This window comes from Triturus cristatus, chromosome 7, assembly GCF_964204655.1.
Source record: "Triturus cristatus chromosome 7, aTriCri1.1, whole genome shotgun sequence".
NCBI classification, from domain to species: Eukaryota; Metazoa; Chordata; class Amphibia; order Caudata; family Salamandridae; genus Triturus; species Triturus cristatus.
Genome location: NC_140590.1, coordinates 1,149,634,275 through 1,150,787,707, shown reverse-complemented (window position 1 = coordinate 1,150,787,707; position 1,153,433 = coordinate 1,149,634,275). Strand labels below are relative to the sequence as shown.

Below are 1,153,433 nucleotides of genomic sequence, written 5' to 3'. Positions count from 1 at the left end.
TCGGTTAGCATCTCCTTCTATTCATGTCGAAGATTCTATCAGGATCGCTCACAAGACTCTGCACTCTGCCTCGCTAAAAGCTCAGCATTTTAAAACTATGTTCAATTTATACCGCACTCTTGCGGTCATCATGAAATGGGGCAACTCTTCTCAATTCCCTAAATCTGGGGAATGTTTTCGCTGCCAAGCGGGCAATGCCGATATTGTACATGTTTTTTATTCCTGCCCTTCTCTACGTCTTTTTTTTAATCAAATTGAAAGCTTTTTGTCGCATATCTTAGGCAAACCGGTCTCTGTTTTTTCAAGTTGGATCTTATTAGGGATTGGAGGAGATTTATCGGAGGGACAATCTTTATGTAATTATCGTTATTTTTTGTTTATTATCGCTGCTGTAACACGACTTACTATTGCAACTGCTTGGTTACAACCTGAGGCTCCGAGCTTTGATCTATGGCGGGCCAAACTATTTAATTGGTATAATTTGGAAATTAGCATGTATAGGTTGAAAAAACCACGTAAGAGGAAATTTGGTATTGCTATTTGGCAACCGTTAATTGATCATCTCACTGATTAACTTTTTCTTGTGTTTTTTTTTCTCTTTTTTTTTTTCTCTTCTTTGTTTTTTCTCTTCTCATTTTTTTAATGTGTTATTGTAAACTTTAATTGTATTACTACCTCTTTGTGGATGTCTGTGGAACATTAATAAAAATAAATAAAAAAAAAAAAAAACTACTGAAAGGATTTACACTAAATAAAAAAAGCACACTTTCTGACTTACGTTCTACTTTCATGGCAAGTTTGGTGTAAATCTGTTCAGCAGCTTTTGCTCTATCTTTCGGCAACATTTCCTATGGGTGCTAAAATGGGAAGTAATGAACTATTTCACCGCCCTTAACTTTGTTTCCCGTACGTGTATTTCCCAAAAATGTGGCACACGTTAATTTAGCTGACTGAGTTAGTGGACTCAGTGGTGTAACGAAACTTGAGGCCCCCCTGCAAAGTACATGGGGGGGCCACGCTCTGGACCCAGTCAGGAGCTCTCAAGCCAGGGGTCTGCCACCCATGTACAGTTTTGGTGGGGGTCAACCCACGGGGGTTAAGGTTATGCCATTGCACAAAGACAGAGGCACGCATATCAGATCCACCTTTAATATCATTCATTTTCACAAATGCTTTAGATCGAGAGTCCTTGTAATGTGGTATTTTTGCAACATATGTTTTCTCAAAATCCCTTGGGGCATACCATAAATCTACCTTGACTTTGTCCTTCAGTCTGATCTAGATTTTACCAATGTTTCTGGTGCAAAGTGCTTCAAAACGCAGTGTTTGATTCTACTTTGCCTCTAAAGTTCTTGGTAGAACCCCAAGACTTACTTTGAAACATTGATTAAATCATATTTCTTTTCACAAATGTTCCCAGTTTAATTGTGCACCTAAAAAAGTATTTGTGATTGCCACAGATGTTCCTAGAATGCCACGAGGGACAGCAAGACATAAAATCTTCTGTAACGTTGTTTAAGCTCCATCCAGTTTTGACCAAACACACTGGGCAATTGTGCTTACAAATGCACCATTTCCACAAAATAAGTAAAATAATAACATGACACTATCAAAAAGAACAATAAAATGCTTTACACATGTATTATCTTTCTACGTTGTTAACTGTTTTCAAAAATCCAGGCTGAGAATCACCCTTCCATCTCCTCCTGACCCCACTCTTATTTAGGTGTTGCTGGTGGCTGTGCTCACCAAAACCTACACTCCTGGCTAAGGGCTTGTACGGAAGCTTGAGGCCTCGGTATCTTATGCGTCCTAACTTGGCTTCCTGAACCCTCTGCTATTGCCGTGCTAAAATTCACACTGAGCTCTGTCAATGCACTTCTGTCTAAAGCTTGAAGCCCCCGCTGCACTTCTCCTAGCCAGAACCCTCCCGCGTGCAATCCAGAGGGCCTCGCATACCCCATGCCTAACTCCAGGCTTGTCCTTGACTCTGTTCTGCAAGTCGCTAGATGTGCTTCCCAAAGCCATGCACGTCCCATTGTTACACTGCATAACTTTCTTAAAACAGAGAACATCTGCCTTATTTATACACACCTAATGCAAAACGGGCTCATAATTATTGGGGCTGGGGTTTACATTTGCATTTCTTGTCCGAAATAAAACCATCTGCTATGGTGCGATAGAAGATACTGGACGCTCCGGCTATGCTGTAATAGGCGTCATGCATTGCAAGTGACTGCAAAGCAAATGGAGAGGCGGCGGGGCGCTTGCGGAGCACACTACATGCACGTGCATAGTCAGATGCACAAAATGTATACACAATAACTGACTATTCATTTCCTCAAAACAGAAATTGCCCACCTCCAATGATTGACACCCGCGCCTCATGCAAAATTAACCACTACGTCTCATGCAGATTTAACCACCCGTTTAACATCAGACTGCTTACTAAGTTGTATGTATGTACATAATTCTGAATGCTTCTCTATTTACCTTTCAGAGGGGCTGGAGAAGGATTTCAAACTCTTCTCATAATATTATAAATCCAACACCAAAAACAATTTTACGCAAACAGACATAGTGGCCTCTAAAGCTGCCAACCTACATGCCCCACGACATGGGGTTGGAAGAAGGGCTGCACAGACCAGCATATATGATGCTTGATATTTAGTTTTACAAATGGGGATCACTCATGCATTGTTGCTCTTTGGGTGGACGGGTTTTAACACCTCCTTTGTCAGTAAAACACCCAAAGTTCCACCGAGTAGTTGGTGTGAAACCCGAGCAGTGGTTAATGCAGTGATGCCGCTAATATGGTGTTCTATTACTGGGCTCCAAATCTCAGCAGTGGCCGAGATTTTCAAGTGTATGCCAGGAAACGGAAAGCCTGCTGGGAGCGATCCATACCGACGAGCGCGGGCATTAACAATAAGGCAATCGTGAGTCTCCGACTCACAGTACCACTATCACAATGGCTCGAGTCTTGCAACCCCGGGGTCCCTGAATAAAGCAGCCCCCACCGCAAGACATGTGATTATGATATCCTGACAACTAGTTGATTTTACTTTTCTCACCTGTGACCTGAAGGTTCGGTAGCAGGAGCAGACTGCTGCCAAATTATGGTCCCACCGGCCACCGTACATGTGCAGTTTACATTGAGCATAACACAATATAGTCACACCCTGCGTGCCGCCCTGAAGACCACGCAGCGGCGCGCACTGCGCAGCATGCTGTGCCTCATGTGTAATGACTCATGTGAATGTCATGGTGCACATCGCCGGTTCGTGTGTGCAGGAGCCTAACTGTAAAGCTAACTAGTCCCAAATATAGTCATTGGGAGTGTGGTGCTGAGGGGGACCCCTGGAGTTTGGCCCCCCCACCCGCACTGCAGGGGTTACGGCCGTGAGTGGATTGCCAAGTTTGGTGCAAATTCATGTGCAGGGTCAAAAGATATAATCAAATCAATTGGCTTTTCAATGTATATGTACATACATATATATACACACACACACACACATATATATATATATATATATATATATATATATATATATATATATATATATATATATATATATATATATATATATAGTATACAGGACTCCTTACTGGGAAGTAATTGTAGCATTAATACACTGTATGGAGGAGCTAAAAGCTCATCTCTTCAAAGAAGACCTAATTTGCCGGTGATAATGATTCCATGGCAACAGGAAACAGAATTATACTCACTTCCATGCCCCCTCAGCTAGTGAGTAAAGAGCTCCCTTAGCTACAAGCGCCCTTCAAAATTCTCAGCGCATGCACATCGATGCATACATTGAGCACAAATCTATGGATCAGTGCCAGTGCTGTAAATTTTGAAGGACAAACTACTAATATAATTGTTCCGCTCCGGCCCTCGCTCCTGGAGGACAAGGAGAGGCGCACAATTTCTCTTGGCCTTGGAATCTGCTGTCCCGAATAACCTTCGAGTGCAACTCCGTCTCTTTGGAAAACTCCCAAGTTTCCACAGAGGTGGCAGCCGCTGCAAGCTTGAGCCTGAAGCCTGGCTCTGGTTTAGCTCGAGGTCCTGTTGGAAGCTCGAGCTCATAAAACTCGAGGTTTCATGTGGCTCCTGCTTGTCTCCCTCCCCGCACCCTGGATGTGGCGTTATGGTTGGACTAGCTGACTATGGAAACATGATCGAGTCTCAATGTTGCCTCAACATCCTGTCAACATCCTGTGACATCCTGTGATTCTGGGCAAGTAATTTAATCTCCCTATGCATACAAACAATGCACGTGCCCTTGTGTAATGTACCTGCCACTCATAACAAGCATTTGCAATGCAATAGGTCTCGCATTTATAAGAGTTTAAGCTATTGGCATTGTAAATAACAATACCTTTTATTTATGCTTAAAAAACTAAAAAAAGGCATTGTTATTTGCAATGTCAATAGCACAAACTCACGTAAATGCGAGACCTATTGCATTGCAAATGCTTGTTAAAAGCAGCTCCCTCACTGGCATAAAGAAGGGCTGCTTACGAAGGAAGAACTACAATTTTTGAATAAGGAGTATCCGATTCTTCCGAGTATATATTTCATCCCCAAGGTGCATAAGGGAGTCAAACCGATTCCAGGACGCCCTATAGTATCGGCAATCAATGGTACATTTGAGAATACCTCGAAATACATAGACTTTTTCCTCCAGGAACTAGTGATCAACTTGCCTAGCTATATAAGAGATACCATGGACTTTTTACATAAATTGAATAATCTAAACTTGCCTTCTGATGCTGTTCTTATGACTATGGACATCACAGCACTATACACCAGTATAGCTCACGAAGATGGGTTGAAGGCTGTGGCTAATTTTTTGGGTGAAAGAGACATTGAGTTTTACAACCACAACAACATGTTATTGAAAATGATTCGTATTTGTCTTAATAATAATATGTTTCAGTTTAATGGTGAGTTGTTTCAACAATTGAGAGGCGTGGCGATGGGGGCATGCTTCTCTCCCAGCTATGCATGTTTACATGTAGGCTGGTGGGAGAAGCATGTCCTCAGGACCCGCTTTGTGAAACAGTGGTCGAACAACATTCTGGCATGGTGGCGTTACATAGATGACGTGTTTGTCATTTGGAAGGGCACGGAAAATGAAGCATTTGAATTTGCCAAAAACATCAATGATAACGACCTGAATCTGGAATTCACAGTAGATGTGAGCACCAGCGTGGTCAACTTTCTTGATTGTAACGGTACATGTTCATGACGGGGTATTAGAGACTAGTTTGTTTCGTAAAAAGACATCAGGAAATACGGTACTGCACGCAGAGAGTTTCCACCCACAACACACTATAAAAAGTATTCCATATGGGGAATTCCTGCGTATCCACAGAGCGTGTAGCACTATTGCAGCGCGCGACCAACATCAGTTGGATGCTAAGAATAGGCTGTTAGCGCGTGGATATGAGGAACTTAGTCTAAATAAAGCTATGACTAAAGCAAATCTCAGAAATAGGGATGATCTTTTGGTAGTCAAAAATACCGCGAATCAGGAAACTCCAGCAGTCACCAGTACTGCTCCTGATAACGATTCGAGCAAAAGTGAAATGAGATTGATCACAACCTACAGCAGACAGGCCAGGAAAATTAAAAAAATAATCTGTAAAGAGTGGCCCATTGTGTTGACTGACCCCACTCTAAAGACAGTACTTCCCAATACTCCTACCGTCACATATAGACGTGCGTTCTCTATGAGGGACGAACTGGTCTCCAGTAGTCCGGAAGTATCAGTAGGAGGCACCTGGCTTACTCCCACAAAAAGATTTTTTAAATGCTCCTCGTGCAGAGCTTGTAAGTTTGGAACCAACACCTACCACTATATGACACCTTTCAGCGACAAGCCCAAATATTTGAAGGGTCATTATACCTGTCGCACTGATCATGTGGTTTATATATTGCAATGTACATGCAAACTTCAATATGTCGGCAGTACAAAGCTACAAGCTTACAATAGAATTCTGCAGCACTTACGTGCTATAGTCAACTCCGATCCTGCGTACCCAGTAGCCAGACATTTTAAAGCTTGCCATAACAACAATCTGAGCTGTCTGAGCTACTTCATTATAGATTCGGTACCTAAGCAAAAGAGAGGGGGCAATCGTGAAAAAACCCTTAGGCAATTGGAGTGTAAATATATACTGGAGCTAGACACCCGTATACCAGGAGGTTTGAACAATGGGGAAGATTTGCACCATTTTTATGAGATTTTAAGATCAGTATTGAGTATTGCAAATTTGTGGGTTCATCAGCATAATGTGCACATATGGGTCCTCTCTCTGATTCCCTTTGTTCTACCAATATTTGTATGTACAGTTACATCACTATGAGTTTTCTATAGTCATGAAGATGTGAGAGGAGTAACTTTGACATCTCATATCTTTCCTGTGCACCGGAGTTTAGTTTTATGAGTAGATATTACGGGTATTTTAATCTATAAGCTTCCTCGCGGCCTACACATATTCACACATTATGTGTTTTTAGTTGTGCTTTTACAGTATTGTCTGTGTGCCATCTTTTTGTGACTCTACTAGACATTAAGTATAAGAGTATAGGGTTTTTTTCCTATTTTTCCAGACTTATTTTAGAATTGTTCCATGTATAATGCATTTAGGATATAATGTTGGTTTATAATATATGCTTTGCATATTCTGCACATCATATGGAGGTTATGTATATTGAGCCGTATTTGCACATTCAAATATATAGATTGCCAGATTTGCACATTTTCTTTAGCAGATTTGCACATCTTGCTGTATTTGCACATATACTTCCATCTAGCGTATTTTTGCACATATATTGCGTATTTTGCACATCATTGGAAATTGAAGTTTTTCCTATGTCCATCTCCCCATTCAGCTTAGTATACCAACTAGTATTGCGCATTTGAGCAAACTACCTTGTTTTTACCTTTTTTCATTGTATATGGATACATTCATTGTAATAGTACATTTCTGGAAATTGTCATTTATAATAGCGTACAGGATTTATCCTGGTATATTCCTATGAGAGAGAATCTCAACAAAGCGATAGTATTTTTTCTATGCCTATACGTAAAGTATTTTTTTCATGTCTATACGTAAGGTGTCACACATTTGATTTAAAAGCACCACGTTCTGTTCGTGTAAACCATGTGATCAAGACCGCTGTGTCGGTCGAAACGCGTCAGAACCGGATTGAAGTTTGAGTGGAAATAAACTGAGCAAAATACTTGTACCAGCATACCTGTGTCCGTGTCTTGCAGCAACACCGGCTGGTGTTGCGAAAGGAGGAATTGATATATTCGAGGAATCGACGTCTTCTCGACAACACGGACCCCTCACGACTAAGCAGGTCGACGGACTTGGAGTCGGATTGGAGAAGCGCTCATCTATGAGCAATGTGGAAGTCGGCCCCCTGCATCCGGCATTGAGAGTCTGACAGCGAGGCGAGAAGGCGAGGAAATACGAGTCGGAGGACCTGGTTTGCTTGCCGACTAGCACGCAGTAAGTTCAGATACGTGCCAAACTGCAGGAGTGAGGTGCTGGGTGACTGTCGATATCAAATATTCGGCAGTGCTTGTAATATTGACTCTGATAGCATACAAACTTCACGGTAACATGTCGAGTGATATCATCAGAGAACGTGAGATGGCAGCAGAGGAGCTGTTTTTAAATTTACCCGCTATGAAACAGAGTGGCAAAACCAATGCCAATGAAAGTTCGGAAAACGGAGATGTAAAAAGCTTGTTGAAGTCTCTGGAGAAACACAGCCGTAGCGAAATGACTAAATGGTGGGAAATTACCTCGCTGGAAAAATATCATGAGGTGGGCCGTATACCGAGGGGCTTAAGGATAATGTTGGCGCCAAGTTTTGACAGCCCCAATCCTATGCTTCTCAAAGAGTGGGCTGAGAGCAACCTGGAAGCCTCAATGCGATTAGTATGCCTGCTAATCAAATATGCTAAAGTGGACAGAGCAGCCAATATGGAGGAAATCGACCGGATTCAAAAAGAACTCAATAAACCAGAATTCCAAGCGAATAAGGACCTCATTGAAAAAAGCATTAATGAAATGAAGGATCGCATAAAAAAACAAGAATTGGTCATCAAAACGAGGAAGGCTTATAAATTTGCCAGAGACAAAGGCGATTATGAACAAGGACAGGTGTTTACGTTTGCCCGCAAGTTCGATAAATTACGCAAAAATCAAAGTGGACAACGCAAAACTACAACAGCACCTATGTCTTCTCCGGGTAATCAACCTGAGGCTGACGATGACGCGAACTCTAATCTATAAGCTTCCTCGCGGCCTACACATATTCACACATTATGTGTTTTTAGTTGTGCTTTTACAGTATTGTCTGTGTGCCATCTTTTTGTGACTCTACTAGACATTAAGTATAAGAGTATAGGGTTTTTTTCCTATTTTTCCAGACTTATTTTAGAATTGTTCCATGTATAATGCATTTAGGATATAATGTTGGTTTATAATATATGCTTTGCATATTCTGCACATCATATGGAGGTTATGTATATTGAGCCGTATTTGCACATTCAAATATATAGATTGCCAGATTTGCACATTTTCTTTAGCAGATTTGCACATCTTGCTGTATTTGCACATATACTTCCATCTAGCGTATTTTTGCACATATATTGCGTATTTTGCACATCATTGGAAATTGAAGTTTTTCCTATGTCCATCTCCCCATTCAGCTTAGTATACCAACTAGTATTGCGCATTTGAGCAAACTACCTTGTTTTTACCTTTTTTCATTGTATATGGATACATTCATTGTAATAGTACATTTCTGGAAATTGTCATTTATAATAGCGTACAGGATTTATCCTGGTATATTCCTATGAGAGAGAATCTCAACAAAGCGATAGTATTTTTTCTATGCCTATACGTAAAGTATTTTTTTCATGTCTATACGTAAGGTGTCACACATTTGATTTAAAAGCACCACGTTCTGTTCGTGTAAACCATGTGATCAAGACCGCTGTGTCGGTCGAAACGCGTCAGAACCGGATTGAAGTTTGAGTGGAAATAAACTGAGCAAAATACTTGTACCAGCATACCTGTGTCCGTGTCTTGCAGCAACACCGGCTGGTGTTGCGAAAGGAGGAATTGATATATATATATATAGTATACAGGACTCCTTACTGGGAAGTAATTGTAGCATTAATACACTGTATGGAGGAGCTAAAAGCTCATCTCTTCAAAGAAGACCTAATTTGCCGGTGATAATGATTCCATGGCAACAGGAAACAGAATTATACTCACTTCCATGCCCCCTCAGCTAGTGAGTAAAGAGCTCCCTTAGCTACAAGCGCCCTTCAAAATTCTCAGCGCATGCACATCGATGCATACATTGAGCACAAATCTATGGATCAGTGCCGGTGCTGTAAATTTTGAAGGACAAACTACCAATATAATTGTTCCGCTCCGGCCCTCACTCCTGGAGGACAAGGAGAGGCGCACAATTTCTCTTGGCCTTGGAATCTGCTGTCCCGAATAACCTTCGAGTGCAACTCCGTCTCTTTGGAAAACTCCCAAGTTTCCACAGAGGTGGCAGCCGCTGCAAGCTTGAGCCTGAAGCCTGGCTCTGGTTTAGCTCGAGGTCCTGTTGGAAGCTCGAGCTCATACAACTCGAGGTTTCATGTGGCTCCTGCTTGTCTCCCTCCCCGCACCCTGGATGTGGCGTTATGGTTGGACTAGCTGACTATGGAAACATGATCGAGTCTCAATGTTGCCTCAACATCCTGTGATTCTGGGCAAGTAATTTAATCTCCCTATGCATACAAACAATGCACGTGCCCTTGTGTAATGTACCTGCCACTCATAACAAGCATTTGCAATGCATTAGGTCTCGCATTTATAAGAGTTTAAGCTATTGGCATTGTAAATAACAATACCTTTTATTTATGCTTAAAAAACTAAAAAAAAGGCATTGTTATTTGCAATGTCAATAGCACAAACTCACGTAAATGCGAGACCTATTGCATTGCAAATGCTTGTTAAAAGCAGCTCCCTTCACTTATCTGCTCCGCTGACGCCCGCTGTTATCATTCACAATGTGACAGCTGTCTCAAGGCGGGGGGGGGGGTTAGGGGGAGCAGCTTTCATTTTACAATTGGATAACTCCTGATTTCAAAGGTTGGTGTTGCATCAATGGTTTGCAGTCACAAACCACTTATGAATCCCATACTTATTACTCAATTCAGTATGACACACAAAGTGCATACTGCGAGTCGGAAACACTTCCCAACTCGCAGCGTCACCTTTCTGCAGTGCAACACGCTGTTTTGTGGTCACAAAGTCTTTGATTTTGCTGAAAGGTTTTGGAACCACATATCATTTCAAACATTGGGCCCGTAGATTGTCAACTAAATCTTTTAGTATTCATGTTCAAATTAAAATGTGTGTACCCCAAACATCCCTTGATTTCTCCAAATACCTTTTTAAGAGATTATTGGCACGTTTTGACTTGGCTACATTTCTAACAACTGCATCTTATCGACAAGAAATGTACGAAGGGTGATGTGATCGGGAGAGGTGCCGGGCACATACACACACATACATACATACAATTTTTAGGAGTACCCTTAATAGGTGGCCCCACTAGTTTTATCTGTGGCCCAATTTATACCTCCCTAAAAACCACTTCTAGAGACGCCACTGAAGGGTCCTGATAAAACCCAGCAACCCCACTTCACCTCTACAACATCTGCCCTAATAATCCAGCTCACTCTGCGCAGAGCTGCTCTAATTGTATGTGGGCTTTGTAGTAAAGAGGTTGAAGGTGCGTGCATTGGAGAGCATCTATCTCGCCCATTCCAGGTGATTGTTTACAACTGTCTTTACCACCCCTTGGATCCTCAAACGCAGATTATGGCTGATCCGTGAATGCAGCGGCACGGTCATTTGCAATGAGGTTTTAATTTGAAATAGCGGCAGCATAATGCCATAATTAACAGGTGAAGCCGGAAACAAAACAAAGAGCAGCCGAGCTGCGAATTACAGCCCCAGCGCTGCAGTGATTACCAGCCGCGTCTCATCTCAGCACAGAAGCTCTCGCATCCGCTTTCACAATGTCCATTCGAGTGACAGAAGCAGTCTGCGCCATTATGCTGTTGGTTCAACACTGGCGCTTCCTGACAACAACCCCGGCCTTTCTGCTCTGCAGACGGGCCACTCTGAGAACAATGCTTGGCAGGCTGCCTTCCCACAAGTCTCGTCCTCCACATCACTGCTTCAGAAGGGCTTCCTTTGGCTGTCCTCGCCCTCGGGTCTGAGCTGGTAATGTTTTGAATCTCAAAGCCTGTGTAATGCCTTTTTGTAGAGATGACATTTAGTACAACGCACCAATCATCAGAGAGAACTGAAAAGACGTGAGCAAGCATAACAAACAAACACTAGGAGAAGCACTTTAGTGCAAGCCTAAACAATCATTTAAAATCTGTAGTGCACCCACATGGCGATCCTCCAGCTGCTGCGGGGGGTAGTGAACGTGGATCAAGCAGTGCTCATGTCTGGCCTGCCTGTGGCAGTACCTGCGCATTGAGATGGCACCGACAGCGGGAGTGAAGGGGAGAGCTGGGCGAGACAGCACGGGCAGCGGGAGGGGGAAAGCATTGCAAGCGGTGCACGAGACTAAAAAAACAACGAAGTAGTGCTTACATTGAAAGATACCGCCCTGCAGTGTAAGTTTACTGTAGTTGGTCGATGCTGCTTCTGGACTACACGGAGGTTAGTATCAGATCAACAGCCAACTGAAAGCAAGATAAGAAAAGCAATGCCACAGTTAAACAAATCGCAAGCGGTATGACAAATTGCACGGAGTTTCACCCAACATACAGATTACTTTATGTCTCGCTGAGACAGCGCATGCGCTGCCAAGGCGAGACCTAAAAAACAGCCAATACCTTCAGGTCAAGTTGACGCTATATTTTAAGAACTGCAGAAAAATGTACTGAAAGGTAAAAACAAAGCCTTAACATAAGAAAAGACAAATAGATACTTTGTACAAAGTGAAACCGGAAAACCTGGATAAATCTCAGCTTCCCTTCTTGAATTGTGTGATCTTAGGCAAATATTTCCTTTTACCAAAACTATTTTCTTCTTCATTGTTGAGTATGAAAGCACTTTCAAATACATAAGTTCAGACTACTAGTTGTACAAAACAATCACTTTAATAAGTATTTGTACGTGCAGTACAATAATGTGCCCCATTAATGTCAACACTTCTACATGTTAAAGGAACACACTTTAAAAAAAAATGTGAACAGACTTTATCATATTTTAAATCATGTTTGTTGTAAGATGTACATAGCAAATATTTTCCGCGCTCCACTCGTGCACGGGCTCAAAGATCTGAGCCAGACCCTTTTCTCCGCTCTAGCTCGCCTCTCCCTGTTCATTTGTTGGCTCGCGCACCTCTAAGATTCTGGAAACATCTAAAAACGTAGCTGTTCACTGCTTTCAAGGAGCTGTTACTGCCAACCGAGGTTTAATTGGGCAGGTAGTGCCCGGTACTGAGTAGCTGCACTTCTTGAATTTGGAAAAGGGAGAGTCCCTGCAGTTCTCATCATTACTGCAATACATTTAATGGGAGGGGGGGCTTGGGGTGGGCAGCCGACCGCAGGGAGGTCCCCCCCCCCGGGCGGTTTGGGAGGGGCTTGCGGGGGGAGGCTGGCCTCGCGCCGGCCATTTTGTATTTGGGCTTCTTTAGTTTATAGCCCAAAAGGAGCCCAAGTATTTATGCTTTGGGCTCCTGCTCCCAGCCACCATTTTAGGTTTGTTGGTGACCTGGTGACTGGGAGCGTAGCTGGTAATTTTTGTCTGGAAGAATTTGTTAGAGTTATAAGTCATTTTTGTGGTAAATCTGCAGGACGACTATGGCGGCGGAAGACTATCGTGTCTTAGAGGCCCTCCGGCTCCTGAGTGAGGCGGGCCGGATGGACCTTGTCATAGGGGAGGTCGCGGGGCCGTCGCGACCAACCCGGCAGGCTTCCGCGGGTGTGGCGGCGGCGGTGGCTGCTTGTACTTCCCCGAAGCATTCGCGACCGGTTCTGGTGAGTGAGTGGGGCCGCCCGCGCTTTAAAAAGGCGGCCCGGCTCGTTTATTACGGCCTTGTGCTTTGGGAGCGCCGGGGAGGCAGGTGTTGACGGCGGTGTTGAGGGTGATGTGTGGCGCGATGGGTCGGGAGCATTTTCGCCAGGATTTGGAGGGCGCTCTTATTCCTCCCCCGCTGCGAGAGTCAAGCACGCGGGAGGGCGAGCCGTTAAGAGGCGTGCTGCCTCGCTTCCCTCGGCGCTGGCGGGAGGGGAATGCGAAGCGGAGCAGGCGGGGAGCGGCAGGGGCAAGCGTTTAAGTCGTGTGGCTTCTGGGGGCATATCGAGCGCGTGTGGGGAGGTTTCATCACGCGCGGAGCTCGCTCTTCCTGCAACTAAGAGTGTGGGAAGCACAGGGGATGGGGGAGGTTCTCGTGTGGCAGGAAGTTTTGAATTGGGGAGGCTCCCCTTGGGGTTTGCGGGCTCGAAGCAGGACATGGGGGTTGAGCTAGTTGGGAAGGGGGTAGGGTGACATGAGGATGTGGGGCTGGATAGCCCATTATTGTTTTCTTCCCCCCCTTCGGGGGGAGTTGAGCCAGAGTCTGTGGGGGGAAGTTCGTTGGGAGAGGGCGAGTGGGCTCAGGTGGGGGGATGGAGTTCGCAGCAAAAGGGGGTTTATTATGGTGATTTTGAGACTTTTGGGACTCCAGTTTTGTCGCGTTCAAGGGGTTATGTTTCCCCTGTAAGGGGTAGGGAAGGTACTGTATTTGTAGCGGCTGGAGGGGCTGGTTTTGGAGAGGAAAGGGGGGATGATAAGTGTTTTAGAGCCTGCTGGTGGGGGCCAGGACTGGGAGGGTTTGGATATTTTTCCTTCATGGGCGGAGGGGGTTCGGGGTCTCGGGGAAGGGGATGCATGGGAGGCTTTTCAGGTCCGGAAGCGTGAGGAGGGTTTGGGTCAGAGGTTATTTGCAGAAGTTGGGTCTGGAGGATGCGAGAGTGTGGTTTTTGAAGGACAATTGGTCCATGGGGGGGGCAGACTTCGGGTTCTGCATCGGCGGTGGTTCAGGCAATGTTGGATTGGAGTGAGGATGAGGAAGGGGTGGTTTCTACGCCTCGAGTCGGTATGGTTCAGCGGGCAGCGGCCGGTTTGCAGGGACCCAGCACACCAGTCCAAAATTTTTCTTCACAGGTTAGGAAAAGCTCCAGCGCAGCAGACTCGGTAGGGCGTGGTGCGGCCTGGTGGCGCCGAGGAGAAGGGAGGGTGAGGCATTGCGCGGCACATCCCGTACCGGCGGGGGATCCCGTCGCGGCCAACGCACGAAGGTCCGGCGCGACTTCGTTGGCCCCAACATCAGGCAGGTCACGTTGGTCAGCTTCTACGCATGGAGATCTCGTCGCGGCCAACACACGAAGGTCCGGCGCGACTTTGTTGGCCCCAACGTCAGGCAGGTCACGGTGGTCAGCTTTCACACAAGAAATGGATTTTCAGGAGAGTCAACGGAGGGGGGAGCACCGGCGTGTACAGTCGGCCCCCCCGATAGGTAGTCCATCAGGGGCCAGTTGGGGTCATGCAGGGTCCGGTAAGGCCTGTACTGTGGAATTTGATAAAGATGTTTTGCAAGTGGAGGAGCCACTTCTGCTGAATTACGAGGACAGCCCCGAGGAAGGGGAATTGCGGGATGGTGAGGGGGGGCCCTCTCATGTGTCTCATAGTTTTTTGCAGGTTGCAGGAGCAGTACCCTGGAAACAGCCAGTGGTGGTCAGACCCAAACGAGAGCGCGGCCCATCGGTGAGGGCGCATGGGACGGGTGATTTATATGAGAGGTCGGCGCGGCGGTCCGAGTCCGCCCGAGCATCCTCTTTAGAGCCAGGTGAGTCCACTGCAACACAGGCCAAACCTAAAATGGTGTCTGTGGGGACGGGGGGGGAGTGGGGAGGTGACGGAAGAGAGGTTGTACAAAGGAAAATATGTTACAGATACAGGGGTAGGCACGGAGGATGGGGGATTAGTGCTGGGCGCCAAGGTGGAGAGTGGGACTAACACGGACACGGCAGATGGGAAAGAGCCTTTGTTAAGTAACATATTGAAAATTAAAAAACTCCCTTACATGGGTGTGACAAAGCCTGTGGGTGCGCATCTAATGCTGGCCACGAAGGAGCGCATATGGAAAGGGGAATACGTGGAGATTTTGAAGCTCCTTCATAGGGAGGTGCGGTCTAAGGAGTGCTCTAAAGAGGAAGAGTATGTATTAGCAAAACGTCCTAAGGTGCCGTTGACAATTGAGAATTGGACGGCGGCATTTTTGATTTACGCCAGCGTTTATTGCGAGAAATACCCTGAGCACTGCGTGGCTATATTTAAGTATATGGACGTCATACGGAAAGCCCAAATTACAGGTAGTGGTTATGCGTGGGCACAGTATGACGAAGAGTTTCGAGCGCTAATGGCATGGGATTCTGAAGCAAAATGGGGGGATTTAGACAATGATTTGTGGCAGCATACAATGGGGGCTGCTCCTGGGGGCAAGACCATTTTCACAGCCAGCGGCTTGCCTTTAGTCTACCGGCCTTTTCAGGGGAAGCCCACCCGTGGTGGGGTGGGAAGCGCGGCTGCGACACAAACTGGTATCGGAGCATGTTGGGACTTCAATAAAGGCTTATGCACACGGGAATATTGCAAGTACCGCCATGAGTGCTCTAAGTGCGGAAAGAAACATCCCCTTGTTAACTGTTGGGGCATTAGGCCGCCAGGCGGGCAGCAAGGGCAGCAGTCAGCCGCAGGTACATCGGGCACACTGCAGCAACACCAGGGGGGAAGGGGGGGCAGGGGTGCACAAGGTACTGGGCCAAAGGGCTCCTACGCCAATTAAGTTGGCTCAGCTAGCGGAGGCTTTGTGGGGGTACGAGGATGTGGGGGCAAAACAGACACTGTTGGAAGGGTTTCAGTGGGGATTCCATTTGGGTTACCAGGGGCTGCGGCTCAGAAGATGGGCAGATAATTTGAAATCAGCGGCAGAACATAGCACAGTGGTGCAGGAGAAACTGATTAAAGAAGTGCGTGAAGGGAGGATGGCAGGCGCTTTTGATGATTGGCCGGTCCAGAATTTGATCATATCCCCTATTGGGGTGGTGCCTAAAAAGGAAGAGGGGCAGTTCAGGCTGATTCAGCATTTGTCATGGCCAGAGGGGTCGTCGGTAAATGATTTTATTGACGAAGATACAGCTTCAGTGTCCTATTCCTCAGTTGACGTGGATATGTCCCTAGTGGTGACCGCGGGCGCAACTGCAGAAATGGCAAAGTGTGACATCAAGTCGGCCTTTCGGTTGCTTCCAGTCCATCCTGACGATTGGCCTCTTTTGGGGATCCAGTTTGAGGGCAAGTGGTGCGTGGATAAGGCATTACCGATGGGTTGCTCTGTGTCATGTGCTCTATTTGAATGTTTCAGCACCTTCCTTCAATGGTATTTTATGCAGCGCACCGGGCATGTTTTGGTCACGCATTATTTGGATGATTTCTTTTTTGTTGGTTCCCCGGGCTCCGCGGAGTGCCAGATTGCTCTGGACACTTTCCATGAGCTCATGGAGGAACTGGGGGTGCCGTTGGCACCTGAAAAGACAGTGGGGCCTGCTACAGCCTTATCCTTTTTGGGTATTGAAATTGATTCTATTGCAATGCAAGCTCGCTTGCCTGATGACAAAAAACTTAAAATGCTGGAATTGTTGGACAGAATGTTGTCTAAAACAAAGGTGAAGGTGAGGGAGATTCAAGTGTTACTGGGGCACCTCAATTTTGCTTGCAGAGTGGTCAGGGCGGGTAGGACGTTTTGTATACGGCTAGGCCGCGCATTGGCAGGTCAGCATTTACCGCACCATCATGTGCGCTTGTCAGCAGGGGTGAAGGAGGACTTGCGCATGTGGTCGGTTTTCTTGCACTCCTTTAACGGTGTGCCACTGGCTAGAGGGTAGGATGTACAGTGGGATGTTCAAATGTTTTCGGATGCGGCAGGCAGTGATGGTTTTGGCATTTACTGGCAGGGTAAGTGGTGCGCAGAGAAGTGGCCGCAGGACTGCAGGAATGGAGGGAGGAGCATTACTTTCTTGGAACTTTTCCCGTTACTCGTGGCTTTGACCATTTGGGGGAAGGACTTGGAGCATAAAAAGGTGCTCTTCCGGGTGGATAACATGGCAGTGGTGGAAATTGTCAACAGGCAGTCAGCAGGGAGGAACAGATCTTGAAGTTGTTGAGGGTGTTTGTGCTGGGCTGTCTGCGTTATGATATTTCATTCAGGGTCTTGCATGTTCCGGGTGTGGACAATGACATAGCGGATGCTTTGTCTCGTTCGCAGTGGGGGAGATTCCATGGGCTGGCCAAGGAGGCGGACAGGACACCGACCCCGATGCCGGAGCACCTCTGGTATGTAGGCAACGTAGGGTATTTCAATTGGTGGTAGGTTCCTTGTCTGTGTCCACGCGGGCGGCATATGCACTGGCCTGGAAGGAATTTTTGGCATCTGGAGCTTTCAGGAGGAAGTAGTCTTAGCGCCGATCTGAAGATGTTATTCAGTTTATATTGGACCTCATTGAGAGAGGCTTGTCCAAGGTCACGATTGCCGGGAAATTGGCAGGAATTTCTTTCATGGGGAAACTCCTTTGGGGTTATTCCCCTTCTGCTGGTGAAGTGGGTAGGAGGATGCTTGAGGGTTGGGCGAGGGAGCGGGGAGGGGTTACATTGGCTCGCTCACCTCTTTCTTGGCTGACGTTGGCTCGTTTGTTGGATGTTTTACCTGTGGTTTGCAGGGATGATTTTGAGTCTTCTTTGTTTGCCATCCTTATGGCATTCATGTTTTTTGGGGCTTTTCGAGTTTCGGAGCTCTTAGGGACCAAGTGTAGGCGGGCATTTGCTGGCAAGATGTGTTTTTTGCGGACAAGGGTCTGAACATCTGGCTGGCCAACTCGAAAACCGATCAGAGGGGCATAGGTAAAGGGGTGTGGTTGGAGGCAGAATCTCCCAGTGTTACGTATCCGTTGCGGTTGGCAAGGCAATGGAAGGCGTTGTCAGGAGGGTCTGGGAGCGACTTGTTTTTTAAACATATCAATGGCTCTCGGGTAACTGATTACCAGCTGCGTATGGTTTTGCGTAAGGGGTTGCAGAGGATTGGGTTGGACGGGGCTCAGTTTGGGACTCATTCTTTTAGGATAGGGGCAGCGACTGAGGCGCATAATAGGGGTTGGTCTCAAGGGGACATTATGCGACTGGGGCGCTGGTCGTCAGACTGTTTTCAAAAATATGTGAGAGTTAATGCGGGGGAGGCGCACGCGTCAACCCCCCTTTTATGAGTCTCATTCTGTTTTTCTCTTTTCAGGTTCTGTGGCTGGGCCCCATTCGAAGGAGTTGACGGTGTGGATTGTAGGGCATTCGTTCATCAAATGGGCCCAGGTTCAGGCGTCCCAAAGTTATTTCGGGAAAATGCTGGGGTTTAATGAGCATTTTTTCAAAATTTTGTGGAAGGGGAAAGGGGGTATGTTGTGGAAGGACCTTATTCCGTGTTTGAATAATGCCATGGTGAGGGGACAGTGCCCGGATATTTTGTTGATACATTTGGGGGAAAATGATCTTTGTGGAGTTAAAGGTGTGGTCTTACTACGGGCAATGAAGAGGGATTTAGCCTTATTAAAGGAGCGCTGGTCGGGATGCCATGTTTTGTGGACTGAGTTGGTCCCGCGGAGAGTCTGGAGAGGGGCTGTGAATCCCAGAGCTATTGATAGGGCACGGAGGAAGGTGAATACGGAGATTTCAAGGTTCTGCCGAGGTTTGGGAGAGTGACGCACAAAGACATCTGTTTTGAGGCAGTGGAATTTTTTCGAGGAGATGGAGTGCATTTATCTAAGCTGGGGATGGATTTATATCTGCTTGAAATGAGGGAAGTTTTGTCCAGATGCGTGAACGTTCAAGAGCATGGTCAGGGAGTTTAATGTTTCTGAGGGGGGCAGAAAGGGGGGTGGGTAGTTCTCACCACCCCCCCTCCTTTCTGGGTGGCGGGGGTTATTTGTATTTGGACAGTTTTTGGCTGAGGTTGGTTGATTAATTGTGAACTTGGGTTATCGACAGGGAAAGGATAGGTTGGTTATTTTAGTTTGGTTACACAGGTTGGGGGAGTGATAGCTGTAAAGGGGCAAACAGGGGAGTTTGTTTAACGGAAGGTTTGTATTTATAGGTTTTATGGGGTATATGGTAATGTAATGTTTGGTATTGTTTTAAATGCTGAAATGTACGGGCGGGGCGGGTTCGAAGAAATTTAGGGGAGGGGGCGGGGTGGCGGGGTTACGTGTACTATTTATTTAGTGAGGTTTAGTTTTGGAAGGCTTTTGCCAAGGTTGTTAATTTGTAATGTGCACCTGTTCCATTAAAAGCGGCCTTTTTCACACAATCCTGGGTCCGTGGTCTGCTTCCCCCCCCCTCTCCTCCCTCCCAAGGGGGGCTTGGGGGGGGCAGCCGACCGCAGGGAGGTCCCCCCCCCCCGGGCGGTTTGGGAGGGGCTTGCGGGGGGGAGGCTGGCCTCGCGCCGGCCATTTTGTATTTGGGCTTCTTTAGTTTATAGCCCAAAAGGAGCCCATGTATTTATGCTTTGGGCTCCTGCTCCCAGCCACCATTTTAGGTTTTTTGGTGACCTGGTGGCTGGGAGCTTAGCTGGTAATTTTTGTTCCCCCCCCCCCCTCCCTCCCCCAAATTTTTGAAATTTTTGTAATTTTTCAAGTTAATATTCTATTTTATCTTTTGTTTGGTCTTTTCCTTTTCTTTAGCGTTTTTTGTGGGACAGGTGCTCAGGGGTTTTTGGCTGTATTTGTCGCTTGGAGCAGGTGCAGTGCGGGGGTTATTTGTATTTGGACAGTTTTTGGCTGAGGTTGGTTGATTAATTGTGAAGTTGGGTTATCGACAGGGAAAGGATAGGTTGGTTATTTTAATTCGGTTACACAGGTTGGGGGAGTGATAGCTGTAAAGGGGCAGGCAGGGGAGTTTTTTTAACGGAAGGTTTGTATTTATAGGTTTTATGGGGTATATGGTAATGTAATGTTTGGTATTGTTTTAAATGCTGTAATGTACGGGCGGGTTCGAAGAAATTTAGGGGAGAGGGCGGTGTGGCGGGGTTAGGTGTACTGTTTATTTAGTGAGGTTTAGTTTTGGAAGGCTTTTGCCAAGGTTGTTAATTTGTAATGTGCACCTGTTCCATTAAAAGCGGCCTTTTTCACACAATCCTGGGTCCGTGGTCTGCTTCCCCCTCCCCCCTCCCTCCCAAAGTACCGGTTCTTCTCAGGAGCGAACAGGTACTCGAAATAGTGAGTACCTGTTCTTCTATATTTCCATTTGAAGCACAGACTACCAGCATCGTGCTCTTTCAGCGCCAAGAAACCACGCTCCGTGTGGATGTGCGCTGAGTGCTTAAGTAGTGGCCCACATACATGTATACTTTGATTGGGTTTCCGGTCCATATTCCTTTCTGGTGCATTTGGAAGGATAACGGGAGCCGTCCACCCGAAGGAAGGAGCGGTGATCGGACAAGCAAAGAAAGACAGGGAGGGGCTGGAAGGGGTTGGAAAGTGCCACGCTGGGGCCCTGAAGCGAATCTGTCGTCTATCCATCCCTCGCGACACAACAGGGCTCTGTGACCTTTGACATCTTGCAGCAAATGTACAGCACCGCAGGCCCTACTAGGCAAACTAATTTCAAGGGCTTCTGAGTCTTTTATCGAGAGGGTGGCCAGAGAGCCCGCAGCCCATGATGGAATATGAGATTAACTCCCTGCTGAGTGAGGTGGACTCCGCCCATGCCTTGGGTGAACTCGCCACCGAGTGAAGTATGCTCCCTTCTGTGTGTGAGTGTGTGTTGACCCCACTGCTGAGCGATGTAAAGTGAGCTCAGTCCAACAGATGAACTGACACCGATGTGAGGGAAACCAGTCAGAGGGGAACTTACTCCCGTGGGATGTGAGCTCACTACGTACTTGGAACTCACACTCACTCATTCACTAGGTGACTTTGCATGATGTGTTTTCACCGATTTGTAAATCCTCTCCTTTAGATAAAGTCGCTGTTCCCTGATGTACATTCACTCTAGCGCCAAGTGAGTGGACGCCAGTTTTACATAAACTCGTTCCTACGGGTTTTTAGCACGTGCGATCTGGGCTGGGCCCAGTCCCATCATGGCGCCAACCTCCAGAGGAGCGCTGGAGATCCCTGCAGCAGTCTCCCTGCGACTTGTGTCCAATGAAAGAGTGTGGGCACCAAATTTGGTTTCACCAAGGGAGCTCTGGTGACCCCCCTCTTTTTGATCCAATGGTTTGCTCGCCCCATGTCTGAGGCTGATCTAACCCCAGAGGCCTCATCTGCTCACAGATATTTCATGTGTCTTGGGGACTACTGTCAGCGACCTCAACCCACCTCACAATAAAACAATTCAAGCCGCTTCTCTGTCCCCAGAGACCTCACGTTGCTGTCAAAGGCTTCATGTGCCCTCAGGCAGGGCTTTAAGTGGGCCGGGTCTCACCGGGTCTGAGCACCGGCAGTTTTTTTAAGGGGGCCTCGAAACGGGTCTCCATCGGGCTCTGTTTTGTGTCCTGGCCCAGGCGGTCCGTGTTTTCTCCGGACTGCAGTGACAGCAGGCACATCGATGTGCGGTGCTCACACTGCTCACTTCTCACTAGTGGAGAAGTTATGGCATGACGTCATACTAGGTGAGCGTTGTAGGGGAAGGGAAATCCTTTAAAGAGTCATTTTCTCTCTGGATTTCCCTTCTCTTTTTGAAACTCAGGAGCAGCAACATTCTCGTGGTGTCACCAGGGCTTTAAGTGGAAGCTTTTTCAATATTATCTACAAGCCATAGTTGCTTCTTATTTATCTAATGCAACTAACAACCATTGACAAAGCCATTAGTTCTGACTTGTTGTAGGTATGATGTTACTTGTTGTATCATATATCTGGACGCAATTACAGGAACAGCAAAATACAAGTCGGACGGCACACTGTGCTAAACACAGATTTTTAGCTTATGTGTTTTTAAGCCACGCCCTTAATTACATTGACCACGCCCCTTTGAGAGACCCCCCAGTTTTTTCATCCCACTTAAAGCCCTGCCCTCAGGTAGGGATCTCATCTGCTCTCAGAAACGCCATTTACCCCTCTGGGCCTCATCTGCATCCAGAAACCCCAAGCCCCCATCCAGGGCCGGCCATTAGCATGGGCCCGGGCCCATGGCGCATATATTCTGAGGGGCGCACGGCGGTGTGTGCATTAAGGTACAGCAGCACCCCGTCATCCTGCTCCAGCTGTGTCCCTGCGTGCTCGTTTCTGTTTGATGTTCCAGTTCAAAGTGGTTTTAATCCCCCACTCACTGCTCAGCGAGGGACGGACCATACCAGTCAACACAAAAGGGACCCCCTTCTACCTCATTTAATTCGCTAACGTCTGCAAGGACGCCACATTTCTCTCCGTCCAGGGCGCTATCTCAACAAAGGCCGGCTCTGCTCCTATCCGAGTTTACACCTGCGCTCAAAGACTCATCGGCCGCAGGTGCAGTCCCAACTAGCTCTGACGTAAGAGCCGAGCTGATGTCAAACTCAATCTGCGTCTCGAGGAGTGACAGAGTGACTTACATCTTATTATCGGCCCCTGCCCGGTAATTGAATTACAGCACTCAAAATTCAGCGCAAGCAACGCGCGGTGCCTCGGGACTGCACAGACAGGGAAGCAGCGCCACCCGCCGGCCACAAACGGAATGGCATGTACTACAGGAAAAACACTTGGCCTTCCAGTAACAACACATCCCATTATCATTACCATGCACGCACAGCTCAGCTGCCGCGGCTCTTGTGACCTTGGAGCGCTGTTACTGTGTCCTTAAAAGCATGCTGGTGTATGCCTCGGTGGTCGAAGTGCATTAAAAAAAAGTATTCGAGCTGTGATGCTGCGCGCAAGGGGGCGAGGTGAGTGCGCGTGGCCAAAAAAGCGAAATATTCTGTAACTTTTTTCTCTTTCACATTTCGGTAACTACATATGAAATATCGCAAAGCTTAAATTAAAATTAAATACAAGTTATGTGAATCAGTGGGAAAGGCGCTATCGTACATTATGGAACCTCCATTAGTTAATACACTGCACCAGCGAGCCACCTAATTGAATGCTGGTTGGTGCCCTGGAGAACAGTGACTTGTGTGTGTTTAGTGCCACAAGGGTTCAGTCTGTGACAGGAAGCACTGTGAACATTAAGTCATTATTTTAAACTTGGCTTACACATAGAATAAGATAGGCTGCTACAGAATGCACAAAAAGGTTTAAGATAAAAAGTGTTTCCAAAATATAGGTTTTTTTTGCAGACTATACAACGGTGGCCGGCACAGGTAAAAGCAGTTGGGCGGTGCGGTGAGTCAGGGCGGAGTGGGAAGGGGAAAGTCGACAGATGACGTAATAGGTATAATTAAATAAATAAGTGATACCTATTCCGTCGTCCGCCGACTTCTCCCCCTGCCCCGCCGCGGTTACCTGTGCTGGCCGCTGCTGAGACTATATGGAGTGCAGTTTTTTTTATGTGTCTTTTAAAAGCACACACTTCACAGCTTAGCTGGTAACTCCCTTTCAATACCCCTCAAAAAGAATAAAGGTCTGTCATCAGGAAGCACTTTTTTGCGGTAACTGTCTTTTAAAACCACACACTTCACATCTTAGCTGGTAGCTACCTCCCTTGCAATACCTCTCGAGGACAATAAATCTATGTCATCATCATCAAAATATCTTTATTCGGATATAAAAAAATCCAAGAAAAGAACAAAAATGGATACACATAGTTCAACATAATATTACATACAATATCACATGTTAACAATCATCAAGATTTTGTAAAAAAAAAAATGCAGAACTAAGGCGGATCTAAATGTCTTATTCATAATCTTACAGACTAGTTTTTTGCAAAGCGACTTGTTAGCTCTACAGTCATCAAATATTCGTTAATAAAGTGCAGGGTGCAAGAGCTATATAGTACAATAAAGAAAACATAACCATGTTAAAATGTGCGATCATAGAGGTTTAAAACACATATATAAAAATGCTAGCATTAAAATACCCTATAACTTCCCTTTAACGATAAATCATCCAACACGTCATTTACATACTTTTATGGCATTATTACTGTTTTCTACGTGGTGCGGACCTAATAACATGAGGCGATACGCCATCTCCTTTATACTGACCACGAGGTAACTTATATCTCACATCTCGATTTCCTCGATTTTACAGCAAGTCTTAAAAAATTCACAGTACAAAACAGTGTAAGAGGTTCCGCAGCGAGTTTTAAATATAACAGAGCAACCCTGACGTGGGTGAATTTATTCGCTTTTAGGAGGCGGTTTAAAAAGATGTTCCGCGGGAAATCATATAGGGGACAAAAGAATACAAAGTGAAGAGTGTCCTGTGGAGATACCAGATCGCAGCCACAGGGACCCTTTGAGCCGATATCTTTTGTGAATCCCGCGGGGACAGCTAAAATGTGGTGTAAAAGGTCCAGTCTAAATCTGGTCATTAAAAATCTGTCATTTTTGTTATAGATTTGCGCCAAATAAGGTTCTATACCAGCAACGGATTTCGTAAGTATATGTGCGCGCACTGAACCTTTCATTAATTCACTATCTTCTCTATGGCAAGCTACCCGCCTCAAGTATTCTGCTTTTATGAGTGTTTTTAATTGGGGCGTCATAGAGGAGGGGTCATCAAAACATCTTGCATAGCCCAGCCACTTCAGTTTATCCTTCACGAATTTTAGCCATGGGATCTTGTGGCTTTTTTCCCTTCTAATACAGTCTGTAATTATATCTCTGCTGAAGCTAGCGTCAGGATTGGTCCAAATTTTAATCCAACACATTACTGGTTTTAGGCTTATTCTATCAGAGATATAAGGGAGCCCTAACTCTTCATGTATGATATATGCCGGGATACTTTGTGGTACTTGCAAAATCCTTCTCAGAAACTTATTTTCCTCCAGTTGAATCGTGGAGGTGTTTCTAGTACCCCAGACCTCGCTCCCATACATAATCTTAGAACAACAGATTGAATTATATAAATTCAATAATTCGTTCGGTGACCAGTGGCCTAGCCTCGTGACGCGTGACATGATGGAACCCATTATGCTTGTGTGCTGTTTGCATTTTTCTGTGACTAGTGGCGCGAATTTTAGGTGTTTGTCAAAAATGATTCCCAGATAGTTAAAAAACTCTACCTTCTCAAGCTTATGGCCCCCGATTTTGAAACTAAAGTTCCTCTTTGGTCTTTTACCAGCTTCCATGATATAGGATTTTGTTAGGTTGGCAGATAAGTCTAGTTGTGCCATAAACCGGCAGAAGCCGTCAATGAGGGCCTGCAGACCCCTCCCTGTTCGTGCGAGGAGTACTGCGTCGTCCGCGTATAGCAGAACGGGTATACTTCTGTTGGCTACTCTCGGGCAGTCCACCCCCAGTTCTACTAGGGCTTTATCCAGGCCATTTATGTATAACGTGAATAAAAAGGGCGCTAGGATACAGCCCTGTCTTACCCCTCCAGTGCAAGCAAAATGATCAGTTAAATTCCCTTCATTGCTGTATCTGATCCGGGCAGTTGTATCCCTATGTAAGGTTTTTAAAATAAAAATCAGACTAGGGTCCACCCCAAGCAACTTTAAAATCTCCCATAATTTTTCCCGGTTAACCCGGTCAAAAGCTGCCGTTAAGTCCATGAAAGCAAGATAAACTGTCCCATCATCTGCAAGAGTATACTTAGCCACCAGGTTGTAAAGATTGAGACATTGGTCAGAAGTAGAGCGACCCGTTCTAAAACCGTACTGGGTATCTGTGATAATATTGTTTTCCTCAGCCCAGTCCATCAAACGGTTTAGAATTACCTTCCCTAAAACTTTTGCTGAAACATCGATTAATGAAATTGGGCGGTAACATTGAGGATCACTTTTATTGCCCTTTTTAAAAAGGGGAACAATTGTGGCAGTCGACCAAGACCTGGGCATACCCCTTTCCACTGCTGTGTTAAAAACTCTAGTGAGTATAGGGGCCCAAAGGTCAACCTGGGATAAGAATAAGTCGGGAGGGATCCCGTCTGGGCCCGGGGCCTTGTTCTTTGTCAGGGCTTGGATTCCAATTTTAATTTCGTCCACTGAGAACTGAACCCATGAACTTGGCAACGCGCCTGCATCAGAGATGTAGTGAGTCAGGGTACTGCCCTGATTATACAATTTTTTGAAGTGGGAAACCCACGCTTCAGGCAAGATATTGCAGGAGACCTTCGCACTGTTTGGGGGCTGAAAACTAGGATCGTTAATCACCCTCCAAAACCGTGACATATCTCTCATTTCGGCTGCCTCCCTTAAATTCGCCCAGGCTTCATAGTGGATGGATTTTTTCCTATTTTTTACGGCCATTTTATAGTTGGTCCTACATACCACTATCATACTCCTGTCCTTCGGGACCTTTTTAAGTGCCCGTTTAAGTTCTTTTTGGGCTCTGGAGCATGCTTTGTCAAACCATTTCGGCGTAAGATTGGGCGATGCATGTGATTTAATCCTCAATAGTCTGTCAATATCCCTTGCCATGCTTTCAAATGCGTTTATCAAATCTTGGCCTCTAATATCTTGGTTTAGGCACAGCCATATCCCACTTTCTGGATTTGCGAGAAGTTTTTTATAGAATGTTTCCCCATCAGTATTAGACCAACGCAATCGCCTACCCTGATCAGTTGCTTCCAAATTTCCCCTTATCATCCGAGGCATTAACTGCCCGGGGTCATCAGCATCCCTCAATGATAACACCAGTGGGTTATGGTCGCTGAAGATACTGATTTCTATATTAAAATCTATGATCCTACTTTTAAACTCATAAGAAATAAAGATAAAATCTATAATAGTTTCTTTGCCCCTGCCTTTAAACGTGGGATTTATGATATTTGGGAGCCTGGGCTTAATCAAGTCCATTGTAGGGACGAGATTATATATCCCCAAAATCATACTTAATTCACTGCCTTCCTGCGTATGTTCAAGGTGCCAGTCATCAGTGGAAGGACAAGAATTCCAAGATCCCTCGAGCCATTTCAGATATGGGCATGGGTGACAATTAAAATCTCCCACCAAGATTACGTTTGGGGGATAATTTCCCCTAGAATGCAAATCAGCCAGTCTATTCTTCAGGTCTGCCAGCCTCTGCATTGATTGGCCCGCATTGTAAAAATTTATCAAGACAAACTTAGTCCCCTTGTTACTGTAACTAAGGCCCTGAGTATATTCCGAGTTCCAGCCCAAATCATCCCATGTCCCCTGTAGCGTCAAGGATACATAAGTTATTAGTCCTCCTTTCGCTCTTCCCATCACGGATTTTTGAGCGGGCACAAAAAACATTTTGTACCCATCTAGATGGGGGACATTGCTGTCCATTTCCCATGATTCTTGTAAACAGATAATGTGGAACTTTTTGCTGTACTCCAACCATTCCTTGGATCTTAGTTTGGGAGAGATTCCGGCAATGTTCCACGATACTACCCTAAGTACCCCGTTCCCCGGGTTAGTCCCGTTCCATACATGGGAATATTGAGTTTGGGAACCCCCTTCTCCTGAGCCGATCTGGTCTGCTTCGGGACTAATCGCAGATTGAGTAGTTACCCCCTCCTTTTGGGGGGTTTCGGGATGATGACTGTTTCCTATGGACCCAACAATTTCCACAAGCTTAATGGTGTCTGAAGGTGGTAAATTTACCGGTATTTCTACTTGAGTCTGTCAATCTAGTTCATCCATCACTGCCGCATCAGACAATGGATTGAACCTATTGGAGCCTAACCCCAGTCTAAATGGTCTAGACAGCGGGACTACCACTCTATTACGTGGCTCCTGACGCGGTACTTTAGCCTGATCCCTATAGAAAAAACTTAGAGGGAGCATTTTAATAGACGACCCACTGTCAAACGCCACATAACTATAAGCCAACAGTTCTTTTACCAGCTCTCGGTGTCTGAAATTGACAATGACGCAATCTCCGGCAAACTTCTTTTTTGAGGTACCAAGCCAAGCTACCCTCCTTGCCATGAGAATATGCGATCTCCACTGCATCGAATCCTTCGCATTATTATCCAACCAGTGGCTGACCTTGTTTATCAAGGAAACTGTAGATTCTTCTCTTTCCCCGTTTTGGGCCGGTACCCCTGCTAAAACTATTGTATAGGGGCAACATGCCGGAGGCAAATCTAGCGTCTGGAGGCCCAGCGAGCTCAGTACCTGGGCATTATGGGAACCGGTGGCTGCTGACTGAGCTTTTATACTAAACTCTTGTTGCGTGCTTACAGGGGCCTGGACCGGGTGTATAACTCTATCATTGCTCCCAATACGATCTACCCTCTGCTTTGACCCTGCTCGTTCCGGGTTGGCTACAGGCTCTTGCCCGTCCGGTAATGAAATTGACTGGGGGACTGGGAAAACACATTTATCCATCTCCAACAACCTATTGACCTTTTCCTCGATTTTCTTTATGTCTGCTACCAGGGGGGCCAAGTGTTTAAGAAAAAGGGCTTCCAACTTGGAATCGAGTGTTTTCATTATCTCCTGTTCCCAGTCCATTCTGTTTGCAGGGGGGCTGATATGATCTTGTGAGCAAGCTAACCTATTGCTTTCATCCTCAACTATTATAGGGACAATTTTGGAACCACCTTTTTTTGTATTTGGGTCATTTTTATTTTTACTTGTCCCCTTGTTCTGTGGCCTGATTGAGGGCTTCAAACTCACGATAGTGGCACTTGCTGGTGCGGGGTCTGGCGTTCTTAAGGCTTTTTTTGAACGGGTAACTACTACCCTTTCTTTCTCCGCTAGGGCGTTAAGCTCCCTCTCGCCCCCGGGAATAATCACATTTTGTTCTTGGACATCCGCCTGTGCCCCCCCGGGTCCGCTAACCTCCAGTTCTACCGCGGGACCTCCCACTGACGATAGCTCGTCACCACCGTCACTTTGACTATTTCTATGAACTTGTGCTGATGTGACACTCTGGGTTTTACTAGACAGAGAGTGACCCTGACCTGCCGCTGTGCTCGTCCCCGGTGTGACACATTCCGCTATTGTCCCCAGTGAGGAGCGTTTCTGTGTCAGTAAGGAATCAAGGGACAATCTACGCTCCGTCAGTAGTATCTCATGTGTCAGCAGTGATTCCGCCCGTGTGATAAATGCATCTAGTGTACCCCTAACTCCTGTCCCAGGTTTGATTGGTGTTTTTTTAGTTTTCCCCATGATCTCAACTGAAAATTAGAGGCTGAGCCGGGAGCGAAAGACCACCAAATGCTAACTTGCCCACTGCAGTGAGAGATTGACCTACGCTATGACTCACAAGCGGTGGCTGCAGCAATACGTTACAAAGCAGGACAGAATGTTATGCCCCCAGCTGTGATGCCTCATGCAACTAACAGTGTGGAATCTACGGACCACTCACAGACTTAACTTAATGTTCGTAGAAGTCTATCAGAAGAGGTGGAACAATGCCCGGCTTGAACAGACGGACCAAAAGGGATGGCCCAGCCCGGCCTCCTCTGGCCTCGGACGGCCGCAGACGGCCCCGCCCTTGTCCCGGGTTTCTCCCGGCGCCGCCCGCGCGCGTCCCGCGAGGCGGGAGACCAGGTGTGAATTTAAGCTCCACTGAGCGCGAGCTGGCGGTGTACGGCATCCGGCCGCAAAGGCTCCTGGGTAGTGTAGTCTCCCCACACAGCGGCCGCGCCCTCAGGTGTCACGGGGCTGCAGGCGGCGGGGGAGACCGGCGATGAGCCCAGGGATTCAAAGGCGCCTCGGCCAGGGGCCACAGGAACAACAAAATCAGGTACTTTCCCCGTGCTCCTCACAGGGTTGATTCAAGACTCCCACTCGGTCGAAGACCAGGTGTGAATTTAAGCTACACTGACCGCGAGCTGGCGGTGTACGGCGTCCGGCCGCAAAGGCTCCTGGGTAGTGTAGTCTCCCCACACAGCGGCCGCGCCCTCAGGTGTCACGGGGCTGCAGGCGGCGGGGGAGACCGGCGATGAGCCCAGGGATTCAAAGGCGCCTCGGCCAGGGGCCACAGGAACAACAAAATCAGGTACTTTCCCCGTGCTCCTCACAGGGTTGATTCAAGACTCCCTATCTATGTCATCAGGGAGCTTCAAGTGATTCCATTAATTAAAGCCAATACTGGCTTCCAGACACCCTTTACATTTGAAGATTGACCAGTTGTGCACATTTACATTTCTTTCAGGCAAGGAGGCATCCTGGCAAGAAGGCTTGCTTAGGTGTCTGCACCTCCCCCGGTTTCACAGCACAGGAGACTCTCGCTTCAGCTGAAGCATTTCCGCTGTCTCCTGGGATGGGTGTCTTTTGACAAAAAGTAGAGGAACTGTTTTTCTAAAATTAAAAAAGTATGGGCACATCGTGCCCCTCAGATCCTACCCCCCCCACTTCGACCACTGGTATGCATGTGTGGATGAGAAGGTGTTAGTTTTTGTTGGCGTGACGAGGGTAGAGCGGAAGGCGCTGTTTGAGTGATTTGTGAAGAGGTGGCCAGATCTTATCGCAGATAGTGTCTAGCAGCATATTGAGGAAGGTCCACGTAAAGGAAATGATACAGTAAGTTGTAGTCTTAGCACAGCTGACGGTAGAGCAGAGAGGGGGCGTTATGGAAGTTGGTCGCATTTGTGTACAGGATTGCAGAGGTGGGCTAGGTCAGCTGTAATGTAATCTACCACACAGAAACTGAAGTAAAGACATGGCATGGTTACTGTAGAGCATACAACTAGTCCCACTAAGCAAAAATACCAACAAAAACTTTATTCTTGAGACCCGGAGCAGTATGCTGCCCAGCGTAAAAGCACAACTATGCATCATCAGGAGTAGGAAGGGCTCTATAATGCAATTACCATAAAATCTTTAACTCACACTAAAAGCAATACCATATGGCTTAGCAGACATAGAGTCTACCGTACTTCATACAGGCTGCCTAATAACTCCCTTTTACTGCTTGACACTTACCTGAGACAAAACTGCTGAATGTCCATCACCCAGTACTATACCTGTCCGCAGCAATATATCACCAATCACAAACTGAACATGCACAGAGTAGCTTAAGAGATGTTAAATATTGATACGGAAGCACAAGTCAAGAAACTGTAAGATTAAATCCATGAATCAGTCATTTTCAGTAAGTTTCCAAAGTGTGAGGGTTTTAATTGGAAACAAAATAAATAATGTCCAGACAATCTGAAGATGACAGTTCACTGGCTACACTTTGACAATTCCACACATCTTGACTGTACAATTCTTTTGATGCTTTGGCAGCCGAAACGTGTTTCATCTTTATGCAACTTTTTGAAGGCTTGAACATATATTCATTATACAACAAGCAGATGAGAAAAATGTCTGAAAAAGTTCTCTCCATTTGCGCCGATGGGCAATGTTTCTCAATTGTACACGATGAAACAGCAGGAAAAGACCTTTGCCCAATAGTATAGGTTGTGGGCACCTAGAGTAAACACTGAAGCTTCGATAGATATTCAATGGATGTGTTCCACACACACCAAAGAAAACCGAAGCACATGTACAGATCCAAACAAGGAGTGGGTGAGAATGCTAATCATCATCTGGTGCAAAACATCCACATTCAGGTTAACAGTCCCTTAGAAATCCAGAGATCAACCTACACACTACAGAGGCCATGTTAAAATGTACCTACATTTGACTAGTTTAAGGAGCTCCCATTGAAGCAGCATTCACGTCTGTGACCATCAAAGTTGTAGCACCTAAGACAGACCATCTGCTTGTAAGTCAAGAATGAAAAGCCCGGGAGGTAGGAGAAGCTTCAAAGAAATAGGTTAGAAGGATTCCTTGCCAAAGAAAAGTGATTCTGTGATCCTCTAATTGTGACAATCACTTTGCCAGAGTATGCCATTGGAGGGAATGCAAGGACTACCCAGGACCCGATAAGAAGGAGGCAACTCTCCACACGGTAGAGCTACTCCAGAGGCGATGACAGAGCTACTCCAGAGGCGATGACAGAGCTACTCAAGAGGCGATGACAGAGCTACTCAAGAGGCGATGACAGCTATTAGAGGATGGTGAGACCAGTATGGTCTCACCATCATCTGATCATCTTCGCCATATGCAAAGGCAGTGCGGCCTGCAATGGTCACATGAAGTGTGCTATCATGATCCTGGTTCAAAAGATAACTGCCCTTTTGAATTACAATGTTTGGGAGTAACAAAAACTACAATACCCTTTGATTGGAAATGATAGGACACCCACCCAGTCACACAATGGCACCATAGCATTCGGCAGATCCTAGCAATGAAGTGTCTCCAGAGTAATATAGATGGAACTTACGTACTTTAAAGAAGTATGAAAACCACTCTTGGGCGTTCATTTATGTGTCGGTTTCACATGGTGTGTCCTCCAGGATGATAACAATGGATCTTTTTGATTGGCTATTACAATAGGTCAAAACCTTTTTAGCACGATCACTCCCATTTTTTAAGGACTGATACATATTTAGGATAAGTAATTTTTAAGAAAGTTACAGTTTCCCTACCTAAAGCTACTGGAGGCTAATTTGCATTAGTCTGACGGCAGCTGCTCTGTTAGTGCTTGACCTTAATGTTGTGTGAAAACTGCTCCCAGAGTGGAGGCAATGGCGTTGGCCTGGTGACTGTATGGACTCAACGCAGGAACAGTGATGCACATCAGCCAAGGAAGAGCGGCTGGCAAAGTTCCAGGAACTTTATTAACTTGAAAAGAACAGAGTTGAAGCCTGCCCATTCACAGTTTAGTGAAAACCTTTATTCTTTAGGCCCAGGATAGCCAACTGGGCACCAGCCCTGTGGGAAGGAGAGCTCGTCCCAGAACCAGTTTGGGATAGCTGAGGGTAGGGCGACTGCTCAGTACCCTAAACACTCCCGTGTCTGGTACACAAGCTCCCTCCAAGGGCAGAAGCCATATACTATCTTGACTTCTCCCTTGCAGCATGCATTCTGGGCCAGTTTAGAGTGTTTGTTTATTACATTCTTCTCTAGTTTAACCTTGAGAAGGTACTCGCGCTTTGCATCGCGCCATGCGCCTCAATACCGCACTATCATTTTTAAAGCTACCCTTATAACTATTTGTGTTCTTCTTAGTTGTATTCTGCCCTGATTTTAATAGGATTTATTGTAACCCCCTCACCTGCACTCTAATCGGTTCCTTCACCGCTGTTTTGGCGGGTCCGGTCTCTGGGGTGGGATTGGCTTTGGGCGCCATCTTGGAGTGGTGGTCACTCTGGGTGGGTGTTGCTGACGAGCGGTCTAGCGCTCCGGCTGAGTGGAGGGACGCCTATTTAAGGCAACCTGCCCTGTGGACTGCCTTGAGAAGGTACTCGCGCTTTGCATCGCGCCATGCGCCTCAATACCGCGCTATCATTTTTAAAGCTACCCTTATAACTATTTGTGTTCTTCTTAGTTGTATTTTGCCCTGATTTTAATAGGATTTATTGTAACCCCCTCACCTGCACTCTAATCGGTTCCTTCACCGCTGTTTTGGCGGGTCCGGTCTCTGGGGTGGGATTGGCTTTGGGCGCCATCTTGGAGTGGTGGTCACTCTGGGTGGGTGTTGCTGACGAGCGGTCTAGCGCTCCGGCTGAGTGGAGGGACGCCTATTTAAGGCGACCTGCCCTGTGGACTGCCTTGAGAAGGTACTCGCGCTTTGCATCGCGCCATGCGCCTCAATACCGCACTATCATTTTTAAAGCTACCCTTATAACTATTTGTGTTCTTCTAAGTTGTATTTTGCCCTGATTTTAATAGGATTTATTGTAACCCCCTCACCTGCACTCTAATCGGTTCCTTCACCGCTGTTTTGGCGGGTCCGGTCTCTGGGGTGGGATTGGCTTTGGGCGCCATCTTGGAGTGGTGGTCACTCTGGGTGGGTGTTGCTGACGAGCGGTCTAGCGCTCCGGCTGGAGCAGCAGGTACGTGCAGCGGGCGTGCCTTCGCTGTGCCTGAGTCATGCCAGAGTCCTGCCCGTCTGCGCCCGTCTGCGCCCGTCCGCGCTAAGGAAGCGCGGCTCACGGCAGAACTCTGGACCTGGCCATCATGACTCTACCTTTGAGAACTTATAGTAGGGCCGATCTACTGGCCCTTCGGGACCGATGTACACCCTGCGAGTTTTCGCCTGTAGTCCCGCTGTGTGGCCCATATCATTGTAGGTTAGGTGCTTGGTCATTGGAATCCCCCTCTCTTATACGCCCCTTGGGGCCTGTTATAAAGATAATTAACCTAGCCTTTCCCCCAGAGTATGCTATTTTCACTTTAAATCGGACGACTAGAGGTGGAGGTATTGCGATGGCCACCAAACGGTGTTATCCCTGCGAGTGGAAAGCCGCTGAACTTTTGGGGTGTGAGGGTGCCCTATTTAAAATAGCGTTTAGTCACCAGTTTACCTTCTCTGGGCTATTAATTTACCGGCCTCCGGGCTGTGACTCTGTTTTTAGGGCTGCTCTTCCTGAGTATATTAGCATAGAGGCACTAGGATGTGCACATTTTAATGTTGTGGGAGATCTTAATCTCCATTTGGACTGCCCTTCTTTACCCTCTATTAGGAGCTTTCTGGCGGATCTTGAGGCTCTACAGCTCTCGCAGATGATTACTTTCCCCACACATAAAGGTGGTCATATTCTTGACCCGTTCTTCACTAATCTAGAAGGATTCAGAGTTCTTGGTTCCTCCCAGTTGGTTTGGACAGACCACATGCTGGTGAAAACGGCATGCTCTTTGTCTGACTCTCCTTTTCTATCTCAGGATAGACTAGCTCGAGAAGGTTCCTTTAGGTCCGCTCACCGAGGTTGATTGTGGATACGACTCCTTTTGTGAGTGGATATCTGGTGCCCTCGACACTCTGATTCCTATGTGTTGGTCCAAGTGTCACCGGAAGGAGCCGAGCCCTTGGTATGACACTTCTTTGGCATCTCTTAAGAGGGTCTGTAGACAGGCCGAAAGATTATGGAGGAAGTTGTACGACCCAGATCTGAAAATATGTTATCTGGCCAAGGTCAAGATTTATCACAGGGCAGTGTGTCAAACTCGCGCTTCCTTTTATGCTCAACAGTTTCAGAACTCTGCCAATCCATCGAAACTTATTTTTAAAGTATTAAAGGACTTGATGGCGAAGAGAGCAACTGCAGTGGAAATATGCTCGGACTCACATTGTGAGGGTTTGGCCTCTTTCTTCCATGAAAAAGTGCAAGCCATCTATCGCACTTTCCCAACGGGTTCCCTGATGCTAGAGCAGGTTGGTCGCACCTTAGGTGAGGGGGAATGTCTTTCCATCTTACCCCCCTTATCTCTGGAGGTGTTTGACTTTCTCAGCGCCAAAATCAAGTCTGGCTCTCCGGCAGACCCGCTGAAACCGGCCCAACTCAAGACCCTGGCACCGGTTTGCCGTACCCCGGTGCTGTCCTTGATCAACCTGTCTCTCTCTTCTGGAGTGGTTCCTGTTAGATGGAAGCAGGCAGTAGTCACGCCATTTCTGAAGAAGGCGACCCTTAACCCCCTTAAACCTGAAAGCTACCGCCCTATCTCCCTTCTCCCTTGGGCCACGAAAATAGCGGAGGCCCATGTGAATGCCACTGTTACAGACCATCTTGGTAGGTTTAACATTCTCGACCCTACCCAGAACGGGTTCCGTGCGAGTCACAGCACGGAGACGGCCCTTCTCTCGATGGTCGAGCATCTGCGTTCCGTGCTGGATTCCGGTCGGACGGCAGCACTACTGTTATTAGATCTTAGTGCCGCCTTCGACACGGTCTCGCACGGGATTCTGATTCGGCGTCTTGAGGAGGTGGGCGTTTTTGGCTCCGCCTTGCACTGGTTTTGTTCCTTCCTTACGGATAGGTCATTCCAGGTGGCGATCCCGCCCGGTAAGTCGTCATCCTACCCGCTAGACCAGGGAGTCCCACAGGGGTCTTCACTGAGTCCCACCCTTTTCAATCTGTATGTGAGACCGTTGGCTGCGGTCGTCAAGCGGTGGGGCCTGACCATGGTCTCTTACGCAGATGACACGCAGCTGGCGGTCACACTGAAATGGGACCCAGACCTGGAGGCTCCCAGGTTCTGTGATGGTCTGCGGGAAGTGGCTAACTGGATGAATTCCAACTGTCTCCAGTTAAACACCAAGAAGACGGAGATTATGGTGGTTGGTAAACAGGTGGCTTTGTGGGATGACAAATGGTGGCCTTCGGAGTTGGGTGTGACTCCCCTCCCAGCGGCAGAGATAAAAAACTTGGGGGTCTGGCTTGATCCTTCTCTGAGTTTCATCTGTCATACCAAGAAGGTGGCGGCTTCTTGTTATGGCATCATTAGAGGACTTCGACCCATCCTCAAGTTCTTTGATGCACCCACAAGACAGCTGGTGGTCCAAGCATCAGTGCTGTCCAGGCTGGACTATGCCAGCTCCCTACTGGCGGGGATAAACCAGTCAGAGTCTCTGCGGCTCCAGCGGGTTCAAAACGCTGCGGCACGATTGGTGACAGGTCTGCCTAGGCGATGCTCGGTGTCCAATACTCTGCGCTCTCTCCACTGGCTCCCTGTGCAGCAGAGGATTAGATTTAAGGTTCTCTGCTTTGCATTTAAAATCCTAAAGGGTACTCCCCCACAAATCTTGGAGAAATTGCTGATCCCCTATGTCCCCTCTCGCACTCTTAGATCGCTAGGCCAGAACTTAGCAGTGGTCACGCGTTTTAAGTTGAGCAGAATTGGTGGCCGCTCCTTTTGAGTCCTGGCAGCGAGTTGGTGGAATTCTCTTCCTCCACAAATTCGGGCCATCGATGACCTCCTTCAGTTTAGACGGGCTATCAAGACCTTTTTATTTGCTTAGCTCATCTGTTGTGTCTCGTCTCCTTTTGTCCGCTTTTAGTGCTGTGTTGTGTTCACCTTCTCAAAGCGCCAGGACGCCCCTTTGCTGGGGCAGCTGTGCGCGGTATAAATAAAAATAACATAACATAACATAACACATAAATGAGAGAGGGAATTTTATTGTGTTTTGACTTTTTAACTTTTTTGATACTTCTAAATGCTTTCCAAATCTTCACTAGAATTAAGCATGTGTGCTCTATCCCATAGCTACTTGGGTTTGAGCTCATGTTTAAATTATTGAAACCCTTGCCAAGACCCAAAAGGTTAGTGACTTTATCTTTTGTGGGGGACTACCATCCACCCCAACTAATAACTCTCTTTCGTACAGCAGCCAAGATCCACTCTCACCGTATAGATGCTTCATCTGGTCCTTTGAGATCAGAAAATGCCTGCGATGGGCAAGTTATTCATCACTGAAGAGGGGCTCTGATCAACTGTAGCATGGCCAGACATCTGCGCCTCATATAATGTGCAACGAGTGTGAGTCCCTGATAGGTGGCGGACACATAATATGAGTTTGAGCATCTTTTACACAGCTTGGGCGAACTCAAAGGCAAACAAATGCACAATCAACAGCCTGGAGATAGTAGTAATGCAAAGAGAAGGTCCACAGGTCCACTCTTTGTGTGTGCCCAATAATGGTCACATGCAATACGAAGCAACCTGGGCAGCTAGGACTATGCATTGACAGAGAAACTGCTAAACAGGACTATCGGCAGGCATTCTGTTCACACAAACACACTCTATAGATAACATCCTCACGGATATCAATGACAAACTGAAGTTCTCAAACTTAGACTTGTATGCTGGCTTTCATCAATAGGATCATCCGCCCTTTACATGCAACATAACAAAATTCTCTACTCACTTGTGCCTTGGCTGCTACACAAAACAGGACTTTGGCATTACCCCAGCCTCTGAAGTGTTTCAGAACAATGTCAGAGTGGTGCCAGCTGCACTTTTGTGTGTACTGAAACGATGACATACTCATTTGTGAGTAGGAAAGAAGCCAGTAGGAGCACCACAACTGGCTAACGACTACCCCGTAGAGGCTACCATATAGAGGCTGAAATCTTACTCTGCACAGAAACATATGCAAGTCACTTACTACATCTTCTCAGACACGGGAATAAGAGCAGATGTGAAAGAAGCTGGACTCCTTCTCACTGAAACTACCACTATCTCAGGTACTCAGTTTTACTAACTTAACACTACTTAAGTGTGCCGAATGAAGCCATACCCAGTGAAAAAACTCAAAGCCGATCAGAAGCATTAAATCTGTCTGAGTTTAAAAACTTCTAACCTGATAGAAACAAGCTTGACAAAAGGCTCTATGAAAGACAGCACGCTTGGACATATTAAAGAAGTTGACTCTACCAAAATGAAAGATTTTAAAGATTGTGACCAAACTAAAACTAAACAAAAACTCAAAGACCTTAGATTTAGATAAAGGACATTGGATTTATAACTTGGAAATTAGGGGCCAGATGAACTAAAGTTTTTTGCGGGCGCAAATGGGTTTTAGACCCGTTTGCAACCGCAAAAACCGTGTGGCCCATGTACTAATCCTATTTTGCAAGTCGCAAATCACTTTGCGACTCACAAAATAGGATTAGCGACTTGCTATTAGGAAGGAGCGTTTCAAGGGCGTCCCTTCCTTATAACAACTCCTGAAGCTATGTATGACTGTTTTGCGACAGCAATTGCGGTCGCAAAACAGTCGCAGTTTACTACCCTTCACAGAAGTGTGGTAAATCACCCACAAACGGGAATGGGTCACCAGGGAACCCCTTCCAAGTTGCGAGTGGCTCTAAAAATATTTTTTAAGGGCAGGCAGTGGTGCATGGGACCACTGCCTGCCCTTAAAAAATGAAACTGAAAAGTTTAATTTTTATTTTTTAAATGCATCCCGTTTTCCTTTAAGGAAATGGGGTCACTAATTGCGACAGCCTCATTAATATGCACGAGGCAAACAGTTTGTGACCCCATTGGGAATAGCAAACAGTGTCTCAGACACTGTTGTGCATCCCAATTTACGAGTCGCAAATTCAACGCAATTTGCGAGTCGCAAATTGGTGGGGCGTACATCTGGCCCGTAGTCATTGCTAGTATACATAGTCTGACAAAAAACATATCTGATTTAAATAAGACTTATTCAGCCTGCACCATAGAAATAGAGGCAACCTCTGGGAAACTGCTGAATAAAATTCAGATGACCTCTAGCTTCAGCTATGCGAATGAGACTAATATGAAATACAGTAGAAGGGTGATCCACCCCTTCCACCCTATGTGGAAGAGAGTAATGGAACCAAATTGAACATTCGCAAAACAGAACTATAGAGCTCAAAGTTTACCCACTTTAATCACTGTTTAGAAAACTAAAATTCCTGATTATCCAATTCTCAATATTCTATCTTCAGATCTAGAAGTAATAAAAATGTTTGCCTTTGTATAACAAGTCGATTCTCAACCGCTAGCAGGTCATGTGAAACTGCACCTTATCTTTTTCTAAGCAGGTGCAACATCCTTCAAGGAGTGAGATCAGTGGTGTATCACTTTTAGAAGCGGTTATTGAAGCTTGGAGACATCCTAGACCAGTTAGACACTCAGGGAAGTAATGGGAGATGTTCTCTAGATAACGCAGGACCTTCCTTGATCTCAGTTTATTCTCTACTGCAGACATTAGCCACAATATTAGAGAGATAAAGACCGCCCAGTCAGAAATTGCAGAGTAGATAGAGTCTAAGTAAGACCAAATTGATATAAAGCTCTAACATTTAAGTGATTGATGTGAGGAACTAGAATAGAGTATGCACTCTGGAAGAAGCTCAGATAGGATATCAAAATACATCACACTTGCTGTGATAGGAGATAGACACCGCCAGAACCAAATTAGAAGATTTAGATAACTAATCATGCAGGTCAAACTTAAGATTGGTGGGAGTTCCAGCGAAGTTTAAGAATAATTGTGATACGATTAAGGCTGTTATAAGACTAATATCAAACATGTGCTTAACAGAATTCATAATGATCTTTCACTTGCCGGAACTGACAAATTTGAAATGTATTTGAGAAAAAAAACACACTGGAGGCTCAGACACAAATCATACAACCAGTCAGTCTTAGGATCCCCAGGCTATGTGGTGTCCTTGTCTTATTATAGATAGCACAAGCGCAGACATTTTTGGTGTCTATGCAGAGTACGGCTATAAAATTGCACTAATGTTTGCATAAGGATATGGTCATGGCCGTGTTTTATGATAATTTAAAATGGAAACAATTTGATTATCAATGAATTATTTATCTTCTACTTACTCTTTTTATTTTCTCCCTTCAGTTTAGGGAAACTAATGGTGTTAAGCCAACACACCGCCTAGCTAGATCTCGCACACTGGTGTGTCTAGGTAGTATAGACTAGGCACTTGAAAAGCAGAAAAAAGGGATCAAAGGGAGATTTGGGGTGCCACAGAAGAAAGGAGTTGATTACACACTGGGTAAAGACAAGGGAGAGGAATAGCAGAGGAAAAAAAGAGAGCAAAACCTCAAAATGACAGAAGAAGGAAGCATACAGTGGCAATTCAAATACTGACTCATTCTATAATGAATACATCAGAAGAGTGATTATTTTGTTTTCTCACATTAAGTGCATAAACTTGCCATAATTAGGTATACGATCAATGGTTTGAATGATAAGCACAAAAGAGAAGCTTTTACTGCTTGGCTTAAACAGTTAACCAAAGCATCATTTTTCTACAAAAGACAGGTTTTATTAGAGGAAAGGAAAATATAAACTTGAGTATTCATGGGTTGAAAATTGCTAATTGGTACATTGAGCGATGGTGTTGATAGTTTACAAAAAAACACAAATTCTGTGCAAAACACCAATTTATAACAAAGAAGACCTTTGGGTAATTCTCTAAATTGTTATTGTATTACGAAGATTAAATTTAGTTTCTTAATGTGGTCCAATAGTAGATAACATAAAACCATTACAAAATTGGGAATGATAGCTGAGTTAGATACCAGGTATGACAGTGATAGCCAGTGATTTCATGCCTGCAGAATGTTAGCCTTAACTCCTCTAACCCAAAACAATGCCAACACAAAAGAAACACTGAAAAATGTCTTAATGACCTGTGTAACAGTTGAAGCAAAGGCAAAGAAGTTCAAATACTAAATCTTACACTTATTTATTAAACAATGTAGATGAGCATTAAGAATTTATTTATTATAATACATCTTACACTTTCTGGCATACTGACTAACCACTATTCAGTAGGTGTTGCCTACCGTGCTGCAGTAGTTCTATAGTTTTCAGTAAAAATTCCCCGTAGATCATATAGATGGCTCAGGGACAAAACCCTGCTTTTGTTAGTGGTTAATATGAAAATATTAAACCAAGAAATTAAATATCATATTTTACGTAACAACACCACTGCTGATAGTTCAACATTCTGGGTGGCTTTCAAGGTCACAATAAGAGGCGCATTCATACCATTAAGAGTGCACTATATAAAAAAAATAGAGAGGCAATAAATTCGATTCAACTAGAATTAGATAGGACCTAAAAGACAGTCCTTTCAGATAACTCTGAGTTTACAATTAAAAATTCGAATAATAAGAAATCTAAAATAAGAGGTTTTTATTTTAAGCAAGAGATTGAAAATAATCAAACATTTGAGCACCAAGTCTATGAAGAAGGAGAAATAGTCAGACATTTTTTTTGGCTTGGACATCGAAGGAAATAATTGGAACTTGATTAAGTGCATCAAATACCGATATCGGATCAGTACACTTCAGATAATAGTTAGTTTAAGAAAATATTTATAAATCACTATAATAGTTACATTAAGAAAATATTTATAAATTACTATTCAACATTATATTAGGAACCACAGTCAATTCAGCAACTTCGGGAATTAGAGACAGATGAGTTTCTTCAAGAGGTCAACTTACCGACTCTGACTTCATTAGCAGCTGACTTACTAATAAATCCTATATCAGAAACTTAAATTAGAGAAACTATAAAACAAGTAACAAACATGAAAGCCTTTGGTGCCAACTTGGTTAAAACTCGAGCAGTTCGATTTAATTCAGTATTAGATGAAGGACCTAACCCCCTCTCTTTTGGGAAAGGGGATATGATAAATGTTATATAACTAGGAAAACAAACCACTGATCCATCCTATAGATCTAAAACACTGCCCAATACAGATAGTAAAATGTTTACTAAGATTATAGCCAATTGTATAAATTCTGTCCCCTCACCTTATACATTTCGATCAAAACAAATTTATACCTGGCCAAAACCTATGTGCCAATACAAAAGTCAGAATTCCTTCATTTCATGATCCCAGATAAAATACCAGCAGCTATCATTTTATGAGCCACAGAGAAAGCATTTGATCTTGTAACCGGGATGTTCCAATTTAAGATTTTGGAAAATCTTTTTAATTCCCTTCCCAGTTTTCAAGGGCAATCCTTGCACTATATCAAGGCATGTCCGCCCAGGTAATAATAAATTGGGCTCTCGGTTTTATAGAGTTCCTTTTTTTAACATTTCCGTCTGTATTTATCCATCTTATTGGTATTTATTCAAATGTATTTTGTGTTTTGATAATAAATGGAGTCGTAAAATGGTACATTTCCACATTTATTTCACTGATGAACATGCATTTCATACTTTAATAACTGTCCTGTTTTAGCAAATTAAACAGCCAAATATAACAAAACATTACACCCACAGGTAAATATTATCATTATACTTCATATATACATTAACATATGGTTGTATTTAAGCAAATCTCATTCTGTTTTTTAACTGCTCATGCTGTATGCCTGCTCACCAGGAATTCACAAAAGACAGCATGGCGAGTCAATCACAAGAAGCACAATTTTCAGTATTTTTCCGTTTTTAAGAATAAATAGAGATAGGAAACAGATTGTTTTCTGTCTGTAAAAACTGAAAACTGGGAGCCTTAATAATAAGCAATCAGGCCGCTGGCCATATTTTTCCTAACCGAGGTACCCATCAGGGTTGTCCTCTTTCTCCAACTCTTTTTGCTCTATTTATTGAACCTTTGGCACAATATACTCACTCTAATAGCTCAACCTCTGCACCGTTTTCTTAAGCCTCCAAACTCAAATTATATTCAGACAATTTTGCTTTATTTTTTGGCACCTGATTGCACCAAGATCCAATTGGCTTTGCAAGCTGTTAAAAAGATACTATTTGGTAGGGGGTGAGGGGTTACAAGATTAACAAATGCAAAACAGAATCTTTATTATTTAACACAGATCCTGATATCCTTCCAAAAAGTTTAAAAGGCAATTACAATAATATCCCAGAGAGGTATCTAGGGTTGTTTTTATGCAACAATCCGATGACCTGTTCATCCACTGTGCAACTCTGGGCAATAGCTTGCTTAATCTCCACAACGGCCCCCACAGCGCTAGGATGCCTGGCTTCAGGAAGGGTTCCACAGCGGTATGAATACAGCGCTACGAGACCCCTGGGTAGAAGTGCGCTATATAAGTACAAATACATTTACATTTACATAAACAATTATGTACCATTAATGAAGAAAGTCAATACACTTTCAATAAGGAAATCTCTTTCACTTCCGGTGGTTGGGAGAGTAGCTTTAATTAAAATGTTGATCCTTCCTTATTTTTGTTTTATTTTTTAACTATTCCTAGTAAATGAAATACTAGTTTCTTTGCTAAATTAGAAAGTGTAATTTCCACTTTCAAATGGAATCAGAAGCGCCTCAGAACCAAAATAACTATTCTGCTTTTAGTGAAAAAGAGGGGGGACTTAATTTCCCAGATTTCTGCTTATACTTTACAGCTGCTACAAGTTAGTTGTTTTTCTATGAAATACTTTTCCTTTGATACTTTGATGCTTTTGTTAATGCTAAGAAATATGGACATATCACATTTACCTTCCTGCATAAAAGACCCCCGAAGTGTCAAAAAAGTAGCACCATCAGGGGCCTGCGATGCGGCAGCGTGTGCAAGATAGCGGCCGCTGCTTGCAACCTGCTGGTCTGAATTTCGACCCACGTGGCTGAGTGACACCACTCAAGGCCCAACACAGTGCTGGCACTCTTGAGGCACTGAGAGACGGTGTGGTCCCCTCCCGGCAACCAGCTCTGGCGGAGCACCTGACATGCCATTGGGAGCTTGCCCATGCCTCACAGCCCAAGTGCACTGGCAGAGTGGAGAAGGGCGCTTGATTGTGTAGCACCTGCAGGTGTGAGGACGCCTCACTGCCCATATTAGCAGAGACCTACGACCTTTTGGGACCTCCATGTGAGGCTGGATGCATTCTTGTGCTAGCCTGATGTTCAAGGACTGGTCCGAATCACAGAATACCTCCCGAGAACTCTCTCTGACCATAACCCCTTGCTGCTTGGACTGGGATGGGAGGTGGTGCAGACCTGTATTCCGTCGTGGAGGCTGAAGCTGGAGGCATTAGAGGGCCCAGTTTTTCGCGACACAAACGGGACGGCCATTAGACAATATTTTGCCGGGACGCGTTAAGACAGTGATCATTGGCAGGTGCATTTCAGAATCAGTGGGTGACCGGAAGACCTTGCTGAAAAAAGTGGTGGTGCTTGAGGAAGCGCTGAGACAAATAGAGCTGCGCAGAACCGGGTACCCTGTGGTGCAGACAGAACTCTTGGAGACTAAAAAGAGAGTTGTGGTGCATGTAGAATGGCTGCGGTGTTTCAACTACAAGAACTCTATAATACAGACACATGCTGCGATCGCTCAGTCACTGACATCGAGGCCTTTCTGGCACCGGTGGAGCTCCCGACGATAACGCCGGCAGAGGTGGATGAGTCAAAGGGAGACATTTCACTTCCGTAGATTCAAGCAGACATAAAATCCATGGCCTGGAATAAAACTCCTGGCATGGATGGACTGCCGGTCGAGTTCTACTCTGCCTACACAGAGGAGTTAGGTCCCAGATTGGTAGACTTATATAAAGCAGCTGGATATATGGGGCTGCTCCCCACATCTACACGAAAGGCCGTGATTGTGACGCTACGGAAACCTGAAAAACCAGCTCATGACAAGAGGGCCTATGGACTGTTGTTGATGCTAATTACCAATTATAAAATGTTGAGTAGGATCTTAGCCACCACCTCTTGCACCGCATGCCTCACACTTATAAACCCTGGATCAGGTGGGGTTTATCCCAGGCCGCAATACAACCCTCAAAATTCTGAGACTTCCTAGGCTGTTTGAGGTAGATACATATGACAAAGAGGCGGCGGTGATTTTTGTGGTAGACATCACAAAGGCCTTTGATAGCCCGGAATGGGCCTTCCTCTATAGTGTAATGATGTGCTTTGGCCTTGATCAGAAGTTCGTGGCTTGGCACCAGCTTCTGTACGAGTGCCAATCCGCCAGGGTTCGGACGGGCCATATCATCTCGGAGAGCTACAGAGTGGAGCGTGGCACTCCAACAGGGCTGACCTTTGTCGCCCTTATTTTTTTTGCCCTGACCATAGGGCCACTGGCTTGCTATGCCAGGACTGGGATTGCATATCAGGGTAGAACAGTGGGAAAGCACACCCACCATATTGCGCTCTATGCAGATAACCTCCTGCTGTTTCTGCACGACACTGGGAAGGCCTTGGCAGGCGCTCACAAGCTCCTGGGGTGGTTCAGCACGATCTCTGGCTTGTGGGTCGATTGGAAAAGATCTTGTCTGTTCTCCACGCTGACATCCAGGGTCTTGTCAGAGGAACAGGGGGAGGTGCATTGGGAGCCTAGATGTCTACCTTACCTGGGAGTGCGGATTTATCATGATATGACAGACCTTTTGAGGGCAATGTTGGTAAAGCTGTTTGAGCTCTCGGATCCAGCACTGACTTTTGGACCATGCACCCTTTCTCCGCAGCAGGGAGGGTTGCATTACTAAAAACAAGCATTGGCATAGCCAATAGGTCTTGCTTTTGGGACCTTATAAGTGTTTAGCCATGCAACAGTTGCATAACTAAATACTTATAAGGTCCCAAAAGCGAGACCTATTGGCTATGCCAATGCTTGTTTCTGTTTATTACTGCTCTGTAGTAATGGCGGCGCATGGGTGCCACCATTACTACATAGAAGTAATAAACAGGAGGAAAAAAAACGGGCTCACGGAGAACATCAAGGCAGCCATGCGGCAGCAAAAGTGAAAGTGATCGCAATCGCGATCAAACATAAAAGCGGCCGCGAAAGTGAGGCGAGCGCGCCCGCGCACATGCACTGTAGCTATAGGCTACAGTGGTAGCACTTTTTTGAGCCCTCACAAAAAGTCTCGCCAGACCAGCGCATGCGCTGGGTCAGGCGAGACCTAATGGTAGCTCTGCCTCAGCTGCTGTACTACTTTGTGTATTGCCTGTTTGGATTCCCCTGGGATTCTTTCGTGACCTAACCACGATTATTACTATGGGGTTTGGATCGCCGAAGAGTGGCATTGACCACATTTCAGAGTTTTTGAGGGGGGATTAGCTCTTCCCGACTTTCAGACCTACTAGTTAGCAGTGCAGCTTCAATAACTGACACAGTGGATGGGGGGGCAGACTCACCCCAGGGAGGGAGCTGGGCCCTAATGTCCCTGATCTTCGACAGCTATCCCGGCATCCTCCTGAAGTTCCTCGTGGAACTTCCACATGGGAGTTATTGGCGGTAACTGGCAGACTCGGTGACGGCAGACACGACGACAATCTGGATCCTTTTCGAGGCTGAACTGCTTCCATTGGAAGAATTTAGCGAGAAATATGATCTCCCTCGGGGTCACTTCCTCCTGCATGGTGCAGTCATGACAGCTATTCGCAGACACTGGAAGACGGACCTGTCTGAGCCACCTCATCCTCGTGGATGCCAGTATGTGGTCACCTCATCGGGAACCGATAAGGCTGTCACCTGTCTCTAAAGATGGGTACCAGGAGATATGCTGTTACCCCTAACCCATCTTCGAGCCCGCTGAGAGGAGGACCTGGGGATTCTCATCACAGAGGAGGACGGGGAGACAATTGTAGCCCGCATGCCTGAAGTGTCTAGACATGCACGTTTTAAGCTTATCAATTTTTATGTGTTACACAGAGCATACCTCACGCCAGGGAGGGTTAATAGACACTTTGCTGTGGTCAATGCAAAATGTCCTCCGTGTGGCGAACATGCAGCTGAGTTCCTCCACATGTTTTGGGGATGTACAGGGTTGGTGGCTTATTGGGAGGCCATTACAGGAACGCTGGCTGGGGTTACTGAGCGGGAGGTTCAATGCACTCCTGGTTACTGTCTTTTACATTGGTCCCCGCACACTGCCAAGACTAAGACCACAAGCAGGTTTCAGGATCTGGCACGCATCCTAGTGAAGAGGGAAATAACTAGGACCTGGAAGACTCTGGGGGGGCCAAGTGTGGATGTTAAGAACTGATAAGATGGGCGGGCTACGAGGGCACCATGAGGCTCCGAGAGGCCCGGAGGGACATGGCTCACTTGATGCAGCTAGGGCTTGGGAGACATTGGTGAACGCATTACAGCACCCTGATCCCTCATCACCAGAAAAGAGGCCGAGCACCCCCTGACCACTATCCCAGATGCACTGGGGACTATGCTCCTACATCCAGATGATGCACACATGGGAGGGGTTGGAAAAGAGACCTCTCAAAGGTCTGAGATGGCACAGGGACTAATGTAGTGCTATTTGCACAGATATATTGTGGCACATATCACATCTGGTAACTAGACTAGGTTGAGGCATGACAGAGGGAGGCGGGAGGGCTGTTGAGGGGGAAGGGAATATTTGTGTTAGGATGTTGTCTGCAGCTGACAGCTTGGAAGATTGCAGAACCCCTATCGTCAGCTATGAGAAAGTCCCAGATCCACATGATTTGCCATGCAGTATATATGTATCGTTAATATGCTGATAACACATATGTATAGTAATTGTGGAAATGTTTATGGGAGATCTGGGATGGCACACAACGGTGCTCTCTATAAGGCTGTATGACCTGTTATGAAACCGCAATAAAGTTTGTTTATAAAAAAAACATTAAAAACCAGGACACTTCTACTCCCAGAACCAGCTAGCTCTCCTTATCACTCGTTGGCTATATGCTAACCTTTGACCCCGTCAAGCTCTCCGCTGCTTGTTGGTTAGGTTCACATTATATAAATACCACAAACATAAAAGCAAACCAAGAAAACAACACCCAGAATGCATTAGTTTGTCACATGACAGCACACAACTGCAAATCCGGAAATATATTATCTATGATCATATGGATGAAGTGTAGAAATAAGCAGTGGGACCCCACACTGACACCAGACATAGACTGGACAACACTCGAGGTGGCACCATGTGCGTAGGGTCACCGTGTGAGGAGGAACCCCTGCGCAGAGGGGATTTCCAGCAGTTATTTGGAAGAGGTGCACACCTGATGTCCATTACAGGCGTTTAAATCTCCCCAAATATCGACGGCAGACTGAGAAGTGTGTTTTTCACCTTTTCTGTAGAAGAGAATGTAGGAGGGGGATGTAGGAACAGTCTCGCAAGCAGTGCTCTGCCCAAAGTCCAGCCCCTCCTAGTGCGGTGAAAATAATCTAGAAATTAGCAGGTCATTAAACAGTGCGCCCTGAGTGCGAAAAGAAAACCATGGTGCACTTTCAAACACACGAGTACCTGAACTCAGAAACTGGGTGAAAAGGTATTCGAACGGTTGCTTAACAAAAAGTAAATAAAACAAGTAGACGACAAAGCCTTATCAGGGGGCAGTAAGCGCTATATAAATGCAATTTAGTTCCTGCCTAATTTGTCCGCTAACATTTCAACTCCCCGGCGGATGCTTGATTACTGCGCCCCCTGGTGGCAGGCTCCCGTTACATTCCAGACGCCTAGCCGTTTATGACTCGAGATGGAAATACACTTTTTCTCGCTCAGCGCCTCCCGGAAGGAGCGTGGCGGCGAGGCGAGGCCCAGCAAATTGCCTTTCCCGGAGGACTGGAGCCGACGTTTTCTCCATTATTGTAATTATGGAGAAGAAAGAACACTCTGATCAATTATCCCTCAATCCTTCGTCTTCGTGGCAGTGACCTATGACCCGGCTGCGCGCATACACCATTGCTGCCTCCTTTAATGGGGAATATGTGGGCTGCGCGCACAAGTACTGAGATGGAGCCCTCATTACAGCGCCGGGCTTCCATCCCCAGGGGGCTAAATTAATATTTCCTGACAGGCCAGTGCTTCTGAAGAGCCATGAGGGTTGGCAAAGAGTCAGTGGTAAGGGAGGCACTTCTACCCAAACCAGGGCTTCAAGTGGAATGAAAAAGGCGAGGGTCTCTAAAAGGGGCGTGGCCAAAGAAGCATAACTAGGAATCCTTTCCAAGAGGCGTAGGAGCGTCGCCCCAGAAGCAGGAACATAAAATGATAACTTTGTGTTATCATTTTAGGCTGCTTCCTGCTGCTTTGCGGGTGAGTGGGCGGGGCTGCTTTGCTCTTGGAGTAGGGCAGGGGAGGAGTGGTTTGCCCACTCCTGAGTGCGCAATGACTGTTTGGTCGGCCCTCTCGGGCCGCCCAAACCAGTCATGCGCACTTTCTCCTTCTCCATGCAGGCTGCATTACAGCCTGCATGGAGAGCAGCCTGCATGGAGAACATGTCCACCCCTACAGCCCCTGGCTGAGCCCTGTGTCACGGGGCTCAGAACAAACACAACGCTGCATTGCTCCGTTGTGATTGGCTTAGGTGAGGAAGCCTGGCTGCCTGTTCCCGTTAGAGGCAGGGGCAGGAGCAGAGAAGGCGCGGGACTCCAGCGTCAAGGTAAGTTTAAAAAGAAAATCTAATTCTGATCCCTAAACCTCCCGACCTCCCGTGCGACACCCCCACCCCTTACCAACGCGCCCACCCCGCCACCCGCGAGCCAAGCTGGCCCCCACTGAAGCAGCGTCCTATGTAATTAAGTGTAGCTTAAAACACAAATTAAAATCCTATGCATCACATTGTGTGCAGCCTGACAAGTATTTCTGTGCATCTCAATGAGTGTTCTGTTGTTGAATCCAGACATGTTGGTCAAGAACCTACACAGACACCTTAAACAAGCCAGACCTATTGGCTTGGACAGTGCTTGTTAGCTGTATCAGATAAATGAACATCAATTATTTTGTTGTGAATAACTAGAAATGAAAATGTTTAAATTCTTGACATATGAGACTGAATAATAAAATCACTTGGCTCCGAAAGCATCTCGATGCAGGCAGAAAATACACTGAGGAGGAAGTGGTACAAACATCTAGACAAAAATTACTCAATGGATTGGCTGGAGAGCAGACACTTTTTCAGCAGATTTCTGAATTTAAGGTGATTTGAAAAATGACATAACTACAAGTACCAGAATGCAATCAAAGCAATGGCCTACACGAATTACGCATTGACCTGGAAAAATTGAGAGCTCGCCATGCCATGCTTCCATTCTTTAGAATTTCCTTCTACCATCGCTCCCAGGATACACCAATTTTGTAAATGCAAGCCCAGGAATGGTTACACTGTAGCCTTAGAAATTAACTGATGATCAACCATAGCCCAGGCCTTGCGGCTCAACACTAGCCTTACATGGGATTGACATTATTGGCCCTCTAGAGGCACCACCCTCATGCGTATGACTCTCAACTCCATTCTGTCTAGACACCAGCTTCATATGCAGTTTGCCTTGCCAGACCACTATTTGTTCAGAGGCACCAACACGCAAAACTAGAATGTGAATGAGTCTGCCCCACACCTACTAGCAGTTGATAGACACAAGTAAGACATGATTGGTTCTGCCCCAGCCCGTCAACCTTGCAGAGGCACTAGTTTGTCCTAAAAGCTCCCAGTTTATCTGTGGGCCTTCATGAAAAGTATGTTGAGTCCTCAGTAATACCATGGTTCTGGAATTTACACTCGTTTATTATGAAAAAGAGGAGTGGACCTGCACACCTGTGTTTAAAATCGAGAAAAACTTGTTTAAAAAGATAAAGTGATGTTAATCTTTTTATAGCGTGCTATAAAAAGATTAACATCACTTTATCTTTTTACACAAGTTTTTCTCGATTTTAAACACAGGTGTGCAGGTCCACTCCTCTTTTTCATAATATTCGTACTCAGTGCCCAACCTTGTGGACCAGCACCCATAGAATAACGATGTCTTTCAAAGACATAGCAGACATCACTACCAATCAAGCAGATACCAAAGCATATTCCATTGATGAAGCGGAATCCATTTACTCTTTGATACAAGAAGCACGAACCTTCAGTTCAACTACTAGTACTACAACCCAACTACTGAGACAATTAGAATACACTCTGAAGAAAGAAATCAACCAACGCCTCCATGCCACCACTTTAATTGAGTACCACAAAGTCAAAAGAATCCCCAGAGGCTTACGTATAGCTCTGAAACCAATGCTCTTTAAATTTAATAAAACTTTCATGTCCAGATGGTATGCCATACTAAATAAGTGTTCATTGGATCTCATTCTACTAATAATCGAAGACATTTCAACTATTCTAACAGAACTCACACAAGATATCAATAAACTCAAAGACGAGATTCAAGCACAGATAGAACAAGAGGACTGGATCAAGGTGTTAGAAGATATAAATGTTCGCCTGGACACTTATGCTAGAGAGGTTCATGAACGAAAAATCCGCAAATTTAGAAGGGACACCATTGACTACAAATTAGATGAAGGCTATACGTGGGCGGAAACCTATGCACAGAGACGTTTCTTCCGCAAACCTGAAAACACCTCTTCGAAGGAGAGTGTAGTAGATGATCAAGAACTATCTACACGAAGACCACCAGCCAAACGACAAGCGGAACATAAAGCAGTACCCAGCGAGGCCACGGCCTCTACTTCTGGGGAAAAAACGTCTTTTTTAGCAGAGGGTCAATCTTCCAACTTACCTCCAGACAAAAACACTCAACCAGCAGACACCACACTCGCAGGGGACAAAACAACAAAAAGAACAACCGAAACCGGGAGACCCCAAAGAAATTTGAAAAAACAGACTCCCTTGTCGTAAACATCTCCAAAAAAACATTGAGCCTTGATCAACTTAGAGTACTTAGTAAAGGTACGTCGTTTGTTCCCACGTACACATCTAACACACTAGAGACTGAGATCGCCTTTTTAAAATTCATGCGAAAACTCAGATTGATGTTTTTTTGCGCAAAACATCTCAGAATCACAAGACAAACCATCTGAACGTTTTCGACCAAAGAGTACATTTCTGGCACCAGTTTCTCATAAAACTCTCGATAATTTTGAATTACTAGTCAAAAAAGATCTGGCTCAACTCTAATATGTAAAACCTCAACACGCGAACCTTTCCAAGAAAGAACTGAGAGTACTCAATGCTATTCAACAAGATTCGGAAATCATTTGTCAGCCAGCTGACAAAGGTGGAGCTCTGGTCGTTTTGGACTCATCATTCTATACACACAGTGTTGATTCACACGTCAAGGATGAGGATACTTACATCCTCTTGAATGAAGATCCCATTAGAGTCTTTAAAGAAACCTTAAGCTCCTTACTCCAAAATGCCACAGACAACGGCTTGATTTCGGAAAATACCAAGAAATTTCTATCTGTCACCACACCACAAACACCAAAGATATACATGCTTCCAAAGATACACAAGAGCGTGATTAACCCACCTTTTCGTCCAATTGTTGCAGGATGTGGATCCATACACGAACCGATCGGACGATTCTTGGATTTTTATTTACAACCTTTGGTACAATCGTGGGTGACCTATGTTAAAGACACCACTGACTGTCTCTTAAAATTAAGAGAAATACAGCATCTCATCAAGGAGGATGTTTTATTGTGCACCATAGATGTGGTGGCTCTTTACACTTCGATAGCCCATAATGAGGGATTAGAACCTGTAGAATGGCGACTTCTTGACTCTCCCATAGAACAAGACATGAGCGTTTTTCTATTAGAGCTCCTACATTTTTCCCTCTATCACAGTTATTTTCAATGGCAAAATGATTTTTTTCTCCAAAAAACGGGTACGTCCATGGGTTTTCCCGGGGCACCGACGTACGCGAATACCTTCATGGCATATTTCGAAGATCAGCATATCCTTCAAAACCCGATATGGCAAAATCATGCAATCCTTTTCTTGCGATACATTGATGACACTTAGTCTTTTGGAAAGGCTCTCAAGAAACTCTGGAACACTGTATTCAAGCTCTTAACCAATGCAACGCAAGGATTCAGTTCACCTACAACATACAACATCACTCAATACACTTTTTGGATATTGAAATCCGTAAAACACCCGAAGGGCTACAGACCTCTGTTTATCATAAACCAACTGATGTAAATAACTCATTACATTTCCTGAGTGGACATCCTTTTTCTCTAAAAAAACACCTACCAGTGTCTCAATTCATAAGAATCAAGAGGATCACTTCAGATGACAACGAATGCAAGAAACTAATCGAAGCACAGAAATTGAAATACATTGAAAGAGGATATCCAGAGGCAATTCTTATAGAGGCCGAAAAATTTTGGCCTCTAAAAAACGAGAAGATCTGTTACTTCCAACACGCAAACAATCAGCTCAACGAGAAGTATGTGTACTAAAGTATTCCAAGCAAGCCTCACACATCAAGAAAATCATCAATAAACGATGGGAGATTATAACTCATGAGACAGATTTCAAGGACCTATACCAAGGTCCTCCTATGTTTGCACACACTAGATCGAAAAACATTAAAGAACTTTTGAAACCCAAACATTTACAGATCAAACAAAATTTCAGAGGAATGCAAAAATGCCATAACTATGGTCAATGCGGGAATGTGATCTTGGGAAACACTTTCCCACACCCTCACTCAGGAGAGAAGATCAACCTCAGACACTCTTCAGATTGCAACACTGAACGAGTAATATATGCGATACGCTGCCCATGTGGGCTGGTTTATGTAGATAGGACTTCAAGAAAGATCAAAACCAGAATAATAGAGCACAAAAGCACAATACGCAATAGGAATCTCAAATCCAGTTTAGCAGCACACTGGATTAACTCTGCACACACAATACCACAATTACGCTTTACTATTCTGGAAAGCATCCTCACCACCTCAGGGGTGGACTTACACAACACCTTAGCTCGAAAAGAAACCTTTTGTATAAAAAAACTCTGTACCCTGAACCCGAATGGGTTAAATGATCATTTAGAACTACTTTGTTTTCTGTAAACCTGTTATTACATAATACTCTGCAAAGTAAACCTCTCCTTGGACTCTAATAAGAAGTTACGCTCTTGTCTTAAATAACATCTGAAATTGTAAAGGATTTGCACTCATCGACACATGTTTTAATTTTTTTATCCCGTACACTGCTCAGGGGTTTTAGCTACGCGTCATTTCTTTGTTTTATTCTTCACGCACAGCGTCGTGTCCACAGATCGAGTAAAGTTTTCTTGATATTTTTTTGGCACAGTCCCTTTAAAACTCACAAGGCGTAGACGCTTGCTTTCACGCACGCTTCCTGACGCTTCACGCAGTAGGCGGCGCACACCTCCAGTTTCCGGTAAGCCCGCGAAAGAGATCAGATCTTGACCGCTTTCTTAAGCATGAACTTTGGACTTTAAGTAAGACTCTTCTTTTCTTTTTTTCGTTTTAGGTCTTTTGGAACCCGTTTGGGTAAGACTTATTTTCTAAGTACGCGCCCTTTTCTAGTCCGTACTGCAACTGAGTAGGATATTCCCTTTGAACTTAATCGTCTTTTTCATTCTGTTTACTTCAGACACTCTCTGGAAACTTGTTTCAAAAACTACCGCAAATTCTTTTAAGACCGAGTGAGTCTCACATGAGTTTGTCACTCCCCTTCACATTAATTCTGCACAAAGTGTTTTTACCGGCACGTTCACAGACCTTTATTTAGCCCCTCTCACTCTTACAAGATTTAATCGATTCTCACTCACAGTGCCCCGCACGGGTGTCCACGATTGGAATAATTTTCCTTTTCTTGTTTTGTTTTTCACACACGTTCACGGCTGACATCTTTTGTAAGAGCTTCATAAGGGATAACAGGTTTTACGCTCATCCAATATGGCAAAGAGCATCTTTTGATGTCTACACACAGCACTTACGATACTAACTTTTCTCAGAGTGCAAATCCTAGATTAAACAAATGTTAACATATAGTGTATGTTTTCTTGCTTTTTTGTAGTGACTAGAATGCTGGACTGTTTGAAAATATCTTGAATTCAGATCCCCTGAAGAAGGGTTATGAAAACCCAAAATGCATTGGGATTGCGTTTCCTAAATGAACTCTAATTGTTTTCATTTTGATTTCTCATCAATTGTGCATACTATTGTGAACAACATGAAATTACTTTATGCATGAACGCTTTGGGATCTATCGTGACAGATATGAGTGTTAGATAGACACTGTCTTATATTACAGGAAAGAGAACCTGGAACTTATTGTTTTTTGAATATTGATTAAACTAAAACTGTTATTTGCAAACTCTTTGAGTTGATTCAGCTGTGCATTATGTAGGTCTGGATCACTCCATTCCTTTCCGAGAACTTACACTCGTTTAACCAGAATTTGTCATATTACAGCAGACTTTGAATTAAATGGTAAATAGTATGCAGAAACGTTTTCTACGTGTTATTCTGTATTTAAAGACATAAAATACACAATGGTGTAATGCTGGATTTCCCATTGCAAGAAATGGTATTACCACATTATAAAGCCACTGTTCTTATCATACAAAAATCTAATAAAGTACACAGAAAATGACTGGCTTCTTATTTAGCACGACTGACTGATCTCTGCCTCAGGCCGCGTTATTCAGCCTAGTGTGAGACCAAGTTCAGCCTTCTAAAAGCAGGAGGGGAATTTAAATGCCTGATTTAGAGTTTGGTGGACAGGTACTTCATCACAAACGTGATGGATATCCCAACCACCTTATTGCAAGTGCATAATGATATAATGCCCTGTAATAAGACAAATTGAATTAAAACACAAGAATCAAAGCAGGTTGCTCTAAAAAGCAAGTATTGACAATGCCAATAGGTCTCACTGTTGAACCTATTGGCTTTGACAACGCTGTACAGGATGGGTGAAAGTGAAAGTGAAAAAAAATTACAAAAAAAGGAATGAGGGCGCAGCAGCTGTGCCATTTTGTAGTTGCACATGTGCTGCTTGGTCCCACTCCCCCCGCAAAAAAAAATCTAATTTTGTTTTTTAAATGACAGTGGGCGCGGCAGGATAACAGAGGGTGTGGGGGAGGCACCATGGATTGGGGGAGGGACAGAAAAGCAGCATACCAAGGAGAGCAACATGAGGGCCTTGGAGAGAAAAATATGAGTGAGAAAGCAACACAGAGTGCGGAGTAGCAGGGAGTTTGGGGGACGGAGAAGTACACAAGGGAGAGCTTGCAACATGCGAAAATGCAATGGACAGGGATTTGGTGGGGGGAAAGGCATATGAGTGAGAGAGCCGAAAAACACCTGGCAAAAAGTTCCCTAAAAATGAGCAGTGGAAGGCTACAAGTCAACCAACCAATGCTGTGCTCCAGGTGATGGACAAAAAGAGGAAAACAAGCCCTCATGTAAGTTGCAGGCAAACAAGAATGATAAGTAATGTGCCAGCTCTAAGAAAACAGTACATTCACTTTTTCCAGCTCTCTCATTTTTATGTTTCCCCACCCCCGCACTCTATGTTGCTCTCTCTCTCTTATTCTTACCCCAAACTACACCCCTTGGTGATGTCCCCCTCTTAGCATTCTCTCCTAGCCCCCTGTGTTGTCTTCTCTTGTGTGCTTGTCCCCAGTCTCCATTTTGCTCCCTTCCTCATGAGCTGCTATTCCCCCTGGCCTTATTTTTGTTTTACCCCGCCCCCACCTGCTCTTCCATTGCCCCAAGCCCTGTGGTCCTTTTTTTTATATTTTATTTTTTGGGAGGGCCAGGCAGCATTTAAAAAGCACTTTTGATCTACTTCAATTCATTTTTCTTTTATTGACCAGATTATTACATTTAAAACAAGCATTGGCATAGCCAATAGGTCTCGCCTTTGGGACCTTATAAGTGTTTAGCCATGCAACAGTTGATGTTGTTGCACCAAAGATATTGTACTGGATAACTAAACACTTAAGGTCCCAAAGGCGAGACCTATTGACTATGCCTAAACCCTCTACTATAGCAGCTAGAGGTGTGGTGGGTGTTGACATGAGCCACTTGGCTGATAAGGCAAGGTGAAATAGTGGATAAATGGGTCGTGGATTGATGAAAAGGTATTGGCTTTGTCATTGTCTTTTACCCATGTTGTACAGCAGCACGGCTGCCGTGTAGCATGACTGAAAGAAAAACACAAAAGTGGTATAATGCAGGCAGTGCTGGCTGTGTAATAACTTTTGTCAAAGCACTACAAAGCAGCACTGAGCTATTTTTTAAATAATTTTCAGCCATGCAACATGGCTAATAGTTATGGGAAAAGTGCTAGGATGGCGGGCACGGTTTATTATGTTATTAGAGCAAAGGTTTGAAACACGTGTACATGTATATTGGTTTTCCACATCGTGACAGTGAAATGTGCCTGCCTTGCTTTGCCTGCTGGTGCGCACGATCTCTACACATGCACTTAATGGATCTTCAAGAAAAGGGGAGAAAGGCCCCTATCCCTTACTCGCCAGGTATTAAGCGTTTGTCAAAAGGTGCTGGTTCTTGCCCGATGACAGGGGGAGACCCCTATCCCCTTAATTTTAGCAAAAGTTCTGAGGGTTTGTCTGGGCAAGATTGATATATTTTGATTCTTGGAGGAACAAATTCCAATTCAAAACAAGTTGATCCAGAGGTGAAAAAGTCCTTTATTTACACTCTCAACTTAGGAGTGGGTAGGAAGGATAAAGAGAGAGGTGGCACAGCCAACACGTGTTTCGCCCCCTACATGGCCTATAGGCCTGGGGCTTCTTCAGGGCGGGTGTTTCTGTAATAAGAGATTTCAACGAAGTACTAGGTAAAATACCGTAGGATTCTCAAGTCGTGGCTAATGCCTAATGTGAGTGTTCTGTTCGGTTCGGTTCACTGAACTTCGTTGAAATCTCTTATTACGTTGGGGGGCTGTCTGGGCTCATGCAGGGGTGCAGGGAGGGGGGAGTTTTGTTGGGGTGGGTGGGCAGGGATGGGGCGTTGTTCGTTATTACCACAAGGCAACCCTTTTTTTGTGTAGGCTCTACTGTGCTCTCGGGGGGACGAATGATGGTTTTTGTGTATGATGGGGGGTAGGGAATTAACTTTGTTGTCTTGGAACGTCAATGGACTGGGGGACAGGATCAAACGAGGTGTGGTCCTACAGTATCTGAAGCGACTCTCGCCTGATGTGGTCTTCCTGCAGGAGACACACCTTATTGGCAATTCCTTCTGCGCCATGAATCGGCGTGGCTACCGCCTCGTGGCCCATTCGGGCTTCACGTCAGGCTCGAGGGGTGTGGGTATCATGGTAAAGAACTCGCTCCCGTTAGAAATTGATGAGGTGCTCCACGACGACAGGGGACGTTACACTGTCTTGGTGGGGAGAATGGAGGGCAAAGTGGTTGTCTTTGTGTCAGTGTACGTCCCACCGGGGCTGCAGTCGACCACCTTTGCAGATCTGGGGCGCCTCCTCCTTGGCCTTCCGGGGGGGCTTCTGGTGGTGGGGGGGGATTTCAACGCGGTGGTTTCTGGGACTGTGGATCGTCACCCCCCTAGGGACCTCCCCCGGGCACAGGCGTGGCTATCCGGCCTCTTGGATACACTGGGATTGGTGGACTGCTGGCGCTTAAGACATCCCACGCAGCTGCAATACACTTTCCACTCGGGGGCCCATGGTAGTCTCTCACGGCTGGATTATGTCCTTGTCCCGGCGGCCCATGTCGGGAGGGTGGGGGAGGTGCGCCATTTGGCACGGGGTATCTCGGACCACTCCCCGCTATTGTTGCATTTTGATGTCTTTCCGAGGGCTGAGAGCAGGGTGGTCCCAATCAATTCCTGGTACCTGCGCGACCCCACCATTCGCGCTGACTTGATTAAATCCCTCCAGCGCTATTTTGAGGAGAATGTGGGGTCGGAGCCTTCAGCTATCTCCCTGTGGGAGGCCTTCAAAACAGTACTTAGAGGGGAGGCCCTATCCCTTATTTCCCACGCCCGGAGGCGCGAGCGGGAGGAGGTGACCCGGGTGGAGGCTGAAATAGCTGAGCTGGAGGGTAATCTAGATGATGGGGTGACGGATGCTGCATTACATGTCCTCCAGCTCAAACAGGCGGCTTATAGGGCCCTCGTTACGGAGGCGGCCAGGGGCCTCAGTAGAGAGCAACAGGGGCGACTGTATGATGTGGGTGACAAGGCTGGTAAACTGATAGCGTGGTTGGATAAAAAGGAGAGAGCGAATCGTGTGGTCCCGCTGATTGAGAAAACGAATGGTGTGTGTGTAACTGAGCCAGAAGAAATTGTCTCCTGTTTCGCGGAGTATTTCCGCGAGGTGTATTCCCCGGTCTCTTCTTGCTCGGAAGAGGATTCCCGTGCTCTGCTCCGGGATATCGCGCTGCCTTCCCTGTCTGGGGAGGACAGGGTGTCGCTGGACGCCGCTCCCACCTCCGACGAAATCGCCCTCGCAATACGCTCGGTCGCTTCTGGCAAGGCCATGGGCCCGAATGGTATCCCTATCGAGCTGTATAAGCTGCGACCGGATACATTGGCGCCTCACCTCCGCGCAATGTTCCTCGCGGCCCACTCGCTGGGCTCCCTCCCGCTTGACCAGCGTCTGGCTACAATCGTGGTGATCCACAAGGAAGGGAGACCTCGGGATCGGGTTACTTCTTATCGGCCTATCTCACTACTGAATGTGGAGCCCAAAATTCTCGCTAAGGTACTCGCCAATCGGCTGGTCGGTGTGGTGGGAGATCTGGTTCATCAGGACCAGTCTGGCTTCATTCCCCATCGCAATACAGCCCTTAATCTGCGGCGTTTGCATGGGGTGCTTGCGCGCGTCCCATTCATACGGGAACCGGCCATTTTGGCGTCCTTAGACGCCACCATGGCGTTTGACACGCTTGAGTGGCCATACATCTGGGCGATGCTTGCTAAGTTCGGGTTTGGCCCAGGATTCATCAGTTGGGTCAAATTGTTGTATGCGGGCCCATTGGCACAGGTGGTCGTGAACGGAAGAGTATCGGCCCCGTTTGAGCTGGGCCGGGGCACGCGGCAGGGCTGTCCCCTGTCGCCGCTTCTTTTTGCGCTTGCCTTGGAGCCCCTGGCGGAGTGGCTGCGGTGGGAGCCTTCCATCCGTGGTCTCCGTTGGACCCCCGAGTATGAGGACCGCGTATCCCTATACGCTGATGACATCCTTCTGTACCTAGCCTCCCCACGCAAATCACTTATAGTCCTAGTTGATGTTTTACACTTGTTTGGTCGTAACTCCGGTCTCGTTATCAATTGGGCTAAATCGTGTGTGTATGTTCTCTCTGGGGAGGCTCCTATTCTCCCGCGGGGCTGTCCGATCCAGATCGCCCCGCAGGGATTTCGGTACCTGGGTGTCTTCATTACTCTGGACCCGGAGGCCCGGTATGAACGGAATCTGCTTCCCCCCTCCAGCGTTTGCGGGTAGATGTCGCACGCTGGCGGCGCCTGCCGCTTTCGCCGCTCGGCCGGGCGGCACTGTTCAAGATGATGTCTCTGCCGCGTTTTCTGTACGCTCTGCAGAACACTATGGACTTGGTCCCGGCGCGCTACTTCCGTGAGGTGGAGAGTCTGCAACGCCGCCTGTTCTGGGACGGGAGGCCGCGTATTGCTCTGGCTAAGCTGACGCTCCCATGGTTTGACGGGGGGATTGCCCTCCCGGATATTAAACGGTACTATTGGGCCTCCCAGCTCGCTGCCATTAACCATGGCCTCTACGGGCCCGCCTTAAACCCGGCATTCGAAATGGACAAGATGCTCCTGCCAGGTGGCGATTACAATCGAGCGCTCTACTCTAGCGCGCCCGACGCTCGTCTGACGGGCCCCACGCGTGTCATGGTGCAAGTCTAGCACGCGGCCAATGCAGCTATGGGGTGGAAAGACCGTTTGACCCGGGCCTCACCACTATACGCGTCTGAGCGGTTGGGTTCCCTGTGGACCTCTAAGGGCTTCGAGAAGTGGGACATAATAGGTATCAGTAAAGTGGGGGATCTTTGGACGAGGGGAGGATTTAAAACGTTCGATATGCTGCAGACGGAATTCCAGTTGCAGGGCAGTGAATACTTCAGGTATTTGCAGGTCCGTCATGCGCTGTGCTCCGTTTTCTCGGACATTGCCTCCATCCCGGAATATTCCCCCCTGGAAGATAGAGTGCTGGATGGGCACGTCCCGGACAGCACGATCTCACTTATATACAAAAAGCTGATAAACGACCGCTCGGGCCTGTTGACTGCCCTTCGTGCGGCTTGGGTTGCCGACGGGCTGGAGTTGGACGACGAGGACTGGACCTCCGCGGTGGCCTCCCCGAAGGAGGTGGCCATACCGGCTCGCCTTCGCTTCGTCCAGCTCAAGATACTCCACCGGGTCTACATGACGGGGCCAAAGCTTCTGCGTATGGGCTATGCCGGAGATGGGTTATGTAAGCGTGGGTGTGGTGCTTTGGGGACCTTTATGCATATTTTGTGGGAGTGCCCGGAGGTAGAGGGGTTCTGGCGTGGTGTACATGAGGTGCTGCGTCTGGTTACGCATGTGGCGCTGTTGCCTGAAGCGAGGAGATGCCTGTTGAATGTGTGGGAACCGACTGATTACTCAGCGCCGCAGACGTGGTGGGTGACTCTGGGATATATGGTAGCCAAGCGTGATATTGCTCAACTGTGGGGATCCCAGAGGCCCCCGACGGTCTCGGCCTGGAAAGAACACATGGACTGGTGCATGTTTCGCGAAAAAGTGGTGTATGTGGCGAGGGGTAAGCCTGGGACATGGGTGAAAGTATGGGGTCCCTGGAACGCCTACCGAGGGGGTATCTGCGCGCCACCGCTGCTGCCTGATCCCTCGCCAGCCCCATCCCCTTAGCCGACTCATTCCCCCGCTGCCGGGCATTGGGTTCCCCCAGTCCTCGCTTTGCTCTCTTCCCCCTCTTCACACTTCTGTGTATAGTTGGGATCCCCCCTCTCGGGGAGCACGTGCTGCTATTTTTGATTGTGGGTTGCCTTGTGGGTGTGGTTTTAATTTTTGTTGTTCTTAATTTAAAATGAAACCGCATAATGGGGCCTGGATGATGTGGTTTTTGACATTGTTATTTACTGAGAAATGCTCCTCCTGTACTACCACGTGTTCCATAAATGTATGTCGTATGTTCCTACCCTTGCTAGCGGCCGGCCGGAAGGTTGTGGGCCCATACTTGTATACTTTTAAGACCTGTAATAAACGGTTTCAAAAAAAAAACAAAAAAAAAAAAAAGAGTGGGACAGTCTCGCTGACCCTGGCACAGCTCTTCCCTAGAGGGTCCCCCTGGGCCCAAGAGTTCAACCTGGTAAGGGTCAAGCTCCATGGACTCAGTTCCCTCAGGGGTATCTACATCCTCTCCAGGGGGAGAGGGGTTCTGAGTGTTTGGCTGTACAGAAGCTGGTCCCCCAGTCTTCTTGCCCTTCCTCTTGGTTGGTTGGGCCATTATTCCAGGCTCCAAACCTACTTTTTCACCCTTCCTCTTGCTCTGTGCTCTGGTTTGCACACACACCAATTCAGGGATGCCCAGCATGGCTGCATGGGCCTTTAACTCAACCTCAGCCCAGGCTGAGATTTCCAGATCATTTCCAAGCAGACATGCAGCTGGCAACTTTGGAGAGACCACTACCTGTTTCAGGCCAGTAACCCCCCCCCAGCCTAATGTTACCATGGCCATGGGATGACTAGTGGTGACACTGTCAGCGTTGGTGACTGGGTAAGACTTCCCAATCAAGTATTGCTCAGGGGAAACCAGTGTGTCTTTCACCATAGTGACACTGGCACCTGTATCCCTCAGAGCTTCTACCCTAGTTCCATTCACCCAGGGGTACTGTAAGTATTTCTTTAAGTTAGGGGGCCACACAGCCACAGTGGCAAACTCCACTTCTCCCAGGGAGACTAAACTTGCTTCAGTGTGTTCCCAGATTTGCTCAGGGTACACCTCTGATCCCATTTGTATACTTGCTGCCCCAGGAGTAGCTGTACTGGGTGCCTTAGGGGCTTTGTTTTGAGGGCAAGTTACAGTTAGGTGTCCCTGCTTTTTACAGGCATTACACCAGGCCTTTAATGGATCAAAGTTCTTCCCCCTATATGGTTGGGGCACATAGGGAGTAGTTTGGGTCCCACCCACCTGAATAGGTTTTTGGGGCTCTTTGGAAGACTCAGACTTTTTATCTTGGGGATTCTCACCACCTTTCCCCTGGGGAGGTTTTGTGACCACTTTCTTTTGGTCACCCCCAGTGGTTGTCTTGGTCACCCTAGTCTTGACCCAGTGGTCTGCCTTCTTTCCCAATTCTTGGGGAGAAATTAGACCTAGGTCTACCAAATGCTGATGCAACTTTTCATTTGTGCAGTTACTCAAAATATGTTCCTTCATGAATAAATTGTACAATCCAGTAAAATCCTGCACACCATGTCCAGCTAACCAACCATCCAATGTCTTCACTGAGAAATCTACAAAATCAATCCAGGACTGGGTCTGGGTTTTGTGAGCCCCCCTGAATCTAATTCTATACTCCTCAGTGGTGAATCCAAATCCCTCAATCAGAGCTTTCTTCATGAGGTCATAGGATCCAGCTTCTGGCCCAGAGAGAGTCAGAAGCCTGTCCCTGCAGTTACCAGAGAACAGTTCCCACAGGAGTGCCCCCCAGAGAGGTTTCTTTACTTTCCTGATATCACAAGCCCTCTCAAAGGCTGTGAACCATTTGGTGATATCATCACCTTCCTCAAATTTAGGGACAATCCCTTTGGGGATTTTAGGGTCAGAAGTTTCCTCCCTATCCTTGTTTTTGTTATTGCTGCCACCATTGATGGGTGCTAAACCCATCTCTCTCCTTTCCTTTTCTAGGGCCAGGAGTCTGGACTCTAGATCTATTCTTCTGGCCAGCCTCACAAGGCTGTCCTCTTCACTGGGGGGTCCCTCAGTGTTGTCTCTGGGACCAGAGCCACCTGTGTGGTCTCTAGGTGCCCAGATGCTCTGTCTTGAGTTGGAGGGTATGGGTGCCATCTCCTCCCTAGGGAATAGTATGGGGAGGTTGTTGTCCACCTCCCCTGTTTCCCTTTCCTCATCTGACTGGCCATCACCATGTTCAGATGGGTGGTCTTTAGCATACTCAGCCAGGAGCTCCTGGAGCCCTTGTTTGGATGGATGCAGACCCATTTGTAAATTTGTGAGTTTACATAAGGACCTCAATTCCTTGAAAGACAAGTGTAAGTAAGGTGTGAGGTCGAGCTCCTCCACCAGGTCCAGGTCATTATTATCACTAATAGCTGGGTTTGTTTGAGACATTCTAACCTGACAGTTCTAACCCTCTACCCTGACTATAGTGACTTTTATGTTTCTAAAATTCTAATGGGACTTAAGCAAGGCCCTAGCAAGACTTTTAGTAATTTTGGAAAGACCAATCAGAATTCTAAAGGCAATTTTTAAGAGTTCTGTCGTGTGATCAGATGGTAACCAAGTAGTCCAACAAATGCAAGTTTGTATCCCACCGCTGATCCACCAATGTGAGAAAGTGGCTCTGTATATACTGTTCCCTAATAGGTACAGGGTGTACAGAGTCCACAGTCCCCCAGAGGCTGATAGAGGTCAAAGTTAGGTATGACCTTACTCTCAAAAGTGGTAGCTTGGTCGAGCAGTAAGGCAGTACCAGAGGACAGTGTAAAGCATTTATTGTACACACTCAGTCAGCAAATGGTTTCACACACTCAATAACTGAACTCTAGGCCAATGGTTTATATATATAAAATATAGGCTTGTTTTATTTTTAGAACCACAAAGGGGGTAAAAATATACTATCTCAGAATGAGAGGTTGAATATAAATACTTTCGTCTTAAGCAATAAATTTGTGTAAATAGTCACAGTTGGTTGCAATAAACAATCCTATTTCCTAAACATAACAATGCATTGAGCTCAATGGTAAATTCAGGTTATTTGTAATAAATTACTTTTCAGATTACTTTTGGAATTCTAGGTCTGGCTCCTAGATCCAGCCTTGGGTCAGTATTCAGAATCAAGTGATGAAAGTCGACTTAATAACTGTAATGATTTTTAAATAATATTTAGCTATTTCAAAAGTTAGCACTTAGAAAATATTTCAAAGAAAACATTCAATGGATCTCTATGGCAAGAAATTCAAATTGCAGGTAGAGTACTTTATCGTTACTTTAGTAATCCAGGACTGGGTACCTAGACCCAGGACTGGGGTCCTTATCAAAAACAGGTAAGTAATTTCGTTTGCAGAAATGGTACGATTTTAAAAGAATATTTCAAATTTGCAAAAATAGACACTTAGAAGAAATTTCACAGAAAAGCAGACAATGGTTTCCTGTGGGAGAAAAATGAGTTAGAGGTAAGTATAGTTGTGAGTACTTTTCAGGGTCAGGGCTGGGCACCAAGATCCAGCACTGGGTGCTCACCCAGGAACAGGTGAGTAAATTCGTTTTTGTCACTTGGCTGATTTTTGGTGAATTTTTACAGTTTTGAAAAGTTCACACTTAGAAGATTTTTGAAGAAAAAGCCAGTCAATGTTACCCTATGAGGAAAATGAAGTTAGCAGTTTAAGGGTAAGTACTCGACTGGCAGAGTTGAAATTCCGGGCATAGACTCAGGGGTCCCCCAGTGTCAGGTAGGTACAGTTGGTTCACCCTCAGCGGTTTCAGGACGGCCGGGTGCAGAGTGAGTTAGGCCCAATGTTATCCTATGAGGGATAGGGGGGCCTTGGTTGGTGGCTGCTGTCTGGCAAGCCACGCGGCTGTGGGAGCTGGGCTCCTGGTCACTTACTCAGGGCAAGTGGGGAAGTAAGTTAGTGTAGAGAGTGCACTGCCAGGGCCACTCGGGCGGCTGGGTGCAGGGTGCTTTTGAGCCTTCGGGCGCTCAATGGAAATCAATGGGAATGTTCCGGTTTGGAAAAAGGCTGCAGGCTCGGGGACGAGGATGTTTCCGGTGCCACCACCACTTCGAGGGGTAAGTTGGGTAGTTGTAGGTTAGGTGGGTACCCCGGGATTGGGCACAGGGGGCCGCAGGGCGCCGGGTGCAGGGGTGCCTTTTGACGTCGGGAATCTTACCCTCTGGTTGATCGCGGTTGGGGTGGCACTCGGTTCTGAGGCTGCAGGCTTCGTCCGGGATGTCGAGGGGGGTCCTTGGGTGCCGGACTCGGGGTCACAGTCGCCGTGGGGTCGTCCTCAGGGTCTTTGTCCACTCCGGCACTGGCCAGGCTTGGCTGGTGCAGAGTGTGTTGGGTCCGCGGTTCCGGGCTGCTGCCAGGAGTTAGGAATAGGTTTCTCGAGTAGAGCCTCTACTCATGGGAGTCCCAGGGGCTTAGAGCCAAAAGGTAGCCAGGTCCTCCGGGGTTGGTGAGGTTGCTGGCCACGGGAGATGCCGCGCTGGTGCAGGTTCGAGAGTCGACAGGCCGGTAGGGCTGGGGCCAAAGCAGTTGGTGTCTTCTTCTCTTTTTAGCAGCTGCAGGGCAGGTCCTTGGTCTTCTTGCTCTTCTTGTAGTTTTCTATCTGGAATCTGCGGAAGGAAGGTTCAGGGTGCCCCTAAATACTAGATTTAGGGGCGTTACAGGTAGGTGAAGGCCAGGGACCAATGGGTCCTTGTCCTGGGGTGGGTACACCCCCTATCCTGCCTCTCTCCTGTGGGAGGGGGGCAGTAGCCTAATCCTGATAGGGTAGGGCCTCCCATCTTTAAGATGGCGAGAGCCCGGAGATGTGCTTCACCTCGCCTCCCCCACCTGAGGGGTGGGGTGGGCAGGCTGGCACATCCCCTGTCCTTGTATGGGGTTTCCGGCCAAGCTTCCCGCCAGAGTGGGGGGTTGCAGTGGCCTGGGGAAACTCCAAATGGCGGCCTGCCTTTGAAGCTTCCCTTTGCTCATCCTGGGGGAGGAGATTTCTCACCTCACCCAGGATTTAAGGAAGGAACATAGGCCCTGGGCACCTGATTGGCAGGAACCCAGGGTACACTCAATCGAAGTACATTCAGCAATTTAGCAAAAAGTGGGGGCATACCATGCAAGAAAGATGGCACTTTCTCACATTGAGGAGAAGGAATTTTAGGTCCCTTTTGAAGCCGGAGAAGGAGGGATTGCACAGTAGATCTCTAGGGAGTGGGTTCCATATGCTGGGTGCATTTCCAGAAAAATAGCAAGTCTGGGTTGATTTCCTTTTAAATTTGGGAGGTATGAGAAGTGAGTTGGAGCTTCTCAGAGTTCTGGTTCTTCCTGCTTCCATAAGTTTGTTGTCATGATAGTTGGGGAGTATGTGTGAAGGGCTTTGTGGGTGATGCATGCAGTGTTGTAAATACATCTTCCTTCGATGGAAAGCCTGTTGAGGGACTTGAGGGCTGGTGTGTTGTGTTCAAACCATTTAACACCTGTTATGAGCCGGGCGGCCATGTTTAGAACTGATCTAAGGGGGGACGAGGTGAGTTTTCGGCTGGGAAAGAATTTAGACAAAGCATCAGTGGGAACCTAATCTGCATCAATTCTGACATTATCGTTACTAATTACAATCCTGTTTCGTGGGCTTGTGTCAATGCTACAGAAATCAACAGTGAGTTGGTGCATCGGGAGCATGGAAGCACACAGTGCTAGAGAGCAACACAGAGCCCAGTAGCAAGGAGGTGGGAGACGTATACAGGGTACACATTTGAAAAACACATGCTCTCTTATGGAGTGTTTCACGAAAAAGAAAACAAGTGTTCCTGAAAAGCAGACACCGGTGGAAGCATAAAAGGAGTCAATCAGAGAGGTGCTAAAGAGGCTGTGCCCCATGGGATGGACAAAGACATGCTGAACGGGCTAAAACAAATTAAGCCAGCAAATAGACAGCAAGCAAATATGAGTGACAAAACACAAAGCCAATGGTAAGTAGAGGTGGGCGAGCCAACAAATTAACATGGAGAGCCGATTCAGAGCAGAGGAAAGGGTCTGGGTAGGATCTTCGAGCCAATTCAGGAACCGGGCCCAGAAATTATTTGTGATGTACATCCTACAACAAACATCATGTAAAATAAGGAAAAGTCTCTTCAAAATTCCAAAAAGTGTATTTCTTTAGCACGTAGCAGCTTTGATATTAATACATCCCATTATAATGCTGCACTTAGAAGTATATATTTAAGTGATAGTTTTTAAACATTATCCATTATTGAACTAAGAGGCAAGACATCTGTCATATAAACCCTGAACGTGGCCCAGTTTATTACAAAGCAACATTATAGCGTATTAAATCAAACACAATAGGTTTTTGTACAAATAACATTCTGAACACACATATTTGAAAGTGCTTTCATATGTGATAATGAAGGAAAAAGAGTTTGGTTCAAATAAAATATTTGTCTGATATCACACAATTAAAGAGAGGAGACCGCGATATATCCACGTTTTCTGGTTTTAATTTGTACCAGACAGCCAGTAAATGGTTATTTGTCTTCCCTTGTGCTAAGGATTTTTTTTTTTTACATCTGTACGGTTTTCTGCTGTCTCTATTTAGCTAGAACTCGACCCACAGGTATTGGATCCTATCCATTTACACCAGGGATGAGGAGGTTAAGTGATTTTCCTAGAATCACAGGATGTTGAACCAAAGCCAAGACTCGAACCTGGTTCCCCAGTTCCGAAGTCGGCAGCGCTAGTCATAACACAATACCTAGGTACAGGGAGGGAGGTAGCCACAATGAGTTGAGCCAGAGACAGGCTTCAGGATCGAGCTTTCAGTGGCTTGCCCACTTCTAATAGTAAGCAATGGGTGCCATGTACTCCTAAGTAAGCTTTCATCATGCCCCAAATATGTCTGCTAGGGTTCGACCTAAAAAAAAGGGCTACTGAACTCAGCCATGACACGAGTTATAAACTCCCGCCAAAGGATGAAAGATGCTAATCATAGAGACCCAAAGGTTGTAAGGGTCAGATTCAAAATCCACTCGATTTATACTGTAAGAAATAGATTTGTTTGAATGTAGTACGACGTATCGGAAATAATAAACGATTTTCAGACCACTTCGTCTTGGTTTGGGTAGAAGGGTTTATTCTTCAAGTTACAAGGTAGGGAGCCCACGGCAGAGGTCCTGACAGATGTAAGGTCAAACCGCAACTGTCGTGGGGAACAGAACTTGGAATAAAAGGAAGTTAAGATTCCAATGATGGAATAAGGATAATTAAAGGAACAGGCGATGGATAAATAACGTGACACACTACAATGAATGAATAGCATATGACATACTACATACCCCCTCCCATCAAAAAATAAATAAATAATAATTATACAGATAAATATTAATACAAAACATAATCTCTGAGCTTGATGGGTAACTAGCAGATGCGATGATTGCGTACATTAGCGTCACTAACAGAAGAATGAGTAGGTAAAACATCTTGTGAAGAACATAAAGGAGGATTATGAGTAGATAGAGTAGGGTTACTAGTTTGAGTAGAAGTAATGTCAAAGCCAGGACCAAAAGTAAAATCAGAATCATTTTCAACATCCCTGTTAGCATAGACTTTGTTGAAGATATGAACTTGAGATTTAGTAATTTTAACAACACTGTTCTTACTCCACCATCCTCTGTTTTCTAAAAGAACAGAAGGTTTTGTAACTTTAATTACACGAACAGGTAAGGTAAATCTAGACTGACCTTTACATACTTTAAATGGTTTTTTGATGAGAACCCAATCATTAGTTTTAAGGTCAGTATGTTGAAATTTAGAGTGTCCATCATAATATTTCTTTTGTGTTAGCTGTTTATCAGCAACAGTTTTCTTTGTCATTTGAGCATCTGTCAACATGTTTCTTTTCTTTTCTAAGGCAGAACCTGCTGCCAAATTGTTGAACTATCTCCGCATAAGTTTGGAGTTACCTTCTCTGCCTCTAAGAGCTTTAAATGGTGTAACGTTAGTAGTGGAATGTGGTGTATTAAGATATGCCCATATTTTATTTTGTAGAAAATCACCCACATCGACATAGGAAGCTAGGGCAGATTGGACCCCTTCTTTTATGAACCGGTTCGATCTCTCAACCAGTCCATTTGAAGAAGGACAATATAAGGCAACTTTGAGATGTTGTACATCATGGCTTTGAAAGAAATCAGTAACTTGATTAGACAGAAAATGTTGGCCATTGTCAGTGACAACATTATTTGGAGTGCCTTCAATTTTGAAAATATTTTGTAGAAAAGATATAACTGTGGAGGAATTCGCTGCCTGTACAAATGAATAGTAAATCCATTTTGAGTGGCTATCAATTGCAACAATGCAATATCTTTTCTCTGATGGAAGTAAGGAGAATGGTCCTGAAAAATCTACAGCTATTTTGTCCCAAGGGAGATCAGGAAATGGCACAGGAAATAAAGTTTTTTTGTTAGTCTTCCAGTGTTGTCTGAAACAACGCAGGTAGAACAATTCTCTATAAAAAGACTTACTTGTTTGTCTAAGGTTGGCCACCAATAAATGCTCTTAAGATTTTTGCAAGTAGCAGAGGTACCTAAATGGCCCTCATGAGCAATATTTATGATTTTGTCTCTCAGTGAAGCTGGAGGAATAAAAAGTCCATTTCTGACACAAACTCCATTTTCAAATGAGAGTTCTTCACTGATTTATGCAAAGGATTTTAGTTTGTTGCAAAGACTTTGAAAATTAGGCCATTTAGTTTTAATGTAGATTTCGACTTTTTGGAGTGTTTCGTCTAGTGCCATAGCGGATGCCCATTCATCCTGAGAAATATTGTTAGAACTCATGGCAACAGCATCAATTAAACCAACAACACAATCTTTACTAAAATTATTTTCACCTTCACTACAATCGGGAAGGGGAATGCACGTACATTTTTCCCACCTTGGATGTATTTTATCGTGAGATTGTACTCCTGTAATTTAGAGAGTAATCTTACCAGTCTTGCAGATGATTTTCCTAACCCATTACCAGAAAGTAGGGAGACTAAAGGTTTGTGATCGGTAAATATTTCACAAGGAATACCCCAAATGTAGGTTTTGAATTTTTGGACAGCCCAAACAATGGCAAGTGCTTCACGTTCAATGGTACTATAGTTGCATTCGGTGGATGTTAAAGCACGAGATGCAAAGGCAATAGTACTCTCTTTACCATCTACCCACTGGCCAAATACTGCACCGAGGCCTTTTTGGCTAGCATCCACTGACATAAAAGTACTAGCTTTTGGAACAAAAAGGTGTAGTGCAGGCGCATTTATGACTAATAGTTTCACTTTACTAAAACTTTCTTGAACTCTGTCATTCCATATATATTTGCAACCTTTTTTGAGTAGACACCTCAATGGTTGTATTATCTGTGCGTATCCAGGCACAAATCTGGCATAATACTCACAAAGACCAAAGAAAGAACGCAAAGCGTCTTTATCGGTAGGGGGAGGAGCATTACGTATGGCTTCAGTATTGCAAAATTTTGGTTTGATGCCTTCGTTAGAAATCAGATGCCCCAAGTATTCAACTTCACGAACCAGTAATTTGCATTTGTTGGCTTTTATGGTCATGCCTTTATCTTGTAGGATTGAAAATACTTTGTTGGGGATGAGTAAGTGCTCTTCTTTGGTTTCCGTGTGGACTAAAATGTCATCTTGAAATGCCTGCACTTGAGTAAATTCACCAAAGAGATTGTCCATAAGTTTTTGGAAAACACTCGCAGCTGATGTGAGACCAAAAGGTAACCTCAAGTATTTGAAGGCACCAAAAGGCGTCACAAAAGCAGTGAGTCGTTGGGAATTAGATGAAAGTTGGATTTGATGGTATGCTGAATGCAAATCGATAGTTGAGAAGAATTTGGATTTTCTGATATTGACTAGCATTTCGTGGATATGTGGTAAGGGATGACAATCTACGAGGATGTTTTGGTTGAGAGATCTAAGGGCAACACATAGCCTGACTCGCAGGTCTTTTTTTTCCGCAAAACTACCGGAGAAATCCATTCAGAGGCATCTAGTGGGGCAATGATGCCTTCGGATTGAAGGTTGGTTAAGAGGGCTGTAAAGTAATCTCTTACACTGAGAAGGATAGGCCTTACTTTGTGTACTATGGGAATGGCATTTTCTTTTGAAAGAATAGTGTGTTCAAAACCTTTGACAGTGCCCACTGAATTTTTGAATACGTTGGGAAAGGATTGTGCAAACTTATTGATGACAGAATCTTGATCACTGATGGATAGTATGTTGGAAGGCAAATCACCCAGTACAATGGGATGATCTTGTCCAGGACGCAGAATGATGCCTAATAGAGCAAGATCCTTCCATCCGATGATATCTCTGCCTTTAACTGCTACATACATTTTAGTTTTGATTGATCTACCTAAACACATGAGTGTGTCCCAAAAATATCCAAATGCTTTTGGGTTGATGTCGGGAGCAATTAGTGGTAGGCTGTCAGGCATAATTTGTAGAATGTAGTGTCTGCAAGAATAGTGACTGGGGCACCGGAGTCCGCCATGTCTAAAATAACTTTGTTATCAATGGAAATATCAAAAAACGGCCCTTTGATGGGCTTGTCAAAGCACTCAGGGACATCAATCGTGACTACAATATTAGTAAATTGAGAAGTGCTATCTTGAACCTCAGAGGAATCAACAGTAACATTAGCAATTCTGATTTTGCTAGAATTGCTGTTAGGGTTATTGAAAGCAGTGTTTGATCTTTTGTTACATACATTTTGGAAATGTCCAAATTTCTGGCATTTAACACATTTCTTTCCTAAGGCGGGAAAAGTCGGATTGTTTCCAATGTGATTTCTTGAACCACACCGGAAGCAAATTAATTGTGGCCTCGTAGGTTGATTTTTTATATATCTTCTCTCAGAATTTTGTTTAGGATTTATAGCACAAACTGTATTTTCTTCAGAAACAAAATTCATAGTTTGAGGATTGACAGGTTGTGTATTATTTTGTGTAGAAAATTGTAGGGGTTGGACACTGGACAAAACTTTGGCTGTAACGATCGACCTCTCAATACTTTTAGCGATATCGATCGTTTCAGCCAAAGTAGGATTACAAGAGGTGAGTAGACGTTCTTGTATTTTCTTTGAGTAACAATAAAACACAAATTGATCTCTTATATAGGTATCAACATTATCACCAAAATCACATTTCTCAGCTAGAACTCTTAAACTTGCAATATAATCCTCCACCGATTCCTCTGAGGATTGTTTGCACATTGCAAAATTAAATCTCTCTAAGAGAACACTTGTTGAGTCTGAATATTGCTTCCCCATGCGTAATTTTGCCTCAATGAAAACGTTCCAAGTAGCATCTTTGGACACAGGTGCAGGGAAATGTGGAAGGTTTTCAAATACTCTGCGTCTAGCAGCACCCAAATGGTTAAGTAATAGTGCTAATTTCCTTGTAGGTGTGTAACTATCAGCATCAATTGCAGTCAAATAATTTTCGAAATCTTTTAGCCATTCTGCCCATTTTAGTTCTGGTTTCCCTGGTTTCTGTAGAAAAGGTGCAGGTTGGATGACACCTTTAGCAGTTGCCATAATGATACTTGTTGTAAAAAAAAAATAGTTTATGATGCTACAAAATTAAATGAAATGAGATGCGCCAAACTGTGAAATAACTGGAAAATAGATTAGCTAGCCACTCACAAATAGTTGAAGGAGTTCTGTGTTGTCTTGAAGTAGGAAGAAATTGATTGCAGTACAAAATTCCAGAAGTCATATAGGCGTGTGAATCACCGAACGAGGCGTCACACGATTGTTTCAAAATTGACGAAATTGAGGAGACAAAGTCGGAAGTTACAGGAAATAACTTCCCGACTTAACCAAAATGGCCGCTGAACGTACAGCGTAGCACGTTCCCATAATCCTCTGTGTTCCGTGTTGGTGCGCTAGCTCAAACCCTTTCGTTCTGCATGGTGACGTCGGCACAAATCCCACAATCCTCTGCCAGCTTCGCTCTCAACTTCCGAAGGAAGGGAAGAAGAGACTGGATCTTATGAGCGTGAGGGATCCAGGATGACGGCACAAAGGTGATATGAAGAGTTGACGTTTGAAGGTTGAGTGCGCGCATGAATATCAATGAGGATGAGATCTTGGCAATATCGTTGCAAAATATATAAATATGTCCTTTATTTTAAGAAAGCGCCTGATCCACCTTAAGGAACAGCAGTTCTGATGGGCCGAGACCAAAAGGTAGAAACTGGTGGGCTCCAGGAAATCCGATCCAGTTTGATTTTTCGAAACGGCAACCCCACTCCTGGTACCAAATTGTAGTACAACGTATCGGAAATAATAAACGATTTTCAGACCACTTCGTCTTGGTTTGGGTAGAAGGATTTATTCTTCAAGTTACAAGGTAGGGAGCCCACGGCAGAGGTCCTGACAGATGTAAGGTCAAACCGCAACTGTCGTGGGGAACAGAACTTGGAATAAAAAGGAAGTTAGGATTCCAATGATGGAATAAGGATAATTAAAGGAACAGGCGATGGATAAATAACATGTGACACACTACAATGAATGAATAGCATATGACATACTACATTGAAGGTGACGTTGTCAAAACCCAGTTCTAAAAACAAAATAATAAAACAACTAAGAGTTGGCAATATGCTAAATAAGTATTATTTTATGCTACTGCTTTATTTATTTGATGAGTTTTATATAGCGCTGGCTAGACCCGAAGGTATCGCTTTGGTAGTACACTGGACAAACCTAGTTTAGTTTTTGATCCGCAAGTAACTCGTCTGGTGCTGACATACATCTCTGAACAGACTTCTTTCTCTGACGATAATTGCTCAGGACTAAACTTTCTCTGACAGATCGTATAGTCCACACATTTCCTCCCTCTCAAGTATTATAGGCTATTCGAATTTCCCGCCTCCCTTTCATTCTTGGCCAATCAGAGTCACGGCATTTGTGGTCTTGTCTAAAGCACCTGAACTCTGATTGGCGAATACTCCTTGTCCAAGGTTTCTGTCCAATCAGGGAGCGCGAGGTTGGATAGTGGGCGCTGTGAGCATCGGAAATGCTGATTTGCTGAGCCGGTATTCTACAATCATGGCGGTCGCGGGTGGGTTGTTCAGTGATCTACGGGCGATCAAGAGAGAGCTGCTAACCGCTAGCGCCGCCTGCCGGGAACGGGGGCTGCTGCACGGGGGCAAGTGGTGAGCAGAGTGCACCGGAGGGGCACCAGGGATTGCAGGGAGCAAGGGATGCAAAAGAAAGGCACATTTGGGTGGGGACAGTTGCGGACAGGAGAAGCACTGCATAGTGTGAATGGCGGAGTTTATTCCCGCCTGTTGATCGGAGACCAGCACTTCCAAATGTTTAGTTTGTTACCATTTGGAGTGTGTTTGCGTGTGGTATTTTAATGTCTGAACAAACAGCTTTTAAGACCGTAAAATGTCATTACATAAATCCCTTTTTGAATTCCGAAAGACTTCAAGTCTCACTCGTTGAGAGTGAGAGTCACTTGTTTGAGGGTCTGATTGGCTCACCTCATAGCAGCCTTAATGTAACCTCTGGTATGATGCTCTGGATCCTGCCCTCTACCCCCCCCCCATTTTACAGAGCTGTCAACAGAGGTGAGGGGGGGGGGGGGGGGGAGTGCACCTCTGTTGACAGGTCTGCTTTCTGCAGAGAGGGTCCTGGGAGATGCAGGAGCCCCTGTAAGCAATAACAACTTCTGGAGAGCTCCCCTACAGATTCCTTTATTTGATGAGAAGACATTTCTTCTTTTGGCACATTAGAGTGCTGCTTCAAAATGTTTGTCAACCATTAGTGTTATTATTTTAATTTTACTATCATTCTGATTATTTTGCTATTTAAACGATTTCAGTTCCTGTGTTGTCATTTATGTCAGTGTCTCTGACACCTCGTCTGGTGAGGTTGTCAAGTATGCTAATAAAATGTTGCACCTGTCAGTTTTTTTAAAATTTGAGAGTGCTGCAGGCTACTGCCCTGATTATGAGTTGGTAAGAATTTTCAGACCCCTGTGCAAACCATTTGTGCAGTGACTGGAATTCCGAGTTGGGTGGTATTTGCAGCACGCTGTAATTACCAGGTGCGTTAAATATCTCACCCTTTGTTACATTTCAGCAGGTCAAAGCTGCCAGGAAAAGTACAGTATTTACTCAACCATGTAGAGTATGGTGCATTAAACTCCAAAAGCTGCATGCTATTCCCCAGAATCTCATAATGGGTACTATTTATTGCACTTGATATATAACGTGGCCCATGGTAGCATAATTTATATGGTGCGATACTCAAGCTTGAGAAAACCTTCGACTTCCTGGAGTGGGACTTTCTTTTTGCTGCCCTGACCGGATACGGCATCGGAGGCAGATTCCTCCGCTTGTTATAGACATTGCCGACGGCTGGGGTGAAAACTGGCCCCTACATCTCCGCCCCCATATCGGTTTGTTGCAGAAACTGTCAGGGATGCCCGCTGTCCCTGCTGCTTTTCTCTTTGGCTGTTGAGCCACGTCTGTCTGCGGTACAGGAGCAGGGTGTGGATTGGGGTATCCCACTGGAAAACGTCACACACATTGTCTTGCTATAAGCAGACAATTTCTTGGTATATCTTAGAGATGTGTAATCGATCCCAGCTACTGTGGCCCAAATACTCCGCGACTTCACAGACCTTTCTGGATTGCGGGTTAATTGGAGCAAATCGTGTCTTTATCCTTTCGTGCTCTGGTCCTGCTCCCGCTCTCAACGGTAGTCTCATCAAGTGGCATCCTGACTCCTTCTGTTATCTAGGAATCAGAATGTATCATCATCAAGGAGACCCACTGGACGGCAACCTGGGGAAGGCGATCACTTCTCTCCGGTCCCAGATGTCTTTCTTGCGCACGCTTCCATTATCTGCCTCTTTACATCTCGCCCTCCCTTTTTCGCACGTTTGAACAGGCAGTCAGAGAATTCATATGTAATAATCCCCAATGACGCATAGCCCTTACTAAACTTTACCTACCAACTGATGGGGGCTGATTGATTGATGCCTAATATGGAGCAATACTATCTTGCCTCACAGTTGCAATGGGCAGCGAAGTGGTTGGCGGGACTCCAGCTACATGAAACTACCGCTCTCTCCCCATCCTGGTCGACTGCATTAGTACTCCGGCTATTACACCCTTGTCCCAAATGCAGACTACGTGAGCCTCTACTTGTTGGAGTAGCATTCCAATGTTACAGCAGAAGTATATATATTACGCGTTCGACGCTGCCATATGCACCAGCACTGCCCCAGTGGGGCACGCGATGGGTGACTCTGTAACCTCATCTGCTGACCTGACGGGCTGGCTAGAGGCGGGAATTCACACACTGGGTGATTTATACCAAGATGGTACCCTACTGCCTTATGACACACTGACAGAAACTAGTGGTCTGCCCTGGTCAATTTCTACTGTACAACTCCCTGTTTGACGCCCTGAGTAGCACATGAAGGGACATGGCTGCGGAACACACAACACATTTAACCATAGAGTATTTACGGCTCATGGGGAGGGGAAGACATCTCACTAAATGGTTCGCTGCTTCACTATGCCAGCACACAGAGGTGACACTAACACCCTTGAGGCAAAACTGGGAGGCAGACGGACATCGCCCCTTCACCGATAAGGAATGGGCTGAGGTACTGGGTAGTACCACATACATTCCCCGTAATGGCCGATTCCGCCTCATCCAGCATTACATAATACAAAGAGCATACTTCACTCCTTTCGAAATAAAAAGATTCTTTCACCGCATTAACACTATCTTCCCCAGGTGTAGTGCCACTGATGCCGACCTCCTTCACATGCTGTGGGCCTGCCCAACCCCACATGCCTACTGGCGCTTGGTTAGCACCGCCATAACTGCCTGGACTGGCCCCAGCCTAACGCACACCTGGGAGGAGTTTCTATTCCACCTCTACCCCAGACCTAGGCCTACCCCAGACCTAGGCTTCTAAGTGGCCAAATGCCTGATCACGAAAAAATGGAAGTCGTCCAACACCCCCCCAACCCCCCCCCTCAACCTCAAAGGCCTGGTAGAGTAGCTACTAGTGTGGGCAAGGCCTCCGCAAAATCCCCATATCTGTGAATTGGTATGCTATCCTGCATGGCTTTCAGGGCGAACTGCCACAAGATGCGCTTGCTCCCACCACTCCCTACCTGGTGGAACTGTGTGCGGCAAGACCCTGACCCACGCTTGCGCACTTGAAGTAGACATGCAGTGGATGGACAAAGTGCTCGCCCCAACTCACTGCATCCTCTTCCTGAAGCTTGGGGCTGCAAATGTGCGCATTGTGTTTGCGATTAACACGGGCGTTGGCCAGTCAACACCTCAGCTGTGCAAAGTTTCTCCTAGTTATTTTTGTTTGTCCAACCACCTCCACCCCATTACTTGCAGGTAAGTGATGGAACGGGTATCTCACACTTGAAACGTAAGGAAGCCATCTGCTCTACTAGTGACATCTACGGATGCACACCCCCAATCAAGGCAAACTTAATATAAATGTGATTACGCACCATCCCTTGTATGGATAAGATCGGCCTTGGAATGTTCGCTACATTGTAATGGAAACACTGTACATTATATGACGATTGTATATGTGGCAACTGTGTTTTGCAGTGAAATGCCCATTACCTGTGATTTTATCTGTTTTTTTCAAGCATTTGCCTGTAAAAGAATAACAGATTTAAACAAAACCAAAGCAACTGTATTCCATCAAGGCCTTAGAGTTCGAAAATTGCCATAGATAATGTGTAAGTGCAGCAACCCGGAGTGCAGCTGTCTCATGCTTGAGAAAGTTGCACATATTTTGTCTGGGAGTCAAGTTATCCCTAGTGTCTGGTAGCCCTGCAGTATTAATTGGTAGTGAGTGTAACTATCTCTAGTGCCTCTGAGGCCTTCTAATACACTAGATTTAGAAAAGCAAAAAAAACACGGATAGACCAAAGGTAAACAAGCATTATAGTTTAGCACAAACATTTAGCATAGGATTACAATTGCAACCAGTTTCATATCACTGTTGTATTATAGTAGCATTTAAATTGTGGGTCAAACGCCTGATGAGGTGCCAAAGTGCATCAGTGGACAGGAGCTTGTTACATCATATATGGATGCTTGGCTGGAAGGATATTGGTTGTGGGATGTATGTGAAGTGTTTTATGTGTGTGATGAACAGTGGTGCTCTTATCTTTGAATTAGTTGCAGTGCTTCAACATGTTGGGGGAGAGAAGAGAAATATGGGTTATAATGCTTGAGCATTAGGTCACTGTCTTGTTGGAAGGCATGTTGTGTAAGTGTGGCCTAAGGAGAAGTGTTAAGATGTCATGCATGATGAGTAGTGGATAGTGCTTATCATGTCCTGCGATCATGTAGCTGCACTTAAGCCTGTAGTAGAGTGAGATATAGTTTCACATGATTCTGCCTACCTTCATTTTTGGGAGATAGGTTCTAGCTTTAGGATGTGGTGTCATCTGATGTCCTTATTCTCCTTGTGTGAGAATTTGCTTCTGGTTATTAGTCCATTTGATACTGCATTATCTGTTCGAAAAGAACCAAAACTTTTCCTCCTTCCTGAATTCCAAAAGGTCTGCTGTCTGTACATGGACAAATGTGCCACCTCTGCATTTCTTTAGGAACGGATGAGCGGGTGATCAGCACTGGCGCCAGACTAGGGTGGCTGTTTATGTTCTGTGGGCATCTTTGCATCATTACGCCGTTGAAAGGAGAGCTCTTGCGCCCTTTATGTCTGTGGACAATGAGAGGGCATTGATGGCGGAATTTTTGACCATAGTCAAGCATTAAAAGGCTTGGAGCCCTTTCCTGACATGTTTGGGATCCTTTGCATTCTTCGAAGTAGAGCATTCCACTTTTGTGTCTGACAGTGTTGTTTCCATCTCTTTTGTGTGTCGGGATTCGAGCTCTTTACTGTTTTTTTTATCAAGTTTAAGCAGTTTGTTCTTAAGTGCCTGCACGACCTCAAATGTTCTACCTTCCCCTGCACTTGAAAAGATTCATATGCCACCAGTGTCAATAGTTTTTACTTTAAAATAATAAGTTTTATAGTTTATTACTGTGCCCTTAGAGATGTAAAAGTCTTGCAGTATCACGTTGGCATCCTGACAATCTGTCCACATCATCTAGATATTCCTAGTGCAGGCACGTAGGCCGATGTGGTCATCCCCAAATACTACTCCTCCATTGTAATGTGAACTTCAGTTTTCTCAAGGCTTGCCTCAATTCTGATATGTGAATGGTGTACAGAGGAGGGCAATGTGTACTCCCTAAACGCAAGATTCAGTTGTTGCCATCAGCAATTATTCTCGGTAGGGAGTTTGAAGTTAACAATCTCGTTCCCAGTTCTTGATCTAGACCTGTCACCTTTCGGTTCTATCACGTTTCATGTCACCCCACACCAATTCAAGTCACCATGAATGACATTGTTTCATGATCTCAAGAAAAGAATATTGTTTTTATGTTGGGGGCTAACAGATTGCCTATGCAGGTATGTCTGCCATTAAGGTTTGGCTGTGTGTCTGAAATCCATTTGGATGCTTTAAATAGCATTTTCTGTCTCCATTCTGATCCATATTGTCACACCTCCCATAGTTAAAGAAAAGTGAGAGATTTGTCTGACTTGTTTCTTTAACAAGATGGTATTTTCCTCTGCACCAAGGTGGTGTTTGGTGCCTGCTGAGATATTACAAAGCCCTGTGACTCATTGTTACTGTGATGATCTTCCCATTTCATTAAAATGTTCCTAACCTTCAGCCGTTCGATACAGTTTATTAAGAATTCATGTACAAGTGTGCCTGATCCAAAGCAATCAAAAGCATGTTGTCTCCTTCATGAAAGCGAGGGACAACCCACATGGGTGTGTCCACCAACCAAACCCCCAACAAATCATGAAATATCATAAACCTTAATTGAAATTATGAAATTATAAGACATGTTATGAAAAGTTGTTTCAACTGTAAAAATACCCTCCATCCTCATAGTCAGTGCAACACCTCTGCCCCCCAAAAAAATTACCCCCTTATGTGCTTCATATACTCGAAAACAGTTGTCACCACATTGTATGTTAAGATGTTGTAGTGGTTACCATTTGCTGAGGGCTGAATCAACAAGCTAGTCCTTAAGAGTTTATTTGCATTAGGAATCTCCCATCAGTCTGGTAAATTAGTTCACCAGAGCTCTGTGAAATGTACATGTGTTGTGACTCGAACCCAGGCCTCATCAATTGAAAGCCCTTTGGTGTCTATTCTCTGATGGCAACTTGGATGCTTCATCACAGATGCCATAGTGGGGTTTCCTTAGCTTGCCTTCAAGCAGCGTGATAGCTTATCTCCGCAAGTAATGATTTGCTGTTTTCCTTATTACAGGGTGCGGGACTGAAAAGTAGATGTGTTGCTGCCTTCTAAACCTGCATGCCTATTGGCTTTGTTTCTTTCCTTCTAGCATAATTGATACTATCTGTTTATTTTGCATTTAAATGCAAATTGGTAAAGGTTAACCCCACCCCAGCCTCCTCCACTCAATAAAAAGGGCAAATTCCAGTTCATTTTGTTCCAGTCCAAAATGAACCACAATTTGTTGTGGTCTTGTTGGGTACGCAAACGCATATTTCATATTTTGTTATTACTGCTTAACTTTACCAAAAGATTTACTTTGTCTTTGCACAATTGGTGTGTAATTGAGGGAACGTTAACAATTTGGACCCACAGAAGATAACATTTGTGCATCTGATTGTATTCTGTACTCGCTCTGTTCGAAAAATTCTGGTTTGTTGTCCAGTATGTGCTCTCTCTGCCAGTAGTAGATGAATCTTTGACAACCACTGTTGCGTATTGTCACAAAGTTTTATGAGCGGGCATCCCTTTAAACGTTATGCTTCTACGGGTGAACCCTTCTGCATCCTTTCCTCTTTTACATGTTAATTTAAAATGTCATTTGGGCTTGCTGGTGATGCCATCTTCTCCAGTCTACCTACCTACTTTTTCCATCTATTAGTTTTTTTTCTGTGTCGCCTGATGTTTAAAGTCCAGGCAAACCATGTCTTTTACCCTCCAAAAAGCCTGCTCTTGCCCATCTTGTGCATGTAAGATCCATGCATTCCACCTCCTTCTTAAGACAGTCTTCCTTCAGCTTCCATACCCCCAGCCCCCTCCTTCCTAGTGTGGGGTCCTGTTCTGTTGCTGGAGATCACCCCTTTTCTGTATCTATTTGAAATCTCTTCATAGCTCTTTTTAATTTTTTTAACTTGTTTTTATTTCGGGGTATATACAGCCAGCAGTAAACATTTTGATCACATGCAAGATACGCATTGTGCAGAACGGATGACAAATGAAGTTGTAGTTCGTGGGGTTAAGCACCAACCCTGAATTTACAATGTCCCAGGAACTATCTGGAGTGCGGACCCCAAATAACATTATAGAATGCATCTGAAGATCCTGGAAGTGCTACAGATCCCCATTAAGATGAACAAGGAACAATAGTACATAAATCAAGTAAACCATAACTGTTAAAACCTTGGCAGCAATTGACAGTTGTGCAGTGTCAGAGATCGCAAAAGATGAAGGTAGCTGGTGAAGCGATCTGGAGGTTTGCTAAAGAAGTTGGGCAAAAAGCGATCAGAGAGATGATCCAGCTGTATAAAAGCAAGTGTTTATCTCTTGGCTCCTATGGGGCAGGAGTTAAGTTCTTTTGTTGCAAGAAAGTTACAGATAGTAGAAAAAAGTTTTTATATAGACTTTTAGCATTACCTAAAACGACCCAAAGTGTTATAATTTTTGCAGAATTAGGGATAGAATTTTTAGAAGATTTTATTGGCATAGTCCCTTTATTATTATGGGTTAAATTATGGGAAGTTTTGAGGAACTGTCTGAACCTTGACAACATGAATGCCATTCCATGGTTGGCCTATGTAATGAAGGGTTTTCACAATCTAGGTCCGAGTGTACTCTTTAACACCCCGGAAGGCATAGGCCCTCAGACTAACGGAAGGATCAAAGGGATTTTTGCTTCCTATAGAGAAGAAAACAGAATTGTAAAATCTTACTTCCAGTGCTATCATTAATTATATGCAAATTATTACTGTTCCTGGAACTAATTCCTACTTATCTTGGATAAGCAACCAGCAGCATAGATTTTATTTGACACAGCTAAGACTAAGTCTAATCCTTGGCCACCCCAGAAATCTGCCACGCAACACTTAGTTATATTGTAGCTGCTATAAAAATGAGGAAATCTTATGCAATGTAAGCATCTATTGTGTTTTTTTTGTTTTTAGAGCAAATTGTTTTGCAAATGACTGTGCCTGATGCTTTCTTTTATAACTGATTATGAATTTGGAAATTTTTTCTTATGTGCTTTTATGATCAGTACATGGTTGGCTAAAGATTTTCTTGAACTTGACAGAGCAGTGCATCATTTATATCCCTAAGTAACATAGCCTGACTCAATCACACATCTGTGTTCATCCCGCCCCAGCCTCTGGATGGATCCATAGTACACTTGGTACAGGTTAACGAGGCCACGCCATGAGGCGCTGTGAGAAAGTGCCATCTTTCTTGCATGGTATGCCCCTACTTTTTGCTGAATTGCCGACTGTACTTTGACTGAGTGTGCCCTGGGCTCCTACCAATCTGGTGCCCAGGGCCTATGTTCCTTCCCTAAAAACCCCAAATCGGCAAGCCCTGGCCACATGTCAGCGCCTGGTAAATGGTACCCTAGGTACCCAGGGCCTTGTGACCAGGGAAGGCCTCTAAGGGCTGCAGCACTTATTGTGCCACCCTTAGAGGCCCTGTACCCTAACACAAACACACTGCCCTTGCAAGCTGAGTGTCTGGGTACAAGACAAAACACAGAGTCGACATGGCACACATCCCTGTGTGCCATGCCCACAACCTACACTGCCCTGACATACATCAGCCACCCCTCTAGCTGGGTGCCCTATGCCAGTGGTGTGGGTACAGGAGCATGAGCCCTGTGCCCCATACAGTACCCAGGTCCATTCCTGGGCACTGTAAGTGCAGTGCTGCCATTTAAAAGTATAGGGTGCTGGGAGCTCGTCAAACACGAACTCTACAGCACCATAATGGCAACACTGAAGACTGAGAAGTTTGGTATCAAACGTCTCAGCACATTAAACCTGCTTGGATGCCAGTGTGGGATTTAATGTACAAAGCACTGCAGAGGACATCTTAGAGATGCCCCCTGAAACCTAACCTACAATCCACGTCTTGTCTGAGAGGCTGCCACACAGCAGACATGTTGCTAGACCCCTGGGTGGAGAGCCCCCGCTCTCCTGGGCCTGCAACAATGCACATCCTGTGCGAGGTGCTAGGTCTTCTCCCCCAGGATGGGCAGGGGGAAGCTTCAAAGGCATGCCGCCTTTGTGAGCTTCTCCAGGCCATTTGCTGTACCCAGCAACTGGCCCCCACCGGTTCTGACCCCCACTCTGGTGGGAAAACTGGACGGAAACCCCAAGTAAGGACAGGGGATGTGCCAGCCTCTGTCAACCCCACCCCTCAGGTGAGGGAGGCGAGGTGAAGCACATCTCCGGGCTCTCGCCATCTTGAAGATGGAAAGCCCTGCCCAATCAGGACTAGGCTACTGCCCCCCTCACACAGGAGAGTGGCAGGATAGGGGGTGTATCCACCCTGCCCTTTACCTACCTGTAACACCCCTAAATCTAGTATTTAGGGGCACCCTGAACCTTCCCTTCTCAGATTCCAGATTCCGAAAAAGCAAAGAAGAACAAGAAGAAAGAAGACCTGCCGTGCAGCTGCTAAGAAGAGTAAGACACCAACTGCTTTGGCCCCAGCCCTACCGGCCTGTCGACCCTCGAACCTGCTCTTGCTAAATCCCGGCACCTCCTGTGGCCAGCAACCTCACAAACCCCGGAAGACCTGGCTACCTTGTGACTCTGAGCATCTGGGAATCCCATGAGCAGTGGCTCTTCTAAAAGCAAGTTTCTAACCCCTGGCATCAGCCCGGAACCACGAACCCTGCACCCTCTGCACCCGCCAAGCCTGGCCTGTGCCGGAGTGGACAAAGACCTCGAACGTTCCCCCGGCGACTGTGACCCCACCTCGACGCTCCTGACGATGCCTGCACCCTCAGAACCAGGGACCCCCCCAACCGCGATCAACCGAGGGTAAGATTTCCCGACATCAAAAGGCACCCCGGTGCCCTAAAGCCCCCTGTGCCAGACTCCTGTGTACCTACCTATCCTCCAACTACCCAACTTACCTCTCGAAGTGATGGTGGCACCTGAAAAATCTTCGTCCCCGAGCTTGCAGCCTTTGTTCGTCCTTGAGCTTTCCCATTGAAATCCATTGAGCGCCCGAAGGCTCAAAAGCACCCTGCACCCAGCCGCCCGAGTGGCCCTGGCAGTGCAACTTCTACTCCTACCTACTTCCCCATTTGCCCTGAGCAAGTGACCAGAAGCCCAGCTCCCACAGCCGCGTGGCCTGCTAGTCAGCAGCCACCAACCAAGGCCCCCCTGCCTCCCATAGGATAACATTGGGCCTAACTCACTCTGCACCCGGCTGCCCCAGTCCCGCTGAGGGTGTAACATCTGTACTTACCTGACCCTGGGAGACCCCTGAGTCTATGCCCAGAACCTTAACTCTGCCAGTCGAGTACTTACCCATAAGCCGATAACTCACTTTTCTTCCATAGGGTAACGTTGACTGGTTTCTTCTGAAATTTCTTCTAAGTGTGGAGTTTCTAAACTTTAAAATATTCACCTAAAATCAACCGAGTAACGAAAATGAAAATACTCGCCTGCTATTAGGAGAGATCCCAGTGCTGGATCTTGGTGCCCAGCACTGACCCTGAAAAGTACTTACAACCGTACTTACCACTAACTCAATTTTCTCCCATAGGAAACCATTGACGGTTTTCTGTGAAATTTCTTCTAAGTTTCGATTCTTGCAAACTACAAATATTCTTTAAAAATCGTACCAACTGTGAAAACGTAATTACTTACCTGTTTTAGATAGATGCCCCAGTGCTGAGCCTAGGAGCCCAGAAAAGTAACGAGAACATACTTTACCCGTAACTTGAATTTTCTCCCATAGGAAACCAATGACTGTTTTTCTATAAAATTTCTTCTAAGTGTCGATTTTGCAAACTTATAAATATTCTTTAAAAAGCGCCTGTATAACTTAAACGCAGTTTCTCAACTGCTTACAGGTGGTACACTAGTGCTGGATCCAGGATCCAACACTGACCTAGAAAAAGTACTCCTAACCCCTCTTACCTGCTAAGTGAATTTCCTTCCATAGGATAACATTGGTAATTTGATCAGAAAAAGTTTCTAAGTGTTAACTTTTAAAATAGCAAAATAATGTTTAAAAATCACAACAGTAACTTAACTGAATTTACTCACTTGTTTCCAAGAACTGTCCCACGTCTGAATCTAGGATCCAGTCCTGGAGTTAGAAAAGTAATCCTGAAAGTAATCAAGTGCACATAACTTAAAATTCCCATTGAGCTCAATGTATTATTGTGTTTGAAATTGTGTTGCCTATTGCAGCAACCTGTAACTATTACCTACAAAAGTCAATTGCACATTGCAAAAGTATTTAACTAAAGCATCTCATTCTGAGAAAGCGTATTTTGATACCTATTGTTGGTTTTAAAATAAAACAACCATATATTAAACCATTGGCCTAGAGTTCAGTTCTTAAGTGTGTGAGACCATTTGCTGACTGGGTGTGTACAACAAATGCTGTACACTGTCCTCTGATACTGCCTTACTGCTCGACCAAGCTACCACTTTAGAGAGTAAGGTTATATCTAACTTTAACCTCTGCCAAACCTCTCGGGACTGTGAACTCTGTACACACTGTACCTATTTGGGAACAGTATATACAGAGCCACTTTCTCACAGGCGCCTCTCCCTATGTGTGGTTATCCTAGATTTATAGAGGTTATCACCACTGCCAACATGTTTCAATGATGATCATTGCATTGCCACTGAGGTCAATCGGGCGACCTCACATCCTATACCTATCCGTTCACCCTAGCTGGTAGCAACTGATTAGACAGGGTGTGCGGTATAGTTTACGGCTTGTACCTCGGAAATTCCCTGTCTGAGACAGTGCATCCGTGTCCCCACCTAACTGCCTGGCTGTCTGCAGTTTCTCCAGCAGTATCCCCCATGTCTCCAGATCTCGGTCAGCATTCTCATCCGTGCAGACCAAGCGTAAACGTCGCTTCTCAGCTACTCCCCATTCGCCCATGTCCGCTCTTCATTTCTTCATAGCTCTTAAGGTTCTGGCGAAATTGAAGTATTTGGACTTAGCCCTAGGACACCAGATCCTGATTAGAATGTTTATCTGTGTGGCTGTCTTCTTTACGCAAACTACAACTCATTCAAAATAGAGCAGCGAGGATAATATGTAAACTACATAGACCTACATGTCTCCTGCCTTCATGAAGCTTCACTAGCTCCTCCCTCATCAAACATAGAGCTCTTTTTAAAACTGCTTGTATTATTTACAAATCCATTCATAACTAGGCTCCAGCCTTTGTAGCAAGCAGAATTAAGAGACATGTTCCCCCAGATCCTCTCTTGCCAACTAGTTGAGGAACCCTCAGTTCAACTGACCGAGAACAAGGGCAGGAGCTTTTCTTTCCTGGACCCATCTTATGGAACTCTATCCCTTCCTCATTCCGGCTGGACCTCACTTCCTGAGGTTCAGGAAGCTTTTGAAGACCGGACTGTTTAAGCTAACTTTTGATTAGCCTCGACTCTCTCTCTCCCCTTTACCTTCTTTTTTGTCACACTGCCAAGAAACCCTGCGGTGTACGTGCACTCTACAAGTTTTTCTAACAAAATATAGAAGACCTAACCATTATATTTTGAGATTTAGACCACTTCAAAACAAGAATTGGCATAGCCAATAGATCTCGCCTTTGGGACCTTATAAGTGTTTAGTTATCCAGCACAATATCCTTGGTGCAACAACATCGTGTTGCATGGCTAAACACTTAAAGTGCCCAAAGGCCAGACCTATTGGTTATGCCAATGCTTGTTTTGAGTGAGTGGCTCATGCAGGTATGCGACTGTGAGGTAGAGATGCGGTGAGTGCTTTTACAGGAGCCCCTGTGACATTGCGCCTTTTCAAAATGTATCTTTGGTCTGGTGTAATACTTCTAGCCCCTATTCCTGTCTTCTCGCAACCAATGCATCCTTAAATGTCCCATGTACAGACGGGGTTGACACTCCTATTACCCCAGCCCTCCAGTGACACTTTACCTGTCACGGGTGGCGGTGGTGGACGTGGTGGTGGTGGTGGTGGACGTGGTGGTGGTGGACGTGGTGTGGTGGTGGACGTGGTGTGGTGGTGGACGTGGTGTGGTGGTGGTGGACGTGGTGTGGTGGTGGTGGACGTGGTGTGGTGGTGGTGGACGTGGTGTGGTGGTGGTGGACGTGGTGTGGTGGTGGTGGACGTGGTGTGGTGGACGTGGTGTGGTGGTGGTGGACGTGGTGGACGAAGTGGCGTGGTGGACAAAGTGGTGGACATGGTGGTGGACGTAGTGGACGAAGTGGTGGTGGACGACGTGGTGGAGGATGTGGTGGTGGTGGACGTGGTGGATGTGGTGGTGCTGATGGATGTGGTGGTGCTGATGGATGTGGTGGTGCTGGTGGACTTGGTGGTGCTGGTGGATGTGGTGGCGCTGGTGGACGTGGTGGTGGACGTGGTGGTGGACGTGGTGGTGGTGCTGGTGGACGTGGTGATGGTGGTGGTGCTGGTGGACGTGGTGTTGCTGGAGGACGTGGTGGTGGTGGATGTGGTGGTGGTGGTGGTGGATGTGTTGGTGGACGTGGTGGTGATGGACGTGGTGGTGGACGTGGTGGTGGGGGTGGTGGACGTGGTGGGGGTGGTGGACGTGGGGGTGGACATGGTGGTGGACATGGTGCTGGACGTGGTGGTGGTGTTGGACGTGGTGGTGGTGGACGTGGTGGTGGTGTTGGACGTGGTGGTGTTGGACGTGGTGGTGTTGGACGTGGTGGTGTTGGACGTGGTGGTGTTGGACGTGGTGGTGGACGTGTTGGACGTGGTGGTGATGGTGGTGGTGGACGAAGTGGTGGTGGTGGACGAAGTGGTGGTGGTGGTGGTGTTGGACGTGGTGGTGGACGCGGTGGTGGACGTGTTGGACGTGGTGGTGGACGTGTTGGACGTGGTGGTGGACGTGTTGGACGTGGTGGTGGACGTGTTGGACGTGGTGGTGGACGTGTTGGACGTGGTGGTGATGGTGGTGGTGGACGAAGTGGTGGTGGTGGTGGACGAAGTGGTGGTGGTGGTGGACGAAGTGGTGGTGGTGGTGCACGAAGTGGTGGTGGTGGTGGTGGTGGACGACGTGGCGGTAGACGTGGTGGCCGACGTGGCGGTAGACGTGGTGGTGGTAATTTCTCTGTGGTTGGCTCTATGGTATCCTTCCTCCATAAATGGAAGCAATTGTTGATTGTCATTTTGAAATCAAAGCAGATAAAGTACTGCCACTACTTGAGTTGCCGGTAGTAGGAAAGTGACATGCAAACCTTATGCAATGTAGTAAAATGGAATGTGATGGGACACTTCGGAGAGAGAGAGCCGTGCACGAGGGAAAACTTATAATGTGATATTTTATGTCTCAGTAGTGTCTGCCTTGTATTGAGGCTATTGTTAATTGTCGTTACAAAAAACATTGTAAGATTAATTGCTGTCTCTGTGCGACATGCGACCTGCGACAATAAAGAGAGAGCGAAAGAAAGAGAGCGCTGTGTTTAATCACTGTGAATGACTAATGCTGGAACGCAAACAAGCAGCAGCTGTTTTTTTTTTTTTTTGTTTTTTTTGAAAACCTTTATTGACAGTTAAATAAGAACAAGTATGGGCCTACAACCCCCCAGGGCCGGCCGCTAAGCAATCAGAGCCAAAACAACAAGTATAAACACAGGCAGCACTTCGGGGAGCAAAATCGTACTGCTAATACTGTGAACAGCGTAAGTAGGGCACCAGGAGAAAGAGGTTTTCATTTTATGATGAAACAAGGCAGAAGGATCAGGTGACAAGCAATTTTAAAACAACGATCACGGATATGCGGAGTGATGAACGTTAGCGATTTACAGCAATCTATTAGGTCAGTGGCGCAAACACAAGAACATCAGGATGGGGAAGAACATAATATACAGTTGCGCCCGCAGTCCCCCGCCAGAACTCCCCAAGAACACCCCGGAAGTTGTGAACACATGGAACGGCAACGAGGCATAGCAAAAGGAGGTGTATCACGCTGATCCCAGAAAAAGAAAAACAAAAAGAATCAGAGAAGAAAAAGGAGGCCATGGAAAAAGAGATGAAAGAATACAGAATCCCCTCCCCCAACCCCCCACCCTGCACCTCTGCAGATGAGTACGGCCCCCCCCCCAGCAGTGTGCCTGTCGCCCTGGAACCAGACCCGAAATATAGGAGAATAGGGAAAAAGAAGTAGGAAAGGACCCCCACCAGACGGGGGGGGTAGAGAAAGTATTTATAAACTGGAGGAGGGCCTTCATAACAGACCCCCGGCTTCTCCCTCCCGCACGGTAAGGTTCCCCTAAAGTGAACAAGGAACAGCACAAAAAACAATCTTCTCAAACCACGATGGGGAGCATTATGCACCTATTGTGCCAGTAGCCATGTAAGGAGAGCACGCCACCCCTAAGCCCGCCCGTCCACTAGGCGACCACCCCCGAGGGGCCAGCCTTATCCCTGACCACTCTTTGGAATTCTGCCCATGCCGACCCCTCGACCCAGCACCATACCCAATGTTCCTAGGCAGAGGCATGTCCAACAACGACCGAGAAGCGACGCACACAGGTGGGGTGGAAGTCTCTGAGCATTAACACAGTCCGCCGCGTGAAGAAACAGGCTTCCCAGTGCTGCCTAGGATCTGCACTGCACGCAAGGTTCAGGAAGGCAGGAGCAGCCAAAGCAGACATTAGGTGCTGGAGTTGTCCCTGGGTCGCAGGAGGGCAGGTACGGGATGAGGCCACCACATCCCACTCAGGTCCAACGCCTCCGGGACAGATCAGGCCCTCAGAAGGCCGAACACACTGTAGCATACTGGCCGGAGCGTGCAGTTGTGTACTAACCTCGAGGGTGGCCGCCACAGCGTCCTCCTGCGCGCAGTGTGGGTAGTCTCTGTGTTCGTGCGGACAGGCGGGCCGCCACTGCCCCAACTCCGACGCCACACCATCGAGCTTACTCCCCAAGACCACGAAACCATGAACCAAGGAGGAGTGAAGAGTACCAAGAGCCTCGAGGAGGTCGCCGTACCCCAGCGCAGCTCTCTGTGATCTCGCCGCCACACTCCCAAAAGTCGTACGCTCACAGGCCCGCTGCGGCCCAGCGGACAGGATGGTAGGCTTCATCGCCCCAAGATGGCCGCCAAGTATGCCCGACCCTCACCGGGGCCGGGACCCCGGGACAAGCGTCGCGATGTCCATGTCGCGGGTGACCGGGTTCTGGGGGCAGGCAAAAAAACTATCCGTGGTCACGGGCAACAGTCGTCCCTACCACGGACCAGCTCCCGTAGAAATCCGGGGGCGGCCCGCAATGATCGGGGCAGGATACGGACGGCGGCCGGGCAGCTCACCAGCAAGGCAGGGGCAGTCACCGGAGGATCTAAGGTTTGCACCCTCGGTCATGCACTCGGTCCGCTACGCTGGGCAGTAGAAGTGGCCACGCCGAAATGTAGGCCGAGTTCGGCACCGCTCCGGTGGGCCGACTCCACCCAGTCACCACCGGCCGCTGTTGTCGCACTGCCACCCGGCCACGGCGTCCACTCGATGTCCCGGCTCCAGGGCCGCACGGGCCGCAAAGTTCAGATGCAGTTTTCTCCGGCGATACCGCAGCTAGAAACCTCGGAGTCACACAGTCGGGAGCCCCTCTCCCTCAGAAACACGACCACGTAGCACAGGTTGAGGATCTCAGGCAGGATATCCGTGCGGGATGCGGAGGTTCACGGAGCCGGGAGTCTACGCTGCCGTCCCGGTCGCCATCTTGGCTCCTCCCCAGCAGCAGCTGTTTTAAAGCACACTCGTGCTTGTGCTGGCCTCTGCCTGCGGTAGCGAGCAGCGGCGGCGCCAAAGCCATATGTTTTCAATTAGAATGCGCGCCGGTGCTCGCTCCTGCAAGGTGGATGCCAGCACAAGCACGAGGGTGCTTGAAAAGGAGCTGACAGATTGCTAAAGGTCCTCCTAGAGCAGCGTATGCGTGCTGCCTAGGCGAGACCTAAAAAGCACCCTAATTCCATGGATCACTAGTCCTTGCAACACCAGGCCTCAAACTAGTAGGTGGACTTGGGTTTTTGTGAGAGGTGCTCCTAACTGAAGAAGGGTGATTGGATACCAAAGCAAAAAAAAAAAAAACTGAAATCTCCTAGGACTTTCTGGGTGAGAGGGTACAATTTTTCTAGTTTGGGAAGTGTGGGTTTTTGGGAGTAATATGTTTCATTCTTACCTTGGTACCAGTGTGGTACTCAGTAATGTCTAGGATCAGTTCGGTGCAAAGTTTCTGTATCTGTTGATTTCCTTGCAAATAATATTTTGAAGATTTGAACTACTGCCAAGACCCCAGGACCCAAGCGCTTCCTATGATCCCCCAGTTGAGCCTCGCCAAGCAGAAGAGGGAAACAATGACAATTGTTTCAGGAAGCCTAGCGCCAAAGATCCCAAAATTGACACACAAAGCAGCATAGGATAGCAGTGGCAATTGTTTTAAGAAACGTAGCACCAAAACGTAACATTTATGGAAATATCCCATGCCCCAGGTGGTGCCAGCTCCTCCTCTTTTCATGCATATCTTATCTTTAACTCAACAGTTCAGTTACCCGTTTATAAAACCCTTTCGTAAAACACTGGCTGGCCATGATGAGATGTAGTTTTTATTAACTATGCCTTACTAAGACTGAGTTTCTAACTTTCTACACTTCTTGGAGAAAGGCTTAACTGCTCGTCTTCTCTATCCTGAGAGTAAGTTTCAAATGGAATGCACCAGTATTCTGACTCGAGAATGCATGTAGTAAACAATAGTATCCACGCAGAATACTTAGCTATGACTGTGCCAGGAAAAGGCCTCACAAATTATTTATTTCATACCGTTTTTGCTGCACTATACATTTCTTTAGGCGTCCACTTTTTCAAAGGCTTGCATATACTTTGACCCTGCGACCATGAAGGTGAGCGTTTTGAAGTGTTTTTGTAATGATAATTTCTTTCAAAGCTAGTGTGATTTATCTTTCAGGTATCCACATTTAGTTTCACACTTGAAGTTGTGCCCTGTTGTATTTACTGTTATGGTCACGCGCCAGACCCTGGCGCATGACAACATGTGCACCATTGTCTTCTGCGCGAGAGCACCCACTCATTGTCCCTGCCTCCCTATTGGTCCCCAACGTTCCACATCCCAACTTCCCCTGACACTGTCACCCTTAACGGTTCCAACGTTCTCATACCGCCTGTTTCCTGAACGATACCTTCATGTAGGGGGCTATTATGGAATAAAGCTTCCTGAACCCTCACCTTCGCCTCCGCTTCGTTATTACAAGGGGCGACGAGCAGACTCCACCAACAGCCCCCCATGCGGTATCCTGATGCTTTTGCAGGACCGGTCATATTCATGACTGTCTTCACTAAGAATTCCTGAACTTCTGACCTGCGTAAAGACTGACTGTGACTTCGGCGTGTTCCTCACAGCGATCCTGTACTGCCTCTGCTGCAACGTCGGAACACCGCGCTTCAACATTGAATCTCCACACAGATCTTTCACAGCGAGATCGGCGCAACTTGTGAGCACGTTGCCATCAGCGTATATCATTCACACCGCCAATGCCTGCGCAGCTCGCCTCAAACTCCCTTAATAGAAGTTCCCGCCTCCCCTCACAGAACACGTCATTGGGCACCAGTGTTTATTCACCACCGCTTCAATCCTCCTCAGCGGATTCCTGCTCATGCGCATAACGAACTCCTTCAGCTGAACTTTGTCAGCTGTGTTAATCGTCGTAACTGGGCAGCATTTTCTTCGCCACCGCTTCATTCCTCCTCAGAGGATTCTCGCTCATGCGCATGTTGAACTCTCTAATCAGCTGTGTCAATTGTTGGAACTCTTGTCATGCGCACAACTGAGGGTATTCCAATCATTTTTTTTTTTAAATTATTTTTATTGCAGGAATCAGTAAATCGTTACATAATCGGTCAGCATTATATGTCAAGCCAGATCAATGAGACATACCCCTCCGTCCCCCCACCATGAGTCGCTTACACAGCCATTTAGCCCACAACCCTGGGGTCGGGCGGCGGAATTCAATGGGGGCTCAGAAGGATGTCGAAGCTGGCCTGGATGACCCACTGTCCGTCATCTGCTTTTCCAAACAAGCCTATAAACCCAAAAAGAACACCCCACCCTGAACACCCTACAAACCCAGGAAAACCCACCCACCCCCGCCATCAGCGCACGGCAACAACCGCAACAGGATCTACTAAAGGACCCATGGGGAGAGCCACAAAGCTGAAAAGTGCAATTGTCTATCGGGACTCGGGGCGAGCCGCTTCCTCACGTGAGGGTATTCCAATCATATAAGACTTAAAGTGCCTCCGCCCCACTTTGATCAGCTCTTCACACCCTTTGTGGTAAACACGCAGTGCGTTTATGTCCTGCTAGAAGTTTTCACACATACCACAGCAATCATCCCTGCAAAGTGCGTTTCCTTCGCTGATCGGCACAGCCTCAACATTTCTTCGTGCCTTCTCAGCATTGCCTTATTGCATGGTGTAACATCAAATAAACGCCAGCCCTAGCTATCTTCAAGTGTGTTCCAATTTCAAGTGATAAACACACTTATGCTGTTTCCACTTCATCCTTTATGTTTTTTCAGCACATCTCACGGTGATGTGCACACCCTTCTACTTTGTTTACATAAATTTACACCTGATGGCAATTTCACAGTGATGTGCACACTGCAAGCGCATTCAGCATAATTTTAGCACCGGTCACCCACATTTCTGTGGTATTCACATCTACTCCACACAATATGTGTGCTCCGAGTTCATTGAATCTCTCCCAAACCCAACCTTTTCTTCCACTCAAAGGTGAACCATGCATGCCATGGAAGGAGTGGAAGGAATATTTCTGCAATTATATAGAAACATGTGACGATGAGGATTTCACTCCTATAAAGAAAAAGAAAGTTTTATTGTATTGCCTTGGCCCAGGTGGGTTAAAAACTTACAACCAGATTGAGAAGAAAGTAAGGGTGGGTGACTGTTTTTCAACATGCCTTGGATGATTTAGATGCTAATTTTTTACAGATTGTATGTGTTGCGGTAGACCGCTACAAATTTTCACGGAGAAAACAGGGAAAAAATGTGAGCATCGATTAATATGTTTCTGCCATTGAAAGAAGTGGTAGCATTAGTTAAAAAAGCAGACCTTACAGGCAGGTGTGCCAAAGCTGTTCTTGATGAGCCTAACGTTGTGAAAGCTGTTAACACTTCCAATGCAAGCAAAATCAGATCCAAGGAAGGCCAGAATTCAAGCGAGAGGGACAAGAAAGATGATTACAAGAAAAAACACAGCTATGAGAACGCACACCAAGAATACGTTGAAGACACGGAACGTAAATGTTATCGCTGTGGATCCTCGCTTCACCTTGCTGATTTCAAAAAATGCCCGGACAGATTTCAGAAGTGCACGACATGTGGCCTGATGGGGCATTTTGCTAAAGTATGCCAAAGGAAATCCTCCAGACACAGTAAGCCTGTCAAATACATCCAGGGTGAATACGACTCAAAGTCGGAGGAGTCTGATGATTCAGAGTCCGACAACATTAACTACGTGTACTCAATTTAGTATGATGTTCTGGAGCTTGCCCCCATGAGGATCAAGAAACCTATATGTGAAATCAAAATGGGGGGGTGCCTATGAACATAGTTTCCGATTCTGGATCCCCATTCACTATTGTTAATGAAAATGTCTGGAAACAACATTTTGTTAGTAAAATTGGTGCCACCCTGGAAAAGTTCAATGTAATTGTAAAAGCTACACTGGTGATAACATTGAATTCATAGAAACTCGTGATCTGGAGTTCGAATTCAAAAGCAAGAAGACGTTCTGCAAACTCTTTGTGGCTAAAAAAGGACCTTCCGTCTTGGGAAAGTATTTTCAGGAAAAGTGGGCCTACTCAACAGCTTCCAGCACAAAATTGAGTTAAGACAATGCCTCCCCGTGCGTACATAAGGTCAGACATCTTCCTGTTTCCATCAGAGATGATGTCCAAATGGAACTGAACAGACTGGTCACCAATGGTGTAATAGAAAGGGTCGAATCCGCAGAGTGGGTTTCACCTTTGATAGTTGTTAAACGGCCCAATGGAAAAATTAGACTCTGCATTGATCTTAGAGACTTAAATAAGAACATAATTGTTGATCAGTACCCCTTGCCGCGCATAAGTGAAATGTTCAATGCCACAAAAGATATGAATGTTTTTTCTATCATAGACTTAAAGTCTGCGTACCATCAGGTACCATTGCATGTAGAAAGTAGAAAGTACACTACTTTCATTACACCTTTTGGCTGTTATCGTTTCACCAGGGAACTGTTTGGACTGGCCTCGGCCGCTGCGCTTTACCAAAGAATCATGGCTTCCATCTTTGAGGGAGTTACCGGTGTGAGGTTCTTCCAGGACGATGTCCTGGTCATGGGCTGCAGTCAAATGGAACATGATGCACGCTTAATGCAGGTACTTGAAAATCATAAAAGGAATGGGTTGACAGTTGATTTGGACAAATGCAATTTTTCTCAATGTAAAGTTAATTACCTAAGTCACACCATCAGTCATGAACGCATAAAACCCAAGCAGGGATTAGTCGATGCCATCCTTAAAGCTCCTTGTCCCGCCAACAAAGATGATGTAAGAGCTTTTTTCCGTCTTACCGAATATTACTCGAAATTCATTCGCAACTTCTCTGAAAAAACGTGCAACATGAGACAATTACTAAAAAGTAAGATCACATTCTTGGGATCCCAGGATTGTCAGAATGCCTTTGATGTCCTCAAAAAAGAAATAGGCAATGCACCTTTTCTTAAAGGTTTTGACCCCAGAGCCCAGACCTATATCACCACCGATGCCAGCAACAAAGGGCTCGGTGCTGTGCTTTCACAGGTAGACTCTGACAACGAGTGGGTGGTAGCTTTCGCATCAAGATCCCTGACTTCTGCCGAGGAAAGGTACTCGGTGATCGAACGTGAGATGCTTGATTGTTCGTGGGCTCTAAACTACTTCAGTGTGTGTCTGGGGTTACAACATACATCTACGCACTGACCACAAACCGCTCATCAAAATCCTCTCGCCATCGGGCCTGCAGAATGCTTACCCTAGGCTCAGCAAGATGTCAGTCAAATTACTGGACTACAATTATACGGTCGAGTACTGGCCTGGAGTCAAGAATAAAGTGCCCGATTCCTTAAGCAGATTACCCCTACCCCATGAGGAAGTCTTGAATGATCAGGAAGAAGCCGAGAAAGTAGCATTACTGTTCAATGCAGACCTGGACGGGATCACAGCTACTGAGTGGACAGAGCACATGCTGAAAGATTCCACCCTACAAAAGGTATGCAAATACACCAACAGCTCCTGGCCTGAGAAAAAACGCCTGGATGATGACGTCAAAACTTTTTGGGAAATAAGGAACGAACTGAGTCTGGAAAGTGGAGTACTATACAGAATAGGTAAAGCAGTTCCACCCAACACACTCAGAAGCAAGATCCTCAGTGTATGCCACATTGGTCATCTAGGTGTTTCTAAAACGAAGCAAAGAGTCACAAACAGCTATTGGTGGCCAGGAATCGACAAGCAAGTTGAAGTTATGATTAGAGACTGCATGAATTGCAGTGACTCAGACAAAAGCCTTAGAACCTCCAGAGTTCCTCTTACTCCCCTGAACCCTCCAGAAATGCCGTGGGAAATGTTAGGTTTAGATATAACTGGACCCATTGAAGGCCATGATGGCGTGATCAAGTACATTCTAGTGGTTGTGGACCATTTCTCCAAATGGCCTGTGATAAAGATTGTTCACAGTGCAGACAGTTCTTCGGTCATTTCATTTTTAGACACACTATTCTTGTGTTAAGGATTACCCAAATACTTACTGACTGATAATGGCCCCCAATTCCTGTCAGATGCATTCAAATCATTCTTGGAGAGAAACTGTATCACTCGCCTCACCACCTCTCTTTACTATCCTCAAGGTAATGGCCTCGTTGAACGTTTCAATTGAGTCATTAAAGGATACAATTGTCCAGGAATGCCAACCTCCACTGGGAAGAGGAAATATTCAAACTCATTTGGGCTTATAGAATCTCGCCATGTGCCAGTACCAACGAATCACCTTTTGTCCTCATGAGAAGCAGACAACCCCTGAGCAGAGACTTAGGTTGGATGTCCTCATCCAAACAGATTGAGTGGTCACCAGAAACCATCAGAGAAAACATTGAGAAAGCACAAAAGTGCTATAAAGACTGGTACGACACCAGACATAGTGTCAAAGAACATTCCTTCAGAATTGGTGATTTGGTCAAAGTTAGTCTTGAAAGGAAAGTCAAGAAGGGAGATAGTAGATTCACCGCCCCCCTTTGCATCAGCAAACTGTACAACCCAGTAGTGCCAATAAGGATTTGTGGGTTGATTACGATGACCCTGAAAGTGGTCACAGTTCTATGCCTTTTAATAACAGAATGTATTCAAGAAATGTAGATGTCCAAGGTAGTCCTCCACCCACCGCTGAATCCACTGATTGTCACACACCGGACCAGAATGATGAAGTTAGTCTTCACGCTCCCATGCCCTATTAGAGCGATGAAGGAGATGCACATTCTGATACCGAAGCCATGTCCGACAATCGTGATCTCAGGGAAAGGTTTGGTCGAACCATTAGCGATCCACACTCTGATTCTGAGGTTGTGTCCGACAATCTTGGTCTCAGGGGAAGGTGTGGTAGAACCATTAACAACCCAGACGATTTCATTTTGTTTGTGAGTAACTATATCGTTGTCCAACACTCAAGAGAAGACGACCCTGGTGCGTGACAACATGTGCACCATTGTCTCCTGCGCGAGAGAACCCACTTGTTGTCCCTGCCTCCCTATTGGTCACCAACGTTCCACCTCCCAACTTCCCCTGACACTGTCACCCTTAACGGTTCCAACATTCTCATGCCGCCTGTTTCCTGAACGATACCTTCATGTAGGGGGCTGTAATGGAATAAAGCTTCCTAAACCCTCACCTTCACCTCCGCTTCGTTATTACATGCCCGAGCTGTGTTGTGAGTAAAATTAACTTGACTGTTGGAAACCAAGAAGGCTGAGTATGTGCAGAGTTCAGTGTACTGGGCCTGAGTGGGATGTTCGATGTATACAGTCTGGTACTAAAACCCAAAGTTGCTACGCAAGAACGAGGTGATGGCTGTAATGCTGGATCAAACGAGGACTGGGCAGGATTAGCTACGATTTTATGATATTACTTTTAGTTCGTGTGTGTCTTGTACAGCATGAATGAGACCTGGCTTCACTTCATGAAGTCTTTGGACTTAATGAATTTTCCTCCTGTTATGTTTTTTAGGGCAGCTGAATTGGCATTTGCTCTGGAACCGCTTCCTGAAGCTGAGTTACCCCCTACTCCTGAGTTCACAGAGGTAAAGAAGAAATGAAATGGGTCCAAGTTTGTGGAATATCAGAAACCAGTAAGAATTTTAGAGGTTGAGGAAAGAGGACATGTACTGTGGAGCAAAAGTGAATGAATACTTGAGGGATCTTTCAATTACTTTTGTTTTTCAGATGTGTGAAACCTTACTTTCATCTATTCTCACACCTTCATTTCCTGTTGCCTTCTAAACCTATTTCATTTCGCTTCCTTCTCATTTGGCAGCTGGCCAAGTCCCTTAAAAAGCACAGTCAATCAGTCCTTTGTTGTTTTTTCTGATTGCAGCAGTTTTCCTTTGTGGATTGGGATTTCACTTTCTCCCATTCCAAGTATTGGGCTACGGGTCTCGCCTTTCTCAGTGCAATTGTCCACTGGTGAAAGTGCTCCTGATGACACAGGCCCTTTTCCCAACTCTGACTTTTTTTGTGCCTTTTTGGCCTTCTTGAGAGGATGTTAAAAGTGGTATCAACCTTGTCCCCTGTAAAGTTATTTTATTTTGTAAAGGATTTAAAAAATATTTTAGTTTTGATGTAAACAACTAACATTAATAGCAGTGAAACAAACAATGAGGACACGGGTATTTGATGTAGAGTGTACATTGTAGAATGAGAAAATTACAGTGGGCCTACCAGTGGTTCTCAAGGAGCTATGTGGCCCTCCACATCCATCCGTCCCTCTGCCCCTGCCCCCTCAACCACCACCTATGTCTGTTACTTTGTTGGTGACTGTGCCTCTGTATGTCCATATTCCAAAGCTCCAAATGGCATTTCTTTCTTCACCTCCCATTACCTGTCTCTGTGTAAAGACTTTTGGCTCTTACTAGAGCTCTTATTGGAGCCTACTGCGTCCAGGATTTACATTCTGGATATCATCCTTGTACCAGTCTCTCTACACCTTTTTACACATTTCATAACAGTGAAAATTATCTTGTGTTAAATCTTCTACACACTTACACTTAAGCAGGTTTCCTGGTATGGTGCTGAGAAGGGTAGAACACACTTCTACAAGCTAAAGAGTTAAGTCAAGGACTGAGAGTAAAGTCATGTTTTCAGAGCTTTGAGAAGTAGAAGGTCCTGTACAGATATCCAACAACAGGGCAGTAAGTCCTATTAGGTAGGAGCCAGGATCGAAAAATAGTGCTTTCCTAGTCTCTGACGCTGGTAGCAAGTAAAATAAAGAGATCCGAATTTCCCTAGAATAACGCTCAAGCTGTGCAATAAGTGTAGGAAGCGGGCGGGGTTCATGCATCTTGCCTGGACATGCCCAGACAGTGCAAGCTTCTGGAGGTTAATATTTTTAAAACTTAGCAGCATTATAGGATTCCCTCTGACCCTGGACCCGCTGCTCGCTCTCCTGGGGTATTCTAGGCAACTGCGGAATAATGTGCGGCACATGGTGGACATGGGCCTAATGGTAGCGAAGTGCAGAACAGCAATGAGATGTGCCAGGGGCCTGGCGTCCACTACAGCAGAATGGTCTAAAGACATGATCTTTTGCAACACGCGATCTGAACTATACAGCGAGCTACTTCCCCCTCAGAGCCGCCCCAAAAGTTTCTGGAGTTTATATCCGAGTTATCTAGCTGGTAGCAAGTCAGAAACGCCAGGGTGAAGAGATCCAGTTCAACACTACATATTTAGTTAGGAATATATGCTTTGGCACTTCCTTGAGAATGCTCGCACGTTTTAACCCTGTACATACCCATTGCTTGTTAGCCTTGTGAAGCCTGCTGAGGACGAGATATGTATAGAGGCCGGTGATCGTATTTGTAATGTCTGTGTTGTATTATAGGATATGTTTGCAATATGCACCATCTTTAGATTGACGGCTTGGAATGTATAACATGATCTGATTGTCACTACTGTACACTGTGGATGTAATCATTATGATTCTGTTTTGGGGTGTTGACTTTTTTTTTATTTTTTTTTTATTAGTCTTTTTGCTTCCAACAAAATGTAATAAATACAATAATAAACAAGCATTGGCATAGCCAATAGATCTCGCCTTTGGGACCTTATAAGTGTGTAGCCATGCAACAGTTGATGTTGTTGCACCAAGGATATTGTGCTGCATAACTAAATACTTATAATGTCCCAAAAGCGAGACCTATTGGCTATGCCAATGCTTGTTGCTTACAGTTAACGATTTAACTGTTGGTCTTTTTTTATACAAATATACCTTCACTCTAACTCATTAAAAACAATTGTAATATAGTTACTTTAGTTCTTAGGTGTGGCCTATTTTGTGAACTGCCTTTAAACCCTGAAACTGTGACATTGAAGGGGGAAGGAAGTGCAGTTTGTAAATCCGTTTCATCACGAACGTTTGCACAGTTGTATTTGCATGTGCTTGTCTAGCAAAGTAAAGAGAATTCGGCTTTTTACTTTGAGCCTCCATTGCTTTAATCAATTTCATCTGGGTTTTTTTTCTGTTCCTAATAGAAGGAAGTTTACGTATCTCAATTTAGTTGGTTTGACATCCAGTTGTCATACAAATTTTGACCGCAAACTGATAGGCCAAGTACAACAATTCTTGCCAAGAAATTACAAAATAGATGAATGGAAAATAATTTGAGAGGTAAATCTGGCATAAATTCTGTATTTCCGTAAGGAACAGTATATCATCCTTTATTTTTTTTGTAGCAAGTAGGCCTCTTTTAAAAAAAAAAAAAAAAAACATTAAGTACAGACAACTCAGTACAATAATTTTTTTGATTTCAGATTTAATTCGGAAACCAGAATAAGAGGGTTAGACTGGCTGGGCAAAGTAGTGTAGTTGGGTGCAGTGAATTGGAATCGGTTTTATTATGCCAACCTTTATCTTTGAACTATGAAATCCCATTATCATCCCCTGCAACACAGTTACAGACACTTATACCCAGCCAGGTACCTTAAATACCGCACAACAAGGGACACATATACTGTCAAACACTGCACAGTTGTGTATGCATCTATACAGCCATGTACTCATTAACAGCCATGTGGGCAACAGCCTTACAAAATACACACTAAGACAATAGTGTGCATGTAAACACAACTGTTTGTTCAAAAGTAAGTGTGTGTACAGAAACATGTCTGGACGTAGTAAGTTTGTGTACAGAAACATGTCTGGATGTAGTATTACACAGTATCAACAGAAGCACAGGTGTCTACACAACGCTATCAAATATGTATTTCAAAACTTTACAAACAGTACAGCCAAATATACTTTAACATCTGTGTACACAGCAACATAATTCTGTCCACTACAACGTGTGTATTGAGTGCGGGGTGTTTGTACAGTAACATTTAAGGAAGCAGCACTAATATGTACACTGCACCACAAGGTACTGCATGGTTAAAAGTGTGGACAGCAAAAGTAGCCTATATGGTAATTCTACTTTTCCTCCAGTAATGTATGTTCAGTAGCAGCCTATATACAGTAGTACAAGTCAGTAAAGTGTGGTGAAGGGATACAAAATATAAGCACTGTAATGAGAAACAAGCAGGACATAAGGATTTGGACAGCTCGGACAGTGTCATCAAATGGGCTGAGCATGGAATGCTAGATCTAACCCCCTCATCCCCCCCCCCCCCTCCCTTTAAACCCATAACCTGTAAATGTATAGCGAAAAAGCACAAAATGTTACAGGATGCACCCAGTTACAAACGCACCAAAGGCCCCAAGGATTTTTAGCATTGAACATAGATACGTGTTTTGAGGGTAAGACAACAACGTGTAACGTCTTGATGCAAATGTATGGAATACAAGAATAGCATCTAAAGCTGCTCTTGTCCAAACAGTGTGGTAGTGTGTGACACAGTAATTTCTATATTCTGCCACTCACTAGTCTGGTAGCAAGAAGATGACAAGTTGTTTCTTATTACCCTCCTCAGTTCCTGTCATTTCTCCGAACACGACTTGCAAGTGAGTCTCTTGTGTGCAGATTGAAGGGCGGTTTCTGCAAGGAGAGACATGCGTAAACGTGCTGGGACGCTTTGAAGTTCAAACCGATACCACAATGCAGTCCATTTATGTAACTAGGCTGTCAATGGACGCCCGTGACATGCAAAGGAAGTTGTGACTGTGGCATTCCTCAATAGAACGCAGCAGGGACATCGAACAATCTGCTGTTATTATAACTGTTAGAAATGTTAGCCTGCGGACATGACATGCCGATTTTTTTCTGTTCCTTTATTGGGAACTGCACTGGACCTTTTCAAGCACTGATTATGAGTGTAGTGGAGTAATGGGTATTTACCACGCACAATAAATGCCGACATTGTGAGATTTGATGTTTACCAAGTGATCACGACCGGGAGTTGTGTGCGCGCGCGCTCGCGCAAGAAGGAAATAAAAACAAGCATGCGAAAAGAAGAAAAAAAAGTGCTCGCGAGCAAAAAGTTCAACCGCGACCGGGAGTTGTGTGTGCCTGCATGCGCAAAAAGTAAATACAAGCACGAAAGTGAAAGCTCATTGAGGCACGCAAGGCTTAATGAGCCTTGACAGAAACCGACATGGCTGTTGCGCGCGTGCACGCTCGCGTGAACGCAAGCACTAGGCCACCAAAAGCCTGTGGCAGCACTTTGAAAACCCACACACTAAATTTCTCACAGAGCAGCGCATGCGCTGGCTCGGCGAGACCTAAAAAAAGAGTAGGAAGCAGCCTCTTTAAATAGTGGATCAAAAGAGGTGCACTGTGTAAAGAGTCCAGGCAAACATCAAAGGAATTGCAGATGCACAAATGACACTCCAAATGCTCTTTTTTGTGGAAGTGTGGGCGAGCATTTGGGCATATCAGGGGGTAGTGCTAAGCATCTATTGCACACACAAAGGCAGTAAGTGAGAGACACACTCCAAGAAATACGACACCAATTCCTAAAAAGAACACATACTTTTATATGAATTTAGATACCAATATCATTGGAATCAAGTAAGTACTTTTCAAATGATGAATTTTTACAATTTTCCAAAGTTGACACAGTGCAATTTTTGGGGTACGGGAATTTTATCCTGTGGTAGGAAACATGTCCTGCATTCGGGCCCCTAACATCAACTTATGGGACTGTCCTTCCTCGACTTAAGGTTCGTATGAGGCAAGGTCCAAGGCTACACCAACAGGTCACCTCGAGAGGCTCTGGGGAGTCTGGGTGCAGGTGTGTTAAGTCATCAGGTGTCCAATTCACTTCAATAGGAGAACGGTCCGATCGGATAGAGGCTGCAAACTGGGACTTGGGGGAGGGGGCCAGTGCGGGGGAACCCACAGAGATGCTTGGGCATGGAGGGACCCTGTTGGTCCACTTCTCCTTGGGCTGTGGGGCTCTGGTGCAGTGGTGTCTATTGGCGTCTGATTCCATACTGGAGTCACTCGCAATTGGAGAGGACTGCAGACAGTGACTGAAAGTCCAGTTTGTCCAGACCTAAGGATGGGCTCAGCTCTTGTGGGTCTCAGGACCCTGTGGACACCGTCACCTTCCTTTGACTTAGGCTCTGGAGCGCGTGTGCAGGGGTGCTTTGAGGTGTCGGCTGTCCTGGACTCGCTCTTTCTTTGATTTCTGCAGAAGTGGGCAAACAGGACAGCTGGGCCACTCTCGTTGTGAGTCTCATTGTCCCTGAAGTCCCCCCGCCGTGAAGGTCGGTTTTCCTCGGCGTTTGTGTCCAGTCTGGTCAAAACAAGCCTTGGCTTCTGCAAGGGGTCTAGTACCCCAGGTATTAGCATTGTGCGGCTCCGGTCGGATCTGACCTGTGGGAGCATGGCTACCTCTTCCGGGGCGACTGCTGCATCTGTAGTCCCAGTGAGCGGCAGATCGGTGTACTGGACATTGCTTCTTTGTTGGCTGCGGCTGCAAGGGAGTAGCTCCTCTACTCCAAGGGCGTTTCTTTAGCAATTGGCGAAGCACTGGCAGCCCTCCAGGTTTCTTGGAGTCTGCACATCTGCAGGACAAGTCGGTTGCTCCACTTGGGTTGGGTGCAGCAGGTTGGCAGGGTTGGCACCAAGCTAGTCTTGCTCCTCGGTTCTTGGGTCAGCAGTCTTCCTAATCCACTCCTTCTTTTGTGTCCATCGAAATCTGAAGTCTTGGTATCAGGGGGTCCCCTAAATACTCAATTTAGGGGCATGAGGGTTAGTAGCCAATGGGCTGCTTAACCCCTAGGGTCACTACGCCTTCTATATGACCACTTCCTGGGGGTAAGTGGGTTTAACCCTGTCCTAGAGTTGCTAATTCTGCCATCGCCAAGATGGCAGACGTCTAATTTTCATGTCCACATCAGGCAGCCCACCTTAGGGGTTGAACTAGCCTGTGGAAAAACACACCTCTCTGACTACTAATTGTCCTGCCTGTCTAGGTGCTAAATGGGCCCTGGTCAGGGGAGTTGGAATCCCCTCCCCTCTGAGGGAAGCCAGATTTGCATACCAAAGACGGTGGGCTCTTTGAAGCTCCCTGCCTTGGAATGCTAATTTATGGGTCATCCTGATGGAGGGGATGTAATACACCTACTGCCGGAGAAGGCTTTGTTCCTGACCTCCTGAGAGCATGGGCGCTCACCCCTGTGGATCAAACACCCGTCTGTGGTGGCAGGCTGGTCCAAACAAGTTGGTAGGTTTTCAGGGGGCACCTCTAAGGTGCCCTCTGGGTGCTTGTATTAATAAATCCATCACTGAGGGTGGTACGATGGAGGAATTGCCCTCCTGGATATCAAGAATTATTATTGGGCGACACAACTCACGCGATAAACCAGTGTACATATATATCACAGGAAGATCCTGGATTTTTCATGGATAGATGGCTCCTCCCGGGGGGGAGGTTTTTTAGGGGCACTATACACTAACCCAGCCAAGCTGAAACTGCCGGGACCCACGGGACACGCGGTCCAAGTGTGGCGGGCAGCCACGAGGAGCTTGGGTCAGGAGGATAAGATCACACTGGCCACCCCACTTTGGGACACCGACCTACTTGGCAATCTAAGACACACCTGTGGATTTGACTGTTGGAACTTGATAGGTATCTCTAAGGTGGGAGATCTATGGAAAGGGGGTGGGGTGATTCCCTTCGTCCAACTGCAACTGGAGTATGATTTGGCTCATACCAAGTATTTCGGGTACCTGCAGATCCGGCACGCTTTACTAGCGGTGCTAAAAAGGGAGAGACATCACCAGAATCCTCCCCGCTAGAAGATAGGGTCTTAGAGGGGAATCTCCCAGAAAAAACTATATCGCTCATATATACAAAATTAATTAATAATATGGCTGACCCCCTACTTCGAACAAAATGGGAATACATCGTTGCTGGGTTGGAGGATGAGGAGTGCCATCTCAGCTAGGCTCAGACTCGTACAATTGAAGATGCTCCACAGAATATACCTAGCGGGACCGACGATGGTAAGGATGGGGTATGGCACTGAGGAAGAATGCCTTGGGAGATGTGGACAAGAGGGCACTTTTATACATGCGCTCTGGGAATGTGCGGTCATCCAGAGATACTGGTCTGCGGTAACGAAATGTATGGAACGAATAATGGGCTATAAAACTGACTGTACCATCAAATTAAGTCTCCTGAATATCTGGGGCCTAACATATCTGAGTACTAAAGAGAGAATAGGGGTGACACACAATGATGATTGCTAAAAGAAACATAGCAAGAAAATGGAGGGCGCAGGAGCCACCTACATTGGATGAGTGGGGGTAAGACATGGACTGGTGCATGGTGTCAGAAAGGACTATATATGAATCCAGGGGGTGTCCCACTAAATGGACGTATATCTTGGGAAAATGGAATGATTATAGGGGAGGACATTGAGCCAGATAACCTGCCTTAAGAGTTTAATGCAAATGTGTATGAACATGCATGTGATCTCAGATTTGTCGTTCGCCTTTTGCCAGTATACAGCTCTGTATGTACATGATTGTATGATGTCTACTCTTGTCCTCAATAAAAAAAGTTATGTTTAAAAAAAAAAAAAATCCATCACTGGAATCAGTCTGGGTTTGTTAATAAGAGTTGTTTGATACTAAATACCATAGGTTTTTAGTGAAGCCGTTATGTAGCAGGGAAACCCATTTTGACCAGTGCCCAGTACATACCTTAAGATGGCTCCCCTGTTCACTTGTACTATCAGTAATTGAACTGTCCAGCACAGGGGCATATCTGCTCATGCAGATACGTCTCCACATGTAATATAATGCACCCTGCCTTAGGGCTGTAAGGCCTGCTGTTGGGGTGACTTACAAATATTACTTCCAGTGTTAGGGGACATGGCACCCAAGCGTGTGCTATGTTGTGTTTTCACGTTTTTAGAGCACTCAGTGCACCTTGTCACGCAGCCTGAATTTGGCGGTCTGTATGTGTTTGGTTCTGGGTCCCTTAGAGTGGCACACGAAAGCTGAAGCTCTTAGGGACCCTCTTCAGTACCTATGCCCTCTGTACCAGAGGTACCACTTACTAGGGACTTACAGGGGTGCTAGAGTCCTGGTCACTTGGGGATCAAGTGACCAGTTGTCTTGCTTTGAAGAAAGAACACTGGCACTAGGGATCAGATTAGCAGGAACCCCCTACAACTCAGTCAAAGTTGCATCAATAACCAGACAACAAGTTAGGGGATTACTGTAACAAAAACCCAGTATCCTACAATAAGGAATAACGTGTTTTTTTAAAAACAATTATCCTTAAAAATAATTACTACTTGTTTTTAGCACTCGTACCTTAACAAGAAGTTTAGAATTTGGTGATCTGACTGTCCTTTCGAGTCTGCCATGAGTGATCCTCCCCATACTCTACTGTTGATGACGTGGATTCTTGCCCGTTCTCCCCCACCCACCCCAAAATCATCTATTTAGGTTAGTTTGCTACACATTCAAAATGTCGGTACATTCCTGTCATATTTAAAGCGTCTGTAGACTTCAACTGCACTTCCTCACACTTTTCCCCGTGCTGGCAGCCACTTGATTCTGCAGGGCTCCTCTTGGAGATCTTTTATTTATTTATTGTTTAGGTGTTTATTTTGCATTTTAAATTTGAATTGATGAAGGCTGACTTTTGTCCCCCCTACAACATCCATAAAATGGGCAAAGGTTGTGGGCAAAATGCATGAATACAATTTTTATATACTCTCTTGGGACTGGAGGAAGTGCAAATGTCCAGTTGTGTGTTAATAATTTGTTAATAGGCCGATCTTTTAAAATTCAATTATGACATTAATTTGTTTGTTGAAAGCTTGCAGAAGCTGAAAGTGTCTGATACTGTTGTCTCATGCATGGCATTTCTTTTCTCCCAGGACGACGCTTTTGATCTTGATGCCTACACATTAGCAAAGTCTTACTTTGACCTGAAAGAATATGACCGGGCTGCATATTTCTTGTACAACTGCCACAGCCAGAAAGCATACTTCCTGTATATGTACTCTAGATACTTGGTAAGTTTATTCTTGTTATTGTTAGTGAATAATACATGCTTTGTGGGGTCACTTCCTCTTATTAAAGTTGCCTGTTGGTGTCCTTTCTTGGGCAATAATAGATGCTTAGTAAAGATGATGTTGTATGATAGATGCTTAGGAAGCCCTTTGTCTAGCGCTTCTGTGAGGTCTCATTCTATGAGGTTAGCGTAGTAACTCCAGTTCGTTTGGTATTGTAGCCTTTCTTCTAACCAACCATCTAATTATACTCAAGGTCCTCTTTTCCTTTTAAAGACAAAGGACAGATGGCTATGGCCCTTACCGCTGCCCACCGGATCCTCCTGGTACACTAGGTATCAAATAAAATCCCAGACCACTGGCAATGGCTCCACCACTTATGGACACTGTTGGAATGATTGTCTTTGCCGGCCAGCGTTGACCCCTCAACCTACGTGAAAATATGGACCCCTTTCATTACTATCCTGTCTAAGGAATTCAGAGAACTGTCCTGCCTGGCATACTTGCGTATCCTCAAACTAGTGAGAACACAGTGAGACAGGGATTTGGAAATATGTGGTAGTGAATGGCGCCTGCAACAAGTGTACATGAGTTTGGTTCTCGTTGTTGTGAGGCGGTGCTGACAGGAGGGGGTTAACCCTGAACCCCCTACGTTAAAGACCAAAGGTCCTAAGAATTGCTACAGGCCTGTGCACACGTCTAAGTTGTCTGGTATACTTTGTATTATTCGTTCAACCACAAGAAAATACAATTTCATTAACATATATTGAACATCACAATAAACAGGGATACGTTTTGTGCGTTTCTTCTTTACGGCAACCTTTCAGGAATAAAGAAGAAACACACAACTTCTCCCCTGTTTATTGTGATGTTGAATATATGTTATGTAAATTGTATTTTCTTGTGGTTGAACGTATGATACAAAGTATCCTCAAACTAGTGCCATCGGTTTAGGGTCTAACCAGGTCACAATGGGGTGGTTCCCTGTAATATTATGGTTTCCCTAGCTTCCGCTCACTTCTACATGGGCATCCTTGGAAGGAGGGTGGGGGTGGATCCAAGTTAACACTCCAAAGTCTATTTGTTACTATGCTTCTGAATTCGCAATTGGCCCGGATGAGGTTGTAAGCAAATTGCTGTTTGAAATGCTTGCTCCAATTTTGATAATAAAAAGATTTAATCCATAAAGACAAAGCAACTTGAGAAAGCTGAAATACAGGAGCATGAACACTTGTGAGGCCTCACTACCTTTGCTTCACTACCTCTGCTTCACTACCTCTGCTCTAGATTTCTGAATACAAACATTGTTATCCTTCATGGACCCGGAAAAGGGGCATTGTGCACGACCGCTGTGTGTGGAAGCTGTGACTTCGAACTAGTCAAGTAAAATGTTTTGTCCAAACTAGGCATAACTCTTTGAAAATGATTGGCAACATATAATGTTTGCAGCATTAGTGAATCTTTGCCCAAGTTTTTAGCCTGGCAGGTAACCTAAAAAAAATGTGCTGTGCAGTTGTACCAACATAAGTTCATGAAGCAGGTTGAATACCTTAAATGAAGTGATTTTCTCTGATTTTATCTTAATTAGCAAGCATCTCCATCACAAATACTGTACAGATCCGGGTGACACTAAGTTGCACAACCACGTGTAATGTTTGTTTCTTGTACTCCCTTCAGTCAGGAGAGAAGAAGAAAGACGATGAAACAGTGGACAGTCTTGGTAGGTGCTTGTTCTTTGTCACCTTTTCACCTGCTTACTTTTTATTCATGCTTATCTGACTTCTCACTTTCCTATGGGGGTGTACATAAATAGCTGTGTGTAGGACCTTTTGCTGGAGTAGGCAGGGGGTACCCAGTCAGGATGAGGGCACTTGCAGTGATGCATGAATCACACTAAAAGAATTGAAGAGATTGCTGTATGTCACGATTAAGGCGCATTAGATGAGCGATGTGTGGCCCCTTGTGCTGTGTTAAAAGTGGAGATTGCTTCAGGTAACATTAGCGTTACCATGGCAGAGCTGTGTGGAATTTTATATATGGCATATTGGATGTTGCTTGTTTTTGTGGAGGTGCACAGGCAGAACCAAGTTTAGTCACACTACCACAATGGTGGAAAAGAGCTGTTTTTTCCTGATAATATATGAGACTTGTGTTTGGTTTGTTGTTGGCAGAGCAACAGAGAGTAGGGATTGATCTAATGCTTGGACTAAACCCATGCAGGCAGCATATACTGGTCTGATGCTATGGACATCTTTCATGTTTACGTGTATTTCAGGTCCTCTGGAGAAAGGACAGGTGAAAAACGAGGCCCTGCGAGAGCTGCGCGTGGAGCTGAGCAAGAAGCACAAGGAACTGGAGCTTGATGGATTCGGACTTTATCTGTACGGTTTGTGGAGTCCTTGGTGGAAACAATGTAGCAATTGAATCTTATGTAGCTTTTCACCTTAGTGTACCATGGCAACAGGCTCTGTCTGTATATGTAACTATTAGTGAGTACCTGCAGCACCAGAGCCCTGAATGTACTCTGCTGTGTGTCTAATGGAAGGTTAATGAGTCACTGCAGCTCCAGGGTACTTCCATAGCATAAGCAGGACCTCTGCCAGAGGCAGCACACTGACATATTCACTTCTCTCACTGCAGGTACGGGGTGGTGTTGCGCAAGTTGGACTTGGTGAAGGAGGCCATTGAAGTTTTTGTGGAAGCTACACATGCACTGCCCTTACACTGGGGGGCATGGTTAGAGCTATGCAACCTCATCACTGACAAAGAGATGGTAAGTGTGTGTGTGTGTGTGTGGGCGCATATGTGTGATAGATCACTGGCACTTTTCACTGGTGTGCATGTGCTTGTAGTGTGATTGCATGACAGAAGAACAATAAGAGTGAGCTGAGTGGGGACGTCACCAAAGCTGTACACCAACCTTTGACATTGATAGTAACTTGCCCATCTCAGTGTGGACATTGTATGTGTGTGAGAGTGAGGAGTGCATCTTTTAGGTGACAATTTGTTCCCGCGGATATGGGACATTCTTTCAGCAGGTAGGGAAGCGATGTGTGTTTGTGTGTTTATACACAGAGCGGGGGCATGTCCCTTCCTCACTTGTGCTTTTGTCTCAGCTCAAGCAGCTTTCTTTGCCAGAGTCCTGGGTGAAGGAGTTCTTCCTGGCTCACATTTACACTGAGCTGCAGCTGATCGAGGAGGCGTTGCAGAAGTACCAGAGCCTCATTGATGTAGGCTTCTCCCAGAGCAGTTACATCATCTCCCAGATTGCAGTGGCATACCATAACATTCGAGGTAAGAATGCACTGCATCATTTACCGGTCATTACAGTCCTACTCCTCCTGGCTTTCACTAACTGCAGCTCCTCTCTGCAGATATCGACAAAGCGCTCTCAATTTTCAATAAGTTACGGAAGCAAGATCCCTATAGAATTGAGAACATGGACACTTTCTCAAACCTGCTGTATGTTCGGGTGAGTGGGTATGTCCATCGTCCACCCCTTGTGGGTGATACATTTTCTTTCACTTAAGCAGAGTTTTATGTAGTGTGAACTTGACCCGAATCCAATCAGGTATCAGAGCGCTTTACATAGCACCAGTTACGTTACATGAGGAGACACATTCATTTTTTTTTTTGTTGGGCATGGGGAGATGAAGTGATTTGCCCAGAATCACAGGAGGTTTAGCGTCGTTACCGAGACTCGAACCCAGTTCCCCAGGTCCGAGGTCGAGCGCCTTAACCGTTAGGCCAACTCCTCTCCCCAACTTAACTGATGATTCTCCAGTTGTGCTGGCATAGGTGACCAGAGGAGCTCCCCGCTGAGTGCAATGCACCAGATCTACTGGCTGAAGGGTTAAAGGGAGCTTCCTGCAACTCTGCAGTCCTACAAACTCCAAGGTTAATAGGGGATCTCCTTGCAGAACTGGCAAGAGAGCCACATTCGTCAGGCAAAGGGGCTGAGAGTGGTAAACAAAGTTCCCTTAAGAGGAAATAGTATCATAAAGCATATAAGCAAGTGGCGAATTGATGCTGCTCCTCCTTCCCCCGTTTCCTCTCTGCCCCCCTCACACCCTGCCCCAAGCACATTCAGATGAAAGATGCGAGGAGGAACCCCCGACAGAGATGCAGGAACAGAGATAATAGGGAGCTCCTTTTAGAATGAAAAATAATGTTTGACACAGGACCAGAGCGAGAGGACTTCCTAGAAGGCATATATTAATACTAGTTATCCTGGCACTGTAGTATTTGCAAAAACCAGAAGTCTTATTTAGTGCATTTTCTTTCCAGGTTTTATCTATTGATGGTCTTGTCTTGTTTTTTTCCCCCTAGAGTATGAAGCCAGAGCTCAGTTATCTGGCTCACGATTTGTGCGAGATCGACAAGTATCGTGTGGAGACATGCTGTGTTATTGGTGAGAGCAGTTGTCGTCTTATGTTCCAAAAGGGTAGCCTCCTGTGATTCCTCTTAATGTCCCTCTCTCTCTCTCACGTACACCCCCAAGCATCTTTTAGTGGTGACGCTCTGGTAATCTCCCTTGGCCTGTCCTAACCCTTCCTCATTTTGTAGGTAATTACTACAGTTTGCGTTCTCAACACGAGAAGGCAGCCCTGTACTTCCAGCGAGCTTTGAAGCTAAATCCACGCTACCTTGGAGCTTGGACCCTTATGGGCCATGAGTACATGGAAATGAAGAACACGTCGGCAGCAATCCAAGCATACAGGTAATGAGGGAAAATGAGCCTTCTACACAATGGTAATGGATGGCGAGGTATGTACATACCATTATTGGACTTTTGGCGGGGCTTTTTCATACAGTTGGGTAGAAAGCAGGGTGTCTGAGCATAAGCATTATGAGGGAAGTCTTCTGTGCATACTATTGTTCATAAAACAAGTATCTGATGCGTAGATGATGGGTATGAGGAGGTGGGGTGTTTTAAGTAGTAATGTAGAAGTAACTAGGCCGCAGTGAAGGGACTACTCTTGATATTCCCCAAAAACATATTTGTGGCTACACCTTCTTCATCATAGCCAAATTGTCTCTCACTGATATTTGCACAGCACTAATCACTTTTCTGTGGTGCCTAAAATTATTGTAATTCCATAGTAGGCTCAGGCACGCTTGGTTGCCAAATACGATTGTAAAGTCTCACCAGTATACCATTGCAGTAGCTAATCAATTAAAATTAAGATGCTGTAATTGCTGCCCACTTTTGTTTCCAAGAACAAAATGACAGAACCATGCCTGACTATTCACTCTGTTATGGACTTCCACTGTAATTAGCCCAGAGTGATAACTGCCTGTGATAAAAACGGTCACCCAACAGGTTTCAAATAAATATTCATTTGAAGTTTACAAATATCTGACTAGCGCTGTATGTGATTTTATTTTTGTTATTGTAATTTTTGTCTATTCTATTTCTGCATGCCTTCATTGTTCCATTTTTAGGGATATGCGTAAAGTATAAAATGTTACATTTCTGAAGTGTCTTGGGACACAGTGGTTGCCTAGTTCTGAACGCAACAGAGCATGTAGTAAGACCACTCGGGAGTATTGCCTTAATACCATCCAGCAAATGATGTTTAGTTGTCCTAATCCTTCAGTTTTAGCTTTCGAGCTTATATGTTCATACTTTTTACAGACACGCGATTGAGGTGAACAAGAGAGATTACAGAGCTTGGTATGGGTTGGGGCAAACCTATGAGATCCTCAAAATGCCTTTTTACTGCCTATATTACTACAGACGCGCTCATCAGCTCAGGTAACCACCAATTTGCAGCAGAGTGCAAATTTGCATGACATATGTATGCTTGTATGACAAAGGGGAAAGGCTTGCCTGAGTTGCATGTACTGTGTTTGGGATTGCTGAGCGATGGAAAGGAGCACGTTTGCTATAGGCCATGATTGGCTATTTTCTGCCACTCTTTCTCTTTGGTTCATGCAGTAGACTTCAACTATTAATGCATCTTCTTTTCTAACAGGCCCAATGACTCTCGAATGCTGGTTGCTCTAGGAGAATGCTATGAGAAACTCAACCAGCTAGTGGAAGCAAAAAAGGTAACTAATGCTTGGGCATTGAAAGGCAATGAGGGCAATAGTATCTCGGAAATGGGTCTCTAGCATTACGGTAACTCTAAAGTGAATCGGCAGCATGATTGGGGAGCACGGAAAAGGAATTTGGCGCATGGCTTTGAAAGCCAAGAGCACATGGTCCTAAGGTATTGGCACAGGGGTGCATCAAGCATCTAGGACTTATTTGAGCCTCTTGTATGGGACTGCCACATGTCTGTAGGGAGTGCCTTTGGGGCATTGCTCTGTGAAAGGGTCCTGGGGCATAGCTCTGGTATAGGGTAAGTGCTTTGGTGCAGGGCTTTGGGCACAGTGAACGGTCTCTAGGCTTTGGCTGAGGCACAAGGAGAGGGCTCTGGGGCATGGTCTGATATAGCGAATGGAGCTATTCCCAATTTAGAGAGAACATCCAAAAGGAAGGGTTACATCCCTTCAAGTCAAGTGCGAGCCTAAGTTCCATTTTGCAGCCTTTAGTTCTGTGTATAGCCTTATTGATAAAGGCTTTTAAGGTGACTCTGGATCATTCCACAGCAAGCTCAATGCCTTCATAGGTCAGATGTACAAATGATTGAGACAGTAGACGCAGTGTTGGAAGCTGGACTACTTTGCAGATGTTCCCCCCCCCCCCCCCCCCCCCACTTATTGCCCTCATTGAACTACTAGATGCTAGTTTTGTTTACACTGACAGTGCACTGAATCTTGCTAGCCAGGCTCCAGCGCAAGTGTTCTTTTCCCTAAAACTAACATATTCAATTGTAACCCAATTGGAAAGGCCTTTAGCACCCTTGTAAGTCCATAGTAAATAGTACCCCTAATACCTAGGACATGGGTACTAAAGAGGGTCCCTAAGTGCTGCAGCATGTCTTATGCCACCCTAAGGGACCAATGCAAACATTGCATGAAGATTGTCACTGCAGGCTGCATGAAATGGCGCAAGCCCCTTCTGAAAGCACAACATTGCACACTCCCTGTGTGCAATTCCCATACACTGCATGTACTATATGTAAGTCACCCCTACAGCAGGCCTTAAGAGCCCTAAAGCAGGATGCATTCTATTACATGTGAGGACGTATCTGCATGAGCAGATAAATCCCGTGATGTCTATTAGTTATTGCAAGTGAACAAGGAACCCATCTTAAATGTATGTACTGGGCACTGGTCATTACGAGTTACCAAGCAACATAATGGCTTCACTTAAAATAATGGTGTTTGGTATCAAACACCGCATCTGGACAAATCCATACTGATGCCGGTATCGGATTTGTCCAGACATGCGTCTAAGAGGGCACCTCTAAGGTGCCCTCTGAAAACCTACTAGTCCTCTAGTGTGCTGGCTGACTGGTATCGTTCAGCCTCCCATCACAGATGACTTTCTGACCCCCTGGAGATGAGAGCCTGTGCTTTCTGAGGTCAGAAACAATGTCTGGGGAAAGTGTTCACACCACCTCCAGTAGGATTGCTAGTAACTCTGCATACCAAGGCCAGAGGCTTCAAAGCCTCTGCTGCCTTTGATCTGTGCCCCTGGCTTCCCCCCCCAGATCTGGGAGGTGCCACCCCCTGCTCTGAGGCCCATTTGGCACCAGGACAGATGGGAAATTAGCTATGCAGGATGGTGTGTTGCACCCCCAGGCTAGTCACACCCCCAGGCTAGTCACACCCCCAGGCTAGTCACACCCCCAGGCTAGTCACACCCCCAGGCTAGTCACACCCCCAGGCTAGTCACACCCCCAGGCTAGTCACACCCCCAGGCTAGTCACACCCTCAGGCTAGTCACACCCTCAGAGTGGACTGTCTGTTGTTTTCCACAAAAGAAGGGTTCCACCATTTTGATTTTGCTGGAACTAGGAACTCTGGGACAGGGTTATGCCCGCTCTGCACAGGAAGTGTTCATATAAGTGTGTAGTGACCCAAAGGGTAAGTAGCCCATTGGCTAGTACACTTCCCCTCCACACTCCTAAATTGAGTATTTAGGGGGCCCCCTTACATCAGGAAAGCAAGTCAAGACTTCTACTGGAAACCGTGGAGGATGAAGAAGGACCGACAGTGAGAACTGAGTACCTGCACTAAAGATTCGCGCCAACTCCACAAAGAGCTGGACACCCTCCCCAAACCCTTTGAGGACCGTCCAGCACCTCAACACTTCCCTGCACTAGCAGGCACCGAATGCAGCTACCCGGTCCATCGTTCTGTCGACCCCCCTGGGCCCACCAAGGGAGCAGCACCCCAGCTTTGTGTTCCAGGAGGTCAATCCATCTCTCCAAGTTTGGAGGTGCTAAGACCCCCAGGAGCCGCCCTGCACCAATACCCTTGGTACCATAGCAGTTGCTGCAAGGAAGGCTTGTTGCATGTCCAGTCCAGACACCACCGACCTACAGTGGAGGGGCATCAGGCTCCATGAGGCCAGCACAGATTGTGGCCCTGCTGCCCTGTTTGCCCCCCCTTCACCAGGTCTCCGATTCAGGATGTGAGCCTTTGAAAGCGCGACCCTGCCGGACAAAACTCCTATGCACCCAAACCCACGGAAATCAATGATGTCCCTGTGCCCTAGAGACCCTCAAGAACTGAGCTGGGTTGTGCTTGGCTGGTCCCCCAGTCCCCGCTTGCAGTCTTTTTACAGATAACGTTTCCCATTGACTTTAACGGATGGCGTTTGAGGCTACCATCGTAACCAGCACCTCTGCGTCCGGATACACCTGGGCAGACCGGATTGAACTGCTGGTGTTTTTTTTTTACCTTGGCCCCTACTCGCCTTAAATCCAGAAGAAACGTCCTATAAGTCGTTAGCAAGTTACCCTATGCAGTGAATGTTTCTCCCATAAGATACCATTACCGCATTCGAGACTCATGCCTCAAATCTGACAGCTGTAGTTTTCTACTGTGGGATTTGATAGCGTCTAAAGTAATTATCCGATAAAAAAGTTTTAGTGCCTAGAATTAGTTAATTTTATTTTTCTAAATTGGTCCCGGGTTTCTTCTCGCATGTGTCTCATTTACTGACTATGTGTGCTCAACAAATGCCTAACACTGCCCTTTGATGAGCCTAAACTGCTCGCCCATTCTACCGCACGAGCGCATTTGGGATTATTAATTTAAGCCCTGTAAGCCAATAGGGGTCATCTGGACTTTTTACGTAGTGCACCTCATTTTGGTACAGTACATTAAAAGCCAGCTTCCTACACCTAGCATTATTAAAAATGCTGTATATATTACTGACCAAAACCCAGGACTGATTTTTGTGAAGTATATAAATACGGAATCTTGAAAGGTAGGATTGCCAGCCGCACATTTCTTTAATGTATTATGCCTCACAGTGACAGTCTGAGACCCACAGGGATTCAGCAGGTTAAAACTAGAGCCCAAACCCACTTCTACTATTCTCATCAGTGACTTGGGTTTTCTGAAATTCCGTAGTAACTGCAAAGCACTCTTAGCTGCCACTTCTCCTTTGGGGCCAAAGCAAGCGAGCCTGTCTCAAAGGCTCGTCAGTTGAAAGTAATTCTAGAGACGGACAAAGCTGTGCTTACAGTAAGTGTGTGGTCAGGTGGTAGATTGTCTTTCAGAGTAAATTCCTGGGACACATTGCGGGCGTAGGTTGGACTCTTGCAACATTGTCAGGTTGATCTACAGGTATGTATGTATTTCAGTTTTGGTAACCTGTTAGGGCACTATATTTTTCTATTTATTCATACTGCAAGTTTTATGGTTTAGTTCATTTCTTTTCTAATTCACAGGATACTTGCTTTTTATCCTGACCAGTAACAGCTTTTAATCCCTTGACTTTCTGATTTTCCCTTCCCTCGTTTACCCCTTGGTGTTTGTCATCAGAGGCGGCTCTGCTGCTGAAAACTGTTATAAATAGGTTAGTTGATGACTAGTCCATGTTTCTGATACTGCATTTCTTCTTTTGTAGTGTTACTGGAGAGCATATGCTGTGGGAGATGTGGAGAAGATGGCTCTGGTCAAACTAGCAAAGTAAGAGTTTGTTTTTACTCTGTTAATACTCGCCTGCCTGGTGCTTTCTGTAGTGCTTTCTTTCTCATTGAGCCAGCCTGTTTACTGCCTTCCTAGGCTCCACGAGCAACTGAACGAGTCCGAGCAGGCGGCTCAGTGCTACATCAAGTATGTCCAGGATATCTACTCATGTGGGGTAAGGAAGTTGCAAGGTTCTTGGGGTGCATTGCTCTACCTAATTGTATTGTGATTGTACTAACTCTGTGCGGTGCTTTGTTTTTATTTAAATAGGTTTTGCTTGGCGGGAAGAGGTGGTCTGTGTGTTTGGATTGTGGCATAATGAACACATTGTGTGTCTTCTCTTCCTCCTCAGGAGATTGTAGAGCACCAGGAGGTCAGCACAGCCTTCCGATACCTCGCTCAGTATTACTTCAAGTGCAAGCTGTGGGATGAGGCATCTGCCTGTGCTCAGAAATGCTTCAATTTCAATGATGTGAGTTCATGGACTTTTATTAATGAGCTGTTAATGGCCAACCACAATGTTGTCAGTTACGGTAGGAGTATGTCTCACAAACAATGGGTTGACATTTGCCAGAGTCTTGTAGCTGGTTTGCTGAGTTGGTGTAAGAAGACCTCAAAGCAGTGTGCACTCTTTAATGATTGCTGATAGTTTTCACATTGATGTGCAGTGCGAGCTGAATACAGGTTAATGTGTTCTTGCATGAGTGCAGTGCACAGGCTGAATAAAGAAGTGTTTGGGCAGCGAAGTTTGGTAGGGTCAATCCAGGGGATTGTACTGGATTGACACACAAGCATCTTAATTGGTGACTGAGGGCACCTTCGTCACCTTCAATTACTGATGTACAAGTTTTTTATTTTTCTATGCATGAATGTTTGCTGAGGAATCTTGGGGCTGTGAGTACCAGTTGTACTGTTTTAACAGTGGCGCCTGCATGTGAAAATGGATAGACAAAATCCCCCCACCCCCCAAAAACTTTGCAGGTTGTATATGTGGTTCTCTGCCCAGGCCAGGTATTGCTGGTCTATTGCATGGCAGGAGCAGATATACCATCCTGTAGCAGGCCCTTTTAAACTAGAAAACAACAAAGTACTATTTTTCCCTGACTACATTGTCGCAGCACATTATTTTGAGGGGTCCTTCTTACCAGCCAAAGGAAGTCATAGAGCTGTTCCCAGTGAAGTTAAAAATCACAATGGGCTATAAGTCAATGTGCTTCATGAACCCGGATGAAGTATGGCAATGAACGGACCAGTGTTTCCCCTGTTACCTGAATGATTTCTCAAAACACCGTAAGATGCCTCCAAGAGCAACCTATAAAGTACTTACCTGGCACATTTATGTTTTGGACTTGAAGCAATGTTAAATACAGTCCTACCCAAGGCACAGAGGTGGTAACATTGTAGTACTGCAGGAAACTCCTCTTACAAGCGAAGAAGTGCTTAAACTACAGTGTACATGGAGGGGGACAGATAATGGCGTATTTTTCATATGCTAGAAGGGCAGTAATATGGATCTGACTGGCACCCTGCTTAATGCACTCAACACATACATTGATACCAATGGCAGATATGTTCTGGCTCCTGGGAGGCTTGATGGCCAAGAAATTTACACACGTAATGTAGATCAACTCAAATTGTTTGAAGAACCACCATCCAAGATTGCAATATGGCTGCAATCAACTTTGCAGCAAACTTGGCAGGTCCCACCCACTATCAGGCGCTGAAATGTGGTTAGAGTATCTACAGTGTGCAACATCTGGAAACAACAATAGGATCTAACAGATGCATGGAAACACCTACACCCATCATTGAGAGAGTACCTTTTTTATTCTCCAGTGCATAAGCTTCACATTAGGTTATACAGTATACTGTGCTTAAAGCGCATACTATGATCAGCCACCCAAGCTGAATACAGGCCGATTAAAAATCCTACCTTGACCCGGAGAGAGGCTGCTGGGCTTCGTGGCGGGGCTCGGACGCTGCGAGGCTCCTGGAGGTCGTTGGAGCCCAGAACTACACTACCCAGAATCCCGAGCGGGCATTTCCGCCCGACATCGCGCCCGGAGGCGCAGAAATACCGCAAGGCTCCCTTGTGGAGCGGGGGCCGATTAAAAATCCTACCTTGACCCGGAGAGAGGCTGCTGGGCTTCGTGGCGGGGCTCGGACGCTGCGAGGCTCCTGGAGGTCGTTGGAGCCCAGAACTACACTACCCAGAATCCCGAGCGGGCATTTCCGCCCGACATCGCGCCCGGAGGCGCAGAAATACCGCAAGGCTCCCTTGTGGAGCGGGGGCCGATTAAAAATCCTACCTTGACCCGGAGAGAGGCTGCTGGGCTTCGTGGCGGGGCTCGGACGCTGCGAGGCTCCTGGAGGTCGTTGGAGCCCAGAACTACACTACCCAGAATCCCGAGCGGGCATTTCCGCCCGACATCGCGCCCGGAGGCGCAGAAATACCGCAAGGCTAACCCCGGGACGCGCGCGGGCGGCGCCGGGCTGAGCTCGGGCAGAGGGCGGGCCGTCTGTGGCCGTCCGAGGACGTTGGAGGTCGGGTTGGGCCACCCCCCCAAATCCGAGTGCACTGATGACATCGTATTGACTGAGACCTGAGGTACTGTGCTACGTTAAAAGGCTTTTTCACAGTTTTGGTGGGGGCTTGTGACATTTACGCTCCATTACTATTAAGACTTCCATAAACTAGTGTGTGTTTCCTCTGTGTTTGTGGTAACTCCTCCGGCCGTGGATCGTGTACCATGGGTAAAAGGAAAGCTGTAGAAGGAGGATCCATGGCCAGTAGTAAAAAGGGTAAAAAACCGAAGAAAAGTATTCACTCTGCCATGAATTGCGTCCTGACAAGAATTGAGGGGATAGTTAATGATTGTGAGGATTCGCTAGTTGATGGGCAGGTGGAGGATCAGTTAACTAAAACACCTTCTAACTCAACTCGCACGATCCCATCTATGTTCCATACTCAGTGCTCGATTAAACAGCAAAGTATTATCTCACCCCCCGATACAATCACCTCTGACCCTCAAATATCATCTAAACAGACCGTGGGCACTATGAATGGTACAGAAGGAGATTTAGACACTCCTCATTGTGCCCCCCAATCCATCTTATGCTCTAACAGGTTTGCCCCCCTTGATCCTGATTTATTCCAAGTAACTAGCTCTGTCACAATACTTGCTGACGATTCCGAGGCCCCAGTTACACCTGATGCTTACTCCTTAGCGACTCTTTTGGAGAGAATCAAGAAATTAGAGGAGTTAGTGGGGGCCCTTACCAAGAGGGTCGAGAGTCTTAGTTTAGGTCAAGCACCCCCCACGATTTCTCCTCTACCTCTACCATCTTCCGGGGCAGTTCCCTGCAGGATGAAGCCTGTTCCCCCAAAGCCAATTCCTGCCAAAACTAATGCCGGTCATGTACAGGAGGGGGCTCATAATGCGGATATTACATCTAGAATAAACGGCCGGATTAACTCATATGCGGACATGACAAGATGCCCTGACCCAGCAAGCACACCGAATGTTAAGACCTTTAACAGACGCCCCCCTCGTTTTTTTCCATCTCATAGACAGGGCAATAACAACCAATCACTCCACTCCCCAGCCAATTCGGCAAATTTCCAACCTGTGCATGCCAACTCCTCTGTCTTTATGACCCATGTTCCAAAATTGTCACCAAGGTCCACCTTTGAAAACAGTGTATCTCTTCATAACAAAGCCATACACTGGTTGAGACATGTTCGAGGGTGTAGATCAATCATTAGAGAGGACATCATAAGGGCAAAAAGGCTATCACGGGCGGATGCTTCTTCAGATTGTATCGAGATCGTGTTTGGGGACCCTGTCTTAGCAGAAAATTTATTACTCCTGGAGTTTAGGTCATCTCCTCCCGCTCTTTCTTCAATCCAGGTTCGTAGGTTCCCCGCATGGTCTGAACAGAGGGGGGGACAGGACTCCGGCTTAGGACAGGTGGATTGACTAACCAATCTCCACATGACTCCCCCTGCACATATTTCCACATCTCATTCCATTGGGGGGCTGGATTCGAACACTATCCCCATTTCCAACCAGTCCTCAAACGATTTGGGTGAAACAATTGATACTCTGGTAATCAATGAGGGATGCCAAGATAGTCAGGTGGTGGACTTGAGGACCCCCCTAACTCCTGCTCCCACGAGCGTTATCAATTTTTTATCATGGAACATTGCGGGGCTCGGGAAGAATCTCGCAGATCCTGTTTGGAGCGATTTCATCGACAAGTTTGATGTCATCCTCTTCCAGGAAACCTGGAGTTTGGTACCCCTGCATAGATCAGGGTTCATCACTCATTTTGTCCCCGCAATCAGATCCATAAGAGGACGTCCATCGGGGGGTCTCCTAATTTGGATTAACATCAACTTGAACTGGGCAATCAAGAGGCACGTAATTATATCTCACGACCTCCTCCATTTATCAATCAACGGGGTCGACGACCAACCCCCGCTTGAAATATTCAATATCTATGCTAGGGGGACCCCTGGAGCACGGGAAAGCCCTGCTGTATCGGCTCTTGAGGCCGAATTAACAGCATTCGCTTTCAAGGTGGATGTCGTCGTTGCCGGGGACTTTAATTGCACTTTTGAGCCCCTGAGCAGCGACGACATCCTGGGCATTGGAGATGCCGACTCTAAGCAGGGCATACCCCAACTTACTCTTCCGCCAATAAAGAAATGGTCTAAGAGGGCTCTGCAACTTAATGCGCTAACATTGGAGTTCAATCTGAGGGCCACAAATGGACGAACTTGCTCAGATGGCCAGGGAGCCCCTACTTTCACAAGGACTAGAGCTCCCTCGCGCATTGATTACATTCTGTTGGGCATCGAGCTTTGGCCAGATCTTATTGACATGGAAGTAATCAACAGGTGTGAGAGCGATCACAGCCCCCTGTTCATGAAGCTCAAGCGTGAGTCTGTTACTACTTCCATCGAGTATTCCAACAAACAGAGGCCTGGGGCAAGAGAGGTTGTCCCGACCAATTGTAATAGGCGTCTTAAGTGGCCAAGGGTGGTAAAACGCGAATTGGACCTGGGAAAAATAAAAAGGATAGTGGAAGAAGGTTCTATAGCCCTGGATATGCCCAGGGGCTGTCTTTCACAGGCCCCTTCTCCCCAACACTTCTTAGAGGTATATCATCAAACAGTGACAAGGGTGGGGAACTTTTTTGTGTTACAGGAAAAGGGGGACCATAAGTGCCCTCCCCCCAAATCAGAAAACCTTTGGTTCTCAAAGGCGTGCAGGGAAAAAAGACAGATTCTATCTGAAGCCATTAAACATAAGGTTCAACCGGCCATTGTTAAAGCCCGAAAAATTTATTACGAAACTATCAGGAAGGCAAAGAGACTGTGGGAGGAAAGCCATTGGCAGGATTTAAAGGCCGCAGCTTTACAAAAAGACAACTCCCTTCTGGAGTCTCATTAATGTCCGGTCCAAGGGAAGAGCTGACCCAATCCCCAATCATATAACGGGGAGTCAATGGCACCAGCACTTCTCTGATCTTTACTCTTTTGGGGAAAAAATGGCTCCAGAGAATCTGACCCCGGTAATTGAGAACTTGGTACCCCTGGAGATAGAGGCCGCGTTTGGCCTATCAGAGGTCCTCTCTGCAATTAATATGATTGCCCCAGGAAAAGCAGCAGGACCTGATGGCCTCCCTGGCGACCTCTTGCTACACGACAAAGACCTATGGGCAGAATTTATTCTACGCATTTTAAATAACTTAGCTTTGGGATGCCCGGTTCCGGATTCTTGGAAGGGGGCGGAGGTGGTGGCCATTTATAAGAAAGGGGACAGGGGGGACCCTGCCAACTACAGACCGATTAGTTTAATCGATGTCCTACAAAAAGTGGTTGGCAGAGTCCTCACTAGAATCAAGACCTGGATAGATGAGGAGGGTATCCTGAGCCATTTTCAAGCCGGTTTTAGGGAAGGGGTTGGCACCATTGACCAGGTCTTCAGATTCTGTACCATACATTGGAAATCTGTAATTATCGAAAAAGGCAGCCTGTATTTGGCTTTTATTGATTTAAAAACGGCCTTTGACCTGGTCCCACGATTACAGCTGTGGCAGGTCTTGTATGACTTGGGCATCCCCCCCCCTAATCTTGGACCTCCTCAAACGCCTTCACGAAGGGAATTTTGCTAAAGTCCGTTGGGGGCATCAGGGACAGCTCACAGAGAGGATCACCGTCGAGAAAGGAGTACGCCAGGGCTGTGTTTTAGCCCCGACCCTGTTCTCTCTCTTTATAAATGGGGTGGCAGACCACTTGAGAGAGGACACGGTCGATGCACCAACCCTGTGCGGGGAAAAAACACCCACCCTGCTCTTTGCTGACGACACTCTGTTGATATCTAAAAGCCCTATGGGCCTACAAAGATTGCTCTCCCGCTTCTCCCATTTTTGTGACACCAGGGGCTTGAAAATAAACACTTCTAAAACCAAGCTAATGGCACTATCACCCTCTAGAAATTTTAGGAATAACATTAAGCTTAACGACACTACTCTTGAGCTAGTTGAGGCTTTTGATTACCTTGGAGTCAGGGTAAACAATAAGCTAAAATGGGCTCCCCATCTATCGAAAATGCTTCTTGCCCATAAGAGAGCCTCAGGGGCAATAGCGAAACACCAGAGACTCTCCTACACCAGGCCCATTGCCGCGGCAGTTAAGGTCTATGAGGGGAAGGCAATGCCAGCGGCCCTATACGGGGCAGAACTGTGGGGGTTCGAAAACCTAACAGAGCTGCTTAGATCTGAGAATAAGTTCTTCAGAGACTTATTGTCGCTCCCTCTGTCTACCCCACTAGTTCCTCTCCGTTATGATCTTGGCAGACAAAACTTTAGCAATGTAGCCAGGCTGCGCCCATTACTATACTGGGCAAGGCTCCGGAGAACCCCTGAACTCCTCCACTATGCATCTGCCCTCGACGAGCTAATAAAACTCGGAGCTGAGCGTAAGATCCCCTGGGTATCAAATTTGAAAAAGGAGCTCCAGAAGATAGGTCTGGAAGAGGCCTGGGTAACCCAGCTCCCCCCACCCAAACCTGTGATAAAGAAGGCTTACTGGGAGCTAACTTTAAATTTCCTGGATGTGAAACCTGCACCTAGCATGGAACCCTTTCTGGACATTATTGAATCTCCTGAAGATAGGTCCCTTTATCTCAAGATGAGATATGGTACACTCCCACTCTTCGAGGTTCAATCTAGATGGAGCACGGCACCCGTAAGTTCGAAAGGCTGTCCCGGTTGTGCCTCGCCCTTGGAGTCTATTGGTCATTTTCTGTTTGCATGCAAAGCATACCGGCAACCAAGAGCGAGATGGTTGACACCGGTTTGTAAAAATATGGGGACCAGGTCTGCCAGGGTGGCATTGCGTATCTTGATCTATGACACATCAGTCCCTAGTGTCATCTGTGGGACTGCTAAATACCTGGGCTGGGCCTGGAGGATCAGACGCAAGCTCCTTAAGGTGCAATAAATTTAAGATATAAACTTATCCCTGTTGCCCATAAAGAATATCATTGCCAAAGGTACTGACAAATGGGGGTCTTTGTTTACACTCTACATGCATATTTATTGCTATCTTTTATTGCTTTTAATTGTATAAGGTTCAAAGCATATAGTTGTAGTGGGTTTTTAAAACTGTTTTTATATTTATTGTACCAAACTTTTATGATATGTTTTTAATATATCGAATAAAGTAACTACAACAACAACGAATACATAGGCAGAACTTTGTTCATCCATAAACTGTGAATGCTAAGCATCCCCCAAAGGGCGGCACACAACTCTTGTCATGGAGACTGCAGGGTAAAATATTGAGATCAAATTTATTGCGAATCACTCCGTCGCTAGAAACAATTACTTCAATAAAAATTATGGCACCGCCTCTAACAGACTAATACAATGGGAGGCATTTAAAATGGTCATCAGAGGCCACTGCATCAAGACGACAGTAGGGGTTAGGAAGGACCTAGTGACTGAAATTACAGAATTTAACATTACGCTTAAAGAAGGTTAGCGTAGACACAATCCCTGATGGACAGAAGCAGTTGCTGGAGCCCAAGTAAAAGTGTATCGAAACTTCTCTGCCTTACTGCAAAGAATACCTCGGGTGGGTGTTCACAGAATGTGATCGCACAGGCAGGTTACTCGCCTGGTTAACAATACCAGAGCTCCATGACCCACCGAGAACAGAGCACCACAGGAGACAGAATTTAAACAACTGAAGGTATCAACAGGGAGTTTGTACCATATGACTGAGCGCTATATAACAATACTGCAAGCAACAACTCTGTATCTATAATTGATTACCTACATTACAAATGACTCGGCTGTCCCATCAGCAGATGGAAGCACTAGACTTCCCCATAACTGAAAGTAAAATCAAAGATGGCGTACGTGTGCTGGCAAAGTACCAGGCTCAGATGGGTTGCCCATCGAATTCTGTCAGGCATATACAGACATCTTAGCGCCACGCCACAGGTTCACCTCCTCACTAGAATATGGTTCCCTTCCCACATCAACGAATGAAGCCCTAGTAGTCTCACTATCAAAAAACCCATAGGTAACCCCACTGACAGCCTCCTAGAGACCTCTCTCAGTTAAATACTGATTACAAAAATTATTAGTAAAGTACTGGCCAGTAGAATACAACCAACTGATACACCCGGATCAAAATGGATTTATAGCCAGGAGAAATACACCATTATATATAAGGGGACTGGTATGGGGAATGAATGAGACCCTGCCTCCCCTTACTTGGTCCTCATTAGATCACTAGATATCAAAAAATCTTTCTATATGTTTGAGTAACGGTTCTTGATTCAAGTGTTGCGACGCTTGAGATTAGCCCATTAAATCATTAACTGGATTAAACTCTTCTATTCGAATTCCATAGCCTGAATCAAACCTGGGAGACTGATCTCAGTCATTTGTGGTAAGCCGAGGGTCCCATCAGGATGCTCGCTATCGCTGATTCTGTTTGCATTGGCGGTGTAACCCCTGGCATTGGCGGCCAGACAGGTGTGATGCACTGAGGGTATTGGACTTTAGGATGGGACTCGCACAGTTTCACTATATGCGGATGACATAATATTGTTTCTAAGAGATTGAAACACTGTAAATACCCACAGCCACTGGTCTGTTGTCAACAGTTGGTGAACACTCTTACCAACTTGTCAACTGAACTAAGACTTGTACATTTCCCGTCATTGTACCTGCTCCAAGGGTATTGACAGAAGGGAGATAATGTAGGACATGCAATGCAGCGTTGTGATTTGTCTGAGCGACCTAGTTTGGCGCTCAGACCGGGACAGGGAGCCTTTGCATGTTCCTCACCAGGCTGTGTAATGCAAGACAGCCGGCCAAGCAGTCATGCCCACTTGGAGCACCATTTCTTTGTGGGATTGGTGCAAGCCACCCTGTGCCACCACCCCCGCCCTGCCCTAACCCAGCCCCATAGTGAAAAATAAAATTATAATAACGAGGCTATCATTTTATTTTTCCGTTCTCCTGCTCTGAAAGCAGTGGGGCAACACTCCTCCGCCTTAGCGGTGGCTCTGGCTAAGCTGAAATTGCACAAAGACAAAGTCGGACTGGTTCTGCCAGATATTTGATTGTAATACCTGGAAGGCACAGGTGCAGTGGATTTCCAGATGGGCAAAGAGAAAACTGGCAGAAATGGGTCTGACATAGTTCATTGCATATCAAGGACAACTAAACTTTGAACTACTGATTGCAAGCACTCCCTCCACGTATAAGTTGGGGCTGTTTGCAGCTGCAATGTACAACTGGAAATATGTGCTAACAAAAAAACAAAGGCGAGCCCAAGGTAGGCACCAGAAGGCCCCCTAGTTGGATTCCCAACTGCTAGAGGTTATTTCAGAGCAGTCCAGCTCCATCCCCAGACGAGACTAAGGTTGGACACAGTTGTGGATTACTTTGATTCCGATAGGAGGGCATTGCTTGAAACTGAAGGACTGCCAGGTGGGAAATTCTTACAATACACTATGCTGCAAAATGCATTAAAACAGTTTGAAAACCCCAAATATAGAGCCGCAACATGACGTCGTCCTGTTAATGTACACCTTGGGACTCGACCGGTGAGTGGTCATCTGGTTCTATCAAGCCTCTGTTAATATGACCAAAATGAATCTTAGGTTTTCATGCAACAACTGGGAAACAGACCTTAACCGTGTCCTAGTAGATGGAGATTGGGCTTGAATTTTGAAATGCACATGCAAAGATAATGATTCGCATAGATATTCTCTAAACCCCCAAAAAATGTAGTCAGATTTTAGGCAGGATCCCCTCGTCATGCCCTAGGCATACACAAGATGCAGCAGGGTTTTCTCATATGCCCTGGGATTGTCCAATTTTAACACCTAATTGGGCAGGAATTGCCTCACTTCTCAAACTGACCTTGCAGGGAGTTGGCTTGTGCACAGCAGAGGGCTGCCTGCTATAGCAATTTGCCCGCCCCACAACCCATAAGGCATGTAGCAGATTTATAGACCAAGTTATATAAATGGTTAAAGAGCAATGGTCATGAACTGGAAATCAACATTTGCCCCCACAATACCATTACAAAAAAGATGAGTTTCAAAGTGAGCAGAAACAGTTACAAAGAGGAGAACCCAGAGACTTATTTAAAGACTATTATGAGTCAGTGGGATGAAATACTGCAATCCTTAAATGCAAACATCATAGGCCATGTGCCTACATTTTAGCATCGCGAAATGGGTTAAGCTTCACATTGCAGTGATCCTCCTGCTGATCACAACAAATTAGGAAGACACGACATGGCTAGCCCTGCTCAAAACACAGCGTTTTCACACATCTCGCACTCAAGATATGTACCTTGCGCCTCGTCTATCATAATCAAGGCAACAAGCATACACTACAAACCACACTTAGCATTGTAGATTCATGCAAGATTTTGGGGGATGGAGCGTCTTTCTTATTTAGTACCTTGCCCGTTGGCTTTATTACTTCTTAAGGGAAACGTGTCCCAACCCTTAGTTTAGGAATATCTAGAACTGGACTATGAAACCGTTTTCAGCCATATCAGTAGATGTAAAAAGAAATTGCATTGATTCAGACTCTGCATTATGTGTAACACTCGACTTGCATAAAAACGAAATATACCAACAGTCATGATATTTAAGCTTAAATACCCCACTTGGGTTGCTCTACTGTGCGGGATTTGTGCAAGTCTGTCATTGCAGGTTTGCTGTTTTATTTTTTTATTTTTTTTTATTTTTATAAAGCTGGCAACTTGCTTTTATCTGTAGTGCTGTTGACAGGCTATCCATGGCGTGGTTTCTATCTGTGCTGTTAAACATATAACACATTAAAAAAAAAACCTTCTGGTTAAAACACTCTTGTGAAAGTCCTGAAAGTCCTCTATTTAACTGAATTCCCGCCGGTGGTCGAAATGGGCTTGCTACTATATTCCACGGTTTATGAACATACAAGAAAAGCTGATGATGGAGAAGGAAAAGATGCTTACTTGTAAAAGCATCATTCTCCATTTTAGACCTGTTCTTTGAATTCAAACACCTCTTTCTCTTTGCTGTAGCATTATAGAAGAGGGCCTTGACCACTCTGGCCTGTAAAAATAAAGTGGTTAACTGTTTATGCAAAGCAGCATATAGAATCCTTAAAAGAGCACAGCACAATTTCCTTCATCTAAAACAATGTCTATAGCACCATTTCTTTGTGGTATAGGTTCAGAGCCAAAAGTAAGTTGTAGCACTGTTTTACAAATTAAAATTGAACGAAAAAGAACATGTTAAGAATTATAGACAGGCGTTTTTTTGCAGATAGGTTTGCAAAAAGGTTACAAATGTAAAATTTGTTCTGGGATTCTGCACATGAACAAGAATATTCTACTGTTTATAAATATTAAAAGAAATACATATGCTAGAATACTCGCATTGCAAGTAACTTCCTTCTGGTTTTTCTCCCAGACACGAGAGGAGGGCAAAGCACTTCTTCGACAGATCCTTCAACTGCGGAACCAGGGAGACGGTGGTTCCACAGAGTCATCCAGCGCAGCACCCTTCTTCCTGCCGCAGCCCCTGTCTGCGAGCAACACCCCCACACGCCGGGTGTCTCCACTCAACTTGTCTTCTGTTACACCCTAACACCACCGTACATGGACACCTTCCAATACAGAGTTGGATAGAGGGGTGCTAGTGCTGTCCTTGGGTCAGGCTGGTCCTGCTCACTTCAGTTTCTGAACAGGTGCTGTGCAGCACACTCAGCAATGCAGAACATTGTGGAATGCTTTCACTGGGTATACTCCCTTTGTTCAGACAGGACAGCACACTGAAGTTTTGTGAACGTTTTTCGTCCATGTGATGGTGGTACTCACCCCTTTTGGGCACTGGAGCTTTTTTTATTATGACTTATTTGGATATGTAACCTTACCTGAGATCCCACCTGTGCAGTTCAAAACAAAAAGTAAAGAGGAGATTTCTGCGCAGGTTGAACGGAAATGCAATTGCTGTGAACAAAGCAAACTCTGTGGTATCTTGTAAGGATGATTTGCACATATGCAGGCGTGAGATCCTGTACTTGGAAATTGGCCTGGTGTGGACACCTGCACAACCACAATGAGAGGAAAGGAAACCCTGCTTGGCTATAGGGGGCACAAGGATTACCTACAAAGCTCCTTATGAAATGGTTATTTTGACTAAAAGACAGTCACACCATTTTTATATAGAAAATAAAGGCATGTCTGACTGAACCTTGTGACGAAGCAAGTAATACGCATTTTGGCTTGAAAATGCATCTGAGAAGTTCCTAGCCTTGGATTGGACTGGTGGATGTACATTGTTTTCCCACAACAGAGAGCTTATTAAATCTCGTTTCTTGGTCTTTGGTTTGTCTTGTCTCTCATAGGCGATAACCATTAATGTGCATTGTAGTTACAGCAGCCATCTTTGTTTTGGGGCAGGTTCTAAAAGTTGGTTCTGTCTTGGGCCTGCAGATCCATGGTTCTGGAAAAAAACTTCCCACTCGGTGCCCTCTCTCACACTTAAAGAAATAAGCAATTTTGTGTGTTTACACTGTAGGTTCTGTGGAGTTTAGATGGTCTTTCTCACCCTCTACATTCTTACTCTTTGTGCTGCATTCTTACCTTTTGTGCTTAGATCAAAAAAGTGAAAATGGAGCATACTCTGGGCGGAATCTCATCTGGTGTATATTCTTTTGTATAGCTGCATAGAAGAGAGAACCAGTGGACACTCACAACAGCAATTAAAGTACTTACACAAAACTATACTTATTCTAATTGCATACTACAGTGTGAAATAAATTACCACACTATTGTAGTTAAGGTTATGTTGCGCTTCATATACTTTTAATTCAAAATTCACATTTTGCTTCCAAGTCCTCCAATTTTCAGATGTGTCCAGAAAGTAAATGCTCATGCTGGGACAGCTTCTCCGGACCAAGAGTAACTCTGGAGTATTCTGATCTGAAACTGCAGTCTTTTGCATAGTTTGACATAGCTGTGCGATTCTTGGTTTTCTTCTGACCTGCGTTTTTCCATTCACTAGACTTAGCAAGGTACGAACCTGATTTAGGTGTTAATACTTTTAGCAGTTATCTTTAGCAAATCATAGCGTTGTTGAAAAGAGGTGTATTCAGAGTGTTTGCTAAACTGAGTGAGGGTAGCTAGAATCCCAAAACTGGGACTATAGAACGTAACTGGCAGGCCATGGAATAAAAACCAGAAGTACCGACTTGTTTCCCTATATCCCCATAGGGGAGACCGTCCACTGGGTCTCCGCTTTAATATTTTACTCTGTCCCATTTTGCATGGATCTTCTGCCCATCCTCCTATGAGGCACTTGTGCTTCACTATAAATCAAGTTGCGTGTAAGGTATCCATTAGGGATATACAAGATGGTGGATCTCCCTGCCGACTTGACTGTATGTCCTTGGTGAATGCAACTGTCTTCCAATTCCCTTCATTAGGGTTTGCCTCTGAGAAACTGGAATTGTTATAGGTCTGCTTTGGGAGTTTCACTTGGGATCAGAAGTCACCCAAACTCTTCAAAAAATGGAAACGTACAGTGAAAACTATATGAAAAATGGAAAAATTGTCAGACCGACCAGCTGTAGAGGCTAGTATTCACAAAACATTTCACATGTTACATTCATATGAACACATAGGTAAATATAAATTGCCACTTGTTAATTCCTGATTGCCAAAATTGGAACCTGCAGAACTGTAGGAAATGTTGGTCGCTTTGGGAAATTTCACCAGTTGCATTGACATCCCATAGCCATAAGCAACTTTTGTCTGCTTCCACACCCTCTGCAAGATCTTCCGATGGATCCCCATCTCAACCAGGAAGATAGTCGCCCAAGCCCTCATCTCCAGCCGAATCAACTACGGCAATGCACTCTATGCCGGAACCACCAAGCAGTTCCTAAATCAACTCCAAACCATCCAGACCTTGGCGGCAAGACGACGACTCGACCTTTCCAAAAGAGCCAACATCACCCCACACCTCTTGGCCCTCCTCTGGCTCCCAGTCCAGAAGAGATGCCGCTTCAAACTCCTCACACATGCCTACAAAGCCTTCCACATCAACAACTGCCTGTCCAGAAAGTGCTGATCCTCGCCTTGGCCTACATCCCCTTCTTCTGCTGCGGAGGTTGCTCGTCCTATCTCGCCGCAAAGTCCTGGAATGACCTTACCCCTCCATCTGTGCACCTCCCCATCTCTGAAGGACTTCAGGAAACTGCTCAAGACCTGGCTTTTCGACCACCACCTCTCCGACTTAGGCTCGCACAACCACCCAGTGCTAGGAGACCCCCCCCCCCCCCTCCCCCAACCTTCCCCCCGCGGTGACGAGCTGCGGTCTACAAGATCACTCATTGATTGATATTGTATAGGGCCATGCAAGTATAGTGAATACCCAAAGCCACAATGTTCTGTGTAGTCAAGCCATTTTAATATCTCCTACGCTGATCTTCGTTTCTAAACTTGCATATAAATTAGTCAGTAGTGGCTGACGTGGCAAGCATGGCGACATCACCAAACTTACTTGTAGTATCTTGTCCATGCTGTTGTTGGCGCGTGGAGACACTGTGATGTCATGGCTCGCACTGATGCCTCGTCTCGCGCTGTGACACGCATGGAGAGAACATAGTTTGGTTTGACTGTTGGGGATCTGTGGAGTTGTTCGACACCGCACTATTTGCCCGTCTGTGGGATCAGCTCTATGCTACATGAAATAAACTACTTCATTAACTCTTCACCCGGAGTCCTGTCGTCTCTACATACGATTGTGGCGACAATCTTGAACCTACACCGAATCTACGTGTGGAAGGAAAAAAAAGAACAACAACGTTTGTTTCTCAACTTTAACGGTGCAACAGCTGAAACTCCTTATGTCAGTGAGAGCTGAATGTCCTATTTACGATTGTCAGCGATGAAAGTACACATTGCTACGAACTACTTATTTTCGCAGATTTGAATGACAGTGTTCATCTTCTTCATCCGATCGTGAAGGAATGGAAGAGGAGGCGTTGGCGCCTTGCAACTGACGGAAGCAGCGTTCAAGCATCAGCGTGAGGATGAGCCACCAACATTACTTCCTTCCTCTTATCTAGAGAACGTACTGTGGAATACGCGTTATCAGCAGGAAACAACGATGTACAGGCAGTTGTGCTGTTTCTGTTTTATCGCGAATATAGCATACATGCCAGCATATGGATCTACATTTTCTCGAACAACTAGATGTTTGTGAAGCAACATATTTTCGAGGTGCCACAAGAAGGTATAACAGGTGACATTTAAGTCTTCTTGTCAACATTTACAGTAAGATTTTGAGCTGTAACTTGACCCTTCTTTGTGTTATACTGTCTCTCCCTGGGCAGTTGACGCCATATTACATTTAAGACTGTTTCGGTTACATCTGACAGCGCTGTAACGCGCACACCTTTTAAAGACTATATATATATATTTTTTTTTTTTTTCCTGTTTGTGAGGAATTGTACATTTTTCTATATTTTTTTTTTAAACGGTATTCTGTTCACTATTATTCAGTTAAAATTTACAGAGACTGCAGGCTGTGAATCCGCCACCACCCATTTTAGATTCACCTGGTTAACCACCAATTTCTTGCCGTCAATGGCTTGACTCATTTGAAACATATCTTGGGGCGATAGGTGCTCATAGATTTAGGCCTGAGAGGGAAAAGTTGCTTTTGTTGCACTTGGGGTTTGAAGGTAGAGCAACACTTAAACACCTTCCAGACCCAGTAGGTGGTGAGGGAGAAGACTTGGATGAATATCAAGAAACTTGCTAGTAGGTATGATGTTCAGCCTAGTCTAGTTGTTTTGTGTCACATATTTTTCAAACCTGTACAAAAAATTGAAGAGGATGTTGACACGACGTAAGTGCTTTGAGAAAGTTAAAGGCGGACTGAAAGTTTGAAAATCTTAGTGAACAACTGGTGAGAGATCAATTTATCAATCCCTGAACTGACAGAACCATTCGCCGAAAACTATTATCTTTGGGGAATCCTTCTTTGGACGAATCAATTGGGATTGCCAAAAGTATTGAAACAGCACAACAGTCCATAAAAGAGTTAGAAAACAAAGCAGTGGAGGTTGTGACACCTGTACGTCTCAGTAACTTTAAGGAAAGACATCTTTCAAAAGGGTGTTTTCAAACGTACTGATATTTGTTTAAGATGCGGTAACACTACTCAAGCAAAAATGGCAGACCACGTCCTGCAAAGAATATCGTATGTAGCTCTTGTGGTAAAGTGCGTCATTTTGCGAACGTCTGCCAAGGTCAGAAGAAAGACAACGTTAATGTTGGATATGTTTAAGACACTAGTGACAGTGAGGCTGAAGATATGTCCAAAATGAGACATGGTGTTGGTTGTCAGTGACCAGCAAGTTAGAACAGGTGATCCAGTGGATTGCGTGGATCCTTATGTTAATATACTTGTAGGAAAAAAAAGAATTACGACTTCTAGTAGATTCACTAGTGTACGTATCCCTATTACCCAAGCTCTTTTTGTGACCAACTGTAGAGAAAGACAGTTGATGCCTCCCGATTGTGCACCAGTATCTTATGAAGGCTGTCTAATTGATTTGCTTGGATATTTTGAAGATGTCATGGAGTTTAAGGGCAGACGTATTCAGAGAAAAATCTATGTAGCGATCAAAGGGGTGACCATACTAGGATGGTTTCACCAAGGTTTTTTTAATATGATATGTCCTGGAGCTAAAGTACAAGTCTTGCACATACGCAATTCTTCCCAGGTGGAAGATTTGTTGAACAATTACCCTAAAGTATTTTCGGGAGACTTGGGAAAAATTAAAGGTTTAAAGCATGAAATCAAAGTAAAAGAAGGAGCAGTTCCCATTAAACACAAATTAAGGAGTGTTCCTTTTAGTATTAGGGAAGATCTAGAAAAATAACTTGCAGTATTGTGCAATAGAGGGGTAAGTGAACACATCAAATCATCTGTTTGGCTTTCTCCATTAGTCGTAGCACGCAAGAAAAATAACGAGCTCAGAATACGCATCTTCTTAAAGCTTGTCGTCACGTCTGACTTTTTTAATTCGAAGTAGTTCTGCAGTGGCCCACTCCCGCATGTCCCTGGCCCACCTCTCAACTGTGCGGCGGGGGCGCGGGGGGGGGGGGGGCGGCGGCATCTGAACTCAACCATCTAATTGCTATTCTTCCTTTGTATGGGATGATGATTGTAAAATGCTTTTGAATGGTTAAAAAGACAACCCAGTGTGGTAAAAGCGTTAAAACCCTATGATCCGTCTGCACCCTGCAAGTTAACAGTTGATGCTAGTTGTTATGCTTAAGTACTGTATTAAAATGTGGAACACTATTGGATTTGCATCCAGAGTACTCAGGGAAGCTGAAACACATTATTCGTGATAGAAAAAGAACTGTTGGCGGGCCATTGAAAAGTTTAAATGTTACCTGCGGGGTAGGAGATTCACGTTACAAACCGATCCTAAACCTTTGGTTTCTATTCTGGGTAGCACATCCAACAGAAACAACACACCACACATAGCCAGATTATCCTCGAAACTACTAAAGTTTCAATTCAATGTTGAACACATTTCAGGTGGCAAAAATGTCTGTGCAGATGCTCTCTCACGTTTTCCTATGAAATGTACAGGAATTGAAGGAAGAGACAAACGTTATAGTGATGAAGATTTTGAATTTTGCATACTTGCCACTGTGGAATTACAGCATATTTGTACCATTGATGAATGTTAATGGAAAAAAGCCATGGAGAATGAAGAAACTTTGAAATGTGTTATCAAATATACTTTAGAGGGGTGGTCGAGAGAAAAGAATTTGGGTTTTGAAATCCAGCCTTTTGTAAAGGTGTGTGACGAATTGTCAGTTGAAAATTACCTTGTTCTCAGGCAAGAGAAAATTATCCCTCCCTGTGACCTCAAATATTTTTTTTGTCCACGGCACATGAAGTACATTTGAGAGCTACGCTCACTAAACGAAGAGTGCGCGAGTATTTTTGGTGGCCCCAAATGGACCGTGACATTGACGTCCTGGTACATGAGTGTGCCATTTGTTCCAGTAGTAACAAGGTGTTGCGGATTTCAGGTCCCCCTTTGAATCCCATTCCTTTGCCCAACAACCCATGGGAAAAACTGGGCGTTGATGTTATGGGACCTTTCAGCGTCTTAACTCATCGTCACGTTTTGCAGTAGTTTTAGTCGACTACTACTCAAGGTGGTCTGAGGTAAAATTTGTTGCCAAGGCTGACTCGAAGGAAATTGTGGAATTTTTTAAAAGAAACTTTAATGTGGGAGGGTGTTCCACAAACCATAATCTCTGACAATGGTGTACAATTTGTATCTTCTGAAGTTGAAGCATTTTTAAAGGATTGTTCCATAAATCACATCAAGAGCGCGCTCTACCAATGGTTTGGTTGAGCGCTTAAACAGTAATTTTTGATTGCATATGATGGGCTATTTCCCACAATAAGGTTATACCAGTAGCAGTCAGGACCATGCTGTGTTTCTACAGAACCACACCTCACTCCTCAACAGGTTTTTCACCATTTGAACTGTTGAAGGGCAGACAACCATGTTTCAGGATTCAGACCAGCATGGATGTCCAAATGGTTAAGCAGAGTGCATCTGCACAGGAATTAGATGTAGTAGTCAGAAGCAAGGTTGAATCTACACAAGCCAAACAAAAATCCTGTTTTGTCAAAAGAAAAAAATGTATCAACAAAGAGTTTTGCAGTGGGTGATATTGTAAAAATAAAAAAAATCTGTCTTTGTAAAGAAAGGTGAATCCAAGTTTTCAGAACCTGTGCGCACTGACAATCTGTGGCAGTGCTGTACGCAACGTGAAATATGAACAAAATTGTGAAGGTTGATCCTCGCATGCAGGACAAATATCCATGTTGTACCAGTACTGATATCAAGGTGGCTGTAAGCGGAAGTCAAAGCAACACAGGTCTTGACAACGTTCCTTTTGTTCCTCCTAGGAGAAGTGGAAGGGATGTTAGACTACCTGCAAGATTCAGGTAGCTCCATTGCTCATCCTTCTTCGAGCACCTTTTGAAATGTGCTTCTCCTGGCATCCGCTTGCCCATTGCCAAGTACGTTGTATTTCCCTGTTAATGTACATTTTTCCTATATGCACTTACCCTATTGTTATAATTCATTTTATTCTTTTCAGGTTTTTTTTTTTTATATAAGGAGAAGAGATATGCAGTATCTTGTCCATGCTGTTGTTGGGGCTTGGACACTCTGTGATGTCACGGCTTGCGCTGATGCCTCAGCTCGCTCTGTGACACGCATGGAGAGAATATCGTTGGGGATCTGTGGAGTTGTGCAACACTGCACTGTTTGCCTGTCTGTGGGATCAGTTCTATTCTACATGAAAGAAACCACTCCATAAGCTCTTCACCAGGAGTCCTGTCTTTACATTACTTTCTTCAGTGTGTGCAGGGGAAAGTACTTTATTTTGGTTATCATTTTAAAGGAATCCCCAGCAATCTCCCATTTTTCTTCCCACTTTCCCCACATACCAAACCTGAGATTCCAGCAGGAGGTGGAAACGTCCAACGTGCTCTCCCTGCCAGCACTGCTCTGCTCTCACTCAGAAGCCCTTGGTATCCTCCAGTGGTCTAGTGTCCTCTGTGTTCTGCAGTAACCAGGAACCTAAACTTGCTATCATGAAGTCTGGGAAGCTGAGTATGGAATTTCTCAACCTTGGTGGTTGTGGGGGGACTGGCTCTGATGGAATCAACTCGGTGTGGCTAGACACTAGCTTTTTAGGGGTGCAGTGCCACTCATCTGGAACACAGTAATACCTTTTAAAGCCCTTCCTTCTTTGCTGCCAAAGATTTCCTGTAGAGTGTTCAAGTATTGCTTTGAGGTCTGCTCTGGCCGGTGTTTGCGACACTGAAGTTCCCCGTTCCGGTATATAATCAAACCCATGGAACTGTACTAGATTTAAAAGGAATCTTTTCCCTCTATCTTTAATATATGGCATAAAACGAGCCTCCTGCACCGACCCTTTAGACAGTGACATTAAAAAACTGGCAGTTTCGTTGAAAAGGTTTCGAAATACATATATTTTATTTAAACCAGTTAAAACTATCTAAATTGTATCAAACTGCTTTAGGATGCCTTAATTTTTCAAAGTTAAAATAAGAGCTTCCTTTCAGTCATCTCATTACTTAGGATTTGGAAAATTGTGTGAAACAGCAGACCAAAAAGGGGGTTAACCTCCTTCTGGGGACAAGGGTCCACTTTGCCTTGGGGTCCCATTGGTTTGGGAACATATCAGGAAGGTCGGGACTCTGTCGCTCAGCAGACACTTGGGTGTCCAGCGATGTTCCTGGGCAGCTGGACCCTGGAGAAGTGCAGGGTTCCTTAGCTTTTGGTGATCCTGAAGCGTAACTGGAGGATAGCCATCTAGCCTTTGGAATCACTTTTTCTGTCCTGGCACAAGTGGAGATATTTAACATGAGTGGGCGCAGTCCTCTTTGTGGGTCCCTTCGGTGCAGGAGGCGCAGCCCGGTCTTTGGTGCAGCATCTATTTGCTGGGTCCTGGGAGAATCTGGGCAGTCCTCCTGTGTTATATAGTGATCTGAGGACTGTGTGCCAGGGGTGCCCCTTTTAATGCCAACTTCAGGTTTGGGGGGGCGGACCCACTAGCCAATGGGGCGACCCTTCTCCCTTTACATCACATTTGGGAAAGTCGCATCAAGATCTCCCAAAAAACACTATTCTGCCCACCCCAACATTGCCAGATTCTTACCTTTGTAGGTCTCCTTAACCTAGCCTATGGGTGTGGCTACCTGGGGGCTATGCTTCCCTTGAAAAACCAGTTTGGCAACTGGTTTTCCTTCTGCTTTCGAGATGCCAGATTGTCTGCGTGAACAAAAGAGAAGGCCCAGACTAGTGTGACTCGGGTATGTTCAACAGAGGAGGCTTTCCCTTTGAAGCGCACCATCTACAGCTCACACCCCTGTGGTGATCCTGCCAGGAGGGGGTCCCACCTCCTCCCTGAACAGGTCTTTTGTTTCCTTTTCCCTGGAGTCGTTCACCCATCTCTCCAGAAGGGCAGCACACTGTCTCTGGGACAGTAGCTGTGTATTTCAGAAATGACTTCTGGAAAACTTTGGCAAAGATGTGGCAACTTTCTAAAGTTGCCCTCTACTTAAGGGTTGTCTTTAATCTAACTCCAGTAGTGAGTTGTTTAATAATACAATGAGTCTTATACCTTGGAGTTTGGTAGTCCCAGATGGAAGACGGCACTTAGTGTGGTGGCTAGTGTAACTCAGTTAGCCAACGGGGATACCAGCTTTACTAGTGAAAACTCGCAAATTCTAGTTTTCACTGTCAGGCATGTTAAACACAGGCGGAACATGCCCTTCTTTTTAATGTTTAGCACTCTGTCTTGTCTACCAAGGCCTTCCCTAAGGCTAACTTTTTATTTTTTAAAAGGAAGATTTTGACTTGGCAAAAAACGGTTTAATTTGCCTTGTCGGCTTGGCCGTTTTAAAGCTGCCCGTCTAGGCTGTAGTTCAGGGCACCCTGTATTGCTAAGGAACTAGGGTAATGGAGGCCATAAGTGCAACAATGTTCCGAAGTAATTAACGCGCGAGTATTTAATACATTTCTAGGAGTTATCACATTCAATGACCCTGCTATAGCAATAAATGTTTTAAAGAATTCTTATATTTAAATTGCTCAGTATATTCATGAGTAAAAACACAATTCCAGTGTGTGGAAAGGTGCTACAGGTGACTGCTGTGAGAGCGAAAAATAAGTGAGCAATGTGCAAATAACGAAGAAACCGTGCACATAACCACAAAATATCTTGACTATCCAAACATCAATTACAAAGTAGAACCTCCAAAAAAAAATTGGTTTCTCAAAGTCGGGCAAACAATGCAAATGCGGTTAAGACCGAAAAGTCAATGTTTCAACCCCTTATCATTTAACGTCCTGAGGAAAAACTAGTAGCAACCGGCGGTGTCCAAAATCCAACCAGGTGATTTCCCACAGTGCATCAGAGACATTAGCTCAGCATGGCAACTCTGTGTTTCAGGCAGTGGCAGACCTAGAGTCATGTTTTCACTGTAGTTGTAGCACAATCAAGTGCTGAAGTCCACTAGTGACAATTTAGTAGCCCTGGATACCTCTTGTACCAACTACTAGTAACTTACAGGTAAGGTAACTATGCCAATCAGGTGCTGGCCAATTGTACACATACATTTAGGGTCAGAGCACATGCCCTGGGGCCTGAACAGAAGGGCCCTACAAAGGAGAACAAACAGCACCTAGGTCATCAAAAAGTGGGGGTGTGAACCTGGAAAAAGCCACTTCTCTCCACCGAAGTTAAATATCTAGGTGACATACCAGACAGGCCTTCATCCAAAGAGCAAGCCCCTTCTCCATTAGCGGGCTCTAATCATACATTTGTATTCAGTCGTTTTAAATGTTCCTTGCCCGATCTGGCAAATCCCCCTTCAGAACATCAAACTATCTTGCCTTTGCTATGGATTGAGATCGATCTCTGTCTTTTAAAATAAAATAAAAAAAATTAACCATGGGAAAGGGCTTGCACCTCACTTTCTCCCCGTTTTAGCAGCTTAATATATGGGGCTGATTCACAACTGCTTGAAGGCATGGCAAGGGCAGTGTCACAGGGTCACAGATTCCTAGCTCTCTACATCCATTCCTGTTTACAAGGTCTCCTCATCGGAAGTGATTCAAATTCTGTTACTGCAGAAAGTTTAATTACATTTCCACTCCTGCCTCATCAATGTTAGATATTCTATTGTTGCTGCAAGGAACCCTCCTAGGAATGATAGGCGCTGCGGTAAATAAAAAGCAGAATTGACGATTGGATTTATTGTAAGATAGTGCCTTTGAGCTATGTTTGGTTTACTCATGTATGCCATCGTTGACAAAACTAAGCCCAAACATGGCTGGTGAGAAGCATGCCCAGGGGATTGGTACAACCATCGCTGATGTCCTATCTCTCCATATACATATATCTATCATGGTAGTTAAGAGGGGCCAGGGTTTAGGTGATACTTTCTACTAATAGCTTGGTATTTTCTTAAAAAAAACATGTAAAACCTATAAATAGAAAAAAGGAATTGGAAGCGATGTAACAGTCATATGGATCTGGCAAATCTTTACTTGGACGTTTGTAGGAAACAAAATCAAATGTAAAGGACACAGTAAGGAAACAGAGGGTTATTAAAAGAAGTGTTTTTCATCATACAAAGGTACTTCAAATGTGGATATGGTGCCTAATCTGAACAATTGTGGAAGCAAAATCAAAAAGACTCTCTTCACCAGTCCCGGATTACGCCTTTGTAAAGATGAATGACGCACTGCATACATTCCTCTGGGACAGGAAACCCCCTAGAGTGGCCCAGGTCACTCTACAACGCAATCAGTGTAACGGCGGCATATCATTACAAGATATCAGAGCTTACTACTGGGCTACCCACTTAATAGTGGTCAACGACTGGGAACATATGCCTGGAGACCACCCTACATATGCATTGGAACGCATGCAATTTGAAACACACCCACACACATTATCTTTATGGACGGAAGGGAGTTGCAAAATTATTAGTAGCCACGCAGGTGGTGATGGCCACCTGGAAAAAAGCAGAGAGGCAAATAAAATGGAATGATTGAGTTGCAAGAGAAACCCCTCTCTGGGTGGGAGGAAGACTTAAAGAATTTACAAAATTAAGCGGGTTTAAGAAGTGGGATTTGTTGGGTATTTCCAAAATCAAAGATATACTAGACAGCAAGGGACTTGCTACATTCTCCCTTCTTCCAGAAGGAATATGATCTACACCAGAAGCAGTACTACAAATATCTACAATTAGCCCACACGTGGGAGGCACAGCGAATAGACACAGAGGACCTCCCAGAGTATGCCCCAATAGAGGTAAGACTTCACATGAGCGAAATTAATGAAAAAGCAGTCTCCTGGACATATCAGACCATAATAAACAATAAGCCAGACACCCGCCTGAAACTAAGGGTGAAATGTGAGTTGGTAGTCTTAGACGACTTCGATTGGGAAAATGCGTTGATGCACCCGCGGGAGGTAACCATTAAGTCACGGCTTTCATTCATTCAATTTAAGTACCTCCATAGGACCTACTATGATAGATCCTGTTTACATAAAATAGGGAGGGTAGAAACACCCAACTGCCTCAGATGCAACGAAGAATTTAGTACCTACTTTCACACGATATGGGAGTGCCAGAAAATACAGGAATATTGGGGAAACATACTGACTGACCTAGAGGCCCTTTTAAGGAATAAGATACCTATGGACCCCAAATTTGTGCTGTTAGGCATACATACAGAAGTAGACCTCCCCAAGCCAAAATTACTATTAATCAACCTAGGCATGGTGGTTGCCAAGAGGGATTTGGCACGTAAATGGGGGACGACACGGAGGCCCACTGTGGATGAGTGGAAGAAAGGGATGGATATGTATATGATAGGGGGAAAGACCACATATGTGGCTGCTCCAAAACGTTCCAGAAAATATGGAATCCTTGGATAAAGTACTATGGTCTCGAGATGGAAGATTCGCAGATGGTCACGTAGGGTGCATGACAGATTGGTGCCAGAGGGTGGGAGGGACGGGACTGAGACACTGGGAAGTAATGAAGTATATAATGCTGGTTTATGTATCAATGCTGTACTTGTCAATGCCTCTGAATGAAAATATTATAATGACTTTGCTTCAATTGCTTGAAATTATAAACTGTACCTGTGTTGAATTAAAGAAAAATGCCAATAAAGATATTCTTTAAAAAAACAGGACTCTCTTCAGCCTGCCAAAGTTCAGACGAGTCCTTCTATCAATAGAAGGAAGTCAGTTCCCTCTACGATAAACGGCACACCTTGAGATGAAGCTATCCAACCTCCACAGGAAGATATCCATAATATATTTTAATGGGAAGAGAAGTTGCGTCACCTTAACTGTTTTAAAATCCTGTTTTTGATAAAACAAAATATTGTCACTAAAGGAAATAACCTCTCACAGACCTACCTGGGAGGCTTTGTAAAATAACAAAAGGGCCAGAGAATTTACTAAAGCAGTGGTTCTTAACCATTTGCCTTCTGTGGACCCCCACTGACTAATTATTGGAATCTGGGGATGCCACTGATTCCTTACTGGAAGCCAGGGACACCAGCCTAAGCAATTTCGATGATTTGAACCACATAAAAATACATAAATGATTAAATATTTTATTTATTTCACTAACACATTTTTTAAAAACACAGTTTTAATGGGACTAGAAGAGTTTTTCTAAATTCAATTTGGTTAATCCAAACCACTTGCACTGTCCCGTGACTCAATCTGAGGATATCCAACTACATTTTTAGCCTCCAATTTCTAATTCCTTCTGTTAGAAAAACCCCACTCCCACACCGGAAGAGGTGGTGGTAACGGGGTCTTTCCGGACATACACAGTGGTAGCTTGGCTCGAGTGGTCAGGGGTCAGGCACCGTGTTAAGCATACGCAATACCCATACAAAAACCATGCGTGCATCCGTTCCAAAAACGACACTACACCTTAAAAATTATGAAAATATCTCTGTGTTTATCTTCTTTTCTCTTAGTTGCTGATTGAATAAATAATAATACAATCACAGTACACAAGCTTCTCCTTAAAAAGTGCAGGTCAAATCAATAATAACACTTTACAGGTGCAATAAATAGGATCAGGTCAAATAAATACTGTGAGGGAATAAATACTGTACAGGAATAAGTTAGCTCAGGACAATAAATACATTACAGGAATAATTTAGATAAATACAATAAATACAGTACCCTCAATAAATAATATCAGCCAACAATGACATTTGTAAAATCAGATCACATTTAAAATACTATGGGCTGATTTGGCCCAGTCACAGCTTGTGGTTAGGTGGATGGCCTGAGGGTGTCTCACCTAGCTTGGGTAAGGCTGAGGCTAAAACTGAGGTAGATCAAGGGTAATCTAGGAATCTGGCTCTCCCAAACTACACCACCCCTCACACAGGTCACTGTATCAGTCTCAGTCCACCCCTGGCACTTCCAGGCTGGTTCTAACACCTCTTTATCCCTTAGGATGGTCTCTTAGAGCTCCACAGGGCCTTAGGCGCCCTCTATTCCACTTACTGCCCTTTTTATGAAGCTCCGACGCCGCTGGAGTCGTGTCGACGCCGTGAGGCGGTTCCGGTTCGATGTCGGCGGCCTCGGCACAATGTCAGTTCTTGACGACGCCGGTAGGCGGTTCCGGTTCGATGTCGGCGGCCTCGGCTCGATGTCGATCTCCGATTCGATGACGTCGGGCTGTCTTGGCTCGATGTTGACTTCGGGCAGCTCCGGTTCGATGTCGGCGGCCTCGGCTCGATGTCGACCTCCGGTTCGATGACGTCGGGCTGTCTTGGCTCGATGTCGACTTCCGCCGGCTCCAGAGTGCGACCTCCACTCCCGACCTCCGGCACGATTCTCTTCAGGTTCCGGCGACTCCGGAGTGCGATCTCCACTCCCGACCTCCGGCACGCTTCACCTCGGTCTCCGGCGACTCCGGAGGGCGGACTTCACTCCCCCGTCGACGCCGCTCACTCGACCTCGGGTGACTTCCTCCTCGACCTCTGGTACTCCTCACGACCTCCGTCGGCGCCCTCTCTCGACCTCTGGCGGCTCCGGGTACGACGTCTGCTTTCCAGTCAGCGCCGCTTCTCCACCTCGGGCTCCAGGTCTCAGGCTTCTCGACGTCGGACTCCAGGGAAACCAATAAACAGGTCAGATTCTTGCTTTTCTTTACTTCTAAGGCCTGTTCCTGCTGTCCAGGTCCTTAAGATGATTTTTCTTGCTTTCTCCCACACAGGGCTCCAGGCTGGGCTCAGTCAGTAGGGACTAGTATCAAGGGTGGGTTTATGGACCCCACTCCAGGCACAAGTTTCCACCCCTGCTGCCTCACTCCTTCCTCCTTCAGGTTTCTGCTGCTCTCTCTTCACCAGTCAGGTGCCAACTGCCAGCTCCAACTGTCAACTCTGGCTTAGCTTCCCAACATTCCAAACCGCCTCCAACTGTCATAGGGTTCTGGAATGTTCTGGAAGGTGCTGGTAGGTTCCAGTGGGTTCTGATGATGTCACAGGTGGCCACCATTTTGTGCTCCAGGCCCTCAGACAGAAGTTCCAGGGTTAGATAAAATGGCTCCCTGAATCTGCATCAATACGAAAAAGTCTGGTGGTTCCCAAAAAGGAAAAAATACTAACAGGGTTTGAGGCAAAAGTGGGACAAAATAAATAATGATGAGGAGGGACTACCCAAAGGGCTGACAGGTCTAACACCTTCACATTTATAGAACATTTTAAAATGGTTAATTTTATGCTTTGCTTCTTGATTTACATACACTTTATTAATCTGTTCATTTTCTAAGCAGTTGTGCACCCCCAAATTTGATTCGCTGACTCCCAGATGTCCCTGGACCACAGGTTAAGAAGCACAAGTTACTTACCTTCGGTAACGATATATCTGTAAGAAACATCAGTAAGTTATTGATTCCTTACCTTAGAATTACCCCCAGGTGTCAGACTGGATCCGGAAAGTTTTTTCGTCAGCAGCACCTCTGCGCGTCGGAAGGTGGTGTCGGTAGGCTCCGAGTCCGTCGTCGTGGTTGCCGGGATGACGTTGCGGCAGCTACGTAGACGCCGCCCTCGCGCGTTGACGTCAGTTCTGTACACGACTTTCCACGCCAGAAACGCAGAGCCATGCAAGACACTGACCACTGGTGCACAAAACTAGGGCCCTGAAAGGATGCCCTTAACCCTAGAAATCCGTTCGCAAAGCGGGGAGGATGGGTGGGGCGGTAAGGAATCTAAAACTAACGAATGTTTCTTACAGATATATTGTAACCGAAGGTAAGTAACTTGTGCATCTGAAAGAAACACGTTAGTTATAGATTCCTTACCTTAAAATAGATACCCCAGCAATACCAACGCCGGTGGTGGGTCTGCGAACCAAGATCACACCAGAAAGTCCTGGAGATCAAAATAGCCAAAGAAGCCGTCTCTCCAGACGTGGCTGTCCAGACAGTAGTGTTTCATAAACGTGTGCAGTGATGCCCACGTGGCTGCCTGACAGATGTCATTTAGAGGCACTCCCCTTCCTAAGGCAGTAGTGGCTGCCGTCGCCCTGGTGGAATGGGCGCGTAGCCCAACTGGAGGCTCCTTTCTAGCCAGAGAGTAACATACCTTAATACACAACACAACCCATCGAGAATTGGTGCGTTTGTGTACGGCCTGACCCTTCTTTGCACCCACGTATCCAACAAAAAGTTGATCTTCCACCCGGAACTGCTTTGTGCGATCCAGATAGAAGGAGAGCGCACGTTTTGGGTCCAGACGGTGGAGCCTCTCTTCTTCCTTTGAAGGATGCAGAGGTGGAAAGAAGGTGGGCAAAGTAATGGTCTGCCCGATGTGGAAGGCAGTGACCACCTTAGAAAGAAAGGACGGACGGGTCTGGAGAACCACCTTGTCCGGATGAACAGACAAGAAAGTAGGTTTTGAGGAAAGAGCCTGGAGCTCACTCACCCTTCTAGCAGAAGTGATGGCTACCAGGAAAGCAGTCTTAAGGGTTAAGAGACGTAAAGGACAGTTATGAAGCGGCTCAAAGGGAGCGCACATTAAGTAAGTTAGCACAAGATTCAAGTCCCACTGAGGCATAACGAAAGGAATTGGGGGAAAGAGATGCGTTAAGCCTTTCAAGAAACGATTAACTACCGGGGACTTGAAAAGAGAAGGCTGATCTGGTAGCTGAAGGAAAGCAGAGATGGCTGAAAGGTAGCCCTTGATAGTGCCCAGAGCAGAGCCCTGCTGGGCTAAAGAGAAAAGGAACAAGAGTACTTCAGAGAGAGGGGCAGAAAGGGGATCCACAGCCTTTGCTGTGCGCCATGCCACAAATTTGTTCCACCTGCAGGCGTATACCATCTTTGGGGAGGGACGCCTGCCTGCCAAGATTACGTCACAGACTTCAGGAGGCAGGTCGAAAGACGTCAACTGCCGCCGCTCAATCTCCACGCAAGGAGGTGGAGACTGGACAGGTTCAGGTGGAGGACCGTCTTCTGCTCTGCTGCTGCGACAGAAGATCCTCCCGAAGAGGCTGTCTGATTGGAGGATCGATGGCCATGTTGAGCAACTCAGGATACCAGACTCTTCGTGCCCAATCCGGAGCCACAAGAATGACTTGGGCCCGGTCACGCCTGATCATCTTCAGAACTCTGGGCAGAAGTAGTATAGGCAGAAAGCCGTACAACAGACCGCAACTCCACTCGCGACGAAAAGCGTCACAGAGCGAGTGCCGCCTTAAAAATTACAACGCATAGAATTGCTGACATTGCGCGTTCTCTTTGGTGGCGAATAGATCTAACCAAGGCTCTCCCCACTGTTGAAAGCGACCTTGCACCACCTACAATTGAAGACGCCATTTGTGATCCCTCATGCACCGGCGGCTGAGTTCGTCCGCCCTGGCGTTCAGAAAACCTGCCAGGTGTTGAACCACCAAGGAAATGCCCTGATGTTTCAGCCATGTCTAGAGGCGGAGGGTACCCTGACATAGGGTCCATGACACCACCCGCCCTGTTTGTTGCAATAACACATGGTGGTGTTGTTGTCTGTGAACACCTGCTCTACTCTTCCCCAGACAGAGGGAAGGAATGCCTTCAGTACAAGACAAATCGCCCGGAGCTCCAGAAGGTTGATGTGAAGCCCAGACTCCGCTAGAGACCAGAGGCCTCTGATCTCCGCTTCTCCCATGTGGCCGCCCCATCCTAGAAGGGAGGCATCCGTCACCACAGTGTGGTCTGGTTGGGGAAGGGAGAGGGACCTGCCACTGACCCAATCCTGGTTCGTGAGCCACCACTGCAGTTGTTGAGCAGTGCCCTCCGAGATCTGGAGGTAATCGGACAGGTTCCCCTAATGCTGCGCCCACTGGAACTTCAGGTCCCACTGCAGAGCCTGACACCTGGCATGATTGATCAGCAGGATGCAGGAGGCCATGAGGCCCAGCAGCCTCAGGGTCATTCTGACCGAAACCGGGGACAAGGCTGAAAGATCAGAATCATAGCCCGAATGTCCAGGACTCACTGTTCGGGAGGATAGCCCCGAAACTGCGTTGTGTCCAGAACCGCTCCGATGAAGAGGAGCTTCTGAGAGGAGATCAGGTGCGACTTCGGCACTTTGATGGAGAACCCCAGCTGATGCAGGAGGTCGGCCGTAGTCTGGAAGTGGGAGACGACTGCTTGGGGAGACCCCGCCTTCAACAGCCAGTCGTCAAGATAGGGGAAGACTGAAACCCCTGATCTGCGTAGATGAGCTGCGAACACCGCAATCACTTTCGTGAACACCCAAGGGGCGCTGGTAAGGTCAAAGGGGAGCACGGTAAACTGAAAGTGCTCGTGGCCTACCGTGAACCGCAGGTAACACCGGTGAGCCGGCAGGACGGGGATGTGAAAATAAGCGTCCTGCACGGCAACGCTACCATTCAGTCTTGCGGGTCGAGGATACACAAGACCTGAGCAAGCATCAACATCTTGAACTTCTCCTTCCGGAGGAAGTGATTGACGTCCCTGAGGTCCAAGATAGGACATAGGCCCCTGTCCTTCTTTGGAACCAGAAAGTAGTGGGAGTAGCAACCAAGACCTACTTCTGGGACAGAAACGCGCTCAATGGTTCCCTTGGCCAAGAGAGCCGTAACTTCCTGCTGGAGAAGGGGCAGATGATCCTCCGACATGTGGTGGTAACGAGGTGGCATGGCTGGAGGGGTAGTCTCGAAAGGGAGGGAGTAGCCCCATTGGTCTATCTGAAAAACCCACCTGTCCGAAGTGATGGTGCGCCAGTGGGGGAGGTGATGGCGAATCCTGCCGCCACTGGCGTTTGATGGTCCTGAAAGGTCAGACTAGGAGGGTTTGGAGGCTGATTCCGAAGGGGGTTTGTGGACTGGCCTGCCCGCTGGCACCCTTAACCACGACGCTGGTTCCCAAGTCCCCGGCCGCGCGAAGGTTGGGTAATTTGCTGCGGCCTGTGGCCCTGGGTGGGACATAGTTGGCACCCCTTCCGTATCCACGAAAGGGGCGAAAGGCAGACTGTGCCGGACGGGAGGAGAGGCCCAAGGACTAGGCCGTAGCCCGTGAGTCCTTGAAGCACTCTAGGGCATTGTCCGCTTTGTCGCCAAAAAGGCAAAAAGGCAACAGCCATCAAAGGGCATGTCCATCAAGGTGTTTTGGACATACCCCGAAAAGCCAGTGGACCTCATCAAGGCGTAGCGACAGAGCGCTACCGACGTTGAAATGGTCCTGCCCAGAGAGCCAGCGGTGTTCAGCCCACAACGGATCGTAAACTTAGCTGCGCAGTTCAGACTAATATAGCTTATTATAGTACTGTACTGCTACAAAATCAAGGAAAGAGAGAACATTGTTCTTGTTTTATCTTTCTATTAATAGAGAAAGAGCAAGAATCCTTGTGAAAGTCATCTGCTCAGAGGTGTTGAAACAGCAGCATCCAGAGTAGCGGGTCAGCTCCACTTCATCTCTCTCATCTCTATCCCCTTGTGTCATCGAGGTGGATAAACACGGTCCCTGAAATGTTTGCAGGCCTCGCCCTAGCAAGGCTAGGGTGGAACACCAACATTTCTACAATGATGCTGGTCTCTTGGAACAGTCCTCTGAAAAACAGACAAGTCCGTGCACTCAACCCCTCCATGCACGGGTACTGAGGCACCCAACCGAAGAGGACTGACTTGAACATACGGTACAACTCAGCACACCCCAATGAGCTCTATTCAACATTGTAGTAGAGTCCACAGAGCGAGAGGTCCTATGGATTTGGGGTTGTTGTGTATTTCTCTGGATTGCTACAGGTAGATCTTGCTGAAGCAAATTGTCTGGTACTGAGGAAACAGTTGTTCAACCAGGTATTTTTTACTTTTCATGGGTTTACTTGTATATGGTGGGTAAGGTTACCTCCACAGGATCCATTGGTGTCTTGCTGCCACCTCATTACAAAGGGTACTTGATGTGGCAGCCAGTGACGGAGACCCTGTCCTCGCCTGCTGATCTTCCATAATGATGCATCCGAGCATTTCCTGCGGGACTGAGGCACCTTACTCCAATCATCAGCAGGCAATTAGAGGGACCTCATACTAATGGTAGTAGAAGTAGAAGTCATGGCAATCCAAAACTGGTTTCGCCCTCATTGGGGCTCATCTGTCGGGTGTAGGATATGGCTGGGTCCAAACTAAGGTGGCATGGTTAGCAAAGGAGCGATGGGTTGGAATACTACCCTGAGCTATTGCCAGTGGTTACACAAATCGCAAGCATTCCTCCGATCACTTTTTGTGCATCTGATTCCTCAAACATTCACATCTCCTGTGTGTGGCACATCATCATCATCATCATCATCATCATGATGGCCATCATCCTTATCCTAGCGGTCTCCCTCATAATCGAGGCTAGGGCCTACTACCTCGTGACCCTCATCCTATTGCCTACAAGAGACTGGCAGGAGAACTCTATGTTGAAAAAAACTTTGTATATGCTACATTTGTTATAAAGTTCAATATGTATGTCTACTTTCTAGTGCGAAATACAGCTTTGCGCTGGAAAGTGAATCCCAAATCAACAGTTTCAATCCGTTTGTGTCAATTTTGTGACGTAAACCCAGTGCAAATTGTTAGTAAACTGCTGCTAAGTTTATAAGTCTGGATCAATTACTGGAAAATCATAGATTGAAATACAGGGGAATCTTCTTATGATAGTCTGGCACTACTGAAAGAACTTTCAACCTGAGGTGTCCTTTTGCTCTCCGGAACTAGCTCATTGTATCCAGATGTAAACGTTTTGAATGCATTCTAAGCATTCCTGGAGGGTATTTCTGTAATGCTGGTGGACATGGAGGAAGGACTGAAGAAGGTTAAGTTATTCTGGTCCATGATGAGACTGAGCAGTGAGAGATGTCAGTCTATCAATCCAAAACGGACATTAATCATCTTTTGACTGGGGATGTGTGCTGGAAGATTAAGGACAGCATTTTGTACCTCAACCAGAAGTCAGCTTAACCTCCTGAAGGACTCCAATTGTTTCCAGAAGAAACATCAATTTTGGGTCTGTTCCGGAGCCTACCCTTTTTGAATGACTCTTGTGTTCATGTTTATGTTGTCTACTAAGATCACGAGAACTCACATGTGCTGAAATAATTGCATTAAGCAGTCATATTGCCACTTGCACACTTTTCTAGAACTTCATCATCAGTGGAGGGGAAGAAGTGTTTCTCAAAGGGGATGTCCAAACAGCTTACTCTGTATATCTTCATGAAGGAAGGAAGGATGTGCACACTGATCCCCGTTTAGGCACACAGCTCAATCCACTAATCGCTCTTGAAATTGTACCAATAAAATCTTTGTTAATCCATAGCTATCTTAAAGATAAATCTTGACCCTCAGGCAAGCACAAACTCTTCACTGGTATCCTGATGCAGAAACTCTGGAAAAATGTAAAACTTTTCGAGTTTTGCAGACCACCTTGACAGAGATGCCTAAGAGCAAAATATGAATAAATGTGAGCTTTCTTGCCCTCACTAAGCCTTGACTTTGACTTATTGTGGAAGGTAATGGAGAAGCCAGACTATTTATTTTCCCAAAAGCACCTATACTTTTCTCTGACTGGCCCAAAGATTACCGATTATATAGGGTGCTCTTTCATTTTTGACACTTAAATATTAGACGCTTGAGGCACAATGGGCGGAATAGGGCCTAGTTAACAAAAATGCTATTTTGAGACAGAAATATTCCCTGCGTGATATACAGATGTGTACCCTTGCCTTGAGATAAATGACTGCATGTGAAACTGGTACCTTTTTGTTATCCTTGCTACCACGCCCATCTACCATGTGTGCTAAGGCCTAGGTTTTTCCATTATAATTTACGGTCAAGGTCGATAACCAGTTCTATGACCTGGAGGGGCACACAAAGCATACCCTGTTTAATGAAATTGGACTACTATCCATGTCCTGGGTCGCTGTCATAAAGCGGTGATGGCAGAGTACCGATTTCTGTAGATAAAAGGTCTTAAAAGACCTATTGTTGGGCAGAGCTGTTTCTAGATAGGGTCTGCTATTATGTATTTCCCTGAATTCTGCTTCAGAAGACAGATGACAGCCAGGTTTAAAGACCTCACTGTGGCCATTTTATGCAGATTTCTGCTTGGATCCAGCATCACGACCAGTTGTTGCGATAGCCATCACCTCCTTTCAAAAAGCCTGTGCCTGCAGTAGCACCCAAAATGATATTTGAAAGGCAACCACCTCAAACGAGTTTCGGTACCTTGGGGAGTGGATCCACCTTTCTTGTCTGGGAAAGTAGTATAAAGTGGGGCCCAAACCATTCCACTCAGTTTCTTTTCTGAGCTGCATTACTTCCCAAGGAATGGACTGGGCAATAGAGAGCTGCTTTGAGAAGTGAAGGTTCACCCAGCCTTCTTCGCACTAACGAATCCAACAAAGAGTTGGCGGTCCTCCCAATTCTCCTTAGTCAGAACAGAGAAGCAAAGGGGTCTCTTGGGGGTCCGGTGAAGCCTCTCTTCCTCATTAGAGGGATGTAATGGAATAAAAGTGCAGAGTGTGACGGTCTGTGCCACATGGAAACACACCACTTTCAGAAGAAGGCCAGAGTACTGAGCATCACCTTGTCTGGAAAAAAGATGGCACACAGCAGATGGACTACCACATCTGCAGCTCGCTGACACACCATGCCAAAGTGATCGCTATAAAGAATACAGTCTTAAAGGTCAGCAGTCTCAAGTAATTGTGCATTAGCTCAAGACACATTCGGATCAAAAACTTAAGGACCAATTTAAGGTCGCACAACTTCATAATAAAGGGAGTAGAAGGGACAGTGTAGGAAAGCCCTCTCAAAAGAGCTAATCACAATCGGTAATTTGAACAAAAAGGTCTGACCAAGCAAACTCACGATGACCAAAAGGACCACAGAAAACAAAGTTGTCAGAGCAAGGACAGAACAGATAGAAGTACCTCCAAAATCTTAGTCTGAAGCAGATTGGCCCGACTGTCTTCACACCAGGCTAGAAACGCTTCCCACAGGAGAGAACAGTTTAACTATGTAAACTGATGCAAGCAGCCAAAATAATACAACGACTTCTGCAGGTAGGTCAAAGCCACTCAGCTGTTTCTTCTCATTCTCCTAGCAGGGGGGTGTGGGTTATGGAGGGTCAGGTGCAGAGTCAGGGCAGCAAGTTTGGCCAAAGAGGTAGGCAGAGCTCAGACTCAGCAGCTAAGAGCACCACACTTTCAGAGCCCAGTCTAGGCTGAACCTGGACTCTCTTGACCTCCTTCAGAACTTGACGAAGCAGTAGCAGAGGCAGAAATGCATGCAAGAGACCAGAGTCCCACGGAAGGTGTAATGTGTCTTCCAGGGGGCCCTGAGGAGGAAACTTCAGATTGCAAAAGGATCGACAATAAGTGTTTAACGTGGCAGTGAAAAGATCTATCCACGGCATGCCCCACTAAACAAAAATCCTTGAAATTCCTCCCGGTGAGTACATCATATGGGTTCAGCTAGATAACATCTACTGAGCTCATCCACCCTGACATTCACAGATCCTATCAGGTGTTTGACAGTCAGAAAAATCCCTTGAAGATCCAGCTGGTACCACAATTTTATTGCCTCCTGTTGCAACGAGACCTCACAATGCTCAGCCTGTTACAGTATCACATGTCGGTTGTGTTGTCCATCAGAACCCAAACAAGATGGTACGAAGGTAAGCCTTGAGGGCCAACAAGATGTCTCGCAGCTCCAGAAGATTTGTGGTGCCTCTGCTCCAGTGGTGATCTGAGGCCTCTGATCTCCAGAATGTCCATCTGTCCTCTCCAGCCCTGCGATGATGCATTCATCACCATCATGAGCTCTGGACGGTGCAGCAAATATGGCTTCTCGCTGTTCAGGTGGGCATCCTTCATCCACCCCTCAAGGCTCCAGGCTGCCTTGTCCAACGCATGAATATTATCCAAGAGGCATGCGCACATTGAAGGTAAAGGTTCTACTGCAGAGCCCACATGTGCTAATAGGCATGAGACCAGAAGGATACACTAGGCCAGGAGACCAAGAGGCCTCAGAACCATCTGGGCAAGAACTCAGGACTGAACCTGAAACATTGGCATAATATCTTGATGTCACAGACTCACTGCAGGGGCAGAAATATTTTGAAGGCCACTGAGACCAGAACAGCATCTATAAATGCAATACTCCGCATGGGTTGGAGGTGTGATTGCCACTCATTGATGGAGAGCCATAGGGAAGACAGTGTTCCACAACTGACTAAAGAGCCTACCTTCAACAGTCAGTCTTAAAGGTACAGGAACAGAAATATCACCAACGAGGCAGGACAGTGAAATTAAGTGTTCCAACCATAATACAAAGGGGAGGAAATGCATGCGGGACTGTAGGATGGGTACATGAAAGTAGATGTCTTGCAAGTCCAAGGACATCATACAATCCCCAGTATGGATCTAGGGTGCAAACAGTGGCAGTCAGTGACCCTCAACTCTGGAGAGGCGCAGAGCAGACAGCTAAACGCAGTGACAGCCATTGTAATAAATCTCAATGCCTTTAGGCTCAAAGGGCAAAGCTCTCATTAATGGCTCGTTAACATATTTAAAATGGGCCGTGACTGAACTCTGGAGTTGAGGCTCAATGCAATGTGTGTTTCTCACAGTGCCCGTCAGTGGTCCGAAAATAAAAAAAAATGCACTTACCCTTGATTCTTGCTACTCCTGTATTCTTCTTGAATGCAGTCAGCGCGACAGCACCACATGGAGCCTCAGCTAATCCCCTTCTGCAAATCCCGACACTGCTCTCAGGCTGCAGATGAGCAGCATGAGTGCAACACTAGGATTGGCTGGAGCAGGCTGCCTCTACGCCCCTGCAAGGCCTGTGGCTGCTCCCCACCCAGCTGTCGAAGACATCTAGATGGAGAGGTTCACAATGCACATGTCAGGTTGGCGGTCACAAGACAGCCGACCAAAGTGACTTGCCCCGTGTAAACTAGTGGAGTGAGCACCACTCCACTGCTGCCAGTCAGCAACAAAGGTCCTGGCCACAAACACTGCTCGGTAATTCATTTTATTAACATTTTATGTTTTTCCTTTGCTGCACTGGCAGCATGGGGGCGACGCTCCTCTGCCCTAATGGGGGGAGGTCGCAGAGTGCATAGGACCTTGGCCAGAATCAGCATCTTGAATTTGTCCTTCCAAAGGAACGTTTGCAAGAACTGAAGCTCCAAAACCAGTCTGAGCCTGCCATCTTTCTTGCATACAAAGAAGTAACTAGTCTAGCACTCTTTGAACCTCACCTTCTCGGGTACTCTATTGCCCCTTTGGCTAGCAATGAAAAGGATAGAGTAATGCTCTCCTCCGGTCTAAAGAAAGAGGAATTGGAAGAGGGTTTTACAAAAAAGAAGAGTATAATCACAAGGACTAACCTGTAGAACCCACTTGTCCAAGCACACCAGTCGGGAAGCCAAAACTGTATCCTGCCTCGATTGGCCTTCAGTGACCCCTGAAGTGGGAATTAGAGAAACTAGGACGCAGCGCGTGAAGAGGAGAACTGACCCTGCTGCTGACTCCATCCTCTGCCACCACCACATACCATGGAGCCAAGATAGGACTGAACGGACTACTGCACAGGCTGAGATGGCTGCCTCTAGGTGTAAGCCAGACCATGGGAGTCGCCTATAAACTTCCAATACTGTGGGTGGAACATCCAGGCCAAGAATAATAGGCCTAACGAACAGGCTGTGGCATTGCTATCCTTGAACAGCTCCAAAGCAGAGTCTGCCTGGTCTACAGACAGCCTGGAACCATCAAAGGGTATATCAAAAATGGATGCTGCACGTTCCTGGGAAAAATCTGTGGCTTGCATCCAAGCATGACAGTACATTTGTGCCAATAGCAAAGCCCACAGTCTGTGGTATCCAGGCCACACATTAAACAGTATCTGTCTGGGTGCTGGGCATTGTAAACTGTATGCACAAAGGTATTTTGCAGGGTGAGTAAGATCTCTCACACCATATGCTAGAGGGCATGAGTGTTCAATAGAGGGCCTCAATGTGGAATGCATTTGCGTCTCTGGTGAGGTGTCAAGGCTACCTGCATTCTGGAGTTCTAAACACAGAGCAAGGAATAGTATATGTCAATATAGTGAGTGGGTACCAAATTGTCATTCTCCTCCACATATTCCTTGTCAAGACATTCCGTAGCTCTTGTTTTGCTTTGGGATCTGAACTGAATGCGGCCTCAAGGCGCTGAAAATACTGGTGCAAAGGCCAAGTCACTGCTAGAGAATCCTCCATGTTCATTAGTGATCTCATGACGAGGCATTGGTCAAGATCTAGCCCAATTCTGCAACGGATTCAAGAACGGGATGAGATCTGGAACTGGCGCCTTGGAAGTCGCGGCGGGTGCAAAAGCAGGTACAACCAGCATGTCTTATGAAAGCAATTGCCAAAAAGATTCAGGTCCTTGTGTGCTGAGACTGCGGTTAGGAGTATCGATCAGAAATTGGAACCTTGCTCTCCAAACCACTCAGATCAAACACTCAGGGATCTGTCTGGAAATATTTTTGATTCAAAGCCTCTGTAAGCGAAAGTTACTTTTACCCGAGTTCATCGTCAATGGTTAATTTCTCTGAATTCAGAAAAGGTAAACCATTTCTGGTCGTGTGAGATTGCAAACACATTTAAAAAACTATGATTTCCAGAAAAACATGTCAAATTAGGCTCACTGTTTTCCTCATATCATGCTCAGCAGGGAGGTAGGTAGTTATTTTCTGAAGCTCAGAGAAGATTGTAACTATAAACCCACGTCCAAACTGTACCTCAAAAATGCAGGGTGAAGGATGGGGCATTTATGAATTTGGAGAAATTATTCATTGTGAATAACCAGGAATAAAAGTGAGTAATTTTTCCTTAATCACCATGAGGTAGTCTCAGATATTCCTAAAATGTAGAAAAGAGTAGCATGCTAACCCAACTCTAAGCACGACCAAGGACACAGATTAAGCACCAGGCAAAAAAGTGAAAAAGAGACGTCTGACCTACTTGAGTCCAAACAGTAATCCTTGGCAAAGGTAAGGACAGACCACCAACAATGCAGATCCACAAGTGCAGTAAATGGGGACATTTCTTATTACAGCAGTGACTGCCTTCCTCCTTGTACTGTGAGTCTTAGGTTTACCAGACAAAGTTGTATTAGCCTTCCCATAGCAAGTAGTCATACAAAAGACTTCATCTAATGATAGTCAGTTTAGAAAAAGTCAGACATATTTGAAAAGCATTATAGTTTACAAAATGCTGTTAAGGTTTACAAATATCCTTCATTTTGTCTACATAAACGAACAAAGCTCTCTGAATATCTAGAGCAGACAAAGACCACTCCGCTGGATTTGTGGGATTCGGGAAGAAGGTCAGTAATAAAATGGTTTGGTTGATATTGAAATCTGAAACTGCCATAGAATTATTAGGCCAATGCGTACTTAACAAAACCTTATTTCAAAGAAAAAAAACTAAGGTTCTACATTAAAAAAGCTTGAAGCTCGCTCACTCATCTAGCAGAAGTAATAGTCATTAAGAGAGCACATTTTAAGGAAAGTGCTATAACTTAGTCCTGTGCATTTACTCGACAGGTGGGTCCATTCATTTTGAAAAAGCAATATTTGAATCCCGAGGATGAGATGCCTTCATAACTGTGACAAAATACCTTCCTTTGACCATTTAAAAAAATTCTCTCTCATGCTAATGATGAATAAATATGTATGAGAAGGCTTAGGTAAGGAGTATTGGCAGCCAAATTCTCTCTGACCGAGGAAAACCTGTTTATCAGATTTAGCCAGATAAAGAAGGCAAGGTACTACCATTTCTTCCAGGAATGTCCTCCTGTTCACCTTATTGCTGATACACCATAAGCAGAATCTCTTCCATTTGAACATGTATGAAAGACATTTTGTCTCGGTCATGATAGCCATGCAGTACACAGGTAGTTTCAGGTGTCCACCCTGCAAGACATCAGGAAAAAAGCAGTAAAGTTCAAAGATTAAAGGCTGGGGTGGAGAATTCTGCCTGACATCCTTGCAAGTAGATCTGTTAGAAAGTCTATCTTATGGAAGCAGAGGCATTTGAAGGAGGTCTGGATACCACCACTGGAGCAAAAAATATAATATAGAGTTGCACAGCTGATCTAGACACTCACTTTGGGGAGGAGACGAATGGGGGGGGGGGGGGGGTGGAGAGCATAAAGAAATTCTTTCAACCAGCTCATTGTAAGGGAATTTCCGAGATAGCAGGGTGCTGGAAATCAGGAGACATCAGCAGGCCTTTTATTTATTTTGTTTCCTGATGTTGAGAGATTGACAAACAGCTAGCATCAACTGATTGTAGGGCTGGGTGGCCGAGAAAAACACCTGTTTCTCGAATGCCTCTATTCAGTTTGACTTTACCCTGGGGAGTCCCTAGGAAATTAGATGGCCTTCATCCAACTGGTGGAAGCCTGAACAACCAAACTTTCTGGGGTAGATTGCTGCCTCAAAACATCGTGCTCACCTGGTGCAACAAACAAGTTGTTTAACCTGGGTACGCCATTTCTGATAGAGACTCTATCAAACCACAGACCCCTTACCTTACAATACTTCCCAGGTGTCAAGCTGGATCCGGACAATCCTCAGCAGTGACTCTGTGCACCTGTAGGTGGTGCTGACAGCTTTGCGTCATCATCCACGTTGGATGTAGCATGTGCTGTGCCTATATAGGTGCCAACCCAGTGCACTAACAGTTTCTTTTGTGACATATTCCATGCCTAGATGCAGAGCCATGTCAGAATGGGTGCGGCCAGTGTGCAGAATCTAAGGACCTTTCAGAAGAAAGGAGAGTCAAGTTTGCGGAGAGGGGGTGAAGGAAGGGTAGGTAAGGAATCTACAGTTAGATATAGCCTCTACCAGAGAAAGCATTATCAAAGGTAAGTAACTTGTTTTTCTGGAAGAGACTTCTAACCACAGATTACTTAACTTAAAATAGATAAAGCAATAACCCGAGGGGAGCGACTGTAAACTGTCTAAAAACCAAAAGTCCTGCACAACGGAGCATGCACTCTGCCCATCTCAACGGACCTGACTGAACAGGCAATAGTGCTTCATGGATATATGAAGCAATGTCCACGTAGCTGCTTTTGCATATGTCCAGAACAGGCACCCTGCATGCTAATAGCAGCCTTGGCTCTGGTGGAGTGAGCCCTCAAGTCTTTTGGCTGCTGCTTTTTTTTGCGAATGCATACCTGATTTTAATGCAGACTGCCATCTATCAAGAGATGGTGATCTTCTGCAGTGGCTTGCCCTTCTTTTCTCCAGTGAATCCAATCAAAGACTGATTGTCCAGTCAGTGTTCTTTGGTACGATCAATATAAAAACTAAGAGCCCTATTTGGATCCTGGCAATGCAGTATTTCCTCTTTAGAGGGATGAAAACAGCAAAGAAAGTCAGGAGGGTGATGGTTTGACCAACAGGAATGGAGTCACTACCTTTGGAAGAAAGGAGTCTGAAGAACCAGCTTGTCCAGGTAGAAGGTGGTATATGGCGGGTGAACAGAAACAGCCTGAATCTCACTCAATCTCTGTGCCAACGTTAAGGAAACCAAGAAGGCCATCTCAAGGTTCAGAAGTCTAAGAGAACAGCTGTCCACGGGTTCAAAGGAGAATGCATAAGTTAGGTTAATATCAAATTCAAAGCCCACTCGGGTATAAGAACAAAAGGGAAAGCTGTAAAGAAACGTGCTGCAAATCTTTCAAGCAACGAGTCACAACAGGTGACTTAAACAGGCAGGGCTGATCCTGCAACTGCAGAAAGACCCGAGATAGCCGAAATATACCCCTTAACAGTGCCCAGAGAAAGGCCTTGCTGGACAAATGACAACACAAATGGTAAAACCTCAGACAGTTTGGCATGAAGTGGACCAACATGCTTGGCTGAACACCAGGCCACAAGCTTGTTCCAGCAGCCTGCGTATACAGATTTTGTCGAGGGATGCCTGATACCAGAAGGACATCAACAATCTCGGAAGGAAGACTGAAAAAACTCAGTTGTGGCCACTCAATTTCCAAGCATGAAAGTGAAGCGTAAGCAGGTTCGGGTGCAGGACCCTGCCCTGCTGCTGCAACAGGAGACCCCCTTCAAAGAGGCAGCCTGATCAAAGGACAGATACTCATACCCGGGAGTTCGGGATACCATACTCTCTGTGCTCAGTCTGGAGCCACTAGGATGACTTTGGCTCAGTCGGTCCTTATCTTTTTGAGTACTCAGGGAAGGAGTGGTATCATCAGAAAGGCGTACAGAAGTCCCGAGTTCTACTCCAAGCAGAACGAGTCTCTGAGCGAGAGCTGCTTTGAAAACTCCAAAGCACGGAAGCCCTGACACTGCATTCTTGGTGGTAGTGAACAGATCGAGCCAAGGTTCTCCCTATTCTTGGAAGAGACCTTGCACCATCCCTAGGTGTAAACACCATTCGTTGTCCACAAGCCATCAATGACCAAGTATGTCTGCCATGGCTTTCAGAGATCCTGCCAGGTGCTGTACAACCAGGAAGATGTCCTAATGTTCCAACCATGTGCAGAGGTGTAGAACCTCCTGACACAGGAACCACGACTCCACCCCGCCGTGCTTGTTACAGTACCACATGGCAGTGGTGTTGTCCGTGAACACCTGAACCGGCCTCCTTTTGATTGATGGCAGGAAGGCTTTCAATGCAAAGCAGATGGCCTTCAGGTCCAACAGGTTGATTTGGAGCCTGGTCTCCTCTGGAGAACAGAGGCTGTCACACAGTTCCTACAAATTTAGTAAGACCGTGGATTGCATCAACAAAATGTCATAATACGAGGACTGAATCTTCTTATATCATCAGTAAATGCTGGTCTGACTAGCTCACAGCCCCGCATCAAAACTTCTAAACCTCCAGAGTTATAGATGCTGTTGGCAACCTCTAACATGACCACCCTTATTCCCAAGAGATTCATGAAAACAGATCTAACCCTTTTGTATATCATTTTTGCATGCCCAGGGTTTCACGAAGAGAAGAGACAATAATACATTTTCAAATGTTTATTGAAAATATCAAATCCTTGTAATTAAAACATTAACTGTGATTAAGGAACAGATGAGACACATTGTGTAAGCATTATGAGAATGATGAAAAATATTAATAATTTGACCATGTTTATTATTCCTAATATTACTCTTATCACTAATATCCCTATACTAGCCAGAGCATGGTGGTAGTACCCTTGTGCCATACCCAGTTCGAATGATCTAACCCCCATACCATGATAATGTCTCAGCAAGCCGGACTCAGTACACAAACAAATACACTCCTTCTTAGTATGCTAGCCTACACACCTCTGCCAGCGCAGCTATCTTCCTTCTTAGAATATGTATAGGGGCCTGCAGAGCTGCATCTCATTCACAGCTCTAAGCAGCATCTATGATAATTCCGGTGTGAAGTGCCTTTCTCCTGATTTCACAATGGACAGCATTTAAATATTACAACACTGGTTTTTCCTCTTCTGCAAGAGACACAGAAAAACTGCTTTACTTACTCTGGGTAAGAGTTGTTTCCTACGAGCGCAAAGCAAGGACATTGCGTTCTAGTTTGTGTCCCTGAAACTAATGGTGCAGACTACTGAACAACAATGTCTAACCATAATAAATGCATGCCTGTCATTTTGTAGAGTTAGTGAACCCTATGTTCAAACCACAATCTTGGAAAGATGCCAAGTTAAAAAGGAAAACTAAAATAGAGACAAAATGTAATCACTATAACAAGACATCCAATTTCTGCCTCCTCCAGGTAGCCACCCCATCCCAGAAGCGATGAATTGGTCACTACTGTCAACTTTGGGTGGGGAAGGGAGAGGGGTCTGCTGCTGATTCAGCTACCACCACTGCAGATCTTTTGCAGTCTCCACAAAAATCTGGAGTCTATCAGAAAATTCCCAGATGCCACTGCAGAGGCTGCATTCGGCATCTGGCGTGCTTCACCAGCAGGATGTAGGAGGCCAGCAGATATTGCAGCCTCAGATTTAGTATCACCGAAGTCCAAGACTAAGGTTGAAACATCTGCATCATAGCCTGAATGTTCTGGACTCTCCTTGGAGGATAGGCACAAAACTACATTGTGCCCAGAATGGCTCAGATGAAAGGGAGTGTTGGATAAGAAGTCAGGTGTGACTTCAGCACATTGATGATGAACCCCAAAGAATTTAGACGGTTCAGCATAGTCGGGAGGTGGGCAACGACAGACTGTGGTTAGCCTGCCTTCAGCAGCCAGTCATTGAGGTAGGGGAAGACTGGGACACCGACCTCCGAAGATGAGATGCAACCACAGCCATCACTTTTTTAAAAACAACCAAGGTGCACAAGTGAGGCCAAAGGAAAGCACAGCGAACAGACAATGCTCCCAGCCCATCGTGTACTGCAGGTAACGTTTGTGGGCCTGCAAGACGGATATATGAAAGTGAGCGTCTTGTAGGTCCAACACTATCATCCAATCTCCAGACTATGGGGCAGACAGAACCTTGCCAAGGGTGAGCAACTTGAATCTTTCCTTCCTCAGGAAGGCGCTCGAATGGCAAAGGTATAGAACAGGATGGAAGTCTCTGCCGTTTTTCAACACTAGAAAGTAGAGGAAGTAGCACCCACAACCTACTTCTGGCGTCAGCACCCTCTCGATGGCTCCTTTGACCAAAAAAGCCTGCAGCTCTTGATGTAATAAGGAAAGGTGGTCCTCTGTCAGCCGTTGTATGGACGGTGGCATAGCTGGTCGGGTTTCTAGAATGGAATAGCATAACACCACAGAACAATCTGTAGCACCCACTCGACTGAGATGATAGCTTGCCATTACGGTAAAAAGTGCTGGGTCCTGCCCCCTACCGGATGGCGGTGTGTTGCTGAGGGCACACTAAAGAAGTTTGGGGGGTGCTGCAGCCAGTGGGGTAGAGGACTAGGCTGCACATAGTCCTTGGTATCCACAATATTTGTGGAAACCTCGATCATGGCTACAAAAAGGCTAGGAAGCCTGATGGGCTCCTTGCGTATGTCTTTAATTGTGGACGAGACTGAAACCCTCAACCGCAGCAATGGAAGGGCCGAAGAGTGCGGTTAGCGAGGGGCAACAGACAGGCCCAAAGATCGAGCAGTGATTCTGTCTTTACAGTGATCCAGTGCTGCATCCGCTTTGTCACCGAACATGAGGCTCACTTGGACATCCCCTGAAAAGCCTGCAGACTGCAACCAAACATGGTGCCGAAGAGTCACCATGGGGCCCATGGCACTGCCTAGCGAGTCAGTGGTGTCCAACCCACATTTGATGATAAACTTTGCTGCATCCGGGCCATCAAGCATAGCTTGTATAAGAATTGTTTGGGCTCCTGCGTGACCAAGGTCAGCACCTGCAACAACAATGCATGGGTGTATCGACCAAACAGACATGCTGTGTAGGAAAAATACTCTTCCCAAAAGTCTCAACCATCTTGGACTCTCTGTCCCGGTGGAGTGGTAGGAATGAACATGGATTAACCCTGGCCGCTGAAGGCTGCACTACCAGATTATTGGGGGTGCGGTGCTAGGTGAGGAAGGTCGGGTAACCCAGGAGCAAGGCAATGAGGCCAGCCAATCTGTTGGTTGACTGAGACCCCTGAACAAGGTTTGGATCAAGCCCTCCACTAGAACAACTGTGAGGGCTTTGGTAAATGGGAGCCGGGGTTCTGCACTAGAATGCCCGTCTGAAGCACTTCGGTTCCTCAACTGGCCTCATCACAAAGGATGCACTCTCCTCAGAGGCCCGGACAGGCCAAGTGGAGAGACTTGGAGGATTGCAGTTAAGTCAAACGATACTTTGACTACTTTTTCTTCAACTTTCCCCATGTCCCATGTAAGGAAATGGGGTGCATTATATGGTGTGGTTGTACAACCTCATTGTCTCATTGTGTAATACACTTACCAACCCCTTAAGGACCCTTAAGTTTTGTCTTTCAAACCCTCAACCCAATTCTGGGTAGCTGAGGCACTGAGCAGAAAGGCTTGCATAGAGGAACAAGTGTAAAGCATTTAAATAGCAGCAAAACAATTGAAGAAGAAATTGACATGACACTCAAAAAATTCGACACCAATTTATTAAAAAAGCCTGTAATTTTATAGGATTTTAGACACAAGAACAAAAAAGATCTACCGGAGGGTAAAAGGAGATATGGTTTTTACATTTAGTAATAAAGTAAAGCATTTTCATTCAACTCCGAAAAAGCCTTGTAAAATCCAACGAATTGGGCACCAACACTTTTTCAAGGAAACCTTAGGTAACGCGTCAATGCAGTCTGTTAGAAGTCATGTGGCAACCATCTCCTGCAGGGAGCTAGTCAAGGGGCCCATCAAGGTCCTCAGAAACAGTTACCTCCACAGAAGCAGCAGTCCTCCAGCTGTTCCAGGCACTTTATCTGCTTTGCAATGGATTCCTATTGAGTGGTCCTGATGCAAGGGATGCATGATGATGAAGATGCTCTTAAGGATGCTGTGGATGCAACAGTCTTCCTGTAGGGATTCCTCTGTCCCCGAAGATGATGAGGGGGTTCTGATTGCAGGGTCGACATCCCACAAAATCCTCTGCAGTCTGGCCAATGTTGCGGTCACAGGCCGATCCTTCCTGGGTAGATTACTCACCTTCTGAGGGTCTCAGTAACTCTCAAGACAGCACTCCAATGCTCAGCAAACTCAGTTGCAACTATGTGTCGGGTCTTGGTCCTAAATGCAGCGCAACGGCGATGGTAGCAGCTTGAAGACTTTGGCCTACCAACTTGCCCCAACAGTCTTCTTCAGCTGTTGCTTCCCTGTGCTGCAAACAGGAGGCCAGTCAACTGGCCCTTGGAGTTCCCTAGGCTTGACTGGGTTCTGGAGACAGCTGTCCTTGATCAGCACAAGGCAGGCACAGTCTCTCTATTCAACAATTCAGCCCCTCTTTGCTTGTCCTTCGGTGCAGCAGGACTGTTCTTTGATCTTTCTTCCACGTCGGTTGAGATCTGGGTGCTAGGGGTGCCCCTCTTATGCTCAGAAAATGCCCTTAGGGCAGGATGCAGTTGGTAGCCAATGTCCTGTGCCACTAGATTCAAGCTAGCCTGGCTGATATGGGGTGATACCCAGAAACCAGTCCCAGGATACTTGTTTCCAGAAAAGGGAGAACCCGACTTGGTAGTTCAGCAGGACTGTTCCCATGAGGAGCAGGGTCAAGACTGATTTGCATATGGCTGTGTCCAGACTGGAGTGGCGTACTAAGAATAAGAACGATGAATTTAACCCAGATCTCTCGACTGGGGGGTGAAGGTTTGATTTAGTCAGCATTCCGTCCATCAATTGTTACAGCAGTCACTTTTCACCCTAAGTGGGATGGGTATGCCCAGACGAGGGTCCCTTGCTTGCTGTGCCACTGGATTCAAGCTAGACTGGCTGATGAGGGGTGATACCCAGAACAGGATGCTTGTTTCCGGTCCAGAGAGGACCCGGCTTGGCAGTTCAGGCTGGACTGTTCCCATCCATGAGGAGCAGTGTGAAGACTGATTTGCATATGGCTGGGTCCACGGTGGGGGAGTGAGCAAAAGAACAATGGATTTAACCTATATCTCTTGACTGGGGGGTGAATGTTTGATTGATTCAGCATTCCATCCATCATTTGTTGCCGCAGAATTTTAAATCTCCAGGGTGGCAAAACCAGTGCTGCAATGCGTAGGGGCGCCCTCTAACTTAGATGCGCTGGATACCAGGGTACCATATACTTGTGACTTATAGGTTACAAGGTTACATTTGGGTACAGCCAATTCGACTTATATACTTTAGGGTCAGGGCACTGGCACAGATCTCTGATCAGCAGGCCTCAGTACACTGAGTAAAAAATAAAACAGCAGCATCAGTCGAAAAACTTGGGAGTGACCATACAAAAAGAGGCATTTCCTTACATGAGAGACATTCCCTTAAATTCCACAAGACCAGGAGTGACGTGGGGTCTTCTGATGCCTTGCTGTGAGCTTTGTCTCTCGTTCACCAATCGCCCTTGCATGCATCAACAAGCAGTCGGAGAAGGACTGAGTCGTTGCTCTGACCTCAAGCACCAAAGACACACTAAGTGGGGATCAGTTACAGACTGATGACTGTGACATTCCCCACAAGGTTTAAAACCTGTAGTTTTTGTTGGGGACATGTCCCTATCACACTGGAAACAATGTTGGAAAAATTGGTCAAAAAGGGACGAGGTTGCTCTCCCAATCCACGACTGTTGGCGCAGAAAGAAAAGAACTGATGCCAATGCGCAAGAGTGGTGCCTAAATAGGCACAGTGCAAATCACATCTGGTGCAGATGATGTTGATGCGGAGCTGTTGGTGCCACCTACCAGCGCACAGAGGTACAAGATTTTCCAGATCCAGTCTGACGCCTGGGAATTATTCTAAGGTAAAGAATCAGCAGTTAGAAGTCTCTTCCAGAATAACAGGACCGGTGTGCTGTCTAAAAATAAAGCAAAGGGGGTTCATTTAATAGGGTTCCTCGCTTGAGACTCTTGAGAAAACTTCCTTTTACTTTAACAGTGATGATAGCAAGGCTACTGCAGTAAAAACTAGCAATGCCTGTGCAGTATGTTGCATACTGCAGGCTAAGGTGAATTCTAGGAGTAGAATACGAGGAGCAACCAGGCCCCTTGCAAACATGGCTTTCAAAAAAGCACTTTTCTGAAAGAAAAACACAAACAAGTTCCACCAATGTCATTTTCGCAATATAAAAATCCAACAACAAGATGGGGAATTTATTTGGCTGTCTGAAAGAGATAGAAATGTCTTCCTGTGCCACTGAAAGAACTTCATTAACATTAATATGTTAAACTAGTCACTTCTCCTTTTTTAAGTTAAGTTATGGAAATATTCTTTTGAATATAAGCAATAAATTGGGGGATCATAAGTGTGAAATGTGATGATTGAAGCAGGGACGGCAGGACTAAAAACCTATACACAGACTATGAGATATGTGCCCAGACTATTGCTGGATTAAAAATAAAGAGGATTGTCTCCCTCATGTTATTTCTGTTAAGAAATGTTCATGTTGTGAGAAAGTGCCATCTTTCTTGCATGGTATTCCCCCACTTTTTGCTGAATTGCTGATGTACTTTGACTGAGTGTGCCCTGGGCTCCTGCCAATCAGGTGCCCAGGGCCTGTGACTTCCCTAAAACTATATTGAAACCTTAACCCAATTGGCATCTCTAGCCACATGTCAGCCCCTGGTAAATGGTGCATTAGGTACCCAGGGCACTGTGACCAGAGAAGGCCCCTAAGGTCTGCAGCACTTATTGTGCCACCCTTAGAAGCCCTGTACCCTGACACACACACACACACACACCCCCCCTTTTGCAGGCTGAGTGGCTTGGTACAGAACAAAACAAAGAGTCGACATGGCACACATCCCTGTGTGCCATGCCCACAACACACTGCCCTGGCACACCTCAGTCACCCCTCTAGCTGGGTGCCATGGGGTTTCCAAATCGGACGAAACCCAGCGCTGAGCAAGCATTCCTGGGAAACTTCAGTTCAATATCCATCTCATTTCCAGAAAACATTTTAGAAAATGTATGAATAAATACCTTTCTGGATTTTTGGAGCTTCTTCAATTCTTGCTGATCCAGCCCAGTCGAACCAAGTCTGGTAACCGTACTGGATTTTTTTTTTGTTTAAATTTGTTTATTGGTTTTTAACATCATACATAGTAGATTGGCAGAGTGCAGTCATAATAGAGCGATATAAGTGTTCGCAATAAGGACAATGGAAAAAATATCTGACAGTCTAGTTTGCATTAACTGTTCATACAGTGTACAAGTAACATTTCTCAGTGGTATATTCTGGGTGCTAACTGTTCATTAGGTCCGAGTACTTTAATAGGCATGCATAAGAGCCTGGTTGGGCACGTTTCCCGGAATTCCGGAGGTATGCCCATTCCCATACTGACGTATTGACCCGGGCAGGGCGTCTATTTTAGGTCCTTGGGCTCAGTCTATTGCGAGCTGCTGTCGGTTCAATCAGGGATAAGTGCGGTGTCTGGGGTGGTGAGGGCTCAGGTGCTTCCGCTGGTGCGGTCTCATATCTAAATTGGTGTAGTATGGTAACCGTACTGGATAACGTCAGAATGGCAGGAGACAACGACCAAGCTGTCCTCGAATTATCTGCCGCCTTTGACATTGTGAACCATAACATATTGGTTAAGAGATTATCTCAGTAAATCCTATTTAGCTGACAGAACAAGTAATCAATCTTCCACCTTTTTGCTCTATGTTTATTAGGGACATCGATCAGGGGGTACCACAAGGCTCCTCTTTAAGCCAGACATTGTTTGTCTACTTGAGACTACTGGGTCATCTGATCAGCTCCTATGGCACTGACATTATGAACTAATGGGGACATTTTAACATTCGATCACTGTGTCACCCTCACTCAAAAGCTTTCATAATTGCATGCAAGGCATTTCTACTTGGCTCATCACCAACTCGCTAAGATGTAACAGTGGTAAAACAGAAATAACTGAAGTATTGCGTTAGTCTATAGCAGACCCTACTTGGTGCTCCCAGCAAACTTCTGGCCTTTTAAGGGCAACGCAGATTCTTCCACAATACATTTGGTTCCCAATCTTGCCATCCAGGTGGACAGTGACCTCTGTTACTGCTTGCAGCAATAAGATGTCATCTTCTGGTTTGACTGTGATTCAGATTATCTGAAAAATGTTACCTGCTCTGCCTCTCCTATTCCACTACTTGGTTGTGCAGACTGCCAACCTCAGTAGACTCTACTACTTTAACTCATTATCTTTAGGAGCTCATAATTATGTATTAAAACGCCTGTCTTGCTTCCAAGTGGTCGCTGTTAAGTCAGCCCTTTCATTGCCTTGCTTCACACCTCTGCTTCATGCGCTTTGGATTCACTCCCAAAAAAGTGGTGTTTAAGTCTCTGCATTACCTACATAGCTTTTCATCAGACCGCTCCTCTGTTTTTGCAGGACAAACTGATATCCCTCAGAGAATTTTACATTCGGTGAACGCAACTTTACTAGTGGTACCAAAGTTCAAAAAGATCGGCACTGGAGAACAGTCCCTTTTCTGTTCAAGTGGCCTGACAGTGGAACAATCTTCCTCCTCTTCGCTCGATCAGTGAACTACTGGCATTTAGGAAAGCTCTGCAAATCGACACGCGTTAGTTCTACACTGACTACCGTTCTGGATAGCATCGCGCCAGGATAGCGTTTTAGGCTACAGTTGCGCTCTACAAGTAACTTATAATAATAACAGATGAAGACCACTACCAAATTGCTACTATGTATATAATTTTTTTTTTTTTTTTTAACCAAAAAACAGTAGCTTAGTTAGGAAATTTAACTGTCTCAAAGGCAGACCTATATAAATAGATTCAAATAAATAAGAAAGTATGCTGTTCCTAAAGAGAATTATTAGTGAAAAAAGAGATAGATGAGTCCCTGATGTCAGGAGGGAAATCCTCCTTTAGGAAAAAGACCCTCACACACCCGGCAGACTAGCTGTCATATGTCGTCAGCATGTGGCCCAGATGTAAAGTGTCATCATCGGGTCTGCTCCGAATCGGGGCGGCGCTGCAATCCCCGATCGGCGACCCCAAAGGCGCCTTTTAATGGAGATCTTCATTCCATAGTTGCCGGTGGGTGAATGCAAGTGAGGGCCTTAAAGTGAAAAGAGTGTGGTGAGTGGAGTGTATTTAAAAATAAGTAGTGGGGAGCCTGAATAGTGTTTATTAAATGACTGGGGTCCCACTCTTACAATAAAAGCAATACAGTGCGTAATATTACAGTTAGATTGACTGTATTACGCTGTGGTCATAGATGGTCAACATGTTTCTTGCTTAAGTATAGTAACCGCAATTCTTCAGGACCAAGTGATTCACACACTCATTGGTAGTGGTAGTGGCTAATATGGCACTTACCACACATACAGCACCCTAATAAGTGGTGACTAGTGCAGGTTTAGGAAAAATGCCTGAAAAAGAAAAACAGGGACACAAATATACATGTAAAAAACAATCACATCGCGACAAGCATGATAGGTCTCATCTCTTAACAACTACGATCATCAGTTGTCATGCAAATTCACTACTACCAAGTGTTCAACTATGAGGTGGAACTAGTTGTGAACACCCTATAGAAGTGGGCTAAAAAACGGGAGAAATCAAAATGATTATTTTTGACCATTTCCCACTGTGACTGGTGCTGGGGCAGAAAATTGAGAACGCCGGATGCGTGAGGTGTCTGGTGGCATCGGGGCAGAGACAACAGTTAATTGGGTTCAACCACTCACCCTTAACTGCAGGGCTGAAAAATCCAACGAGCTGGCGCTGGAGGCAGACACCGGATAGTACAGTGTCCTAATGATACACAGAGCGGCGCCCAGCGGGTAGAAGGTACATCCGCAAGAAAAAGAAATAGAGAGCTGATCATTTAGTAGCATGATCACATAAAAAGGAAATCCGCATAGTATGAAGACCCAGGTATCACGAGGGGATACTTACAGAAGTCCGTAGTACAGGACGCCTATCCACCTACCCTTGATCCACGCCGACTCGGGGGACGAATCTCAGAACTCCCGAAGGGATTATCTAGCGTAGATCAGCCAATCCGGGCCGTGCACTAATTGATACGTCAGAAAGGTACTGGCGGAGAGACTAGCGCGCGAGGTCTACTTCCGGTAAAGGAAAGGGGAGGGATATGTGCGTATGGCAGGACGCGCCGCGTAAACCACAGAATGTGATGACGCGGGGTCACGTGTGACAACAGTGTTACGTGATGAGCCCTTATTGGTTGCTCTTGCTAGGGTTGTTATGGTAACCAAGTGAACTCGTATCAGTCCGAAATGTTTGGATTGGACTTAATTCCACGAATCGAGCCGCGAAAGAATCTTTATATATATGACAAATGCGTGTTGTTTGCACATGGAGTAGTGTCATCGTTGTATTGCCAGTTCGCATATTTTAAGTAGCCAGTTCGAATGTTCAGGAAATTGGCAAGCATATATCATAGGATCTCAATGGGTATCTAATGCAAAGAGATCATATTGTTGACAACTTGCATGTTCGGGAAACTGACATAAGTGTATCAGAGGATGCCTAAAGGTACAAGTCTTAATATGCTCTGGTGTCTAAGAGTCATATGCTTGAACGAGGGTGGATCCACAAAGGTATAAGACGTCTATTGGAGACAGCTAGTTCTGTCACGTCACATATTTGTGAGGCTGTTCCACGGGATGTCCTCGTTCAATCCATCGGTATTAGAGGATAGTCTCATCACCCACCTCTGCTCCAGGGTGAATAGTTTAGTTTTGGTGACATTCTTAGGGGACTGGTTGATTCTAATAATTAATACGTCCAAGAGACTAGCTGATGCTCTTCTGATCAGAATTCAGAATGCGGAGGGGGCTGTTAAAGTCACCTTAACCACGGCAATTTTTAAAACTAAATTGTCTGAAATCAATAATGAAATAGCGGAGAACAAAGAGTTTTTAATGAAACAGAAGATTACCAAACTACAAAAAGACATAAAAAAGTTTGATAAGGAAAAGGTTTATCCCTACCTTAAGGCGGATTATACATCCACGCTTAACAGCTACTCTTCTGAAGAGGAGTCTAGTGGTTCCAGACGCAACTCCAATACGAGTAGCGATTCTAGTGGGGGCAGCTTTTCAAACAATCGGAATAGACAGAGACAACAGAACTACTCCCACTATCCTATGATCCCGTTCCAGGGACAATATCAGCCAACCCCACCCTTCTGGCACTTTCCCAACTTCCAACCGGGTCCCCCTCCGCCCCCACCCTTTTACCAACAAGGCCCCCCTTTTTTAGGCAGAGGCTGGGGCAGAGGAAGAGGGCGGAGAAGAGGAGACGACAAGAAAGTGCACTGGCAGGAACAACCCTCAACATCCATGGAGACCAGGAGTCAAGCCCAGAACAAGAGACGCTAGTTGTTAACCTCTCTTCCCGCACTCTTGATGACACAGAAAGACGGGTGCTTGAGAAGGGTCTGGGCTTCGTACCAACACCTAAGGTCGATCACTTTAAAGAAATGTGTGAAATTCAAGCCTTTTTTCGCAAAGTACGTCTTAGAGCTTACTTTCAGGATGGACCAGAGGGTCAATGTGAAGACTCTGGCCTCCATAAACCCTCTACCTTTACACCACACAGCGGGATGGTCCCTAACGAGGTGTTAACTTATGAACAGGCCGTTCTTAAAGATTGGAAGCAAGCTAAACCCACTGCGACCTTCCACAATATCACTAACGAGGAAGAAGCAGCACTACGCTCACTTAATGACGACCCCCTGATCACCATAAAACAAGCAGATAAGGGTGGCGCAACGGTTATCATGTCAACCTGTGATTACCGCACAGAGTGTGAACGCCAGTTACGGGACAGGAAATACTACACTCCTATCCAGGAGGATCCCACCAACAGGCTCAAGTCCCTGATCACGAGCATGGTCTTCCATGCCGAAACTCAGGGATGGATCACGAAAAAAGAGGCTAACTTCCTAGTCATTGGCGAACCAAGAACTCCTTACTTCTATTGTCTCCCCAAAATACATAAGGGCACAAATCCGACCCCAGGGAGACCTATTGTTTCTGGGATTGGTTCCCTTTTGGAACCCCTTTCCCAGTTTGCAGACTACTTTCTCAAACCTCTAGTCCAAAGCACCCCTTCATTCTTAAGAGACACCACCGATGTACTCAGGCTTCTAGAGGACACCCAACATCAGGGAGAGGTTGACTTCCTCATCACCCTTGATGTTGAGGCCCTCTATACAAATATCCCCCAGAGGGCTACCCTTGATGTAATAGAGGATGCTCTGAGTAATCTGGAATGGGTATCACCTACCCCCCGCCCTTTCATTATTGAATGTGCCACTCTAGCTCTTACAGAGAACTTCTTTGAATTTGAAGGCCAATTATTCCATCAGACACAGGGCACGTCGATGGGGAGTACCTTTGCCCCTAGTGTGGCCTGCCTCTACATGGCAGCATTTGAGGAACGAGCCATCCATAACGAATCGAACCCCTACAGAGCTAATATCCTGTTATGGAAGAGGTTCATTGATGATATTTTGATCCTTTGGAAGGGTGATCAAGCACACTGCATTGAGTTTTGCCAATGGATTAATACTTTAAATCCATATTTAAAATTCACGAGTACCATCTCTGACCACCAGCTTCCCTTTTTGGACCTCCTGATCATATTAGACGATCATCAAATGAGCACCACACTACATCGCAAACCGACTGATAGAAATAGTCTGCTACATTTTAACAGCTACCACCCTGGGGCGCTCAAACAAAATTTACCCTTTGGTCAATTCCTCCGTATTAGGAGGAATTGTAGCACTGTTACTGACTTCAAAAAGGAGTCTATAACCCTTATGACCAATCTCCTCCAGAGGGGGTACCAGAACCGGGACATTCAGAGATCCTACAAACGTGCCCGTAACAATAACAGGGAAGGGTTACTTGAACCAAGAGAGAAAAAAACTGACGACTGCCTTACCTGTGTGATCACCTACACCCCAAACTCTTCACAACTCAAGAAAATCATTAAGAAACATTGGGGTATCCTCCACACCGGGGAACTTACAATACCTAACCCCCGGTTTGCCTTCAAACGCACCACCAATTTGAAGGAGAGATTAATACATACCAGACCTAAACCCAAACCACCAGTGAATACCATTCAATCGACCTTATGGAACCTTCCTCCCGTTAGGGGTCATTACCCTTGTGGTAATTGTGTGGTATGTCCTCAAACTAAAATAACCAAAGACGTCGTCTTTCCTAACGGGACCACGTGGGAATGCAGAACGCACACCAACTGTAACACTGCTTACTGCGTCTATCTAATAACCTGCCCGTGTAATTTACCCTACATAGGGATGACGACCAGATCAGTGAAGACGAGAATCATTGAGCATCGGAGTAATTTCCGATGCAAAAAAATGAACACTAGGATGACCAAGCACTTCTGTGAAAATAACCACTCCCCTGACTCTTTCAAGTGGGTAGTTCTGCAGTCCCCTAAGAATGTCACCAAAACTAAACTATTCACCCTGGAGCAGAGGTGGGTGATGAGACTATCCTCTAATACCGATGGATTGAACGAGGACATCCCGTGGAACAGCCTCACAAATATGTGACGTGACAGAACTAGCTGTCTCCAATAGACGTCTTATACCTTTGTGGATCCACCCTCGTTCAAGCATATGACTCTTAGACACCAGAGCATATTAAGACTTGTACCTTTAGGCATCCTCTGATACACTTATGTCAGTTTCCCGAACATGCAAGTTGTCAACAATATGATCTCTTTGCATTAGATACCCATTGAGATCCTATGATATATGCTTGCCAATTTCCTGAACATTCGAACTGGCTACTTAAAATATGCGAACTGGCAATACAACGATGACACTACTCCATGTGCAAACAACACGCATTTGTCATATATATAAAGATTCTTTCGCGGCTCGATTCGTGGAATTAAGTCCAATCCAAACATTTCGGACTGATACGAGTTCACTTGGTTACCATAACAACCCTAGCAAGAGCAACCAATAAGGGCTCATCACGTAACACTGTTGTCACACGTGACCCCGCGTCATCACATTCTGTGGTTTACGCGGCGCGTCCTGCCATACGCACATATCCCTCCCCTTTCCTTTACCGGAAGTAGACCTCGCGCGCTAGTCTCTCCGCCAGTACCTTTCTGACGTATCAATTAGTGCACGGCCCGGATTGGCTGATCTACGCTAGATAATCCCTTCGGGAGTTCTGAGATTCGTCCCCCGAGTCGGCGTGGATCAAGGGTAGGTGGATAGGCGTCCTGTACTACGGACTTCTGTAAGTATCCCCTCGTGATACCTGGGTCTTCATACTATGCGGATTTCCTTTTTATGTGATCATGCTACTAAATGATCAGCTCTCTATTTCTTTTTCTTGCGGATGTACCTTCTACCCGCTGGGCGCCGCTCTGTGTATCATTAGGACACTGTACTATCCGGTGTCTGCCTCCAGCGCCAGCTCGTTGGATTTTTCAGCCCTGCAGTTAAGGGTGAGTGGTTGAACCCAATTAACTGTTGTCTCTGCCCCGATGCCACCAGACACCTCACGCATCCGGCGTTCTCAATTTTCTGCCCCAGCACCAGTCACAGTGGGAAATGGTCAAAAATAATCATTTTGATTTCTCCCGTTTTTTAGCCCACTTCTATAGGGTGTTCACAACTAGTTCCACCTCATAGTTGAACACTTGGTAGTAGTGAATTTGCATGACAACTGATGATCGTAGTTGTTAAGAGATGAGACCTATCATGCTTGTCGCGATGTGATTGTTTTTTACATGTATATTTGTGTCCCTGTTTTTCTTTTTCAGGCATTTTTCCTAAACCTGCACTAGTCACCACTTATTAGGGTGCTGTATGTGTGGTAAGTGCCATATTAGCCACTACCACTACCAATGAGTGTGTGAATCACTTGGTCCTGAAGAATTGCGGTTACTATACTTAAGCAAGAAACATGTTGACCATCTATGACCACAGCGTAATACAGTCAATCTAACTGTAATATTACGCACTGTATTGCTTTTATTGTAAGAGTGGGACCCCAGTCATTTAATAAACACTATTCAGGCTCCCCACTACTTATTTTTAAATACACTCCACTCACCACACTCTTTTCACTTTAAGGCCCTCACTTGCATTCACCCACCGGCAACTATGGAATGAAGATCTCCATTAAAAGGCGCCTTTGGGGTCGCCGATCGGGGATTGCAGCGCCGCCCCGATTCGGAGCAGACCCGATGATGACACTTTACATCTGGGCCACATGCTGACGACATATGACAGCTAGTCTGCCGGGTGTGTGAGGGTCTTTTTCCTAAAGGAGGATTTCCCTCCTGACATCAGGGACTCATCTATCTCTTTTTTCACTAATAATTCTCTTTAGGAACAGCATACTTTCTTATTTATTTGAGTACTTCTGGGCTATGTATGCTGGACCTGTCATAAACAGCCCCTGTTCCTCCTCTTTTTAAGTACTATATAAATAGATTGTCACTGAAATAAAGGTTAAAGGGATATTATAATTAGGGCTCCCGGTTTTAGGGTATTTATTTTTTTGCCATTTCCGTCTGTATTTATCCGTATTTATAATTTTTTGCTAATTTTATCTGTATTTATCCATATTGATTTTAGATTTTGTGGAAAAATTAGGCTGAAATTAGTATATTTCCACATTTATTTAACCGATAAATATGCACTCATGCTTGAATGTCTGCAAGGTTTCAATGCAGTGAACACCCGCAGAACATAAGGAGTAGTTTCTTACCTGTAACTCCAGTTCTGTAGTAGGGGTATCTCTGTTATAGTCATAATCTATGAATAGTCCCGCCCATGTGCGGGGACCCCGGAGCAATCAAAAATATCTCTTAAGCTGTCCTGCATTTGCAAACCTGCAAAGACACTTAAGAGACAGACAAAATAATACAGCCTAATTACCATATGGCTGCACTGGGCAGCACTTCCTCTGAAGTGAACACAAAAGCCAAAATAAAGTTTAAATGTCATTTTTATTCACATCTGACATGTTCCTTTATTATCTCACACTCCCTTCACCAAAATCCCTTTAAACAATAGAGAGGAAGGGGTGGACAGACAAGCCCTATAGGCTGTCATTATGTGTCTGCTAAAGGGATACCGTGCCTTTAAGAAACTCTCCAGAGACCCCCGGTATCCCAGGATGCACAGCCAAAGCAAGTTACTTTCAGTTCTTTTTGAAGGTGTATAACAACAGGCCTGGTACTGCCAGTTTACTCCACCGGGGAGGAGGGAGGGTCGCTTATGACTATAACAGAGATACCCCTACTACAGAACTGGAGTTACAGGTAAGAAACTACTCCTTCTGTAGTAGGGGATCTCTGTGTATAGTCATAATCTATGAATAGAATGGCAAGCCCATCCCAACCAACAAACAGCGGTGGAGTAAAAAACCAAACACCAACAAATTACTGTGCAAATAAATTCCTCAGCGAAGCCTGTCCAACCTGCGCATCTGCCCTAGCATCAGAATCCAGGCAGTAATGCTTTGAAAACGTATGGACCGACTTCCAGGTGGCAGCCTTACAAATGTCAGCAATTGGAACATTCCTAAGCAAAGCTGTAGTCGCTGCTTTGCCTCTAGTCGAATGTGCTGTAGGCTTACCCCCTAACGTCTTATTAGCTTTCTGATAACAAAGCTGAATACAGGACACAATCCATCCGGAGAGGGACCGTGTTGAGGTAGCTAGACCAGTTCTTACCGAACCATAATTCACAAACAGTGGATCCGACCTGCAGATGCCTTTTGTCTTATCGAGATAGAAGGTCAACACCCTACGCACAGCAAGTGAACGCAGAGACCTCTCCGCCGGAGAGAAGGGATGCTGAAAAAACGTAGGCAAAGTTATCATTTGATTCACATGGAAATCAGATATCACTTTAGGTAAAAACTTAGGATGAGTACGCATTACCACTTTAGAAGCATGGAATACAGTATACGGCTCTTGACAAGAATCTCACTTACTCTCCTGGCTGATGTAATCGCCACAAGGAAAAACAGCCTTCCAGTACAAATCCTGCAAGGAGGCCTTATGAAAAGGCTCAAAAGGCTCCCTCATTAATCTGGACAACACCACATTCAACTCCCATGGTGGAGAAGGTCGTCTAACAGGGGGGAACACCTTACGCAAACCTTCCAAAAAAACTGTAACCACAGGCATTTGGAAAAATGAGGTTTGGGAAGGGCCCTTTCTATACGCAGTCAAAGCTGCGAGACGAACCCTGATAGACTGAAAATTAAGCCCAGAGTGAGCCAACTGCAGCGGATAAGGCAGAATAACATCTTCTCTACAGGATGTAGGGTCAACGACCTTTGCCCTGCACCATAAGCAAAATCTCTTCCACTTATAGGCATAAGAATTTCTAGTAGATGGTCTCTTTGCCTCTTTCAGTATATCCATACAGTCCCGAGGCAGATTCAAGTGTCCATATTGCACTAACTCAGGAGCCAGGCTGCCAAACTCCAGGACGAGAGATTGGGGGAACCATCTGTCATCCGAACCTCGTGAGAAGGTCCGGCCGACATGGCAGGCGCCTGTGCGGAATAACAGACCAGTGAAGAAGGTCGGTGAACCACCAGTGCCTCGACCCCTCCAGAGCCAACAGGATCACCCTGGCTCTGGATCGCGACAGCTCGATCAGCACCGCCGATATCAGGGGAAAGGGTGGAAAGGCGTAGAGAAAGCCGTTAGACCAGCTGATCCAGAGAGCTTTCCCCAGCGTCCCTGGTCAGAAGTACCTGGACGCGAAGTCGCAGCCTCTGCTGTCTTCTGCCCGAGCGAACAGATCGACATCCGGAGCGCCCCACTCTGCGAAGACGTCTATCAGCACTTCGCCGTTTAGCACCCACTCGTGATTCTCCTGAACGAGCCTGCTGAGCGCAACGGCTTGGGCATTCTGCACTCCCAGCAAATGGGTAGCCGTGATCGGTAGGTTCCTGGTCACCAGCCAATACCAGATGGCCTGCGCCTCCCGAGACAGCATGCGTGAACGGGAGCCCCCCTGCTTGTAGATGCAATACATGGAAGTAGGATTGTCCGTCTGAACGAGCAGGGAGTCTGCCTTGAAGGAGGGATGGAACGCCTTCAGGGCCAAGGGTACTGCTCTGAGTTTCCCAAAAAATTGATGTGGTAAGTCATCTCCGTCTGCGACCATACCCCCTGTGAAGAGGGCCCGAGATTGTCCCCCGAACACCACCACTGCAGCGACTGAAGAGCAGGCAGAGACAGCCAAATCTCGTCGTCACAAGCCCCTCCGATGGAGCGGTCACAAGGGCCTGAGCCTACCGAAGGAGTGACCATCGTCTTTCCTCCGAAGGAGACACGCTTACTGACAGCGTAGAGATGGAGGCCGCCACGTACTATATGCACTGGAACGGCGCCGGGACCGACTTGGACATGGTGACGTGCCACCCCAGCTTGTTCAAGAGAACGCACGTCTGGAGGGAGTGCGCATGCGCTTCTGAGAAGGAGTGTGCCCTGACCAACCAATCGTCAGAGACGAGACCTGCCCCACCGTCGGGGGGGGGGGGGGGGGGAGGGTAATAATACAAGAACTCGAGCCCTACGAAGGATCGAAGAGCGTCTCCCCTCCGAAGGGCACACAGCCGTTGAGTCACGACAGACCTCGTGAGGTCGGTGCGGAGGCCCAAACGAAGTAAGAGAGAGAGAGAGAGCGAGAGAGAGAGAGAAAGAGAGAGCGAGAGTCCAAGTTAAATGCAGGCGCGCTACCTGAAAGTAGCTGCCTTGATCAACCAGCCGTTCAGAAACGGATAGACAAAGCCACTGTGACTCTCATATGCGCAGCCACCACGGCCTAGCGTATGGAACATTCCGAGGTGTCGGCTGCAGGCCGAAATGAAGCACAAAGCAATGATAATGGCCGTTGCTCACTGTGAAAAACAGGAACTCGCGATATTTTCCCCGCTGCATAGTCAGTCACCCTGAGGAGGTTGAGGGGAAACCTAATGCAGAGACCTCCACCGGAATGTACTACTCTTTGATCCCACGAGTCGGCTTGTCGCCCGCCGAACATGGGTCCAAACTCGGTCATGTCTCCCTTGCACGCTAGAAGGAACAGTGAGTACCATCCCTTTCCAGTCCGTCCCAGAGGAGCCGAGTCTATCTTCCTTTACTGGAAGATGGAGGTGGCCTCTTTCTACAACTCGCGCACAGAGCGCGATTGAGGTGGAGGGAGCGCTGGAGGGAACCCGGAAGAGTCGCACGGCAGTGAGCCCCAAAATGACTCAATGGCGGCCCGCGACCGCAGAAACAAAATCTGGGAGGCATAACGCCGCTGGAGAGGACGGACGGCCTTAAGCCGCTCTCCCTGCCCCTCCCAACCGTCAAAGCCTCAGCCTTGGCCTTCATGCGGGCCACCTCGCTATCCGCATGAGAGCACAAGAGTTGCGGCAGAGAAGGAGAGTAGAAACACACTGCTGCGCCGCAGGCTGCAGAGAGTCCGTCGAAGACAAGAATGTCGCCGTAGAACAAACCCACGGCAAACCCGGGATGCGCCTGAAGCGAAATATCTGCTGCAGAGCTAAGAATATATATATATATCCGCAACCATCAAGCCCTGTAGACTATCCCTGACTCTGGGCAGGAGATCCACACGTCGGTGAAGGAACGCACACAGGGATCACCACAACGGCCCAGCCAGAGGTTCGTAAGAACAGGAGAGCACCTCTCCCTATTCACGTAAGAGGCACCCCTGGCATGCCTGACCCGAGAACTTCCATAACGGTGACGACGGGACCTTATGGAAGACAGCGGATTCCATGAGACCGACGCCCCCACACGAGACCTCGTGCTAGGGACATCAAGATTCCACGGGGGGGGGGGGGGGGGATCTCCGGCCGAGGCGCCACAGGCCCCCCGGTGAGTGGGAGATGAGCCGGAGAGAATTCTGCGGCATCCCCGTGGTGGCGGAGCAGGAGGCGACCAAGATGGTGAGCCGGTACGCAGACACTGCTAAGCGAGGGGACCAAAGTCCCACACTTCCGAGCGGACCACGTGTAAGTAGCCCCAGACTCCGAAGGGTCCCTCGGCGCCAGCTCAGCGTCGAGAGTCGACGCTGACGGGAAAACGAAGTCCCCGCCTATGATGATAGGCCCACAACAGAGCGAGGTCCAGAACGGGACCTAGACCTCGAGCGCCAGTAATGACCCCTCGACGTCACCCATGACCTCACCATTACTGCGACGTCATCAGCACTGCGACGGCACCACCACAGCGGTGTCGAACCTCCTTCTGCACCTTGACGTCGAGCATCACCGCGCCTCGACGGCGATCGACGTCAAGCATCACTGCGCCGCGACGCCAAGCGTCTTGACGTCAAGCATCGTCTCGACGTCAAGCAATGCATCGACGTCCAGCCATGCATCGACGTCCAGCCATGCATCGACGTCCAGCCATGCATCGACGTCCAGCCATGCACTGACGTCAAGCCTCGGACCAACGTCAAGCATCGCACCGACGGAAGGCAGCGCACCGACAGCGACATCAAGCGTCGACATCCAGCGTCGACGTCAAGCATCAGCGTCGACGTCAAGCATCAGCGTCGACGTCAAGCACCAGCGTCGACGTCAAGCACCAGCGTCGACGTCAAGCACCAGCGTCGACGTCAAGCACCAGCGTCGACGTCAATCACCAGCGTCGACGTCAATCACCAGCGTCGACGTCAATCACCAGCGTCGACGTCAAGCATCAGCGTCGACGTCAAGCATCAGCGTCGACAGTGTCGACGTCAAGCATCAGCGTCGACGTCAAGCATCAGCGTCGACGCCAAGCATCAGCGTCGACGTCAAGCATCAGCGTCGACGTCAAGCATCAGCGTCGACAGCGTCGACGTCAAGCATCAGCGTCGACGCCAAGCATCAGCGTCGACGCCAAGCATCAGCGTCGACGTCAAGCATCAGCGTCGACGTCAAGCATCAGCGTCGACGTCAAGCATCAGCGTCGACGTCAAGCATCAGCGTCAAGCATCAGCGTCGACGTCAAGCATCAGCGTCAAGCATCGACGTCAAGCAGCGGCGTCAAGCCTCGACGTCGACATTGCAAGCATCGACGTCATGACTCTCGACGTCATGACTCTCGACGTCAATACTCTCGACGTCAATACTCTCGACGTCATGGCTCTCGGCGTCATGGCTCTCGGCGTCATGGCTCTCGGCGTCATGGCTCTCGGCGTCATGGCTCTCGGCGTCATGGCTCTCGGCGTCATGGCTCTCGACGTCATGGCTCTCGACGTCATGGCTCTCGACGTCATGGCTCTCGACGTCATGGCTCTCGACGTCATGGCTCTCGACGTCATGGCTCTCGACGTCATGGCTAAGCAGCCTCCTTGACGTGGGCCTTTCCTTGGGTCGACGGAGAGCATTGGTGTCATACCTGCTCTCGACGTCGCCGTCCTCGATGCTGACCGGAAAACGCGCCATACTGCAGGCGCGTTCCTACTCGGGAAAGCCCCCGAGGCCACAGCATGGGACGTGGTAGAAGACCTACCCTCTCCTTACCCAGGGGCTGAAGAAGAAGCCTAAACAGGTGTCAAAGACATAAGACACAGGCAAGCACAGAAGACAAATTCTGTGAGCTTCAGCTTTGGCCTTTATGTCCTACCGCAGTCCAAGCACTTGTCCGATGCTATAGAGGCAAGCAAACTGCAGAAATTCTGCCAAAAAACCACAGCAGAATGTAGAGAAAGGCCAAAGACGTCGAATGAAACTTCAAATCCAGAAAAACAATCACTCAAAATGAATAAAAGCTCAAAAAATGAAGAGCTAATGCTCCAGGGTCCTGCTAGCAGGAGCCGGAAAAAAGAACTGAAAGTAACTTGCTTTGGCTGTGCATCCTGGGATACCGGGGGTCTCTGGAGAGTTTCTTAAAGGCACGGTATCCCTTTAGCAGACACATAATGACAGCCTATAGGGCTTGTCTGTCTGTAGGAAGGTGGATATCTGACTATGGTTACCCCCAACTTTTTGCCTAGTGTCTAGCTGGTTTTTCGACTTAGTTGGCCTGAGATCCTGCCATTCAGGGTCTCAGGCTGTCTGCTCTCTCTTTAAAATGGACTCCATGTACCCTAGGTACATAACCAATTGGTAAGGATCACCTTATTGGACCCTGTACAGTGTACCCTAGGTACCCAGGGCATAGGTGTACCCTAGGCCTCCCAGGGGCTGCAGCATGTATTATGCCACCCCTGGTCTGGCCTTCCAATCAGACACAACTGGCTGATCACTCAGCTGGGGCAAGGTCGTGTAATCACCCCTTGCTTAGGTGTAGTATTCCTATACCTACCTTATATATAGACACATGTGTACCTATCAGTCACTCCTATGGCAGGCCTTAACAATCCTGGAGGCAGAGTGCTTGGTAACATGTGAGATGGTGCTCTAGCATGAGCTGAGCCTGTCTGCAGCTTTCGGAACCATGTCCTTATAGCTGTTCTATGATATAGCCTACCATATACTCTTAAAGTGCCTTATAATCTTAAACGGTTATGGTAACTATGGTTGGGCTGTATCAAAACATGTCGTGTAAGGTGTCTAACACTTTGGAATAATACCCCCATACCATTTCTGGTGATGAGGATATTATTCCCCCCTTCTAGAGGGAGAGACATGTTAAAATCCTACTTTGCTGTGTAACCTCTGACCAAAGCCTCAGCATCACAAAATGGATGCTGCTGCCACGACACAAGTCTGACCTCCTGCAGCTGGGAGTGATCCCAGCCAGGGAGGCCTGGACAATAGGTTTCCTGCTTGGGGAGGTGCTAGCACCTCCCCAGACAGCCTTTAGTGTATTGGGGCAGGGTGGGCTGAAAGGAATGAGACATGCCTGGGGCACACAAGGTGTTCCTTGCATAGTCCAGTTCAAACCGGCGCTGGGGCACTCCAGCCCCAGCTCTGGCGCGAAACTGGACAAAGGGAAGTGGGTGTAACCACCCCCTCCCAGGTCCCACCCATAAGGCGTGACCTAGCAGGTATCCCAGCCCCCCAGATTAGTATAAGAGTGGGAGTTGGGCCTCAAGACTTTAGATTATCCTGAACCTGCAAAACTGAACAGAAACTCTGGACCTTCGACATTCGACGAAAGAAGAAGACTGAAGAATCTCCCTTGTAGCCAAGGAGTGGCTACCCTGTGCAAACAGGCACCATCAAGAGACTACCCTTTGCTTTGCGACCGTTCTACGAGGAACCGACTGCAGAGCCCGACCAGAGCCTTGACTTCCAGACTTCTCCGACCCTCATCCACATCTGCAGCAGAGCTGAGATCCGTGGAGGCGACGAGCGACGTGGGACCGGCTACCTGGGAAAAGTGGCTAGTAACTTACAGCGCAGCTTCTGAGGTACCCTCGAAGTTGTGCACCGGGGATTGAGAAGCCCCAACCCCAAGCACCATCTGCACCGAAGATCAGCCCCCCACACTCCACGAGTCCTGCGTGGGGCCCTTCAGCATTTTCCTGCTTGCCGCGTCTGTCCGGTTGCTTGCCCGCTGGCTAGTGGCCTCTGTGACGACGCTCCCTGAAATCTTCTGCGCTGGTTTGGCTCCTCCAGACTGGCTCCCGCTTCCCTGCAAAGAAGAAGCGCCCCAAACCTTCCTGGTCTGCACCAGAAGCAAGTCCCTTGTTCTTCGTGGGTTCCGCTTGCCAAGGCTTGGTGAGTCCTAGTCCAACTTCGACGCCGCCGACAGCAAGAGCCTTCGTGGGACAGCTCGCCTCCTGGTCCTGGTCGTCCTCGACGCTTCCTGGTCCTCCTGGCTGCAGCGACAAGCTTCACCTTCACCTGCAACTCTCCACGACATCGCCTGGTTCCTTCCTGGTTCCACGTGGTCACTGGCTAGTGACCTTGACTCTGTCCCCTCTGCTTGCAGGTTTCTTCTCTTCTTGATCCCAGCCTTGGGATCCACCGGACACTCTCCCCTGACTGCCTGTCAGCATCTTTCTTCAGGCATCCATAGGAGTCGACGACGAAAACGACGCATCTTCACCCCTATGCACCCGCAGCCTGTGGGCTAGGTAACTTGGGTACTCCGGTGCTCAACAGGATAGGGACTATCCTAGTGTCTAGTTTTCAAGTCTCAACTTCCTAGCTACTCCGGAAGTGTCCTAAATCTATCTATTTCTAAACTGTAACATTGCTATTGACTTTTACGCATTACGCGTGAGTGTTTCCACTCTGCACACGAATCCCGTGGGCCTCCCACTTCCTAACTAACGCTAGTGTAGTGTAGCCCCAGCGATTCCCTAGGCCTAGGCCTATTCTATTTCCGTGACAGTGGTTCTTATACCACTTACTTAGTATATGGTTTGCGTGGCCCCTAGGGCCTAACTGTATTACTTACCTGTGTGACTTACTGTATGCATTAATAAGACTGTGTTGTACTTACCTCTAAACTCATAAAGAGTGCTGAGGGTTTGCTTAGAATAAATACACTTTATTTTATATATATATATCTGCTGTGGTGTCCTTTCATTTGGTATTCAAGGGATTATATATGGTATCACAGCTGGCTTCACATGCCATTCAGAGTTTAGCCTAAGACTGCTCTTGTCCATGCTACCACTAGGATAGCTGGTCTATAAGGTTGACTTTACAACCAATCACCATAAGGGTATTTGGACTGATATAAGGTGTACACTATAACTAGTGACATCATACATCAGGCCAACTTCTCACACTGTCCACCCCTTCCTCTCTATTGTTTAAAGGGATTTTGGTGAAGGGAGTGAGATACAATAAAGGAACATGTCAGATGTGAATAAAAATGACATTTAAACTTTATTTTGGCTTTTGTGTTCACTTCAGAGGAAGTGCTGGCCAGTGCAGCCATATGGTAATTAGGCTGTATTATTTTGTCTGTCTCTTAAGTGTCTTTGCAGGTTTGCAAATGCAGGACAGCTTAAGAGATATTTTTGATTGCTCCGGGGTCCCCGCACATGGGCGGGACTATTCATAGATTATGACTATACACAGAGATCCCCTACTACAGAAATCAGTGCACTCATATGACGATACGCAAATTTCAGTATCAACCTTGCGCATATCTACTGCTGTTAAAGCCTCTTTACTAAAAATCCTTTCTTTTCTAATTCCCTTATCTATCAATCCACACATCTATTGGCCTGGCAGTCATGGCAGACAGTATTTAGAATTACTCAAAAAGCAACCCAATGTCCGTTTTTATCCATATTTAAAAATAAATACAAAAAAGAAAATTATTTTTCTCTCTGTATTTATCTGTAAAAATGGAAAACAGAGAGCCTGAATTATAATTAGGTGCTGGAATGAGAACCTAATGTCAAAAACCCAAATACACTAGTTCTAGCTTAGTCAAAAAATAGAACTTCCGACCCCTTTATGCACTGGGCTTCAGTAGGGCCTTACAACCATCTCTGCGCAAACGCCCAACCCCTATTTACGCCCTCCACTTTGTTTAATTTTAACAGGTCATAAGTGATGTAGCATGTGAGGCCATATGTGCATTTACACCAAATAACAAAAAACACCCTTTCTGAGTAAAGTTCTACCGGCCCGTCTGCAATTTCCAGATATCCTGCGCCATAAGTCACCCTGTCCTGTAGTCAGCGACCTTCAGAACCCTGGGAGGACTTATTGCCTTCAACAAAAACCGGATCTTCTGCCAACAGCAGCTGTGTTCAAACGAAACAGCCAAGAAAGACTCTGAGCCTGCTGAGGACAAAGAAACCAGACGCCTGGAACCACCAATGCACCGAAGCCTACGGCCCGAGTTAGAGTGGCTCCCCGGTCCCAGCGAGGTTACCCAGGGCTGCAGAGTCTGAGTCCACCGTGGGTTGACCCCTTCACTCCCAGACATCGCCTGCAACCTCTGCACGGCGACCACCCCCCAACCGCGAATGGCCCGGTAAGGTAAAATCCGACCTCAAAAGAGACCCCTGCATCCAGCCGCCCTGTGCCCTGGAGAAAAGAACCCAAGGTGCACTTATGTCCCAAGCCCTCCAACTTACCTGCCCAGCTGTTGGATCCTCCCAGAAGTCTTCCTGGACCGAGCCTGCAGCTAAAAACCAAAAATCCCCATTGAAAATAACAGGGCACCTGATGTCAAAACACACCCTACCGCCCACTGTGCTGCTGCAGGTGGACTTTGTGTTCTAAAACGGATCCCCCTTTGCCCTGAGCCTAACACCAGGAACTTTGCTCCCACAACCTTGTGGCCCGCTCGTCAGCAGCCACCAACCAGAGGCCCCCATTGGATAACATTGGTACTCTGCACCAGGCCGCCCTAGTGCCGCTGAGGGTGTAACAAGAGTGCAACCTTGACCTGGGGGACACCCCCCCCCCCCCGGAGTCTACCCCAGAATACCAACTCCCACAACCGGATACTTATCTTTGAACTGATAACCCCATTCTCCTTCATAGGATAACATTGACTGTTTTTCTGTGAAAAGTTTCGAAGTGTGGAGTGCGAAAATCAAAGAAACCCTTTAAAACTAACTAAATAACAAAAACGCTTTTGCTTATGTTTACAGGAAATGTCCCAGTGCAGTATCTAGGTATACTTCACTGTGTAAGAAAAGTAATCTGTAATCTATTTGACATTCTACTAAAAAGCCAATACAAAGTATATGTACAGTATATCCAAAGCATTGCATTACTAGTAGCTCTACTGTAATCAAATCAAATTGCATATACAATTGCAATTAAAACTGTTTACAAACTGCATTATTACTGTAAAGTATTTATTGCTTACCTGTGCCAGGCTTGCTTGGTTCTAGAAAATAGAATAACTCAAAGAGTACTTTTATACAAAACCAATTGGTCTGAAGCTCAGTCTTTGAGAGGGTGATGTCATTTGCTGATTGAGTGTGTACAACAAATGTTTAACACTACCCTCTGATAAAGCCTTACTGCTCAACCACACTACCTTTGGGGTTCCACTGGACTTTGTGCACACTATACCTTACTTTGGTATAGTATATACAGAGCCAGCTTCTTACATCGGAGACCTCTGATCTCCACCTCTCCTGGGTGGCCTCCATAACCCAGAAATGATGCATCGGTTACAAAAGTTATCCGTGGGTGGGGCATAATGAGGGGTCTGCCACTGGTCCAAAGGAGGTTGAGTAGCCACCACTTCAGGGCTTTTGTAGTCTCTTCCAAAACCTGGATAACCTACAATATGTCCAGTTGGAGCTGAGCCCAATAACATTTCAGATTCCACAGTGCAGCCCGCCATGTCCTTGTGCCACCTATTGTGATCCACAAGCAGGATAAAACGGGCCAAGGAGCTTCAAAGCTGCTCTCACTGAGACCCAAATCAAGGGTTGAAACAAGAGCCCCAGGGAGGTGGTGGTCACCGAGGCATAAATGAGCCCTAGCAGGAAGAGGGGAGTTGGGGGGGCGACCCCTCTTTTTTGTTTGAAAAACAATTGGCCCCGTACCTGGCCCATCCGGGGGCAATATTAAAAACAAAAGCAGACCAGGCTTGTTATTTTTTTTTTTTATTTAAGTAACTGCAATATTCGCGAATACTCTGAAAATTGCAGAGAATTAAAAAAACAAAACATTTTTTTTCCCCCTGGCAGGGTCCCTCTGAGAGCCCAGCAGAGCTAGAGGGTCAGGGTACTCGTACCCTGCCACCTTCCTTTTTTCCTTGTTGAAGGGTCGACAGCCAATCCAAGCTCTGCAGATCTCTCCATACGCTTATTTACGAAGTAGTCGCAATCGTGGATATACAAATTTGGATTTCCTTTAATCTCACAAACTACTGAACAAATAGCACAATCTGCAGACCAAAGGCTAGCTTTCTGCCTAATTTGGTGCAATTCCGTCCAGCGGTTCGGGCTGCAGGCATGTCTAAAGACTCTATAGGAATTAACATGGGAAAGTGCACTTTTTTTTACCCTTCCTTTTTCTCGGCCTCCCCTTGAAGGATCGCCCCGAAACGTTCCTTGCACAAGACCTAACCTGACACTTTTTTGGGCAAAGATTGTGAGGATTCATCAAACGGCACAAAAGTTATAGGCAAGTCAAAAAATGCCTGTCCTATGGAAGCAAGTTCCCAACTAGAACTACCAGAGGAGGTAGGGGGAAGAGTGAGAGGAGGGGGGGAGGGAGAGAGAGAGGAGGGGGGGGGGAGAGAGAGAGGAGGGGGGGGAGAGAGAGAGGAGGGGGGGGAGAGAGAGAGGAGGGGGGGGAGAGAGAGAGGAGGGGGGAGAGAGAGGAGGGGGGAGAGAGAGAGGAGGGGGGAGAGAGAGAGAGAGGAGGGGGGAGAGAGAGAGGAGGGGAGGGGGGAGAGAGAGAGGGGGGGGAGAGAGAGGAGAGAGAGGAGGAGAGAAAGGAGGGTAGGGGAGAGAAAGGAGGGTAGGGGGAGAGAAAGGAGGGTGGGGGGAGAGAAAGGAGGGTGGGGGGAGAGAAAGGAGGGTGGGGGGAGAGAAAGGAGGGTGGGGGGGGAGAAAGGAGGGTAGGGGGGAGAAAGGAGGGTAGGGGGCGAGAGGGAGGGGTGAGAGAGAGAGGGGAGGGGGTGAGAGGATATACCTGGCTCTTTATAGAATATACCAAAACAAGGTATATTGTGTAGAGTCCAGGTATCCCTTACCAGTGGACAGGGTTTGATTCAACAATCACAAGGTGCTTTTTGTGGTAATGTGGTCGAGCAGCCTTAGGCTCAACAAGCAGGAGTGCTAGGCATTTGTTGCATACACACACTCCACCAGGAGATCCCCACCAATGTAGAAAAATAACACATTTTAATATAATTTTTGTTAAGAACTTTGTTATTGGGTAAGTACATTTTAAAATAGCAGTTTGGCAGAACACAGGTAAATATACCTGCATTGTCTTCAATGCAGTAATGTTATCCTATGGGGAAAACCGCATATACTGCCTACGTGTACTTAGCAGCGACTTACAAGACCAATCTTCTGGAGTTAAGGCAAGTACGGGACAAGGTCCAAGGGAGCAAAAACTGGTCACCTCGGGAGAGTCGGATACACCGTTGATTTCAACGGGAAATGGTCATGGTACACAAGCTACACGTAGGGACGGGGGGGGGGGGGGGGGGGGGGCGCAGTCTGGCGAACCAACAGGGGGCTCAGGTCTCATGATGTTCAGGCACGTAGGGACACCTTTGGTCCACTTCTCCTGCGTCTGTAGAGCTTAGGTGCAATGGTGTTTTGAGGCATTGGGTTTTCAGTGCAGGAGACACTCATGGTAGAGGGGGGCCTGCACAAAGAAGGTGCAGACAGCGGGAAAACCCAAGGTGGTAATCAGCTCTGGAGTTGAAGGGCAGTGGAGCTTTTTAGTGTTCCGCGGTCCTCACAGTTCTTCTTGGGTGCCTCCAGTGGAGAACTCTGCTACTCCACAGGAGATCCTGGATACTTCTTGAAGTGCTGGCAGTCCTCCCAGGCTTTTGGAGGCAGAGCAGCTGCAGAAAAAGTATGCTTTGGTGCAATTGTTTGGGACAGGAGGCAGGCTGTTAGGGTTGGTGGCAGGTCAGTTGCTGCTTCTCAGTTCTTGCTTTTCGCCACTCTTCGGTGTCCTCCTTAGATAGGTAGAATCTGCTTTCCTGGTGCCAGGGGCTCCCTAAATACTACATTTAAGGGTGTTACAGGGAGTGAAGGGTGGTAGATTGGGTTCACTACACCCTCTATAATCGCCACTTCCTGTGGGAAGTGGGCATATTCCCTGTTCCTGAGTTCCTAATTTTGCCATCATCAAGATGGCGGAATTTTCCTAAATTGGCTCACCTTAGGGGTGTGACGTACGAGTTACTTACCTTCGGTAACTATGTATCTGGTAGAGATGTTGTCTAGCCGCAGATTCCTTAACTTAGACTATCCCCAGACGTCGGGCTGTATCCGGAAAAAACTTTTCCACGACAACGCGGAGCCACCAATAAAAAAAACTGTGAAAGTATGGGAACAGTGAGCGATGGATTAAAATCGGTGGATAAATAAGGAGGATGGTGTAGAACACCATCGCAAAAGACAGAAGTAGATACTACCTACATATAGGTGAAAAGGCTGGGAGAAAGAACCTTGCAAGCCAAGCGAAGATCCTTACCTAGTGTAAGAAGGGAAAAAGATCTCAGACAGAAATAGACTAGATAGTACCATGTAGAACTGTGCCTTCCAGCAAGCACGAAGCACAGAGACAACAACAGTCCACCACAGGAATAAAAAGTCTGGCACTGCCCCTCTGAACAGAGGCGAACAAAGCCCCAAAGAAGACTAACGTAGGGGAGCCCAGAACCCAGAGAAGATGGAAAGACAGCAGGAGAAGAAGAAAATGAAGAGGAATCTCCTGGTGAAGGACAATCGAAAAGGCCCCATTTTACAGATAAACCCTAGAGCAGGAGCCAACTGTATTACAGTGACAGAAAACCCTGAGAGGGAGTCGGTGGTATTATGGCAAATCTCAAAGGGACACTACAACGTGAGCACCCATGAGAGAAAAAAACAATGCCAACTGTAACAGGGGGGGGCAGCGGAGAACCCCACTTGGCAAGGTCCTTGCAGAACGGGGAGGCTGGGTGGGCGTTAAGGAATCTGTAACTAGACAACGTCTCTACCAGATACATAGTTACCGAAGGCAAGTAACTCGTACATCTGATAGAGACATCTAGCCGCAGATTCCTTAACTTAGAATAGATACCACAGCCATACCCCAAAGGGGAGGTGGGTCTGAGACAGAACAGAAAGCGCCAAGCATCTGATCCGGCAATAGAGTGACGGATAAAGGGGTGAGGCTGTGGCGGAACAGCCAGACAGCAACCCAAGCAGCTCGGAAGAGCAGAATAACGAGATGGTGGATATCCTAAATATGCCAGAATGGCGCTACAACATACCCGTATAAAAAACGACAGGTAGAACAGCACGAGCCATATACCAGAGCGAGAGAAAGAGAGGGAGGGAAGGACCACACTCTGTGTAATGGCGCACGATGAGGACACAGATCCATGCTCGAAAAGAACCTGAAGAGATGCAACCAGAGCCAAACAGACCAGCCCATAGAAGGAAGGCTGAAGGAGCCAGTGCCAAAAGCCCAGAGGCAAGAGCTAGAACTCTAGCAATGCTTTTGGAATAGCCAGCGGGCCAAGAAACACGCCAAGTGCACACCCAATCCCAAAAAGGGAAAATAGGGGCAAATAGCATCAATTTGAAATCTGCTGAAGCAGGTAGAAACACGCTGCAGGTAAACGGCCACAGAGACCTTAAAGTGGCTTACACAAGAAGCTTAAGAGTGAGAAACAACCCATAATATAGACTTGCAGGCAGTAGTCAAGGACCACTGCCATCAGAAGAGCTGTCCCACAGGCGTAGCTTTAACAAACTTCAGAAAAGACACGTACAGTGTCGAACACCAAAAAGGGAGCATTTGTCAATTGGCAAATCACCCCAGTAAGCAGAAGCAAGGAGGAACCTATGGGCGACTTGCAACAACTCCGAAAAGCCCCCCCCCCCACACATCGCAGCCCCGAAAAGAGGTGGCGACGTAGGAAGAGGAATACCAAAGCAACCGGCACATATACATAAATGTATAAACATACAAATTCGTAGAGACAGGAAATGCCAAGAGCATGTCCATACCGGAGCATACCTAGTACAGTAAGAGCAGGTAGGAGCCGTTTTTGAAGAGGAGATCAAGACACCTCCCAAGGAGGTGGAACCGGCAGGATGACAATGGCGTAAGAAGATGGCACCAGGGAAAACATACAACGGACCACCAAGCGACGCATGGAGCCCACAGGATCTCCAGGCCGAGGAGAGAAACAAAGCTATATAATAGCATACAAGTACCCCACATGGAGTATGCATACCCCAAACAACGGGGGGGGAACACCTCTTAGGGCAATAAGCCAAGCTAAAAGAGCGCAGCAACAAACTGAATCATATGACATTACCGAGCTGAGCCACCGGCTCAATACCACAGTCAGAGGACTGGACACAGCAATCTGTGTAACACGGCCACAGCGGGCCAACAGGCAGCTCAAAGCAAAACGCATCCAAGGGATACCAATAAAAGGGTAATCACCCTTGACCACAGAAAAAGAAGACGTAAGGCTTACCGCCCATGTAAAACACAGAGCACAGCTAAAGGAGGCGAAATGAAAAAGTACCACCCCGGAAGATAGGCCTAAGAAGACCTAAGTGGGAGGACGAAAGCCCGCAAGGAGCGGGTGAACCGCCGACTTGGCGTAAGCATTAAACAGCAAAATCCCATCAAAGGGCAAGTCAACCAGCCGCTCCCAGGTATTTTCGGGGAAGACACTATCGCGCAACCAAGCGTGACGCCTTAAGTCAACATAGCACGCTATAGCACATCCCAAAGAATACGCAGTATCCAAGACTGAGCGGATTGTGAATTCGGCAAGGTCGCGGCCATCCCGGAGGAGATCAACGTGAACACCTTCAGAAGTGGCCGAAAGCAAAGACTCTGTAGAGTCCCACAGGGCAGAAGTAGCCCGCGCCAAAACGCACAAGTTACTACTTGTGTAACGGTATATCTGTAAGAGACATTAGTTATTGATCGATTCCTTACCTTAGAATATCCCCAGGCGCCAGACTGGATCCGGAAAGTTTGCTAGCAGTACCTCTGCGCGTCAGTAGGTGGCGTCGTGCGGCTCTGCTGGCATTGTATGCGCCGAGATGACATCACAGAGACTACTTAAGCGCCACCCATGCGCGCTGAGGTCAGTTCTGTACACAACTTTCCGCACCAGGAAACTGACCACTGGTGCCATGAAACTAGAGTCCTGAAAGGGATGACCTTAACCCTAGAAACAGTTCGCAGAACGGGGAGAATGGGTGGGGCGGTAAAGAATCTCTCTCTAACTTATGTCTCTTACAGATATATCAATACACAAGTAGTAACTTATGCATCTGAAAGAGACACGTTAGTGATAGATTCTTTACCTTAGAATAGATACCCCAGCAATACCAACCCCGGTGGTGGGTCTGCGAACAGATTACACCAGAAAGTCACGGAGAACAGAACGGCCAAAGAAGCCGTCTCTCCGGACTTGGTTGTCAAGGCAATAATGCTTGGTAAAGGTATGCAGCGAGGACCAGGTAGCTGCCTGACAGATATCCTGCAAAGACTCCCCGACCCAGAGCAGTAGTGGCTGCTGTCGCCCGAGTAGATTGGGCACGCAGCCCCACAGGAGACTCCTTTTTAGCCAAGGAGCAGCAGGCTTTAATGCACAGAACGACCCACCGAGAGCTGGTTCACTTGTGCACAGCCAGATCATTCTTGGCGCCCACGTAGCCAACAAAGAGTTGATCATCCACCATGAACTGTTGTGTGCGCTTCAGATAGAACGAGCGCGCACGTTTTGGGTCCAGACGGTGGAGCCTCTCTTCCTCTTTTGGAGGATGCGGAGGCGAAAAGAAGGTGGGAAAAGTGATGGTCTGAGCGATGTGGAAGGGCGTGACAACCTTCGGCAAAAAATGAGGACGGGTCCTTAGAACCACATTGTCCGGATGAACAGAAAGGAAAGGAGGTTTAGAAGAAAGAGCCTGAAGCTCACTCACTCTTCTGGCAGACGTGATCGCTACCAGGAAAGCCATCTTGAGAGTAAGAAGACGTAAAGGACAGGTATGAAGGGGCTCAAAAGGAGCGCACATCAGATAGGTCAAGACAAGATTTAAGTCCCATTGAGGCATTATGAAAGGCTCGGGAGGAAACGTGTGTAATGCCTTTCAAGAAACGGTTAACAACCGGGGACTTAAAGAGAGAAGGCTGATCTGGAAGCCTTAGAAAGGCGGAGATGGCCGAAAGATAACCGTTGATAGTGCCCAGAGCAGAGCCCTGCTGGGCCAAGGACAGTAGGAACAGAAGGACCTCAGAAAGAGGGGCAGAAAGGAGATCCACAGACTTTGCTGTGCACCATGCCACAAACTTGTTCCACCGGCAGGATTATACCGTCTTAGTGGAGGGACGCCTGGCTGCCAGAATGACATCACAGACTTCGGGAGGAAGATCGGTGGCGAATAGATCTAACCAAGGCTCTCCACACTGCAGAAAGAGACCATGTGCCACCTCCGAGTGAAGACGCCATTCGTGATCCATGATGCACAGACGGCTGAGTTTGTCTGACCTGGCGTTCAGAGAACCTGCCAGGTGTTGAACCACCAAGGTAATGTCTTGATGTTCCAGCCACGTCCAGAGGCGCAGAGCCTCCTGACATAGGGTCCACAACCCCACCCCGCCCTGTTTATTGCAATACCACATGGCGGTGGTGTTGTCCGTGAACACCTGCACCGCACTTCCCCGGACAAAGGGAAGGAATGCCTTCAGTGCAAGTCAGATCGCGCGAAGCTCCAAAAAGGTGGATATGGAGCCGGGACTCCGCCGGATAACAAAGTCCTCTGATCTCCGCCTCTCCCAAGTGGCCTCCCCATCCCAGGAGGGACGCATTTGTCACCACTGTGTGCTCCGGTTGGGGGAAGGGAGAGGGATCTGCCATTGACCCAATCTCGATTCGTGAGCCACCAATGCAATTGTCGTGCAGTGCCTTCCGAGATCTGGACATGATCGGACAGGTTGCCCTGATGCTGCACCCACTGGAACTTCAGGTCCGACTGCAGAGCCCGCATATGCCATCTGGCAAGTTGCACTAGCAGGATGCAGGAGGCCATCAGGCCCAGGAGCCGGAGGGTCATCCTGACTGAAACCTGGGATAGAGGCTGAAAGATCGGAATCATAGCCTGAATATCCCTGACCCGCTGCTCAGGAGGATAGACCCGAAACCGCATCGAATCCAGAACCGCTCCGATGAAGGGGGGCTTCTGCGAGGGGCTCAGGTGCGACTTTGGCACGTTGATGGAGAACCCCAGCAAATGCAGGTCGTCGGCCGCAGTCTGAAGGTGGGAGATGACTCCCTGGGGCAAGCCCGCCTTCAACAACCAGTCGTCGAGGTAGGGGAAGACTGACACCCCTGACCTGCAACCACCGCCATCACTTTCGTTAACACCCGAGGGGTGCTGGTAAGGCCGAAGGGGAGCACGGCAAACTGAAAATGCCCTGGGCCTACCGTGAACCTCAGGTAACGCCGGTGGGCCGCCAGGACGGGGATGTGAAAATATGCCTCCTGCAAGTCCAACGCTACCATCCAGGGTCGAAGGCTGCCAAGACCTGAGCCAGAGTAAGCATTTTGAACTTCTCCTTCCGGAGGAAGCGGTTGACGTTCCGGAGGTCCAACAAGGGACGCAGACCCCCTTTGTCCTTCTTGGGGACCAAAAAGTAGTGGGAACAACCACCACTCCCTACTTTTGCCCCAGGAACGCACTTGATGGCCCCCTTGGCCAAGAGGGTCTAAACTTCCAGCTGGAGAGTCGCCAAGTGTTCCCCCGACATGCGGTGGTACCGAGGTGGCATGGACTGACCCCCACGCTGATTCCCAGACCCGCCCCTGCGGAAGCAGCGCCCGCGCTGAGGCTGGTTCTGCACAGGCTTGGTGAAGGAACGTGCCTGGGCGCCCCTGCCGTGGCCACGAAAGGAACAAAAACCAGGAGTGGCTGGGCTTTTCGTGGAAAGACCCAAGGACTTGGCCGTAGCCCGCGAGTCCTTAAAACACTCCAGCGCACAGTCGGCCTTATCGCCAACAGGCAGGTGCCATCAAAGGACATGTCCATGAGTGAGCTTTGTACATCTGTGAGAACCCGGTAGATCTCAACCAGGCGTGGCGACGGAGCGCCAGTCGTAGAAATAGCTCTACCTAGTAAGTCTGCGGTGTCCAGACCTCACCGAATGGCGAACTTCGCTGCATCTTTACCCTTGGCAACAACTTGAGACAGCACGGCTTGGGCCTCCTCAGGACACTGGGGCAACACCTGCGCAACGGCATCCCACACTGCGTGGGAATAGCGGCCCAAGAGACATGCGGTGTTCACTGACCGCAGCCCTAAGCTGGCTGAAGAGAACAACCTCTTGCCGAACTGCTCCAGCTTCTCAGAGTCCTTATCCGGCAGAGCCGTGGGAAAAGCACTCTGGGATGTCGAAGCCTGGATGACCAAGCTCTCAGGCGTAGGATGAGTGGTCAGAAAGGCAGGGTCACCTGGCACCGGATGGTGACGCCTGGCGACATTCTTATCCACCGGGGCCCCCGTGGCTGGCCGCGACAAAGTGGCCAGTAAGACATCAGTGAGGGCGTTGTTAAATGGCAGCAAGGGCTCCGACGAAGTGGACGCAGTTTGAAGCACCTCAGTGAGGAGGTTAGTCTTAAGAGCCACCGTAAGGAAATCAAGGTGGAGGACCTCAGCGGCCCAACGTAGCACCATCGTGAACAAAGCGCCCTCCTCCATGGTAGGCGGAGGAGAGGCAAACCCTGGGTCAGAGGAGAGATCAAGGCCGCCCGCTTCCTCTAACTCGCCCAGTCCTGCTCGGAGTCACACTGACGAGCAAGAGGGTCCTCGGACCCCTCCCAGTCGTCCTCCACCTCATGTGGGACAGACTGCGGCGGCAGGGCAGGGACCGGGGAAGGAACAAACTGCGCTGGGAACGGCGCCGGACAGGACCGAAGCAGCGCTTTTTCCCAATGCAGATCCCAGGTAGGGACAAAAGTGTCCGAGAACCTGGACAGGGACGGAACAAAAGGTATCCACCGTGGCGCCGGAGGCGGAGCAGAGGGCAGCACTGGGGACGGAGCCGGCAGCACAGGACCTTGTGGCGCCGTGGTCAGAGCCAGTGGCGCAGGATCCTGTGGCGCCAGGGCCGGAGCTGCGGGCGGCACCGACAGGATCCGGACACGGGACCGCGGGGTCCAAAGGCGCGCCGGCGGGAGCCCAAGACCTAAACAGGCGGCCCATGGTAGCAAGAAATTCTTGCACCTGTGCGGGAGTCGCCGACGGACCCGGGTAAGGTGGGTAGGGCGCGGGACTCCCGGGTTCTGGAGGAGCTGCAGGGGCAGAACCCCTGTCCTCTTCATCCGCATCCGGAGATCGACGGGGGGACGTCGGAGAGCGACAACGCTTCTTCGACTTTTTTGTGTCGTCTCTTACCCGAATCCGAGGGCGAAGACTTGGAGCCCAAGGAGCGATGATGGTGGCCCCGCGAGCGTTCCCTGGACCGCAAACGGTGCGGGGACGAGTGCCGGACCTCAAACAGCTTCCGGCGCCACTTCCTCAAGGCCTTCGGGCCATGGCCAAACAGTCCATGCATGCCCGGGGGTCGTGGTCGAAATCCAGGCAGTAGAGACAGACGTCGTGGGGGTCCGTCACCGACATATTGCGACGGCAGGCCCCACAAGACTTAAAACCAGGCATCCCTACTACACCAAAGTAGACTCACATTTACAGGAAACAAAGTCTCAAAAAGATAGGTATGTGCTCTAACCGGATCTGCGCTTACTGGAGCGGAAAAAGAAAGAACTGACGTCAGTGCGCATGGGTGGCGCCTAAGTAATCTCCGTGAAGTCATCTCGGCGCATACGACGCCAGCGACGGATGCGGAGCCGCACAAAGCCACCTACTGACGCGCAGAGGTACTGCTAGCAAAAACTTTCCGGATCCAGTCTGACGCCTGGGGATATTCTAAGGTAAGGAATCTATCACTAACGTGTCTCTTTCAGATACACATTGTATTTAAGGATCGTAGGGCCACACTAGTGGAGGCAAAGACATTCCTGCCCCATGACTCGAGCCACCTGGACTCTCGAGAGGGAGGAAGCATTAGAGGAGGCAGGGAGGAGAAAGCAGTCTGCAACACAAACCCTTGCACATCAGGGTGTACAAAAAGACAAACAGGGTCATGCGGAGCTGAACGGTGGCGGTGCAAAACTGAACGAGCCACCGGGTCACCTGAAGCAGGCCGGACCCAGGTACCTAAGAGGGTATCATAAAGGGAAGCCTCAGAGGGTAAAAGCGGCTCCACATTCCCGGACCCCAAATGAAGGACATCAAGCAAGGGGTTGACAGACAAGGAGGCAGAAGGGGGTTGCATGCTTAAAATGTGGGTGGCCAATGTGACCACCCTCAAAAAAGCCACACTGGCCTCGGTAGCCCTCCGAGGAGACAACTCATCAGTGGGGAGGGTTGTAAACTGACCCTCCCCAGACAGTGAGGGTGCGATCAATGTTCCACAGAAGGGAGTCCCATTGAAGAATGAGGATCCTGACATTGCTCCTGGGGAGGCGAAGAGCCTGCCGGATCCGGGAGCTCCAGAGGAAGCTCAACAAATTCAAAGGGGGGCACAGGCAACAGTACGTCCGGTGATGGTGGGCGAGAAGACTGCGCCAAACTCCCTCCCGAGGCCTCTGGAGAAGAGTCCATAATTCTGTGCCGACACGGCGCCAATGCGACGCGCGTCAGTGCCAACCTCGCATCATCATACGCCGACTCTACTGTGTCCGGCATCGACTGGGCGCCTTCTGGCGCCGAGACTATGATAAGCTCCCCTTCCGAGAAAGGAGTAGACGCCAGAGCCGGCGAAGCAGGCTGTCGGCGCCGGCCCGGCACCAACTCCACCTTATCCATGCTAGGCTCCGACTCCGGGGAAAGGAGCGGGGGCAGAGCAGAGGAGGTGAGGCTCCGACTCTGGAGAAAGCAATGGAGGTGGAGCCGAGCCTAGGGCGCCGGGACAGCACAGACCCCAGCTCCGGACAGGCGACCGCCTAATCGGGAGACTGGGGTGAGCTCAGAGCAGGGCTATGAGCACCGGGAACCACCTGCGGCGCTGCAGGGAGCCCAGCGGGGCTATGCGGCGTGGCGGAGGCGCTGTGTGTCGTCGAGGGGGACCCCGGCAGGCCGCACCCTAACGACCCCACGTGGACCGCAGAGGGGGACCCAACTGGGCCACGCACTAACGGTACACCCCTGGAAGGTAGAGGCTCAATTGGTACCGGGGCGAACCCACTGGCGAGTCCGTCTGAGAGCCCACAAGAACTAAGGACCTGAGGACGCCCCAGGGACTGGAGAGGGCCCAAGGGTAGCCTGCAAAGCTGCAGCATATGCCTCCATTTGGGCCCAGAGTTGCCCCCACACCCGGAAAGGGCGGGTAGGGCGACTGCAGGGAGCGCACGTCCGGAATGTTCCGTTAACCAGAGCTCCTGACAACAGAAGAAGAAGGGGAGGTCGAAGACCTTGGCGACAAGTGCCTCGACTTACCAAGTGGCGAATGGCGGCCTCGGACCCCGGAGGACAGCGGGAGGGACCTGCCTTTGAAGAAGTCAGGGGGGCAAAACGACTCAGACCTGGACAACCACACCGAGAGAAGCTTCATACGGCACTCACGCCGAGACTTGGGCTTCAGGTGTTGGCATGCCTCGCAGTCCGTGGAGTCATGGTGCTCGCCCAGACACCACAAACAAATAAGATGCGGGTCTGTCGCGAACAGGAATTACAAGTTTTAAAGCCCGAAGGCATTGCACACTGTTCCCCGACGCGAAGCGTCGACAAGGCCTGAAAACAGGCCAGAGGAACCGCTCACTCTGGATCTGCGTTGCACGCCGAAAAGGAAAACTGACGTCAGCGCGCCAGGAGGGTCTTATATGACCTCGCTGACGTCATGTACGTGAGGGCGGAGCTGTGTGGCGCCGTCCCCCGGCATGCAGAGGTGCTGCTGCAAAGTTTTTTCCGGATCCAGCCTGATGCCTGGGGATATTCTAAGTTAAGGAATCTGCTGCTAGATATCTATCAGATTGGCCTGGCAGTGCACCACGCCTCTCTGCATATCTAATTTACCACCGGTCCTGGTTCCAAATGGGCCCAGGGTAGGGGGTTTTCATTTCCCCCTCTCTGGGATGCCGTATCACATACCAAAGGTGGCAGAGGACTTTGAAGGCGCCTGCCTTGATATGCACAATTACTGAGCCATCTATCTTGGAGGAGGTAATACCACTCCTGGCCAGAGCAGGAATTGTTTCTGCCTTCAGAGAGCGTAGGATCTCCCTTGCAGGAGATCAGAAACCGGTCTGTGGTGGCAGGCTGATCTACACCAGTCAGCCAACACACTAGAGGCTGGTAGGTTTTCAGGGGGCACCTCTAAGGTGCCCTCTGGGTGCTGGCATTTATACATCCAGCATTGGAATCAGTGTTGGTTTATTAATACAGTGTTTGATACCACACACCATATATTTCAGTAAAGCCATCATGAATCTGGGAAAGTTGTTTTTTGCAGTGGCCAGTACATATACTTAAAATGGCTTTCCTGTTCAATTGTGACATCTCAGAATGGACTTGGCCATCACTTGGGACTATCTGCTCATGCAGATATGTCTTCACATGTAGTATAGTCCACCCTGCTTTAGGGCGGTAAGGAGTGGCTTACCTACACTGCAGTATCTGCAGGCAAGGCACACAGGGATGTGTCTCATGTTGTGTTTAAACTGGTATGTGCACCAAGACATGCAGTCTGCAGTGGCATTTTGCATGAATTAGGTGAGGAGTCCTTTAGGGTGGCACAATATGTGCTGCAGCCCTTAGAGACCCTCTTTAGTACCCAAGCCTTAGGTATCTGGGGTACCATTTACTAGGGACTTACAGGGGAGCCCAAAGGTATTTCCAACTGGGGGGAAAATTGTACAGGTTTAGCGAAAGCAATCTGGCACTGGGGACCTGGATAGAAGGAACAATGCACTTTGTCAAAATTGTTTGTATACCAGGCAAAACCCACACACACACACACGAGAGTTATTACACAAGGAATTGTATAAAAACCCATATTTCACAATTCCCTGCGAAATACGTATTTTAGCGTAATGAGAATACCCAAATAAATCTGCAAGTGCTGCTAGGATTATGCAACATGGAGGCCCAATTATGTGGCATTATTTGCTAAATTATGCAACAAAAACATATTATGCAGAACACTTTTGAGCAGTTTTAGTGTATTTTTAAACATTTTAACTAGAAACCCGTTTGTAAAATCTGTAAATTATAAGTAGGGCTCCCAGTTTTCCGTTTTTACAGATAAATACAGACAGAAAACTATTTTTTTCCTTTTTTAACTAGAGAAAAATATGGAAAATATGTCTTCTTTGGATGTTTTTTCCTACTGTCAATCATGAGTGCCAGGTCAGTAAGTGTATGGATTAAGAGGTAGGGCAGATGAAAAAAAGCCAATACATTTCCTAATTAAGCTTAAGTGCAGATCTACAGTCATTTATGCTATTTTGCAATGCAAGTGTTTTCAGATAAAGCTATTGCACTGTATACTGCTGAAACCTTTTGGACGTTCAAATGCGAATGTACATTTATCAGTCAAATAAATGTGGAAAAATACCCATACCAGCTTCGTTTATACAGAAAACACAAAATAGAAATGGATAAAATACAGACAAAATTAGCAAAAAATAAATATGGATAAATACAGACGGAAATGTAGAAAAAATAAATACCATGAAACCGGGAGCCCTAATTATAAGGTAAATGCGCTAAATCCATAATTATGCACTGTAGTCACAGAAGAGCCTAAATCTGCATGCCCTTACCACTGTATGTTGTCTGTAAATAAAATCATAATCTAATTCAATTTGGAACACTAGCCATCATTAGCAGCACTTAACAGATACACATACAAAATACTAACAGGTAACGTGGGTCCAGTATTGCCACCGCTTTCTACAACATTAACAAATCGATGAAAACTCTAGACCGAAGGATTCTTGGCATTGATTTCAAAGTCTGTCCATTGGAAGTCCAGGCCATGGGAATCACATAATTAGATGCCTTTAAAGCCTCCCGTTTCAGAATGACACTGGAAAAAGGTATCTTACAATAGTTCAGGCTAACTGCATTATTTCGTTTGTGGGGCATTAACGCCATACAGAGGGTGGAACTGCGGGCACCAGTTTGTATAAACACAGTTTAGAATAACTCCAGTTTTAACTACTAAATGACACAGAATTTGAACACGTGAATTTCCTGTGAAACATAAGAATCTCCAATATAGTGTCTCAAGCATGGAGCACTAATTTTTAGAGAGTCTGGCGTAGCCAAATGCCAGAAAAGGTTTACTACTACTTTTCACCCATGAAATGCAAATACGTCATTTGCTGCCGGGATAGAATCAAACTCAAGCACCAGACACTCCATTAGGTGCATAAATTCTTTTATTCGATTACCCCAGACATGCTATGTATTGCACTTAATAAATACACACTCTAGTGGAGACGACACAACAGACTACTGGTGCACAGCTGGAAATGGAGACACACGTCCAGGAACAGTCGCAGCACTGCTTTTCCCTTTAAAAATTCCTTAATTGCACCCTTACAGAACACGTTTAGAGTCTGAAACAGCAGTGAGCAAAGTGTGCAATCAGAGCGGATGCATGAGATGCGTTGCTTTCTACATAGCGCCAAATCTGTCCAGCAGGGAGTGGTTCGACAGCCACAGCTTCAGACAAGTAGTGGATGGGAGCTGAGCAGATGGTCCAAGGTCACCTTAACATGCACTGCTAAAGCGTCCACATGTTCATTCCAGCTGAGACCGGTCAGTAAAAAAACCAGCAACAGTCTAACAAACAAAAGTACAAGTCAATATTCCTTAAAAGGGCCCATACATTGAGGAGAACTCAAGGCACTGGAGGACAGTATAAGGTTGAAGAGGATCGTACCTCTTTAAAATACAAATTGGTAAACAACATATATACAATTATACAGGCGGTAAATCAGGATTTTTTTTTACATATGTGATTAACACTGAAGGATGTCTCCTGGGGCTTTGAAACAGTCCCATGTGCTCAATATTTGGTGCCAAATGCTACAGTCTTGAGGCCTGGTGTCTGGCGTGAACGCAGGATCCGGCCATAGGGGCTTTCAGACACGCTTTGCCAGACTGGGGTCTTGGGGAGGAACTTGCCGAGAAGGAACTTTTTGGAAGAATTTTGGTTGGGAGTCATGTTCTCAGCACCATTGCATGGGCGCTTCTTGAAGGGCATTTCCTGCAGTTTGTGCACGGTGTTGTACTGCTCTGCGATGCAGGCGACCTTCCTCTTTAGATCCATCTTCACCAGCGTCATATTATTCTGCAGCTCTGCCAAGGACTGTGCCTGTTGAAAGAAACAAATCAAGTTGTGTATTCTCAGATGCTCATGAAGTCTTGTCCATGCTTTCCCCGGCCCCCAATCAAGTCATTATGAGGCAGAAGCAATGGGTCGGTCTTCATTCAGATAGTAGGAGAGAAGGAAACTAACCATCCCCTCTTACAGTTCTGCCTCATGAAACAATTTCCAGAGTCACAATTTGCACTAAATCAAGGCAAAATCTAGTGCTTAAAAAAACTGAGTTGGAGTGTATAATCAGACCATGTTTACTTTGACCAAAAGCCCCATATTTATTTTGCCTCAATGCCCTTTCTACCTAGTTACCTTTCACAAGTGCTCACGCATTGACAATTTCCGAAAAGTAGTTTATATTACAACTATATTGATTAAGACAGCCAACTACTGAACCAATATCACAGAAAGTTAACCCTGTTCTACAGTATGGATCTTTTGTGACTTCACAATCCCACACGTTAGTGTTGAAGAGGGAACAGATGCTCTTTTAAGAGACATCTCTGCATTTTTACAGGGTTTTAAAACTGCTTTTTGATGCCAATTCACAGCAAGGTAAAACGCTAGAAATGTATTTGCCAATTGGTATCATTATTCAATAACCCACCATGGAACTCTTAAGTGAAAAGTACATAAAGTTGGTCAAAACAAAAAAGAATCTTCATCAGAAGTGTTCTGTGTAGTTAAAATATTAAAATCATGGCCATCGCCAGATATTGCTGCTTGACAGGGCAGAGAAAATCGAGACCAGAAAAGGGAAATCAAAGACTACCAATCCTCCTTGTCGCCGGTGAGTCAGTACTTCTAACAGATTGAGCTAGCCAAGCATGCCTTTCCTAACCTACCGTTTAATTAAAAAGCTCTCAAAGGAAAACAGGGGTAAGTTCATTATTATGAACCAGAAAATCAAAATGAGGAGCACTTTTTACATAAATGGAATTGTTCTAGAGCAATTCACTGGCTTCGATGTTTTAGGCATACGGTTCAACTCCAAACTAACCCGGATCAAACAAAAGGAAAAGATAGTATCCGCTATGAACCAAGAAGGGCGGCAGGGCATCAATAAACCCATTCTAGATGTGTACAGGATGAAAGCTTTGGCGTCAGCTGTGTAAGGCACAGATTATAGAGGTTCAGGAAGGCTAAGGAAAGCCAAAAGGAATAAAAAAACTTCTTAAGAACCATACTGCACCCCAGCCAAGGCAACCCTGTGGAAATTCCTCAACTTTAACTTGGTTTAAATTAGCATAGTGGAAAAAATCTAGCTAAAACATGTCCTATTATGGATCAGACTAGCTGAATCCTGCTATAATTTATACCCAAAAAAGACTATGCTCAAGGTGCAGACACTAGATGGCTCTGCGAGAATCCAGTGGTTAAATCACATAACCCTAAAAGCAATAGGATGTGAAAACATCTGGGATAACCCAGCACAGTCCATGAAACCAACAAAGACAGTTAAATTAAGATACTGGAAACGGAAACACAGGTAAGCATGGAATCTGCAAAAGGTAGTATGCCATCTATCCAAAGGCAAAATAAACAGTTAAGATCTACAAAGTCTATTTGGCCATCATATAATCAGAGATACAAAGATGTTTGTATCTAAAATCCAGACTCCAAGTGCTACCAGGACTAGCTTTGCAAAGAAATGGGCCCTCAAGTATGGAAAAAACAGACTAATGAAATTGCGACTTTGGTGGTCTTGAAACATTGACTCCCTTCATGCTTCTGTGCACAAAACCCATGGCACTAAGGAACAAGATACTACATCCACAGTTTGTAAAGGGATATGAGACAATAGCATAATATAAAAAAAAATCGATTCTACAACGGTCCTAGTACACGTTTGATGGACTAGTTGACCTTGTTTTTATGTCATTGTTTTTAACCAGTATCATTGTGATTATTGTAAGACTTCGAGCTGTAACACGCATTGCTCTTGTTAATAAACTCATGAATATTCTGTACTGTATTCTGTGAGGCTGCATTAGTGATCTCTGACAGTGCTTGGAGCCTGAAAAGCTGAAAGGATACAGCATATAATGTGAATGTTTGCAGGCTTCCTCAGTCTGCTTCACCACTGAGAAAATAACTTTGAAAAGTACACCTGATTCAGGGCTAGACCACATGACCATCCACTTGTACTTTCAAATTTCAGTCAGACGAGAATTAGCATGGCATGGATCTCCAATGTACAAACCATGTAAGGAATGATGGGTGCGATGAATGCCGGAGTATCTATAGAGAAACGGTTCCTTAAGGGCAGAATCATACTTCAAATTTGTCAGTTTTCTCTTCATCGATTTTCAAACAGCCACTAAAGTCATTTCCTAACTGGACTGTCTGATGAGTACCAAGGTCAGCGGTCAGGATCTCTTTCAGTGACAAATGGTAGTATGGAAGGGGTTTTTAGCAAATACAATGACCATCTTCATGGCGGAGCTTGAGCAGTGAGGGGGAAGAGGACACGAAGACTACTGGATTGCTTTAGCTTATAGTAGAAAACATGGCCCCAAAATGGAAGATGCCACAAAAACAAAGAACTGAAACCTCAAGTCAAGATGTGAATGGAACAAGGTGGTCCCGCAAATATGAGCCTTAATAATGAGGAAATGAACTTCGGATTAGCTAATGGTGCAAGATAGAACCTTGAGTGAATCTCAAGGGAGCCTAAATATCAAGAGGGCATTTTGACCAGCCGTGCTCAATATTCTCTGTTTCCAGGCATAATGTCCATTGGCATGCAGGAGCCTAAACCATCAATCTCTCCCAGCACAAAATCCATATAGCAGACAAGAAAAGGACCTTCAATAGGACCCTAGTCAGTACAGGAAAAATTTGGATCAACAAATCTCACACAAGCCACACATTAGAAGCGTGCTCAGATTTTTCTACAGGGATCTTCCATGCCTATACACATACTGCTTCCCAATGACGGTATACAACAATTCTTAAGGGCTACACAAAAAAAGCTATAGTTTACAATAATACATAGTGGGTAAAAACGAGTTATTCTAGTTCATCTATGCAATGGCTCCATGACATTTTGTCTTATAAGTACATCTTTGAAAAAAAAAATTGCTGGCAATGTGATTTAGACCTTAATTGTTTTTCTCTCTTCTTATGGCTGAGACTGTGTAGTATGTTACTTACCTGTATTAACTGGTTTGCAAATTGTTCTGTTGTAGATGTACATGCTAAGCAGAATTCTACTATCTAATGTATGGCCAGAATAGCTCAATTTTTTTTCTTTTTCAAATCTTTGTTCAGATTAAGGAATGACTAACCATTCATTCAAAGCCCCCTCTCCCAGAATCCAGTCAGCAAGCACACCAGAGGCTGGTATGTATTCAGGGGGCACCTCTAAGGTGACCTCTGAGTGCATGTTTTGATAAATCCAACACTGGCTTCAATGTGGGTTTATCAAAAAAAAGATGTCTGGTACCAACAACCCTATTTTCAGTGAAGCCATCATGTATCTGGGGGGGGGGGGGGGGGGGGGGGGAACTCATTTCAACCAGAGTAAAGTACATGGTTTAAAATGGCTTTCCTGGCCACTTGCACTGGCAGCAATAGGACTAAGCAGCACGGGAGCATATCTGCTCATGCAGATATGTCCTCACACATAATATTAAGCATCCTGCCTTAGGGCTGTCAGGCCTGCTTGTAGGGGTGGCTTACAAATATCATGTGCAGTGGTAGGGGACATGGCACATAGAGATGTGTGACTCTTAGACCTGGCATCTTTTGGCGTGTTTCCCCTGTCTTTTTGCTTTCGGACCTCCTGGTTTTGACTCTTTGTGCTGGTTTAGTGTCTGCACACTTTCTCACTTCTGTTTAGTGTTAAAGTGCAAGTGCTCCTGTTGTTAATTATATTATTGAGGGGTGTTTCAATGTTTGGCATATTTGATTTACTGGTAAGCCTCTAGTAAAGTGCACTGAGTGCCAGGACCTGTAAATTAAATGCTGCTAGTGGGCCTGTAGCACTGAGGTGCGTCCTGCCTTTCCTGGATGAGTCATGGCTGGGCTGAATAGACCTGGGCTGCATTTAGAGTAGTGGGTGGAGATTTCCTTGCACCTGAATAGGCCTCGTCTGCCTTGGACAATGCGATCTCCACCTTCTGCCAGGAAGCTGGGCCAGAGAGGACCGAACTGGTTTGGGCTGGGCACAGACGCACTACTCAAGTGAACCAAGAAATGCAGTATAAAATATTGGGGCCCTGACCCCAAAACTTTAAAACTCGCTTGGATCAAGGAACCTGCCAAGTAGAAGAGCTGGCAGAACTGCCAGGAGTGCTGCCTCTTTGCTGTGTTGTCTTGTTTTGAATATATAAAGTATTGGATATCTTTTTTAACTGGTGTGGTGGCCTTTTGTAGTGTTTTCACTGTATTACTGTTATGTGCAAATGCTTTACACACTGCCTCTGAGATAAGTCTGACTGATCGTGCCAAGGTACCAAGGGGGTGAGCAGGGGTTATTTTAGAAGTGTATCCCCCTTATCCTGACTAGAAGGAAGAGCCCCTATTTGGACAAAGGTGCAAACCATTGCCAACTAGAGACCCCCATTTCTAACAGCGACCTGTCTTGTTTTCACTTTTGTCTGCACCAAGACAACCAGACTGCAATGGCAGTCATGCATGTTCTTGGTAAGGGGCCCCTTAGGGTGGCAGAATTTGTGCTGCAGCCCTTAGGGCCCCTGGTACCATTAGGGACTTTGAGGGTGCTAAAGGTTTTGCCAATTGGGGGAACATTTGTACAGTTTTGGGAAAGAGCTCTGGTACAGGGGACCTGATTATCAGGAACCCAGTGCACTTTCAGTAAAAATCACATCATGTACCTGGCAAAAGGTGTGGGCCACCATGTCAAAAGGGGCACTTTACTACAGTCGCACAATTCATGCTGCTGCCCTTGAGAACCCGCTTTAGTACCCCAGGCCCTAGGTACCAGGCAAAAAGTGTGGGTGACCATATCAAAAAGGGGCACTTTCCTACACACAATCAGTGCCATATCCTTGGCAGTGCATTAATGCTCTCCCGGGGCCTCATCTGTATCTTCTAAGAAGTCACAGTCCACCCACCCAAGATCTTTCAGGGACACTCTGTTTTGCCTGCAACATGGCATAGTGTGCCCTGCCTTATTTCTCCCCAACTTTATGTTCTTGGTAGGAGAGTCTGACATATCTAATAACCATATTTGAACTTAAGGTCCTTCAGTAAGCATAGATGACAACAAGCAATTGCAATACAATAGGTCTCGCATTTACGCGAGTTTAAACTATTGGCATTGTAAATTACAATGCCTTTTATTTAGGTTTTAAAAACCAAAACATAAAAGGAATTGTCATTTACCATGGCAATAGGTCCCGTAGTTATGCATTGCAAATGCTTGTTTCTGGTTCCCGGGCCTATTTTTTTTATCACAATCCAACCCTGGAAATAAGTATGTTTTAATATCATGTAAGAGTCTGACCCGCTATTTTCAAGGCCACACTGAGACCTATGCAGTTTCACTGCTGCAGAACAGTATTACCCCTCGGTACTTTGGAGGACCTTAAAGCAAACATTTACCGTATATCCATTTTTTTTCCCCAAAACGTTCTTACCGGATGTAATTCTGCTCCCATTCACTGAAACAACTCTGTGGATGGTCGGACATGCTAGTTGGGTGAAATATGGGGCTGGTATTTACCATTTTTTAAAGTAACGCTTTGGTTCCCAGTGTGACTGTGATTTTTATCCCCCTTTGCTCAAACAGGGAAAACGAGTCATGCCTCCCTGTGAACCTTCGTTCTAAAAATGGGCACCAGTGTTTGGCATTAACGCTGTGAGAAACAAACCTGGTGAATGAACGTCATCCAAGTGCGGGCCCTCCTTAATCCATACAGGGTTTCCACTGCAGGGCACATTCCTGCCATTGTCCTGGGCTGCACACTGAAGCCAGCTCTGTGGGAACCGAGTGCCCTTGAAGCAGCCATCGTGCCTTCTGTCAGGCCTTGTTAACACACTGTCCGGCATGATAAAACACGGTCATCAGCATAAACAAAGAGCCCTCTCTCCGCTGAACCCCACTGCAAACATCCTCCAAGTCCCATGTAGCTGTGCTCCCCAGCAGCTGGGTGACTCTACCTTTCGCATCAGCAAAGATCAAGCAACTTCGGTTCCCCATTTTTGTGCCACAAAAGCACCGTGCCAGGACTATTAAAGTAACTAATTATTGTGACTAGTTAGATGAGGTGACTGTGGTTAAGTTGCGGTACGTAACTGTTAAGTCTACGAAATCTCCCCACAAATTTCCTATTTAGTGCCACATCGCGAGGAGATAGGTGCTGTCGGGAACGTGAAATAATACGTGAAACAAGTTACAGTCTTACCGGCACAGTCTATGTTCCCGCTAGGCGTTGGTTGCAGTCTGCTCTGAATGGCTTTGTGCTGGGGTGTAGCGCGTTAAAGCATGCTTTGGCACCGAAGTCTGGCCGAAGCACGCAATGAAAGAAAACAACAAGCGAAAGCACTGCGCGTTGTGCGGAAATGGTAACCTGACCCACGAGGAATGCAGCTGCCACCCTGCGCACCGCTGCTCGCTCCAGAGAGCAAAACGCAGTGGGAGTGAACATTGGAAAGGAGGTGGGACATGCACCCGCCTTTGGCCATTTGTGTGCTTTCATTATTGAAAGACACACAAATGCCAGTCCAGTTTGTGGGAGGAGTCCGACCCACACAGAAAAGCCGGAGAAGTCACAAGAAGCCTAGCAGAGCAGCACGTGCACACTGGCTCAAGCTCGACCTAAAAACGAATAGTTTACCTGTCGGTGTAGTTTTGCAGCTTGAAGATCTTTCTGGATTGACTATGCTGTGCATTATTCCGCGATCTGGTGGTTGGGTCCGGATTCGTAGTCTTTGGGTTTTTTTTTGTTTGTTTTTTTGTAGCCCAGGTGGGTGTCGACGTCCCACCATTTGGTGCACCTCTCGTGACGTTGTCGTGCTTCCTGTGGAAGTCCCACCTTTGGGGCGCCATCTTCGGGTTCTTTTTTCCCCTTCTTTTCTTTTTAACCCTAGGCGTTCTCTTAATTTTCCTTTTCAAATTTCTTTTAGTATTCCAATTATTCTGTTCTTCCATGTTCGTCCACCTCTTCCTCCATCCTCATCTTCCTGGCGGAGGTGGGTGGGTTCGCTAGTGAATCCAGAAAGATCTTCAAGCTGCAAAATTACACCGACAGGTAAGAAACTATTCGTTTTACAGCGTGAATCTTTCTGGATTCACTATGCTGTGCATAGACTTTGTAGCGGTTTGTTATCTTTGTGGCGGCTGGGTGGTAGATGAGTGTTGGCCGTTGAATATGTGTTAAAGCACCTTCTGTCCTACTTGTGCTTCCTTGTTCATCTGAACGTCCACGCAATAGTGCTTAGTGAACATGTGCACTGAAGCCCATGTTGCCGCCAGGCATATGTCTTGAATGGGCGTATTTGCCAGAAAGGCAATAGTTGCTCTTTTCTTCCTTGTGGAGTGGGCTCGTGGCCCCTCCGATAGCTCCTGCCCTGCTTGTTTGTGGCAGATTTGTATTGTCAGTGCAATCCATCGTGCAATGGTGGCTTTTGTCACGGGTCTACCCAGGAAACTAGTTGCAAAGGAGACAAAGAGCTGCTTGGTCTTCCTGTGCTCTTTGGTCCTCTCAATGTAGTGCATCACTGTCCTTCTAGCGTCGAGAGTGTGCAGTGCCCTTTCTGCGATTGTCGTGGGGTTTTGAAAGAAACTCGGTATCTGAATTGTCTGGTTCATATGGAATGCCGACACCACCTTAGGCATGAAGTGTGGGTCCGTTCTTAGAACCACCCTATCCTTGTGTATCTGGATGTAGGGCTCTTGCAGTGTCAGTGCTTGCAGCTCGCTCACTCTGTGCAGCGAGGTTATCGCTACCAGGAAGGCTGTTTTCATTGTCAGCATTTGCAGCGTGGCCTTGTGGATGGGCTCAAAAGGCTCCTTCATAAGCTCGGTTAGGACCACGTTGAGGTTCCATGCCGGCGGCGGCATCCTCTTTGGAGGCGCAATTCTCTTCGCCCCCTCCAGGAATCTCTTTACTACTTGTGACGTAAAGAGACTTCCTCCTCTCTCCCCTCGTGTGTAAGCTACGATTGCCGCTAGGTGTACCCTTAGGGAGGATGAGCATAGATTACTTTTTAGTAGGTGTGTGAGATATCTAAGCACCGTTGACTCTGTTGTCATTTTATTCAGTAGTTTATTTCTGCTGCACCATATTGTGAACCTTTTCCATTTCTCCCCAAAGCATTTTCGTGTTGTAGGTCTCCTTGCCTCCCGCAGCACTTGCATAGTGCTTTGAGGTAGGTTCAGGTGCGCAAACTCTAAGTCTTCAGGAGCCATGCCGCCAGGCTGAGGCTCTCTGGTTCTGGGTGCAGGACCTCTCCGTTCTGCATGGAGAGCAGGTCCTTTCTTCTTGTGAATTTGTGAGGAGTGCCTTGTGCCATTTCCACTATTTGAGAGAACCAAGTTTGCCTTGCCCACTGTGGTGCCACTAGGATCAGTGCCATGTTGCTGGTCCTGCACTTGTCGAGCACCCTGTGTAACAGCGGTATCGGTGGAAAAGCGTAGGCAAATGTCTTTGACCAACTTATCCATAGGGCATTCCCTTGCGATTGCTGTTCTGGTTGTCTGGATGCGAAGTTTTGGCATTTTGCATTCAGGCGTGTTGCAAACAGGTCTATTGTCTGTGTTCCCCACCTTTGGAATAGCCTCTGTGTTTCCTGTCCATTGAGCTCCCACTCGTGGGATGCCGAGGTCTGTCTGCTGAGCCAGTCTGCCTCCACATTGTCCTTCCCTGGTAGGTGTATGGCCAGCAGGTCTATCTTGAGGGGGATGGCCCATCTCCAAATCTCCTGTGCCAGAGTGGAAAGGGGGAACGATTGTGTCCCTCCCTGCTTGTTGACATAGAACATGGTAGTGGTATTGTCCGTCTGTATCAACACTTTCTGGTTGTATAGCTGTTTCTGGAAGGCCTTCAGGGCTAGCAGGACAGTCTTCAATTCCAGGTAATTGATGTGTCTGACCGCATCTGCCGGAGTCCACAGACCCCTCACCCTGAGTTTGTTCATGTGTGCTCCCCATCCTATTTGTGATGCGTCCGTGGTAATGGTCACAGTTGGGTTTGGTGGTTTCAAGGTCTTTCCTGTAGTTAAGTTCTCCCTGTTCCACCATGTTATCTCCTCCTGCACTGCGTGCGTAACAACCACTAGATCCTCCCAACTCCCGCTTGCTTGTGACCACTGCTGTTGCAGCCATTCTTGGAATGGTCTCATGTGAAGCCGTACATTGGGGACTAGGTGGATGCAGGATACCATCATCCCCATGATCTTGCTCACTGTTCTCACTGTCAGAACTCGCCCCTTTTGGTAGAGACGCGTCTCGTTCAGCAGGGCTATTGTTCTTCTGTCGCTAGGCATCACCGTTCCGTCTATGGTGTTGATCTTCGCCCCCAGGAAGATCTTCACCTGCTCTGGTTCTATCGATGACTTCCCCCAGTGTATCGAGAACCCCAGGTTTGTTAGTGTTCTTGTCACCAGTTCTGCGTGCTCCTCGCACTTTTCGCGAGTGCTTGCTTTGACTAGCCAGTCGTCTAGGTAAGGGTACACATAAATCCCTTCCCTTCGTAGGTACGCTGCTACTGCTGCAAGGCATTTTGTGAAAACCCTTGGGGCTGACTTTAGGCCGAATGCTAGGGTTGTAAACTGGTAATGATCCTGGTTGATGTTGAACCTTAACAGGTTTTTGTGTCGCCTGTTCATTGGGATGTGCAGGTAGGCGTCCTTGAGATCCACGGTGGACATGAAGTCTCCGCCTCGCATTTGGGGTAGCACTTCTTGTAGTGAGGTCATCTTGAATTTTTCCGTCTTTATGAATTTGTTTAGGAACCTTAGGTCCAGGATGGGTCTTAGTGTTTCGTCCACCTTTGGTACAAGGAAGTAGTTTGAGTACACTCCCTTGTTCCTTTCTCTGCATGGCACTGGTTCTATGGCTCTCTTTTTTAGTAGTTGAAGTGTCTCCTCCCTGAGTTGAGCGAGCTCTTGGCCCGAGTGTTGTCTTCTCTTTGGTCTCTTGTTTGGAGGCCTTCTCTCTAACTCTATGCAGTATCCGTGCTGTACGACGTTGAGAACCTATTTGTCTGAGGTTATTTTTGCCATTGTTGTAGGTAGAGGCCCAGTCTTCCGCCCACCGGTGTTGCATGTTCGTAGGCGCTTGTTTTGTGTAACCCCCTTGGTGTTCTTACATTGCGCTTCACCCTTCGGGGTATGCTGTGGGTGAGCGTCCTCTTGCGTGTGTAGTCACTTAGATGAGGGTTGGTCTCCCCCCTCCTCCTTTGGCCACGTCCGTTTCCTCTCCCTCGAAAGGACTGGCCTCGAGTCTGGTACTGCCAGTTCTGCTTCTGCTGTCCCTGCTGGCTGTGACTGTCACCCTGCTGCCTGTGTTGGAATGTCTGGTGCGACGTACCCTGCTGGCTTCCTCCCCTTCCGTAGGGTCTCCGATTTGGGGTGCCCCTTCGCATCCCTCTGAATTGCAGGGCCCCCATGGATCTTGACGTCTCATTTTCCTTTTTCAGTTGGGTGAGCTTCTCGTCCACAGTTTCCCCGAACAGCGTTTCACCGTTGAAAGGGGTTTCAGTATGTTATTCTGGACTTCCTTTATTAAATCCAGAAATTCTGAGCCAAGCCTGTCTCCTTTCAGTGATCCCTATGGCCATCAGTCTGCTCGAAGTTTCCGCCCCGTCCAATGCAGTCTTGACGCATGAGTTGGCGATATTCTTCCCTTCCTCCACTAGATGGGAAGCCCTTTGACGGTACTCTTCTGGGAGATGCTTGACTAGTTCCCCCATCTCATCCCAGTGCTGGTACTGGTGTCTGTTCAGTAGCGCATTTGAGTTTGCCATGCGCCAGTGCATTGCGGCGTTTCTTTCTACCTTTCTTCCAGTGAGGTCCATCCTTCTGCTCTCCTTATCAGGAGGCGGCCCCGATGTCGCCGGCACATTGGCTCTTTTCCTGGCCGTGGAAGCAATGATGGAATCTGCAGTGACCGATCCCTTGATGTAAGGAGGATCCTGCGAGGAGTGCTTGTACTTCTTTTCCGTTCTGGGTGTGATGGACCGGCATGTTCCCGGGTCCTTAAACGCCTCCTTCACTTGGTTCATCACGCTTTGGAGCATGGGGAGGAACTGGCTCCTTGTCTGGATGGGAAGCAGAGTTTTGAGTAGAAAGTCTGCTTTCGGCTTCTCCTCGTCCAATTTCACGCCAAAGGCTGCTGCAGCACTCTTTACGACCAGGTTGTACGCCCCGATGTTGTCAGGCGGCGAAGGCCTCGAAGGATACGAGTCCACGGGCTCTTCGGGGTTTTCGGTGTCAATGTCCTGCCATTCCAGCTCCTGCTCGTCGACGGTGCCGAGCCGTAGAACGACTGCTGATCCTCTTCATCACCTTCTCCCTCATAGTAGGTGCCTTCTTACTCCTCTTCAAGACCCCCCGACTGCTCTTCGGCGTCGAAATCTCCTTCTTCCTCGATCTTAACGACATCCGTCGACGGGACCGTTGGGATTTTGAATTGTTTCATTCTTTCGTCGAACTCCTTCCTCTGAAGGATGCTCTCCATCTGCGCCTCGAGCCTTCTCCTTTTCCATGCTTGAGATGTGCTCGGCGTCGACCGCAGGTCTCTTCGACGGAGCTTGCGTCGACGCGGCCTTGTCTTTCGTCGCCGGTCATACCTCGTGGGTCTGTTTCGACGAACTCTGCCTCTCGGCGGTCTTAGGCCCCTGGGAGTCCTTGTCGAAGGATCCGCTCGGCCTTTTGTCCTTTGAACCACTGGCGGACGTCGAAATTTTCGGCGCCGGTGTTTCCTTCGAGTACTTTGACTCATTTTTTCGAGAGTCACCATCTGATTTTCGGGGTCCTTTCGGTGGTTTTGAACTCGATGTGTCTCTTACCTCGTCAGGCGTTTTCTTATCGGTCTCTGCGACCGTGAAGACATCAGGTTCCTCAGCGATGTGGTCTTCATCGTCGGTGGAGAGGCCCAAATCGTACAGCGACGGGGCCTTATCCTTGCCTTCCATGCTGAAGTTGGCTCACCTCTGACGTTCTCTCACCCGGAGAGTCTTCGGCGCGAAAGCGGAGCAGGCGTTGCAGTCCTTGCTCTCGTGGTCGAACGGCAGGCAAAGGTTGCAGACCGGATGTTGGTCCTTCTGTGCGTACTTGTGGTGGCAGTTAGGGCAGAACTTAAATGGTGTCTTGTCCATTGCGCTCAGAGCATCCGAGTGCGCATTTTCCTATGTGCGTCGAAGAATTTCGAGGATTCCCTCCTTCGTCGTCCCGGCTGTAATACCTTTCTCTCTGTAGTCTTCTAAAGGTTCTCCTTCAATGAAACTCGCGTATTTTCCTTCTTCCTTCGTCTAAAACTCTGGAGCTTCTCGATGACGATCCAGACCCCACGGCGGAAAAAAGAATCTGAAGATGGCGCCCCAAAGGTGGGACTTCCGCAGGAAGCACGACGACGTCACGAGAGGTGCACCAAATGGTGGGACGTCGACGCCCACCTGGGCTACAAAAAAAAAAAAAAAAAAAAAAAAGAAGACTACGAATCCGGACCCAACCACCAGATCGCGGAATAATGCACAGCATAGTGAATCCAGAAAGATTCACGCTGCAAAACTATAGGTGTCCATTTGTGTCAATTGATGTTGCCAATCTGGCCTGTAGGAGAGTAGGGTCTGCTTTCTATGTTCACCCCCACTTTTTGCTTTTGCTTTACTGGTTTTCGACTTAGATGTGGCTGTGGGCCTGCTAATCAGACCCACAGCCCTGCTGTTCTCTCTCTAAATTAATACTATGTACTTTAGGTGCATAACCCATTTGGATAGGATCACCTTATTGGCCCCTGTACAGTGTACCCTAGGTACCCAGGGCATAGGTGTACCCTAGGCCTACCAGGGGCTGCAGCATGTATTATGCCACCCCTGGCCTGGCCTTCCATTTTGACACAACTGGCTGATCACTCAGCTGGGGCAAGGTCGTGTAATCACCCCTTGCTTAGGTGTAGTATTCCTATACCTCACTTACATATAGACACATGTGTACCTATCAGTCACTCCTATGGCAGGCCTTGACAATCCTGGAGGCAGAGTGCTTGGTAACATGTGAGTTGGTGCTCTAGAATGAGCTGAGCCTGTCTGCAGCTTTCGGAACCATGTCCTTATAGCTGTTCTATGATATAGCCTACCATATACTCCTAAAGTGCCTTATAATCTTAAACGGTTATGGTAACTATGGTTGGGCTTTATCGAAACATGTCGTGTAAGGTGTCTAACACTGTGGAATAATACCCCCATACCATTTCTGGACATGAGGATATTATTCCCCCCTTCTAGAGGGAGAGACATGTTAAAATCATACTTCACTGTTAGCCTCTGACCAAAGCCTCAGCATCACAAAATGGATGCTGCTGCCACGACACAAGTCTGACCTCCTGCTGCTGGGAGTGATCCCAGCCAGGCCAGCCTGGACAATAGGTTTCCTGCTTGGGGAGGTGCTAGCACCTCCCCAGACAGCCTTTAGTGTATTGGGGCAGGGTGGGCTGAAAGGAATGAGACATGCCTGGGGCACACAAGGTGTTCCTTTCATAGTCCAGTTCAAACCGGCGCTGGGGCACTCCAGCCCCAGCTCTGGCGCGAAACTGGACAAAGGGAAGTGGGTGTGACCACCCCCTCCCAGGTCCCACCCATAAGGCGTGACCTAGCAGGTAACCCAGCCCCCCAGATTAGTATAAGAGTGGGAGTTGGGCCTCAAGACTTTAGATTATCCTGAACCTGCAAAACTGAACAGAAACTCTGGACCTTCGACATAAGAAGAAGACTGAAGAATCTCCCTTGTGGCCAAGGAGTGGCTACCCTGTGCAAACAGGCACCATCAAGAGACTACCCTTTGCTTTGCCCAAGTTCTACGAGGAACCAACTGCAGAGCCCGACCAGAGCCTTGACTTCCAGACTTCTCCGACCCTGATCCACATCCACAGCAGAGCTGAGATCCGTGGAGGCGACGAGCGACCGGCTACCTGGGAAAAGTGGCTAGTATCTTCAAGCGCAGCTTCTGAGGCACCCTCGAAGTTGTGCACCGGGGATTGAGAAGCCCCAACCCCAAGCACCATCTGCACCGAAGATCAGCCCCCCACACTCCACGAGTCCTGCGCGGGGCCCTTCAGCATTTTCCTGCTTGCCGCGTCTGTCCGGTTGCTTGCCCGCTGGCTAGTGGCCTTTGTGACGACGCATCCTGTAATCTTCACCGCTGGTTTGGCTCCTTCAGACTGGCTCCTGCTTCTTTGAAAAAGAGAAGCACCCCAGACCTTCCTGGTCTGCACCAGAAGCAAGTCCTTCATTCTGCGTGGGTTCCGCTTGCCAAGGCTTGGTGAGTCCTAGTCCAACTTCGACGCCGCCGACAGCAAGAGCCTTCGTGGGACAGCTCGCCTCCTGGTCCTGGTCGTCCTCGACGCTTCCTGGTCCTCGTGGCTGCAGCAACAAGCTTCACCTTCACCTGCAATCTTCACGACATCGCCTGGTTCCTTCCTGGTTCCACGTGGTCACTGGCTAGTGACCTTGACTCTGTCCCTTCTGCTTGCAGGTCTCCTCTCTTCTTGATCCCAGCCTTGGGATCCACCGGACACTCTTCACTGACTGCCTGTCAGCATCTTTCTTCAGGCATCCCTAGGAGTCGACGACGAAACCCGACGCGACTTCACCCCTATGCACCCGCAGCCCGTGGGCTAGGTAACTTGGGTACTCCGGTGCTCATCAGGATAGTGACTATCCTAGTGTCTAGTTTTCAAGTCTCGACTTCCTAGCTACTCCGGAAGTGTCCTAAATCTATCTATTTCTAAACTGTACTATTGCTAGTGACTTTTACGCATTACGCGTGAGTGTTTCCACTCTGCACCTGAATCCCGTGGGCCTCCCACTTCCTAACCTTTGGTAGTATAGTGTAGCCCCAGCGATTCCCTAGGCCTAGGCCTATCCTATTTCCGTGACAGTGGTCCTTATACCACTTACTTAGTATATGGTTTGCGTGGCCCCTAGGGCCTAACTGTATTACTTACCTGTGTGACTTAATGTATGCTTAAATAAGACTGTGTTGTACTTACCTCTAATCTCATAAAGAGTGCTGAGGGTTTGTCTAGAATAAATACACTTTATTTTATATATATATATATCTGTTGTGGTGTCCTTTCATTTGGTATTCAAGGGATTATATATGGTATCACAGCTGGCTTCACATGCCATTCAGAGTTTAGCCTAAGACTGCTCTTGTCCATGCTACCACTAGGATAGCTGGTCTATAAGGTTGACTTTACAACCAATCACCATAAGGGCATTTGGACTGATATAAGGTGTACACTAGAACTAGTGACATCATACATCAGGCCAACTTCTCACATTGGTGAGCAGCGGTTGGGATCGGAGCTTGCTGTTGTAATACCATTGTAATCTTAAGATACTAAATTGAAAGATCACACAGATATTGTCTAGGTACATATAACATAGATTATAATACTTAAGTCCTACTGGACTTAGTAGTTGTAGGTTGAAGGGAGTAACACACCCTGACTACAACTACCAGAGAGGTTTAGTAGAAACAACTAGTGTAGGTAGGTGCACACACCACACCCTCACTAGATCATGTCTCTGGGAGGAGATCGGTTAGATGCTCTCTCAGGAGGGTCAGGTCTGCAGAAGACCCCCTCTAGATAGGATACCCTAACATTCCAGGAGATGAGACAATTGTGTACCTCCAGAGGAATAAAACAGGGTGCAAACCCTACCCTCCTTCAGTTAAGACAACTCCTAGAGGAGTATGATGCTCTTAAAGCCTCACAGGCAGGTACCCTAGGTACCCAGGAGGGTCTACCCACCACAAAGGAGTCAGATGGGACTTCAGATGAAGAGGTAGACAGCCAGGGCCAAGTAGGAAGACTTAGCCAGGCTAACCTAAGCTTACATGGGAGTTTGCATGGGGTCCCCCCATACAGACCCCCAAGTAGGCTTACACAGAGAAGCAGGAGGGACAGATCCCCTTCAAGGGAATCCATCCACTCCCATGTCTCTCGCATCTCTAATGCTTCCTCTCACAGGGGAATGACTTCACCTGAGAGAAAGGAGCATGAAGCCAGAATGAGGGAAGCTAATCTGAGGATTCAGAGGGAAGAACTTGCCCTTGCCAAGGAGAAGCTTGCTCTGGCTAGAGAGCAAAAGTTAAGTGGGTCAGAACCCACTGGTGGCAGCAATATCCCTAAGGATAGAGACAGGCACTATGATAATAGAAACCTGAGCAAGATTGTCCCTCCCTACAAGTGTGGGGATGACATCCACAAATGGATAACTGCTTTGGAGAGAGCTTGCAAAGTACAGCAGGTACCCCAAAGTCAGTGGGCAGCTATCTTGTGGCTCTCCTTCTCTGAGAAAGGTAGAGACAAGCTCCTCACAGTTAGTGATGAGGATGCAGATAATTACACTGTCCTGAAGAGTGCTCTGATTGATGGGTTTGGCCTAACCACTGAATACAGGTTGTTGTTCAGGGATACCCAGAAGACACAGACTCAGGACTGGACTGACTTTGTAGATTGTGCCACTAAGGCTCTGGAAGGCTGTCTAATGGGAAGTAAGGTTAAGGACTATACAGGATTGTATAATTTGATCATGAGAGAACAAATACTTAACAACTGTCAAAACCAGCTATTGCATCAACACCTGATTGATTCTGATCTGACTTCTCCACAAGAATTGGGAAAGAAGGCAGATAGATGGGTCAGGACTAGAGTTAAGCAGAAAAACCAGAACCAGGGCGGTGATCAGAAAAAGGCAGACCAGAAGGGTAATGATCAGAAACAAAAATACCAGAAGTGTTCACCAGGCCCCCAAAAGGCTCAGGGGGAGGGTGGTCCCAAAAAGGATAAAAAGAAAGATGGCCAAAAGAAACCATGGTGCAACTATTGTAAGTCCAACTCACATTGGTTTAGTGAGTGCACCAAAAAGGATAAGCCCCCAGCCACCATTGCCCCTAAGGCAACTGTACCCCCTAGTTCAGCTGTAAGTGGTGGTTCCCAGCAAAAGGGTGTAGTAGGGTTAACCCTGGGAACGGAGGAGGATTCTGGCCTAGTCAGAATACCTACTCAGGCTGTTCTGATCTGTGATGGGGACTTAGCTTTGTCCTCTACTGTAGGCCCCAGTAACCTGGGCAAGTACAGACAGACTCCTTTTATCAACCAAAGAATGGCTCAGGCCTACAGGGACACTGGGGCTAGTGTCACAATGGTGACACCTGCTTTTGTGGACCCTGGACAGATCATGCTAGGTGAGAATTACCTAGTGACCAACGCTAGCAATGCCACTACCTCCCATAGTGTGGCTATTGTTAACTTCTCCTGGGGAGGGGTAACTGGCCTCAAGAAAGTTGTTGTTAGTTCAGACCTTCCTGTAGAGTGTTTACTGGGCAATGATCTTGAAACTTCAGTTTGGTCTGAAGTGGAGTATAGGACCCATGCAGAAATGCTGGGGATAGATGCACATGTCCTTGCTGTGACCAGGTCACAGGCCAAAAAGTGCACCACTGAACAAGTGCTGGATCCTGAAACTATGGACCAGTCACAACCCAAGAGAAAGAGCAGTAGGGTTAAGGCTGTGCCTTCCCCCCTGCCTCAGGTGGTGGATCAGCCCTCCCAGGAGGAGGATTCTGAGAGCCCTGAAGGAACTGTCCTATAAGAACTTGAACCTGATCAGGTTGAGTTTCTTGGGACAGGGGGACCTTCAAGGGCAGATCTGAGGCAGGCTCAATTAGACTGCCCCTCTCTTGAACCCCTCAGACAGCTGGCTGCTGCTGAGGCTGCAGGGAATGCTCAAGGTACCCATAGAGTGTATTGGGATGAAGGGCTACTGTACTCAGAGGCTAGAGACCCCAAGCCTGGTGCACCCAGGAGGTTGGTCATACCACTGAAGTTCAGAGGCTTCCTTCTTACCTTGGCCCATGATATTCCCCTTGCAGGACATTTAAGCCAGAACAAGACTTGGGACAGGCTTGTCCCTCACTTTCACTGGCCCCATATGTCAGAAGATACCAAGGAGTTTTGTCGCTCCTGTGTCACCTGCCAAGCCAGTGGCAAATCAGGTGGCACCACAAAGGCCCCCCTCATACCACTACCTGTGGTGAGGGTTCCCTTTGAGAGAGTGGGCATAGATATTGTAGGACCAATGGACCCACAAACAGCATCTGGGCACAGATTCATACTGGTGATAGTGGACCATGCCACCAGGTACCCAGAAGCAATTCCCCTGAGGACCACAACAGCGCCTGTTGTGGCAAGGGCCCTGCTTGGAGTATTCTCCAGAGTGGGCTTTCCAAAGGAGGTCATTTCTGACAGAGGTGCCAACTTCATGTCAGGATACTTGACTGCAATGTGGAAGGAGTGTGGTGTGAACTACAAGTTCACTACACCCTATCACCCACAGTGCAATGGGCTTGTTGAGAGATTCAACAAGACCCTAAAGGGAATGATAAAAGGGTTACCAGACAAGCTTAGGCGAAGATGGGACATCCTTTCACCCTGCCTTCTGTTTGCTTACAGAGAGGTCCCACAAAAGGGGGTTGGCTACAGCCCTTTTGAGCTTTTGTTTGGGCATCCTGTAAGAGGACCCCTATGTTTGGTGAAGGAAGGATGGGAGAGACCTCTCAGACAACCCAAACTTGACATAGTGGATTATGTACTTGGTCTCCGCTCCAGGATGGCAGAGTATATGAAGAAGGCTTCTAAAAACCTTGAGGCAAGCCAAGAACTCCAAAAAGCTTGGCATGACCAAAAGGCTGTACTGACTGTTTACCAGCCAGGACAGAAAGTGTGGGTGTTGGAGCCAGTGGCCCCAGCAGCACTCCAAGACAAATGGTCTGGACCCCACACTATTGTTGAGAAAAAGGGAGAAGTCACCTACTTGGTGGACCTTGGGACTCCCAGAAGCCCCCATAGGGTGCTTCATGTCAACAGATTGAAGGCATATGTTGACAGGGCAGACATGGGGCTACTCATGGCTACAGATGAGGGGCAGGAGGAAGAGAGTGACCCTCTCCCAGACCTGTTGACTCAGAACCCTGATGATGGCTCAGTTGATGGTGTGGTCTTTTCTGACAGCCTCACTGTCCATCAGCAACAGGACTGCAGGCAAGTTCTGCAGTCCTACAGACATATGTTCTCTCTGACCCCAAGTCAGACAAACTGGTGCACCCATGAGGTGGACACTGGTGACAGTCTGCCTGTGAAGAGTAAAATCTACAGGCAACCTGACCATGTCAGGCACTGCATAAAAGTTGAGGTACAAAAGATGTTGGAGCTGGGAGTCACTGAACCTTCAGAGAGCCCTTGGGCTAGTCCTGTAGTTCTTGTGCCAAAACCTCACACCCAAGATGGTAAGAGAGAGATGAGGTTTTGCGTAGACTACAGAGGTCTCAATGCTGTCACTAGGACAGATGCCCACCCAATACCTAGGGCAGATGAGCTCATTGACAGACTGGCAGCTGCTAAGTTTTTGAGCACATTTGACCTGACAGCAGGCTACTGGCAAATCAGACTAGCTGAGAGTGCAAAGGCCAAAACTGCTTTCTCGACCCCAGGAGGACATTATCAATTTGTGGTAATGCCCTTTGGTTTGAAGAATGCACCTGCCACTTTCCAAAGGTTGGTGAATCAAGTCCTTACTGGGTTGGATGATTATTGTGCAGCTTATCTTGATGATATTGCTGTCTTTAGCTCCACCTGGGAGGATCACCTGGTCCACCTGAGGAATGTTTTAGAGGCCCTGCAAAAGGCAGGCCTCACTATCAAGGCCACTAAGTGCCAGATAGGGCAGAGCAAGGTTGTATACCTGGGCCACCTAGTTGGTGGGGGTCAGGTTCAACCACTGGAGAGCAAGATCCAGACCATAAAGGACTGGGCTCCTCCAACTACCCAGACTCAGGTCAGAGCTTTCTTGGGCCTGACTGGGTACTACAGAAAGTTTGTTAAGAACTATGGGTCCATTGTGACACCACTTAATGACTTGACCTCCACGAAAATGCCAAAGAAAGTTCAGTGGACAGTAAGCTGTCAAAAAGCATTTGATGACCTGAAGCAGGCCATGTGCAGTGCACCTATTCTGAAAAGTCCAGACTACTCCAAAGAGTTCATTGTCCAGACAGATGCTTCTGAGTTAGGTGTGGGAGCTGTTCTTTCACAACTGAATGTAGATGGTCAAGACCAGCCCATTGCTTTTATAAGTAGAAGGCTGACCCCTAGAGAGAAACGTTGGTCAGCTATTGAGAGGGAGGCCTTTGCTGTGGTTTGGGCCCTGAAGAAGCTGAGGCCATACTTGTTTGGCACTCACTTCAAGATTCAGACAGACCATAAGCCCCTCTTGTGGCTAAATCAGATGAAGGATGAAAATCCCAAACTTCTTAGGTGGGCCATTTCCCTACAGGGGATGGACTTCACAGTGGAACATAGACCTGGGACTGACCATGCCAATGCAGATGGACTCTCCAGATATTTCCACTTAGAACATGAAGACTCAACTGGTCAAGGTTAGTTTAATGTCCCTAAGTTTGGGGGGGGGTTGTGTAGGAGAGTAGGGTCTGCTTTCTATGTTCACCCCCACTTTTTGCTTTTGCTTTACTGGTTTTCGACTTAGATGTGGCTGTGGGCCTGCTAATCAGACCCACAGCTCTGCTGTTCTCTCTCTAAATTAATACTATGTACTTTAGGTGCATAACCCATTTGGATAGGATCACCTTATTGGCCCCTGTACAGTGTACCCTAGGTACCCAGGGCATAGGTGTACCCTAGGCCTACCAGGGGCTGCAGCATGTATTATGCCACCCCTGGCCTGGCCTTCCATTTTGACACAACTGGCTGATCACTCAGCTGGGGCAAGGTCGTGTAATCACCCCTTGCTTAGGTGTAGTATTCCTATACCTCACTTACATATAGACACATGTGTACCTATCAGTCACTCCTATGGCAGGCCTTAACAATCCTGGAGGCAGAGTGCTTGGTAACATGTGAGATGGTGCTCTAGCATGAGCTGAGCCTGTCTGCAGCTTTCGGAACCATGTCCTTATAGCTGTTCTATGATATAGCCTACCATATACTCTTAAAGTGCCTTATAATCTTAAACGGTTATGGTAACTATGGTTTGGCTTTATCGAAACATGTCGTGTAAGGTGTCTAACACTCTGGAATAATACCCCCATACCATTTCTGGACATGAGGATATTATTCCCCCCTTCTAGAGGGAGAGACATGTTAAAATCATACTTTACTGTTAGCCTCTGACCAAAGCCTCAGCATCACAAAATGGATGCTGCTGCCACGACACAAGTCTGACCTCCTGCTGCTGGGAGTGATCCCAGCCAGGGAGGCCTGGACAATAGGTTTCCTGCTTGGGGAGGTGCTAGCACCTCCCCAGACAGCCTTTAGTGTATTGGGGCAGGGTGGGCTGAAAGGAATGAGACATGCCTGGGGCACACAAAGTGTTCCTTGCATAGTCCAGTTCAAACCAGCGCTGGGGCACTCCAGCCCCAGCTCTGGCACGAAACTGGACAAAGGGAAGTGGGTGTAACCACCCCTCTCCCAGGTCCCACCCATAAGGCGTGACCTAGCAGGTATCCCAGCCCCCCAGATTAGTATAAGAGTGGGAGTTGGGCCTCAAGACTTTAGATTATCCTGAACCTGCAACTTGAGCAGAAACTCTGGACCTTCGACATTCGACGAAAGAAGAAGACTGAAGAATCTCCCTTGTGGCCAAGGAGTGGCTACCCTGTGCAAACAGGCACCATCAAGAGACTACCCTTTGCTTTGCCCAAGTTCTACGAGGAACCAACTGCAGAGCCCGACCAAAGCCTTGACTTCCAGACTTCTCCGACCCTGATCCACATCCACAGCAGAGCTGAGATCCGTGGAGGCGACGAGCGACCGGCTACCTGGGAAAAGTGGCTAGTATCTTCAAGCGCAGCTTCTGAGGCACCCTCGAAGTTGAGCACCGGGGATTGAGAAGCCCCAACCCCAAGCACCATCTGCACCGAAGATCAGCCCCCCACACTCCACGAGTCCTGCGCGGGGCCCTTCAGCATTTTCCTGCTTGCCGCGTCTGTCCGGTTGCTTGCCCGCTGGCTAGTGGCCTTTGTGACGACGCATCCTGTAATCTTCACCGCTGGTTTGGCTCCTCCAGACTGGCTCCTGCTTCTTTGAAAAAGAGAAGCACCCCAGACCTTCCTGGTCTGCACCAGAAGCAAGTCCTTCATTCTGCGTGGGTTCCGCTTGCCAAGGCTTGGTGAGTCCTAGTTCAACTTCGACGCCGCCGACAGCAAGAGCCTTCGTGGGACAGCTCGCCTCCTGGTCCTGGTCGTCCGACGCTTCCTGGTCCTCGTGGCTGCAGCGACAAGCTTCACCTTCACCTGCAATCTTCACGACATCGCCTGGTTCCTTCCTGGTTCCACGTGGTCACTGGCTAGTGACCTTGACTCTGTCCCTTCTGCTTGCAGGTCTCCTCTCTTCTTGATCCCAGCCTTGGGATCCACCGGACACTCTTCACTGACTGCCTGTCAGCATCTTTCTTCAGGCATCCCTAGGAGTCGACGACGAAACCCGACGCGACTTCACCCCTATGCACCCGCAGCCCGTGGGCTAGGTAACTTGGGTACTCCGGTGCTCATCAGGATAGTGACTATCCTAGTGTCTAGTTTTCAAGTCTCGACTTCCTAGCTACTCCGGAAGTGTCCTAAATCGATCTATTTCTAAACTGTACTATTGCTAGTGACTTTTACGCATTACGCGTGAGTGTTTCCACTCTGCACCTGAATTCTGTGGGCCTCCCACTTCCTAACCTTTGGTAGTATAGTGTAGCCCCAGCGATTCCCTAGGCCTAGGCCTATCCTATTTCCGTGACAGTGGTCCTTATACCACTTACTTAGTATATGGTTTGCGTGGCCCCTAGGGCCTAACTGTATTACTTACCTGTGTGACTTAATGTATGCTTAAATAAGACTGTGTTGTACTTACCTCTAATCTCATAAAGAGTGCTGAGGGTTTGTCTAGAATAAATACACTTTATTTTATATATATATCTGTTGTGGTGTCCTTTCATTTGGTATTCAAGGGATTATATATGGTATCACAGCTGGCTTCACATGCCATTCAGAGTTTAGCCTAAGACTGCTCTTGTCCATGCTACCACTAGGATAGCTGGTCTATAAGGTTGACTTTACAACCAATCACCATAAGGGTATTTGGACTGATGAACAAGTTACTTACCTTCGGTAACGATGTATCTGTAAGAAACATTAGTTAGTTAGATTCCTCACCTTAGAATATCCCCAGGCGTCAGACTGGATCCGGAAGATTTTTCGTCAGCAATACCCCTTGCGCGTCGCTAGGCGTCGTCTGCGGCTCCGCGTCCGTCGTCGGTGTCGTGCGCCGGGATGACGTCGTCGGAGTACTTAGACGCCGCCCTCGCGCGCTGACGTCAGTTCTTGTACATAGCCTTCCGCGCCAGGAACGCAGAGCCATGCAAAGACCGACACTGGTGCCAAAAATAAAATCTAGGGGCCTGAAAAGGATAACCTTAACCCTAGATGTCAGTTCGCAGAACGGGGAGGATGGGAGGGTCGGTGAGGAATCTAACTAATGTTTCTTACAGATACATCGTTACCGAAGGTAAGTAACTTGTTCATCTGAAAGAAACACGTTAGTTAGATTCCTCACCTTAGAATAGATACCCAAGCAATACCATCCCCGGTGGTGGGTCTGCGAACCAAGATCACACCAGAAAGTCCTGGAGGACAGAACGGCCAAAGAAGCCATCCCTCCGGACTTGGCTGTCAAGGCAATAATGCCTGGCAAACGTGTGTAGCGAAGCCCACGTCGCCGCCTGACAGATGTCCTGCAAAGGGACTCCCCGTCCCAAGGCAGTAGTAGCCGCCGTGGCCCGAGTAGAATGGGCGCGCAGCCCAACAGGAGGGTCCTTTTTAGCCAAGGAATAGCAGATTTTTATACACAAAACGACCCACCGAGAGATGGTTCTTTTGTGCACAGCTTTCCCCTTCTTAGCGCCCACGTACCCAACAAAAAGCTGGTCGTCCACCCGGAACTGTTTTGTGCGGTCCAGATAAAAGGAGCGCGCACGTTTTGGGTCCAGACGGTGGAGCCTCTCTTCCTCTTTGGAAGGATGCGGAGGCGGAAAGAAGGTGGGCAAGGTGACAGACTGCCCAAGGTGAAATGGAGTCACCACTTTAGGAAGAAAGGAGGGACGAGGCCGAAGGACAACCTTGTCCGGATGAACAGACAGAAAAGGAGGCTTTGAAGATAAAGCCTGGAGCCGAGGTGATGGCTACCAGAAAAGCAGTCTTTAGAGTTAGAAGACGAAGAGGGCAATTGTGAAGAGGCTCGAAGGGAGCGCACATCAGGAATGTCAATACCAGGTTCAAGTCCCACTGAGGCATTACAAAGGGGACAGGAGGGAACGTGTGTGTAATGCCTTTGAAAAAACGTGTGACCACAGGGGACTTGAAAAGAGAAGGCTGATCAGGAAGCCGCAAGAAGGCGGAGATGGCAGCAAGATAACCTTTCAGAGTGCCCAGGGCAGAGCCCTGCCGGGCCAGAGAAAGAAGGAAGAGGAGAACCTCAGAAAGAGGGGCGGAAAGGGGATCCACAGCCTTTGCTGTGCACCATGCCACAAATTTGTTCCACCGGCAGGCGTATACCGACTTTGTGGAGGGACGCCTGGCTGCCAGAATGATATCACAGACTTCAGGAGGCAAGTCAAATGGCATCAACTGCCGCCGCTCAATCTCCACGCATGGAGGTGGAGGCTGGACAGGTTCGGGTGGAGGACCGTCCCCTGCTGCTGCGACAGAAGATCCTCCCGAAGGGGCAGACGTATCGGGGGATCGGTCAACAGACTGAGTAGCTCGGGATACCAGTATCTTCGTGCCCAATCCGGAGCCACCAAGATGACTTGGGCCCGGTCGCGCCTGATCTTCTTCAGCACTCTGGGCAGAAGTGGTATAGGCGGAAAGGCGTACAACAGACCGCAACTCCACTCGTGACGAAAAGCGTCGCCGAGCGAGTGCCGCCTTGGAAATTCCAACGCGCAGAACTGCTGACATTGCGCGTTCTCTTCGGTGGCGAATAGATCTAACCAAGGCTCTCCCCACTGCTGAAAGAGGCCTTGCGCCACTTCGGAGTTCAGACGCCATTCGTGATCCATCATGCACCGGCGGCTGAGTTCGTCTGCTCTGGCGTTCAGAGAGCCCGCCAGATGTTGAACCACCAGGGTGACGCCCTGGTGTTCCAGCCATGTCCAGAGGCGCAGAGCCTCCTGACAAAGGGTCCACGACCCCACCCCGCCCTGTTTGTTGCAGTACCACATGGCGGTGGTGTTGTCCGTGAACACCTGCACGACACTTCCCCTGACAGAGGGAAGGAAGGCTTTCAGTGCAAGCCGGATCGCTCTCAACTCCAACAGGTTGATGTGGAGACGAGACTCCGCCGGAGACCAGAGGCCTCTGATCTCCGCCTCTCCCATATGGCCACCCCATCCCAGGAGGGACGCATCCGTCACTACGACATGCTCCGGTTGGGGAAGGGAGAGGCTCTTGCCCTTGACCCACTCGCGGTCCGTGAGCCACCACTGCAACTGCTGTGCAGTACCCTCCGAGATCAAGACATGGTCGGACAGGTTGCCGTGATGCTGGGCCCACTGAAACTTCAGGTCCCACTGCAGAGCCCGCATGCGCCGCCTGGCGTGATGCACTAGTAGGATGCAGGAGGCCATCAGCCCCAGAAGCCGCAACACTAGCCTGACCGAAACCCGGGATAGAGGCCGAAAGATGGGAATCAGGGCCTGTATATCCCGGACCCGCTGTTCCGGTGGATGGACCCGGAACTGCGCCGAATCGAGAACCGCTCCGATGAAGAGGAGCTTCTGAGAGGGACTCAAGTGTGACTTCGGCACGTTGATGGAAAACCCCAGCAAATGCAGGAGATCCGCCGTAGTCTGGAGGTGGGAGACGACTGCCCGGGGCGAGCCCGCCTTCAACAACCAGTCGTCGAGATAGGGGAAGACTGGAACCCCTGATCTGCGCAGATGAGCTGCGACCACCGCCATCACTTTCGTGAACACCCGAGGGGCACTGGTGAGGCCGAAGGGGAGCACGGTAAACTGAAAGTGCTCGTGGCCCACCGTGAACCGCAGGTAACGCCGGTGGGCCGGCAGGACGGGGATATGGAAATATGCGTCCTGCAAGTCCAACGCTACCATCCAGTCTCCAGGGTCGAGGGCAGCTAGAACCTGAGCCAACGTCAACATTTTGAACCGTTCCTTCCGGAGTAAGGCATTGACGTTCCGGAGGTCCAAGATAGGGCGTAGGCCCCCCTTGCCCTTCTTGGGAACCAGAAAGTAGTGGGAATAACAACCACGACCTACTTCTGGACTCGGAACGCGCTCGACGGCCCCCTTGGCCAAGAGAGCCGAAACTTCCTCGCGGAGAAGATCCAAATGATCCCCCGAGATACGGTGGTGCTGCGGTGGCATGGCTGGAGGGGTCGTCTCGAAGGGGAGGGAGTAGCCCCTTCGGACGATCTGCAGCACCCACCTGTCCGATGTTATGGACCGCCAGTGGAGCAGGTGATGGCGAACTCTGCCGCCCACTGGCGTGGTATGGGCCTGAAAGCTCGGACTAGGAGGGCTTTGAGGCGGATGCTGCCGGGGTGGAAGTGGGCTGACCACGTCGGCCTCCATTTCCGCCACGGCGGAAGCCACGTCCGCGACCGCGCGCAGGTTGGTTCTGCGGCTGGTGGCTTTGCGGACGTGAGGAGGCGCCCCTTCCTTGGCCACGAAAGGGGCGAAAAGCGGAGGTGTGCGCCCGCGGAGCCGAGAGGCCCAAGGACTTGGCCGTAGCCCGGGAGTCCTTAAAGCGGTTCAGCGCACTGTCCGCCTTCTCACCAAACAGGCGAGTGCCATCAAAGGGCATGTCCATGAGGGTGTTCTGGACATCCCCGGAAAATGACGTGGACCGCATCCAGGCGTGGCGGCGGAGCGCCACCGTGGTGGAAATCGCCCGACCTAGCGAGTCCGTGGTGTCAAGCCCACATCTTATGGCGTGCCGTGCTGCATCCCTCCCATCGGCCAAAGCCTGGGTAAGACGCGTCCGGACCTCCTCCGGACACAGGGGCAGCACGTCCTCCACCGTATCCCACAGGGAATGGTAATAACGGTCCAAGAGACAGGCGGTATTTAAGGACCGCAGGCCCAAACTAAGGGACGAGAACAGTTTCTTGCCAAACTGCTCGAGTCTCTTGGAATCCCGGTCCGGCGGAGCGGTCGGGAAGGAGGATTGGGAAGTAGAGGCCTGGATAACCAGACTCTCGGGGGTGGGGTGTTGGGACAGGAAACTGGGGTCGCCCGGAGCAGGGCGGTGGCGCCTGGCAACGTTCCTATCCACAGGAGGAACTGTGGAGGGCTTGGACCAGGTGCCCTGCAGAACGTCAGTGAGGGCCTCGTTGAACGGCAGCAGAGGCTCAGTGGAGCTTGCTGAGGTTTGAAGCACCTCAGTGAGGATGTTGGTCCTCACAGCCACGGCAGGCAACTCGAGCCCAAGGGCCTCAGCCGCCTTGCGCAGCACCACAGAAAATGCTGCACCCTCCTCCGAAGCCACGGTCGGAGGAGAAGTGAATCCAGCGTCTGGCGAGGTGTCCAGCCCACTGGCCTCCCCCAGTTCATCTGCCCAGTCCTGAGAAAGCTGTGACTGAACAGCCAGAGGGTCCTCGAACCCCTCCCAGTCGCCCCCTTCTTCCGATTCCTGATAAACAGGAGGAATGATCGGAACCGGACTGTAGAGATGGTAGGACTCAAGCGGCGTCGGCGGACGCCGTGCCGGCGTCAGGTCCGGATGAGGGCTAAACTGGGGCGTCGGCGTCACAGGCGTCGGCGGCGCCGGCGTCGGTGGTTCAGGCGTCGGCGCCGGTGGAGGAGTGACTAGGTCAACCGGCGTCGACTGGGGCCCAGGCAAGGGCCCTGCGGGGACCTGCGGCGTCGAGACCGGAGTCGTCGACGGCGCCGGGGCCGGAGCCGCCGGCACGCGAGGTCGCCCAGTCGAGTCCGCGGGGCCCGAAGGCGCGCCAGCGGGCGTCGACGGCGGGGCCAGGCTCCTCATGGCCGAGAGGAAGGCACTGATCTCCGCCGGCGCCGCGTCAGCCCCAGGGACCGGAAGGTATGGGGGCGGACGCGGCACCTGCGGCACCGCCGGAGCCGCGGGGGTGGAACCACTTGGACCCTCGGCCGAGTCGCGCGACCGGCGAGGGGAGTCCGAAGAGCGATGTCGCCGCTTGGACTTCTTAGAGTGTTTGGACTTACCCGACGACTTGGAGCCCGACGATCGATGGTGGCGTCGGCTAGGGCTCCGCGAGCGATCCTTGGACCTCCTCCTGGACCGGGATCGCGCACGACGCGGAGCCGAGTGGCGAAGCTCGAGAAGCTTGCGGGACCGCTCCCGCCTAGCCTTCGAAGTCAGGGCCTGACAGTCGTTGCACGACTCCGCGTCGTGGTCGGGGCCTAAGCAGTAGAGGCACCGGCGGTGGTGATCGGTCACCGACATCAGTCGATGACAATCCTCGCAAGCCTTGAACCCAGGCATCCTACCGGCACCAGATGTCGACAGACAAGGATCAAAAATGATCAAAAAAGATTTAGTCAAAAAAGACTAAAAGGGGTAGCTCTCCCGGATCTGCGCTTACTGGCGCGGAAAAAAGAAGAACTGACGTCAGCGCGCGAGGGCGGCGTCTAAGTACTCCGACGACGTCATCCCGGCGCACGACGCCGACGGACGCGGAGCCGCAGACGACGCCTAGCGACGCGCAAGGGGTATTGCTGACGAAAAATCTTCCGGATCCAGTCTGACGCCTGGGGATATTCTAAGGTGAGGAATCTAACTAACGTGTTTCTTTCAGATATAAGGTGTACACTAGAACTAGTGACATCATACATCAGGCCAACTTCTCACATGGCCCAAAACGAAATTGAGTTTTTTGCCATAATTTCTCTTATAGGAGGCCTGGGAATAGCCAGCACTAGGCAATAGTCTTTGACCTCAGGTGGACGAATCTCACCGGGGTGGTTGTTGTGGGGGTAGCCGGGAAGGGGGGGGGGGGGAATGGATGTGGGGTTGGGATTGGTGGGGAGCATCCTCTTCTATTTTTCATCCCCTTTTCAATGTTGAGTTTCGTCATCAAGGTTTCATCTCGGTCGTGCAGTCAGCATCGCGTCTGTACTCAACAACAACTATCTGGAGCCCTCAACATTGCTTCTGAAGCTAATGGCGGAAACAGACTTCACTGCCAACACCACTTTTGAAAAAATAAACCTAAACATCACTTCAGCCCACAATACAGAAATTAGCTTTTTCAGCCTGAGAGCACCAGAGCTCCTGCCCGGCCTCCTGATTTACTCTCCAAGCAATTATTTACCATAAGTAAACATCACAAGCCATTCTCACTCCCGTACACTGATACAGAGGTTTGCCTTGTTAACCGGAGCTACCACCCAGCCTCTTGAGTAAATCCCTAGTTAGTATCTACCTATATACAGCATTCTTTGACCAGGGACCTGCTATAGGCCGGCTGCTCGCCCAAGTCTCTCGCAGACTACAGACTCTTGACTAAATATTAGGTGCTCACACATCTGTCCTGATCATCTCCATCACATGAGATCGAAACGCTGTCGACCATAGAACCCAAGTCCTTATTTTTATTCTATAGAAAATTGCCCAAAAGGAGTCTTTTTGTTGTTAATTCGATGCGTGTTTAATGTCTTCTCATCCACCACAGCACGCCTGTGAGCACTACATCTATAAACTTCTTAGCAAATTGAAATATTGTGCAATGAATAAATTAATTGCTTGACAATGTTTAAATGTGTCCTGCCCTGTACTTGCCTATGATACACTGTATAATGCCGAGTTATAAAAAATATATAGGACTTTTGTTTCTTGCATTCCTCGCAATCAAGATCCATTGTTTCCTGAAACGCAAACGGCTATTCGGCATATTAGCCTGTCCTTGCATTCTAGATCTAGGCAGCATATCTTTTTTTTAAACGTTCAAACCGTCCTTACCTGTTTGGCCAGGATATCTTCACAGGTGTTCAGGGTGTGGCGCAACTTCCTGGCGCTGGTGTTATGGCAGCACGATCGCTCTGCTGACTGCAGAGCATCTCCCAGTTTCTGCAGCTCAGCCCTTAGGAGTCTGACATTCTGTGAAAAGGGAAAGCATATTACATGAACATAAAGAGAACCGAATTACCAATCTTCAGCAAGTCTACAATTGGGTCCATGGCTTGATAAAAAACAGAAATTAAAAAAAAAAGGCTGTAAGCAGCATCTTTTTCCTCAACCTTATGTGACATTGTGCTGTTTTATCAATGTTAATGAATAATTGGTCAAAGAAAACCACAAATGAGAAATCTAACGGCAATCAAAGGACTGCTCGGAAGACCAAGCAAGAGAGATGGGTGTAGTCATCGTGGGACAGCTCTTTCTATTCATAGGAATGGCTTAGCTTCGCGAGGCTTCAAAATCTCCCCAACTTCAGCCTGACTACAAAAATAGTTTAGTATTTATGGCCAAGTGAATAAAGCACTAAGAACATATGTAAGTCTGGGTGTAGGGTTTGGAGGGAGTGAAGTGTGGGATAGGAGGAAGAGAGATGACAGGGTTTGGAAGTTTAAAATGAAGTGTCAGGAAATATCCTAAAGCCAACCTCATTGTAGACTGCTTAAAATCATCTGACGTGTCTATATAGTAACTAGGAACGTGCAGGTTCCAACACACCCACGCACTTGGGTTACAGGTTGACAAACAAGAACAAATTCTAACAGACTGGAGAGACTTATCATTGAAGGCAGAGCTGGACTGGGGGTAGGGACAGTGGGAGATTTCCCGGTAGGCTGCTACAAAATAGCCAAATATTTGCTGCTGCCATATAATAAAGCTTATGTGCCCTGTCCCCATTTATTATAATTTGCTTATGGGAGGGTCTGACAGTTGACCTACCAAATGCTGTGCAAAATATAGAAATTGTTCTGTAGGTTTGCCTGAAAATATCTGGCATTTGTTTCCAAGTCTGGCACATAAGGGTTAATAAATTCACCACAGAAGCACATATGCCGCACCCCGAGAGATCCCACACCGCACCAAGGGAAGGCTGCCCCCAAGCAGCAAAATTTGCAAAAACGTTTCATTGTAAATCTCTACACAGCCAGTGTGCATGCTGTATCAGAACTGATGGCAACACCCCAGAATTAAGGAAGAGGTGCAGAAAGATTACAATGTACGGAAGGTGTCCCAGAATCACAAGGGATAAAGCAAGAAATATGGGGAGTTTACCAAAACAAGAGGTCTTGTCTCCTGAAAGGCCAAGCCGCAGCGAAGAGAGCTGAGGCTCAGACTGAGATGCTGGAAAAATCAAACAAGTCAGTTACAGAATGTGGTCAACACTATCACTTACCACAATAGTGCATACATTCTAATCTCCACAAAGGCTACCCTGATTAGTTGTCTGAACCCATTACTGCCCCAGCAGCAACCCCAGCCAGCCACAGCACACTATCCACAGTGTTGCCTTGATCAATTCACTTGTGTACAAAGATAATTTCTTAGGAGGCTTTTTGTTCCCACACTAGGGAAGAAGAGAAGGGGTGAAGGGAATATGCATACACTCCGTGCTGCAGGCAGATCTCATTTACGAATATAGAGCACCCGAAATTCCCGCATCTCTATACACCATTACTTTGAGCCCATTCAACCTATTCAAAATAACTGTTTGCGAATGAGGTAACTCAAAAACACACAAACTAAATCACAAGAAAAAAAGGGATCTAACAGTGCTTCAGTAATGTAAAGTGCTGTGAAAATAGTGCTTTAAACAAGCGTTGCGATATTTATGCACCTATAAACAATAGACCGTGAAATAAGTGTTCACTAAGAGAAAACAGTAATGTTAAAGTTAGATACACAAAATAGTCAATGATGCTCCATCGTTTGTCAAATTTTCTTGTCCTTGTTCCATTAGGTTAGTACGGTCCACTAACTGAACTTCACCCATTTTATACATTATGAAATAAACCCAACACTTGATCAAAGTACGATTACATAAGAAACATAATATATAGCACTATTATTTTCTTCTTTCCCTGTAATTCCGTTTGTAAGTTTTGGAAACGCAGTTACTTAGTTTGCAAGTCACTAATTTGAAGTAAGTCTAATGAGTTTAAAATAATTGCATTTAGGGGTGGCCTTTGTGTTCTATGCAAGTGCTTCTCAGCCACTCTACACCAGGCTGGTGATGTCCACACAACTCCTTCAATCTACATCACAAATGTTGTGCACACCTATTGTTTCATCAACCCCTGGGAAAGGTGAGACAAGGAGGATATCAGAAACCAAAGCAAAAATGCCTCAAAAGTTGCCAACTGTTGGATTACTAAATGATCCCCATAATTCCATGAAGGAAGAGTTCACTAACTGAAACCTGGCATGTAAATTGGATAACAGAAGATTTTGCCTGTGAATAATGGATATATTTTCTATCAGAAAAACTATAAGCCTTTGGATGAATCAAAGGGATATTCACAAGAAAGCTGTGTAGGGCTGTATGATGGAGTTACTTGTTTGCGGACAAACAGGTAACATTAGGATGAGGTTTTACCTTCTGTCCTTCCTCAAGTTTCCTGTCCACGTCTACTGTGAAACAACGGGCGGTTGAAGGAGGAGGATCTCTGTGTCTCTCATTCCGCTCAACATCTGGAAGAGTTCACAAGACAAATGAGAAGAGCTAATAGATACAGCAGATAGGGGCAATAAAAAATAGGAAAGCGGAAAAAAAACAGGGATGCAGAAAACTGCATTAACTGTGGGGGGCGGGGGTCGACAAGGATGGGGACAGCAGCCGACAGGAGAAGAACAGCACATAAAATGAATGAGCCAAAGAAGGTAGGAAATAAGTTGCAGATAATTAGAAAGGGTAGACTAAAATATGGAAATGAAGGAATAGGGACGAAAGAGCTATCTAGGTATGCAACAAAGCAATCATGGGAAGAGAAAACTATAAGCAAAGCAACAAACAGCGAGGAGGCCAGTTAATAACTTACCTGTAACTTCACCCTGGCGATTGCAATCACAGCTGATTTCTAACCCTCATGCTGGTGGGACTGGAGACCGATTGTCAAGTTTAGGAACCCATAACTGTAGTATGAGCAGCAAATTACCCACCAGCCCAATAATCACCAATCTCAGCACCTCACCTGTCCCAGCTCATCAGTTCATTCTAGTTTCTGTGACTGTGAGAAAGTGGCTCTGTATATACTGTTCCCAAATAGGTACAGTGTGTACAGAGTCCACAGTCCCCAGAGGTTTGGCAGAGGCTAAAGTTAGATATAACCTTACTGTAGGACTTGGCCCTTTTTCCCTCATTTGTTTTCGTTTTTGTAGTATTGATGCAGATTCAGGGAGCCATTTTATCTACCCCTGAAACTTCTGTCTGAGGGCCTGGAGCACAAAATGGTGGCCACCTGTGACATCACCAGCATCCACTGGAACCTACTAGCACCTTCCAGAACATTCCAGAACCCTGTGACCGTTGGAGGCGGTTTAGAATGTTGGGAAGCTAAGACAGAGAGTTGGCAGTTGGAGCTGGCAGTTGGCACCTGACTGGTGAAGAGTGAGCAGCAGAAACCTGAAGGAGGAAGGAGTGAGGCAGCAGGGGTGGAAACTTGTGCCTGGAGTGGGGTCCATAAACCCACCCGTGATACTAGTCCCTACTGACTGAGCCCAGCCTGGAGCCCTGTGTGGGAAGAAGTAAGAAAAACCATCTTAAGGACCTGGACAGCAGGAACAGGCCTTAGAAGTCAAGAAAGCAAGTACCTGACCTGGATACTGGTTTCCCTGGAGCCGGACGTCGAGTAGCCTGGAGACCTGGAGCCTGAGGTGGAGAAGCGGCGCTGACTGGAAAAGCAGACGTCGTACCCAGAGCCGCCAGAGATCGTGAGAGGGCGCCGACGGAGGACGTGAGGTGTACCAGAGGTCGAGGAGGAAGTCAACCAAGGTCGAGTGAGCGGTGTCGACGGGGGAGTGAAGTCCGCCCTCCAGAGTCGCCGGAGACCGAGGTGAAGTGTGCCGGAGGTCGGGAGTGGAGATCGCACTCCGGAGTCGCCGGAACCTGAGAGAAGTGTACCGGAGGTCGGGAGTGGAGGTCGCACTCCGGAGTCGCCGGAAACCTAAGGAGAGGAGCACCGGAGGTCGGGAGTGAGGATCGCACTCCGGAGCCGCCGGAAGACGACATCGAGCCAAGGCCGGCCGACGTCATCGAAGCTGAGGTCGCCATCGGACCGGAGCCGCCCGAAGTCGACATCGAGTCAAGAGTGCCCGACGCCATCGAATCGGAGGTCGAGATCGAGCCGAGGCCGCCGACATCGAACCGGAGCCGCCTACCGGCGTCGTCAGGAACTGACATTGTGCCGAGGCCGCCGAACCGGATCCGCCTCACGGCGTCGACACGACTCCAGCGGCGTCGGAACATCAGAAAAAGGGCAGTAAGTGGAATAGAGGGCGCCAAAGGCCCTGTGGAATCCTAAGAGACTACTCTAGGGGTTAGAGAGGTGCTGGAACCAGCTGGACTGTGCCAGGGGTGAGCTGGGACTAATTTAGAGGGGTTGTGTAGAGTGAGAGAGCCAGGTCTCTGGTATTTCCCCCTTGATCTACCTCAGTTTAGGCCTCAGCCTTGTCCAAGCCAGGGAGTAGACACCCTCAAGCCTTCCACATCCCCACAAGCTGCGCCTGGGCCAAATTAGCCCATAGTAATCTCAAATGTGATCTGATTCTATGAGTGTCACTGTCAGCTTTTAATTATTTATTAGGGGCACTGTATTTATTGTATTTAACCTATTTATTGCTTCACTGTATTTATTGGTCCACAGTATTTATTGATGCACAATATTTATTGGTTTACAGTATTTATTGCCTCAGAATATTTAATTGCCTGTATGCATTGCACTTATATTTATGCCTTCATTATTTATGATCACCCCTATTTATTGAATCATTAAGCCAGTATTTATTTGACCTGCACTATTTAAAAAGTTTGTATATTGTGATTGTTATTTATTTATCTAATCAGCAACTAAGAGAAAAAGAAGATAAAGTAAGATATTTTCATAATTTTTACGGCGTAGAGTCGTTTTTGGAACGGATGCACGCATGGTTATTGTATGGGTATGTCGTATGCTTAGCACGGAGCCTGATTCCTGACCACTCGAGCCAAGCTACCACATTGTATGTCTGGGAGAACACCACCACCCTTCCAGTGTGGGAGTGTTTTTCTAACATAATTGGTGTTCAGTGGTGGGATAGAGCTGTGCCTACGTATACTCAACAATAACTGTGGGTAGTCCATAGGCCTACACCGGGAGTTTTCTCAAAGCGGCCTTCCTAATTGTGGGTTTTTGTTTTTTCCAAATTTACTCTGGTGGTGGGAGGAGGTATTATTAAAGGTACCCCCCTGCATTGTTACTGCAAATAACTGTCCTCTGACCTGAGTGGGCAAGATGGAGTTTGTACTGGAGAATTTAGAAACGTACACTGTGGCCCAACTCAGGGAGTTTTGCCAGCGGGAGGGGGTGTATTGTCCCCCAGGAGCAAAGAAGGGTGCACTCCAAACCAGCTTAAGGGCTTGGGGGGAGGCACGCCGAGAAAGCAAGGCTGAGGAGGAGGACAGGGATAGAGAGCCCGACAGTGAGGGAGCTGGTTTGTACCAACCGGAGGTGGGGAACCTGTCAGCGGGGCCCAGGACACTCTCCAGGAAGGGCAGCAGTGCCTCTAGCGGTGGCTTGTCTAAAGTGGAGTTAACAGACCGGAGGGAGAAAAGACAGCTCACATGGGACTTAGCAAGGCTGGAGAAAGAGATGGAGGAGAGAAGGATGGCGCACGAGCTTCGGATGAAGGAGTTGGAGCTGCGTGCCCTCCAGATGAGTGTGTCCAGCGAGGACACTGGTGGCAGCATACCGGAAGCTCCACAGGAGCTAGAAGTTTATTTACCCCAGGATGACATCACCAGGGTGTCTGAGGAGGCATTGGGGTGGGAACCTGAAGGGGGTAGTGCAGGGATCTCCCAACCCAGCGAGGTGAGAGAAGTGGCAGATAGCCCAGCTAGGTCCCAGGGAGAGAGGGTTGTAGGGCCTCACGACCTATCTGTAGGAAGGCGTGAGACGGGGAGGTGTCCCGAGGTGCCCCAACCGAAGTCTCAGGGCCTGGAGAGTTCCGCAAGGGAGCCCCAGGTTGGGAGCCTAGGCTGTCCCGATGTGCCCTCCAGTGCAGGGGAGCCCCTAGTGTCAGGAGGACCCAGGGCAACTGTAACCAGCGCGCCTGAGGTTCTGGGGTTGGTCCAGTTTCAGGGTTTAGGTCCTGGGCTGGGATGCCAGGCTCAGGGGTTGCCTGACCTGGCGGGTGGGGCCTCTGTTAACCGGGTCCCCCCGAAATGGACTTCCAGGGGTACTTTTCCCGTTAGGAGGGTGCTGAAATCTGGAAGGGGGTGCAGAGGGAGGAAGGTCTCGCCTCGGGCACCGACTCAGCCTAAGGGTTTAGACCCTAGGTTGAAGGATCAGTTGAGGGGTCAAGGCCCTAGACTGAGGAGGAAGTGTTGGTCTGAGGGTGCCTCGCAGGGTAGGGTGAGGAACCCCAGAAGGAGAGTTAGGGGGAGGAGAGCCTCGCCCCTGAAGGCTGGTCAGCCTAAGGGTGTGAACCCCAGGAGGAAGGACCAGAGGCAGTTTAGGACTGCAAGGAGGAGGACCGGAGTGGTCAACGGGCACTATAGGCCTGGGGCTACTGCCCCCCACTCCGCGAGATCACCCGGGCCAGAGACATCTGGACGGCCCAGGGGCCGGTCCTGGCCACAACTAGCTAGGGAGCCCCAGTGGGGTGGTTTTGTTGGTCCAGGGAGGCTTGTTAGGGAACCATTGGGTTCCAGAGCGGAGGAGAACTTGCGGGAGCTCCTGCCGTTGCGGGCCGGCGTCCACCTTTTCTCGCCCCAAGCAGGGAAGACCATCAAGGCATTGATCGGTCTACCCTGGCTTTTGGCTGGAAGGGGGTTATGTAGGACTTGGCCCTTTTTCCCTCATTTGTTTTCGTTTTCGTAGTATTGATGCAGATTCAGGGAGCCATTTTATCTACCCCTGAAACTTCTGTCTGAGGGCCTGGAGCACAAAATGGTGGCCACCTGTGACATCACCAGCATCCACTGGAACCTACTAGCACCTTCCAGAACATTCCAGAACCCTGTGACCGTTGGAGGCGGTTTAGAATGTTGGGAAGCTAAGACAGAGAGTTGGCAGTTGGAGCTGGCAGTTGGCACCTGACTGGTGAAGAGTGAGCAGCAGAAACCTGAAGGAGGAAGGAGTGAGGCAGCAGGGGTGGAAACTTGTGCCTGGAGTGGGGTCCATAAACCCACCCGTGATACTAGTCCCTACTGACTGAGCCCAGCCTGGAGCCCTGTGTGGGAAGAAGTAAGAAAAACCATCTTAAGGACCTGGACAGCAGGAACAGGCCTTAGAAGTCAAGAAAGCAAGTACCTGACCTGGATACTGGTTTCCCTGGAGCCGGACGTCGAGTAGCCTGGAGACCTGGAGCCTGAGGTGGAGAAGCGGCGCTGACTGGAAAAGCAGACGTCGTACCCAGAGCCGCCAGAGATCGTGAGAGGGCGCCGACGGAGGACGTGAGGTGTACCAGAGGTCGAGGAGGAAGTCAACCAAGGTCGAGTGAGCGGTGTCGACGGGGGAGTGAAGTCCGCCCTCCAGAGTCGCCGGAGACCGAGGTGAAGTGTGCCGGAGGTCGGGAGTGGAGATCGCACTCCGGAGTCGCCGGAACCTGAGAGAAGTGTACCGGAGGTCGGGAGTGGAGGTCGCACTCCGGAGTCGCCGGAAACCTAAGGAGAGGAGCACCGGAGGTCGGGAGTGAGGATCGCACTCCGGAGCCGCCGGAAGACGACATCGAGCCAAGGCCGGCCGACGTCATCGAAGCTGAGGTCGCCATCGGACCGGAGCCGCCCGAAGTCGACATCGAGTCAAGAGTGCCCGACGCCATCGAATCGGAGGTCGAGATCGAGCCGAGGCCGCCGACATCGAACCGGAGCCGCCTACCGGCGTCGTCAGGAACTGACATTGTGCCGAGGCCGCCGACGTCGAACCGGATCCGCCTCACGGCGTCGACACGACTCCAGCGGCGTCGGAACATCAGAAAAAGGGCAGTAAGTGGAATAGAGGGCGCCAAAGGCCCTGTGGAATCCTAAGAGACTACTCTAGGGGTTAGAGAGGTGCTGGAACCAGCTGGACTGTGCCAGGGGTGAGCTGGGACTAATTTAGAGGGGTTGTGTAGAGTGAGAGAGCCAGGTCTCTGGTATTTCCCCCTTGATCTACCTCAGTTTAGGCCTCAGCCTTGTCCAAGCCAGGGAGTAGACACCCTCAAGCCTTCCACATCCCCACAAGCTGGGCCTGGGCCAAATTAGCCCATAGTAATCTCAAATGTGATCTGATTCTATGAGTGTCACTGTCAGCTTTTAATTATTTATTAGGGGCACTGTATTTATTGTATTTAACCTATTTATTGCTTCACTGTATTTATTGGTCCACAGTATTTATTGATGCACAATATTTATTGGTTTACAGTATTTATTGCCTCAGAATATTTAATTGCCTGTATGCATTGCACTTATATTTATGCCTTCATTATTTATGATCACCCCTATTTATTGAATCATTAAGCCAGTATTTATTTGACCTGCACTATTTAAAAAGTTTGTATATTGTGATTGTTATTTATTTATCTAATCAGCAACTAAGAGAAAAAGAAGATAAAGAAAGATATTTTCATAATTTTTACGGTGTAGAGTCGTTTCTGGAACGGATGCACGCATGGTTATTGTATGGGTATGTCGTATGCTTAGCACGGAGCCTGATTCCTGACCACTCGAGCCAAGCTACCACATTGTATGTCTGGGAGAACACCACCACCCTTCCAGTGTGGGAGTGTTTTTCTAACACTTACTCTCTAAAGTGGTAGCTTGGTCGAGCAGTAAGGCAGTATCAGAGGACAGTGTAAAGCATTTGTTGTACACACTCAGTCAGCAAATGGTCTCACACACTCAAGAACTGAACTCTAGGCCAATGGTTTATATACAAAATATATGGTTGTTTTTATTTTAGAACCAACAATAGGTATCAAAATATACTTTCTCAGAATAAGATGCTTTAGGTAAATACTTTTGCAATATGCAATTGACTTTTGTAAATACTGGTTACAGGTTGTTGCAATAGGCAACACAATTTCAAACACAATAATGCATTGAGCTCAATGGAAATTTAAGTTATTTGCAATAGATTACATTCAGGATTACTTTTGTAACTCCAGGACTGGATCCTAGATTCAGTCCTGGGACAGTTCTTAGAAACAAGTGATAAAAGTCGACTTAGTTACTGTTGTGGTTTTTAGGAAATATTTAGCTATTTTAAAAAGTTGACTGTGAGAAGTTGGCCTGGCATATGCTGTCCACTAGTTATAGGGGACACCTTGCACCAGTCCAATTCGACTCTTAAGGTGATAGGTTAAAAGACAACCTTTAAAGAAAGCTATCCTAGTGGTAGCTGTGGAGAGCAGCCTTCAGGCTAAGTCTTGAAGGAGTGTTAAGCTTATTGTTTTATCATGGATAACCTCTTGAATGACCAAATGAAAGAGTAGCCCACACAGGTATATATTCAAAATATATGTATTTATTCTAAGAACAAATCCCACTAGTCTCTTGTGAGGCTGGAGGTAAAGATACAATTAAATAAAGCATTCAAACAACAATAAATAGCACTGGAATCACAGGGCCTCCGGGGGGGGGGGGGGGGGGACAAAACCATACATTAAAAAAGTGGTACAAGAACCACGACAGTTCTGCAGACAGTGCCTAGGGCACTTGGGGTCGCTGGCCCCTTACGAAACCACCCAAGGTAGTGAGGAAGGGGACCCACGGGAGACGGGTGCAGTCTTTAAACTACAGTCGGGATCTCTATTAAACCCTATGGGAAATGTCGCGGTTGGAAATTACAAGAATCTGAACACTTCTAGCAGGAGTTCAAGTTCAGGAGCTTAGAGTTAAGCTCTTGGAGGGCCCACATCCACAACAGTACCGAGGTACCACAGTTACCTGCCCCAGGGAAGTCTGGTGCATAGGTCATTTTCGATGTCGGGTCGCGATCTCGTTTTCAATGGAAAAAGGTGAAGAACTGCTGCTGGCGTGAAGTGTCGTCGATGTCGTGCAGAGTGAAGATGTAGATCTGGAAGGAAAGGACCTGAAAGCAGAGGGGACAGAGTCTGGGTCACTAGCCAGTGACCAGGGAGCTCAGGAGAAAGAGCCCTTCAATGTTGGGTGTTTTCAGGTTGAAGACTGGTAGCTTGGATCAGCAGCCACGGGGTCCAGGAGGCTTCAAGGAAGGCCAGCTTCTGGAGGGCGACTGTCCCACGAAGGATGAAGGCCGCTGCGGTGTTAGTGTCCGGATTGGATCAACTAAGCCTTGGCAACCGCAACCCATGCAAGGATCATGAAACAGCTACGGTGCAGACCCACGAGGTCTCAGCGAGGTCTACAGCGAGGAGACTGTAGAGCAGGCCTGGAGCAACCAGGGAAGCCCTTTAAAGTAAAGATTGACCTCCGCTAGGGCCCACCAGTCGAGAGACAAGGGACCGCGGGAGGAGGCAATTTGGAGTGCGTAAAGATGAGCCCACGGGTCGCCGGAGCGGGCTGGAGCGTCGTCCTTTGGCACAAGTAATGCTGAGAGGTTGGCTCAATGATGGGCCAAAGCACAACTTCCCCACTGGTCGGGGTCATGTGCTGTGCAAGAGGTGTCCGGTGTCCTGGGGTATTGGTGATCTCGGGGCCTATGTTCCTTCCCTAAAACACACAAAACCCAAATTGGCAAACCATGGCCACATGTCAGCCCCTGGTAAATGGTACCCAGGGCCTCGTGACCAGGGAAGGCCCCTAAGGGCTGCAGCACTCATTGTGCCACCCTTAGGGGCCCTGTACCCTCACACACACACACTGCCTTTGCAGGCTGGGTGTCTGGGTGCAAGACAAAAACAAAGTCGACATGGCACACATCCCTGTGTGCCATGCCCATCAACTACACTGCCATGGTATACATCAGCCACCCCTCTAGCTGGGTGCCTTATGCCAATGGTGTGGGCGCAGGAGCCCTGTGGCCCTACAGTAGCCAGGTCCATTCCTGACCACTGTAAGTGCTGTGCTGCCTTTTAAGAGTACATGGTGCTGAGAGCTCGTCAAACACGAACTCCACAGCACCATAATGGCAACACTGAAGACTGAGAAGTTTGGTAACAAACTTCTCAGCACATTAAACCCACACTGATGCCAATGTGGGATTTAATGTACCAAGCACCCCAGAGGGCATCTTAGAGATGCCCCCTTAAACCTAACCTACAATCCACATCTGCTCTGAGGCTGCCTAGGCTGCCACACAGCAGACATGTTGCTGGACCCCTGGGTGGGAGAGCCCCTGCTCTCCTGGGCCTGCAACAATGCACATCCTGGGCGAGGTGCTAAATCTCCTCCCCCAGGATGGGCAGGGGGAAGCTTCAAAGGCATGCCGCCTCTGAGTTTCCCCAGGTCCCTGCAACCCCCCACTCTGGCGGGAAGCTTGGCCGGAAACCCCAAATAAGGACAGGGGATGTGCCAGCCTGACAACCCCACTCCTCAAGTGGGAGAGGCGAGGTGAAGCACATCTCCGGGCTCTCGCCATCTTGAAGATGGGAAGCCCTACCCTATCAGGACAAGGCTACTGCCCCACTCCCACAGGAGAGAGGCAGGATAGGGGTGTACCCACCCCAGGACAGGGGCCCATTGGTCCCTGCCCTTCACCTACCTGTAACGCCCCTAAATCTAGTATTTAGGGGCACCCTGACCCTTCCTTCCCCAGATTCCAGAATACAAAGAAGAGCAAGAAGAAAGAAGACCTGCCGTGCAGCTGCTAAGAAGAGGAAGACACCAACTGCTTTGGCCCTAGCCCTACCGGCCTGTCGACCCTCGAACCTGCTCCTGCTCCTGCTCCAACCCAGCATCTCTTGTGGCCAGCAACCTCACAAACCCCGGAGGACCTGGCTACCTTTTGGCTCTAAGCCCCTGGGACTCCCATGAGTAGAGGCTCTACTCAAAACCTACCTCTAATCCCTGGCAGCAGTCCGGAACCGCGAACCCAGCACACACTGCACGAGCCAAGCCTGGCCAGTGCCGGAGTGAACAAAGACCACGAGGACGACCCCATGGAGACTGTGACCCCGAGTCCGGCACCCAAGGTCCTCCCTCGACACTCCTGAAGAAGCCTGCAGCCTCAGAACAAGGTGCCCCCCCCTATCGCGATCAACAGAGGGTAAGATTTCCCGACACCAAAAGGCACCCCTGCACGCGGCGCCCCGCGGCCCCTTGTGCCCATTCCCGGGGTACCTACTTATCCTCCAACTACCCAACTTACCTCTCGAAGTGGTGGTGGCACCTGAAGAATCCTCATCCCCGAGCTTGCAGTCTTTCTAAACCGGAGATTTCCCATTGAAATCAGTTGAGCGCCCGAAGGCTCAAAAGCACCCTGCACCCAGCCGCCCGAGTGGCCCTGGCAGTGCAACCTCTACACCTACCTACTTCCCCACTTGCCCTGAGTAAGTGACCAGGAGCCCAGCTCCACAGCCGCATGGCTTGCTAGTCAGCAGCCACCAACCAAGGCCCCCCTATCCCTCATAGGATAACATTGGGCCTAACTCTCTGCACCCGGCCGCCCTAGAGTCGCTGAGGTTGAACCAACTGTACCTACCTGACCCTGGGGGACCCCTGAGTCTATGCCCAGAACCTCAACTCTGCCAGTCGGGTACTTACCTTTAAACCGATAACTCTATTTTCTTCATAGGGTAACATTGACTGGCTTTTCCCTGAAATTTCTTCTAAGTGTGGACTTTTCAAATCTTAAAATATTCACCAAAAATCAGCCGAGTAACGAAAACGAAAATACTCACCTGCTCTTAGGGGCGCTCCCAGTGCTGGATCTTGGTGCCCAGCACTGACTCTGAAAAATACTTACAACTGTACTTACCAGTAACCCAATTTTCTCCCATAGGAAATCATTGACTGTTTTTCTGTGAAATTTCTTCTGTGTCAATTTCTGCAATCTTTAAATATTCTTTAAAAATCGTATACTATCTGAAAACGTAATTACTTACCTGTTTTGGATAAAGGTCCCAGTACTTAGTCTAGGCACCCAGTACTGGATTACAAAAGTAACGAGAACATACTGTACCTGCAACTTCAATTTTCTTCCATAGGGAATCATTGACTGTTTTCTTTGAAATATTTTCTAAGTGTCAACTTTTAAAATAGCTAAATATTGTTTAAAAATCATCACAGTAATTAAGTTGACTTTCATCACTTGATTCTGAGTACTGACCCAGGACTGAATCTGGGATCCAGTCCTGGAATTACAAAAGTAATCCTAAAAGTAATCTGTTGCAAATAACTTAAAATGTCCATTGAGCTCAATGCATTGTTGTGTTTAAAATAGAGTTGCCTATTGCAACCACTTGTAACTGTTTACAAAAGCCAATTGCATATTGCAAAAGTATTTATATAAAGCATCTCATTCTGAGAAAGTATATTTTAAATCCAATTGTTAGTTCTAAAATAAAACAAGCATATATTTTTTTTATATATAAACCATTGGCCTAGAGTTCAGTTCTTGAGTGTGTGAGACCATTTGCTGACTGAGTGTGTACAACAAATGCTTTACACTGTCCTCTGATACTGCCTTACTGCTCGACCAAGCTACCACTTTAGAGAGTAAGGTTATATCTAACTTTAACCTCTGTCAACCCTGGGGGGCTGTGGACTCTGTACACCCTGTACCTATTAAGGAACAGTATATACAGAGCCACTTTCTCACACTGGGGTCCTGGATAGCAGGGCCACAGCCTGGCTAGAGTCAGAAAACAGTCAAAACATCAGCAAAAAGTTGGGGGCAACTATGCAGTCGATGCCACTCTCCTATATTGACACTTCAGAAGAAATTTCATAGAAAAACAGTCAATGATTCCCTATGGAAGAAAATTCAAGTTGCAGGTAAGGAGTAGTTTCTTTTCTGTAACTCCAGTTCTGTAGTAGGGGTATCTCTGTTATAGTCATAATCTAGTGAATAGTCCCGCCCATGTGCGCGGACCCCGGAGCAATAAAAATAATCTCTTAAGTTGTCAAGCCATGCAGACCTGCATCTACACTTAAGAGAGAATTTCAAAGACAGATAATGCAGCCTATATCCACAGGCCACACTGTCCAGTACTTCAACTAGAAAGAATTCCACCAACAACCATCAACAGCACTGCCTGTCCAGCTTTTTCCACAGAGAAAAACCTGCCTGTTAGACCTGTCCGCCCTAGGGTGATCTTCCCTGTTTTTTTTCGCCCTTGCCTCATTTTTTTCCACCCTCTTTTTGGTTGGCCCTAGGTCTTCGGGCACCTTACCATTGCTGGTCAATGCTAAGGTGCAGGTGCTCTCTACCACTAAGATGGCTGCCACAGACCCCTGCTACTGCGGAGCGGTCTTTCAAGTAGCGCCCTAGTTGCCAGGAGCTGTCTAGAACCCTTAGGTATTGTGACATCACTAGCCTGGTTCCCCTGACCATCCCTAGAATGTAGAAGGCCCTGGAACCTTCCGGAATAGAGAGAGGTCACCTGACCTGGGAGTATAAATAGAAAGGGCGGGAAACTTTCTAGTCAGTTGTTGAGGTACCACTGACCTGGGGGGGACCCTGTGCTGGAGTTTAGGCGGAAGGGGGAGGGGGCACCTATACCACTAGGGGTGACTAGGTCTAGGCCTTGCCCGCTAAGCTGCGTGAGGATTCCTGACCAAACCCACTGACCTGGCCCAGTGTGAGGGAATCCCCTAGGGACCATCAGGAGAGGCCTAACTGGCAGCAGCCTCCAACTCAAACCCCCATCCCCCGAACGGTCTAACTAACCCCTTGTCAGGAGGAAGGGCCGCGTACCATCAGCGCCACAAGGGATCACCATCTGAGTGAAGAACTGCTAAAGACTCAGTCGAGTATCCTCCCCAGAGCCCCCACTGGTTCTGTCAGCACTAATCTGGTAGTGCGCTATCCTGGCCCTGAAGCGCTGTGGTGGCGAAGCGCTATCTAATCCCAAAATCATCGTCGCTATCCTGGCCCTAAAGCGCTGTGGTGGCGAAGCGCTATTTGACACCAAACTCACCGCCGCTGCCTGGCCCTGAAGCGCTGTGGTGGCGAAGCGCTATCTAATCCCAAAATCATCGTCGCTATCCTGGCCCTGAAGCGCTGTGGTGGCGAAGCGCTATTTGACACCAAACTCACCGCCGCTACCCGAGTCCTGAAGCGCTGTAGTGGCGAAGCGCTATTTGATCCTAAACTCACCGCCGCTGCCCGAGTCCTGGAGCGCTGTGGTAGGCGAAGCGCTAGATGACACCGAAATCACCGCCGCTGCCTGGGGTGGTTGCCGCTGCAAGCGTCGGGGCCCGGGCGACCCTTTCGTGACCCTGCGCAGCAGCTGAGGAGATCCAACGTTGCGGAGACACCGGCGGCTTCTGCCGATCCCAAGAGGCCCTCCCACATCACGTGACGAGGTGACGGCCGTGCTTTAGGCCTCGCCCCCGCCCTCGACCGGCCTCCAGGGAACTCCGTCATCGCCTCAAGCCAGCGACGCTGCTCCCAGCAGGAGTGGGCGCGTCTTTCCCGGAGTCGACGGCCTGGAGAGACCAGCGCAAGGGCCCCGTAGGGCTGAAGACTGCAGGTAACTTTCCCGGGGGAGGGGCGCGGAGACCCGAGGAAAGCAAGGGGGGCTGCCCAGTAGTATTCACCCTTCAGGAAGGCAGCCCCGCATCCGCTCCTCCCCGGGAGAGACTAGGACTGGGTCTTGTGAGCCTGGTGGGTCCTTGGGAGGCTCGGGACATTAAAGACGACATCGTAGCATGAGCGTGTGAGGCGGAAGAAAGCCACGTGGCCAGCGCCAAAGCCCCCATTAATGTACCCCTTTTTACGGTGATGACTGGAAGTCCTACTTAGAGCGGGTGGGACTACTGGTAGATTGAGGAGTACATGCTAATATAATGCTTATGTTATACAGTTCAAGGAGTACATGCTAATATACTGCTTATGTTATACAGTTCAAGGAGTACATGCTAATATAATGCTTATGTTATACAGTTCAAGGAGTACAGGCTAAAATACTGCTTATGTTATACAGTTTGAGGAGTACATGCTATGAAATTGCTCATGTCATACAGTCGTTGATGAATCCATGCTAAAACACTGCCTATGTTGTTCAGTTTATAATGACTACATTCTGATGCACTGCAAATGTTATTCCCAGGTATTAACGAATCCAGGCTTAACTATTGCATATGTTATTCACAGTCAGTAATGGATTTATGCTAATTTCCTCCTTACTACAAAACAGGACATAAAAAGTCTTGGTTTTAAACACAAGTGGTGTGGTGTCAGTTCATTGCGTGCGTTACTCTGCCTAGGTGAATGTGTGTGCTGCACAGCTACTTTACTCAGGATGCCTTTGGGAGCCTTCCTGCCACGAGCCAGGCTACCCTTGTGAATTGGCAACCCCAGTTCCAACATAATTTGGTGCTCAGCGGTGGGATGACAGACCTGTAGTTGTGCAGCACCCTTCAGTGAAGCAGAGTACGCCGCAATTGGACACCTATTGTTTAAGCAAGCATAGCCAGGTGGCCCCTGCTGTCTAACGGTGTGCCCAGAGGATTGCCCTAGTTGTTACCTACGTCCTGATATTCACTCATATTGTCTGGGTCCCCACCTGTCAGAATGGAGTTCCAGCTAGCCAACATAGAGGAATACTCGGTGGTTCAGCTGAGGAGTTTCTGTCAGGGGATGGGGGTGGCAGTTGGGAAGAGAGCCAAAGGAGAAGAGCTCCGTAAAGCCTTACAAGCATGGGTATTAGCCCACCCAGAGAGGAAAGGGGACGAGGAGCCAGAGGAGCAAGGGGCATTAGGGGAGGCGGGCACGTCAGGAGAACTAGACCTGCTGCACGTTGATGTCAGTGAAACCTTGTCGCCAGGGAGACGTTCTGGGGCAGGCAGTAGTGTGTCTAGAAGGAGTGCCTCGCCGGAGGAGTATGAGGACAGGAGGGAGGAGAGGTTACTGAGATGGGAGCTTGCAAAATTGGAAAAAGAAAAGGAAGATAAGAGGCTAGCAATGGAAGAAAGGAAGCTTGCGCATGAGATCCAGCTCAAAGAATTGGAGTTGAGAGCATTACAGATCAGTGCGCAAGGGAATATAAATGGTGGCAGCGTACCAGAGGTTCCACGGGAGCCTAAATTCTACCTCCCAAAAGATGTGATTGCTAGTTACGGGGTAGGGGAGGACATCAACCGGTGGTTGGAGGCGTACGAGGTATCCCTGAAGGTCCATGGGGTGCCCACAAGCTACTGGGGGGGTGGCCTGTACCGATATATACCTCCCGTAGTGAGGGACACCCTCTTGTATCTAGAGAAGGTAGACCAAACCAACTATCCGGTGATGAAGGAGGCCCTGCTTAAAAAGTTTGGCCTCACCCCTGAGAGATACCGTCAGAGATTCCGTAGCAGTCACAAGTTGACCACGCAGAACTGGGTGGATTTCTATGATTATGCCCGGAAGGCTTTAGATGGATGGGTGCGTGGCAGCGAGGTGCAGGATTTTGAGGGTCTGTACAACTTATTTCTGAGAGAGCACCTCTTGGATAAGTGTTTTCCGGAGCTGCGCCAACACTTGGTGGACCGCAAGTTGACCGACCCCCGGACACTTGCGGAAGAGGCGGACACTTGGGTTAGTACCCGAGTGACCTTTAAGGGTTCCGGGGCAGATGGCCCGAAGGGTGGACAGAGCACCCCCCAGAGGAAAGAGGGGGGAGATAAAAAGAAGGAGCTCTCCCGAGGCCCACCAAACAGGCAGTTTGGGAAAGGTGTAGGGACCCCCTCTCAGTCCAGTTTCCCAAAGTCCACTCACCCTGACAAGGGTCAACCACCCAGAATAGTCAAGTGCTATGAATGTGGGGAGGTGGGACACTATAAGGGGGATGTCCAGTGTCGCAAAAGAACTCCCGTCCCCACAGGAGGTAAGCCCCCTGGGGTGGCTAGTATAGCGCTTGGGGTGGAGTTGCCCCTAGATAGGGAGGGGGAGTGGACAGGCCTGACCCTTGTCTCACTGGGGGATAGGGAAGAGGTTCCAGTGATTTCCTTACCATCGAATACTGCCAAATACCGGCAGAGGGTGCAGGTGAAAGGACAGGAGGTAGAGGCTTTGAGGGACACAGGTGCTAGCATGACCACCGTAGTAAGGCGGCTGGTGTCCCCGGAGCAGTTGATCCCTGACATGTTCCATCCGGCCGTATTGGCCGATGGCAGCCTGAGTCATTACCCGGTGGCTCAGGTTTCATTTGAGTGGGAAGGAGTCAAAGGCCCCTTAAAAGTTGCCGTGAGCCCTGCCCTGCCAGTGGACTGTCTGCTCGGGAACGACTTGGAGACCAATATCTGGAAGGAAGTGGAGCTACGAGCCCACACAGAAATGCTGGGGTTACCAGGATGGGCCTGTGTGGTCACAAGGTCCATAGCTGCCCGGCAGAGAACTCACACCGAGTTGGAGCCGGAAAGAACAGCCCAACCCGAAGTTGGACCAGTAGAGGAGATGGCTACCCCCCGGTGGATGGAAGGGGAGCCGGTGGTTGTGGCTCCAGAGTCTGCGGAGGTGGATGTTATTCCTGTGGGGGACCTGCCTATCCCGGCCGGTTGGTGCGTGGAAGGAGGGCCTACCCGGGAGGAATTTCGCCGGGGCCAGAGAGAGTGCCCCACGCTTGAAGGCATGCGGCGACAGGCCACAGCCCAAGCGACCAATAAGGAATCTGGTAATTACCACGTTTACTGGGAGGATGGCCTCCTGTATAGCGAGCCGAAGGTTCCGGTGCATGGATCTTCAAGGGCCTTAGTCGTGCCCCAATGCTACCGGACCTTTTTGCTGGAGTTAGCCCATGAGATACCTCTAGCTGGACACCTGGGCCAGGACAAGACTTTCGCGCGGTTAGTTCCGCATTTTTATTGGCCCAGGATGAGAGTTGCCTCTGACACCTACTGCAAGACCTGCAAGACCTGCAAGACTTGCCAGGCAAGTGGCAAGACAGGAACCAAGGTGAAGGCCCCCTTGGAACCGCTTCCGGTGGTCGGGACCCCTTTTGAGCGGGTCGGGATCGACATTGTGGGACCATTGGACCCTCCGACCTCTTCGGGACACCGGTTCATCCTGGTGTTAGTGGACCACGCCACCCGGTACCCTGAGGCCATTCCTCTGAGGACCATCACTGCACCCGTGGTGGCGCGGGCCCTAATGGGGATTTTTACCCGAGTGGGATTCCCCAAGGTCGTGGTGTCGGATAGGGGCACAAATTTCATGTCAGCCTATATGAAGGCCATGTGGAAGGAGTGCGGGGTGACCTATCGGTTCTCCACTCCTTATCACCCCCAGACTAACGGACTCGTAGAGCGTTTTAACAAGACCTTAAAGGGGATGATCCGGAGCCTGCCAGAGGACTTGAGGCGGAAATGGGACATCCTCCTCCCTTGCTTGCTATTTTCGTACCGCGAAGTGCCGCAGAAGGGAGTCGGGTTCAGCCCCTTTGAGCTGCTCTACGGCCATCCCGTTAGGGGGCCCCTCAGCCTTGTCAAGGAGGGATGGGAGAAGACTTCGATGAAGCTTCCCCGGGATGTTGTCAGCTATATGCTGGCATTCCGCAGCCAGATGGCCAAGCTGTGGAAGGAGGCCTCAACCAATCTAGAGGCCAGTCAAGCCGTCATGAAGGAGTGGTATGACCGCAACGCTCGGACGGTGGAGTTGGATGCTGGACAGAAGGTGTGGGTCATGGAGCCTGGGGAGCTTAGTGCCCTCCAGGACCGATGGACTGGTCCGTTCGAGATTGTGGAGCGACGAGGCCAGACCACCTATGTAGTAGACTTGAAGACCCCCCGGCAACCCCATCGGGTGTTCCACGCCAACCGCCTGAAGCCGCACCATGAGAGATCGGAGATGACCCTCCTCATGGTGACGGATGGAAGCGAGGAGGAAGAGAGCGAACCTCTTCCTGACCTTCTGGCGGCCCACGAAAAGGATGGCGCGGTAGAGGGAGTGGTCCTCTCCCCATCCTTGACCCCGGAGCAACGGAGGGACTGCCGCCAGGTACTGGAGCAGTACGCCTCGTTGTTCTCCCTCACGCCTGGAATCACACATCTGTGTACCCATGACGTGGACACAGGGGACAGCCCACCGGTTAAAGCCAAGTCTTATCGGCTGTCCGACAAAGTGAAGAATAGTATCCAGGGTGAGGTGACCAAGATGCTGGAGCTAGGAGTTATTGAGCCCTCCAGCAGCCCTTGGGCAAGTCCGGTAGTGTTGGTGCCGAAAGCGGCCCCACCGGGCACCACACCAGAACTTCGGTTCTGTGTGGATTATCGGGGTTTGAATTCCGTCACCAAGACGGACGCTCATCCGATCCCTCGGGCGGATGAGCTGATTGACCGGCTGGGAGCAGCCCGGTATCTTAGTACCATTGACTTGACGTCAGGGTACTGGCAGATTGCCATGGCGGACGGAGCACGGGAGAAAACGGCGTTCTCCACCCCCGAGGGCCACTTTCAATTTAAAGTGATGCCCTTTGGGCTCAAGAATGCTCCGGCCACGTTCCAGCGGTTGGTGAACCAGGTGCTCTCTGGCATGGAGTCCTTCTCAGCGGCCTACCTGGATGACATAGCTGTCTTCAGTAGCGGCTGGGAGGACCATCTGCAGCATCTCCAGGAGGTGCTGCGGGCTCTGCAACGGGCTGGTCTAACCATCAAGGCCAGCAAGTGCCAGATTGGACAGGGATCTGTCGTTTACCTGGGACACCTGGTGGGCGGGGGTAAGGTGCAGCCCCTCCAGGCCAAGATTGAGGCCATATTGGCCTGGGAGCCCCCCAAGACCCAGACTGAGGTCCGAGCCTTTCTCGGACTCACTGGATATTACCGCCGGTTTGTCAGGGGGTATGGAACCATCGTTGCCCCCCTGACTGAATTGACATCTAAAAAGCAACCACGGAAAGTCAACTGGACAGCTGCTTGCCAGGAGGCATTTGACACCTTGAAGCAGGCGATGTGCACCGCTCCGGTGCTTAGGACTCCTGACTATACCAAGGAATTCATCGTGCAGACAGACGCCTCTGAGCATGGTATAGGCGCTGTGCTCTCGCAACTGAACCAGGATGGCCAAGACCAACCGGTGGCTTTTATATCCAGAAGGCTCCTTCCCAGGGAACAACGGTGGAGCACCATTGAACGTGAAGCCTTTGCGGTGGTCTGGGCGTTGAAGAAGTTGAGACCATACCTTTTTGGTTCTCACTTCCTCATACAGACCGACCACCGCCCCCTTCGCTGGCTCATGCAAATGAGAGGCGAGAACCCAAAGTTGCTAAGGTGGTCCATTTCCCTACAGGGGATGGACTTTCGGGTGGAACATCGGCCCGGAGTTGACCACGCCAATGCGGACGGTCTCTCCCGGTTTTTCCGCCTTAGCGAGGAGAGCTCCCTAGAGGTTGGGTAGGTCTCCCCACTTTCGGCTGGGGGGGACGCCTGTTAGACCTGTCCGCCCTAGGGTGATCTTCCCTGTTTTTTTTCGCCCTTGCCTCATTTTTTTCCACCCTCTTTTTGGTTGGCCCTAGGTCTTCGGGCACCTTACCATTGCTGGTCAATGCTAAGGTGCAGGTGCTCTCTACCACTAAGATGGCTGCCACAGACCCCTGCTACTGCGGAGCGGTCTTTCAAGTAGCGCCCTAGTTGCCAGGAGCTGTCTAGAACCCTTAGGTATTGTGACATCACTAGCCTGGTTCCCCTGACCATCCCTAGAATGTAGAAGGCCCTGGAACCTTCCGGAATAGAGAGAGGTCACCTGACCTGGGAGTATAAATAGAAAGGGCGGGAAACTTTCTAGTCAGTTGTTGAGGTACCACTGACCTGGGGGGGACCCTGTGCTGGAGTTTAGGCGGAAGGGGGAGGGGGCACCTATACCACTAGGGGTGACTAGGTCTAGGCCTTGCCCGCTAAGCTGCGTGAGGATTCCTGACCAAACCCACTGACCTGGCCCAGTGTGAGGGAATCCCCTAGGGACCATCAGGAGAGGCCTAACTGGCAGCAGCCTCCAACTCAAACCCCCATCCCCCGAACGGTCTAACTAACCCCTTGTCAGGAGGAAGGGCCGCGTACCATCAGCGCCACAAGGGATCACCATCTGAGTGAAGAACTGCTAAAGACTCAGTCGAGTATCCTCCCCAGAGCCCCCACTGGTTCTGTCAGCACTAATCTGGTAGTGCGCTATCCTGGCCCTGAAGCGCTGTGGTGGCGAAGCGCTATCTAATCCCAAAATCATCGTCGCTATCCTGGCCCTGAAGCGCTGTGGTGGCGAAGCGCTATTTGACACCAAACTCACCGCCGCTGCCTGGCCCTGAAGCGCTGTGGTGGCGAAGCGCTATCTAATCCCAAAATCATCGTCGCTATCCTGGCCCTGAAGCGCTGTGGTGGCGAAGCGCTATTTGACACCAAACTCACCGCCGCTACCCGAGTCCTGAAGCGCTGTAGTGGCGAAGCGCTATTTGATCCTAAACTCACCGCCGCTGCCCGAGTCCTGGAGCGCTGTGGTAGGCGAAGCGCTAGATGACACCGAAATCACCGCCGCTGCCTGGGGTGGTTGCCGCTGCAAGCGTCGGGGCCCGGGCGACCCTTTCGTGACCCTGCGCAGCAGCTGAGGAGATCCAACGTTGCGGAGACACCGGCGGCTTCTGCCGATCCCAAGAGGCCCTCCCACATCACGTGACGAGGTGACGGCCGTGCTTTAGGCCTCGCCCCCGCCCTCGACCGGCCTCCAGGGAACTCCGTCATCGCCTCAAGCCAGCGACGCTGCTCCCAGCAGGAGTGGGCGCGTCTTTCCCGGAGTCGACGGCCTGGAGAGACCAGCGCAAGGGCCCCGTAGGGCTGAAGACTGCAGGTAACTTTCCCGGGGGAGGGGCGCGGAGACCCGAGGAAAGCAAGGGGGGCTGCCCAGTAGTATTCACCCTTCAGGAAGGCAGCCCCGCATCCGCTCCTCCCCGGGAGAGACTAGGACTGGGTCTTGTGAGCCTGGTGGGTCCTTGGGAGGCTCGGGACATTAAAGACGACATCGTAGCATGAGCGTGTGAGGCGGAAGAAAGCCACGTGGCCAGCGCCAAAGCCCCCATTAATGTACCCCTTTTTACGGTGATGACTGGAAGTCCTACTTAGAGCGGGTGGGACTACTGGTAGATTGAGGAGTACATGCTAATATAATGCTTATGTTATACAGTTCAAGGAGTACATGCTAATATACTGCTTATGTTATACAGTTCAAGGAGTACATGCTAATATAATGCTTATGTTATACAGTTCAAGGAGTACAGGCTAAAATACTGCTTATGTTATACAGTTTGAGGAGTACATGCTATGAAATTGCTCATGTCATACAGTCGTTGATGAATCCATGCTAAAACACTGCCTATGTTGTTCAGTTTATAATGACTACATTCTGATGCACTGCAAATGTTATTCCCAGGTATTAACGAATCCAGGCTTAACTATTGCATATGTTATTCACAGTCAGTAATGGATTTATGCTAATTTCCTCCTTACTACAAAACAGGACATAAAAAGTCTTGGTTTTAAACACAAGTGGTGTGGTGTCAGTTCATTGCGTGCGTTACTCTGCCTAGGTGAATGTGTGTGCTGCACAGCTACTTTACTCAGGATGCCTTTGGGAGCCTTCCTGCCACGAGCCAGGCTACCCTTGTGAATTGGCAACCCCAGTTCCAACACTGCCTCTTCCAGCAAAAGCCGCTGGAATGATAGAGAGGAAGGAATGGATAGACAAGCCCCATAGGCTGCCATTATGTGGCTCAGAACAGGATACTGTGCCTTTAAGAAAACTTTCCAGGACTTTTCCAGTATCCCAGAATGCACAGCAGGTCCCTTTTACTTTCAGTTCTTTTTGAAGGCGTAGCACGCCAGACCTGTAGCATTCCTTATATTAACATTCATCTCTCCACCAGGGAGGAGGGCGGGCGCTTATGACTATAACAGAGATACCCCTACTACAGAACTGGAGTTACAGAAAAGAAACTACTCCTTCTGTAGTAGGGGATCTCTGTGTATAGTCATAATCTAGTGAATAGAATGGCAAGCCCATCCCCACACACAAAAACAGCGGTGGAGAAGATTACAAAATAATACCACTACTGTGCGAACAAATTTCGCAGCGAAGCCTGCCCAACCTGACCATCTGCCCTAGCATCCGCGTCCAGACAGTAATGCGCAGCAAAGGTATGGACCGACTTCCAAGTGGCCGCCTTGCAGATTTCTGCAATCGGAACATTACGCAGCAAAGCAGTCGTGGCAGCTTTGCCCCTGGTGGAATGAGCCTTAGGTTTACCCCCTAAGGTCTTATTAGCCCTTTTGGTAACAACTGTATACAGGACACAATCCACCGAGAGATGGACTGTTTGGAGGTAGCAAGACCGGTCCTGACTGATCCATAATTGATAAACAATTGGTCTGACCTACGAATATCTTTGGTCTTACCGAGATAAAACTTCAACACCCTCCTAACGTCCAGGGAATGTAGAGACCTTTCCGTTGGAGAAGAAGGATTCTGAAAAAACATAGGTAAAGTTATGGTCTGGTTGACATGAAAATCAGATATAACCTTAGGAAGAATTTTAGGGTGAGTACGCATAACAACCTTAGCAGCATGAAATACAGTACAAGGTTCTCTGCAACACAACGCCTGAAGTTCACTCACCCTGCGGGCCGATGTAATGGCCACTAGGAACGCCGCCTTCCAGGACAGGTGCTGCAACGAAGCCTTGTGAATAGGTTCAAAAGGCTCCTTCATCAATCTGGACAGCACCACATTCAATTCCCAGGAAGGCGAGGGAAGTCTGACAGGAGGGAACACCTTCTTCAAGGCTTCCAAAAAATCCTTGACCACAGGGATCTGAAAGAAGGAAGTCTGTGAAGGGCATTTCCTGTAAGCAGTCAAAGCAGCGAGATGAACTTAATGGAGTGGAAATGAAGGCCAGACTGCGCCAAATGTAAAAGATATGGAAGGATGACATCTTCCTTACAGGTCGTCGGGTCAAAGTTCTTGGATTTGCACCAGATGCAGAATCTCTTCCACTTTAAGCATAGAAGTCCTACTGGAAGGACGTTTAGCCTCCTTCAGTATGCCCATACAATCTTCTGGTAGATTCAAATGGCCATATTGCACTCTCTCAGGAGCCATGCCGCCAAACTCAAAGACGAGAGGTTGGGGTGCACCATCTGCCCCCCGAACTTCGTGAGAAGGTCCGGCCTGCACGGCAGCCGCATGTGAGGAAGGAGAGACCGGTGAAGCAGGTCCGTGAACCACCACTGCCTGGGCCATTCCGGGGCAATCAGGATCATCCGCGCCCGGACTTGGACAGTTTGATGAGCACTGTCGGAATCAGGGGAATGGGTGGAAAAGCGTACAGAAAGCTGTTCGACCAGTCGATCCATAGCGCATTCCCCAGCGTCCCCTTCTGGTAGTACCTGGATGCGAAGTCTCGGCATTTGCAGTTTTCGGCGGTGGCGAACAGATCTACGTCTGGAGTTCCCCACCTTGCGAAGACGACTCCTAGTACCTCGTCGTTTATGACCCATTCGTGGTTCTCCTGAAGCAGCCTGCTCAGCGCGTCCGCCTAAACATTCTGCACCCCCGGCAGATGCGTGGCGTGATCATCAGTCCCCGGGCCAGAAGCCAGCGCCAGATCGCCTGCGCCTCCTGCGACAGAGTGCGCGATCTCGACCCCCCTTGCTTGTTGAGATAATACATCGTGGTTGTATTGTCCATCTGTATCAGCAACAAGTTGGTCTGGAAGGACGGATGGAAGGCCTTCAATGCCAAGTACACGGCTCTTAGTTCCAGGAAATTGATGTAGTACGTCGACTCCACCGGGGACCACTTTCCTTGTATCTGTAAGTCTCCGGAGTGCGCTCCCCAACCCTGGAGAGATGCATCCGTCACGATACTCGTCTCGGGAATGTCCTTGTGGAAGGGAACCCCCCTGAGGAGATTCTCCGCCGAACACCACCATCTCAGAGACTGAAGAGCATGCAGAGACAGACGGATCTTGTCATCCCAAGAACCTGTAATCTGATCCCATTGATCCTCCAAGCACTCCTGCAGTGGTCTCATGTGCAGCCGTGCGTGCGGAGTGAGGAAGATACAGGAGGCCATCGACCCCAGCAGCGAAGACACCTTCCTCACTGTCGCCGATGGAGGGGCCCTGAGCCTTCCGAAGGAGCGATAACCGTCTCTCCTCCGAAGGAGACACGCTTGCCGACCGCGTATCGATGGAGGCCCCCCAAGTACTGTATGCACTGGACCGGAGTCGGGACAGATTTGGACATGTTGACGTGTAACCCCAGCTTGTTCAAGAGAACACACGTCCTCCGGAAGTGCGCCTGCGCTTCCGAAAAAGATGAGGCCTTGATCAACCTGTCGTCCCGGTACGGGTAGACAAACACCTTGTTCCTTCGCAGGTGCGCCGCCACCACTGCCATGCACTTCGAGAAGGTCCTGGGAGCAGACTTTAGCCCGAATGGCAGTACTGTGTATTGATAATGATTGGCGCCGACTTTGAATCGCAGGAACTTCCTGTGCTTCCGTGCAATGGGCACATGGAAGTACGCATCTTGTAGGTCTATGGCACATAGCCAGTCTCCCTGTTGCAGCTGAGGTTAAATCTGAGACAACGACAGCATGCAAAACTTCTCTCTGCGAATCCATTTGTTTGCTTGCCACAAATGCAGAATGTGCCTGAACTCGTTCTTGTCCTTCTTGCGAACCAGGAATAAACGAGAGTACAGACCTCTTCCCCTTTGAGACAGAGGTACGTCTTCTACCGCCTTTTTCCGTAACAGGACGTCTGCCTCCGCCTGGAGCTCTCGCAATTGATACCGCAAGCTTACCGGCGGAATCTCTGGAGGCGGCCTGATGAACCGAAGACTGTATCCATTGCAAACAATATTCAGCACCCACTTGTCCTGAGTAATTTTTCTCCACTCTGCCGGAAAAAATTGAACGCTTCCCCCCACTGGAGTGGGTAACGGTTGCAGGGGAAGTAGATGCTCAGGGCCGCGACTCGGCCGGGCCCTTGGTAGCAGTAGCGGACTGCTGGCCCCCTCTACCCTTCTGGCGTTTCTGGAAGGGTTTACGGAACTGCTGCTGCTGGTTTTGCTGCTGCCCCGAGGCCTGCCCACGCCCTCTGCCCGCAGAACCGAACCGCCTCTGGAACGGGCGTTTCTTCTTTTCTGGCTTTTCCAACCAGACAGCCGTCAGGGTCTCTGCCTCTGTCTTCATGCGGGCCATCTCGTCGTCCGCATGCTGGCCGAACCGGGTTTCCCCCGAGAAAGGCAGATTGGACACTCTATGCTGAGCCTCCGGCTTGAGCGAGGTAAGGCGAAGCCACGCGTGCCGTCGTTGGTGGACGCCATGACAGTACCCATGCGCCGCCAGCAGGGACACATCCGCTGCCGCACTGATCACTTGATTTGAGACCAGCATCCCCTTGCGCAAAGTCTCCAAGAAGTCTTCCCTCTTGTCGCGGGGCAGCAGCTCCGCGTACTGCTGGAGAGATTCCCACAGGGCACGGTCGTAATGCCCCAACAGAGCCCCGGCACTTGCCGCCTTCATGGTGGTAGCCGCCGTCCCACAGACCTTCCTGCCCGCCGAATCCAGCCATCGGCTCTCCTTGTCGGGCAGAAGTGTCGATTAAGGGGTGGTAGCATGCTGCTTCCTCGCCGCCATCACAATGACTGAATCCGGCTTAGGGTCCGTCCTCAAAAAGGTCGGGTCCGAGTCCGGGGCCCGATACTTCTTCATAAGCCGGGAAGGGGCGGATTTCGTCACTGCCGGAGTGAGGAACAACTCCATAGCGGGCTCCACCAGTCCCGGCACGAGAGGCAGGTGCTTCTTGTGCAGCGTCTCGAATATCACGGACGTCGTAGGTGTCGGTACCGTCACCGTGATTCCCAACTTGGCAGCACCTCTCAGTAGTACCTCCTGGAAGGAGACCAGATCGTCAACCGGCGACACCCTCGTCCCGGGCGAGTCCGACAGCGTCGGCGAGAAGTCCCTGGCAGATGATAGAGTGCGTGATCTGGATCTACGCCTCCTGTGGCGTCGCCTCGATGTTGACGACGAACGCCCACGGCTCCGCGATCTCCCTCTCCGTCCGGAGCGGGAGCGCGATCTCCTTGGCTTCGGTCTGTCCGCTGGCCTCGCCAGGCCCGGCGACGGTGGCTTACCCTGGCGACCCGGCCTAGGAGTTCCCTGCGGCGGCGTCGGATACCTGGGCAACGAGACCGATCGTGTCGGAACCAGTGGTGGGCCCGAAGGCCTGCGAGGCGGAATAGCAGGAGGAGGTGGAAGAGGAGGAGGTGGCGGCGGTGGTGGTGGTGGCGGCGGCGTTAGCGGAGGAGGAGGCGGCGTATATACCACTGAGTACCCCGAGCCCGGGAACTCCGTCGAGGGACTCCTGGCGCCCCCTGCGCCGCCTCGGCGTCCATCGCCTCCCTCCCTCCTCGGCGTCCGTCGCCTCCCTCCCTCCTCGGCGTCGGTCGCCTCCCTCCCTCCTCGGCGTCGGTCGCCTCCCTCCCTCCTCGGCGTCGGTCGCCTCCCTCCCTCCTCGGCGTCGGTCGCCTCCCTCCCTCCTCGGCGTCGGTCGCCTCCCTCCCTCCTCGGCGTCGGTCGCCTCCCTCCCTCCTCGGCGTCGGTCGCCTCCCTCCCTCCTCGGCGTCGGTCGCCACCCTCCCTCCTCGGCGTCGGTCGCCACCCTCCCTCCTCGGCGTCGGTCGCCTCCCTCCCTCCTCGGCGTCGGTCGCCTCCCTCCCTCCTCGGCGTCGGTCGCCTCCCTCCCTCCTCGGCGTCGGTCGCCTCCCTCCCTCCTCGGCGTCGGTCGCCTCCCTCCCTCCTCGGCGTCGGTCGCCTCCCTCCCTCCTCGGCGTCGGTCGCCTCCCTCCCTCCTCGGCGTCGGTCGCCTCCCTCCCTCCTCGGCGTCGGTCGCCTCCCTCCCTCCTCGGCGTCGGTCGCCTCCCTCCCTCCTCGGCGTCGGTCGCCTCCCTCCCTCCTCGGCGTCGGTCGCCTCCCTCCTCGACGGCGACCGTCTCCTCTTCGCCGACGGCGACCTCCCCTCGACGGAGAGCGCCGACGCCGGGCCTGATCTCGACGTCGATGCCTCGACGCAGACGTTGACGGCATCGACGCAGATGATGCCGAAGTAGTCGACGGCGGCCTGATCAGCTCCCTCGACGTTGAACGTCGACGTCGCTTCTCCCCAGAGCCCTGCGGAGACGGCGAACAGACCGTAGTCATCCCTCTCGACGCCTTAGTCGACGTCATCGACGCCGGTGGAGAATGGGGGCGTTTGCCGGTCTTCCTGCCCCTGGGGAGCCCCCCAGAGGCCTCAGCATGGGCAGAATCAGCCCCTCCTGACCAACCTTGTTGTAGGAGAGTAGGGTCTGCTTTCTATGTTCACCCCCACTTTTTGCTTTTGCTTTACTGGTTTTCGACTTAGATGTGGCTGTGGGCCTGCTAATCAGACCCACAGCCCTGCTGTTCTCTCTCTAAATTAATACTATGTACTTTAGGTGCATAACCCATTTGGATAGGATCACCTTATTGGCCCCTGTACAGTGTACCCTAGGTACCCAGGGCATAGGTGTACCCTAGGCCTACCAGGGGCTGCAGCATGTATTGTGCCACCCCTGGCCTGGCCTTCCATTTTGACACAACTGGCTGATCACTCAGCTGGGGCAAGGTCGTGTAATCACCCCTTGCTTAGGTGTAGTATTCCTATACCTAACTTACATATAGACACATGTGTACCTATCAGTCTCTCCTATGGCAGGCCTTGACAATCCTGGAGGCAGAGTGCTTGGTAACATGTGAGATGGTGCTCTAGCATGAGCTAAGCCTGTCTGCAGCTTTCGGAACCATGTCCTTATAGCTGTTCTATGATCTAGCCTACCATATACTCGTAAAGTGCCTTATAATCTTAGACGGTTATGGTAACTATGGTTTGGCTTTATCAAAACATGTCGTGTAAGGTGTCTAACACTGTGGAATAATACCCCCATGCCATTTCTGGACATGAGAATATTATCCCCCCCTTCTAGAGGGAAAGACATGTTAAAATCATACTTCAACTGTTAGCCTCTGACCAAAGCCTCAGCATCACAAAATGGATGCTGCTGCCACGACACAAGTCTGACCTCCTGCAGCTGGGAGTGATCCCAGCCAGGGAGGCCTGGACAATAGGTTTCCTGCTTGGGGAGGTGCTAGCACCTCCCCAGACAGCCTTTAGTGTATTGGGGCAGGGTGGGCTGAAAGGAATGAGACATGCCTGGGGCACACAAGGTGTTCCTTGCATAGTCCAGTTCAAACCGGCGCTGGGGCACTCCAGCCCCAGCTCTGGCGCGAAACTGGACAAAGGGAAGTGGGTGTAACCACCCCCTCCCAGGTCCCACCCATAAGGCGTGACCTATCAGGTATCCCAGCCCCCCAGATTAGTATAAGAGTGGGAGTTGGGCCTCAAGACTTTAGATTATCCTGAACCTGCAAAACTGAACAGAAACTCTGGACCTTCGACATTCGACGAAAGAAGAAGACTGAAGAATCTCCCTTGTAGCCAAGGAGTGGCTACCCTGTGCAAACAGGCACCATCAAGAGACTACCCTTTGCTTTGCGACCGTTCTACGAGGAACCGACTGCAGAGCCCGACCAGAGCCTTGACTTCCAGACTTCTCCGACCCTCATCCACATCTGCAGCAGAGCTGAGATCCGTGGAGGCGACGAGCGACGTGGGACCGGCTACCTGGGAAAAGTGGCTAGTAACTTACAGCGCAGCTTCTGAGGTACCCTCGAAGTTGTGCACCGGGGATTGAGAAGCCCCAACCCCAAGCACCATCTGCACCGAAGATCAGCCCCCCACACTCCACGAGTCCTGCGTGGGGCCCTTCAGCATTTTCCTGCTTGCCGCGTCTGTCCGGTTGCTTGCCCGCTGGCTAGTGGCCTCTGTGACGACGCACCCTGAAATCTTCTGCGCTGGTTTGGCTCCTCCAGACTGGCTCCCGCTTCTCTGCAAAGAAGAAGCACCCCAGACCTTCCTGGTCTGCACCAGAAGCAAGTCCTTTGTTCTTCGTGGGTTCCGCTTGCCAAGGCTTGGTGAGTCCTAGTCCAACTTCGACGCCGCCGACAGCAAGAGCCTTCGTGGGACAGCTCGCCTCCTGGTCCTGGTCGTCCTCGACGCTTCCTGGTCCTCCTGGCTGCAGCGACAAGCTTCACCTTCACCTGCAACTCTTCACGACATCGCCTGGTTCCTTCCTGGTTCCACGTGGTCACTGGCTAGTGACCTTGACTCTGTCCCTTCTGCTTGCAGGTTTCTTCTCTTCTTGATCCCAGCCTTGGGATCCACCGGACACTCTCCCCTGACTGCCTGTCAGCATCTTTCTTCAGGCATCCATAGGAGTCGACGACGAAAACGACGCATCTTCACCCCTATGCACCCGCAGCCTGTGGGCTAGGTAACTTGGGTACTCCGGTGCTCATCAGGATAGTGACTATCCTAGTGTCTAGTTTTCAAGTCTCAACTTCCTAGCTACTCCGGAAGTGTCCTAAATCTATCTATTTCTAAACTGTAACATTGCTATTGACTTTTACGCATTACGCGTGAGTGTTTCCACTCTGCACACGAATCCCGTGGGCCTCCCACTTCCTAACTAACGCTAGTGTAGTGTAGCCCCAGCGATTCCCTAGGCCTAGGCCTATTCTATTTCCGTGACAGTGGTTCTTATACCACTTACTTAGTATATGGTTTGCGTGGCCCCTAGGGCCTAACTGTATTACTTACCTGTGTGACTTACTGTATGCATTAATAAGACTGTGTTGTACTCACCTCTAATCTCATAAAGAGTGCTGAGGGTTTGCTTAGAATAAATACACTTTATTTTATATATATATCTGTTGTGGTGTCCTTTCATTTGGTATTCAAGGGATTATATATGGTATCACAGCTGGCTTCACATGCCATTCAGAGTTTAGCCTAAGACTGCTCTTGTCCATGCTACCACTAGGATAGCTGGTCTATAAGGTTGACTTTACAACCAATCACCATAAGGGTATTTGGACTGATATAAGGTGTACACTATAACTAGTGACATCATACATCAGGCCAACTTCTCACATTGGTGAGCAGCGGTTGGGATCTGAGCTTGCTGTTGTAATACCATTGTAATCTTGAGATACTAAATTGAAAGATCACACAGATATTGTCTAGGTACATATAACATAGATTATTATACTTAAGTCCTACTGGACTTTGTAGTTGTAGGTTGAAGGGAATAACACACCCTGACTACAACTACTAGAAAGGTTTAGTAGATACAACTAGTGTAGGTAGGTGCACACACCACACCCTCACTAGATCATGCCTCTGGGAGGAGATCAAGTAGATGCTCTCTCAGGAGGGGCAGGTCTGCAGAAGACCCCCTCTAGGTATGATACCTTAACATTCCAGGAGATGAGACAATTGTGTACCTCCAGAGGAACAAAACAGGGTGCAAACCCTACCCTCCTTCAGTTAAGACAACTCCTAGAGGAGTATGATGCTCAGAGGGCATCTCAGGAAGGTGCCCTAGGCACAGAGGAGGGTCTACCCACCACAGAGGAGTCAGATGGGGCTTCAGATGGGGAGGTAGACAGCCAGAGCCAAGTAAGGAGACTTGGCCAGGCTAACTTAAGTTTACATGGGAGTTTGCATGGGGTCCCCCCATACAGACCCACAAGTAGACATTCACAGAGAAACAGGAAGGACAGATCCCCTTCAGGGGAATCCATCCACTCCCATGTCTCTAACATCTCTAATGCTTCCTCTCACAGGGGAATGACTTCACCTGAGAGAAAGGAGCATGCAGCCAGAATGAGGGAGGCTAATCTGAGTATTCAGAGGGAAGAACTTGCCCTTGCCAAAGAGAAGCTTGCTCTGGCTAGAGAACAAAAGTTAAGTGGGTTAGAACCCACTGGTGGCAGCAACATTCCTAGAGATAGAGACAGGCACTATGATAATAGAAACCTGAGCAAGATTGTCCCTCCCTACAAGTGTGGGGATGACATCCACAAATGGATAACTGCTTTGGAGAGAGCTTGCAAAGTACAGCAGGTACCCCAAAGTCAGTGGGCAGCTATCTTGTGGCTCTCCTTCTCTGAGAAAGGAAGAGACAAGCTCCTCACAGTTAGTGATGAGGATGCAGATAATTACACTGTCCTGAAGAGTGCTCTGATTGATGGGTTTGGCCTAACCACTGAACAATACAGGTTGTTGTTCAGGGATACCCAGAAGACACAGACTCAGGACTGGACTGACTTTGTAGATTGTGCCACTAAGGCTCTGGAAGGCTGGCTATTGGGAAGTAAGGTTAAGGACTATACAGGATTGTATAATTTGATCATGAGAGAACAAATACTTAACAACTGTCAAAACCAGCTATTGCATCAACACCTGATTGATTCTGATCTGACTTCTCCCCAAGAATTGGGAAAGAAGGCAGATAGATGGGTCAGGACTAGAGTTAAGCAGAAAAACCAGAACCAGGGCGGTGATCAGAAAAAGGCAGACCAGAAGGGTAATGAGCAGAAACAAAAAGACCAGAAGTCTTCACCAGGCCCCCAAAAGGCTCAAGGGGAGGGTGGTTCCAAAAAGGATAAGAAGAAAGAAGGCTAAAAGAAACCATGGTGCAACTATTGTAAGTCTACCTCACATTGGTTTAGTGAGTGCACCAAAAAGGATAAGCCCCCAACCACCATTGCCCCTAAGGCAACTGTACCCCCTAGTTCAGCTGTAAGTGGTGGTTCCCAGCAAAAGGGTGTAGTAGGGTTAACCCTGGGAACTGAGGAGGATTCTGGCCTAGTCAGAGTACTGATGTAGCGTTTAAAAGTTTGAGAATTGTAGGGGTGCGTTATATTCACGGTTAGTCGGCACCCGCATATAACCAAATGTGTACTCAGGGATTTCGTGTGCAATGTATTACAACTGTATAACCTATATCGATTTTAGTAGAAGTGCTAGCTATGTACAAGCACATGGTAAACGTATTAGAGAAATGTATAGTGTTTAGCTACGGGAAATGCAATGTGGTGTTAGAAATGTGTACCCCAGACTTCGTGTCTGTAAGTTGTTTAGGTTGACCACACATGAAAGAAAGACGTAAATGTCAATACTGTGATTGAAACCTGCTTGTGTAACCGAAGTAGTGGCCAGAATTCGCATATATCGTTGAGGCGAAAGGCCTGGTATTTTCTTATGTTAGCCAAGGGCAATAGGCCAAAAGGGATTTATTCCAGTAGAGGTTTTAGGCTGTAGTAAATTGCAACTTAAAAGATGTGAAGAATGTCTGCTTTGCATGATCTCACCCCAGGTGCAAGGACAGTTGCTCGTTAGTAGAGAAGCTCTTTGTTCGTAATTTGAATTATGTAGAGAAAGCCAGACATGGGAGTGTATTGGAATGTGCCAATCGTAACTCCTAGTGCGGATGGCGTCTGGGACTCAAGGCCAAGCGATGGACGATGGAACTGGACAGCGCTCTGTGGAAAAGTACTGAAAGACGACCCCGGAAGGAGAGGAGGCGCAAAGGGCGTGTTCGGAGACTTGGGGTACTGTATTAGGGACAGCGCCCCGAGGGTGGAGGCAGAGCAGAGCGGGGCAGCCCAAAGCAGAGGACGGCTAGGCGAAGGGTAGAGGGGGCAACTTAGACCAAGCTCTCTAAGTGAGGACTTCTTAGGAAGTTTCGATCTGACACCTTTTATTCTGATGAGGGTCTCAAGGGATTGCTATGTAGGGATGTCACCTAGTACAGAGTAGGGACAGAGATGGTATGGTTCAGTGTCCCTAGTATCGACATTTGCTTGGTAGTGTTCTACCTCATGCTTTTAGAGATTGTACTGTTAGTTATTTTTAGCCGTATGCGGATTCTTCGTAGAGTAGCATTTGTTTTAGTGCCTATGTACTTGTTGTGCCTCGTGTTGAGGACTTTGTATCTCCAAATCTTTATGTTGATAATAAAAACCAGAGAGCCAAGAGATTAAGTTTCGAGTCCTTGATTATGGCAAATTGCAGACTGTAATTGTGATAACGGTAATTTTCCCTCCATGCTATCAGGCAAGTAAAAAGTTCCATCTGACCAGTGTGGGTTCCAGTAGATAATTGCGAGATACTAAAATAGGCCGGAGCAGTTGGTAGCAAACGAGGATGGTTTCTTACTGATAGCGAGGGAAGATTAGATAAGGATAAGTGACCCTTGAGGCCCAAGAGACGATAAGTGATGCTGAATCATCAGATGGCGAGCAGCAGACGGCGGCAGATGAGCATCGACGGCGAGTAGCAGCGCGGCAGAAAGCAGCAGTTCCAGGAGTGAGTATGAACATAATGAGTGGTTGTAGATTGCGGTGTTGATTTGTTGTGTGATGTCTTGCGGAGTTGTTGTGTATGTCGTGTGATTGTGAGATCAGGCTGTGAGCGCGCGCAGCCCGGGAATTGTGGTGTAGAAGACACCTGAGATAGATTTTGTTGACCACCCAAAGGAGATCGTGAGGTACCATCGATCACCTGGACCGAGATAGGGGGAGCGAATGCGTGTGTGTATGGCAACTTAACGCTGGTCGTGGGTTGTGGTGAGCAGATCGGAGTGTTAGTAACCTATCAGAGGCGTTTTGTCTGGCCGGACGGGGGCAGACGGGCGCCAATCGAGGTCAACAAGGTCGAGAGACTGTGGACGGACAGTCAGAGGCTGTGGACGGACAGCCAGAGAAATAACTTAATTGGTTATTTCAGTGTATGAATGGGACGTGAGTAAGCGTGAAACGAGTTTGGAGAAGGGAACTGCTGCGAACGAAGGAAGGTGACGTCAGAGGGTGTCGCGCTGTGATAGGCCGGTTGGTGTGAGTCGCGCTGTTATTGGAGGATTTGAGAACAAGAAGTAAATAGAGCGCGAGATCGAATTTGCTCATTATGAAGTGCCTTAGGGCTTTGCGAGAGTTGTGTAGAGGTGATAGGCATGTGGTTGTCCGCGGGGGAGAAGAAGCTCCTCCCGAGGATACACCGGCACATTACATGGCACAGAATGTGGGGTTACATACTATCGTTTGGATCGAGAATTGGCACAAGGTTACACAAGGTGAAGGGGAATTAGCTTTCCCGAGGTACGGCTCATTTAGATTAGCGGTGCTGTACCAACTGAAGACGGTGATGGGGTCCTTAAAACCCTTGCCAAGACCAGCACAGTTTGAAGCATTACATGCGTGGATCCGAGCAGCGCATGATAAGGAAAAGGGAAGAAGTCAGGAGAGGATGAGGAAGTCGATTAGGGCGTTTCAGGATGCCAAATGGGACGCAGCGGAGAAAAGATGGAGAGTGCAGACAATCGAGGAAGCGAAACTGTATCCCGCGATAATGGAGGAGACGGGGATAAGGAATGGGAAAGCACAGAAAGAGGATAGTGATTCTGATGATGATGTATTGCAAAGATTGTTAGACGCGAGACCACCTCCATATAACCCGGATGAGGCAGATGATAGGTGGAGCGAGAGAGAGGAAACTAGAAGGGTAACGATCCAGCCCGAGACCCGAGTGGAAGGGTTGGTCTCGTTTGAAACAGCGAGTTCACAGGGTCAGTCGGGGACCAGCCGAAGGATTGAAGGAGAGATGAGGTTACCGGATGCATTGAGGGTACCGGTCACCATTGGACCGATTGTGTCTATATACAGCCCGGAATCAGAGGCGAGAGAGAGGTCCGAACGAGAGGCAGAGAGAACTAGGCGAGAAAGTGGGGAAAGTGAGTTGGAAGGGGCAACGGCCCGACCTCCAAGCCCTGTACAATGGAGTACACCATTAGCAGCGGTGTCGGACACATCTAGGGGCGAAGAGGACGAGAGACCGGTGAGGTCGAGGACTCCGATGGAGTCGAGACCAGATTTAGGGTCATGGGTATCACCCAAGAAGCAAATGAGCTGGAATATGGGCCGAGCGGGGACAACCCCAGTTGCCTTTAAGAGCCATTCTGCTCCCATAGAACTACCAGAGGAAAGGAGAGAGCAGGAATCGGAATGCGAGTATGATGAGGGACGTGGAGCAAGTTGTCAGGTGTTGAAAGGAGCCTTGAAGGCAGGAATGATAGATGTAGTAAGACTTAAAGCAGAGGCGGATGAAATAATATATGGGAATCTACCTCTGGAGAGAGTATTGACCTATACTCCCGATGAATTGCTTTTTGTGGCAAAGGATGTGACTCGTAAAGCACGAGTGGCACATGAGAAACTGGCGGGTTTGGCTAGAGAATATGGGGTGGATCTATCCAAGACTAGAGCATTGCAAGGGAGCCATAGGATGCATTGTACCGAGCGGGAATTGGAAGAGAAAAGGGTTGTTGGTCTAAGGTCACATACCAAGGAATTGATTGTAGCTATGAGAATATGGCTGATGCTCGACAAATGGCAAGAGAAATGGGCTAGGAAAAGGAATTCTAGGGGAGCGAAAGGAGGGAGCTCTGAAGGAGATTTGCAGGAGGTAAAGATCCTTCCTTTGAGAGAGGTGGCGAATGGAGGATATGTGCATGTACCATGGAGCAGGGGGGATTTGGCATCATTTACGAATGATTTTCCCAGGCTCAGGGAGAAGCCTGCAGAGTGGTACAAGCAAGTTGAGCGTTTCGTTAAGATTTCGAAGGTGTTGTGGATAGATCTGAACACCTTATTCGATATCGTAGTTCCGGGAGATCTGTGGAACGCATGTAAAATTGCTGTTGATTGGCCGGACTATGAGCCTGATAGGAACATAGTTACAAATGGTCCGTCGCCCGTGGTAATGAGGCTGTACGATAAGGTAATTACGTGGTTGAAATCGAAGGTTTCACCCCAGGACATCGATTGGGTGAAGATAGACAGGACAGTGCAGGAGCCAAAGGAGACAGTACATGAATTTTATGAGAGACTTTTGAAGGCTTTTAAGCAGTACAGTGGTTTAGATGAGCTGGAAACGAAGGACATGGGACAGTTTGTGTCTAAGTTTGTGCTGGGTTTGAAACCCGAAGTCAGTCTCATGATACAGCAGCATTTGATCTGTTGGCAGAATAAGCCTGTAGATGAGATCTTGCGGTATGCTAGATACTGCACGGATGAGATTGAGTCCAAGCACAAGAAGATGAAGGATAACTTATTGCTCATTCAGATGCAAGCGGCTCAGGGACCGCCGAATGGGGGTCCAGTGGGGCGAAGACAGGGAAATTATCAGACAGGGAATCAGAATATGCAGGGTCAGGGAAGGCCGAGACCCGTAGACCCTAGGACAGGAATAGAGGTAGCGATCTTGAAGAAGACGACTGCTTGTCACCAGTGTCACCAGGTGGGACACTGGAGGCGCGAGTGTCCCTTGAACCCCTATAATCAGCCGCAGATGGAGGGAGGAATGGGTCAGGTCCCTGGGGCGGAACAGGTACAGACGGTGACTGTACCGAGAACGATGCAAGGGGGGACAGGCGTCTCGCAGGTGCAGGTTCCCCAGCCACCCAGGATGCAGAACATACAGCAGGGAGCTCGGACTTATTTGCAGATGCCCATGTTCGAAGTGGAAGAGGAGAGGGATGCGGATTTGCTGGCGCAGTTAAGTTTGGGTCAGGACGATGATTGCCTGCTCAGGGCCATACTAGAGGTAGATCAGAAGGGACCCTTTGTGGAAGCCGAACTCGATGGACGCCCTACTACCTTTTTGGTAGATACGGGGGCTACCAGGTCAACCATAAGATCAGCAGTAGTTCCGGGGGTAGCCCTCTCGGGAGAAAGTATACAAGTGGTTGGAGTGGCGAACAAGAGACTAGTTAGCCCCTTGACGGAACCGATTCCCGTCAGGATAGGAAACTTTAGGGATCGACATCAGTTCGTGGTGTGCGATTCTAGTCCTGTTTGTCTGTTGGGAAGAGATTTATTGTGTAAGCTCAATTGCACAATTTACTGTACCCCGAGGGGAGTAGAGGTACAGACCAGAGATGACGACGCGACCTTTAAGGTTGCAAATCAGCAGGGGTGCGTGGAAGTGTACCCGGCTCTGACAGTGGAGGAGCTTCCACAGGACTTGAGGGAGTCAGTTGCGACCGATGTGTGGGATCTAAGCGGAGAGGAGATCGGCTTAGTCAGGGGAGTGGAACCAGTGAAGATACAGGTTAAGCCAAACGCGGAATTCCCGAGAACCCCTCAGTATAAACTGTCGCCTGAGACGATTGCTGGGATCAAACCTGTGATTGAGTCTATGATTAGGCAGGGAATACTGGTGGAGATCATGGGTAGTCCATGTAATTCACCCATTATGGGACTGCAGAAACCGAGTGGGAAGTTCAGGATAGTGCAAGACCTGCGGAAAATAAACGACATAGTTGTTCCATGTTGTCCAGTGGTACCGAATCCATCTGTGATACTGTTCCAGATCCCATGCGAAGCTGGATGGTTCACAGTGATTGACTTGTGTCAGGCATTCTTTTCGATTCCCCTACATGAAGAGAGTAGATTTCTTTTTGCCTTTAGGCTAGAAAATCGTATATTAACGTGGTGCCGTATCCCACAGGGGTATACGGAGAGCCCATCGATTTTCAATCAGCTGTTAAAGAAGAATCTGGAAGGTCTTGTGTTGCCGAAAAACTCTGTTTTGGTGCAGTACATTGACGACCTGCTTGTCGCGTCAGAGACAAAAGACGCTTGCAGGATCGATACCATTGCGTTGTTGAATTTCCTGGGAGAGAACGGTCACAAGGTGTCTCCAAACAAGCTGCAATACTGTTTACCTGAGGTACAGTATTTGGGGCACAGAATTGAAAAGGGTAAAAGGAAGGTGTCTCCAGATCGCATTGATGCGATTTTGAGAATGCCAGTTCCCTCGACGCAGAGGGAAGTTAGAATGTTTTTGGGAATGGTGGGCTATTGCCGCCAGTGGATCCCAAACTTTTCCTTTGAAGCGAAGCCTTTGCAGCGGCTGACGCGAAAGGATGTAAGTGATCCGGTACCATGGGACGACGACTGTTTGAAATCATTTCTGAGGCTGAGAGAAGCCTTATGTAGCGCTCCTGCGTTGGGAATGCCGGATTATAACAAGGCATTTGCATTGTTCTGCTGCGAAAGAGAAGGTTGCGCATTAGCAGTGTTAACCCAGAATCATGGAGGTGTCCGTAGACCAGTTGCTTATTTCTCAGCTACTCTAGATCCAGTAGCTTCTGCGTTGCCCGGATGTCTCAGATCCGTTGCGGCAACAGGTGTCAGCATTGAGAGATGTGAGAGCATTGTGATGGGTCATCCACTTACTGTACATGTGCCACATTCTGTTGAATTGTTGATGACTAGGACTAAAACGCAGCACCTCACGAATAATAGGCTGACTCGTTATGAGCAAGTTATTCTTGCAGCCGATAATGTGACATTGAAGAGGTGTGCTGTTTTAAATCCTGCTACACTGTTACCTGTTCTAAAAATAGATGATAATGAAGATTGTGAGGACCATGATTGTCTCGATGTGACTGAACTATGCACCAAACCGAGACCCGACATTGTCGATGAACCGCTCCCGGTGTCAGATGAGATTTTCTTCGTGGACGGTTCATGTTTAAGAGACAGTGTCGGTCGATTGAGAGCAGCGTTTGCTGTATGCACCATTACGGGTGTGGTTGAAGCCGCTTGTTTAGAAGGAGTACACTCCGCGCAGGTGGCTGAGCTCATTGCCCTGACTCGTGCCTGTTTGGCAGCCGACAAGGTCCGTGTAACTATTTACACGGACAGCCAGTACGGGTTTGGTGTGGTTCATGACTTCGGACAGCTATGGTCCCAGAGAGGGTTTATGACTTCTTCAGGTTCTCCTATAAGAAATGGTGATTATGTGCGGAAATTGTTAAAAGCATTGCAAGGTCCTGATGAAATTGCTGTTGTTAAATGTGCAGCCCACACGAAGGGAAGCGACTTTGTCTCGTTGGGAAATAACTATGCAGACGAAGTAGCTCGATTTTGTGCAGAGCAGGGATGCAACTTTACTGAGATCCACATTGAGGAAACCGGGGAAGAGGTGGTGTATGGTCAGATGTTAGCAGTGGCTGACACATGGGAGGAACTGAAGCAGCTTCAGGAAGGGGTCTCAGATCAAGAACGGGACAGCTGGATACGAGCTGGATGTGAGAAGGGAGATGTGGATATATGGGTTTCGAATGATGGACGAGCAGTGTTGCCAGAAGGTTTGTTGAATCCCATGGCGAGGTTGATACATGGTGCTGTACATCTGGGTAGGGATGCCATGATGAGAGTGTTTCGTCAGACTTGGTACAATCCGAAGTTTCGTGCCGTGGCTGAAACTGTGTGCCAGAGATGTGTCACTTGCCAACAGATGAATGTAGGGAAAAGAACTGCTGTGACATTGAGCCACATAGGGAGGTCAGGGGGACCTTTCAATAGGATGCAGTTGGATTTTGTCGAAATGCCGAAGTGTAATGGGTTGAGGTACATATTAGTGATAGTATGTGTCTTTTCCAGGTGGGTGAAGGCATGGAAGTGGTATCAAGGAGGCAAGGTTGAAAGAGCTCTAAAAGCAAACGAGAGGAGGTTGGCAAAGCTCCAGGAGCAGCAATATGAGAGTCTTAAGAAACTGGAGGGAGTCCGACATGGAAATGTTATGACTAGCACGGTTTAAATCAGTTCTGAAGAAGGAAATGTAATAGTGTGATGACGGATGTCATCAAAGGGGGGAACTGATGTAGCGTTTAAAAGTTTGAGAATTGTAGGGGTGCGTTATATTCACTGTTAGTCGGCACCCGCATATAACCAAATGTGTACTCAGGGATTTCGTGTGCAATGTATTACAACTGTATAACCTATATCGATTTTAGTAGAAGTGCTAGCTATGTACAAGCACATGGTAAACGTATTAGAGAAATGTATAGTGTTTAGCTACGGGAAATGCAATGTGGTGTTAGAAATGTGTACCCCAGACTTCGTGTCTGTAAGTTGTTTAGGTTGACCACACATGAAAGAAAGACGTAAATGTCAATACTGTGATTGAAACCTGCTTGTGTAACCGAAGTAGTGGCCAGAATTCGCATATATCGTTGAGGCGAAAGGCCTGGTATTTTCTTATGTTAGCCAAGGGCAATAGGCCAAAAGGGATTTATTCCAGTAGAGGTTTTAGGCTGTAGTAAATTGCAACTTAAAAGATGTGAAGAATGTCTGCTTTGCATGATCTCACCCCAGGTGCAAGGACAGTTGCTCGTTAGTAGAGAAGCTCTTTGTTCGTAATTTGAATTATGTAGAGAAAGCCAGACATGGGAGTGTATTGGAATGTGCCAATCGTAACTCCTAGTGCGGATGGCGTCTGGGACTCAAGGCCAAGCGATGGACGATGGAACTGGACAGCGCTCTGTGGAAAAGTACTGAAAGACGACCCCGGAAGGAGAGGAGGCGCAAAGGGCGTGTTCGGAGACTTGGGGTACTGTATTAGGGACAGCGCCCCGAGGGTGGAGGCAGAGCAGAGCGGGGCAGCCCAAAGCAGAGGACGGCTAGGCGAAGGGTAGAGGGGGCAACTTAGACCAAGCTCTCTAAGTGAGGACTTCTTAGGAAGTTTCGATCTGACACCTTTTATTCTGATGAGGGTCTCAAGGGATTGCTATGTAGGGATGTCACCTAGTACAGAGTAGGGACAGAGATGGTATGGTTCAGTGTCCCTAGTATCGACATTTGCTTGGTAGTGTTCTACCTCATGCTTTTAGAGATTGTACTGTTAGTTATTTTTAGCCGTATGCGGATTCTTCGTAGAGTAGCATTTGTTTTAGTGCCTATGTACTTGTTGTGCCTCGTGTTGAGGACTTTGTATCTCCAAATCTTTATGTTGATAATAAAAACCAGAGAGCCAAGAGATTAAGTTTCGAGTCCTTGATTATGGCAAATTGCAGACTGTAATTGTGATAACGGTAATTTTCCCTCCATGCTATCAGGCAAGTAAAAAGTTCCATCTGACCAGTGTGGGTTCCAGTAGATAATTGCGAGATACTAAAATAGGCCGGAGCAGTACCTACTCAGGCTGTCCTGATCTGTGATGGGGACTTAGCTTTGTCCTCTACTGTAGGTCCCAGTAACCTGGGCAAGTACAGACAGACACCTTTTATCAACCAAAGAATGGCTCAGGCCTACAGGGACACTGGGGCTAGTGTCACAATGGTGACACCTGCTTTTGTGGACCCTGGACAGATCATACTAGGTGAGAATTACCTAGTGACCAACGCTAGCAATGCCACTACCTCCCATAGTGTGGCTATTGTTAACTTCTCCTGGGGAGGGGTAACTGGCCTCAAGAAAGTTGTTGTTAGTTCAGACCTTCCTGTAGAGTGTTTACTGGGCAATGATCTTGAAACTTCAGTTTGGTCTGAAGTGGAGTATAGGACCCATGCAGAAATGCTGGGGATAGATGCACATGTCCTTGCTGTGACCAGGTCACAGGCCAAAAAGTGCAACACTGAACAAGTGCTGGATCCTGAAACTATGGACCAGTCACAATCCAAGAGAAAGAGCAGTAGGGTTAAGGCTGTGCCTTCCCCCCTGCCTCAGGTGGTGGATCAGCCCTCCCAGGAGGATGATTCTGAGAGCCCTGAAGGAACTGTCCTAGAAGAACTTGAACCTGATCAGGTTGAGTTTCTTGGGACAGGGGGACCTTCCAGGGCAGATCTGAGGCAGGCTCAATTAGACTGCCCCTCTCTTGAACCCCTCAGACAGCTGGCTGCTGCTGAGGCTGCAGGGAATGCTCAAGGTACCCATAGAGTGTATTGGGATGAAGGGCTACTGTACTCAGAGGCTAGAGACCCCAAGCCTGGTGCATCCAGGAGGTTGGTCATACCACTGAAGTTCAGAGGCTTCCTTCTAACCTTGGCCCATGATATTTCCCTTGCAGGACATTTAGGCCAGAACAAGACTTGGGACAGGCTTGTCCCTCACTTTCACTGGCCCCATATGTCAGAAGATACTAAGGAGTTTTGTCGCTCCTGTGTCACCTGCCAAGCCAGTGGCAAATCAGGTGGCACCACAAAGGCCCCCCTCATACCACTACATGTGGTGGGGGTCCCCTTTGAAAGAGTGGGCATAGATATTGTAGGACCAATGGACCCACAAACAGCATCTGGGCACAGATTCATACTGGTGATAGTGGACCATGCCACCAGGTACCCAGAAGCAATTCCCCTGAGGACCACAACAGCTCCTGTTGTGGCAAGGGCCCTGCTTGGAGTATTCTCCAGAGTGGGCTTTCCAAAGGAGGTCATTTCTGACAGAGGTGCCAACTTTATGTCAGGATACTTGACTGCAATGTGGAAGGAGTGTGGTGTTAACTATAAGTTCACCACACCCTATCACCCACAGTGCAATGGGCTTGTTGAGAGATTCAACAAGACCCTAAAGGGAATGATAAAAGGATTACCAGACAAGCTTAGGCGAAGATGGGACATCCTTTTACCCTGCCTTCTGTTTGCTTACAGAGAGGTCCCACAAAAGGGGGTTGGCTACAGCCCTTTTGAGCTTTTGTTTGGGCATCCTGTAAGAGGACCCCTGTGTTTGGTGAAGGAAGGATGGGAGAGACCTCTCAGACAACCCAAACTAGACATAGTGGATTATGTACTTGGTCTCCGCTCCAGGATGGCAGAGTATATGAAGAAGGCTTCTAAAAACCTTGAGGCAAGCCAAGAACTCCAAAAAGCTTGGCATGACCAAAAGGCTGTACTGACTGTTTACCAGCCAGGACAGAAAGTGTGGGTGTTGGAGCCAGTGGCCCCAGCAGCACTCCAAGACAAATGGTCTGGACCCCACACTATTGTTGAGAAAAAGGGAGAAGCCACCTACTTGGTGGACCTTGGGACTCCCAGAAGCCCCCACAGGGTGCTTCATGTCAACAGATTGAAGGCATATGTTGACAGGGCAGACATGGGGCTACTCATGGCTACAGATGAGGGGCAGGAGGAAGAGAGTGACCCTCTCCCAGACCTGCTGACTCAGAACCCTGATGATGGCTCAGTTGAGGTTGTGGTCTTTTCTGACAGCCTCACTGTCCATCAGCAACAGGACTGCAGACAAGTTCTGCAGGCCTACAGACATATGTTCTCTCTGACCCCAAGTCAGACAAACTGGTGCACCCATGAGGTGGACACTGGTGACAGTCTGCCTGTGAAGAGTAAAATCTACAGGCAACCTGACCATGTCAGGGACTGCATGAAAATTGAGGTACAAAAGATGTTGGAGCTGGGAGTCATTGAACCTTCAGAGAGCCCTTGGGCTAGTCCTGTGGTCCTTGTGCCAAAACCTCACACCCAAGATGGTAAGAGAGAGATGAGGTTTTGCGTGGATTACAGAGGTCTCAATGCTGTCACTAGGACAGATGCCCACCCAATACCTAGGGCAGATGAGCTCATTGACAGACTGGCAGCTGCTAAGTTTTTGAGCACATTTGACCTAACAGCAGGCTACTGGCAAATCAGACTAGCTGAGAGTGCAAAGGCCAAAACTGCTTTCTCGACCCCAGGAGGACATTATCAATTTGTGGTAATGCCCTTTGGTTTGAAGAATGCACCTGCCACTTTCCAAAGGCTGGTGAATCAAGTCCTTACTGGGTTGGATGATTATTGTGCAGCTTATCTTGATGATATTGCTGTCTTTAGCTCCACCTGGGAGGATCACCTGGTCCACCTGAGGAATGTTTTAGAGGCCCTGCAAAAGGCAGGCCTCACTATCAAGGCCACTAAGTGCCAGATAGGGCAGAGCAAGGTTGTATACCTGGGCCACCTAGTTGGTGGGGGTCAGGTTCAACCACTGGAGAGCAAGATCCAGACCATAAAGGACTGGGCTCCTCCAACTACCCAGACTCAGGTCAGAGCTTTCTTGGGCCTGTCTGGGTACTACAGAAAGTTTGTTAAGAACTATGGGTCCATAGTGACACCACTTAATGACTTGACCTCCAAAAAGATGCCAAAGAAAGTTCAGTGGACAGTAAGCTGTCAAAAAGCATTTGATGACCTGAAGCAGGCCATGTGCAGTGCACCTATTCTGAAAAGTCCAGACTACTCCAAAGAGTTCATTGTCCAGACAGATGCTTCTGAGTTAGGTGTGGGAGCTGTTCTTTCACAACTGAATGTAGATGGTCAAGACCAGCCCATTGCTTTTATAAGTAGAAGGCTGACCCCTAGAGAGAAACGTTGGTCAGCTATTGAGAGGGAGGCCTTTGCTGTGGTTTGGGCCCTGAAGAAGCTGAGGCCATACTTGTTTGGCACTCACTTCAAGATTCAGACAGACCATAAGCCCCTCTTGTGGCTAAATCAGATGAAGGGTGAAAATCCCAAACTTCTTAGGTGGTCCATTTCCCTACAGGGGATGGACTTCACAGTGGAACATAGACCTGGGACTGACCATGCCAATGCAGATGGACTCTCCAGATATTTCCACTTAGAACATGAAGACTCAACTGGTCAAGGTTAGTTTAATGTCCCTAAGTTTGGGGGGGGGTTGTGTAGGCCAACTTCTCACACTTGTGTCTTCAGTCTTCTGTCCTCCAGGACTTGGAGCCTAATCTTCATTCTTTCTCTCAGGGTCCTCGCTGAGAACGAGTGGCAGATCTCACACTCTTCCGGCACATGGGACTGGGGAAGGCAGCCTATACACACCCTGTGTGGGTCTGATTTAGCCTTCTTCCTATCGCACTCTGGACACTTGTCAAACAAGCCAGGCATGTTGACAACACCAGAAGGAAGTCCCAACACTAAAAGACTTGAAAATTTGACAAAAATCACCAATAAACCCTTGAAAAGGGAGAGCTCAATGCTCCAGGGTCCTGCTAGCAGGAGCCGGAAAAAAGAACTGGAAGTAAAAGGGACCTGCTGTGCATTCTGGGATACTGGAAAAGTCCTGGAAAGTTTTCTTAAAGGCACAGTATCCTGTTCTGAGCCACATAATGGCAGCCTATTGGGCTTGTCTGTCCATTCCTTCCTCTCTATCATTCCAGAGGCTTTTGCTGGAAGAGGCAGGTTTTTCTCTGTGGAAAAAGCTGGACAGGCAGTGCTGTTGGTGGTTGTTGGTGGAATTCTTTCTAGTTGAAGTACTGGACAGTGTGGCCTGTGGATATAGGCTGCATTATCTGTCTTTGAAATTCTCTCTTAAGTGTAGATGCAGGTCTGCATGGCTTGACAATTTAAGAGATTATTTTTATTGCTCCGGGGTCCGCGCACATGGGCGGGACTATTCACTAGATTATGATTATACACATAGATCCCCTACTACAGAATCTGCAGTTAGAAGTATCCCTCAGAAAAAAGGTGTCTGACTGCAAGGAATACACAAAGGGGTTCACAGATCGAACGATTAGTGACGACCCCGATGTGAAGTCTAATTGCAACCTTTCATCATCACAAGATATGTAGCAAAACGTGGTGAAAACGAGGAGACAATTTTATTTAAAAAAGACTAAGCCAACATTGATGTGCACGGGTGAATAGGTTAAGGCTAACGAGCGAGCTGAAGAAATTCATGATGACACGTTCAAGAGGAAAAAAAGTATGAGCTCAGGAGTTTAACGGATTAGGATTAATCAATAATGCCAGTGATTTTTAATTGAGGCGCTTACAAGTGAACAGGAGTCCAGGCCTCCCACTACAAAGAAATAATGAGGAAGATTTAGACTATATACGGCTGAGAACCGGGAGGGTTTTAGTGACATTGCTGTGCAGATTTTTCTGAAACTCACTTAAAACGGGTGGCTTTATTTTTCAAATCAATTGTGTGTGCATGCTAAGGCACAGATAAAGAAGCATGGCAATTGTTACACATACTAAAAACCTGTCCCATGTCTTTACCATAACTTTTGATTGGCTGGCTTCTATACTTACACAGCTTGGTTTTAAAGCACAACTTGTTTTCTTTTGGTTAAGCACTCCATGAGACAGCATGTTTTTTTCTTGCGGTCTACCTCCTAAACTTCCCTTCCCCTGAACTCCTTGTTGATTTCTGTTGTATGTGTGCTACTCCCCCAATCTGCTGCACGTTTCTCTCTCCCATTGCCTCCATGCCAGTGTGCTTCTCCCCGGCCTGCTCCACGCTGCTCTCTCATCCATTACTTCTTGTAGCCCACCCGCTCCCTCTGTATTGCGTCCACCCCAAGTGCTGCTTCCAGCACAGCTTTGTTTTCTTCGTCCATAATGTTTTTGTAAAAGGAATACTTTTTAAAGACAATAACGTTTTTTTTTTTTTTTTTTTTTTAAATTCGCCTTCTTGCCTCTTTTCTCTTTAGTTAACGATCCAACTCGGATCTGTAACTAAACAGGGAAAAAAGCACCCATGTCATTTTGTGCGTGGCTACAAAATGATACAGGCAGCAAGTCAAAGCTCTTTTTATTCATTATCCATGCTGCACAGTTTCAAGGACGTTGTGCAGCATGCCAAAAAATGGATGCCAAAGTCAATAGGTCTCAAAGATGAGACCTATTGCTTTTGCCAATACTTGTCACCTTGTGTACTGGAAACGGCTGCTGTGGCATTAGCACACTGAATTGCTCCAAGGGGTATGAAAGCCTGGCCCTGGAGGAGAGTTAGGGCCCCCAAATCCAAACACCAGCATCTATTTGCTCATACATTGAGCACCCTTGCAGGAGAAAAGCTCTCAAGAGACTAAAGGACCAGAGTTCACCTGTTACTTGGTTACCCAATCTAATTGCATTAGTTTTGTGACCCACAAATTACCAGATGTAAACATTAGTACATAGGCAGGATACTGTCCGCTAACCACCAAATGCCCTAGGGCCTATAGAACACCATATTTGGAGACTAAACAAACAGTGGTCTTAAACTAATCAACTGAATTAGTCTAGAGAGCTCCAAGATCTTGAATTGGACTTTCCATATTTCTGGAGTTTCCTTCCTTTCCCTGGTTACGGTACTCCCAAATAAACAGCCAAGTAGCACACGCAACACGTACCCTTGCACTTAGCTCGCAGTTGCTCCTGACACGTCGCCAGCTCCACCTTGGTTTCCAGCAGCTCCTGCTTGGCCTGTACCAGCTCCTGCTGCAGGGTCTTGGAGGACGCAACCCGCTCAGACCTCCGGAGATGCTCCTCTTCACCGCCGAGATGGCCCATCACCTCCGGCTTCCTGCTGCTGGCTGGTGCGGCTTTCGTCTCAGACCTGGCTTGCAGAGCAGCCTCCAGCTCCTCGATCCTCTCCTCTCGCTCCTAGGGCAGAGAAGGAATGTAAGGGTCTCACTTAGAGTGCCATCCGCAAGCCACCTACAAATGTACCCCCATATGTACGTCTTAGCCAAGCAGGTCACCTGCAGTGTCCTATCTAGATGACCTTCAGTCTACCTCCTACAAGCAGTCACTGGCAGGTGGGGCCTAGCCCCACCACTGACCACAACAAAGGGTGGGAGGTTTCATTCCAGGCCAATAGCCTGCCAGGTACATTCCCACAGAAGCATGGCAACACGCGGAAGAGGTGGGCCAGGATCCCCATCACCATCCTTCGGTCCCTCACCTGAAGCTCTTGTTGGTAATACTTGGTGAAGGATTCTTTAAAGTTCTCCATACGACTCTCATACATTTCCTCCAGCAGCTCCTTCTCCCGCTCCACATATTCACTGCAGGGAGAAAGCACAAGTTACTCACACTTATAGTGCATGGTTCCATTATGTTTAACTCTGGACCATTAATTATTCAGAGTTTAATCCCAAAGTAATTATTTTTGGGTCCTCCCGTGTGCAACAGCTAAGCATTAACATTGCATGCAAAACAGTTTAAATCCATTGTCAATTTTGTTCGAGCTCTTTGAGGAAATCCAATGTACCTCTCAAACAGAGGCATTGCCTCGCGCTTTGCTTCTGTTGCATGAGGTATTGAGCTCTTACACCTTCGCGCACGCATGTGCTGGCATTTTCTCCCAGCCGGAGTAGTATTGCAAGGCTGCACTGGGAGAATGATTATGGGCATATTTAAGTAGTTTAAGTGATGCAGATTGATGCAGCCACTAAAACAAAATGAAGGAAGGGCTGGGCAAGTGCCATATGGCCAAATGAGTAAAAATAGTGGGACTATTTTATTTATTTATATTTTAGACATGCCCGGGCAGCCATTTTAATGAGTTAGAAAGAATCCAACGTACTGATATTAAACGGAGCGTGTTGAAACGGAACAATAGTTAGCATTGGGAGTTGTGGGGACATTAAGTAGGCTTGTACAAGACTAGTTTCTGGTACAGGTTTGGACTATTCTTACAGCGGCTGCTTTCCATTATATTACTGTGAATTAGAACAAAATGTTTTGGAGACGAGTGAGGCAAGAACACAGTTGGAGGAGGAGCATCAATCTCTGGTGAACACCTGTGTGGCCCATAATAGGACATTCTCATGAACAGCTAAGCTACCATCCTGGCCAGAGGATGTTGATATTTCTATTGCCCAATCTGCAATTATCCTCCCTTTGGCTGACCGAAAAAGCACCATACATTCAATTGTTAACTTTAACAGATGAGAAAATTAATGTCTTGGACATCCAAACAAGATTACAGCTATAGGTGCATAGAATGAACCCTCACTGCAACACAGGCTTAAAGACTATAGTTAATTATCATAAAGTTGCAGATCTTCGGCTATTGTGCCTTTCCGCCACCTCTACTACACTCCACCCAGCACTGTCCTTCACTTGGTTGCTTGCTTTCTGACCAATATATCTGTTATCCTATCTCTGCCTCCATTCTGCTTTGACCTTTTCCCTTGACTGCAAGAGATACTCAAGGATGGTCTGTCCATCCCTGCCCTCTTAACATACATCTTAAACCATTACTGGAACTCCTCCTTCCAGGCGCGCAACACCCATTGGGCTCACCGGGCTTCAGCCCCCCCCGTCGTGTGTGACAGCCCGGCTGAGAGAGCCTCGCGGGCTGGCGTCCGTCTAATTGCAGCCGCACCAGAGTACTTCACGGGTCTTTAAAAGACCATTTACTCGTTAATGAGGCTTTTGCTGTGTGTTCACCCCTTCTTACAGCCATTCTGCCTATGGCTGGAAGACTTAGCCCCCCCCCCGAAATCTTTTTCAGCCCCCCCCCCCCCCGAAATTTGGCTCTAGTTGCCTGCCTGCCTCCTTCAACCTTAACTGCTACAACTATCAGAGAGGACATACAAGTGTATGAAAACTACAAAGAACATTTTAGTCAGATTTCTGTGCAACAGCGAATGCCTGCTAGTTAAAGATCACTGGATGCAAAAAAACATAACATTACAAATCCAAATGCTACAAGCTCCCCATCCAGATGCCAACCACAGGCTGTTAGTGCAGCACATAATGCTTGCCCACTAGTTGGTAGTGAATGCTAATAACTTAATCACAATATCCGATCATTGCAGTAAATACCTGCTTGAAGCCTCCCTGGCCTGCATTTCCTCCACCATCTCTTCACAGATCTCCTTGCGAAGGCGCATCTCCAGCTCTAGCTTCTCCTGACGTTCCTTTAGGAGCAGCTCCTTCATTGCTTCCACAGCCTGCACGAGATCCTGGTGGGAGGAGTTACTCCAATAAATAAGAGACAGAGCCCATCACCCTCAGAGTACACCCAACCACTCATCTTACACTAAATGGCAGCACTCTCATACCTTCCAACTCTGACGAGTGCACTACCAGCTGCCCTAAGGACACACTGCACACCTTTAGTCCCTACTGGTGCATCACCACAGGAATGTCCCCCTTCCTCCAAAAAAAACATCTGCACTTCCACCCTTCACCACCTTCCAACAGCAAGCTCTTGAATGGTTAGCGCATCAGACCACCATATAATTTTGCTGCCACATTCATATTAGGACAGAACAAACCTCTCTGTTGAACATGGTGACATCACCCTCATTGCAGCTTTCATCAGAGTCCAACTCTTCCTCTTCCTCCTCCTCCTCCTCCATCACCTCTACATCCTCGCCCACTTCAAGGCTGCGGTTGGCTCTCGAGTGCTCCCTGATGAGCGACTTGATGGATGGGATCTTCAGCTTCGCAGTAGGAGCTTGGACCAGCTGATAGAAAATATTAAGTCAGTCAAGTTAGTAGCTTTCCGTAATCAGGTTGTATGGTAATTCCAAACATTGTAAATACATTATTTGCAATTTTTTATATTTACAAAGCACAACATTCGCCAGAAGAGACCCTATTGCTAAGAAGTTAAAGCTGTAAACACGAACGACCTATGAACCATTCAGATGTTGAAACACTAGAAAAAGGCAGGAGAAGTTTCTCGAGTGCAACTGAACTGGCTCAGCTAGTAATTTAATGGAGAGTCTGAAGCTTGTTATGTTAGGCTGTTAGGTTTGTAAAACAAACATTTAGGGGGAAAAGGATTTGCCAAAGGATCATAAAACCATTTGTGAACCAAGCAGAGAGACTTAAAATAATCATCTGCCTTACAGAAGCCAGGGGACTTTCGCAAGGGCTGACTATATCAAATCAAGTTTCATGAGGTGCAGTATCAATCAAGCTGCTTATTTGTTGCCTCAACAGGTAAATCCAGATAAAGGGCATTGTAGTAATCCAGCCTGGCAGAGATTAACCCATTTATGATTTGAACTATCTGGGGTACGGTCAATAGATGTATGGTCCCTTACAAGACCATAATTCTAAGTAAACAATCCTTCATTCCCGATTTCATAATTTCTTCAATTGAAGGATGCATATCAAATCTTACTCCCAATAATAATACATCGCTGAAGTTGTAAATGAAGCACCATATCAAGCAGCATGGTATCCTCATTTTAACAATATATCCACGTCTGCTTGTACAGCTTTATTTAAACAAGGTTTCAGGAGGGAACGGTCTGATCTGAATCTTGTGGAGCCAGCAGAGCCATGGAGATAGGCGTACAAACTAACTTCCTTCAGTACAGCTGAAACAACCTACCTGATCCAAAAATATTCACCCTCACGAGCCAGTGGAAGTGGCAAAGCTGGACAGCACTAAGATCTGCTTCAGAAATGTCTTACAGTGAACACATTTTAGGGGTGGAAGTGTTTTTTTTTCTTTTAATCCATCTGTGACTACCTCCCATGGCTATTCCTGAGAAAAGCAATTCACCACAGAGAAAGGGGGTGCCATGAAAGTTACAGAAATTCACATTCAACAATTCACGTCTTTAAAATGTACTGCTCAAATTTGGGTTTGAAAAGGAGGCCCCTGTCTCGCCATACAGCACTGGACTAGACTGGAGTATGTACCACGCGCGTGAGATGCAAGCTAAAACTTCAAGACCCAAATAGCTCAGGTCATGATTACAGTGCCAGTCAAGCCATGTGGCAAGTGTCATAAATCAATTGAAGGAGATGGGTGGAGGCGAATACCATCTCCATCAATGGATTTATTTCCTCTCATGTTAGTTTCCACTACTGAAGTGTGAGAAGAGGATTCAAACACTTTTAGCACTTCTTTCCCACATCCAATGCACAAGTACTCTTTTCCCAGTGAAGAGTCTCATATTAGGAGTCTCCCTGCACAATAGACTAGTCTTCATGCTTACAACCCCATCTTGCAAGAACCCCCTTCCATCAGTTTAGAATAATGCCCTTGCTGCTACACGCAGTAGAGGGCAGCTAGCTCACCCACCTGGTTGGCTATAGCAGAAAACTTCAAGGCGTGCAGTGTCTCATCATACGTAGAAGCACATTGGTTGATATTGACAATCATACAAGACTGACCACGACCTGTGAAGAAGCCCTGGAACACTCGTGTTAGTTTACTGTCACGGAACGGGACAATGTTCTGCTTCAACCTGTAAAGAGAATGGTAACAATCTATGATTGTGCAAACTACTGAAAGGGACTTTAATATCTTAAGGAAATGCTGAAGGGCAGTAATGAAGCAGGTACATGGGGGTACTGAGGCTGGTGCAGAGATGCTCATAACTGCTTTACATAAACCAGACCCTTTTCCTGAAGATTTATGGTGCACACAAGAAGCAAACACTTTAATTTCTATTGAGTTGAGATATATACGATAAATATCATTTACAGTTGCATTCATGAATACAATATTGCAGATATCCTTAATGAATAACATCTACAGGTTATTTAACCATACAGAAATTAATTATAACTTAAGCCATGGAACCACTTCAAATGCAACAGTTACTCGAGCAATCTAGCACGATTTGTAGAACACAGTATATAAAGAGTACATGGATTGGTAGAAGAATGTTTTATTGAAAAACACAATTACCAAGGTTCATACCATAGACAGGGGAACAGTGTAAAAAAAAAAGGACTATGTTTAAGGCAACTGGAAGTACTCCGATTCGGTGGATCAAATTATGCGATATGATCAGAGCAATGCAAAAGCACAGTTGACAAACACCATACCCTTTAATTTATGCAATATCTGTCTTACTCCAAGTTCATCTTGTGGAACCATTGTTAGGAGGAATGCGCCTCGGTCTTGGTGGCAGTAAGAAGAAAATCTTACTTGTAACTACAGCTCCTTGGTAGCATCTATGGCCCCTTTGGGCATGGGATTCTCCAGGGGAAGCGATGGTGGGCGATCCAACACCGCTACAGCTTTCAATGAAGAATCTGGCTTTACTTGGAGGCTGGTAAAATAGGGTTAGGTATAACCATGATGTAGGAAGCTGGCTCTGTATATACTATACCAAACTGAGGTATAGTGTGCCCAGAGTGCAGTGGAACCCCAAAGGTAGGCAGAGGTAAAGGTAGATAGCACCTAACTCTCTATTTGTGGTAGTGTGATTGAGCAGTAAGGCAGTATCAGAGGACGGTGTTAAGCATTTGTTGTACACACTTAGTAACTGAAACACACTCAAAGACTGAAGCTCAGACCAATTGTTTTTGTATAAAAATATTCTTTTAGTTATTTTATTTTATAGAACCAGTAGCAATAAATACTTTACAGTAGTAATGCAATAGAAATACAGTTTGAATGATAATTGGATAGGCACTTTGATTTGATTTACAGTATGGATGCAGACAAATGCAATACTTAGTAAATGCAGTATATAGACTTGAATAGGCTTTTTAGTAAAATAGCAGGTAAGTAACTTTTGAGATTACGAGGCTTACACAGAGTAGTAGAACTAGATACTACTCTGGGACATTTCCTGAAAACAGGCAAGTAAAATCGTTTATGTTATATTATGCAATTTAAAAGAATTTCTTTAGTTTCTCAAACTCCACACTTAAAACTTTTCACAGAAAACAGTCAATGTTATCCAATGAAGGAAAATAGTGCTATCGGTTTTGAGGTAAGTATTTGGTAGTGGGAGTTGAGGTTCGGGGGTAGAGTCGGGGTCCCCCAGGGTCAAGGATGCACTCTTGTTACACCCTCAGCGGCACTATGGCGGCCGGGTGCACAGTGCTGAGGCACAATTTTATTCAACGGGGGATAGGGGGCCTCCGGTTGGTGACTGCTGACCTGCAGGCCACTGGTCGTGGGAGCAAAGCTCCTGGACTTTAGCTCAGGGCAAATGGGGAAACTAATTAGCACTAAAGGTGACCCCTCAGCGGCACTAGAGCGGCCGGGTGCAGGGTGCTGTTTTGACGCCGGACGCCCTGTTGGTGTCAATAGAGAACCTCCAGTTTGCAAAAGCACTGCAGGTAGGGAGACAAAGGTCTTCTGGGTGCGACCACCACTTCGAGAGGTAAGTTAGGAAGTTATGGGTTGGTTAGGCACCGTCGGTTTGGGCACACAAGGCCATGGGAGAGTCGGGTGCAGGGGTGCCTTTTGGGGACGGATCTTCTTAGCAGCTCTTTGTCGCGGTTAGGGGGGCCTTGTGGATTTAGACTACAGGTATCGGCTAGAAGCTTGAGGCAGGTCAGGGGTTGCAGGATCTCTGGTCAGGATCGCCGGAGGGACCTCCTCGTGGTGTTTGCCCACTCTAGCTCAGGCCGTGGACGGCAGGTGCAGAATTGGGCGGATTCGCAGTGTCCGGCCGGAGCCAGAGGTTGCAGGTGAACAATTCCGGTGTTCACGGGAGACAAAGTCTTTGTGCTTGAAGGCAGGCAGGGCCACCGGGGTTTTTGAGGTTGCTGGCTGCAGGACACACCGGGATTTCACAGGAGCAGGTTCGAGGTGGAGACAGACTGGTAGGGCTGGGGCCAAGTCGGTGGGTGTCTTCTTTCTTCTTTTTCTTCTTTGCTTTTTCAGAATCTGGAATATGAAGAGGGAAGGTTCAGGGTGCCCCCTAAATACTAGATTTATGGGTGTTACAGGTAGGTAAAAGGCAGGGACCAATGGGTCCCTTCCCCGGGGTGGGTTTGCCACTATTATGCCACCCTTCAGAGGGAAGGGGGCATGAGCCTGTCCCTGGTTGGCTGAGTCCCCCCATCTTCAAGATGGCGTGGACTGAAAGTTGGGCTTCACCTCGCCTCCCCCACCTGAGGGGTGGAGTTGGCAGAGGTGGGCACACCTCTCTTCCTCACTTGTTTTTCCCGCCGGTTCTCTCGTCCAAAGTGGGGGTCAGAACCAGTGGGGACTAGTTGCTGAGAGCAGCTAGTGGCCTAGGGAAGCTCACAAAGGCAGCAAGCCTTTGAAGCTTCCCCTTCGTGAACCCTGCCCATCCTGGGGGACGAAGCTTGGCACCTCCTCCCAGAATGTGCATTGTTTCAGGCCCCAGAGAGCAGCAGGCTCTCGACCAAGTCCAGAAACATGCCTGGTGGTGGCAGCTGAAAGCAGCCACTCAGCCTGGACACAAGTGGTAGGTTAGTTTTCAGGGGGCATCTCTAAGATGCCCTCTGTGTGCATTTTTCATTAAATCCCACACTGGCATCAGTGTGGGTTTAATGTGCTGAGAAGTTTGATACCAAACTTCTCAGTTTAGCCATTATGGTGCTGTGGAGTTTGTAATGACAAACTCCCAGCACCATATACTCTTAATTGCAGCACTGCACTTACAGTGTCTAAGAATGGACTTAGACACTGTAGGGGCACAGGGTGTGAGAAAGCGGCTCTGTATATACTGTTCCCAAATAGGTACAGGGTGTACAGAGTCCACAGTCCCAAGAGGTTTAGCAGAGGCTAAAGTTAGATATAACCTTACTCTCTAAAGTGGTAGCTTGGCCGAGCAGTAAGGCAGTATCAGAGGACAGTGTAAAGCATTTGTTGCACACACTCAGCCAGCAAATGGTCTCACACAATCTGTAACTGAACTCTAGGCCAATGGTTTATATATAAAAAATATATGCTTGTTTTATTTTAGAACCAACAATAGGTATTAAAATATACTTTCTCAGAATGAGATGCTTTATATAAATACTTTTGCAATGTGCAATTGACTTTTGTAGAAAGTTACAAGTGGTTGCAATAGGCAACACAATTTTAAACACAATAATGCATTGAGTTCAATGGAGGTTTCAAGTTATGTGCAACAGATTACTTTTAGGATTACTTTTGGGATTCCAGGACTGGATCCTAGATTCAGTCCTGGGTCTGTACTTCGAATCAAGTGATAAAAGTCGACCTAGTTACTGTTATGATTTTTAGACAATATTTTGCTATTTTAAAAGTTGACACTTAAAAAATATTTCATAGAAAACAGTCAATGATTCTCTATAGAAGAAAATTCCAGTTGCAGGTATAGTATGTTCTCGGTTTTTTTGTAATCCAGTACTGGGTGCCAAGACTCAGTACTGGGACCTTTATCCAAAACAGGTAAGTAATTACGTTATCACAATGTATACGATTTTTAAAGAATATTTAAAGTTTGCAAAAATCGACACTTAGAAGAAATTTCACAGAAAAACAGTCAATGGTTTCCTATGGAAGAAAATTGGGTTACTGGCAAGTACGGTTGTGAATATTTTTCAGAGTCACTGCTGGGTACCAAGATCCAGCACTGGGAGCTCACCTAATAGCAGGCGAGTATTTTCGTTACTCGGCTGATTTTTGGTTAATATTTTAAGTTTTGAAATGTCCACACTTAAAAGAAATTCTCGGAAAAACAGTCAATGTTACCCTATGGAAAAAATTGAGTTATCAGCTTTAAGGTAAATACTCGACTGGCAGAGTTAAGGTCCTGGGCATAGACTCAGGGGTCTCCCAGGGTCAGGTAGGTACAGTTGTTACACCCTCAGAGGCACAGGGGCAGCCGGGTGCAGAGAGAGTTAGGCCCAATGTTATCCTATGGGAGGCAGGGGGGCCTTGGTTGGTGGCTGCTGACTAGCAGGCCACGCGGCTGTGGGAGCTGGGCTCCTGGTCACTTGCTCAGGGGGGCAAATGGGGAAGTAGGTAGGTGTAGAGGTTACACTGCCAGGGCCACTCGGGCGGCTGGGTGCAGGGTGCTTTTGAGCCTTCGGGCGCTCAATTGATTTCAATGGGAAAGCTCCGGTTTAGAAAAAGACTGCAAGCTCGGGGACAAAGATTCTTCAGGTGACACCACCACTTCGAGAGGTAAGTTTGGTAGTTGGAGGATAGGTAGGTACCCCGGAGTTGGGCACAGGCGGCCGCGTGGCGCCGGGTGCAGGGGTGCCTTTTGGTGTCGGGAAATCTTACCCTCTGTTGATCGCGGTTGGGGGGGGGGGGGGGGGGGGGGGGGGGGGGACCCGGTTCTGAGGCTGCAGGCGTTGTCAGGAGCATCGAGGGAAGTCCTTGGGTGCCGGAGGTCACAGTCGCTGTGGGGTCGTCCTTGTGGTCTTTGTTCACTCCGTCACAGGCCAGGCTTGGCGGGTGCAGAGTGTGAAGGGTTCGCAGTTCCGGGCTGATGCCAGGGATTAGAAGGAGATTTTGAGTAGAGCCTCTACTCATGGAAGTCCCAGGTGCTTAGAGCCAAAAGGTAGCCAGGTCCTCCGGGGTTTGTGAGGTTGCTGGCCACAAGAGGTGCCGGGTTGTAGCAGGTTCGAGGGTCGACAGGCCGGTAGGGCTGGGGCCAAAGCAGTTGGTGTCTTCCTCTTCTTAGCACAGGGCAGGTCTTTCTTCTTTGTATTTCGAAATCTGAGGAAGGAAGGTTCAGGGTGCCCCAAAATACTAGATTTAGAGTTGTTACAGGAAGGTAAAGGGAAGGGACCAATGAGTCCCTGTCCTGGGGTGGGTACATCTCCTATTCTGCCACTCTCCTGTGGGAGGGGGGCAGTAGCCTAGTCCTGATTGGGTAGGGCCTCCCATCTTCAAGATGGCGAGCGCCCGGAGATGTGCTTCACCTCGCCTCCCCCACTTGAGGGGTGGGGTTGGCACATCCCCTATCCTTATTTGAGGTTTCCGGCCAAGCTTCCCGCCAGAGTGGGGGGTTGCAGTGGCCTGGGTATGCTCACAGAGGCGGCATGCCTTTGAAGCTTCCCCCTGCCCATCCTGGGGGAGGAGATCTAGCACCTCGCCCAGGATGTGCAGTGTTGCAGGCCCAGGAGAGCAGGGGCTCTCCTACCCAGGGGTCCAGCAAGATGTCTGCTGTGTGGCAGCCTAGGCAGCCTCTCAGACCAGACGTGGATTGTAGGTTAGGTTTCAGGGGGCATCTCTAAGATGCCCTCTGGTGTGCTTGGTACATTAAATCCCACACTGGCATCAGTGCAGGTTTAATGTGCTGAGAAGTTTGATACCTAACTTCTCAGTCTTCAGTACTGCCATTATGGTGCTGTGGAGTTCGTGTTTGACAAGCTCTCAGCACCACGTAGTCTTAAATGGCAGCACTGCACTTACAGTACCCAGGAATGGACCTGGGTACTGTAGGGGCACATAGCTCATGCTCCTGTGCCCACACCACTGGCATAGGGCACCCAGCTAGAGGGGTGGCTGATGTATGCCAGGGCAGTGTAGGTGGTGGGCATGGCACAAAGGGATGTGTGCCATGTCGACTCGGTTTTGTCTTGTACCCAGACACTCAGCCTGCAAGGGCAGTGTGTGTGTGTTAGGGTACAGGGCCTCTAAGGGTGGCACAATGAGTGCTGCAGCCCCTAGAGGCCTTCCCTGGTCACAAGGCCCTGGGCACCTAGGGTACCATTTACCAGGGGCTGACATGTGGCCAGGGTTTGCCAATTTGGGTTTTAGGTTTTTAGGGAAGGAACATATGCCCTGGGCACCTGATTGGCAGGAGTCCAGGGCACACTCAGTCAAAGTACATTCAGCAATTCAGCAAAACTTGCGGGCATAACATGCAAGAAATATGGCACTTTCTCACACAGGGCTCCTGCACCTGTACCCTCACCACTGGTATAGTGCAACCAGCTAGAGGGGTGACTGATCTATGGGAGGGCAGTGGGTGGTAGGCATGTGCCCTGGGTACCTGTGGTACCATTTACCAGGGGCTGACCTGTGGCCAGAGATGCCAATTGTGTTTAGGCTTCAATGCAGTTGTAGGGAAGGAACATAGGCCCTGGGTACCCGATTAGCAGGAGCCCAGGGCACACTCAGTCAAAGTACATCAGCAATTCAGCAAAATGTGGGGGCATACCATACAGAAAGAGGGCACTTTCTCACAAATGAGGCTTAAAAAAGGCTGGGTACCAGTAATGACGAAAATAAGGTTTACTAAGTAGTCGCTAATTCTATTTAGCATTGAGCTTTACCTGGAATGTTAGCTTATGGTGGAATGCTGCGGTGTTTTTGAACACCTTTATAGGTTGTCGTGTTTTATTACAGTAAGTTTACTTCAGAATAATGAATGGAGAAGTGTACTTCAGTGACAGAGAATGGAATGCAATGTATTAACATCAAAATATTTGGCCATCCAATGTCTGTGTGGCTCCAGGTGCAAGGTAGTGGAGTATGGCAGAGTCTCTGTAGCTTAGCTCCCAGCATAACAGTCTTGAAGCACCTAGGGTAGGGGCCCCACCAAGATGAAAGAGGCCAGTTAAAGCGAAGTCTGTGTCCATTTTTTCCACCCTTTTGTAGCGTTCCCGTTTGTGCTATTGACATTATTCAGCATTCCGATTTTATCCTTGTGACCTTGTTCCGGTGTGAGATGCTGTATTGGGTATCGAGCTCCCAACAACTGGGGAGAGATCACTTGAAGGCTTGTCTGATGAAGACTCTGCAAGAGAACGGAGGGCAGGAATCCAGCATCTTAGAAAAGTCATATGAAGTCAACATCTAAGTGGGTGGTAGTGGGGTAGGGACCATCAACGAGCCCTCTGGCACCAACTGAACCCACAGGCTTGACCAGTCCCAACTGGGAACTGGCATGTACAGGCTGGGTTTAATAGCGATTTCAATCAGACATCTGGTAAGCTAATGTCTAGCAAGGTAGTCCCAACAGTTCCGGAAACGACCATCTGCATGCTAGGGAATTACGCTAAAGACTTAAGTTGATTACTGGAAACTGTACAGCTGCTCAATTTCTGGGGATGATGGGAATGCAACTAGAGGAAGAGATGGGTTCTAGTAAAAAGAACTGTGTTCCTGGACTACAGCTAGCTGCCACAACCACCAGTCACCCTATATCTTGGTATTAGGTGGCTTATAGACACCTTAAAATGGTGCTTAAGCCCGGTTGTCTAATGCATTTGTTGATATGTATAGCACCTCCAGTGGTCCTAGACTGTCAGATCCACAGGGGGAAAAAAACAAAACTGGAAAAAGCAGCAAAGATTTTTTTTTAAATTCATGATTAGGATTTCTGTTTCAGGAGCAAGTAACTTGGGTTTAACCACAGGTCTCCGGCATTGGCACATTCATAGACTGAAATGCGTTGAAGACTAATGAGCAGCATAACAGAAAAGAGGAAAGGTGACAGTGATGCTAGTCTTACTGAAACGGGTTCCTAAGCACAGCCTGGTGCGCGCCCAAACAGGATGCCCAAGCATTAGCGTTTCAGACAATATGGCGAGTCAGTATTGTTGCTGCTTTGTTCTTCTGGTGTAATGTGTATGCAATTTCAGAGTAGGGCCTTCTTATTTTAATATGGCAGAAAGCTTGGCTCTGTCGCAGAGGCACCTTTACTTCTGTCCCCCTCCCCTCACTCATCCACCATCTGCTGTCACCCCCAGAAAATCCCTCCCTAACATCTCACACACACTGTCCCATATCACTTCCCTGCCAACATATTCAATAGCACAGCTGCCAGTCTCTGTTGGCAAATTACATAGAGTTCTTGTTAATGGAGTAATGATCCACTAGACCCACCCTATCCCCTATTGGGGTAGCCATTCTTCTGTTCCCATTTGTAATATGCATTTTTGGTCTTCGCTAAAGTTATTTGTAAACTGCTCTAACAAATTGAGATTTTGTTTAGAGTTACCCTCTGCCTCTATGGACAACAGACTATCTTATGCCTCTGTTTCAAGGCGTAACATTTGGAAGTCACTTTGCTCGTCCAGATCCTACCATAAAAATGAAAAATTAAGAGGCAGAAACACTTTGAAGTTCCCTAACATTTATGTGTAGCGGATTTTATTTTCCACTGGCCATAAGCTGATAGAACCTGAACAGGAAGCAAGGACCCCAACTTTAGGCATGCCACCATCATCAGAATGAGTTATGGCTCTTGTTCCTAAAGGGAGAGGTTGAGAGAGTATTCTATCAGAGGGTGTAGGAAACCTTAATGAATCAGTCTTCCTGCCCAAAAATACCAGCATCCATCACCTTCTACAAATACCCGGTTATAGATGCTCATTTTATACTTTCTGCTGTTGGCTCTGCCAGGTGCAAATGCACTTACTTTAGTTGCTGGTTCTGGCGCAAGGCAGCAATGCACCGGCCCAATGTGTGCAGCGATGTGTTAATATTTGTAGCTTCCTTCATCCTGTCCCCAATCTTTTGATCTTTACAGCGCTCTGAGCCAGCCAAGTCACACAGAGAAAGCCTACAAAATAGGGAGAAGTGAGTGAAGAGGAGGCAGAAGGGATGGAACATTTCAAAAGGTGGCGAATAGGGAAGAAAGCCTCACCAAGAACAGTGGTGAGTGAAGCAAACTTGGGAAAGAAGTGAACATGCAGCTTATGCTATTCGATCTAAAACAAATTATTATTATTAGGTACTAAAACATTAATACACATTTAAAGGCTACTGAACTGCACAAAGTTCTCTGTTAACTCACTCGCTTATTTTGGGCACCAAGTCGGTCCCTCCTTGAAGATGTAGGATCCGGATGGAGAAAATACTGTGACTGTAAGGTAAAAATAATACTTCGAGTTACTTTGAAATATTAACACATGCACCTACTGATCAGTTTCCCACTGGAAAAGGAACCAATATGGACACAATCTTGCCACAACTGAACGTCAGCTGTGCTTCTTTACAAACCACAAGCCCCTCGTACACCACACCTCCCCTTTGTTAAGATCCATTCTAGCGACACCTTCTTGGATACGCTCCCACAACGTTTTTTTTGGTACAACTGAACCCTTCACCCATCCATGCTGCCTTACACATGTGGGAAAAACCTTTCTTTGATTCACCCCCTAGATAAAAACGCTAGCCACACCCCTGCCACACTGGCACCAAGCAGCTATTTTGATCATTGGCCCAGCCTGTTCACAGGAAACTCCCCTCAGTCATGCCCTCACCCAACAACACAATAGGACTATGCTACCCAAATACACATACTCATGCTACCATTTCCTTTCATCCGATTTGAACCTCTCATCCCAGATTTGATCCCCTTCACCACCTAACACATATAATTTTGCTTCAACTCAGCCAGTCCTCATATGGTTTTCAAAACCTCCATCTCTTGCCAGAACCATAGTTTTTGCCCTGGTTTAGATGAGCATTACAGTTTTCCCTTTTGGCTGAAACCCTACATCCCACATCAACCGTTATAAGAGCACTTGCTCCCTACTTCCTGCAGCTCTGATTAATAAGAGGACCTTCGCTGTCTTCCCTACCGCCTCACAAAACGTGGAGGCTCGTTTCAGCTGAAGAACATCCTGTTTCTCATTTCTCAATCACAGATTGCTTCACCTCTGACTGGAGCTCTACTTCATAGTACATTCGTTTGACAGGCCCCAAACTGCGGCACACCCCAAATGCCAATCAGTTCAGTCTCTAATGGAACACTCCTTTTTCTCACAGGCCACTAAATAAAATAATAGTTTCCACCACCTTCGCATCAACCACCAATTAACAACTAGATTATACTAATAGATGTGCCAATGGAGACAAAATCAGTCAAACTGCCATACTTTTCCCCTTCAAACAACCAATCACACCAGCAATTAACTCGCCACAGGCTGCTGGTGAAGCAGAGGGTCAAATTCAGCCACAGTCAATTCAATATTGCACAATCCCAAAAACAGTAATTCCCAGTCATCATTTGGATCCACTGTAATACACAAATTGTTTAAAGAACATCCTTCCATTCTCAAGGCACCACATCTTAAACTCCTATTTGGATAGCTAGCCACAAACCGCTTCCTCTGACATCAAGCATACAGCTACAATAACTGGCTTTGTCCCATTTGTTCTTCTCTCGTTTCATGGTGTGCTTCGATATCTTATCCCTTTGCCCCACAAAGCGCTCAGAACTTGCTACGAGCCAGTGAGAGCATTATACAACAACAATAAAAGGAATGAAAGGTCCTCCTCATTTCCAGCCCACCAGATTCAACAATCCCTTTCACCTGCGGCTGGAGCTCTGGTTCAGGTGGGTGCTAGCAAAACTCTGGTTCTTTCGACCGACCCTCAGGATCCTCCAGGCCTCATCCGCGTCACAGACATTAATCCAGTTCAGGTCTGGTGGAAGAGGCACGGTTACAGTATCTCTACATATCTATTATGTGATGGTTCAACTACTAAAGCTCTTCATAGTTTCACTGATAAGCCACCCATGTCAGAGCTGGATAGTGACGCCTCAACTACGTCTATGCTTGGCCCATACGACTTCACAATGTTGTGCCTGACCTGCACTTGAAGGTTAGCTATTAGTACATCACGTTTCCCACACTACCATTTCAGAGCTCCATCATATAGGACTTTGCCGTTAGAATTTCCTGAACAGGTGGCTCATCCTTGTGAAATGCTGGCCCACTATACACCAGTCTCCCTTAAGTCAGACATTTTTCCCCGCTCTCCAGGCAGCTCTTCTATAACAGAAACCCTAGAACCCCAACAAAGCAGTCCCAATTTACCCCCTCCAATACCCAAGTACTCACCTTTGACATATGGACTCCCATTCTTATCTTCACACAGACGTAGGCTCTGCCTCTTGCCATTATTTGGTCCAGAATCAAGCAGATCGTAGATGAACTCATTGTAGATCTCAAAGAAGGAAACCCATATGGAGAACTGGGATTCATCTGGCTCCTCGAGGGAGACCGCATCAGAGTACGCCCAGCGAGAACTCGTATCTGGGGATCAGAGACAATGGAACTGGGCACAGGCAGACTGGCAAGTAGGAACATTCCACAGTTCAGAGACAGGGGCCTGTACCATCTCTCCCAGGACCATACCAGTTTGAGCTGTATCCACTCTCATAAGGGTCTCAGTTACCACCCCCTCTCCACAATACATTTTCTATCATCCGCAAAAAAGAGAATTTCTCTGTGGATTCTACTAACACAGATGCAAGCTAGATCAAAGAAATTCCTTCTGCTGCTGCTCAGGCCCAGCCCAAGGCAGGTGTAGCCTTTTGTTACACTAGCCCGCAGTAACTCCTTTCTGCCAGGAGAAAAAACACCATACCAGATCTTAACTATATCCTGGATAAGTGTATGCTTCATAAGACAGTGCAATACGTAACCTTAGAATGAAACCAAACTCATGTACTTGCACATGCTTAAGATAATGTGAGGCAATTCCAGAGTTGAGGTTGCACTGCTGCCGTTAGCCCCAGCCCAAAAACTCCATCACAAAGTGGGTGCCATTTGCCTTGGCCTCTAAGGGCTGTCATAGATCACCCGGACAGCTGCACATTGCAAACAAATCCTCCATGACCAAACATGCCCCTACACTGGGACAGGAAATCAGAGACACCACCCCACTCATCCAACCACCTTTCAGGATAAAGTCACTCTCACTTTTTACACGCAGGGTAGTGTTCACCTCTAAGTCCCAAGTTGGCAGGGAGTGATGCCCTTTCTTGACAACATAGTAATGAATGCCTCAAACATACCTTCAAGCAGACTGTTGGTCTGAGTGTTGAATTGACTTGTAGAAGAAAGACCAGCCACCCCACTGTCAAAGCTTGTGCTGTTGGTCTGTGGATCCGTGCTAAGGCTCCTCTTCAGGGGTGTGAACAACTCCTCCTGCGAAAGTAAATCACTCAGCTGATCACATTCCACTTTTTTGCCTACTGAAGGGACCATTTAAACCTACAGGGTAACGAATACAGTTCCAGGACCAATACACTAATATCCACTGACCCACACTAGTGATCAGACCCTACAGAACAAACCTGGACAATAAATTAGCAGTCCAAAACGTGCATGTGCTGATACTCAGGGTCCAACACTAACACACTAACCTAGAAAGCCAGAACATGCACACAAAGAGCTTGCTACTAGATTTAACTGAAACTATTAAAGCTCACATAAAAAGGAAACTACCCTGCTCTATACTCCACTTAAAAAAAATGCCCAAAACCTTGCAGCCCAATTTAGGGCTTTGTTACAATTCCTTGCAGTACAAAAAGCCTGGAAAGTCACAATTCACAAACATGAGTGATCACCCAAACACCTCTGTACACAACATATCATGATCGATACAGAATAGCTGGAAATGAATCATTGTGACAACATTGCATGAAAGTTAGAAGCTATTGCTGTCATCTCCCTAGGATCCTTTTTTCTCTCAGTGGACCAAATCTCAATCACCACCAACTGCGGTTAAGTTGCTCCAGTAGCAGGACACCCAGTCACTCATCCAACCATGACCAACCGTAACCTGGTTCTTTAGGGTTAGGTCCAGACCACAACTAAAAAGTAAAAATCTCAAGAACCGCAAGGAGTAACAGTTCTTAAAATCAGAATGACTGGCAACTAAAATAACAGGACTCCACACTCGGATTGTTAAATGTAGACCGCCTATTAGTCATTCTGGGAAGCACAGGCTCAATTAAGAGCACCAGGTGGGTCAGGGACTGTGCAGACCCACCACCTTCAATGTTAGTTGTCAATAGATCAGTTATATGACTGGATAGGCAGATAGGTCTGAGATGATGTAGCACACTCAAACAGGAGACCTTCTCATGAGCAGCACAAACAGGGGTACCACTGGTTCCCACCTCTAGCCAGTTCACTTGCATATCAAAGATCACTTGTGTCCGAGACATTATGGTAAGGGATCTCAGGTATTGGTATTACAAAGTCCTTTAACTGGAGAGACATCTAAAAGGGCATGCGCCTCTAGATTAGAATCAAACAGCATCACTGCCAGTCAGCACATAGGTTGTGTGTAGGTTGCCTAGCCACCAATCCAAAGAAAGGCAGGAAAACTTTGGGTTTCACCCTTGACATCACAGGAAACCTTTATTGACAAATCAAACAACATGTAGCACCTTGAATGAGGTTGCATGACTTGAGTTTACTAGTGAAAAGCTCACTAGAAGGAAGGGTTCAGAAAACAAAAAAGCGAACGTAAACGTTGCAATACAGTTTTATTAAGTCATGCCACTCTCCCCAATAATAGTCTGTAAATCAAGAGAGCCCAGGTTTGGCTAGACAGTGCTGCAGAATTTGCAAATGGTGAAAAGCCAATGGCCAAATGGTAGTACATAGATAAATCGGGTCATTAGACCCAATGACCTCTGACAACCCCAAGCTCAAGTAAGGATAGGTTGAAAAAGGTTTTACCGACTGCTTCTAAATACCCTCTTTGGAGGTAGGAGATGGTAGACCCCTAAACGGGGTAATCACTACTCCTGTAAAATGAAAACTTTGAAAGGGAACAGATAGTTTGATCTCTGGATAAAGGAAACCCCCAGTTTCAACAGTGTAGAACACAAGCTACGAGTCCCTAGAAAAGCCAGACACCCAGAGGATGTTGGGTCATCAATACAGGGAGAAACTTGGTAAACACCTACTTATGGGTAGACACTTATATCGATAAAGCTGATCACAGACTTTAATCTCAGAAACCAATGGATGATGTTCCTGGATGGGAATGTGGAAGCAAACACCTTTATGTTATACACATTTCAACACTCCCAAGATTTGAGGTAGTGCGATCATATGAAAGGTTTCTACCTTAACAAGGAAAACTTGTTCAAGTGCCAAAGATCAAAGATCCAAAAATAAGAACATTAATTATCCCACTCTTCCGGAGCACAAAATAAGTGGATTAAAAACCTTTGAATTGGCAGTATTTATAATATGAGCATCCCTCTTCTGCTTGGAATAGCTTGTTGGCACATACCAGGTCACTAGTTCCACAAGGTTAAAACCAGAAAATGGTGGCTTCAGTGGATGGTAGGGTGATCCATTTTAGTTGGGGATGCAGTCGATATGAGCGATAGAAAGCAGGTGCAGTGGCAAACAAGTTTGGACCATATCACTTTATCAGACACCCAAAACAATTGAGCACCCGTACACGATTCATAGTAATAAGGGGGGCGCGTCAGGAGGGGGGTAGGCAGAGGGGGGCACACTGACATGGGTTGCGGGAGGGAGAGGGAGGGGGGGCTCCACGCGGGAAGGGTGACTTTTCTCCTGCATACTCGGGGGCAATGATGAATGTAAAAGTCTCCTTTGGAGGGAGGGGGCTGTTGGGAACTGTACTGAGTTGTTGGTACGAAAACAATTAAAAAAATGTTTAAAAAAAAAAAAAATCACACCCCCAAAACAAACTTGCTGCAAGTTCAATCTGACCTGGCCTTAACTAGGGAAGGGATGGGGTGAGTTGAACATCTATCAGGCAAAGGCCTGGCTACAACACAGTATCCTAGAACTTGACATCCTACTGACCACCATGATCAAAGCAGCGCCAGAAAGGGTAGAGCTCCGACTTGAAATGAGTTAAGGTTTTCAAGTTATACACTTGGGGGTTCGTCTGAATTTAAGAGAGACTGTCCCATAACAAACTTATTTAGAAAGGTCATAAAAAATTGTTACAATATAGAATTAGATAATTGAAAGTAAGATTAAAATTGGGGTAAACGGGTTTGATGTTTCATCCACAGGATAGCATTATTCCAAGGATACCATGTTAAGCTTCCTAGCACCTCAACAATATGGAAAGATAGAGCTGCAGCCCCTCACCTCTCGAAGGCTGGAGAGCAGTGCCGCTTTCTTCAGTTCTTCCTGTCGGACCTGTCTGCTATCCAACCACACCACTTCACTGGAGAGAGAAGGCTTCAAATCTGTCCCTTTATGCAAGCGATCCTGAATGCTGCTGAAGATCAGAGAAAGTGAGCGGGGCAGGATCCCGCCGTCTTTACTATTCCCTACAAAGAATAAATGGTGAGGTTAGAATAAAATTGATCAGCGATGCTCAAAGGAAAGGAATCTTCTGTTTTTCAATATATAACAATGTATCCATTCTGAGCACCCTGTGTAAAAATGTCAAACCAGCATGTTCTAATTTGAGACAACCCAAATCTATACAAACATAAGCTGCCTTTACAGCCCACAGAGCAATGATGCCCTAAAGAGGCCTCTGGAGTAAGAGCAGGAAACAAGTAAAACGTTTCAGGAGACAAAATGCCAGAAAGCACACTAGTGTTCCTCAGAGACAAAACACCAAAATGGACTCAACTGATGGAGAGGCCACTTACCCTGAACCTATTTTACCGGCTTAAACTGTTAAGATGTCACCTAGGCAGGCAGCGTTCTATCCCTGAAACACACAAAATGTGATGGGAGGAATGCTTCCAGTAAGGCTAAACACAGGCAATCGCTCTGGGTAGCATTCCAACCCATTGTTCCTTTGTTCCACCATACTACCTCAGATTAAACTGACATATGCTAATCAGTCTTGGTCCTGTTCCAATAGCAACAATGCAGCCCGAACTGCCATGGCAGAATCTCCATCCAAATCTATCTTCATCGATAGATATACAGTGCCTCTACTTACCAAGAACACAGAGGACTCAGAATAACACTGCCCAAACTGGAGAATCAAGTCCTGTTCATCCCAGTCTCCCATTTAACATTCATTCATGCAGGTAACAGACCAAATAAAGGATCCTTAACGTCTGATAAATCTCCTTGAACACATTCACAGTGTGATGCCAACTACCATCTCCTTGTAAGACTTAAAATTGTAGACATCATGACCACCTCTGCTGAACGGATCCATACACCTTTGCACTGTGTTGTACGTTGGTGTTAGTGGGATGTGCCACTATTATTCCAATGCGGATTATGTCCTATGTACTGCACTCATTCACCCTGTGGGCACATTAGTTAAGCCTCCAGGGTTTGTGCCTCCCGCAGGATTGAGTCCACATAGTACCCGATAGATCTATAACAGTGCCTTTAGGGTTTGGACCTTCGAGCATTCATATATATTTTTTTTTTACATTAATGGTGCCTAAAGTAGTTGAGATTCTGTACTCCTGGTTAGACTCCCAATATGATTTCACTGACTGCTTAACAGTGCTTCTGTAAACTCATCTAGGTTACTCCAGAGTAGACCCCTTATAGTAGTTAACTAGTGGACCTCACGGATCCACATCAAGAGGCATTTGTGCCTTATGAGAAGGATCGCCTAAAAGATGGAAAGCTTCCACATTTCCAAAAGTTTCTAGTCTCAGACTTTTGGCAGTACTTCATGCTTATACGCAACAATGTCACAGCACCATGTTAGGCAGTACCTCCAAATGTCAGGTCTCCCAAGCAACACCTCATTAAAGGACAAACTAGAACAAAAACCCATTTGGAGAATACAATGCAGCAAGCAATGGCTAAGACAAAAGGTCTAGACTATGCAAGATCTATTTACGTACTTGGAATAGTATTATATGGTATGGCATGTCAATGTATGGTATGATCTGGTCTGTCATTGTATAGTTGTGAGAAAGTGCCATCTTTCTTGCATGGTATGCCCCCACTTTTTGCTGAATGTACTTTGACTGAGTGTGCCCTGGACTCCTGCCAATCAGGTGCCCAGGGCCTATGTTCCTTCCCTAAAACAAACCAAACCCAAATTGGCAAACCCTGGCCACATGTCAGCCCCTGGTAAATGGTACCCTAAGTACCCAGGGCTTTGTGACCAAGGAAGTCCTCTAAGAGCTACAGCACTCCTTGTGCCACCCTTAGAGGCCCTGTTTGGGTGCAAGACAAAAACAAAGTCGACATGGCACACATCCCTGTGTGCCATGCCCATCACCTACACTGCCATGGCATACATCATTCACCCCTCTAGCTGGTTGCCTTATGCCATTGGTGTGGGCACAGGAGCAGGAGCCCTGTACCCCTACAGTGCCCAGGTCCATTCCTGAGCCCTGTAAGTGCAGTGCTGCCATTTAAGAGTACATGGTGCTGAGAGCTCGTCAAACACTAGCTCCACAGCACCATAATGGCAACACTGAAGACTGGGAAGTTTGGTATCAAACTTCTCAGCACATTAAACCCACACTGATGCCAGTGTGGGATTTAATGTACCAAGCACCCCAGAGGGCATCTTAGAGATGCCCCCTTACAACTAACCTACAATCCACGTCTGCTCTGAGGCTGCCCAGGCTGCCACACAGCAGACACGTTGCTGGACCCCTGGGTGGGAGAGCCCCTGCTCTCCCGGGCCTGCAACAATAAATCTCCTCCCCCAGGATGAGCAAAGGGAAGCTTCAAAGGCCTGCCGCCTCTAGGCGTTTCCCCAGGCCACTGCAACCCCCCACTCTGGCGGGAAGCTTGGCCGGAAACCCCATACAAGGACAGGGGATGTGCCAGCCTGCCCACCCCACCCCTCAGGTGGGGGAGGCGAGGTGAAGCACATCTCCGGGCTCTCGCCATCTTGAAGATGGGGGGCCCTACCCTATCAGGATTAGGCTACTGCCCCCCTCCCACAGGAGAGAGGCAGGATAGGGGGTGTACCCACCCCAGGACAAGGACCCATTGGTCCCTGCCCTTCACCTACCTGTAACGCCCCTAAATCTAGTATTTAGGGGCACCCTGAACCTTCCTTCCGCAGATTCCAGATTCAAAACTACGAAGAGCAAGAAGAAAGAAGACCTGTCCTGCAGCTGCTGAAAAGAGGAAGACACCAACTGCTTTGGCCCCAGCCCTACCGGCCTGTCGACCCTCGAACCTGCTCCTGCTCCAGCCCGGCATCTCTTGTGGCTAGCAACCTCACCAACCCCGGAGGAACTGGCTACCTTTTGGCTCTAAGCCCCTGGGACTCCCATGAATAGAGGCTCTACTCGAAACCTATCTCTAACCCCTGGCAGCAGCCCGGAACCGCGAACCCAGCACACTCTGCACCAGCCGAGCCTGGCCAGTGCCGGAGTGAACAAAGACCCTGAGGACGACCCCACGGCGACTGTGACCCAGAGTCCGGCACCCAAGGACCTCCCTCAACACTCCTGAAGAAGCCTGCAGCCTCAGGACATGGTGCCCCCCCCAACCGCGATCAACAGAGGGTAAGATTTCCCGACACCTAAAGGCACCCCTGCACGCGGCGCCCCACGGCCCCCCGTGCCCAATCCCGGGGTACCTACCTATCCTCCAACTACCCAACTTACCTCTCGAAGTGGGAGTGGCACCTGAAGAGTCTTCGTCCCCGAGCTTGCAGTCTTTTTCTAAACCGGAGATTTCCCATTGAAATCCATTGAGCGCCCGAAGGCTCAAAAGCCCTCTGCACCCAGCCGCCCGAGTGGCCCTGGCAGTGAAAACTCTACACCTACCTACTTCCCCACTTGCCCTGAGTAAGTAACCAGGAGCCCAGCTCCCACAGCCGCGTGGCTTGCCAGTCAGCAGCCACCAAACAAGGCCCCCCCATCCCTCCTAGGATAACATTGGGCCTAACTCTCTGCACCCGGCCGCCCTAGAGTCGCTGAGGGTGAACCAACTGTACCTACCTGACCCTGGGAGACCCCTGCGTCTGTGCCCAGAACCTCAACTCTGCCAGTCGAGTACTTACCCTTAAACCGCAAACTCTATTTTCCTCATAGGGTAACATTGACTGGCTTTTTCCTGAAATTTCTTCTAAGTGTGGACTTCTCAAATCTTCAAATATTCACCAAAAATCAGCCGAGTGACAAAAACAAATTTACTCACCTGCTCTTAGGTGAGCTCCCAGTGCTGGATCTTGGTGCCCAGCACTGACTCTGAAAAATACCTACAACTGTACTTACCCTTAACTCAATTTTCTTCCATAGGAAACCATCGACAGTTTTTCTGTGAAATTTCTTCTAAGTGTCGATTTCTGCAATCTTTAAATATTCTTCAAAAATCGTATAATATCTGAAAAAGTAATTACTTGCCTGTTTTGGATAAAAGGTCCCAGTACCGAGTCTAGGCACCCAGTACTGGATTACAAAAGTAACGAAAACATACTGTACCTGTAACCTGAATTTTCTTCCATTGGGAATCATTGACTGTTTTCTCTGAAATATTTTTTAAGTGTCGACTTTTAAAATAGCAAAATATTAGTTAAAAATCATTACAGTACTTAAGTCGACTTTCATCACTTGATTCTGAGAACTGACCCAGGACTGAATCTAGGATCCAGTCCTGGAATTCCAAAAGTAATCTAAAAAGTAAATCGGTTACAAATAACTTGAATTTACCATTGAGCTCAATGTATTGTTGTGTTTAAAAATAGAGTTGCCTACTGCAACCACTTGTAACTGTTTACTAAAGTCTATTGCATATTGCAAAAGTATTTATATGAAACGTCTACTGTTGAGAAAGTATATTTTAAATCCAAGTGTTGGTTATAAAATAAAACAAGCATATATTTTTTTTATATATAAACCATTGGCCGACAGTTCAGTTATTGAGTGTGTGAGACCATTTGCTGACTGAGTGTGTACAACAAATGCTTTACACTGTCCTCTGATACTGCCTTACTGCTCGACCAAGCTACCACTTTAGAGAGTAAGGTTATATCTAACTTTAACCTCTGTCAAACCCTGGGGGACTGTGGACTCTGTACACCCTGTACCTATTAAGGAACAGTATATACAGAGCCACTTTCTCACAATAGTATGGCTTGTCAATTTATAGTATGGTACGGCCGGTCATCATATAGCTGGTAAGAGATGGACAGTCAATGTATAGTATGGAATAGCCTGCTATCGTATAGCATGGCCTCATTATTTAGTATGGTTTGGTTTGTCGTATAATATGGCATGAAACAACCTGTCAATTTATGGCATGATATAACCGGTCATTGGATAGTATGTTATAAACTGTCAGAGCATAATATGGTATAACCTGTCATTGTTTATTATGGTATGGTCCGTAACTGTACAGTATGGTCAGTCATTGTATAGTATGGTACATGCTTTCCATGTAACATTTTGGATCGGAAGCGGAACCGTGTGGGTGGAATTTACTGGGAAAGGCCCTACAGAGCAGGCAGCAGCGCGGAGCACACAGGCAGCAGGCCACTCCAGTTAACTACTCCCTACCATGGCACTCAGTGTGCTGCTTATTGGTGGTTGACTGAGCCGCGCCAAGCTGTTGCAGAGCCCCGGAGCTGCAGCCTCTTCATGCGCCACGCCTCGCCGCCAATAGCGCCAGAAACTACGACATCAGGGCCTAGCCCAGGCCCCCGGGGCTCTTGCTATCACCCAGCCCTGCTCTGCCAGGGTTGCCACGTACTGATCGACTTAGGCAGCGAGTGGCAGGCAGGTGCAGGCAGAGGGCCAGGCAGGGCAGTCTGGAGACACCCACACTAGTGCTGAGGAAAATGGAGCAAGTGGTAATAGAACTGACACAGCACCTTCCATCTGCAAATAATTAATATATGGGCAATTAAATGCACTGGCACCTAATTTTGTAAGCACTATGTTCCAATCGGAAGCAGGTCCCCCTCAGATGCAGTTTTGGCAACTAGCTCTAACCGCGAGTTATCCCCAGCAGGGCCACCTTTAAATCCTTAATGTCTGCTCAATATATTGGACCTCTTTGCAAATGGGGAATGTTGGAAAACCACTCCCACACTAGAAGGGGTGGTGGTGGTCTTCCGGACACACTGTGGTAGCTTGGCTCGAGTGGTCAGGAATCAGGCTCCGTGCTAAGCATACAACATACCCAAACAATAACCATGCGTGCATCCGTTCCAAAAACGACTCTACACCGTAAAAATTATGAAAATAACTTTCTTTATCTGCTTTTTCTCTTAGTTGCTGATTGGAGAAAATAAATAACAATCACAATATACAAACTTTTTAGTAAGTGCAGGACAAATAAATACTGGCTTAATAATTCAATAAATAGGGGTGATCATAAATACTGAAGGCATAAATAAAAGTGCAATACAGACAGGCAATTAAATATTCTGAGGCAATAAATACTGTAACCAATAAATATTGTGCATCAATAAATACTGTGGACCAATAAATACAGTGAAGCAATAAATAGGTTAAATACAATAAATACAGTGCCCCTAATAAATACTTAAAAGCTGACAGTGACACTTTTGGAATCAGATCACTTTTGAATTCCTAAGGGCTGATTTGGCCCAGGCACAGCTTGTGGGGATGTGGAAGGCCTGGGGGTGTCTACTCCCTGGCTTGGTCAAGGCTGAGGCCTAAACTGAGGTAGATAAAGGGGGAAAATACCAGAGACCTGGCTCTCTCTCTCCACACAACTTCTCTAGATTAGTCCCAGTTCACCCCTGGCACAGTCAGGTTGGTTCCAGCACCTCCCTAGCCCCTTAGAGCAGTCTCTCAGGTCTCCACAGGGCCTTAGGCGCCCTCTACTCCACTTACTGCCCTTTTTCTGATGCTCCGACACCGCTGGAGTCGGGTCGATGCCGTGAGGCGGTTCCAGCTCGATGTCGGCGGCCTCGGCACAATGTCAGTTCTTTGACGACGCCGGCAGGCGGCTCCGGTCTCGATGTCAGCGGCCTCGGTTCGATCTCGGCCTCCGATTCGATGGCGTCGGGCAGTCTTACTCTATGTCGACTTCGGGCGGCTCCGGTCCGATGGCGACCTCGGCTTCGATGACGTCGGCCGGCCTTGCCTCGATGTCGACTTCCGGCGGCTCCGGAGTGCGATCCTCACTCCCGACCTCCGGTGCTCCTCGCAGGTTTCCGGCGACTCCGGAGTGCGACCTCCACTCCCGACCTCCGGCACGATTCTCACAGGTTCCGGCGACTCCGGAGTGCGATCCTCACTCCCGACCTCCGTTACCCTTCACCTCGGTGTCCGACGACTCCGGAGGGCGGACTTCACTCCTCCGATGACGCCGCTCACTCGACCTCGGGTGACTTCCTCCTCGACCTCTGGTATTCCTCACGACCTCTGACGGCGCCCTCTCTCGACCTCTGGCGGCTCCGGGTACGACGTCTGCTTTTCCAGTCAGCGCCGCTTCTCCACCTCGGACTCCAGGTCTTAGGCTACTCGACGTCGGACTTCAGGGAAACCAGCTTCCAGGTCAGGATCTTGCTGTTCTCTTGTTTCTAAGGCCTGTTCCTGCTGTCCAGGTCCTCAGGATGGTTTTTCTGACTTCTTCCCACACAGGGCTCTAGGCTGGGCTCCGTCAGTAGGGACTAGTATCAAGGGTGGGTTTATGGACCCCACTCCAGGCACAAGTTTCCACCCCTGCTGCTTCACTCCTTCCTCCTCCACGTTTTTGCTGCTCACTCCTCACCAGTCAGGTGCCAACTGCCAGCTCCAACTGCCAACTCTCTCTCTTAGCTTCCCAACATTCTAAACCGCCTCCAACTGTCACAGGGTTCTGGAATGTTCTGGAAGGTGCTAGTAGGTTCCAGTGGATGCTGGTGATGTCACAGGTGGCCACCATTTTGTGCTTCAGGCCCTCAGACAGAAGTTTCAGGGGTAGGTAAAATGGCTCCCTGAATCTGCAGCAACACTAAAAAGTCTGGTGGTTCCCAAAAAGGAAAAATTCAAACAGGGTTTGAGGCAAAAGTGGGACAAAATAAATAATGATGAGGAGGGACCACCCAAAGGGCTGACAGGTCTAACAGGGAAGATCTACTAAATAGACAAAGAATTGTAAGACTACGGCATAACTTGCCACAACTTCAGTCTCTTTCTTCTTCTGAAATAAAGGCGATATCCGTTCCCAATAATCTAAACTCTTCTACAGCACATGTAGAATTTTGGTCCAATGTGATTTCCTGTATAGTGCCACATGAACATGAAAGATTTAACAAAAATGGCTTTGACGTAATGGGAAAACACCACAAGTCTTCTGCCCCACTGTCTCCATTGCAGTCTGTGCAGATACTTTATAGGGTGTGAACCCTTTGACTAAAACTCTTAAATATATAGGTCATGAGCCTGATTGTGGATCTATGGATACACTTACAGTACACATTGATAAAGGAGGCAGACAGATCTGGAACCAAAGCCAGCCCAAAGTGGACAACTATTACAGATGACTCCTGGTCGCTCTCGAGGAATCTGAATAGAAATAAATTAAACAGTAACCCCATGCGTCCTTTTTAGCGGTAACTTGGTGATTATCTCCTAAAACATGGCTGGTTTGGAGCAAATAAGATGAATAATTTGATGAGATTCTGGCCAGCTATTATTTGTCTTCAAGAGACTTGGTGCATTGCTAAATTGGACTAGGTAAATTATTTTGTCATTGATGTTCTTAGACCAAGCGAAGGGTGGCCTCTCTATCCTCCTAATTGAGATACAATGAAACTTTAAAATAATGCATCTTCCAAGCAATAATATACAGTTTATTAAAATAAACTTACAGAAAAAAAGTGCTCACTCAGCTGATATTTTGTATTTAGGTTATGTTATTTATGCTTATAGAGCGCTGGATTACCATAGGGTGTACTGGCGCTGAGCACTGATTACCTGAGGAGCATACGCCTAAAAATGGGAAAGAACCATGTCTTCAAGCCTTTCCGAAAGGAAATGAGATCTGGAGCATTTCTCAGTCGGAAAAGCAGTTCATTCCAAGCTTTAGAGGCACGATAAGCAAAACTTCTGCCTCCCTAGTTTGTTTTCTTAAAAGAGGGCGTTTTCACTTGTTTGGAGCCTGTTGACCTTAATGTTCTGTTTGGGATATACCATGAAAACTTGGATTTAAGGAACTCAGGACCTGTTCCATTCACAGCTTTAAAAACAATACAAAGCGCTTTGAAGCAAGATCTCAAAGGAACTGGAAGCCAGTGCAATTTCTTAAGTTCTCCATTAACTGAGATGAACCTGGGTGTCAACAGTCTGGCTGCCGCATTCTGGGCCACTTGCAACCTGTTCAGATGTTGTTTTTGAACATTGAGATATAAACTGTTGCAGTAGTCGAGACGCGACATTATGAGTGCCATCACCACAGTCCTCAGACTCCCTTCAGCCAGGAAGAACCTAATTTTCTTGATTATTCTGAGGACCATGAAACATTCAGACGTCACCATGCTCACTTGGTCCCCCATGGTGAGTTTATTATCTACCACAATACCTAGATTCTTGACTTTTCTAGATGGTACGGGACACAAGCCAAGATCCTCAGGCAACCACTCTGGTGTCCACACCCGAGGATTGTTGCAAAATTTCAAAACCTCAGTCTTAGCTGAGTTAAGCTTTAGACAGTTGGCGGACATCCATGTTGAGGTGGATTCCATACAGTCATGGAAGCGATCGCCTGCTTCCTTTTCCGCTCCCTCTATCAGCGACAACACAATTTGTGGGTCGTCAGCATAGGAGGTGAGCTGGAACCCAAGGGGCCTAATGATGCCGGCCAGGGGTGCCACATAGATGTTAAAAAGCATGGGGCTAAGAGGCGAGCGCTGTGGCACCCCACATGGCAATGAAAAGGGTTCAGAGATGTTACCATATAGGTATACCATTTGTGACCTATCCGTCGAAAACGATTTTAACAATTTCAAAGCCGAACCACTTATCCCTAATTTCAGATAACCGGTTAAGTAGTACCATATGGTGAAGCGTATCAAATTCCGCGGATAGGTCTAATAGGATCAACATCGCATTCCCTCCTCTATCCACGGCCTCTCTGATTTCCTCGGTCGATTTTAACAGCGCCAACTCAGTGCTATGAAAAGCTCTGAACCCATATTGTGATGGATCTAAAGAATTATTAAGGAGAAGGAAATCACTGAGTTGACTGTTAATTGCTTTTTCCAACAGTTTGGCTGGCAGGGGAAGTCTAGAGATTGGTCGATAGTTGTTAGGGTCCTTGGGATCCAGTAACTGTTTCTTCAATAACAGAAGAAAGGAGGCTTGTTTCCATAATTTTGGAAAAATTCCAGATGTGAATACAGCATTAAGCAGGGGAGTAAGTGCAGTGCAGATATCAGGGATTTGCTTAATAATCCACGCTGGACAAGGGTCACTGGGAGCATCAGATTTGATGCAGTTCAACAATTTCAATATATCTAACCTCTCCAGAGGGGTAAAATGATCATATATCATGTCTGAAGGACAAGGGCTTTCCAATTTTTTGTATTGAAATTGGTCTGGTTTTTATTAATCAATCCCGTCAGAGATGAAAATATCGTCTCAATTTTGGACTTAAAAAATTCAGCAATTTTATTGCAGAAATCAGGAGCATCATGATTCTTGGGCATATTGGGACTAGACAATTTAATAAGTTTTTAAAAGTTCTTTAGAGTTGGATTCGGCCTTAGTTATTTGTGAAGAAAAATACTCTTTCTTGGCTGCCACAAGAGATTGCTTGTAGTTGGAGATAGCGATTTTGAACTCTGCTTTGTCAGATTCTGCATAGTATTTACGCCTTTTCCTTTCAGCGTTTATAGAACATTTACGTCGCGCCTTGCTTGGAAAACAATATACAATTGAATGTGAGAAAGCGCCCTCTTTCTTGCATGGTATGCCCCCACTTTTTGCTAAATTGCTGAATGTACTTTGACTGAGTGTACCCTGGACTCCTGCCAATCAGGTGCCCAGGGCCTATGTTCCTTCCTTAAACACACAAACTCCAAATTGGCAAACCCTGGCCACATGTCAGCCCCTAGTAAATGGTACCCTAGGTACCCAGGGACTTGTGACCAGGGAAGGCCCCTAAGGGCTGCAGCACTCATTGTGCCACCCTTAGGGGCCCTGTACCCTTACACACACACACTGCCTTTGCAGGCTGAGTGTCTGGGTGCAGGACAAAATGAAGAGTCAACATGGCACCCATCCCTGTGTGCCATGCCCAACACCCACACTGCCAAGGCATATGTCAGTCACCCCTCTGGCTGGGTGCCTTATGCCCATGGTGTGGGCACAGGAGCAGGAGCCCTGTGCCCCTACAGTACCCAGGTCCATTCCCGGGCACTGTAAGTGCAGTGCTGCCATTTAAGAGTACATGGTGCTGAGAGCTCGTCAAACACGAGCTGCACAGCACCATAATGGCAACACTAAAGACTGGGAAGTTTGGTATCAAACTTCTCAGCACATTAAACCCACACTGATGCCAGTGTGAGATTTAATGTACCAAGCACCCCAGAGGGCATCTTAGAGATGCCCCCTTACAACTAACCTACAATCCACGTCTGCTCTGAGGCTGCCCAGGCTGCCACACAGCAGACACGTTGCTGGACCCCTGGGTGGGAGAGCCCCTGCTCTCCCGGGCCTGCAACAATGCACATCCTGGGTGAGGTGAGAAATCTCCTCCCCCAGGATGAGCAAAGGGAAGCTTCAAAGGCATGCCGCCAGTTGGAGTTTCCCCAGGCCACTGCAACCCCCCACTCTGGCGGGAAGCTTGGCCGGAAACCCCATACAAGGACAGGGGATGTGCCAGCCTGCCCACCCCACCCCTCAGGTGGGGGAGGCGAGGTGAAGCACATCTCCGGGCTCTCGCCATCTTGAAGATGGGAGGCCCTACCCTATCAGGATTAGGCTACTGCCCCCCTCCCACAGGAGAGGGGCAGGATAGGGGGTGTACCCACCCCAGGACAAGGACCCATTGGTCTCTGACCTTCACCTACCTGTAACGCCCCTAAATCTAGTATTTAGGGGCACCCTGAACCTTCTTTCCCCAGATTCCAGATTCGAAAAACTACAAGAAGAGCAAGAAGAACAAAGACCTGCCCTGCAGCTGCTAAAAAGGGAAGAAGACACCAACAGCTTTGGCCCCAGCCCTACCGGCCTGTCGACTCCCGGACCTGCACCAGCGCGGCATCTCTCGTGGCCAGCAACCTCACCAAACCCCGGAGGACCTGGCTACCTTTTGGCTCTATGCCCCTGGGACTCCCATGAGTAGAGGCTCTACTCAGAAACCTATTTCTAACCCCTGGCAGCAGCCCGGAACCGCGAACCCAGCACACTCTGCACCAGCCAAGCCTGGCCAGTGCCGGAGTGGACAAAGACCCTGAGGACGACCCCACGGCGACTGTGACCCCGAGTCCGGCACCCAAGGACCCCCCTCGACATTCCGAAAGAAGCCTGCAGCCTCAGAACAGAGTGCCACCCCAACCGCGATCAACAAGAGGGTAAGATTTCCGACATCAAAAGGCACCCCTGCACCCGGCGCCCTGTGGCCCCCTGTGCCCAATCCCGGGGTACCCACCTAACCTACAACTATCCAACTTACCTCTCGAAGTGGTGGTGGCACCTGAAGCATCCTCGTCCCCGAGCTTGCAGCCTTTTTCCTAACCGGAACATTCCCATTGATTTCCATTGAGCGCCCGACGGCTCAAAAGCACCCTGCACCCAGCCGCCCGAGTGGCCCTGGCAGTGCAATCTCTACACTAGCCTACTTCCCCACTTGCCCTGAGTGAGTGACCAGGAGCCCAGCTCCCACAGCCGCGTGGCCTGCTAGTCAGCAGCCACCAAACCAGGCCCCCCTATTCCTCATAGGCTAACATTGGGCCTAACTCTCTCTGCACCCGGCCGTCCTGAAACCGCTGAGGGTGAACTGACTGTACCTACCTGACACTGGGAGACCCCGGAGTCTATGCCCAGAACTTCAACTCTGCCAGTCGAGAACTTACCCTTAAACCGCGAACTTCATTTTCCTCATAGGGTAACATTGGCTGGCTTTTTCTTGGAAATTCTTCTAAGTGTGAACTTTTCAAAACTCAAAATATTCACCAAAAATCAACCGAGTACCAAAAACGAATTTACTCACCTGCTCTTAGGTGAGCTCCCAGTGCTGGATCTTGGTGCCCAGCCCTGACTCTGAAAAGTACCCACAACTACACTTACCTTTAACTCCTTTTTCTTCCATAGGAAACCATTGACTGCTTTTCTGTGAAATTTCTTCTAAGTGTTGATTTCTGCAATCTTGAAATATTCTTTTAAAATCGTACCATTTCTGCAAACGTAATTACTTACCTGTTTCTGATAAAGACCCCAGTGCTGAGTCTAGGTACCCAGACCTGGATTACAAAAGTAACGATAAAGTACTCTACTTGCAACTTGAATTTCTTGCCATAGAGATCCATTGAATGTTTTCTTTGAAATATTTTCTAAGTGTCAACTTTTGAAATGGCTAAATATTATTTAAAAATCAGTACAGTAATGAAGTCGACTTTCACCACTTGATTCTGAATATTGTCCCAGGGCTGGATCTAGGAACCAGACCTGGAATTCCAAAAGTAATCTGAAAAGTAATTTATTACAAATAACCTGAATTTACCATTGAGCTCAATGCATTGTTATGTTTAGGAAATAGGATTGTTTATTGCAACCAACTGTGACTATTTACAAAAATCCATTGCTTATTGCAAAAGTATTTATATTCAACCTCTCATTCTGAGAAAGTATATTTTTATTCCCTTTGTGGTTCTAAAAATAAAACAAGCATATATTTTATATATATAAACCATTGGCCTAGAGTTCAGTTATTGAGTGTGTGAGACCATTTGCTGCCTGAGTGTGTACAACAAGTGCTTTACACTGTCCTCTGGTACTGCCTTACTGCTCGACCAAGCTACCACTTTAGAGAGTAAGGTCATACCTAACTTTAACCTCTATCAGCCCCTGGGGGACTGTGGACTCTGTACACCCTGTACCTATTAGGGAACAGTATATACAGAGCCACTTTCTCACAAATGTGCAATTTGATTTTATAGTTTTTGATTCAGGGGGAAATTCCCAAAGGATAATAATGGGTATCTAACACGAAAACGTCTAATGCTGCAATAAAGGCTCATAGCAATGCGGAACTGGAAGGTTGGTCTATCCCTGAACCGGTCTTTTCCCCAAATGTAAAAACCAGATATACATGGAAGAATGCTACGGATATTAAATGGAAGAACTAACGGGGATGTCCCACCGACTCCACCAGAAAAGGTGGTCACTGGCTCCTGCATTATTGATTACATCATAAACAGTCACGACCTATATCAGAAATACTGGTTCTTTAAAACAGATTGTGCTAGGTAGTGACCACGCTGTAGGAAAGTGCTCATTTTTGACATGGTCACCCCCACTTTATGCCCCGGTGCCAGAGCTCTTTCCCAAAATTGTGCCATTGTTCCCCCAATTGGCAAAACCTTTAACAACTTCAGTAAATCCCTAGTAAATGGTACCCTGGTACCTAGGGCCTGAGGTACTAAAGATGGTCCCTAAGGGCAGTAGCACGAATTGTGCCACCCTAAAGAAACCCTCATGAAGCACATGCAAGACTGCAGGCTATGTGTCTTGGTACAAAGGTGAAAATATGATATGTCACACATCCCTATGTAACAAATTTAAGAGTACGTGCACAACCTTTGTGTTAAATCTCACGTTGTGGTAAGTTGTCCTGTGCCTCTATAAGAGGCCACCACCCCAGTGCCCTGGGGACATAACCCACGACCGTGGGGGTGCAGTTAATTCGTTACACATCTCTATGTATCATTTCCCTAACATTCCTTGTAATATTTGTAAGTCCCCCCTACAGCAGGCCTGACAGCCCTAAGACAGGGAGCTGAATATTACATGTGAGGGGATACCAGTCAGTCCTATCACTGCCAGTACAAGTGACCAGGGCAGCCATTTTAAAACAAGTGCTGGACACCAGTGAAAACAAGTTCCCCAGCTTCATGATGGCCTCACTGAAATTAGGGATGTTTGGTACCAAACAGCTCGAATTAGTAAACCCACACGTATGCCAATATTGGATTTACCAATACATGCAACCAGAGGGCGCCTCAGAGGTGCCCCCTGAAACCTACCAGACTCTGGGGTGCTTGCAGACTGATTTCTGCCACCGAGACACGGTTCTGGCCTCCTAGGGTGACTGCCTTTACTCTCAGGAGACCCAGACCAAAGACCTGTCGGGAAGAATGTGTAACACCCCCTTCCACAGGACGACCTGCAGATTAGCCTCCTTTGGCCAGCAAACTTCAAAGAAGCTGTAGCCTTTGGAATGCAAATCTGGGTCCCCTAACAGGAGAAGACGCCACCCCCCTGTCCATAGCCCCAGCGCCACTCGGACAGGTGGGAAAGTTAGCTAGATAGATAGGCGTGTCACCCCCACGCTAGTATCACCCTTAAGGTGGGCTACTGTGAGGTTGATTCAATTTTTCAGAAGTAGCCTTCTTTGTGATGGCATACTTAGGAATTCTGGGACAGGTTAATGCTCACTTCCCACAGGAGCTGGTCATATGGGGGCATAAGTGACCCCAAGGGTCGGTAGCCCATTGGCTACTACCCTAGACGTGCGAGTTACTTACCTTTGGTAACGATGTATCTGGTAGAGACGATTCTAGCCACAGATTCCTTCACGTAGAATTATCCCCAGGCGTGAGACTGGATCCGGAAACTTTTTTGCCACAGCATCCCTGCTCGCCGGGGGCGAGGCGACATCACGCGGCTGCGCCCAGGCGTCGTCCACGTACGTGACGTCAGCGAGGTCACATAAGACCCGCCCCCGGCGCGCCTACGTCAGTTTTCTTCGGAGAACTTTTCCGCACTATAACGCGGAACAGATAAAAAAAACACTGGAAGCATGGGAACGGTATGCGAAGAGCATGAAAATTGTAAAGAAACGGTGACTAACAACACCACCAAAGTAGTGCCAAAACCGCAGAACCCAAGGGCAGGGAAAGAAACAAGCAGAAACCTGCGCAGTCACCCTGCCTGCACATAGACAGCCCCCCATTCCTGTGCCCCGGAGGCAAAGAACATGCGTAAACGCATGGCCCACGTAGTAAACCCCAACCCCCCCTCCCGAGCAAGGAATGGGACCAGTCCCAAGACAGACCGGGACTACAAACTTCCAAGCCACCCCAACCTAGAGGGCAACCACCCACAAGGGACAAGGGCAAGACCTGGCCAGATGACTCTTAAGCGGAGGATAGCAATGGAAGGAAGGGAGGGGAGAGAGGACAGGGATAGAAGCAATCGCCCCAAACCTGGAGTAGCCAGAGCAGCAGGGCACCGCAGCACCAGAACCCCATCCTCCAAAGAACCAAAAGAGTAATGAACCGCCCCCAGACAGAGTCACCCGTCAAGAACAAAGAAGGCACTCACAGGAGACACAGCCCCCCACCGGGAGGAGAGTACCGAAGACCAACCCAAGGATCCTCGCAGAATAGGGGAGGAAGGGCAGGACGTTATGGAATCTGCGGCTAGAATCGTCTCTAATAGAGATACATCGTTACCGAAGGCAAGTAACTCGTACATCTGATAGAGACTACTAGCCGCAGATTCCTCCACGTAGAATAGATACCCTAGCAATGCCCACGGGGAAGGAGGGTCTGCAAATCGACCCCACCAGCCAATGCATAACAGAGGGCCCCACAGGGGACCAGATCTGTGGACCAGGTAGAACCTCGCCCCTGCCAGGCCAAGGGAACCCCCACAGGCAGAACCCCACTGATCCCAAGGGGAGTTAGGAGGGAAGAAGAAGAGGCTCGTACACTCACAGCCAAGGGCAAGGACTGAGGCCGAAGCACCCCACTCTCCCCCACAAGGCAACATAGCTTCCGCCGAATGCCAAGACAGGAAAACGGAAGAAGAAGCAGCAGCCTAGAGGGCCAAGGAAACTAGGAAGAAGGCGAACCCACTCCAGATGGAGAGCAGCCTGCCAGCCAGAACAATGTCGGCACTCAAAGCCAGAAGCAAGAAGAACAGCTCGAGGCCCCAGGAAGGCAGAGTAGGCGATGCCTGGCATGGGAGAACACAGGAACATCCCAGACCTCAAAACAGGAGAAGGGAGAGGAGGAGAGGCCCAGGCCACCACTATAAGTGGCCGCGTACACGACCTCAGGAAGCAAAAGCAACCGACGTAAACACCATGGAGAACAGGTACCCGAAGTCGACCAGAACCCTCTAGCAGAGCGCAAGCCAGATGACAGCTACCACTACCCCACATAGGGCACGTGAAGTCCCAAGATATGGGAACCCTCTTTGGAAGAACTTCCGCAGCAGCGGTAGAAACAAAAGAACCACGGGGAAAAAAAAAACACCCCTGCAGCAGGCTTGACAGCAGCCCAAACAATGCAGAAGGCCCAAGCTCAGGGCCAAGTCTGCGCAACAACTCCTGCAGAACTCACAACAAAAGGGCCGCCCAGCAGCCAACAATGCCAAAGTCCCAAGGAAGGACGTAATTGGCCAGAAAAAACATACACACAACACAACAATAACAGTCGGCCTAAGAAGGCCCAGAAGCAACCCTAACTCAGAAGTCACTGAGGAGGGGACGGAGGAGGAGGAGGACAAGGCGGAGGAGGAGGACAAGGCGGAGCCCCGCCAAGAGCCTCTGGATGGCAGAGTCGGCCGGGGCATGGACCAACAGACTGCCATCAAATGGGAGATCAATGAGCCTCTCCCGTATATTTTCGGGGAAGACGCCGTCCCGAAGCCAAGCATGGCGACAGAGGAAGCCATGGCCCGGCCCAGCACCTCAGAGACATCCGGAGCGGAGAATAAACGCCGCAAGCTCCTGGCCATCCAAGGCATGATGCTGCAAATCCACCTGAACAGGCTCCTGGGACGCTGCAGACCTCAGAGACTCAGCCGAGTCCAACAAACAGGAGGAGGCCCGAGCCAGCACACACAAGGTGTTAAGGGCCCACAGGGCCGCGTTGATCAAGGCGAAAATGTTGCGTCCCCAAGTGTCCAGTCAGTGGGCCTCTCTGGATGGCGGAGCCAACAGGGGCGGCAGGGAGGGAAAAGCAGTCCACAAGAGGGAACTGGCGGCCGAGGGGTGAATGGACATGGACACGCACACCAGGTCACGCGGCGTCGGAAGGGTGTCGATGCAGAAGAAACGGAGGCACCGGGTCCCCGGAGGCAGGACGCATCCAAACCCCCGTCAAGGCAGAAAGGAGCGAACCTTCAAAAGGAAGCAAGTTTTCCCTCCCACTAGAGCCCTGGTAGAGGACCTCCAACAGATGGTCCGCCGGAAAGTGGGTCACCGGGTCACCCATGCGCAGGATGCCCACAGCCGTGGACACAGCGTGAGCGAAGGCCGCACCTGCATCCTTAGGGCCCCGCGGTGGAGAAAGCAGCTCCTCCGTGGGCGACGGCTGCAAACTAAGGCGGCCGTCCCAGAGGCCAAGCGGGGCAGGCAAGGGCCAGACCTGGAAGTCAGGAGGAGCCGAAGAATGAGGGACCTGCCGCTCCTCCGACGAACACCTCTGCTTCAGGAAGGGCGGGGAGCCGGCCTTCGACGCCAGTGAAAAGGGCACCACACGGCGACCAGTCTCCGGGGAGGACGGTACCAATATGCAGCCTGCCTCCGAAGAAGAAGCGTCCGAAAACGAATCTGCGGTATGACCCCTGCTCGGAGCCGTAGAGTCCGCTGCTTGAGGCGGGACACCTGCGCCATCAGGCGTCACCGGGCAAGAGACCTTCAAGTCACTCCGCACCGGAGACCGGAGTAGGGCTGGAGCCGCATCAGCCCTGGAGCAGCGCCAAACCCCCGCTGAGGAAACTACCTGCGTGGGGGAATGAGACGGGCCCAGGGTGGGGCCCAAAGCCCTCTGCTGGCCGCAGCCCAGAAGGAGGCGAAGGTCGCCTGGCAACCCCTGAGGCGGTGCTGGGGACAACAACCTCCGACTCGCCCCTCAACGACGCAGCCGCCTGTGAGGAGGTACGTGAGGGGCCGGGAGAAGGACGAGGGGTCCGCCCTCGACCCGGAGCGGGACGAGGGGAGTCCACCGACACCTGTGGCTCCGCACGGTCCAGCTGCTGCCTGCGCCGTCACATCGGCCTTGGACAGGACCACCCTGCCAAGGGAACGAGAGGGGCTCAGGGATGCGACCCGAGCCCTGGGGGCCTCCCGCGACACCACAGGGACCCCTGCAGGAGTTTGCGGCAGACAGACGCCGTGGCCTGAAGGAGGTGCCCCAGAGGAGCCACACCCCAACAGCACCACATCCTCCAAGCCTGGATCCGAACCAGTCTGTGCCGGTGCCGCGGAGTGCCCTGTGCAAGGCAAGGGATCCGCTGACGCCCCAGGAGGGGAAGGAGGAGACAACATGAGCGAGGCCTGCAAAGCCGCTGCATAAGTCTCCATCTGGACTCTCGACGCCCCAACACCGGGAAACGGTGGATAGGATGACATGCGGGCCGCATGACCCGCGGAGAGTCCACGCCCCCGGTAGGCAGCCCCCGGGGACGAACTGCAACACTTACCCACCAGGGAGCGACGCTCACGGGACATAGGAGAAAGGAGAGGACGACGACCACGGCCAGACCTGAAGCCATCCGCCGAAGCAGACCGAGGGGAGGACATCGACCTGGAGAGACGAGCTGAGAGAAGTTTCAAGCGGCGCTCCCGCCGCGACTTTGGCTTCAACTTTTGGCACGCCGCAGTCTGTGGCGCCGTGATACTCCCTCAAACACCACATACAAATGAGGTGAGGGTCCGTCGCCGACATAAGACGCCCACAAAACGTGCAAGTTTGAAAGCCCGAAGGCATTCGCACACTGTTCCACCAAGAAAAAAATGGAAGGGGGCCCCCAAACAGGCCCGTAGCAAAGAACGGATCCGCGTTGAATGCGGAAAAGGAAAAAACTGACGTAGGCGAGCCGGGGCGGGTCTTATGTGACCTCACGGACGACGTCAGGGCGGAGTTGCGTGATGTCGCCCTGCCCCCGGCACGCAGAGATGCTGTGGCAAAAGTTTACGGATCCAGTCCCAGGCCTGGGTATAATTCAACGTGAAGGAATCTGTGGCTAGTAGTCTCCATCAGATTCCCCTTACACCCCTAAATTCAGTATTTAGGGGATCTCCTGGCACCAGAGAAGCAGATCCTGACAACCTATGAATAAGGGAGGACAATAAAGAGCCGCGAAAGCAGAAGGCTGAAGAAATCAACTAACTTAGCCCCAGCCCTGCCAGCTGTTCCTCGTCCAAACTGCGCCAAAGACACCTCGACCTGCAGCTGTTGTGCCTCCAAAACCTGGAAGGACGGCCTGCCTCCAATAAAGACCAAGACTTCCAGAGAACAGTGGACTTGTTCTGAAAAAAACTCCAAAGGGGGAAGTCTCCGATGCCTCTGGAACTGCCAAAATCCGACACCCAAAGCCACCACTGCACCCATCGCCTTGGGCCTGAGTTGAAGTGGGCCACCAGTGTCATCAAGGTCCCCCAGCCCTCCATACCTCAATTCCATCTTGGCTTCACCCATCCTGGACTCCCCGCCATCGCCTGCAGCCTCTGCACGCAGGTCCCCTCTACCGCGACTGCTCCGGTAAGGAAAAACCCAACATTGAAGGACTCCTCTGCACCCATCACCCCTGGGCCTAGGAGAAGAGGACCCATGGGCATCGCAAGGCCTGAGCCCACTTGCTGGCTTCCTAGCTAGAACCTTCAGCCTCTTTTTACTGTGTCCAATCTCCATTGAAACGCATTGTGTTCCCAAAGCGGATTTGCACCCTGCCGCCCTCATGCCACTGATGGTGTACTGTTGGTGCTGCCTCGGACCTTGACCACCGCTCCACTAAACTGCTGAAAATAGTCTTTGTAAGTCTATGTACTGAACCTATTTGCAGAACTTGTTCTTCCTTCCACAGGATAACATTGCAGAACTCAGAAATTGCAGTGTATCCACTTTTTAAAGTGAAAAGAATTTAGTTTTAAAAACTTACTTACCTGAACGATTTTCTTCTGATGCCTAAACATATAGAAGGATACTTGCTATCTTTATAAATTGGTTTGATCTCCCGACGTGTGTTATTTATTGATCGGTGTATTTTTAAATGCCTCACACTACTCTGTGTTAAGCCTAAGGCTGCTCAACCACACCATCCCCTAATAGAGCACTTTGGGATTGCATAAGAAGTCCCGGTCCGCTAGTAAGGGAACCCCTTGACTCTTTAAAAAGTATATCAGATTATTGATTTATCACAAAAAGAGCCAGCTTCCAACACATACTATATTACATTCTGCACTCTAATTACAAGTATAACTAACGTCATCTTGGGAGTTAAAAGAAGAAAATGGAGATGCTCTTGTATGTAACGTTGAACTTTTTGGAACCAATACCATATCCAAGTTAAACACAGAAGTCATGTTACCTTGCTTTCACCATCTACTTGAAGAAAGTACCCTATTTCGTCCAAGTTGCCTATTGGGGACTTCGTTGCACTCTGTCTTTATACGGCTATGCAAAAGAACTTATTCCTAATTCTTGGTCAGGAAGCATAGTAGTACCTCTGCATAAAAAAGGTACCTGCCTAACTTAGTATAATTGCCTTCAAATTGCACTACTAAACGCAACAGGGACGATCTTTGTATCATGTGTCTTGGACCATCTTAAGGACTGGGCATACATGCAGGGCGAGATACCATTAATTCAAGCAGGTTTTAGACCCAGGCAGTCCATGACTGATAATACTGCTATTGTGCAAACGATTATTGATAAGTACGTGGTGGCTAAATCAAGTTGTATACTGCGTTTGTTTTTCTACAGCTTTTGATCGGGTTGATAGACCTACCCTTTGGAAGAAACTAGCTCGTCTGGGGATTCCTAGTGACTTAGTAAGACTTGGTGTTGCACTTCATACACCTACTTGGTGCAGTGTCCTAATGGGGGGAGAGAAGGGATTGGCTGCAAAATGTTCAACTCAAAATGGCCTACAGCAGGGATGTATTTTAGCTTGTATTTTCCTTATTCCCAATGTATCTCCCTGCCTGTTTTAATACCATCAATTTTCCACCTAAATTGGACTTTAAAATATACATGTTTTAATGTAGGCAGAAGATGTATTAAATTTTGATCTTACTCCAAGCGGTTACAGCACAATTTGGATGTGCTCTCTAAATATGCAGAGGCAACTTTTTAAAAATATACATCACTAAAACCAAGGTAGTACCTTTCAGAGGGAAGAGACGGTACTGTCCTTTTGACTGGAAGCTGGGTGGTAGGTCCGTGGAGGCGGCCACAACATTTACTTAGGAAGGGTATTTTCCCAAACCTTAGAAAGCACCATGCACTTTACTCATTTAGGGGGCAAGACAACTGCGCACCTAGGACCTTAAAAAAGATATAGTTCCTCAAGTAAGAGGCATTTCAAATTACTTTTAGGTATCGATCAGGTAAAGATGCCTCCTATTCTTTCTTACACACTTGAATACATCCCAATAAGTAGGTGGTACGTTTTTAATTTATTCGAAGGGAGGCTCCTTCAAATGTTAGTATCCCTGAGCCAAGCAATGCCAGTATAGGCATTACTATTAGAGTTTTCCCTTCTTAACACCAATTCCAGATCCCTGGCTAAAGCGATTAGATGGACACCTAACCTTCTCCATGCATCTGAAGGCACTTGAGAGCCCTTTTTGTAGATCGAAACCTTTAAAGGATGAAATAGGTTTACACACTTAACATTAACCTGGAGATTGCACTAGTGAACTCTGAATGTTCTTTCGCCCATCTACAATTGTGGACTCCAGCACAATTAACATTGTTCTTGAAAAATGCGAGGGCCAGATTAAGCTATTCACTGGACATCCCCCATTGTTCCCAGTTGGAAATGTACAAATCCTATTCTAATAGCCTCTCTTTTACGATGAACCTTGGATACGTGAAGGTTACATTGGACCATAGTACTAGGAGTTTTATATTCATGCAACAACTCTGTATTCTACCACTAAATTTTACAAAGCACTGGTCAGACAAGAGATAACTTGGGTATATGTGATCTATGTAAAGACATTAAGCATGAAATAGTTTGTTTGTCCCTATAAGTCAATGTTCGAAGCACAGAAGCGGTTTTTAAAACCTCCGTTTTAAATACAGTGCGTTGAAAACTAATTATCTGATTGCCCTGGCAAAATCACCTCCAAATTAATTTGTGCTGCAATTTATAAAAATATATTCAATCATTTTTATCAATGTATTCGAAGCATATTTATATGGAGATTGTTTTAGGTTTTAAAATCTTTTAGGACTGTATATATTGAGATCTAAATCAATGAAATCAAACTTGAATTGGTATGGCTTGGCCTGTCAGTGTATAGTATGGTACTGCCTCACTGTATGGTATGGTCGGTCATTCAATGGTATGCAACAACTGCATTCTGTGGCTACAGTGTTAGCGTGCAGAAGAGAGCAGAGAAAAACACGCAGTCACAAACTGATTTAACAAAAAGGTAAAACTCTATGTTGAAAAAGAAAGGAAATACTTTTAAACATTAAATGAATCCGTAGCTAAGAGTTATCATAGGGGATATAAAAGCAACGCTGTTGTAAACATTGCATATGGAAAATGAATAAAGTGTGTTTAAACATTAAGTCCATTGCTGCAGTATCGTCCTGGAGATTTTATACATTAAATAAGTCTGTGACATTCACTGTCGGCTCACTCGTCACTATGGTGTTATGTCTACTTGCCCTTTCAATGCGGTCGATTCCGCTGTTTTGGTGATGTCGATGTTTCATACAATTGTACAATCTCAGGTAATACTGTCTCTATGGCAAATACACTATTGTTTTTTCCAGATTCGCAACTGTATCATTTTGAAAAATCAATAAAGAAATTATTTTTTAAAAAATACGTCTGTGACTAATTTCAAAGTGCCTCAATGAGCCCAAGCAGCGGAAGAACACTAAAAGACATCGAGCAGTGCATGGTGCCTGCTTCATCGAAAAGGCAAACACACACAGACAACATGAAAAAGGCACGTGCTGACCAAAGAGAAGCAAGGAAATGAGAGACGATAAAACAAACCAATGGCAAGTAATGGGCAGACTTTAAGCCCCTTTAAAGATCTTGTAATCAACAGTGCATGTGGTCGAAGAGAGACCTAAAAAGGAGCCCAGGAACCTTGTGCAAATCCAACAACTTTATAACCGACATAAGATACATAAATGGGACAGGTGAAGATTGGAAAGTCTAGAGATTCCTCTATTATGGACATGGTGTTAGGTTCCAGGAAACGAAGATGCTTGTTGTATTTTGTTTGCATTAGCAAGAAGGCGTTATTTCTGCTTGATTATGGGGATGGAGTTGCTCCTACTGGCTAGTTGAGGTTCTGGTATGGGCAGAGAAGACAAGGTCAAATGACTAGTGTGCTTCTGCACCAACATCTATTTTTCATACAATAAGCACCTGGCTAATTCAGGTTATGGTGTTAGTGGGATATAAAGAGGTCAAACAGGCAGGAATAACTATACTAAGTATGCTCTCAGTCGAAGCGACCTTTAGGGGGGGGGGGGATTCACAAATTAGCTTGGAGTACAATCATGAGAAATGACTGCGCAGACTACCCACCCACCAAGTAGGTAACCCCCACTAACACTTTATATACAACTATATACATTTGGAGGGAGCCAAATGAAATATACAACAACCTTATATCATTCATAATACTCAATCTAATTATACTATTGTTCACATCTCAACTTTTCCCCCCCAGTTATTCAGATAGTCATAATAAAAACACAATATATACAAAATATTACAAAAAAATACCCCTAACCAATTACCTTTTTCATATACATTCAATTTATAGTGGGGTATGAGATTCTACTTCAAACTGGTATACAAATTACCAGTATAGAAGTTACATGCAAATATTTCCTGGTCTTTTCACCTAGTCATTACATTATCCAACAAGCTGTCAACATCTAAAACTGGGTAACGCCCCATTAACAACCACCACACAAAAAAAGCACTTTACTAACTAGACAAATAGCAAAGCACCAAGTACACCCAGCCATCAAGTGCAATGGGAAACCCGCAGCAGGCATTGGACCAACTGTCTCCAGGCTGGCTTCGTTCTCTCTTCATGGAGGACAAGCACAATGAAACACACAAATATTGAAGGGCAAGATGCCTCAATGTGTCTGAAATAGAGATTTGGAAGGAGGAAGTGAGATACCTTGAATAGTGTACGTTTTGCCCGAATTTGTGACACCATAGGTGTATACAAGCCAGTTCTGTCCATTCAGTGTCTCCTTAACCACCTGCTTCATCGTCCCCTCAAAAAATTGTTTCTGATCCACGTCCGGTCCAAAGATCTGTTGGCAGAAAGGGACAAAAGCAATTACATCACAAAGTAGAGAAGCAAACGGAACCACATTTCCAACGCATGCACACTATAATAATCTTGAAGGATGAAGAGGGGGAAAAACATAAAAAATAAGCCATGTGGCTTTAGGGAAGATCACCAACAGCTTGGTTAGTGCTCCTGGATCAACACGCAACATTTAACACCTTCCACAATTGACGTTTCTATATACCCTCACTACTTGGCCAAGCCAGGATCGAGGTTCCATCATCATCTCATTCTGTTCCAGACCTCCATGGAATACGATCATTGTTCCTCATGGGTTCCCTCAAGATCTTCTTGTGGGCTGTTCAATGTTTACATAGAAAAGCTGCAGACAACTACTGCTTAGTTGCTGTACCAGTAGACTCCTGATAAACGTTCTGCTCATTTCATCCACCAGAACCCCTATTCTGTTTGAAGGCTAGGGGCTTGCCATCTTAAGTCACAACTTCATCCTTAACCATCCAAACCTGAAAACCTTCCTTTTAGCATCACATAGTTCCCCCATCAATGCTTCCTCCTACTGCTACTTCAAAGACTGCTAATACGGATTTCTATGCACATTATCTATTGTTGCCTAATTGAATAAAGCATTGCGAGTTGCTAAAGAAACGCGACGGCAGACATAATTCTTGGGTTTCCTTGTAGATTGCGCCCAATAACAGAAGCACCATGTTCCTGCAAAAAAAGCCCAGTTCAGCAATCAGGAGGAAACACTATGTTGTAACACCCAACACCACCCTAAAACATATCGGACGTACACAGGGTAGATAAAATAGCTCACTCTTATATCACAGGAGAGCACGCTTTCGAATGATTGACTATTCTCCACCAACTGTGTAAGTATAAAACCCCGCTGTGGGATTCAGACTACTTAGGCAACCTGCGGACAATAGAGGGCGCCAGGATGTGATTATCTGATCAGAACCGCAGGAAGAGTATGAATTAACAGGAAGTCAGCTCCTGCTAGAGCAGAGGCTGAGAGACACCCTGGGGTTATGTGGTGCCCTTCGATCAGTGGTGGCAGAAGAATCCCCATTGAGGTACAGGGTTTTGGGTGCCGCTTTGATGAGCCATGCAATATCCCACAATTTCTCCATTTATTCTGCCACCTCATGCCTTTTTTCTTTTCACCAGAAAGTGCTCTCAGCGCATTGTGTTGGGTAATGGTGGCCACTACAAGCATGTTTCTGTGACAGCCAGCCTTATTCATGAAGCAGCATAGCATGGTAGGAGTGAAGTTCTCTGGCACAATAATGAGCTGTTATTTTTTATTTGATTCAGAAATACTGAGGATCGACCAATTAACGGTCCACATATTTCTAAAATGTTACCACTTTAACCTCTTCTTTTTTTTTACTTCTCGAAAACTACTCTGGTTTACAACCAAACATCAGAAAATGCATTAAAAGATCTCTACAGGGCTGCCTGTGTTTCTACTACACAAGTGTCCCGAATGTTTCAGGAGCATAGGTAGAGTTGTCCACTTTGCCACGATAGCCGTGCTTCTGGCGGTATGATTATTTATTCTTTCGAGCAGATACTGGTTAGCCTTCATATTGCAGCTGTAGACACCAATTCATCTGGAAATTTCTTGCTTGGACCATGCTGTTCAATTAAGAACAATAGGCAACAAACAGAAGAATGAAACTCAATGCGTTAAGACTCCTCGGGTATAAGAGCACCGACATCAGTGGGAGATTTGAAGAAATTTGAGCAATTTTGGTGGGCCATCAATTATCCTGATGATTACTGCCTCATAAGGCTATGGTCTCCACACAAATGTTAAAAATGGTGCAGGGATCATTCATTTGGGATCACGATATGATTGGAATAAAATAGAGAGCAACTGCCATAAAGAAAACTTTTAAGCCTCCCCGTCTACAATGGTACAAGCAGTCAGCGGCGAAATTGGGCTAACTTCTTGGAACAGTTATTGTGAGAAGTTGGCCTGATGTATGATGTCACTAGTTATAGTGTACACCTTATATCAGTCCAAATACCCTTATGGTGATTGGTTGTAAAGTCAACCTTATAGACCAGCTATCCTAGTGGTAGCATGGACAAGAGCAGTCTTAGGCTAAACTCTGAATGGCATGTGAAGCCAGCTGTGATACCATATATAATCCCTTGAATACCAAATGAAAGGACACCACAACAGATATATATATAAAATAAAGTGTATTTATTCTAAGCAAACCCTCAGCACTCTTTATGAGTTTAGAGGTAAGTACAACACAGTCTTATTAATGCATACAGTAAGTCACACAGGTAAGTAATACAGTTAGGCCCTAGGGGCCACGCAAACCATATACTAAATAAGTGGTATAAGAACCACTGTCACGGAAATAGAATAGGCCTAGGCCTAGGGAATCGCTGGGGCTACACTACACTAGCGTTAGTTAGGAAGTGGGAGGCCCACGGGATTCGTGTGCAGAGTGGAAACACTCACGCGTAATGCGTAAAAGTCAATAGCAATGTTACAGTTTAGAAATAGATAGATTTAGGACACTTCCGGAGTAGCTAGGAAGTTGAGACTTGAAAACTAGACACTAGGATAGTCACTATCCTGATGAGCACCGGAGTACCCAAGTTACCTAGCCCACAGGCTGCGGGTGCATAGGGGTGAAGATACGTCGTTTTCGTCGTCGACTCCTATGGATGCCTGAAGAAAGATGCTGACAGGCAGTCAGTGAAGAGTGTCCGGTGGATCCCAAGGCTGGGATCAAGAAGAGAAGAAACCTGCAAGCAGAGGGGACAGAGTCAAGGTCACTAGCCAGTGACCACGTGGAACCAGGAAGGAACCAGGCGATGTCGTGAAGAGTTGCAGGTGAAGGTGAAGGTGAAGGTGAAGCTTGTCGCTGCAGCCAGGAGGACCAGGAGGCGTCGAGGACGACCAGGACCAGGAGGCGAGCTGTCCCACGAAGGCTCTTGCTGTCGGCGGCGTCGAAGTTGGACTAGGACTCACCAAGCCTTGGCAAGCGGAACCCACGAAGAACAAGGGACTTGCTTCTGGTGCAGACCAGGAAGGTCTGGGGTGCTTCTTCTTTGCAGAGAAGCGGGAGCCAGTCTGGAGGAGCCAAACCAGCGCAGAAGATTTCAGGGAGCGTCGTCACAGAGGCCACTAGCCAGCGGGCAAGCAACCGGACAGACGCGGCAAGCAGGAAAATGCTGAAGGGCCCCACGCAGGACTCGTGGAGTGTGGGGGGCTGGTCTTCGGTGCAGATGGTGCTTGGGGTTGGGGCTTCTCAATCCCCGGTGCACAACTTCGAGGGTACCTCAGAAGCTGCGCTGTAAGTTACTAGCCACTTTTCCCAGGTAGCCGGTCCCACGTCGCTCGTCGCCTCCACGGATCTCAGCTCTGCTGCAGATGTGGATGAGGGTCGGAGAAGTCTGGAAATCAAGGCTCTGGTCGGGCTCTGCAGTCGGTTCCTCGTCGAACGTTTCACAAAGCAAAGGGTAGTCACTTGATGGTGCCTGTTTGCACAGGGTAGCCACTCCTTGGCTACAAGGGAGATTCTTCAGTCTTCTTCTTTCGTCGAATGTCGAAGGTCCAGAGTTTCTGTTCAGTTTTGCAGGTTCAGGATAATCTAAAGTCTTGAGGCCCAACTCCCACTCTTATACTAATCTGGGGGGCTGGGATACCTGCTAGGTCACGCCTTATGGGTGGGACCTGGGAGGGGGTGGTTACACCCACTTCCCTTTGTCCAGTTTCGCGCCAGAGCTGGGGCTGGAGTGCCCCAGCGCCGGTTTGAACTGGACTATGCAAGGAACACCTTGTGTGCCCCAGGCATGTCTCATTCCTTTCAGCCCACCCTGCCCCAATACACTAAAGGCTGTCTGGGGAGGTGCTAGCACCTCCCCAAGCAGGAAACCTATTGTCCAGGCCTCCCTGGCTGGGATCACTCCCAGCAGCAGGAGGTCAGACTTGTGTCTGTGGCAGCAGCATCCATTTTGTGATGCTGAGGCTTTGGTTAGAGATAAACAGCAAAGTATGATTTTAACATGTCTCTCCCTCTAGAAGGGGGGAATAATATCCTCATCACCAGAAATGGTATGGGGGTATTATTCCAAAGTGTTAGACACCTTACACGACATGTTTTGATACAGCCCAACCATAGTTACCATAACCGTTTAAGATTATAAGGCACTTTAAGAGTATATGGTAGGCTATATCATAGAACAGCTATAAGGACATGGTTCCGAAAGCTGCAGACAGGCTCAGCTCATGCTAGAGCACCATCTCACATGTTACCAAGCACTCTGCCTCCAGGATTGTTAAGGCCTGCCATAGGAGTGACTGATAGGTACACATGTGTCTATATATAAGGTAGGTATAGGAATACTACACCTAAGCAAGGGGTGATTACACGACCTTGCCCCAGCTGAGTGATCAGCCAGTTGTGTCTGATTGGAAGGCCAGACCAGGGGTGGCATAATACATGCTGCAGCCCCTGGGAGGCCTAGGGTACACCTATGCCCTGGGTACCTAGGGTACACTGTACAGGGTCCAATAAGGTGATCCTTACCAATTGGTTATGTACCTAGGGTACATGGAGTCCATTTTACAGAGAGAGCAGACAGCCTGAGACCCTGAATGGCAGGATCTCAGGCCAACTAAGTCGAAAAACCAGCTAGACACTAGGCAAAAAGTTGGGGGTAACCATAGTCAGATATCCACCTTCCTACAGTTATCAGCAAATTTAACTTAGCGCTTATGGTGTAGAATCCAAATGTGTTTGAAAAGAAAAGTATCAAAGCCATGCATGAAGGAAATCTGCCAGAGTTAGCTGTGTTTGGCAAGACACACAAGAGGCCGTCTTAATGATCATGCCCTCTCGCTTAATTATTGTTATTTTTTTTTTTTTTTAAAGCTAATGCCCTTATTAATTACACACAAAAAAAGGAGTTAAAGGAAAAGTGTGCTACAGAATCTAGGGCAAGTGATTGGAGTTACCTAGATCCAAAGAGTTTCACCCAGTGGCTAATAAACTCTTGGCAGGACTGTACAACCTTCTATCGTCTTTCAGGGAGGTCGAATTCAGTAAGGCGGAAAGAGTTCCTGAAATTTCAGTTAGGGTTAAAACCCGGGATTTGCATTCCTAGTAGATCGGAAGTGTCAGATGGCTAAAGAAAATAATCGTGGCTGTGGACTAAATTTGAAGGCCTCTAGTGTGCACATTTAATGGGATGCTTATATTTTATGCGAATTAGGCACAAGGTCATAAGGCCGGTTTTAATAAAGTATGGGGTAAAATCGAGATCAGAAGTAATAAGATTTTAATATAGTGCTCGATTAAGATATGGGGAGCCTGGCAGATATACAGAGGCCTATAAAGAGAATAGGTTAGGCTTAGACATGGAATGTGTTGCTATTGTAAAGATAAATGTGTCATTGATGGTGAAACACGGAATACTGCAATGAGATGTAACTATCTCCTGATTGTTTTCATTGCTGAGTTGATGTTAAGAATTAAAAAAAATATTTACAATAGTATGCAATTTTTAATGTATCCTGAGCATCAAATCGATTTTTTGTTGTTTTAGCCAGTTCAAAAAGTATGGGTTGAAAACTTGATTTTGAGAAATTGAACTTTTAACCAGCAGTTTTAATTGGATTCCAATGCAGTCAAATTACTTAGGGCAAGGTCACAGACCTATATACTATGCAAGGGAGATTACCACCCGAAAAGACGCAGCTGCTCACAAATGAGATGCCAATACTACAAAGAGGTTGAACCAAAACATTTTATATCAAGTGATAAATTCACCTGGGTGTACGCTTCATAATGCTCAAACAATTGAAAATGAAAGTTAACTTCAAGATAAAAACACAGGCTGAAGGCAATTCACAGAAAAAGCACTGCATGATTGAGAAGTGGCAGCATGGAAAAGAAGAGGAAAATTATAACCAACAACTGAGGAAAAACAAGGACACACCAAAACCATACCTGTGAAAATGTAAAGCGTTGCATTCCTTGTCCAACACCTCGCTCACTGTTCTTCATGGTGAAAGAATCTTTAGGAGCTCGTAGCAACAGAGACTCCGAGTCCTCAATATTCACACAGCCCTGAAAGGACAAAAAAAAAAAAAAGTTTCATAACCTACATGGGAAGAACCTTTTGAGTAGGAGGGAAGGGGATGCCAACTCACTCATCCCAACTATACAATTTTTGAAAAAGCACAAAAACTGAAATGTGCCCAAGTGCCTTAAACTTATAACAGTTCCTGACCTGCAGCATGTTTTGCTCTCACATGGCCTCTCAACTCAAGAAAACGAACGAGGATTGAACTCGCTCATAAAAAAGGAACATAGGCAGCAATGACATTCTATAGTGGCAGCTGATTTGAAGCGGGCCTCAGCAGCGTTCCGTCAAGTCAATGAATCTGTACAGCCACCTTCCCTGATCCTACAAATGCGTTATAAATAGGTTATCCATAAAGCAAGTCCGTCATCATGGATTCCCGTGCATCCCAGTTGTAAGATTGAAATAACACGTAATGAATGCAGTTCTAACTTATTCTAGAGCCATGTGATCTCAGGTGCAAGGCACAGAGTACCAAGTGCATGTGATAAAAAGGTATTTTTGATTAAAGTGGACTTCAGTTTTCAGATGGCAACATATGTGTGGGGGGGGGGGATAATCATGACGTCCTCATGTGGGTACCATAGTTCACTATTCCATATGGTGCGAGCTTCACCTCACCAATAAGGCTGAAACTCACCTGGGACTGCTTGCACTGACATTCAAATACAACTTGGCCTGGCAGTTTGTTCCAGACTGTCCATTTTCAAGCGGTACAAAAACGGCTTAGTGTATGGTTTATCCCTCTATCATGGCACAGTTTACCAAAATAAGAAAATGGAATGTGCCTAGACGAATTAACAGTGGTTAAAAGACTGACGCATTCCATCCATCTCATACTCATCTTCAGGGCTGTGCATTCTCCATCTCAGCATGAAGGTATCCCTATACCGATGTACTTTGTCCATGTCACATTCTCCCATACCCCACTGTTTGTTGCTCCAGTGTGCATGTTTCCTAATTCCGAGTTATCATGTTGGGTTGTTCCAGATTATTTCAACTGCTCCATCCCAGTCTACATGTCCTGATGCATTGGTCCCCCCCATCCTAGCATACATTCACCCTGGATCCAAAACATAATCAGGTATCCCCACTCCCGCCCCCAAGCCAAATGCCCTAATTAGAAGTAAACAGAGAAATTTCAGGAGCCTCACACAACTCAGACTGAAAGGGCAACCCACTGTGGTGTAGCAAAATGAAAGGATGCAACTCAGAAGGTCATTAACAGTGTGCACTTTGTGCCATCCAAACAAGTGCCAATATTAAATGGAATTCCCCCTCCCAAATCCCGCTAAAAAAAGACATAACTCACCATCCATCGACCAACACCCCTTGTTTTACCCCCAATAGTCCCAGCCTCTCAGAGAAGACCGTGATTCAGCAAAGAAAATGGAAATTCTCTCCCACTCGTCACTCAAATTTTTCATGGGTGGACATGGTGTCCTCTGCTGCCCAGCCACGCACCTGATTCTCACGCTTTTCCAGCTCGACCTCCTTGAATGGTCGTATCCGGAGGAAAACCTTGACTTTCCTGTTGCCGTCCTCCGGTAAAACCTGTGAAGTTTCTGCTCCCTGGAATAGAGAGCATGTGTCCAGATAAATCGAAATAACTCCCCTCCCCTATAAGATACTTCTAACAAACTACAACCGCACACATTATAGACCAAGATTAAAGTGGCAAATCAATTAGGAATGTTTGAAATAAATCTATGCCCCATTACAATACCATTTTCTAGTTTGCAGTTATGCAATTATTACATTTCCAAGCTAAGCCTTTTTAAAAATGTACAGTTCTTGTTAAAACAAGCAACTATACCTTCCAAGCTATATTTTTGTGTTTTAAAGCAATCCCATTTTGTCCAGGCTTGCTTGTAGGTGAGAGCCCCCTAAATAATAAACAAATAGATCATGTCGTACTAGTCTAGGCCTGCATGTTGTCAGTTGTTAATTAAGGCTATAAGAAAGAGCATCTAAGATGGAGGACACCTTATCTGTCAAAGATAAAGAGTTAAACAAGACACCACTTAAATTAGTGACACTGCACTGCTGAAGCAAAGACAGAGAACCCCCTTCCAATTATTTACAAATCTATGACACCTTACCCACAGTGCAGAACTCTTAAAATGTAAACAGTCATCCCACCTAAAATCCAAAGATGGAATGCAACAATACACCTTGTGAAGAGGTATGGGAGAAGGAGGGGGAAAGAAAAAGAAAAAAAAAAAAAGGAGTACTCTTTGACCCCCTCAAAATGCAAAAACACACTGGGACGCCGCACACCATCTACAAGAAACAAGATCTGCCCTTTGCCTACTTACCTGTGCAGGGGCCGCCATACCAGGAGAAATAACTGAGAAGTCCGATAGCAGGTCCTTCCTTAGTCCTGCTCCAAATCCAGCACTGGTGGATTCAAATATGGCTGCCTCCTCTTCATCAGAGAACAAGCCATTGTTTGGAGAGAGGATATCATGGGCCATCTTGAAAACTAAACTCGCCCAAGAGAAGTGAAATAATACAAAGTTAACACTTCCAACCTCACAGATAATACAAACATCTTGCTACTATGGCATGCTGAAGCTTTAAATGACACTTGGTTTAACAAAGTATTCATAAGTCAATGTTTATCTTTTCACCTAGGGAGAATTTATGATTGGTTTGTGAGATTATGGGGGTGGAATCCCAGGCACTAACTTGTGTGTATTGCCACAAAACCTGACTGCTATTGAGAAAGGCATGCAAATAAACTAACCTGTCTAACCATGGAATCAGCCTTAATCACATTTTCATGTTGTCCTTGGTCATTCATAAAACTGTTTTAATAGACAATCACATCACATACAAATGATGGGTGAACATGTATGCATGTATATTTTTTGTAATGTTCCGGGTTGTTTTTATTTCAGTGCATAAACTTTTTGCCTCAATGTTAAATCATGCTCTGTTCACAAGATGTTTTATAAACATTTTTATTGGTTTATTGAATAATGTTTACTCAACATAATAAATAAGTGATTGGATCAGCGTACAATTATGTAAGGAGCAGATACATAATGGCTTCCCGCAGGACTGCAATAAGATGATTTACAATAATCTTTATTGTTTGATTATTTAAAAATCATTACAATATGACAAAAAAACATTGATGAAACACTTGGCGCTGCATTGGTCGCAATCAAGGAGAATTTGACAATTCAATGTTAACATTTACAATTAGATACAAATTTTCTTCTAGACAAGAGAAAACTGCCATTGTGTAAAAACAGGTGTAACGTAACTCTAAAGTGCTTTAGTGTTTGCAGTCTTGTGAGAAATCAAGAAGCGGACACGTTGCAATAGTTGCTGCAGTATTATCATAAAGATCATCAGCGAGTACAGTTAATGGTAAGATAATAAGCTGTGGGTCCAGTTTGCTTGTTCCATGCTGTGCTATCACGGTTTAGTGTGGATTTCAGGGTTACAGAGATCTATAGCGGTCAGTTGACGTTACTTATTTTCACTCGATCCCGCAACTTAATGTTTCAATGCTGCGAAAAGAATTCCAGAGTTCTTAACATCTAACCAGTCTTTCTAAATGAAACTAGTACACTTCATTACATATAAAATAGCACTTGAATGAGGTAAAATCTATCCTGAGGTAAGCTGTAAGGCTTAGGGAATGATTTTGTTTTGAAACTAAAGTGAAACTTGATAAATCACTCGGTTAAGAAAATAGTTATGACAAAGGCTACTGGAATTGTTAGCCGTTGTTGGGTCCACGTATAGCTGCTTAGTCATGTTGACACTACGGGCACTGTGTTTTCTGGTTGGACGATAGGCGGCCTGAACTTGCAGTATGCAAGGTGGATGCCGTTCGCCAAACTGATGTTTAGGGCAGTGTTCTCTGGGTTCAGTGCTGCTATGATGTCCTGCCTGCAGGACCGGACTCCCAGTTTGTTCCACTCAGGCTTTAGTTTTAATCTGCACAAGTCCATTAATTCTAGGCAGATGCATACGATATGCTCCAGGGATTTGTCTGGTGCCCCGCTACCCCTGCATACAATCTCGTCTGATGGGCACCGCCAGGGAGCTAAATGTTTCAAGAAGCACCGCTCACCCAGCCGTAGCACCAAAAATTTCAGTTTTAAGTGTAGGGAGTAGCTGCAAGCAAGGAATGGCGATGGAAGACCAAGTGATGGGAGTTAATTACTGCCCATGCATGCTTGCGTTTGGCTAGAATTGCCCTATCTGACGAGTAGGATTATAGTTGGATTTGCTTTTTAATACTTAATTTAAACGCTTTTTTGCTTGGGTTAAGGTTCCAAAATTTGTTAGCTGACAATTGCAACATGCAATCATTAAGGAACAGACGATGTTACCCACCTGGATTACTGGAGCTGATGTCTGTCCATTGTGAGAAAGTGGCTCTGTATATACTGTTCCTTAATAGGTACAGGGTGTACAGAGTCCACAGACCCCAAGGGTTTAACAGAGGTTAAAGTTAGATATAACCTTACTCTCCAAAGTGGTAGCCTGGTCGAGCAGTAAGGCAGTATCCGAGGACAGTGTAAAGCATTTGTTGTACACACTCAGTCAGCAAATAGTTCCACACACTCAATAACTGAACTCTAGGCCAATGGTTTGTATATAAAAAAATATATGCTTGTTTTATTTTAGAACCAACACTTGGAATTAAAATATACTTTCGACAGGAGATGTTTCATAAAAATACTTTTGTATATGCAATAGACTTTTTAGTAAACAGTTACAAGTAGTTGCAGTAAGCCACTCTATTTCTAAACACAATACATCGAGCTCAATGATAAATTCACATTATATGCAACAGATTACTTTTTAGATTACTTTTGTAATTCCAGGCCTGGATCCTAGATCCAGTACTGGGTAAGTTCTCAGAATCAGCTGTTGAAAGTCGACTTTGGTACTGTGATGATTTTTAACTAATATTTAGCTATTTTAAAAGTTAGCACTTAGAAAATATTTCAGAGCAAAACAATCAATGATTCCCTATGGAAGAAAATGTAGGTTACAGGTACAGTAGGTTATCGTTACTTTTGTAATCCAGTACTGGGGGCCTAGACTCAGGACTGGGACCTTTATCCAAAATAGGTAAGTAATTACGTTTTCAGATGTTATACGATTTTTGAGGAATATTTAGAAATTGCAGAAATCAACACTTAGAAGAAATTTCACAGAAAAACTGTCAATGGTTTCCTATGGAAGAAAAATGAGTTCAAGGTAAGTATAGTTGTGGGTACTTTTCAGAGTCAGTGCTGGGCACCAAGATCCAGCACTGGGAGCTCACCTAAGAGCAGGTGAGTAAATTCGTTTTTGTCACTCGGCTGATTTTTGGTGATTATTTTGAGTTTTGAAAAGTCCACACTTAGAAGAATTTTCAAGAAAAAGCCAGTCAATGTTACCTGTGAGAAGTTGGCCTGGTATATGATGCTCACTAGTTAAAGTGATCACCTTGTACCATGCCAAGCAACCCTTATGGTGTGGTTGTAAGTCAACCTTTTCGGACTAGCTGCCTTAGTGGTAGCGTAGGCTAAGCAGTCTTTGAGGCTAAACTCGTGAAGCGTGTTAAGCCAGCTGTTTTACCAAATGCAACCCCCTTTTATACCAATGAAAGGACACCACACAGATATATATTCAAAATATATATGTATTTATTTCTCAAAGTAACCCCTAGTCTCTTTATGAGCACAGGAGCACAAATCGTCAAACAAGATTATCACAGAATACACAGAAGTTGCACTTTATATGGATAGGCCCTGGTGGCCACTCGAACCATATACTAAAATAGTGGTATAAGTACCACGAACAGAAAAGGGAAAAGGCCTAAGGCCTCTAGAATCGCTGGGCCTACAAGGAGCTAACGTCAGTTAGTGACCAGGAGGTCCACGGGTGGCGTGTGCAGAGCAAATAGTCACACGCGTGCTCCCATAGGTTTCAATGGGTGCGTAAAAAGTACAAAGTTACTGCAAAGGAGATCTTCCGGGTTAACTAGGAACTTAAGATTTGGAACACAGGCACTAGAGATGTATTACTACACTTGGGCACCGGAGTACCAGCTTTACCTCACCCACAGGAAGCGGGTGCATAGGCCTCAAAGTGCGTCGGGTTTCTTCTATCTGTTCCGTTGAGCCTGGGACAAAGATGCTGCAGGCGGTCGGTCCGGGAGAGATGCGGTGGATCCAAGGGTGGATCGGAGTTGCAGAAGACCTGAAAGCAGAGGGGACAGTGTTCACAGTCACTAGCCAGTGACCGGCGTGGCACCAGGTAGGTACCAGGCGATGTCGGGTGCAAACAGGTGATGAGGGGTAGCTTGTCTCCGCAGCCACGTGGTCCCTGAAGGTCGACGACGTCCAGGAGTCGGCTCACGAGCTGTCCCACGCAGGCTCTCGCTGTCGGCGGTGTCGGCAACTTGGTCGAAGCAAACAAGCCTTGGCAAAAGCAATTGTAGGAGGATTCGGAAATCAGCTGTTGGTTCTGACCAGCAAGGTCAGAGGGATTGCTCCTTTGGAGAGGAGCAAGGGCCAGTCTGGAGCAACCAGACCAGCGGTGTTTTTCGTAGAGTTCGTCGCCAAGATGGCCACTAGCCAGCGGGCCAGCAACCGGTTAGGCGCGTCGAGTGGCAAAATGCAGAAGGGCCCCACGCAGATCGTGGAGATGCTGGAGGGCTCACCTTTGGTGCAAATGCTGCTCGAGAGTTGGGCTTCTCAGATCCCAAAGCACAACTTGGAGGGAGCCTCGGTTGTTGCACTTGTCAGCTTGTCGTAGTCGATCCAAGATGGCTGGCTCCACGTGTCTCGGTGCCTCCACGGGTCTCCTCTTTTCAGGGACTGTGGATCGGGCGGTGAGAGGTCTGGAGGTCCAGGTCTTGTCAGTCTCTGGGCTCGGGCTCCGGCGGGAGGCGGCGGCAAAGCAGACGTTGATTCGCTGGATGGTGCTTGCGTTAGCAAGGTGGTCACTCCCTGACCACAGGGGAGATTGGCTTCAGTCCTCTGTGCAGCAGAGCGTCGAAGTTCCCGTCTTCTTCTTAGTGTTAAGTTGATTCCAGGATGTCTGAAGTCTTAGGACACAGCTCCTACCTTTAAGCGGATTCTAGGGGCCGAACTACCTGCTAGGTCCCTCCCTATGGGTGGGACCAGGAAGGGGGGTGGTTACACCCCCAATCCTTTGTCCAGCTCGCCCCAGGCCCGGGACTGGTGTGCCCCAGGACCGGTTTGAACTGGCATATGCACCGAGGCTCCTTGTGAGCCACAGGCATGTCTGGTTTCTTTCAAGCCCTACCTGACCAATACACAAAATCCTGCCTGGGGTGGTGCACGCACCTCCCCTGGCAGGAAACCCTTTGTCCACACCTCCCAAGCTGGAAGGACTCCCAGCAGCAGGAGGGCAGACTTGTGTCTGTGGTGGCAGCATCCATTTTGTGGAGCTGAGGCTGTGTCTGATTTTTACCCGGGTTTCAGGTACTGTACATGTCGTGTCCCTCTAGAAGGGTGGAATGCTAACCCCGTCGCCAGAATTGGCGAGGGGTTAGTATTCCAATTCGTATGACACCTTACTTGACATGTTTTGATAAAGCCAAACCAAAGATAGCATTTAACCGCGAGGTTCATAATGCACTTAAGAGTATATGGTATGACGATATCTGGAAACAGTAGAAGGAAGTTGTTCCGACCACTGCAGACAGGCTCAGCTCATGCCAGAGCACCATCTCACATGGAACCAAGCACTCTGCCTTCAGGATTGTTAAGGCCTGCCATAGGAGTGACTTATAGGTTACCAGGTGTCCCATTTAAGGTTAGGTATAGGTATACTACACCTAAGTAAGAGGTGATTACACCAACTTACCCCAGCTGAGTGATCAGCCAGTTGTGTCAAATTGTTAGGCCAAGCCTGGGGTGGCATAATACATGCTTCAGCCCTTGGCAGGCCTTGGGTACACCAATGCCCTGGGTACCTAGTGTACACTGGTACAGGGGCTGACAGGGTGATCCACTTCCAATTGGTTATGCACCTAGGGTGCATAGTTTTAATTTAGTAGAGAGAACAGCAGGCTGGGGGTCTGATTGGCAGGCCCACAGCCTCAATATGTCAAAAACCAGTGAAGCAAAAAGCAAAAATTTGGGGTGACCATAGGATAGCAGACCCTACTCTCTTACATTACCCTATGAGGAAAATGAAGTTAGCGGTTTAAGGGTAAGTACTCGACTGGCAGAGTTGAAGTTCTGGGCATAGACTCAGGGGTCCCCCAGTGTCGGGTAGGTACAGTTAGTTCACCCTCAGCGGTTTCAGGACGGCCGGGTGCAGAGAGAGTTAGGCCCAATGTTATCCTATGAGGGATAGGGGGGCCTTGGTTGGTGGCTGCTGTGTGGCAAGCCACGCGGCTGTGGGAGCTGGGCTCCTGGTCACTAACTCAGGGCAAGTGGGGAAGTAGGTTAGAGTAGAGTTTTCACTGCCAGGGCCACTCGGGCGGCTGGGTGCAGGGTGCTTTTGAGCCGTCGGGCGCTCAATTGATTTCTATGGGAAATCTCCGGTTTGGAAAAAGACTGCAGGCTCGGGGACGAGGACTCTTCAGGTGCCACCACCACTTCGAGAGGTAAGTTGGGTAGTTGGAGGATAGGTAGGTACCCCGGGATTGGACACAGAGGGCCGTGGGGCGCCGGGTGCAGGGGTGCCTTTTGGTGTCGGGAAATCTTACCCTCTGTTGATCGCGGTTGGGGTGGCACTCGGTTCTGAGGCTGCAGGCTTCTCCTGGATTGTCGAGGGGGGTCCTTGGGTGCCGGACTCGGGGTCACAGTCGCCGTGGGGTCGTCCTCGTGGGTTTAGTTCACCCCGGCACCGGCCAGGCTTGGCGGGTGCAGAGTGGGCTGGGATCGCGGTTCCGGGCTGCTGCCAGGGGTGAAAGGTAGGTTCTGAGTAGAGCCTCTACTCATGGGAGTCCCAGGGGATCAGAGTTCAAAGGTAGCCAGGTCCTCCGGGGTTTCTGAGGTTGCTGGCCACAAGAGATGCCGGGTTTGGAGCAGGAGCAGGTTCGAGGTCGACAGGCCGGTACGGCTGGGGCCAAAGCAGTTGGTGTCTCCCTCTCCTTCGCAGCTGCAGGGCAGGTCTTCGTTTCTTCTCGCTCTTCTCGGAATCTGGAATCTGGGGAAGGAAGGTTCAGGGTGCCCCTAAATACTAGATTTAGGGGCGTTACAGGTAGGTGAAGGCCAGGGACCAATGGGTCCTTGTCCTGGGGTGGGTACACCCCATATCCTGCCTCTCTCCTGTGGGAGGGGGGCAGTTGCCTAATCCTGATAGGGTAGGGCCTCCCATCTTCAAGATGGCGAGAGCCGGAGATGTGCTTCACCTCGCCTCCCCCACCTGAGGGGTGGGGTGGGCAGGCTGGCACATCCCCTGTCCTTGTATGGGGTTTCCGGCCAAGCTTCCCGCCAGAGTGGGGGGTTGCAGTGGCCTGGGGAAACGCCTAGAGGCGGCAGGCCTTTGAAGCTTCCCTTTGCTCATCCTGGGGGAGGAGATTTATCACCTCACCCAGGATGTGCATTGTTGCAGGCCCGGGAGAGCAGGGGATCTCCCACCCAGGGGTCCTGCAACGTGTCTGCTGTGTGGCAGCCTGGGCAGCATCAGAGCAGACGTGGATTGTAGGTTAGTTGTAAGGGGGCATCTCCAAGATGCCCTCTGGGGTGCTTGGTACATTAAATCCCACACTGGCATCAGTGTGGGTTTAATGTGCTGAGAAGTTTGATACCAAACTTCCCAGTCTTCAGTGTTGCCATTATGGTGCTGTGGAGCTAGTGTTTGACGAGCTCTCAGCACCATGTACTCTTAAATGGCAGCACTGCACTTACAGTGCCCGGGAATGGACCTGGGTACTGTAGGGGCACAGGGCTCCTGCTCCTGTGCCCACAACATGGGCATAAGGCAACCAGCCAGAGGGGAGGCTGACATATGCCTTGGCAGTGTAGGTAATGGGCATGGCACACAGATGTGTGCCATGTCGACTCTTCATTTTGTACTGCACCCAGACACTCAGCCTGCAAAGGCAGTGTGTGTGTATAAGGGTACAGGGCCTCTAAGGGTGGCACAATGAGTGCAGCAGCCCTTAGGGGCCTTCCCTGGTCACAAGGCCCTGGGTACCTAGGGTACCATTTACCAGGGGCTGACATGTGGCCAGGGTTTGCCAATTTGGAGTTTGTGTGTTTTAAGGAAGGAACATAGGCCCTGGGCACCTGATTGGCAGGAGTCCAGGGTACACTCAGTCAAAGTACATTCAGCAATTTAGCAAAAAGTGGGGGCATACCATGCAAGAAAGATGGCACTTTCTCACATCCATAACAAGGATTCAAGGATGCAGACTCTGGCCTGTCTCAGCTTGTGGCATACGTTGAGAAAAGCACCTGCACTTAGCATTTGTTAATTTAAGAGGCCATGCTCTAATCGGATCTAGGCTGCGGATGACGTTTTGGGCAACCGCAGCACCTTTGCCGTCCGCATATCGGAGATTGCTGATCTGAGAATCGCTGATCCTAGGCGGGTGACTGTTTATTGCGCCAAGTTCTGATGGGAGGTCAGCTATAAACAGGTTGAAAAGCAAGGGGGCTAGCACACATCCCTGCTCAACTCCCCTCGATGTCAGTATTTTTCTGTATAAGTGAGAGCCGGCGCAACGCTTGACTTGAATAAAGGTGTTGGTATGCAGCTAGATAATGGACTCCAGTTTTTTGGCCTGTATTCTCCATTTTGTTAGCTCGTCTACAGACACCCCCCCCCCCCCCCCGGACACCCTTCGCCACCGCCATCACCGACTTCATTGCACCCCATGCCATCGCATCAATGAACTAGATACTTAGAGACCTCAACTTCCACCTAGACAACCCCAGCAACCCCAACTAACCACCCTCCGCGGCAACCTCGCCAACATCGGACTCAACCAACTCGTCACCACCCCAACCCACAGAGCAGAACACACCCTTGACCCCATCACTTCGCAGGTAACAGCATTCATTTCAGCCACACAACGCAACCGCCATGGACCGACCACCACTGCCTACACTTTACCGTCAACAAACCCAAGGCACCAAAACCAGCCCCCCGCCCACCAAGAAGTAACTGGAGGAAGGTGACCGACGAGCAGCTATACTCCACCCTGACCCGGGACACCACACCTGGGCATCCGACGCAAACACCGCAGCCAGAGGACTCCACAATTGGATAGCCAACTGCGCAGACAAACTCGTCCCGCTACGCAACTCCGGCAAACAGCGCCCCCAGGAAAGCCGCCTGGTTCACCACCGATCTCCAAAAAGCTAGACGTACCTGCAGACACCTGGAGAAAAACGGGAGGAACACCAAGACAATCGAAAACTACTCCACCTACAAGGACGCCATGACCGAGTACCACAACCAAATCAGAACCACCAAGAAGAACTTCATCCATAACAAAATCGCCACCAACTCCAAGGAACTCTTCAGTGTCATTCAGTAATTCGCAAATCCATGCAGCGAAGCCACAGACATCACCCCGTCCCAGGAACTCTGTGACAAGCTTGGAACCTACTTCCACCTCAAGATCGAAACACTCTACGACAACTTCACGGACCACCCACAAGACGCCACACCCAGCCTCTCACCCTCCCCTCCAGAGGCAGCAGCCAGCCCACGATATCCAAATGGACACGGATCACAACAGACGACACCGCCGCAGCCATGAAAGGCATCCACTCGGGGGGGCACTGAACCCTGCCCCCGCACATCTATCACAGAGCCGTGGACACCATTGCACCCGAACTACAAATCACCATCAACACCACCCTCAAAACAGGCACCTTTCCAGACGACTGGAAGCAAAACAAGCATTGGCATAGCCAATAGGTCTCGTTTTTGGGACCTTATAAGTATTTTAGTTATGCAGCACAATATTCTTGGTGCAATAACCTCAACTATTGCATGGCTAAAAACTTATAAGGTCCCAAAGGCGAGACCTACTGGCTATGCCAATGCCTTTTTTTTTTTTTAGAGGCCTGGCATGCAGTTTTAAATGTAGGCTGGTAAGAAAGGTGCCAACCAGATGGGTAAGGTCTAGAGAGAAATAAGATAGGAAGAGAGGGGAGTTATAATGAGATAACACAAATAGAAAGGTGAAGCACAGAATGACAGGTCAGGTAAACAAAGTAGCGAGGCAGAGAGGCAGGTAGAGCCGGTGGGATGAAAAATAGAAAGATATGAGAAGTAGAGAAAAAAAGAGGTGCAGATGAGGTAGAGAGATTAGGCTAATACAGAGGAAGGGCGAGAGAGAAGTAGAGAATGGTGAAATAGGGAGAGAGAGACAGAGGTAAGACAGATGTATTAAACTAGCGAGACATTAGAAGCAGAGTTAACGGAAACAGTGAAGGAGATAGAAAGAGATGAAAGCAAAGGGAGTGATAGATGGAGTGGAAGAGGTAGACAGAGCATTGTAGAGAGAAAGAAAAAAAATAATGGGAAAGGTGAGGGAAAGAGGACATCAATAAAAAAAGAGACATAGAAGGCCAATAGGTGAGGTAAATTGAGAGGCTAGATAGTGTATGAGAGGTGGGGAAGAGAGATGAGGCTGTGAGTTGTAAGGCAGTGAGAGAAAGAGAATGGTGAGGTAGAAAGGCATGCGAGAGGTATAGGTGGCAAAAATAATATAAAGGGTAAGATAAAGAGATGAAATTAAGAGGGAGGTGAAGTAAATGGAAGAGAAATGAAGGAGGATGAGATGCAAACAGAGCAGCAAGATGGAGAAAGCAGAAAGAGAGAGACAAAGAGAAAGAGACATGTATAAATAGACAGGTAAAAAGGGAGTGTTTAGGTAAAGGAATGAGCCATGGGACAGAAAGGTGCGACAGAGAAAGAAATGTATTGGGTGGTATAGAGAAGTGACAGCTAGTCACAGAGTGTGGTATGTAGAGAAGTAAGTTAGAGAGAAGGGAAGGGATTTAGTCTTTGGTCAGGTAAAGAGAGTTAACTTACAACAAGAGAGGAAGATATTAAGGAGGGAAATGTGAGTAGAGGTGGGAGGAAGAGAGGCAAAACAAACAGGAGCTAAGAGTAAGTTAATAGGAGGCAGACAGAAAGTAGAGAGGTAAAGAAGGGTTAACAAGACAGGGAAATGGATGATAGAGCAAGATGTAGGTGAGGTAGAGAAAGAGGTGGATAGAGAAGTTGAGAATTGTGGAATAGGTAGAGAAAGGACGACTCAGAAGGGGTAAGGGGAAGATGGTAACACACAGAAAGAGAGAACAAGAAAGAGCGAGAGATAGTCTTCTGTTTTGATCACTTTAACAGGGTGGGCCTTAAAAGATGGGGGCCTTCGGCAATTGGCCAAGAAGCCCGTCCATGCCTTAAAACAGGCTTAAAGGTCATTACCTCTAAAGGGAAATTTTACAGCATAAATATATTTTGGGGAAAAAAGCCATATGTTTGTATTTCCTTTAAGTTTTACCAACATTGAATAAAATCAAGTCACTGGCTTATATGACATTTCACGTAGGAGAAAGATATACTTGCATAGTGACAAGACACTGCCCACCCTCCACTGACGGATTGCAAAATACGTCGGTAACAAACGGATAATAAATGTGTGCATAGCGGAGGACAACCCGTCTCCTCCATCTGTGCCCAAATACATCTGTTACGACTCAGAATCCTCTCAAATGTATGCATCTGCCTATTCCTACTATCAAAGGGCCAAGTGACCTGGGACAAGCCAAGGCTAGTGATCCCTCCTTTAAATGTATAAGTAGAGATTTCCACAGTGTGTCAGATTTACTATCCCGACACCTCAAGTCCCATGACAGTCTTTCCATAGGAAACAGCTTCAGCAGAGCAAGTGCGAGCATAGAGAGCTTGAGAGAGCGAGAGAGAAAGAAAGAAAAAAAGAGATTGGAAAGTAGGCAGACAAAAGGAAGTGAGAGAGACAGAGGCGGAGAGAACGACAGATAAGAGGAAAGAGAAATACAGGAAGAAGACATACGCTGAGACGAAAGAAATAGAGAGGGTAAGTGAAAGAGAACGAGAGTGAGAGGGGTGAAATGGAGGCTCAGAGAGACAAGCGCGCGCGCCTCGCGCTAAATGTTTTTTTTTTAAAAAGTGTGCAGGCTGCAGTGGGGGAGAGAGGCGGAGGGGTGCACCCATGAGTGGTGCACACGCACTGGTGAGAGCTTTTTTTCAAAGCACATACTCGTGCTTGTGGCGCGCCGCTGCGCACTCCCACAAGCTGTATGCTGCCACAAGCACGAGTATGTGCTTTGAAAAAGAACTGCACGACGGCTAAAGGTCTCCTATTCAGCGCATGCGAGACCTAAAAAGGTGATTAAAGGCTATTAATCTTATCACATTAGCATCAACACTATGTATTTGGGAACAGTAAATACAATTAATAATATATGCAACTCTTATTGTCCTACTGATGGATTCTGGTAAATAGAGTGGTTTGGAAATGGAACCCCCGGGATGCTACTACTGACTTGTTATAAAGGTTACCCATTATTCTTTTTGGCTGTAACAGAAGGATAATAACAAAATATTAATTTTAAAAAGCCGTTTCAAAAGCAAAACGAGTCTACAAACATGAAGTCCCTTCCAACCAAACTGCAAGTTTTAGCCAAAAAAGCACAAGTGATTTTACAGAGTGTTTTAGGGTGTGCGAGCGCTCGCTTGTGTGAGTGTAGACAGACACACACACACACACACACTACAACTTGTTGAAATGCAAAGATAATGAAAGACAGGCCCTCCCAAGTCCTCTGTTACACCGTTGAGTAACTATGGTTAGCATGAAGAGTAATGCAGCATCAGAACCTGCGAGAGATAAACCGGTTGAGCTGCCGAATGACCGAACCCAAATCTTACAGTCAGAGAGAAGAAGGATGACACACAGCCAGTCCTGTCTGCAGTCCACAGTGTCTGGCAACACTCTCCACGAAGAGGACAGCAACCTGCAGCATGTCACAATTCTATTCCAGAAGGGGCTGACCAAGCAATTTAAAGTAGGATGGATAAGGGCTAGCTCCAGAGCAGCTCTGATTCTGCAGCCATTCAGCTAATTTCCAGATACACAGGGCATTCACTGTATGATCATCATCACCCCATGCAAGGATGATAAACAGTCAGAAAGGTGGTTTGCCACTGTGCCAACACCCTTCAGATTGCGGTTTCCCAAATATTAAGGTCATACAAACAGGCATAGAGCACAGGCCCAAATGTAGCCAACAACTCACATAAAGATGTTGTAGGAAGGTGGATATCTGACTATGGTTACCCCCAACTTTTCTGCCTAGTGTCTAGCTGGTTTTTCGACTTAGTTGGCCTGAGATCCTGCCATTTAGGGTCTCAGGCTGTCTGCTCTCTCTTTGAAAAGGACTCCATGTACCCTAGGTACATACCCAATTGGTAAGGATCACCTTATTGGACCCTGTACAGTGTACCCTAGGTACCCAGGGCATAGGTGTACCCTAGGCCTCCCAGGGGCTGCAGCATGTATTATGCCACCCCTGGTCTGGCCTTCCAATCAGACACAACTGGCTGATCACTCAGCTGGGGCAAGGTCGTGTAATCACCCCTTGCTTAGATATAGTATACCTATATCTACCCTTAAAATAGACATGTGTACCTATCAGCCACTCCTATGGCAGGCCTTATCAATCCTGGAGGCAGAGTGCTTGGTAACATGTGAGATGGTGCTCTAGCATGAGCTGAGCCTGTCTGCAGCTTTCGGAACCATGTCTTTATAGCTGTTCTATGATATAGCCTACCATATACTCTTAAAGTGCCTTATAATCTTAAACGTTTATGGTAACTATGGGTTGGCTTTATCAAAACATGTCGTGTAAGGTGTCTAACACTTTGGAATAATACCCCCATAAAATCCTACTTTGCTGTGTAACTCTAACCAAAGCCCCAGCATCACAAAATGGATGCTGCTGCCACAGACACAAGTCTGACCTCCTGCTGCTGGGAGTGATCCCGGCAAGGGAGGCTTGGACAATAGGTTTCCTGCTTGGGGAGGTGCTAGCACCTCCCCAGACAGACTTTAGTGTATTGGGGCAGGGAGGGCTGAAAGGAATGAGACATGCCTGGGGCCCACAAGGTGCTCCATGCATAGTCCAGTTCAAACCGGTGCTGGGGCACTCCAGCCCCAGTCCTGGCGCGAAACTGGACAAAGGGAAGGGGGTGTAACCACCCCCCTCCCAGGTCCCACCCATAAGGCGTGACCTAGCAGGCAACCCAGCCCCCCAGATTAGTATAAGAGTGGTAGCTGGGCCCCAGGAGATTAGATTATCCTGAACCTGCAACTTGAACAGAAACTCTGGATCTTCGACATTCGACGAAAGAAGAAGACTGAAGAATCTCCCTTGTGGCCAAGGAGTGGCTACCCTGTGCAAACAGGCACCATCAAGAGACTACCCTTTGCTTTGCTAAAGTTCTACGAGGGACCGACTGCAGAGCCCGACCAGAGCCTTGACTTCCAGACTTTTCCGACCCTGATCCACATCCACAGCCGAGCTGAGATCCGTGGAGGCGACGAGAGACGTGGGACCGGCTACCTGGGAAAAGTGGCGAGTATCTTCCAGCGCAGCTTCTGAGGTACCCGCGAAGTTGTGCACCGGGGATTGAGAAGACCCAACCCCAAGCACCATCTGCACCGAAGATCAGCCCCCCACACTCCACGAGTCCTGCGTGGGGCCCTTCTGCATTTTCCTGCTTGCCGCGCCTGTCCGGTTGCTTGCCCGTTGGCTAGTGGCCTTTGTGACGACGCATCCAGAAATCTTCACTGCTGGTTTGGCTCCTCCAGACTGGCTCCCGCTTCCTTGCAAAAGAGAAGGACCCCAGACCTTCCTGGTCTGCACCAGAAGCAAGTCCTCCGTTCTTCGTGGGTTCCGCTTGCCAAGGCTTGGTGAGTCCTAGTCCAACTTCGCCGCCGCCGACAGCAAGAGCCTTCGTGGGACAGCTCGCCTACTGGTCCTGGTCGTCCTCGACGTTCCCTGGTCCTCGTGGCTGCAGCGACAAGCTTCACCTTCACCTGCAATCTTCACGACATCGCCTGGTTCCTTCCTGGTTCCACGTGGTCACTGGCTAGTGACCTGGACTCTGTCCCTTCTGCTTGCAGGTCTCCTCTCTTCTTGATCCCAGCCTTGGGATCCACCGGACACTCTTCACTGACTGCCTGTCAGCAACTTTCCTTCAGGCATCCATAGAAGTCCACGACGAAACCCGACGCAAGTTCACACCTATGCACCCGCAGTCCGTGGGCTAGGTAACTTGGGTACTTCGGTGCTCACCAGGGTAGTGACTATCCTAGGGTCTAGTTTACGGGTCTCGACTTTCTAGCTATACCAGAAGTGTCCTAAAACTGCTTATTTCTAACTGCTAGTGATTCTATTGACTTTTACGCATTACGCGTGAGTGTTTCCACTCTGCACCTGAATCCCGTGGGCCTCCCACTTCCTAACTGTTGCTAGTGTAGTGTAGCCCCAGCGATTGCCTAGGCCTATCCTATTTCCGTGACAGTGGTCCTTATACCACTTACTTAGTATATGGTTTGCGTGGCCCCTAGGGCCTAACTGTATTACTTACCTGTGTGACTTAATGTATGCTTGAATAAGACTGTGTTGTACTTACCTCTAATCTCAAAGAGTGCTGAGGGTTTGACTAGAATAAATACACTTTATTTTATATATATATATCTGTTGTGGTGTCCTTTCATTTGGTATTCAAGGGATTATATATGGTATCACAGCTGGCTTCACATGCCATTCAGAGTTTAGCCTAAGACTGCTCTTGTCCATGCTACCACTAGGATAGCTGGTCTATAAGGTTGACTTTACAACCAATCACCATAAGGGTTGTTTGGACTGATATAAGGTGTACACTAGAATTAGTGACATCATACATCAGGCCAACTTCTCACAGATGTTTAATAGTAGCAGTTACCATAGATGCAGGTAGGCTGTGTACACTCACTGCGCATAGGCTGACTGAGCAATCTTTGTAAGCAGTGAAATGGAATTCAGACGTTTACTGAAACACGCAGTGCAAATTAGTGAATGTAGCTTTTTCCTCGGTCTAGGACAAGAGTGCTGGTCACAGAGAAGTGCCTTGCACTAGGGCAGCTAGGGGACAAACCGGTTGCTGCCCTATGGGATAGTTGGCGTCCTTCTGAGTACCACAGAGCTCAGAACCACAGTGCTTATTCCTGTATTAATATTGTGAACATAGAGGTCGGTGTCACATTAACAAAGAAAGAAAAAAAAGGTTGTTAATGAGACAACTGAGCAATCCAAGTCAACTAAGTAAACAGCACAATAAAAGTAGAGAAAAGTAAAGTCAAGAGATCAGACTACCTCCCATTTCCCTTAGTTCATAATCATCATTGAACCCTTTACAGGACGCTTTGGGCCCTATGAGTGCCATTCCACTACACGACAAGCACTGGCAGAGTTTTCCAAAGGACACCGAAGTCCAAGTTGACTGACAGTATGTCACCTTTTAGGAAATCAGGTAAACTGTACTCCTCATCAGCTATATGCGCTTTGATGGCAGAAACAGGAGCAAAACATGGATATCATGTGTGCTAAGACTACATGGGGTTCATCTTCAGCTTGTGCTGTGATTGATGAACAATAACCTCTGCTATCACCAGAAGCCACCCTTTCCTTCCCTGACTCTTGTAATGAACTACGGGAGCTTAAAGGAAGGGAGGGCGTCAGTCCGATGGGGGTGGAGGATGGCTCTGGTACTCAGTATCTGAAGGCACATTTGATGTTTCCCTACAAATAAAGTAAATTTCAGTCACGGAGGGCAGTCATATGGCATCATTAAAAGACAACTACACCAAAACATGCTTGTGATGAAGGGTACATTACTCCACTGAGGACAGCACCACTACAAATACTACAAAACAAGAGTTAAAATGTAGAATGACAAATAACCATAGGATACAATCAAGACACCCCTGAGGTGCAGGACTCCATTTCAGAGAAGGCAACTACTCAGATTAAATTATGTCAACTGTAGAGATAATTGCGATCAATGAAAACAAAGCAATTGAATGCCACAGGAATCGATCTTCAACCTACTGCCCTAAACCAAATCTAATCTAATCCACAAAGGTCCTTCAGAGTGGGAGCACCTGAGCAGCAACCCACCGATGAAACAGTTGTGAGGGAGGGGCGACAGCAAAGGAAATGAGGTACCCCTCAACACATGCAACAAAAAAGAACGGAGAAAAGCATTTAACAAAAGGACAGCCCAGAGTATCATATGAATGCAATAGGTCTCGCTTTGTTTAAGCTACGGGCAATGTCATTTACAATGCCAGAAGCTCAAACTTTCCAAACACAAAGGCAATGTGAGCAGCGCTCAGAGGCAGGAGCAGACTACAAACACACTCAAAGTGAACGAGAGGCCATGGTGAAGCACGAAACCTCGTAAGACCACTGAATGTTAAAGACATAAAATGGTACGCCAAACAGTTTCTAAAGCCAAAAGTAAGGCCACATGTAAAGGGACCAGCCGCCAGGAAAGTAAAAACACATCCACAGGGGGAAAAATAGAGGCGTTTCACCTACAAAATGAAAGCGCTTTAGAATGGCACACAAAACAAATTGAAAGCAGTGGGTGCGGTCTAACCCCACAGCAAAAAATGCGTACTAGCAATACTACTCGCACCAGTAAGAGTTATTTGCTGTAAAGTATATAACATCATATGCAGCAGGATTACATCGTGCCTCGCAACGCATGGGCGCTGCCTCTGGGCTCGACCTAAAAATGGTATGTAGATGAAAGAAAAAAACTTCCATGCAGACGCAAAAATGGAAATGCAGAGCAAAAAGAGATGGATCAGCTGGGAAACGGACGTGTAAAAAAAGAGAAAAGTGTCAAACAGAGAAGAAACGCAGAGCAGGGACTGCAGTTCAAAGCTATGCTGTGCCTCTTTCTCGATGTTTTATGATTGTATAGTAATAAAGAGATCAAGAATAGTTTATTCTTAGCGTGCTCAAGAAAATTCCAAACCCAACGTAAGAAGGTTATCACGTAGCATGTTTGGAAAAAAAACATTCCTCCAATCAGTGCACAATGTGTGCAAGAGACGCTGTGTAGTAAATAAAATGCAGTATTGCGGACTATACAATGCCTTTCAGCATGCATGAGAGAGAGGGAGGGAGCCGGGGAGAAACAGAGGAAAGAGGTACACGGGGAGAAAAGGGTACAAAGAGGTACACAGGGAGCAAAGGGCAGAAAGAGAGGGAAAAGGGCAGAAAGAGAGGGAAAGGGGCAGAGAAGAAGCCAGGGAGAACAAAAAGGAAATAAAAAACAAGCCCGGGAGTTGTGTGCGCGCGCTAAAAGAAAAAAAAGCACGCAAGTGGTGCGCGACGGCAAAAGTGAAAGCAGGCTGGCGAGTGGTGTGCGCGCACCATGACGAGAGAGGAAAGCCAGATGGAGCCTCTGCTCATCACTGTGCGCGTAACCGCACGCTCCATGCCAGCCAAAAAGCTGTGGTCGGTTTTTAAAGCCCACACACTAAATGTCACGCTAGAGCAACACATGCGCTGGCTCAGGCGAGACCTAAAGAAATCTGGTCCCTGCTCAAGAAGCCCACGGCCGACCCCACCTACCTTAAAAACTACCGGCCCATCTCCCTCCTCCCCTTCGCGGCCAAAGTGGCAGAGAAAACAGTCAACGGGGAGCTGACACGATTCATCGAAGAAAACGCCACCCTTGACCCGCCCAAATCCGCATTCCGAAGCAACCACAGCACCGAGACAGCCCTACTCGCCGCCACAGACGACATCCGCACCCTCCTGGACCAAGGCCACTCCACAGTCCTCATCCTACTCGACCTGTTAGCAGCCTTCGACACCGTCTCTCACCACACACTAGTCGCCAGACTGCACGACGCCGGCATACAAGGTACAGCCCTGGACTGGATCAGATCGTTCCTCACCGGAAGAAGCCAAAGGATCAGACTACCACCCTTATTCTCCGCCCCCACAAAGATCACCTGCAGAGTCCTACAGGGTTCATCACTGAGCCCTACCCTCTTCAACATCTACATGGCCCCCCTCGCAGCCATTGTTCGACAACACTGCCTCAACATCATATCCTGTGCCGACGACACCCAGCTCATCCTCTCCCTCACCAGAGACCCCACCACCGCAAAACTCAATTTGCAGAAAGGAATGCAAGACGTCACAGTCTAGAGGACCAACAGCTGCCTCAAACTGAACGCCGAGAAGACAGAAGTCCTCGTCCTTGGAACCACCCCATCAACATGGTACAACACCTGGTGGCCCACTGCCCTCTGAAGCCCACCTACCCCACAGATCACGCCAAAAACCTTGGCATCATTCCCGACGCATCGCTCACCATGAACCGACAGATCAACGCCGTCACCTCCAGCTGCTTCAACACACTCCGCAAAACCTTCAATTGGATGCCCCCCGAATCAAGAAAGACCGTCACCCACACACTAATCACCAGCAGACTGGACTACGGAAACGCACTCTACGCCGGCATAAACAAGGCCCTACACTGCAAGCTCCAGGCAATCCAGAACACCGCCGCCAGACTCGTCCGCGGCACCCCCCGGCACAAGCACATCAGCCAACACCTACAGAGACTCCACTGGCTCCCCGTGGAGAAGAGAGTTACCTTCAAAGTCCTCACTCACACCTACAAATGCCTACACACCAGTGGACCCAAATACCTCAACGACAGAATCATCTTCCACGTACCCAAAAGAAACCTGCGATCCTCCAACCTTGCACCGGCCGAAACCCCGCGCACCCACAGATCCAGAGCAGGCAGAAGATCATTCTCACATTGCAGCCAAGACCTGGAACGAACTTCTGGCAGACATCAGACGCACCCCCTCCCTGAACACCTTAAGGCCCAGCTCTTCGGCTGAACAGATCTGTGGCCCACCTCCCCAGCGCCTTGAGACCCTCACGGGTGAGTAGTGTGCTTAAATCCCCTCTGATTGATTGATTCAAAGTGCCGCCCTTGGCATGCGCTCAAAGTCTGCTTTGAGATCTACAAAGCAGCAAAAAAGCGATGTAGACAATGTTTTTGCTTTATAGATGAGAACTGATATGGCTAGGAGGTTGGTCAGTGTGCCTGAGTTTGCTTCAAAGCCAGGTTGATTTTTTGTAATCAATCCTCAGGTCTCAGGTCTTCAAAGAGAAGGCTGGCAAAGTACTTAGCCTCATTGTCAAGTAAGGCTATCAGCCTATAGTTGCTGGGGGCTGATCGGGAGCTAGACTTGCGTATAGGGTGAATTATTGTGTTGAGTTGGTTTCTTTTTTTGCGCTGGCTTTTCTTTTCCCTCTTACTGAGCGGGCGGGGTGATTGTGATTTAGCCTTTGAGGGTTGTAGAACCGGCAAGGGCAGAGTGAGAACCTGATTTAGATCAGGTGACTGGGATGAGGCATTTCTGGATGGGGGCTCTGTGACGAGGTTGCGAAGAAGTTATCTATAGATTATGAAGCTTGCTCTTTAAGCTAGTAGTGAACAATACAATGATTTGATTTGCAATGTTTGGCCAACAGACTGATAGCACATTAGTAATCAAGTATGGGTGGGGGTTATTATTTGATTATTTCTAGGCTTACTTTTTTATGGAGTCACCTGCCTTTCTGATTCAATCCGGTCCAAAATAACCCATAACATTTCAAAAGCTCCTAGGCAACCTCTGGCCACGTATATCATTTGTTCAAACGCCAAATTGTTTCCAAAGAATACTTTGTCATTTCTGGACTTGAAGTTAAATACAAATGTGAATACACTGAATAGGCTTGCTCTTGATAATTCTATTGCCCTGCAAATTCACAGAAATTGTTATAAATTGCAACAACCCAAGTGACTTTCACTGGTTTACTTATGTATGTATCAAAATAAAAACAATAAGGATCATATAGTACTGGTTAGTCAGTAACGTAAAATTAAAGCTCAGTACATATATACCAAAAGGGGTCATGAGGCGAGTGACCCCCTTTTAACATATTAAATTGTAAGAGACAAGCATCAATGTGGATTCTCTTCTAGTTTATGTAGTGCAATGTTTCTTCCAAAACAACGGTGTACGTACTCAAATACGAATATTACATAACCTTAAGTCTTTACCTTACCAGCAATTAGAAATAACTATCTGCATGAATACATATCACTCCCTGCAGCTCATTGATATTTAGCCCCGTAGGACTAATTTATCCAGTTACAAAATCATGTAGAACAAGATTGGGCGAAAATATACCGGAATCCCGAAAACTCTGGAATATAATAAAGAATTAAAACAAAATATTAAGCGAAACAATGAACACCTGTGTCTAAGGATGGTATTAGCCCAGATTTATGATGGTCAAGAACCAAAAGCAACGTATCGCTCTTCTCCAGTGTCAAGGTGTAAAAAGTGTAAATGCAGATAGTCAATAGCCCCTTGCCTCTACCAATGTCAGAACTACAAAGTAGGGCAGTCTGTGGTTTCAAGTCAAACGAAGGTCCACTAACTAGCAGAATACCAAGCCTTGCCGAATTGGACCCTTCTGCAAGTTGTGCACTAATCAAGCATAGTAACCTATCACAGTAGAGCCTTTAAAAATGAGCCCTGAATTTGGTTTAGCAGCGTCTCCTTTAGGCACCAGGCAGTATTTTGACTGTCGCAATGTGTTGAAGATCTAGACAACATGGCGAGGTTATGCATCATTCTTCTTTGATATTCATTAACGTTAAAGCATCTTTGCCTTTCTGCAAGGTCCTGAATTACACGTAAACAGGAACATTTCTAACTTTCAAAAACAATTACAAGACCAGAGGCTCCTATTATGCTTTTTTTTTCCTGCTTTAATTTGGATAGCAGCCAAGTTAATAACCCAAAACAATTTTTTTCCCCTATTAGCTGGGATAAACTACAGATGAAGTCTGAACAGTTGAACGACCATATGACGCAATAATTGTTTTAACTGTGAGCAACAAGCCATCTTTTCTTGCTGCTCGCAGTCCAGATAAATACATTATCTAATTTATTTTCCTGTTTATGTTATTGCCAAATATTTGGGATGTTGAAAAGATTGTTACCTCTTTTTATTCCAGTTAGTTTGGCCTCTGGAGTCCCCTGGTTTTGAAGCAGGTGCACCAAAGGTCAAGCTCACGCTCTGAAGCGCATTTCTTTATTTGACGCCGTTCTCAGAGTTGAGACCCGCTGATTACCTGGGTCACGCAGTGAGACGTTCTGTTCCAGACATGCCGTGCAGGTCGCCCAGGCCACACTTTCTGCTTCACAACCTCCATTGTCCTTCATCAATCAGCAACAGTTTAGCTCGCCTCTCGGGCAGGGTTTTATTTTTAAGAGTATTCACCCTTTGGCTTCTTTTTTTTTTTTCAGCATGAAGGGGCATGTGCATTTTTATTTACTCCGTTTTCCCTTCACTAACTTTGGACACAGAAAGAGGACTTTTAGGAAGTTCTAGTCCCTTATCAGACATATTTTATCAATTATAATTTATATATTTTAAGGACACATTCTATGGCCGCAATAATGTATTATTAACAGTTTAAAACATTGGTTGCGCAGATACAATTAGACTGCCAATCTTGAAATATACACACATTTGTTACAATTTTTTTTGCAGCATTTGTGCATTCTTTTAAAATAGAAACGTCCAAAGACACTTCTGTCTACAGTGATGGGGAGGAAGCTCGAGTCTGCCGAGATAATCTGAATTCTTTTTGAAGGATTCGGTTCAACAGGCAGTTTCTGCCACCATGTTACAAATTTAAAAAAAGAAATTGGAAGCCTCAATCTAGAAAATAGAAAAAGGGAAAGAAACGTCCATTACCTTTAGTTCAATCTGTTCCAAGTAAACAGACTTCAACCCATATATCTGGTTACTCCACTTCCCCTTGATGATATTAATACGACATACAATGTATCTCTTCATTTAACTATAACCCATTTACCAGATACAGATGGTATGGATCAAGATGATCTTGGGGGAACATGGTCAGAGAAGGAGTCCTCACTGCACATACATTGTTTAGAGATGCTTGCATGCTCATTGTAATCCAGACCTATGCAAAAGAAAGTCAGGTGTTTAATCCTCTTAAAGAAAGACAACCTATCGGCCATCGGGTACATAAATCACCTAGGGGGAACAAAATCCAAACCTTTAGCAGACCTGGCAAAAGCGTGTGGGAATTCAGACTTCAACAGACATTTTCTGTTCAAGCCGCGTATGTTCCAGGGAAACTGAATACTATAGTGGATTGGTGCTCCAGACACCTCAAAGATGCCAATGATTGGCATCTGCACCCTTCAGTGTTCAAAAGCCTTTCTTTGAAAGTCTGCCCTGTCGAAATACTTGTTTGCATCACGTTTGAACACTCAACCCACACCTTTTTCAGCTGGAGGCCGGATCCTCAAGCTTTGGCAACACATGCCTTTCTTCAAGATTGGTCTCTTCATCTCAATTATGTCTTTCGACCTTTCTTTATGATAGCAAGAGTTCTATACTTAATTCGCCGCCTGCATTCATCTTTTGTACTAAGAACCCCATTTGGCAAGATCAACCTCAGTACCCAACATTTCTGGAGTTGTCAGTCAATTTTCGGATTCTTGTTCCAACCTTTCCCTATCTATTTCTGAATCCAGAAGGCCAACCACACTATTTGATTCTAAACCAACCCTTACTCTAGTGGCCTGGAAGATTTCGAGTCTTCCTGGGGCACCCATATAATTTCAGCAGAAGCTGTTCATTCGATTCTGCCATTCTTGGGCACCAGAAACATTAATACTTTATGTAGGAGAGTAGGGTCTGCTATCCTATGGTCACCCCAAATTTTTGCTTTTTGCTTCACTGGTTTTTGACATATTGAGGCTGTGGGCCTGCCAATCAGACCCCCAGCCTGCTGTTCTCTCTACTAAATTAAAACTATGCACCCTAGGTGCATAACCAATTGGAAGTGGATCACCCTGTCAGCCCCTGTACCAGTGTACACTAGGTACCCAGGGCATTGGTGTACCCAAGGCCTGCCAGGGGCTGAAGCATGTATTATGCCCCCCCAGGCTTGGCCTAACAAATTTGACACAACTGGCTGATCACTCAGCTGGGGTAAGTTGGTGTAACCACCTCTTACTTAGGTGTAGTATACCTATACCTAACCTTAAATGGGACACATGGTAACCTATAAGTCACTCCTATGGCAGGCCTTAACCATCCTGAAGGCAGAGTGCTTGGTTCCATGTGAGAGGGTGCTCTGGTATGAGCTGAGCCTGTCTGCAGTGGTCGGAACAACTTCCTTCTACTGTTTCCAGATATCGTCATACCATATACTCTTAAGTGCATTATGAACCTCGCGGTTAAATGCTATCTTTGGTTTGGCTTTATCAAAACATGTCGAGTAAGGTGTCATACGAATTGGAATACTAACCCCTCGCCAATTCTGGCGACGGGGTTAGCATTCCACCCTTCTAGAGGGACACGACATGTACAGTACCTGAAACCCGGGTAAAATCAGACATAGCCTCAGCTCCACAAAATGGATGCTGCCACCACAGACACAAGTCTGCCCTCCTGCTGCTGGGAGTCCTTCCAGCTTGGGAGGTGTGGACAAAGGGTTTCCTGCCAGGGGAGGTGCGTGCACCACCCCAGACAGGATTTTGTGTATTGGTCAGGTAGGGCTGAATAGAAACCAGACATGCCTGTGGCTCACAAGGTGCATATGCCAGTTCAAACCGGTCCTGGGGCACACCAGTCCCGGGCCTGGGGCGAGCTGGACAAAGGATTGGGGGTGTAACCACCCCCCTTCCTGGTCCCACCCATAGGGAGGGACCTAGCAGGTAGTCCGGCCCCTAGAATCCGCTTAAAGGTAGGAGCTGTGTCCTAAGACTTCAGACATACTGGAATCAACTTGAAACTAAGAAGAAGACGGGAACTTCGACATTCTGCTGCACAGAAGACTGAAGGAAATCTCCCCTGTGGTCAGGGAGTGACCACCTTGCTAACGCAAGCACCATCCAGCGAATCAACGTCTGCTTTGCCGCCGCCTCCCGCCGGAGCCCGAGCCCGAGCCCAGAGACTGACAAGACCTGGACCTCCAGACGTCTCACCGCCCGATCCACAGTCCCTGAAAAGAGGAAACCCGTGGAGGCACCGAGACACGTGGAGCCAGCCATCTTGAAACGACCACGACAAGCTGACAAGTGCAACAACCGAGGCTCCCTTCAAGTTGTGCTTTGGGATCTGAGAAGCCCAATCCTCGAGCAGCATCTGCACCAAAGGTGAGCCCTCCAGCATCTCCACGATCTGCGTGGGGCCCTTCTGCATTTTGCCACTCGACGCGCCTAACCGGTTGCTGGCCCGCTGGCTAGTAGCCATCTTGGCGACGAACTTTACGAAATACACCGCTGGTCTGGTTGCTCCAGACTGGCCCTTGCTCCCCTCCAAAGGAGCAGTCCTTCTGACCTTGCTGGTCAGAACCATCAGCTTATTTCATCTCCTACAACAATTGCTTTTGCCAAGGCTTGTTTGCTTCGATCAAGTCGCCGACACCGCCGACAGCGAGAGCCTGCGTGGGACAGCTCGTGAACCGACTCCTGGACGTCGTCGACCTCCAGGGACCACGTGGCTGCAGAGACAAGCTACACCTTTCTTCCTGTTTGCACCCACATTGCCTGGTACCCACCTGGTCACTGGCTAGTGACTGTGAACACTGTCCCCTCTGCTTACAGGTCTTCAACATCTCCGATCCACTCTTGGATCCACTGCATCTCTCCCGGACCGACCGCCTGCAGCATCTTTGTCTTCAAGCTCCACGGAACAGATAGAAGAAACCCGACGCACTTCGAGGCCTATGCACCCGCTTCCTGTGGGTGAGGTAAAGCTGGCACACCTGTGCCCAAGTGTAGTATTACATCTCTAGTGCCTGTGTTCCAAATCTTGAGTTCCTAGTCCATCCGGAAGATCCTCTTTGCAGTAACTTTGTACTTTTTACGCACCCATTGAAACCTATGGGAGCACGCGTGTGACTATTTGCTCTGCACACGCCACCCGTGGACCTCCTGGTCACTAACTGAAGTTAGCTCCTTGTAGGCCCAGCGATTCTAGAGGCCCTAGGCCTTTTCCCTTTCTTGTTTGTGGTACTTATATCACTATTTTAGTATATGGTTTGAGCGGCCACCAGGGCCTATCCATATAAAGTGCAACTTCTGTGTATTCTACTGTAATCTTGTTTGACGATTTGTGCTCCTGTGCTCATAAAGAGACTAGGGGTTACTTTGAGAAATAAATACATATATATTTTGAATATATATCTGTGTGGTGTCCTTTCATTGGTATAAAAGGGGGTTGCATTTGGTAAAACAGCTGGCTTAACACGCTTCACGAGTTTAGCCTCAAAGACTGCTTAGCCTACGCTACCACTAGGGCAGCTAGTCCGAAAAGGTTGACTTACAACCACACCATAAGGGTTGCTTGGCATGGTACAAGGTGATCACTTTAACTAGTGAGCATCATATACCAGGCCAACTTCTCACACTTTACAACTCCGCTTGGATGGTATGGAGTAGCTGGTGGACTAGAATTCAAATCCCTTTTTAGCCGATGTAACTGAATTTTTTTTTTTTTGCCTCCTTAGCTTTCCAAGGCATACAGAACTTTAAGTATTTACAGATCGGCCATTTCAGCAGAACATAAGCGAGTGAATGAAAGACCAGTCAGTGAACATCCTTTGATTTGCTGTCTTTTGAAGGGAGTGTGATTTTCTAAACTGCTTCCCACACTATAATAAAATGTGGGATGTTAATTTATTTCTGAGAATATTAATGCTTTGGCAAGATGATGGTCATCTATCTTTAAAGTTCTTGTCTTCAAAATTAACAAAACTGTTATATTTGGTCTCTTTAAAATGTATTTCAGATCTCAAAACTTTTTATATATATTCTGTTCAATACACTCCTACAACGGTTCGTTTCCGCATTCACAGAAGAACAAAAACAAATCTAATGTCTGCACATTATCCTTATTATCCTTCCTAACAACTTCGTATAGTAAATGGTTGAAAACATATTAAAAGAACTGCAAATCTGAGAACGTCCTATGGTATATAAATATCGATTTCCTTTCATAAACCACACAAACCAGTGTCGTCCACTACTCTAGCTAAAAAGGTCAAATGGATCATGTCTTCAGCAGGCATCGACACTTAAGCCTTTGAAGCTCACTCCACTCGGGGTGATAGTTTTTAAAGCCTTTTGGGCTGATGTAGGTTTAGAGGACATTCTCAGATCGGCAGACTGGTCAAATGTGTCTGTTTTTACAATACTTTATTGGAACCCTGTTACTTAGGTACTCATTGATAATTCTAATGTTTCTTTGCTTTGAACAGGCATAATAGGAACCCCAGGTCTTGTAATAAAACACTATTTGCCTAGCTTCAGTGAAGGGAAGTGTAGATTTTATTAAAGATATGGAGGGGAGCTTTATCCCACAGCTCTGTTAGCAACCCTCCCCTTGGTTTTTTTTCTTGTAGTGCCAGTTGCACCCACAACTACTCAGTTGTTATAAGGATCTTCCGAAATCTCTGCCCTTAAATTTTCAGGATCTCCTAACCGTCAGAATTTCATCGCTTGGAATATACGCCGCCTCCTCAATCATCACCAAGTTCTCATTCTTCTTGCGGTACAGTGTCGGACTTAGCTAAAGACCTTTTCACTCTTCTGCTCACCTTTACTATCGTTCGATTTACTTTTTGTATGTTTTGTTATTCTTGATCTGCTCTCGCAAGAACAGAGGCTTTGTTGCTCGCAGGCAGTTAAGGTTAATATTGAGTTAAACAGTTGCTCATTGGTTCAACTGTTAGGACTTAATTTGTAATTTCAATTGATACCAAGAGCTTAGTTATCAGAAAAGTACTTTAAAATATTGAATTTCACAGGTAGGTAAATATTTCACTTAAAATACGTCTTTACTCAGCAATACTTACCTATGAGAGAAAAGGCATATGTTGCATACAGTTATTTACAGTCAATTTCTGGGGATCTCCTTCAGGACTTAGGTTTGTAGGAGGCCAAGGTCGAAACTACCACCAGCAGTTAAATCCTTACCTGCCCTGGAGTGTCCGGATGCAGAGATGGTAGCTTTGCGCACTACGCTGATGGAAAGAAGAGGGCCACCTGGAAACAGGTTGCAGAGGGAGAGGGGGAAAAAAATCGGGGCGCTCTTAACGGGGGTCTCTGGTTCCCCATTGGTCTGGGAACAAGGGGGCACAGCCGGTTTGTCAGTAACCAGGCTAGAGCAATCGGGTGTAGAGTGTAAACGTCAGCTCGGCGTGTCCTAGGGCCTTGCAGTTGTTGGTCTCGCTGGGTGAGGTTGGAAAATGAGGACAGCTGGGCCACTCTGGAGGTGGGTCTCTGCAGAGCAGACCACTCTTGACAGCTGCTTGGTCTAGGTGTAGTGGGAGTTCAGATTGGACTCACGGGCTCTGGTTGCTGCAAGGGGCCTGGCACCCCGGGTATAGGTCCTGTGCAGCTCCGGTTGGTTCTAGCGTCCTCACTCGGTGGGGGGGGACAGATCTAACCTTCAGGAGCATGGGGCAGAATTTTCCATCACAGAGATGTGAGGGAAATGTGTTTTTAGACACATTTTGATGTTTGCAAGGGATTCTGGGTAACAGAACCTGGTGAAAGCCACACAAGTCACCACATCCTGGTTTCCCCTGGGTCTCCAGCTTTAAAATATGAACAGGTTCGCTAAGTTTCCCTAGGTGCCAGCTGACATAGGGCCCAAAATCCACAGCTAGGCACATTGCAAAAAAAGGGTCAGTTTTCAGTGGAAACATGTGTTGTGTCCACGTTGCTTTTTGGCCCGTTTCCTGTCACAGGCACTAGGCCTACCCACACAAGTGAGGCACAATTTTTATCGGAGGCTTTGAGAGAGACAGAATAGGAGAACAAGTGGTATTACCAATTGTCTTTATCTGCATTTGCGCCTTCCAAATGTAAGACCCCGTGTAAGAAAAAAGTCATTTTGAGAAGTGCCCTCTAATTCACATGCTAGTATGGGTACCAACAAATTCAGAGATGTGTAAACAACCACTGCATCAAAACTCCACATCTTGTGCCCATTTCGGAAATATATCGCTTTCATTGATATTTATTTTTCACTTTATATTTTACCAAATAAATTGCTGAATACCCTGTAGACAATGAAAAACAATTGCAAGGTGCAGCTCAGGATACCTCCGGTTCTTGGTGAACCTACAAGCTCTATATATACCCACAACCAGATGAAAATCTGCCAAAGTTAGAAGTAGTTACAGATGAAAACATAGACAAATTGCTTTTTTCAACTATTTCAATATTTTTTTTCAGTTAACGAATCCAAAAATGTCCTCTCTGCCCTGTTCATCTATTCTTGTACTCCTTCACACCATACTATCTGTCCCACCAGACAAATGTATTCTCTTCCCCAGGCAAACATAAGGATAATTCTGATACCTCAATACTGCTGCAATTCCGGGTAACTTCTCAATGAGTAAGGGAGTTCAAATGACAAACACCTGGTGGTTTTAGGAACCTAGGGCTCTTCTTAAACTAGCTCAAGAAATGCCTTCAGTAACTCTAAAAGTAAGTTACCTCAGCTTTTAACTGTTCAAAGGGTGTGCACTTGGTTACCCAAGACAGTGGCGCTCCTGACCTCGGTCTCTTCTAGCTTCACCACTGCTCTACTCTCTTTTCCGGAGCCTATCTCCAACTAATCTCTTGTGCTCACACCTGCATTCCATTGATATCACATCATAGTAGTTCAGAATGGCTGACTCCAGAATCTTCCACACACAATAATCTCTCAGACATCTGCCTTTGGAATAAACAGATAATAAAATTAATGGGAAAACCCTCCTAGATGTATTACCCTGGTTTGGCAACAAATACACAGGGCCACTGAAAGTATGCAGCACTATACGACTAAATTATGCATCAGAGTTGACTAAATAGCTTTTGATCAGTTTGAGCTAGAATTTCTTTTTGTTCAAATCTGGAGATGCAGCATATGATGGATTATGTGGAAAATGCAGTAAATCCATAATTATGTGGAAAAGGCTGTGACACAAAAATCCCAATTCCAGTGGCCCTGCATACAGTACACCTATATAGACCACAACAGCTTAATACATATTGTATACCGTCTTTACTCATCAGCAGGGCCACTGGAATTATGACACAGGGGTGGCCCAAATTAAGTAGCAGAGGTGACTAAATTATGCAAGTAGATAAGGCAAACAATGCAGCACTTTGGTGATAGTCTTACCTCATTCTTTTGCCATTTTTACACGGTAACACTATTTGGGCATATATTTAATCTCATTATACCAGTTTGACATCAAATACAGCAAGAAGCAACAAAAGTGAACCCAGTCAACATTTGGAAAGTGCCATTATCTGTGCTGTAACGTGAATCATCGCTTTTTACTTAACTTTTGATCTGTTTGAGCTAGAAACTTTTTCTTAACATCTGCAGATTATACAGCAGAGGATGGATTATGTGGAAAATCTAGAATTATGTAGAAAATGCTGTAGCCACAAAATTGCATACTTCAAGCGGCCCTGCCCAGTTACCATATTGTGTTTAGTGCACACTAGATTTTTTTTGTAATTAACATTCACGTTTTCTACATATACTGTACTCAAACTTCACAAATTGAAAGCATTTTAAACTAATGGGTTGCACTTGGCCTATATACTTGTAAACGCTGCTATTACCACTAAGCAAATAACTGCGGGCAAAGTATTTTTAGAATAAAGATTTTCATGTTGATATTGGATTCTGACTTTCTAGTTAATCTATTGCATTGAGACCATTCACAGCCTTTAACATGTTTTTAACTAAATTCTATACTATGTATAAGATAGCATTGAAATCGATGTCCATAAAAAAAGATGCACTGTTGGAAATCCCAGGTAGGTGCTCCCTAAGAGATTTCAGAATAGGATTAAAAATAAATAGGTTTTAGAGGGTGCATTTCTTGCCACTATTCAAGTATATTCAAGTATAAACTTTTCCGAGGCAGCATAATCAACATAATTTGAAAAGCATTTTTAGAGAAATAAAAAAATCCAGAAATCTGATGTTTTTTCCTGAACCTCCGCACAGGGTACATTCCATTAGAAGAGAACCTGGATTATTGGAAGAAAATGTCAAAGATAAATCAGACCATCTAAACAAGAAGAACAGGGAGCTATTGATTAGGTCCAGCACATATGCTCCCTCCTTTAGTAATTTGAATGCAAAGGTGTGCAGTTCCTGGGACAAGGAAGGGTTGTCAGGTAAGGGAGATATCCTCCAATTGGAGTAAGTGCCCTCACACACCCCGAGAGGTGTCATGCTTCATCATCTGGGCGTGCTCCTCGCCGGGCTAGGGCTGCAATACCCAACGGGTACCCGCAAAGAGGATCTTTGCTGGAGATCTTTTAATTAGGCCGTTTGATGAATGAGGGTATGTAGGCTGTGATAATTAGTGTAGTGAAATGATTGATTAAAATAGGCTTAGTGATGCTGGGTTTAACTAAACTTTATGGTGGAGCTCACGAACCTAAATAAAATCAGTGTAGCTCATATGGGATGCAACGGTTCTATAGAGCATTTGTGTTGCAAAGTTGTGTGGTCAACATGTTTCTTGCCTCATACAGCCCCTCAGGGGTCAATTGGCAATTTGTCAGGACCGAGGACAAATTATATCTTACACTACTGCATAACTGGTTCTCCAATGAGTGCAAATAGTTCAAGTAACCAGTTGTGCTGTACGTAGCAAGGCATGATTATACCTTGTTTATTGTACCGACCTGAAAGAAAGGAAATCGGGACAGAAAAAATAGGACAAACACGTTTTGTTTTTTTTAACTGGTGAAACATCTTTCGGTATTAGTGAGTTGTAGTTTATTTATCATCATATTTCCTGCATGCACCATAGTGCAGTTCAAGGTGATGAGCACTGTAGACACGCGAATAGCACCACCGGAATGCACAACATTTAATATGTGAACGTGGATACTTTCGTTAAAATGCTGAAAACAGTGAGTAAATACCAAAGAGGTTTCTGTTATTTTTCTTGGACATGCTTACTTACCATTCATACCCAAGGTGCCCTTATTGTTGTACCCATGTTCGGGTTTCACAATGCTCCAAACAGCACCCCTTGTTTGTACAGGGAAGGCTGTTTGTCGTTAGGTGACTTGTTTCCAAAAACAGATCCTCTTGTTAGTTCAAATTAGTCTAGGTCATACGGGATTGCTACAGAGCGTGTCGCTCAATCGCAACCAGGAGGTTCGATAACATACCAGGAGTGTTAAAAGTAGTCAAGCGCCTTACCCCGGTTGTTGCCAGGTGTGTCCTTGGGATTCCATATTCACTTGTATTGGCGTGGTGAATGCCTATCCACCTATCCAGACTCTCTCACGTTCTGAGGCGAGCCGGGAGGGCAAAATTATACTCATGGCAGTACTACCTGTCAGAATTCAGGAAGACTAGTGCGGTGACTGTGGGGGCCATCTTGGAAGGGTCGTGGACAATCCAGATCATTAAAATTGGGGCGGACGATCGGAAGGATCGGGAAATGTTATTTCCTTATTCAGAGTTCTTGATCAGACTAGGCATTACTTGACGGACGATGTGGGGGGGGGGGGATCTAGATGTAGGTAAACCATCTGCCCACTTGTGGAAATACAGCCCCTATGGCATGCAATTATTGATCAAAGTAGGTATATGAAATTACCCATCCTCCATACAGAAGGTTGTGTTTAGAGGAGTGATAGTTCCACATGGTCCTGTGTATGAAGGACCAGTGTGTAACTGGGGGTTGTGTCATACATGTTAACTTACTCGTTGGGAAATCGAGTAGGAGACATCCATAACAAGTGGTGCGGTCCTTAAAGGATGGAGTGAGGGATTACCTATTCAGCTCTCCCCACGGGATGTCATCATTCAGCCCCACCCTATGAGTAGACATCCTAAAAATCCACATCTGCTCCTTCCTGCAAAGAGATTATTTTCATATCTGTGGGTGGGACTCTAAAATGGTCCGTCTCAGGTCATTGGACGTGTGTCCTGCAGTGATGTAATGGGCACACATCTTGGCGTTGGCCTTCTTGCACCTAATGTTGCTACGGTGTTCAGTGACTCGTATTTTGACAGCTTGAGCGGTCATTCCTATGTATTTCAGCTGAAAAACACGTAATCAAATAAATGCAGTGGAGTGTAGAAATTTGTGTGTTAAGTTGTGTCCATTTAAGTGTATCTGTCAATTAAATAGTTTTCGTTGCTCGTGTGAGGGGGCAAATGTTACAGTGGCCACAGGGATAATGACCCACTACCGGGGGGAAATTCCAAAGTGGTCTCTGCATGGGGGGCACATTTGTTTTTGGTCTTGTATTGATCAGCATGTCTGAGATTCGCTATTCTTCTGAAATCAAACCTTGGGGGATTGAGTGTTAAATTCCCTGTCTGTAAAATGTTCGTGTTTTCGATGACTCCTACTGTATTTCCCAACAAGCAAGTTCACCTGTATGACATCCCCCGTGTCCCACTGTTCCTTAATACAACAGGTCTATGTACAACTATCACTCTTTTACACACCAGTTTCATATACATACTTTGATAAATAATTGCATGCCACAGGGGGTGCATTTACACAAGTGGGCTGCTTGTTTACCCACATCTCAATCCTCCCCACAGTCTGCCAAGTAATGCCCAGTCTGATCAAGAACTCTGAATACTGAAATAACATTTCCCGATCCTTCTGATCGTCTGCCCCATGATCTAGATTGCCCACAACCCTCCCAAGGTGGCCCCCGCAGTCATCTCAATAGTCTCCCTGAATTCTGACAGGAAGTACTGCCATGAGTATAATGCCACCCCCTGACATGCCTCGGAAAAGGATACAGAGCAGGGGTAGGTGGATAGGCATTTGCCACACCAATACGAGTGAGTACGGAATCCCAAGGACACACCTGGCATCTACCGGGGTAAGACGCTTGACTACTTTTAACCCTCCTGGTGTGTTATCTAACTTCCAGTTCATGATTGAGTGACATGCTCTGTAGCAATCCTGTATGACCTAGACCAACGTAAAAACGGGTGAGTGATTCTACCCGAGAACTAACAAGAGGATCTGTTTGTGTGGGAACAATTCCCCTAATGACAAACAGCCTTCCCTGTCCAAACAAGAGGTGCTGTTCAGAGCATTGTGAAACCCAAACACGGGTACAACAATAAGTGCCTTAGATATTAATGGTAATTAAACATGCCCAAGAAAAATAACAGAAACCTCTTTGGTATTTACTCACTGTTTTAGCACTTTAAAGAAAGTGTAAACGTTCACATTTTAAATGTTGTGCATTCTGGTGGTGCTATTTGCATGTCTCCAGTGCTCGTCACCTTGAACTGCACTATGGGGCATGCAGGAAATATGATGATAAATATAAGAAACGACAACTCGCTAATGCTGAACGATGTTTCACCAGTTTTTTAAAAACCCAAACCATGTGTTTGTCCTATGTTTTGTCTAGCCCCATTTCCTTTCTTTCAGGTCGGTCCCACAAACAAGGTAGAATCTTGCCTTCTACGTACAGCACGACTGGTTACTTGAACTATCTGCACTCATTGGAGAACCAGTTACGCAGTAGTGTAAGATATGTGTCCTGAAAATTGCCAATAGACCTCTGAGGGGCTGTATGAGGCAAGAAACATGTTGACCACACAACTTTGCAACACAAATGCTCTATAGGACCATTGCATCCCACATGAGTTACACTGATTTTATCTAAGTTAGTGAGCTCCACCAACAAAGTTTAGTCAAATCCAGCATCACTAAACCCATTTTAATCACTCCTTTCACTACACTACTTATCAAAGCCCACATACCCTCATTTATCAAACGGCCTAATTAAAAGATCTCCGGCTAAGAGCCCCTTCGCGGGTGCCGTCAGGCATTGCAGCGCCGGCCCGACAAGGAGCACACACAGATGAAGCATGACACCTCTAAGAATGTGTGAGGGCACTTACTCCAATTGGAAGATATCTCGCTGACCTGACAACCCTTCCTTGTCCCAGGAACTGCACACCCTGCACTCAAAAAAGATCAATCGGAAACATATCCTATGTGGTGAAGGGTTCCAGGATATCATGCATGTGATTTGAATTGGTCCTGCATTAAAATCCTTCCAGAGTTGTTACACACGTAAGATTTATTTGAACTTTGACGGCAAAACAGCTACGGGCGTTAGGTTTAATGTATCTTCTACATTAATGAAGCCAACGTTTTACCACTTAACGTTTTCTTTTTACGAAATAAATTGATTTTTGTCAATTTTCTGAAGGCATTAACTGTAAGCATAGATTATCGACAATGCATTGTGTGTTTTGTCTCCTTTTAATCAAAGCGAATATCAAAACGAAAGTTAATTTATAGAGTTAAAGCACAATTCTTCCCTAACCAGTTGCAACCATTATCACTTCATTAAGTAATTACCGTTAATGGATGGCAGATAATGCCCGCTGCAGTTAAAGGCTCAAACACCCTTCCAAAACCTTCTCATACGTAAATGAGAGCAATAGAGGATCTTGCTTTTTTAATATTTATGGTATAGTTAGATAAAAATAAAAAAAGGTATATTTATGGAAAGAAAGTATGAAAAATAATAAAATATACAATCCGTTAACAGTGCCATGTTTTAAATAAAATGTCAGCCATTGCCATATATGGTCTATTTTGTTTAAAGACATCACTAAAAAAAAAGATTCGACCTTTTTGAAATAACTTAAGGCTTAGTTCAGTTGTTCAGTTGATGCTCATTATCTTTGGCTAACAAGTGGGTAGCGATGGTGAGGAATTTAAACTTGCTTAGGCAGGACACTATTTTTAGGTCTCGCTGGCTATCGCGTAAGCGATCGTTCAGCGAGACTCTAGTAAAGGGGCTCCCAAAAGTGCTCCCAAAAGCGGATTGCGAGACTCTAGTAAAGGGGCTCCCAAAAGTGCTCCCAAAAGCGGATTGCATGGCGAGCACGCGCACAATCACGAGCATCGTGCCGCCATGCAATCCATTTGGCATCCTACTTCAAAGGGTCCGCTCCCCCGCCTGGAATGCGCTCCCCCGCCACGCTCCGCAGGGCTTGTCTAACTCCATGTTAAAATACACAGTATGCTGTTGCACGGCTATTGTTTGCTAACACCACAACTTATCACCCTGCTTCGGGGACACATACCAATAACACACCTCTCATTATCAGTCATTCTGAACTACACTTACGAGACTGGACATCACATTTGTGCAGTGGGTACAGTGGCACCATGCCCAACACAATGAACATGAACCATAACTACTTCTTCTGTCCCTAACCTCATTTCACTCCTCCCAACTCTCCCATGCTTTTACAAAGTCCTAACTTCCATTCAGGCGGCGTCAACGAGCTCCCGGGCGGTAATTTCACTCCTTTGTGCTTTTATGCACAAACGCGCAAGTTGTAAAATTTACCTTTCTGCTACTTGTAAAGAAACAGACACCACAAGCTTAGCGCCACTGAGAATCCCTCTTCCACCCATCCAAAGGTCAACCCCCCCAACCTCCTCTCCCCCTGCCTTTCCAAATTCAAATCTTCACAATCTGCCTTTAGGTTCTTTTAAAACTTTGCCTGACACGGTGTCCACTCACACCTCACCACAGGCTTGAACAACAATTACACTGCATCCTTCAAGCCTTTCCACAACGAACAACAATTACAAATATATATTCTTTCAGGCCTCGTCTTTCACTTACTAAATCACATAAGCAACCAAACAGGCCTCTCGCTTTGTATTACTTTTCCAGCTCTACCCTATTCAACATTACTTAGTGATCTTGAATTACATTACACGTACTATGTTCAGTAACACCCTATGCCAAAAATAAGATCAATATACAATAATTTGTTTGTTGTTCCACAGTAAAATACAGCTGCATATTTAATGAATACCACTACAACTCAGGGCGCACTACCTCTGTCTCAGAGCGCTTTTAAATTAAAATAGACTTGCTATCACCTCTAAACCCACACCAATGTGTTCTTTGGAAACAACAACCACTCCTTGTCAATTCATATTTCATAACACTTTAGCAGTGTCTTATTCTACCGTCCCTACCTTTTGCACACACACTTCCATGTTACTCTTTCTATTTGTGCAATAGGTGCAGTCGCACAAGGACAATCTGGCATCAAGGACACATTGAAAACAAATTACTGCTTCCATTTGCATTTTATTACAAGACACAAGGATACCATTGCTTTCATTCCGCAAGGGACCTTGATACACTGCCTAATGTACAATCTGTTGTTAACTACAAGATAATCCTCTAAGATATCACTCCCACACACACATTTTCATGTGGCAGCCTTAGCCTGCCTTTACATGTTCGTTAGCACCAAATTCATGTTAGAGAGATCGCTACAAAATGCAATGGACATTTTTTACAAAATGAAACAAAAAACGCAATGCGCATTCGTGCAGCAGATGCAGTTGCAACATGTGTCAATACTACATGTAACATAAAACATGGAGGACCACAGGGTGTAGGAGTTACATTTCATCCATACGGGTAGGCATATTTAAAAGTGCTTGGTTTCAAGAAGCAGTGACTTAGGATTTGAAACATTGTATAGTGTTTGTAGTTGTGTTCACCAATACCAGTGTATTTCTAAATAAAGAAAACATTTTTACCAATCTTTGCCTAATGGAACACTGCAGAAAACAAACAAGCATTGGCATACCCAATAGGTCTTGCCTTTGGGACCTTATAAGTATTTATTTATGCAGCTCAATATCCTTGGTGCAACATCAACTGTTGCATGGCTAAACACTTATAATATCCCAAAGGCGAGACCTATTGGCTATGCCAATGCTTGTTACAAGGTGGACACCGTCCACCCTGCCAAGAAATTGGGCCCCACTGAAAAATAAGCTGAATTTGTCCCGGCGTAATTTGCCAACACTGGGACGCATTCAGCAGCACCTGCACGTTGTTGTCTGCTTTCGATCTGCAACAACTGCAAGCGGGTGGGGCTTTCTTATTGCAGACTCCTACTGGGCCCATAACAAAGGTCGAATCTGATAGGTCATCAGGTCCCCTTCTGTAGGAGTCTCTTGGCTGGCAGCAGCTAGGAGCCTCACACCTAGATGCAAATGAGGCAGAAGGGAAACAAAGGCTGACACCTTGGTAGCACTTCACACATTCTTAAGAGAGGCAGCATTTCACTTTGTTCAGGCTCTCTTTAGAAGATACGCATGCACTGTAAGAATGTCAGATGTGTTGGTCTTTCCCAGCATTTACACAAAATAAATAGCATTTATATAGAGCCTACTTTCCCTGAGGAGGCAGTGTAATAATGTAAATATCACTTTTTTCTTGTAAAGCACTATGGGTAGATGAAGTTTACGCTGACAAAAAGCAACATTGTTTTATGTGAAGCTTACAAGTGTGAGTCTTCTCCCATAATAAGGAGGGTTTGCACGTTTACTCGAAATGTGCTCCAATGTACTCATGATAGACCTGGTAAACATGTATGTGAGGGCTTAAGATCTCGTCACTTCTTATGATGCCACTTCATGTGATGTCACGCGCCCGAGATGTCACTTGCACACTGATTAACTAGGTTAGTCCCCCCACTTATTTTTTAGGACCTGTGCCCTGTGCTTAGGTGAGAAGAGGATGTACACACGTATGACTAAAGTGGCAATTCTGAGCTGGGAGCACTTACACTTAAATCTGAGAAAAGCCATCTGAACTACGAAGGACTCTTAGTAACCCAAATCTCTTGTGCTCAGCAGAGGCGACGCCGTGCCATCTGATATGCGATTATCGCAGACAGACATTAAAAAAACCTGGACAAAAAAATCCATCCTTCATCTCATACCGGTTAGCATAGTTATAAAGATATGTCGCCCATCCACTATTGTCTCAAACGGCCATGTCGCAGAGAGCGCTCATCAGCAGGCAGGAACTCTTACAGTAACTGTTAGGCCACGAGAGCACGTCAACATTTCGTTACTGTCCAAGGGAGTAATCTTTAGAGGAAGAGAAAAGCGAGGGGGGGGGGGGAAGACTAGAACCACGTCCACAATTCAGCTCCCAATATAACAGAAAACAGAACCACGCATACTTCGCCCTCCTGTCTTGTGTTTCCCATGCAAGGTATTTCATGGCCACCCTTATCCCCCGATCACCTTCTCCCAAAGTGTACTGTCGATACCACATATCGCTATGACCGAACCCTCATCGCTAACTCCCTGTCACCCCCCAGTCAAATGACAACAAACGAACTCACCTGTCGTGCGTCCACCTCGCTGCACCCTCAATCACCGATTCAAACCTCGCGCCACGCCTGCCAAGCCAGCGGAAGTGAAGATCATAGCCAATCACAGAGCGAACCGAAACCAACAACCAATCTAAGCAGCGAGTGCTTCAACCGCCACGGCCACTGGCGGACATTTTGGAACGGGTTCCCTGAAACAGTCCGAGATGGAATTAGAGGCTAGGTGTTAGTGGAGCTGGTGTACAGGCCAGCGACGTCATTTGAAGGTGGGAAGGAAGAAATAATAGAGCTGGTTATGTTTGTGGCAATGTCAGCACAGGAATTGGTAATTTTGTTGAAGACCCCGGACTTTTTGAGCAAAAAAAGGATATTTTGGAGGTGGGCGAGACATCAAATTAACAGTCACTGCCGAGGCAATGGTCTTGCTCGGATCCTAGAGTATCTAAATCGTACAACAAACCACGTAAAATATGACTAGAGTTTCGTCAAAATTCAAAAAAGTATTTCTTTAACACATAGAAGCATTGACGTGAATAGGGCACTTTAAAGCACTTTGCTGCGAAGTAATTATTAAAAGTGATGGTTTTGTACAACTGATAGTCATTTATGTGTGATAATGAAGAAAAACGATTTTTGGTTAAATAGAATATTTGCCTAATATCACACAATTTAATCTGGGATCCCGCGATTTCTCCAGGTTTTATGGCTTCATCTTGTACAGATCAGCCAGTAAATGGATATCTTATTTTTCCTTATGTTAAGGCTTTGTTTTGACCTTTAAGTGCATTTTTGTTGTTTTTAAATATAACGAAAACTTGACTCGAAGTCCATGCATTTTACAGGAGCACCAGTTACATTACCCAAGGCCACATGCATTTGTTGTAATGAAGTAGATCCAATACAAGTAGTTTCAAGTAGGTTTATTGAAGATGGATGTTATATCTTAAAGAGAGCCCCACCAGGAGCAGCCTCACTGCTGCTCAGCCCATCACCATCTGACTCTCACACACATGAATATTCAATTCACCAACATTCTCTCACACAGAGAGAGTGACGGGTGGCTCCTCCACTAGGGCAGAGGAGCGTCACTCCACTGATTTATCACAGTGCGAGATGCAGAAACATAAAACTACCAGGTCACAAAAGGGATGAGGAAAAAAAACAGCATATAAAAGCAACAGCATGTAGTCATGTAAATATAAACTGCCCAGAACATCAGCCCATACAGGGGTAAAGTAATCATCCACAAAAAAACTATGAGGGAGAATGGGGAAGCAAGACAAATCAATGAATTAACTCCTGAAAACAACATTGTCGAACTCCCCATAAAAGTTTATGCGGATTGTAGGTTGACGCTGAGTTGACTCCATGTAGCGCAGCAGGCAAAGTTAATGTAAAACATGGGAACAGCCTGATGAGCGACAACTCACCCGAACTCATGGCAAGCATTCCACACCTCCGATGGCAGAACAAAGTTCCTCAACAAGCTGTCGAGAAAAGGATTCTTTGGAAAGTTGGCTCCCCACGAAGCAAAGAAGAAGGAAGACCAACTGAAGAGCATCGCGCAGGGGCACAAGACGCAGGCCAAGGAGGGACATGCAGGGCCTGATGAGAGAAAACTGACAAGAGTACCTGTGATTGCTGCTGCATGACGACGTTGCAATAAACTTTATTAAAATGCACATAAGAAGAAAAAAAAACATGGTTGGTAGGGCGCGTAGTATGCTGCGAGCTGCACATGACTTGATGGAACACGCCAAACACAAGATGGCGGCACACACGTGATGCAGCGCCCGATGGCTCCCGGCATCACCGTGCACCAAACACGCCTAACAGCATGAAGCAAGCATCGCAGACATCACAGTGGAGCGAATGGAAGAATAGCAGGGCAGCAGGAGAAAGGTACGGGTTAGCGAGCTCTGTGTGTGCTCGAGGCGTCTTTTTAAAATATGTGGCAGCGGTTCAACTGCCAAGAAGGAGACACACACACAGGCAATGCGCAAAAGTACAAATTAAGAAAGTACTCACAGCAAACATCCAGACTACCGGCCTCAGTCCTTCACTGTGTCAAATAAAAGTACTGGATCACCAGATGTGCTGATCTATTTGTTTACTCTGGGGTACCAATGAGTTGATGCAGCAAAGCAGAGCAGAGCCAGTAGGGCTGGTATGTTGCACTATTGTAGTGGCAGATCAGGCTGGCAAGAAGGCAATTAAAAGCTGAGGGCAAGCAGATGGGTTAGATCTGTCACGACTGGGTGTAGCCAGAATCATGAACAGCGGGTCTTCTCCGTCATGACGGCAGCAGGGTAAAGTAGGTCACTGGAAAAGTAGAAAGGGGCAGGAACTGGTCGCTCTTCTGGGAAACTGCACTTTGTGGAAACACTCTCCCAAAGTAACCAGACAGGGACCACTGTCCAAAAGGGGCAGGAGAGGGAGAAGGGACGAAGAGCAGGAACTGGCACGCTAAGGTTGCAGCGACCGATGTCAAGGTCACTGGTGGGGCTCAGGGGTGTCAGGTTTCTTCAAATATCCAGTGGTCTAAACATTTTATTTTGTTTGCCAAATTCACTTCTGTTAACAATGTTTGGTTGCAGGCATTTCCCACACACAATGGCTCTACTGTTTAATACTTTAGTAAGTAAAGTGTAAAATATCCTTATCAGATGCCTAACCTTTCATTACAAAAGGGACTTCAAACGAACCGCTCAATTTTAGGCTTAACACAACCATATATGTCAGTCAGTGTATGTTCATAGAGCGTTGTGAGTGATGCAGATTGTTTTGTTTACAGTTCTAACTTCAATGCAAAGCCATTGGAGTGTTAGAAGTACCAGTTAGTGGTGGGAGAGCCATAGAATGAATATGAAGAGCCGAGCCTTGAGTATGGCTCGGTTCTGAGAGCAACAGCTTGTGCTGAGCAGACAAAAAATGTTAATCTTCTCTCACGGTCTCTCCCATTTCCTATCTGTATTCTTTCTTCCTCTTTCCTTGTCTTGCTATCTCTATCTCCCTCTCTGTTTCAATCCTCTCTGTCTCAATTTTCTCTAGCTGCCCTCTCTTTTCTTTTTCCATCTGGCTCTCGCTAGCTTTCTTTCACTTTTACTCCCTGTGTCTCACTATCTCACTTATTCTTTGTCACTCTCCTTCTCGCCTTGTTTCTCCTTCTGCCTGCCTCTTTTTCGTTCTCACTTTCTCTCTTGAAAAATATCTGAGCAGGTTGATCGCCTGCTGTGTATGCGGTCTGAAGGTGCATGGTCTGAATCTCTGCACACTCCACTTTTTATTCACGTTAAAAAAGTAATAGAACGAAGGGATCTCTCTTGTTTAATACTCCAACGATACCTAGCTGTAGAATGTAGTATTGGGGAGGAAGGAAAGGACATCAGCTCTCTTGTAAGTTTGACAGAGCATTCCTGAGGCACCACATTCATTTCACTTGTGCCTAGAGTTAGGCCAATAAGACATATACATTTACAGCAGCTGTGGAAAGACAATAGCCTTACATCCAACAGTGGTAGTAAGGGTATATTTCGATTACTTGTGTATGTCAAGAGACAAAATTGTGCTACCATAATGCTAAAATACCCCGCTACCTCAGGATCTCACACATGCTGACAGCCAAATGCTCTAGCTATCATAAGACAGATACAATGTAGCATCAGAGCACTCTCATAAGTTAGACATTAATAAAGTCCACAGTTCTCAAATTCACCTCTTTAGTCAACATTTTCTGTTTGGTTGGTGGCTGGTTAACATAGAGAATGGAATGGATAGTGGAAGGGAATAAGCAACCTTGAAAAATGGGGAGGTTGATAGAGAATAAGCACCACATTGATCGGAATCGACAATTTAATTAGAATGTGTGAAATTAACTTCATATTAAATCAAATGTTTTTTCATTAATGGGTTAAGGTTGGAGTGAGGGTGGTAGGTAAGAATGTGAATTGAAAGTGGGAGGGAAGAAGCAACATGTATAAAGGTTTTCCTAAAAATGTATTGGGATTTAGGCAGCATTGGGAGTGTTCTACCTTTCATTATGTGAGATGCTGGGGGTCAATATAGATGATGGGAAGGGCAGTAAAAAGGAATAAGCACCCTGGCTAATGTGAAGGGTTATATGGGGGGGGGGGGGCGTGGCCAGGTGGCCATGATGGCGGACTAGTTTTAGTGAGGCTGTGCCCGTGATCAGCAGATCAATCATTTCTCCGGCGCGCAGCAGCAACATCGAGTCGGCAAAAGCACCCCTCCGGTGCAGTGGTATTGTTTGTGGACTGTGTGGCGAGTTTGCCCCGGCTGAAGTGGACACCACGCAATGGCTGCCTGAGCTGGAGCGGTGCCATTGCCCCGCGCCGTGAGCCAAAAGGCGGCGGAGAGAGCAGGATCGGTGTGACCGATCCACGGCTCCGCAACCGTTACCCAGCAGCGAGGCGACCCCCCGTACATGCACTGAGGTGCGGAGTCCGGGCGTGCCCTCTGGGTTAGACCAGTGCTTGTTGAGCCCGGCTGGAAATGGCCGAGAGGCCCCGAGACGCAGAGCGAGGCTCTTGGTGGACGCGGGGGGTGGGTGCGGCCCTGCTGACTGGAGGCGGCTCTCGAGCATCAGCGGCAAATCATGCGAGCCCACCTGGGGCCCGGCCTTGAGGTGAGGAGCTGTGTGTGATCACTGCCCGCGATGGCGGGCTGGGGACATGTGAGATGCCACCCATTGGATGCCCATTGAGGGCCACCCCAGGAGCGGCATTGCCGAAGCCTTCGGGGCGGTGTTTGGTGTAGGACTCTGTGGCAGCACAGGCAGCGGACTGGACTGGGCCCTGCCTTCCTCTTGGGAGCAGCAGCGCAGAAGGAGCGGAGGCGATTAGCACCGGTGCGTTGGATACTGGACACACTGCACATTGCACACTGGCGAACTATTGCACTGTGACCGCCTGGTCAGATGGGCAGATGACTGCCATGGGACTCCTGTCTGCCGAGGCACACTAAGCGCCCCCCTGCTACCGGGGCACCGGTAGAGTGTGAAGCAGGGTACCGGCGCGACGGGGTGGCAGCAGGCCACCTGAAGAATTGCTGCAAGTGGCACTGACGGCTCACTCTCTTTGGACTGCGCTGAATCGTGAGCTGAGGCGCAATCTGGAGGCCAGGGCCAGCACCCCTGTACTGGACTAGCAGAGTGGGTGTGCAGGTCTGGCTGCATAGACGAGTGGGTCAACGTCTGATATGCACCTACCCGTCTCGGATCATGCTGACGTACTCCTTCTATGATACGAGTGCAAGGGGCCACAGGGAACTTGGCTCGCTCCCTGTGCAGGGAGCATTGCATTCTCAGTAAGATGGGTAGGCTACGCACAGGAACGGGCACGGTGCCCGTGTGCTCGGGGCCGGGCCCAGCGCAGTCAGACCAGGAATCCGAAACATTGGGGGCCTCTAGAGCTACCAGTCTGGAATCAAAGATAGACTCTGTGCTACACGCGGTGATGCAGATTGGAAAAGTGTTGACACAAACTCGTACATCCCTTGAAGGCCACATTGACAAAGTGAGGTCGGACTTCACGCTCCCGCATGCGGACTACAGGAAGCTGACTGGAAGGGTTCACGACTTGGAGAAGGAGGTGAGAAAGGTGTCCCCAGCGGTCACAGCAGTGTCAGAGGAAGTTCGCACCCTCACAACCCAACTCCATTCGCTGGAGTGCAGAATGGATGATGCAGAAGGCAGATCGCGGTGAAATAATGTGCACATGGTGGGCCTGCCGGAGGGCACAGAAGGTGGAGATGCAGTGACGCATTCTGAAGTCTGGCTGAAGTCCCTGATACCTGAGGGGATGCTCTCTCCTTTCTTCGTGGTGGAAAGGTCGCATAGGATGCTGTCGGGCCGCTCTCGACCAGATGCTGGGCCACGACCTTTCCTGATCCTCCTCATGAACTTCAAAGACAGGGACACCGTGCTTCAAGAAACCAAGAAAAAAGACACTATCAAAGTGGGCAACTCGCAGGTCTTCTTTTTCCCAGACTACGCCCTTGGTGTGCAATGGCAGCGGAGTACATTTCTAACTGTCAAGAGACGGATGCGCGATCTACATTTGCAATACTCCCTCATATTCTGGCTCAGCTGCGAGTGGTTGCGGATGGATCCACGCACTTCTTTGATAAGGCTGAGGACGCATGGGAATGGCTGGAATCTCAAGGTCACCATACTTCGCCAAGCCAAAGACAAGGCAATGCAAACTCACGGATGGGAACTCAGAGAGGCCGTAGTGGTAGGCGTAGGTCACGTGCGGCGGAATCCCTGTTGCAATCGGTGGCTGCTCTGGATCGCTAACAGGTCCTTCGGTAGAGGAGAAACGCACAGCAGGAGGTGGTGGACTTGAGAGATCGGCGGAGCAGTGGAGATGCTGATGCCTCTTCCGAACAGTCGCAGAGTGAGGACAGCACACAGGCCATATGGCCGACACCCGAGGACTCCCAGGCACTTCCGGATGTAATGCCCTAGACTGCTGATGATATAATGTAGCGGCGTTGTCAGGCCCAGCTCCGCAGGGTTCAGTCGTTGTAGAGTAAAGTGTCCACATCCTGATATTACCAAGTCCCTGGCATAGACATATCTACAGGGCATTCGAATTATCAGGCGAGGGAAAGGAAGGGGAAGGGACAGCGGGGGAAAGGGAACCTGAAATGACAAAGGTAACAGGATTAACACATGAAGTCTGACTACTCTCAACCCTTCTCGCTAGCGCTGCACTGTGACTCTACCTGGAAAAGGATAGCAGGTGGCCTGGTACCTATGCCTGAACGTGCCCTGTAAGCATACACCTGGAACGACAAAGATACACAATCGTTACCACCTTTCTTAAGTCTCCTTCCTGGAAATAAATGCAGTCATTCACTTTCATACCCACAACAGAGTGATTGCCATTCCAGGAAACGTCCTTGGATCAAGTGGCTGACATAGGAGTGCTACAGCGCTTTGGTGCCGTGTCGGGTTACCATCACCATAACACAGGAACTCCGAAGGCCAGCAGCCTTTTCTCTAGCCACCAGTTTCTAAGTTTCTAGGGAACGAGTCACTTGTGTCACTTGGCAGGACTAGAACGCCAGAACAATGTCGTAGCTTGAACGGTTTTAGCATCCACTGCCTCTACGCAACTATGCAGAGGGCATCTTGCCGGTGCATAGTAGTACTTTTGTTAAACGAAACACAAAAGGGATTATGGGAGCGTGTTCGGTAATACGCGGTTGTGACCACCGCTGTATTCTGCCGCCTCCCCCAGGAACAAAGTAAATACCTCTCCGGTAACAAGTACAACGTTAAATGGGCGAGAGCGCACTTAAGAACACGCGGTTGAGACCGCTGCCGTATTCCGTCGCCTCTCGCTGGAGTGTAAGGGTGTTGCAGACCCTTAGGAAGGGGAGGGCGCTGGATTCACCTTCCTCGGGAAGTTACAGTCCGCGCAGCGGGCTCGACGTCCGCCAAAGGGAAACGGTGATACGCGGTTCAGACTCACCGCCGTATCCCGCTGGGTCGCCTCTCCCCCACACAGTACTCACGGTCCTTCAACGGCCGAGCTGATGGATCCCCATAAGTCTCGGCCAATTCCAGGAGATTCAAGACGCCTTCTCTCTTCTTCGCTCTCGCAGCCGCAAGAGGCTCTCGGCGAATAACAAATTACGCACAACTTCCGGTGAGCCGCTGACGCCTAAATCCCCCCCTCCGGGATAGGCCTTCTGGGTAATTGTTGGAAAACCCACTCCCACACTAGAAGGGGTGGTGGTGGTCTTCCGGACACACTGTGGTAGCTTGGCTCGAGTGGTCAGGAATCAGGCTCCGTGCTAAGCATACAACATACCCAAACAATAACCATGCGTGCATCCGTTCCAAAAACGACTCGACACCGTAAAAATTATGAAAATAACTTTCTTTATCTGCTTTTTCTCTTAGTTGCTGATTGGAGAAAATAAATAACAATCACAATATACAAACTTTTTAGAAAGTGCAGGACAAATAAATACTGGCTTAATGATTCAATAAATAGGGGTGATACTGAATACTGAAGGCATAAATAAAAGTGCAATACAGACAGGCAATTAAATATTCTGAGGCAATAAATACTGTAACCAATAAATATTGTGCATCAATAAATACTGTGGACCAATAAATACAGTGGAACAATAAATAGGTTAAATACAATAAATACAGTGCCCCTAATAAATACTTAAAAGCTGACAGTGACACTCATGGAATCAGATCACTTTTGATTCCTAAGGGCTGATTTGGCCCAGGCACAGCTTGTGGGGATGTGGAAGGCTTGGGGGTGTCTACTCCCTGGCTTGGTCAAGGCTGAGGCCTAAACTGAGGTAGATAAAGGAGGAAAATACCAGAGACCTGGCTCTCTCTCTCCACACAACTTCTCTAGATTAGTCCCAGTTCACCCCTGGCACAGTCAGGTTGGTTCCAGCACCTCCCTAGCCCCTTAGAGCAGTCTCTCAGGTCTCCACAGGGCCTTAGGCGCCCTCTACTCCACTTACTGCCCTTTTTCTGATGCTCCGACGCCGCTGGAGTCGGGTCGATGCCGTGAGGCGGTTCCAGCTCGATGTCGGCGGCCTCGGCACAATGTCAGTTCTTTGACGACGCCGGCAGGCGGCTCCGGTCTCGATGTCAGCGGCCTCGGTTCGATCTCGGCCTCCGATTCGATGGCGTCGGGCAGTCTTACTCGATGTCGGCTTCGGGCGGCTCCGGTCCGATGGTGACCTCGGCTTCGATGACGTCGGCCGGCCTTGCCTCGATGTCGACTTCCGGCGGCTCCGGAGTGCGATCCTCGCTCTCGACCTCCGGTGCTCCTCACAGGTTTCCGGCGACTCCGGAGTGCGACCTCCACTCCCGACCTCCGGCACGATTCTCACAGGTTCCGGCGACTCCGGAGTGCGATCCTCACTCCCGACCTCCGTTACCCTTCACCTCGGTCTCCGACGACTCCGGAGGGCGGACTTCACTCCTCCGATGACGCCGCTCACTCGACCTCGGGTGACTTCCTCCTCGACCTCTGGTATTCCTCACGACCTCTGACGGCGCCCTCTCTCGACCTCTGGCGGCTCCGGGTACGACGTCTGCTTTTCCAGTCAGCGCCGCTTCTCCACCTCGGGCTCCAAGTCTTAGGCTACTCGACGTCGGACTTCAGGGAAACCAGCTTCCAGGTCAGGATCTTGCTGTTCTCTTGTTTCTAAGGCCTGTTCCTGCTGTCCAGGTCCTCAGGATGGTTTTTCTGACTTCTTCCCACACAGGACTCTAGGCTGGGCTCCGTCAGTAGGGACTAGTATCAAGGGTGGGTTTATGGACCCCACTCCAGGCACAAGTTTCCACCCCTGCTGCTTCACTCCTTCCTCCTTCACGTTTTTGCTGCTCACTCCTCACCAGTCAGGTGCCAACTGCCAGCTCCAACTGCCAACTCTCTCTCTTAGCTTCCCAACATTCTAAACCGCCTCCAACTGTCACAGGGTTCTGGAATGTTTTGGAAGGTGCTAGCAGGTTCCAGTGGATGCTGGTGATGTCACAGGTGGCCACCATTTTGTGCTCCAGGCCCTCAGACAGAAGTTTCAGGGGTAGCTAAAATGGCTCCCTGAATCTGCAGCAACACGAAAAACGAAAACAAATGAGGGAAAAAGGGCCAAGTCCTACATAACCCCCTTCCAGCCAAAAGCCAGGGTAGACCGATCAATGCCTTGATGGTCTTCCCTGCTTGGGGCGAGAAAAGGTGGACGCAGGCCCGCAACGGCAGGAGCACCCGCAAGTTCTCCTCCGCTCTGGAACCCAATGGTTCCCTAACAAGCCTCCCTGGACCAACAAAACCACCCCACTGGGGCTCCCTAGCTAGTTGTGGCCAAGACCGGCCCCTGGGCCGTCCAGATGTCTCTGGCCCGGGTGATCTCGCGGAGTGGGGGGCAGTAGCCCCAGGCCTGTAGTGCCCGTTGACCACTCCGGTCCTCCTCCTTGCAGTCCTAAACTGCCTCTGGTCCTTCCTCCTGGGGTTCACACCCTTAGGCTGACCAGCCTTCAGGGGCGAGGCTCTCCTCCCCCTAACTCTCCTTCTGGGGTTCCTCACCCTACCCTGCGAGGCACCCTCAGACCAACACTTCCTCCTCAGTCTAGGGCCTTGACCCCTCAACTGATCCTTCAACCTAGGGTCTAAACCCTTAGGCTGAGTCGGTGCCCGAGGCGAGACCTTCCTCCCTCTGCACCCCCTTCCAGATTTCAGCACCCTCCTAACGGGAAAAGTACCCCTGGAAGTCAATTTCGGGGGGACCCGGTTAACAGAGGCCCAACCCGCCAGGTCAGGCAACCCCTGAGCCTGGCATCCCAGCCCAGGACCTAAACCCTGAAACTGGGCTAACCCCAGAACCTCAGGCGCGCTGGTTACAGTTGCCCTGGGTCCTCCTGACACTAGGGGCTCCCCTGCACTGGAGGGCACATCGGGACAGCCTAGGCTCCCAACCTGGGGCTCCCTTGCGGAACTCTCCAGGCCCTGAGACTTCGGTTGGGGCACCTCGGGACACCTCCCCGTCTCACGCCTTCCTACAGATAGGTCGTGAGGCCCTACAACCCTCTCTCCCTGGGACCTAGCTGGGCTCTCTGCCACTTCTCTCACCTCGCTGGGTTGAGAGATCCCTGCACTACCCCCTTCAGGTTCCCACCCCAATGCCTCCTCAGACACCCTGATGATGTCATCCTGGGGTAAATAAACTTCTAGCTCCTGTGGAGCTTCCGGTATGCTGCCACCAGTGTCCTCGCTGGACACACTCATCTGGAGGGCACGCAGCTCCAACTCCCTCATCTGAAGCTCGTGCGCCATCCTTCTCTCCTCCATCTCTTTCTCCAGCCTTGCTAAGTCCCATGTGAGCTGTCTTTTCTCCCTCCGGTCTGTTAACTCCACCTCAGACAAGCCACCGCTAGAGGCACTGCTGCCCTTCCTAGAAATGGTTCTGGGCCCTGCTGACAGGTTCCCCACCTCAGGTTGGTACATCTCAGCCCCCTCGGGGTCAGGCTCTCCATCCCTGTCTTCCTCCTCAGCCTTGCTTTCTCGGCGGGCCTCCCCCCAAGCCCTTAAGCTGGTTTGGAGTGCACCCTTCTTTGCTCCTGGGGGACAGTACACCCCCTCCCGCTGGCAAAACTCCCTGAGTTGGGCCACAGTGTACGTTTCTAGATTTTCTAGTACAAACTCCATCTCGCCCACTCAGGTTAGAGGACAGGTTTTTGTGCAGTAACTATGCAGGGGGGTACCTTTAATAATACCTCCTCCCACCACCAGAGTAAATTTGGAAAAAACAAAAACCCACAATTAGGAAGGCCGCTCTTGAGAAAACTCCCGGTGTAGGCCTATGGACTACCCACAGTTATTGTTGAGTATGCGTAGGCACAGCTCTATCCCACCACTGAACACCAATTTATGTTGGAAAACCCACTCCCACACTAGAAGGGGTGGTGGTGGTCTTCCGGACACACTGTGGTAGCTTGGCTCGAGTGGTCAGGAATCAGGCTCCGTGCTAAGCATACAACATACCCAAACAATAACCATGCGTGCATCCGTTCCAAAAACGACTCGACACCGTAAAAATTATGAAAATAACTTTCTTTATCTGCTTTTTCTCTTAGTTGCTGATTGGAGAAAATAAATAACAATCACAATATACAAACTTTTTAGAAAGTGCAGGACAAATAAATACTGGCTTAATGATTCAATAAATAGGGGTGATCATAAATACTGAAGGCATAAATAAAAGTGCAATACAGACAGGCAATTAAATATTCTGAGGCAATAAATACTGTAACCAATAAATATTGTGCATCAATAAATACTGTGGACCAATAAATACAGTGGAACAATAAATAGGTTAAATACAATAAATACAGTGCCCCTAATAAATACTTAAAAGCTGACAGTGACACTCATGGAATCAGATCACTTTTGATTCCTAAGGGCTGATTTGGCCCAGGCACAGCTTGTGGGGATGTGGAAGGCTTGGGGGTGTCTACTCCCTGGCTTGGTCAAGGCTGAGGCCTAAACTGAGGTAGATAAAGGAGGAAAATACCAGAGACCTGGCTCTCTCTCTCCACACAACTTCTCTAGATTAGTCCCAGTTCACCCCTGGCACAGTCAGGTTGGTTCCAGCACCTCCCTAGCCCCTTAGAGCAGTCTCTCAGGTCTCCGCAGGGCCTTAGGCGCCCTCTACTCCACTTACTGCCCTTTTTCTGATGCTCCGACGCCGCTGGAGTCGGGTCGATGCCGTGAGGCGGTTCCAGCTCGATGTCGGCGGCCTCGGCACAATGTCAGTTCTTTGACGACGCCGGCAGGCGGCTCCGGTCTCGATGTCAGCGGCCTCGGTTCGATCTCGGCCTCCGATTCGATGGCGTCGGGCAGTCTTACTCGATGTCGGCTTCGGGCGGCTCCGGTCCGATGGTGACCTCGGCTTCGATGACGTCGGCCGGCCTTGCCTCGATGTCGACTTCCGGCGGCTCCGGAGTGCGATCCTCGCTCCCGACCTCCGGTGCTCCTCACAGGTTTCCGGCGACTCCGGAGTGCGACCTCCACTCCCGACCTCCGGCACGATTCTCACAGGTTCCCGCGACTCCGGAGTGCGATCCTCACTCCCGACCTCCGTTACCCTTCACCTCGGTCTCCGACGACTCCGGAGGGCGGACTTCACTCCTCCGATGACGCCGCTCACTCGACCTCGGGTGACTTCCTCCTCGACCTCTGGTATTCCTCACGACCTCTGACGGCGCCCTCTCTCGACCTCTGGCGGCTCCGGGTACGACGTCTGCTTTTCCAGTCAGCGCCGCTTCTCCACCTCGGGCTCCAAGTCTTAGGCTACTCGATGTCGGACTTCAGGGAAACCAGCTTCCAGGTCAGGATCTTGCTGTTCTCTTGTTTCTAAGGCCTGTTCCTGCTGTCCAGGTCCTCAGGATGGTTTTTCTGACTTCTTCCCACACAGGGCTCTAGGCTGGGCTCCGTCAGTAGGGACTAGTATCAAGGGTGGGTTTATGGACCCCACTCCAGGCACAAGTTTCCACCCCTGCTGCTTCACTCCTTCCTCCTTCACGTTTTTGCTGCTCACTCCTCACCAGTCAGGTGCCAACTGCCAGCTCCAACTGCCAACTCTCTCTCTTAGCTTCCCAACATTCTAAACCGCCTCCAACTGTCACAGGGTTCTGGAATGTTCTGGAAGGTGCTAGCAGGTTCCAGTGGATGCTGGTGATGTCACAGGTGGCCACCATTTTGTGCTCCAGGCCCTCAGACAGAAGTTTCAGGGGTAGCTAAAATGGCTCCCTGAATCTGCAGCAACACGAAAAACGAAAACAAATGAGGGAAAAAGGGCCAAGTCCTACAGTAATGTAGTCCGTTAGTGTTTAGGAAGGCGCGACAAGGACGATGTCTGACAGCAGGTCCCTCCTCCTAGCGCCTCCTAGGCCCAGGTTTCTGCGGGAATCGCCTGTGGAAGGAACGGACCGCAGCAGGCGCATGCACATTGCTCCAGGGCTCCCATGAGTCGTCCTCAGCCGTATAGCCCTTCCACGAAATCAAATACCACAACACTCCCCTCCTGATCTTGGATTCCAAAATACTGCGGACCTCATACTCCCTGTCTTCATCACAAACCACAGGAGGCGGTGCTCGCCTACGTGCCCCTATGGCGGGTTTCAAAAGGTTACAGTGGAACACCGGGTGGATTCGGAGCGTGCCCGGCAATTTCAGCTTGTAAGTGACTGGGTTGATCTGTCTCAAGATGGTGTAGGGCCCTATGAACCTGGGATGGAAAATGCTGCGAAGCTTGAAGCGTATGTTTTTGGTGGACAGCTATACTTTGTCTCCCACCTGGTACTGAGGCCCTTCCCTTCGGTGACGATCCTCCCATCGTTTATAGGTTTGTTTGGCCTTGATCAGATGCCTTTTGATTTTGCACTGTAGCCCATGAAGCCTTTTAACTTGGGATATTACCACTGGTTGATTATCTATGTCTTTAGGAATGGTAATGGGCAGTATTCTGGCGTCATCCCCATAGGTTGCATAGAAAGGGGATAGTCCTATGGAAGTGTGCCAAGCATTGTTATAGGCCAGCTCTGTCATCCACAACAAATCAATCCAGGACTCATGGGCGTCTTTGGCGTAGCATCGGAGATACTTCTTTAAGGTTTGGTTCAACCTTTCCGTTTGTCCATCCGTCTGGGGGTGAAAACTCGTTGACAGGGCTGGTTGAATGTGCAAAGCCTTGCACCATACCTTCCAGAATCTGGCCACGAACTGAGGGCCCCTATCGGACACGATGACTTCCGGTAGTCCATGCATCCGAACCACGTTAGCCAATAGCAACTGCGCTGTTTGACTGACCGTTGGAAGATTTCCACAGGGAATGAAATGTCCCATCTTGGTGAGTCCATCCATTACTACCAAGACAGCGGAATAGCCCTTCTCCAGAGGCAACCCGGTGACAAAATCCAGACTGATGTTTTGTCATGAGTACTGTGGCGTGGGCAAGGGGATGAGTTTGCCTTTCTTTCCCCCTGTCTCGTTTTTAGCTCGGGCACATTCCTCACATCTAGATACCCAAGATTTAACGTCGGAACGTAGTGAGGACCACCAGAAGTGTCTTTGTAGTAGCTGCTGTGTTTTTTGCGTTCCAGGATGTCCAGCTAGCGGTGACACATGACACCATGAAAAGGCTTTCTTTCTTAAGGCCGGAGTGGGAAGGAACAGCCTGTCTTTGTAGAAAGGCAACCCTTGTTTCACTGAGCGCTCAGCCTCCTTATCCGCCCATTCCTCCCAGGCCAGAAGAGATGTATGTTTCTTCACCTCCTCCAAAAAGGTCTCTACCCGGACTACACACAACACCTTATTAGGCCCTATGATAGCCTCGGCTTTTGGTTCCCGAAGAGGGAGGTCGCTCAGTCCCAAACGTGACAAGGAATCCGCCTTGTGGTTCTCTGCTCCGGGTCTAAAGGTGACTACGAAATCGTATTCAGCAATAAACAACATCCATCTCATTTGCCTGTGAGAGAGATGCCTCGCCTCTTTCATGTACTGTAGATTTCTATGGTCTGTGTACACGGTGATAGGGTGACTGGCCCCCCACAGATAATGCCACCACTCCTCGAAAGCCTTCTTTATTGCCAACAGTTCCTTCTCCGCAATGGTGTAGTTCCTCTCAGCCGGGTTCAGTTTCCTAGAGAGGTAGGCCACAGGATGCAGTTGGCCAGTGCCGGGGTTGCTTTGGGACAAGATGGCCCCGATAGCCTCATCTGAGGCGTCCGCCTCCACTATAAATGGGTGCGCTGGACGAGGATGTGCAAGCACCGGGGCTGCGGTAAAGGCCGTTTTCAGATATTTGAAGGCCTCCCCCGCCTCTTTGGTCCAATGGAAAGCATGGCCCTTCCTAAGCAACCTGGTGAGTGGCACAGCTATCTGCGAGAAATGGAGGATGAATCGACGGTAGTAATTAGCGAATCCCAGAAAGCACTGCACCTCTCGCACATTCGTAGGGGTTGGCAATTCTTGTACTGCCAACACTTTTCTGTCGGACATGTGCAATCCCTCTGGACAAAGCATCACCCCTAGGAATTCCACATGTCTCACCCCAAACTCACATTTACTTAATTTACAAAAAAGCTTGTGTGTACGCAATCTGGATAACACTTGGATAACGTGGCTATCATGTTCTTCCACTGAGCCAGAATAGATGAGGATATCATCTATGTATACAACAACAAACAGATCCAAAAATTCTCGCAACACATCATTGAGAAAGTACTGGAATGCCGCCGGGGCGTTGCAGAGGCCGAACTGCATGACAGTATACTCAAACAAGCCATACCGCGTTTTAAAGGCAGTTTTCCATTCATCCCCAGTCCTGACGCGCACCAAATGGTAAGCCCCCCTCAAATCTAACCGTGTGTATATCTGGGCCTCTCTCACTTGGTCAAGTAATATTGAGATGAGCGGCAGAGGATACCTGTTTCTTACAGTATTCTTGTTTAATACTCTGTAGTCTACACAAGCCCTCAAATCACCGTTGGCTTTCGAAATAAAAAAGAGAGGGGATGCGGCAGGCGACCTTGGCGGCCTAATGAACCCAATGTCCACATAGTGGTCCATGTACTCCCGCAAGTGTGTGGTTTCTGGCTCGGACAGGGCATAAACCCTACAGGCGGGTATGGTGGCTCCCTCCACTAGGTCTATTCGGCAATCATACTCCCGGTGAGGGGGCAATTGTTCAGCTTGTACCTCACTAAACACGTCCTCAAAGTGTGCATATTGCCTAGGTAGCGTCACGTCCTTTTCTGCTGCCGTGGCCACTACGTATGGGTGCAATAAGGCTACCTCCTGAGACTGGGGGTGGGGCATCAAGTGGTTTTTGCATTCCTCAGAGGGAAACTGGACTGTCCTGGCTCGCCCATCTATGACGGGGTTATGGTGACACAACCAAGGCATTCCCAATATCACTTCGTATTGTGGTGCTTCTATTATGTTAAGTGACACCCTCTCCCTGTGTTTCCCCGTCAGGAGATGATGGACCAACACCACGGTTTCTGTTTGCTCAACCACCAATCCAGAATTTAACGGTTTACCATCTACCGTTAAAACTTCTTCGGCCGTTGATTTGCGTGCCCTCCGTAGCCCGAGGCGGGCCACGAGGCCGCTGTCAATAAAGTTTCCCGTTGCCCCGGAATCAAGCATCACTTGGACAAGGCGCAACTGGTTGCTATAAACAAGTTCCATTGGGAGTAATAGCTGGGTTTCGGTGTCTTTTAGAGGAAACTTGGCCAAGGATGGAAGTTGCAAGCCCTTGCTCATCTCGCTGTCTCCCTGTGCTATGTCTGAAGGTGTCGGACAGTAAGAGGAGGACACCGCCACACGTTTAGTCCGTGACCAGGCCTCGGAAGCCTTGGGTTTAGAGGGACATTCCCGTACATAATGACCCTTTTTCCCACAATACATACATAACCCATGTATTCTTCTGTTCTCTCTTTCGTCTTTGGACAAAGGGGGACAAACCGCTCCTAGTTCCATGGGTTCAACGGTGTTTTCTGGACTGAGCGTAGGTCTACGGAGAGCCCGTTCTGCTCTATAATTCCCCTTATCCCACTTCTTTCTGTCTCCCCCTCTCTCCAACATTCTCCCATCCAAGCGTAACGTCAAATTAATCATGTCTGTGCAAGTAGTAGGCTGGGGGTCTATTTGAGCCATCACGTCCTTTAATTCGTCTCGTAACCCCTGGTAGAATAAAGACATTTTCTTTTCCTCCGGCCAGGCGGTTTCGGCTATTAGACGATTAAAGGAGGTCAGATACGTGACCAAGTCCCCTCTCCCCTGCTTAAGCTCCAGTAGTTCTCTGTCTGCACTAAAAGTGGTTGCCCTACGGTCAAAAACCCTCTCGAACTCTGTCCTAAAAGCCACCCAGTCGGACAGTACCGCGTCGTTGTTCCTAACCAAAGGGACCGCCCAACTGGCCGCGTCCCCTATCAAGTAAGATATAGCGAATGCTACTCTGGAGTGATTGTTGGGAAAGGAGGCAGGCTTGCAGGAAAAATGCAACATGATTTGTGTTAAGAACACCTGTACTTTGGAGGGATCCCCTGCATACCTTTCAGGACTAGCCAACGGAATGGGCGGAGGCACCGTGACCTGGATTTGTGAAGTACCCGGGTTAACGTCAAAGGAGTTTCGGGATAATTTCTCAACTTTCTCTTTCAAGGCTGCGGTCTCGGCCTTTGAGGATGCCAATTCTTGTTGCACCAGGATGAGCGCCTGAAGAACATCATCCATAGTGGCCATGTCGTCTACCTCGTCTGAACCGGGCGGAGCCAAAATACGTGGTAATTCTGTCAGGCCCGCTCCGCAGGGTTCAGTCGTTGTAGAGTAAAGTGTCCACCTCCTGATATTACCAAGTCCCTGGCATAGACATATCTACAGGGCATTCGAATTATCAGGCGAGGGAAAGGAAGGTGAAGGGACAGCGGGGGAAAGGGAACCTGAAATGACAAAGGTAACAGGATTAACACATGAAGTCTGACTACTCTCAACCCTTCTCGCTAGCGCTGCACTGTGACTCTACCTGGAAAAGGATAGCAGGTGGCCTGGTACCTATGCCTGAACGTGCCCTGTAAGCATACACCTGGAACGACAAAGATACACAATCGTTACCACCTTTCTTAAGCCTCCTTCCTGGAAATAAATGCAGTCATTCACTTTCATACCCACAACAGAGTGATTGCCATTCCAGGAAACGTCCTTGGATCAAGTGGCTGACATAGGAGTGCTACAGCGCCTTGGTGCCGTGTCGGGTTACCATCACCATAACACAGGAACTCCGAAGGCCAGCAGCCTTTTCTCTAGCCATCAGTTTCTAGGGAACGAGTCACTTGTGTCACTTGGCAGGACTAGAACGCCAGAACAATGTCGTAGCTTGAACGGTTTTAGCATCCACTGCCTCTACGCAACTATGCAGAGGGCATCTTGCCGGTGCATAGTAGTACTTTTGTTAAACGAAACACAAAAGGGATTATGGGAGCGCGTTCGGTAATACGCGGTTGTGACCACCTCTGTATTCTGCCGCCTCCCCCATGAACAAAGTAAATACCTCTCCGGTAACAAGTACAACGATAAATGGGCGAGAGCGTGCTTAAGAACACGCGGTTGAGACCGCCGCCGTATTCTGTCGCCTCTCGCTGGAGTGTAAGGGTGTTGCAGACCCTCAGGAAGGGAAGGGCGCTGGATTCACCTTCCTCTGGAAGTTACAGTCCGCGCAGGGAAACGGTTATACGCGGTTCAGACTCACCGCCGTATCCCGCTGGGTCGCCTCTCCCCCACGCAGTACTCACGGTCCTTCAACGGCCGAGCTGATGGATCCCCATAAGTCTCGGCCAATTCCGGGAGATTCAAGACACCTTCTCTCTTCTTCGCTCTCGCAGCCACGAGAGGCTCTCGGCGAATAACAAATTACGTGCAACTTCCGGTGCGCCGCTGACGCCTAAATCCCCCCTCCGGGATAGGCCTTCTGAGTAATGTAGTCCGTTAGTGTTTAGGAAGGCGCGACGAGGACGATGTCTGACAGGCGTAGCGCAATTCATGGACATGCAAGTATTGTATTGCATTGCACGGTCACATAGCTATAGGCCACTTGCATTTCGCACCTGGCTCGTGCCCAGGTTGCCTTACCGCAATACACAGAAAGACACAGTTGGATTGCTCTCACTGACAGGGGGTGCGCGCCGGTCTGCTGACCACACAAGCACGCTATGCAATGCTACGCAGCGCACGCACATACACGTATAAGAAGGATCCAATACCACACACCCCATTCTTTGCCAGATTAGCCCACCCATCCTCCTAATAGGATTATAGCGGCGCTTGTTGCCGTGTCTTGCCTCCGGGCATTTTTGTCAGTTTGGGTGGACACATGTTGTTTCTCTGCCCTACCCCAGTTGACCCGATTAAGGGTTCCCCCCGCATTCCCTGTTCGAGTTACCACACCCCTACCCGCCTGGACACTTCAGCTATTCTTTGTACACACTAACAATACCTCGTGCCACAGCTCTATCCGTGGCGCTGGCGGTCGCCTGTGGCACGCACTATTCACTCAACATGTCTTATGCCTCCCACAAACGTAATCACTTGGAATGTTAGGGGGCTCCACACACCAGTCCACAGATATGGAACATACGCGTATCTTAAGTGGCATTTCGCTCATGTGGCGCTCCTGCAGGAAACGCACATCTCCCAATCGGAAGTCAGTAGATTGCAACAGAGGTGGAGGGGTCAAGTATTCACCACAGGTTACTCGGCTTACGCCAGAGGAGTTCTGATTTGGGGAGGCCTGGTACCCAGTTTGCATCAGAGGAGGTCGTTATAGATCCCTATGGTAGATACGTACTGGCCAGAGGCCATCTAAATGGGATACATTTGGTGTTGGAGTCTATATACGCTCCGAACATGGATCAGGGGGATTTTTGGCAAACGTTGACGGATCTCCTCTCCCGCTGGTGTCACAATCCCTGGTTACCGGGCGGAGACTTTAATACAGTCTTAGAAACGACACTGGAAAGGTAATTCCTGCCACTGCCACAGACGGTCGCGTCAACCAACGATAGGAATCTAGGGGAGTGACTACGCAAGTGGGATCTCTTAGATGTATGGAGGGCTATCCACCCGAGGGCACGGAGGTATTCGCACTACTCACACCCACACAGACTGCATGTACACATAGATCGTTTTGTTGCAAGTGCCACGTTGCTGGCGAGATGTCTCAGTGCGGATTACTATGGCAAAACACATTCCAACCATTGCCCACATGCGATGACACTGGGAGGGGAGGATGGGGGACCAACGGCTCATCTATGGAGGCTCCAGCCTCTGGCGCTAGAGGACCCACCGTTTAGAGCAGCAGTACATGAAGCGATAGACGCATACTTTGACCACAATACGTGGTCAGTCACGGATGAAGGCATTCTATGGGACGCGTGTAAGGTGGTGGCCAGGGGGTGTTGTATAGGGCTGAGCTGGAGCATTAGGAAGCAGCTGGATGTAGAGGAGAAGCGAATTGATTGACTTAACTTGAGGCTGACTTTGCGCGGGGCATTGATATGCAGCTCGACATCGATGTACAGATGGCTCAACATGCTGAGGTGATGGAACGTCTACGTTGTTTGAATTATGCGTCACACACTGCATGCACCCATGACGTGGCTGATAGATCGGGCAGACTATTAGTGCGTATGATCCGACAGGAGCATGCGCAGTCGCCTATATTACGGCTGCACGGGAGCACTGTGCGAAATACATGATGAGTTCACTGCGCATTATACCAGGGTTTATTAAATGGTGAGCCGCGCGACGCTAGCAGACATCAAAACTTTTCTTGCCACTTTACCTTTGCGTCAGGTCACAGCAGATAAAAAAGGAGAACTGAGCGACCCGCTCACACTGCTGGAGGTTCACAGTGCTATCAGCTCCCTACCTACAGGCAAAGCGCCAGGCCCGGACGGATACCCGGCAGAGTACTATAAGGCTTACCAGCAACTCCTGGCGCCACGCCTCCTCGCAATCTATAACAACGCGCAGGAAGTGGGCGTGCTCCCGGGCACGCTTCGTGAGTCCCTGCTGGTGTCCTCGCCCAAACCGCACAAGGATGCGGAACTGATTGGGTCTTACCGCCGATTGGCGTTACTTAACACTGACTATAAGGTGTTGGCCAAAATACTAGCAAAGAGGTTGGCCCCCTTGGTACCGCAGCTGGTCAACACGGACCAAAATGGCTTTGTGCCCACTCACAGTACATCGTTAAACTTGCGGCGCTTCTTCCGGGTGTCGACATATGCTGGGGATAATTGGACACGTGCCGGTTGCCTCGTGCTGGATTTAGAGAAGGTGTTTGATACCTAGGCTTTCCTGTTTTCACTTTCTATTTTTGGTCAATTCTGGTGGGGTTTTTTCAGTTTTTTCAACACCTTAAAAAAAAAAAACAGTGGTTATCAGTGGATACACATTTTCGCGCCATTAAAAACAACAGAAACAGTGTATTTCCGGTGTTCATGGAATGCTTTGCTTTTAATTATTGCTTGCTTTCTACACTGATAGTGCATGTGTATAGATTGCGTGTGTACTGGGTATATGAGGTCTAAATACATTTTTACAAATCAAACTTATTTTAGTACACCATACAATACTTCTTTAGTGAGTCTTTGGTCATGCTTGCTCGCTCTTTCCTTCCTATGTAAACGTTTATCTGTGAAAAGGCCCTCTCAACATTGGCACTTGAGACGGGCAACGCCAAAACACCGGTTGAAACAAGTCTCCCCTTCGTTGTGGGGCTGGTCTGGCACGATCCACTTGGTAGGTTTGTGGCCCTTACGGGGACTTGGGAAGGACAGACAATTAATATTGTCTCATGTTATATACCGCCGATGATGCGATCCGAGGCGTTGACAGCACTGGGGACTTTGTTGGTTGATCTCCCACGGGGATTGGTAATACTGGGTGGTGACATGAACTCTACTTGGGATGGATAGGGAATCTACATCAAATAGGGACCATGGGGTGGGACCGCTCAGCGCGTTCGTGGATGCGATGGGTCTTACAGACCTTTGGCGACTGCACAATCCAAACACTCGACAATACACTTTCTATTCAGCCGCACACAGTAGTTACTCCAGACTTGATTATATACTGACGCATAGAGGCGATAAGGCCTGGTTCTTCAAAGCTACTATTGGTCCACGAGGTATTTCGGATCACTCACCTGTGGAAGTAACAGTGAGGGGACAGATCCAAGAGCATGTCCTGCCACCCAGGCTGAATTCGTGGTTCTTCAAAAACAAAGAAAACACTCCAAAAGTTTGGGAACGGGCACAACTCTACTTTCTGGAAAATGAGGGGACAGTTGAGGAGGCGTGTACCTTATGGGAGGCCTTTAATCCAGTCATGAGTGGCCATGTACAGGCCTGCATAGGTGGTGACAATAAGGAAAATAGATTGCAATGGGATAACCTAGAGATAATAATACTGGAAATGGAGGCAACTTACCTGGAGGGTGGGAGAACTGATCAGGAATTAGCGCACAGTTTAGAACTTAAGAAACAAGAATTACAAGACCTGGCACATAACGCTGCAAGGTCGACGGCACTCGCAACACAAAGGTGAATCTACGACCTAGGTGATAAAGCTAACAAGATGATTGCCTGGTTGGAGAGAAGGGATAGGGAAAGGAGCTGGGTGGCGGAGATACGTGCCAAAAGAGGGCAGGCTTACACTACTGGGGAGGAAATGACACGGGTCTTTGCAGATTACTACGAGGAATTGTATGGGGCCACTCCAGCTTGGTCAGCCGCAGATTGCGGCGCATTATTAGAGGAAATGAGACTACCAGTATTGGCGGAGGAAGACAGGGAAAGTATTCATGAGGAAATAACAATTGAAGAAATTGTAGAAGCTATACAGGACCTGCAGGCAGGCAAGGCCCCGGGACCAAATGGTCTACCTGTGGAACTCTTTAAATGCACAGCGAGTGTGGTGGCCCCATATCTTCTGCACATGTTTAATGAAGCGAGAGAGCGAGGATGTCTGCCGGTCGACCAGCGGACGGCCACCATTGTGGTAATTCCCAAAGAGGGCAAACCAGTGGACCAGTGTACGTCGTACCGGCCGATATCCCTGCTAAACGTGGAGGGTAAGATACTGGCCAAGGTCCTGGTGAATCATCTCTTAGTTCCCATCATGACCCTGATACACCCAGACCAAGCGGGCTTCATGCCCTGCAGAAGTACCAGGCTCAATCTTAGACGACTCTACGGGGTGATGCATTTGATGAAGACTAACCCGGGGGTGGAAGCCGCACTCCTTTCCCTCGACGCCCGCATGGCGTTTCATAGTATAGAGTGACACTACCTATTTGAGGTCTTGAAGGGGTTTGGATTTGGTCCGCAATTCCAGTCATGGGTTAAGTTGTTATACACAGACCCCCTGGCCCGAGTCCGAGTAAACAGCGCAGTCTCTCGCGCCTTTGCCCTACATAAAGGCACGCAGCAGGGATGCCCTCTCTCGCCGATTTTGTTTGCATTGGCGTTGGAGCCACTGGCGGCATGGGTGAGGGGAGACCCGAATATCACTGGTATTTATGGGGGGGAGCAGTGGGAGGAAAGGATATCGCTGTACGCAGACGATGTCCTGCTATATGCGACGAGACCAAGGTTTACAATTAACCGGATATTACAGATTTTTAAACTCTTTGAGGGGTACTCCGGATACCAGATTAACTGGGATGAGTCACTCCTTTACATGCTATTGAGTGGTCCACCTCCCATACTTGGGGCCGGCAATAATTGCAGGTCAAGGACAGCTTTAAATACCTGGGTATACAAATAGGCAAAAGAGACGCAGAATTCCTCACAGGGAACCTACGACCACAACTGGAGCGCTTAAGGAGTGATGTCGCCCATTGGAGAAAACTACCGCTATCTCTTATGGGGAGAACTGTGCTCTACAAGATGATGCAGTTGCCACGCATACTATACGTTCTGCAAAACACCCCCTGCTCCATACCCGATAAATTCTTTAAAGAAGTAGACAGTGAATTAAGAAGATTGCTGTGGGACGGTGGGGTGCAAGGATCGCTCTATCCAAACTACAAAAAGGAGTTTACTAGGGTGGCCTGGCGGTCCTGGACCTGCAAAAGTATTCTTGGGCCTCACACCTAATGGTCATCAATGATTGGGTATACACAGATAGGAATGACCCGGCATACAGAGTTGATCACTGGGTGATGGGGACCGGAGGTTATCTGGGTGCATTATATAGTCGAAGGCAGACACTACTCATGCCCAGATAGCAGTTCACACATGGACAAAGGCTGATCGTTTTTTGGGCTGGGCCAATCGACTAACAGAGCAGACTCCCTTATGGGACAGCGATATGCTCCAAGAAGTAGGCTGCTTACAGGGTTTCGGCAAATGGAAGCTAATAGATATAATGCACCTGGGAGATGTGTGGCGGAGACAGAACATGCTTACATTCCCAGAATTACAAAAGGAGTACCAATTACCAGAGCACTACAAGTATTTACAGTTGAGACACGCACCAGGCAGGCACCTCAAGGAGGGGGAACAGATACCCGAATATAGCCCGCTTGAAGACAGATTATTATTAGATCCAATACTAGAGAAAGTACTGTCATGCACCTACAAGAAGATTCTTAATAATGCCCCAGACCTCCTCGTAAAGTTAAGTGAATCCTGGGAATCTGACGTGGGCCTACTGGAAGATGAGGACTGGGTGGAGGCGATACAGAGCCCCAGAGAGGTGGCGATCAGGGCAATATTCAGGCTGGTACAATTACGAATCCTACACAGGTCTTACTCCACGAGTGCGCTCATGTTCAAACTGGGACGCATACCCACGGAGAACTGTCTGAGGGGATGTAATCAGAGGGGTACCATCTTTCATATTATGTGGGATTGTCCGCACATACAGCAGTACTGGAGGACGGTGACGTGGGTAATGTCAGAGGTAGTGGGGTAGGAGGTCCCTCTTGAAGCCCGATGGCATGTCCTATGTATAACAGGGGAACAAACCTGGCCTCAATGCCCAAAAAGTTGGCTGTTAGTGGCCGCAATGGTGGCCAAAAGAAACATTACCGGGGCCTGGGGAGCCGCCCAACCGCCAACAGTGGCACGGTGGAAGAAGTATATGGATTGGTGCTGTGCAACCGAAAAGACAGTGTACGAAAGCAAGGGCTGCCCCAAAAAGTGGGAAAAGGTATGGCAACAATGGGAAATGTACAGAGGCAACTGAGAGATATATGAGGACCAAGTGCGGACAGGGAGGGGTGGAGGAAAGGTGGGTGGGTCTGGGGGCCTGATCGTACTGCTGCATATATCATAACCATTTATAAGTTACTGCTGGTCTAATAGGAGATGAAGATGTATGGATAAATGTAGGCTATTGTGATGCTGTGTATTGATACTAACGATTGTTTAATAAAAAGAAGTTTAAAAAAATGAATAGTAGTCATAGTTGGGCGGGCTACTGTGATGCAAATGATGAGACATAGTTATAGGACATGAGGTGCCGCATGGCTTAACTGTAAATGTTCCGGGCGGTGGGGTACACTGTTTAGAGTTATATATGTGTTTTTATTTAATTACTCATGGTTTAACTCTGTATGCAACGACAGCATGGACTCGCAACTAGTGCCTGTAAAAACTGATGATGCTGTAAATAAGGAATGCCACAAATTTATTGATTGTTTACGCAACGCTTTAATTTGTATGGTGACATAACTATGTCTAACTGTACTGTATACAAGGATTATAGCAACAATAATAATAAAAACAAAGTTAAACAAAAGAAATGGAAGGGTTATATGAAATAAGCAGCACGCACATTGGAATGGGCTGTGTAATTGGAAAGTGTCCAATAATATTTATATTGAAGTAAAAGACTTTTAATATATTGTTGGCGTTTAAGTCCATTGTATTAATTAAAATGTATTTTAGTTGCTAGTGCATGGACCATTTGTTTTGAGATGTGAAAAGCAGTGTGTGAAAAATAAGCAGTGGAAGCACACCAGTAATAAGGACATGTTTTAGGCTGAGAAACAGAAGAAGAGAAAGGCCACATACCTGTTGGTTTATGTTGATGGTTTTGTTGTCATTATACTCAAAATAAATACTTAAAAAAACAAGTCTTTGAATATTTTTATTTACATTACTATCAAATTATATTTATTAAATTATTTTGAACTGTCTAAAAGCTACACGTTTTCAAATATTGCATATTCTAAAAATAGTTTACCTTCCATTGTTTATATTTACATTTTTCAAAATTCCTTTATAATTTTTGTAGTAAATCCATTACAAAAACTCACACCACAGGTAATCAAAAGATGTGGAATTAATGCATCCTCGAAGTCTTCAGCATGTAGGTCAAGATAAACCAGTCCCTTAGTAGTTCATTAGTGATTTCTATTGTCTGAAAGTTTTCAGTATTGGTAACTTGTGTCACCAAAGTACTTTTTTCTTCAATAGTATTTTCAATTCCATATATGTGGATTATGATTAGGACTCCCGGTTTTATGGTATTTATTTTCTTGCCATTTCCGTCTGTATTTATCCATATTTATTTTTTGGGCATTTTTTCTGTATTTTTCCATATTTATTTTTGCCACAAGCAAAAGACGATGCTACAGCTAGTATTTTTCCACACTTACTTAAATTGACAATGCACACATGCGCTCGGTTGTTATTGGTCAACATTATACATTCATCTGAAGACTTTGCCATTTGAAGAATGTCCCAAATATGCTTAAAAGTGCTATGACAAGCCATTTGTCTCAGAGCCTGGCAGTTTCTGTCATCCGCAGAGTGCCACATTTTCTTCCCCACTGAATTTCATACTGCCCCACTGCGAGAAACTCACACTGCCTTCAGCTACAGCCCAATTGTGCCCCGCTATAAACACCTGGAAGCAATTCAATTCAAATTATGCACTAGACTTCAGTAATATGCTGCCTGAAAAAAAAGTAACAACATACTGGAAAAAAGCAAACACTCATAGGGAAAACAACTTAACGCTTTTACACTCATTATTCAGAAATCAATGAGTGTTTTTGCTAGAAAAAAGCAAACAAGATGAAAAGAAAAGTAGCACTTCACTGGCAAACTCTGCATTTGCAATGCAATAGGTCTCGCATTTACAAGGGTTTCAGCTATTGACAATGCAAATACCAATGCCTTTAATTTTTGTTTTGGTTTTTAAAACATAAATAAAAGGCATTGTTATTTACATTGCCAATAGCTTACACTTGCATAAAAGCGACACCTATTGCATTGCAAATGCTTGTTATTTTATCTCTCGTTATTTCTAGTTTGCTAAAACGCATTCTCCTTGGGGTTGCGATGGTACAACTAATCAGGGGCAGTTACATCTGACGTGCTCCCCCTCTCTCTCTCTCACTACAATTAACTTTCGCGGCCGCGGCGCTTGTGTTTCAGTGCTTGTGTTCACAAGACACTGGTGCAAGCTTAAAATGTATAGCGAGAAGCAACTCAAAATCTCTGCCTGTTTCTTGTGTGAAAATGTTTACTCCTTCGTGTGAAAATTTTACATGACAGTGGGAACCCCATTTTCCACAGTTCGTGTAATTCTATGTAACCCTCTTAATCTTGTGATGCTCGGCTTGCATGTCAGAGTGCTCAGACATTTCTTATGGTTTGAGGATGCGTTTTAATTGCAGTTGCGGGCTAGAGCTGCTGCAGCAACCTAGCCTACAGCCATGTCGAGATTTTAGTGCTGCAAATTATAGGATCATGTCTCTGAGACAACAATCCGTTTGTAAGTCACATAATGCCTTGGCTGCCGTATATAGAAGACCAGCTCTTGAACGTGAGGGACGGGGTTGATATCTTGAAGCATATTTCTGTCATTTTAATGAACATGCATCTAAGTGAGCTAACTGTGATCTGTTTGTTGGCTGCTGGGAGCACACAGACACATAAAAGTGTTTAAGTTGGTAAACGTCAGTGAACTGCCAGCTGCAGTAATTGCTCAAACCTTGACATAAAATAAAGATTTGAAGACTGTAAAGGGGTGAAAAACAGGTGTGTTATTTCATCGGCGCTGAGCATCTGATGTGTGCTGCAGGCTTCGCAGTCAGTGGAAGGAGGAAGGCAAGGAACGGAACTCCCTGTAGGAATACATGAATTCTAACCAAGGAGACATGAAACCGAATTCACTAACCTTTTCACGGCGTAGGCATTACATATGCATGGGGAATAATCATAAAGTATGCACTTGTGCAGAGAGTTACATTCACAAAGGTGCAATTTATGGATGTGTATTTGTGTGCATGCTGTACGACAAGTACAGTAGTTGTCCGACATTACTACATATTTATTTTTTTTATTTTTTTTAACACTAATAATGTTCTATTGCTGATACATGCCAGTAATTGTACTGTCTCATAAAATATTGGTATTGGGCATCATCTGAAATTAAGCAAGGTGCTCTCATATTCCTTATGTTGTTATCCGATTCTGAGGAGAAATATGCGACGGTTTCCTCCTGTTCACAGCAGGTTGAACATGTCAGTAAATGGTCTAGCGGTGGTCGGGCAATCAGCAGAGTGAAAAGGCAGGGGCTCTAAGGAGGGGCGAAAGAACAACAAAGCCTCATTAAAAAGAAAATGGTCTTTTAAAGACCTGTGAAGCACTCAGGTGCGGCTGTGTGTGCGCCGGGAAGCTGTCTCCGCCTGGGCTGACACCTCTTAACCGTCTAAGGAGGGGGAGACACCAGATGGTTGGGGGGGTGATTCTATTGATGTAAATTTAGACCTCACTCGAGGGGCGGGGCGGAGCGGAGCTGGGGCATCAATAATAGAATGTTGTGTTACTGGAGGCTGGTCTGCAGGAGCAGGTACTAGGAATTTCCCGTTTTTATATATAAATACAGATAAAGGAAAACTTGTTTTCCGTCTGTATTTATATGTAAAAATCCGTTTAAACGGAAAACCGGGAGCCCTAATTATGATAGTCGCTAGTGTTCCTTATGTTATCAGTTACCAACAATTGAGTAATTAGTTATTGTTACAGTTATTAAATCTTTTATTTTTTTGTAATCTTACTCTAATTTGACTGTGTTTTGTAGAATTTACATTTTTTGTCTCTTTTGGATTCATGTACTGTTACATGACTTTTTTCTTTACTGTATTCTCAAATGTTTACTGGAAACTGGCTTGCTTCTCTCTCTAGCGTTATTTTAACACAGTCAATTGAGTCTTTTATTATGCTCGATTTTAAGGTGTTTGTTGTCCTGTTATAGCGACAGTTTATGTGGCTTCTTCCTGTAAACATCAAATATTGAAATTTTATTTTGTGTGTAGATTACATTGTATTGTTAGTTGTATGGTAGAATGAAAACGAGAAAGTGAAAGAAGGAAATAGCAAGTTTTTATGTGATACAGACAAGGAATTTTATTGTGAAACAGAGGACGAATGTGAAAATAGGAATTCATTAAGTAATTTGTTTTTTTATGCATATTAAGGGATTTGTGGTAAATACTGACGTATGTAATTGGTTTGTGGTAGTGTATAGAATGGAATATGTGTTTCCATTTTCCTAGTGGCCATGAGAAATGGCATATCCTGCCAACAGTGTTTCTTTTCAAAAGTAAATTCAAAGATGTTAATGAAAGATAGGTGAATAAAGAGCATAGTATGAAGGTGTGTGTACGTTGTTGTATAATTGTTTGTAGGTCGTTTTAGGGATTGAGAAATGTATGCCTAATGCAAAATTTGTGTAAATAAAATGTATTGTCAATTATATGAGTAAGTGCTGTGCAGAGTGTGAAGATGTTGGTGATGGTTGTATTAAGAGTATCATTTATTGTAATGTGTTTGACTATAATTTCTTACCTCAATGAAAGTTCCAGAAACGGTCCTAAGAATTTTCACATTTGCTTCATTTCTAGTTTTAATTGACAACGTTTGTAGAGCAGGTGGTTGTAGTAAATATTCTGCTTGTTGCATAATTAATTTTGGCAATGTAATTGGTGGTATTTGTGTCACATTTGGTTTTTTCGTAATTATAATGGTATTGTTCTTTACAAGAAAATTAAAAATTATGAAGCATGGTGTGGGAGCACACTCGTTTACAGACTCTAAATCACCCATTGAAACGCCCGCTCATGTAGCGCACAAACGATAATGTGTGGAAATAGGGTTTTATTGATTATTTGTCATCTGTTTCCGTCACACTTAAGATTTTGAAAGAAGTGCGGTATTGGTGCTATCCTGTCTATTTGTATTTTAACATATTATAGGAATTAAAATGTTGTTGTATGTTAGAAGGGAACAACACCCTACAGCCTTTCCTTTCTCAGCAAGACTGTCACTAGGTCTCTTAACAGAACCACTAGGCTTTTCTCAGTACGTGAAAGAAAAGTAGACACCAGTCTCCACATTGAAAGATAAAAGAGCAATGTTCCCAAAAACATAGTGTGACATTTGACCTCTGTCTAGGCTGGGCATCATTTTTGGCCAGCCCCTGTGCTGTAACGAACGCCACCACCACGCGCTCTGGTGAGTGGAATCTCGGGACTGCTGGGCGATTTGCTGAAGTCAGAACCCCAATAAAGAACGGGTTGTGTTTGTCGGTGCCACTGTGGAGTCTACACAGGAGAGGTAAGAGCTAAGCCTAAACGGGTGACATACATGTGAGAAATATTTAAGACCTGAGGAGCGAGTAAATGCGAGGGGCCTATCCGTACAAACACATCATATGTACTTTATGGATGCGTGACTGTAAAATTGTAACGCAAGCTTCAGTCACTGATATACAGCACTATGAAGGCCACATTTCTTAAGTGCACCTGTTACAAAACGAGTACAAATAAGAAATGTTATTATATAGTTGGCGATTTGTATAATTGTTTACTGTACACTGATCTGCAAGACAATCATGGCCAGGTGGACGCTGATCACAAAATGAGATAAATTAATTAATGGATATTATGTTAGTATAAGGCAGTATTTACTCTTGAATCCATTTGATCAGTAAATGATGGACTCCACCTAAGTAAATTGTAAATCATGCACTTTAATTTTTCCCGTGGTGAAGTTTGAGAATTTTACCAACTTCCTTACTTTTCTCTGGTTGGGCGAAACAATGAGAACGAAAGAGAGAGAGGAGTTCAAAGAAGTGAAAATCACATATGTGAAGCTTTTATACAAATCAATTAAAACCTTTTACAGTTTCTAAATAGGCACCAATATTTTAGAACGGGTGCTGCAGCCACGGGGCCCTTGATTCGCTGTCACAGTTCCGCAGTGAACGACGGTCATTAAATTATTCACTATGATTCTATTGTATCAGGGACGTGAAAGGCACTGTATCACAAGCAGCCTTGTTAACGTGTCAGGATGTGCAGTTAAACCAACCAGGCATGGAGTGAGTTCGGACAGGAGTGCTGCAGAGATGACAGTCTGTATCAAATGCTTGATATGGTTGCAGATGTGTCTTTTATGTTATGAGTGACAATCAACTCACTGCAGCAGTCACAGTTCACACTACACTACCACAGGGTACAACACTTCATCTAAACATTTGTTGTACTGTCAGGTAAACTCCAGTTTGTGGCCCAAAGAGATACTCTAGTCGCATGCTGTGTTTTTGGGAATGTGTTCGTGACCTGCCCCGCTCCGCCCCAGTGCTCCCCCCAACTTTCCTGCAAACGTTACTGTCATTTTAATACATTTTACGTCACCCCAGGAATCCCCAAGGGTTGTGAAATGCCCAGATCTCAGCACCTTGATAGATGTTAAACTACCTGGGATTTTCCCATCCTCAAATGTCTTAATTTTCTTTTTTTTTTGCTGGGATCAACATTTAAGAAATGTACGAATAAAGGCGCGGAAAAGAAACAGACATTAAAAGGTTAATTAAGACAAGAAGGGTAGAGACATCGCATAACTTTATGACTGCATACAGAGTTTGGCACAAGCACCATTCACTGCATGTGCCCACAAAGTCACGGGGAGTGGATTTTTCTTGAGCATGTTTGCCTTTCCAGATGACACATGTGCTTGGAAAGAGCGTTAAGTATGGGAAAGTTGCTATACCAGCTTTCTCGATGCGGAGCACCTGGGCCACTGTGGCGTCCCTCCCACCTTCAAGGGGTAGCCGGGCGGTGGACTTCTTGTGAATAAATATGTGTGAGATGCCTCGATCCTAATTTCTGTAAGAACGGTTGTGGGTTCAAAAGCATATATAAAGACAGATGCAGAAATAAATGTTCTATTCTGAAACATTATGTGCATTTTATGTGGCGTTCACTAGGTCCTTGACTTCTGCACCAATTTTGTAATCTGGGAAACATTTACCGTTCTGGGGAAATTGTGAAGTCTGTTGACACTGTAATTAGTTTTGGATTTTACCATGTAGGGTGATTTACATTTACATTAGCTAATGGCTGGGTAGGTTAGAAGAGAGTAGTTCTCGCAGTTTTGACTGTTTAGTCACTGACCTCTGTTACTTCAGCAATACTGGAAGTTATACAGTTCTTTTACAAGGAGTGCAGGCCTTTGGAAGGCATGTGGATAAGAGAGCATGAAACTGCATGCGCTGTGGGAAAAAATAGGTACATTGTATTTTTCTTACTCTTGAAAGTAATGGGGGTTAATTTGGGGAAAAAATTGGCAAAGCAGGTTTGTTTTGGGGGAAAATTATTCCTCCTAAAATGGAATGCCTTGAAGCTGTGGACTTTCATGCAGCTACACCATATGGGGGGGGAGCCTAACCTAGTTAGTCAGTATGCAAGTGACATTGTGGTGTGTGCCATCACAGTCAGTGATGTCACAATGCATGACATCACACATGGCAACACAGTAAGTGACGTCACAAGAAGTAACATCAGATATTATGATCTCACACATTTGTTTTTATTAGGTACATCATGAGTGCATTTAAGCACATTATGAGATTTAACAAATTGGATTTTGCTTTGGGGTTGTGCTAAAAAAGAGGCGCAATCTCGATGCAAAATCTGCGTCTCAACTAATTTTACAAATTTTTTAAAACCCTGCCACAAAGAAAATGGCAGCAAGGAGAAGCATGTTAGTAGATCTTTTATGATTAATTGGTTAAAGAGTCTGCGTTTTCTAATATTTTTATAGGGTTAAGACATCTGCAGCAGAGGTGCCCAGTAACTATCAGGGAATAATAATTGGTGAGATAACCCTGGAGGTTTAAATATTCTTGAAGAGATTTCTGTTTGTGTAGTCCCAGATCTGACTCAAAGTAGTATAGAAGGTTAACGTGCCTGCAAAGCACATCATGTAATATGAAGATGGCAGAATTGTGTTTTTTCTTTTTAAATGTAGCTAGGTAAGAGGGTTACTGCTTTGAACACAGATCCTTTTGTTACTTGCAGTTCTTAAATAGTAAGCCTTTTAATATAGCACAGTGAGCTAAGAAGGATATGTGACTGCTACACCTTTTAACCCTCACTGACTCATGCAACACATCTTGTACACTGATTTACACACTTGCGTGATTTATTGTCAATCTGTATGTTATTTAAATCTCTCTGACACCCTGCATTGGGATTCGAGGTTAGTGTCGGGCATGCAGCACCTCCGCTCCGACCTTTGCTTTCACCTGCCCCCCCCTACCTGCCATGGGCAGCAATCTGGAGGATAGCCCCGGGCGCCAGAAGCTCTAGCTACGCCACTGTTGATGTGACCATATATTTTGAACGATAGTGTGTAAATGTGTGCCATATGTGTTTAATTGTGTTACTGAAATGTTTACTGTCATATTTGTTCTTTATTTTTTAATTTCTTCATTTGTTTTTGGAAGCATGAGAAGGTTTTATCCATTGAAGTTTTGAATGTATATGTTTGCAATGGATTTTGCTCTGCTTAAGGCAACATAATGCAAGTGATCTATTTTGCTACTGTTAAATTGTATGTAAAGTGATTCAATAGTCTCACTTTGTATTCAGTATATTGTTCTTTGATACTTGTCTTAGTGAGCATTGTTTGCATATAATAGTAATGCATTATTTTGTGTATTGGTGTTGTTACATATATGTGAGTGATATAAGTGTTTATTTTGTTCCCTTGTAAATTTGCCAATAGAGTGATTATCGAATGCAATCCAAACAGTGGGTGTGTGGTTAATAGTTTCTACAAATTGTAATACACCTGAAGCTATATTATAAGTGAGATAATGGCGTCGTTTTAAAGCAATGTGTAAGGTGTGTGAAAGTCCCACAGTTTTACTTGGATCGTTTGGTGATTTTTCTAATATGGTTTGTTCTACTTCTTCTCTAAGATTTGAACTGACTATATCATTAGGTTTTGTGGTGAAAAATGGATTTTGTTGAGTATGTTGTATTAAAACTCTATGGTTGTCATTGACCTCCTTGTTAGTTGACATGGTATATGGTACAGGCTTGAGGATGTTGGTCATGTGGTTTTATTTCTCGTTGTTTATTGTTTAAAATTTCTGTTAGTGTATGTTTTCCTTTTCTTAATCTGTTTAGTAACTCTGTGAATAGGAAGCCATTTAATTGTCTCATGATTTTTTTAAGTTCATGTAGTTTAAATTGTGTTGCCCATAAGTTGGTAGTAAGTGGTCTGTTTTTAATTGATGAAAATCTCCAATTGCTAAAATGGAGATGCCCCCAAATGGCTAATTTGAAGCATTGGTTTCTTGTTATCTGTTATGTATAAAATCCAACATATTTTCCTCAACCATTGAAATTTCATCAGTTTTCAGTACTTTGAGATACATTAGTTTAATTGAGTGACATTTTGAAAATATTTTTTAAAACTGTTTACCTATTGTGCCGCGCTTCTACATTTTAGTTGTTCTGGTCCTTCGCCTTTTTGCAGAGTCACTGCCAGGACCATTACCTGAGGGAAGGGAATGTTAGGCGTCCTCTGCCAATAGAATCCTGGGTTGTTAGTCGTGTTCAATGCCTCACCTTTGGGATGAGATTAGCCCCCATTTTGGGTCAGAGCCCCAGTTGTTGTATGTCCAGCCCAGTATTTCATTATTAATGTGCACCGGGATGCAGATGTGCCAAAGGCGCGCCAAAGGCAAGCCCATCTGCGCCTGGCCAGGACCAGGGCTCAGGACCCCCATTCGGTCTGACAGAGAAAGAATTAGGTACACAGTCTCAGAACGACACCTGTTATATTGTAATGGAGGGAAATGGTGCGACCACACCATAATCCCAGGTACTTGTAACCTACTGTATGAGATATGAAAATTGGACTTCTGCAACACAAACTTAATTAATGTAGGACATAGGATATCAAAAGAAGGCTCTAACAGCCGTATGAAAAAAGTAAGGAAGGAAATAAAAAATATAGGATAGAAAGAAGGACAGAAGGAACGAAGGAAGTAAAAAAAGTGAAAGAAGGAAGAAAAGAACAAGGAAAGAAAGAAAGAGAAAGAAAAGGAGGAAGGAAGGAAGGAAGGAAGGAAGAAAAAAGGAAGGAAGCATAGAAGGGAGGAAGGAAAGAAGGGAGGACGGAATGAAGTAAAGCTGGAAAGAAAAAAGAGAATGGAAAAAATAAAAAAGAAAGGAATGGGAAAGTAAAGAAGCAGATAGAAAGAGAAAGGAAGGTAGGAAACAGAAAAGAAAGAAGGAAGGAGACAAAGATGTAAGGAAAGAGAATCGAAAGAAAGACGTAAGGAAAGTGAAGGATGGAAAGGCCAATGGAAGTAAAATGGAAGGAAGTAAGGATGGGAAGTAGGAGAAAAAAAAGATTGAAGTAAGAAAATAAAAAGAAACACAAGGAAAAGGAAATGATAGAAGAAAGGAGAACAAAACAATGTAGGACAGAAAGATGGAAAGAAAGCGAAAAGAAAGAAAGGTGGAAGGAAAGTTGAAGGAAAGAAAACAGAAAGGAAACTGGGAAAGAATGAGAAAGAATTTTTGGACACCCGTAACCTAACAGAATTGATTGTATTAAGTTATCTTGTGTGCCTTAATAAGAATCATGTAAAATGTATTGATGTGATTGTACAGAATAAACATGGCAGAGATATACCAATAAAAGGATTGGAAAGGAGGAGGAGCAACCACACACTCAACGTGCGAAGTGTAAGAAGAATCAATTTGCGGAATGTGCCAATGTAATATATATATTTATTGTACAGTTAATTACAACCTGGAAAATATTTCAGCGATTTCTTATATCAATCGCCTTGGAAGTTCAAAGTCAAAGTCAAAGCATTTAGCAGATCTAGCAAAGGACATGTGGTATTTCTGTTAGGAACACAGATGTTTTTGTCAGCAGGCCACATTCCAGGCTAGCAGAATCACAGGGCAGATTAGAATTCATGTCATCTCAGAGATTTCAGTGATTGACAATCAAACCCAGTGATTTTCACGAAGGTACAAGCTCTCTGGGGCCCAATAGAAGTGGTTCTATTTGCAAGCAGACTCACATGTCATGTGGCAAGGTATTTTAGTTGGAGGCCAGGCGCAGGGGCCATAGCAGTGGATGCCTTTATACAGAATTGGTTGGCAGAAAGGGCTTATGCTTTCCCGCTGTTTGCAATGATCAAGAGAGTGTTATGGAAGCTTCGGAAGGAGTGATGCAAGTTAGTTCTAGTGACCCCCTTTTGGACTTCGCAAGTTTGGTTCACACGGGTAATGGAGCTTCCAGTAGAGGAATCTTGTTTTATACCAGTACATCAGGGTTTACTGATGGGCCCATATGGAGAGGAGCATACGTTGGTAGTAAAAGGAAAGTTGAACCTTCTTGTTTGGAAGATATCAGAGGCTCTAGAAGATTCTCTGGCTTTTCAGGAAAGGCTAAGGATTTCTTGGATGAGTCAAGGGCACCAGCTACTAAGAAGAGATATAAAGGGGTTTGGTGTAAATGGAGTAGTTGGTACATGAAAAGGGGTCTGGATCCCATAGAGGCTCTTGTGACAGATTTGGCAAATTATTTAACCAAACTATTTCAGGCACGTTATCTTACAGGACCAATAATTGCATTAGGTCGGGCGTATCAGCTGGCCATGCCCTGGTAGGTGATATCGCGGTTGGATGCGACCCTCTAATATGCAGAATGATGAAGGGAATCAGACTTAAGAGACCACATAGGGCTTGTTACATTTTCTTATGGGACGTAAATTTTGGTCTGGTAATAGCTACCTTTCTCTGAAACAGATAAAAGTAATACTTCTCTGCTTAGTATATTTCAGAAGTGTTTCAGATGTTTAAGTTCTAGAGACTTGCAACAGAGTTTATTCATAATATGGTGTACTTTTTGATATTTGGAAGAGAACTAAAAATATGTCTGGTCACATTTTCTATCCTTCATTCCAGGATTGTTCAAAACTGAGGGTGGTAAGTTGCAGGAAGGTATCTGAGCAAAGAATGCTAGAATTTAGACATTATGGTGATACTCAACTACTAATATCTCATGTGGAACAACATAAAGCAGTATATACACCACAATAGAAAGGGTTAGAGCAATAATGAGAGAGGCAGGCATAGATCTATCAAAATTTGGTCCACATTCAGCCAGAGGTGCAATGGACAGTAAAGTATTCTGGGCTGGTGGCACTCTGTACGAGATCATGAAAGCACAAGAGTGTTGGAATTCCAGCACCTTCACAAATTTCTACTTGAGACCAGTGAGCATGTAAGCAACACAGTTATGGAAACCTTTAAACATGCATAATGATAGCTTTCGGTCTTGTAATGAAATGACGATTCTCCAATTAACATGCAGAGAGAATCTTGATTACATTAAAGACAACGGAGTCTATCATTATCCAATCCACTGCACCCTGTATTTTTTGTACAGGTAACGAGTAAGAAAGTAAAACAATTTTTTAGGTCTCGCCTGAGTCTCGTCTCGCCTGAGCCAGCGCATGCGCTGAACTGCGAGACATTTAGTAAACCTGCATGCTGCCTTGCTGTCTCCTCACAGCCTTCCCTCACCCTCCACCTCTCTCAACGGCCTGCCCACCCTCTTGCTCTCTCCAAGGCCTACCCTGTCTCCACAGCCTGCTCACTCTCTCTCCTCGGCCTGCCCACCCTCTCTCCTCGGCCTGCCCACCCTCTCTCCTCGGGCTGCCCACCCTCTCTCCTCGGCCTGCTCACCCTCTCTCCACGGCCTGCTCACCCTCTCTTCACGGCCTACTCACCCTCTCTCCACGGCCTGCTCACCCTCTCTCCACGGCATGCCCACGCTCTCTCCTCGACCTGTCCACTTCGCTTCTTGGCCTGTCCACTTCTCTTCTTGGCCTGTCCATCCTCCTGCTCTTTGCTCGACCTGCCCACCCTCCTGCTCTCTCCACGTCCTGCCCACTCTCCTGCTCTCTCCACGTCCTGCCCACCCTCCTGCTCTCTCCACGTCCTGCCCCCCCCTCCTGCTCTCTACTCGGCTTTCCCACCCTCCTGCTCTCTCCTCGGCCTGCCCACCCTCTCTCCTTGGCCTGCCGACCCTCTCTCCTCGGCCTGCCCACCCTCTCTCCTCGGCCTGCTCACCTCTCTTCTTGGCCTGCCCACCCTCCACCTCTCTCCTCGGCCTGCCCAACCTCTCTCCTCGGCCTGCCCACCTCTCTTGTTGGCCTGCCCACCCTCTACCTCTCTCTATGACCTGCCTACTACCCTCCTGCTCTTTCCACGGCCTGCCCACCTCTCTTCTTGGCCTGCCCACCCCCCCTGCTCTTTCCTCGGCCTTCCCATCCCCCCTGCTCTTTCCTCGGCCTGCCCATCCTCCTGCTCTCTCCTCGACCTGCCAACCTCTCTCCACGGCCTGCCCACCCCCTCTCCTCGGCCTGCCCACCTCTCTCCATGGCCTGCCCACCCACTCTCCTCGGCCTGCCCACCTTTCTTCTTGGCCTGCCAACGCTACTGCTCTATCCTCGGCCTGACCATCCTCCTGCTCAGCTTGCCCATCCTTCTCCTCGGCCTGCCCTCCACCCTCCCGCTCTCTCCTCAGCCTGCCCTCCACGCTCTCTCTCCCTTCCCTCGGCCTGCCCTCCTCTGGGAGCTCCCACACAAGACCCCTTTAAGTTGAGGCCCCCATGCCAGGCCTGTGCACTCTGTCTTCAGGTGGCGTCTGTGTACCTGGGCACAAGCGGCCCTGTGTGTGAAACAGGGCCGCTGGCACACAAGGGGTCTTTGTGGAGCCTGGCAGGACCGTGGGCAACATGGGCTGGCTGGCTGTCGGACCCCTCCCTGAGTGCCAGACCCCTTACACCAGGTCCAGAGGACAGACACATGGACGCACTGAGCATGCGCAAGGACAAGCGCACCCGATTTCAAGAAGTCTATCAGACAAAAGCCCAAGGACGCAGGCCAGCAAGCTAGCAGGCATGACACAGGCCAATTAGCTAGCAGGCATCAGTGCACACAGGCCCACAAGCACGCAGGCATCAGTGCACGCAGGCCAGCAAGCACGCAGGCAGGAGTTCACACAGGCCAGCAAGCACGCAGGCATAAGTGCACACAGGCCAGCAAGCACACAGGTATCAGTGCACACAGGCCAGCAAGCATGCAGGCATCAGTGCACACAGGCCAGCAAGCACACAGGCATCCAGTGCACACAGGCCAGCAAGCACGCAGGCACTTCGGGACTAAAGGTCAGCGCGAAGGATGTTTGTGTGAGGGTATAGTCTCTGCCACATTTGAAACTGGACACATTAGTATTGTAGTGTGTAGCATTTATATAGTTTTTCGTATATCGTTTTGGGGCCTATTTTCGCAGGTGCGGACCTGCACCATTGAGGTGTGCAGGGTTGGTGCAGAGTGTTGTATTTGTTGTCATCCTTGGTGTCTTAACTGAATGACCGCAGAGACGCTTTTATCTTGTCTTGTAGTGCGGTGGATAAAAATGTGATGGAGGTGGTAGCACGAGAGCCTCACATAATTTTGTTGTAATTAGTTGAGGTTAATAATTTACTTAGCAGGTTCCATGCTATGCTTCAAGCTTTCTCTTCCGAAATAGCAAAAGACACACAAATGATGGACGGAATGCAGAACAAATCAAAACATTACCACCCACAAAACAATTCTTCATTTCCCCTCAACAAATATACTCACATTCCTTTAGCCTTCCATAATTTTACTATCAACAAGTTACCGCTCTTACCTCTTTTGCACCCCCCACTCTTCCATATCCCTACGCTGCCATTCATCCATACAATCTTCCTTCACACACACAATACTCTTTAAATAACTTTCTCGCATATTACTTTTTATCACTCCAAACTAACAAGCATTTTTGCTGCATACTCCCACAGTCCGCCGCAGCTCAAACTCACACGTTGCACAAAACTCCACATTGTATTAAAAGTAGCCTGCCACTCGCCAGCTGCCATAACATCACTCAGGGCCACCACAGCATCACTCACCTTCACCACAGCATCACTCAGGAAGAACACAGCATCACTCAGTACGACCACAACATCACTATATGCTACCACAGCATCACTCTGCAGCGCCACAGCATCAATCAGCATCGCAACAGCATCACTCAGGGCCAGCACAGCGTCACTCAACGCCCCCACAGCATAACCCAGGGCCAGCACAGCATCACTCAATGACACCACAGCATCACTCATTGCTTCTTACACTTTTTAATTATTTCTCACCATGCTGCACTGCAGCCACACTTCTCTACTGCACAGCTTAGAAACACTGGAAAAATCAATAGCTCTACCTAAACACTTATAAGGCCCCCAAATGCATAGACGATAGGTCTCGCCTTTGGGACATTATAAGTGTTTAGTTATCCAGCACAATATCCTTGATTAAACAACATCAAGTGTTGCATGGCTAAACACTTATAAGGTCCCAAAAGCGAGACCTATTGGCTATGCCAATGCTTGAGAAAATATTTTGTTTCATTTTTTTTTTAAATATTGGTCTTTACATCCACCCTCATGGGAAGAATACTAATAATTTGTCTTGTTTTCCTGTAGGAAACAGTTTGTGGTTTGAACAGACCAGGAGAGAATGTTAGAATTATTTTCTGTTGATTACATTGTTCCAGATATTTCAATTTATTTCAAGTTCTCTTTGTGTTGCAGCCTAAAGGAGGAAGATAGTTGTGTGCAGTTCCGGATTACCAAATAGGCAATGTAGGCACCGGCCTATGGGACCCACTCCTTTTAGTGGTCCTATGACAACGGATCAAAATAATATTGATTTGTTCTTGAAAGAAAATTACAATCAAACTTACTTAAATATTGTTTCCAAAAGATAGAATAAAATGAATCAACTTAAAGAAACGAAAACCTTACATTAAAGACTCAATGGAGAAAATACTGTATTACTGCAATGTACCCATTAACAACTTAAAGTACATAAACCAGAGACATCAGATTCACATAATAGTTTGTCTCTTAAAAGCTTATCTTTTGGCAGCTGTCAGTTTGTAAAACAAGCATTTTCAATGCAATAGGTCTCGCATTTGCGAGAGTTTGAGCTATTGGCATTGTAAATGGCAATGCCCTTTATGTATGTGTTCTGAAAACCTGCAAGCGGTGCGTAAACACCGCTTGCAGGTTTTGAAAACATAAATAAAAGGCATTGCCATTTACAATACTTAACATGCTCATCCACGATTTTATTGCATGCAGTAAATATTGCATTAGAGAGAAGAGGAAATATATCGTAGTGCATACCGGGTATAGTTAAAACTATTAAACGGAAAGTAGGAGTATATAGGACTGGGACAAACTGACCCACCATGAATCATAGAATCAAAAATGTGAACTTTCCTGGGCTATGCCGACGATGGGAGAAGTTAACAGGGAAGCCACAGAGAGTAGGAGCACAAAGTTTACCGAATCCAGAGCAGATGGTGTCACCTTTGGACTCTATCTCTGTTCCGCTTGATCTAATTGAGACTCCAACCAACACCGCAGTATAACAGACAGACAAACATTAGCCATAATAAACGTTCAGTTATGTTCAGCGCAGCTCCATGTTATTTTCTGCTTTTCTCTTGATGGCAGTTTTTAGGGCTCGTCCCTCGTGATGCACTGTGCAACAGTGCTCGCGCAGGCGAGCGGTTTTGTAGGGGGTTTAGAAACGGACCCTGGAATCGCACACGCTCGTGCGTGTGCTTTTCCTTTTGGGTTCCGCTATTAGGCTTTGCGCGCGTGTTCTTTTTTTAACAGACCACGCAATAGGCCAAAGGTGGGCGCTTTGCTCCGCCCATGGCCTATTGGTGTCTGTTACGCGCACCAAAGCCCATATGTCTTTAATTATCGTGCCCAGACACGGGCGCGATTATTGAAGACATATGGCTCGCAGTGGCGCGCGCGCATCACTCGTGGCCGTATTTTTTTTGTTGGTTTTTTTTCCGTAGCTCTGTCACTTGTTTCAAGTTTGCAATGGAAAGTTTTGGGGAAAAACACTCTCTCCCTAGGCGGGCGCTGTTTTCTGGGTTCCCACGTGGAAAGGTACGAGAGCCCGAACTATTTCGCCTGGGCCCGCGAAGAACACGATGTTCCTTCTTTCTCTTGATCTGGAAAGGCGGCACCCCCTTGAGCAAAAGAAAAAAGAACGGTCTAGTCACTCGAACCGCAAACACAAGGCGTTCGGCACAACCTGACACTCATTTATTTGCAGTCCTAATGAAGTGGTCAAAGGTGCGGCGGGGGGGGGGGGTATGACTAAGCATGTTACAATGCCCGTTAGCTTCCGTCTTGCATTCAATTAGTCCTTTTGGGACAGAATGTACCGTGCGAGCCTGCTCAGTAGCGTAACAGGGGGGCGGTGGGGAGTGGGGGACGGCGGCGGGATGCTAGCCAAGGTGGTCCCCTCAGCACATTATCCTTGCCTCTGTGGTTCTGGTTGACTAGGGGTGGAGGGGGGGCTCAAGTTTTGTTAAGTCACTGTTTCTGAGAGGCCATTCTGAGGAATACCGTAGTGAGTATCTCGGTTGCGACCATGTATGCTGCACAGTAGGCGCAGACGTGAGCTTTCACTCGGTACAAAACATTTTGTAAAATGCTTATCGTGCTTCAAAAAGTGTGGACAGTAAAAACATTGGATGCAACGTGTATTTCACAGCCAAGCCCTCGCGACGATAACTGCCAGGGAGGCGTCATCATGATTAGTGACCTGGGGTGGGAATCACATAACCTGAGCACCGGCAAAGCTAATTTAAGGCTTTCTTTCTACACCACTTATGGGCTGGGGGCTGTCTAACGTATCTGAAGAGCAGGAGCAAAGTTTAAAAGAATGAACTTTTTAGTTGCAAAAGTAACAGCATTTGTTAACATTTCCCAAGTCAGTAGAGAACACAATACCATAACACAAAGCAAAATAAGTACACAGGAAATATTAATGGCAAAGAGAACAAAAAAATACGGTTAACATGTATGACAGGTTTTGCACGCGCAAATCCGGGCTCTTACGCCTGGTTCCCCCAGCCTACTCCCCCTCCTTGTGCACGACCTGGCTTACCCTGTGTGGCCTCGTCACTGTGGGTGGTTGTCGAAGCGGGGACCCGTGCGCGAAGCCGAGGGTACTCACTACCTTGCTGTAACAAGCATTTGCAATGCAATAGTTCTCGCAGTCACGCGAGTTTGAGCTATTGACATTGCAAATAAAAATGCCTTTTATTTTTGTTTTCGGTTTAAAAACATAAATAAAAGGCATTGTCATTTACAATGCCAATAGCTTACACTTGCGTAACTGCGAGACCTATTGCATTGCAAATGCTTTTTTTTTTTTAAAACACCGTAAATGTACAATCAATATAACTGAAAGGCTATGCTGACTTTGTGAGACTTGCGTGTTGCAGATCGCTGCATATCTCTTCAGTAAACCTTGTACAAACCGAGCCATCCTCGCCGTGAGGACTCATCTCTGACTGTTATTTGACGCTTTGTTTTTTATCTTTGCAACCGTGAAGTTGGGAGATGCTGAACGAAGTAGCTAATATTTACCCTGCGTGCTTTGGAGGTAAAATGGCGTATTGTTGTGACTGCCTCCATCATCAAGGCATGGAGTATTGGGGGCTCCGTTCTTACCCCTGTTTGTCAGAACTGCCTCAAGGAAAGTTTCTTTCCACGCAGGAAACTTTCCTTGAGGCAGCTCTGACAAACAGGGGTTTCCCCTCCCCTCCTCCCATGGGGCCAGTAGCTTTGGTTTTTAGGGCTTGAATCTAGGAGCCATCCAATTGTGGAGTGTGACACTGATCACGCCCACACAGTGGTACACTCTTGCCACTTTTGGTAAGAACAGAGCCCCCAATTACATATTTAGGTCCTGATGAATGCCCTGGACCCTCCTGGGCCAAGACGGCAGAAACATGTCGACCTCTAAACACAACGGTTAGGGGACACTAATTCCCCCACATACCGTCACCTGCTTTTAAAACATCATATAGTTACCTCTCACATTAAAAAAAACACAATGAGGATAACTATAATGATTTTTAATCTCACTCACTTATACACGGGCCCCCACTTAGTTTAGAAGTGCATCCCTGTCATCAGGTGTATGCCCGCCCTCTATCAAACCAAGGTTTTAGAGGGCGAGGACTGGTCAATGATGAAGCATGACACCAGGTGGTGTGTGAGACCAGTCCGTTACTTTTTGTGAGATGTCCTCACTCACAATATAACTCAAACCTTATAGTGGTTATCACTTTAGGAGCAGCTCTTTTGTGGTTAAACATTCATAGTTGGAGGCTGCTAGCTCCTAAGACCCCGCGCCTCTTGTTCCCTCCTCCACACAGTGTGGAGCTCATGTGTTTTTGGTTGTGTGATTAAACATCACATAATTACACTGTATTCAATACAACATAAATACACTCCACATACCACTCAGTACTACATAATTGCACGTCACATAATTACTCTCTACTTAATGCAAGATAAATACACTTCACACAATACCACACTGTGCCACATAATAACACAACACATAATTACACTGTACTCAATGCAACATAAATACACACCTTTCACTCAAGTTCATGCTATATAAAAAAAAACAAAAAAAACAATTGCAATGCAATAGGTCTCACATTACGGAATCTTTGAGCTGCTATTGGTGTTGCATTATTATTAGCAATGCCAACAGCTCAAACTTTAATAATGCGAGACCTATTGCATTGAAAATGCTTGTTCATATTTGCCACAGCATAAGCTTTGGTTAGTGTGGTAATTGGGGAACCCTAGACATACACGCATTGGTACAAGCACATAAAATATCAATTGCTAAGCAATGGCGAACATGAAAAGCTATAGACTTTTTATGCTTTGGTGAAGTGCCTCCTATGAGGTCCCCCAAACCTCTGATTGCTCACAGCCATCGCCTATCACTGGAGTATGAAGTAATACTTTAAAAAAACAAGTCTTCATGACTCGCACACCATTCGAAAGTTTGGCTATGAGGAACGAGACGTTCCGGCTCAGTGCAGTGAAAGAAGAAACATCTCTAGGAAAAAAACATATTACTGTTTTCACAGCATTTCAGATACTTTGATGAACCAGTACTGATTTGCAGCTCATGCATTCTCCAAGGTGTCTGCAAAACACACCCCGCACAACTCTGAAGAACAGCAGTCGCAAAAGGAGGCCCCGGACAACATTCACTAAAAAGGAAAACAAGCTCAGCAGACCTGGATAGGAGATGCCAGAATTTTGCTTACTCAGACTGAATGCCTCATGGAGATGCCACTTCAGGAAACAAAATAGCCAGCAGTGACAACAACAATCATAAAACACAAGCCGAAGCAAATGAAAACCAGTGGTGCTAAAGTATGTGCATGCAAATGTGAGCATTTGAACTTAATTTGGTAAAGTTTAAAAGTTTCTTCCTTGCAGTCATGTGAGCACTGGACCACCCCCACTCTGACGAATCATGTTGTGTAATGGAAGGGTATATGTGCAAAGCAGCGGGCATTGCCTCCATGTTCTTGTTTCAAAACCAAAGAGTGGTGCAGGGGCTGGCTGGCCAATAAGCAGCAATAGAATTCATCTGGCTGAATACCCACATTTAGTCACTGTTATTGATGGTTTCTTGTCACTATGCCGTACTGTACTGTTCAAACTTCTGCGCTTCGAGGACACTATGTGAAATGTTTTTGCTTGACAAATGAGGTTTACACTACGAGGCTTTACAGCCCACAGCGGAAATTCAGAACAAAACTCGCCTGCATAAATGAAAGCAGCCTGTTTAACTCTTGACGAAGGATTGCTTTCAAGAGAGCAACAAACCATCCAAGTCGGAGTGACTGTTGTGAAACCCCACCCTACGGAGCCTCACGCGGATTGGTTTTCACTCACTGTCTGGTGAATAATAAATAGTCGCGCAGCCTGCAAGTCCAAATGATACTGAAACTTTAACTCAATTAAAATTGTAATTTAGACTGATAAAAATCAACCTGTTATTTCACTGCTTGTTCTGTGGCCAAGCTGCAGCTCGCCTGTACCAAGGACGCCGGGGCCATGGTGTAGGTCTTCCGTCTGGGACGGGGCTAGCTGCTGAATGTGTGCTATGCAAAATAATGGCTCCCCGACCCGATATACAGAAGGGAAAACATGGCATGTGCGCGCCCTCTTTTACCTACTTATGCTGCATTTTAAATACATGTAAAGCAACAGCCATGGGGGCATATTAGTTACAGGTAAGTACCGACCTGGGAGGGGATGGTGGGGGCAGGTTGTAGAGACAGGCGAAAGTGCTGTGCTGGGACGCAGAGGAGCGGCGACAGCGCGATGGGAACCGAGGGCAGTAACTAGACAGCACTCACATTTCAGTTACTGCCTATTCATATATAAGGACTGCGTGTGCGCCACTGCTCACTCCCATGCAATACTCCAAGGGAGTTAACTTTTGAAACAAGCTTTGATCAATGCAAGAAAATATGCTACAGACAATAGAACTGGAGGAAATGTAGGTGGCCCGCACAGGAACCAATAAACAGCCAACAAAGAGAGGGGGCGGGATGTAAACACTTTGCAAGCCATACCTAAAAAAAAAGCCCAATCCCATTAAAAGGAAGCCCAAACCAAGCAAATATCCTACCAGAAAAAGCCCAACTGACGGTAGAGATCGAAAAGTACAGAAAAGCATAATAAACAAAATACAAGAATCGGAGCAGGAGCCATGGTGGGGAAGGCAGCAGGGGAAAAGGTAGCAGTAACACAACTGTAGCATTAAGAGGAGGTGGGAGGCGACAAAGTGGTTGAATGATATGTGCCTGGAAGACACAGCTACCATGCAGCAGCAATGGACTCATTCCCAAATTTGTCACTTGTTCCATCCCATTGCCAAACTCCCACGGCCAACACAGTTACACTTAGGATTGACCCATAAATGCTATAAAAGAAGTTTATATCTCACCCGCAAGACACCTCCATATGCCCCAATTCTACCACTGATGAGGACACCACGGAGTAGGCTGGGTACCCTCAGAGGCGGCCCTAACGGCCTGGCATGCGGCAGGGTTTGATACATTGGGCAACCTATATAGGGATGTCGCATTACTAACATTCGAGATGCTAGTCGAAGACACTGAACTGCCAGCGGGCCAATTCCTGTTACACACTTCCCTCCTGAAAGCTCTGTCAACTGCCTGTGGAGATCTGGCAATTGAGCCATCGACGCATCTGTTAGTACAATATTTACACCTGATGGGTGCGGGGTCACATGTGGTGCATTGGCTGGTGGAGGCACTTCTCACACACAGATTGAGACCGATGCAACGGCTTAAAGTCAGATGGGAGGCAGATAGAGGCCGACCTTGAACAGACAAGGAATGGGATGCCATATTAGCGGGCGCTAGAAACATACCCAGAAACTCGAGGTTCAAGCTTATTCAAATATACATTACACAGAGGGCATATCTCTCACCGGACATGATCAATAGATACTTCCACATTGCCTCTTCTGCATGTCCACGCTGTCAGCATGTTGATGCAGACCTGCTCCATATGCTGTGGACTTGGGTATCCCTTCAGCATTATTGGCAAGAAGTAGTCACAGTCCTAGCTTCATGCACGATTATGGAGATGCCGTTGTCGTGGGAAGTCTGCCTTCTAGGGCTGCACGCCAGATCAAAAAAGAATAAAGTCACCTCGAAGTTTCGAGATCTGGGTCTCATTACTGCAAATCATCTCATAACTAAAAAATTGAAAAATGCAGTCCCACCTGAGATACTTTAGTTGGAAGCGTTCATTCATAATATGGGCTCAGGCGGAAAGTAGGGCACTACATAGTGAGGTGATAGCTGGGCTTCGTAAGTTCCCCATTGCACAGAGCTGGGACATGTAGCTTGTTGCCTTACAGACCGACAACCTGATAGCAATAGATACCATCCCGTTAGTCAATCAGTGATATACCCTCCAGCCCTCCGTCTCTCAGCAAAATGGAATTGACAAGCCTCAGAGTCTACAGAATAGATAAATGTTGTTCCCCCTGGTCTGTCATGGATAGCTATCCATACCTCCTACACCCTCAGGCACAGGGGTCCTCTTTGCTGGCAAACTGTCCTGCCCTGTTATGTGCAATATATCAACTATCCACCAGGTATGTGGCTACGTGGAAATGAACCGATAATACATCTCTGCACTCAATCATGCACAGTTGACATTGCTTGTATTTAGTGGATGGCAGATGTTCTTTTTATGTTTTAAGTTTCAGTTTGTTTGGAAAATTTTGGAAAATGTGATTTATTGGTACTCACTGGTGATCGCTATATGCGTTCTATCATCACTCAATTCCCTTCTCCTACTAAGCAGTAAATAGATGATAGGACCCGACTGGCAAAGATTTGTATGTATATGGTGCACACACGCAAGTTCCTGTCAAGACTGCTCAGATAAGCTGTGTTATGAGTAAGCAGTAGCTAGCAATGACACTAATTTGCAAACTATGATATAGCTCAACTGTGGGCAATGGCATGCAGAGGCATTCGTACATGTGTTTATGTATGATATAAATGTCTGTAACAGTGAATAGCATATTCGTGTTGACTATATATTGCTGTGATAGGCAAAGCTATTCTGCACATGGGATTTGTATTTCTGAAGCCCACATCCAAATATTTTTGTATGGATTTGTGATGATAGTCATGTTAAAAAGAAAAATACCAATAAAGATATTTAAACAAAAAAAAGAGGAGGTGGGAGGAAGAATGCTATATTTGAATGTATGCTGAAGCTAAACAAAGACAAACAGTAACAGTGCAGGAAACCAAGAAATATAGTCCCCCAAAGAACACAAAAACAACTATAGCGGAATGGAACAGTACTAAGTCCCTGCTCTGTGGGAGGAACAGAAGAGAGAAATGAGGGACAAAGAGCAAGCAAGGATTTTTAAAGGACACTGACATAGACAAATGAAAAGCAACACAAAGAAAGGGGATGGACTTAATGCACCAGACTGATTACAGCAGGTCTTGAAGAGACAGAGCATGCACTGTCTAGCTTGACCTAAAAATCTGGTGCATTGGGTATTAGGAGATAATGTGCGAGGGGGCCCCCAAAATTTCAACTGCTTGGGACCTCCACAGGGTTTTATCCGGCATGAACTGTGTGTAATGGCCATATATGCTGTACTACGATTCCAGGAAAGAACATTTTACTTTGCAGCAGCAATAAAGGTCTATGCTTAATGTTTACCTCCGTTGGCTTTAATGAAATCAAGATTCTCGCTGCATGGTAAATCCTCATTGTCCAGATTTTGCACAGAGGATGTGGCACTACAGACAGAGCTGCTGACTTTGAAACTTGGGAAGGGAACCAGGTTCCCATCTCCACACCAGTTAAATATCATTATGTAATCACGCAATGCCCAATGGAACTGAACGTACCCTTGTATAATGGACCCAATACCTTCGGGTCAAGTTCGTGCTATGTAAAACTGCAAAAAGAAATCCACTTCAAGAAGCACATGACACCTATCCAATTCAAAATCTTGTCCAATGCTTTCATTCATAAACAACGTTTTCCCACGATTTCCCTTTAAATCGACTTTTAGCAGCTAAAAAGAATAAGAGGTGTCATTTTATTTCACCTGCCCTGAGAAACGTCAACCTGTTATTTCCGTCGCAACACGATGGTGTCTAGAAGCTACGACTACATTTCCCAAAATTCTAAGCGGCAAGTTCCACATTTCCCAACAGACCACAGCGCAGATCACGAAACACAACAGCGCTAGAACATGGTAATCAAACTACATTTCCCAGGACCCCACATGAGAAATGACCGCAGCCAAGATGGCGACAGGGAGCGGCAGTGAGTACCTGATTGCTGCAAGGGGGCGTATGTGGGTGTGGTACAGCACTGGGGTTCACGGTGTCTTTTATTCAAGATGTAGTGGAGGGAGGGAAGCTCCCCTACCCATTATTAGATGTAAAGCGGACCATTCCGGTGCATTGCGCGAACAATAACACCATAGAGAACTGGGAGGACTCGGCATTGGACAGAGCGTCTAGTCACGACTGAAAACAATCGGTGACGGACCACTTTAGTCCATTTTCTGTGTCAGTTGTAGCGGTCTACTTAAACCAATTGAGTCAGTACGAGGCTCCGCTCCCGTTTTGAGGTGCAGGCTTGATCGTATTGGGTCAGGTGGAATGGGCCCACTTCGTTCAGTACACTTGAATTTATCACGTCAACTGTGCTGTCGTAATTATATTCCTCGCTTCTTATCAGTGAGAAAATAATTGGGCGTTCTATGATTATGTATGTATATCTTCCCTGCCAATGTATGTGTAGCGGTGTCATAGCTTCTCTTTTCGCCCAGTGCTGTTTGTCTTATTTTTTCAATGAACGGCACTGAAGCACTTCGGCTTCGCATGTATGCATTTAGTGAAACTACAAGCCCCGGCGCCTAAATAGCTAATGAGTTAGAAATAAATGAAAAAAAAACGAAACTGGCCGTTGAGACTCCTTATGAAATGGTCAAGTCGAACTGTGTGGTTTATTGATCGGGTTCCGCTATGCAAGTGCGAATTTAAAATAACGACATGGCCCGTTATCTCTTAACATGAAGTTGTTGCCATTCTAGGATTGTTGGTGTCTTAAGAAGTTTAAGAATTGTATCAGCGCTTTTCAGGGCTGTGGGTTGAAAAAACGGGGGGGGGGGGGGGTCTCAAAGGGGCGTGGCCAATGTAATTAAGGGCGCGGCTTAAAGCACCTTAAGCTAAAAATTTGTGCTTCACACAGTGTGTACCCCCCCCCCCCCCAACTTGAATTTTGCTGTTTCTGTCATTGCATCCAGATATGATACAAGTAACATCATGCCTACAAGTCAGGACTATTTGCTTTGTCAATGGTTGTTGCATCAGATAAATTAGCAACAACTATGGCTTGTTTATAATATTGAAAAAGCTTCCACTCACAGCCCTGGTGACACCACGACAATCCTGCATTTCAAAAGGAGAAGGGAAATCCAGAGAGAAATTGGCTCTCTTTAAAGGATTTACCTTCTCCTACAACTTTCCTCCGGCATGACGTCATGCCGTAACTTCTCCACTGGTGAGAAGTGAGCAGTGCACATGATGCGCCTGCTGTCACTGCAGCCCGGAAAACAAGCATTGGCATAGCCAATAGGTCTCGCTTTTGGGACCTTATAAGTGTTTACCCATGCAACAGTTGATGTTGTTGCATCAAGGATATTGTGTTGCATAACTAAATACGTATAGGGTCCCAAAAGCGAGACCTATTGGCTATGTTATAATGTAACACTATAGAGGGGGCAACAGAGAACATGGGCAGCAGTGCAAAAAGAGCACATTTGTTTCCATTTCTTCGAATAATATATGAATAGTCCTATTTTTCTCCTATTTTGGATACTGTATTTAAAGCAGCAATAATGATCACCAAAGAACAAATCAGAGTGATCACATACACAACAGAAAGCAGCTCAGCAGGCAATGTGTCATGACAACAGTAGATAAACAGCAAAAGGAGGCGCCTGAAAAGCTGCCTAAACGTTCTCAAGCGAAGCATAGCTTGATTACGTTCATGTGCTATTAAACCTGTGATAAACAATGATCCCCAGATCTATTAGCGAGGTAAAATACTATACAATCAGATCTCCACCTAAAATGCTCAACAGGGCCCGCGTTTTAGCCACCTCGACTTGGAGAGGCTCCCGGGCGCAAACCGTGCAGGCGGACCTCTAATCGACTGGAAGGATCTGGATTCTTCCAGGCCCGAGGAGCGCAACTCATGCGCAAAAGCAGTTGTCAGAACGAGGCCAGCGAACCCGTGTGGGAAGCAAACAACTCAACAGACAAAACAACGACAATCAGAGTGGGGCTGTTCTAGTGCTTAAGTGAGGTACACCAAAACCCGCTTCACTGCGTCTGCCTGAGGCACCCTCAAAGGGTGGCTAGCGCTTAGAGGAGACTTGTGAGTGCACACCTTTACTGCCTGCCATGGGAATGCGCAACCATTGTCACACAGCTTTCTTTACGGAAAGACTTGCATACACTGGGGATTTTCACAAAATGTCCACAAAAGTTGGCATTTTATTTATTAAATTATGAAGAAGCTTTATGAAGACCTGGGTGCCGCCTTTAATTCAATGGAGCAATTTGTGGCGGTTTCAAGAACATAACGTTTGACATCAAGTTCAACGGCAAACTGCTTTCAAAATTACCAATTTGCAGAGGACAAGTAAATGCAAAAAAGCTGGGATTCTTCAAAACCAGAGTTTGTTTTTTTTGGGGCATGTGAATGTAATGGATTGTTGCTTGTTCTGCGCAGTTTTTTTTCGCCGTTTGTTGGTCATAATAAAGGTATGCTAACAACTTTGACCTTCCCGCCTGCCCTTACTTAAGTAAGAGCCCAAAGAAGGGTCTCTTTATTCTGGCCTGCTGCCTGCACTGCCTCTCGGGTTACCGCCTTAAAGCAGGGTGCAGAATGTGGCCTTTGTGGTGTTGAGTGACATCACTTTTTTAATATAAAATCCTACGCGTCGTTAAAATATCTTATACATTCTGCACTCTGAAGCGCGAACACAGGGCTCAAGGACTGAAACTCCAGAAGAAACTGCAGTTTCTTTGTTAGGTCGGTGAGGCTGTAACATTGGGAGATGGAGTACTGCTGGCTAGATTAAACAAGCGCGCGCGCCTCACGCTGCTAGTTAAAACAAGCATTTACAATGCAATGGTCTCGGCAATATTATAGGTAGAGCTATTGGTATTGCTCATTTTTTTAAAATCATTTTTGTACCCCTAAATAAATGGCATTGTCATTTCTATTGGCATTAGTTTTTTTTTTGCATATGTGATACCTATTGCATTAGCAGAGAGAGAGTGAGGTAGTGAGATAGAGAGAGCGTGAGGTATTGAGAGAGAGAGTGAGGTAGTGAGAGAGTGAGGTAGATAGAGAGTGAGGTAGTGAAAGAGTGAGTTAGTGAGCGAGGTATTTTCTGACGTAGTGAGATAGAAACAGTGAGTGATGTGAGATGGCGAAAGATTGAGGTAGTGAAAGAGAGAGTGAGGTAGTGAGGGATGTTGTGAGGTATTAAGATAGAAACAGAGTGATGTAGTGAAGTAGTGAGATAGAGTGATGTAGTGAAAGAGTGAGTGTAAGTGACTTTGTGTATTTGAGAGAGAGAGTGAGGTAGTGAGATAGAGTGAATTAGTGAGTTAGAAAGAGAGAGTGAATTTGCGAGGTAGTGAGAGAGTGATGTAGTGAAGTCTTGAGAGAGTGTGTTGTGATATAGTGAGGTAGTGAGAGTGAGATAGAAATAGATCATAATAGATGTTCTTATTACCTAAGAGCCATTTTATTGACATGGCTGGGATTCGAACCACTACCCCTAATAGGAGCTCCACTCTGTGACCTATTTTAGAGGTTTAAGAAAATACCTGATCATTTTCAAAAGATTTAGGTCCGTTCCAGGCCTATTTTCACAGACCTGGTGACGAGAGGCACATTTGGCAGGCCCCGGCTGGAGGTGTGAAGCCCTTCTGCGTGCTGGGAAAGTGACACCTCCGCGGGGAGAGGAGGCCTGCCGTTCCTGCATGTGCCCCCGACGTGTGACCGACGCCCCGGCTCACTTGTGCTACCCGTGTGAAGTGCATTTGTAAGAGACACACTTTTTCACGCCTGGCCAGATGGGCAGCTTCTGCCAGCCGTGGTTCCCAGGCCTGAGGGGAGGGGGAGGTGCGGTTTCATCCAGCAGCGATCGCGCTCTTCAGCGTGCTCCATTGTGGGGGCACGTGGACCGCACCTCTGTAGGACTCCAGACCCACGCTTGGATATTAGGAAAACATCTGCACTGCAACCTCGACATATGCACACAACCGAAGTCGTGCTGACAACACCGACCCAGAAGCCCGGGTGGAAATCATCAACAAAAAGTGATTTCCGGAAACACGTCACAATTTCCAAACGCCAGCACCAACTATGTTGGTCCCACAGGGAGGGGTGGGGGTGATAGAGGTCTCAACAGCCGTCCCTGCCACGATTGGACGTACCAAGGGTTACAGATATGAATAGTGCAGCAAACGCAGTAGCACCAGGACCCCCAGGTCAAACCGGTTGGCCCGGCTGCGAAAGAGAGAGCAAACCCAACGGTTCTCGCCGTGTAGATTCTATCTCCTCTTTCCTAGACCCGCGGCGGACATTTCAATTACAGGCTGACGTTTTACGCTGTTCAGGGCGGGAAACGAGCAGGGAGCCCACAACCTCCTGAAAGCATGAATGCAGGAGGGAGGTGCAGGAACTCTGTAGGCCTCCCTGCTACCCTGCGGGGTCTGAAGGAAGATGGCACTTGGCACTGTTTTCGCTCTCCGGGAGACGCGCACTGAAGCCCTCGGGCGCCCCGAGATGATACACGCTGGGAACGCTGGACACGCTGGGACCACAGGAATAAGGCAGAGCAAAAGGCAAGCACACCACTGCCTTTCTCCGATGCAAAGCAGAAATGCCTCGGAGAAACGCAGTGAGGGTTTCAGATTCGGGGGCGTGTTTCTTTTTCTCTCCTCTTGCCATTGGCAGGAGGAGAGAAAAACACGCCTAAAAAGGGCGTTGCTAAAAAGTGGAAAGAACACCAAAAAACACGCCCCCGAATCTGAAAAAGACGGAGCCTATTTGGAGGGACGGCTCTCTCCTCCAATAGCTGGCCTCCGTTTAGGAAGCCAGCCAATGGAGGAGAAGCTAAAAGAGAGGCGGGCTAAATCGCCACTCTAGAAAACATTAAATCTTCCGACTTCCGGTTCTGCCTTCGGCAGACCGGTAGTCCTCGACCTAAAAATAAAATAAAAGGAGGCTCGTCTGGCGAGTGGTGTGCGATGTGTGCGAGAGAGAGAGAGGAAAGCCAGATGGCGCCTCTGCTCGTCATTGTGCGCGTAACCTCACGCTCGAGGCCAGCAAAAGCATCTGGTAGGACTTTTAAAAGCCCAGTTACTAAATGTGTCGCCAGAGCAGCACATGAGCTGGCTCAGGCGAGACCTAAAAACGGACCGCCTGTGTCCGGGCACAAAACAGAGGTCGATAGAGACCCGTTTTGAGGCCCCTTTAAAAAAAGTAGCGAAACAAGGGATAAAATAGTGGCTATTACGAGTTTCCAGGGAATAACGGATTTTGGTGTTTAACGCACCAAAACTCCTCGTGGTATGGTAAATACCATACACATTCTGGCAGTTTCTTTTGACCTGCTGAAATTTAACGAATATTAAGGTATTCCACGCATTCAATAATTTTCATATGCAATAAATAACTTCTAACTTGTAATTCTGATTCGTGCACCTAGGGGTTTTTGCATTGGTCAGAATGCACTGACCCACTCATAATCCCCATGTTAGTCCATAATAATTCAGACTAGACTAGTCTATAAAAAATAGGAATATGTGCTATTTACTACACCCAATAAATAACGTACCCTGGGGTATTGTTATGTATGGGGTGTGATAAATAGGTTGTGGATTCTTACAAACTTTGAATCGGGGCCTATGTTGTAAATGATTGTAGGAAAGACAGGTTATGCCGAGTGTATATGTTTAGATTCTTGGAATAAATGTCCCACTATCCAGATATGCTTGTAGGTTTTTCTTAGTTCTGTACTTATTTAAGTCAAATGAAAGGAACAGAAACAACCAACACATGTTTTGCTCGCATGACAGGGACTCTGCCAATCTGCTTGAAGACTTACAGGACGATCATTGGACATATTATTTAGTATCTTTTGCCTTGAAAAAGCCCTTGGCATGACAACCATACTGGCAAAACACGTGTCAGGTGTTTCTGTTTCTTTCATTTGGCTTAAATACAGAACTAAAAAAAATCTACAAGCATATCTGGCTATTGGGACATTTATTCTAATAATCTAAACATATACACTCGGCATTACCTATCTTTCGTACTATTACTTCCCATAATCTGGTGGATCTTTGGGGTGTAACCACCAGACAGGTTTGTCATTCTTGAAAAACTAATTGGGGTCCTGTCTGGTTGTGCATGAACCCCAGCAGCTCACCCCTCCTGTAATCTTACGTATGTGGTAAATGGTTGATTGACACAGCAACCTCTAAGTCGTGCTGCTTTTGGTCTGAAATATAGTAGCAATCGTTGACATACCTAAGTGAATAATATAATATTATAGCATACACAAAGCAGTATAACACAATTATAAGAATGTACATAACTAAACAGAATACATAACAGCTTCAGTGCAAGACAGCAAAATCACATTGCTATAATGCAGCATAAATACATAGACCACAAAGCACACAACTACCACAGCGAGTATGCACAGATGTTCTTATCATACATTACCACCTCCAGAATCTTGCTTTCATGATTCACTGGTAAATTGAGTTTGGACCAGGTGCTTACTGCCTTAACTTACCATCAGGGACATTAAATGGTGCCAATAATAAATGTTTGGCGATACGGCCCAAAGTATCAATTCCAAGGATTCTCTTTAACAGTTACGTCAGGTGTGTTAGTCTATTTGATTCATTTGGAGTGAACCAACAGCACAACTACAAATGCCTCAATGCATTAATTGCTCAAAAGTGCAAGGTTTGGAAAATACTCTACTGGTAGCAAGCTGAACCATACAGAGTGACAATAAAATGCTAGTCCAACTCGAAACTTGCATTAAAGTGCTTTGCCTTGATTATTCAAGAGGATTAAAGAAACCGTTTTTTTTTTAAAGTTAAAAATGACAATGAACTTGAAAGTTCTATTTTAAAATGACAATCAAGTGAGTGCTAATTGTTTAGCAGTTGTCTCCACTTCTTGTGATTCAGGATGTGTAAGCAATCTTTAAGTTTTAATCTACCTGGTAGTTTGTTTTTATGTAACTTGCTGTATTCTGCTGTTCATGCTGGTGCTGCACACTAACTCACCTGAGTCAGTTATACTAAAAGCTGTTGAATGCAAACCCTTTGGACTTTTGTGATATTTGCTTGTGCAACCCCAGTTTTGTGTCTTCATCTGTAATTTTACATCAGCACAACCATCGCTCCAGCATTTTCAGGAAGCTCAAGTCAAGTGTTTTCTGAAAGTGACATTGGGCCATGGGTATAAGATTGTAACAAGCATTTACAATGCAATGGTCTCGGCATTGGTAAAGTTAGAGCTATTGGCATTGCTCATGACATTATTTTTGTTTATGTTTTTGTTTTTAAAACATGTAAAGAAACGGCATTGTCATGAGCAATGCCAATAGCTCTAACTTTACCAATGCCGAGACCATTGCATTGTAAATGCTTGTTCTTCTGAGTACCGGAACTTCTCCAGGCCTGAGGAGTGTGCCCGTACTCACCCGGGCCTGTCAGGTTTTGGGCACAACGGTCACGTGAGCGTGCACACGCGGCCAGCGAGCAGGGACTGCTTCAAATGTGGTGTGGCGTCACCCTCCACCCTGCAGGGTGGCAGACACAAATGGAATTACCTGTAAAGCATTAGTCATTGTATATTTTCCCTGATAGAGCCAGCTTTGCTTTTGCTCTGAAGACCTTAAATAATTCTTAATCCATTTTTTGAAATAAGTTTTCTTTAATTTATTTTTAGCGGCAGTGAATGTAAAATCCAAATGTAAGGAATAGGCACAGTGGGGACCCAGGGGGTACTGGAACCAGCAAAAAAACCTAAGCCTCTGTAACCAGTTTACAAAGGCATGTTAAAATGCAAATGGTCTTTAAAGACCTGTGAAAAAACACAGGGGTGCCGGAGATAGGAATCCAGACACTGCCCAGCTGAGCCCCCAGCAGCTCAAGGTTCATTGCAGCAGCCCGGGCTGAGACACAGGACGGGGGAAGTGTGGGGGGGGGGCTGAAGCCCTTGGGCCTGGGCAGAAGTGTGACTGGGAAGGCGCGACCCCCTTTGCACCACTCCACGGCCCCCCTGGGGGTCGCGCCCCACAGTTTGAAGACCCCTGGTAAGGCAACCCAGTTCTACACCATGCAAAGTCCAACAGTTAGTGCCTTAGAATTGGTTGATAGTTATTGTACCATTTATACTCCCCCCCCCCCCCCCAAAAAAAAAAGCAGTGGGCTTTTTGTGAAAGAAGTTTAATGTAGTAGGTGTTCAATTGACATGTGACACATTCTCTGGCCCAGGTGAGCAGTGCCACCAACAAGAGGCACATGGGTTCCCAATCTTCCCCAGTGAATGGAAGGTGCAGATTCACTAGTCTGTTCCCATCCAGAGCAGGGGTCTCCAAATGTTTCTGTACAAAGAGTTACTTCAGCTAAAGTTAAATCATCTGGTGCCACTAATACATTTTATCAATGTACAATATCGGACACGTGCCCTTTGGCACTAGGGACATTCCCACAGCAGTACATCTATACAGTTCAGCTTGAGTTACTATTCAGCTATGAGCTTTAAATATATTTGGAAATTCAACTGTTTTGTCTTTATCAGCATATCAATTCGTGAAAATGAACACTTTTCATTCAAACACCTCTTCCATTCTGGCCCACACTGAGGCAACCCTGCTCCGACTCCAGGTCTCGGTCTGACGGATAGAGCAAAGCCTTCACATGTTCAATCTCATTGTGGAGACATGTGGTCATGTACTGGCCATGTAGTGTTGTGTCTTGGCATGAGGGCCTTCTCTTGGTCCGGCTGGCTTCTACTCCAAGGGTCCCCGATATGAACAGCGCTGCCTTCTTTAACATACATGAACCCACTGAATGTGAGCCGGGCGGGGGTCCACTTTGGAGAGCCAGTTCACTGGAGTTCACGAGCTGCCAGCAGCCTGCGCATTACCTGTTTGAGACCTGTGATCTAGAATAATATGCCCGCCACAAAACTGAGACCACGCGGAAGGAATGTAGATGTGAGGGAAGTTTCAAACAACCCGAACAGTAATTGGCTTGGGTTTAAAATAATAATTAATAACAATTAAAGCCACATTAGTTAGATTAAAATAGGTTAATAAACAAATAATAATGAAATGGCATCCTAGGGAGGTTTAGGTTCAGAGAAGCAGAGATGACCGCTGACCACCGGAAAGTGGCAGGGCCATTCACAACCGGATCCAAGGGACATAAATAGAGCACTGCCAGGGATAACTTTGTCTGGATATAATCTGGGGGTGGGGATTGCTTGAACAGCTTGCGCCTCAGATGTTACGATGCATCTTTCTGCGCACACCTACATGTTCCGGGCGGTGGGATGCACCACACCCTTCAGGAAGAGGGGTCCGTTAAAGTATGGGTTGTAAAGCCTAAATTATTGAACGATGCCTTTATACTCTGTATGTGACGCTCGTGGCGCTTCAAAGACATAGCTTGAATACGAGATTACGTCTTCTGATGAATTTCCGTGGCGCTTCAAAGACATAGCTTGAATACGAGATTACGTCTTCTGATGAATTTCTGCTTGATGTTATTAGGTATTTTAACACTGGGATTGGTGCTTACACACCCCTTTTATTATGCAGTCGGAGAAAGGAAAGAAAATGTAAGGTAACCGCTGTTACCTTGTATTTTTAAATGGAAATGGCCGCTGAGTATCGGAAAATGGCAATGACATTTGCAACCATTTCCAATGGCCACAAAGAGAGTGCTGCGTGGGAATAACTTTGTCGGGTTACAGTTTGTGGGAGGGGACTGCTAGCACAGCCTGGGTGGCTCCAGGCGTTACGATGCATGTTTCTGTGCACACCCACATGTTATTGGCGGTGGGATGCACCGCACCCTTCGACGTGAGGGCTCTGCGATCCAGCGCAGGAACATGGAAATGCACAATACGCAGGTTCCAGTGGCTCATTTTGAACACTGTTTCGCCTATTCTACGGTCGCTATGGATAAGATATGCTGCAGTATCAGAGCGCCACGCTTACAAGGCCCCGATTATACAGACCAACCAAGCCAGGCCATAGCCGGAGACACGTGCTCCTCTGTGAAAGGGATTCCAGCGGAGCTGAAGATCTGAGATGACGATATCGTTGATGACGAAGGAGATCAGGTGAGAGAGCAACGCCGGGACACCACCGCCTTTCTCCGAGGCACAGCAGAAAATGCCTCGGAGAAATGCCACGTCCTTTTCGGATTTGGGGGCATGTTTTGCTGTTGTCTCCTCCCTGAGACTTCTCGCAAAAAACACGCCCCCCGATCCGAAAAGGACGGGGCTTCAACGGAGTGACTGGACCTCTTCTCCAGTGGCTGGCCAGCATTTAAGAGGCCAGCCAATGGAGAACAGGAGAGAAGAGGGGCGGGTGCAAGCCCCTCTTCTCAAAGTCATTAAATCTCGGAGCGAGACTGCGCAAGCGCAGCCTTCGCAGCCGAGACCTAAAAAAGGGTCTGATAAAACTTACAGAGGTGTTACAGTGACCCATACAGTTCCTTCAGGGTTTTACCTAATCCGCAGCAGTTACCATCCCCATAAGAAACCTGACTACACTGGGATTCTTCCCAAGGTTGCTTTCACCGTAGCCTTATATTCCAGTACCCTCTGCCTTTCGGGCTTCTTATGAGACGACTCCCTCTACTGGCAGTACAGCTGTCTTAATACTCCCTCTGTTCTGCTTATAGCCACGATATAATGATACATTTCGGCTTAAATGGTGCCCATACATCACTCTACTTCTTGCCCTCTGCGCTGACCTTAGCTCCCATCTCAAATTCACCTTTGTGCAAGCCTGTATTCTGATATCGCTTCACTCATTGTAGTCTTTGTGATACTACCTTCATTTAAATTTTTTTTAAAATTGATTTTAGAGTGCGGTGCACAACAGTTAACAATAGAGCCCATACCGTGTAATTCACACATATATTAATGTGGCATGATACATGCTTGGCATTATAAGGCAAAGTGCGTGTACATTGGATTGTCAGGATACACTTTGCGCATTACAATAACAGGTACTTTTCGCCGGTTCCAGAAAAGAAGGTAGGATAGAACACGTGGACTCCTACTGTGCATGGAGAAAAGTATGGGAGGAGGGGGAAGTGGGAGTCTAGGAGAGTGAAAAGGGAAAGAGAGAACAACAATCCAACAACGTGAGAGCTCTACAGTCCGTATTATACAAAGTATAGCATGCTAAAGCCGCTTGCGTTCATATCATATGTGCATCGATGAACAGTGCCACAAATCAATGCAGGTGTGTTTGATACTACCCTCATAAGCCATCATATTTTGATGGACATTTCCCTCAGGGTGGACCATATGTCACGCTACCTCCTGACGTCAATTCTGACATCACTATTTTTCAGCCCTCTCATCAGTTGTAATGTGTATTTACAACTGAGCCAGTGGCAAGGGTGGCCCTTTTTAGGTCGAGCCTGGGCAGCGCATGCGCTGCTCGTGGCATGCAGTATTGGAGTATGGACTTGAAGCGCTGCCCACTCTCCGCCCATATTTTTAATTGGCTTGTGTCATTGTCCTTCGTAAATGCTGGCTTCTGATTCGGTATTTGGCTTCTTAGTCCCTCCTTGGTACCGCCTTGTCTGCATTTGTTACCTCCCATAATGATTGGACCTTTTACTTGGCTTGTTACACGCTTCGTGTTATAATTCGGTGAGCACTATTTTGTTTATTGAATAATGGGGACACTGGCGGCTGCTTTTTATATTTGCAGCGCGCCCTCATAGAACAATGGCGGCTGCTTCTTGTATGGAGCGCTATGCCGCTCTAACTTTAAAAGTGGATGCCCCCTACCCAGACAGCACTCATGGTACAATGGCAAACTCTTATTGTTTTTTACCACTTTTAAGCTGAACGTGGTGTCCGCTTCAGTGACACCGTGCTTTCTTTCAGCTTTTTTTTATTCTTGTAAACTTGAATGCTGAGCGCGGCGCTAAAACTTTAATGGTGAGCACGGCGCCCGCTTCAGGGACACCGCGCTCTGTTTCTTTATTGTTTTCCTTTTTTATTTACTTTAATGGTGAGCGCGGAGCTCGCTTCAGGGACACCACGCCCTGTTTTATTTTTTTTATTTTTTTACTTCAATGGTGAGCGTGGCTCTCACTTCAGGTTCACTGCACTCTGCAATACAATAGATCTCGCTTTTGCCAAACTTTTACCTATTGGTATTATAAATGACAATGCCTTTTATTATTATAAAAGGCATCAACATTTACAATGTCAATAGCTCAAAATCTCGCAATTGTGAGACCTATTGCATTGCAAATGCTTGTCCTTGCTTGTCTTAGAGCCTGAACCTTCCTTACTATGCCTCTGAGTTCAACTCTTGTAGTTCGATATTCACTACTCTGTGCTTTTTTTCCGTCACATTTTATTGATTTTCAGCATAGGCAAAAACAATATAACCTATTCAAATTTACTGCAACCACCCCCCCTTAATCACCCAGACAACAGCATCCCTTATAATACAGCAGAAGCGAACCTTTCTGTCCTATTGTCACTAGATACACGGAGAAGTATCTTGACTTCAAACTGCACAGCCCTTAACACTGTTGCCTCTAAAGCATCATACAACGAATCAAGTCTCAAATCCTTTAAGATGCGAGGGCAACATGGTCTCTAGAAACTTCTCTGAAAAAAGTCCATCATAGGTTTCCAGATGGCTTGGAATGTGTTCCTCTCGCCCCTCAAATTGTTTATCATTTCCATAGCCATTATATTCCGTAGCCGCAAGACCATTGCTCACCATCGGGAATCTTAGTGGTTTTCCAGTGTACAGCCAGTTCTTGCTTAGCTGTCGGGAGCATGTGAGTGATTACTACCCAGTCTTCCCTGTTCATATGTTTCCGACCCCAAGGGCGTATGCCAAGAATCACCGTAATAGGTCCCTATGGTATCGGGAGACGCGTAAACTTCATAATATGGCTTAGAATTTCTTTCCAAAGAAATGTGATCCTTGGCCAAGCCCAGCATACATGTTGTTCTGTTCCCTTCTCCCCACATAGTCTCCAACATAGTCCCTTGATATTGGTAAACATCTGTTTCAGTTTTTGTGCGGGCAAGATACCAATTATACAATTATTTTTTACCATGTCTCTCTACCTTGTATGTTCTGCACTACCTTAGGAATATCCTTTCAGAAAGCACCCCACACTTTTTGTGTTATATCAGCGCCCAGTACTTTTCCCTATTTATTTATATAGTGCCATTTATGCTTCTCCGGTAGTGTTTTCAATGTCATATATAATGGAAATGAGACCCTTCGTAGACTCATAGCTAGGAAATAGCTTCTCGAATTGAGTCAGATCCCTAGCACCTGCCTCTGTATTTAATAGGTACAGGGCCCTGTGTCTCAGGTCACAATAGCGGAGTCTGTTTGTCTGTGATACCCTATAGCTCAGTTCGTACTGAGTAAAGGATTTAATTGATTTCTGTTGGAATAATTCGTGAAAAACGGTGCAGTTGCCTAATCTCTACACTGCGTGTACACTGCGTGTACACAGCGTCTTGCGTTTCATGCCCGAGGAGAACTCTGGTTTGCGAAGCAGTGGTGTAAATGGGTAGGGAAATGATGTGATAGATAAAGACTTAGTCAGGGAGGTCCTCATCTCCATGAGTGGCCTCTTTATGTCTGATACATACGCCACCCTCAGTCGTTGTGCTTCGGGAGCCAGAGTATATCCTGCAAAGGTCTACTTATCAAGTGCATATCCATTATAGGCCAATGTTTTTATGTCTCCCTAAGTGACAATTCAAAAGCTATGCGGAGTTGTTCCACAGCATAGTATGTCTGACTATCTGGTATATATAGACTGCCACTCTCCTTAGAGACCTGTAACACCCTCCTCCCTATTCTAGGGTTGCTTTTCCGCCATATGAGCTGGTTACGTGTGTTGAAGCTGTAACATATCCTGCTGAGGTATGATAACTGGTAGGGCTTGCAAGGGGTATAGTAATCTGGGCAGAATGTTAATCTTGAGGGCTTTCTTTCTACTCGTCCATGAGACTCAGTGCTGTTTTGTGTCACAAAATAAACTTCGATGCTGCTTTTACATTTTGACACCTTGGGAAATGTAGGCCGGCCCTGTAATCATTTCCAGCTCCTGAAAGATGAATATACATGCCTAATCGTGTATAGAGTTATGCATTTTGCAGAAAGATTGATGAAATATGGATTAGAATAATGATTGGTATACAATGGTTGAAATATGGGAGAATTTAAGAGGAAGTGGCCTAACGAAAGGAACTATTCCTCACTCAGCAGTGCGACAGGCGGGTGCACAAGTGGTGTGTGCTTATGGAGATTAATGGTGTATAGAGTAATCTCTACAGCAGTTCCTTTATGGAATTTTGTTGGGAAATTAGGATTTCTATATTGCTAGGTGATGAAGTATATCTTTTTAAAGGATGCACAATGTATTTTGATCTTAATTTTAGAACGTTATGGTTTTTTATCATGAGACCTGAACTTGATGTGATACTTTCTTACCTATTATTGATAATTTTCAATATTTTTACTGCAATCTTTATATTGTGTACTTATTATTTTTTTTCTTTTTACTTTGTGGCACTATGCACTGTACTTATTTCCGAGTGGTCCAAAACACATGCTTGATGCATTGAAATTATTTTTATATTTAACATCCGGAAGCCTATGACCTGTTGCTGTCCCATGGAATGTTATTTTACCACCTAGTCTACATTGTTTATAACAAATTTTATTATATCTGTTTTTTATATTCGATGTTCTCTTTTATGGTCGTGAAAAGAACCGAATAAAGAGTATTTAACTGACTACCATTTAGTTACCTACTGCCCTTGCTTCATCCTTAGTACATGATTTTCTAAGGTCAATTCTTGCATCACAATACCTGTTGCTCTCTGTACAGCTATTATGTTGTATTGTAGACTGTCCTTGCTGCAGCTTTTTTTATCATAACATTCATAGACGCCAGTGTTCCTCTTTATTTACAATTTCCAAAACCATCTGTGCACCCCTTCTACCATCACCCCTGCTGCACTCGGTGCAGCCTTTTCTCCCAATAGAAATGAATAGCCACAACCTTTAGTGCTGCTTAATCTCATGATAACTTCAGTGTGACTGCATAAAATAACATCTACTGTTGGAAGTGAAGTCCTACTTTTTGTACCCTGGTCTGTGTGAACTGTTCTATATATTTCCTCCAATGGACCCGACAGTCTGCTAGCTCTTGAGGGTTCTTATCTTTCACTAAGAGACACCTGCCAACAGAGACTTGCTCTCCTGAAGAACACCAAAAGTGCACTCCTTTCCATGCTGAAGGTGGCTACTATCCCCTTGTACCAGGTTATACAGTCATCTGAAATGGTGGCACCAGACTTTAGTTCCGTGCCATATGTGTTTTCTCCTGCCCCCATCCTGGAGAGGAGGTTGTCAGTTGGCTTTCCCTTTTACAGGTCAGCCAACCAGTCCAGCCCCCCATAGCATGGGTTTTTACCTATCCTAAAGAGTATAAGGCACGCATAGTGTGTCTTGCCTGTTTGTGCTTCGCTGTAGCAGTGGCTGCACAAGATGTTGGTCTTTCCTCCAGTTGTTCTTTTTTCCATTGTGGACTTGACAGCTTGCAAATCCCAGTTGCCCAATGACCCCTTCCTGAAATTGGACTTACCTGTGGTTGGATTGAAGTTACCCATTCTTGCTATTGTTTCTCTTGCATCAGTCAAAACGTAACCCTTCCTTTTTTCCTCTGTTGTGTTTGTCACCTGTCAAAAATGCTTTTGCTTGCTGCACTATTAAGCCAGTATATTTCCACATAGCCTGGACTGTCTGTTTTGCATCCAGAGTCAAAAAATGTAAGAGCAAACTGGCAAAATGATTTTCATTCTGACTGATAAAGAACTTTGTTTTAAATACAGGAGAACTTTGCTTGTGCGTCAAAAATTAAATAAATGCTGCCCTCCTTTGAGCCATTAACTTTTATGCCATTCAGCTAGAAGACCTGGCACCTCAGTACCAGGGACAGAACCGTTGCTAGTTGCTGTCCTCACTCCGAATGAGACCAAGCCTGGATTTCTGGATCACCTTACCATTGTGACCAGAGTGTGGGAATAAGTGCATTGCGATGCGCTGACGACTTGACATTTCTGTACAAGGCCTAGCTGATTGGTAAATCTGCCTAGAATACTTTTCGAGAAACCATGAGTGGTCAGGCATGACCTAAATGGGTGAGAGAAAATTGAAGATATTGCCTGGGTTATGGCACTGCAGTGACACTTTTTGTGCTTCACATATGATGAGCCTGCACTGTCTCTGAAACACCCTTATACCTCGACTGCCATAAATGCCGAGTTACAATCGCAGAAAGAACCACTGATCTTTCATCTTTTCACCGCAGATGCAGATAGAGTTTTGTTGGCTGGAGCTGGTCGACATGATTCAATAGTCATTTGAATCATTATTCCAGCAGTACTATGCGTGAAGTAGTGGTTAGTGTGTAACCCAGTAGCCCAGTTCTAATTGCAGTTGGTCATTTATTTTTTATTTTTTATTTATAGAGTTTCATATAGCACAAACAAGACCCTTTCGGGAATCAGAGCACTGTACAAGAGTATACAGATAGGTAGTTATACGGCGAAGATCCACATTTTGTATTGCCTATTGAAATAAAAGATACAGTGGCAAACATGACAAATAAAGAATATGTAAACATGACTAAATAGACTGTTGGAGGAAAAGGGTGAGAAAGTCACATCATCAATGGGGGAGGAATGTGTTCAATAGAAAAAGTTTTACTTCTTTTTTGTAGCGGGTTGTTGAGGGGTTTCACCTGCTCTCAGGAGAAAGGTCCAGATTTTTGGGGCAATTCCAGAGAAAGCTCGCTTGTAAGCTTTCTGTTTGTTGAATTTGTGGGGCTTCAGTAGTGGGAAGCTTGTGCTTTGAGATATTCTATTCCAGATGGAGCCAGTTTCTGGGCCACGTTGGAATTTTGAGATGGATCCTTGCCTCATAGTGTAGCCAGTTCAGTGTCTGAGGCGATTTGATTGCTTTATTTTTTAGGTCGAGGACCGTCCGGTCTGCCGAAGGCAGAACCGGAAGTCGGACAATTAATGTTTTGGAGAAGAGGGGCTTGCACCCGCCCCTCTTCTCCCCTCTTCTCCATTGGCTGGCCTCTTGAATGCTGGCCAGCCATTGGAGAAGAGGATCGTCTCTCCGAACAGGCCCCGTCCTTTTCGGATTCGGGGGCGTGTTTTTTGCTACTTTTCTCATTTTCTCCTCCAGCCAATGGCAAGAGGAGAGAAAAGAAAAACACGCCCCCGAAAACGCCGCTGCCTTTCTCCGAGGCATTTCTGCTTCGCCTCGGAGAAAGGCGGTGGTGTCTTCCGGTGCCCTCGGCTTGTTTTACATTGGCTACCTGCGGCTAAGAGACTCCTCTGCTTTCAAGTGCACACAAGGGACGAGAAGATGGGAGGGGCGAATTCTCGCGTGAAGAGGTCACCGGCACTGAAGTCCGCGTACACAAATGAAAGCCTCCAGCATACAGAGGCCGGAGCCAGCGAGGGATGCGAATCTTGGGGCAAAAAAAAAAATAAACAACGGAAGGCCTTGGAAAGGTTGTAAATAAACGCCTCTCAAACACGGGCTGCCTCTTGGACGGCTGACAACGTGGACGCGAGGCTCCGCTCGAGCCTGTGATGGCGACTGTTCATTTATCTAATTACCTCAGTACACCGGGAGACCGCAGCAGAGGAATCCCCTGGAGACAAGCCCCTGAGAGAGGGCCCCACGTTCGCCCTGCCCTGAACCTGCTTTTGTTCTGAATGCACTCCTTCGGTCACCCAAGCCCCTGCAGCCAGTGGGCATCTGTTCCCCCTCCACCCAGCACAATCTGCCAGGGCGGCCTGGCCTGACAGCCATCAATCACGCGGCAACGTGTGGACCACAAGACGCGCTGGGACGCGATTTTCAAGTCAAATTCAGTATTTATGATTCCTTAGCTGCCCCTATAGAATCCGCCTGAACGAAAAGTGAAAAAAAACGAAAGCTAGCGGCCGGGCAGAAGCGCGTCCTTATATGAGTCAGAACCAGTGTGACGTCGAGAGCAGATCCTGTCAGGCGGCCATTAGCAGCCCCCGCCCGCACCCCCAGGGAGAGAAGCAACCAGGAACAAGATTATCAACTATTAGGATGCACACAGGGAGCAGGCATCGGATCTGACGAGCCTTACCATGTTTTAACAACAGGTTCATACACATTAAAATGGTAAAATTAAATCAAGTCACGACTATTCGACAGCTCCTTAACCAGGCGACTGTGCCTGCATTAAAGGCCTGCACACTGATAACTGATCAGCCATGGTACGTTGTACCTGTGTTTGGTAAAGCCAGCGCTTTAAAACATACAAGTGCAAGGGCCCAAGGTGTCTTAGGAGGCTTTCAAATGTCACGGCGTCTGTACCAAAACTGCTTAGTCTTGATTCTACCACAGGCTGCCCCCTAGTGATGGCGCTAGAACTGCCCTCCCGCATGAATAGGCCTGTTCATTAGAACAGCTGTTGGTCAGCAGCACCTATCAGCGGTGCAACACTCGCTAGTGCAGCAAGTGCAGTGGCGCCAGTGCCCGCGGGTGTGAATGTGCAGCTGCATCCCGTTCGTGACTGCCCTTTATGACCCACCAAGAGGCGAAAGGACATATTTAGTTGCATTAAAGCCCATGGCATCCTTGCTGAGCCAGCGGCCGCCAATCCCAACGGTGCCCGAACGGATCCATTCCATGAAAGTTCCGCGTGCCTCAGTCCGGGCCGCTTCAGATGGAATACCTCAGTCACGACTTGAACCCAGTCTCACGGACTGGACCAGAGGCCTCTCGAGAGACCCGCCCGGACTGGGCTAACCCCGATAAGGAAAGAGGATGAGTTAACACCCCAAGAAAGGTGCTCAGATTCAACCGGCCTGCACGGAGAGCCGCTCGCCGTCTTCCCAGGCCGGACGAGTCACGGGATTGAATGTCCTCATGTTTCATCAGACTGACTGATGCATTTATTAATCCTGGAGACCTCACCGAGGTGCTGGGGGTTGAGAATGGGGAAACACATGTGCAGGGCCCCTCTCTCAAGGATTGAGTCATGTCACTTGGAATGAATCATGCCTAGGATTACGCGGGGGCGGGGTGATTATGTAGTAGTGTTCAGTAAATGATGTGAAATATGAAGGGCAAATTGTTCCACAAGGCAAACTACGAGTCATGTTGTTTGATGTAATGCAAACATGTGGCGTATTATGTGATATTAATAGCTATTTACCATACATCTATACATTGGCAAGACGAGGCATATCCAAAATACACAGACGTTTAAAAAATAAAACTATGAACGTTCACCAGACCCTTTTTAAAACTGCATTCACAAACAATTTATAATGTTAGCAGTAGTAGCAACCTCGAGTAATATCAGCATCGTTTGTTTGCACCACTTAGAATCCTCAGAAGTCTGGCGCGAAGCGTATGTAAGAAGTAATATCAAAAACCAATGCCTCACTGTGAGCACTGGACTGAGGAGCGTTTTGTGTGGGCGCTGCTTAATTAATCTAACGTTTGATTAAAGTGAACCTCAGTAAACTAAAATTGAAACATTGCGGTGGTTAGCAACCAATTGCATCCATTAACTCTCGATGCAGTCAAGTGTTTTAATTGTATTTCAGATTCAGTTTAATTACATTTGGCTACCTGCCCTTTCCGAGAAGTCAGTGTGCCCTTTAATGTATCTTTACATATAGCTCCACCCAGGGCTCCAGTCGGGGTACCACTATCACGCGGGTGGATGGCGTCCCCCCACTTAATTTACCGGGAGCTCGATAACTGGAGCAAATGGAGCCACACATTCACTCTTTGGCCTCTCTGGGCGAGATCGGAGCTCATTCAGAACGCTGCTCACACGCTGGCTTCTCTGATGCCATCGCATCTAACGGGGTGAGCGAGGGGAGGCAATGAAACTGATAGTGCAAGCCACCTTTCGTGACGTCACTTCCCTAATGTCATGAGCAATGCCAATAGCTCTAACTTTAACAATGCCGAGACCGTTGCATTGTAAATGCTTGTTTCTTAGCCTATGGTGAGCTGAGTAGCTGCATTCAAAGTAGCCTTCAGAGGCGCTAGTTTTAATTTCTGTGGGCTTACCGTAGTCTAGTTTGGAAATCACAAGTGCTTGAACCACTGTCTTGAGATCTGCAGTGGGAAGGAAAGGTTTTTAGTTTCCTTATGCGTGCAGTTAATTATTGGCACCTCTGGTGGAGGCGCTGACATGGTCCTGCATGGAAAGGTTATTATCCAAGAATATTCCTAGTCGATAATGTATGGAGCACAGTTCAAGGGTGTAAGATGTGGGAGGCATTCTTTGATGTTAGGAGTGATATTGGGTGGTGAGATTAGGAGGAATTCAGTTTTGAGTGTCCTAAGTTAAAGGTGGTTACGAGTCATCCAATGTTGTGTTTTTTCAGAGTGTTATTGAGGATACTGATGTCTTCGGGAGAGGTTGTTTTCATGTAAAGCGGAGTATCATCAGCATGCATATGGTAGGAGATGTTTAAGAGTTTAAGGATTTTGATCAGAGGTACCATGTACAGATTGAACAGAGTGGGAGTAAGAGTTGAGCCTTGGGGAACGCCAGCTGTGACTGTCATCTGGTTGGATAGAGCGTGGTTGATCAAAACTCTTTGAGATCTGTTGTGTAGGAATGAGGAGAACCAGTTTAACACAGCCCAGGAGTGACCCATCCTGCATTCTATGAGGTTCTTAAGATTCTCATGTTTTGACCGTGTCAAACGCAGCTGATCAGGCAGGATTAATAAATAGGATTCATTCTGGAGAGAAATCTCAGAGCGTCCTCTGTGGACCAGGGCTGTTTCAGTACTGTGACCCAGCCTGAAACCAAATTGGCATTGGTCGAGGAATTGGAATTGCTCGATGTGATTGCAAAGTTGTTGATGCCCATATTTTTCCAAGAGCTTGGCCAAAGTTTGGATGTTGGAGATTGGGCGGTAGTTGTTAGGATCTGACTGGTCTGAGTTGGGTTTTTTAATATTTGGGTATCCTGGTCACTTTTTAGACAGTTTGGTATGGAGCCTTGTGTGAGAGAGGCGTTCATAAGCTTAGTCCATAAGTAGAGCAGGGAGTCTATGATCTTGTTGAGGAGTTTCGAGGTTAGGGGGTCGTTAAAGTGGTTAGAGTAATTTAGAGATGTTAATAGTTTAAAATGTCGTTACATGAAAGGTCTTAAAGATGGACCAAGAAAAATTGTTTTTTTGGTTTATGGTGAAGGCTTCCAGAGCATTCTCCCTGAACAATGGGGGTGGGATGTGGAGGGGCTTTAATTGGTAAGAGTTTCACAGCATTCTAGACAGCAGTATCAATTCTCTTTGTTTTCTCGACAAAGGAGGAGGAAAATACTTCTCAGCTTGGTAGAGTTATATTGTCTGAGGAGGAAGGATTGCTTTTCCTAATTGTTTCGTTTTGGACAATTTCAAACAATTTTTTTGGACGATTCAAGGCTGTGTCTAATTGTTGTCGAAAAAAGCTGCTTTGGAACTTCTAATGCGCCTGTTCTAGGCACTCCTTCTCTGTCGCAGAAGTTTTGGGTTCACCAGAGAAGGCACAAGTTTCCATGATCTTTCTGCTATTCTAAGTGGGCTGTATACCTTGTTAAGGCTACAATTGAACCATGGGTTGGATCTTTTGCTCTGGACTCTCTTTAGTTGTTTGAGGGCAATGGCATCCATGATGTCGGACATGGAGTTAATACAGTGTTGTCTTGATTGTCAGATATGTTAGATGGGTACAGGGTACTGTTTCTGAGAGCAGACAACATAATTGGGTTGATATTACGGTTGTCTCTGACCCAATGTTTGGCTTTCACTGGTTGACCTTTGGAGATAGCTGCCCTTTCTGCTATAAAGAAGGTGATGCAATGGTAGTCTGTCCAGTCGCATGGTAGGATATTTTCAATTTGGATTGTGTAATCCTTTTCAATTTAGTCTAAAATGGCCCCTTTATTATGAATAGGGCTGTTGCAGGCTCAAATCAAGTTAAGGTCATAGAGGAAGGACTTGAAGCTATTTCAGGTGTCTCCAACCTTTTTTTGCAATAAGAGCTACTTCTAATCAGTGAAAATCATCATGAGCTACTGAAGGCTAAGCAGCTCACACATTGTTACCAGACACACCCACACCCAGCTTCTTTGACTTTAAGCCTAATGTCAATGGAACTAGATATTGTGGTCTGAACAAAATACGTTGACTAGGGGCACTATGACAGGACTGCCATGTGCGTCAGTCAGAGCGTGGCCTTTAGGGATGTATGAACATGTGTGCGTATGAATGGGATATATGTGTATGGGTGACTGAGAGCCTGTGTTGTATGTACTTGTGGAACAGGACATTCCTTTTGCCATATGTTGCATCATTACATGTTTAACACAAACATACAGCCATTTTGTTTTAAATCAGAGAAATTTTAAGTGAAGAAAAATGTTCTGCAAAAATTATCCTAATATGAAACATTTTTCTGCACTTTAAATTTCTTCCACTTAAAATAATGACTGAGTTTTTCAGTTATAAATATGGCACCATGTCAACCAGCCAGTGGGGGCACAATACCTACTGTATGTAAAGGCAACACTTTGAAATGGGAGGAAATTAAACTGAAGAGTTAACTTTATACTTATATGGTTTCCACAAAACTCATCATTTAAATTTTCTCCCATTTCAAAGTACTTCATTTACAAGCAACAGGTATCTTGTGGCCTGTAGACATGGTACCATATTTATAACAGAAAAATACAGCCCTTTGTTTTAGTGGGAGGGATTTAAAGTAAAGAAACATGCTTCTTAAAACATTAAGATGTAATTGGCCTAATTGAAAATGGAGAAAAATGTTAAGACCTTATTAATGTTTCCTAGAACTATTGTTCTTCACTTTAAATTTCTCCCATTAAAAAATGACTATTTTTCAGTTATAAATATGGCGCCGTGTCTACTGGCCACTGGAAACAAGAGACCTGCTGTAAAATCAACACTTTGAAATGAGAGAAAATTAAAACAAACAGTTGACTGTTAAATTTTTTTTTTATTGGCATTTATTAAGATACAAAAACCTTAGAACAACATAACATGCCAGTCCATTGAAACATCAAGATGGAGTTTTGCTCGGTTACATATTATATATCAAAATGCAAAGCCATAGTTTATCTCGTCGTGCATGCATCACTAATACACAGAAGTACTAATCTCCGATGGTAAGACCTTCTTTGACAATAATCTTCAAATCTATACATGCAGTCTACACAGAGCAGTATATGGCCACACAGGTATCGTACAATACAACTCAAAACTTACATAGCCTACAGCCTGTACCCAAGGGTGATATAGTATAGGTTTGCACCCAAAACTTTGTGGTCCTCAGTCTGTGCCAGATCTATTGCGCAGTCTGCGCAACCTCAACATGTTCCACACCTGCTAGTTCACTCTTTCCCCTTAGCCACGTCAAAAAGGGTTCCCAAATGTCCAAAGGACGTGAGGTGGGGGGGTACCAGTTCCCAGAATGTACTCAGCTGTGTGTTGCCGTAGGTGACGTCCGCAAGCCACCCCTTAATCAATGGCGCCCTCCTCCTCCCCCAATGTACCGCAATCTGCCATTTCGCATAAAGTAAAAGCAGGGAGTGTAATTTGCGCAGTTTGGGCGGGGTATCTTTGACATAGCCCAGTAAACCCAGAGTGGGCGACGGAGCATCCGGTACCCCAACAATTTGGCTGACCGAAGAGAAAATTTGAGACCAATACTCTGCGATCACTGGGCAGTCCCAAGCCATATGCAAAAACGTGGCAGGGGAGTACTTACAGCGCCAACAGCTATCATCCTCCCTCAACCCCATGCGATGCAGGCTGATGGGTGTTCTGTAAAATCTGTTTAGATACTTAAAGTGGATCAATCGGAGCCTGTAATTAGGAGATAGCTCTTTCAGTTGCCCACTGCAAAAGTCCCACTGTGCTTCGGTCAGTGGAATGGGAAGATCTTCATTCCAATACTGGAAGGATTTGGGCTTCACCACCGGTGCTGTATTTTGCATGTGTGTATATAGTCGTGTGACTAGCTTTCGGGGGAAGGGGGATTTCAGCAGGTTCTCCAGCGCATGGAGCGTTGGAGGGGCCGCCAGGAAGTCTCTGGACAGGGCACGACACGTGGCGCGTATCTTATGATATAGGAATAGTTCAGAGAAAGGTACCTCTTGGTCTTCCTCTGCTGACAGAGGCGGCCTAAATTAATTTCCAGGAAATAAATCTTCAAAGGTACGTAGTTGTAGTTTCTGCGCCAGTGATTTACTAATCCCGTCTTCGAGACAAGGCAACATTGGATTTTGTGCTAATGGGATCGAGGGGGCATGCAGCAATGGGATATCCGCCCTTTTCCGCAGCTCATCCCAGGCCCACCGCAGCGCGCCGGCAGTGTCAATGTCTCCATGTGGGCGCCGCGTGGGCTTATAGATAGCGACTTGTAGCGGGTCAGGTGCAACAGCGTCAATTTCCACAGCGACATGGGGTTGGAAGGGCGTGGGGTGTACCCAAAAGTGTGGAAACTGGGCCTGGGCCTGGGTGCGTAGTGCATACAGCTGCATGTCTGGGGCTCCCAGCCCGCCCTGCCGTAACGGGAGTGTTAGCATGTCCCAAGATGTCCTCGCTTGCCCACCCGCCCATGCCAGGGAAATTAGGTGCAATTTGAGAGTGTTAAGAAAATGCATTGTGAGCGGGATTGGAATATTTAAAGATAAATACAAAAATTTGGGCAGGATGACCATTTTGGCCAGAGCTATCCTCCCAGCTAAGGATAGTGGCAATTTAGACCAGATCTTAACCTTTTCTTCCAGCCATTCAACAGCCCGCCCATAATTGAGGTTCCAAACTGCCTGTGTGTCGCGACTGATCCATATGCCCAAGCATTTGACCTCTTCAGCTTCCCATTTAAGGGGGTACTCAGAATTCACCTGTAGCGTGCCCTCTGTTAGAGGAAATATCACCGATTTTGCCCAGTTTATGGAAATTCCAGAGAGGCCACCAAATCGGAAGAACTCCCTCAAAACTGGGTCTAAGTTTACCTCCGGGTTGAGTAAATATAGAGTAACATCATCCGCATACAGTGATATCAGTAGGCTCCTGGAGCTAAGCCCTATTCCCCGCGCGGTGTGGTGTTGCCGGATACGGGCGTCCAGGGGCTCCATCGCTATCGCAAATAGCAGCGGGGATAGAAGGCATCCCTGCCGCGTGCCTCGTGATATAAAGAAGGGCTCAGATAATAGTCTATTCACCCTAATTCGGGCCTTGGGCAAGGTGTATAATAACCGAATCCAATTAATTAGGAGCGGGCTAAATCCCATCCGGCCCAGTATGGCAAATAAATATGGCCACTCAAGCGTGTCAAAGGCCTTGGTGGCGTCTAAGAAGACAACTGCGGCGTGAACATCAGGGTGTACATAGTGCAAGATTGAAAAAATGGTATGTAAATTATGAGATGTAGATCTCCAAGGAATAAACCCCGATTGATCCGGAAGTGCTATCATGGGGAGCAGTGGTTGAAGTCGATTGGCAATCAGTTTGACTAATATTTTGACATCGACGTTTATCAACGACAAAGGCCGATATGAATGTAATTCCGTATCTGGTTTCCCCGGCTTTAATAAAGTGATAATTATGGCTTCCCTCATGGAAGCGGGCAGTACCCCTTCCTCCAGAGCCTCCTCATAGACCGCCAGTAATTTAGGTGCTATTTTCCCAATGTACATCTTATAAAAACATGTGGTCAGGCCATCGGGGCCGGGAGCTTTGTCAAGTGGCAGACTTTTTATAACCTGTGCAACATCGTCTGTGGTGAACGGGAGGTCCATATATTGTCTGTGGAAATTATTAAACCAGACTAGGGCAATCGAATCCATAAAGGACTGCATCCCTTCAGGACATGTGTCTTGGGTGGTATTATAAAGTCCAGAATAAAAATCAAAGAAAACATTTAAAATGTCTGCTTGGCCTCTAATCACTGTGTCTGGTGCAGTGTGTATTTGGTGAATAAAAGTAGTGGACTGTGGCGGCCTAATCATACCAGCTAGCGTGCGCCCCGGCCTATCGCCCTCCCTGTATCTTCTTGCCTCTGCGTATTTTCCAAGGAATTTAACCTCCCGTTGTGCTACTTCAGAGAAGTCAAGTAACTTGGCCTTCAAAAGACCGACAGTGCACAGGTCCTCAGTGGAAAAGAATCTACCCTCAAGGTCTCTAATTTGGGCCTCTAAGGAGGTGAGCGTTCCCCTAATAGCCATTAACACTCCCGCTTGCCTGGCAATACATTTACCTCTGATAACGACTTTGAATGCTTCCCAGAGTGAGGCCATAGTGTCTACAGACCCAGTGTTCAAACAAACAGTTGACTTAATCATTAGAGTAACTATTCATTTTAATTTTCTCCCTCTCTCTCCCATTTAAAAGCATTCAGAAACATAATTTTGCTCTCCATTCTTATATTGAGTTGACAAGAAAGTTTATTTGAGTTAAATACCTCAGTGCTTCAGTTCTTCATGTCTGTGTCCTAGCCTGGGTCATAAATCTGACTGACCACTGCTCATTATCAGGCCCTGCCATCTGCAGCCTGATAATGATGTAAAATAAACACAGCCTTCCCTTAACTTTAAAAGGAAAATGTGACCTAGTGCTTTTAAAAAAATAAACTCAGGGCAGTGAGCTACTCTGAATGTGTCAGCAAGCTACTGGTAGCTCATGATCGGCTAGTTGAGGGTCACCTGAGCTAATACCTAGAGGGTTGTCTGTTATTGGTAGAGATGATCTCCTTGATTTGCTTGATGAATAAGTGGTTATCTCCTTGAGGGTGGTAAGTCGTGTGCAGTGTGTACATTGTGTTGTCTTTAGTTGGAATATGAATCCTCAGGTATTCACAAAAAGACAGTGACATAGTATGGGTTTGATTTACTGAGAGATTTATCCGATGGATACAGGCAATGCCACCCCCAAGGTGGCCTGAGCGGTCCGGTCGTATGATATCATGGCTGGGAGGGACTAGGATGTCGAGTATAGGGGTTGAAGATTCATTTAGCCATGTTTCAGTGTGTATTGGGAGGTCTAGTTCAAGGTCGAGCATAAGGTCAGCTATGTCAGCAGTGTGTTTTACTGTTGAAGGACATTTGAGAAAAGAACATTTTAGGTATGTTTTGGTTACATTGATAGATGAGTGGGAAATGGGGACTTGTTAGCTTTATTAATGGATCTAGATCTAGGATGGGGTTCCCTGAGTGGGTGGGTGATAATTATCCTGATTATTTCTGTGGACACAATGTGGTCAGTTGGCGCAGGGTTGTATGAGTCGATAAGGGAGAGGATGCTGTTGTTTGATATGTGACTAACCAGCCTGTTGGGTCAGGAGGAATGGTCTAGATTCGGTTTGCATCTCCATCTAGGTTGAGGTGCCCAGGTGTTGGTAGAGCTAGCAGCAAGAGGGGTTGGGAAGGGGATGTTTCGGCTCCTGTGGTATGCCATTAGATTTGACCACTTATGTTCCAGATTGGAGGTGATATAAAGTAGCGTAAGGATGCCAGCCCTCGGGGGGCGTGGTCTAGCAAGATGACCGATTAGACTTTCCTTGTCACGCTCCATCCTGAGCCAGATCAGTCCTTCGTAATCCTGGGCTATCCTGATAGAATTTTCCCTACACTGAGGCCCAACGATCAAGGGGCTTCTTTGCAGGCTCCTGGGCTACATTGTGTGGCGACGTTGTCCGCAGCCTTATTCGGCCTGGGCCGACACCATCTTTGCTCGGGAAGCCGATCCAGCCCAGGGTGGCAGGGAGGAGCCTCCTTGTTGGAGAGAGGCCCCACGGCTTGCATCCTGTATGTTGGTGATGGCGCCTTGGCCTGTGGTCCAGGAAGCGGTGGTGGTCAACCCTGCTGCTAGACCTGGTGATTGACTGCGGAGCCGGGGCTGATGGACTGTGATCCGCCCAGGCTGGACTGTACTGTCTTGGGAGAGGCCGGTCAGCCACGACTGTCAACGAGCTGATGGATGGCTTGCAGCTCCCTCATGTGGGGACAGTGGATGGGGGTGCAGAGGGGTTGCTCTGTGTGCCTGCGGCCCCCAGGTACAGGCGCCTACCTGACCTGCATGCCTCCTGCCATCACTGGGGACGTCGCTAACCTGCGAGTTGAGGCGCTGTGCTCCAGCCTTCTGTGTGCTCGGCCCTGGGGCCGGTATCTCCCGGAGGATCCAGCTGCTTTCATCCATGTGAACTTTGGGGCTGAAGGAGCTACGCAGTGAGGCGGGCAGGCCCCCGGGGCTAGTGCCTCTGGGATTCCTGCATTGACTGAGACTGAGCAAGAGTTTCGCTCTCCTCAAGATACCGTCGTCGGTCTGCACAAACTGACGACCCGCTTGGATGATTGAATGAAAGAATCTGAGGGGTGCTCCTGCAGGAATAACCTACAGTTTGTGGGGTTCTTGGAAAGGGCGGCAGGGCAGTCGGCCGAACTCGTTTTGGAGGTGTGGATAACCATGGTGCTTATTCCTCGGAGGCCCTCAAAGTTTATTTACAATAGAATGAGCGCATAGCGCCCTCCCCCCCCCCCCTCCAAAACCGGGAGCAACACCAAGAACGAACATTACCCGCGACGCCATCTTGCAAAGCGCTCGTATACAAGGTCCATTGTTGTTTGAATGGTATTCTATATTAATTGTTTTCCTGATTATACCTAGATAGTGCAAGACCAGTGGAAAACCTTTCTTTTGGTCAAGAGAAGACTTGGGGACCTCAACATGAAGTAGCCTGATGTTCCTGGCAAAACTGCATATACAACATGAAGGGAAAGTCCTATTCTTCTTTGCCCCCGGGGAAGCTAGTAATTGGCTGGACTCGCTGACTGTTGATAGGTGCTGGGACTCAGAGCAGTCGGGTACACCCTTGCAGGGATCGCAGCGCCAGTCGACGTGTCTTCGGAGACAACAGGGCCATTGGAGGACCCTGGAAGACATTAATGGGGCAGAAAACATTGTGGTGTGTCCAGATAGCACTCTGCATGCCACGGATGTTGTTCCGGACTCGAAGGGGCGAGTGTCAAGAATAACGGGTGGAGCTTGGCTCGACCGGTGATGGCACAACCTGTACCTGAACATTAAACTGTTCATGCTCAGTATTGTTTATGTTTTTCTCTTTGAAGACGGCGGGAGTGTCTGTGCCCTGAAGCTAGTAGCCACAGGGGGTAGCTGGGGTGCTTTGGCTTTGCACACTTTCTGACAATCTACCTTCTTGCGGAGAACAAAAGTTTCTTTTGGTGGGAGGGGTGGGGGGACGGAGGGTGATTCTTTGGCACTGTTTTCCTTTTTTGGAACTGTTACGTTGGAGTAATGGGGTGGAGTTTGCCGACTGTCAGTTTATCTTTGCTGCAATAAAATGGGTTGGCTTCACTGCCCAAAGGGAGGGGGAATGTTCTGGTTCCCATGTTTGGGTAGGCTTTGGAGTGTTCGTATTGCGTCCTCTTGATTGGTCAGCTGGTATCCGGTTCTGGTCAGGGTGTCTGTGGGATGACGCCGACTGTGGGACAGTGTGAGTGCGTGGTGTTTGTGAGCCATGGCTGTTACCGTAACCAAACTCATCTCATGGAATGTCAGAGGGATGGCCCAGTTTGAGAAACGCAGGCGTGTGTATGCCTCTCTAAAAAGATACACAGTGTTGATTGCATTCCTCCAAGAAACGCTCGTATGGGGGGGACTGCATTCCCTGCTTGAGAAAACAGCGGAGAGGGCAAATATCTGCTACATCCTACTCAGGATATGCCTGAGGGGTGCTTATGTGGGTGGCGCAGAGGGCTCCAGTCTGTCATAAAAATTCTGTTGTGGAACCTGAGGGACGTTATGTCATCTTGCATGGCACTCTAGATGGCCGGAAAGTTTGCCTTATCAATATTTATGCCCCCTATATTGATTGCACAGATTTCTTCACTGAGGTCCTGACAGTGGTCTCGCCGTACCTCGGCGCGGCCGCCGTGTTAGCAGGGGATTGCAAAGGTGTTCTGGATGCTGTGTTGGATCGAGAGCCCCCCAAGGATCACACTAAACCCCACCTGACCAGTGCACTCCGGGACATGCTGTGCGGTTTCCTTCTACGTGATGATTGGACAGACAGGCAGCCCACGAAGCGGTTATTCTCCTGTTATACCCCTACTGCGGGTACCCATAGTCAACTTGATTACTGTTTTGTCTCCGCTGAGAAGGCACCTTACGTTACGTAGGTCGTCTATTTGACCCAGTATATTTCGGACCATTCGCCAGTCCTACTGAGTTGTAGGGGCGAGCCTGGTCACCCAGCGATTCCATTGTGGCTACTCCTTGCGAGGCATTAACGGAACCCTCTGTTTGCAGCTAAAGTGGGTGAAACGTTAGTACATTACTTTGCTGAAAATTGTGGCTCTGAGCACCAGTGCCCTTGACTGGGAGGTGATGAAGATTGCTCTGCTGGGGGTGTGTGCATTAAAATGTCTTATGGAGTTTGCCAGCAGCTGGAGCTTGACATACATAAGCATGAAAAAAACTGGGGGAGTTGGAGGCCCTAGTGCCCTCTCACACGCAAAATATGCTCGCCTGGCAAGATGGAACTCCTAGAGGACAGGTGCAGGATCGAAAAACACACTTATACCGCTTACCCCCAGAGATTGCTCATGGAGGGTGATAAAACGAGAGCATTGCTGGCCTGCTTTGTCCGACAGGTATTCTCTAGGTTCTCCATACTCATTTTGTCTGATGACATTGGAACTTTGGTCTGCATGCAGAAGGCGATTAATGAGGTATTTCACACGTATCTAAGCCACACGTATATGCCCTGGCACTGTTAGACATCGAATAAGCATTTGCAGAGCTTGAAAAATCATAAAAGTTTTACTAGACCTTCAGGTCTAGTAACTTTAATAATCCACTCGACCTATCTGTAATGTCCTTGACCCGTGAACTGGTCTCAAATTGTGTGATCCTAGGCAAATATTTTGTCTTATGGAGCTGTCTTTTTCTTTATTATCAAGTAAGAGAGCACCTTCAAATATGCAAGTTCACTATTTCTGCAGTACAAAAACAACTCTTTTTATTTACTAGACTAACAGGCACATGCATCAATATTGGCTGTTGCGATTCCTTAATTGCGATTTTTAAGGAATCGCAATTAAGGAATCGCAAAAGCCTATGCATGTAGAAATCGCTGGAAAAATAGCGATTTCTAAACATTCCTTAATTGCGACTCCCAAATTGCGAGTCGCAATTAAGGAATACCTCCCCATTCATTCCTGCCCATAGGAATCAATGGGGAGACATTCTCAATTTGCGATTCTCAATTAGAGAATCGCAAATTGAGAATGCATTTTCAAGGGTGCAAGGGTGTCAAGACGACACCCCGTGGCACTCCTGAAATCGATCTGTGCACAAATGTTGCGCACACACATGTCCAAAGGACATGTGTGTGTGTAACCTACGACTTTGAAAAATGCACCTTAGTTCATTTTTCAAAGTTTTCGCTATTTACCATGTGGTATGATTCCACGGTAAATAGCGGGCCAAAATAGCGAATTCGCTATTTTTAAAGGCATCTTGCATTGCAGTTAAGGAATCGCAATTTGCGATTCCTTAAATGCAATCGCAATTTAAGAAATCACAAAAATTTGCGATTTCTTAAATTGCGAGTGGCAAGTTGTTTCATGCATCGCAAAAGCTATTTTTGCAATCGCAAACGGCCGATTTTTCCGATTCGCTCCGTTTGCGATCGCAAAAAGCTTTGATGCATGTGCCTGTAGTGTAAATGTTTGCTCCATGTATAACAAGAATCAACCCCATATATAGGGTACACGTGATTCCCTGCTTGCCTCTTAGTTCACTACTAGCATTGTCATCTGGGCAGGAGCAGTAATAATTCCCAGTTCATGTTTAAAAACTCAGTTTTCATAAATATATTACCAAAGCATGATGTGGTAGTGCAGTGTCATTTGCAGATCGCATTATATTTTCCATTGAAATGGCCACACAACTTCCCATTAGCATGTAGTTTTACTGATAATAGCACATAGCTGATTTTTGGAAATTGGGTTTCAGCAAAAATATTTAAAATGTGCACATCACCAAGGGCCATATGTAGGTAATTTCTATTTACCGATTCCTAAATACCGGTATTTAAGAATCGGTAAATAGAATGTAGGTAAAAAAATCGGTAAATTTTACCGATTCGGTAATATTCGTTATTACCGATTCGGTATTTACCGAAACGGTAATAAGGCATACCTTCCCATTCATTCATATGGGCCTGGAGGCCCATAGAAATGAATGGGAAGCCATTCACTATTACCGATTCGGTAAATACAGAATTGGTAATAGGGGGAGCATATTCAAGGGTGGCAGGGTGTCACATTGACACCCTGTTGCACCCCTGAATCGTGCATGTGTGCACATGTGGCGCACATACATGCCCTAAGGGCATGTATGTCTGCCACATGGCACCTTTAAAAAAGCACAAGATTGCTTTTGAAAAGGTATTCGGTATTTACCATCCACTTGTAGTTGGTGGTAAATAACGAATCCTTAAACCAAAAATGCACTCACTTGAGTGCTCCCTACATAGGATTTAAGGATTCGGTAATTTACCGATTCGGTATTTTACCGATTTCTTAAAATACCGAATCGGTAAATTACCTAATCCTTCAATCCAGCCTCCTACATCTCAAAGGGCTAAATACCGGTCGGTAATGGAAAATGTACAGATTTTCGGCCGTTACCGACCGGTATTAGCCCACCTACATATGGCCCCAAGTGTTCTAATTTGTTTTGATCCTATAACATTTTTCTCACCACAGAATTACAAAAATGGGTCTTCATAACTAGTGAAATATATATTTGAAATGTTTGAATAGTTCACTTACCTATTTTAGTGTTGTGTTAGGAAAAAGCCTGACATCTTACAGCCTTTCATTTAACATGCAGAGTTCAATTGTCACACAGTTCACTTTACAAAATCCTCTAACTAAAGTCACAGAAAAAAAAGAAATGTAATAAGATAAGCTGACTTTTAACCTCTGTCTCTGAAATCCAACAAATGTGACAAGATAACAAGATTTAATGGCATTTGTATTACTTTTTCACTTTGTGAGCAATAAAGATGTCTTCAAATCTTTTCATCTTGTCACATTTGCTCTGCTTTCAGAGACAGAGGTCAAAAGTCAGTTTGTCTTCCCTGAAGTTAGAAGATTTCAGGGCGGGCGAGTAGTCCCTAAAAATAGCTTGTCCTGACCAAAATCTTGCTCTACAATGTGAGTGGGCGAGTGGATTTTTCGAGCCCTGATTTGATTCCCTGAACTGGGCCTACCTATGGCTTGTGTTGCGCAAAATGGGTTTGGCCGATTTGTTCAATGGATTTGTCTCCTCTATTATGACCCCTATGCCAGGGTGCCTTCAGGTGGGGTGGTCTCTGTGCCCTTCCAGTTGAGTAGGGGTACTAGGTAAGGGTGCCCTCTCTCGCCGCTTTTGTTTGCCATCCTCCATGGAACCCCTAGCAACTACCCTGCGACGAGCTATGAGTCCCTGGTGGATAACGCTGGGGGAAACTAATCATGTGGTCTCCCTATATGCTGATGACACCCTGCTATATTTACCGCAGCCGACCTACTCCGCGCCTATTCTACTTAATGTCATGCGTGAGTTTGGAGCGCTCTCAGGTCTCTGTGTTAACCTGGATATGTCCAAACTATTTCCATTGGGGAACCCGGTGGGGACCCTGGCTGAGGAGCTTCCTAGAGTGGAGATCCCCTGGGTGACTGCTGATGTTCGGTATTTGGGGTCTTTTTGACCCACACGGCCCTAGTGCATCTGGCGCTCAATTTGTGGCGGGTGGTGCAGCGGCTTCGCACTTCGATCCGATTCTGGAGCAATCTACCTTTCTCCCTTATGGGCAGGAAAGCCATTGTGAAAATGGTCATTCTACTGTGCTGCCTTTGTGCCCTCCAGAGCACCCTGTTTGAGATCCCAGGTGCTACTATCGCCTCTTAGATAGCCTTATAATGGATTTGGGGAAACAAATGCAGACATGTTAAGCTTGTCACATTAAAGAGGACACAGGGCCAGGGGGGCCTTGAGGGACCACATGTTGAACTCAACTATATGGCAGCACACCTGCAGCATGCAGTTCACTAGCTTGACCCGGAGGACAATTGGGAAAAACAACTTCTACCGGGCAACCTTGATGGGTGTTCCTTACTGGTCCTGCTAATGAGTGGCTCGCGGGTCCCCTCCACCCTCCCCTACGTTGTTCGACTAGTGGCCGTTGTTTGGGAGGGAGTGGTTTGTAGAGTGGTACTGCGTGCGCCCTATGCCCCGGACAAGCCCTTGTGGGCAGTGCAGCCCTTTCTGCGAATAGCCGACTCATATCTGCTGCAGAGAAGGTGGGACAGAGGCTGTGACACTATGGAAGACCTTTACCCTGGAGGGCAGTTTATAACCAGAGAAGAGGCCATAGAATCCTTTTCCTTGGGTGCGGGGCAATACCTACAATATGTTTAAAGTTTGACCACGACTCGTGTGCTATAGCTGACCTTTCTGGCCGCACCGCCCCGCTCCAACACCCTTTGCGACATTACTGGATATGGTTCATGGCTGTAGACTGATCTCCCTCATTTACAGGGCGCTGCGTGATGACTTGGCGCTGCGTGATGACTTGCTGCCGCTGACACTCCGGTGTGCAGACCACGTAGGAGGAAATAATGGGGGACTCCTTAACGGCAGTCTAAAGGGTAAGGGTACTTGAGGGCTTGCGGACAGTCCGCTCCAATACCCACTACAAGCTCTTGCCATATAGTTTCGTACACCAAACCTATCTCACTCCGCAAGCCTTGCATGTTATCTATGCTACTCGACCAGCTTGCTGCCTGCGCTGCGAGACCCCGACACTGTATTTTATACATATGGTACGTACTTGTACTTCTCTGTCCTCTTACTGGCGGGAAGTATTGCAAAACCTGACTAGAGCCTTGGGATGGGTGATACAGTTAAAAAGGAGTTGTTGGGCTTGATTCCCTCTCCCGCTAAGAAACAATTGAGCGGAAAGTTTGTCCCCCTAGGCCTGGTGTTGGTGAAACGGCGCATAGCATTTATGTGACATAGCCTGATGCTGCAGCATGGTTGAAGGATGTATCTTAAAGGGCGGTTGCAGAAGAGGTGAGAATGAGGGATGTTCGTAGACATGATAAATTGGAGAATGACCTGCGAGCTTGTTCGGCGAAGTTGTCTGACTTAAAAGAACCACAGGTGGTAGCCGACCACGAGGTCCCTTGATTTAATACTTGTGCCCTGGCATTACTGGGTTGAGAGCGAAGGATACCTTCAGTTGCAAATGGGTACCCACAGACTACTATAGTCTATTTGCCCGACATTTCTACTGTACCGATGGAGATAATGTGCACGAGAGCGCGGGGAGGTGAGGAGGGTGTTCAATTTCCAGTGTCCAGAGATAAACAGCGACCTGTTTTCCGGAACAACAGTTTTTTCCTTTCTGGTGTTATCCTATGAAAATGTCTAGTTTCATGTGTAGCCTCCACCATAAGGTTTTCTTGGTGTCAAATTTCAATACATATGTATACAGTTATGATCTGAATTTGAGTTGTAGATAATATGTCTGTTTATTGAACCTGCACGATGTAACATGGCGTAATTCTTAAAGCAGGATATACTGTCACTAAAACCCAATAAAGTTTATATTAAAAGAAGTATTTCTAGTGCTAGCTCCAGTAATCATATGAATTTCTTTGAAATATTACAAAATATGGAACTGGAGGTCTGTCAGTTTTCGAATTTTGGCTTTTGTATGAATTGTGAAGCTGTTTGTTATGGTTTAAATTAATGCAACATAGTTATACGCCGGCACTCTAAAAGTTATATTCCTTCTAATGTGGAACCTTAATACGTTGACTTCAGAAAAATATATCACCAATATGTCACAGGCAAACAACAGAGATGAGTTTGTACAAAATACTTTCTTTTCTTTAATTTATGCAGATATCTTGAAACATAACAATTTCAGTCAAGACTGTAAAAACCCCTGTTTCAAAAAACATACAAATGTGGAGATATTATACAAAGAATTCAATGCTACACAGTCTTGATCAAGATGCGCGAGAACAGCCGACACGTGTTTCGTCACATCCAGTGACTTTCTCAAGGCTTTCTAGAAAAGATTTAGTACTCATGATACTGGCCAACCCTGCTTCTTCATGGACTTTGCAGGACGCAACTATAGTGTGAAACCCAACAGTGTTTTTCGTGTGTTTCCCAAAGAAACTTCGACCTGTTTCACAAGCTGTAGTTCAGTAGAACAACCTAATTAGTTGTCTGAAATACTTATATCGTAGATCCTGAATGTATCTGATAGCAGGATACAACATATATAACAGTTGTCCAGAGCGTGTTGATAATTGGAAGCCCAAAGACAAATTCTAAAGTATGTTTGTCCCTGTGCGCTTGTCGTAGTTCCTATGTTTAGTACTAAAAGGGACGTGTATCCTCCGAATTTTGTTTGTGAAAACGCATCAGTATTCAGAATTCCGGATCGGGCTATAATAGGCCCGTCATAGTTGCTCGAGCGATTGGACAGCGTGGGCTTCCGAATTCGTATTCCGCAAAGAAAGACACTACTACCTCCTTTTATATGGTTTAAATTAACAATAAATTCAGTTAATCAACACAAAATAAACAAGCATTTGCAATGCAATAGGTCTCGCATTTGTGAGAGTTTGAGCTATTGGCATAGAAAATGACAATGCCTTTTATGTATGTGTTTTAAAAACTTGCAAGCAGTCGTAAACACGCACTTTTCTACTTATAGTCGTTGCTTACGAGAACCAAGGCTGGCAGTAACTGCGCCTCGTTTACTGCCAGACTTGCTTGTCGTAAGCAAGGACTACAAGTACAAAGGGCCTCATTTATGAGGCGCCTTGCGCCATCGGAACGTCACTCTTTGTGACGTTCCGTGGCGCTTTCTCCTCATCTTTCCTTTTTATATGTGTGCTGAATTCTGCAGCACACATAGAAAGAGGAAAAGCCTCTTGTGATTTTTTTTAACAGAAAGGTTCCCCTTCCTGTACAAAAATAATCATCCCCGCAACGCAGGCACCCTTGCACCATTGTGCAAAGGTGCCTGCGTTGGCGCAGGCAGCCCATTGTGCACTGGTGCAGGGGAAAAGGACAGGAATGTGCCGTATCTTATAGATACGGCGCATTCTGCCCTTTTCTTTTGCAGTAGGGAAGCGCAGCAGGAAGGCCTGGGACTGGGAGTGGTCCGACTCATCCGTGTGTGCTGCCTGTGTCCTGCTGCTGTAGCCTACCGGCCTGCCTGGAGGGCTTCAATGTGCTGTGACATTCAAGCACCTGTCACCCTCTCTGACAGGCACTGTCCATGCTCCTGCCAATGCCACCCTACAGAAGCACACTCTATCTGTCGTGAGGAGCCCACATGTGCCACAATTAGATCTTTCTTAGTCTGCTGCTTCCCTCCAACCCAAACCAACACTCAAACCTGCTCTGCTCAGAAATCAGACAAAAAGAAGTTGTATGCCATGCCAGCCCTAATCCAGAAATGTGCACTTCAGAGCTCTGAAATGTTCAGAACCCATTAAATAGTCACACATTCCGTGAAGATGTGTTCTTTGTATTCTGGTATTCGTAATCCTGAATTGTATACATTGGACTATGAGTACCAGAATGCAAAAGAAACAAGCTGCCCAACCGGCCCTGCAGGTCGGGAGCGGGAAATGAAAGTGGAAGCGCCGAGGGATCCAGGCCAGGGTTTTCCACCCGCCCGCCAGCCGGGCGAGGTGTCACTTGCACCTCGTGCACATTGGATGAAAGTTTGCAGCCGGTGCGGCCGAGGGAGAGACACACTTACCTACGCGCCTGGCACCGAGAGACATCACCACCGCCGCACGACCACACTTTAAAACAACTTCCTTCACCGCAGGAGCCCATGAGGGAGGAGGGCGAGGCCGAGAAGGAGGCTGGCGTTAAAGAGAGAGAGCCGCAGCGGACCCACGGAGCAGGTCTGTGCAAGGAGGTGTGAAGAGTGCGGCTGGAGGCTGTGAGGTGCCCTGCGCCCTGGTGCGCACCGGCTCTTGTCTGGGTGGAGAGGCGGATATTGCCTCAGGGTGGCTGCAGACGGTGGCAGACCAGCTGCCCCTGTACATATTGGCATTGATGAATGTACGTTTTACATGCAAACTCTCTTCACTTCAAAGCACTTCATAACCAATACGATTCTCTTGTTTACAAGGCTAAGCAGACAGCATGTTCAGTGAGTGAGGGGACTCCCATATGGCACAACAGCTAGCTGAAGCGCTTCTAGGCGCTACCAGTCCGACCGGAATGGTTCGAATAATTGTCATCTTCAACACAACTCTGCGGTTTGGTTTGCTTATCAGACGCTCCTAATTTTGACGGATTTAGAAAATTAGGTTCAGCAAGAAAGTTCGCTTTTTTCACATGATAGCAGTTTTGGTCGACTGTGGAAGCTGAGAGTAAAACTCGCAAAACAAACCAGTGGTTCACGCGCACCACAGAGGAGCAGGGCCGGGAATCGAAACTAGTGGTGCACGCGCACCACAGAGGAGCGGGGGCGAGGCAGCGAGGCGACCACGCGCTGCTGCTCGTGCTAGACACGGACGGGAATGGGCGGAGCAAAGGCGGGACATGTGCCTGCCTTTGCCCAATTGCGTGCCTTATTTTTGTTAAAAAAACACACGAAACCCAATGGCAGCCGGGGAAAGCCTAATCACACGTCAGCTTTCAGAACCCTGTACAAGAGGTCTCGCGTTGCGCACTGCAACGCTAGGCGCGAGACCTAAAAAGGATGTCAGCCCTCACCAGCTGTAGTTCTGGTTTTAGGTCATCGAACGTTGAATAGAGATGGGAGGTACTATTGAGATAGTATGTCCTATTGTGTTGATTGGGAAAGGATTTTGTAAATGATTCTGGGGGAGAGAGGGGAGGGGGCAGGCCCTCGGTTTGAGGTGGTGGTTAGGAGACTTGGGTGGGTCCAGGAGTATATTGAGATTTTGGTTGATATTCGCACTATGATGTAGAGCTTGGGAGTTAGATGGAGGGTGGTTATGGAGACTAGAAATGTAAGAGACACCTATTAGGATCCTATAAGGTGAGAGCACTGTCATAGAGGAATCACGTCAAAGCTAAGGAGATGGGTGGTTGGTAGTTTGTAGGAACCACGATCGGTATCTTAATTTTGGATAACTGATCAGGAGTGATGTAGAAACTTTCCCACCTGAGAGAAATGTTGATATTCGGTTCGCTTGTTGGTTGGGGAGGAGAGATGACGGAGTGTTGTTATGTTAGGGCAGGGTCGGCACTCTTGAGTGGGGAGAGTGTATTCAGGTCTGTTGTGATATCGTGGGTGTGTGAGTGGGTGTATGCCATGGGTGAGTAGTGGAATGAGGTGGAGGAGGGAGTAGATGGGATGTAGTTATCACTCAGAAGGGAGTCAGTAGGGAGTGGGGATAAGGGGGGGGGATACAATCTACTATCCTATCCTGGATGAGGAGATGAGATCTTTAAAAAGTTCCAAACTGCAGACTAGAAATTGAATGAGCACAGTGTCATTGTTATGGATTAGGACGATGGCTTCAGCATTGTACAAAGGAGGTGAGGGCACAATAGAAAGTTTGTAGCTGTGTGATATTTTCTTGGTGGAGGTGATCTTGAGTAAGGAGGATTGCACTTTTTCTCTACTGAGCACGACGTTTGGTGAAGATTTTGTTGAGGTAGAAGTAGGAGTCTAATATAAGTGTTTTTTATTTGATTTGAGAATTTTTTGTTTGAGATTTTTTGTGAAGTTTCTGATTACGTTTTGTGGATAATTGATTTTAAACAAGTTATGTCCTGAAGGGGACAGTAGGGAGTTCAGCATATTGATATGGGATGGTTCCATGCTGAGTACACTAAGCAGGGAGGAACAAGTGAGTCATAGTAATTGAAGTTGTGTGCTATTAATGGAGGGAGCCCATTTCCAAGATGTCTGCCCTTTTGGAAGCAGAAGGGACTGCCATGACATCTAATGAGTTCCCCAGATCAAAGGCACCTCCCATGCAAATACTTTTAGCCAAGTAGTCCCTTAACTGTCTTAATAATTCAACTGTGTTCTGACTAGATGTTGGCTACCGGATCCCCAGTAGATCTGGAACTGAACATCAGGAGCATTGAAACTGTAAAAAGGCTGTGTACTTCACATGGGCGGAGCCCCTATTTGTGAGTGGTTTTTTTTTTTTACTTTTAGGCCTTGAGCGGTTTTTAACTAGTAACTCTGCTGTCTAGAGTTGCCCAAATGCACCCAGAGGCATGGAGAATTGATAGAGAGCATTAAGCCTGTTATATCAAAGCTGCTAGAGTTTATTTCTTTTGTCTGCCTGTTTGTTCCATTGACTTAGATTTTATTGGTAAATAGCAACCCAGACCCTTGCTTGCTCTATTTTCCAAAACAGTCTTTCAGATCTTTTCAACCATTGCACACGTACACATTTTCTCTGCTTCTCTAATGGTGGGGGGTTTGGGGCGGTCCAGCACATAGTTTGTGTGCAGTACACAGTTTACTCCTACCACACTCCTGGAAGGCTGCAACAGCATCATATTCGTGCAGCTTTCACGACTCAGTGTCTTATCTCAGTTCACAAAAATGTTGCAGCGCTAGACACAAGTTGCTACAAACGCAGCTCAGCTCTACTCTATTAATCGAGCACACAAGTTCTTAATACCAATTAACTAATTGTATACTAAATTCACACTCCATCAAGATAATTCCAGAAAAATAACCTTGCTGAGTCTAAACTCTTTAAAGGGTTATGTAACTTTGGCTACATGACCTATTTGGGGTTGTGGCCTGGCTTAAGAAGATGCTAGCACCATGTGGTTTCCCTTTGTGTAGTCTGGTTTCCCCTAAAGTGGTAGTCTTCACTAATCTTTTTTGCTTAAAGTCCTATTCTTCTTTGAAAACATAGCTTTTCCTGTACATTGGAGTTTGAGTGTTCTTTCCAGCATCCTTCCTTAGCTGAGTTTCTAATTCCTACCATCTCCTAGACTGCGTAGTTTTGCTACCCCTAAAGTGTCTAATGTCCGAAGCCAGTAGTCTTGTTATTCACTTGGAACACTGCTCGACAATCGCAGGAAAATGCCTTACAAAGAAACAAAAATACATTTCAATAACATTTATTATCGTTATTGTGTCAAATAATTTTCAATTCTATTAAGGACACTAAGGCGAAGATTATGCTTCTTTACTTTACTGCAAAAACATAGTACCCAATAAAGTTACAGTAAACATTATAGTGGACCACATAAACTTAATTTCCCATGAACTGCCGTATGACATCATTAGGCCATCCTCCAATCAGGGCCTGAGAAGGCCTATAAGACCTGTTGTCCCCATTGTCCTTTTTTTTGCCAGTGTCATGGCCAGAACAGAACGATAACATTTGCAACCAACAATGATCTAGAAAAATCTCTGATAAAACCCAGCACTGGACATCCCTCACCGTCGTGGAGCATCCATTAAATTCCCTTCTGGGCTGGAAACCGAATCCTCCTCACGGAACTGGACAATTTAACCAAAACTGCGACTGGACTTTCCGCAATCAGCTTTGCTTGGCATCTGAGCCTGCAGAAAAAAGAAAAGAAACAATAGTAATATCACCAAAACATTAGCCTATAACAAGGGTGGGAATTCTTGTGCGATTAACATTGCAATTGAACGTATCAATCTCATTTAATCAAACAGAAATAAATACAGTGTGATACATGAGTGTGGGATAATACTCACCTCAGTGTCTTTAAATGAAAATCCTTTGATGCAATAGCTATAAAAAATGTTTATTCTATGTCAGGCCCAGAGGCTTCAAATTATGCTTGTTGAAAGCTGACCCACAGCAACAGAGGCAACATCAACAATTGCCTTATGATAGAGAATCTTAAATGTAGAGTACGAAGACCAATCTGCTGCTCCATAACGTCTTTCAAGTGGGAACCCAACGAGAAACGCTTGGAGGCAATGGTGACTCTCACTGAATATGTACCAAACAGAAAAGTGTCTATACCCGCCTCTGACAACAACCATTTAACCCATCGGTGGCTGATTTTACCCATCTAAAAGGCTTCTGCAAAGCAGTAAGCAATTGTCCGCCAGAGGTGTGGCAAAACTCCCTGGTGCAATCATCAGAAACCTTTAAATTTCACACTATGCAAAGCTAATGATTGTCTGGGAAAGCCGGGTAACTCGTGCAGTGTGCATGTGTCTTAGTATGGTTTGAAATTCGCAAAACCACCCTAGCTGAAAAAACTCTGCCTGTTAAGTCCAGGTCACGCACATCCGAGACACGTCTGCATGTAATGAGGCCCAAGAGTACCGTAAGCTTCGCTGACAACTGTTTCCTGGAAAAATCCTTATTAGTCAGCCAAGAATTTAGGAATTTAAGGATCACATCCACATCCCACAGGACCGAGTATTTCGGTTTAGGAGGCTAGATCAAGTGAATACCTCGAACAATTTACAAACCCAAAGGTGGTCCTCCACTGACCCGCATAATGGCCAATCAAAAATGATTGACTGATCTGTAAGCCAATCCTTGAACTGCTATTTGTGATGGTAAATTAATGATCAGATGTAAATCTGCGTCTATGGGATCCTGTGAGTGCTGGAAGCCCAGGATTGCTTGAGATAGAAGGAAGCTTGCTCCGAAAAGGCCTGGCATTTGCCAGCGTCTTCCAAAACCCTCCAAGCCATCAATACCAGACAGAATCAGTGTATTAGGAAACCCCAAAGGGTTGATGACGAGGTCCTGAAAGGTTGGAATCTGAATCCAAATCTGACATGACATTTCCAACAACAAAGACAATAAGCATTGGCATAGCCAATAGGTCTCGCCTTTGAGACCTAATAAGTGTTTAGCCATGCAGTGCCAAGCACCAGCAACCACCGGCTCAAATGAAGAACTGGTGCCAGATCCATGACAAACTATTCAGGATATCCACTCACAAGAAATGTACATACGCTGAATCTAAATGGAAATATTTTAGTGGACGATTACCATACATATCAGTCATGTTTCCACGTTCTTGGCCTATTTTGGACCCCCCAAACTTCTTGCTTCCACTATGTAATGTGTGCGGTTCTCTATTGTTTGTGTTGGGAAAAAAAAGAAAGACAGTCATAAAATGTGCAAAGACTCTTGCACAGTCCAATAAGAAAACGTGGATTTATGGTGTAAAATAAAATGCCTTGTTAGCTTAATCATATCTTTTGTATACACCCTTGGCGGCGAAACTAGATCCTTCACTTGGCAAAACAAAAAGGTTAGCTTGGGTCAGTTCTTGCATCTGTATCCTCTAAAAACCCCAAGTATTTTTGATGAAAGCCAATATGATTTAAATTAAATTTATACTTGGAGCCTAAAAGCTGTCGGCTGCTCCTTGTCTTCCAGCCAGTTCTCTTCCAGCCAACTGCGCTAAGCATGCTGGGACTTAGATCCTTCCTGTTTTCGGTTCAGGCATGGCCCTACGAGCCTCTGCAAGCTTGATGCTTTTGGCAGATAGACACCACTTGTCAAAGATTACGCTCGTGAAAGGGGGCTACCTGACAGCTGGGATTGAACTTGATAATGTAGGATGGCACATGTCGGTATTTTGTGTGGATAGAACGACAACACATTGTCTTCCTGGCGGTTTGTCTTTGGCGGTCTGTCATTATCTCATCTTCCTTGAAATAAAGCCCAGAGGTCTTAAAACTCACAGCTCTTCAACATCCTGTGCTGTTTTTTTGGTGTGTCCTAGAACCACGTTTAGGCACGTCCTCTTGTCTAAAGTTAGGTGCCACCCATGGCAGAGTAGAGGAAACACTCTCAGCAGTGACGCTCGAATGCTTCTGCAAATCACACTCACACATAGCTGCAAAGATACCCTTGCCACATTCGACTTCATAAGCAAGTGCTTGCTTTTTTAGAAAACGGCAATTTCCGCTTTGGATACCCCAGATACGCACACAGTGCAAATAAATAAACTACAATTCCCACAAAACAAACGTTGTTTGGTAGCGCTGAGTCCCCCGTGAAAAATATTAAATTTGTCTTTAGGGAAGCGGTCACATTCATCAGGACGGGTTTGACCTTGAAACTGGGATGACCTCTGAAAAAATGCAATAATACAATTAATATCACAGTTGATTCGCTAGAGAATGTAAGAAGGGACCGTGACATCATGGCGGAAGTCCTGGAAGTATTTTCCCGCTATTATGCCCATTCCTTGCACACGTCATCCTCAGGGGAGCCGGAGCGTATTGACGCGGCAAGGGTAAAATTGGAAAAATTGCAAGCAACAACGCCTCTTTGGCTGTTCGTTGGGTAGCAGAGTAGAGCACTTGGGGCAGATGGCCCCTTCAGTCTCTGTGCCCCGGTGCCACTGCACCTGCTGCACCATTGATAGCCGCCCCCTGCCGTGCTGGGAGCCCGGGACTGTTTACCTCTGTTATGAAGAGGGAGCCGGGATGGATCCGCGCATGTCCGGCATGTTAACTATACCGCGCTGTCAGTCACGGCTGCTGGGGAGGGGGCGTTAAGGAGTGTGTGAGAAGCGGCTAAACACTTATAAGGTCCCAGAGGCAAGACCTATTGGCTATGAAGAGGACTTATAAAGAGGGCGAGCCACAATGGATGCAGAGTAGAGGAATAATACAAAGGGAAGGGGACAAACAGTACAGTAGAATGAAAAGACAGAGGAAGCGATAGGTAAATGCAGGAGAGCAAGAGAGCCAGGATGAAAACAGAGATTAGAAGATGTGTAGGGAAATTGAGGACAGCAAGAGCGCAAGAAAACAGAATACAATATGAAGGAAAGGGAGGAAGCCAGTCAGAATGTAAGGAGAGAGGAACTGGAAGGCAAGAGGAGGGTGTGCAGGAATACGAAGGAAAGTACACCGGGAGGCGAAGAGGACCGAACCGATCAAACATCAAAGCGGCCGTGCGGCTGCGAAAGTGAAAGTGATCGCGATCAAGCGCGGCGTGCGCCCGCGCACATGCACTGTAGCTCTAGGCCGGCCATGGTAGCATTTTTTTACGCCCTCACAAAAAGTCTTGCCAGACCAGCGCGTGCGCTGGGTCTGGCGAGACCTAAAAATTGGGAGTTGCAAGTTTGAACGAAAGGCAAAAGATCCGCCACACACATAACCCATTGCTGGTTGAGATGTCAGAAAACTCTGTGTTGCAACATCCAGTCGCTTGAGTCCCTCAGGAATAGGGATTCCCATCCCCTTCCACATTCATCTTCCCCGGGATGTACTCCACTATCACTGAAAACTTGCATTGAAGGCAAAATGCCAAAAATCCTTCGCAATCTCCGCTAGGAGTCTGGACCGGGTAACCCCCAATTTGTTGATGTATCTCACTGCGGAGACGACATTGAGACTTGTGAAGGGCTAACGTCTTGATAGCAAACAACCTCACTAGGAGTTCTAGACAGTTGATATGTAGATGCAATTCCGTCGGAGGCCGACGGCCTCCCATGGAAATTATTACACATCTCGCTCCCCAGCCCCATTTGCTTGCGTCCAATTCCATAATGATATCTAGAACGCTGCCGAACATGGACCGAACGTTCCAAGCATCCATGTGGTTCAGCCACTACGTCATCTCTAATCTGGCTTCCGCCGAAAGGAAGATCTGTCCTGAATACGATAAGCCCCTCTGCAGATGGAGGATTTTCAGGCATTGAACAGCCCGGTAATGGAGGGGACCAGGAAAGATCACCTCAATAGATGAAGCTAAAATCCCTGCAATCCTGACCAGGGCTCTCAAAGAGACTGTCGAAGATAAGAGAGCTCGCTTCAGTTCCTTCTTCATCGATAACATCTTTTGTACAAGCAGCCTCAGATGGGCCTGAACCAAATCTATATGGAGTCCCAGACATTCCAGAGACCGTGAAGGGATCAGGCACGATTTCGGAACGTTGATGATGAATCCCAAGTCCTGTAATAATTGAATTGTCTAATTTAAATGGAGCAACAACCATTACCCTATCTCTGGCCGTTATGATCAAATTGTCTAGATTATCAATCTTACCCCTCTGAGAGATTCCACAACTGGTCTCATCAATTATTTGAAGCACCAAAAGGCCGCAGAGAGTGCAAAAGCAAGGACGGAAAATTTGTACCAGTGAAGGCCCCTGTGGAAGTGGAGAAAACGCCTGTGCAGTGAAAAAATAGAAATCGTCAGATATGCGTCTTTTACGTCGAGCCTGACCAACAGATCGTTTTCTTGAAGGAGATCCTCAGTAAGTGAATGCCTTCCATTTAGAAGTAATAATAGAGCACCCAAGCATTGAACTGTTTGAGATTGAGAACTAATCTGCAACCACCCCTTTCTTCTGCACAAGAAGGACTTTACTGACAAAACCCTTGGGATGTGGTGAGTCAATAAGATTTGCGCAAAAGTTCTATGATCTCTGCGTTGACAAAGCGCACTTCTCATTGGAAAAAAAGTAGGGGAAGTGGGTGCTCCTGCTGTTTTGGTGTTCCGTAGAATTCCAGTCCGAACCCCTGGACCATCTCCAGTACCTACGTGTCATTCTTAATTTGGCACCAGTTGGAGAGGAAATAAAGTACCCTGTCCCCCAGGACAACCTTTGAAGAAGAAATAATGGGTAACGGCATATGAGTCTGTATTCCCAGTTGCTCCATCTTGATAGTTAGCTCTATGGAAATGTCCTCCACCCTGACGGTGTCTGGAAGGGTAGAAGTTGCCTTGATTCGGAGCATTATTCCAATCCCCTCTGCCTTTGGGGTTTGAACCTCTGTATGAGGCCTGTCCGAATATCCGGTCTGATGCTCGTCGCAGGCCCTGGTAAAAAGGCTATTGTGAATGACTTTTTTAAGTGATGACTGTGTCTGGTCTAGCTTTGAAAAAATGGCCACAAATTAACCCAAATCCTCAACGAAATGATCTCTAAACAGTTGCACACTAGGCAATTGGCCAGCCTCCAATGTCTCCAGCTCCGCTAATTTAGGATCAATGCGCATTAGAATGGAGTGTTATCTCACAGGTGAGATCGCGCAGTTGGCATTGCCCAACAAGCAAATTACTTGCTGGGTCCACTCCATAAGGACATCTGGGTCCAAAAAAGAATCTGTCTATTTAGCCTGAACTGTAATCTCTAGGATCTTGGTTAGTGGGCCTGATAAATCCAAAACCTTGTCTTGACAGCCGCGCCAGGCAATGCCGATGCCTATTTTGGGATCATTGAAATACTTTTTCATGAAGACCACCATATTCTGGGTGATCTCATCTCAGGCGTGACTGCAACCTTCCCAGGAAGGGAGGGAAGAGGGCACTCCGTATGCAGTTTCACTGTTACTTCCTCCTCAAAACCTTTGCGCAGCCTGGATTAGAGAATGTCCGCCACCTCTGAAGGCAGACACCACTCAGTTGACCTCAGGAGTATAATTTCTTCAGGATCAAAATACAGGAGTTTGTTCTGGTGGCTTTGCGGCTCAATGAAGTGAGTTTTGCATTTGTGTGTGTGGGGGAGACTCATCCTGTGAGAGGTCTGATTTGGAAGACAGAGACGAGGCATTATCCCGAGCAGCATCAAAAAACGCCGAAACATTAAATGGACACTAAGAGTCCAAGACCCCCATAGCGATGATCAAGCAGCGCATCCTGTGCAATCTTGTCTAGGGCCCTCTTGTTTGACCAAGATGAGTCAGCTGTGTTAGGATTTGATTTGATTTATAAATTTGTATAGCGCGCGTATGCCCAGAGGCGTCTTGGTGCTGGAGCTGGTGATCTCGGTGGGTTACTGTTACCCAGGAGGACTTTACCCATTTCTCGGAACGCATAGAGCTTTAAAGGATGTCTGTATGGTCGCAAAGCAACAGCTAAAGCTTTAGTGATAGATTCTTGAACAGAGTTGTCTCTCGCTTCCACCAGCAACTCGTCCAGGAGGTATTCATTGGGATCATCATAGTCATTAAAGCACAAATACTCTCCTTGGAAAAAATCTGCCATGACAGGAAGACACAAGCTCCTACCCTGAAGTCACTCAAGCAAATACAGGAGGTAGTGGTGGAGGCGGGGTAGGGGTGGGGGGTTGCAAACTCAAACAGGCTTCAGTGTAATGGAAGTCAGGAGTACTAGAGCCCAGCAGTAAATATTTATTTCAGCTCCAGTAGGGCATAGGAGGAGCCTAGGGTTAAGTACCGGCTCCGTTCACCTTTTCCAACGAGCCACACTGCTCGAAAAGACACAGGCGCCTCACGCTTGCCTGATTGGGCGCCAGCAATAGACAAGCATTGGCATAGCCAATGGGTCTCGCCTTTGGGACCATATAAGTGGTTAGCCATGCAGCATACAAGCTGCAAGTTTACAAACATTGGAAAGAACACAGAGCAACCAGTCACATTTAGTTTAACAGTGGTAGTTGCGCTGGACAATTTTTTAACCACGTGTGCTTGAAGGATTGCGCTTATAAATCGGCTTGACCTAAAAAGAGGAGGAGGAAGAAAAAACGCGGAGAGAGAGGAAGAAGTGGAGGTAAATGAGGAATATGTGTAGAAGGGGAAGCAAAGAGACCTAATGAAGTGATATGTAGAAAGATGGAGCAATACAAGTGAGAGTGGAGAGAGTAGGGCGGCGAGATGAAGGGGAGAAGGGAGATAAGTGCAGAGATTAATGTTAAACGGTGACATGGAGGCAAAAGCAGTTAATAAAAAGAGAGAGCTCAATTACTTGCTAGGCGCGATCATGCAGGAGAGGGGTGTGGGAAGCAAGAAGGGGTGGCAGGGTGCGAGGGGGAGGGCAGGGGAAAGAGTGGGGGAAGACGGGGGAGAGAGGAAGGGAAATGTATTGGTACAGAGGAGAGGGAGAATGGGGGAGGGGAAGAGAAGGCAGAGGAGAGAGGAAGTGGGGAGAGAGGGTCAGAAAATGAAGGTGCGTGGCAGGGAGCTGAGAGGGCGGGGGCAGAGGAGAGAAGTCAAGTATCTGTCTCCGAGTGACCCCAAACGGGACACGTCACTTCGGGTTAGTTGCCAAGACACCAAAACCACTTTTTTGTGTGTGCAGAGGTGACAAATACTGATAGGCTGCGGATGAGCAACAGGCGAGGGGCCCGCGCTGCCCACTCCTTCCACCTCCACAGCCAATATATTTCCTGCTTCCATCCATGTCACGGAAGGGGCAGTCTGCGCTCCAGCCATGAAATTACTGTCAGGGGCACAATAGAAACAAGTGTTTCCTAATACGGAATAGGAACAACAAACAAGCGCCCCCTTGTGTTTACGGGGGATTGGTAGCAGCGGAGAGGCAGATGCGTAACACATCTCTGCTTGAGAGAAGGCGCGCCGGCGGCCAGTGGGAGCTAATGGTGCGTGCAGACCCTTTACAAGACAGTCCCTAATTGTGGTCTTTACGTAAACTACACTTCTCACAAGGTAACGGGCGCTGCTATACTTAACCAGGACAGAGAGGTGCAGCTAACTGAGAGGGCTGCAATGAGGTTGGGGAGGTGTTTAGAACGTGCTGGTCTTACTCCTCGTCAGAAAGGTGATATTTTGCTCTCGTGTACAGGTACCCATCGCTGTCTGCAAATTCATAAAAACATTTTCAAAAGCACCTCATGCAGCGCTTTCACTGTAATGGTGGCTCGTGTAAACAAAGGGGCATGGCCGCCATTAACGTGAAAGCGCAGCATGGGGCGCTTTCACAAACTAAAGTTAAAAGAAAACAAGCGCAGACAAGCGCGGTCGCGAAAGTGACCGCGCTGGGATAATTAATTAATTTATTTATTAAGGAGTTTTATATAGCAATGGCCGGACCCGGGGGTATCGGAGCACGTTACTACAGTTTTAATGCAAAAGTCACACAATAGAGCAGTAGTATACATATTGGTTCGGAAGTCCAAGTGTAGTGTGCAATATTGAGGTAGTACGTGAGTCCTGAGATAACCTCATTGAGTGCACGTTGTCTTGGGTTGAAGTTCTTTGAGGGAGGAGGGAACAGGTAAGGATCAAGGAGCAAGGAGGAGGTAGGAGGTAAGTGTAAAGATCCATCCAACGCAGAAGTAGTGTTGATAGTCTTTATTAGCAGTAGAAAGTAACATATACCTCCAGCTTGCTTCACCAGTTTCTTCAGTCTAATTTCACTTCATAGAACAACATTCTATCCTAGCAACCACTTTAACATTCTATCTTAAAGGAATCCCCACATCTTCCCCCCTACAAGAAATACAATTTAAAACACTTCACAGCTAACATAAAAACATAAAATAATAATAAAACATATTCTCTCAAACTACTACAATCAATATCAGCAGAAATGTACAGATTATGCAACAACTCAAGGAGTTCGACATTTAGAAACATTCCCAGAACTCCAAGCAGATCCATCTGTCAAAATAAGGACATTTCTTTTAACTGCTTTTACTTGTACAGGTTGGGTTAATTTACTTTCCCCTTTAATAACAACACCACCTCTCCTTACAACGACCCAATCACCAACTTTTATATCAGTGTCCTTCACCCCTTTCTTCGGGTTATAACTATCCGCTGCACTCTCTTGTTGTTCCTCTACACTCTTCATAATCGCAGCACGGTTGACCCATACACATTCTTTGTCTTTAAGCCATCCAGGAACCTCCTTTACACCAGGCTCACGTCCCTTGAGGGAAACAAATGGAGAAACTCCCGTAACTGAGTGCGGCGTTACTCTATATGACTACACTAACTTCTTTAGCTCCTCAGACCACGACAATCCATTAGTTATTGAGAGTTGGATATTATCCATTAACAAGCGGTTAATTCTTTCAACCAACCCATTAGCTTGCGGTCTGAACATAGCAACCCTCTTGTGAATAACACCCAATTTGCAAAGGAAATCCTTCATCCTTCTAGAGACCAATTGAACTCCATTGTCTGATACAAGGACTTTAGGTATTCCCTCATTCATAAAAGTCCTCTCCATAAACCCAATTACTCTTTCTGTATCAATACAGTCAGTAGATTCCACAACAAACCACTTGGAATGATAATCTACAAGAACCATGAAAAATTTGTTACGTGAACCAAGTCTAGATATCGGACCAAGAAAATCTATTGCTAATTTCTCCCAAGGACGTTTTGGGAATTCCACACAAGCTAGTGGAGGTTGCCTCACTATCTTTGTTTTATCGCTTCTCGCACATGCATGACACTCCTTAACAACCTCTTCTATGTCTCTGTCCATCCCTGGCCACCAGAAAGATTGACGGACTCGTCTCTTAGTCATGTTTCTCCCTAAGTGCCCTTCATGAGCTATGTTCATTATTTTGCTCCTCAAACTAGCTGGTGGTACTAAATTGTTCCTTCTCCACAATTTCCCTTCACACACACTCACTCTCCACGTGGCAATAGCTTCTAAAACGTGCATCCTGACTGCTGACCTCATTCCATCCATTCGATACACACTTCATAACCTCTTGCAGTGTTTCATCATTCAACATGGCAGAATTCCATTCCTCCTTATCAAAAGCTTGTTCCTCACTACATCTGATTACCTCCACACTCTCGCCCAAATCTTCTTCAACGACATCCACAGGCATCCTAGATAAACAATCTGCAACTACATTCTTTAATCCCTTCATGTACTCCATGTCAAAATTGTATTCAAGCACAGACAATATCCACCTAGAAATCCTGGGGGTCACATTTCCTTCGAGACCTCTTCCCCCCTTTAAACAAATGCACCAATGGTTTATGATCGGTACGTACTTTAAAAGGTAATCCCCACACAAAATACCTAAAATGCTTGATGCCCCAACAGCATGCTAGGGCTTCTTTTTCAATCACCGAGTACGATACCTCTGCTCCTTGGAGCCTTCTAGAGGCAAATCCAATGATTCTTTCTACCCCATCATATATTTGGGATAAAACAGCCCCAATTCCTACAGCACTTGCATCAGTGGTGATGAAAGTCCTAGCGTTAACATTAAAGTGCCCTAAAGTGGGTGCATGAAGGATACCATGCTTTATGGCATTGAATGCTTTTTCACACATATCGTTCCATTCGAAGGTGACTCCATTCTTCATTAACAACCTTAACGGCTCAACAATTTCCGTGAATCCACTCACAAACTTAGAGCAGTATTCTGCTAACCCTAAGAACGATTTGAGTTGGTCTTTGTTAAGAGGAATAGGAGCATTTGTAATAGCTGCAACAATACTTTTTTTTGGTTTTATCCCTTCCAAGGATATCTCGTGCCCTAGATAAGTTACACAGCTCTTTTTTAATTGACATTTTTCTCTTTTTATAGTTAAGCCATGAACTTCCATACGTTTTAAAACATCATGAAGTACTTCATCATGGTGATCACTATTTTTCCCAACTATCAATACATCATCTTGGAAACACAAGACGTTTTTCATATTGGCAAATACTCTTTCTATAACTCTCTGGAATACTGCAGAGGCGGGCGCCAAACCAAATGGCATTCTACGATAACGAAATGCACCAAGTGGCGTAACAAGCGAAGTAAGGTGCCTTGATTCTTCATCAAGGTCAGTTTGATGATATGCTGCTGACATATCAATCACACTAAAGATCACTCCCCCACCCATAGCCGTTAGCATCTCCGATATATTGGGTAGTGGTTGCCTGTCCGCCCAAATGTTCCTATTTAAGTCGCGCAAGTCAACACACAAACGAATCTTGGCACCAACATCCTTGGCTTCAATAGGTTCAATGATACCCTCTCCCAATAACCTGTCTAGTTCATCTTTAAGAGGGGTTCTCATTAAATGGGGAACATTCCTCACTTTATGAACCACTGGTACTGCATTTAAAAAAAAAAAAATTTTATGAGCAAAATTTTTTAATCTTCCCAGCTTATCTGAAAAAACATTAGGAAATTTCTCTGCAATGGTGGTGTCATAATCATTCACAATATGGACCTCTACAGATTTTACAGGTTCAATAGCATTTGGATTTAAAACTATTCCTAGATCTTTTTGGTGGCGCCATCCTAACAAATTAGAACCTTGTTTAGTCAAGTAGACTCGTCCATAAACTTTCCTACCAGCAAACCCAATTACCATCCACTTCAACCCTACAATGTCAATGGTTTTGCCTCCATAACCCACTGCTTTAATGTCTGGTTTGCACCAGGATTCTAAATCGCTCATGTCTCCCCATACTTTAAGGTACATGTCCTTTGACAACAAAGTGTATAAACTGCCTGAGTCAACTAACATCTTCACATCATTCATATCAAAGCTTATGATGCTGTGTGGTTTCTCCAGTTTATCCGTACCTTCGGTAATAATGTCTATGCCACAAATATTGTTAGAAGAATCATCTTCTGGGATGGAGAAACCATCTATACAAACATAAATTCTTGAATATTTTCACAAGTGTCATCAATTTCATGTACGTACTGAGTATTGAAATTACATACTTTGGCAAGGTGACCTCTTTTCCCACACGCTCTACATATCGCATTCCTAGCCATACACCTGGTGCTAGAAGCAATATGTCCTGGTGCACCACAACGGTAGCATTTGAAAACACGTGTGTTGTTTCGTGAAATTGAATTTCCAGACTGTGCAACATCAGAAAGCTTACTAACTGACTTAGGTTGCACTTTTCCCATAGGTTTTACAGATTTGGTTTCATCAACACTTTCCTGGTTCTCTAATTCTTTAGAATTTGATATTTTAGACATTAAACTTTCAGGAGCACTTTTTGATACAATTGAATTCGTACATTTGTCCTTCTCCTTTATCCACAAATCAGTATGTTCGAGTCCCTTTGCTATTTGAACTGCCTCCTCCAATGTGGGATCTTTAATGAGTAACTTTTCTCTCACTCTTTTATTGTTGGTACATCTAACTATCTGATCACGTATTAACGAATCTGTTAATCCTTCAAAATGACAGGTTAACGATAATCCCATTAGCGCAGCAACATAGGTTGCAATATCTTCATCTACCTTTTGTACACGGCAAAATAATTTATGTCTTTCTAATACAGTGTTGATCTTAGAAACAAATCTCTTTTCTAACATTTGCATACTCATATCATAGACATTAATAGGATGTCCCTCCCCTACACCCAGAGAAATCTCCGGAAGATCTTCATAAAGACGACGCCCTTCAACACCCAAATGATGTAGTAAAATGGCTTGTCTACGTATAGGACCGTATTTGTCAGCACCTGTTGCTAGAATATAGGTTAAAAATAACTTTTTCCATTCCTTCCAAGGAATAGGTGGATCACCGGGAGTAGGTAGAAAGGAAGGAGGAGCTGCTAAGCCCTGATCACCCATTGTTAATGCAAGTAAAATATACAAATTGAATTAAAGCTAATTTTGGAAGTTCAGGTTTGATCTAGAAGGAAGAAAAAAAATGTTAATGGTTATTAAAATAACAAATTAAAATAATGAATTAATGTCAAGGCAGTTGAAGTAGGGGAATATTTCTCATGTGTGTAGAAATAATCCTTAAATCATTGAGACAACGAAGTACTCGGTATTTAAATCCTTTGTCCGTGTGTATTCTTTTCACGGAAGAATGAGCATAGAGAAAACCGATCTTCCCAACTTAAAATGGCCGCCGCGCACAGAATACGTGCTTCCGATGACGTTGATACTTGTTACTATGGTTAGTTGGGCACAATTCACTGTTCGGTTACTAGAGAAACGAAATGGATGATAGGACTCGAGCGCCGGCATTCGGAGCCTTGAAAAATGCAGACGAGCTGTTTCCAGCGTTCGGAGCCTCGAAAAATGCAAATGGGCTTCTCCAATGGTATGAAAGTTTCTTCTTACTTAGCGCCAGCCAAATTTGCCAAACTGCCTGTGAAACACGTTAATCCACTCGCCCATAGAGATGCCGTCCAAACGTGTCAAAGTCACGAAATCCGCTCTGTGAAACACGTTAATCTACACGCTCATAGAGTTGCCGTCCAAGCGTGTCAAAGTCACGAAATCCGCTCTGTGAAACACGTTAATCTACACGCTCATAGAGATGCCGTCCAAGCGTGTCAAAGTCACGAAATCCAATGAGTTTTGTTTTGAGGCAATCGTAGCTTGATATCCACTCACAGTAGTTCAAAAAATCGGAGCTCGAATGACCATACTAACAGCAGTTCAGAAAATGCACTTGTCCATAACTGCATAGGATTGAAGGCTCATTCATTGTACACTTGTTATGGAAATACACTCATCCTTGTCCATTACTCCATAAAATTGAAAGCTTATTCAAAGTACATTTGTTATGAGAATACACTCCTCTTTCATAAGAAAGCAGCCCAAGCTAGCGTTACACGGGTTAAAACGCCGGGTTCCTTGAAAAAAAGTTCGAAATACATACGAAATACAATCTTCCAGGGGTGGAGGTAGATGTAATGTGCCCCCTGCGCACAACTCTTCACTCGTCGCCAATGTAAAGATCCATCCAACGCAGAAGTAGTGTTGATAGTCTTTATTAGCAGTAGAAAGTAACAGATACCTCCAGCTTGCTTCGCCAGTTTCTTCAGTCTAATCTCACTTCATAGAACAACTTCATAGAACAACATTCTATCCTAGCAACCACTTTAACATTCTATCTTAAAGGAGGGGGCGCTAGGTGGCGCCAAACCAAGATGGCCGCGCTATAGCAAGGCTCTCGCCCGACCGGGCATTCTTCCTATCCTTAAGGACATCCTGACCACTCTATCCTTCATATAGACGCCTTGGCTGGACGCCTGAATACCTGGGGATTACAGCGGTGCTGGTGGAGTTGGGATACCCTGCCGAACGGCGAAGAAATCGACGGCGACTCTTCCCGGGCGGAGCTACTGGCTGCTTTGAGACCGGCGGGGGTGAGGTGTCGCCTGCCGGGAAACTCCGCGGCTTCTGAGGCCCTTGCGCTGCTACGAAGACATCCCCCGGGGGAGAGCGGTGCACCGGTGGACTCGGGAGGCCGCTGTGGGGACGCCGGAGCCTGCTGTGCCCCTGTCGTGGGGAGACTTCCTGGTGTCAGGGCGGAGGAGACGACGAGACTGATCGCGGCTCGGGCGGCCCCATCTCGACGATACTGGTAGGGCACTACGGGGGCCTGGAAATGATCCCACTTGTCCGTTAGCGCTGTGACTCCATGTGCAGGTGGCCTGGCAGTGTGCGGCCCCCAAAAAACAGAAGAACTGGCCTAGTCTGTCCCCGACGGGGCGCATAGCTGTGGTCTGCTGGCCGTGTGGGGGAGGGGAGGAGCTCCCCACGCGGTGCGGCCTGCCCGAGTTCGGCGCGGGACGCGCTGTCTGTCCATACCTACTGCGAGCACCTCAGTGGATTGGGGGCACTGGCGGGCGGCGCCCCGTGGATACGAGGTATATCGGGGACACGGCCTGTTCCTTGGCTTGCGACCCGGCCGGACTTCTTGGCGCGGCCTCCCCCCTGCCTCTGGCCCTCTCCCTGCTGCGGCCCCCCTGTCGGGCGGGGTGTCGTTGATGCTGGTGCTGGACGCGGGGCGGTGCTGGGGCTGTGGAGCGGCTGGGACGGAGTGAGAGTCAGCTACCGACCGGGAGCCGGAGGAGGAGGGGAGCCCACTTGCTAGGAGCCTCGACCCGTGGCTCGTGCCCGCAGCGCTCGTCCTGGTGTTGGCCCGCTGTGTGCTGCCTGATTCTGCCCGCTTGCATTCATTCAGCTGGAGGGAGTTACGCCGAGCCGCCCCTCGCGCCGCCGTTTGGGGACTGTGTCCGCGGGCTGGTCAGCTGCTGCCCCGGCCGGGGGGGCTCCTCCGGTCGTCCGGTCTGCCGGAAGGAGCTGGACTCTGGAGGGGACGGCCCTGGACATGGGTCGCAAGGACGCCAAACAGCCCTCGCTGCCGTTCGAGGCTGCGAAGAAATCCGCGACGGCGCCGGCATCGGGGAGCGAGCCGCCCGCCGCGTGGGCACCCGACGAAGACTGGAAATCCCTACTAGTGAGTATGAGGCACAGCCTGACATCCATAGACTCAAAAGTAGATAGCATCAATACCAGGTTGGACAGTGTTGTCGCTAAGCTGGAGCACCATGATACTCGCATTAAGGAGACGGAGGAAAGGATCTTTACCCTGGAGGACGGGGCCTCTTCCGCTGCCAGGCAAACGGCTCAGATGGATCGGCTCCTCAAAATCATTGCGGACAAGAATGAGGATTTAGAGGCGAGGTCCCGTCGCAACAACATCCGCGTTCTGGGACTGGCTCAGTCCACCAACACGGGGAAAATGGAAATTTTCATTGAGAACCTTGTCGTTGAACTGTTTGGGAAAGACTCATTCTCCTCATCCCTCATTGTGGAACGGGCCCATAGATCCTTAGCTGCCAAGCCTCCACCGGGAGCCCCGCCGCGACCCATTGTGGCGCGCTTCCTTAACTACAGAGACAGGGATGCAGTGCTGAGGCGAGCGCGCGAGATTGGCACGGTGGTGTATGGTAACGCCACGTTATCCTTTTTTCCTGACTTCACTGCCTCGGTACAGGAAGCTAGACGGAAATTCGCCGGGGTAAAAAAGAAACTACAGTCCCTGGAGCTGCCCTACGCCATTGTTCTGCTTGGGTTTTCGGATCAGATAGAACCCGCTCATCAGAGCCTCACTAACCCAGCCAGAACGTTACCCCCTCCCTAGAACCTATTTACAATAATGCAACCACATATATCTACCACCTAAGGACAGGGGATTCCTACTATACATACCAAGACCTCTTATAATCGGCGGCCTCGCGATCCCACACGGATCCAGACCTCTCTGCCCATACGACAGTATCACAAGTGGCGGCCTCGCGATCCCACACGAATCCAGACCTCTCTGCCCATACGACAGTATCACAATCGGCGGCCTCGCGATCCCCTACGAATCCAGACCTCTCTGCCCATACGACAGTATCACAAGTGGCGGCCTCGCGATCCCACACGAATCCAGACCTCTCTGCCCATACGACAGTATCACAAGTGGCTGCCTCGCGGTCCCATACGAACCCAGACCTCTCTACCCAGACGGCAGTCTCAGCACAATCGGCGGCCTCGCGATCCCATACGGATCCAGACCTCTCTGCCCATACGACAGTATCACAAGTGGCGGCCTCGCGGTCCCATACGAACCCAGACCTCTCTACCCAGACGGCAGTCTCAGCACAATCGGCGGCCTCGCGATCCCATACGGATCCAGACCTCTCTGCCCATACGACAGTATCACAAGTGGCGGCCTCGCGATCCTATACGAATCCAGACCTCTCTACCTAGACGGCAGTCTCATACGACAGTTCATCCTATGATCACCATAACATACAAAAAGGGAATCAGTCTCACTATTCATCAGATCACACAAGGATTGCCAGTTCGAGCATAGCCTGTTCTCAGGTTCGAGGGGCTCCTCTTTCCCTTATTCAGTTACCACTTACCTGATCAGGGTTAACATCTGTTCATGTAGCCGCAGCTGACTAGAAGAATAGGCTACCCTCTTATACAAGAACACGCAGCACATGTTGGTTCACTACAAACTGGATACTTTATTACTCATTACATACACAATCACATAACATTACGATATAACACATAACCTGCAAAGAAAAGTGAAAGATTAAGTTGTACACTCTAATAAGAAAGGGTCGACATCACCTTAGTAGTATGTAGCCTGCACTCAGTGGTCATCTAGGTTCCCTTCTCGTCTGTGCCTCGGCTCGCCTGGAATCACCCTTCTCCGAGTCACTGGGACCTCTTCCTTATCGGCTACTCTCTCCTCTCTGGCTATTCTGCTAGGAAAGCATCTGTCTCTCGGTTCTTCTCCGCCTTCAAGATGGCGTCTGTCTTCCCTGGAATAAGTAGTAGCTTTACTGCTAACGGCTAGATGCCGCCTACGGACTGAACATGTAACTGCCTCAGACTTTCACTAATATAGAGGTGCGTTTCCTCATGGAAAATTCCGGCCCGTAACCTGCCGCCCACCAAATTCTTGTACCTCCCCGTACCAAGGACACGTTCCCAGCCGGCCGGCCTGATGTTGTGTCTTCGGCATGAAGAAAAATACAATCCTTCGATAAGGGCCGGCCTGAACCGGTTCTCTCCAAGCGAATAACACCTCATAACTAAAACATTACATTTGACCTAGAAGCATCCCAAGCTGCCGGAGCAGAAAGAAAGATGGAGTCTCTCCCGTTTGAGGCCTACCAGGCCTGAATTCAGCACAGCTCCATGAAATACCCTCACTACAGGGCAGATTATCTCTAATACTAACGAATCTATCCCCTAGGCTATGTGTGCAAGCCCTGATCTATGGGGAAAGAGCACAGAATCATGTCGAAGTGCCTAGTAAATAGGCTCCATTCACTACTCTAACCCTTAGACTTGAATGATAAGAGACTGAAGTCACATTCCATCATTGTGCCTCACAAGAAGGCCGGGAAAATCGAGCAGAACATTTCACCCTTGACTTCAGTCTATTATACATTCATTAAACAGAACTAATATCTGCGGAAGAATAATATGAAACAAGACTAACTGATCTATGTCTAGTACCAGGTGTGCAGAATTGAAGTAGTGAAGGAATACACTGAATAAAGCAACAGATAGAAATCAAAATGCCGAGAGTAACCAGAATACCTCCTAATATCTGACGTAACATATGCAAATTAGGTAACCAATTAAAAAGCCAGTCAAACCAGCCCTGGTCAATGTGTTTTCTAACTTCTTCTGTCAAGTCATGTAGTTTATCAATGTGAGCTTGAATGGATTTTGTATGATCCGACAAGTTAAAACAACAAAGACCCTCAAAATCAGAACAATCGTGTCCATGTTTAAGCAAAAGATAATCAATGGCCGCTCGATTTTGCAAGATAGCCCTTCGTTCACCCTGGGCGTCTAATAGCATGTCAGACAGGACTGTAGAAGTATGATTGATGGATTTTACCATCCAGCAGGCCATTTTCCCAATAGATTTGGCATTATAAACTGCCAAAGCAGGAACACCAACAATTGAAATAGCCAGGCTAAGGTATTCAGACTTGGAATATAAATGCAAAGATGAGTCACAATCCTCCTGTAACCTCACTGTATCTCGAATCACACGAGAGTTGGCATTCGGATGTGATGAAAACATGAGCAAGCTCAGTCTAGTAATGGCACAAGGGCCTCCAGAAATATTTCCGGGTATATATGGCCAGGAAGTATTACCACATGAGAAAAGCCATCCGGCAGGCAGTAACATCGTGCGATAGTGACTGGGGGTAACTACCATACTCTTGCAAGTCATGCTATTCTGAACAGAAGTACATGTTTTCGGTGTCCTTTGAAGGCACAAAGTTCGTTCATGAGCGGTGAATGAAGTGGCACCTTTCAATCTTAAACGCATACATTCAGAAATCACCCTAGGATCACAAGTAAGGAAAAAACATAAATCACCCTGTGTGATATTATAGGTAACTATTTGGGACTGGATGGGCGGTATCGGGTCTGACAGTACAGTACACAAGGGGCAATACTCATGGGCAGCGAAATCGCCCAGAAGAACATTGGGGCGAGCATTTGATATATTAAAAATATGAGTCAAAGTCTCCAATGAAGCAGGGACAGCAACTAAACAAGTCGCCAGAATGTCCGTCACCGATCTCATCGGTGTCAAGCAGAAATGAGGGGCTTTAGTCACTTGTTTAGCTAATGTAATCCAAAAGTTCGACGACGAATCCCACGCAGCGAAGGAACGCGACACTCGGGTTCTCAACTCAGCCCGGGTTGATGGGATCCCTCCTCTCTCGTCGTACCAGCCCAAAAGGAGTCCAACGCCGACACATCCTGCAGCAACAGTCCAAAGAATGATCTGAAAGAGAATCAAATACAGGCATTATTCATTCTCGTAAGTAACATTTGTCAGCCGGGACTGCTTCCCAGCTATCTTTCCCTGGTCTCATAACTAAAATGGTGTTGTCTTGACCGGTTGCAATGACTTCTGCTTGTTCAGGGGGATTCTTAGGCGACTGCACCCAAACTCTGGCCCCAGGATTATCTGTGGAGCCAAAACCTTTCTGGCCTCGTACAGTTAGCAACGTTGGGGCAGTGCCTTTTGTGATCTCACCACTGAAGACAGGCATTATTAGCAATTGAGCCACTCGGTCAGTTTGATGTATCAGTAAGTCAACCTCACTGCTATTCAGCAGGAGCACCTTAATCTCTCCCTGATAATCACTATCAATGATTCCTCCAAGCACCTGAATGCCTTTTACAGCCAGCCCCGATCTAGGGGCGATTAATCCGAAATTTCCAGTTGGTATATGAACACCAACACCAGTTTCAATGATGACTCGATCCTTACTTTTTATGACGGTGTCATCCATGGCATGCAGGTCTAAACCTGCCGACCCTGGGGTCGCTCTACATGGAGCCAAAGCTCCGGGAGTAATCTCCCAATACATCACGGTCTCTCTGATTTCATTGGGCTTAGCATCAACATTCGGAGGAAACAAACGCATAAGTGGGGATTCAGCATTTAGAAAAGGACGGTTATTCAAAATCAATAGCGCTTGAGGCAAAAAGTCTCGCCAATTCTTATACTTGTCATCTGTTAATTTACGCAATTGATCTTTTAGCAAGCCATTCAACCTCTCCACAAGACCCGAGGCCTGTGGATAATATGGTATATGAAACACCCATTCAATATTGTTTTCCACACAGAATTCCTGTACCAATCTTCCACGAAAATGGGATGCATTATCAGATTGAATTTGGAATGGCACACCATAATACATCATAATCAATTCCAATGTTTTAATAGTATTCAATTGGGTAGCTTGCTTACAGGGAAGGGCCACCAACAGGCCACTGTATGTATCAACAATGGTGCAAACATATTGACAATTCCTACTCATAGGAAGTGGACCAATGTAATCAATCTGCCAAATTTGAGCGGGCAATTTCCCGCGATGTAAATGACCTTTAACAATTTGGGGCACTTTGCGCTGCCTGATATGCTGACAAATGGGACAATGTAGAATAACATTTTTTATTAAATCTAGGGGAATATAAATTCCTCGATCAGCAGCCCACCTGCTAGTGGCTTTCTCTCCAAAGTGTCCTGCTTTCTGGTGGGCCCATTTCGCCAATCCCGCAATATCAGAATCTTGCGTGTCCACCACTGCCTCAGCAATTTTAGATTTCTCATCTGCAATATTATGAAAGAATTTGTCAAGAGAGTCTATCGGGGTATGAGCATCCACATGGAAGATTGTAACAGTACTCTGTGGTAGCATTTCCCAAATCTCCTGCCATAATTCTTTTCCCCACAGTTCTTTTGAATGAATTTTCCAACTATGGGAATGCCAAGTCGGTAACCAAACTGCCAGTCCATTGGCAGTAGACCAAGAATCGGTAAAAATATGACATGTGCCAGGTAACTCTTGTTTCAGAACTTGATAAACAGCATAGAGTTCAGCAAATTGACTGCTCTTACCCTCACCAGTTGTACTCAGCAATTTTTGTGTGATCGGATTATAGGACACCGCCTTCCAATGCCGTTTCGTCCCTATGAACCTTGCTGAACCATCCGTAAACCAGACATGGTTTCTGTCCTCTGCGGACAAATCATCAAAAGGTCTACCCCACTTAACAGGAGACTCCTGTACTAAAGGTACGGAACATTCACTCTCAGTCTCAGTCGATGGCGCCCGCGCCACCTGCTCATGCAAAGATGCAACTCCTTTTTGTCCCACACGTGCCCTGTCTTGTATATACCATTTCCATTTAATCACACTCGCCTCTTGAGCGTGTCCAATTCGGTGAGTTTTCGGCGAACTCATAACCCACTGCATGATAGGAATTTCAGGTCGCAAAACTATATCATGTCCCAAAGTCAATTGCTCGGTATCCACCAGAGCCCAATAACATGCAAGTAACTGTTTCTCAAAAGGTGTATAACGCTCACCAGCATCAGGTAACTTTTTAGTCCAGAAACCTAACGGTACTCTACTCTTGCCTTGTTTCTGCCACAAACTCCAATTCGCATAAAGGCCTTGTACAGACACATTCAAATCCACATCACCATCACATACAGGCCATAAATCCAGAGCATGCTGAATTGCTTCTTTTGCCAGACTGAACGCATCTTGCTGTGGTTTACCCCATTCAAATGCATTCTTTTTACGAGTGACCTGGTACAAAGGGGCCAATATTTGACTTAAATGAGGAATATGCTGGCGCCAAAAACCAAACAAGCCAATGAAGCTTTGGGCTTCTTTCCTTTTCCTCGGAACTGCAAAATCAAGAATTTTCTGTTTAACCTGAGGGATCACTTCTCGGTGCCCCTCATGCCAATTAATGCCCAAAAATTTCACAGCCTGGGACGGACCTTGTAATTTATCCGGGTTGATTTCCCAACCTTTCTCACGCAAGCACTCAATGACTCTATCCAATTGGGTCTGAACTTCCTCTTGTGTTTCGCCTTGGATCAAAATATCATCAATATAGTGACATATCTGAATTTGCGGATGAACCGGCACCTCAGCCAAATGCTCTGCCACCAGCCGGTGACATATCGTAGGACTATGCACATAGCCCTGGGGAAGACTTCTAAACGTCATCTGACGCCCGTTCCACGTAAAACTGAATTGTTCCTGACACTCAGGGGCAATCGGAATCGAAAAGAAAGCATTAGCAATATCAATGGACGCATACCATGTACCTGGATGTTTTTGGATTCTTTCAATTAGGGTAATAACATCCGGTACTGCAACAGTCAAAGAGGGTGTGTGTCTATTCAATTCTCGATAATCAACAGTCATGCGCCAAGAATTATCACTCTTACGTACAGGCCAAACAGGATTATTCCAAGCAGAAGTAACTGGGGTTATAACTCCTGCATCCACCAACTCCTGAATAGTGGTACTAATTTCTTCATGACCACCTGGAATACGATACTGCTTCTGACGAACCACTTTTGTCGCCTGGGGAACTTTTATGGGGGGCATTCTTAAACGACCAACCCGTACAGGCCTGGACGATATATAATGTTTAGTTCCAAATTGGTAACATCCATCATCTAAGTGCAAAGTCATTCCTTTCAAAATATCAATTCCAATTATGAATTCTAAGAGTGACACCACTAATACAGAGTATTCTTTTCTAGGAATTCTACCTATTCTCATTTCAAGTAAAGTTTGAACTGCGGGAGTTTCCTTTCCACCTAATCCGGTAATTGTAAAAGGCTGACCTTTAAACTTCTTTGATTTTACATGAATAAGAGTGGCCTCCGCTCCTGTATCTACCAATGCTCGGGCCCTTTGGATATTACGATGTCTCCAATAAATATCAATATCTACATAGGGTCTATTATCTCTGTGAGCCCATCTGTGTACTGGAGCTTGACCTATTTCCTAGTCCTTTTTACTGTGTTCTGTGTACCAGGATAAATCAGGATAAAGACTCTCACGTTTCCCAGGTATCGATACCTCCTGTTCATATCCATCTCCATTACGAAATGGATTCCTGTTCTCTGCATTGTACTGCGGGTTTCGATCGGCCAATATGTGTCGATCCTCTCTCCTTCTCAACTCAGGGGATTGATCCCTATCATCTCTACGTCTGCTGTTAACATAATCATCTCTCCCCCTCTCTCTTTCCCCCTCTCTCTCCCTGTCTCTCTCCCTGTCTCTCTCACGACGGGGGGACAAATCACGCACATAACGTCGATCATCACGACGATCAGAGCGCCCACGGCGGTCGTCATCACCGCTACCGTCAGAAAAACCACGATCACACTCAGTCGTCCGAACACGCCGGGCACCCTCCTTTCGATCCAAGCCACGTTTGCGAAACATTTCCCACAAACGAGAAGTAGTCTCACCATCAATGTCCTCCTTCCGCACACCATCGGCCATAAGACCAAAAAACATATCACGTCTAGTAAGTTTATTGTCACCAGGAGTACGAGTGTCAGGCCGGGACTGCCGTTCAGGTTTAAACCACTCACCCAACTCACCGAGTTGGCGTACCGATTCCAGCACCACAGATAACATGTTACCAGTCTGATTAATCAATAAAGTCATCATGACCTGCTTATAAGCAACAGGGGAAGAACGAATAATACGATTCCGCACAGAAGATGTCAAGAAACCATCAAGCAACCTGTCAGCAGTATTCAGAAAAATTGCCGTTTTCATCACCTCCTCTTTGAGACGTTGTGCAGCATCGCGCAAAGTATACCACGGTTTGTCATTCACAGGCCAGTCAGACTCAGTAGGATATTTTCGATTACAACCCTCAGTCGCCAATTGAAGCAAAGAAATTTGACCACCAGCATTAAAGTTACGAAAATGATCCTGTACAGTAGAATCCGAACTCAAGGAACAAAACTTCAAACAATCGCCAGCATCCAACATAATGCCAGCAGCGCCCAGTTCATAAAGGCGCACCATCCATGTGAGTAAGGTCTCACCAGCTCGCTGCCGAAATCGCTGCAAAATATCACTAATTTCTTGTTGAGTAAAATCCTCCAAAGAGTCTAAAGCAATACCATTCGGAGCACCGGGAGCCTGCTGCACCTTCCGCCGAAAAACTGGATGCACCGAGACCGCGGGACGAGCATCACAAGGAGCTCGACCAGTACACGTAGAGGAACAATCAGTGGAAGAAGCATCGACCCCGCTCGAAGGACGAGCGCAATCACGGGGTGCACCATCAGAGGCGCAAGAAGCAGATTTACAAGCACGGCCGGAGCGAGAGGACTCGCGCTCGGCAGACTCCTCACCCGAGGAAGGAGAATCACTCGAGTTCCAGATATTACCATCCCATTCATCAGGATTCCAATCCAGTCCGGCTTTCGCCACGACCAGACGCACCTTTCGCGTCGAAACCCGACCACGCCGATTCTTGTATTTATAACGAGCAATTCGCACAGCCGCCCTTTCGGCAATAGTTTGGTACGTCTCAAGTTTGTCAGCAAGCAACTTATTTTGACACCGCAACAAAGTATGAGCATTCTGAAACTCAACAAAGTTCGCTTCCAAATCCTTATGCAAGTTCTGTAACTTCAACAACCTCTCATGCAGAATCCTGTACGCAGACAGAACAATCCAACCTCTGCGCCCCAAAACGGGAAGCTCATCACCCTTAGATACCGGCGCCTTCTGTAAACAAGCAATCACATTATCCGGCTCCGCCAGCTCCAAAAAAGAATTCCAATTCTCACTCAAACCAGTAGAATCAGCCCACTCACGGGCTAAGGCTTCATAAGGCGTTGAATCCCAGCCGGGAATATCAACGGGCAACTTAAAAGTAGATTTCGACTTTCTAGAAAACATCTCGGAAAAGAAAGAAAAAGAGAAAAAAAGAAAGAAGAAAGAGAAAAGAAAACTACACACAGGTATATACAAATAATATACAAACAAAACCACGCACGCGCCGAAAGCAAACACGATACAACCACAACGCACACAGGTTTCGTAAACGGTTCGTGACGCCAAATGTTCTGCTTGGGTTTTCGGATCAGATAGAACCCGCTCATCAGAGCCTCACTAACCCAGCCAGAACGTTACCCCCTCCCTAGAACCTATTTACAATAATGCAACCACATATATCTACCACCTAAGGACAGGGGATTCCTACTATACATACCAAGACCTCTTATAATCGGCGGCCTCGCGATCCCACACGGATCCAGACCTCTCTGCCCATACGACAGTATCACAAGTGGCGGCCTCGCGATCCCACACGAATCCAGACCTCTCTGCCCATACGACAGTATCACAATCGGCGGCCTCGCGATCCCCTACGAATCCAGACCTCTCTGCCCATACGACAGCATCACAAGTGGCGGCCTCGCGATCCCACACGAATCCAGACCTCTCTGCCCATACGACAGTATCACAAGTGGCGGCCTCGCGGTCCCATACGAACCCAGACCTCTCTACCCAGACGGCAGTCTCAGCACAATCGGCGGCCTCGCGGTCCCATACGGATCCAGACCTCTCTGCCCATACGACAGTATCACAAGTGGCGGCCTCGCGGTCCCATACGAACCCAGACCTCTCTACCCAGACGGCAGTCTCAGCACAATCGGCGGCCTCGCGATCCCATACGGATCCAGACCTCTCTGCCCATACGACAGTATCACAAGTGGCGGCCTCGCGATCCTATACGAATCCAGACCTCTCTACCTAGACGGCAGTCTCATACGACAGTTCATCCTATGATCACCATAACATACAAAAAGGGAATCAGTCTCACTATTCATCAGATCACACAAGGATTGCCAGTTCGAGCATAGCCTGTTCTCAGGTTCGAGGGGCTCCTCTTTCCCTTATTCAGTTACCACTTACCTGATCAGGGTTAACATCTGTTCATGTAGCCGCAGCTGACTAGAAGAATAGGCTACCCTCTTATACAAGAACACGCAGCACATGTTGGTTCACTACAAACTGGATACTTTATTACTCATTACATACACAATCACATAACATTACGATATAACACATAACCTGCAAAGAAAAGTGAAAGATTAAGTTGTACACTCTAATAAGAAAGGGTCGACATCACCTTAGTAGTATGTAGCCTGCACTCAGTGGTCATCTAGGTTCCCTTCTCGTCTGTGCCTCGGCTCGCCTGGAATCACCCTTCTCCGAGTCACTGGGACCTCTTCCTTATCGGCTACTCTCTCCTCTCTGGCTATTCTGCTAGGAAAGCATCTGTCTCTCGGTTCTTCTCCGCCTTCAAGATGGCGTCTGTCTTCCCTGGAATAAGTAGTAGCTTTACTGCTAACGGCTAGATGCCGCCTACGGACTGAACATGTAACTGCCTCAGACTTTCACTAATATAGAGGTGCGTTTCCTCATGGAAAATTCCGGCCCGTAACCTGCCGCCCACCAAATTCTTGTACCTCCCCGTACCAAGGACACGTTCCCAGCCGGCCGGCCTGATGTAGTGTCTTCGGCATGAAGAAAAATACAATCCTTCGATAAGGGCCGGCCTGAACCGGTTCTCTCCAAGCGAATAACACCTCATAACTAAAACATTACATTTGACCTAGAAGCATCCCAAGCTGCCGGAGCAGAAAGAAAGATGGAGTCTCTCCCATTTGAGGCCTACCAGGCCTGAATTCAGCACAGCTCCATGAAATACCCTCACTACAGGGCAGATTATCCCTAATACTAACGAATCTATCCCCTAGGCTATGTGTGCAAGCCCTGATCTATGGGGAAAGAGCACAGAATCATGTCGAAGTGCCTAGTAAATAGGCTCCATTCACTACTCTAACCCTTAGACTTGAATGATAAGAGACTGAAGTCACATTCCATCATTGTGCCTCACAAGAAGGCCGGGAAAATCGAGCAGAACAGCCATGCTTTACCCAGCGAAGCTTAAAATTTCTTACCAAGGACGACAGCATTTTTTTCAAACTCCACAACAGGCTGAAGACTTCCTCAAATCCCATAAAAAAGACATGGTCGGAGAGGATACGGGAGGGAGGCGCTCGAGTGCACCGTCGCCAATGGCGCAGCAGGACTGATCGTGCTGGGGCGACACACCGGCCGCGAGAGGCCATCGCTGCTGAATATACTCGGACTATCAGAAGTACATTCTGGTGAGGCATTTCCGATGAACAGGTCAGGTGTCAGATGAACTGAAATATTTCATTACTTGTGCCCGGTCACCCGCCTCTGTCCCGCATTGTGATACCAGGAATATACCTGGTTCCTAGCGGGTGAAAGTAGAGAGAGGGAGGGCAGGCTTGGTGCCCGTAGGCATCGTCCCCTAATGGGCGAACCCCTATACTCCCCCTTCCGTAGTGAGGGGAGGGCGTCAGTTATTTCCCTCATGTTCTTAGGGATGGTGTTGTTCGGGGAGGGAGGAACGGGAAGGGAGCTAGGTACCCGGCTAGTGGGGTTTGCCGGTGTGGGAGGGAACCGACTCCGGCTAGTTTTTGAGATCTTGGATTTCGCAATGCCAGTTAACTGGAGTCGGGGGGAGGTGGCAGTTGTTGTGGGAGTTTATTATGTTGGTGAATTTGAGTGCTGCACGACTTCATATGCTATGACTCTCAACCATGGATATTTGGGTCTGAGTGAATGGGTGACGTAGCCGACTCGCGGCCCTCTATGCAATTGCAGCTTGTATCCTGGAATGTACGAGGGTTGAACAACCCGAGGAAGAAGAGACAGGTCCTGGGGTATTTGGACAGGCAGGGGGTTTCTATTGCCATGCTTCAGGAGACGCATCTCTTACAGGGTGGGTCCCCCTTATTTGCATCCCGTTGGGCTACCTGTAGGGTGATTTCATCCTACTCTAACTACGCTAGAGGGGTTACGATTCTGGTGCGACGGGGAGTGGGGTTTATACCTGAGGGGACTGAGGCTGACTCGGGTGGTAGGTACTGTCTGGTCTGGGGGACACTGCACTCACACACAATACTCTTTGCCTGTTACTATGGCCCCAACACGGACGACCCGGCCCCATTTCTCACACTGTGGGGGAAGATACAAACACTGGGAGTGGCACATGTCGTAATAGGAGGCGATTTCAACACTGCGCTTCGGCCCACGGCGGACAGATCACACCCTCAAGCGTCGCATTACACGCAGACCCAACGCACATTATTAAGCATTGTCGACGAACACCACCTGATAGACGCGTGGCGGTACTCACACCCCTCGCTCGGACAGGGTACACATTACTCGGAAGTGCACTACACGTGGGCACGCATCGATTACATATTTCTTTCGGCGGGTCTCTCTCCATGGGTGGGCCGTACACTACATCTCGCCCGCACACTTTCTGATCACTCCCCGGTCCTCCTTTCGCTGCGCATACCCGTTGCAATATCCCCTTTTCTTAGTTGGCGCCTCAACCCGGCGCATCTCCTGGATTCGGTCTTTAGGGCGGAACTGGAGCAAGACATACAGGAGTTTTTTGACCGCAATGTGGATTCCGTGTCCAGTATTGCCACGGTCTGGGAAGCCTTCAAAGTTACTGTGAGAGGCTGGTGCATAGCTAAGGGAGGTGGGGTCCTTCGGTCCTTGCGCGGGGATCTGCACAAACTCGAGTCCGAGATACGTCGCTTAGAGGGCGAACTGACGCGGCTCCCGCGGGGGGCTGCGGTGGCCGCACAGCTCCGAGAAAAGATGAATGAATATACGGAGGCGGCGGATAGGGAAAGCAAGTTTCTGGGGAAACCGTTCGTGGCGCGGATATACGGAGAGGGAGACAGACCCGGTAGGGCGTTGGCCTCGGCTGTCCGCCCCCCTAGGTACCGGAATTTCGTGGCCTCCCTGCTCGACGAGCGGGAGATCCCGCAGCGCAATCTCCCGGATCAGCTTCGGGTCCTCACCGACCATTATACCAGACTCTACACCACACACAGGTCGACGCCGATCAATCTACATGACTATCTCGACGACACGGCCATAGCTTGGCTGGGCCCTACACAGCAGGAATTTCTTCATCACGAAATCGAATTAGATGAAATAAAAGATGCTATAATGTCCATGTCATCGGGCAAGGCGCCGGGCTCGGACGGTATACCGATCGAGTTTTACAAAACCTTCATTCACACACTGGCCCCGGTGCTGAAACATGTATACTATACTGCGCTGGAGGAGGGTTCTCTGCCGGCTACGATGCGCGAAGCCCTTATCACGTCCTTGTTGAAGCCTGGGAAGCCGCCGGACCAATGTGATTCGTACAGGCCTCTATCGCTACTGAACGTGGACATTAAAATATTGGCAAAGGTACTGGCTACCCGCCTTAATCTCCTGATGGAACGCCTGGTCCTTCCGGATCAGGCCGGATTTGTCCCTAACCGTGCGACTGCCCATAATCTGCGCACGTTGCAGGCTGTGCTGCAGGATATCAGCCCACAGTGCAAGGCTGCTGCAATTTTCCTTGACGCCACTAAGGCGTTTGATTCCCTGGAGTGGGATTACCTTTTAGCGCTGCTGGAGCGAATGGGCATTCCCTTCAGCTTTCTGAATTGGATCAAGTTGTTGTACACCCGGCTCCAAGCCGCGGTCTTGCTCAATGGTGCCCGATCTGCCCCTTTTGCCATCCGCAGGGGTACCAGACAGGGGTGCCCCCTCTCTCCAGTACTGTTCGCAATCGCGATTGAACCCCTTGCGGCTAAACTCAGGCAGCACCATAATCACCGCTCTCTTATCTATCCAGAGCGCCAATTGCTTGTCGCGTTATATGCGGACGACATCACCCTCTACGTGCATAAGCCGCAAGAAAATCTGAACCCTTTGTTACGTGAAATCACTAAATTCGGAGCTATATCTGGCATTCAGATCAACTTGGCGAAATCAGCCCTATTCCCCTTGACGGACAGTACCCTGCCGTTCCCCCTGGACTACCCATTGCTGTGGGAGTCGGAGGAAATTAAATACCTGGGTATCAGGGTGACCAGAGACCGGGAGACCCTAATCCGGGCTAATTACGGGACGGCGCTAGATAAAATTACCGAGAATGTCACTAAATGGATCCATCTTCCGCTGTCTATGGCAGGGCGTATTTCCCTGATTAAGATGGTGGTTCTTCCCAAATTGTTATACCTTTTTACCAACATCCCCTATAGCCCGGGTCCCCACTTCTTCCGAGCTCTTAACTCCCAGATGTCTCGTCTGGTTTGGGGCGGGAAGCAGGCCAGAATCGGGATGCGAACCCTCATGTTGCCTTACCACCAGGGAGGGTTTGAGGTGCCTAACTTTCAGCGCTACTACGACTGTGCCCAAGGGCACTTTGCTGCCTACTGGCTCCACCCCCCACCCTTTATGGCGCACCTGGCGGTGGAGGATGGGTACATGAGACCTGAGCAACCTTCCGGTTATCTATATTCGGAGGTCCGTTTGGGAGATCGTGACCCCACTACGGTTGACTGCACAGTAAGGGCCTGGAAGCGCATAGCGGCACGAATGGGGGCCACATTCCTATACTCTCCCCGTATGGTCCTAGCATATGATCCTAGACTGAGTGTTGCACGTGAGGAACTCGGTCGCAAAATGCTTACAAGGCTCGCGATCTGCACGTGGGGTGACCTATATCATGAGGGGAGATTCCGCTCGGCGGCGCACTTCTTTGGCGAGATGTCCCCGTCGGTGATGGATACGTTCCTTTATGTCCGACTGCGACAAAACATAAAGGCGGTCACGCCTAATTTCCCGGACGAACCTGAGGTCTTGGCGCCTCTTCATGCTATGTTGCAAACGGACACTCCGAAACATGTGGTCTCCATGCTGTATACACACGTGCAGTCGGCTCCGTCCCCCCCCTCCCTCAGAGCGCGGGCGGACTGGGATAGTGACCTGGGGAACCCAATGTCGGACGAACAATGGGAGGAGAGTTGCTCTCATACCACTGCGGTTACGGGTAATGTGCGACTTAGACTTTAAATATTTGCACCGCCTCTACTATACCCCTGCCAAACTGTGCCGATTCGGGCTGCGAAGTGATGACCGCTGTGTGAGATGCAGGAGGTTGGGCGCTGGCTTTCTTCATCTGGCCTGGACGTGCCCAGCTGTTGCCGCTTATTGGGAGGAGGTCTTCTCGGCCCTGTCCGAGATGATCGGGGTGACCACCGCGCCTTGCCCTGAGCTCGCCCTGTTGGGCCGGTCGCACCCGGTGCTCAAGACGCATCGGAAATTCTTTGCTCTGGGACTCCTGCTGGCCAAGCGCCACGTGGCGTGTAGATGGGGACGAGGACGGGCGCCTAAATTCAAGGACTGGCTGAGTACTATGTCTACATGGCAGGAAAGGCTTCATCAGTATGCTGACCTTTTGCCCCCCAAGTCGCGGCCTAAGGACCTCTGGGGACCCCTCGTCGCTTACCTCCTGCGGGCCCGCGAGGGGGGCGATTCCGAGGAGGGCGAGACCGGGAACGTTGGGAGAGCCGACTCCTCGGCCACGCCTTGTGCAGTCTCTACCCCATTGACCATTACGACGGATTGCTTGCCTTGACCCCCCCCTTTTTCGTCTCCCTGTTCCCCCCCCCCCCCTTCAGGATGGGTGTACAGGACGCTCCCCGTTTGCCCGGACCGAGTACATGCTTGCTGGTATGATGGCATTTTATGCGCCTGTTACATGGGTGGGAGGGGGCGGGATGCCATTTCCCCGGATTCGAGATGCCATCAAGCTTTCCCCGCCGCAGCGCAGGTTGAGTGGCTGTGTCGTGTGTAGCACCGGTTCATGTTCACTACATTGCATCAAGGATATCTCCCCCCAGGTCGCTGGCTAGGTCAGTTAAGTGCAGAGCAACATAACACTACAGTTGGCCTGTACCCAGCTATGGGTGCACCTCATACCACGGCCCTGCACTGGACAGTTCCTTACGCCACATACTAAGTATGGTGGACACACACTGGGGGCGCACAGTTCTCATTGAAGTTAAAAGTTGGTTCTGACAAAATGAAAAACGAAACCTCACAGGGTAATTGGATGTGTGCTTCTTGCTGTTATCATTGCCACTATATACCTGCATCAGCAGCCTAAATGTAATACCCAGCGGCCGGCCCACATGGGTTGTAGGCGACATGCTGTGAGCCTGACTTACTCCTGTCTAGCAAGTGTTCTATGTCTATTGCACTGCATGTTGTTGCTGCCGGCCAGGTGACATGGTTGTAGGCAAGAAGCTGTGTATGCTCTGTTCTTGACTAATAAAGGTTTTTCAAAAAAAAAAAAAAAAAAACATTCTATCTTAAAGGAATCCCCACAGTAGGTCTTAGTGATACAGTGTTGGGGAGCTATGGCGAGCAGGGTTGTGCGCTTAGGCGGCGGTTGAGGAAGAGGACTTTTAGGTGTCGTTTTAAATTTGCGAAGGATGGGATAGTCCTGATATCTGTTGGGATGGAGTTACAGATTTTGGGCGCGTTTCCGGCGAAGGACCGTGCGGCGTTTTTTTGTTTGCGTGTTTTCATAGGGATGTGTAGTAGGGTATTGGAGCTCCTGAGGTTCCTTGTCTGACCGGCCCTCTTGAGTTTGGCGACCAGGTAGTCCAGTTTTCCTGTGTGCAGGGCTTTGTGCGTGAGGCAGGCAGTTCCGAAGCTGGCACACAATTCGACTGGGAGCCATTTCAGTTCTCTGAGTGCTGGTGAGATGTGATCGTATTTCCTAACTCGGGTGACCCTTCTGGCTGCTGCGTTGAGAGTTGTTGTGAGGGGAGCTAGGTGAGATTTTTTTGTACCAGTGAGGGTTACATTCCCATAGTCGAGTCTGTATGGCACCAGTGATCGAGTGGCTTGTTTGAGGTAATTGGTTGGGATGAAGGGTTTTATTTTGTTAAGTAGCTTCAGATTGAGGAAGGCACTCTTTGCGGAGTTCTTAATGTGTTTGGCCATGTCAAGTTTTGGGTCTAGGGTGATTCCTAATGATTTTACGGAGTTGGCCAGAGTGAGATTACCTTTGAGAGCATCCATTGCTTTTAGCCATTCTGAAATTTGAGGATTCTCTTCTTTGTTGGAGAGGAGGTGGATATCTGTTTTGTCTTGGTTGAGTTTTAAGTGGTTTAGAGACAGCCAGTGTTGGAATTTGTTTAGTGTTTCGTTTAGTCTGTGAATGTCATCTATTTAGGAGGTTTCTAGATAGATCTGGGTGTCATCTGCATATAGGTGGAAGGGGATGTTAGCAGTTTTAAGTATGGTGGTGAGGGGTTCCATGTATATGTTGGACAGTTGTGGTGAGAGCACTGAACCTTGGGAGACACCCTTGCTGACGGGGTGTAGGTCGGAAGTAAAGTTTTTGATTTTTATCCTTTGGGAGCGGCTGTGTAAGAAGGCGGAGAAACAGTGTAGGACCACCTCATCAGCACCTACCCTTTCTTGTAAAGCCTTGATGAGTAGTTGGTGATCAGCCGTATCAAAGGCTGCCGATAGGTCCAGGAGAATGAGGAGGCAACATTGGTCGGTATCGAGGGATTTGTGGATATCGTCCATGATGTTAAGGATCGCGGACTCGGTGCTATAGCCTTTTCTGAAGCCTGATTGGTGGGGATCAAGAAGGTTGATGCTGTCCATGTGCTGGGTCAGTTGTAGGATGACAAATCTTTCGAGGATTTTGGAAAGGAGGGGGAGATTGGAGATGGGTCTGAAGTTATTCAGGTCCTTGGTATAAAGGCCTGTTTTTTTAGGTCTCGGCTAGCGATGGCTGCGCTTGCGCAGTCTCGCTCGCGAGATTTAATGACTTTAAGAAGAGGGGCTTGCACCCGCCCCTCTTCACTTCTGTTCTCCATTGGCTGGCCTCTTAAATGCTGGCCAGCCACTGGAGAAGAGGTCCAGTCACTCCGATTATGCCCCGTCCTTTTCGGATCGGGGGCGTGTTTTTTGCGAGAAGTCTCAGGGAGGAGACAACAGCAAAACACGCCCCCAAATCCGAAAAGGACGCTCCCTTTCTCCGAGGCATTTTCTGCTGTGCCTCGGAGAAAGGCGGTGGTGTCAATGGCGTCCCTGCTGTCGGCTTCCGTGTTGTTCGTTCCTTGGAGGATTGAACTCCTGCTTTCCTGATCTTCGGCCTCATTTCAACGCGGCATACTTCTCACCATAGCCGCTCCGAGGGTCACCAAAGTGCGAGTCTCTCCCCCTGCACTCGTGGCCGGGGCCTGCACCACGTGTGAAGCCGCGAGCTCGAGTTACAGGAGCCGCCCGCAGCGTTCAGCTCCGCCACCGCGGCCGGCCGCCTCTCTCCGGGTCACACAGCCCGGCACAGTTCAGCTTCCAAAGCCGCGAGCTCGAGTTACAGGGGCCGGCCGCCTCTCTCCGGGTCACACAGCTCGGGGCCATCACAATGAGTCTCACTGCACTTGGGAGGACACTCCTGCCAGGCGCTTAGAAAAGGTTACGAGTGCGAGTGTGCGCTGTGCACGCTGCGTTAACTCTCTTCCAGCTGTGAGCAGAGGGGATCGTTTGTGAGCTGAAGGGTTAAAGAGCAGGGGGGGGCTGAGTGTTCAGAGACTGCAGAGGTGGAAGGGTAGTGTGGGAGCACACAAGCAGGCAGTGCTTAATTTGTACAATTGGTGTCCGGGCCCTCTTCAGGAGGCCACTTCCGCTTGCACCGCCCATTGCCTGAACGAATTCGGATGACTGAACATTCAAGTCAGACACTCCTGCCAGGCGCTTAGAAAAGGTTACAAGTGCGAGTGTGCGCTGTGCACGCTGCGTTAACTCTCTTCCAGCTGTGAGCAGAGGGGATCGTTTGTGAGCTGAAGGGTTAAAGAGCAGGGGGGGCTGAGTGTTCAGAGACTGCAGAGGTGGAAGGGTAGTGTGGGAGCACACAAGCAGGCAGTGCTTAATTTGTACAATTGGTGTCCGGGCCCTCTTCAGGAGGCCACTTCCGCTTGCACCGCCCATTGCCTGAACGAATTCGGATGACTGAACATTCAAGTCAGACACTCCTGCCAGGCGCTTAGAAAAGGTTACGAGTGCGAGTGTGCGCTGTGCACGCTGCATTAACTCTCTTCCAGCTGTGAGCAGAGGGGATCGTTTGTGAGCTGAAGGGTTAAAGAGCAGGGGGGGCTGAGTGTTCAGAGACTGCAGAGGTGGAAGGGTAGTGTGGGAGCACACAAGCAGGCAGTGCTTAATTTGTACAATTGGTGTCCGGGCCCTCTTCAGGAGGCCACTTCCGCTTGCACCACCCATTGCCTGAACGAATTCGGATGACTGAACATTCAAGTCAGACACTCCTGCCAGGCGCTTAGAAAAGGTCACGAGTGCGAGTGTGCACGCTGCGTTAACTCTCTTCCAGCTGTGAGCAGAGGGGATCGTTTGTGAGCTGAAGGGTTAAAGAGCAGGGGGGGCTGAGTGTTCAGAGACTGCAGAGGTGGAAGGGTAGTGTGGGAGCACACAAGCAGGCAGTGCTTAATTTGTACAATTGGTGTCCGGGCCCTCTTCAGGAGGCCACTTCCGCATGCACCGCCCATTGCCGTTGCCAGTGCTGCCAATAACAGGAACAACACAACTACTAACTATCACACACATGCGAGTTTGACAATTCTGACTATTCCAGACCCCCAAAGCTATAAGAATGGCTTTGGCGCAGGCATTAGTCTTTTTTTTAAAGTGCATTGAATTAATAAACCACTGTTGTTACGCTCCTCTCTAAATGAGACAAAGAGCACCACCAAGCAGCAGGATGTCATAAGTGCCGAGCACCGGAAACCACCGGCTTAAATTAAGCACTGCGGGGAAGGAGCAGAGATCTGGAAATAAAGTTAAAGGCAAGGTCAGTTTTAAAAATGGACCAAATTGCAAACCTCCAATAAATGTATGAGCCTGCCTCGGTCTCACTTGCAGGTTTCACCAAAAGTATAGTCAAAATTGGATCAACCGGACCCCACCAAATATTTTATGAACTTGGCTCCCGTGTGCACAGTTCAACCCTTAGCCGTAGCACAGAGTGCAGTCTTTCTGTAACCAGGCGGGCGTGCCCAGGGCTGAGTCACTGGCAGCCAGATGGGTGTTTAAAAACATGGGATCCCAGGATGCCAAAGTCGAATCCAGGAAAGATGATGGAAGTCTCCACAATGTGCAGAGCTGCCGGGGGGGAGGGGCGAAATGCAGCGCCCGGCTCCACTTCAGGATAACGTTGTCGTCAGTGAGGTTGGCAGAACAACCCAATCTTTTCCCTCAATTATCCATCCCTTGACCCCCTTCTCACGAGAGGAGTCTCTGAAGGATTTGGTTTGTTCTGGTGTTTTTTTTTCTTTTTTGTGTCTTTCTGTCCAAGAAATGCGACATGACTTCTTTGTGCGACAACACGGGAGCGAGGAAAGGAGCCGACGGCGCTGAAAGGCTCTCGGACCGGCCTCTGTGAGCGCCCTGGTGGGAAGTCGTCGGACTTTTAGCAGAAAGGCCGTCTGTGCACACTGCACCCCCTCTCGCCGCCCCTCCCCTTTAGGGGCCTGCTGTCTCTGGGGTGCGCGTGCGCCCCCGTAGTGTGCTCTTTCATCAAGTCACCCTAGGAACTTTACGTTGCCTAGTACCTTTCGGCCAATAATGCACTCTCTCCCTTAACAACCCAGTGTAGTCTGGGAGTTGTGGTTCTGCCTCTCAATTGAATCCATTAGAATTAATTTCTATGTTTTTTGAGGAAATGGAACGTGGTGTCCCAGGTGACAACGGAGTCTTGTTGTAAACTTTCTCTGGCGGAACCTATCCATGGGCCAAGTGTGCTAAATTCATCTTTTAGCCGCTCACAGTTTGTAGTAACTACCGTTCTGCATTCTGGGGCTAGTAGTAGGCTTTCACTAGTAAAGCAAAGTTGAAGCTACAAGCTCCAGAACAGGGCCGGCTTTAGGGCGGTGCGACAGGTGCCACCGCACCGGGTGCTGGCTTCCTGGGGGCGCCGTGTTTGAAAGTTTATTATGCTTTTGAGCACCTGCTGCAGCGTTTCTTTCCCCCGGCAATTACCAGGCCCCACATAAATGTCAAGATAACTTGTGTGATTAATTATCTTCCTGGAGAGAGATGAGCATTTTGTATAGTTGAGGTTTTGACTTTGAAGTTAGTGCAGAGCGTTAATATGCCTGCTGCAAAGAACGTGTACCAAGTAGATTACAGAGTGCGTATGATGTAAACAGATCAGCAGGTTACTGCTTTCAAAAGATACATCTTTTTTGTTACTTGCAATTTATAATTTAAAATCCTAATATAGAATAGTGAGCTATTAACTTTCATCCCAGAACTGCATACACACTGCAAAGTATAAATTATTGGAATATTGATTAATGTTGCAAAAACATCTATCTACTGTAATCAGAGCCTGGGCTCTCTGCCCTCTCCCCTCCACCCCATCCAGCCACGCTCGCTTGTCTTGTTTTGAACGAATTCGGATGACTGAACATTCAAGTCAGACACTCCTGCCAGGCGCTTAGAAAAGGTCACGAGTGCGAGTGTGCGCTGTGCCACTTCCGCTTGCACCGCCCATTGCCGTTGCCAGTGTTGCCAATAACAGGAACAACACAACTACTAACTATCACACACATGCGAGTTTGACAATTCTGACTATTCCAGACCCCCAAAGCTATAAGAATGGCTTTGGCGCAGGCATTAGTCTTTTTTTTAAAGTGCATTGAATTAATAAACCACTGTTGTTACGCTCCTCTCTAAATGAGTCAAAGAGCACCACCAAGCAGCAGGATGTCATAAGTGCCGAGCACCGGAAACCACCGGCTTAAATTAAGCACTGCGGGGAAGGAGCAGAGATCTGGAAATAAAGTTAAAGGCAAGGTCAGTTTTAACAAGCATTTACAATGCAACGGTCTCGGCATTGTTAAAGTTAGAGCTATTGGCATTGCTCATGGCAATGCCGTTTCTTTAAATGTTTTAAAAACAAAAACATAAACAAAAATAATGTCATGAGCAATGCCAAAAGCTCTAACTTTACCAATGCCGAGACCATTGCATTGTAAATGCTTGTTTTAGTAGTGGCGTGACTTAGCCAACTTTGAGGCATTCAGGTATGACGCCGGTTCTCAGGGAGCTGTTTATGATCTTGCACCAGAACGGGGCTATGGAGAGTTTCAGCTTTTTGGTCAGTTGGGTGGGTATAGGATCAAGGATGTGAGAAGCGGGTTTGGAGGTGGAGATCAGTTTGAGAATCTCGGCTTCCGGGATGGGGTTGAAGGATTTCCATGTTTTCATGGGGTGCTTGTGAGTGCTGTCTTCTGTCACTGGGGCCAAGCTTTTGCAGGCGGGGTTGACGTTGATGTCCAGTGAGAGCTCAATCTTGGTTATTTTGTCTTTGAAGAAGTTGGCGAAGTTGTCACACAGGTCCTTGGAGGCCTGCATTGAGGATTCAGGGGGCTTGGAGGTTTGTTGCCTGATGATTTTGAACAGTTCTTTGAGCCTATTTTTTGCGTTGTCCAGGGCGGTGCAGACGAAAGTGGATTTTTCGCTGCTGATGTGTTTTTAGGTCTCGGCTCGAAGGCTGCGCTTGTGCAGTCTCGATCCGAGATTTAATGACTTGGAGAAGAGGGGCTTGAACCCGCCCCTCTTCTCCCCTGTTCTCCATTGGCTGGCCTCTTGAATGCTGGCCAGCCATTGGAGAAGAGGTCCGTCACTCTGAACAGGCCCCGTCCTTTTCGGATTCGGGGGCGTGTTTTTTTCAAGAAGTCTAATTATCTCCTCCAGCCAATGGCAAGAGGAGAGTAAAGGAAAACACGCCCCCGAATTCGAAACCGCCACTGCGTTTCTCCGAGGCATTTCTGCTTCGCCTCGGAGAAAGGCAGTGGTGTGCTTGTTCCCTCTTGTTCCCACCTCGACCCCAGAGCCCCCTTACAGTAGCCCTTGTCCCCTTCACGCTCTATATCCTCTCTCCCCAGGGAGCTCTGGTCTTGATTACAGATCGCCCGGGCTCACTCTTGTTTTATATGTAGCCCAGGGATGCACGGCACGCGCGGCTTTCAAGAGATACTTTTAGTAACTGGCACACTACTGGCACCGTAACGTGCGCTGATGAATGGCACTTCCTTCTCGCGTTCCGCCCGCATCGATTATCGCCGCCTGCTCTCGTTGCTGCGGGGGGTGAAGAGATGATGGCAGCTCTCCTGCCTCCTTCTTCAGCGCGAGGTGGTGGCCGTAGCGCCTTTGTAGGTGAGGCAACCAGTGTCTACACCGTGCATCACTTGCTCTGGATGGCTCTTGGGGCGAACTAGGGGGTTGGCAGGGCCGTTGCTGTCAATAGTGTAGCGGTGCAGTGGCACCATGGCCCAAGGGTGTGATGGGCAGTTTTCTAAGCAATCGTGGCTTCTTCACTACCACACCCGGTGGTGGTAGCGGGGTGTGTGTGTGGGAGGGGGGGGGAGTCCTTTTTCGCATATGGCATGGGGGTGGCAATGCCCCCATGCTACGCCACTGCCTGTCGGCACTTGAACAAATGACGGAGGAGCCGCGGATGCCTTTAGGGTGTGCCGGCTCGGCTGCTGGTGGCCAGACTGTCTGTTGACGCCCAGGCTCCGGCCTGCACTTCCCGGCCCATTGTTCAGAGGGAGATCTCCAGGGCAGAGCACATCTGCCACCCGTCTGCCTCAGATCGGCTCATCTCTAGTAGGGGGTGGGGGATTCCTGTCGCAACATTTTGTGGAAGAGAGGGCCTGGACAACACCCGTTTTCGATGCCACCGGGTCACTCGACTTGAAAGGGCGCGTGCATGTGATATGAACAAGTTTGCATTATCAGATATGCATGATACACGTGTATGTGCATCTGGTGTGTTGTATCTTGTGTGTGCATCGTGTGAATTTTCTGAATGCTGTGCTGCGGTTCTTGTGTGACAGGCAAGTTGTATTAATCAATCTGGGGGTGTTTTGTGTTTGGTATTTGTGTGCATCTACTGTGTGGATGCCTTGTTTGCTGAACCCAAACGCGTTAAAAAACAGTTGAAACACCACCAAGTACCCCACTCCTCGCACCTTTAGATGTTCCACGCGTGTTCCACGCGTATTCAACGAATATACCACGATGCAGGCGCGCAACACCCATTGGACTCGGAAGGCTTCAGACCCTCCCCGAGCCCCCCCCCCCCCCACAACCCCAACCCCCCCCCCCCCCCCCGGCGTGTGTGCCAGCCCGGGATGAGACAGCTTCCCGGGCAGCCGGGCAGACACACAGCCGCACCTGAGCAACTCACAGGTCTTTAAAAGACCATTTGCATGTTAATGAGGCCTCACTGTCGTTTCACCCCATCTACGACCCCTTGCAGCTCCATTCTGCCTATTGCTCACCCCTTCTAAGAGCCCCTGCAGCTCCACTCTGCCTATTGCTTAAAGTTTCAGCCCCCCCCGGAATTTTTTCTTAGCCCCTTCCCCCGAAATTTGGCTCTAGTTGCGCCTCTGCCACGAGGTGCATGAAGTTCTATAGGAAGCTAGAAATAATTCCATTTATATTGCGCTATTTTGAGGAGGCGTCTAAGCGCTTTTCCACGAGTAGCAGAGCATGTAACAAAAGTACAGTTTGTTCATTAGTGGTTTTTGTGGCAAGTCCCGGATGTAAACAAGGGCATGGGTACAAAAAGTGCAGAAAGCTCCTTATTCATTGACTAGTGCTTACCGTAAGTTATGGTACTTACCTTACATAAGTTACCGTGCTACTGAAATGTTCACTACAAGGAAAAACAAACAAAAATAGGTTCTTTCACGGCAGGCTGTTTACTCATCAGGCCAAAGGTTTCTGTCCGTTTTCCAGTGATGCAGGACGCATGGTGGCCCTCACACTGAAAACAAACTCACTTCTCAACGGGCCTTTTCATCAGGGCCGTGTGAAAAGGACTCAGCAAAGACATTTGCTGCCCTTTTACGTCATATTTTGTGACCTCACGTACAAATCAGGGCTGGCAAATTTTAGAAAGCTAGGCTACTCCGTGAATACTGGCAAAAAAAACTAATGCGCAGTTGCGATGTCAGAAAGGTTTTGAAATCTGTCTCCTATATGGGGAATAACTTGCATTGCTGTCATCATTAGGTGTCACGTCAGAAAGCACTGCCGGGGTATTATTTTTAAATTTAAATGTGCATTATAGCATCACACATTATGTTATTTATATTTTAGAGGCATGGTGAACTGAAAATAAATGTTGTTTCGTTTAATTTTGTTACATATTTTCAGAGCAACAGGTTTGTTTTAATCGGAACACATAATAGAAGGCAACACCAGTGGGTTTTAAAATATTGTAGTGACTGCATCCCCCACACATTCATGTACGTCATTTAGAGCAAAGTATCCAGAAGGGGTTCAAACAGCATTTGCATCCATTTCAGAACTTTCACTTATTGGAGCAGGAATGTGCATAGATCTCACTGCTGTGTTTTTGGCGGCACATGCCACCAGACCCTAAGTGATGGTAACTGCACATACAAGACGTTGTATCAGTGGTAATCCTGCGCCCAAAGTGGACAGAAAGCGTGTTTGCGAAACCTATCCCATTATTAGCGCACACGTGTTGATGAGGTGTAAAAGCATCAATGGGTTAAGAGCCAGGGTCTCACCACGCAGGTCTAAGGTACCAAACACTCTAATTTATTCCCACTGAGACTGGACACATCAAACTCTTTGACTGAATCCCTTGCTCGGCCTGATTCATCTCACAAAGGCCCGTAAAAACTTCATCAGTGCGCTCGAACACCGGAGCCTAAGCGAAACCGTAACTAAAATTCCCTAAGAGAGACCCACCCAACAAAAACATAAACAAAAATAATGTCATGAGCAATACCAATAGCTCTAACTTTAACAATGCCGAGACCGTTGCATTGTAAATGCTTGTTTGTATTTCCTTTGGGCTGCTTTGAGTTATTCTTGTAGGCTTGTGGAGTGGTTGCTCCTCCATAGTCGTTCTGTAGCTCTTAATTGTCTTCTTTCGTTGTTAATGTCTGTGTTGAACTAGGATCTGGATGGGATGTTCCTGTTTTTTTTGTTTTTGTTTCAGAGGGGCTACTTGGTCTAGAATGAATGTCATGGTTGTGTTTTAGTGAGCGGTGAGTTCTGTTGTGGATAGATCATCCGTGGAGACAGTGAGGAGGGAGTTTACCCTTTCCTCTACGTCAGTCATGTTTATCTGAGTAAGGTTTCTCGTCCATTTGGGGGGTCTTGGGTGTGATCGGTTGAGTGAGGTGGAATAGGATTAAGTGGTGGTCGGACCAGTCCACGGGCAGGGTATGGTCTATCGTGACTGTGTCACGTTGGGCGATAATGGCATCTAGGATTGCTCCTTTGTTGTGGGTTTCCTCTGAGCAGTGTTGGATAAGGTTGTTGCTGTGTAGCAGCTCATTCAGGTTCTGGATTAGCCGGTTGTTTTCTTCATTTCAGGGTAGGTTGAGATCGCCCAGAATTAGGTTGTTCGCATCTCGGAGAGAGCAGTGGGCAATCAGGTCGGACAGGTGCTCGGTGAATGCAGTGGTGTTGCCTGGGGGTGGTACATTAGATGGCAGATTAGTGTTTTGTTATTGCTTGTGTTAATGTTGGTGGTTAGGCATTCAAAGGTGTTGTAGTTAAAGGAGTCTATTCCCGACACGGAAATATTTTTGTGGGTGATTGCTATGCCTCCTCCTCTTTGGTCTTTTCTATCTTTGTTGGTGATTGCAAAGCTGATTGCTAAGCCTGGGGGGATGGATTCTGCTAGCTCTGTGGCATGCTTGGTGGCTGGTCTGCAGTTTATGAGCATGCAGTTGGTGGGGGTCGTCTCTGTTTTGGGTTTCTTCGTTCAGGGGGCCGTGGGGATGTTAGTGCGGGTGGCAGGAGGTCTAGGGGATTTCGGAAATGCCTGGTCTCTTCCCAGTCTGGTGATCACCTGAATTTTATATTGGAGGGTGACAGTAATTGGTGTGTCGTACGAGGAAGCAAGATCTTGCATCTCTTGTTCTTTCGGGTCTCTGTGTCTGATTAGAGAGGGGGGTTGGGATCCATCTCGGGTGGGGAGCCTTGGGAGGCCTTTGTTGTGTGGGGATGGGGAAAGGTGTGGATTTGATGTGGCTTATGGGGCGCGACGAGGTTGGTTAGGATTTCGCTAAAGCCCTGGATTATAGTTGCTATCTGGCTTTCAAGCAGGATGAGCCGCAGCCCAGTCTCTACGCCGGTGGGGGTGTTCTGGGCGGGTATGTCAAACCTAGAGGGGGGGAGCCTGACGTTATGTTGCCTTCTTGTAAGTATGCTATCCATGTAGGTTCTGAGCGGGGCCATGGGTGCAGGGTGACGAGGGTCGTGTTGTGGCGCCGACATTTTTTTGCATGTGAGTCTAGCGAGGTGGTTGGGAGTCACAGATTTTGTGTTGGGATTGTTTGATGTGGGTTGGGGAGTTGGAGGGCGGGGGATGGGTAGGGTGATTGCCGGAGGGGTGTAGTCGGGCCTTGTTCTCTCTGGTAGTGTTGAAAGTGGTGTTTCGTGGCAAAAGGCTCGTGATGTTATTAGGGGGCACCAGAATGGTAGGTGAGCTCTGCTGGCGGGTCCGGCTCTTCGGGGTGAGGAGGAGGGGCGGCCAAAGGGAGGAGTGCGTGAAAGGGGGCAGTCCGGAATGATGGGAATAGGGCATCAAATGTCTCTAGATTGTCATTGTTGGCTTGTATCAGGACTGTGCCGTTGGAGTAAATGGTCACAGAGGTGTTTCCATTCCGCCTAGTGCGGTTAGGGGCTGAGAATGTCAGTTTGCAGCTATGGGAAGTGTTAGTCGTTTTGGAAATGTGGAGCTGTGATCTGAGGATGGAGTTCCACTTTTCGGGTCTTTCAGTGTGTAAAATGAGATCCATTTTTATCTGTCCTTTGGAGAAGCAGTGGTATATGTCCGCGAATAGTGATTCTGGGTGTTGTCTAATCAGTTTGTGCTTAAAGTTTTTTTTCGCTTTGGGTGAAAGGTGAGGAGGGAAACTGATCGAGAAGGAGTTCGGGCCCTGCGGTTTTAAGTAGTTCGGAGAAGAGGGATTAGTGTAGGTTGACGTGACGGATGGCATTGTGTCTAAGTAGGACGGGGGGCTAGCTCCCTTTGGGAAAGGTGGGATAATGTTTCCAAAGGGGGAGACGGGGGCAATGTCCGATGGTGTACGTTAGATAAGCTGTGACCCTACCACATGAGTGGGGTTGGTCAGTGACTCACTGGTGCAAATTACCAGTAGTTAGCCCTAGAGTTAGTCCTGGGCGGCCATCAAATGGTCAGGCACATAGAGTGGTGATATAGCAGTCTGGCACCTATAGTAAGGAGAGGCAGACTCGACGGTGCCAGCGGGTCGAGGTGAGGGTGATAGTGTTGGTGAAATCACCTCTTCATGTAAAGTTAGTGACTCGCTGGTGTGCTTAGTTTGACGGTGCTAGTTATGTGCCCCGGGTGGCGATCTTAAGGTCAGGCACACAGAGTTGGGAGCTGGCCTGATCCTGGAATGCAGCTGGCAAACTGTGCGCCTCTGCTCGCTCCGCTCGCGAGACCCATAGGCCATGGGAGTGAATGTTTACAGAAAAGGCAGGACATACCCCCGCCTTTGGCCATTTGCGTGCTTTCAGTTTTGAAAGCCACACACAATGGCCAATAAAATGTGTGGGAGGAGTCTGGCCCACACGGAGAAGTCTCTTGGAAGTCTGGAGTGATTCCAAGAGGACCTCTCCTAGAGCAGCGCATACGCGCTGCGCTAGCCTGGACCTAAACAAGCATTTGCAATGCAATAGGTCTCGCATTTGCGAGAGTTTAAGCTATTGGCATTGTAAATGATAATGTCTTTTATTTATGTTTAAAAACCAACACATAGCCAAAAAGCATTCTCATTTACAATGTCAAAAGCTAATACTCTCGCAATTGCGAGATCTATTGTATTGCAAATGCTTGTTTTTCGTAGCATCAGAAGGTGAACACATATTCAAATATAATATATATGTAAAATTGACCCCAAATGAGGCCCTTGCTGTTTTTCAAAAACCGGCAAGGAGAGGAGCATTGCATTCCCCTGATTGCTGCCAGCCTGTCACAGCCATTTGTAACCAGAGGGACAGCACCAGCCATCGCGATCTAGTACACCACCATCTTTCTGGCTCCCACGGAACACGGTGCCATAACTGCACTGCGACCCCCTTAAGCAGCGCGTCTGGCTGACACCAGCATTTCTGCTTCAGCTTGCCATTGCGCCTGGAGTGCAAAAGCAACATCGGTAGCAAAGTAACCAATTTGTTTTTTTAAAACGTCACCACACTCAGCTCCGTAGTGCAGCCACCTACATGTAACACCTTAGTAAGTTTCTGCGGAGCCTGTGCCTGTGTCGGAGGGTGGTGGGAGGGTGGCGGGAAGGACGAGAATAGACAAACAATTTTTTTTTAAAATAACCACATTTAGCTTTATAGTGCATTCATGAAACACTCGCTGCTTGCATGCTATAAGTCTCTGCAGAGCTTCAAACAAGCCGATCAGTTTGCTTTCTAGAGATCACGGAACGCAGGCAGTCTACACACTGTAATATATAAAGGAAATCGGCGATGCTTTAAAATGAAGCTGCCTCAGAAGGACGAGCCATCAGGACCTTTCTACTTGGGATTTATATCTTAGCGTCACCTGACAAGCTATATGGCGAGGAATAAAAGACTAGTGTGTATTCTGTGTGCAAAACGTTGCATATTGTGGTGATAGTGTTTACCGTGAGAACATATGCGTGAACTGTAATGTAAAGTTTTCTTTTCCTGAAATAGGACAGACACATACGACAACACGCTGCTTAGTACAGAACTTCACGGAAATGTTTTAACCTGGTAATGTCACAGCAACAAGAGAAGGCCGGCAGAGCGTGGCGCGCGCGCTTGGCGGGGGCGGGGGAGCGGACCCTTTGAAGTGCTCCCAAAAAGCGGAGCGTGGCGCGCGCGCTTGGCGGGTGCGGGGGAGGGGACCCTTTGAAGTGCTCCCAAAAAGCGGATTGCATGGCGGCACGATGCGCGTGATTGTGCGCGTGCTAGCCATGCAATCCGCTTTTTGGGAGCACTTTTAAAACCCGCTTACAATAGTCTCGCTTTGCGATCGCTTACGCGATAGCAAGGCGAGACCTAAAAAGGACTGCGCGCATAGAACTAAGCGATGGTGCATCCTCTCGCTCGTGTTCCATGCCGGATAAGGTTGGGAGACCACAGTCTCCTTGAAAGGCAGTGCTAATGCCTAAAATTTCATTAAACCTGCAAAAGAAACAGTCGCGCTTACACAAATGAGCGCAGATTGGAGTATCTGATCTCGCTCACATGCCACGGCGCCAATGGCAACAGAACATCAGCAGATAGTGGCGCACATACCTAGAGAGCGCGTATGTCAGTATAAGCACCTTAATAACTGACAAAATGCAAACGATGTGGGTGGCATATTAGAAAAACACTTCTCTTATGACAGCTGGAGTAGCAAAAAAAAAGAGAAAGGATAACAGGTCTTATAGGCTTTCTTAGGCCCTGATTGGAGGATGGTGTGATGTCATAGGGCAGTTCATGGGATATTAAGGTTTTGTGGTTCACTGCAGTGTTTACCGTTACCTGATTGACTGCTGTGTTTTTGCAGTAAAGTAAAGCGAAGCATAATCTGAAGCCTCCGGTCCTGACTTAAAATTCCATCCAACCATTATTCCATCCCTTTTCTCTCTGATTCATCCCAAAAAACATTTGAGTGCCATGAACTCCCAAACATCCTTTTCAAACTCCCCCCTCCATTTTATCCAATTCACCCAACTAAACAGGCACACATGCCCACTACTCTCTAACAACTCAAAACTTCCCTTTTCTTATCCAGTTCCATTATTCCATCCCTGCACAAAACACTACTCAATGCATGAGACCTTGCGAGCACAAAAATAAAACAACTAATTCACAAGGGAAAAAAGGAATCCTATATTACTAATCTACCAACTATTTAACTCTAATGTTGAGTTTCAGAGTAGTCTGCCTCTCGCTACAAAGCACGTTAACAGCAATTTACAATTACATAAATACTCATTGAATGATAAACTTTGCCCTTAATCCAGCCTCTTGATCACAGTAGGTTTGTGTGTAAGTGCGAAACCATACCACCAAGTGTAGAACTTACATTACTATACCGTCTGTCCGCTGTGCAGTATTATGTAACAACAACCTGTGCCCTTATTGCAGCCCTTAATGTTGTTTTTATAGTTACAACACAATGCTCTCAGTGCAGCCTATTATCATATCAACCGCTCTCTGTGCGACTCTTTACATTACCATGATACAGCTCCTTTTCAACCCTGTTTCATGATACCTTTTGTTCTTTTTGTCGTCATCGCAAAACAATATTAACCATGCTCACTGTTTTTAGCCATTATATCAATTTATCTACTTCTGACTTAAAAAGCCACATCAGAATTGGAAACATAGATGCACCAACAATAGGCCACAGGACTTTACCAGCCCTGTTATACGCGGACGACTGCGTTCTAATTTCAAGAACCGGGGTGGGTTTACAAAGGCTTTTAATCAGTTTTAATGAATTTATGAGCGATCTTGAGTCAAAAACAAATGTTGCCAAGTCACACGTCTTGGTAGCAGGAAAAGCTCCTTCTAAGACGAAAACTTTCTACATAAAGAATGAAATATTATGTCAGGTGCCAATTTTTTCCTATTTGGGCATTCTTTTTAACGAAAAAAACTCTTGGTCCCACCTAGTTAATGCCAGGATTGGGGGCTTCAATAAAAATATGGAGGCCAAAAAAATTTGGTTTTCGCCCCATAAAAGTAATTATTGATATTTATAAAGCAAGAACATGCGCCGTTACATTATACGGCGCTGGAGTTTGGGGTTGCTCAAACATATCGGGTCTCCAAAGAGCTGAGAACTTAATGTTAAAACGTGTGCTGACATTACCTAAAAGCACCCCTGCCACTATGTGTCATAATGAATTAGGTGTTATACCATTATCTTTTCGCATGCAATTATAACCATTGATGCTTTGGCGTAGCATCTGGGTAAAAGAGGAACCAGTCCTGAAACGTGACATAATTTTAGATTGTTTAAAACTGGATTATGCAAAAAAAATACCATGGCTCTCTTACTTGCAAGAACAATTGGAGAAGTTGGGATTGCAGGATTGTATTAACAGCCCTGGAAATATATCTGCAATTCCTAAGGCCAAGCTCAAAAGTGATTTTCTTTTACTCCTGAAGCATGAAAGAGATAGTCAAGAGACGTTAAAAAAAGGGTCGTTGAGCATTCACTACTAATTAGCTCCCCACGAATTGAATCCTATCTCTCCTTCTATTTTAATCAAGCAAAGATGGTTTATTTGATTAGGTTCAGAATGGGTATTGCTCATTTACTGGTATCGTACCCACGTGATGCATATTGTGATGCCAAATTAGAACTGTGCCCATGTAATTCAATTTCTGCACAAAGCACCTTGCACTTTATGTTTTTTTGTAAATTGTACCTTAACCCTAGACACACTTTTTTAAAACCATTATTAAGATTTTTAAATATTCGAAAGTGTCAACCTGCACTATGTCATCTGCTTCTTTTAAATAATGAATTCACCTGTCTTATGGTCTATAAGTATATCTCCGCTGCAGTTCGACTTCGTAATGTTGTCGGAAAATGAACTCTTGGGTATCATTCACATTGGTTAAATTCTTAATATGCGTATTATTGTTAAAATAATGTTTTATTTGTTCTTTTATGGCTGTCATTAAGCCGAATAAAGATTTTTGACTGACTGACTGACTGACTACTTCAGACTTAATGCAGTGAATGTGCCACTGTTTCTTTACTAAGTGCTGTCTGCTGAGGCCCTAGATAATGTTGGATGCTTGGTGGGATCTTTAATGAGTGATTCCTGTTCTGTATCTGCTAAGGGTTTGTTTCTGTCTCTTTCTTAAAGAACACAAGCTGCTGAGCGCTGGTCCAACAGAGCCATGGTCAACTCGAGAGAAACTGTGCCTGGCCTCATCGGTCATGAGGAGCGGCGACCAGAATTGGTGAGTATGTTTCTTCCCGAGGTCACATAATTCTTATGGTAACCAACATTCCCTGTGAGATCTGGCGCGCCGACTGGCATCTTGCGTCCCTTCTTGATAGAAAGGTAGGACCAAGCGCAGGGATTGAGGTGCTAATAGGCCTAGAGAGATTTCTGCAGCTGGCTGGTGCACTGGCAATCAGTGAAACATTTCAAAAGCACTTGTGTGTTCTGGCATTACTGTGTTTGTATTCAAATTGGGACTACGCTCTGGCAAGCCTGAATATGTTTTCCTGTCTCTTGAACACCATGACATGCCCAATACATTAATGTCATGCTAGCTGATGTCCTGACAAACCCAAATGTACTTCTTACAATGGGCTTAAATCAAAGCAGTTAGGATATGGATCCTACCAACAAATGCTATAACCTTCAAACCCAGAGAAAGGTTACCAGCAAAGCACCCATGACCCGAACATTTAGAAAATAACAAGAAAATGAATTACTTATTCTGGTCAGCATTAGACTTAGCTTTGGCATGACAGACAGTGGCAACAAAACTTCAGCAGTAGCAAAAGATTCTGAAGCTGAGAAGACTCAGTTTGATGCGAGAGAATGATTTAGTAGAGAGATCCTCTTGGCACAGTAAATACCAGTGATTTTGACTGTCAGCAGTTTAAAGCTTAAATTTAATTATTCATTTGGCAGCAGCGGCACTTTGAGCAGTAACATTTGCAAAAGAACAGTAAACTTTACCTAGTAACTGAGATAGATGGGTAGTTCACACAAAATTAGGTTGCAAATTTAAGCAAATGGTAAACAACACCATTTTGTACACATAAGCAACAATGAAAGACATAACTATAGATGGAAAAATACAACTAAAAGAACAATTCTTGCATATGTACATTATGTACAGTCTGTGGAAGGTACAATTCATGCTTTGCCTTCTGCCATCATACATCACCCTCATTATGGTTGATTTGCACTCCTGAATTGAAGGGCTGTCTATGATGATTAGGGAAATTAAGTTCCAGTGATAGGGCCCTGAAGGTAGAAGGACCATGATCTATGTGAAACACAGGGCAGTGTGGGTGAAACCAGAAGGTTATATTGGCAGGTCATAGACCATAAGTTGTTTTATAGCAGATCAGTGTGATAGACTAGAAAAAGCTGTATACAAAATAAGCACCAGTAAATTGTAAGGGCCCTGTTTTCTGCTGGTATACTGCTGGTCTGGTTACAGTAGAATGTCTAGGGGCGTTCTAAAGTATTTTTGTAGCAACGCTTAGGACCTTGTCCAAGAGGTTAAAGGAGTGTTGAGGGAAGCTCACTAGTAGGCTTATAGTAATCAAGTGCACTGCATCACGGGGCATTTGTCAGAGCTTTACCCTAATAGAATGGGTGAGAAGGCATTTCTTTGGCATATTTAAAATGCACTGTTCTGCTGTGGCAATGGTAATGATTTCATTGGTGCGATAGGACTGAAAAGAACATCAAGGTTTCTGGCAGATGAGGCAAATGTCAGGGTGTTGGGAGGGAAGTGAACTGGATATGGTAAATAGGCTGATGCACTAGAGGAAGTAAAGGGTAGCTCTTTCACCTGTGATCAGTTTAGAGTGAGGGATAAAAGCGCGATCGATGGCATGTCTTGAGCTAGTCTGAAGGGTGTGACTGGAGGAGGGGTGAGACATGAGGAAAATATTTTTTAGTCTTCTGTGAAGAGTTGACTGGAAACCCAAAAGAAGAAATATCACCAAAGGAGATCTCAGAAAGAGAGCGGAAACAAAAATGGGCCCTACACTGAGCCATGGGGGACACCAACTGGTAATGCTATGCATAGTTTGGAGTCTTGGGGAACTAAGAACAAGTGATCAGGTGATAAAAAGAAAATTATTTTAGGGCTGAGCTGGTAATTCCTGGAGGGTTGAGGGAAGATACCTGCACGTAAAGAATGCAGAGAAAAGAAATAGATACTAAGGAGGATCATAATACACCTTCCTCTTTTCCCAACAAAACAAAAACATTTAAAACAAAAACCCTTCACTTAAAAAAAAAATTAAAAAAGGGAAACACCCTATTTGTGGAATCTATGATTGATGCAGCGGATAAAGGGTGGACTTTGGGCATTCTAGTTGCACAAGCCAATCTGTGCCCATTTTTTCATGCCCTAATATGTTGCAGCTGCACTACGCCGCCACTGAAAGATTTGTGTATAAATTTAGGGGATGCTCAGAAAAATATCGAAAGGCACAGGGAGATTGGTTAGCTTATTCTGAATCCCTGCGTTTGGAGGACTAGCTCTCCTGCGACACTCTTTGTTTCCTCTTCTATTAGGCAATGTGGGGTTTGGGATCACTACAGCAAAGTTATTTCTACTGTTCTTTTTCTTGCATGTAGCCTGTAAACAAATAAAGAATGTTATAAAAAAAGTATTCTGCAGCCAACCCATTTTGAATTGCTCTGGCATGATGTCATGAATAGGATCCTCAAGGGGAAATGCACTGAATCTTCTGGTGCAGGGTTGGTCCTTAAAAGGGTCTTTTGTGCTTGTAATGCGGGATTCATTTCTGGATCCACACTTCACCATATATCACAAGGGACAATGCATGTTTAAATAATAGGGTTTTCAGGATCACACAGGTTGCAGGACTGATGCATTTAATTTTTTATCCTTGACTGAAAGCAGTGTCACAGAAATGTCTGGGTTTTTAGGTTCATTAAAATGTTGTAGCTGTCCGTGGGTTAAGAAGATTTTTCTGAGCTTGGAAGGTCCTTTGATGACATTGGCCTAGAGAAGAAATCATGCCCCTGAGCCTTCGAGGGAAAAAAGCAAGCATGAATGCTTGATCTTTGTCCGTTGAAGGATAGATGCCTAATGAGAAGTAATGGCAGATACAGATTGTCCTTGCCTGTTGTGTTGTGAGCACTCATAAAAGTATTAGACAAAACATTCACATTAGACTGAAGCTGTCATATGTTGAGCGCATCTTTCCTGTTTTATGCAGGGTCTCAGTGAGCCGGGCCATAAAGCCATTTGCAGAGCCAGGACGTCCACCTGACTGGTTCTCTCAGAAGGTAAGCTATATATGTCTGCTTTCAGACTCTGCACATGTGTCTCTCCCTAGGGAGTTATTATATGCACTCTCCTGACTGTACTTATTCAGAACTGTTTCTATGTTTGTTTTACATTGTCTTTGGACGTTTCTCTCTGTTATCTTCTCATTCTCTGCACTTGTCTGCTGTCTGGACCGTTTAGTTTATTGTGGGCTCTGTTTGCTTTGTTGGTGAAATACCTTTGTGTATTTGCTTTCTGTGGTCTTTCTACCTATTCGACCTCGCCTGGCCACTCTTGATGCAGTTATTTTTATCCACGACATTCTGTAGTCTAAGCCCGCCATGTTGTTTTCTCTCTGTCTGAAGTGGGTTGTTTTCAGCTCTCTCAAATGTCTTTCATTTGTTCTCTCCTCTTGACTCTATTTAGCATGTCTGGTTTCTATCTGGTTTCTATGTGTACTTTCCTTCATGTTGTGTTCTTTTGTATACTCAGTCTCTCTTACCTTATTTTGCAGCACTGTGCCTCACAGTATTCTGAGCTGCTGGAAACTACAGAAACTCCAAAGTGAGTATGCCCGGATGTATAGTAGTGTTCTGAGATGCAAGTTAAATTTAAATACACACAGACGCCTTGTTGCACAACTTAAATGGGCCCAAGTACCCTTTCAGTTCTCTATTGTTTTGGCTATCTTTAAAATCTTAGTTACCTACAGGACCTTATTGTGGAGAAGTGTGGCTCACTGGTTAGAGTAGGCAGACCTGGAAGCAGAGGTCAGCCCGGGACCAGGGTTCAATTCCCGGCTCGGCTGGGTCTTGAGTCCATAAATTGTCCATGGACTCGATAATTCTCGCTCCAGTGCATACTCGATTCATGGGTTCACACTCTGTGACTCTGGGCAATAGCTTGCTTAATCTCCACAATGGCCCCTCGCGGCGGGATGCCTGGCTTTCACCTTGTGGATGCCCTGCAGGGTTATCTCACAGGGGAATACCAGGACGGGTTCCCTAAGCAAGCGCTTAGAGACCGGTTGGTGATTTGCGCTATATAAATATCTGCACATTTACATTTACCAGAAAATCTTTGTACCATTCAACCCATGCAGGTTAGCTTCAAACTGTCCTCATCTATAGAACATGCATGAAAAATGTAAGGGAAGGTACCTAACGAACCCGGAACAAATTCATCACAGTATATTCTCATTTACTGGATTTGCTACACTACCATCATTTGCACCATTTATACAGAAACATAAACAGACCAAGTTTGAGGTCTAGAACTGAAGACGATATTTGTATCATATATTTGATTTATATGTTCTCTTAGTTGTAAATGCCACTCAAGAAACTTTTCCAGTTTCTCAGATATCTTCATTTATTGATAATGTCTTTGCAGCAAGTCTATTATTTATATGAAGCAGACAACAGGCTTTGGTTTGTTTGCATAGACCTGCCCACAAATAGCGTTGCTGCAATGATGAAAATGTAGCTGCCACCTCTGCGTGAGTAGAAACTAGGTCCTCATGCGCTGCTACGATTAAACCTAACCTGCCTTCTGAATTTGGTATCCCCCACTCTGGGAATCTGAGCAAATTGAATGTTTTGCGCATTTAACTAGTAGGAGTATTTTGTTGGAAAGCCTTTCGGCAGATGGGTGCTGTAGCGCGCAGCCTTGATAGCCATCTTGATGTCTCCATTTATCCTCATACTAGAACAAGTAATTGCAGCGACTGCGGCAGTTTGAGCTGTTGTTTTTGCGGCTTCGTCAGCCATGGAATTCCCTACAATGTGTATTCCTACACACTGATGATTCAGTGTGTGTATTGCATGAGTTTGGGGCAAACACTGTTTGAGTTTGGCCACCTGTCCCCAAAGCAGTTTGTGCTTTATGATGTACTCTTTGGAATCTGTATCTATTCTGGCTCCAGTAGTGTAAATACTCGTTGTAATGCTGGACACAATAACACAAATCACACACTATCAGTGTGGGGAATCCGGGATCTGTATTTTCAAGTGCCAGAATTAGAGCTCGAAGTTCAGCCAGCTGCGCTGTGCAATCACCTGCGACTCCTGCAACACCTGCAATCACCTGTGACTACGTTGAGGTTTTGTGATGGCGAAATTCACCATCCTCCATTCTATCCTTAACAGCGGTGCACGCTGCAGAGTATTGGTGTTTTGTCCCTACGACAGGCTGTGCAGAACCGTCAGTATAGACGATGTAATCATACTGATCAAGAGGCATAACTTCATTAGGTAGAAGATATTAATTTTTGTATTGCAGGTTTGCTTGTGTTTGTAGTGTAGAGTCAAAACTGTAGTCTACATCTGTTGCGGTGGGAGAGTTGGACCACTGTATCCATCTTAGAGGTAAAGGTTTAGCGTTAGGAACGCTGGCCTTTGTGACAGCCTCTATGGCTGGAACCGGAGTCACAACAATAATGTGTTTCCCCTGAGCCAAGGATTTTTCTCTCACTTCAGCAGTCTGTACCGCCGTCAGAATCTTTTCTGTTGGTGCAAAACCCATTTCAGCATCGGTGTACAAATGAGATTTATATACAATTGGTACAGTGTCTCCTTTGTTGAATGTGATATAGGTGTACCCTGATGCACCCGCAGTTATACGGATCACCTGGTTGGTGGAAGCTAGCATGTCAGCTTGTTCTGAACGTAGTATTTGTGTGTGGTCAGTTGCCCAATGTGTGCTTGAAATGTTTGGACATATTGCGTCGTAGAATGGTTTTACCCCCTCTGCTTAGTGTGAAATCTAGGTTCTGCCAAAAATCAAGAAACCTAAAATTGATTGGAGTTTCTTTAGTGTGTTTGGGGGTTGGAGAAGCTCACACTTCTCAAGGAAGTGTGTCACTAGGCTTCTGCCTTCACTACACAACTCGTATCCTAAAAATAAGACATTGAGGTGGGTTGTCTTTGATTTTTTTTTTGTAGTTGAATCTATAGTCTATGTGGGCAAATCCCTAAACTATGCAATGTACTCTAGCCAAGTGAATTGAAAGGTCATCATCCGTTAGATATATGTCATCGACATAGGATAATGCCTGATCATCATAATCTTACAAACGTTCTGTAACCCGGGTTGAAAACAGCCCTGGGCTTTTCTTGCACCCCTGGGGCAATCACCAGAACTGTTTTTGAGAACCCAGCACACTGAATGTGATCAAGTACCTGCTTTCAGGTGTTATGTTTTGGCAGAAAAACCCATTTGAAATGTCTAAAGTGGTTTTGTATTTTTTTCTGCACTATGTTGTTCATTAGTTCTGCACTGTGTGCATTTGCACAGTGAATATACATGCATCTGTGTTGAAGTGTCTTCAATCTAATACTAGATGATATGAATAGTCCGGTTTCATTACTGGAAACAAAGGATTATTCTTAGGGGAGGTGCAACGTTTGATTACACCTTGATATTCAAGTTGTGTGATGATCTCTCTAACTTGTTTTTAATGGAGTATTGTTGTTGAGGTTGTGGGGTTTGCCTCACTGGTATGGCTTGATAAGGGGAACCGTCATCCCATCCCACATGGTTGCGGTATAACACAGGAGCTAGTACTAAAGCCCACTCACTGGACTAAGAATGTTTACCTGAATCTGGGACAAGGTCGGAAAAAGCAGGGAAAATTACTGTTTCTCCCTTGGGACAGTCCATGACAAATTCCGGTGGCCAATCCCTTTCAGCCAAGATAATGCCATAGCTGAAAGACAAGTTCTCCCAAAAAAGAACATTAATGGTGCGTGGTATATCCCCTTCCATTTGGAGTTGCATCTCATACAATCGATGTGGGGCACACGCTCTCGTAGATGGCATTTCCACCTGGATATAGTCACTGAATGCTACTGCTGCAAGACAGTCCATCAGGCTCTGGCGAATTATCGTGACTTCTGCCGCACTGTGTAGCATGGTCAGAGCCCACTCCCCACTCCCTAGCGGTGTCCTCAATATCCGTGGCATAATTTACTTTAATGCCAGCCACCTTTTTATTTTTTAATTGAGTGAGGCTTGAACGGTTTAGTTTTATCTTACTTTTTAGGTCGAGCCTAGCACAGCGCGCATGCGCTGCTGTAGGAGATGACCTTTTGGAATCGGTCTGCACTTTTCCTCACACTCATGCTTGTGGCGGTATCCACCTTGCGGGAGCGAGCAGCGGCGCGCAGGGGCCATCTGTTTCCAATTAGCGTGGCCGCGCTTGTTTACATTTGCCTGTCTCGTATTTGCTTTCACCACAATGGGGTCTGCTCGCTGCCTGCAGGACTGTTTGTTCCCATTTGAAGTATCTGTGAGGATATAATGTTTATGAAAAAGTATCTCTTGGGCACTTTTCTCGTGCTGAAATGAGCAGCGGCAGCCCTCCTTTATGTCATGCGCATTTTCCTCAGTCATTTTGCTTCCGTTTATACCTCTAGTTTTAGTTTTGTTCTCTTCTATTAATTAATTATCTCGTTTCCTTTCACGGACCGTGGAAAATGCAGCTTTTGGTGTTAGTGTCCGATGTCAGGGGACTCCTGAATCCAGACCAAGGCAAATGAGCTTCCACGGGAGCGAAGATTTTGATCCCTACACTTTCAGAAAACAATTCCTGGAGGAAGATAGAAGAACCTACTCACAGGATATTGCTCGCCAAAAGTGAGGGGAATAACCAAAGAGTGACCACCACTCTTCCCCTGAGGTTGTATCAGGAAGCGTTGTTTGTGTATCAGTAGATTGCTAAAACAAAAGATTACAGGCTAGTTTTACAGTTTGCTCAATATGTCTAAACACAGAGTCTAGAACATTAATGCATGTCTATATCATTGACATGTAGTCCACTTACCGGTTGGAGTGACCTGGTGTTGCCCAAAGATGTCCCAGCAAGGTAAATCTGCACACGCAATAGAGGTTTTCTGTGGATTGCCGGTATGATCCAGGATACGTCCACTGAGAGGACTGATAGGGAAGAGGCTAAATAAGCTCACTCGCAACCACAGTCATTCAAGGTCACATAGAAATAAAAAGGTGAGTCAAGGGGTGTGTTCTAGGGAGTAGGATGGGGGGTTTGGATAGTGTAGGTCACTATAGCTCCGTTTCAAGGAAGAGGAGCAAGTAAATAGAGCATGTGCAAAAACAAAGGCTACGGGAGGTGTAATTATCGTGCCGCTCTGGCCGGCTCATGAAGGATACATAGAGCGGATCAGACGCGAACACGAGAGTAAATAGAAAAGGGTGTGTCGTGCTGACCGGCTCCCAAAAATGAATAGGGAGCGGATCAATGGCGGATACAGATGCGTGCAGCATTGGCCGGCTCCAGGGAAATGAGTGAGCGGAGCAACAAAGTACACGTAACTTGAGTACCGCGCTGGCCGGCTCCGGGGACAAGCAAGGAGCGGAACAGCAGTGGATACACAAGCCAATGCTATGAGGGTGCCGCGCTGGTTGGTTCCAGTAGTCACAAGAGGAGTGGAGCAGAAACGGACACGCCTCTCTGATCGGCACAATGGCGCGCCACGCTGGCTGGCTCCGGGGGCAAGGAAGGAGCGGAGCAGCGACGGTCACGCTATCTGAGGGGCAGCAATGGCGCGCCGCGATGGTCGGCTCCAGGACAAGGAAGGAGCGGAGCAGCGACAGTCACGCTATCAAATCGCTAATACAAGCGGTACCTTAGCAGTAGATTTTCAAGGCGTCTTAAGGTGGCGTTAAGTAACGCCGGAGGTAAACGGAGATCAGGAACTCGAAACTTGGTTAGTAAGGATGGGGCGTGGTCACCAGCCAGGGACAGGATCAGTAAGCCAAGCATTGGTTCACGGGTGAGACGGCCTCTTATGGAAGTCAGGGATCGTCTTAAAAGTACACACTTCTTATGTCACTTAGGGGTCATCCCAAAATGAGTTACTCTGTGAGCTGACATGGAGGTAGATCATGCATTAAGGCTCCAACTCTCCCTATTCCTTAGCCTTTCAGCAATGGGGATCCTAACATCCAACGCAGGTTTGCGCCACTGAGTGCTAAAGCAAGAGAAAACTTTCCGATTTTCGTAACTGTTTCAGTCATACATGACAGCGTTTTTCATGCGTTCACATTTATAGCACGCCCCATGCCCTTATTCTGAGTGTGCGGATCTCATTTGTGCTTGGATTGTGGAGCCGGGTTAATTGACTAGGCGTGCAGGAATTGTTTTGCACCGCATCCCTAGTAAATACTTTTTTTTTCCGTAGAGGACCATAACGCTACCCTTACAAAACTATTGTAGTAATATGTCGATCCCAACTTCAGCGACCACTACTTCATAGGTCTTGCTTGGCCATAAAATTCAGCTCTCCTCCTACGTCCCCGAGTATGACTCAAGCAGAGCAGGATGCAGTTCTTCTCCGTCTTATCATAGGTAAGCCTTGTTCCTGCAGCTGGTGTTGGAACTCCAGACACAATTTAGCCAGGTGGTAATTCAGCCAGGTAAAATCACATGAGTTTTTTTTTAAGCTGCAGCAGCTCCCACGGCTGGTCACCTGATTTGATTGTCTTTAATGCTCCCCTCCCGTCAGACCTCATCTACCCCTTCACGCCCCACTCCCACACCCCCTTCCTCTACCCTTACTCCACAAAGAGGCCCCCGCAGCTCACTCTCTGTTACACACCCTATTACCAGAGGCTGGGGAGGGACAGAGAAAACCGAAGAAGGCAATGACCATCCTATCACCTTCTTTTTATGACACACAAATGGCAACAGAAATAAACCTAAGTACACACACTTTACACCACTAATATCTCAAAACCATATAGAGGACAGGAATGAACACAATGATAAGTAATCATGCAATTACACACAACCAGATACAGATCCAACTAACCAACAGTAATGGCAAATTAATGCCAGATCAACAGCAAAGAGTTTGCACAGAGCACAAAACAAAGCATCTTTACACTGAACCTCACGAGTATTTGCACACACATGCTTAGTAGAGTATCCAAAGAAATATGATTTTAATCCCTCTGTGTACATTGTATACCACACAAGGGGTAGTTGACACCCCTCACGTCTAGAGCGCCCTGTCTTGTAAGTTTAGGCCGTCATACATGTGCCTTCACTGCTAATGCGCGCATATCACTGTTACAGGGGGCTCTAAGTGAGCCGGCTCCTGCCGGTGCTCAGCACCGTCAGTTTTAAAAAGCAGGTGCTAAGGTCATATTGAGCTCTCCGTTTATGCCCTCACTCTCTGGGTGGAAAAAAAAATCTTACCTCTGCAGCAGTGCACGGTTTTAAATGTAACTTTTTAAAACAAATTCTATACTGCGTGAACTTTACCCGAATATATCGGAGCGTTTTACATTGGCACCAGTTAAATTACACAAAGACAACGATCATGTTTTAGTAGGCACGGGGATTGTCCAGAATCACAGAATTGTTAGCCAGTACCGAGACTCCAGTGTGGTTTTCACGCCAGCTCCAAGGTCAGCAACTCTAGCCTTACGCAACAACTTTGCCCACAAGAACTATTTTCAATGGTATATACAACGAAGCCATAGTTGTTGCTTATTTATCTTATGCAATCAACAACCATTCACAAAGGCAATAGACCTGTTTGTTGTAGGTGTAATGTTACTTGTTGTCTTATATATCTGCATGCAATGACAGAAGCAGCAAAATACCAGTCGGGTGGCACACTGCTAAGCACAGATTTTTAGCTTAAAGTGTTTAAGCCACGCCCTTAATTATGTCTGTCACGCCCATTTGAGACACCCCCCCCCCCCCCCCCTCCAGTTTTTTCATCCCACTTAAATCCCTGCTGCTGAAGTCCTGGTGTCGATGTTGGCTAACATCATGAGGAGCGTCAGTCGCAGCTTTTGTGTCAGGGAAACGCCATAGTGTGAACACGTGTTCGTTGTTTTATTAATACATATAATATTTTACACACTACCAGTGTATGTCCTTCTACGAATCTGTGTGAGTTTATAAACTACACATACCGTTTCAGTAACATCAAAAGTTTGTGGTAGAAAGGTTCCTGCTTGTTTCACAAAAAGCCATATTTAAAGATTGCCTATAAACAACTTAGTCAGCAAAGCATGGGAGAATGGGCCCGATTTACAAGGGTGTTGCTATAATTTACGTGCTCCAGTTTATTCCTGGACAAAATAAACTCACACTTCCTAACAGCAAAATCTTTCTAGATCAGGCTCTGCGCCTCTACCAGTGGGGTAAATGGACAGCCTGTATGTGGCTGTCAAACTGTATACACCGTAAAAATGTAACACGCCAGCCATCATTTGCTTTAAGTACAGGTTCTGAAAAACAGTTTAATTTTCCAACGGCTTCATTGACCTTTGAACCCACAAATATATGACCTGGTCTGGGTGCCTGCAACCTGTACCCTTCTTTGCTTCAGGGAGCTGTTTGTTTCACTTCAGAGCAGCTTTCTGCTGTAAGTGAGCGGCATGGCTAAACACTTATAAGATCCTAAGGCGAGACCTATTGGCTATGCCAGTGCTTGTTTATTATGAAGTCAGAAGAGGGTTGTGACTTCTTCTTCAGTTTCAAGTGCTCCTCCGATCTGCACTCTGATCGTTCTACTCTCTCCGAGCGTTTTTCGGATAACTCTTGAAAGGAACGAGATGAACGTGTATCAGTATCCTGATACCTGTCAGGCGTTTTGATATTATCTCAGTTACGCAGATTATAGCGCTTTTCAGTGGCCTCCTGTTGAGGAGATCAGCCCTGCAATTTATTCTTTTCTTTGTGTTTCTTATTATCCCACTTCTTCTTAGAGGAAGAATCTGATCCCTGCGTCGAGTTATCCTATTCAGAATGATTTTTAATTTGTGGTTTACTAGTTCGAACTTCCAAATTATCTCTACCTATTGTTGTATAGGTCAATGCTGCTGCTTCCCCTTTAATGTTACTTAACATTATGGTGGATACTGTAGCAAAGTTGCCCATTAGTTTCATCCCCCAATCCAGGTCAGGTTCTGGATCGGTTTAAGCACCTCTGGCAAAACAGCTATTGAGGGTGTACCATTAGTTCTGGTATGTACTGCAGCTAAGACTGTACCCCGAGGGGTGCAGTCTTCCACTGGTGGAGCCATCCCCATTGTCAGACATATGGTGAGCATTCTGTTTTTACTGAGGTCCAATAGGGGGAAGCACTGCTTCTATCTGGCTTGTTTTTTGTGCAATCCAGAATGGAATTTCTGCCCGTCTGAGGGGAATCTTACCCATGAATGCATTGATGTTTTGTAGATTAATTCCAGCTGTAGCCAATTGTGGTTGTGCAGCTTGAGCAGCCCTTGCAGGTTTTATTCTCATTGTTATTATGACAAACTGTGTCAAACATCTTTATGCTCTAACCATATCTGTTTATAGTGTATGTAGCTTTGGAGCTGTCAGATTATTTATTGCTGAATAAGGAGTGTAACCGACTAAGACTGGCCATGTTGCTCCCTCATTGCTAAGGGGTGTAAGAAAGTGCCCTCTTTTTGCATGGTTACCCCCACTTTTTGCCAAACTGTTGATGTACTTTGACTGAGTGTGCCCCGGGTTCCTGACAACCAGGTACCCAGGGCCTATGTTCTTTCCCTAAAAACTGCATTAAGACAAATACCAATTGGCACTCTTTGGCCACATGTCAGTCCCTTGTAAATGGTACCATAGGTACCAAGGGCACTGTGGCCAGAAAAAGCTTCTGAGGGCTGCAGGACTGATTGTGCCACCCTTAGAGGCCCTGTACCTTTATATTTATATATATATATCTATATATATACACACACACACACACTCACACTCTCACACTCACACTCACACTCACACTCACACACTCTCACACTCTCACACTCACACTCTCACACTCACACTCACACTCACACTCTCACACTCACTCTCACTCTCCAAATTGAAAAGTCGACATGGCACACCAGTGGTGAGGGGGCAGGTGCATGAGCCCTGTACCCCTGCATTGTTTATGCCAGTTCTTAGAATTGTAAGTGCAGTAATGCCATTAAGAGTACATGGTGCTGGGAGTTTGTCATTGCGAACTCCATAGCACCATAATGGCTTTACTTGAAACTGAGAATGTTGGTATCAAACTTCTCAGCGCATTAGACCATTGCCAGTGTGGGATTTAATGAAAAATGCACTCAGAGGGCATCTGAGAGATGCCCCCTGAAAAACGACCTAACTCTAGTGTCCTGGCTGAGTGGCTTCTCGCTAGCTGCCACCACCAGAAATGTTTCTGGACCCCAGGGTCGAGAGCACAATGCACATCCTGGGACAAGGTGCCAAGCCTCCCCCCCCAGGATGGGCAGGGTCTACGAAAGGGAAGCTTCAAAGGCTTGCCGCCTTTGTGAGCTACCTTGGCCCTTTGCTGCTTGCAGCAACTGACCCCCACCGGTTCTGACCCCCACTTTGGGTTGGAGAATCGGCGGGGAAACCATGTGAGGAAGGGAGATATGCCCACCTTTGCCAACCCCACCTCTTAGATGGGGGAGGGGAGGTGAAGAACCACTCTCAGTCCCCGCTATCTTGCAGATGGGGGACCCAGCCAACCAGAGAGAAGCATATGCCCCCCCTCCCACTGTAGGGTGGCATAATAGCGGGTGTACCCTCCCCAAAGAAGGGACCCATTGGTCCCAACCTTTACTTACCTGTAACGCCCCTAAATCTAGTATTTAGAGGCAACCCCGAACCTTGCCTCCTCAGACAATAACCGACCAGAAGAAGAGAAGAAGGACCGAAGAAGCTGTGCTGAACTAAGAAGAGGAGGACACCCACTGACTTGGCCTTAGCCCTACTGGCCTGTCCGCACCTGGAGCCTGCTCCAGGGATATCCCAGTGTGTCCTGCAGCCAGCAGCCCTCAAGAACCAGAAGGACCTGCCCTGTCTTCCAAACCCAAAACTTTTTCTTCAGTGAGCCCCAGATTTGCTCACCCTCAGGCTCTGGCTCCAGCCAAATCCACGAGTCTGCACCACTCTGCACCCGACACCCACGGCCCGAGTTCGAGTGGGCCAACACCACGAGGAGGTCTCCCCGGTGATCCTGACCTGAATCTCCAAACGACGCCTGCAGTCTCTTTCTGGAGGATCCCCCCAACCGCGACCAGAGCTGGTAAGAAAACCTGACGCATAAAAACACCCATGCACCCGATGTCCCATGGCCTTGGGTGGCCCAACTGGCGGTGTCCCAGCATCCCCAGGCATCCCAATTTACCTGTCCAACCGATAGTCATCTCCAGAAGATCTTCGTCTTCGAGCCTGCAGTCTTTGTTGCGACCCTAGAATCCCCATTGAAAACAACAGGGCACCTGATGCTGAAACTGCTCAGGTGAGCCATTAAATAAGAACCCAGGCTAAAACGTTGGAGGCGCCATGTTGTACCGGTTACACTTTCACAAGTAAAACTGTGCATTTGTTGGACAACATAACCATCAGAACCGTGCAAGACTGATTCCACGAACACCATCCAGATATGTTGGCCTAAGTCCTGCTATCTCACAGCTCACCATCTCTACCCCTAACCCTACAGAGTTACAAATAGATGTACAACTTCAGAACATGACAACCCTGACTCCCCAAGGAAATCGTGGCAACAGATCTAGAACCCTTTCGCTTAGTTACTTATGCACTCCCAAAGAGCTTCATAAGGAATACATAGTGAATCATGTTAATATTTATTGAAGCATTGTGATTCTTGAGCAAAATACATGTGCTGCAATAATTGTTAGATGGGAACAGAATAATGTGATTAGCATTATGAGAATTGTGAAATGGTTGAACAGTTCAACCATTTTGCTTTTTATAGAGAGTATATGCTTGCATACATGTACTGTAATTTATTGTACTCCCGCCTAGTGCATCCTAACCTATCATGTCTAGGGTGAGTAAATCTGCCAAATCCCTGTAGGGTGATTTAACTCCCAGTTACCTGTTGGTAAGTGTCATCAAGCTGCCTGTCTTGGAGAGCTGGGCCCTTGCATGAGGTAAACAGAAATCAGATGGGCTGGAATTGCGGCATGGATTTACCTCTCAGTGCCAGCAAAATGCTCCTCTGGTTAAACAAATGGCTCATGTAGTATGTATAATAACATCATCCATACTACCATGCCGAAGCCCCAGTCAGGCTGCTATTGTTTATTCTATTGTGATAGCTCCTTTGCCGAACGGCCAATACAAATAACACCATCTTGTGTGATGAACTTAGCTCCTGTACAGAATGTTCACGGCGTTTTGATAGCGTGCCTCCAAAGCGGTGGTGTAAGCAAAACGGAGTTCGAAGAATATTATCCTGCATGTGCACGCAAATTAATGTGTCAGATGCCATTGTGTTTAGGGAGAGAAGGCAACTTAAAAACATGAGCATGTAAACTAGCGTTTCTTATCCGGGACTAATGTAACCACATGACAACCTCTCTAGAAGGATATCAGAATTAAAAATATATTCAATACTTAAATAATGATTTTATAGGGAGGCTCTGATGGAAGAAAGTAAGTCTAAGCCTCTTGTAAAAAATGATTGCAGAAAAACCTAGCATTTCCTATGAACGTTTCAGAGAAGCTAAAACATTGATCGGAGGGTAATAAGATACTTCTTAACAGCTCCTAAGAACGAATACAGGAAGGATAGATCTTTGATAGGAGGGCGATGATTTACTCTGCTCCATGCTGATAGTAAGCGTCACTTAAGATTTGAGAAGGAATCAACACCATTACAGAATAAAAAAATAACATCCATTTTAACTCTATGAATTCATTTGTTTTTAAGAAGCATCTTTATTTGCTTTGTTCCAAGTGAACGCTAATAAAAGAGTTAATAGCCTTCAATAACTTTGCGTTAAAGACAATTCTCTCATACAAGTGGTCATAGAATTGGCTTAAGAAGCCTTTAATGATCTGTTAAACCTACTTATTTGAGTGACAGAATAAAACAAAACAAATTATAAAATGTTACAAAGCACAGTTGTGGATGTGTGTATATATACAGAAGTGTTCAGAATAAAAGCAGAGTTTATGAAAATGCATCATGCGGAATTACAAGCACTCAGCTATAACCAATGTTGTACTAAAAACAAACTTCCACATGTTTCAAGACTGGGACTACATTTCGCAACATGCCTAGCACTAGTCTTAAGGCACGGCAAAACCTAAGCAAGCGATGAATCATTGCCACCTGATGAAGATGGAAGTTGAAATGCGTAGTGGCATTTCAAGATTGACAGCGTGCTGTAATGCAAACAACAAAGAACTGATACCTACGCTTCTGGGAGTGCGGCGTATTCTCCTTGTTGATCCATAAGTTTGGGGGTGCGTGGTCATACCCCTCAACGCCGAACCAGTAGTTGTGCGCGCCACCAAGTGATCACATTTGTTTAGAATATTAATTGCAAATCTGGCAGCGCCCGGTGGTTTACAACACTTATTGAGCGGTAGGGGAGATACTAATCTCCTGCGGGACACACTCAGCGTTTGAAGACAAGGAAACCAGACGGATTCAACTTCAAATCCCGCCATGCGTGTCTCTAAGTGAAGGACTGCCTCATCTGATGTCAGAAGGTGAGGAAAGTGTCCTTAGAAGTAAACAAAACAGATGCGGCCCGTGTTAGAAGTGGAGGAAGGGCGCAGAAGTGTTCAGAATAAAAGCAGAGTTTATGAAAATGGAACATGCGGAATTACAAGCACTCAGCTATAACCAATGTTGTACTAAAAACAAACTTCCACATGTTTCAAGACTGGGACTACATTTCCCAACATGCCTAGCACTAGTCTTAAGGCACGCCAAAACCTAAGCAAGCGATGAATCATTGCCACTTGATGAAGACGGAAGTTGAAACGCATAGTGGCATTTCAAGATTGACAGCGTGCTGTAATGCAAACAACAAAGAACTGATACCTACACTTCTGGGAGTGCGGATGTATATATATATATATATCAGTTTGTCTGCCTTGTCTTCACGCAAAAACGGATACGGACCACAGGATTAGTGCAAAGTTATTTATTGTAGGTATAAAATGTCGCCATGACTCGTTTCAGCCCCTCCATGGGCCTTGATCACATGACACAGTCAGGCATTTTCCATTGGTTTTTAAAGTGACAAGTGCAAGCGTAACGATTGGCCTATAGTACTTGAACGTGATCAGCATTGAAGAAAGACTATATAATGAATCACCAAGAGTCTTTCTTATTTAAGAATGACAATATTGATCGTAAAACCATGAAACAAAACCGATTTTGAAGAAACATGTTGTCACAACAATAAACCGGTTAAAAAAGGTTAAATTCATGTTATTATAGGTACAGTTACGCTGAAAAGATTTTTTGTGCAAATATTGTGTTTGTGCAAAATGTGCTAAAGTGCTGTGAGTAAAATAAAATAAACCACTGGACCAAAAATAGCCAGTAACATGTTAATTTGCCGAAATTATTGTGTAAATACACACATAGATAATGCCACTGGTACATAGTGGCTATATATAAATAAGGTACTGGAGCCCCAGTTAACCCGTTCTGAGCAATGAGATAATGGTGGTCATCACTGTGTACCTGTTATATATTAATAGTTGTAACCAAGTGGTTACTTAAACATTTCGGTTTAAAAACCATGTTGCATCCTCTGATGTTAAACATTGTGGATCAGTATAATATTTCTGGATATGGTTAATATGCGGTAAATGAAGTGTAAACATTGGTCATATATATATATATATATATAAATATATATATATATATATATATATATATATATATATATATATATATATATATATATATTGTATGTATATATTCACTTAAAAAACCATAGGTTTCACACACGTTATAGTTAGGAATTAGCATTTAAAAAACCTTGCAAATTCACTTAAAAAAACCATAGGTTTCACACAGGTTATAGTTAGGTGGACATTTCACTCGTAAAAAACCAATGAAATTCCCCCGTTATAGTTAGTTCAGATAACTATAACTCGTGCGCCCGCAATCCACTGCTCATGACGTCACATATTACATCACTCATGACATGGTCAGTGGCATCACTCATGACATCACTGATGACATCATCCTTGTGATAGAGTGGCGGTCGCGCGAGTTATAGTTATCTGAACTAACTATAACGGGGGACTTTCATTGGTTTTTTACGAGTGAAATGTCCACCTAACTATAACCTGTGTCAAACCTATGGTTTTTTAAGTGAATTTGCAAGGTTTTTTAAATGCTAATTCCTAACTATAACGTGTGTGAAACCTATGGTTTTTTAAGTGAATTTGTACGGTTTTTTAAAGGCTAAGTTATGTATTTATTAATATATATATATTTTTAAGGTTTTTCACCGCTGCGCGCACCGTGCGCGCACCCCGCGATTTAAAAAAAAAAAAAAAAAAAAAATGTTTTTTTCACCCTTGGGGGTCCTTCTGTGACCCCCTGACTAAGGCTAGGGGGTCAGAAACTCTCTTCCCTGCCCCCTTTTCACGTTTTCCACCTTTTTTCCACCTTTCCTTATCACTGCGACAGACAAAATGGCGGCCGACACTTCCTGATTTTGACCGATTCGAATGTTGACTGACATCAAACAACCAATCAGAATTACGCTTGCGCACGTTAGGGTGCGCGCACGGTGCGCGCATATAGATATGTATATGCTTTTAAATGCAATTTTCTCAGGAAATACTGAACAGATTGACTTCAGATGTGCAAAAGGCACTTCCCTGACCTGAGGACTACCCCTTTGCCAAATTTCAAGTAATTCTGTTCAGCCGTTCGGGCTGTACCTTCGACTAAAGGTCCTATGGGAAAATGCATGGAGAAAACGCGTTTTGGGACCCCCCTTTTTCTCGGCCCCCGCTTGACGAATCACCCCGAGACTTTCAGGGTAGGAGCTGAGCGAAGCGCCCCATTAGTTTTGAAAATTTTGCGAGGATTCATCAACCGGCGCCAAAGTTATTCAAAATAGAATTTTCAGATTTCCTATGGAAACACGGTCCTAACTATAACTATCTACTGGCGACCGCCAGTAGATAATATATATATATATATCAGTTTGATGACTGCTAGTGTTCATCAAACGGAGTCTTTCAAAAGGAATGGTGGTTGATATGCTATAATTAACTGCATCCGATTGTCACGTTGACATTTGCTGAGATTGTAGTGTTTGTATTATATGAGGGACTGTATAGTTTTCATATTTCAGTCCTTGGAGTGGTTATGGCAGTCGTGCTGTTGTTGCCTACGTTTGATTTTTTCCATCTAATCCCTTGGAGATATGGTAGATGTGCTGTAAGTTAGCAGGCATGTTTCTTATGAGTAGTGTTTGAAGACCATTTGAGAGTTTGAGTTATAGGAAAAAATGTCAATGACTGGTCTGGTTCTCTTGCTAGGAGGAAACGTGGTGAGAAGGGTGAGGTGGTGGAGACGGTGGAAGACGTCATAGTTCGCAAGCTTACTGCAGAGAGAATTGACGAACTGAAGAAGTTGATTAAAGATACACAAGAGCATTACAGGTAAGAGCCAGTTTACTAAGGATCTGGGGTGAATTGATGATCCTGGTCACCATGGTGTAGGTGGGTTGTCTACCGGTGAGAAGAACAAAGTTTTTGAGAAATTTTCACTTGTGATCACGGTCATCAAGGTGGAGGTGCAGTGGGTCATCACGTCTCAGAAACCTCTCCAGCACTCTGAAGTTTGACGTATTTAGGGTGTTCTGGGCTTAGTTTAGTGCTGTTAAAGCTTGGATGGGTGTTTAGGGCTTGGTTTGCACTGTCCATGTCTCATAGCGTTCAGGATGGGGAAGTTGGGTTAAAAGTTTGTGCCAGTTCAACACTTAAGCTGCGGATGTGAAGGGTTCGGGTTTGGGGTGTTCAGCTTTACAAGTTTGAGGTGGTTCCAGGCTGAATGTGTAACATTGCCACTTTTCCTAGGCTGGCTGATGAGACATAGTGAAATACTATTCCTTTTGAAACCTGTTTAGGGCTCTAAGAGTGTTGAAGCTAGAGAGTGAAGTGGTTGCTTGTGATGCACAACTAGCAGAACCTGCTACAATACTGAAGTAGGATTAAACTCCAGAGTTTCTCAGGCTTTAATCAACACATATATCTACAGTGAAACCAGGCAAACTGTAAAAAGGACGAATTAAGAGCTTGTAGTTCTAAATCAGACCTTCACAAGTAATAATTGGGGCTAACATGCCAACTGCAGACTAGGAATCTTTGCTGCCAAAGCACTCCAATGATTTATTACTCGGAATCGTCTACTTTTTAAAGAGCCCTGTGTAGTGAACATCATTACTTGCATGCTCCATACAACAGGTCAGACAACAGGATAGGATCCTGGGGCACCAGGTTGCCCAGTCTCAGTGTCCTGTGAAATTAAAAAGCTACTGAATAATGAACACACTGGACTGACTTCCACTTGCAGAAGTGCAACTCTTCCCTATTCCCCGCATATGGGGATACATGACTGAGGCACTCAGGTGAAAGAAGTTTGATGCCAGTTGCTACATCAGGAGAAGTTTGATTTCTTATCCTATTCCTAAGTTTGCAAGGGGTCCCAAGCATTCTTTGTTGGACTGATACTGCAGCTGTTCAGTCTACTGCACCAGTATGTGCCCAAGACAAACACAGGACTAATGCGACCTAGCACAGAGAAAAAGAGTATGCAGATTGTAGTTGCCTTGACCACATCTTAATGTATCATTCACAAATTTGAGGTTTGCTCTTCCTCCCACTTTGACCAAGGAAATGGACAATGACTCCTGCCTGAAGCCACCAAAGACATGATCCTTGCTGAGTTTCTCACCATTAACCACTTATTATGCACATTGAGTGCTCGGCCATCATGATTATGTACTATTTTACTTGTAGGATTGTTTAAGAGTAAGGTTTTTTTTATATTCAGCTAAGGAGCTTGGGGTGTTTGGGAATTAATGACCGGTGTTTTATGGGCTACAGATGGTTTGCAATATTTACGATTCCGATATTTGAGAGTCTTCCCTTGAAACTGAAATATTTGATTTGTAGATGGACACCTTCCTGGCATTAGGAACACTCTTAGTACTGAGAAATATGCTTTTTCTCCGAAACTTTCATGGAACTTGACTATTTAATTGCCACCATGTCATCATTGCTCGGGAGTAACATGAATTGTGGTGTGCATAACGGGGGCATGTCTTGGCACTTCCTAAATCTGAAGTCATATGTATGAGGTAATAAAGCAGCCTCTAATACTTGTTCTTCTGAATTTTCAGGAAATTGAAAAAAGAAGCTGAATTGATCCAGGCTGGTCACATGGACAGCAAGCTTGAGGACCTTTGGAATGACATAGTACTGTGCGTTGTGCTTCTATTTACTCTACTATTATTATATAAATGTTGGCATGCATTGAAAGCACACAAGATGGATGTGTGATTTGGTTTGATCCTAGCAGCTGAAATACAATTTGAGTGATCTGTGCTCTCTTAGACTCCTTGTGACCTGTAAACACAATAACCTTCATGTTTTGCTGTATGTGACCTGCACTCTCTTAACCTCACGCTGCCATTGTGATTTGTGCTCTGCTAGCCTTTGAATGGTGCTTTGTGTGTGACGTGCCCTTGTAGCCTCCATGTAGTGCAGTTTGCAAGTTGTGCTCTTGTACCCTTTATGTGGTGCTGTATGTGACGTTGGGCTTTGCAACCTCTGTGTCACACTATGTGCTTGGGGTTGTTGTAATAATATCCATGTAGTGCTGCAATTTTGTCTTAAAAATACGAATGTTTGGACCATGCTATCAGTTATAATTAAGGCTCCTAGTTTTCGGTTTTGTATGATTTTTACAGATAAAGTAAAAAAATAACCTGTTTCTCTACGTATTTATTTTCACACGTGGGAAAAATGCAAAATAGTTCTTCTTTTGGGTGACTTTTAATGCTGGTAATCATGAGGGCCAGGCTAATGGCTGTGCCGAATGATGAAGAGTTTAAAAAGAGAGAAGGCTTTTTAAGCTTTGTACAGCTGCTACTGTTAGAACTACAGTGCTAATGTTTTTGTATAAGCTTATTTCACCCCAGCGATGCACCTTTTTTTTTTTCACAACCAATTTTATTGAGTTTTGGATGTAACAACAAACAACACCATTCAGAGCTACATGTGCATTATCAGGATAGGTAGAAAAACACATCACAGTGACATCAAGGCTACAGAAGGAAATCACTAAGAGCATACCCACGTGTAACTGAAGAGAGGACCACTCCATCTCAATCATCGAGTACCCCGACCCATTTGCCCCACATACGGCGAAACTTCTCAGGACACCCCATGGCTACATATAGAGGCCGCTCCTGCGCAGTGCACCAATCCACCCCCGGTGCCAGCGTCCTAGAGTGGGAGGAGCAATGTCCTGCCAATGCGCAGCAATGTCCCTCTTGGCGACCACCAGTGCTGTGTTAAGGAAGAGCTTCTCAGCCCTGGAGCCGTCCAATCCATCAGTGACTCCCAGCAGAACATGTATGGGATCGAGATGCACCTCCCACGCCAGGACCCCTGTCAGATCTTGTGTTAAAAATTCCCAATATCTCTGAATCGCAGAGCACGACCAAACCATATGGTAGAAATCAGCGTGGGGGTGGGCACAGCGGGGGCAGTGAGCGTCAGGTCGAAGCCTAGCGCGGTGGAGACGCAGGGGTGTAAGGTAGGCGGCGTGTAGAAAATAGACTTGGACCAGGCGAAGCCTCGCCGATACCGCAATCGTCCTGGGGGCCATCAGGGCATCCCTCCAGTCCTCATCCTCCAGAGCCCCAAGCCCGCCCTCCCACTTCTCACGGAGTAGGGAAAGGGAATTAGGGGTGTTGTTGGTGAGTTAGCGGTAGATCCGAGAGACTCCACCCTTCCCCAAGTCCCCGGTCAGTACCTGCGCCTCGGGCGGGCTGTATTCGGGCAGGGACGTGCTGTCTGGAATGTGGGAGGGAAGGACGTGGCGCAGCTGCAAGTACCGAAAGAATTGAGAGGGATGGAGGGAGTGCCTGGCCTGTAAGTCCTGAAAGGATCGGATGTGGGTACCGCTCCAGACGTCACCCAGCAAGGTTACCCCGATGAGATCCCACTGCCGGAACCCCGGCAGGGAAGAGACTTCACGAAGTCTCGTGCCACACCCTAAGGGAGTGTAGCGGGTCAGCCTGCCTGCCCATTGAGTATGACGAAGTGAGGCATGCCAAGCCAGGAATATGCCGCGCGTGACCTCAGGAAGAGCTCGGGGAACTGAGGTCCCATAAAGCATCCCCTGGATAGAGGAGAAGCCCAAGAGATGAAGTTCCAAGCGATACGCCGGGTCGGACCAGCCACCATCAAACCAGTCGTGAATCGTGAGGAGACGAGTCGCTAGGTAGTAGAGGTAGAGGTTCGTCATTCCGAGGCCTCCGTCAAATGGTGGGATTCGGCATTGGGCCAGGGCCAGCCTGGACCTCCGTCCTCCCCAAAAGAATTTGGTTGCCATGCCGGCCATATCCCGGAACCATGATCTGGCGAAGGAGAGGAGAGTGTTCTGGAGCATGTACAGAAAACGGGGCAAGATCATCATTTTGTACAGGGCAATCCTGCCCAGAGGGTTTAGAGGCAGCGTGCGCCATTTAAGGAGGTCGGCGCGGTGATGCACCTTATATGTACTAAAACACACCGGGCTTCCAAGTATGAGTGTGCCCTTTTAGCTTAAATAAAAGCGGAATTATACTAATTATAGCATCACTTTTTCACCAAACAGAAATAAATAAGGATAAATACAGCTGGAATAAAAAAAAAAAAAAATACCAAAAAGAAAATGCACCTTATTTGTAATGTAGTATACCCAATAGAAAATTAAGGAATATGACAATTTGTGAAGGATACTTCTACCTTCCTATTCCTCACCACTTGAATCTCCCCAAGGCGCCAGACTGGATCTGGAAAAGTTTAAATAGTTCTCCCTCTGTGGCAGGTGGTGCTAACCTGGCTAACCGACTTTGGTTCTTTTTTTCTCATGCATTTCGAAACTGATTCATAGTACCCTCCTTTATGAAACTTTTTGTTAACAAAAATGTTAATACTGCTGTACTGACAGGATGTCCCCACCCACCCCTAAAGTTAGTGTTCAGTCAGTACCATTCCTGCCATAAGTAGAAATTAGTTTCTCTCTGCCACCTGAAGTGTGCCTGTAGTGTCTGGGTTCAACACACAGCTTCGAGTCGTAAAATAAATGTGGCCTCATGCATCCTATGGCTGTTAATTAGGGAGGATAAAATCAAGCAGTTGGTGGCCTAAGCCGAGAGACCCACCAAGCCCAAAAGCATTCTGCTGAAGAACATCTTGATTGCTATCCACAAGCAAATTGACCAAGATGTCAAGAGACTAATCAAAAAAGAAAGATAAGAGCCACCGTAGGATGGATTTTTTAGTGCAGAGGCCCAGGTTGAGCACCCATGGTAGGTCTTCAGAGCAGTGACACTTGAGCTCCTAGAGACCCGGCTTTCTCTTTGGAGCCAGAGCTGTTTGATGTCACTTTGGTGCCTTCTGCAGGTTCTTCAACCCCTGAAGCTCACCCTGTGCAGTTTGCTGCCTTTACACAAGCAATGCTGACCCTGTGCCAGTGTGCTCCTTCTGGCGTACACTCTGACTTCATGGAGCCATTGTGACTCCAGATTGGGCTTCCTCTGGTCGGTCTTCACTTTGCCCCAGTCACAGCGCCTGTGGAGGCTGTCCTACCACCAAAGTGCCAGCGATGCCTGCAATGTTGCTGGTGCTATCCTTTGAGCTGCTACCCCAGGCATTAAAGATTTCCAACACAAATACCATACTGGTGTCTGACTGTTGACAGGCTCAGAGGTAGGTGGAGGAGTCGAAATACAGGCCCCTGCCTACACAAATATTTTCACAAAATGAATGTCCTCTTTGGTCAGACCTAGATCAGACACAAATACCTGGCATAGTAAAACATGACGATGATGACCACACTGAGGCTAGTAATTTTCTCCGTCCTGTGAACACAGAAAGTGCCAATTAACCGCAGTGCAGCATTTGAGTTGCTAGATACAGCCCAATGAGTAGACATTGTAGAAAAGGGCCCCTTTTTGTCATGGTCACCCCCACTTTTTGCCACTGGTACTGATGTTTTTCGACTGCTAATTATTCCCTAGTGCCAGTGCTCTTTCCCTAAAACAAGGTGAAATGTTCTAATTATCACACAATTGACAAACACTTTGGCACCTCTTTAAGTCCTTAGTAAGTGGTACCCCTGGTACCTAGGGCATGGGTATCAAAAAGGGTCAGAGGAGCTGCAGCATGTATTATGCCACCCTAAGGGACCCCAATACAAATTGCATGCTGCCTGCCATTGCAGACTGTGTGTCATGGTATAAACTATAAGTAAAAACACAACACTGCACACTCACTGTGTGACATGCAAAAGTCACTGCATGTAATATATGTAAGTCACTTCTACAGCAGGCTTTGTAGATCTAAGGCAGGGTGCATTATATTATATGTGAGGGCATATATGCATGAGCAGATATGCCCCTGTGCTGTATAGTTCAATTACTAGATGGTACAAGTGAACAGGGAAGCCATCTTAAGTACATATACTAGGAAGTGGTTATTTTGAGTTCCCCAGCTGCATGTTGGCTTTACTGAAACCTATGGTGTTTGGTATCAAACACCTTGTCTTAATAAATCTGTACTGATGCTAGATTTATTATTACATGCACCCAGAGGGCCCTTAGAGGTGCCCCTTAAAATCTGCCACTATCTAGTGTGCTGGCTGACTGGTGTCGTTCAGCCTGCCACAGCAGACATGTTTCTGACTCCCTTCAGGTTAGAGCCCTTGTTCTCTGAGGCCAGAAACAAGGCTTGCTCCGGAGTAAGATGTTCACACCTCCTCTAGCAGGATGGGTAGTGATTTTGCATATCAAGGCCAGGGGCTTTAAAGCCCCTGCGGCCTTTGATATGTGACCCAGGTGTCCCCCAGACTCTGGAGATACCATCTCCTGCCCTGGGGCCCATTTGGCACCAGGACAGGCTGGAAATTAGCTATGTAGTAGGCATGTTGCACCTCCATGTTAGTCACATCCCTAAGGTGGGCTGCCTGATGTTCGCCACGTAAGAAGGATTCCACAGTCTTGTTTTTGGTGGAATTTGGAACTCTGGGACAGGTTATGCCCACTCCCCACAGCAAATGTTCATATAGAGGGTGTAGTGACCTCAAAGGTAAGTAAGTCGCCCATTGGCTGCTACCCTTAACTCCTCTAAACTCAGTTCTTAGGGGGCCCTCTGACACCAGTAACTCAGATTCTCCTGACCCAAGGAGAAGCACAAAGAAGAAGCGATGAATGCAAGAATTGAAGACTAGCTGTGGGCTTGGTGCTATACTCTCCCTGCCTGCTCCTGTCTCGACAGTTGCAAAGACCCGACTCGTCCTGCAGCTGTGCATCCTCCAAAAGCTTCAGAGGGCTATCAGCACTTAGCCACTTTCCTGCAGCCTGCAGGCACCGACCGCAACATCCAGTCCATCGTTCTGCGGACCACGTGGTCCACCGATGCAGCAGCCGCCCAGGAGGAGGTCACCATGCTCCAGGAGGGAGGTCAGATTGTCTCCCAACCAAATTTGGAGATGCCGGGACCCCCAAGAGTCACACTGCACCAATACCCGGGATACCAGACCCCCTTGCAGCAACAAAGGCTTGTTTATTGTCCAGCCCGGACACCAATACTGCCAAGACCGACCTACTAGCAAGGGATGTCAGCATAACCGAGACCAGCACCGTGAATGGCCCTGCTGTCCTGTTTTATCCCCATGTCGAGGTCGAGCCCAAAAGTGAGAGCCTCAAACGCAAGGGATCCACCTGATAAAACACTTCTGAACCGAGCCCTATAGCCCAAATTCGAGCCTGCCGATGGTGCCCCCTTGCTCCAGAGACCCTCAAGACCTGAGCCCTTCTGTGGACTCTAACAGACTTGTCTCCAAGTCCCAACTTGCAGCACTTTTCAGCTTAGAAGTTTCTCCATAGACTTCAGCTGTAGCATTTGAGGCTATCCTTGTGTCCAGCACCTCCGCACCTAGACGAACCAGGGCAGGTAACCCAAAACTACTGGTGGTTCTAAGGACCATGCCCCTTACATAACTTAAGTCCTGAAGCACTACCCTGTAAGTTGCTTGTAAGTGACCCTATGCAGTGTATGTTTCTCCCATAGGATAACATTCCCACGTTCGAAGCTCATGTCTCAAATCTGCCAGCTGTATTTTCTAAGTGTTTTAAAAATTGCTACCTCGAAAAGTACTTCCCTAATGTCGTAGGTCTTGGTGTCTAAATAAATATAAAAATATATGTTATTTTCCTAAATTGGTGTACCATTTCCTTATTGAGTGTGTGTATGATTTATTGACTCTGCGTGCAACAAATGCCTAAGACTTCCCTCTGATAAGCCTAAGACTGCTTGACCACACTACCACAAATAGAGCACCAGGGATACCTGGACTCTGCACAGTGCACCTCTTTTTGGTACACTATATAGAGAACCAGCTTCATACAGAAATAGACTGTCAATGGCCCCCTCAGAGGAATTAGAATTAATTACGGCTGTCCTTAGAAAGGACACAGAGGTGCAGAAAAACAAGCCAAATATCCTAACTGATTTTGCAACTGATTCTTCAGCTTCTCACCCTCTGTTGCTGTTAGAGTAGGTGTTAATGGAGCCCATTTTAGCAGTGTGGGGAAAGCCTACTTCAGCTAAGGTGGTGAAACACCAGACTGCCCACCCTCATTGGCCAGCAGCTATGGTTTTGAGTGCCCATCACACCCTAGTCTGATGGTGCAGGCATCCTCCTGTTCCAAGCAAAACACTGGCGTGTAGCCCTACAGCAACTCCAGACTGTGATTCTGAAAGGATCAAGGCCATGGTAAAAAAACAAATTCTCACCAGGGAGCCTTGTTCTCTGGTTTTCTAGTGAGACTTGGATCCTAGCATGATGCTTTATGGGAGCTGGCTTAGATGATCCATTAAAGGGTCACTTTACTGAACTAGTTTGTGGTGAACAGGATGTGGTCAAACTAATCAGACCCTGTTTAGACATGGTTGACTCTGTGGCACCATCAACGGAATCTGTCACCATCTGTTTTCATGCTTAGTTACAATGCACCAGATTTTAAAAGGGCATCCAGGACAAATGGGCAAGTCTTTTGATGGCTCTCTTGGCTGGCGTCCTTCGCCCATCAATTCTACAGGAAATACAGCAAGTTTAGTGAGTTCTCCTGGAGAAAACCGTTTTGGCAACCCCAACCTAGCCAAACTGATTTCTACACCAGTACAGGAGATACTGTGATTCTAGGGGGCACAGTGGTTTCAGGGGCCTCCACAGCCAGTGACAGCCCTATTCTTCCCCCTCTTCAGCCCACCTTCAAAACCACTTTAACGTGCTCCTGAAGGAGCCCTTGCGGCCTGTGCCTTCTGGGTCTCCCCACCTCCTGCATTTTGCTGGTCTGCCATGCACATTGACATATGAGGGCCTTTCAGCAGTTCCCCTTCTTGTATTGGGATTAGCATAGGCCATTCTGACAGACTTGATCTGCATTTCTCCGACGGCTGCAGAAGATCTTTGTTGGTCAATGATGAAGCATTAGACTTATGGGGCCATTCTGTCCCTCTCCAGCTGTAGCCACGATTGAGGCCTTCACCCTCAGATGGAGTTCATACTGGGGGGCCTTGGAGACTGGAGGACATTGGTCCCCAAAGGAGCATTTGTACCACATCAGTCTGCTCGAACTGAAGGCTTTCTTTTCCCTTGGTCTACTGGTGGCCCTTATTGAATGAATGGATTTGATTGCCTTTAGAATCTCCTGTTCTTTTATGGGTTTTTGTAGTTACTTTCTAACACATCATGTTTTCGAGATTTTTATTATAATTTAAAATAATTGTTTTATTTTTAAAGATATTGATCATTGTCTGTGCACATTGGTTCTGTTATCAAAATCATCTGTTAAAACATATGATGGAGATCTGAGTTATAGTTAGAAGAGCTTAGGCTTTTTTTTTAAACAAATCTCTTTATTCCAATTCCAAAAATTCTTTATTTCGGCCATATAGACCATAAAAGATGCAATGGAAACATTACAAACATTAAAACATTATTTTAAAACACATTTAAATAGAGTCCGCTCTCCCAGCGAGGAGTGATTTAAAATTGCATTAGAAAGTTCAAGGGGCTTCAGAGGATTTTTTCTTTCTGATCAACCATATGGCCATAAGAAATTTGGAAACAGCGAACACAATGTGGCCCAGGGTGCTAGTTTTCAAAATCCTGTATGCCTGTGCATACTCTCTGAACCCCAGGTTCTTACAGAGCGGTGCTATCCAGTATTTTCTGGGCCTTTGGTATGCAGGGCACACAAACAAGATGTGGGGGTCATCTTCCACATGGTTGTTACAGCAGGGACATGTTTTATCGCCCCCATTTGTCCACTTGCAGGTGTATGAATTAATAGGTAGTGTGCTAAGCCTCCATTGAACATACAGTTTCCTCGCCAGGATGGGAAAGATAAAATCCATAAAAGGTTCAAAAACATAAGAATTTTTGGATTCTAAAAATCGCAAAGTTAGGGTGCCGCTATTTTGAGCGTCAATCAAGTGAGCAAGGGACCTGGCTTTGTAGATTTGTGCCAGGGCTTTGCGCGAGATTGTTTGGCAGCCTCGCGCGGGGTCCTCCCACAGGACACGGAGATTGATGGCAGACAGTTCATTTTCCACAAAGGTGAGCCAGGGGATTTTGCCGCTGCAGTTTAAACTCATGACATGGGTGAGATCCTCCCTATAATGATGAAGTTCGTCCGTAGACCAGAGCCTGTGCCAGAACTTCACTGGCTTTGACACAAGCTCCTCTGCAATAGGGGGGAGACCCATGTCCATTCTCAGAGGCTGAAGTGGCGTGGCACTTGGAAGGGCTAGAAGGCGCCTTAAAAAACTATTTTCCACTGTTGATAAGCCCTTCACCACTTTGTATCCCCATAGCTCACTGCCATACATGGCCGCAGCCTTGGCCTGGGTCTTGTAAGTTTCAAGGGCCGGGCTTATGGGCTTGAAGGAAGAAGTATTAGCCACTTTCAGGATTGCACCCGACAGTTGGGATAATTTGGCCTTAGATCGTACTATCGGTCGGTCCCATGCTAAATTTTCCTGCAGTGTTACCCCCAGATATATGAAGGTGGACACCCTCTCAAGGCTGGCGGTCCCCAGGGTGGGATTGGGCCTAGTTTTGGTTGGTGGGTTGAAGATCATGAACTTGGTCTTTTCTGTGTTCACCTCCAACCCATGCTGATGACAGAAAAGACCAAATCCATCCAGGATCCTCTGGATCCCCATGGGGGATTTTGAAAGGAGGAGGGTGTCGTCGGCAAACATGATTGCCGGTACCTTCCTACCTGCCAAACAGGGGGCGTCATTGTCCTTGACGTTTTCCAGGTGTGAGATGACGTTATTAATGAATAAGCAAAACAGGGTCGGTGCCAAGACACAACCCTGCCTCACACCTCGACGGACAGGAAACCTGGATGAAAGTTTGCCATCTTTCCCACACCTGACTTGAGCATAGTTGTTCTCATGCAGCCTGGCTAAGATGTTAAGTAGCTGGGGGGGAATTCCTAACTTTTCCAGCACCTCCCAAAGTTTCCTGCGCGGGACTAGGTCAAAGGCTGACCTCAGATCCACGAAGACCATGTACAATCTCCCCCCCTCGATCCTCACCGTCTTCCAGTAGAGGAGAACGAGGCGGAAGATCTGGTCCATGGTCGACGTGTTTTTCCTGAAGCCAGCCTGCAGGGGACTCATGATGTCATTTTCCTCCACCCAGTCTAATAGATGGTTCAAAATAAGGCGCGCAAAAAGCTTTTGGGGAACATCTATCAGGCTAATAGGCCTGTAGTTTGCCGGACTCAAAGGGGACCCTTTCTTGTAAATCGGAACTATTTCAGCCCCTAGCCAAGAGGAAGGGACCGCCATACCTCCCAAAATAGCATTAAAAAGAACAAGAAAGTACGGGGCCCAGATGTCAGGGTGGTATCTGAACAAATCACCGGGTAGCTTATCCAACCCCGGTGCCTTCCCCAGCGCTAGGCGCTCCAGTGCTAGCTTCACCTCCCCCAAGGAAAATTCCAAGGCCACATCTGGAAGGCAGGGGGACTCCACCACCATCCCTTCCGGCCAGAGAGTGGTTTCTTGATATAGTGTCCCAAAGTGGGCCTCCCAAATAGAGGGGGCAATATTGGGTTCTATTGCGGATAGCAGATCCCCTGTTCCATTGTTTACGAGAGCCCAAAATTTTCTAGAGTCTTTGGATTTGAGGGCTTCAGTCAGTTCATGCCAGTGGTTCCAATCCCACTCTCCCCTTGCATTGGCCAGTGCTAACTTGTACCCCCTCCTAAGGGCTGCAATCTTCACCTTATCGCTACCCTCTTTAATTGCGGAAAGAAGCTCAGACTTAGTTTTCCTGCAGGTGGAGGTGTACCAAGTCGGAGCGCGAGTCTTTTTCCTTCTAGTGGGCAGGGCCGGATTGAAGACATCTGCAAGGTCCCTCACTAAGGCCTGGTGAATGCCAAATAGTCTCTCATTGTAGTCAGAGGGTCTTGGTTGATTGATGAGAGCATCCACCTCCTGGAACCTGGGGAGTGCTATGCCATAGAGGTTATTTATAGCTTCTTCTTTATCAACTAGCTTCCCCCATTTCACCCGGCGCCTGCTTGTAGTGAGTAGTATGTCTCCCTGGTCGACTCCAGAATCGGTAGTTAGCAGCCCTATAGCAGGGGCTGGGTGCTGGATCTCCAACAAAAGGGAATTGTGGTCACTGTCTGTCCTCGGGATCACTCTAAAATCTTGAACTTTGGGCCACAGGGAAATATCTATAAAAATGTAGTCCAACCTTGACTCATGGCCCTTTTTGTTGAAACTACACACCGAAGGAGTGTCAGAGGGGGTGCGTCCGTTACACGCCCTCAGTGCAAAGTTCAGAGTGAGAGAGGTAAGTTGTACTGCCAACGGAGACCAAGCTTTGGGGTGAGGTGAGGAGGAAGGTGGGACTCCCCAGTGGTCATCCTCGGCAGTAAAGGCACCCTCCATTAGACCTTCCAGGGGTTCAAAGTGGCAGTTGAAATCTCCTCCCATCACTATTTTCAAGTCACCTGGCAGTTGCCCTAGAAAAGATGAAAGATCAACTAGGGTTGGGGATTCCTTGCCCACAGCGACTGATCGAGAGTAGACGTTAACAATAGCCCATGTACTTTTACCAGGCCATCTGAGGAGCACACACTGAATGTCCTGTGAAAGTGTATCCATTCTTTCCACCTGACACCCAATGTGGCTCGCCACCCAGATTGCTAAACCTCCCGAGGGTCTCCCCCTCCCATTCGACTTTGCCGGGATTTCAAAAATGTCATATCCCCTCCTAAGCTGTGGTGCCCTAGCCCATGTCTCCTGGAAGAGGAGGATGTCACTTTTACTGACCAAAGTTTCCCACTCCGGGGTATCCACCTTACTTGAGATGCCAGCTACATTCCAGGAAAGGATAGTCAGGCCTGGACCTTGAAATTGCGGACCTGCTTCACTTGGTGCAGACGGGATGTCATGTGCAAAATTACCCAGGTCACCCAAACCAGTAGTAATGGGCGACTGGGTGGGTAATTCAACAAGCTCCACCAATTGCGTTGTAAGAACAGTTGGTGTGTTTGGTGGATCCTCATCTAAAACTTGGATGCTTCCCAGGGCGGTCCCCCCCTCATTTGCAGGGGCCAGGGACCTTTTTTCATTTACGGGAACAGATGTACCTTCCCCCCTGAGTGTAGACCCATAGGCAGAATTTACTGGGTGTTGTGGAGTGTCCCCCCTTATTGGTCAATCTACTTGGTCCAGGCAGGAGAATCTATTCTGATGGACAAAATTGCCATGGGCGGGCAGTGTGTTGTGCTTGGGTCTGTACCGTGAACCATCTACGGCGAAGCCCACTCTGGTCCAACTCTGTTCCCTCCCCACTACTAAGTTGGAAACATTTGGGTAGAAGTGTGAGAGGGACACTAATTCTATGTTGGACTTATCCGGCCTTACCAGCCAGTTACAAATGTAAGGGGCAACCAGTGGGCTTTTAAAACTAATTATGATACAGTCCCCTACCCTGTTTTTGGGGGTGATTCCGATCCATGGGATCCTTCTGACCATCAACACATCACCTTTGATGTTAGAAGGGAGGGGCCTGTTAATATTAAGCCAGCTAATTACCTTATTACGGAGTGAGTCCTGTGGCTCTCTGGTGTCGCCAGTGAGCTCAGGAACTCCCACCATAATCCCTGTGTGGGGCACAGCTTCAGGGGGCAGATTGACCGCCCTGCGCCTAGTGTTGGGGCTAGTGGGGCGACCAGTATGTTCATTGTTAACTCGCCCCCCACTCGTTGGAAGGGGTAGTGTTGGTTGCTTAGATCTTCTAGGTGCAGGGACAGGGGGCCTAGGCATTTGTGAAGAGGGCAGTGGGGGAGCATGACTTCCTGTAACACTGTGTTGTGCCCCAGCCGGGGCCTGTATGCTTGTTCCAGCAGTAGATGGTCTATTCCCTACAGATTCCCGGGGAGCCGTCTGTGCACTTGGACCCAACCCCCTGCTAGGACTATTCCTGTTATGTGCGTTTTCTATAGCCCTGAGTCTAGCAGCTATGGAGTCCAATTTTACAGACAGGGGCTCCAACAGGCTCCTAAGGATGTCCCTAAAAGAGCCAATTAGAGCCTCTGCCGCATTAGGAGGATTTCCACCAAATATGAACGGCCCAGAACACCCAGGTACCACTGTGGCTAATGGCGAGTCTGGTTGATCAGACCCAATTCCCGGGGAAGTAACCATGGGAGAAGCCGAAATGTCTGAGCTAACATCTAATGTTGGGTTGGTTTTATCCACTTTGGCCCTTTTTGCCCCTCTAAGCTTCCTTGACCTTTTCCTTTTCGGAGGATGGTCCACTCTACTGCCTACGGGATCTGTTGGCGCTGCAACTTGCCCTTCATCCTGCGCCTTAGACATTTCCGCACAGTTCATATACGGAGTGGTCTCCACCACCCCCGAGGGACGCAGAGGCTCGCTATCCCTCAGTAGATTAGACGGGGTCCTAAGTTGTTGGAGGACTGACTCGATTGTCTGATCAATGCTATCCATGAGAGATAGATGGGTGACGTCAAGGGGTATTGGAGTACTAACATCGATGGAAGAAGAGTCCGAGGGGTCCACTGAAACTGACGCGTTTTCTAAGTTTACCTCAAGGAGAGTGTCTGATACTGTGCGACCTTTGCTAGCCGCAGCACTGGTCTTCGGAAAGAATTTTTCCAGTGTGCTAGAGCACTGTTGGGCAGCCTTACTCCTGGATACTCTAGTAGCCATGGCGAGAGGAACAGTCAAAGCCGCAGGCTGATGGAGTATGGAGAAGAGCCTTGAGACAGGGACAACGTTAGAGGGGGGGCCCGGTCCGGTCTCTAACGGCCTAAAACGGCCCGCTCTTTGCCCGGTCTTCGCCCGCTTCCTCGTCCGCCCGCGTCCCGCGTACGCGTTCAAGGCGGGGTTAAAGTAGAGGAGGAGAGAAGGGGGCGGGAAGAGGAACCAGGTGCGCGCGGTGGACGGCGCAAGCACTTCTGGACCTCGCAGTCCCGCTCCCTATGCAGGTGGCGTCTGAAGCACTCCCCCAGCCGAGGTGACCGAGCCGAAATGCTCCCAGGCCACGCAGAAAATCTTGGAAAGGGCTCCGCTGCTGATAGTGCCCCTGGAACGGCCAAAAACACTGTCCACAATTCTTCCCGCTACACGAGCGGCACCCGCGCCAGCGGGGGCCGCGAGGAGTTTAATACACTTCCAGGAAGGTCCAGGGAGGTCCGAGGGAGAAGGGGGCGGGAAGAGGAACCAGGTGCGCGCGGTGGACGGCGCAAGCACTTCTGGACCTCGCAGTCCCGCTCCCTATGCAGGTGGCGTCTGAAGCACTCCCCCAGCCGAGGTGACCGAGCCGAAATGCTCCCAGGCCACGCAGAAAATCTTGGAAAGGGCTCCGCTGCTGATAGTGCCCCTGGAACGGCCAAAAACACTGTCCACAATTCTTCCCGCTACACGAGCGGGAAGAATCTCTTTATTAGATTCTAGATTTTGTAGCAAACATAAGATAATAATACAAAACATTAGACACCTTTATACACATGCTCACATTAACTTCTAATGCATTATTTTACATGTTTCTTGTTAAGCTCAAATATGTTCTCAACAAATCTATCTGAATCATGTATTATGGCAGTAGTCATTATGTAGTGACCTTATTCCTTTATAGCAGATGTGAATATAACATCATCAAGAATTCCCTTAGTTACCCCAAACGTACTCCCACCTACTCAGATCCTCCGATGTTTTTGAGAGGACACCAGTGCCTCATAAATAGGTTGTTCAAGTACACAGCATCTATCCATGCCCGTTTTCAACTGGTTAAAGCTGGCAGGAGGGTGTTCGGCCTGCTGCTAGTTTTGGACAACGTCATGTTTCCCAAGTGTTAGGCCTGACCTAAGGAGGATCTTCTCCATCCTCATGAAAGCTTGGTCTCTGAGTATGTTTATTCTGACTGGTTTCGGGTTCCAAACCAGAGGCCTATTCAGCAGTGCTAAAGATGTCTTGGGCAGGTCCATACGGTATATAAAATGTCTTCAATTTTAGCACGCTCCAGAGACATTCCAGTCCCAGGCAGCATCTAAACCGGCAGAGTTTCTGTGACGTTGGATATATCCTGTGTAGGTATTTAAATCATACCATTTGATATCTGTTAAAAATATCTTCACGCTGGCCCAAAAGTGTGCTGCACACGTGTTGCGCCTTCTTAGCCTATATGCAACCTGTGACCAAATAGTGTTTGTTGGGTGCTTTTACATGAATTGCGTATCTGACTACTTAGGGTGTTGTGTGTGACATACTCCCTTATTGTTTGTCTTCAGTGAGGCATACTTCTTCTACAGTTACAGTCTCCTTGTGATGATCTATATACCGATGCAGTTATGTGGGTGAACATCAGTTTTTGCCCCGGCAGCACCTTTGTGGTAATGTGTGTAGTGTGCCCTATAAACCGCTTTGCAGTGTTGATTGAAACTTAGAGGGGCTCACTGTAGGCAGGCCCTGCGTCCAACCTCCCACTTCGCAAGGCCAAATACCGTGCATGGTGTGGGGTTGGCTCGCATGTGGGGAGTTAACCGCAGGACCTGGCTGCAGGCCAGGCAGTGGTAGTTGGATTTACAGATGGTAATTAAATATTACTTTACGTTAAGAAATCCCTAGAAATTCACAGAAAAAACGAAGGTTACAGAGACGTTATAGATAGGAAATAGAATTTAAAAAACCTTAGAAATTCACACAAAAAACAAAGGATACAGGGACGTTATAGTTAGGTTAACGTTTTACACACACAAAACCATAGAAATTCAGCAGTTATACTTATCTAAAGTAGCTATAACTTGTGCCCTAAATTAACTGCAACTTGCGCCCTCGCTTTGCACTGCTAATAACCCCACGTTACACCAATCATTACATCTTCTATCACATCATTGATAATGTTGCAAGATCTGCAGTGAAATTATTGATGTGAAAACTGTGCAGGGTGGGGGCACGAGTTATAGTTCTGTAGTAGGGGATCTCTGTGTATAGTCATAATCTAGTGAATAGTCCCGCCCATGTGCGCGGACCCCGGAGCAATAAAAAATAATCTCTAAAAGGTGACAAATCATGCAGACCTGCATACACCTTTAAGAGAGAATTTAATTTAAAGACAGATAATGCAGCCTATACCCACAGGCTACACTGTCCAGTACTTCAACTAGAATTCCACCAAAATCCACAAACAGCACTGCCTGTCCAGTTTTTCTCCACATAGGAAAAAACCCTGCCTCTACCAGCAAAAGCCTCTGGAATGATAGAGAGGAAGGAGTGGACAGACAAGCCCCATAGGCTGCCATTATGTGGCTTGGAACAGGATACTGTGCCTTTAAGAAAACTTTCCAGTTTTCCAGAACTTTCCCCAGTATCCCAGAATGCCCAGCAGGTCCCATTTACTTTCAGTTCTTTTTTCCGGCTCCTGCTAGCAGGACCCTGGAGCATTGAGCTCTACCTTTTTCAAGGTTTTCATTGAGATTTTGGCAATTTTTGTCACTTTTTCTTGTGTTTAGTAGCTGGTACTGTCAACATGCCTGGCTTGTTCGACAAGTGCCCGGAATGTGGTCGAAAGAAGGCTAAAACTGACCCACACGAGGTGTGCATAGCTTGCCTTCCCCAGTCCCACGTGCCTGAAAGCTGTACCATCTGCCACTCGTTTTCAGCAAGAACCCTGAGGGACAGGATGAAGAGCAGGCTTCAAGCTCTGGAGGAGCGAAGACTGAAGGCACCAGGTGGGTCTGGAGGGGCTGATTTGGCCCATACTGAGGCCTCTGGGGGGCTCCCCAGGGGCAGGAAGACCAGTAAGCGCTCCCGCTCCCCGTCGACATCGAGGGCGTCGACGGCGACGTCGAGGAGGATGACCACCGTCTGTTCGCTGTCTCCCCAGGGCTCTGGGGAGAAGCGGCGTCGACGATCGCCGTCGAGGGACCTGAATAGGCCGCCGTCGACTACATCGGCGTCGTCGGCGACGACGCCGTCTTCGGCTGCGTCCAGCGGTCGACGTCGAGAGAAGACCCGGCGTCGGCGTTCGGCGTCGAGGGATCGCAGCTCGCCGTCGATGAAGAGAAGGAGATCGCCGTCGAGGCGAAGATCACCGTCGAGGCGGAGATCGCCGTCGAGGCGAAGGTCGCCGTCGAGGCGAAGATCGCCGTCGAGGCGAAGGTCGCCGTCGAGGCGAAGGTCGCCGTCGAGACAAAAGTCGACGCCGAGGAAGAGATCGACGCCGAGAAGATCGCCGTCGAGGCACAGGTCGACGTCGAGGCACAGGTCGACGTCGAGGAAGAGAGAGTCGCCGGGATCGGTGTACTCAGTGGTGTATACCCCGCCTCGGAGGTCTCCGTCGCCTCCTCCTCTCCCACCTCTGCCACCGCCTCCTCCTCCACCACCGCCACCTCCTCCACCACCGTCTCCACCTCCTCCACCGCCTCCTCCGCGGCCGCGGACTCTGTCTCCGCCACCCCGGCCTCTGTTGCTGCCAAGCACTCCTGCGGTACCGCCGGCGGTCCCCCCGAGGTCGGTTTCCCTTCCACGGTACCCGACTCCGCCGCAGGGGACCCCGAAGCCACGACGCCCACGGTCGCCTGGACCAGCGAGACCGGCGGACAGGCCTAAGCCGAAGAGGTCGCGCTCCCGCTCTCACAGGAGGCGACGATCGCGGAGCCGAGGGCGATCCTCGTCAGACTCTAGACGACGCCGCAGAAGGTATAGGTCCAGGTCGCGCTCCTCGGACAGGGACCTTTCCCCGACGCTGTCGGACTCCCCGGGGACTAGGGTGTCGCCGGTGGACGACTTGGTCTCGTTCCAGGAGGTGCTGTTGCGAGGGGCTGCGAAGCTGAATATCACGGTGACGGTTCCAACACCCACGACGTCCGTGATATTTGAGACGCTTCATAAAAGACACTTGTCTCGCCCCCTCCTGCCTCTCGTGCCTGGACTGGTGGAACCAGCCTTGGAACTGTTCCTCACTCCCGCAACAGCGAAGGCCGCTCCGTCCAGGCTCATGAAGAAATATAGGGCCCCGGAGTCGGATCCGTCATTCTTGAGAGGGGACCCGAAGCCGGATTCGGTTATCGTGACGGCGGCGAGAAAACAACATGCGACCGCCCCGGCCTCCACGGTGCCACCGGACAAGGAAAGCCGCTGGCTGGACTCTGCGGGCAGGAAGGTGTGTGGTACCGCCGCCACCACGATGAAGGCGGCGAGTGCAGGGGCGTTGTTGGGCCGTTACGACTGGGCCCTGTGGGAATCCCTGCAGCAATATGCGGACCTCCTGCCACGAGACAAGAAGGAGGACTTCTTGGAGACGGTGCGCGAAGGCATGCTGGTTTCTAACCAAACGATCAGCGCAGCAGCGGATATATCGCTATTGGCCGCCCACGCCTACTGTCATGGCGTCCACCAGCGGCGCCATTCCTGGTTGCGCCTGACGTCCCTCAAGCCGGAGGCGCAGCAGAGAGGGGCCAACCTGCCCTTCTCGGGGGAAACCCTGTTCGGGAAGCATGCGGACGATGAAATGGCCCGCATGAAGGCTGAAGCGGAAACCCTGACGGCCGTCGGGTTAGAGAAGGCCGAGAAAAAGAAACGACCGTTCCAGAGGAGTTTCGGGTCGTCGGGCCGAGGGCGTGGGCAGGGCTCGGGACAGCAGCAGCCACAACAGCAGCAATTCCGCAAGCCCTTCCAGAAGCGCCAGAGGGGTAGAGGTGGCCAGCAGGCTACTACCACAAACAAGGGCCCGGCCGGGTCTCGGCCCTGAGCTGTTACTTCCCCCTCAACCGTTACCCACTCCAGTGGGGGGAAGCATTCGATTTTTTCCGGCAGAGTGGAGAAAAATTACTCAGGACAAGTGGGTGCTGAATATTGTTTGCAATGGATACAGTCTTCGGTTCATCAGCCCGCCTCCAGCGATTCCGCCGGTCAGCTCTCGCTTCCAGCTGAGGGAGCTCCAGGCGGAGGCAGACATCTTGTTGAGAAAAAAGGCGGTAGAAGAAGTACCTTTGTCTCAAAGGGGAAGAGGTCTGTACTCTCGGTTCTTCCTCGTTCGCAAGAAGGACAAGAACGAGTTCAGGCCCATTCTGGATTTGCGACAAGCAAACAAGTGGATTCGCAGAGAGAAGTTTCGCATGCTATCGTTGCACCAGATTTACCCTCAGCTGCAACGGGGAGACTGGCTCTGTGCCATAGATCTACAGGATGCGTACTTCCATGTGCCCATAGCACAGAAGCACAGGAAGTTCCTGCGATTCCAAGTCGGCGCCAATCACTATCAATACACAGTACTGCCATTCGGGCTAAAGTCTGCTCCCAGGACTTTTTCGAAGTGCATGGCGGTGGTGGCGGCACACCTGCGGAGGAACAAGGTGTTTGTCTACCCGTATCTGGACGATTGGCTGATCAAGGCGTCATCCTTCGAGGAAGCGCAAGAACACTTCCGTTGGACGTGCGAACTCTTGAACAAGCTGGGGTTACACGTCCACATGTCCAAATCGGTCCCATCTCCGGTACAGTGCATACAGTACCTGGGGGCCTCCATAGATACGCGGTCAGCAAGCGTGTCTCCTTCGGAGGAGAGACGGTTATCACTCCTTCGGAAGGCTCAGGACCTCAGGACTGCTCCATCGACGACTGTGAGGAAGGTGTCGTCTCTACTGGGATCGATGGCCTCCTGTATCTTCCTCACTCCGCACGCACGTCTACAGATGCGACCACTGCAGGAGTGCTTGGAGGATCAGTGGGATCAGAAGACAGGCTCTTGGGACGACAAGATCCGACTGTCTCTACATGCTCGTCAGTCTCTGAAGTGGTGGTGTTCGGCGGAAAACCTCCTCCAGGGGGTTCCCTTCCACAAGGACATTCCCACGACGAATGTGGTGACGGATGCTTCTCTCCAGGGCTGGGGTGCGCATTCCGGGGACCTGCAGATTCAAGGGAAGTGGTCTCCTTTGGAATCGACGTACCACATCAATTTCCTGGAACTCAGAGCTGTCTTCCTGGCACTGAAGGCTTTCCTTCCGTCCTTCCAGACCAACTCGCTGCTGATACAGACGGACAATACAACCACGATGTATTACCTCAACAAGCAGGGGGGGTCGGGATCGCGCACTCTGTCGCAGGAGGCGCAGGCGATCTGGCGCTGGCTGCTGGCCCGAGGACTGACGATCACGGCCACGCATCTGCCAGGGGTGCAGAATGCTCAGGCGGACGCCTTGAGCAGGCTGATTCAGGAAAACCACGAATGGGTCATAAACGACGAAGTACTAGGAGAAGTCTTCGCAAGGTGGGGGACTCCAGACGTAGATCTGTTCGCCACCGCCGAAAACAGCAAATGCCGAGACTTCGCATCCAGGTACTACCAGCGGGGGACGCTGGGGAATGCGCTATGGATCGATTGGTCGAACAGCTTTCTGTACGCTTTTCCACCCATTCCCCTGATTCCGGCGGTGCTCATCAAGCTGTCCCAGTCCAGGGCGCGGATGATCCTGATCGCCCCGGAGTGGCCCAGGCAGTGGTGGTTCACGGACCTTCTTCACCGGTCTCTCCTTCCTCACATGCGGTTGCCGTGCAGGCCGGACCTTCTCACGAAGTTCGGGGGGCGGATGGTGCACCCCAACCTCTCGTCTTTGAGTTTGGCGGCATGGCTCCTGAAATAGTGCAATATGGTCATCTGAATCTACCAGACGATTGTATGGACATTCTGAAGGAGTCTAAGCGACCTTCCACTAGGACATCCTATGCTTACAAGTGGAAGAGGTTCTGTATCTGGTGTAAGTCCAAGAACTTTGATCCGACAACATGTAAGGAAGATGTCATCCTTCCATACCTTTTGCATCTGGCGCAGTCTGGCCTTAATTTCCATTCCATTAAGGTTCATCTGGCTGCTTTGACTGCTTACAGGAAGTGCCCTTCACAGACGTCCTTCTTTCAGATTCCTGTGGTTAAGGATTTTTTGGAAGGCTTGAAGAAGGTGTTCCCTCCTGTCAGACTTCCCTCGCCTTCTTGGGACTTGAATGTGGTGCTGTCCAGACTGATGAGAGAGCCTTTTGAACCTATTCACAAGGCTTCATTGCAGCACCTATCCTGGAAGGCGGCGTTCCTAGTGGCCATTACATCGGCCCGCAGGGTGAGTGAACTTCAGGCATTATGTTGTCAAGAACCTTATACTGTGTTTCATGCTGCTAAGGTTGTGATGCGTACTCACCCTAAGTTCCTTCCTAAGGTTATCTCTGACTTTCATGTCAATCAGACCATAACTTTACCTACGTTCTTTCAGAATCCCTCTTCACCAGCGGAAAGGGCTCTCCATTCCCTGGATGTCCGAAGGGTGTTGAAATTTTATCTGGATAAGACCAAGGATATTCGTAGGTCTGACCAATTGTTTGTTAATTATGGCTCAGTCAGGACTGGTCTTGCGACCTCTAAGCAGTCCATCTCTCGGTGGATTGTGTCCTGCATACAGTTGTGTTATCAAAAGGCTAATAAGACCTTAGGGGGTAAACCTAAGGCTCATTCCACCAGGGGCAAAGCTGCCACGACGGCTTTGCTGCGTAATGTTCCGATTGCGGAAATCTGTAAGGCGGCCACGTGGAAGTCGGTCCATACCTTTGCTGCGCATTACTGTCTGGACACGGATGCCAGGGCAGATGCTCAGGTTGGGCAGGCTTCGCTGCGAAATTTGTTCGCACAGTAGTGGTAGTGTCTTATGTGTTCTCCACCGCTTTTGTTGTGTGGGGATGGGCTTGCCATTCTATTCACTAGATTATGACTATACACAGAGATCCCCTACTACAGAAGGAGTAGTTTCTTTTCTGTAACTCCAGTTCTGTAGTAGGGGTATCTCTGTTATAGTCATAAGCGCCCGCCCTCCTCCCCGGTGGAGAGATACTTATTCATATGTAGAATGCTACAGGTCTGGCGTGCTACGCCTTCAAAAAGAACTGAAAGTAAATGGGACCTGCTGGGCATTCTGGGATACTGGGGAAATTTCTGGAAAACTGGAAAGTTTTCTTAAAGGCACAGTATCCTGTTCCAAGCCACATAATGGCAGCCTATGGGGCTTGTCTGTCCACTCCTTCCTCTCTATCATTCCAGAGGCTTTTGCTGGTAGAGGCAGGGTTTTTTCCTATGTGGAGAAAAACTGGACAGGCAGTGCTGTTTGTGGATTTTGGTGGAATTCTAGTTGAAGTACTGGACAGTGTAGCCTGTGGGTATAGGCTGCATTATCTGTCTTTAAATTAAATTCTCTCTTAAAGGTGTATGCAGGTCTGCATGATTTGTCACCTTTTAGAGATTATTTTTTATTGCTCCGGGGTCCGCGCACATGGGCGGGACTATTCACTAGATTATGACTATAACAGAGATACCCCTACTACAGAACTGGAGTTACAGAAAAGAAACTACTCCTTACTTGAGATAAGTGTAACTATAATTGCTGAATTTTTATTGTTTTGTGTGTGTAAAATCTGAACCTAACTATACCGTCCCTGTAACCTTTGTTTTTGTGTATGATATATATCTATCGATATCTATAGATAGATAGATATATAGATAGATAGATAGATGTACACACACACACACACTGTGTAGAGTATGTATAAATATATTCACTGGCAAAAACAAAGGTTAAAGTTTGTTTTGAAATCACACAAAAATAATACTTAAAAAATAAAAACGACTGAAATTCGCCATTTATAGTTTACTGGGCTAACTATAACTGGCAACCCATCACGCATTGCTTATGATCTCACATTTTACGTTACTCATGTGATAGATACGACTGACATTTTTTTCCTGTCTATGACTCGCAATTTTCAGGCGGATTTAAAAAAGAATAAACAAAGCCAAACACTGTAACAAGTGTCTGGATTTAGTTTAATGGCAGGAGGTAGGCGCAGGGCTTTGTTGAAGGCTAGACCTAGCACGAAACACTGCTATCTCGCGCGTGCACCCACAGTGTTTGGCTGATGGCCGGTTAGGCACAGATCCTGGCTGAAGAACAGGCATGCTCCAAACCCTTACTGTCATCAGTGATGTAATTTGAGATGTCATCCGTGATGTCATAAAACATGTCATGAGGTATGTAATATGTGAAGTCATAAGCAGTGCATGGCGAGGTCGCAAGTTATAGGTACTTTAGGGTATGAGTTAAAAAAACTTGCGATAATTATAACTGGTGAATTTAAGTGATTTTGCTAGTTTCAAATGGGATGGTATGTTTTACCTGACATTTTCACCTAAATATAACATACCTTTTGTTTCTTTTTAATGGGGGGGGGGGGGGGAATATATATATATATATATATATATGGGAAGGCGTCTTCTGCATATAAACTGCCTCCACCACAACGGAAGTCGCTTCGTTACGGGAGGACCCCACAGAAGCGGGTCCCGTTAAATTGCTGCGGTTCCTTCTAAATCCTCAGGAGGAAAAACGAAGCCGTGTGTGGTCCTTCAAAATTCTTTATTCAGCCACTCTGCCAAACGCGTTTCGAGTGCGAAGCACTCTTGTTCACTGACAAGTGAAATCAAAGCGAGCGGCCATTTTTACGTTATTCACCACGTGATTAAACAGAACTACAAATAAAGTGCATTAGAAAACAGACTTGTAGTTTTTTTTTTTTTTTTTTTTTTTTTTGATTTTTTAAAAATAGGAAAGTGGCACGCGATATTTGATAAAACTCGTATTCGTTGAAATTCATTTCATAATGATAAAACATGTGTAAAATCAATATATGTACAATGAAAATCAATTTATAAATATTTATAAATATTAAATATTATAAAATTCTTCTAAAAATGGAATTGTTGCGAGTGTTGCCCCAGTGGGCCCACGTAAACAAGTTACTGTCAATTATCGCTGCTTTTCAATTCTGCCCCAGTGGGCCTACCGCCGTCCTAGATTTGATCGCATTTCTACTACATGTCATAAATTAATCATAAAACCTATTATAAAACCCAACGTTTTAAAACTGCTAATAATATAATAACATAATAACACATTTTCAGACTAAATGGGTATACAAATCTTCTTCTATGTTCAATCCATCAGGTTGTTTACAGTTTAGTTCAACAATATACCTTGACTCCAATTTTCTCAATGCTCTTTCCCGGTTCCCTCCCCTTGTGTTTTTTGGTACCGCATCTATTACAAAGTAAGATAGACCTTTGGCATCTTTTTTATGAAATCTTTCAAAATGTCTGGCGACAGGATATGTCCTATCGCCATTCTTTATTGCCCTGAGATGTTGTAAGATTCTTTTATGCACCTCGAGGATTGTGCTGCCCACGTACTGCAGTCCACAAGGGCACTGGAGCACGTAGACAGCAAAATCCGTTTTACAAGAGTATTTGCCTCTGATTCTCTTTGAATGTTTGCTAAAGCCTGGTTTGTACCTGTCCGTATTTACGCCATGCGTACAGGCTTTGCATTTGGGGCATTTGATGAATCCCTTGCGTCCTGTGAGCCAAGTGGTTTTTTGTGGTGGCTTGCTTAGAGTATTTTTTACCAGGGCTTGTTTGAAAGATTTCACCTTGCGGAATGTGATTAGGGGTCTCCGTGTTACAGCCTTACCTAAAATTGGGTCATTTTTTATTAGATGCCAGTGTTTATTACAGATGTTTCTTAATTTGTCATGCTGAATGCTGTAGGATGTTATAAATCTACACTCTTTGTTTATTTCTTTTGCATCATTCCGCTTAGCTGTCTTATTGCTAAACAAGATCTCTTCTCTTTTCTTTGCATTAGCTCTATGAATTGCATCTTCAACCCAACTGTCAGGGTACCCCCTATCTTTGAACCTTTTTTCTAAGGTTTTCATTTCTTTTTGTAATTCTTTCTCACTGCTACAGTTTCGTCTGGTTCTTAGGCATTCTCCATAGGGGATGCTCCTCTTTAAGTTAACCGGATGGAAGCTTGTAGCATGTAGGATTGTATTACTGAATGTGGGTTTCCTGTAAAGCTTGGTTTGAATTTTACCATCTTCTATAAACACTGTAACATCCAAAAAGTTAACACTAGTGTTGCTGATTTCACTTGTAAAACTCAAATTGAGATCATTTATTTGGAGCTTGTTGATGAAGGATCTTGCTTCATTTTCAGTACCCTTCCACACTACAAATAAATCATCGATATATCTGCTCCAATGCATAATGTTCTCTTCCCACTCTTTGCTATATTGTTCCCTGACCACCTGCTCCTCCCACCAGCCCATATGCAAATTTGCATAGCTGGGGGCGAAGCAGGTGCCCATCGCTGTGCCACAGGTCTGTTGGAAGAATTCATCATTAAAGAGGAAATAATTGCTATTCAAGCACTTTTCAACCATACTGAGAATCATTTGAGTGTGCGACCATAAAGTTATGGGTCGTGTGTTCAAAAAATGTCTAATAGCCATTAAGCCGTCTTTGTGGCGAATACTGGTATACAGTGTTGCCACGTCAATGGTTATAAGCAGATAATCTTCTTCCCAGGGTATTTCATAAATCCCTCTCAAAAAATCTCCGGTATCCTGTATGTAAGAAGGTAGAGATTGCGCCAATGGATTAAGAAAAGTGTCGACATATTTAGATGTATTTTCTAGTGAGCTCCCTATGGCAGAGATGATCGGACGCCCTGGGGGGTCAACAATGTTTTTGTGAATTTTTGGGATTAAATAAAAGACTGGTGTAATCGGGTGATCAATTAAAAGAAATTTATATTCATCATGGTTTAGTAGACCTTGTTCAAACCAAATTTTCAACTTGCTATTGTAGCTGTTGTTACTCTCTACTAAGTCCCTTTCCACTACTTTGATATAACACTTTTTGTTATTGAGTTGTTTGTAGGCTTCTATTAGATATTTTTGTTTATCCCAGAGGACTATATTGCCTCCTTTATCCGCATTTCTCACAATACAGTTGTCGTTTTCTGACAGTTTTTTAATTAGAGCCTCATATTTTTTATCATGATTTGCAGTGTTATATTTATTAATCCCATCACTTGTGCTCATTTGTGTACTTAGTTTTTTCAGTTCATTTACCACAATGTCACAAAAAACATCTATTCCATCTCTAGCCATCATGGGGACAAAGCGAGAAGCTGGTCTGAATTTAGTCGGCGCTTCTTGAGTGATGGAGATATTTTCATCCTGTGCAATCTTCTCGGCTCTTCCATTGATTGTATCTACATTTTCCATATCCATATCTTTAAGTTCCAACATTAGGTCGAAATCTCCCACCTGTAATCCTTCTCTTTGGGCAATGTCTGTGTTGGTACAGCTTGACTTCTGTGTTGGATTAGACAAAAAGTGTTTCTTCAATTTGAGTAGTCTGATGAATTTATATAAGTCAATTCGGGTCTGAACATAGTTTAGATTCGTTTCTGGACAAAATGACAGTCCCAGCTTTAATATGTCTTCTTCTTGATTGGTGAGAGTCACATTGGCTAGATTTACAATTGTTACTTCACTTTCCTATTTTTAAAAAATCAAAAAAACTACAAGTCTGTTTTCTAATGCACTTTATTTGTAGTTCTGTTTAATCACGTGGTGAATAACGTAAAAATGGCCGCTCGCTTTGATTTCACTTGTCAGTGAACAAGAGTGCTTCGCACTCGAAACGCGTTTGGCAGAGTGGCTGAATAAAGAATTTTGAAGGACCACACACGGCTTCGTTTTTCCTCCTGAGGATTTAGAAGGAACCGCAGCAATATATATATATATATATATATATATATATATATATATATATATATATATATATATATATATATATATATATATATATATATTCACTGAAAAAACCATAGGTTTCACACATGTTATAGTTAGCGGAAATTTTACTGATAAAAAACCAGTGAAATTGCCCCGTTATAGTTAGTGCTGGCAACTATAACTCACGCGACCGCAATCCTCTGCTGATGCTAATACTGTATTTAGACACTTATTTGCCCATGTCTTCTTCCATACATTTTTAGCTATACATATATTACAAATATCTTTTTTTCATAAAGACACATATGTCATCAGCAGAAGATTGCGGTCGCGTGAGTTATAGTTGCCAGCACTAACTATAACGGGGCAATTTCACTGGTTTTTTATCAGTAAAATTTCCGCTAACTATAACATGTGTGAAACCTATGGTTTTTTCAGTGAATTTGCAAGGTTTTTTAAATGCTAATTCCTAACTATAACGTGTGTGAAACCTATGGTTTTTTCAGTGAATTTGTACGGTTTTTTAAATGCTAAGTTACTTTACGCCATTCGAGGCGTGCGCGCCCACTTAACGCAGTTCGTTCCGTGCACGGTTTTTATCAACTTTAATAAGCCCTGTACATTTGGTGGCCTTCGGCCACCAAAAGCACAGGGGGTGGGGTCAATGTGGATAGTGTTTTTTTTATTTCGATTTTATAATTTCATGTTGCCAAAATTTAGTTTTTTTACCTATTAATAAGCCCTGTACATTTGGTGGCCTACGGCCACCAAAAGCACAGGGGGTGGGGTAAGTGTGGATAGTGTTTTTGTTTTTTTTTTACCGTACGCTTACGGTAAGCGTACGGTAAGCGTACTCGGCGAAATTGCCGAAAAAAAAATAAAACCGTTTTTGCTCTTGGGGGATGTTTGGGGACTCCCTCAACATGACTATGTGGGAGGGAGTTGTCAAAACAGCCCCGTAACATGTTTTTGGCCATCTTGTTTGATAAACAACACTCAGTGCGAGAGACAAAATGGCGGCCGCCGCTTCCTGGTTTCGGCCGATTCGAATGTTTACTAAGATCTAAGAGCCAATCAGAATCGCGCTCGCGCACGCCACCGTACGCTTACGGTAAGCGTACGGTAAGCGTACCGTAAGCGGGCTCAGATATATATATTGATTTAAAGGCTATTTTCTCAGAATCTACTGAACAGATTTACACCAAACCTACAAAAGGCACTTCCTTGACCTAGGGACTACCTCTCTGCCAAATTTCTAGTAATTCTGTTCAGCCGTTCGGGCTGTAGCTCGTTCTAAAGGTCCTATGGAAAAATGCATGGGAAAAACGCGTTTTGGGACCCCCCTTTTATCTCAGCCCCCGCTTGACGAATCCCCCCGAGACTTTCAGGGTAGGAGCGTAGCGTAGCGCCCCACCTATTTTGAGAAATTCGCGAGGATTCATCGACCGGCGCCAAAGTTATTCAAAATAGAATGTTGAGGTTTTCCTATGGAAAAGGGGTCCTAACTATAACTACCTACTGGCGACCGCCAGTAGGTAATATAATATATATATATATATATATATATTTAGTAGATTTAGTCTTCATCGTAGCAGCTGCAGTGAGTGACTTGTATAATACCAGAGCACATGATTTTTTACTTTCATTTTTTGTAGGAAGAAGAAATTTGAAGATGAGGAAGCAGAGGTGAAGAGGAAAGCTACTGATGCTGCTTATCAGGGTAACATAATGCAACCTTATTTATTCATGTCGTTTTTCTTTTTGGGCTAATTCACGTTTTATACACCTGGTGTTTTGCTGATTATTGACTGTGTTTAATGTTGGTATTTTTTTGTTGATCTATTTTTTTGAATATTCAGTGATTCGGCTTGTCTTTGGCAGACCGTGTTCTTACTTTTTTTATGGAGTAAGCTCTTACAAAATATTTCATTATTGTTCTTGTTGCACAAGCTATTCATTGTAGTTGAATGCTCTGAATTATTAGATAATACCCTTGGACACGACACGTTAGAAGAGTTACTTCACCAGATGTTATTAATCTTAGGAAGCCCAAGATGAAGGCTTGGGTTGAAATACCTTGACCTATTTTATATGGTGGACTGTGTGACTTGTAGCACAAATAGGAATGTACACAATACTTTAATAAATATAAAGTGCACACACAGATTCTGAGGACACAGACAAACACACTCTGGAGAGAGAAACTAGCTCTGCACTCTGGATCATCCAAGGATAGTTTGTAAAGCTCAACAGGATGCACATGAACGTTCATAAAGAAATAATGCATATTCAACCTGCAAATACAGTGACACACCCTGCATTCTGTCTAACGTCCGGTTACCTCCAGCAGGCATGTTGCCCAGCACATCCCAGCCCCGCTTGTAGAGGCTACTGCCTGGAACAGGGGAATAACACAAGGTAGTTGAGAAGAGGATTGACTGCCACCCGGACTGTCAGGCTGACAAAAGACTAGCCAACTGGAAGCGGTATTGTGTGTGTCTGTGAAGGAGAACCAAGGAGTATGTTTCTGTACATGGTATTCAAGTATCTGCTGTGTGTGTGTCTGAAGTGTGTATATCCCACCAGGGGTCTGTGGGGGCTCCTAAGTCGGTGCTCTTCATGGTTGTGGTGGTGTCTATGGTGGTGACCGATGTCCAGTTGGTGATGGTGGGCTGGTTGCCTTCGCTGGAGGGAAGAGTGGTTTCTGGAGTCTGTTTGCTGAAATGTTCGTAGAGGGCCTTGATTTTCAGGTGCAAGTTGGAGCTGAGCTTGTTGCAGAGGTTCTGGGAGGGTGTGACGTCCGTGGATTCGCTGGGGGGTTTGGTGAATTGCTGGATGATGTTGAAGCGTTCCTTAGAGTTGCTGGAGTTGGTGAGGATTTTGCTTCGGATGAAGGTCCTCATGGTGGAACTTATGAGTTGGTGGTATTCTGTCATGGTATTCTTGTAAGTGGTCTGGTCATCGGTGGTTTTGCTGTTTCTCCATTGTTTTTTGAGACGTCTGCAGGAGCTTCTAGCTTCTTGAAGGTCGGTGGTGAACCAGGTGGCCTTCAGGGGGTGTTGTCTGTCAGGGTCGCGGAGGGTTGTGAGCTTGTCAGCGCAGCTGGTGATCAAGCGGTGTAGTTCGTTGGCTGCCGAGTTGCTGTCGGTCGTGGCGGAGGGGGGGTCCCGGATGAGGGTGGAGTTGAGGTGCTCCTCTGTGACCTTGCTCCAAATTCTTTGTGGTGGGCGTGGAGTGGGCTTGTGAGCTGTGGTGGTGTTGAAAGAGAAGTGTACGCAGTGGTGGTCTGTCCAGGGAGGCTGTGAGGTGTGGCTGAAGCGGATGTTGGTCCCTCATGCGAAGATGGGGTCAAGGGTGTGTCCTGCCTTGTGGGTGGGGGTGGTGACGAGCTGCTTCAGTCCGAGGTTGTCCAGGAGGGCGGTGGGGTCGTGGTCGCTGCGGTTGTTGAGGTGGAAGTTCAGGTCTCCGATGAGTATGTAGTCCATGGAGGCGATGGTGTGGGGTGTGAGGAGGTCAGCAATGGTAGAGGTGAAAGAGGCGAGAGGCCCTGTGCATCTGTAGGCGAGGGTGTCGCGAGGTGTGGCTCTAGGGCTGGTCTGGATCTGGAAGTGAAGGTGGTGGAGGACGAGTTGCTCCTGCTGGAGTTGGAGAGTCGAAGGAAGCTCTTGTGTGCGATGGCGAGGAGTCCTCCTGGACGTGGGGCGGTCCTTCCTCTGGATCTTGTATCTGTCAGGGATGGCGGTGGCGGTGGCGACGGCGTGGGTGGAGGAGGCATTAGTCCAGGTTTCCGTGAAGAAGACGACATCTGGCGAGAGGGTGTTGGGGAGGTCCCAGATCTCTACGAGATGTCTGTGCAGGGAGCGCACGTTGAGGAGGATGCACTTCAGGGCTTCGGTGGTGCGGGCGTCTGGCGTGGGTGCGGCGGTCGTGGGGGTGCTGTGGATAGTGAAGGATTGTCGGCAGTGCCGGCAGGAAACTGGCTGTGGGTGGCGTTCGACGTGGATAGCTGGCAGTTGTTGTTCCTTCTGTGGTTGTGTGCGAAGAGGGCAGCTGAGTCGTAGCGGTAGACAGTCCGAGATCCAGGGTCCCTGGCGCTGGCCGCGGTCTGTTCGCAGACTGGCACAGACGGGCTTGCCTTTGGTGCACCTTCGGCCCGACCAAACAACGGTCGTGCTGCGGCCGCCATTAAATAGGGCAGGGGGGAGGGAGTTGCATTGGTATTCGGGAGCGGGGATCCGCAGGGGCTGCGGGAGCAGCAGTGGCGGGAAAGAGAACTGGAAACGGGTAGGAAAGGAGCAAAAGGCAACAAGGCAACACAAAATACAGAGCTGGCACAAAACAGCAAATACAGAGAATGGCACTAAAAAACAGGGTACAGTCCAGGCAGAGGCGCAAACACCTATTAGCACCGCTCACTGCACGGGCAGTGGCACAGCAGCGGAGCTGCAGAGGGACACAGCAGGTCCCTGGCCAGGAGGTCAGAAATCCTGCTCTAGTTGTTTTGCAGCATGAATCCTATTCTGGATTCACATGCTGTGCATTATTCCGCCATCTAGTGGTTGGGCCCGGAATAGTCTTTGTTTTCTTCTTTTTTTTGGTCGCTGTCGACCTACATTTGGTGCCAGGTACGTCCCCTGTATGACGTCAGACGGTATCCTGGAGGTCGACGTGCGTGGTAACCATCTTCAGATTCTTTTTTTCACTGTTGTGTCTGAAAGCAAGTTGGGAAGCTCCGATTTTTTTTTCTCCAGATTTTTCTCAAAAAATCAAGAAAACCGAAAATAAAGTTCACCGCAAAGTTTATCTCTCATCGATGTCGTAACCGGATAGAAGAACACAGTTCCGGCAAAGCGCCGGGGCAGATACCACAGAGGACATCATCGGTCCACAAATGGTGAGGTAGGGGACATGGAAAACACCCCTGTTAAATTTAGTCCCAAATGCCACCACAAATTCGCTCAATGTTTTCCGCACGACGTCTGTAACCTCTGCCTACCCGAAGGCCACCAGGACAAAGACTGCGAGGCCTGCGCGGAGTTTCTTACGAAAACTCTAAGAACACGTCGTAAGCAGAGACAGGCTCACACGCCATAATGTCGCAGACAACCAAGAAGACGCCCCTCAAAGATCTGGGTTTCTCCAGCGATGAGGACAAACATGGAGTGCCAGTAGAATCGACTCACATGGGGTCGGACATCGAAATTCAAGAAGGGGACTACGAAAAGGCCCGCACCCAGAAAAGAGGAGCGAGCCAACGAAGAAGACTGATAAGGTAAAACACCACACACATCCGTCAGACCCAAAGGGCCACGAACACAAGGCGCAACCGAAGGCAGCCCGATGCCGAGCAAAAAGGCGATCGAAAGTTAGCTGCGATCGAAAGAGCCCCACAGAACCGAACCGAAGGTTACCGAGGAGGTAAAATCACACAAGACGCCGAAACTAAGGGTCAATGCAGAGCCCACGAAGAAGAGCGCCACGCCGTTGAAGTCGGACACAGGCACAAGCAAAAAGAGAAAATCCACAGCCTCCGACACCGAGAGGGCCCTCGAGGTCGAAAGGAAGAGGAAAAGGCTCAAAGAGGAGATGGCGGCTATTCTTCAAAAGAGGAAAGAGTTCGGCGAATCCCTGAAGAATTTTCAAATCCCAAAACACTGGTCTTCGTACAAAAGAATGCTCCGGTCGGCGAACCAGAGAGCATCGATGCCGAAAATCCGGAGGACGCCGAAGGAGGAGAAGACGATATCTTCAATTCACCTTCCACACCAGAGCCTCGAGACGAAGAACCCGAGGAATACGAAAACCTTCCTGACCAGGATGAAATCTCTGAAAATTTTGAGGATACGTGGTACGAACACGACGCCGAAAGCCCCGAAGAAGAGATGCAGTTTTGCAGCGTGAATCTTTTCTGGATTCACTATGCTGTGCATTATTCCGCCATCTAGTGGTTGGGTCCTGAAGTGTAGTATTTCTTCTCTTTTTTTTTTGGCTGTTGGTGGGCATTGACGACGTAGTACCATTTGGTGCCCTTCTGTGACGTCAACGGGCTTCCTCCGGAAGCTCCCACCTTTGGTAGCCATCTTCAGATTCTTTTTTTCCGCTGTTGGGTCTGGATCAATATGGAGAAGCTCCCAAAATTGGAGAGAAGAATTGTGGAAAATCGGAGAGAAGAAGTGAAGAAAATCGGTGAACGGTGTCTTCCACTTTCAACTTTAAATCTAAGACGACCGCAGTTTGACGAACGGAAGAAATCGAGAACTGCGTTGACGATCAGAGAATGCACATGCAGGGGGCTCCCTGGGCGCGGTAACGGCAAATGTCCTCGAAAAGAGACGACGTTGAAAGACATTCTGGAAAAGGATGCCTCGGCGTTGACGAAAGGGAAACCGAAACAAAGCTCGACGACCGGTTTGGCGTTGTCAGCCGAAAAACGGAAAGTGGAAAATCTCGACGTTGAAACACACACGGCAGTGATTGAGACAAAGAGAAGAAGGCTCAAAGCTGAAATGGCGAATATCCTTCAACGTAAAAAAGACATAGACGAAAGCTTGAAGCAATTCCAGATAACACCGAAAGCAAGGGAAATGGAAGCCAAAAGGGTTGCCCAAGAACCAATACCACCAAGAACCCCCGAACAGATCGAAGAAGAAGAGGAAGGTTCATACTTCTTCGGGGAAGACTTTGAGGAAGACGAACAAGCATACGCAGAATCGGCAAACTCGGAGACTCAAGGGCTCCAATGGCAAGATCTTGATGCCGAATCACCTGAGGAGGCTGTGGAATCATATCCTTCGAGGTCATCACCCCCAGATGACATTGTCATGTATAATCAGGTGCTTGAAAAGGCTACTTAAACTTATGGGGTTCAGCTAGAGGAAGAAAAACCTCAGTCATGTTTTTTATTAGAGACCCTAATGCCTACACAATCTAGGAATCAATTCCTACCAATGCTGCCTAGTGTCTTAGACCAGGGGAAAGAGGCATTTAAAGAGCCTGCTACATGCAAGGCTATAAAACAAAGGGCAGAGAAGAAGCATAAACACTCCTCTAAAGACCCTATATACATCAGGGGATCTGTGCCAGCTGACTCTATCATTGCCTCAACAGCAAGAAAGAGAGCACAGTGACTACAGTGGGACCACCTCCAGACAAGGAAAGCAAGAGGATGGACATCGTAGGAAGGAAGGTGGAGAGAAGCGCGGCTAATCAGTGGCACATAGCAAATTCAAATGCATTGTTGAATAGGCATGCGTACCAACATTGGGTGGAGGTAGGAGAACTGTTGCAAAACCTACCAGAACAATTCCAGAAAAGAGCTAGCCACCTGGTGGAAGAGGGTAAAAACATTGCTAATACATGTTTATAATCAGCCCTTGATGCTGCTGAAACGTCTAGCAGACAAATGATGATTAGCATAACGGAAAGGAGGAACGCATGGCTTAGAAACTCAGGCTTCAAGCCAGAAGTGCAAAGCAACATCATTAATTCACCATTCAATGGAGAACAATTGCTTGGTACTGTAATTGATTAAAAGCTAAATCAACTAAAAAGGACAACGAAACAGGTACACACCAACCGGCTACCTCTCATCAAGGTTACCAGCAGACATACCAAGCGGGAAACCAGGGCACACAACGGGGACAGCAACAAAACTGGCAATATCAAGGAAGAGGATCCTTTTGAGGGCGTCCCCGTGGCAGAGGTCAGCCACAAAGAGGTGGACAACAAACCTCTACCAAGTGACTGCACTCACAAGGAGGTACACTCACAAACAACAGCAGTGAGAGTACACACAAAAAGAAGCAGTTACAAACACAAAAGAAAACCAGTTTACAGTTCCTCCAACATACCACCCCAGTAGGAGGCAGACTAATATTTTTCCAAGAAAAAAGGATGGAAATAACCACAGACAAGTGGATTCTTTTTTTTTTTTTTTTTTTTTTTTTGAAAAACCTTTATTGACATTGCAAATAAAGACAAGTATGGGCCTACAACCCTCGGGGCCGGCCGCCAAGCAGTGAAGGTAACAGCGAGCAGATTATAATCACATGCAGCACCTCGGGAAGTCGATTCTCAATGCCAGTATTCTCTTATCCACTGAACAGCCCAAGAGGGAAACCAGGATATAAAAGGTTTTCATTTTACAATAAAGGAGAGAAGGATCAGGTGGCAATCAAGTTCTCAACAGCGAAAATCGGCAGGCAGAATAGTGAACGTCAAACAATAAATAGCAATCTATCAAATCAATGGCGCTGAAACAGGAAGTTCAGGATGTGGAGGGATATCACGAGCCGTTTGCGCCTGCAGTCTCCTGCCCTAGGACCCAGAAAACCCCACGGAAATGAGGCACAAATGAAAAACAATGATTGGCCACGAAGGAAACCTACCGCACTGACCCCAGAAAAGAAAGACATAGAAGAATAAGGGAAGAAAAAGAAGGCCATAGAAACACGATAAAGGACTATAGAAGCCCCTCCCCCAACCCCCCACCCTGCACCTCTGCAGATGACTACGGCCCCCCCCCCCCCCGCAGCGTGCCTGTCGCCCCAGAACCAGACCCGAAATATAGAAGAAACAGAGAAAAAGGGAAAAGGGAGGAAATCCCCCCTAACAGAAAAGGGGAGAGAGTAATAATAAACTGGAGGAGGGCCTTCAACCAGGCCCCCGGCTTCTCCCTTCCGCACAATATCTTCCTCCCCAACGAACATTAAACAGCAAAAGTTCGGCCATGTCTGAGGGAAATGGGGAGCAGTATTCACCGACTACACTATTAGTTACATCGTGAAAGCACACAACCCCCAAGCCCGCCCGCCTATGAAATGACAACCTCTAAAGGATCAGCCTTATCCTTGGCCACTCTTTGCGAAACCACCAGTGCATACCCAGCGATCCATTATCATGTCCGAGATTACAAGGAAGATGAGCGTCCAGAGTTGACCAGGAAGGGACACACACATGTGGGGAGGACGTTTCGGAACACCAACACAGTCATCATCATGGGAGATCACCTTTCCCAGAACTGCCCCAAGGCCTGCGCCACACACGAGGTCTAGGAAGGAGGAATCAGCCAGAGCAGGCGACCGTTGCGTGAAGATTGCCTGGGTCGCCGGATGCCACGCATGGGACAAAGTCACCACCCTCCGCTCAAGTCCAAAATCTCCAGAACAGACCGACCCCACAGCCAGCCGACCACACGCTGCCACAGTGTCCAAAGTTTCCATCCGTCCCTTATTCACAGAGGCGGTCACGGCACTTTCCTCCTGTGAAAGGTGAGACAGTGCCTTATGTACCTGGGGACAGGAAGACCGCAATTGTTCCGACGCCAACACAATACCATCAAGCTTCCTCCCCAATACCCAAGCGCCATGAACCAGGGTGGAATGAAGGGCTCCGAGAGCATCGAGGAGGTCACCGTACCCCAGCACGGCCCCTCGCACTCGCTCCGCCACGCTCCTCTGCGCCACACACTCCCAATCTTGCTGCGACCCAGCGTACAGGATGGTAGAGTCCATCCCATCAAGATGGCCGCAGGGCAGGGCCACCCCAGATGGGGACCGGGTCTCAGTCACAAGCACCTCAAGTTCCATGTCGCTGCAAACAAGGGTCCGGAGGCAGGCGAGATGTGTATCCAGTGTGCGGCCACAGGCGACAGTCGTTCTCCCCCTGGGCCAGCGTCCGCGAAGACCGGGAGCAGCCCGTGCAGATCGGGACGAGCCACAGGCCGCGACCGATCAAACCATCGGCGAGGGTCCAGGCAATCGCCGATAACCCCCGGAATCGTCACCCCGGGTATGCACCCGTCACGCTATTCTCGGTGATAGGAGTAACCACAGCGAGATGTAGGCCGATATTCGCGCCGCTTCGGTATTCCGACTCCACTCGGTCACCAATGGCCGCTGTTGTTGAACTGCCGCCCGGCCATGTTGTCCACTCGAGGTCCCGGCCCCAGGGCTGCCCAGGCCGCAAACTTCAAACGAACATTTCTCGGGCGGTACCGCCGCTAGAAGCTTCAGGATCACACGATCGGTTGCCGCTCTCAATCACCAACACGGGCATGTAGCGCAGGCTGAGGATCTCATGCAGGATATCTGTGCGGGATGCGGAGATTCACAGAGCCGGGAGCCAACGCTGCCATCTCGGTCGCCATCTTGGCTCCTCCTCGACAAGTGGATTCTAAGCATAATACAGTACGGTTACTGTATAGAGTTAACAAAACAGCCTCCATACAGGAAGCCAAAACAAAGGACACATTCAAAAGAAAAATTATCTCACCTAGTCAAAGAGGTGAAAGAACTTCAAGGAAAACATGCAATGGAACATGTACCGCACAGAGAAAAGAACAACGGAGTATATTCAACATACTTCCTAATTCCAAAGCTGGATGGAACATTACGGCCAATATTAGACCTAAGGTTTCTAAACAAGTTTATAAAAACGCAAAGATTCAAGATGACTACACTACAAGAGGTGTTACCTGAGTGGCAAAGGGGAGATTACATGGCAACTATAGACCTAAAGGATGCAAATCTACACATCCCAATGAACAAAAAACACAAAATAATGTTAAGATTTGTCATGGACAAACAACACTACCAGTTCAAAGTACTTGCTTTCGGTCTAAAATCAGCACCAAGGGTGTGCACAAAGTGCCTGGCAGCAGTAGTAGCACATCTCAGAAGACAAGGAATACCTACATATGCTTCCCAGTATCCTGGATCAAGGCAAAGAAGCCTTTAAGGAACCAACCTCAAGCAAGGTAATAACACCCAGAGTGGAGAAAAAATACAAAGCATCCTCAAACGACCCTAAGTACATCCAGTGGAACACGGTGCCAGACTCCATCATTGTCACCGCAGCCAGAAGGAGAGCCAATGCTGTCTCCAATACCGGGCCTCCGCCAGAAACAGAGAGTAAAAGAATGAACATGGTGGGGAGAAAAATGGAAAAAGAAGCAGCTACCCAATGGCGTTTTGCTCATTCTAATGCCTTGCTGAATAGATATGGCCACCAACAGTGGGAAGACATAGAAGAACTTCTTAACAAGCTCCCAGAAGAAGACAAAAGGAGCGCAAAATCCATCGTTCAAAAACGTAGCAAATACTTGCCTTAAATCAACTCTCGATGCAGCAGACACTGCCAGCAGGCAAATGTACACAGGTACTATCCTGAGAAGACATGCCTGGCTCAGGATATCAGGTTTCAAGCAGGAAGTTCAAACTTCAACCATCAATGGGCCATTCACGCGAGATGCACTCTTCGGAAAAGAGGTCGATGAGTCTCTGCAGCAGATTAAAAAAGATAATGAAACGGCAAGGGCGATGGGAGCCCTACAGCAGAGAGGTTTGTTTAAAAGAGGTGGCTTCAATAGCAAAAAATCCACAGGAAGTGGCGCTTTTGCCCAGGGGCAACAAATGGCACAAAAGTCACAAAGTCAAGGCTCGACACAACAAACAGGGCAATAATCTAGCTACCAAGGTTGGCAGCAACAGCAGAAGCAGCCATTTCGAGCATGAGGCAGAGGCCAAACCTCAAGAGGAAGGGGAAACGGGTCCAACTGATTCATTTGCAAAAAAGGACTCACACAAAAGACCAGCGAGGGTAAGAATATCCTTTTACCTCGAACAATGGCAAAACATCACAAAGGACAATTGGATATTACAACTGGTAAAATACGGGTATTGCATAGAGTTGACAAAGACACCACCAGCAAAGCCACCAAAAGCAAGAAAATACCAAAAATCAGAACAAACTGCTAAATTCAAAAATCAAAGAACTATCGCAAAAACACGCAATAGAACTTGTGCCAAAGCAAGAGTGGTTCACAGGAAACTACTTCCCATATTTCCTGGTACCCAAACAGGATCGGTCTCTAAGACCAATTCTTTACCTAAAGTTCATAAACAAGTTCATATTAACACAACACTTCAAAATGTGTACCCTACAAGAAATAATTCCACAGATACAAAAGGGGGATTACATGACAATCATAGACCTCAAGGACACATACTTGCATATCCCTATGAACAAAAGACACAGAAAGTACCTACGATTCCTACACAACAGAACATAATATCAATTCAAGGTTCTTTCTTTCGTAATAAAATCAGCACCACGTGTCTTAACAAAGTGTCTGGCAGCAGTGGCTCATAAGGGCACACTCAGAACAAACATGCTGCAATCATGTTCAAACAGTTGTACAAACGCTTTGAAAGCTGGGTTTCACAATAAACCACAAGAAATCATCAATAAATCCAGAAAAGGAAAAAACTTTCTTAGGAGCAAGATTAAACTCAATAAGTGCAAAAGAGTATCCAACACAAAAAAAAATACAAGCTATCCACCACAAGGCGATCCTCTACCAGAAGGAACAATCTCTGACAGTGAGGAAAGTCATGAAACTGATGGGCATGATGGCATCATGCATCCCGCTGATTCCTCACGCTGGCCTACACATGCGTCCATTCCACGAATGGCTCACCAACAGCTGGTCTCAGGCCACAGGAAGTTGGGAAGATCTAGTGGTTTTTACACAGAGGGTGCAGGTGGGCATCCAAAAACATAGCACAAGGGAGACCTTTCAAGATTCTAACTCCATCTGTGACAATAACCACGGACGCATCCCTCAACGGTTGGGGAGCAAACTTCAACCAGCGCAAGGTGCATGGTCAATGGAACCATCAGGATTCCATAAAACACATCAACTATCTGGAGATGAAGACTGTCTTTCTGGCGCTGAAGGCATTCCAAAAACACATTCTGGGGAAAACTGTGCTGATACAGACAGACAATACAACAGCAATGTTCTACCTCAACAAATAAGGAGGTACGAAGTCATTTCCACTGAGCAAACTAGCACAGGACATCTGGCAGTAGGCACTGGCTCAAAAGATCAACCTACGAATGGTGCATTTGCCAGGAGTAGAAAACATTACAGCGGATCAGCTGAGCAGACAGAACAACAGCTCTCACGAATGGGAGTTGAAACGATCAGTAGTTCAATACCTGTTCAATATCTTCGGGAACTCCGGTGTTAGATCTGTTTGCAACAATGTAGAACAAGAAATGCCAGTCCTTTGCCTCGATGTTTCCACATCACCTGTCAAAGGGGAATGCACTTTCACTCAACTGGTCACAGACATTTGCTTACGCTTTTCCACCGATACCCCTAATACAAAGTGTACTAGGAAAAGCAAAACACACGGGAACAAACGTGATTCTCATTGCCCCTCAATGGCCAAGGCAGTCATGGTACTCAACCCTACTGGAACTATCCAAGGGGAACATAAGGATCAAAGCAGACCAGTATCTACTAACAATGCAACAGTGCCAAATTCATCACCAAGAACCAGCGACACTGCACCTAGCAGCTTGGCGCCTTAATACATAGAATTTGACCACCACAAACTGCCTCTAACAACTATGGAAATTCTAAATGAGGCAAGGCAACAATCAACAAGAAAATGGTGCGCAGAAAAATTGAAGCAATACACCACATGGTGCACTGCTAACAGTCAGTTGGGTTCAATCAACACGCAGGAGACAGTAATCACTTATCTAACTTATCTCCTGGACAGCAACGTCAATTACTCAAGCATAAAGGTGCACCTAGCGGCCATTGCAGCATATACACGAGGGAGAGCATACAAAAGTTTCTTCACAAGGCCTCTAATTGAGAGATTCTTAAAAGGATCAAAAAGGATTGCGACACCGAGGTCAGCTCCTGTACCCACATGGAATCTAAATACAATGCTTTCACAACTAATGACAAAAATTTTTGAACCTATGCACAAGGCAGACCTTAAACACGTCACTTTTTTTGATAATCAAATGTATTGGTTTCAGAACAAATAAGCAAATCAGCAAAAACACCGAGGACAATAGATCTGTTACATCTTTGAGAACAATGCATCCCACATTTCTGCACCCCAAGAGATACACATCGGTACAATGGTTTAGCAAATCATTCAGTACCCTCCACAGTGCCCAGCCATTTACCCCACACCCTACGATATTTCTTAGGGCATCCTCATGCCATGTACAAAGCTTTTTCTTGGGCCACGCACCAGTCCACTCCCCTGCGCCACTTCCCCAGGTCCGGTGGATCGGGACATTTCCATGCCGCGCTGTGTCGCTCTTGGCTACAGACATGGCTGTGTTAAAAATATCTTGTCATTTCTGGCACATCCAACCCATCCGTGATCCCTAATAGTGAGTGACGTGGGTCATGGGGAACCTCCCATCCTAAGACCTCTGTAAGTTCTTCCTCAATAGCCCCCCAAAATCCCTCCAATTTAGAGCAGGACCAGACCATATGAAAAAAGTCAGCCGGGGTCTGGCCACACCTCGTGCATGCCGCGTCAGGGCGTAAGCCCGCTCGATGGAGGCGCAGTGGAGTGAGGTAGGCAGCGTGTAGATAGTATAGCTGGATTAGCCTAAGTTTGGCGGAGGCGGTGATTGTCTTGGGTGCCATGAGGGCATCGCGCCAGTCCACCTCGTCCAGGGGGCCCACCCACTCAACCCATTGATCCCTCAACTTGTCCAGTGAGGTGGGAGTGTTATTGACTAGGGTGCGGTATATGCGGGAGATGCCCCCCTACTCAAATCTCCTAACAGAGTCTGAGCCTCAGAAGGGCTGTATTCCGGAAGCCGAGTGTCATCGGCGATGTGTGCCTGGAGGGCATGTCTTAGTGGTAAAAACATATAAAATTGGGAGGGATGTAGGGAATAACGGGCTCGCATGTCTTGGAAGGAGAGCATATGGTCTCTAGCCCAAACGTCTCCAAGTTGCGTAATGCTGACGAGATCCCAAGTTTTGACCCTCCGCAGACCACTAACCTCCCGAAACCAAGCCCCGAGCCAAATGGGTGTGCATTGAGTCAATTTACACGACCAGCCAGTGTGGCGTGACGATGCCCGCCAGGCCAGCAGCACAGACTGCGTCACATCTGGTAGATGGGACGGGATAGGCCCCCCGTACATCATGGCCCGGACTTTGGATAGTCCCAGCTAGCTCAATTCCAGCCGGTAGGCCAGGTCAGACCACCCCCCATTGAACCAATCATGGACCACTAGTAGATACGTTGCTAAAAAATACAGATATAGATGCATCATCCCCATGTCCCCGTCCAAGGAGGGGATCCAGTATGTGGATAGGGCCAGGCGCGCCCTTCCCCCGGCCCAGAGAAATTGGGTCGCTAAGCTATCCAGTTCCCTAAACCAGGACCTAGGGAAGCAGAAGGGAGTATTTTGAAGGACATAAAGAAACCTGGGGAGGATCATCATTTTCAATAAAGCAACCCTACCCAGAGGGTTTAGGGGTAACGTCTTCCATTGTTGGAGATCTTCTTTGGCCTTTTTAACTAGTGGGGTGACATTAGGGACCAGCCCAACTCCGGAAGCAGGGTGACCCATATCCCCAAATATTTAAAAGAGTTGCGCCGAAGCGGTATATTGGACTGCCAGTCATAACAGTCTCTCGAAAAATGGAGTGGGACCAGCACCGATTTCCCTGGGTTAAATCGAAGACCTGAGGCTTGCCCAAACGCCTATAAAATCCGGAGGCAATGTGGTCCCGAGGAGGCGGGTTCATCCAGAAAAAGCAAGACGTCATCCATGTATAACGCAATTTTGTCTGTTTCAGTATTTGGCCATTCCCAGCCCCTAATTCTGTCCTCAGCCCACACCAGAGACCCCAAGGGCTCCATCGCCAAGGCGCGTACCCCTAGCACTGGGAAAGGCTTCGGACAATACTCCGTTGACCAGCACTTGCGCGCGCGGCTGTGCATAGAGTACACGGACCAGAGCCATGGACTGGGGTCCGAACCCCATCACGGCCAATACGTCTTGTAGGTATGCCCAATCCACTGAGTCAAAAGCTTTTTCAAAATCTTTGCGGAGAAGAGCTAAATAAGTGGTAAGTAAGTGTCGATGGGCCAGAGCCATCTGCAACCTCCGAAGACAGTGTCGGGTCACACGCTTGGGTATAAAGCCGCATTGATCCGGGTGGACCAATAAGGGCAAGTAAGGCTTCAGGCGCTGGGCCAGGATGGTGGCGTACAATTTGATCTCTGTATTAAGAAGGGGTATGGGACAATAGTCCGCACAGTGGCAGGAGGGAGGCTGGGATTTCGGGATGACTACGATTGTGGCAATATCCGTCTCTGCCGGAAAGGAGCCTTTTTCCAAAGCTTCCTGAAATAGTCCGGCTAGATGGGGCACAAGAGTGTCGCGGTACAACGCATTATATTCTTGGGGAAGGCCGTCTGGTCCTGGAGTCTTACCCGATGATGTGAGGGAAATTGCTTCCTCAATTTCTTTCCTAGAGATGGGGCGGTCCAGGTCTTTCTGGGCGGCCGTCTCCAACCGAGGGAGACGTACGTTACTTCTTTCAAGGAGAACGTGAAGCGGTAGGTCGGGGGTTTGTGCTACGTATAAATGCTGATAATAAACGGCAAATGTGCGGGCCATCGCTATTGGGGCACTGTGCATCAAGCCCTGGTCGTCTACCACCTCTGGAATGATACGGTTCGCCCTGTGGTAAGTGGCCAGCCTATGCAGAATCGTACCGTTTTTGTCTCCCCAGAGATATACTCCCGCCACCGATGACCTCCATAGGAACTTGGCCGCATCTAGGGATAGCTGCCTAATCTCGGCCCAGAGATAATCGAGTTGTCGGCCCTGGGCGGCGTCCTCAGACAGGGAGAGTGATTGCTCTAAGCGAAGCGCCTGCGCCTCCCTCAGAGTAATTTCCCACATCTGGGCCTGTCTCTGCTTCTTAAGCTGCCTCTTCGCGATGCCTCGTATGGTCGCCTTCCCCGCCTCCCACAGGGTACCCGGGGAGGATACTGAACCCTCGTTGGTAAGAAAATACTGTTCGAGGTCCTTCCCTACCACCTTCTTGATGTTTTTGTCTTGGAGGAACCATGCGTTCATCCTCCATGTTTGGCAGGCTGAGGGAAGGGGAGCCCCTGTACTAAGGAGCACTGCAAAGTGGTCTGAGATTCCTCTAGGTAAGATGCGAGTGTCAATGATTACTGAGCAGTCCGTGGCGGGGACGAAGATCGTGTCTATGCGCGCCTGTGTATGATGGGCTGCGTAAGTATGAGTGAAATGGCTGGTGCGTGGGTGCCACGTGCGCCACACATCGCAGAGGCCTAATGACTCGGACCAGGTCCTTAGCTGTTTCACTTGCGCCGTGCGGGAAGCAGAGGTAGGGCCCGTTGTATCTAAGGCCGGGGAGGAGACTGCATTGAAGTCGCCACCAACGACGGTGGTGCCTAGAGGGAGAGTGGTCAGCAAGGCAGCGGTCTGTTCAAGTGTGGGAGTGAGCATCGACGGTCGAGAATACATGGACACAAGATTGAGGGGGGAGCCAGCCAAGGAGCCACAAATTGCCACGAATGTGCCCTGGGGGTCGTGGGATGGCCACCCCACGGGAGCCTCTGGAGAAGCCACCAGAGTGCCATACTCTGTCGTACCCATAGCGAGCAAGGAAAGGGCAGCAATTACCCAGGAGGTGTGTTTCTTGGAGCAGGAGGATGTCTATGTGAAGGCGTTGCGCGCAGCGCAGGACTGCTGTACGCTTAAGCCGGTCCAGGAGACCATTAACATTCCATGACAGGACATGGAGAGATGTCCCAAATGTGGTTCCTCGGTCATGGCGGGCGATATCTGGGTCTAAGACATGTCATCCCACAGGGGTATGTGAAGGTGTGAGGGAGCCCACAGGTATTTAAGTGGTCGTAAGCGTGGAGAGCGCATATAGCCCGTGAGGAAGATGCAGATGCCGGTCCGTGGAAGCTGAAATAGCAAAACAAAAAGAACAACAACCTAGGGAAAAACCAATCCCAAACCTCCCCCCGTCCCCCTCCCCACCCTACACTTCGAGAACAGAAGTATCTGTCGACCCCTCATTTAACAAGACCAAACTAAAACGCTTGGGTTGGTTGCGTGAAGGACCCTTCCAGAAGAACGGATTGGCGGTGGATCGGCAATAAAACAATGTAAGTGAACATAGGAGTCTACCAGTGTCAGAGGACCCCGCCGTTGAGACGCACCACTCCGGTGGTGGACATACAACAAACCTGACCCCATAGGACTTTGAAGAGTAGGAGTGCGGGAAAGGTCCGAGTCCGTCTTGGGCGAGCCCACCTGGGCCAGCGATGAGTATGATCCTGCTAAGTTCTTGGTAGATCGTGCCTGTTGCGGGGCAGAGAGCCAGATTAGCTGGAGGAGTCTCGAAGTCCAAGGGCCGCCACGCTCGAGGATCTGGGTGCTGTTGCCTGTGACTGGTGCCCCTTACAAGACCTCGTGCGACACCGGCGTTGACGTCCCAGCGATCTTGACCCCTCAGGTTTGGAGCCCACACGCTCCGATGAAGGGTCATGCCGGAGGCGGAGGGGGCGTTCTTCCGTCACCCATGTCCATGCCGCCTGGGGGGAGTCGAAGAATTGCATTTTGCCCTGAAAAATGACCCGAAGGCGTGCAGGAAATTGGAGCTGGTATTGTAGGCCCAGGGCGCGCAGCTTTTTCTTAACGTCCGTGTATGAGCGTCGGAGATCCTGGACTTCCCGGGTATAATCCGGGAATATCATAATGACATGATTTTGGAACTTGAGGGGACCTGCTGCCCGTGCCGCCCGCAGGATGGCATCACGATCCTTGAAGTTGAGAGCCTTTAGTATGATAGGGCAAGGCGGGGCACCGGGAGGCGGCCTGGGTGCCAGGGACCTGTGCGCTCTCTCAACCAAAAACCACGTCGAAAGGGTATCTTTAGGCATCCACGACGCAAACCAGCCTTCGACGAAAGTGGCCACCTGGTCAGTCTCAACCCCCTCGGGAAACCCCACCAGGCGGAGGTTGTTGCGACGTGCACTGTTTTCCGCGTCTTCAGCACCCCTATGGAGCTACCTGGTGTGAGTGCGAAGGTGGGCCACTTGTTCCTTCAGCTGCGAAATGTCGTCCACATCCGTGAATATGCAGGACTCAGCTTCCGTCAGCCGTGCGGTGGCATTGCGGAGGTCTTGTCGGAGGAGGGACACATCCACCCTGATTTCCCCGATCGTCCCCTCAACAGATGCCTGCGAGGCACTGATGGCCTGAAGGATGGTGTCAAGATCTCTGTCCCGGGAGGTTCCGGGTCAGAAGTGGTAAACCGGTCCATTTTGGTCTGTGTGGGAGCCAGTGTAGACTTAAGGCCCCTATCTCTCCCCATGGACGAGAGTAAGCCCCAACGTCTCGCGCCAGGAGTGGAGGAAGCCAGTAATCACAGGAAGTCTGTGTGGAGGCCGGGGACCCACATGAGCACGGAATGTCCGTTCGCAGTCCGTGGACCACCCAAAATGCAGGCTACTGGGGGACACTGTCCACCTGAGATACGCGGCACCAGCAGCGCTGACCACAGTACCGGGGGGGGGAGGGGGGTGGGGGGGGGGGAGGCCGATAGAGCTTCAGGGTCCGAATGGGTCCAGAACAAGTGAACCCGGCCTTGTGCCACCAACCGGTCCACGGTACCCCTGGTATCCCCGCACCCCAAGCGTGGCACCCAGCCAACAGGAGACCAACCGGTGTGAGGGGCCACACCCGGCAGACAGCCCAGAGGACACCCACTGCAATGCTCCCCACCGCCACCCGATGTGGTGGCCGAGACCGCCCGTCCCCGAAAGTAGAGCTCAGTGTCGCGGGAACGTGGTCAGAGTAGCCCCCCAAGCGTCCTGAGACTGCAGACCTCCGCCCGACAACGAGGGAGGGTGAGGGCCACGAATATGCACCGGGGCCCAGTAAGCGAGGAGACAAAATGTCAAGGACTAAGCTCAGAGAGCACCCTCCGCCACCTGGCGAGATGGCCAAACTCACCCACTGCAGAACTGGCCCCACCAACACCGCAAGCCACTGTGCAGGCCCCTCGAGCCCCCTCCCTGCAAAGCTGGTGAAGGGAAGGCCCTCAGTTCGGTCCTGGAACAGAAGAGAGGGGGGGGGGGCACGCGTAGCTCTTCACCCGCACCGCTGCCCGACAGTGCAGCCGATCCCCCACCCCAGGCACTGGAGGGAGAGGAGTCACCCAATGACCCGGCAGGAGGTTCGTCTAATCGGGGGACGGCCCGGCCCAGCACCACTGTCACCGAAGCCACACTACAGGCCTCTCCGCCCCAGGTCCCTGGGGTCGGCCAGGAAGGGCCCCTTCAATGCGCCGGAGCACGCCTAGCCACAGTCAGCCTCGATGCGGGAGGGATACACAGAGCATCCTGCGGGGCCAGACCCATCAGGGGAAGGGGGGCGAGTGCCCTGCACCTGCTCCGCTGCCCGATCCGACAGCCTGTCCCCCCCCACTCACCGGTAGAATCAGTGGTGGTGGCCGCGACCAAAGGCCGGACCGGCCCGGCGATCCACTGACCTCCTCCGCCTTTGCTACAGCCGCGCCCCAGGCGCCAGCCGATATACTGGCCGATCTGATATCGGAGCCCACCGGATGCCTCCGGGCCGGTCTCGCCCATCAATCGCAGGGCCTCGCACAGGATAGGGGCAGCGGGTGTGGCTCGGGCGTCAACGGAAGCCGCCGGTCACACGGCTTTCCTCCTCACCACCACTCGAGCAGGTGCCTTGACTCCGCCGGTAAGGAGGTCGCCCACGCGGAGACAGACCGGCCACATCGGGCCGCGGGCTCCAGATAGCCTCGAAGCCCCGTGCCGGCACCAGAAACACAGGGGGGGCAGCGCCACCGGTCGGGGACACACAGTGACCAGGTAGGAGTCCCAGATGGGTACCGATGTCTGCTGGATTCAAGGCGGATGACGAAGGGGTCCAGAGCACTCTTAGACTGCGACCGCCATCTTGACACCTCAGGCCACGCCGCCAAAACACGTCACTTTTAAAACAGCCTTTCTCATTGCCATTACTTCCCTATGAAGAGTAAGTGAGTTACAAGCTCTAACAATACAAGAGCCATACCCTCAAATTCATAAGGACAAGATGATTTTAAAAACAAACCCACACTTCATACCGAAGGTAGTATCCAAATATCACTAGGATCAAAATATTCTCCTACTGATTTTCTTCAAAACTCCAAAGACTAAGGCAGAAAAAAGTCTCCATACCCTGGATGTAAGGAGGGCGTTACTCTACTATTTACAAAGAACAGAACTAATACGCAAAACAAACAATTGTTTGTTGCATACGCTCACACCAACACAGGATCACCAGTCACAAAGGCAACAATTGCACGATGGTTAGTACAAATCATCTAGTCATGTTATGCCTATGCCAAAAAAGAACTGATTATACGACCTACAGCTTACTTCACTAGAAAGAAAGGAGCAACCGTAGCTTTCATGGCTAATGCACCTATTGACACTATTTGTGCAGCAGCAGAATGGGCATCACCACACACCTTTACAAAGCATTACTGTGTGGACATAAAAGTGAGTAAGAAGGCTCACATTGGACAGACGGTCCTTCAACACCTGTTTACAAAGTCTTCCTCTCATCACAGCCTCCCAACCTTGGGAGAAACTGCGTAATCTAATGCACAGAATGTGAATCTAGAAATAATCTACAATCTAGAATCTGCAAAACGAAATAGTTACTTACCAGTAGGAGTAGTTTTGCAGCTTGAAGAATTTTCTGGATTCACATGCAACCCACACAGCCTCCCCTACAAGGAAAACAATAAGGTGGGAAAGCAAATGATTACATCACTTATTTAATTACCATCTCAAGGACTACCAATAGAAAAACAGAAAAAAGAATCCGAAGATGGGTACCACGTACGTCGACCTCCAGGATACCGTCTGACGTCACACAGGGGACGTACCTGGCATTGAATGGTGGCCGACAGCGACCAAAACAAACCAAAAAACAAAGACTATTCTGGACCCAACCACTAGATGGCAGAATAATGTGCAGCATGTGAATCCAGAAAATTCTTCAAGCTGCAAAACTACTCCTACTGGTAAGTAGGGGTGGCCGGAATTTGCATAGTCGCGCTAAGTAAATCTCCGCGAAACGGTAAAAAATACCCACGAGCACGCAGAAATTCCGCAAACACGCGGAATTGCTAGTTCGCGATGCTTTTTTCCTGTTCGCGAACGCTGTTTGCGTGCTCGGGGGGAAATATCTCACGAACATTTATTTTGAGAACGTGAACAAGCAAAAAATTCCGCGAAGCCGCGGAACACAGAATTTTGGGCAATTCCGTGTTCTCTGCGGAACGCGAAATTACCCAAATTCCGCAAGCGGAACGGAATTTACCGCCCAGGCCTACTGGTAAGTAACAATTTCGTTTTTCACCTTCGCAGAAACTGTATATTAAAGAATGCACAAATCTGAAATGAAAGATAAATGCAAATTAAATTAATTGATGTAAAATGCACTCTTTTACATTAATGCAAACATTGCAGATTTCTGTTCGTGAGACCAGAGAGTCACAGAATTAAATCATGGTTGGCGCAGCACACAATAGTGACTTGTGTATTCATAGGTCAATGAGGTCCCAGCATGTAACAGAAAGCACTGTGTATATGGAAGTCATTTTTTAAAAGTTGTATTACGCACAGTATAAGATAAGCTGCCACACAATGATTTAGTCTCTATGATAAAACAAGTGCTTTAAAAGAATACATATAATAAGCTAACTAGACTGTACCTAGTGTAGACATTTATAAAAGCCCACTAAAAGGACACTTTCCAATACTCAGCATTGTTACATTACCTCTCAAAAATACAAAATATTTGCCATCATGGTGCTTCAAGTGTCTCCATAAATTAAAGCACTTTAAATTCACCCCCCTTTCACACTCACAAAGATGTACCTCCAGATCCCCATTAAAATTCAACTTAATTAAATTTTTAGCAAAAGGGATGGGGTCAGTTTTTTGGAAAAAAATAAAAACACATGGGCACCTTGGATCCCATACACCTGGCCAACGTTTTTGAGATTCGAAATTTTATAATTAGTACAAAAACAAAGCAAAATGTACCCTTCTAAGTTCCCAAATTTACATAGATGGTGTTTCTTTGTTTTATGAGTGTGCTAACGCTCCTGATGAGTTGAGAAGAGAAACAAGGAAAAAACATACGTTTATGGCATTTCTTATCTAATTGTAGGCAAGCAGGTCTGAATTGGCGAGTATGTTTCTCGGCCAACTTGGTGTGCTAAGTAGGTGCTGAAGGGGCTCCAAATGTTTAGGTGACAGGCTCTCGCTGGCGTTAGCACCCAATACTCCTCTAGCCTTTCTTGACAGTAGGTCCCATCTTTTAGCCACCATTCTAATTTGGAGCTACTGCGGCTTCCCCAGTGTATCGCTCCCTTTCTCTTTGAAATAAGTAGCAGCATTGCAGTCAGGTGGTGGGTGCTGGTCGGGACGTCCCAAACATATCCCAGTAGTGCTGCTAGTGGCAACCTGGGATTGGAGCCCCTATCACCAAGTCCAATACTCAGCTATTTTGGAACATCCCTGTGCAAGGTGCCGGAAATCGGGGCCTGCATTTCCCCAGCACATGCATCGTGCCTTAGTCGCCAGGAGCATCCTTTAGAGGCCTGTATGTATGTGGTATGCGTTGCAGGAATTTTATATATATGAGCCTCAGGTTATAATTGGGCGACAGCATGCTAGTTTGGGAGCATCAGTACCCCCATTTCTCTTACATCAGGTCCTTCCCTAGGTTTGCCTGCCACTTCACTAGAGCCCTAGGTTTAAGCACTGTACTCTTGTCTTGCATAGTGGAATATTAGCGTGTGATCAGTCTCTTAAGGGAGAGTACACCATCTACAGCTTGCATTGTGGTGCACAGGTGGGGAAAGGAGCTGTGTGCGGCCCTGCAGGCTCTACGCAATCTGTAATATGAGAGCATGTCTAGCAGTGTGAAGCAGGCGGGGACCTTCAGGTCTTCCAGGGATAGGAATCCACCTTTTGGGTAGAGGTCCCCCATTGTCTCCAGGCATAACATATGCAGCTGGCACTTAGCGAATTCATCTCAAGCTATAGACAGTACAGGGTTATGGCTGATTGGGAAGGCAGCAGAATAGAGGCAGCCTATTTGGGACCTGTGGCGGAGGCAATGCCAGGCCCACACAGTGCATCGTATCGTGTCGATTCCTTCTGTGCAGGGGGCATGCAATTGCGTTTTCTGCCTCTATTGCAGCCTGGGGCAGGTATCGGATGTGGTGTATCCAGTGGCATGCGTAGTGTGCCTGTGCACATAAATAGTATAATTCAATATTGGGGCACACATGTCCCCCCCTCGAAGGGCAAAGTCACTACCTCGCAAGGTCAGTCGTGGCTGCCAGCCCGCCCACACCACTTGAATAAAAAAAGACTGAACTTGAGTAAGGAACTCCCCAGTGAGCGGGCTAGGGATGTTCACAAACAAGTAAAGGATTTTGGGCAGCACCCCCATTTTAGCAATGGCGATGCTCTTGGTGAGTGACAGTGCCAATCTAGCCCACACTGGAGCGCGCTCCTCCAGCCACTCCTCCGCCCTACCATAGTTTTCTCACCAGACTTGTGTAATGTCCCTGCTGATCTGGATCACGAGGTACCAGACCTTCTCTTCTGCCCACTCAAGAGGATATTCATTTGGGAAGTGTTCTGTGCACTCTGTGAGTGGGAAGATGGTCGACTTCAACCAGTTAACAGCAATTCCAGCCAACGCTGCAAGGAATAGAAAGTTTGGGCTGAGGTTTATGGCTTGGTCCCTTATGTATATGGTTATGTGGTCCGTATGCATGGAGACCACCAGCCCATGTGCCTTTTAGTTTAGACCATGCTCAGTGTGGTTCTGCTGCAGGCGGGCAGACGGCTCCATGGCAATGGTGTAGAGGATCGGGGAGAGTGGACAACTCTGCCTGGTGCCTTTATTTATAGCGATGGGATCCGTGACTTCTCCATTAATATAGAGTCTGACGGTTGGAAGTATGTACAGGAGCTTGATCCATTGGCAAAAACAGAGGCTGAAGCTAATATGCCCTAAGTGCGCAAACAGATAAGGCCACTACAATGAGTCAAAAGCTTTTGTTGCATCAAGGAACGCTACTAACGCTGAAAGCAATGGCTTTAGTAGTGGAGTAAGGCGAAGAGGGGGCAGAGGTTGTAGGTTGTTGAGCGGCCAGAGACGGAGCCAGCTTGGTCTGCATTCACACTTTGAGAGAGGAGGTGCAGGATGCGCGCGGCGAGCATTTTGGCCAGAATGTTTTTGTCATGTTTATCATTGATAGTCATATTATTGGGTGTTTTCAGGTTTTAGGAGCATAACTATAAGGGCTTCCCTTACTGACAGGTAGGCGGTTTACGGTCCCCTCATACATTGGCAGCAGGTGGGGTGCCAGCTCCTCTGCGTACTCCTTGTAGAATTGGGCTGTCAAGCCGTCCTTGCCAGGGGTCTTTCCTCCGATCATGCTTTGGATGCCCTGAATAATATCATCCGTGGTAAAGGGGGTGTCTAAGTAAAGTCTGTGGCTACTGTAAAGCCAGAGTAGTTGTATGGAGTCAAAGTAGTCCATGAGTCTGTCAGGTGGCACGTCACCCTGGGAGGTGTTAGTGTGGCATAGAATCGGAGTATAGTCAGGGAAATGCCCTCTGAGGAGTATTGAGGTTCCCCAGTGGGATTTAGTAGTTGGTGGTGTACAAGCTACTCCATTGCTTTTTGAGCAGGGCTGCAATGGTCCTGCCTGTTCTGTCATACTCCGCAAAGAGGCGTGTGGTTGGCTCCGTGTGCAGAAGGGGGACTCCACTTTCCTGGGCTATCTTCATAATCCAACTGTTTGTTTCGGAACTGCACTAGGAATTGCGTGTCTGCAGTGTTAAAGTAGCATAGTTTGAGTTGACAGACCTCACGCTCCAGTGTGTGGAAGCGTGTGCACAGGTCGTGAAGAATGCTGGACTGCTTAGATATGCTTATTCCACAAATGTACACCTTAAAGACCTCCCATAGCACTCCAGGAGAGTCAACCATGTTGGCGTTGTGTGTTAAGTATTAAGTGATAGGGCTACAAATCTCATTGTTAAAGAGGGTGTCACTGAGTGCGTTCTGGGGGAGTAGCTAGGTGAAGAAGCATTAAGTAGAGCCCCCCATGACAGAATCAGGACCGCCAGCACGTGGTCCAAGAGGGTCTGGCTAACTGCTCAACGCCTACAGTGCACCCGCAAATATGTCTAGTGGTGAGCTAATAATCTATTTGTGTCCATGGTGTCAACTTAATCATGGTAATTCAGGGGGGATTGTCTCTGCCCTGCAGCAAGGGAATGCGGTTGCCAGTTGGAGTGGAATCTGTCAGTCTGAAGGTCTAGGGTGACATTAAAGTCACCCTCCCCCCATATCACTGTTGAGTGACCCAGGGCAATTATGTTTTCCCATATTTCTGCAAATAATGTCCAGGGAGTCAACATTTGGACCGTAAACACAGGTAGTTGTGACGCTCTGATCTAAAATCACATATCTGTCCTCTCTGTCCTTCAGCGACTCCATCGTCCACCACTGAAGCCCTCTCCTGAAAATCGCAGCCGCCCCCTGCGCAAAGGCTGAGTATGTGGAGATGTGTGCCTCCAAGAGCCACCCGAAACGCATCCGCTTCTTTATGTGCTCTGTAAGGTGGATCTCTTGCAGTAGTGCGATGGCCACATTGTGCTGTCAAAGATAAGCAGACGTTTGTCTCACTTTTCTTGAATTGTTCAACCCTCGGATGTTCCAGGTCAGTGTAGGAAACTGTGCTTTGTTGCAGTTGTCCCCCCACTTTATGCTGCCTTTTTATCTAGTGGATGCTGATTTTTTTTTTTTTTAAATAATTTTATTATTTTTGATTATAACAGTACATTGCATTAGTATTCGAGTACATAATTGTGCCGCATCATATAACAATTTCGCACTGGACGTTACATCCCACCCCTCAGTAGCACTCCTGCGCAGTTTTCCTTTTCTGACATCCACACCCCGAAAGTTCGTCTCAAAATCCCTCTCATCAGTCAGAGTCAGAGGCTTCATCTTCTTGCATTAATGGTGGTTCGCATTTGTCCCCTCTATATTTATTCCATGCCCCCCACACTTTATCCCATTTTCGGGGGCACCCCCGCCTGATGAACACTGATCGCTCAGCCAGCATAGCCCTATCCATGTCCCTTCCCCATACAGACAGCAACGGCACCTCCCCCGTACCCCATTTTTGGGCTATGTTCCGTTTAGCTATCACAATCCCCAGCGTAGCCCAGCTCTGATCCTGGCGGCTAAGGTCATTAGGTTCCCACACATTTAGCAGGCATCGCTTAGGCTCCGGCACCAGCGACACTCCCCCCGACTGGGATAGCGTCCGCATCACCCGCCTCCAGTATTCTTGGATTATGGGGCACTCCCATATGATGTGAAAGAAGGTACCCTCCTCCCCGCAGCCACGTAAGCAGAGTGGGTGCGGAGCCCTACCTATTCTGTGTAGAGTGTGTCTGGTGTAATATGAACGATGGAGAATCCGGAGCTGCACCAACCTAAGCCTAGAAGGTATCCCCGCCTCCCGTGGTGACGCCAATGCATCCCGCCATTCCGGGTCGTCAAATTCTCCTACATCGCCGGACCATTTCTCATGCAAGGGTCCCATAGGGTCCGGCAGGTTATTTATTAGCTTACGGTACGTGAGGGATGTGGCCTTTTTTGGCATGTAATCTGTTAGCAACCTGTCCTCCATTGGCGATGCCTCTGGAACTGCAGTGCCGGGCTCTAGTTTCGATAGTAAGGCGTGTTTAATTTGCGTATATCGGACCCATTCCGAAGGCGCCAGTTCGTATTGTTGTTACAGGCGTGTGAAGGGAACTACTGCATCCCCATGCCACATGTCGCCCACCGTGGAAATTCCGATATCATCCTAATTATCGAAGCCCTTGCTGTTCCTAAGCCTCCCAAGCCGCTTCGTATCCCACAGAGGCGTGAGCTCGGTCATAACTCCTCTCCACCCCAGCCTAGTCTGGGCCGCGTGCCATATGGCCACGGTCTGCTTCAGAGGGCCAAACAATTCCTGGGTTAGCCTCCCGTCGTACAAGGGCGCTAACATACCCCTTGTTCCCAGTATGTCCCTGTCCGCCTTAAATGCGGGTCGGATTGTGAGACGTGGAGCCATTGGTTGATAACCTTCAGCTGTGCTGCCCAGTAATAAAGCTGGATGTCGGGAAGCGCTATCCCTCCGTCGTACCAACCGCGGGTCAGTTTGGACTGGCAATACGTGCCGGCCCATTATTCCACAGGAGACCAGTCACCTGTGCCGCAATTGTGCGAAAGTACGCCGGCGGTATTTGGTACGGCGTGTTTTCCAGCACGTAGACGAAGCGGGGCAAGGCCATCATCTTCAAGAGCGCCGCTTTCCCCAACAGGGTCAGCGGTAGCGCTCCCCAATGGCGTGCATCTCGCTTGAGACGGTGGATGCTGATTTTTGACAGTGATCTGAGGCCTGCTAACCAAACCTCAGTGCCAGTGCTCCTTCCCTATAACAAGGTAAAAACGAATTGTTCTCCAATTGGCTAAGGACTTTAGCACCCCTTTAAGTCCCTAGCAAGTGGTAACTAAGGTACCTAGGGCATGGGTGTTAATCAGGGTCGCTAAGGGCTGCAGTATATCTTATGCTACCCTAGGGGGCCCACATACAAATTCCACACAGACTGCCATTGCAGGCTGCGTGACAATGGTGCAAACCATGAGTGCAAATGTGACATGACACACTTGTGTGTCATGCCAAAATGACTGCATCTGTATGTATGTATGGGGAACTTGTATAGCACACTTAATCAGAGAAGTGTCCTGGCTCTCTGCACCTCTGGTAAATTAGCATATCAAGGTTGGAAGCTTCACAGGCCTCTGTCGCCCTTAATATGCAACCCAAGGCTTCCGCAGACAGGGGAAATGCCACCCCCTGCCCTGGGCCCAGCTGGCATTAGGATATGCGGGAAAATTAGCAATGCAAGAGGCGTGTTGCACTACCAGGCCGGACACACCTCTAGGGTGACCAGCTTAAAGTAAACACTAAGTTAGGAATTCCACCATCTTGTGTGTGTTGGAATTAGGAATTCTGGGACAGGGTGATGCCCACTCAACAACGGAAGTGGTCATTTAGGGGGTGTAGTGACCCCAGGGGTAAGTAGCCCATTGGCTACTACTCCTCAATCCCCTTAACACCCCTGAATTGAGTATTTAGGGGACCCCCTGATACCAAGACCCCAGATAGGGCTCAGAGAAGGGATCTTTGTAGTCCTCTACTATGGCTATGGCAGTGGATTCTGGAAGGCCCAGGATTCTAATATTATAGTGTCGGGAGCATGCCTCCAAATCCAAATGTTTTGCTCTAATTACCGTAAGAACCTTTTCCATATGTAGAATTTGCACATCACTGCATATTCCGAATCAGACATGTTGTCCCAGCTGGGCCAGGCACTCGTTGTGTTTGTCAAGGGGGTTGCCCATGCGGTCAAGTTGGTACGTCAGCGTTTCAGTTTTGGATTCTATGCATTTGAGGCTGTTACGCACCACCACAAGCAGATCTTTGAATTCCAGTGCACTAGGTGTGTTGCCTAGACTCCTATTGGGAGCAGGCTCTCACAAGGTGTCATCTTCCATGGTTCTTTGGGTTCGCCTCTTACTGAAGACCAACTTGGCCTGGTGCTTGTCCAGTTTCCCCATCGTCAGGCCAGCGAGCAGCACAGAGTTCACGGGAGTTGTGTAGGTGGGTAAATGTGGGTGCTGTGGTGTTGGGTCACCCTGTGGCGTGTAGCAGTCTATGCACTTCTACTTAGGAGCTGCAGCCCCGCAGAACACAGTCGGCCCCCAAGACGTGCAGTAAGGGGGTGATCGGTGACAGCTACAGGCAACGGGAACAGTGTGCTGTGCAGCAGTTGTGAAGGCCCTGCCATGCACTGGGTCCCCCAAGGGCCCGAGCAGGCTTAAACATAATAGGCAACAAGGGGCCCCCTCACCGCCTCTCCTCCCCACAGCCGCATTGGCCCTTACTTCTTTGGGGGATCTTGCTGCGTCAATCTGCTCCAGATCCACACCCGGCTGCTCAGTTGTCAGTACTGCAGGGCAGAGGGCACAGTGGCAGTCACAGGAGGGAGCATCCTTAGTGGACCGCAGTGCCTGGCATCAGCAGGCCTTATTCTCGATCCACCTTACAGGACCCCGGCCTCAGTCGTTCATCTGCTCTGCCAGCTTCTGTAGGGTCGTCCGTCACAACAGCCTCTGTTTCGATGTCCATTAAGGCAGATCCGGTGCTGGAGTGCATCGATGCCAGGCCCCTGTTTGGAGAAATGTTGGATTATTCTCCAGGCTGGCAGAACCTCACTCATTGGCAGCTATCTTGCTGCCCTGCTCTCCGTTGCCCCATACCATGCCAACGTCTACCTCTGTTTACATGCAGATGTCCTTTCAGGTGAGTTAAGGGATGTCAGGGAAGAGGAAGCCACAAGGGTCATATTCCCACTCCTGATTGTCCAGACCCTTGGGACCTCAGAGTAATGGCCAAAGAGAAAGAAGAAAGAGCGAAATCCATATATAACCTCAAAGAGATAGCCCAGAGAGGGGGCGACTTGTGGGGTCTAATTTGTATTGTTTGCATATGGTAAAGACAGCTTCCCCACATCCTGATAGAGGTGCCCTGAAGAAGAAGTTGAGAAATGCAAGGTTATTTTATTTTTAATGGGCCACCACTACCATTAGTGCAGCAGGTGCACTGGCTCTAGGGCAATGGTGTGGGTGTCCACTTCACTACAATTACGGATCTGTTACTAGCACAAAGGGACGTGGGAAGCCATTTTCCTTGTTAGCATTAGGGCCCAGATCACCCTTGCTGCGCAGGGAACAGTTCCCAAGCAACAAAAGGGCGAGATGTGGTATTTTTTTCCCTTTTATTATATACAGGGGCAGACAGTCTTCTTTGGGCCTCAGGCCTAGGATTGATGACCCAGTTGAGTGGGCAGAGGAGTAGGTTTCATTGGTGCTGCAGGAGCGGTGGAGCTGGACTCCTGGGGTGTGAGGGCCCAGCTATACCTCTATTATGAATTTTGTACTGTCATTTTATTTCTTGTATTAGGGCTCAGTGCACCCTTGCTGTGCCAGTGTTGCTTTGAGCATCAGACCAGTTGCCCAAAAGAGGTGAAAATTGAAGCAGAGGAGACACCTTGGCTTAGGCCTCATAGAGATGGCAGAAAGCAGGATGGATGGGTTTAACAAGGGGCAAAGTTTATGTATTTGCTATTTTATAAGTCTCACATTTAGTGTGGAATATTGAGCTACTGATAATGTGCGCCTTAAATGATCTCGCAAGCCTGTCCCCCTGCGCTCAGCCCTGCCCCGCCCCTCCCACTCCCCTACCTCTATCCAGAAAGTTTTGGAGACGGCCGACATCAAAACATTTTGGGGAGGAGTACTCAGAGCAAAAGTAATTAAAGACCTATATCTTCCTCTTTTGTGTGTGGGTGTTTTGTATTAGCATGTTCCTCCCTAACCTACTCCTTTTTAGACCCCTGATTACTCCTCCACAAACCGTTACCGTATTGCTATACGTATTCCCCTTTTTTCCAGCCACCCCTTGTGTAGATAAGTGCCCCTTTTTGACATGGTCACCTCCACTTTTTGCCTGGTAAATGTTGGGATTTTGACTGAATGTACACTGGGTTCCTGCTAACCAGGCCCCCTGTGCCAGAGCTTTTTCCCAAAACTACAATTGTTCCCCCAATCGGCAAAGCCTTTAGCACCCTCTGTAAATGCCTAAATGGTACCCTGGTACCTAGGGTCTGAGGAACTAAAGATGGTCCCTAAGGGCTGCAGCACAAATTGTGTTACCCTAAGGGACCCCTCACTAAGTGCATGAAAGACTGCCATTGCAGGCTGAGTGTATTGGTACAGACAACAATGAAAACATGACATGTCACACATCCCTGGGTGTCATGTCCTCTAACACTGCATGTGGTACTTGTAAGTCACCCCTACAGCAGGCCTTACTGCCCTTAGGCTGTATTACATGTTACATTTCAGGACATATCTGCATGAGCAGATATGCCCCTGTGCCGGCCAGTTGCTTTACTGACAGTACAAGACAGTACAAGTGAACAGGGAAGCCATCTTAAGGCATGTACTGGGCACTGGTCATAATGAGTTTCCCAGCAACATAATGGCATCCCAGAAACCTATGGTATTTGGTATCAAACACCTCATATTAATAAACCCACACTGATTCCAGTGATGGATTTATTAATGCATTCACCCAGATGGTAACTTAGAGGTACTCCCTGAAAACGTACAGACCTCTAGTGTGTTGGTTGACTGGTCCTGTCCAGCCTGCCACCACAGATGTGTTTCTGACCCCCTGGAGGTGAAAGTCCACGCTCTCTGAAGTCGGAAACAAAACCAGCTCTGGCTGGAGGTGTTGTCACCTCCTTCAAGCAGGATGACTAGTAATTTGCATAGCATGGCAGGATACATGAAAAGTCTCTATCGTCTCTGATATGCAACCCTGGCCTCCCCCAGATGTGAAATACCACCCTCTGCTCAGGGCCCATTTGGCACCAGGACTGGTGGAAAATGAGCTAGTCAGGAGGCGTGTTCACCCTCAGGCGAGTACCACCCCAAAGGTAGCTTCCTGAAGTAAACACGACTAGGAAAATTCCACCATCCTGGTTTTTGGTGGAATTCGGTCTTTTTGGGGTCAGTGTTATGAAGTAGTCATATAGAGGATGTAGTCACCCTAAAGGTAGGTAGCCAATTGGCTACTACCTGACACTCTCTTTAACACCCCTAAATACAGTAATTTAGGTGGCACCCCTGACGCCAGGACTTATAATTTGACGGACCAAAAGAATAAGTGGACTTAAAAGTTTACTGACCCGAGAATAGAGGAGCATGACTGACTTGGCGCCATCCCTATCAGCCTGCCTGCTGCAACCGACCCTCATGGAGAAACAGACTCGTCCTGCTGCTGTGCAGATGCCAATAAACCCGGAGGGCTGCCAGTGCTTCGCAATTCGCCAGAGAACTCCCTTGAAGTAGAGGAGCTACTCCCCTGCAAGGGCTGTTTCACCATCCTGCCGCCTACTGGGGCTACCGATGTTGCAGCCGCCCAGGAAGAGGTCAACCGTGCTCCTCCAGGTCCAACGGTGTCCCTATGTGCCCAGACATCTTAAGGGTTGAGCACCCTGCCCCCTCCCGCCGGGTTCCCCCAGTCCCATCCTCTCTCTGACCTGACGCCATAACACACCTCTGCACCAGGATGTCCCAGAGCCTCCCGAAGTGATCTGTTGGTGTGGCTTTGGATCTTGCCCCATATTCACCTTAAATCATGGAGACGGGTCCCGTAAGTTGCAGATTTCTTTATTGTGTGTTTCACTTACTGCCTTTGTGTGTGCAATTAATGCTTAGCACTACCGTCTAATAGGCCTAACTGTACTCCCGCACAAGAGAGCATTTGGTTATCATTTGTGCCTCTGTCAGCCAACTGGTCAACTATATAGAGAGCCAGCTTCCTACCCCTGGTAAATATTACCCCTGGTGCCTAGGGCATGGGTACTAAAGAGGGTCTCCAAGGACTGCGGCATATATTGTACCACCCACGGGGACCCACACTCAAACTGCACACCGACTGCCAAAAATGGTGCAAATCATTCAGAAATTTCATTTCCCACTCCCTTTGTGCAATCCCCAAGCACACTGCATGTACTATATGTAAGTCAACCTTACAGCAGGCCTTTAGAGCCCTAAGGCAGGCTGCAATATATTACATGTGAGGGCACGTGTGCCTGAGCACATGTGCCCCTGTAATGCCTAGTTCCATTGCTAGGCATTGCAAGTCTTCAGGAAGCCATTGTAAGAACATGTACTGGGCCCTGGTCATTACAAGTTACTCAGCCTCATGATCGCTTCACTGAAAATAATGGTGTTTGGTATCAAACACCTTGTCTTAATAAATCTGCACTGATGCCAGTATCAGATTTATAAGGACATGCACCCAGAGGGCACCTCAGAGGTGCCACCACTAACTCTGCTACTCACTTGGGGCCAAATTACAATTCTGGCGGTCTGAGGACCGCCGGACCCGTGGTGGTGCTTTGGTGACGGTCTAGCTACCGCTGCACCGGCAGTCTGACCGCCCAATTACGAGTTGAGTGGACGAACTGCCCTGGGACCGCCGATGCGGTTAGGAAATGGCCATTCCCTGGAGGTGGAGCGGCAGCCAGAGGCTGCAATATGCTTGGCAGGACCAAGCATATTACGAGTTTCCTCTCTGCCGGCAGTGACATGAAGGTTTCTACTCCATGTCAACCCTGGCAGAGAGGAAGCAAAGGGGGCCTTCTGTGCCTCCTCCGCTTGTGCATGCACACAAGGAGGTATAACATGTGCCCTTCTGTGTACTTTTCAGTCCATGCCATGCAGGAACCTTGTGCGTCGTTTCCATTGCGGTTCCTTTTTCAAAGGCACCGCGACCTTTGAAAGAGGCACTGCCCTGGGAACACCACGCCACCCGCCAGACTTCAAATAATGTGTAATCTGGCGGGCGGCAGATTCGATGGTGCGCTGCGTGCCATGGAGTCCCATGGCTCCACTACCGAAACTCGTAATCGTGCCCTTAGTGTGTTGGCTGACTGGTATCTTCCAGCCTTCTACCACACATGGGTTTCTGGCCCCCTGCAAGGGAAATCCCGCGTTCTCAGAGGCCAGGAACAATGCCTACTCGGCAGAAGGTGTTCTTACCTTCTCCCGCAGGATGGTTAGCAATTTAGCATATCAAGGCCAGAGGCTTCAAAGCCTCTGCTGCCTTTGACTTGCAACCCCCAGTTCCCCCAGACCTCGGGAACACTATCCCATGCAGTCCATTTGGCACCAGAGCAGGTGGGAAATTAGATATTCAGGAGACATGTTTCACTCATAGGCAGGGCACAAGTCCTAAAAAAAGAAGTGGGGGGACGCTGACATCATGACCGGAAGTGACGTCACGAAAGGTGGCTTGCACCATCAGACTCATTGCCTCCCCTCGCTCACCCCTTAGATGCGATTGCATCAGAGAAGCCAGCGCGTGAGCAGCGTTCTGAATGAGCTCCGATCTCACCCCAGAGAGGCCAAAAAGTGAATGTGTGGCTCCATTTGCTCCAGTTATCGAGCTCCCGGCAAAATAAGTGGGGGGACGCCGTCCACCCGCGTGGTACCCCGACTCGAGCCCTGCTCATAGGCTAGTCACAACCCTAAGGTAGGCTACCTGAAGGGAACAGCCAGAGAAGGGTCTCACCATTTTATTTTTAGTGAAAATAGAGACTTCTGGTTTAGGAGTATGTCCACTCCCCACAGGAAGTGATCACATATGGGGTGTAGTCACCCTAGTGATAGGTAGCCCATTGGCTACTACCATATGCTCCCCTAAATGGCCCTAAATTGAATATTTAGGTGGCCCCCGGACACCAGACCAACAGATTCGATTACCTGGGAACAGAAGAAGGACAAAGAAGGGACAACACCGCGAAAACCAAGCACCTGCACAGAACCCGCCACCAAACCCTGCTTTGCTACTTTATCCTTTAAAATTGCATAGACCCGACGTGTCCTATGGCTGTGCATCCTCCCCAACAGTTGGAGGACTTCCTAACACTTTGACAACCATAGCATCTCCCTCGGGGTGGAGGAGGCATCCCCTTGCATCTGCCCATTTCACAGTGTTGTTGGCCATCGGGCCCACGGGCGAAGCAACACATCAGGAGGAGGTTTTTGTGGCTGTAGGAGATCAGCCCCGTCTCTCTGTCGAGTTTCGAGACACTATACCCTCCAGGAGTCCTCCTCTCCGCAACACAAATAACCTGGGTACTGGGACACTTGCACCAGCCAAGGCTTGTTCTTCATCCAGCCCGGACACCACTTCCTTGATAGCCTTCCGGTACGATGAGGGACCTTTGAGACCCACGATTAGAGTGGCCCTGCTGTCTTGTTTTCTCCCCTCTACAGGTGTACCAACAACTGTGAGAGTCTCTAACGCAAGTGGCCAGCCAGCCAAGCACCTCTGCACTGAGTCCCACAGTCCAGATTCACGACTTCTGACTGAGTTTCCTTGGCCTAGGGGTCTCCCTGACCTGAACCCCCCTTTGGGGTCAGCCAAACATACATCCAAGTCCCCCATTGCAGCCTTTTTGTTTCAGGTTCCCTGACCTTACCGTGGTAGCGCTTGAGGCTACCATCCTGACCACTACCTCTGCACCCGGACATACCAGGGCAGGTAAAATGAAACTTCTGTTGGTACTTTGGGCCTTGGCCCCCTAGCACTTAAAGTCCCACCTCTGAACTCTGACTGCAAGGACCGTTTTGCTACATGAGTTTTCCTCCCATAAGTTAACATTGTATTGTTCGAGGCTCATGCCTCGAAATCGTTATTTGAACAATTATGCTATTTGCTTCTAAAATCGATATCTCTTAATGTACTAAAGTTATTCTAAAGGTCTGGGTGTCCTTTTTAGGTCTCGCCTGGCTATTGTGTAAGCGATCGCTCAGTGAGACTTATGTAGGGGCTTCAGAAAATGCTCCCAAAGGCTTCCCAGGCGGATCGGGTGGCGGTTACGCGCACAACCACGTGCATTCCATTTGCCACCAGCTACTTCCTGCGCGTGCGCCGCCTCACGCATTCAGAGAGATTTAGTAAGGAACACAAGACCTTAGGAATGCGGTTTATGGCCAGTGCATGTGAGGCATTCAAGCGCGAAGCTGGCATCTGGCATCGGACTTGAAAGCAGCAGACTGCTTTCGCCAGCGCGCGCTCGGCCTCACTTCCTGCATCCCCTCTTACAACAATTAACTTTCGTTATAACTCACACCCCATATGCTCGTTCCCTCCCACCCTTCCTTTGATGTCCGCTTTTCTTGTTGTTTACAAACTACGCCACACACTGCTGCACGCCACACACTGCTGCACGCCACACACTGCTGTACGCCGCACACTGCTGCACGCCGCACACTACCGCACGCCACACACTGCTGCATTACACACTGCTGCATTACACACTGCTGCACGCCGCACACTGCTGCATGCCGCACACTGCTGCATGCCTCACACTGCCACACGAAACACTGCTGCACGCCTCACACTGCTGCACGCCACACACTGCTGCACGCCTCACACTGCTGCACGCCTCACACTGCTGCACGCCTCACACTGCTGCACGCCTCACACTGCTGCACACCGCACACTGATGCACGCCGCACACTGATGCACACCGCACACTGCTCCACGCCACACACTGCTGCACGCCACACACTGCTGCATGCCACTGCACGCCACACACTGCTGCACGCCACACACTGCTGCACGCCGCACACTGCTGCACGCCGCACACTGCCGCACGCCGCACATTGCTACACGAAACACTGCTGCACGCCACACACTGCTGCATGCCACACACTGCTGCACGTCACACACTGCTGTACGCCACACACTGCTGCACGCCGCACAATGCTACACGAAACACTGCTGCACGCCACACACTGCTGCACGCCACACACTGCTGCACGGCACACACTGCTGCATGCCGCACATTGCTGCACGCCTCACACTGCTGCACGCCGCTGCATTACTTACTGCTGCATGCTGCACGACACTGCTGCACGCAGCACACTGCTGCACGCCGCACACTGCTGCACGCCTCACACTGCTGCACGCCTCACACTGCTGCACGCCTCACACTGCTGCACGCCACACACTGCTGCACGCCTCACACTGCTGCACGCCTCACACTGCTGCACGCCTCACACTGCTGCACGCCTCACTCTGCTGCACGCCGTACACTGATGCACGCCGCACACTGATGCACACCGCACACTGCTACACGCCACACACTGCTGCACGCCACACACTGCTGCATGCCACTGCACGCCACACACTGCTGCACGCCACACACTGCTGCACGCCGCACACTGCCGCACGCCGCACATTGCTACACGAAACACTGCTGCACGCCACACACTGCTGCACGCCACACACTGCTGTACGCCACACACTGCTGCATGCCACACACTGCTGCACGCCGCACAATGCTACACAAAACACTGCTGCACGCCACACACTGCTGCACGCCGCACACTGCTGCACGCCGCACACTGCTGCATGCCTCACACTGCTGCACGCCGCTGCATTACTCACTGCTGCATGCTGCACGACACTGCTGCACGCAGCACACTGCTGCACGCCGCACACTGCTGCACGCCACACAGTGCTGCATGCCTCACACTGCTACACGAAACACTGCTGCACGCCACACACTGCTGCACGCCACACACTGCTGCACGCCTCACACTGCTGCACGCCACACACTGCTGCACGCCACACACTGCTGCACGCCGCACACTGCTGCATGCCGCACACTGCTGCACTCCACACACTGCTTTTATGCAAGTTTATGCTACTGACATTGTAAATGACAATGCCTTTTATTTGTTTTAAAACCAAAACATAAATAAAAGGCATTGTAATTTTACAATGCCAATAGCTCAAACTCTTATAAATGCGAGACCTATTGCATTGCAAATGCTTGTTTTATATTGTTCTCCGATTTCTCCTTGAGTGTGTGAACCATTTATTGACTGTGTGCAATAAATGCTTTACACTCCCTGCTGATTAGCCTAAGCTGCTCGACCATACTACCACAAATGGAGCACTTGGGAATATTAAAGAAAGCCCTGTAAAACAAATAAGGGTCGTCTGGACTTTTGCATGGTGTGCCAGTACAGTGGCATCACCACATAATAAGCCAGCTTCCTAGCAGTTAAGGCTTATCAGAGGATAGTGCTAAGCATTTGTTGTACTCAAGAGAGGCAATAAATGAGACACACAGTCAAGAATAAACAAAGACCAATTTGGAGAAAAATAAATCGTATTTGTACATGCATTTCGATACCAAGAACTTTGTTATCAAGTAAGTACATTTTTAGATATTGAATTTCAGGGGTAAGTAAGCAGTTCACTTAAATGCGTCTTTACGCAGCAATGCTTTCCTATAGGAACAAAGCCATATGTTGCATACCGTTATTTTGGTTTCTGGAGGTCTCCTTTGGGACTTAGGGTTGTGTGGGATGAAGGTCCAAACTACCACCAGCAGTTACTCATTACCTGCCCTGGGGCATCATGGTGCAGAGATGCAGGTCGTGTTGGTGACTTTGCGCACTACGCTGGTCAAAAAAAGGGGGGCGACCTAGAAGCAGGCTGCAACGGGGGACTTGGGGACAAGTCTGGGAGCCCCCAATGAGGGGCTCCGGTCACAAGGGTCCTGAGAGCAAGTTGACACAACCGGTTTGTCAGTACCCAGGCTGGGGTGCTCGGGTGCAGAGTGGATAAGACGGCTGGGCTCTGTGCGTTCTAGGTCTGTGCGGTTGTCGGTGTCCCCTGGTGAAGGGGCAGAAATCGAGATTTCTGGGCCACTCTGGAAGTGGGTCTCTGCGGTGCAAATGTCCCTCGATGGCTCCTTGTTCTCGGTGTTGTTAGAGTCCTGACTGGCCTTAAACAGGCCTGGTTACTGCAAGGGGTTCTGGTATCCCAGGTATTGGTGCTGTGTTGCTTCGGTAGGTCCTGGTGTCCTTTCACTCAATATGGAGACAGATCTGACCTTCAGGATCACAGGTATCTCTTCCTAGGGAGCTGCTGCATCGGGCTGGACAGGGAGCGGCAACACGGTAAACCAGACTCTGCTTGTTCGGTGCCTGCAGACTCCAGGGGAGTAGCTTCTCTATTTCAAGGGAGATTGCTGGCAGTTTGCGAAGGGCTGACAGTCTTCTGGGCTTCATGGTAGTTGCTCAGCTGGAGGACCAGTCACTCGGTCGCGATTGTCGAGACTGGTGCAGGCAGGATTTCGTGCCATGGTCCACACCAGTCTTCAGTTTTCATTGACTCGCAGTTCTTCTTTGTCCTCTTCTTCTGTATCCGTTGAATCGGAGTGCCTGGCATCAGGGGACCCTCGTAAATACTCAATTTAGGGGCGTTAAGGGGAGTGACAGGTAGTAGCCAGTGGGCTACTTAACTTTAGGGGGACTACACCCCCTATATGACCACTTTCTATGGGAAGAGGGCATAACCCTCACCCAGTGAGCTTAATTCCACCAAAAACACACATGCACTATAGTGCAAACCCTGCCTTAGGGCAGTAAGGCCTGCCGTAGGTGTGACTTACCTATACTGCATGCAGTGTCTGCAGCCATGAAACACAGGAGGTGTGCCATGTCGTGTCTTCACTTTTCTCTGCACCATGTCACGAAGCCTGCAATGGAAGTTTGCATGAGTGTGCTGAGGGGTCCATTAGTGTGGCATAATACATGCTGTATCCCTTAGGTACTCCTCTTTAGCCTTCTTGCCCTAGGTGCCAGGGGTACCATTTACTAGGAACTTGCCAGGGGTGCTAAAGGTATTGCCAACTGGGGAACAATTGTACTGTTTTAAGGAAAGAGATCTGGCACTGGGGACCTTGATAGCAGGAACCTAGTCCACTTCTGACAAAATTGCATCAAATACCAGACAAAAGTGGGGTTAACCATGTTAAAAAGGGGCACTTTCCTACAAGCATTATCAAATCACCTCCGCCATGTTGCTTGTCAATGTCACACCACCCTAATTTAGTTTAATTTATGGTTGTTCTCTTTTGGTTGATTCCAGGTTGGCTCATATTTGAATTGGATTATGATTGGCTCATAATTTGGTTTGATTGTGAATGGATCATATTTTGCTTGTACTTAGTGTGGTCCTTTTTTCTCTCTCTGTTTTGGACCGTTTGCAATTTGGATAGATTTTGATTTGTTGGCATGGTTAAACACTGGTTGGTGTAGGGTATGCTATTGCCACAGTGATGGAGCAATGCTTTTTGGCACAGTCCAGGTTTGTGAGGAAGCCTGCCTTGATGCTCATGGCATCTTTTAACCTTTTGCTCTTTTCTCTTTCAGCTCGCCAGGCTATTAAGAACATGCCAAGAAGAGTGACTGTGACTATGGGACGCTCCCCTTTAGAATCCACATCACCTGGAGGAGAATACAGCCTTGGGGAGATGTCTCAGTCCGCTATGGATGAGGGCAGTTCAGGGGTGGGTACAACGAATTCAAAAGCTGAGCCACCAGTAGTGAGAAATTGTACCGTAGCTACTATCTGTCTTTCTCTTCTGGCAGGTCTGGAAATGCTTTCCAGGGCACCAGTCTTGCAAGACCTTTTAGGCTGCATTCTGTCCATGTTGCGTGGCTGAAATATCCACCCCTCCTACCTTGCGCTCATGGATTAGGATCCTCTCTTTCCTAGCAGTGTCCTTGATTGCCCGCATATTCTGTGTAGAATGCCGCCTCACATCCATTAGTTTGGGTGTGACCTCTGCAAGCATTCTCTTGGGCTGAGACAGTGCCGCAGGTCTAGTGGACCTGATTGGATCCCAATCTCTAAGTTTGATTTTTGACACCATCCCTGGGCTTTTACTTCACTCCATGTCTAATATACTGCCTCTGACCTCTTCGGTTGTGCTGGGGCATGCCTTGAACTATTATGCTGCCACCAGTCTCTTAGGTTAGGCTGGGATGCATATGCATATTTATGGTTTCCTCAGTCATCAGTTATGGGTAGGGAGAATGTGTGTGTGTGTATACTTATACATACACATTTGTGAATCTGGTATATTTACAATATCATGTTCCTTTACATGAATATATGGACTGTCTCTGATTGTCTATTTGTTTTTTTCTTCTAGGTAAGTGTGGGTTCTCTGCAAAGCCCCCCACTCGCCTCCTTTATTGGGGCTTCTGATGGCCATCTTGCTTCAGCCCCCTTGGAGGACCCACTCACCCCACTTGCTGATGACTCCCCCCAGAAAAAGCTGATGGCACAGAAGGTGACTCCACCCTCTTCCCCGTTGCTGTCGGAGCTGCTGAAGAAGGGCAGTTTGTTGCCCTCGAGCCCCCGGCTGGTATGGATTGCACTCCCTGTATCACAAACAGCCTGTTGGGGAGCGTGCCCGGCTTCTCAGTATATGTACTAACAGCTTCTCTCTGTCTCAAAGACACATAAGCCATGCCAGAGGCTCTTTCTAACATCTCAGTATCTTGTGCTTTTCCTAGGGCATCCCTCTGTGTTCTTGCCTGAACCAAATCTTCTGTCATTGCCGTGTATCTCTGCCTACTTGCAGCATTTCCCCGATGTCCCTTGCTGCTCGCTGTTTGTCTCACTTGTTATGTAATGAAGGACTTTGTACCATGCTAGCCCAGCACCAGATGCCTTTCCAGTGTTGGACCCTTTCTGTGTTATGCCAGTATCTAAATTTCTTTCTAAGTGCTGTCTTCTGATGTCGCTGTATCTGTTTGTCTAAGCATGTTTTTTGATGGCTTTGTCCCTGTCTGATTTTGTGTCTGTGTCCCTGTGTTTTCTTATGAGGTCTCCGTCTCTGAGTATCTGCCTCTGTGTCTACCGCTTATGCCCATATGTATTTGTGTCACTCCCAGTGTCTACTTATGATGTCCCTATGTCTCTTTGTCTCAGTGCTTTTGTCTGCTTCTGGTATTGATGTGTGTTTTGCTTCGCCTTATTTACTATCTGTAATCTGTATATTTTTTCAGCTGTTTTACTGCCTCTCATCCATGCATCTCTGATCCTTATCACCACTTGTGTGCTTTAGCCAGTCAGCTTTAGTGTTGTTCACCAGTTTCCTGTTCTGCATACTTTTTAAACAATAGCGTTTTAAATCTTGTGATTTGAAGAATTATTACATTCTGCCTTAATGAATGGCAACTGATTCCCATCCATTTAGCCTCCACCGCTCTTCCCTTTTCAAGAAGCTCCAAACATTTTCTTGATTTCTGCCTCTTGATCTGCTAGAGAAATAATTAGTATTTCTCTTATTTCGTTATATATCCAGCAGTGCCTTCCAACACTTTCAGAATCTTCTTTTGGTCTTCTGTTTTTGTTGCATGTGTTTACCGGCTGTGGTTGTGAGGGTTTAATTCTCCAATTCTGATGTCATTTGAGGCACAGGCGCACCATTCTGAAACGTTGTTTAAGCTACGAAAGAGTGCTGCAATGTTCTACAAGGTCATGTAACCATGGCTGGTCCAGTACCAGAGCAGCACTTGGACATTCTGCGGGCTGATCGGGCTTCACCATAAGAGGATGCCTGTGTTAGTCCCCAGGACAGCATAGTCCATTATCTTTAGCATTGTGGTCATCATCACTATGTTCGCATTTATCTTATGCTTCATCGTCCTTTTCTCCTCACTATGCTTCTCATACATACTCCATTGCAAAATAATAAATGACAAATTATCAGAACAAAGGAGCTGCTTAGATTTGAAGAGCTTAGGTGCTGAGCAAGATAGTGGATCTGACTCAAGCCGAGGGATGGGCTAGATCTAAGAAGCTTATGGGATGCTCATGAGCGGCTAAAATTAGATGATATACTGTGAAGCTCATGGCGGATTAAAATTAGATTATGTGCTGCGAATCATGGAAAGACATTCCATTTTAAGAAATTGCTCACTCAAGGAGGAACTTTCAGGTTAAAGGATCCATACTACCCTGAAGAGGAGACTTAATGCCATATCTGCCTAGTATCATTCCTGCTGTTTAAGGAAAAGGAAAGATTTCCTCAAGATGAAGAAATTATGTAGGAAGTGTTCCCTACAGAGGCTGCCTACTCTAATAATCATATAGTAGATTGCAGGTCACAGGATCCAATTTCCAGTGTGTAGCAACCCAGTGGATAAAAAATCATGGTCATATTGGTGCACAGAGTTAAGAAGTTGACAGACGAGAGGTGGCCCCTAAAAGGTCCTGAGAAGGAAGAGTGTCTTTCTTTCCTGACTGAAGAAACACTAAACCATCCTGAGGAAGAGCATGGGGGAATGCCAGAAAACAAGAGGCCAGGTTTGGCATTATAATACATTGCTACGGAGCCATACATGAAAGACCAATATAACGATATGAAGATTTTGCCCTTGTTAAAGCACAGACATATTCGGAAAAGGAATTACTTCCAAGCCTGTGGGTGGATATGAGTTAAAAACGACATGAAGAGAGTATATCAGATCTTTAAAGCACCCACTACCGTTCTATAACCTGCAAGGCCCCAGTAAATGGAAGATGAAATTGAGTACATTAAAAAAAGATTGAGATGGACTAAGTAGTTAATTTAACAAAATGAAATATCAAAACCTGTCAAACCTGATATAAAGTTAAACATTGCATAAAGAGGGAGGATTGAGAGAAGACTGTTGCAAAGAGAAGATCAAAAAAGGCAAATAGGAAAGGAAACCACAAGATCCCATCAACGTTATCCGTACCTGTTGTCTAGTTAATCAGTGCTCTTCCAACTCCAGGTGAGTGTGAGGTCTGAAGTAGAAAATGGAACGTGCAAGAAAATTTCAATTTAGAGTTATTTTGATAACTTGTTTTCGTAAGCCAGCGCACAGTCTGGCCAGACTCAACTCACAGATTTCCTTAAGCTCTTCTAGCCGCCTTTAAGTTTAAAATCATTTGTCTTGTTGCAGCTCACCCTATCGTACACCATGTTTGTTTGTTATCCAGTTCCAGATTCATAGGTGTCTAATGTTCAGATAGTCTTACTGTTTCCTACTGTTTCCTACTTGGGCGGTCATCCTATGTTGCTTTGAACTGCATTGATATTTCTCTACCTGGAATTATTGATTCTGTAGGTATTGGTAATTCCATAGTTCTGGAATATCGAGGTATGCAGTGTTGTACCCTGATAAATGGGGAACTGCAGTGGGAATTGGTTTCCTGCAGTCTATTCCTGTAGTAATTCCTCATGTTCAGCTGTTTCGTGCCCACACATTTCTTCTTCTTTTAGCAGGCTAGGTGTCCAGGGGAGGAGTTATAGCAGGAGTGCGGTTTCACCCTGTTACACATAAATTCATATTTCACTCTTAGTACCTGCTGCATTAGGATTACCATGTTAGTTAGAATGCATTCCTATTTGTATAGGAAATTATATTTCTCAAAATTCTTACCCACTGTTTCTTTAGTTTCAGACTTTAGGCCTAATGCAGAGTTCGATAGACAGGTTACTCTGATTGATATCCTGTCCGCCGTATTACAAGTGCTATTGGATAGAATGTCCATGTCATGTAGTGGACAGGATATCCGTCAAGTTTGTGACGGAGTTAGTGGTCCACCAAACTCTAAATCATGCCCTTAGCGCCTTTGTATTCTTCTGTTCGTGATGTTCATTCCCCGGAGTGTTATGCGCCAATAACCACAGCAAATGTGAAACACACTTTTTAAGTAGATTTAGTTTTCATCCTCTAGACTTCTAAAACGTAAATGGTAGTTGTATGTTCTAGCCAAATGCCTTATCAAAACCTTACATTATGTTCTAACCTATTGAAAAGATTTCAGTCTGATTTCAAGAGTTGTAATTTGGTATAAGTTACTCCATTTCTACCACAGTTGAACACAATATCATACTCTTCTCTATCTTCCCACCAGCTATAAAATCTCTTGATATCACTATTGTTGTCTGTCCTGTGTCTTCGTCTACTAGAGAATATCTGTATCTTTCTTCTCTAGAAGTTTCAGTCCTTTGATTCACTGTGGCTGGTCTCCTCTTTTAGCATTTTATTTCTGTCCACTTGTGAGTTCTCTCCATTGTACATTTCTTTCTCCATTTAAATACAAATCCTTACATTCCTGATTTTTTTTTTCTCGCCTTCTCATTGCCCCAATGTTCCCTTTTGTCTTACTGAATTCTACTTTTTTGGCTGTATTCCTTGGCTTTCCAGGTGTCCTTTTCTGTCAAAGGTGTCCCTTCCTGTTTGTAGAATTCCTCACTTGTATGGATTTACCTCTTTTTCTGTTGATTTCCTTATTGTCCTTAGTTCATCTCCCTATTTCTGCATTCATCTTTTAGAGCAGTATTCTTTTCTCTGTTGAAGGATTTCTATTCCCTCTCAATTTCTCGCCATTCTCTAGATACTTTTCTTCCCTAATATACCTTCCTCTTGTCCAGGTTTTGGTTTCTCACTTGAGGAATTTGCCTCTTGCCCCAGTTTTCTTTTCTCTCATATCTTAGGAACTCCTTCCTTTGGGCTCTTTTCCTGTGTCAGCATCCCTTCCTCGTCTGAAGTATCACTCACTTGTCCCAAAACCAGTCCTCTGGATATATTTCCAACTTGTCCTGATATCCTCCCCTCTCGGGTGATTCCTCCTGTCTGTGTATCACTTTATCGCTTGAATGGATATCTCTTCATTTCATTGGATTCCTCTTTTGACCTGATGCCCAGTATTTTCTCTGATTTCTCTCTTTGCCTGCATTTATTTTCTATAGAGGCATTTCTCTCTTGTCCTGGAATTCAGTTCTTTCTTTGGATCACTTTAATGTCACTGTACCATTTCTAATACTTTTTAATTTCTGTGTGTTCCAGATTTTCTCTGCCGTCCTCAGACTTTTAACCATATTTTCTTTGCAGGCCAGTGAGAGCGAGATGGCTATGGCAAGTGGTCACATGAGTGGGTCAGGTGCCTTGATGGAGGTTGGAGGAACCCTTCCATTACTTCATGGAGCAGATCTACAATTAGTGCAGGGCTCATCACCTGCTGCCTCTGGTAATTTCCCTAATTTATTATGCAGTCTCAGCAGAGAAGGATGTCTAAGCAGACCATTTTGTAGTTAGTTCAGTGAAATTGCATGTACTACAGAACTTTAAAGGCTGGTGAAAAGAGACATGAGGGTTGGATAGAGAGGATGTGAACTTTGTGTAGACAAAGTACGCTGTGGGGTCGGACAAATCTTTTATAGAAAGCTATGCTCCAGAGGTTGTGTGAAGGGCAGTAATCCTGCCTTTTGGCAAGGAGGATGTACTCTGAGGGTTGTGCAGAGACAGAAGGCAGATGGTAGAGATCAAACATTGTGGTGATAGCAAGGTTCACAGAGGGGTGTTTAAAGGATGGGGTGCACTAAAGGTTTGTAGAGTACACATTTCGAGGGGTTTGTTCAAGAAACCAACGCACTCCAGATTTTGCAGAGGAGAAGCCCTGCAGCTTGTGCTGAGTATTGCACCTGTGGTTATACAGAGCTGAAGGAAAAGAGGATTGTGAAGAGGGCACCACTCCATGTGTAGTGCTTAAGATGGGTGTGTACTGAAAGATGAAAGTGATATTCCCACTGCACTCATCATTTGTGTAGCTGCAAAAAAGCTTAAAGGATGTGAGATGGGATGACTGCTGCTGCTGCTTCTTCTGAGCTTTCTTCCTCCTCTCTTGTCCTCTGTCTGTCAGGTGCTCCCACCCTCTCCCGACTGTTAGAAGCTGCCCCAGCGCAGTTCTCCCTGCCTCTAGCTTCCTTCTCTGCTGTCAGCAGTGAGTCTCCGGGTAAAGCTCCACTCTCCCTGGTAGATTCTGTGTCCACAGCCCCCATGGTCATGATGTCCAGAATGCCGACACCAGGCTTGGTTCCACCAATGGCAGCTCCAGGAAATGCAGTGGCCACAGCAGCAGCAGTCTCAGGTGCGTCTTCGGCCCAACCCTCCTCCCTTTTAGCTGGGTCTTCCCTGGCCTTGCCATGCTTTGCTGGCTAGCACTGAGCTTGGGTGTGTGAGCAGGATGGTGGCAGGTATTTATGTTTTTCCTGTTTTCTAAGTGTTCTATTTTTGCAGTAGGCTTGCAGGAGGCCTGCCTTCCTTTAGACTCAATGGAGGATACTGACTCACTGGCAGTTTCTGTGGACAGCACTGACATCTCTATGATCATGGACTCCATTAATAAAGACTGCTTGGGCACCGGCCCCGATTCTGAGGATCCCAAAGACCACAGCAGCAGTCTGGCAGATCCCAAGGATGATCTCGATCTTTCTGACCGGATGGACTCATACACCTGCGAAGAGTTGGACTTTGAGACTGTGGGTGACATCATTGCCATCATAGAGGAAAAGGTAGGGGGTGGGAAAGTATTTTTTTCTGAGATTTGAAAGCGTAAGGTAATAATGGGAAAATATTTTGATGGTAAAGTGTGGTGTCCAACAAATGAGCAAAGTGCACATCTCCCTGAGTGACTGACGGAAAGGTGTAAATTAGAATTTAATATATAGTCGGGGCTAGAAGCACCCAACATGGTGATAAGGTGTATCCAATCCTCCTCAGCACACAGCATAGCCCAAAGCAAAGATTAGACTCTATTTCAATAACCTGCTCCTGACGAAAATGCTATCCTCCCTTTTCTTGGATTTGTTCCACCGCTCCTCCTCCTTTCTGACACCCTGCAAAGCATTTCGATTTCACTGTGCTTTTTGATTGGCGAGTTTAGCCTTCCACTGTTGACGTCAGGAAACTGTTATTCTTTTTGCATGTTTCGAGGGCATTTCTGCTCTAGATGTCCATAGGAGTCACCCTTGAATCCCCCGCCTCCACTCCCCAATATCTCACTTCTCCACCTTTCTCTCCTTCGCATCTCTAAAGCCCTTTGTGTCTGCTGCTGTTACTTTGCCAGTACTGTAAAATTGGTTGACAGGCATTACCAAAGCCAATAGTGGCAAGTGGCTATCTTAGAATGTTATTTTCTATACTTCCAAGATGGCGGACGCATTGCATCCAGGTGCCCCTACGATGCTTGCCCGCTGATTTTGGTTTTACCAATGCTTGCACAGCAATTCCACAAGGATTGATAAAGTGAATACTAGCAACAAGCATGCCTTGGCATAGTAAGACCGATTGGCTTTACCTTTACTTGTTTTTCCCCATATGAATTGATATTTTAGTTTACTGCTGATAACTAGGGATAACCTGTTTCATTCACTGCTGTCCACAGGGTACATATAGCTTCAAATTCAGTGTTGAATGAAAGAAGATTTTAAATTAAAAAAATTAACATAAGGATGGTTCTGCCTCGTCTTCACTGTTTCTTTTAAATTTTAGTATAATTACCCTCTGCATGCAGGGACTCGTAACACCTCATATCAATCTCTCTATATCTGTCTACCTGTACTCGCTGAAAAAAAAGACAGTGAAAGATTAGTTATCATTCAGCAAAAACAAAACAGAAAAAGTCATGAAATGTGCCAATTATGCACACCATTACTCAGGCTCACCATGAATTCTCTGTGTAGATAGCCTTGTATGTTTTTTGCATGCCATTGGATAAGGGTCTGCTGAGCACATTGTGTATTGTGTGCTGCATGTCATAACTGGAGATTAGCAAGAGTAATCTCAACCAAGTGTCTTCCATATTTAATGTCTAGTCGTCAAGCGGTGCAAAAGTTATAAGCAAATAAAAAAAAAAGGCTTTTAAATTTACCAAATATACAAAAGTGTTAATTCTGTGAAGCTTTCAAATGCTAATAGCTCAAAAGCTGCTGAACAGAAAGCACACTTACTCCAGTATTGGAACTTTCATAGATTCCCATAGCTTGTATCATTCCCCGTCGTCGGAATGGGAGCATCGGTAAATAAAATATACCATAGCAGTAGGTACAGAAGAGAAAGAAAGGCTTAGGCCTCATCTCATTTTGTAGCATATCCACCTCTTTTTGTAAAAGAGACCAACATAATACAACAACCAATCAGATTAGTCTCACCCCATAGAACCCTCCTGAGAGAACCTCAGATTTTCTACCGTACGTTGTGCAAGGGAGTCTCCACTGAGCTCTGCTCAGATTTCTCTTCAACCTTGTTATCAACTGTTTCTCTTCAGCGTTCTTCAGGATGTCTGACAAGGAGAAAATGGCTTTATTCAAAGCCTGTGCTACTTGTTCAAAAATGAGGCTTTATATGGAAGACAAACATAAGGACTGTATTTATTGTTTGTACCCTGACCACAAGGCCACCGACTGCAAGATCTGTCGGACCTTCTCTTCAAAGACCTTGAGAGACCGTGAGGGACGTTTGCTCACCTGGTTGCAAAAGTTAAAGTCACGGAAAGACCCGGTATCGAGTGACAGTGATGATGCCTCCTCTGCGACATCTTCGAGGAGACCTTTGTCGACGACGACTTCGTCGACGCTGCAACCTTAGGTTCCAGTTTCCATGTCATCGACGGTGATGACTACCTCGACAAGTACGAAGACGAGGATGGTGTCGACGTCGACATCTACAGCTTCCACCATAATACTGACGACGGTCTCAACGAAGAATCCGTCGACGATCACTCCTTCGTCATTGACGGTGACCTCGTTGACGATTCAAAGTGTGGCAATTTCAGTAAAAAGACGCCAGATTACACCGGAGATGACTTCTCCTCGTAGAGTGACAACACTACCTTCGGCACTCCTTTTGGAGGAGGAGTTTTCAGATGAAGATGAGGGTCCTTACGAGGATGCATATAGTCCATCCCAATTACATGTCAAATATCAGGACTCAGACTCTGAGGACTACTATATAGACCAAGGACAATATCTGCCGCAAACTAGGTAGGAACAGTCGCAGCAGGGCATGGTGGCTATGCCGTCTTCACTGATTGCTGATCTACAATTCATGTTGCTGGATTATAGGAAAAGATTTCCATCTCAATCCTCTAGTCAACAGTCGGTGCAAGTGCCTCCACCTCAATCTTCTGCTCCTGTTGCTCCTCTACTTCCACAAACTCCGGTTCCGGATCCAATGGAACCTCAACAAAATGTAGTCACAGTTCATGATGACTCATCGGATGATGACCAGGGCACAATCTCAGTCCCAGATCCAGATAGGGAATGGGATGACTATTTAATTCCGAATCCCGCTTCTCCATCTCCGGATCCTGCAGATTCTCCTCCAGCAGATATAGGGGGCTTCCACAATTTAATGGAAAGAGCATCCAAAAGTTTCGATCTTCCCATACCATCAGTACAGTCAGAATGTTTTCTTTATGATTTTAAAGAGCCTTATAAAAAGTCTGTCCGTTCTATCCCAATTGTGGGCATGTTTAGGATGAGGGGATAAAGGTAATGAAATCTCCAACTACTGTCATGCCTGTTCTTCCTCGACTGGTGAAAAAGTACAGAGCTCCGGAGCATAGCCCTGCTTGTCTGGTTAGCCAACCGAAACCGGACTCTGTAATTTCTCAAGCGGCCCAAAGGAAGTAAAAGAATCCGTTGGCGCCCCTTACCACACCACCGGTTAAGGAGGGTTGGCGTCTTGATAATGTAGGTAAGAGGTTTTCTTCTATATCCAGCCTCCTGGTCAGGGCTGCTAATGCCCTGGCGATTCTGGGACGATATGATCGCCAGATGGGGTGCAACTTATCTCCGTATTTGGACCAGCTACCAGAGGGATCGAAGGCGGACGCAAAGAGAATCCTGGAGGAAGGAGAGCGTTCTTCTTCAGAAATTATTGATTGCGCAATGAACATTGCTACCACTGCTTTCCGCTCTTTGGCAGGTGTAGCAGTCCTTAGACGGCAAGGCTGGCTTCGGGCCACCTGGTTTCGCCCGGAAGTCCAAAATAAAATTCTAGATCTGCCGTTCGATGGTGAGATGCTTTTTGGAAAGCATGTGGACGATGTGCTGCAAGAGATAAAAAAGGACACTGAAACAGCGGTCCCTTGGGACTTTGCAATACCGCAAAGTACCTTTCCGTGGTGCGAGAGGAAGAGGTTTTTCTTCATACAGAGGTGGATACCAGCAGCAGCGCTATTCCTCCTATTCGCAACAATCTGAGTCTTACAGGCCCCAGTATTCTCAAAGACAGGGCCAATCGTCGTCTTTCTCTCGCCAACCCTCTAGATGACAACAAGGGCGCCAGGGGAGAGATTCTTCTAAGGGCCAATAGCGGCTTCCCAGCTCTGTCTACTGTTCCTTCGCCCCCTGTGACACCAGTGGGGGGCAGGATATCACAATACCTCCACAACTGGAATCTCATAACATCAGATCGGTGGGTCCTCAATATCATCCGATTTTGCCATACACTGGAGTTTCAACACCAGCCACCATCCAGAGCCCCTCGCGCCACCAAATCCAAACATCTGCACCTTCTATGTCTAGAAGCTCACCAACTACTTCTCAAAGGAGCGATATAGCCGGTACCTCTGTCCCAACGAGGCAAAGGATTCTATTCCCGGTTCTTCCTCGTTCGCAAGACCGTAGACAAATGGCGCCCAATTTTAGACCTGAGGGAGCTCAACACCTATCTCATAAAACTCTCGTTTTGGATGGTATCCCTACAGGACATTTTGCTGCTTCTCAATACAGGGGATTACATGGCCACTCTGGATCTCGAGGACGCATATTTCCATGTTCCCATCCACCCAGCCCACTGGAGGATTTTCCGCTTTACAGTAGCCAAGAGCCACTTTCAATTCAAGGTTCTGTCTTTCGGACTCAGATCCGCGCCGCGGATATTCACAAAGGTCTTGGCCCCAGTCGCAGCATTTCTCAGAAAACAATCTAGAGGTTTTTCCTTATCTAGACGACTGGTTGGTGAAAGCTCCTTCTTCTCCGGCAGCTTCAAAAGCAGTCGAAAGCTGCACTCAACTTTTCAGTCATCTGGGACTTCAACTCAACAAGGACAAGTCAGTCATCTGTCCTTCCAGGTCGGCCAAGTTCCTGGGGGCTATTCTGGACACGGCTTGTTGCAAAGCTTTTCCATCAGAAGAAAGACAGCAAAGACTGATCACCTTCGCACGTCATTTGCAAACAAGACGGTCTCTGTCTGTTCGCCTATACAAATCTCTTCTAGGATCAATCTCATCTTGCATGCCCTTAATTCCACATTGCAGACTTCGTATGCGCCCGCTCCAAGAGCAATTGGATTTACAGTGGCGCCAAGCAGAAGGCTCTTTCGACAACAAATTAATCATCACTCCTCTTATGAAAGAGGCAGCCAGATGGTGAATGGTCAAAGACAATATCTCAAAGGGTCTCACCTTCACAGTCACTCCAGCTCCGTTGATACTTACCACAGACGCCTCTCTGGAAGGCTGGGGGGCGGTCTTGCAAGACCTTCAAGTGAGCGGCCGCTGGCGGCCCGAACAACGTCTTCTCCACATCAACCTACTGGAGCTAAGAGCCCCTGCAGCTCCACTCTGCCTAGATTCTGCCCCCCCACAACCGAAAACAGCGCCACTCTGCCTACTGTTTAAAGATTCAGCCCCCCCCCCCCCCCCGAAATTTTTGGTTAGCCCCCCCCCCCCCCGCCCCTCCCCCCCCCGAAATTTGGCTCTAGATGCGCCTCTGGTTCAGATTATTACTAGAAAAAATCCAGCTGGACGAAATTTCTATTTCGACCCTCTTTCACTTTAAAATGGCTCACAAAACAGAAAACCCTAATGGAGCGCTTCGATGTATCCATGTCGAGCCGTAGCACTGCACAGCACGCTATAAATACAGGAGAAGAACCAGGGGAGCCAGTCCGCGGCAAAATCCATCCCGAATTTCAACACATCCATTGTGACTGTCAACGAAGCAAATTTGGGTCTGATGAAGTTCCAAGGTGTTTATCTGTCCATCGGAAGTTCACAGCTAAGTGCTCCAACGAATCTGTAAAAACAAGCATATTTATATAAAGAAAAATAAACCTGGCGCTTAATAAGAAACCCTGCTACCTGGTGTTCTGCGGTGTTAACTGTAATGTATTTGCAGAAGAACAACAAATAGTTAATGCGCACATTAGCCAAATCATTGTCATGCAAAATAAAAATACTACATTTTGTTTTACTTTAACGCGTTCCGTGACATTCCGTTCCGGCAACTTAAAACATGAGGAGTTCCCGACATATAATAACGCAGAGACTTTCAAAGCTCACAAGACATCGTACTCATCGCTCGAGAGGGGTGGGCGGGGGTTCCCCCTAGTAGAACGTTTTTGACTTTCTGGGCTGCCGAATTTACAACTGCGATTAAAGCGCTTAGAGGTGACTGAGTTGATGTGGCTATTTACACGGTATCCGCGAAACATCTATCGATGTTATTTTACACAAGTATGCAATCAGACAGAACACATTCAAACACGAACCCACAGGTTGGTTCACACAGGTAAACAGAGCCAATCACAGACATACAAACACACAAGACGCGCGTGCTGAAATGAAGACATGCAAACAGTGGATAGTTTTAAAAAAGAAAAACAAAAAAAAATCATTGTCATTTACAATGTCAATACCTCATTCATTATGTATTTATGCACTTTGTACGGCTCAGATGTAGCACTATTCGGGAGCTAAAACGCTTTGCAAATTATAAAAATATTGTAGCATCAAAAGAGGAAGGCAGAAACAAGAAAGTATAATTGGGATCAGCTGGGATGAAGCGCTTACAAAATTCAGCTGTCAGTGTCATGGAGAAGGCGTGGCCATGCACGTCACAAGGATTCTGAACTGGCGGGTAGCTAACCTTCTACTTTCCCTGTCGGGGGAGGGGGACGGGCACGGGACACCTGTCTGACAGAAAAAAGGCAGATGAATTTGCATTTTTCGTTTAATTCTGGCTGTTTGTCAGGTAGGCACACAGTTTCTCACTTAAATATCAATGGTGCCTTTCTTGAAAATACCATTGAAAGGAGCTTTTCAAATTGAATTACTATTTTTTTTTTGCATTTTTTATATAGCACGCAGTTGGCCCAAGAGCATTAGAGTGCTCCAGTGACCACAAGGTCGTATTCCAGAAGGTCGGGTTTTCATTTGTTTTTAGACACAGGAAGATCACATTTTTACCCAGAATCACAGGATGGTGATTCGACGCCAGGACTTGAACCGGGTTCCGTTGGCATTTCTGCTGTAGGCCGCATCTTCCTACTAAACTGGATTGTAGAGTTTATTTAAGTAAAGTCAAAACTCACACTTCAAAGGAATATCCCTTGAAATTGGTTTCATGTGACATAAGTTAGAGGGCAACGCTTACTTTCTAAACTGTCTTCAATGTAGGCCCTTGAGTATATTGCTTTGTGTCAGTTGTAACTGCCTTCTGCATCTAGTGAGTTTGGCAGCCTGCTCACATTTGTCATGGTGCCATTTTATTCAATTTCAACTTCCTGGCACTTATTTCCAGAACAGGTCTAGCGACATTAGCAAAATAGGCTAATATTCCAACAACCGAGCATTTTGTTGTGAAGTAACACTACCCTTTGTAAAGAAAGATGCTTAATTTGTGCTGGGGTTACAGGCTGTGGGCACCGGCCCTCCTATTTATGGACCAGGAGTTTAGTTTCATGATCAGACTTTGACTCAGAGCACGAGAGGCAGAACAAGCATTTGCAATGCAATAGGTCTCGCAGCTGTTAGAGTTTGATCTATTGGCATTGTAAATGGCAATGCCGTTTATTTATGTGTAGGTTTTTAAAACATAAATAAAAGGCATTGTCATTTACAATGCCAATAAGTTAAACTCTTGCAAATGCGAGACCTATTGCATTGCAAATGCTTGTCTTGGTTTGCTTTGGGTGCCAAACTACGGACTCTCTGCCACTGAGAACGAGATAATGCATCTGCTATATTATTGTCCAGACCAGGTATATGCTTAACTCTAAACGTTATATTATCAATCAATCAATCAATCAATCAATCAATCGTTTGTTAAAGCGCTACTGCTCACCCGTAGCAACTCAGCAAAAATCTCTGCAACAATTTAAGCAGACTTCTCTCTTTGCCTTTTGACCATTCACCAGATCCACTACAGTTTTGTTGTTGACATGAAAAGCTCTGATTTGTTTGCCAAAAAGTTGCTCAAGACTGTCAAAGCTATGATCAGGGGAAAGAATTCAAAGAATGCAATACTGCGAGTCTCATTAATGCACTTATGAGGCCATAGTTGCGCGTACCATTTTCCGTTCCAAAACCTTAGCTCCTGACACATCAGAAAAAATTTGTACTGACCATACATAGCGTTCGTCCAAAGGCCTCATAGGAACACCGTTGAAAACCTTTATGGAACATAATCCAAACCTCGAAACCGAATCTCATGGACAGAGACACTCTAACCCTGTGATGAGGTAAGGAAAAAAACAGCCATAGCAAAGCCCAACCTCCGACAGAAGGATCTCCCCACCTTACTACCCTGCAAGCTAAGTTTAGGTGCCCTAGTTACCGCTGCATTTCAAATAGAGTAAGTGTCGGTGATATCCTAGCATGTTTCAACAAATTCATAATTTCCTGCACTTTAGTAACTGGCAACCTGGTCTCCATTTTCACTGTAACAATCTAAACACCCAGAAATATGAGGCATGTAGCAGATCCCCCTGTCTTCTCTTTAGCCAGCGGCACGCCTAACTCTTGCATTAAAGATTGAAATGGAGTGCCTTGTCACACTGTTGTGATACTTTTGATTCAATAAAAAGGAAATCATCCAGATAATGGTATACTTGAGAATGACCTGATCTGAATGAGAAAATCCATTGCAAAAACGAGCTAAAGTCTTCGAACAGCTGACTGGAAGGAACATAAAAGCGGGTTTAACATCATATTTGGCTAACTCCGCTCCTGAGCCGGCCTTTTTTACCAGATCAAGAGCTACATCTACTAAAGCAAACTGCACCTCAGTGTCTTCCTTGGCGATAAAATAATTCACCGACAAACACTGGTGCCAGGATAAATGTTAAATCATGCAAAATGTTCCCCGAGTCATTTTTGGAACCACTCCCAAAGGAGAAATTATAAGATTGGGGAGAGGCGAAGAAAAGAAGGGGCCAGCCATCCTACCCTCAGCAATTTCAGAGTGTTTTGGGCAAACCTGCAGTTACTAGGACCCTGATAACCGAGCTTAAAACCTTCTTAAAACCCCCACTACAACTTCAAAGCTTTTTCCCCGTGAGGATAAAAACTGAAGCCACAAACAGAGCTTGGGGATATCAATTGGTGGAACTGCTTTTGAAGTAAGGCTGGAATGGGGCGCCCCTCCCTCTACCTTGACTGGTAGGGAAACCGGATGCTTGTTAGCTAAACATTGCAAAAATGGCGGGCTTGCCACCACATTTGGAACATTCATGCCTATATTTGCATGTATTCTTCTGGCAGAAACCTCTGTTAAAATTCCAGCAGGCTCCTGTAGTGAAAGTTTGAGATTTTGCCCAAGTGCCCACCCCTCCCGGGGTAGATCTGTTAAGAAAGGGCCAGGGAGCAATAGCAAGCCCACTAGCATTATGCATCGTAGGTGGAGATCTCTGGGGGATAAATCCATTGCACCCATAATTCGTTTGCCAGCTCACCCCAAGGCTTCTCTATAACGAGGACTAGACGGGCTCTGAACTCTTCGTCATAATTTAGCCAGGCAAAAACCTCCAATTCTGACTAAGCCTTTCTAATTGTGTCCAAGTGTCACCTGTCCAATGACCACGGACGACTGTGTTATTGTGATAGAGGTGTTATTATAGCTTGGTACAGAAAGGGTAGGGGTTTCTCCGGAGGGTTAGGATTCTTGGTCCATTATGACTTCTGCGGTTGCCGTAGTGGTCAGGTCGCCTCTTGCTTCCTGTTCCTTTTCTACCCTGGCGGTGGTCGTCCGTCGGTAAAAGAAGAGAGAGAGGCTATCAGTAAGGGGTCCGTGGTCGGACAGTTGGCTTCCTATCAGCCAGTTCTCTTTCTCCCCTCTTCTGTCTATTACAGTCCCCTGTGACCTGCACCCAACCTGGTGGAGTTCCTGTCCCACAAGCACTGAGGAGCTTCTTGCTTCAGAAGCTTCCTCGGGCCCTGGTGCCTTATTTTGAGCCTGCCTGGGACTGATGCCTTATACTGTCTGGTCTTTCCCTTCCCAGCAGTTAACCAAACATCAACGATACTTCAAACTAAAAAGAATAGTGAGCAGAGTGTCCAACCGGGTTGGGATATGGGAGGAGAAGGGCCTTTCTCCTTTTTCCCTCGTCCCTGGTTTCCCCTGCTCGCTACGCTCCCTTCAGTAGTCCTGTGAAGAGCGCCTGTGTGCGCAACCACCCTCCCAGCCGGCGCCCGGTTCCCCTAAGGAGTTGCTTGAAGTCGTGACCCGCTGACAAGGTCACGGCCGCCTCGTCCAGCACGCCTTCTGCAGGGGACGTGTCTGCCTCCCCCGGGGTTCGGTGCCTCTGCCGGCCTCCGGTCTTCTTGCGCCGTCGTCCTCTCCTCCTGCGCTCTCCAGCTCCTTCTCTGTAGTCATCCTGCTCTTGTCCTCTCGTCGGGCACCTCCAAGTCTCTGTCCACCGTCGCCGATCTCCTCTCCCCTCTCGGCGTCTTCCGGGTCTTTAATTCCCGGCATGCCCGTCCTCCCTGGTTTCCCTCGAGACGATGGCAGCCCTTGCTCCTCGGTGCCCCCAGGGTATCCTCTGCCGTCCCCCTGGAGCTCCCTGCCACACCAAGTATTTGAAAATTGAGACCGATTGGTCTGTAAATCTTATACAGTAACACTTGCAAAAATCAGAAAGGCCGAGGTCCAAGAGTCAATATTAGTGGGAACCCTGGTTCTTCTAGCTAGCTCCAAAGCCCCCTCCCTAGAGCCCTCTTGTGCAGTAACTTGAAAAACATCCACAAACTCTCCATCCTAAATTGTGTCTTTGGTATGCTTGTTAAGAAGGGAAACTCAAGGGCATCGACAGCGCCATATAGGGAAGCCTTTTAAGACCTATGACTTTGTCCTTACCATCCTTTTCCCTTAGCGAATTTGTGTCAGACACCACCAATTTGTCTTGAACTATATCAAGCTTAGACAAAACTACATTCTGTAACATTGAAGGCGACTCACAACGGCAACAAACCTTAGCCTCTGCAGCCTTACGACAACTCCTTCTGCTTTATGTTTCCTAGAAACTGTCTTATAATGAATACCAAATAGCGGCTCACTTGCTTGACAGGGCTTGTCTGGTGTTGAAAGCTTATTCTTGCTGGTGCCGTCAGATGCCCTGTAAATTCGCTCAAAATCCTTCCAGCTCCTTTCAGATTCTTTCATCTATAAAATATTAGCTCGGGAAATCTTGTTAGTAATCTCCCCGTTTGGAGAGAAAAAGGCTAATACACAAATCATCATCGCTAGCAAGCTCACCCTCTTCCAAATCAGATAATTTTTCATCATCACCATTAGCATGAACCCCCTGACCAGCCCCATTGCAGGATGGTTGTGCTCCATCGCCCACACCACCATCAAGTGTCTCCAGTTCACCGCTTTTTTGAACTGTGTAATTTTGTGGTTGGACGAAGGCATTAGAAAAACCCGCTTCATGATTTTCCTTTTGCTGATGAGGAAACAAACAGGACGCTTGATACCTGTTCAAAGGTGTATAACTGTACCCAATGCCCTTTTGCAGACTTGTCTTATCATTGACCTGCAGGACACTAGAACTAACAGACATGGGGACTCACATTAACTCGGATGAAGAAGCAATTTTCCTACCCTCATCGCTAACCCACATCCATTGTCCCTGCCCTTTATGCTCACTATTATCCCTGACTGTAAGAGTCACTGGCGCTGCAACCTCAAAGCCTAAAAAGACAAAATAATATAGGAATATCATGTTTAGTAGTTGAACTTAGGCAAGCAGTATCCTGAATAACATCATTATAACCATATATTAAATCCCCACAGGCGGCACCATTACCCCATTTCCTACCAAAAGCACATCCTGTAAAGCCTGACCCAGCACCCCTGTGACCAATAAATCCATCCTACCCTGCGTAAGAAAGCAGCCCAAAAGACTCCCTGACGTCTGCAAGGACTCAGCCATAATTTAAAATGAACAAACACCAAAACCGCTACAAAAACCACCAAAGACGGCACGAAAAACAAGGCGCTCCGCAATAATGCATATTCCTTGCTGTCAACATGACCACTGCCCAATAGCCGTAAATCCCATCCCTACACCCCATCTATAAATCACAAAATATTTAATTACATGTTATAGGGCCAATTTTATTATCACTGTCAGTTAATTCATTCACAAGCTTTTTTTGAAACCCAAATAAGCACGCTACATATCGTTTTTTTTCACGCACACTAAATATTCTAAAGGCTCATAATAAACAAAACCAGGAACATAAGAATTGGTTCATCTACAGCAGGGGTATTCAAACTGTGGAGCAAAGGGGGTCGCGCCTTCTCAGTCACACTTCTGCCCAGGCCCTAGAGTTTCAGCCCCCACTCTTCCCCCGTCCTGTGTCTCAGCTCGGGCTGCTGCAGTGCAACTCGAGCTGGTGGGGGCTCAGCTGGGCAGTGTCTGGAGTCTTATCTCCGGGCACGCCCCAGTTTTTCACACGTCTTTGAAGACCATTTGCCTATTTACATGCCTTTGTAAACTGGTTACAGAGGCTTAGTATTTTTTCCTGGTTCCAGTACCCCCTGGGTCCCCACTGTGCCTATTCCTTACATTTGGATTTTACATTCACTGCCCTAGTGTGAGAATACCTTTCATGTAAAGGAATATTAAGTAGGGTTGCCAAAAGAAAAATGGCTACCTTGTTTTGTATAAAGAGCCTGCAAAGACCTGGGGCCTCATGTAGGTAGCCAAATACCGGTCGGTAACGGCCGATTTTCGGTAAATATGCCGTTACCGACCGGTATTCAGACAAGTGAGATGTAGGAGTCCAAAAACGACTTTTCGGTAAATATGAGGCGGTAAATACCGAATCATATATACCGAATTCTAAATACCGAATCAGATTTACCGAATACATACTTAACGAATCGGTAAATATGAAGTGGTAAATATGAAGTGGTAAAAATTAAAATGACATGTAGGAGCACTCGGTAATTAAGAAATCCAAGAAAATCGGTAAATAAGAGTCGGTAATTAACACGGATTGAAAGCAGGTGGTAACCATCAACAGTGCATATAAGCAATCCCAAAATGCAACAGCGTGGACAACATGGCCGCTATGTATGTCATTGCAAGGCGCCTACGTCTACAGGCAGCAGGACTGAGGGTTTGGCGACGGGAGGAACGCATCTACAGACAGCGCATCACACTATTCCAGCTGACTGATGCAGAGATACATGAGAGGTACAGGCTACACCCCGAAACCATCATGGACTTAATCAGGGACCTTCACCCACTCCTGGACCAGCCAATAAGAAGGGCGCACGCCATACCCCCACATGTGCAGGTGCTGTGCAGCCTACATCTGCTGGCATCCGGCAGTTATCAGGTGGTGATAGCTGCGGTGGGTGGTGTATCCCAGAGTTGCCTGTCACGTTTCTTCAGGAAGTTCCTGGATGCCATGATGCAGAGAATGCACCACTACATCAGCTTCCCCAACACACAGGCTGCACTGCAGAAAACAAAAACAGACTTTTATCACATGGCACAGTTCCCCCATGTCATCGGCTGTATTGATGGTACACACATCCCAATCTGTCCACCAGCTGACACAGAGCACATCCACAGGAACAGGAAGTCCACCCACTCCATCAATGTGCATACCGATTTGAATGATTTTGTTAAGGGTCCTGTGGGTGTCAGAACCAAAAGGTGGGCGTATGCTATTTACAACGAAGTCTGGAAGTTGTCGCAGATTGAGGCGGCTTCCAGATTGAGAGCTATTGACCAAGCAAACATGGAGAAGGTTTTAGCCATTATAGATAATAGCATTAGCACTCTCTCTTCTAGGATTTATACATTAGACAATATTGTTTCTTCGGTTGTTGATATTGTGCATGATGATATGTCTGTGTTATATCATGGTCAAAACCAGTTGCGTTCTGTTATGCAGTTTGCATGGACGTTGCAGACGTTAAAGGCAGGGAGGGTCCCTTGGGACTATCTGAACACTACATCGTTATTCCTTCCCTTTAACCTTACTGACAAGCAGCGATTTATGTCCATGAAGGATGCTACATATTCATTGTTACATATTGAAAAGTTAGAACCGTTGCCTTTCTCTGTAGCGGAGATCAATTCAGCTACGTGGTTAGTACACGGATTGATAACTCTCCCTTTCGCGCTTTTTAAGTTTACGTCTTGTATGAAACATTATGCTTTGGGTAGGTATGAACCGCTGGGCACCGCTTTCATACATGAGGTTTGGTCCCTCCCCTTTACGTATAGATGTACTAGGGACGGAACTGAGGTTTATTTGAAAGGCGAGGAATGTACCACAACACCAGACCATTCCTTGGTATGTAGGCACATTCAATTACACGGCGCATGCAATGTACAAGCCCCGAATTTGGCGTGCGTCCTACGAGGTATCCCAGTGCCTGCGATTACACCTTCTTTCACGCTGCTTGCAAACGGTAGTTATTTAATTTTGAATAATGAAGCTTGCTGCGGGATGTTAGTGGGAATCCCGTACATAGTAACTGTCTCGCAGAAAGTTGTCTGCTGCAATAATGTTCTTTTTCCACCCCCGCATGGGCGGCTGGATGTTTCCATCTGGCCTTCGATTCCAACCTTGAAAGCAGAGTTCAACAAGTTGAGCAGAATAAGAGCGCTATTGTCCCAAAAAGAGGTGCCTTTGACTTCCTCTCGTGAAACATTTGTCCTTCACGTTGCTAATACGCGCACTGAGGTACAGGCGCTTCTGAATACTGACCTCCCCCTGCATTTCGGCTCTTTGATCCAAACTATTTTCAATGCCTCGTCCACGACCGGCCTGGCTCATTTTTTTAAACTTGTGGGCTCGGGTCTCGTGACCTCTTTCCAAACTATTTTTGGTGTGATTCCGGCATTTTTTCATTCACTTTTCTCGAGCATCTTTGGAGGTGTCCCGCTGCTTCTGGCGCTAGTGGCAGGTGTGCTGCTTTTCCTTTTTATACTCCGGAATGGCTGCTCCTTCTGTGCCACACGAGCACCTGTCCCGTCTGCATCTTCTTCGTGATAGGATGCTTGACTTTTATGGTACTTTGCCATTGGCGACTTTGAGCCTGGCTTATGGATTATCCTTCAGGTATTCCTACTTCACCTGCGTACAACCTGTATTTCACTGCCTGGATTGTCCCTTTGAATGGCCTCTGGATTTGTGCTTGACCAACATGGTGTCTCCGGTGCCGGATTTCGATCGACTGATGAGGCCCTTAGTGTCTCACGAGTTGGCCTGTTCTGGTGTCCGGATTATGGCCTGTGGTGCGGCACATGGTATCCTGGGTAATTGGGACATCTCTGCGGCCGCCTACGACTTCTTGGCTATGAGCTATTTGGAGGAACATTCCGGGTGCCCTCTGATTGTGCTAGAGGCTCCGATGGTTGGAGAACACGTATGTTCCTTTTCTTTACTTAATTGGATGGCTGAGACTTTTAGTGGCCCTGCAAACGATTTTTTGTTGGAAGCAGTGGCCACATATGCTGCCTATACATTCATGGATTAACTGGACTGTCGTCCATTGCGCCTGTGCTACTGGACAGCACCCTGGCGCAACATTTATTTCTTTTATTTCTCTTTTTTCTCTTCCTGATGGTCGATTTGACTTTTTTTATATACTTGCATTTTTTTTTAGAATTCTATGCTGCTATTTTTTGTAGTTTCGGACTTTGGCGCAGCATTGGTTACGCCTTGTTCTGCTCTGACGAAACTGAACTCTGCGTTCTCTCTTTTCTTGCCTATTAAATAGTGCTTCGATCAAGGGGGCGTGTAGTGAGTTCTCCCTGAATACGTACATACATTGTTAAGTTAGCATAACCACGTTAAATGTTAGAAAGCCATCTTTTTGTCTTTGCACACGACACTGCGTTTACATGTTATTTCTTAAATAAACTGCTGACTCGAGACTTGCTTCACACGAGAGCAATCTGTTGTTACCATCCCAAGCTCTGCGCAGCGACCTTGGTCTGTACATGGTGTGACAAACAGTCTGGAACATTACACAATGCATGTTTTCCACTCTAGGTTGATCGACCCACTATTTAGCCATAACACACGCGCAGCTGCAAATACCTGAAAGTTGGTGCTTTTAATATCACAGACATCATGTTTATTATTCAGACCGAAGACGAGCCTTCCTGCGAGAAGACTCCTGATGCTCCTGTGATGTGATTTCACTAAGCTGATCTTTGAGGTATGGGGTCCCCTATTCAAGCCTAAGAGACCTTCTATTAGCATAATAATAATATTAGCTTCTTAGTAAAGGGAAGGTGGTAGTATCCTCGGTATTTTCCGATTCGGTAAATACCACCTCGGTATTTACCGATTCGGTGAATTCCGATTCGTGATTACCGAATGTTACCGAATCGGTAACTGTTACCGAATTTTTACCTACATATAACTTTCCGATTCTAATTTACCGATTCGGTACGGCTCGGTATTTAAGAAACGGTAAAATGTATTTACCTACATGAGGCCCCTAGTCTTGACACTAAATAGACATAAATAAAAAAGTATGTATGCATTCGTTATGTGACTTTTCTGTCTTTGTTCTCTTTAATGTATCTTCATGTATCATTGAGGTTGCCCTAGAACACAATTAAAAGTGCTTTCTATTTATATTTGCTGTTCGAAGTATGCACAGATAAGTGCTGAAAATACAGCTTTAGGTGACTGCTTATTTTTGTACCGTTGGGCCATCAAAATAATCTGCTGACAACCCTAACCATAGGACTGTAAGTTTGTTGCAGGATCAGCACATTATTTATTTCCTTCACCCTCGATCCCCGATTAATGCAGCAATAATTTAACTTGTATCTGAAACACTACGCCGCCGTCAATATCATGCTGAGTTACTTCATGTGTCTGGGAATGCACCCTGCATTCAGACAACTCATTCCTCATTCTCGCCCTTCACTTTCACGCTCACCCTGTACTCACTGCGATCACAATGCACTCACACTGATCACCATGCACTCACACCATTCACCCGCTCACCCTGCACTCAGTGATCACTCTGCACTCACAATGCACTTGTGCTGTTCACCGTATACCTCACCCTGCAGTCACACGAGTACACTACTCATCCTCCACTCATGTGACACTTCGCTCACCTGTCCCCCCTCACTGCTCAATATGCAACTCACTCAAACAAGCCCATCAGTAATCATACATTCATTCATCCCATTCTGAACTTGCATCCGCACCAAAATACATACGCCACCTCACTCACCCTGCTGTCACTCCTCTTACCCTACTCTCACACTGTTGCATCGCTCACCGTGCACTCACATGGACACTCTTGTCACCTACACAGTGCAGATGGTTAATGTGCCTGCTACAAAGAATATGTACCATGCAGATCACAGAAATGAGTGTGAGTAAACTATGAGTAGCGCTATAAAAAATGAAATGTTTGTCAGAAAGGTGCTATAGAGAGATGAGGTGCATTGTTGGTGAGTGACAGTGAAGGAATTCATGGAGAAGGAGGAAACGGGGTGGGGGACCAAAGAAGACCTTTGCACCGTGTGTGACCAGTGTTAGGACCAGCCCTGGCTGGGAGTGTTACACCCCACCCCCCCCTCCTCCGAAGTTCTGGTCTAGTGACTCCCCTGCTTCTGTCTATTATTATTATTTACATTTGTAGTGCGCTACTGTTACCAAAAGATGTCCTGGGGCTAATAACCATCTGCTGCCTGAAGGCAAGTGAGAAAAACACAGAAGGAGAACCAGCCAAATGGGGTAACCTACAGAGCATAGAGAAAGGTTTTTATATCTTCCTAAAGGATAATAGATTCTTGGTGGAACAAAGCAAAGGAGGGTGCAAGTTCCATAACTGTGCGGCCTGCACCAAAACTACGAGACAGACAACTCATGCCTTCTTGAATTAGGGAACAATAAGCAGAGTGGCACAGGCCGAGAGGAGCATACGGGCCCGACCTGTATGCTTGATGATGACAGATGAGAGAGGACAGCAAGGGAGTGAGAAAATTTGAGAGGTCAGGGATGAGGAGAAATGTGAATTGCCGAAGAGAAGTGTGGACACGCAAGAAGTGAGTGTGAGCCAAAGGTGATGGCTTCTGTTAGAACAAAGGGTAGAAGTGAAAGATGAATGGGGGGACTGGAGAGGTGTAAGATACAAAAATGTGAATGGAGAGACGAGGTGAATGAGAAGTGCTGAGGGGCACGGGAAGTGACAGGGCCAGAGAGGCCATGAGATAAATGCGAGAGACTGTTAGAGATGAGGGCGGAGAGACGAGGTGAATGAGAAGTGCTGAGGGGCACGGGAAGTGACAGGGCCAGAGAGGCCATGAGATAAATGCGAGAGACTGTTAGAGATGAGGGCAGTGAAAGGACAGAATGGCAAGAGGGGTGATGGCTTCTGTTAGAACAAAGGGTAGAAGTGAAAGATGAATGGGGGGACTGGAGAGGTGTAAGATACAAAAATGTGAATGGAGAGACGAGGTGAATGAGAAGTGCTGAGGGGCACGGGAAGTGACAGGGCCAGAGAGGCCATGAGATAAATGCGAGAGACTGTTAGAGATGAGGGCAGTGAAAGGACAGAATGGCAAGAGGTGATTAAAGGTGAAGTGAGAGGTTGAATGGGGAGAGTTCAGAAGTTGTAAAAAGGGGTGAAAGAAAATGGCCTGCAAAGTGAGAGAGGGATCCAGGGTTAGGAGAGGAGAGAGGGATGGAAGGGAGGGGGTGAGAGGAAAGCTGCATGGGTAAACTGCCCAACTCTGCACAAAACCGCCAGGGTTTTAAGGGACTCCTGCTTCTCCCTGCCAGGACCAGGTGAGCTTCTAATATGGCAGCACGTATTCCTGCGGAGTTGAAGGCCCTTCACAAAGGTTGACTAGAAATCTTTCTGATGTTAATTGCTGTATTTTGGTTATTAACGGGTACTGATGGGGTGAAATCTTTTCTCAGTGTTACCGTGTGTAAAAAATTTCAAAATGATAAAGCAATGCTATCCCAAAATACGTGGCATCACATAACCTCATTTACATTTTCTTCCCACACAATTTAGTCAAGCCTGTCGCGTAATTTGGTCCTCACCTGCCTCATAATTCCAGTAGCCCTGCTTACAGGTTTAGAAATTTTTGTCAGGAGGGGGTCCTTACGCCTCAAAATGTTGACAGGGGGGTCTCGGCATCCAAAAGTTTGAAGACCTCTGATCTACAGTCATTTGTAAAGCATTTTATCCTAATGTTAAAATACTTTCACTAACTTCTGCACACACGCTTTATATCCACTAGATGGCACAGGCGCTCTTCTTAGCAAATTAAACCCCTATTTTTAGGTCTCGCCTGACCCAGCGCATGCGCTGGTCTGGCGAGACTTATTGAGAGGGCTCCAAAAAGTGCTACCAGGCCAGCCTGGAGCTACGGTGCATGTGCACGGGCGTGCGCGCCACGCTTTACTGCGATTACTTTCAGTTTAACGGCCGCTTTGATGTTTGATCGTGATCGCGATCACTTTTACTTTCGCGGCCGCTTTGCATAGCCAATAGGTCTCGTTTTTGGGACCTTATAAGTATTTAGTTATGCAACTGTTGCATGGCTAAACACTTATAAGGTCCCAAAGGCGAGACCTATTGGCTATGCCAATGCTTGTTTGTACCTACTGCTATGTTATTTTTATTTACCGATGAGGGATGTTGCACTGCCAGGCTGGACACAACTCTAGGGTGAAAAGCCTGAAGTGAACGCAATGTTAGAAATTCCACCATCTTGTGTGTGGTGGAATTTGGAATTCTGGGAGTGGGTGATGGCCACTCCCCAAAGTAAGTGGTCACCTAGGGGGTGTAGTAACCCCAGGTGTAAGTAGGCCATTGGCTTCAACCCCTCATTCCCCTTAACAGCCCTAAAGTGAGTATGTAGGGGACCCCCTAAAACCAGAACTTCATATTTCAATGGACACAAAAGGAGGAGTGCCAAAGAAGACTGCTGACCCTAGAACTGAAGAGCATGACTGACTTGATGCCGACCCTGCCAACCTGCCTGCTGCACCCAACCCTTGTGAAGCATTCGACTCGTCCTGACACTGTGCATACTCCAAGAAACCAGGAGTGCTGCCAGTGCTTTGCCAATTGCCAAAGAAACTCCCTTTGAGTAGAGGAGCTACTCCCCTGCAGCCGCAGGCACCAAAGAAGCAAAGTCTTGTTTACCGTCCTGCCGCCTACCAGGACTACAGACGTTGCAGCTGCCCAGAAAGAGGCCACCATGCTCCTACAGGTCAGATCTGTTCTTCCCTCCAATTATGGGGACGCCAGGACCGACCAGAGCCGCACAGCACCAGTTCCTGGGATACCGGATCCCTTTCAACAGCCAAGGCTTGTTGTGTCTAGACCGGACACTAATCTAGAGGAAAATCGATCTGCACGTCAAGGGATTTCAGGGACAGTGAGACCCATTACGAGAGAGGCCAGCTATCCTGTTTACCCCCTTCTTCAAAAACCAAAGACAAAGAGTGAGTTCACGACCGCCACCACCCAACACCTCAAAGCTCCTCTGCACCTCCGCCCCACAGCCCGAGTCCGGAGGAGGTGATGGTTCCCACAAGAGCCTTGCCTATCCTGGCCAGATTGGACTTCCAGTCGCTGCCTGCAGCCTCTTTCTGCAGACCCCATTCAACCGTGAGTGACTCCAGCACGGAACACGATGCCATAAGACACCTCTGCACCCAAACCCCACAGCCCAAGGAGAAGTGGACCAACGGTGTCCCTACGTCCCCGAGCATCTTAAAGGTCGAGCCACCCTATGGGTTCGTCCGGACTGGCCCGTCAGTCCCAACTTGCAGCCTTTTTCCGACCAGACTGTTCTCCCATTGAACTGAAAAGGACACCCGACGCCATAACTCACCTCTGCACCCAGATGCCCCAGAGCCTCCTGAGGTGACCTGTTGGTGTGTTCTTGGTTCTGGCCCCATATCACCTTAAGTCCAGAAAAGCAGTCCTGTAAGACGCTGTTAGGTGTCCGAATGCAGTACATGTTTTTCCTCCATAGAATAACATTACTGCTCCCAACAATTGTACTGTCAACTTTTGAAAACTGTACAAATTCATAACTCCAAAAGTACCTACCTGATACCGATGATCTTGGTATCTAAATTCATATAAAAGTATGTGATATTTTTATAAATTGGTGTTGGATTTCTTTATTGAGTGTGTGTCTCACTTACTGCCTTCGTGTGTGAAATAAATGCTTAGTACCACCCTCTGATATGCCTAACTGCTTGCCTACACTACTACAAAAGAGAGCATTTGGGGTGTCATTTGTGCATCTGTAAACATTTTGGGGTTTGCTTGTACTCTTACACAATGTATCTTATTTTGGTCCACAATATAAAGATCCAGCTTCCTACAGCCACCACAGCAGTAGGGCCAGAGATATCCCTATCAGCAAAGAGACTGTTAAATTAATACTGTCTATTCACAGCCACATAACGCACTGGGAGGTCTGCCCTCTTGACAATGGCACGTAACACTTTAATGCCCTCCTCTACTTTTGCCACTTAAGCAGGGCACAACTTCTCTTTGCTCCTGAAAGAATATGAAAAAATAAAGTAAAAGGGACTCTATGCATTTGAGATCTTAGGCACTCTCTACATTTCACTTTATTGCTTGTTCCACCAAACCTAAAATCGAGGTTTCAGTTAGTCAACCTGGGGGGAAAAAAAGCCAGATGACTAAATAAACACACTGTCAAACCAGTCCCAACTCAAAGGAAAAGAGATCTTTTCAAGATATTATCTGATCCAGAAGAATCTCAAAGAGGGAATTCGGACCAATATTGGATCTACTCTTGGACAATAAGTGAATCAAAAGGGCAAATGTTTTGCATGTTTGTATGTTAGCCCTTCCTCACATTTTTCCTCACCTCAGACAAGGTATTGGATGTGTGCTGTGGATCTTCAAGACACAAACTTCCACATTCCAGAATCAAAATAAACCGCAAAAAGTACTTGAGATTATTAGTAGGAACTTCGCACTACCAATACATGGTGCTTCCTTTTAGCCTGAAACCACTCCTCAGACTTTTTTTAAATGGATAGGTGTAGTAGCAGCTCACCTTTGATGTCAAGGATTGTTCCTCTGCCTTTACCTAGATTAATGACTAAGGCCTACTGCTCACAGAAACTGGTACAGGACTTTAGAAGAACAAGCTCGCTGTTACTCAGTCTAGGTATACAAATAAACATTCATACATTGATAAGATCCCCTGTTCATACTCTATTTTAGCTGTAGGTAGCGTTAGACACAGTGCATGGAAATGTGTTTCCTTCGGGGCGAGAGTTTCATCAATCTGGGAGAAATGTTGGTGTCTCCTGAAGACTTCCAATCCGACAGCCCAAGTTTCCTTGATACTAGGATCCATGGCTTCCTGCATTTCCATTATCCTCTACATGAGTCTAGATATGAGACTTCCAGCAGTGTCTAAAGGATCAGTGATCTCAAAGAAAGAACATCTGGGATGACAAAGTCTGCATGCCAACAGATATGAGACCATCTCTGCCATAGTTGTGCAATAGAACAAAGTTATTTGGATGCCCAGTGAGCGATATGGGTCATCTCAACAGACAGATACAGTTTATAAGACTGACACTTCCACACTGCTCATTTTCTTTATGTATGCTTTCGCATAACTGACCTAGCTTGTGGAAGAAGGCGCTTCCACTGCCTCATAATCGTATGGTTCCTCGCCCTTTCCTTTTACCCCTGACTTGCCTCCCCCCGCTGTTACATACCCCCTGCCATTGTATAGCACTACATTGAATGGTACTTTCTCACTGTTTTTGTAATGTTGCTCAGTCTTGCTATACCTGTGCCCTCTGACTGCAAAAATATATAAAAAAGTGTTACAAAAGAACAAAATTATTCCAAGGTGTTACCTTTCAGCAGGTTCCTCATACTTAAATGATTGTAACCGAGAATGGGAAGCTCATTCTGGAGCTCTGTCTGTACAAGAGAGTTGGTCAGAGAAGGAGAGCTCCCTTCATGTCAGTTACTTGGAGCAGTCCTCCTAGCTTTCTAGGCCTTCCTACCATCTCTGATGACGAGCTAGATTCTGATTCAAACAAACTACTCAATGACTGTGCAATATGTGAACAAGCCAGAGTTCCAAGATCAAAACCTTTATTGCAGAAGATCTGGTTTTTGTCTTTGGTTAGGAGTATGTCAATAAATGCAATATGCTTGCCAGGAATCCTAATAAAAAATGCTGGTTTCCTAAGCTAATTGGTTGTAGAAATTCTGGATGACTGCTTTCTTCATCTGATCTTTGCAGATTGAAGCTATCCAATAATAGATCTCTTGGTAACATCTCAGAACAAAACAATGCCAAGAACCCATCTCCAGACTATCAGAGACAGGCTCCTTGGGCAATGCTCTATTGATTAATTGGTCAAGGGCATCAATACACGCTTTTCCTCTGATTTCACAGATTTGGTTTTCTTTGTTAATGGATGCTCTCTAGTGGAGCATTCCTTACACTCTGTGGACTTTAAAAGAGGTCTGCATTTTTACTTAGATAAAACTGTGGGCCTTATCTAAAGTTTGGTAGACGGGTACTCTACCACAATCCTGGAGCAATGTACCAATAAATGATCAGTCTTCCACTGTGAGCACAAAGAGGAATATTTGTATTGCTCCACACCTCGTAATCTTAAAATCCATAAGGCAGCTGGTCTGTGAAGCCTAAGTTCCCTATTTCCTATGTGCGACCTAGTGGGGTATGATCTATTTCATCGAAATGAATCAGTTTGTGATCATTTCTCTCACATATTTCCTACTTTCTGACTTTGGGATATTGTTAATGTTAGAATCATGTGACTGGGTTACTCATTATGCGCTTTCATATGTTCCTTTAGCCCTGAAGAAGTACAGGAGGCAGATTGGCCTCTATGAAACACATGCTGGCTTGTGATGTTAAGAAATGTGAACTGAAAAAATTAAAGAACATTATGTTTACACTTCATTAAAAGAAATACAAATCTTCCAGTTTTGTGCTCTCAGTAGAAGACTGATCACTTATTGCAACTCCGATCCATAATTTCAGAAGGGTATTACTACTTTGCGTCATGCCTCTGCAACCCACAGAAGGTGTGCTCAACATTTGCCTTGTTTAACATGGCATACTCAGTCAGTCAGTCAAAACACTTTATTCGATTAGTTAAAATCATAAAAGTACAGAAATTCATAAAAGCACATGCCATGACATAACCAATACAAAATAAGATTACAATAAATCCATATAATGAAACAACATACAAACAATTAAAAAGTCATCATTAAAAAATTACTCATGTATTGCCCAAGCTAAGGGATTGTTTCGCCTTGCAGCGCATAGCAGCCACCAGGAAGTTTGCCACACTAAAGATAATGCGAGTACTACTCAGCTGTTGAAGAAACAGCAGGGCAGGTCTAACTTGTAGAAAGCCAGCTTCCTTTAAAATTGGGAGTAAATATTTTTTTACGGCTAGCAGAATAAAACTCGCAAAACATAATAAAATGCAGAGTATCCTGGCAAGAAAAGTCATCACAGTGGCATGGTGCGCTGCATTCGGGCTTGCCCCACAGTGGATAAGAGCCAAGTGAATAGTGGATCAGATTAAACCTAAAACGCAGTAATAGAAATCTATGGAAAGGATTTGAAACAATGCTTAGATAAGGTTCCAGCGAAGGAGACGAGAGAAGCAAAAAATGCGCTCTCACACTTGGTTTTCGAAGTTCCGTCTCCTCGCGGTCCATAGTAAGCCTATCTAAAAATGACTGCCTGGTCCACGCAATGTCTGCTTTGACTATAAGAGATGGGGATGAAAAAAGCTCAGGGCGCCCCATGCTAGAGAACGCCACTCTAATATACTCTAACCAGGGGATTCTGTTAGCATGATCTAAGGCTAAAACATCAGTCAAGATCTGGTGATTAAGGGAGATTTCCTGGTTTAACCAGGTTTTCACCCAAAATAACAATGGGGCCAACTTCAGTTTATCAGAAACATAGCCCAAACCAACCTCCGCATGGATAGAAAAAACAGGGGTTGATTGGGGAACTGATAGCAAAGAACGCAGGAATCTGTTTTCTGCTACTTGAATCCTGTCCTGAGTAACATAGCCCCACAGAGCCGCGTCATAAGTGGCGATGGCCAGGCTTTTTGCAGTATAAACTTTCAGCAAGGCCTCCATAGGCCTTGCCCCCAACTTCTTAGCAAAACTCATCACAGCTGAGGTAGACCTGGCTACAGAGTTGCGTTTAAGTTTAATTTGCGGGCCCCAGCAACATGGCATACTAATTGTACCTCAAACTTTACTGGTTAGTAAACGGTGCATCATGCAACTTTCAGTATGCACAGCCATACTTGCCTCAAGGACGTATGCTCTTTCTATTCAGTTCACCCACCCATGTACAGACAGTGACTCTTTGCTGTTTATGACTACAAGCCCTTTACTAACCCTTAAGTAAGGGTTTATGGAGTATTGTGAATAGCAGTATCATGAATGATGTAATTTGAGAGTTCATCAGTGATGTCATCAATGATGTTATTTAACATGTCATGTGTGATGAAATATGTGAGGTCATAAGCAGTGCATGGCGAGGCGCAAGTTATAGTTAGTTTACTTTTTATAGATTGTGAAATTCCTGGCCAGATGTACAAACAACTTTTGCATGCGCAAACAGGCTAGTGACCCGTTTGCGCATGCTAAAATTGTCATGGCCATGTACCAACACAATTTTGCGAGTCGCAAATGATTTGCGACTCGCAAAAAAGTGTTTAGAGACTCGCTATTTGGAAGGATCATTCCTTTCCAAATAGCGAGTATCAAACACGTACTAATGTTTCGCGACCCCAATTGAGGTCGCAAAACACTCGCAATTATCATCTACTTCAATTAGGTGATAATGCATTTCTAAATGGTCCCCTTTTGCAAATGCATGCAAAATAATTTTTTAAGGGCAGGCAGTCGTCCCAGGGACCACTACCTGCCCTTAAAAAATAAAACGAAAACGTTTCATTTTCTTTTTGTTAAATGCATCCCATTTTCCGTGACGATTGGCGTTTTGGAGACTTGTTGACATCCTGATATCGACTGCCAACAACAGTTCTTGCATATATATTTGGCATTGGAACTGACAAGGCTTGGGTCTGCATCATATGGTTTTGGGGCTGGTGATATGATGCCTATGTGACTGAACCGGGCGATCGTTAGTAGGTGATCGTTAGCAGGCTTGCAAGATCTTAGCCTATAGCATGTCTTGGCTGTGGGATTTCATCCATATTATTGACATTTTATCTGATTCTGCAAACTGACTGATACTTAAATTCTGTTGCGACTGAATCAGGTGTAATCCCCTCTCATTTTTTGCACTATTTTGCATAACCGACGGTGCCCCTTCATCCATTCCATTCAACACCGTTGCCTTTTATATCCTTTTAACATCTATAACTTTGAGGAACACTGCTTAAACATCTGATATAGAGTATTTTGGATAACCGCGACTTAGATGGGGAACGAGAGATAGGCAGTTTCTCTGGTTATTTCTTTGACCTTTCATTTGTGTGGATATTCCTCCTTAAGTTATCAGCACCTTGAAGAAGTCCTCTAGTAGGACGAAACATGTCGGCTGTGGCTGTATCACTGTGAAAAACTGATGCCTATGACTACGTTTTTAAAAAGAAAATTGGAATAAAAAGCAACTTTGAATAATACTTGCATTGTATACAGATTATACTTCTGTGCTTTCAGATTTTGCAACTAATGTGTGGTGCACCTGTGCTTGTGTTTTACTTCTTTCTCAGTGTTCATACGGTGCTCCTTGTGGTAGATGTAACCCGTGTCACACTGAAAAAGGCAATAATTCTATAAAATATCAAATGAGCTATGTCAAGGTTTGTCCACAACAAAGTTGTAAGATCAGTTGGCAGCCACAGAGACGTTAGGGTTTCCTTCACGTATACCCGAGGGGTCACTGGCATCTCTAGTTCTTGCATGATCAAAGTCATACTAATAGCAAAATATTGCCAGTGTATGGGTTCAATATCCTTTAACGCACCAAATTCCATTTAAGAGTAACAATCAAACAGCAGTAAAAACAACGATAAGCTTTAATTAATTCTCACTTTAGTATTACTAAATGTGGTCAATGGAGGTGCTTTCGTACTAAAAACATGCACACTACCGCCGCTGGGATGGAGAGCAACACGAGGTAGGCAAGAGAACAAGATCTATAAATAAACTAAAAGAATTACAAAGACTACATGTTTTATTCAAAGTTTTATGTACAATGGGGTATAGCACAAACCATGTCACAAATTTGATATTATCCATCAGTGTACATGGGCGAACAATATAAGAGACACCAACCTATTACTTGGCCACTAACCTCTAGAATGCATGAAATGCAAGGCAAAAAGTGAATGACCATCAGAAATAAACCGCCCCTCCATCCTAAGGGAGGGTGTGTTTGGTGCAGCCCAGAGACACTGGAGGAGTGCTGAAAACTTTACTCGGATACAACTTTACAGCATCATTCATTATTACTAAGTTAATGATATTAGAAGAGAAGAATCAACGTAGCACAAAAACTTAAGATTTGTTGCTAAAAGCCTTTATCGCACAGTTACTACGTAGGCCAAATTTAAAATGCATAAATACACTAATATGAAAAAAAAATTGTTATCGTTTAGTTTTCCTTTGCTCATTCGCCACATAATGCCGCAAGGATGTTTCAAGGGGCACAGCCAGTCACTCACCTCTATAAACATCACCAAACTTTGCCACTTTCTACCTGAACTAAATTTTATAAATGGAGATATTTCTTCATCATCACATAATGAAATTAACTGTAATAACTGCAAGTTCAAACTCTGTGCAGGAACTGAAGGCCCAAGTTCAAACACACAAATGTTATGTTATTTTATGTGTATTTGCAAAATACAGTATCACACACAAGGGTGTCCTGGTTCTGAGCAGGTGTGTTCGTGGCCCTGGCTTTGGTAGGTTGGTTCATTAAAAAACACAGGTCCTAATCTTCGTGAGGAATTTAAGAGGAGAGGAGGTTCTGATGTGGAGTGGGAGGTCGTTCCACACTTTAGAAGCGTCACAAACAGCAGCTGGCTGAACACACACTATCCTATAGGGAATGCCCCAGAGAAAGACAGTTTGTGTTACTTTCAGGGGATGCTTTGAATACAATCTCGTGCACTCATCCAATGATCAAAAAATCTGATCGTTTGCTTAACACTGTACTATCACTTTAAATAATGCGTCTAGAATTTAGTTCAGAAAGGTTTTATTAATAGAAATAAAGGTGTCGATACACAATTCACAATATTAAACTCATGTCATTACAATGGAAATTGCTATAATACAGTAATATGAATTGGACTAAAACAGTATAATAGATCATAAGAATCATTAAAATATCAAAAAATTTAGAAACATTGAGGGGAATTTAAGGGGGTTTTAAAACTTCTTGTCGAGATGGTTGCATCTGGGAACACCGCTTGGCATTTGTGTCAAGGTATATTGTGACAGGTGCCCACAAATACAAGCGCTTCGTTGCCATATGTAAGGGATGCACAAAAGCGGTGTCTAATCTATGATTGTGGCAAACAGTATACCACCATGCCTTATAAGAAATGTTTGTAAAATCTTTCCAATTTGCAGTAATTTGTTGAAATGCAACTGCTAACAGCAAATCAATAATTTTAATATTAAGCGTAACATTCTCCTAACAAGAAGATAGACTGCCTAAGAAAACATTGGTAAAAGAGAAAGAACACTTAGTTTCATAAAACAAGTTAATTTGAGACCACACTTGTTTCCAGAAATTATGCACAATTGGACAGGAAAAAATCATGTGAAACAGATCAGCATTTGGGGAGGTACATGTCCAGCAAGCATCAGGTGCAGTTGTAAACCGTTTACTTAAGACATTGGGTGTCAAGAAAATTCTATTATACACTAAAAATAACGTATGTGTTATATTGGCTGCTCTGGATGACTTACGAATCTTGGTCCATATTTTATTCCATAAGGACACTGGCCAGGATATCGTAAAATCCTTTTCCCAGGCCTCCTCTATTTTGGATATCTGCCTAATAAAATCTTTGCATTGTAGATAACTGTATATCGTGGAAGCTTTGGGTATGGTTTTTATCAATATGTAAAGTTGTGAGGTGGAGTTTGGATTGGTGAGTATAGCGGGTACAGCAGAAATTTGATTATATGTATCCATCACCGCTTTTTTAAGCAAATTGTATATATGAATAAATGAGGCAGGCATATTGAATAATTGACTAAGTGAAGCAAAGGGTAAAAAGTCCGATTGTGAGAATAATTGATGGATCCAAACTAATCGTTTTTGTCTCCAAGACCTCCAATAGAATGATTCATTGCGAATGAGCAGACTTTTGTTGTGCCAGATTGTAGAATTAAGGAAGGAATCTATAGCATTATGAGTAGAGAGAGAAACAGATTCCAAAAATTTGGAGGTCCGTGTAATTATGGGAGTAGATAAGGTCTGTGGTTTGCGTGAAAAGGAAAGGTATTCAGAAAAGGAAAAGGGGGACAGGAAGAGACGCTCAATTGTAGTCCAAAGAGGACAGTCCTTTGTGGAATCCAACAACCAAAGAGGAATGCTTTCTGATAAGTCTGAAAATAGGGGAAATTAACTCCCCCTTCTGTCTGAGGGCGAGTTAATTTAGATAGAGACATTCGAGATTTCCTATTATTCCATAGGAAAGAAGAGAGGATTGAATTAATCCTTTTAAAAAATTTAGCAGAAAAAGGGACTGGAATATTAGAAATGATATAAAGGATTATGGGTGACAGCATCATCTTTATAGTATCCAAACGACCCCACCAGGATAAGTATAAGGGATGCCTTTTAGTGAATAGATCTGAAATTTTTTGAGAGCATTTATTCATGCAGAGTGTCACCGTGTCCGAAATTATTGGGGTAATATATAATCCTAGATATTTAATGTGGTCAGGTTTCCATGTAAAATTAGAAGCACTAAAGTCGTCCTTAAAAGTGAACTTAGTTAAAGGTAAAATCTCGCATTTATCATTATTCAGTTTGTAGCCAGAAATATTAGAATAGGCTCACACTTCTGCCAAAAAGGCAAGTATTGAATCATTTGGTCGTGACATAAAGCAAAATATCATCTGCATAAACTGCGAGTTTAATATGGGAATTTGACTTCTGAAAACCATATAAATTGGGATTTTGACGTAATTTAGAAAGAAAGGGTTCCAAAGCCAAATTGAAAAGGAAGGGGGAAAGGGGGCAGCCTTGACGCACTCCTCTACCTAAATCAAAGAATGGTGAGATTAAACCATTGGCGCATACTGCTGCGCGGGGATTTGAATAAAGAAGGGAAATCAGGGAAGTAAATTTAGGACCAAAACCAAACCACTTGAGGGCATAAAATAAGTAGGTCCACTCAACCCTATCAAATGCTTTTTCGGCATCCAATGCTATCGCCGCAAGTGGTTGATTTGAGTGGGAGGATTTAGACAAAACATTAAAGAGAAGTCGTGTATTGTCAGTGATAAATCAACTTTTAACAAATCCAGATTGTTCTTTTCCCAAAAGGTCCGGTAGGTAGGAGTCTAGCCGTATAGCTAAAGCTTTAGAGAAGATTTTATAATCAATATTAACCAGGGATATAGGCCTATCGTTTTTACAGTATTTAGAGTCTTTACCTTCCTTAGGGATAAGGCAGATGTGTGATTCAGAGAAGGAGCCCGAGGAGCTACCTAATAAATTAAAAGAATGTATTAGGGAGTAAAGTTTGGGCATTCGACGTTTAGAGAAGTGGAGATAAAACTCGACTGTAAAGCCATCTGGTCCCGGCGCTTTATCTTTTTTAAGGTGTTGAAGGGCCTCTGATAATTCTTGCTGTGATAAGTCTAACTCCAAGGAGGACAAGTCTGGAAGGGTTTGTTGAGATTTTTGGATGTTAGAGAAAAATTGTGACAAGGAATTGTCAGTGGGTTGCGTTTCGGAGCTGTATAATGATTTATAAAAGGAAGAGAATTCGTCTAAAATTTCTACATCCTTGAATTTTAAATTTGATTGTTCGTCATATATTGATTCAATGTTTAATTTGTTATGTCTGACTTTTAAGTAATTGGCCAATATTTTCCCCGCTTTGTTTTTACCCCCGTAAAATTTTGCGCTAGATTTTAACAAGTACAGTGATGCATCATCAGTAGACTTCTTATTGAATTGCAATTTGGCATTGATGAGAGCTGTCAAACAATCTTTCGAGTGAGAAGTATAATAAGAGTGCTCCAGTCTCTTAATATCCTGAAGGAGGTCCTTAGTAAATTTACAGGCACTTTTTCGTTTCTTGGCCAAAAACCCAATTATAAAATCTCTTGCAGAAGCTTTAAAAGCATCCCATACAGTTGAGAAAGGCATGGAATGAGTCTGATTTATCTCGAAAAATTCGTCAAGAAATGTAATGAAGGAGGCAGTAAATTTTGGATCTAAGAGGAGAGCATTATTGAAACGCCACCTTCTAGAACCTGTAAATTTAAGTAAAATGTCCAAGCCAGTAGAGACAGGTGCATGGTCTGATAATAAAATGGGACCAATCTCTGCATGAGTGAGAGTTTGCGAGATGGTATGAGAGACAAATATATAATCAATTCTTGATTGCAGGGCTCGACAAATCCACTCGACCGCTCGCATTTGCGAGGTAAATTTAATGAGGTCGTGCTATTTTTAGGTCCTACTCGGCCTTTCTGGCGAGAAGGAAAACATACTAACTTTTGTCCTCTGTCTTTGAAAACAGAGAAAATGTGACAAGATAACAAGATTTAAAGGCCTTTTTATTGCTCACAAAGCAAATGAGCAATAAAGATGCCTTTAAATCTTGTTATCTTGTCACATTTGCTCCGCTTTCAGAGACGGAGGTCAAGTAGGTTACTGTTAGGTCGAGGAGATTTTTCAAGGTACTAGACCTGCAGGACTAGTACCATTTTTCAGATTTTTCGAGCCCTGGATTGGGTATGATGAGAAGAGGAATAAAAAGTATACTCCCTAGTAGTCGGGTTACAAAGACGCTAAGCGTCAAGGAGTTTATGTTGAGTAACAGTGTGAACAAAGGACTTATGGGGTTTATTAGGAACTAAGGAGACATTGGAATTTCTATCTATAAATGGATCAAAAATCTGATTACAATCACCAGCCAGAATGAAGTTGTCTTCCATGTAATGAGAAATTTACTTATCTTACTTGGGCCAAAAGGAGGGATCTCCACAGGTGGGGGCATAAATGTTAGGAAGAGAGACTGGAACACCCTTCAATGAAAGTTTAACATTCAACCATCTACCATCAGTATCTGATTCTTGGGACATAAGTGTAAACGAAAGGGACTTACGGCAGAGTATCATTACTCCATTACGTCTACCATCACTTGGAGAGTAAAAAACTTCACCCACCCAACCTTTTTTAAATTTTAAGCATTCAACATCCGAGAGATGCATTTCTTGCAGAAACGCAATATCGGCATCTAACCTGGCCAAGTGAGTCAGAACCCTTTGCCTTTTAATGGGAGAATTTAATCCCCTAACATTCCATGTCATTAATTTCAATGATATAAATTATTAGACACAAAATGATCAAAGAGTTAAAAACAAGAGTCCAAGTCATTATGACAACAATAAAAAACATGAGAAGAAATAAGAATGAAGAAGATAATTAATTCAAAAATAGAATAGAGAAAGGTAAATAAGTCAGACCAAAAATAAAGGTCAGAGACAACTATACTATATAATGAAGGAACCAATTAAATAGATGAAAGAAGAGCGAGTAAACACGGAGACAAGGACGACATGAGAAGCACAGAAGAAAAATGTTGACAACACCCATGAAAAGAGTAATGAAAGTATCTAGATAGGGAGAGAAAAGAAAAAATGGAAAAGATTAAAGTAAAAAGGAGATATATAGGAGTAACGTACCTACACACAGAAGAGTCAGGGAAATAACACAAGGGGGGGGGGGGGGTGGAACCACATGGAACAGACGGGGCATCCGGGTTCAGCCAACGGAGGACCAGGGGGAACCACGCCATAGAAGTGAAGGATCTGTGAAGGCGGAGGACAACAAGAAGTGAGACAACGAATAGGATCATACTATGAACACATGAAGCCATGAGAAACATAACCAACGAGCAAACGTGCAATAAATGCGAGTTAAAACAACAAGATTATCTAGGTTATGAAGTATTATAAATCGCACAAAAATAAAAGGAACAAAAACTATAAAACTAACAAATGATGCGCTTAAAAACAGATATGCAATGCATAATAAGAACAAGAGAGGTTAAACAATCATGTAACCAAGGAGTAGAACAAATTGCAAATGCAGCAGATATTAAGAGACAAGTAATATTCGAAGATGACGGTTCTGCAGCAGAATCCATAGCACTCGGTCGGCAAGAGTTAATGAAGCTCTGTAGTCGAAGAGGATCGTCATAAGATGTTGTTCTGTTGTTGTAAGTAACTTTAAAGAAGCAAGGATGGAAAAGACCGTAGCGGGCACCCATCGATCTCAAAACTAATCTCATATCAAGAAACGCCTTGCGCCTGTTGGCAGTGACTTTAGCGTAATCCTGCGCGAAAAATAAGGTTGAACCAGACCAAGTAATACGTTCAGAGTATCTGACCGCTGACAAAACCTTTAGCAGATCGGTATATTCCAGAAAGTATAAGATAACTCCTCTAGGCCGTTGCACAGGTGTAGTACTTGAAGAAGGTCTACCCAATCTATGAGCACGTTGTATGTTGAGAGCCGTACCTTCAGCCAAATGCAACAATTTGGGAAGGAAAGATTTAAAAAAGGTGAGAGGATCAGACCCCTCAATTCCTTCCGCCAGGCCGTAAATACGCAGATTATTCCTCCTATTGCGATTTTCAAGGTCCTCGAGCTGTCGTTGAAGCACAGAGACCTGAGATTGGAGCTGAGAGACAGTCGCACTTGTATCGCTGAAGGAGGAAACACTCTGTTCAACTGCGGTGACTCTTGTGTCAAGTTGAGACCAGTTGTCTGCAAGAATTTGTAACTTGGTATTAGTTTCCTCCATAAAGGTTCGAAGGGTCCTGATTTCTTCCACAGTAACTCCATAGAAACAGGTGAAGTCGATTTAGGAGGAGAGGGCGAATGTTGTTTCAGACGTTTAGTAACAGATTTGCCAGGGGGTTGCGCAGGGAGATTCATGTTTGTCAAATTAGTTTGGGACGAAGACAACAGAGAGTCTTCCAATCTGGAAAATGTAGTAAAAATTCTTGAATTCTTGATGAAGATGTGTTTTGGGTTTTGTTGCTTAGAAAATGCACCTTTCAATCTGCCCATAGGTCATAAAACTGCCTCACGTCAAATCAAAGGCAATTGAGACCAGTTGCAGTAGAGCGAGAGGGAAGAATCTGTATAAAAAACTGGCAGAAGACAAAAATATGCTTGTCAAAGTTATGTGGTCAACAGCTGCTTTATGGTGGTAAAACTCCACTATGAGGCAATAAATCCCCAGGAAATGAAAAAAGCAAGCAATTTGTCAAAGTATTGGTGAGAATAACGAGAGTGTGGAGAAAAATATACTGTCAATCAATCCTAATGAAATAGAGAGTCTGTGAAATCACAAAATGGCCACTGAGGAGATTGTCCGTCCGTAAAGTAAGTGCAGTGAAATATGAGCTTATAACAGCACTGTCAGGACATGGGCCACAGCAAAACGAAGCAGAAATCAAAGCATGTGGGCAGGAGGAGTGCCAGAGAGATTTTGGGTGAAAAACGCCTCATATGATTGAAGCGCTGTTAAACAAACAAAATTCAAAATGGCGGCCGTTGCCGCGATATCGCGTCTCACAGAAAAGGAGTCGCATACCATAATTGCTGCATTTTCATGCCGTTTCGGGACCAGAGAGGGGCACAGGACGCTCACCAGACCTTCCGATATCCACCGCACCTCATCTCTCTGAAAACGGCAGCCGTGAAGCGCGGGACCGCCAAGACGCGCCGCGGAGCTTCACCCGGACACCTCCACGTTCACCGGGCGCCAAGCCATGCCCCAATGCGTCTAGAATTTAGAGTTTCCACAACTATATAATTTACCTTCTTCCACAAAGTCCAGTTGTTAAGGGGTGTTCCCGTGTACTGCCCTGCCTTCGTGTTCACAGTCATATTCAAAGCTTTCTTCTTCATGCACGGGTTCCACAGAGGACATTGTAAAATGCAAGAACTGCAGGTAAAATGGAGGAGAGGTGAGGGGGGCCTACATCGTGGTGCTTAATCGGAAGCCGCCCCCCTCGGGGAGAGCACCGGCACCCCGGAACCTCGCGTGCCCCACGAAGTGGACGCTGCTGTGCCTGGAAGCAGTCATACCTGCAGCGGGGCTGTCTGCTTGTGGTTACCTGTGCTCTGCGTCACTGACGGAGACACTAAAGCTGAGGGCCCGCCCACTCCATCGGTAACAGTATCTTACCATGTCCCACACTGTGAGCTGAAAACAATCTGCGGCTGAAATCACTGACTTTAGGAAACACTTCTAAAGAAAGCTTGTTTTATTTTCTTGATGCAGACCTATAGAAACAAAGCTTCTCCCCTGTGCCGAGTACGAATGGTAGCTCCTGACAAGTTTCATAGAAACTGGGCGGGGAGGCACTGACTGATACTAAAACAGTAGAACTGAGGGCGTGGAGTGCAGGCTTGGGGAAGTCACCTCTGTCAATTATTAATTAACCCTGGAAGGGACGCATTCTGTGGAACTTGTAAATCAAGCCCAGAAACATGACCCCACACCAGGCACAGATAAGGGCCAATGTTGGCTCCTTGGGTCAGGAATAACTTATTCCTATCTTAGTCCAAATAAGATACAAACAGACTGAATAGACGGTCTGGTCGATGTATGATTTACAATCTAATAAAAGCTGCAAAAGCATCTACGGGCCCCGGGATTTTCGAAGCGTAGGGTTTAAAAGCAGGGAGGGGGCGGGGAAGCTGGATGTACACGCGGCGTGATTCACCCTACGAATGCCCAGCGCATGTCAAAGAAGATTGCATGTGAAAGCACGTACGAGGGGGTTGTGCTCGCTGCCATCAAGTTAATCTTGCCCGCAAGAAATTTCAAGGTTCCCCTCGGTGTTGTAGCAAACACTTTTTACATGCAAACAAAGCAGCTCTTACAAATCACCCAGCAAACAAAACGTAACATTTACAACTAAATAGAAAATATGTTTTCGGGCCTCTGCGGCTCATTACCTTCCCCGACACGGCATGGCTGAGAAGGTAGAGTAGAATAGATTGGTGTGCGCGCGTGCGCCACACCGAGACATGTGTTTTGAATTATCGCGCACACATCTGTGCACGATAATTCAAAACACATGGCGCCTGTGCGGGTAACCGCAACCAATAGGCCATGGGCGGAGCAATGCTCCCGCCTTTGACCAATTGCGTGCTGTCTTTGGTAAAAAGATGAACGCAAACGCCAATAGCCGGGGATAAAACAAAAAGCACACGCACAAGCGTGAGGTGAATTTAAAAAAGCCCTTACATAAAGTGTTCGCCAGAACAGCGCATGTGCTGTTACAGGCTCGACCTAAAAATGGACTTTGGACCCCCTGCATGAAAGATTTACTTTCCAGCCATTAACCGCTGTAACCGGGAGACCCGTTGACCAGTTTAGACTGGACATACACTGCACTCCACTTGTGCATCGTGGGAGATAGAGACCTAAGGCTGGAGATGACCCCTGATGTTCATGGACCCAAGGCTGGCCAGGAAGACTCACTGCACTTTTTCAGTATCTTCAGCATCCATCCCCAGCATCACGACCACTTTTTTGCTGAACTGCAGTAATGGATAAAAATACAGTGAGGACCCAGAGACTGCTTGGCCTGACAGGTAACTGTCTCCATGGAACTAAAAGGTCCATGTGACTGGCTCCCAACCTGCTGTGGCCCGTTTAGGAGAGTTTTAGTAGCTGATCTAGCATGTTGGCTCAAAACTGCTAAGCTGCTTGCAACTATTTTTTGCATTGTAAAGAGTGACATACAATGAATTACTTTATCTTTTAAAAATCATACCTCCAGTTTCCCTCAATAGATTTTTGTCATTTTGGCGTCTATTTAAAGATTAAAATATACCCTATTTTTTAAAATTGGTGGCAGATTTGTATTGTGTTGTTTTGTTTACTCATTGGCTCATTTGGTACTTCCGAGTGCCTTAAACCGGTTCCTTTGATTACGCTTGACTGCCCTAGGCCACAGCTACACAGGACTGAGCTAAAGGTTTTATTAAAGAATCTAATTGGACCTGATAGGGATTGTGACATTATTACTTGGTGAGGTCCCACAACCACACCACATAATAATCCACTTTCCTATAATTGTTTTAAGATTTTCTTGAAAGAAACTTTCTTAATAACTATTTTTCTTTAGATGGGATTCAAGTGAGCGCACACATCTTTATGTTTTCAATCTTACTTTGTATCAGTGGTTTCTTATTATAGTGAAAGTCTCTTTTATTTGAGCAACATTAATGCGGCCCGTGGGCAAATCCCTATACACACTTGTTGGCCCTTTAGGACATTTTTGTTAGTTCCCCTGTTTTAGCAGTACCGCAATACTGCAGTACCACAGGGGATGTTGTGATTGGTATCCTGGTATCAGGCGCTGGTACGGCAGTACCGAGGACCTGAAATATAATTACTTTACATTTGTTACTGAGTTGGGGGCTCCCTTTGGGGCCCCATCTACCCCCACATGGTCCTGAGGGTCCCTTTGAGACCTCTCCACAAGACCCTGGGTGTGATATAATAATCCACATTTATAAAGCGCGAACAATCACCCGTAAGGGTCTCTAGGCGCTGGGGGCCGTCGGGAAGATTAAACAAGCTATTGCCCAGAGTCACATGGTGCTGGACTAATCTGCCGCCGGCACCGGGGATCGAAACGTGACCCCCAGATTCCGGAGTCTGTCGCCCTGGCCGCAGCGCCACACCTCTTCCTTGTGCCGCCTTGTCCCCTTATGTGGCCATTTATTATTTATTTTTTTAGGTATCAGGGACTGAGTCTCTGGCTTGTAATGGCTGCCCACAAAATAATTTGCAGTTGTGGCCAGCCAATCAGGATCTGCCTGTCCACTCTGAATGGGCCAATCAGAGCAAATCTGGACACAAATTGTCCAGCTATCTCTAACTTTTTTTCCAGGGTTAAACTATTCATTCTCACCCTGAATACGTTTTAAATGCTAATTTCTTGAAAAAGGCTCAACAGATGTACACCAAATCACAAAAAAGCACGCTTGCTGAATAAAGTTCTAACTTTATGCCAAATTTGGTGTAATTCTGTTATGCTTTTTTTCTGTATCATTGAGCAACATTTCCTAAGGAAACTAAAATTGGAAATCACACTTTTAGAACTCCTCCCTTCCTTTTTTTTGGCCTCCACTTGATGGACCAGCACAAAACTTTCCTTGAAGGAGCCAAAGTGGATTACTGTTTTTGGGGAAGTTTTGTGCAGATTCGTCAAACGGCGCTAAAGTTATTAAAGAAACAAAAAATGTGTTTTTGTTCAGGGTCCTTGCACACAATGATGAATAATTTTTACATCTATGACTTCAATCAAGAGACCTACGATGCAAAACTAGGATTACAACTAAATAACCATTTATTTTTTAAGACTTCAGACTGTGATAATAAGAAACATGTTTTTCAATATGGAATTTAGACTAGTGCCATGCCTTTGGTTTTCCTTGTCTGTTATGCTGCACTTTTTGCTTTGGACATTAGCTACAATTATTTTTACTAAAAAAGTAGTAAAATGAAAGAAATGATATTCTGATTGACTACCATGTCATTCTGTCTAGACTTTCCATTTATGTGATCTTCATTAAAATGAAGTGTCAGAGCATTGAAGTGCATGACATTTCATTTAAAAGCATTATTGTGGCAACGAGGTGAAAAACATGCTTCACACTGTTATTTTAGCTCAGAGTCTCACCAGAAGAGCAATTAAAGATCCTTGATACTAGGATCAGCAAAACACAATTCCATAGTCCCATTGTGATATTTGTGTGGGATATAGACTCTGTTTTTTTCTCCATTTCTGTCTAAATAAAATCACAGTGTATTCACCCCACTTGGCTATTAGGTGTAGTTCAGAGTGGAACTTCAGGAGGAGTATGCTTGAACTAGAGAGTGTAAAGTTATGGAGCTGAGTTGTGCTGCCCAGGGTATAGAACTGTGATTCTTCAGTGACATCACTTTGGAATTTGGGGGGAAAGTCAATTGATAAACCAAGACGAGAAGGTCTGATGTAGATGCTGATGCTGGAGATGTTAATGGCATTAAAGGACGTTTGAAAGATGAATGGGCCTACAATCAATATTTGCACAGAGATAGTGTGGATCACCATTTTGTGAACCTCCACAGACCCCTACATTGGAGAAGTATTGCTACATTTCACATTTCAATATCTGTGTATATTTTAAATTTTCTACAATGTTTATTAATTCACAATATAACATTTTGCTGTTGAACATCTCAGAGGCTACCACATATGACCTAGCATTGCCTATCTTTATCTATCCAATCTCTGTTAATGTCTGTCCCTCATCTAATTTTTCGCAGGCTGATGAGCACCCGGAGGTACTAGATGTGGCTGCAGTGGAGGCCGCACTCTCATTCTGTGTAGATAATGATGATCCTCAGTCCTTGACTGGACCCTGGGATCAAACGCTGCAGGACCCTCCAGAGAAGCCCCCAGCACTTAGCCATGTACCGGTCACCATCAAACAAGAGCGACCAGAAGAGCAAGAAGAGGAGGATATTGAAAAGGTGCCAAATGCTGAAGAGGTGCCATCTGAAATCAAAACTGAGCCAGGTGAGCAGGAGGAGGAAGAAGAGGAGGCTGAAGAAGATGAGGAGGAAGAAGAAGAAGAGGAGGAAGAGGAGGAGGAGGAGGACGAAGTAGGAGAAGTAAGCACATCACCTGTGTCTGAATACCGGAGCCAAGAAGAAGAGTTTGGAGCTACAGAGGAGCGATCCGAAGTTGAGACAGAATCTGGGAAAGGGGATGAAGGATCTTGTCAAGTGAAGCTTGAGGTACAGCAATTTGGAGTGCTGGAGCTTTTCTAATGAGTCAGCAATAGGATTATAGTGAAGGAAGAAATGGATGGGTTCACTAATGGAATTAGAGAGTTAGAGCATCATTAAGAGGTCAGTAATTGAATTGGAAAGCTCAGAAGATTGTAAAGGTTGCAGTTCTGAGACAAAGAGGGGAAAGCTTTTTAAATAATTTGTAATCCAATCAAGGGCAATAAGCGCACTCAAGGTACCAGCAAAGTGATCAAGTTCTTGAAGCATGATAAAGGGTTCATCAATAGTAATGGAGATAGGGGCATGTAAAGGGGTTAGTGATGGGTTTTACAAAGCTGGAGCATTGAAAAGCTCACCACCGAGATTGGAAACCGGAGCTTTGTACAGGAGTTAGTTATTGGATCAGAGTACTACCCATTGCATAGGAGAGCACTGGAATCACAGAACTGAAGAATTGTTAATTAACATTTGAGAATGTTTTAGTTTTAGTTTATCTTTTGGTGGTGCAAGGGAACTGTAAGGTATTTGATGTTGTAGACTGCACACTTATTTTGGACGAAAAGAGTACCCTGAGGAAGTGCATTCATATTTAAATTGCTTCTCTGTTACCTTTCATTCCTTTTTTTCAGTCCTCCCCTGATCATGCCTCTCAGGAGCCTGTGTTTCAATCAGTGAGAGAAGAGATGGCTGCTGAGTCAGAGACAGCTCCAAAGATGGAATTATTGGGTATGATGTGGGGCGAATGGGCATTCAGAAGTGTTTGGGGTATTTTTAGAGTGTCACAAAGTAGCTTCTTTGGGTTTTTGTCTCCTTAGATCCTCTGAAGGAGGAGCCTGAGCCGACTGCCTTGTTAGATTCCTTGAAGCAGGAACCAGAGCCGCCATCTGAGAGCCAGAACAAGGTATTTGCATGCATGACTTGTCTTAAATTCTGGGGGTCATTCCAATGTGTTAAGTTCCTTTTCATAAACACTTATACCAGTTGTCTCTCTCCTTTGCTCCCCTCCCTCTTACCTTCTTTCAGTCTGTTCTTTCCTTCTTTGGACTAAATTTCACACACTTTCATTCTCTTTTTCATTTTCTCTTCCCCCTCCTACCCAGTCTCTCTCTCTCTTCCCTTTTGCTCGCTATCATTCAACATTTATTTTCCTCTCTTCCCTTCTCTTTCTGTCACTCTCCTTTGATCCCACCCCCACATCCCTTTCCTAGTGTTCTCTCTTGTGCCTTCTCTCTCTTCCTTTTCCTCCAGTCTTGCTCTCTTACCTTCCTTTTTAGGTCTCACATAGGCAGAGCTTGTGCTGTCTCTTCGCGACATGCTGTATTCAGGATATGGGCATTAAGCAACACCCATCTTTCTAATTTGCTCCTTTTACTGTCCTTTGTAAATGGCTGCTTTTCATTAGTTAATATGGTCACTAGTCCCTCCTTTTTTATGTAACCTCCCATGAGAACAGGCCCACTTCGTGTTACCAATCATGTTATGTGTTACTGTCTGAGCAATCTTTTTTTTCATATAGTCTTTTTCAGGTTTAGGAACTCACTTGCGCCTTCGCTTGCTCCCTCTTCTCGTTATTGTCCTTGTAATTATGAAAAGCTGCCCTTTATATTTGCTAACACTTGAATGTCCCGCTTTCTCTTTGAATATAGTATCAGAACCATTTTTTTGTTTAACATTTTTAAAACAAAAAGTCTTATTTGTAAATGTGCAACATGCTGCGCTTTCACTTAAACAATGACGGCTGTGCGCCTTTCTTTATGCGCGGCTAGCTGTATTCACTTTTGAAAACATCAAGTCTTTATTAAAGGTGCCACTTTCACTTTAAGCTTGCCTTTATTTGTTCAGAATCGGCACCGCTTGCAGAGATAAGCACCGCCCTTTAACACACATGCCTTTACTTTTGCATGGAGCCGTGCAACTCCTTCCTTGTTGGTTGCTTCCCATTCCCAAGATTGCTAGCATTCTGCATCAGGGCTCCTTATCTCTACACTTTGAATGCTTGCAGAGGTGCATGTAGCAAGGCACTGGTCGGGAATCCACGGTTGTTTTGGAATAGCAGGGTTGATATTTCGCATCCATCACCTCTCAGAGCTAGCTTCTTTTTTATTGTGTTTCATTAAAATTAAATTAAACTTTGTTTCCAGTGCTGTCACTTAATCTCCCTGTGCCGTATTCTAACACCCGTGCTCCATCCACAACACTGATTGCCCACCCCCAACACCCCGCCGGGATCGCTGCTTTTAAATGTTCCCTTCTGCCACAGTGTCTACTGCATTGTCTAATTATCACTGAAGAGGTTAAGGCTTCCCTTGCATGTCTCCTCCCCTCTCCCTCTGCTCATCCTCCCTCACTTCTACCAAAGCACAAACAAACATAGTTGTTCTTTCTTTCTCTTTGTCTTGCTCCGTCTCCCTTCCTCCTGTCTCTCCCTTGCTTCCCTTCTTTCATCTTCTCTAGTCTTCTCTGTTCCTCCTTTCTTGTTCTTCTGTCACTTTCCTTATCTCTCTCTCTCTCTCTCTCTTTTTCCTTTTGTGATAAGTTTTCCGTTCTTTGCCTCTGGTTCTCCTCCGCTTTCCTTCTCTCTTACTCTCATCCATTCTCTCTTTCTTCCTTCTCTCCCATGATTGTAGCATATGCTGCTCTAGATCACATCTTCTGCATACTCCTGCGAACTAGTTTGGGACGTGAATGTTTGCAAGTTGTCGAGACTACAAGAAAGGCGTTAAAGATTAAAAAGACCCTTTGGTAGAGGAGAGACCGTAGCTGGGCACTGTCAAAGATGCAGTTATATCAAAAATCTGATATACCGTGTAAAGACTCCAGGGGCTCCCGTTTGAGTGGACAGGGGCTAGCTATGCAATGAAGTGCTCTTTTAGGGTGCAGTGTGGTCGAGCAGCCTTAGGCTTAACACAGAGGAGTGCAAGACATTTGCAAATACAGACAATGATCAATGACACACATGACTCAAAAAGGAAATCCACACCAATTTATAAAAATAGCAGATATCTTTATTGTTCAGGTAAGTGAGTTTTTAAATATATCTATACACATTATTTTCATTTTAAAAAGTGGACACAGTAAAATTTCTGAGTTCTGCAATGTTGTCCTAAGGAAGGAAGAAAAAGTTCAGCAAACAGGTATAGTACAGTGAGTTACAAGACCACTCTCCAGGAGTTAAGGTGAGTGGTGGGCAAGGTCCAAGGCATCACAAGCAGTACACCACAAGTGGCACAAGGGTGGCTGGGCGCAGGGTGCAAAACAGTGTCAGGAGCCCAATGTATTTCAGGGGAGATCGGTCACTGCGGAAAGAAGCTGCATGCTCTGGCCAGGAGGTCAGTCAGACTGAACCAGCGAGTGGGCACAGGCCTTGCGATGCTCAGGGATGGGGGAATCCTTTGGTCCTCTTCTCCGAGGCCCAGGGGCGACGGGTGCAGGGTTGCCCTCAGGCATTGGGTTTTTCCTTACCGGAGTAGTCGTGGTTGAGAGGGCCTGCGTGCAGAGGCTGCAAACTATGTTGAGGAGTCCAGGAGGGGTGAAACGAAGATGGACTTGAGCTCTGGAGGGATGGGTGACCTTGTTGACTCCGGTGGTCCACTTCAACTCGAGCCGGAGGCGACAGGTGCAGTGATGACTTCGGTTTTGGTGGTTCAAGAGGCTTCACAAGTCTTCTTTTTTGGAGTTTCTCCAGAACAGGTCTGCTGTTCATGGGAGGTCTTGAGTCTTTTTCGAAGGCAGACAGTCCTCCCAGGTTTCTGGAGTCAACAACAGCAGGACGAAACGACTTTGGCGCAGTTTTTCGAGGAGGGATGCAGACAGGCCGTCGGGGCTTGCACCAGGTCAGCGGCTTCTTCTCTCCTCCCTGCTTTTGCGGCTCTTCTGTGTCCTCTCTCTTCTTAGGTAATCATGATCTGCTTCTCTGGTGCCACAGGCTCCCCTAAATACGGAATTTATGGGTGTTAGGGGAGTGTAGGGTAGTAGCCAATGGGTTACTGACCCTTGGGGTCACTGCACCCACTATATGACCACTTCCTGTGAGAAGTGGGCATAACCCTGTCCCAGAATTCCTAAGTGTGCCATCACAAAGATGGCTACTATTAAATAATCATGTCCACCTAACAGTAGCCCACCTGCCTGGAGGTGGTACACTTACCTGACTAGCTAATTTCCCACCTGTCCAGTTGCAAAGGGGTCTCTGAACAGAGGGGGTGGCTTCCTCTTCTGTGAGGGGAGCCAGATTTTCACTCCAAAGGCAGCAGCTTCTTTGAAGCTTGCCGGCCCAAGGAGGCTAATCAGCAGGTCATCCTGTGGGAAGGGGTGTTACACCTTCTTCCCGGACAGGCTTTTGTTCTGGGTCTCCTGAGATCAAAGTCTCTCACCGTAGAAGGTCAGAACAGCGTCTTGGGTGGCAGGCAGGCAGAAACCAGTCAGCAAGTACACCAGAGGCTGGATGGTTTTCGAGAATCACTTCTAAACTGCCCTCTGAGTTCTTGTATTGGTAAATTTGACACTGGCATCAGTGTGGGTTTACCAATACAAGATGTTTGATACCAAACATCCCTATCTTCAGTGAAGCCATTATGTAGCTGGTCGGTTGTACTGGCAGTAATAGGACTGACCAGCTCAGGGGCAGATCTGCTCTTGCTGGTTTTCCCTCACATGTAATATTCAGCACCCTGTCCTAAGGCTGTCAGGCCTGTTGTAGGGGTGACTTAAAATATTTCATGCATTGTTAGGGGGCATGGCACACAGGGATGTGTGACATGCTGTGTTTTCACTTTTGTGTGCATCAAGACACACGGCCTGTAATGGCAGTCGTGCATGTGCTTGGTGAGAGGTCCCTTAGGGTGGCAGGCTTGAAAATTAGTAATCTGATGGGTGTGTTCACCCTCAGGCTAGTTCTGCCCCTAAGGTGGGCTAACTGATGGGGACACAGCATTTTAGTCTGCCTTGAAGATTACAGAATTAGGAACTCTGGGGCAGAGTTATGCCCACTTCCCACAGGAAGTGGTCCCATAGGGGACATAGTGACCGCAGGGGTAAGTAGCCCATTGGCTACTACCCTCCACTCCCCTAAGAATCTAGTATTTAGGGGAGCCCCTGGCACCACGTAAACAGATCCAGCCAACCTGAAAGTAGAAGAACACTGAAGTGCTTCAAAAGCAAGAACAGAGGACTAGTGACTGACTTGGTGCCAACCCTGCCGGCCCGCCTGATGTCCCCGACAATTGCACCAAAGACGACTCGTCCTGCATCTGCCTGCACCTCCAAAAGCCTGTGATGACTAACAGCCTTCACCCAGGAACTCCTGTGGAGTAGCAGAGCTACTCCCCTGCATCCTGCGGGCACCCCAGAAGAACCTGCGAGGACTCCAGACCGCCAAAACCTGACACCAGAAAGCACCACTGCACCTGTGCCCCCTATACCGAGTTGAAGTGGGCCACTGGTGACAGTGTGGTCCTCAGACACTCCAGAGAAGCAACCCAGCTTGTGTGTGTCAACAGTGAACTTCCCCACGCTGCCTGCAGCCTCTTTGTAAAGGCCCCTTCTACTGCGAGTGGCTCTGGTCGTGAAAACCTGACTCCTGAGATCACCTCTGCACCCGGCTGCCCAGGCCCAATGAGAAGAGGACCAAAGGTGTCCCCTTGTCCCCGAGCATCCTGAGACCTGTTCCCCCTTGTTGGTTCAGCCGTACTGGTCCCCCAGTCCCAGCTTGCAGCCTGTTTTGACCGGACCGACCCCCATTGACTTACACGGGGCACTGACGCTGTTTAGCACCTCTGCACTCGCCCACCCCAGTGCTGCCCGACGTGACCTATTGGTGCTGCCTTGAACCTTGCCTCATACTCACCTTACATCCAGAAAATTGGTCCTGTAAGTCGCTGTAAAGTGCTTGTATGCAATATATGTCTTTTCTCCATAGGATAACATTACCGCTCCAAAAATTACACTGTTGACTTTTAAAAACTATAAAAATTCATAAGTTGAAATGTACTTTTCTGATCACGATGATCTTGGTGCCTAAACTTATATAACAATGTTATTTTTATGAATTTGTGTGGATCTCCTTATTGAGTCATGTGTATCATTAAGTGACTGTGCATGCAGCATATGTCTTAACAGTCCTCTCCAATAAGCCTAGGGCTGCTCGATCACAATACCCCCTAAGAGAGCACCTTGGGATTACTAGAGCAAGCGCCGTTCCACTTATAAAGGCTACCTGGAATCTCTCCACAGTATGCCTCTTTTTGTTATACTATATAAAGAGCCAGCTTCCTACAGGCAGCACCAACTATCCTGTTTCCACTCTGAAAGTCGGCTTCCTTGAAAGCCGATTCCACAGCTGTTGCGCACAACCTGTGTTGCCGGGGCCTTTCACTTTTTTTTTTAATATAATGTTGTGCCCAGTTATCATAACGTTTCTAACTGCTGTCGGTATGATCCAACTCTCTCAAACATGTTCGGCTATCACAGAAGCAGGGGAGAGAGAACAACTTTCATCCTTCGTATTCAGCCGCAAGTATGTCCGTAGCGGCTGCCAGATATCCTGGGGGCACACTTGGATAGGCATGAGTTCCCAATAGGCAGACAACTGCCCATGACAGACCAATGCCTCTCGGAGCAAGTCTTCAGCATGGGGAACCTGGCGGCAGCCCGAGCACATCGCTATGCGTCGTTTAGCAAGGAGCAAGAGCATGGACATTAATTTCCTGTTTCCCACTGGCACATTTCTTACATATCCCAGCAGCCCAGTCCGGGGGGGGGGGGTGAGAGCGTTTTATATGTAGATCTAACTTTCAACCATTACATCAAAGATGACTCCCCAGTAGTGGTGAATATCAGGGCAGTCCCAGACCAGGTGCAGGAAGGACATGTAGGGGGCTCGGCACCTCGTGCATCGCGCATCATCAATCAGACCTACTTTGTGTAGCCATTCTGGTGTCCTGTATAATCTGTGTAGGAATTTTAAATGGATTAGACGCAGCCTGTAATTATGGGACAGTTCTGTTGCTTGTGTGCAGCAGAAGGTCCACTGGTCCTCCGAAATTGGTATGCCAAGCTGAGCCTCCCATTCCTGATGTGCTTTGCGAACGCATACTGACACTGTATTCCAGTGTATAACAGCGTGATCCGTTTGCGGGGCAAGGAGTTACCCAGGAAGTCCTCTAGTACCTGAAACCTAGGCTTGCGCAACTGGGAAGAAAGCAAAGCTAGCGCGCAATGCAGCCCGGAGCCGATAGTAAGTCATTTTGTGAAGTACACCCAGCTGCAATCTGTAGAGAACTGAGTTCAGCGGGTGTGACGCCGCTTGATCATGCTCAGGCGATGTAAGTTCCATAAATTGTGTTGGGTATAACCAGTGAAAGCCAAACATCGCTTGAGAGCAGCTATAGTAAAGATCCATGTCTGTGCGCCCAATCTGCACTGCTCAAAGGGTAAGGTTGGTGTTTCCCAAGAGACCCTGGGTTGTTTCCCTGCCCATGCCAAAGAGATTATGTTCGATCGCAATCTACGCCTAAAACCGCTGTTAAGAGGGAGGGGAAGATTAATAAATAAATAGAAAAATTTGGTCAGGATGACCATTTTGGCTATCCCCAGCCGGCCTGGTAGGAAAAGGCAATCCCGTTCACCTCTTCAAACTGCTTTTCAGCCATTCTATCAGTCATCCGTAGTTGGAGCGCTATAGTTCTTCAACATTACGGCTTAGCCAGATTCCCAGATATTTCACGGGCCTTTCGCCCAGCAGAGCGGAAATTCAGATTGGAACCGCACCGCAAACTCCATTTGCGGAAAGATTACTGACTTTGCCCAGTTGATGAGTATGCCCAAAAGCCCTCCGAACCTGATGAACTCTCTGATCAGGGGATCCAAATTTGTCGGCCGGGTGCTTTACGTATAAAGTCATATCATCTACATATAAAGAGCTAAGTATCACCCGCGGGGAGAAGGCCATACCCCGGTGCGTATGATGCTGGGGTTCCATGGCGAATGGCAAAAAGACAATGGACACCCCTGCCTCGTTCCTCGGGAGACACGGAACAGAGGAGATATCACTCCGTTAACACGGAGCCTCGCAGTGGGACTGGAGTTTAAGAGGGCGATCAATTTAATAAATTTAGTGCTAATTCCTAGGCGGACGAAAAGTTCAAAAAAGCACGCATTCAAGAGAATCGAACACCTTGGTGGCGTCCCACAAAATCGGACCCGCCTGCTGCGAGGGGTCGATTTCTTGCATTGTGGAAAAGAATGTGCGCAGGTTGATTGTCGTAGCCCTACCGGGGACAAAGCCACACCAGTCCGGTCGCTCTACGAGGGGCAGCAAGGGAAGAAGCCGTGATGAACTTTGTCAGAATTTTATTGTCCAGATTAATCATGGACAATGGCCTGTCAGACTCACACCTCTGTGGGTCTTTATTAGGTTTTAGGATCGTGATGATGCCTATTCTTTATAGAATGCTGCTGCGAGGCCTTCCAGGCTAGGGGCCTTGTCTCCTGACACAGCGCAGAGGATCCTAACCTCCTCCTCTTCTGTGAACGGCTTGTCTAGGTAACTTTGGTGCCCGTTTCCAAGCCATAACAACTGTATCAAGTAAAAAAAGTCATCAAGTTCTGGGGAAGTCCCCCATTGGTTTGCCTCGTGTAATGAGGGGTAGAAGGAAATCATTTCCGACTGGACAGCAGTCTGACCCACCGATGTCTCGTTTTCGAGAGTGCGTAATTCTGTGATATAATCACTCGCATAGGGCTTTCTACGGAGGCCCTACAGTGTCTTTCCCGCACGGTATCCCTCTCCATATCTCCTAGCGCACGTCTCTCTGCCGAGATAATGAGTCTCACGTAGGGCTGCCTCATCAAAGTCTCCAATCTTGCCTCTGATGCAGCCCAGTATCTCAGTGTTGTTAGTGGTAAATAATTCTTGCTCTAATCCTTGTATCATCTCCTCAATTCGCTTGAGATCTCCTCGCAGCGAGCGCAGAACCCCCGCTTGCTTTGGGATACATTCCCCTCTTATAACTGTCTTGAACGCCTCCTAGAGCATCGAATGGGACTCAACCATGCCTACATTGAGCACAAAGTGTTCTGTTATTGCAGTCCTGATGGGTTCCCCAAACACCTGATGCCAAAAGGCACCCGGTGGAAGCCCTACTCAGGTACTCCAGCATGGGCAATTCAACAAGCACCGGGAAGCGATCAGACAGGGTTCTAGGTAAGTGCGCAAAAGCAGTGACCCAGGCCAGAGCTTCCCGAGAGGCAAGCCAGTATTCAATTCTCGACCAAGATGGGCCAGCAGAGGACACGCAAGTGTATTTCCGCTACGCCAAATGTCCACTAATTCATTGTCTGCTGTAATGGTGTGAAGTTGTGCCGTCGCTCTTAGAGGAGAGCGCCAGGTATCACTCGACATGTCTTTTTGTCGATCCAATAATACATTTAAGTCCCTCCCCAGAGGACTGCCCCAGGTCTGAGAGTGTCAACCAGCCTCCAGATCTCCACAAAGAAATCTGGGTCATTCACGTTAGGACCATAAATCGAAATCAGTCTGATTGGGTGTCCCCCCAACTTGCCCGCCAGCATTGCAATCCTCCCTTGTGCATCACATAAAGCTGTTCGCGAGTGCCAAAGCAACCCCTTTCTGATGAGTATAGCCACCCCGTGCGTAATTCGAGTAGCATGCCACATGTTTTTCCCCAATACACCCCGCTCACAGGCGTGCGCAGATGTGTCCTGTCAAGTGCAGTTCCTTCAAGAAGCAAATATCCGTCCCATGGCGGTTTAGGTGTGCAGCAACTAATCTTGTTTTGCGTCTATCATTCAGGCCTTGAACATTCCAAGTTATTACTTTTAGACAGTTCATCGCCATTTTTCATGCATCCATATGCTTAACATCAGACTCATCCTTGCGCTCGAGGACCCACCTCAAGGAACACAGAAGGAAGAGGGGGCCATCAGGACAGGCAGAAAAGGAAGAAAAAAGGGGGCAGCAGGAGAACATTTCAATAACCATAGCACCCCAAATAAGACCCACCCCACACCCACTACAGCCTCCCAACCAGGCTGAATAAAGGCATAAAAAGTCGTCTATGGCTTGTCCCTATAGTTTAATAGGCGGGCGATTATTTGTCTGACAGGAGTCCCTGGTGGAGGTCTCGGTCCCAATGACCTGTGTGCCCTCTCCACTATGCACACGGATGACAATGAGTCCCCATATAGAGCCCTCAACATTTTTTCTACATAGCCCCTCTACCCGGGACATGGCCGTGGATTCCGGGACCACCACTATCCTCAGGTTGTTCTAGTGTAGAGGTACGTTGCTCTAGCTGTCCAATGTGTTTGTCATGACTGGTCACATTCTCTTTTAATTAATCAAATCTGTCCGTTGGGGAGTCTATTTTATTATCAATGGCGTGAGGGATTACTTGAGGTCTCTGAACATCTCTCGGATGCCCTTCTCCTGGGAGGACGCGCCCCCCATGTCCGCCTCTTGACGACCTTCTTCCAGGCGTGCCACGCCTCTGGGTGGCTTGTGCTGTTCAAAAACCAGGTGAGATTGCCCGGTGTCCGACTTCCCCATTTTGGCAGCATCCTCCTGCACTCCCCCGAGGCTGCACTCCCCTTCACCCTGCAGTGCCAGGCCAGGGGCCCCCACACCGGGCTACATCTGCTGTCAGCCCCACTCAGAGGTTGCCCCACTGGAGCGGGAGTCACTCTGCGCGGTATCATAGTCCACTGGCAGATCGATCAGATGGTGAACGCTTCGTGGCTAGCAAGAGGGGTGACTTCACTCATACAGGCCTTGCCTACCTGCACCTACTGGGGGGCAAGTGCACCAGTGTGTCATGCACGCGGGGACCGTCCTGACACTAGTGGCCCTCTGCGGTCGATGAGGGGGGACTGTCGACCTGGGCACCTCCAGATGCAGCTGTTTTGCCCAGTGTTTTTCAGGGCCGCTTCAGACCCTAGACGAGGTCTGTTGTTCCCACTAGTCACATCAGATGCCAAATGTCCACTTTCAGCGCCTCCGACAGCGGATGCTGTCTCAATCTGTATCTTCCCCTCTCTATCTCAGGGAAACCACGCAGCCTCGGTTATCTTTGCCAGCCCTCTAGCACATCACTGACTCTCAGGCCTCGTTCGCACTCATGAGCCTCTCCACAGCGGCCCTGGGCACAGCGTGCTGCCCGGCCCTCCTCTCCCCAGCGGTGCCACACACCAGCGGCCTTTCCTTTCCCAGTTAATTTATAGAATCAGCGCTATTTGTGCGTTCCCAGCGTTCGTGCTCACGCAGCTTCGGCCACGTTAACGTTCCTACCTCCGGTGACCGCCCCGTCTTGGCTCCGTCGGATCTCGTAAGGAAGGCCTGCAACGCCTCCTTCCTGGCCCAGGATACAATCTTCCTTGCCCTGTTGCCCGTCTCTCCTCTCAACCATTCAACGGCATCTCTCACCTCTGGGGGGGCCCATACAGCAATCCCGGCACCTGTAGTCTGCCGCCTACGATCTTCCGATCACTCCAGGGAAAGTGCGATGCAGCGCACCGCGTCACGGGCCTTACCGCTCCACCATACTTGGGCCGCAGGGCACGCCAGCCACGCGGCTCCGCTCTGCATGCCTCTCTTTATCACTTATCGTCTCGGAAACGGCGCCATCCAGGTTCCCAGCAGCAGTGGAATGACCCCCACCCGCTTCACTGCTGCGATGTCTGCTTCTTGTTGCGGCTAAGTTGCAGATTGACTGTCCAGCCCGCAGAGCCTCACAGAGTGGTGGCCATCTTGCAACTGGGCTCTCTAGCTCCCCCTCCCGGGTCCTTTAGCTTCACCACCTCATATCAAAGTGTTCCACACAGCTATGCTCTGCCTTTTCCGATCTCTCCTGATTCCCGACTGTAATGCAATTTTTTAAAAGGCTGTAGCACGTTTTCCCTTTTTCAGTTTGTGGTGCCTCATTGAGACCTCAATCTTGTCCTTAATTATTTAATGTGTTCCTAGTTTGAGCCGCTCTGCAGCTCTCCTTTTCGGCTTCTCCCCATTAAACTGTGTTCCTGATTGCCATAATCTCAGCATAGCGTGTGTGTGATCTTCAGGCTTTCCTGATACGTTGATTCTGCTAACTAGAGCCTTCTTTCTACCGAAAGTTGTGAAGCAGTTCCACGATGATCAAAACATCCCCCCAACTGGCGTTATGTTGTCTGCCTCAGGCCTCTAAAGAGGAGAGACTCCATTGTCTGGACCCCGAAAGAGTGTTCAATTTCTACATCGATTGTACCAAAGAACACCGGGTGGATAATCGTCTCTTGGTGTGGTTCGCTGGAGCAAACAAAATGCAAGGGTGTGCAGAAGCATGTCATCTCCCACTGGATCATGCTTTGCATTCAAATGTGCTATGCATTGGAAAAGAAACAGCCTCTAGAAGAATTGTAAGCCCTCTCCACCAGGGCTAAAGCTGCGTTAACAAGAGGAGTCCCTGTCCTAGACATCTGCTAAGCAGCTACATGGGCTTCCCTCCATATGTCCACAAAGCACTTTTGTCTGGACAGCAAATTTCGAAGAGAAGGGCACTTTCCTGTTCAGTTCTGCTGGACCTTCTGGTTTAAGTCCATTTACAGCCCACCTCCTATAGATACTGGTTTAGTATGTATTCAAAAGGTGAGGATTCTGTGGCTATCAGAGGAACAAGTTACTTACCTTTATTTTTTTTCACTTATTTATTGAGTACTGCACATTGTAAACATGTGTACACAGTGAATAGTATGGTTTTGGTTACATTTTCAAGATTAAGTTAACATCAATCTTACATGTATTCTAAAGCCAAGCATATATTGAGTGAACCCACTCTGAATAAAGTGCAACAAGAGTCATAGTATATTTATACGGACTGTATACTTGCATACCGAATAATGACCCAATTATGAACGTCTGGTCACAGTACTCCTTTAAACTCCCACCCAAGAAATCCCACCCATACCACCCCCCAAACTGAACAAGTAAACCATTTGCCTCTACAGTGACAATACACTTAGCTGATGTCCTCAGAGCTGGTGATTGTCAGGTCTGAGATCCTCAGGGAAGGGTGCACAAGGAGGAGGGGGGAGGGGGAAGAAGAGAAGGGGATGAAAAGAGGTCCAGAATGGGAGGAAGGCCAAGAAGGCCAGAGGGTACTGAGCAGGAGAGAAGGGAAGGGAATGGGAGGCAGGAGGGTAATGTGAGCATTAGCATCATACCCTTAGTAGTCAAACATCTGTATCATTGTCATGCACCGCAATCTGTGATTCTTCCAGGTCAAACTCCCCGGCAGCCTTAAATAGTTCCACTAGGTGCACCCAATCCAGAGAAATCGGCCTTTTCCGCAGTCCCCTGCATTCCGCGCGGTGTAAAGCCTCCCTCTCAGCAATCGCCCATCTGACCACCTCCTCGCAACAAGCGCCCGCACGGGGCGCTGAAGTAGACTTCCAGCGCTGCGTAATCATACGCTTAGCTAGCATCAAAGCCAAGCCTGCAAAGCGGCGTAGCAATTTCGCCTTCCTAGGGAGGGGGAAAAGTCCCAAGAGACAGGCCTCAACTGTGTCCTATGGTGTACGCTCTGTCAGCACCCCCAGACCCTGGACAACCTCCGACCAAAACCCTCGCAGCACCGGACAATACCATATCATATGGAGAAAATCAGCTTCAGGCCCCCCACATCGCGGACATGCCGAGGACGCAGCAGGAAACATCTTTCGTATCGTTGCCGGGGCAAGGTATGCTTTATGTAATAAAAATAATTGAATCGTCTTTAGGCGACAATTGCGAGAGACTCGCCGGGGGTGCTCTAGCATTTGAGCCCATTCCCTGTCCTCCAGTTCCCACCCCAGTATCAAGTCCCACTTCTGCCTAAGATGCAGTAACGGAATATATGAATGTTCCTTCAACCCTCGATAGAGCCAGCGCACCAAGGGTCGGCCGTGCCCCATAATGTGTAGCAATTTTAGCAGTCTCTCTGATCTATGTACCAATAAGTCAGAATGAAGCGCAGCATGAGTGAGAAACAAGGTGTTCGAGGCATATGAGCTGCTGCAGTCACATTATTGCATTAGATCACCGCCTAGTGTTGGGTCCGGATGTTGCACGTTGTTGTCTTGGAAGAGTCTTCGAGGTCTCACGAGATAGGTGACTCCTCCCCTGGACTACAGTGCGCATGGACAGCACCTCCATCGTCAGATTGTTTTTTTCCGCCATCGGGTTCGGATGTACTTCTGCGACGCCAACTTCGACTCCGAAGTTTTCAACTTTATTCACAGCAAATCAAAAGTATCTCGACGGGATTGCTCTCCGGTCGGTACCCTACAACTTTACAAGACTTTATTTCCCATATTTTCATCGACGCAGGCCTCCAGGCCTATCGACGCCACGTGGGCCTCGGGCCCATGGAAAGGACCCCTTCAAAAAATGCCCCCAGTGCGGTGATAAATACCCACACACGGATCATCACCCAGTGTGCAACAGATGTCTATCTCCGGAGCATAAGGAAGAAGACTGTTCAGCTTGCGCACTCTTCCCTTCCAAAAAGACAATCAGGAACCGGAGGGCCCATCGACAAGCGATGCATCGACAAGCAGCAGCACCGGCACCGGACGATATCTTCGACGACCCCTCGGATGCCGAGGACTCGGACGACCTACAACTCGTCACAGTCGAAGAATCGGACTCAGATGACCCAATCCCAGCGGGGCAGCACGTGAGTACCGATGCCCCTGTCCCAATCACCCCACATAAGGCTCCGGTCAAGACATCGCCACAAGGCCTTCGTCACGATCGAAACCCTTCGGAAGCCCCACCCTCGGGCCCGGCTCCGAAGATAATAGAAAAGCCTTCCGGTAGCTCGGGACCGAGCAAACCGCATCTCCCAACACCAAAAATGCCTTCGGCGCCGAGAAAAACACATACGGCACCAACTCCGGCTCCGGCACCGAGAGACTCGACCGTTCCCAAAAACGTCGAGCCGAAGCATCTCGAGCCGAAAACGGTCGATCCCAAGAAAAATATCGACCCGAAAAAGTTAATCGACCCGAAAAAGACAAACGACTCCAAAAAGGTCACCGAGCCTAAAAAACAGATCGAACCCAAGAAAACGGTCGATCCGAAAAAGGACGTCGAAGTCAATAAAGCTCCCGAACCGAACAAAAACAAGGTTCCTGAGCCAAACAAGTCGAAGCCGAAGCCTACAAAACCTTTGACTCCCAATAAGAAAAGCCACAAATCTTCGGTGCCAAAACCACCAAATACAGAGGAGGAGCTGTTTTATCCGGATCCTGTCGATCCAAAACAGAAAAAAATCGTCATTGACCCTAACACAGGTCATGTGGTGCTCCACAAGAGGAAAATTCCTCCTGCCTTACCCTCTCCTATTCCTCTTAAAAGGAAGGACATTGCTACTTCTCCTATTAGACCTGTTACTCCTCCTCCTCTGTCTCCTATTATGCCTTATGTGCCATACACACCTCCCATGCCTCAACAGCCTGATGGGGACCCAGATGATGACATAAATAATGATCCACAAGACCCCTATGAAGATCCTGATGACACAAATCCCAACCAGGACACATGGGGAGACCCATATTCACCGGACAATAACCCCCCTATTCTAGACCCCACACCATATCCTTCAAAACCGTCCCCTCCTGACGACACCATTGCATTCCATCAGTTGGTAGACAGAGCTACTAGTTTCCACGGGGTAGATATGCATGCTGACCCTATGGAAGAGGATTTCTTGCTGGACACCTTCCCAACCACAGAAAGAAGTGTACGCACATTACCCATGCTCAAAGGAGTTTTAAAACATGCACCAGAAATATTCAAAGACCCAATTAGGGCTAGAATACTCAACCCTAGGGTAGAAAAGAAATATAGAGCAGCACCCTCCGACCCTACATACATCAAGGGTCAACTACAGCTTGATTCTCTAGTAGTCGCTAATGCAAGAAAAAGGGCTAACTCACAAACCACTGTTGACGCTGCACCACCAGAAAAAGAGTCCAAACTACTAGAGGCATCTGGGAAAAGGGTGGCTTCACAAGCAGCCAACACCTGGAGAATAGCTAACACGCAAGCATTGTTAGCTAGATATGACAGGGCGCACTACGACAAGTTAGAGGAGCTGCTACAACATCTACCTGAGCCATATAAACAACAGGCAAATGACCTTATCCAAGAAGGAAAGTTCATCACTAATGCTTCAATAAAGTGTGCTTTAGATGCAGCTGACACAGCCTCTAGAACAGTCAATACAAGCGTGATGTTAAGGAGACACGCATGGCTTCGCATATCAGGTTTCAAACCAGAGGTGCAAACCACTATTCTCAATCAACCCCTTAACCAAGATTTCCTGTTCGGGCCGGAAACAGATGTCCTATTAGACAAAATGAAAAAAGATACTGACACCGCTAAATCTATGGGTGCACTGCAGTTTTACCAATCCAAACGTTCCTTTCGTAGATCCTCCTATAGAGGTACAGGGAGAGGAAATAATACACAAACCTCTCAACCTTTCCAAACTACCTCCCAAAACACATTTCACAGAGGCAGAGGAGGATATAGAGGAAACAATACTAAAGGCAGAGGTAGAGGTAACAACAACAACCGTACCTCCACCACTCCCAAACAGTGACCTCTTACACCTGCCTCCAGACCACTTAACACCAGTCGGAGGCAGATTATCACGGTTCCTACCTGTCTGGGAATCCATCACAACAGACAGGTGGGTGAAGCAAATTATCCATTCTGGTAACTGTCTAGAACTTACATCTACCCCACCCAACATACCACCCAAACACAGACCAATGTCGGAGGAACATACCATACTATTACAACAGGAGGTCTTAGCAATGCTACAAAAGCACGCTATAGAACCAGTTCCTCTGCAACAACAAGGGAAGGGAGTTTACTCTCTCTATTTCCTAATCCCCAAAAAGGACAGCTCCCTCAGGCCCATTCTCGACCTTCGTCCCCTCAATCAATATATAAACTCCGATCATTTTCACATGATCACACTCCAACAAGTACTACCACTACTACAGCAAGGCGACTTTCTCGCCACGCTAGATCTAAAAGATGCATATTTTCACATACCTATTCATCCCGCACACAGGAAATACCTCAGATTTGTAGTGCAAGGACAGCACTACCAATTCAAAGTCCTACCCTTCGGAGTAACAACAGCACCAAGGGTGTTCACAAAATGCTTAGCAGTAGTGGCAGCACATCTAAGGAGACAACATATTCATGTGTTTCCATACCTAGACGATTGGCTGATAAAAGCCAAATCACATCACCAATGCCTGCAACACACAGCGACCACAATCCATCTATTACACAACCTGGGATTTTCCCTCAACTACCCAAAATCCCATCTACAACCCTCCCATATACAGCAGTATCTGGGAGCAACTATAGACTCCACAGTAGCAAAGGCTTACCCAGCTCCAGCCAGAATACAAAACATTCAAGCAATGATCCTAAAATTCCAACCCCAAACTCTTTTGAAAGCAAGAGTGTTTATGCAACTCATAGGCATGATGGCATCTTGCATATTCATAGTCCCACATGCTCGGATACAAATGCGTCCCATACAAGAATGCCTAGCAACACAATGGAACCAGGCTTAAGGAAAACTAAAGGACCTAGTGTTGGTAGACAGTCGTACCCATCGCTCTCTGCAGTGGTGGAACACACAAAACCTTTCAAAAGGACGACTGTTCCAAGAGCCAGTTCCACAAGTGGTGTTGACAACGGACGCATCACTCACAGGGTGGGGAGCCCATCTACTTCAACATACAGTGCAAGGTCTATGGACACCGCACCAAAAAATACACCACATAAACTATCTAGAATTACTGGCAATCTTTCAAGCAATGAAAGCTTTTCAAAAACACATAGCCAACAAGACTGTTCTAGTCCGGACGGACAATATGACAGCAATGTTCTATATACAGAAACAGGGGGGGACACACTCTCTGCAGCTATCACAACTAGCGCAAAGTATATGGAGATGGGCCATTCCACAAAACATCCATCTTCTAGCAGAACATCTCCCAGGAGTAAACAACCAGATTGCCGACCTATTGAGCAGACACAGTCAACAGATCCACGAATGTGAAATTCACCCAGAAGTCCTACTCCCATTCTTTCAAACATGGGGACACCCAGACATAGATCTGTTCGCCACAAAGGAAAACGCAAAATGCCCATCCTTCGCCGCCAGGTTCCCACACCCGCAGTCAAAGGGCAATGCGATATGGATGAACTGGTCAGGCAGATTTGCATACGCTTTTCCGCCAACCCCACTTTTCAGATTTTTCGAGCCCTGGATCAACCGAGGAAGAAGAGGGAGGAGCCGCGACGCAAAAATCTTACTAAGTATCTTGTAGTCGGTGTTAAGAATAGAGAGCGGCCTATAAGAGAGAAGGTCAGTTGGTGCCTTATCAGGTTTTAATAAGGACGTCACTATTGCCTCCCTAGCGGTGGGGGGGCAGGACACCGTCTTCCAAGGAGGAAGTGTAAAGTTGCAACAGCCTAGGGATCAGCACATCAGCAAAAGTTGAATAAAACTCCACAGGGAGGCCGTCGGAGCCCGGTGTTTTGTTACGGGCCAATGCCTTTATCGCCACCCGGATCTCTGCAATTGTAATCGGAGCCGCCAATTCCTTAGCGATCGAATCAGAAACTGTGGAAAGTTGGACCCTGGTCAAAAAGGAGAGTGTGGGAGCCGAGACATCCAAGCTTGGGGCGGTATATAACTGAGCATAATAGTCCCAAAACACAGCATTGATCTCAAACTGAGAGGTGACTAACGTGGTATGGATTGTATTGATAGCTAAAATGGGAGTAGGACTCACCGTAGGTTGGATCAGTCTCGCCAATAATGTACCTGCCCTATCCGCCTCGGAATGTGTGGGCAGTGTATAGGCATCAAAATCTATCACACGTAAGCGTTCTAGCAATTCAGCATACTTAATTCTCACGGACTGTAGTGGCTCCACGCCATCGGCGCTCCTCTGAGCCGCTACTTCCAAAGCCTGCAAGTCCCCCTCTAGGGCCGTTATGTCCCTGATCATCTCCCTACACGACCCCGCCAAAGTCCCCATGGCGATCCCCCGGACCGTCACTTTGAAGGCCTCCCACTCAATAGATCTGGATGAGGCAGTACCCTTATTCTCCACAAAATATGTTTCAATAGCTGTTGACAATGCGGTCGGATACACCTTGTCCTCTAACTGCAGAGGTTGCATTCTCCACGTCGAAATAGGAGCCGGAGGACGGCCCCAAGTCAACAATAACTCTATGGGATTATGGTCAGATATAGTCTTGCCCAGGTACTCACAGTGTGTAATATAAGAGGATAATTCCGGGGAGCAAAGAAAGTAATCCAAACGTGTGTGTAACTTGTGACGGTAAGAATAAAAGGAATATTCCCTCATGTTCGCATGCAAGGCCCTCCACACGTCCAATAAATTCCAGCCTTGTGCCCAATGTGTTAAGGCCACGGCCTGCGCCCTCGCCGTAGTGTTAAATAAAGGGGGATGGGAACGATCCAGACATACGTCAAACACCGCATTCAAGTCTCCACCCAAGAGCCATGGGAAATGGGACCAGCCAGGAAGAACTCGGGAGACCTGTGTTAAAATCGCCCCTTGATCTGCGTTCGGAGCATAGAGGGACCCCAGCACCACCTGCCTACCATCCAATGTGCCCAGCAGGCGGACAAACCGGCCCTGGTCGTCAATTTTGCTCTCAGTAAGGGAAAAGGGGATTCCCGCACGTATCCAGATGGCAGCCCCCCTAAAAAAGGCAGAGTATGCAGTGGCATAGAATTGACCCCGCCATCGCCTGTGTAGTTTCATAGTTTAGGAGGGAACCAGATGCGTCTTTTGAAAGCATATTATGTGTGCTTTACAACGATGTCATTGCGCAGCTATTCTGTGCCGTTTAGCAATAGAGCCCATACCCCGAGCGTTCCATGAGACCAAAGTATAAGAATTAACAGCAGGCTTCACCAAAAATTATGGAAAATCCCCCCGGATCCCAACCCCACCCACCCCCCACCACCCACAAACCATGCGGCATAGTTACAAAAAACTCAACAGTGTCACAATACTGGGTCCAACGCCCAAACTTCGTTCGACCAAACCGTGAAAACAAGTGTAACATGCTTCACATTCAACAAATGTTAACGCCTACGGGGGAAGGTCGCCACTACTATCAACAGTCACGCAAGAGCTACAATCAACATATGAGAGCGCCCAGAACGTGGTCCGGGCCAGGGAGACTCGCTAAACCGTCCCCACCTGTCATACAGACGGACAAGTTTCATGGCATACTACCAATCGAGTAAATAAGCATATGTAATACAACAGTACTTCAGACTGGACAGAGAGACAACAAAAGGCTGAGTGTGCCTTACGATGGCACATCAGAGAACTAAGAACCAGCGGAGGCTAGAGGATCATTGCTAAGTTGTGTGGTCACCGAAGGAAACAGTGCAACACTGCCATCGGAATCAGTATCTGTATCCAATCCTTCAGATGGGCTGGAGCTGATAGGCGAGCGAGTGATACGGAAGGTCGAGGCAGTATGGAGTGCCCTTCGCCTGCCCTCCATCACCTGTTGACGAATCAGGGGACTGAAGGCAGAACTTTGAGTAAGAAGCCCCTTCTTACGCCTCCGAGGGGGGCGCTGTGTCTTTGGCAGGGAAGAGTCCATTCGTCTCATTGGTTGGACATCGGGGAACGTCTTGTCGAGCCAGTCCCATGCACTGTCAGGAGTATTAAAAAACAGGGAGCGTTGATTGTAAAGGATTTTCAGTTTTGCCAGAAACAATAAGGCAAACGACAGACCAGCTGTCAAACACTTGGCTACAGCAATTGAATCTGAGACTGGTGCATCTCCATCCAAGGAGGCAGTCAGAGAAGAGCCATGTCAGATAGCAAGTACCCACCACTAACCGGTGGCACAAGTCAGCGGCCCGGATGCCACACAACCAAGCACAGTAGCAATCTAGAGCACCCAGGTGGAACAAGGCAGCCAATACCCTGTGCAGCAGTGGGCTCCCCCAACTCAGTGGGAAAGGATCGGAGGAAAGGGCTGTGATAGAGCGTCCCGCGGCTCCAGGGGTGCAAGGCCCCAGTAGTCCAAGCAGTCCACCGTGCAGTCCGGCGCTCCACCTGCCACCACACCAAGAGGGGCCACGAGATGTAGCAGTGCACTCGCCTTGATGCGGCAGCAACCCCAGCACAGTGCCGATCAGCACAGGACCAGCCAGAAATCTGCCACCGACACGTGGCACGAAAGGGCCCCCACAAGCAAGAGCAGGCCGCCCCACCCCATCCAACTAAGTGGAAGGCAGCAGGAGCACACCAAACAGACCCTGTATCCCGGGTCTAGCCAGTCCACCAAACAGCCCGGAGATCCCAAGGCGTCACCAGGTGCAGAGCGCGGCGCACATAGGCCCGTGTCCAATATCAGCGGTCACCTTGAATTTGCGGGGGAATCAGGGAGCACCAGTCCAGCTCCCCAGCCTTCTCACAGTCCAATAAGGCAATGCGGGCACAGTAGGGGACCCGCCACCGAGTCGTGGTGCGAAGTGGTCCCGCGTCTAATAGGGCCCCCGCTACGACGGGCAGCGATTCACCAGCTGACCGGTGTGCCGCACTCACCCCCTGGCGGCAGTAGCGATCCGGAGTGTACCATCAAACCCAGGCAGTGTGCAGGCAGAATCAAGCACCAGCAGTGAGGGTGCGAAGGCCCCGGGGCCGGGGACCAAAGTTGTCGCCGGGATCGGGCGCTTACAGCCCAGCCAGCCCCCAGGGCAGTCCGTGGCTTCAATTCCCCAGTAGGCCTCTGGAAAGGCCGGGAAGCGCCACCTTCCGTAAACCTACTCCGCAAGGGTCACAGGCTTCCGCTGTGCAGCGTCGAGGCAGCCCGACAGTGAAGACCGTTCAGCAGCGCTGAAAGTACCGTCAGACAGGTAGGGAATATCGGATAAGGAAACGGATTCAAGGCCCCGGCCCGGAGCTCGTCGCTTAAGCGGCCACCATCTTGGGCTGCAGACTACGCCCCCAACAAGTTACTTACCTTAAGTAATGCTTTTTATGGTAGAGACTCTCTGTGCAGATTTCACATCAACCTTCCCATCCTCCCCGTTCTGTAAATGTTATATCAAGTCTATAAATCTTCATACTGGTCTTTTAGTTCGCTTTTGTGGCTCCGTATCTGTGGACCTGGATAGCCTTGAATGCAACTGACGTCAGCATGCGAGAGTATCACTTAAATAGGCCCCACACATCACTTCTGGAGTCGAACGTTGTTAGTTCGAAGCCACATAGTGCCAGAGGTATTTTGGAAAGGTTTCCGGATCTTGTCTTGCGCCTAGGGAACAGAGCCATATAGAGATTCTACCTGAAAGAGCGTTACACAAGGTAAGTAACTTGTTCATTTGGCTGATGAAGACCAGCAACCGACAGCAATACCTAGCACACATTTAGTAGGCAATTTTGCTGTTACATAAGTTAGTGTTCACAGTCCTTGCGAAAAAGTTGCATTTCAACCCACAGTAAATACAACTGCATTAAACTCCATCCACTCTCCTCAACTGTCAGCCAAAGCACAGCCAGTTTGGCATTGGGCCTTCTGCAGTCACATTTGACCCACTAAGCAGGATGCATCAACAAGTACTCATGTATGAGATTACTCCTCAAGCACTGCAGCAGTGTTCCCAGAAATTGGGAGCGCCAATAGTCCCACTTTTTCGCCACTGCTGAATATGCAAAATGCCCAAGGTTTGCCTTCAGTTACCCACACCCTCAGTCCCACGAGCAATGCATTAAGAATGAGCTGTTCAGGGTTATTTGCTTACACTTTTCCTTCACTGCCTTTTATCCCATACATAGTGAGGAAGATGAAGCAAACGTACATGTCTGTTACTCTAGTCGGCTCAATATGGGCTAGACAGCTTTGGTATTCACTGCTTCTGAAAATGTCAGTCTATCCGCTTATTTCCCCATCATACCAAACACGTTCTGACTCAGTACCAGGGTCAACTTGCACATTCAAATCTCATGGCAAAGAAAGGAGCAATCTGGCACCTGAATGATGTCTTGAAGTGTAGCTATTCAAAACTACCTGCAGGGTGTATGCAGATCCTACGTAAAGCACGCAAGCTGACCCTCGGGCGTGCTATGGCGGAAATGTAAAAGATTTGCCCTTTACTGTATAAGCAAACAGGCACAGCCCTTTACTTCATCTGTGTAGGATAGTATTTGTTATATGCTACAATTTCAAAGATGGATTAGCATACACTTCCATCCGATTACCAAATTAAATCCTGGTTTTCAGCTAAAGGTGGTTTCCCTTTTCATGTGAGACAAACCGTTAAATGGTCCGTTTCCCTTATTAGGTCTCGCCTGAGCCAGCGCTTTAGCGCTGCTCTCGCGAGAGCTTTTGTAAACGGGGGATTTGGAAGTGCAAACTAGTGCTTTCAGGCCGCCAACTAAAGTGCATGTGCGCCGGGCGCGCGCACCATTTGGCAGCCTGCGTGTACTTTTCGCGGCCGCTTTGATGTTCTCAGTGAGCCGCGCAACCACTGAGAACATCAAAGCGGCCGCGAAAGTGCTCACCATTTGCAGCCTGCGTGCCTCTCTCCCCTACCCCCTCCCTTATCCCACTTCCTGCTTGTTATTTGCAAACTTTCGAGAATCTTCGTTTTAAGTGTTAAGGGAACGTGTGTGCGCTTTGGAAAGAGCGTTTGTTTATATGCTTATGAAATTGAAACACGATACACATTTAACAAATGCAGCGTGCTTCTACTTTTTGTGCTATTACGGTCACCTTATCTTTCCTTTCCGTCGCTTCCAATAGTTCTGGCTTTCCCCCTCCCTCTTCGCAATAGGAGCCCAAAAAACACAAACACCCCCCACCCTCCAAACACAAACACAGCTGTGGGTTTCTTAGTACATGTGGGAGAGCTGACGCCCAAAGTTTGGATAGGAAATATGCCGTCACAACAAATTAAACAATGGAAACAAAATTACAAATGCGAGCATACTTCACACTAAAAGAACTGCTGTGTGAATTTAGATTATTATTATTATTTCCATGCTGCCAAAGACGGGGCGTGTGTTTTCTATTCAAAGTGTTCCTCATCTGTGCTTATCTTTCTTTCAGCTGATAAAACAACTTGGCAATAACATTAACAATAAAGTGTTTGTGTTTGTGTGAAAAAGACCTCAAAAGATCTCATAGGATTAGCAAATGTGATAATATAGTACGCAAAGTGGAAAATAATATTTCATAAATTAGGAAGTAGTGGTGGCTGTAGCTAAGTATTGGCTGCGCTTTCAAGCCTGTGTAGGCTTTAGCTTTTCAAATTCACAGAACAGTAACTATTTCGACACATCAGCTTTTTTTCTTTCAAAATACAACAGACACTATTTGGCAATATAAAGTACAGTTGCAACTAAGGAGCGGGGCATGTCTATCCTCTCCTCTTTTAAATAGTCCAGTGTTTGAATGCATGTTCTGTAGACATTTAGATTTACTTGATGCACATTCTATTCAGGTTGTGTTAACTCAGCAGTTTATCCTTTCCTGGTCGATCAACTGATTACTCTTCAGTTAAAGGGTAACATTCACTGCTGGTCGACACCATAGCTTAAACACATTGCAAAACCAATAGCTCTGGCTAAACACTTATAAAGTCCTACCAGCGAGACCTATTGGCTATGCCAATGCTTGTTTATTTTTTGGGAGTTTTATATAGTTCGAACTAGACCCGAAGGTATCATAGCGCTTTACATGAGCACCTGTTGTGTTAAAGACAGACACATAATTTTTTTTTTCTTAGGCACAGGGAGGTTAAGTGATTTGCCCAGAATCACAGGATGTTGAGCGTCCCTGCCAAGACTCGAACCTGGCTCCCCAGCTTCGAGGTCGACCACTCTAGCTGTTAGGCCACATCCTTCCTTTACACAAGGCCAAACAGTGGCAGAAAGAGCATTCCTCACTTTAGATGTTATGAGAGCCCTAATGTACTACATTAACAAGACAAAATCCATCCCCAACACAAAGCAACTTTTTATTGCTTTTGTAGAACCTCATCTAGGAAACCTCATTTTCAATGCTGGCATTGAGAGATGGATAATTAAGTGCATACAAACATGCTGTGCTAAGCGCACGCTGCAGTCAGTGCTCAGCACACACCCCACTAGTAACAAGCATTGGCATAGCCAATAGGTCTCGCCTTTGGGACCTTATAAGTGTTTAGCCATGCAACAGTTGCATAACTAAATACTTATAAGGTCCCAAAAGCGAGACCTATTGGCTATGTCAAGCGGCCGTTGGGCCGTGAAGGTGATCGCGATCAAACCTCAAAGCGGCCGTGCGGCCGCGAAAGTGAAAGTAATCGCGATGCGCGCGCCCGCGCACATGCACTGTAGGTCTAGGCCGGCCTGGTAGCACTTTTTGGAGCCCTCTCAAAAAGTCTCGCCAGACTAGCGCATGCGCTGGGTCAGGCGAGACCTAAAAAGGAAGCAACAGTGGCCATCTTAGGATACATACCAGTAACTGAAGTCTGCAAAATTGCTACTCGGTCAACACACACATGTACACTGAGCACTATAAGGACATTCAAACGCGTAATGAGGGTTTAGTTGGCCAAACAGTATTGAAAACCTTATTCTGAACAACTACATTATATGTTCACTAGCCATCACTTTATGGGAGTGTACTGCTTTTAAGTATATGCAGAGCATGTGATCTTCAGCAGCATGTGCTACATACGGAAAATGGTACCATATAATTTGTACCTTGTAGTGCTATAGATTTACATGCACATCCCTGCCACCCACGAAACAAGCTGTGATCTAATATGTTTAGTATTGCTTAGTCGCAGTGCAACATAAGCATTCTTCTTGATCAGCTATGTTAGACTCTACTTTCATTACTCACCCGCTGGGGGAAAACAGTCTAGGGTGTAGTCTTTTCTGATGCATTTTGGGCTAAGGAAAGATGCATGCAATATCTCTACTGAAGACTTAATCGAAGGAAACCAACTTGCAGTTGTGCAAGCCCATCACTAGTATCAGAGCGAGTGACTTCACAGCACTACAAGCTACAGATGGTTACACAAGTAAGGAACGTTTTCCTTCACTTCCCTTCCTCCTCGTCTGTGTTGTTACCTCTTATCCCTTCTGTCTGTTATTCCAATTCCTCTGGGAAAGTATGTCACAACAGACATCTCTTTTCAGTGACGTCACCTTTCCAACCCCTTTTTCCTACCACCTTAGCCCACCTCTCCAGCTCCTTCAACGTTCCTAGCAATATCAAACTTACTGTCTCTTCTGGGGTACACAAAGACATAAACCATGCACAGGTCCCTTAACTCCCAACTAGGATGCTTAACACACCTAGGAGAGACTCCGCCCCACATATAACAACACAAAACTTACATTGCGCTCTGGCAGACAGAATAGTCCAGGAAAAGTGTGCTTTGAGAGATTCAAAAATAAACTGCAGAAATAACATGGTGAATTCATCTGAGGTCTTATAAAACACATAGGGCATACCCTACCAAACTCAAAAAAATCCTACCCGGCATGGATCCATCCTTTACAACCCAAACCGCAAGCGATCGCTCAATATTATGGTTATGACTAGGGGCGGCCAAGATTACGTTGACAGCCTCATGGGAAAAATTAACCCCCCCTCAATTACACAGTGGCATGCCCGATTGTGACGGGACTTGACCATGGAAAGAATGACTGACATACTCTTGGATAACTTTAAGAACTTTGAATATACATGGAGTCCCTCAGTTGCTTTCCTGTCCATGGGCCTTCCGCTCACAGCCTGCCCCACTCGAACACGGGCACTTCATCTTTTCCGAATATAATGCCATTAGAGAACTGACGGAGAATCTGATCCTACTTGTGGTCCCCTGGGGAGGGTCCCTCGGATCTGGTTCACCTGCATCCATCTCATAATATGCAACTTTGAGCATTTCACTCATGGTTTATACGTTTTTTTTTTTTTTTTAGGGCGGATCATTGTTGGGCAGTAATTATGACTCTGAAACAGACTACTTTTTGGCAGTGTTCTCTCTGGAACATTTGTTCACAATAGCAGATGTCGTTATGCATTGGAAACTGTTTCTCTCACTAGTGTTCAAATGAACACTCCTGGCTTTCCCTTTGCTGCTTGGTGACACTGTATAATGATGTGTCCAGTTACAACTCAGTTAAGAAGATTTGAATAAAACTCATAGGACCTGATTTAGATCTTGGCGGACAGGTTACTCCATCACGACGATAACGGATATCCCGCCCACCGAAATATACATTCCACTGTATCCTGTGGGGTTTGTGTTTCTGCGGACGGGATTGCCATCACCATTGTAAGCGAGTAACCTGCCTGCCAAGATCTAAATCAGGCCCATAACAAAAGACAGTACCCGGCTGTATAAGAGCTGAATTGGCGGCACAACAAACCCTTCTGCTCCAAACAGCCTGTCTGGCCCTCATATAGGATGGGTGCAGCATTTGAAGCACTTCATCAAAAGTACTTATCCAATGTAGAGCAGCCAATCCCCTGGCCAAATAGACGCAGGAACAGGGAGGAAGATTTAAGATACTAGATGTGAGATCTCCAAGCTTGACACTCCAGAACCAGGTCCTGTGCCTGTAACTTGGGAGTCAGGTGAGAGGACACATTGTAGCAAAGACAGCCCTATCACACTTAATACTGAGTGACTCTAACGCTCGTCCCGAAAGAGCAATTTCTTTCACCTGAAGCAGTGTCCACATCAGTCTGTTGTAGTAGCGTCCTTTCTACTCTGAAGAGCCGCTCTCACCTCTCATAGTGACCCAAAGACGTCACAACATTTGCAAGCGCAGGTACTCTGAGAGCCAGAAAGCCCAAGAGGAAAACCATTGTTGGCAGTGCTGGAAGGTTCATTTTTAAAGTGCTGCACACTGAAGCCAATAAGTACACCTCACACCCTGCACTCAACACGGGCACACCTCACACCTTGCACTCAACACGGACACACCTCTCACCCTGCACTCAACACTCGCACACCTCTCACCCTGCACTCATCACGGGCACACCTCTCACCCTGCACTCAACACGGGCACACCTCACACCTTGCACTCAACACGGACACACCTCTCACCCTGCACTCAACACTCGCACACCTCTCACCCTGCACTCATCACGGGCACACCTCTCACCCTGCACTCAACACTCGCACACCTCTCACCCTTAACTCAACACGGGCACACCTCTCACCCTGCACTCAACACTCGCACACCTCTCACCCTTAACTCAACACGGGCACACCTCTCACCCTGCACTCAACACGGGCACACCTCTCACCCTGCACTCAACACGGGCACACCTCTCACCCTGCACTCAACACTCGCACACCTCTCACCCTTAACTCAACACGGGCACACCTCTCACCCTGCACTCAACACGGGCACACCTCTCACCCTGCACTCAACACGGGCACACCTCACACCCTGCACTCAACACTCGCACACCTCTCACCCTTAACTCAACACGGGCGCACACCTCTCACCCTGCACTCAACACAGGCACACCTCTCACCCTGCACTCAACACTCGCACACCTCTCACCCTACACTCAACACGGGCACACCTCTCACCCTGCACTCAACACGGGCACACCTCTCACCCTACACTCAACACGGCCACACCTCTCACCCTGCACTCAACACGGGCACACCTCTAACCCTTAACTCAACACGGGCACACCTCTCACCCTGCACTCAACACTCGCACACCTCTCACCCTGCACTCAACACTCGCACACCTCTCACCCTTAACTCAACACGGGCACACCTCTCACCCTGCACTCAACACTCGCACACCTCTCACCCTTAACTCAACACGGGCACACCTCTCACCCTGCACTCAACACGGGCACACCTCTCACCCTGCACTCAACACGGGCACACCTCTCACCCTGCACTCAAAACTCGCACACCTCTCACCCTTAACTCAACACAGGCACACCTCTCACCCTGCACTCAACACTCGCACACCTCTCACCCTTAACTCAACACGGGCACACCTCTCACACTGCACTCAACACGGGCACACCTCTCACCCTGCACTCAACACGGGCACACCTCTCACCCTGCACTCAACACGGGCACACCTCTCACCCTGCACTCAACACGGGCACACCGCTCACCCTGCACTCAACACTCGCACACCTCTCACCCTACACTCAACACGGGCACACCTCTCACCCTGCACTCAACACGGGCACACCTCTCACCCTGCACTCAACACTCGCACACCTCTCACCCTACACTAAACACGGGCACACCTCTCACCCTGCACTCAACACGGGCACACCTCTCACCCTGCACTCAACACGGGCACACCTCTCACCCTGCACTCAACACGGGCACACCTCTCACCCTGCACTCAACACTCGCACACCTCTCACCCTACACTCAACATGGGCACACCTCTCACCCTGCACTCAACACGGGCACACCTCTTACCCTGAACTCAACACGGGCACACCTCTCACCCTGCACTCACCACGGGCACACCTCTCACCCTGCACTCAACACTCTCACACACCCTTAACTCAACATGGGCACACCTCTCACCCTGCACTCAACACTCGCACACCTCTCACCCTGCACTCAACACGGGCACACCTCTCACCCTGCACTCAACACGGGCACACCTCTCACCCTGCACTCAACACTCGCACACCTCTCACCCTTAACTCAACACTCGCACACCTCTCACCCTGCACTCAACACGGGCACACCTCTCACCCTGAACTCAACACAGGGACACCTCTCACCCTGAACTCAACACGGAGATACCTCTCACCCTGAACTCAACACTGGCACACCTCTCACCCTGCACTCAACACGGGCACACCTCTCACCCTGCCCTCAACACGGGCACACCTCTCACCCTGCACTCAACACTGACACACCTCTCACCCGGCACTCAACACGGGCACACCTCTCACCCTGCACTCAACACTCGCACACCTCTCACCCTGCACTCAACACGGACACACCTCTTACCCTGAACTCAACACGGGCACACCTCTCAACCTGCCCTCAACACGGGCACACCTCTCACTCTGCTCTCAACACGGACACACCTCTCACCCTGCACTCAACACGGGCACACCTCTCACCCTGCACTCAACACTCGCACACCTCTCACCCTTAACTCAACACGGGCACACCTCTCACCCTGCACTCAACATGGGCACACCTCTCACCCTGCACTCAACACGGGCACACCTCTCACCCTGCACTCAACACTCGCACATCTCTCACCCTGCACTCAACACGGACACACCTCTCACCCTGAACACAACACGGACACACCTCTCACCCTGAACACAACACGGGCACACCTCTCACCCTGTTTGCACTCAACACGGACACACCTCTCACCCTGAACACAACACAGGCACACCTCTCACCCTGCACTCAACACTCGCACACCTCTTACCCTGAACTCAACACGGCACACCTCTCACCCTGAACTCAACACGGACACACCTCTCACCCTGCACTCAAAACAGACACACCTCTCACCCTGAACACAACACGGACACACCTCTCACCCTGCACTCAACACGGGCACACCTCTCACCCTGCACTCAACACGGACACACCTCTCACCCTGCACTCAACACAGGCACACCTCTTACCCTGCACTCAACACGGGCACTCAACACGGGCACACCTCTCACCCTGCACTCAACACTCGCACACACCCTTAACTCAACATGGGCACACCTCTCACCCTGCACTCAACACTCGCACACCTCTCATTCTTAACTCAACACTCGCACACCTCTCACCCTGCACTCAACACGGGCACACCCCTCACTCTGTACTCAACACGGGCACACCTCTCACCCTGAACTCAACACTGAGACACCTCTCACCCTGAACTCAACACTGGCACACCTCTCACCCTGCACTCAACATGGGCACACCTCTCACCCTGCCCTCAACACGGGCACACCTCTCACCCTGCACTCAACACGGACACACCTCTCACCCGGCACTCAACACGGGCACACCTCTCACCCGGCACTCAACACTCGCACACCTCTCACCCTGCACTCAACACGGACACACCTCTTACCCTGAACTCAACACGGGCACACCTCTCACCCTGCCCTCAACACGGGCACACCTCTCACTCTGCACTCAACATGGACACACCTCTCACCCTGCACTCAACACGGGCACACCTCTCACCCTGCACTCAACACGGGCACACCTCTCACCCTTAACTCAACACGGGCACACCTCTCACCCTGCACTCAACACGGGCACACCTCTCACCCTGCACTCAACACGGGCACATCTCTCACCCTGCACTCAACACGGACACACCTCTCACCCTGAACACAACACGGACACACCTCTCACCCTGAACACAACACTGGCACACCTCTCACCCTGTTTGCACTCAACACGGACACACCTCTCACCCTGAACACAACACAGGCACACCTCTCACCCTGCACTCAACACTCGCACACCTCTTACCCTGAACTCAACACGGCACACCTCTCACCCTGAACTCAACACGGACACACCTCTCACCCTGAACACAACACGGGCACTCTTCTCACCCTGAACACAACACGGACACACCTCTCACCCTGAACACAATACGGGCACACCTCTCACCCTGAACTCAACACAGGCACACCTCTCACCCTTAACTCAACACGGGCACACCTCTCACCCTGCACTCAACACGGACACACCTCTCACCCTGCACTCAACACTCGCACACCTCGCACCCTGAACTCAACACGGGCACACCTCTCATCCTGTTTGCACTCAACACGGACACACCTCTCACCCTGAACTCAACACGGGCACACCTCTTACCCTGAACTCAACACGGGCACACCTCTTACCCTGAACTCAACACGGGCACACCTCTCACCCTGCACTCAACACGGACACACCTCTTACCCTGAACTCAACACGGGCACACCTCTCACCCTGAACTCAACACGGGCACACCTCTCACCCTGCACTCAACACGGACACACCTCTCACCCTGCACTCAACACTCGCACACCTCTCACCCTGAACTCAACACGGGCACACCTCTCATCCTGTTTGCACTCAACACGGACACACCTCTCACCCTGAACTCAACACGGGCACACCTCTTACCCTGAACTCAACACGGGCACACCTCTTACCCTGAACTCAACACGGGCACACCTCTCACCCTGCACTCAACACGGACACACCTCTTACCCTGAACTCAACACGGGCACACCTCTCACCCTGAACTCAACACGGACACACCTCTCACCCTGCACTCAACACGGACACACCTCTCACCCTGCACTCTAAACAGACACACCTCTCACCCTGAACACAACACGGACACACCTCTCACCCTGAACACAACACGGGCACACCTCTCACCCTGTTTGCACTCAACACGGACACACCTCTCACCCTGAACACAATACGGGCACACCTCTCACCCTGAACTCAACACAGGCACACCTCTCACCCTTAACTCAACACGGGCACACCTCTCACCCCGCACTCAACACGGACCCACCTCTCACCCTGCACTCAACACTCGCACACCTCTCACCCTGAACTCAACACGGGCACACCTCTCATCCTGTTTGCACTCAACACGGACACACCTCCCACCCTGAACTCACCACGGGCACACCTCTTACCCTGAACTCAACACGGGCACACCTCTCACCCTGCACTCAACACGGGCACACCTCTCACCCTGCACTCAACACGGACACACCTCTCACCCTGCACTCAATACGGGCACACCTCTTACCCTGAACTCAACACTGAACTCAACACGGGCACACCTCTTACCCTGAACTCAACACGGGCACACCTCTCACCCTGAACTCAACATGGACACACCTCTCACCCTGCACTCAACACGGACACACCTCTCACCCTGCACTCATGCAAACACATACCTCAGCCAGTATTCTCACAACTCTCAAAAGACACTGCTGTCAATGTATGTTTACAAAAGTATAATTTCTAAAAATTGCAGAAGAGGAGGATTGCTACTCACAGCTGGCTAGTCACCTCTTCATGCTCCACTCGCACATAAGATTGATGTTGGTTGGCGTTTGGAGGTGTACGCGGCTGAAAGTACACACTCATATTGTTTAGCAATCAATCAATCAATCAAAGACATTTATAGAGCGCACTACTTACCCGTAGGGTCTCAAGGCGCTGGGGGAAGGGGGGTGCCGTTACTGCTCGAACAGCCAGGTCTTCAGCTTCTTCCTGAAGGAGAGGTGGTCTTGGGTCAGGCGCAGGTCGGACGGGAGGGAGTTCCAGGTCTTGGCGGCCAGGTAGGAGAAGGATCTTCCTCCTGTAGTCGCTCTTCGGATGCGGGGGACGGCGGCGAGGGCGTGGTTGGCTGATCGGAGGTGGCGTTTGGGAGCGTAGAAGTTGATTCGGCTGTTGAGGTAGCTCGGGCCGTGGTCGTGTAGGGCTTTGTGTGCGTGGGTGAGGAGGCGGAAGGTGATTCTTTTGTTGACGGGGAGCCAGTGAAGGTCTCTCAGATGTCCGGAGATGTGGCTGGTTCGTGGGATGTCGAGGATGAGTCTGGCTGAGGCGTTCTGGATCCGCTGGAGTCTCTTCTGGAGCTTGGCGGTGGTACCGGCGTAGAGGGCGTTGCCGTAGTCCAGTCGGCTAGTGACGAGGGCCTGGGTGACGGTCTTCCTGGTCTCGGTGGGGATCCACCAGAAGATCTTCCGTAGCATGCGTAGGATGTTGAAGCACGCCGAGGAGACGTTGTTGACTTGCCTGGTCATGGAGAGGGAGGAGTACAAGATGAAGCCCAGGTTGCGTGCATGGTCTGTCGGTTTGGGTGCGGTGCCCAGGGCGGGAGGCCACCAGGAGTCGTCCCAGGCGGAGGGTGAAGAGCCCAGGATGAGGACCTCCGTCTTGTCCGAGTTCAGTTTCAGGCGGCTGGTCGTCATCCACTCGGCTACCTCTTTCATCCCTTCGTGCAGGTTAGCTCTGGCGGCGGCGGGGTCGTTGGTCAGGGAGAGGATCAGCTGGGTGTCGTCGGCGTAGGAGATTATGTTGAGGTTGTGTTGGTGAGCGATGGCCGCGAGGGGGCTCATGTAGACGTTGAAGAGGGTGGGGCTCAGTGAGGATCCTTGAGGGATGCCTCAGATGACTTCGGTGGCCTCTGACTTGTACGGTGGTAGGCGGACTCTCTGTGTTCTTCCGTCGAGGAAGGAGATGATCCATTCCAGCGCCTTGTCCAGGATACCGACGTTGCTGAGGCGCTGTACTAGGGTGCGGTGGCAGACAGTGTCGAATGCCGCGGAGAGGTCTAGGAGGATGAGGGCCGCTGTTTCTCCGTTGTTCATCAGGGCTCGGATGTCATCGGTGGCGGCGATGAGGGCGGTCTCGGTGCTGTGATTGGCTCGGAAGCCGGACTGTGAGGGGTCGAGGGATCCATTCGTCTCGAGGAAGGCGGCCATCTGCTTGTTGACGGTCTTCTCGATGACTTTGGCAGGAAATGGGAGGAGCGAGATGGGGCGGTAATTCTTGAGTTCGGTAGGGTCCGCAGTGGGTTTCTTGAGTAGAGCGCTGAGTTTGGCGTGCTTCCAGCTCTCAGGGAAGGTGGCGGTGTCGAAGGATGTGTTGATGATGTCTCGCAGGTGGGGTGCGATGACAGCGTCGGCCTTGTTGAAGACGTGGTGAGGGCAGGGGTCGGTCGGTGATCCGGAGTGGATGGAGTTCATCGTGCGGATGGTGTATTCGGTGCTGATCGGGGTCCAGGCGTGGAGGGTGGTGGTGGGGGGTGGTTGTTCGGTCTTGGTGTGCGTTGGTTGGTTGTTGAAGCTGTTGTGTATGTCCGCGATCTTGTTGTGGAAGTATGAAGCGAGGGAGTTGCAGAGGTCTTGCGATGGGGTGATGTCGTTGTTTCCTGCGCTGGGGTTGGATAGCTCTTTCACGATGTTGAAGAGTTCCTTGCAGTTGTGTGCGTTGTTGTCCAGCCGGTCCTTGAATGCAGTTTTCTTGGCGGCGCGGATCAGCTGGTGGTGCTTCCGGGTGGCCAGCTTGAAGGTGGTCCTGTTGTCCGGTGTAGGTTCCCTTCTCCAGACTTTCTCGAGGGCTCGGCAGTTCTTCTTGGAGCTCTTGAGTTCGTCGGTGAACCACGGGGCTTTCTTGCTGCCGGGTCTGCTGGGCGGGGTCCTCAGCGGGGCGAGTTCGTCCGCGCAGATGCTGATCCACTTCGTGAGGTTGTCGGCGGCCTGGCTGGGGTTTGCTGAGCTGGTAGGAGGGTGCTGGCTCAGGGAGGTGGTGAGCTGGTCTGCTGTGATCTTGTTCCAGCTTCTGCGGGCGGCCTGTTGCTGGTGGTGGTGGGTCGTTGTTCTTTTGAAGGTGAAGTGGACGCAGCTGTGGTCCGTCCATTGAAGCTCTGTGGCGTGGCTGAAGTCGATGTCTGTGCAGGAAGAGAAGACTGCGTCGAGTGTGTGTCCGGCGAGGTGGGTGGGGGTGGACACCAGCTGCTTGAGTCCAAGATTGGCGAGGTTGTCGAGCAGGGTGCTGGTGTTGCGGTCGTTGTTGTTCTCCAGGTGGAAGTTGAGGTCCCCCAGGAGGATGTAGTCAGCGGAGGGGAGGGCATGCGGGCTGACGAAGTCGGCGATGTCCTCGCTGAATTGGGTGCGTGGTCCCGGAGGTCGGTAGATCAGGGTGCCTCTGAGGGTGGTGTTCGGGTCGGTGTGGATCTGGAAATGCAGGTGTTCGGCGGTGGTCAGGGTGTTGTCGGTGCTGGTCGTGAGACGGATGGTGTTCCTGTGGATGATGGCGATGCCTCCTCCCATCTGGTTGGCGGTGCGGTCCCTCCGGACGATCTTGTAGCCCTCTGGGATAGCGATGGCGATGTCGGGAGCTGAAGAGGCGTTCATCCAGGTCTCTGTGAGGAAGGCAACGTCAGGGGTTGTGGCGTCTAGGAGGTTCCAGATGATAGACCGCAAATGTGATGTTATAATGGAGCAGCAGCACCTGCAAGGTTTCCTGTAGATAAATGATAGTGTGGCACTAGTAGTGCTGCACTGTTTACACAGATCCATGATCACCCTCTGGCAGTAATCATTGACAAGGAAGATGAAGAGGGTGCATTGGCATAGTCAGGATCATTTGGGTGCTAACTGGGCTACTAAATGCAGCTGCAACCCCCTGTGGCTCAGATTTTCAGAAACTGGTGATGATAACTGGATCCGGGAGAGCTGATATTAGGCCGAGCAGCTACAGCACCCATGCGTGCAGGGACTCGGAAGTCAGCAGAATTCCAGGACCAGTAAGCCCAAACCCAATTATTTACACAGGATGGCATATGCATCTGGCACAGATAAGACTAGAGGAAGAGGGTAGGATTAACAGCCCTGCATCCCTGGTACAGTGTTATAGCAGAAGAAAGGGGAGGTATTCTTTGCTTCAAGGCAACAGTCCCTAATGTACCCATGGTTGTAGACCCTGCTCAGTTACCTCTAACTGTGTTAGAAAGAGGCAGGCAGGCAGGGGGAGCGGATCTGTCCAACCAAATCCACCTGGGCTAGGCATGGCTGGAGGAAAGGATGTGGCCACAAGGTATTAAACCCGACTCAGGAAATGTATATGTCATAGAGCATGCAGAAGGGTCTGTGCCTGAACCATAGAGCTGTCTGTAGGTGATACCTGAAAACCTCACGTTGATTCTACAGTGATCAACAGAGCTACTATGTCCCAATGATTAGTGCCACACAGAAGACTCATGATGACCTACTGCTTTTCGAGACCTCGCAACACTTTCCTCGCCTTTGTATATGTCGTTAAGGCAGTTGCAGGGCTGCTGTATTTAATCATACCTACAACCCACTTCCTTCCCGCCAGTGTGTTGTATCATGATCACACCCCTATCGCACGGAAGGCTTGCTGCTATCAGGGCATCGTCCTGGGTCATAAGGATGGTTGGTGCCAATTTTCTTTGGACTCATTGCCGCCCCCATCCTCTACCAGGACGCCTGGTGCTGCTGGCTACCCCCCAAAAACACACACAGCTTTCAATCAAAGAAACTTCTATGGGTGTGGAAAGTTGTTGGGGCAAGGTAACACTGTTTTCTAAAAGAAACCCGGGGGAGATAACTGCAACGCTTCTCCCCCTATCCCCGCAGTGAACGCCATAACTGGTGTAGACATCAGAACCTATATGTTGGTTCAGGGTTCCTTGTCTTTGTGTCTTTTAGCAGCGGCCATCTTAGTTGAGGGAAAACCCCTCTCAACCAACCTCAGATATTCCTGCACTACCAGCCAGTACTCTAATCTCTGCGCTAACCAGTGGTATTCCTGTATTATCAAGGTTTTACCCCTGCGCACGGCCACATTATTATGTAACACAGCAGCCATGTTTAGTGAGTCAACAAATGATCTTATTCTGGGAATCCTCACAGCTTCTGCTGAATCGGATCCTGTAAGATGGACATGTCTGTGGAGGCAAATACTCTCTTTCAATAATGCTTCATAAAGCTCTTTTTCTGTTGATCATATAAGGTCAACAGAAAGAAGCATTAGGTTGAGCCAAATACTCTCAATAGTGCTTCATAAAGCTCTTTTTCTGTTGATTACATAAGGTCAACTGACAGAAACGTTGCCAAGGAAGATCTAAAAATGGTTTCCTGGTATCAGCAGATAACACAAAAATGTTAGTGTAGTATAACTGGTGAGCAGACTTTTCAACAGTGTCTGTGCCTTGCTTGCTTCGGCCTGCCAGACTTACAACACATTTTACCCTCCTTGCTGTATTGTTTGCTACCACATGCACTGTCTGGGATGTTGGTTACCGGAAGTCTGTTTAAAATATAATCGGCAAGCATAGGATATGAAGGGAACCCCTATGAAAAATACTTCAAAAGGAAGGTGGATTGCAGAAATTCAGCATAGCTTCTGTTCTGGGTCAAAACTCAAACCCAAACATTAGCTAGTGCTTCTAGTCACACTTTCATGAGGTAACCAAACTATACCATGATAAGCTGTCCTGACAAAGTCAAAATGGTATGTGAGGGAGTGAAGGAGTGGAGCCTTTCCCATTTAAACATCAAAGCTGTTGGTCGCAGGAAATACCTCAGGGACCTCACAGATATTTATGTAGGTCTTACCCTGTTCCTCTCCATTAGCCCCGATGACTATCAACAAAAACACAACCATGTCCAGGTATTTGTCAAACCAACACATTAACTGTCTCATTCTGCATTTTTTTAAAGTGTGTAGAAGCAAGATGCATCAGGTAACACCTCTTCACTTACCAAGATTAGTCTCACCACCAATGTAACGTGGCCCTGGTGCATCACATTATAAAACTGGAATGAACAAGATGGATAGTGAAAGGGAACAGGCAAATGAGCAATGCTTGAGGCAACAAATGGGTGTTGGCAAGCAACAGAGCATAGTTTTTTGCAGAATTCTGGTTTGTAAGAATCTGTTGTGTTCTTCCCCAAGGAAGCATCTCCAGTTCCTAATGATTCCCAAGGCGAAGAAGAGGAGGAAGAGGATGACGAGGAAGAGGAGGAGGAAGTGACGAGTGAGGTTGGCAGCCCTGAGGAGCCTCCAGAAGAAGAAGCAGGGGAGGGGTATCTGTCCGAGACAGACAATGAACCACCAATAAGTGAGAGCGACGATGGCTACAGCATCCACAATGCACCTTTGCAGGGCCACACGCTGGCTGATTCCATCCCCAGCAGCCCTGCCTCCTCGTTACTGTGAGTTTTGGCTTATACAAATATTGTTATACTGTCTCACAATGTATCTGTTCAGTATTTATTATTTTCACCAATAATTCATCTGTGCATCCCCACCACTTTCTTAGTGTAATATGCATACTGCTGTATTCTCCCAAAGTTCACCTACACAAACTCAATAAAAAAATGCTTCCTCGGTGTATGTGTGGAGAATCACCTCCTCATTAATTTGAGGAAGGTCTCTCTTCATGCATTCCCACTCCTCATTGCTGTAATATTATTTTTTTCAAATCAACCATGGTTGGAGCCCATTTTCCCCACTATGATATCGACTACAAGCCCACAATGCCTCAAAATTGCCCTCAGTTTTAGATGTTTTTATTTTCTACCGGTGGGTTCAAAGGTGTTCTTCGAGAACTCCAGAGAGAAAGAGGACACTGTTGAGGAAGAAGAGCCTGCAGTTAAGAGACCAGATCGAAGCAAGTCAAGTGATCTTTGCTAGCAAGGAATCAATGAGAAATGTATTTTTACAGTGGTCTTCTACCAGATTGAAGAATGAATACCGGGGAAGATGTTCTCTTTGAGTCTCTTGTGTTCCATGGTATACAGTACATCCATATTGTGCATATTTTGTCCAAATATAGCACTGGAAGATTGCTATAAACGACCACTCTGTGTATATGTACTCTCTGCCACAGGACCTTAATTCAGAGAACTTCTATCCATGTTCACTGTTTAAACCAAAAACTCTAAAACATTGGGATGAAATTATCTCTAGACAACAGAAAAAGAGACCTATGTGGAACATAGGTGGTTTTCTGCAAAAGATGATGCAAAGACATCACAGGAAGCTTGGGGGGAATTGTGATCATACTCGCAGATCAAGTAGATATACTCATAAAATGTTGAGCATTATGAATCTGTACTTGCCAAAAGCAATACTAAAAACTGCAATGCCTCAAAAAACTATGATTGTGGTGCCAAAAGACATAGGGGCATATGCATCAACATTAGCATTTGCGATTCCTTATTAGCGAAAAATAAGGAATCGCTAATAAGGAATAGCAAAAGGCTATGCATGTAGGAATCGCTATTCAAATAGCGATTCCTTAACATTCCTTATTACCGAATCGGTAATACCGAATCGGTAATAAGGAATACCTACCCATTCATTCCTATGGGCTTGGAGGCCCATAGGAATGAATGTAAAGCCATTCTGTATTAGCGATTCGGTATTACCGAATCGCTACTAGCTGGAGCACTTTCAAGGGTGCCAGGGTGTCAAAAGGACACCCTGTTGCACCCCTGAAAATGATATGTGCACATATGTTGCACACACACATGCTCTAAGGGCATGTGTGTGCGCAACATGAAACTTTGAAAAATGCACAAAAGTGCATTTTTCAAAGTTTTTGCAAATTACCATGCAGTTCATCTTCATGGTAATTTGCTCCCCTTATTAGCGAAATCGCTAATTTTTTAACTTTGATGCATTGCATTTAAGGAATCTCACTTTGGGATTCCTTAAATGCAATCGCTATTTAAGGAATCGGTATTTAAGGAATCCCTATTTAAAGAATCGCTATTTAAGGATTCCTTAAATACCGATTTCTGCTTTTGGGTTGATGCATTGGGATTGGGTATTTTTTACTTAATACCGGGAGCTAATAAGGAATCGGTATTTTACCGACTGGATTTTGGCTTGATGCATAAGGGTGATACTCTATAAATCATCCACACAGTGCTCAATATTGATGAGTTTGATCAAAGACAAGACTTCTTTTCTTTTTTTAAGAATCGTTATATTAAACTTACTCATCACGCATCGATAAGATAGACAATCGGTAGCAACTGCAGAAATAATCATATAATGTCCACATTTTTTATCAATTGTCCATGGTACATTACAATCAAGCAATTCGTTTGGAGGTTCAAATTAAAATGACAAGTTACTAATGTATTTTTTGTGTATACTTCAATATAACAGGCAGAATATATACTCACCTTTTTAAACAGTCGTACTCAGTCTAAGTCCAGTGCCTGAAATGTTCGCCATGGGCTCCATGTTTGTTCCCATTTTTAATGCATCCCCTACTCTGGTATATTACTTCCTCCGCCCTCTGACACCAGTCCGGGTCCTTTTTCCAATCAGCCACCGATGGTATGAGCCTAGATCCCTATTTCCGGGCAATATTCCATTTCGTTACCCCCGCTGCTAATGTCAACCAGACTCGAGCATATCTGGGCCAATCTTCCTCCCCTCGTATCAGCAGCAACAACCCTTTTGACTCCAGTGGGACCTCTACCAAGAGAACCTGTGACATAATGGCAGTTACTGCCTCCCAATATCTACGGACCCGTATACATTCCCAGAGGATGTGAAAAAAGGAGACCTCTTGACCACACTCCCTCCGGCATAGGGGATCCCCCGCCCTTCTTATTTTGTTTAGCAAACTACAAGAATAATATACTCTGTGAAGGATCTTAAGTTGAACTAATCTATATCGCGCCTGTATTGCTATTTCTCCAGGGTCTTGGAGAGCTTCAGGCCATTCATCATCTGTATTGTTGTCCAGGTCATCTGTCCACTTCGCCCTCAGGGGCCCAAGGGGGTCATGGGAATTATTTAGCAGCTTTTTATAGATCACTGAGACTCCCTGTTTCGGAATAAGGTCTACTAGCACATGGTCTTCCAGGGGGAGGAGTCAGGGATCATGGTCCCTTGCTAGATATGCACTCTAAGGTCATGAGTCTATAGTACTGAAGTGTCTGAGACGTTGCTAGGTAGAATTCTTGTTTTAGGGACTCGAAGGATATGAAACTCCATTTCTCCATACATCCCCCAATTTCTCAATACCTATTTGTGTCCATTTAGAGAAACCAGTAAAGTTTGAAACCTCTGGCAACCTGTCGCTGTGCCAGAGGGGTGTCATGGCTGTCAATAGCTCCCGACTTCCTAGACGTGTCTCTACCTCTAACCAGGTCTGAGCTACAGTGGGGAGGGTACTTTTCTTTTTCCGGTTCTATAGTATAGTTTCGTAGTTATTACCTGGCATTGCTTCCCTATCAACCCTCAAGGCAGGTTCATCCCATTCCGAGTATACCCATTCATTGATCACCAGCAACTGTGAGGCACAATAACACAGGTTAATATTTGAAACCACTAGACGTCCGTCATAGACTTCCCTTTGCAATTTCCTTAAGGTAATCCGCGGGGCACCCCCGTTCCATAACAGTGTACGAAGCTCCCGATCTATTTGGCTAAAGAAGGTGGTGGGGGCCATGTAGAGCATATTTTGCATCACATACAGGAGTCTGGGAAGGGGCATACTTTTGTATTGGGCTGCTTTGCCCATTAAGGTCAGAGGCAGAGTCCGTCAGTGCGCTATGTCTGATCTAAGGAGTCCTACTTGAGGAGTGAGATTTTGTGGGTCTCTAGTCACAAAGATGCCTAGGTATTTAAAGCCCATCGTTTCAATTGGAGCTACACAACGTGCCGGCAGTTATGGGGGGGCCGACAAAGGTAAAACCACTGATTTGGTCCAATTGATTCCATAGCCAGAGTAACTACCAAACAGCTCAAAAATGTATAGAATGTGAGCTATGGAATAGTATGGCAGTGATATGTATAGTATGATGTCGTCAGCGTATAGCGAGATACCCCATATCATCGGATCAGCCCTGGCCCAAGCTGTCAGTGGCTCTAGCGCAAGGGCAAAAATTAGAGGGGACAGTGGGCACCCCTGCCGGGAACACACCAATTCTTTTTTTTTTTTTTTTTTGTTTTTAAAGGTTTTTATTGAACAATAATTCGATTACAAGCACGGGCCTACAACCACCAGGGCCGGCCGCTAATTACAGAATGAAGTATACATTTATCAAAGCTGCAGTCGGTTCCCGGGGGTCGGCCCCGTGTGAGTCCGGATAGTTCTAGAGGCACAGGAGACTTAAATCCAACAAACACAGAAAACTAAAAGAAAAACACAAGGCGAGGCATAAAGACAAACGGCGCAGGTCAGGCTTCCTCCGGGGAACTCCAGATCAGACATTTAAGCAGCACACGAAAGGAAGGAGTACCGGGAGGCTGGGGACGGGGGGGGGGCCAAGGGAAATGAACGTCCATATGTAGTCATTCCAAAAGGTGCCCGGAACCGTCAAGGGTCAGGGGGACATGGCGATATCGGTGTCCACCAGGGGGGGCGTACAGATACCCCCGCGATATGCATTCCATTGCCCCCAGATTCTGCCCCACGCCCCCGGCTTACCACGGGCAACATACACAGTCTTCTCCCTGAACATACACCAGTCCATATTCTCCTTCCATACTGACACGGCGGGCGGCCGCTGGGCACCCCAAAGCTGCGCTATATCTCTCTTGGCAATCATGTTCCCCAGGGCCGCCCACCGAGTCTGAGCCGCGCTATAATCATTGGGCTCCCACACATTCAGGACACAGCGGCGCACCTCCGGCAGCAGAACAACCCCAGTGACCTGTCCCATAACCGTATGTACCCGGCGCCAGTAGTCCGCCACCTCGCGGCACTCCCACAGGATATGGAGAAAGGTGGCACTGAGCCCACAACCCCGCTTACAGAGCCCATCGTCGGAATATCCCATCGAGACCGAGCGAGGACCCGTCACATACACCCGGTGAAGAATCTTAAGCTGTACCAACCGGAGACGGGCTGGAATGGCGACCTCCTTGGGGGACGACAGTGCAGACAGCCAGTCCTCGTCGTCCAATTCCACCCCATCCCCCGTCCAAGCCTCCCGAAGGCGCACCAAGAGGTCAGCCCGATGATTAATCAGTTTCTTATAAATTAAAGAAATAGTACTGTCAGGGACATGTCCGTCAAGTATGCGGTCCTCGAGGGGCGAGGAAACCGGGACCTTGGTCCCCTCTCCAAAGACCGAGAGCAGGGCGTGTCGAACCTGGGCATAGCGGAAGAACTCCCTGTCCGTAAGCTCATATTCTGCCTGAAGAGCCGCGAAAGTCTTAACCGCGCCCTTATGCCACAGGTCTCCTACTTTGCTGATACCAATCGTGTCCCACTGGTCAAACCCCTTCGTAGTCCAGAGGCTCCCCAGGCGATCGGAGGCAAACAAAGGAGTAGCACATGTCAGTCGCTCACCCCAGCCCGTGGCCGCAGTGGCGGCCCTCCAGGTCCGCACCGCAATTTTAGTAGGACCCGTAAGGGTCCGGCCGGCCGAGCGGGAGTACAGCGCCCTGTTATAGTCCCCGCCGGGAAGCAGGAACTTGTCCATCTCATACGCCGGGTTCAGGCCAGGCGCATACGTGGCATGGTTGATGGCCGAAAGCTGCGCGGCCCAATAATACCTGCGAATGTCGGGAAGCGCGATGCCCCCGTCGTACCAGGGGAGAGTAAGCTTAGCAAGAGCAATACGCGCCCGCCCGTCCCACACCAGTCTCCTCTGCAGGCTCTCTACCTCCCGAAAGTAGGCCACTGGGATGACGTCGAAGGAATTCTGGAGTGCATAGAGGAACCTGGGAAGGGACATCATTTTGAACAGCGCGGCCCGACCCAGCGGGGACAGGGGCAGCCTGCACCACCGGGCCGTATCCTCTCGCAATCGCCGAAGCGGACGCAGGAGATTCCGCTCATAGCGAGCCACCGGGTCCAGCGAAACGTATATCCCCAGGTACTTAAAGCCGCTCAGAGATACCTGGATCGGAAGCCGAGGCGATAGGAGTGGAGGACCACCGGAGATCGGATAGACGCAGGATTTAGACCAATTGATCGTGAGACCCGAATTATTCCCAAAGGAAGTCAGAACGTCAAAGAGGACGTTGAGCGACTGCCGCGGTGAGGTGAGATATAGGAGAATATCGTCCGCATACAGCGAAACCCGATCTTCAAAGCCCGGGGCCCACCGGATCCCTCTAAGCGAAGGCTCCCAGCGGAGCCAAGCCGCGAGTGGCTCCAGGGCGAGAGCGAAGAGCAAAGGGGACAACGGGCATCCCTGCCTCGTGCCCCTGCCGAGGGCAAAGGGCCGAGAGACCCGCCCGTTCACCACCACCTGAGCCATGGGTCCCGTGTACAGAAGCTTCACCCAGCCGATAAATCCTTCCCCAAAGCCAAATTTAGCCAAGACAGCCCAGAGGAATGGCCACTCGATGGTGTCAAAAGCCATCGTGGCATCCAAAGAAACCAGCACGGCCGGTTCAGAGAGGAGCTCCGCCCTGGCAAGGGCGCCATGAAGACGCCGCAGGTTAAGAGCGGTGTTACGATGCGGGATGAATCCGCATTGGTCCGGATGAATCAGATCGCACACGACGCTCAACAGACGATTGGCAAGGACTTTCGCCAGGATCTTAGGCTCCGCATTTAGCAATGAAATAGGCCGGTAAGAAGTACAGCGATCTCGCGGCTTGTCCTCCTTGGGGATAACGACTATCGTGGCCAGACGCTGATCGGCCGGGAGGGAACCCGCCGCCAGAGACTCACGGAACATGCGACTGAGGAAGGGCGCAAGCTTGTCAGGGCGCAATTTATATAGCTCAATGGGCAGACCGTTGGGACCCATAGCCTTGCCCGAGCGAAGGGAGCGGATCGCGGTCGCTATTTCATCCGCCGACAAGGGGGCGTCCAGCCGCTCACGGTCCTCAACGGACAGGCAGGGCAAGGCGATATCCCTCAGTAGAAGGCGAGAGTCGTCCTCATCCCTGTCGGTCACTGGGGAGTACACAGCCCGGAGGTGGTCGGCAAAACATTCCACAATCTCGTCAGGCTCCGTCACACACACACCATCCGCCGCACGCAACTCCGGGACCACACGATTCACTCTCTCCTTCCTGTCCAGCCACGCGATCAACTTTCCCGCCTTGTCCCCGGCATCGTACAGTCGACCCTGCTGCTCCCTGTACATAGTTTTGGCCGCGTCAGTGACCAGGGACCTATATTCAAACTGTTTCAGGCTGAGGGCATGGAGCCCGTCCGGAGTAACATTCGCCTCCAAGGCCGACTCCAGCCCCAAGATGTCAGTCTCCAGCCTCACCACTGCCTCACTCTTGACCCTCTTAGCCACCACTATCTGGGAAAGGGCGTGCCCGCGGATCACGGTTTTAAAGGCTTCCCACAGGGACATTGCAGAAGACACCGACCCCTCGTTATCCAGGAAGTATTGGTCCATAGCCTTAACCAGGCTGTCACGAGTCGTAGGGTCTCGCAGGTACCATGGGTTAATGGGAGCGATCCGTCCTGCAGACCGCGGCCCGGTGTCAAAAAGAAGCCACAGCGGAGAATGGTCGGAGATGCCCCGCGCCAGGTGCCTGACCTCTCGAATCCGACCAGTCTGCGCCGCGGGCATAAGGAAGTAGTCTAACCTAGAGAGACTCCCATGCGCCCCCGAGTGAAAGGTGAATTGACATTGGGTCGGATGCATTAATCTCCAACTATCCACCAGGCCGAAGGTCTCCAGCATCCCACCCAGCCATGCCTGGGCAGCGGGGAGGGTCCTTGGTGGGTGACGATCCAGTTCACCCGAAACCACAGAATTAAAGTCCCCGCCCATGAGCAGGAGGCTGTCCGGAAGGTCAAGCAGCATTCGACCCAAGTCAGTGAAGGTGGAGTTCTGGAGGCCCGGGGGGACGTAAACTGAAACCAGGGCAAGGGGCTGCCCCTCCCACCTCCCAATCAAACACACATAGCGCCCTCTGTCATCCGAGACTATCTTAGTGATCTCCACCGGAAGTGAGGTTCGCAGCAGAATGCCCACCCCCCTGGAACCAGTTGTGAAACCAGAATGGGCCACGAGGCGGTATCCCCCCCTGTTCATTGCATGACAAACATTGCCAACCAGATGCGTCTCCTGGAGAAACACCACATCAGGAGTCAAACGACGCAAAGATTGCAGTACTACACCCCGCTTGATACGGTCCCCCAACCCATTGACGTTCCATGACATAAGCCTCAACCCGTCCCCCCCCATCCCCCCCAATAGATCAAGGGTCCCCCAGCCTGCAGCACAGTTCCCAAATGTGGACAAAATCAGTACCTCGCCCTGTAGACAAAAAACACACAGCAAAACAAACCCTCCCCCCCCCCAACCCCACCCCAGGACCAACTCCCCCCACCCTGCACCCCTGCGGGCCAAAAAAACCCCCCAACTTGCAGTGTGCCTGTCGCCCCACTAACCCCATTCTACGAAAAGAACCCAGAGGAGGTAAGGGACCCGTCCCCGCCCGCCCCCCTCACTGGACCTGGTAAAACACAATGTGCAAATGAAATAAGACCCAACTGTACAGTGCAAAAAGGCAAAGTCAAGGACCCAAAGTCATTCTAAAGGGGACCCATCACCTGCGGTGCCCGCAGAGGGTCCGGGACGGCCACCTCCGTCCGGCAGAGAGTCCAGCCAGTCACTTGCAGCCACAGGAGAGTCAAAAAAGGCTGTCCGATCCCCATGTTCCACTCGGAGTTTTGCAGGGTAGAGCATCGAATACTTTAGGCCCAGCTCACGGAGACGACGCTTCACCCCTTGGAATCCCATCCGTTGTTTCTGGACCAGTTGCGTGAAGTCCGGGTAAAAATTGATGGTCGAGTTCTCATGTCGAACCGGGCCGTGGGTCCGTGAGGCCTGCAGAATAGCGTCGCGGTCCCTGTAGTAGAACAGTTTGGCCACGATAGGCCTCGGGGGGGCCCCCGGCCGTGGCCGACCGCCCGGAACTCGATGGGCCCGCTCCACGGCAAAGAACTTACTTAGGCCAGCCGAGGACAACTGTTTCAGGATAAGTTCCTCGACCACGAGGTCAACCGGGCGGCCGTCAGAGGACTCCGGTACACCTATGACGCGGATGTTGTTGCGTCGGGCCCGTCCCTCGAAGTCCTCAAGCCGCCGGGCCATATGATCGTTAACCACCCTGATGTCTCCAAGCGCGGCCCGCAGATCCGACACCTCCGCACCGAGGGTGGAGGTCCGTGCGTCAAGAGCCTGGACCCTCTCGTTAGTTTTGGAGAGGTCGGCCCGGATCAGGGTGACATCGATCGCGACAGTGTCAATCTTACGTGCCAGGGCCTCATATTGCGTCGCGATGGTTTCCCTGATGCCATCAATGGCGCCCATAATGTCCTGCAGGGATAGTTCCGTAGTGACGGTCGCGCCTCCCTCCGCAGTATCCGAGGGGAGGCCAGCAGCGCCAGAAGGCCCCCTGCCCTGGGTGTAGCGGTCCATGTTATTGCTCTGGACTGCTCCCCCGCGGAGGGAAGCCTTGGTCTTGCGGCCCTCGGGACCCCCTTTGCCCCCCATGTGAACACGGTCACCCGAGGGGACCTCCAGTCAAGAGGTGTAAGGGCACCCGCAAGAAGACCACAAAATGTCGGTATAGGGGGTCCGAGGCGATAGGCACTCTAGTGGCAGGTGAAAAGAAAAAACCTCTAACATGCAGAGGCCCAGGAAGCACCTCTCCACCCCGAGCGCACCTCCCTGCCGGTCTCCTGAAGTGCAAAACAGAAACCGAAAGTGGTGGATCGGCAGCTGGCACCGCGCTGAAGCCGCTGTTGTTCAATTGCAGCCCGGTCCCTCGGGTCTCCTTCACCCCGGTCACCTCCGTCGGGTGGGTCCCAAAAGTTCCGACGACGACAACTCAGGATTCCCAGGTCCGATTTGAGTTTTAAAAAGAGATATACGCTCAGCTGGTCTTTATCTCCCAGATTCCATAAGCCAATTCAGGATATTCTCAGGATAAATTCCGAGGAGCAGAGAGGGTCCGGGGAGCCCCTTGCTCACGCGACCATCATGGATGCGCGCTAGGCTCCTCCTCCTCAACACACCAATTCTTAATGCCTAAACACAAGTCAGTCGAGGGAGGTGGCAAATATTGCATTATTCTGGGTCCAAATCAAAGGCCATTAGAAAAGAGAAGACATGAGGTATCAGACTGACTTTGGAAGACAATCCGAGTTAATAGTTGTGAGGGTTGTCGAAGGAGAACAGAGAAAAAAGGCACTCTACTGTGAGATAGCCTAATTGATTAAAAACAAGTAATCTTTCGAGAAAGCTTTAGCCTGATATAAGATTCCAGGGCCTGTAAAAATTAAAACCTAGGGAAGACATCAAAGGTTTCAAACAAAAAGAAAAAATAACTAGAAGGAGAATCAACCTAATGCTCAGAAAGAACTGGTGGAAAACAAATATAGACTATAAATATATATGCCATAGTATCCAGGAGGGGGGCCAACGTGAAATTCATTTCAATGTTGTGGAAGAGCCGATTGGGTACTTTTTGCAGTAGGTTCATTTGGCTGTGGAGCAAAGGTTTCCATACTTTTTCCTGGTGCTCAAGCAACCGTTGAAGAGTTGAAAACTGTTTCTGGCAGCGAAGGCTTTTTCGAATCAATCTCTCAAAAAAGTGGTACAAATTCTAACAGAGAATACAACTGCAGTGTTTATCTTGTCAAACAGGGGGAGACATTATCATATCCTCTTTGTCATAGGGTTCTTCTCTTCCTATAAGACTATAGGACTGCAGATTTTAAACTGTGTTAATCTGCAGGAAAAAGATGTTCGTCACAGACCTTTGGGATCTTGGATACAAGCATGATTCAAAGTCGAACAAAAAATGTTCTCTGTTAATCCAATAAACATAAGGTAGAACGAGGCAAAGATATATGCTGCCTAGTACAAGAATCGAGGTCAGTTGCTCTCCAAGACGCTTGCTTGTTCCTGCTCCAAGTTCTGGCTCACGTCTCTGTACTCAGGTAAGTCAAAAACGAAGTCAATATCTCATCCAGACTGCAGTTTTCCTAATTTTTCCCCACTACTGGGAGATATTGTGAAGTTGGCACTCAAAAAGCCAGACTGCACCAGTCACCTGGCTCTAACCCCATTCCACAGCTGGAGGCGATGTGCCCTGAATTTTCCTGGGGCACCCTAGACATTATAGCTGTCAGTGGCCTTCATGGAATCAATGCTGCACCTTTTCCAAATGATTCCGGGTCCTTCCGGAGTGCCTTTTGGCCCATTGCTCTGCCAGGATCTACAATTCGACTTCTCTGGTGGGGCCTTCTGTTGCGCCGACTGACCCTGTTAGATCTCTGCCTGCCACTCCATCATTTTTGGGGCAGTGTCTCCACTCCATGGCCGAAGGTCATGCTTGTTCTGGCGGAGCCTGTGCCAGTTCTAAATCCAACCCTAGACTGAACTCAAATCGAGAGTGGAGTTCATCTAGATCTCCACTTGTGTCTTGTTACGAGGTTAATAAGGCACAGCCAGTTGTGTTGATGGATTCTTTGACAGTGCCTTGGTACCAGTATCTTCACCTTTAGACCTTATTCGACTCCGGCTTTTTACAGATCCTTTAAAGTGTTTCACATGATGATGATGATGAGGAAGAAGTGGACTATTTGTCGCCCGCTCACTATACTGAAGATGAACTATACTTATAACTAGAACATGCTAAGATTTTTTCAAAAGGTTCCACATGACAAGAATGATGATGAGGTGCCTTTCGCGTATTGCCCTCTCACTATGCTGATAATGGACTGCATTCAGACCTTCAAAATGCTAATGTTGGCTGATACCTCACCATACAATATATTAGACACTCCACTGGTGCCCTCCCCCACCGAGGAATGTGCCTCATCTGCTGTAGTAGTACATAGACCAGTACAAGTGTTGTAACTACAGTTGCCAAGGCTGTTCTGCTCACAGAATATTTGCAACCTAGCCCTTCAACTTCAGAACCTTTGCTTATTTTGAATGATGCCAAATACTTTGACTGCTGCGTTGTCCAAACCTTACTCGTCACTAGTAAGTTGCCCTTTCACCAGGTTCCATAGGCCTACTCCTGGTGATGCAGCCTTTTTGACTCAGTACCCAACTTCAGAAAGTCTTCTAGTGCAGGCTTCCACCAGCACTAATAAACCTGAATGCATTCCCTATTGCCCTTTGTGTAGAAATGAGAGTCAATTATTGGACCTGGCAAGAGGGTGTTATTCGGAAGTTTGGCATTGCAATCTCTGAATACTGTTTGCTTGTTGGTCAGGTAATCTTGTCCTCTGGGATATGATGAATGAGATCTTGACTGACATTCCTAAGGAGTTTTGAAACATCTTTGCACAAACAGTCTATGACAGTCAGGACATGGCCAAATACATTTTGTAGGCCGGACTGCACACCACAGACTGTGTAGGCTGTGCTATGGTCATCTGGTGTGGTGATTCATAGTGGCACCTGGATTATTAGGGAATGTGCAGGCATCCCTTATAGATATGCCCGCCGATGGCTCCAGGGTGTTTGGAGACAAAGCAGATTCAGTTTTTGAGCGGTTTATAGGTAGCTGTGCTTCAGCCCCAGTCCATGGCTTGCTGTAACTGTTCTGCCACTTTCATCCACAATCCTGGAATTTTAGGGGTTACTCCAGGGTGACTCCTGGGGGCTGGCTTCCCTCCAAAGATGGCCCTTTGAGCCCAGGCACCAGCCTGTCCAGCTCTTTCGCTCGTCCGGGTTTGTTGTATATCCTGCTGGTGCCTCATGCATGTTGGCACATGTGGGCTGTGCAGTGGAACCCCTTCCTTCAGTGGGCTCAGCACTAGGGTGACTCACGGAAAACATCCATATGTCAGATTAGAGTACCCGGAACCTTCAGTGGTGGGTGCGAGGATTACAACCTGAGTCAAAGTCGGCCATTTTCCCTACCCCATCCAGAGCTAACAGTGGTGACGGATACATAGGCTCTGGTCTGGAGAGGCCATCTGGCCAAAATGGCGATCATTTTTCTGGAGCAGAGACACCACATCAGTTTTCTAGAGGTACGTGCCTTCTACCTTAATCACAAGTATTTTCTGCTTTACATCAACAATGGCCCTGTGCAGGTTCTGACGGAAAACATAGCTACCATGTGGTATTTCATCAAAAATGTCGGTGTGGGGGTCAAGTGTGCTATGCCAGGAGCTGCTGAGATTGGACACTGGCTAGACTTTCAAGGGATTTCCTTGACTGTCAACCATTTGGCAGGGTCCATAAACACCAGCACGGACAGGGAAAACGACCTCAGCATATGCCATCTTGCCATCAATGAGTATGATTTTCACCCATAGGTAGTTGAAGGTATATTCTTCTAGTGGGGTGTGCCTTCTTTAGATCATTTTGCTGTCTCTGAGAATGCTCATTGTAGAGAGTTTTGCCCTAAAGTTTCTGTGAGAGACTGGTTTGCCTTCTGTGGTACTTCATCTTCTCTAAACAGTTCATCCTTTTCAGATGTTTGCCTGGGTCAGGAGAAACCAAGCTCAACTCATTCCGATAGCCTTGGACTGAGCCCTGAAAGTCTGGTGCTCTTGCCTACTGAGTTTGTGTGTGTTCTCCTGGTCCGTCTACCTCATTGGAAGAACTTGCCCACCCAAAAACTGGAAAGCATACTACACCCAAACCTACACTTCCACTTTGTGAGTTTGAATATTTCTTTCTTCTCTTCCAGGGGATCCTCATCAATAGTCATAAGCACTGAATATTCCCGCCCATGTGCGGGGACCCCGGAAATAATAAAATCATATATGTAAAAAACATACATATATACAGCTCTGTATATGTATAAACATATATTATTTTTTCCCAAGCAAATGCAGCCCCTAGAAAAGAAGGCTAGGCAATGTATAAATACACATCCAATAATACATATAGGTATAATAAAACACCTAAATCCCTTTTTTTTTTTTTTTTTAATGAGGTAAACACTCATGAGAAAGCAAAAAAAGAGAAAACTGTGTGAAACACAGATCTACAACACATTGCTAGCCTGCAGGCTGCATTGCAACACAATACCATAGAGACTGAAAAGCCCTGTATAGGTAAAAACTGGCACCGTGCCTTTAAGGCAGCCCTGGCTTCCATATCCCATCATGCCTCAGGGGTGACAGTTAGGTCAGTTGTTCTTTCCGGCTCCTTCAGTCAGGACCCTGGAATTCAGCTCTCTTCTTTTTTGACTCTTTAGTCAAGAATTATTACAACTTAAAGATTTTTTGGACTTCTTCTTATAACATCTGAGAGGAAGATAGTATCCTGTGATTTTCTGACTGATTTTGTTGCTGTTTTGTCAGAAAAATGCCTTCTTTATTTGTTCCATGTCCATCTTGTGGAAAAAAGAAGGCTGCTTCAGACACACATGAAGTGTGTATTATCTGTCTGCTGGACTCTCACTCTCCAGCAACATGCCATCATTGTGAAGACCTTTCCAAAAGGACTTCAAAGGAGAGGGAGAGGATTAGACTGTACGGCTTAGCAGAACGGTCGACGTCGAAGCAGTTGGTCCCTGTTTGCTCCCCATCGACGTCGGGCTCGGCGTCGAAGACTCCAGCGGCGGGATCGTCGCTGAGAGGTGAGGAGTCAAGGGGAAGTCATGCTGCAAAGAGAAAGTCATCGTCGATTTTAGATTCAGCGTCGAAGCGGATGCGTTCGACGTCGACGGCGTCTAAAGGATCGGCGTCGAGGACTCGGCGCCACAGTTCAACGTCGATAAAGCATCTGTCGACGTCAAGAGAGGATCGATCGACGTCTGCACAGAGATATCGTTCGTCGTCGAAGGAAAGACATCGTTCGACGTCGAGGTCGGCGAGACATCAGTCGACGTCGCAAGAAGTACGTAGGCGATCTACACCACGTCGTCGGAGCATTCGACGTCGAGGCAGAAGTCTCCGTCAAGAACGACGTCGAGGCAGGCAGCTCCGTCGGAGTCGACGTCGAGGCAGACGCCTCCGTCAAGGCCGACGTCGAGGCAGGAGCCTCCGTCGGAGTCGACGTCGAGGCAGGCGCCTCCGTCAAGACCGACGTCGAGGCAGGGGCCTCCGTCGGAGTCGACGTCGAGGCAGATGCCTCCGTCGGAGTCGACGTCGAGGCAGGTGCCTCCGTCCTCACAGGTCTCCAAAGCTTTGGAGAGGTACATAAAGCCTCCGTCGAAGATAATCTCGACGTCGAGACAAGAAGCTCTGAGTTCGAGTCCAAGATCTCCGGTGATAGGCCTATCACCGTCGAGGCAGCCCTCTGCTGAGGGTACGCAGGAGGTGTCACATGTTCGCCTCACGATTCGACCAGTCTCAAGGCGAAAATCTCCTCATAGACTGATATATACAACTCCTGAGTCACCGCGTCCTATAGCTATCTCGCCTTCAGGATCAGAGGGCTCAGGTTCAAGATCCGAATCACCAGAGCTTGTGCATCAATCTCCAGTACCTGCAAGAGAGGAAAGTTCGCAGGAGGAGGACAATGCGGTACCTCAAAGTCCCGTAAGGGAGATGCCTCAGGACTCTGCTATGCCCGACGCAATAAGGGCATCGCTAACAAGATTAAGGGGCATGGAATTCCCAGCGAGACCGATCAGACCAAGTTCTCGGGGAAGAGAATCTCGAGGTCACTCTCGAACACCAAGAAGGCGATCCAGGTCTTCCTCCCGCAGAAGAGAGTCGACCAGATCAGAGAAAAGGCGCCGTAGAACCCCTTCTACCTCCCCTTCTTCCAGATCATCCAAAAGGGATTATTCACCGACACTCTCGGAGACGCAACCCTCTCGGGTATCTCCGGTAGATGATATTACTACGTTTCAGGAAGTGTTGTGTAGAGGAGCTACAAAATTAAATATCCCTATGCCGGTTCAGGAGACCACTTCATCCATAATCTTTGAAACTCTTCATGAACGCTCAGTGTCACGCCCGTTATTGCCATTAGTCCCTGGTTTGTTGCAACCAGTAATGGATATTTTTCTCACACCAGCAACCACCAAAACGGCGCCGGCGAGGATTCTAAAAAAGTACCGTCCAGCTCCGGAGGATCCTCTATTCCTAAAATCAGATCCTCCACCGGACTCTGTCATCACCGCCGCTGCCAGGAAGACACATGCAGTAGCTGGGTCTTCAACGGTGCCACCAGATAAGGACAGTAAGACACAAGACTCCTGGGGGAGAAAAGTTTGCGGCTCAGCATCCTCAAGCTTAAAGGTGGCCAGTGCCTCAGCGCTTCTGGGGCGCTATGATAGATCATTATGGGACTCTCTTCAGAGGTTCATTGACAAAGTTCCATCAGAGGACAGACGGGACTTTGAAGAAATTTTGCATGAGGGAAGTCTGGTTTCTAACCAGATCATAAGTGCAGCGGCGGACGGGGCAACACTGGCAGCGCATGAATATGCACACGGAGTCACAGCCAGAAGATCATCTTGGCTTAGATTGACGGCCTTGAAACCGGAAGCGCAGGCAAGAATATTAAATCTGCCTTTCTCCGGTAGTTCTCTTTTTGGGTCCCATGCAGACGAAGAAATGGCCCGTATGAAGGCAGAGCTGGAGACCATGAAAGCCGTCGGGCTTGAAAGGAGAAAAGAGTTTCGACGCCGCAAGGGAAATGACAGGCGCAATTACCAACAGAGGGTTCAAACCCCTCATTGGCAAAAGAACCAGGACCAGCAAGGTCAAAAGAAACAGCAATACCAGTCCCGCAAGTCATCCAGGGGACGGGGTAACAACAGGCAGTCTAATGCTGGAAACAAAGCTCCGGGGAAGCAATGAGAAGCCGCTTCCTCTGATGCTGTCCACCGCTCCGGTGGGAGGAAGTGTTGCACATCATCTTCCAGAGTGGCAGTCCATCACAAAGGACAAGTGGGTCCTGCATATACTGCGTCATGGGTACTCGCTTCGTTTCAGAAGTCACCCCCCATCGATTCCTCCTGTCAATTCATCCCAGCATCTGAAGCAGCTCAGAGAAGAGGTAGCGACGCTTCTACTCAAATCTGCAATAGAGAAGGTACCCAAAAACCAAAGAGGAAAGGGAGTTTACTCCAGATACTTTCTCATTCAAAAGAGGAGTGTGAAGGCAGAGTTCAGACCCATTTTAGACCTACGGATACTGAACAAACACATAAGAAAGGAGAAATTTCGCATGCTGGCGCTCCACCAAATATATCCTCTTCTCCGGATGGGCGATTGGATGTGTTCGCTGGACCTTCAGGACGCATATTTCCATATTCCCATCCTACGGAATCATCGAAAATTTCTCAGGTTTGTGGTAGGCAACTCTCACTATCAGTTCAAAGTCCTCCCATTTGGCCTAAAGTCAGCTCCTCGAGTATTCACAAAATGCGTGGCAGTAGTAGCGGCTGCTCTGAGGCGCGCAGGAGTCTTCGTCTATCCCTACCTAGACGACTGGCTAATAAAGGGCTCATCGCCTCAGAATGTGCGATCACAGCTGTCGCTATGCCTGAACTTATGTCGCAAGTTGGGTCTCAGAGTGAATGCCAAAAAGTCCAATTTTTCACCAACACAGAGGATCCACTACCTGGGTGCAACTATAGACTCCGTAGTAGGAAAAGTGTTTCCTTCGGAGGAAAGACAGTCATCCATTATTCTAAAAGGCAGACAGATTATAACCAGCAATCTGTCGTCGGCAAGGCAAATCTCATCTCTGCTAGGGGCCATGGCATCCTGCATCTTCCTAGTGCCCAATGCCAGTCTAAGGATGCGTCCTCTCCAGCAAGATCTCGAGGACAAATGGGATCAAAGGAACACCCTGTGGGAAGAAAAGGTTTGCCTCTCCTCTGCAGCCAAACAGTCAGTCAAGTGGTGGCTGAAGCCAAGGAATCTACAAGTGGGGATCTCCTTCCATCAAGAGCCCCCAACTCAGATCTTAATCACCGACGCATCCCTTCAGGGATGGGGTGCGCATTTTGGGACTCTGCAAACTCAGGGACAGTGGTCCAGCAGCGAGCAGTTGTACCACATCAACATGCTGGAGCTCAGGGCAGTCCACCTAGCCCTCAAAGCGTTCCTGCCTGCGATAACGACGAGTACCATTCTAGTGCAGACGGACAATACCACCACAATGTACTACCTGAACAAGCAGGGGGGTACTCGATCCAGAACGCTCTCGCTGGAAGCTCAGTCCCTGTGGCACTGGATCCTAGCAAGGAACATCTCATTGAAAGCGGTGCACCTACCAGGAGAACTCAACGTGCAAGCGGACTTACTCAGTCGGCATTTTCAAGAACCAGAGGACTGGGTACTAAACGACGAGGTGTTAGAAGACATCTTCGGGGAATGGGGGCGTCCGCAAGTGGACCTCTTCGCGGACGAGCAAAACACAAAATGCCGAGGCTTCGCCTCAAGATACCATCGACCAGGATCCCTAGGGAATGCCCTTTTGATCAATTGGTCAATGACATTTGTGTACGCTTTTCCGCCTCTCCCACTAATCCCCAAGGTGGTGACCAAGTTGCAGAATTCATCTGCCAAGATGATCCTCATAGCACCGGACTGGCCGAGGCAGTGGTGGTACACGGATCTCCTACACATGTCGATCCGCCCCCACAAGCGGCTGCCGTGCAGGCCGGACTTGTTGTCCAAGATGCGGGGGAAGATTTACCATCCCAGCCTTCCCTCGCTGAGCTTAACAGCATGGCTCCTGAAGTCCTCCAGTATGGCCATCTGAACCTCCCTCAAGAGTGTATGTCCATACTGAAGGAAGCCAGGAGGCCTTCGACAAGACACTCCTACTTCTGTAAGTGGAAAAGGTTTTATATATGGTGTGCTCAGCATCATTATGATCCCACTAAATGCCAGGAGGATGTAATTTTGCCCTATCTTCTACATTTAGCGAGGGGAGGGTTGAAATTTTCATCCATAAAGGTTCACCTAGCAGCCATAACAGCATACAGGCGTTCGCCTTCACAGCAGTCATTTTTTAAAGTGCAGGTAGTGAAGGATTTCTTGCAAGGACTCAAGAAAGTCTATCCCCCTGTTAGACCTCCCTCTCCTTCCTGGGAGCTAAACTTGGTTCTGTCAAAGCTCATGGGTTCTCCTTTTGAGCCTATTCATAAGGCTACCCTACAGCACCTCACATGGAAGACAGCATTTTTAATAGCCATCACTTCAGCACGGAGGGTCAGTGAGATACAGGCCCTCTGTTCTAAAGAGCCCTACACTATTTTTCATCTGAATAGGGTGGTGATGAGAACTCATCCTTCGTTCCTACCTAAGGTGGTATCGGAGTTTCATGTAAACCAAGCCATCTCCTTACCAACCTTTTTTCCCAACCCCTCCTCTCCGGCAGAGAAGGCGTTGCATTCTCTAGATGTCAAAAGGGTCCTAAAATTCTATCTAGATAGGACTAAGAATGTCAGGAAATCTGATCAATTGTTTGTGAACTATGGGGTTGTCCGTATGGGCTTTGCGGCTTCCAAACGTTCCATTGCTAGGTGGATTGTTTCAAGTATTACATTGGCCTACCAACTGGCTCAGAAACCATTGGGGGCGCGCCCTAGTGCGCATTCGACAAGAGGAAAAGCGGCTACCGCTGCTTTTCTCAATAATGTCCCACTCTCCGAGATCTGCAAGGCAGCCACTTGGAGATCTGTCCATACCTTTACCAGACACTATTGTCTGGATTCGGACACCAGAGCAGACACTCAAGTAGGACAAGCCTCCTTGAGGAATCTGTTCCATACATAATCATTTTCATGATTTTCCTATTCTATGTGTGGTACAATCCTTTTTTCATTTGCCTGCAGGTGGAAGGTGAGCTTGCTACTCTATTCAGTGCTTATGACTATTGATGAGGATCCCCTGGAAGAGAAGGGTAAGTTACTTACCTGTAATCCTAGTTCTCTTCCAGGGGTATCCTCATCAAAGTCATAAGCAACCCACCCACCTCCCCAGGCAAATGAGAAGAAGTGTCTTATTCATTATGGAAAGGATATATCTTTGTGTTTAGGACTACGGTCCCGCAAAGAACAACTGACCTAACTGTCACCCCTGAGGCATGATGGGATATGGAAGCCAGGGCTGCCTTAAAGGCACGGTGCCAGTTTTTACCTATACAGGGCTTTTCAGTCTCTATGGTATTGTGTTGCAATGCAGCCTGCAGGCTAGCAATGTGTTGTAGATCTGTGTTTCACACAGTTTTCTCTTTTTTTGCTTTCTCATGAGTGTTTACCTCATTAAAAAAAAAAAAAAAAAAGGGATTTAGGTGTTTTATTATACCTATATGTATTATTGGATGTGTATTTATACATTGCCTAGCCTTCTTTTCTAGGGGCTGCATTTGCTTGGGAAAAAATAATATATGTTTATACATATACAGAGCTGTATACATGTATGTTTTTTACATATATGATTTTATTATTTCCGGGGTCCCCGCACATGGGCGGGAATATTCAGTGCTTATGACTTTGATGAGGATACCCCTGGAAGAGAACTAGGATTACAGGTAAGTAACTTACCCTTCTCTAGGTCTTCTAGGCTGTAGGGATCTTCAGGTCAATAAAACGGTTATGGGCATGTTTTGTGCATATTCTCTATTCTTTTGAGCTTTGTGCGAGTCTTCTTGGGGTCCAGCAGCTTGTTCTTGAAGGTACAATTCAGCTCCTTCCCTTTTAGGCTAGTCAGTTCTTCTCAAGTGTCCAGGTATGTCATTAGCCAGCACCTGAAGAGCTTCAATCCAGAATAGGTTTTGCTCCTGGCAACATGTTTGCTCTGTACTGATGCACAGATTCCTTTGAAATTCCAAAATATATGCCACACAGTTGCTCCAAGGCCCAGTATTTATCCCAGTTTGGCAACGAGGGCTGCAAGGTTTGTTAAGTAGCATGTTAAAAGATTGTACAAATATGACCTCAAGGCCCCTGCCTCCTTTGATATGCGACCCAGGCTTCCCCCAGACCTGGGAGATGCACCCCCTTCCCGAGGCCCATTTGGCACCAGGACAGGGGGGGAATTAGACATGTAGTAGATGTGTTGCATCACAAGGCTAGTCACACCCCTTAAGTGGGCTATCTGATGTGCTCCACAAAAGAAGGATTCCACCATTTTGTTTTTGGTGGAATTAGGAACTCTTTGGCTACTACCCTTCATTCCCCTTAACAGCCCTAACTTCAGGACTTTGGTGGCCCACTGATACCAGGAACTCAAATTTGCCTGACTAAAGAATAAGGGCAAAGAAGAGCCGAGGAATACAAGAACTGTGGACTAGTTGTGGACTTGGCTCCAAACCCTGCCTGCTTCTGTCTGAACAATTGCAAATACCTCACTCTTCTTGCAGCTCTGCATCCTCCAAAAGCCTCAGAGGGGTGCCAGCACTTTGTCAACCAACCAGTATCTCCCTTGAAGAGGAGGAGCCACTTGCCTGCATTTACCCGGTACACCGTTCTGCAGACCCCCGGGTCCACCAAGACAGCAGCATCCCAGGAAGAAGTCTCCGTTCTCCAAGAGGCCAGATCTGTCTCCCTACCAAGTTTGGAGATGCCAGATCCCCCTGGAGTTCCTGCACCAGTATGTGGGGTACTGGAGCCCTTGCGGGAGCCAAGGCTTGTTTAATGTCCAGCCTGGACACCAGGATCGACCTATTGACATGAGACAATCAGCACCATAGAGGCCATTGTCGAGTGTGTCCTTCCTGTCCATCTCCAGGTCGGCCTAAAAAGAGAGAGCCTCCAACGCAAGAAACCCATCGGACAAAACACCTTTGCACCTGAGCCCCACAGCCTACGACTGTGCACCAGTGCTCTAGAGACCATCAGGATCCGAGCCTCCCTTTGTGTTCTGCAGGACTGGTCTCCCAGTCCCTGCTCACAGCTTTTTTCTGTTACAGGTTTTCCCATTGACTTCATCAATAGTGTTCGAAGCTACCCTTGCGACCAGCACCTCTGTAGCCTTACACACCAGGGAAGGTAAACAGAAACTGCTGGAGGTTCTAAAGACCTTGGGCTCTACTTACCTCAAGTCCAGAAGAACAACCCTGTTACTTGATTGCAAGTACCCCCATGCAGTGCTTGTTTCTCGTATAGGATATCATTACCACATTTGAAGCTCATACCTCGAATCTGACAGCTGTATGTTCTCTGAAAATCAGTAACTCAAAATCTACTTGTCTGATCTATTTTTCTATATTGGTTTCGGATTACCTTCTTGAGTGTGTGTCTCATTTATTTACTGTGTGTGTAACAAATGCCTGGCTCTTTATATAATATATCAAAATGAGATATATTGTGTTGAGAGTCCAGGGGTTCCCTTATTAGTGGACAGGGGGATTGCTATGGCAATCCCACGGTGCTCTGTTAAGGGTTAGTGTGTTCGGGCAACCTTAGGCTTAACACAGAGGAGTGTAAGACATCTAAAAATACACACAATGGTCCGTAAATGATGCACAGGAGTCAAAAAGGAGATCCACACCAATTTATGAAAATAGCAAGTATCTTCATATATGTTTATGTATTAAAAGAAAATCGTTCAGGTGAGTATGTTTTTAAATAGGAATATTTTTCAGTTCAAATAGTCGACACTTTGTGCAATTTCTGAGTTCTGCAATGTAGACCTATTGAAGAAAAATCATATGCCGTTTATCTGTTCTTGGCAGCAACTTACGGGACCCTTCTCCAGGATTAAAAGTGAATGGTGGGCAAGGTCCGAGGCAACACCAGCAGAACACCACCAGCGGCACTAGGGCGGCCGGGTGCAAAGGTGCAAAGAGCATTGGGTGCCCAATGTTATCCAAAGGAGAACAGTTGCAGTAGAAATAGGCTGCAGTAGGGGACTATGATACCAGTCCAGTGAAGCTAAAGAGTGGCATTGGTTCTTGCGATTTTGGGGGATGTGGGGACACCTTTGGTCCTCTTCTTCACGGGGCAGGCGTCCGGGTGCAGAGGGTCTTTTGAGTGTCTGGTTTCTCCATCCGGCAACACTTGCGGTTGAGGGGGCCTGCCAACAGAGGCTGCAGGTAACGTCGGGGAGTTCATGAGGAGTCCCTCCACAGAGGTCTCTACCTTGAGGACTTGGAGACCACGCTGACACTGTTGGCCCATTTCATCATGGACTGGGGGGCTTGGATGCAGTGGTGCTTGTGGCGGGTTCTGGTGTGGCCTCTTGATCTATCTTTGGCTTTCTATAGGATGCAGGGGACAGTTCCGCTGTCCCTCGGGAAGTCTTGACTCCTGGTCTCCTGGCTTTTGGGGACTCAGCAACTGCATGACAAGTTGATTTTTGGTGCAATAGGTGAAATCAGCTGGCAGGCCGGCTGGGTTAACGCCAAGTCAGTTGCTGGGTTTTCTGTTCTTGCTGTGCGACTCTTCTCGTCCGTCTTCTTTCTTCAGGTCATCAGGATCTGCTTTTCTGGTGCCAGGGGCTTCTCTAAATACTCCAATCTGATAGAGATGTCTAGCCGCAGATTCCTTACCTTAGAATTATTCCCAGGCACCAGACTAGATCCGGAAACATTTCTACAGCAGTACCTCTGCACGTCGGTAGAAGGCGTCGAGCGACTCTGTAACAACGTCGTCCACCGGAGTCCATATAAGCCCTCCCCTGACATGCTGACGTCAGTTTCTTCCTTTCCGCGCTTCCATGCTGATTTGGAGAGTGGTACCTGTGGCCATTTTTAGCCTATCTCAATGTTGTCGACAAAACAGTGTGCTTTTTCTGGATATTTTTAGGGCCCTTGGACTACGATGTTGACCACACACCCTCATTCTATTTGCATGTGCTCTCTGAGCATGCACCCTGACCCGAACGGTGCGGCTTATGTCTGCAGTTTCAGTCATCGTAGTTGCAGGAGCGCCACTTGACACTGTTAGGGCGCGGTAGTCAAAGGTCCTTTACCGGTCTTGGTCCTCTTCTTCCTTCTAGAACCGCTCAAGGACCAGCTCCTAAAGTCCTTCGTCCACGTTGTCGGTTGGTCAGTCATGCCATAGGCGGGTGGTGCCGTGGCCTACCCGACTTTACTTTGTATGCGCTGTGTCCCTGACATGCCTCCTATTCCTCCAATTTTGGGGTCGGAGCGAGAATCCGTCCCGCGCCTTCCGGTGTTTCCCAGCACTGAGGCGACTCTGGCTCATATGAGGGGATTCTATCTCTCCCTTCATGCCATTTTTGGTTCTCAGCCACCTCCTGGTGCGCATCTAGGCCCCAAGAAGGTCGGTGAAGCCTTGACTGACTCCAAACCAGCAGGACCTCCCTCGGTGTCAGTGAGTCCCTCTGGATCTGTGATCGAATTCATATTGGCTCCGGTGCACAGCCCTTTGGGGCTCTCACTTGTGATGCCAGTGTTGGATCTGCCATCGCCCCATCGGTGTTGGCTGTGCCCATCGCCTCTACTTTGTCTCTCCCTGACACCAAGGTGTAGCCTATTCAACGCCCGCCGACATCGGAAATGGCGTTGGTGGAACAGTTCTTTTCGGGCTACCTTCCTCCGCTTTCAGAGGAGCCCCCTGCTATTTTGTGATGTCGGTGATTACATAACTGGCTTTTCTCAGCCTTCTCCGGAGTTTCATTGGGTGTCTGACCTTGGTGAGACTATTGCCCTTGATTCGTCCCCATCCTTCAGCTTGTTTTCTCCTCCTAGCCTCGCTTCAGAGGCTAGGTCTACTTTTGCTGCGCTTTTGCAGAGAGTTGATGTGGTTCTAGGGCTGCGTCTTCCTTCTGTGGAGGTGTCCATACTTGGGGTGCCTCATCAGGGCAAGATGAGGACCGAACCTGTGCTACTCTTCAGTGAAGCCCTCTTTGATATTTCGTTGGGCACTTGAGGAATACCTCCGGCATTAGCTCAAAGGCCCTGAATACCCGCTCTGCCTTTTCCGACAGCCTACTCCATGCAGCTTTGTGGTTCAGACTGCTACAGCCTCCTCCGCCATCGGCGCCAGGTTTGGCGTCACTCAAGACAGGGAGTCTAAAAGTCTAGATGTTCTTGGTCGATATTTCTTTTCGGCCACCAGCTCTGCTTTGCATTCCATTAATTACGCTTGTGTTGTGGGCCGTATTTCTCACGTGTTGTGGCATTCGGTCTTGCTCCTTCTCCCCTCTGTCCCTGATGACACTTGGGGCACTCTTACTCAGTTTGACCAGGCTGGCCGTCAGACGGCTTAATTGCCGATTCATTGTAGCATGAATACCACAGATATTGTGGGACAAGCCATGGCTCATTTCATAGCTCTTTACTGGCATAACTGGCATACCTGGCTACACACCTCTGGCTTCTCTGAGGCTGTTCAGTCTGCCTTGGTCAACATGCCTTTCGATGGTCAATATCTGTTTGGTTCTTAAGCTGACTCCGCTTTATGCAGTTTTTGGGAAAGTCGGAGAGGGTGAAATCTTAATTTCCTGCTCGCGATACCATCCTCTCCTTCACACCGTACTCAGTCTGGTATGTGGTCATGGTCTCCTTGATTTCTTTTCTGTCTTAACCGTTACAGGGTGGTGCCCGGTGGCTTCTTCCTTTCACTCATCGCCCCCGAGTAGCATCTGGTGTGCGACTCCTGCCTGGTTGGTATTTTCCTTTCTTACTCTCTTACCCTGTGGTTGACAGGTTGTTTTCCCCAGTTGTTTTTTGTGATTCATCCTGTTTCTTGGCCCTGTTGGGTTTCTACGCAGGTGGCTTCATGGGGTTCTTTTGCTTTTTTCCTCCAGTTCTCATTGGGTTATTTTCATGATTGTGCGGATGCACTGTTGCCTTACTCCCTATCCTACAGGGTACTTCATCTGTATGGCTTGCAGCTGTTCCTCCATCTGTTTCTGACACGATGGTACCCCTTATTGGGGACTCCACAATCTGTGCTTTGGTGCAAGTCGGAAGATGGTGGATGGTGGTCTTATTCCTCCTGCCCACGCCTTTGCTTTTGAGTGTTTCTCCACACTAGCCAGGGGTTTCTTCTTTCCACTCTATCTGGCGCCCTTCTTTCCTTGCAGACGCAAGAGAAGGGGCTTGATCCTTGACTTCAGGTGCATTCCCTGGACCTGACCTGGATGGTGTTCCTCCTTTTCTCTCTTCAGATGCTAGCCCTTCTTGGGCTGTCTTTCGCTATGCATGGGCAAAACAGACTCCTGCCCCTTCTTTTCTCTTCTCTCTTAGGTCTCTTGTGGATGTGCCGTGTCTGTATTTTGGTATGGGTTGCTTACTCTGATGATCCTTTCTCTTCTATGCCTCTGCATGGCCGCCCTTAATCTCCTTCTGCCCTGCGCAAAGCAACTTTTACTTTTTGCTTTGATCAATGCTATGTTGTTGTAGATGTTTCCATCACACCTCTGATGCCAACCTCAATGTTGGTACTGGCCTGGCTGTTCTACAGATGTGTCTTCTGCTCCTTTTGAGGTTTATAGCCATTTTTTCATCTTTCGTCTCTTCTTGAACATGGATCCTTGCCCTCCCACTCTGGGTTGGTTCGTACTGAGGTTGGTGATCCTGAGGGTTTGTTTTTCAGGGAGTTTTTCCCTCTCTTCTTGCGAGCATAGACACTATTTTAACCCCTTGGGGGGTTTGCTTTCCCTCGCCTAAAGAGCATACCGATTACGACATCAGGACCCTTACTCATGATGTCCCATGGCTTGTTTTCAGGGCACAGGTCGTCCCGTGCACATGCGAGTAACACAGAAGAGGGTCCCTCAATGTCTAAATAGAGTGAGAGGAGGGCAGGGAAAATCAAAACATAATAACAACAAACCTCTCCCTATAGGTTAATTAATACATTCATGGTTCATCCTACAACAGGAAAAACATCATTGTCCCACAAGTCAATAATTTTTTTTTTTTATTTTATTTTATCAAAAAATCTCTTTTTTATATAGTTTTCATCAAATTCATTTGTATAAAAATTATTTTACTGTATACAATACAAATAGAACAGCCCCACAAAAACATAACACCATATGCAAAGACAATATGACACCACAACACACACAGACACCAATCATACAATACAATGTTCAAATAAGAAAGGGAAAAAGGGAGACAACAATGCACATAACAAACTGTATATGAACAGAGTTACAAAACATACAATTCATAAATCATATCAAGACAACAAAAAGCGTCCCGTGCACCTGCACCTTTCCTTTCCTTTTCTTTCTAGCTCATATCCTTGTTAAGTTGTAGGCCCTACCTCTACACCTGTTACTTCTGCTCCTGACGGTGGTTTCTTGGTTTGGACCTTCACTTGTGGCGTTGATCTTTCCATGCTATTTCCTCCGCCTTGTCCGCTGCTTCTGCCAGTTCCCGTCCTCGTCTGTTATTCTTCCTTCAGACGGAGACTAGTTATCTGCATAGGACTCACTGTGATGGCCTTGTTTAACTTGACCCTTTTACAGTTCTCCATAGTGGTCTTATTTTACTATTCTAGCAAGATTTTTTCTCCCCTGTTGTTCTTTTCACCGGTCTCTCAGCAGCCTGATTATCACCGCTCAGTCAGTGGTGTTGTTTTCTGCCTTTTTAGGTCTCGCACCTTGCGTTGCAGTGCGCAGCACTGCTTGCGCAGCGAGAGACCTCTTGTAGGGGGTTTCAAAACGGACCTAGGAATCGCAAACGCTCGTGCGTGTACTTTTCCTTTTGGCCCACGCTATTGGCCTTTGCGTGCGTCTTTTTATCAAAGACAGCACGCAATTACACATAAGGCGGGCGCATTGCTCCTCCAATGGACTATTGGTGTCTATTACGCGCACCACTGCCATGTGGTTTCAATTATCGTGCCCAGACACGGGCTTGCTCTTTTCTGGATGCATTTCACAGGGAAGCGCACAGCGCTCCCGTGGACATACTTGCACGAGTGGCCACAAATCAAATACACATGAAAGGCCTCCTCTGACGCAGCTGCTGCAACGCACAACTCTGCCGTTTCAGGGAACAAACGTGTTTCAAAGCTGGCTGGGTACAATGTCCAGCACCGCCGCAGGCTCTGTTCTTGCTCCCGCCATCTTGCGTAAACATGAAACGGGTGCACTTCCTCACTCACGGCTGCTTTCAGTCACCCATGACGAGCAGCGCCGAGATCCGACAGCCTCAAGGCACCTTCACCGGGGCTGCTAGTTTCTAAAGCCGCTGGCCTGCTGTTGAAAAATGCCATGGGATCCCGGAGGTAAGACTAGAGGCGAGTAGGAAGTATGAATGGGAGAGGAGCACACTGACTAAAATCCGGAGCTCATAGGGGCAAAAGAGAATTGCAACAGACAGCCACGGGGACTAGGCAGTGTTGGATTCAGTGTGCTGTGTGTCCCAGCGCTGTCCATAACCGTAATCTTAAACCTCATGATTACTTTTACACTCTAGTGGCGTGTTGTTTCCCCCTCTGTATCCCATTCCCCAATCCTCCTCTTGCCATACATCCAGTGGTCCCTGTGAGTTTGTGCTCTTGGTGCGCCCTTCGTGTGCACCCTAGTACTTCGCTTGCTTATTCTGGAAGCTTGTCTCGTTTTATCTTGCCCCACCATTCCCCTTACTTTTTCGCATTCAATACCGTCTCACTTTGTAAACAAGAGCCATTAACCCTATCTCACGAGAAAACTATCGCTCATGTTTTATATTGATTATCCCCACAGTGACTGTGATGAGTGTCATTTCTCATTGAAGCTAAGGTCAAGTCTCAACTTTCCCCACTAATTACATTGAGCAAAAATCTTCGTTCAGGGTAATGGGAAAAGTTTTATAGAAAATTGTAAATGAAATCAGGCTGGATGCTTCATCGATGTTGACCTATATATTTGTGACCCAGTACACTTGTCCTCGTTCTGTTGACCCTTGCTGGGTATCCTGCATTCATTTGTTTCCTTTTTTTTTGTCTCCATGTCGCCCTCTGCGTCCCACTTAGTCTGCCACCCTCTGCGTCCCACTTCGTCTGCCGCCCTCTGAGCCTCACTTCGTCTGCAGCCCTCTGCGCCCCATTTCCTTTACTCCCCTTCGTGTAATTTTTCTTCTGCTCCCTTCTGGACAATTTTGTGTCTGCCCCTTCTTTGTCCCTGTCCTTGGTCCCCAATGTGTCCCTTTTATCTGCTTCTTGTGTAAGTCCCCTTCTGTGCTCCTTTCCTTCCCTTTTACTCTTCTGTGTCCCTTTCCTTCCCTTTGTCCCCTTCTGCATCCTCATCTTCTGCCCCCACGTGTCCCTTTCTTCAGCTCTCCTGTCTTCCTTTCTTCTGCACTTGGACATGCCAGGCCCCCAAAATGGAAGTCACTGGTTCCCAAATTGCTGCAGTTAGTTGTAAAAGACAGTTTGTGGAAGAGCCAACCTCCTACCTCCTTCATCAATGTAGTTGTAAGCTGCACCTTAGACAATAGGTCACAGGCTGCTGTTGAAACAGCAATGACATTGAGCATGGTGGCTTGAGCTGCTCACTTTGGACTATACCTTTGGGCCAGGCTCACACTATTAAAAAAAACAAGCATTTTTTTAAATGTAGATAAAACCTCTTGAGGAAAAAATGCCGGTATTGGTTTAAAGTGCCTTGTTGTTGCCTGGCAATTAGTTCCACCCACTAATCACGGGCCTCCGCAGTGCTCAGTCAGGTGTGGTGATGGATTTGTACGGGCGGGTCAAACCTCCAGTAGTTAGTCCCGAAATAAGACTGCACAGTCTGTACAGCTGCCAGTGGGAGCCGTGGGAGTTATTTGTGGGGAGACTCGCAATAGACCACATACCTCGTTTATATATGTAATGTGACTGGTGCATTCCTGATGTAATCTGTGTCCAGCGGCCATCCCTTGCCACTATCTGGAGCAAGCTTCAGGTGCCTTTAGCAGGCTTCCTTCCCCTCGCCAAGAACTGACCTTCCTTCCGGTCTGAGAGAAAGCTCACCAATGGAAAACACCAACCACTGTGCTCAAGCCGAAGACATTGAACTAGGGGCTTCAAGCATACCTGTTACAGTGGTCCCTTGAGGAGCAGAACGAACTACAGGCACTGCTGCCATCCTAACGTTTCACAATTTAAACTAAGTAAGCCACTCAAATAGTACGTGTGCAGATCACTCCACTTTGATGCAGAGGGGCAGCAGTTTCATAGCTACTCAAACATAATCCATCCTCCCTCACTCCATTCCTCAGCATACCCATACCCCCCCCCCCTCCCTATGGTGCCACCAGCACTTTATTAACAATACTCAGTGGCGGTGTGCATAGCACTGATGTTTGTCCTGCAGTGCCGCAAATCAGCTTTACTCAGAGCCACTGGAAATATGTGTTTGTGCTGTCGCAGAGTTTTTCCGAATAATTATAAATTTGCCATATTTGCCACATAATCTATCATCTACTGTATAATCTCCAGATTTTAGCAGAAAATAGTTTAGCTTAAACGGTCCAAAAGTTACTAAAAGGCAGTCACATGTTGCTGCACAGTGGAAGGCCTGTTGCGTTGGCTCACTGGTTAATTTTCTGTTGCTTATTACTATATTTGGGAGATAAACCAACACTAATGATGTGCAACCTATGCCCAGACACTGTTAACAGGTGTAAAAATGTGAAAATAATAAATACTATCACAGAATGCACCACATGCTGCATGATTTCCTTTATCTTGCAGCTTAATTTAGTCAACCCTGCTGCATAAATTGTCCCTTTGCTGCCACATAATTCCAGTGACTCTGGCTATACTTCACTTGGCCTCAGTCAGTGGTTCACAATTATTACCTGCTGGCAAGTAACTACTTCAAGCAGAATTATACCAATATATAGCCAAAATACACATCTTGTATTTTTCGACACATATCATTTAACTCTCTTTTGCAGGTTCCCACAAGAATCGTATTGAATTTCTCTACCAAGTATTAATATTACGGAATGAAGAGCAACTCAATAAATATAAAATAATGCTTTATAGTGCGGTAGCCCTTAACTTTACATATGAATTTATTTTAAATTGTGTGATACCATATGCTTGCAGTGATAAACAAGCATTTGCAATGCAATAGGTCTAGCATTACTGAAAGTTTGACCTATTGGAGTTGCAAATAATAATGCAATGCCAATAGTTCAAACTTTCAGTAATGCGAGACCTATTGCATTGGAAATGCTTGTTTCCTTTTATGCGAGGCCCTTGCTGCTGTTCCATTTTGCCCCATTCCCGACATGGTGGCCATTTATTTGTGCCCTTGTTGGACACCTGTTATACAGTTTTTCTTCTGTATACGTATTCTGTATATGTATTGATTCATACACACACATATATTTGTGTGTGTGTCATGTATATATTTTCCATATCTTTTATAACTCCCTTTGTTAGTTAACTCTATAGTGATTGTGTTTCTGCTTTCGTGTCAGGTTGTACGGGTCCTGGGGGCTTGCTCGATGTCAGAAGGTCCACCTCCAGGCAGCACCAAGTCTGAATGCCGTTATAGCACAGACTATTGGAGTGGCCAGGTGGGAGAAAAGGTGTTGGGAAAGGCCCCCCCTCCTCACCACAGTTCTCTAATAAAGAATAATAACCTGGTTGCTGGGCTGCAAATATAAGGAGGTGAAGCCTACATGTATCTGGAAGACAAAGATTAGGCACTATGGTGAACACTACAGAAATCACCTTGTGTATGTAAGCATAGAATCGTTAATTTGATAGATGAATAGCTCTAGAGATAAATCTACCTACCAGACTTCGCCCTTTACTGTTCTTTTACCGGGATTTTAATTGTAAAACATGGTTTCACCTGGTTATTGTTCTCCATATGATGATATGCATTCCCCAGCTGCGATCATTATTTATGCGGGGCCTGCCACGCAACTTTGTACATAGGTTGTAAGGTTCAAAACATTAATGGTATTCCTGAGAATTCAAGTGTATGAGAAATAAGTGCACAATGCCAATATGTGCTCAAAAATGATATCCTTGTAAGTTGAGTGTCCAAAAATTATGCTGACATGAAATTGCGATTCTCCTATTAACATGACTAGAGAATCTGGATTTCATTAAAGACACGGAGGCTAACATTATGCATATCACTTTTAATGCGTCTCCAAGCAGCCGCATAAATCATCATAAAGCAAGTGTTCCATATAGAACGTTAAGGATAAACAAAAGGCATGAGACCACAACATTAAGCCTCTTTTAAATGGCGTAAAACAGGATAAGTTCCACTAAAAAACTTGAAACTTTAAGGTGTGGAAACGGAGTAAACTTCCTTAAAGAGATGCACACATCTTTGATAAAACATCAGGGAAGGCAGGAAACCGAGGATGATGAAGGATAAGAAGTCAGAGTCCTGAAGTTATGAGAGATTATCTGAAAAAAATATAAAGCCATGTGAGTAAATACTGATAAAATAAAGGATAAATTAGGTGAGCAAGCAAAGTGATTAAGACAAGCGTAAATGCGAAAAACATAAATAAGATTTCATGTCAATAAAAGTATATAACATTTCAATTCAGAAATAATAGATATGTTATACTGAAGATGTAAGATTAAATGGGAAAGAGGAGGGAGGGATAATGTTAGCCTCCGTGTCTTTAATGAAACCCAGATTCTCTAGTCATGTTAATAGGAGAATCGCAATTTCATTACAAGACCGGAGGCTACCATTATGCATGTTGGTAGCTTTGTAAGACTACGTCGGACATATGAGGAATTGGTTTGCAATAATGCTGAGCAAATGTTCTAGCATTCGACCAGTCAGCAGCCTTAAGGATATCGTCCAACTTACCTCCGGACCAGAAAGATTTACTGGCCATTGCACCTCTGATAGAGTGAGCTTTGAACATATTTAGATCAATACCTGCTAGGTTCATAACAATTTTAACCCACCTAGAAATAGAACTAGAGGAGATAGCTCTGTGAGGTTTAACAAAGGAGATGAGTAGCTGAGTCACACCTGAAGGGCGAAGAGAATTCATTCTACAATCGTATTCTTTCATACAATCAACGACGCAGAGTTTAGGGCAAGAATCAAAACGAGGGTAAAAGATGGAATCGGACATAGTCTTTGTTCTTTTAAAGAGATCAAAATTGACTCCGAACATGTTGTATGATCTATTAGATATTTCAAGAGCTTTAACATCAGAGACTCTACGACAGGAAATTAAGCAAAGTAAGGTAGCGAGTTTGATAGAAAGACTTTTATTGTTCAGAAGGGTATTATTAGGCCAGTTTGAAAAAAGATTAAGAATTAAGTTGACATCCCAGAGGGATTGATATCTAGGTCTAGGGGGTCTCCTGAGTCTGATGCTTTTGAGAACGCACTCTGCAGATAATTGTATTTTTACCAATTGTCTTACCATTAACGAGGGAATGTCCTGCGGAGATGGCAGATCTACAACAATTAATAGATCTATAACTAAGGCCTCGTTCGAATTGTTCTACAAGAAAATTGATTATGCCAACGATAGGTGCTTCAACGGGATCCAGATTCCTTTCCAAGCACCAACGAACCCATGATTTCCAAATGATGTTATACCGGTAGTGTGTGCCGAGAGCCCAAGACTCCCCGAGGAGAGTTGAAGCTGTTGACGAAAGTCTTGAGAGATCATTGGATCTCCTGACACTCTCTAGGCAAGAAGGGTCAGCTTCCCTGTTTGAGCCATGGGGTGAAGATGACCGTCTATGTCTGTAAGAAGATCCACTAGGGAGGGAATTAGGAATGGAAGGTCGTAAGTCATTTCCAAGGCAGTTGGAAACCAAGCCTGAGAAGGCCAAAAAGGAGTGATTAGGACGATCGAGCATCAATGTTGTCTGACTTTCTGAAGGACCCTCTGGATCATTGAAAAGGGGGGAAAGGCGTAACCGTTGGTGCCTTGCCAAGGTTGAAGGAAGGCATTCACTGCCAGAGCAACCGGGTCTGGCATCCAACTGTATTAATTCTGGATTTGGAAAGTCAACCTGCTGGCAAAGAGGTCTCTTGATCTCATTACCTTGGTGAAACACCAAGGGGCTGAAGAAAGACCGAAAGGGAGTGCTTTGAATTGGAAGAGATGTTTTTTCCATAAGAATTGAAGGAAGGGTTGGTGAACTTTGGCCATGGGGATGATAAAGTAAGCGTCCTTCAGATCTAATTTTACGAGCCAATCTGCCTCTAGGAGTGAGTCTCTGAGGAGGTGAATACCCTCCATTTTGAAGTGTCTGTAAACGAGGTATTTGTTGAGATGCCTTAGATTTATGACGGGTCTCCAACCTTTCTCTTTTTTTTGACAAGGAAGAGGGTGCTTATAAATCTTAACGTCTCTAGAGGGACTTCTACTATAGCGCCCTTCTGAAGCATGGTGGAGATTTCCTCCTCTATTATCTTTTCCTGATCTAGGGTAAGATTCATCTCTCTTGGGAAAGAAGACTGGTAAGGAGTTTCGGTAAAGTCTATAGTGTTGTTGTCGTTGAGAGCACCGCGGGATCTGAAGTTTCTGGAACGAAATCCTCTTCCTTTTTGTGGAAAGAATTGAGGTGTATTCGAGGGGAGGAATCCCCTTCCGCGATATCCTCTTCCTCTAGGGTAGGGCCTGCGGTTGAAGCGGCCAAAAGAGAGGCCCGTCTACCGGCCCTTCCGAAAAGGTTATTTGAGTTAAAAACTCTTTTCATGTTCTGGTGGGCTTTATCTAAAGCCGTAAAGGTCGAGACATATTTTCCTAGTGTTTTGATCATGTCTTCGCCAAAGACCAAGCCCTTGGGGTTGATGGAGGGTTCTTTGTCAGCTAAGTCACTTAATTTTGGACTAATTTTGGTAGAGACTAGTCTTCTCCTCTCTGAGTTGAGGCTGGCATTAGCATTACCTAAAAGAACGAGAGCTCTCTGGCTAAGTCCTCTAATTATTTCAGTGTTTAGTGGGGTGCCATTAATGTGGCTATCTTCAGTAATGTCAATAATTCTTGCAAGGGGGCCTAGGATATCTAGGACTCTATCTTGACATCCTTTAAGGGATCTCTCCATTCCTTTTCTCAGGTCTCTTCCGAGCTTGAAGAGGTACTTGATGAGTTCTGGATCAAGGTTTGGAGTTTGGCAGGTTTTATCTCCGATGGAAGGTCTGGAGCATTCGGCTCTTAATAGGTTCCGAGAATCCCTGTCTAGAGGGTTCCTTAGCCATTTGTTAATAAATTTGCTCACGTGGTCCTGCGGGATCCATTCTGAGCTCCTGGGGTGTTTAATATTAAGAGGAGAGAACATTTCTTGGCCTAGGGGGTCTAGAATGGTATCTTTAGAAGAATGAGAGAGATCTTCATCGAGGGAGTTGAACTCAAGATCGTCTTCGTCGAGATCTAAGATATATTAGTCAGGAGAATCAGAGGCATCGTCATTATCAAAATCATCATCATTTTCATCAAGGTCATCATTCTGAGCACTATGATATTTTGTGCCGCAGGGGACACCCAGATATTTTGTGCCGCTGAGGACACCTTTATGCGTTGTGCCGCTAGGGACATCTTTATGTGTTGTGCCGCTAGGGACACCCAAGGTATTTGAGGTGCGGTGACCTCCCATGTAGGTTGAGGTACTAGGACCTCCAGTGCTCTTGGGGATAAAATCTAAATTCTTACTTTTTTAAAGTCATTTTCCCCTTGTATGAGAGAGATCTTCTTTGAGTGTATGTTGATCTAGAGTAATATCGTCCTCTTCACATAGGAGGGATATTTTAGAAGTCATTACTTTAGAAAGAGTTTCCAACATACAGGATCTCATTTCCTCATGGATGATGTTTCTAAAGGCCTCAATATTTAGGTTGAGGGTAGGTACGCTAGCCTCTGCTTCTTCTGAATCAAGGTCAGACATGATAAAGGAGGAAAATTAAAGGAAATAAAATGTTCTCCCCTTTTTTTAATTTTTTTTTATAATATAATATAAAGGTTTTAATAAAATGTTCTCCCTCTCTTTTTTTAAATTTTTTTTATATTATAAAGTAAAGGTTTGGTAATAGAATAATTATTTTCCAATGAATTAAAGATGGATGGGCTTTAAGATGCAGGTTTTGCTAATAAATATATTTTCCTGGGCTTTAGGAAGCGTTTCTGTGTAACTGCCAGCTGATCTAGCCTCCGGGGATCGAAAATGCGCTCGAGCGCGATCACCGGAGGCTGTTGTTACAGTGGTTGCCAGGAGACGGGTAATACGTAAATACGAAGGCCTTGCAGGCCGTGTTTACAAGGAAAAGTATCGAGGAATGTTCCTTGGCAACGCCGCGACGTTAGCGGTGCGTTGCCAAGGTTCATTCCTCAAACCATCATCGCACCGAAGTGTCTTTTTTGGAAAAAAGTCCGAACGCGGTGCGTGGGAGCGATGACACGAGAACGGGGGGCTGTCGTTAACCCCGTTGCCTGAGGGGAAGAGCGGGCAAGAGAAAGCTTCGAAGAGTGAGCTTTAAGTATTTATTTTTCGAAACGAGATAGAGCGAGCGGATGAACAAGGGGCAATAACGTGGGTGGGAGAGCGCGTACCTCCGTAAATTGGAGGTCGCGGTGACATGAAGGGAAAGGAGTGTGGGGGGGTAAAACGCCCAAGTGAATGCGGAAGGGAAGGAAAAAAACTGATTATTACATCACTAGGTTACATTACTACATCACTAAGGCAAATAAGAAAAAGTCAAAGAAAGTAATGAAAGCACATGAACAATATCGTTATCAAACATGAGGAGTAAGGAAAAGAACTTATCTGCCTGGAGCCGCATTTAAAAGAGGCTTAATTTTGTGGTCTCATGCCTTTTGTTTATCATTAACATTCTATATGGAACACTTGCTTTATGATGTATGCGGCTGCTTGGAAACGCATTAAAAGTGATATGCATAATGGTAGCCTCCGGTCTTGTAATGAAATCTATTTGTGCGCCAGGCGCTCTTACCTTCGAGATCAGTCCAATCTCTTTAGGATATCACAATCTGTAAGTATTGTGGATGGTACAATTCTTCAGTAGTTCCCAACTTTCCTCCCACCGATGTTCGCTGTTTGCCCCGTGACCTTGGTAAACCATGCCCCTTGCAGATGCAGAAGACGAGGACCGATGCACATCTGCTCCACTCAGCCAAGGAATAGGTTTATTCCTGAGCCCCTCCCAGTATGACCGTTGCCCTTGCACTACTGGGAAACATAGTCAGGTGCTTGAGATTCTGAACCGTACCAGGCAAGTTCCATACTAGTCTTAAAGGGAAATAAAGAACATTGCTAGTTGCTAGTTCTGCAGTTTGAATACTATGCATTCAGTCCAACCATCTACAGTATATGTTCAGTCCAAACCATAGTTAAATCAGTGGACAACGCCACAAGTACTTGCCAGTGCTATATGATCCATGCACTTTACCACAGATAGGTTTGCCACACGTTTTCTTGGCATACCATTGATGATTACTGCCTGATGAGGGCAGAATGGTGGTAGTGTCCCTAGAGCCGCAGCCCATAGCCATGACATTACGTTGTTGCGCTCTTCCTCGTACCCTGGGGAGGCCTCTGCATGTTTTCTGCTTCGTTCTCTCTCTCTGCCCTTTGCCCCGCCAGGATTTTACATTTAACAGTCCCAGAAAGCCCCTTTCCCTTTCTGAGTGTTCCAACTGACCACGTGTGGTCTGTGACCTTCATTGTTGTTATTGCCCACAATGCTTCTCTTATACTATTATTTGGTGCTCTCTGCGGTGCTGGCTTCTATGACTAGGAGCTAGCAACTCTCCTAGGCCTCCCGTTCTGGTTTTTTTGTCCCACTTGACTTTAAGGGAATGTTGTAGTATTATGTTTCTATGGACTGTTCTTTCCAACTCATCTTTATTCTCCTGCCATGATATCTTCTTCCCATGGTTTTGCACAAGTTGCAATTTCAGTTCCGTTCAATGTTTCTGGTGAAATGTTTTCTGCTTGACCTCCCTTCCGGGCAGCCGGTCTCTCTTTTGTATCTTAATTCAGACAGGTTAGCCTAGTCGGGGATACTTTCTACGATCCGGTTTGCAGACCCTCCTCCGGGGATGCTATTGTTTTGGTATCTCATTCTAAGGTAAGGAATCAGTGGCTAGACCTCTCTATCAGATGAATAAGTTACTTACCTTAGGTAACACCTTATCTGGTAGTGACAAAATATAGCCGCAGATTCTTTACTAATCCTCCCCACTGTACGAACTGATTCTTTCAACAACAAAAAGAAAAAGATATATATATATATATATATATATATATATATATATATATATATATATATATATATATATATATATATATATATATATATATATATATATATATATATATATATATATATATATATATATATATATATATATATATATATATATATATATATATATATATATATATATATATATATATATATATATATATATATATATATATATATATATATATATATATATATATCACCTACTGGCGGTCGCCAGTAGGTAGTTATAGTTAGGACCACGTTTCCATAGGAAATCCGCAACATTCTATTTTGAATAACTTTGGCGCCGGTCGACGAATCCTCGCGAATTTTTCAAAATAGGTGGGGCGCTACGCTCCGCTCCTACCCTGAAAGTCTCGGGGGGATTCGTCAAGCGGGGGCTGAGATAAAAGGGGGGTCCCAAAACGCGTTTTTCCCATGCATTTTTCCATAGGACCTTTAGACACAGCTACAGCCCGAACGGCTGAACAGAATTACTAGAAATTTGGCAGAGAGGTAGTCCTCAGGTCAAGGAAGTGCCTTTTGTAGGTTTGGTGTAAATCTGTTCAGTAGATTCTGAGAAAATAGCCTTTAAATCAATATATATATCTGAGCCAGCTTACGGTGCGCTTACGGTACGCTTACCGTACGCGTACGGTGGCGTGCGCGAGCGCGATTCTGATTGGCTCTTAGATCTTAGTAAACATTCGAATCGGCCGAAACCAGGAAGCGGCGTCCGCCATTTTCTCTCTCGCACTGAGAGTGTGGATTAAAATACAAAGCACAAAAACATGTAAAGGGGCTGTTTGGACAGCTCCAAAACACCTAGCCATGTTGAGGGAGTCCCCAAAGATCCCCCAAGGCCAAAAACGGAATTTTTATTTTTTCGCTAATTTCGCCGATTACGCTTACCGTACGCGTACGGTAAAAAAATGTTAAAAAAAAAAAATTATCCACACTCTCCCCACCCCGTGTGCAAATGGTGCCCGAAGGGCACCATTTGTGCATGCCTTTTAACAGGTGTGAAAAATTAAAATATTACCTTTCAAAACGAAGTGCATCATATGTCCTCCATGTGCTCACCGTGCGTGCACGGCACTAACTGCGTAAAGTGGGCGCGCGGTGCGCGAAGCGCACCGCGTGCTTACTGTGCGCGCACGGTGCGCGAAGCGCACCGTGCGCGCACGGAACGAACTCCGTTAAGTGGGCGCGCACGCCACGAATGGCGTAAAGTAACTTAGCATTTAAAAAAACGTACAAATTCACTGAAAAAACCATAGGTTTCACACACGTTATAGTTAGGAATTAGCATTTAAAAACCCTTGCAAATTCACTGAAAAAACCATAGGTTTCACACGTTATAGTTAGCGGAAATTTTACTGATAAAAAACCAATGAAATTCCCCCGTTATAGTTAGTGCAGGCAACTATAACTCACGCGACCGCAATCTTCTGCTGATGACATATGTGTCTTTATGAAAAAAAAATATTTGTAATATATGTATAGCTAAAAATTTATGGAAGAAGACATGGGCAAATAAGTGTCTAAATACAGTATTAGCATCAGCAGAGGATTGCGGTCGCGTGAGTTATAGTTGCCTGCACTAACTATAACGGGGGAATTTCATTGGTTTTTTATCAGTAAAATTTCCGCTAACTATAACATGTGTTTAACCTATGGTTTTTTCAGTGAATATATATATATATATTATCTACTGGCGGTCGCCAGTAGATAGTTATAGTTAGGACCGAGTTCCCATAGGAAATCTGAAAATTCTATTTTAAATAACTTGGCGCCGGTTGACTTATCTTCGTGAAATTTTCAAAACTAATTGGGCGCTCCGCTCAGCTCCTACCCTGAAAGTCTCGGGGTAATTCGTCAAGCGAGGGCTGAGAAAAAAGGGGGGGTCCCAAAACGCAGTTTCCCCATGCATTTTCCCATAGGACCTTTAGTCGAAGGTACAGCCCGGACGGCTGAACAGAATTACTTGAAATTTGGCAAAGAGGTAGTCCTCAGGTCAGGCATGTACATTTTGCATATATGGTGTCAATCTGTTCAGTAGTTCCTGAGAAAATTGCAGTTAAAAGTACATAAATATCTATATGCGCGCACGGGGCGCGCACCAAATGTCCGCGAGCGTAATTCTGATTGGTGGTTAGATGTCAGTCAACATTCCAATCGGTCGAAATCAGGAAGTGTCGGACGCCATTTTGTGTGTGACAGTGAAAAAGAAAGGTGGAGAACGTGAAAAGGGGGCAGGGTAGAGAGTTCCTGACCCCCTAGCCTTTGTCAGGGGGTCCCTGAAGGACCCCGAAGGGTGAAAAAAACATTTGATTTTTTTTCAAAAAATCGCGGGGTGCACGCACCCCCCCAGCCGCCATTTTGAGTTTTAGAGGCAGAAGAGAGCTAAAAACACAAGTGGAGAACGTGAAAAGGGGGCAGGGTAGAGAGTCCCTGACCCCCTAGGCCTTCTCAGGGGGACCATGAAAGACCCCTAATGTCCCCAAAAAAATATTGCGCGGTGCGCGCACGGTGCGCGCACGCATCAGAAATGAATTACTTTTAACCCGATTTCTAAAACATGAAAAGGAGGCAGGGAAGACACTCCCTGACCCCCTAGACCTTCTCAGGGGGTCCCTAAAGGACCTCGTAAATAAACAAAAAACATTTCGTTTCATAAAAAAAATTGCCGGTGCGCGCACCGTGAAAAACCGTTTAAAAAAAAAAAGAAATTTTACACTGTGTAAGTTTATAGAAGATATTAACTATGCTGTTCAACTTTATCCAAATTAAAAAAAAAGAGCTGAGCCATTCCATATCACAGGATGCAGTCAATCTATAACTATATACATAGGTAGTTTATTGTAAAATAAATATATAAAAAATATAATAATACATACATAAATTAGCATTTAAAAAACCTTACGAATCCACTAAAAAAAAAACATAGGTTTCACACACGTTATAGTTAGAAATTAGCATTTAAAAAACCTTGCAAATTCACTTAAAAAACCATAGGTTTCACACACGTTATAGTTAGGAATTAGCATTTAAAAAACCTTGCAAATTCACTGTAAAAACCATAGGTTTCACACACGTTATAGTTAGGAATTAGCATTTAAAAAACCTTGCAAATTCACTGAAAAAACCATAGATTTCACACACGTTATAGTTCGGAATTAGCATTTAAAAAACCTTGCAAATTCACTGAAAAAACAATAGGTTTCACACATGTTCTAGTTAGCTGGACATTTCACTCGTACAAAACCATTGAAATTCCTCCGTTATAGTTAGTTCAGCTAACTATAACTCGCGCGACCGAAATCCACTGCTGATGACGTCACATATTACATCACTCATGACATGGTCAGTGACATCACTCATGACATCACTGATGACATCTCAAATGACATCACTTAAAATTAGTCAAGGCCTTTTGGGATTTAAATGCCATTCTTACAAGGTTTATGGGGTCATCCTTATAACAATTACATTCCAGTGGTCTGCAGGAATTGTCCTGTAAATGTGTCTCCTTAGTTTCGAAAGCTTTGCTAAGCAGTCAGTCACGTCCAGGCCCTTGATGAACTGGGTTTGAAGCTCACAGTAGTATTGTTTGCACATTCAAAATTGTTTCTTAAAGTTATATTGCAGTTCCATGTTAATAAAGCAATGGAGTTACCATCCTTCTTCACTAGATCACAGTGCACAGCATAGTGTTGCTTGTACTGCATGTCAAAAGAGCTATCATGTACTAGATTGATGGCACAAAATCTTTCAGTTTTTTCCAGCGATGCTATGTAGTATTTACACAGCGTCATCAGGTGAAGGCTGTTTGTCCATCTTTCTTTCATCTTCTCTTTCTATCACACGCCACCTTTATGGCTATCTCCTGCCCTCTGACACTCCTTCCTTCATTGCTTTGTTCCTGCCTGATTTACAGCACTTCTTTCCTCTTCTCATTTCCAGCCAGATTCCTAAAGTTTGCTACCCCTTACATTCTTCTGCTCCACTAGTCGAAGTTGTGTGCATGTTTGGGGAAGCTTTTACTTCCATAAAGCTTCTCCTTCATTTCCACTCCCCTGAATCCTCATTTCCTCCTTGCAAAATGAGATGGTCTCTGTGCTGGACTAAGCGCTGTATAAGCAACCAGTAAATGGATATGCTTTGTGGGTGCTGTGTGTTTTATTAGTGAGTGCTAAATAAATGGCTGGCCTGCATTGAAGTATGTGTTAGTGATTTAGGATATGTTTTGTCTTGTTTTAGGTCTGTCTGCAGTGAGGACCAAGAAGCACTTCAAGCCCAGAAAATATGGAAAAAAGCTATTATGCTGGTGTGGAGAGCAGCAGCCAACCACAGGTATGTAGCTTAGCAGTGGAAGTAGTAGCCAGCAATAAGCTCATAAGCAGCCAGTGACCAACTCTTACCTCCAAACTTACCTAGTTTTGCATTGCGTCCATTTAGCTTCCACATGTTGTGCATTATTATGTCAACTTTTGGTTTGGTCCAGAAATCTTCTCTTATTTAACTTAGGTTTTTCATTTTGGGCATCGACTATTGGATGAGTCAACCTGACTCACTGTAATAATGAACGTAAGTTGACAATGCCCCAGTATGTCTGTGTCATGCTCATATTCTTTTATTTCGCTATTGGGTTCAGGCAAAAGTAGGAGCTCCATTCTGAAGTTATTGTAACTGAAGAGAAGCGATATTGATCCTCGGTGATCATAGTTAAAGAAAGAGCTTTGAGCGAAAATCAATTTCTCTGGTAGGAGGGAAGTTTCCAACATTGACAAAACCAAGGAGACAGATTTTTCCCTTTGTGCTTTGATCACAGGATGATTAGAGCATGAATATTTTGTGCCATTTGTGAGATGTAGTCTTCTTCTCTACCTCAAAGGAGGGGTGAGGGTGTATTGGAAAATATTTTATTTAGCTTGTGTCTGAGGTGCCACCATTCCTCCCACCTCCTACTCTTATGTAGTGTGTACCTGTTCTAGATTGACATGCTGTAATGTAAATAATTATGTAGCAGCACAAGTGTAGGTGGGACAAATATTTACTTTAATACCTTCTGAACCACGTGGGCTTCCACCTTTGATTTTGCCTCCATACATTAATACGTTGCACGTATGTACTGAAAATCATGTGACTGTTCTGTGTATCACTGAACAAAGATTTGGTTATATATGCTAGGGTGATCTATTTCCTGTGAAGTCTTGGCTTTACCTCGTTTTTATGTTAAGGAGTAAAATATTTAGATAGTTTGAACAATACACCTTGCTGTCGTAGTTTTGGATACTGGCAGTTCTTTACCTTGTGATACATGTAGTACAAATAACTGCTGTATTTATGTAAAAGTTTACAGTCTACATAACTACTCTCCTTAGACATAAGGTATAAAGTGTTTTTCCTGATGATGTTTTTAGTTTCTGAAAGAAAGCTGGTAACTGTATGGATTACCTGACATAAAAATTAGAAACTACTTTTGATAAGAAGTTAGGATTAACTCTTGTTACCTCTTTATCTTGTGTCACTGTAAATATTGTTCTTGCATAGTCAATGCTTACAATTCATTTACTGTGCATAGAGACGCACCTATTTTAAATGTCAAAAATGTTTGCGCATCCTCTGCATTCGTTCAAGAGGTGTTTTCCTAAGGTGATAAACCCAGGTGTCTTTTTTTCAAAACTCTTTTTATTAGGTCAGCTGATATAGTATTTGTAAGTATTACAAAGCAATGAGTACATACAGTCTTCCACATATTGAATACCAAGCAGGTGACTTTTATATAATAGTTATAAAACAAGAAAGATAAAGCCAGGTTTAAGTTCCACATAAATGACTGGGCAAGAATTTTGGTTCACAAACCTCATCCACTGAGATGCATAACACTTTCAAGCCAGTGATTTCCTTGCTTCACTAATAACTTTAAAATATTTGGTTGATGAGTTCAGTTATCCAAATTCTAAGACCTCAGGAGTCATGCTGGTAGATTCAAACCTCTTGATTTGGATGACACACTCGCCTCTCTGCATTATTAGGAGATTTGGGAATTTTTGCATTTTTATGACATTAACTTTTGCCATAATTATCATATTGCAAAATTGTGTTTGGTGTACCAATACTATTATTTTCATGTTTTTGTGCCTGTACCTTTTAATGACTAGAGGGTCAGTGAAATGGTAGGGAAAAGTGGTCAAAAGGTTTAAAACAATCTATCAATAGCCCATTCCCCTGAGGCAGGGGATGTGACGATTTTAATCTCTTTAGTTTCCCATTGTGATTGGGCCCCTCCAGTCTTGGCTCTTCCAAGAGTGGTAAGCAGGTGAACAATCAAAATATGAACTTTTTCTACTATTGCACAGCAAGGGGACTCTGCATAGTAAATTTAATAAATTAGGGCTAGGTCACTCAAGTTTCTCCCAAAAATAATATTAATATATCATACTGAGTTTTGCAGCGTGAATCTTTTCTGGATTCACATGCTTTGCATTATTCCACCATCTAGTGGTTGGGTCCGAAATTCTCCATTAAATATTTTTTAATTTTTCTCTTTTTGCTGTTGGTGGGCGTCAACGCACCTCCGTTTGGTGTCCCTGTGTGATGTCGTTGTGCTTCCTTTGGAAGCTCCCACCTGTTATCGCCATCTTCAGATTTTTTTTTCCTCCGTTGGATCTGGAAGCGTGCTGACTGAAGATCGTTAGAAGTTCACCGAAAGTCATTCGAAGTTATGGAAAACATCTAAAGAAGGTGCCAGGTGAGATTTCGAAAGGAGGCGAACAATTTCCTCAACGGATTAGTAGAATATATGTGTGGGGGCTCCTTGTATTTAGTAATGGAGAAAACACCTTTCCAGTCTTGCAAAAAACTGCCACAACCATTTCGCACAGAAAGACAAACATCCGGTCTACAATCTTTGCCTGCCCATACATCATGGCAGTTAGGACTGCAGCAACTGTTCCGTGTTCACAATGAAGACCCTGAGGGTAAGAGAGAGGCAGAGGCGAACCCAGCACACCATGCAACGATAACAACAACCCCCATCTCTCTACAAGACTTGGGCCTCTGAAGCAACAAGGAGGAGAATGTTGCCGAATGACCAGAAGGGGAAACAGGGGTCGACATACAGATCATCGACATCGAGACACGGGGGGCCAAGACGACATCTAAAACTGAGGTAAGAGAACCATCGTCCTTGAAAATCTCACCCGAGTTGCAAACATCTGACTCAAAACCTCCCGAAGGGAGCCTCACCGTCAAAGCAGTCGATGTCCGTAGTCGCACCCCAAGACAAGGAACCTCTCGGTAACTTTGAAAGGGAGACCGCAGCGGGCAAGACACCTGACAAGGCCAAGTCTTCGAAGGACGCACAAGGGAAGAATGCCTCGATGTCCAAACCTGAAAGATTGTGAACAGATCATCACAGTCCGCTGATCGATTAGTTTGCGAAAGACTCTTCGACGTCGAAGAGGAAGACTAGGGATAATCTCGACGCCGAACAACAGGCCGCCGACATCGAAAGAAAGAAAAGGCGTCTCAAAGCTGAAATGGTGATCCTGCTCCAGAAACGCAAAGACTTCCATGAAAGTCTGAAGGAGTTTCAAATCCCCAAAAAATCCTCGACATCAAAGGATCAGGGGAGAATAGCCTTGAAGAGATTGAGCCACCTCTAATTCTTGAGCCTCAGGAATAACTGGAGGAAGAAAACCTCTACGAAGAGGAGGAAGAACAAATGGCAGGACTTTATCAGGGTTCAAAAGCTTCTTAATACACTGAAATACAATGACAGGACTTAGACACAGACTCACCAGAAGAGGGGTTAGACCCATCAAGACCTTCACCTCCAGATGACATAGGCATCTACAACCAAGTGTGTAGAAAGGCAGCAGAAAGATATGGGTTCAACTAGAAGAATAAAAACCTAAAGGCAGTTTTCTGTTGGAGACTCTTCCTCCCATGCAATCAAAGAGCCAATTCTTGACTATGCTACCAAGTGCCTAGGAGCAGAGGAAGGAGTCCTGTAAAGAGCCTGCCGCATGTCGGCTCATCACACCAAGGACAGAGTAAAAATATAGGAATTCATTCAAAGATCCTGCCTACATAAGGGGTACTATGCCAGAAGACTCAATTATTACATCTACAGCAAGGAAAAGGGATAACATTCCAACTTTCTATGGAGAGTAAACAAATTGACCTCATGGGACGAGCACTCAAAAAAAATAATGAAAATCAGTGGCGTATTGCCAATTTGAAATGCACTACTGAATGGCCATGCCTACCAACACTGGAAGGAGATAGGGGAGCTTATGAAATGTCTCCCAGACCAATATTGAAAGAGGGCAGTGCACCCGGTGGAAGATGGCAAGAACATCGCCAATACATGCTTGAAGTCAGCACTAGACGTGGCAGAAACATCCAGTGGGCAGATGATGATAGCAGTAACTCAATGCCACCATGCCCGGCTTAGAATTTCAGGGTTCAAACCCGAAGTTCAAGCAAACATTCTGAATGTGCCATTTAATGGCGAACATCTGTTTGGAAGTGCTATTAACAAGACATTTAATCAGCTGATGAAAGACAACGAAACAGCCAAATCTATGGGAGCTCTACAGTTCAGAGGCAGTATGCGTAGATGGTCAGTAGCTTTGCGAAGACCCTCAGGAAGGGGCACATTCCAATCTGGGATACCAACAAACGTACCAACAAATCGTACAAAGGAGGCAGTCAAGAAACTCAATAGCAGCAGACTTGGCAAATCCAATAAGTAAGACAGTCCTTTCGTGGTCGAATACACGGAAGAGAACAGCCACAAAGGGGAGGGGCACAGACCACAAATAAGTCAGTCGCAACAGTCACATATAACGTACTACTAACATCAGAGACCGAAAAAATAGAAGACCACCAACTCCTACACATAACACCAGTAGGAGGCAGAATAAAAAACTTCCTTCAGGAGTGGAAGAAGATCACTTCAGACAAATGGATTCTAAACATAATACAGTATGGGTATTGCATAGAACTAGACTAGACATCTCCTTGCAGGGGGCCAAGAAGAAAGGTTAATTCTAAGAAGGAAACGTCCCATCTACTAAAAGAGGTAGAGGAAATGTTGGCAAAAGGTGCAATAGAAAGAGTACCAAAAGTAGCAATCAACAAAGGAAACTACTCAGCATATTTTTTGATCTCAAAGGTAGATGAAACACTACGGCCAATTCTAGACCTAAGGTTTATGAACAAATTTATCAAAACTAAAAAATTCAGTATGGCAACCCTACAGGAGGTCATACCACAACTGCAGATAGGGGATTACATGGCAACAATAGACGCCTATTTGCACATCCCAAATAATGCTGGCCACACAAAATTCCTCAGATTTGTAGTAGACAAAAAACACTACCAGTTCACGGTACTAGCCTTTGTTATCACATCCGCACCAAGAGTATTTACAAAGTGCCTAGCAGGAGTTGCAGCACACTTACAAACACAAGGCATACACGTTTATCCCTACCTAGATGACTGACCAGTAAAGTGCAAAGAGCACATACAACAAGTAACGAGAACTCTGTACAGGCTGGGATTCTCACTAAACATGGAGAAGTCATCTCCAGAACCAGAACAAGTGAAAATGTTTCTGGGGCCAAGAATCGATTCTTACCTAGGGAAAGTGTTTCCCAGCAAGAAATAACATAATCACTGTTGATGGAAGCACAGCTGTACCGGAAGGGGCAAGCTCTGACAGTGAGGACAGTGGGGAAGTTGCTAGGAATGATGGCTTCCTTCATCCATTTGATTCCAAATACAAGATTCTACATGAGACCAATTCAGGAATGGTTCCAAAATCAATGGTCACAGGTAACAGGGAGTTGGGAAGATCTTGTGTTGTCACACAAACGATAGAGGAGGAGATAGCGTGGTGGACCAGATCACATATAACACAAGGGAGAACATTTGCTCAACCAATTCCTACAGTGACCATTACAACAGATGTCTCTCAAATGGGACGGGGAGCTCACATGAACAATCTCAATGTGCGGGATGACTGGCAGGAACAGGATGCTGTACACCATAACAACATCCTGGAACTGAAGACAGTATTCCTAGTCTTAAAAGCCTTTGTGGGGGAATACAAAATTGATCCAAACAGACAACACAACCACCATGTTCTACATCAACAAGCAGGGGGACACAGTCCCTACCACTGTCGAAATTAGCACAAAAGCTATGGAAATGGACAATTTAAAGGAAGGTGGAAATCATAGCTGTCCATCTATAGGGAAAAGACAGTGTAGAGGCGGACAGACTGACCAGACATCCCTCGTTCTAATGAATACGAACTCAACTAAACGGTACTCAACAGGATTTTTCAGAAATGGGGAACTCCAAAAATAGATCTGTTTGCAACACCCCGGAGCGCAAATTGCCACAGCTTTGCCTTCAGACAACCTTGCCACCAATGCATGGGGAATGCACTGTCGATAAACTGGTCAGGGAAATTTGTGCACGCTTTTCCCCCGATACCACTACTATACAGGATGATCAGCAAATGCAATAGAGGAAAATCGTAACTTATCAAAGCTGATAATGTAAACCTTTTTCCCACAAAAGTGTGTAGGGTTGAAAGTAATAGTTATGTAAGCTCTTTGCTCACTCGGAAGGAAAGGGTAAAGCACATATGAGCACATGATAGTGTGGGGATAAACTGTGTTATTGTTTTTTTATATATATATTTCTATTTTATTTTGTGATAATTGAATTCTTATCATAACATCAAAACAAATTGAAGGAGGATATTCACACAGTATGTGTATGCCGGCGTTTACAAATCCTAAGGAAAAGTGCAGTACTACTTCAACAGTTTTCAACAGTACACATGTAACAGCTGTATTGCCCCGGTATACAATTTGTCATAATAGTTATAAATGACCACTCCTCCCTTAAATTGTACAGGGTTCTGTGCCATCTGCAAGTCCATAGACTTCATCCACCAGCCCCAATCCATAGTATTCCATTCAGCGTTCCCAAACTCTGCAAAATTTTCTGGGACAACCCCTACTGTGATAGGTAACCTTCTCTGCTGCCATGTAGAGGTCCATCCCTCGTTTCCATTCTTGAATAGTGGGCACTAACGGGGCCCCCAACCGCCTCGCCATATCTCTCTTGGCCACAACCAAACCTAGGACACTGAAGAGGAGGGGCCGTGGAGCGTCTACATCATTGGAAATTCCCAATAATATATATTTGGGATCTGTCGGGAGGGTAATATCCAAAATGGAGCTGAGCTCTCTTATTACCTCTGTCTAGTTTGTCTGTATGCAGTATAATCCCATATTGTGTTTAGGAAGTCTCTCTGTGCAGCGTTGCATTGGATACAGGTCGGTGTTGCAGCTTTACTCAAGCTATGCAATCTGTATCTATCATAATAGACCCTATGTAGGATCTTGAACTGAATCAGTCTCAGTAGAGATTTTATTGCTACTTTCCTCGGGTGCATCAGTGCAGAATCCCTATCAATGTCCTCCATTTCTCCCACATCTCGCTCCCATCGCCTTCAAAGTGCAGCCAAATTATCAGGCATGTTGTTATCCAGTGTTTTGCATGCAAGTCATCTCTTGTAGTAATCTCCGGTCCAATGGAACATACTCCGGTATCTCAGTTTCTACCAGCACTTCCGCAAGAATTGCATGCCTCAACTGTGCATACTTGAGAAACTGGGACAGGTGTAGATTGTATTCCCAGTGAAAAGTCGACACGGCCTTGAGCTCCCCATGTTGTAGGATGTCCCAGATAATGAAGATACCAATCATATCCTATGCCCTGAATCCTCGTAGCTTTCCCAGTTCTTTAAGCCTTGTACCTTGCCAGTGTTTTCCTGGTAATTCTGTGGGTCCAGCCAATTGCTTTTGTGGCTCTCTCCCACACTGTCTAGGCTACTTGGGACGCAGGGAGCAACCGTTTAACTCCTTTTCCTCCATACAGGTAATGTATGTGGGAGCGGGTCTCAGGAGGGCCCTTTCTAACCTAGAGGTGGGGTGGTCCTGAGGTGCAAAAGCCTAATTGTAGATATTAACTAAGTGTGCTGTACCTCAGTATCCAGGAGGGCAATCCCCCCCATTGTATGGGTTGTGTTGTCATGTTTTGAGCTCCACTCTCGGGTGGGTGCCCTTCCATTTCAGAGACCTCACTTCCCCATTAATTTTAGTGAATGTTTTCAGTAGAATTGGATATAGTATGTGTTCTGGAGAACATAGAGCAGCTCGGTGGGGTAATCATTTTAAAGAGAACTGCCCGACCTAGCAACAAGAGGGGAAGTTCCTTCATCTCTCCATGTCCTTCTGGAAGTTAGACACTATCCTCCCTAAGTTTCGGTTGTAACAAACCTCTCTCTGGGGTGTTAATAAAGATTGCAAGGTATTTAAAGCCATTGGGAGCCACCATTAGGTTTCCAGGTAGATATGACCAATCAATTGATTGCTGTGTTGAAAATAACACAGATTCATCCCAGTAAATCGTGTATCTCGAGTACTGCCATACTTCTCAGGTGTTTGAAAGAGCACTGGGAATGTCATTGCGGGTTCTGTTATATATAAAAGGATGTCAAACAATGTTATTTTTAATATTGGTGTGGGAGGTTGGGGCTACAAACAATAAAAAGGTTTTTACCTGTACAGACGGTAAGACCTGCACCAGATGGCATCAACTGGCAGTTGGTAAACTGCAAATCTTTACGGGAAAAACTAAAGGAATTAGCCACTGAAGTGCTCAAAGAAGTGCAAGACCAGTGGAAACTCACTCATGGTCACCATGTTGGAGGAGAATAACACATCATGTTTAACATGTATCACAATGAAGGCGAGACTTATTTGGACTGTTACTTTCTGGTCACGACATTGCCATGTTCTGCCCTTTTCTTCCATACAGTTTCTCTGATGTTTTAATGTCTGGTATATTCAAAGACTGGTGTTTTAATAAATGTATTATTCAAGTTGGATTCCATTTGTAAAATGGTCCAGTGTTTTAACCCCTTTGCTGCTAGGCCTCCCCCCCCCCCCCGTGCTAAGCCTTTATTTGGCTATTTGAGGTAGTTCACGCCCCTGTAACTTTTTGACCACATAAGGTATCCACGCCAAATATGCGTCCTTTTCTTCCAACATAGTGGGGATTCTAAAGGTACCCAGAGTTTGTGGATTCCCCTGGAGGGGACCCAGAAATTAGCCAAAATACAGCTTAATTTTGTTTTTGTTTTTCAGAAAAATGGGAAAAAGGGCTACAGATGAAAGTGTCTGGTTTTTTCCTGCTGTGGTGATGAAATCACCATCTTCCCATCTTTCAGAGACCAGCAGACTTTTGTCAGAAACCCAAAATGTTTTCCACAGTTTTGGTATTTTTCTGGGACATAGCCTATTTTTGCTATTTTTTGTGCTTTCAACCTCCTTCCAGTTAATGGTAGAAATGGGCATGAAAGCTATACGTTTTAGAAAAGTAGACAAAATTCTGAATTCTGCAAGGTGTCGTTTGTGTAGATCCTTCAAGGTTTCTTTATAAAAACTAACAGTTAAATATAGGAAAAAAGGAAAATCAGTGAAAAAAACGTTTTTTGTGTCAACGTTTTCACCTGTAACTTCTTCTAATTCTGACAGCTGTTTGAAAGCAATATACCGTTACATCCGCTGGACCTTTCTGGTTGTGGGGATATATAGGACTTGTAGGTTCACCAAGAACCCGACGAATCCAGAGCCAATAACTGAGCAGCGACTTGCAATGGTTTTTTATTATGTACCGGGTATATAGCAATTATTCTGGAAAAATGTATACATGGAAACATCGGTATGAAAGACACCTATGTATTTCTGAAATGGGAACAAAATATGAAGTTTAGAAACAGTAGATATTTGCACATTTCCGAAATTGGGAATACCCATACTAGCAAGATAATTATAGGTCATTTTTAGGTCTCGCCTAGCGTTGCTGCACACTTGCGCAGCTCGTTCGGCGAGATTTAATGCAGATGAGTACTTTTAGAAAAGGGCTTTAAGCCCCGCCCCTTATTTCCATTGGCTGGCGTCACCATTTATGCTAAACAGTGGCCAGCCATTGAAAAAGCTATCTGTGTTGCCTCCCTTTGGCTTTTTGGGATGGCCCACCCGGACTGGCTCGCCTGCTTTCCTTCTGTCGTAAGCGATTTCTTATCTTTATGGTGTCATGTATTTAAACTCTTGGCCCCATAAAGACAAGAGATCGATGACGATAGCTTGTTTTTAACTTTGAAACTGAGCCCCCGCCTAAAACGGCATCCCTCAAACCACCCTACGACGCACGATAAATAGCTCATGGGGTCAATGCATTTTTCTCCGAGATCTGTGTAACCTGCAGTTTGTGAAGGGCCGACTCGGCCATGTATGCTTCCTAGGAGGGTCGGGAAAGCACCGTTAATGAGGGGGTTCCATTAGCGGCGGACTGCAAAATAATGACCCCCTCCCCACGGAAAATGTGATGAAGACCCGGAGTCTCCATACCGCATACATATCCATTGGCCTCAGATTGGAAGGAGGGCCGCTGACGCGTATGGGCCCTCTCAGTGGTTGCCCAGCCCTCCTCCATCGTGTCGCTGGGGCTGCCAGTGCCTGCGTTACACCCCGCATCCTGTGTGTGCCATAACTCGAGTTGAGCATCACCACAGTTTCTACTCCCAGATATACCTCACCTTTCTTTTCTCATGAGTTCACCCTCTCCCTGTCCTCAGTCTTTCCTCACCGGCCCTTGCTGTCCTTTACACCTGTCCATTCCTCGTCTTCACCCGTCCCCTCTCCCTCATTAGTATCTGCTCCCCATTTCACCCGTATTCTCACCCCCTTATTTCTTCCTGCTGTCCTTTTTATCACTCCAAAATCCATCTCTTGCTCATTCGTCTCTGCTCTCATTTTATCTGTCTGCCCTCTCCCTCTCCCTCTCCCTCTTATTAGTCTGTGGTCTCTTTCACTCATCTTCCCTATTAGTTTGTCCTTTCCTTTCACCAGCCTACCACTCTCCACTCACACATCCCCGCTCTGCCTCCCGCCTGTTGTCGCTCCCTCATTAGCCCCTTCTCTCTTTTAACCAGTCTGTCCCCAGTCAGTCAGTCTACTCTTCAGTGAGTGCTCCCTGCTCGCTCCCCTTTCATCCGCCTATCTACTCTCCCCGCTCTCCTCTTCACCCAGTCCTCTCCTGCTCACTAGCTCCCGTGAACCATTCCCCCGTCTGCTACCCTCCCCACGCTGGTATTTTGTATCCATTCACCATTCGAGGACCCCGACCCCCTGGTTTGACTCGCATCCGTAGGTCCTGCCTCTCCCTCGTTGGTATCCTCTCTCCATTTCGTCCGTCTGTGCCTGCTCCCACACTGCCTCCTGCGCTTCTTTCAGCAGGCCGTCCTCGCTCCACTCACTGGTCCTCTGCTCACCTTTTCACCCGCCTCTCCCCGCTAGGCCGTGATCCTCTTTTCATCATTGGGCCTCTCTCCCATATCTAGTTGTAGTTCTCCATTGGCCAGTCTGCTCTCGCCGCCCAACCCCCAAATTCGACCATCCTCCTGTTCGTCCGTCTGTCCTCTCTCCCTCGTTAATATCTGCCCGTCTGTCCCTCATGCTAACCAGTGCCTGCACACTGCTCTCCTTTCCATCAGTCCATAATCTCCGTTCCTCATCTGTCCCTCCTCTCTTTCTCCTCAGCTGGTCCCCTCTCCCTCATTAGTCCCCGCTCTCTCTTTTTTCGCCCATCTGTCTCCTGCTCCTCTCACTGGGTCGTGTTTTGCTTTCGACAGCCTGTCCTCTCTCCATGCACTTGTCCCTTCTCTCGTTTTCATTCGCCTCCCTCCCCCTCACTATGATCTGCTTATCTTTTCAGCCGTCGCTCCCTCTTCCTTACTAGCCCCTGCCCCCCTTCCACAAACTCGGTGGCTCAATGCACCTGCTGGAGCGCGCACGAGGAGAGTGCAACTATATATAGACAAGGACACACACCGTGCGGCCGTTGACGCGTTTGGGTGGAAACGAGGGAGGGGAAGCTTATCGCGGGTTTGGCAAGTACATAGATGGTCTCCGTCAGAATACATTTCAGGACCTGTTTGTAATTCAACAACAAAAAACACAGATATTTTAAAACTAGCGAAGTGTTGCAAGGTCCCTTAAATCGTGGGGAAAAAAATCTAAATTGGGACAGTGCATTTCGAGACCAACTTGCGCCGACCAGCTAAAAGAGAGCGAGAACTCAGTGGGTTCATGCAGTGCCACGTCGAACCGTATGGTCATGTAATTAATTGATTCATAAACCACTAGCCTTGGGCCGCCTCAAGGCGCTTTCGGCAGACGAGGGGGCAGTCGTGGGGAGTGAAAGAGACACGTTTTGAATGCCCGCAATGGTGCCTTCTGCTCTAGTGGTACTAGGCGTTTTCTTCCAAGCCTCCTAAAATCAAACCACCACGGGAAATGGTTAATCTCTCAGGCACCCTTTGCTGTTGGAAATGAGAGGATGTGGTATAACGGCCAGAGCTGCCACTTCCCTACCTCGGGTCGAGTTTGCGCTACATAAAAATTGCAAAAAGAAATTGTAGTTGACCAGTTACATATGGTTTCCATTGGACACAGTTGCTTCGTGGCTTTAGGGTACTTGGGGCAAGCGCTCGACTACTGTGGAGGAGTCCCAGTCGTACCTTGGAATTTGTTTGTGGCATATGGTGGTGTGTGTCTGGGTTTTAATTCGAAGAGCACAGGCATATGGTCAAATGCACATATAAATGCTGCAGCTGAAACCAGTTGTAAATTGTCTGGCCGATTTTTCCTCCAGGGATGCCCCATATTAGACAAACGGAACACAAGCGACGCCGCAGTGGCCTGTGATCTTTTGAGAACACCGTATTGACCGACTAGAGAAATGAGGCAGCGCGGTGGGTTGACGTGCCGGCTGCCGAGTGGCATGTCACAGATATTAGCCATGGTGAGCTTGGCTCAACCTTTCATCCTCATCAGGGATAGGCTCAGTAATTTGGACAGCAGTAATAACCGTTGCTCATAGTGCCGCAGAGCCATAAGCATGTGAAATAAAGAAGCAAGCTATATATGTATTTAACCGTTAACCACGGACAGATGTCTAGTGAAAAGTGGAAATATATGGAAACAATATCCCCCACCTGTGAAAAAAATCGAAGAGCACGTGCCCACCTAATGTAAAAGGGGAGACTCCACCCAGTAGCTGAGCCAGTGTGTCATAGACCCCAATAAAGGAAAATAATGCCCCCCCCCTGCGGTTTCGGGGTGCTGCACATTAAATGCCCCGCGCTACTATAAATGCTTGAATGCAGATGCTCACGCACCAACCTAGAATATTCAAAAGTAAATTATTGCCTCCATCGCTGCCTTATAACAAAGCACATGGTTTATTTCTCGTTTGCCTCACGACCGTGACAACAGGCAGGCTGGTACCGCCGCCACTCATTCCTTGCACGGTTTGCCTCTGCTTCGCTGTAATGATAATGTGCTGAATGATGGGGCGAGAGGTTGCTGACTGCCTGCTGCTCACTAGCTTCCGTTCCCATAGTTGCCTATTTGTTGCCAAGCATTAAAAATGCAATAGGTCTCGCCTTTCCTTAGGTTAAAGCCATTTGCTTTGCTATACAATACCATTAGCAAAGCAAATGGCTTTAACTTAATCAAAGGCGAGACCTATTGCATTTTCAATGCTTGTTCAAAATGACTTCTTTTTTACACAGTGTCTTTCATTTGGAAGGCAGAAATGCATCGAAAGTCAATAGGTAATAACAGTTGCTCTACAATTCTGTGTTACCCTAAGTCTCCCGATAAAAATGGTACCTCACTTGTGTGGGTAGGCCTAGTGCCCGCGACAGGAAACGGCTCAAAACGCAACATGGACACACCACATTTTCACAATGAAAATTTCCCCCTTTTTCCAAAGTGCCTAGCTGTAGTTTTTGAACCCTAGCTCTGCCGGCACCTAGGGAAACCTAGTAAACCTATACATTTTTGAAAACTAGACACCCAGGGGAATCCAGGATGGGGTGACTTGACTGGCTCTCACCAGGTTCTGTTACTCAGAATCCCTTGCAAACCTAAACAATTGTCCAAAAAAAACACATTTTCCTCACATTTCTGTGGTGGAAAGTTCTGAAATCTGCGTGGCCCCACAGAATTCCACGCACCCCGCGTTCCCCAAAGTCTTCCTAGAAAAATGGCACCTCGCTTGTGTGGGTAGGCCTAGTGACCGTGACAGGAAACGGACCAAAACGCAACCTGGACACACCACATTTTCTCAGTAAAAAAGGACCCTTTTTTTGCAAAGTGGCTAGCTGTAGTTTTTGAACCCTAGCTCTGCCAGCACCTAGGGAAAACTAGCAAACCTATAAATTTTAAACACTAGACACCCAGGGGAATCCAGGATGGGGTGACTTGACTGGCTCTCACCAGGTTCTGTTACCCAGAATACCTTTCAAACCTAAGAAATTGTCCAATAAAACACATTTTCCTCACATTTCTGTGGCGGAAAGTTCTGGAATCTGCGTGGTCCACAAAATTCCACCCACCCCGCGTTCCCCAAAGTCTTCCGAGAAAAATGGTACCTCACTTCTGTAGGTAGGCCTAGTGCCCGCAATAGGAAACGGCGCAAAACACAACGTAGACACACCACATTTTCACAGTAAAAATGACCCTTTTTTTGCAAAGTGGCTAGCTGTAGTTTTTTAACCCTAGCTCTGCCGGCACCTAGGGAAACCTAGCAAACCTATACATTTTTAAACACTAGACACCCAGGGGAATCCAGGATGGGGTGTCTTGAATGTCTCTCACCAGGTTCTGTTACCCAGAATCCCTTTCAAACCTAAGAAATTGTCCAAAAAAACACATTTTCCTCACATTCCTGTGGTGGAAAGTTCTGGAATCTGCTGGAGCCACAAAATTCCACCTACCCCACCTTTCCCCAAAGTCGTCCGAGAAAAATGGTACCTCACTTGTTTGGGTAGGCCTAGTGCCCGCGACAGGAAACGGCCCAATACAACGTGGACACACCACATTTTCACAGTGAAAAATGAACCTTTTTTTTGCAAAGTGCCTAGCTTTTGTTTTTTAACCCTAGCTCTGCCGGCACCTAGGGAAACCTAGCAAACCTATACATTTTTTAAAACTAGACACCTAGGGGAATCCAGGATGGGGGTGACTTGACTGGCTCTCACCAGGTTCTGTTACCCAGAATCCCTTTCAAACCTAAAAAATTGTCCAAAAATACACATGTCCGAGGCATATGAGCTGCATATTACACACTTTTGCATAGATCGCCATTTGGTGTTGGGTCCGGATGTTTGCACTTGCTTTTGTCCTGGAAAGTCTTTGGAAGTCACGAGGTATGTGACTCCTCCTTAGGATCATAGTGCGCATGGGCATCGGCTCCATCCTCAGATAGTTTTTTTCCGCCATCGGGTTCGGATGTGTTTCTCGTGCTCCAGTCGGAACCGTTACCGATTCCAGTTACGACGCGCAATCCTTCACCCTTTCGACGGTATTGTCTCGATCACGAACCCTAATCGGCGCGCATCTCTACCAATCTTCCATTCCGGTCATCGAAGAAGGCCTTCGGGCCGAACCGAGCCTTGGCATCTGGCTCATGGAAAGGACGCCATTTAAGAAGTTTCCTCGATGTGGGTCGAAGTTTCCCCACACCAACCTGCATGAGGTGTGTAACCTCTGCCTCTCTCCCGAGCACGAGGCCAGAGACTGTCCCGCTTGTGCCTCCTTCCGCTCGAAGAAGACCATCTGGGATCGGCGAGCTCGAAGGACCATGGCTCGCTCGTCCAGTTCTATCCCCGATGACATCTTCCATGAGGGTGTCGATGTGCCAGAAGAACGGGTCGAAGAAGAGCTCATCAGCGCCACCGAAGCCGATGATTCAGACGTCGAAGAAGTGACTCCAGCTCAACGGGTCGTATGTACAGACGTCGACCCCGACCCACTCCCCACAACAACAAAGGCTTCGATCACACCTTCGCCTTCGGGCTTAGGTGCACAACGAAACACTGCTTCCCATGCTCCGCCCTCGGGCCCGGCAAAGAAGCCTGCTAAGCCTTCCGGCGACTCGGGCTCGAGTCTGCCTGCTACCGGTGCCCAGATCCAATCATCGGCACCGAAGAAGAAGCCGCACCCACCCTCGTGGCCGACTGCGACTTCCACCCCGAAACCTTCGGGACAAAGACTCCAACTAGTGACTCCCCGGCACCGAAAAAACACTCGGAGCCGACGAAGAAGCCACTCCCCAAAACTTCGGACTCGCGCTCTTCGGGGCCGAAAAAGGCATCGACATCGAAAAAATGCACAGAGACTGACAAATCGCATGGCTCCAAGCTCAAAACAGCTCCGCAGCCAGCTCCGAAAAAGCCCTCGATGCTGACATCGTCGACATCAAACACCCAAACTTCCTTGGAAGAGCTTTTTCAACCACACCCTCAACAAAAAACTTTAACTAAAGACCCTAAAACCGGTCAATTGACTCTCAGTTCCAGAAAGAGACCACTGAGCATGCCTGCACCAGCTCCACCACCTAAAAAGAGGGATATAGCCACTTTACCTCTTAGGCTACCTTCTCCATCACCACCACCACCACCTCCTTGACCGCCGTCTCCTACGCCATCCCCTCCACCAGTAGATGACGATGACACATATGATGACACAGGGGACGGTGACAACATACCACTAGATGACCCTAGTCCTCCAAGCTCCCCTGACCCCTGGGATGACTATAATACGCCTGATGTCCCTAATGTCCCACAAGAGGACATCTACCCCTCTAGGCCTTCCCCACCAGAAGATACCATGGGGTTTAATCAGCTAATACATCGCACTGCCCAGTACCACGGGGTCAACCTCCATACAGATCCAGTAGAAGATGATTTTTTAATGGACACTTTCGACACCACCCAAAGGTCCACATCCACTTTTCCCATGCTCAAAGGGGTGATTAAACATGCTACAGAAGTATTTAAAGACCCTGTCAGAACTGGAATAATCAATCCTAGAATTGAGAAGAAATACAAAGCTGCCCCTACAGACCCAGCTTACATCAGGGGCCCTGTTCCATTAGACACCATGGTCATCTCAAATGCTAGGAAACGGGCTAATTCGCAGTCAACAGGTGATGCAGCTCCGCCTGACAAAGAGTCTAAACTCCTGGACGCCTCTGGCAAAAGAACAGCGTCCCAGTCAGCTAATATTTGGCGCATCGCAAATACTCAAGCCCTGTTATTCAGATACAATAGGGCTCACTACGATGAGTTAGAGTCCCTGCTCCAACACCTCCCCGACAAATACAAACATAAGGCCAATGACCTAATACAAGAGGGTAAACTTATCACAAACACCTCTATCCGGTGTGCTCTTGACGTAGCAGATACCGCGTCTAGAGCAGTCAATACAAGCGTCCTTCTTCGTAGGCACGCATGGCTACGCATTTCCGGGTTTAAACCTGAGGTGCAATGCGCTATACTTAATCAGCCATTCGACCAGCAACACCTCTTTGGCCCTAATGTTGATGCGTCCCTTGAGAAGATGAAAAAGGACACAGATACAGCCAAACCAATGGGAGCCTTGCAATCGCAAGCTCCCAGACGTCCTTTTCGTCGCTCATCCTACAGGGGCAACTCCAGGGGATACTCGTCTGATACCCCATCCACCTCCTACAAGTCTCCCACCCAATCCACCTTCACAAGAGGTTACCACAGAGGAGGATACCGAGGCAACAATAACAAAGGCAGAGGCAAAACTAACAACACCCGCTCTGCCTCCACCCCTGCCCAGTGACTTCCATCCGCTTCCCCCGGACCATTCCACTCCTGTCGGGGGAAGATTACAGCAGTTCCTTCCTGTCTGGACCAACATCACCACAGACAGGTGGGTGCGACAAATAGTGCAATCAGGTTACTGTCTCGAACTTACCTCTACCCCCCCAAACATTCCACCCAAACAGCGTCCAATGTCAGCAGACCATTTGTCACTCTTCAAACAAGAGGTGTTTTCCTTACTACAAAAAAGTGCAATAGAACTAGTTCCCCGGCACCAACAAAACAAGGGAGTTTACTCCCTGTTTTTTCTCATACCAAAGAAGGATGGCTCTGAGACCTATTCTAGACCTCAGGCCACTAAACACGTACATACAATCAGACCACTTCCACATGGTCACACTTCAGCAAGTCCTCCCTCTACTTTCACAGGGCGACTTCCTGGCCACCTTAGATCTCAAATACGCCTATTTCCATATTCCCATACACGCTGCTCACAAAAAATATCTCAGATTTCTAGTGGACTGGCAGCACTATCAATTCAAAGTACTCCCTTTCAGAGTCACAACAGCACCAAGGGTATTCACCAAGTGCCTAGCAGTAGTCGCAGCCCACCTAAGAAGACAACACATTCATGTATTCCCATACCTCGACGACTGGCTCATAAAAGCCAACTCGTACAACCAGTGTGTTCATCACACTCACGCGACTATCCAATTACTCCGCGACCTGGGGTTCACAGTAAACCACACCAAGTCTCATCTGAAACCCTCTCACATACAACAATACCTCGGCGCCACAATAAACGCCTCAAATGCGTTAGCCTATCCCAGTCCACCAAGGATAGCAATCATTCTCGCTCTCCTACCCAAATTTCAGCCGCACCACTCTCTCCCAGCTCGAGTGTTCATGCAGCTCATAGGGATGATGGCCTCTTGCATTTTCATAGTGCCTCACGCAAGACTCCAGAGGCATCCCATACAAGAGTGCTTAGCACGACAATGGAACCAGGCTCAAGGTCAGCTAACAGATCTGGTGTTGGTAGACGGTCGCACTCACCGCTCTCTGCAGTGGTGGAACACCAAAAACCTTTCCAAAGGGCGACCTTTCCTAGAGCCAGTTCCTCAGATTGTCATGACAACGGACGCATCGCTCTCCGGCTGGGGAGCTCACCTATTACATCACACCATACAAGGCAAGTGGACACCTCAACAAAAGTTATTCCACATCAATTACCTGGAATTACTGGCCATATTCCTAGCATTAAAAGCATTCCAAAAACAATATCGGGCATGGCTGTCTTAGTCCGCACCGACAACATGACAGCCATGTACTACATCTAAAAACAAGGCGGGGCACACTCTCTGCAGCTCTCCCAGCTAGCACAAAACATGGAGGTGGGCTATACCTCAAAATATATTTCTCTTAGCCCAACACGTCCCAGGAGTTCAAAACACCATAGCAGATCTGTTAAGTCGTCAAACACAACAGATTCACGAGTGGGAACTCCATCCACAAGTTCTCCAACCATACTTTCAGATATAGGGGCAACCACAGATAGACCTTTTCGCCACCCACGAAAATGCCAAATGCCCAAGCTTTGCCGCCAGATACCCACACCCATTGTCCAAAGGCAATGCGATATGGATGAACTGGTCAGGCAGATTTGCGTACGCTTTTCCGCCTCTCCCACTCATACCACTGGTGGTGCGCAAACTACAGCAACACTCACTGACTCTAATTCTAGTTTCTCCAACTTGGGCCAGACAACCATACACCATATTGTTGGAACTGTCAATAGTCCCGCACCAAAGATTACACCTTTCACCACGCCTCTTAACCCAGAACCGTGGAGAGATCAGACACCCAGACCCAGCTCAGCTGAACCTTGCGATCTGGCTCCTGAAATCTTAGATTTTGGTTACCTTAACCGTCCTCCTGACTGTATGAACGTCATTAAGGAGGCTAGACGCCCTACCACTAGAGCCTGCTATGCAGCCAAGTGGAAACGATTTGTGATATATTACCATAACAATCCCATCAATCCTCTAGATGTGTCTATCCAACACATCATAACTTACCTTCTACAACTACAAAGGTGCAACTTAGCCTACACGTCTATACGGCTGCACCTTGCTGCTATAGCAGCATACCTACAAAATAGACAACATTTATCGCTATTTAGAGTGCCCGCCGTCAAAGCCTTTATGGAAGGCCTCAAGAGGATAATTCCTCCCAGAGTTCCACCCTCACCTGTGTGGAATTTAAATATCGTGCTCACACGACTAATGGGTCCTCCGTTTGAACCTCTTCATAAATGTGAGCTACAATTCTTAACATGGAAAGTTTCTTTCCTAGTAGCCATAACTTCTCTAAGAAGAGTTAGTGAACTACAAGCCCTAACTATTCAAGAACCATTCTTACAAATGCATCATAATAAGGTGGTTCTCCGGACTAATCCTAAATTCCTCCCTAATGTCATTTCCCCCTTTCACCTTAATCAATCTGTGGAGTTGCCCGTTTTCTTCTCGCAACCACACACAGTCGCAGAAAGAGCTCTCCATACTTTAGATGTTAAAAGAGCATTACTTTATTACATTGAAAGAATGCAACCTTTTCGGAAAACCAAACAACTTTTTGTTTCGTTCTCATCACCACACAAAGGCAATCCCATATCTAAGTCCGGGATAGCCAGATGGATTGTTTAAATGCATACAAATTTGCTACCACAAAGCAAAATGCACTTTAACTGTTCCTCCGAGAGCCCACTCTACAAGGAAAATAGGGGCTTCTATGGCATTCTTAGGCAACATTCCATTAGATGATATCTGCAAAGCAGCTACATGGTCTACACCACATACGTTCACTAAACACTACTGTGTAGATGTGCAAACCAAACAACAAGCCAGTGTGGGCCAAGCTGTACTCAAAACCTTATTTCAGACTTCTGCAACAGATAATGGCAACCGCCGCTAGACGTGGGTCTACTATACAATCTATGCAAAAGTGTGTAATCTGCAGCTCATATGCCTCGAACGGAATATGCTACTTACCAGTATACATCTGTTCTTGGCATGTAGAGCTGCAGATCTACACACGCCAACCCGCCTCCCCGGCTTCCTTTATATGTTCCAGTATTATCTTATTTAGATACACTATACAAGGGCATTTTCCTGTTTCTTTCAAAGCTCCATAATTTCCCTGCTGGCGAAAAACAATCTGAGGATGGAGCCGATGCCCATGCGCATTATGATCCTAAGGAGGAGTCACATACCTCGTGACTTCCAAAGACTTTCCAGGACAAAAACAAGTGCAAACATCCGGACCCAACACCAGATGGCGATCTATGCAAAAGTGTGTAGATCTGCAGCTCTACATGCCAAGAACAGATGCATACTGGTAAGTAGCATATTCCTTTCCTCACATTTCTGTGGTGGAAAGTTCTGGAATCTGCGTGGATCCACAGAATTCCACCCACCCCGTGCTCCCCAAAGTCTTTCGAGAAAAATGGTACCTCATTTGTGTGGGTAGGCCTAGTGCCTGCGACAGGAAACGGCACAAAACGCAACGTGGACACACCACATTTTCACTGTGAAAAATGACCCTTTTTTGCAAAGTGCCTAGCTGTAGTTTTTGAACCCTAGCTCTGCCAGCACCTAGGGAAACCTAGCAAACCTATAAATTTTTCAAAACTAGCACCCAGGGGAATCCAGGATGGGGTGACTTGACTGGCTCTCACCAGGTTATGTTACCCAGAATCCCTTGCAAACCTAAACAATTGTCAAAAAACAAATTTTCCTCACATTTCTGTGGTGGAAAGTTATGGAATCTGCGTGGATCCACAAAATTCCACACTCCCCGTGTTCCCCAAAGTCTTCAGAGAAAAATGGTACCTCACTTGTGTGGGTAGGCCTAGTGCCTGCAACAGGAAACAGCGCAAAATGCAATGTGGACACACCACATTTTCACAGTGAAAAATGACCCTTTTTTGCAAAGTGCCTAGCTGTAGTTTTTTAACCCTAGCTCTGCCGGCACCTAGGGAAACCTAGCAAACCTATACATTTTTGAAAACTAGACACCCAGGGGAATCTAGGATGGGGTGATTTGACTGGCTCTCACTAGGTTCTGTTACCCAGAATCCCTTTCAAACCTAAAAAATTGTCCCAAAAACCCAAATTTTCCTCACATTTCTGTGGTGGAAAGTTCTGGAATCTGCGTGGATCCACAAAATTCCACCCACCCTGCGTTCCCCAAAATGTTTTGGGAAAAATGGTACCTTACTTGCGTGGGTCAAGTACCCGCGACAGGCAAGCGCCCAAAACCTATTGAGGCGACATCAAAATGATACCTCCCTTGTGTGGGTGGGGCAAGGGCCTGTGACTGGGAAGAGTCCAAAACATAGGGAATAAGGGTATAGCACCAAGTATTCTAAGCGTTACATTTTTAAAAAAAATACATTTTTTGCCAATTCTGCATCGGACACCCACACAAGTGAGGTATCATTTTACTCGGGAGACTGAGGGGAACGCTCTGGGGTAGGACATTTGTGCCGGCACGGTCATTCCACACAAAAATATGTGGAAAATGTGGGTTTTTCAGCTAAATTTGAGGTTTGCATGGCATTCTGGGTAGGAAACCGTTGGGGGATCCACGCAAGCCATACCTCATTGGACTCCCCCGGGTGTTTACTTTTCAGAAATGTTTGGGTTTGTTACTTTCCCAAAATTGCCGCCAAGCGCGTGGCCAAAACCCCAGGTGCCCCCACCCCCCCAAAACCAGGTAGTTTTGTTATAGGTAATTTTGAAGTCTCCACAAATGTGGCCCATTTCCTATTGCAGCCACTATGCCTACCCACAGAAGTGTGGTACCATTTTTATCGGGAGACCTGGAGGAACGCTGGGTGGGAGGAAATTTGTGAATCCACGCAGATTCCAGAACATTTCCACACAGAAATTTAAGAAAAAAGTGATTTTTTGAGAGAAATTTGAGGTTTGCTGGGGATTCTGGGTAGGAGAATGTTGGGGGACCAACGCAAGCTATACCTCATTGGACTCCCCCGGGTGTCTAGTTTCCAGAAATGGGTGGGTTTGGTAGGTTTCCCTAGATGGCCGCCGAGCCCCGGGCCAAAAACTCATGGGACCCCCCTTGCAAAACCAGGTTGGTTTGTGATAGGTCATTTTGATGTCTCCTCAATACGTTTTGGGTCCTTGCCTGTCGAGGGTACTTGACCCACCCACATGATTGAGGTATAATTTTTATCGGGAGACCTGGGGGAACATTGGACTCCCCTGGGTGTCTAGTTTCCAGAAATGGGTGGGTTTGGTAGGTTTCCCTAGATGGCCGCCGAGCCCCGGGCCAAAAACTCATGGGACCCCCCTTGCAAAACCAGGTTGGTTTGTGATAGGTCATTTTGATGTCTCCTCAATACGTTTTGGGTCCTTGCCTGTCGAGGGTACTTGACCCACCCACATGATTGAGGTATAATTTTTATCGGGAGACCTGGGGGAACATTGGACTCCCCCGGGTGTCTAATTTCCAGAAATGGGTGGGTTTGGATGGTTTCCCTAGATGGCCGCCGAGCCTCGGGCCAAAAACTCATGGGACCCCCCTTGCAAAACCAGGTTGGTTTGTGATAGGTCATTTTGATGTCTCCTCAATACGTTTTGGGTCCTTGCCTGTCGAGGGTACTTGACCCACCCACATGATTGAGGTATAATTTTTATCGGGAGACCTGGGGGAACACAGGGTGGTAGGAACTTTATGGATCCACGTAGATTTCAGAATTTTCCCAGACAAAAATGTGAGAAAAAAGTAATTTTTTCAGCTAAATTTGAGGTTTGCAGGGGATTCTGGGTAGAAAAACGTTGGGGGACCCACGCAAGCCATACCTCGCTGGACACCCCAGGGTGTCGAGTTTTCAGAAATGTGTGGGTTTGGTAGGTTTGCCTAGATGGCTGCGGACCCCGGGACCAAAAACTCAGATGCCCCCTATGTCTCCGAAAATGACCTGGTTTTGCAAGGGGGGTCACCTGGGTTTTTGGCCCCAGGCTCGGTGGCCATCTTGGGAAACTACCAAACCCACACATTTTATAAAACTAGACACCCGGGGGCGTATAGCGAGGTATGGCTTGCGTGGATCCCCCAACTTTTTCCTACCCAGAATGCCCTGCAAACCTCAAATTTAAATTTAGGTTAAAAAAACACATTTTCCACATATTTTGGGGTGGAATCACCATGCCGGCACAAATGTCGTACCCCACAGCGTTCCCCTCAGTCTCCTGAGTAAAATTATACCTCACTTGTGTGGGTGGGACAAGGGCCTGTGACTGGGAAGAGCCCAAAACATAGGGAATAATGGTATAGCACCGAGAATTCTAAGCGCTGCATGTTTTTAAAAATACGGTTATAGCTAATTCTGCATTGGACACCCACACAAGTGAGGTATCATTTTACTCAGAACACTAAGGAAAACGCTGTAGGGTAGGACATTTTGTGCCGGCAGCGTGATTCCACACAAAAATATGTGGACAATGTGTTTTTGTCAGCTAAATTTGAGGTTTGCAGGGGATTCTGGGTAGGGAAACATTGGGAGATCCACGCAAGCCATTCCTCATTGGACTCCCCAGGGAGTTTTCAGAAATGTGTGGGTATGGTAGGTTTCCCTAGATGGCTGCTGAGCCCGGGGCCAATAATCCAAAGGTGACCCAACCCCCCCCCCCCCCCCCTGGCAAAATCAGGTGGTTTTGTGATAGGTCATTTTGATGTCTCCTCAATACTTTTTGGGCCCTAGCCTGTTGCCGGTACTTGACCCACCCACACAAGTGAGGTACCATTTTTCTCGGAAGACTTTGGGGAATGCGGGGTGGGTGGAATTTGGTGGATCCACACACATTCCAGAACATTCCAAGTCACCCCATCCTGGATTCCCCTGGGTGTCTAGTTTTCAAAAATGTTTTGGTTTGCTAGGTTTCCCTAGGTGCCGGCAGAGCCAGGGTTCACAATCTACAGCTAGGCACTTTGCAAAAAAGGGTCAGTTTTCACTGTGAAAATGTGGTGTGTCCACGTTGCGTTTTGGGCCATTTCCTGTCGCGGGCACTTGGCCTACCCACACGAGTGAGGGACCATTTTTGTCGTAAGACTTTGGGGAATGCGACGTGGGTGGAATTTTGTGGATCCACGCAGATTCCAGAACTTTCCACCACAAAAATGTGAGGAAAATGTATTTTTTTGACAAATGTTGAGGTTTGCAAGGGATTCTGGGTAACAGAACCTGGTGAGAGCCAGACAAGTCACCCCATCCTGGATTCCTCTGGGTGTCTAGTTATAAAAAATGTATAGGTTTCCTAGGTTTCCCTAGGTGCCGGCAGAGCTAGGGTTCAAAAGCTACAGCTAGCTACTTTGCAAAATAGTGTCAGCTTTCGCTGTAAAATGTGGTGTGTCTACGTTGCGTTTTGGGCCGTTTTCTGTCGCGGGCACTAGGCCTACCCACACAAGTGAAGTACCATTTTTCTCAGAAGACTTTAGGGAATGCGGGGTGAGTGGAAGTTTGTGGATCCACGCAGATTCCAGAACTTTCCAACACAGAAATGTTAGGAATTTTTTTTTTTTTTTTTTTTTTACAAATGTTGAGGTTTGCAAGGGATTCTGGGTAACAGAACCTGGTGAGAGCCAGTCAAGTCACCCCATCCTGGATTCCCCTGGGTGTCTAGTTTTCAAAAATGTATAGGTTTGCTAAGTTTCCCTAGGTGCCGGCAGAGCTAGTTTTAAAAAACTACAGCTAGGCACTTTTCAAAAAAAGGGTTATTTTTCACAGTGAAAATGTGGTGTGTCCACGTTGTGTTTTGCGCCGCTTCCTGTCGCGTGCACTAGGTCTACCCACACAAGTGAGGTACCATTTGTAGGTGGTGCCTGAGCCAGCGCATGCTCTGCGAGACATTTATTAAGTTGGTTTTTCAAAGTGCTACCACACGCTTTTGCTGGCCTCAAGATTGCGGTTACGTGAGCGTGCACGCGTGCAGCCGCCATCTGACTTTCTGTTATTGCTCATTAAGCCTTACAGCGCGCAAATCACTTTAACTACCCCCTCCCTTCTCCCCCTCCCTCCTTGTTAACTTTCGCGTGTTTTTTAAAAATGTTCTTTTTTGCTCGCGTGCGCGCACACAACTCCCGGTCACGCTGCACACTTTCTTTTTGCTCGCGCACACACAACTCCTGGTCGCGGCCGCACATCTTTTGACGATGTTGCAGAGGGTCTCGATGCTGTACAGCACCACCAAAAGCATTTGGCAGAGCCAGTAGGTTCCAAAGTCGATAACGATTGGATTTGCCAATGCTTGCTCTAATTCGTGTCTCTCACAATCTCTGCCTCCCCCTGTGGCCCACTCCTCTTAGTACCTGCCCCTGTCCATCAGACCTTCATTCGCACGCGCCTCTCCTGCTCGGGCAGCCATTTCAGCTCCATGCCCCAATCACCGCGCTCATTCTCCCCATCCTGTTGATGTTTTCACGTTTCCCCTTCTCTTCTTGCTCTACTCCCTTTTTTTTGCAGGTTTATATAGCGCAAACTCGACCTGAAGGTATTGGAGCGCTTTACATGAGCACCAGGTATGTTACACAAGGACTCATTTCCATATTTCCTCCTCCATATCCCCTCCATCTCTCCCTTCGTCCCTTTACCCCTTACTCTCTCATACCCAAGCCTTCACAACCTTCTTTCTCTCTCTTTCTCCCCCCTCCCCCACCTCCTTCATGCCCCCATTTGTTACTCCTTACCCCCTCTGATTCTCTATGCCTCCCCAGAGCTCAGGAGACCTCCCCGCCTCTGGTTTCACGCTGCCCCCGGGGCCTGCTCCCCAGCCCTGTCTCCTGGATGTGTTTTGTTTCCTGCTGTGTTTGCGGAGTCGGGACGGGAGCCCTTCCTGGGGGGCACATTCCCCACGAGCATCATAGCCAGGCAGCGCCAGCATTGTGTGGCTGTTTATTTTTCTTATGGATGATGCATAGGTGCTTTCATTCCGTCCAGTCGCTGAGCACAAGCCGGAGGGGTTGCCGAGTGGCGTTTCCAGTGCCTTGAAGACACTACCGCCTGGTTGCCTCGGTTTGAGACCTGAAATATATGGAGCTCGGACTCATGGAGGCGGCTGTAAATCCATAGACTACGGGCTGCTGCTTAAGACGCAGCAGTTCATGGCTTGTCCCACGGCTTTCACACAACGTGAGGACCCCTGACGCATTGGTCCTATGCTACGCTCTAGTGCTGACAATGCTTCGCATGGAATCACAATTACCATTATACAAGGCATTGCTCCCTGCATTCTATAGAGAGAGAACTGAACGACCAAGTATTCTGAAAACTTTACCACCCACTGGCAGGCACCGTGTGAAACTCGCTTTGCTGAGTCTGCTGCTCTCACCCTTTCCCTTTCAGCGGCCCGTGAGCAACCTCCCCTCCCCAACGACCCTTGAGTCACCTCCCCGCGGCCCCCCCCCCCTCCACGCCACTGTTTATATTTAAGTATGGCGGGCCGTGCACTGCCCTTCCCCTGCTATCATCTCCCACAGCATGCCCCTGTTGATTGTTTGCGGCGGCTAGTAGTGCTGTTAATGGGACAGTCCCAGCAGTTTTATGGCACTGGCGTGAAAGGCTTTCACGGTGCTTTGATACTGTGTGAGAGGCACTTTATTACAGAGTGGGCTTAGTATAAAGTTCATAGGAGGGGTGGGGGCTTGTGAATAGCGTCCTCTTTGCGGGGAGTTCTGAAGAACTGCTCGGCTTCAGGCCACCGTGACGCCCCTCCCCCCCCACACACACACACTTAATTGCCCAGATTGCCAAGGGAGCATGTTTTCCGCCGCCTCCTGCGCAGGGCCTGGTGGCTCATTGAGTGGCCGGACTTCAGTGCAGACCCTTTAGTGAGCCGGGAACATCAGGCATTGTCCTAGAAACGTGCTCTGTGTGAGAGGCAGGCAGAAGCCACTTATCATGCCACAATCAATGACAGAGTGGCAATGTGCCTGCTTCTTCTATGCTGCCGTCTTGCATCCCAGTCACTCTCTGTGTGTAGCTGCCGGGCTCCACAACCGCCTGCCTAGTGTCCCATGGACAAAGGCAACAGACCACGACCAACTTCCGGGAGAAACAGCGCAACTACATGGAAACACTTGAATGCATTATTTGGACTCCTTTAAAGGTAGGTGGAGAGTCAAACAGCCACATTTGTTGCACCCCGGAAAGACAACCCAAGTTCGCTTGATGAACTCCATAGAGCATGACTCCCAGTAAATGTTCCTTCTTTATGTGTTCCTGCATTCTTTCATGATAAGCCACAAACGTTGCAGTTCATTATTGTGTTTTTTCCCTCCTCCATGCCACTATATTACTATTATGGGAAAACAACATTTTGGGCAAAGATTAACTTTAATGGTTTGTTCACATGCCCAGGACTAGTAATGTGCATTTTGGATTGCTGATATTAGTGCTAAAGAGGGAACTGGGAATCAGAGGGATTGTACTTCATAGAGGTAACTTGAATAAACTTTGGTGGTTGCATTTATATATATTTTTTTATACCATCACTTATGTCGTACTGTATTTGTCCCAGGACAATGTGCTGCATAGCTAAACACTTATACGGCCAAAATGTGAGACCTACTGGCTATGCCAATGCTTGTTCTCGGAAGACTTTGGGGAACGCAGAGTGGGTGGAATTTTGTGGATCCACGCAGATTCCAGAACTTTCCACCAAAGAAATGTGAGGAAAATGTGAGGTTTTATTTAACAAATCTTTAGGTTTGCAAGGGATTCTGGGTAACAGAACCTAGTGAGAGCCACCCCATCCTGGATTCCCCTCGGTGTCTAGTTTTCAAAAATATATAGGTTTGCTATGTTTCCCTAGGTGCCTGCTGCACTAGGACCCAACATCCTAGTGGGCTTTGGGGGGCAGATCAGGGGCTACTGCCCCATCTGCCTCCTGGGAGGGGCAGAAAGACTGTGGTATCTTTTTTGGGGTGTGTGGGGGCATTGGCATGTCCATTCTTGGCAGCCCCCACCCCGAACTTGGGAGAAAAAGAAATCCCTGCTGGCTAGTGGGCTTTTTGCCCCCTCGGGTGCAGATAAGGTGCTATTGCCCCATCTGACTCCCAGGGGGGTGCAGAAAGACTGTAGCATTTTGTATTTGGGTGGGGGCGTTGACATGCCTATTCTGGGCACCCCTACCTATATAAGAAAAAAAATCCCTGGTGCTTAGTGGGCTTTCTGCCCCCCCCCCCCCCCCCCCCCGATCAGGGGCTATTGCCTCCTGGGGAGGGGGGAGTTTTTGGTTTTCTTTGGGGGTAGGGTGGGGGCATTTGCATGCCCATTCTGGGGAGCCCCCACTCAGGCCTATAAAAGAAATAAACCCTTGTATCTAGCGGGCTTTCTGCGCCCCCGGGGGGGGGCAGATTGGGGGCTACTGGGGGGCAGAAAGACTGTGATGTGATTTTGGGGGCTGCCCAATATGGGTATGCCAATGCCCCCACCCCTAATTAAAATGTAAACAAAAATCCCTGGGGGGGGCAGATTGGGGGTTAATGCCCCATCTGCCCCCGCAGGGGTGGCAGAAAGACTAAATTTGCCCACATTTATATGGGGGGAGCAAAGGCCCTTGCCCAAGGGGCCGCTGCCCCCTCCCTGGTGCCTAGTGGGTGGATCCCTCCCCAAGCAGGGATCCACTAGGGATGGATACCATTGGAAAGGGGAGATTCTCCCCTTTCCAACGATACCTCCTCTGACTTTCTACGTGCTCAGGGGGCTGAGATAGCCCCCTCAGCAATTAGAAAGGGAAACTGAAATGAGCCTCTTGGCTCATTTCAGTTTTGGTTTCACTGAAGTGACGTCAGCGCGACGTGCGCGCTGATCGTCATTTCAGGGAAACCTTGGGGTGGGGGGCCTCGGGAGCTGGGGAAGCTCTTCCCCAGCTCCCGAGGAACTTGGGGGGTAAAGGGAATCCCTCTGGTGCCCGCACCAGAGGGATTCCCAGTGCCATGGCGTCGGACGCGCGGGAGCCGGCCGACGCACATGAGCACTGATGCGTCGGACGGCTCCCGCGCGTCCGAAGCATCGAAGGGGTTAAAATGTATCTTTCGTGTTGTGGCCGACTGGAATATTTGAATACGAAGACCAATTTCCTATAGTCATTTTTCTGGTTTTCCGTCATTCAAATTTCTCCTTTTATGTCTTTATCTTTGCCCATCGCCTTTTCCAACATCCCTCAAGAACAAATTCTTTGTGAGAAGTTGTGATGTTTTAATAGCATGAGTTTTATACTCTTACTTCTTGTGAGCCTCATTATCCTCATAAGTTGGCTGACCAGCGGTTTCTTTTTCAATGAACTCTGATGAAAACTATAGTAATGTAGTAATTTGTTCTGATCAGATATCGTGGTATACAGGGGATTTTCAGCTGACTTTGAGTTAATGTAATCCTAACATCCCAAAAAGGAATTTCCTTGACTTGCATGTTAGCTGTAAATGTAATTCTTAGATGTATGGTTTTTAAGGAGTCTGCGCTCTGCGCGCCCCATGTTAGATTTCATGTCTACCTCCTCCTTATCCAGTACCCATTTGTGTAATAAGCTTTCTTGTCTATAAGCCTATCTGCTTCTTTATTTCTCTTGGTAACTCAATTGGACTATTAGTATTCTCATCTGTATGTCCCTCATACAGATTTCTTGCTCTTCTTTTGAAAGTATGTAAGAGTATGATTCCCTTGTTTATTGAAAACATTGCCGAGGCGTTGTACATCTGAATTTGTACAGCTCTCCTTGTTATTCTGCTGCTGGAATAGTTTTACTGGTAAACTTACAGTATTCAGTGCTAACTCATTTATGTGTTTCACCGCCTCTTCGTCTGTCCGTTGACTTCAAATTTAAAATGTACCAATGTATGCCCCACCCCAAACCCCCTTTTGTGATTCATCTATGGTAACGATCAATGTCGGGATTGGTCTTTTGAAAAATATTCCTTTCATCATGTTACCTCATGTCCATCATTTTAACTCCCTCTGGAACTTGCATGTGATACCCACTAAATGCTTTCAGTCCCCCTTTGATTTAAGAGACATTCTTGTATTGATCTGTTGCTTCTGTAGTAGGGGATCTCTGTGTATAGTCATAATCTAGTGAATAGTCCGGCCCATGTGCGTGGACCCCGGAGCAATAAAAATAATCTCTTAAGTTGTCAAGCCATGCAGACCTGCATCTACACTTAAGAGAGAATTCAAAGACAGATAATGCAGCCTATATCCACAGGCTACACTGTCCAGTACTTCAACTAGAGAATTCCACCAACATCCACAAACAGCACTGCCTGCCCAGCTTTCTCCACAGAGAAAAACCTGCCTCTACCAGCAAAAGCCTCTGGAATGATAGAGAGGGAGTAATGGACAGACAAGCCCCATAGGCTGCCATTATGTGGCTCAGAACAGGATACTGTGCCTTTAAGAAAACTTTCCAGAACTTTTCCAGTATCCCAGAATGCACAGCAGGTCCCTTTTACTTTCAGTTCTTTTTTCCGGCTCCTGCTAGCAGGACCCTGGAGCATTGAGCTCTCCCTTTTCAAGGGTTTATTTGGATTTGTTCACTTTTCAAGTGCTATATTAAGTACCTTGTTGCCTTCCTTCTTGTGTGTGCTCTGTGTGGTCAACATGCCTGGCCTGTTTGACAGATGCCCAGAGTGCGAGAGAAAGAAGGCCAAGTCGGACCCACACAGGGTGTGCATCGTCTGCCTTCCCCAGTCCCATGTCCCAGAGGAGTGTGACATTTGCCAATCTTTCTCAGCCAGGACCCTGAAGGAAAGGATGAAGATCAGGCTCCTAGGCCTGGAGGACAGGAGGCTGAGGGCACAAGGTGGGTCAGGACGGGCTGATTCTGCCCATGCTGAGGCCCCTGGGGGGGCTCCCCAGGGGCAGGAAGCCCAGCGAACGTCCCCATTCTCCGTCGACGTCGACCACGGCGTCGAGGGGGATGGCTGCAGTCCGCTCACTGTCTCCCAGGGCTCTGGGGAGAAACGGCGTCGACGCCCGACGTAGAGGGAGCTGAGCAGCCCACCGTCGACATCAGCTTCTTCATCGGCGTCGAGAACAGCCCCGGCGTAGGCGCTCGCCGTCGAGGCGAGGTCGCCGTTCGCCGTCGACGAAGAGGAGACGGTCACCGTCGAGGGGATCCCCGATGTCGAGGACCTGTCCCAGGCGTTCGCCGTTTAGGAGGCGTTCGCCGTCGAAGAGGCGTTCGCCGTCGAGGAGGCGTTCACCGTCGAGGAGGCGTTCGCCGTCGAGGAGGCGTTCATCGACACCGAGGCAGCGCAGGAGGAGTCCTGACGCCAGGAGTTCTTCGGGGTCACGAAGGAAGAGAACGGAGTCACCGGGCTCGGTGTACCCAGTGGTGTATACACCTCCCAAGCTGAGGTCGCCACCCTTTCCTCCTTTGCCAAGGGAGCCCTCACCGCAGACCCCTACACCACCGCCTCCGCCTCCGCCACCACCACTACCACCACCACCTCCTCCTCCTCCTCCTCCTCCTCCTCATACCATTCCGCCTCACACACCGTCGGGCCCACCTGTGGCCCCGCCACGGTCGGTGTTGTTGCCTAGGTATCCGACGCCGCCAAAGAGGACTCCGAAGCGGCCGAAGCCGCGCAGATCGCGCTCCCGCTCCGGACGGAGAGGGAGGTCACGGAGTCATGGACGGGCATCATCGACATCTGGGCGACGCCGCAGGATATAGTCTCCTTCCAGGAGGTGCTACTGAGGGATGCGGCCAAGCTAGGGATCACGGTGACGGTGCCAACACCTACGACGTCCGTGATCTTCGAGACGCTGCACAAGAAGCACCTGTCTCGCCCCCTGCTGCCACTAGTGCCGGGATTGGTGGAGCCCGCTACGGAGTTGTTCCTCACTCCGGCGGTGACGAAACCAGCCCCCTCTAGGCTCCTGAAGAAGTATCGGGCGCCGGAATCGGACCCGACCTTTCTGAGGATGGACCCGAAACCGGACTCGGTCATTGTGACGGCGGCAAGGAAGCAGCATGCTACCACTCCTTCCTCGACAGTGCCGCCTGATAAGGATAGCCGGTGGCTAGACTCGGCGGGCAGAAAGGTCTGTGGGGCGGCTTCTACCACCATGAAGGCGGCAAGTGCCGGGGCTCTGTTGGGGCGCTACGACCGGGCCCTGTGGGAGTCTCTCCAGCAGTACGCGGAGCTGCTGCCTCGCGACAAGGAGGACTTTCTAGAGACTTTACGTGAGGGGATGCTGGTGTCGAACCAGATTATCAGCGCGGCGGCGGATGTGTCTCTGTTGGCGGCACATGGATATTGTCATGGCATCAACCAACGGCGTCACGCTTGGCTTCGCCTTACCTCACTCAAACCGGAGGCACAACAAAGAGTGGCCAACCTGCCTTTCTCGGGGGAGACCCTGTTTGGCAAGCATGCGGACGATGAAATGCCCGCATGAAGACGGAGGCAGAGACCCTGACGGCTGTCGGGTTAGAGAAGCCTGAGAGGGAAAAGCGCCCGTTCCAGAGACGGTTCGGGGCTGCAGGCAGAGGGCGTGAGCTGGCCTCGGGACAGCAGCAGCAGTTCCGGAAACCCTTCCAGAAGCTCCAGAAGGGTAGAGGAGGCCAGCAGTCCGTTACAGCGACCAAGGGCCCGGCTGGGTCTCGGCCCTGAGCGATTACTTCCCCTGCAACCGTTACCCACTCCAGTGGGGGGAAGCGTTCAATTTTTTCTGGCAGAGTGGAGAAAAATTACTAAGGACAAGTGGGTGCTGAATATTGTTTGCAATGGATACAGTCTTCGGTTCATCAGCCCGCCTCCAGCAATTCCGCCGGTGAGCTCGCAGTATCAACTGCGGGAGCTCCAGGTGGAGGCAGACATCCTGTTGAGGAAAAAGGCGGTGGAAGACGTACCTCTGTCTTAAAGGGGAAGAGGTCTGTACTCTCGGTTCTTCCTGGTTCGCAAGAAGGACAAGAACGAGTTCAGGCCCATTCTGGATTTGCGGCAAGCAAACAAATGGATTCGCAGAGAGAAATTCCGCATGCTATCGTTGCATCAGATTTACCCTCATCTGCAACGGGGAGACTGGCTCTGTGCCATAGACCTACAGGATGCCTACTTCCATGTGCCCATTGCACAGAAACACATGAAGTTCCTGCGATTCCAAGTCGGCGCCAATCATTATCAATACGCAGTACTGCCATTTGGGCTAAAGTCTGCGCCCAGGACCTTCTCGAAGTGCATGGCGGTGGTAGCTGCACACCTGCGGAGGAACAAGGTGTTCGTCTACCCGTACCTGGACGATTGGTTGATCAAGGCCGGCTCCTTCTCGGAAGCACAAGCGCATTTCCAGAAGACGTGCGTTCTCTTGAACAAGCTGGGGTTGCACGTCAACATGTTCAAGTCTGTCCCGACTCCGGTCCAGTGCATACAGTACTTGGGGGCCTCCATCAATACGCTGTCAGCAAGCATGTCTCCTTCGGAGGAGAGACGGTTATCACTCCTTCGGAAGGCTCAGGCTCTTATGACCGCCCCATCGACTACAGTGAGGAAGGTGTCTTCGCTGCTGGGATCGATGGCCTCATGTATCTTCCTCACGCCTCACGCACGGCTGCACATGAGACCACTGCAGGAGTGCTTGGAGGATCAGTGGGATCAGAGGACAGGTTCTTGGGATGACAAGATACGGCTGTCTCTGCATGCTCTTCAGTCGCTGAAGTGGTGGTGTTCGGCGGAAAATCTCCTCAGGGGGGTTCCCTTCCACAAGGATATTCCCACGAAGAGGATCGTGACGGATGCGTCTCTCTCCAAGGCTGGGGAGCGCATTCCGGAGACTTACAGATACAAGGAAAGTGGTCCCCGTTGGAGTCGACGTACCACATCAATTTTCTGGAACTCAGAGCCGTTCACTTGGCATTGAAGGCCTTCCATCCGTCCTTCCAGACCAACTCGCTGCTTGTACAGACGGACAATACAACCACGATGTATTACCTCAACAAGCAGGGGGGGTCGAGATCACGCACTCTGTCGCAGGAGGCGCAGTCGATCTGGCACTGGCTTCTGGCCCGAGGACTGACGATTACGGCCACGCATCTGCCAGGTGTGCAGAATGTTCAGGCGGACGCACTGAGCAGACTGATTCAGGAAAACCACGAATGTGTCATAAACGACGAAGTACTAGGGGACGTCTTCGCAAGGTGGGGGACTCCAGACGTAGATCTGTTCGCCACCGCCGAAAACAGCAAATGCCGAGACTTCGCATCCAGGTACTACCAGCGGGGGACGCTGGGGAATGCACTATGGATCGACTGGTCGAACAGCTTTCTGTACGCTTTTCCACCCATTCCCCTGATTCCGGCGGTGCTCATCAAGCTGTCCCAGTCCGGGGCGCGGATGATCCTGATTGCCCCGGAATGGCCCAGACAGTGGTGGTTCACGGACCTCCTTCACTGGTCTCTCCTTCCTCACATACGGCTGCCGTGCAGGCCGGACCTTCTCACGAAGTTCGGGGGCAGTTGGTGCACCCCAACCTCTCGTTTGGCGGCATGGCTCCTGAGATAGTGCAATATGGCCATTTGAATCTACCAGCAGATTGTATGGATATACTGAAGGAGGCTAAGCGACCTTCCACTAGGACGTCCTATGCTTACAAGTGGAAGAGATTCTGCATCTGGTGCAAGTCCAAGAACTTTGACCCGACGACATGTAAGGAAGATGTCATCCTTCCGTACCTTTTGCATTTGGCGCAGTCTGGCCTTAATTTCCATTCCATTAAGGTTCATCTCGCTGCTTTGACTGCTTACAGGAAGTGCCCTTCACAGACTTCCTTCTTTCAGATCCCTGTGATCAAGGATTTTTTGGAAGGCTTGAAGAAAGTGTTCCCTCCTGTCAGACTTCCCTTGCCTTCATGGAAATTGAATGTGGTGCTGTCCAGATTGATGAAGGAGCCTTTTGAACCTATTCACAAGGCTTCGTTGCAACACCTGTCTTGGAAGGCGGCGTTCCTAGTGGCCATTACATCGGCCCGCAGGGTGAGTGAACTTCAGGCGTTGTGTTGCCAAGAACCTTATACGGTATTTCATGCTGCCAAGGTTGTTATGCGTACTCACCCTAAATTTCTTCCTAAGGTTATATCTGATTTTCATGTCAACCAGACCATAACTTTACCTACGTTTTTTCAGAATCCCTCTTCTCCAGCGGAAAGGTCTCTACATTCCCTGGACGTTAGGAGGGTGTTGAAGTTTTATCTTGATAAGACCAAAGATATTTGTAGGTCAGACCAATTGTTTATCAATTATGGATCAGTCAGGACCGGACTTGCTACCTCCAAACAGTCCATCTCTCGGTGGATTGTGTCTTGTATACAATTGTGTTACCAAAAGGCTAATAAGACCTTGGGGGTAAACCTAAGGCTCATTCCACCAGGGGCAAAGCTGCTACGACTGTTTTGCTGCGTAATGTTCCGATTGCAGAAATCTGCAAGGCGGCCACTTGGAGGTCGGTCCATACCTTTGCTGAGCATTACTGTCTGGACACGGATGCCAGGGCAGATGCCCAGGTTGGGCAGGCTTCGCTGCGAAATTTGTTCGCACAGTAGTGGTATTGTTTTGTAGTCTTCTCCACCGCCGTTTTGGTGTGGGGATGGGCTTGCCATTCTATTCACTAGATTATGACTATACACAGAGATCCCTACTACAGAAGGAGTTGTTTCTTTTCTGTAACTCCAGTTCTGTAGTAGGGGTATCTCTGTTATAGTCATAAGCGCCCGCCATCCTCCCCGGTGGAGAGATAAATGTTAATGTAAGGAATGCTACAGGTCTGGCGTGCTACGCCTTCAAAAAGAACTGAAAGTAAAAGGGACATGCTGTGCATTCTGGGATACTGGAAAAGTTCTGGAAAGTTTTCTTAAAGGCACAGTATCCTGAGCCACATAATGGCAGCCTATGGGGCTTGTCTGTCCATTCCTCCCTCTCTATCATTCCAGAGGCTTTTGCTGGTAGAGGCAGGTTTTTCTCTGTGGAGAAAGCTGGGCAGGCAGTGCTGTTTGTGGATGTTGGTGGAATTTTCTAGTTGAAGTACTGGACAGTGTAGCCTGTGGATATAGGCTGCATTATCTGTCTTTGAATTCTCTCTTAAGTGTAGATGCAGGTCTGCATGGCTTGACAACGTAAGAGATTATTTTTATTGCTCCGGGGTCCACGCACATGGGCGGGACTATTCACTAGATTATGACTATAACAGAGATACCCCTACTACAGAACTGGAGTTACAGAAAAGAAACTACTCCATACCTCACAAAAGGTAATATGATGCCTTAATTCCTAAAAGTTTTTCACCTGTTCCTATTATGCCATGGGCCTCTTCTGTGTCAGCATTGCTTTTGCAGAAACAGTTTTGAAATCGGCCCGAAATTACCTTCTCCTGTGAAGGGTGTGTGGATGATATTTTCATGTTGTATGCAAAGCCCAACCTGAATAATATAGTATCATCTGTAGTGTGGTTTCTGATATTGTTGGACTGCATTTCCCCTTTACCATTGATGGGCTGATATCTCAGAGGTGCTGCCTAAACTGCTAGACATTTTGTGAACATGGTTGGTGCTGACCTTATTCCAAAAAGTAATACTTTAAGTTTGATAGTAGTTACTTCTCTTCACATTCCCAAACTGGGGTTCTTGTGGGGGTGCACATTACTAGGAATGTCAAATTAGGCGTCCATGCTCTGTTTTTGCTAGGACGTCTCCCTCTTCTGACATTGGTCTAACCTTTTGAAATACAGTTGTCTGAACGTTTGAGTCATTACAAAACAATTAGAAACCTTATATCCGGAATTGGTCTCCAGCTCAGACCTTGTGTTTGTTTTAGAAAGCACATTTTCTTGTTCTTGAAGCAGAGGTTGGTGACCAATTTTTGGAACCTTCTCTTTTTGGTGGGGTTATTGGTGGTTTTCCCTAAAATGCTGTAGGAAAGTAACCCTTTTTGACATGGTCAACCCCACTTTTTGCCTGGTACCTAATGTGATTTCGACTGGAAGTGCACTGGGTCCCAGCTAACCAGGTCCCTAGTGCCAGAGCTCTTTCCCAAAACTGTGCATTTGTTCGCCCAATTGGGAAAACCTTTAGCACCCTCTGTAAGTCCCTAGTAAATGGTACCCCTGGTACCTAGGGCCTGAGGTGCTAAAGAGGGTCCCTAAAGGCAGCAGCACGAATAGTGCCATCCTAGGTCACCCCTCACCAAGCACATGTAGGGCTGCTATCATGGTGCAGACAAAAGTGAAAACACTACATGTTACACATGCCTATGTGCCATGTCCCCTACCACTGCATGTAATATTTGTAAGTCACCCCTACAGCATGCCTAACAGCCCTAAGGCAGGGTGCTGAATATTGAGGACATACCCGCATGAGCAGATATGCCTCTGTGCTGCTCAGTCCTATTACTGCCAGTACAGGTGACCAGTGAAGCCATTTTAAAACATGTGTTGGACACTGGTGAAAACGAGTTCCCCAGCTACATGATGGCTTCACTAAAGACAGGGATGTTTGGTATCAAATGTCTTGTATTGATAAACCCACACTTATTCCATTGATGGATTTACCAATATATGCACCCAGAGGGCTCCGCCTCTGGGCCGGAAGCCCCGCCTCCGGGCCGGAATTTCCGGCCCGAGTGCGGACGTAAGTTTAGGAGTCGTAAATCCATTCTGTGAATAGCAAAAGTACTAAGTTCATTCTGTGAATAGCAAAAGTAGTAAGTTCATTCTGTGAATACCAGAAGTACTAGGTGCATTCTGTGAATACCAGAATGGTACTAAGTTTAGGATTTAGTCTTAAGTTTGTTCTGTGAATCGGGCCCTAAAGGTTTCAGTGAAGTCATCATGTTGCTGGGGAACTCGTAATGACCATTTCCCAGTACATGTACTCAAGATGACTTCCCTGTTCAGTTGCAGTATCTAGCAATTGTACTAGACAGCACAGGGGCATATCTGCTCACACAGATAGGTCCTCACATGTAATATAATGCACTGTGCCTTAGGGCTCTAAGGCCTTCTGTAGGGGTGACTCACAAATATTGAATGGCGTCCCCGACGGATACAAGATCCAGAGGAAGGACCGCTCCCACCGCCCAGGAGGAGGCCTCGCCATCTCACACAAGACCTCCCTCCGACTCTCCACCTCCGACATGAGCGACCCTTCACTCCAACACAGAACACCTCCACTTCCAGATACAGACCAGCCCCAGGACCATGCTACGTGGCACCCTCGCCTACAGACCCCTGGGACCCCGCACCCAGTCCGCAACAGCCATAGCTGACCTCGTCGCACCCCACACCATCACCTCGACATACTACATCCTACTCGGAGACTTGAACTTCCACCTCGACAACCGCAGCAATCCCGACTCCACCACCCTCCTGGACAACCTCCAACCTTGGACTGGAGCAACTCGTCAACAACCCCTCTCACAGAGCAGGACACATCCTCGATTCCATCTTCGCAGGAGGAACAAGCATCTGCTTCAGCCACACTACGCAGCCCCTCTGGCCGGACCAACACTGCGTACACCTTCAACACCACCACCGCACCCAAGCCCTCCCAGCGCCCCCACAAATGAACTGGAGCAAGATCACAGAGGAACAACTTAACACCACCCTCCTCCTAGACCCCCCGGTGCCACGACCAATGCCGACTCCGCAGCAAAAGGAACTCCACCGCTGGATTTTCAGCTGCGCCGACAAGCTCGCACCTCCCCGCTAAACAATGCCCCCTGGTTCACCTCCAAACTCCGAGAAGCCAGGTGCTCCTGCAGACGCCTCGAGAAAACCTGGCGAAACAGTAAAACTACAGAAGACATGAACAACCACAGGATCACCTTGAAGGAATACCACCAGCGCATAAGAGACAACAAGCGGACCTTCATCAAGGACAGAATCCACACCAACGCTACCAACGCCAAAGAACTTTTCAACGTCAAACAGCAATTCACCAAACTGCCCAGTGAAGCCACCAACGCCACACCCTCCCAGGAACTCTGCAACAAGCTCAGCTCCTACTTCCATCTGAAAATCAAGGCCCTCTACGACAATTTCAGGGAACATACGCTTGACACCACCCCCTCCCCACCTACAACAACAAACCGACCGTTACGACCTGGAACCCCGCCACCATTGAACACATCACCGCGACCATGATGAACACCCACTCAGGAGCCCCCCGGACCCCTGCCCACCTCACATCTACCACTGGGCCGCCGCCGCCGCCATCGCTCCCCAACAAGGACATACCGTCCACGCCTCCTTCAAATCCGGCATCTTCCCAGACGACTAGAAGCAGGCTGAGGTCAAACCCCTCCTCAAGAAACGCATGGCCGACCGCCCAACCTAAAAAACTACCGGCCCATCTCTCTCCTCCCCTTCGCTGCCAAAGTCACCAAGAGACTCATAAACACCCAGCTGACCGCCTTCAGGGAAGAGAACTCCATCCCAGTTGGGATTCCGCAGCAACCAAAGCACTGAGACCGCTCTCCTAGCCGCCACGGATGACATCCGCATGCTACTAGACCAGGGACACACTGCGGCCCTCATCCTTCTAGACCTCTCCGCAGCCTTCGACGCCGTCTCTCGTCACACTCTCGCAGCCAGACTTCACGACGCTGGGATACGAGGAACCACCCTCAACTCGATCCAATTCTTTCTCTCCGGCAGAACCCAGAGGATCAGACTCCCTCCCTTCCTCTCCGAACCCACGGAGATCAACTGCGGAGTACCCCAAGGATCATCGCTCAGCCCCACGCTCTTCAACATCTACAAGGCCCCCCTCGCCGCCATCATCACACAGCATGGGCTCAGCATAGTATCTTACACCGACGACACCCAACTCATCCTCTCCCTCACAAAGAACCCCGAAGACACCAGACGCTGCTTCCAGGAAGGGATGAAGGACGTCACAGCCTGGATGAAGGATAGCTGCCTGAAGCTCAACTCTGAGAAGACTGAGGTCCTCATTCTCGGACCCTCCACCTCCGCCTGGGACAACATCTGGTGGCCCTCCACCCTCGGCAGCCCACCCACCCCTACAGACCATGCACGGAACCTGGGCATCATCCTGGTCCTCCTCCCTCACCATGACCCGCCAGATGAACTCCTTCGCCTCCATCAGTTTCAACTGTCTTCGCATCCTCCGCAAGATCTTCAAATTGATACCCCCCAAATGCAGAAGGACTGTCACCCACGCACTCATAACCAGCAGACTGGACTACGGCAACGCCCTCTATGCAAGAATCAACAGAACTCTTCTTCACAAGCTCCAAACCATCCAGAACTCCTCAGCCAGACTCGTCCTCGTCCTCAGGACCCCACGGCACGAACACATGACCCAACACCTATGAGACCTCCACAACATCAGACCCAAATACCTCAACGGGAGAGTCTCCTTCCACGTACCCAAAAGGAACCTCCGCTCTGCCGACCTTGCCCTGGCTGAGACCCCCGCATCCACAGAAACCGAGCTGGCGGAAGAGCCTTCTCCTACATCGCGGCCAAAACCTGGAACGAGCTCCCATTGAACATCAGATGCTCTCCTTCTCTGCACACCTTCAGGAGGAACCTCAAGACCTGGCTCTTCAACTGAACCGGAGCTGCAACCCAACCCCTCCACCCCCTCCCACCCAGCTCCTTGAACCCTCACAGGTGAGTAGTGCGCTTTATAAACCCCTGATTGATTAATTAAGTGCCAGTGTGCCATTTCATGTTTTCACTTTTGTGTACACTATTTCACGTAGCCTGCAATGGCAGTCTGCATGAATTTGGTGGCGGGTCCTTTAAGGTGGAGCAATACATGTTGCAGCCCGTATGACCCCTATTTAGTACCAATGCCCAGGGTACCAGGGATACCATTTTTTAGGGACTCGCAAGGGTGCTAAAGGTATTGCCAATTGTGGAACAATTGAACAGGTGTGTATTTTTTGTAGGAAAGAACACTGGGGACCTGGTTAGCAGGAACCCAGTGCACTTTAATTAAAGTTGCATCAAATACCAGCCACAAAATGAGGGTGACCATGTCAAAAAGTGGCACTTTCCTACACCACCCGACTGGACTATGGCAACACACTCTACGTAGAAACCACCCTGCACCGCCTCAAGAGACTACAAACCATACAGAGCTCAGCGGCCAGACTCATCCTAGTCCTCCCCAAGTGGACCCACATCGCCCCCAACTCAAGAAGCTCCACTGGCACCCCATTCAAAAGAGATGTCAGTTCAAGATGTCAGCGCCTAATTTGAGGTGGTGGTATCCGGTGCTCGGCACCGACACTTAATTGTCAGCACCGGCTCTATTGACAGTCCACCATATGGTGGCGCGATCTGAGAAGAACACAACAACTGTGCTTATTAAGTCAAATGGCATTGAACATGAATAATGCCAGCCTCTTATGACATTATTATAGCTTTGTGTATCTGAAATAGTCTGAATTGTCACACTTGTAGGAGTGTGATGGTTAGGTGTTATGTTGGTACTGTCAATGGCAGCACTAGTGCATTGTGTTGTGCAGGCTGCAGTGGCCTTCTGAGAAGGACCTTGGCACTTAATCTTTTACAAATTAAGCACTGCAATATGTTGACCCACAGCTTTAAAGCCTTTCACAACCAGGGACCAGCATCCATCAACCACTGCCCAAACTTCCACCTCCGATCCAGACACCTGTGCTCCACCTCCCTCTACCTCACCTACACCCCCTGCATACGCTGCTGCAACATTGGAGCGCGCTCCTTCTTCTACCTCGCTGTGAAGTTCTGGAATGACCTCCCACTTCATCTCCGGACCTCAACCTCTCTACTTGAATTAAGAAAAGGACTCAAGACCTGGCTGTTCAACTGAGCATCCCTGCAGCAGCGTGAAATGCGCCTGGATGCCTTTACGGGTGATTAGCTGTGCTTTACAAATCTGGATTGATTGAGTGATTGAAAAGAGGGGATGAAATGAAGATTTGGGTATTACCTGCATAAAGATGTTTCCAAGAAACCAAGAGAGGAGGTGAAGTTGCTATGGGGCATGGAGAAGACCAGGGAGGAGCACCAAGACACAAAGTGTATGGTAAGAGAGACTAGATGTAGCCAGTTGATTGCAGAATCAGTCATACTGAGGTTGATTAGATGAAGTAGCAAGGTTGTGTGATCCAGGGTATCAAATGCTGCAGAGATATCAAGAAGTATGAGAAGAAAGATGTGGTTATGGTGGGCTGAGCTTAGTCAAATGTGAGAGAGCGGTTTCAGTAAAATGCAGTGCACAGATATTGGATTGGAGACAAGTAGTTTGTGAGAAGTAAGGATGGTGGTGAGAAAATGAAATACTGTAGGAAGCTGGCTCTTTATATAGTATACCAAAATTAGTTGCACAGTGTAGAGTCTAGGTATCCCTTATAGTGTACAGGGCTTGCTTTAACAATCTCAAGGAGCTCTATTTGTGGTAGTGTGGTTGAGCAGCCTTAGGCTTATCAGAGGGGAATGTTCACATTTGTTGCACTCACAGTCAATAAATGAGACACACACTCAATAAGGAATTCCGACACCAATTTAGTAAAATATCATGGGTTTTTATATTAATGTAGACCCAACGATCTTTCAGATTAGGTAAGTACTTTTTGAGTTAGCGAATTTCAGAAAGACGAAAATACAGCTATCAGATTTGAGGCATAAGCGGTAATGTTATCCTATGGAAGAAACATAGACTGCATAGGGGTACTTGCAATTGAGTTACAGGGTTGTTCTTCTGGACTTAAGGTTAGTAGGGGACCAAGGTCCTAAGAACAACCAGCAGTTTCGATTTACCTGCCCTGGTGTATCTGGGTGCAGAGGCTCTGGTCGCAAGGGTAGTCTCGAACGCTACAGCTGAAGTCAATGGGAAAACCTCTATCAAGAAAAAGGCTGCAAGTGGGGACTGAGGGACCAGTCTGGATGAGCCCAAAGGGGAGCTCGGCTCTTGACAGTATCTAGAGCATGGGTGCACTTTCGGGCTCTGGGGCACGGGAGCAGAGGTGCTTTGTTCATCAGGTCGCTTGCATTGCAGCAGGGCGTTAAGGGGAGTGGAGGGTAGTAGCTAATGGACTATTTTCCTTTTGGGTCACTACACACCCTATATGACCACTTCCTGTGAGGAGTGGGTAAACCCTGTTCCAAAGTTCCTAATTCTCACAAAAACAAGATGGTGGAACTCTGCTTTCTAGGAGCACGTCGGGTAGCCCACCTTAGGGGTGCGACTAGCCTGGTGGTGCAACACAACTACTTACATTGCTAATTTCCCTCCTGTCCTGTTACCAAATGGTGCTCAGGGCAGGGCTGGCATCTCCCAGGTCTGGGGGAAACCGGGGTGGTATATTAAAGGAAGCAGGGACTTTGAAGCCCCTGGCCTTGATATGCTAAATCATCAGCCATACTGATGGAGGAGATGTGAACACCTTCCTCCGGAGCAGGCATTGTTTCTGTGTTAGAGAGTGTGAACTCTCACCTGCAGGGGGTCAGAAACGTGTCTGTGGTGGCAGGCTGGGCGAGACCAGTCAGCCAATACACTAGATACAGCTAGGTTTTTCAGGGGGCACCTCTAAGGTGCCCTGTGAGTGCATGTCATAATAAAGCTTGTACTGGCATCAGTACAGATTTATAAAGACAAGGTGTTTGATACCAAACATTATAGGTTTCAATAAAGTCATCATGTAGCTAGGGAACCAGGAATAACCAGTGTCCAGTCCATATACTTAAGATGGCTTGTCTGTTCACTTGTACCATCTAGTAGTTGAACTAGACAGCATAGGGGCATATCTGCTCATGCATATATGTCCTCACATGTAATATAATGCACCCTGTGTTAGGGCTATAAGGTGAGGTGACTTACATGTATTACATGCAATGACTTTTACATGGTGCACAGTCAGTGTGCCATGTCATGTTTTCACTCATGGTTTGCACCATAACGCGCAGTCTGCAATGGTATGCTACATGCAATTTGTATGGGGCGTCCCTTTGGGTGGTACAATACATGCTGCAGCCCTTAGGTACCCTCTTTGGTACCCATGCCCTAGGTGCCAAGGGTACCACTTACTAGGGACATACATGTGTGCCAAAGTGTTTGCCAATTGTTACAATTAGACCATTTTACCTTGTGCTAGGGAAAGAGCACTGTCACTGGCTCCTAGTTAGCAGGGATCCAGTGCGCATCAGTCGAAAAACATCAGTACCAGTGGCAAAAAGTGGGGGTGACCATTACACAAAGGGGCACTTTCCTACAAATACTACAATGAAGTTGGAAACGTTTGGAATTCTTGCTAGTGGGTTGTTCCCTCCATGCTTGAAGCGTTGCACAAATTCTTGTTTTTAAACTTTTAGTAGAGGATTGATCCATAACTGTGAATGGGGAGATGCTGGGGTTAAATTCACACTAAGAGAGCCAGAGTGAAGTGCTATGGTCATTGCATCAGTGAATTGTTCAAAAGATGAGGAGTTTAAGGGGGAGTAAGAAGTTAGGTATTTGATTTAGAAATTCTGGCAAGGAAGTCAGAGAATGCGTTTTGAAAAAGGTGTGTTTAGTGTTGGGATGGGAGGATTGTGGCTGACCGGTATAAAAACATGATTGAGTGGTGAGTGAGTAATGGAAGTAGTGGAGGAGCAAATGTTTTGGATAGCAGAACCAAATTAAGTAAATGCCTGTTATAATTTGTAGTGGATGAATACATGTTTTGTAGTTTTGATGAGCAAGGAGCTGGGTTCATAAGACAATATTTTGCTGAATGCTCAGGTTTACATTAAATTTGCCATGTGTAATAAGTTGGGTAGTGAGGGGTATTTTCTCCATATACTTAGTCAAGATCATCAAGAACCGACATTTCCAGGTGGCTGGTAGACATGAACTTTAGTTTTAGTTCTGTCTTCATAAGAGATGTATCTTTGTATTATCCAGGGACTTTAACCTTTCCTAGAATGTGTCTGTTCTCCCGTCTCATTATTTAAATATGACTTTGCTCCTTACTTCCCCCCTTTGATTGCCTCCCCATGATTATTGTCTTTGAATCCACCATACAGGTATGCCAATGTGTTCCTACAACCTGTGACCGATGACATCGCCCCTGGGTACCACAGCATTGTCCAGAGGTAAACATAATTTGCAAGACAAAGAGAAACTAGTGGGGTGCAGAAGGGTTGATGGGTTGAGAGGTAAGCCTTCTGAGAGTGCCCAGTAATGGGAGATTAGAAGAGCTTCTTGCTCCAGTGCTGAAGTATTGGGGAACGTGGATTAAGAAAGGTGGAGGTTTTATTTGAGGGAGCGGGGCACTAGGCACGCCCTCCTGTGTGAGCTCAATAGAGTACTGTGGTTGCAGGGACATTTTTAAGGTAAGGCGTGATCCAGTCATGTGTGACCTACATTTTTAAGTTTGCTTTGTGTTCAGGCCCATGGATCTCTCCACCATTAAGAAGAACATAGAGACGAGCTTGATTCGCACCACGGCCGAGTTCCAGCGTGACATCATGCTGATGTTTCAGAATGCAGTTATGTACAACAGTTCAGATCATGATGTCTACCACATGGCGGTGGAGATGCAGAGAGACGTTCTTGAGCAAATCCAGGTGAGAAGATGCCATCCTGTGTGTGTTTGTGTCTATACCTATGTGTGTGTTTATGTAGTATCACTCTTGTGGTAACATATCAGAGCATAGTATATTGGATATTGGAGACAATTTGAGGTTGCTTACATGAGGAGAGAAAGATTAGGAAGTTTCTTCACAGTTAGATCTAGGCTTTCAGGAACAGTGTTTTCAACCCACAAATGGATCTGTACCTAGAGCTTTCACATCCACATAGTTATCCATGGTCAAAGCCTTCAACCTATTGAGCCATCACTATCACTTTAACTAGTCTAAATCCCGTAGTGAACAGAATCGTTTTTACAGTGAACTGCTCACTGCAAAGCCATATCACATAGGTTACCGACAGTAAAATACGTTTGGCACAGTATTGAGTGGTGGTTGGAGTACAGCTGAATATATCCTGCCACTCTGCTATAATTTATTGTCTTGCTACAAGTGTGTCACTGGCCTTGCAAAAAAGAAGCTGTTTTCTCCTGCCCGCAGAATCCAAACATATAAAAGATCTGATGTAGTGAGGGCTGTAATTGTAGATACAGCCATTAAGAAGGTGGTGTATGTGTAAAGTGATGCTCCTCCTGGCAAGGAGAGCAGATCATTTGACATAGTGGGTATGATTGTAGAGGACCTCCACTGCCTCCTTGGGGAAAGACAAGTCTGAAATGTATGAAGAACTAGGCTAAACTTTACTGAGGTAGGATAGTAATCAGCCTTCCCACTAAGGGCACAGATAAAAAAATACCTGCCCACTGAATTACACTCCACCGCAAGCCAAACCTCCAATCTCCATGTTTGAGTGTACCTCCTTGCAATAAGACCGGGCTCTGCTATTTGTCACATAATGTCCAGTGGCTTGCTCATGGTCAAGTCCATTAGAGCAAAAATAGATGGCAGGTTAGAAAAATATTCACAATAAGGAGGAAAAACTTTGCAAATCAGAGAACTTTGGTCCTGTTGCAGACACACATAGTCTGTCTTCTATGGGCACTATTCAACATGCACATTGTATTGTATTGCATTGGAGCACTTATATAGCGCTTACTATCCCTATGTGGGGCACTGAAGCATACTACACTGTGTAGGGTGTGTGGTTTGAAGGATGTTGTTTTTGTTTGGATACTATGTGGAAACCTTCCATATTGTGCGTGATGACCACTGAGGTGCCGTTATCGTGTTATGGGATGCAGTGTGTTAGATGATGAAGTGTAAGAGACAGACATGCAGTTTTATTGTCTTCAGCATTCCAGTTGCTTTGAACAGCTTTGCAAGTCTCTATATGGTATTTCATATGATACAGTGTGCTTATCTGGCTATTGCACTGGGTTGTCCAATTTGAGATTTTGTCTATAGTTGTGGCCCTGAGCTGGCATGGTTGGAGAGTGAGAGAAGTGGAGAGATATGTTGGGATGGACATATTTTATTATAATCCTATATCAAAGTGTCTACAGGAGATTTATGGAATTGTTCAGCTTGTCTGAATATTTGGGACATGTAGCGAAAGGACTAAGTCCTCCAAAATTGCCCAGTAATGTGTGACAGACCCCTTAACCTCCCACCACTTGCATGCGCTCACATATATGCCTACTCATGTAACACCACACACTATATTATATACACGCTTAATCTTTGGGTTGCCGGGTAGGCAGCCTCTCCATCAGGGGTGCAGGTAAAAAGGCATCTAATGCTTAAAGGCCATTTAGTTGCTACCCTCTGACAGCCACTCCATACCCTGAAATTATGTGACAGCCATCCTCTTCTGTGGGAGGGGGCACTTTTGGTACACCCCTTTCCAGCAGAGCCTAGACATTACTAATAAAATCTAGGATAACCTCCAGTGAAATCACAGGTTATTGACTTAATTATGGGAAATATAGGACAGACCGAAACAAACCAAGCAGGGTTTGAGAGAGGCAGCTTTTCCAAGCCATGCTCAGACCTCTGACCTTTTAGGGTTCATACATCTTGTGCTGAATTACTGTTTCCTTCTGGGGCATATAATATGCATCTGTAATATCAACCAAACTGCAAAAAACATTGTTATACTTCAGTACGTTTTTGGTATTACACAGTGTATGCAAATGTTTTCGAGGGTTTTCTGTCTATTTTCACAAATTTTCCAAATAACACATTTGCAATTTATATATCTCCACCTGTTGCTGCCTAGGAGCCTTTGACTATTTGTACTTTGTGATAATGTTTATTATGTATATGTACTTTATTGTTGCACCTAATAAGTAAAATGACTGGTTTGTCTTATATTCACTTCTTAGTGTATTTCTAAGCCTTGTGTGCCAGAGCTGAGAATAGTGCTATTTTTCTGGGTACATTATGTCATGGTTTATGTGAGTGCTTCAGTCATTGGACTTGTTAAATATTCTCACTAGGCCACTGGTGAGTACCACCAGTTTATCGTCAGAAATGTCTGACATCCTGGCCCCACTATTTAGGAATACTCCAAAAGGTTTCACCAGTTGTGAGGGAAGGTATGGGTAAGGAAAACTCAGGCAGTAAATTAAAGTCTTTACAACTATTGCTTTTCTTTACACAGCAATTTCTGGCTACACAGTTGATTATGCAGACCTCAGAATCCGGCATCAGCACCAAGAGCCTGCGAGGAAGAGACTCTGCACGCAAGCAGGATGCCTCTGAGAAGGTGAGGTGCCAGGCCATGCTTAGGGCTCTCAGTTACAACAGCCACCACCACAAGGAACTAGTCAAAGAGTGATCGTACTTGTACAGAAATGTCAATGCATTTTGTACCCCTGGCCATCACTAATGCACAGCCACCTTCAGAGTGATTTCTGTCAGCTAATGTGAGAACAAGCTTCAGAGTGCAACCGTTGCACTCGCCTCACCAGGATCGAACTTTAGCTATAATGTGGCTCACTGTAGGAAGCTGGCTCTCTATATAGTGCACCAAATTAAGGTACACTGTGTAGAGAGTCTAGGCAAATCCCAAAGGAAGTACAGAATCACAAACAACACCCCAAATGCACTCTTTTGTGGTAGTGTGGGCGAGAAGTTAGGCATATCAGAGGCTAGTGCTAAGCATTCATTGCGTACACAAAGCCAGTAAATGAGACACACACTCAATAAAGAAATCAGACGCCAATTTATAAAAATAACACATAATTTTATATAAATTTAGATACCAAGATAATCAGAATCGGTTTAGTACTTTTCAAGTTATGAATTTTTACAGTTTTCAAAAATGGACACCGTACATTTTCTGGATCGGTAATGTTATCCTATGGAGGAAAAACATGTATTACATTCGGGCACTTAACAATGACTTACGAGACTGTTCTTCTGAACTTAAAGTGAGTATGGGGCAAGGTCCACAACCACACCAACAGGTCACCTTGGGAGGCTCTGTGGCGTCCGGGTGCAGAGGTGGGTTACAGCATCGGGTGTCCCATTCACTTCAATGGAGACCGGTCTGGTCAGAAAGAGGCTGCAAGCTGGGACTGGGGTGGCTGTGTTTTGGGGAACCCACAGGAGGCCTCAACCCTTGAGATCCTCAGGCATATGGGGATACCGTTGGTCCACTTATCCTTGGACTGTGGGGCTCAGGTACAGTGGTGTCTTTTGGTGTCGCATCCGGTGCTAGAGTTTCTTGCAGTTGGATCGGGCCTACAGAAATAAGCTGCAGGCTGCAACTGGAAGTTCAGTCTGGGCAGACCCAAGAATGAGCTTAGCTCTTGTGGGTCTGGGGATCCTGTTGGCACCGTCACCTCTCTTGGACATTGCCTCTGGAGCGCGGTGCATAGATGCTTCGAGGTGGCAGGGTTCACAGACTCACTTCTTTGTCTTCGGTTTCTGCAGAGGCAGGCAAACAGGACAGCTGGGCGACTCTCGATGTGGGTCTCACTGCCCCTAAAGTCCCTCGACGTGCTGTTCGGTCTTCCTCAGTGTTAGTTTCTGGACTGGACACAATGAGCCTTGGCTGCTGCAAGGGGTCCGGTATCCCAGGTGTTGGTGTTGTGCGTCTCCGATTGGTCTTGGCATTCCCTCAATTGCAGGGAGGACGGATCTGACCAGTAGGAGCGCTTCGACCTCTTCCTGGGTGGCTGCTGAGTCGGTAGTCCCGGTGAGCGGCAGGTCGGCGAACCAGCTACTACTTTTTTGGTGCCTGCGGCTGCTGGGAAGTAGCTCCTCTATTCCAAGGGAGTTTCTTTGCCCTGGCAGTTGTCTGGAATTTTTTAAGTCTGCAGACCAGCAGGACGAGTCATCTGCTCCACGAGGGCCAAGTGCAGCAGGCTGGCAGGGGCGCCAAGTGAGTCGTTCTCCTCAGTTCTTGGGTCAACAATCTTCTTCTTTGTCCACTTCTTCTTTTGGTCTGTAGAAATCTGAAATCCTGGTATCAGGGGGTCCCCTAAATACTTAATTTAGGAGTGTTAAGGGGAATGAGTGGTAGTTGCCAATGGGCTGTTTACTCCTGGGGCACTACACCCCCTAGATGACCACTTCCTTTGGGGAGTGGGCATCACCCTGTCCCAGAATTCCTAATTCCACCACTCACAAGATGGTGGAGTCCTAAATTGGGTGTTCGCATCAGGCTTGGTCTACCTATAAGTATGTCTAGCCTGGCAGTGTAACACGCATCCTGCATAGCTAATTTTTCCACCTGTCCTGGTGTTAGACGGCTCAAGGTAGGGGGGTCGGCATCCTCTCCTGTTAGTGATGCTAGATTCGCATACCAAAGGTGTTAGCTCTTTGAAGCTCCCTGCCTTGGAATGTTAATTTGCAGGTCATCCCCGGTGAAGGGTCTGTAAACACCCTCTGCCGAGTAGGCTTTCATTCCCGATCTCCTGAGAGCAAAGGCCCTCACCCCTGGGGGTCAGAAACTCATCAGTGGTGGCAGGCTGTCTAAGACCCGTCCATCAGCACGCCATTAGTTGGTAAGTTTTCAGGGGGCTCCTCTAAGGTGCCATCTGCGCGTATGTATTAATAAATTCTAACATTGTAGTCATTTGGGTTTATTAATGTGAGGTGTTTGATACCAAGCACCATATGTTTCAGTGAAGCGATTATGTAGCTAGGGAACTCGGTTTGACTAGTGCACAGTACATACCTTATGATGGCTTCCCTGCTCACTTGCAATATCCAGTAATAGAACTAGACATCACAAGGGCATATCTGCTCATGCAGTAATGTCCTCCTATAAAATAGATTGCACCTTGCCTTACAGCTCATAGGCCTGATGTAGGGGTGACTCACATATATTAGATGCAGTGACTTTGGTATGACTCACAGAAGAAGTGTGTCATGTCATGTTTTCTCTCATAATTTGCACCATGTCACATAGCCCAGTTTCCTACACTGGAGAAGTGTGGCTCAATGGTTAGAGCGGCAGACCCTGATGCAGAGGTCTGTCCCGGGACCAGGGTTCAATTCCCCGCCTCGGCGGGTCTTGGGCTCAAAATTCCACGGACCTGACAATTCTCGCCTCGGTGCCTATTCCAATCATGGAGTCCCACTCTGCAACTCTGGGCAATAGCTTGCTTAATCTCCACAACGGCCCCCACAACGCTAAGGATGCCTGGCCTCCACCTTGGGGGTGCCCAGGAGTGGACACCTCACAGGGAAAGCCAGGATGGGTTCCACAGCGGTATTCGTATAAGCGCCTTGAGACCCTTGCGGGTGAGTAGTGCACTATACAATTTTTACTCTGCTCTGGAACCTTAAATTTGTGGAGAGCCACCAACACTTCCCATTCTCAGCTATGACTAACCAGAAGCATTCAGGATTTGTAAAATTTAATCAGCAATTCACGCAGGCTGCAAGCCTTTAACACTTACTTAAATGTAATGCTTGTTTACAACAGTATTATAGCGAATGGGACAGAAGAAAGAAGAGCTGATTTTGCCTTTCGTCTACATAGTTGCAGGCTGTTTATTTGCTCATTAGAAGTTTGCTTACAGAAAGACTCACGGTAAGATTGCATCTCAGTTTGTCTTAAGTTGTATATACAAGCTGGAGGGAGTTGTGTTGCTTGGTTTTCATGGTGTTATGCCTTTGTGGTTGGTAATCAGGTAGGTTGCCTCCTCAGGTTGGCTCTCCGCTCAGATTGGCTGTCTCCTCTGCAATTAAAGTGACCTCTTTATGGAGAGGCCCGCTCTTTACCTTGAAGGACAGGCAATTCAAACGACTTGACAATGTTGCTTGAGGACTATGGACCACTAGTAATTCAGGCAGTAATATTCCAGTAGCAGTACATAGGGCTCAGGTAAAACGTGCATGCACCTTTGATGCTGCCAGCCAAAGCAAAATTATTAGACAAAGGGACATAAAAATCTGGACAGAACAAACACAATATAAAGCCTTTTCCTGGGGTAGTCAGTGTTTACTAGGCTCAGTTGGCCCTGTTGTTTACCACAGATACACTCAAGGTGCCTAGTCATGTTACTCCTTTTAGGCACTCCTCCCTATCGGGTTAGTGAAGTGATTGGATTGGGTTACTACATGTGGTAGAGGAGGTGAGAAACTCAGGTTCGAGGCATATGAGCTGCAGATTGTACACTTAGCATAGATCGCCATCTGGTGTTGGGCCCGGATGTTTGCAGTTTGTTTTTCTTCTTGGACAGTCTTTGGAAGTCACGAGTTTGGTGACTCCTCCTTCGGTCCGTACTGCGCATGGGCTTCGGCTCCATCCTCAGATTGTTTTTTTCCGCCATCGGGCTCGGATGTGATACTTCGTGCTCCGGCTTCGAACTTCTACGGTTCCAGCCTCGACGGAAAATCCTCGTTTCTTCGAGTTTCTTCATCATCATCTTCATTTCTCGAAGCGGCACTTTCTCCATCCCGTACATCGGCACCGGCCTTCGGGCCCTCCTCGACTCCGGTCCCGGCCGATGGAAAGGACTCCGTTCAAAAAGTGCCCAAAATGTGGGTCTAAATTTCCCCACACCGACCAACATCAGGTGTGTAATCTTTGCCTCTCTCCAGAACACGAGGCCAGAGACTGCCCCGCCTGTAAGTCTTTTCGATCGAAGAAAACCATCCGGGATCGAAAAGCTCGACGCACCATGGCGCACTCATCGTCTGCAGCTCCACCGGACATCTTCGGAGACGGCGCCGAAGCTTCGAGGCAAATACACACCCAGCAGGAGGAAGACGTCGTCAGCGCTTCCGAGGCCGACGACTCCGACGTGGAGGACATCACACCGGCGCAGCGGGTCGTGAGTACTGTGCCCCCTCCCACCCCTGCGCCCAAAACCAAAGAGACTCAGGTTACTCCCTCGCCTGCCGGCCTGGGCAAAACCAAGACCAAAGCTTCTATCACCCCACCTTCGGGCCCGGTGTCGAAGCCTCCAAAGTCTCACGGCAGCTCGGGATCGAGCCAGCCGACGCCCGGTGCCGAAAAACAGCATCCGGCACCGAAGAAAGTAATATCCAGCTCGGCTCCGAAGCCACCAGTGCCGAAGCCTGGACTCTCGGTGCCGACCAAACACAAACACAAATCTGTCGGCACCGACGCTCCGGCGCCGAAAACTCCTTCGACGCCGAAAAAACCGGAGGCCCCAAAAAAGCATGGCGCACAGAAACCATCGAAGCCCTCGGTTCCGAAATCACCGGTGCCGACGGACGATTCGGCACCATTGGCTCTGTTTACACCAGACCCTTTACAAAAGACTCTGTCCAAAGATCCAAAGACTGGGCTATTGACTTTAATTATCAAGAAAAGACACCTTGATACTCCGACTCTGCTACTTCTCCCCTCAGAGTGCCCTCCCCACTACCGCCTCCCCTACCTCCTCCACCCCCTCCCCCTCCCAGGTCTCCGCCACCTTTACCTCATTACTCTCCGACCCCGTCCCCAGATCCGGATGACGGGGACCCGGACAATTACCCGGCGGACGCCCCAATGGATCCCACTCCACCGGGGACCCCAGACCCATGGGAGGATTACAATAACCCTGATGTACCCGATATACCTCAGGACGACCTATACCCATCCAGGCCGTCTCCTCCAGAGGACTCCTTAGGGTTCCATCATTTAGTGCAGAGAGCAGCACACTACCATGGGGTGGACATGCACACTGAACCAGTGGAAGACGACTTCTTACTGGATACATTTGACATACAGGACAAATCCACATCTATTTTACCCATGCTTAAGGGTGTCACCAAGCATGCCGCAGAGGTGTTCAAAGACCCTGTCAGGGCCAGGGTACTAAACCCTAGAATAGAGAAAAAGTACAAGGCGGCACCCACAGACCCTGCACACATTAAGGGCCCTGCTCCCTTAGATTCCCTAGTTGTCTCTACAGCTAGAAAGCGGGCTAACTCCCAGTCCTCAGGAGAAGCCCCACCGCCAGACAAGGAATCCAAACTCCTAGACGCGTCTGGCAAACGCACCGCCTCTCAAGCTGCAAACATGTGGCGCATTGCAAACACACAAGCGCTACTTGCGCGCTATGACAGAGCACACTACGACAAACTTGAGGCTCTTATGCAGCACCTTCCCGAGAAACACAAGCGTAGGGCTCATGAGCTAATACAGGAGGGTAAACTAATTACAAACACCTCCATTAAGTGTGCCCTCGATGCAGCCGACACTGCTTCTAGAGCCATAAATACCAGTGTCCTGCTTCGTCGCCATGCCTGGCTCAGGATCTCAGGGTTTAAGCCTGAAGTCCAGGCGTCCATACTCAATCACCCCTTTGACCAACAAACTCTCTTTGGGCCCAAGGTAGACAAAGCGTTGGAAAAGATTAAAAAGGACACGGACACAGCAAAGTCTATGGGGGCACTCCAAACACAAGCCTCTAAACGTTCCTTTCGACGCTCCTCCTTTCGTGGCACAGGCAGAGGCTTCTCCACCGATAGCACCTCTACCTCCTACAAATCCCCTCCTCAAAATACCTTTTCAAAGGGCAACCAAAGGGGTGGTTACAGAGGCAACAACAATAAGGGCAGGGGCAAAACTAACACCACCCGTTCTGCCACCCCGCCCACACAATGACTTCCCTCCGCTCCCCCCAGACCATTCCACTCCGGTCGGGGGCAGACTACAAAACTTTATCCACACATGGGAGTCCATAACATCGGACAAATGGGTGACCCAAATCATTCAGTCAGGGTACTGTCTCGAGCTAACATCTACCCCACCCAATATCCCACCAAGGCACCGTCCAATGTCTCAAGAACATTCCACACTGCTCAAACAGGAGGTACTCTCCCTCCTCCAAAAACACGCTATAGAGCAGGTCCCCATCAATCAGCAAAATCTAGGGGTTTACTCCCTATATTTCTTAATACCAAAGAAAGACGGGACCCTCAGGCCCATTCTGGACCTCCGGCCTCTAAATGCCTACATACATTCAGACCATTTCCACATGGTCACCCTACAACAAGTCCTCCCGCTCCTCTGTCAGGGAGACTTTCTCACAACCTTGGATCTGAAAGACGCATACTTTCACATTCCAATACACCCCTCTCACAGGAAATACCTCAGGTTCGTGGTGGACGGGCAACATTACCAATTCACGGTTCTCCCCTTCGGGGTCACCACCGCACCACGGGTGTTTACCAAATGCCTAGCGGTAGTAGCAGCACACCTCAGACGTCAACACATTCACGTCTTCCCTTACTTAGACGACTGGCTGATAAAAGCCGCGTCCTACCACCAATGCGTGCAGCATACAAACAGCACCATCCAACTGCTCCACCAGCTAGGCTTCACGGTGAACTACCAAAAGTCCCACCTCATACCATCTCACACAAAGCAATATCTCGGGGCCACTATAGACACCTCCAAAGGTATTGCCTATCCAAACTCAGCCAGAATCACAAGCATTCAAGCCTTACGCAAAACATTCCTTCCCCAACACTCTCTTCCAGCAAGAGTGTTCATGAAGCTCATAGGAATGATGGCGTCTTGCATCTTTATAGTGCCCCATGCAAGACTCCACATGCGTCCACTTCAAGAGTGCCTAGCACAACAGTGGAACCAGGCCCAGGGTCAGCTGACGGATCTGGTGTTGGTGGACGGCCGCACACATCACTCTCTGCAGTGGTGGAACACCACAAACCTTTCCAAAGGGCGGCCGTTCCTGGACCCGGTTCCTCAGGTGATTCTAACAGCGGACGCATCGCTCTCCGGCTGGGGAGCGCACCTCCTACACCTCACAATGCAAGGTCTATGGACGCCACAGCAAAAATCGCTCCACATCAACCATCTGGAGCTCTTGGCGATCTTTCTAGCCCTAAAATCTTTCCAAAAACAGATTTCGGGCAAAGCAGTCCTCATTCGCACAGACAACATGACTGCAATGTATTATATCCAAAAACAGGGGGGGGGACACTCTGCCCAGCTCTCCCGCTTAGCCCAGAGCATATGGAGATGGGCAATTCCCCAAAACATCTTTCTCCTGGCACAGCACGTTCCAGGCGTACAAAACACCATGGCAGATCTGCTCAGCAGACAAACGCAACAACTACACGAATGGGAACTGCATCCACAAGTTCTTCAGCCATTCTTCCAACAGTGGGGGCATCCTCAGATAGACCTCTTCGCCACCCACGAAAACAAAAAATGCCCAAGCTTCGCCGCCAGATACCCACACCCATTGTCCAAGGGCAATGCGATATGGATGAACTGGTCAGGCAGATTTGCATACGCCTTTCCACCTCTCCCACTAATTCCATTAGTGGTAAGGAAGCTACAACAACACTCCCTCACACTCATTCTAGTAGCTCCGACATGGGCCAGGCAGCCGTGGTACACCACGCTACTACAACTGTCAGTGGTACCACATCAAAAACTGCACCTATCCCCATGCCTCCTAACCCAGAACCATGGAGAAATCAGGCACCCGGACCCAGCTCAGCTCAACCTGGCGATCTGGCTCCTGAAATCTTAGAATTCGGATACCTTAACCTTCCCCCTGATTGCATGAACATCATCATGGAAGCCAGACGTCCTACCACTAGAGCATGCTATGCCGCAAAGTGGAAAAGATTTGTAATTTACTGCCGTAACAATACAATCAACCCTTTAGATGCATCCATACAGCACATCATATGCTATCTGCTCCATCTTCACAGGTGTAACCTGGCATATTCATCCATACGCCTACACCTAGCAGCGATCGCTGCTTATCTACAAAACAGACAGCATTTATCACTCTTCAGAGTGCCCGCTATTAAAGCCTTCATGGAAGGCCTTAAACGAGTAATTCCTCCCAGGGCACCACCTTCCCCTGTATGGAATCTAAATTTAGTTCTTACACGACTAATGGGTCCGCCCTTCGAACCAATGCATAAATGCGAGCTACAGTTTCTCACCTGGAAAACAGCTTTTCTCGTAGCTATCACTTCCCTTAGAAGGGTTGGTGAAATACAAGCGTTCACTATACAGGAACCCTTCATACAAATACATCACAGCAAGGTCATACTTCGCACAAATCCGAAGTTCCTGCCCAAGGTCATTTCCCCCTTCCATCTCAATCAATCGGTGGAATTACCTGTCTTCTTCTCGCAACCTCAATCTGTTGCAGAAAGGGCCTTACACACACTCGATGTAAAAAGGGCCTTGCTATACTACATACAAAGAACGCAACCCTTCAGGAAGACTAAACAATTGTTCGTCTCCTTCTCTCCACCACATAAAGGCAACCCCATTTCTAAATCAGGGATAGCTAGGTGGATTATAAAATGCATACAAATTTGCTATCAAAAGGCAAAAAGAACATTATCTGTTCCGCCTAACGCCCATTCTACAAGAAAGTTAGGGGCTTCTATGGCCTTTCTAGGGAATATACCCTTAGATGACATCTGCAAAGCAGCCACATGGTCTACACCGCACACCTTCACAAAACATTACTGTGTAGATGTGCATTCCAAGCAGCAAGCTAGAGTGGGCCAGGCTGTACTAAAGACACTATTGCAAACCACTGCAACGGATACCGGTGGTCGCCGCTAAGGTTGGGTACTGCTATATAATCTATGCTAAGTGTACAATCTGCAGCTCATATGCCTCGAACGGAATATGCTACTTACCAGTATGCATCTGTTCTTGGCATGTAGAGCTGCAGAGTTGTACACGCCCACCCGCCTCCCCGGCTACCTGTATCCGTTCCAGTACATCTTATTTAGATACAACACACATGGGTTTCTCACTGTTATTACTAAGCTCCATCATTTCCCTGTTGGCGAAAAACAATCTGAGGATGGAGCCGAAGCCCATGCGCAGTACGGACCGAAGGAGGAGTCACCAAACTCGTGACTTCCAAAGACTGTCCAAGAAGAAAAACAAACTGCAAACATCCGGGCCCAACACCAGATGGCGATCTATGCTAAGTGTACAACTCTGCAGCTCTACATGCCAAGAACAGATGCATACTGGTAAGTAGCATATTCCTTCCAATTGACATTGTAAATAGAATCACTTAATATCAGTGTCCAGTCTGGTTTTTACTTTAGATAATGGAAAAGGCTCTATTAAAATTAAGATACACACAAAAATAAGGTGTTCTTAAGAAGCTGAAATTGAACTTTAAAATTTGTTATATCTTTCTAACAACTAAAATTTTTGTAAACAGAGACGATATGGCCATTGTTACCTAATGGGTCTTGGTTCAGGTCGACTCAATTTACTTTGGAAGCTCTCAGATTTCTAGCTCTTATAAATGACTTTAAAAAACAGGCAATACAATGAATATCTCACTATTGAACATTCAGTATAGCCAAGTAAGTTATTACTCTTTATAGTTAGAGCTTTGTCCCCCCCCCCCCCCCAGTTGTCTTGGCAGTGATGATTTAAGAGTGACCCAAAAGTGTCTTTTCCAGTCATATGTTTTTTTGCCAAGGCTGCACAGCAGGGTAGCCGAATTCTCTCCTAAAAAAAGAGCCAATAGAGTAAGTTGACGTATATAAAAAAGTTGCCCAGTGGCAACTGCTAGTTCAGCTTATCATAAATCTTCTCTGAGTATACAGGGTAGGCATATAACATAATGAACACAACTTTTGCATTGAAAACATTTAGGAGACTTATTGCAAAGAGTACATAGTAACTATTGCTGAAAGTTTTCAGACCTCTGTAGACATGCTTTTTTCTTATACTCTGTATATATGGACCAGGGTTTAGAGTTGTACTGAAAGTAATACCAATATATATATATAGTTACTTCGTATTTCAAAGTGCTGTTTATTCTCCTTACAAAATTACATCAATGTCTGCCAAACATAATAATTGTACTTTTGTTTAAGTTCACCATTTAAGTAATTGTCCCTGTAATAAGTTGACAAACAATCCATCTAGCATTGGAGACCCATTGGAGTACCCTCTAATACGACCAGATCATTGATATACATTAGGACACAAGTGTGCAAGTTGCCTGCTTTAGGTGGAAATGATGTAGCTGTAATTATAGATAAATAAGTTAGAATGTCAGCACAATGCAAATTACATAGGGCAGGAGCAATGTTCCCTCTAATATTATTTTCCTGTGAGCGGCAGTGATGGTCCTCTGTGTACTACAGCAAAGGCCATGTGCACCTGCACCTCCCTCGTGTTGCTGGCTCACCTGCCGTCTTCCCACTGTTTATATTTATTGATATATCATTTTAAATTAGGTTTATTTATTTTTCTTATTTAGGGGAGACCCTTCCCCCAACACCTCCAATTTTAGTGTTTCCCTCTGTTATGCCCCCCTCCAACCTCCTGTCCTCCACAAAAGCATTAAACAAAGCCAAATAGCACTCTCATACCTGAGAGCTATTTGGATTTGCCAATGCTTTTTTAGCTATACTGCATAGCAGCACTGACTGCTATGCAACATGGCGTAAAGGGGAAAAAATCGCTATGATGCGGTCAACACTGGCTGCGTCATAGCACTTTTTATCTTTACTTTAATCCTGTGCTGCTGTGCAGCATATCTAATAAAACATTGACCAAGCCAATAGATCTTGCTTAGGCGAAACCTGTCGGCTTTGCCAATGCTTATTACTGTAGCCATGCATGTGCCTCCAGGTTTGGAATGGGCAGCAAATGGTCTTCATCAGTGAATGAGACAGCTAAAAAAGTGTCCCACATTTGCAAATTAAGGGCAGTTTTGAACCCGTCAAAACAAACTGTTTGTGTTTTACAAGGTATGGGACACTCCATGCGTATGTGTTTATTGCAGGCAATGCTTGTGATAATGTCAGGGAAATAAACAGTAAAAACTGACCAACCAACACATAAAACAGGCCACAAACAGCCAAAGCAACCCGCCTGTAAGACCAGCCTGGTGGCCCCATAGACCAGTGAACTTGTGTCTCCCCTGCAGCCTGTTGACATGTTAATGCACTTAACACCTCGTCAAGTCCTTTTAAGCAAAAGGTCTTGTAAAGGTGTTAAATTCATTAGTATATTTACTTAAAGAGCTGCCTCATCACATTGCCACCCTGAGGGGCCTCATCAGAATACTGATGGGACCCCAGCAGGATCTCGTTTCAACTGGATTCCTTCACCTTTTGCAGCGCGCACATGAAGAGAAACTTTCTTCCACGCTGCTGCATTCTTTTTTAAATGAGTAGCTGGCAAAGTCTTTCTCTTCATGCCGTAATCTACTATGTGCTCCTGCAGAGGTGCTGGGCGCTGTGAAAGTGTAAGGAGCGCACGTGCGCATGCACACACCTTACAGGGAACATAGGGAAGGAGTAAGAACACAACCAGTTTTAGACCACTATTAGTTTGGATTCTCCTTCTAAATAGTGCATTCTTTTCCACACCCCTGAACCCTTGTCTTGGAATGTAAGGCTTGCAATTTCCTTATAAAAACTTGTCTATTCCTTCATCATCAAGCTTTTTACACAGCAGGCTGCATCTAATCTTGTCCAAGGCTGACAAGAAGTCCTCCATACAAGAATCCACATTGCTTCCAAACTGCAAAGATTTTGTACCCAGGTACCTTATTACCATGACTTTATTCACCGTTCCTGATTTTTTCTTGAAACCTAATTTTTCAGTGGGCGCATCAATACTTTCTATCCAATCAGTTAGATGCCTCAGGATAAGTCTTGCTTAGATGTTACTGTCTGAATCCAGCAAGGCAATTAACCTAAAAGTTTGAATGTCGGTCTTCACTTAAAAATGGGAACTTGAATACTACCCAACCATGAAGATGGAATTGCCTTATGTTAGGTAACTTCCTGAAATACTGGTAACTGTATAAAAAGCAAAAAACAGACATAGCTAGCTGATACAGTACCACATGAAGCCCATTTGGACCTGGGGATCTAGAAAATCATATTTTTCTTATAACAGTTTCAGGAGCGTTTTTCAGAGAACATTGCCATCAGTGATTTGAATTACTTCCACCACAATAATAAACTAACGACTTCCGTTCACACTGATCATCCCCATATCAAGAACCAGTAAGTGCCATACAGCTTCCTCATTAAACCATGACGATTGTGCTTGAACTGGCTTTTAAAGTGATTTAACCTTCTTTTAAAACTGAGTTTTAGGAATTAAACATTCCCAAAGATCATGTTACATCTCCCAAATAATTATGGGATTAGAGTCCTGGTACATCCTTCTATGAAAACTGCATTTCCTCCTACTTAATTAAATATTATTTAGCATGAGGTAAATTGGTAATTTGCTTAATAAAACCTCTCGTATGTCACTAATGCAGCCAACTTCAGTAATCAAATTGCTTTCCTTATCCGAAGAAGTGTGTTTTATTATCTGCGCATGATGGTCAGTCTCCATTCAGGAATCAGTATAATAATCAATTACTAATTAATCAGCGGCATCTAGAAAAGTATAATCTTACGCCCTTTCAAGAATGAGTTGGGTGTGCCAGGATATCATTTACAAATCTCCCTTTTAAAATACATCGTTAAAAGACCATATGTACATTTGATAATAGAGTTTCCCTGTTAAGACTGCTGCTTGAAATAAAAGACTGTCCCTATTCCATACTTCTCATTCTACAGCTTTATCCTATCATCATTTCAACCGTAGTCAAACAGATAACCATTAAAGTCACCAGCCAGTATCCATTCTTTGCCCCATAGAGATTGATATAGCTGAATAATATCATCTTTAAACTGCAGGAACACTTAAGAGATTAATGTAAATTCATGGTCTTAATCTAAAACAACTCAAGAAACTTCTTGAGTGTGGAATACTTTCTCTCCTGCACTTTGGCCCCTTCTTAGTGTTGTGTAGTTCTGGCTAAGATGCAGTGCACATTTCTAGTATGTGGCTGCCACGTGTATTCCTTAAGTGTCTTCTTTTATGTGCATTGTTATTTTTATTCTATGTACATTTTTGGACAGTACATTGATACCTCTTTAAGCGGAGTGTGACTGCACTCTACATAATTTCAGTTGAATTTTGTCATTTATAGTCATGTTTGCTTGTTTGTGGATGTGAGTGCTACAGCGGCACTCCATCCTTTATTAAGAACACAAACTCCTTCATAGGAAACTAATGTTATTGTACAGAAATCCTTGGCCTAACCTTTGAACCTAAACATAGATGTGACATTGTAGACCTCAGTTGTACAGTACCATTGATTTTAGACATGATTTCTGTTTATAAGGTAGGTGAGTTCCATGCACTTTCTATAGATTAACTAGTCATGATCTGCCATTGAGAGAAAGCCATTCTGCTTTTCCGAAGAAGGTTGGGTAGTACTAATCTTTACACTTCCAGAACCTTTCCCTGTCCAGGTCTTCTTTGGAATAGTTATTGAAAATTGCTGACTTTAAGAGGACTGTACACTACTAACAGCAGGGCACCAAACATTTCAGATTAACCATACAGGTGTTTGTTGCTTTTGGCCCAGTTGCTTATAGCAAAGGCTTCCCTACACCTGGACTTGTCAAACAGATTGAAGTGTACATTTAGATTTGAAACGACCCATCACAAACCTTAGGCGCACATTCAGCAAACGGATGCATCTGCAATATTCGGTTAATAAGCTTTTTACATGAAAATGTGCAATTTGTTTATGTAGCGATCTGTACAAATGTTAAGTAGGCATATCAGTCTGGATTCTGAATTCCTTGTTTGCGACAAGGAAATCCAGACATCTTTCAGAAACCTTTTCAAACATGCATTATTTACTTCTCTCCGAACTCCATATCTGTGATGAACCCATGAAAGAACCATGCTGCAGAAATTAAGGTTAGGTTCGAGGCTTGTGTGCTGTAGATACACATGCTTTGCATTCTCCTTCCACCTAGTGTTGAGTCCGGGTGTATGCAAGTTGTTTTTCTTCGACAAAGTATTTTCCAGTCACGAGGTAAGGTGATTCCTCCTTTCGATGATACTGTGCATGGACATCAGCTCCATTGTTAGATTTGTTTTTTTCCGCCATTGGGTTCGGATGTGGTTTGCGGCGCACTGGTTCAAGACCGCTTTTTCGGGATCCCTTAGGTGCGCAATCCACTGTACCCTCATCGGTATTGTTTCGAACCCGTTTCCCATTCTCCGCGTGTCGAAAATCGGAAAACTCTCCTATTTGAATTGGGAAAACTCCAACCGCGGCCTTTGGGCCTAGCCCGTTTCCATTAACTACCACCCGAGGAAAACATCATTGAGTAATCCACAGATAAAATGAACTCCGTTTCAATTCTGCCCTTGGTGCCACTCCAAATACTTGTGCACCGACAGATTCAGACTCTGTAGGTATTACACCACAGGGTTCTCCTCATACAGATCCTGATGCAGGGGCTGGGAATGACACTTATGGCCAACCACCACCAGATCCATGTGATGATTATAATATAGATCCTCCCACAGATCTAGATTTATACCCTGCAAACCTTCACCTCCTTATGATAACATCTCATATCAGGAGTTAATTATCAGGGCAACTACATACCACGGAGTCACTCTACATAAAGAATCTTTAGAAGATTTTGTATTTGAAACATTGGGGTCATCACATAAAACAACACAGCCTTTACCAATGTTAAAAGGCATAATGCGCCTTGCAGAAGACATTTTTAAAGATCTTGTACGCGCACGTATCGTAACACCAAGGGTTGATAAAAAAATACAACCCCCCGCCATTCAACCCAATTTTTATCAGGGGCCAGCTTCCATTAGACTATTTGGTTGTGCCCAATGCTCTTAAAAGAGCAAATTCCCAAACCTCAGGTGATGCACCACCTCCAAACAGAGTCATTGGCCCATAGCCTATACACAATGTCTTTCGGCTAGGTACGACAAGGCCCACTGGGACGAAATGGAGGAGTTTCTCCAATAGCTCCCAGAGGAGCATAGGAAAAAAGGGCAGCAACTAGTTGAGGAGGGAAAATTAGTTCCCAACTCATCCATCACGTGTGCACTAGATGCTGCTGACACTCAAGCCAGGAATTAACACCAGTATTTGCCTCAGAAGACACGCATGACTGCCAATCTCTGGGTTCAAACCAGAGGTGCAACAGACAATACTCAATGCCCCCTTCGACAAGGAACATCTTTTAGGACCTCAAGTGGATGAGGCACTTGGAAAGATGAAAAAAAGACACTGAAGTGGCAGACTCCATGGGAGCACTCCAGTCACCCTCTAACAGAGGCTACTTTCGCCGCTCATTTTTTAGGGGAGGCTCAAAAAGTACCTCCACCGATGCCACAGCATCTTCCCACAGGCCTCAAACTCATTCCTCTCCCTCTAGAGGATTCTACAAGGGTGGTTATAGAGGAAAAAGTATAAAGAAGAGTTATACCAACACGTACCTCTCCATCTCCCAACAAGCAGTGAATTAAAAATAATTCCCCTCAACAATCATACACCTGTCGAGGGAAGACTGCACCAGTTTCTTCTCCTTTGGCAATCAATAACATCAGACAAATGGGTGTTGGACATTATCCAACATGGTTATTGCCTGGAGCTCACCAGAAATCCTCCCAATATTCCACCTCGCATTCACAAACTCTCTCTAGAGCACCAACAACGGCTCAAACAAGAACTACAAGCTCTTCTAATAAAAGAGCTATAGAACCAGTTCCAATACACTACCATGGGTCAGGGGTTTACTCCCGTTACTTCCCAATCCCTAAAAAGGACAGTTCTCTACGGCCAATCTTAGATCTCAGGCCTTTTAACCTATATATACTATCATAACACTGCCATATGGTCACACTTTAAAATGTGCTTCCGCTCTTACAGCAGGTGACTTTATGTCAACACTGGACTTAAAGGACTCATACTTTCACATTCCTATTCACCCAGCACATCGCATATATCTCAGATTTGTGATACAGGAAAGCACTATCAATTCAATGTTCTCCCATTCGGAGTCACTATTGCACCCAGAGTATTCACCAAATGTCTAGCAGTAGTAGCAGCTCATCTAAGAAGACAACAGATTCCTTATCTAGACGATTGGCTGCACCACAAGTGTTTACAACACACTCAGATTACCATAAATCTTCCTCATCTGTTGGGATTCACAGCCAATGCACAAAAATCCCATCTTCAATTCTCACAACTGCTGCCCTATTTAGGAGCTATGCTAAACACTCAAACAGGTTTAGTGTGAGAAGCTGGTTTCTGTTGCAGTAACCCCCCCACTTTTTGCCTACTGATGCACTTTGACTTGATGTGCCCTGGGTCCCTGCCAGTCAGGTTCCCGGGGCCTGTGTTCTTTCCCCAAAACTAACCTAATTGGCATCTCTAAGGGCGGCAGTTCTTATTGTGCCACCCTTAGAGGCCCTGTACCTTTACACACACACACTGCCTTTGCAGGCTGCGTATTTTGGTGCAGAACAAAGTGAACAGTCAACATTACACATATCCCTGTGTGCCATGCCTACAACCCACTGCCCTGGCATAGACCAGTCACCCCTCTAGATGGGTGCCCTATACCAGTGGTGAGGGCACAGGTGCATGAGCCCTGTACCCTTACAGTGTCTAAGTCCATTCTTAGACATAGTAAGTGCAGTGCTGCCTTTAAGAGTATATGGTGCTGGGAGGTTGTCATTACGAACTCCACAGCACCATAATGGCTACACTGAAAACTGAGAAGTTTGGTATCAAACGTCTCAGCACATTAAACCCACACTGATGCCACTGTGGGATTTAATGAAAAATGCACACAGAGGGCATCTTGAGATGCCCCCTGAAAAACGACCAGCCTCTGGTGGGTTCCCTGACTGGTGCACACCAGCCTGCCACCACAAGACATGTTTCTGGACCCCTAGGGTGGGAGCCTTCGCTCTCTGAATCCAGAAACAAAGCCTTTCCTGGGCGAAGGTGTTCACACCTCCCATAGGCAAGGAAGAGCCATCAGTGGCAGGGGAGCTTCAAAGGCCTGGCAGCCTTTGTAATGCGACCCCCAGCTTCTCCTGCTATTAGGAGCAGGCCCCCTTCCTGTCTCCCCTCCTTTTCAGCAGGCAGACAGGCGGGAAAAACTAGCCAGCCCAGAAGGTGTGCCCACCTCTGCCAACTCCACCCCTCAGGTGGGGGAGGCGAGGTGAAGCCCACTCTTCAGTGCCCAAGATGGCAGTCACTCTCCAATCAGGATTAGGGATTGTGGTCACTCCCCCCACCTGGGGTGAGCACACCAAGGGTGTAGTCACCCTAAGGTCAGTATCCCATTGGCTACTGACCTCGAGACCCCTACAACACCCCCTAAATACAGTATTTAGGGGGCAGCCCTGAACCAAGAAGTCAGATTCCCGAAACCTAAGAAGAAAAAGGATGAAAGAAGACGCCCAGCAGAGGAGACTGCAGAGAACAATTGACTTGGTCCCATCCCTACCGGTCCCGTCTGCAGTTTCCAGAGATCCTGCGCCAACAATCGTCTTGTCCTGCAGCCAGCAACCTCCAGAACCCCCGAGAGGACTGACTGCCTTCAACAAAGACCGGATCTCCTGTGAACAGCAGCTCTGTTCAGAAGAAACACCAAAGAAAGACTCCAAACCTGCTGAGGAAAAAGAGACCAGACGCCTGGAACCACCACTGCACCCATCACCTATGGCCCAAGTTTGAGTGGCCTTTCGGTCCCAGCGAGGTCCCCCAGTGCTCCAGAGTCCGAGTGCACCATGGGTTGACCCCTCCAGGACTCCCTGACGTCACCTGCAGCCTCTGCCCGCAGACCGCCCCCCACCTCAAGTGGCTTGGTAAGGTGAAATCCAACCTCAAAAGACACCACTGCATCCAGCCGCCCTGCGCCCTGGAGAAGAGAACTCGAGGTGCACCTACGTCCCGAGCCCTCCAACTTACCTGCCCAGCTGTTGGTTCCTTTTGGAAGTCTTCCAGGATTGAGTCTGCAGCTCAAAACCAAAACCGAAAATTCCCATTGAAAACAACAGGGCACCTGAAGCCAAACCAGCACCCTGCACCAAGCCGTGTCTGCACCACTACGGGTGCACTTTTTGTGCTAAACAAGATCCCCTTTTGCCCTGAGCCTATCACCAGGAGCTTGGCCCCCACAACCAAGTGGCCTGCTCGTCAGCAGCCACCAACCGGAGGCCCCCTATCCCGCATTGGATAACATTGGGCCTCAGGACTCTTTACCCGGCCGCCTTAGGGCCGCTGAGGGTGTAACCAGAGTGCATCCTTTACCCTGGGGGACACCTGAGTCTACCCCCAGAACCTCAACTCACACTACCAAATACTTATCTCAAAACAGATAATACTATTTTCCTCCATAGGATAACATTGACTGTTTTTCTTGGAAAAGTTTCTAAGTGTGGAGTTTGAAAACCTAAAGAAATTCTTTACAATTGTACTATGTAACCAAAACAATTTTACTTACCTGTTTACAGGAAATGTCCCAGAGTGGTATCCAGGTATACTAGTCTGAGTAAGAAAAGTAATCTAAAAAGTGACTTACCTGCTATTTTACTGAAAAGCCCATTCAAGTCTATGAACTGTATTTACAAAGTATTGCATTTCTTTGCAACCGTCCTGGAAGTCAAAACAAAGTGCATATACAATTACAATTTCACCTGTTTACAAACTGCATTACTACTGTAAAGTATGTATTGCTTACCTGTGCCAGGCTTGTTTGGTTCTATAAAATAAAGTAACTAAAATAATATTTTCATACAAAAACAATTGGTCTGAAGTTCAGTCTGAGTGTGTGAATTCACTTGCTGACTGAGTGTGTACAAAAAAATGCTTAACACTGCCCTCTGATACTGCCTTACTGCCCTACCACACTACCACAAATAGAGAGTGAGGTGCTATTTTACTTTACCTCTACCTACCTTTGGGGTTCCACTGGACTCTGTGCACACTATACCTCACTTTGGTATAGTATATACAGAGCCAGCTTCCTACATTTAGCCTATCCCAATGCAGCCAGGATTCACAATTTTCAAACACTGCTGCTACAATTCCAAACCAACCAGCATCTAACAGTCAGAACTTTCATGCAACTCCTACGAATGATGGCATCATGCATTGCCATAGTGCCTCATGCAAGATTAAACATGCGTTCTCTACAGGAATGCTTAGCATGTCAGTGGAATCAATCACAGGGTCAGCTAAAACATCTAGTGTTGGTAGACACCCACAGCCAATGCTCTCTGCAGTGGTGGAACATATGAAAGGGCGGCACTTTATCGACCCTGTTCCACAGATCGTGCTCACAGCAGATGCATCCCTCACAGGTGGGGTGCCAATCTACAACATCTAACAGTTCAGGGTCTCTGGGATACCAAACACCACAATCTCCATATCAACTTCCTAGAGCTTCTAGCTGTTCACCTTGCACTAAAAGCATTTCTACCTAACCAGATAGGGAAAGTTGTCATAGTCCGGACGGACAATATGACAACTATGTACTATTTACAAAAATGGGGGGGGGGGGGGGCACTCCCTACAGTTATCACGCCTCTCTCAGACCATTTGGAGCTGGGCAATACATCACAATTTGCAACTGTTAGCAGAAAACCTTCCAGGGACAGCCAACAAATTTGCCGACCTCCTCAGCAGGATGCGGCAACAAGTCCACGAGTGGGAACTCCACCCCAGAGTCCTCCTATACTTCCACAAATGGGGGTTTCCACATATAGATCTCTTTGCAACAGCAGAGAACTCAAAATGCCCAAACTTCGCCTCCAGATTCCCACACCATCTATCCAAAGACAATGTCTTATGGATGAACTGGTCAGGGATATTTGCTTTGCTTTTCAGCATCTCCTTCCATTTCTGGTTCGGAAACTCAGGCAGACATCACTCACACTGATTCTAGTGGTTCCCACATGGGCTCGTTAACCGTCGTTTACCACACTACTAGAACTGTCAGTAGTTCCGCACCAAAACTGCACCTAACTTCCAACCTTCTCACACAGAACCACGGAGAAATCAGACATCCAAACCCCAAGGAGCTCAACCCAGAGATCTGGCTCCTGAAGTCATAGAGTTCGGATACCTAAATCTACCACCAGATTATATGACAATTCTTAAAGAAGCTAGGAAACCCACCATTAGATCATGTTGTACAGCAAAGTGGGAAAGGTTTATTATATATTGTAATAATAACAAAATTGATCCGCTAGATAGATCTATACCAAATATTATTTGTTATCTTTTGCATCTACAGCGAGTAGGCTTAGCCTACACATCCATTCGACTACACCTGCGGCAGTAGCTGCATATCTGCAAAACAGACAACATTTATCCTTATTCAAAGTGCCAGTTATTAAAGCTTTTATGGAAGGACTAAAAAGAATAATACCCCCGGAGCTGTGGCAATGGAGTCGCGTAACGCCTGGAGTTCGGACGCGGCATCCTTCGAGAGCGCACCTCTGGCAACACGCGACCTGCTGGAGGAGATCCTGAATGTATCGGGTGAGTCGGGGATAGCACCCGTGGCCATCTGATGCATGCACAGAGCAATAGGATCGAGACAGGCTATGCCCAGCAACACCGATCACAGCTCCGCTGGTAGACTTACCTTGACAAAGACTCTGCCTGACCTTAAGATGGCAGCCGTTAGGACATGGAGCCCCGCATCAGCAGAATAGAGAGCAACCCTGTGAGACTTCAGTTCACCACTTAGCCCAGAACCATACCGGCGAAAAGAGTCTTAAGAACCGCAGCACTTTTTTAGAGCCCTGAGGTGCGGTGGTAGAGCGCCAAAGTAGCTCCCTTACAGCAGAAGCGAGATTGTGGGGAACTGGAGGTACAACCCCTCGGGACCAACGGGCTATCAACTTTGTGCGTCAGCAACAGCCTTGTTTAATACCAAGGTGGGGAAAGAGAGTAATTAACACCTACGGCCACCTCGACTGCCACATTCCCGGAGAGCGCCGCGGTGCCCGCACCTATGCCGCCGAAAAAGGCGCCAAATAAAGTATCTAGCTTCTTCCCCCCTGCAGAGAAAAGGCAGACATTGGAACACAACGACCCCACAGAAGCTATGGCCCTCACGAAGGACGATCTGTTGGCGTCCCTAAGGGACTTTAAAACAGAACTATGTGCAGAACTCAGCCAGGATATTAAGGCCTCCATCGAACACCTTAAAACAGACTTAAACGCCCAAATGGCCACGTTTCAACAAGATATTGACTCGGTGGGCATGCGGGTGATGAATTTGGAAAAGCAGACCCAGGAAATGGACAAGAGAACCACAGATGTGCAAGATAAACTACGAGACCTTCAAGACCAACTATATCAGGCCCAACTGAAATCCGAAGATTTGAAAAACAGGGCGCAAAGAGACAACATTCGAATACGGGACCTGGAGGAGGGGGCAGAAGGATCAGATCTTCAAGCCTTCCTCTGGGGTCTTTTTGCAGAGATCGTAAACCCACAAATGATTAAGATTAAGCTGGAATGAGCGAATCGTGTAGGGGGACCACCAACTGGAGAACGGCGACGGACGCGGGATGTTCTCGCGAAATTTCACTCCTTTAAGGTGAAAGAAGCGATTTTGCAGGCAGCCAGGAAAAAAAGCGACATCTCCTTCCAAGGATACAAATGCAGTATCTAGCAAGACCTCGCACCCGCAACTCTGGCGCTACGAAAACAATTCAGGCCCCTCACTATGAAATTACGTGAAGATCATGTAAAATATAGATGGACCTATCCATTTGGCCTAAGCTTTGAATACAATAACAAGATGAGACACATCACTGAGCTAAATGAGGGGCTGAAACTGTTAGGCCTCCCTCCTGCTGAGACTGAGAATGCGCAGGAAGTGTCAAAAGGGCCAGAACGAGGCGGTGCAAAAAGACCGCAGTGGACTACAAGTTTAAAGGGAGGACACAAGTGATGACTTGAAGGCGGGGTCTCACCCACGGAGGTTAAAGAGGCAAGCCGTCCCAAGTGGTGAACAGATATATTTGACCGTTGTCCACCCAGGGACTAAAGACACCTACTCCTGAATAAGTCAAGGATAAACTGGATCTACTATGCATCGACGACTTAATGATGGCAAACTCTTTGAACACTCGAGACGGGCGCGGAGGGGGACTCCGGTCGCGCCCTCCACCAACATGTCCAGACGGGTGGTGCCTGCAGTCGGAGATATGTCATCGATCCAACACGCATTGCTGTTGGTATTGTATTTGCAAGGTAGGCGCTCTAGTTCAGGTGCACTCCACAGAAGGGGAACGAATGAGGGGACCAGTAACTCAAGAAAAAAGAGCCAAGAGTACATATGTAGAGTCCAAGAGAGGAATAGGAGGACAGCGATAGCTTTATGGTGCTCTCCATAACATTGTGGAATCTTAAAGCTCTCAACTCTCCCCAAAAGCGACAAAAAGTCTTGAAATATCTCATAGATCACCATTTTGATATTGTAGCTCTTCAAGTGACACACCTCCAAAGGGCTGAGGAGTCGAGACTTCATCACAAACAATACCCACTTATATATATAGATCCTCAGCACTCACTAAACACCGTGGGGTGGCTCTATTCTTTCACAGCTTAACAAAATTTTAGCAAGAGGCTGTTCAATCGGATAAGGAGGGTCGGTTGATTATGGTCAAGGGTACATTAAAGGATAAACTCTACACCTTTATTGCGGCCTACGCACCCAGTGTAGGCCAATCTGCCTTTTTAGCAACACTTTCAGAGAAATTAGGTGGCTTCGCGGAGGGACCTACAATTTTAATGGGTGATTTCAATCTCACTTGGCTAGCGGATCTAGATAGCACTCAGCCTCACAGAACAGGGGCCAGCTCCTTTTCCTCAGATGTTAAGCAGACAATACACGACTTAGGTCTCAGGAACGCCTGGCTTGAGCTTTATCCCCAGACCAGAGACTACACGTTCTACTCCCATGTACACCATACCTACTCTAGGCTTGATTACATCTTTCCTGCTAGGCTCTCTTCAGGAGGCCAACATTTTCCCATTATCCATCTCAGATCACTGCCCGGTCTCGATATGTCTCGACTGGAGAGGCATTACACCTAAAACACCCAAGTGGTATTCCCGAACTCCCTTACGGAGACAAGCTACTGAGAACAGAATTAAGAGCAGCGATTACAGCCTTTTTGCACCTGAAGTCGCCCCAAGACACAACGGTGTTTAATAACTGGGACGCTTTTAATGCGTTCATAAGGGGGAAGTGTATACAGCTTAACTCCACCCTGAACAAACAGAGAGCTAAGGAAAGAGAAAGCCTAGAGGTGGAATTAGAGATAGCAGAGAAAGCTCATAAGAGCAAGCCCACCAGAGGTTCCTTACGTACACTCACCGCACTCCGCCGGCAGCTCAAGTCGATCTATATTAATCGGGCAGAATACACGCTACTGAAGCTTCACCGGCTCTCCTATTCACAAGGGAACAAAATAGGCAAACACTTGGCTAGGCAATTGAAGGAGAAACGTGAAAGGGAGTACATTGGCAGTATACAGGACAAAGAGGGTCAGTCAGTATGCACAGATGTAGGGAAGGCCGATACCTTTGGGACCTTTCATGAGACACTATACACGAGGGAGACACGAGACAATGATACACAAAATAGATATCTCCAGACACTACAGTTCCCCCAGGTCTCGCAAGGCTGGAACGATAAACTCATGGCCCCCATAACACAAGAAGAGGTGGGCACAGCCATTAAATCCCTCAAGCTTCACAAGGCTCCGGGCCCGGATGGCCTGGCGGCCCAATTTATAAGATCTTTGCGCCCGACCTCATACCACACCTCACACATCTTTTTAACAAAATGGCAGATGACGGAGCAGGGACCGCCTCGATGGCCGAGGCGGTGATCACGGTCATCCCTAACCCGGGGAAGAATACACACCTGTGCGCCTCGTACAGACCTATTGCACTTTTAAATTTAGATGCAAAGCTCTATTTGGCCATACTAGCTGAACGGCTGATCGACCTGATGCCAGACCTTATCCACCCTGATCAATCAGGCTTCATTAAAGGCCGGCAGACGCACGACAACATTAGGCGAACAGTGCACCTCATTGAAAAAGTCACTAAGTGGAGGATCCGGGTAGTACTCGTGGGACTTGATGCCGAGAAGGCATTTGACAGGGTGGACTGGTCATTTCTTTTTAACACACACACACACTTCGGCTTTGCGGATAAATTCATCAACATGATTAAGGCTAACGGCATGCAACCACGCTCTAGGGTACAAGTGAATGGGACGCTATATGCTCTCTTCTTCCTTACGAGAGGGACTAGACAGGGGTGCCCATTGTCGCCCCTATTACTTGCTGTAAGCATAGAAAACCATTGGCGATGTGCATTCGGGAGGCTCCAGCGATCAAAGGGATCCTCTTTGGAGGAGACACTCACAAAAGTTCACTCTTTGCCGATGATGTGCTTTTATCTCTTACAGAGCCGTCGCTCTCCCTCCCTGCTTTACAGATGGAACTGGCTAGATTTGAACAGGTGTCAGGCTTCAAAGTTAACTTAGACAAATCATATATACTTAATCCCACGGTTCCGGGGAGTGAGGTTGGCGAGCTACGGGCGCGTATACCACTGCAATGGGCTAAATATTCCTTACAGCATCTGGGATTACAGCTGACCCCCCCCCGGTCTGGAAGAGCTTTATAAGGCCAACTTTCCGCCCGCCATTCTGCCGCTCCAAAATGACCTTAAGCGTTGGAAAGCCCTTTTTCGGTCTCGCCTGAGCCAGCGCGCATGCAGTGCTCTGCGAGGCTTCTAGTGAGGACTTCAAACTCCGACCACACGCTCGTGCATGTGCTTTTTCACACTGTTGGCCTTTGCGTGCGTCTTTCTAAGAAAGACAGCATGCAATTGGCCAAAGGCGGGTGCATGTCCCTCCTTCTCTCTCCCCTATCCTGTGGAGCTCGGGAGCGAGCAGCAGCATAGCTCACATTCCTTGCAGTGCGCGCGCACCGTGCTTGTTAGCAAGGACATCACTTTCAGGCATGAAGCTGCCTCTCTTTTTTCTTTGTGAACAGAGTCGATGGATGGATGTCTCTAGTGTTTTTGAGGGATAATATGTGCTCGGCATCCTGTTTTTTTTCCCTGTGGCATAGGTAATCTGGTGCCCAGTTGGGCTGTAGCAGTATCAGTCTGGTTTACCGATCTTTAATGAGCACATGCCTTTTCCCAGTTTTTTAGTTAGCCTTTTTAACAGAGTCTTATTAAATGCACAGAATATAAGTCCCGCGCTATTCTATCAGGATATCTGTATGCACATATTTATGATTTTATGGAGCGCTTTACAGAGCTGCTCTTGAACACTTCTTTTCAATGTATCGAGGCCTGGCAAGCTAATTACCCCACCGACTGTCTCGTCGTTCTAGCTTGTGACTATCGTGTTGATGCTGCTACAAAGGTGCCGATGGGGCTTGTTGTGCACCAGGTGCTTGTGACTCTTAGTACATCCCCAGAGCCTTTGAAGTCATCCCTGCGAAGTCTTAAATTACATGACTAAAAAAAATATTTTTCCTGCATTTTTCTAAGACGACTACTTTAAAAGCACTGAAGTGAAGACATTTCGAGTGCTGTCATTAGTCAAGACAAATGTTTTGTTTTTATGCGTTGACTGTTTGGCCAATGTACCTGGGCCACTTCTGCATGTAGTTTGTGGTTTCTTTCCTGTGTGGGTGGATGCAATAGAATTTTTGGGAGGTGATTATCAAAATGTATGTTTTGTCTACATTGATAGTGTTTTCTTCCCGTCGTCTAAAATTGGTACCTTGTATAATGCTGAAGTTCTTTACAAAGGAACTGTCAACCTTATGTGTTTAGATTAAGTTGGTCTACAGTTGTAGTGCATACAGTATGTTATTTACTTTTTGTCGTGCAGTGTTGCTGGAGGCCGTGTTTTTGCTCTCTGCAAGAAATTGAAGCTGCGTTTGCATGCATTTAATATTTCGCTGTTTGTAATTGCAAAAAGTGCTGATGTTAGATTCCCGTTGCAAGCAGAGTTTTTTTTTGCCATCACCTGTTCGAATCTAACATCAGCAGTACTATTATCTTAAACCCTTTAGCTAGAGGGAGTGAAGTATGCCAAGATGGTAGACGTCTTCCTTTCCGTCTCTGTTTGGATTGTGTATGTCGTAGAAAGTTACTAAAAGGCCTGTAGGATCTTTCTGTTGTGATTGACTCTTGATTTTCAAACACAGCTGAATTATCCCATATGCATGCTGCGTCTTCGATGTTGTTTTTATTGAAAATAAGGACAGGTGCTTGGAAAGATTTCAAAGGGATAAAACATAAGAGTGGTACAAATAAATAATGCGAACCATCATTTTGCAAATTATTTCTATTGTATGCAATATTTATTCTGGGCAGAAACTGTGAAAGCTGGAAAATTCAGGCTTTGCTATTGCCTAATTTGCAACTACATTCTTGCTTCTACGCAGCTTTCGGGGTTGAACTTTATTTTAGGAGGTTGTTTCATTCGCGACGGCGTTCTGGGTCCTGCTAGTGGTTTAATTTGCCTCTGACTGTTGCTCAGACGAGGCTCAACCATTTCTTCCACAAACATGCACGCAGCCCTGCGCGTTGTGCAGTCCACACAAGGGATCACTTCCCGAAGCACATTCCATCCGACGGCAAATGAAAGGCAAGTACAAAATGGCCACAACATTTAGAAACAATCGTTTTCCTGCTTGCCACAAAGCCATCGTTTTCAAATACGGTCATTTCTGTGTGTTTTTTTGGGGGCCAGTGGGCCACATTACTTTGGTTTTTGTTGAGGCGAGTTTGCCCAGGCTGGTTGTGGTGAGGAACCGACAGTCTTACCTTGCCTTGCCTGCTAAGATAGCTCAGTGAGTTAGCGGTACGTTGTTGAGATCTGTCGGCATTGTGTGAGTTGCAAATTCGACCCCACACTCAGGACTTTAAGTGGGATGTAAAAAACGGGGTTTCTCTTATAGGGGTGTGGCCGATATAAGGCGTGGCTTATAAATGCGTAAACTCAAAATCTGTGCTTAGCATAGTATGCCGCCTGACTGGTATTTTGCTGCTTCTGTAACTGCATCCAGATATATAATACTACTAACATTACACCTACAACAAGCCATGACTAATGGCTTTGTCAATGGTTGTTAGTTGTATAAGATAAATTAGTAACAACTACGGCATCGCAGTATATATATATAACCTTGAAAATTATTCAGTTTAAGAATGATGAGACTGAAAGAACTATAACGAGTCTCTTTGAACTTAAATTAAATGCAGTGAAGGGTGGCACTGATGCAGAGTTGAGATTGTTTTTTTACCCTGTGGGTGAGGGCAAAAATGGAGAGCCCGATAGGGACCCTTCTCAGCCCCTGCTTTGTAGAGCAGCCAGTGCTGAGCACCAGCAGGACCCAGCCCACTTAAAGGCCTGCCCACACTCCATTCAGTATATGTTTCTTAGGAGTTTGTACAAACTGTACAGTTATGAAATGTAAATATTAGAAAGAAGATATGAAAAAGGCTTAGTTGAATCGTTGAAATTATTCCAGAGTTCTAAAATGCCAGACTTTAATCATTGAGGGACACATTCATTACAATTAAGTGGACCGAAATCCTTCTATCCTAACTGCAAGGAAATTGCCAACACTTCAGTGCAGTTTTATGTTATTTGACGTTCTTTTAACAAGACAATCTGCTATTGAGGGCCTCGATTACATTGTTTTTGTTCCTATCTCTAATCTACCAGCTCGCTCAAAAACCTAAATCGCACAGCATTGTGGATGGTTGTTGCATGTCCGCCTGCGGACCACATATTTGCGATGAGTTGTGGTAAACATACCCAAAAGGTGAACAATCACATTAATATGGTCATAAAAATTGCGTATTTAGACTCACTTTTTAGTCTATGTGGAGATTTGCAAAGTGAGTGCCATTCGGTTAGGTACTGGATAACTGTGACATATGTTGCTTAAAGCGCTACCAAACAGTGAGCACTATATAAAAATAAGCATTGTCAAAGCCACACGCTCTTGCCTCCTGCCCCTCCAAAGCAAACTTATTAACTTTGGCAGTGCTTTGTGCTAGCATTCTGCCGCATCTGCAGAAACAAAAAAAATATTATTGCTGTATTGCCAATGTGGAACAGCACCATTAAACTAAAGACAAGCATGGGCATAGCCAATAGGTCTCGCTTTTGGGACCTTATAGGTATTTAGTTATGCAGCACAATATCCTTGGTGCAACATCAACTGTTGCATGCACAATGCTTGTTATCTCTTGGCTTGGCCGCATACACGCGATACCTTTTGAGCTTGATAGAGAATTTCTTTCCAAGGTCAGGTCACTCCTCACTCATTTTATTTGGCAAGGTGGTAAAGCCAGACTGTCCTTTCACATACTGAGATGACCACGAGCGGAGGGGGGAGTGGGTTTACCAGATTTCGGCCTTTATTACAAAGTAGCCCAATTGCGGATAGTGGCGGAATGGTCTAAAAGGGAATCGGAGAAGCATTGCCTTCATATGGACCGCGCTATTGCGGGTCGGACAATCTGGGACCTTATATGGAAACCTAAGAAGGAGAGACCTCTGAACGCCTACATTAGTACCCCCACATGCACTACCCTGAAGGTTTGGGACTCTATTTCCGGGCACGAGCTATGGACCACATTCCCTTCGCCCTACACCCTAATACATTTCAACCCGGCCTTCCCCCCGGCTCTCCTCGATGGGCCCTTTAAGCCCTGGAAAGCCCTGGAAAGAAGGAGGGTGTCTTATGCTGTCTCATCTCTTTCATAATTAAGACATTCTAACTTTCGAGAACTGCAGAAGGGAATTTCACCTAGAGCCTGATGAACATTTCCATTATCTTCAACTCAAACACTGGGCTCTTACCCCCCACATTATTGATGCAGCCACAAGAGAAAGAACAAGTTTTGGAAAATTTGTACAAAAAGTAGGCTCTATGAGGGGGGTAATTTTGTTTCTGCACACGTCCTTGCTGGCTGCCACCCGCTCTCCGAGGCCTAGATATATGGCTATGTGGGAGAGTGTAGTGCAAAGAGACATATCGGATAGGGAATGGGCTGGGCTGTGGTCAAATATCGCCAAATTTAACCACTTCCTAGAACTCCGTGAAGCACACCTAAAAACACTGATGGATTGGTACCTATACCCTAGAAAACTCAAACGGATCTTCCCAAATACATCAGACAAATGCTGGAGAGGGTGTGGTCTACTAGGTGACTTCGAACACATCTGGTGGGACTGCCCTATAATAAGGCCTTTTTGGGAAGAGATCCTCGCGCGCAAATTAAAAGCATATTGGGGTACCCCATACCGACATCTATAGAGGGAGTACTCTTGAGTGTTAGGGATCCATCTTTAGAATACCAAATTAAAGCAGACAAAGCCATCATGTGGACCTGCATAGGAGCCGCGAAGGTTGCGATATTGGCAGCGTGGAAAAAGAAAGCAGCTCCCACCCTCTCAATGTGGCATTCTCGACTCTGCAAGTTACTCTGTCTCGAGAAAATGACGGCCATTTTCCGGGACGATTACAAAAATTTTGAATATAAATGGGGTCCTACCTCACATGGGGCTTACCATTGGCAGTGTGTCCGCCCTCTCTTCGAAATTTGCACTTCTTTCAGTTCTAATACCTGACACATAGACTACAGGCTACATTGCGAACCTGTCAAGACCACCACTTAAATTGTTTATTGGGAGGGGGGTGGGTTTTTAGTTAAAGGGTACCTTCCCGGTTGGAAGGATTTGTTTAAAACCTGTCGCAAAAGAAAGACGGGTTGAGCATGCAAGTTTTCCTTTTTTTGGATGACCTAGTACCTTTACAATTTCCGAAACTGTACCTGTTACTATATGTACTTTACAAAGATCAGTCTATGTTTATGCTATATGTCAAGGCTCAACCTCAGCACAATTCAAAAGTTATACTTTGTATAATTGCTTTGTCTCCTCATACGCTGTACCGCTTCGAAGTATATATCAAATGCTAATAAACATAAGTTTGCCAAAAAAGAATAATACCTCCCAAGGTACCACCTGCACCTGTCTGGAACCTTAATATTTTTCTCACAAGGATTATGGGTCCACCTTTTGAGCCTTTACACAATTGTGCTTTACAATTTCTTTCATGGAAGGTTGTCTTTCTAATTTCTATCACTTCATTTAGATGTTTTGGTGAGGAGCAGGCATTAACCTTAGAAGAACCTTTGTTTCAGCTTCACAAAGATAGAGAGGTTCTTCGTACAAACCCAAAATTCCTTCCAAAAGTAGTTTCTGTTTTTTTTATCAACCAATCAGTTAAGTTACCTGTGTTCTTCCCCCAATCAGATTTAGTAGCAGAAAGGGCTTTACACACACACTTGATGTCAAAAGAGCACTATTGTACTATATTGATAGAACAGAAGAATTTCGTAAAACAGAACAACTTTTTGTTGCATTTGATCCACCTCATAAATGAAATCCTATTTTTAAATCCAGTATTTCTAGGTGGATTGTTAAGTGTATTCAACTTGTTATGTTAAAGCTAAAAGAACTTTAACTATACCCCCTAGAACACATTCTACGCGCAAAATAGAAGTGTCTATGGCCTTTGTAGGTAACATTCCTTTAGCTGACATATGTAAGGCAGCTATATGGTCTACACTACACACATTGACCAAACGTTATTGTGTGGCTGTATTAGCACATCGACAAGCTAATGTAGGACAAGCAGTGCTAAAAAATACTTTTTTTCAAACATATGCAACACCAACTGGTTAGCCACCACTTTCAGAGGGAACTGCTCTACAGTCTATGCAAACCATGTGTATCTACAGCACCCATGCCATGAACGGATTATGTTACTTACCCTGTAAGCATCTGTTCTTGGCATATAGAGCTGTAGATTCACATGCGCCCTCCCTCCTGTCCTGACACCTGTGGTTGTTGCAGTTCTTATTTTTCACACTACATATGCATGGCATATAGAGTTGTAGATTCACATGCCCCCTCCCTCCTTTCCTGACACCTGTGGTTGATGCAGTTCTTATTTTTCCCTACATATGCATGGACATCTCTATACTACACTCACTTACTCCTTTCTCACCCTATTGCGGGAAAATAATCTAACATTTGAGACGATGCCCATGCTCAATATCACCGAAAGGAGGAGTCACCTTACCTCGTGACTGGAAAAGACTTCTTCGAAGCACCACAACTTGCAAACATCCGGACACAACACTAGATGGCAGGAGTATGCAAAGCATGTGAATCTGCAGCTCTACATGCCAAGAACCGATACTTACAGGGTAAGTAACATAATCTTTTTGTGGGGACTATAGGGGCCGCAATGCTGCAACCAAGACAGATGCACACCCAATTCCTTGGGGTGACAAATTAATTGACAGGTTAAGGGCAGCTAAGAATCTCAGTACTTTTTATTTGACAACAGGGTACTGGCAGATTGGTCTGACCCATGGTGCAAAAGAAAAATCAGCATTCTCGACTCCAGATGGGCATTATCAGTTCACTTTTATACCCTTTGGACTAAAGAATGCCCCTGCCACCTTCCAAAGGCTGGTGAAGAAAGGCTTTGCTGCGCTGAAATCTTTTAGTGCAGCTTATCTTGACGATATTGCTGTCTATAGTTCCACCTAGCAGGATCACCTGATCCACCATGGCAAAGTCCTTGAGGCTCTGAGAAGTACAGGCCTCTTTATCAAGGCAAGCAAGTGCGAGAAAGGGCAGGGATCAGTTGTATACTTGCGTCACCTTGTAGATGGGGCCAAGTTCAACCCTCGGAACCCCTTCCTCAAGATGACCTACTGAGTAGCATTTCTAGGCAGGCAAGCTTCAAGAAGCTCCCATCATTGAAATGTGAATGTGGCTCCACTCACAGGAGAGGAGGCTGACTTCCCTTTGTTTAGAGCCTTTTGGCACCTGACCAGGCTGGAAATTAGCTGATTGGATGGGTGTGCCCACCCCCCCATGCTCGTACCACCCCAAAGGTGGCCCAACCTAGTGTGGATACGACTTTTCAGAAGTTACTTTCTTTGTGTTGGCACACTTGGGAACTCTGGGACAGGGTCACGCCCACTTCCCACAAGAAGTGGTTATGTAGGGGGCGTAGTGACCCCAAGGGTCTGTAGCCCATTGGCTACCACCCTGCACGCCCCTAACACCTCTAAATTCAGTACTTAGGGGGAGCCCCTGGCACCAGAAAATTAGATCCTGCTGACCAGAAAGGCCTAAAAGAATGTGAAGAGTCGCTTCCTGCAGGAACTGAAGACCCAGCAACTGACCTGGCGCCAACCTTGCTGGCCTGCCTGCTGACTACAACAATTGCACCAAAAGTCAACTTGACCTGCAGCTGTTGAATCCCCAAAGCCCGGGAAACCTGCCAACAATTGACTCAGGAACTAAGACCTCCTGAGAAGTAGGGGACCTGCTTCCCTGCAACCACCCAAAGACTCCTGTGAGGACTTTGTAACCGCAGAGACCCGATGCCTCAAGACACCACTGTACCTGTCGCTCCAAGCCAGAGTTGAAATGGACCAACATTGTCAATGTGGTCCCCCAGCCCTCCAGAGACCGAGTCCACCTTGGTTTCACCTTCAGTGAACTCTCTGATGTCGCTTGCAGCCTCTGCATGCAGGCCCCCCCTTTCGTGACTGCTACCGGTAAGAAAAACCTGACACCTAAAGACACCTCTGCACCCGTCACCCCTGGACCGTGGATAAGAGGACCAAAGGTGTCCTTACGTCCCCAAGTATCGTAAGGCTTGAGCCCTCCCTGTTGATTCAGCCCGACTGGCCTCCCATTCCGAGCCTGCAGCCGCTTTACGTGAAGACTGATCCCCATACAGTAACATTGGGCACCAACGCTATTTTGCACCTCTGCACCTGGCCGCCCTCGTGCCGCTGGTGGTGTTCTGCTGGTGCTGCCTTGGACCTTGCCAACCACTCACCTTAACTCCTGGAGATTTGCCCCATACGTCACTGTACTGTACCTGAATGCTGCATTGACTTTTCATCCCATAGGATAACATTGCAGTTTCTAAAAATTGGAAAGAATTTCTATTTAAAAATGTACTTTAGCTAATGACGCCACTCTGGACATCTCAGCGGCTTGGGCGATTAAAGAACAGTAAAGGCTTTGATAACTGGGATGCGATAGGCATATCAATGGTGGGTGATCTCTGGAGGAAGGGTGCGGTAGTCTCGTTTGAACACCTGCAGGCCCAATATGAACTTGCCCCATCCTAAATTTACAGATACATGCAGGTTAAGCATGCGCTGCAGGCGGTTCTACCTGCAGGTACCATCTTGGCAGAGGCTACTCCCTTAGAGGATAGATTGCTGACTGAATATATGCATAAAAGTGCCACTTCATTCACCTATCGTAAGTTGATAAACAAATTGCCTGATCCCATGTTGGCACTTAGACAGAAATGGCCTGCAGATTTGGGAGAATTGGATGACGCAAATTGGCAGGAGGCACTGTCGTCTCCTCGGGAGGTTGCAATACCGGCGCGCTTTCGGCTGATACAACTGAAAGTAATTCATTGTACGTATTACACCAGAGTGACCCTCTTTAAAATAGGGATGGCTGCACACCAATTTTGTCTGCGGGATTGTGGGGAGGAGGGTACTTTCTACCATACGATATGGGAATGTCCGAAGATTAGGGCATATTGGGTCAAGATAATGAGGACTATGTCTCAAACTGTGGAAGAATCGTTGCTTCCAGAACCAAAACGATGCTTACTAAACGTGGCAGCCGACTGACCTAACCCACCCAGCGCAGGACTGGGTAACACTGAAAATCATGGTTGCTAAAAGGAATATTGCAAGGAGGTGGGGATCGGGCGAGTCTCCTACGTTGCAGGAATGGTGTAGGGACATGGATGAAGCTATGGTAGCGGAAAGGGCGGTATATGTGCATCGGGGATGTCCCCAAAAATGGGCAAGAGTCTGGGGAGACTGGAATAAATTCAGGGGGTATATTTGTGAACCACCAAGACCTGAGGCTGTTCAAATGTCAGATATGGGGTGGTGGATGGAAGGTATCGGGGCTGTTGTGTTGTACTGTCGCCATGATGGTTCCTGAAGTCATGTACAAGTATTGCTTTAACAAGTTTAAAAAGTAATAATGCTGCTAGAGGCTAACTTTTGTATAGATCATACGAGTTGGTGATGCCCAATGTTTCTAATAAAAATATTAAAATAAAAAATAAAAATGTACTTTACCTGAACAAATTGCTTCTGGTGCCTAAACATATATAAAGATACCTGTTATTTTTAGGTCGAGCCTAGCGCAGCACGCATGCTCTGCTCTATGGGAGGCTTCTTGTGAGGGCTCAAAATTTCCCTGAGACTTCTCCGTGTGGGTCTGGCAACTCCCACACATTTCATTGGCCTTTGCGTGTGGCTTTCAATAATGAAAGCACGCAATTGGCCAAAGACGGGTGCATGTCCTGCCTTTTCTCTAAAGGTTCACTCCCACTGAGTTTGGGTCTCGGGAGCGAGCAGTGGCGCGCAGGCTGGCAGCTGCATTCCTGGTGTCTCAGGTTACATGCAAGGTGCCACGCCTTCGCTTCTGCTTTTTTTTGTGTATTTTGCTTTCATTAGGCACTCTTGATGATGATGCAGGTCGTTGTGGCCTCTGAAACATGAATCCACAGCCAAATAAGAGACCCGACATTCAGCATGTTTTATATTCAGAAATAGCACACTCGCTGAGCGCAGATGACTGTTTTGTGCTGCAAACAGCAGGTTTTTTTTTTTGAAGATCTAGGCAGCTCTACAGTAATAGGATTTTGGTTCAAGGCATCACTGTTGGCTAGAGCTGAACAGGCCTCCAGGGGTGCGCGCTCTACAGGGCAAGGCCTTTAAATAAAGGGTCTTGGAAACTGGACCTGGTTTGGCAGTGGCTGGTTCACGCGCCACTCCCACTTGTTTTGACCGAAATCTGTGTAGTTTGAGTCAAGATGGCAAGCTGTGACCTGATAGTGCTGTGACGTACACTGCTTCACGAGCCGGGTCATGGTGCTCCTCGGCTTTGGAAATAATAGCGTACAGTTTGCAAGTTTCTCTTCTGTCCATGCAAGTCAGTGCTTTTGATGTGTATTGCGGAAGACGAGCATGTGAGGAATGTATCGCAGTGCGCGCATCGTCGGATTGGACATTCTTTGTAAATAAAATAAATGCATCTTCCTCGCCTCTGGCACCGAAATGTCAGCAAATGCGACATTATTATCAGAGCACAAGCTGTATTTTGCTTGGGGTATGCATGCAGGAGGGACCGAATGAGGTCATAACATGAACCCAATGGCCTCCGCACGATTGTTGTAAATGATATGTTGGGCTAAAAATAAAATCTCTGCCGCTACGTGTTATCACAAAAGACCGCATCCGGGGGCATGAAGCTCCACGTTTTCCTCGAGCGCCTGTCCCACGTAAAAGCTGGAGGGCAGAAGAGACCACCTGTGGCCGTAAACAATGGTTAAGCATCTGCAAAAATAGCGTGTAGTGGGTGTGCTCACCCCTCCCCCAGCACTGCCATGATGCATCATTTTCACATAGCAGGCATATGACCCAGGTTATTGACTGACTCATACCTTTCAACTTGAAAACAAATCTCATCGTGTGAGGAGGGGGGGGCGCTCGTGCCCAGAAGTACAGAAGAGGCACGTTTAAACCCCACCCTGCCCCCAAGCCTCTCCTCACAAAAACAAGCATTTGCATTGCAATAGGTCTCGCATTTACGCGAGTTTGAGCTTTGACTTTGCAAATGACAATTTTTTATATTTTTGTTTTCGTTTTTAAAACCTAAATAAAAGGCATTGTCATTTACAATGCCAATAGCTTAAACTTGCATAAATGCAAGACCTATTGCATTGCAAATGCTTGTTATAAAGTGGTGTGGATCTCCTTATTGAGCCGTGTGTCTCGTTTATTGACCAGTGTGTGTATTTTCAGATGTCTTGTGCTCCTCTGTGATAAGCCTAACGCTGTTCAACCACACTACCCCTACAAGAGCACCTTGGGATTGCCATACCAAGCCCCATGTCCACTCATAAAGGAACCCCTGGATACTTAACACTATATATCTCATTTTGATATATCATATAAATAGCCAGCTTCCTACAAAAGGCCAAAATATGTCCTTGTTATTTCGGTGCATCTATTATCACATGTAAATATGTAACTTTACATGCACTTGTGTAAGCCAACGTAGCTGTCCTTGTACTGTTTCTCTATCTTCACATATTTATATTGCTCATGCCTGCATTTTTTGTGTTTTGTGTAATTTTTCACAACTTATTAGAGGAGTTGCTTGTGCCTGCAGTAATGTATGTGTTAGTGTGTACCATAACTCGTCCTAAAGATGTTGCTCATGCCTTTGCCTGTGGACATTGTCTCATCTAGAATACCGGTCTGCACATGTTTGGGTGTTTTTTTTATACCTGTTCAGGTGCCTTGGTACAGTACCTCTCCTTACACAATAGTGTTGTGCATGTGTGAACTTGGTAAACTATCTCTGCAAACAGGGTTTTCTTCATGTTGTACCTATGTACGTGTCCCTGAGCTTTATCTGTCTGCACATGGTGGTGTTGCTCATGGCTGTGTCTGTGTTAGCCTTTCCCTCTACAGCAGTGATCCTCAAAGTGCAGCCCTAGGGCTGCATGCGGCCCTCCTGACCTTTACATGCGGCCCCCTGGTCAACAGCAGCACTGGGCTGCTGTTTACTGGACTCAACACTAACATTAAATAGAAGTTAAATAAACAGGCAAGCAGTTATTCAATTGTTAATTGAAGTTAAAGAAAGTAAATAACTAGGGTGTTCTGCACCCCTTAGCTTTTAGGAATACACATTTTAAAGACGTCTCTTCAAAATTCAAGAGAGTGTATTTCATCAACATGCAGAACTGTTTGACCTACAGGAAAAGTGTATTTCTATAACATACAGAACCGTTTGACCCTAGGACATCAGATTATATCAGTACATTGAGAAGTTTTTTTTTTTTTTTTAAGAGATGGTTTTTTAAAATGAATGTAGAAACATTAATTTTTCGTCCCCCGCCTCCCCCACCCTAACAACAATGCCAATAGTATACTATGAGTCATATCAGTTATGTGTATTCTTCGGGTGGCCTGGGTTCCTATTATACATGAACAACATTATTGTTTATTAAATCAAGCACAGGAAAAGGTTTTGTACAGGACACATCCTGAATTCAGTATTTCAAGGTCAATCAAATTGAATAAGACCAAACAGTTTGGTTAATTTGGGAAGCTGTAATTAATCCCAGGTCATCTGGTTTCACATTGTGCAGTTCAGCCACTCGATATATATGCTTTGTTTTCCCTAAACCAACCCAACAGACAAACCCCCCTCCAAGCTCCTCCTACACCGAACCGCCATCGTGATGGCATCAATGCGTCCCTAGATCACATCACAGAGCAACCTTTAGAACCCAGGTGAAAATGTTTGCACGTGCTCATGCTCTACATTATGTCTGCCCACACATCATGCTCTTGCCCTTACATTTGCAAATGTTTCCCAGTACAGTTTCTTATTGCTAATGTTGGCGTAGGTCGTGGCTGTGCATCTCTACGTGTTTTCCTGTACACTATCGCTATTTGCAGAAATTGCTCATGTCTGTAACTTTTGCATATGTATCCTGGACATTATCTGTATGTATACATGATAATGTTACTCATGTCGGGTCTTTTGTACTTGTGATTCGGGACAGTATCTGTATGTATATATGATAATGCTGCTCGCGTTCAGTATATTTGCGTGGGCGTTGGTGTAGCTAATGCGTATACTTAATCGTATCTTAAGATTTTAATAAGTGCTTCTGTTTGTCCTTTCACAGGACAGCGTCCCCATGGGCTCTCCTGCCTTCCTTCTCTCTCTCTTTGTAAGTATTAAACAGCAGTAATGTATTGTGTGGGCTGAGCCCCTTGTGTTTGAAGGGGTGGGTGACACACTGCAGAGTGGAATGTTGTGAACCCGATCCATTGCATTTAATAACAATAGGATATCAGCTCTGCAATAGCATGTGAAATGGACTGTTGGACCCAGCAGGACTGGGGAGATGGCATTGATTATTTTTACATGTCGAATCCAAGTTGCATCCTTCTGAGGGGTTGTATGCAGAAAACAGGTGATGCAATAATTCAAGCTGAGGGATAGTTGTTTTAATTTGCTTTCAAATTCTTACCACAGTGACTTGGAGCTCGACACTCAAAAGCCTGTAACTACTAATTAGTGTAGTCTTACTGCTGCATGTGGCTGTATCCTTCTTAAATCAACATTGGCAGCGCTTGCTTTCTGATCCTCTATGTAATGTTGTCAATGTGTGTGTTGTTGATGTCTTTTCCTGTGTTGCACCTGCATGTTTTGACTTCCCATGGTGTACTTTAGTGTTGTACCTCCTTAGTGCACTTGTATAATGTGAATCTCTGTCTGATATGAATAGAATTTATAAAGTGCAACAAATGCCCGTATGCGTCAAGGCGCTGTAGTCTTGGTGGACCGCTCGCTAGAGAAGCTGGGTTTTACAGGATTGCAAAACAAACTAACTCTCCCTACTGAATAAAAAGCCAGGTCTTTAAGGCTTTCCTAAAGGGAGATTCTGAGCCCCAGGTGCTCCTTGCACTCTTCTCTGGTACAGAGTGGTTTCTTCATCAGAGCTTTCTCTCTGCTCAGACCTGTGCTGGACATTCTTTTGATTGGTGTCGTAAACTTGTTAAACAGACAGTCATACCACGCATGGTCTCCTTTTATTCCCTCAACATACTGTCAGAAATCTAATGTAAAATGCACAAAAGGTGAACCATATTGGACTGTAATTGAAACTTGTGAAAATCAATAAAGTATGTTTAAAAAAAAACATACTGTCAGAACTCCAGTGTATTGGAGGTCAGATTTCCTTCTTCTGCTATCCTATTTGATAAAGATGTCTAGGCGCTGATTCCTTACATTTGAATTATCCCTAGGTGCCAGACTGGATCTGGAAAGTTTCCCACAGCAGTACCTCTGCATGTTGGTAGAGGGCTTGGGGTGACTGTAACAACGTCGTCCACAGGATGTGATGTCATCAGAGTGCATATAAGCTTTCTCCTGGCGCAATGATGTCAGTTTCTTCCTTTACACACTTTCACGCTGATCCGGAGGATGGTACCTCTGGCCATTTTTGGCCTCCCACGATGAAACAGTGTGCGTTTTTCTGGTTATCTTCAAGGTCCTGAGGACTACGATGTCGCCACCTCATTCTATTTGCATGTGGTGTCTAGGCATGCATCCTGACTCCGAACGGTGCATCTCCTGTCTTCAGATTCGGTTGTCGGTGTTGCAGGAGCCCCACATGACACTGTTAGCAGCACAGTGGTCGACAAGCCCCTCCTTGGTCTCTGCCCTCTTCTTTCTCCGAGGACCAGCTCCCAAAGTCCTTTGTCCTCGCTGTGGCCTGGTAAGTCACGACGGTGGTCGGTGCCGCAGCCTTAGCCAACCTTACAGCATATGCGCGGAGTTCCTGAATCACCTCCTATTCCTTCGATTTCAGAGTCGGAGTGTGTCTGTCCCACTCCTTCCGGGCACCCAGGCGACTATGGCTCAGATGAGAAAGAACGATCTATCTCTTCATGCCATTTTTGGTGCTCATCCTCCCTCTGGTTTGCTTCTCAGCCCGAAGGAGGTTGGTGAGGCCTTGACTGAATCCAAACCGGCTGGACCTCACTCGGTGTCAGCGGGGCCCTTAAAATCAGTGATCGACTCCGTCTTGACACTGGTGCACAGACCTTTGGGGTTCACACCTGTTTTGATGCCTGTGTTGGATCCTCCAGAACCCACTTCGGCGTCAGCAACACTGATCGCCCCTACTCTCCTCCCCAACTCAAAGGTATCACATTCTTGATGCCGGTCGGTGGCACAGTCCTCTTCGAGCTACCTTCCTCCGCCTTTGGAGGAGCCCCTTGCTATTTTCTCCTTAGCACACAGATATTTTGGTAATGTGTGTGATCACATGACTGAGCCTCCTCCAGAGTTTTGTTGGGTTTCTGCCCTTGGTGACGCAAGTGGCCTTGACTTTTCTCCATTCTCTGGGCTTTTTTTCTCCTCTGAGCCGCTAGCTCGGCTTTTGTGGAGAGTTGATGTAGTTCTGGCGCTGCAACTTCCTTCTGTGGAAGTGGCCATTGATCCCCAAATTGGGGTGCTTCAGCAGGACCAGCTTAGAACTGAGCCTGCGCTTCCCTTCAGTGAAACCATCCTTGACATTCTTTTGAGCACTTGGGCTAAACCTGTTTCAAGGGCCTCCATGGACCGGTCTATAGCTCCCAGGCACCATCCTGCCCCCTGGTGACCTGCTCTGCCTTTCCTGTCAGCCTGCTCCTCACAGTTTTGTGGTTCAGGCTGCTACGGACTCCGCCAGCATTGGCGCCTTACCTGACGTCCATCCGGACAAGGAGTCTAAAGGTCTGGATGCTTTTGGTTGATATCTCTATCTTGCTACCATTTCTGCTTTATGGTCCATCAATACGGCTTGTGTTTTGGGTCTTTTTTTCTCATGAGTTGTGGGATTCGGTCTGGCGCCTTCTCCCCTCCGTCCCAGATTGGCTGGTAATGGTCTCCTGCCTTCCCTTCTGTGTGGGCTGTTATAGGGCAGTGCCAGTTGGCTCATTCTTGTTACTCGCCACCTCCACATGCCATCCGGTGTGGTGCCCCTGAACCAGCAGGTATTTTCTTTTCTGCATTCTTTTTTTTTTTTTTTTTTTTTTTTTGAAAATTTTATTGAACAATAAATCAATTACAAGCGTGGGCCTACAACCACCGGGGCCGGCCGCTAGATTCAAAAAGGCTCATACAGTACTTAAGGCAGTAGTCGACTCCCGGGGCCCAGTCCCGTACACGGCTCCGGATAGTCCTAGGGAAGCAGGATACATAGGTTTAACATAAATAACAAATAAAAAACAAAAGGCGAGGCATAAGGACAAAAAAGTGTGGGTCAGGCTACCTCCGGGGGACTCTACTTCAGACCTTCAAATAGCTATCAGGAGGAAGGAGTACTGATAGGTCGGGGGGGGGGTCACGGGAGAGGAACGTCTATAGTCGGTTATTCCAAAAGTCGCAAGGAACCATCAAGGGTCAGGGGGACAAAGCAATATCGGTGTCCACTAGGGGGGGAGTACAGATACCTCCACGATACGCGTTCCATTGCCCCCAGATTCTACCCCATGCCCCCGGTTTACCACGAGCCACATACACAGTCTTCTCCCTGAACATGCACCAGTCCATGTTCTCCTTCCATACGGACACGGTGGGAGGCCGCTGGGAACCCCATAGCTGCGCTATATCTCTCTTGGCAATCATGTTCCCCAGGGCCGCCCACCGAGTCTGAGCCGCGTTATAATCATTGGGCTCCCACACATTCAGGACACAGCGACGCACCTCTGGCAACAGCGCAACCCCGGTGACTTGTCCCATGACCTCATGAACCCGGCGCCAGTATTCAGCCACCTTGCGGCACTCCCAAAGGATATGGAGAAAGGTGGCACTGAGCCCACATCCCCGCTTACAGAGCCCGTCTTCAGAAAATCCCATCGAGACCAAACGGGGACCCGTCACATACACCCGGTGGAGAATCTTAAGCTGGACCAGGCGGAGACGGGCTGGAATGGCCACTTCCTTGGGGGACGACAGTGCGGACTGCCAGTCCTCGTCGTCCAGTTCCACCCCATCCCCCGTCCACGCCTCCCGGAGGCGCACCAAGAGGTCAGCCCGATTATTGATAAGTTTTTTATAAATTAAAGAGATAGTACTGTCGGGGACATGACCATCAAGTATGCGGTCCTCGAGGGGCGAAGAAGCCGGGATCTTGGTCCCCTCCCCAAAAACCGAGAGCAGGGCATGCCGAACCTGGGCGTAGCGAAAGAACTCTCTTTCCGTAAGTTCGTATTCGCTCTGGAGCGCCGCGAATGTTTTAACCGCACCCTTTATCCATAAGTCTCCCACTCTACTAATACCAATCGTGTCCCAACGTTCAAACCCCTTCGTTGTCCAGAGGCTTCCCAGTCGGTCGGAGGCAAACAGGGGAGTAGCACATGTTAATCGCTCACTCCAGCCCATGGCTGCATTGGCCGCCCTCCAGATCCGTACCGCAATCTTAGTAGGGCCCGTAAGGGTCCGTCCAGCCGAGCTGGAGTAAAGTGCCCTGTTATAATTTCCGCCGGGAAGCAGGAATTTATCCATCTCATACGCCGGATTCAAGCCAGGCGCATACGTGGCATGGTTAATGGCCGATAGCTGTGAGGCCCAATAATACCTGCGAATGTCGGGAAGCGCGATGCCCCCATCATACCAGGGGAGAGTAAGTTTTGCCAGAGCGATACGAGCCCGTCCGTCCCACACCAGTCTCCTCTGCAGGCTCTCCACCTCCCGAAAGTAGGACACAGGAATGACATCGAAGGAGTTCTGAAGTGCATAGAGGAATCTGGGAAGGGACATCATTTTAAACAGCGCTGCCCGACCCAGCGGGGACATGGGCAGCTTACACCACCGAGCCGTGTCCTCCCTCAAACGCCGAAGTGGAAGCAGGAGATTCTGCTCATAGCGAGCCACCGGGTCCATCGAGACGTATATTCCCAGGTATTTAAAGCCGGACAGAGATAATTGGATCGGAAGCCGAGGCGGCAAGAGAGGAGGGTCGCCGGAGATAGGATAGACACAGGATTTAGACCAGTTGATCGTTAGACCCGAATTTCTCCCAAAGGAAGTCAGAACATCGAAGAGAACATTAAGCGAATGCCGCGGCGAGGTGAGATACAGGAGAATATCGTCTGCATACAACGAGACCCGATCCTCGAAGCCCGGGGCCCACCGAATCCCTCTGAGCGAGGGCTCCCAGCGGAGCCAAGCAGCGAGCGGCTCCAAGGCAAGAGCAAAGAGCAGAGGGGACAACGGGCACCCCTGCCTCGTACCCCTACCGAGAGCGAAGGGCCGAGAGACCCGACCATTAACCACCACCTGAGCCATGGGTCCCGTGTAAAGAAGCTTCACCCAGCCAAGAAATCCTTCCCCAAAGCCGAATTTGGTCAAAACAGCCCAGAGGAATGGCCACTCGATGGTATCAAAGGCCATCGTGGCGTCTAAAGAAACCAGCACGGCCGGTTCGGAGAGGTACGCCGCCCTGGCGAGGGCGCCGTGAAGACGCCGCAAGTTAAGAGCGGTGTTACGGTGAGGGATGAAGCCGCATTGATCAGGATGAATCAGATCGCAGATAACGCTCAACAAACGATTGGCAAGGACTTTGGCCAGGATTTTAGGCTCTGCGTTTAGCAGTGAAATAGGCCTATAGGAGGCACAGCGGTCTCGTGGCTTACCGTCCTTGGGGATCACGACTATCGTAGCCAGACGCTGGTCGTCAGGAAGGGAGCCTGCCTCAAGGGATTCCTGAAACATATGACGGAGGAAGGGAGCGAGTTTATCCGGGCGCAACTTATATAGTTCAATAGGCAGACCGTTGGGACCCATCGCCTTGCCCGAACGAAGGGACCGAATCGCAGATGCAATTTCATCTACAGACAAGGGGGCGTCCAGCTGCTCACGGTCTTCGACGGACAGGCAGGGCAAAGCAATATCCCTCAGCAGAAGGCAAGAGTCTTCCTCGTCCCTATCAGTCACCGGGGAGTACACGGCCCGGAGGTGGTCAGCAAAACATTCCACAATCTCGCCAGGCTCAGTCAGACACACTCCATCCGAGACACGCAGCTCCGGGACCACACGATTCACTCTCTCCTTCTTATCCAGCCACGCAATCAACTTTCCCGCCTTGTCCCCGGCATCATACAATCAACCCTGCTGCTCCCTATACATCGTTTTGGCAGCGTCAGTGACAAGAGACCTGTATTCAAACTGTTTCAGGCTGAGGGCATGGAGCCCGTCCGGAGTGACACCCGTCTCCAAGGCCGACTCCAGCCCCGAGATGTCAGTCTCCAGCTTCACCACTGCCTCACTCTTATGCTTCTTAGCCACCACTATCTGGGAGAGGGCGTGTCCGCGGATTACGGTTTTAAAGGCTTCCCACAGGGACCTTGCGGACGACACCGACCCCTCGTTTTCAAGGAAGTATTGGTCCATAGCCTTAACCAGACTGTCGCGAGTCGTAGGGTCTCGCAGGTACCACGGGTTGATGGGAGCGATCCGCCCTGCAGACCGCGACTCGGTGTCAAAGAGCAACCACAGCGGGGAATGATCGGAGATACCCCGCGCCAGGTGCCTAATCTCTCGTATCCGACCAGTCTGTGCCGCGGGCATAAGGAAATAGTCTAACCTAGAAAGACTCCCATGCGCCCCGGAATGAAAGGTGTACTGACATTGGTTCGGATGCATTAATCTCCAACTATCTACCAGACCGAAGGTCTCCAGCAGTCCACCAAGCCATGCCTGGGCAGCGGGGAGGGCCCTGGGTGGGTGACGATCCAGGTCACCCGAAACCACCGAATTAAAGTCCCCGCCCATAAGCAAAAGACTATCCGGAAGTTCAAGCAGCATTCGACCCAAGTCCGCAAAGGTGGAGTTCTGGAGGCCCGGGGGGACGTAAACTGAGACCAAGGAAAGGGGCTGCCCCTCCCACCTTCCAGTCAGACACACATAGCGCCCTCTGTCATCCGAGATTACCCTAGTGATATCCAACGGAAGTGAGGATCGCAGGAGAATGCCCACCCCCCTGGAACCAGTTGTGAAACCAGAATGGGCCACGAGGCGGTATCCCCCCCTGTTCATTGCATGACAAACATTACCAACCAGATGCGTCTCCTGGATAAACACCACATCAGGAGTCAGACGGCGCAAATACTGCAGTACTACACCCCGTTTGATACGGTCCCCCAACCCATTGACGTTCCATGACATCAGCCTCAACCCGTCCCCCCCCATCCCCTCCGATAGATCAAAGGCCCCCCATTCAGTAGCACAGTTCCCGAATCTGGACAAAAATCAGTACCTCGCCCTGTAAACAAAAAAAACACAGCAAAACAACCCCTCCCTCCCCCCAACCCCCCCCCCAAATCCAACTCCCCCCACCCTGCACCCCTGCGGGCCAGAAAAACCCCCCAACTTGCAGTGTGCCTGTCGCCCTCCTAACCCCATTCTACGAAAAGACCCCGGAGGAGGAAAGGGACCCGTCCCCGCCTGCCCCCCACACAGGTCCTAGCGAGACAAAATGAACAAAAGAAGTAAAACCCAGCTGAACAGTGCAAAATGGCAGATTCAAGGACCAAAAGTCACTCCAAAGGGGACCCGTCACCTTCGGCGCCTGCAGAGGGCCCGGGACGGCCACCTCTGTCCGGCAGCGAGTCCAGCCAGTCACTCACGGCCACAGGAGAGTCAAAAAAGGCAGTCCGATCCTCATGTTCCACTCGGAGTTTTGCAGGGTAGAGCATAGAGTACTTTAGGCCCAGTGCACGGAGACGACGCTTCACCCCCTGGAATCCCATCCGCTGTTTCTGGACAAGTTGGGTAAAGTCCGGATAAAAGTTAATGGATGAGTTCTCATGACGAACCGGGCCGTGGACCCGTGAGGCCTGCAGAATCGCATCTCGGTCTCTATAGTGGAACAGTTTGGCCACGATAGGCCTCGGGGGGGCCCCCGGCCGCGGCCGACCGCCCGGAACTCGATGGGCCCGCTCCACGGCAAAGAACTTGCTTAGGCCTGCAGGGGCCAACTGCTGGAGGATGAGTTCCTCGACCAGGAGGTCAACCGGGCGGTCGTCAGAGGACTCCGGTACGCCTATGACACGGATGTTGTTGCGTCGGGCCCGTCCCTCGAAGTCCTCCAGCCGCCGAGCCATCTGATCGTTGACTGCCTTAATGTCACCCAGCGCGGCCTGCAGGTCCGACACATCCGCACCAAGGGTGGAGGTCCGCACATCGAGAGCCTGAACCCTCTCGTTAGTTTTGGAGAGGTCTGCCCGAATTAAGGTGACATCGATTGCCACCGTGTCGATTTTACGGGCCAGGGCCTCGTATTGCGTGGCGATGGTTTCCCTGATGCCATCAATGGCGCCCATGATGTCCTGCAGGGAAAGCTCCGGAGAGACGGTCGTGCCACCGCCGGCGGCATCCGGGGGGGGGCCGGTCGCTCCAGGGGACCCTCTGCCCTGAGTGTAGCGGTCCATGTTGTTGGCCTGGACCGGTCCCCCGCGGAGGGAGGCCTTAGTCTTACGCCCCTCGGGGCCCCCCTTGCCCCCCATGTGGTCACGGATAACGAAGGGGACCGCCGATCAAGAGTCGTAGGGGCACCGGCACCGCAGACCAGCGCCTCACCAGGGACCACAAGATAGCGGTGCGGGGGGACCCAAGGCGATGGGCACACTAGTGGCAGGTGGAGACAAGGCCTCGTGCAGGGGCCAAGGAAACACCCCGCCACAACAAGCGCCCTCGCAGGCCAGCCCCCTGAAGTCCGAAAGTGAAACCGAAAGTGGTAGGGCGGCCACTGGCACCGTACTGCAGCCGCTGTTGTTCAATTACGACACGGCTCCACGGTTCACCTTCGCCCCGGGCACCTCCGTCGGGTGGGTCCAAAAAGTTCGAACAACGACAACTCAGGATTCCCAGGTCCGATTCGAGTTCTGAAAAGAGATACGTGCTCAGCCGGTCTTCATCTACCAGATTCCATAAACCACATCAGGATATTCTCAGGATAAATTCCGAGGAGCAGCAAGGGTCCGGGGAGCCCTGTGCTCACGCGACCATCTTGGATGCGCGCTAGGCTCCTCCCCTCCTTTTCTGCATTCTTACCCTGTTGATGACATTTTGTGATAACTGGTTGTTTTCTGGGATGCGTCTTAATTTCTAGCCTGTTTGGTGTCTACACTGGTGACTACACGGTGTTCTTTGTTTTCTACCCATTTTCTGATTGGGGTGTTTTCCTGGTTTTGTGAGGATGCACTGTTGCCTTGTTTCCTGTCCTAAAGGGTACTTCGTCTGTATGACTTACAGGTATTGCTCCTTATGTTTCTGACACCATAGTACCCCTTATAGGGGACTCCACATGCTGTGCACCAGTGCAAGTCAGAAGATGGTGCACAAGGGTTCTCCTTGTCCCCCACCCCTCCGTTGTTGAGTGTTTTTCCACACCGGCTAGGGGTTTCTTTCCTTCCACTCTGTCTGGTTCCCTTCTTTCCTAGCATTCCGTCCATCATTTGTTTGCTGTAACACTTTTTGCCCAAAGTGGGATGGGTGCACGCGCACGGTGGTCACGCGGTGCGCTGCGCGCACCGCGTGCCCACGTTACGCGGGATGGGCCATGTACGCACGATGCGCTTCGCGCACCGTGCGCACATGGGGGACATATTATGCGCTTCGTTGTGAAAGGTATTCTTTTGTACATTCCTATAACTAATGAGCCATGCACAAATGGTGCCCTTCGGGCATCATTTGCACACGGGGTGGGGATAGTCTGTATAATTATTTTTTTTTAATTAATTTTAACCGTACGCGTACGGTAAGCGTAATCGGCGATTTTTCGAAAATAAATAAAATTGTTTTTTTGGGCTTGGGGGTTGTTTGGGGACACCTATATCGATGCTGGCTGGTTAAGAACTGAATATACTGCCACTTTAGATGTTTTTTGTCTTTGTTTTTGCTGCCCCCCTCAGAGTGCGAGAGAGAAAATGGCGGGCGCCGCTTCCTGGTTTCGACCGATTCGAATGTTTACTTAGATCGAACAGCCAATCAGAATCGCGCTCGCGCACGTCACCGTACGCGTACGGTAAGCGCACCGTAAGCGCACCGTAAGCGCACCGTAAGCTGGCTCAGATATATATATTGATTTAAAGGCTATTTTCTCAGAATCTACTGAACAGATTTACACCAAACCTACAAAAGGCACTTCCTTGACCTGTAGACTACCTCTCTGCCAAATTTCAAGGAACTCTGTTCAGCCGTTCGGGCTGTAGCTGTGTCTAAAGGTCCTATGGAAAAATGCATGGGAAAAACGCGTTTTGGGACCCCCCTTTTATCTCAGCCCCCGCTTGACGAATCACCCCGAGACTTTCAGGGTAGGAGCGGAGCGTAGCGCCCCACCTATTTTGAAAATTTCGCGAGGATTCGTCGACCGGCGCCAAAGTTATTCAAAATAGAATGTTGCGGTTTTCCTATGGAAACAGGGTCCTAACTATAACTACCTACTGGCGACCGCCAGTAGGTAATATATACTTTTTCATACCTATCTATTTATATATGTTTTATATGGCCATGATTGTTGTTATTGCTTGCAATGCTTTCTTAAGCCATTGGTTGGTGCTCTCTGCATTGCCTACTTCTATGGCTAGGAGCTTTCGCCCAGTAGTTTTAGCTATTGTCCGTAGAGCCTTGGTCTCTTTGGCCAGTTGACCTTTGGGGGGAGTTGTAGTGCTATGTTTATATTAAGTTTTCTTCCCTCTCTTCTTATTATTTGCCATGGTGTTTTTCCCAGCTGTGGATTCTGTTCCATACGGGGCTCTTCATGAGTTTTCTGGTGGGATGTTTTCTTCCTCACCTTCCCTACCTGGTGAGCGATCTCTCTCTCCTTTTCTTATGCAGACCGCATAGCCTAGTCGGGAATCTTTCATGGAATTGGTTTGCAAACCCTCCTCTGAGATGGTATTGCTTTGGTACCTCATTCAAAAGTAAGGAATCTGCGGCTAGTTACTTACCTTTGGTAACGCCTTATCTGTTAGAAACTAGATCTAGCCACAGATTCCTTACCGGCCAACCCATTCTCCCTGCTCTGTGAATTGATTTTCCTTTTCTTCCTGATCCCTTCTATGCACCCTTGTGCTTTCTTGGTACAAAAACAACCCATTAAAGTGAAGACAAACCAAACAACCAATGATATTAATAGAAGTGTCTCACAAAAAGAGGATTTTTTTTGGACACACTGTTCCTTTGCAGTTTCTGTACATCACTCAGCGTTTTAGCGCCAAAAGTATCACAAAAAAAACTGACATCAGTGCATCAGAGGACAGCTTATATGGACTCTACGAAGTCACATTAAGTTTACGGCATCTTTAAGGAGTCGCTCGGCGCCTTCTACTGATGCGCACAGGTACTGCTGTGGAAAAATGTCTGGATCCAGTCTGGTGCCTTGGGATGATTCAAAGGTAAGGAATCTGTGGCTAGATCTAGTCTCTACCAGATAGCGCATTGCCAAAGGTAAGTAACTTATTCTTTAAGCTCTCACTGGGCAGCTGCTGCAGAACAATTGGCCTAATAACTTAAAATATCATTCCGGGTGATGCATTGAGGGGTCGTCAGTACAGCCTACTGTGTTAGGCAACGCCACCCTTGTACACAGACTCCCAGGAGATCACGGTGGATATCTCTCAGAGCTGTATATCCATCATCAGTGGGTTCTGTAATGTGGATCAACATGCTTGACACCATTCTAGGTCGGGCAGCCAATACTGTGGTGGTGTGTGCATCAGGAATGTCTCCCATGGGTTATACTTAGTTCCCAGTTAGAGCTTTAGTCATTTCTTCATTGCATGAACAAATGTGAGTTCCTGACTTGTCACCTGGATTCCATGCAACGGTACATGTACTACAGCCTCAGGATCCACCTCACCAGTGTTCTTGTAGATCAGACTTATTCTAGTAAACCTACTGCCCCCACCCCCCAGCAGCTGTACTTAAATAAGTGTATACATACTCCTTCTTGCATAGCACAATCTGTTTTTTCTTGCTGTTGTAAGTAAGCTAAAGAAAAGGCCACTGTACTTTTCACTTGTCTGAGTGCAGCACCAATGAGGTCAGTCTTCAGGTTACATCTCGCTTCTTTACGTTACTAAGTGGAGTGTTGTCGACCCTAGATCTTTGCGGTCTGTTCTTTGGAATTACTGTGGTCTTGCCACAGTCATTTGCTAGGATTTGATGGAAGTAAGAACGTTTTCTAGATTTTTATATCAAGGTGTACTGCTTTCTGCCCAAGAGTTCTAGGTAGAGCACAGTGCCTGATTCCCTTTGGGAAGCCTCCCAACACTGCTTGGATTTACTGTGACTCTTTCCAGATCTCTGAGACCTTGGCTGGCAAACCGTCACTGTCTGGTGACAGTCAGCGATGTGTTGGTTTTATTTACTTTAGTAGACAAGAGTATTCCTAGATGAGCTCCTGGGACAGAGAAGCTGAGAGGTTCTACAGGCAGGCTCAAATTGGCTGGTGGACCCCAACTAGCATCTTCGAAGCACCATTAGCATCAGAGAGGATAGCAGCCCTTTTAGGGCCCCATCAGGACAGGTATGTCAGCAGATTGTGCCAGTAACAATATTACAATTCTAACACCATGCTGAATGTTAAAACTACTTTGTTTGATTGCACACATTTTGTATTTGATGTTTAATTAAATCTTTTTACTTTCCTTTTCCGCCCTGCTTCCTAGGCATGGGACACAGTCCTTCTCTATAGCCAAGTGTAGGAGGGACTCTGGCTCCCTAGGTGTAGGTCAAAGCTGTGCCTAGTAGTTATGAAACTCAACCTCATTCTCCTAGTGAGTGGCTCAGCCTCACCATAGCGGTGTATATCTAGTAGTTCCACATGCTACACACGCCCCAAATGTATTGGACACATTCCTACCATTATCCATTTTCTTTTACATTGTCACTCATCTTGTGAAGCTGTGTATCTTAATCCTTTCTCAACAAAACAGTCACTAATATACATTGTTTTTTTCTCTTCCATTGAACAGGACGGGGGCACCCGGGGACGCCGCTGCGCCATCGAGGCTGACATGAAGATGAAGAAGTGAGAGCCAGAGTTATGCGAAGGCAGAAGATAAAGACAGAGGGAGAACCTGGTGGAAGTAGATGGTGTATTTCTGGTAGTGAGTGGGTGCAAAAAGGCACTGAGAAAACCTCCAGATTTCTAGTTCATATCCCACCACAACTGAAGAAAATTCTGTGCAGTGATGGAAAGCCATTGCTAGATCACTTGCCCTACACCTCCCTTATGTGAGGGAACCAGCAGGAACAGGGAGAAAAGGATCAGCTTGGCATTTTCTGAAACGCCTAGTGGTTTAACCAGACGGGAAGTAGTGCCTATACAGGCAGTTGGAGTTCTTCCCTGTACCGGAAAGAAGAAGTATCCTGGACTTTGTCAGTCGCATCCTTGTGTAGCATTGGGAGTGTACATTTTTTTTCCCAGTATCTGACACACTGAGACCAAGAGCAGTGATTTTATCAGTTTATTGTAAATATGTATAATAAAATAAATACAAATGTCTCCAGATCATGAAAGCTAGTATTTTGTTTGTGAGCTTCAGCATTATACGATTGTCTTCTGTAGAGCTACAGGAAATGCTGACTTTTCTGCAGCTTTGCTATGCTTACGGTTCATACACTGAGAATACATGCTGCAGTGTAGTTGAGCTGGCATAGTTATTGGTGGCTTGGGATAGAGCTTGACTCTATTTCGGGAAATGGTCGCTAGCGTAACGAAATTTGAGGGGGGCCCTCTGCAAACTACATGGAGGACTCCGTCAGGAACTCTAAGGCCAAGGTACTGTGCTGTGGGGGGCGCCTGGAGCTCGGGCCTCCTTGCTCTTCGGGAGCTACAGGGGCCTTTGTTACGCCACTGGAAATAGTGTGAATTGATACGACATAGGAACACATTTGTTGTAGGTGTGGTTTCAAGCCCTCTTGACCATGTCTTGCATAGGATACACACAGGCCAGCTATAAGAAGGTAGAGTGAGGGTATTCTCTGTCACAGGGATTGAGAACAGTCAGGGCAGGAATTCTAGAGTCCACCAACTCATGTTCTCCGGCCCTCCTGATGCCCGCCCTTTCTTGGCTATTAACCTGTTTAATAATGGGAAGGAGATTGTACAAGCTAGCCATGACAAGCTGACATGTTTCTATACCAGATTTGAGTCTCCGAAGTGCACTGCTCTTAATCTTCCTTGTCCTATCACCAACCAGATCTCTACCCCTCTTGTTGACTTCATGACTGACATCCTTCAGATTATACCTCCCTTAAAAATATCAACTCTACAAACACTCACATATAGCCCTATCGCCCCTCCCCATCCACCTACATCTGATCTACTTCCTTCTATTAAAGCCCAGATTCAACTTGTGACTCCACCCATTCACCCATCTCATAATGATGACCCTCCCTTCACATTTTTCATATTTCAGAGCCTCTCTTAGCGGAGCACTCATTGACTTGAAGTCCACTGTCAAACATACCACCAGCATCAAAGACACTATTGTGGATGTAACTCCTTGTTTTGCAGCTTGAATCTTTTCTGTATTCACATGCTGTGAATTATTGCGCCACTAGTGGTTGGGTCCCGAATTCTCAATGTCCTAATAGTCCTTCTTTTCTTTTCTCTCCTGAGCGTCGACGATCCCACCATTTGGTGTCTAATCCAGCCTCTCTTGATGTCATACGCCCTCCCCGGAAGCTCCCATGCGTGGTCATCTTCTTCAGATTCTTTTTTTCACTGTTGGTTCTGGAAGCATAGCTGAAGGCTCTCCAATGTGAAATTAAGAAGTTTGGATGAAGTTTTATTGAGAAGACACCAAAGAAGTTCACCGAAGAGGTACTGGAGAAGAATATTTTGATCGTATACGTCAAGGCCATATCTGCTCCGCTTGATATTTAGAAAGCACCTTTCAATTTTTGCCCGAAGTTCCACCACAAATTCGCCCAGAAGGGCAAAAGGTGTGTAACCTTTTTCTCCCGCTTGACCACAAGTGCAACGACTGCGAGGCCTGTGCGAATTTCAAGCTGAAGGCGTTGAGGGCAAGTGACAAACAGAGGCAGAGACACTACGCCATGCAGGGCCAGAAACAGACTTCCATTGCTAGGAAGCCTGGGGTTGAGCGACGACGAAGATAACATTCCTAACGGGGCAGATGGAAGAAGGCTTTGACTTCAAGATGCGAATCGTCGACATTGAGAGGGAACATCGCAAGCCAAAAGGAAAAAATAGACTCTGGTAACTCCGAAAAAACATTCTGGGGGGAGAATCTAGAACACCAGACTCTAAAACACAGAGAGCTGCCTCAGCGCCGAAGAAATCGCTGACAGAAGGCAAGCAAACTCAAAAAGAACACCACAAGGACACCGCAGGCAGTCATACTCCCAAAAAGGCAACGTCGTCAAAAGATGCTCAAAGTCTAGAGGTTTCGACACCAAAAGAAGACAGAAGTTGGGAGGCGCCGAAAAAAGGCGCCAACGATACACCATCGAAGGAAACGTCAATGTTGAAAAGAAAATATTTGACGATACTCGACACTGAAGATCGATCCGCCGTTATCGAGCAGAAACAAAAACACCTCAACGCAGAAATGGCTGCACTTCTGCAGAAGAAAAAGTATTTCGATTCAGAATCCCTCAAAAGCCTTTGATGCCGATGAAACAATAGGAGAAAGATGTCGAAGAATTAGAGTCCCATTTGACACCAGAGCGACAGGAGGAGCCAGAAGAACAAGAGTTCTTTCTCAAATAAGATGATCCTGATACGATGGAAATGGGTAAGTTTCAGGACTCTGAAGGGTCGGAGTATGTGGAAACCCTGTGGCAAGACTTTGAAACAGATTCTCGAGAGGAGGGTATTGATTCTTATCCATCAAGGTCTTCGCCTCCAAATGATATTACAGTGTATGGACAACTCGTAAAAAGAGCAGCTGATAAATAAGGTTACAACTGAGGAGGAAAAAACACAATCCTGCTTCCTCTTAGAGACATTGCTGCCTTCTCAGACCAGGAACCAGTTCCTACCAATGCTGCCAAGCATTCTAGATTAAGGGAGAGAGGCCTTCAAGGAGCCTGCAATGTGCAGCGCTGTCTCACCAAGGGCAGGCAAAAAATACAAGCATTCCTCAAAGGATCCTCTGTTCATAAGAGGAACAGTCCCAGCTGACTCCCATCATTGCAGCTACAGGCAGAAAAAGGGCAAACATCCCAACTAGATTGAGACCACCACCAGGTAAAGGGAGTAAGAAGATGGATATGGTGGGCAGGAAATTTGAGAGCGGTGCAGCAACCCAGTGGAGAATTGCCAACTCAAACGCTCTCCTCAATAGATATGCATACCAGAACTGGGATGAGATGGTAGAGCTAATGAAGCACTTGCCTGAACAGTATCCAAAAAGAGCAGCTTCCCTGGTAGAGGAGGGGAAAACATTACGAATACATGCCTCAAGTCAGCACTAGACGCAGCTGACACTGTAAGTCGTCAAATGATGGCCGGAACAACACTGAGACGCCATGCATGGTTTAGAGTGCCTGGTTTCAAGCCAGAGGTACAGGCAGACATCATCAGTGCGCTGTTCAATGAGGAGCAACTGTCGGTAGAACAGTGGATGAAACCCTTCAATAATTAGAAAGGTTATCAAGACGGCAAAGTCAAAGGGAGCCTTGCAATTCAGAGGAAACCTAAGGAGACCTGCAGGGAGAGGAAGTTTTACTGGAACAACTCCGCAGCAGGGGTTTTAGGGCCAAAGCTCACACCATCACAACATTGGCAGCCCTTACCGGGACGTTCAAGCGGAAGAGCACAACCTCACAGAGAAGGAGCAGCCTTCTCCAGCAAGTGACTCTTCAAGCCATCAAGACCTCTCACACACAACACCCGTGGAAGGAAAAATGAATAACTTTTTTCAGGAGTGGAGAAAGGTGACCTCAGACAATTAGATATTAAACATCGTAAAATTTGGATACGGCATACAACATATAAAGACCCCACCAGCAAAGGGACCAAAGAAAGTGGCCCCCTCAAAAGAGGAAACGTCTTGTCTACTCAAAGAAGTAGAGGAATTGCTGGTAAAAAGAGCAAAAGAATGGGTGCCTAAAAAGAGACCAGTCAGGGAAATTTCTCAACTTATTTCTTAAGTCCAAACCAGGACAGCACTCAATGCCTGATATTGGACCTCCATTTTATAAACAAGTCCATAAAAACACAAAAATTCAAGTTGATAACACTGCAAGAAGTCATACCACATTTACAAAAGGGAGATTACATGTCAACTATAGACCTAAAGGATGCATACTTGCACATCCCAATGAATCACTGACAAATGAGATATTTGCGCTTTGTAGTAAAAAAGACACACTATCAATTCAAGGTACTAGGGAAGCAGTACAGCATATCAATGTTCTGGAGCTAAAGACAGTGTTCCTAGGCTTTAATCCCTTTCAGAAAGAGCTGTGGGAAAATCTCTTTTAGTTCAAATACACAACACAAAAACGTTTTATCTCGACAAGCATGGAGGAACACAATCCCTTCTTCAATCAAGACTAGCTCAGGAAATCTGGAAGTGGGCCAATCAGAGACAAATACATTTTATGGCAATTAATCTTCCAGGGAAATACAATGTCTAAGCATACAAGCAAACAGGCACGCATCATCCTCCCACGAGTGGAAACCCAATCAAGCAGCACTCAAACAGATATTCAAACAATGGGGAACACCAGAAATAGATCTATTAACAACGCCAGCAAACGCAAAATGCCAGTACTATGTGTCCAGACATCAACAGCACCAATTCCTGGGGAATGCTCTGTCAATAAGTTGGTAAGTGGTCAGGAATATTTGGTTACGTTTTTCCCCTGATACCACTGTTACACAGGGTAAACTTCAAATGCATACATACCAACATGAAGCCTATGCTCATTGTCCCTCAATGGGCGAGACAACCTTGGTACTCTGACCTAAAAGAAATTGCGCAGGGCAACATTCAGAGATTATCAAGACAACAAGACCTGCTTTCAATAGAAAGGGGAAGAGTTCTTCATCAGGAACCAGAAAGTTACAGTTTGGCAGCATGGCTCCTGAGGACATAGAGTTTGGCCACCAAGGTTTAACAGAAAACACAATGGCCATTCTCAGAGAAGCAAGAAGACCAACAACAAGGAAGTGCTAAATAGCCGCATGGGAAAGAAATTCCTAGTGTTGTAAAAAAATTAAATGGGGTTATTACGGGAGAACACCAATGACACAACAGTCCTTAATTATCTTACGCACCTCATATACTTCAAACAAACTTATGCTTCATTAAATGTGTATTTAGCACCAACAGTGGCCTACACAAGAGGTCTTATAGGTAGCCGTTTTTTCAGAACACTTGTAATAAAAACATTCCTGCAAGCAGCAAAAAGGATAGCACCACCTAGGCAAGTGCCAGTCCCTACATGGAACTTAAACCTGGTACTAACACAACTAAGGAGAAATCCTTTTGAACCATTACACAAGGCCTCCCTAAAGATACTCACTCTGAAAACAGCATTCATTATCACAATGACATCCCTTCGCACGGTTAGTGAACTGCAGGCTCTTACAATCCAAGAACCATATTTGCAAATCCACAAGGACCTCCGGTTACAAGCTCATTTCAAGCCTAGAGTACCGACGGAGAGAGCGGTGCCCCCTTCCTGAGCTGTCGCCAGGTTGAGGTGGGTTGTATACCCAGCAGTCTGCGGGTAATTTTCTTCAAGAGAAACAGATGGACTAAACTGAGTTCCTGTTCATATATCCTTTTTTTGTATCACTCACACATTAACGCAGCAGCACCACGAGAGGTCCTGATGAAAGCCACGCCCATGGTTGGGTTTAAGGCTGAAACATGTTGACCACTATTTCTTATTCCACCTGAGCGGTTTATATCCATACCGCGGGTGCACTGTTTTTTTTTTTTGTTTCTTTTTTTGTTTTGTTTTTTAAACCGTTTATTGCATTTTGAAATAGTTACAAGTATGGGCTTACAACCATCTGGCCGGCCGCTAGAGTGGCAGAAGCATATGACATACATACAGTAAGAGTCTCTTGGCGGTTCGGATTGGTAAATCAGGAGATAGCAATAGCGCAGGCCACATAGCTCCAAGCCCACAGTACGGTTCCCTTTTATCAAAACAGGACAACACCAAAAACCACACCCGCAAGGCAACCCGCAATCCAAGACGTCGGCACGTGCTCCTTAAGTGGGGGATCCCAACCCGCAGCCTAACTCTGAAGAGGGGGAATGGGAGCAGATCCGGGACTGGGGGCCCACATGCCCACGGCTGGGGGAGGGGGTCGGCTAGGGGGACGGAGCTGGTGAGGCAGCCGGTAGCAGTGGCGGCTCACAAATACCCCCGCGATAGGCGTTCCAGGGGCCCCAGATTTTCACCCACGCCCCAGGCTTACCCCTCGCCACATACACCACCTTTTCACGAAACATACACCAATCCATGTGTTCTTTCCAGGCCAACACCGCCGGGGGCCTCTGGGATCCCCACAATTGAGCAATGTCACGCTTAGCGATCATGTATCTCAGAGTCACCCACCGCGTCTGCGGGACCGAATAGTCATTTGGTTCCCACACATTCAGCAAGCATCTCCTCGCTTCAGGCAACAGCGCGACACGCGTAACCACACGCAGGACCTCATGCACACCACGCCAGAATCGCTCCACCTTTGGGCACTCCCACAGAATATGCATGAAAGTTGCCAAAGCACCACATCCACGCTTACACAATCCATCCCCAGCAAAGCCCATACGTAGAAGCCTTGGCCCCGTCACGTAAACCCGGTGGAGGATCTTAAGCTGGACGAAGCGAAGGCGAGCCGGGATGGCCACCTCCTTCGGAGAGGCCACCGCGGAAATCCAGTCCTCGTCGTCCAGTTCCAGCCCGTCGGCAACCCAGGCCTCGCGGAGACTAGTCAGCAGGCACGATCTGTCGTTGATCAGTTTTTTATATATAAGGGAGATCGTGCTGTCTGGAACATGGCCATCCAGCACTCTGTCCTCCAGGGGGAAAGACTCCGGAATGGACGCGACATCCGGGAAGACGGAGCCCAGCGCGTGGCGGACTTGTAAGTACCGAAAGTACTCACTGCCTTGCAGCTGAAACTCCGTCTGCAGCGTCTCAAAAGTTTTGAATCCCCCCCTCGTCCAGAGATCTCCCACTGTGCTGATTCCGATCGTGTCCCACTTCTCGAAGCCCTTCGATGTCCACAGGGAGCCCAACCTCTCAGACGCATATAGCGGTGACGCCCGGGTCAAACGGTCCTTCCACCCCATAGCTGCATTAGCCGCGTGCCATACACGCACCATGACGCGCGTCGGCCCCGTCAGACGGGAGTCGGGCGCGCCAGAGTAGAGCGCTCGATTGTAATCGCCACCGGGCAGGAGCATCTTGTCCATTTCAAATGCCGGGTTCAAGGCGGGCCCGTAGAGGCCATGATTAATTGCAGCTAGCTGGGAGGCCCAGTAATACCGTTTAATATCCGGGAGGGCAACCCCCCCATCGTACCACGGGAGCGTCAATTTAGCCAGAGCAATACGCGGCCTCCCGTCCCAGAACAGGCGCCGCTGCAGGCTCTCCACCTCACGGAAGTAGCGCGCCGGAACCAAGTCCATCGTGTTCTGGAGCGCGTACAGAAAGCGCGGCAAAGACATCATCTTAAACAAGGCCGCTCGGCCAAGCGGCGAAAGCGGAAGACGCCGCCAACGCGCCACGTCCTCCTTCAAGCGCTGGAGGGGGGGTAGCAAGTTCCGCTCGTAGCGGGCCTCCGGGTCCAGAGTAATATATATACCCAGGTACCGGAACCCCTGGGAGGCGATCTGGATCGGGCAGTCCCGTGGTAGGGCCGGAGCCTCCCCAGAAAGCACATATACGCAGGATTTCGCCCAGTTGATGACAAGGCCTGAGTTCCGACCGAAGGAGCGCAAAATATCAACCAGGACAATCAGCGATTTACGCGGGGAGGCGAGATACAAAAGGATATCATCGGCGTAGAGGGACACGCGGTCCTCATGCTCGGGGGTCCAGCGGAGACCACGGATAGAAGGGTGCCACCGCAGCCACTCCGCCAAGGGCTCCAAGGCCAGTGCAAACAGGAGCGGCGACAAGGGGCAACCCTGACGCGTGCCCCGTCCCAGCGCGAATGGGGCCGAGACTCGCCCATTCACCACCACCTGCGCCAATGGGCCCGAATACAACAATTTGACCCAGCTAATGAATCCCGGTCCAAATCCAAATTTCGCCAGCATCGCCCAGATGTATGGCCACTCAAGCGTGTCAAACGCCATGGTGGCGTCTAAGGACGCCAAGATGGCCGGCTCCCGCACAAACGGGACACGCGCGAGCACCCCGTGCAAGCGTCGCAGATTAAGAGCCGTGTTGCGATGGGGTATAAAGCCAGATTGGTCTTGGTGGACCAAATCGCCCACCACGCCGACCAGCAGGTTGGCCAACACCTTGGCGAGGATTTTGGGCTCCGCGTTCAAGAGCGAGATAGGCCTATAGGATGTGACCCACTCACGGGGTCTCCCCTCCTTGTGGATCACCACGATTGTGGCCAGACGCTGGTCCGGCGGGAGGGAACCCTGCGAGTGGGCCGCCACGAACATCGCGCGCAGGTGGGGCGCCAGTACATCCGGTCGCAGCTTGTACAGCTCGATGGGGATACCATTGGGGCCCATGGCCTTGCCGGATGCGACCGAGCGAATAGCAAGGGCAATTTCATCCGAGGTGGGAGGAGCGTCCAACGAATCCCTGTCCTCCACCGAAAGGGAGGGCAGCGCGATGTCCCGAAGCAGGGCATGGGAATCTTCCTCCGAGCAAGGAGAAACCGGGGAGTACACCTCGCGGAAATAATCCGCGAAGCAGGAGACAGTGGCTTCCGGCTCGGTGACACGCACACCATCCATCCCCTCAATCAAAGGAACCACACGACTCGCTCTCTCCTTCTTGTCCAACCACGCAATCAATTTACCAGCCTTATCCCCCACATCATACAATCGCCCCTGTTGCTCTCTACTGAGGCCCCTGGCCGCCTCCGTGACGAGGGCCCTATAGGCCGCCCGCTTGAGGTGTAGATCATGCAACTTGGCATCCGTCACCCCGCTCCCCAGGTCACCCGCTAGTTCCGCAATTTCGGCCTCCACCCGGGTTACTTCCTCCCGCTCGCGCCTCCGGGCATGGGAGATAAAGGAGAGGGCCTCCCCTCTGAGGACTACCTTAAAAGCCTCCCACAGGGAGATGGCCGAAGGGACAGACCCCACATTCTCATCAAAGTATCGCTGCAGGGATTTGATCAAGTCAGCACGAATAGTGGGGTCGCGCAAGTACCAAGCATTGATCGGGGCCACCCTGCCCTCCCCCTCGGGAAGACATCGAAATGTAACAGTAATGGGGAGTGATCTGAAATACCCCGCGCCAGATGGCACACCTCTCCCAACCTCCCGGCATAGGCCGCAGGGACAAGGATGTAATCAAGCCGCGAGAGGCTACCATGGGCACCCGAGTGGAAGGTGTATTGCAGCTGCGCGGGATGCTTTAGTCGCCAGCAATCCACCAGTCCCAATGTATCTAAAAGGCCGGACAGCCACGCCTGTGCCCGGGGGAGGTCCCTCGGGGGATGACGATCCATAGACCCAGAAGCTACCGCATTAAAGTCCCCCCCAACCACCAGCAGACCACCCGGAAGGTCTAGGAGAAGGCGCCCCAGGTCCGCAAATGTAGTAGATTGTAACCCAGGCGGAACGTACACTGATATAAAAACAAACACTCTACCCTCCATTCTACCCACCAGGACAGTGTATCGTCCCCTCTCGTCATGGCGCACCTCATCAATCTCCAACGGGAGCGAGTTCTTGATCATGATACCCACCCCCCGCGAGCCCGAGGTGAAGCCCGAGTGGGCCACCAAACGATAGCCCCGCCGATTCATGGCATGAAAGGAGTTACCTATAAGGTGTGTCTCCTGCAGGAAGACAACATCTGGTGAAATACGTTTCAGATACTGCAGGACCACACCACGCTTAATCCTGTCCCCCAGGCCGTTAACATTCCATGACAACACAGTCAAATCCCTACCCCCCATCATACGTAGAAGCAATCAGTCGTCCCCCACAGAGCATCTCGAGAGCAACAATACAGTAAAGGGTTTGCCTTGCGGTGCAAACAAACAACACACCCCCCCCACCCCCCCCATCCCAACAGAACTCCCCCCTCCCTGCACCCCTGCATGAGCCCAGACAGCCCCCCCAAAGTGCAGTGTGCCTGTCGCCCCATAGCTGAAAAACTAACTAGTCCCCCAGAGGAGGAGGGAAGCCCCCAACAGACCCCGTACGACCTCCATTGGAGGGGAACATACACGATCAGTAAATGGTAAAGGAATGTTGTCCAGAGCAAGGCCTATTATTCACCCCTCAGTTCTGATCCGGTGGGCCCTCCCCGCCAACCGCACCCCCCCCACCCCCTCGGCCCCGATCCCCAGGCAGAGTGTCCAACCAGTCCCCAGCCGCCTCGGGTCGGTCAAAAAAGTGCGTGCGACCATCCACCTCCACCCTTAGCTTAGCTGGAAAAAGCATTGAGTACTTAAGGTTCAGGTCCCGTAGGCGACGTTTAACTCCGAGAAAACTCAGTCTCTGCTTTTGGACCGCCGGAGTAAAGTCAGGGTAGAAATGCACGTCCATGTTATCAAGCTTGACCGGTCCCTGTTGCCTGGAGGTCTGCAGGATAGCGTCTCTGTCCCGAAAGTTAAAAATCCGGGCAATGAGAGGCCGCGGCGGGGCACCGGCCTTAGGTCTGCCCCCAGGGACCCGGTGGGCACGTTCCACCGCAAAAAGCTTACTCAGCCCCCGGGGCTGGAGATGGGTAAGGATCAATTCTTCCACAAAAAGATCTGCCGCCTCCGCCTCTCGTCCCTCCGGCACCCCCACAATGCGAACGTTATTCCTCCGGGCCCGACCCTCAGAATCCTCCAATCGACGGTCCATCAGGGCGCTCGCCTGGCCAAGCCGGCGCACCTCCTTTTGGAGGGCCACCACATCTGTCGTGAGGCTCGTTGTGGTGTGGGCCAGGGAATCGACCCGGTCGTTTGTTTTGGACAAGTCAGCCCTCACAAGGCTCACATCCACAAGGACCGAGTCTATCTTTTGCGCTAGGGTGTCGAAGCGCTGGTCCACCGAGGCCTTCATCTCGGCGATGGCGCCCATGACGTCCCGGAGGGTCAGATCCACTGGCTGAGCAGACGCCTCAGTCGGGCTTGCCGGGGATGTGCGCGATGCCTCCGGAGATCCCTTCTGGAGGGTGTAGCGGTCCATACTGTTGGATTGATGCGCCGGGCCACGGCGGGTCGTCTTCATCTTCGCCCGGTCGCCATCTTGTTTGGTGGACATGCCTGCTCTCCCACCGTCGTGCCAATCTCCTCGAAAGGGCCGCTAAACCAGTTCACGGGTTCCGGGGAAGAGGGCGACCACTGGACCACAGGATGACTCACAGCCGGCGGGCCAGCCGGGCACCTGGACAAGGCCACACCACCGCACCCCGCTCCGCAACCCTACCTCGCTTGAGGGCAAGGGGGGCGCAAAAGCGAAAGTGAAAGCGCGGGGTACGCGAGTCGCCCAGCCCTGCCCGCCGCTGTTGTTCGCTTTGTCCCCGGGTCGCCCCACTACTCCAATCCGGGGGGCCGGCGCGGAGAAGGCCGCAACCTTCGATCGGTGCTCCCACCGGTGTCCGGGGTCCGATTCGAAAACGGAACACGGGTGTCGCCTCAGCTCGGGATCACAGACACAGTCCCCTCAACAAGGACAGGATATAGCCAGGATTAATTCAGGAGGTCGCGGAGGTCCTCGGGAGCCTCGCACCTACGCGGCCATCTTGGTTGCGCGCTCGGGTGCACTGTTTTTTAACCCTGGCAGCGGGTGCATTAGAATAAAGTACATTGTTGACACTCCCTAGCCACTTTTAATTGCACATTTCTCACATTTATTCTTTAATTTTTGCGCTGCACCCTCACTCACACTGTCTTTACTCATCATTTGTGGATTTAGAATATTCCACCGATATTTGAAAACATTCCTGAGCTCCTCCCTCGTAGAGAGGGGGTTGTAGCCCCCAAAGGAACTATGTGTTTCCTTTGGAAGGAGAATCCCAAATGATGAAGCATGTCACCTATGGTGAGTGAGGGATTTCGTCCTGTAAAGGGATTTGCCCACAGCGTTTGCTGTGAGGTTTTGCCCATGATTTTGTGTTGTTAGACTTATTATGATTCAGGAGCATTATATTATACGACTTTGATGCTTTTGTATAGACCCAAAGATTTCATACTGTTTTTGATACATTGGTTGGGGAATAAATCTTTTTGTGGTCTTTAAACATTCCCTTGGACCCCCTTCTTCGAACTGTTTTGGTTTTTCAAACTTTGTATAGAGTCCCTTGCATGCTATGAAAGGCGGAGTTTGTACACACTCCCTATGTTTAAATTCAGACCTGCCCAGGGAACCGGTGCTTGGCTTTCAGTTCCTGAACCTAACTCCATGCCCCTTCTCTCTCCTGTATTGTGTATCGTTTCCACTCCTAGTCCCTGAATTCCTGAGCTCACTGCTTCATCGCCTGATTCCAGTTTTCAAGACTCGAGCGGTGCTTATGTGCTTTTTGACTGCCCTCTGAGCCTCAGACTCCTCGCTGGTGTGTATTTCCTTGAATTCACGGCCGCGTCCTGTCTTTTGACGATTACATGGTCGCATGAGACTTGCCTTTGTTCCTGGCTACATTGTATCAATACACGCGCAGTGCGCGTTTATCTGGCATTTATTTTTTGGTACGCACGGTGCGCGTTTATCTGGCGTTTATTTTTTTGGTACGCGCGGTGCGCGTTTGACTGATCTCTATTGTTTGATACATTGTATCCTTGCACGAGTTTAACTTTCAGTTCTTGGTGGATACTTTGTTTCATTGTACGCGCAGTGCGCGTTTGACTGACTGACTGTTTGCTGTTTGTTGTTTTGGATACATTGTATCCTTTCACGCGCTATGCGCGTTTGTCGGTCTTGTAACTTCGTACACGCGCGAGACGCGTTTGCCCTTCTACATTAAAACCTGGGGCATTCAGTGCAACAAAGAGACTTTTTCTTTATTTTTTAACTTACTGACAACCCTTTATCTTGGGAATCTGTGTTCTTTCTATCCTCTGACTCCTGGCTGATTCCCTTTTTAGGTCTCGCGACCTGCCTTGCACTGCGCAGCAGTGCTCACGCAGGTCGCAAGACCTTTAGTAGGTGAAAAACGGGGAAATCAAGCTGACCTAGGAATCGCACACGCTCGTGCGTGTGCGTTTCCTTTTCAGCTCCCCCATTGGCCTTTGCGTGCGTCTTATTCTAAAAGACTGCACGCAATTGGCCTGAGGCGCGCGCATAGCTCCTCCCATGGCCTATTGGTGTCTATTACGCGCACCAAGCGCGTAATAGACACCATTAGGCCGTGGGAGGAGCTATGATCGTGCCCAGACACAGGCGTGACGCGCGCACCACTTGTTTTCTTTACTTTTGGTATAAATGCGGCACCCGCGCTTTAATTTTGATGTTATAAGTAAAGCGCGGGCGCCGCGATTATACCTGAGGTAAAGAAATAGATTTTATTTCTATTGCTTTGCTTTTGGTATAATTGCGCCACCCGCGCTTTACTTTTAATGTTATAAGTAAAGCGCGGGTGCCGCGATTATACCAAAAGTAAAGGAATAGAAAAAAACATCTATTTCTTTACTTTTGGTATAATCGCGGCACCCGTGCTTTACTTATAACATTAAAAGTAAAGCGCGGGTGCCGCGATTATATCAAAGGTAAAGCATTTGCAATGCAATAAGTCTCGCATTACTCAAAGTTTGAGCTATTGGCTTTGCAAATAATAATGCAACACCAATAACTCAAACCTTTAGTAATGCGAGACCTATTGCATTGCAAATGCTTGTTTTACTTGGACTCAAGTGTATTGCTGTTCTATGCCAGTTGAAAACAGTTGTCTAATTGACCAGTCTGCAGAGTTACAATCCTACTAAGCACCTGGAGATGTTCAGCTGGTAAGGGATTGTCTTGCTTTTATAGAACAGGCACTGAGTATTGCTGTATTCTATGAGGTGGGAAGGGAATTATTTCATAGCTGTTTGTCATTATCTTTCCGCCGGTTATCACCCCTCCTGCTACCTGTCCTATCCTGACTCCTGAGATAACCAGCTGGGGGATTGAGAATAGTCAAACCTGAGCCTTCTCTCCTCACATCTCCTGGGGTCAGCTTCTTGGTATAAAGGACTTAGTGCTTTATCCGAGCGCTGACTTGGGGAGTGTGGGAAGCTTATCATCGCTCCTGTGGACAGGGCCTCGCATTTTGTATCAGGTTAGTGGCATCGGCAAAAGAAAGCCAAGTCCAAGAAGTAAGGCCACCCGAGCGATGATGAATACTGAAGGGGCTAGTTCTTCCATGGATGCCTCTCTCCAAAGTCCCTCTGTAGAAGAGCTTGCGACTGCCATAATAGACCTCCAAAATGAGGTTGGGAGACTTCGGGTAGAAAACCAGCGGTTACACACTGAGTTAGCTCAAGCCAGGCTTCCACCTGCGCCTAATGTTAGCGTTAATGAGACAGGTCAACAGAACAAACGCACCTATATCCAGCCTGCCTGTTTTACAGCCCCTTCTCCTACGACAAGTCCTGCACCTACAAGCGCCACAAACCCCCAATCTGTTAGTGTATCGGTCCATACGCACAATCCCGTACCTTTAGCGGTACCTGAGAGGTTTCATGGGGACAGCGAGAAGTATAGTGTTTTTATAAATCAGTGCCATCTCCATTTTTTGTGTAAGGCTTCTTCATTTCCTGATGATGCCGCCAAGGTGGCTTTCATGATTTCCTATTTAGGAGGTAATGCGGCTAAGTGGGCTGTTCCTTTAGTTGAAAATAATGATCCTCTTTTATATGATTTTGTCCTGTTCAAGGAAACATGCGAAGTCTGTTTGCAAAACATACATATGTTCAGGCTAGTGATAATGAGTTGTTGAATTTAAAACAAGGTTCTAAAGATCTTCTCACATATCTCACTGAATTCAACCGACTGATTGTAGAAACACAATGGCCCGAAGAGAACTTCCCTATTGTATCGGGGACTGAGTGATGATTTAAAAGATCTCCTTTCCCAAATAGTAGATCCTCCCGAAGACTGTCATGCTTTCATCGAATTAGTGGTGAAATTAAATCACAGATTAAGTGAAAGGAGAAAAATCTCGGGGCAATGTGGCTAGATTCCTAGTGGTTAGAGGGGATAAGAAAGAAAGCAGAGATGGCAGAAATACTAGTGAGCCTATGCAAATAGGGGGTATGATAGCTCCCTTATCTCTTGACGAAAAAGAGAAAAGAAGAAAAAACAATCTCTGTCTTTACTGCGGCAAAGGAGGTCATTGCGCTAGAGCTTGTCCCGCAAAACCTACCAGCTCCCTCAAAGCAGCCGCTGTCGGTCCATGTAGTCCTTCGCAATCGGAAAACTAAGGAACTTGAAGAAAACAGAGACCGATTCTTCAAGTTGTTGGGCTTTTCAGGTCTCTCAAAATCAAGCAAGTATAACCGCCCCAGTGGCAAGACATTTTACCTTGTCGGTTACTTTAATTGTCTCTATTCAGCGTCGAAAGGCATTGTCCATACTTTTAGATTCAGGAGCGACAGGGAATTTCCTAGACATTCGTCTTGCTCAGACTTTAGGAATTCCTTTTTTACTTAAGGCAAAACAAGAGCCCGTGAGGACCGTGGATGGGACCGAATTGTCCTCCGGTTTAATAACTTATCACACTCCTGCCTTGACCATGGTATGTAGTAACGGGCATTCTGAATCGATCGTGTTTGATTTGATTGACACACCTAATTTTGGGCCAATCCTGGGTATTCCCTGGTTGCAGGTTCACTACCCCCATATCGATTGAAATACACGCAGAGTGACTCTGAAGTCCCCACATTGTCTATTACAATGTTATAATGAAGCCAAAGAGTGGGATAGCTCATTGTGTTGTGCATTAGATACCGTCGGTGAAAACTTACAAGTTCCCTACCAGTATAAAGACTATAGAGAAGTATTTGACGAAGTCAAAGCTACAGCTATTCCTCCTCACAGAAGTTATGATTGTCGTATCGATCTAATTCCAGGGGCAGATCTACCTGTGAGTCGAGTCTATGCCTTGACCGAACCAGAGACTGAATATTTACAAAAGTATATAGCCGAGATGTTGGAAAAAGGCTTCATCAGACATTCTACTTCTCCGGTTTCATCTCCCATCTTCTTCATTCCTAAGCGAGAAGGGGGCTTAAGAGCATGCCTAGACTACCGCGCATTAAACAAAGTGACTATCAAGAATAAGTACCCTCTCCCTCTTATCTCCATACTTTTAGATCAAGTGCGAGGGGCCAAGATTTTTACTAAATTAGATCTTCGAGGGGCCTATCACCTGATAAGAGTGAAGAAAGGAGATAAATGAAAGACAGCATTCCGGACTAAATTCGGATTGTTTGAATACTGTGTAATGCCATTCGGTCTCTGCATTCCAATTTTTTATCAATGACATACTAAGCGAATATCTTGATCTATTCGTGATCGTCTACATAGACGATATCTTAATCTTCTCCAAGACTGAACAAGAGCACGTTGAGCATGTCAAGAAAATACTACAACGGTTGAAAGATAATCGGTTGTTTGCTAAGTTGGACAAAAGTACCTTTCATACCAATAAAGTGGAGTTCTTAGGATTCCTCATCTCACCCGAGGGTATCCATATGGACCCCAAGAAGATCGAAGCCTTGGTCAAGTGGCCCAGTCCTACTAATGTAAAAGAGGTACAGTCGTTCATATGTTTCGCAAACTTCTATAGACGATTTATTGATAATTTCTCAGATCTTATTGCACCCATTACTCGGTTGCTCCGCAAAGGAACCACCTTTGTTTGGTTCCCTGATGCAGAACAGTCCTTTTCGCGACTGAAAGAAAGATTCACTTCATCACCAATCATTTGTCATGCAGACAACACTCATCCCTATTATGTAGAGGCAGATGCTTCGCAATACGCGGTTGGGGGAGGTTTATCTCAACGTAATCCTGACACTGGTTGCTTACACCCAGTGGCATACTTTTCTAAGACACTGCTACCGGCTGAACAGAATTATACCATTGGGGAAAGAGAGCTCTTAGCGATAAAACTCGCCTTTCAAGAATGGAGGCATTACCTCTTAGGGTCCCCTCACACAGTTACCATGTATACAGACCATCGGAATCTACAGTTCTTTAAATCAGCTAAGGCCTTAACACCACGACAGATGAGATGGGTCCTGTTTTTTAGTGAGTTTGATTTTATCATTACCTATCGACCAGGTGCTCAGCAAGGAAAAGCAGATGCATTGTCCAGACTAGGATCAGAAAGAAGAATCCAATTGAATGAGCACCCCCCAGTTATACCTTGCCATAAGATCATAGGAGCAGGAGAAGTGGGCCCTAAACCTCCTCTCTTTTTAGAGCAATTTATGAAGGCTTGTTCTACTATTCCTCCCCTTGAATGGACGAAAAAAACCTAAATACTATAGTTAATGGGTTATACTATCATAACAACAGATTATACGTGCCTTTAGTAGATCTACAGCAGCAGATCATTAGATGGTGTCACAATTCCGCTTTGGCTGGACATCCAGGTGGAGAAAAAACTGTACAAACATGTACACGGTGGTTCTGGTGGGGAGGCATGAACAGAGATATTCTGGCCTATGTTTCTTCCTGCCCAGTTTGTGCTAGACAAAAGTCCTTACACATCGCTCCTGCAGGATTGTTACAACCTACCGCTGTACCCTCGATTCCTTGGCATTCAATCAGTATGGACTTTGTCACAGATCTCCCTTGATCTCAAGGTTACACTATCATATTGGTAATAGTAGACATGTTCACTAAGATGTCCCACTTTGTCCCATTAAAGAAGTTACCTTCTGCCAAAGAATTTGCACAAATATTCATTGAACAAGTCATTCGGCTACATGGCATTCCTTCTATAATAATAACTGATAGATGAGTGCAATTCATTTCTCGTTTCTGGCAAGGCTTGTGTGCCTCTCTGGGGATTGATCATAGAATGTCCACTGCATACCATCCCCAAACAGATGGACAAACTGAAAGGACCAACCAGACCTTAGAACAATATCTACACTGTTTACTGTCCACTGAAGCCTCTGATTGGGTACAGGCCTTGCCATTAGCAGAATTTGCATATAAATAACACCACACACTCCTCTACAGGGATTTCTCCTTTTTTCTTTGCTCATGCACATCACCCCAGGTTCTTACCCTATCCCTTGCCGTCCCACTTAACTAATATTCCTGCGGTTCAAACACATCATACACTCCCCTGAGACATTTGGGAAAAGGCAAAACATGAGTTAGTGAAGGCCAAAGATGCCATGAAGCAGCAAGCAGACAAACATCGTAGTCATGCCCCAGTTTATGAAGTGGGAGTCAAGGTGTGGTTAGCCACCAAGAATTTAAGACTAGAAGGACCCCGCAAGATACAACCTCGTTATATAGGACCTTATACCATCACCAAGGTAATCACTCCCGTAACATTGAAATTAGAGCTACCAGCTGAAATGCGTATCCATCCAGTGTTCCATGCCTCTTTACTGAAGAAATATGTCCCCTCATGTGACCCTGAAAACCCTCCTCCTCCTGTTTCAGTGGCGGGTGAAATGGAAGACGAAGTGCTAAGAATCATGGATTCCCATAGATACAAGGGCAAACTGCAGTATCTAATAGATTGGGTGGGATACGCTCCTGAAGACAGATCTTGGGAACCTGCAGAAAACGTTCATGCCCCTGCCCTAGTTCGAAGATTTCATGCTCTGTACCCTACAAAAACCCGTCCGGTGAATAGACCTTTGGGGGGGGGAACTGTTAGACCTCACGCTTCTTGCACCATTAGCTGGAATGCTTAAGCTCTCAGGTGCCTGTTCTGTAGAAAGTAAGACACTTTGCAGAGAGTCCCTTGCATGCTATGAAAGGCGGAGTTTGTACACGCTCCCTATGTTTAAATTAAGACCTGCCCAGGGAAACGGTGCTTGGCTTTCAGTTCCTAAACCTGACTCCATGCCCCTACTCTCTCCTGTATCATGTATCGTTTCCACTCCTAGTCCCTGAATTCCTGAGCTCACTCCTTCATCGCCTGATTCCTGTTTTCAAGACTGGAGCGGTGCTTATGTGCTTTTTGACTGCCCTCTGAGCCTCAGACTCCCCGCTGGTGTGTATTTCCTTGAATTCATTGCCGCGTCCTGTCTTTTGACGATTACGCGGTCGCATGAAACTTGCCTTTGTTCCTGGCTACATTGTATCAGTACACGCGCAGTGCGCGTTTATCTGGCATTTATTTTTTGTTGCGCGTTTACCTGGCGTTTATTTTTTTGGTACGCGCGGTGCGCGTTTGACTGATCTCTGTTGTTTGATACATTGTATCCTTGCACGTGCATAGCGCGTTTAACTTTCAGTTCTTGGTGGATACTTTGTTTCATTGTACGCGCGGAGCACGTTTGACTGACTGTTTGTTTGTTGGTTATTTTCGATACATTGTATCCTTTCACGCGCTGTGCGCGTTTGTCGGTCTTGTAACTTCGTACACGCGCGAGACGCGTTTGCCCTTCTACATTAAAACCTGGTCATTCAGTGCAACAAAGAGATTTTTTCTTTGTTTTTTAACTTACTGACAACCCTTTATCTTGGGGAATCTGTATTCTCTCTATCCACTGACTCCTGGCTGATTCCCCTTTTTTTACTTGGACTCAAGTGCATTGCTGTTCTATGCCAGTTGAAAACAGTTGTCTAATTGACCAGTCTGCAGAGTTACCATCCTACTAAGCACCTGGAGATGTCCAGCTGGTAAGGGATCGTCTTGCTTTTATAGTACAGGCACTGAGTATTGCTGTATTCTATGAGGTAGGAGGGGAATTATTTCATAGCTGTTTGTCATTATCTTTCCACAGGTTATCGCCCCTCCTGCTACCTGTCCTATCCTGACTCCTGAGATAACCAGCTGGGGGATTGAGTATAGTCAAACCTGAGCCTTCTCTCCCCACATTTCCTGGGGTCAGCTTCTTGGTATAAAGGACTTAGTGCTTTACCCGAGCGCTGACTTGGGGAGTGTGGGAAGCTTCTCATTGCTCCTGTGGACTGGGCCTCGCATTTTGTATCAGGTTAGTGGCATTTGGCAACAACATGCTTGCCAAATATATTTCTGGTCCTACCGCATCCTTTGTTTGTGCTCTCAACTACCATGCCCCAGACAAGCTCCTGAATCCTTCCAAACTGAATTCCTGAACTTGGCATAGTAGTTTAGATCTTCCTCAAAGTGACCATTCATTCTTGGAAAATGTAAAATCTAGGCTGTCAACCCCCTGAACTCCTAGTGCACAGTGGGTCCTGGACAAGAGGGATAATCTGGGCTACTCTTGATTGTTAAATGCTCCCACACACAATGCCTGTCCTAGGCTGTTCCTTCCATTGTTACACATCCCAAATGTTTGGTTCACGAACTACCAGCTGCTGCCATCGTTTGACTTTCCTTTTCCTATTTTTCCCCTCTAAAGAAAGCTCTCTTCGATTATGGCAGCCAAACTACCTGATCCCTGAGTTTCCCACATCATGGGTTAGAAGCCATGTTCATTCCAAAGACCTAGTTCAGGCTGTCGCTAACAAGAGATACCCTTCTTAGAAAACCCTGCTGAAATTCTTGAGCATCTCTTACAACCACTACCTTTAAGGATGAGCTCATCACTGTCATCAGGAACAAGGATTTGAATCCTCAAAAGGCATACAGAGTAGCTCTCCTTAGAGCTGACTCGACGAAATAAAAATGCAGAGGGCTAGAAAGTTGTTTGAAAAAGTCTTGCCTCCCATCTGACAGAACCACCTGCCCCATCCATGAAAGGGGCTATAAAGTACCAATCAATAAAGCTAAAAACAATCCAGTTTAGTATCACCGAAACAGATAACTCTGCCAAAGAACCCTTTCATGTTTAGCAAGAGAGTTCTATGACTACCTCACGTCCTTCTTTAACAAGAAAACAGTCAAGCTTCAAGCCAACATGAACTGTTCCGGTACCACCAATGGACACCTTCTTAGACTCATTTGCTCTAGTAATTGAACACTTCATCAACAGAAATCATCAACACACTCAAGCTTACTGCTTCCTCTGCAGACCCCTTTAACCCAAGAAAAAATTTAACTTGGTCAATTTGCCCTGTCATCCTTCATCACAAAATTCAGCAACATTTCCCTGCAAACAGGAGACTTCCCTAACATGGAAACAGGAAAATATGGCTTCGGGCCTTCTACTGTAGCTTGACTGCTGCTGTTTACACCTGAAGCTTGACTTGTCAAAATATATCTTTTGATGGGGGAAGAACCTTCCTTTTAAATATTAATGTCACCCCTATGTAGGCCTTGTCACCATCAAGGAAGGGTGCATGGTATTTAAAAATGGGACATTTAGAAATGTAATTGTTAACATGTTCCTGCAGTGACAAGCCCCCAAAAGCAATTTTCACTGTGGAATGTTCTGGCTGTCTTATGAGAAAACTAGAGTACAGATTAAAATACTAATTCTACCATCTTGAGTTTGGGACAAGCTACAAGAATGATTCAACCACAATTTGTAATATTTATTAAAAGTGTAGTTCAATGGTGAAGTCAGATTTGTAATAAATATTTACGAAAAGTAACTTTAAAAAGTTACATTTTTTGCCTAATGCCCTCTGCGGGCAATTTGCATTAGCCTGACAGCAACTGTCCTGCCAGTGATTGACTGTAATGAGGAGTGAAATCTGGTTTCAGAGCAGAAACAATGGTCTGGATGTAGGGAAGTGTTTGTCTTCTCCATGCAGGACAGTCAGTAAGGATGGACCTAGGAACTTCATCAACTTGCAGAGGGCCTGTCCTTTCACAAATAAATGTAAGTTGAGGCTGGGGAAAGCAAATCTTTGTTCCCACTTCCAGGCTGGCTCCAAATGCAGTGGAAGGGAAGCTATCCCCACAATCAATTTTGAGGGACCACAATGAAAGGGCAACTTTTTTCCCTGAGCACACCTCTGGGCCGGCACATAGGCTCTACACAAGGGGAAAAGGGTTTCCTCATCTTGTGTTTTAGGAGTAAGGTGTACTGTAGGATGGTTTTCCGTAGGACAAACAGGAACTGCTGACAAAGTGGGTGGAGGTGGGGGGGCGTGGCCAACCGGGCAGCGAGATGGCCGCTCTGTGAGCGAGCTCCGCCGGCTGCACTCAGTAATCCTGTAAAAATCCTGTACCGGACACACACTGCGTTCCGTTCTGCACACCAGTTGGCGGCGGACGCCCCGGTGCCTCTTCGAGCGAACTCTGGAGGCGGCCGGACAAGAGGGAGCTGAACTGTGTGCCTGGACGCCCGAGCCGAGTCTTCATAGAGTCGGCGGCCCGCCGCCTTGGAGCCCGAGGCGGGAGTGTGCGGCTACTGTGGCCCGCGGGAGGCGAGGCCTGAGGACAGGCGCCGGAGCGCGACTCACAAGCCGAGCTGCGTGTGCGGAGCACCCCGGACCAGCACTGGCGGGCCACTGGAGTGCTACACCCATCCAACGCGAGCGCGGACATCGGAGATCTCCAGCGGGCCTAATCTGGGTGAGCTCTGCAGGCGAGGCCGCCATTTTAAGTGGGAGCTCGGAGGTTGGATGGCGGTTGCACGCGAAGGCGATCTATCCTGTCGGGCCTAGGAACGGCCCCGAAGTGAAGCACACACATAGCGGGGAAAGCATGTAAAGCGCTGTTGTGGACCCGGATAGACGGTTGCCGTAGGCGGGTGCCCTCCCGAGATCTGCGACCTGACGGTGAGAGCGGGGGGGCGCGGGTGCGACATTCCCCCCTTGCTTAGCGACTGGCTTTGGGGAGCGGCGCCTGTGCGGGGGGGACCGCGCGGTGCCCATCCCCGCCCCGCTGTGGGTGAGATCGAGTCCCCTCTGTAACGTGCTCCTGTTGACGGCCGGGGCTGGGCGAACTGTTGATCTCTGCTGACTGTGCTCCGTTTGCCCTATTGTTGGAGACATCACTGGTGTACCCGCCATGACAGGCGCGTGTCTCTGATACCTACGATACATTGGCTGGGAGCGGTGCCTTGCGAACGCCTAACATAGACGGGACGATACGGAGGCACCCCTGATTCCCTCCTGAGAACGGCGCCTACGCCATGTAGAGCGAGTGCTGTGCGGCGCAGCATCATTCTACTGGATGCGGGAGACGCGGCAGGCGTATACATCTACTGCAGGCTGACCGAAGTTGCGGACACAAATGAGAGTTGTATGACCAGGGAGCAGCGGGGCTGGGACACGGGCCTCGAGGGGCGCTTGTGTGCGGGTGCTCCGGGGACGGCGCTGCGATACTGCACACTGCTAATCGATCCTGCAGCGGCGCGGACGTTGCTGACCTGCCGTGGCACACAGAGTCGAGCCTGTGGCACTGGGTGCTGAGTCATCTGCACCTTATTGACCGGGCCTGGTGGCCGAGAGAGGGGGCGACCTGCCGCTGCCACACATCCCATTGAGGGACCTAGTGCCACCGAGATAGGCGACACTCGAGCATTGGTGTACAGCTGGACCTAAAGTGTAATCCGGCCAGTGGGCACGCCTGAGGCGCCGCGACGGGTGGGAAGAACGATGCCAAGCAGCCCAAACTCACTTTTGACCACAAGCGCCATGCCAAACAACACGTGGCGGACCTGGAGTCGGCAGAGTCCTCCTCTCAGGGCACTGACTCGGATGTGGACTTCAGGGCTCTGATGCTGGAGGTCCGATCGAGCCTCAAGAGCATCGACACCAAGCTGGACGCCATGTCCTCACAACTGGAATCAGTTAAAAAGCAGGTGGACACTCACGAAACCAGACTGGGCTGCCTGGAAAACAGGCACACTGAGTGCTGCGAGTTCCAACAAGATACCAAAAGAACTCTTACCGCTGTCGAGAAGGAGCTGGAGTTCCTCCGGGCTAAGACAGATGACTTGGAAGCATGCTCTCGTCGATCTAACATCCGCATAACAGGCATTCCAGAGACAACGAACACTGGCAAAATGGAGGTGTATGTGTCCGACCTGCTTCACGAACTCTTTGACCCTGCGCTCTCACAGGTCTTCACGGTCGAAAGGGCGCACAGGTCGCTTGGGAAGAAGCCGCCGGTGGGAGCGGCGCCGCGCCCCATTCTTGTAAAGATTCTGAATTTCCAGGACAGAGACCTTATCTTGCGCCTAGCCCGAGAGAAAGGAAAGATAACGCACAGGGGCAACAGCATCTCCTTCTACCCTGACTTTACGCCTCTGGTGCAGGCTGCCCGGAGAGAATTCTTGCCTGCCAAAAAGCTGTTAATTCAAGCAGGCGTTCAGTACTCACTGCTCTATCCTGCAAAATTGAGGGTGTCGCATGAAGGCACCACACATCATTTCACAGACGCCAAATCGGCACTGAAGTTTGCAAAACATATTGGGGGTGCTGGGGCGAGAAGGAAGTCACCAAGAGTAGAGGAAGGAGCCGGACATCTGAGTGACAATGACTGATCACATTGTGAATGTGTGGAGTGCAACATACCCATAGGCTGTATCCCTCGGAAGGTCAACTCGAGACTCGCTTCAACCCGCAGTTGCCCATACGGCCTGTTTTTGATTCCGGGGGGCGCGGAGATGATGCTGCTGCTCTTGGTGATCTGTTGCTGGAATAAGTTAACAGTGTGAGGCTCTGCCGGGGTGTGGGTTGTGAACTGGGTGTATTGACCAACGCTGATGCTGTGAATGGACTGTTATAGTGCAGCCACCCTGTGCAAACGGGGGTGTACGCTAGGAGCACCACTCCCCCATGGGGTGTCTCCCACTGTTTTTGTGTTTAGGGTGCCAACACGCTATGCGTGTATTTGGTGGGGATTTGCCACAACCTGATTGGGGGGTTGGTGCGGGGGGGGGGGTGGGGGGGGGGGGGAGTTGAGAAGTTTCAAGTTACTCATGTATTGGTACGATGGAACTGGTTTATTACACCGAGTCAGGGTTACGCTTTATCCTTGCACAGGGTGCACATCCCAGTTGGTGGACACTATGATGTACAGCAGCACTGTACATACTACTCGGAGCGGGAGGTGTGATGATGGGCGCTAGGATATTGACATGGAACATTAGAGGTCTCGGGGACTACAAAAAGGCTAGATTAATGCATGGGTTCCTCTCCAGACATAAGGTAGATATATGCTTCCTCCAGGAAACACATATTAACTCCGTTCCATCACCTAGATTGAAACACTCACGGTGGGCATGGGTATACTCCGCCATTTACTCTAACTACTCTAGAGGGGTGGCGATCCTCTTCGCAGTGGGCTGGACTGGACAGAACACCGCACTATATTGGACAAAGAGGGTAGATACGTTATAACACATGGCACACTCCAGGGGAGACCACTGGTGCTGGTGGCCATATACGGCCCTAATGTAGATGACCCAGAATTCTTCAGAGCTGTATGGGCCCAGATCACGCTACTAGATTGTTCGACAGTTATCCTGGGTGGGGACTTCAATGTGGTGCTCAATGATGCGTTGGATCGTAGAGGCGCTGGGGGGCCCACGCACACTAGAGCCCGTCAGGCTATCTTAGATATTATGGAAGAGGGACTGTTGGCGGATGTGTGGAGATCCAGACACCCCAATGTCACTGTGGGGACATGCATAACGAGTCAACATGCAGCTTGGTCTCGCCTGGACTACTGGCTGGTGTCGCCAGATGTGGCTTCCTGGGTTCTGGGGGTGGACATTCAGGCCAGGTCGCTCTCAGATCACGCCCCCTACGCGCGCTTTCTCCTGGCGGTTACCCCCTCATGCGCTCACCGACTCCGCCTTCACTGAAGAGATCAGGGCAGACATAGAGAAATATTTTGCAGACAACGCGGGGTCAGTGTCCACCGAGGCCGTCCTGTGGGACGCGTTTAAGGTGGTGATCCGTGGCCAGTGCATCTCGAGACAGGCGGGTGTCCTAAAAGCAATCCGCCAGACCCTCGGCAAATTGGAGAGGGAGCTACAAGAGTTAAACGTGCACTTCTGCAATGATCCTTCACCCGAATTGGCGGTCCAGATAAAGGCCAAACTGCTGACATTCAGCGAAGAGGCACAGCGCGAGGTGATATTCCTGGGCAAGCGCGCAGAGGCACGTACATACGGGGAGTGGGACAGACCGAGCAGAACTCTAGCGAGGCTCCTATCTCCACGTGCACAATCAAACTATATTCACTCCATTAGAAACAGAGAGGGGACACTCATTGTTGGACAGGAAGCGGTTCTTAGCACTTTACTCGACTCTATATACCTCAAGACAGGCTACAGCTCCGGAATCCCTAGAGGGTTTCCTGGACTCAATAGCCATAGTATGGTTTAACGACTTCCATCGCCGGTATATGGATGCCCCATTTACTGCCAAAGATATAGCTCAGGTAATAATGAGTATGCCTGCAAACAAGGCCCCGGGTCCGGATGGCCTGACGACGGCCTTTTATAAGGCCTATGTTGAAGAACTGGCCCCCAGACTTCACTCTGTCTTTGCCGAGGCCCTGGAGTCTGGCTCCCTGCCCGACTCGATGCGCGAAGCATTAATAATAACGCTGCTGAAACCGGACAAGGATAGCCAGGTGTTGGACTCGTACCGCCCCTTATCACTAATTAACGTTGATGTTAAAATCTACGCTAAAATCATCGCGGACCGACTGCAGCCCCTGCTCCCCATGGTGGCACTGCCCGATCAATCTGGGTTTATCCCTGGCCGAGCCACGTCGCACAACCTTAGAACGATATTTTCAATATTAAACTATCTACATCCTTCCATACAGGCGGCGGTCATTTTTCTAGACGCTACGAAAGCGTTTGACTCGCTGGAATGGCCCTACCTTTTTCGGATCCTCGGTAGGATGGGTTTTAGCCCCCTCTTCATCAACTCGATTAGACTGCTATACGATGCGCCCAGGGCGCCAGTATGTGTGAACGGTCTGATATCCCAGCCATTTGCTATCTCCCGCGGGACTAGGCAGGGCTGCCCCTTATTCCCATTACTCTTTGCCATTGCCATGGAGCCTCTGGCGGCCAGGGTCAGACAACATCACACGGCAAGGGGCATTGGATTCAGCTCCCGCAGCTTGCTGATTTCCCTATATGCGGATGATGTCACGCTGTATGTCACCAACCCCGCCGAGAACTTAAACCCATTGTTGAGGGAGTTTGTCCGTTTCGAAGGTCTAGCTGGGGTATCCATCAACTGGTCCAAATCTGTCGCGTTCCCTTTGACGGATACCACATCGGAGGTGCTGTCTGATTATCCCCTGCGCTGGGAAGCTGACGCCGTCAAATACTTGGGGGTCTGGATCAGCCGCAACCTAAACGATCTCTGGACTCTGAATTTTGGCAGGGCGGTGGACTGGTTGGAAGGAAAGATAGAACTGTGGAACAGGCTCCCCCTGTCTTTGGTTGCTAGGATAGCCCTAGCAAAAATGGTGGTCCTTCCCAAATTCTTTTTTTTTTTTTTTTTTTTTTTTTTTTTTTGTTGAAACCGTTTATTGCAATCTCCAGTATATACAAGTATGGGCCTACAACCTTCCGGCCGGCCGCTAGAGTGACAGGAGCACCTGACAAACTTACAAAAGGGCACTTGGCGTTACAGAGAAGCAAATCAGGAGACATCAACGACGTAAGCCACATGACTCTAAGCCCACAATACGGTTTCATTTTATACACACGCAACAACATAAAAAAAAACACACCCGCAAGGCAACCCGCAATCGAAGGTAAACACACGTGCTCCTCGAATAAGGGACCCCGACCATCCACAGGAATCTGAAGAGGGGGAAGGGAAACAAGTCCAGGACTGGGGGAACTCTGTGCCCGGGGCTGGGGGGGGGGGGTCAACTAGGGGGACGGAGCCGGTGAGGCAGCAGGCAGCAGCGGCGGCTCGCAAATACCCCCGCGGTAGGCGTTCCAGGGGCCCCATATTTTCACCCACGCCCCAGGCTTGCCCCTCGCCACATACACCACCTTTTCTCGGAACATGCACCAATCCATATGTTCTTTCCAGGCCGACACCGCCGGGGGACGCTGGGATCCCCACAGTTGAGCGATGTCACGCTTAGCTATCATATATCCCAGAGTCACCCATCGCGTCTGCGGAACCGAGTAATCAGTTGGTTCCCACACATTCAGCAAGCATCTCCTCGCTTCAGGCAACAGTGCGACATGCGTAACCAGACGCAGGACCTCATGCACACCACGCCAGAATCGCTCCACCTTCGGGCATTCCCACAAAATATGCAAAAAAGTCGCCAAAGCACCACACCCACGCTTACACAACCCATCCTCAGCATAACCCATACGCAGAAGCCTTGGCCCCGTCATGTAAACCCGGTGGAGTATCTTAAGCTGGACGAAGCGAAGGCGAGCCGGTATGGCCACCTCCTTCGGAGAGGCCACCGCGGAAATCCAGTCCTCGTCGTCCAACTCCAGCCCGTCGGCAACCCAAGCCTCACGGAGGCCGGTCAGCAGGCCCGAGCGGTCATTAATCAATTTTTTGTAAATGAGGGAGATCGTGCTATCCGGAACGTGGCCATCCAGCACTCTATCCTCCAGGGGGGAAGACTCCGGGATGGAGGCGGCGTCTGGGAAGACGGAGCCCAGCGCATGACGGACCTGCAAGTACCGAAAGTATTCACTGCCCTGCAGCTGAAACTCCGTCTGCAGCGTCTCGAATGTTTTAAATCCCCCTCTCGTCCAGAGGTCCCCCACTTTACTGATGCCAATCGTGTCCCACTTCTCGAAGCCCTTCGAGGTCCACAGGGAGCCCAACCGCTGAGGCGCATACAACGGCGACGCCCGGGTCAAACGGTCCTTCCACCCCATAGCTGCATTGGCCGCGTGCCACACCCGCACCATGACACGCGTGGGCCCCGTCAAGCGGGGGTCCGGCGCGCCAGAGTAGAGTGCTCGATTGTAGTCGCCACCGGGCAGGAGCATCTTGTCCATTTCAAATGCCGGGTTCAAGGCGGGCCCATAGAGGCCGTGATTAATTGCAGCTAGCTGGGAGGCCCAGTAATACCGCTTAATGTCCGGGAGGGCAATCCCCCCGTTGTACCACGGGAGCGTCAACTTCGCCAGGGCTATACGCGGCCTCCCGTCCCAGAACAGGCGGCGCTGTAGACTCTCCACCTCACGGAAGTAGCGCGCCGGGACTAGGTCCATAGTGTTCTGGAGAGCGTACAGGAAGCGCGGCAACGACATCATCTTAAACAATGCCGCCTGGCCGAGCGGCGAAAGCGGCAGGTGCCGCCAGCGCGCGACGTCCTCCTTCAAGCTCTGGAGGGGGGGAAGCAAGTTTCGCTCGTAGCGGGCCGCCGGGTCCAGCGTGATATAGACACCCAGGTACCGAAACCCCTGCGAGGCAATCTGGATCGGACATCCCCGCGGGAGGACGGGAGCCTCCCCGGAAAGCACATAGACACATGATTTAGCCCAGTTGATGACAAGGCCTGAGTTACGGCCAAAGGAGCGCAGGACATCAACCAGGACAATCAGGGATTTGCGCGGGGAGGCTAGGTACAAAAGGATATCATCAGCATAGAGGGACACGCGGTCCTCATACTCAGGGGTCCAACGGAGACCACGGATGGAAGGGTGCCACCGCAACCACTCCGCCAGGGGTTCCAAGGCCAATGCAAACAGGAGCGGCGACAAGGGGCAACCCTGTCGCGTGCCCCGTCCCAGCGCGAACGGGGCCGAGACTCGCCCATTCACTACCACCTGCGCTAACGGGCCCGAGTACAACAATTTGACCCAGCTGATGAATCCCGGTCCAAAACCAAATTTCGCCAGCATCGCCCAAATGTATGGCCATTCGAGCGTGTCAAACGCCATGGTGGCGTCTAAGGACGCCAAGATGGCCGGCTCCCGCACAAACGGAACACGCGCGAGCACCCCGTGCAAGCGCCGCAGATTGAGGGCCGTGTTGCGATGGGGGATAAAGCCAGACTGGTCTTGGTGGACCAACTCGCCCACCACGCCGACCAGCCGGTTGGCAAGCACCTTGGCAAGGATTTTGGGCTCCGCATTCAAGAGCGAGATAGGCCGATAGGAGGTAACCCGGTCTCGGGGTTTCCCCTCCTTGTGGATCACCACGATTGTAGCCAGACGTTGGTCCGGCGGGAGGGAGCCCCGCGAGTGGGCCGCAAGGAACATCGCGCGGAGGTGGGGTGCCAGTACGTCCGGTCGCAGCTTATACAACTCGATAGGGATGCCGTTCGGGCCCATGGCCTTGCCAGATGCAACCGAGCGTATAGCGAGGGCAATTTCGTCCGAGGTAGGAGCAGCATCCAACGACTCCCTGTCCTCCACCGAAAGGGAGGGCAGCGCGATATCTCGAAGCAGGGCATGAGAATCCGCCTCCGAGCAGGGGGAGACCGGGGAATACACCTCGCGGAAATAATCCGCGAAGCAAGAAACAATGTCTTCTGGCTCGGTGACACGTACACCATCCATCCTCTCAATCAGCGGAACCACACGACTCGCTCTCTCCTTTTTATCCAACCACGCAATCAATTTACCAGCCTTATCACCCACATCATACAGTCGCCCCTGTTGCTCTCTACTGAGGCCCCTGGCTGCCTCCGTGACGAGGGCCCTATAGGCCGCTTGCTTAAGGTGTAGAACATGCAGTGCAGCATCCGTCACCCCACTCCCCAAATCACCCTCTAGTTCAGTAATTTCGGCCTCCACTCGGGTCACCTCCTCCTGCTCGCGCCTCCGGGCATGGGATATGAAGGAGAGGGCCTCCCCCCTAATAACTGTCTTGAAGGCCTCCCAAAGGGAGATAGCCGAAGGGACAGACCCCACATTCTCCTCGAAATACCGCTGCAAGGATTTAATCAAGTCAGCGCGAATAGTGGGGTCGCGCAGATACCAGGCATTAATTGGAGCTACCCTGCCCTCCCCCCTCGGGAGGACACCGAAGTGCAACAGGAGCGGGGAGTGATCTGAAATACCCCGCGCCAGATGGCGCACCTCTCCCACCCTCCCAGCATAGGCCGCAGGGACAAGGATATGATCAAGCCGTGAGAGGCTACCATGGGCACCCGAATGGAAGGTGTATTGCAGCTGCGTGGGATGTTTTAAGCGCCAGCAGTCCACCAATCCCAATGTATCTAAAAGGCCGGACAGCCACGCCTGCGCCCGGGGGAGGTCCCTAGGGGGGTGACGATCCATAGTCCCAGAAACCACCGCATTGAAATCCCCCCCAACCACCAGAAGCCCCCCCGGAAGGTCAAGGAGGAGGCGCCCCAGATCCGCAAAAGTGGTAGACTGTAGCCCCGGTGGGACATACACTGAAACAAAGACAACCACTTTGCCCTCCATTCTCCCCACCAAGGCAATGTAGCGTCCCCTCTCATCATGGCGCACCTCATCTATTACCAGCGGGAGCGAGTTCTTAACCATGATGCCCACCCCCCGCGAGCCAGACGTGAAGCCCGAGTGGGCCACCAAACGATAGCCACGCCGATTCATGGCAAAGAAGGAATTACCAATAAGGTGTGTCTCCTGCAGAAAGACCACATCTGGCGAAATTCGTTTCAGATACTGCAGGACCACACCTCGCTTAATCCTATCCCCCAGTCCATTAACGTTCCAAGACAACAAAGTCAAGTCCCTACCCCCCATCACATACAGAAGCCATCATTCGTCCCCCCGAGAGCACCTCAAAAACACCAATACAGTAAAGGGTTTGCCTTGCGGTAAAAACGAACAACACCCCACCCCACCCCACCCGTCCCAACAGAACTCCCCCCTCCCTGCACCCCTGCATGAGCCCGAACAGCCCCCCCAAAGTGCAGTGTGCCTGTCGCCCCATAGATGAAAACACTAACTAGTCCCCCAGAGGAGGAGGGAAAGCCCCCAAGAGACCCCGTACGACCTCCACGGGAGGGGAACTTACACAATCAGTCAATAATAACAATAATGTTGTCCAGAGCAAGGCCTACTATTAGTCCCTCAGTCCTGATCCGGCAAGCCCTCCCCACCAACCGCGCCCCCCCCCACCCCCACGGCCACGGTCCCCGGGCAAAGTGTCCAACCAGTCCCCGGCCGCCTCGGGACGATCAAAAAAGTGCGTGCGGCCATCCACCTCTACCCTCAACTTCGCTGGAAAAAGCATCGCATACTTGAGGTTCAGGTCCCGTAGGCGACGTTTGACTCCGAGAAAACTCAGTCTCTGCTTCTGAACCGCCGGAGTAAAATCAGGATAGAAGTTTACGTCCATATTGTCGAGTCTGACCGGTCCTTGTTGCCTAGAAGTCTGCAGGATAGCGTCTCTGTCCCGAAAGTTGAAGATCCGGGCAATGAGAGGCCTCGGAGGGGCTCCGATCTTAGGTCTCCCTCCGGGGACCCTGTGGGCACGTTCCACTGCGAAGAGTTTACTCAGCCCCCGGGGCTGGAGACGGGTGAGGATCAGGTCCTCCACAAACAGATCCGCCGCCTCCTCCTCACGTCCCTCCGGCACCCCGACAATGCGAACATTGTTCCTCCGGGCCCGACCCTCGGAATCTTCCAGTCGACGATCCATCAGGGCGCTCGCCTGGCCCAGTCGGCGCACCTCCTTTTGGAGGGCCGCCACGTCCGTTGTGAGGCCCGAGGTGGTGTGGGCCAAAGAGTCGACCCGGTCATTCGTCTTGGACAGATCGGCCCTCACCAGGCCCACATCCACGAGGACCGAGTCAATCTTTTGCGCCAGAGTGTCAAAGCGCTGGTCCACTGAGGCCTTCATCTCGGCGATGGCGCCCATGACGTCCCGGAGGGTCAGATCCGCGGGCAAAGCAGGGCCATCAGTCGGGCCAACAGGGGACCTACGCGGCGCCTCTGGAGATCCCTTCTGGAGGGTGTAGCGGTCCATGTTGTTAGACTGAGGGGCTGCGCCACGGCGGGTCGATTTCACCTTTGCCCGGTCGCCATCTTGTTTCGTGGACATGGCTCCAGTCCCCAAATCGTGCCAATCTCCTTGAAAAGGGCTAACAGACCGGTTCACGGGCTCCGGGGGAGGGCGACCACAGCTCCGAAGGGCGGATCACAGCTGGCGGGCCGGCAGGGCACCCCGATGAAGTCACACCACCGCACGCCGCCTCGCGACCCTACCTCGCTTGGCAGCAAGGAGGGCGCGAAAGTGAAAGTGCGGGGTACGCGAATCGCCCAGCCTCGCCCGCCGCTGTTGTTCACTTTGTCTCCGGATCGCCCCACACCTCCAATCCGGGGGGCCGGCGTGGAGAAGGCCGCAAACCTCAATCGATGCTCCCGCCGGTGTCCGAGGTCCGATTTGGAAACGGAAAACGGGTGGCACCTCAGCTCGGTCTCACGAACACAGTCCCCTCATCTAGGACAGGATATAGTCAGGATTTATGCAGGAGGTCGCGGAGGTCCTCGGGAGCCTCGCACCTACGCGGCCATCTTGGTTGCGCGCTAGGCTCCTCCTCCCTTCCCAAATTCTTATATCTATTTGTAAACCTTCCAATACCCCTGACTGTGCACTTTCACGCCCGGGTGCGGGCACTGCTGTTGACGCTGGTCTGGGCTGGTGGTCAGGCGAGAGCGTCTTGGGCGCTGCTTACACTCCCGTTGAGGCAGGGTGGACTGGGGGCCCCAGATATGCAACTATACTCGCTATGTGCGCAAGCACAATTTCTACATTTTTGGGCTTTTCCCACCCCTTGTCAACCGCACTGAACTGTACCGCAGTCAAGTCTATATGTGTATTCTTCTCTTTGCGGCCGTGTCCACATACTAACTCTGGGATATCCCCTTTGTAAGTGTTGACCCTCTATTGCTAGAGAAATCAGTTTGGTTTATCCTCTGCTGCTTTCCGTTCGTACCATCGTTTGTTTTGTTTCTGTTCATCTAAAAGTGAATTTGGGTGTAAAAGAAAACCGATATTTGTGTACATGATATTTTACAGTGTCAAAGTGGTTTTGAGCTCACATGTGTTTGAGGACGCCGTGAAAGTACGCAACTGTAATGTCATTGATTTGCTAACCTGAATAAACAAAAAAAAAATTTTTTTTTAAAAAAAAGTGGGTGGAGGTGCCTCTGGGAACTTTTACCTTATTGGTTAGGAAGAAGCCAGAAGTCACCCCACCCACAGGCTAGCGCTGACCATAAATGTAACACCACAGGGCACTCTCCTTATAACCCTTTCTGGACCTGTGAAAGAGAGAAGGACTGCGCCTGCTGTGTGAGTCCTGTATGGAGACCTAATGAGCTGTACCTGCTCCTACTTGTACCCAGGACCAAGAAATGGTCTTTAAGGGTCAGATGCTGACCTGTGTGGCTACATAGACATAAGCTGCAAGAAGCCTTTTTACTGTAGTGCCCACCTTACCAGTTGCAACTGGACCTGCAGTGAGTCCTGAACCCTAAGTGCTGCCCCTGGGGTCCTGGCACTCTTAGCTGTGTCGTCTAACTGGACTTCTACAATCTCTGAAAAGCTGTGAAACTTTGAAAAACTCTGACTTCCAGCCACCAGAGTACCGGGACCAACCACTCGAGCTGATCCGGCGAAGGCGCAAATTCGCTGAAGCAACAGGTTTCTCCCACTTGGAGCTTCTCTACAGCAGCAAATACGTTTCATCGGCCAGAAGGTATCTGGCCTCTTGGAACTGTTTGTCGAATACAGCCTTGTCCCACTGGAGGATTCTGAACTCCAAAAAGAGACTAAGCCCTAAAGTAGAAATCTTGAATGGATTAAGGTTTGAAAAATAGCCAGCTGAATTGAGGACTTCCCTGGGTGTGAAATTTGAACTTTTCCTATTTGGAGGTTTTCTCTCCAAAACCAACGGCTTTAGCGGGTCCTCAAACAACGGCTATCGGGCTTCTCAAGGACGTTCTCAGGTACATTCTGCATCCTTGGCCCACTAAAGGATTATGACTTCCATTTTAGAAACAGAGTCCCAAGATAAAATCTGTTAGTGGGACAAACCTGCTTGGTATTTCCAACCCGCGCTCCATCACTGTCAGCCTAAAATCATGCCGGTCATTCGCGAACAGTGACTACGTATGAGCCTTTAGGAAAAAACAATCTAGCACAGAGTTGATGCCCAGGAGCAATGTCAACCTAAGGAGGTAGGCGTCACTATATTCCTTGTGACTCGAAAGACTTCTTCAAAGAAAAAGGATTGGAAGCATCCAAGCCCAACACTAAATGGCAGGAGTACACTAGATGGCAGGAGTATGTAGAGGATGTGAATCTACAGCACTACACGTTGTGAACAGATACGTACAGGATAAGTAAAATTTTCCATCTCCAGTTCCCCTTATTGGATTTTTTAATTTTGTTTATTAAATGTTACTCTATTTTATAAATTGGAGTGGGATTTTTATTGTGTTTTGTTTTTGACTCATTTACTGTTTTGGTACTTCTAAATGCTTTAAACTTTTCCTCTAAATTAAGCCTGTCTGCGCTTTGCCATAGATACCAGGGGTTGAGCTCAGGTTTAAATTATTCAAACCTTTGCCTGAACCTATCAGATTAATGACTTTATTACTTGTGGTGAACTACCATGCAACCTAACTAATAATTCACTTTCTTACACTCAGTAACTACCAGGCAGGCGTCAGACCTTAGAGAAGCACAGGAACTTCCTTATTGAACTTCTGATAGAGACTTCTAAACATAGATTCCTCACCTTAGAACATTCCCCATGTGTTAGACTGGATTCCGAATACCTTGAGGAATACCTCTGCCCGTTGGTAGGTAGCATCGATTGGTGCGGCGTCTTCTGCATCAGAAGTGACGTCACAGTGCCCATATAAGCACCTACCTGGCAAGCTTTCATCAGTTCCTTTCTTGCTGTGCCAACAGTGTGAATCTGGAGACCTACCATATTCATTTTTTGAACAATTTTTTGCGACTTCTGTCGATTTCTTTTTGAGTTATTGCTCCCACTGTGTTAGGGACATGTCCCTTTCAAAACCTAATGGGTTTAAGCCCTGTAAGAAACGTCATTGACAGATATTAGTGTCTGATCCCCACTTGGTCTCTCTCTGATGTTGAGTCATGACTCCAAGGCGTGTACCAAGTGCAGGTCGATGCTCCCCAAGGAGATTCACGAGCAGGCAATGAAGCTCCTGGTGGTACAGCAGAAGAAGAAGATTACATGCCATTCTCAGTCCTGCTTTTAGTGTTGCTCCTGGGGCCGTTCTCTGAGTTGTTCCCGCGGACGGTTGTCTATGAGTTCAAAGATATCCTCCTCCTAGTTGGGTAAGTCGAAGAAGCACAAGAAAAAGAACTTGAAGCATTCTTCAACTTCAGCCTCCAAAGATTGTGTTTTGAGGCCCCGCACTCTGCTCGCGGAGCCTGTGTAGGGCCTACTCCTTGCTAAGCCAAGTTCCCTGAAACTAGAGCTGCACCTGCCTAACTAAAAGAGTTGTGTGATGCCATGCACGCCATTTTTGGGCCACCAACTCCCTCTGGAGTGTCTTTGGGCCCTATGTAGCTGCATGGTGCCCGCTGGGTTACCCCCAGGGGGTCAACGCCTGACGCCAGCTGGGAGCTCTGGATGTGATCCTGGATTCGGACTGAGGCTGACACGGTGCCTTCTTCTACCCTGCCTCCATCCATCCCGGTGCTGTCGCCAGCACCGCTCGATGACAAGCCCATCCTGATCCCCGACTCCGAGCCAGCGCTGCCCCAATACAGTTCAATGTCATTACCTACAAACCCCTGGAATTCCTGCCACTTAATAACCCTTTCCTCCTTGCAGGGATGGAGAAGGAAGGATTTGGCCCTATGGAGGAGGACCCCTGAACCACATGAGAACTGGTTTGAGGAGCTGGGTGACACCAGTGGTTAGACACTTCCCTAGACTCTGGCATGATTTCTCCTTCGGGGCCAGTCTCGAAGGAAGGCGCATCCTTCACCACCATGATACACAGGGCGGCTGAGGTCCTTGACCTCCAGTTGCTGGCAGTCAAAGTCAAGACTAACATCTTGATCGAGGTACTTCACCCAGGAGCAGGCTTGACTGAGCTTTTGCTCCCTTTTAATAAAGCCCTCACCGACGTTCTCCTGGGAGCCTGAACCAAACCTTGCATAGGGGCTCATGTGTACCGCATGATTGCCCAAGCTTCCTCTCCCAGCACCCCTTCCCTGAGAGCCTGGTGGTGCAGGCCTCAACCTCTAAGGTCATCACACATGTATTCCCGTCCACTCCACCAGGCAGGGAATCCAAAAAGCAGGACACTTTTGGGAATCGCATTTTTTCTTCCACCAGCCTAGCCTTTAAGTTGGTGAACACCGCATGCCTCTTGGCCCGTGGCTCCCGCGCCTTGTGGAACTGGGTAACTGCAAAGCTGCTTCTTATGCTTCCCGAGAAGGGCACGCCATTCTCAACCAAGCCCTTGTGGATGATCCGGATTCAGTAAAGTTCGCCATTAGGAGAGAGTTGAACACAACTGACTTCCTGGGCAGTGCTATAGCCTGCACAGTGGCTTTGCGTCACCATGCCTGGTCACGATCCACTGGCTTTTCTAGGAATGTCGGGGCTTCACTCATTGACATGAACTTTGACGGCTCCAACCTATTTGGCGATAAGACTGACACAGCGCTCAAATGCTTTCAGGAGAGCGGCCACCACCTCGGGTTTCCTTATCTGCCTCGTCTCAGCAGCAGTCCTTTTGCCCCTATTGTGGCCGGTGAGTGTGTGCTCTACCAGCCATATCCGACAGTACAACCTGCCTAGTCTTTCCATGGACGGGGCTTCAAATCCCATAAAGACCGCAAGAGCCAGGCCCAGTAAGCTGTCCAGTCCCACACTCCTCATACATCCTCTAAGCCCCTTTAGTAACCCTTCTGTCCAACACTGTCATCCCATTAGTGGCAGATTCAGGCATCACCTGCCCCAGTGGTCTTCCATTACTTCCGACAAGTGGGTGCTTTGGATTGTGTGCAAGGGGTACGCCCTCCCATTCGTGGACACCCCTCTATCTTTTTATAACCATCCCAAAAATGGCTGATGGAGGACCACTGCTCCTTGCTCCATCAGGAAGTGCAGGTTCTTTTTGCCAAAGGAACCATTGAGAGTGGGCCTGCTCCAGAAAAGGTCATGGTTGGTAGCCACGCTACCTTCTAGTGCCGAAAAAGGATGGGGGATTTTGTCCTATCCATGATCGGTGCCCGCTTACCACCTTTCTACTGAAAGAGAAGTTCAAAATGCTTATCTTGGTTCAGGTCTTCCTGCTGTGGACCTTGGAGACTGGTTTCTACTGGTGGACATGCATGATGCCTCTTTTCGTATCCCCACCCTGTGTGCCCGCAGACGTTACCTGTCGTTCACGGTGGACCACGACTGCTTTCAGTTTGCTGTGCTCCTTTTGGCTTCACCACCATGAAAGTGAATGACGGTTGTTGCTGCTTATCTTTGGAGGTCGGGGTTCCAGTCTTCCCCCCACATCGACGACTGGCTGCTGAAGGTGGCCATACCCCAGGCAGTGACACCGTCCTCCAGACTACAGCGAACCATTGGAACTTGTTGGAGTTCATTATCAAAGTCACACCCCTTCTCCTTCTCAAATGCTCCCTTTCAACCAGCCATTCTGGATACAGCTTTGCGCCTATCCTCCGGATTTGAGAGTCCAGGATATTAAGGCCATGATTCCAGTGTTTTAGCCTCAATCCTGAATTTCTGTGAGACAGACTCTGAGACTGCTGGGTCTGATGGCCTCTGAAACTTGGGTGCTTTTAATATGGCATTACATGCATGAGAAGGCACTTGGAGAAAACATTTCCAACATAGAAGAGCTGTGCTGATCCTGAGATGTAATTCACTGCATCTGATCTCGTAGGTATGGGGTCTCGCTAACAAAGCCCAGAGGTCTTCTATACTTATTCTAAACTAGCTCATGAGCACGGGGGCGGTGGTAAAAGGAGCTATAGTCCTGTTTCCACTGTCATTATAATATGATTTCCTCTTTTGTGCTTTATGGAATTGTAACAATGTTAATTATATTGTTTTTATGCATTATGGGCTCGTATTGGCTAGAGTACTGCACCTTAGAGCACGTTAGTTAAACATAAACATTTTAAACTATACAGTGTCTCTGATTACTCACTTTGTGGACAAGTATGAATGTGAACGAAAGAGTGTTCTTGTTTCCCACTATTCCTGAGAGTTTACCAAGTCGCATGTTCTAGGTTGTCTAATCATTGGTAGCTTCGCTGTAGTACGGAGAACGAAAGAGACACTAATGCTAGTCGGATTGGGGTTCTGGGCACTGAGGTGGCTTTTTTGGTACCCAACAATACACAGAGGTCCTGGTTTCCTGCGCATAGTTCTGTGCATGAGCAGAATCCCTGCAACAGTATCACCCAAAGTACACCCGCAGCGGCGGCTGGGTACAGGGTGCTAGTTTGGCATCGGGTGCCCTGCTGATTTCAATGGGGATTCTCCGGTTGCAACAAAGATTGCAGGCTCGGGGATGAAGATCTTCTGGTGGTGACCACCGGTTGGAGAGGTAAGTTGGGATGCCTGGGACACTGTCGGTTGGCCCACGGAAGGACGTCGGGGGCAAGGGTGTCTTTAGGCGTCGGGTTTTTCTTACCAGCTCCTTTTGTGGTCAGGGGTATCCTCCAGAAAGAGGCTGCAGGCTCCGCTTGGAGATTCGAGGCAGGTCGAAGATGACCAGATCTCAGGTCAGGATCGCCAGGGAGACCTCGTCGTGGTGTTGGGCCACTCGAACTCGGGCCGTGGCGTCGGGCGCAGACTCGCAGTTTTGGCCAGAGCCAGAGTCTGTGGGTGAGCAAATCCGGTGATCATGGGAGACATAGTCTTTGGTTTGGAAGGCAGGGCATGTCCTCTGGGTTCTTGAGGTTGCTGGCTGCAGGACACACCTGGATTTCGCTGTAGCAGGTTCAAGGTGGGGACAGGATGGTAGAGTTGGGGCCAAGTCAGTGGGCGTCCTCCTCATCTTAGTTTCAGCACAGCTTTTTCGGTTCTTCTTCTTCATGTTGATTCATGTCTTAGGAGGCAAGGTTCAGGGTTGCCTCTAAATACTATATTTAGGGGCATAATAGGTAAGTAAAGTTTGGGACCAATGGGTCCATTCTTTGGGGTATGTACACCACCTATTATGCCACCCTCCAGTGGAATGGGGGCATATGCCTCACTCTAGTTGGCTGGGTCCCCCCTTCTGCAAGATGCCAGGGACTGAGAGTTGTGCTTCACCTCACCTTCACCACCTGAGGGGTGAGGTTGGCAACGGTGGGCACACCTCCCTTCCTCACTTGGTTTTCCCGCTGATTCTCCAGCCCAAAGTGGGGGTCAGAACTGGTGAGGGCCAGTTGCTGGAAGCAGCAAAGGCCTGAGGTAGCTCACAAAGGCGGCAAGCCTTTGAAGCTTCCCCTTCGTGGACCCTGCCCATCCTGGGAAGGAGGTTTGGCACCTCGTCCCAGGATGAGCATTGTTTCAGACCCCCGAGAGCAGCAGCCTCTTGACCCAGGGGTCGAAAAACATGTCTGGTGGTGGCAGCTGGTGAGCAGCCACTCAGCCAGGACACTAGAGTTAGATCGTTTTTCAGGAGGCATCTCTAATGATGCCCTCTGTGTGCATTTTTCATTAAATCCCACACTGGCATCAGTGTGGGTTTAATGTGCTGAGACGTTTGATATCAAACGTCCCAGTTTTCAGTAAAGCCATTATGGTACTGTGGAGTTCGTAATGACAAACCCCCAGCACCATATACTCGTAATGGCATTACTGCACTTACAATGTCTTAGAGTAGACATAGACACTGTAGGGGTACGGGGCTCATGCACTTGTATCCTCACCACTGGTATAGTCCACCCAGCTAGAGGGGTGGCAGACCTATGCCAGGGCAGTGGGTTGTAGGCATGGCACACAGGGATGTGTGCCATGTCGACTCTTCACTTTGTTCTTCACCAAAACAAGCAGCCTGCAATTGCAGTGTATGTGCGTGTGTGTGTGTGTGTGTGTGTGTGTGTGTGTGTGTGTGTAAAGGTACGGGCCTCTAAGGATGGCAAAATAAGTGCTGCATCCCTTAGAGGCCTTCCCTGGCCACTTTGCCCTGGGTACCTATGGTACCATTTACAAGGGATTGATAAGAGTGCCAATTGGGTTTTGTTTTTAATACAGTTTAGGGAAAGAACATAGGCCCTGGGTACCTGTTTGGCAGGAACCCAGGGCACACTCAGTCAACGTACATCAGCGGTTTTGGCAAAAAGTGGGGGCAACCATGCAAAAAGAGGGCACTTTCTTACAATAAGCACAGTAGAATGATTGTATCAGCATGGAATTTGTGAATAATGCCTTGGTGGGCGTTTTAATTCACATGGTACTCCACAATGTTTTGAACACTGGCTCTTCCATTCTTTTAAAAATAAATCTCCCTGATGAATTTCTATCTGTGAGCAAGAGAGTGCCAATTTGGTCATTGGTCTTGTCTACTAATAAGCATGTGCAAAGATCTGGTTTTCTTGGGGACTCTGACATAGATTGACTGTAGCCCCCCAGCCGTTAGTTAGGGGGATAATGAGGGGGGTGGTCCTTCAGTGCCTGTGCCCTATCGACAGTTGTTGACTGCTCCTGGGAGCAAGCTGGCAGATTTTATTAAACTAAGGTCTTGGAATGTGGCAGGCTTTCACTCAAAGCTTTCAGATTCAGAATAGGGGAAATGTATTGATAGGCACCCCATCATTCTACAGCAAGTAACGTGGGCAACCCACCCTGAGTATAGACCTGGCTGCTATACTTTTTACAGCAATGTCGTACCTGGCCACAATTCTTTGCAAGCTAGAAACACTAGACACTGGCCCCAAGGTTATGTTGGCTGTTAAACTATAATTTAGGAATACACCTAGATTGAATTACAAACATATTGTGGGGATTACTATCTATGTTTGATCTGTTCCGGATAATGCAGAATCACAAGTACTCCACTCCCTTTGTCCTATGCTTGACTATCTAAAACAGGAATGGCCTGTAATTGTTGCTGATGACTGTAACCAGACCCCCCAGGTTTTGCGGCTTTGGGTGGCAAATTTTACAGCCCAAAAAAGGCAAATTTGCATCCCAAAACCTCAAAATTCGCTGTAATTTTGTGGTGGGCAAAAAATGTGCCTTCCACAAAAATACTGAAGGTCTGTTCTCTGTTACTGCTGGAGTCACAGTCTGTAATGTTGCAAAGTATCCAGCAGCACAGCGCCTGGAACCGGTGGGTGTCTGATGCCAAAGAGAGTAAATTAAAATATGACACATACTCTTATTTTTTGGGCATCAGACAGCCTGTGCATGCAGGGCAGCAGTGGTGGGGGGATTGGGGAGAGGGAGGCAGCAGAGAAGGTTGAGGGTATAAAAAAAATTAGGAGACATGGGTTAATAGGAGACAAGCAGTCAAGGGAGAGGAGAGCAGTAGAGCCTTTCTAGAGCCTGCAGAGTCAGCAGGGGGCACACAAATGTGTGAGGTGGGCTGCAGGCTAATCGTTCAGGAAGGGGCTCTATGCATTTCAAAGGCAGGCGACAGAGGAATTTAGCACCTCTGCTGCCTGCTGGCCTGTTTTTCACCCTCCCTTTACTGGCTCAGCTGCACCACAGAACCAGTAAAGAGAGGGTGAATGGCAAAGGTTTTTTTTTAAAAAAACATTTTTTACATATTTTGCTGGTGCCCTTGTAAAAATCGCAATAATTTTACGAAAGTGCTGATTTCACGATATTTTTTGCAATCCGCGAGATTGTAGGGGGCCTGTGTAACATTCACTTAGAACAATTTAAACTGATCTCGCTCCTGTTATCACCTGGAGATGAGGAGTCGGGAATCCCAGAGCTCTTGGCAAACCCATAAAAAAATGGCCAAAGGCCACAAGCCAGCTCTTCCATTTGACCTTAGAGTAAGGTCTAAGAGAGAGCAATGGACGCTCCATCTTTGATCATCCTGCATTCCCTACCTTTAAGAGGGGTAGTTCTTTTGGTCACATAAGAATACATCTTAGTGTATCTTAGACTGTGGCCTCTTCTAAGTGACATGAAGGTCATATTTCGCCCTGACAGCGATCATTACGCCTTAGTTGCTAACTTCTTTGCTGACATCCTACCTGCCTCCCAGGACCGTGACACTGAGTCGTATATATCATCCTTTATTGATGACTAACAACTCTAAGAATGTAAAATGGAGAGACCTAATTAATAAAGATCTATAACTGAGTGAAATCTATTTTTAAAGTCTTTGATGTTACTGATCTTGATTGGACAAAGTGTGCCCTGAACCTTTCTGATTTTTTTACCCCTCTAAGATACATTTTCATGATCTGTTTCACATGGAAAATCTGCTCAAATATATCCTCTCCTTGGTTCTCAGAGGAATGCAGAGTGACTAAGAAGGGGCTGATTGCCTCCACTAGAAAGGATAATATCCCTTCACAGCTTTCACTGTGGTTTATGGGTTGCAATGTCAGTAAAACACAATGTACTAAAGATGCTGGTGCTCCTGTTAAGTTAGATACAGTAATCTTTTCAGTAGAACACAATGCTGCGGTTAGACACGGGGCTCAGTAGTGTCTAAAGTCAACTGGGTTCCCTCAGCGGCCCGCAAAGTTGCACGGACTGGCAGTGAAGAGCCCACAGACCTAGTTAATCGGTCAAAGCTATGGTCTATCTTGCTGGATTTGGGTATTGACCCTCCCCTAGTAAGTTTTTTAGCAGCACTCCATCAGGATCTTTCTGCTTCTGTGAGGGTCACTCAGGACGGGAAATGCACTAAGCACTTTAGGTCAGAGAGAGGGGTGAGGCAGGGGTGTATCCTTGCCCCACTCCTCTTTACCATTTATATTAACGGCCTGGAAAGGTCCCTGGGGATCCCGAGGGCGGATGCTCCGCGTGTAGGGGAACTAGTTATACCGGTTCTCCTATACGCGGACGACGCTGTCCTGTTGGCCCGCACTGGTGTGGGGCTTCAGAGATTTTTGGATGCCTTTGGCGCCTTTATGGCTGCCTTAGACCTTAAGGGGAACATAAAGAAATCTCATTTTATGGTGGTGGGGAAACAGGGCAAAAAGCTTAAATCCAGATCCTTTTTTTGTAATGAGGAAGAGATTACGAGAGTAAAGGTTTTCTGCTATTTGGGCGTCCTCTTTGACGAGCGTGGTACTTGGGGCCCGCAAATCAAGCTCAAAAGAAATTCTGTAGCTAGGTCTACCTCTGCGTTGTTGAGCTTTGCCAAAAGACTGGGGGCAAGACCCATGGAGGCCCTGCTGAAAGTCTATTCTTCGAAATGTTTGGCTATCGCCACTTACGGTGCGGCACTGTGGGGCTATGTTGCGCAGGATATGATCCAAGTGGTAGAAAATAGGTTTTTGAGACACTTGCTCTCAGTCCCTCAATCGACTCCTGTTTTTTCTATTCATTCGGAGGCTGGCCTGGGTTATGTCACAGATGAGCTGAAGATGGCCCCACTGTTGTGTTGGGTGAAAACCTGGCTAAATCAGGAAATCACTCTTAATCATCTGATTCTTAACGACATCTTAGCTTTGGACCACGCTATAAGAATACCCTGGCTGGAGCACGTCAGAGTGGCGTTCTCCCGCCTTGGGCGTCCCAAGCTTTTCTCATCCCCATCACTTTTTGTTAAGGCAGATATAGCTTGGATTAAGCAGGCTTTTATAGATAGGGTTAAACTGGATCGGGAAGAAAGGGAACTTTTAAAACCACTTGTTAGAGCGCATTTTATGCTTCTCTTATCTCCCTCGTTGGAACCCTATTTAGGCATTGTCTCCAATCCACACCACAGATTTTTATTGCTGAGATTTAGATTCAACCTGATTCATTATTCGCTTGGTTTCTATCCGTCCTGGGGTAAACCTGAATGTAGCAGGCCATGCCACTGTGATAATTTTTCATTTCAAGACACATTGCACTTTATCATGTTTTGCGAGTTTTACTCTGCAAGTAGGAAAAAATATTTGCTCCCAATCTTGAAGGAAGCCGGCTTCTTACAAGTCAGACCTGCTTTGCTATTTCTCCAGCAGCTGATTAGCACTCGTATTATATTTAGTGTGGCAAATTTCCTGGCGGCAGCTGTGCGCTGCAAATCAAAAATTCTTCCCAACTTGTGCAATCTTGACTGACCTTTTAGTGTTTGTTTCTAGGTATGGCCTTTTTTTACTTTGTGATTATGTTGTAAATATTGTTGGCACATCTTATGCTCTTTGATTGTTTTGAATTACTGTATGAAATCTGTACTTTTATGATTTTAATTAATCGAATAAAGTGTTTTCTGACTGACTGACTGACTGACCTGGTAGGCCCAATACTATTCTCCTTTTGTAAGGTTAATTAAACAATACCTTGGTTTAAGAGATATAGCCGCCATGCGCGGGTTGCCTTGCAGAGAATCCTAGACACCACTGTAGCTAAAAGCAAAATCAGGTTAGGGCTTTATGTCCAAAGGGTGGGTCGTTAGCCCAAGCTGATCATGAGAAAGGTGGTGAGGGCCCATATCAATTCCCCTATGGGTCCCCCACCACTCCGAAAACCTTGAGGATGTGGATGCCAGCTTCACTCTCATGCTCTGGGGCATGGTGTCGGCCTCCGGTGTCAAGCTTGCGGTCCCCAGGGGAGAGCTGGAAGCAAGCACAGCGTCATACTCTCTGGGCCAGCGGTGGTTGTTCAGTGCAGGTTTCCCATGACAGCCTTGTCCTTGTGAGGGGCCGCGCTGAGGAAGGTTTCCCCTTAGCAAACAGGTCGTTGAAAGTGGCTGAGCGGGCTGACTGCAGCATTCTCCCAGTATAGGGGTGGTTACGTGAGGCGAGTCCGCTGATCCTTGCGAACCTACGGGGAAGGCAGTCGCTTGGCAGAGTCTCAGTTCTAGGCTAGCCCAGCGCTCTAAGCCCAGTGCAACAAGCCCCTACTATAAGGAGTTTCAGTCTCCCACTGGCGGGGAACTTGTAATGTTTGCAGAGCGGTGCCAGGGAACTGAAAGTACACATACTAAACTCTATCCTCAGTCCTACCAGCTGGCAATAAAATATGCTCCCTGGAGGCGGAATGCTTTTCTTGGTAGATAAACTGCTTGCAGTTGAGATGCAGATACAATCAGAGGAGGTCATTGATGTCCCAGAGACTTCTACAAGAACTGTGGGCAAGCCAACAAGCCCTTGGAGTTTGTGGGTGCAATAGAAGATGTAGAGGGAAGGATCCTTCCTCCCTCACTGCAGAGGCAGCAGACAACAGGCCATCACAGCAGAGTACAGGACAAAGTGGCAGTCCCTCCTGGAAACACAGCAATCAACTTGTAGCAGGCCAACAGAGCAAAGCAGTGGCAAAGTGGCAGTCCCTCCTAGCAGTGTGGCTCCTCTTAGCTGCAGAGTCTCCTTAGGACCCCAAAGTGAACAAGTTAGGGGGTGTCAGAGATCCAGTACTTATACCAAAATGTGTTTTTGAAGTGGGGGAGACAACAAAAGAGGCCTTTGATCCTCACAAGGTCCCTGCCCTTCCTTCTCTGGATCCAGATGCACTACAGGGGAGGATGCTGCTCTTTGTGTGGGGACAGGAACAGACCTATTCAGGTGCAAGTGTCAGCCTCTCCCTTCGAATCTACTGCAGCAAGGCCCATCACACTGTAGATCGACCATCAGATTGCCGCTGTCACACCTCAGCTTTCTTTGTGTGTCTGTCTAGATGGAATGCACAAAGCCCAGCTGTCACCCTGACCAAGATGTGTATTCAGAGACAGGCAGAGGCACAAGATGGTTAAAATAAGAAAATGCCAACTTTCTAAACATTAACAATACACAGGAGTATAACCCGTTAACCCAGGAGAGACCGGGCGCAATGTACAACAAAAAACAATGTCTCAACTGGAGAATATTTTGGAGGGGGAACCAATTTTGACCAAGTGAGATAAATCACATAAGAACCAAGGGGCAAGAAGGGAGACCACAGTATAGGTAGAGTAAAAAAGGTATTTATACAATTGTGCAAGTAGTTAGGGAAGCACTACAATACATTCACTTGTAAAATGACCTAAGCACACAACGTAACCAACTGAACGTGCTGGTGAATAGTGAGCGACGCAGTGATACAGAAGTGTGAAAAACAGCATGAACGGCGCAAATGAAAAAGGGGGTACAAGGGTCAACAAACAAGATAAATATATACAGTAAAGTACAAGAAATTAATTGGGATGTTTTAGTTGACCACAGGAAGGCCTTAGTTCTAGGCTGTGTCGTCGACGGCGTTTCGACCTGGATGATTTCAGGTCATCATCAGGACTGAGGTCATAGATTAAAGAGTAATGCTTCTTGTAAGGGTAGTCGTGTTCTCAATAGAAGGATGGTCGAGCAGAGTGGCCAATTTTGTTTCAAAATTTAAACCGACAGGTCCACGACAAGGGAGTGAAACTTGTTAGGGTAGTCCTATTTTCAAATGAAGGATGGTAGGGCCCATGTCGATCAGAGTGGCCAATATTGTTAAGAAGTCCAAACCGACTGGTCCACGACGAGGGAGTAAATCCAGGGCCAGGGAACAAACCGCAAAGCCGTCGGAGAAAAACTTCCGAACTTTCTAAACATGGCATTTTCGGACCTGCAATTTAACAACCAAATTTACTAAAATATATATTATTAAATTGTGAGTCTAGAGACACCAAACTCCAATTTTCAACCTGCTCACAATGCGAAGTTACACTTGAAAGATGTTTAAGGCAATCCCCATGTTAACTTATGGGAGAGTTAGGCCTTGCAGTAGTGAAAAACAAACTGAGGAGTGTTTTACTATCATGACATGTAAAGCTTAAAATACATGCCCTAACTTTTAAATACACTGCACCCTGCTCTTGGGACTGCCTAGGGCCTACCTTAGGGGTGACTTGTATGTAATAAAAGGGAATGTTTGGACCTGGCAAGTAGTTTAACTTGCGAGGTCGAAATGGCATTTTAAAACTGCACACACAGGCCCTGCAGTGACAGGACTCAGCCATGTTTAAAGCTCAAATGAGTGGGTGACACAATCAGTGCTACAGGCCCACTAGTAGCATTTAATTTACACGCCCTGGGCATATATAGTGCACTTTACTAGGGACTTACAAGTAAATTAAATATGCCAATTGTGGATAAGCCAAAGTTACCATGTTCAAAGTACAGAGCATATGCACATCAGCACTGCTTAACAGTGGTAAAGTGCCCAGAATTCTAATGCCAACAAAAAGAGGGTCAGAAAAATAGGAGGAGGAAGGCGAAAGGTTTGGGGATAACCCTACAAAAAGGTCCAATCGTCGGTAAAGAATCTGCAGCTAGATAGTCTCTATGAGATAAGGTGTTACCAAAGGTAAGTAACTTGTTCATCTGATAAAGACTTACAGCCACAGCTGTGGAGCCAGGCCTTGAGTGGGGACACTTCCTCGTCTAATTGGCCAACGGACTCGGTGAAGTCAAAGCACACTTCGACTTCTTCTTGTGGGATCTCGACTTTCCCGAATGGCTCTACGACTTTGAGTGCAACTACGACCTCGGGCTCTGTCACTGCTCCCAGGAACTTCCACTCGACTGAAATCTTTGTTCTCCCATTGCGAGTCACCAGAAGCTTGAGGGATTGCTCCCTCGAGGCATTCGGGTGCATGGCATGGTAGTCGGGGCAGGCCTTTGCGTCATGGTCCCACTCAAGGCACCCGAGGCAAACAAGGTGCGGGCCCTTTACCGACATATGTCAGTGACCGGCGCCACAGGGCTGAAGCCAGCCTTCCTGAAGGACATCCCTGCCGGATCTGCACTGACTGGCGCGGAAAGAAAAGAACTGACATCAGCTCACCTGGGTGGCGCCTATATAGGCACAGTGAACGTCACTTCTGGCGCAGATGACTCCAATGATGCCATGCGGAGCTGGATGATGCCACCTACTGACCCGCAGGCCTACTGCTCACGATAATTTCCAGATCCAGTTTGACGCTTGGGGATAATTCTAAGGTAAGGAATCTGTGGCTAGAAGTCTCCATCAGATAAGTGTATTACACGGTGAGGTCATATATCCACACCATATAATACACCTAATTTCCTCACATGATGCCTCAATGGCACCTCAAGCAGGTCCTAACATTTCTGATGTGTTCTCCACTTCAAGTCACTACTCAGCTGTCCTCTGCGAACCTTAACTTCTAAGACTGTTTTCCTGGTGGCCATCACATCGGCCAGGAGGGTCAGCAGGCTCCAAGTTCGATAAGTCCATCCTCCCTACACCACCTTTTTCACTGACAAACTGGTTCTTGGCACACATGCTTCTTTTGTGACAAAAGTTGTCACCTCTTTCCATGTCGGCCGGAGCATGACTGCCTTGTTTCTCCCCGCCTCATCCTTTTATGGAGGAGAGACTCCATCATCCTGACTCGAAAATAACTCTTTTGTTCTACATGGATTGCACTAGAGAACATCAGGTGGAGGATGAGCTCTTCATCAAGTTCACTGGATCTAGAAAGGGCATGGCTGTGCAGAAGCGGACCATCTTTTGCATTGCACTCTGCTAAGCATTATCTAAGAAGCTGCCTCCTGAGGGTTGTAGGCTCATTCCGCCAGGGCCAAGAATGCTGCTACTGCATTAGCACATGGGTTACCTGTCCTGGACATCTGCCAAGCCGCTATGTGGCGTCACTCCACAGGTTCATGAAGCACTACTGCTTGGACAGTCAAGTTTGTCAGGACGGGCTATTTGCACGTTCCATCCTACATGACTTTGTGGTTTTTGCTAATTTGCAGACCCACCTCCGGAGAGGTATTGCTTGGGTATCTATGCTAAGTTGAGGAATCTGCGGTTAGAAGTTTCTATCAGAAGAACAAGTTACGTACCTTCTGTAATGTTTTTTCTGGTATAGACTATGTAACCGCATATACCTCACCGATCCTACCATCCTTCCTGCTCTGCGAACTGGGCTTTTCAGCCCAAAGATTCCATTAGAGTCTGTCTCTGGTCAAATCATTGTTTTATGTGGCTCTGTGTTTTTGGAGCGGAGATAGTTACAAAAGAAACTGATGTTAGCGTGCCGGGATGGCTCTTATATGAGCACTGCAACGTCACTCCTGACATGGACGACGCCAAGTCAGAGCCGATGGATGCCACCTCCCTGCACGCAGAGGCACTGCTCAAGATTTCCCTGATCCAGTCTGACGCTTGTGGAATATGTGCATGAGGAATCTGCAGTTAGCGTCTCTACCAGAAACAGCATTACCAAAGGTAAGTTACTTGTTCATTAGGGAGAGAGACTACTAGGGACATTTGCCAACGTTGCCCCTTGTTTCTCCTTGACTTGTCTGCAGTCATCAACATAGCCGACCAAAAATATTTCTGACTGGAGGAAAATTGCGCAGAGAGTGGTTCATGTACCCAATGCCATACTTCGAGTATCATTCCTTTCACCCACTCTTTTCAATGTCTACATGATTCTCCTTTGGACTGTTATCAGCAGCTACTTCATCTACTGTCTCTGAAATTTACACCATGCTCCTGAAGGAGTTACAGAACAGAATAAGAGTCCATGATTATCTTAAATACACCCTCTCACCCGACGTCGCTGACGTTGCCTTCCTCACGGAAACCTGGACCAACACCACCTCTGGCCCCGACATCGCTTCCGCCATCCCAGACGGGTACAAAATCCAGCGGAATGACCGCCCCCACCGCCCAGGAGAAAGACTCGCCATCGCACACAAGACCTCTCTCCGACTCTCCACCTCCAGCACGAGAGACCCCCCACTCCAACACAGAACACCTCCACTTCCAGATCCAGACCAGCCCCAGGACCACGTTGTGTGGCACCCTCGCCTATAGACCCCCCTGGACCCCGCACCCAGTTCGCAACCACCATTGCTGACCTCGTAGCACCCCACGCCATCCCCTCGACGGACTACATGCTACTCGGAGACCTGAACTTCCACCTCGACCCCGACTCCATCACCCTCCAGGACAACCTCTCCAACCTCGGACTGAAGCAGCTCGTCAACACCCCCACTCACAGAGCAGGACACACCCTTGACCCCATCTTCACAGAAGGGACCAACATCCACTTCAGCCATACCTTGCAGCCCCTCTGGACAGACCACCACTGCGTACACTTCACCTTTAACACCACCACCGCACCCAAACCCGCACCGCGCCCGCCACGAAGGAACTGGAGCAAGATCACAGACGAACACCTCAACACCACCCTCCTCCTAGACCCCCCCTGCGCCACGACCGCCGCCAACTCCGCAGCCAATGAAATCCACCGCTGGATCTCCAGCTGCGTCGACAAGCTCGCATCGCTCCCTGAAGGCCGCCTGGTTCACCACCAAACGTTCCTGCAGACGCCTCGAGAAAACCTGGCGAAACCGGAAATGCATGGATGACCTGAACAGCTTCAGGAGTGCCCTGAAGGAATACCACCAGCGCATAAGAGGCACCCCAACTAGGATGGATCATCAAAGCCTCCTTTGAAGCCGGCATCTTCCCAGATGACTGGAAGCGGGTGGAGGTTAAACCCCTCCTCAAGAAGCCCACGGCTGACCCGACGGACCTGAAAAACGACCGGGGCCCATCTCTCTCCTCCCCTTCGCTGCCAAAGTCACTGAGAGACTCGTAAACACTCAGCTGACCGCCTTCATTGAAGAGAACTCCATCCTAGACCCCTCCCAGTCCAGATTCCGCAGGAACCATAGCACCGAGACCGCCCTCCTAGCCGCCACCGATGACATACGCAGGCTACGTGACCAGGGCCACTCTGCGGCCCTCATCCTGGTAGACCACTCCGCAGCCTTCGACACCGTATCACATCGCACTCTCGCAGCCAGATTTCACGACGCGGGGGTACAGGGAACTGCCCTCAACTGGATCGAGTCCTTTCTCTCCGGCAGAACCCAGAGGATCAGACTCCCTCCTTTCCTCTCCGAACCCACAGAAATCAGCTGCGGAGTGCCCCAAGGATCAACACTAAGCCTAACACTCTTCAACCTCTAAACGGCCCCCCTTGCCGCCATCGTCAGACAACATGGGCTCAGCATAGTATCATACGCCGACGACACCCAGCTCATCCTCTCCCTCATGAAGAACCCCCTAGACACCAGACTCTGCTTCCAGGAAGGAATGAAGGACGTGGCGGCCTGGATGAAAGATAGCTGCCTGAAGCTCAACTCGGAGAAGACAGAGGTCCTCATCCTCAGACCCTCCACCTCCGCTTGGGACTACGCCTGGTGGCCCTCTGCCCTCGGGAATCCACCCACCCCCACAGACCACACACGGAACCTCGGCATCATCCTCGACTCCTCCCTCACCATGACCCGCCAGATCAACTGCGTCGCCTCCAGCAGTTTCAACTGCCTTCGCATCCTTCACAAGACCTTCAAATGGATACCCCCGGAATGCAGGAAAACAGTCACCCACGCACTCATAACCAGCAGGCTGCACTACGGCAACGCCCTCTACTCCGGAATCAACAGAACCCTCCTACACAAGCTCCAAACGATCCAGAATGCCGCAGCCAGCCTGGTCCTCGGGACCCCACGACACAAACACATGACCCAACACCTACGAGACCTCCACTGGCTCCCTGTCGAGAAGAGAGTAACCTTCAAAGTGCTCACCCACGCATACAAATCCCTCCACAACATCGGACCCAAATACCTCAACGAGAGAGTCTCCTTCCACGTACCCAAAAAGGACCTCCGCTCCGCCGACCTGGCAAAAAAAGCCTGCAGCTGCAGAAACAGAGCAGGCGGAAGAGCCTTCTCCTACGTCGCAGCCAAGGCCTGGAACAAGTTCCCTGTCAACATCAGACGCTCCCCTACCCTGCACACCTTTTGGAAAAACCTCAAGACCTGGCTCTTCGACTGACCGGAGCTGCACCCCCACCAACCCCCTCCCCAGCGCCTTGAGACCCTCACAGGTGAGTAGCGCTCTTTATACAACCTTGATTGATTGATTGATTGAATATGGATGTCAAACAATTGGTTATATTTGAACAGCACCAAAACCGAGATCCTACTCCTTGGCAGTGAAAAATTGGAAACTTTTGCAACTAGTTGGCCTGTCTCTCTCTAGGTTCTCTATCCACCTTTTCTTACTCCGAAATGTCACAATCATGTACGACGCTGAATTATCCTTTTCCACTTCAGCTAACTCTGTGACCAAAAACGTGTTTTTTCAGCTCTGCCGCTTCCTTGGAATAATTGCAATACTATACACTCAAGGCTCACCCATGTTATTGTGTTTGAGTTTATGGGGGTCTCTTTTGAAACATTTTGATCGTATCACCCCTAAATTAAAAATCACTCATTTGGCTTGCCATCAGACTCCGGATTGCACTCAAATACCTCTTCCTGGAGCACAAAGCCTTCCACAGCCTTAGACCACCTCTTCAATCTGTACATCCCATACCACTCAACCAGATGCCAGAGGCAGACCTCCCATCGCACCCTCTCATTACTGCCGTCAAGAGTGAGCAAGCCCTTCCACTGGGAAGACTTCTCACCTGGAACTCCTAGTCTTAGCTCTTTATGATTAATCTAACATCAGATCATTTAAGAAGGAACCAAAGACTTATCTCTTCTGCCATTGGTTTGTGCCTGAATGACTTGTAAGTCAGATTTTCTTCCCTGAGCTGTGTAGTGTCCTCACATCCCATTAGAGTGCACTCAAAAAGCTAGTAATGAATAAATAACATCCTTCACTGAAAACCATTTTCCATAAAATGAACAACATTCATACATGCACCTTTAAAGAGCCACACAACTTCAAATATCTCCGATTCACCGGTGACATTTATGAGAAAACCTTCGGTGCCATCTGCATTCTTGTGTTTTTGATGTGAATTTTTAGCTGGTGAGGGCATCTCCCCTAAAGAGAGCCCTCAGCGTTGCTCCACTGCTCTTCCAGGGAGGTCCAGCGTGTCTTCGATGGCAGCTAATATTTCATACACAGCGGCCCGGGTAGCGGCAAAACAAATGGGTCTGCTCTACGTATCAGTTGGGGCTTGGTGCGAACTGGGCATTGTTACTTTGGTTGGGCTTACCGAACATCAGAGAGTTGTGTGAAGGGAAAAGTGTGTGGCCTGTTTTTTGGGGTCCAGGTGTAGTTGGTTCTCACTAGCCTGTGTCTTGTGCAGCACGTATCGTGTTTGCAGCACGCATAATATATATATTATATATATATATATATATATATATATATATATATATATATATATTCACTGAAAAAACCATAGGTTTCACACATGTTATAGTTAGCTGGACATTTTACTGATAAAAAACCAATGAAATTCCCCCGTTATAGTTACTGTAGGCAACTATAACTCACGCGAGCGCAATCCTCTGCTGATGCTAATAATGTATTTAGACACTTATTTGCCCATGTCTTCTTCCATTAAATTTTAGCTATACATATATTACAAATATGTCATCAGCAGAGGATTACGGTCGCGTGAGTTATAGTTGCCTACAGTAACTATAACGGGGGAATTTCATTGGTTTTTTATCAGTAAAATGTCCAGCTAACTATAACATGTGTGAAACCTATGGTTTTTTCAGTGAATTTGCAAGGTTTTTTAAATGCTAATTCCTAACTATAACGTGTGTGAAACCTATGGTTTTTTCAGTGAATTTGTACGGTTTTTTAAATGCTAAGTTACTTTACGCCATTTGTGGCGTGCGCGCCCACTTAACGCAGTTCGTTCCGTGCGCGCACGGTGCGCTTCGCGCACCGCGTGCCCACGTTACGCTAGATGGGCCATGAACGCACGATGCGCTTCGCGCACCGTGCGCACATGGAGGTCATATGATGAGCATTGTTGTGACAGGTAAAATATAGGTTTTGTTTATCTCAGATGAGCCATGCATAAAAGGTGCCCTTCGGGCACCTTTTGCACACGGGGTGGGGAGAATGTTGATATATTTTTTTTTTTTTATTATTTCTTACCGTACGCGTACGGTAAGCGTAATCGGCGAAATTTTCGAAAAAATTAAAATTGCCTTTTTTCACTTGGGGGATCGTTGGGGACTCCCTCGACATGGCTAGGTGCTTGGGAGCTGTGTAAACAGCCCCTTTACATGATTTGCACTTTGTTTTTCAAACCCCTGTCAGAGTGCGAGAGAGAAAATGGCGGCCACCGCTTCCTGGTTTTCGACCGATTCGAATGTTTACTAAGATCTAAGGGCCAATCAGAATCGCGCTCGCGCACGCCACCGTACGCGTACGGTAAGCGCACGGTAAGCGCACCGTAAGCTGGCTCAGATATATATATTGATTTAAAGGCTATTTTCTCAGAATCTACTGAACAGATTTACACCAAACCTACAAAAGGCACTTCCTTGACCTGAGGACTACCTCTCTGCCAAATTTCAAGTAATTCTGTTCAGCCGTTCGGGCTGTAGCTGTGTCTAAAGGTCCTATGGAAAAATGCATGGGAAAAACGCGTTTTGGGACCTCCCTTTTATCTCAGCCCCCGCTTGACGAATCCCCCCGAGACTTTCAGGGTAGGAGCGGAGCGTAGCGCCCCACCTATTTTGAAATATTCGCGAGGATTCATCAACCGGCGCCAAAGTTATTCAAAATAGAATGTTGCTGATTTCCTATGGAAACGTGGTCCTAACTATAACTACCTACTGGCGACCGCCAGTAGGTAATATATATATATATTCACTGAAAAAAACATATGTTTCAGGCACGTTATAGTTAGGAATTATCATTTAAAAAACATTAGAAATTCACTGAAAAAAACATAGGTTTCAGGGGCGTTATAGTTAGCTGGACTTTTCACTCGTACAAAACCATTGAAATTTCCCCGTTATAGTTAGTTCAGCTAACTATAACTCGCACGCCCGCAATGCACTGCTGATGACGTCACATATTACATCACTCATGAAATGGTCAGTGACATCACTCATGACATCACTGATGACATCTCCAATGACATCACTGATGACACCACTGATGACATCATCCAGTGAATGTGTGTTTTTCTGAAAATTAAATATGTTTTATATATATATCTCAAGGTCGATGGAAGAATAAATGGGTATATAAGTGTCTAAATGGATGATCTTTTTTTGAAAAATTGATTGTATAACTGACTGATTAAGTGTATCTTAGTGAATACATGGCTTAGTGAGTAATGTTTAAATATGTAAATATCTGTATCAGTCTCTCACTTTGTGTATAAGTGGCTGCATGGGTTGGTGAGTAGCTACATGAGTGTCTATATAGGTTATTAGTTGGTTTTTTGAGTATCAGTATGAGTGTCTGAGTGTCTGTATGGTTCAGTGGGGGTATTATGTAGTGCATAGATGCATGAATGAGTGACTCACTGTTTGTATGTGTTGAAGACAGCATGTGTGCAGGACTGTATGGGTGGATGAGTGTGTGTATGGGTGTGTTAGTAAGTGAATGATTGTCTCAATAGTGTCTTTATGAGTAACTACATATGTTTTAAACTAGTATATGTGACTATTGGTGTATATAAGTGAGTATATGTGAGAGTGAGAGATTGTAAGAGTTCCTGTATGAATAAGTATGTGTTTCTATAAGTGACTGTTTAAAAGACTAAGTATGTGAAGTTTCTGTAGAAGTAAGTGTGGTGGTGTGTGTATAACTGTATATGCAAGTAAATGGATGTTTGATTCTTTATTAGCATGAGTGACTATTTGTGTGAGTAACTCTATGGATGAGTGGCGTTGTGTAACAGGATGTATAGGTGTATGAGTACATATGATGAGTGAGTACATCTATGAGTGACTGTATAGGACTGTTGGTGAATGAGTGGATGTGTATGTGGATCTTAGAATTACTGAATAGGTTGTTGTAACTGGTATTGGTATGTCCATTGTTTTGAAAATTTTAGTTTCTATTTTTGAATGTATGTATCAAAGGTTATATTAGGGTGAGAGGAGGTCTGCCACTCTATCACAAGGATGATGTCATCAGTGATGTCATTTGAGATGTCATCAGTGATGTCATGAGTGATGTCACTGACCATGTCATGAATGATGTAATATGTGACGTCATCAGCAGTGCATTGCGGGTGCGCGAGTTATAGTTAGCTGAACTAACTATAACGGGGGAATTTCAATGGTTTTGTACAAGTGAAAAGTCCAGCTAACTATAACACCCCTGAAACCTATGGTTTTTTCAGTGAATTTCTGAGGTTTTTTAAATGCTAATTCCTAACTATAACGTGCCTGAAACCTATGGTTTTTTCAGTGAATTTCAAAGGTTTTTTAAATGCTAATTTCTAACTATGCCTACAGAGATAGGACATGTGAAGAAAGAAGGAAAAACGCACAGAAAGAAAAAAAAGAAATGCAGAAAGAAGCAACAGAAGTCCTCAAAGACGAAGAAAAGTGCAGGAAGAAGGATGACGTGCAGAAAGAACAAGCAGAAGAGCAGAAAGAAGCCTTGTTTCAAAATCATCCTGTACCCTCAACTTTTTCAGACGGATACTGGTGGTAACTGAGTCTGACTAACCAGTCCTAGAGCCAGTGCTATGTAAAAAGACACTTAGAATACAGTTAAAACACCTACATACACTAGGGAACACTATGCGTTGGGGTGCCCCTGTGATTAGCATGACCTCCTCTGTAAGCCTCTAGTATATAATAGGGCAGGGGGATTAAAACGACCTCTTAAAATGCGCCACAGGGCGTGTTTGCACACATCACCTCAGGCCCCATCCCCTCCCTTCCCCACTGTGTAAACACACCCTGTGGCCGTTTTAAGTTGGGAGATTAAGTCCCCTTGAATCCTGAGGGTCCCTAGGGTCCAACTAGCCCACTAGGTACCTCCAGTAAGCGCCACAGAGCTGCGTTGCAGAGAGATGTAAAAAGGGGCACGGCCTAGACCGCTTCTCTCTGCAACGCAGCACAGTGGCGCTTACTGGAAGCACCTGGTGGGCTAGTTGGCCCCCAGGGTCCCTCAGGATTGAAGGTGAATTATTTCCCCAACTTAAAACGTGCCACAGGGCGAGTTTGCACACGTCACCTCAGGCCCCGTCCCCTCCCTTCACCACTGTGTAAACACGCCCTGTGACTGTTTTTAGTTGGGAGATTAAGTTCATTTGAATCCTGAGGGTCCCTAGGGTCCAACTAGCCCACTAGGTACCTCCAGTAAGCGCCACAGAGCTGTGTTGCAGAGAGGTGTAAAAAGGGGCACGGCCTGCACCACCTCTCTGCAACGCAGCGCAGTGGCGCTTACTGGAAGCACCTGGTGGGCTAGTTGGCCCCTAGGGACCCTCAGGATTGGAAGGGAATTATTTCCCCAACTTAAAACGCGCCACAGGGCGTGTTTGCACACGTCACCTCAGACCCCGTCCTCTCCCTTCACCACTGTGTAAACTCGCCCTGTGGCCTTTCTAAGTTGAGAGATTAAGTCCCCTTGAATCCTAAGGGTCCCTAGGGTCAAACTAGCCCACTAGGTACCTCCAGTAAGCGCCACAGAGCTGCGTTGCAGAGAGGTGTAAAAAGGGGCGTGGCCTCAGAACACCTGTCTGCAACGCAGCTACCTGGCGCATACTGGAGATACCTGTTGGACCCTCAGTATTGAAGGGGAATTAATTCCCCAACTTACAATTCGCCATGGGGCGCGTTTGCAGAGTGCTGCAAGGAGGGGGCGTGGCCTCCGGCGCGATGCCGGTCTTTTATTTATTTATTTATTTTAAGAAGGGAGCCGCGTGGCCCCCCTCCCGAGGCCTTAATCGGCCCCGGGGACCCCAACCCCCAGGGCATGGCCTTTTTTACATTTTTTTATTCTTTAGGAGGGGGGCTTCGTTGCCCCCCTCCTCAGGCCACTTATGGCCCCGGGGACCCCATTCCCCGGGGCTGGCCTTTGTTTTTTATAATATTTTTTATATATATTTATAAAAACACCTAGGACATGCTGGACAAACCGTACGTACCTATCACCATGACGATTTGCGTGATATTCATTAAAAGTCGACTATGCATACAATGAATCCACGTGGAAAGTATTTACACCGCTAGTGAAGCTCTGACGTCTCTGACGCCCTACCGTGCCTAATCCCGGCACCCCCGCCGGTAGGTACTCTCCAAGTAGACACCCTTGTCGTTTATTTATACAAACATGGGTAGCTATTGACGGGCACATTTAATACACACGCACACCAAGCCATTCAAAGGGGATTCGACAAAAATTCGACCAAAACTATGCAAGAAACCCCCCTCACGGTTAATAAAACACACATCCACCACCGGATGTGTAATACTTTTTATTTTACTCTCTGGAAAGGAGACGAGCCTCACTTGAGAGTCACAGCGCGCTCCTGGCTGAGCCCAATGCTGTGTTACACCCACCAGTGCCCGCCGAGTGCCACACACCTCTGTGTTGTATTCCACCAGCTAGTGCGTATGCTATGACACTCTCTAGCCCATGTGCACTGTAACACCCCCCCCCGTGAATATGTCATGCCACACTTGCCTTCGCACGGGTTATATTGCCCCATCTAACATGCCTTCCTCGATGCCTATGTTAAACGCACAGCGCTATGCCATACATATTACAATCTGGGATCCATATATTTGTCACAGTGCATATGCAACGTTACACTCCCCAGCACATATTTTATATTACAACTTTAGAGACTAGTTAGGTTACACAACACTGCCCTGTGCATATTACACTCCAAGGTGAATATCGCATAGCACGCGCTAGTGCCTGTGCTATCTCGCGCTCTCCAATTAATCTGTCATTGCGCACAATGTATTGCATATTATATTTCACGCCCCGGTTCATCTTAGATCACACTTTTTGGTGCATAGTTTATACCATACACTATATCTAGTTTTCATTTTCAATCGTGCTCTCAGGACTATATTCTATATAACACTGCGTTCACCTACCCTTTTCACAGGCGTTACATTTTGCGATGGGGGGTGGAGGGTCAGGGGGTGTTTCTGCCAAGTGAGCCCGGAGTCACAGTCACAAACGTCCTCCTCTTCCTGAATAAAAGTGAGATTATGCTGCATACTTGTTCATATTTTAAGTAGTTCGCACAGACACACATTTTAAAAACAATAAGGTTCCTAATACTCGCCTTCTCTGAACAGTTAGCTTGCTGCCCCATCCACCTCCTCCCTATCCTCTGTTGTCTGATTCCATGGACTAGCCTCCTCCTTCCTGCCATGCCTGGTCTGATGTGCTGCCACTGCCCTCCATTTAGCATGATGTACCAGTCCACTCCTCCTGCCCTCCATTGCCCAATTCTATGCCCCATCATTGACCTCCTGCTTAGCCTCTGTGCTTAGCTTGCTGCCCCTATTCTCCTTCCCCCTGCCCTCCGATGTCTTTGTGCATGCCCCAGCTCCATCCTTTTTGCCCACCATGTTCCATTGACCTGCCACTCCTATCTACTCTGAGTGTTCTGTTGAGCTGCCACTCCCCTCCCACCTGCCTAGCATTGTCAGATGACTGTAACCTGTCCCTGCCACCTCCACCCTGCCTGTCCACATTCCATGCCCCTATCCCCTTCCTCCTGTCCTCCATGGTCCATTTTACTGCCACACCCTTCTGCCCTCCCTGGTCTGTTGTGCTGCAACTGCTCCTCCTGCCTACCCCGTGTGGTCTGTTGGGAGGCCCCTTCCCCTGAACTCTCTTGTCTTTGGCAAGGTCCCTTCTATCCTCCATGGTCCTTTGTGCATGCCCCTGCACCCTCCTTCTTGCCCATCATAGCCATTGTGCTGCCGCTGACCCTCCCGCTTGCCATGCATGGTCTTCTGTGCTGCCACGGCCCCTCCCACCTTCCCTGTGTGGTCAGCTAGCTGCCCCTGACCCCCTCCCACCTTCCCTCCATGGTCTGTGTGTATGCCATCATAGTCTCACTGTTGCTCTCCATGGTGTGTCTTGCTTCTAGTGCCCATCCTGTCTGACCTCCATGGTCATCTTGCTGCTCCTGCCTTGCCCCCAGCCCTCTGTTTCCATGTGCAGCCCCTATTCCCTCCCTCCTGGCTTGTCTGTTCCATTGTAATGACCCTGATCCATCCCTTCTGCCCTTTGTGGTCTGTTATGCAGCAGCTTTCTCTCCTGTCTGTCCATTGTGGTCAGCTAGCTACCATTGCCTCTTTCCCCTCTGTTCTCTGTTGTCCATGTGCATGGTCCTGTCCCCTCCCTATTGCTTTCTATGGATTGTTGTGCTGCACTCTCGTCCCGCATGCCCTGTGTGGTGTATTGTGCTGCTGCAAACCCTGATGCCTACCCTGTAGGGTCAGTTTGGTGCACCTCTTCATGTCCCTCCTGTCCTCTGTTATCCGAGTCCATGTCCCTACCCCAATTCCTCCTGCCTTCCATGATCCAATGTACCATACTTGCGAACATTTTGAACTTGGTAAGAGGGAGATTTTGAAAAAAAACATGGGTATTGATTTTCCCTTTTGAGTTACATTGAAAAAGAGGAGATTGTAGACAGGAGACAGATCAAATAAAGCCCATTTGAGCTTAAAAACATTGGACGTTTCCTGGCTGAATCGGATCTGTTGGCATGTATGGTTGTACCACCACTGCCTCTTCCTTCTGCCCACAATGGTCTATTATATTACCACAGCCTCTCTTGCCAGTCCTGTATTGTTGGTTTGTTGCCCCTGCCCCCCTTTCCACTGCCCTCCATAGTCTGTTGTGCTGCCACTGTCCTTCCTGCCTGCCCAGTGTGGTCAAATTGTTGCCTCTGCACCCTCCTACCTGCCTTCAGTTTTCAGAGTCCGTGCCCCTGGCCTCTGCCTCTCAACAGTATCCTTTTTTTTGTAACAAATTTTTATTGACATTTTCAGGTTTATTATGCTGTACAGTATACAGATCTTTCAAGCAATTGTGCCGTATAGTACAGTATTCGGTATCTCATATCATTTTCGAAGACTGGAGGATAATTGGTAAGATAAGGGAAAAAAAACGATGTGTTAACCCTATGGACCCTGATAGTGAATATGTCACTTGAACTGGGGTATAACACAGGAAAAACTAGGGGATGAGCATGGAATTTCACGTCTGGACCTCTCAGAATAATGCTCGGACAGTCGTGTGGGTGTGGCGCCCCGATGAGTTGCGATTGAACCGACTCTTAGGCCCGACCGGCAAGTGTGACAGTATGCGCTATAGCGTTGCTTTGTATGTGATCATGTCCCCAGCATATGAAGGGATTGGGCGGTTAGGATTTAAGACTGCGTTTGCAGGGCTGGTAGTGTAGGTGTGTCTCCGTTAGGGTCTTCGCCGGGGGTTAGTTGCTTATAACAACATGGCCCAATACATTGATATGGGGTGCTTGCGGATCCCTCTCACCTCCTCCTCCCGCAGCGTTTCCTCCTCCGCTGCCGCCCATTTGTGTGTAGCTCCCACCCAAGCCGCAAGTGGGGGTCCTGTGGGGGAGCGCCAGTGCATGGCGATGCTTCGTTTGGCTACCAACACCGCCAGGGAGAAGAAGCGAGTCTGTACCTTGTGTTGTTTGTGTGTACGGAAGATACCTAGGGCGCTGGCTTCCCACATGTTCATGCATGCGATCCCTGTGAGGTCCCCTAGAGCAGTATGGATGTGCTGCCAAAAAGTTCGGATTATGGAGCAACTCCAGAACATGTGTTGGAAATCTGCATCCTGTGCACGGCATCTGGGGCAAAGGAACTGCGTGTCAGGGTAGAATCGTTGAAGGCGTGCCGGTGTCAAATAAGCTCTATGGAGTATGAAAAATTGAATGTTTTTAAAGCGTGCATTTCTGGATACCTTCTTGGGGTACTCCAGGACCCTCTCCCATTCCTTCTCGTGAAGCGCGCGCCCAATTTCAGCCTCTCAACAGTATCCTAATGAACAACTAGATTACTAACATTCTATATTTATTACAAAAGTGTGGAACGCCTGACGTCATCAAAACTGTAACACCTAGAGCATTTCCCTTAGAAATTACATATATGAGAGGGTCTTATTTGCATCAAAATTATGGTTAGTGCTCTAAAAAACTAAAATGAGGACATATTTTCTGAGTTTTCAAATAGCGACAAAGCACTTTTAAATTATTTATCTTTATGTTTTTTTATCCAGTTGACCACTTGATTAAATGTTGCACTTAAGGGAGAGGATGTGGTGTTACTTCCAGAGCTGCAGACTTTGCAACTGGGGAACCAGGTTGGAGTTTCTGCTTCAGCTCGAAATTCTGTGATTCTGGTCAAATCACTTAATCTCCCCATGTCTACAACCAAAATGAATTTGTTCTTGTGTGATGTAACCAATGCTCATGTAAAGCACTCCAATACCTGACAAGTCTGCACTATATAATACTGCAAAAACACAAAAAATAAAAAGTGTTTTGCACACTTCTGTCATTGGGCTACGTGTGGGCTACATCTGGGTGATATTTGTGCTGCATTTGGGCTCTTTTGTCTCTGGTGGCCATCTTGGGAGATTTATTTGTTATGAAGTTTCCTAATTTCCTCATTTACTGCAGTCTCCTCAGTAGGAAATGCTTTCAGTTTTTTACTTTGATTCCATCAAGAAGGTATTCAGATATGTCACACATTTGCCATAAATTCTGAATGTTAGCACTCTTGTTGCTCATTAGATCACTGTAGTAAAGCTACTGCTCACCACGAAAGTCTGCTGCTGGTATTCAAAGTGCATATTTCAGTCTGCATGTCAGAATTTTTTATGAAATAGAAGAGGATTTGAGAAGTCACTCAAAATGTGCCCTCATTTTTCTTTCTTCAGCACTAATCATAATTTCTATGGCAAAATGAGCCCCCTCATTGTGTTCCTTTTTAAATTAAATGTTTTAAGTGTTACCAGTTTATTCCAATCAAGATGGCTTCAGGTGTGCCATTCGTTTGTCATAAGTAAGACAGTAAGCGCTCTAGTTGTTCTTAAGAGCACTCTGGGACATTCTGTCTTTGGGCTATACTTGGGCTACATCTGGGTGATATTTGTGCTACATTTGGGCTCTTTTGTCTCTGGTGGCCATCTTGGGAGACTTATTTGTTATAAAGTTTCCTAATTTCCTCATTTACTGCAGTCTCCTCAGTAACAAATACTTTCAGTTTTTTACTTTGGGTCCATCAAGAAGGCATTCAGATGTGTCACACATTTGCCATAAATTCTGAATGTTAGCACTCTAGTTGCTCATTAGATCACTGTAGTAAAGCTACTGCTCACCATGGAAGTCTGCTGCTGGTATTCAAAGTGCATGTTTCAGTCTGCATGTCAGAATTTTTTAATGAAATAGAAGAGGATTTGAGAAGTCAAAATGTGCCCTTTTCTTTCTGCAGCACTAATCATAATTTCTATGGCAAAATGAACCCCCTCATTTTGTTCCTTTGCAAATTAAATGTTTTAACCCCTTCGCTGCTGCGGACATTCCGCTGCAGCGCTGGGGGGGGCAGGGGGGCAGCGCGGTGGGCCTGTGCTCATGACGGAGCCGTTCCGTCATGAGCCACAGTTGAGCTGTGCTCATGACGGAACGGTTCCGTCATGACTCCGCCCATTTGCGTTGTCGCCTCGCACAGGCGGGGAAACAGCGCCGCGCAGGCGGAGCGGCCGCCAACGGGAGTGTCATGACGGAACCGTTCCGTCATGAGCACACGGCAACCGTGGCTCATGACGGAACGGTTCCGTCATGAGCGGGGAAGGGGTTAAGTGTTACCACTTTATTCCAATCAAGATGGCTTCAGGTGTGCCATACTTTTGTCATAAGTAAGACCGTTAGCGCTCTAGTTGTTCTTTAGAACACTCTGGGACATTCTGTCATTGGGCTACATCTGGGTGATATTTGTGCTACATTTGGGCTCTTTTGTCTCTGGTGGCAATCTTGGGAGACTTATTTGTTATGAAGTTTCCTAATTTCCTCATTTACTACAGTCTCCTCAGTAGGAAATACTCTGTTTTTTACTTTGATTCCATCAAGAAGGCATTCAGATGTGTCACACATTTGTCATACATTCAGAATGTTAGCACTCTAGTTGCTCATTAGATCACTGTAGTGAAGCTACTGCTCACCAGGGAAGTCTGCTGCTGGTATTGAAAGTGCATGTTTCAGTCTGCATGTCAGAATTTTTTAATGAAATAGAAGAGGATTTGAGAAGTCGCTCAAAATGTGCCCTAATTTTTCTTTCTGCAGCACTAATCATGCTTTCAATGGCAAAATGAACCCCCTCATTTTTTCCTTTTTAAATTAAATGTTTTAAGAGTTACCACTTTATTCCAATCAAGATGGCTTCAGGTGTCCAATACGTTTGTCATAAGTAGGACTGTTAGCGCTCTAGTTGTTCTTTAGAACACTCTGGGAAGCTGCAGTAGAACACAAAGGAATCAACTGACAGACTCTGCCCTTGTTGGATGTACGTTTTACTGAGAATGTCAGACTTCATTCTCACATGACTGAGAAAGATAATGTGAATTTATAGAAAATATGCTCTCAGTTTAGCATATAGATCATCTTCCAAACCTCTGTGGGAAAAGCATGAGAAAATAGTTTTCTCTCAAACATGATTCATGATTTCCCAGCAGAAGGCTTTTTTACATGGTAAAATCACCTTAGAACACACCACAATTCCTAAAATGAGTATGGTACCATCAACAAATGATTTATAATGTAACTAAAGTCTTAAAACCTTCTATTAATTGCAATTCTTTTTAATCAGGTGCTATCTGTATATTGGTCCCAAGATGGCTGCCAACACTTCTTGGATGAAGTGCTGACAGCCAATCAGATCTCACGATGAGATGTGTGGTTAGGCTCCGCCCAGATATATATGTGATTTTACTTTTGATTTTCTCAGGAACTACTGAATAGATTTACACCATTTAACCAAAAGGCACGACTCTGAACCAAGGGCTACCTTTTTGCCAAATTTGGTGTAATTCCGTTCAGCAGTTCGGGCTGTAGCTGTGATTAAAGTTTCCTATGGAAAATTGCATGGGGAAAACACATTTTGGGACCTCCTTTTTTCTCGACCCCCGCTTGACGAATCACCCCGAGACTTTCAGGATAGGAGCGGACCGGGGCGCCCCACCAGTTTTGAAAATTTCGCGAAGATTCGTCAACCGGCGCCAAAGTTATTCCAAATAGAATGTTGCGGATTTCCTATGGATAATAGGTCCTAGCTAAAACTACCTACTGGCAACCGCCAGTAGGTAATATATATATATATATATTTATTTTTTTCCACTGAAAAAAACCATAGGTTTCAGAGACGTTATAGTTAGAAATTAGCATTTAAAAAAGCTTTGAAATTCACTGAAAACAACATAGATTTCAGAGACGTTATAGTTAGAAATTAGCATTTAGAAAACCTTAGAAATTCACAGAAAAAAACATAGGTTTCAGTGGTGTTATAGTTAGCTGGCCATTTCACTCGTACAAAACCATAGAAATTCCTCCGTTATAGTTAGTTCTGCTAACTATAACTCGCGCGCCCGCAATGCACTGCTGATGATGTCACATATTGCATCATTCATGACATGGTCAGTGACATCACTGATGACATCACTGATGACATCTCAAATGACATCACCAGCGAAAAGACCATATGTGATGTGATCATTTCTTTTAGCCCATATACGAAGCGAACTGCTGAGTGGAGGATGGATTTTAGAGGGGAAAGGTGGGTTTTCGGGATCCCAGCAAGGAGAAAGTAGCAGTATTCCAAACTGGAAAGAACCAAAGATAGGGCCAAGGTTTTTAGGTCTTGCTCAGAAAAGAAGCGCCAAACCCCCCAGAGAAGGCGCAGTTGGTAGCGTGCATTCTTGGCGATGGTAGTGATATGGGACTGTAAGTTGAGCCTTTTGTCTAGGATGACGCCTAGAGATTTGGCACTGTCAACAAGGATAGGTTTGTTGTTGAGAATGTTCAGATTGTTCTTCCGAGAGAAGATAGTGAGGTCGAGAGGAGAAGGAATTTTGTTTTGGAAGGATTCAGAATTAGTTGATGAGCTGACAGCCAGTGGTGGATGGAGTTGAGAGTGGTGTCGAGGATTGAAATGTCATGAGTGGAAGATACCTTTAGGTAGATCTGGGTGTCATCTTGTGGTAAATATTTCGTTACCGGTACTATTTTTATGCGGTAAAGTCTTAGTGAGAATAACTCAGTAAAAATAAGAGGCAGAATCCGTGGTATTAGAGGTTTTAAAAGGCTTTATTCCTATACAAAGGAATACAATTCGAATTGTAGGCATTCTATTCCATCACCACGAAAGTTCAGGAAGGAAGGGCATATATTATTGACAGATAAGCAGTTTTATAGAAAATGCATTACAGTGAAACAGATGCAAGAGGCGTAACAGCTGATAATACAGATAAACTGTGCATACGTAACTAATAGAGGCGTATACATGGGTGTAACTAAAATACGTCATTAAACATGATGTCACAAGTGGGTGGATCCACAGAAGAATCCTGCAATGTCAGCAGAAATATTTGGCAGAGATGCGCGCGCAGCCGCATGACGTGCGATTGACGTGCAACTAGAGGGTGAAGGGGACTTGACATTTAGCTCTACATGTGGAGACAGAAGTCTGGGGGTCATGTCAACCTAATCCCAAATCATATCTAATATCCTATGTTTAAAGAACTGTGTTATCCAAAAGGAAAGGTCTCTAGGATAGAATCTATTCTATACTGACTGTTAGTGCGTGTACAAGCGTCTAAGTGTCTACATGAGATGCGAGGGGGTAGGAATATTCCATGGTAACGGGGCTATGAATTACTTGCATGAGGACAGCGAGGCCTGGCCCTTTGCACGGTAGCTGGAGGAATGTTTACCTAAACTACTAGACAGGAATGCATCGGATGAGGAGCCGAGGAGATAATCTTGAAGGTGGAATACAGTTTTTGGCAGGCGATAGGCTGGATCAGGCACCGTTAGCCGCGCAGGGAGTAGGACAAAGTTCATGGATACAGATGCAGGCTCAGACTGGAGCTTTCAGAGGCAGAAGGCAGGAAAAGGCTTGATGACAGAATTCAGGGCCTACTCGCCTGAATCTGTAAAATGTGGAAAGTGAACCACATAAAGTCGGTGGCCTTTCATACTTAGGAATGGAATATCTGACCCATTCATGGCGGATCTGAAAGAGGACATGTTGACGGTGGACGCACATATATTTGCGTCTTCAAAACTGGAGCAGGAGGGAACATACATGTACTTATAGCATGTACATGGAGCCGTTGGGGTCTACGATAGGGGACATAACTGATCACAAAATTCATATTTCCTCATTCCCTCCTTGTCCCCTACGGACCCTCAGGAGATATCGATCTTCATCAATCCATCGATCTGTTCATATAGCATCATTTGTTCTTCTTTCTTCTTCCGGGATCTTGAATGAAAACGTGGATGTGGGATACACGAGTGGCACACAGACCACAAATCGCTGGCCCGCATTGTAGACATAAGCAGCAACTGAATAGTATGAGAAAGCCAATACCTAGGAAGGATAGGATTCTCCATCCCCAGGCTGAACCAACCGGACCAAGTCCAGGTGCCTGGACTCTGGTGTATCTGGCTTATAATCTTATGAAGGCGGGTTATGGCTGTATATACTGACGGCGAATTTTCTGGTATGAAAATGCAACAACTTGATCCGATGACCCTACAAGCTCCGCCCCTATCGGCCAGGATGACGTCAAGGACAAGACGATTTTGAAGCACAACAATCCGCATAGCAGACTGCTCTTCTGTTAAATTGCCTAAAGCGGAAATAGTCTCGTTCATTACTGCTTCAAGGGTTCTGGTTAATCTACGTATCAGCTTACTATTAGTGACTGTACCTATATAGGGAAAGAATCCTTTATTGAAATCTGTGTATTTTTCCCATGCTGTTTCAGTGTAATCGACAATTGGGAGATCTCTCTGTTGTCTATTGTGTACTAAATGGGTATTTCTATGATAATCAGGAGGAGCTAGGAAAACAGGTGGCAGAAGGAATGCTATGTAACAAGTACCATCCCAATCTAGAGGTAGACATATATATGCGGTCTGGCCACATATGAAGTAGGAATGATGGGAAGCTCTAAATGTAGACTTGCCTTGATCACTGAATTTTATTACAGTGGTGCATTTACTATGGCCCATGTGTATGGAACCATTCTTTCTTATACATAATTCCCCTTTTACTGGGAATACTGACATGGCGGGCAAGATTGGTGTAGCTTCAGATTCAACGTTCAGGATCATGAGGTTAAGTGTAAAATTACCTAATCCATATACTTCATTTTCTAGATCAGTTCCTGTTCTTTTGGGGAGTCCCTCCTTGTTAGGGTAGCAGACTTTAAGTAAAACTAGGTTCAGGTTTCCCCAAACCCAGTTGTCTTGATAAACTGCGGAATTTGAATCTAGGGAATTAATCAAACTAAACCATGCTCCACAGGAGCCATTGTGTGTGAACGGATATGGAAAGAGGGGCAAAACTCCCTTATAGTTTTGATAGGGAGGGAGTCGGCCACATATCCAACAATTTGTGGCATTGCTGGTCTGATGGGAATGATGTAACATACTAATGAATGTGTTGTTGCGCAGCGCAAATCTATATGACAACTCATGCGGAGGTAATTCGCTAAAAGAATGTTCTGCAGTTACATTGTAAGCACGCTTAAGAATAGGGTAATACATATGCAATAGTATGCTAAAAATAATGATCAGAAGACTTAGAAAAAACAAAATTAATAATGTTACTGTGCAGTGACTACGAAGTGATTTACAATACGCATGCTTTTTCAGCTGCATTCGCTGATTTCTTTCTCTATTCCGGTCTAGAGGATACATGTCAGAAACAAATTCAACCGATTCACCTTGGAGAGGACTTAAATAATCAAATTGTCTGACTTGCTAGACCTCAATTTTAGTTTATAAAGTTCTGGTTTTGATTTCTCAACCAAGGGGAGCTTTGAGTCTGTCTGTGAGGGAATACAGTGTTGAGTATTCACACTGGATGGTAGTCCATAAAATTTCTTGATATGACTCGAGTGCAACCACCCTTTGCGACCCTCAATCTTCACGGCAGTCCTTGTAGTCAGTAGAACCAACTTAGGCGACTTCCACCTAGGATCCAGTTGGGTCTTCCGGTCGAAATTCCTGACCAAAACCAGGTCACCAGGAACTACGTCATGGGGCTTCACCTCAGTATTATCGGGAAAAGCTGCGGTTACCTGTGAACGACAAGATTGTAGTGCAGACATCAAGGAAGCCAGGTAATCTGTCAGCATATTACAGTCAACATCAGTTATTTTGCGAGGTATAGGCGTCCCCCACATATTTGGTGGTCTACCGAAGATCACCTCGTACGGGGATAGCCCAGTTCGAGAATGTGCTACCATTCTCATGTAAAAGAGCGCAACTGGTAAGGCTACTATCCAGTCGACACCTTTTTCCCTACATATTTTGGACAATCTAATTTTCAGAGTTTGATTATGGCGTTCCACGAGACCTGCTGCCTCAGGATGTCGGACACAGTGGAATTTCCATTGGTAGCCTAGCAAAAGGGAAACGTGTTTCATTAGTTCGGATGAGAACGGCTGGCCGTTATCTGAGTAGACAACACGTGGTAAACCGTACCGTGGGAAGAATTCTGGAACTAACTGTTTGGCAGTAGTCGGAGCAGTGTAATCTGAAACCGGGTATGCTTCTGTCCAACGGGAAAGAGCACAGACAACCACGAGAACATATTTGAATCCTCGACATCGTTCCATCTGGATATAATCCATCTGGAGGACTTCAAAAGCATGATCGGGAGGTTGAAATCCACCCTGCTCTACGGGGATGCTTTTACCTGGATTAAACTGACAACATATCATACAGGTACGAACTTTTTGTTTAGCTGCTGCTCGCAAGTGTTTGTTGAACCAAATGTGTTGAATGCTGTCTAGCATAGCTTTTTCTCCTAGGTGCGCTGGACTATGTATTGTGTTAATGATGACTTGAACCATAGAGTCGGGAAGAAACCATATAGATTTTTCCTTCGTCATCCATCCTTGATCCGTTTGGATCCCTCCTAATTCAGTCCATTTCTTTATTTCTTCTGGTGTAGCATGTGTCTGTATGTCAATTACATCAAGGGCGGGATCCTTAACGGTCATGCAATGTGTTAGTGTCGGAACTATTGTCTTTGTCATGTCAGTTGTGAGAGTCTGATTCTGAGCAGTCTGTTTAGCTGTTCTGTCAGCTAGGTCATTACCCTGAGAAATGATATCGGTAACTTTTGTATGGGCTTTGCATTTCATAATCGATATTGCAGTAGGTAGATGAATCGCGTCTAATAGGGTTTGAATGAGGGGTCCGTGTTGGATGTGGGCACCGTGAGAAGTTAAATAACCTCTCTCTCGCCACAGTACGCCGAAGTCATGGACGACTCCGAATGCATAACGTGAATCTGTGTATATATTGACTTTCTTATTTTTGGCTTGAATACAGGCTTGTGTCAGAGCGATGAGCTCTGCTGCTTGAGCTGACAAAGTGTTAATACGATTTGTTTCAATGACTTCAGTGTCTGTTGTGACTGCGTAAGCAGCCACTAACCCTCCTGTACTTGTTCTCATACATGACCCATCTACATACAATGTCAAGTCTGGATCTGACAAAGGGATATCTGTCAAGTCTTGTCTGGGTTTCGTCGTGATAGTAATAATTTCGACACAATCATGTGCCAATGGATCTGTTCCGCCCACTGGTAACAGTGTGGCAGGATTTAACGTATTACAACGTCTGATTTCTATGTGTGGCTGAAATAATGTCAATTCGTAACCGGTGAGTCTCGCTATAGTCAAGTGTTGTGTTTGTGTGCGGTTCAAAAGAACCTCCACTGCATGTGGTACTTGTACTGTCAATTGGTGTCCTAACACTATGGCATCGCTTTGTCTGATAGCTAAAGCTGTTGCTGCCACCGATTTCAGGCACGCAGGAAGAGCCTGAGCTACTGGATCTAATGTACTAGAGAAATAAGCACATGGTTTGTGTGATCCTGCTTGTTCCTGAGTGAGTACTGACAAAGCAGTACCTTCGCGTTCTGTAACAAAGAGTGTAAACTGTTTGCTGTAACATGGTGTTGCTAAAACAGGTGCTTGGCATAAAGCTTTCTTTAAACTTTCAAAGGCGTGTGTATGTTCTTGAGTCCAAGGGAGGACAGTCGATGTGGCTGCCTCCTGTGTTGTCAACTGGATGAGTGGTTTTGCTAGAAATGCATATTGAGGGATCCACTGCCTACAGTATGAAGTGAGGCCTATGAAAGCCCGTACCTCCTTTTGTGTCTTGGGTGGTGGCATGTTAGCGATTAACTGGATGCGGTCGAGTGTAAGCTGCCTTCCCTCCTTGGACAGCGAGTGTCCAAGGTAAACAACTCGCTGGACACAGAATTGCAGCTTAGAAGGGGACACCTTGTGCCCCTTGTCGGCCAGAAATTTCAAAACCGTCAGTGACGCTTTTTCACATTCAAGTTCGCTTCGAGCGGTGATCAGCAGATCATCGACATATTGAAGCAAGACAGTGTTAACTGGCATGTGGATACTGTCAAGTTCTCGTTTCAGTGCTTGGCTATAGATGCTGGGGCTTTCTGTAAATCCTTGAGGTGCGCGTGTGAATTTAAAACTTCGTCCATTTAAACTGAACCCGAACAAGTATTGACTTTCCGGATCTATTGGGACGCTAAAGAAAGCATTCTTGAGATCGATTACAGTGAAGAACGTTGCTTCTGAGTCAATAGCTGTTAGTAATGAAGAGATATCTGGGACCACGGGGTATTGTGGTACAATACATTTATTTAATTCGCGCAGATCAATAACTAATCGATATACTGGTGGTGCTTTTGGATCCGTTCTTTTAAGAATCGGAATTATCGGGGAATTACATACATTGGAGTCGGTTTCGACAACCACTCCTTGTGCAATGAGCTCGTCAATAATTTGCAGTAAAGCCACAACAGCATCGGGTGGTAACTTGTATTGTCGCATTCGTGGTAGTATTACTCCTGTTTTTAGTGTGACACGATATGGTGTAATATTCATGCAACCAACATCAGTGGGGCCTTGTGCCCATAAATGTGTAGGTAAATTCTGCAATCGGTGATCCATGTCTCTGGACACGTAGTGACCTTTAAAGTCACGTAAAAATAGTCGTACTCCTTCCGGAGAACAACATATTATAGCTCCTAGAGCTTTCAATGTTTTTATACCTAACAAGTTTTCTGGACATGATTTAGTAAGCAATAAATCTGTAGTACGTGTCAATGGACCAATCGTAAGTGGAAGAGGTTGTGTCACGTCATTTATTATAGGTTTTCCTGAGAATCCAAGGGAAATATTCTGTGAGCCTGAGAGGGGTGCCCCTGGAACTTCACTGCGTCTTATAGTTGTTCTGCTTGCCCCTGTATCAAGTAAAAACTTTCTGTCTTCCCCTAATAGTTCACTATGTACATAAGGTCCCTCTTGGTCTACAGGAACCTCAATAAGGGGTAAGCCAACTTCCCTCTCTAGACTATGTCATGTATATCGCTGATAATCGGGATAATCTGCTTGTGCATACTGATACATCTGTTGTGTTGTTGCTTGTGTTGCAGCCATAGGCTGCGCTTGTGGTGGTGCTATGGTCTGTTGTGGAGCTCCCTGTTGCGGAGCTAGTTGTTGCGGAGTTAACCTAGGTTGTGCATGCTGAGGAATTTGTTGTTGATTCTGATCCTGTCTAGGTGGACGTGGTCTCTCCTGGGTTCTACCTGTAGCAATATTATGTTTCAGGACTGGACAATCGTGTATATAATGACCTGGTTGTTTACAATAGTTGCATGTCCCTTTCGTAGGACCTGCGGAATTACCCTTTTGATGACCATCAGCTGGAACTGACTGTGCAACAAGCATTTTCATTTTTGTATCTTTCATACGTCTTTGTTCATGTTCTTGTTCTTCTCTAATTCTATTGTGATGATATTGTAACATCTGTAACATCTGTGATGGGGTGTTACCTTGCCAGGTACTTTCGAATTTCAATACTCTATTCTTAACTTGTAGCAGAGAATTTTCAACTAATTTTGTCACAAACAGATGTGGATATGACTCACTACTGGCTTTTATACCACTATTTATACCAAAACATTTTTCAAATCGGGAATAGAAATCACTAGTGTCTTCATCTGGTTTTTGTTTACAGGCTGATATTGCACCCCAGTCTTCCTTTTTCGTAGTTAATAAACGTGGCAGTACCTGTACTAGTAGCCCTGCTAGTGCTGTAGTCTTTTCCCCAAGCCCTGATCCTGCAGCTCGGGCCTTTTCTTCATTTTCTAATGCTGTCCAATCTATCTTTTGGTCTCCCACCTCCCATTCCTTTTCTTTGAGTTTCTCATAAACACCGGAGGGTAATAGGACTTTTAATATTTTCATAATGTCGGGGTAGGTATACTCTCCCATGAGTAACATGTCTTTTATCTCGCGGTGGAAACCTGCTGGGTCCTTGTCATGGCTGGGTACTACTTTCTTCATTTCCAATAATTCTAGTTTAGTTATAGGCGTGTACACAAACACGCGTGTAAAGTTATTACCGTCACCTCTGATTGGGTGTACTTCGCGTAACGGGTTCTGTCTATCTATATGATACATTTTTCTTCCCATGATGGGAACTGGAACGTGTTCTGGGCATACGAAATTTAAATATTGGTTTCGGAATTCTAGAATTTCTTTAATCAAATCAGTACTTGACCCTCTCCATATATTCGTGAGCAGTTCTGTCAATATGTCAGGTAAGGGTCCTGGATCGGAGTGTTGGCTTTTATATAATATAAGGAGGTGTTGAATCATGTATATACTAGCTAAGCGCTGTTCGTATGGGTCAAGATTCAGAAACGTGTGTGCAAGTACATCATCATTGTAGTCGCTGGGACTGTCAGCCCATTGTACTGCTGACCTGGCTAATTCTTGTTCGTCCATGGAATCGAGCATATGGTACCCTCTTCGATCTCGGAGTAATTTATCAACGGCTTGGAATAGGTGTTCGGGGGATTTTGTATTTAACATAGGATTTGGAAAATGTCTATTATATTCTGGACGTAGTGGACGTATCGGGTCGTTAAAGTCTCTAGTATTATTATGGGGTCTTCCTCTACCTACATAAGCTATCGTTTCTACTTGTTCTGACTCTTGCTCCTCCTCCTCTTCTGATTCTACTCTGTCTGTTTCTCGTCTTTCTTTATGTATTCGTTCTACTTCCTTGCGGATCTTTCGACTCATGGCGATTATACACGCCTGTCTATCGTGTTTCTCTTCTGATATGTTCTGACCCCATTTGACAAGTCTTTGCATGGTATCGTGATCTGCCCCGGGCCTGTCTTGATTCCTAATTACACAATTTATGAAAAAACGTAGTAGTTGTCTTTGGACATCCACTTTCTGATATTCCATAGCTTCGTTAATACTTTCTGGACCTCGCCCTGTTTGGACAAAGCGATATATTTCGTCTAGGTGTTCACCCATTCCTGGTATCGTCATTAAATATAATGTAGCTCGTCTTATACGTAGTGATGATATGAGCAATTTATCCTGTCTACCTGGTACTGGGTCGTATCTACAATCCACAAGCTGTTCTTTAAACATGTCGGATGTCGCTAATTGGGGTGTACGTTGGAGTGCTAAATCTCTAAGAGTCTGTTTATTTCGCGGCGGGGTGGCAAACATGTCTGTCGTACCTCCGGTAGCACCGTCTGAGGTGCTAGGCACGAAAGGATTCGTTGGGCGTAGGATAGAGATTGTAGATGCAGGAAAAACCGCAGAAACGGACGGACCTGTGGGAACTTGTGTAGGAGTTTGTAGTTGCGGGGATACAGACGGATGCTCTTGGTGTTGAACACCATCGGCAAGCGGTATGTGCGGTATGGCATTAGCATACTCGGGAGCTACGTCATCTAAATAGGAGGAAAGGAAAACGTCCTTTGCTGTTTTGGGATGTGTTTTGGGATGTGCTTTTATCGGGAGTAATGGAGGAGTTAAATCTTTTGGTATTTCCGGGGTAGCCTTAGGTAACCCTTCGGCCAGAAGAGGATACATACCATTCATAAGAGTGTTTCTTTGTCTATCTATTTGTTCTGATTTTACTCGGGTACCTTCCTCAAGTAATAGATTTTCTCGAGTTTTATTTGAATTCTCTCTACCTTTCTCTTCCTGTCTGTGTGCTTTTTCTGTACGTCTGTATGATTCTTTACGCCATAATTCAATGGCATCTTTCTGTGACTGTCTGGCTTTCTTTTTCCATAATTCTTCTTCTACTCTCATGATGCAATCTGCATCCCAGGTCCCCGTTGCGGGCCATCTCTGACTCTCTGGTAATTCTTTGGTGTAGTCCACCCATAAATCAAGAAATAATACGGCATCTAGACCATGCTTATGATACATAAAGTATCCTGGAGTAACCCTAGGTGGAATGGGAACAGCTTCTTCGAGTACACCTTTTCTAGTTTTGATCTGTCTTAGTTTCGAAAAGAGCGGCATTTTTAGATCTTGTTTCTAGAACACACTTTATACGATGAACACAATAATGAACAGTCATTCACACCACAATGTATAGAACGTATTAAAACATTTAACATTTAACAGTTTTAACGAACAATGATAACTAATAGAAAACTAGTTACTGACATAATACTGACACTAGATAATATTTATTTATATGCAAGACATACTATATATACTGCTAAACAGTACAGATACACTGCTGAAACAGTGCAGACCGGACTTGTGTACCCAAACCCGTCTTGACCGGCACAGACTATGTGCACGTTAAATGCCTTCCCGGTAATGGTACTCACCGGGTAGCTCGGAACGGAAGGCCTCGGAACGGAACTGAAACTGGACCGGACTGGACTGGACTCGACTGGACTCGGAACTTCGGAAACTGGTGGGCCTCTGTATACCTCGGATCTTGCTCTCTCAGCTAGGCTCTGGTCGGGATACTTCGCACTTCTCACCGCCTCGTCTGGGTGTTGATCGCAGCCTCAGTCGCTCCCGCTTGGCCGGAGGGAGATACAGGAAATCCTGTAGGTACGCGTTTTTGTCCGTTCAGCTGTGGCAGGAGACCGGGCCTGCAACGCACCGCCGGCGCGTGAGATGAGAAAGTGTCCCTGTTCGGGCGCCAATTTATGTGGTAAATATTTCGTTACCGGTACTATTTTTATGCGGTAAAGTCTTAGTGAGAATAACTCAGTAAAAATAAGAGGCAGAATCCGTGGTATTAGAGGTTTTAAAAGGCTTTATTCCTATACAAAGGAATACAATTCGAATTGTAGGCATTCTATTCCATCACCACGAAAGTTCAGGAAGGAAGGGCATATATTATTGACAGATAAGCAGTTTTATAGAAAATGCATTACAGTGAAACAGATGCAAGAGGCGTAACAGCTGATAATACAGATAAACTGTGCATACGTAACTAATAGAGGCGTATACATGGGTGTAACTAAAATACGTCATTAAACATGATGTCACAAGTGGGTGGATCCACAGAAGAATCCTGCAATGTCAGCAGAAATATTTGGCAGAGATGCGCGCGCAGCCGCATGACGTGCGATTGACGTGCAACTAGAGGGTGAAGGGGACTTGACATTTAGCTCTACATGTGGAGACAGAAGTCTGGGGGTCATGTCAACCTAATCCCAAATCATATCTAATATCCTATGTTTAAAGAACTGTGTTATCCAAAAGGAAAGGTCTCTAGGATAGAATCTATTCTATACTGACTGTTAGTGCGTGTACAAGCGTCTAAGTGTCTACATGAGATGCGAGGGGGTAGGAATATTCCATGGTAACAGGGCTATGAATTACTTGCATGAGGACAGCGAGGCCTGGCCCTTTGCACGGTAGCTGGAGGAATGTTTACCTAAACTACTAGACAGGAATGCATCGGATGAGGAGCGGAGGAGATAATCTTGAAGGTGGAATACAGTTTTTGGCAGGCGATAGGCTGGATCAGGCACCGTTAGCCGCGCAGGGAGTAGGACAAAGTTCATGGATACAGATGCAGGCTCAGACTGGAGCTTTCAGAGGCAGAAGGCAGGAAAAGGCTTGATGACAGAATTCAGGGCCTACTCGCCTGAATCTGTAAAATGTGGAAAGTGAACCACATAAAGTCGGTGGCCTTTCATACTTAGGAATGGAATATCTGACCCATTCATGGCGGATCTGAAAGAGGACATGTTGACGGTGGATGCACATATATTTGCGTCTTCAAAACTGGAGCAGGAGGGAACATACATGTACTTATAGCATGTACATGGAGCCGTTGGGGTCTACGATAGGGGACATAACTGATCACAAAATTCATATTTCCTCAATCTGCATATAGGTGATAATGGATCCCATGTTTTTTTAGGATATTACCCAGTGGTTCAATGTAAAGGTTGAACAGTGTGGGCGCGAGAATCGAGCCTTGAGGGATGCTTAGTCCAACAGCCATTGAAGAGGAGAGACAGTTTGCTATTTAGATCATCTGGGATCTGCCCAAGAGGAATAATTCGAACCATTTGAGCACTGGCTTTCAAAACCCATTCTTAGTTTTAAAGTGTTCAAAAAAGTATTGTGATTAACAGTGTCAAAGGCTGCGGATAGGTCAAGAAGGATCAGGAGACAAGATTCACCATAGTCAAGTACTCGCAGGGCATCATTGATAACTTGAAGTAGGGCCGTTTCGGTACTGCAGCCTTGGGTAAAACCAGATTGGAATTCATCAACAGGAAGTTGACCTTGATGTGTTAGGAAAGTTGCTTCGCCACACAGCTTTCTGTCATTTTAGCAAGAAAAGGGAGGTTGGTGATAGGGTGGAAGTTGTTGAGATCTTTCGCATCATCAGAGGGTTTCTTGAGAAGTGGAGTAACCTGTCCTGTTTTAAGCGCAGCAGGAAGGGAGCCTTGGTTGAGGAAGAGGTTTATCAGACTGGTCCAGTAGGAGAGTGTGTGGGTGTAAAAGGCAATTTCACTGGGGATGGGATCGATGGAATGGTTAGAGGGTTTAGTTTCTAGAAGGCTTTCAAGGAGGGCCGTTTCGGTGATGGTGTCAGAGTTCTGCCACAGAGCTAAGGATTTGCGGTCCTCAGGGTGGGTAGGATGGGTAACCTGATCCACAAGTGATTTTAATTTTTCATCAAAGAATACTGCAAATTCTGCCGCTATCTTGGGGGGGGGGGGTCTTCAAATATGGCAGCAGAGGGAGAGATGTTGGTGCTTTTGATAAGGTTGAATAACTTTTTAGGTCTGTTTTTGGTGGAATCTAGGAGTTCTGATGCATGGGCCCATTCGGCAACTTTGGACCGCCATTACAAGATCTGTATTCTGTTTACCTAAGCATCACACTGAGCAGAACCGTACAACTTTTAAACAGAGGTGAGGCACAAATACAGTTTGACTGCAGAGGGAAAAGGGCCTATGTAGGCGCTGGGCACTTTCCACCCTGGTGTTCCAAAAAAGACCAACTGATCATTTTAAGTGGCTTTTGAGGAGGAGTTCGATGAAGGCTGGTGCTGACTGGTAGGAGGGTGTTTAGAGAGCTGTCCATGGTAATGTTTCTGGATGAGGAGGACTGGAGTCAATAGAAATAACAATTTTAAACAGAAGATTCTGATTGTGGAAATAATAGTCTTCCAAAATCATTATTGCCTATATAGACTGCACCTAAGTTAAATGCAGGTCGTGCTGTTTCCATCAATCTTGCACAAACAGCCACCTCTAAACAAGTTTCAGGCAGTGGCAATAATAATAAAAGGGAATATCCTCGAGAAAAAGATTGACTGTGCTGGAGATTTGCCTGGAAAACAGAAAGAACTTCAGGTTTGGCCTCCAAATGAGGACTGACTCCACATCAAAAGTTAACTTCAATAAAGGGGATTGACTCCAGGAGGAAGTTGGAACTTGAAAATATGTTTGAATTCTAGAACAGCCTTTAGCTTGGAAAGAACTAGAAAGCAGAGGACAGCTTGAAAACAAGCAAGCACTGCCAAAGCCAATAAGTCTCACCTTTGGGACCTATTAGCTTTGCCAATGGTTTTAGCTAGGTAGGACAGCATCCTTGATGGTGTGTTAAAATATGTTAAAAACAATTATGCATCCATCATATTTTTAGGCACACACGCCACGCATGCACAGCCCTACAAAATGACATGCTTGTTTTTTTGTTTTCTTTTTAGTTACTAAGTTGTATCAATAACTAAAAAGGAAACAAAATCTAAAAGCGTTTTCTTTTTTTTTTTTTATATATGAGTGGGATGGGAAGCAACATGGTTGTGCTGGTGGAAGCAACATCGGGGACAAGGTGGAGAGAGCAGATTTTTTTAAGTGGGTGGGAAGGTGATGTAAGCAACACGGGGCTCTGGTGGAGGGCAGAAGCAACACAGGAGTGTGAGTGCAGGAAGCAACCACTGGGACAGGAGTAGTTGGAGATCAAATGGGCAAAAGACCTTCGAAGATCTGGTGGGGAGGAAACACAACGCGAGGCCGTGGTATAGAAGCACATGAGTGCGATAGAGGGACACGGAGCACAGCTGAGTGTTGGAGAGAAGTACATGAGGAAGAAAGCAGCATTCTCATAGAGTGATTAAACACAAAAAAAGTAGCACCTGAAAAAGCCAGCAGTGGAAAGACTTAGTAATTTGCCCATGCTCAAGAGGTTGGACAAGCACAAGAAGAGGAAGGAAATCCAACACAGCTAACAAATAACTGGTTAATTGAGATATAGTGGATATGCTTATCAAAATCTGCACATCAATAGTGTCTCCTTATTATTATCATGTGTTGACTCAGAGAACATCAAATCAAAATATTAGGTGCAACATTGGTGTCTAATGCTCATCCACCTAGAGCATCCAATCCTAAATACACAAGTTGTGATATAGGTTACAATTACGACAATGACACCAGAGCACCACATATACATGTTACTTTCATCCTCTAATGTATTGAAACAGACATAGATGATTCAAAATCACTGGACGGCAAATGCAGCTGTAGATCAATCCAATTTTTATTATTTTTTCTTTTTCCAAAGACAACAGCCGACACGCGTTTCGCCCTGAAAGAGCTTCCTCAAGGCTCTATTATCGTCCTGTATTGCTCATATATAATCGGTCAATATAATCAATTTGTCATATTTTTGATCAGTAAAAAATCTCGAAATCCAAAAATTGCTAATATTTGTATCCATGAGCTATATTTCTCACAACAATAGTTGAACAATGGCGATCTTCTTATTATTAAAAAATAATCACTTCACACGATTGGAGCCATGATCTGTTCCATCCAAGCATTATTACGATCCGCCGTTTCTCGTGAATCAAACAGCGAGTTCCATTTGCCCAGAATACCCAAAACAAACAATTTTGTTAGTTTTACTTTGTTTTCTAGTTGCTATTTTTTCTATTTTTTTGACAACATAAATTGGCCTCATCTTTGGGTGAAATTTCAACACTTTTTTGCTGGGAGTAGCTAGATGCATATCCCATTAAGGCATCACTTGAAGATAACGTTTCTACATACTACACGGTTTTGTCAAAAAGATTTCCATCATGTTAAGGCTTTTCAAGTGGAAGAAGAGGATTTCCTGATAGAAACACTATCTAAGACCGAAAAAAACCCTCTCATAATGAGATTGTGCATCAGTACTTCTAGTTCGCCCACAGGAGTGCTCAATCACTCATAGGCTCAGTATATTGACATATTTGGCCTTAATGCACTCCTGTACGTTGTGTGGAATCCTGCCCATTGTGATTTTTAAATGCAGACTATAAGTTGTGTGGGTTTCTGATGGATGCCTTTACCTGTAGATTCCTCAGTCAGCTCGAGTTCAACCGGGATAGGACATCCTGGAGCTGTATAATTTACTACCTCAGCACACTGATGTGATTTCTTTTTTTCTGTGCCCCTCACAGCTCCATAGTTTCTCTCTGGACATTTTTTTTTCACCAAAATTGTCTTTATGCAGTAAGTTTTTAACATACTGTCTCCCCCAAAATGTCAGTGTTTAAATCATGTTGATCCTACCACAAGCAGATCTCTCTCTTGGATCCTTGTGATGTCTGCCTGTGGTGCCTGGGGTCCAAACAGGACTCTAGGTTGTGCAAAAAGTGTGACCTTACCCACAGAGTGTGTTGCTTTCAAGGGAAAGGAAAAGTTCTCCTGGAAGAAACACTAGAAGCACCACAAAAGAGACTCTGTCTTTGCAACACTACTCCTGCTTGAGGGGTATGTGTTTCATTTAGTAGTCCACTCCTTGACTGCCGCCTCAACATTGTATTCAGAGACAGTTTTGCTGTGGCAACAACCGGATTCAAAGCTGGAGCCCCCAACTTTATTTCCATAGATTTCAGTTATGGCACTGTCCTGGCACAAACTGTGGCTTTCACCCAGGCCTGCAGATCTCAAGAAGCTGTATGGGCCCTTGACTGGGCTTAACTTGCCGGCTTTATATCCAGCGCTGGTCAAACCCGCTCAGCCTGCTCCTGATGACATTTCGGCACCTAACAAACCTCTTTCTCTACTGAAGGTCTTGGCAGTCGCTCCAACACCAGCGCCAGGGCAGTCTCCGGTACTGTCTTCAGATCAGTTACAAGAAGTGACAGATTTTTTAAAGCGAAAGACCATCCTACTGAGGTCCAGACTTGGGGCATAGCAGCGGTTGGAGGAGTCCCTTTATACACCCATGCCTTGTGATGATTGTTATGGAAGGTAAGAGATGTTATGGCTCTGATTCAGACTACATTTAAATATCCAACCTCATTTATTATGACAGTATCAGGGCAGGCAAAGCTGCCCAGCACCGTGGTACATGTTTCCTTCTCTTCAGGTGAGAGTTAGGATGCGATATTCACTACCTCCACCCCTGAGCCATCTTTATTTGCACCATGTTCTATGTCGGGGAAAGGCTCACTCTCCACCCCGACCAAATCAGTGGCCATAAGAGTTTTAGGTTTGTGCCTCCAGAGTAAGCGACATTGTATTGAGGCTCCCTGGTCTGAACTTAAGTCAACTAATTAATTGATGACACTGATTTCCGGTAATGCTGCTAGGCTTTCCTCTGTTCAGTTTCGATTTGTTGTGCTATAAAGTCAAGTGGCTGATGTTTTTCCAGTGCTTATAGAGATTTTTTTTATTTCCTACATTCATTCCTATTGTCAATTTTACATTCCTTTGATCCAGCTCCTAATTCATTTCTTTCTACATTTTCTTTGAATTTGCTATTTTGAGTAACGTTTTATTATTTCTCTCACATCCCAGTGCTCAAGCTCATCTTACCAGCAGTCCAGTCCCACCCCATGTGAAGGATGTGTGTGGATGGTGACATATTTGCACCTCATTAAGATTTGATTGCAATAAATTAATGGTGGGCACTTAGCACACCATCCTGCTGCTCTATTCTTCAGACAAATGACAAATATTGACTTAATGAAGATATTTTACTTAAGAAATGGTATATGTGGCCCAATAACACGTTATTCTGATACAGGCTTCTAGCTGCAGATTTCAGATCTTTTGAATATTTCCCACGCTTCCGACTGCATCAGGAAACTTTTCAGGAATACCTTTGCATACCGGAAGGTGGAAGCCGTACTCCCCCGCACTGAATCGGTTCTACTGCAGAAGTGACGCACGGGGCCTTATATAGGCACCACTCTTGCATTCTGATGTCAGTTCCTTTTTTCCACGTCATCAGACATGGATCTGGAGCTTTTCTCGTCTCTCAGAAACTATTACCTCATTGTTTGTTCCACAGAAAGTCAAATTGTTTGTCCTCAGTGTGCAAGAGATGTCACCCCTCCAAGACAGCAGGTGTTAAAGCCTATTGCGACAGTCGCAAGCAGATGACTGTGACAGATCCCCACCAGATATCCAAGTGGTTTCTAGGGTCGGACCTCGACTCAAACACCTGCAGAAACTGTGTATTGATAAATCCCATGCCATCGAGGAGCACAAGGTAAAACTTTACATAGCCAAGTACAAAAAGAACGTTGCGTCAAAGCCTTTCCAAGTCAAAGGCCCAATCCTGATCCCATTTCTGTTCCCAGAGTCACTGGAGCCTCTCACAAGACTGTTCTTCATCACTCTTAAAGTCTTCGGGTAAGCACAAGAAAGCCAAGGGAAGTTCTGCTTCTTCCCACCATTCTCACTCCCTTGACGACGCGCAGGGCCGCCATGTTTGCACTCCCAAATTCGGCAGACTTTGGAGCCAGTTCTGCAGTTGGTCCCGGCTCAACCTAAATTCACAGAATCTTCAGCCCTGCCACATCCGATCGAAGAGTTCAGCGCAGCCATGCTCCAGCTAATTGGACCTTGCCAACTTCCTCTGGTGAGCCTTTGGGCCCCACAGAGCCGAGAGGTCTCCTTTCGGGGTTACTGCTGGCAGGTTTGCCCTCTGCACTGCTGGACCCTCTGAGCCCATTCTGGAACCATGCCAGAGAGCCTATGCCCACCTTGGGCCCAAATACTTTGACGCTGAGGCTGACTTTGCCATATACAATCAGAAAAAGTGGTATAAAGGAATTAATACACACAATATTTTTGAGTAGAGCACATTTAATTACTCCCTCTCTAGTTATCACTCTAGATAGATTATATCAAAACATTTTTTACAATCTACATAAATAGTGGCATCTAATCAAGAAGAAAGCAACACTACATATATACACACAAATTGTACATACACCTTCGACTAACATAAATCAACTCATACAAATACACTAACCCCAAAACCAAGAAATAATTTCCACTAGTGTCCTCCTTATAATTCTGGAAGGACCACTAAAAGGTAGTCCAAGTAGTACACTGAGAGTCTTTTAGTTAGTATAAACCATCCCGGAGTACTATTGTGCAATGTACAATCATTACTCTATTTCAGCGACTCCTCCTTCTGAAAATGTTAGCGATGGTTGACGTTACCGGGAGTGCCGAGTAGTTTGCAGGACCCCACATTATCGAAGTCATTATAAAGCCGAGTGGAAGAAAGATTACTATTTTGACTCCGGCGCGTTGGAATAAGGGAGGCCCGGTTACCGGCTAGGAAGGTGCATTCTCTATAGCACCGGGGCATTGAGGACTCTGCCGCGTTTAGTGATTGTGCGGCAGCGTGACCTTCAGTTAGGGCTGTGTATACAGTGATGTATTAACCCTGTCCTGAGGAGGCTGAAGAGGGAGTAAGGCCGAAACGCGATTGCGTAGACATTTTCAGAAGGAGGAGTCGCTGAAATAGAGTAATGATTGTACATTGCACATTAGTACTCCGGGATGGTTTATACTAACTAAAAGACTCTCAGTGTACTACTTGGACTACCTTTTAGTGGTCCTCCCAGAATTATAAGGAGGACACTAGTGGAAATTATTTCTTGGTTTTGGGGTTAGTGTATTTGTATGAGTTGATTTATGTTAGTCGAAGGTGTATGTACAATTTGTGTGTATATATGTAGTGTTGCTTTCTTCTTGATTAGATGCCATTATTTATGTAGATTGTAAAAGATGTTTTGATATAATCTATCTAGAGTGATAACTAGAGAGGGAGTAATTAAATGTGCTCTACTGAAAAATATTGTGTGTATTAATTCCTTTATACCACTTTTTCTGATTGTATATAACTACGTCCCATACCCAGGTATATAAAGGGTCAATTGGGTATACCCCTGTTGTTGGTTTGCTGAGGCTGACTTTGCCAACCGCGGAGTAAGTCCTGATTATACGCACCCAACGTCGAGACAATACTGTGAAGAATCAGACCAACATCGTGCCTGTTTTTGGCTGAGACACAGTTGCCTGCCCTTGATCCTCCTCAAGGAAGGCAATATTCCTTACATTTGCTTTTTGGCACAAATACGGATAATGAGTACAACTCGGGACTTGTTTTCTCAACCCTATACTGAGGATTATATGCATGTGACACTGCCACAGGAGAACCTGCTTCATAGGCTGTGGTGATGCGTAGGGCAGCCGAGGTCCGCCATCTCCAGCTCCCTCTCCAAGGGAGGTGCAAACAAACATTCTTATGGAACCCCTTCTGAGCCTTTAAATGAGGCCCTCACAGATACTCTTCTTGAGGCTTGGGTTAAGTCTTGCACTGGCCAGCCATTCAACTGGTAGGTTGCTGGTGCCATCGCCCCACATCTGGTGACCCAGTGTTTTTGTCTCAGTACTGTTCTCCTTCTAGCCGGTCCAACTCCAATAACTTCTTAATCACTCCCCCTGTGTGCCCCCCCCCCCAACTCCCCGACAGGGAATCTAAATGAGTGGAGACCTTATAAGAAGTGTATTTTTTCTTCTGCCAGTTTGGCCCTGCGTTCCATTAACGTCTCCTACTTATTGGGCCGCTACACCCATGCGCTTTGGGATTCAATGGCACAGGTCCTCCCTGGTTTACCAGAGAACCTTAAATCCATCCTCTTGCAGGCGATCCATGATTGTCTTGATGTGGCCAAATTCATGTTTTATTGTGGCTTGGACACCACCAACTCCAATGGGCACGCCATGGACACCAGTATTGCCATTTGTCGCCCTGCGTGGGTGGGATCGACTTGGTTCTCTGTCAATGTTCAGTTCTCCTTGATGGACATGCCCTTTGATGGGACTCGCCTCTTTGGAGACATTAACAGTTTAAAGAGAATATGGCTACTGCTTGTTCTCTGGGTCTTTCTACTCAGCCTCACCAGGGCGACCAGTTCCATTATTCCATTCAAGACTTTGGCTGAGGCATTGCCTAAAGTCTGCCAAACTAGCCCCTGCAAGACACCCAGCCCTTACTGTGGTAGAGGCCGAGGTGCCCACTGCGAAGGTCAGTGTGCCACACATTCCTCTGCCTCCATCAAGATGCTCACCCTAGCCCAGGTCCTATCTGCCCTGTATGCTGGAGACTGGATGGTGGTGTTGGGCCTGCAGGACACATATTTCTCTAGAAGTTTCCTGCCGGCCCATCTGTACTACATGTGGTTCATGGTGGGCCAGGAGCATTTCCAGTTTAATGTGCTCCCTTTGTTCTCACCATTGGCCCTCAAGTATTCACAATAGTGATGGCGGTGGTGGCAGCACACCTTTGGAGGTCAGGTTTGACAGTCTTCACCTACTTCTATGACTGGCTGTTGAAGGCAGGCTTGCCCCAGGCAGTCATCAACAACCGCCAGACTACGACAAACCTCCTGTCAACTTTGGAGTCTACTATCAACGTATCCAAGTGAAACCTGACTCCTTCTCAGATGCTCCGCTTCTTCTGAGTTTTCTGGATACAGTTCAGTTTCACGTCTTTCCTTGGGAAGGAGACGCCCGGACATTCAGGTTTGTATGCTTATCTTTCAGCCTCTGTCCTGGATTTCAGTGAGAACAACTCTGAGGCTGCTGGGACTGGTGGTCTCCTGCATCTTGCTGTTCGAGCACGCAAGGTGGTATATGCAGGGTCTGCAATGGGATCTGATGTCCCAGTGAGCCCAATATCAATGGATCCTCTGGGACCTGGACCAGATATCAGAAGAGACTGCAAAAGATCTGCAGTGGTGGTTACTACACCTCAATTGAGTCAGCAGCAATCCCTTTTCCTTCGCCACCCAGAACTGACAGTGGTGACCTATTAAGTCGCTGCTGGATTGGCGGGTCATTAGGGGAGGTGTTTATCAGAGACTTCTGGTCTGCGGTGGAGGGCCCGCTCCACATTAACCATCTGAAGTACAGACCATTCTAAAGGCCTTCCTGCAATCCATCAAGGGTAGACAGGTGCAGTTCCTCACAGACAATAAAACTGCCATGTGGAATTGTATAAAGTAGGGGACATAGGATCCAGGGTCCTTTACCAGGAGGTTTTGCATCTCTGGAAGTGGCTAAAGTGCCGGACAACTTGTTGGTCCCCAACCATCTTTCAGGGTCCCTGAATGCCAACACAGACAAACTGAAGAGACGCTGTTGGGTAGATCACGAGTGGCATCTACAACCTGAGGTGGCACATTGTGTCTTTCACCAGTGGGGAAAGCCCTGGCTAGATCTTATTGCTGCCATCAAGTCCACGTAGGGTGAAAAAACTTTGCACATTGGGCTTTCTACAAGAATGCTTGTTAGGAGACATAATCCAACTGGAATGGAACGAGGACCACCTGTAAGCCTTCTTGCTCTTTCTCCTGCCTCAGATTCTGAAGAAGATCAAGAGCGACTGGTCCCAAGACATCCTAGAGGCCCCTAATTAGATCAGGAGAGTGGGATACCTGGAACTCCTAATCATAGGCAGCTGTACTTGGATGAGGCTACAACTTCAGGAGGACCTCCTGTCTATGCAGCCGGGCAGGGTTCTCCATGTGACTCTACAAAACTAACACTTCAATCCGTGGAGGCTGAGTGGCAGAAATGAATGTGTGTAATTTATGGCCTGATGCGGTGTATTTCAGTCTCGCCCCCAGACAACCCTCCAAGAAATCCATTTATGCTTGGTTCCTGGACACAATTGTAACCTGGTGTGTGGCCTGTGTCACTCTCCCTTAAAGCCTAAGCTGTCAAACACACTTTTCGTTGATTTGTCTTTAGCCCAGTGGCAATGGGTTCTGTCAAATGTTTTTTTTTGGCGCCCTAAGCTTTTCTACATTTTCCGGACCAACCATCCTTGTTTAAATCACCTGTTGTGATGGGGTTTATTAATAATTTAACACACAGGTTTCCTCCCAAACCCATTGTGATAACACATTGGAGCCTTAACTTGGTCTTGACATTAGTCAAGTGTACACCTTTCAAGTCTATGCATAGTTGCTTTCTGCATCCCCGGACCTTGAATACTCTCTTCCTCATCATAATTATGTCAGCTCATCACATGGGTGAAGTGCAGCCACTTTCAGTGAACCCACCTTACTCTACCTTTTTTCCAGACCAATTGGTGCTGAGGACCTTGGTGGCTTTTGTACAGAAACTCATTACTGCTTTCCAGGTATGGAAATTCAATACTCTGTCAGTGTTCTTTCTCACACTCTCCAGCCCAGTGTTGTCTAATTTAAAAGAGAAGTATGTTATTCTTGCAGAAAAACAGAATATTACATGCTTTAATGGAGAATCTGCTATAGTGTTCCACAAAACACAACGACTGAAAATTATAATTGGCAAGAATCAGTCAGAGGTTCGAGCTCAGAATAGGGCTATGCGAGCAGTTACTCCCTTCAGTAACTCTTAAATCAATTCATATTGTACCTTGAACAAAAATAATTCTCAATAACAATCATTAATCTCTTGCATGCAAAATTATCTTTCGGAGTCCAAGACGCAGCCTTTCAATGCCTAGATTTAGGTCTCATGTTACCTTTTCACTTGTATACAATAAGGCCCAGCAGTTGGTGGTTGTGATCTCACAGCCAGTGCCTTAGCCAGCAGTTTCAAGATCGCATGCAATAGCCATACCGCTTAGATCTTGGTGCAGGATGTGGAACAGCACTGCAGTCCTCTTTAATGGTCACTCTTATTCAGCAGTCTTAGCTCCCAGGCTGGTGGGGTCCTCTGCAATGGTGGTGTTGTTGGGCTTTGCAGGCTGTCCATGTCGAAGGCAGTGGTAGAAAGGTCTCTCTGGTAACTCTGTGGTGTTGCCAAATGACACACTGTCACTTGGGGGTTGATGATACTTCATGGAGTTTGCCACATAAACCATGGAGGAAAGCTGGGAGACCCATTGTATCTCGGGTCTGCGCAGGATGCACTCCTGTTAGCAAGTCTGCTATTTTGCTTCCCTCTCATCCCAGAAACAAATCCTGCCTTCTTCTCTTGGAAACTTTGTCCTCCTGCAGTACCAGGCATACTTCTTTCCTCTCTGATCAGGCAGGCATGATCATAGACTCTTGACCACTGACTAAACAACAGATTAACCGATTAACATATTAATTGTACTGCAACACTTATTTACAATAAAGAATTTGCACCCTCCCCCAAGAGACACTTCCAGCTTACCTCCAGTAGCATTAATTATTGTATGAACCCCAAACCATATCCCACAAACCCTAATCTTTTAGTAATATCTAAAGACTTAGTTCCCACTCCTAATAGAATTGGGACAGGGCATTGGAAACACATAGGACTCCCCAGACATTATCTAACTTCTGGCATGGATCCACAAAGGACAACCAACACCAACTTGGAGCCATCAGGACCCTATGCTTATAAAATTAATTACCCCCTGAATCTGTGGAAGGAAACAGCTAAGTCCTTAAAACACATACTCCTCAAATCTCTTCTAGAAACCCTGGTTTCTGATCCCTACTTTTGCTCAAATAAAGGAGCTATAATAAGTGACCTAGTTTTTTATAGAAATAGAAGAGCACAATAAAGGAAAGCCCTGCTCTCATTGCTCTTGATCTCTACAACCAGAAAAACACTGCATGGTCTCAATCTGTTGGTTCCCCTTTATTGGCATGTAGAGCAGCAGTCACCATCAACATCTACAGCAATGGTATTATCCTCATTCGGTCTTCAGATCACCACCTTAAAATATTTGAGTAGTTTTTCCCTCTCATCAAGAAAACTGCATCAATGTCTGATTACTCTGGCGTTCCAGCCCTTCCTGTCGCTGTAGGTATCTCTAACTCACTTTCATTACACGGTGGGTCGGAACCACTGCCCACCACACTAGATTGCAGCCATCCCACACCCAGAGCAATTACTTCAGAGTTACTTAGCCAAGCAACCCTCACCCCAACTATATTTTTGAACCCCCACTTGCCTCAACCACTGCCCCACCTGAATTCTGATCCTCAATAACACCCAATGACACACAGTTAGCACTTCCTCGCACCCATTTCTTGAGCTCCCTCCCTTCTAACGTCGATCTTCCCTCTACTCCCAATCCACTCTCTCCTGTGCATCCTCCCCAATATATCAGCATCCTAACTCCATCGACTTAATCACCCCCTTTCCCCCCTTCCCACTGCTTCAAGACCTGATAACCCACCTGTATACCTTACTAGAATCAAGACTGGATGAGATTTCAAAAAACCTGCTAGATTTCAAAGCAGACTTACTTAGACTCATTCATATCACTACAGAGATAACCAACTTTCAGGGTCCTAGTAGGAACCATAGGATTAATACTCTCATTCATGACCAACCCTTCAACCACCCTGCCATATCCAACACACCTCCCTTAAAACCTGACCGTTCCTTCCACCTTGTCCATGCAATGGAGGTGGAGAACTATACTCTATCCCAATGCTCGCTCACGACTGATTAGATGGAAGTCCTTCTATCCAATAACACTGATAATCAGGGAATAATCCTTTCCATCCCAGTAAACCCGTATAAAGCTCCTAGGCTCAACCATAGTGCCATCAACAAGCACAACCGCAGGTGAGTTATCCTCACACAGTCTACCCCAGCACACCAAAAATCCCAATGGAAATGCATTCTAATTAACTGCAGATCAGCTTCAAGACATGCAGGAGATATTGCTGACCTTATCCTCATACAAGTTCTAGACCTTCTAATCCTGAGTGAAACCTGGATAAATGACTCCTCTCCTCCTATCCTTGACATTCTAATCCCTCCTAATCATGCATTGCTAGATTGGATGGACCCAGTAGACCAGATGGAGGCATTGCTTGCACAGAATCAATCTGTCAGTTAAACATGCACAAACTATGCTTTCCACCTGCAAGGACCCATGCCTTGATATCACAAGCAACGTCAGACCTCTATGCAAACTGCACATGATTGACCACCCTCCAAGAGACAGTCTGGGTTTCATAGAACAAATCATGGAAACCATTGTAACAAACACTGGTCAATAGTGTACTCAAATATTCCTCTGAGATTTCAACCTACACTGGAATGATCTGAATGATCCTGCAGTTAATAGCTTTAAAACCTTCCTTGCTGACCTTAATCTGATCCGATTTTGTGACAAGCCCACACACAACAAAGGGTCGGCATTGTATCATGTCATTGAGATACCCAATACAATTAAATTGGAATCTATCCTCCCCTGTGATTAGACTAACCACCACTGCATCACATTTCTCATCACGGAAGCTTTGATAACCAACACTGCTCAACTAACCAAACCCAGACTCTGGAAAAGGAGCATGCACAACATCAACCGTAATGAACTGTCCTTTCTCAGTCACAACATCCTGCCTCCTCCTGGAGAGATGTCAGGTGGCCACGATCTTACAAATCTCTACACTAACTCCTTAGGGACTGTTATTGACTTGATCTCTCCATTACAACTGAAAAGAGTGTCCACAAAATATTCCAAACCTTGGTTTAATGGACATAACGTGAGGCTAGCTGAACGTCAGCAGAGATCAGCTCCAGCCCTTGAACACCACAAGCACCTGATATCATTGAGGAACAGATACTAAAAATGCATCAGAATCTCAAAGGCAAATTTCTACAGAAACCACATGGATCAAGCCAGTTACCGACCACAAAAACCTTTTGATCTCATAAAAGTACAATCAAATTGTGCACCCAATCCATCCCTTGCTGGATCTAGTCCGATACCAAACTGCAAGGACTTTACCTCCTTTCGGCAGATGACAGAAAGTATGAGTATTGAGCTGCAGACAGCCTTGGAATAATGTCCTCTCCCACCTCTAACCATCCTCTCCGCCTCTCTTTCAAAACCTTTGCGGAAAGTTCCATTCACAGGATTCTTACAATGCTAAACCCTCAAACCACTTCAATGACCCTCTACCTCCCAACTTCGTCAAGGAGATCATACCCTTGATACTCCCACTTTGTACCAAGATTGTTAATGCTTCCCTCCTTCAAGGCTCTATCCCTGACTGCCTAAAGTCCGGTCAGGTTTCCCCCATCCTAGAAAAACCAAAAGCAGATCAAACTGACTTGAACAACTTCTGACCTATCACCAATATTCCTACCCTGGCTAAGCTTCTTGAAAAATGTGTTCACATCAAACTCTATAACCTCATCAATCAATTCTGACAACTAGACCAATTTAAATCCAGCTTCCAGGCAGCGCACAACACCGAATCGGCTATGACACACATAGTGGATGATGCACTAAAAATGCTGAATCAGAACCAATCTTGCCTTTTAATTCTCCTTGACCTATTATCTGTATTTGATATGGTTAAGCATGACAACCTCCTAGAGCATTTGGAACACCGTATGGGACTAACAGCTTCAGTCCTTAACTGTTTCACGTCCTATCTCCAAAACAGGACTCAAAGAGTCAAGGTTAATCACTCACTATCGCAGACCACTCCGGTAACATTAGGGTTCCCACAGGGCTTCTCACTTTCGCCCACTCTCTTCAACCTGTTCATAGAGCCTCTAATGGAAATTCTTAGTTCATCCAACATCCACTACCACATGTACACTGATGATATCCAACTATACCTAAAAGTCTCCGCCCCAGAAGATATCAATTCCCTCAAAACAACTCTACAGAAAATTCAAAATTGGCTAGCATCCAATCACCTCAAACTAAATAATCAAAACAACGAATTTCTCCTAATCGCCTCACCTAAGCACTCACCTGGCATTAAGGAAAGTTTATTTTTTTGGCTTTGAAGAATGGTTAAAACATCTAAGAGCCCTCAACTGTATTCCACAAGTCATTGACTCAGCAAGATCACTGGGATTAACTCTTGACATGAACATCAACAAGCAGAAGCACATCAGTTCCACCACCAAAGGAACAAATTACCAGATGACCATTCTAAGAAAATGAAAACCCATCGTCCCGCCCAATGACTTTAAGCATGCAGTGCAAGCCCTAGTGATTCCAGGGTTGGACTATGGAAGTGCAACCCTCTCTGGACTGCCCAGATCCAAACTTGCTTCTCCAAAGGCCTCACTCAACTCTGCTGCAAGGCTTATCACCGGTTCAAAAAGAAACAACAACATAACCCCCAATCTGAAATTCCTCAACTGGCTGCCTTACGAAGTAAGAATCCAGCTAAAAATTGCCTGCATGACACATAAAGCCCTCCACTTCAAAACCCTTATGTATCTCGCTCAGAAGCTCCAACTTTGTGGTGGCTCCAGATCATCCAGAAGCTCCAACACCTTTTTTCTGAAACCTCAGAGATTCCACAAGAAGAAAACCTACAACCAATCTTTCTCTAGGATTCCCCTGAGAATTTGGGACACATTGCCTCTTAGAGTCAGAATGAACCCCTTAAATGTATCCTTCAAGAACAAAGTCAAAGTACTCCTTATGAACAAATTTCTTCCCTAGATCCTAAGATACGGTTTCCTCAATCACACTCATGACTACTTCTCACCAGCTACCTTAGTTTTTTCGACTTATCAGTCCTGACACTACCCTCCCTTTTCTCAACACTACCTAAGCCTGCTGTTCTCTGGACTATGATATTTTTGTTTTTATTGGTTTATCTCCTCTGGTCTCTGAACATTGTAAAGCGTACCCTCCCCTTTCTAGGTACTACCCTATCGAATATTTCATTGATAATATTGCTCTGCTCTCTGTCAATTTGTAGAGCACTCTCATACATTTGTAAAGTGTACTGATACCCGTAAGGGTCATGTTCGCGCTTAAAAAAATATTTTAAAAAATAATAATTGACCAAGCTACTAAAAATACATGAATAACCATATGAATCCTTTGGAGGAACTTCCTTCAACCGTGCCACTCCACAGAGTCCTGTCTTTTAGAGTTCTAGTTTTGTCTCACCAACAGGCTACATATTGGGCTACCATTTGTACTGGACTTGGTCCTTTGGCATGAGGCAGATCCACAGATCTCCAAGAAGTTGTGCCAACTTCGGATGTTGGCCCCTCACCTCTGGGAGGCAGGCTGTTGGCTAAATGTCTGTCTTGGATCACAGTAGCTTTTTGAGTACTCTGTGGAGCAATCCCATCCTTGGTCATGAAGAACTTGTAAACGGAGCAAAGAGGGATGTTTAGGTCCTAGCTTTATGCTGAATTTCCTGACAGGGGTAGTTGTGCCTCTGTCTAAAGCCAATGAACTAGTTTGAAGGCGTTTGTTTTCAAAATCCATTTTGTGGCTGCATTACAAACAGTCTTTGCGAAAAATGATGGCTCTCACAGCAGGTAGTAATGATACTGGCTCCAAGCAAGAATGACCAAAACTTGAGCATAATGGAGTGTGAAACCTCTACACCTGGCTGTCACCAGCCTTGCTGAAGTAGCACTCGGGAGAGACAAAGGGAACATACTCTTCCTAGAAATTTCCCTCCCTCTAACAACAGAATCTGCTAACTTACCTTATTCCCCATCAGTTGGCAATGCTCAGGGAGGACTAATCCACAATCCCCTGATAAAAGTCTTCATAGATTGTCTAAATGTAACTCTCCATCCTCCATCACACATGATTGTCTAGGGCTCATCTCTTCAGCTTCTGTTATACAGGCAGTACACTTCCACTGTCTGGAGTAGCTGTACTCCAAGCTATATCTTTTGCAATGTATATCTAGGAGCAATCCAAAATAGATCTTGCTAGTTTCAGCAACCATACACTCACAAGAACATAAAGTTCTGTTTCTATCCACACTTCACACAATCACTCTCAACATGCACACGGTACGTCAGCGCAAGGGTCTGGGTGTCACATATATATGTGAAACTTAACACAAGTGGGCCCTATATGCACCACACTGTCTCTGAACCAGAGATACATGTCTTTTGTGTGCTATAATCCAAAAATGATGCCTCCACCACTTTATGTTGAGAATCCAAGTCATGGACAGTACTCCCGTTTCGAACTAGAGTACACCCCTCCAGGTCACAGTACAGGTTTTGAAGATAAGAATTATCATTGACAAGCCTAAGCCTCAGTGTGTCTGCCAGATTTCTGTGTATCCTGGGCCAATGAAAAGTCAGGCTATCAGTTTCATGTGTAGTTGGGTTACTCAGTGAAGTTACACAGATCCATGCCTATTCTTTTCCCAACATTTATAGTCTGCAAGTTTACATAGGAGCAGCAGAGCACAACCCGTATAATTGCACAATATATGGTTTGCATCATTTTTGTTCTCATGGATCCATCTTGGATTGAGAAAAGAAACAATAAATATAGGCAAGCTACAAGATACACATTAATGAGTCTACCAAAGTGTGACACAGAGTGACTCATAGTAGTGTTTATTATGCAAAGCTCATTGACACAAAATGCAAGCAGCCCAAGAAGCCATTTCAAGAGTCAAGGCTTAAACAAGTTAAAATATGTGCTAATAGTAGAACAAATTACAATTTTTGTCTGTATGGCTTCTCACACAAACATGAGCTGAATAAAAGAACATTTCAATTCCTAGATGAGTATACCCGTATTTGACACGAATTGACTCATGTTAATGACCATTATGTGATCAGTGATGGTGTAAGGAGATGCCTCTTTTTGCATGATCATCCCCAAAGTTTTGGACTGATGCTGCTGGTTTTTCGACTCAGAGTGCACTGAGCCCTGCCAGACAGATGTATGACTGAACCACGCATGGCATTACCACGCATACCTTTACAACTCAGTCATTACAACATATGCATCTTTACCATGTATGCCTTTACCACGAATGTTTTTACCGCACATATGTCTTTGCCATACATGCCTTTACAATGACAATGTAAGTATTTTACAGATAAGTATAAATTCTTAATTACCTACTGGTGTTTGCCGGTAGGTAGTTATAGTTAGGACCTAGTTTCCATAGGAAAAGCTTTTTTTGACTTGCCTATTTCTTTGGTATCATTTGACGAATGATCAAAAAATATTCCCCAAAAAGTGTCATGGTGATTCTTGTGGCGCTTGAAACATTTTTGGGGTGATCTGTCAAGCGGGGCTGAGAACAAGTGGATGTCAAAAAGTTTGCATTTCCCATGTTAATTCCCATAGGCCCTGTAGGCACGGCTACAACCCGAACTGCTGAATGGAATTACACCAAATTTGGAAGGAAAGTTGATGTTGTTCCAGGGAATTGCCGTTTAGTGATTTGGTGTAAATCCGTTCAGTAGTTCAGAGTTATTAACCAACATCCAAATTTGTATATATAGGGACACAGATCCTCTGAGGATTAAACAGTTCCCGTGCTCAAATTTGATTGCCCGCCAACATTTCAAACTAGGTAGTGTTGGGAGCCATCTAGGGACGCAGCTTGGGCCGAGTCCCAAAAAAACATTGTAAAAAATGAAAAGCGGGCAGGGTAGAAATACCCTGACCCCTTAGGCTTCTTGGGAGGGGTAAGTCCAACAGGAACCCCGTAGTGCCAAAAAAAGCGTTTTTTCTATAGGCGCCAAAATTGTTTTTAAAAGCAAAGCGCAGACTCCCGCGCTCCGTTCTTAATTGGACCCCAGGTGGGCCAGGACCCGGAGCCATGTTGTTAATAAAGGAGGAGGACACACGGCCCCCCTCCTGAGGCTTATTAATGCCGGCGATCACCACCTCCCGGGGGCTTATTCATTTAAAATCAGGGGGTCCTTTTTGACTCCCCTTGCCCCGGGGACCACCACCACCCCAGGGCAAATTAATTTGTATTGGGGGTCTTCAGGGACTCCCCTGGGGACCACCACCTCCCCAGGGCCATTTTCTTTTAAAATAATTGGGAGGGTGGCCGCACAGCCCTCTCCCATGCCAGTTTCAGCCTGCCACCTCCCCGGGGCAGGCCCTACACAGGAGAAAAGAGGGGGGCGCGCGGCCCCCCTGCTGAAGCCATAGATGGCCCAGGGACCACCACACCACAGGGCCAACTCCTGTTATGTCCCGGAGTGCCCCCCCCCCCCGGACACAGATATTTGCTTTGGGTTAGCGGGAGCTTTACCGTTCCCACCAAGCCACAGCAAACACACCTTTTCCAGTAAACAAGAGCATTAAAAATTTTCTCGCATGCTGGAAGCAGAGCAAAATTGCTTTCACAGACAGGGAGCTGCCTTTCGAGCAGCTCCCTGTCTGTGAAAGCAATGCCAGCTACCACAGTGATCGCTGAGAGCTGGTTGAAGGCCCTTCGCCTTTCTCCACCCAAACGCACTACTTCTTAACAAACCATAGAATTCCCTGAAAAAAACAAAGGTTACAGGGACGTTATAGTTAGGAAATAGAATTTGAAAACCTTAGAAATTCACTGAAAAAAAGCAAAGCTTACGGGCACTTTATTGTCAGGAAATAGAATTAAAAAAACCCTAGAAATTCACTGAAAAAAACAAAGGATACAGGGTCATTATAGTTCGGCTCGGATTTCACTCATACAGAACCATATAAATTCAGCAGTTATAGTTACCTGAGCTAACTATAACTAATGCACTGCTGATGACTTCACAAAGAAAGGCAAATTAATTTTTAAGGCCCTAGTAGAGGGTGGTTTATGCCCACTCAATGACCGAACCAATTCAGATAACCCCCCTAAATGCATGAATTGTGTTGGTGCCAGACAAAGTGCTATTGATTAAAATGCAATGAACATGGAAGCATGGCACTTCATTATTGACATGGGCGTAATCACCAGGCTTGAACGTGATCATGATCCCTTGCTCCTGCTTTTGACACATACAAATCCTGGTCCCTACAAGAAGAATTCTATTCTAATTGCAAGACATTACAAATATGATATTAAATGCCCCTGTTAACAACATAGAGCAAGAACAGTTCTAAATACACAAGTTCGAGGAGCTACTGTCACTGGATTCAAGCAAGCCTGGCTGAAGACGGCTGAAATGCCAGAAACCGGTCCTAGGAAGCTTGTTTCCGGTCCAGGGAAGGCATGGCTTGGCAGTTCGGGCTGGACTGTTCCCATGAGGCACAGGGTCAGACTGATTTGCATATGGCCATGTCTGAACTGGGGTGGCAGAGTGGGCTAAAGAACGGTGATGGATCAAACCCAGATCTGTTGACTGGGTGTGAGTGTTTGATTGGTTCTGATGCTCCGTCCATCACCACCCCCTTTTGTACCGCTTTGTTCGCCATAAGTTGGCAGGGTGTGCTCAGACGTGAGTCCCTTGCTCACTTTGCCACTGGATTCAAGCAAGCCTGGCTGAAGACGGCTGAAATGCCAGAAACCGGTCCTAGGAAGCTTGTTTCCGGTCCAGGGAAGGCATGGCTTGGCAGTTCGGGCTGGACTGTTCCCATGAGGCACAGGGTCAGACTGATTTGCATATGGCCATGTCTGAACTGGGGTGGCAGAGTGGGCTAAAGAACGGTGATGGATCAAACCCAGATCTGTTGACTGGGTGTGAGTGTTTGATTGGTTCTGATGCTCCGTCCATCACTACCCCCTTTTGTACCGCTTTGTTCACAAAGAAAGGCAAATAAATTTTTAAGGCCATAGTAGAGGGTGGTTTATGCCCACTCAAAGACCGAACCAATTCAGATAACCCCCCTAAAAGCATTAATTGTGTTGGTGCCAGACAAAGTGCTATTGATTATATAGCAATGAACATGGAAGCATGGCACTTCATTATTGACATGGGCGTAATCACCAGGCTTGAACGTGATCATGATCCCTTGCTCCTGATTTTGACACATACAAATCCTGGTCCCTACAAGAAGAATTCTATTCTAATTGCAAGACATTACAAATATGATATTAAATGCCCCTGTTAACAACATAGAGCAAGAACAGTTCTAAATACACAAGTTCGAGGAGCTACTGTCACAAACAACTTTGGAGAGAGAGCACTAAACTAATCCTGTCTTTGTAAACCCTCATCAGGATGGCCGGGATTGGTTCGACGATGAGTGCGCAAAATAAAAAAAATCTCTGTCTCTGGCCCTAACAAAATCAACATCTGTGCAAAGGAAACAAACAGTTCTTCGTTGAGAAGAGGAAACAGTACAAGGAGCTTTTAAAATATAAAAAGAAGCCACACCCGCATAAGCTATGGCAAGAATTGCTAGACACAATAACTTTAAAAAAAAAAGAATACTGGGAAATAATTAGAACCGGTTGCGAGGGTGCCCCAAAGAAATAGGAGCTGAATATTAGCCCGCAAACATGGGTAGATCATTACAGCGACTTGTATAAAAACGATGCTGAGCCCCTGCCTAACGGGCTCACCACCCCAACACTGCAACACTTAGCGCAACAGCTGATAATCAAAGTGTAAGTGGGATACCGAGAGGTGGAGATCACAAAACGATTTTCTAAACCAAACAATCAGCCACCATTTATGAAGGCTCAAAACACTCGACTTTGCATTACGTATCGACATCTCGCACATCTCCAGATATTCCTACGACCAGAGGGCAAAAGCAAATATTCAATGAAATGGAAGTTGTTCAAGCAATCATATCACAAACACTCCACAAAGCTGTGGGCCCGGACAAAATTCCATCAGACCTCTTTCGAAATCAGTTCACTTTTTGGTCTCTGGTTCTAACTCAAACCTTCAATACTATCTGGTCCTTAAGACACATTCCACAATCATGGCAGAAATCAATAATCGTTCCTATTCATAAAAAGGGCAAGAGAGACCTTGTCTCTAACTATCAGCCGATTTCATTGCTCAACAGCGTGGGTAAAATCTTTGGGAAACTACTTTAATCCCGCTTACACCAATGGCTTGAAGAAAGGGACTTGATGTCACCATACCAAGCTGGTTTGCGGAAGGGCCAGAGTACAGTAGACCAGGTTATTAGACTGAAAATCATTTGTTCCAAATATATGTGCCTTAAAAATTCACCACTCAACCTGGTCTTTGTCGACCTCCAAACAGCATTCGACAGCGTCGATCGCTCCATTTTATGGCAAATTCTAAGTAGAATGAGCATTCCCTCTGACATCTTCAAGCTATTAATTGCCTTGCATTCTGGTAACACCACAAGGATAAGATACAGCAAATGAGGTGATTACACAACTGAAATGCCAATCAATCGAGGCGTTAAACAGGGCTGTGTTTTAGCCCCAACCCTTTTTAACTGTTACATAAACTATATTGTTTCAGCCTTGAAGAACCACAACCTGGATGTCCCAAAAGCAGGCAATGACCAATACACTTCTGCTTTTTGAAGACAGCACGGTTTTGCTGGCCAGAACAGCGCTCGCAATGCACCATCTATTGATAGGTTTCGAGGCCTTTTATACAGCAAGAAAATAGTCTATCAGTATTGGGAAAACAAAATATACGATCTTGAACCAGAAGCAAAAGCTGCAAGCCACTTTCAAGGTTAATAAAACACCCTTGAATCAAGTATCCACCTACCACTATCTTGGCATCTGATTGGACGACAAACTTAAGTGGTCTCAATAGCAATTAAAAAGTACCATCATATAGGCTCAGCAGGCTGGAGCGGTATTGAGATCTGCAAATTCACGCAGCAATCATTCAGTGAAGTCAACAATGTTGGCTTACAAAATAAAATCAAGGGCTGCTGGCCTACATGGTTCCGAGGTCTGGGGCTACAAGAAGATGACAGGAATATAAACTACCGAAAATAACTTAATTCAACAGCTACTATACATGGGCTGCGGTACGCCAATGCTGGCTCTGAGAACTGATCTAGGGCTAGCAAAAATTGAGGACTTTATTGCATTGGCTCCTCTAAAATATTGGCTTGGCATATGGTCCAGGAATGAACTGACATAAAGACTAACTCTACAAGACATCATGAAGCAGCAAGACTATCATAAGTTATGATGGTTTGCCCATCTGTCAGATGTGCTGACCAGTATTGGTCTGAACAGATATTGGCATCATCCTGATATGGTCATGTAGGACAGCCATGATGTGGTAAAGAAGGCGTGTTGGCAGCACAAACAACAAATAAACATTAGCCATCTAGGTGCCGTGTCAAACCGTTATTTTTCTTGTAATCAAGATCCGGCCCCTACTGATTGCCTTGAAGATATTTATCTGGCAGGAAAAAGACATCTCTATTTAAAATTTAGATTGGGAACCTTACCAGTGGCTTCCGTAACTAAAAGATGGCTGAAATTAACAGGCGAAAGGTCAGAGCAGTATCTCTGCTTCCTGGGAGGTCGTGAGACGCTATCTCATTTACTTATGCAGTGCCACTTTACATACTGTATTCGCAGATATTACTTTTGACCGTTTTTTATAATGTTTATGGTCAGAACCTGCAAAGAGGCGGAGGCTTTCTGTATGAGAACTGATGATAGAGTTATTGTAGTGGCCGTTTCTTCCTACATTTATGCAGCATGGAAACAAAGAGCAGATGCACACACAAAAATGAACACTGATAGGCAAGATTGGACAACCTCTAAAAAAGTTGCATCAGATTAAAATATCATGCAAGCACTTATACACTACTTATCAGCTCTACTGTCACGTACAATGAGCAATGCCACAGGTCTTATTGTCAGGCACACTGACAAAATAATTTGTTTAGTGTTAAGTAGGCTTGGTTCTAAAAAACAACTGTTATACATTGTTCAGAGGGAAGAGGAGTTGATACTTACTATCTAGCTTGATTTGCTCAGTGTGCGAAACAGCTGACACACTGCTAGCATAAAATATCACAACAATTTTAAAGCATTACACAGTTTTAGAGGATTATTAACTATTGTATTGTTTATTTGTAGGAATGTTTATGAAAAATTGTATTATATCATTTTAATTGTTATGGCTAGTCGGCTGAAACAATAAACATTTATTGACTGACTGACCTCACATATTACATCACTCATGACATGGTCAGTGACATCACTGATACCATCAGGGATGGCATCTCAATTACATCACTTTTGACATCCACAGAGCCACTCACACACCCACTCACACCCCATACTACTTGTCATAGGCCCACTCACACACCCACACAACCAGTCACATACTGATTCACAGACCCATACCAATACACACATGCCTACTCACTCCTCCATGGAGCCACTCACACACCGACTCACTCATACAGCCACTCATACAACCAGTTACTCACCCATACAGCCAGCCACATAGCCACACACTCACCCATACAGCTACTCACACATCTGCTTATTTACCTATGCAGTCACTCACACACCTACTCACTCACCCATCCAGCCTCTCAACACAGCCATTCACTCACCCATGCAAGCACTCAAATACTCACTCACATTCCCACACAACCACTTACATACGTATTCTCACATCCATACAAGCACTCACACATCTGTTCACTCACCCATACAGCCATTCACACAAACACTCACTCTCCAATATAGCCACCCATACACCAACTCACTTAACCAAACCCCTGCTTAAACAGCCACTGACTCACCCATATAGCCACTTACACACCCATTCACTCACTCATATAGCCATTCAGACACCCACTCACTCGCCCATACAGTCACTACACACCCATTTACCCACCCATAGAGCAACTCACACACCGCTCACTCACCCATACAGCCACTGATACACTCACACACTTACCAATACAGCCACTCACCCAGCATCTCACTCATCCAGACAGCTACTCACACACCTACTTATTAACCCATACAGCCTCTCACACACCCATAAACACAAAGATGTTATAGTTAGGCTCACATTTCACTTGTACAAAACCAGTGAAATTCAGCAGTTATAGTTACCTGAGCTAACTATAACTTACACCCCCGCAATGCACTGCTTATTACCTCACATATTACATCACTCAGGACATGGTCAGTGACATCACTGATGACATCATCCAGTGAGTTTAAGTCTTTTCTAAGAGTTTATGATTGTTAAACATATATACTAAACTACTACAAAAGTTAAATTAGTATAGTAGCTGTACTACCAATGAGTGATACTACTTCTAACATAAATTATATTAGTGGGTGTTTGACTGTGTGTATCCATGTGTAAGTGGGTGTCTGAGTGGCTGTATGGGTTTATAAGTGGGTGTCAGAGAAGCTCTGTGAGTGAGGGAGTGGCTATATTGGTGAGTGAAGGGGTGTCTCAGTAGCTGCAAGGGTGAGTGAATGGGTGTGGGAGTGGCTGTATGGCTGAGTGAGTGGCTGTGTGAGTGACTGTATGAGTGAGTGTGTGGGTGTGTGAGTGGCTGTATCGGTGAGTGAGGGGCTGTTTGGTTAAGTGATTTGGGTATGAGTGGGTGTATTGGAGAGTTTCTCTGTGTTATTGGTTATAGGAGTGAGTGAGCATTTGTGGGAGTGTTTGTATGGATGTGTGAATGGGTATGTAAGTGCTTGAGTGTGTGAGTGCTTGAATTGGTGAGTGAGTGGCTGTGTTGAGGGGCTGTATGGGTGAATGACTGGGTGTGTTAGTGGCTGTATGTGTGAGTGAGTGGTTGTGTGAGATGCTGTATGGGTGAGTGAGATGTTATATGAGCACTTAAATGGGACTGTGACTTGGTATGTGAGTGGTTGTATAGTGGTGTGAATGAGTGGTTGTATTGCACTGTGTCTGGCTGTCTAGGTGTGAGTTGGCTTGTGAGTGCTTGTATAGATGTGTAAAAGGGTATGTGAATGATTGTGTGAGTGAGTGACTGAGTCTGTGAGTGGCTGTATGGGTGACTGAGTAGCTCTGTTACTAGGTGTAGAGGTGACTTAGTGGCTGTGTGAATAGTTGTATGGGTATGTGAGTGGTTGTATATATCTGTGTGTGGGTTTGTGAGTTCTTTGGATCTGTGAGTGGGTGTGTGAGTTCTGCGTGCTTGTGAGTGGGTGTGTGAGTGGTTGTATGGGTGTGTGAGTGGATGTGTATGTGAGTGGTTCTGTGGATGATGTCATCAGTGATGTCATTTGAGATGTCATCAGTGATGTCACTGACCATGTCATAAGTGATGTGATATATGAGGTCTTAAGCAGTGCATTATGAGGGTGTAAGTTATAGCTAGCTCAGGTAACTATAACTGCTGAATGTCACTGGTTTTGTATGAGTGAAATGTGAGCCTAGCTATAACATCCCTGTAACCTTGGTTTTTTCAGGGGATTTCTACATTTTTTTATTCTATTTCCTAAGTATAATGTCCTTGTAACCTTTGATTTTTTAAGTGAATTTCTATGGTTTTTTAAATTTTATTTCCTAACTGTAAGCTTTGAGAGTGAGTGTGTGAGTGAGTGCATGAGTGTCTCAGTGGGTGTGTGAGTGCATGTTGCTCAATGGGTGTGTGTGAGTGTCTGAGTGGGTCTGAGAGTGGCTGCATGAGTGTCTGAGTGGGTCTGTGAGTGGGTGCATGAGTTTCTGAGTGAGTGTGAGAGTGTCTGAGTGGGTTTGCGAGTGCCTGTCAGTCTGTTAGTGAGTGCACGACTGTCTAAGTGGGTCTGTGAGTAGCTGTGACAGTGTCTGAGTGGTTCTGTGAGTGGGCTTGTGTGTGGGTGTGAGTTTGTGATTGGGTGCATGAACGTCTGAGTGGGTCTATGAGTGTGTATGAGAGTGTCTGAGTATGTCTGTGAGAGAGTGAGTATCTGAATGGGTCTGTGAGTGGGTCTATCAGTGTCTACGTGAGTCTGTCAGTGGGTATTTGAGTGCCTGAGTGGGTGTCTAAGTGTGTGTGTGGGTGTGTCAGTAGCTGTGTCAGTGACTGGACCACAACGCAACCGCACCTACACCGTCTTCCAAAAAGAGTCCACAGTTTTACACAAAATATCTCCCCAAGTTGAGTACTTTCCACTAGTTAATTATTAAGTGCTATCTACTTGGGTAAATGTCCAGTATGTATTCTTCACTACAGTTGCGTAATGGAGCACAAGGAAATGTCACCAGTGACCTTGTGTGCGTTTTGACAATGTGATTGTTCCTCATGCGTCTTTATCCAGAAATTTGTGATAACATGAATCTTCCTATAGAGAAGAGAACAAGATCACAAAGAGGTAAATCTCCACCAAACAGGGTCCTCCCTCTTAACCATATGAAGTAAGTGCTTCTTTGTCATTTAAAGGAAGAAACACTGACTCTGCTCTCACCAGGACAGGACAAGAAAGTGCCCACTTGTCACAGTCAGATACAAATTGTGCTCCTATAAATTAACAATTCACCTCCAAGAAGCATTTCATATAGTTTTTCAATATTAAATTGCAGTGAAAACACACTTGCTTTGCCTTCGCCAAGCCCAGGAGTTAGGATTATTTGTCCTTTACAGAAGTGGAGTTTCAGCAGGGGCATCTGCTGTGTTTATATTTGTAAGTCCCTCCAGTTGAGCTTTAATTGATGTGAAATAAGCATTAGGGCCAAAACAGCCAGGGGCCTGACCACAACTTAATGGGGGAGGAGACTGTGCGACCCCCCCAGGCCGATTTTGACCCTTGGGCCCCATTCCCCGGGGCCTGGCCAAAACGTCATGAGGAGGGGGACCGCGCTGCCCCCCTCCTTGGGTCGATTTAGGCCCCCAGGGACCCCATTCCCCAGGAGCAGTCAATGTTTCCCTGGGTTCCCTGGTCCCACCCAGTGTGCGAAGGGACCGTGAGGGAAGCCTCGAGGTCCCCGCGGTCCCAGCTGGCTCCCCGCTTACTGCGGGAGCCGGCATTGCTCTTGCATGCAGGAAGCTGCTGGAAATGCAGCTCCCTGTGTGCGAGAGAAATAGTTTCTTCTCTTTCACTGCCCTCATATCTGCAGTTAGGAAAAGAGATGAAAACCCCGCTTCCAGCTAGCAGGAGTATTTTCACAGCTTCCACTTGCTGGAAACTGAGTGTTTGCTTTTGCTTGGCAGGAGGTGTCATAGCAAGCAACCACTTGCTATTTAGAAAGCCAATAAAGACTTGTCTCTTTCCTAGAGTCAACTGGACAGAAACCGCAAATGATGGTGGAGGAGAGGCATGAGGTGGAATTTAGGCTGCCTATGTAAAGCTCTGGGTTAATGCACTTTCCCTACACTATGTTTTTACATAGTAAGCAGTGTTTCAGACCATTTTCTTTACTCGAACTGAACAATAAAATACAAGCTCTGCAGATGTCTAAGCATCTACCAGCTATTAAGGCCGAATCGCTCTTCCCAAGTGAGGTGAGTTTCATTCCAGTCTACTTTGCAGCAAGCAGTCTTCACAAGGTGTTTTCGTTGTTGCTTCAGATTGATTCAGGCAGTAGCAGTTTTGGTGAATCTAAAAGCAGAAAATGCTTTTCACTCTTTGAACAGCCCGGTCTTGATGGAGTAGTCGAGATTTAGATGTAAAATGGTCTCTCGTATTCGTCTTTTCTATACCTCACCGATGATTGGTATTCTCTGCCATGGTCTTATGTCTGCAAGCTCTGTTTCCCTTGAAGAACATGGCAGGTGTGCTTGCGGGCAGTCTTTTTTTTTTTTTTTTTTTTTGAAAACCTTTATTAACCGCAGTTGCATCATTTTTACAATGTACGTTCACCAATCAAAGTGTCGGGTCAATGAGACAAAGATACACATGTCCGGGTGGTAAGACACAGCCATTCAGCCGGCAACCCGGAGGTCCGGCGGCGATACACAGGTGAGCATTTGTATAGAAATCAGGTGCGCACATTGTGTATAAGTGGATCTATGGTGCTTTTCTGTGTTTTGTTGTGGTGCATCTGAAGCGTAGTACCTGCGATAGAAGATGGCGCTGTGTTCCAGCCCACAATGCGGTGTCTTCGGTTGACACCCAGGCCCGTAGGGGGAGTCGCGCAAGGCATCGAGTTTACCCCCAAATGCCAAGATCTCCGGGGCAGCGGAGCACTGGTGTCCTGTTTATGGTGCAGGCTGGAGCGCGACAAGGAGGTTGCAGTAAAGCTCACAAAGACATATATGTCAGCGTTTATATCCGACGAGCCCAGTGTGTAGCTTCGCAGTGCAGCTCTATAAGCGCGGTACTCAACGCGCTATCGTCCCCCCAGCGGCGTGCTCCCCAAGCCGTCGAGTGCCTGAGTATGTCTGGTATGCAACGCTATGCGCTTCGAGTGGGATCGTTCCGTGTTTTCCGGGCGTAACCGCCTCTTGCGCGTAGTGCGCGTCATTGCTGCCTCATCAGTACTCTTCAGGGCGCGCTAAGTAGGGCCACGCCTCGGGGGCGCCGGATAACACTTCCAATAGTTGTTTTCTTGGGTTAGATAGGGGTTCGGTTAGGGAGCGTAACCAACAACCAAACTGCTCCCGGTGTGTGTAGTGCTATGGGGGGTTCAGGATTAGGGTCGTAAACTCGGGTGGGGGCAAGGGTAAGGGGGGAGGGGGAAGGAGGAGATCATGCTGCGTTAGAATTGTAGGGGACAGCAGCTGCCAAGTGGGGCGCAGTTGGGCCACATGAGAGGTGCGTTAAGCAGCAGGCCAGAGAGGGGGGGAGAGGGAGGGGGGAGAGGAGGCTGTCAGAAAGGCAGAGATCTCGCAGCGTCTGCGCCCGCAGTCTTTTTCCCGTATGGATAAGGCATTCCTCTGTATCTTAGGAGGGAGCTTCTAAGTAGGGTGGGGTGATCATATCTTCCCGTTGGAGCCCGTGCCCGGGTACTGTGTACCGCACGCGCTGCTTCGGACTGTGGCAGCAGCAGTCCCCGCGCGCGCGCCATGGTCGCACCGCAAATGATGCCCGACAGCAGTCTCCTATAGGGTAAAAGTGGGAGGCGCTAGGGGGCAAGTAGAGGGGGTCGGGAGCCAACACTGCCATAGTCTCAGGGACGTCGCCACTCAGCTAGCAAGGCAGCGGCGTCCTCCAAAGACTCAGGTTATCCCTCGATCCCGGCAGGCCACCTGGAAGGCTGTGAGGAGGTCATCCCAAAGCTGGGCGATGGGGAACTTCCGGAGCCCTGCAGTTTCCTCACGGAGAAGCACCGCACTCTCCGCCTGCGCCCAGTTAACAAAGGAGGCCTTCCAATGTCTGATGTGCGGGGGGGTCGCTGCCTTCCAATGCTTGGTGAGCAAGCGTTTGGCTGTTATGAGACCCAAAGCGTGCCTGTGCTTTGTTTGGGAGGGGCAGGGCATGCGGGTTATTGGATGGAACAGTGTATTAATTTGTGTTCGCGTCCAGGCAGCCGCATGCGAGGTAGTGTCCTCAAGCTGCTTGCCGCACAGCCATCCCGCCGCCCATTGCATCTGCGCCGCGAGGTAGTACAGCTCCATATTAGGGACTGCCAAGCCCCCGGAATCCGTGGGCATGTATAGTTTAGCCAACGCTACTCGCGGTCTCCCCTTGTTCCAGATGAGGCCGCGCAGCAGCACCCCCAGGTCACGGAACAGCTTGACGGGAACATACTGAGGTAGATTTGCAAAATAATACAGTAAGCGGGGCAGCACTATCATTTTGGTCAGTGCCACCCGGCTAGGCACATTAAGGGGTAGGGTGTTCCAGAAGCCAATTTGCGCTCGAACAGACGCGATTGCTCTAAGGAGGTTCCCATCCAAGACGTCTGCTGGGGTCCTGTAGATTCTGATCCCCAAGTAGCGGAAGGTGGTGGGATGCCACTGCAACCTGTCCCCTCCCAGCCGGACGTCACATTCAGGCGTCGTTGGGCCAAATGGATAGGCTCCCGACTTGGCCCAATTAACCCTCAGGCCCGACATCCCCTCAAAGGTGCGGAAGACATCGGTAAGGGAGGCGGGGATGGCAGTTATGTCCCTGACGTACAGCAGCAGGTCGTCTGCATATAGAGATACCGCGTGCAGGCCATCCGCCAATGGAATTCCCCATTCCAGTCCGTGCGCCCTGAGTGTCGCAGCCAGGGGTTCCATAGCCAGTGAGAACAGCAATGGCGACAGCGGGCAGCCCTGGCGGGTGCCTCTGCGGACCCGGATGGCATCAGAGAGGAGGCGGCCCGTGCGGACTCGGACAGTCGGTCTGCCATAAAGTAGGTCAATCATGGCGGTGTATCCCCCCCCCCAGCCGGTATTTCTCCGCAACCGCCCTCAGGTACGGCCATTCGACGGAGTCGAAGGCCTTCTCCAGGTCCAGTATCAGACATCCCGCCCTCGGCCACTGTTGCGTGGCATATTCTTGTACCCGAAAGAGGCGGCGGATGTTGTAGGAAGTGTGGCGTGTGGGGACAAATCCATTTTGGTCCCGGTGCACCAGAGCGGGTACATGAGGGGCCAGCCTCCTGGCTAACGCAGAAGCTAGGATTTTATAGTCCGTGTTCAGCAGGGCCAACGGACGGTAAGAGCCCACTCGCGTGCTGTCTTTGCCTGGCTTAAGAATAGAGACCAGTGTGGCCTCATTTAACGTTGGGGGCAAAGCAGCTCCCTCCGCCGCCGCTGCGTACATTCGTAGTAACTCCGGGACAAGGATGTCTGAGCCTGCCTTGTAAAATTCAGCCGGTAGCCCGTCCGGGCCCGGGGTTTTGCCATTGGATAGATTAAAGATGGCTTCTCTGAGCTCGTCTGTCTCCAGTGGAGCTCCAAGTTCGTCTTGCTGCGCAATAGTCAGTTGCGGTAGCAGCAGGGGGGAGAGATAGTCGACTATATCAGAGTAAGAGACTGATAGGCGAGAGCGATACAATGTGTCATAGTGGGTAGTGAAAGCGTCATGTATGCCAAGTTGCGTGATGCTTGCGGGCAGTCTTGGTTTCAAATCCTTCAGGTGTTCCATGTTGATGTCACAGAAGAGATAAAAAAAACAGTCATATTGCTCCAGCTATAATCAAATAGGTTATGCTCTTGATGTACGCCTATGATTTGCTTCTGTTTTCACTGACATGCTAGTAGATCGTGTGCCAGTTTTCATGGCAGTAGAATACTTGGGTGACAATATCAATCAATCCCTCAATCAAGTGGCTTGTAAAGCGTGACTACTCGCCCGTAAGGGTCTCAAGGCTGCTCAAGGGTCTTATATCTGCCGAGATGTTCAATTGCTCATATGCAGGAAATTTGCTCCAGTAGTTAAGTACCTTGAGAGTCAGATTTTCAAATGTTTGACTACTTCATCATTTTTCAAGTATTTGTACCTCTGTGGCCTCTACTTTTGTGGACCTGAGCCCAAGCTAGTGAAATCAGAGTTCGTGAAATTGCCATATGACATGGGAGACCAATCAGTCACAGATGCAGTAAATTTTAGTCTGCAGATGCCCACGTCTTATTCTTTTGGCATGCTACTGCTCGGACACAACCACATCTTGACCAAGAAGCAGATGGCGAGTCCGACCTCCCAAACAGCTGTGATCCTGTCAACAGTGAGAACATGCCAAAAATGTGTTAATACTGTTTTTCTGCCCTCTCTGCTTTCGTGTTTTTTTTTTTACTAATTTGTAACTCTGTAATTGGTTGTATTTGCACAAGCGGATTTGCTGGTCACTTATGCCTCTGCTTTGTTTTGTGTTTGTTCTTATGATACAAAAAAATCAACTAAGCAGTATTGTTCAGTGCACAATGTGTCCATGTAGTAGACATCAGCAGGGTTGGAGCACAGCCGTTTGCCTCTTCTGTTTTTTTTCTTTGTTTTGGATTTCCAGCCTCCCTTATGTTTTGAGGCCATTCTATAAGGATCCCGTCAGAGTTGGGTTTGAAGTGAACATTTGATGGGTCTGTTTGTGGTGAGTATCCCTATTGACTCCTTTTAGGAACACAGTAATGCTTTTTCGTGGTTTTTGTTCACCATTGATTAAGAGTGACACTGAAGGCGCAGTCCTTAACTTATATAGAGCTCCAGCTGCTTCCAAAGTTTTGCACAATGTGCTTGTGGATTAAGGATTGTAAGATTTGTGTCACTGTTACTTGCCCATGTTTTTGCTGATTTCAAATCACCAGCTGTTTTCTGTAGAGTTAAATGGTCGAGCAATCAGGATTGTGAGTTGAGTTCTTTTTTTTAATAGTCCAATTTATGTCAGCAAACTAAGAAAGGTTACCTTGATTACAGGTATATACCAATATTTGGGGTATGACTCTATATACTCTTGAAGGGCTGCATAAAATGTATCCCAATGGCTTGTACATCTGCACGATATGTGGGTGTTTTACAGCTGGTTTCTTACATCTGGTGTAGGCCTCAAATCTGATTAAAACGTATTGCCAATGCGGTGTTGCCATTCAATTTACCTTTGATGCCTTGCAGTGCTTGCTTATATATCGTGCACTGCTATGAAACACGTTTCAAATGTGTAGGCCTAGTTTTAGTACTTGTCCAGAGAAGAAATGCCAAGACAGATATGAGAGTGCCTCCATACTATTCAGATTTGTTATTTTTACGATCGTTACTTATGCCAACTTTGTGTCCATGTTGCCAGTGCTGAATCTACATACCAACAAAATGAATGGTTTTGCTTGCATTAGTCACGACTCATGACCCACACTTTTTCATATCATTTATAAGAGAGGGCGTTGCTAATGGTCGTTATAATGTACTCAGTCCTAGCATCTTACTTTTTGATGTTGTGTTTCTGAGTTAGCTGAAGAACGATGATGGATTCAACCCAGATCTGTGACTGGGGTGAGTGTCTGAAAGTTTCAGCGCTCCGTCCATCATCTCCTTGCGGCAGATTCACAGAACTAATCTGAGATAAAATTCTAAACGTTCTTCTTTTGGTATTCACAGAAGGCATTTAGTAGTAGTAAAGTTAGGACTCCTAAATTTACTACTACTAAACTGAGATAAAATCCTAACTTTACGACTTTCGGTATTCACAAAAGGCATTTAGTAGTAGTAAAGTTAGGATTCCTAACTATACTACTACTAAATGCCTTCTGTGAATACCAAAAGAAGTAAGTTTAGGATTTTATCTCAGTTTAGTAGTAATAAAGTTAGGAGTCCTAACTTTACTACTACTAAATGCCTTCTGTGAATACCAAAAGTAGTAAGTTTAGGACTTTATCTCAGATTAGTTGTGTGAATCGGCCCCAGCGTGTTTGCTGTGTTTTTGATATAGCTTTGTTGCTAATATTTTAAAGGACGTTGCGTATTACTTCCATATGACGTTACCAATTGCTATCAAGTCGGTCATAGAAAGACAGGCAGGCTCGCTTTCACATGCACATAAAAATGTTACATACACGTCGGATCCAGAACATCCCCCAGTAAAGGTGTGCATGCGGAATGCCTCCCAGACTTCCGTAACTTGAGACGTCTTCTCTGTTCTCTTCCTCCACAGATGGGCTCTGAGTGGGTCCTGTCCCGGTCCGCCAGCCCCTGCAGCAGTGAGTGGGGCGCAGGCCTACAGTCCCCTCCCTGGTCCATCAGCGGCTCCTGGGACTCCTGCCTGGAACTGGAGGATGCGTGCTGGACAGACGGCGGTGACGTGGTACAGCCCGGAAACGGCATGTCTGCGCCGCGGGTAGGTGAGAAGGACATCCGAGGACTGGAAAACTACCAGCCAGGGGACTGTCTGACGAGAGAGGGCGGGCAGGCCGATGCGAACCAAGGTGAATGCCTGGACCAGGAGCAGATGATGCGCCTTCTCTATGAGGTCGGTGTGTTTTTTATTATCTGTGATGGGAACAGAGGGTGGTCATGGAATTAGAAAACCTGTTTCTATTTTTTCCACCCTGATCCATAGTTAAGGCTCCCGGTTTTCCGTTTTTACTGATTTTTACAGCTAATTACAGACAGAAAACAATGTGTTTCCTGTCTCTATTTTCAAAAGCAGAAAAATACTGAAAATTGTGCTTCATGTAGGTGAGACTTCATGCTATCTTCGTGATATCTGAAAGAAACACGTTGGTTAGATGCCTTACCGTAGAATATCCCCAGGCGTCAGGCTGGATCCGGAAAGATTTTTTGTCAGCAGTACCCTTGCGCGTCGGTAGGCGTCGTCTGCGGCTCCGCGTCCGTCGTCGGCATCGTGATCGCCGGAATGACGTCGTCAGAGTACTTAGAAGCCGCTCTTGCGCGCTGACGTCAGTTCTTCTTTTTTCCGCGCCAGCAAGCGCAGATCCGGGAAGAGCGTACCCTTAGTCATTTTTTGACTAGCTTTTTGGACATTTTTGTCTATCTTTTTCAAGTCGACTTCGACTCCTGGTGCCAGTAGGAATGCCCGGGTTCAAACCGTGTGACGTCTGTCACCGACTGATGTCGGTTACCGACCCCCACCATCGGTGTCTCTACAGCCTTGGGGCCGACCACGATGACAAGTCGTGCCCTGACTGCCGGGCCTTGACGTCGAAAGCCAGGCGGGAGTGGTCCCGCAAGCTCCTCGAGATCCGGCAGTCGGCTCCGCGCCGGTCGAGGAGGAGGTCGAGGGACCGGTCGCGGAGCCGTAGTCATCACCGCTCGTCGGGATCCAAGTCCTGGCACTCAGGTAAGTCGTGGCATAACAAAAAGAAGTCAAAGAAGCGACATCGTTCTTCTGACTCCCCTCGCCGGTCGTGCGACTCGGCCGACGGTTCGGTGGCACCACCCGCGCGGCTCCACCGGAGCCGCAGAAGTCCTATCCGGCCCCACACCCTCCGGTCCCTGGGCCTCATGCGACTCCGGGCAAGATTCGAGACTTCCTCGTGGCTAATGAGGACTCTCTTCCCGCCGTCGAGGCCTGCCGGCGCGCCTCCGGGCCCGCAGGTCCGACTGGGGGTCCTAGCGAGCCGGCGGCTTCGGCCCCGACGCCGTGGTCGACTTCTGTCCCGACGCCGCAGGCCCCCGTGGGATCCAGGCCTGGATGCCGGTCGACACCGGTTGACCTTACGACTCCTCTGCCGGTGCCGACCCTCATTGTGTCACTCCCGGCGCCGTCCCCGGACGACGACGCCCCCGGTTTCAGCCCAACTCTGGGTTCGACGTCGGAGCGGCGCCGTCTCCGGCGTCGAAAGGTGGTGAATTCACCTATGACCCGGCTCCGTCATTTCTGCCTGTTTATCAGGACACGGATGAAGGGGAGGACTGGGAGGGGTCTGAGGACCCTCTGGCGCAGCAATGCCAGTTAAGTCAGGACTGGGCAGATGAGCTGGGGGACGCCAGTGGTCTAGACACTTCGCCTGACACTGGTTTCATCTCTCCTTCCGTGGCTACGGAGGAGGGTGCTACTTATGCTGTGGTGCTGCGCAGGGCGGCCCAGGCCTTGCGCCTGGAGCTCCCTGCAGCGGCCGTGAGGAGTAACCTCCTCACTGAGGTGCTTCAACTGCCAGTAAGCTCTTCGGAGCCTCTGCTGCAGTTTAATGAGGCCCTCACCGAAGTTCTGATGGGCACTTGGTTCAAGCCCTCCACAGTCTCTCCTGTGGATCGGAATGTGGCACGGCGCCACCTCCCAGCCCCGGGCGACCCCTGCTTTCTGTCCGTACACCCCACCCCTGAGAGTCTGGTTATCCAGGCCTCCACGTCCCACACCGCCTTCCTGTCCGCACCTCCAGACCGGGAATCCAAAAGGATGGAACAGTTTGGCAAGCAACTGTTTTCCTCCCTCAGTCTTGGGTTGCGGCCCATTAATACCGCATGCCTTTTGGACCGTTACACCCACTCTCTGTGGGAGACGGTGGCGGACGTGCTGCCCCAGTGTCCAGAGGAGGCCAGGACATGGCTCGCCCAGGCTCTTGCTGAGGGGCAGGATGCAGCACGATATTCCATTCGATGTGGACTTGACACCACGGACTCGCTGGGTAGAGCGATTGCAATGACGGTGGTGATTCGTCGTCACGCCTGGCTGAGGTCCACAAACTTTTCAGGGGATGTCCAGAGCACTCTCATGGACATGCTCTTTGATGGTCGGCGCCTTTTTGGTGACAAAGCAGATAGCGCGCTGGAGCGCTTTAAGGACCCCAGAGCTACGGCCAAGTCCTTGGGTCTGTCGGCCCAGCGCCAGCAAACTTCTGCTTTTCGCCCCTTTCGTGGCCAAGGAAGGGGCGCCCCCGCACGTTCGTCCAGCCACAAGCTGCAGAACCAGCCTCAACGCAGTCACGTGGCGGAGCAGTGGGACAGAGGTGGTGGAGCAGGGGGACAGAGAGCCGGTCAGTCCACATCCGCACCCGCAGCATCTGCCTCAAAGCCTTCCTAGTCCGAGCTTTCAGGCCCATTCCACGCCAGTGGGCGGCAGAGTTCGCCATCACCTGCTCCACTGGCGTACCATCACTTCGGACAGGTGGGTGCTGCAAATCGTCAGAAGGGGCTATTCCCTCCCCTTCAAGGCGACCCCTCCAGCCATGCCACCGTAGTACCACCGCATGTCGGGGGATCACTTGCAACTTCTGCAGGAGGAAGTTACGGCCCTCTTGGCCAAGGGGACCATTGAGCGCGTTCCTGGCCCAGAAGTAGGACGGGGTTGTTACTCGCACTACTTTCTGGTTCCCAAGAAAGGCAAAGGGGGCCTACGCCCTATCTTGGACCTCAGGGGCTTCAACGCCTTCCTCCGGAAGGAGAAGTTCAAGATGCTGACATTAGCTCAGGTTCTGGCTGCCCTAGACCCTGGACACTGGATGGTAGCGTTGGACTTGCAGGACGCTTATTTCCACATCCCCGGCCTGCCGGCCCACCAACGTTACCTGCGGTTCACGGTAGGCCACGAGCACTTTCAGTTTACCTTGCTCCCCTTCAGCCTCACCAGTGCCCCTCGGGTGTTCACAAAAGTGATGGCGGTGGTCGCAGCTCATCTGCGCAGAATAGTGGTTCCAATCTTCCCTTATCTCGACGACTGGTTGTTGAATGCGGGCTCACCCCGAACAGTCATCTCCCACCTCCAGACTACGGCCGACCTCCTGCATTCGCTGGGGTTCTCCATCAACGTGCCGAAGTCACATCTGAGTCCCTCCCAGAAGCTCCTCTTCATCGGAGCGGTTCTGGACTTGGCACAGTTTCGGCTCTATCTTCCCGAACAGCGGGTTCAGGATATTCAGGCTCTGATTCCGATCTTTCAGCCTTTATCCCGAGTTTCGGTCAGGTTGACCCTACGGCTGCTGGGTCTGATGGCCTCCTGCATCCTGCTGGTACATCACGCCAGGTGGCGGATGCGAGCTCTGCAGTGGGACCTGAAGTTCCAGTGGGCTCAACATCAGGGCAACCTGTCCGACCACGTCCTGATCTCGGAGGGCACTGCAAGACAGTTGCAGTGGTGGCTCACGGACCGCGATTGGGTCAGTGGCAGATCTCTCTCCCTACCCCAACCGGAGCACACAGTGGTGACGGATGCGTCCCTCCTGGGATGGGGGGGCCGCATGGGAGAGGCGGAGATCAGAGGCCTCTGGTCTCCGGCTCCATATCAACCTGTTGGGGCTGCGGCGATCCGGCTTGCACTGAAGGCATTCCTTCCCTCTGTCCGGGGGAGTGTAGTGCAGGTGTTCATGGACAACACCACCGCCATGCGGTATTGCAACAAACAGGGCGGGGTGGGGTCGTGGACCCTTTGTCAAGAGGCTGAACACCAGAGCGGACGAACTCAGCCGCCGGTGCATGATGGATCACGAGTGGCGTCTGAACTCGGACGTGGCGCAAGGTCTCTTTCGGCAGTGGGGAGAGCCTTGGTTAGATCTATTCGCCACTGAAGAGAATGCGCAATGTCATCAGTTCTGCGTGTTGGAATTTCCAAGGCGGCACTCGCTCGGAGACGCTTTTCGTCGCGAGTTGAGTTGCGGTCTGTTGTACGCCTTTCCGCCTATACCACTTCTGCCCAGAGTGCTGAAGAAGATCAGGCGCGACCGGGCCCAAGTCATCATTATGGCTCCGGATTGGGCACGAAGATACTGGTATCCTGAGCTACTCAGTCTGTCAATCGATCCCCCGATTCGACTGCCTCTTCAGGAGGACCTTCTGTCGTAGCAGCAGGGGACGGTCCTCCACCCGAACCTGTCCAGCCTCCACCTCCATGCGTGGAGATTGAGCGGCGGCAGTTGATGCCATTTGACTTGCCTCCTGAAGTCTGTGATGTCATTCTGGCAGCCAGGCGTGCCGCCACTAAAACGGTATACGCCTGCAGGTGGAACAAATTTGTGGCATGGTGCACAGCAAAGGCTGTGGATCCCCTTTCCGCCCCTCTTTCTGAGTTTCTCCTCTTTCCCCTTTCCCTGGCCCAGCAGGGCTCTGCTCTGGGCACCATCAAGGGATAGCTTTCAGCTGTTTCGGCCTTCTTGAGGCTTCCCGATCAGCCTTCTCTTTTCAAGTCCCCTGTTGTCAATAGATTCTTGAAATGCATCACGCACATGTTTCCTCCAGTTCCTTTCATGATGCCTCAGTGGGACTTGAATCTGGTTCTTACTTTCCTGATGTGCACTCCCTTTGAGCCACTTCATAATTGCCCTCTACGTCTTTTGACTCTTAAAACCGCTTTCCTGGTTGCCATCACCTCTGCCAGAAGAGTGAGTGAGCTCCAGGCTCTTTCATCTAAACCTCCTTTCCTTTCTGTCCATCCGGCCAAGGTTGTTCTGAGGACTCGTCCTTCTTTTCTTCCTTATGTGGTTACTGCCTTTCATATCGGGCAGTCCATTACCTTGCCCACCTTCTTTCTGCCTCCGCATCCCTCGAAAGAGGAAGAGAAGCTCCACCGTCTGGACCCAAAACGTGCGCTCTCCTTTTATCTGGACCGCACAAAACAGTTCCGGGTGGACGACCAACTCTTTGTTGGATACGTGGGCGCTAAGAAGGGACGGGCGGTGCACAAGCGGACCATCTCTCGGTGGGTCGTTCTGTGCATTAAGGTTTGTTATTCTTTGGACATAAAAGGATCCTCCTGTGGGGCTGCGCGCCCATTCCACTCGGGCCACAGCGGCTACTACTGCCCTGGGATGGGGAGTCCCTCTGCAGGACATTTGTCAGGCAGCTACGTGGGCCTCGCTGCACACGTTTGCCAAGCATTACTGCCTGGACAGCCAAGTCCGGAGAGACGGCTTCTTTGGCTTTTCCGTTCGCCAGGACTTCCTGGTGTGATCTTGGTTCGCAGACCCACCACCGGGGTTGGTATTGCTGGGTTATCTATTCTAAGGTAAGGAATCTAACTAACGGGTTTCTTTCAGATGCACAAGTTACTTTCCTTTGGTAACGATATATCTGTACGAAACATTAGTTAGTTAGATTCCTTACCGCCCCACCCATCCTCCCCATTCTGCGAACCGATATCTAGGGTTAAGGTCATCCCTTTCAGGGCCCTAGCTTCATGGCACCAGTCTCGGTTTCTTGCATGGCTCTGCGTTCCTGGTGCGGAAAGCTATGTACAGAACTGACGTCAGCGCGCGAGGGCGGCGTCTAAGTACTCCGATGACGTCATTCCGGCGATCACGACGACGGACGCGGGGGCCGCAGATGACGCCTACCGACGCGCAAGGGTACTGCTGACGAAAAATCTTTTCGGATCCAGCCTCACGCCTGGGAATATTCTAAGGTAAGGAATCTAACTAACTAATGTTTCTTACAGATATATTTTTACCGAAGGTAAGTAACTTGTGCTTCCAGGACAACAGCCGAGCAGATAGACTGCATGGAAAGTAAAAAAAACAGGTTGAAATTCCCCTAAATACAGGCATACGTTGACACATATTTGTATTACAATACTGATATTTACTTATGGATGTAGTGTTTTGCTACATTTAGCTGTTTAATTTCCCCAAACGTGACAGGCAGAAAAGTATGAATGCATATTTATCAGTAAAATAAATGTGGAATTATACCATTTTACAACTTCATTTATTCTCCGAACACAAAATAAATATGGATAATACCAATAAGGTGGCCAAAAAATAAATATGGATAGATACAGACGGAAATGTTAAAAAAAAGAAATGCCATAAAACCGGGAGCCCTAACCATAATCCTCATCCTCACGGCTTCTTCAATTTTTGCAATTTAATCCTCAGTAACATTAAGCCTGGTAAATTTTTCCGGTACCAGACGGGTGCAAGTTGTGTTCTATACATCAGTCACGGTTACCAGTCTAAGCGAAAATTTCTTATTCATTTGTGATCTCCTGCATCATATATGGTCCCTCTACACCTGTGCTCCACCCGGAGCCCTCTGTTTAGATCACTTTTCGCTATACAGCACATAACTCCAGTTATACTGGCTAATGCATAATGGGAGAATTGGCACCAGGTGATACTGCGTCCTAGATAAAGAGGCAAAGGAGCCCTATGTGATTCTTTAAATGGAATTCCGGCACCCGCTTGCTAATGACGTCCCAGATGGCTGTTTGGAATCACCTTAATGCAACACTGGCCGTGGAAAAAAAAGATGTGACTGTTCGGGCCTTTTCAAATTGCCAAATGACTTACCCATCCCTGGACAACCGGCCATTCCATGTCACGTCTGACATGGGAATGACTCTGTCCCAGGAATAACTGCCTTACCTATGTCAGAGCAAAATATACCGACCATTTCTTCATGTTTTCCGAAAGGGGCCAGGAGCTGGTACCTAAATGAGTGTTTGTCATCCATCTTCTATTTTAGCCTGGCAATTCTGCCTCTATTAGATTTATTAATCATTTAGGAAGTGTTTGGAAAGCTCTAAAATACATTTGAAGTGATTTCTTCATGTATTTGTTCTTAAGGTTCGATTTTTTAGGTCTCGCCTAGCGAAAGCAGCGCATGCGATGCTCTCGCTATTGCGAGTACCTTTTGGAATCAATTCTGCGGAGGGCTTGCATGCTTGCGTCTGCATGGACAAACACGGCTGGTGTTGCCCTTTGTCCATAGCAAACAGCATGCGCGTGTCCGTAGTCCGTAGGGACTGTGGACAGCCCAACGCCATTTTGCACTTTGGTGTCCTAGCAACGGAAGCGTGGAAGGTGTCCTAGCAACGAAAATGCTGTTTCCCGTGGAACTTGAAAATGCTGCTTTTAGTACGCAGCTTGCCGTTATTATTTATAGCAACGAACTTGGTGCTGTGCCCAGCAGAGTGTTGTAATTTTGAGGACACCACGAGAATTATTCCGCCACTATCCCTGGAGGAGAGGCCAAGCCAGGCGTAAGGGCACAGGTTCTCAATCTAGCAAAGTGTGCTGCGTTTCCATTCACTTTTCTTTGCTGTGTTTCAGAGTACCTATACTCAGCACAGGAAACTGCACAAGGAGTTTCCATGTATGCATAATCAGGTCAGTCAATAAAAAGTGTATATTTTGATTCACCAAGAATTGATTTTCAATGGTTCTAATATCCGTGGAACTCGTGGGGAGTTTTAAAACTGCAAGTCAGTCTTGTAGAAACCCCTTCGTGGAGCTCCGAGTCCGTTCGTGTCTTTAGGACAGCATGTCAGAGTCGAAGGCTTTTGTTTAACGGACAGATTCACCTAGAGTCCTGCAGCCTTGGCTGACGTCAAATTAACCGATAGGGCTTGAGCATCAGTTAATATCAGCCACTCTATACCTGTTTACATAAAACTAATGGCAACCTATTGACAACGTGTGATCTTATGAAGATTCGTTTAATCTGTATCCTGAGCAAAAAAAATGAATGTATCATGTTAGTGGTATCGAGTGACTACTGACGTAAACCGAAGTGCAGTAGAACACTCGATCCGTACTGTAGGTAATCAGCAGCTGTCCCAGTTTAATTAAAACGCGAAAGTTGTCATCGCGGCCGGCATTCCGCATTATGAACATTCGATCGACCAGTCCCGCTTTGTGAGCGTTTCAGGGCACTTGCGATCTGCTATGTGTCCTCTGGTAAAACAGACGCCCAACAGCTGAGAAACGCAGCCTGACATACCACTAAACTTTTTAGCCATACGTTTTTACTGCGAATGTATCAATGCCATCATTTTCTGCCACATTTAATTATCTTAAATGATTTATAATAACGAAATTGGCATTAGAGTAGTGTATTTAGCGCCAACGCCGCACATGCTGTGGAGCCAGGGAATGTGGTAATGTTTACCTAGTACTGGTGGGGGCAATTACAATTCATGTAGCAACGGGGAGGGAGGGGGAGAGATTAGTCCAGTCGAAGAAGGAAGACAAGATATTTATGAAACTACACGAATGCACAGAGCAGAGCAAGTGTAGGCCACTGCACACCTGAAGTTGGGAGGCAAACCCGTCTTTGGGCTGAAGGTGCAGACCGAAGAGGTGAGTGTTGAGACCACACGACTGCAGGAGGACCACTGCTGACCTAAGGTGTGCTGAGAGCATGGACGTCAATTCACCAAATTGCCAGGGTAGCGTTAGTGGCATCGCACGCCATTTGACCTTTACTTTAACTCCCACACTTGTTTACACATACTAACACATTCACAGACTTTCGCGCACTTAAACACACTCTCACCTGCAAGCATGCACACAACTAACATTTAACAGCATTTTTTACTTACCTTAGCTTCCAGATAGGGTCATATTCCATCTAATGTACTCCATTTACTTACCTTAGCTTCCATATAGGGTCTTTTCCAGCTAATGTACTCAATTTACTTACCTTAGCTTCCAAATAGGGTCTTTTCCAGCTAATGCACTCCATTTTTATTACACTTCTGATGAATAATATTATTCGCTATTTGTATAATAAAAGAAAATTGACAGAAACCAGGCAAGTGGAGCTCCAACTAGCGTCCAATAGGAAGAGCCGACCCTGTGTCCAGGCATTGATTTTGCCACTTCTGAGGTCAGGGATCACAAAAGTAGTGCCAGGGTTAGCAAGGGGCAAGCCAGGGGTCACAGTTGCGACTCCTGGCGACCTCTCAATGACGTCCATGGTTGAGAGGTCGATCCATGGTCTCAGACCATAAGCAAAGGCCTGTTCTCTGAGGCATTCAGGTTCACCCAGTTATCCATAGGACCGAGGTCACATGAGCTGCCCAGTCAGGGTCAGATCCTGTGCCGCGCCTTCAGGATACCCTGTGTCCCATGGAAAAGACACTGTAAAGACCACACGCCCTAAACTTCTGAACCATGCATAAACCAGCGATCGTGGTATTTGTTTTAATATTGTGCTACCTGAACACAGCAGTACACTCAAGATGCCCTTCCTTGAACATGAAAAGCAAGGAACAAGTTTCACAGTGGAACCTAGAAGGGCACTAACCAGCACAGGAAAAGCACACTCATATCAACGTGACAGGAAATGATGTCACAAATCCATCATTCCCTTCACTTGATGCACATGCAGCTATTCTATTCTCCAGTCAAAGCAGGGGTAAAAACGTGCTATGTGTATCACATAAGCAAGAGGATAAATGGCACAGTTCTCTGTGTGGAGGGGCATCATGGCCTACTCAAGGCTTGGCTTCTTGTGATTCAAAGGCCCTCTCCAGACTCGGCAACGGTAATACCAGGGCTTTAAGTGGGATGAAAAAACTGGGGGGTCTCTCAAAGGAGCGTGGCCGATAAAATTAAGGGCGTAGCTTATTTATTTATTTATTTATAGATAGCAGCATTCATCCCAAGGGATATCAAGGCGCTGGTAGCGAAAGAGAGAGCTAAGCTACTGGTGAAGGGAGAACAGTGAATTTTAATTTTTGGGGAACAGATGGCATTTCAGTTTTTTTCGGAACACCAGGTAGTTACATGTGAGCCGTAAGTCTAAGGGGAGTTCATTCCATTTCTTAGCTGCCAGATATGAGAAGGAGCGCCCTCCAGTCCTCATTTTCTTGATGCGCAAAACATTCATGCTAAAAATCTGTGCTCAGCATAATGTGCTGCTCGACTATTGGCTTTGGCAAAGGTTGCACAAGATAAATATACTACATACATAAATACAACCATGGATTCGTTGTATATAATATTGAAAATGCTTTAGTTCTTGTGCAAGAGCTTGTGGCGTAATGGCTAGAGCTGCCAACTTTGGAGCTGAGGACGCAGGTTTGAGTCTCAGCGTCGGCTCAAAATCCTGTTTCTAGGAAATCACTTAATAATCCGTGCCTACCAAAAATAAATGAAGATGTCCTTGTTTGTGCTCTTGTAAAGCACTTTGAGTTTAGCAATACAGAACTGCAAAAAAATAAAAGTTTCATCAAAACAGTCAACTGCTGCAGAGTTAACACTTTGTTCCCCATTCTGAGTGTGAGGGTGAAAATGGAGAGCCCGATAGGGACCTGTCTCGGCGCCTGCTTTCAAGAACTGCTGAGCACCGGCAGGACCCGGCCCACTTAAAGCCCTGGTTAATACATAGCATATTACACTGTGCATCTGCAATTATACTGTTTATGCCTTAGCTGTGAAAATGGAATTTAGAGCAGCCCTACTAATGAACACACATTCACACATTTATTAGTAGAGTGCAAGGGTCAAATTCCATTTTAGTATCACATCGCAGCAACAAAACACACAAAACCCAGTTTGTAGCCTCACAGATTGCCTCTTACAATGACTTAACACAGGGAAACAACGATACTAATAGTCAGAAGACCCTTCAGTTTGACTTCGCCTCAGTGCGTCCTGGTTTCAATTAAATACCTTTTAAAAAACTAACACATTTGAAAGAATGCCACTGTATAAACTATCTGTGTCGACGGGAAGAGTGTAATATGCTATTTATTAACGATGTTAAGAGAAGGTAGGAGCATTATGACCCTCTGGAGGCTTCGCTCTCGGGAGTCATGCTTCCTCCTGGCACTCAAAAATGATAAAAAAGCAGCACAATACAGTCTGCACATCTGTTGATAAGATGCACTATATGCATTACATGTCTGTCTGCTCTTATTGCACAAAGTGCAGTGGTATAAAGCGTCATTTTTCCCAGGGAACCGTGAAATATGGAAAGTATTTCACAGTTCCCTGTGAAATACTTGTTCTAGCAATATAATGGACAGCCCCACACATCACTCGGCAGAGCTTTACCTTGACAAGGCTTCTAGAATTATGCAGTGAGGGGACCTAAATTAGGCAACAAGAAGATCTATATTATGCAGAAAAAGTTCAAATTGTGTGGCATATTCTCTGGTAGTAGTATTTTCAATCATTAGAGCTAGAAACATTTTTGTGAAAATCCAAATTGTGTAGCAAATGCGCTAAATCCATAATTATGCAGTACACATTGCAGCCACGTTATCATATACACCCACTGGCCGCCTCCATGGTTTTATCTACAGTTTATTAATAAAAACTGAACACAGCCTAAATATTCTAATTGAAATCACTTCTCATTGTTAGCTACACTTAGAAGAAAACCGCTTTATTAAGCTAAGTACCCCCCCCCCCCAAAAATGCTATATAACAAATACATAATGGTTTATATATAAAATAAGGTTATATATTGCCATCTCGCGGTTCTGGCCTAGTGGTTTATCATGTCACCACAACAACATCTTGATCGAAGACTGAACCAAATTGCATGGTTACTTGTTATGTAGTATGTGTATATATATATATACACACACACACACACGCACACACACACATACACATACACACACTGTATATACACACATAGTTGCCTCCATCTGTTTATCTGTTACTCTAAAGTAACGTTAAAGACATAATGCATGCATTCATAAACGTTCAAGGATACCTGCCATGACATGAAACATTATTTAAGGAATGCAGTGGCTTTAAACGCTATGCACTCTTATGCATGTATCCATATGTTTGGAACTGATCCAGTTAACATCCATCATTACACACCATATCAAGTACATCTAATTGTGGTCTTTTGAAGAATGCATGCTTGGGGACGTAAGAGAGGTTTGTGGTCATGATTATTTTTATAGGTGCTTTTAAGTGGTCTCCTGCGTGTGTGAGTGCCATAGAATAACAACCAATAAAACCGTTATTAACAAACACGGAGAGGTGAACATTTAACAATAAGTTTACCTAATGTAAATCACATGTACATTGCCAAACACCAACGGAGTAGTCAAGTAAATACAACTGACAACATTTCAAAACAAAGGGGAGGTAAGCTCGGTGAATGCATTTAAAACAGACTTTCCAATGTTTTGGTGTATTTTGTAAACAAGATATGGCTTGGTGATATTTCTTTAACAAGCATTGGCATAGCCAATAGGTCTCGCCTTTGGGACCTTATAAGTGTTTAGCCATGCAACTGTTGATGCTGTTGTACCAATGATAATGTGCTGCATAATTAAATACTTATAAGGTCCCAAAGGCGAGACCTATTGGCTATGCCAATGCTTGTTTTCTTTAACTGGCTTTGACTTCAAATTTCCAGCCAGGCTGATGAAATATTGGGCAAGTGGCAGCCTTCACATCTATAGGTACTAAAATACCCTGGGCCTATTCCCAAAGATAAATGTGTACAGGCCCGATTCACAAACTGTGTTTTGTAGTATTTAAAGTAGTGCTACACTAGTACTTAAAAAAAAACTATTTTATTGATTTTCCACTAACAACAAACATGCAGTGCATGTTGGCAAATCCGGTAGAGAATCTTTAGCAGACATAAATTAAAAACGTATGCAGTCCAACCAGATATACATTACATATGTGGAATATATATAAATATACAAAGGTGTTCCAAGACAGCATAAGATAGAGTCAACACATAGAGCTCCAAAACACGCACATATTAGTGCCCAATTGGTCTTCATAAAACCAGCAGAGAGAGGCATTTCTATCATCGTTCAAACTTCCCCTTCCGAGCCATCCTCCATGGGATGGTCCCCATCTTCTTGGAACATACCCAGCAGTTGTACCCACTGTAATATAGCCGCGGATGTCCCATCCTCAGTGCATGAGAGGCGCATGTGTTGTTCCTCTGCAACCCCCCACTGCATCAAATCCTTTAACCAACTGGTCTGCAGTGGGGCCTTGACCCCATCTTCCCAATAGCCACCCCCTCTTCGCCAAGAGCGAGGCCAGTTGGGACAATCTTTGAGGGAATCTTACGACCTCTGGGTGCGTGCCACCAATCCCAATAAACAGGCACGCGAAGTCAATGGGCCACCAATCCCCGTGGCTGCTTCCATGTGAGGTACCATCAGTGCCCGGTAGGACTGAACCAAAGCACACTCCCAGGCTAAATGCAGGAAGATGGCACCAACCTTCCCGCACTTCGTACAGGCAACATTCCTCGCAGGGTCTATCCCGTTGATGGTGTGGGGGGTGACGTATGTGCGGTGTAAGAAATAGAAATGTAATAGTTTAAAGCAATTATTACAGGATACAGTGCGAACAAGGTTCAAAACCATCTCCCAATCCGTATTGGAGATCAGTACCTCCATGTCTCCCTCCCAGGCCCTTCGCACAGGATACTGCCTCAGCGACATGTCATTCCTAAGGGCTTTTTAGAAATGAGTGATGAGATGTGCCCCATACCCCCATCCAATGAGGCCCACGAGGACCTCCGATGGACGCGGGGCTGCCGGGAAGTCCATCCAGAGGTCCTTGGCCACACTCTGCATCTTGGAATAATGAAGAAAATGATCCAGTCCCACCCCAAAGAAGTCCTGCGCATCCTGGAATAATATGAAGGTGTCCCCAGGGTAGAGATCCCTCGCTTCCAGACAACCCCTCTCCCTCCACAGCTCCATAGACATGATGGATCAATGTTTCTGAAGAGCGCCAGATACCACAGTTTCAGTTCCCTTCTAAAGGGAGCCCTAGAAAGGATATAGCAAGTACCACTTTACTACGTCTACTTGCCCATAGAAGTGTTACTAATAGGCTGTCCAACCATCGGAAAAAGCGATCCTGTAGTGGAAACAAAGAGTTCTGCGCAAGATACAGACATCTCGGGAGAAATACAATTTTTTTCTATTGCCACTTTGCCCATTAGAGAGAGGGGGAGATGATTCCAGAAGGATATAGAGTTTTTCAGACCAGACAATACCCTGTCGACATTCTGACCCTGTGCTGGGCCTCCGTATGGGTAACCCAGATCCCCAAGTATAAAAGCCTGTCCAATTCCCAACTGAGGCCCTCACAGCTGGTAGCTGATATGGCTGTTTCCAAATCAGTCCCCCAGGGAGAACATCAAGGACTTGTGAATGTTGAACAGTAGTACTTCTTACTTAATAAAGAATTAAATTTACAAATCTACAAGTTTAAATCTCCACCTCCACAAAAAGTAGAACAGTTAACTCAAAAGTGTAGGAATAAACTTAAACGTTTAGATTTTCTCACATATTCTTATACCTTTGTATTTAGGCCCCTCATGAGTAAATCTTTGAGCACTTACTACTTTCGGCTATTTATCATTTACGAGTGTAAAGTTACTCAAAAGTGTAGACTGACATGTCTCTCCCCTGAAACAGGGTATGGAGCCTAATTTGCAGTTGTAAATTTACTACAGCCAAAAAGGAGCAGAATCCATCACCACACATAGCCAACCACTGATACCGTAACACCTCCCCTAGAAAATAATGGAGGCAGAGATTTAAAATAGAACCACATAGGAAATAAGGTTAAATTAAAATATTTTATTTTAACTTTTTTTAAAGTATATATAAATAAACTGAACATTAAAAATATATGGTAAAAATATGACTGAAAGAGACAGTTATAGATTCCTTACCTTAAAATTACCCCCAGGCGTCAGACTGGATCCAGAGAATTTTTTCGTCAGCAGTACCCCTGCGCGTCGGAAGGTGGCGTCGGTCAGCTCCGCGTTCGTCGTTGGCGTCGTGGTCGCCTAGATGATGTTGCGTTAGCTACTTAGACGCCGCCCTCGCGCGCTGATGTCAGTTCTTTCTTTTTCCACGCCAGCCAGTGCAGATCCGGAGAGAGCGGTACCTCCAGTCACTTTTTGACTGACTTTTTTTGCGTCTTTTGTTGACACCTTTGTTGAGTCTATCAACCCCTGGTGCACATAGGGATGCCCGGTTTCAAGGCTTGCGGATCCTGCCGAAAGCTTATGCCGGTGACGGATCCGCACCACGTGTGCCTGTGGTACCTGGAGTGGGACCCCGACCCCAAGTCATGCTCCGACTGCCGGACCATGAATCCGAAGTCTCTACGGGAGCGGTCCCGAAAGCTTCTCAAGGCCCGGCAGTCCGCTCCGCGCCGGTCGAGGTCCCGGTCGCATGGGAAGTCGAGGGACCGGTCGTAGCGTCACCACCACTTGTCCTCAAAGTCTTCGCACTTCTCAGGTAAGTCGAAGCACTAGAAGAAGTCGAAGAAGCATTGTTGCTCTTCGACTTCTCCCCGTCCGTCGGCAGACACAACAAGGGATGCGGACGGTGCCCGATGGGTCGGCTCTTCAGTTTTCCCTCCCTTTCCGGGAGCCGGAGCTACCCCTGCCCAGCTGACTCGGCACCCACTGGTACTTTTGTGCCCCTGTTCTACCCTGATGCTTTTTACATGCCAGATTGGCAACCAGAGAAGGGTGAGGAGGACTGGGAGTGGTCTGTAGACCCTTTAACTGCTCAGTTGGATGACTCGGACTGGAGAGAGGAGTTGGGGGAAGCCAGTGGTCTGGATCCCTCCCAGACCTTGGCATGTTGTCTCCTACTACCGTGGCTATGGAGGAGGGAGCTTCTTACGCAGTGGTGTTGCGTAGGGCGGCCTAGGCTCTCAACCTCGAGCTACTTATGGTGGCAGTCAGGACTAACCTTCTGACATAGGTGCTTCAGCTGGCAGCGAGCTTTTCGGAGCCCCTGCTACCGTTCAATGAAGCTCTAACTGACATCCTTTAGGGCACCTTGTCCAGGCCCAACACAGGGACTCCTGTGGATAGGATGATTGCCCGACGCCACTGCCCGGCTCCGGGCGACCCTACTTTCCTCTCCCAACACCCCATCCCTGAGAGCTTGGTGGTCCAAGCCTCAACGTCCAAGGGCGCATTCCCTACCGCACCACCTGATAGGGAATCCAAAAAGCTGGACCATCTTGGGAAGAAGATGTTCTCTTCCTCCAGCTTGGGACTGCGGTCGGTAAACACTGCATGTCTGTTGGGCCGGTACACCCACTCCATGTGGGATGCGGTAGCGCAGGTGCTGCCCCAGTGCCCGGAGGAGGCCTGGGCCGTGCTCTCCCGTGCAGTCGCTGAGGGGAGAAACGCAGCCAAGTTTACCATACGTTGTGGACTGGACACCGCCGACTCGCTTGGCAGGATGATTTCAACGTCGGTAGCCCTTCGACGCTACACCTGGATGAGGTCAACTGGTATTTTCGGGGATGTCCAGGCTACCCTGACGGACATGACCTTTGATGGCCGTCGCCTGTTTGACGACAAAGCAGACAGCACCCTAAAGCACTTAGAGGACTCTCGGGTTATGGCCAAGTCCTTGTGCCTCTCCACCACCCACCCTGCGCAGTCTGCTCTTAGCCCCTTTCGTGGCTACGGAAGGGGAGCCCCGCCATGTTCCACCCAGAGCCACAGGCCGGCGCAAGCTGCTCAGCCCCTGTGCGGCCGGGGACGTGAGACCCACCATCGTGGGTCTGGGGCCAGCGAGCGGGCCAGTCCACCAGCGCCCCTTCTGCGGCAGCCTCCAAACCCTCCTAGTCTGACCTTTCAGGCCCACCTATTGGCAGTGGGCGGCAGGATTCGTCATCACCTCCCATACAGGCGCACCATCACGCCGGATAGGTGGGTTTTGCAGATAGTCTGAAGGGACTACTCCCTCCCCTTCAAGACTGCCCCCCCAGTCATGCCACCTCAGTACCATCGCATGTCGGAGTTACGGCTCTCTTGGCCAAGGGAGCCATCAAGTGAGTTCCTACCCCAGTAGTAGGTCGTGGTTGTTATTCCCACTACTTTCCAGTGCCCAGCAAGGACAAGGGCTTGTGTCCTATCTTGGATCTCATGAACATCAACCGCTTCCTCCGTAAGGAGAAGTTCAAAATGTTGACATTAGCTCAGGTCCTGTCTGCCCTTGACCCTGGATGGTAGCATTGGACTTGCAGGACGCTTATTTTCACATCCCCTTTCTGCCAGCCCACAGGCCCACACGGTAGGCCACGAGCACTTTCAGTTTACCGTGCTCCCCTTTGGCCTTACCAGCTTCCCTTGGGTGTTCATGAAAGTGATGGCGGTGAACGCAGCTCATCTGCGCAGATCAGGGGTTCCAGTCTTCCCCTATCTCGACGACTGGCTGTTGAAGGCTGGCTCGCCCCAGGCAGTGATCTCCTACCTCCAGACTACGGCGGACCTCCTGCATTCGCTCGGGTTCCATATCAATGTGCTGAAGTCACACCTGATTCCCTCTCAGAACTCCTTTTCATCAGAGCAGTGATGGACACGACACAGTTTCGGGCTTATCCCCCGAGCAGTGATTCCGGGATATTCAGGTTATGTTTCCGATCTTTCAGCCTCTATCCCGGGTTTCGGTCAGAATGACCCTGAGGCTGCTGGGCCTCATGGCCTCCTGCATCCTGCTAGTGGATCATGCCAGGTGGCATATGCGGGGTCTGCAGTGGGACATGAAGTTCCAGTGGGCACAACATCAGGGAAATCTGTCTGATTGCGTTCAGATCTCGGAGGGCACTGCACGACAATTGCAGTGGTGGCTAACGAACCAAGATTGGGTAAACGGCAGAGCCCTCTCCCTTCCCCAACCGGAGTTCACAGTGGTGATGGATGCATCACTTCTGGGGTGGGGCGGCCACATGAGAGAGGTGAAAATCAGAGGCCTCTGGTCTCTGGCGGAGTCTGGGCTACACATCAACCTTCCAGAGCTCCAGGCGATCCGTCTTGCGCTAAAAGCATTTTCCTTCTGTCCAGGGAAGAGTAGTGCAGGTGTTCACGAACAACACCACCGCCATGTGGTACTGCAACAAACAGGGCGGGATGGGGTCGTGGACCCTATGTCAAGAGGCTCTCTGTCTCTGGACATGGCTAGAACATCAGGGCATATCCCTGGTGGTTCACCACCTGGCAGGTTCACTGAACGCCAGGGCAGAAGAACTCAGCCACAGGTGCATGATGGATCAGAAATGGCGTCTTCACTCGGAGGTGGTGCATGGTCTGTTTCGGCAGTTTGGGAGAGCCTTGGTTAGATCTAATCGCCACCGAAGAGAGCGCGCAATATCAGGATTTCTGTGCGTTGGAATTTCCAAGGTGGCACTCGCTAGGCAACGCCTTTCCGCCTATACCACTTCGCCCGGAGTGCTGAAGAAGATCAAGCGCGACCGGGCCCAAGTCATTCTTGTGGCTCCAAATTGGGTACGGGGAGTTTGATATCCCGAGCTCTTACACATGGCCATCGATCCTCCGATCAGACTGCCTCTTCGGGAGGATCTTCTGTCGCATCAGCAGGGGACGGTCCTCCACCCGAATCAGTATAGCCTCCACTTTCTTGCTTGAAGATTGAGTTGCGACAGTTGACAGCCTTCGACCTTCCTCCCAAAGTCTGTGATGTTATCTTGGCAGCCAGGCGTCCCTCAACTAAGACGGTATACGCCTGCAGATGGAACAAATTTGTTGTATTTTAAAATGAAATATGTCTTATTTTTAGAATTTTTTAAACATAAATATGTTTTTATTTTTAAATAGTTTAAATAATTTAATTTCATTTATCATGTTCTATATTTTTTTTTAAAGTCCCTAGCTCTATTGATTTCTGTGGGAGGTTCTTGCAGTAGCAGTGGTTGGTCATGTGTGGTGCTGGACTTACTCCAGCTCTGAGCTGGAGTACATTTACTTCTGTTTTGGGTCCTTTTTGGATGTAGTGACTTTAGAAGTGCAGTTTGTGAATAGCAATTGACTTTTTCATTTGTTGGTGGGTGCACCAACACGTCACTCCCTGACCCTTCCTACACCCCTCTTACACCTCTTTTTATCCCGCTCCTTTATGTGTAACTAGTCCCCGTTTTCGAGCCACTCCCCTCTGTCCCTCCCACATTTACTATAAAACATACTTACATATGCAGCAATACCGTAGTTGGAGTGGAGATCATGGAACAGAAAAAAATAGGAGCGGCGGAACCTCCGCATGTAGGTTAGTGAATAGCATTTTGTAGTTCATTAGTAGTATCATATTCGTAGTACCAAAATTACTACAAAATGTAGGTCAAAATTGGCCACTCCAGATCTGTCCATAACGTTGCTTGACAGGGTCGCAGTTATCAATAGAGCACCAAGTGAAGTGGTAGCGGGGCTAAGGGATTTGAGGAGCCCACTGCACCCAAATATAACCGTTTTCTTTACTACTCAGCCACTTTGCTGGGGGCACATTTTCCTTGCTTGCATTATGCCCTATGGCCACCTTACTGGGCCACTGTTAATTGACTTGCTTTCTTGAATGTGCTCGTCTCTAAAGACTTGCAGACTCGACTGTACCGAACTGCAGAGCATACAGTTGACAACTTGTCGAAGTTTTTTGCATATGTTTGCAATAGTTATGTATTTCAAATATTTTATTTTTCACCTTGTGTAAATTGTGATTCGGATGGGCCAAGGAGTGACAGGATTTTGCAGTCTGTACTGTGTTATCATGAAGACACCTTTAGATGAGAAGCGCACGGTTTTGAGTGGCACAACATTTCTTTCTGCAGTTTCACTGCTGCAAAAGAATTGTGTTCCCTTAAAATTACTAAACACTAAATGACTACTGATTTTTCTGCAGTATGCTACCACTGGAGATGAGACTATTAAACTCACATAGTTTGTAATATTTTGGGGAAAGGATAACAGTATGTGGCAATATTCAGTAGATATTTTATGCTTAGCTATTTTGATGTCCAGCTTCATATGAATTTATTCATACAGTTTTTAGGATTAGTGTGTCTAGAAAACCCAAAGTGAGATCAGAGATGTTATGTTTTTACATTAACCAATAGAATTACTATTAAGTAATACATTAGACAACCCCATCTTCACTAGCCAAACATAGTCAGTGGAAACCCAGAACAATATGAAAAGGGAACTCCAAATGCAGTATTTTGCCATGCAAATCTTAGAAGAGTACTATATTAATGCTGATGACACAACATGCTGCTAACAAAACACAAACAAACTGCAACAGACATGGACTTATACTAAATTAAGCATTTAGAAAAGATGGAACAAACCTATTTTGCAACATTTTTGTGAATTTGAACTAGGGAATGCAGCATATATGTGAGACTTTTGTGTAGCAGATGACACTGGGGAGCAGGTGCGGTGATTGTAACAAAATCTTCCATGCAACAGGTGAGCCACTTCATCGAACCCTTATCCCTCCTCAGCCCAGGAGAGAGCGAGAGTTGTCAGCCTCTACCAGGCCCATGGGAGACAATGAGTAATAAAGAAAAAGCGGAACTGAAGACATGCACCCCCTCAATAAGAGGGTCATGCCGAGGGGGAAAGGAAGCTAATGAAGACCAAGGAAAATTGCTGCCCCAAAGAAAGAGTGAGAAGCCAGAGAAGAGAGAAGATAATGCAAATCTTACCACAGACATAGCTCTCTCTAGTGCCTGCACCATAAGAGAGGCATCACCCAGCGCTGCTGAGGAGGAGCCTGCACTGAAGGTACATAATAAAGGAATGGATATGTGGAACCTTGGATGGGTGACATGATGAGGAACCTGCTGTGCAGGTGGTTGCGAAGGAGATCGTGAGAAGGAGTGGTTGTATGGCAAAATAGGAGGAGTGAGTGATATGAGGTAGTGAAGTAACATGAGTAGCTTTTGGGTTAGAAGGAAGTGGTTTGTGGGGATGTTGTGATGTTATGGTGATGTTTAAGGAAGACAAGTGGTTTGTGTGTTTAGGATGATAAAGCAGAGGAGTAGCTTAAGTGGTGAAGAAGGGGGGTTGTTTTCGGTGGCGAAGACAGAGCACTGAATTTGTGTTTTAATAAGAGGTCTGTGGGTATTAAGTGGATTATATGTTACCAGCGCTTTTTGCCAATATCGAGCCATGGGATCAGTGAGTAGGGCAGTGACGTCTTAATGGTTTCATCCTCTTGTGGGATTAGGGGATGGAGAAGCTGCGTTTCGAACCCCCAATGGTGAATTATAGTACACTGGTGTAGAATGGAAAGAGTCTACAGAAGCTACCTTTGCGCATTAAAGTGGTGGTCGGGTTGGCTATTTTAAGACTGCTCCCTAAGGCCTTGGACTGATTGGTTGATGTTCATACAGGGCCAGAGGAGGGAAGATTACAAAGCCTCTTTTCTCAAAAAGCATTCATTCACATGTGAGATGCAAAAAGCTTCTTAGTATCTCTAGCTGTGCTTCGTATAAAAGGTTAAATACTTGCCCCACCATCTTCAGCTTCATTCTCTAATGACTCCCAGTACCAGATTTTCACCTTCTATCAGAACACTCCTTCACACATGTATATAATGATGTCTGCATGTGTTTTAATGCCTATAGCCAATGCACAGAGATGTTCAGAACCTCCACCTTTCTTGTCACTAGTAGCAATATGCTTTGCATAGCATGCTCAATGTCATAAAAGTATGCAACTTTTAATTTCAGGTAGTAAATCATTTTCACAATGAAGAGGATCAGACATGCCTTGGTACACTGATCCAAAATCTTTTGCCTGCTCTGCTTCTTTTGATCTCTTACTGTAACAAATACAGTGGCAAGCCAGGTAAGAAGCAATACCTGGCCTCTCTGTCCTTTAGAATGAGTCATTGAAACGTTCCGTTCATTATAACTTGGCTGCCTCAGTTAAAGCATGTATGCAACACTAAGTTCAAAAGGTAGGCCAGCATCTCTGAATCTGGATGTCCAGATCGTGTGTGCAACAAGCACCCAGCCTCAATTTTTCTGAATAGCCCAGGCAGTGCTCCTACATCCACCCATCCATTCAGCTGAAACACTTCTCCTGCACAGCTATAATCTGATAGAGACATCTAGCTGCACATTCCTTAACTTTTGAATTCTCTCCCGGCACCAGTCTGGATTCAGAAATTTTTCAGTAGTACCTCTGCGTGCCTGGAGACGGCATCATACAACTTCGTGATGACATTGACTCCATGAGTCCCCTCCGGGGCACGGACGATTTTTTGTTTGTTGGAACAGTGTGCCTTTTTCACTCATTTCCTCAGGCTTTGACTTGTGGGTTTTGTGCACAACAGATGTCGGCCACGGACCCTCATTCCGTTTGTATGTGGTGTTTTGGAGAACACCACGACTCTGATGATTGCGGCTCCTGTCCGAAGCTCAAGCTAAAGACGCTCAAAGAACATCGGATGAAACTCATGGTGGCGTGGTTGACGCAACCCTCGGAGACTTCACAGCGACCTCTGTCTTCTTCTCCTTGTTCGGCGGGCCGTTCACGGGGTTGTTCACGTGGATGTCATTCAGAACCATCGACATCCCAAGCTATGCGCAGGTGGTTGAAGTCGCGGCACCCCTCCCCCCCGACTTCACTGCATAGAGATTCGGTCTCTCATGGTTCCTCCCGTTCGCCGGTTGAGGAGACCGTACACGACTCCACCCCATGCGTCTCCGTCTTTCCCGGAGCCAGACTGTCGATGGCCCAAATGAAGAATTATTAAAACTCTTGACATCTTATCTTTGGGTCTCTACCTTTCTCTGGAGCGCCGCCGGGCCCTATGGAGGTGAGAGGAGCCACGCGGATGGGTTCACACTCAGTATCAGTTGGGCCCGCTGAGTCATTGGGTTGGCGTCGATTTGCGTTGGCTGACCCTTTTCGTCTCCGATGCACAGCCCTTCAGGAGTTCCACCTTCGGCTTCTATCCTTGATCAGCCGGCTCCAGCAACAGCGGCGCTGATCGAAGCTATTTCTCCTCCTCTCGACATTGAGACATCGCCTTCTTGCCGTTGGTCGATGTCGGGTGCGTAGTCGATGGAGCCTTCTGTGGGGAAGGTTGTCCTTCAGCTTCCCTCTCATGGTGGTACTTCTGAGGGTCTCCTTTTGGGAGATGGGATGGAGGAGTCTGGGCTATTTTAGCCTATATCGGAAGCTATTCCTTCTCTTATGGAGAAGAATTGGCTGTCTGCCCTAGGGGAGGCTACTGGGTTGGAGTCTTCACCAGCTTCTGGACTTCTTTTCGGGACTTCTTTTCCCTCCTCGCCTTGCTACTGAGTCGAGTTCCTCTTTTGCGGACATGTTAAGGAGAGTGGCTATGGTCTTAGAGTTATCTCTTCCTTCTGTGGAAAAGTCTACTGATCCCCTTATTGATATCTTCTGTCAAGGTCAGACAGGGGAGGCCCTGTTTGAAATTATATTGGGTTCTTGGGCTAAGCCTGATACGGGGGTCTCTGTGAATCGTGATATATCTCGCAAGCACCTTCCTGCTTCTGGAGATCCGGCTTGTCTCCCTAGACATCCTACTTCTCGTAGTTTGGTGCTTCAGGCTGCTTCAGCCTCACACAATATGGATTCTCTACCTAATGGCCCGTCGGATAGGGATTCAACGAGACAAGATGCGTGTGTGTGAAAGGGAGATAGAGCCAGAGGATGAAGAACCCATCCCCTGGCATATTCTCCGCTTACCTGCTTGCTCTCCAACTTCCCTGCAGCCAACGCCTTAGACGACTCTCCAAAGAAACAGGAAGTCCGAGCACGGGCCAGCTCCGGTGTCACCAGCGTGGATCCTCACGTGACACCCGATCCACCAATGACGAAGAAGGGAGAGCTTCTTAAATCCCCAGAGCAGGAAGAAAGGTGGTTGGCGAAATCCCCGGTGAGAGACTTTCACGAAGGAGACGCAAGGGAGACAACAGACCTTTCGGTCGAGGAAGGAACGTCGCCTAAACCCACCTATTTCCTGAGCAGCAGCTGGAGAAAAGGGAATCTGTGGGGCTTCAACCACTCCGTAACATGAAGCCTCGATCGACTGGGAGAAGGGACGCCCGAGGCAGAGAACTGGATGTCTCTGCTCACGGACAGCTTACAGAGACACGGGAAAAGTGCAGCTGCCAAGAAGAGTCCCACTCCCCAGCTCAACGTCCCATCACGTTTCTGGAGAAACGTGGCTAAGCCAGGTACACAGTCATATCTGTGGCCGAGGGGGGGATGGCAAACGGGGTAGGAGAGGTAGTTCTGGCCTTTCTTCTGTGGGAGTTCAAAAATAAGTATTCCCTTTGGTGAGAAATGAACTAAATATATGACTACAATCACACTAGACACACTCTGCCTTTTATTCGGGATGTTCAAAGCACTTATATTCACAAAAGTCAATATGTATATAGATAAAAAATCCTTTTATTTAATACAAAACATATACAGTTTTTATCCTTCCATGGATAATTTCATGAAAACATTAAAAACATCAAAGATAGAAATTATTTTCTTTGTAACTAAACATTAAAAAGGAGAAATCATCTAGGCAATTAGATTTGTCTTGCATATGTTAATCTGGACACGTTATAGACAGCACCAAGCATCGGTATACATTCCCTATCTCAGAATAGTAGCTGTCTTAGCCAAATTTAACACCAAAAACACTGGGCGTCGACACGTTTCGGTGGTATATGTACAGTGGGACCACCTTCTTCAGGACCAAGCTTATTTTTTCCTTAAACAACGGCTCTCCTATTGAATCAGAGTTCTACCGGTAACAACCTACAGAACTTAATTCGTTCTATACATAAAGTGAGACAACAAGTTTTCTTACCTGGCATATTCTCTATTTTACCGAGGAACATTCCGGAAGACGTCATGGGCTCGCCCGGTGAACCTGAAAGACAAAGGGAAGAACTGAATAGTGAACTCGAAAAGAGACTTATTTGTTATTCCTACTTATCATTTCCGTTACATGAGTTGAAGATCCCTGTACATAATAAGAAAATAAATCAAGCATTGATCACAGAAGGACGTTTTTTGAGTCTAATTCCCGTTACAAACCCGCAAACATTACAGTGTGCCAAACATATTTTTTCCTCAACTAGTTCTGCTTTAAGGTCCATTAATACATCTTGTGTTCTTGGGCTTTTTTTCAAGCATTGTGGGATTCTTTACAAACTATGTTGCCGTCACTTCCAGATGACCTTCGATCCAATCTTGATCATTTGATTCGGGATGGCAAACAGGCAGCTAAATTGATCATTAGATGTGGCATGGATACTACTGATTCAGTGGCATCCTCTGTGGCACTACGTCGTCGTGCCTAGTTACGTCCTTCAGGCTTTTCAGAGGCTATCCAAGCTGCTTTGGTCGATATGCCCTTTGATGGCACCCATCTTTTTGGTGCCCACGCTGACTCTGCTTTACGGTGTTTCCCTGATAGACGAGGTGAAACAAAGTCCTAAACTCTCTATTTCTAATTATATGCCTCTTAAATTTCTTCTCTATACTAGGCTTGTATAGGGGATGTTGATCTTTTGTTTCTTACACCGCTGTCTAAATTCTGCCTGTTAGTGTCAGGGGTGCAACTACCCCACCAGCTACCTCCATTAAGCGTCACAGAGCTGCGTTGCAGAGAGGTGTAAAAAGGGGCGTGGCCTCAGAACACCTCTCTGCAACGTAGCCCCCTGGCGCATACTGGAGATTCCTGTTGGGCTATTTGGCCCCCAGGGAACCCCAGTATTCAAGGGAAATATGTTCCCCATCCGCAAACGCGCCAGGGGGTGCGTTTGCAGAGTGCTGAAAGGAGGGGCATGGCCTCCGGCGCGATGCCGGTATTTCTTTTTTTTTTTTTTTTAAAGGGGTGCTTCTTTTTCTTATTTTTTGTCCCCCCCATCCCCCAGGGCCTGCCCCCTAATTTTTATTTTTTTTAATTAAAATTTGGGAAGAGGGCCGCGTGGCCCCCCTCCCGAGGCCTTAATCAGCCCCAGGGACCCCATCCCCCGGGGCATGGCCTTTTTAAAAAAAAAAAAAAAAATTGGGCGGGGGACTGCGTTGTCCCCCTTCTCTGGCCACTAAAGGCCCCGGGGACCCCATCTCCCTGGGCCCGCCTTTCTAATTTATTTATTTATTGGGGGGAGGGGGGCCGCATGACCCCCCTCCCGGGCCACTAATAGCCCCGGGGACCCCATCCCCGGGGCTGGCCCTCTCAGTTGGGGGGCCGTGGGGGGTCCCCAATCCCACCATGGTCCCGCGGGTCCCTGTCTCCTGCGGGAGCCGGAATTGCTTTTCCACATGGGGAGCTGCTAACATGCAGCTCCCTGTGTGGAAAAGCAATTTGGTTTGAATTTTGAAAGAGAGAGCAGGTTTCCCTGCTCTTTCTTTCAAAATTCAAACCAAATTTGCTGTGGCAGGGCGGGAGCCGCGAGGCTCCCGCCCTGCCATAGCAAACTACCGTGTCCCGGGGGTGGGCACCCCGGAACACTGCAGGAGCCGACCCTGGAGGGTGGCGGTCCCCAGGGCCATCATTGGCTCCGGGGGGGGGCGCGCGGCCCCCCTCCCACCAATTTAGAAAGCTCCGGGGGTGGTTGTCCCCGGGGCTGGGGGGTCTGTCATGGACCCCCCAATTTACATATTTAGAGCCCCAGGGAGGTGGTGGTCCCCAGGGCATGTGAGGGGGCTTGAGCCCCCCCACACAGGGTATTTCTTTTTTTTCTTTTTTTTAAATACACAAGCCCCGGGGGGTGGTGGTCCCCGGGGCTGCAGGGGGAAATGAGCCCCCCGCAAATATTTTCACAAAGCCCCGGGGGTGGCGGTCCCCGGGGCTTGGGGGGCCTTTGAGCCCCCCATTCATTAATTTTTGAAGCCCCGGGGGGTGGCGGTCCCCGGTGCTGGGGGGGGGGCAGAGAGCCCCCTCCCCCAACCCAATTCATGTTTAGCCCCCGGGATTTGGCCCCCCGGGGGCAAATTAGCAACGAAGCGCGGGAGCCCGCGCTTTGTTTTTTTTTTTACCGGCAGGATCCACGCAGCCAGCGCGAATTTTGCCGATTTAAAAAAAAAATTATAATTTTGGGGCCCTGGGGGTCCTTGTGGGACCCCCTGAGCAGGCCTAGGGGGTCAGGGTGTTTCTACCCTGCCCCCTTTTTGCGTTCTGCGCGTTTTTTCTTCTCTTTTCTTGTGCCTCGGTTCTACCGAGGCACAAGATGGCTGCCAACACTTCCTGGTTTGGAGTGTTGACAGCCAATTAGCATACAGCTCGCGCTCGGCAGGGTGCGCGGATCCACTGCGCCCATAGATATATCTATGATTTTACATTTGATTTTCTCAGGAACTACTGAATGGATTTACACTATTTAAGTAAAAGGCACGAGTATGAACCAAGATCTACCTTTCTGCTGGTAACCTTGGTTGTTCATCGAGTGCTGCTCAACGGGACTACCAGTTTTTGCAAACAATATGGCGGTACCCGACCGCCGAGGAAGCACCACCCCAAGATCTCAAGGGGGCCGTGAGGTTTGGATATACCTACCTCGACACGGAGGAACAACACAGGAAAAGGACACCCAGGTCGGCAGGAGCCCATGTTGGGCTTTATTTTCGCAGTTATGAGTGCGCTTCAATCTGGCTTCTAATAAAGAGCACTACAATCCCCAGAATGCACTGGACATTGTCTTATTCAAGCAGCCCCATCAGGGGCGTGTCTATAGTATAAATATGGCATGGGGGTGAGTGCAGCACGTTCCTGTTTGGTAATGCCTTTGAGAAAGATATTCATCGAAACGCATCAGGCAGATAACAGGCTGTGCAATTTATTAGCTGTACGAGGAGTGTCCATACCTATGAGGAAGGCTGGTAACCTTGGTTGTTCATCGAGGGCTGCTCAACGGGACTACCAGTTTTTGCAAACAATATGGCGGTACCCGACCGCCGAGGAAGCACCACCCCAAGATCTCAAGGGGGCCGTGAGGTTTGGATATACCTACCTCGACACGGAGGAACAACACAGGAAAAGGACACCCTGGTCGACAGGAGCCCATGTTGGGCTTTATTTTCGCAGTTATGAGTGCGCTTCAATCTGGCTTCTAATAAAGAGCACTACAATCCCCAGAATGCACTGGACATTGTCTTATTCAAGCGGCCCCCTTCAGGGGCGTGTCTATAGTATAAATATGGCATGGGGGTGAGTGCAGCACGTTCCTGTTTGGTAATGCCTTTGAGAAAGATATTCATCGAAACGCGTCAGGCAGATAACAGGCTGCGCAATTTATTAGCCGTACGAGGAGTGTCCATACCTATGAGGAAGGCTGGTAACCTTGGTTGTTCATCGAGTGCTGCTCAACGGGACTACCAGTTTTTGCAAATATATATATATATGTCATGCTCGAGGATTGCCCATCCGGTAAAAAGCACTCCAACAGCAGCGAGAGGTCACAGTCCTTTATTCAGTTTAAACGGCACCCGACATGCCGGATCCATTCACAGCTGATCCATCATAGATACACCTGACGCGTTTCGAAGTAAGTAACTTCTTTTTCAAAGGCGATGACGGTCAAAAAAGTGCATAGTTTGACACCGCCCAGGCTTTTAAGTAGTCCATTACGATAACGCCCCATTTGCGAATGTGCGCAAAGCATCCTGGGCTTTGTAGTGGCAAACCGATTAATTTCCCTGGATGGGTGCAGAATAATTAAATCTGTCGGAAAATGTTCAAAGCCCTTGTATGAGCCTCAGCAGACGGGCTCGTTCATATCCCCAGCTACTGCTTCCACATACGAAGATTAGTAAATACACAGCTCCGTGGCCTCCAGTGATAACGGAGTGGTGCTCTTCGGCAGCAGGGTGCTGCCATATATGTCATGCTCGAGGATTGCCCTGTGGGCATTCCTGGAGCTGTGATATATGGCGGCTGCTCTGCCGCCGAAGAGCGCCACCCAGTGAAATTAGGGGGCCGTGTGGGTCAGTATTTACTGGTCTGCTTTGGAGGCATCAGCATTGGGATTGAGAGCGCTAACAACATGCTGGGGCCCATCGGAGGGCTCATAAGAACTTTGCTAACAGTATATTGTGCATCCATCGGAGGATTGATTAACCGGCACTACTGAACCCACAATGCATTGCACAAGGATTCAGCCCATAAGGGGCGTGCAAGCAAGCATTTAAGAAGTGGGTGTGCCGGAACACATGCACACCACTTTTCCTGTTTGCCTCTGAAGAAGAAGGTACAAAAGTCTTCGAAACGCGTCAGGCATTCAATAACGGGACAGCTGACTAATGACTGGCATGCTGAGCAGCGCTCATACCCATCGAAGTTTTCTGGCGCCAGAGTGCTTTTCGCCCTGTGGGCATTCCTGGAGCTGTAATATATGGCGGCTGCCCTGCCGCTGAAGAGCACCACCCCGTGATATTAGGGGGCCGTGTGGGTCAGTATTTACTGGTCCGCTTTGGAGGCATCAGCATTGGGATTGAGAGCGCTAACAACATGCTGCGGCTCATCGGAGGGCTCATAAGAACTTTGCTAACAGTATATTGTGCATCCATTGGAGGATTGATTAACCGGCACTACTGAACCCACAATGCATTGTACAAGGATTCAGCCCATAAGGGGCGTGCAAGCAAGTATTTAAGAAGTGGGTGTGCCGGAACACATGCACGCCACTTTTCCTGTTTGCCTCTGAAGAAGAAGGTACAAAAGTCTTCGAAACGCGTCAGGCATTTAATAACGGGACAGCTGATTAATGACTGGCATGCTGAGCAGCGCTCATATTCGGTGAAATAAAATATTAGCATGCCTTGCCTGACGCGTTTCAAACTTAACAGTCCTTCCTAGAAGGCAGCATGCATACAGCAATGTTCATTCCGTGATTTCTCCAAATGCAAATATCACACTTAATTATATCCTGCCCAGGTGGGCCCCTTAATGTGATGCATCTCGGGAGTTGGAGTTCCAATAATACCCTTGTGGGTTCTGCAAAAATGAACATGTTCGAATTTTAAACAACATACTTCACTTTTCACTCCTTCAAGTGTATTTCACCAGAAATTGTCCCAAATAAAACACAACTTGTTGCTCCAAGTGGCTCCTTTCATCTGAGCGCAACAGGATTTGCTATGAATCTGCAATGGTGCTTCTCCCCGACCTGGCAGGCCGTATTTATTAAGTCTCACAAGTTGCCCTTAGCAGAGAGCACTCCCAACAAGCCAAATTAGCAATGAACAGCTTCGGTGAAATAAAATATTAGCATGCCTTGCCTGACGCGTTTCAAACTTAACAGTCCTCCCTCGAAGGCAGCATGCAAACAGAAATGTTCATTCCGTGATTTCTCCAACTGCAAATATCACACTTAATTATATCCTGCCCAGGTCCAACTCCCGAGATGCAACGCATTAAGAGGCCCACCGGGGAATAAAAACCTTCCCATTTAACTACTACGAGTGAGTGCAATCCTTTTCTAGTCCGAAAACCAGAGGACATGAAACCCACTTTTTGAATAATTAACGACTGGATCCTGTCGTATGGATTTTGCACCACGCTAAAAATAGAGCGCCGGCGCCGCAAAGGGATCCACCCTGTGTATTCATATATATATATATATATATATATATATATATATATATATATATATATATATTTAATACAATGTGCTCAGAAGCATCGAGCTCCTTTTGCCACATTCCCCTTCCTACTAAAGGTATCTTAATGACTGTGAACATTGGCAATTTAGCACTGAACCTACGATAGGATATAAACTATAATATTCCCATACGGACTACATCTCCCAGCACACTGTTGTGCTGATACATTTGGCCATGCCCACTGAGGGATGTATATTGAATAAAACATGGCTAAAATGGAGGCGACTGCTCAGTGTTTTGTTTGCCAGCCTGTGATGAAGAGGCGTATAGCATCGAAACGCGTCGGCAGAGGCAGACATTAATTTTGGGAACAAACAAAGGGAGCTGCAGCGAGGCTTCACAACCGGATGGTGCAGGCGCCGTGGAGTGCTCACTCGATGCTTCTGAGCACATTGTTTTTCATGGAATCACGGCCGCTCATGCCGCGGAGAAGAGCACCACTCGCAAACATGAGAGGCTGTGGGATGGAATTACTCCGCACCCGTGCAGCGCAGCGCCTCTGCTACAGAGCTCCTTTTGGCACATTCCCCTTCCTACTAAAGGTATCTTAATGACTGTGAACATTGGCAATTTAGCACTGAACCTACGATAGGATATAAACTATAATATTCCCATACGGACTACATCTCCCAGCACACTGTTGTGCTGATACATTTGGCCACGCCCACTGAGGGATGTATATTGAATAAAACATGGCTAAAATGGAGGCGACTGCTCAGTGTTTTGTTTGCCAGCCTGTGATGAAGAGGCGTATGGCCTCGAAACGCGTCGGCAGAGGCAGACATTAATTTTGGGAACAAACAAAGGGAGCTGCAGCGAGGCTTCACAACCGGATGGTGCAGGCGCCGTGGAGTGCTCACTCGATGCTTCTGAGCACATTGTTTTTCATGGAATCACGGCCGCTCATGCCGTGGAGAAGAGCACCACTCGCAAACATGAGAGGCTGTGGGATGGAATTACTCCGCACCCGTGCAGCGCAGCGCCTCTGCTACAGAGCTCCTTTTGGCACATTCCCCTTCCTACTAAAGGTATCTTAATGACTGTGAACATTGGCAATTTAGCACTGAACCTACGATAGGATATAAACTATAATATTCCCATACGGACTACATCTCCCAGCACACTGTTTTGCTGATACATTTGGCCACGCCCACTGAGGGATGTATATTGAATAAAACATGGCTAAAATGGAGGCGACTGCTCAGTGTTTTGTTTGCCAGCCTGTGATGAAGAGGCGTATAGCATCGAAACGCGTCGGCAGAGGCAGACATTAATTTTGGGAACAAACAAAGGGAGCTGCAGCGAGGCTTCACAACCGGATGGTGCAGGCGCCGTGGGGTGCTCACTCGATGCTTCTGAGCACATTGTTTTTCATGGAATCACGGCCGCTCATGTCGTGGAGAAGAGCACCACTCACAAACATGAGAGGCTGTGGGATGGAATTACTCCGCACCCGTGCCGCGTACCGCCTCTGCTACAGAGCTCCTTTTGGCACATTGCCCTTCCTACTAAAGGTATCTTAATGACTGTGAACATTGGCAATTTAGCACTGAACCTACGATAGGATATAAACTATAATATTCCCATACGGACTACATCTCCCAGCACACTGTTGTGCTGATACATTTGGCCACGCCCACAGAGGGATGTATATTGAATAAAACATGGCTAAAATGGAGGCGACTGCTCTGTGTTTTGTTTGCCAGCCTGTGATGAAGAGGCATATGGCCTCGAAACGCGTCGGCAGAGGCAGACATTAATTTTGGGAACAAACAAAGGGAGCTGCAGCGAGGCTTCACAACCGGATGGTGTAGGCGCCGTGGAGTGCTCACTCGATGCTTCTGAGCACATTGTTTTTCATGGAATCACGGCCGCTCATGCCGTGGAGAAGAGCACCACTCGCAAACATGAGAGGCTGTGGGATGGAATTACTCCGCACCCGTGCAGCGCAGCGCCTCTGCTACAGAGCTCCTTTTGGCACATTTCCCTTCCTACTAAAGGTATCTTAATGACTGTGAACATTGGCAATTTAGCACTGAACCTACGATAGGATATAAACTATAATATTCCCATACGGACTACATCTCCCAGCACACTGTTGTGCTGATACATTTGGCCACGCCCACAGAGGGATGTATATTGAATAAAACATGGCTAAAATGGAGGCGACTGCTCAGTGTTTTGTTTACCAGCCTGTGATGAAGAGGCGTATGGCCTCGAAACGCGTCGGCAGAGGCAGACATTAATTTTGGGAACAAACAAAGGGAGCTGCAGCGAGGCTTCACAACCGGATGGTGCAGGCGCCGTGGAGTGCTCACTCGATGCTTCTGAGCACATTGTTTTTCATGGAATCACGGCCGCTCATGCCGTGGAGAAGAGCACCACTCGCAAACATGAGAGGCTGTGGGATGGAATTACTCCTCACCCGTGCAGCGCAGCGCCTCTGCTACAGAGCTCCTTTTGGCACATTCCCCTTCCTACTAAAGGTATCTTAATGACTGTGAACATTGGCAATTTAGCACTGAACCTACGATAGGATATAAACTATAATATTCCCATACGGACTACATCTCCCAGCACACTGTTGTGCTGATACATTTGGCCACGCCCACTGAGGGATGTATATTGAATAAAACATGGCTAAAATGGAGGCGACTGCTCAGTGTTTTGTTTGCCAGCCTGTGATGAAGAGGCGTATGGCCTCGAAACGCGTCGGCAGAGGCAGACATTAATTTTGGGAACTATATATATATATATATATATATATATATATATATATATATATATATTATATATATATATATATATATATATATATTTATATATATATATTATACAATTTACTGGCGGTCGCCAGTAGATAGTTATAGTTTGGACCACGTTTCCATAGAAAAAGCATTTTTCCATATGCTTATAACTTTGGTGTTGTTTTTACCGAATCTTTACGAAATTTTCCAAAAAGTTTCTCTTTTTTGATCATCTCCTATCTTTAAAGTGTGGGGGTGATTGGTCAAGGGGGGCTGAGAAAAAGAATTACACCAACTTTGGCAGGGAGAAATGTCTTGGTCCAGAAAGCATGCTTTTGTTGAAATGGTGTAAATCCGTTCAGTAGTTTTTGAGATATTGAAGGAAAAAATATATATATCTGGGCGGAGCTTAACTCCCGAGCACGAGCTTGCCTCTGATTGGCTGCTAACTCTTCAAACCAGGAAGTGTTAGCAGCCATCTTGTGCCTCGCATCGAGTGAAAATATAAAACAAAGGTGCCGGGGGCAATTTAATATACCGGAGCTCTGTCTGTGCGAGATACCCCTTTCACGCTCCCTCTGCCCACATCACCAGCTTGCAGCTATGCCTTTAGAAGGCAGGCAGTCTGTCGGCTCGCAGCTCTCTACCTTTGCGAGCTAGTACGCTGTTGTGCCTCTTTGCGAGCGGACGCTCCACATTTGGCAGGGAGAAAGGTCGTGGTCCAGAAAGCACGCTTTTGTTTAAAGGGGTAAATCCATTCAGTAGTTTTTGAGAAATATCATATTGTACAGAAATTGATATTTGAGAATTCTGACATCTGATTGGATGAGGCGTTACGAGCACGAGCTTGCGGCTCATTGGCTGCGAACTGTTGAGACTAGGAAGTATTGGCAGCCATTTTGTGATTCAGTCCGTCAGCTAGTAACTCTCCGTAGTTCTACCTCTTCAAGGCAATATTGAAAATATACCGGAGCTCTGTCTGTGCGAGATTCCCATTTCACGCTCCCTCTCCCCTCATCACCACTTCGCAGCTATGCCTTTAGAAGCCAGTCCGTCGGCTCGCAGCTCTCTACCTTTGCGAGCTAGTATGCTGCTGTGCCTCTACCTCTGCGAGCTAGTACGCTGCTGTTCCTTTGGGAGCGGACGGCCTGTAGTTCTCCCTCTGCGTGTCGAGCCCACGGGCCGCAGCTGTCCCTCTGCGAGCCTGGGTGTGAACTGTTGATAAGTCACACTATATGAGCATTGAAAAGCCATTTTGTGATTCAGTCTGTCAGCTCGAATCTGTCCGAGGCAACTCTGAAAACATACTGGAGCTCTGTCTGTGTGAGATACCCCTTTCACGCTGCCTCTCCCCACATCAGCAGGTAACGCACCCTCTTCCCACATCACCAGCATACCCCCAACAACTTTCTTGGGCCCGCGAGTCTCCCTCTGCGAATCACCGGTTGGCTCGCAGCTCTTGGGGTGCGACTTTTCGGGCCGCATTTGTATCTGTGAAGGCAAGACTGGAAATATACCGCAGGTCTCTCTCTGCGAGATATCCCCTTCACGCTCCCTCTCCCCACATCACTGTTCCTCAGCTATCCCTTTGGAAGCCGACGGCCCGCACCTTTCCCTATAACTGTCGGCCCGCACCTGTTCCTCTGTGAGCTGACCCGCAGCTCTCCCTCTGCGAACTGACGGGTCACAGCTCTCCCTCTACGAGCCAGCCAGTCGGCTCGCAGCTCTTCATCTACGAGCCAGCCCGCCGGCTCGCAAGTCTCTGAGAACAGATGCAATGGAGCCAACGATCATGCAGGTGGGACACCCAACACTGCTCCGACACCCCCCAGCAGCAGCTCCTTGTCTGCCATCCCCCCTCACCCCCACCCCCCACAAACAAATGTGAGTCAGGTTAGGGAATCTGGAAGGTAAAAAATTGGCTAATGTGGTACAATTATAAATAAGAAGATGCTTGTGAGGTTGGACAAATAAGAGTCTTAGTCATGTATGGATTTACATATAAAACATTTTATTTAAACAAAAGAACAAAATAAAAGTAGGTACAGGTATGGCGTGTCATCCCTCGACCATTTGTGAATCGCAGCCTGCAAGACAAATAAAAAGATAGGATGGTGCGTCATGCGTCCAGCAAAGGAGAGAGAGGGAAAGAGTGAGAGAGAGGAAGAGAGAGAGAAAGAAAGAAAGAGAGAGAGAGAGAGAGGAAGACAGAAAGAGAGAAAGAGTGAGAGAGAGAAAGAGTGAGATACAAGGAAGAGAGAAACAGTGTGAGAGAGAGGAAGAGAGAGAGAACGAGTGAGAGAGGAAGAGAGAGAAAGAAAGAATGAGAGAGAGAGGAAGAGACAGAGAAAGAGAGAAAGTGTGAGTGACAGAAAGGAAGAGATGGAGAGGGAGAGGGAGTGTTGACACTGGAGAAAATCTTCACAGCTCACCTTTCTGCCACCGGTGTGTCTCCAACCACGTGCCGGGATATAATGTAGCCCTCAAATTTAGTCATCTGAAACATAGTATAGAAATAGTAATGGCAGAGTACATACAACTGCACACGCGTAATTCTCTGTTTTGCCTCTGCGCACTCAGGCTGCTGCACCCCATCTACTCCCGTTGCCCAGAGGTGTCTGTCCAGCCTGGGCACTCAGGCTGTTGCACACCATCGAGTCCTGCCGCCCAGAGGTGTCTGCCCGCGTCTGCACACCCAGGCTAATGTACCCCATCCACTCCCACTGCCCAGAGATGTCTGCCCGCTGCTGTGCACCCAGGCTGTTGCACCCCATCCACTCTCAGTGCCCGGAGGTGACTGCCCATTCCTGCGAATCCATGCTGCTGCACCCCATCCACTCCCAGTACCCGGAGGTGTCTGTCCGCTCTTGTGCACCCAGGCTGCTGCACACTATCCACTCCCACCGCCCAGAGGTGACTTCCCGCTGCTGCAGAAACAAGCTTCTCTGCTCACCTTCTGCCACCGGCGTGTGTGTAACAGGGTGCACCATGTGCCGAAGCAACCTTCTCAGGCGTTGCGTACACGCGGTAAACAGAGCTCACAATTCAGAATGTGTGTTGATTGTCAGGATGGCCAAGCATCATCGCAGGCTGCACACGCGTTCAGCTCTGGTGGCACTGAGTGGCGGGAGTTCCGTGTTGGGGGGGCGTCAATCCGTGAATCACAGCCTGTTAGACAAAAAGCAAGATAAGATTGTGCGGCATTCGTGCATCACAGGAGAGAGAGAGAGAGAGAGAGAGAGACACACACACACAGAAAGTTTGTGAGAGAGGAAGAGAGAGAGAGAAAGAAAGAGTGAGGGGAAGAGAGAGAGAAAAAGAAAGAAAGAGTGAGAGGAAGACAGAGCAAGAGAGAAGCAGTGAGAGTGAGGGGAAGAGTGAGAGAAAAAGAAGGAAAGAGTGAGAGAGACGAAGAGAGAGAGAAACAGTGAGAGAGAGGAAGAGAGAGAAAGAGCATGAGAAAGAGGAAGAGAGAAACGGAGGAAGAGAGAGAAAAAGAGCGAGAGAGAGAGGAAGAGAGAGAAAGAGTATGAGGGAGAGAAAGGAAGAGATGAGGAGGGACAGTGAGTGCCCACACTGTGGACAAAACCCTCACAGCTCACCTTTACGCCACCGCTGTGTCTCCAACCACGTGCCGGGACTTAGTGGAGCCCTCAAGCTCCCACATCTGAAACATAGTACAGAATCAGGAATGGGAGAGTATATATGACTGCGCACGCCTAAATCGCTGTCCCGCCTTTGTGTATCCAGGCTGCTGCACATCATCCACTTCCACTGTCCAAAGGTGTCTGCCCGCCGCTGCGCACCCAGGCCTCACTGCTCACCTTAACGCGGACAGGGCACCCTCTACATCATGCAGCTCCGCTCCGCAGGCCAACAGGTCTGACATTTGGTGCTGCGTCTTGATTTTGCCATGGCAGAGGACATACCAGTGCACCCATCATCATCGTAGGTTGCACACCCGCTCAGCCCTTGCGGTACCACTAACTCAGTGACCAGTGAGGCCACGTACGTGGCGGTAGGCCCCCGCTGTTCGATGGCTCAGGCCTACACTGCGGTCCAGCAGGGCACACAGAACATTAGCTGTCCGGACCACCGGGATGGGGCATCATCGCAGGCTGCACACCTGCTCAGCACTTACAATGCCCCTACCTCACTGGACCGAAATTCACCGTCCCGTGGCAATGTGCCTGTGTCGGCAGCAGTGCATCCGGTGCACCAAGTCTGAAATGGAAATGGCGTGGAGCATGTGCGTCCGGTCGTTTTTATTGGCAGGGTCACGTGTCTTGTGACGCTTGTGCTTGATGGATTTGGTGTGGGTGGAAACCAGCCGTCAGGGAGTGGCTGTGGCGTACTGACAACTAGACCTGTGAGCAGCAGATCACTACAATGAAAAGCTGGGCCATATAGCGTTGCTGCCCCTCCCTGTATGTGTAAACGGAATGGGCTGGCCTGGCGTATGCCAGTCCTGCGTGAGTCTGTGAACAATGACTCCGGAGCTCTGGGTGTGGTTCCGTCCTGGCCTGTATGAGGAATCAATTGATGCGGGTGTCCCTGTTGTAGTGCTGGCGCCACCCGGGTCGCAAGCGCCAATGTGTCACCCTGTACTCTTGGTATTGTTGCATTATTATTGGTGGGTGACTTGAGTTCTTCACACATGTTTGGTTGGCACATCTCGCTACATTCAGCTATTGTGTGGCTGAGGGGCCATGCCGTTTTGGAAGGTCCGCTATCCTGTTGTGTGCTGCCTCGGCGGTAGTGGGGGGGGGGGGGGTCCGGGGGGAGGTCCTGAGGGTGGTGGCAGTGGGTTTTGTTGCCTTCTTGGGTGTCGGAGGTGCATGAACAGTAGCTCTATGACATGTGTTGGTCTTCAGATGTGATTCTGGGCTGGGCTCCCTTTCACACTGTAGGTAGTCGTCCTACTTTACACCAGTAAAAGGCAGATGTTTCATTCCTACTGCTAACAAAGCTTATCGCCGGTTTTTGGAACGCACCGCAGATTTGGCTGCTCGTTGAAAATATCGGGAAGTGGTGTTTTCGTGTTATTTTTGTACAGGAACGCCTACTCTATATATCATTTGCGTTAGTTGTTGCTCTCATTTGTGGCAGGTTTTTTTGGGTGGGAGCTATTGCTGGAAAACTGGCGATATCAGCTGTTTTAACCAGGTTTAGAATGGAATGATAATTTAAAATCACTGAAAAAACTATAGGTTTAATGAACATTATAATTAGAAATTTACATTTAAAAAAACTTTGAAATTCACTGCAAAAACCATAGGTTTTACAGGCGTTATAGTTAGAAATTAGCATTTACAAAACCTTTGAAATTCACTGAAAAAAACATAGGTCTCAGGGACGTTATAGTTAGAAATTAGCATTTAAAAAACCTTAGAAAATTACATTTTAGTTAGTTGGTCATTTCACTCATACAAAAACAGAGAAATTTGAACGTTATAGTTAGTGGAGCTAACTATAACTCGTGCCCCCGCAATGCACTGCTGATGACGTCACATATTACATCACTCATGACATGGTTAGTGACATCACTCATGACATCACTGATGACATCTCAAATTACATCACTGATTACATCATCCACGTGATAATCTGATGCACCTCTTCACACCCTAATATAACCTTTGATACACCCACTCTAAATTACTGACTACCATTTTCTAAACCATAGACAAATCAATAGCAGTTACTATATACCCACTGCCTACTTCCTAGTTATACACACACATTCATTCATTCACCCATACAGTAACTCATACATGCAGTCACTCATCAATACAACACTATTATATGTACTCATATACCTATACAAATACTCATACACCGTCACTCATCCATAGAGTTATTGACACACCTAGCTAGTCATGTAAAGAATCTATAACACTGCCGTTTACTCACCTATACAGTTATACATTCACTATCTAACCTATTCATACAGATACTAACATATACTTACTCTCTTATACAATCACTCACACAAGCACACAGTCATTTATACAGCCACTCTCACAATTACTCACTATCACATAGTCATTTATATACTCCAACACTCACATATACTGCCTTTCACATATGTAGTTACTCGCACATATACCAGTGAGATATACATTCACTCACCAACACACTGATACACACACTCACTCACCGAAACAGCTATTTCCACATGCACTATTGAACCCATACACCCAGTAAATTAGCTACTCACACATGTTGGCTGAAAGTCACACACCGCCCACCCACCTACACACACAAACACTGTGCCGCCCATACAAATACTTATGCTACCAATAAGTAACCCATATAGACAGTCGTGTACCTAATCAACAACCCATGCAGCAGCTTATACAACAACTGAGAGACTGATACAGATATTCACACAGTTTAGTCACTTACCATGCATTCAGTAAGAGACATTTAATCACTAACGTATACAGTCATTCACACACCTATTAAATCCTCCACCCAGACACTTATACACCAACTCATTCCTCAATAAACCTTGGCAATAACATATATAAAATATATTTAAACTTTACAAAAACACACATTCACTGGATGATGTCATCAGTGATGTCATTTGAGATGTCATCAGTGATGTCACTGACCATGTTATGAGTGATGTAATATGTGACGTCATCAGCAGTGCATTGCGGGGGCGCGAGTTATAGTTAGCTCTACTAACTATAACGTTCGAATTTCTGTTTTTGTATGAGTGAAATGATCAAGTAACTATAACGTCCCTGAAACCAATGTTTTTTTCTGTGAATTTCTAAGGTTTTTTTATATGCTAATTTCTAACTATAACGTCCCTGAAACTTATGGTTTTTTCAGTGAATATATATATATATATATATGTCGGATTTCCAGTCATCTTTCTGCTATGTCGGGTACCTTATGGTCAAAAATTCAAACTGGATATCTCTTTTTGAGAATTCCGTCAGTTGGTTTGTTCTTTACCTACTGGGTCAAATGTTGATCTTAAGTGTCTTCTGTTGACAAGATTTCCCTTTCCTATGTTCTTTTCAGGATTATGGTAGTAACAGCCTCTTAGGATAGTTTTGGTCATTTAGAACTACTTCGATGCTAAGTCAACTATGTTGTTTATTGAGGGAATGCTCTCTCTTTTTGTCTCTCCCTGAATTTTCTGTTGTTTTGGTATCATGTGCTGGTGTTTCAGTTCTATAATATACGTGTTATAGGAATAGATTTTGGTGTGTGTATCTCTGTGTATACATATTTAGATGTAGCTCTGCTATATACAATAATGCAAGATACAGATTATATCTCTCTTCACTGTATGTTATGTTATTCTTTATATATATATATATATATATATAATCACAGGAACCGATAAGAAATTCGAAGAAGGAGGGAGGAGCCTAGCGCGCAACCAAGATGGCCGCGTAGGTGCGAGGCTCCCGAGGACCTCCGCGACCTCCTGAATTAATCCTGGCGATATCCTGTCCTTGTTGAGGGGACTGTGTCGGGGAACCCGAGCTGAGGCGCCGCCCGTTTTTTGGGCTCGAATCGGACCCCGAACACCGGTGGGAGCATCGATCGACGGTTGCGGCCTTCTCCTCGCCGGCCCCCCGGATTGGAGTAGTGGGGCGATCCGGGGACAAAGTGAATAACAGCGGCGAGCGGGGCTGGGCGGCTCGCGTACCCCGCACTTTCACTTTCGCTTTTGCGCCCTCCTTGCTTCTAGCGGGGTCGGGCTGCGGAGCGGGGTGCGGTGGTGTGGCCTTGTCCAGGTGCCCGGCTGACCCGCCGGTGGTGGGTTGACCCGCGGCCCGGTGGTCGCCCCCGCCCCCCCCCTGACACCCGTGATTTGGTGTGGCGGCCCGTTTGGAGATCTTGGCACGACGGTGGAAGAGCCAGCATGTCCACCAAACAAGATGGCGACCGGGCGAAGATGAAGACAACTCGCCGTGGCACGGCGCACCAGGCCAATAGTATGGATCGCTACACGCTCCAGAAGGGTTCTCCGGAGACATCGCGGACATCCCCGGTGGGCCCGACGGAGGCACCTGCCCATCCGGCAGATCTGACCCTCCGGGACGTCATGGGCGCCATCGCGGAGATGAAGGCCTCAGTGGACCAGCGTTTCGATACCTTGGCGCAAAAAATTGACTCGGTCCTGGTGGATGTGGGCCTTGTGAGGGCAGACTTGTCAAAAACAAACGACCGAGTCGACTCCCTGGCCCACACCACAACGAGCCTCACGACGGACGTGGTGGCCCTCCAGAGGGAGGTGCGCCGGCTTGGCCAGGTGAGCGCCCTGATGGACCGGCGACTAGAGGATTCCGAGGGTCGGGCCCGGAGGAATAATGTCCGTATTATTGGTGTGCCGGAGGGCCGAGAGGTGGAGGCGGCGGATCTCTTCGTGGAAGAATTGATCCTGACCCATCTCCAGCCCCGGGGGCTGAGTAAGCTTTTTGCGGTGGAGCGTGCCCACCGGGTCCCCGGGGGCCGCCCTAAGACCGGTGCCCCGCCGCGGCCTCTTATTGCCCGGATTTTTAATTTTCGGGACAGAGATGCCATCCTCCAGACCTCCAGGCAACAGGGACCGGTCAGGCTGGACAACATGGACGTACACTTCTACCCAGACTTTACTCCGGCGGTCCAGAAGCAGCGACAGAGCTTTCTTGGTGTTAAACGTCGCCTAAGGGACCTAAACCTCAAGTACTCAATGCTCTTTCCGGCTAAGCTGAGGGTGGAGGTGGATGGCCGTACGCACTTCTTCGACCGGCCCGAGGCGGCTGGGGACTGGTTAGACACTTTGCCTGGGGATCGGGGCGGGGGGGGCGCGGCTGGCGAGGAGGGCCCGCCGGATCAGAATTGAGGGGTGACTGTATAGGCCTTGCTCTGGATGTTGTTCCTTTACCATATATTGCTTTCGTATGTTCCCCTCCCATGGAGGTCGGGTGGGGTCTGCTGGGGGCTTCCCTCCTCCTCTGGGGGACTAGTTAGTATTTAGCTATGGGGCGACAGGCACACTGCACTTTGGGGGGGCTGTCTGGGCTCATGCAGGGGTGCAGGGAGGGGGGAGTTCTGTTGGGACCGGGGGGTGGGGGGGGTGTGTTGTTTGTTAGCACCGCAAGGCAAACCCGCAACTGTTTTGTCGTTTTTAAGATGCTCGGTGGGGGACGACCGATTGTTTCGACGTATGATGGGGGGTAGGGATTTGACTGTGTTGTCATGGAATGTTAACGGCCTGGGGGATAGGATTAAGCGTGGTGTGGTCCTGCAGTATTTAAAACGTATTTCACCAGATGTTGTCTTCCTGCAGGAGACGCACCTTATAGGTAACACCTTTCATGCAATGAATCGGCGGGGATATCGTTTGGCGGCCCACTCCGGCTTCACTTCGGGCTCGCGGGGGGTGGGTATTATGGTCAAGAATTCGCTCCCGTTGGAGATTGACGAGGTGCGTCATGATGAGAGGGGACGCTACACTGTTCTGGTGGGACGAATGGAGGGTAGAGTGTTTATCTTTATCTCAGTGTACGTCCCGCCTGGGTTACAAGCCACTACATTTGCAGACCTGGGGCGCCTCCTTCTGGACCTTCCGAGTGGCCTGTTGGTGGTTGGAGGGGACTTTAATGCGGTTGCCTCCGGGTCTATGGATCGCCATCCCCCTAGGGACCTCCCCCGGGCACAGGCATGGCTGCCCGGCCTTTTAGACACGCTGGGCCTGGTGGACTGCTGGCGCTTAAAGCATCCTGGATTGCTACAGTACACCTTCCACTCGGGGGCCCATGGTAGCCTCTCGCGGCTTGATTACATCCTTGTCCCGGCGGCCCATGCAGGGAGGGTGGGGGAGGTGCGCCATTTGGCACGGGGTATCTCAGACCACTCCCCATTGTTGTTGCATTTCGATGTCTTCCCGAGGGGGGATGGCAGGGTGGCCCCGATTAATGCATGGTATTTGCGCGACCCCACCATTCGTGCCGACTTGATCAAATCCTTACAGCGCTATTTTGATGAGAATGTGGGGTCGGTTCCGTCTGCCATCTCCCTGTGGGAGGCTTTCAAGGTGGTTCTTAGAGGGGAGGCCCTCTCCGTTATTTCCAATGCCCGGCGGCGCGAGCGGGAGGAGGTGACCCGGGTTGAGGCCGAAATTGCAGAACTGGAGGGTGACCTGGGGAGCGGGGTAACAGACGCCAAGTTGCATGTGTTGCATTTAAAGCAGGCGGCCTATCGGGCCCTCGTCACGGAGGCGGCCAGGGGCCTCAGTAGAGAGCAGCAGGGGCGACTGTATGATGTGGGTGACAAGGCTGGCAAACTGATTGCGTGGTTGGATAAGAGGGAGAGAGCGAGCCGCGTGGTGCCTTTGATTGAGAGCGTGGATGGAGTGTGTGTCACCGAGCCGGAAGCCATTGTCTCCTGCTTCGCGGACTATTTCCGCGAAGTTTACTCCCCGGTTTCTCCCTGCTCGGAGGAAGATTCCCATGCCTTGCTTCGGGACATCGCACTGCCCTCCCTTACGGTGGAGGACAGGGATTCGCTGGATGCCCCGCCCACGTCGGACGAAATTGCCTCGGCTATTCGCTCGGTTGCATCCGGCAAGGCCATGGGCCCCAATGGTATTCCCATTGAGCTATACAAGCTACGCCCGGATGTGTTGGCGCCCCACCTGCGCGCGATGTTCCTTGCGGCCCACTCGCAGGGCTCCCTCCCGCCGGACCAGCGTCTGGCTACAATTGTGGTGATCCATAAGGAGGGGAAGCCCCGTGAACGGGTCACATCCTATAGGCCGATTTCGCTTTTGAACGCGGAGCCCAAAATCCTCGCCAAGGTGTTGGCCAACCGGTTTGTTGGCGTGGTGGGCGATTTGGTCCACCAAGACCAATCGGGCTTTATACCACACCGCAACACGGCGCTTAATCTGCGGCGCTTACATGGGGTGCTCGCGCGTGTTCCATTTGTGCGGGAGCCGGCCATCTTGGCGTCCTTGGACGCCACCATGGCGTTTGATACGCTCGAATGGCCATATATCTGGGCGATGCTGGCGAAGTTTGGGTTCGGCCCGGGTTTCGTCAGCTGGGTCAAATTGCTATATTCGGGCCCATTGGCGCAGGTGGTGGTGAATGGGCGAGTATCGGCCCCATTCGCGCTGGGGCGGGGCACGCGACAGGGTTGTCCCCTGTCGCCTCTCCTGTTCGCCCTGGCCATGGAGCCCCTGGCGGAGTGGCTGCGGTGGCACCCTTCTATCCGTGGTCTCCGCTGGACCCCCGAGCATGAGGACCGCGTGTCCCTCTATGCTGACGATATCCTTTTGTATCTCGCCTCCCCGCGCAAATCACTGATCGTCCTGGTTGATGTTTTGCGCTCCTTCGGTCGCAACTCAGGCCTGGTCATCAACTGGGCGAAATCCTGTGTCTATGTGCTTTCCGGGGAGGCTCCGGTCCTGCCACGGGACTGTCCGATCCAGATTGCCTCCCAGGGTTTCCGGTACCTGGGTATATATATCACTCTTGACCCGGAGGCCCGCTATGAGCGGAACTTGCTGCCCCCCCTCCAGCGTTTGAGGGAGGACGTGGTGCGCTGGCGGCGTTTGCCGCTCTCGCCGCTCGGCCGAGCGGCCTTATTTAAAATGATGTCCCTGCCGCGCTTCCTCTACGCCCTCCAGAATACCATGGACTTGGTCCCGGCACGCTACTTTCGCGAGGTGGAGGGCCTCCAGCGGCGCCTGTTCTGGGACGGGAGGCCGCGTATTGCTCTGGCTAAATTGACGCTCCCGTGGTACGATGGAGGGGTCGCCCTCCCGGACATCAAACGGTATTACTGGGCCTCCCAACTAGCTGCAATTAATCATGGCCTTTACGGGCCCGCCTTGAACCCGGCATTTGAGATGGACAGGATGCTTCTGCCCGGTGGCGATTATAATCGAGCGCTCTACTCTGGCGCGCCCGACTCCCGTTTGACGGGACCGACGCGTGTCATGGTGCGTGTCTGGCACGCGGCTAATGCAGCTATGGGGTGGAAGGACCGTTTGACCCGAGCGTCTCCGCTGTATGCATCTGAGAGGTTGGGCTCCCTGTGGATGTCGAAGGGCTTCGAGAAGTGGGACACGATCGGAATCAGCACGGTGGGAGATCTCTGGACGAGGGGGGGATTCAAAACTTTTGAGACGCTGCAGGCGGAGTTTCAGCTGCAGGGCAGTGAGTACTTTCGGTACCTACAGGTCCGCCATGCGCTGGGCTCCGTCTTCCCGGATGTCGCATCCATTCCGGAGTCTTCCCCCCTGGAGGACAGAGTGCTAGATGGCCATGTCCCGGACAGCACGATCTCCCTCATATACAAAAAATTGATCAACGATAGATCGTGCCTGCTGACTAGTCTCCGCGCGGCTTGGGTCGCCGACGGGCTGGAGCTGGACGACGAGGATTGGATTTCTGCGGTGGCCTCTCCGAAAGAGGTGGCCATCCCGGCTCGCCTTCGTTTCGTCCAGCTCAAGATCCTTCACCGGGTCTACGTGACGGGGCCAAGGCTTCTACGTATGGGTTTTGCCGGTGATGGAATGTGTAAGCGTGGCTGTGGTGCGTTGGCGACTTTCATGCATATACTGTGGGAGTGCCCGAAGGTGGAGCGATTCTGGCGTGGTGTGCATGAGGTTCTACGAGTGGTTACGCGTGTCGCGCTGCTGCCTGAAGCGAGGAGATGCTTGCTGAATGTCTGGGAACCTAATGATTATTCGGTCCCCCAGACGCGGTGGGTGACTCTGGGATACATGATAGCTAAGCGTGATATTGCTCAATTGTGGGGATCCCAGAGGCCCCCTGCGGTGTCGGCCTGGAAAGAGCATATGGATTGGTGTATGTTTCGTGAAAAGGTGGTGTATGTGGCGAGGGGTAAGCCTGGGGCGTGGATGAAACTCTGGGGCCCCTGGAACGCCTACCGCGGGGGTATTTGTGAGCCGCCACTGCTACCGGCTGCCTCGCCTGCTCCGTCTCCCTAGATGGCCCCCCTCCCTCGGCCGCGGGCGCGCGGTCCCCCAGTCCCTGATCTACTCCCGTCCCCCTCTTCAGAGTTTTGCTGCTGTTTGGATCCCCCACTTATGGAGCACGTGTTGTCACTTTGGATCGCGGGTTGCCTTGCGGTTGTGGTTTGTTGATGTTGTTTTGTTTTAAGAAAATGGAACCGTATTGTGGGCATGGAGCTATGTGGCCTACACCATTGATTACCCCTGTTTTCCTACTGTGCACCGCTGAGAGACTTTTTGCTGTATGTATGTAATATGCTTCTGATGCTCTAGCGGCCGGCCGTGTGGTTGTAGGCCCATACCTGTAACTTTTATAAACTGTAATAAACGGTTTCAAAAAAAAAAAAAAAAAAAAAAGAAATTCGAAGAAGGCAATGTCACTACCTCTTGTTCCAAAGATCACACGGACCTCCAGTTAAGTGCTATTTATTTTGCTTGCAGCGTTTAATTATAGTCCCGCCCTGTGGGCGTGCCTTCCGGCTGCATTGTGGTCATTGTAGTATGGCAAAATTACTCCGTAGTGGTGTTCTGCCAATAAAGAAGGTTTGAACACAAAACAGCTCCAGCGCTCTGTGAAGATTATAGCGCAGATTGGAACAAACGTGATCGTTTTGGCAGTATGTACGAGCAGGGACCCAAGTGTCTGATTCTACAGCAACCTACTAAAGGAATATAAGAAGTAGAAAGGCTGGGCTGAACACCACTATGGAGTAATTTTGCCATACTACAATGACCACAATGCAGCCGGAAGGCACGCCCACAGGGCGGGACTATAATTAAACGCTGCGAGTGCGGCGTGAAACGAAATGCAGCCTTGTGCCTAATGGACTCCAGTGATCAAGGGCTTGGGAGCCAGAAACATGTTTGGAGATCGTTTTGGCTGTTGAAAGTGACGTTGGTTTCCCTGCAAATTCTGCCAATAAAGAAGGTTTGAACACGATTTGTGAGTGGCGCCTCAAATGTTGGGCAGTTCTTTTGGATATATTTAGCGGCCCCGCCCAGGGTCGCGAGGTGCCCCGCTGCTACAAAACAGCTCCAGCGCTCTGTGAAGATTATAGCGCAGATTGGAACAAACATGACCGTTTTGTCAGTATGTACGAGCAGGGACCCAAGTGTCTGATTCTACAGCAACCTACTAAAGGAATATAAGAAGTAGAAAGGCTGGGCTGAACACCACTATGGAGTAATTTTGCCATACTACAATGACCACAATGCAGCCGGAAGGCACGCCCACAGGGCGGGACTATAATTAAACGCTGTGAGTGCGGCGTGAAACGAAATGCAGCCTTGTGCCTAATGGACTCCAGTGATCAAGGGCTTGGGAGCCAGAAACATGTTTGGAGATCGTTTTGGCTGTTGAAAGTGACGTTGGTTTCCCTGCAAATTCTGCCAATAAAGAAGGTTTGAACACGATTTGTGAGTGGCGCCTCAAATGTTGGGCAGTTCTTTTGGATATATATATATATATATATATTTTTTTTTTTAGGAAACGAGTGCTTCATCATCACACCACGTTAATATTTAAAATAAAGTGCCGTCAGCATGGTTAATTATTGGAGATGCCTATGATTAAGGAAAGATATCCGAAACGCGTCAGGCAAGACTCACAGGTTGGAGTACTGGTCCTGCTTTCAGGAAGATTGCGGCGTCCCGAGTGCGCTCTCATGTGCTGAGCACTCGTTTCCTGATGTTTATTCATGCTGGCTTACGACGTGGAGAGTGCACCACCCTTAGACAGTAAGGGGCCACAGGCACATAATCACGCTGTTGCCGCATGTGGGGAAGCTGATCCATGAATTATGGGCTGGATTGGCACTGCTCGGCTCATTCAGGGCCGATTTACCTATCCCAGTTTGGCCAGAGACAGGCTGCCGGAACTACAAGTCCCATAAGGCTTTGGGAACTCTTATCAAGGAGCCCATTGGTGGGTTAATATTTAAAATAAAGTGTCGTCAGCATGGTTAATTATTGGAGTTGCCTATGATTAAGGAAAGATATCCGAAATGCGTCAGGCAAGACTCGCAGGTTGGAGTGCTGGTCCTGCCTTCAGGAAGATTGCGGCTTACCCGAGTGCGCTCTCATGTTCTGAGCACTCGTTTCCTGATATGTATGTATATATATATATATATATATATATATATATATATATATATATATATCCTGTAGTTTCACATATATATATATATATATATATATATATATATATATATATATATATATTACCTACTGGCGGTCGCCAGTAGGTAGTTATAGTTAGGACCACGTTTCCATAGGAAATCCGCAACATTCTATTTTGAATAACTTTTGCGCCGGTCGACGAATCATCGCGAATTTTTCAAAATAGGTGGGGCGCTACGCTCCGCTCCTACCCTGAAAGTCTCGGGGGTATTCGTCAAGCGGGGGCTGAGATAAAAGGGGGGTCCCAAAACGCGTTTTTCCCATGCATTTTTCCATAGGACCTTTAGACACAGCTACAGCCCGAACGGCTGAACAGAATTACTTGAAATTTGGCAGAGAGGTAGTCCTCAGGTCAAGGAAGTGCCTTTTGTAGGTTTGGTGTAAATCTGTTCAGTAGATTCTGAGAAAATAGCCTTTAAATCAATATATATATCTGAGCCAGCTTACGGTGCGCTTACGGTGCGCTTACCGTACGCGTACGGTGACGTGCGCGAGCGCGATTCTGATTGGCTCTTAGATCTTAGTAAACATTCGAATCGGCCGAAACCAGGAAGCGGCGGCCGCCATTTTCTCTCTCGCACTCTGTGTGGGGCAGCATAAATGAAGCCCAAAAATGTGTAAAGGGGCAGTATATTGAGATAATAATTACCCAGCAGTGATATACGGGCCCCCAAACAACCCCCAAGGCTTTTTTTTAAAAAATCGCCGATTACGTTTACCGTACGCGTACGGTAAAAATTTATTTAAAAAAAAAAAAATTATCGACACTCTCCCCACCCCATGGGCAAATGGTGCCCAAAGGGCACCATTTGTGCATGGCATATCATACAAATGAAAATAATAAATAAAACATTTCACAACGATGTGCATAATATGTCCCCCATGTGCGCACGGTGCGCGAAGCGCATCGTGCGTACATGGCCCATCCTGCATAATGTGGGCACGCGGTGCGCGCAGCGCACCGCGTGACCACCGTGCGTGCATGGCACTAACTGCGTAAAGTGGGCACGCGGTGCGCGAAGCGCACCGCGTGCTCACTGTGCGCGCACGGTGCACAAAGCGCACCGTGCGCGCACGGAACGAACTGCGTTAACTGGGCGCGCACGCCACGAATGGCGTAAAGTAAGTTAGCATTTAAAAAACCGTACAAATTCACTGAAAAAACCATAGGTTTCACACACGTTATAGTTAGGAATTAGCATTTAAAAAACCTTGCAAATTCACTGAAAAAACCATAGGTTTCACACATGTTATAGTTAGCTGTACATTTTACTGATAAAAAAACAATGAAATTCCCCCGTTATAGTTACTGTAGGCAACTATAACTCACGCGACCGTAATCCTCTGCTGATGACATATGTGTCTTTATGAAAAAAAAATATTTGTAATATATGTATAGCTAAAATTTAATGGAAGAAGACATGGGCAAATAAGTGTCTAAATACAGTATTAGCATCAGCAGAGGATTACGGTCGCGTGAGTTATAGTTGCCTACAGTAACTATAACGGGGGAATTTCATTGTTTTTTTATCAGTAAAATGTACAGCTAACTATAACATGTGTGAAACCTATGGTTTTTTCAGTGAATATATATATATATATATATATATATATATATATATATATATATATATATATATATATATATATATATATATATATATATATACACACACACACACACACACACACACACACACACACACACACAAAGTTCCGTAGTAACTGCAACCAGCAAGGAACACACGGGCACAGACCACAATAGCAGGTGAAATCCAGAGTTTATTACATGCCAAGAATGGTCCACATAACGCGTTTCGACCGCCGACTTGCGGCCTTGATCACATAGCCACGCTACATACAAGTAGCGGCTTAAATAGGCAGGTAAGTGAGAGACGTTGCAATGTGCTGTAAAACTAACAAAGTGTTGGTGCTTTACGGTAGTAGATTACAATGTATGGCAGTGACAATGCATAAATTTACTTTACTGTAATTTGTGACAGTTTTGAGGCAATGACTATGTAGGAAAACTGGTTTACTGTAATGACCGGTTACTCACCGGTAATGTTCATTACTCCGAGTCGTAGCCCTCCCCGTCCCAGTCCTAACCAGATGAGCATAGCGCCTCCCACCAGACACTCCCAAGCAACTTGAAACCCATCCCTTCCCTCCAGGCCACACCCATACCCTGAGGCATATAACTCCGTGACCCGCCAGTCCACATCCTGTACCAACCAAGCACATGAAGCCAAACAGGGAGGGAGGGATGGGAACCTGGACTGGGACGGGGAGGGCTACGACTCGGAGTAATGAATATTACCGGTGAGTAACCGGTCATTACCTCCTCGTCAGCCCTCCCCGTCCCAGTCCTAACCAGATGAGCAGATACCAAAGCAAGAATCGGCTTCACTCAGTAGAAAAAACAGACTTTAATAAGCACAGAAAAGTCACACCACCGGAGCAGAACGCAACACAGCATCCCCAAACCCAGCAGAATCAGTCCCCCCTACCACCAAACGATAATGGGACATAAACGTGTGAGGAGAACTCCAGGTAGCAGCCCTGCAGATCTCGGCCATGGAAGCCCCTTGAAAACAAGCCCAGGAAGCCGCCACCCCCCGAGTCGACCTCCCCTGAACAGAACCAGGAGCCAACGCCCCACAGGCCTCATACGCAGCACCCACAGCCCAATGCAGCCAACGACTGAGGGTAGCCCCAGAGGGCTTCAGACCTTGACCAGCCAGCCCAAAGGTCACAAAAAGGGATTCCACCTTACGAAAAGGCGCAGTACGCATCAAATAGATCTCCAGAGCCCTCCGAACGTCCAAACAGTGCAGCCGCACCTCCACCTCCGAAAGAGGACCAGGACAGAAAACAGGCAACACCAGATCCGAAGAGCAGTGAAAAGAGGAAGGGATCTTGGGAACAAAGGAAGGATCAGGCCGTAGAACCACCCGATCAGGGAAAAAACGTAAAAAAGGGGCCGAACAAAGCAAGGAGCCCAACTCCCCAATCCGCCGAGCCGAGGTAATAGCCACAAGGAACAGAACCTTGATAGTCAGAAACCTCAAAGACACCTCATGCAGAGGCTCAAAGGGAGTCACCTGTAAAGCCCCCAAAACCAGAGGCAGATCCCAACTAGGAGCAAAGGACCGAATGACAGGCTTCTGAAGGAAACAACTCCGCAACAAGCGGGACACCAGGGGAACCACCGGGTCACAGACCGAACCCCGAAAGGCCCGGACAGCAGCCCACTGAGCCCTCAGGGAGGACACAGCGAGACCCAAGTCAAACCCGTCCTTCAAAAACTCCAAGACACGCACCGGATCCACCTCCAACGCAGACCACCCATGCGCCTCACACCAAGACTGAAAAGAAACCCAATGCCAGGCATAGGACTTGAGAGTCGAAGGGCGCCTGGACCGCTGAATAAATTCCGCCACAGAAGAAGAACACCCCAAAGCCACAAGGTTCATCCTCTCAACAGCCAACCCGCCAATCGCAGGCGGACCAGACACTCCCGAGATAGAGGGGGAAATGACAAGGGACAAGGGACCACAGGCAACCTCCAGCAAGGCCCCACCGCCAACTTCAATAACAGAGGGAACCAAGGCCTCCTGGACCAATCCGGAGCCACCAGGATCACTGAAGCCCGATCCAGCTTGACCTTCAGGAGAACACGCGGAAGCAGAGCAATAGGGGGAAAGGCATACATCAGGCCCCCCTCCCACCGGAAGGACAGGGCATCCACCCTCCAAATCGCCGCAGAGCGAACCAGAGAACAATACCTCTCCCTCAAGGCGTTCCCCGGAGCGGCAAACAGGTCCACCACCGGGATCCCGAACCGAGCCATCAGGCAACCAAACACATCCTGTGTCAGGCACATGTCCGACAGGGAGGGAAACACCCTGCTCAGGCGATCCGCCTCCGTGTTCAAAATCCCCGGTAGATGTAAAGCCCTCAGAGACAGCAAGTGAGACTCCGCCCAAAGGCCGATACTTCGCGCCAACAAATTGAGGGAAGCCACCTTCGCGCTCCCCTGGCGGTTGATATAACACACCACTACCGTGTTGTCTGACCGTATCATCACATCCCTCTGGAGGACACAAGGCAGAAAATGAGTCAACGCCAACTGAACCGCCTTCAACTCCCTCCAATTCGAGGACATTCCCGCCTCCGGCACAGACCAGAGACCCTGCACCGACTCCTGACCCAAGACCGCACCCCAACCCACTTCGCTGGCATCGGTCGTCAGGACCAACCTTTCCTGGGACACAAAGGGCAAGCCCTGTAAGAGGTTCCAATCCACCAGCCACCAGGACAACTCTCGGGCGATGGACACACCTCCCGGTATCAACCGTTCGTAATTCAGAGAAGCCGGATCCCAATGCCCCAGAAGATGATTCACTAGGGGGTACAAATGTAAACGGGCCCAAGGAACAATCATAACAGTAGCTGACATTAGCCCCTGAACACGCAACCACTGGCGAGCCGTGGAAGACTTAGCCCCCAACACCTTCCTCAGCTCGTGCATTAGAGTCAATCTGCGTGGTTCCGACAGGAAGACCTTCCCCAACCTGGTGTTGAACAAACCCTCAATGAACAGCAGATCCTGAGTGGGGTGAAGATGGGACTTCTCCAAGTTCAGAATCCACCTGAACTATTGAAGGAGACTGCAAACCTCCAGGGAATGTGCCTGAGCCTGAAGGAAAGAAGAGGAAGAAATCAACCAATCGTCCAAGTAAGGGAACACCTGAATACCCCGAGCATGCAGCAAACCCTCCAAGGGAGCCAACACCTTAGTAAACACCCTTGGAGAGGCAGACAGGCCAAACGGTAATACCCGGAACTGGAAATGATCCACCCCCACACAGAAACGCAGGAACCTCTGCGAATCCGCGTGCACTGGCACATGAAAATAAGCGCCCCGGAGATCGAGAGAAGTCAGGAAATCCCCCACCGACAGGAAGGGAAGAATCAACTGCAGAGTCACCATTTTGAAGGACCGATGAGGGATACACAAGTTCACCGCCATCAGATCTAGCACAGGACGGAAGTCCCCATTTGGCTTCTGGATCAAGAACAGGATTGAGTAAACCCCCCGACCCCTTTGACTTACAGGCACCTTTACCACAGCCCCCTTGGACACCAAGTCCCGAACTCCGTCCAACAGAGCACGGCATCTCGCCGGAGACCTGGGAACAGGGGTAGACCTGAACACATCCACCGGAGTTCCAAATTGTATCCTGTAGCCCAGCCGGACCACCTGCAGGACCCACTGGTCCCGAACGAACTCCTCCCAGACCGGAAAAAAAAAAGTGAGGCGACCCCCAACCGGCATCCCCATCATCACATAGTCACGACTTGGAGGGACCTGCCGAAGAGGAAGCACCCTGCTGACCCCGGGACTTGCGGAAGGAAGGGGCACCCCGGCCACGTCCCATACCACGAAAGGGCTGGGCCGCCATTTTAGACTGAAACGCCTGCCCAAAAGCCCGCTTATAACCCGCAAACTTCCCCTTCTGAGAAGAGCGGACCGGAGCCAACAATTTCTTGTCCTCCGCTGTTTTCTTAATCAAAGCCTCCAATGCCTTCTGAGCAGCCTCCACCTTCCAAGTCTTAAGCCACAACTGCCTCCTAGCAGCAACCGAGGCACCAGCAGCCGCCGCTGCAGCGCTAAGGGAGTCAAAGGACAAATCCGCCAAGAAACGCAACTGTTGTTCCAACATGGATAAAGACTCCGAGGGATCCTCCTTCTGCATGAGCTGCGCAGAAATACCCTGACAGTCTTTAAGAAGCGACTGAACAAGAAAGCTGGTGTAAGCCGCAAACCGAACTGCAAGATTAGAGGCAGCAAAGGACCGCTTCAAGGCCCCTTCAACACGCTTGTTCCCAGGATCAGAAGGAACCGCATCCTCAGACACCACCAGGCTCTGAGACGCCATACCAGCAAGCAGGGAATCCACCTTCACCACAGCTGGAAATTCCTCCGTGAATCCCTGCAAGGGATCCCTCCTAGCCAGAAACCGGGGAAAGGCATGTTTGTCCACATCCTTCCATTCCCCCTCCAGCACCCTCCGCACAGAAGAATGAATGGGGAGGCTTTCAGGTTCTTTCTTCAGGTAATTAGCGAAGAAGTCAGACTCTCCACCCGTCACGGGACCAGGGAACCCGAAATTGTCCCGAACATGCTGCAGAACACAACGAAGGTCGGACCCCTGGACAAAACGACCCTTCACCTCCTCATCAGAGTCCATGTCTGGATCGACCTCCGCCGAGGCATCCAATTTCTGTTTCTTAGGCCCAATGGGATCACGAGCCACAAAGGCAGCCGCCACCGCCGCCTCAATCATCTTCTGAATATCCGCCAAGGAAGGAGCAGTGGAAGACCCAGCGACCACCACCTCATCCACACAACCGAGCTCACGTACGTCCGCACCTCTACCCTCCATGTTGTGAACATGAGAACAGAGAAACAGACCCCAAGAAATACCGAGCCCAACAAGGAAAAAAATCCCCAAAGGCCAACCAGGGAAAGCCTCACCGATCCCCAGCCAATCCCCAACAGGACTGAAGACCGGCCCTAAAACCGGCCAATCAGAGACATCTAAACATCCAATAAAAGGAAAGGACAGGACAGGGCCCAACCGTGAGGACACCAAGAAACCCAGAAGCCCCCGCACTAGGAACCAGTGAACACGGAGGTAAGAAACACCTCCAAAGCCCCAGTAGAGCTGCAGGTGATTAGAGCCACAAAAACCCCATACGACCCCCACAGACAGCAGAGACAGACATGAGGACCGGGGAAACTCCTTCCCAGGGCTCCCACAACGCAGCTCCACCCAATCTTTAAAATCAAACTGAATAGAATCAATGGGAATTGAACCTGTAACCTTGAGAGTAAGAGCCTCAGACCTTAACCATAAGGCCACAGTGACTCCTGAAAGTCAAAGACCTGAGGAAGCGTGAAGCGGACTGCATAGCAGCAAAAACGGCAATCTGGAAACCGAACTGCCTATACCACATGAAACGAAGTGGTAAATCAAACAGGAGACAAGTATCCCAACACCGTGCCCCCACTGAGGAAAGGAGAAGCCAAAACCGCCACGCCCCCGGCGCGCAGAAAGGCAAGCCGCGCCTCACACACCTCCCCTCCCCCCAGGCGATCCCGCTAGAGCAGGGAACTAACCCGGAAGAGAGGAGGCCACAGCAGGGAGTCACCACCCCACACCAGGTAGTCCGGACCCCCCAACCCCATGGTCCCGCTAAAGCAGGGACTCAAAGCAAATGCCACAATGTAAAAACTGGCACATAAGGGGTATAAACGGGCGCTAAACATCCTGTTTCACACTCACCTGACAGGAGGCCAGTCCCAGCACCTTCTGTCACGTCGAAGTCCGCCCGGAAGTGAATCCGCAGAAAAAACAAACAGGATGTGGACTGGCGGGTCACGGAGTTATATGCCTCAGGGTATGGGTGTGGCCTGGAGGGAAGGGATGGGTTCAAGTTGCTTGGGAGTGTCTGGTGGGAGGAGCTATGCTCATCTGGTTAGGACTGGGACGGGGAGGGCTGGCGAGGAGGTAATGCCAGGAGTAGTAGACAAGAGCAAACTGCTTCCTTGCCCTTAGAAATGGTAGAGTTATTCGGTTAGACCTCAGAGTTGAGTAAAACCAGGAGAAATGAGAACTGACTCTCGAAGGCAGCGTGATGCAGAGAAAACACGGAAATAGTGTGAGGTAAGATATCGTATGATGACTGAAGACACACATTCCTCGCTAACGGGTACAGTGTGTCATCCGATTAGGGTGTGGGGGGCGAGTGCCCAAGTAACACTAATCACAGGTGTATGCCACAATATCCGTATAATGTGTTGAGGAGCACAATCAGGTTAGCACCCCGGGCGGGATAAAAGACAATAACTACTGGACGAGGAATGTAATTTGAGCAAGAAGATATATGGAAGCAACATAAAACTCATAGCAGCACGCACTCCTCGGTATTAAGTTAATACTGGAAAAGAGAAAGGTGAGAAATATAAAAATAAAAATAAATATAAAGGGCATCGGCAGTGTGTGTCAGACTCTCGCTACAGAGCTACTCAGGACTATAAGGAGTAAGACGCAGCAAGTAATAACCCATAGGTATTTTATGCATGTGGCAATGTCTAGTCTGTGTAGCCAGGAAGTGCCTCATTAGCTACCGTAAATAGTGGCGAGTGAATTGGTGATGAGTGGTGCAACATAGTATAATGTGACAGTTGTGTGTGATGCGATGTCTAAACAAATGTAACTATAATAGCATTTAAACAAATCAAGAGACATATATATACACACACACACACACGCAAAGATCTGGTTATATAGATTTGGGCATATTTGATCAATATTTATAGCAGATTCCTATCTGCATAATTCCCATTCTTGTATCGAGATGCAATTTGTGTCAATTCCAACGTTAGATATTTCTTGGTTTGCAGTGCTACTTTACCATTGTAGATATGTAAGCAATTGCTCCATGTTTTCATCTCTAAGGGTTCTACATGTTGTGTGACCCTAATATCAATCAATCAGGGATTTGTGAAGTGCACTACTCACCCGTGAGGGTCTCAAGGCGCTGGGTGGTTACTTTGTCTAATAGAAGAAAGAAAGAAAGAAATAAAATTTATAATGCGCAGAAACTTAGCCCAAAGGGCATCAAGGCGCCTAAATAATAACAAGGATAGTCCTGCGATGCTAGTGATATGCTTTATTAAAGAACCAGGTCTTAAGGGCTCCCTTAAAAAGGGGCAAAGATGAGATAGCCTTGAGCTCAGAGGGGAGTGCGTTCCATAAACGCGGAGCACTCGATGCAAAGGCTCTTGCTCCCCATCTTGCCTTCTTGATAGCGGGGATAACAAGGAGATTGTGTTGAGCAGATCTAAGACATCTGCCAGGGACATATCTAGACAGCAGAGATCCCAATCCATCAGTCGGTCCTGCCATAAGTGCCTTGTGAACTAGACAAACAATTTTAAAAGAGATGCGATGTTCAATGGGCAACCAATGAAGATTCTTCCTAGCCAGAGTGACAGAGGCTGAGATAGGAAGGTCAAGGACAAATCTTGCTGCTGCATTCTGTGTTGCTTGTAGACGCAGCAGCAATCCCTTGTTGATCTGAGTATATAATGCGTTGCAATAATCTAGGCGAGACCCGATCAGTGCAACAGCTGTTTGTTTTCTTGCTTGTGGGGATAAGTAGTGAACTATTCTACGGAGGATTTTTAAAACTCCCCAACAGGTAGATACAGTTCTATTTATCTGCAAGTTCATAGCCAGCTCAGTGTCAAATATGACCCCCAAGTTTTTTGCAGACTGAGAAGGGGTTGGGCACACCCCCAACGAAGGCGGCCACCATTCATTCGACCAGGCATCTCTATCCTTTCCAAAGATGAGGACCTCCGTCTTGTCGCCATTCAACCTCAGAGAATTAAGGGTCATCCAGTCGGCAATCGATTGCATGCAGCTCCTGAAACCTGCAGCCGAGATGCTAATAGACTGTGCCACAGACACCATAATCTGTGTATCGTCTGCGTACGATACCACCTCCATCCCCTGGGATCTTACTAGTCTCGCAAGTGGGGCCACATAGATGTTGAAAAGGGTTTTTTCCAAGGACAGGAATTGATTTTCATCAGTCCTTGTTCAAGTTTGGTCTCTTCGACTTTGCAGTGAATGTGTTTATTCATCCTGGCTCTAATGTGGATGTGATCTGGTAGTCCTTTTCTTTGGGTTTCTCTGGACAGGATTCCCTCTAATACTCATTTTCTGATGGAGGGAACTGTAGTTTACATGGCTTTAGATATTGCCTCTGGCCTTCTAATCCATAAGCTTACTTTACCCTTTGGGGGTAATGTACTATTGTCACATGGTTGTCTCTTGTCTTCTGACATAGTATTATCGAACTACCCTTGGGTCAAGTTTTTTTGAGGTGGCAGGGTTGTGTTTTTACTCACATTGCCTGTGGTCCTTGCCACAGTTTTTGTAAGGAGCCCCATGCTCCTTTTCATCTAATTCCTACGCTTGTCTGGTCTCTCGTTATTTTGACCAGCTGGTTCTCTCTGAGAACTTTTGTAGGATTAGTTCACAGACCCTACTACGGGTGGGGTATAGCTATTGCATTTAAGCCAAACGTTAAGGAATCTGCTGCTAGATTTCTCTAGATTCTCTATCAGTATCGCATTATCCGGTAGAGACATAGTCTAGCCGCAGATTCCTTATTGCCCTACCCATCCCCCTGCACTGCAAACGATCTTTAGTGGAAGAGGTATTTCCTTTTACATCCCTGGTTTGTACACCAGTGGTCACTGTTTTGCGTGGCTATGTGCTTCAACAATCCATTTGGTCTTTCCTTACAGACCTTGTCTGGGTTTTATCATACCATTAATTTCCTTTTTCTAATTTTTGTTTCAAAGATACCTTGATTTATTTTTATTTTTTGGCACTCTGTTTTCACAGCCAGTTTCTATAGTTGCTCCGCGTTATGGTGCGGAAGGTTTCACAGAAAGAAACTGACGTCCGTACGCCGGATATGACTCTGCTGACATCACAAACGTGGTGGACGTCATTACGGAGTCGTAAGACGCCGTCCCCTGGCGCGCAGAGGTACTGGTGAAAAATGCCCAGATCCAGACTGGCGCCTGGAGAGAATACAAAAGTTAAGGAATCTGCGACTAGACTATGTCTCTACCAGATGATAATGCATTACCGAAGGTAAGTAACTTGTTCGTTGATGCCTCTGTGACTTCATCCTACTTTCTTTCATTTGTAGAGATGACCACAGACGTTTTTATTCTGTCAGTACAAACCAATCATTTGTACATAATTAGCCCTGACTCGAGTAGGCATCTCCATTTGTCCACAGTGAATGTCCTCAGAAGAGACCTTATGGCTTACACGTTTTTTGTTTTCGTCCTTGGGAACTTAAAGGACATCATGTCCAATCTGCATGAGATACGGGGCACATTTAAGTCAATAAATGTAGGGATGAGAGCGTGAGAAAATTGAGCAGCGACTTGGTAAACCAGACTCAGAACAGGTAGATCATTGGGGCAGCTAGTGTGTTACGTAATGGGTGATGGTTGTGGGGAGCAGGGTTAGGAACATTATTTTGGAGGCAGGGGAATGGCATTGAGTGGCCTTCCTAAGACTTCAGCCAATATGAGGGGCTCTGTGTGCCCGTTTCAGTTTCAAGGATTTTGATGTTCCATAAGTGACTCTCCAGTGGTGTATCTTCTTGCATCTGCAATGATCAACCATTGACACACGTGGGGCTTCACCTTTCAAATTATACAGTCAGTTATTTGAAATAAATGAAACAGTTAATAAATCTTGTAAAATCAGGGTGTACCACAAGACCTGTACCCCCTTCTCCTCAATTGATATGTATGGCTCATGTTTAGATTTTATAGACCGCGCAAATACTTAAAAGGTACCCTGGTGCTAAACACAGCTGAATTCTACAGAAAGACAAATGAGTGGAGGTGGCCACCAGCTCTGAAGTTTCCTGAATGTCATTAACTGATAAGGTCCTAGATCGGGATGGAGCTTCTTCCAGTATTGAGAGGTAAACCGAGAACTTTTGTGGCTGCTACTGGATCTCAACTGCAGAGAGGAGAATAATGAATAAATTTACGTCATAAATAGACGGGGCCTAGAGTGGTAAGCTTTGAATGTAATGCATGTGGCCATTTGAAGGATCTTCTTGGAGATGGACAACCAGTGTAGCATCTTCAAACAGACCGAAGCACATGCCGTAGTCGGGTCACCAAGCACCCACCTGACAGCAAAATTCTGAACTCATTCAAGCAGTGAAAGTAAATAAATTTGTGAACCAAGGAGCAACAAATTGCGCTTATCAATGAAACTAAAGATCGAAGTCTGTAACACTAAGTGACATGACTCAGGAGGGAAAAAGGAAGAATCTTGCTCAAGGCTTTTAGCTGAAAGAAACAGGAAGACAATTGCTCATTAATCTTTGCAGACAAGGAAAGGTCCGGTTAGAAGAAAACTCCAGAATTTCTGACCACTGAAGCAGGCTTGGATCAGTAGCCAACCTGTAGAAGCCAAAGAGTAACCAGAACACTTTGGGGTATATTTTTGCCTGATGAGATGATAATCTTGTTTTTGTCAGTATTCATTTTCAGGCAGTCCTTCCTCATCCGGTCAAGCACAGCAAGCCCATAACCACAGAAGGCAGTATCATCATTGTGAGAAGTTGGCCTGGTATATGCTGTCCACTAGTTATAGTGGGCACCTTGCACCAGTCCAAACAACCCCTTATTGATGATAGGTTAAAGACAAATGTGAGAAGTTGGCCTGGTATATGCTGTCCACTAGTTATAGTGGGCACCTTGCACCAGTCCAAACAACCCCTTATTGATGATAGGTTAAAGACAACCTTATTTGAAAGCTATCCTAGTGGTAGCTATGGAGAGCAGCCTTCAGGCTAAGTCTTGAAGGAATGTACAGCAGCTTGTTTTACCAGTCTATAATCTCTTGAATGGCTAAATGAAAGGAGACCACACCAGGTATATATATAAAATAGATGAATTTATTTCTAAATACACCCTACTAGTCTCTTTATGAGGCTAGAGGTAAAAGCACATATGTTACACTTCAAATATCACAGTAAATTAGCACAATATACGATAGGTCCTAGGGGCGAACAAAACCATATATTAAGGTAGCGGTATAAGAACCACGACTTGACTAGACACAAGGCCTAGAGCCTGTAGAATCGCTGGGACACCAAGGAACCACCCAAGGTAGTGACACAGGGGACCCACGGGGGACGTGTGCAGTGTGAGAACACAGCCGCGAGCTCCCGTTAGCCTCTATGGGGAAAGTCGCGGTTAGAATTTTAAAGTTTAAGGACACTTAGGAGTGGACCAGGAACAAACCCCTTTGGACTTAGATGGTTCTAGAGCCAACACCCACGGGAGCACTGGAGTACTCGTGTTACCTCACCCAGGGAAGCCGGGTGCATAGGTGTCAAATGGTGTCGGGTGGCGTCATTGTTTTCAATTGCAGATTGCTGAAAAGTGCTGCTGCTGGGAAGATGAGAAGTGTCCAAAGAGATCCAAGCCAGGATCGAAGATGTGAAGAACCTTAAAGCAGAGGGGAAAGAGTATGGGTCACTTGCTAGTGACCAGGGGCACGATAGACGAATGCCCACCGATGTCGGGTGCTTCAGGTGCAAAGAGGGGAAGCTTGACTCTTCGGCCACGAGGGCCAGGAGGCGTTGAAGACGACCAGGAGCTGGATTCGAGCTGTCCCACGAAGGATATCGAGTGCTGCAGCGTCGGTGCCTGGATTGGACACAACCAGCCTTGGCAACAGCAACCCACGCAGGAAGAGGAAAGATGCTTCGGTGCGGACCAGCAAGGTCCTGGGGACTCCCCAAGCGATGGAGAGTCAGGGCACGTCTGGAGCAACCAGGGAAGCCCAATTAAAGTAAGAGTTGCCTTCACAGGGACCCACCAGTCAACAGACCAGGGATCGCGAAGGAGCCTCGAGCAAACACAAAGGGCAGGCTCACGAAACACTCGTGGAGTGTAGGCCAGCAATCTTCGGTGGAAAAGGTGCTCGGGGTCTGGGCTACAAGTAACCCAATGCACAGCCTCAAAGGACGTCGAGAAGCTGATGCACTTGCAAATGTGCACGGTGTCCAGGGGTTCCGGTTCCACGGTACCCACGAGGGCTACGGGTCTCAGTTTTGCTGGGGACTCAGGTCAGCCTCTGGGAAGTCTGGAAACCCACCGCCTGTGTTGCAAATTCTTCGGCGTCCGGTGGGAGCTTCGGAGATGCAGACCGGACAGATGTGTCTTTGATGCCTGCCAAGCAGGAGAGTAACTCCTTTACTCCAAGGGAGATTCTTCAGTCATCTAGTCGTGTAGATCGTCGAAGTTCCGGGATTTCTGTATCAGAGTTTCGTCCAGGTGTAATCTAAAGTCCTCTAGCCAGGGTTTGCTTTCTTATACCCAAGGAAGGGTGTTGGACATACTCTGGGGCTCCACCTATGGGATGGCCAGGAAAGAGGGGTCTCTACACCCATTTCCTTTGTCCAGTTTCGCGCCAGAGCTGGGGCTGGTAGCCCCTGCAACCGGTTTGTAGCTGGGCTATGCACAGGGACACCAAATGTGCCCCCAGTGCAGACTTCAAAGCACTCTTGGAGTGCACCCACCCAGCCCTAATCCACTAAGGCCTGTCTGGGAGGTGGTAAGACCTCCCTGTGACAGGAAACCTATTGTCCATGTTTCCCCTGCCGGAGTTTCGGTCAGCAGCAGGAGGCCAGACCCGTGTCTGTGGCTGGCAGCATCCATTTTGTGATGCCAGGGCTCTGTTAGCTGGTCCCGGGTATACCGGTGCTATCATGTCTCTCCGTCTAGAAGGGTGGGATCATACTCCCACACCAGTTACTGATGTGGGGGTATGATTCCAAGGTGCTTGACACCAAACACAACATGTTTCCGTGCAGCCATCCCAAAGTTAGCATTTACCGTTTAGTTATAATGCACTTAAGAGTATATGGTCAGGCTGCATCACAGACAACCCCAGAGTAGAGATTCCGAAGGCTGCAGAGGGGCTCGGCTCATGCATGGGCACCCTCTCACACAAAACCAAGCAACCTCCCTTCAGGATTGATAAGGACTGCCATAGGGGTGACTGATAGGTGTATATGTGCAGTGATAGGGTGAGATATATTGAACCTATATCTCAGTAAGGGGTGCATGCCCCACCTTACCCAGGCTGCAGTAGCAGACCTGTGGTGTCATTTTGGAGGGCTTCCCAGGGGTGGCATAATACATGCTGCAGCCCCTGGGAGGCCTCTGGGGTACCTATGCCCTGGGAACATAGTATACCATATACTAGGGACTTATAAGGGCACCCCAGAATCCGATCTGTGGTGCACCTAAGGTACATTGAATCCATTTAGAGAGGAAGCAGCTAGACTGGGGTCCTGAATAGAAGGGCCCCAGCCAGACTAAAGTCGAAAAACAGTGAAACATCAGCAAAAAATGGGGGTAACCATAAGAAGCAGATCCTACTCTCCTACAGTCATTCTAAACCAGGTTATCCAAAGAAGCAAGTATTTGTGTGTCGTTAGCATAGCTCATCAATCCGAAACCAGTCGAAAGTATCAATTTAATGAGAGGATGAACATATAGATTAAAAAGGGGAGAGCTGAGGGCAGAATCTTGAGGAGTACAATGAATATTAATTAGCCTTAAAATCAGACTGATAAGAAGGGAGATGTACTGCTTGAAAGTGTTTGGACAGGTAGTACCTAATCCAGTTCAGAGCATTATTTTTAATGCCAACTTCTAAAAGACGATTAATAATATCTTGAATTGGAACTCCCCAGGACCCTTTTGCAATGTTCATTGGTCTGCAGAGGAGACACGTAGAGAAGCCTTCAACATCAAACTCAACTTTGACACAATTTTGAACTTTCTTGATCAAGGCATTTCCAACTTTTTATTGTGCTTTTATACTGGATATAGTATATGAACAATATGGATATACTGTATGAACAATTCCTGTCAAACGTCTTAATTCCTGCAACATACCACTTTTATCAACCAGAATCAGTCCCTTTACATGGTACCTACTATCCAAATCCCAATCAGAACTAGTCGCATAGATTCCATGGCCCAGACACATGTATATGAGAATGTGTGGTAAACGAAAGATGCAAACACCCGAGGTAAGTCTTGAAACCTTTATTCAATAACAGAGAAGGATAAGAGCGGACTCTTCTAAGCAGGTCAGGGAAACAACTGCCTTGGAAGAGAACACTCTCATTCAAACAGGACCATAGAATGTGAACAGAGATACGTTCTAGGAAGACTAGACTGTGAAGCATGCAATGTATATACTACACATCTTCTCCCTTTCCAAATGTAAAAAACAATACTATGGAACAAAACAAGAAAAAAACCAATAGAGGGTTAGCACACAAAATCTTTAAAATAAATGGGTGGTCTGCGGTACCTGAGAGGACAAGAAGAGCAAGGACTCTCAGTGTCTAAAACAGAACCATTGGATTGGGAGGAACAAGGGTTTCCAGAGGTTGCACCCACAGGAATCAAAGAATTACCTCCACCAAGGATAGAACCAGACAGTCTTGGACGAGGGCCCTCCTGAAATTCTTGGGCTAGGACATAACCTCTGTTACTTAGAGAACTCACCTGTTTCTCTTGTTTATGAACCATACCACGTTTTTGGTAGAGTGCAACACGTCAAAAATTCCAATGTTTGCCATTGTTTAGGAGAACACAGTGATCAAGAACCTTTTTGACTGTGTAGGGCCCTTTACATTTTGAAAGGCCGCTCCCAACTCTGCCACTTTTGATTTTAACTAAGTCACCCTCATTAAAACGACAAGGGGGGCGGGGGGGTGGGGTGGCACTGTGTTGTGCGTTTGTACAGTGGCGGCTTGACAGGCTCAATGTTTCCTTTGTTGTGTCGAAAAATCAATAAAAATTTGGTTATCAAAAAAAAAAAAAACGACAAGGGGAAGCTAGATTTGTTTGGGTTCAAGGGAAACTCCACGTAAGGTAACCAGCTGTTTCATCCATGTGGGAACTAATTTAGAGCCAGGAGTCTTTCCCCTCATCAACTCAAAAGGAGACTTTTCTCCATCAATAAGGGGAGTAGTTCGGTAAGCCCAAATCATTTCATTGACCATCTTAAGCACAACAGAACCATTCGCAGAGGCCATCTGGATAATCCCCTTCACAACTTTATTAGCCCTCTCACACAAAACGTTCACCTGAGGGTTGTAAAGAGAGGTACAGTGATGGGCAACACCACAATTCTTCAAAAAACCTTGCATCTCTCTAGACACTAATTGGGTACCAATGTCTGTAATGAGGACAGAGGGAATGCCCTCATCTCTAAATAATTCACAAAGAAACTTGATGGTACTTTCAGTGGTAATATCACTGGTAAATTCAACTACCAACCATTTGGAAAAAACATCTACAACCACAATGGCAAACCTGTCTTTTTCATGTAATTCACCGATAGGGCCAATGAAGTCCAAACAAATGCTGTGCCAGGCCACACCAGGATTTTCAATATGTGTGTTATTGGTCTTGCAGCCCACTTTTAACCTTCTTTTCACCCTTTTTTTTTTTTTTAGTTTTGTTGCATATTTATATAGCGCGAACTCGACCCGAAGGTATTGGAGCGCTTTTACATAGCACCGTATTCCACCCAATCAACTCCTTGTCTATTCAAACCAGGCCACCAGAAATGGTTTTTCTTTTTTTTTTTTTTTTTTTTTTTTTTGTTTATAAAAACCTTTATTCGTATAATTCAGATACACAGCTATTCAGCCGACAACCCGGAGGTTCGGCAGCTCCTCAATCTACAAGTGCAATCATCTACAGCTCTCATACAGGAAAGAAACAAAGGTTCCAATTTTTGTTTTTTAAAAAAAGAAACACAACAAGCAAGGCAATATACATCATAAGTTCGCGTCAGCTCCCAGCGAGGGGGCGGCCCCATTTCCAACATCAGTTCAAGCCATCGGTTGAGAGGAGGAGGGAGTAGCAGAGGCGCTAACATTCTAGCAGAGGTGCATCAGAGATACCCAAGTCGGATGCGAGGCTAGGGGGAAAGTTGCTCCTCTAGTGGTTCAGTGGCAGGAGGCAAACATATGAACCCCCTATACTGGTTCCAACCTCCCCATACCTTATGCCATTTCTTGGGCCTACCCCGCGCACTATACACCGTTTTCTCCCGGAACATGCACCAGTCCATGTTGTCCTTCCAAGCATCCAGGGTGGGAGGGCTAGGGGATCCCCACAATCTTGCAATATCTCGCTTTGCTACCATATTACCTAGGGTCACCCATTGAGTCTGCGCCGCATCGTAGTCTGTAGGACCCCACACATTCAAGAGACAGCGCCGCGCCTCTGGGTGCAATACAATGCCCGTGACCTCCTGCATAACAACGTGAATCCGCTTCTATAGTTCCTCAATCACACCACACTCCCATATAATGTGCAGAAAGGTGCCCACCATCCCGCAGCCCCTTTTACACAGCCCGTCCTCGGAAAAACCCATATGGACCAATCGGGGCCCAGTGACATAGACTCTGTGGAGTATCTTAAGCTGGACAAGCCGCAACCTGGCGGGGATTGCGACCTCCTTAGGAGAGGAGACCGCGTACTGCCAGTCCTCATCGTCCAGCTCAAGGCCGTCTCTAGTCCACTGGTCCCGCACCCCCAGGAGGAGATCGGTCCGAACGTTCACAAGCTTTTTGTAAATTAGGGAGATTGTGCTCTCCGGCATATGGCCGTCCAGGATCCGGTCCTCCAATGGAGAGGACTCAGGCACCTTTTCCCCCTGAACGAGGACCGACTGCAGCGCATGGCGCACCTGCGCATACCGGAAGTATTCCGTGCCCTCAAGCGCATATTCCGACCGCAGCTCATCGAACGACTTAATCCGCCCCTTGGTCAGCATGTCCCCCACCCTGGAGATGCCGATCAGATCCCATTTGTCGAATCCCTTAGAGTGCCAGAGGTTCCCCAACATGTCCGAGTCATACAACGGAGTGGCGAGGGTGAGCCTATCCTTCCATCCCAGGGAGTTCGTAACTGTCTTCCACACGTGCACCGCCACCCCGGTCGGCCCCGTGAGGGACCCAGCCGATGGCTTCGAATAAAGTGCTCTATAATAGCCACCACCCCGCAGCAACCACCGGTCCATAGCAAAGCCTGGGCCAAGCGCCGGACCGTAGACTCCATGATTGATCGCGCTCAGTTGGGAGGCCCAATAGTATCTCCGGATGTCGGGAAGCGCGATACCCCCGTCGTACCAAGGGAGAGTTAATTTTGCTATCGCTATACGCGGGCGGCCGTCCCACAGCAGCGAACGCTGCAGACTCTCAACCTCCCGAAAGTAGCTGGCCGGAACCAGCTCCTGGGTGTTCTGCAGGACATAGAGAAAACGGGGAAGAGACATCATTTTGAATAGCACCGCACGGCCAAGGAGGGAAAGCGGCAACCGCCGCCAGCCCGCCACATCCCGCCGCAGGCGCGCCAACGGAGGGAGCAGGTTCCTCTCATACCGCACCGTTGGGTCGGCAGAGATATAAATCCCAAGATACAGGAAACCCTCCCGGGCAATCTGGATCGGGCAATTCCGCGGGGGAACCGGGACGTCCCCACACAGGGCATACAGATATGACTTACCCCAATTAATGGTTAGCCCCGAGTTCCTCCCGAAAGAAGTCAGTATGTCGCAAACAACTATAAGGGACTTCCGGGGTGAAGTAAGATAGAGCAGAATATCGTCGGCATAGAGGGAAATGCGGTCTTCGTGGTCAGGGGACCAACGAATCCCCCTCACGTCTGGGTGCCAGCGTATCCAGGCCGCCAGTGGCTCAAGGGCGAGGGCGAACAGCAAAGGCGATAGAGGACAACCCTGCCTGGTACCCCTCCCCAGATCGAAGGGACGGGACGCCCTACCGTTAACTGCAACTTTGGCGAGAGGTTCTTCGTATAATAGCCTTACCCAGCCCACAAATCCGGGCCCGAAACCGAATTTCGCAAGCGCAGCCCACAGGTATGCCCACTCCACCGTGTCAAATGCCATCGTTGCGTCGAGTGCAGCCACCATGGCCGGCTCCCGCATCGTCCCCACCCTCGCGATCACTCCATGGATGCGCCTAAGATTCAACGCGGTATTACGATGCGGGATGAAGCCAGATTGGTCAGGATGGATCAGATCCCCGACCACCCTGACCAGCCGGTTTGCGAGGATTTTGGCAAGGATCTTCGGCTCAGCATTAAGGAGCGAGATCGGCCTGTATGAGCTGCACCGGTTCCTGGGCTTGCCATCTTTATGGATGACCACGATCGTTGCCAGGCGCTGGTCAAGTGGGAGGCAGCCCATCTCCCGCGCCTCCACAAACATAGCCCGCAAATGCGGAGCGATCTTGTCCGGTCGGAGTTTGTAAAGCTCAATTGGCAGGCCATTCGGACCCGAGGCCTTGCCCGGGTGCAAAGAGCGGATAGCCCCCGCAATCTCGTCGACTGTGATGTCACCATCAAGATCGTCTCTGTCTATGTCGGAGAGGCAAGGCAGGGCAAGATCGCGCAGGAGCTCACATGAATCCTCCACTGGCCTATCAGACACGGAGGTATAGACCGTGTGGAAGTAATCCGCAAAGCACTGGACTATGCCGTCCGGCTCCGTGACCATAACGCCATCCTCCGTCACAAGGTCCGGCACTACACGATTGGCCCGCTCCTTTTTGTCTAGCCACGCGATCAATTTCCCGGCCTTGTCCCCGACGTCGTACAGACGGCCCCGCTGTTCCCTACTCAGGGCTTTGGCCGCATCCGTCACGAGGGCCCTGTACTCCGATTGTTTAAGGCTCAACTTGTGCAGCGCCTCTGACGTGACCTCCCCTTCCAGAGCCAACTCTAGATCCGCAATCTCCGCCTCAAGCTGGGCGACCTCCGCGTCTCTACGACGCTTGGCCGCTGTTATCAAGGAGAGGGCCTCACCCCTAATCACTGTTTTGAACGCTTCCCACAAGGACACCGCCGACGTGACCGAACCAAGGTTTTCTTGAAAGTAACGGTCGACCGCCTTCAATACCGCACTACGAGTCGCAGGGTCCCTGAAGTACCACGGGTTAATTGGGGCCACCCTACCACCCACTCCTCTGCCAACATCCATACAGATCCACACCGGGGAATGGTCAGAAATACCTCGTGCCATGTGCCTGGCCTCAGAGACGAAGGAGGCGTGTGCAGCTAGGGTAAGGACATAATCGATTCTAGAGAGACTGCCATGCGCCCCTGAGTGGAAAGTATATTGTCGTTGTGTGGGATGCAACAATCGCCAACAGTCAACTAGCCCAAGGGTATCTATAAAATCAGGAAGCCACTTCTGAGCCCCCCCCGAACTCCTCTGCGGGTGTCTGTCGAGCAGGCCAGAGCCAACCGCATTGAAGTCGCCACCCACCACCAACATTCCTTCTGGGAGATCCAGCAATGACCTCTCTTTAAGTCCGCTAGTGTAGAAGGCTGCAGTGCAGGGGGGACATAAACCGACACCAGGACTAGGGTCCTGCCCTCCCACCGCCCCGCCACTGCCGCAAAGCGTCCCCTATCGTCAACGGTAGTGGAGTCAACCTCGAATGGCAGAGAGGACCTGACAAGTATTCCCGCTCCTCTAGAACCCGAGGAAAACCCGGAATGTGCAACAAATTTATAGCCTTTACGATTGAGTGCATAACACGTGTTACCAATCAAGTGCGTCTCTTGCAATAAGACAATATCAGGGGTACATCGCTTCAGAAATTGCAGGACAATCCCACGCTTTATACGATCCCCCAAGCCATTTACATTCCAACTGAGTATTTTTAGGCCCCTACCCCCCATCCCAGCATGTAAGGAGACCACCACCCCCCGCGTGGAACCAGACCCGAGTCACAGCAGCTTGCATCTTTACGCCTTGCATAACAAAAAACAACAACAACCCCAACAACAACCCACATCCACCCCCCACCCTGCACCCCTGCGTAAGCTCTAAAGTGCCCCCCAACTTGCAGTGTGCCTGTCGCCCCTTAAAACTACTAATCTACGAAAAGAACCCCAGAGGAGGAAAGGCTCCCCCACTGCCCCCGCTACCCCCCGGATTATCAACCTCCCGGAGGAACCGGAGTCCTAGTACTTAAGTCCTGGCTCAGTGTTCATCTCCACCACCATCTGCGCCACCGGAGCGTTCCACGCCAGACCGTCCTTGGGGCAATGTGTCCAGCCAGTCTCCGACCATGTCAGGTGACTCAAAAAGGAAAGTCCGCTCTTCGAACACCACCCGCAACCTGGCCGGGAAAAGCATGGCATATTTTAGTCCCATCTCACGTAATCTTCTCTTGACCGCCAGGAAGCCTTGCCGTTGCTTCTGCACCATCTGGGTAAAGTCCGGATAGAAACTTACAGTAGTGTTCTGGAATGGCAGCGGGCCGGCCACCCGCGATGCTTGCAGAATGGCATCTCGGTCCCTGAAGTTAAAAATCCTGGCGACAATCGGCCTCGGAGGGGCCCCCACCTTGGGCCTCCCGCCAGGGACTCTGTGGGCCCGTTCGACAGCAAAGAACTTACTGAGGCCTTTGGGCGCCAGATGGTTCACCACCAGGTCCTCCACGAACAGGTCCACCGACTGCTCCTCCGAATTTTCCGGGACCCCGATGATGCGCACATTATTGCGCCTTGCGCGGCCTTCGAACTCTTCCAACCGTCGGGCGAAGTGGTCATTTGCCGTCCGCAGGGTACGGACTTCCTGCTGAAGGCCGGAGACGTCGCCCAGGAGGCCGGCAGTCTTGAGGTCCAGGGACTGAACCCGCTCATTAGTTTTCCCCAGGTCTGCCCGAACCAGATTGACGTCAATCGATATGGCATCCACTTTTTGTGCCAGGGTCTCAAATTGTTGCCCAATCGAGGACTTCATCCCTTCGATGGCCCCCATAATATCTTGCAGGGTCAGTTCTGTGGGGGGAGGTGTCGCGTCCTTCGGGGCGTCCAGTATCGGGCCCGATCCGCCCGGAGACCCCTTCTGGTGGGCATACCGGTCCATGTTGTTAGTCTGGGTGTAACTGCCCCGCCTGGTACTCTTGGGCTTCTGTTTGTCGGCGTCCGACTTGGTCGACATCGCAATCTGCCTTGTATACACTCTCCTTGCCCATACAGAGTAATCAACCATGCGACCAGTGGCTGGCACTACGCACGCCCCGTCCCGGGCGCTGTGGAGACTGGAAGGCGAAAGTGAAAGTGAAAGTGGAAACACCCTCCCTCCGCCGACCCGTCCCCAGCCCGGCCGTTGTTGTTCAATTAGTGCACGGGCACTGTGTCAACGCAAGGCCCGGGCACCGTGCGGGGAGTAGGCCACAAACTTCCAGTCAGTACAACTTCGGTCTCCAGTGGACGATTTCGATCCGGACAGCGACTCTCGCCTCAGCAACAGCTCCCCTTCAATATTCCGGGCATCAAACGCAGGATAATAGACAGGATAGCCGCCGGAGGGAGCGAGGGTCTCGGGAGCTCTAGGCTCACGCGGCCATCTTGATCACGCGCTAAGCTCCTCCCCCAATGGTTTTTCAAGCGACGTTGGGTTAAAGTTTGACCAAGATATCCTTAATGGGCCAAAGCTAATAATTTCCTCTGAATGCCAAAAGGGGGAATAAACTTCTCGCTCTTCATCAACACACTATCACCACCCAAAGGCAGCTCATCGCCCACAAACACAGCGTCATCAACAGAAGCTACAGCAATGCCCTCATCATCTCTGGAAGTGGCAGGGTCAACAACTAACTTCCAATCAACTGACATCCTGGAGAGACGGTCAGCCTGGACATTTCTCGATCCTGGAATAAATTCAACCTGATATTGGAATTCTTGGAGTTTGGATGCCAACTTGGTGAGTCTTGCGGACCCTTTGCCAGTACCACCAGGAGAAAGAATCTTGATCAGGGGTTTGTGGTCGGTCCTAAGTAAGAATTTAGTACCCCATAGGTAAGTACGAAAATATTCTACACCCCAAGCAGCAGCAAGTGCCTCCCTTTCGATTACAGAATAATTCTATTCTGCATTAGTTAGAATCCTGGAGGGAAAATCTACTGTCTTTTCAAAACCAGCTTTACGTTTGGAATACATTGCTCTTAACCCAGTAGCACTGGCATCCACCGTAAGGATTGACTTGCAGTTTACATCAAAAGGAGATAAAACGTTAGCTTCACAAATCTCTTTTTTGATATTGGTAAAACATTCTTGGTGTTGCACATTCCACACAAAACTCACCCCTTTCTTGAGCAATCCCCGCAAACAAGCAGTTGTATCATAGAAATTCTTTACAAATTTAGAATAATATTCAATTAAGCCCATAAATGATCTTAATTGATCCTTGTCCAAGGGAGGAGGGGCTAAACCTATGGCACTGCACAAACTATTCTTAGGTTTGACACCAAGAGCATTGATAGTGTAGCCAAGATATTCAATCTGGTCTACAAGAAATTTACATTTCTCCTTGCGAAGCGTAAGGCCCGCTTTGGACAACTGTTCAAGTACATTTTTGAGAATGACATTGTGTTCCTCAACAGATTTGCCGTGAATTAAAATGTCATCTTGAAAGCAAATTGTATTGTTTACTCCTTTAAAAATGTCAGTTGCCATGCGTTGAAAGACACTAGCGGCTGAATTTAAGCCAAAAGGCAATCGTGTGAATTGGAATGTACCTTCTGGGGTAATAAACGCTGTAAGGTGTTTTGAGTCTTTGTTTAAATTAATCTAAGTGTAAGCGTTCTTGAGGTCGAACTTTGAAAAAACCTTAGCATCCTTGAGAGTAGAGACTAACTCGGTGATGTTGGGAAGGGGAAAAGTGTCAGCTACAACACACTGGTTCAATAACCTCAAGTCCACACAAAATCTCAACTTGCCGTCAGCCTTCTTGGTAATCACAATGGGAGAAATCCAGAGAGAAGCCTCTACCGGCTCAATGACCCCAGCATTAACCATTTCCTTGATGAGGATTTTGACTTCTTCCCTCACCACAATGGGTACTCGTCTAACCTTATGTTGTACCGGAATAGAATCGTTTTTAAGTAAGATACGGTGTGCATACTCTTTGAGCTGACCTAGCTCGTCCCTAAATACTTTGTCTGCCCCCTTAAGGATATCTTCCAGACCGTCATCATCAATGACCATGACTTGAATTGGTGCCCGTGGATTGACTATAATCCGTAAATCATATTGGTGCACCCACCCGAGAATGGCTGGACCGTGCTCCGCCACATGGACATTACCCTGAATTTCCCTGTCAGAGAAAATAATATGTGCCTCAAAGTAGCCCAAGATATCAATTGATTCGCCTTGATAACCACCTGGTGAAATGTCTTTTGGGAGCAATTTTTTGTCAACCCACTTTTCATTGAAAAGTCATTTAGGAATAATAGTACATTTTGACCCAGTGTCAACCATCAAACACACTTCGCAACCATCAATAGAAAACATAGCCTTAGACCAATTTTTCCTTCTGTCATCATCAATGGAGGGATTCCCAGATTCAACCACCAGCATTTTGTCTCCATCAATGTCATCAGATTTTTCATTTCCTTGTACACAAGCTACATTAGAACATAATTTGCTTCTACAAACTCTGGCATAATGGCCCATACAACTACATTTGAGATATTCCTGCTTGACAGCAAAACAAAATGTAGAGTCTGAGCTATGTGCACTGCTTCCACACCTATTACAAGTTTTAATGCCAGAAGATTTGGGGAAGAAGGGTTTCTTGAGTAATTTCCCTTTAGTCTTGACAGCGGCTATAGCGCCTAACTCATCATCAACACCGTAGTTGTCTCGCAAATCCTGTGAAGAGATTCATTAACGTCATGACTGAGATTTCGCTTTCCAAGTTCTTTCATGCACCCTTACGATTGTTCCACAACTTTTGTTAAATCAATGGCTGTCTTACGATTGGGGTTTTTTGCTGCCCAAAGTCTCTTCTGGATCTTCTAATTGTTACATTGAACAATAAGTTGATCTCTTATTAGTTCATCGGTCATTATACCAAATTTGCATTTGAAGGACAGTTCCCTAAGTCTAGACATGAAATCATCAATTGATTCTCCGAGTTTCTGGTGTTGTGTGTAGACTTATACCTGTTCATCACTAGATTTTCCTCTTTGGCATACCTTGCTTCCAATCTACAAATTGCCTCTTTATATTCATCAGGCATGGCTTGACCATTTGCTCGAAGGGCTTGTGGAAGATATCGAAAAACGCGTTGTCCCTCTTTGCCTAATGTACTTAGTAAGAGGGCTTTCTTACTTTTGGCGGAGAAGTGCTGTCCGTCCAAAGCATCTAAGTAATTTTCGAACATGAGGATCCAATAGAGCTAAGAAGTTTGGTGGTAGAACGACTGAGATTTGTTGAGAAGCCATGGTGTAGCAATAAAGTAGAATAAAAATGAAACAAAAGGACTGCGGGTACACTCCAAGGTTAAAATTAGGAGATTTTCAGTATGTGATGGAAAAATTATATATATAACAAGTAAAGCTAAGCTCAAAATAGGATACCATGAAATAGAGTTGAAAGTACCTTGAGTAGTGTCCAAAAATACAGCTGAGATGAAGTACTATATACAGCTAGTGTGTATATCACCGTGAAAAAACGACTTACGAGGCTTCCGCATCCAAACAAAATGACAGGGGCAGCCTCGGTAAACACGTCGCTAAGCAACTTAACTCCATGTACAAGTTTCTAGGAAAATATGCCCAAATAAGATGGCCGACAACGTTGCTACGTGAGCGCAATGCGTGTTGAAGCTGCACGTAATTATGGGGTTTTGACGTTTCACGTTGCTGAGAGACGTAGTCCCACGCAACAGCGAAATACGTCAGCGCAGCGTCGATTATCCACGAGGAACATGAGTCTCTGTTGCCTGGAGAGCACTCATGTGCTGAAACCTTGGACAGAGGATACGAAGGCCACTACGTCACTCACTGCCACCGCAACTGTAATCACCGCTAGGTCATCACGAAGACGTCATCACTTTGGTCAGCTTGTCTTCCCTCAAAATTGGCCTTCTGTAATGCCACCACAGTAACAGGAATTGAAGATACACGCCGGGGCTTTCGTTGCTGCTGTCCGCTCTCATCCAATGTAGCCGTACTTAAGACAAAGCACAAAAAGGCTTGAGACAGCGAGCCAACCAGTGCAGGACTGAATGCAGAGGGTCCGAAGAAGATCATCGCCAAATTGTGGTAAACGAAAGATGCGAACACCGAAGGTAAGTCTTGAAACCTTTATTCAAGAACAGAGCAGGATAAGAGCGAACTCTTCCAAGCAGGTCAGGGAAACAACTGCCTTTTGAAGAGAACACTTGCATTCAAATAGGAACATAGAATGTGAACAGAGATACATTCTAGGAAGACTAGACTGTGAAGCATGCAATGTATATACTACAGAATGTTTGTGAGACATGGCAAGGATTATGCAGAGTAAAAGTGGTTCTTTTGGGGGCAACTTAGGGATTGGCCAAATGAATGCGGAAAGGGGCAGCAGCACCCCCTTTTGTCCCTGAGCATTACATTAGGTAAGTGGTCATGGACAGAAGGGGTGGTGCTGCTGCTGCAGTCATGACCTCTCAATACAAATATAAAGCTACTTTTGGCATGATTTAAATGGACAAGTTTTACTTAGTCTATCCCTTCATATGTATGCATTTGTAATTTTATTCCTATATTATCTGTAAAAAGAAAAAAGAAAGAGTAAAAAAGAATTGGGTGCTGGCTCACTACTGTGTAATTCGATACAATGTACTAGAGCTTTATGTGCCAGGTATCGTCAAGCTTTCTGGTGTTTCTCTGGATTTTGAGTGCATTATGCAGTTTTACTTTGCTGAATGCTTGACATCTTTTCGTGACATCACAGTTTTCCTCTCCGTCTTAAGCTTTGTCTGCTGCCCAGTCAGGTTTCTACTAGACTTGCACTTGCTGCCTTTCCCCAGCCTCCAAAATAATGCTCGTAATCCTGCTCACTCCACACAACACCCATTATTCATTTCAGTAGCTGCCCCAATGCTCTACCTGTTCTTTTGAGTTGGGTATACAAGGTCCCTTCACACTTACTTCAACCTAACCTTATTGACTAATATACGTCATGAGACTCTCTTATGAATCCTTTCTGAAGGAGCTGTTAACAAATTTGTTGAGAGACAGCCATACCATGGTCAAATGATGAATCATATTAAGGTCTCAAACTGTCTGACCAAGGTTTCTGTCCCATGTGTGTTTTTTCACAGAGTTTGCCATAGTGCAGTCATAGCATAACACCCACAGCTTTATGTAAAAAGCATCTTCTTCCTATAAAACCTACTTTTGGCCCCATAACCCACTGCCCAATTAAAAGGGCAGGGACAGGCGGGGAGAGCGTCACAACACTTAAGTAAATAGTAAAAGCTGTCGGTGATACTGCAGTCACAGGTATACGTACTTAGAGCCTGACTCAAAGTCTTTACCAGTCCCAGGCCAACATCAATCAAATATGTAATGATTGCAGCCCTGGGCAAAACTTGGAGGTCCTTCCTTGAGTGCCAGATCACTGGGGTCACAATGACCGACAGACAGGGCGGGCATGGCGAGTGTGGCTCGCTTGCAAATCACAAACACCCTGCTAAAAATGTGATCACTCATGCTGCAAGCACTAGAAATGCTATATATGGACCTGAAACTTACTGGGCTGTATGGCCTGAATGAGAATTTATTTGGAGGTTGTACCATATCACATGTCATAAGATACACCCCTGATGAGTGAGGAACAGTTATTTATTTGTAATCCTAATCTCCTGTTTTGAGAATCCGAACTGCATTCATGAACATTGAATAGCTCCACTTGCTTGTGTAATCTTGGAACACTTCACATCAGAAAATCCCAATTTTAAACATATTTGCCAATTTAAAGGCCCATTTTCTTTATTTGAATGGGAGACAATTAAAAACTTTAAATTGACTTATGAGACAGCATTGACATTAAGACATAGAAATATCCTGTTTTCTGAATTGAAATAATGAAATCAAGTGGAGCATGGCGACATCACAGATTTATAGAGAGACAAAGCTGCAGTGTGCCTTAAGACACCCAGGCTAACTCTCTAATCCCAGATGGAATTGCAGTAGCAATTGACCGGCAGTTTATTTTCAAGCTCAAATACGGTGTAAGGGTCTTAACAGACGGCAGGTGACCCAAGTCCACTCTCATAATTACTTGTGGAGATGGGTGGTTGAATTCAGGAAGATTCTCATGATAAATTGAGAATTAAGATTATAAATAAGCAACATTTCCTTCTCCGTCAAGGGTTCTTTACTGGTATTCATGATCACTGAATAGAGTAGCAGGCCCACCCCCATATCCTCTAATTGAATAAGCATGATGAAGACAATGGAAATAGGTGTAGGTAGATAGTCATTAGATAAATGTTAGCTAAATGTTAGCTAATGAAACTTCCCACAGTGTAGCTTAGCCCACTGGAGCATCTGGTTTGTAGTCCGAAAGCAGGCAGTAGAATCTCACAGTTGTAAGAACTGATCTCCAGATAGCTTCTTGTCTATTGGAAGTTGGAATGTTTCTGAGAAGGAGAGTGGCAATCACTTTCCCCCAAGTATATAAAACAGATTTGTTAGCCTTATCATAACAAGTTATTGCACTGGCTATGAGCTGATTGAATAGGGCCGTAATTAACAAAATTTGCTTTGATTTTTTAATAACCTTACTTTTAATACAGAAGAACCCTTTTCACATCGAAGATGTGTTAGAAACTCTGTCCTTCACTACAATGTCAGGCGGAAACCCTCCGACCGCTGGTTGGAGGCTTTCCGCCCAACATGGTAGGTTTAAAGTCTGGACACACAAAACTTTCATACGAAGGAGGATCCAAGGGATATGTTTAAAGACCTGCACAGTATGAAATCCCCAGATCAACATACAATATACAAAAGATACTGTGGGTCTAATGTTCAAAGTGAGTGCAAACACTGATGTAACAGAGAAAGTAAAGGGAAACCAAAGTAATCGTGTGAAACCTCGAACGAGGTTTAAGTTCCCATCACCCACCGGAGGTGGCTTATCATCATCTGGGAACTATGGACAATACCAAGAATACCAACCACTGTGATGATTGTGGTGGTACCGCGGTTGTCCCAGGCATGAGTGCAAAAACGTTGCAAACGGTAGGGTGACGGTTGCAGTGCAAAATATGTGATGAAAAAGTGATATTAAAAATGGCTACCAAGACACTGTAAATTTTATTCTGGCGCTGTCTTGGTGCCACTTAAAAACAGTGCATAGACAGCATACACAAATAACTGTCAGATTTTTGGTCTACATGTTTCGGCTTCTGGACAGAAGAGTCCAAGCTCTCATCAGGACCATGTGAACGCTACTGCAATAGGTGTGTAAAAAAATGAACGTATACATTGATTACAAGGTTGGTACCAAATACAACCTGATAAATCCTGTATGCCACGTTGAAGCTGTTACAGGCAATGTCTTGTAATAGAGATCTGAACAGAATCAAACAAAAACAATGATAAGGACACTCAACTTAGTCATGTTTAACATCAGTGTGAATCACAGAACCAAGTTATATGCATTGTTCATTATAATACAAAGAGATTTTTTGTAGCAATACTGATAGGTGTATAATGTGACAATAGTTGACACAGAAAACGGCACGTGCACTTTCCCGAATAGTTGTGGGTACGCACCTCGCCTCACCTGGCATCCGCTCAGGAATTGAGGTTTAAAGTCTGACCACCGCATTAGGATTACGGCAGTTGGAGTTTAAACCGGCGGGGGAATCCGAGGCGGTTCAGATGGGCTTCTTTCAGAATCCCTTAAGGACGGTGTTTCCGCCGTCGGGATTATGATGTCGGTTTCGACAGTCAATCCATGTTGGCCTTTCCGACATGGATTGGCTGTCGGAAACTGACTTTGGGGGCCCCAGCAGGTCCCCTTCCCCCCCTTCGTTCAGGACCTGTCTCCGCATACATTGCATCAAAGAAAAAAGGAGGACTTAGGTATTATCAAATGAGGCACAAGATCATGTATCTTGCTACAAGAGTTGTATCTACATACTCAAACACACCATTTGAAATTTTAGCAACGAAATCTGTTGCTTCAATAGGCTAGGTCTCAAATTTACATTGGACCTTAGCAGAGCTAGAAAGCCCCAAAATTGAAGTATAAAATTGGGAGCTATCTAGAAGGAGAGCTCACATTTGGTTATTGTGGCAGGCTTTGGAAAATATTGTCAGGATAAGCACAGAGTAGAACAACTGCATACAAAATCACTAGTGGGTGGCATTTAACCTCAAGATAGACTTAAGGATTGATTTAGAATTGTCTGACGGATACTCCATTGCAAACATGACTGGTATCCTAAGGCACATGGAATAAGGCATACAAGATATCTGAGCTATCTTGCATTTGTGACAAAGTAACCCTTCTGCCAATTTCTAAGTCAGGCCCTTAGTGTTGTGTACCAGGACCTTCCAAACTAAAGCTGGAGATACTGTGTGTGAAAATGCTCCTAGCTTCACATGTGGTGGGAAACTGCTCAGATACCTGGATTATGGAACGAGTTGTGATGGCAATCGAAAATATAGTCTGATAGCCTCTCCCTAAAAGTCCAAGCTTCACACGATTGCAATTGAGGCCAGACTCCATAGATAAGGCCGGTAGAGCAGACTGAATCCTTATCTCCTAGTTGCTTTTAACTGCTAAAATGGTCCTAGCCAAACACTGGAAAAGGGGAGCAGCTGTGACAGTGAAGCTGCTATTTTTAATATTAAGAGGCATGATGGCATTAATGAGACTTACCCCAGTATTGGAACTTTCATAGATTCTCATGCTTTGTATCATTCCCCGTCGTCGGAATGGGAGCCTCGGTAAACAAAAATATATATATATATATATCATAACCATAGAAACAAAAGAGAAAAATAGGCCTAGGCCTCATCTCCTTTTGTAGTATATCACCCTCTTTGTGCAAAAGAGCCCACACTTTTGCCAGGACCAATCAGCACCGCCTCACCCTCTGGAACCTTCCTGAGAGAGCTCAGAGCCTCAGATTTTTCTACCGCACGTTGTGCTAGGGAGTCTCCACTGAGCTTTGCTCAGTTTCTCAGAACTTTACTATTGGACATCTTTATTTGCCATCTTTTGTGACATAATGTCAGAAAAGGAGAAGAAAGCCTTATTCAGACCTTGTGCTTCTTGTGGGAAGAAGAGGCTGTTTGTGGAAGATAAGCATGAAAACTGCATATACTGCTTATACCCGGAGCACAAGGCCACAGACTGTAAAATTTGTCGGACCTTCTCTACCAAAACCTTGAGAGACAGAGAGGGTCGGTTGCTGACGTGGCTGCAGAAGTTAAAGACCAGGACGGAGGTTCTCTCTTCGGATGAGGAGGATTCAATCTCTGGTACCTCCTCCAGGAGATCTAGGAAGAGGGGTAGGTCATCTCCCTCTACCTCTGCGGAACCCCCTCTCAAAGCCCCTCACGGGATCTCTGATAGGTCTGAGGAGGCTGGTCCCATAAAATCTCCTCACGGAAGTGTAAAGGAAAGGCAGGGACGGGCTGCTGGTGTGGACGTAGCCCTTAAGGACAAGAAGGAGGTTACAACATCCTCTCCTCCGTCCCAAAAGGAGAAACCTGTGAAGAAACATGCTGCAGGAACTCCTCAGACCGTTCCAGTGAAGAAACAGCGCCCGTCGACGCTGGCTAAAGCAGGTACGTCGACGACGATCTCCATAGTTAAGACTGTTTCCATGGGGTCGTCGACGGGAACGTCGACGATATCTACTTCATCGTCTACGACGGCTTCTTTCTCGTCTTCGACGGCGGTGTTGACGACGAAGACCACATCAACGATGACGACGACGAGTTCGTCGATGTTGATGACGACGAGCTCGTCGACGAGACCGTGGACGGTTGTCCCGTCGACGATGAAACATGCTCCGTCGACGAAGAAGAAGGCTCCATCGACGACCTTACCGTCGACGACGATTCCAGTATCGTCGACATCCTCATCGTCGACGACAATTCTCGCCCCGTCGACGACAATTACCCTTCAGTCGACGATGTCGTCGTCGAGTTCGTCGACGCATGGAATCCCTTTGCCAACGACTCCGTCGACGGGACCGTCGACGGGTCCGTCGACGACGAAAAATTCGGGATTTGCCATCCAGAGGTTAAAAATTACGCCGGACATGACTTCCCCTAGGCGGGTCACGCCTTTGCCACCATCCATGCTTCTCGATGACTCGGAGGAGGAGGAGGAAGAGGATGGGCAGTATGGGGACGCCTACAGCCCTTCAGACCTGAATGTGAAACAGCAGGACACAGATACTGAGGACTTTTATGGTCCAGAAGTGCAGGAGGGGCGACAAAGCTTTTCACAGGAAATACAACCCCGCTCTCTGAGGCAGGATATGAAAGCCAGTGGCTTTAGTGACGGATTTGCAAATGATGCTGCAAGACTATAAAGCTCGTTTTCCGTCATTACCAGACCTCACACCGGTGCGTCCTTCTACGTCTGTGGTGCCACGAGACATGGCAATGGATTTGCCACCTCTGCCTAAGGACATACCTCGTACCACTTCTGCGGTGGTACCGTTAGTGGTTCCTCAGCCTTCATATTCGGAACCTGCCAATCAGGACACACAAGATTTGGATACAGATGAGGACGATGAGGGGCATGTGATCCCCTTACTGATCCAGGGGATCCGGATGGGGACCCTGATGACACTGGTATGCAGGATCCGGATGCTGTGGGCCGGGAGACAAATATATCACCTCCAGCAGATATTGGTGGTTTCCATAATTTGATGGAACGGGCAGCCAAGAGGTTTGGTCTGCCCCTTACAGTGGAGCAGTCCGACTGTTTCCTTTATGACTTTAAAGCACAATATAGGAAGTCGGTCAGATCAATTCCCATCATAGAACATGTCTGGGATGAGGGAATTAAAACGATGCAGAATCCTGCGACGGTCATCCCGGTTCTTCCCCGGCTGGAGAAGAAATACAAGGCCCCTGAGGGCAGTCCTGCATGTCTCCTAGGACAACCTAAGCCGGATTCCGTAATATCTCAGGCCGCACAGAGCAAGTCAAAGAATCCGTCCACTCCGTTAACAACGCCTCCGGATAAAGAAGGCAGGAGGCTGGACAATGTGGGAAAAAGATTCTCCACCATGGCCAGCTTGTTGGTGCGTGCGGCTAATTCTCTGGCTATTCTAGGCAGGTACGACCGCCAGATGTGGTGCGACATGGAGCCGTTTATGGACCAGCTACCAGAGTCGAGTCAGGAGGAAGCCAAGCAGGTTCTGATGGAAGGGGAAAGATGCTCTTCGGAAGTCATTGACTGTGCGATGGACATAGCCTCTACTGCTTTCAGGGCTTTGGCAGGGTCAGCGGTCTTGCGCCGTCAAGGCTGGTTGAAGGCGACCTGGTTTCGCCAGGAGGTCCAGAATAAGATCTTGGACCTTCCCTTTGACGGTGAGATGCTTTTTGGTAAGCATGTGGATGACACCCTCCAAAGCATAAAGAAGGACACGGACACAGCTAAGTCCTTGGGGTCTTTGAACTATCGCAAGGTGCCATTCAGAGGAGCACGTGGTCGGGGGTTTTCTAATTACAGAGGAAACCAACGTCAATATTCCACACAATCAGGACAGTCCTATAAAGGTCAATACTCCAGTCAACGCCAATGTCATTTGGCGTCTTTCTCTCGTCAGTCCCAGAGAGGACGTCAGAATCGTCAGGGACGAGACAACGCCAAGAGGCAATAGCGGCCTCCTGGCTCTGGCTACTGTTCCTCCCCTACCAAGAACACCGGTTGGGGGCAGGATTTCTTTTTGTCTGGACAGCTGGGTTCTTTTAACATCGGACCGGTGGGTCTTAAATATTGTTCAGAGTGGCCATACGTTGGAGTTCCAAGATCTTCCTCCAACAAGAGCTCCGGACGCCCGTCCATCAAAACATCTCCGACTGTTGCATCTCGAAGCCCACCAACTTTTCATCAAGGGGGCGATAGAGCCCGTACCTCTTTTGCAGAGGGGCAACGGGTTTTATTCCAGGTTCTTCCTGGTTCGGAAGACGGAAGATGCATGGCGTCCTATACTAGACCTAAGGGAGCTCAACACCTATCTCATCAAACTCTCTTTGAGGATGGTCACTCTCCAAGATATTCTACGACTACTGAATCCGGGAGATTTTTTGGCGTCCCTGGATTTGGAGGATGCATACTTCCACGTTCCGATCCACCCAGCTCACAGGCAATATCTACGCTTCACAGTAGGCAAGAGCCATTTCCAGTTCAAGGTGCTTCCGTTTGGCCTTCGGTCGGCACCTCGAATATTCAGAAAGATGCTGGCACCAGTCGCTGCTTTTCTAAGAAAGCAGTCCTTGGAAGTGTTCCCATACTTGGACAACTGGCTCGTCAAGGCTCCGACGTTCAAGGCAACGTCTCAGGCCGTGTCAACTTGCATACGGTTGTTCGCCCATTTGGGTCTTCAGCTCAACAGGTCCAAGTCGGTGCTGATACCCTCCAGGTCACGAAAGTTCCTTGGGGCTATTCTGGACACGGACCTATGCACGGCTCGTCCATCGGAGGAGCGTCAAGGCAAACTGACCGCCTCCGCTCGTCAAATGCTGCACAGGAGATATGTATCGGTTCGACGGTACAAGTCCTTACTCGGATCGATCTCATCCTGCATACCTTTAATACCGCATTGCAGGCTTCATATGCGTCCTCTGCAGGAGGAGTTGGACAAACAATGGCGCCAGGCAGAAGGGTCGTTCAACGACAAGGTGTGGATAACACCTGCTATGCGCAAAGCCTGCGAATGGTGGCTGGTGAAGGATAACATCGCAGGAGGATTAACGTTTCGGATCCCTCCTTCTCCTATGGTGGTGACCACAGATGCTTCCTTAGAAGGATGGGGAGCTGTTCTCCAGGAGCTTCAGGTCAGCGGTCACTGGAGTCCAGCAGACAGACTACGCCACATCAATCTCTTGGAGCTGAGGGCCATTCACTTAGCCTTGCTGGCGTTCCTTCCCAGACTTCAGAATCGTGCAGTGCTGGTCCGGACAGACAACACGACGGCCATGCACTATATCAACAAGCAGGGGGGAACAAGGTCGCGGACTCTGTCCAAGGAAGCTCAGACGATCTGGGATTTTGCGATCTCTCACAAGATCACTCTGCAAGCCGAGCACCTAGCAGGGTGTCTCAACATCACAGCGGATGCTCTAAGTCGACAGACGGAAGTGACTCACGAGTGGGAGTTACATCAAGCCACGCTGGAAGCAGTATTCAAGAGATGGGGTACTCCGACCATAGACCTCTTTGCGTCCCCGGAGAACGCCAAGTGCCGGTTTTACGCAAGCAAGGTTCCCCATCAAGGGTCTCTGGGGAATGCCCTTTCGATTGCTTGGTTCGGCGCATTTTGCTACGCCTTTCCTCCCATTCCCCTCATTCCTCGAGTTCTCAGGAAGGTCAGGGCGGAACCATGCAAGATGATTCTCATTGCTCCAGCATGGGCGCGGCAGTTCTGGTTCACGGAACTCCTGCTTCTCTCCCAGGATCGCCCGATTCGCTTGCCACTGATTCCATCTCTGTTGTCGCGAGATCAGGGGCAGGTGCTCCATCCGGATCCGAAGTCACTTCACTTGACAGCGTGGCTCCTGAACACAGAGAATTCCGTCATCTGAATCTCTCCAGGGAGTGCAGGGATGTTTTATCTCAGGTGCGGGCGCCAAGCACTAATAAGACATATAGGGCAAAATGGAAGAGATTTTGTCTATGGTACAACAGGAGTAAACTCCATCCTTATAAGTCCCGGCCACATCAGGTTTTGCCTTACATCCTGTCTGTGGCTAAATCAGGTCTGGCGCACTCTTCGGTCAAGGTACATCTGGCTGCCATATCCCGTTTTCGACGGAAGACATCGGGGCCATCTCTATGGTCCGCAAGGATTGTTAAGCAGTTCCTTAAGGGGTTATTTCGGATGTATCCTCCGGTCCGACCACCCCCTCCTATCTGGCAGCTTAACCTAGTACTGGCTCAACTGATGAAAGCGCCCTTTGAGCCAATTCACAGGGCGGACTTGAAGTTCCTGTCGTGGAAACTAGCCCTTCTCTTGGCATTAACTTCGGCTAGGAGGGTTAGTGAACTCCAGGCTCTCTCTATAGTGGATGGAGCCTTTTCTGCAGTTCAAGAGGGATGTGCTGATTTTGAGAACCAACCCAAAATTCATCCTGAAGGTGCCTTCGGAGTTTCATCTGAATGAACCCTTAATTTTGAACTCCTTTTTTCCGCGTCCTTCCACCCAGGCGGAACGAACATTGCATTCTTTGGATGTCCAGAGATGTCTGAAATTCTATCTTGAGCGCACACGCTCGTTCAGAAAGTCTACTCAGCTATTTATTGCCTACAGTGCACCACGGAAGGGGTTGCCGCTCGCCAAGAGTGGCATTTCCCGCTGGATCTCCAGTGCAATTCAATACTGTCATCAGGCTACGGGCAAACCTTTGGATAAAAGGGCCCGGGCTCATTCTACGAGAGCGATGGCGTCTTCAGTGGCTCTCTTTGCTGGAGTGGCGATCAAGGACATTTGCAGGGCAGCAACGTGGAGCAGTGTACTCACCTTCACGAAGCACTACTGCCTGGAATCGGTGGGACGAGATGAAGCTGCTGTTGGTCAAGCAGTCCTCCGGAATCTTTTTCAATGAGAGGTGAGCTTTCCCTACAATCCCGCCATCCTGGTAAGCACATCTGGTTTCAGTAATGATTGTTTTTTCATGTACACTGAGGTGGTTGGGTAACGCCATGTGTCTTCCAAATGTGCTTTTTTATGATGTACTGCTTACTATTCTGATACAAAGCATGAGAATCTATGAAAGTTCCAATACTGGGGTAAGAAAACAAGTTACTTACCTGTAACTTTGGTTCCCCAGTATTGGTAACTTTCATAGATTCTCATGCGCCCACCCACCTCCCCTGGGAAAGCTCTGCCGGTTTACTGAGGTAGTGGCTGTTGGCACAACGGCTACGAAAATCTGAGGCTCTGAGCTCTCTCAGGAAGGTTCCAGAGGGTGAGGCGGTGCTGATTGGTCCTGGCAAAAGTTTGGGCTCTTTTGCACAAAGAGGGTGATATACTACAAAAGGAGATGAGGCCTAGGCCTATTTTTCTCTTTTGTTTCTATGGTTATGATATATATATATATTTTTTTTTTTGTTTACCGAGGCTCCCATTCCGACGACGGGGAATGATACAAAGCATGAGAATCTATGAAAGTTACCAATACTGGGGCACCAAAGTTACAGGTAAGTAACTTGTTTTCTTACTCCTCATTTGAAAAGCAAAGGAACGAAATTCCTCTCAATATGACAATCCCCAATAAGCTACAGGAAAGGATAACAGGAATATGACATGCCCTTCGAGATTAAGAGCCTTTTAGTTGTGTGCTTGGCTGCAGGGGAACTGTTTGTTGAGAGTCTCAACACATTTACTGATATTGATTGCTATTTCTGAGATTTAGGAGCATTACACAAGAGATCAGATTTCACCTGAGGTGAAGTTTTGGTTTTGGAGAGGGAGAAAAGTATTGGGTGGGAAAACAAAGTTGCAAACAATATATACATCCATGAGAAGAATATCGTCCATTGTATGTAGTGATGTTCTAAAATAACTTCTCTTTAAAGAGTGTAATAAAAAATAAAAAAAACACATCATATGTTGTTGGAGATTTTCAGTTTTTGATAGAAACATTTTCAAAATATGAAGAAACTGGGCAGTCTATTGTTCAGAGAACCTAAATGTATCGAGAAGAAATATTAATTGCCAGTGAACCGCTAGAACAGTTTACTTTGGAATGTAAAGGTCAGTCGGAAAGCATTATGGCACAGTGTTTGTTTTCTCTTTGTAAAGTTTGACAGAACACTTTGTTTTCAGTTTTTCATTCTCAAAGAAAGGCAAATGAAGTTTCATTTAAAAAAAGGTTTTTATTGATTATTTTTTTTAAAGCATAACAAAATTGTTGGTTCATTTTAGCTTAGAACATCACAATAGCACGTACAACAATAATGTTACTATGTACAAATATAATATTGTTCCAATTTTAATACTATTTCAGCAGGTGTTGTTATGGAGTCTTATATTAGTTTTGAATATGTTTATATAGAATCCTCTGGGAGGATATACAGGGAATATATACGGTCTTTAACATATTTATTTATTTTAAATCCTCGAATAACTCAAAATCACTTCTATGCATCTTCATATGAACTTCCTCGTCTTGTGGTACATTCTGTTACATCTTTGAAACAATCTTTTATTGATGGCACTCTACTCAGCAGCCAGTCTTCTCTGCCGCAGCAAAGTAAAAAGCACAATTATTTTCCTTATTTCTCCATATTGTCAATTCAATGTTTTAATTGACTACTGTTAAACAAAATAGGAAATGTGCCTGTAGAAATGTTTTTTCTTTAAAAAATAGATTGTCTTAAAAAAAAGTGCTTTGGGACCCTGCACAAAGTTGAAGGTATTACATGCTCATGAATATCAGCAACGATCCCATAAAGATGAACAGTATATCCATTTAAGTATCTTCACACAGATTCTTCCTCAACTTGACCAGCATGTATTTGCTCCAGGTGCGCAGAATAACAAGGATGAGATCCAGACCACTACAGGGGCTCTAAATTTTCTCCGCAACAGCAGAACATAATCAACCTCAACAGAGGCATTGATGCAGCATATGTTATTAAATGACTGAGGCCCGATCCACTCTGGACCTGCTGGTTGATGCCTGTACCATGCTTTTTTATCCGGGGAATATGAACACTTGTGGAGGGTGTGGCCTGAGATCTCACATTTGTTGTTAAGTGGCATTTTATATAGTCTATTCCCAATTTTTTAAACAATCAATACCCATTAGTACCAAGTTAGATAATACAATTGATTCCTCAGGAAGATGAAAGTTGAAGAAGCTGAAATTGTATTGTTTTTTTTCTTTTTAACTTTAACTTTAGCCACGATGAGATCAGGAAACTAATACAGGATCCCTATACATTGAACTAGGGAATCCATTTTATATTGTTGTGTCCGATAAAAGTTCAATTTTTGGTGTCTTGTTTCAGGTGACTCAAGTAGCTTTCTGGAAATTCCGCGATATACTCCCCACGACTTGACTAGTTTGTGATGACATACATATCATTATAAAATAGGGTCTAGAGATGGTGTTTTTAGATCTTTTTTGACTAATTGGATAGGACTGAATAAGGTCAGTATCGATGTCTCTAGACTAAATGTCACAATTAGAATAATAATAGCGATTATCATATGCAATTGGTATTTTAAACTAGGGATGTTCAACCTTTACGCTATCCAAATAAATGCATTCAAGATTGTACTTCATTTCATTTTGAATACAGAAGAAAAAAATGCCACTTTTTGCTTGGGTAGCTACACACTAAAGATAAGGCTACATGGCAAGATGGTGCCTTCAGTTTTGAATATCCTGAGGCCGTACATAGACATAGAAACTAACGTAGGACTAGGCATTCACATGATGATTTCAGACACGCCTCAAGATTTAAAAATGGCGTCCAAGGATAAATCTGTCAGCGCACCCACATGGACCTCAGTAATCACACAATAGCTAGAAGCAGCTTGACTCAAAAGAGGTAAGCTCTAACCATACTCCACATGAATTGGTGGACCAATGCTATATGCTTCCGCCTGTACATAGCTGCCTCTTTATTTACTGATATTTTGACACTACCCAAACGAGATAGAATAGGCTAAAGTTTAAAATTAAGGTACTTTTTTCGGGGACCAGAGGTAATAAGTAACCTTGAATTAAGCAATGTATCAGTGACTTTCAGTTAGCTCCTGTCACTTTGTATCGTTTAATTAGCAGACCACTGGTATTTGTTCGGCTTGCACAGAACAAATATATCACCTTAAACTTAGTAACCCAGTATAGTAGTTTGAATCAATATGTTTTAAAGACCAGCTTAGGAGCCGAGTATCACCTGATACTCCTTTCAATCCTACTACAACTTTGATAGTTGTTATTGTTTTTTTCAGAGCCATACAAATTAACCAATAAATCTAACCTTAATAGGAATCTCTAAGTATATCATCATATTGGGAGCGCATTACTTGAGACTGATATTGGAACTCTTAAGGTAACACCCCACCCCTGCTAGTGCATGGTAATACTCTCTATCAAATTTAGCAGTACATACTTAGCTCTAAGAATACCATAGATCGATATAAAATATATTTTTATTTACTATTACTTTCTCTTTTTTCTTTAAATTTTTTCTTCTTCTCACTTCTCACCAATCGCACATCTTATACCTAGGATTGCAAATTAGGTGCACCACTTGATTGAACTTTTAATGTTTGCAGTGTTTTCACAAAGGTGTAGTCCAAATTTGTACACCTCGGATACAGATACTGCGATTTTTAACAATAAAATATAAACCGCAATTATCAACTTTCTCAGTTTCCAGCCATAAAAAGGCCCCAGGCTTGTGTGCCATACGGGGGGGCATTCATCTTAGAGAATAGTCATCCACACACAAGATGTACAAAAGTTCTAGTTATACTTCATGGATGATGATCGAAGAATCCAAAGGGGTAAATATGCTCTGCTTGCAGTCTCAGTCTCCCACAAACTTCAGCTGCTAATTCATCACTCTTTCTCTCTGAATACTCCCTCACACACCCACAGCATCACCAGGTATGAACTCTCACTTACAGCAGACATGCTACATCACAACACATTTGTGATATGGGTTGAGGCTAGGTTGGTTTTCATAAGGGGTCCGGGAGTGCACTCTGTGGTGAAGTTCAGGTTGGATGGTGCTGGGGGAAGGGTAGAATTGACATAGAATATCCCTGGGAGGAAGAGGAATTTTGAGGAGGAGCGAACTATGGTATGAGCTTAGTGGAAATAGCTGGTCGATCTCCTGAAATGAAATGTCTTATTTCCAAGTAATAAGATTTTTTATTGCTCGACTTCCTTTAATGTAGAGGTTTTTGCAGGATGATGGGAGGCCCAAAATCTCCAATATGCAACTCCCTGAGAACAGTGAAGTGCGGAGAACCACAGGTCTAAAAGCCTCAGAGGATAATGAGCCACAAAGAAATCTCTGTCAAGAACCCAGCAAGAATGATGAGATGCAGAAGACACTCGGGCTAGACGCCAGAGAGCAAGATGAGTTACACAAAAAACTCAGTCCAGAACCCTGTAGGGACGATAAGGTGCAAAGGACCATTGGTCTGGAACATCCTGAAGATGATGATATGCACAACACTGCCAGTCAGGAGGCATCTGAAAGTGATGAGATGAACAAGGCCCTTAGTCTGGAATCGTCCGAGGATGATACAGGCCGAGGCAGTTTTTTCTACAGGACCTTTGATCTTGCCATCAACCGGAGTGACTACTTGGCTAGCATGCAGTGTGGACCCTTCCAGTCGGTGGGTTCTGTTTCCAACAGCCCAGCTTCCTCTCTTCTGTGAGTATCCAAACTGTCTTTGTGCTGTCGGTATCCCCACAGCCTGTGTACTATGAGGATCAGCTCAGTGGGTCACCACTCCCTTTCCAATTTGTAAGCTTCATGACAGTGGCACACCACTCTCCATCCGTTCTGATCCGTTGAGTAGTGGTGCTCCAAAAATGTACCTCTTTGTTTCTTTGTACTGGCAAATCTGTCTGAAAGCATTGCCTCTCTGTGTGCATTTCGGTTTTCTATGATATAGCTCTCTAGTAACACATCTGATGTGAAATCCCAGTGCCACATCTTTGGAAGTGTGGTGCGTCTCTCCCATGCACCATTTCTACATCAACATGCCCATCTATCCCCTCTCACCATTGTTAATACCTCAATCCTTAAGCATACAACTATCCAGTGTACACTGAACTGCTGATACTGCACCCTTCTACCACTATTTCTTATCATTTTGAGGACCGTGATCACACAACTCTCCACCATGAAATATTCACATCCTGCCCTAGATCCTCCTCTTAAGTATGGCTAAGACATTCACCAGCTGCACCTTCATTCTCCCTCTTTAAGAGTTAACACCATTCCTTCAAAACTCAGTCTGCCTTCACAGAAACTACTGTTGATTTGATTTTCTGCAGTTTTGTGTCTCACTGCAGGGCTGACGTTTGCTCAGATGATGCCCTGCCGGACCATGTCAACCTCAAAAAGGCTCTAACGCCTGTCTGGAAGATGATAGCCAGCCACAGGTCTGTGACTTGTAAAGGTGAAGTGGAATAGCGCGCACAGAGAGCCTAGAGAAATAAAGGAGAATGGGAATGGGTGGTATATCTGCGCGACAATAAGGACAGACAGAGAGAGTGTGGACAGGGTTGAAGTAATGTCTTCTTGTGGTGATGGACTAGTCATGGGGAACTGGATGATGTTTTGCTTACAAACAGAGTGTGTTAGAGCGGTGATAATAGGTCAGCCAGCCGTGACCCTAGCACCTTTAGGCCAGAGAAGCAACCCTAAAAGCTTTGTAGCTCTTTTGAGATAGACTCTTGGTTTTAGTTTAACATTGAGTCCTCTGCGAATATTATCTTATTGGATGATTTGGCTGCACTCAGGTAGGTTTGAAAGTATCTTCCAAGTTTGCCTCATGCCAAAACTAATGTGAAATCTGTAGCATTGGGCCATAGGCAAAAATATTTGGCTAACTGTGAATCAGTGATCAAGTTTTCAGAATCTGAAAATTAACTGCATGATCTGTGTTTATAATGAGAATAACAATACATTACTTGAATCAAGGCCGTAGGGGATGCCTATCAGACAATATTATGCTTCTCCCCTGTCTCCTTACCCCAAACTAAGGGTGATTCAAAAGTTCAGTGAGTATTCAGCCCGACCCATCCTCACTGCTCCAGATTAGTTGAGGAGATTGTGGAACCAAGAGCTTCTGGAGTTAGTTTTAGAGCCACTTTGACCCCTGCTAATGGGTGACAATCTGTTATTCTAACAGTCACAGTCTGTTCCACAAATGAATATAAAAGTCCTCAATTTACTTGCCTGGAAACTGAGTAGAAAGCCTCAAAGTTTTTCTCCCTAACACCTGGTGTTAGAGCTGCGGTGCTAGCTGCCAGTAGACACTCAGCTAGAGCTGCACATTCTAACAGTTGGTAAATTATGTATTTGTGGCATTCATCTGAGGAACATATTCTCTTTCTTCAGCATTTGCCCATTTTTTTTATGTTTACTCCTAATTGCAGATTCCTTACTTTTAAAATATTCCCGTCGCATCAGACTGGATCTTGCTCCTGCACGCCACTAATATCAAAAACAATGGTCCCGTAGTTCTAAATTTGATACAAAGATCTACATACCCAAGTCAAGCAATCATAGTGGGGTGCAGTAGTATCACAAAACAATGAATAGAGAGGGCTTCCAATGCATCTCCGAGCAAAGGATCTGGGAGCTATCCAATCACAGTCCCATCCAGTCTGCAAAGACACAGCCTTGGCACTAATTAAAGACTTGATCTGAACCAGAACTCAAGCTTGGTTACTGAGTTATCCTCTGGGTTATTTCATCCGTGGTAGTCCTAGACAGATGGTGGTGTCCTGAAGAGACCTGTGGATTCATCTCCAATAGGGTTGAAACATGGTCATTTCCCAGGGTTGTTATTTACACGATTGTGCAACCAGGATTTCTGAGTGGCAACAAACGAATAGACACAGAACTTATCTTACTTTTCATAACTGAACCATGGCGGGGGGGGGAGATATTGCACTGATATTGCATGAAGCTGTTCCACCAGTATATCAGACTTTAACACAAAATTACATAGGCAAAAAAAAAAGGCGGCTTAGCTGTCATATTTGAAAAAACAATAAACCTCACCAAAGCTGTGGATGTTTCTTTACAAGGTTGTTAGACCCTCCTTGTCATATTCAACCCTACCCCAACTGTTTCATGTTACTTTCTCCTCTAGAGACCACCACCTAGCAATGCAACATTCCCAGACACACTGCCAGATACAATCTCTAACCTTTTTACAGTATACTCAAAAATATGCATCCTTGGTGACCTAAGCATATCGTTTGAGAAACCTAATATGCCACACTCTCGAACCATCCTCACTGGCTTAGGAACACCCAACCCACAACAGCTTTTTCCCAATCCACACACATTGCTGGACACCCATTGGGTATAATCTTCACTGACCCAGATGTAGTCACGTTCCAAACAATTACTTCAGCCACTTGATTGACCACTACCCGGTTGACTTCCAAAACAAGACACCAAAACTCACCCCAACTAAAACACCTAGCCCTCAACTACATATTGACCTTGGAACAACTAAATTTGGAGGGACTAGAAAACCTGCTTACCTCAAACACAGATCTGGCCACAATCAATACTGTGCAAACATTCTGTACAGAATCCTGTCATGTCTTTGCTGCTTGTCCAGTCCTATGTAATTACTGGGCCTTTGGTTTTGGATACTTAACAGGATTTCACACCTTGTTGTTGGGTGGGATCGAAAATTAATTATGTTAGGGCATCCACCTGTTGTGGGCCTATATTTGATCTCTATCTCCCTCGCAAATACTTTTTCTGGCACGATTTAGCTTGCAAATACAGCCCCAAGTACCTGGGTGTGGTGGCATGACTTTTTGAATCTATGTTTCTTGGAAATGTCTTTGTTAGATAATGATATTGGTATTAGAAGGCTGAGCAAGATCTGGGATCCAGTTAGGTTTTGGATTGGTGAGATAGTGGTTGGCCAAGACAACGGGTATCTTCTCTGATGCTCTTTCCTCAATGCTTCCGTTATTATAATAATTTTGAATACTTTTGCTATATTATTATCCGCACACCCCTATTTTCTGCTGGTTAGCTGTTTTTCAGTGGTTATAATTTTTTATGGACTATGTTCTGATAATAAAAAAATAAAATAAAATTCATAAATATGGTAGAAAAAACAAACAAACACAAAATTGCTAAACTTCAACTTAACTGGCTCAAAACAAACAACCCTCAAAACAAGATATGCCTACACAGATTCAACCCAATATACAAGTCTACAATCAAAAAGGCAAAACAATTATACTATTCCAACCAAATCCACAATCCGAAGTGTGCTAATTACGAATGTTATAAAATACTCACAGAATTTTCTAAACCAAAATACACAGAAGCTATCTACACCATTTCTTGAGAATTTTGTAATAAACTGGCAAATCATTACGCAACTTTAAAGAACAAAAAACCAAAGCCCAACCCTCTTCCTACTAAACCTCCAGGGAAAGGCAAGCACAGCCTCTACACTCCTTAAAAGAACTCTCATCGACTGAATTTCTGGATCTGTCAAAGCGAGCAAGCCAGCAAACTGTTCCTCTGACCCTTGTCCACCTCAAATCTTCAAAAACAGTCTACTTCAACTTCTGCTGCCATCCCAGTCAGAACACTCATTAACAACTCCTTGACAGGAGTTTTCGCAGAAGACTGTACCCTCTACAAGCAAGATCCCAACAACTGCAGACCCATAGCAAACAGACCATTCCTGGACAAACTTATAGAAAGAGCAGCTTTTGCGCAGATGTTCCAATTTATTGAAGAGAATTTACTACTTTCTAACTTACAAACTAGATTCTGTCCAGGAAGAGGTACTCCATCGGGCTTTAGCTATATCTAGGATTACCTTATAAACATAGTAGACCTGAACGGGTTTGGTGCCCTTCTTCTCTTGGACCTTTCGGGAGTCTTTGACGCAGTGGATCATGACACCCTAATCTGATAGAGACTACTAGCCGCAGATTCCTTCACGTAGAATTATCTCCAGGCGTGAGACTGGATCCGGAAAACTTTTTGCCCAGCATCCCAGCGCGCCAGGGGGACGGCATCACGCGACTCCACCCAGGCGTCGTCCGCGCACGGGATGTCAGCGAGGTCATATAAGTCTCACCCCGGCACGCCTACGTCAGTTTTTTCCTTTTCCGCGTGCAACGCGGATCCGGTTTGTGCTCTGGGCCTGTTTAGGCCTTTCCCTTCTGCTATTGCTGCGTGTGTGGGAATAGTGTGCGAATGCCTTCGGGCTTTAAAACTTGTTCGTCGTGTGGCCGCCTCATGTCGGTGATGGATCCTCACCCCATCTGTATGTATTGTTTGGGGGAGCACCACGACTCCACTGATTGTGAGGCTTGCCAGCAGATGAAGCCGAAGTCCCGGCGTGAGCGCCGGATGAAACTTCTGTCGGCTCGAGTGTCCAGGTCGGCGTCGTCATCTCGCCCGTCCCCTGAGGAGGGTTCTCGGACCCGCGGCTTCCCTCACTGACTTCGATCTTCTCCCAGGTCGCAAGTGCGCCGCTCACCTCTCGGTAAGTGTCGCAGTTTGTCCCCGAGGGTCGGGTTCCGGCCTGTCAGGGCGTGGGCTCTCTGCGGGTGGTGCGGCCCCACGTGTCGTCACCTTATCCGCTGTTCCCCGACGTGGGGGCGACCAGAGCCCAGATGGAGACATATGCGGCGGCTTTGCAGGCCTCGCTGGCCTCTCCTCTTCCTCTTTCCCCTCCTGGGACGTTGGCGGATCCCTTGCAGTGTAGTCGGCCCTCCGCTGCGTCGCCGGCGGCTCCGGCCCCGGCGCTGACTGGTTGGGATCCAGGCTCGGAGGATGTGGTGCTGTTGGGGTGCGCCCCTTCGGGGACCACGGCGCCTCTGCTTCGCCGCAAGCTCCCGCAGAAGTCCCTGTGGTGTCGCGGGAGGACGCCGGTGCTCGGGTCGCACCCCAGTGCCCCTCTCGGTCCGCGGGACAGGCGGCGGCCTTTTTCGAGGCCAAGGTGATGCCGTCACGGCACCGGCGGCTGCTGGCCCTGGCGGCACCGCAGGGGTCGGTGGAGGGCCCTTCTCGCCCGAGTCCCTCTCGGTCCTCGGGACAGGCGGCGACCTTGTCCGAGGCTGAGGTGATGCCACTACGGCGCCGGCAGCTACTGGCCCTGGCGGCGCCACAGGGGTCGGTGGAGGGCCTCTCTTGCCCTGTCACGAGTCGCGGCTGGAGGGGGTCAACTCGTCCCTCCCCGGGCCCTTCTCGTCCCTCCGCGCAGGCGGCTGCCTCGTCGGAGGTCAGGTCGGCGCCGTTCCTGCGCCGTCCCTTTGCCACCCCGGCTCTGGTCCAGCTCCGGTCTCCTGCGCCATGTGCTGTGTCTGAGATCGCCCCGGCGTCTCCTCCGGCGCCGGTCAGCGATGGTGTCCTGCCTCAGGTTGTGGACTCTTCGGCGCCGGGCCGACGTCGGGTCGTGGACTCGTCTTCGGACGCCTCCTCTTCTCCAGAGGTTCGGCGGTTGCTGGTGTCATCCTCACCGTAGACAGGCCGCCGTGTCGTGGCTTTTTTCTCCGATGTCGTCTAAATGCGGCTACTCGCCGTCTCCACGACCGCGGTCTTCGCCGGAGGAGCCGCAAGTCCCCCACTCTTCGGTCCCTCTTCCTTCCCTTCAGCCTTGGCCATTCTTTCCTCTGGTTGGCTTGGGGGATGGCCGCCTTAGCTTGCAGCCGTCACCTAACGAGGAGCTGCTTTCCCCTCCGCGGGGCCCTACGGAGGCGGGTGCGGCTTTCGCCCGCGCTGTTTCCATGGCTGTGGGAATTTTGCGCATGGGTGATCCAGCTACCCATTTTCACGCAGATCATCTTCTGGAGGTTCTCCATCAGGGCTCTGGTGGTAGGGAACTGTTGCTTCCTTTCGAGGGTTCAGTCCAATCTTCGCACTTGGGGGACCCGGTGCCCCAGCACCTTCTGCACCTCCACCATCTGGCACCGCGTGATCCGGTGTGCCTTTCTCTTCACCCTTCGACTAGAGGCCCCCTTTTGCAGTCTGCCTTTCCTGCTTTCCCGCTGCTGTTGTCTCTCCCGTCACGGGAGGCCCGCTGGCTGGACTCCTGGGGGCGCAATATGTTTGCCTCAACCAGTGCGGCTCCGGGCCACTTCTTGTTTGTGGGACTCGGCGGAGTCCCTTATGTCTGCTGCTTCTCACGAGGGTGCCTATGTGGATTTGAGACACCATGTTTTGGATGGTCGGGAGCTGGCGGCGTTTATCTTTCGCTCCACTCTGGACATCTCGGAGGTGCTGGGTCATGCCATGGCTTCTTCGGTTGCCCTTCGTCGCCATGCCTGGCTCCAGGACAGTGTGTTCCCGGAGAATGTTCGAGAACGGCTGGTGGACCTTCCCTTCGATGGTGCTCTTTTGTTCCATGCCCCTGCGGACTCGGCCATCCTGAGGTTCTTTTTTTTTTTTTTTTTTTTTTTTTTTTCAAAAATTTTATTGAAACAATAAATCAGTTACAAGCATGGGCCTACAACCACCAGGGCCGGCCGCTAGATTCAGAAAGGATCGCACATTAGTCAAGGCAGTAGGCGACACCTGGGGCCCAGCCCCGTAAATGGCTCAGGATAGCTCGAGAGAGGCAGGAGACATACATTTAACATAAATAACAACAAGAAACAAAAGGCGAGGCATACGGGCAGAAAACGTGGGTCAGGCTACATCCGGGGGACTTTTACTCCAAGACTTCAATTAGCTATCAACAGGAGGGAGTACTGAAAGATCGGGGGGGGGTAACGGGAAAGGAACATCTATATTCGATTATCACAATCAGTTGCGAGGAACCATCAAGGGTCAGGGGGACAAAGCAATATCGGTGTCCACTAGGGGGGGCGTACAGATACCCCCACGATATACGTTCCATTGCCCCCAAATTCTACCCCATGCCCCGGGTTTACCGCGGGCCACATATACAGTCTTCTCCCTGAACATACACCAGTCCATGTTTTCCTTCCATACTGACACGGTGGGTGGCCGCTGGGAGCCCCAAAGCTGCGCTATATCCCTCTTGGCAATCATGTAGCCCAGGGCCACCCACCGAGTCTGCGCCGCGTTATAATCATTGGGCTCCCACACATTCAAGACACAGTGACGCACCTCCGGCAGCAGCGCCACCCCGGTGACTTGTCCCATGACCCCATGAACCCGACGCCAGTATTCCGCCACCTCCCGGCACTCCCAAAGGATATGGAGAAAGGTGGCACTGAGCCCACACCCCCGCCTGCAGAGCCCATCCTCCGAGAACCCCATCGAGACCAGACGGGGGCCCGTAACATACACCCGGTGGAGAATCTTTAGCTGAACCAGGCGGAGGCGGGCTGGAATGGCAACTTCCTTGGGGGATGATAGTGCGGACTGCCAGTCCTCGTCGTCTAATTCCACCCCGTCCCCCGTCCACGTCTCCCGAAGGCGCACCAATAGGTCAGCCCGATTATTAATGAGTTTTTTATAGATTAAGGAGATAGTACTGTCGGGAACATGACCATCAAGTATGCGGTCCTCGAGGGGCGAAGAGGCCGGGATCTTGGTCCCCTCCCCAAAGACAGAGAGCAGGGCGTGCCGAACCTGGGCGTATCGGAAGAACTCCTTTTCCGTGAGTTCGTATTCACTCTGGAGCGCCACGAAGGTCTTAACCGCGCCCTTCATCCATAAGTCTCCCACTCTACTGATGCCAATCGTGTCCCAACGGTCAAACCCCTTCGTTGTCCAGAGGCTTCCCAGTCGGTCGGAGGCAAATAAAGGAGTAGCGCATGTTAGTCGCTCACTCCAGCCCATGGCTACATTGGCCGCCTTCCAAATCCGTACCGCGATCTTAGTGGGGCCCGTCAGGGTCCGTCCGGCCGAGCGGGAGTAAAGCGCCCTGTTATAGTTACCGCCGGGAAGCAGGAATTTATCCATCTCATACGCCGGGTTCAAGCCAGGCGCATACGTGGCGTGGTTAATGGCTGATAGCTGTGAGGCCCAGTAATACCTGCGAATGTCGGGAAGTGCGATGCCCCCGTCGTACCAGGGGAGAGTGAGTTTGGCCAGGGCGATACGCGCCCGTCCGTCCCACACCAGTCTCCTCTGCAGGCTCTCTACTTCCCGAAAGTAGGCCACTGGAATGATGTCGAAGGAGTTCTGAAGTGCATAGAGGAACCTGGGAAGGGACATCATTTTAAACAATGCGGCCCGACCCAGTGGGGACAGGGGCAGCCTACACCACCGAGCCGTGTCTTCCCTCAAACGTCGAAGTGGAAGCAGGAGATTGTGCTCATAGCGAGCTACCGGGTCCAACGAGATGTGTATCCCCAGGTATTTAAAGCCGGACAGAGATATTTGGATCGGAAGCCGAGGCGGCAGGAGAGGGGGGCCACCGGAGATAGGATAGACACAGGATTTAGACCAGTTAATCGTGAGACCCGAATTTCTCCCGTAGGAAGTCAGAACATCGAAGAGAACGTTAAGCGACTGCCGCGGCGAGGTAAGATACAGGAGGATATCGTCAGCATATAACGAGACCCGATCCTCAAAGCCCGGGGCCCACCGGATCCCCCTGATCGAGGGCTCCCAGCGGAGCCAAGCGGCGAGTGGCTCCAGGGCGAGAGCAAAGAGCAGAGGGGACAACGGGCACCCCTGCCTCGTACCCCTACCAAGAGCGAAGGGCCGAGAGACCCGCCCATTAACCACCACCTGAGCCATGGGTCCCGTGTAGAGAAGCTTCACCCAGCCAAGAAATCCCTCCCCAAAGCCGAATCTGGTCAAAACAGCCCAGAGGAATGGCCACTCGATGGTGTCAAAGGCCATCGTGGCATCTAAAGAAACCAGCACGGCCGGTTCGGAGAGGTACTCTGCCCTGGCGAGGGCGCCATGGAGACGCCGCAAGTTGAGGGCGGTGTTGCGATGTGGGATGAAGCCGCATTGATCAGGATGAATCAGATCGCAGATGACGCTCAACAAACGATTGGCAAGGACTTTAGCCAGGATTTTAGGCTCTGCATGTAGCAGTGAGATAGGCCTGTAAGAGGCACAGCGGTCCCGTGGCTTACCGTCCTTGGGGATCACGACTATCGTGGCCAGTCGCTGGTCGACCGGAAGGGAACCGGCCTCGAGGGACTCCTGAAACATACGACGGAGGAAGGGCGCTAGTTTATCCGGGCGCAACTTATATAATTCGATAGGTAGACCGTTGGGACCCATGGCCTTGCCCGAGCGAAGGGACCGAATCGCAGTCGCGATTTCATCTACCGACAAGGGAGCGTCCAGCTGCTCACGGTCCTCGGCAGAAAGGCCAGGCAAAGCAATGTCCCTCAGGAGAAGGCGAGAATCTTCCTCATCCCTATCAGTCACCGGGGAGTACACAGTCCGGAGGTGGTCGGCAAAACATTCCACAATCTCACCAGGCTCAGTCACACACACTCCATCCGAGACACGCAACTCCGGGACCACACGATTCACTCTCTCCTTCTTATCCAGCCACGCAATCAGCTTTCCCGCCTTGTCCCCGGCATCATACAACCGACCCTGCTGCTCCCTATACATAGTTTTGGCAGCGTCGGTGACAAGAGATCTGTATTCAAACTGTTTCAGGTTGAGGGCATGGAGCCCGTCCGGAGTGACACCCGCCTCCAAGGCCGACTCCAGCCCCGAGATGTCAGTCTCCAGCTTCACCACCGCCTCACTCCTGAGCTTCTTAGCCACCACTATCTGGGAGAGGGCGTGTCCGCGGATTACGGTTTTAAAGGCTTCCCACAGGGACATTGCAGACAACACAGACCCCTCGTTTTCAAGAAAGTATTGGTCCATAGCCTTAACCAGACTCTCGCGGGTCGTAGGGTCTCGCAGGTACCACGGGTTAATGGGAGCGATCCGCCCTGCAGACCGCGACTCGGTGTCAAAGAGAAGCCACAGCGGGGAATGATCGGAGATACCCCTCGCCAGGTGCCTGACCTCTCGAATTCGACCCGTCTGCGCCGCGGGCATAAGGAAATAGTCTAACCTAGAAAGACTCCCATGTGCCCCAGAGTGAAAGGTGTATTGACATTGGGTCGGATGCATTAATCGCCAACTATCCACCAGGCCGAAGGTCTCCAACAGACCACCTAGCCAAGCCTGGGCAGCGGGGAGGGCCCTGGGTGGGTGACGGTCCAGGTCACCCGAGACCACCGAATTAAAATCCCCGCCCATAAGCAAAAGGCCATCCGGAAGTTCAAGCAGCATTCGACCCAAGTCCGCGAAGGTGGAGTTCTGGAGGCCCGGTGGGACGTAAATTGAGACCAGGGCAAGGGGATGCCCCTCCCACCTCCCAGTCAGACAAACATAACGCCCTCTGTCATCTGAGACCACCCTCGTGATCTCCAACGGAAGTGAGGATCGCAGGAGAATGCCCACCCCCCTGGAGCCAGTTGTGTAACCAGAGTGAGCCACGAGGCGGTATCCCCCCCTGTTCATTGCATGGCAGACATTACCAACCAAATGCGTCTCTTGGAGAAACACCACATCAGGAGTCAGACGACGCAAATACTGCAGAACTACACCCCGTTTGATACGGTCCCCCAACCCATTGACGTTCCATGACATCAGCTTCAACCCGTCCCCCCCCATCCCCTCCAATAGATCAGAGGTCCCCCCGCAAGTAGCACAAGTCCCAAAAGTGGAAGAAAATCAATACCTCGCCCTGCAAACAAAAACCACACTACAAAACAACCCCTCCTTCCCCCCCACCCCCCCCAACACCCAACTCCCCCCACCCTGCACCCCTGCGGGCCAAAAAACCCCCCAAAATTGCAGTGTGCCTGTCGCCCAACTAACCCCAGTCTACAAAAAGACCCCGGAGGAGGAAAGGGACCCGTCCCCGCCCGCCCCCAATACAGGTACTAGCAAAACACACTGAACCAAAGAAGTACAACCCAGCTGAGCAGTGCAAATTGGCAAAATCAAGGACCAAAAGTCACTCCAAAGGGGACCCGTCACCGTTGGCACCCGCAGAGGGCCCGGGACGGCCACCTCTGTCCGGCAGCGAGTCCAACCAGTCACTCACGGCCACAGGAGAGTCAAAGAAGGCAGTCCGATCCTCATGTTCCACTCGGAGTTTGGCAGGGTAGAGCATAGAGTACTTTAGGCCCAGCTCACGAAGACGACGTTTCACCCCCTGGAATCCCATCCGCTGCTTCTGGACAAGTTGAGTAAAGTCCGGATAAAAGTTAATGGATGCGTTCTCATGTCGAACCGGGCCACGGACCCGCGAGGCCTGCAGAATCGCATCCCGGTCTCTGTAGTAAAACAGTTTGGCCACGATAGGCCTCGGGGGGGCCCCCGGCCGTGGCCGCCCGCCCGGAACTCGATGAGCCCGTTCAACGGCAAAAAATTTACTCAAGCCCGCAGGGGTCAGCTGTTGGAGGATGAGTTCCTCGACCAGGAGGTCAACCGGGCGGTCGTCGGAGGACTCCGGTACGCCGATGACACGGATGTTGTTGCGTCGGGCCGTCCCTCGAAGTCCTCCAGCCGCCGGTCCATCTGCTCATTGACCACCTTGATGTCGCCAAGCGCGGCCTGCAGGTCCGACACATCCGCACCCAGGGTGGAGGTCCGCGCATCGAGAGTTTGAACCCTCTCGTTTGTTTTGGAGAGGTCCGCCCGTATTAAGGTGACATCAATCGCCACCGTATCGATCTTGCGGGCCAGGGCCTCGTATTGCGTGGCGATGGTCTCCCTGATGCCATCAATGGCGCCCATGATGTCCTGTAGGGAAAGTTCCGAAGAGACGGATGTGCCACCACCGGCGACGTCTGAGGGGGGACCGGCCGTTCCAGGAGAGCCTCTGCCCTGAGTGTAGCGGTCCATGTTGTTGGTCTGGACCGATCCTCCACGGAGGGAGGATTTAGTCTTACGCCCCTCGGGGCCCCCCTTGCCCCCCATGCGGCCACGGACTCCGAGGGGGACCGCCGATCAAAAGTAGTTGGGATAACGGCCCTGGAAACCAGCGCCTCACCCGAGGCCACAATATGGCGGTGCGGGGGGACCCAAGGCGATAGGCACTCTAGTGGCAGGTGGAGACAAAGCTTTGTTCAGAGCTTAGGGAAACACCCCGCCACCTCAATCGCTCCACCGGCCAGCCCCCTGAGGTCTGAAAGTGAAACCGAAAGTGGTCAAGCGGCCCCTGGCACCGCGCCACAGCCGTTGTTGTTCAACTGCGACACGGCCCCACGGCTCACCTTCGCCCCGGGCACCTCCGTCGGGTGGGTCCCAAAAGTTCAAACAACGATATTTCAGGATTCCCGGGTCCGATTAAATTCCTGAAAAGAGATACGTGCTCAGCCGGTCGTCATCTCCCAGATTCCATAAACCAAATCAGGATATTGTCAGGATAAATTCCGAGGAGCAGCGAGGGTCCGGGGAGCCCTGTGCTCACGCGACCATCTTGGATGCGCGCTAGGCTCCTCCTCCATCCTGAGGTTCTTGGCGGGGCTTCGTCCTCCTCCTCCTCTTCCTCCCCCTCCTTCCCCCCCACCCCCCCCAACACCCAACTCCCCCCACCCTGCACCCCTGCGGGCCAAAAAACCCCCCAAAATTGCAGTGTGCCTGTCGCCCAACTAACCCCAGTCTACAAAAAGACCCCGGAGGAGGAAAGGGACCCGTCCCCGCCCGCCCCCAATACAGGTACTAGCAAAACACACTGAACCAAAGAAGTACAACCCAGCTGAGCAGTGCAAATTGGCAAAATCAAGGACCAAAAGTCACTCCAAAGGGGACCCGTCACCGTTGGCACCCGCAGAGGGCCCGGGACGGCCACCTCTGTCCGGCAGCGAGTCCAACCAGTCACTCACGGCCACAGGAGAGTCAAAGAAGGCAGTCCGATCCTCATGTTCCACTCGGAGTTTGGCAGGGTAGAGCATAGAGTACTTTAGGCCCAGCTCACGAAGACGACGTTTCACCCCCTGGAATCCCATCCGCTGCTTCTGGACAAGTTGAGTAAAGTCCGGATAAAAGTTAATGGATGCGTTCTCATGTCGAACCGGGCCACGGACCCGCGAGGCCTGCAGAATCGCATCCCGGTCTCTGTAGTAAAACAGTTTGGCCACGATAGGCCTCGGGGGGGCCCCCGGCCGTGGCCGCCCGCCCGGAACTCGATGAGCCCGTTCAACGGCAAAAAATTTACTCAAGCCCGCAGGGGTCAGCTGTTGGAGGATGAGTTCCTCGACCAGGAGGTCAACCGGGCGGTCGTCGGAGGACTCCGGTACGCCGATGACACGGATGTTGTTGCGTCGGGCCCGTCCCTCGAAGTCCTCCAGCCGCCGGTCCATCTGCTCATTGACCACCTTGATGTCGCCAAGCGCGGCCTGCAGGTCCGACACATCCGCACCCAGGGTGGAGGTCCGCGCATCGAGAGTTTGAACCCTCTCGTTTGTTTTGGAGAGGTCCGCCCGTATTAAGGTGACATCAATCGCCACCGTATCGATCTTGCGGGCCAGGGCCTCGTATTGCGTGGCGATGGTCTCCCTGATGCCATCAATGGCGCCCATGATGTCCTGTAGGGAAAGTTCCGAAGAGACGGATGTGCCACCACCGGCGACGTCTGAGGGGGGACCGGCCGTTCCAGGAGAGCCTCTGCCCTGAGTGTAGCGGTCCATGTTGTTGGTCTGGACCGATCCTCCACGGAGGGAGGATTTAGTCTTACGCCCCTCGGGGCCCCCCTTGCCCCCCATGCGGCCACGGACTCCGAGGGGGACCGCCGATCAAAAGTAGTTGGGATAACGGCCCTGGAAACCAGCGCCTCACCCGAGGCCACAATATGGCGGTGCGGGGGGACCCAAGGCGATAGGCACTCTAGTGGCAGGTGGAGACAAAGCTTTGTTCAGAGCTTAGGGAAACACCCCGCCACCTCAATCGCTCCACCGGCCAGCCCCCTGAGGTCTGAAAGTGAAACCGAAAGTGGCCAAGCGGCCCCTGGCACCGCGCCACAGCCGTTGTTGTTCAACTGCGACACGGCCCCACGGCTCACCTTCGCCCCGGGCACCTCCGTCGGGTGGGTCCCAAAAGTTCAAACAACGATATTTCAGGATTCCCGGGTCCGATTAAATTCCTGAAAAGAGATACGTGCTCAGCCGGTCGTCATCTCCCAGATTCCATAAACCAAATCAGGATATTGTCAGGATAAATTCCGAGGAGCAGCGAGGGTCCGGGGAGCCCTGTGCTCACGCGACCATCTTGGATGCGCGCTAGGCTCCTCCTCCATCCTGAGGTTCTTGGCGGGGCTTCGTCCTCCTCCTCCTCTTCCTCCCCCTCCTTCTTCTCCTCCTCAGTGACCTGCATGTAGCTCTGGTTCTTGGAGCTGTTCTTCCACTGGGGCAGGTCGCCCCGGTTGTCTGGCTGAGGTTGTGGTTCTGTTGGCTGCTGGCCAGCCCTTTTTGACTGTGTGTTTTTCCTTTGGGTTTTTTACACCATGCTCGGTCTGAGATTGGGCCTTCTGCGTTTCCCCTCTGGCTGCTTGATAGGCCTCCTGCGGGGTTTTTTGATGCAGGTCTTTTTTGTTGTCCTCTGCTGCAGAAGTTTCTCCCTAAGAGGTTCCCATGTCTTTGGATATGACATGCCCCATGTGGGGCAGGGTTAGCTGTTATTTAGCCCTGGTATGTGCCTGGGAGTTGTGGTCGCCTGTGGGCTTCTGCTCTTCGTGGCGTTATGGTATGTTGCGGATGCAACCTTCTTCTTTGCCTTTTTGCTTTGAGTGTTCGTTCTGTGGTGTCCCTGGCGCCTGGAGGAGCTTGCCAGTGCCGCCCTTTTGTTCTTTCTGCACCGTTGTACCTTTTTGGGGCTTTAGTGGGACTGTCATCCTGCCTTCTCCACTGCTTCCAGTGGGCCTTGTTCTTAGCTTACCTCTTCTCCCTGTGGGGGGGATGGTCCCTGACTTCTGGGCCCTCTTGCGGACGCAGTTGTCCCTGCGGGGTGTTGGACGATTCTTCCTGGGTGACCTTGAGTTCCCCTTTTCGGCTTCTGCCTGCTTCTTACAGCCGGCGCCATCCTGTCTGAGATTGCCTTTGCTCTGCCTCTTCTCCTTGGAGTCTCTAGGTTGCTCTTCTCCTTCGGCGCCATCCTGTCGGGGATTGCCTTTGCTCTTCCTCTCTCCTTGGAGTCTCTAGGTTGCTCTTCTCCTTCGGAGCTCCTTTCCTTGCCTTGGGCGGAGGTTTTGTTGCCTCACGTGGGGTGTTTGACCTCTTTGCGCCTTGCCTTGTTTCCTCTGCTGAGTGAGGATTGGCTAGCTTCTTCACTTTGTTTCCCCTTGCCTGGGGGACGGGGCTCCTCGTCCTGTTTTTGACTCGGCCCCCGGGTGGTCCTCTGTCCTGCCCCGGTGGGTGGGGTCCTCTCGCAGACCCTCCTTCCCCTTGGGTATGGCTAGGGTATCTACTCTACGTGAAGGAATCTGCGGCTACTAGTCTCTATCAGATGTACAAGTTACTTACCTTCGGTAACGATGTATCTGATAGAGACGATTCTAGCCGCAGATTCCTTCACGGCCCACCCTTCCTCCCCGTTCTGCGAGGGCTTGTGATTTGGTCTTTTGCACTCGCTTCCCTGTGGGTGGCTGTGTCTTCTATGAGTACATTCTTTCGCTCTTTCTGTCGGGCTGTCCCCCCCCCTTTTCCTCCCCATTGTCACATGGGAGGATAGGTTTGTTGGTACTTCTGGCTCTTTGCGACCCTTGAGGTCGGGGTCTTTTGGCTGTGCCTCTGCCCTTGTTCCTGATGGGGGTTGTCACACTCTAAGATGGGGATGTCTTGGAGTTTTGTCGTTCCCTGGGTGTCCCCGACTGGTTCCCCTTCCTTGTCTTTGTTTGGGGTTGTAGTCCTGTTGCATGTTATTGTGACATTTTTACATATGTCCCTTGTCTCCGGGGGGGCTGTCTCTGTACTGGCAGGGTTGCTGCCCTGCTCTTTATTCTTTCTCTGCCTTTGGGTACTGCAGTGCCGGGTGCTGCTCTTTATGGTGTTGTTCCTCACCATTCCTTTTTCTGCTCTTTCGCACACTGTTCCTATAATCTCAATTTTGTCTGCTGACTCCGCGTTGTGGCGCGGAAAAGTTCTCCGAAGAAAACTGACGTAGGCGCGCCGGGGTGGGACTTTATGTGACCTCGCTGACGTCACGTGCGTGGACGATGCCTGGGCGGAGTCGCGTGATGCCGTCCCCCTGGCGCGCAGTGATGCTGGGCAAAAGTTTTCCGGATCCAGTCTCACGCCTGGGGATAATTCTACGTGAAGGAATCTGCGGCTAGAATCGTCTCTATCAGATACATCGTTACCAAAGGTAATTAACTTGTATATCTAAAGACTTGAGGAAGCCGGAATAGAGGGCCCAGCTCTCACTTGTATCACATCGTACCTACACAATAGAACAAATATTATACATACACCTTCTTTCTCTTCTAAACCCTACAGCATTAAAGCAGGAGTTCCTCAAGGCTCAACCATCTCACCCATGCTTTTCGACATCTATATGAAATCATTACCAGACTTAATCAATGGTTTTGATTGCACCTGCTATAACTACACAGATGACACACGGATACTTATAAAATTAGAAAACCCAAATGTCAATGTAACATCAAAAATCTTCAATTGCCTCCGGCCCATTGACTAGTGGATGACATGGAGCCACCTCAAACTGAATGCCTCCAAAACCGAAATACTCACCTGTGCTGACTGGAAACCCATGACACTCTCTGTGCCTGACCTGACTATATATGGCCACTGCCAAAAATATCTAGGGAGGTAAGAAACTTTGAAATTACCATGGACTCCAAGCTATCAATAAATGCACAAGTGGACAAGGTAGCCAGATCAGATTTTCTTACAGTAAAAACACTGCAACGCATCTTCCCGCGCCTAGGTTTCCCTCACAAGATTAGCGCTACCACCTCTCTTGTCTTATCAAAATTGGATTACGCTAATGATCTGTATCACGGCTCACCTCTGTCATCTATGAGAAGATTACAGAGAATTCAGAACACTGATGCTAGACTACTCCTATTTGTAAAACCACAAGCACACATCTGCCCTGCCTTGAGGGCCCTAAACAAGTTACCAGTTGCCAGCAGATCCACATTCTTGCTGCTTTGTATTACACAGAAAACAATACACAGCAAAGGACCACTCATTATCAGGAAGAAAATCAACAAAAGACCCTACACCGAAGAATGGCTCCTCTCCTCAACATTCCTATGTAACATTTAAAAAAAAAAATGAGTGGTATCTTCCTCTGTTCAGGCAGCCAAAATATGGAATTCACTACCCACAAATATGAGATCCACTGACAGCCATCTTAGCTTCAGAAGATTGCTCAAGAGCTGGCTCTTTCCAACATGACAACTATACTCAAAACACAACAGTGTACCACAACAGTATACATGACCAACTATGCTTTTCAAAGTTTATTAAGTTACTGTACACGTGTCATTATACATTGCACTATGCTTCCTGTCATGAGCAGATACATTCATATCATATCAGGAGAAACATTTATATCACACAACAAGATACATGTGTATATATATCAGACATTGTCATAATTGCTGCTCTTATGTACGTATAGGTGTATATATAGATGAATGTATGTCTGCTACTAAAACTTTAAGAAATGTAATGAAAAAAATTGCATACGTTGTGTGATAATTTGATTTGTTGGTTGAGGGGATGAAACCCTACGTTTAAAAAAATGTGTTTATTGCTTTTCCAAACAAGAAAACAACAGGTGGCATTCCACATTACATCCTTTTCAATATGATTAGGCAAAAATATCATACGAATGCGTAAACTCAGAAAACATAACAAAACAGTCAGGAAGCAATGCGTTCTAGGACAATGTCAAGTATCATCAATGACAAGGCCAATTTCTCAGTTTTCTTGTGTTGTTGCATCACATGTGACATTCTCGTGTAGGGACCACCAGCGTGTAGCGCTAAAGTATCTAGTTAGCATGTTCTGCCGACGTGGCAGCCTGGCACTTTCATTTACGCCTGTACAGGCTTGGTTAGCAGAATCTTTAAGTATCAGCCGGACTTGAGGAGGGGCCAGTGCCATCCTGCAATGTACTCAGCCTGTCTATGAAGGGACCCCATATGTTTTTGGGTCGCGAGGTCATTGGCATTAACTCCCAAAAGGTGGTTAGTTGGGTATGGCTAAAAGTGACGTCTTGTATCCACTATCTTACTCGTGGGGGCGCGCTTGTCCCCCCAATGTATAGATATTCTTCCTTTAGCGGGCAAGAGTAGCATGGCATGTAATTTACGGTTTTCTGCCTTCGTATCTTTAACATAACCTAATAGGCCAATGAGCGGACGAGGCTCGCTTGAAGTTCCTAGCATTTCCTGTATTTTACTAAACACTTTTGCCTAGAAGGCTGCAACGGGTGGCCAGAACCAGGACATATGCAGGAAGGTAAGGGGTGCGTGGCCACACTTCCAGCAATTCTCATCAGGTCGTATACATATATGATATAATTGAGAAGAGGTCCTGTAAAACCCGTGCAAGTACTTAAAATGAATCAGCCTCAATTTATAGTTTGGTGAGAGCATTTGAAGTTGGCCACAGCAGAAAGTCCAGACCTCGTCCGTTATTTGGCCATCTAAGTCTACATTCCAACTGTGCTTCGCTTTAGGCTCAGTAAGTGGTGCTGTCATTTTTATGGAGTTGAATAATCGTGTGATAAACCTGCAGGGGGATGGGTTAGTGATCATCTGTTCCAGCGCAGGTAGTGAAGTGGGAGGCCTCGGAAACGTGTTGTGTAGTTGTCTGCATGTCGCTCTGATTTTATAATATAAAAACAGCTCTGAGAAGTTCCTTGTGCCCTCCTCCGTAGTACCCGATGGGTCGCAGAAGGCGTCGCCAGGATAAAGATCTGCAAAAGTCTCAAAGTCCATGGATTTTGCCAGAGAGACATTCCCGCTGTCCGCCAATGCTGGGATCATTGGGTTTAGAGCGAATGGGATAGAGGGGCCATACAATATCTGCATGCAAGCCCTGGTGCGTAGTTTATCCCAGGCCCAGCGTAGTGTCTCAACAGTGTTGATGCCATCTCGCAGTCTGCGATATGACTGGCAGATAGCTACGCGTAGGGGAGTCGGGCAGCTACGTCCATCTCCACAGCCACATGGGGCTTGAACGGGGTAGGGTGCAGCCAATAATGTAAAAATTGAGCTTGCGCGCAAAATGCATAGAGCGGTGTGTGCGGGGCTCCCAGCCCTCCCTGTGTGAGGGGGAGTGTGAGCAGCTTCTGGAAATGCGCACTTATTTCTCAGCCCGAACCATAGAGATAAGCAGCGACCGAATGGACTGGAAAAAAGCCCGGGTGAGCGGAATTGGTATGTTAACAAATAAGTTTAAAAATTTGGGCAAGATGACCATTTTAGCTATGGCAGTCCTGCCAGCCAGCCAGAGAAATCGGTAGGCGGGACCCACGCTTTGGCCTTGTCTTCCAGCCATGAGATCGCACGCCCATAGTTTAAGTTCCAAATTTCTTGTTCATTCCGGCTCAGCCAAATACCCAAATATTTTACCGGACCCTCCTCCCATTTCAGCGGTTGATCCAGGTCAAAAGGCTTAGTTTCTTCTGTAAGGGGAAATAGGGTGGATTTGGCCCAGTTTATAGATATGCCAGAGAGTCCACTAAATTTAGTGAGCTCCCACAGCAGCGGGCTTAGATTGACCTCAGGGACTACAATGTACAGTGTTATGTTGTCCGCATATAAGGAAATAAGGAGCCCCCTAGTGCTGAATCCCAAGCCCCTTGCCGCATGATGTTACCAAAGTCTGGCTGCTATTGGTTCCATTGCAATGGCAAAGAGGAATGGGGATGGGGGCATCCCTGACGAGTTCCTCGTGTGATAGGCAAAGGATCGACAAGAGACCGTTCATACGCGGTCTCGCCGAGGGGGGTGTGTAAAGGAGTTTTATTAATGTTATAAAGGTCGGGCTAAGACCCATTCTACCTAGAACGGCAAACAGATATGGCCACTCCAAAGCGTCAAAAGCCTTGGTGGCATCAAGGAATGCCACGAGCGCCTTGACTTTAGGGTTTAGGTAATGCAGCACCGTAAAAAAGGTATGAAGGTTGTGGGAGGTGGATCTACCAGGGATAAAACCAGATTGGTTGGGTCTCGTGATGAGAGGGTGCAGGGGCTGTAGTCGATTTTCAAGCAACATGGCATAAATCTTAGCGTCAATATTAATCGGGGAGAGTGGCCTGTAGGACTATTTCATGGCTTGGCTTACCCGGCTTCGGGATAGTCTGAATAATCGCCTCTTGCATAGAAGGGGGAGTATACCTGATTTATGAGCCTCCTCAAAGACTGCAAGAAGCTGGGGTGTCAGCAGGTCAGCATATGCCTTATAGAATGTGGTGGTCAAGCCATCAGATCCCGGGGCCTTATCCATGGGAAGACTTTTGATGACCTGCCAAATGTCATTGACCCTAAAAGGTTCATCTAAGTATTCTCTATGTGCCCTCCCAAGCCACAACAGCTCAATAGACTCGAGGAAGGGCTTGAGCTCCTCCGGTACTGATTGGTGAGTGGCAGTGTACAATTTAGAATAAAAGTCAGTACATCAGCCTGTGACCCCCTGAGGTCCCCTCATTACAGTTGAATCCTCTCCCACTATTTCAGATATGTAGATGGCTGTGCGCGGCTTCTTGAGCATGTTCGCAAGAGTCTTACCAGGTCTGTCCCCCTCACCGTAACGTCTAGCCTGGGTATATTTGCCCAGGAATTGTACCTCTCTGCGAGCCTCTTCTTCGATTCTCAATGACTAGTGCCTTAATAGACAGTAAAAGTGCAGGATCTTCCATTGCATAATACGAGGTTTCTAATTCCCTAATGCGACCTCTAAAGAGGTCAGCATGCCTCTAGTCGTGAAATGCATTTCCCTGTATTACCACTTTAAATGCCATCCAAAGTGTTGCCTGCGTAGAAACAGACCCAGCATTTGTGACAAAGTAATCCTCGATGTCCCTGTATAGTTCCTCCTTAAAGGTGGAATCTACCAGGGCATTAGGGGCAAGTCTCCAACTAAACATTTTATGTGGTGTGTTTGAGACGGTTAGCCGTAATAGACAGGGGGCGTGTTCAGACAATGTTCTGGGGAGGTGCGTAGTCTCTATGGTCCATGCCACAATGTCACAAGAAACCAGCCAATAATCCAGCCTAGACCAGGCTCCATGATGAGCTGATATTCACGTGCCCTCCGTCACCCCCGGGTGTCTCTGCTTCCAAACGTCTATCAGGCTGCCCCCTTCTGTTATAGTATTGAGGACTTCCCTAGAATTGGGATGTGGTGTGCAAGCGCTACCTTTTCTTTCCAAAGCATCATTCAATACTACATTGAAATCTCCCCCCCTCCCCCATATTATGGTATCACCACCAGTGATTTGCATTTTGGCCCATACAGTATGAAAAAAATCAGGGCAATCAGTATTTGGTCCATAGACTCCCGCAATTATCATCTTTACTCCCCCTACAATCCCACTAAGGATGACAAAACGGCCTTCAGAGTCTACTTGTGAATCTATAGTTGTCCAGTCTAACCCCTGCCAAATCACTACCAACACTTGTAGGAGAGTAGGATCTGCACTTATGTTGCCCCCACTTTTTTTCTGATGTATGCACTGGTTTCTGGCTATAGTCTGGCTGGGTCCCTGCTAATCAGGGCCCCAGTCTCTCTGTTCTCTCTAAACGACTTGGTGTGCATATTAGATGCACTACTGATTGGATACTGTGGTACCTTATGAGCCCCTAGTATATGGTACCTTAGGTACCTAGGGCATAGGCACTTCACAGGCCTACCAGGGGCTGAAGCATGTATTATGCCACCCCTGGGAAGCAGACGCAATCTGACACCACAGGCCTGCTACTGCAGCCTGGGTGAGGCAGTGTTAGCACTCCTCACTGAGGTATAGGTTTCTATATCTCACCATACGCACACATATAAACCTATCAGCCACCCCTATGGCAGGCCCTATCAATCCTGAGGGCAGGGTGCTTGGTTTGCAATGTGAGGGGGTGCCTCTCTGCATGAGCAGGGCCCCTCTGCAGCTACCAGAGTCTATTCTCTATGGCTGTTTGTGGATGCGGCTAAACCATATACTCTTAAGTGCATTATAATTCTAACTTTGGAATGACTGCATCAAAACATGTCGTGTTTGGTGTCAAACATCTTGGAATCATACCCCCACATCAGTCCATGATGTGGGAGTGTGATCCAACCCTTCTAGAGGGGACGACATGTGCCTACTGTGGTAACACGGAATAAATCTGAAAGAGCCCTGGCATCACAAAATGGATGCCACCAGCACAGACACTGGGCTGCCCTCCTACTGCTGATTGAAACTCACAGTGGAGGAGGCCCAACAATAGGCATCCTGTCACAGGGAGGTGTCACCACCTTCCAGACAGGATTTAGTGTATTGGGGCTGGGTGGGTGCACTTCTAGAGTGCTTTGAAGTCCTGCACTGAGGGAGCAGTAGGCTCCTCTGTGCATATGCCAGCTCAAACCTGTTCAGGGGCTACCTGTCCCTGCTCTGGCGCGAAACTGGACAAAGGGAAGTGGGTGTAACCACCCCCTACCCTGGCCCTCCCAGAGGAGTGGTCATAGAGCTAGTCCCTCCCCTATCTTCAGTATAAGATAGCAAACTTTGCCATTGGAAAACAGATAACCCTGGACGACGCTCTACAAAGAAGAATCCTGGCCCTTCGACGTTCCACTACCTTTGGAAGACAGAAAAATCTCCCTTGGAGTCAAGGAGTGACTCCCCTGCTTGGCAGGCACCAGAAACTCTAATCAACGGTCGCAAACTTTCCCGCTCCCGCTGGAGTCCGAAGTCCCTGCAGCCCCTGAAGTGGATTTCCTGACTTCTCAACGGCCATTGTGAGTCCCCAGCAGAGCTGAGGCTAGTGGAACCCACGAGTGACGAGGAACAGCAATACCCGGGTACCGTGCACTATTGTCGAGTGTAACCCCTTCACGACGTTCTACGAACTTGTGCATTGGACCATTTGTGGCCCAAGCCTCCAGCAGGTTTTGCAGCGAAAATCAGAGGACTACCCCATCCCAAGTGACCGTGGGCTCCTGTGAAGCATTTCCTCAAGAGGCGTCTTCGCGATCCCTTGTCTGTTGGCTTGTGGGTCCCCCGAAGACTTTCTTTTCGAACCAAAGGGCTCCCCTGGTTGCTCCAGGCCTGCCCTCACTCACCCTCGCTGAGTGAGTCCCTCAGACCTTGCTGGTCTGCAACGCTGACCTTCTTCGATTTCCACAAGACTTGCTGTTGCCAAGGCTTGTCGGCTCCAATCCGGTTGCTGACACCTCAGTAAGCTGCAGACGTTGTGGGACACTCCGAATCCAGCTGCTGGTCATCGTCGATCCTTCCTGGACCTCATGAGCGAAGAGTCAAAACACCCTTGATCACCTGAAATCACCCGACTTCCGTGGGCAACCAGCTTCCTGGCCCCCGGTCACTGGCAAGTGACTGTGAACACTGTCACTTCAATTTTCAGGTCATCTGCATCTCGAATCCACCCTTGGATTCCACCGGACACTTCTTCAGTCGACGCAAGCAGCAAGTCTTCTTTGGTCTCCATAGAAAACAGCAACGCGACCCGGCACCAAAAGACACCTATGCACCCGGCTCCCCTGGGTGAGGTAACTCGTGCACTCCAGTGCCCTAGTGTGTGTTGGCCCTCGAATTACTTACCTTGTAAGTGGCTTGCTTGTAGACTTCCTCGAAGTACCCTAAAACTTTAAAAATCAAACCGCGACTTGCTCCATTATAATCAATAGGGAACCGGCGGCTGTGTTCACACACTGCATGCGTCTCCCGTGGGTCTGTTACTTACCTGCTTTCACTGCTGTAGTGAAGCCCCAGCGATTCTACAGGCCCTAGGCCTTGTCATTTTGCAAGTCGACTTTCCTAACCCATTTTTTTAGTATATGGTCTGGTACGCCCCTAGGGCCCCAGCCATATTTGTGCTTAACTTATTGTGAAACGTTGATATTTGAATGTGTTACTGGCTTCTAATCTCATAAAGAGATTAGTATAGTGTGTCTAGAAATAAATACATATATATTTGATATATATACCTGTGTGGTGTCCTTTCATTTGGTAATTCAAGAGATTATAAGATAAAAGAAGCTGCTTTACATTCTTCTGAGACTTAGCCTGAAGGCTGCTCTCCACATCTACCACTAGGATAGCTTTCTTTAAAAGGTTGACTTAAACCTATCTACCATAAGAGTCGAATTGGACTGGTGCAAGGTGGCCACTATAACTAGTGACCAGCATATGCCAGGCCAACTTCTCACAACACTCCTCTCGCATATTTGGAATAAATGAAGGAGAAGGTACTTCCCCAATATTTGGTGTGCAGTTTAAGGTGAGATGCGTTGTTCAAATGAATCTCTTGTATCAGGCATATATCAATATGATGCCTGCTTAAGTAAGAGTTGACTAGTCTGACCTTCCTGCAATCGTTTAGCCCCTGAATATTCCAGGTTAAAAATTTGTATTCAGTCATTCCCGTCTGGAGTGTATATAGGTAATTCCTAGTGTCAGTGAGATCAGCTGAAAAGGTGCCCAGTGCTCTTCATGTGTCACTATCTTTAAACCAGCGAAGACATGCGGGTCCCGTTCAAATCTGCTCTGAAAACTGCAAGTAGTTGCATTGTTTAGTTTTGCATTTAATGCCATCCTGACAAACTCTCCTAACGTGCCAACTCCAACCCTCCCCCTACACACACCAACCCCCCAATTAGGTTGTGTATTACATCCTCCCTTTGAGAAACAACGCAACAGTGTACTCCAGAGCAACGCCTGGTAGCAGAACTTGGGAGCTCTCCCTGGGGGCATGTGTTAACCTGCAAACATCCCTGCTAGAAGGCAGGGTGGCCGAGAATAAGAAGGGAGACCAACGGTATATGAGTTAGATTTTTGAGCTCCTAACGTAACTGCGTCTGCAGAGTGAATATAAGGCAGTGCAATGATTCCCCCATGAACCCGCGACATAATATGTTCATTGACTCCACAAAATATAACAGGCATTTGCCAGCAACCAAAAACAGTGATCAGTCATTATTGCTGAGGCTCCCACCAGAGTTCAGAGTCTTTGCAGGTTTCTCCTCTTGTCTCTGCCCACATATGTGTTTAGCAAACTTCATGGGGGATTTTGCGTCAGTAAAGAAGTGAGCAGTGCCATCATGAGAGACTTTTAATTTAGCAGGGTAGAGTAGTACGTAGGGTACCTACGCCTGCAGGAGCAGTCGCTTGACAGGCACAAACTCTTGGCGCGCTGCTTGTACCATAGTGGTGAAATCAGGGAAATAGGAGATAGTGTTACCTTTATGTTGATTAGTCTCACGTTCCCTGGCCAGGCGCAGCACGACATCACAATCCCAATAATTCAACAGCCGGGCCAGGATCGGATCCGGGGTGGAACCCACCGGTGGCCTCGGTCCCAGCGTGCGATGCACCATTTCTACAATGAAGACCGGTGATAGGTCCGCTCCGAACAGCTCGCACAGCAGTTCCTCAACAAATGTCTCCATTTTGTGGATTGCAGTTGTTTCAGGCGCCCCTGTTGTACTGATATTGTTGCGCCTGGATCGGGCCTCCAGGTCGTCGTTCTTAGCTCTGATCAGCGTTAGGACTCTGTCCATCTGTAGCAGTTGCTCTTTGGTTTTGACCTGGAAGTCATGCGCATCGGATGCGCGGTTCTCGAGATGATCCAGTCTGTTCTCGTGCGTATCTATGCGCTTTAGGACTTGGTCCAATTGAGAGGTGAGGACATCGAGTTTGGTGCCTATGGTCTTCAGGCTTGATCTCATCTCCAACAGAAGCGCACAAAGATCCTCCTCCTGATCATCAGTTAGTTGCGGCAGGATTGGCTCCCTCTCCTTCTGTTCCAGAGTCCATTTGCCTTGTCAGCCTCTTATTCTCACAGGACAGCTTTGACTGTTTGGTATCGTGCTTGCACATGCTCATGCCCTGATTTGATCCATGTGTGCAGTCGGAAATTTAGGCAATCTACGGAGCGCAAAGTGCATCTGGCGGTCCAGTCGCCAGCCATATGTGTCCGCACCCCAGGGGTCAGCAGCTCTAATGTTAGCAGCTAGTCCATAGGCCCTCTATAGGCTCAGGGCCTCAGTAGGCAGCGACTTGCCGGGATCCTTTCGCACAGCACTGGGGGCATCCACCGCAGTCCCAGTAGTGCACCGCGGGCAGCCCTATCTCCTCCTTGCAGTGATGGGTTGTTGTATGTGGTCAGCGCAGCCTCTTGGCGCTTTTCTATGCCGTCAAGGCATGGATCTCTCAGCGCGGCTACCACAGTGCACCTCTGAGCCCAGCAACAGCCATGTGATGTCACGGATATCCAAACCAGGCCACCTGCAGAGCCGTGATGAGTCTGTCGCAGGAAGACCTCGATATTTATAAGTTTAGAGTCCAAGAGGTGCCGCCCTCAGCACCCTCCGTGGCGTGCCCCCGCTGCACGTGCTCCAGCCCCAACAGCAGTCCGGGAGCGTCAGTTAAGGTCTCAGGATAAGCCCTGGAGAGGCCGCAATGACCTGGCCGTGAGGGGCCTACAACGCTGCTCCCGACAGAGTTCCAGGCCGCAGGAGAGTAAGTCTTCCGCTATGTGCTCCGTTCTATGTTTAAGCGCGCCTCATCTCAGCGTCTGGCAAAGGCCCAGGTGCAGTGATGTCAGCCAGGGTTGGGTGTGTTATCCGGAAAGCTCCGCAATCTCCCATATACTAGAGGTCGCAGGAGCAGGCCGCCACAGCTCCGATGCTGTAAGTGGAGGCCCCCAGCAGTTCGCCTCTCCCACCCGACACTTCACCTCCTCGTGTGCTCCGGGCAGCGCTGTCAGGATATCTCCAGCTGCAGTTGCGATGTCTTCTGGTTCGGGACCTCCCCAGAGCTCCCCGGTGCCAGCACAGGAGCTGCCGCACAGGTGCCGCGGATACCCGCTCCACGAGCTCTGTCTGCAAAATGGCAGATTCAAGCTTCTCGGACTCCCGCCCTAGGGGCAGTCACAGCCTCCGATATTCCGTACTCAACTGGAGTCACTCGGGCCGCCAGCAGGACCCCGCACCACCCGTACCTGAGCCACGGGTCCCCAACACCCCAGACCAGCAAGGGCGTCCAGCAGGCCTTGCAGTTCGGCGGGTGCCAAGGCAGGGCCACTCCTCGCTGCTGGCCCAGGGATCACCCGTAGCCGCTGCGCTGAAACAGACAGTGCTGATGTGTGCTCTGTGTCGCCAGGGACACTAGGCTTATATTTCCTGGTGTCGTTGGTCCCCCTGATATACGGCTTACTGATGGATTTTACCTCAGCAGGCAGAGCACACTCACAGAGCGGCCATCTTGCTGCTTGGCGAGACCACGCCCCTTGGGATGAATCCCTACTTAAGCAACAGCCACAATCCTTGTGAGGGTGAACCACAAAAAGTTACTAAATTAGCCTGAGCTTAATCCTCTGGTAGCTTGTCACAAAAGCAGTCCGACTCAACTTAGAGGCAATTAGTAAAGTATTTATGCAGCAAACAAACAGTAATAAAGTAAAAATGCCACAACAAATAGCACATCAATTTAGAAAAATAGTGTACAATTTGATGAATTATTTGATACCAAAACAAAAAAAATCCACTCAGTAGAACCAGAGATATGCAATTGTAAAGATTTACGTTAAGTATAAAGCCTAAAAGCAGCTATCTGGTTATGCGAGACAGTGTAAAAGTACCAAGCTCAGGCCGACCTCAATGGAGAACAGGTCTGATAGAGGGACCAGGTTAGTCCAGCTAAAAAAGTTACCATTTAAAGACTAGCACAAAAAGTTCCGCTCGTTGTGGAGGAGGCTGCAAGTTGTTGCGGCCGGGCATTGCTGTAGCCTGAAGATCTGGCCGGGCGTCACAGACGGCCTTTGCTGGAAATTCGCATTGACGGTCACCGTGGGCTGCCAATATCGCAAAGTGCAGATCTCCAATTGCCAGTTCTTGCTGGTGGTCGCAGTAAGGCAGAGTCTAGTTTACCGGAGCTTTGCATTGATGGTCCACGCAGACGGCAAGATCTTGGCACGAATCAGGAAGAACTCAAAACTTAAGGATTCCTCCTTTTCGTCAAGGCCTCTAGAGCCTATTGTGTGCCTGTAGCTCAGAACAGGCCAGTCAGCTGGCCCTTGGAGTCAATTCAGCCTGTAATGAGGGGTGCTGGCCAGGTCTTACCTCTCAGACAACTGGGCAGGCCTCAAGCAGCAGGGTAGTCCTTCTTCTGTAGTAGCCAGGTCCAGGAGTGTATGTAAGAATGGGTCAGAGGGTCCCATTTTTATACCTTGTCCCCCCTTTGAAGTGGGAGACGTTGCTGACGTTTTACCCCCACAGACATGTCCGGAATTTTTTACCTCCCTGCCCTCTTACCAGTCTGTCTGGGGGCATAATAGGCTAGTGTGAATCCTGTGTTAGTGAGCTGGGCCTGTGCATTTGAAGTGCAAGTGTGGTAGGTGACAGTTCCTCCCCCGATCAAGCCAAGATGGCCCATCCTCCCAACATCTAGAGTTTCTATTTGATACTATCTGGGAGGAATTTGTAGGAAACTGGATATTTCTTTGCAGTTCCCCCCCACACTTTTTGCCCCCTTTCTGTACTAAAGGCTGTTTTTCAACTCTAACAGCGCACTGAGGCCTGCTAACCGGACCTTGGTGCCAGTGCTCTTTTCCCTAAAACAAGTTAAAGTCTAATTGTTACCCAGTTGGCAAGGACTTTGCTACCCCTATAAGTCCTTAGTAAATGGTACCTAGGGCATGGATACTAAAGATACTAAGGGCTGCAGCATGTCTTATGCCACCCTAAGGGACCCACACACAAATTACATGCAGACTGCCATTGCAGGCTGCATGAAATGGTGCAAACCATTCTGAAAACATGACATGGCACACTCACCCTGTGCCATGCCAAAGTATACTGCAGGTTCTAGAAGCAAGTAACCCCTGCAGTAGACCTTGGATCCCTGAGGCAGGGTGTATTATAGTGAGGACATATCTACATGAGCAGATATGCCCCTGTGATGTCTAGTTCTATTCCTAGATATTGCAAGTGCTCAGAGAAGCCATCTTAAGACTACTTATGGGCAGTGAAGTCCGCTCCACTTGCGGAGTTCTCCGCACTCCGCGTTGCGTGGAGCTTGCGGAGTTCTGAAAAACGCTTGCATTCGTCAACGTCAAGTTGTCGAGCGCAAGCATGGAAAATCCACCTCCCGGCAAGCTTTTTCCTCGTTCACGATTGTCAACATCAAGTTGGCGAGTGTGGAAAATCAACCTCCCGGCGAGATTTCTCAATGCGGGCAGTCAGATTTCTCTTTGCATGTGGTCGCGTATGCTCTCGACCGCTCGCGTTGAGAAACCGTCCATTCGCGTTGAGAAAGCAGCTGCTCAAGTAAAAATCTACTCGAGCGGCAGAAAGGATGCAGCGCCAACTTGCGCTGTGCATGGTGCCGTTTGCGATGATTGCACAGTGCGGACAAGCACCTGGCACTGAAAATCTGCATTTATCTAACACACCCTGCTGCTCGCGAAGCTCCACGTAGCGGGGCAGAGCTTTTTTTGTACTTTCGTGGAAGTCCGCGAACTCCGCCCAGGCTTACTTAAGACATGTACTGGGTACTGGTCATCACGAGTTACCCAGCTACATGATGGCTTCACTGAAACCTTTGGTGTTTGGTATCAAACACCTTGTCTAATGAATCCATACTGATTCCAGTATTAGATTTATTTTGGCCTGCACCCAGAGAGCACCTTAGAGGTGCCCCCTGAAACCTACTAGTCCTTTAGTGTGCTGGCTGACTAGTATAGTCTAGCCTGCCACCACAGACACGTTTCTGACCCCTGCAGGTGAGAGCCCAAGCCTTCTGAGGCCAGAAACAATGCCTGCTCTGGAGGAAGGTGTTCGCATCTCCTCCAGCAGGATGGGCAGTGATTTAACATACTAAGGCCAGGGACTTCCAAGCCACTGCCGCCTTTAAGATGCGATCCTGGCTTTCCCCAAACCTAGGCGATGTGTCCCCCCCCCCCCCGCCCTTAAGCCCATTTGGCACCAGGACAGGCATGAAATTAGCTTTGCAAGTAGGCATGTTGCACTACCAGGCTAGTCACACCCCTAAGGTGTACCACCTGATGTGCTCCATGAAAGAAGGGTTCCACCATCTTGTTTTTGGTGGAATTAGGAACTCTAGGACAAGGTTATGCTCACTCCCCACAGGAAGTGGTCATATAGGAGGTATAGTGAGCCCAAGGGTAAGTAGCTCTTCACTCACCTTAGCACCCCTAAATTGAGTATTTAGATGGCCCCTTGACACCAGGAATGCCAATTCACCTGCCCAAAGAAGAAGGAAAAAGAAAAGCTGAAGGCCGCAAGAACTGAAGACTTGCTCTGGACTTGAGGCAAACCTTGCACGTCTGCTTCTGTCTCGATAGTTGCAAAGACCCAACTGGTCTTGCATCTGTGCATCCTCCAAAAGCCTCAGAGGGCTACCCGCACCTCACCAACCCATCAGCATCTACCTTGAAGTGGAGGAGCCACAGCCCGAGTCCAAGCCTAGCGATGGTGCACCCTTGCTCCTAAGACACTCAAGAACGAGCCCCCCCCTTTTAGTTCTGACCAAGCGCCATGTCACGCAGCCTGTAATGGCAGTCTGCATGTAATTTGTGTGGGTCCCATAGGGTGGCATAAGACATGCTTCAGTCCTTAAGGATGCTCTTTAGTACTAAAGGGTGCTAAAGACCATGCCAAATGAGTTACAATTAGACTTTAACTTGTTATAGGGGAAAGTGCACTGGTTACCAGGCCTCAATGCACTGTTAGAGTTTAAAACCAGCATCTAGTTGTCAAAATGGGAGAAACGTTGGGGGGGTCAACTGCATCAGCAACAGTACCCATCTTGAACTGTATTGTCACTGCATGGTTGTCATTTTCTTTATCCCCTTTTAGCTTGGGTAGTGAGGTGCCTACCACTGCTATCCATAACTTTGCTAGGGAAACCCCTAGCCTACCCACAAAGGTTTGCTAGGGAAGCCCCTAGGCTACCCACAAAGCTTACCCATCACTTGGGTAACCCACTATAACCAGCAGGGTCAGGGGGCCTACTTTACTTTTGACCATGGAGTCTGTATCCCATGCCAAGCAAAGTGCTGCCATTAAGGCCAGCACCCAGCAGAGGCTACTGACACCTGTCAGAGTCCAGAACTACTCCCTATGCTCTCCATTGACAGACAGTTGGGCTCATTTAGAGCCAACTCTGGGTCCTTGGAACTTCTCTTGCTGTTTTGAGTGGGAGCTACCACATCCTGTGGCAGACATCCTTCTCCCACTCTCCCTTCTTTCAGTGCAGGTAGGACACTCTGTAGTTGGTCAGCTACCTGACTGCTCAGGGCTTCCTTGCGGTCAGAGGAAGCCTCACCAGTGCCAACTTTGGATTCTACCCTTACTGGGTGAAAATGTCCTTGGTTCACTGGAACTCTGTTTAAGAGTGGCTTTCCTTTCCGCTTCTTTTCCCCTTACCCCTGGGACTCCAGTTTCCTAGCTACAGGGACTTGCTCCTCTGGATCTTTGGGCTGGGGGTGGCCTGGGCAACACCCCACCTGGGACAAGACCAACCTCTGGGAGGTCATTATCCTTAAGAGATGGTCAGGACTGACTAACAACTTATGCCAGAGAAGATTATCCTCCCTTTCTAGGGGGACAATTGTTACAGGTTTGGTTGTGACCTCAATTGTGACTACTCCTACCTCCACTGTCTCTCCTGGCACATCCATGTCTTGGGACACAAGCCTGTCACTCACTATAGTATGACTGGCACATTTGTCTCTCAGGCCAGTGGAAGGGATCCCATTCACTTGAATGGGGTGGAAGTGAATAGTCCCACCCTCAGGGATCACTAACTTCCCAGCTGGACCTGTCTCCCAGCAAAATGCTAAGAAGGCCTCCTCATCTGAGGGGTCTTCCCGTATGACAGTGAACAGTCCAGTGCTAACCACCTTCTTGGAACAGGCTGGGTCGCCCCTGAAGTGACTTGACTGCTAGCAGTCAAAACAGACCCTGTTGTCCAAGTGTGTTTTTTAATCCTGGGTCCTCCTTCCTCTGCTTGCCAGAGTTGGGATGGGTACTAGTCTCTTTTTTAGGGATCTGGGGCACTGGGGCACTGAGGGAGCTTCTTTGGTGAGATAACCACCTCCCTCCTTCTGTTTTTGTGGACCTGATCTCCTGTTCTTGGAGTCACCCCCGTGGGAATTTGTGGGTAACTTTGTCCTTACCCACTCATCAGCTTTCTCATCCAGCTCTCTGGGACTAGAAAGTGATGTATCTACCACATGCTGGTGGAACTTGTCTGATGTATTGTTGGCTAATATGTGCTCCTTCATTATCAAATTATAGAGCTCTTCTTGATCCTGCACCTTGTTTCTTTTTAATGAGCCACCTAGTGTTTTGACTGAGAAGTCGACAAATTCTTTTCAGGTTTGACTTGAGGTTTTGTGAGTTTCCCTGAACTTAAGTCTGTACTTTTCAGTGGTGAATACAAAGCCCTCAACCAGGGTATCCTTCGTGAGGTCATAGGACTCAGCATCTATCTCGTTGAGTCTCAGGAGTCTATCCCTGCCCCTTCTTGAAAATAGCTTCCACAGTAGAAAGCCCCAGTGACTCTGGTGTAACTTTCTCCTTTTACAAGTCCTCTTCTTTTTTTTGATAATCAAGTTTATTGGTTTCAATACCAGATCACAAAAACCAATTCTGGCAGTAAGACCATGTACATGATTGAAGAGACCCATTGGCAAGAAAAAGGGGCAAAGCCCTGCAAAGTGTCCACAAGGAAAAGAACAACCCACGTACCCACTTACAATCGTGACAAAAAAGGCTGCACCCCCTAAGGCCGCAGGTTAAACCACTTGCCCTATACCTTAACAAAAAGCTCAGAACAACCCCGAGCTTCAAAAAGGGCTTCCTCATGGGTACCGCACCAATCCACCCCCCTTCTCCACTTCCGCCTAGTCGGTGGCTTGGCCTGGGACCAGAGCATCGCAATATCCCTTTTCGTCACCGCCAATGCAGTGCCCAGAAAGCGCTTATCGGCCCGGGAGCCATCAAGACCATCGAACACCCCCAGGATCAGGCGCAGCGGGTCATGAGGAACCTCCCATCGCAGGGTCTGCATGAGTTCCAGTTCCACCCCCACCCAAAAGGGCTCCAGGACCGGGCACTGCCAGATCATATGGTAGAAATCCGCCGGGACCTGACTGCAACGTGTGCAGGATGGAGAGGGCCGCAAACGAGCCCTGTAGAGGCACGCTGGGGTGAAGTATGCCGCATGGAGGTAATAGAGTTGGATCAGACGTAGCTTGGAGGAGGTTGTCAAGATCTTGGGAGCCATAAGGGCATCCCTCCAATCAGCGTCTTCTAGGGGACCCAGCCACCACTCCCACCGGGCGCGCTGCAAGGCTAGGGATGCGGGCCATTGTTGACGAGGGAACGGTAAATCCGCGATACTCCCCCTCTGCCCAGGTTCCCCATCATCACCTGGGCTTCGAGAGGGCTGAATTCCGGGAAGGAGGTGGGGGACGAATTGTGCAGCCGTAGGGCATGCCTTAATTGCAGATATTTATAAAATTGAGAGGAGTGGAGTGAGTACCTCTGCTGGAGATCCGCAAACGATCGAATGTGGTCCCCTACCCAAACATCTCCGAGGAGCGAAATCCCGAGGTGGTCCCAGCGGCTGAAGCCTTGAAGGGATGAAATTTCTTTCAGCCAAGCGCCCGTCCACAAGGGCGTCTGCCTAGTAAGTGTCTCGCCCCAGCGTGTGTGACGTAAGGCCGCATGCCAGGCCATGAACACCGTTCGAGTGATGGAGGGGAGGGTGTGCGGTATGGGGACCCCGTACAGGTAGGCTTGGAGCTGTGGAAAATCCATTGACCGAAGTTCCACCCAATATGCTGGGTCGGACCAGCCGCCCACAAACCATTCATGGATCACAAGGAGCCTCGTGGCCAGGTAGTATAGGTGGAGATTAGTGACCCCCATACACCCGTCGTATGAAGGTATGCGACAATGTGCCAAAGAGAGTCGCGGCCGTCTGCCCCCCCACAAAAACCAGGAGAGGGTACTGTCTAACTCCCGGAACCAACTCCCTGGGAGATAAAGGGCGATGTTCTGCAAAATATACAAAAACGGGGTAAGACCATCATTTTGTATAGAGCACTTCTGCCAAGGGGGTTGAGGGGAAGGGATTGCCATTTCCGGAGATCCGCCTTGGCTTTAGATACCAGAGGTGTAATATTTAGGGCCCATTCAAGTTCCGGAAGGAGAGCGACCCACACCCCCAAATATTCGAACGACTGCCTGTGCAGGGGAATGGACGTCTGCCAGTCGAAACAGTCCCGGGAGGGGTGCAGAGGAACCAGTGTAGATTTTGCCGGGTTGAGCCGGAGCCCAGAGACTCGTTCGAAGGCCGAAAGGGCGGCCAGGCAACGTGGGCCCGAGCTCACGGAGTCTGCCAGAAAAAGGAAGACATCGTCCGCATATAAGGCAATCATCGATCTGGCAGGGGTCCCAAGCCCAGCCACGGATACCGGGATCCTGACGGATAAGGGAGGCCAGAGGCTCCATTGCTAGTGCAAATAAGAGCGGCAAAAGCGGAGAGCCCTGGCGGGTGCCCCTATGAATAGCAAATGTCTCCGAAAGCACACCATTAATCAGGACCCTCGCCCTTGGGCTGGAGTACTGCACCTGGACAAGGCGCCGGAACGGGAGCCCAAAACCCATCACCTCCAACACATCTCCCAGATAGCTCCAATCAACCGTATCAAAGGCTTTTTCAAAGTCGATGAGCAGCAGGGCTAGATACGGGGTGAGCTGGTGACGGTGTACCAGGGCGAGATGCAGTCGTCGTATGCAGTGCCTGGTACCCCGGGCCAGCATAAAGCCACACAGGTCTGGATGGACCAAATCATGCAAGTGAGGGCGGAGTCTCTGGGCGACGGCTGTGGCAAAGATTTTTACCTCGGTGTTGATGAGGGAAATGGGGCGGTAATCCGCACATGCCAGAGAGGGTGGCTGTGTCTTCGGGATGACCACAATGGTGGCCACATCCGTCTCGGAGGGGAAGGACCCGGTATCCACCACATGGTTGAACAAGTCCAGTGGGGGGGAGGACTAAAGTGTCGCGGTAGGAGGCATAATATTCTTGGGGATAGCCGTCCGGCCCTGGCGTCTTGCCTGGATGTAAAAGTGAAATAGCCCCTTGTATCTCCTCCGGAGTGAAGGGAAGCTCTAACGTTTCCGCGACCGCCTGTGTGAGGCGGGGCAACCGAGTCCCGGTCTCAGACAACAGGGCAGCAAGAGAGGCACCGGGGAGTCGGGCCGCATAAAGAGCAGCGTAGTAGTCTGCGAAGGTTTGAGTGATCGCCCGAGAGGTGGCGTGATGACGACCGGCCACATCACAGATCTCGGGGAAGATGCGGTTAGCTTTGGGGTAGGACACCAAATTGTGACACAGGTCTTTTTTGTTGTCCTCTGCTGTGGAAGTTTCTCCCTAAGAGGTTCCCAAGTCTTGGGATATGACATGCCCCATGTGGGGCAGGGTTAGCTGTTATTTAGCCCTGGTATGTGTGAAAAGTTGGCCTGATATATGATGTCACTAATTCTAGTGTACACCTTGTATCAGTCCAAACAACCCTTATGGTGATTGGTTGTAAAGTCAACCTTATAGACCAGCTATCCTAGTGGTAGCATGGACAAGAGCAGTCGTAGGCTAAACTCTGAATGGGATGTGAAGCCAGCTGTGATACCATATGTAACCCCTTGAATACCAAATGAAAGGACACCACAACAGATATATGAAAATAGAATGTATTTATTCTAGTCAAACCCTCAGCACTCTTTATGAGATTCGAGGTAAGTACAACACAGTCTTAATTATGCATACATTAAATCACACAGGTAAGTAATACAGTTAGGCCCTAGGGGCCACGCAAACCATATACTAAGTAAGTGGTATAAGGACCACTGTCATGGAAATAGGATAGGCCTAGGGAATCGCTGGGGCTACACTACACTACCAAAGGTTAGGAAGTGGGAGGCCCACGTGATTCAGGTGCAGAGTGGAAACACTCACGCGTAATGCGTAAAAGTCGATAGAATTACTAGCAGTTAGGAATTAACAGTTTTAGGACACTTCTGGTATAGCTAGAAAGTCGAGACTCGGAAACTAGACCCTAGGATAGTCACTACCCTTGTGAGCACCGGAGTACTCAAGTTACCTAGCCCACGGGCTGCGGGTGCATAGGTGTGAACTTGCGTCGGGTTTCGTCGTGGACTTCTATGGATGCCTGAAGGAAAGTTGCTGACAGGCAGTCAGTGAAGAGTGTCCGGTGGATCCCAAGGTGGGGATCAAGAAGGAAGGAAGGAACCTGCAAGCAGAAGGGACAGAGTCTAGGTCACCAGCCAGGAGCCGGGAAGGAACCAGGAATAAACCAGGCGATGTCGTGAAGATGCAGGTGAAGAGGTGAAGCTTGTCGCAGCAGCCACGGGTACCAGGAGACGTCGAGGACGACCAGGACCAGGAGGTGAGCTGTCCCACGAAGGCTCTTGCAGTCGGCGGCGTCGAAGTCGAGTCAGGACCCAACAAGCCTTGGCAAGCGGAACCCACGCTGGATGGAGGACTTGCTTCTGGTGCAGACCAGGGAGGTCTGGAGTGCTTCGCTTTCACAGAGGAGCGGGTGCCAGTCTGGAGGAGCCAGACCAGCAAGATGAAAGTAAAGGTTCGTCGTCGCAGAGGCTACTAGCCAACGGACCAGCAACCGGACAACACGTCGAGCAACACAGGTGCAGAAGGGCCCCACGCAGAACACGTGAAGTGTGGGGAGCTGGTCTTTTTTGCAGATGGTGCGCGGGAGTGGGGCTTCTCAATTCCCCAAGCACAGCCTCGAGGGAGCCTCGGAAGTCGCGCTAGTCAGTTACTAGCCACTTTTCCCAAGTCGCCGGTCCCACGTCCCTCGTCGCCTCCACGGGTCTCCGCTTCGCTGGAGATGTGGACCTGGGTCAGAGGTGTCTGGAAGTCTCGGCGCTGGTCAGTCTCTGCAGTCGTCCCTCGTAGGATGCAGTCGCAAAGCAAGCAGCGGTCGCTGGATGGTGCCTGGTTGCCCAGGGTGGTCACTCCTTGGCCACAAGGGAGATTTCTTCAGTCTTCTTCCTGAGGTCGAATGTCGAAGGTCCAGAGTTTCTGTTCAAGTTGCAGATTCAGGTTAATCTAGTTTAGCAGGGCCCAACTAGCTACTAATATACTGGGCTAGTGGGCTGGGCTACCTGCAAGGTCCCTCCTATGGGTGGGACCAGGAAGGGGAGTGGCTACATCCCCTTTCCTTTGTCCAGTTTCGTGCCAGAGCTGGGGCTGGAGTGCCCCAACACCGGTTTGAACTGGACTATGCATGGAGCACCTTGTGTGCCCCAGGCATGTCTCATTCCTTTCAGCCCTCCCTGCCCCAATACACTAAAGTCTGTCTGGGGAGGTGCTAGCACCTCCCCAAGCAGGAAACCTATTGTCCAGGCCTCCCTGGCTGGGAGGGCTCCCAGCAGCAGGAGGTCAGACTCGTGTCTGTGGCAGCAGCATCCATTTTGTGATGCTGAGACTTTGGTGAGAGTTGAACAGCAAAGTAGGATTTTAACATGTCTCTCCCTCTAGAAGGGAGGAATAATATCCTCATCACCAGAAATGGTATGGGGGTATTATTCCAAAGTGTTAGACACCTTACATGACATGTTTTGATAAGGCCAAACCATAGTTACCATAACCGTTTAAGATTATAAGGTACTTTAAGAGTATATGGTAGGCTATATCATAGAACAGCTATAAGGACATGGTTCCGAAAGCTGCAGACAGGCTCAGCTCATGCTAGACCACCATCTCACATGTTACCAAGCACTCTGCCTCCAGGATTGTTAAGGCCTGCCATAGGAGTGGCTGATAGGTACACATGTGTCTATATATAAGGGTAGATATAGGTATACTATATCTAAGCAAGGGGTGATTACACGACCTTGCCCCAGCTGAGTGATCAGCCAGTTGTGTCTGATTGGAAGGCCAGACCAGGGGTGGCATAATACATGCTGCAGCCCCTGGGAGGCCTAGGGTACACCTATGCCCTGGGTACCTAGGGTACTCTGTACAGGGTCCAATAAGGTGATCCTTACCAATTGGGTATGTACCTAAGGTACATGGAGTCCATTTTAAAGAGAGAGCAGACAGCCTGAGACCCTGAATGGCAGGATCTCAGGCCAACTAAGTTGAAAAACCAGCTAGACACTAGGCAAAAAGTTGGGGGTAACCATAGTCAGATATCCACCTTCCTACACAACCCCCCACCCAAACGAAAGGAGATAAGGCTGTCCTTGACAAGGTAAGCCTCTATTGCCTAAGTGGCCATATAAGGAAGAACCAGCACTAGCATGGTTACCCCCTGTCTCATGGTCCACTAAGCAATCCCTCACCCTAAAGGTATCATAGGGTCTCCACCATAGGGAATCTCTACCTTTGGTGTGTCTTTGCAAAGTAAAAGGCTGGTGTTGAGATGGAGTACTGAAGTGAGGGTCCTCAAAGTGAGGCCTCAGCTTCCTCCAATCATCCTCCACCATGGATGCCTTTCTTTCTTTAACGGAGTTGCACTGTGCTCTCAGGGTCAGCCTCTGGCTACCTAAAGCTGGAGGCTGGGTCCCTTTTGTGGGCTTACTGGAGGGACAGGTCAGGTTTGGGGCCCTAAGGTCCCATGTTTGCCTGTTCCCAACAGAATCCCTCTGGGGGAGGTCCCTAACTACCTGTAAAGGAGATCCCTCAGGAATGTTTTTAACCATCACCTGGCTAGGGCTACTAGCCAGGCAATCCTCATTCTTTTGATGGGGGGGTTCTTGTGGACAGGGGCCCTCTTGGGGTCCACTGGCCTCCCTGACCTCTGCAGCCCTGGGCTGACTGAGGCAGGGTAGAGAGAGGCAGGCTACCTGCACCAGACTGGGTCCCACCTTGGAAGGGGCCACTGACATCAGAGGCTCTGCCAGGCCAGGCCTGGCTACCTCTGGGGCAGTTCCTTCACAAGGGGTGAGGTCAGATCCCTGAGGAGGCTGACCTTTTTCTAATGTCTGGGGAGAGAGAGACTTTTCTTCCTCCCCACTACTCTCTGTTTGTATGGAGTGATCCATAGTTTCAGGCTTCACTACACCTATGTTAGTCTGAGTATGGACTGAGACCATTACAGTCCTGCCAACCTTTTCAGGGAGGCACTCAGTTTGGGTTTGAGCTGTGAGTGTCACAGCTCTGCCACTCTCTACAGGGAAGTCTGTCTTAGCCTGGGCTGTGGCTACCACTGCCCTTCCAACCTTTTCAGGGAGGAAATCTACTTGGACAGGGGTGGTGGCTGGCACAACCCCACTACCCTTTTGTGAAAGGCCTACCATTTTAGAATGGGTGTCTTGTTCAACTCCAGCCCAAGCTGAGAGTTCTAAGTCATTCCCCAGTAAGCAGTCTACAGGCAAGGTTGGGGACACTGCCACCCTTTTAGGGCCAGTGACACCTCCCCAGCTGAGACATACCTCTGCCATGGGATGACTGTTCTGTTTGCCATCAATTTTAGTTACCTGGTATGAGAAACCAGGCAAAAGCTGCTCAGAGGGAACTAGCCTATGGGCCACCATAGTGATGCTAGCTCCAGTGTCTCTGTAGGCCTCAGCTTTTCTACCATTGATGTAGGGCTCCTGTCTGTACCTACCCAAAGTGTTGGGACAGGCAGTGAAGTTGGCAAACCCCATGCCACCATCACAGACAAGAGTAGCTGCTGTAGGGGAATTGGCTAAGCCAGGGTCCCCCTGTGTTCCCCAAGAAAACCCAACCAAATTTTTGGGGGCACTCCCACCACCTGGGGGATTACTGCTGACAGTAATAGGTGGTGTGACAGGAGTAGTTGGAGGAACAGTTTTGTTTTTAGCCTTTGGGCAACTGCTGTCAGTTTTCCAATGGCCAGGAATTTTACATTCATGGCAGTAAGGCTTTTTAAATGTGGTAGAGGAGGGAGCTTGGGACCCACCACCCTGTGTGGAGTTTTGGGGCCCTGAAGAAGATTTCTCTTTTGTTTTATCCCAACCCTTCTCTTGAGGCTTGGTGGTATCTTTCTTTTGGTCACCACCCTGATTTTTAGGCCTAATCCTGGTCCTGACCCATTTATCTGCCCTCTTTCCCAATTCTTGGGGAGAGGTCAAATCTGAGTCTACCAGGTGTTGATGGAGAAGCTGGTTCTGACAATTACTAAGGATCTGCTCCCTCATAATCAAGTTGTACAATCCTGTATAGTCCTGCACCTTGCTGCCAGTTAACCAACCCTCCAAAGCCTTAGTGGCACAATCCACAAAATCAGACCAGTCCTGTGTCTGTGTCTTCTGGGTGTCTCTGAACAACAACCTATATTGCTCAGTGGTTAAGCCAAACCCATCTATCAGAGCACTCTTCAGGACTTTGTAATTATTAGCATCCTCATCACTAACTGTGAGGAGCTTGTCTCTACCTTTGTCAGAAAAGGAGAGCCACAAGATAGCTGCCCACTGACTCTGGGGTACCTGCTGTACTTTGCAGGCCCTCTCCAAAGCAGTCATCCACTTGTGGATGTCATCCCCATTCTGATATGGGGGGACTATCTTGCTTAGGTTTCTATGGTCATAAGACCTATCCCTATCTCTCGGAATGTTGCTGCCACCAGTGGGTTCTGACCCACACAATTTTTGCTCTCTGGCCAGAGCAAGCTTCTCTTTGGCAAGGGCAAGTTCTTCCCTTTCAATCCTCAGTTTGGCTTCCTTCATTCTGGCCTCATGCTCTCTCCTCTGGGGGGGAAGTCATCCCCCGTGGGATGAAGCATTGGAGCTTCTTGAGTGATAGGAGTGGAGAGAGTCCCCTGAGGGAGATCTACCCCTCCTATCTCTCTTTTTAAGATTACTTGGGGGCCTGTAAGGGAAGCTCCCATGCAAGCTCCCATGCAAGCTTAAGTTACCCTAACTAAGTCTTCTGACTGGGGTCTTGCTACCTCCCTCTTCTTCTGAAGTCTCTTCTGCCTCATCTGTATCAGTTAAGTCAGGGGTCTCTTCTGTGGAGGGGAGGCCCTTATCTACAGCTATGGCACCATACTTGGCAGCTCTTTCAGCATCATAGGCCACCAGAAGCTCCACTAGCTGTCTAAGGGTAGGGTTGGAACCCTGTTTTAATCTCCTGGAGGTACACAGTTGTCTCATCTCCTGGAAAGTAAATGCATCATATCTAGAGGGAATCTGTCTAGGATTCTCCTCTCCTGAGGGAGTATCAGTGTGATCTCCATTCAGGGACATGATTCTAGTGAGGGTGTGGTGTGTGCACCTACCTACACTAGTTGTATCTACTAAACCTCTCTAGTAGTTGTAGTCAGGGTGTGCTAGGCCCTTCAACCTACAACAACTAAGTCCAGTAGGACTTAAGTATTTATAATCTATGTTATATGTACCTATACAATATCTTATGTGATCTTTCAATTTAGTATCTCAAGATTACAATGGCATTACAACAGCAAGCTCAGATCCCAACCGCTGCTCACCAATGTGAGAAGTTGGCCTGATATATGATGTCACAATTTCTAGTGTACACCTTGTATCAGTCCAAACAACCCTTATGGTGATTGGTTGTAAAGTCAACCTTATAGACCAGCTATCCTAGTGGTAGCATGGACAAGAGCAGTCTTAGGCTAAACTCTGAATGGCATGTGAAGCCAGCTGTGATACCATATGTAACCCCTTGAATACCAAATGAAAGGGCACCACAACAGATATATGAAAATAGAATGTATTTATTCTAGTCAAACCCTCGGCACTCTTTATGAGATTCGAGGTAAGTACAACACAGTCTTAATTATACATACATTAAATCACACAGGTAAGTAATACAGTTAGGCCCTAGGGGCCACACAAACCATATACTAAGTAAGTGGTATAAGGACCACTGTCACTGAAATAGGATAGGCCTAGGCCTAGGGAATCGCTGGGGCTACACTACACTACCAAAGGTTAGGAAGTGGGAGGCCCACGGGATTCAGGTGCAGAGTGGAAACACTCATGCGTAATGCGTAAAAGCCGATAGAATTACTAGCAGTTAGAAATTAACAGTTTTAGGACACTTCTGGTATAGCTAGAAAGTCGAGACTCAGAAACTAGACCCTAGGATAGTCACTACCCTTGTGAGCACCGGAGTACTCAAGTTACCTAGCCCACGGGCTGCGGGTGCATAGGTGTGAACTTGCGTCGGGTTTCGTCGTGGACTTCTATGGATGCCTGAAGGAAAGTTGCTGACAGGCAGTCAGTGAAGAGTGTCCGGTGGATCCCAAGGTGGTTATCAAGAAGGAAGGAACCTGCAAGCAGAAGGGACAGAGTCTAGGTCACCAGCCAGGAGCCGGGAAGGAACCAGGAATAAACCAGGCGATGTTGTGAAGATGCAGGCACGGGTACCAGGAGACGTCGAGGACGACCAGGACCAGGAGGTGAGCTGTCCCACGAAGGCTCTTGCAGTCGGCGGCGTCGAAGTCGAGTCAGGACCCAACAAGCCTTGGCAAGCAGAACCCACGCAGGATGGAGGACTTGCTTCTGGTGCAGACCAGGGAGGTCTGGGGTGCTTCTCTTTCACAGAGGAGCGGGTGCCAGTCTGGAGGAGCCGGACCAGCAAGATGAAAGTAAAGGTTCGTCGTCGCAGAGGCTACTAGCCAACGGGCCAGCAACCGGACATCACGTCGAGCAACACAGGTGCAGAAGGGCCTCACGCAGAACACGTGAAGTGTGGGGAGCTGGTCTTCTTTGCAGATGGTGCTCGGGAGTGGGGCTTCTCAATTCCCCAAGCACAGCCTCGAGGGGGCCTCGGAAGTCGCGCTAGTCAGTTACTAGCCACTTTTCCCAAGTCGCCGGTCCCACGTCCCTCGTCACCTCCACGGGTCTCAGCTTCGCTGGAGATGTGGATCTGGGTCAGAGGTGTCTAGAAGTCTCGGCGCTGGTCAGTCTCTGCAGTCGTCCCTCGTAGGATGCAGTCGCAAAGCAAGCAGCGGACGCTGGATGGTGCCTGGTTGCCCAGGGTGGTCACTCCTTTGCCACAAGGGAGATTTCTTCAGTCTTCTTCCGGAGGTCGAATCTCGAAGGTCCAGAGTTTCTGTTCAAGTTGCAGATTCAGGTTAATCTAGTTTAGCAGGGCCCAACTAGCTACTAATATACTGGGCTAGTGGGCTGGGCTACCTGCAAGGTCCCTCCTGTGGGTGGGACCAGAAAGGGGAGTGGCTACACCCCCTTTCCTTTGTCCAGTTTCGCGCCAGAGCTGGGGCTGGAGTGCCCCAGCACCGGTTTGAACTGGACTATGCATGGAGCACCTTGTGTGCCCCAGGCATGTCTCATTTCTTTCAGCCCTCCCTGCCCCAATACACTAAAGTCTGTCTGGGGAGGTGCTAGCACCTCCCCAAGCAGGAAACCTATTGTCCAGGCCTCCCTGGCTGGGAGGGCTCCCAGCAGCAGGAGGTCAGACTCGTGTGTGTGGCAGCAGCATCCATTTTGTGATGCTGAGGCTTTGGTGAGAGTTAAACAGCAAAGTAGGATTTTAACATGTCTCTCCCTCTAGAAGGGAGGAATAATATCCTCATCACCAGAAATGGTATGGGGGTATTATTCCAAAGTGTTAGACACCTTACACGACATGTTTTGATAAAGCCAAACCATAGTTACCATAACCGTTTAAGATTATAAGGCACTTTAAGAGTATATGGTAGGCTATATCATAGAACAGCTATAAGGACATGGTTCCGAAAGCTGCAGACAGGCTCAGCTCATGCTAGAGCACCATCTCACATGTTACCAAGCACTCTGCCTCCAGGATTGTTAAGGCCTGCCATAGGAGTGGTTGATAGGTACACATGTGTCTATATATAAGGGTAGATATAGGTATACTATATCTAAGCAAGGGGTGATTACATGACCTTGCCCCAGCTGAGTGATCAGCCAGTTGTGTCTGATTGGAAGGCCAGACCAGGGGTGGCATAATACATGCTGCAGCCCCTGGGGGGCCTAGGGTACACCTATGCCCTGGGTACCTAGGGTACTCTGTACAGGGTCCAGTAAGGTGATCCTTACCAATTGGGTATGTACCTAAGGTACATGGAGTCCATTTTAAAGAGAGAGCAGACAGCCTGAGACCCTGAATGGCAGGATCTCAGGCCAACTAAGTCGAAAAACCAGCTAGAGACTAGGCAAAAAGTTGGGGGTAACCATAGTCAGATATCCACCTTCCTACACAAATTATGGAGCAATTTACCGTTTTTGTCGCCCCACCCGTATACGCGTGCCACAGAAGACCGCCAAAGCATTTGAGCTGAGTCCAGTGAGATCTGACGAATCTCGTCTCGGATCAGTGCAAGTTGTCGAGCAGACACCGCGCTGTCGGAGCCAGCCTGGGCCCCTTCCAGCTGTGCTGTGTGAGCCTCGAGCTGCACCAGCCGGGCGGTCCGCTCTGCACGCTTCGCATGAACCAGACCTCTAGCCACTCCACGTATAGTAGCCTTACCAGCCTCCCATTGCGTACCCGGCGAAGGGACCAAGCCTGTGTTAGTCGAGAAATAGTGCCCTAGTTCCTGCCTGAGGGCCTCGACAAAGTCCAGGTCTTGCAAGAACCAGGCATTCGTCCGCCACACCGTACGGGGGCTATCAGGAGAGTTCCTGAGACGGGGGAGTGATCTGAAATGCCTCGGGGAAGGATAGTAGCCCCGGCCTTCAATTGGCAGTCAGGGGCTGGTAACAAAAATAAATCGATCCGGGAGTGGTTCTGGTGGGCCGCTGAAGTGTGAGTGTATTGTTCACGACGGGGGTTCCACACCCTCCAAGCATCACAGAGACCCAGGGCAGACGACCAATCAGACAATCGCCTTGCAGAGGCAGTGCGCGGCGCTGAAGGAGCACCCGACGCGTCGCGGGAGGGCTGCAGAACAGCGTTGAAGTCGCCTCCAATGACCGTCAGACCTTGGGGAAACGAGGAAATGATGAGTGTGAGAAGGCGAAGGGCAGAGGCCATGGCGACAGGAGGGACATATAAACTAAGAAGGTTCAAGGGTTGTCCCTCGACCTTACCCATCAGGGCCACATACCGGCCGGGCGTCAATCTCCGCCTGCGCCAGGGTAAAAGGAAGACCCCTCTGGAGTAGGATGGCCACCCCCCCGGGACCCCCGTGTGAAACCAAAATGCCAGACTCTATCAAACCCATACCGGGCAAGGAAATTGCATTGGGAACCCAGAAGGTGCGTTTCTTGGAGGAACAGAATATCAGGCGCATGACGCTGAGCGCTACGAAGGACGGCAGTGCGCTTTATGCGATCCAGGAGGCCATTGACATTCCATGACAGAACATGGAGGGGTCTATTTAGGGTGGATACCATCTGAGCTGAAAGTATGTGAGGCGGGGACCGCAAGCGTGGGTTGACCCGGATGCCAGGGGAGGCAGCGGTCCATAATTGGGGTCAGTGGGTGAAAGTGGTGTAATTCAGTAAAGCCCAGGACTTAATCATAAGTGAACGTGCCTTGATCTCTGCCAGGAAAAACAAAAAACTGCGGCCCTTAGGCGGCGGAAAACAACAAACAAGCGGGAAACAACGGTCTACCCCCCTCCCTTGCTCCCCAACACTCCCCACCCTACACTTCTGAAGAGGAAGCATCTGTCGGCATAGAAGGAAAACAACATGCAACAACAACGCACCAAAGAGTCTAACTGCTAAGCTAAAAGGGTTAGCTGAACATGGACAAAGCGCAGATGGACCCCCCTCCATAGAGTCGGATAAAGAAACGACATCAGCTGCAATCATCCTAAGAACATTCCAGCAACAGGGCAACTCCAATGGAACCCAACTCTGAAGTAGGAAGCAGATTACATAACAGGAGTATATCAAGGAAAAATCGCTCCCAATACAGAGACAGAATAACAGTCACTGGTACAGGAGCCTTGTAAGAGGCTGAATAGCAATCCCCACTACCGGCCAGAGCCCTTTACTGGTACCTGACCCCGGCTCGCCTCAATAAAATCAACCCAAATCGCAGCCCCACCTGTTGGAGGGGCTGTGATGAGGAGGGCACGTTGACGCATCTCCTCTGGGACTGCAGGGAAGTGGTAGGTTATTGGACGTCAGTCCTTGATGATATAGATACTTACTTCGACACTACCATACCCCGTTTTCCGGTCTATACTCTGCTAGGGTTACCCAATGCACTCATCTTCCCGTTGAAATCCATTCGGGGGAAACAATTAGGGCTAGCTATGGGCGCGGCTGTACAGCATATTCTATCGCTCTGGGGCACGCATACTCGCCCAACACACACTGGGTGGCTACACAAACTGTGGTACATTATCGGGATGGAACGCATACACGCTAACTTAACCCACTCCTCGGACTCCTTCTGTACTGTCTGGCGCCCCCTCTTGGCATTGCTGGCGAATGAATTCAATGAAGTCACTTGCCCCAAATACCTCCGTTTACTCCGACTCACTGACGTCTCATGCTCAACGGGTACAGTTTAAGGGACACTACATCTTCTCACTCACAAAGGGTGGCAGCACACTGGTAAAAGGGGGGGAGGGGGGAAGTTGGGGGAGTTAGGCTAGGGAGGAAGGGTGGGGGTTAATAGCGGGTGGGTTTAGTTCAGGTGCCGCTTTCGACATTGCCCTTTCCTAGTCTATTATAATCTATGGGCCTCATGCTGGACAATTCCCCTTGGTAGCATGGACATTTGTAGACCACTTGGGTTACGTACGCTGGGGAACAGTCGCTTACTTTCAGTTGTGGGGCCTGTTGAGCTACGCATGGGCATTGATGGACTTGTTCGTATGTCACTTCGCCTGGTTTAAAATACAAAATAAAGTTATTCCCAAAAAAAAGTCTATGGAGAAAACATGTAACAAGTCCCCATTTGCAGCCTTTTTCTGTTACAGGTTTTCTCCATAGACTCAATGGTAGCGTTCGAGGCTACCCTTGCGTCCATGCCCTTTCCCCTGCAGCAACAGCCACCAAGCCATTTTAGCGTGCCATTATTGATGCATTACCTTCTCCCGTGATCGATCGCATCTGACTTATTGCTCAGATCATTCAGCATGGCTAAGCCCTACCCATGATTTCTGCTACGTTGAATGTTCACTTAATTTCTGAGGGGGCGCCTGTTCATTCTGTTGCCGGTGGTGCTCATTTTACTTTCCAAAGAACCATTTAGAGTGTTTGTGCCGAGTTCGGTTCTGGCATCAAAACCTGTGCCAGGCCTTTGGACGTCAATGTTGGCACCAACACTGCCTGTGCCGGAGAAGGATCCACGAACAGTTGTGGTATCTGACCTGAGCCAAATTAGCCTAGTTCTCAACTGAGGCTGCCCCTCCCCCCCATCCTGGTATGGCACAGCCTATACTCAATCCCTTTTTCTCCATCACAATACCATTAGTGGACAGTTGCACATGAGACACTGCATCAATTCTTTGGCTCGGAACTCCGACCAGTGCAAGATACGGATGATAATGGAGTGATGGGGATGAGTTTGTCCCACCCTGTGATGAGGGAAACTGGTAGGTGGACCTGCAAGATGCCGGGGGACTGAATATCTCACAAGATACTGGATTACCTTCCTTCTGAACGAGCAACTGAGGAAAGTACATCCTTTGCCACGGTCATCAGGAGAGCTGCTAAAGTTCTTGACCTTCATCTCCCCACTATGGAGATAAAAATGAATGTTCTCACTGCTATCCTCTTGGCTGGCCAGGTTCCGACCGAACCTCTTCTGCCCTTCAATGAGGCCTCACTAATGCTCTTCGGCTAAACTATGTTCTGGCCCTCCGTCCATGTGCCAAGTCGCACCGCGCAATATACCACCAGGTGACCATGATGTTTTTAACCCAACATCCACACCCTTAAGAGTTCAGTGGTGCAGGCATCCACCAGCAGAGTGAACCATACGCCTTTCTGACTTCTCCCCTTAGAGAGTGCAAACCTATGGAAATGTTTGTTAAGAAACTATTTTAGCTAGCCTTGCTTTGAGGTTGATCAGTGGCAGCTGCCTTCTAGGATGCTACATCCATGCACTCTGAAACATTGTTGGTGAGATTTTACCGGGCAGCCCCAGAAGGCTTATGAGCCTTCTTGGCCCATACTATTAAGGATGGCTGGGATGTAGCCAGGTTTGTCATCCGATCAGTCCTAAGCACAACTGATTGTCTTGGGCTGACGATGGAGGCAAGTGTGCTTGACATCATGCATGGATAAGGTCCAAGGCTTCCCTGATTATGTATTTTTACGGCTTCCTCCTATTCGGTAAAAAAGATTGCAATCTCCCCAACTGTTTTAAACTTTTTGGAGAAATGCCATAGCCTTGGCTTGGGGTCATGACCCCAACAGACAATGTCCAGGCCATCAGGGACAGCGTATGTCTCAGTCCCCCTGCCCCTCCAGCAACAGCTTCAAATTCTCTTTAGTGCACCTTTATTAGCACACACCCACACTGTGGGAGGCAGGGTCCACCACTCCCTTCAGGGTTGACAGGGTCTATTGCGTCCCATTCCTTTTCTTCCAGCTGCACTTGACATCTACATCAGGGCGGCTTTAAGATACCATCTGTCTGTTTTACGCCAGGAGGTGCAAGCTCTTTTGGCCAGAGGAGCTATAGAGAGGGGAAGTGGTTACTGGATGTTATTCCCACTCCTTTGTTGTGCCTAAGAAGTATGGAGGACTTAGTCCTATCATGGATCTTGGCCCCCACAATGCAAGTACAAATTCAAGATGCTCATGCTGGCCCGAGTTCTATCTGCCCTGGATCCAGGAGACTGGATGGTGGCATTGTACCTGCAGGACAGCTATTTTCATATAACTGTCCTGCAGGCCCACAGAGGCAACCTGTGGTTCAAGGTGGCTGACAATTATTTTCAATTGGCTGTATTCCCTTTTGGCTTCACCAGTGTCCCTGAGGTGTTCACAAAGGTGATGGTGGTAATTGCTGCACATCTTTTTAGGTCATGGGTACCAGTCTTACCCTAACTCATCAACTGGCTGTTGAAAGCTGGCTCGCCACTTTGAGTCACAGATCACCTGCAGAAAAAGGCGAGCCTCCGTAAATCGCTGAGGTGCTCAATCAACCTGCCAAAGTCACACCTAACTACTTCGCAAAGGCTTCCTGGATATTATGCGCTTTTAGGACTTCCCCTCCAGATCGACAAGCCTAGGACATTTGGGCTATGATTCTGATGTTTCAGCCTCTAACCTGGGTCTCACTGAGGATGGCTCTGAGGCTTCTTGGTCTACTGGCCTCCTACATCCTGCTAGCCAGCCATGTCTGATGACACATGCAAACCTTTGCAGTGGGCTCTGAAGTCTCAGAGGCTCAGTTGTAATTGGACCAGTGGCAGACCCCTCACGCTACTACACCCAGAGTTGATAATGATGATGGGCAGGTGATCTAGGAGAGGTGGAGATCAGAGGACTCTGGTCTCCGGTGGAGACCCACCTCCACATCAATCTGCTACAGGTGATTTGCTTGATATTGAAGGCCTTCCTGCCAACCATTAAAGGGAGGCTGGTGCAGGTTCTCACGGACAACACCACCACCATCTGGCATTGTAACAAGTGGGCGGGGTGGGACCCTGAGCCCTATGCCAGGAGGATATGCATCTAAGTACCTGGCTGTGGCGTCAGTGCATTTCCATGGTCATGAACTATGTGGCCGGATCTTTGAACACCCGGGAAGACAATCACAGCACGCAATGCCTAGCAGGTCATCAATAGCAGGTCTTCCAGCAATGGAGAACACCTTGGCTTGATGTCTTCGACAATGCTCAGAACACGTAGTGTTAACACTCTCCCACATTAGAATTCCCAAGAAGGCTTGAAATGCGTTCCGCCTAGAGTGAAGGACCGCGCTTCCTGCCGTTACCTCTCCTTCTCTAAGTTCTGAAGAAGATCAGGAATGACTGAGCCCAAGTCAGGTTAGTTGCTCTGATTGGGCCAGGAGAGAGTGGTACCGACGACGTATGGGGCTTGAGCATTTGTTTTCCGATCAGGCTTCTGTCACAACAACAGGAAAGGGTCTTGCACCTGAGTCTACGCATCATGCACTTCCATGCATTGATAGTAAGCAGTGGCAGTTGAATTCCCTTCTAAAGTCGTTGATGTGATCTTGGCATTCAGGTGCCCTTCCACAAAATCAGTGTACGCCGGGTGCTAGCATACATTTGTGCCCTGGTGTGGCACCTGCCAGACTGATCAGTTACAAGCCAGACTGATCAGTTACAAGCCAGACTGTGAGATGTTTTGTTCATTTTTTCTTTGGACAAGCCAGGACTTGCAGTGGTTACTGTTAAAGGTTACTTGTCGGCCCTTTTGGCCGTTTACTTTTCCTGAACTTGCTGTCCTTGTTTACATCACTGTGCTGAAATTTCTTTTTTTGCTTTCAAGCCTTTTTATTGATATGTTCGAGGCCATATATGAACAAAAAAGCATATTCAGTTCATTGCTATGCAAAGGCAACAAGTAGCAAAAGTGCTGCAAGAGGAGGCCAGGCGGTTACTATTTTTAAACATGGTACCCAATCACAGTCTGGCCTCTGAATGTGATATTATATGCAATATGAGAGAAGCAGCGGTTGACAGTTAACAACACCTAAATCAAGCTCCACCTACACCTTACATATCATTAAACTAAAGAAATGAAGAAGCCTGAAAGGGCTCTATGGAAGAGTGAGCCATAGCAGGATGATGCTATGGAATTAGTTTGAGGGCTATGTGTATTTGTAGGAAGTGTCCCACACCTTAGTGATGATGAGTCTCTCTGGGAGATGACTGATCTCGTCCCCTCGATTACCTCCAAGAGCAGATCCCGTCGATCGACACCTTTAATCAAAGAGCAGGAGATCGGGTGTAAAGCATAGAAATTCCAGCCTTGACATTAGTCAATAAGAGGTTGCCAGCCAACTATGAATTTGTTTTTGGTGAGTGTGAGTCTTGTTCTATTGCCAGAGTGTGCCAGTGGCAACTGAACCATGAGGAGGCAAAAAGAGCTTCTTTCTTTTTCCAAAAAAGGTGGTTAGCTGCACCATTCGTATGACACACCATTCCTCCAGTCTACGTGTGTCATACCTTCAAGTGTGGTAGGTTGTAGTCCGACCTGAGGAGCACAGTGGAGGAGTCGGCAAGCTCTAATACCAAAGCACATTCCGGGCAGCTCCCCAGGGACTATGAGGCATTTTTTATTACATAATGTTAACTTAAGCAACCTGAAGGCGTTGGAGCACTTTACATGAGCGCTAGTTACTTTACACAAGGTCAGATTAATTTTTTGGGGCATTTTTATAGAGCGCGAACTCCACTGACCCAAAGATATTGGAGCGCTTTACAAAACCACCACTTACATTACACAAGGTCAGGTTAATTATTTTGTGTTTAGGTGCACTGAGATTAAGTCATGCCGACGCCGTCCCTGTTCATTATTTGTTCCCCTCTACCTGGCAAATGGGAGCAGCATTCATCCCTCCCACCTCCTCTCATGTCACGGCATGCCCGCCCCGCTGCCTCTTCCTGTCGTCGTCCTCCTCTCAGAGTTCTAATCTCAAAGCACCTTTACGGCAGCTCCCCAGTGACTGTGAGACATTTTTTATTGTATAATGTGAACTCGAGCGACCCAAAGGTGTTGGAGGGCTTCATATAAGCGCTAGTTACATTACAAATGGTCAGATTCTTTTTTTAGTTTTTAGGTGTGCACAGATTAAGAGATGCTGACACCGTCATTGTTTATTCATTATTTCCCCTCTACCTATCAAATGGGAACATTTTGTTGTCGTTGCTATATTGAGTGCCTCTATACTCAGAGGGCTGGCCGGGCCTGGGACAGAGGGCAAGCCAGGTGCTTGCTGGTAAACCAGTGGTGCAAGCAGTGTTTTGAATGGAAAACTCTGAAGAAGAACTCCTGGTGAATAGAGGTTTGGGGAAGGAGGGATGTGACGTCTCCACCATTGGAAAGTACTTCACTGCTTTTTTTCATAGGCTATTCAATACTCTAGTGATGAAGTCACAAACCGAATGTTATAATGCTGTCAGCTTGCATCGAGGCACTTGTCTTTCTGTCTGTGCGTTTTAAAACCTTTGAAAGTGTCCATAAATATTTCCTGAGGCAAGCATGTATTCCTGAATCAGACTGCAAGACCCAGTGAGTAGTAATTGTATAGCAATCCCTGGTGGCACAGCACACAGGATAATGTGTTGCATGACTAAACACTTATGAGGTCCCAACGGCGAGACCAATTGGCTATGCCAATGCTTGTTTGTATACGTTTTTGTTCGTGAATTAAATAAAATATTTTATAATTTGTGTATTTGATGTGCACTTGTTTCTGTATCGTTTTTAGGCTCAAATTATATAAATTGCTTAGGTGGGGGTATCTGGCTTGCATTCATGATTCTGTGGGGGTCCACTGAAGTCAAAAGCTTAAGAACTACTGATCTAAGCCATTTCACATTCCTACCACTTTAGCAGGTACTACTTTGGTATCTATTCACACGGTGAGGAATTTGCAGGTAGATGTATCCATCAGAAAAACAAGTTACTTACCATTGGTAATGCTGTTTATTGTAGTTGCTTTATCTAACCGCAGATTGCTTACCACCCTCCCACCTCCCCATTTTGTTGAATGGTCTCCTTTTGCATTTAATAATATCCCAATTTTGCAATCTTCACAGTGTTCTTCCAGTTTTCTGATGCGCTCTGCATATGACGGGGTGCACAAGAGTTTGAAAGAAACTGATGTCAGCGCCCCTGGGTGAAGCTTAAATGCAGCTTCATTCATCACTTCTGAAGTTGACCAAAGTCAGCACGGAGCTGCATAATGCTACCTATCTGCACCCAGGAGCATTGCTTTTTGAGTTTCTGCATCCAGTAAGGCACCTGGGGATATTCAGAAAGTGAGGAATCTGCAGTTGGTTAGAGTATCCACCAGAAAGAGTATTATCAAAGGTAAGTAACTCGTTCGTCATTGCTGGGTTGGGGAGGTCATCTAGGGTAGGTGGGGATCAAAGGACTCTGGTCTCTGGCGGATACTATACAACATATCAATCTGCTAAAGTTGTTGCCCATTCATCTGGTGTTGATGGCCATCCTGCCATCCATCATGGGGAATCTGGTACTGGTTCTCATTGACAATACCACCGCCTTCTGGTACTGCAACAAGCAGGGTGGGGTAGGGTCATGGGTCCTGTGCCGAGAGGCTCTATCCCATTGGAGATGGCTAGAACCTTAGGATATTTCCCTGATAATTAACCACCTAGTAGAATCTCTGACGGTCAGGGTGGATGTGTATATGAATAGTGCCTGCACCCTGATGTGGCAAAAGGCATCTTTGAGCAGTGGTGAAAAGTCTGGTTAGATTTTTATGCCACCATCAAGAACGTGCAATGTCAAATGTTTTTGGCGTTGGAATTTCCATAGAGGCACTCGCCAGTGATTTCCAGCTGGAATGGATCATTGGACTCCTGTAGGCCTTCCTGCTAAATTCCCTTCTTGTCACAAGCGCTGAAAGCGATCTGGAACAACTAGTACCAAGTCATTCTAGTGGCTCTGATTTGAGCCAGGAGAGTATGGTACCTGGAACCTCTGGACATGGGCATCTGCCTTCTAGTTAGGCACCCACTTTTAGAGCATTTCCTGTTGTATCAGAAGGGCAGTGTCCTTCACCCAGGCATGCACAATCTACACCTCCTTGTGTGAAGATTGAACAGTGGCAGTTGACTGCATTTGATCTACCACATAAAGTGATGGATGTCATCCTTGCCACCAGTTGCCCTTCCATGAAGTCCATTTATAGCAGGTGCTGGGGCAAATTAGTGGCCTTCTGTGGAGTCTAGAAAATGGACCCTTTACACACTAAACAGTTGTATGTCCTGTTGTTTGGTTTGTCTTTGTCCCATCAATGCCTTGCTGTGGGGATGATGAAAGAGTATTTGTCGGCCCTTCCAGCGTTTTTACATCTACTAGGCCAACCATCCTTGTTTAAATCATCTGTTGTGATATGCTTTATTAAAGTTTGACACACATTTCCTCCCAAACCATTTGTGATACTATAGTGGGACCACAGTGGAACCGTAACTTGGTCTTGAGGTTTCTCCTATGTACACACCCCAAGCTGATGCACCGCTACTTGTTGCTTCTTTGGACCTGGAATACTGTCTTCCTCATTGCAACACTTAAGCTTGTTGCATGAGTGAACTTCAGGCACAGTGGCTCCTTTTTTCTGGACAAACTCATGCTGTGGACTTGGGTGGTCTTCTTGCCTAAAGTTGTGACTACTTTTGATGTTGAGAAATCCATCATTCTCTCACTGGTATTGACCCTTCTGACCCTTCAAAAGAGATGGATATGCTCCATTGATTGGACCCCAACAAAGCTTACAGCTTCTATATTGATTGTATCAAGGACCATCTGGTGGACGATCAGTTTGGGTTTCTGTGGCATTCTCTACAGCGAAGAAATGGAAGGATGTGCAGAAGAGTACTCTGTCGAGGTGAATAGATCTCTGCGTTAAGACCTGCTACGCAGTGCCGCAAAAGCAGCCTCCGGAAGGACTGAGAGCTCATTCCACCAGGGCTAAGGTTGTCACCACTGCTTTGGCATGTGGAGTGCCTTCCCTGAACATCTGCCAGCCTGCGACATGGGCGTCAATGCACACATTCACAAATCATCATCAAAAGCTTTATTTCGATAAAATTATATCATAAAAGCATACAAACAAACATAAAAATGCAATAAAAATCAGAGCGAGATTCAATGAAGGCGAGAGAGTGATACAAATGTCAATAGACGGAATACTGGATAAAGATACATTACTACATCCTTTTTCCACTCTCCCCTCAACCTAACACATGACATCTGAGGGGCGTGGCTAAGATAGCCGCCGAGACGGACGCGTCTTGCTGAGGCTCCTAGATCGGGCTTTCCCCTCGCCTGTTCTCGGTGAGCCTGGGGGCGACTTATGCATCTCTGAAGCTGCCCTGAGGCGCGGGGAGTCCAGCGCTGGCGACCCGGTAGCGGAGCGGCTCTCGGGTGCCAGAACTTTGATGCGGGAGCTGCTCGGACGAGGAGGCGCCGATCACAAAATGGCGCCCATCCGGCTCCGCCGCAACCGCTGACGACCTGCGGACCCGGGGTCGGGGCGCTGGAGGCAGAGGTCCCGCTCCCCGCAGGTGCCGGCTGACTGCCTCGGGAGAGGATTGCCTAGAGTGCGGGCGCTGCTGTGGCGGACCACGGGTTCCGGTGCCTCGGGGCTACCGGTGAGCCCCCCATAACCCCCCCCCCGTGTGGAGGGCATTGGTGACGAAGCGGGGCGCTGCGTAGAGGAGAGATCTGACGAGGAGTGCTGTGGTCGAAGGCATCGGCCGGCGGGGACTGCCGCCACTGACGACCATCGCGGCTGTGAGAAGACCTGAGGGAGACCAAGATGCGGCCCTGCTGAGCGAACCTGGAGGCTGAGGTATGGGTGGGCCCGCGCGGTGGTGCACAGGTCTGGAGGCGGCGCCCCCGGGGGGGTGACTCCCGCGTGGGGGGGCCTCCGGTGCTGCCTGCGAGGGCGTCTGCCTGACCTAAAGATGGTGGCCGGTGGCATCCCGGCAGAGTGACTTGAGTGGTGGAGCGGCGCGACCGTGGAGTGTTGCACGTCGGTCCCTGAGACCCGGGGGTGCTGCCCGGATTCCGCTCTACCAGCAGCGACCCCCCAGGGTCTGTCCGGAGTGCAGGGAAGACGGCGGGGGATCTGTGAGGCGCCGAAGTCGACTTAGTCTCCCAGGCAGAGCACCACTGACCTAGCGGCGGAGCCTGGCCCGGGGACACGCAGCGGAGAGCTCTGGCCGCAGGCGTGAGGGGACTGGTGACGACGCCGTGGGAGACCTCTGCCGCTCGAGTGGCTGCTTCGCCCTCCACGGCCCTACCTACCCCACAAGCGATACGGCCCAGCAGCAACGCCAGTTGAGGGCGGGTGGCGGCGGAGCGCCGGAGGGCCCATGGCTGACCACGACCACACCTAGTCCGGATACTGCGCCCGCTCCGCGCCTGCGATAGCCCTCACAGTAGACATCATGGGCAAGTCCAGGGTGGTGCTGCCGGCCCCAGGGGCAGCGTCAGGGGGCCCGGCCGGCACGCGTGGAGGGGCCCCGGTGGCCGCAGGATCGAATGGGGAGCCATCCTTGTCGACCAAGCTGGATCAGGTCCTGGCGGCGATTGAACAGTCGCGACTCTCTTTGGAGCAGCAGTTGGGCACCCTAACTACGGACGTCAGTCTCCTCCGAGATGACCACCGTAAACTAGCAGATAGAGTCACGGACAACGCCAAAGCAGTCGCCGACATCCAACCTATGGTGGACACACACCGGGACTCGATGCACGCTTTGATGAGTCGCATGTCCACCATGGAAGAACGCGTTGATGACCTGGAGGGGCGGTCTCGACGCTGCAACATTCGCGTCCTTGGGCTGCCGGAGGGAATTGAACGGGCAGATGCGGTGGAGTACGTTGAAACCTGGACTAAGTCGTTCACCCCTGGCGAAGACCGTACAGCCTACTTCTCTGTTGAGCGGGCGCACCGCGTGCCGGCTCGTCGGCCGCAGCTGGGAGCCCCACCTCGTCCGATGCTGGCCAAATTCCTCCACTTCAGGGACCGGGATGCAGTACTGCGAGCGGCCCGACAGGCGGGCCCTCTACGCATTGAGAATAAAACTGTCATGATCTTTCCCGACTACTCACGTGCAGTCCAACGCCAACGGGCGTCCTTCCTGGAGGTGAAACGGCGCCTTAGAGCAGAAAACATACAGTACTCTCTCCTATTCCCAGCCCGCCTGAAGATCATCCACGGCGGTGTCACCCACTTCTTCACAACACCGGAGGAGGCACACGACTGGGCGGACCAGAACTGTACTGGGACCCGGCGGACCGGGCGCCCTCACGAACAACGAGCGACTGTGGGGGGACGCAGGAGGCAGCGCTCGCGGAGACGACACCGCCCAGGTACCCCCGGGGGGCCGTCACACACTTTGGGGTCACCGGACTTAGAGCAGATCGTCCAGGAACGGCGCCAGGCCCTCAAAGCGGCGGCGGGCCTTTGCCCGGCTTCCCCGGCAACGGACTTGGAGCGTGTCCCCCATGTCTTCACGTCAGAGGAGGAAGAGGACAGTGAGGCGACACAGTCTGGGATTCACTCAGGGGCCCTGCCTTCAGTCACCCCGCGAACAGCAGACGACCTGATATGATTGGCTCTGTGTAGAGGGCCACACATCCGCAGCCTGGGGTGCCACCCCCACCTCATGCATCTGCCGGCCCAGCGCTCCTAGCGTTCTCCCCGTTGCCTAGGGCACTTTCCTCCCCAAAAGCGCCTACATTCCCCAAGTGGCTAGCCATAGATACTGCGCACAGCCCGCTTGTAGAGCCTACCGCAGACGCCAGCCGAACCCCCCTTCCCTAATAGGTTCATGCTCCCATGCAACTCGGGAGTCAGTTTGGACGTATCGTGCTTGGTGATATGTCCCCCGTGTTGGGGCACGTTACGTTCGCCTCACCCTAGTTTCCTCTTCCCTTCCCACGCACACCTTCTGCACTATGACCCTACCCATGCGCCGCTGAGCTGCCGCGCTGATGAGCGAGACCCATGGGGGTGGGACGCGGAGATTGGTGCCGGGGGGCCCCTGGGGGACCCGACTGACCCGCCCTGAGATGAGCACTAGACACATGCACTGATGGCACAAGCCGGTAAAATCACACTTCTTACACTGAATGTGCGAGGCATGCATACGGCGTGCAAGCGATACTCCATATACGCATACATCAAGCGTCACCAGGCACACATTGCGATCCTGCAAGAGACACACCTCGCGGCAGGGGAGGTGACGAAACTGCGCAGACGCTGGCGGGGGGCCCTTTATGCCACAACTTACTCTGCATTCGCCCGCGGTGCCCTCATATGGGTGCGTCCGGGAGTCCCCTTTCAGGAATTATCACACGTAATAGATCCGGAGGGTCGCTATGTCCTATTACTTGGTCGGTTAGACGGCCAGACGATATTACTAGGCAGCATCTATGGGCCGAACGTCGATCAATCCAAATTCTGGGACACGCTATCCAATCCCTTAAGCACATACGCGCAGGTGCCGTAGATCTTGGGGGGCGATTACAATTGCGTACTAGACATAACCTTAGATAGATCTCATCCACCCCTCCCCACTTCCCCCATCGTAACGCAGGCAAAACGGTTCACAACCTGGTTGCATCATTGGTCTCTGGCGGATGCCTGGCGGACTCGGAACCCCACCGCTAAACTTTACTCGTTCCACTCCAGACCGCACAACCTTAGAGTGCGCCTGGACTGTTTCCTTTGTTCCCCCACCATCCTCCCTACCGTTCTGGACGCTGACTACCTGGGTAGAACTATATCAGACCATGACGCCCACACGATCACACTGCACTGGCGCCCGCCGCATCCCCCCGTCCTCGCTTGGCGCCTTCCTCGGGACAGTCTTGAAGACCCGGTCTTCCGCCATACCTTGGCGGACCACATCGGTCATTATTTCAGGGAGAACGCCGGCACAGCTAGCACCCGAGCGTCGGAGTGGGATGCTTTTAAGGTTGTAATGCGTGGCAATTGCATTCGTCATATTGCGGGGGTCCGGCGGGTTCTCGAGGGGGACATTCAGCGGACGGAAGGGGCACTGGCCGCGCTTACTAAGGAGACAGACCCCGCTAAAGCCACGCCGGCAGCGCTAGCTAGTGCCGAGACTGCGTACGCCGTAGCGTTGGCAAGCATGCGTCGGTTTAATTTCGCGGCATACGCTGCTAGGGCCCACACAGAAGGCCATCGCGCGGGCACCCTGCTGGCGTGGCTCATAAGGCAGGATTCGAGCCTCCCGACCATCACGGCCATCCGGGACGTCCAGGGCACCCTGGTGTATTCGCAGGCGCAGATACTCAAAGCCTTCCAAGAGCATTACATGCGCTTGTACACTAGCCCCCGCCCCTCGGTGTCGGCTGCCGCCCCGGCTGACTTCCTGGACCGTATTCAGCTTTTCCGCATAGACCGTGATACGTGCCAGGACCTCGATCGCCCTCTCAAGGCAGCCGAAATTCGGCACGCCATGAAGGCGCTAGCCACCCACAAGGCCCCTGGCCTAGATGGCTTCCCTTGACTTTTACCAGACCTTTGCGTCCCAGCTGGTCCCTCAACTAGAATTGCAGTTCCAAGCGGCTTTAGACGCGGGAGTCCTGCCTCACTCCATGCGCAAATCCGTTATAGTATCCCTCCTTAAACCAGATAGAGACCCGCATCAGCTAGGCTCCTACCGACCCATAACTCTATTGTCGGCGGATTACAAAATCTATGGGAAGGCACTGGCGGACAGGTACACCACGATCCTCCCACGGTTTGTCCACCCCGATCAGAGTGGATTCGTGCCTGGTAGGCACACTTCTTCTAACATCCGGCGGTTGTTCCACGTGCAGGACCAGGTGCGAGAACGGTTCCCTCGGGCAGCGTGTCTGGTGCTGGACCTCGAAAAAGCGTTAGACACGCTCTCCTGGGCCTACCTGTTTCAGGTCCTGTTACGCGTCGGACCCAAACTGTTGGCCTACACTCGGCTCAGCTACTCCTCGCCCAGTTCCAGAGTGCGCATAGGCCCTCTCATTTCGGACTCCTTCCCGATCCGGCGCGGGACCAGACAGGGGTGTCCCCTCTCCCCACTACTATTCGCGTTGGCGATGGAGCCGCTGGCGACCCTGTTGCGCGGGGCGAGTGGGGAGTGGGGCATCCCGATAGGCGATTATACCCATGCAGTATCACTGTATGCCGATGACGTACTCATATATGTCCGGGACATCACGATCGATTTGACTCCTATATCACACATTCTGCATGATTTCGCAGAGGTGACGGGCCTTAGGGTGAATTGGGCCAAGTCCACTGTCTATCCCTTAACACAAGTCGTGCCCCAGGGTCCGATACGAATAGGAGACGTTGACGTCTCGTGGAGTCCCCAAGCGGTTTGATATCTCGGCATTAAGCTATATCATACGCCGCAAGATATCTATGAGGGGAATTACCGCGCACTGATGGGTAACATCCGATCCCAGGTCCATTTCTGGAAGGGTCTCCACTTGGCTGTTCCGGGAAAGATAGCCGTTGCGAAAATGATCCTGGTCCCGCGCCTGCTTTACCTCTTCTCCAATCTTCCGGTGGTTCCTCCGCGATCCCTGTTCCGGGAGTTGGATACCCTGCTTGGGACCCTCATTTGGGGCAACGGCCGCCGGCGGATAGCCCTGGCGAAACTGCAATTGCCCCTTGACCAGGGCGGGTTGGCGGCTCCCTCATTCGAGGCGAATTTCCTTGCCGCCCAATTACAGTGGGTGTCGCGTTGGACGGCAGGCCGGGCACAAGAGGAGTTGCTCACGGAGACGGGGCGGATTCCGATCCCAGCTGTCCACCGCATGCTGCTGCCGGGTGCAGCACCGCCGTCATCCCGGCCCCTTCAGGTCATGACGGCACGCGCCTGTTTGGCGCGCGTTCATCGACTTAGCCGGGGTACTCCCCTGTACTCTCCGCTGCTGCCGTTGGTGGGGCTCCCTAGGGGCCGGGCGTACTACACAGAGCAAATGATGCGGGTGTGGACGGATCACGCGGTAACGGAGGTGGGGATGCTGTTCTCCGGGGAGAGCTTGCAGTCCTTCGAGGCACTGGTCGGGGACTTCGAGCTTCCCGGGGGACAATTCCTACAGCACAGGCAGCTTCTCACGGACTGCCGCAGGCAGTGGAGGGGGATTGATACGGAGCCCCCCACACACCCGGTCATCCATGCGATACTGCAGATGGGGTCGGGTCGCCATATTGTCACGTGGATCTACAGAGCGGTGAGGACCCTGCGGAGTCCTACGTTAGCGACCCTCCGGGAACACTGGGAAGATGACTTCCAACGGCCTCTACATGACAGGGGGTGGACCAGGGCTCTGGAATACACAAAAAAAGTGTCCCGCAACTATCAGTTTAAGAACATACAGTTGCATATCCTGCACAGGGCGTATCTAACCCCCGAAAAGTTGCAAAAATATTTTCCCGACGGTGTGTTTGGTTGCCCTAGATGCCTGGAGCCTGCTGCCTCGTTTAAGCACATGTTTTGGGACTGTCCGACGCTCTACAGTTACTGGCACACAATTCACACTGCCCTCAAAACTGTTACAGGGTTCCAGGACCTGGACACATGGGAGGCGTGTGCGCTGGGTATTCATGGGCAACATAAGCCTCAGAAAGTGGAAAGGAGGTTTGCTTTCCTAATGTTGCTCCTCGCTAAACGATGCATCGCTATGCATTGGAGGACGCCGGGGGGGCCCCCTCTAGCGGCATGGGTGGGAGCGGTCAAGAAGTGGGGCAAGGCGGAGGAAACCACACTCAGAATGGAGGAGGCCCGAGGGATGCGCAAACACCCGATCTCCATGCCCTGGGCCATGTTAATACACGCCTTCACGCAGGACACAGCGGCTGCGGCAAGTTTGCGACTGATTGACCCCCCGGTGGCGCCAGCGACTCCGGAGCCCACCCTGGGAACGGCGCAGGCAGTCCAAGCACCCGGTGCCTCGCAGAGGCAGACACCACAGGTCCCACCGCCAGATCCCTCATAGGCTATGATCGATGCTCCCACCCCCCCGGCCCCCTCCCCCTCTCCGCATCCGCGACCACCCCGACCTTTTTCCCACACGTTGGTCCAGCTCTCGAGCGCATAGCCACAAGTATTCCTGATAGGCGACATAGTGCACCCCCATTCCCTGGTTCTCTGTCCCCAGTTAGTTCATGGTTACTCATTGGCTGCACTTCTATAGCCTCCGCGACACCCCTCAAAGGGGTTCAATCACATTGCACGGCACCCCTGCGGCGAGGCGATCAGGGCGCGCTCCAGTAGGGCATACCCAGAGGCTGGTCCCGGAAACGCACCTGCAGCCCCACTCAGGATAGGGACGAACGGCCTGAGCGCCCACAAGACTGCGAGGTCGAAAGGGCTGTGACTGGGCGCTCCTGATATGTAAGTTTCTGTGATAATGGCGATACCGCCTGTGCCTGCGTATATTACTATCTATAAATGCCAATAAAAATGTTACAAGGGTAAAAAAGTATTAAATTACATTTGATACAAAAAAAGAATTGTATCCCTGAGCATTTTGACATAAAGAAAAAAAAAAGAAAAGGAGAGGCATTATATCATATTGTAGGGAGGCAAAAAGAAGCATGTTACGACAAAGGACCCAGGAGCTTTGATCTAATCAACCAGGACCAGGCAAGAAATTTGGCCACCCCACATACAAGCAAAGCACTAGTATCCGATTGTAAAATTCTTAGCGCTACACGATGGTTCGCAGTGCCCAATTGTCTGCAGACGGGACTCAACCATCTTGCCCTAGGATTTTTGTAGACTGGGCACTCGAATTAGAGGTGCGCTACAGTTTCCGCCTTCGCTTTGCAACATGGACAACTTGCAATCGTTTGATAGGGGGGTTTCCATTTACTTGTACGCTCCCGAATGGGCAGCGTGCCAAATCTGAACTCAATTTACAGTCTCCTGTCTCTAGGCTTCTGGATAAGGTCAAGGTAGAACTCCAACCTTGTCACTGGTTTGTGTAAATAAAAGGCCTCAGTTAATCTACCAATATTCACAGCAGTGTTCTCTTGGTTGTCAATCCAAATCCAATAAGCCTTCTTTAGATCGGCCTTGCTTAAGTGCATTCCAGACTCCCAGACTTCTCTTAAGCCCATTGCAAGGAAGGACTTTTTGATGTTAGACAGCCAAGTGATCCTGTGGGAACCCGACGAGCTCATCACTTCTCTAAGACCCTCAACATATTTGGAGAGCTCGGGGGTACGCCATAGGCGGGTCCAAAAAAGCAAGGGGCGTAGTCTGGCAAGGTCCCTGAATGAGCGCCTGCCCATATCTCTCATAAGAGGCTTTAGCGGGGTGCCCATAGGGAGCGAGACCAGATCTCTGAGGAATTTGTTTTCCGACATTGAGATTTCATTAACATTATCGAAGCCCCAGAGTTTGGCCCCATAAAGTGCAGAGCTTACAGCTTTTGCAGCATAAACCACCAGTGCGGGAGCGACGGGCCTGCTCTGGGATGAGCGATGTTCCTTCCCAATAGCCCCCGCAACTCTCTTGTAGTTTAGGAGCATTTTATCGATGTGGGGTCTCCAACTAAGTTTGTCGGAAATCCTAATTCCAAGGTAATCAAAGATTTTTACAGACTCCAAGGAAGCTCCCTCTAGAATAAAATTAATTTTAGAAGATCTTGAAGGATTAAAACGAAAGGAGCTTAGTTTTTGAGGTGTTTATGGATAAGCCTCTCAGATTGCAAAAATGGTTGAACCTTTCAAGAAGCTTTAGCAACCCTGCTGATGTTTTGGAAATTAGCAGGGTATCATCAGCAAAGAGTAAGACTGGAATCTTATCGCCCGCCAGGGCCGGGGCATCAGCAGGAATCTCCCGTAAAAAGCTTACCACTCCGTTCACAAATAAAGAGAATAGAGTGGGAGCCATGACACAGCCCTGGCGCACTCCCTTAATGACCTGAATTTTTGACGTTTTTTGATCCTGACAACCCCATCTTACCTGGGCAAAATTGCCCTCACGAAGGCGAATCAAGAGGTCTAAAATAGGTAGCGGGATTCCCAATTCCTTCAGCACCTACCAGAGACGGTCGCGAGGAACTAAATCAAAGGCAGTCTTCAGATCTATAAAGGCCAAATGGAGACTGCCCTTGCCAATCGAGACCACCTTCCAGTGGAGGAGAAGGAGCCGAAATACCTGGTCAATTGTTCCCACATTAGCCCTAAAGCCTGCCTGATAATCTGACAAAACGTCATTTTCAATAGTCCACGACAAAATTCTCTCTAACAAGACCCTGCCAATAACCTTCTGACCAGCATCAATGAGGCTGATAGGACGGTAGTTGGCAGGATCTTGCCTAGAGCCCTTTTTAAAAATTGGGATCACCTCTGCCCCTTTCCATGATTTGGGGACAGGGGATCCTCTAAGGAGGGCATTAAGTAGGATAGTAAAATACCTAGCCCAATTTTGAGGGTCTGCTCGAAACAGATCACCTGGCAAACCGTCCGGCCCTGGTGCCTTTCCTGGGACTATTTTATTAATGGCAAGCAAAACTTCGGGTTCCTCAAAAGGGGAAAATGGTTGTACAGGAGAAAATAATGATGAAGGATCAACATGAACACCTGTATTGTGAGAAACTAACCCAGAGTAAAGCTTTTTAAAATGTTGGAACCACTCATGGTCCGTAATATGGTTAAGAATAATGTCAGGATCCTGATCTTTAAACTTCCTGAATAGCTTCCAAAAGGTGTTCCCATCTTTAGCCAAGCTGGCGGCCTTTAGGTCTAACCAGAAGGCTTCTTCCCAATTACGTTTGGCTTCTAAGAGGGCCTTTTTATACTCCTTCCTGGCATTTTTCACCAGAAGACAATCCTGTTCCTTAACAGCAGCCATCAAAGTGCTCTTTTTACTCCTACACTCAGAGTTATACCATGTCCCTGGGGCCTTAAGAGGCTTATGTTTAGGGGGACGGGACAGTAACGAGAAGAAAGAGCCCATCGTCTCTACTGTTTCGACGTAAATGCTGTCAATATTGGGAGGCCCTTCCGTGACACTACATGCTGCCTGTAATTCTGCTATTTTAGCCAGCAAGGATACTTTAATGGCATTCAGTTTTTGGTCGTTACAAACAATTTTCGGCCATTTCAAGTGCCTCTTGCAATTAGAAGGAACAACTTCCTTAGTAAGCATGGTTCGGCCTGTGGCATGATTATGAGGGATAGGAGACCAGGGGTTCGTCATAGACAGACACAGGGAATTGTGATCACTATCAATGGATGGGACTATAATCAAGTCCACAGTATATTGCCACAATCTACGATCGACTAAAATATAGTCGATACGAGAGGGGCAAATTGCTCTGTTAAAAGTATTTGCGCCAAAAGAGTCAGACGGCAATCTACCGTTTGCAGCTCTAAGACCAAATTCGAGTGAAAGAGCATTCAATTGGATGGCCAACTGGGACCACTTCTTGATTGGCAGCATCGACAGTGACGGAATACCCCACCTAGCGTCGTCAGCCTCTATGTCGAGCAGGTCCTCGGCAGCTAGAGGTTCGAATGTGCAGTTCATGTCTCCTGCCACCAGAATTAAAGATTCCGGAGGGCAGGAGGTGATTTCCTCACTCAAGGCTGTGACAATTATCGACTTTGCGCCACCCTTCGTACCTCTTACATAAACATTAAAAAGCTCAACGGTAGGGCCACCTTTAACCCCATTAAGTGTTAGCCGCATTAAGTCTAATGATGTACACAGAGGATGTTTTACCCTACAGTTGAGATTGATGCTTATCCAAATTATGAGGCCCCCTGACAGTCTCCCACGTCCATTGGAAGTAGCTGGTAAGAAAAAAAAACTGAAACCTGATTTATGAAATGGCTCTAGGCTCCAGGTTTCTTGGAAGATGCATATGACGGCTGATAGCCAGAAACCGGTCCACAATTGATTTTAAAAATTGTATTTCTTTCGTGTGTTTGATTTTAAAAATATCACGGAGCTCACCTGCACTGAAACGCTGAGTTATTAGCGCTCTCACAGCCCTCCTAGCCCTCCCCTGACACAGCGACCCCAGCGCTGTTGCTGGGAAACGCCCACACCGCCAGCGCGGTCAGAACGCGGAAGCCACGCCCACTGCGAGGCCACGCCCTTATCACCAATTACAAATGTGCCGGTCATACCAGCGCAGCGGACGAGCGCAGCGGGAGCGCCGTTTGCGCGCCAAATGCGCGCCTAAGGCAAGCCCGTCTGCGCCCGTCCGCGCACGACCGGGCCTAGGGCCACAATCCCTGCCGGATACAGCTGCCCCTAAGGTAAGCTACTCACGTCGGGAGCTACTAAGCCTCAGACCCCCCACCTCCCCTTGTGAATACATTCATGACCTAAATGGACCTTTCATCCGCTGTTCCCTCTGCAAGCCAGTCCAGCTCAAACTACCTATAAAACCTCACAAGCCCGCTGCCCTGAAACTGGCATCGTTAAACTGCCGATCGCTCCCTAAACACGCGACGCAGATTAACCACCTTATAGAAGACCAGGAGATTGACATCCTCTTCCTCACGGAAACCTGGCTCGCCCCACATTCGGAGTCAGACATGGTGCTAGCTACCCCACCGGGCTTCCTCATTCAGTCCCTACCCCGCCCCTTAGGCCGAGGTGGTGGTGTTGCCATCATTCACCAGGACTACCTTCACTGCAAATCCGGTGATGCGCAGATCCCTGACTCTGAAAGCCTGCAATTTACAATCAAGCTAGACCCAACCAACTCACTGACAGGAGTCCTTGTTTACCGCCCTCCCGGGCATCCAGGCCCTTTCGCTAGCTCTCTCCTGGACACTGTAGCGACCCAGGCCCACTCCATATCAAATTTCCTGATCTTAGGGGATCTAAACATCCATCTTGATGACCCCACCGACCCGGCAGCAGCTGACCTGATCTCCGATCTGGCAGCACTTGACATCCACCTCCTTAATTCTGGAGCCACTCATACTAAGGGTCACCTGCTGGACCCGGTGTTCACTAGCACCCCTTCGATGCAAGTGAAGGAGGCCTCTCCCTTACCCTGGACAGACCATTTTTTAGTCTCCTTCCTACTACCAGGATCTTTCAGGAAACCTCAAAAACCGCCTACTTACATCAGGTACAGGACCTGGTCCAGACTTCCCACCGAAGAATGGGCCAGGAATCTTAAAAACACCATCCCTGCACACGCAGAAGACCCGGCTGTCGCCGACAGTAATTTCAGAGAGTGGATCACCACCTCCCTGGACTTCGTACTCCCACTAAGAACCAGGGAGGACAAAAACGGAAAACCCGGGTCCGCCCCGTGGTATACCTCGGACCTCCGACTACTCCGTAAAAACTGTAAAAGAGCCGAACGGCTTTGGAGGAAAGACTGGCAGCACACCAGCAAGGAAGCATACCATAAAACAGTCAGACTCTACAAAGATGCCATCAGGCACGCCAAAGCTTCCCATTATGACTCGCGGATAACAGAATCCTCCAATTCGGCCAGGGAATCCTTCCTAATTGTAAAGGAGCTGCTTAAAGTACCTAACCCTCCTTCCTCCAGTTCCCCCCCTGTGGACCGAAGTAATGATCTAGCCACCTATTTCGACGACAAAATCGCCCGTATTCTAGCTTCCCTCCCCTCTCCTGGTCCCGCCAGCCATTTGGACAATCCTCCACCTCCCAGCCAGACCGAAAGTAATCCCCGCCCTCAACTTGCGACATTCAGGCCAGTAACATGCGTAGAGGTAGAACGAACCATGACCAAAATGAGAAGCGGATCACCTCTGGATCCGGCTCCCATTAGATTCCTCAAAACCGTGGCCCCTGTCATCGTCCCCACGGTCATGGAGCTCATTAACAGCTCACTTGCCCAGGGATCTGTTCCTGCCAGCTGGAAGAGCGCGGTGGTAAAAGCACTCCTTAAAAAACCCCAGCTCGATCCAGCAGATATGGCAAACTACCGACCAATATCACTCCTCACAGCAATCAGCAAGGTAGCTGAGAAACTGGTCAACGGACAATTGTCCCAGTTCTTTGAAACAAACAACGTCCTACGGGAATCCCAAACTGGATTTCGCCCGGGTAATGGCACAGATACTGCCCTCCTCGCCGTCATCGAGGAGGCAAGGCGCATACTGGATTCAGGAGGGTCAGTGGCAGTGATCCTCCTGGATCTCAGCGCAGCCTTCGACACAGTCAACCATCGTGTCCTTCTCCATCGACTCGCGGCAGCAGGGATCACCGGGACGGCACTCAGCTGGATAGAATCCTTCCTCACCGGACGCACGTTCCAGGTATGGGACGGCAATTACCACTCATCCACCCTCCCCCTCACAAGCGGGGTCCCTCAGGGATCTTCCCTGAGCCCGACGCTTTTTAATGCATATATGGCCCCTCTTGAAGACGTGGTGACACCATTTGACATAAAAATGGTAAGCTACGCTGATGACACTCAACTGGTCGTCTCCTTATCCCAACTAGTCGACCACCCAGAGATCCTGGCTAACTGTCTCACACAAATCCACAGCTGGATGAGTGATTCATCATTAAAACTAAATGGGTCTAAGACTGAAGTGATGCTCCTGGGAAAACAATGGGCGACCATTCCCCCAACAGTCTGGCCTGACGTGTTCGGAGAAATCCCCTCCCCGAAGCGTGAAATCAAGACCCTTGGAGTATGGCTCGAACCTGAGCTCACCATGAAGACGCAAGCGGCCAAAACTGCGGGCACCTGTTTTGGGCTCATGCGCACTATCCGTAAGATTCTCCCCTTACTACCACCTGCTTCCAGGAAACTCCTTATCCAGGGACTAGTATTGTCCCGTCTGGATTATAGCAATATGATCTACCTGGGAGCCCCAGAGGCCACCTTGACGAGACTGCAGCGGACACAGAACGCTGCGGCACGTCTGCTCATGAACCTTCCCTCGAGAGTGTCAGCAAAACCAGCCCTCAAGGCCCTGCACTGGCTCCCTGTGCGCCAAAGGGTGGAATTCAAAGCCATGTGCACGACACACAAACTGATCAACGGATCTGGCCCTGCGATCCTCAGCAGCTTGGTCACCCCCTACAAAGCATCCAGATCCCTCCGTTCAGAGAATGAGCACTTAGCCAACATCCCCAAATTCAAAAGGACACGCACAGGAGGACGACGATTCTCGGTTCAAGCGGCCACGGGATGGAACTCCCTCCCACGCACCCTCAGACTGGAATCCAGTTACCTGGTTTTTCGCAAAAAACTGAAAACGCACCTATTCCCGAAATAAATGTCCCTCCTCCCTTCCCTTCCCTCAATGGATAACAACCTTCTTACAGCGCGGGGATGCCCTTGGGTCACCAGGCGCTATACAAATCGCTAAATAAATAAATAAATAAATATGTCTTGAGTATCAATAAAGCTATTCCAGTCTGGTAACGAAAGCTTATTACGTAAACCCGCAATGTTCCACGAAATTATCTTACGACTGGTAATAGAAACTATGGAAACAACATCAGCGGGAGTGGACATTTCGCAAGATCTAGGATCACTTAATTCACCAAGATTATTACCGATGGAGCTAAGGGGAGATAATATTTTGTTTGAGAATTGAACGGGTAAATCAACAATGTTATGATTAGACTTTTTAACAAAAGATAACTGCGGTTCAATAGGGATGGGCGACCCGGAAGTTTGTCAATCCTTAGAGTCAAGGTTAGACTGGCCCTCTCTCAACATTTCTGACATGTGATTTCTCGTTGCTAAGGGTTCTGCACAAGGGTAGCGCCTAAATTGAATAGAAGAGGTACCTGGAGAAAAAGTTCTAAACTCCAGTGCCAAAAGTCCCTCAGCCACAAAGTGGCTGGCCAGGGTAAGTTCAATAAAATCAGATAGATTATCTTCAGATCTATTATTCACAAATCAGTACTGCCTTGACAGCCAGTCAGACAGGAAGGACATTTCTCCCATTTGATCCTGAACAGCTTTTTGGTCTGAGTCTACTCTACAGAACACTTGCTTTTTGGCGGTACTGCTTTTGTACCTATTTTAAAGGTTAGGTATCTGCAGTTAGAATTATCCATTAGAAGAACAGGTTACTTACCTTCAGTAACGTTCTTTCTGGTGGATACTCTTTCCAACTACAGATTCCTCACCACCTTCCCTCCTCCCTGTTCTGACTGGCCTCTTCTTAATATCTGAAACGGCCCAAGCTACGAATCTGCACACTGGCATTGATGATTGTGTCATGCTCGGAGTCTGAGTGCGTGGAAAGAGTCAAACAAGAAACTGACATCAGCGCACAAGGGTGCCGCTTATATGCTGCTCTGCTCCATCATTTCTGGGTGGTGTGGAGCCACAGGGCACCACTTAGCAGGCGCACTTGGACATTGCTGAAAGGTTTCCGGATCCAGTCTGATGCCTTAAGAATATTCGTAAGGTAAGGAATCTGAAGCTCAGTAGAGTTTCCACTAGAAAGAGCATTGCCGAAGGTAAGCAAGTCGTTTAAGGAGCAGAGTCTCAACTTTGCAACAGTCTAAGGGTTATATAGGTGCTCTTTCTGCTCTGACTTGCTCTTTGGATCACGGTTCCGTTTTTGTGATTGCCTACCTATCCTATGAAAACACTTTAATAACTTAAGAAATGTGTCCCTTTCCCAACCGTGTATGGTTCCTTCGCGGATTTTGGATTTAGTCTCACTGTTTCTAATTTCCTCTCCATTCAGGCCTATGCCTTGTCCCTTGACGCTGGTAACAGTGAAGACTGCTTGTTTCCTTTACATCATCCAAGAGAGTGGACGAATTTCATGGTCTTTCCTCCTGTTCACCTTAAAAATACATCTTTCAGAACAGAGTGGGCCAATAGATATTGCCTTCCTTTCTTCCAAAAGTTGGTTCTAAATTTTATCTTTCTCAAAATATCTTTTCTTAGAGATAGTATTGTTTCTTCTCTATTATCAGATGTATAAAATGTGGTTATTTTAAATTTCCACAGCATATATGTTCTTTCTTTTTAAGCAAATCTTATACATTTATTGTTTACTGTCTTCCTTTTCTTTATAAAGTTCTGTATTGCAGGCTAAGTCTAGCCTACAACCACAACCCACCAAACACATATGCCTTTCAAAATCTTTGTATCAATTTACATACGTTTCCACAGTCGGATGGACCTTATCTTCCGATTAAGGGATAATATGCAGTTTTACGGGTTAGCACTCCAATCACACGCACAGACCTGGTATGCAAGGAGGCTCTTGCCCTGTCCAGATCATCAAGACTATCGCAGTAGAAGTGTGGATGGGAATTTTATAAAGAAGTACTGTAATTCCTCCTCCCACACAGAACACTCGTTTTGTAATGCTTTGTTAATTAAAAAACATAAATAATATTGGGATTGTGGATGCGTTTGTACTACTCTTCATCAATAGAGTCTCATCTTTTCATATCCTTTGAGTAATAATTTTAGCAGAATTTGATTAGTTGACGTTGATGCTGGAGCACTTGATGTCTTCGCAGTGCTTGATTTTCTGTTTGGATGGTTGATTGGTTAATGCATTGGTTGGCTGCTGGTTAGGTGGTTGGTTATTCCCCAATGCTTTTCTTTTGAGAGCAGGACACTGCTGGCATTGGAATGTATGCTGAGATGTTTCCTTGGTGTATATCGATGGCTTTTCCTTCAATGAGGGTTTGTTTACTTTTCTCTGCAGATTTGCTGGGTGCTTTATGAAAGCGGTTTCTGACAGGCAGGCTCCGGGCTACAGCGATATCATCAAAAGGTTAGTAGAAATGTAACCTGAAAAAGGGATACTGAAAAGACCTCGGCCAGAAGTGATCATATTTGAGTTCCAAAGTCCTCCTGACATCAACATTATGAGCACTCTTAAATGTGAAGGTTTTTGGTTCGTGTTTGTGCTAACTTTGAAAATCTGGACCATGTATGAAAATGTATTTTTAGTTGTTTTGTTCTCCAATGCATGTACCTGTAATTACTACATTTTCCAAAAGGTAATTTTGTAAGAGCTCTGCCACAGTGACGTTTATGAAAGCCTGATTCATCTGCTAGTTTAGATGATGCTTCTGAATAAAACCAATTATTATTCAATATAGGAATGTCCCTTTTCGCTTACAAACTCTTGAAAAGGTGACGACTGACCAACAGCTAACTTGAGTTTAGGTTTTGAGTTTCCTGGCGCTCTCCGATAAATCTTGCAAATGTTGGTTCTGGATGTTAGGAAAGAACTGTCGCCAGACCAGACCTTCTGGAAGGTAGCATTGTTTCATTGAAATAGAACTTTTGGGTTAAACCTTCTACTTTTTGACTCTGTATCCCTTTATATTCTGCTTTCATGCCTGTCATTTGGGGCTGGGTGGGTAGGAAGTGCCACAGTGTAGTGCACTTTCTTTTTCCAGCATCAGTTGTTCTCAATGATTAGTTGTCTAGGCATCCACATTGAGGTGCATCACCCCACCCTGTGCTTGCCAAAGGTCATGCTAATTGAAGCACTAAGAACAGGAGCACTCAACTACAGATTATAAAAAGGACATCATCAAGAGTTGAGCACTGATTGTGTGCAGAACCAGGTGCACCGAATGAATATTTAAAAACTCCCTCAAGGGCTCCTTAACTAATCTCTACCCAGGTAAAAACTACATATTCACCTCATAGGAAAGACATCTTTGACCTAATCTCATCATTCCCTCATGACTAGGATGGGCTCTAATTTCAAACATTGAACTTGTTCCCGATTCCTAAGTGAAGCCTTCCAATGTGGATCCGGGAGCTCGCTCCCTCAAACACTGTCAAGTTGACAGAAGCATTTTTTAATAACTTTCACCAGTGTGGAAGGGACATGTCCCCTCAAAAAACAACAAGGTTCAGACCGTGTAAAGACTACCACAACTAGCAGAGGTCAGTGCGGACCCCCAAGAGGCCTGTCAATGTTGTCTGGGCTCTAAACACAACTCAACATCGTGTGACAAATGCAACAAGGCTATATGTGAAGTCCGATTAAATCTGGTCTGGGTCAAAGTCAAGAGCATGCGCCTGTTCCCCCTTCGACGCTGTGCTCACGAATGATCCTCTTTGAGGTCAAGGTCTTAAAATTAGTTGAAGAATTTGAAACACTGTTCTCCTTCATACCGCAGCTCCCTTGATGAAGGGCCCTGTGACGCCCTGGGTACCACCAGGTCGCGAACTCTGTCTCCATCCCCGAAACTGATTCCATCCCATGTTTCATTATGTCTGAAATTCCTGGGTCCAGAGGCATCCAGTCCAGGCTGTGGCTACTGAAGAATCTGCCTCCTTTGCCTCTGTCATTAGGAGTGCAGTAGAGGTGCTACACCTCACTGAGGACAGAAACAAATGCCCTCACAGAAGATCTCCATCCAGGACAGACCACACACGAACCTCTTCTCCCTTTCATTGAGGCCCTCAAGGACACAATGCTGGGAACCAGGACAAAACCAGGATCTTGCCCACAGTAAATAGGCAGATTATATGGGGATGTAGCCGTTCTTTGGAAGACCCTGCCTTCCTCATTCAGCAACCCATCCAAGAAAGCCTGATGGTGAAGGCCTCTACTAATTGTTTCAACTCAAATGCATTTCTGAACACCCCAACAGACAGAGAATCGGAACATGGATGCATTTACTAAAGGAAGTTCTCCTCTCAGCCATCTTCACTCTCAGATCTGTGAACACTTGCTGCCGCCTGGGGAGATACTCCCATGCATTATAGGACATGGTGGTGGACATCTTACTAACTGTGCCTGATGATACCAGGCCCAACTTCCAACGCATCATTGAAGTTATGCAGGACACATCAAAGCACTCAATCCACTCAGGTCTGGACACCACCGACTGTTTGGGTAGGGCAGTCTCTTATGAACGTTTCATTTGATAACACACGTCTCTTCAGAGATAAGGCGGACTAAGCCATGCTCTCTTGGGTTGGCACCACCTCCACTGGGGGAACAGTCGGAACACCGCGGTCTAAACAACAAGTGTTCTGGCTCCACAAGCCCTACCGCGCATGCCTTAACCATGCATGTGTGTGGTTAAGGCATTGCGCTGTAGGGCTTGCGGACGGACAAAAGCAGGGAGAGATCTGCGGTGAGGTAAGTGAGGTTGGGGGTGGGTCATGGTACTTTTGTGGGATGGGGTCAGGGGTTGTGTTGTGGACTGGGAGGTGAGTCGGGGATGTTTTAAGTAGGGCTGGTGGGTGGGTCAGGGGTTGTTTTGTGGGCTGGGGAGTTGGGGTTGTTTTGTGGGCTGGGGGATAGGTCTGGAATGTTTTGTGGGCTGGGGTGTGGGTCGGGAATGTTTTGTGGGTCGGGGGTAGGGCAGTCTAGCTTCGGACAGACGGACGGAAGCAGGCACCAGGGAGAGATCTGTGCTGCGGTTAGTGGGGCTGGGGTGTGGGTGGGGGTACTTTTGTTGCATAGGGGGTTGGGGTTGTTTTGTGGGCAGGGGATTGGGTCGGGTTGTTTTAATTAGGGCTGGGGGTGAGTTGGGGTAGTTTTGTGGGCTAAGGGGGTTCGGGGGTAGTCTTCAGGGCTGGGGTTTGGAGGTAGTTTTCAGGGCTGAGGGGGTATTAGGGCTAGTTTTCATGACTGGGGGTGGGGCAAGTTTTCAAGGCTGGGGTGGTCAGGGGTAGTTTTCAGGGCTGTGGGGGTCATGTGTAGTTTTTAGGGCTGGGGAGTGTTGGGGTAGTTTTTTGAGTTAGGGTATTAGGCCTCAGGGCAGGGGAGGGGAATGGGTAGTCGTGGTTGTTTTTAGGACCTAGGGGAGGGCGGGCAGTTCCAAGGCCAGGGTCAGGTTAAGGGACAGGGTTTTAGGCATTAGGGCAAGGGGGACAGGGTCAGGTTAAGGGACAGGGTTTTAGGCATTGGGGTAGGGGGGACAGGGGCAGGTTAAGGGACAGGGTTAAGTAACAGGGTTTTAGGCATTAGGGCAGGCGGAGGGCACACCATGGGGGTTGGGAGGGGGTAGGGATATACGCACCTCATGGTTGGAGGGGGCGGGGGAGTTTTGTGCATTAGAGCGGTGGGGAGGGGGGTGGCGACCCTAACTACGCATTCCCCTTTACCATGCATGCCTTTACCATGAAAATTTGTGGTAAAGATATGCGTGGTAAAGCAATGCGTGGTTCAGACACAGTCGTTGTTCAGACCGCGTTGTTTAGGCATGCGGGGGTTAGGGATTTCGTTGTTCCATCATACAACCCCTGCACTGCAGTGTCCCCAGCAGATTCGCCACTTTTGAGAGCTTAGAAGGGGGTCACAAGCAGAGGTTGCTTCACTGCTTTCCTCTACAACATACCAGTGTCCAGGCCCCCACAGGAAGAGTACTACCTGGTCCTCTGCTCCTCCTTCTGTAGTTGCTGCAAACCTGTTTTAAGTTGCCCTTGCACAAACACATGGTAGCGAGCCATGTCTCCTTTTACCTCCCCGGGTGGAGGACCACTACATCCGACCAGTGGGTGCTCCAGATTGTGCAAAATAGTTACTCCCTCCCATTCTTGTCACTCCCTCTCATAATGCCTCCCACACCACAATATTCCCTGGAGTACCACTTGTCCATCATCCCAAGGGAAGTTTAAGCATTCTTAACCAAGAGAGCAATATATAAAGTGTGCTGGTATCAGAGATCGGGGCTGGTTGTTATTTCAATTACTGTTTGGTGCCGAAAAAAGGATGGAGGCCTGTGTCCTAACCTTAATCTTCGCCCTCTGAACTTCTTCGTCTGGAAAGACAAATTCAAAATGCTCCCTTTGTCCACGTTTTTTCTGCCCTGGATCCAGGAGACTGGATTTGTGGCACTGGATCTGCAGTACTTATACTTCGACATTCCTGTCCTGCAGTCCTGTAAATGCTACCTGCAGTTTCAGGTAGGCCACAAGCACATTCCATTCTCTGCTCTTCCCTTAGACCATACCAGTGCACCTCGGGTTTCACAAAGGTGATACTGGTTGTTTGAGCTCATCTGCGGAGGTTGGGGATACCAGACTTCCCATACCTCAATGACTGAATACTGTAGACGACTTTGCACTAAACAGTCGTAAGCCACCTCCATACGATGACCGACATGACCTGAGTCTCAATGAGAAAATTTTTGAAGCTTCTCGGCCTTTTGGCCTTCTGCATCCTGCATCCTGCATCCTGCATCCTGCTGGTGGACCACACCAGGTGGTACATGCAGACTCTGCAATCTAAAGTCTCAGTAGACTCAGTACCAAGGGAATGTTTCAGATTCCATCCAGGTTTCTGAGGAGACTGCGAAAAATCTGTATTGGTGGCTTCAAGACCGCAAATTAATTGGTGGCAGATCCCTCTCCCTGCCCCATCCAGAGCTAACAGTTGTGAAGGATGCACTGTTGCTGGGTTTTTAGAGGTTATCCGGGAGAGGTGGAAATCAGAGGACTCTTGTCTGCGGCAGAAGTTCATCTCCACATTAACATGCTGGAGTTGCGGGCAATCCGCTTGGCACTGAAAGCGTTCTTCCTGACAATCAAAGGGGAACCGGTATAGGTTCTTACAGACAACACTACCTCAGTGTGGAACTGCAATAAACAAGGCAAAGTGTGGTTGATCGTGGGTTCTGTCCCAGGAGGCCCTGTGCCTCTGGAAGTAGCTGAATGTGCAGGATATGTCTCTGGTTGCAGAGCACTGGGCCGGACCTTCAAATGCCAGGAAAACAAACTCAGTTGCCTAGCGCATCATGAATGGTGGCTGTATTCAGACGTGGCACAAAGCATCTTCCAATAATGGGGAGACCCTGAGTGGATCATTTGTACACCTTCCGACTTCTTGCTCGCTTGCCCAAGAAGATCAGGAAGGACCAGGCCCAAGTAATTATTGTGGCCCCAGGCTCAGCAAGGAGAGTGTGGTACCTGGAACTACTTGCTATGAGCATGTTGTCCTCCACTCCTGCTGCCTCTTCAGGAAGACCTCCTGTTGCAGCAGCAAGACAGGGTCCTGCATCTGAACCTACACAACCTGCACTTATATGCATTGAGTTTGAGTAATGGCAGTTGATGGTTTTCAGTCTTCCTCCTGTAATAGTTGATGTTATCTTGGCATCCAGGCGTCCCTCTACTAAACCTGCTTCTGTAGGATGCTGGGAGAGATTTTTTGTATGGTGTTCCTCCCACAACATCCAGCCATTATAGGCACAGTTAGCTGATATACTGTTATATTGTCTTTCGTTTGCCCAGCAAGGCCTTGCTGTGGGAACAGTTTATGGTTATTTATCGGTCCTGTCTTAACTATTTACTCAAACCTAATTAACCATCATTGTTCAAATTACCTTTTGTGATGCAAAGGGCTGTCTCATATGTTCTGGCCAAGACCTTTTGTGATGCCTCAATAGTACTCACTTTGGTTCTCACTTATCTCATAGGTGCCCTGTTTGAGGCAGTGCACAGCTGTTATCTCGGCCTCCTCACAAGACATTTTCCTCATAGCGATCACATCAGCTCATTGCATGAGTGAGCTACAAGCTCTGTCTGTCCAGTTGCTGTATACCATGTTCTTCTCAGATAAACTGGTACTTAGGACAAAAGCTGCATTCCTACCAAAGGCTGTCACTTCCTTTCTCATAGGGCAGTCTAGGCAGTCTATTGCCCTGCCAGCTTTCTTTGCCCTACCTCATACATCTATGGTAGAAGTGGAAGAAAGACTTCATCTCCTTAATCCCAAGATTTTGCATTATTCGCACCAAGCAACATCAGGTGGACAATCAGCACTTTGTGGGTTTCTCTGGGGCAAAAAAGGGCAAAGCTGTGTAAAAGAGAACCATCTACCAATGGATTGTATTATGCATCACAATCTGCTATGGGCTGGCAAAAGAAACCCAGGAGGATTGCGTACTCAATCCACATGAGCAAAAGTTTCTGATACTGAGCTAGCATGTGGTATGCTAGTTCTGGGCATTTGCCAGGCAACTACGTGGGCGTCCCTCCACACGTTCACAAAACACTACTGCCTGGACAGCCAGGCCCGGGAGGATGGGCACTTCACCTGATCTGTTTTGCAGGATTTCTAGTCTGATCAGTTCCACAGACCCTCCACCTGGGAGGTACTGCTTTGGTATCTATTCACAAGGTGAGGAATCTGCTGTTAGAAGTCTCTATCAGAAGAACAAGCTACTTACCTTGGGTAACAGCTTTTCTGGTACAGATTCTTCACTGACCCACTCACCTCCCCATTCTTTGGAATGGTTTCATTTAGTCCTTTAATAAGATCCCAAATCAGAAAGTCTGAGCTCTGCCATATTTTTATTTCAATGTCTCACCGTCAAATGGCACAGACAGAGAGCAGATAGAAACTGATGTCAGTGTGCAGAGGGGGCACTTATTTAGGGGTCCCAATGGCACATCCGAGGTGGGATGGTCCTGATGCAGAGTCGCACGACACCACCTGCTGGTGCAGGAGGGAGTTGCTACCAACCGTTTCCAGATTCAGTCTGGCACCTGGGGAAATGCACATGATGAGGAATCTGCGAGTTAGTTAGAGTCTCTTCCAGAAAAGCTGTTACCAAAGGTGTGTAACTTGTTCATCTGTCACATATATTTCAAATCAACGAATAACCTGGTAGGCTATATTTAAAGAGTTGTGGACATCTGCAGACCCTCGGTTGTTTGTATGTTTAGCATTTGAAACACATTTTTTTGACAGCACCTGCCAGTCCAGGAGGAAGTTGCTACAATAAGTTTCCAGATTCAGTCTGGCACCTGGGAAATGCACAAGATGAGGAATCTGTGAGTTAGATAGAGTCTCTTCCAGAAAAGCTGTTACCAAAACAAAAAAAAAGAAATTGAAACAAATGATTAAGAAATGCATACATCACTGAGAAGTAGATATTGCTATCATGCATTTTTTCAGCAATATGCCCTAAGAAGATCATTTGATTTTGCATTATCACATTACATAGATAGATAACAGAAGGAGATAACAAGATAGATAAGTAGTGGAATTTTATGAGGGAGAAGGCGAAGAAATAAAGTGTCTTTGTTATATCAAGAAGGAGTATGATATAGTTAACGTGAAACTAGTTTTTGTGGTAAAAGTGGCGAAGTATTGTAGAGAGAAGGAAGAAAATATTATGCTCTTCTTTAAGGTCTGTGTGTGTCTAGATATTTGTCCATTTTTTCCCAGAGTTGATGTGAATATGCACACATGAGGACTGGGTCAAAGAGATGCTGTCTGCACTTCTGATAAATGTAATTCATTCCCACCAAGTGTGGAAGGAAATATTGTTCAATGATTTTCAGTTGCCTGAAATAGATGTAATACCTTATATAAGCATCAGCTCAAATAATTGCAGACCTGGTTGTTTTAACTTAGATGAAGTCCAGATATGTTAAATAGTGGGTGAAAAACCTTTGACATTAAATCCTTAATTGTATTCCAAAATTCACAGTAGAGGGCAGTTGAAAAGAACATATCTGATATCTTGTAGGGAAGTGGATTTTTATGCTGTGAGGTAATGAGACCTCACCGTGTGATAATGTCACAATCTCTATCAGGTCCAGTTAGGTTTCTTTAACAAAAACTTTAGCTCTGTCTTAGGTAGCTGTTTCACAGAGCAGCCAGGCTTAGTCGAAGCAACAAGCGTAAAGCATTTAGAAGCACTAAAACAACAGATAAGTAAGAAACGCGGCACAATAAAAATCCAACACCAATTTATAAAAAGAAAATGGATTGTTATCTTAAATTAGATACTAAAATGATAAACAATCTATCAGAAGGAACCGTAGAAATGATTTTTAAAAGGTAGGTTTACTTGTTATTGTGTTTAACCTTGTTTAACTCATCTTTGTTCAATTTCGTTCATCTTGTTTAGTTTTGTAATGCTGTTGTTTTAATTTCTGTTTGTTTTTCTGCCCACTCACTTTCCTGCCATTTTTCCCATCACATCTCCCTCCCACTTCCTGCCCTCGCCAGCTCTACCCACCGCCTCCCAGTGCCTCTCCCTCCTCCCAGGACCTACTTAATGGAAGATGCAGTGCAGCTGCGCTGCCAGCATGCTAAAGACAAGCCTGTCTCCAACCCACTGCACCTGGACCACGTCCAGCGCCAGGAACCCTGTCTCTACTGCTTTTTGCAGATCCACCGCCTCCGAGCCTTGGACCCCAGACTCCACAACAACAACTGCTGAAGCACCTCTTCACAATCAACAATAGGACCTTTTTCCTGCCAGCACTGCCTATTCTGCGAAACCAGAGCACCCACAAGCATGACGGCAACCACCACGCCGGCCACAACAGCTTCTTAACCACTCCACTGCCTCTTTTTCAACGCATGATCCCTCTGCAAGCAAGTCACCGAAATCTAAGACACCATCACATCCCTCACCCCGACATCATCTTCCTCACTGATACCAAGCTCAACTCCACATCCACGCCCGACTTCACCTCAGCAGTGTCCAGCGGCTACAAGATAGCACACCAAGACAGCATCAACAAACACAGAGATGGAATTGTTATCATCCTCAAAGAAACCATCCACTGCACCACCTCGATCATGGAACACTCAACTTTGAAATCCATACCGATGGCAAAACCACATTCAGAGGCACCCTCGTCTTCAGACCTCCAGGACCTTTGCCCAGCTTCTGCGACGCCATCCCCAAATTTATGGCAACGCTCGTCATTGACTCCAAACACTACATTTTCCTTTGAGACCTCAATTTTCACTCAACTATTTTAATGACACCAACACCGCAAATCTACTCGAAAGCATGAACAACATCGGCTTCACCCAACTCGTCACCAACCCCATGCACATTGCAGGACACACACTTGACCCCACCTTCACAGCCAGCAACAGAATCAAGTACAGCCATGTCACTGAGCTCATCTGGACAAACCATGCCATCGTCCACTTCACCATTACAGGATCGCTCAGCACCACCACCATGCCACCCAGCACCTCACACCACAGTAAGGACAAAGTATCAGAGAGCCAGTGGACCAATGTCCACAACACCTCCCACCCTGACACCGCAACCAAACTTGAACAGGTTGTCAAGAACTACAGGTTGTCAAGAACTTCTCTGTCTGGATCACCGATAGATTCGTCCCCGTCAAGTCCACAAAACTCAAGAGATCCCCCAAAGAGGCCAGTTGGTATACCACGGAACTGTAAATCTCAAAATGCAACTGCAAGCGATTGGAAAGGTAATGGAGCAACAGCAAGGAACCCACAGACCGAGCCACATTCAAGACCTCCCTCAACCAATGCCACCAACTCCTGAAAGAGACAAAAAGGAGCATCCATGCCAACCACATCAAAGCCAGTTCTAACCATAGCAAAGAACGCTTCAACATTTTCAGAGAGTTCTCCAACCCCTCAGCCACCGGAAACATCATCACCCCTTCCCAGGATCTCCGCGACACCCTGGCGGACTTCTTCCATGACAAGATCTCCACCATTTTAAAAACGTCAAACCCCAACCCACTGCCGCCGACATCCTCAGCCTACTTGTTCCCACAGGTGCTAACCCCAACGACCTGGTCAACACATTGGAACAGCTCACAACTCAAAACAGCACAGCCATCATGAACTCCGTCCACTAAGGGGCACCCACGGACCCCTGTCCCCATCGCATGTTCAACCTCTGGAGCAAGATAATCAGCAACGCGCTCACTGCTGTCTTCAACCCATCCATCATCACGGCCACCTTTCCCAAAGAATGGAGGCACACAGAGGTCAAACACCTTCTCAAGAAACTGTCCGTCGACCCTAGCAAACTCAAGAACTACCGTCCCATCTCTGTGCCCCACTTTCCCCCCAAAGTCCTTGAAAAGGCCTTCAACCTCCAACTCACTGAACACCTGGAGGAACAGCAATCTTCTGGACTGCTCCAAATCCGGATTCCACACCAACCACAGCACCAAAACCACCCTAATCGCTGCCACCGATGACATCAGACCCCTCCTTGACTGGTGAGAAACGGCAGCCCTGATCCTCCTTGACCTCTCAGCAGCTTTCGACACCGTATCCCATCACACACATTTATCAAGAGGCTTTACTACATTGGAATCCAAGAAAATACCCTCAAATTGAGCGCCTTCTTCCTCACCAAAACAACCCAGACTATCTGCCTACCACCTTTCACCTCAGAAACTAAGAACGTCATCTGCAGCGTCTCTCAAGGCTCGTCCCTACACTGTGCAACACCTGCTTAAACCCCTTGGCCAACATCATCAACATAACACAGCTAATCCTCCTGCTATCAGAAGACCCCTCTACCATGATGGCCAACTTCCGCAGGTGCATGATGAGCGTTGGCGACTGAATTAGAGACAGCTGCCTAAAACTCAACACAGACAAAATGGATGTGTTCATCTTCAGGAAGAATACCTCCCTGTGGAGAGACGCCTTGTGGCTTTCCAAACTACAACCCTCACCCACTCCGACAGACCCTGCCCGCAACCTTGGCATCATCCTGGACAGCAAGCTCACTGTGAAAAACCAGATCAACGCAGTCTCCTCGCCTGCTTCCTCACTCTTCACATGCTTCATAAGATCTTCGAATGTCTGCCTGTCAATACCAGATGAAACGTCACTCAAGCCCTAGTCACCAGCCGGCTGGGCTATGACAACAAACTCTACATAGGAATCATCTTGCACCTCCAGAAGGGCTTGCACACCATACAGAATTCAGCGGCCAGACTGATCCTCGATCTCCCAAAGTGAACCCGCATCACCCCCCACCTCAAAAAGCTCCACTGGATCCCCATTCAGAAGAGATGTCAATTCAAGATAGTGATCCACACCTACAAAGCCCTACACAATGAAAGACCAGCATACATCAACCACCGCCTGAACTTCCACCATCCCTCCAAACACCTGCGCTCCACCTCCCTTTCCCTTGCTTACACTCCCCACATCCACCGAATCAACAGTGGAGGACGCTCCTTCTCCTACCTCACTGTAAAGTCATGGAACGACTTCCCCCTTCACCTCCGGACCTCATCATCTCTGCTGGAATTCAGGAAGAGCTCTCAAGACTTGACTGTTCAACTGAACCCTCCCTAAGCAGCAGGTTCTCAGCGCCTGGATACTCTCACAGGTGATTAGCCACACTTTATAAGTCCTGTTTGATTGATTACATTCTTTTAAGTTCCAATAAATCTTTGTAATCGGCGTTGCAGTTTCTGATCCTATGTCCTAGTATGTTTACCAATCCTCACATGGACTGGCCACAGCGGGTCAAGAGCCAGCCACAAGGACCACTTAGGCCAAGGGATACAGTTACCTGTTGGATCCAGCAGTTACAGGGTCCTCACTGAAGATTTCACCTGGATTGCCGTTTCAGCAAGGAGTTGTTCTGAAGCTGAGGATGCAGGATTCTAAGAAGATAATAAGGATGCTCAAGATGCTGGAGCTGTGGAAGAGAAATGGGGAGTATTCCTTGGGCCACCCCAGGGTCCACAAACTTCAGGGATCATCTGAGGCCTTAAGACTCGATCTCCCACATTACCCCAGTGGAGTCCAATGCAGGTCCAGTTGCCACTGGTCAACTGGTCTCTAGTTATGGGGGTCCTCAGCAGTTGTCCACAGGTTAGTGTTTCTTGAAGGGTGACCAGGGTCCACTCTGACAAAGGCCACGGGTCCGATGGATTTGGGGACACCTTGGGAAGACCAGGAGTCTGTCTCCCAGCGAGCACTTCGGCATCCAGCAGTTTGCAGGCGATCCTAATCACCTGGGCTCTGATAAGTGCAGGCTTCCTTCTGCTTTTTTTGTCCCTGGTGCTGAGCAGGGGGCTAGCCACCAGTCGCTTTGAGTGATTTCTTCTTTTCTGGCAGAGGTGGCCACTGCAGGGACAGTCCTTTATGCATGTCCCTCAGGTTCAGCAGGTGCAGTCCAGTCTTTGGTGCACCTCCCTCTCTGCTCTTTCTCTTTGCTGGGTCCAGGGAACAGCAGAACAGTCCTCCTTCTTTCTTCTTGCCAGTCCAGGAGTGATCTGAGAACTATTGTTCTGGGGTGCCACTTTATGCCATCTTCTCAATTGTTGGAGGAAAGGACTCACTAGCAATAGTTCTCACAAGGCTACCCTTTGCGCTTTACATCACTTGCGGAGGGTTGTCCACCAAACCATCCCCGGATACCTCTCACTCTACCAGGATCTAAGATGGTGCAAGCGTTCTTCCTCTCTGAGGAACCCTGGGCATACCCCTTGGGTGTACCCAGCATAATGAGCCACTTCTTCTGGGAAATGGGATTTACAACTGGTTTTCTTTCCCCCTCTGGAGGAAATGCCACCCTGTCTGCCTACACAAAATGAGGGCAGGTAAAGGCATGACTTCCATTTGCTTCACTGAGGCAGTAGCCTCTCTGAACCTGGGCCATCTGTGGCCACCGCCCTGTGGTCATCCTACTGGAGGAGGTCACGCCTCCTCCCTTGAGCACCTCTCTTTGTTCCCTGTCTCTGGGAGTGCTTCACACTTCCCAGCAACGGGGCAGCATGTTGTCTTGGGTGATAACTGCTGCATATAAACAGGAAAGGCTACCAACGGGCAACAAAGTGGTGACTGTCCACAGTTACCTTTGTATTAAAAGATACCTTAAATTTGATCTCAGCGCTGTGCCGGGTTTAATGTAATGATTAATTTGGTTACTGGAGTAATATCTTTGGTGATCTCAAATGGAAGTTAGTGTTTAGCACAATAGCTAGTGAAACTCCATGTTAGCCAATGGGACCACTGGCCTTGCCACAATGAAAACTGCTATTTCGTGTTTTCCCTGTCAGGACATGTTACGATCAAAACGATCATGTCCTTGGTTTAATATTAAGCATCCTGCCTGGTGGACTATCCAGGTCCTCCCTAGGGATGGCCTATTGCTATTAAAAAAGAAGAATTTGACCTAGCAAAAGTATTTATTTTGCCATGTTGAGTTGGCAGGTTTAAAGCTGCTCAACTAGGCTGCATTGTCAGGCCTCGAGTCACGTTTTCACCTTTTCATTATAGTGGTGGCACAATTAAGTGCTGCAGTCCACTAGTGACACTTAACTTACTTGCCCTGGGTACCTCTTGAACCATATACTCGGGACGTATAAGTAAGTTAAATGAGCCAGTCGGGTATTAGCCAATCGTACACTTACTTTGAGGTTCAGAGCACATGCACCGGGGCCTGGACAGCAAGGTACAGTGCACTACAGAGTTGAAAAACCAGCAGCACAAATCAGAAAACTTAGGAAGGGGGTGATCGTACAAAAATAGGTTGTTTCCTACATATCTCATAATTCCTTTTTTACAATTGCAACCGTTCCTGTTGTCTATGAGATCTAATTTGTATAGTTTGCTGGGGGTCAAGAGTGCTTCATGTAGGAGCATGTATTTGGTTTGAGCTAATGCTGGAGTAATTCTGTCATAAAAAGGGAAGTTCATATATTGTTCCATTGTGCTTATATATTGGAAATTAATGTCAGAAGCAATGGCATTAAGACCCAGTTTATTTATTTGAATAGAGGAACATTTAATTTAAAGAAATTATAAAATTATTATTTTTATTTTTTATTTAAAATCCTGCTGTAAATTAGCAACCGTGTGGTTCAGATTTTGGGCCCAAATCTCTAATAAAAAAAATTCACACTGAGTCCATTTTTCTCAAAGTGTTGGAGAGCAATCAGTTTTTATCCTCTTGTTTTGCCAAGGAAAGGCTAAGTTAGATTGTTTCATTTTAAAATCAAGTTTATTATCTTCGTTTGTTCAAGAATCTTTTGAGCCAGAAAATATGATTTTAAAATACAAAGAATCAAATGTGTTTGTTGTCATTAAAGCTGCTAAAAGTAGGGCCTGATTCATCATATCCCATGGCACTTGTAATAAGGCAGAGGGCATATCTGTCACGTTTGTGGCAGAGTACACATCCACCAAACTCTAAATCTCAGTTCTCAAAAATATATATTTTTCAATTTTAAGCCATAAAGGGTCTGATTGATTCTCTGACTGAAACGCAACAGATCCAGAGCAACTGGAAGATGCCTAGTTACCTTTTGCAAAGGGCCTGCCTTCCACTGCGCACAACCCCATGCCCCACATTTTCGGTATCTTTTGATTAGTCTGTGCTAGAAACACCTTTTTGGGCTTAAACCTGCACTGCAGATTATGGATTGTTTATCAAATGGGGAAGATCCATAATTATGTGAATAAAGTTGCTACCACAAAATCCCTTAATCCCAGTAGCCCTACATATGCCGAATGCCCTATTATTAGGTAAATGTTATTAGACAAGGGTGTGGTTGATTACAGAAAATAGGGTGTATGGGGAAGTGCGGGGGCTTCTTACAAGTACTTAGGTGATTTTTGATAATTAATTCCTGCTTACAGTGATTGATGCGGAGGCCAGACTGGGTAAGGGAAACATGTTTTTTTAGTGAATGGCCCGAACCAGCAGAATCTCACACCATGCACAGCTCCCTTAGTCTCGGTCTGTACTTCAAACCAGCTACAAAGACATCTTTGCCAAACCGAAAGTGTGATGCAACCCCAGGGCTCTGGAAGTGTACATCACATTCAGAAACATTCTGTAGAGGGTGCCACCATAGATGCACAAAGCCGAGGGGGAGTACAATTTTTTAACAGAGTTTTATATAGCGCGGACTTGATCCGGTATGGGTATCAGAGCGCTTTACATAGCACCAGTTACGTTACGTTACATGAGGACACATTCATTTTTTTTGTTAGGCACGGGGAGATTAAGTGATTTGTCCAGAATCACAGGATGTTCAGCGTCATTGCCGAGACTCGAACCTGGTTCCCCAGATTCGAGGTCGACCGCCCAAGCCGTTAGGCCAACTCCTCTCACACATTAATCTTGCAAAGGAGCAGCATCTATTGCTTTAACATTGGTTCAATGACACACAATTCATTCAGTATCCCTTCATCCTTGCGCTGACAAATCACAGCCACTTCAATGAAACATCAACTCTCAAGGCTCCGTCAGTGCACCCCCCGAAATGCGGAAACATCTGCCTCACCAACATTGTATTGTATTGCATTGTACTGGTTCTTATATAGCGCTGCTGTCACCCCACGGGTATTCTGGCGCTCAGGTATAGGAACACACAGCCATCATGATGAGGGATCAAAGGAAGGACAGGGAGGATCAGGCTTTCGGGAAGAGCCATGTTTTGAGGCTCTTTCTGAAATCAGTTAGAGAGTCGATCTGTCTGATCTTCTGTGGTAACTCATTCCACAGCCGAGCACCAACCACGCTAAAGGCCCTCCCCCCCAGCCTAGAGCGTTTAAATCTGGGAATTACCAGCAGACTGGCGCTGGAGGAACGAAGCTGTCTCCGAGGGAGGTACCAGGCAAACCTTTCCTGTAAAGGGACCGGGCCCATCTCGTGTGTTGCTCTGTACACCAGACAGAGGGATTTAAAAAGGACCCTTTACTTAATTGGTAGCCAGTGAAGCTCTCTCAAGGCATGAGTGGAGGACGAGTTACGCCGCAAGTTTAGCAACAGTTTTGCCGCGGCAGACTGGACTCTTTGCAGACCCTGAAAGATGTATTGAGGGGCCCCTAAATACAAGGAATTGCAATAGTCCAGTCTGCTCATCAATGTGCTGCTTACTACCAGGGGACGCAAATCCTTCGGTAAGATCAGAAGTATCCGATGTAACAGGCGCAGCAGACCGAAACACTCACTGGCTGTCTTGTTTGCCTGCGACTCCATTTGGAGGTTCTTATCTATTAGGACCCCCAGGTTACGTATCGTACTGGCCGGGGCCAGCGGGTCCTCTCCGGGGGTAAGCCTAAACTCCACCGGTGTATGCAGAGGCAGCCTCGCCAATGAGCAGTACAACACCTCAGTCTTCCCTCCATTGAACTGCAGGGAGTTCCTCCGCAGCCAGTCTACGGTCTGACGCATGCACTCTTGGAATAAATCCATAGAGACTGCCTGTTTTCTTTCCAAGGAGAACGCCAGTTGTGTATCGTCCGCGTAGTTGACCAAGTCAACCCCGAACGATTTAATGATAGAAAAGAGTGGCTGTAGATAGATGTTAAAGAGAATAGGGCTTTGAGCTCGGGCTGCATCAGTGCCCAGCCCCGCTTAAGGAAGTCCTGCCAGTCGAAAAATGTAATGCAAAGACGCAGCTCGGTCACTGCACCTCAGTCTAGCATTTGGAAATCTGTCACTCTAGATACGTAGTATCCAAGGATATCTCCGTCAGTGCACCTCAACTGAGCATGCCACACGCAGAAATCCCAGCCACACCAAACATGCACTACAAGTTAACCGTTTGTCAATGCACCCTCATCCTGGGATGCGGGAATCTCTGGCATTTAAACATGCAGTGTCAACTCAGCTCTGTCAATGCACCTCAACCTGGGAGGTAGAAATCTCTGGTAGTTTAACAAGCATTAGTAAAGTAAACACATCCTTGCTAATGGGAACGACAAATGTGCGACTGGTGTGGCCATATGTGCTACTCAAGAGGCAACTTTCTCAACGCGAACGTTGCATGGTCTGACTATGCATAAAAGTAGCTGCGTGTGAAGCAGCAAATTGAGACTGGCCCTCTACCTGTGTGGAGACAGACGCTCTCCTGTCGCCACAGTAAAGAGCTGTTTTTACCTTGCCCAGAGTAGTCTGTCTTTTTCTTTATTTTTAAGTTACCCCGCAACAAGGGTATAAAGAAGCTACTGAAATAAAAGAAAGGGGAAAGTTTCACAAAATGGTTGAGGGAAAAATGGTTGAGGGAAAAATGGGGCTGCAAGAGGAGAGAAGGGGAAGGTAGACCTGGATTAGATGCAAAAAAAAACAAGCATTGGCATAGCCAATAGGTCTCGCTTTTGTGACCGTCTAAGTATTTAGTTATGCAGCACAATATCCTTGGTGCAACAACAACTGTTGCATGCCAAAACACTTATAAGGTCCCAAAGGCGAGACCTATTGGCTATGCCAATGCTTGTTCCTTTTCCAGAGAAAATTGTTAAATAGATCGTACATTTTTAAAAGAATGATTACATGAGTCTAATAGTGACCATAATAATAAAAAAGCTTAGCATTGGTGTGACCATCTTTTTTATTGTTTCTACTCTTACCCACCACATGATAGATTTGGAAGGGCCAACCCTCAAGTAGATCTGAAATGTGATGGTTTTGTTAATTCAGATTTATGATTCTTTAATGCCATCATTGAAATCTGTGAAATCAAGATGCCTGGTTGCCATGATAAGCCTATGTCTCCTAAGATATTTTTGTGCAGTGTTAATTAGAGGTTTTTTTTCTTATCTTTGTTTACTGTGTAGCCAGAAACTTATACATAATTATCAGTCCTTTTCATTAGTGCTAGAATAGAAGAGTCTACAAAAAGTGATGGGTGGGAGGCTTGAATTAATTTTCAGCCACTCAGGTCACATCCCAGTCAATTGTTATTTTGCACACTATGCCACCTCAGTATGGACTCAGCCATATGCAAATCAGTCCTGACTCTGCTCCACTAGGAACAGTTCAGCCCGAACTGGCAGGCCCTCCCTAAAGCGGAACACAAGCAAACCCAGACCGGTTTTGCCCTTATTAGGGCTCATCAATCGGGTGTGCCTTGGTTCCAGAGGCATAGCGTCCAGGGGACCCACATTTGGGCATACCCATCCCTCCTAGGGTGTTGCACTGAAGTATACGAAAAAGTGATGGATGGTAGGCCAAAGAAATGTTGAATTGCTAACCTGAGCAATTGCCCTTGGTTAGACTTATTGTAAGCATTCCTCTCATCGCCTTTTGTTTGTATTTATTTATAAAGTTTTATATAGCACGAACAAGATCCCGAAGGATATCAGAGCGCTTTACAGTAAGAGGGAAGAATGGTAATACAATGCAGTGCCGGCTTCAATAGGAGTAATTAACATAACAATTACAAAACAAGGTGTTCAATAGAAAGTAATACAGTAAATGGTACATAGTGAGCAAGTGGGTAGCAAATGATAGACTAAATAAGAGTTGCACCCAGTGCAGGTCGTAAGGTTGTAAGTCCCCTGACTTAGAGCAGATGATCGAAATCCATTTAAGGTAAGAATTTGTTTATAAGGAATCTTTTAGCTTCCAATTGGAAAGCAACCATGGAGGAGATTCTGCGTGCTCCTGGTGGAAGAGAGTTCCAGATCTTCGGGGCAGAGCTGGAGAATGCACGGTGACATGTCCTCTTTTTGCGAAAGATCTGTGGTTTCAAGAGGAAAGAGTTAGCACTTCTTGAGGGTCTACCGCCTCCTGATAGTTCTAGCTTCTGCACTAGATAGCTTGGGGTTTTGAGATGGAGGGCTTTGTGAGACAGGGAGGCAATCTTTAGCTGAATTTGTGCTTCGTAGGGCAACCACTTAAGGGATTTTAGGACTGGTTATGTGCACATTTCTTTTGGTACCCATAACCAATCTGGCAGCAGCGTTCAATTAGTGGGGCCAAGGTATATTTGGGGAGGCCACAGAGCGTAGCACTGCCATAATCTAGTCTTGGCAAAACAAGCGCTTGGACTACCTGCTTGAAATCATCTTGAGGAAGGAAAGGTTTGATATTCCTGATTGTCCTTATCAGGTTATTAGCTCACTTGCAAACATTGCTGATATGGTTCTTCATGTTCAGATGCTTGTCCAGAGTGACTCCGAGAGATTTGGCTGAGTCAATAATGAGGGGGGGGGGTGGGGGGGTGGCAGTTGAAGGCAGTGAGGTGATTAATCCAAAGGTCTAGCTTAGGGATGTGGTTCGGAGGAGAAATGAGAAGTAAATCTGTTTTGGAGGTGTTGAGCAGGAGGTGGTTCTGAGTTAACCAGTTTTGAGTAGCCGTTAGAATGGTGTTGAGTGATATGAGGTTATCCGGGGAGGAGATTTTCAGGTAAAGTTGCGTATCATCTGCATACATATGGAGGAGAGTGTTCAAGGAGTTTAGTGCATTAGCTAATGGTTCCAAGAACAAGTTGAAGAGTATAGGAGATAGGGCAGATCCTTGGGGGATCCCCATGGAAACTGGAGAGGACTGAGAGAGAGTTGTTTGCCTTGACTCTTTGTGATCTGTGGTGGAGGAAGAATGAGAACCATTGCAACACCTGACCAGTGAGGCCCATCCTGTTCTTCAGGATGAATAGGAGGTTGTTGTGATTGACAGTGTCAAACGCAGAGGAAAGGTCAAGGAGGATTAGGAGGCAGGATTCATTCTGGTCAAGCATTTTTTAAATGTCATCCATAATGTGAGTCAGGACCGATTCAGTGCTGTGCCCACTCCAAAAAACAGATTGATGCTGGTCCAGGAGTTGGAAATTCTCGATGTGAGCACAAAGTTGTGATTAGACTCATTTTTCATGGAGTTTGGCTAGGGTGGGGATGTTAGAGATAGGGCGGAAGTTGTTAAGGTCAGCACTATCTGCAGTAGGTTTTTTTAATATGGGTGAGACCTGAGCTGCTTTTAGGCAATCTGGGATCATGCCTTGTGTTAGTGAGGCGTTGATAATCTTTGTCCATATGGGGATGACGGCCTCCTTGATTTCTTTGAAGATGGAAGGTGGGAACGGGTCGCTAAAATGATTAGATGGGTTGATATTCTGCAGCCTTTGCTGGGTGCTGCAGAGACAAGCCTCCTCTCCCGAGCTGCGTCCTCACTGCTAGCAACGGTGCGTCCCCTCCTGCCTCAGCTCTGTGAGCTCCATCCTTAGTTACTCTCCTCAACTCTCCTCTGGCCGGTCCCACCAGTCAGGTTCTCCTATCCTGGTCCGAGCTCCACTCTTCTTTCGAGCTCTCCCGCTCGCAGCCCACCTCTCTCCTTCCCGCTGCCTCGGGCCTGCACTCAGTGCCAGAGTCAGAGCTGCGCGGCGGTCAGCGGGCTCTTCGCATCCACAGCCCACTCCCTCACCTCCCACTGTCCAATCAGGAGGTCTGGGACTAGTGCGAAGGCAAGGGAGTGCTCCGGTTGTTACCACCCACTGCCCTGCCCCTTGCCATTCATTTCAGTGGCGCACTGCTAAAGTCGCCTGGGGCGCAGCATAGGCGCCTCATTTGAAACCAGTTATTTTGCGCTTTCTCTCCCCACTCCCTTCAGGATGACATCACTCCTCTCATGTGCTTCGAGGGCAAGCAATAGTCCTCGCCCCGGCCAGCACATGCGCAGGAGGTGTCTCTGACCTGTGCCCTCGTCCCGACTCCCTTCCTAGGAAAAAACAAAACACAAAACAGAATAATTTTTGATTTGTGTTCGAGTCCGACACGGGGCAGTGAACACTTCATTTGAGGCTGCTCCATTGCGTGTGATGTCTTTCTTGTCTCCTCCCCGATCCTCGTCCCGAGTCTAGTGGGGGCAACGCCCCTTTCGCCCCTATGCACCAGCCGCCACTGCGGGCTTCTAAATCATATTCTGCATGTCATTGGCGGGCTGTGAGCATCCCAGGATCAGGGACGTGTTCTGCCCATCTCGGGGTTCTAACTACCCTGACGTCACTGTAGTGCTGTGCTCTAACATTCCCCTGAATAATACCCTTGTGCAGCATCAGCGAGCTGGAGTACACAAAGCCCGTACGTTTACATACAGGGCCTGTGCGATAGAGCAGGGCTCCCCGTCCCTCCCCTCAGCAATGTGCTGTGAACGTGAGGGCTGGCAGTTCACTCTGAGTGATGCCGTCAGAGATCCAGACTGAAGGCAGGCCTGTCAGGAAAATATTTAGCAGTGGTCTTGCTCCTGAAACGAGAAACGTTTTTTTATACTAAACGTTATACGCACTACAAGTAAGCTAAACCCCAGTGGAGTTGAAGTGTACAACTTCAAATATATATTTGTGTGCTATTTCTCTCCATACTACACTATCCCTTTACCCCACATTGTTTTCAGCTGAAATGTTCGGTTGGTTTGCTTGGTTTTTACATCAAAACCATTTATTGTGATAAAGTGAAATAATGTAAGGTAGATTGGAAGTGCGCTGGTGCAGGACTGTATTGTGCATACCATAGAGCAGAACAGAATATTGTGCTGGCACTGCTACAGTCATGGGTGAATTCTTCTAGTAAAGGCGTGAGCACAAACTTAGAATAATATAATGTTGATTATGTGTGTTGTGTTGTTGTTACAGGCTGCACTATATATATATATATATATATATATATATATATATATATACTCTTTTTTTTTTTACATTTCCCGGGGGAAACCCCCCTACGTACCCTCCTTGTTACAGTTGTCCTCGCTCCCTCGCCACAGGGCACTCATCCCAAACTTTTATGCCTCTCCACTTTCAAATATCACCAGCTGCCATTGCAAAAAGGAATGCCATGAATGCTACTGAGGCTGCAGCAGAAAGGCAAAGAGAAGCAATTGAAAGATATGTGAAAAAACCTCTAGATCTAAAAATAAAAGTACAGTGTAATGGAAACTGAAAGTCAGGAGGAAACTAGCGCTTGCTCTATGGAAGATGTTCAGGAGCACATTAGTTCCAATTCTGAGGCAGAGGATGAAACTGAGAATACAAGAACTATTTTGACTTCAAATAAATCCATACAGCTCGAACCACATACATGGCCAAAAACATTGAGTCATCATAATATGGACAAGCTGATTTAAGCTGGGCTATTCAGAGACACACAGAGAGACAAGAGAACCTATCTCAAAACCTATGACCGGCGCTTCACACGTGCATTTCAATAAAACCCATACAAACAGTGAAAGCATTGAGAGACAGTGGCTAGTATACTCCAACACAGCTGATTAAGTATATTGTTTCTGCTGCAAATTGTTTGGTAAGGGGTCAGGCAAACTCTCTACTACAGGATTCAGTGACTGGGCACATATTGGAGAATACTCATGAAAAGTCTGCTGATCATATGCGGCACATGCATTCATGAAATGAATCACAAAATATACTTTCCACTTGTACAGGGATTGATTAGGCAGACAAGACCTTAAGTCAGTCTGAAATCCGATATAGGAGTTCTGTTTTGAACCGTCTTGTGTCAATAAGACAGTTTTTAGCAGAACAAGGCATTGAGGGGAACCAATGAGAAACTTGGAAACATTCAAAATGGTCAAGTAGAACTGCTTGCTAAATATGATGATCTCATGGTAGAACACATTAAAAGAGTTGAGAAAAAGGAAATAGCAGACCATTACCTAGGTAAAACAATTCAGAATGAAATCATTCAACTTATACCAGAAAACATCCAGAAAAGATTGCTAGATATTATCAGGTCTTCCAAATATCATTCATTCATGCTGGACTGCACACAAGACATAAGTCATCAAGAGCAAATGACGTGTGATGTGTGTTGTTCATATAACCTCACCTATCCCATCAGTAGAGGAACACTTCATGGACTTCATACCTGTAGATGGTACAAGTGGTGAAGCCATTAGTGAAGTACTACTTGACAAACTGAAAGATTTAGGAATACCCCTTGAACACTGCTGCTGTGGTCAAGGTTATGACAACGGGGTTAATATGAAGGGGAGACATTCCAGTGGGAAGAAGAGAATACTATACAGGAACCCCAAAGCAATTTTCATTTCTTGTGCTTTTCATTTTCTTAATCTAGTCTTGTGTGACGCAGCGAAGTCATCAATGACAGCACTGTCTTTCTTTGGATATTTACAGAGAATATACCACATGTTTGCAGCATCAACAAAAAGATGAGCCATTAGACACACAATGGGAGAGCAGAATTGAGAGTGTGAAAGTTCTATTCAACTCTGCCCCTGATGTTCACAGAGCATTGATAAAAGTTCAGGATGTGCCTAATCTTGATGGACAGACACTCTCTGAGATGCAGAGTTTGCAGAAGGAAGTTCACTCATTTCTATTTCTTGTCAGCATTGTTATCGGGTATGAATTTTTAGGTCAAATTAATAAAGTTAGCAAATTAATGCAAAGTATTGACATGCATTAGATGTTGCCATAACTCTGCTGAAAAGTACTGGCGATTACATGAGAGAGTATCGTGACACAGGATTTAATAAAGCTATTGAAGTTGCATTTGAGATAGCCTCAAGTTTTAATGATCCAGTGAAGACCTTGAGAAGAGGACAAGAAGTACGAAAGACATTTTGACTATGACAGAGAAGATGATCCAGTAATTGGAGCACAAGAAAAATTCAAAATTGAATACTTCAATGTCATTGTTGATCTGGCAATCAGCAAACTCGAAGAACGCTTTGAACAAATAATAACATTTGTTGGCAGATATGGGTTTGTGAACCAAGTCATATCAGGTAAACCCTTGGAAACAAGAGAGCTTGAGTAAAAGTGCAAAGATGCAGCTACATATTTTGAAGTAGACATTGCAGGGAATGAAATCATCACAAAAATTAAAAGCTTCCAGGGTGCGTACAAGAAAAAACATACAGATGCAGCATGTACATTTATAACAAACGCCTGCATGAAATTCATCCCAATTTCAACCTTCCAAGGTTTCTGCGTTTTCTCTTGCTAGACACGGAAGTGTCACACAAGCAAGGAAGGAGTCTATTGCTGCCATCTGGGTGGGGGAGGGCGCCCCATAAAGAGTTTCATAGTAGTGCGTAAACATTGCATGTATGTCCTGCTGTTTGTAGGTCATGTCCCCAGTAGGAGTCCCTATTTTTGTGATGGGATTCCCCCTCCCTGCCTCTTGCACCAGCCAGGACAAGAGCATCCCTGCCCTGCCCCCCCCCCCCTTGGTATGCACCAAGGCAAAGTGTTCCCATCAGTTCAGGAGCTGCAGCTTTACCAGAATTTCAGCATGGGCTTTGTGCTTCTCCCACATATGGTCCTGTGACTGTGGGTTTACCGGCGGGTCTATCTCAACACTAGGTCCACCGTTAGGGTCTGCCAGACCTCCACGGCATGACATATACAGTGTCACTGCACCACCACTTTAATTGCTATTTGACGCTGTAAGGTCATTGATATGAAAGTAGTCACGTACTGTCTGCCAAGGGTTCCCTAAACATTGGTTCATCCAGGAGCTCAGGTCTGAGCCTCAGGTGGATGTTGGGGAACATGGTTGGAGAACATGTCTGCCCCAGTTCAGGCTCATGAGAAGGGGGTTGTGAGGGGGGGCGTGGCTTGGCAGCCGACGGGCATGGACGCGTGAGCGACGAGCTCCGCATCCAGCCCAGCCAAAATCCTGTAACGAGTGTCGCCCCGGCGCTCTGTAGCTCCCGGAGGGCTTCCCCTGCCTGGTCTTGGCCCCTGGAGCGGAACGGCGGAGTGGAGCGCGGCGCCGAGGGCTGGCGCTGCGCTGAAATCGTGGCGGAGGCGGGCGGCTGCCGGCCATATTGGGCGGCCTGTGCGGAGACGGGCAGCCGCGGCCCACAGCAAACGGGGTGCCGGCCGGAAGTGAGGCGAGCCCGGCTGGAGATCCCGGAAGTGGCGGTCTCGTCCTGGTGGTCAGCGGAGCGGGGCGGAGTCCGCCTTTAGCGAGAGGCTCGGTATTGGGAGCCCCTCCGCAGCCTGAACTAGCGGCTGTGGCCGCACGGCGGAGGGGCGGCGACCCGGAGGACGGCGCTTGGCCTGTGGCGGGAGCGGCGGCCCCGGAGTCAGAGTGGAGGCAGGGGGCCCGGCGCAGCTGGTTGGCAGGCGGGGGCCGAGAGGTGGACGGCTGGTGCTGCGAGCGCCTCAGCGGTGGAGATTTGGCTGGCCCTGGGTAGCGGGCTTGAAGGACCGGCTGTAGGACGGTGCCCGCCCTGGTGAAGCAGCCCCCGAGTGACCCGGAGGACAGCGGTGGGGGTCGGCCATTGATCCCTGCCACAGCGGAGAGGACGGCCGTTGGTGAGCGTGGGGGCCTTCCACACCGGGGTGCCCAGCGGAGAGAGGCAGGAGCACGCCAGCGCCCTCATTGTTCGGAGGCAGGGGGCGCAGGTCCCTGCGGCCGGCGAGGGGTGAATCGGGCCCGCGTGCCGGCCGCTGCTTCGGGGAGCAGGCCTGGAGGCCGATTGCGGAGGGACTCCCTGAAGTGCTTCCTGGCCAGGAGAATGGGCAAACCGCGACCCAAGCTGGGGGGGAACCCAGCGGATTCAGTGGGAGACTCTGCCGGTGGCCGGGTTGGCGGAACGAGTGCTGACTCTGCGGCGGGCCTGCAGCAACGGCAGCTGGACCAAATCCTGCAGGCCATAGCGGACACGAGAACTGCGCTGCAGACTGATATCGCACAGGTGTCTTCAGATCTGGGGCTGCTTCGGGCGGACCACAGGAAGCTGGTGGATAGGGTCAAGCAAACGGAGGACAGGTTGGACTTGGTAGCGCCAGCGCAGAAAGTATCGAAGGGTCAGACGGCGGATCTCCTACGGAGGGTGTTGATTCTGGAGAAGAGGGCCGAGGATGCCAAAGGGTGCAACCGCCGCAATAACATTCGCGTGGTGAGGCTGCCCGAAATGATTGAAGGGGGAGATATGCTAACCTTCCTAGAGACCTGGCTACAAGAGGTGGTGGCGCCCGAGGGGCTCACGCGGTTTTACACCTTGGAGAGGGCACATAGGGTCCCAGCCCGTCCCCCGGATCCGGGCCGCCCACCCCGGCCGGTGGTGGCCCGCCTGCTGCACTACAGGGACCGCAATATCATCCTTCAGAGAGCCAGAACTTCGGGTCCCTACCAGGTGGAGAACGTTCCGGTTTCTATTTACCCGGACTACCCCATGGAAGTTCAACGCAGACGCTCCTCATTCCAGGCGGTGAAGAAGGCGCTACGGGATGAGGGGCTGCAGTATTCTTTGTTGTTCCCGGCCCGCCTCCGAGTTGTGCTGGACGGGACGACATCCTTCTTCACTGACCCCGCAGCAGCCTGGAGTTGGCTGGAATCGGTCCGGACTCGCGCGGCGGCGCATGCTGATGGAGAGGGACCGCAGGGAACTCTAGCGAAGGCCCGTCGCAGCAGACGCAATAAGGTACGGACAGCGGGGGTCCGATCGCCGGGTGCATCCCAGACGGTGCTGGAACGGCGAGCTGCACTGCGGGCGGTCTCTGTGATTTCGGGGGCCGCGGCCTCCCAGCTCAGCGAGGATTCGGGCTCCCGGAAGGGCACTGAGGACTACCACTCTGATGGCGCTGACGAGGAGGCAGAGGTGCTGCCTGATGTTACCCCTGGGACGGCGGACGAGTTGCTGGACGCCAGAAGGTTTGGGGAGTTCTCTGGCCATGGACCGAGGGACATGGGCAGGGCGGAAAGGGAGCGTGAGGAGAGGGAGGCCGGGCCGGGCTTTGCGGGGCTCGGGGAGGGACCGGTACCTGATGGGGCCTTGCGGATGGGGACTGTTGAGGGGTCCTGGAGGAGAGAGCGGGGGGGTCTGCAGGGAGCGGAGCGCTGGGGGAGGATTGGTGGAGTCTGGGCGTGGATGCTCTGAAGAGGACTCTCGTCAAGCCCGTCAGGCGTAGAGCCATCACCTCAACCTCACGGACATAGTGAGACTCTGGGGGCTACCAGAGTGTTTGGTTTCTGTTTGGGGTGGTATTTGGATGGGTAACTGTGGTTTAGCACCTGTTCTGGGGAAGGGAGGGAGACCGGGGAGTTGGGGAGTTATGGGGTTTCAGGGGATTGTCAGTGTGCCTCGGAGGGGTAGGAAAGGGTGGTTGGCTCGGCGATGGGATGGGGACCCCACCTGAATTGAGATTTTTGACTAGGAATGTGAGGGGGCTCACCTCTATGGTGAAGAGATACAAAGTCCATGCCTACTTAGTGCGGAGAGGGGTCCAGGTAGCCTTCCTTCAAGAAACCCACTTAGATAGAGAGGAGGGGAAGGCATTGCAGAGGCGCTGGCGGGGTCAATTGTACTATACTACCTTCTCGAGGTTTGCCCGGGGTGCTCTGATCTGGGTGAGAGCGGGAGTCCCTTTCCAGCCTTTGATGACGTTAGTGGACCCGGAGGGCAGGTTCGTAGCAGTGCAGGGGCGGTTGGACGGGAGGGACATGGCCTTGTGCAGTGTGTATGCCCCTAATGTAGACCAGGCCGCGTTCTTCTCCAGGCTGTCGGGTCAGTTGGCGGCGTATCTGACGGGGACGGTGGTGTTGGGAGGGGATTTTAATTCAGTGACTGATGTTGAGCTGGACAGGTCCCACCCGCCCCTTGCGCAGTTGGTGGTCCGTCGGGTGGCCAATAGTAGACGGGCCTGGCAGGATACTTGGGGTCTGGTGGAGACTTGGCGTACTCATCATCCGATAGACAGGGATTACTCCTTCTACTCGGCCCCTCATGAGTTGTATGTCCGATTGGATGGTATACTGTGTTCCCCGGATGTCCAGACTTTGATGCGGCATAGTGAATATCAAGCTAAAACCATCTTGGACCATAACCCCTGTGTGGGGATGCTGCAATGGTCCAGGCAGCGGCAAGCAATTCCTACTTGGCGCCTTAACCCCTTGCTGCTGGAGGACTCCGTCTTCCGGGCTGAGGTTAGTGGCTGCATAGTACAATATTTTGGGCATAACTCGGGTACGGCGGCAAGCGGGGCGACGGAATGGGATGCGTTTAAGGCGGTTGTTCGGGGGGTTTGTATATCGTCCACGGCCGGAGTGCGGAAGACTTTATTGAAGGAGGTTGAAGGGGCAGAGGCCCAGCTGCGGACGGCTGAACGTGCGCATCAGGCGGGAGACGGTGAGTTGGCAGCAGTTGTCGAGGCGCGTGAGGGCGTGGCGGTGTGAGTGGAGAAGCTCCGCTGTTTTGACCATAAAAGCTATCTTATGCGAGCGCACGCGGAAAGAGATAAGGTGGGATCCCTTCTGGCGTGGTTGGCGAATCCGACGGCCCGGGGTGACCCGATACTTTCCCTGGTTGAAGCAGGGGGGGCCCCGGTTTATTCCCAGATGGGGATAAATAAGCGGTTTGCCAGTTATTATGCTGGGCTTTATGATAGCACTATGGAGGGGGTGCCTGAAGGCCTTGCTGGCTTCTTATTGGAGGCCCGACTGCCTCGACTGGACCCGGAGACTGGGAGAGACCTCGGGGGCGCTATATCGCTGGGCGAGATCCGCGTGGCGATTAGGCACATGGCCCGTCGGAAGACACCGGGGGCGGATGGGTTGCCCATCAAGTTCTTTGCGGCTTACCCGGATTTGCTGGCACCGCAGCTGCAGGTCCTGTACAGCGAGGCCTGGCGGCTTGGGCGCTTGCCCGCCTCTGCTCGGGAGGCGATTGTGGTACCCTTACTGAAGCCCGGAGGAGAGGCCGGTGCGCGCACGGTGTACCGTCCGCTCTCTATGCTGACGGTGGACTATAAAATTTTGAGCAAAATACTGGCGTCGCGCCTCTTGACCCATATGACCGCCTTAATCCACCCGGATCAGGCGGGCTTTATCCCTCGGCGCAGCACGGCCACTTCCGTTCGACGGTTGTTGCGGGTGATGGAGATGGACCGGGACGTATACCCGGAGGCCTGCACACTGTCGGTCGACATAGAAAAGGCCTTTGATAGTGTGGAATGGCCCTACTTATACCGAGTGCTGCGGGAGTTTGGATTGGGGGAGGACTTCGTACGCTGGACCGCCTTGCTCTATAGCGATGCCACGGCCCGAGTGAAGACGAATGCTACCATATCGGTCCCCTACCGCGTACGAAGGGGGACGAGGCAGGGCTGCTCCCTCTCCCCCCTGTTGTTCGCCCTGGCCGTTGAACCGCTGGCGGCTCATGCCCGATGGGGGTGCGCCTATGCTGGCGTTTCCCTGCGGGGGGATGCCCACTATATCTCCCTATATGCAGATGATCTGCTGATGTTTTTGGCGGATGCGGAGAGCGCGCTGGGCCGAGCGATTGCCCTTTTGGAGGAGTTTGGTCGTCTGTCCGGGCTTAAGGTCAACTGGGGCAAGACATGCTTGTTCCCGTTGTCACAGGGAGATCGGACCCCGCGGGCGTTGGGACAGATCCGGTGGGAAGGCAGCTGCCTACGATATTTGGGGGTTAACATTTATCATACCCAGACTGATTTGTTGGAGGGGAATGTTGGCAGGGCCCTTCGCGGCTTGCGGGTTAGCATGGGGTTTTGGAGCACGCTCCCACTCTCGTGTGCCGGGAGGGTGGCGCTGTTGAAAATGGTGGCGTTGCCACGCCTTCTTTACTTTTTTCGCACCCTTCCTATATGGATCCCGGCGTCGTTTTTCGCGCGGCTACGAACACAGTCTACGGGCTTCATTTGGGGCTCGGGAAGGTGGCGGGTGGCGCTGACCACGTTGCGGCGGCCGAGAGCAGAGGGGGGCCTGGCAGCCCCGGATTTTGAGTGGTACTACTTGGCGGCCCAGCTCCAATGGCTTACGCAGGCGGTGGCCAGGGAGTATAGAGGCCCGGAGGGTCCACAGGACAGGCTGATTCCGCGGCATGTGCTGGCCTTTATAGTCCTCCACCAGCGGTTAGACCTGACCCAGCTTACCTTGGAAGAACGTACCCTCCGGTTGTGTTGGAACAGGTGTCAGAGGAGGGCCGCCATAGTCCACCCCTATGCCCCCGAGATCCCCCTGGGGATGTGTACAGTGCTCCCGCATGGGGGAGATTGGTCTGGGCTAGCGGTTTGGGAGGAGCTGGGCGTGCAGATGGTAGGGGACTTATTTAGAGAGGGAGTGCTGTTGCCTTTCCAGGACTTGCAGGACTCTTATGGGCTCCCGCGGGGGGACTTCCTGCTTCATGCGGCCCTTGTGGTGAGTCTCCAGAAACATTGGAATATGGGGCTTTCGGAGCCGCAGACCGCCGCGGGTTGCCAATATGTAGTGATGGCGGCGGGGACGACTAAGGCCATTACTTGCCTCTATCGCCGACTGTCGATGGAGGGCTTGCACCCTCTGGGCGCCCTGAGGGAGAAGTGGGAAACGGACCTTGAGAAGGCGATCCCCGAGTCCACGTGGTCCACGCTGGTGCGGAGGGCCTGGAAGGGAACGAGGAATGCCCGGTTTCAGTTAGTCCAGTTTTTTACGTTACACAGGGCGTGTCTGACGCCGGCCAAGATCTTGAGATATTTCGGGGGGGTACACTCTCAGTGTCCGCGGTGTGGGGGAGAGGGGGCGGACTTTCGGCACATGTTTTGGTCCTGTACGCAGTTGGGTGACTACTGGGGGGATGTTGTGGATTGTTTGAACCAGGTGACGGACCGCTCCATTGCCCCGGAAATGGGGGCTTGTTTGTTGCTTTGGTTTCCCCACACTCGCCGTACAAAGGTCACTAGCAAGTTTTATGATCTGGGGTTGATAATGGCCAAGAGGGAACTGACTATGCACTGGAAATCCGGGGGGGGGGGGGGGGGCCTAGCTTCCTGCGGTGGAGGGCGGCGTTGGCGCGATGGGCGGGGGCTGAGGGTACGCTCCAGGTGCAATTGGCCCTTCGGAGGGACGATGAGAAGGCACTAGCGACGGCCCGGGCGTGGGAAGCGTTGGTGGTGGAACTTCAGGGGTTGATGTCTGATGCTGGGGAAGGGGAGAGTACATCTGATAGGCAGGAGGTAGCGGGGAGCGGGGAGTAGAGGGGAATGGCGGTAGGCCCTGGCCGCCCACACCTTGGCTCAGCATGAGGGAAGGCTCTGTTTGCTTAGGGAGAGGTTGGGCTCCCGTACCTTATTTATTAGGGAGGAGGGGCACATCGGAAGAGGGGTAGGGGACGGGGGCACACTGACATGGGGTGGGGGAGGGGGGGGGAAGGGGACTGTGTGGGAAGGATGTTCCTTCTCCTGGATAATTGGTATTGATGATAAATGTGCGGTACTTCCTGGACGGGTGGAGGTAGTGGGATGTTTGTTGAATTGTTGATTTGGAAAGCAATAAAAAACGTTTCAACAAAAAAAAAAAATGAGAAGGGGGTTGTAGTCTAAGTGCGTGCATCACAGTTATTCCATACATGCAACTTGCCCCGTGATCTCCTGAGTGTACAATACTGTGTCTAGCAGGACATGTAAGTTGTGCCGCGATGAGTAAAACTAGTACTCCCGCCATCCCAAATTTCGTAATCTCCAGGAGTCACGTAGCTCCCAGTTGCCCACTCACGCACTGAAGTCTCTCACAAGGTGGACAGTCAGGGAGTTAGCCAAGGGTGACTCCAATCTGTCAAGGTGTATTTCTGCCACACAGTTGAAGTCTCCACCCAAGAGTAGCAGCACTGACTCATCCCAGTTTAAAAGCGGCAACAGTGCCATGAGGAAGTTTGCCTGTCCAGTGTTCGGGCATAGATACTGCCGTTCACCACTTTCTGACCATCCAGTGCTCTAGTCAGGACAACATATCGTCCCTTCCTGTCAAACAATGGATTTGGTGACCTCAAAGGGGACTCCCAGTCACACCCACACCATTGCCTCCCTCGAAAACGCTGTGTACAAGGTCGCATATATCTGGCCAGCCATCTGCATTGCAAAGTTTTAATCCGGTCCCCAGTCACATGTGTCTCTTACAAAAGTGCAATATCAGTGCCTCTGCACTTCAGGTAAGCAAAGGTTTTTCACTGTTTGGACATGGATCCCATACCCCTGATGTTCCAAGTAGTAATGGTGTATTTAGTGTTTTGGGCCTGCATCATAGTGCAGGGTCACTTGTACCATATAGTGTTGCCCCCCCCCCAACCCTGGTGGGCTCTCCCCATCTCTCACAACCAACTAGCAGCCTCATCTCCTGTCCCCCTACACCTTGTACCACCAGTAGGATGTGGCCCCAACCATATCAAGTAAGCTTGGGTGTAGAAACAGTTCTAAATACCAACTACCCCATCCTACCCCAGGCCAAGAGGGCAACGACCATCTGGCTTAATTCATAGGAAACAAACATGTGGAGTACCTTCAAAACCCCAATACCAGTATGGAGTTCGGGGGAGCACAGTGACGCTCCAGCGGCGATCCCCCAGTAGATGCCCCTTCTTGGGCCTCTTGCGTTGTTTCTATCTAGGTAACTACGGACTGGTCAATGGCTCAGCCTCATTTCCAGCCTTGTGTTTCTCCGGTCAGTCCCAGGTGCTCTCAGGGTCATCGAAGAACCCGACCTTCTTCTCTACCATGATCTTTAGGCGGGCCTGGGACAAGAGGGTGTAGTGTATCCCCGCCTCCTGAAGTTCCTTTTAGACAGCCACAAACAAGGACTGCTAATGATGGACTGCCATAGTGTAGTCCAGGAAATGGTGACTGTGGCTCCGTTAACTTTGATCAGGCAAGCGTTTGTGCCCTCTGCAGCACCAAATCCCTGACCCTGTAATTCAAAAGGTACGCCACCACTGGTTGCAGTGGAGCACCCGGCGGAGGGGGACACACATGCAATATATGCGCACTTTCCTAGGCAAAGAATTGAGAGAGCCCCTGTGCCGCCATGTCCCACCTTAGCCATTGTTCCAGATAAGAGACCATGTCTGGCCCCTCCGCCCCCTATGGGAGCCCAACAGTCCAACTGCTGTTGCCCTGACTGCACCCCTCCGCATCCTCCGCAGGTTGATCCAACGGCTCTACTCGTACCACCAGGTGGTGGACTTGATCTTTGAGGTCCTTATGCTCTGGGGAGAATTTGCCAAGGGTGTCAGCGTGATGATTAAATTTGTCCGTCAACTTACTGCGGTCATCCTGGAGTATGCTCAGATCAATGGCCGCTTTGCGATTTTGCCTTCCAGGGCTTCTTGAGTGGCAGTAACGGTGTTCAATATCTGGTCCAGTTTATCAACTGCACCTGGATGGCGTCCCATGATGGTTGTTCACGTGGCGGTGAGATTCCTTCGCTGTGGTGAGGTTTCTATGGCCTCCTAGCACCTGATCACTGCCACGTCCCTAACTGAGCAAGGCCGCCACTTTCCAAAAGGGGGTAAGCATTTTTGGGAGGAGGAGTTCTAATGCCCTCGACTCCGTAGGCTCCTACTCAGTTTGTCTACCCACTCTGCCACCACCGCTCACTGGGGCAGTCGCACTGCCAGTGGTCAGACCCCATGGGGGCTGGTACGGACTGTCCCACCTCACAACAGTCCTCTGCAGTGCGCCAGCCAACATAATCACAGCCCAGCTGTCATCAGAGTAAGACAGTCCCCTTCAGCTTACCCAGGGCCTCCTACATGTGCTGGATCGCAAATGTACAGGCGGCCTCACGAGCTCAAACGTACAGGCGGGCCAGGTGATCCCCCTCCTCCTTGCTGACGTCTCCTTCTAAACAGCTTTGGGGGGGGGGGGGGGCTGGGCAGCCACCCTAATCTACAACAAAGCTCTCCTCCAGCTTCACCGCTCAGTCTCATTGCCTTCCACTGCTGCTGCTCCCAGCTCTGCCTCTAGCTGCTGTGGCCAGAGCTCCGTCTTCTTCAGGTGCTGTGCGGCACTCCCAGCTGTGGATCCACACAGGGGCCTGCTACTGCATCTTGGCCACCATCACCACAAGCAACCCCATCCCAGTGCCCACATGGGGCAAGGAGGGGTCGAGAAGCGTGTGCAAGGCTACAGAAAGTCAGTTATAGATTACGAGTGCCATCTTGTTCACCATTGGTGCCCACCTCCTCACACTCCGTCAATCCGCCCTGGGCTCTTAATTCCTGGCACCATCAGGGGCTCAGCAGTGTCGGTCCACTCTCTGCCACCGTACTCAGGCATGCAGCTGTGCCTGACCCACCCCCCAGGGCTCGCAGGATTATCGTGAATCAGCGAGTGGCCTGCAGCTATTACAGGTGTGCTGCTATCTTGCCATGCTGTTGGCCATGCCCCATGCCAGACCCCCGCTTGACATTAATGACTCTACCGCAGCCTTGAATGCCTTTTGGAGGTACTGGCCTGTTTTATTATGTAGGCGTACACTGTGCAGTGAAAGGTGATTGTGTAGTACGTCCAGATGTAATCTGGACAAGCTTCACGCATGCCTTCCTGTTTGTCTTCAGATAATGAAGGGCTCAAAAACTACATCGTAACAGGTGAGGTTGGCGGTTCTACCCTAAGGTATTCTCTGCACATATGTTTACTTCAATAAATGCCATAAAGTGTTAAGGTGCACAGGAGAGGAGTGCCCACCACTTCTCTTTGCTAACCTGCTTTCTGCCTTCACCAGGCCCATGGACCTGACCACCATCAAGCGTAGCCTATCAAAGGGAGTCATCCGCACCATGGCTGAGTTCCAGCGGGACGTCATGCTCGTCTTCCAGAATGCCATCATGTATAACGCCGCTGACCATGAGGTCTACCTCAAAGCTGTGGAGATGCAAAAGGACATCGCTGAGATACTTCAGGTCAGGTGGGACATTAGGCTTCTTGTATGGAGCTGGGAGCCAGGTCAGCATGCACTTTGGGGTGAGGTGATGAACAGGGTGTGTGTGAAAACAATGATTTTAAAACATTGTCTGTTTCTGCAGGTGATGAGTAGTCGTATGGACTCCAGTTTCATTGGCGACACTGAGTGACCCCTTCTACAGTCTATCTCGGATATTGAAACTAAGGATTACTCAACAAATTGCAGCCTTTGGTCTTAAATGAACTGTATGTGTAGCGATCATCTGCAATGAGACAGACTGGTTTCTGTAGATCGAGGCTTCTAGAGTCCCCTCCACCATTGGGGTTTCTATTAACATCTGCTGCAGTCTGTCACCTTTAAATTTGACCATAGCAATGATAAATCACTCTGGTGGATTTTGTTGAATGTCTCTGTTTGATGATCACAACGCTGTGAAGATTGTTGTCAGAATTAATTGCAGGCAAAGTGCTGTGAAGCCTGGTGGTCTTGCAGTTTCTTAGCATTTCTTTGGGACCTTAGTTTCTACTTGATGTGCTTGGACATCTCTGAGTTGTACAGATTGTGTGTCGGAAATATCTTAGTTGGTGTTTGGATGGGAGACCTAATGTCTGTACAGAACTCACACGTCTCTCAGGATAGGAGTTTTGAAATTTCCAAAGAGTGTTTGTCTGGGCATATGTACACCTTTGCTGTGAGCAGGATGTTGATTGGTTATGCATGTTACATGGTTCGTGGATCTCAGCGGGGCATAGGACTCTCCATGATCTCTGGAGAGAATGGGGTATCCGGTATTTTGGCAGAGCATTGGGTTTAGAATATATGCAGAGGAAAGAACTGTGGATGGAGTTGTCAGCAGGGCACACAATGCCTTGATCTCAGCAGAGCATAGAGCACATGGATCAATGCCTCAGCTGATTATACAGTCCCGAATCCCTGCAAAGCATTGGTGCTTGGATCTCAGCAGAGCCTATCGCTTTTAATTCAATGATGGTACATAGTCACCAATCTCTACAGCATATGGGATCCTAGATCTAAGAGTATCAGCCACCTAAATTCTTGGTAGCCCCAAAACCATTTATCTCTGCAACACTTATCACTCCCCGAGCGTATGGTATGGTAAACATACATACACTAGCTAATGTTAATTTCCTGGATGTATTCTGAAGTTGTTCCTCTTTTCTCTCCCTTAACTTGTTGATAGTTGCCCTTGGGGTTGTTACACCTGTCACACAGGTTGTTAGTGTTCTTTCGTGTTCTTGCTGTTCTTCATCTGATCAGTTGTATTTTTGAGGACATGGTGACCCTGATGCCCTTCCTTATCTTGTAGAAGAGGTTTGTGGGGTCGGCTCTATAGAGGGCGAATGATGATGTATGAGCTGAAGGCATTCTTCCTTTTCCAGCATAAGTTTCAGATGTGGGTCATAATTGTTAGCAGAGGATGCTGTGGTTATCAGTATGTCATTTGATCTCTTATACTCTGTAAATAAAGATTTGTGCTAAAGGGCCGTATTTTAGACTTTTGTTGTGTCTTGGATTTTGTTTGTTTATTTCCCTCCCTTCTTGATAATCCTCAATCTTGCTCCAGTAGGCGCCCTTTATATTGAATTGTCAGCCCTGTAGACTGGTGTCCATGCTTATGGCCTCATTACAATGGGGCTGGTAATTTTGATTTGGACCAAAATATACATCACAATTTGCAACTTGTTCAAAATATCCATTCAGATCCGCCTGCTGTCCTTCATAAATGTCACCCTGTACAACATGGGCAAGAAAGAGGGTGCCGAGTTTATGCTCAATCGACTATACAGAAAACGCTTTTTGGCCTCATGAGGGTTAGAAAATTCCTATACAAATGCCACAGTACAATCAGTATGAAACAATACAATACAGATATTGCTGTGTCCTCACAACAGACTGGCAGATACTCGGAAATTGATGGAGTGTTACACAGCAAACACATTTTAGTGTAAGTTTGGAAACCTAGGTGCAAAACACAAACATTAAGTGAAACAAATGTATTTTACTAAAATAATTTATTTGGCATGCATGATGATTTACAAATATGTTTTTCTTAACTAACTTAACTAACTTAATATTTAAATTCTGGTTGATTTTAAAACAAATTTCACTGCATATTGCTTTCTTAACAGTTTTCTACGCTTGGTGGACTGTACTCCCTGTGTACTTCTTTTCACAGGGACAGACCAAGCAATAAACTACAAAATCCGAATTGCAGTTTAAAAACTAATTAATTTTCTTTTTTATCCTTTCTGCCAGGAACCTCGAACTCCTTCACCTTGGTGCTTCCCCTACATGCTTTGCATTTGGTACACAGATAAAAGCCCGCCACTTCCATATTTCTACTAGGCTTTTCTTGGTGGTGGCTATGGACCAACATGTCCTTAAAAGACACACTTTTTAGGTCAAGCCTGTAACAGCGCACATGCGCTGTTCTGGCGAGACTTCATGTAGGGGCTTCGGAAACTAACTGACTAAGCTTTTTGTTTTGGCCCACGCTATTGGCCTTTGTGTGCGTCTTTTTAACAAAGACAGCACGCAATTGGCCAAAGGCGGGCACATTGCTCCGCCCATGGCCTATTGGTGTCGGCTACCCGCAGGCCCGACATCTGTTTGCAATTATCGTGCACGATAATAGGAAACGGATGTCTCAGTATGGCGCGCTCGCGCGCACCACTCGTTTAAAAAGTTATCGCCTGCTTCCTTGTTTTCTCGTAGTATTTGCTGCTTTATTTTTCACTGTTCTTCATTTTGTAATATTTTTGTTTCCTCACAGCATGGTGCCCATCATAGACCATTTTTTTCTTTATCACCTGCCTGATCCTTCCTTTCTATCCCTTGCGATGGAACTAGTCTGTTCCCTTGTTTACGCTTTTATCTTATCCTGCATTTTCTAAATTGTACTATTTTGAAATAATGTGCATCTCAAATTATGTTGAGAAGAGTAACTTTAGAAGTCTGGTATTTCGAAGTAACAATTTCATATTGTTGAAGTAGCACCCCTCTACCAGTGTCTGCATTACTTACTCACTGGTCCTTATTTGTCAAAAGAAACAAGGCACATTTGGCTTCTCTGCACTGGCTGCCTGTTCTCAAGCTCAAGGCCTCACGCTCAGCAGATAGATCATTCACCCACTCCAGAACTCCTAGGTAAGCTAAAATTGTCTGAGCTAGCGTCACTCTTTGCTTTGCTCATCCCTGCCAGACTCAGCTCCTTCCCCTCTGCTGATCTAAATGCTGCAGAATTGATGGCCCTTGGTTAGCACAGCCATTCAAGCGGCAAATCTCTGGAGTGACTTACTTCTAGCCCCGCGCATTCACAAGACTCACATGCATTGCTTCACACAGCGAAAGGCCCATTTCTTCCTCTTAGAACTTGGCCAGTATCACTCCCATATTTCAGCTCAGAGTCAGGGGGCAAGGACGCTGACAGCAGCTGTATGCTTAATAACATCATTGTACCATAACGAAACATAAAGTTGGTCTCTCCCTCCGAGATTTGAAATGTGACCTGCAGGTTGCACACAAGTCTGTGCGGGTCGAACCATCTTACTATCTTATCATAGACACAAGCAAGTTTGGATTACCAACAAAGACATCGGCTCTGTGAACGCAGACAAGTGGAAACTGTGTGTTATGTACATTACAGCGACAATTAATTCAGGAAACGTGCATTGCAGGAAACACCGTCCTGGGGAGAAGCAGTGTCATTCACAAATATGTGACAAACTAGATGGAAGGTAAAAGAATCCAAGACTTGTCGTCTGGCCGGTTTGAAGAGTTCCACTTTTGTGAGTCAGGTCATAGGTGTTCGTCTAAGGACGCTTTTTTTAATGGAGAAGTGTTTAGCATTATTCACAAGTATCCCCCTACTCCCTTGCTTCGGTGGTTTAAGAATGAAATTGTTGTTAAGTACAGCTAGTTATTTTTATTTTTTTAGAGTTTTAGATAGCACAAACTATATCTGCAGGACAATAGACTATGCCTGACCTGGTGGGTTCATACTTCTGTATGTTCACAGGCTGGTAGTGTTGGGGTAGAGCTTTCGTTTTAGCTCTCCGGAGGTAACATTGTGGGACCAGGTGTAAAATGTCTTTTTAAGATAAGCTTGCAGTTTTGTCCTATCGCTCAAAGTTGGTAGATTGGGGGAGTAGTGTCTGAGGCATCCTTTAAACAAGCATTTGCAATGCAGTAGGTCTCACTTTTGGGAGAGTTTAAGCTATTAGCATTGTAAATGACAATGCCTTTTATTTATGTTTTAAAAACCAAAACATAAATAAAAGGCATTGCCATTTACAATGCCAATTGCTCAAACTCGCGTAAATGCGAGACCTATTGCATTGCAAATGCTTGTTCTATATGTAATGCCTGGCTTGTTGGACTGCTCCTTATTTAAAGTCTGGTCTAATTGGAGAATACTCCAATTCCTTTCAATTATCTCCCGAATCTGTCTAGACTCGGTGGAAAAATTGAGTATTAATCTCACTTGTTCACTTATAATGTCCTCTACTTTCCTTGATTTCATCCCTGCTTTTGCAAGTAATTCCCATCTATTCCCTCATCCTCACCTTCTCACTCGCATCTCTGCGCACAGACGGGGAATAGAAGGGGAATAGCCTCTCTCTCTAAATCTCCCAAGGGTTTCTGTTTCGGATTTCTCATAATCCACGTGGAGAGAACAATTTCTTCTAGATCTTGAAAGCTCCCCATATGGAATACTGTTTATCAGACATCGTGGATGTTGACTCTGAGCGTGTAAAACAGTATTACCCGCTGTGGACTTTCTGAATAATTTAGTGCACAACCTATTGTCGTGGATGAAGACAGTTAAATCTAAAAATGATACCTCCATCACACAATTAATTGCAATGTCATGAATATACATAGGCAAATAATGGTATGGTGGCCAGTTGAGTTCAACCATTCGAATCATAATGGAGTTTTCGTATCTTAAATTAACTTTGTAAATGTGTGTATATTTGAATGGCCTTGCTTTCAAACTATGTTTTTTAAATTTACCTGATTGGCTCATGGTTACTTTATGGTATACCCTTGCTTTAAATACCTCTTTAAAATTTATTTATTTGATTTTTAATACTCAAAGTTCAAAGTTGTTTCATGTAGTTGGATAAAAAGTAGAGAAAATTGAATGTACATATTCCCCTTCATTTTGTAGATTTTTGCATTTTCCCTGCACATTTAGGCAAGTTTTTGCCAGATTTTAAAGCAGGTTTGTCCCACCTGTACCCATAAAGTTCTGTTTACAAAGAGGAACACAGAGTTATGTGTGCAAAGTTGCTGTATTATGTCACACTTTATATATTATTTAATTGGCGGTTCCGTGCTCTCTCTCTTTCTTTTCTCGCCCCCCCTCTTTCTTTTCTCGCCCTCCCTCCTCATAGCCTTCCCATTATTGTTTACATATTTATCCAAACATATGCTTGTTGCCCACACTGCTAGGTGCTACCATTTCAATTCACACTTCATACCAGAAAGGTATATCGTAAGTCAGTTTCCACCTGTTCTCTATAACCTCAGGATAGTTTTTTTGCCTGTAAGAGGATGTGCAATAGGAACGTGCGTGATCTTGATCCCGGTGCATGAATCCTTGGTTTACCTAGCACAACAACTTCTGGAGAAAATGGGATGGCCACTTCCTTGGCTAAATTTATTTCCTCCAGTACTTCCTTGGCCATCAGACCCTCCTAGTATGTGCCAGATTATTCTTAACCACCACCATGCCAGCATGAATCAGACTCCCCTTCGTACATTTGTGTAATCCTTAAGGTTTATTGTGCTACACTCATAAGAACATCTGCAATATTTTGAGCTGATTTGCAAAATGAGTTCTCGTCCGCATTCCTGCTCCTCATGTAATACCGTTGCCAACGTCGCTTTGCAAATGTTCTGAAATTTACATTTATCAGAATTCGTTGGTGCTATTTATAGTCTATGAAGTAGGACAGTTGTATGCATGAAGTGTGATTTGCTTTAGATGGACTTTCTGAAGAGTATGAGGTACCTAGTGCTTGCTAGTTTATTACTCGGTGCATCACACAAACTCTCAGATGAGTGTAGTGAAACTTTCCATTCGCAGAATCCTCGCATTACAATTTCCCCACGGCACTAAACTGGATCTGAAGAATTTTGTAGCAGTGCTCCTGCTGTCTGACAGGTGGTGCCATGTGGCTCTGTGCTGACTTCTTATTGCCCCAGAAGAGAGAGTGGATCTGCACATAAGCACCATACCCTCCCCATTGTCAGCAGTTCTTTTTCGTGCCTTACGATGCAGATCCGAAGCTCCGCTCCGACCTTTGTCGGTCTTTCAAGAACTCCATAAAACTGGTTTGCAGTGTACTAGGGAGGGATGTCCCCTCTGAACATGACAGGATCCAAACTGTGTTGCGACGGCAGGAAACAGATGTCAGTCAGGCTCCTGCACAAGGTCTGCCTTTAGTGCCTGGGCTGTGGACACGCCTCAAAGTCATGTGATAAACGCGGCCTTATGCATCCAAAGGAAATTCAGGACTGGGAGGCGAAGTTGTATGTCACCGAACACAAGAAGAAGTCACAGTCTTCATGCAGGTTGTACACCAACTCACGGGGGCAGTCCTGGTCATGGGGCCGTTCATACTACTACTCTACTTCCCACTCATATTCTTCGGGCAAGTGAAAGTCCAAGTCCAAGAGCAAGTATAGAAAAGCGAAGTGGGATTCAACCCCATCCTGTCACTCTGACTCCAAAGAGAAGGCGGCAGGCTATTATGATCTTATCTGCTCTCCCTCAAGGTCTCTGTCGTGGAACAGATTCCAAGATTCCATAGTTTGTCCCTGTGTGCCCAAGTTCCATGGGCATCATCGACCCTGCATCAGATTGAGCTTTCAAAGAGGCCATGCTGCAAGTTTTTAGTACACTTGTGCCTCCCTCTTGTGTTATCACCAGTCGGTTTCTCCTCTGCACCGTCTGTCCCCTTGGGTCACGTTCTCAGGCCCGTTCTGACTCCAAGTTCCAAGCTGGTTATGGCGCCTGTGAATGATCCGTTGCTGGCACCAAAAAGAGATCCCAAACTGACATTGACTGAAGCTCGACCAACGTCTCATTACAAAATAATAAAGGTTCAGTCAATTGTCATGCAGCCTGACCCCAACCTAATGCCTCTACTGCACTGCAACTACCTTCAGAGACTTGCTTTTTAGTTCTGCCAGAGTAGGCAGAACCTGAGGATATTGATAAGGATGATGAAGGAGGTGACTTGCTACCCCTCATTACACTTTATACCTTTATTTACAAAACGAAGTGGGCTTAAAACATTCACTGAAAAGGAGCTTGACTCACTTGACTCACCACATTGGTGACTAATAGAGGAAAGTGCCTCATTTGCAGTGGTAGCTCAGATGGCGGCCGAATAATAGGCTATAAAGAAATGTTTTGAAAGAAATGTTGCAGCCTAGCCAGCAACATCTAGCCCTTGCTTCCATTTAACAACTCACTCACAGATACTTTAATGGCTACCTGGTCGAAAGTGTGTTCTTGCACGCCTGTTAGCGAGCACTTGGCCAACCGACATAGGCCAGTGCCTGGTGACATGGATTTTCTCACCTTGCACGCACCTTACTCCGGGGAGTCTCATTCTACAGGCCTTTACCAATAAGATGAACTTGAATGCATTTCCAAACAATCCCCCAGATAGAGAATTCAAAAGGATTGATAGTTTTGGCAAATGTATCATTTCTTCTGCCAGACTGGCTCTGTGATCTATAACCACAGTCAGTCTACTGGGCCAATATACACATGCCTAGGCTGTCCGGTTTTAGGTTTAAACCTATAATAACTGATAAAACCCCACTGAAAGTGAAATAGCCCTCACCAGTGAAAACATATAAACACTGACAAAACACCTGCACAACCACAAACTAAATGCCATTCAAAGAAAGGAAAAAGGGAGTGAAAGTGTCATTTTTTTCCTTCCTGAAGGGGCCAATTCAATGTAACTTTGTTATACAAGCTAGCAGTAAGAAAGTCTGGGCTAACATTATTCTGCTTGAGTTTTGTTGTTTAGGGATGCCACTAAAATATTGTTTCTTCTTCCTTTTGTTTTTTCCAGTTCTGTGGTCTTTGGTCTCAAGATGCAGAGTTTAGAAGCATGTTTTAGGTGTTGTTTAATTATTTTAAAAACTGTAGAGAATCAGGAAATATCAAAATCATATTTGATTCTTTCACTGATAGGTAAATGGCTGGTTTCATAAGAATCTTTTCCAATATGTGTTATCACATTTACCCACAGAGAATGGATAAAAACCCTTAATACATCAGCCCCCAGTTTCTAGTGAGTCAGTATTGATAGTAGGCAAATTGCCAACACCTCAGGCTTTAAACATTCAATGCAAGGTATAGTGACAAGTATATGTGAAAAGAGCGCTATCACCAAGCATCTGGGATAGTGGTTAAAACATGACACAAGACTTTTGGAAACATGGAACGCAGTGTCACTTAGAATGCGCTGCAAAAAAGGTTCTTTCCAAGTTCAACAAAGATTGGAGTGATATTGTTTGTATTTGCAGTGATTCAGCTATGTATATGAAAAAGTTGTATGATGACCTGTCAAAATTGATGCCTGAGCTGA

At 47.6% G+C, this 1,153,433-nt stretch overlaps 3 protein-coding genes across 8 annotated transcripts; 2 read left to right on the top strand and 1 right to left on the bottom strand.

Annotated features, from left to right (window-relative positions):
• Window positions 1–75,227: 75,227 nt before the first annotated feature.
• On the top strand, window positions 75,228–132,278 carry CDC23 (cell division cycle 23). The gene is made up of 16 exons (XM_085618379.1): window positions 75,228–75,373; window positions 99,855–99,927; window positions 109,185–109,322; window positions 110,997–111,039; window positions 111,595–111,700; window positions 111,960–112,092; window positions 112,436–112,613; window positions 112,694–112,791; window positions 113,649–113,730; window positions 113,886–114,039; window positions 114,958–115,077; window positions 115,298–115,373; window positions 119,296–119,357; window positions 119,454–119,532; window positions 119,710–119,829; window positions 131,366–132,278. Exons 1-16 carry the CDS (start codon window positions 75,267–75,269, stop codon window positions 131,540–131,542), a joined length of 1,746 nt encoding a protein of 581 aa, XP_085474505.1. The 5' UTR covers window positions 75,228–75,266; the 3' UTR covers window positions 131,543–132,278.
• A 72,497-nt stretch (window positions 132,279–204,775) lies between these two features.
• On the bottom strand, window positions 204,776–424,826 carry KIF20A (kinesin family member 20A). Of its 5 annotated transcripts, none has more exons than XM_085618375.1 (20): window positions 424,592–424,826; window positions 338,878–339,044; window positions 338,024–338,131; window positions 336,424–336,543; window positions 330,302–330,440; window positions 305,240–305,424; window positions 302,158–302,290; window positions 301,199–301,393; window positions 300,668–300,779; window positions 299,143–299,211; window positions 298,765–298,908; window positions 289,779–289,944; window positions 288,010–288,201; window positions 287,555–287,694; window positions 285,684–285,786; window positions 285,130–285,382; window positions 238,553–238,647; window positions 237,232–237,300; window positions 235,963–236,100; window positions 204,776–205,734 (listed from the first exon to the last, which is right to left on the bottom strand). In XM_085618375.1, the coding sequence occupies exons 2-20, from the start codon at window positions 339,034–339,036 to the stop codon at window positions 205,426–205,428; spliced, it is 2,829 nt and encodes a 942-aa protein (XP_085474501.1). In that variant the 5' UTR covers window positions 339,037–339,044; window positions 424,592–424,826; the 3' UTR covers window positions 204,776–205,425. The 5 variants fall into 5 exon arrangements, with proteins under 5 accessions (XP_085474501.1, XP_085474500.1, XP_085474504.1 ...); XM_085618374.1 differs by lacking the exon at window positions 424,592–424,826 and adding an exon at window positions 377,929–378,066; XM_085618378.1 differs by lacking the exon at window positions 237,232–237,300.
• A 3,256-nt stretch (window positions 424,827–428,082) lies between these two features.
• BRD8 (bromodomain containing 8) lies at window positions 428,083–1,145,080 on the top strand. Of its 2 annotated transcripts, XM_085618373.1 has the most exons (28): window positions 428,083–428,192; window positions 518,614–518,710; window positions 521,697–521,766; window positions 522,261–522,310; window positions 538,077–538,199; window positions 539,942–540,022; window positions 567,715–567,779; window positions 606,965–607,101; window positions 607,750–607,965; window positions 612,476–612,611; window positions 613,284–613,511; window positions 613,661–613,935; window positions 653,292–653,765; window positions 654,389–654,485; window positions 654,575–654,660; window positions 692,330–692,589; window positions 734,598–734,690; window positions 780,238–780,306; window positions 780,603–780,780; window positions 783,347–783,451; window positions 821,948–821,992; window positions 947,664–947,978; window positions 968,372–968,689; window positions 1,038,157–1,038,641; window positions 1,039,271–1,039,378; window positions 1,110,408–1,110,476; window positions 1,144,612–1,144,789; window positions 1,144,913–1,145,080. In XM_085618373.1, the coding sequence occupies exons 1-28, from the start codon at window positions 428,159–428,161 to the stop codon at window positions 1,144,958–1,144,960; spliced, it is 4,440 nt and encodes a 1,479-aa protein (XP_085474499.1). In that variant the 5' UTR covers window positions 428,083–428,158; the 3' UTR covers window positions 1,144,961–1,145,080. The 2 variants fall into 2 exon arrangements, with proteins under 2 accessions (XP_085474499.1, XP_085474498.1); XM_085618372.1 differs by lacking the exons at window positions 821,948–821,992; window positions 947,664–947,978; window positions 968,372–968,689; ... (3 more) ...; window positions 1,144,612–1,144,789; window positions 1,144,913–1,145,080 and adding an exon at window positions 834,795–835,341.
• The last annotated feature ends 8,353 nt before the right edge of the window (window positions 1,145,081–1,153,433 follow it).

What these genes read in the sequence shown, in the direction of transcription:
- CDC23 (XM_085618379.1), top strand. Translation starts at nt 75,267, where the DNA reads ATGGCGGTCGCGGGTGGGTTGTTCAGTGATCTACGGGCGATCAAGAGA. An exon ending in TGAAACAGTGGACAGTCTTG is followed by an intron (nt 111,040 to 111,594) that starts GTAGGTGCTTGT and finishes CGTGTATTTCAG; the next exon opens with GTCCTCTGGAGAAAGGACAG. An exon ending in GCTCTGGTCAAACTAGCAAA is followed by an intron (nt 119,358 to 119,453) that starts GTAAGAGTTTGT and finishes CTGCCTTCCTAG; the next exon opens with GCTCCACGAGCAACTGAACG.
- KIF20A (XM_085618375.1), bottom strand. Translation starts at nt 339,036, where the DNA reads ATGGCCCATGATATCCTCTCTCCAAACAATGGCTTGTTCTCTGATGAA. An exon ending in GACCAACAGTCTGCTTGAAG is followed by an intron (nt 301,394 to 302,157) that starts GTATGTTTGAGG and finishes TCTGATCCCCAG; the next exon opens with ATACGAGTTCTCGCTGGGCG. An exon ending in TCACCATGTTCAACAGAGAG is followed by an intron (nt 287,695 to 288,009) that starts GTTTGTTCTGTC and finishes TCCTCCCACCAG; the next exon opens with GATCTCGTGCAGGCTGTGGA.
- BRD8 (XM_085618373.1), top strand. Translation starts at nt 428,159, where the DNA reads ATGACCGCAGCCAAGATGGCGACAGGGAGCGGCA. An exon ending in CTGACTGGTTCTCTCAGAAG is followed by an intron (nt 521,767 to 522,260) that starts GTAAGCTATATA and finishes CTTATTTTGCAG; the next exon opens with CACTGTGCCTCACAGTATTC. An exon ending in TACAGCGATATCATCAAAAG is followed by an intron (nt 1,110,477 to 1,144,611) that starts GTTAGTAGAAAT and finishes TGCCTTCACCAG; the next exon opens with GCCCATGGACCTGACCACCA.